Raw genomic sequence first — 1,033,687 nt, forward strand, 5'->3', positions numbered from 1 at the left:
CAATTTCCATGCCTTCTCCAGCTCCCAACAGCTCCCTGTGTTCCTTGGCTGCCTTCCTCCTCCGGAGTCGGCTCTGTGACCTTTGTTCTTCGCCGTATCTCCCTCTGACCTTCTCCCTGTCTTCTCCCTTTTCATGACCCTGTGATTGTAGTGGGCCCGTCCAATAACCCAGGGTGACCTCCTCACTTAGGGTCTTTACTTTCCCTTTGCCCTATAACTTAACACGGCCGAGGGTTATAGACATCAGGATGTGAACATACTTGAGAGTCATTATTCCGCCTCTTAAACCGTCGTTCCTTGTTTTAATTTTCACATTATCCCAGATTTGGCCAGTGGGAGCCCTTTTAACCTTTTGTATCCTTGGCTACATCTGCATCATTCTCAGAATACTTCTTTGTTTTCTGTCATAATAAGATACTGCAGACTCATCTTTAGCTTTCTCACTCCAGTCTTGGAAGCAGCTATTTCTCTAGAGTCCTGATTCCTTTTACTGGAAAATGATATTTTAAAGCCAAGATCTGGGTTGTAGGTGTGTTCATGTTATTGAGACATCACCGTTCCTCCTTCTTCTCTCCTCGCAGACCTACTCTGTGTGTCTGTGTGTACAGACGTGTGTATGTGTATCTGTCTCCTGCCTGCCTGCCTAGCCGCCGGCCACACGTGTCTGTGTCGACACCAGACCCATTCCCGTGGCCACCCTTTCCCCGCACGCACGCTCTCCTCCCACAAGCGGTTCCGATGTCGCGTGCTGGTGCTCCTTGCACGTGCACACTGTGCTCACTCTCTTGGGCTTGAGTGTCCCCTGCCAGGGGGCAGATGCCATCGTTACCCTGCTCAGCTCCCGCCATCCTGTGACGGACAGGCCGCTCCTCTCCGTGGTCTGGCTCTGTTCCTCCGCAGCCCGAGGCCTCTGTTGGATCCGTCTCCACTGCAGGCCAGGCTGCCCCTCAGTGTGGACGGTCCTCATCCTGCTTGGGCTCTGGCCCATCTGCTGTGGAGACACTGCACACCTCGCCGGGGCTGTGCGTTCCCTCGGCCAGGCCGCCGCTCCGCTCCGAGGGAGCTTGCTGTGCCCGCGGGGCTCCTAAGCCCGCGTGCCCGGCTGCCCTCCCGAGGGGGCGACCGCCACTCCCTGCTCGGGGCTCTCGGTCCCTTCCCGCTGGGCAGGTGACCTGACTGCCCTTGCCCTTCGTTGTGCTCATGCCCCGATTTCTCGGGGTGGGGGTGGGGGGCCGAGGCGCCTGCGGCGCGGATGCGCTCCTCCCTTTGCCTGGACTCCACGTCTCTGCCAAGCAGCTCTTCTTCCCGTGGCATCCGGTGCTCGGATGCCTTGGTTTGGGCCCCTGTGCTTCCTCCTCAGCTCGCTCTGCCCCGCCTAATGGCCTCAGGACTAAATCATTCAGGAAAGGAAGGGCATGATAAGCTTTTATTTAGAGGAAATTAAGGGACGCACAGTTATTGTACAATACTGCACAAGTTACAGGGGTACAGTACAGTGACTCACAGTTCTTAAAGGTTATACTCCCTTTCTAGGTGTAAATGTTGGCTGTAACTTCGTGTTTTCTTTTAAAATCTTTGTTAATTTGATAAAGTTTTTCTTTGAATTTTCTTACTTTATCATTTATATGTTATTGATGTCTTGTTCTGCATTCGTCTTTGGTAGTGTGTTCAAGAGTACACGGTATGTTTTACCAGCATAGGTCTTTTATGTTAGTCCTGAGAGCCAGTTACTGTAGTTTTACTGAGGGCTGTGGCTTTATTGCTAATTAGTTTATTTGAATAACATCAGTATTATTTTACTACATCCTCCTGGGCCTCTGTTTGTCTGATCTTCTTTCACATGTGCTTTTATATTTGCTCATACTTGACAAGTTCTGGTCTGCCGTTGCAGTTTCCTGGTCTGATCCTGCTGTTTCCTTATTGACCATCCTAAGCTTGAATGAAGTGGCATGTTTTATTTAAACTTGCACAAAACAGGTTGTGCTTTGCCAGCATTTTGTAAGCTCTACATAGGCCTTTCCCCTCTCTTTGGTAATATAAACCATCCCATTGAAAGGAAGATTATTTCAGGAAAAGTATATTTTAAATCAGTTGTATAACAGACTTTGGGGTTATTGGAAGGTCTGATTACATAGTCTTGGAAAATTTTAAGACCAGTATAGTGTTAGTTAGCATTGGTATTTTTTACAAGCAGTTTCAGGATCCTGAAGATTTATCTTTGTATAAAATTTTGTATTATTGTGTCGAAACATCAAGCATTTTCCTCTTTAAAATTATAAGGGACCCTTTCACTTCATTATAGGGACTGGACATTCCGATTTTCGTTTTTTCGAGCAGGGCACAGAGATGGCTTTAAACCATCTGTAAATGTCAGTTTGGAATACACACGAGGAGCAGGCTACCATCCCTCGCAGTCTCTGCTGATTCCAGTATAGTCTGTCTGACGAGGGGCGCATTCCATTGTTACGCAGTGGAACATGATTACTAGGCCCTGGGAAATAACATAGATTCAAAATGTATAATCTAATAGAAACTGTATTCAAATCTGACCAATAAACAATAAGCTTCAAGTGTTGTCTCTCTGCCTTAGGATCTCAACTCTTGCCTCTTAGTTCGTTACATAGAAATAGGCGTAAATTCTAATTGTTTACACATCTGGGACATGAGCATGGAATAACTTGATCAGGTATGTCTGAGTTTTAAGTTTATCAGCTTCGCCAAACTAACAATATAGAAAACTCGAGCCAAGTTTTAAGTGACTAGTTGTTTTTTTAAAAGCTGCAAGAAATGTGGAACACTGATAGTTAATTTTCTGTTAATGTACTGAAATGGAAACTTGTCTGATACTGACTTCAGGTCATTTACGGTTGTGTCTGAATATAATACCGCCGTCGTGTATACCGTCACTGAAAACATCCTCCAGTTCACATTTCCGGCGCTCAGTTTTGCCATCTTAGGGGAAAAGTCCTCCTTTAAGCGTCAGGGATATTATTTACTGCTAGGTTGTTTATGACAAATCGGTAAATGTAACAAAGGCTGTTCTTACTTAGCTATTCTGTTCATTTCATCTCAGTAAGAGGTGCCCTGGACAATCAAGCTGATGTCATGTTTTGAAATATTTCAGTAGTGAGATGAGAGCAGTCTGTTTTGAAACTTAGGGCATGATTGGCATTTTGTCTAACGCATATTTAGACAGGCCTCATTTAAGATCTATGCCTTAAGCTTTAGTTCATATGGAATAAGATTACGGGATTTTTGTGAAAGAAAACCTTGATAAAATGTTAGCTGGAATGCTGTTGATGAAACTTCAGGAGAAATGTTCTAGATGACGTCATTATTATCTGCATTCAGTGACATGTGCTTTGAGTGGAGGCACAAAGCTTTAATGTTTCTTTCTGCTTCATCTAAATAACCATTCTGATGGAGTTACTGTCGTTTCAAAAATTGTTTAAAAACTAGATTTTATGAAGTATATTCTTTGTTACTCACTTAGCGATATCATATTTTTATAAATAGGGGATCTATTTTACATGTATGGTGTACAAAGTACAAAGATTCATGTGTCTCATCTTTAGGGGCTGACGCTTTAATGACAGGCAGATAAGGAACTCTTTATTTTAAAGTTTCCTTGATAGGCTTTTGCTACTGTCCCTGCTGTAAGAACAGCTGATGCCCGGGGAGGGTTAAAATGTCTTTGACCCAGCTGTCACAGCCTGGCTTCCTCAGAGGTACTCCTGCTAAGGGGCCGTCAGGCTCACACACGTGGTTACTGCTAGTGTCTTGTCACCTGATGCCTTTTTGCAACTGGTTATTTCCAAAGTGGTGCTTTTCTGTACTTGTAGATTACTGAGGAAGTTATTTGTATAATTTATTACATACTATTTGAGCTGAGGTTTTTGGGGAAAAAGAAATGAAAGGTTGGAGTTCCCGTCGTGGCTCAGTGGTTAACGAATCCGACTAGGAACCATGAGGTTGCGGGTTCGATCGCTGGCCTCGCTCAGTGGGTTAAGGATCTGGTGTTGCCATGAGCTGTGGTGTAGGTTGCAGACGCAGCTGGGATCCTGCGTTGCTGTGGCTCTGGCGCAGGCCGGCGGCTACAGCTCCGATTCGACCCCTAGCCTGGGAACCTCCATATGCCGCAGGAGCGGCCCAAGAAATGGCGAAAAAAAGACAAAAAAAAAAAAAAAAAATGAAAAAAGAAATGAAAGGTGGAGGTTCCTGCTTTCTAGAAGCTTATGTTTTTACTTAAGTGAGATGAAGCTATACTTAAGTAAGTGATTTAGGCTGTTGTCATGGGAGTGCATTGGTTTGGAAATAGCAAGTCCGATTATCAAAATTCCACGTAGACAATTCAGTAAAGATTTTTCCATATCCCTGGTGGTTTTTTCCTGTCTTAGATGTCAAGTTTGAAGAAGAAAATTTTGCTGATTGTTTTTATCACTATGTCATTGAATTGCTACAACAACCCAGTAAAACAGACATTGTTATTCGTATTTTAGAGATGAAGAAACTAACATAGATGGAAGTTAAATAATGTAGCACAGTCTCATGGCTCCTGAGTGACCTGTTTGGTGAACGTGTATCTACGTCTTACTCTTGACCACGTGGTTTTCTGTACTGTGTTTTTCTGCATTGATAGGCTCTTTATTGCACCGTGGAGTCAATCAAAACTTGCCATTTTAGTCTAGAATCTGATCATATAATAGGAGCTTATTCTCTGATTTTACCTAGATGAGAAATTAGTAGGGTCTCTCATGGGAGTTTTTAATGATTAACTAGAAGAAAGGAGCTACTAATTTTTAAAAAGACTTACCATTCAGTTTTGATCCATGTTATTAAAATGAAACTGCAAAAAAGACTGAACAAAGAGATGCCTGCCTGGTAACTTGTGAAGGAATAGTTCTCTCATCCCAGTGCTTAATGTTAACTTTCAGCATTTTTTTTTCAGTAGCTTAAAATGAGCATAGAAAGCACTTTCTCACTTTTTATTTTCAACCATCTTTAAACATAAGCATTAATCATTATATGTATTTAATTATATGAATTTTGTGAATTGTAGCTTTTTTTTTTTTTTAATCGAGGGCATAAAAAAGACTGGAAGGGTGATATATTGGGATTTTTAATGCTCGTAGACTTCCAAAAGGATTTAAGCTGATGGATGAATGATGATTTTTTTTTCATTTTCTATGCTTTTAAAATACTTCCAACTTAAAGATATAATTTTAAAAAATGATTGGTTTTGTGTGAAAACGCAGATGTATTGTTTTGTTTGACCAGCAGTGTCAGTTTTTAAAAGAAACGGCGATTGTTCTGACATTCTCTATTCCTTATTTTATGTAATCTGGAATCGTGTGCTCATACACATATCCATACTGATAGGTCATTATTTTTACTTTACAGGAACCATCTAGGACAGTTTCAGGCAGATACAAAAGGTAAGAATCTTTAAATTATGACTTAAAACGCACTGTCAACGGAAGTGTAATGTCTTGCTGACCGTAACCATGAACTGTTTCAAGCAGCTGTTTGAAAATAAGAGATGTTAACATTGTGGCCTTGAAAATTACATCCTCGGCGGGAGCATCGTGTCTGACGTGACTTATTCCGACATACTCTGCAGTCTTTGAAAACTGCATGCGCCATGAGTTTGTATGGGTTTGATGAACTTGGCGCAACAAACAAACCAAGAGTCCTTTTCCCTGTGTGTGGCTTGGGATGCCGTAGCCACGATGGCTAGAACGAGCTTGTCCTCTCTCGGTCCTGGAGGCTTTAAAGTCCGGAGTCAGGGTGCCAGCACGGTCTGGCTCTGCAGAGGGCTGTCTTCTGGCTTGAAGAGGGCTGCCTTCCTGCTGTGTCCTCCAGCTGTGGCGAAGGAGGGGTGGCTTCCCTGGTGTCTCTCTGGATAGAGGCGCTGATCCCCACGATTGCTCACCTCACGGACCTCATCTAAACAAACCCGTTACCTCGCCGAGATCCCGCTGCTCAGTAGCGCTTCAGCGTATGAATTTGGAGGGCACACAGTTCCTTCTGAACTTGGTTTATTCAGGCTCCTCGAATCAAAGGGCACAGACAGCAGAAACTTGCTTCTCGCAGTCCTGGAGGCTGGAGGTCCGAGGTGCAGAGCCGGTGCGGCCGTGTTCTGGCGAAGGCCCTCTTGCCACCTGCAGACCGGCGGCTTCTCGCGCTGGTGGAAGGAGGGGAGACCGCGGGGGGGTCTCTTGTAGGAGCCTTCCTCCCGGGCAGGAGGACTCCGCCTGCGTGACCCAGGGCCTCCCAAGGTTTCCACCCCCATCACCCTGGCACTGGGCAGTAGGTTTCAGCGTAAGGATTTGCAGAGGGGTGCAGACGTTCAGACCACAGCAAGTCCCTAAGACCCCCTCACACAGGGGGTAGTGCTTTTGCCAAAAAGTGGGTTCGAGTGTGGGTGCGTATGTGTAGGAAGTAAATTAGGATTAGGTAGGAGAAATCGGTGACTGGAAATGGCTGGGATATTAGCTTCCTTCCCTGTTGAAGCCATAAAGGTTGCAGAAGAGGTAGCATGCTCATGCTGAAAGTTCAAGGGTGTGGGAAAACCTTCTCGAGCTCTCATAATGTGCAAGGCGCTTTACCTGGAGCTCTCGGTCACGTGGCACAGTCATCTTGTCAGCGCAGTAGGTATGGTACTTCCTTTCATTTTGTGGATGAGGAAGCTGGGATGAAAGAGGTAGGATACCGTCACTGTGCACAGTGAACCAGTGAACAGAAGAATCTAGATCTGAACTCAGACAGCCTGACTTCAGAACCCAGGTTCCTGTATCAGACAGTTGACTTCAATCTATACTCTGCAAACCTTTGTTTTATTCTACTTTTGTGTTCAAGTTTATACTATTTGGTTAAAGGTTGTGGTGGTTATAGTTCATCTAAAATAAACCATTGGCTAAAAAGAGCTCTAATTTTAATACTAAGTTATTATATAAATAAAATTCAGGAGAGTTCCCTGGTGGTTCAGTGGTTAAGGATCCACCAGTGTCACTGCAGGGGCAAGGGTTTGATCTCTGGCCCAGGAACTTCTGCATGCCGTGGGCATGGCCAAAAATAAATATATAAATAAAATTCATTGTCTAACATTTAGAAGAGCCAAGGCCAGGGTATTCAACAGTCGAATAAAAGGTCTAATATGTTTGCTACCGCTGCTGCTTTTATTTTCATTTCTGAATAATTTTGACATAGGTATAATGAAACTTGTGATTCTTTTCAGCTTCTAACATGTATACATTACTTGGCAATTTTTACTTAACAAAAATAGTTTAACCTGGAAAAGATTTTTTCTCTTTTGCTAACAAGCATTGCCAGTCAAATAGCTTTGACTTGGCCTATTTCCAGGCCATATTCTCAACCAAAAAAGTTTTTATCATTAGTTTTTGGTTTGGGAATAAAAATAAACTTTACTAACCTACTGAGTTTGTTGTATCATTCATGTGTGTTTGGGTCTTATTAAATAATACACTTTAAGTTATAATTGGCACTTTTCAGATTTGCACTGGTTAGAATCATTAGGGGAATAATTTTCTTAGAAATCTTTACCAAAAGCTTTATTTATATATCATTGTACTAAATCAGGAAGAAAATTGATTTCACATGGTGTGTGTTTTTATTTTTAAGATTTTTCGGGCCACCCTGCAGCGTATGGAGTTCCGGGGCCAGGCATCAGATCTGATCTGCACTTGTGGCCGATGCTGCAGGTACAGCAACACCAGATCCTTTAACCCACTGTGCCAGGCCAGGCATGGAACCTCATCCCGAGGCTGTAAGAGCCACTGTGGAGCCAGTTGCACACGGCAGGAACTCCTATTTTTAAGATTTTTAGACCGTTATTTCACTGTGACCTCTTTGTATAGTTGTTACTTCTTTTACATTCATAGCCTGAAGCATGTGGTTTGTTACTTTTCAGCTCTAAAAAGGCTTAGCCATATTTAATACTGTTATAAAACAAAAAAAAAATTTTAAGTTTCTAGTGATTATTCACTGACTCATAGCAGCCCATAGTTGAACACACACACAAAATGAAACAGAAAATCTACATCTGAAGTTATCAGTTCGCTATCTCTGAGATTTTGTTATATTATACATCAGCAGTTCATTATTTTCATTAATCTGTCAGCAAGTTGTAGCGAACAGTAGAGAATGGATGCTTTCTTGAAAGGGGTATCTGCTGATTAATGGAGGTGAAAAAAGGAATGGGCTAATTTGGCGTTATGTATTAGAAACCATTTTCACTAAACCAAGTAACTTATATGTATAGATTGCTAGACAAACTCTTAAAAAGTCATTAAAGGATACACGCCACCCACAAGACTAGTTGTGTGCTCTTACAAACTGTAAATTAAGTATTTAATTTTTAAAACTGCTGTTTAAGTAACTTGAAAGGTGAGTCTGAAATTCAGGGTTTAGGAAAGATGGATCAATGCTTGTCTCTTTGTGGGGTTTTTTCCAGTGTGTAATTTTCACAGTAGAATATTTACTTGGTTAAGTTTATAGTGATCTCTAGATAATTCACTTATGTTTAAAATACCAGAAATGAGCATGCATGATAGCCCCTAACTGAAAGAACTTAGATTTCTAACAATGAGATAGGTTATAAGCTATGATGTATTAATATAAAGTTGTAATACAGACATTACACTGATTCTGTAGAAAACTTATAGAAACTAATAATCATCGGGAAATTATTACTTATTTATATTCAGTGGGGAGAGGAAGAGCATACTACGAAGCCCAGTGGGGTGAGAATCCAACTGCAACAGCTTAGGTGGCTGCAGGGGTTTGGGGTTCGAGCCCTGCCCCCTCAGCACAGCTGTGGCGTAGCTTGGCAGCTGCAGCTCAGCTCCCATTCGATCCCTAGCCCAGGAGCTTCCTTATGTTGTGGATATGGCCAAAAAAAAGGTATGACATAAAACAAAGACTACGGAGTTCCCGTCATGGCTCAGAGGAAACGAATCCAACTAGGAACCACGGGGGTGCGGGTTTGATCCCTGGCCTTGCTCAGTGGGTTGAAGATCCGGTGTTGCCATGAGCTGTGATGTAGGTTGCAGATGTGGCTCCAATCTGGCGTTGCTGTTGCTCTGGTATAGGCTGGCGGCTATAGCTCTGATTGGACCCCCAGCCTGGAAACCTCCAGTGCCGCAGGTGCAGCCCTAAAAAGGCAAAAGACAAAAAAAATAAAAAATAAAGACTCTCATAATATATATAAAGCGTTCTTAACTTGAACTCTATTAATGAACTCCTAAAATTTTTGTGAAAGAATATAATGTTTATTTATCTGGGAGAAGAGCTATATTTTCATCAGATTTTCAAAGGGATCTGCTATTCAAAAGATCTGCTACTCAAAAGGTTCTGAACTAGTGTAGAATATAACAGCCGTTATCTCTGGGTTGGTGGAATTGATGAAAATATTGATTCATGTTCTCTGTTTTCCATACTGAATATATCACAGTTTTAGTAAAGAATTTGAGAAGTGATTTTGATCTTAGTTGTTGCTCTGTGTGTGTGTGTGTGTATGTGAGTGTGTGTGTGTGTGAGAGAGAGAGAGAGTTTGTGTTTCAAGGATGAAGAGAGAGAAGACCCCCACGAGTAAGGGGCTGTCTGGGACAGTGGGACTGGAGGTCGACTAGAACAAGACAGTGAAACAGAGTCAGAACATGGGCAGTCATGTACTTGCTGGTTAAGAACTTCACGATTTATCCAACACTTGTGAATACTTGATATCCATTCTCAAAGTAGGATTTTACTCGTGAGTCTTGTATTTCTTCTGATTGCTAAGCTTTAAAGTATCTATTTTAGTGGAAAATACCTCTAGCTGTAACCTCATAATGCTGCCAGTCTTGTTCTCACGAAAGTTGTAGCATATCCGTGTTTTATCCCCCAACACAACACTTTCTAGTTTTTCCACAGAAGATACGGAAATTCCCAGAAGGGGAGAAATTTCAGTAAACGGTGGTATTTATCTTTGATGGTAGTATTTATTCTTTTTCTTTTCTGAACATTACTGTGAATAACGTTGTAGCTAAGGGCAGAGGGGATTCTTTTTGGAATTGTATTAGTTAGAGATTTGTGTTAGCATTCCTGAGTAGAATGTTACAATCTTTTGGGATTAAGAAAACAATCTTTTATTCTGGGTATTTTGCACTGTACATATCTAGCCCTTAAAATGGTTTACAAACATTTCTGTTTTTAGAATAAACAGAGCTAAGTTTGGCAATAAGATCAAGAAACACAATTATTCATAATTATGACAGTATTCTTTACAACCCTAGTATGTAACAGGGAGAGAGTACTGATTTTGTTTCTGAGTAGTAATTGTTCCCTGTTTAGAATTTGTATGTCAGTGTCATTTTTATATTGACAAGCCTAATGTAAAGGATTTCTTTAGGTCGTTAATAGGTTAAACCTTTTGAAATGCTGTTCTAAGCTTGTGCATCCAGCAAATACAAACATGTTAAGAGAGAGCCACGTTTTCAGGTATTTGCAGTTGAAAGCGTGTAGTTTCTACCTGAATAATCTTGGAGTTGATGCAAGTAATTGGACTTTTTTTTTTTTTTTTTCCCCAAGTGAAAAGAAGTCTTTAAAATACTTGTAACGTATTTTTATGACATGATACTGCTCTGGTGATACCTTCCTCTTTGATTTTTTCCTACCGCTTTACTGGTATTTCCCAGTTTTATGTGTAGTTCTTTCTTTCCTCACTTGTTCATTACATGTTGGTGTTACTCAGCTCTCTTAGGGTTTATTCTCTTCGTTCTGTGTATTTGTGCTAGAAATTTCTTTTACTCTCATGACTTCAGTTGCCATATACACCTGTCCTGATGACTTCAGCTTCTTAGCTCTGTACCTACACAACCAACAATGTTCGCATCTGCTTTTGGATATCTTGGAAGCATCTTCAACTCAGCATGTTCAAAAGCAAATTAGTGGAACGCAGTGGATTTCATTAGTTGGTAGCAGGATCCGTTCTTGCTCCAAAGCCAGAAGTCCGGACACTGTTGATGACCCTTCTTTCTCTTCCCACTTCCTCACTTACGTCCAGTCATTTCCCAAAACTTGGATGGGCCTCCCGCGTAGCTCCAGTGACCACACGCCCGTCTAGGATGCCATCGTCTCCTGCAGAGCTGAGTACAGTGCCTCTCAAACCGGCCTGGCTGCTTCCGGTTTTGCTCATCTCTGCCGCATTTTGTTAAAGCGATTCTAACACTTTCCCTGCTTTAAGGGCTTCCCATGACCTTTAAATGAAGTCTGAAGGGATCTCCGCGGTGGGGAAATATAAGGAGAACATTAGAGCTTCTGTTTATATTTATGTTTTACCTGAAATCGCTAAGGTGCTCACAGTCGTCTCCTGATATCCGTGGGAGGGACTGGATCCAGGACCTCTGAGGATGCGAAAATCCGTGGGTGCTCATGTCCTTTACATGAAATGGGGCAGTGTTTGCACATAACTGTGCACATCTCCTGTATATCTTAAATCATCTCTAGATTAGATCATACCTAAGAGAATGTAAATGCTATGTAAATAGAAATTTTATTTTTTGAAAATTTCTAGAATTTTCCTCCCTAGATTTTTTGATCCAGGTCGATTGAATCTAGATGTGGAACCCACCGATTTGGAGAGCCCCACTTGTACCTGACTGTGAACGAGTCATTCAGCCTTTGCTCTCTGTATCCGACGGTCTCTTAGTACTGGGGGCAGAACTGATGACCTTACATGGGCGTCATCATCACCCAAAGTCCAGGGCTTATGTTTTGGGTCATGTTGGTTTTTCACATTCTGTGGGTTTGGATAAAGGTGTAATGACATGTGTCCATCTTTAAGGTGTCATGCAGAATGTGTTTACTGCCCTGAAAATCCTCTGGGCTGTTTTCACCTGTTCATCCCTCTCCCTGTCACATCTCTCCTCAACCCCTGGCAGCTACCGATCTTTTTACTCTCTCCATAGTTTTGCCTTTTTCAGAGTGTCATATACTTGAAACCATGCAATATATAGCCTTCTCAGATTGGCTTCTTTTGTTTAGTTTCCTCCATGTCTTTTCATGATTTGATGGCTTGTTACTTTTCAGCGCTGAATAATAGTCCATTGTCTGGATGTACCACAGTTTATTTGTCCTTTCACCTGTGAAAGGACATCGTGCTTGCTTCCAAATGTTGGCCGTCGTGAATAAAGCTGCCATAAACTTCCAGGTGTTTGTGTAGACATGTGTTTTTAGCTCCATCAGGTAAATATCAGGGAGCATGATTGATGGATCGTATGGTAAGAGTATGTTTAGTTTTATAAGACACCACCCAACTGTCTCCACAGTGGCTGTACCATTTTAAATTCCCACCAGCAGTGAGTAAGAGTTCTTAATGTTCCATAGCCTTGCTAATGTTGATCCTAATTTTAGCCATTTTAATATGTCTGTAGTGGTATCTCATTTTAATTTGTATTTCCCTCATTACATATGGTATGGAGCATCTTTTCATATGTTTATTTGGCATTTGCACAACTTCTTTGATGAGGTGTCTGTTAAGTTCTTTGGCCCATTTTTCAACCAGATAGTTTGTTTTTAATTGTTGAGTTTAAAAATTTCTTTGTATATTTTGGATAACAGTCCTTTATCAGATTCAGGCTGGCTTCTCTTCTTGTTCTCTTTCACAGAGCAAATATTTTTAATTTTAACGAAGTCCAGCTGTCAGTTATTTCTTTGATGGATTGTGCCTTTGGTGTTACATATGAGTCATAAGCATACTTAGGGTCTTCTGCCTTTTCCCCCATGTTATTTTCTAGGAGACGTTACAGTTTTACATTGTATATTTAGGCCCGTGATTTTTTTTTTTTTTTTTTTTTTTTGCCATTTCATGGGCCGCTCCCGCGGCATATGGAGGTTCCCAGGCTAGGGGTCGAATCGGAGCTGTAGCTGCTGGCCTATGTCACAGACACAGCAATGCGGGATCCGAGCCGCGTCTGCAACCTACAGCACAGCTCACAGTGACGCCGGATCCTTAACCCACTGAGCAAGGGCAGGGATCGAACCCGCAACCTCATGGTTCCTAGTCAGATTCGTTAACCACTGTGCCACGATGGGAACTCCCTGTGATCTATTTTGAATTAACTTTTGTTAAGGGTATAAGGTCTTTGTCTTAATTTTCATTTTTTGCATGCATATGTCTAATTGTTTTGGCATCAATTGTTGAAAAGACTATTTTGCTACATTGTATTGCCTTTGCTCCTTTGTCAAGATGAGTTGCAGATTTCTTATGTGTGTCTCTTTCTGCTTCCACTGCTGTTCTATTCCTCTATATGTATATTCTTTCACTGGTACCATACTGTCTTGATTATTGTAGTTTTATAGTAAGTCTTGAAGGTTAGGTAGCATTAACTCTCCAACTTTGTTTTTTTATGTTGTGTTGGTTATTCTAGATCTTTTGCCTTTCTGTGTGCCTTTAGAATTAGTTCGCCAGTAGCCACAAAATAACTTGCTTGGATTTTGACTGGGCTTGCATTGAGCCAGAATATCAATGGGAAATCAAAGTTGGAGAGAAGTGACGTCTTGCCAATATTGTCTTCCTATCCATTAACAGTAAATATTTTCCCATTTATTTATTTATTTTTTGTCTTTTTGCCATTTCTTGGGCTGCTCCCATGGCATATGGAGGTTCCCAGGCTAGGGGTCAGATTGGAGCTGTAACTGCTGGCCTATGTCAGAGCCACAGCAACGTGGGATCCGAGCCACGTCTGCGACCTACACCACAGCTCACGGCAACGCTGGATCCTTAACCCACTGAGCAAGACCAGGGACCCAACCTGCAGCCTCATGGTTCGTAGTCGGATTCGTTAACCACTGCGCCACGGCGGGAACTCCTATTTAGTTCTTCTTCAATGTCTTTCAATAGAGTTTTGTTGTTTACCTCATATAAATGTTGTAGATATTTTGTTAGATTTGTAGCTAAATATCTCATTTAGGAGGTTGTTAATGTAAATATGCCATGTTCGCAACTTCCAATTCCACTTGTTGCTAGTGTGTAGGAAAGTGATTGACTTTTGCCTATTAACCTTGTATCTTGGATCCTTGCGTTGACTGCTTATTCATTCCAGAATTTTTTTTGTTGAGTCTTTCAAATTTTCTGCATAATGATCATACTGTCTCTGAACAGAGACAGTATTATTTCTTCCTTCCTAGTCTGTACGCCTTGTGTTCCTTCTTACTGCATTTCCTAGGACTTCCCATGAGATGCTGAAAAGGAGTGGTGCAGGTTGTTGCTGATCGTATTGGGAAAGTTTTGAGTGTCTTACTATTGAGTGTGATGTAGGTTTTCTGTCGCTTGTTCTTTATCAAGATGAGGAAATTCCCTTCTTAGTTTGTCTATTTTTTTTTTTTATCATGTATAGGTGTTAGATTTTTGTTAGATGATCTTTCTGCATCTGTTTATGGTCATGTGATTTTTCTTCTTTAGCCAGTTGATGTGATAGATTATATTAATTGGTTTTTTACTGTTGCACCGGCCTTGAATATCTGGGTTAAATTCCACTTGGTTTTGATGTACAGTTCTTTTTATACATTCTTGGATTGGATTTGCAAAGATTTTGTTGAGGATTTTGCATCAGTACTCATAAGGGAACTGGTCTTTAGTTTTTGTGATGTCTTTGTCTGGTTTTGGTAGGTGATATATGGGCCTCATAGAATGAGTTAGGAGGCATTCTCTCTGCTTTTATCTTCTGGAAGAGATTTTAGAGAATTGGTATAAATTCCTTAAATGTTTGGTAGTATTCGCTAGTGAACCTGTCTGGGTCTGGTGCTTTCTTTCTGTTTTGCACCGTTATTAATTATTGATTTAATTTCTTTCGCAGGTATAGGCCTATTCAGATTGTCTGTTTCTTCTTGCATGAGTTTTGGCAGAAATTGAAGCATTCCATCTAAATTATCAAGTTTGTGGGCAGAGTTGTTCACATTACTCCTTTATTATCATTTTAGTGTCCGTGGAATCTTTAGTGATGTTCTCACTCTCATATCCTTTTTTTTTTTTTTTTTTTTGCTTTTTTAGGGCTGCACTCACAGCATGTGGAAGTTCCCAAGCTAGGGGTCAAGTTGGTGCTCAGCCTGCGCCACAGCCATGGGCAACATGGGATCCTTAACCCACTGAATGAGGCCAGGGATCAAACCTGCATCCTCATGGTTCTTTACTGCTGAGCCACGATGGGAACTCCTTTCATTTGTGGTATTAGTAATTTCTGTCCTCTCTTTTTCTTAGCTTGGCTCAAGACCCGTTGATTTCATTGATACTTTCAAAGAAATATCTTTGGCTTCGTTGTTTTTTTCTGTATTGGTTTCCTCTTTTCAGTTTCATTGGTTTCTGCTCTAATTCTTGTTATTTCTTTTATTCTGCTTACTGTGGATTTCTTTTGCTCTTTTCTAGTTTCTAAGGAAGATCATTATTGATTTCTGATCTTTCTTCTTTTCTGATATATGCATTCAGTGCTATAAAGTTCCCTCTAAGGACTGCTTTCACTGCCTTCCACAGATTTTATGTTGTGGGTTAATTCTCATTTTGTTCAAAAATTTTTTAAATTTCCCTTGAGAGTTCTTCATTCCATGTGTGATTTAGAAGTGTGTTGTTTAATCTCCATGTTGTTTTCGATTTTCCAATTATCTTTCTGTTACTGGGTTCTAGTCTAATCTGTTGTGGCCTAAGAATGGACATTTTATAATTTCTGTTCTTATTTGTAAAGGTGTGTTTTATGGCCCAGAATATGCTTAATCTTGATCAGTGTACCATGCAAGCTAGAGAAGAGCGTGTGTTCTATTGTGCCTGTGTTATTTTCATGTTAGTCACTTAAAATCTAAAATGTGGAAGAATTGAAGAAAATGTAAGGATTTATTGACCTTAAAAAACTTCTCTTAAATTTAATCAGACCTGTTCTTGTTCCATAAATCCATAAATAAAATAATTTGAAAGTAAATATATAATAATTAAATCAAAATAAAACAAATAGTGAAAATCTTTATTCTTTTCAATTTCTGCTTCTGTTATTATTATTTATTACTGTTGTTATTATTATTATTTTGTCTTTTGAGGGCCCCATCCACGGCATATGGAGGTTCCCAGGCTAGGGGTCCAATCGGAGCCACAGCTGCCGGCCTACACTACAGCCACAGCAAAGCAGGAACCGAGCTGCGTCTGCAACCTACACCACCGCTTATGGCAACACCGGATCCTTAACCCACTGAGCAAGGCCAGGGATCGAACCCGCAACCTCATGGTTCCTAGTCGGATTCTTTTCCACTGTGCCACAACAGGAACTCCTGTTGTTATTTAAATCTCGAAAGTAAAATATTCCTTATTTTTCAGTCCTTATTTACTTACGATAAACCAGCTTTATGAGACCTTTAAAAAAAAATAAGAATAGATAAACCAAATGATGACGGTGGAAGTAATTTCAAAGAGATACGACAGAAGGAGTTCATACTTGTTTTCTTGGGAAGTATTATTCCCTCCTATGTTAAGTTCAGTTTTTAGCCACTCATTATTCATGAGGACGTGCTAAAACCATAGTGGATTATTTGCCATGATTTTAGATGTATTGGCTGCTAAGACAATGAAACCATCAAAATTTAAGCGACATTTATATGCATGACATAATTATATTCACAGCCACAAATGCCTTCTTTGAAAGAAAAACTATTACAGTTAAGGACAGAAACACATCTGAGGAGTTCATATGTATTGAGTATTTTATTAGTGTTTTTTGAGTTTCTTTTACAGTCTTACTTCAGGTTGCTACCATTAAAAAACTGTACACAAATGACAAGACAGAAATGCTTGCTCGGAGGTGTTGGACGAATCTGTGGTTCATGTGATGCTTCCAGCAGCGCCCGTCTGTTGGGTATTTAGGGGCAGCTTAGTGATGGGAAGACCAACTCTTCAACACGCCAGCACGGCAGGGCGTTTTTGTTGCAGTGTGGTGAACGCATTGATTTTGCTAACGTGACAGTAACGTGAAGGAAGAAATTACTGCTCAGCTTCCTTGCTGACAAACACCGCTTGCTCTGAATTATGTAAAACTTTGAAGGGTTAAGAAATCAACCAGTGCAGTTTGGAGTTTCGTTTTGCTTTTGCAGGAGTGTGTTCTGATTATACAGAGACAGTGAGAGGGAAAAAATGCTGCAACTCATCTCAGAATGTAAATCAGTGTCCCGCTCCTGCCAAGAGGAGGTCTTGTTATGTCAGCTGAACTAAACAGTGTACTTGCTGTATTGGCTAAAGGAACAGTGCACTAAAAGTGTGAATTACTTAAACACTAATACATAACATTTGAGCTTAAGAAAATGAAATGATTGGAAGCTGAGCCAATCAATTGTTACTGTGTACTGAGGTACACAGTAATTTTCAGGAAGAAATTTTCAGGCAAAGGTATTTGACCTTTGAGATGAACACTGTTCCTGCAAGATTAAGAAACCAGGTTTTGTAAGTCAACTATACTTCAGTTTTGTTTTTTTTTTTTAAAGGAAGAAACTGGTTTGGGAACGTTCTCATTATGGCTCAATAGTAACGAGCCCTTCTAGTATTCATGAGGATGCTGGTTCAATCCCTGCCCTCACTCAGTGGGTTAAGGATGCAGCGTTGCCGTGAGCTGTGGTGTAGGTCGCAGACGTGGCTCAGATCCTGCGTTGCTGTGACTTAGGCTGGCAGCTGTAGCTCTGATCTGACCCCTAGCCTGGGAACTTCCATATGCCTCGGGTATGGCTCTATAAAACGAAGAAAGGAAGGAGGGAAAAAAGAAAGAAACTAGCTTGGTCTCCAGCTTTTATAATATGTGATAGTGTCATTCCATTTTTTTTTTTTTTAATGACCTTAGCATTTCATGCAAGTAAGAAATGTCATTTTTTTTTTTTTTTTTTTTTTTTTTTTTTTTGGCCTTTTCTGGGATCACTCCTGAGGCATATGGAGGATCCCAGGCTAGGGGTCTTATCGGAGCTGTAGCTGCTGGCCTACCCCAGAGCCACAGCAACGTGGGATCCGAGCCACATCTGCGATCTACACCACAGCTCATGGCAACACCAGATCCTTAACCCACTGAATGAGGCCAGGGATCGAACCCGAAACCTCATGGTTCCTAGTCGGATTTGTTAACCCCTGAGCCACAACGGGAACTCGAGGAATGTCAAATATTTTCTATGTTACATATGGTCAAAGGACAAAAATGAAAGCCAGGAATTTGGGGGAAAAGTTTCTTCAAGTTGTTATGATTGGTTCCATAATATATTGTTAAGTAGGTGATGCTTTTAGTATTGCACATTTGCAAAATGTTATAATCAGATACCTTACAAATTTGATAAGGCACACTGAATTTTATTTTCCATCAAAAGAAAACCCACACTTAGGAAACCAATAGATCAAGAATCTATTATTTTTCATCAAAAGTTATTTTAGACGTAACTGTAATTTTGATGGATAAAGAAATGATTGTAACTGGCAACTAATAAAGGATCAAGGAGAGATTTTTAAAAGCGTAGTTTTCTGCATTTGGGGTAGGAGTTAAAAATGAATATCTTGGAATTCCTGTTGTGGTTCAGCAGGTTAAGAACCTGACGTAGTGTCTGTGAAGATGCATGTCTGATGCCTGGCCTCAGTGGGTTAAGGATCTCGTGTTGCCATAAGCCGTGGAGTAGGTCACAGATGCAGCTCAGATCTGCTGTTGCTGTGGCTGTGGTGTAGGCTGCAGCTGCAACTACAGTTCAGTCCCTGGCTTGGGAACGTCCGTGTGCTGCAGGTGCAGCTATAAAAAGAAAAAAAAAAAGAATATCCTGAGCTTGCTAGAATTGCTTTAAAGTCTCTTCTGGTCGGTATTGATCTGGGAAAGGAAGTTCTCCGTGGTAGTGCTATTGAAGCAAATCAGATGTACCTTAGCCTGGGGGTCAGCATTGTCATCACTCCAGCCTAGATTAGGTGAATTAACAAGAACGGTGCCAGCGTCCCAAAGAGCCTCCAGAAAGCCCTGCCTCCTGGTAATTTCCCCTTGTGTAATCTCCTTCCACATTCCCCGTGGGGTTGCTGTGATGGTGTGTCATTCTGAGATGAGGTCAGAGCAGAGACCGCAGTGTCTGTCTTGACTGTATCGCTTTCTTTCTGGGAGCCGGCTGCCTTGTGGTGAACAGTCCAGTCCACACACTGAGGAACCGAGGCTTTTGGCCCACAGCCAGCGAGAAACAGACCTTTTGCCTTCTCCCATGTGAGCGAACTTATAGGCGGGTTCTCCAGTCTGGACAAGCCTTCAGATGACTGTAGCTCTGACCAGCCTCTTGACTAAAATCCCATAAGAGACCCTGGATCAGAAACACCCACCTAATCTGCTTCCAGATTCCTCACCAACAGAAATTCTCAGATAATAACTGTGTTGTTTTAAGCCACTAAGTTTTGGCATAATTTTTAATGCAGTAATAGATAACTATTATAAAAAATGAGTCAGCTTATTTATTAAAGACTTTAAATGCTGACAAACATGCTGTTGGCTTAGAATGTGCGAACTGGTGCAGTTATGAAATGACGAAAGTTGCTAGTGCGATGCCTGTTTTCTATAGTAATTGCCTATATGCATACCTCCGAGGAGACGATGCAGCTTTGGAGTTCCCGCTGTGGCGTAGTAGGTTAAAGACCCAGCACTGCCACAGCGAGGGCGTAAGTTGCAGCTGTGGCTCCGATTTGATCCCTGGCCTGAGAACTTGTGTATGCTGCAGGTGTGGCCAAAAAAAAAAAGAAAAGAAAAGAAATAAAATGATGCAGTTTTATGAATTCTCTTCTTTTTCTTCTGTTTTTCCTGTTATCGAAATATAATTTTATGGGTCTGAATCTGACAAAACATTTGGGCTTGTATTTTGTATGGCCTTTTTTACTTGTATTTTTTTCCAGTTTATTTCTATTTGATCTTACAAAAGTATTGGTCTGTGATGTAATGGAATTTTCAAATAAAAGGAAAAAGAGGGAGTTCCCGTCGTGGCGCAGTGGTTAACGAATCCGACTAGGACCCATGAGGTTGTAGGTTCGATCCCTGGCCTCGCTCAGTGGGTTAAGGATCCGGCGTTGCCGTGAGCTGTGGTGTAGGTCGCAGACGCGGCTCGGATCCCACGTTGCTGTGGCTCTGGCGTAGGCCAGGGGCTACAGCTCCGATTCGACCCCTAGCCTGGGAACCTCCATATGCCGCGGGAGCGGCCCAAGAAATAGCAACAACAACAACAACAAAAGACAAAAAAGACAAAAAAAAGACAAAAAATAAAAAAATAAAAAAAAATAAATAAAAGGAAAAAGAAGGAGTTCCTTCACTATAGATGGTCTGCATTCGGTTGTCTGTCGTAGTTTTCATAATAGCCTGTACTTACCTGATGGTGATGGTTTTTCTTGCTTTATTGTAATTGGTTATATTCCTGTTACACTGAAAGCTCCTAAGTTCAGAGTCCGTGTTTCCATGTGTGTGTTTCCTGTTATATCTGCAGCACTCGGAGTAGTGTCTGGTCCTTTGCAGCTACGCAGTAGGTATTTGTCAGAAGAAGGAGTTTTTTTTATTGTGTTGGTCTAATGATTAATTTCCATAGTATAAACAAGTTGGAAACATTTGTCTTCAAGGGAGCGATAATTGTTTGTGGTGAGTAGAAAATGCTCTTGGCACTCTTCTTGCTGAATAGCAGGTCTTTTTTTAAAATTTTCGTCTTTTTTATTTCCATAGCACAACCACTGCCTCTGAAGAAGACGCCTCAAGCAGATATTCCCGAGCAGATAGAAGCGGGTTCAGCAGGTATAACAGGGATGCAAACGCTTCAGGTAATTTGGTCTCAAGTAGCACATTGGAAAAGAAAATTGAAGATCTTGAAAAGGTATGAGTTACAAATTATTTAAGATTTATAAAACTGATATGCCACGAGGATTCCTTCTACACTTTCATAGCAGCTGAGAGAGAAAATAAATAGAAATTTGCAAGGAAGAGAGAGTGCCAGGCAGGGAGGTGAGTGAGGGATAGTAATGAAAGATGCCCTTGATGGCAGTTGGTACTTCATGTGTCGCCAGCAGCGCTGAGTCCCTGTCTTAATTACGCATTTGTTAGGTGCCCAGTAGCTTAGCATTTTCTCACTTCCTTAGCACTCTTCTCCCCGGCTACGCTCGTGTTAAAGCGTCTAGAAACAGAGCTGCTTCACGGCTTCCCTTAGTGAATAATGGACACTCTGATGCTGCCAAATGCTGTCTTTAATACGTTGAGAGCAAGCTTTGCCTTTGACATGCAGATGTCTGTAGTGGCACTGAGTGCTGTTGTGTGTTTATTACACCATGTGTAGGGATTGTAGACTTCCGGGTTCTCAGTTATGGTGTTGGAAACAATGTCAAGAATAAACCTGTTTAGGAGCGTCTTTGAGAACATTGGGAATGAATATTGGCATTAGTTTATGGATCATGGGTTCTCAAGTTTGTGGCATGTGGAACTTCTGGACCAGGGATCAAACCCAGAGCTACAGCAGCGACAATTCTGGGTCCTTAACCCTCCAGGCCACGAGGGAACGCCTGAAATTGGTACTAGTGCCGAACTGCTTTCTGATTGTTGAAAGTGTGTTTTAGTTTGCTAAATTTAAATTATTCCCTGTGATATAAAGTTTTTGTTTGTTTGTTCGTTTGTTTTTCTAGGGCTGCTCCCTGGGCATGGGAGATTCCCAGGCTAGGGGTCTGATTGGAGCTACAGCTGCTGGTCTACACCACAGCCACAGCAGCGCGGGATCTGAGCCTCGTCTGCGACTTTTACCACAGCTCATGGCAATGCCGGATCGTTAACCTGCTGAGCGAGGCCAGAGGTCGAACCCGCAACCCCATGGTTCCTAGTGGGATTCGTTTCCACTGTGCCACGCTGGGAACTGCTAAAGACTGTTTTGTGTAGAGATTGAGTTTAAAAATTTATTTCTTTTTATAACATTATTTTTAGTTCACATTTGAGCTTTAAAGCTAGTCTTTGTGGGTTTAAGTGAAAAGCTTTAAGGAATACATAATATAATAGTGTTCAAGGGGATTCTTCCAAAAGGCTTTAAAGTTCCACGAGAATTAGGATTGAGTTGCTGGTAGTTGGCAGCAGCTGATGAGTGAGGCTGGCTGGCCGCTTTCCTCTGAGGGTGAGTGAGAAAGAAGCCAAGTTCTGGGCAAGATCTTTTCAGTTCTGCTTCTCTTTTGCCCCCAAGGTGGCTAATTAAGCTCAAGGTCCTGTATTCTAAATAAGATTTCTTTGAAAAAAATGTGTTTTAAGCAAAATAAAATAAAATAAAAACCAATAATCATTTTCCATTCCTGCATTTTATCTGTTGTCTGTTAAGGGGCAGAGCCAAAAGGAAAATGAAGGATCATTATTTTTCTGTTTAGTTTTCCATAGAGCTGTCTCCTTTTCTTAAACCTTTTATTTTTAATAACAATTTTGCATGTCCTCCAACAAGGTATTATTCATTAAATAATAAGGTATTTTATCAGTAATGGTGGTGATAAGCTAAAGAGCTAAAGTCATTGGGAGTTCCCGTCGTGGCACAGCGGAAACGAATCCGACTGGGAACCATGAGGTTGCAGGTTCGATCCCTGACCTCACTCAGTGGTTTAAGGATCCGGCGTTGCCGTGAGCTGGGTTGTAGGATGGGTTTCTCCTTCCCTCACCAAGTGACTTAAGAAATTGATGGGAAAGAAATTGCTTGGAAATCTTCATGTATCTAAAGTGCTTCACCAAACTTGGCAGGTGTGTGCTATTTAAAATGATAAACAACCCGTTACTGCCCAATTAATTCTTTGTCACTGTCATCTACCAGGAAGTTGTAAGAGAAAGACAAGAAAATCTAAGACTTGTGAGACTAATGCAAGATAAGGAGGAAATGATCGGAAAACTTAAAGAGGAAATTGATTTGTTAAATAGAGTGAGTATTCACATATTTCAGTTTCATGGTTTCCTTTTTTCCTAGCAATTGGGTGACAATATGTAAATATGAAGAAATTAATTTTATTTAGTTCTTTTGTTAATGCAGTAGTAATTTATGGTAGTTAGAACCATCATTTCATTCCATACACTGACTTCTTCTGGCCAGTTACCAGTTATGTTTACTTAGTATTAATTCTTTGGGGATGGACCCGTGAATGGATTTGTTCTGGAATCTGGAGGTAAGAGGCAGCTTGCTGAGCTCCACGCAGGAAAGGGTAGTGGCACAGAGTCCCCTCAGTGAAAAACTAAAATTGCTACTGTGTTGCCATAAGAAACTCCGTATGACCCCACTGGGGCACGTGTTGTTCCCTGGCCAGGCATCAGCTCCAAGCCACACTTGTGACCTGCGCTGCAGCCAGATCCACTACGCCAGGCCTGGGACTGAACCTGCGTCCTAGCGCTCCCGAGATGCCGCCATCCCATTGTGCCAGAGCAGGAATTCCATAACTTTTGCTTTTAGCCCTGGGATTTATTCCCTGCTTAACCAGGTATTAATGCTAGGCCTTACTTAGGTAATGGTAATGAGAAGAGATTTTGTAATTTTGCTTTTGAGAAGGCTTTCCATAAGCTGGAGGAAAGAAAGAAATTTACTTCAGAAAAAAAAGAAACAAATTCCTAACCTAGTCTTCACTCTGATGCTAAAAGAAGAGAAAATAGAAAGCTTTGTTATGTGCAGACTGATTCTAATCCAGCTCGAAGGCTGAGCATAGGTTGTAGCTGAGAACACGGAAACCCAGGGTTGAACCCGCTCCAGGTCGCATGTGGTAATCACGCAGTAACCTGCTGAGCCAGTATTCGGTGCTCAGGTATTCGAGAATCTTAATTCCAAGTAAGCTCTTGTGTTCTTATGGTCTGCCTTTCATCTTTGTTCAGAATATTGGCATTCCTCTCCTGGTTCTAGAATATGATTTAATAAAATTCATATAGATACTTTTTATGTCTGTGGTGTATTAAGCACTATGTACATTAAAAAGAATAATAAAACACCTGCCCTTACAGAGTTTTGATATATGAATATATTTTATCATTTAATTCTAAATCTTAGGTCTCAGTTGTAGTAATTTTAGGAATCGCATATCTTTAGTATTGTTGTTTTCAACAAATTAGTTTCTTAACAGCGTGCACTTAGTTTGTGAGTAAATACAAATTCTTTGTGCTTGTACACTTTAAAACCATTTAACCTAGGTGTCCAAAGACGGTATACGCAGTGGATCAGAATGCTGCTCTCCAATAGCACACTTAGAATTCAAACTGATTTCTCCAAGTTTAGTGTTTTGAATTGCAAGGATAAATTTACAAATGTCTGCTTTTCCAACCACCAGTAAATAGTCTGCCTTGAAATAGCATCTCTTCCAGTTAGAAGACTTAGAGTGGATGATTTTATATTTACGAAATGGTTGTGTATATGGCACTAGGATTGGTATAGGGCACATAGAGCTGGAGTCAGACAACTTGAAAGCCGGAGGGTTATTACCTAGTTTAGTAGCTTTCACATTTTCTTTTAAACTCAAAAGCCCTCCTCTTAAATAAATGCCAGAGAGAAGCCTGATACGAATTCAACCAGGTCAGCTCTATAACCCCTAGATCTCCTTTTCTGTAGGCCTCAATTCTGTCACCTCCCCAAATTCTTACCCCGAACAGGCACCCGTGTTGAAGCTCACCCAGCTTGGTAGGAGTGTATTCAGAACTTGGACCTGGATCTTTGGGATGCCTGATTTGCCACAGGGTCGCAGTCTAAGGCCCCAGGCCTCGTATTGACTGTCTATGTATTTAGCCCTCAATTTGGGGAAGGAGGGATTTGTTTTTAACCAACAAGTTATTTATAATGATTAAAAATTTGGTGACTCACAAGAAAGAGTTCTAATTTCTGACTTCTCTTTCAATTTAAAAACTATAAGATCTGGCAAAAGCTGGCCTATGTTTTCATGATACTAATGGAATAGATAGATGCTGCCTTTAGGTGGGTGTAGTCCATCGAAAGTTGTTTTGAGAACTAGCCCTTGTTTCCAGATTCATTGCCTGTATGCGTTATCTTAGAACGTGTATTTTTAAAGTGTTTCTTCCCTCCATTTTAGAATGTTTTTAAACATTTTTAAAACTCATGTATTATTTTCCTTTTTGTTTTCTTAAGGACCTAGATGACATAGAAGATGAAAACGAACAACTAAAGCAGGAGAATAAAACTCTTTTGAAAGTCGTTGGGCAGCTAACAAGGTAGAAGATTCAAGGCTCAGTGTGGAAAAAAATGTTTAAAACTACTGATTGAATGTTATGGTTAATGCTAGGACAATATTCCTATGCTGTAATGCAGTAAACTAAGTATGTATATTTATTTCTAGAAAACAGTGGATGTTTATTTTCAAACTATTTCTTTTTCATTATCAGTTTTAAAAAATATCAACCTTGTATTTCATGGATAAGTAACATCTTTTAGTTGTTAAACTGGTAGGTTATGCCTCTTTTGGTTTTGTGTGGTATTCAGATAATATACGGTTTAAAGTCACAACCATCTGAACATATTTCATCTATGGTAGTGCATTTTCCTCCCTTAAAAAATACACATAGTCTTTGTTTACATGAATTCAAATACTTTGGGGGGGTTACCTGCAAATGCCTTATCACTAATGTGTGAAACCTTTTATATGTTGATTTACTCATAAACGACTTTGTCTCCTGTCATTTGTTCCTTCAACTTATTCTAAGCAGTTTAGAAGAACATAGAATCACACTATTTTGTATAACAGTCATCTTTAAAAAGGAAAGGTATTATAAAAGAGTCACTTAATATCATGTACTAGTTGGCTAAATATACGATTTAAGTTAATACTTGAATTGTGCTATATAGTAAATTAAAATATACTATTTTGTATTCAAATATTGAAAAAATTTAAAATCACTTTGACTTCTGAAAAACATACAATTGTAATTTTTATGTAAAATTTCTTATGTAGGTACTACCTTTTTTTAATTATACCAAGGTTTACTAGTGAACATGGGGTATTTTAAAAGTTGTTTATTCATCAAGCCTAGAGCATATGTACAGCAGTTTCAATGTATAAGAAAAAAATCCATATTTTAATTACCGTATGCATTAAAATAAAAACCAAAACATTTATCCATACTTAGAACGTTTATATAGTAGCAAAACAGTACATAAACAGAAATAATACTGAGATACTTAATTTCTAACTTGGAGAATAAAACTGTGACACAGTTATTCTCATGAGAGAATTATTCCCCTACCTCAAATTTAAGGGTTTTTCTTCCTAGCATTGGATTTTTAAAGACAATTGTTTTTGAATAATTACACACATTCTCTTCTATTAAATATCAATAGTGCTTATAATTGTTTTAATTATATTTTCATGTTGAGTAAGGAGACCTTTTTCTTTAAAATACTCTAAGGAATGCCTGCCTGGTAGTTGAGTCTCAAGCAGTATTCTGGTACCCTTTTATCCAATTAATGTATGTAAATGACACGAACATCGTAAAATCCATTTGGGGTGCACTACTGACTCTTTCTTTTAAGAGTTAAGCCCCTTCATTATTCACTGTTAGAAAAATAAGGAAAGGTGAGACAGTTGGAAAAATGCCAAGTAAATGATAACCATGAGAAGTTGAATTCTCAAACTCTGTGCAGTAACCTGTATTGCCCACCCCTTCCCCAGAAACCCCGCCACCCTTCAAAGTTTCACCCTTGACTGATCATCAGAATCACTTGGGTTGCTTAGAAAGAATTCCCGGGCTATAGCTTCTAGATGGGCTTAGGTTGATGTCTCTCTAGGCATCAGCATCTGATGATTTTGATCATAACGTAGATTTGGAAACAGCTACCCTTGCCTCTTTTTTTCTGTATCTTCCATTGGAAACCCTGAAATTAACATTTTAGCTATCGGCATTTTTCAGCATTAACTAACTGATCCCTGGAGAAGTTCACATATGTCACATATATTTACCACAAAGTCGAGTGGTAGATTACCGGACTTGATATCGTTGTAGAATTACTGCATGAAGACATCCTTTTTGGAGAACATCCCCAGTGGTCAGCTGCCTGCGTATTAAAGTCACCTCCTTTGGCTGCGAGGTCCTCATCCTTACCCTTAGGTGTATGGCAGGAATATGTAGCTTCCCAGCCACACTTTGCATGTTGTGAAGATGATGTCAATATCCAGCCTTAAAATATGTCAGAGCACTGGTTTTTCAATCAAAGAGGCTATTTTGAATTTTCTGTTTAACCCAAATGTAAGTAAAAAGAGTATTTCATTTCCCTCTTTAAAACTGTACCAGCAATTAATGCTTTTAGAGACTGAGCTATTTTGCAGTTTTTCTTTTATTTCAGTTTAATAGGAACATTTCTGACAGTCATCTTTGGTAACAACGGTACCTAGTGAAAGTACGGGAGCCTGACAACTCAGGCAGAGCACTTCCTGTGCCGTCCTCCCTCCCGTCCTTAAAATGTGTATTTACACACACATAGGTTTGCACACTGAATGTTGAAGAATAAAGTAGAATCTGCTATAATTTCCCTTTAAAACGTATGAAAAGCATTGAGATTTTTAAAAAGATTGTACTACCTTAAAAAAGACTTGGCAATTGTCAATAAAGTGCTAGTATTTGTAAGATTTTTAGGCCCATTGAGAAATACTATTCTTATATCTCCTGGGAATTTGTGGCATAATAAAGCATATCCAAAGTTCTAATGTGTTCATTACATTATTTTCAAAACAGTAAGTCTGTTGCCTTTAAAACGACCATGACTTGCTTCCTCGATTTCTGCCGTGCGTGAGGTGATGTTTATTTCATTTTTCTAGAATTGTTATTACTTTTACTGCACTACAGTTGCCTTTAGAGAGGAAGAGGAAGGCTTTAAGGTGTGTATTTCTAAGGGAATTCGCTAAATATAATAGATTAATGTTGTCATACATGCTCAAGGAGTTTAAAACAAAAAATTAACTATCAGGGGTAGATACATGGAGAAATGTATCTTTTTAAGTAACTTTTTAATTGCTGTAGGAAGCAATGTCTTCTTAAGGTGAAAAACCTACCTCACTTCCATGTGGTTTATGTTTTCTGGATTAATCTGGATTTTTAGAATTAGAAATTAAAATGCAAGTTTTTGAGTCCACTAATACTTTGTGGGAAGTCGTGCAAGTCAGTGTAATAACGCGTCCTCATGTTCAACACGGGAAAGCAAAACTGGGAAGCACCTTGGGCTTGGTGGTGAATCTGATGTCCTGGACGATACTCGTATGTACAGGGACAGTCGCCTTTCATCTTCTCTGCAGTGCTGTCATCTTGACTCAGTGCCTTGTTGGCTCATGCAGTGTTGACGCTTATTTAATAACTGTTCATGACGATGTTGATCTGTTACAAGATTCGGGCTGTGTTTTCATCACGTGATACGAAACACCAGACACACCAGGTTTGCCCTGGGCGGATACATTCAGAAGGAACTAGCATTCAGGAGTCAGAACTTTAAAATGACAGGTGGGAGTCAGTGGTAAAGGTTCTGTTGCTGTGTCTGAACCATTGCTGGTAGGTAACAGTAACCTTGACGTCTTGGAACTCTCCTCTCATAAACAAAGGCCGTCCCGTTGACGAGGGTTATAGCTTGTATTCCTTATTCCTTAGGCGAGGACTAGTGACACTTTCTTGTTTCAGTGTACTCAAACGCAGTGCTCATAGGAAGTGTTCTGCTCGTCGGGTCCATCAGCAAAGGCACTTCCTCCCCTGCTGTTAGGGTTTCTCCTCAGCGTATGGTTGATTCATCCCCAGTGGAAAGACTTCACCCATTGCCTGGCAAAACCCTGAACCTTTATGGGTTTTTTACTTTACTTAGCTAAAATCTCACAGCATGTTAGTCATAAGCCCCACTCCACCCCAAATACTTACATGTGAGTGTGTGAGAAATACGTTTGAGGGGGTGATGTTAAGTTCTCATGCTTACTTATTCTTTCAGCAAGTATTTATTAGTAAACTCTCTACAGTTTTAGATAATACAGAAATGTTTGAAGAGCAGACATGGGCCAGCACTTCCGTCTGGCATTGCAGTCTGTACAGGGTGTGTCAGTGCTGTCCTAAGAGTGCTCTCTTAAGTAGCATTAGCTGATCTAATCTCAACAGTTCATTCACAAGTATTCGTTTTGTATTAATTATCCAGCCATTGTAGTTTCGGTTTGGTTAAGAGGTACTGTTTAAGTTGCGGCGGCATTTAACTGAATGATGGATGAAAGGCCTGATGCGTATCGGGGACTCTCTTACCATGTTTCTCTTAGGTAATATGTATTATAAAAACATTTTTAAGGCCTTGGTAGCAATCATGAAGTAAGAAGAATTCAATGTGTGTCAGTTACACCAACCTGTGGATGGTATTCAAATGTGATTTTCTGTTAGCTTTTCTGTATGTATTATTGATGACTGGTTTGTTTTTAGGTATTTAAGGCTAATAAACCATTCTCATACTGGCAGTCGCTTTGTTAGTAATAGAGTGTTAGTGGTGGCCACTTGATGGACATTTATTACCTGCCTGTTTTCTTTTGTTTCCCCCTCTGGATACATAATAGATGTGCATTATTGTTTTTCAGTGAACTTGTCTCTTGAAAGATTTGACTGTGCTCTTCAGGGTTTTATTATTATGCTTTTCTACTAAATTTGAATACCAGATGGCTACTGCTACCACATGAAAGCTAAAATTTACTGTTTTGTTGAAAAATCAGCTAATTCAGGTAATCCAAATATTTGTAGAGAAACATCTGGATAATTTATTGATCACATTAGTATTGCGTAGACAGCTTTCTTAGTTCCCACTGCATAGTTTTTCTCTGGGGTAGTCACTGTGACATAGATTCACTTTGAATGTGCTTTGCATGTAAAATAATAAATGCTCAATAAAAAGTAAATTTTCATTTAATTTTTAATACTGGTTAATTATTTTTTTCTTTTCTGTGCTATTAGTAAAATCCTGACCATGAGTTTTACTTTTGAAGCTTAAAGGATAATGCTAATATTGTAATTAACTTTTGTGCCTCTTCCTGAAAACAGCGTGCAGTACTTTAAAATCGGTGTTTAGCGTATCATTGTAGAGAATGATGTTCTAAAAAACGAAAATACAGTATTGAGAAGATCTTTCTCACTTGTTCGAAAAGCCCACCGTGGTGGAGCTTTTCGGGTGAGAAAGTGTGCACACGGTCCGGTTTTCGTTGTTTTTGTGTTTTGAAACGACACAGCTAATTTCTCAAGTCAAAATGGTCTCTGTCATCCACGAAATGCGATGGCGCTCGGAGACTCGCAGGTCCCTCGTGGTGGAAAAGACAAGTGAGAGGTCTGGGAATGTACAAATCCGGTCTGTGTTTTCTGAGTAAATGGTTTACGTGACCTTTTGCCGAGGGTGTCATTCTTCATACACCTGCACAGGCCGATCAGCCGGCTTTGCTCCCAGACCTGAATTAATCTCCGCGGTAAAGGCGAGCGTGTCTAACAAGGGAGCAGGCGTCTTGCCGTCCGACTGTTGAGATAACGTCTCAAGTCCTTGTGTAGGAACGTGCTCCATTCGCAAGTGTGTTGGAAAAATTTGCAAGATCACCTCGTCTTCGCTGGAACTAGAGCTCTTTATCGTGGACTTCCTCGGATCCCTGTTTTTCTTCTAGATTTGCTCTGTGCGAGCACACACATCTTTGCGTAGCCATGGACCACCCACGTGATTGTTTTTGTGTGTGATTTTTTTTTTTTTCCACCTCGACAAGTTACGTTATAATCCTGGTCAGCTTCTTGGAAAGATTCATGTACTATTGTACCTTCACGTTAAAGAGCTAGGATTGGCTACAATATCCTTGACAAGCCGTTCGTTTTATTTTATTTTATTTTTTTATTTTTATTTTTGTCTTTTTTCTGGGGCCACTCCTGAGGCATATGGAGGTTCCCAGACTAGGGGTCCAATCGGAGCTGTCGCTGCTGGCCTACACCACAGCCACAGCAATGCAGGACCCGAGCCACGTCTGCGATCCACACCACAGCTCACGGCAATGCTGGATCTTTAACCCACTGAGCAAGGCCAGGGACCGAACCTGCAACCCCATGGTTCCTAGTCGGATTCGTTAACCACTGCGCCACGATGGGAACTCCCATTCATTTTATTTTCATCTTTAACCATATAAGGTTAAAACGGAAGCTGTAAGGCAAAACTCCCCTCTTAAATCTGGACCAAATGCACAATTCTGCTCTCACCTTCAAGAGGCTGCTGTGACTGAGTAAAGATGTTTTTAGTAAAGGGGAGAAGTGCTTAATGTCAGAGTCGAGCAGTATGAAAACAATCCATGGGAGCCAGTTAGGAAAGGTAGACTGGACTTGTGGTTTTATGTATGTGAAATAAAAGCAAAGTAAGAGGAGTCCCCCCAGTGGCACAATGGGTCAAGAATCCGACAGCAGCGGCTCAGGTTGCTGCCGAGGTGCGGTTCGATTCCCAGCCTGGCACAGTGGGTTAAAGGATCTGGCGTTGCCACAGCTGTGACTTGGATTCACTTCCTGGCCCGGGAACTTCCATGTGCCATAGGTGCAGCCGTCAAATAAAAATAAGTAGGAATTTTGGCTGCTATGTTTGTTTTTCATGTTAAAGTGTGCAAAATTATTCAGTATCAATTATAGTCTTAATCCATGTAATCCATCAGTTGCCATCTCTGTTTTGATATGCTATAGAATGTAAAATTTACAGTCTTTGTATTCGCCTTACAGGCCTTTATCCAGGGAAATATTTGCATTCCTTTAAAATAGGAACTATTTGCTGTGGTTAAAGTGGATGATACCGTCAGTGGGCATTTTAGCTTTATGGAAGCAAATTTTTAAGAAAAATAATAGCGAGGTATCTGATCCCTTTTACTGTTCTTGTGTGCATTGGTCCTCTCAGTCGAAGGCAGAGGAGATCTCGTTTGAAGAGCCTGTAAGTCACTTTTGGTAAGAGCACACTCACTTGATGTGGTGTTAAGGCAAGTCAGAAAATCGGTAGCCTTCCACAGCAAATTGAAAGTTTCATGTTCGGTCGGTTTGGGACAGTAAAAAAAGTCACTGATCGAAAGTAAAATTATGCCAGTAATTGTCTTTCTTTCTTTCTTTCTTTTTTTTCCGGCCTTGCCCGGGCATGCAGGAGATCCCGGGCCAGGGACTGAGCTCGAGCCATAGTAGTGATAACACCGAATCTTTGACTGCTAGGCCAACAAGGGACCCTGCCAGTGATTTTCACACTAACTGTATTCTTTACCCTTTAAAGTGAATCAGTGTGAATTGTATGGGATGAGCAAATGGACGCTTCAGTATATGCTGAATGAATGATCATAAGAGGCCTAAAAGTACCTCTTATTTCCTGTAACTCTTTTGTGACTGATCATATCTCTAAGCGGTTCAGCTAAGCGTAGCAACTCAGTTAACGATTTGACTATAACTTTAACCCCAATGTAATCCTAATATTCAGTAATTAGTAATTCAGTAGCCATATGTGTGCCAGCCATTATGTTAAGTTCTTTAAATATTGTTTTTATTTGATTCCTTAGAACTTGTGCAAGGTACAGTTTGGGAGGTTAATTTGTCCAAGGTTACAAAGTAATGCTTTGTGCCTACGCTATGACGTATTGACTTTTATGACATAATAATTGTCCTATTAAATATTTTCCCAGTGGTTCTCGAACTGTGGTCCCCACCCTGGTATCTTTGGCCTCACTTAGAAATCTGTTAGAGATACAAATTCTTGGACCCCACCCAACAGCAGAATGAGGTGAGGCGTAACAACCTGTGTTTTGACAAGCTCTTCAAATGCTTCTGATACAGGTCAAAGCTTGCAGATTTGCTTTATGCATTTTCTGTTTTTAAGCAAAGACCTCGGTCTTTTGTCTTTGGACATCGTATAATTAATATAAGGTGAACTTAACAAAAAGCAATCCTTTCATTGCTGCTTACATTGCAAGAGATTGCATCCAGAAAAGCCTCAGCGTGGATATTGGCAGCTTGACATAACCCCATTAGTTTAGTATTCTCTCTGGAGCTCAAATGGATTCTTAAGTCCAAGGGGCTGTGGAATGAAATCTTTGTTTTCCTGTGTTAAGGTTGGTCTCTGTGATTGCCTGAAGGTTTTTGGTAATAGAAATGCATTTTTGTCACATTTTAAAGTTTGATTGGAACAAATAAATGTTTCATCAGAATTACAGTTTTGCTTTTTGTTTGTGTGTGGTTTTTTGTTTGTTTTGTTTTGTTTCAGCATATATAGACATTCTGGGGTGGGTGTTACATGGGGAGATTGAATTTTTAAAGTTTACTCTCTGTGAATTCAAGAAATAAATAGCATTTTCTAGCAAATTGATCCGTGAGGAGAAATCCTCAAAACCGCACCCCAGCGAGTTAAGAAAATTGAAGACTGGGTTTATCTATTGAGGAATTTTTTCGTATATGATGAGATAGTTAAATAATCGTTTTTTTCCTACTTTTGAAGGACTTTGGAACGGTTTTTGATTACGGAATTATTGTGAAGATAGTACAAAGAGTACTTGACCCCCCGCAGCCCGTCTCCCCTGTTATGCATGTCTTACATTAATGTGGCGCATCTGTGGTCATTGATGAATCCGTGTTGGTACCTTACTGACTCGGTCCGCACTCGGTTCAGATATCCTGCCTCTGCCCCTCATGTCCTTTCTCTGTTCCGGGAGCCGTTCGAAGATCCTGCGTCACGCACAGTTGTCACGTCTCCTCACATGCCTCTTAGCTGTGACGGTTTCCTAGGCTTTCCTTGTGTTCAATGACCTTGGCCGCTGTGAGGAGTACCGGTCAGGTATTTTTCTAATCTTACTAGGGATATTTTCAGATATACGCGAAAGTAGAGAAATTATCCGTATCTTGCCAATCTTATTTATCCCCGCCTTTTTTTCCTTTTTTCTTTTTCTTTCTTTCTTTTTTTTTTTTTTTTGCTGGGGTATTTTAGAGTTAAATTTCAGTCGTCATGTCCTTTCACCTCTAAGTACTCAAGCCTGTATCTCTAAAAGGTGTGGGCTTATCACACACAGCACGTTTGATGCTAATTCCTTAATAGCATGGGTTTGGTAGACCTGCAGGAGGTTTACTGGGGGAAAACTGTTACGAAAAATGGGGCAGGTGCTGTGGGAGGCCAGAACCCTCACTATGGATCTGGGTCTGACCGCTGCGGATGCGGGGGGGAAGGAGGGGGGCTGAGCAGGAAGGCTTCCTCCGTGGTGCGGTCTGAGGAACATTTGAGCAAGTCTGTTGCGTCCTCCTTGCCAGAGGTGCCTGTTCATCAGAGTAGTCCCACATCTTGCAGGCCCGGGCTTGTCTTTGTCTTCCTGCTCTGCTCCTTTGCTGGCAGGGAGCAGCCAGTGGGAGACCTGGCCTCAGCTGCACACACCACGGCGGATTCAGATCTCAGCCGCTGCCAATTTCCCAGCCCACCCGAGGAGAGTGGAGAAGCCCATTTTCACGGCTGCTATATCCTGTAATACTTGACACGTTCCCCCACATACCTCTAAAAAGAAATCCTTTCACTGTTTATTCAAATAAAGATTCAAATGGAGGCCACCCATTGCAGTTGGTACTATGTCTCTGAATTCTTTTGTAACTTGTAAATTACACCCCTGAATTTTATGCCACTTTTCAAATAGAAGAAATTAGATGATGTGTGCTGCAGAATTTCCCACATTTTGGATTTGAATAATCGTCTTTAGGATGCTGTTTCACTTGTCTCTCTATCCCCTGCCCGTTTTCTGTAAGTGGTTAGTTAGCTGTAGCGACTTCAGTAGATTGAGTATTTGTGCCTTTTGAACAGTGGTTCTTAGGTGACGTATATGTCTCGCAAGTCAGATCGGAAGATACGTCATGTCTGGTTGTCTCCCTTTTAATGATGTTAAGATGGAGTAACAGGTGTAGATGTTATTAGCTTGATGGCTCTATTTAAAAATTCCACGTCAGCATGCTGTGTAATGGTTTTCTTTGAGGACTCTTGCCAGGTCTGCCGTATCTTTAGGTATTGCAAAGTGACGATTTTCAAAATCTGTCATTCTGTTTGCATTAGTAGCTGGCATTCTTTAAGGAGAATAAAGAAAGAAAAGTTTCTTCATCAAAACCGTTACTTGGTTTCCCTAAAATATAAGGAAGATAAGATCACAATGATTTTTCTTTTTTTTTTGTTTTTTGTTTTTTTGTTCTTTTAGGGCCGTGCCCATGGCATATGGAAGTTCCCAGGCTAAATAGGGTCGAATCGGAGCTACAGCTGCTCGCCTACGCCACAGCCGCAGCAACGCCAGATCCGAGCCGTGTCTGTGACCTACACCACAGCTCATGGCAACACCAGATCCTTAACCCACTGAGTGAGGCCAGGGATTGAACCCAAAACCTCATGGTTCCCAGTTGGATTTGTTTCCTCTGAGCCATGGCGGGAGCTCCACATTGATTCTTCATTTACCAGTTTTGCAGGAACGGGCCAGAGTCTGAGCAACCTCCAGAGGTAATCCTGTGTTTGTTTTATATGCTGAAAGTGTTTTCATCCATTGCAGTCGTTACTTTTTATGTCTAGACTGTCTCATGTTTGGCCGGTGGGTACCCCTTCCAAGTTGGCTCCAGTGGCCTTGTGGCCGATGGTAGCTTTTGCTTTCTGGCGTGAGATGTTCCAGTCTCTTTTGTACATTTCCTTTTTAGGACCTGGAATTAAGAGCTACCTTTCTTTGCAGAAAATCGAAGCCTTGATAACCATCTAAATTATCAGATGAAAGAAAAGCCAGAGAGCATTTATAGAGCTCTTCTTAACTGTAAAAGCTGTAAGGACCTTGAAATACTTTCCAACTCGTGCTTTTACTGGAGAATTTTAAGATGACAAAAAGCTGCTTTTTTCTTTGCAGCTTCTCATTCTCTCACTCATTTTCTGTGCAAGTGGTAGGCAGATCTTAGATATCTTGGTTTTAAAAAAATTTAGAGGTCTATTCATGCTTATTGAGGACCTCGGGAGGTTGGTTATTTTTTTTTAGAAGTTAAATCACATGCAAGTGGCGTTTTAAAAAAATAAAAATAAATTAAAAAAGTGGTGTTTAAATTAGAATGTAGCACATAACTAATGTAAAAATATTAGATATTCATTGAGTTGAATGTGGAAAGACACCAGAGAGGTTATGTAATGCATTAATTTAGCTAAACTCATAATTTAAAAAAGTGATGCTGGGATTATGGCTCCTCCCCCCATTAAAGTTTGGTCAGACTCAGCAGTGGGGTTTTTTGTTTTGTTTGTTTGTTTGGTTGGTTTTTTTTTTTTAACCTGTGGCAAATGGAAGTTCCCCAGGCTAGGGGTAGGATTGGAGGTGCAGTTGCCAGCTTATGTCACAGCCACAGCAAAGCCAGATCCAAGCCACATCTAAGACCTATGCTGCAGCTCCCTGCAATGTGGGTCCTTAACCCACGGATCAAGGCCAGGGATCAAATGGGCATCCTCATGGATACTAGTCAGGTTCTTCACCCCTGCGCCACATGGGAACTCCTCACAGTAGGGATTTCACTAGAGACTAGACGCGTCCATCTCTGGTCACGTCTGAGTGAGGGTCTCTGCGGAGGCACTGGCCATGTAGGTTTTCGCAGCTGGTCGCCAGGCAGTCCTGGCGTGGAGGAGCGGTGCCCGATGGCTGGATGATGGCCAGATGCAGGTTGTGAAGTTGCCCTGCGGCTGACCGAGCCACCAGGAGTCCTCGCAGTGCTTAGAATAAAGCCCAGTTGCTGGCGCCCATCACCTTGAGGGCCACCTGGCCGTGTTGATCGTGCCTTTCTTCCACTTTTGCTGCTGTCTCCATCCAGAAAGAAGCATCCACTCCTTTCTTCTAGAATGTGGAAACTAGCTGTGGCCCACAATTCTTGCATTTCGCGTCTTGCATTGGTTTACTCATTATATGCTACTTTGTGTTGGCTCTGTTCTAGGTACTAAGGACATCGGAAGTGAATGAAGAGGCATTTTATTCTCTGCTGCTCCCCAAAGAGGGCTGACTCAGAACTGAAGAGTGGTTGCTTCTTAAAATGACCTTTGAACCTTTCCAAAAGATGATAGTTGAAATTCACTTATCTTTTGACAGGGGTAGTAGCCTCAGTACATGTCATGGGCTACGGTGTGTGTTACGAAAATCACGATAGGTCTGATGTTTGAAAAAGGTAAATTTTATTCCCCTAATCTTGAGTAATTGGGGATATAGAGCATCGATCACTATTTCCATTAATTTAATTTATTACATGAATTTAATTTGTACCCACAAATCATATCCTTAATGGCCGGTGCTAGTAAGTTCTCAGTGGAAGTCAGGATTCCAGTTTCTAAGTACATTCTGATCAACTGAAGCGTCTGTAATCATTGACCATCTCTGTGCTTAATTTTGTAATGGGTTTCTAAATACGGATCTGTGTTCCTATAGCTCATAAAATTCCCAAAGTCACCATGGTTAAATAAAACGTATTTCTCCCTGTGTTTTTCTTCCCTTCTGAGCTCTGTAATTGAGATGGAATTAAGTACAGTGTACTCTGCAAGCTTTTGGTATCTGGTTACTTGAGAAACACCCCCTGTGGTGAAATCATCATCCATTTACTTTTTTTTTTTTGTAATTGAGTGGTTAGGACACTTTATCCTTTTCCTGTGATTCTTGCCTAAAGATTTATTTCTTTTGGGAAGGACATATGTGGGGGAATTAGATCCAGTTTTGAGGATTTACCCTTGATTCACTTCCAAACTTAGCATAGCTTTTACCCTTTTATACTTAGATTTTTAAAACTCTTTTTTTAAACTTTATTAAAGTGTAGTTGATTTATTACAATGTTGTGCCAAAGATTTTTTAAGCTCTTAAAATAAAAATAACTTTAATTGGTGGGAGTTATTTCCCCTCCCTAGCATACTTGAGAAGTTTCTTATTTGGTCTCAGATAGGTTCATAACATCTTCCTGACTTTAAAAAGCTGAACATCCCTGTGTCAGTGGGGAAGCAAGACCGAGAGGAGGGTTTTATTTACCGAGGTCACATGGTGATAGAAACAGAACCGGCTATCTTACTAGTGCCTGAAAACTGAGCTCTCTGACCACGAGTAAGATTAGTCTGCAACACTGGTCTGTTTAGAGAAAGGTTAGAGACTTTTAAAATGTCATCAGACAACAAGGTACAGGAACTTACAAAAATATTTGAGTGGAGGAAGTGGAAATGAACTTTTATTTTGTCCTTGCCTCTTTGGGACATGATTTCAATTCGGTGTTAGAAAGAGCGGGAGGCAGTGTTCCTTTAAGTGACCTGGTCCCTCTACCCCACTTGGAATCACCAGGGAGTCCATAGACACAATCAAATGAATCAGACTGTCTCTTTTCTCAAGAAGCTTACATATGGTTACGGAATGGACCGGATGCGCACAGACGAGGAGGGGAGAGAGGTGAACCCCGTGAAGGACTGAGGGAGGAGACAGCTTTAGGACCTAGCATTTGAGGCCCGCTTTAGAGGATTGGGGGAGGAGGGCTGGCGTCTTAGAAACGTGTAGGGAAGTAGTCCTCAAGTTCTGGTGACCCACGACGGCACGTCTCGAGGGTTGCAGTTAGGTTCTTGGTACACACACCGTCTAATGACGTGCTGGCTTCCCCGTTAGACCTACCTGAATTCAGATCTTGGCTGTGCCGCTGGTAGCTGTGTCACCTTGGACAAGTTGCTTTATAATTTCCTTATCTGCGGCCAGGACAAAAGAGTGCTGAACTGGGTTGGATCTTTGGGAAGGAGACGTGAAACCGTGTGATGCAGTGCCTGCTCATAGCTGTGATGAGGGAAGAACTAAAATGAAGTAACTTTTATAGTGTGATTATTTGTACGAATCAAGAAATTGGGAACATTGTCGTGATTGTCTTCCTCGAGGTTAAAAAAACCCAACTAATCAGGAAGCTCTAGATGAGTGATAAAGCTGCCATCTGCTCTGATGTATCTGCTTTGCTGGGGGGACTGTCTCTCCTCCGAAGTCCAGTGGAAGCAAGTCAGAACTCTGCCCTGAAAAGAATGCAGTGTGTGTTGATACAGATGTAACATAATCTCTACAGCCCCTGGTAAATCGCGGTTACTCAAATACTGCGCAAAATCGTGGGGGAAGGAAAACATCTTTTAGAGAGAAAGCGCTTACTTGAGAAGCTCAGGATGTTTCTCCGTCAGCTTTCTCTTCCTTTCACATCCCCAAGCGCAGCCTGGACCTGTTGTCTTACTGAGAAATGCTTCTGCCCGGACTCCTGGACAAATATATTCCGGTGGAGTATCATTAACTGAGCTGATATGGGAACCGAACAAACAGAGTGAATCAGCTTGAATTCACGAAGGCTGCTGGCAGCGAGTCCATTTCTCTCTCTGCTTCTCCACTTGTTTTCTCAGAGCACCTGAAGCCTAGAGGCTGGTATGTCCTGATAACAAAGCAGGAAGCATAGCAAAGCAAGAGGTTTTTTGTCCCCTGACCTTCTCTAGTGTAGCAAGAAGCCGTTTTTGTTGACCTGGATATATGCAGTAGGAGGCCAGGCAGAGGATGGCAGTTACAGGTGTGGGTCCAGGGGTGAGTTTTCCGTCCCGGAGACGGAACACCACAGTGGCCCTCAAGAGGCTGAAAACAAAACATGTTTCCCCCTCCTGAATTGCGCAAGTTTGAAAGTAATGTTTGTCTTATGACCTAGAAAAGAATTTTCACTGGAATGCGGACATTTTATTTGTCCAGTTATCTGTGTTCGTTTGAAAGTGTACCTGCAGCGTAAGTCCTTTTGCTGTATTTTCTTCTCAGGTGTTATACTGGGTCTTACACTTGTCCGTTCTTAGGCCTTATGTAGGAACATCACTGTAGTAAGATAATACTCGGCTCAGAACTTAAACATGGGTATTGTACTTGTCATATGACATGTGTGAGGTGTAAGACAGTTTAATCTCTGTTTTAGTTAAGTTCAGAAATAGTAGGAATGTTTCTTTCCCCAGGAGTGAGAGTGATGAGAAAAATTAAAGCAAGTGATACTCTTTTCGATTAAAAATATTGGGGACTTGGAGCTCCCGTCATGGTGCAGTGGTTAACGAATCCGACTAGGAACCCTGAGGTTGCGGGTTCGGTCCCTGCCCTTGCTCGGTGGGTTAACGATCTGGCGTTGCCGTGAGCTGTGGTGTAGGTTGCAGACGCGGCTCGGATCCCGCGTTGCTGTGGCTCTGGTGTAGGCCGGTGGCTACAGCTCCGATTCAACCCCTAGCCTGGGAACCTCCATATGCCGCAGGAGCGGCCCAAGAAATAGCAACAACAACAACAACAGCAACAACAAAAGACAAAAAAAAAAAAAAAAAAAAAAAAAAAAATTGGGGACTTGGAGGTCCCGTCGTGGATCAGTGGAAACGAATCGACTAGGAACCATGAGGATGCAGGTTCCATCCCTGGCCTCGCTCAGTGGGCTAAGGATCCGGCATTGCCTGAGCTGTGGTGTGGGTCGCAGGCGTGGCTGGGATCTGGCGTTGCTGTGGCTGCGGTCGAGACCAGTAGCTGTAGCTCCGATCCGACCCCTAGCCTGGGGACCTCCATAGGCCGTGAGTGCAGCCCGAAAAAGCCCAAAAACAAAAGCAAAAAAAAAAAAAAAAATCGGGGACTTCTGTTTATATTGATGGCGATTATGAAAGGTAATATGAATTTAAAGAGATGGATTTTCCTAACGTCTAAAAGACTAAGCCACTAGACAGAAAGAGAGATTTAAAAGTCACCTCTGAAAATATATTTCCCATTGAAAAAAATTAGTGTACGAAGAAAAGAGCTATTCCTAAAATAGCGAAGTGCTGCCATCTCTAGAAATAAAGCCAGGCCGTCCCTCTTCTCTTCTTTCGTGTGCACTTTCCGATGGCTTCCAGGGCGCCACGGGGGGAAGGTTTTTCGGGACTGCCAGCGAAGAGTACAGAAATAATTGGCATTTGGTGTCGGTGTGTGAGTTTTCCTTTCGAAAGCCCGCAGGTTTTTAATGACCAGTTGAGTAAGTGAATGAAGAATGAATGAGTGAGTGGGGGGATGCATGGGCTGCTACTTCAGCCTAAACGTGACCCTTACTTATTTTGTTTTGTGATCTTTAGCAGGTTACTTTACTTGTGGAGTAAAGTATACTTGTTCGTATAGTGGAGTTAATAACACCTACCACGTAAATACTTCATAAATGCTTATTGAATATCTGAATTAATCGCTGAGTTCAGTTCAGATGTACTAGATCCGATTTTCTGGAATCTGGGGTCTGAAGGTTGGGCCTTTTGGCAAAATCTTCTGGTGTTGCTCATGCACCCAAAGTTTGAAAACCACTCTCTCTTTTGTTGTTTTTTGTTTGTCTGTTTGTTTAGGGCCTCCGCTGTGGCATATGAAAGTTCCCAGGCTAGGGGTCGAATCATAGCTGCAGCTTCTGGCCTTTGCCTCAGTCACAGCAATGCCAAGTCTAAGCTGCCTCTGCGGCCTACAGCACAGCTCAGGGCAGCGCCGGATCCTTAACCCACTGAGCGGGGCCAGGCATCGAACCTGAATCCTCAAGGATACTAGTCGGATCTGTTTGCAACGAGAGCTCCGAAAACTGCTCATTTAAACTCTCCTGTTTATGATTGTAAGAGCACAGAGATATATGCTGAAGGCTGTACTGAAATGAATCAGACGGTCTCTGACTTCAGTAAATTTACAGGTAGTTAAAGGATGGATGCACCGGGAGCAAGCACAGAGGGAGGAGAGCTGGCCCCAAAGGACTGGTGAAACTTCTTGAGGTTCTAGCATTTTTAAGGAATTAAGTACGGTTTTTAAAAAATGCCTGGTCAGTATGTCTTTCCTGGTAAAGATGGAACTGTTTGCATTGTTATTTCCACGTAGGCTTCGTCCCCCCCCCCCCCCCCCCCGCCATGCTTCCTAATGCGTAAGAATAGTGTTGATGGCATCTGATCCATCTTCTCCAGACAATTTATAAATTTCTTTGGGTGACCAGACGACCTTCTCTGAAGGATTTTTGTGACTGGTTTTTTGCATCAGTTTTGTCCTGGTGGCAGAGTTCTGACAGGTGGTTTTTCTTTTTTCCTTTTGGAAAAACCACCTTACGCGTTTTCTTAAGTCCATTTGGTGACTCTGCAAACATTTTCATGCAAGTGAAATTCTATTACAGACTCACTTTGTACCCTGCTGAAGATCCTTGGACTCGTTCTATTATTCAAGAAAAGTCGCGTTCTGAACTGTAGCAAAGAAATCCATTTAGTTAACTCTCATTTCGTCAGGTTTTTCAGGCTTGTGGCTCCACACCTACAGCTTTCTTTTTGTCTGTTTCCTTGCTTGTTAGGCATGAAGCGAGAAAGAGAAAGAAGCAGATCTGGGAAAAAAGATTTAGCAAGGGAGCTGAAAGAAACCGATGGCTAAAATGAGGCTCAGCTTAGAGAATTCGGTTGCTGTTGGAGAGAGTGTCACAGTTTCCAGCTTGTTTGCAGAGGTGTGACCTGTCCTGCCATGGTTAGAATACAGATCAGAGATTTTGACCTTTGATCCTGCCACTGATTACTCAGTACCTGCTGCAAGCCAGTCAGTCTGTTTGTGTAGAAGGGAAAATGCCTACATAATTTCGGATTCATGGTGCAAAGGGGTGTCCGTGAGAGGAATTTAAAGAATTCGCTGATTGTGACTGCAATATTCTAGACACGAAATAAGAGACATCCAAAAAAAAAAAAAAAAAAAAAAAAGTACCCTCTCTCCTAAGATATTGCTCAGAAGAAAATGGATATGGGCTTTTTTTCTCTCCCTTTTCAGAATTCGTACAGCTGCACTTAGGATATAAAATACTTTAGAATTAATGATTTTGTACTTCCTATAAAATTTAAAGGACAATTTTTATACTCTTTTAATAGTGTGTAAAATTGTCACAGAACTTGACCCAGTGGGTTAATTAGCTAAATAATGATGAAATGTGGGGACAGATACAGCTTTTCCGATTTCCTGTTCGCTGACATGACATGTTCTAAGTAAGTGAATGTTTTTGTTCTGTTTGTGGAAGTCTGACAGACCCATAGGCTGCTGTTACAACGTGTTTAATTTTTGTTTTTAATTCCGACCGGGCAGATGGTACGCTGCTAAAACCAAAGATTTAGGACTAAGCAGTACATTTTAAATAAAGTACAGTCGATTCACACTGCGGTGCCCGTTTCTGCTTCAGATGGTCTTGATTTGGATTCACCACTCATAAGTGACTTTGGCTGTGTCATTTCCCCTTCTTTAGCCTGCCCTGCCTAATTTACAAAATGGGCATCGTACTATCTCACCTTCTATTATATGAACAGGATTTTGAGCATCAAAAATATGGTGGGAGTTTGTCGCATGAGGTAACCCTACTGAGTGGCTTATCACTGGTATAAAACCATGTATAGCTATTATATCAGTGGCTCTTATGTTGTTGGCATATGAAATTGACTTCATCCTTTAGAGTGACTCTTGACTTCCGAAGAAAGTTAAAAAAAGTCTAAACTCCTTGAGATTAAAAGAATCCATACACTGTTGGTTTCGAGACTCAAAAGGGAGGTGGCTGATTCAGCTTCTCAATGACCGAAAGATAGAAGCAGGTGAAATGTGAAGCTTATGCTCATAGATTTCATAACATACAGAAGGGATGCTGCAGGCAGCGGGGAGACAAGCTTTAGTGCAGAACTGGGCACTAGAAAGGCCCCCCGACGTCTCTTCTGCTGCTCGAGGGTCCATGAGTGCACCGGGTCTGGGAGTCTACTAGGTGCTCAGCAAGTGTTGGCTGGAGGCGTGGATGAACCCATGAGTACATACAAATGCATCTGCTTCCCCCTTGGCTGCTGCTCCTGCTGGGAGGCTGAATTTTTTAACGTTGAAATTCCACAAGAAACATCTTAAGCAAGCCATGTGTTTGGGCCAGTCTGTTTCCAGGCTTGTTTGTGTTTTTCACATTCTTTTGTTGCCCTGCAATATTATTCTGTGACCTCGTTGATGAATTCCAGTAGGTCATTCCGTTGGGCCCCAAGGACGCTAGTAAATGAATCTTGATTTGGAATGGAATACGCAGGGTGTGTGGCTTGGGTTGGAGTCAAATTAGGTCTGGCTAATTTTATTTTGGTTTAATCTATGTGGGAAAGAATAGAAATAGAGGCAAAGCAAATAAACAGAAAATAGTGGAAACTATTCCTGTATAATGATAAGCAGTCTCTGTAAGGAATAGTTCCAAGGGCCACAACCTAAATTATTTTTATTAAAAGTTTGGGGACAAGATTCAGCAATGGAAAGATTAACTTCTTCAGTCATCGTGGTTGGTGTTTACTTTTCTAGCTTTCTCAAGCCAGAGTCTCCACAGGCTTTTAAAATGTGGATGCTGCATAGACAAGGCATGTTCCTTAATATAGTGCAGGCTTCTTAATCTTCTCCAGGACTCTGTAAACGGAAAAGCCCAATCTTTGGGAAATCTCAGCTCCTGGGGAGGCGAAAGAAAAAGTTTCCCGTCGAACCATCCAGACTCAGTCTTGAGTTTCTCATGCAGTCCTAAGGTGAAAAAAATGTTGAGAAGGTGCACTGAATTCTTCGGCTAATCATCTTTTAAAACTGACTTTCCTCCCTTCCGTCACTTCCAACCTAGAAAGTGTGGGGCCCCCAAGACTTAACCTCGGTGCTCAGGGTTCGGGAAACTGGCTGCGAGCATTTGAAGGAAATGGGAAGCTGCCCGTGGAGGAGGAAGGCAGGCCATCACCGCGCGAACCCCCTCGTCTGGCCTTCTGAGCGGGGCACAGGGAACCTGGGATTGTCGCTTGAAGAGAGTTTCATGTGATTCCCTAGGAGGTTCTTACAAAGGAGAGAATGAGGATTGACCATTCGGAGTTTTGGGACTGTTCTGGACCATTGAATTTCCCCTCCTGTGGAAGTCAGTATTTGGTTCATTTACTAGAACGAGTTGAGCTTTCATTTAGAAGGGGAAGAGTCACCACAGTATTTCTACTCTTTCGTATTTGACCCGTGGATGAGGAGTAGGAGTTCAGGTCCTGAAGCAAGAGATGATATGGAACTTTCCAGTGCTTGCTGCCGGGTTCTGAGTACCTGCCTCCCACTTAGTTGCCTCATGTTGGTGACGTCTTCACTGGCCTGAACAGCGGGGAATAATAATGGGTTTTCACCTGTCTAATGCAGGTGGCTAGACCAGATGACTTTATACAGCTCTTTGAAGCACTTGATGAGTGTTGGCTTTGGTCAGTTTCCTAGGAGCAAATCTCGTTGGTGGCAGTCTTCCAAAGGCAGAAGGACTGTTGGCTGCTTCAGCAAGACTTACGTACTTTAAAAATTATTTTGTTTATAGTATTTCCTACATGTAAAATTATACATATATGTACAATTGTACACACACATATAAAAGACATATTCTGTACTTTTTTTTTTTGACTGATGTTGCAAGGTCTTGAGTGAATACTGTTCAAACAGAAGGATACCGTGATTTCACTTTTTTTGTTTTAGGAAGAAAGAGATGGTTGCCATTTCATGTGTTCGCTTCGGAGTCTCCTCATTCTCCCCAGTCACTACCTTTTGTTTTGTTTTGATTTGGTTTTGCTTTTGGAAATTGCATCTGAGAAATGTAAACTGACTGGCTCAGGCACTGTTGATAATGTTTTCCTTAAAGGAATTATTTTTAGTGAGAAAATGGTTAGATTAAATAAGCCCCATTCTAATAAATGATCTTTTTAAAGGGTTTATAAAGTTATGGATGCACATATGCAGATGCCTTAAATCTTTTCTGAAACAATCAGGTATGTGAATAAATTAGACTTGAAATGCTCACTCTATTGAAGTTTAAAAGGGAGAATCTGAGTTGCATATCTAATACAATCACAACTCCTCATCATGGCAGGAAGAATGAAACACGTGTCCCGTATCTCTGGATGGCAGAATTCACTTGCCTCCTCTCATTGCCGTATTTTCCAAACTTTATCGAGCATGTTTGTTTTCATAGTGGAAAAGTCTCTTTTGTTTTTATAAAAATAAATGGATTGTTGCTGCAGTTGCCATCACGAGGCCCAGGAACGGATTCTCGTTGCATTTCTAGTGTGCTCCTGCCACCTTGTGCTTTCTGCAACCCATTGCAGTGCTCGAAGGAAGCAAAATACTTCGGAAGGCGGTTATTTCTTTGGAGATGATGATTTATCATAGTGACTCGTATTTCAGATACCTGGAAGATGCATTTTGTGTGTGTTTGAGAGAGAGAGAGACAGGGAGAGGGGGGGAAGTCTTTTGAAAGATTTGAGGAATTGTCTACTCTAGCACATCAGCATAAAAATTACATTTTATGACTGGGACCTGCACCCTAGCAAAAGAGAAGAGACTGGTCTCGGAACTGATGACAGTAAGCTCCTTGGGTAAGGTGTTAAAACAGGTTTGATACTTTGCTTGTTCTTTGAGTGCTTACCTTGCACCTGTGCCTAGAGAGCTCTAGGTGGCTTGAGACTGGGCTTCTTTCAGTGAGAGCCCCAGCCTGCTGTGCTTAGGTGCTGAGCTTCTCTCTTCCCATTTTCATTCCAGACAGCATTCCTCCTGTTGAGGCCGCAGATGCTTCTCTGCTCTGCTGCCCCGGAGGTATGCTGAGCCCTGGGAGGGGGCGCCTCACCTGGACCTTTGGCCTTCCTGCCGGGTCCCGGTTGGGGGACTTGTCTGAGGAGCTCTCCGAGCTTTCTTTGGAGGCAGTCATTGAAATGCATTTGATTTTGGAACGGTGTTTAAAGAGCCGGGATGCCGCTGACATCTGTTTGTCATCCGGGCAAACGCCTGTTGCTGGGACAATAGCGGGACAGTTTCCTAGCTTTGCTCAAATATTGACACTGCCAGGTCTGGGGCAGCCAGTTTTTACCCTTTGGACTCAGGTGTGCACTGAGGAATTATGACTGTGACGAAAGCCACAGAGTTACAATCTTGGGCTTGGAAGGTAGAGAAAGCAAGTCCATTGAGCACCCATTACTGGGCAGGTGTGGTAAAGGCTGGTTTTTTTTGTTTGTTTTTTTTCCAACATGCATAGTCATCTGTAACCTTGAAGAAAAATTATGAGATACACATTATCGTCCTCACTTCACACTGGAGCTGGGAGATGAACTGGCTCAGCCAAGGTCCGGTCGCGTGGAAGTGGCAGAGCCGAACTCCGGACGCCTGTGTCTCTCTCTGCTCTCAATTCCACGCTCCTTAGCCAGCAGCCCATCGTTCCAGTGCAAACGGTGAGGCTCATGATGCTCTCGGCGGTCTGGCCAGGGAAGGCGAGTCTGGACCCGAAGCCGGAGAAGGGCCCGCTGGAAGGTGTGCTGGCAGCCGCCGCAGCACCGCCTCACAAAACCGCATCCTGCTTCCCGGCCGAGCCCAGGGCCTCAGGGTTGGCAGAGCACCACTGGGAGCTTGGAAGCACCTCCCCGGTACCTTCCAGTCTTCCCTACTTGGTCAGCTCTGGCTCATTTCAGTGCAGAAACCTCCTACCTCCTCTCCCGGCCTCTCCCCTCGCTCGACCTCCAGGCTGCTCTTTGGAATAAGCTTTCCAAAGACCCAACCATATCGCGGTGCTTCTGAGCTTTCACTCTTCCAAAGGCTTCCTGTTATAATTCAGATGAAGCCTGAATTCCCTGGCCGAGCTGCTAGCCCCCAAAGGTCATTTGGTTTTCTGTTTTGTTTTGTTTTTATTTTTGTCTTTTTTTTTTTTTTCCCCTTTTCTAGAGCTGCTCCTGTGGCATTTGGAGGTTCCCTGGCTAGGGGTCAAATCGGAGCTGTAGCCACCGGCCTACACCAGAGCCACAGCAACAGGGGATCCGAGCCACATCTGCCACCTACACCACAGCTCACGCCAACGCCGGGTCCTTAACCCACTGGGCAAGGCCAGGGATCGAACCCGCAACCTCATGGTTCCTAGTCGGATTCGTTAACCGCTGAGCCACGACAGGAAGTCCAATACTTGTCATTTTCTGGCTTTTTGTTTTGTTTTGTTTTTGGGTGGTGCTAGCCACCCTTGTTCGTGTGAAGTTACAATTAACTTTTCATTGGCTTGTTTCCCGCATGAACAAACTCTGCAGAGGCCGAGACTAGCCTAGATCTTGTTCGTTATGGTCCTCCAGTGCCTGACACATGGAGGGGGTGCTGGAGCACTGTCTGTAAAATGGGTGAGAAGACCTGAATCCTCCCGATGTGCTTGCTTCCGTGAATCTAGGGGTTGGACGGGGACAACATAACATGCAGGACTGCAATAGCTGCACTAGGTGGCTGGCTCCGTGGCTTTAATGGTCTCACCGAGAGGCTCCCGACCCGGAGGGTGGCCTGAGGGTTCATTTCTCCAGCTCGGGATGGGGAGGAAGGTACTCACGTCTGTCTGCTGGCATTTCTGTCTGTGACTCTGGGGAGTCTTTCTATCCCAGATGCATTTTCGGAGGACACGGGAACACTGCCTAATGAGAAAGCCATTCATTCTGAGTGGAGGAGGAGAAGAAAAAAAAGCAAAACAAAAGTTCCTTTCCTGGAGTTCCCATCGTGGCTCAGTGGTTAGCGAATCCGACTAGGAATCATGGGGTTGCAGGTTTGATCCCTGGCCTTGCTCAGTGGGTTAACGATCCGGCATTGCTGTGAGCTGTGGTATAAGTTGCAGATGCGGCTCGGATCCAGCATTGCTGTGGCTCTGGCATAGGCTGTCGGCTACAGCTCCGATTCGACCCCTAGCCTGGGAACCTCCATATGCCGCGGGAACGGCCCAAGAAATGGCAAAAAAAGACAAAAAAAAAAAAAAAAAAAAAGAATCCAGGTGTTCCCGTCGTGGCGCAGTGGTTAACGAATCCGACTAGGAACCATGAGGTTGCGGGTTCGGTCCCTGCCCTTGCTCAGTGGGTTAACGATCCGGCGTTGCCGTGAGCTGTGGTGTAGGTTGCAGACGCGGCTCGGATCCCGCATTGCTGTGGCTCTGGCGTAGGCCAGTGGCTACAGCTCCGATTCAACCCCTAGCCTGGGAACCTCCATATGCCGCGGGAGCGGCCCAAGAAATAGCAACAACAAAAAGACAAAAAAAAAAAAAAAAAAGTTCCTTTCCTGGAAACAGGCCACACTGATTATACATTCGTAATAATAAAGCCTGAAGCCCAGCTGTCATGTCCTGAAACAACTCCATTTAGCCAAATTACAGGTGGGCTCTCGTGGACTGCTTATCTTTTCCTGGCTGGCTGTTTTTGTTCCCAAATCTTGGGTGTGGAAAGGTGAGCCGGAAGCCAAGAGGGGTCTGTTCCCTGATTCCCTGGGGTGGCGGCCCATAAAGACGGTGCCCAGAAGAAACGGCCGCGAAGCCTTCTCGGTAACGCTGCTGGGGTGTGAGCGGGGTTGAGGGCCACGGGTGTGTCTGCAAGACGCTCGAATCCCTCTCCACCCTCTGCCAACATTCCGCCTGGTCAGGTTTTGCTGTCAGGAGTCACAGCCTGTTCTCCCAACTTGGTTTGTCTTTCTCCACTTTGTTCTCCGTTTGCCCGCTGTGAAGCACACGGGGGGCCCAGCCCTGGGAGCTTCCTGGTGAAATAATCGTCTTTCAAGTGTGGGGCTGCTTTTCAGCTCCATCCTCCTTTTTTTGTTGAGTTGGAATCCCCGCCCAACTCACTCCAATAAACGTCTCCTCTGGGCGTTTTCTCCTCAAGACGTGGTAGGAACTCCTGATCCTTTGAGGGAAGAGAATAGGAAGCAGGAGCGAGGCCTTTGGGCAAGTCTGAGTAAACAGTGCTGACCTTGTGTAAAGAGTGCTCAAGTCGCTAAACAGCCGTGAAGTACAAAAGATAAGGGGAAGGACACAGCAGCCCTTGTCCAAATATGGCCCACTTGAACGCTGGATGGTATCTCGGCCTGGCAGGAAAATTCCAGATGTCCCTCTGGCTGCAGATGTTTCACCTTATCTGCCTCTGCTGATAAACGGAAGACGAGCTTGGTATCGGGAGGTGCTGGTTGTCTGAAGAAGTGCAGCACTGGTGTTGGGGCGGCGCTCTCTGCCCGCGTCCTAGCCTTTGCCCGACGCCTCAGATACACCCTGACTTATCATTTCACCCGGACCTGCCCTCAGTGGCTTCGTTTGCATGGCTTCTTCCAATGCGGATCCCAGAGGAGCCAGAGACAGCCGGTCCCCTGTGCCTCGGGGTGCTGTTGAGTCACAGGAAGGGGAATTCTGCCCCCCCCCCAAAGCCCAAAGCTGCTAGCGACTTTGTTTTTTCTGGCACACTAACTAGGCCCAAATCTCCTGGCCTCCAGTTCACACTCCCAGTGCCTCCAGCAGAGAGAAACGTGGCTCTTGCTCCCTCATGTTTGCACATATGACGAGTCTACTAATAGCTTCTGACCGGTCGGGCAGCCCTGCTTTTGAGCAAGCCAAACACTTGTAACCTGAACGTGGAAACACAGCAGAGTTTTGTACAAAGAAGGCTGTGCAGGATTTTTAACTCCTTTTGCTCCTGACGGCAGCCTAGGAGAGAACTTCCAAACTTCAGGCAGAAATGCAGGACAGAAATGCAAGTTTAAGCTCCAGCTTCTGGGCCGCACACTTGAGCAAGATCATTACAGATAGAACAGAACCTTTGACCCGGGCAGTTCAGGCTGCGCTGGGAGGTGCATCTGGATGGATCCGCCCCGAGGTAGTGTATTTACAATGAGAATTGAAGGAAGAGTTTTGAAACATCCTGTCACAGGATGTACTGACGCGCCTGCCTGAACAGGCGGCGGAGGAAACCGGGAGCGGGTGCGGGATCGGTGACCACACCGCCCTCTGGTGGTTTTCCCGAGAAATAAACGAACGAGCTGCAGGTGGACCCAAGGTCTGCGGCAAATTGACCCCAATCAGCTCCCCAGCAGTGTGTTGTTGAGAGGGAGGAGGCGGCGAGGGAGGGAGGGGGAGAGACGGGAAGGGAGAGGATTCCTGCCCACGGCTTTCACCTCTGGGGCCCTAGCGACGGACCGGCCGACTGAGGTCCAGTTTGGGCCTCGGGGCAAACCCCTTGCCCCAGCTTTCCAGCAAGGGATGCTAGTGACAAATCTTGACTGCGTATTTGGACCAGGGCCCCGGGTTCCTTTCTAGCCGCCGAAGCTTTGCCCCTGCTGCTTCTGGCCTGCATTCCCTTTCGAGGTAAGTCCTTCTCTATGCTGGGGGGCTGAGGGTGGGGGTGGCCCCCAGCCCCTGCAAAGGCTCCTGAGACCAAGCGGCCTCTCTGGCACCCTCCGCTCTTCTCCTGGGTTCTTTTTTTGGGCCTGTCATCCTTTCAAACACTGGGGCTGTGCAGGGCACACGGAAGGGCGCTGGCCCTGCGAGCTCCCCGGCTGCCTGTGGGAGGAATGTGTAGGGCTGTTGCAGCCCTTAGGGCAGGACAGGCATGCGGAGCATCTCAGGAGCTGCTTTTCGGGCCCACGGAAGGAAAGTGTGGGCCGGGGGGTGGGGGGGACTTCACAAACACCTCGGATCACAAGGCCCTCGGGCTGAGGATCGGGTTCTGAAGCCGGTCTGCTCTTCGGTCTGCTCTTCGAGTCCTTGCCTGCCCGCTGACCCGGGAACAGAGAGGCCTGGGGCCAAGGGATCGTGTGGCCGGCTGTAGATACTCAGAGTTACCGTGGCTCTTCGTCTTGAGAGGTGGGTTGCTGTGTTGGTTTAGTCGGATTCAGCAGAGTCGGTAAACACGGGGAGGCAAGTGTGCTGCCATCCGTGTTTTCGGGGCTGGGGTGCAGGGCCCTGGCCCTGGGTTTGCTTCACCCTGGACCTTCCCGGCGTCTTACTTCATCCCAGGAAAGGAAGCGGACCATGCTGGGCGTTTGACTCAGACCCGTCACCGCAGTCCCCCGGCTGGCTCTCTCGTCACACTCCCTTTTCACTTGGTCATGAGCGTTTTGCATGGAACGCTCCTCCTTACGAGGGCACCGGTCAGCCCCCGCCCCCACCCGCTTTCGTGACTCTCGGAGTCTCACGCGGATCCCATGATGTGGTTGACGGTGTCACAGGAGGCTCCGGTTTGGAATCAGGATTTACCCATGATCCTGAGGCGTATCTGGCTCTTGAGGAAAACTTACTGCTCCCCGCAAACACTGCAGCCACGTGGCGGCATCACCCTGGGTCGCTTCCGTCTCCATCAACGTCTCCCGGGACACATGACCGTGTCCCTTGGGACGGGCAACACGTCGCTCACACTCAAGGGGTGCACAGACTAGCCTGCGTGGCCGGTACTGTGAGTCTGTCCTCGTGTCGGGGTGTAGACGTGCAAGGATTTCCTTTTCCCCGTAATCGCGGCTGCGTCCTCCCCAAACTCTCCGCCTGCGGGGTTGGAAGCGCTTGACGGCGTCTCGGCCCGATTCTCCCACTTTCTTCAAAGTGTCGCTGAAATCTCAAGACTCGGGAGTGTTCGTTGTAGTTTCAAAATCATTTTCTGTTCAGAGGCCGCCTCCTGCTCGTGCCCACCCCTCAGGAAGCCAGGCCCCTCCCACCCCCGCGCCCTTGGCTGTGGTGCCCTCTGATGTAGGAACTGAAGCTGGCAGTGACCCCTCTGGCTGGTCTGCTTCCAGCGAGGTCCTGTGCCCGCGTCTCCTCTCCGTAGGCGGTGGCTGCTCATCTGGCCGACACTGAGCGTCCCACGCAGAAGCGTCTGAGAGCAGTGTCTCTCTGGGGGCGCATGTGCTGGTGCCTCAGGGGTGCCCAGGCCGCCCCTGGCCACGCTCCGGGTGGAGCCCTCCCTCAGGTGCCATGTCCTCTTTTGGCCGTGGTACCCATCGCATCAGGGGAAAGCGAGGCGGCTGAAGCCCGGCCTCCGTCCTTGGAGTCCGTCAGAGCCAAGCGGAAGCTCTTCTTCTTGCTGCTCCCAAGAGGGCAATGCAGCCCACCTTCTAGCACCTTCTCTCAGCTGCAGCATCTCTCTGGCTCCCTCCTCCAGTCTCAACGCTCTGCCTCCGTTCAGACCAGAGCCAGCCTCCGAACCTCACCTGGGCGGTAAGGGCGGGAAGCACCAGCCCAGCTCATTCTTATCCTACGAGGGCCCCGATTCCACACCCACCTTGTCCGTAGGGGGAGCTGGTGGGCAGACGGCGGCCCCGCTTCAGGACTCTCTCCTCCAAGAGGCCACCCTGTCTGTGTCTCACCCTCCTCTGTTACCAAAGAAGCGCCTCTGCTAACACCTTGACCGTCTCCAGTTCCTGCTCGAAGGCTTCCGTCCCCCCATCCCTAAGTTCCCCAGACGGGGAATGTGGGGTGGAATTTTGTGGGTACCTGCAGGCCTTCCTCCACAGTTCTTGACATGAAGTGGGAGACAGACGTTTGCTATGCGATGACATCCCTGTCCTCGGCTCTGGCGTCATTCTAGAGCCAATCAGTCTGGACCTGGGACCTGGGACGTGGGACCTGGGTCTTGGTAATTAAAAAAAAAAAAAATCCAGTGCTGTTGGCTCACAGCGAAGGTCAGGAAGCTGACCTGACCCCTGGAGGGCGGAGCGGGATCCGCAAGGACACCGAGTAACATTAATCCTGAAGCGAGACGGGGTAGAATAAGGCAGATGTGGTTCTCGAGCTGTGCCTGAGGCTTCTGTGCAAGAAAGTAGGTTTGAGGGATGAAGAATCGGGGAGGGGATTCTTGAATAGCCTTAAGTCCTCCCAGAATCTTTCTTTCCAATTATTTTGTTTTTCTCACCACCAAATACCCAATCTCACTCTTCAAAAAAGACGTGGTGTTTGTTTGTTGTTTGTTTGTTTTTGTGGTTTTGGTTTTGGTTTTTGTTTTTTTTCCAGCTGCATGTGCAGCACATGGAAGCTCCTGGGCTAGGGTTTGAATCAAGCTGCAGTTGCTGGCCTACACCGCAGCCACAGCAATGCTGGATCCGAGCTGCCGCCATGAACTACACTGCAGCTCATGGCAACACCAGATCCTTAACCAGAGAGTGAGGCAGGAATTGAACCCACATCTTCATGGGTACTAGTCAGGTTCTTAACCTTCTGAGCCGTGTTGGGAACTCCTGCCTATGTCCATTTTAAACCAGTGACCCGCGACAGGTGTGGGCTTCTCGTGGGTGGCTTAGCTATTCCTGGAGCAGCGTAGGTCCTGGCGTCGGCCAAGAGCACAGTCCCCAGCAGCTGCTCTCTCACGGCACTTTCACACCATTTTGTCAAATTCTCGTCACCAGTCTGTTTCTCAAACAGGTCTGGGATCTTGTCTTCTTGATCTTTTTCTCTCCATATCCTCCTGGAGTTTATCATCTGGTTAGAGATGTAATATCCTCCCACCCATGAAACACACACACATACATAGACATTTTAAACAGTAGAGGCACGGTATTACTCTTGAACTTGGGCACCCTAACTGAGTCAGCATTATTCATTGCAGCCACTAGAGCCAGGTCCACTGGAAATGCATTTCTACCTGGTTGATTGGCAGTAGCTTTTCCAGTCGATTCAGATTTCCTCAAGTTCTGATGTGCCCCCAGCTGTATCTTCCTCTAAGCTACATATTCACTCGATGGTTGATCAACCTGCTACAGATGCAGTAGTGTTGAGAAGGATTTTCATGAAGTCAGAGCACTTCTGAGTCTCTTCTTGACCAAGGAACTTTATTGTCTGTCTCCTCGAAGGTGCCTGGAGCTGCAGTAAAGCAGGCATTTGAAGGTCTCCTGTGCTTCTTGTTCCTTTTGGCAGGTGCAGCATTGTCACTGGAACAGCTTTTCTCAGGTGTTACCGATCAGAACCATTTGCCAGAGCACAGATTAAATGGAGAGAGGCCACATTGGAATAAACAAGATGCTTAACTCAGGGTGGCTTGGTAGCACTCTCGGTGCTGAGTGTGCGGTGTGCCTGTCACACTCGGGGCACGGAGGAAAACGTGGGGTCTGTCAGTTAAGAGGAAGACCTGGAAAGACTTGTTTCTCAAGTGCTTTTGGAAAGTACTTCAGACAAATAGCCTTAACAGGAAGAGATGCTATGTGGAATAATGAGTTTACCATGTGGTAATGTATCCAATGAGAGTATAGGTAACTAGTTTGCAGTGCCGGCTCCATTCATACTTCCTCTTCTCAGATATAAACCAATAGCCCTGCTGAAAGGGTGAGTTTAGGTGGTCAGGTTGGCACCGTGGAACCCACACCCCTGTCTCCCAAAGACTGTTCCAGGGATGAAGAAAACTGATCTAAGCTGAAGTGGATTCTATTAGTTTCCTAAATGACCCCAAAATGATAGGTGATGGTGAGTTAGGTCTGGTGCCCCAGTGGGTTTGGCTTCGAGGGGAAGAAAGCAAAGATGACAACACCTTAGCAAGAGAGACTCTCTCGGTTTCCCTCCCATAAACATAGCGCCCAGGGCTCCCATGGCAAAGCTATTTCATTGCCATTAGGGACTCAGGCTTCTTTTGTTCTGCTGCTCTGCCATCCTCAGCATGTGCTTCTATCTAGTGGTAAGCTGGCAAACACATCTTCAGTGACTGGGGCTTGGGAGGAAGGAGAGATGGGGAGCGAGTAGGGAAGGGAGGGAGGCTTGATTTGTACCAAATGCTGATTCCTAGACTGGAAATAGTCCCACCACGGCCGATTTCAGGTTCCCAGTGGTTTCATCACTAGTCTGCAAAATTCCTGACTGTTCGACCGTCTGCTGTCCCGAGCCCGTGAGCCGGTGTTCGCCTTCCGTGTCTTCTTCCTCACGGTCCAAAGTGGCTGCCCCATCTCCAGCCATTAGAACTGCTTTCCAATCAGTTTCAATCAGCAAACTCTCTCCCCTTTAAGCTGTCTCCCAGAAGCGGCACACAGTCCCTCTACGTAAGTCCCCTTGGACAGAACAGAATCACGTGACCACACCTACGTGGCCCATGCATCTTTTATTCTGGGTTTCCATGTGCTCAGCTAAATTTGTGTGTCTGTTACCAAAGAAGAAGAGAGAATACATTTGGGGGAAAATTTGCAGACTCTTTTCCTTATGTTAACAACCAGGTGCACATCAATGTCTAAGTTAATGAGGAGCCAGAAGCCCAAGTTAAAAAGAAATTCGTTTTCAGAATGCGAGAGTCGGAGCGGATGTGCAGCAAGGCTGATAAGTACACAGCTCCAGATAGAGAAGAGCTGCTTATCGTTAAGATTTTAGAGTGACCAGCGACAATACCCCTTTCTCTCCTGAGCGGGAACCAATTAAGGGACAGATAAGTACGGCAGATGGAGATAAAAGCATCACCTTTAACACTGGTTAAAGTGTTTGGAGAACAATTTCAACCCTCCAGGAGCAAGGGGGTCTCTAGCTTCACCCCCAAAATAAACTTACCACCTAGTCCAGGTAAAGCTGGAAAACGGCAGTGCTGTTCCCCTCCCTGCCCTGGGCAGCTGTCCTTGAATGCGCCCTATCCAGAGCCCCTTCCCCCCAAAAAGAGAGGAAGAGGCTACACTAAGTTTCTTCTTCTAAATTCACCAGTTAGGAGTTCCCGTCGTGGCGCAGTGGTTAACGAATCCGATTAGGAACCACGAGGTTGCAGGTTCGATCCCTGGCCTTGTTCAGTGGGTTGAGGATCCGGCATTGCCGTGAACTGTGGTGTAGGTTGCAGACGTGGCTCGGATCCCGTGTTGCTGTGGCTGTGGTGTAGGCTAGTGACTCTAGCTCCGATTAGACCCCTAGCCTGGGAACCTCCATATGCCGTGGGTGCGGCCCTAGAAAAAGCAAAAAAAAAAAAGACAAAAATAAAAACAAAGCAAAACAAAAAACCAAATGCACCAGTTAATTGAGATTGATTGAGGGGTAGGGAGAGAGGCCGGGATACGCCCATCGTATTGAAACACGAGGAGTAAGTATTCCTGTCTACAAACCGTAACCTTTCAAAGCCGTTGAGGGTTCACCAGCCATCCTACAGCTGGGTTCCAGGAAATCCCTCTGCGTCCTTACAGCAATCCCCACGTATTTAAACAAGCACAGACCGTTTCTTTTTGATCTTATTTTACTTTATTTTATTCTTTATTTCTTTGTAGATGTATTTTTTTTACTGTACAGCATGGTGACCCAGTTACATATACATGGCTACCTTCTTTTTTCTCCCATTCTCATGCTCCGTCATAAGTGACTAGACAGAGTTCCCAGGGCTACACAGCGGGAGCCCATTGCTCATCCATCCCGAAGGCCACATTCTGCATCCACTAACCCCAAGCTCCCAGTCGCTCCCAGTCCCTCCCAGTCACTCCCACTCCCTTCCCCTCCCCCTTGGCGACCACCAGTCTATTCTCCGAGCCCGTGATTTTCTTTTCTGTGGAAAGTTCCTCTGCGCCGCCATGTATTCGATTCCGGATCTAAGTGGCAAATACCATACGATGTTTCTTTTACAGCAGAAACGGTCCCTTCCTAAGACCTGCCGTGAAAGGCTGCCTGGTCTGGGTCAGATGCTGGCTGCGGTAGGAATCCACAGGGAAGGTTCCGAGAGGGCCGGAGTGGACAAAGGATTGTTTGGGGAAGCGGTAAAACTTGAGCTTATTCTGAAAGTCTGGGCGGCGGGATTTTAATAGGCTGAGGGAATGGAAGTGTTTCAAGAAAGGGGAGTTTCAGTTCCCGTCGTGGTGCAGCAGAAATGAATCCGACTGGGAACCATGAGGTTGCGGGTTCGATCCCTGGCCTCGCTCAGTGGGTTGAGGATCTGGCGTTGCTGTGGCTGTGGTGTAGGTCACAGATGTGGCTTGGATCTGATGTTGCTGTGGCTGTGGTGTAGGCCGGCGGTTACAGCTCTGATTTGACCCCTAGCCTGGGAACCTCCATACGCTGCAGGTGTGGCCCTAAAAAGACAAAAAGACAGAAAAAAAAAAAAAAAAAAAAAGGGAATTTCCTGAGAAACGAAACTGGGGAATGGGCACCGTTTGGGCAAGACCACGGGTAACCGTAAAGGCTGGGGTGCCTGCTGGAGAGCAGTAGGAAATCCAGTTGGAGGGATAGCTTGGGTCTGTGGTGTGGACAGGCCTCACCCAGCGTGCTAAGTAGATGGAGGTGGCATTGGTAGCCACGGAGGAAAAGCAAAACATGGAATTTTCCCCAGATTGTTCTGGAGGAGGAATTACTCCTTTAACTTTTTAGTCACGCAGACCCAACAGATTTCCCCCCCCCCCCTTTTTTTTCTATTTAATCCAGTTAAAATAACTAGACCTAAGACATTCCACTTACAGGATAAAGAGAAGTGAGTCTCAAGCTTTTGTGTTTATTGGAATAACCTGGAATACCCATTAACATACAGGTTGATGGATCCTACGCCTATAGTTTCTGATGGAGGAGGTCAAGAATTTTCATTTTTAGAAGGTCCCAGGTAGAGTTCCCTGGTGGCCTAAAAGTTAAAGGATCCAAGGAGTTCCCGTCGTGGCGCAGTAGTTAATGAATCCGACTAGGAACCATGAGGTTGCGGGTTCAGTCCCTGCCCTTGCTCAGTGGGTTAACGATCCGGTGTTGCCGTGAGCTGTGGTGTAGGTTGCAGACGCGGCTTGGATCCCGCGTTGCTGTGGCTCTGGCGTAGGCCAGTGGCTACAGCTCTGATTTGACCCCTAGCCTGGGAATCTCCATATGCCGCGGAAGCGGCCCAATAAATAGCAAAAAGACAAAAAAAAAAAAAAAAAAAGTTAAAGGATCCAGCATTGTCACTGCTGCGGCTCAGGTTACTGCTGTGGTGTTGGTTTGATACCTGGCCTGGGAACTTCCATATACTGTAGGGTCAGCCCAAAAATAAAATAAAAATTGTATTTAAAAGCAAGAAGGTCCCAGGTGCTGTTGGCTGCGACTGGTCCCGGGATCAAGCTTTGAGCATCGCTGGGATGAATGCTGGCTTGGGGTACATCCTATTTGGCTTTGAATGAATGAATGAATTAGAATCAACTCCCTGCGTCATAAAATGAGAGCTTAGGTGAGATGATGTCTGAGGTCCTTTTGAGTCTATGCTTTTTCTAAACTCCAGGATGCCCCATTCATATTTTTTCCCCTTGAATAAAAATCTTGGCGTTTGCTAAGATTGCCTTTCTCCCCTGTTTATGAATTCATTTTGTATTCTGCACGAGGGCTCGTATCAGGACCTAGGTGGGAATCTGGTGGCAAGTAATTGGACTTGAGATGCTTTCGCAAGAGCGAAGCCCCCCTTCACGTGGGCCTTCCACACTTAGGAAAAGAAAAAAAAGGTAGCAGCTATTTCAAATGGTGTCCATACAGCTTTCACAGGTAAGAAGGGAAGGGAGGTGACTTTTTCGGTAAAGGAAAGGTGCGTTTGACCCAGCGCCTGAAGCTTTGATGAGCATGCACTCCAGCTGTTCAAAATGTTCAGCCTTCAGAAAATATTTACACGGTTCCCAAGTGTCCCAAACAACCAGCCGGATGTCTGGCCCAAGGGGTCAGGCCTTCCTGGCTCAAACTCTGCTCAGAGGACTGGGGCAGGCCTCCTGTCCAGCCACAGGTGGAAGGGCATTTGTTAACAGTTGCAGCAGAAGCAAAGCTCTTTGCACTCTTAGTGGCCCGCCTGCCCTTGGGGCCGAGTGAAGGTGACCTGAGCAGGAGGAGCTGTGGGCAGCCAGCGGGCACACCTACCAGCCTGGGGGATTTCCAGAGTTGCCCTGGGAGTGGTCAGGGGGCTGAGGCAGAAAGGTGATGTGTCCAAGGCAACCAGATACTGGGGACAGGCAGCCCTTGGCAGCCAAGGCAAGATTCTGAGGAATCAGCAGGATATTGATGTTTTTTCTTTTTTTTTCCAAGTAAGATGTGTTTTGTGGTTTCCAGCAAATGAGGAAGCGGTCACCCTTTTTGCTGAGAACGCGCCCACATGATTTGAGCTGTGGGTGAATTCTCCCATGATTAGGAATTCTTCCAAAAGTTACTAAGTGACCGGAGCCAGGGTGGCCTGATCTTGGCAGTCTGGCTGAGTAAACAAACAAATGAGGGCGAGGCAGAAGGAGCTGCCCCCACCGCTCCCGTCTCTCACTCAGGCAGGGCCTGGCCCCCTTGACCTCGCCCTGGCGAGGTGAGACACATCCATGCACCGTGACTTCTGCTTCAGGAGCTAGGCTGGCTATCTTTAAGGCTAGCTGGCTTTTCGGCCAGTTCCTGCGCCCTTCTCTTCTCTTCCTCGTCAGTCTTTGTTCTCGGATGGTCTGGGCAGACCTCTCTACCCCAGGCCGTTAGATTGTCACTTGCTTTGCAGTTGGGCCGTCTGGCAGCGTGTTCCACACGGTGCGTATTCATAACCAGTATTCTCAGTCCGTGCCTCTGTTCTGAACCTGAGCACTTGTCCTTGTCAGCAGAGTTCCTGATCCCAAGGTCGGGATGGGAAAGAGGTCGTTGGGAACACTTCTAGCCGCCCTGCCGACACGGCGCGGTCCGTCGCTTCCGCTGTCCCTTAAGCTCTTTATCCTTGAGAGCCAAGTTCAGGCATCGTCTCCTTTGTGCAATATTTCCTTTTCGTACCAATCTGTCCTTTAAATCTTCCGGTAATGATTTCAGGCGTGAAAAATGAATTGTTTGCATGAACTATGAATTCATCACAAGGCCCAGTTTTGAAGTGAACCGATTTAACCACAGTGTAGGCTAAGCCGGCAGCTGCTAAGCGGTACAATTTCATGGGATCAGGAAGAACTGCCTCCACCGGCTCCCTAGGTGTTCTCTTGTTCTTGAAAACATGGTCTAACTCAAAACTTTGATTCCTATTTGCTCCCTTATCTCCTGGGGAAAGGTCATCCTGCAAACTTCTCACAGAGGTTTATTTTAGTGCAAAAGAATTCAGAGCCCCTCTCCAGAGGCTGTTTTGATAGGGAAAGAGCTTGAGAGTGGGGAAGGGACAGGAGCGTCGGGGGAGGGGAAAGGAAGGGTTTATCTTGGGTCACTGAAGATAAACTCTGTCTAGTTTCTAATTTCATTAAGGGTTGAATGAAGCCTTCTAATGAGTTAGTGCAGTGAAAACCCAGGGTAAAGTGGAGTTCAAATTCAACTCCTTGAAGCGGGACAAGGGACAATTGATACTATCCATCAATCATATGTTAAAACTCTGTCTGAAATGGCTTCAGAATCTTTAGATGGGAAGGAGGTGGCAGGCTTGAAGTTCTTTGTGTTGAGTGTTGCTGTGCTACCAGAAACCAAGCTATGCTTTGATGTATTGGAGACTCCAAGCTGCAGTGCATTCCATCCTAAGAAATGTTAAAATATTTCAGTGCTTTTCTGGGAGAGGTCACTAACTCATTTCTGCACCTGTTCTCCTGGAAGCCGGGCCAGTTGGGTATGGACTAGGTCTTGATTTGATGTAACTCATAACCACGGGCAGCTTCATGAAGGACCTTTTCCCCGAGGCAAGGCTTGAGGGGATACCAGTTCAGGAAACCCATTCTTTTCCTTTCAAGAAAAGTCAGTGCTGCCTTGCTCGGCCAGTTTCCATGGCTGCATCTCTGTGCATGTGGATATAGGAAATGATTTGCTTTTAATTGTCTCGTTTTGGGGTCTGACCAGAATGAACTTTGTGTTTTTGCATTTGTGATGTTTATACAATGTCACAGTGTCTGCTGACAGAAAAGCATCACTTGAAAGAGAACGTTGCCGGGTAGTTGCAAGCCTGAGATGAGAATAAAAGAGGTGAGATGATGGGCAGGAAAGCAGGCAAATCATCAGACACTGACAGGCTCAGGATTCATTTTAAATTTTTGGAGAGTACCTGTCGAATCCAAATAAGAATACGACGCACGTCTTCCGTCTGCTGTTGTGTGCGCACGTTTGCAGGCTGTTCTCTCGACGCCCAGTTTTCTCAGCGGTCACATGGGTGGCACACCCATCTCACGATGCCTGCCTTCCCCATCTTTCCACAGAGGGGAGCTGTAGCTGCACTGAGAGGACGCAAAGAGCCTTCCAAAGACCAAAGATGGAGTGGGTGGTAGTGAGGGTGACCACACGTGTCTGTTTATCGACGGACAGGAGACGGGCAATAACTCATCAGGGTTGCGTTGAAGATTTCAAGGTGTTGAAATCAGACATTTGGCTCTTAATCCAATGAGAATGAAAGATGACCCGTCTCTAGTGTCAACTCAGGACGAGTCATTTCTTTCTTCTGGGATGGGAATCTTACCCAGAAGGTCTGGAGCATTCCTTTCAAAGTCATACGGTGTTTGTTTTGCAAAACGATGGTCCCTCACAGGTGTGCTCATTCGACAGGATGCTAGCGTCTGGTAAGTGGAAAAGAAGAACCTTTTATTACGTGTGGAACTCAGTTGGCCAATATTTATCGATGCTTGCTTTGGGTTATAGGAACGTTTCAGTCCGTAAGTCCCCGACCTTAAGGAGCTTCCACTTGAGTGGAAGGAGACATAGTAAAAATCTAATCACTGGAGTTCCCATGTGGCTCAGCAGGTCAAGAACCCATCTAGCATCCTTGAGGATGCAGGTTCGGTCCCTGGCTTTGCTCAGTGGGTTAAGGATCTGGCCTTGCCAGAGCTGGGGTGTAGGTTGCGGACGTGGCTTGGATCCTGCATCGCCGTGGCTGTGGTGCAGGCCTGCAGCTGTAGCTCCAGCAGGGCCCCTAGCCTGGGAACTTCCATATATGACAGATGCGGCCCTGAAAAGAAAAACAGAGTCTAATCCTGAAAGAAATAAAACAGATCACGGGTTAGAGGTTGGCCTAAACTGGTCAGGGAAGATCTCTCTGAGGACAGCCGTCTGAACTGGGGTCCGAATGTCGGGGAGAAAGCCGCCTTTTGACAGTTTTGAGGGCGTAGGGCTGAGCTCAGCATGTTGCATGGAAACCAGGCCAGGAGGCTGGGATGGGACGGAGGAGAGGGAGGCGGCGGGCGAGGGAGAGAGGGGCTGGGTGCCCACGACTTTAGACACCACGGGGAGACGTTTGTCACAGGGCCGTGGCAAGTCACCGCGTGCTCTGGGCAGGAAAGCGGTGTGGGCTGATGTGGTGAGAACGAATCGTTTAGCTGCTGTGGAGACGATGGACAGACAGGACAAGGGACGGAGACCTGTGAGAGGCCGGAGACCGGGGTCAGGGGGAGCCGTGGAGGGAGGGTGCAGTCGCTTTAGAGGGATTTCCATCTTGTCGTCAGAGCCATCAGGACCAGGAGACAGACTGGCTTCTGCTGCAGAACATCGGAGAGAAGGAAGAACCAGGGATGGCTCCCGAGCTTCCGACCTGAGCAGCGAGTGGTGCTGCTCTTGGTTGAGGCGTCTGGTGGTTGGGGGAGAAGGGGAATTTGACAGGGAAAAGATCCTTCTTTTCAGATCGGTGCACGGGAATTGCTCATTTTGTGCCAGGTCATCCCGCTGCTGTCATCAGAGGTGCACTAATACTTCCAGCCTATAGGGGACGCTTTTAGGGGACCCTTTGGTTCCCAGTACTTAGGGGCAGACACTGGGTGGCCTGGGTGAAGCAGTAACACGTGATTTCTTTTATTAGCCACCCGCCTCCCATCCCCGCCCCAGGCCAGACTGAAATAGTACAAAGGAAGTGAGTTGGGACTCTCCTTAATTCTCCCGGCAAAAGAGGACCACTGTTTTATTTTCAATCAAAGGGTTTGCTTGTTGGCTTCAGGGGCTTTGGGAATAAGTGAGTGATAAAAATCAGCCTTGAGGATAAGAAAGTAAATACAAATAAATCCCTCACATTCTTAGGGCCAACAACCCCCCCCCCCCCCCCCCCCCCCCCCCCCGCTGAAAAGAGGAACCGTGTCTAAAATTCCTGATCTCGTTGGGCTGTCATATGCAGCGAGATAAATAGGTAGGTAATCCTTTTTTCCTGTGAATAAATATATATACAGTATGAATATAGAATATAGATAATATGATATGATGTGTAATATATAAGTATATATTATAAACTATATATAAAATATGCCTATATTCACAAGAAAAAAAAAAATCTATCAATCATCTCTCTCTCTTCCTCTCTCCCCTCGCCTTCCCCCTTCCTGTTACATGTGAGAGAGCAGGAATATTCACAACTTTGGATCAAAACAACTGAACAGAATCTTGTAAGAATATTGTCTCATTCTTCTATTTGTTTCTTCTTTCATCTACTCAGTCATTTAGTCCGCCAAAAACACTTACTATATTCTTTTTTTTTTTTTTTTTTATCTTTTTGCCATTTCTTGGGCCATTCCCGCAGCATGTGGAGGTTCCCAGGCGAGGGGTCGAATCGGAGCTGTAGCCACCGGCCTACGCCAGAACCACAGCAACACAGGATCCGAGCCGTGTCTGCGACCTACACCACAGCTCACGGCAACGCCGGATCGTCAACCCACTGAGCAAGGGCGGGGATCGAACCTGCAACCTCATCGTTCCTAGTCAGATTCGTTAACCACTGCGCCACGATGGGAACTCCACACTTACTATATTCTAAGCATTCTCTTAGCCTCTGTGGATACAAAGACGAATCGTCTGTTGCTACTTATTATTAATTACTATTAACCCTTTTATCATTAAAATGAGTAACCACAACAAGTTTAGTGTGGATTTCAGATGCATTTTGTGTCAGCTCCTGAAAAGAGTACATGCCCGCCTAAGGGGTTGTCCTGAAGTCAGCGGGTACCCCTGAAGGCTGCTGCGTGGGGTGTGACTTGAGTGAGCTTTGCAGGTTAGAGAGATCACTATAGCAACAGTACAGAGATGAAAATTACCTGTCACCTGCCCCCAGACCGCTGCCCTCCCTCCCAGGTGGCTCAGTGTATATAGGCCTGTGACTTTTCACCACTAATTAGAGTATTCCGTTCCGCTTAGGAAAGACCCATTCGTAATATGTGCCTTCCTGAAATTCTACGAACAAAGGCTTCCAGGTCAGCGTAAGAAAATGGCCCGACCAGTTCATCCCAATAGCTTTTAAATCTCATGGTAATGTAATTGTTTTATTGTATGCTGTCACGTGAGCAGTTTTCCAGTCCGAGGATATTCGGAGGAGGCCTGTGGTTGATCTTTTGCTCCACCGGCCTCTTCGTTCCTCCGAGCCTTTTCCTATGAAGTCAAGCAAATGAAGTAAGCCGGGTAGAGGTGATTTCCTTTGCAATGATGAAGGCTTGGAGCAGAGTTCAAGTGAGACTTCCTCCCATGTTTAAAGCATCCTTTGTAATTAACTGCATCCAAAAAACGCTGGAGTTCCCGTCGTGGCTCAGGGGTTAACGAACCCGACTAGCATCCATGAGGACGCGCGTTTGATCCCTGGCCTCCCTCAGTGGGTTAAGGATCTGGCATTGCTGTGAGCTGTGGTGTAGGTTGCAGATGCAGCTCGGATCCCGTGTGGCTGTGGTGTAGGCTGGCAGCTGTAGCTCTGATTGGACCCCTAGCCTGGGAATGTCCATGTGCTGCAGGTGTGGCCCTAAAAAGACCAAAAAAAAAAAAAAAAAAAAAAAAGAGCCCCTCCCCCCCAAGTATCTAATGTTGGGGATGCTTTTTTTTTTTGTTTTGCCTTTTTTTTCCCCCCTTTTCTTCCACTGAAACTGAAGATGTTGATCTTCTGGAAGTGGCTGAGGAGCAGGCATGTGAGTTTTCTCCTGGATGGGTTGCGCATCTTTCTATTTGTAGGCAATGCAGATGCTACGACTCAGGCAGCAGTAGCCCAGGCAGAGAAATGAAAGGTAGATAAAAAAAAAAAAAAGGAGGATATAAATTGCCAATTTCTACTCCACAGCACTCGTGTAATATCATCAGGGGACTGAATGAGAATAAGTTATTATAACCTAGCTTATCATTCACTTCCTTGGCAAATATTTGCAAAGTGCCCACCCTGTGCCCAGCAATGCCAGGTCAGGGTTATTTTGGCACAGGCTTGGAGAAAGTTTGATATATTCATTAAGAAAAAATATGAATTCCTTCAACCTTTAAAGCCATTAGTACTTTCTTCTGCTAGTTTGTTTAAAGCTTCATTTATTAATTCACTCTGCAAATATATTTATTTTGGTTAATTATTATGGAAAAGACTAGGCTAGGTTTCAGTGTTCATGAAAGAACCAATAAAGATACAGCTTTCAAAGAGCTAAGGAGCCCACTGCCTTTCCGGGGTTCCCGGGGTGTCAGTAAATGCATGAGTAGCGTTAAATCCAGTATCACAACCAGCAGTGGTTTGAGACACTCTTTTGGAATGTCCTGGGGTAGAATAAATAATCCTGATTATAAAGTGCGAGGTCCCTGGGGAATATGGTCTTGGACCCGCCAGAGATGGGATGAAAGGCACTCCTGGTCACTGGGGCTGTGCGAGACGACAGCTTCAGTAACAATCTGTCACGTCTCCAGGTCCCCGACGGGGACAGAGCCGCCGCCTCACCAGTGCCTCCTGTATCCTGCCCGTTCTCCTTCACTGTGCTTTGCATCCTCTAGAGCCTCCCGAGTTTTCCTCTTTGGCTCTAATGAACATTTTTCTCCAAAACTTGTTATCAGAGTTGCTAACAAATCTTCCAAGTTCAAGGCCAGGAATGACAAGCCATGTGCAGGCAGAGCTGAAAAAAATTCTTAGGGTCAAGTGACTGTGAGTTTACAGTATTTTCTTTTTTTTATTAACATACACACCAGGATGGCATGCTGGTAGGATGGTGGGATACTCTAGGAATAAGATCCTAGCTTTGGGAAGCTGAGGTAACTGTCAGGTCTGGAGATAGCTAGGCAATGTGAGGAGACTTCCCTAAGAGGATTTTTGGAAAATGGGTCCTGGGGAGAAGATAGGGCGGGGAGAGTATGGCTTTGAGTGGGAGGGAAGGGACTCCTTGAGACAGGGCTCTGATTTTTCCCAACACCTCTGTGAGGAAGGTTTCTAGACGCCCATGGGACATGTCCCTTCCATTTATAAAAGTAATTGAATTTGCAGAGAGATGAGTGATTTGGCTTGAAAGCATGTACTTAATAGACCGGCTGTAGTCCCAGGCAGACCACAGGCTTTCCAGCTAGATCTGCTTTGGAGTCCTGACCGGGCTGCTTGTGGAATTTCTGTGATCTTGTTTGAGGTATTTCATCTTCTCATCCATCCAGTCAACTTCCCAAAGCCTGGACGGCTACTGAATGATTAAGTAACTATATGTGATGTACCCATGTCAGGTACACGTTCGCTTTTTGATAAATGGAAACTAATATTATGACAAAGTTACAGAAGGAGGTTGCAAAATCTTTATTTCCTGAAGATAGTGAAAAAGCTAGAAAGATTTTCATTAAATTGTGATATTAAGTGTGGTCCTGGAAAAGGGGATTTGAAAACCTTCCCTCTGCTCCCAACAAATACATTTTATTTATTTTTTTCTCAATACAAAACACTGTGGGGTTGATAGAACAATTCAAAAGATTTACGAGTCTACAGTAAACCTGTACCCCCACTCCCTCCAGTTTCACATCTTTCCCCGGTTACCTGAAAACAAATACACGTACACATTTGCATGTACACACTCTTTTTGTAAAAATGGAATTATAGTGTGCACGTTTCTGCAGCTGTTTTTTGTTTTTTGTTTTTTCTTTTTCCGCTGTACAGCATGGGGACCAAGTTACACTTACATGTATATATATATTTTTGCCACCCTTTGTTCTGTGGTGACATAAGTACACATAGTTCTCAATGCTACACAGCAGGATCTTATTGTAAATCCATTCTGAGAGCAATAGTTTGCATCCGTTAACCCCAAGCTCCTGATCCCTCCCACTCCCTCCCTATCTCCCCAGGTGACCACATGTCTATTCTCCAAGTCCATGATTTTCTTTTCTGAGATGTTCGTTTGTGCTGTATATTAGATTCCAGTTATAAGTGATATATCATATGGTATTTGTCTTTGTCTTCCTGACTTATTTCACTCAGTATGAGAGTCTCTAGTTCCATCCATGTTGCTGTAAATGGCATTATGTCGTTCTTTTTTATGGCTGAGTAGTATTCCATCGTGTATATATACCACATCTTCCTAATCCAATCATCTGTCAATGGATATTTGGGTTGTTTCCATGTCTTGGCTATTGTGAATAGTGCTGCAATGAACACGTGGATGCATGTGTCTTTTTCAAGGAAACTTTTGTCAGGATATATGCCCAAGAGTGGGATTGCGGGGTCATATGGTAGTTCTATGTATAGATTTCCAAGGTATTGCAGCTATTTTTAATGCATAACAGTGTGTCACAGACATCTTTCTGTGACAATTCATGGAGTTCCATCTAGCTTTTATTTTCGTTGGTAGCTGTATAATATTCTCTAGTGTGGATACATCATTATTTGTTCAGTTTCCTACTGTTTGCCTTTTCGATTGTTTAGTTTTTTTGCCGTTAACAAATGATGCTGCAAGGCATGACCTTGTATGTTTGACTTCTCTGTCGGGTATATCCCTAGAAAAATGCATGGCTGGGTCAATGCCTATTGGATTCTGGAATAGGTTCGTTTTCAGAAGACTTCACTAGATTCCGGCTAGGATTTATTTTAACTGACTTGAGACATATACGCATGGCTTGCACTCCTGAAAAACAGCTTAAAAGAAATGGCCTATGGGTCACGGAGTTCAAGGAAACATCCAGTGAATAAGACGGGAAATAAATGTTTATTTCTCTTGGACTCGGGACGTTACAGGACTGTCCTCTTCCTAGACTTCACTCAGTGACTCCGGTCCCCGGGGACAAAACTGCAGCTTTGGGAGCTTTGGGATTTGCTGAGGAGGAATGTCCTTAGATGGTTTAAAACTCTGCTGGCAGCTCAAGTTAGGTCCTCAGTGTCTTCTAGTCGACAGTGTCAAGGAGGCGGGGGATGCAGTTTGAAGTGTGATCCTTATTCCTTTCCGCGAGGAGGTGGTGAAGATAACCGAGGCAGTTTGCTCTTGTACTTCCGAGAGTGGAGTCAGCTTGGAGAAAAACTGGTATCTTTAGTGGGAGACCGGCAGCACGCTTACTTAGTTACCCAGCTCGTGTAATGGCACCTGTATTAGCAGCGTGGCAGAGTCTGTGTCATTTGCATTGTTTGGAGGGAGAGCAAACCGGCTTGCCCTGTAGGTGGGGGATTTTTCTCTTGCTTTGCCCTCCAAGCTCCCTTATCTCCTTCTCTGCCAAACATGTTCACTGCCAAAAGCCTAATCCACACCTGCACAAAGAGAACACTCTTGCACTGATGGTGCAAGGAACAGCCCCGGGGCCCTTGGCACTCTGGGGGGTGGGGGAGTGCTTCTCGTAGCCTGTTTGTTGATTTGTCTCTAAGAAAGAGTCTTATTTTCTCTCTAGTGGCTCCAGAAGAGGAAATTAATTTCCAGTTTTGAATTTGTTGTCTTCTTTGGGTACATGGTAAACCTTTCGTCAAAAATAATACAGGCACATAGTTACCTAATAAAGCAGTGCAAAGAGACTTAGAAGGAAAACCAGTTTCTGCCCTCCTTCCCTCCTCGGTTCTGGTCGCATTTTCAACATCTGTTTCTTCGATGACCGCCCTCATCTTTCTCAACGGAATTCTTACGCTGCTGCTTCTTTTCTTTCATTAAAAAATTACATTTATGTACGATCTTCTGCTGTTACACTCGAGAATTTACTTCACCTACATGTCCTCCTTCCTTTTTCTCTTCCTCCCAGTACATTTAAATCCCATTTTATTTCATTTTATTTTGTCTTTTGTCTCTTTAGGGCTCTACCTGTGGCATATGGAGGTTCCCAGGCTAGGGGTCGAATCGGAGCTGTAGCCGCCGGCCTACACCAGAGCCACAGCAAGGCAGGATCCAAGCCGCATCTGCCACCTACACCACAGCTCACAGCAACGTCAGATCCTTAACCCAATGAGCGAGGCCAGGGATTGAACCCGCAACCTCTTGGTTCCTAGTCGGATTCATTTCCGCTGCGCTGTACTGGGAACTCCTAAATCACCATTTTAAATTCTGCAGTGGGTTATCGTATTTAGGTTGCTTTCATTTCTAGAAAGAGAAAATCAATTCCAAATATTTAAGCAGTAAGAAAAATGCATTTTCCCACAATAAGACGTTCCAGGATGGGTCCGTTACAGGTTAATGAATTGGGAGTACGAGAGGCTCTTTCTTGCTCTCTACCTTTCCCAGGAGCCTCTTTGGTTAGAGCCAGTCACCTGCTCACCAATGAAGACTGACGTGGGTGTGCAGCCATCACAGCTAAGGTCAGTCATGACTTACCCGGGATGGTTCCTGAGCACATAACTCTGAAGAATGATGTGGACACGTGAATATAAGCTGGACTCTGCCAACAAGCCAACAGCAGAGAGCGCGGGAGAGGAGGGCAGGTGTCAATAGGACAGGCGCTAGTAAGTCCAGGGTGATGTCCTCAGCCGAGTCAATGTATTTACACCCTTACTTGTTCCTCCCTAGATTCCCCAAGCCCACCCCTCGGCAATCTTCACTCCCTTTCACTTCCCAGCACTTGTCATCTGTGCTTTCGTCCTGCTTGCTACCACTCACATTCTGCTCTGGATGTTTTTAAAGTTTTTTGAGTTTTATACATAGATTGACCAGTTGAAACTCAACAATCACTGTTTGTATCATTGTGCTATATAATTAGTTCTCTTTCAAAAGCAAATTTCTGTCTTCTCTGCCTACCTCATGTATAGAAGTACCCAGCAGGCACTTGCATTTGCGGAATGAATGAATATGCCTGAGTTATTTACAAATGGATTGATTCCGCCTCTAATGGCAAGTCCAGTAGGGTGGCAAGGAGTGGGGGAGCGGTGAGGAAAGGCTTGCAGGAACACGCCTACATTTTGGTTCTGGTATGAAGGTGGTTAAAGCCACTTATGGAAACAAAACCTTTGGCCTGAGGGAAATCTCAGCTTGTATGTGCAAATTGCAGTACCCTGTTGGGACAGAAGGGGGCCCCTTCCAGGGCCGGAGGCTGGGGCTCTTGTCTAACACAAGAGGAGACACCTATGCTGACAAAGCAAGAGACTTTATTGGGATGGGCGCTGCGTGGAGAGCCCCAGGGTGAGGCAACCCAGGAGAACTGGTCTGCCACGTGGCGCACGGTCTCTGGTTTTGGGGAATGGGGTTAGTTTCTGGGTTGTCTCTGGCCAGTAGTCATGCCCGACCCCTGCTTGGTCTGGCTCAGCATCCTTCTTGGTGGCTCCTGCACCTTTCAGCCAAGAGGGATTCCAGCACCGAGGATTCTGGGAGGTTTGTTGTCTCCTCCCTCCACTGGCCCCTCCCAACTCCTCCCAGGTGGTCTTTAGGGCAGCACCACGGGCCTTATCAGGGCCTCCTGCTGGAAGACAACTCTTTCAAGTGGCTGTTATCCTGCCTGGCCAAGGTGGGTGGGCAGCTTTCGTCAGTGGTCCCCTGACACTGTGATTCCTCTTCTCTCCAAGAATTGGAAGAATATTTCTTCCTAAGAGAGGGATAGGGCAGGTGCTACTGCTGGTGGGCAGGACTTTGTCCGGTTCTGGACCAGGGCATCTGTGCGAAGGGGGGAGCGGGGGCAATATAATTTCCTTTGCTCAGGGCTGCAGAACATACAGCTTTCAATTAGGATTCACCTCAACAGGCTGGCTCCCTGTGATACATGGCCCTTGGGGAAAGACAAATGAAGCCTGGCACCGGGCGAGCTGTTCTCTGAGGATAACTCTGCCCTCCGGGGAGTGTTGGTGAGAATTTCTGGCAGGGGGAAAGGATTGTGACCCGGGGAGAAGAAGACACACGGGCGTGAGTATTGCTGTGAGGACTGTGGGTGAGGTGGCTCCAAGGAAGAGTCAATGAGTGGATGGAGCGTTAGAAAGGTGAGATTTTATGGAGGAAACTTGGCAGCTCTAATTAGAAGCAGAATATGGATTCCTCTCAGAAGGCAGCTCTGACAGACTTGCCCCTCCATTTCACTATTCACGCAGTTCGCATGGCTTAGCAGAAACCCTGGTTACAATGACGCCAATTAGAATATCTGCACTGGCACCTAGTGGCCCATTTCCCTCGCTTTGCATCTCAAGTAGTGCCTGGAAGAGGGAATTTTAATGATGCCCTATTAAGGCAGCTAAACAGTGCAGCAAATAGTTCTCAGTTCCTCAGCTGGCATTGTGAAGAAAATAATCTCTTCTAGTAGAATTCTAGTTCTTAACAATTGGGGGTTATTGTTGGTTCTCAGAGGACCGCTGATTCAGATACCTTTTTGGATGGGTGCAAAGGAAGATGCTGCAAATGTCTCTCTGGTTTGCATGGAGGAGAGGAAGAATTTTATTCCTCTCAACCGACTTTTTAAAAATGAGAATTATTTTGGATAATGATCACATAATGATAAGTATGTTTAAAATAATGATATTCTTTTAAAACAATGATTTCTTCCCCAACTCAGGGTAACTGTGGGGAGGGAAGCTGAGTTACAGAGAAGTTACAGAGTTACAGAGTTACAGAGAAGTCCTGAGCCAAGGTTCCTGCATCATTACATTTAGTATATTGCATGATAACATGGGTTCCGTTAGTGGGCAGTCATTTAAGCAGCTGCTACCATTTCAAACCAAAGAAGCTGGCCCTGTTGGGAGTGACCCTCGAGATTCAGGGCTATGAAGCCCTGACTCTTGGGACCTCTTTGAAATGCACACAGCTCGTCCCTGCTCCGATTCCCCCTTGCACCCGGGATGAGCCCCTATTGACCGTTGGACTCCTGACTCCAGTCTGGACCGGTCCTCCTCCTTTTGCTGAACTGCAGGCCCGAGTCTGTGGGTTGGCTGTTGGCCGGAATCCGCATCAGGGCCATGAGTGAATGGTGTGGTTTACCCTACGGCGGATTCTTGTCGGTACCAGGTTTTCACTCGCAGTACCTGTCTCCTTGTTCTTTGTACTTGTTTCTTCACTCACCTTTTCTTGCTTTTGGTTGCTAGCGTGTGCCTTCCAGGGTCAGGCGTTGCATCAAAAGAGCCCCATTCCCTAACGACGATGGCTGCATCCTCCTGAAACAAGTGGGCTGAGGCTGTAGCAGGAGAGCTGGAAAGTTTGCTCATCTGATGTGGATTTGAAGGTAGTTTCTCTTGCTTTATTTCATGGCTGAATCACCTCTCCTTTTAACCTATCAGCTCTTCTGGTTTACTTTTTCAGTTTTTCTCCCTCCACTGGCTTCTTTTTAGACCCACAGATGTGTTTCCATGTACTTACAATTAGCCAAACCACACTTATTTCTGTATATATCTATGTATTTATCTATATCTGCATTGCCATTTTCTCACCCTGATTCTCCACTGGCCTGTGGCCAGAATTCTTAAGTCAAGCTGTCCTCACTGCCTTCACATTTCATCACTCCTGCAGTCTTGGGTCCTTTTAAGTCTGTCTTCTCCCCGTAATATTTACCTGATACGGCTTCCTTCAAGGTCACTAGTGACTTTTTATATTTACAAGTTTTTAGGAGTTCCTTGGTGCCCTAGTGGTTAAGGATCTGGCATTGTCACTTCTGTGGTTTGGGTTTGATCCCTGGCCTGGGAAGTTATGTATGCCATGGGCGCAACGAAAAAAAAATTTTATTTTAATTATGGAAAATGTCAAACAGAGATGAAAGTAGAGATAAGATGATTCTCATTGAATTCTCAGTGATTTCCTTTGTATGATCCTTTCTTTTATAATCCTCGGTCTCCCTCGCATCCCATTCTGACCATAGGCCAGGTGTTTACTTTGAGATAAGTAATGAAGCTGAATTCTACATCTTTAACAAAGAGAGATTTAAAAAGGTAACCGCCATATACCATACCTAAGGAAATTAACGTGTCTTTGAAATCATCTAATTCCCACATACACATATATATATATATATATATTTTTTTTTCTTTTGTCCTTTTAGGGCCACACCCACGGCATATGGAGATTCTCAGGCTAGGGGTTGGATCAGAGCCATAGCTACTGGCCTACGCCAGAGCCACAGCAACGCAGGATCTGAGCCATGTCTGCGACCTACACCACAGCTCACGGCAACGCCGGATCCTTACCCCACTGAGCGAGGCCAGGGACCGAACCCTCAACCTCATGGTTCCTAGTTGGATTCGTTAACCACTGAACCACGACGGGAACTCCTCCCGCATACATATTCAAGTTTTTCTGAAACTAATTATCTTTTAATTTTCAGCTGACCTTTATTGGTTTTTATTTTTATTTTTTGATATAATAGTACCTGTAGAACATTTTTAGCGTGTTGATAATAAACTCTGAGTATAGTAGTTTGCTTACGTTAACTCCAGTTCTCATTATTTTCCCTTTTCTCAAGTGAGGATTAAGAGAATAGCCTAGAAAATCTGATAGACGCCTTGCAGTTCAACTGTGCATCTCAGAGTCTGTAACATCTCCTCAAGGATGCCTTCTCCAGACACTGGCAATGTATCAGGTCCAAACCAAGTGTCCCTGTATGGGTCTCCATCCTTCCTGCAGATACCCGAACTCTGAATTTGCTGTCTGTTACTCCTGAACAATGAGCTCCTATTCCTTCCTGTATGCCTAATGCCTAGTTGAATAGTACTGAACTCAACTATCTAATTACTTCTTACTGCCAACATTGCTATTATTGACATGCAACAGTTATTGAGCACTTACTATGTGTTAGGTTGTATGCTAAGTGCTTTCTGTGCTTTGTTTCCCTTATTCCTGATAACTCGTTGCATACGGTCCATCATCAGTTTTGTTCCTTTATAGATGGAGAAGCTGAGGCTTAGTGAGGTCATGGGATGAAGGTAAGAGAAAGGGTGGGATAGAGAGGTTTCCCATGTCCGCTGCTCCTGGAGTGTGAGATTATGAGCAAGCTTTGTTAAGTGATGTAGCCTCTGCTTCTCCACTGCTTTATGAGCATCGAGACAAATCTTTGCCCTACAGAATGGTGAGGACAAAATGGGATGATGCATTTGAAGCCATTTGAAAACTGTTGGTGTTGTGAGAAAACCATACATAATCTTTCAACCATAATTTACTGTTCTCACTTGGGAATAACTGCCTTTCATTCTTTGCCCCAGTCATGTCTTGCACATAGTTGTAATCAGAGCAAGCATTCCATTGCATGGCCGACTTTTCCAGTTGTGGACATTAGTATGTCACTGTGCATTTTTTCTTTTTACTGTGAAGTGTCTCACATACTCAGAAGAGTGTCTAAAATGCACGTGCACACTTTAAAGCATAATTATACAATGAAAAGTTGTGGATACACTAACTAGATTAAAACTTCACCAACACCTAGAAATGGCTCCGTGATGGTACCCTCTTTGTACCCTTCTAGAGGAACCACTGTGTTAGTTCTGTGTTCATGGTGGTGTTTCTCTTGAGCTTTATCACCTCTATGTGTACCCTTGAAGCACAAACCTGGCTGTGTAAGAAAAAGGCGACAGTGCTGCTGTTAGATGAAACATGGAAAACGTAACTTGCACAGAGTCACCGTATCCTCACCGGGTCTCTGCTTTTCTGAAAGTTTGCAGGAGCCTTTTTTGGGAAGTTGGGGGGGGAGCACAGGTAGGAATGAATCCTTAGAAGCAGGGCTGACCACAGGTGGGGCATCTGGCAGGATTATGGATGGGCCAGATGCTGGATATCCAGGAGGAATAGGATGAAGGGAAAAGAATGCTTTGTATTTTCCACTTTAAAGCTTACCACAGCCTACCTCAACCTTTCTGGAATAAATCAGAGAAAAACATTTCTCTGGAAAGAAAAGAGCATTCTCTGCTGCTCCACAAGTCCAAGTGCGGAGTGGAGATCCCCTTCTTGGGATCTTCCTTCACTTACGTCCTGGAGAGTCTATTTGCTTTCCTTTATTGGACCTCCTATTCTCTTAAACCCCACATTTTTCTCTTTTTTGGTTTACTCCTTAAATTTGGTGAACTCTTTGGTCAGTTTGACTCAGTGGGTAAGTGGGATATAGATTTGGTTTTTTTTGGGAGGGACCATAAATATCTGAAAATGCCTGTATTCCATCTTCCCGCTTGTTTGATAGTTTGGCTGGGTACAGAATTCTAGACTGGCTGTTATTTGAAGCCATTTCTCCATTGTCTTCTAGCCTCCAGTATAGCTAAAGAGATGTCCAGTGTGATATGGATTTCTTCTTCTCTCTCCCCTTCCTCCTCCTTCTTCTCCTCTCTCTCTCTCTCTCAAACTTACGGAATATTTTCTTTGTCCAAGTATTTTGAAATTTCACAATAATGTGCCTCTTTCTAGGTTTATTTTCATCCACTGTACTGGGCAGTCAGTGAACCCTTTCAGTCTGGGGGGATGTTTCTCAGTTATCTTGTTGATAATTTTCTCCTCTTTGTTTATCCATTTCTGAAGCTCATACTACTTGGGCATTGGCTTTCCTGGATTGGCTCTCTTAGTTTTCTTATCTTTTTCTCTTGTTTCCCATATCTTTGTTTGTTTGTTTGTTTGTTTGTTTTTGATGCATGAGTATGCTGTCAATGGGGAATTTCCTTAACCCTTCCATTGTTTTATTTTTTTAAAACTTATATGATCAGATTTTTAACTCATAAAAGTGGGTTTTTTTTTTTTGTTGTTGTTCTCTGAACATCCCTTTAAAAAATAGCATCTTGTTTTTGTTTTATGAATTCAAGGTCTTTCCTGATTAATAAAGATTGTTTATATGTTTTCTCTTTTTGCATCTTCTCTTTCTACTAAGAGCATTTTTTACCCTAATTTTGTGCTTTGGGTCTCTATATTCTGTACAGGATTGTGCATATTTTCATATGTTTAAAGGTATCTTTATTTCCTACTCTGACTGCTATGTATAGGCCATGTTTTAAGAATGGCAATCTGAATGCCAAACTGATGGTGGAAAATCAATTTATAATACCTCTTTTGGAGAGCAAGCAAGCAGTACCTTTCAAAAATTTTTAATGTACATACTCTTTGATCAAGGACTTAGCATCGTAGAAATGCAAATTAAAGCTATTAAAGCTACAACAAGGGGTTTCTGTACAAGAAAAATTAAGGGACAAGATTTACCTTCTTAATTAAAAAGTTGAACAAAATATATAAAACCTGTTTTCAGATATTAGATAATCGTCAGTAAGAAACATACTCCTGAAAGAAAAAAATTATGCACAACTGGTATGTCTGTACTAGCTCACCACCTGGAGGCAGTTTCCAGGCCACAACACGGTGGGGGGCATGGGGCGGGGGGGCACAGCAGTCTCAGTTCATTGGGGAGATAGAGTAGGAGTTTGGAGAGGCCAAAATGGGAGTGATTTGTAGGTCAGAGCACCTCAGACAATGGAACTGCAGGTGGGATGGGGGGGGGCAGAAAGGAGGGAGACAGGGAGGGAGATTGAGGGAGGGGCAGTGGGGTGGTCCTCCTGAGAGTGTAGCCCAGGACTGTCTTGCGTGTGTGTGAGGGGAGCTGTCTAAGACTAGGAAAAACAGTCATCAAAAGCAAGCAGCAAGGCGTTCTCTGGTCACCTAGAAGATTCGGCATTGTCCCTGCGGTGGCCTGAATCACTGCTGTGGTGCAGGTTTGATCCCTGGCCTGAGCATTTCTGCATGTGGCAGGTGCAGCCAAAACCAAAACCAAATAAATAAATAAAAGACAAAGAAAAAGAAAAAAGCAGTAAGAACAATCACTGAGATTCAGACAGGCTGGGCATAGTTCATATTCCCACCAGCCATGGTGGAAGCACCTCATTGTATACACATAGGGTAGGAGCCGCCAAAGAACATTCTCTTAGTACTGGAACTCAATTAATGCGCAACTAATGGTTGTTCTGGACACAGCCTAACAAAGCTTAAGAATGAAAAGCGTTCAGTTTATTCCAGGAACTTCTCTAAGTGCCTGAAAAACACCCCATCTCATTGAAAGGAGTAGAGCAGAGTCCAGAGACAATGGAGCAGGTGGAAAGATGTTAAAGCACTGGACGCACGGATGCCGGAGGCCAAGAAGTTTTGAGAAGAAACTAGGTGTGTGCTGAGGAAAAAATGGAAGGTAGAAATAGATTCCAAAAGGAACTTTTAAAGACGAAAAAATACCCTCTCTGAAATAAAAAAGAGACCGGGTCGGCGTCTGAACAGATGCGGCCCTGGTGAAGACAAGTTCAGGATTTTAGGATAGTAACAGACTGTCCGAAAGAAAGCAGAGCGAATGCAAACCTTAACAAGAGCTTCAGGCTGTGTGAGACACGAGCAGCCCGTCTAAACTCTATGCCCTTGGACTCTTCTGGAGAAGCGGGGAAAGAGAGAACGGCAATCAGACAGCCCTGGCGATTCCCAGGCATCTGGTGGCACGGGGCGTGGGGGGGGCGCTGGGAAATTTCAGAGGGGCTCTGGTGGCCAGGACCCGTGTTGGAGCACCTGCAGCAATGACGCTACTGTCTCCGGCAGGTCCAGGCACCAGACTCGGAAAATTTCAAAGAAGATGCTGCAGGGCACAGGGATCTCTGAGTGGCAAGATCCAGGAGAGAGTCTCCATTTGCCCTCGGTCTAAGGTTATGGCCACACACCCCCCTCCTTTTTATCCCAGGGGAACATCTAAACCTACAGCCTGAAGATGGGAGCGCTTCTGCCAGCCTTCACAGCAATCCAGCCCCCGTCCCTGAAATGCCTGCTTCCATCTCTGCTGCTGATGGAAATAAGGAAAACAAACGTCTATTGTATTAAACCAGTGAGATTTCAGCACCTGTCTGTTATAGCAGCTACTCAGTAATTACCTGGACGAATCATTAATCATCCCACCTCCTCCATGTTTTAATTGCCTGTGAACTTGAATAACCTCCAGAATGGCTTGTATCCTCACAGTGGTCTCCCCTCCCCCTCCACCCCTGCTGCTTGTTTGAGTTTCCTCCATCGATCCACTGCAATTTGATTTTTATGGTTCAAGAATCTCACATCTCTTGGCTGATGAGAGCACTTTGTTCTATTTTCTTTATATAATTCCTGTCGTTTTTGGGATGTGGGGTTAAGAAAGTAATTAGATTTGTGCGCTTAATCCAGCATCTTGAGTCAACCCTCCTCTCATTGTATTAATTTGCATTTTTGATTCCTAATAAGACTGAATATTTCCCCATGTTTGTTTACTAGTTACTTCCTAATTTGTGAATTCGCTGCTCCTCTCCTTTGCTTCTTTCTTTGTTGTGATATTCATTTATTAACTACTGCTCAGCTGCATTCAAACTTATTAATTCTGAAATGTGCCCTGCACATTCCTGTTGCCTTGTACTCACTCATGTTTGTCCAGCTTTGCGTTATTCACTCTCTGTCCTTGTTTAAATTGGATCCTTCACGACGTTTCTGAAAGACTTCTACTCAGTTACAGAGCCATTCTTCAGCTCTCATTCCTCCTACAATTACAGTCATACCTTGTTTTGTTGTGCTTTGCTTTATTGCATTTCACAGATTCTGCCTCTTCCCTTCCTTCCTTCCTTCCTCCATCTTTTCTTTCTTTCTTTCTTTCTTTCTTTCTTTCTTTCTTTCTTTCTTTCTTTCTTTCTTTCTTTCTTTCTTTCTTTCTTTCTTTTTCTTTCTCTCCCTCTCTCTCTCTCTCTTTCTTTCTTTCGGCTGCACCCACAGCATACAGACGTTCCCAGGCTAGAGGTCGAATGAGAGCTGCAGCTGCCAGCCTATACCACAGCCACAGCAGTGCTGGATCCAAGCCACATCTATGACCTATGCCACAGCTTGCAGCAACACCAGATTTTTTTTTAAAACAAATTGAAGGTTTATTACAATCCTCATCAAGCAAATCTGTTGGCACTATTTTTCCAGTCGCATTTGTTTACTTGGTATCTATGTGTCACATGTTGGCAGTACTTGGATTGTTTCAAAGCTTTTCATTATTAGGTTTGTCGTGCTGATCTATGATCTGTGATCCTTGATGTTACTATGGTAATTGTTTTGGGGCAAAGGAATCACATCCAAACAAGGCAGGGAACTTAACAGAGCAATGTTATGTGTGTTCTAATTGCCCCACTTACTAGTGGTTCCCATTCGTTCCTTCTTCTCAGGCCTCCTCGTTCCCTGAGACATACGGCTTTGTAAACTAGGCCCTACAATGTACAGTGGCCTCAATGTTCAAGTAGAAGAAAGAGTCACATGTTTCACTTTAAATCAAAAGCTAGAAGCTTAGCTTGGAAGACATGTTCAAAAGCTAAAATAAGCGCAAAGCTAGGCCCCTGGTGACCGTTAGCCAAGTTGTGGATGCAAAGGAAAATCCTTGAAGGAAATTCAAAGTGCTACTCCAGTGAACACGCAAACGATAAGAAAGAGAAACAGCCTTACTGCCGACACGGAGAAAGGCGCAGCGGTCTGGAGAGAAGATTAAACCAGCCACAGCCTTTCCGAACGCCAAAGCCTCATCCAGGGCAAGACCCTAATTCTCTTCAATTTTATGAAAGTTGATAGTGGTGAGGATGGCGCAGAAGAAAAATTTGAAACTAACAGAGGTTGTTGCATGAGGTGTAGGGCAGGAACCGTCTCTATAACATAGAAGTGCAAGTTGAAGCCGCAAGTGCTGATGCAGACGCTGCAGCACGGAACCAGCCACAGTCTTTCACGAAGGTGGCTGCGCTGAACAACAGATTTTCAGTGTCAACAAAACAGCCTTCTATTGGCAGAAGATGCCATCTAGGATCTTCACAGCTAGAGACGAGAAGTCAGCGCCTGGCCTCCAAGTATCAAAGGACAGGCCGACTCTCTTGTTGGGAGCTAATGCAGCTCGTGACTTCAATTGAAGCCAGTGCTCACTTACTATTGTGAAAATCCTAGGGCCCGAAAGAATTAGGCCGAATCTACTCTGCCTGTGCTCTGAAAATGGAACAACAAAGCCCGGATGACAGCACATCTGTCTACAACATGGTTTCTGAATATTTTAAGCCCTCTGTTGAGACCTACTTCTTTTCAAGATAACACTGCACATTGATGATGTGTCTGGGTTCCCAAGGGCTCTGACGGAGGTGTTCACTGAGATTCGTGTTGTTTTCCTGCTGCTAATGAAACATCCACTCTGCAGCCTGTGGCTCCAGCAATAATTGTGACTCTCAAGTCTTATTATTTAAGAAATACCCTGTGTGAGGCTATAGCTGCCATCGACAGTGATTCATCTGAGGGATCTGGGCAAAGTCCATTGAAAACCTAGAAAGGATTTGCTGTTTTAGGGTCCATCAAAAACATTGGTGATTTGTGGGCAGAGGTAAAAATATCAACATTAAGAGGAGTTTGGAAGAAGTTGTTCCCCAACCCTCATGGATGACTTCAGCGGGGTGGAAAGAGCAGAAGAACTAGAACTAGAAGTGGAATCTGAAAGTGTGGCTGAATTGCTGCAATGTCATGATGGAACTTGAATGGATGAGGTTTCCTGCTTCTGCATGAGCAAAGAAAGTGGTTTCTTAGGATGGAAATGCTCCTGGTAAAGATGCTGTGAAGATTGTTGACATGACAACGAAGGATTTAGAATACTACGTACACTTAGTTGATAAACAGTAGCAGAGTTTGAGAGGGTTGACTGCAATTTTGAAAAGTTCTACTGTGAGTAAAATGCTACGAAACAGCTTTGCCTGCTGCAGTCATTTGGGAAAGGAAGAGTGAATCCATGTCACACAATTAGTGGTTGTCTTATTTTGAGAAACTGCCACAGCCGCTCCAGCTTGAACCAGCCACCACCCTGGTTGGCCAACAGCCATCCACACAGAGGCACTAGGACTCCCTGAATGTTCGGATGAGAATTAGCATTTTTTTAGCAGTAAAGCATATTTATATTAAGGTATGTACGTTGTTTTCTAAGACATAATGCTATTGCACACTTAATAGACTACAGCGTAGCATAAATACAACATTTATGTGCACAGGGAAACCAAAAAATTCGTGTGATTTGCTTTATTGTGATATTTGCTATATTGAGATGGTTTGAAACTGAACCTGTGATATCTCTGAGATATGGCTGTATTTATAATGGGCAATTTTATTGTGTACTTACTCTTGCCAGACTCCATACTGAGTTTGTTTATTTATTTTGTCTTTTTAGGGCCGCACCTGTGGCATATGGAGGTTTCCAGGCTAAGGGTCTAATTGGAGCTGTAGCCAAAGGCTTACACCACAGCCATGGCAATGCTGGATCCTTAACCCACTAAGTGAGGCCAGGGATTGAACCTGCATCCTCATGGATACTATCAGATTCATTTCTGCTGAGCCATGACGGAAACTCCAGACTCCACACTAAGTTTATTCAATCCATTTTGCAGGTGAGGAAACTGAGGCACAGACAGGCCAGGTAACTTGTCTAGAGTCACAAAGATGGAGTGAGATGGAACAGGGCCTCAAGCCCGTTCTGCCTGTTTACAAAGTCCTTGACCAGGACACCTTATTTCTTTGAATTCCTATAGCCCCTTTTGGCTGGGTCACTTGGGTGCAGCATACTTAATTTATGCATCATTATTTATTTTAATCTTATTTATGTCTTAAATTTCCTATTTGGTTCTAGACTTTTGATGCTTTTATAATTTTGCCATAGAAATGCTTTTCATATCCTTTGTGTGAATCTCACCGATAGCAGATGATAGGCCTTCCACCAAGTTTGTTGACTGTATCAATTGTTCAGGATTGCTTTGGGTTAATTAATTACTTAATGGAGATTCTTTGTGCATGCAAAGCTGAGAGGCACCTTTTCTAATTTATCTCAAATAACTCTTGCCACATATTAAGGGTCACACCATTTTAAGCTCTCTCTTTTTATGGCAGTTTATTTAGAAAGCCCTTGAGGGACAGCCTCCCCTCTGCATTTCATAGAATTCCGTTTGTGACTATGAAGAACCATTACATGCATGGAAATTTCCAGACGTGGGCTTGATTTTCTTGGCCCGTTTTCAATCAGGTGAACCATCACCAGTGAGCCCGGGTTCTGTCTCATCACTTTTCCATAGATAAAAATCTCAACTCTCCATGGTTACCTTTGCAAATTGCAGGGCAATTGCAGTAGTGGCAAAGCAGCCCATCTTCACTAGAGCCTCGAAAGTGACTTGGCTTATTGCCCTTCTGTTCTTACGTAGACTCAGAGGTTTCAGTCATCTCTCTCCTCCTAGTCGCTACTCTGTGTCTAAAGAAGAGAAAGAGACCGCAGTGCCATCAAGATGGTGACAATACCCCGCAGTTTATATCCCTTCATTTCCCCACGTGTTTTTCGAGCTAGCCATTTCCCGGCATTCTCAAGGCCAGTTGGGCTGGGAACTGAGAGGACGTCAGGTTGGAAAAGAACCAAGTAGAATTAAAGATGTACAGTCTAGATCCTGGATCCCAACCCAAGATAACACTACTTAAGGGCACTTCCAGTTTCTCCAAAGGTGGAACTAAAATTCTCACTCCAAAATGTATTTTCGTTTACTTAAATTAAGACTAGAACTCTATTTACAAACAAAACCTATGGAAGGCGATGGCCACAAAATTCAGCAAATCGAATGTTTTTGGATTCTTGGATCAGTATTCAGGTTTAGAAAAATCTTTGCAGGCCACTTGTATGTTCTAACTGCTGACCTACAGAAATTTGCAGGATAGCACTTGCACTGGTTATAAATACCTCTTTTGATTGATTATATACACTCACCTACTGTCAAGAAGGGTTTGAGCTGCTATACAATAAAAGTAGAAGAATGATATGTCTAAAACACAGTCAACTCATTGCAAGATGAAAAGTATGGGAAACGTGCTTGTAAAAGTGACTCTGGGTTAGGAATGTGTTTGGGTTAAAATTGAAAGAAAATGTGACAGTGACTGAAAAAAGAAGTTTGTTTTTCTGAAACCAAGAGAAGCTCTGGAACCCAGGGCAGCCGAATAATGCCCCCAGTGACTCAGGCGTCTCCCATTGAAGTAGAAGCTACATAGGCCCCAGACTGAGCAGCTCCAAAGGCTCCTTCTGACACTTTGAAATGGGATTCCAGGGGGAGCACTGAGCTGAGATTGGGTGCAGTCTGGTGGGTGTCCAGGCCTGACACACGCACAGAGAAGGCTCTCAGTCTGGGGTATGGACAAAAGGATGGAGAAGATGCCAGCTGGAATCCATCTGATCCACCAGGAGCAAATATGGAGATGACTGGCCAGGAGAAAAACCTGGATAACTGTCCCCAGAGAAGCAACCTAAGCTGCCCCTGTGGTGTACAACTCACTCCTAGCCCTCCTGTGTGCCCTTCGCCTGCACTTTGCTGTTAATAAATGTTTTGATCCTTCCCACAATCTTGGTCTCTTTGCTGAATTCTTTTTTTGCTCTTTAGGTCCACACCCACAGCACATGGAGGTTCCCAATCAGAGCTACAGCTAGTGGCCTACGCCACAGCCACAGCAACTCAGGCTCCGAGATGCGTCTGCAACCTACACCACAGCTCACGGCAATACCAGATCCTTAACCCACTGAGCGAGGCCAGGGATTGAACCTGCAACCTCATGGTTCCTAGTTGGATTCCTTTCTGCTGCACCACAACAGGAACTCCGAGAATTCTTTCTTGAAAGCAGGCAAGAACCAAGGTCCTTCCAGCTTTTCACTGCTAGAATCACCATCTTTCAATTGTGGCTTTCAATTTCATCGTTGAAAAATGCTGGCCACATCTCAGATGTCATGGCTATGGACCAGCGGGAGGGACAGAGGCAAAAGCTTTATGGGCACACTAGCAGAAATTTCACCTTTTAAATAGCCTTCCTAGAAGCCATATCTAGTTAATTTTGCTTACATCTCATTTGCTAAAACTTGGTCACAACACCACAAAGGAATATAGATGGGTGAGTGTTTGCAGCTGAATACTTTACCACATTGGGCAAAAGAGATTTGTTTTGTTTTGTGAAGGTAGAAGGGAAAGGTGGATATGAAAATGTAATTCACAATGTTTGCTATAGTAACTGACTTTAAAAATAGGTATATATAAAATCTATATGACCAAGTAAGAATTGTTAGAAAAAAATTTTAAATTATGCAAGAAGATCATGTGTTAACCAAGATTTTCTTGTTATGTGTCAATTATACCTCAATCAATTTTTTTCCAATGGGCATCCTGTGAGATATTGATAGGCTTTTTTTTTTTTAAAGTCTTCTGAGTCAGATTAGTTTGGGAATCCATAATTAAGCAGCAAGAGCCCATAACAAGATAGAAATCTGCTTTGTAAATCTCCAGGGTGGAGAATAAGATGAAACAGTTGCTAAACTATTTTGGCCACAGAGCTCTTGTTGGTTTGCTTTTAAGATTGGTACAAAAGGGATCTCAATTTGAGAAATGCTGAATAGAATTTTACCTTGCGACTGATCAAAATAAATTCCTCTTATCTCAGCTGTATCCAAAAACTTTGGTTAAACCTCTTTTTAGGGTTTTTTTTTATAAATGGTTTTTACCAAAAGGAATTCCAAAAATGTTTTGAGCAAGAGCAAATTCATTGGAATTCTACACCCCCCCCCCCCCACAGACACACACACACTTTTTTTTCTTTAAAAAAATAACTGTGGAGTTCCCTTCATGGCTTAGCGGTCAATGAACTCAACTAGGATCCGTGAGGATTCGGGTTCAGTTCCTTGGCCTCACTCAGTGGGCTGAGGATCCAGCCTTGCCATGAGCTGTGGTGTAGATCTTAGGTGCGGCTCAGACATGGCGTTGCTGTGGCTGCGGTAGCTCTGATTCGACCCCTAGCCTGGGAACTTCCATATGCCACGAGTGTGGCTACAAAAAGCAAAAGCAAACAAACAAAACCAGTCATATTAACTTCTATCTTCTTGTTCCAAATGATTATTATTGTTTCACTAGCACATACCCTCCGTTAACTCTTTCATCAAGGATCTCTATGTATTAAGCGCCTACGGGGTCCTAAACGGAGCACTAATAACTCCCTCACAAGAAGGGGGTGACTCACAGACTTAACCTGTGATCCCTGCAATCTGGCCTTCCCTCCTCCGACCCCCATTTTGCAGAGAGTTGTTCATATGGTTTGTGTTTACACTGTGGGGGAGCAGCTTGTCTGCAAATGCACAGGTAAGATTGAAATACTTACTGGAAAAAAGGATAGTTGAATTAAAAAATGCCTCAGGGGTTTGGGGGTGGGGGTGGAGGCTAGAACAAAGACCCTGGCACCCAAGGGAGTTAGTAATTAGTTAAACCCACATTCATCCAGTGTCCCCTTTATCCTAGCATTTGTGAGATTCCTGGATGCAAAGAAACAAAACAATCCCTTCACCTTAAAATCCTTTTGGGAAAAACGTTTCTCTTTTGCTCAGTTTCTAAACTCAGTGCCTGGCATTTTAAAGCCCTCAATAATTGCTTTTGTTGAGTTAAAAATAGGTGCAAGAAAAAGTCCCTACTTTCGAAAAGTTCAGTACACGAAGCGTGTGTGTGTGTGTGTGTGGGTGTGGGTGTGGGTGTGGGTGTGGGTGTGGGTGTGGGTGTGTGTGTGTTTTCTCCTGGGCAGGTATTTGTGGAGATGCGTATTACATCAAGAATAACTGCAACATAAGATGCAAATGTATGAAGAGCATTTAAGGCTGCGTCAGAGTGCTTTTCACTTTTGCTTTCCAAAAGATGTACCTTCTCTTTGTTACTTTTAAATTTCAAAACGTAGTGATTTTTAAAAAGAAAGTAAAAAGGGAAACAACGTCCCCATTATCCCGCTATCTCAAAAAACTGAGTAGCAATTTGTTTACCCAAAGTGTAATCAGTGAAAATAACAGCCGAACCTCCTGCAGAGAAAAGAGGGAAGACAAATATGCCAGAGGAATTTAGAAACCAAGTAAGAGATAGCAAATTCTCTAGGGTGTTTGGCGTTGAAGTTGAACGTGTGTGTTTTCTTGTTTGTTTTTGTTTCTTTTTTTTAATGGGACCATGCTGTTACTCAGTAGAGAAGGTGGCTTTTGGGTTCTCCCAACTCAAGTGTTGGTGTATTTTAACCAGAAAACTCAACTCCCCTGTGTCTTGCTTTCAGCTGCTCTGGCCTCCTTGGACTCTTACTAAATGGTTCTCTTGCATGCATTTTCGCATGTATTCTGTATCCTTCATGTGACACAAATCAATCCAGAAGCCCACCTGCTGGTATCTGCTTCTCTGAAGGAGACTTTCTGTCCAGCATGGTTCTTAAGCTTCATGGTTGTACATGGACCTAGCAGGCCCTTTCAATGGCTCCCTCCTCTCAGCCTTATCTTCAGGTAGGGATGGCTTCAGGAAGAGGTCCTTGGGCCTTTAAGTATGATGGACATTAGTGAGATGGGGCATTTTAGTTTTCGCACACAGACTTTTTATCTTAGCTTATGAACATGCGCTGCCAGGGTGGCTGGGTTGGCAGGTGTTCAGATGTCTGCTGCCATCTTGTCCTCAGAAACTGCTGCCTGCTGTAAACTACCCTGTGATGAACCCATATTAATTTCCTGGGCACTTACCCTGTTATTTTCTTCGGCTATATTCCTAGAAGTAGAATTGCAGGGTTGCACATTATAAACAGTTTTCAGCTGTGACAAATGCTGCCAAATGGCCCTTGAGAATGGAACCATTAGTGGTGTGTAATAATTTGACTTTAACCTTATAAACAAGATATTATTTTAATATTTACCAGTCTATTATGCGAAATAAATTTTTGGTGTTTCCATGCATTTACTTTATTTTTAATAAGGCTGAATATTTACATTTATTGACCATTAGTATTTTCCCAAGCATTGCCCTGTTTTAATTTGCTTTTTCCTCTTAATCTCAGAAAGCCTTTATACATTAATAACTCTAGCCATTTTTCATTTCTTCCAGTTGAATTTCCCCCCACTGGCTGCTCGTGTTTTGTCAGTTCATGAGATGATTTGTTGTTGATTCACAGATGTTCTAAATCTATAGGAGGTCACATTTAGCAATCATTTCATTTGTGCTGTTTACTCTCATTGTAAGGCTTTGACATTTCCGTCTGCATTTTCTTCTAGGACATTTATATTTTCCATTTTGCCTTTAAATGTTTTAATCATCTAGATTCAATTTTGTTTCCATTGACTGATTTTCTCTTAGTTATGGGTCACATTTTAAAAATGTATCTCTTAGTAACTTTGGATGCTACATAATTGAGTGTCTGGATTTTTTTTTTTCTTTCTTAATAGTGAATTTTGTTCAGCAGGCAGTCAATGTAATTGTGAATCAACAGGACTCTTTCCAGGTTTGTGTTTCAGCTTTGTTAGGGCAGGCCCAGAGTAGTCCTTACTCTCAGGGCTACACTAGCACAGCCTTCCTGGGCGTCTCTACCAAATGCCCAGGGTGTTACACAAGGCCTCTTCACTCTGACTGGTGGGAACTCAAGTGTCTTCCAGGCCCATGTGGGCTTTGGTTGTTGTTGAGCTCACAGCATCCTTGTGGTAGTTCCTTCCCTGATGGTTCTTTTTGGTCTCTCCTCATGGAGTCTCATCTTGCACACATAGCATTTAGTATTTGGCCAAAGACTCCAGAGGACTCCTGGGCAGGGTTTTTGAGTTTCTTCTTTGCACATATCACTTTTTTTTTTTTCTGGTACCCTGCCCCACAAATTCCAACCATCTCAGTAGCTGTGAGTTTTCATCTCTCTCTCCTCAGTCCAGCCAGTCCCCCATTCTTTGTATGGGCCCCCCCTTCTTTCGATGCAGTCCCTTTCTCCAGGAAGGGACCTGAGATGGTTGAGTGGCTCATCCCCTTCATTTCTCTTTCTCAGCAGGTTCTGTGTATCCTGTTGTCCAACATCTAAAAATAGTCACTTAGAATATTTTCTCTAGTTTTATAATTGTACACTGGGGGGGGGGGGAGTCCAGTAGCATTAACCTTCATTATGGCCAAAAGCATACATTTGATATGAATTATTGAGGATCTGATTGGCTACCCAATATCCATTTTCAACTCCCTTTCTGTTTTCTACTCCCAACTGCAGAGAATTAAAAAATCAGATACTGGCTAAATATTCACCTTTTCAACAAGGAATGGTCTGGACCTCACCTAGGCAATGATACAGAAGGGGAATTTTTCTGGAAAGACAATTGAACTTCCAGATAAAAGGAGAGATACCAAAGGAGAACCCTCTCTCACTAGCCTGTCCTACCTTTACCTCTTTCTTTAGGTATGTGAGCCCTTGATGCATTGAGTTACGACAGCCCTTTTGGATGTTGGGCCCAAGGTCAAAAAGCCAACCCACTGCAGATGGCGAACAGGAAAGATAAAGAGTCTGGGCACTTAAAAACATCATTAAAGTACTGAACCAATCCTGCGATTGCCTCCCTTTGGGATTCTTTCTGTATAAATCTCTATGTTAAGTCTCCGTTGGCTTCTGTTGTTGCTTTACTACTTGCATCCAGAGCACTCCCAAATGATGTCGGATTAAAGCTTTTCTTTTCCAACCAATTGGACAGTTAGAAGACATTCTGTTTTTAAAGAATCTATCGGAATGACTACTTTTCCATATACTAAATTCTTCCATATACTTTGGTCTCTTTATGGACTTTTTGTTTCATTTCATTGGTATATCTGTGTAGTGCGGTGATCATCTAACTTTTTACTCTATGGTAGGGCAAGAGTTTTTACTGCCTTCAAATTATGGATTATGATATTTCTTTTCAACCTTGTAATACTCTTCTTAGGTCCAATTTTCTATTAATTTTAAATGTGATTTAGCAGAACACCTTCTACTTTTCATGTCATTAAGGGTCATGAGACTGGTAACAATTGGGGAGAAAATGTAGACATTAGGTCAAGGTTTTATGGAAAGATGATGGAAGCTGTTGGTAGTTTGAACGTTTACTTAAAACATGACAGTGCATAGAGACAATAATGTCAAGTGCACTGTGATTTTAAGAAAAGTAAAGCGAAAGAAAAATGTACTTCTAAGTCATAAACAGCTGCTTTCTGTATGGGTTGAGGAAAAAAAATGCAATTCAGAGGTTGACATCACCAGCTCCAAAAGCATTAGCAAGTAGCGAAATAAAGTTGTACAGTAATAAGAAAAGATAATGACCCTGTTCCCATTCTTCATCGCTGATAAGCAATTAATCCGTTTTTTGAGACTTGCAAAGTGACAGGAGCCTGAGAGAAGCAGGTCCTTCATTTTGCTGACTGAAGCCGTCAGTTGGGAAGGATGTTTTGCTTGACAGTTGATTAGGGATGAAATGAACTGAAAATATCAGTAATTTTTGCTGCTTTTCCATTTATTGTAGCAGCAATTATCTGCATTCCCCCCTGCCAATTCTAAAGACTAGATTTAAACAATTACCCTTGTAAGAAAAACTGATTTTGAATGGCAAAATGGCAACTAGGATTTGAAACCACTAACTCTTTGAAGGATATGAGTCTCATCTGAAAATTGGCTAAAGTGGTTGATAAATCCTGAAAGATGCCTAAAAGAACTAAAGAACTAAATAATACACTTCTGAAAAAGATATTGAATGCACAGTTATCTAGCTCATTCTTAACTATTTGGCCTAACATTATTAATTCTGAGTGAATTAATTTATATACTTATTGATAAACATTTATTGAGTACCTACTATGTGCTGGGTACTGTTCTAGATACTGGAGATAAAAGAATAAACAAAGCAGATGAAAGTTCAGTCCCTCTGGATATATCTCTTTGAGAAGAAATGGCCAATAAACAGACAAACAAGAAAATATCTAGTATGCCAGGTGGTGACATTTTACAGAGAAAAACAAAGCAGAGTAGGGGATAGAGGGTGATGGAATGAAAATGGTGAAAGTTGATATCTGATTCAGGACCCAAAGCAAATGCAGGAACGCGATATGGCGCTCTCTGGAGCACGCCTGCTGATGTGGAGGGAGCAGCCAGTGCAGCAGGTGCAAAGGCCCTGAGGGGGAGCACGCTTGGCATGTCTGAGGAGCATCAAGGAGGCAAGTACGAATGAGTGGTGTAAGCCGAGGAGAGGGTGGTGGGTGATGAGGTCGGCATGGTGACCCCGTAGGGTCCTGGAGAACATGGCAGGGAATTCAACGTTTCTTTTGAGTGAGATGGAAAATTTCATTGGAGAATTTCGAGGTAAGGAATGAGGAAGTTCCTTTGTGGCACAGTAGGTTAAGGATCTGGGTTTCTGCAGCTGTGACTCAGGCCACACCTGGGCCAAGGGTTTGATCCCTGGCCCAAGAACCTCCACATGCCTTGGGCGCAGCCAAAACCAAGATGAGGAATGACACGATCTGTGTGTTTTAACACAATGACTTTGACTGCTCTATTAAAAATAAACTGAAAAGGGAGAAGGATGAAATTATAGAGGCATGTTATAGGGCTGTTGAGTTAACCATGGTGAAACACAATGGTGGTTTGGCCCAGGCGGGAGGAAGTGGAGAATGAGCAGCCTCTGCATGTATTTCAAAGGTAGAAATGACAGAACTTGGTGATATATTGGATACGGGTCAGGAACAAAAGAGTAGTTGAGTTCCCATGGTGGCTTAGTGGGTTAAGAACCGGATACCGTGTCTGTGAGGATGCAGGTTCAATCCCTGTCCTCATTCAGTGGGTTAAGGAGCTGGCATTGCAGCAAGCCGTGGTGTAGGTGGCAGACGCAGCCTGGATCCCCCATTGCTGTGGCTGTGGTGTAGGACGGCAGCTCCGATTTGATCCCTAGGAACGTCCATATGCTGCAGGTGCAGCTGCCAAAAAACCCCACAAGCAAACAAACAAACAAAAAAAGGGAGTAGTCAAGGTTCCCTTTGAGATTTGGGGTCTTACTGAGATGGGGGAACTATATGAACACAGGGTGGGGCGGAGAGTGGGATTGGTGCTGGGAAAGAGCAAGAGTTCAAAGTGAGACGTGTTGCATTTGAGATGCTCTTTGACATCCACGTGAAACCTTGAGGACGCAGTGGATGTGTGAGACTTGGTTTCAAGGATGCGGTCTGGGCTGGAGATAAAAGTTTTGGAGTCCTCAGTGTGTAAATAGCGTTAAAGCCATCTGGCAGGGTGAGATCACCCAGGAGGAGTGTGGAAAGAGAAGAGGTCTGAGCCTTGAGCCACTTCAAAGTTCTTTGCACCTGACTTGATTTATACCTTTTGACAAGTCTTTTGATCTCTGGGTTTCTTGATTTCTTTCTTTTTTTTTTTTTTTTGTCTTTTTGCTATTTCTTTGGGCTGCTCCCACGTCATATGGAGGTTCCCAGGCTAGGGGTCTAATCGGAGCTGTAGCCGCCAGCCTACGCCAGAGCCACAGCAACGCGGGATCCGAGCCTCGTCTGCAACCTGCACCACAGCTCACGGCAACGCTGGATCGTTAACCCACTGAGCAAGGGCAGGGACCGAACCCGCAACCTCATGGTTCCTAGTCGGATGCGTTAACCACTGCGTCATGACAGGAACTCCTTTTTTTTTTTTTTTTTTTGGTTGATTTCTAATATCATGTTGTCCAATGAAAATATAATGTGAGCCACAAAAGAGAGCCACCTAGGTAACTTAAAATATTTTAGTAGCCCACATTAAGAAAAGTTTAAAAAGTAAAATTAATAATTTTATTAATTTTTTGGTATGTTACAAAGCTGTTTATTGCAACACTATTTCTTTCTTTCTTTTTCTTTTTTTTTTATTAATTTTTTTCCCACTGTACAGCAAGGGGATCAAGTTATCCTTACATGTATACATTTTTTTATCCCCCACCCTTTGTTCTGTTGCAATATGAGTATCTAGACATAGTTCTCAATGCTACTCAGCCGGATCTCCTTGTAAATCTATTCTAAGTTGTGTCTGATATATTAATTTTTATATAACACACTGTGATAGGCAGAATAAAGGCCCCAAGGATATCAAAGACCCATGAAATGTGAATCTGTTTCTTACATGGCGAAGGGTTTAGCATATGTGATTGAGGCTAGTGACCTTAAGATGAGAAGGGTACGTGGAATTATCCAGGTGGCCTAATTTAATCCCATGCGTCCTTGATAAAGGAGACCCTTTCTCTGGCTGTTGTCAGAGAGGTGGGAGGAAGGAAAAAGTGTAGGAGATAGTGCTTCGGGGAGCAAGGGGGCCACCAGCCAAGGAACGTGAGCAAATTTTACAAGCTTGTACAGCTATGGACTCTGACCTAGAGCCTCCCGAAGAAACACGTCTAGGCCATTGAGATGGTGACCCTGTTTCAGACTCTTGAGCCACAGGAAAGTAAGGAATACATTTGTGTTGTTTCAAGCCAGTTAGTTTGTATTACTTTGTCAGGCAGCTGTAGGAAAGGATTATAGTTGATATATGCCGCAAATGATCCTGTCCAGGTGAAATCAATATAAAAATTATTAACAAGCGATCTTATCTTCCTTTTAGCATGCGTAGTCTTTGACATTTTTTTGTGTATTTAACATGTACAACGCGTCTCAACTTGGGCCAGCCCCATCCCAAGGGCTCGGCAGTCCCGTCTAGCTATTGGCTCTCATGTTGGACATTGGACCTCAAACCAGTGAAGCAGGGAAAGGGCAAGGCCACTTAGCACAAGGAAGACATGTGTTATGGTTAATTTCATACATCAGCTTGGCTGGGTCACAGCATTCAGGTATTTGGCTAAACACTATTCTGAATGTTTCTATGAAGGTATTTTTGGGCTGAGCGTAACATTTAAATCAGTGGACTTGGAGTAAAGCCAATTACCCTCCATAATGTGGGTGGGCCTCATCTAATCAGTGGAAGGCCTCAATAGAAGAAAAAATGACCTTCCCTGAATAAAAAGGAATTCTGCCAGCTGACTGTTTTTGGTCCTGAACTGAAACGTTTCAAGCTGATTCCTTAAAATCAATCTCTCTCTCTCGCTCCATATATCTAGGTACACACACACACACACACACACACACACACACACACACACACCCTGCTCTGTTTCTCTGGAGAACCCTGACTAATACAGCATACATCAGAGACAAAGGAAAGGAAAGACACAACCCAAGTCTAAACCTCCTCCTGTCCCTGTGTCCAGAGTCCAGGGTTTTATAGGAGAGCTGTCACTCTGGGGAGAGAAAGACGTGGACTGTGAGTGGGTAAGCGGGGCAGGAGGAGAGGTCTGTCTTGTCCCAGGAGGTGAGAGGAGGGGTCTGTGTTGGGACAGACTTTGGAAAGAGAGAGAATATTCTGCTTCAAGTATGACGGAGGGCCAGGAGGTCTGAGAAGGCAGGATTCACTTGGGTTCAAGCATTTTGGGTTCTGTCAAGGGCCACACCTATGGGCCCTGAATTCATCTTCCGGGGCTGCTGTAACAAACTAGCACAGGGAGTTCCCGTTGTGGCGCAGTGGTTAACGAATCCGACTAGGAACCATGAGGTTGCGGGTTCGGTCCCTGCCCTTGCTCAGTGGGTTAACGATCCTGCGTTGCCGTGAGCTGTGGTGTAGGTTGCAGACGCGGCTCGGATCCCGCGTTGCTGTGCCTCTGGCGTAGGCCGGTGGCTACAGCTCCGATTCAACCCCTAGCCTGGGAACCTCCATATGCCGCGGGAGCGGCCCAAGGAATAGCAACAACAACAACAACAAAAGACAAAAAAAAAATAAAAATAAAAATAAAAATAAATCTCCTCCACACGCTGGCACATAGTATGTCTCTGAAAAACCAAGAAGTTCATCCCTGTGAAGTGCGCTTGGCTTTAAAAAAAAAAAAAAAAACAAACTAGCACAGACTGGGTGTGTGAACTAGATGAACTTATTTTCTCAGCATTCTGGGTGCTGGACATTAAGGTGCCAGCCTGGTTGGCGTCCTCTGAGGCCTCGCTCCTTGGCTCGCGGCAGTCGCCCTCTTGCTGCCTCTTCACGCCGTTGTCTGTGTGCTTGCACCTCCCGTATTGCTCTGTGTTCTGATCTCCTTTTCTTAAAAGCATACAGTCAGATTGGATTAGGACCCCCACTCATGGCTCTTTTTTTTGGGGGGGGCGCACCCATGGCATATGAAGTTCCCAGGCTAGGGGTCGCATCGGAGCTGTAGATGCCAGCCTGTGCCACAACCACAGCAACATGGGATCTGAGCCTCGTCTGCCACCTGCACCACAGCTCACGGCAACGCCAGATCCCCAACCCACCGAGAGAGGCCAGGGATCACACCCGTATCCTCATGGGTACTAGTCGGATTTCCTACCACTGAGCCACAACGGGAACTCCTCATGGCTCTTTTTAACCTCATCACGTCTTTAAAAGACTTCTCTCCAAATACATCCACATCCTCAAGCACTGGGAGGTAGAAGTTCCACATATGAATTGTGGAGGAGACAGGATTCAGTCCACAGATGACCCCACTTCAGTCTGCCTGAGACTCCCAAACAATTAGCTCTTAGTTCAGAGTTAGTATTGAATAAATATGCAGAAATGGTATATCTCTTCCTAAAAAACCCCTGGCGAAGTAAGAGAATCTTTTAAGGGTAAAAATGCAGGCTTGGCTGATGGGTCCTGGGGCTGGGTGGCCCAGGGGGCAAAAGAGGCCAGATGGCGTCTTCCTGGCCATCAGACACAGGCAGTGATCATTCTAGCTAGAGGCAAAGCACAGGTGAATGAGTCACTCAGGCCATATGTTACTGTCCCAAGCCTGCCTAATTTGAGTCACCTGAGTCTGAGTTCTGGCCATGAGAAATCAGCAGTGCATATTTTTGGGGAAAGATGAGAAAATGAGGCAACTGTGATACTGACAGGAAATCAGTCAAGGACCGCTTGTCCAATTCCTTTTTATAATGTATAAGTTATCCATCTTGCATGTGGTGGAAGAGGCAGTGCTTTGTTATCCTGAAGTGTGTTCATGTCCCCCGAAGTAAAAACAAACTCTTCAGTGTGTTCAAGGACATGGTGAGTCTTTGAGTCTGCAGATCTCTGTTTGCCAAAGGGTCCTACGCCTGTGGGGTCGCGTGTGGGCTGGAGGAACATAGAAACTAAGCCTGAGAAGCTAGGCTGTGCTTTTCGGAGACAGCGCAGCGCGTCTGGAAATCGGTGCCACATCGCTCTCCTTCCGCGGGGGGCCCGAGTGTCTCCGCGCCCTTCCTCCGCTCCCCAAGTCACGCACCCGGGAAGGTTCAGGTGCGAGCGCCGCCTCCGCGCCGGGGCGGAGCCCTGAGTGCACGCTGATTGGTTCGGAGAATTGCGTGGCTAGAATGTGGGCGGGGATTGAAGACAGAAGGGCGTGGTTAGTACCTGGGGCCGGCCTTGAATGCCAAGCCAAAGAATGGACGTGGTAGGGAAGAGGAAACGGGGGAGGGGAGTTAATGGGCAGAGTGGTGTGACTTGAAGTGCAGGGGGTTTCTAGAGGGTTGGGAAGAAAGGAAGGATGGACGGTTGCCAGTCAGCGGGACAAGAGAAGATGCTGCAGAGGACATACTGCCCGCAAAGCTCCCAGTATTTTACAGGTGAAGTTTGTCGACCCTGGGATGGATGTAGTAAGACCAAAACTATCATGTATTGACTTTTTTATACCAGGTTTAATATACATTATCTTCGATTCTCAGAATTAAGGGGTTTATCCAGGGCTATGTGTCTTAGTGAATGAAGCAGGATTTGAACCCAGGCTCCTGGCTCTCAGGCTGGTGCTTTGTCCCCTGTGCCGTGAGAGCTGGAGCAGGTGAGGCTAGGTGTTGGAAGGTGGCTGTCATTAGGTCATTAGGCGTCTGTGACTCTGACAGTGAGATAAGCTGCAAGTTTGAAGGAGGGGCTTGAAGAAACAGAGAGGGACTCCAGAAACTCCTCAGGGCTCAGCTTCTGCAGGCTTTGAAGGAAAGGCGAGGGCGAGGAAAGGGCCCCATCATCGGCCAGCTCTGGACCTGTCCTCGTGAGGCACACGGCCCTCAGCTGTTGTCAGACATTTCAGAGCACGATGACCGCGGCTGCAGAGGCTGTGGGGACACCCGGACAGAGCGCACCAGTGGCAGTGAATTTTAGTGGAAACTTCTGAGACACCAAATTAGAAAATTCTGGAAACTTATCTTGAGAAAATAAATAGATTAGACTAATAGAATAGTAAATAAAACCTTCACTAAAGTATTAATTGCAATATTATTTGTGTATGAAATGAATTAGAAACCATTATCTGACACCGGGGAAAAGGGTTAAATACAGTTTTTGTTTATCTACCTGAGAAGTTAGTTGGTCATTAAAAATAAAAATTATAGACTGTGTGGCAGCAAGAAAAAAGTCTTGTTTTTCACATTAAGGGAAAAAATTGATGCTAAATTTTATGCACATTATGAGGAAAACTATCTGATTCACATGGATGAAGATGGTCAGCACATTTGTAACCACGAAAATGTACGTGGAGTGGTTTTTTTTCCTATTCCTCTTTCTTCCTTTTAAGTTTCTGTAATAATAAAAAAATCTTTTTCCAAACTGAGGAGTCTAAAGTTGTGTTTATATCTCAGTGCCTTCTCGCAAAGGCTGCTTAAAATATACAGCAGACGAATGGTTTTCCTTGCGATACATAGGTGGGTAAATGGATATTTTCAGGTAGTGGACGGTGGTGCATACTTTCAAAATTTCCTTTCTGATAGTGTTTTTGGTCAAAAGGAAAAATGACCGAGCTCCTGTTGTGGCCTGAGTTTGTGTCTCCGCATCCTTCTTAGGGCAGAGGTGCGTGAAGGCCAAAGAGTATATGCTTGTCGTTTTCGTCTGCTCAGGGACCACTTTTTTTCCTTGGTAGCAGCACTTTGGCTTTCATTTGAGGAAAGGAACTGTCCTTACCTCCTCTTTGTGCATCTTGGGCTGGGACATGCCCTAGGCCCGGCCAGAGCGGATACTGCGTTCTGCGGCCACAGTGGTTATTTATTTTTTTTCCCGTATTAAATAATTTTATTGCAGTAGAGTTGATTTACAATGTGATCATTTCTGCTGTACAGCAGAGTGATTCGGTTACACATATACACACATCCGTTCTTTTTCAGATTCGTTTCCTATATAGATTATCACAGAATATTGATTGCGTAGAGTTCCCTGTGCTGACAGCAGGTCCCCACTGGCAGGCATTCAATATACAGTGTACATGTGCCAAGCTCAAATCCCCAGTTCCCCCCTTCCCCCACCCCACCTGTCTCCTTTGGTAACCGTAAGTTTGTTTGACGCCTGTGAGTCTCTTCTGCAATAAATTCATTTGTATCTTTTTTTGGATTCCACGTATAAGGGATATCCTGTGATGTTTGTTTTTCACTGTCTAACTTCACTTAGTATCTCTAGGTCCCATCCATGTTGCTGCAAATGGCATTATTTTATTCCTTTTTATGGCTGAGTAATATTCCATTGTGGGTGTGCTTGTGTAACACATCTTCTTTATACAGCATATATATGGGTCTTGTTTTTGTATTCATTCAGCCAGTCTGTGTCTTTTGGTTGGAGCATTTAGTCCATTTACATTTAAGGCAATTACTGATAGGTATGTTCTTATTGCCTTTTGTTAATTGTTTTGGATTTGTTTTTGTCGATTTTCTCTGGCCCTTTATCTCTTGGCCTTTTTTCTTCCCTTTTGTTCTCTTGTGGTTTGATGACTATCTTTAGTGTTGTGTTTGAATTGCATCTATTGCAGGTTTTTCGTTTGTGGTAACCATGAGGTTTTGATATAGGAGTCTATATATCCACACAAGATTGCTTTAAGTTGCTGGTCTCAATTGCAAATGCATTTCCAGGATCCTGCATCTGTACCTTCCTCTTCTCACAATGGCTGCTTTCGGTGGCATGTTTGTGTGGGGATGATTTCCTACCTTTACTGAGTTCGCCTTTACTGGTGAGGCTCACCAGTAAACACAGTGGTCATTTTAAGGAGGGCAAGTACCCCAAGCATGCGGGTCAGGTCTGGGAGCTTGAGCAACACCTGTGGAAGGGCACTCTCCGCAAGCATGCTAAGCTGGAAGAATGTAAGTTTGAAAGTGCTAGGGGCCATCATGGAGACACTAGAACTTGACAGTGAAGTGACACAGAGAACAGAGGTGGCTGAGAAGGGAGGAAAAAGAGAAGGTGACATTGTTTGAGCCCCATGATCTGGCTGTTTCTGAATGTAATCATTCCTTGAACTTCCTGATTAGATGAGCCAAAGAGATTCCTCTCTCTGAATCTCTTTTCATCTCTTTCTCTCTCCCGCCTTTTTGCCCTTAATCCAGCTTGAATTGGTTTCCTTCCGCTGGCAACTCAAACAGTCCTGCCTGTAAAGGATGCTCAGTTCTTTGCTGTGCCTCCAGGTCGGAGGAGGTAGGAAAGTGACTGAAGTAAAGTGGACCACTGCGAAAGAAGTGGGCCTTGACTTGTTCAGGGCAAAATCCTTTTTCACCTCGGGTGAGCCCTGACAAGGGCAAGTCCGGTTTGCACAGGGTAGAAGGTTTGCTGGCAGGACAGTTCCCGTCAAAGAAGAAGGATGAGGGTGGGAATGCTGGGGATGCATGTTGGTGGGGACGGGGAAGAAATCAATCGGGCTGAAATGCAAATTTTAAAATGCAGGTAACCTACAGCCAGCCCCAGAACTTGGAGCACACACATCATCAGCGGCTTTGCATGGTGTTTTTTTATTACTGCTGCCTTTTGATGGTTCATTCTGCATAATTATTATTCTGTATGCTTTGGAAAATTTCTTTGTACATTCAGTATCAGGCTATTTCTCATTTTTATTTTCCTGCTTTTTTTACCTTCTTGTTCCAAAGCCACCGTCTGACTGTTTTACGGTAAAGATTTGTGTGCAGCTTAAATCAGTTGCTAAACATCAAAGAGTCCTGTGCATGTGTAATAAAGATGTGGGGCGGGGACGGGGTAACCGCAATCACGGTTGGAATTTTCAAATCTGTAATAGTCAGCTCTCTGCATAAAGGGAAGAAGAATGTGAATTTCCATGCATCTGCTTCATCAGGTGTGGCTCAGATGGGATCACCTGAATTCTCAGAGGGAGAAAAAGAGCATTTAGGAAAATTGAGGCAGCTGCGGAAAGGTTTCCTAGTGTTAGAGACTGAATGTTTGTGTCCCCCTGAAATTCTTACGGTGAAGTCCTCACACTGAAAGCACTAGAAGGTGGGGGGCTTTGGGGTGATGCGTTACAAGGGCAAAACCCACATGAATGGGATTGTGCCCTGATAAAAGGGACCCCAGAGAGTGCTCTTGGTCCGTTTGCCATGTGTAGACACAGCAAAAGACCACTTCCCAGTAGACAAGGCATCTGCTGGTGCCTTGGGACGGACTTCGCAGCCTTTGGAAGAGTGAGCAATAAGTATGTGCTGTTTAAATCATCCCGCCTTCGGTGTTCGTGTTTATATCGGCACGAATGGGCCGAGACGTCTAATGTATTGGTCATTCGCCTGCTCTCTCCTCCACCCTCATCCCCCCTACTCTGCTGTGAACGGGGGTGGGGGCACTAAGACCCAACAGGCTGTTTGCTGGGCTCTCTTCCCAGCTGCTTCGGATTTGGTTCGGCCATGGGTGGCACTGGTTGAGTTGGAAGGGAGAAGAGGGGAGGGAGCCTCTCTGCCCACGTCCAGCGTCGTCCAGCGTCGGTTGGCTCTCCTCTGGCAAGGGTGGCCTTGCACCCGGATGAGGGTCTTGTGGCAGTTCCAGGACCTCCGGGGTGGAGCCTGTCTGTGGGTCCCAACAGCCCCACGTTGCCCCCCCCCCCCAGGTTCTGGCTGCTTCTCGAAGGTTTGAGGTAGAGGTAAGTTAACACTGTCTTCTCCGCTTTGTTTTTCTAGCCTTTGTGGGTGTTCTGGGCCCATGGGTGGCCCCCCATTCTTATGCTAAAGTCCTAACTCTCCAGTACTTCAGAGTGTGACTGTATTTGGGGATGGGATGCTTGAAGGGGTAATGGAGTGACAGTGTGATCTTTAGGGTGTAAATCATCCGATAGGACTTCCATCCTCCTAAAAAGAGGAGGGTAGGACACAGACACACGCAGAGAGAAGTCTAGGTGAAAACAGGGACAAGATGCCATCGGCAAGCCCAGGAGACAGATCTCAAAAGAAACCAGTCCTGCCCACAGCTTGACCTCAGACCTCTGACCTTCAAAACTGGGAGCAAATGAATTTTTGTTTGTTAAGCCTCTAGGTCTGTGGTATTTTGTTAGGGCAGGCCTCGCAATTCATTACAGCTGGTATGTATTAATCTCTGGGTTAACCTGCTGTCTCTACTTTGTTTGCTCAGCTCTTTTTATGTGGCCAATTTCTTAGGTTACATTTCTTATTTGAAATACCTGGAATGGTTTTGTCTAACTGACGGAAACACTTATAAATCTCCTAAGTGTATGTATCTTAGACCTAAAAGCCTTTGGGAAGACAGACATTGAAAAAAAGATGGGGAGGTTTTTGTCGTTGCTTTTGGTAAAAAGCAACGCCCCTTTTGTACCTAAATTCAAGAGCTATTTAAGAAAAACAAGATGCTCCCCATTGAAAATTGGACAATTGTAATTATAATGCTGATTTATTTATTTATTTTTGGCAATGAACCCTAGTGGGTCTAAAAATTTTCTTTTCTTGTCTTACATTTAGAACCCAGCCAACTGTTTCCTCAGCGTGTGGCTTTTGCTCTGGCTGTCTAAACTAGTTTGACTTCGCCCCTACACTGATTTGGCAGGGCCCCACAAACACTGCTGGAGGGAGTATGATAAAGAGGCCTTATCATGGGTAAACCTTCAGTCTTGTTGAATGCGATAAATTTTGCCACCGTTTTGCCCACGCACGGACTTGGATAATTCCTCCCAGTTCCCTTAGGACTTCTTTCTGGTATTATCTTCTCTCCAAAAGAGTCCTCCTGTCTCTTCCCCCCAAAGAAGGCTGCGAGCCTCAGGATGGAGATTCTGAGATAGAGCTTTCCTGGGACATGCAGGTATGAGGCCTTCTGATGGGGGACAGGAAGACGCGCAGCTCCAGAAGCACCATCAACCAACCCTCGGGGCTCTGACGGCTCAGGAGAGAGCCAGCGTGGACCAGGGCATATGGGCTGCCCCTGCCCCGGACAGTGCATGGCCTCAGGTAAGGCAGCTCCTCAGCAGAGGGCAGAGGGACATGGCTGTGAGCTGGCAGTAGGCAAGGCTTCTGGCAGCCTCAGGCTGAGCGCCTGGGCGCTGAAGGGGAGGGAGGAGGGCACAGCGGGATGACCCCTGGGATTAGGCCGTTGGAGGTTCGGGGCACTCAGGGCGCGCATGGCAGCATCTTAGGGTCGTGCATTTACACGTCCCCCTGAGATGGGGGGCTGCTTGGGACCAGGTGTCCTCTGACTCCCCAGCATGCGGTAAAGACATGGGCTGCAGCAGGCCCCTGAGAACTATGGACTTCGTGGGGGACAGTTGTTCACTCGCTTTACCTAGTAATTGCAGTAGGCAGGGCATTTACTGTGTGGGGACACTCTGCTTGAAAGGTGGGGTTTAAAAAAAATCTTATGTTTATTTTCATTCTGGAGAGGCTTATGCGACATGGGCTCTATATGGTGAAAATCCTGGAGGGCACATTTTGGGCGAAGCAGAAAGCCTGAAAATGGGCCTGAGGAGCGGATCAGAAACAGGAACAGGGAAACACGTGTTGAGAATGACGCTGCCCAGGAGCACTGGGCAGTAATGGCCAAATGCTGCCTGGGCATTGTTTTCCCTCTCGCCCTTCTGTATCCACAGACATGACTCAGAGGTTGGCATTCAGTACACGCTTTTGCTTAGCTGCCACTGCTTCCAGCAGGCCCCAGAGTCAATAGGCCACACGCTCACCACCAGAGCCCGGTGAGAAAAAAGGTTGAAAGGCGACATCAACAGGAAATAAAACATTTTTATTGAATATCTGTGTAATATGTTAAGTCATTTTTAACAACAATCAGAAAACTACTGTGGAATTCACTACACGAAGTGAAACAAAATTTAAACCACCTCATCAAAAATGAAGGTAAAATACAGCTAAAGTAGTTGGCTCGCAGGCCACGAGCCATATGGCAGAAGAAAACACCCCAACATTTCTACAAGATACAGAGAAAACCCACACAGAGAAACACTCAAGCAGGCAGTAAATATACACAAAGGCAACTAGGATCTTTCTAGAGCATCAGATTCTAATACTTGACACAGCTTTGTCAGAAAGGTACATTGTGGCTTATCGGAGGATGAAAGTTGGTCTTAAAGCAGGCTCGGTCACTGACTCGTGGAAGATGGCATAGTACCAACTAACTCTATGGTGACAGTATCCCATGTCTGGCAGTGTTGCGAGAGAATGCATTCGTCGTGCTTTAACGCGAGAAATGATGTGTATTCAGCAGCTCGAACCTGGTGGTTTCAAAGTGTTTGTTTCAGCGTGAACACCTTAAAGCTAAATACGGTGAACTTAAAAGTTGGAGTCTGGTAGTCAAAGGATTTTCAAAAGTCAGTCCACTCTCTCTGGTAGGGTTGGGTCTTTGAAACGGGAAGGCTTCTCGCTTGAATCTTCTTTTCAAACTGGTACTTGATCGCACATCATTTGAATGACTTGTGCATTTTCTCTCATCTACAACTGGGCCGAAAGGTGAAAGGGCTCCCCTCTGCTCCGGTGAGGAAAGAACAAGACAGGAACCCCGTTTTATCAGGAAACAGCCAACCTTGTGTTGGAAGCGTCTCCCCAGCCCCTGCTGAATTCTCCTGGCGGTGTTAAAAACCATGGCATGAGAGCCTCAGGTCTGAGCATGAGGTTCATGCCTCCTTTCCCTGCATTTCGTTTCGGTGTGTTTGACGCTGACCCTTCACTCAGAGCATCCCTGCTTTCTGGGGGCTGGGAGTGAAAATGGGTCATGGAGGTGAGTGGGACAAAGACCAGCCGCAGTGGGGGAGCATCGGCTGCCGTCCAGCAAAGCGGTCGCCTACCAAGGTGGGGAGCAAAAGGGACCGTTGCACAGTGCTTGACAAGATGCTGTGTGTTCCGCCGCATGCGTTGCATCGTTCTTGTCTTCTGCATAGCTTTTCAGTTCGGAATTGGTCCTTTGTAATGAGAACTGTTTGTGCTACACACACCTTGGGCAGTGCAGTAGAAGGGAATGGCAGTATTGTTACAATATCACTACGGAATAGATTGAGTGCTGTCCACTGAAGAAACTACGTTACATGTCTAAGCACACACACGGCGGTCACAGTGTTACACAGGGCAGTCCTTGAAGACTCTTGTGGAAGGACTAGTAGCTTCATAATAGTGCCATTTACTACGTAATAACATTGAAAACATTTAAAAACGCCTCCTAAATCAAGCATCTAGTATACATAAGAGGTTGCTTCAGTTTTCTAGAACTTGTTCTTTTTTCACCTTTTTTTTTTAAAGGACAAATTAAAACTTATTTACGTAAAAAGAGCATATAAAAAGATCACTAGCTGTCTGTTTTGGCTTAATTGAAGTGCATTCAGAACTATGGCTAATTGTTTATTTTTTCCTCTGTTGATGGGATTACAATACTGTCTGTTTACCACAAAGTAATTTTGTGTAATAAGCACAGATTGCTGTGTTAAAAATATTCTGCATTCCTTCTAATCTGGTTTTGTATAATAAAATATTTTGTTACAAAGTCGAACGTGCAAACCTTTTGGAATTATAGATGTGAAATCTGCAATAGAATTCACAGGCTGCACATTTTGTAGAAAGGTGATAACGGAGAGCTACTTTTTTTTTTTTTTTTTTTTAAAGTAGTCAGGCAATATTTCGGAAACGCTGACTTCTTTTCCCCTCAGCTTCCTCCCACCCACCCCATCCCCAAACAAATGCACGTGCATGCACGCGCACATACACACACGGAACAGCATCGCGTCACTGCTCTCTAGGCAGTAATATGAAATCGTTGACTCCTGTCCAGCTGCTTCCTCAAATGTAAAAGTGAAGCACTGGTTTTAGCTCTGTAGATACACACAGACTGATGCTATTCTGGTTTGTGGCTATGCTTCCAGGAGGTCAGGCTTGATGCTGCTCAGATCATGCTCATTTGCCTGAAGAATTCTGTAAAATTGGATTCACCCACCAAATATGTGGTGTCAGTGTATCTTGGTGCTCAAATGAGTCAATAGAAAGCTCAGGTTTAAGTTGTCCTTTAAGATGTCAGTTTCATTGTACTAGTGCCTTACAAGTTGATATTTTTGCTGGAATGCAGACGATACTATATTTACCATATAATATATTATCAGCTCTCCTATATCTCAGTCCATTTACATAGTTTAAAATAGAACATCTTATTAAAAACATCTAGATATACACAGATTAGGAAACGCTTACAACATACAAATACACAAACTAGAAATAAATCTTTAGCATACTGGTATATACAACGGTGTGATACAATAAATAATTTCCGTCATGCTCTATCTACACATCATATTGCTTAAAATAAGAGTAGATTCGGAGGGCAGTGGTAGGATGAAGGGCTTATGGGCTCTCTACGTTTAAATTTGTGCAAATTAAAACAGGATTTGAAGTACCACTGAATTGTGTTAGGAACGCATGGCTGGAAAAATGAAAGGACCCATATTACTGAGGTATTTACAGATACTGGCTAAAGAGCACTATGTGGGCAAATGCAGAAAGGCTTCTCTCCTTTACTTCTTGACAGCCAGCATGGCATCAACTTCCTCCTCCACCTGTAGGGTGTGCCACTGGGCGATGGGTCGCCTGGGGTTGGCCAGCATATCTGACCAATGTCGCAGCTCCGCTCCGGTGCTATTGTAGCCCACAAAGACTTTGCCGATGGCATCGTTCTTGCCAATCTTGTCATAGTCCAAAACAGTTACCACCACTTGCACTTTCTGAAAGAGGACACCAAATAAACATTAATCGTCCAGCTCTAGAGATAAAGCCCTCTTACCAAGCTTCCTTGAGATTGAAGCAACTGGAAAAAAGAAGAATCAATCTCCAATCACCAAGACAAGGCTGCAAATGACTTGGACAGGGCAAACCCTGTTGCCCTGATTGTATCACCATCATTGCCATCATCATCTTCTTTAGCATCTTCAAAATATTCAACAAGTGTTCATTTTGGCACAATTCTAAGTCTTTTATGTGAACCACTCAGTTACAATAGGTCTTGTTAACACTGTCCTCATACAGATAAAATGCTGAAGCTCAGGGAAGTTAAATCACCTGCCTGCAGTCATAGAAGAAATAAATAGCTTTGGAGTTCCCACTGCGGCAAGGTGGGTTAAGAATCTGACTGCAGTGGCTTGGGTTTCTGAGAAGGCATACGTTCTATCCCTAGCCTGGTGCAGCTGGGGAAAGGATCTGGCACTGCCACAGCCCTGGCGTCGGTCAAGGCTGTGACTCAGATTCAACCCCTGGCTGGGGAACTTCCATATGATATGGGTGTAGCCATTAAAAAGAGAGAAAGAAAGAAAGAAAGGAAATAAGTAGTTTGGTTTCACAGTCCACGCTGTAAAATACCAAGCCAGGCTGCCCATGTCACCTTGTGTTCACCTTTAAATCCATCTGTTTCCACTGCTTCATCAGCCAAGTTTCTGGCAATAGTGCTAAGATCATTCTTGGTTACCATTTTCACAGCAACCACGTGCTGCAATCCTATTTTAGGTGGGAAGAGCCAGTGTTTGACATAAAATGAATATAGAATTTCAGCTCATCACTTGACTGTTGTGAGTATAAAACGTGACAACAGAGTGAACATCTTAAAGTAGTAACGAGCTAAAGATTTTTATCGTTCATAAATCCTCTCAATAAGCATTTCTTAGGTTACCACTATGTATCGAGCACTGCCATCAAATGGAAGCACCTGTTCAGGCCACACAAGAGTTACTCCTGTGACTCCATTAGGTTGCGAGCATCTTTTTAGTGACTTACTTTTTTGAACTGGAGAAAACAAATCTATACCATTTTGACATGAAAGAAACCTTTTTTAAAAGTACATTTTAGGTATTCCTAAGTAATTAATGCATTTGCATAATCAACATATGCTATGGCTCCAACCTAGACCCTGAGGGAAAAGATAAAGGTTAGAATAAAGCGAAATATGCATCATGTTTGGTGGCCAGAATCAAAAGAAGCAGAAAATGTAATGATGGAAGCCAGGGCCAGATGAAGATGCTGCCCAGTTAGGGCCCTTTAGTGGGCTTTGGACTCGGAAGCCTGCATTACTGTCCAAATGTGTTGAGAGATGGCGCCCACGTACAGCTTCAGATCAGGAAAAAAGGTCGCTTCTTGAAGTGGAATTCAGAATGTAAAATGCATTTGCAATAAAGGAACCCAATTTCCATCTTCCCTTGTGCAGCCTTGGATTGATTCCATTATCAAGGGAATGACCTATTCACTGGCTGATTTGGAACTGAGAACAGAATCACGTTGGTTCGGAGAACTTTTCCCAAGTGAATGCATCAGGATGCAGTTGTATTTCAAGGAGTGGGGAGAGTGGGGACCCTAGGAGCATCATGCCTAAAAGTACTGAGGGTTTTCAGAGGTTGGAGTGAGTTTTGATTATTTCATCCAGGAATGTACTGATTAGTAGCAGTCAAGACAAAATATCCTTATAAAGGCCTTGGGTTAATTCTTCCAGTTGCATAAGCAGTTTATTTACACATTTTTTTGGGGGGGGGTGGGTTGCAACCTTTTCATGTGCTTTCGGGAATCAGCGTATTTTGCTTCTTGTAACATATTTCATAAGGATAGAGACAGACAGACAGATCATCTTATAACCTTAGCATAAATGAAACCTAAACCCCCCAAATAGCATGTTAAATGCTCAGTTATTCTCTCTAGGGAAATGCAAAGACTGGGAAGGCAGTCTCTGGGGTGGGAGGGAGAAAAAAGAATAAATTGATTCAAGGAGCAGAGAAAAAAGGATGCAGTCAAAGGCATGCTCATTATTTCCATGCCTCGTGGACCCTGTCTCGGGCTGAGGTTTTTGTCCTGACAAAATGTTATTGTCTCTGAAAGGCTGCCCCAGAAACCCAACATGGCTTGTTTTTAACGTGCTTCATTTTCAATATATTTGCATTTGCTGAAAGTTAGAGTTGAAAAGAGACATGTATTTTTTTTTAAGGCATGGAATTGTAGCTCAAAGGAGGAGATTTACAATAGGATTTTTCATCTCAATGTCCTGCCTTATATTGCTTTATGGAATTAACACACAAAATTCCAGGAAGTGTCATTTTCCATAGGAAGAAAGTCTTAGAATCAAAAAAGAGTTCCCTGAATAAATATTGCAAAATGAATTGTTGGAGAAAATTGGATGTCTTAAGTTGCCAGTGAGTCCAAAGCAGTGAAGCCACTGGTTCAGGCTAGTGAGCAAGTGACTGGGGACAGGGAATCTGTGTCTTCTGCAACGTCATTTACTTGTATAACAGCTACTGAAAGTAAATAAGTAGGTATACATTTGCTGCCATATGATCAAGTATATAAGAAAGGTTCTATAAAAACTATGAACTAATGTCAGGATGGCGGGTTATTGTTGAGTGAAAAAACTGCCATATGTTATATACAGTAGCTACTAGCCACACATAAGCATTTAAATTCAAATGAATTAAAATTAAATAAAGTTCCTTGATTATACAAGTGGCTGAGGAGCTCATTACCCATGTATGGCTGGTGGCTACCATCTTCGAGAGCACGGATGATAAAATATTTCCATTCTCACATTATCCAGTAGGATAGTGCTGATTTACATATTGTTTCCTCCTATGTGTTAGATATATTTTCTAATAAAATGTTAATTTGAAAAAGATACAATATTAGCCTTGTAAATAATAATGGGAACGAGTTACTGAGGGTTCTTAGGTGCTGAGCACGTTCCAAATGCTTTATATGCATAACCATGCTTTGACATGGATTCTGTTATTCTTCCCATTTTATATATGAGACAATTCTCTCTCTCTTTTTTTAGGGGGGAGCTTTTTAGGGCTGCACCCATGGCATATGGAGGTTCCCAGGCTAGGGGTCAAATCAGAGCTACAGCTGCTGACCTCATCACAGCCACAGCAACACAGGACCTGAGCTTCATGTGTGACCTACACCACAGCTCACGGCAATAGCAGATCCTTAACCCACTGAGCAAGGCTAGGGATCGAACCTGCATCCTCATGGGTACTAGTTGGATTCGTTTCCGCTGTGCCACAACGGGAAGTCCTATGCGAGACAATTCTAAGCCTGTTTCCTTATATGTACATAAAATTGTGATAATAATGATACCTTTCTTATAAGATTATAGTAAGGATTAAATGAGATTGCACAGGTAAAGTACTTAACTTGGACTTAGATAACAGATAAATATACAATAAATATAGCTATTGTATTAGCTGTATTCATGGAACAAAGGTGTGATGCATTCATAAGGTACTGTATTTTAAGAATAGATTAAAAATAAAAATATGCAACTGAAGAATATTTGCTGACTTTTGTTCTTCTGGATCTTTAAAAATTTCTATGCTATAGTTTTTTTTTTTTAAATTAAAGTATAGCTGATGTGCAGTGCTGTGCTAATTTCTGCAGTACAGCAAAGTGACTTGTTATATACATTCTTTTTAAAATTCCTTTCCATTATGGCTTATCCCAGGAGACTGGATATAGTTCCCTGTGCTAAACAGTAGGATTTCATTGTCTACCCATACTAAATGTAATTGTTTGCATCTACTAACCCCAAACTGCCAGTCCATCCTACTCCCTCTCCCCCCACCCTTGGCAACCACAAGTCTGTTCTCTCTATCTGTGAGTTTCTGTTTTGTAGATAGTTTCACTTTTGCCGTATTTTGGATTTCACATATAAGTGATATCATATGGTATTTGTCTTTCTCTTTCTAACTCCACTTAGTATGATAATCTCTAGTTACATCCACACTGCATTATTTCATTCTTTTTTATGGCTGAGTAGTAGTCCATTGTATATATGTAACACATTTTCTTAATCTGTTCATCTGTTGATGGACATTTAGGTTGTTTCCAAGTCTTGGCTATTAGGAATAGTGCTGCTATGAACATAGGAGTGCATTTATCTCTTAGAATCATTGTTCTGTCTGGACATAAGCCCAGGAGCGGAATTGCTGAATCATATGATAATTCTATTTTTAGTTTTCTGAGGAACCTCCATACTTTTTTCCACAGTGGCTGTACCAGTGTCCATTCCCATAAAAAGTCTAGGGGAGTTCCCTTTTCTTCACACCCTCTCCAACATTTGCTATTTGCAGACTTTTTAAAGATGGCCATTCTGAACAATGCAAGGTGATGCTTCATAGCAGTTTTGATTTGCATGTCTCTAATAATGATTTTGAGCATCTTTTCATGTGTTTACTGGCCATCTGTATGTCTTCTTTGGAGAAACATCTATTTAGATCTTCTGCTCATTTTTCAATTGGGTTGTTTGGCTTTTCTGTTGTCGAGTTATATCAACTGTATATTTTGGAGAGTAAGCCCTTATTGGTGCATTGTTTGTAAATATTTCCACCATTCTGTAAATTGTCCTTTCATTTTTTTTTTATGGTTTCCTTTTGCTGTACGAAAACTTGTATGTTTGATTAGGTCCCATTTTTTTTTGTTTTTATTTCTATTGCCTTGGAGACTGGCCCAAGAACAACGTTGGTGTGATTTGGGTCGGATAATGTTTTGCCTATGGTCTCTTCTAGGAGCTCTATAGTGTCATGTCTTATGTTTAAGTCTTTAAGCCATTTCGAGTTTATTTTTGTGCATGGTGTGAGGGTGTGCTCGAACGTCACTGATTTCCATTATCCTGCCGCTTTGATAGCTACCCTTCATCTCTCCCTCAAGTCATGGGCAACCTTGTATGTAACTTAAAAGATAGACCTACATCAATTATTTAATAAGGTGTAAAAAGAGTGTTCCTTTAAGCAGTTGTACTCTCTGATACCCATTAACGATTAGCAAGAAATAGCCCATAATTATTGGATCCATTAGCCCAACTGTGGACATGGGGTGAGAAAACCTCAGTGTATTTAAGAATTACTGATGAATAAGATCATATGCTGTCATCCCCGGGCCACATGTAGGAGTCTCTTTTGACATGTTAATCACAAGGTCATTCCATAGACTGCTTCCTTCCATAACGATTGTTATCTGGCAAATTAAGGTTTTGTTTTTCTGAAAATATCCATCCATTCCAACTCAGAAACAGGAGGCTGAATTTAAGCAATTACAAACGCAACTGAGTCTAATTTTCTGCCATTAATCCTTTTTAATGGTGAAAGATTAAAGATGCTACCTGTTTAACATCAACCAAATGATTTCTTTTATCACTACTTTTTTTGCAATTAAGATATGCTAAAAAGAATCCCACAGGCGTTCCCGTCGGGGCGCAGTGGTTAACGAATCCAACTAGGAACGATGAGGTTGTGGGTTTGATCCCTGGCCTCGCTCAGTGGGTTAAGGATCTGGCGTTGCCCTGAGCTGTGGTGTAGGTTGAAGGCTCGGCTCGGATCCCGAGTTGCTGTGGCTCTGGTGTAGGCTGGCGGCTACGGCTCCAATTGGACCCCTGGCCTGGGAACCTCCATGTGCTGCAAGAGCGGCCCAAGAAATGGCAAAAAAAAAAAAAAAAAAAAAAAGAGAATCCCACAATATGGCCTGGGAGTAAAGAATGAAAGCTCACTTTCTTCTTGTGGATGTACTTTTTGAATTAGTAGAATTGTTCTGTTGATTTTCTTTTTCCTACCTCACTTCTGCTGAACGGAGGACCAGCTGTTTTTGGCCGATGAATCAGCACTTCCTGCGCTGTGTATTTTCTCATTTCCCTCTTGATGCAGCCTGAGCATCAGTGTGCATGGAAGAATAGCGGCAGTTCTAATGGAGACATGTGCACTGATAATTTCCCAGGTCTGTGTGTGTTTACTTTTGTGATCTGAAGAGATGAAATTAAATGGGAAGAGCGAAGGAGTTTGACATTACCTGGATTTGCTCAAAGGGCACTTCAAAGCTGAAGGACTCATTGTAGTAGGGGTTCAGTGTGTTCTTTTTAATTGTTGTCTTTTTCTTCTTCAGCCTCTTGCCATTCTGCATCAGATGAATCTTTACATAAGGATCTGAGAAACAGGAACAAAAATGTTAGGGGATCAGAGACACATATTTTAGATTATAACTTAGCTTTTAAAAAGTCCACGTATTCCCAACAGGAAAATAATTGTGGAGCGTATTTTGTATTTTTGACAATTTCAAGGATTTTTTTTTTTTTTTTTGTCTTTTTAGGGCCGCATTTGCGGCATATGGAAGTTCCCAGGCTAGGGGTCCAATTGGAGCTGTAGCTGCTGGCCTCCACCACCGCCACAGCAACGCCAGACCTGAGCCCTGTGTGCACCCTACAGCTCAGGGCAATGCTGGATCCTTAACCCACTGAGGGAGGCCAGGGATCGAATCTGCGTCCTCCTGGATGCCAGTCAGGGGATCCGTTTCCACTGCGCCATGATGAGAACTCCTCAAGCATTTTTTTAATTGAAAGACTTTAAGTAACCTATGGCCCTTTTTTTTTTTTTTTTGCCATGGTATCTCAATATTTGTAGTTGAATTTAGGAGATAAGAGCAGTGGTGTGTTGGTAAACCAGCTCTTTGGGAAAAAAAGTCTTGATGTTCCGCATTTTAACATTTATGGTATAAATATTCTCAGCAGGGTCGATCTCAAGCTAACAGTTTAACAACTGGCTTACTAAATTCCTGAAAAATTAACAATTGGCTCTTGCGAGCTGGCAAAGAACTGGCTGCAATATACCACTGCATGGAAATAAAATGCTTGACACAGAGGATAAAGGAACCATTTCATCCTTTCATTTATTCATTTGCTCAAACAGCCTGTCAGGGTCTAGGGACATAGCTGTGAACAAACCAGACCGTCCCTGTTTGCAGAATGGAGCTTGAGACTTGGAGGGGAATAGACCAGACAGCAAGCTTGTAAAGAAAAGAACTGCATATGAATTAGGAGTTGAGAAGACTCTGGAAGGAGAGAGCGGATGGAAGTGTGATGAGGTTCCTGGCGGTGGGCCGGTGAGGCCAAGGGAGGAATGGAATTTGTACACCGAGATCACTCGGGTAGGGCCTTTCTGTGGAGGAAACATTTAAACCGAGATGTGAATGCTGACGGTAAAGAGGCCACATGTGTGAGAGAGAATGAGAGAGTGTGTGTGTGCGTGTGTGCGTGCATGCACGCTCGTGTGCACGTGAGAGAGAGAAATAGAGAAATAGATCCAGGAGTTCCCGTGGTGGCGCGGCAGTAACGAACCCAACTGGTACCCATGAGGACATGGGTTTGCTCAGTGGGTTAAGGATCCCGCGTTGCGTGAGCTGCGGTGCAGGTGGCAGACTCGGCTTGGATCGGGCATTGCTATGGCTGTGGCGCAGGCCAGTGGTCCCAGCTCCGATTTGATCCCTAGCCTGGGAACTTCCCTATGCCACGGTGGGGCCCTAAAAAAGACAAAACAAGAACCACCAAAGTAGAAATAGATCCAGGACACATGCCAGAACATGCCTGGGTGGGAAAAAGCTTTACGAGTGCAGGGAAAGAAGAGCAAGTTGGTGGTACACACAGAGGTAATGAGAAAAGGAGCAGAGATTTCCCGTAGCAGCGTCCCCAAGGCCTCATTAGTAAAGGCGAGGTAATAACTAAGTCACTGGAGAGGTAAGACCATTCTCATTATTAATGGATGAATGACAGTCTTTCAGATTATTAAGAACCAGTGCCCAGGCTTGAGAGTAAAATCCTACTATTTTCATAAACATTTTCCCATCTGATATGTCATGCATGCTCATTATGGAAAAAATAGCAGAAATCAATAATGAAAAGAGCAAATTATAAATCATCCATGATTTTACTCCCTTAAAATAGCCACTGCCAAGTCTCCCAAGATTCTTCTCTTTAGAATGTGTAGAGCTGGGAGAAACTTGACAGATAATATAGTCTAATGCCCACATACTTTCAGAAGATACAAAGTCAGGTAAAAAAAAAAAAAGTGGGTTTTATCTCCCTTATTCCTGTCCCCCAGGAGAACATAACTCTTGAAGGACAGAAACTTTGTCTGCCATATTCTCTAACTGAATTTACTAAGCAGTGCCTGGCACTGTTCAAGCTTTGCTGAACGAATTTGCCGAACTTTCATAGGGTTGGCCTCCTAATCTGGGGCTTCTTCCTCTCCGTCCTGTCTTCTTCCCACTGCCCCAGAGCTCACAGTACCTGGATATGTGTAGCTTCGGGTTCCGGTTTTGGTTCTTAATGCTACATCCAGTCTAGGGGCTTGTAATCAAGGCTTTCATCCAAATGAAGACTATCTTTAAAAGTCAGACCAAGAGATGAGAAACCAACTTCATCAGCTAAATACTTGGTGGGTTAAAAGCACACACTACGCATAATTGCAAGTGAAGGGAAAAATGGCCCCTTTTCCTTTTTTACCTGGTAAGGCATCTTGCTGTTCACAGGCAATGCTATTTTTGGTTCAGAGAACTTGTTTCCCTATGAAGGTCCCTGGTTCCCTCCAGCCCAGCCCCCTGCATTGTTATAAAGATGCTCGTCTCCAGTTGCTCCTTGGCACTGACAAAACACCCAAATACCAAATACTCCTAAGTCAATGTTGATGCCTCCTATTTTTGCATATTGAACCTTCATCAACCTAACTCACGCACAGGTTTTTGCAAGAGAAGCACCATGACTCTCTGTTGATTCATCTAACAAAGTAAGTGACAAGAAAAGTCCTTGTGCATCTGCCGTTTAGGTCAGCAGATTCAAAACCCAACAGTTGCAGATTTCAGCACAACCTCTGATTTGACGTGATCAGTGCCTGGGGGCGAACAAGGTAACTTAGAAACACTGATCCGCACGGTTCTCACCGAGAAACTAGAGGTTCGTAACCCCTTGATCAATATCCCATTTCCTGGAGTTCCCATCGTGGCTCAGTGGTTAATGAACCCAACTAGCTTCCATGAGGACGCGGGGTCGATCCCTGGCCTTGCTCGTGGGTTGAGGATCTGGCATTGCCGTGAGCTATGGTGTAGGTCGCAGATGCGGCTCAGATCCCACGTTTCGGCGGCTCTGGCGTAGGCCGGCGGCTACAGCTCCGATTGGACCCCTGGCCTGGGAACCTCCATATACAGCAGGTGCGGCCCTAAAAAGACAAAAAAAAAAAAATATATATATATCATTTCCTTTACTCCCCAGCCCCTGGCAACCACTACTCTACTCTCTGTTTCTATGATTTTGAATTTCGTAAAAATAAATTTTATATTCACATATATGGGAGATAACGCAGTGTTTGGCTTTCTCGATCTGACTTATTTTACTTAGCATAATGCCCTCAGGAACTATCCATGTTGTTAAAAATGGCAGGATTTCCTTCTTTTTCATGGCTGAATAATATTCAACTGTATCTGTTGACAAACATTTAGGTTGTTTCTGTGTCTTGGCTACTGTGAATTATGCTGCAACAGCTGTGGGAAACACAGATATCTTTTTGAGACAGTGATTCTATTTACTTTAGATGCTACCCAGGAATGGAACTGCTGAATTGTATGGTATCTCCATTTTTAATTTTTTGTGGAATTTCCATAGTGTTTTCTGTAGTGGCTGCGCCAGTTTCCGTTCCCACAGCAGCGCGTGAGGTTTCCCTTTCCTCCACATCTTTTTATCAACCGCTTTTTATCACTTGCCTTTTTAATGATAGCCATCTTAGTGGGTTGAGGTGGTATCTCATTACGGCTTTGATGTGTATTTTCCTGATTATTCGTGATGTGGGGTATCTTTTCATGTACCTATTTGCCATTTATATAACTTCTCTAGAAAAAGATCATTCATAACCTCTGCCTGTTTTTAATTGGATTTTAATTTTTTAAAAAATATTTTTAGGGCCACAAGTGCAGTATATGAAAATTCCCAGGCTTTTTTTTTTTGTATTTTTGCCTTTTCTAGGGCTGCTCCCATGTCATATGGAGGTTCCCAGGCTAAGGGTCCAATTGGAACTGTAGCTGCCGGCCTACACCACAGCCACAGCAATGCAGGATCCCAGCCATGTCTGCAACCTACACGAGAGCTCATGGCAATGCTGGAACTTAACCCTCGGAACAAGGCCAGGGATTGAACCCATGTCCTCATGGATACTAGTCAGGTTCATTATCACTGAGCCACAATGGAAACTCCAGATTTAAAAATTTTTTATTTTTATTTTTTGCTAGTGAGATGTATGAGTTTCTTTGAACATTATCCCTTTATTTGATATATGGTTTACAAGTATTTTCTCCCACTCCGTGGCTTGTTAGAGGTCTTATTCTTTTTCAACTTTTGTGCCTGGATAAGTCTTGAATGTCTAGCTCTGATAGGTTACATTCCCAAGGTGGACACCTTTGAGCATCTTCTTGGTCCAGCCATCCAAAGTCTTACATTGCTTCTCCGTTTTCTCCAGTCTTCTCCCTTTCCCTTTTTTTTTCTTCCCTTTTGTCTTTTTTAGGGCCGTACCTGTGGCATATGGAAGTTCCCAGGCTAGGGGTTGAATCAGAGCTGTAGCTGCTGGCCTGCACCACAACCACAGCAATGCAACGCCAGATCCAAGCCACATCTGTGACCTACACTGGATCCTGAACCCACTGAGTGAGGCCAGGGATCGAATCCATGTCCTCATGGATACCAGTTGGGTTCATTACCACTAAGCCACGACGGGCACTCCAGGTCTTTCCCACGTTCATCCACACCTGGATTGGCTCGATTTTCTAGGTGTCCTCTTGGTCTTTCACTGTGCTGAAGTCTTGCACCGAGTTCCTGTCCCTTTGGAGATGGCCCACATGCCCTGAGGAGTTCCTTAGCAGCTCCTTCTGTGATCAAGCCCTTGCTCCTGTCTCTCTAGCTGTGGTTGGGTCTTCTAAATGGAAATACAGCCACCCGACGGTGAGCTACACCCATGCTTTAAGGACACATGTGTCCCTTTTATAGTAAGCACCACCTCTCCTGCAAAGTATAATTAAATTTGTTTTGTTTTAGGGGCTGCTCCACAAAGCAAATCCCTGTCAGTTCAGAGTTCCGTAGTGGCTTAGAAATCCCGGTCATTGCATGATGACATAATTTTATGGAAATGATAAAATAAGCTATAATGACACTCACTAAAGTTGCTGTTGCTCTTCTTGAGTACAACTGCTGGACACCACGTGCGGCGTCCACACATCTGTCAGGTTTTTGCACACATGTACATAGCGTGGGGAAATAAGCACGCTGCAAAGGAGATTCCGTATCTCTATGCCTGCATTGATTTATTCCGTCCCTCCAACAAATTTTCACGGAACCCTTCATCATCTAAATACTGACAACCTGTCTTTAATACCAGTTAGATAGTCCCTGTTGCCGCTGAAACTGGTGCAAAACTTGAGACAGTTTGCTTCTTTCCTTTATCTTAATACTGGGGTTGGCGTTCCCACCATGGCCCACTGGGTTAAGGATCCAGTGTGGTATGGGTTGCAGCTGTAGCTTGCATTAGCTCCTTGGCCCTGGACCTTCCACATGCTGTGGATGTGGCCAAAAATGAAAAAAATAAAAGGGTAGAGTCTGTCTGTTTGTCTAACTGTGTAGAAAGGAAGGGCTCTTTCCTGAAGTCCATCTAGTCTCTAGTGTATATGACTGTCATTTTCAATTCGGAAAGTGGTGGACTGGCATCCAAGAGAGTCTTCATTACCAATAACCAAAGGTGGTGCAAAGAGCACAGATTCGCCACCTCATTCTCGATGATTTTCAGGCCTATCATTTGGGTGTTTTGTCACTGTGGTCCTGCTACCTTCCCTCCTCACTTGCCAGGCTTTCTTTTCGTCTGAAATCAGCCGAACGGAACTTTATTTCCTTTCTGTCATAATCGCTGTTAGGACTTGGTATTTTAGGCACTAAAATGAAGTCGAGCTCAAACTTTATATGCTGACAAGGCTTTTTAATATACAAGTGGTGTTTTTTTCTTCCCCGTATTCGCGATTACGGAAGGCAGGAAAAGCGCTCCCTCCAAAGAAGCCCACCTCCTAATCCTCGGAGTTGATGAACATGATACGTTACATGGCAAGAGGGACTCTGGAAATGCAGTTAAGGTTAAGGATCTTGAGATGAGGGGATTATCCGGGGCCTAATCTAATCACGGACAACCTCGAACCTTTCCTGGCTGTGGTCAGAAAGAGAGGTGGCAATAGATGTTGCATCAGAGACAAGCTGCACTGCTGGCTTTGAGGCTGGAGGAGGGGCCACAAGTCACTGAAAGCAGGTGGCTTCTAGGAGTTGGAAAAGGCAACGGATTCTTGCCTGGATCCTCTAGGAAGGAAAGGGACCTTGGCGACACCTTGATTTTAGCCCAGTTAGTCTGTGTCAGACTTATTGTTTTTAAAATCAAGTTTGTGGTTATTTGTCATGAGAGCAATAGAAGTCCAATGCAGCAACTGCACTTGAAAAGATAATTCTACTGTTTATCTAGCAAGGTTTGAGGATAAAAGTCAAATTTAAATTGGTCTAGAAAACAATCTTTTGGAAAAAATCGATATTTTTTCCCATCTTCTAAAAATGATTACAGCATTCTTCAAAGCAAAATCATTCAAAAATGTGTCTTTTTTAATTAAAAAAAGTTAACCTGGAACGTGCAGTCAATCAGAAGATAACAGTTACATAAAGATGTTTCAGGATCTGTGGTAAAATTAGTAGAAATGGATGGAATGTTAGCTGTGAATAATTTTTAAAGTAAGACCCAAGGCAGAGTTTAATAGTATCATGTTCCTGGTGCTCCTTTGTAGAGCACTTTAAGGTCACATAAATATATGTATCTATAGCTTAAAACACACACCCACACCCACACCCACACCCACACACACACACACACACACACACACACGTATAAATTACATCATCTCCTCCAATACTTACTGCAATCCAAGTGAGAAAACTGGGCTTGGAAAGGCTGATTTTTTCCTCAAGAACTCAAACCAGTCTTCTGACTCTGAACCTGCTGCTCTTCGTGATATGTTAGAGAAATAACTTAGTCAAGTGTTTGTAAGTATAGACACTGCAGCCTCCCTTACTTTCTCTGCGCCTCGGCTGTCCGACCACTGTGTTATTTGATCTCTTTGTGCCATAGTTCCTTCACCTTCAAGCCATGAGAGTGATAAAGCCTTGCTCAGAGAGTTGTGAAGATTAAATTGAGTTTCTAACCTAACGTGGCAAGGGCTTCAAAATGTGCCTGGCACATATTGTTATTAATTTTTTTTTTGTCTTTTGTCTTTTTAGGGCTGTACCCGAGGCATAGGGAGGTTCCCAGGCGAGGGGTCTAATTGGAGCTACAGCTGCCGGCTTATGCCACAGACACAGCAATGCCAGATCTGAGCCACATCTGTGACCTACACGACAGCTCACGGCAATGCTGGGTCCTCAGCCCACTGAGCCGAGCCAGGGATCGAACCTGCAACTTCACGGTTCCTAGTTGGATTCGTTTCAACTGCGCCACTCCCTTTGCTATTAATTATTAATCTTTATTAAGAGTTGTGAAAGGGCTGACACCTAAGTCAGTACCTGTACATCAGACTCTCTTCCAGCTCATTTTGCAGAACAGTTGCTCACCATCAGGGTACGGGAAAGTCTTTGCACGTTCTGCAGGCGTAAGCCAAGCTGCCCCGAGTGCCAGACTTACTTCTGCAGAGAAGCGCATCCACGCTCAGCAACGGGTTTGCTAATGAAGAGTTGAATCATGTATGAGATGAAAGAGGAAGGGAAAGTTTCTTTCATTCCTACCTGCGTGAGATGGTCCTGAGGTGTGAGGTGGGAAACTACCTCAGCATCCTGCGGGGTTTCCTCTTGTTCGTGCATCAAGACCTCAGATCACACAGAGCTGAGACGTTCCTCTCGAGAGTTCGAAGTGGAATCTGATTATGGAGGCTCTAGGGTGTGTGGGCCAAAGCTACGATTTATGGAGCTTTCTTCCAGACACCAAGGCCAGCTAATGTGGTTAGACTCGGGCCCATCATGTACGGAGGATCTACTTTCCTGAGGCTGCTCAGAGATGAAGAAAGAGAGAAAAGGAAGCCCCCCCGCTTTGACCCTTGGTGTTGGGAACGTAGTGACACCTGTGGGTTGCAGGACAGAAGTATTATCTGTACCTCTCCCCTTCTCTCTGTTAACTTCTTTCTCCCATGAGAAAAACGTGTATCTGGTTTCTTCCCGCTGTTTCCACGTAGCCTTAAAGCTTCCCTCTCTGTTTTCTACTCTTTCCAGAGTGAGGGACAGGAAGGCCCTGAGATAAAGCTCCAGTGACACGATTTATTGAGCCACTCGTGGTCCCTCGCCTCCTAGGCACTGACTCTGCCACATGAAAGGAGAGCAGAGGGGCCAGGATGTCCATCAGATCAACGCCTTGGGCTCGGGGTTGGGATGTCCAGGGGTCAGGATGGAGAGCTCTTTGACTGGTTAGGTTGTTAGTGGGTCAGCTCCAGATTAGGAGCAATTCTGAAGGAGGAAGGGCCATTGCCACAGCTCTGCCAGCTGGGCAGCCTCTTCCAAATATACTTCATGGGGCAGAAAGCCTGTGGTCTGGTGCCAGTCCTTTCTGGTTCATTTTGTCCCTGATATTCAGGCATTAATTTTGAGTAGAACACCTCTCATGTGTATTTTTCACCTTAAATGGTAGGGAGTTTCCTTGCTGAAGGATTTTTTTTTTCCAGGAACCAGTTTTCTAGCCAGCTCATCTGGCCCTGACGCTTCACTCTTTAGTTCTAGGTGAAGTGAGCTTTCATTTAGACACAGTCCTTCAGGCATGGGTCCCACCGCACTCACCTCCATTGGATAAGCCCTGGATACACTGAATCTGCTATCCTTCAGTCAGGGGGTAAGAAGGGTGATGGCACCTATACGCCCCTATTTTCTGGCTGTTCCAGCCTCCCTACAAGCCACCTTGCTTGGTTGACTGGATGACTTTGCTATGGGAGGGATAAAAATGAGATTGGATGAAAATCAAAAGAAACTCCACAAGTTCTCTCCCTTCCAGAAAATTCTTGATACGACCTTAGCTGGCATGTGCTATGGACTAAACGTTTGTGTCCTCCCCAGTGCGATAGTGTCAGGAGCAGGGGGTCTTTGGGAAAGAGTCAGGTCATGAGGGTGAAGCCTCAGAAGGGGAGTCACGAGAGAGGATCTCTCTCCGCCCTGTGAGGAGGCACTACGGGGGACAGTGTAAACCAGGCAAAGAGCCTTTCCCAAGAGTCATCACCCTGGGGCCCTCGTCCTCTGACTTGCAACCTCCAGAACAGTGAGAAATAAGTGTGTGTTGTTTAAGCTACCCAGTCTGTGGTATTCTATCATAGCAACCTGTGTATGTATGTGTATGCATGAATGCATGTACATGCATCCATGTATGTGGCATGTATGTATGTGCACGTGTCTGTGTGTTTGTATGTATGTGTGGCATGCATGGATCTCTCCAGACTAAGCACTCTTCCCATTAAACTCTCCCTTGGCCCCTTTTTTCTCTCTGAGCATTAATGATCCTTCTTTATTTTTTCCTCTCCCTTCATCTGCCCCAGCCTCTCAAGGACACATTTTTTTTTTTCAGTTTAATCACATGTGATATGATTTTACACACAGTGAAGAGGGTTTTTCTCTACGCTACTTTGTTCAGCCTGCAACACAACCTCATGCTTCCAATACTCCTGAGACCCCAGCTAAACAACGTTTCTGGCCACAGAGTCTGGCACTGGCATGCAATGTTTTCACCAACACTGGTGTCACTGGCACAGTGTCAACCTGTAGAGACACATTTCCAAAAAAGGATATAGCCTATCCTTGGAGGACAACTTCGGAACCACGTCGCTCTCCTTCAAGAACAGGGGTGCAGTGTTGAGCGAGCTTTGCAGACGCCCAAGTGCAGCCCACCATCCCAGCCCTCCTTTTATCCGGAGGCAGAAACCTACTGAGCCCCCACCGTGGGTCTGTTCTGGGGCCAGGAGTCCAGCCTGATTTGGGGACCATTTCCATCCCTTCTCCCCCCGCCACCCCCCCCAGTGAAGCTGGCCACCACCTCCGGCTGATTCGCGGTCAACCTCTTCACTCTGGCTGGTTCTCTCTTTCTAACTTGTTGCCATATCTCAAGATCAGAAACCCAGTCTCTCTTGGGACCACGCCCTCCCCTTCAAACTGGTCTTCCTGTAATTGTTAAAATGATACTTGGCCGCACGAGCTCCCTCATTAACAGCCGTCAACGTCCTGCCAACAGAAGCAAATCACACGCTAAGGGCAGCAGCCCCTCCCGGCGTCCTGTCTCCTTTCCCCAGACCCTGCTCAGCGAGGCTCTTCCTCGCAGAGAATTTCAAACGCCCTGTCTGTGAACCGCCCGCCCTTCGGCCTGACATGCCCTTTCTTTCTTTCTCCATTGTGAATGCGGTTTAGAAGTCACCTCTGCCCGACACTTTTACGGATGACTTTCTCAGTCACAACCTTCAGACAAACCTCTCTCTGCCCGGCGGCATTTTCTTTCGGAGGATTGCAAAGCGCACATGTCTGTCTTCTCCGATATCGGAGGACTTCTGTGATCACCGAATAGCACAAAGCCAACATTCTGGTGGGAAAATGTTTTGCATTCAGAACCATTGGCTTCAAGATCAACTTCCGGAAGATGATGTACTCGGAACAGGGCGCGGGGCGGGGCTTCCCTGAGGCTTACGCACTCCGATACCCGGGAGCGCTGTCACCCCCTTCTTCCCGTAGGCAGTTCTAATGTCACATTATACCAGCGTCCTAGAAACAGAATTGCCAAACATCTGGCTGTAAGCAGGGATCCTTTTGTGTGGATACAGAGGCGCTACGAAAGGCTTTTTGCATTTGCAATGAGCACTAGAAAGCAGCAGTTCAAAGCCGAATCGCGCAAGATGCCCGCGGTTGGCATCATGAACATTTTGCAAAATCATACTGTCTTCTTTCTTAACTACCGGGGGCCCTGGTATCTGTGGCCTTTCCATTTCAACCAGACCTGATAAGAAATAGCTTCATTTGGGCTGTTCTGTGCAGTCCCCTCTGAGCCAGTACCCGCTTCTGAGGAACTTCCGTATCACGCTTTTTCTTTTGCATCCCCCCACCCCCCGGGAATAATGGTTGCTAAAGCTCAACTTTATAGTGTTGCATGAGAAAGGTAGTACTTGCATTAATTAGGGCTCCGAATTCAAGTGACTGATACTTCTTTCAAAATGGTGTCAATTGTAGAAGTAGCTTATGGAATTATACGAGGGAAAAGTCCAGAAGGAGGACTGTGTGGCCAAGATTCGTTAATTGTCCCTTTTGAAAAATCCTTTCACCCCTGCTTTTTTGCAATCGAACTCCTGAAGTTTTACCTGGACACCTGTTTCCAGCTGGAAATCTTTCTCCCAGACTCTCTTACAACTCACCTTGCAACGACAGCTACCTTCTGGTTATTGGAAGTGAGTGCAAGTGATATGTGTAAACTCTATAGCGTATTCTTAAAACAGGGGCTGTCAACAGGGCTAGTTCATCTCCCTGACATTTTGCAATGTCTGAAGACATTTTTGTTGTTGTTATTGGGGGTGTGTGTGACATGGGCATTAAGTGGGAAGAGGCCAGGGATTCTGCTAAATATTCTACAATGTAGGACAGCTCTCAACAGTAAAGAATCGTCAGATCCCAAATATCAACAGAGCTAAAACTGATAAACCCTCTGCCTTGGAGTTCCCGTTGTGGCTCAATGGTAATGAACCTGACTGGAATCCCGAGGATGTGGGTTTGATCCCTGGCTCTGCTCAACGGATTAAGTGTCTGGTGTTGCTGTGGCTCTGGTGTAGGCTGGTGGCTACAGCTCCAGTTTGACCCCTGGCCTGGGAACTTCCATATGCCATGGGTGAGGCCCCCAAAAGACTAACATAAACTTAAAACAAACAAAAAACCTGCACAAACCTGCCCTGAGCTTCATGGCGCCATTTTCCTTTCTTTTTTCTTGGAACTGAGGCAGGGATGTGATGAGAGAGCAGTGAAGCAGCTTTTACCCCGTAAAGTGAAGGCAAAATTCTCTAGTGGGATAAGCAAACGGGAGAGGAAGGTCCCGGGTCCCTAAGTGACCTCACAGCCCTGGACCTCACAGTCCTGCACACCCACCACCTATGGAAATGAGGGAGCTATAAAGAATGTCAAACAGCACTTCGGTCTTTCGGAGCCAGGGTACTGTAGATTCTCCTTGTTACAGCTGTTCAGTCAGTTCTTGTATCTAATGCAGATTCACCAGTGTCAAGGTTCCGGGTTTGCCTGTGTCTCGAATGTCTCCTATGAACTCCTGCAAAGTCCACATGGTGGCCCCCCCAAGGCATCCTGGGCGTTTCTCTTTAATGATGCAAATGACTACACCAGTTTCAAGTCTCACATCTTCCCACTATAGTTTGCAAGGACAAGAGTCTACATCAGAATTCCCAGGAAAAGTCCTAAGTGCACGTGATGAGCTAGGTTGGCTTAGTCCTGGGTCGTTGTTATCCCCAAACCAGTAGGGAGGGCCAGGAATCCTACCTTTCGGAGTTTGGGGTAGATGCAACTCTCTTCTAAGTACAAGACTAAGAATAGAAGAATATGGTGGTTCTTCAAACAGAAATTAGAAGACTCTTATCGAAAATGCTGGGAATAGAAGTTGGGAGGCAACCAACCAGTGTTTATAGAGTTTCTCAACCTAGGGTCGCTAGGATTCCATCTCTGCCTAAACTTGAAAGTGTACATATGCTTATTTTCAGACAGACATGACTTCCCACTTGAGATCAAATTCTTAGGAATGAGCCATCAAGTGCTTCTGTAAAGTGGCCCAGCATTAGCAGAGACAGCCGAGTTAAAACCTGGCAGATTGAGGATTTAACATTTCCTTGCCAACAGCTGCCTTTTTTGAGCTCTGATGGAGAGTTTCATCACTAAGTCAATCGTCGAACAGTTTACAAATAATTGAATAGTAACAGGGTTCACAGAGCAGACAATATCCGTTTCTATCGCTGGCAATCATAACACATTTACCTGAGGGGAGTCTTTATAAATAATTTATAAGTACTTAGAGAAGGCTACATTGAAGAACTTTGTGTTTTTATAGTTTAAAATGCTCCCTGTAATGTTATAGTGAGGATACAGCATCAGAAATATATTCTGGGAAACTTTTCGATGTGGGCCCCCCTGTTTAAAACTGAATTTACATTCGTTAAGTGCCGTATTTGCTATAAGAAAATAACATCACAGAGGCAGCTGCCGCAGTGAAAAGCAACCTAATTTCAATGAGACAAATCATAAAATAGCAAAGGCTGATTTCGTTTGCTAATGGTGGCAGAGTGCTTTGAGGAGACAAAAACCTAAGTGCAAAATGCTCTTGGTAGGAATTAAATGGAGAGCACTTTTGGTCGTGTCGGGGGAAGTCACCGAATGCCAACAACCATTTCTGTGGTTGCCCAAATGGACTGCATGTGACCGTCAGCCTCCTGACTGAAAGTGTGGGAATGCACCCCCAAAACCCAGGGAACGGGAACGCAGCAAATGGAGAGTCCCAGGCGGCGTGTTTATGGACAGGTGAGAGCACAGTGTAAGCGGGAGTGCCCGGGGGCGCAGTGGGGAAAGGACTGGCATTGTCACTGCAGCGGCTCAGGGCACTGCTGTGGCGTGGGTTTGATGCCTGGAACTTCTGCATGCTGTGGGTGCAGCTGACTAAACGAAACCAAACAAGTGTGAGGGTTTGAGCTCCCCCTTGACAGAGGAGGGAGTTCACCATGTTGGCAAAATCGGGATCTTTTCTGTTCCGTATTTAAGGTGATTCAACCCTTTCCCCCCTTAACTTTGGAACATCTTTTGGGAAAAGGGCAAACACATGCGAGTAGGGACGTAGCAATTATGTTTGATTCTTTCTGGATGACTGCAAAGAGTTTGGTGGTATGACCAAGCATAAACTGTTTGTATGAACTGATTTGAAAAACAAAAACAGTCAAAGGATTCAGCAAGGCAAACAAAATTGCAAACAGCAGATTTGACTTCACGTTTTCCCCCCCTGGTCGTTTGGACTTAGCTTCTATTTATGCCAGATGGAAGGTCACTAGTAAGAATTTTCTTTTCTTTTCTCTTCTTTTCCTTTCTTTTCTTTTTAAAATAATTATTAGACATTTCTACTTAATGGGATGCTTAATTGGTAACAGTTACTTGATAATACTGGTGGGATTTTTAAGCACATGTAATATGACAATAAATTGATGCTAATCCTTATCTGCTTAGAGACGTTTCCTGGGAAGTCCAGCCTGAGTTCACAATGAAAACAATGTGAGAATAGAGGTGCCCTTATACCCAATATGCCCAAACAGGGTTAGCGCTCTGTGTTGGGGTTACTTCAGACGCACCTGGCCCTCAGATTGGTTTCTCCAGAATTGGTTTCACTCTCATTAACTCCCTATTCCTTGCATGAACTTGCTTTAAAATATCTACATGTCTTCTAGATATTCTGCTGCCCAAGCTTTAGCAAGTTTATGGGCTGGGACTGTCCCAGAATAACTGAGGGAAACATCTGGAAATGTTTTATCTGGAGAGAAGGATTCTCTCTCCTTGTCCTCATTTCGAACTGTTTCTAGAACCTGTCCAGGATCTGGGTCTATCTCACAGGGAGTACGGGAAAGGCCCCCATGTTTTCTTTGCTGGAAAAGTCTCACTGATTCGTTCTCTGTTTGTAAAAAGGAAATGGGAGTTCCTGTCGTGGCTCAGTGGTTAGCGGACTCGACTTCCATGAAGGCAAGGGTTTGATCCTGGACCTTGCTCAGTGGGTTAAGGATCCGGTGTTGCCGTGAACTATGGTGTAGGTCGCAGATGCAGCTCGGATCCCGTATTGCTGTGGCTGTGGCACAGGCCGGTGGCTGCAGCTCCAATTGGACCCCTAGTGTAGGAACCTCCATATGCCTCTGGTGTAGCCCTAAAAAGACAAAGACCCCCCCTCCCCACAAAAAAGAAAAAAAGGACATGCATTCATGTTCTCAGGAGGGTTTCTTTCTGCTTGCTCCCCCGCCCCCCCGCCTTTACGTGACATTGTTGAGCCTATGGACCTGGAGGAGGAGGAGCAATGAGGCTTTTCGTTTTCTTCTAGAAAAAGAGATAATGGTTGTAAGACTCGTATTATTGTTGCTAACTCATACTTTCCACCTTTGGTTGGGGATTTTACGGTATGAATAATGCATGGCCTATTTTTAAAAGACACAAAAATTTGAACACCCTGGCTGGATTGTTATTAAGTTTCTCTATTTGAATGTTGATTTCCTTTATCCCAGAGAGATATTTCATTTTGGCTTATTGATGGCCAAATATGGTTCTATTTTGTAAAGCTGTGAGACTCTGTTTGAAATCAGCTGGTGCTTTGCACATCAAGAAGATAAGCAGCTTTGCAGGAGAGATCAACTTCTACCTCAGTAATCTGGTTTTCTTACAGTATTGTAAGGAGAAAATAAAAATAAACTATGGTTTCAATATTATACTGCATATAAGAAAATGACAAGGGGCAATATAATTCTGCGGTGATTTTACTGCTTCTTATGAAGCAAATTTGTGATTAAAGTCAATCACCACATACCAGCATTTCAAATCTCAGTAAAAACTCACAGTAATATTATTTTACACACTTGCGTCTTTGAAATTGACATCACGTAAGATACTTCATCCCTAAATCTGGGAGCAATGAGAGTCGGGGTGTTAGAGTTAGTCAGATGCTTTGTGTAGAACATTCAGTTTCTATGGACTGGCTTAATTCTTTGCACGTTTCCAGAGCCACACACTAAATGGCTATGGAGGTGGTCCAGAGGTATAAACGTTAGGACTGGCTTCATTTTCCCCATGGTTTCTATTTTCTTGAATCACAGATACTCTGCAGGCTGACGTCTTTCACTCTGATGACTTCTGCTCTAATAGAACTTCAGTGGTTATTCCGTTTTTCTGGATATTATTCCTTAGCTCTGTGGTACGGAATTCATTCACTCATTCATCCATTCATTTCTTCATTCACCTGCTCAGTCACTCATTTACTGAGTGCCTATCACATGCCAGGTATTCTTTTAGCCAGTGGCCTGTTCAATCCTCTATCTCCATGCTTGACACAGAGCCTGGCACAGGTAGAATCCAGGAAATATTTGCTGAATGACTGAATCATATAAATATCTGTTGCATATCACTTAGGGAAGACATTGAGGGGATACAGAAAACTGTAGACCCTAGTTTGTTTTTCAGCAAAGCTCACATTTGGTTTGGAAGAGAAGACACGTTTCTGAAAAGTTAAGTTTAAATCAACTCACATCTTTTGTAGTAGTAACGATAACGTGGACCAGGGTATGTTTTCTTGCTAAATGAATGTGTACAGCAAGGACCGTGAGAGGAATTCAGAGCAGACAGATACCCTTCCCTCAGATGGAAATGCTTCCTTTGCATTCAAGGCTTTACACTTAGGGAGTCCAAACCAGAGTCACGCAGAGAGAACTCATGTTCTGTTAGTTCGAAAAATCATCAGCCTTACGCCTTCTTTTCCCTCCACTTCCACGTATGGATGCATAATTTCACAAAACACCAATACAGTGAGATTCAGAGTGTGTTTTTGCTTGTGGAGAGAGGGAGAGGTCACCCCAGATGGGTGGTTTTCTTTGAACTCGTTTTTTCCTTTGCCTGTTCCCCCATCTTCCTGAGCATATGGAATTTTACAGTCACCCTAAAGTGATTTTCATCCACAGGCCATTCACACATCTTAAGTTGGTTTAAATGAGATGGAATTTTATGGGATAAGCAGAATTTATAAACCACAGGATCAGACCTGCCTATAACATTTGCAGGGCACAGGTACAAACTACAAATGCATGTCCATGTACCATATGCCTAAAATGTTAAAAGTTATAAACAGAACCAGAAACTGTTCAACTATGAAGTTTCTGTTCTCATAGCTTGACAAATAAACATTCATAATAACCAGGAAATCTAGCTTTAAATCGAGGCAGTCTCAAACTCCTCCGGCAGCAATGGAGTTTCTCCTCACCAAACTCCAACACCCACGGTCAAAAGTTTCGCATACACACAAGGGGACACCCCAGCCTGCCTGTCCACACCTCATTCACCAGCCCCCAAAAGCTGCTCCTTAGCCACCCTTCGGTCGTGGGACATGCACCTGCTTTCGGGTGATCACGTTTAGGAGGAAGACTCTTCAGAGGCCTTGTGAATCAACTCGGGATGATTTCGGCAGGGACCACTGGATCTCAGGTACTCAGAGCCCAATGCAGTGTTGGGGGCAGCCCCAGCCGAGAGTGTTCTCTTCGTCTTGAGGACGCCTTGTTCTCTGCAGGTGTAGAGAGAGGAGGACCAAAGCGGGCTCTCCAAACTCCGAGTCCCAGGGCAAGGTCCCTTCTTGCCCACATCTAAAGGCAGTATGGCATCTTCTTTCCAACAGACACTGTACCATTCACTCTGTATGTTTTAGCTCATTTATTCTTCACCTGAGAGACAGGCGTCGTTGCCTCCATTTTACAGCGGAGGAAGCTGAGTGACGGGTCCACGGTCAGACAGCTAATATTCGTGATCCTAGAAGTCCTGTGACTTTGAACCCTTATCCTCATTCGACATATTCATAACCTTGATCGATTTTAGATGGTGTACGTTGAACCAGGAAGGGTCATTAAAACATGACATGACTCCTAATATGGCTTTCCATCCAGTAATTATACTATAACTTAGGCATTCACACTTTTTTCTTTTTCTTTTTGTCTTTTTTAGGGCTGTACCCATGGCATATGAAAATTCTCAGGCTAGGGGTCGAATCGGAGCTACAGCTGCTGGCCTCTGCCACAGCCGCGCCGCGCAGGATCCGAGCTGTGTCTGCAACCCACACCACGGCTCATGGCGATGCTGGATCCCTAACCCACTGAGCGAGGTGAGAGATCAACCCCATGCCCTCATGGAGACGAGTCGGGTTTGCTACCACTGAGCCACGATGGGAACTCCCTGAAGTGTTCACATTTCTTGGCTTGACTAAGAGATGCTGAGGGATGTGGCTCCTTCTTACCCCCCCAGTTCCTCCTCTAGGTTTACTCCCCCTCTTCTGCCTCCGCTCCAACCACCTGCCCTTTCAGCTCCTTGACGATACCCTGTTGCTTCTCCCTCTGGGGCCCCACGCTTGGAAAGCCTCCTCTTCACATCCCTGCCTTACCCCACTTTCTTCATGGAACGTCTCTGACTGTCCGTCCTAAAGCAGCCTCTCCTTTTTTCATCTCCGTAAGGATGCCTATCATTCATGGAACGGATGGCAAATGAGACTTGGTGAAAACAGCCGGTGTTCTCATCATCCCTTTCAGAGAGCTTCTCGCCAGAAATACTCGAACAGTTGCTGCTCCAGATGGAATAGAACTTGACAAAAAAAATTACCAGCTGGAATCATTGTAGAGAGTTCATCTCACGACTTGTGTTGGGTCATGAGCAGGGTCGAATCTGAATTTTCTTGGAGCAGAGGGAGCAGAGTCGTGGTGAACTCTTTTTGGAGTAAACCTGTTCCACATCATTCTTCAGAAGATGGTGCCCCCTTTGTGAAGCAAGTTTATCTAGCAAAAGGCCGTGAAATATGGTTTTCCCCTTGAATAACTGCCTGTGGTATGGATGAGGTTAGAACATTCTGTCCTCATTCTTCCCGGTTTAGTGTCGGGGAGGAGGTGGAGGGGGTGGTGGCGCATGTTAAATGCTAAGAACTGTCCTCTCTGGGAATGAAGAGTAGACACAGAACAAGTACTCTAAAGCAAGCTTATGATTTGCCGTGAAAGTCCATCCAAGAGAAGGCAGAGGGAGTTAATTTAGTGGAATTGCTGGACAGAGTCAGGGGTCTCATTTTAAATCTTGTTGGAAATATTCTAGATGACGAAGATCCAAGACTAGTTTCGAAAGCGTCAGTTCTTACCAAGCATGCTGGACCTGCATATATGTCAAACAACTCACAATTTGTTACTTCATCTGAAGCCCATTTTAAAGGGACGGTTAAATATCAAATTATTGAATACATGAATAAGAGGGCAGACACTATGTTCTAAGACCATGTATGGGCTCTGAATTAAATAGAAAATCTGTGTTTTTAATGCCTCTTTTGGGAAATAGCATAAATGAGTCAAGGGCCATAGACCAATAAGCAATATTTAAGCTTTTTAGGTAAAATCATTTGTAACTGCTTTGCTGGAGAGAAGTCAACATTTTGCAGGATCAGTTTGAATACATAGTGCTAGACTTTAGGAGTTAACATTCAGCTAAGAAATTATTAAAACTCAGCGTATTTCCCTCTCAAAAGCACTGAAAGAAAAAGAGTTATATTGAGTCAAATGAAAGACAATTTTCAACATGGCAGTCAGAACAGTCCAGAGAATCTAGTGAGGCAACGAATGTGAATATGATGTTTGCCCTCAATTAGAGTGATGAGATTTCTGGCACAAGGACAGGCCTGTAGTACAGCAATGGAAAACTCAGACTGAATGAGTTAACTGTTCTTGACTCAAGATTCCCTATGAAGAAAAGACTCACTGCTTATCGCTTAAAGAAGGGAGATTGCTACGTAAGCTTGCTGAAGGCCGTTGTAGACAGGAAAAGATTTAAACGAACGTGGAATGTGAAGAGGTTTGGAAGTTCTTGGAGGGAAAATTATAGGACGAGTCAGGTTTATGGAACATTCATTTGATGCCCAGTGCTTTGCGAGATGATCTGGAAAGGTGATGGAAAATATGGACTCATTGCTGGTACCTCGGAGGCAGGTACAGTGAGTGGGAGTTTTCACCTGAGACATGAGAACAGAGATTAGATCTAGAAATTTAGGTTGACTGGTCCTCTTTTGGGTACTGCCTGGCTTATGTTTTTTTTTTTTCCTTGCTTTTTTGGATCATAATAAAGATTCGATATTTAACACTGGGATATTTTCAGGTCCATATTAAAGTAGTACCAAAAATTTCTCAAAACAACAACAACAACAACAACAAAAGGGCAGTTGAAGCATTAATGGACAGTGCAGTGAATTAAAGAGAAACACTTAAACTTAAAAACTTAAAAATTCAGATCTGTGTGTAATCGCAAACACAAGTTTCACAGAAAAATGGGAGACCAAGTAGAGGTTAGAGGATAGACTTTATGTCGTGATTCTGAGAAAGTCGAGATAGCTGTTACCAAATTTATTTCGGAACTATTAATGGTCAGTCCATTGTCCACCACCCTCCAGCCCCCTAGAAAATCCTTGAAAAATGAAGGCTGACCAAGGCAAAGAAACTGGGCAAATGGAAGCTATGTGAAGGCTGCTGAGAAATCAGTACAACCATGGCCAAATTGCAGAAGAGGAAAATTGTCTATACGCTTGTTCCTGCTGTTGTTTTTACTACCTTCTTTACTCTTGGAGTGCTTAAGGACAACTTCCATTCCACAAAAACCTTTGCAAGTCCTAATTATGAACAAATCCCTACCAAACACACACACACACACACACAATCCATCACGTCTATGGTATTTGTTTGTAAAGGCACTTTCAGAGAAAGAGCATCTTTCCTTTGTGAGGCTCTTTCAATGGCTGTTGTGTTCTGCAATGCAGCAGTTCCTCTAAATAGGTCATCATAATACGGATAATCATCTCCTAGGTAACCAGCTTTCGAGGCGACTGGCGGAGCATTACATTTCTGGGTGGGGAAAATTGCATTAGAGGCATGGTAGTGACATAAGAAGATGCAGTCTAGGGCGTTTCGTATTCCCTTAGAAGTATGGCATTTATCAAATATTCCCTTCATAATCTGAATTAAGTATGATTTATTTGGAAGACATTTGTAGATAAGTCTCCATCTCTTACTGTGCACAATAAAAGGCCCAAGAGTGTTTGGTTATTTCTTTTACTGTTTAGGTTCAACAAATAGGTCTAGGTGCTTGGGGATTTTCATGCTAATCCAGAGCCCATATCTAGAAGTCCAGAGACAGGTGTTTGTTCTCACTTCCGGTCTCTGTTGGCCACCGTCACTATAGGCATGTGACATACTCAGAAGAGAGACTGAATTCTTATGAGATTGTCCAAGAAAAAGCTTGAGCATAAGGTATCATGCAACTGAAGAGCTCTTTCGACAAATGTGTTTCCTAGATATGGAAGAATCCATTTTTTAGTGTCCAGGCATAAGACTAACCAACTTCTTGGAAGTGCTCTCAAGCGTCAGTCCTTGAAGTGTTGTTTAGCCAAGAGGAGCTGGCCCACAACCCAACCAAACCACTTCAGCTTGATGTTTTCTTGTTGTTTTTCTTTTTGTATCTGCGTTTTAAAGTACTGGAATAATTACGAGGAAGGAGCTAGTCACGGCAATCTTCTCTTTGCAGACCACAGGTAGTATATTTACTTAGAGTTAAAAGAATAAGTTGAGGCCTCCAGTGGAAGGTGACAGTGTAAAAACAGATCATAGAATCACCCCTTCTTCCTCTCACAACTGCAAACGTGACTGCCAACTACAAGAAACACCAGCTCCCTCCTCCTCAACAATGAACCAGGTACCAACTTAAGGCAAGGCGTGCCCGGTGACAGCATGAACACCGAAACAAAACAAAACTTGTGCATGTACACACACGCATGCAAAATGCAGGCCAAGAAGCGAGAAGGTTCTGGAGCAGTGCCGCTCCTAATCCCGACCTCCCACCCTGCCCCTCCAATGCGTTATTAGCAAATTCAGTGAATCTTAAGCCTTCATTATTGCCCTCAAGTCTAGAGAAAGCTGAACTGAATGACTCTCATTATTTTTTCCTCTCTTCTGACTGAGGGGTGGTGGAATGGCTGTTAGGCAGAGGTGGGCAGTGTCTTTCGATACCACGTTGTATCAGTGATGATATCCCAATGAATATAAACTCGGAAGGGAGGGGATTTTTGTCTTATTTTTTCCCAATGCCTCGAGTAGAATAATGCCTAGCCGAGCATAGGTACTCAATAAAAACTTGTTCAGCGATTGCAGAAAAAAACATCCTGGAGTCTTCCCCCTTCCTGACTACAGGGAGAGGTTAAAGCTTAGTTCAATATGCGTACCAAACCCCAGACGAGAGAGCAGAATCCGGGAGTTCTTATTCACACAGAAGTCACCCGGTTTCTGCAGAGCCTCCCTTTCCCTTCAGTCTACAGGACGGCGGGTGGTAGTCAACCCCAAGGTCTCAAACCGTAGCTCAGGGGGGGAAACGACACAGTCAGTGGAAATGGAGTCAAGGAGAAGTCAGGCACACCAGTTCGGAACAAAGAGGAGGTCCGGATGGAACACAATTGGGTGGGGACAGGGACAAATACCCAGACATGCTAAGGCAACACTCCCAAATAAAAACAAACAGAACCCAACCAACCCTTAAAAGAAAGGAACATAGCATGTAGGGGAATGATGAAACCCCCACCCTTGAAGAAAACATCCAAAGCACAAGACAAAATTCCTCCGCAGTGCTTGGTACATGAATCAAGTTAATGAGAACATGCTCTCAGAAAAATATGAGCTCAAAGATGAAACGATAGAACAGGAAGGTTACGGAATTAAAGAGGTTGAGGACAAAAACAATATTATAGAACAATAAATAAAGGTGACAGAGCAAGGAACCAAATAAACATGATTACAAATAAAATTACTGACCTAGAAGAAAAGCTAGTCTATACCCCGGGAGTGGAGGAATTAGAAGGTAATAGATTGGAGTCCTGAAGCATGTAACGAGAGCAAAGTTGAGGATCCCTGAAGAAGGGATCTAATCCATGGAATCAGGAAAAGTATTCGCAAGTATACAAGGAAGTGTCGCTAAAGACAAGGAGGAACTGTATTTACAGACTGAAAGAGCATACTGCTTTCCAGGACATGCTGATACAGACTGCTCGATACGACAAACGTATCCCTGAACGAAGAGTTGAAGTTCAAGAATACAGACATTCCTGGGGCGCCGAAGCAGAAAAAAACAAGTCATGAACAAGGAAGCAAAAATTAGGCTGCCCTCAAATATCTCCACAATAACATTCAATTCAGAAGCAATGCGTATGCCAACCAACACGTCAAGACAGACACTGAATCATGAAAGAATTTCAGTCAAGGAGAACATATAATTGGGTCTTGTGAATTTCTGGTTCAGTGGTTCGGGATGATGGTGTAGGCAAGCTTAGAATATCTATCCTAGCATTTTCCAAAGTGTATCTTCTGAACTCTAATCCCATCAGGTGCTTCACCGAAAAGGGAACTGTGGGTCAAACCACTTAGAATCTCCATAAGCCTCACCTTAGAGATTTATAAGACATATCATCAAATAAATGAATGACTTCTAAGATATTTTTGCATTCGAGGAGACTGATTTGCCTTTAAAAGACATTCTTTAGCACAACATTTTAATTGAAATAAATGTTACTCCCTAGAACACCTAGCAACATCTTGCTAAGAGAGAATTCGAGATTCCACCTGCAGAAAGTTTGATCTATGATAATGGGGGGGTATAATAACTCAAAAAAGCAGTCCATCCAAAAGCAAGACATTTTGTCTACTCTCCCCTTCAAGGACAGCAATACAATTTTACTATTCATTCATTCACTCTAAAATATTGAAATTTAAAATTCCAGTTCCAAGAAGGAAAAAGTACTCCCGGCAGAGGGATGACAGGAGGGCTACTTTCAAAGTACTAACGGTAAACTCTCTCCTAAAGCAGCCGTTTTCAGGCTTTAAGCACAGCTCAACATCTTACCACCTTTGATGAAAGGAATGCAACTCCAAAGGTTGCAATCCCGCTGTGGAACTGGAAGTGCCCAGACTGCAGCTCAGTACAAATGACAGAAATTCCATGGGGTGTATGAAAAGGGAACACTGTTTTTCTTCCTTAGGGAATCAAGAACAATGTAACTAGAGACGGCAAAGGAGTCAACAACCTCTATTCCAGAAGAAAAACAAAGCCACCACTGCTTTACCATGCTTTTCCCAACTTCTCAGCATTTTTCCAGTTTACGTAAGTGGTTTCCGATGGTGTGCAGTGTCTTCTAAGTAGTCCATACACCACTGCTTCAGAATGATGCAAGACTTGGCTGTCTGCTCACATCCTCTCCTATGCTACTTTGAACTGGAAAAAGTACTTTAATCAAGACTGACTTGTCTTTATTTCCCTGCCATCTTGTCAGAAGACAGATAGGTGCCAGGAATGCGGAGTGAAACTGGGAGGGAGCTTTCAGCTTTCAGATAATATTATATTTCTCTGTCCTTGAGAGATATCACCAGTGAGCTGGCGGAGGTAACAGAGTGGGTTGAGCAGTAACTAACTTAGAGAAGGTCAAAGGATTTCAAGGAGTGAAGGACAGGACCCAGGAATTGGAATGCCCCAGAAGCAGCAGGAACCACCAGGATATGTTGGCCCCTGCAGGAGTTTTAGGGAAAAACTCTGCTTAAACTTGCACAATGTCAGTGTTGGTGGGATGTGAGCAATAGAAACCCTCCTGTCCCACTTGGGGTGTTGCCTGGTAACGTCTAGAAAAGCTCAAGAGGTCCATTCCCTGCATCCCAGAAATCCCACCCTTCCTCGAACATTCCAGAGCTGCTCCCCCACGTTTGATAAGAAGACAGGTATGGGAGGCTTGCTGCATCTTTCCTGACAGCAAGAAATTGGAAACAGTCTAAATTCTCATCAACAGCAAAATGTAACCTCCACGGAGGGGCATTCCTGCCACGGAAGGCTGTACAGCAATTTAAAAGTAACACGTTTATTTTTTTTTATTTTTATTTATTTGCTTTTTAGGGTCTCACTCGCAGCATGTGGAGGTTCCCAGGCTAGGGGTCGAATTGGGGCCATAGCTGCCCGCCTACACCACAGCCACAGCAACGCAGGATCTGAGCTGTGCCTGCGACCTACACCACAGCTCACAACAACGCCGGATTCTTAACCCACTGAGTGAGGCCAGGGATCAGACCTGCAACCTCATGGTTCCTAGTGGGATTCGCTTCTGCTGCACCAAGAGGGGAACTCCTAAAAGTAACAAGCTTGCTTTAATCAGCGAGGATTCATTTCAAGAATATAATTTGGAGAAACATGTTCCCATATAAGGATACATCATAGGATACTATTTATGTAAAGTTTGAAAACACACAAAATACATAGATTTTAATGCCATTTATACCACTGAAAGCTTGCAAAAACGAAACCATATATGTAATAAAAATACACCTATGAGTGATGGCTAGAAAACATACCTAGAGATGATGAAAATGCAAATAGGCTGAGAATCGCAAATGTCAAATTTAGCAGTCACCTCTGCAGAGGGAATGGGAGGAAAGGGACAGGAAACAGTACCTACAGTATTGTGATTCTATGTGTCAGGTTTTCTTTTTTTCTCTTCTTTTCAGGGCTGTACCTACAGCACATGGACGTTCCCAGGGCTAGGGATTGAATCCTAGTTGTAGCGGCCATCTGGGCCACTGCAGAGACAATGCCAGACTGGAGGACTCAGCGGGGACCCACAGTTTTTTTTTTTCTTTTTTCCTTTTGTGGGCTAGGTAAATTTGTATTCATTATATTATACTTCATATTGTAAGGCCTGAAAATTTCATTTAAAAATATTGAGAGGCTTCTGAAGCCTCCACCATGTGTCTGGCACAGGGCCTGGCCATAAGTGGTAGGGTGATCACCAACATTGGAGGAGACTGTGCCTATAAGTCTAATGGAATCCCATCTCGAAACTTCCTCATGGTACCTTCAGATGTAGCCATTGTGGTCCCACCTGACTTGCTCATCTGTGAGTTTCCCACCTGACCTCCTGCTGGATGCATGAGCTCACCACAATGACTGATGGGTTGGCGCAGAGAGGGTGCAGGCAGGAGAGAATGAAAGCAATGGGGGTTATTAAGACTCAGAAGAAAGGAGACTCGGTTGATTCCAAACTTTCTGTTCCAAATGCATTCAGCTTCCTTTTTTATAGGGCTCACATTCTCTTTCCATTTACCGATTTCTTAATGGAAACGGAGTGGTGTGGATGCAGATAAAGAAATTCTCAGTTGTACCACCATGAATGCCTGCTGCATGAGAAAAAAGGCAGCACATCTTGGACTGGTTTGATTTGGCCTATAATGGATGAGACTCAGAGGCCAATTACTTGAGTGCTTAAATCAAGGCTGGGTGTTCATTTTCTGAGGCCCCTGTAGGCTGTCAAGCATCCAGTGAGGTGATACACTCTATCAGTGGTTGTCAACGCTGGTTTCACATTGTAATCACTTCTGACTCCTTGGCCCCACCCTGAGAGCTTCTGAATTAGTTGGTCAAGGGTGGGGCCTTAGGTGTTCACATTTTATAGCTGTCACTTCCCAAGGTGATTCTTATGTACGTTTAGCATTAAGAACCTCTCTACTGAAGCTGTTACCTCTGTGGTCCTGATGTACCACTGACCGACGTTCAGGGCCCTGGTTGGGGCAGCGGCTGCTGGCCTGTCCTTTCCTCATTGTGACACAATGGAAGAAACCTTGGCCAGATGTTGTTGGTTCTATTAATTCTCTGTCTCCTCAGACCTGCAGTCATCTTTGATGTGCCACCGCCTTGTCCAGCTGCTCTACTGGAGATTATTCACTGTGCCTTGGCGTTCTTTCATTCCTTTGTGCAAGGCCAAGTGTCTGGAAACAGGCGGGGCTGTGATGTGCAGCCGGGGTGGGGGTTGTGGAGTGGTGAGACCAGCCCCAGAGATAATCAGCTTGTTCGGTCTAGCAGGTCTGGGCGCTTCAAACGCCTAACCAGCCTCCAGACTTACATGTTGGTTGGAAGAACAGAAATCAAGTAGTTCTAGGCTGTACCTTCCCTGCTGCCCCAATTCCCCTGCCCCTACCACCAACACCACTGGAGACAGTGCTATCAACATTCAAAACAAAATGAAATCAAACAAAACCCACGGGAATTTAGTTTAACCTTCCAGCAAAGACATCTTTAATAACACCATGTCAGACGGTCATTCAGGCAGGTCTTTGCTAATTTCTGTTAAAAGTCCTTTTAATGAAATGCCTACACATTCTGCCTCAGTGGTAGCGTGGGGAATACAAGGCGATGGCGGTCACTCTTCCAGCCTTAGATGACCCACTGGTGGGTGGAGGCGCAGACCGTCACCAAGCAATTACAGCGTAGTGTGGGACTATTGTAAGGTCAGCTGTTTATATTCCACACCCAGGATATAAACTTAGGACCCAGGAAGCTCCGTGCAGGTCAGCCTTGTGGGGGAGGTTTTTGCACAGAGGGAGAGATGGCAGTAAGGTTTTAGAGCCTTGTCCCAATGTGTGTTGGGAGCAGCCTCCACATAACCAGGGAACTTGATAAAAATGCAGACCCTCAGGCCCTGTCCTTGACCTACAAGAGCAGGATCCTCAGGAGATTCACAGGGACCTGAGAGCAGCACCTTTTAGAGGATGAAGCAGGGGTTCTCTAGCTTGGAGGCTGGAGGATGCAGGTGCAGGGAGAGCAAGGACCCCCACGAAGGGCAGATGAGGAGCACGTGATGCCGTGTGGGGAGACAGGCCTGAGCCTGGTCGGGAGAGGCTTGTAGAGCTTTCTAAGGACTTTGGGTTTCATCACGAAGACAGTGAGAAGCAAAGAAAAGCCACTTAAAGATTTTAAGCAGGAGAGCACTGCAGTGAGATTTCTGCTTTAGGAAAAAGCCCTGGCGGGACTGTGGGGGATGGAAGGAAGGGGGCAGGAGCCGGGCCCCGACTTTGCGAGGCTGCTGCCGTCACGAGGAGTGGTGAGACCCAAACCCACACAGCCCTGGGAAAAAATGTGGAGGTGCAGATGGGGGGACTATCCAGGAGGTCTGAGCAACAGGACTTATGACCACCTGGCAATTCCCCTTTCCTTGAGAAGCCTTTTAGAATACACTGTATCTCCCTGGAAGAGGAAAATCCAAAACATAAACCCTAAATCCAGACTCTCAAATACCTAATTCTACATCAAAGTCATTCAGAAAGTCAAAGTGGCATTCAGAATGCAATGAACCCATATTTGTTTTCTCCTTCCTTTGCATTTTGACTTAATGATGCTTGTCTCTAAATAGTTTCTCCCATAGAAGGAGAAAATAAGTCTGCAGCAAGAGAGTTGGAGGATGGGCAAACCCTAACCGCGTCTTACAGTCCTGTGGGTTTGTCATGGTCTGTGTTATTGCCCACTCACTCTTCGCTGGGGTGAGGTCTGTGTGAGTCACTGTACAATGCCCAGCCTAAACTGTAAACAGAAATGAACATTTGCCTCTCTTACATATTTGGAAAAGAATCATTAGGCTTATAGAGAAAAAAAAGAGCTAGTTGTGGGTCGGTGTTTAATTTTTGGCTTTTCTGGTAGAGGATGAAGTTCATTTTTATTCCTTCTATTTTCAGTTGCACCTTAGTATTCAGGCATGCAATTTTCTGAAGGTTTGTCCTTATGGTCTAATTGGGCGTTTTCTTACGGTGTGCAAAGTATCAGTTACATTGAGTCTTGATGTACTTATTGGCTTTTAGGCACAGAGAGAGGATTAAAAAGCTGCAGGAGAAAACTGTTCCAGAATAGTGCATGTAGTACACAGTCCAGAAAATACATCAACCCCATTCAGGGAGAGCATGTGCCTAACGTATGTGAAATTCTCTACTTAGCAAACATTAGGACATGATACCAAGCTGTTTGACTGGCATGTTGTGATCTGGCTACTTACTGTCTGTCACCCTAGCTTCAGAGGCAGTGAAATGCATCATCAGATATTTAAAGGCACAAAATTGTTTTCTGTTCAGATACAAATTTAGATTGAAGATATCCTATGCAGCATGAAAGAAGTTGAGCAGACAGATCTTATGGTTCACTGACTACCTAAATTAAATTGGAGACCCTCTGAATATTTTTACCTGCCACTCTGCTGACAGTCAGCTCAAGGGAATGACTGGGCTTGGAGAAAACTCATAAATCACATATGAAGCATTGTCTTTCAAGCTCAATATCACATGGACCAAGATCACGACGGTGTCTTTCTTCACTGACGGAGGAACAAACTGAGGTGCCTCACCGGAAGTGGTCACGTGGCACCTCCCTTGCGTGCCCGTGGAAATGGAAGGATGCCCTCTTCTTTCCTGCAGTCACTGGTGAGCATGCATGACTTATCTAACAACCAGGGACTCGCTCCTTTCACTCCAAAGTTAGCGTTTCCAAATTTGAGTCCATGTCCCATCTTTTCATAATAATAAAGAAGCCTAAATCTAAGACAGGGGGAAAGGTTCTACTTCAATAGTAACTAAAAAAAAAAAAAAAATCCAGACAAAACAAGATTCCATGTTTTGGTCTATCAGATTGGCAAAGGCTTAAAAAAATTGTATAACATTCATTGTTGGTCAAAGTGCATAGTCACGTACTCCGATGGAAGGGCCACCGCATAGAATGTTAACAGTCTCCCTGAAGGGGAATTGGGTATGCCAGAGCTTTAAGATATGCATATTTTTGGTCAGAAAAGACAACTTTTAAGGTATACTTTGGATATAATTGAGGCTATAAGCAAAGATTTAGTAACAAAGATATTAATTGCAATGTGGTTTATAATATGGAAAAACTTGAAATGATTGAAGTGTCCAACAACTGGACATTGGTTAAATAAACTATGGTATAATAATAATACAAGGAAATAACCTATAGTCATTTAATCAATGTTGAAAAGCTTATTGAGGCACAAAGATGTTCACGACACTGTGTTGTTAAAAAAGTAGATTAAAAATTAGCATGCTTTGTATGTTCCACCTTGATTACGGAAAACATCTAGAGACACCTGTGTGCATAAAGATAGGCCTAGAACTATGTACCCCAAAATTAACCCCATTATTTCCGGATGGTGAAATTTAAGGCTGTTTAAATTTCTTTTCTAATTATCTACATTTTCAAAAATGTTATAATTTATATGTATATTTACTTTAGTGAAACACAACAGCGATTCTAATCCAAATAAGTAAATATGGATCTATCTGGAAAAGTATGTTATTTATGACTCAGACAATGACAGCGAGTCAAGGAGCCCATGCATCTCTGATGGAGACTGTGTTGCCTACTCCAATATCCTCTTTGCCCCTTTCCCTCAGTTTCAGCACCCCGCTTTTTAGCTGGGCACGTCCCCAGAATAAAAGGCTACATTTCCCAGCTCCCCGTGCAGGTCAGGTGCTCAAGACTGGATGTCGATCACTGAGATGAACGTAGCCGTCCTATGTGGGACGTTGAGAATTTTCACTGAAGGGCATGGAATGACCTCACTTTCCCCCTTTTCCTTCTCACATGGAGGTACTGGCTGCCCCAGGTCCGTGACAAGGGAGCTGCATTCAGAGGACGGCAGAAGAGAAAGGGCTGTAGGCTTCTTGTGACAGATGGAGGCCCCACTCGGCTTTGGACTGCTCACCTTCATGCTATTTCATATGATAGAAACAGTCGTTTCTCGTTCTTTAAACCACAGTTATTTTGGGGTCTTCAGGTATTTGTAATCATGCCTGGGCCTAACACACACACAGACTAATTGTGTTTGTTGCTAACTCATTAAACCCCCTACTGAAGGGCTTCTTGGAGTCAGTCGTCCAGGAAAAGAAAAGATATGGAGCATCATAAAAACCATCGTTTCAAGGTACCTGCACTATTGCGTCGAATTTCTTGAATTTCTAGGTGACTCTCATCAGCATGTTTTTTTTTTTTGGATGCAGCAGATAAGCCCATCTACACATGATTTCAAGTGTTAATAGAGCCAATGTGGAGGCAATAGCTGCCAAATATAATTCTTAATTATATAAAAGTTAAATATAAAAGGTATGTTAATGATGATGAACATAATGAGATTTTTTACACCAGTGAAAACGTGGTTTGTTAAAGTACAGAGGCTTTAAAAAAATATTTAGGAAAAAAGAGCCCTATTTCTCAACTCCAACTTAGAGGAGGCTGCCATCTGGGATGTATTGTTAAAGGGATTTTTACCAAATGAATGTTTCTGTCAACTAACTTATGACTTCGAGAGAAAAACTGTATTGAGCTCTGAAACAGTCAATAGATGAATTCTTTAGCATTAAGTCATATTGCCACAGAAAGGAACAAAAACAGTATAATTTGTGCCATGAACGGACAGCATAATCTATTGCTCTGTTTTGGAGACATGCAACTTATTTTCTCAATTTCATCATTATGTGGAGAAGAGTGTGGTTGGGTGTTTAAAAGATTGAAACCTTGACGGCGATGAAACGTTTATTTTGTTAGTGCTGCTTCTGCAAGAATGCTCAGGCATTACAAAATGATTTTTGAAATGGTATGACAATATAACCAACTAAAAAAAAAAAAAAGCAAATCATATTAATTAATTCTTGCATTCCCCCAACTGTAAGACATTGTTAGAAATGAAAGCGGCCAGAGTATAAAAAAGAAAAAATGATATATTTTTAGAACGACGTCTCTTTTTCTTTCTTTAACTTCTCTCTTTATCAATGCAAATGTTCATGTTTTCATCTCTGTAGGATTCTTTTCTCACTGCATTCCACAAGTCCAGAGAAACTCGCTGGAACTCATACAAAACCCTCTCCTGCTACCATATTAGGAATCAAAATGTGTAGCAGAAACCCACTGCCAAGTCGAGATAATCAACAGGGAATGTCTGTGCCTTCAAGCCAAATGAGTGCAGAAAAATGATCAAGGCAGCAGAATAAATAATGAAACTGAGGACTGGCTTCAGGTGATGGTTTTGCTGTATCCCACTCACTAAGAAAGCTGTGCTGGAAATTTCTATACCTCTTGGCTATTCAGGGACCAGTCTGGTAAGGTCTCATTTTACTGTGGATATGCTAGGTCACAAGTGGAGAAAAGTGAAATAATTTATCTCTTTCTTATTAACGACGTCAAAAATTGTTGTGGTTGCCTGCCTCATAAATCTTCTACCTTAATACCAAGTTGGTTCTGCAATCCTTTTTTAGATTTCCTTTTTCCAACTTTTGCAAAGGGTTTATGAGCATAAGGAAGCCCAGACAACTTTCCTGGCTGATGTGTTTACTCCAAGTGAAACTGATTATAAGATTAGTTCTATTTTCCTAATTTACACGCAGCACTTGATCCATCAAATACTTGACTGGAAACAAATTTTTAAGTAATGCATGTGACAAATTAATAGATGCTTCAGACCACAACACAGTGGTTCTGGAAACCTAGCAAGGGACAGGATGGGGATTATACAGTGAAGGCTGAGCAATTATCTGGTGAATTAAACGGACTATTGTGGAACTAACTGCCTGCTTGATTAAGATAGTAATGATTACACCTGAGAATGTTATGCTGGAACGATGAAAAATTTGACCTTGCAGCCACATTTCATAAATTTTAAAGGAGACATGGGCAAGACATGTGATCAGAGAACAGAAGATTTCATAAATCAAGACAACGGATGACAGGAGCCTGGGTGAGAGCATATTTGTAGACCCAGGATGAAGCAAAGAACTTAGAGCTATTACCATGTAATCTGTTTGCCACAACTCCCTGGGAAATTACAATTGTCAGAGAAATAATAGACCCATGGCCAAACTGCTTTTGGCCATACTACCTGGATGAAAAAAAACAACAAAGGAAAAAAGGTGCTCTGGGATATTTGGAGGTGTAGGAATAAAGCAACAACATGGTCTTCCTTGAATATTTTTAGCTTGCAATAATTTGCAAAGTTTTCCCGGATCTTATTTGACCCTCTCTGAGGACCTCCTCACCCCCTTAAGCCACACGAGGGCACAGGCTGAATCAACTCTGCTGCATAACTTGCTCAAAGTCTCAGTAAGATTGTGCACTAGATCTCACACCCTTGCTCTCTGCCAAACTCCCACTAACGCCAGTCTAAGGAGGAGCGTCTGTGCTTTCTGGGGGCTCCTTTCCTTTGCAGTGAGACTTAATAGCGGCTCCCTCCTTCTTCATTTGGTTGTTCGGCCTTCTGCGTGAGCAATTTTTAGTTCTCCAATAGTTGTGGGACTCTACAACTTGGCTTCGGGGAGGCAGAACTAAACCCCGGGATTGACGAACAGGCAGGAAATGCCCTTTGTTAGGCCTGGGGACGTGGCCCAGATGCCTTGGGTGCTGCTGCCATCTCCTGTTCGGAGAGGCTCAGCCCGACCTGCCTTTACATACATTCGCCGTCAATTCGTGTCGCGCCCAGGACAGACTGACTCTGCGCAGGAGTCAGGATGTTCCTCCAGCATTTGTGGTTCCCTCTTCAGCATGTTCTAGAGGCAGCATCTTTTGGTGGCCACTGTTAGAGGTGGTATGAACAGGATTAAGGGAGGGAAGACTGTTGTTTGCAGGAGAAGGGAGCTGGGGGGCCGAGGTCTTCGTGAGGTGGAGATGCGGTCAAGGTGAGGAGGAGGAGAAGTCTGTCTACTCTGGGGTCCTGCACGAAGCGCCGCTCACACAGGAGCCTCTCTGGGCCAGGGACACACTCCTTTATGCGTAAGCAGCATAAAGACTCTGATCCTTGGAATTCCCATTTTGGCTCAGGGGTAATGAATCCGACTAGTATCCATGAGAACGCGGGTTCAACCCCTGGCCTTGCTCAGTGGATTACAGATCCAGTGTTGCCATGAGCTGTGGTCTAGATCGCAGATGTGGCTCGGATCCTGTGTTGCTGTGGCCGTGGTGTAGGCCGGCAGCTGCAGCTCTGATTCGACCTCTAGCCTGGGAACTTCCACAGGCCACAGGTGTGGCCCTAAAAAGACAAAAAAAAAAAAAAAAAAAAAAAAAAAGGAATCTGATCCTCTTCTAACCTCAGGAGGGATCATCAGAGAAGCTGTGATGTATCCAAGAATCACAGATGTGCTGTAGATAGACGCACCTACAAGTGAGGTCAAGAACTGGGATGGCAGTGGAGCAAAGAAGATTCTGGATCTTCTCAGAGTTTAGTATTTGCATGCGTGAGAATGTGACAATCAGTGGTACAGCAGGTGGGGATAACTATTCCAGGATTGAAGCTGTTCTTTGTCTCATGGCTTCCTGACTAATGCCTGGGAAGCGTGTCTAGGGAGCAGCTAGGTAACGGGGCTGTGGGAGGGGAAGTGGGGCAGAGAGTTGGCAGGGCCACCGCCTGGTGCTAAAGGATCAGACAGGTGACAGTGACCACATCACCCATCACCCAGGACCTTAACGTATTTGTGGGAAGGCCTCTTTCCTCCTCAAAAACAGAAGAGGCTGCTGTCTTATGAACGTCTCTTCCTTTCAGAATAGTTTTTGATGCTAAATTTAAGTTGATTTCCCTGGTTAATGGGAGAGGCCCACATGGTATGATGAGTCACAGGTAGAAAATCCCCCCAGGGGGAGTTCTGGTGATGAACCCAGAGATGAGTGAGTCATGAAGGAGTAAAAATAGAATACAGGTTCCCTGCCCAGTGATTCTGCCTAGAACCCCAGCTTCCACTTCCAGCCATGGCCAGTGGTCATTCCCATGGCACCGAACACCAACTTCTCAGTCAATGGCCTGCTGGTATAATCGCTCATGTGCAAATGCTCTTTTTTCCCGTCTGGTCACAAACACAGCAACTTGAAAACAGCTCTGAAGCTCACCCAGTTAGGTCCTGCCCAAATATGTCAGGCTCACCATTGTCATTCTGTGACAGACTGTCACCAGGAAGATACATCTAGATTTAAGTCTAAGCAAAAAGGGAACTTGGCAAATCTTTCTCTTGACAGCCAACATGAAAAAATTAGGCTCCATAAATAGTAATCCATCTCCCTGAAGACCTGGGAAGTTCTTGCCCTGTAACTACGTCAATGATTATGAGTATTGGATTCAGTCTAACGACGCAGTATGAGCCAGCATCCTAGGTCCTGAGAGTGTCTGTGCTGGGCGAGGCAGGGAAGCTTCCTGGGCTTGCGATGGGCTGTACCTTCGCTGCCGTGTACTCGGCCGACCACCACGTGGCCTCTGTGCCTCAGGTGGAGCTCACTTGGTCCCACGTGTCCTGGTTTGTGGCTATGACTCTCCACCGAGGCTGAGGCTTACCTCACAGATGAATTCAACCCTGTAGCTCCTGATGCTGAAGGGTCGATTCTCGAAGGGTCTGGTGGGGGCCTGGCCGGACGTCTGCCCGGCGTATCTGCAGAGGCTAATACTGTGAGGATGTGGAGAGAGGATGTTTGGGAGCCAAGGGAAGCGTGGTATTCATTTGATTCTCGCTCAGAAGTGGCTGCTTAACCATTCTTACTCTAGTGTTTCGTTTTTTAAGGAGAGTAAAATGGCTTACTAAGATCAACCACTGTAATTTGATCTGCCATTCATGGGAACTGCATTAGGTCATTGAGGCTTCCGACCGGACAGACAGCTATCAGGTGGCCCTGGTATCTGATACATGAACACTACTGGGTCTTTGCTGTTTTGCTGTTACGCTATGACATCGATACTCAGACCAGAGGGCAAGTCCGTTGTCAGTGCTGCTACCGCTTCTCCTTGCAGCGCTGACTTCCCTTCCAATTTGATAGAGTAAAATGGATTCCAAGGCCCATTTATAAAATATGACTCAGCTTAATATGTTTAAAGATAAACACACAGATTAAACAACACCGACACCCAGACTGGTTGGAGAATTTCTCCGGTGGCATTGTTCCTGCCATCCAGAAACTTCCAAGACACCTATGCTCAAACTTCAGCCTATATTGGAATCACCCGGAAGGCTTCTTAAAGACCCGCGGCGGCCCGCTCCCAGCTGCCGTGGATCTTGGGTGAGGGTCTGAGAATTTGCATTTCTAACAACGTCTAGGTGTAGTCGATGCTGCTGGGCCTGGGACCCCACGCTGAGAGTCACGCACGTTTTACCAACCTCTCCCCCCGTTTTTCTTTCTTCCTCTCTGGATCAGAGTGATACGGACTCAGGCCTGTTATGGGCTGAACTATGTCCCCCCAGGCCACGTGTTGAAGATTTAAGGTCCAGGACCCCAGAACACGGCAGTATTTGGCGACTGGGTCTTAAAAGAGGTAGTGAAGTTACGAGGTCGTCCTCCTCGCGGGCCTCCTGCAGGTGAAGGCCGTCAGAGAAAACGACCGACCTTTCCTAAGGAAGAGGGAATCCGCCCACCCGCCCGCCGTCGGATCTGCGAGTTGCAGCAGCATCTCTGCCCTGGTCCTCCAGCCTCCTGCCTCCCCCGCCAGCCTCAGCAATGTCGTGAGTCAGTTCCTTAATTTTTCCACTTTGCACACACATATTTATCCCGTTGGCGCTATTTCTCTAGAAAACTCCCATCGAAGGTCTAATTCCCTTTCATGGTTCTGGCTGAAACCTGAAGATAAACTTTTTCTCATGACAATTTTTCAGTAATGGCAACTGGAATAGGGAACTCACTGGTGTTTTTCACATATGCCTAGCCCCTAATAATTTTTCTTATCATCTGTTCAGATGTATTGATTATTTGTGGTATGTGGAGGCTGCTCTTTGCTGGGGAGGAGAAACGAATTGCCTTTTCATCACGGGGACCATGCTTTGAATTGCTTTTGTAATTGTATCGTTTTCGGTCAGCCTTAGAGCAAAACTATCTCACGCGTATGTAACTGTTCATTTGGTTGATAGAAGAGCTCATTTGGGCCCTTAATTTGTGGGGGAGTCACACGGAATTTCCTCAGAGGATTCGGAACGCTTTACAAATACGTCCATTTGAATAGATCTAGTGCCTTGCTATCTTCATTTTGACTTTTCCCTAAGTCCTGCCTCACATACTGAGGATTTCATGAGCTTTCACAGGGATCTCTACATCAAAACAGCTCTTGTGGAGCCCTGAGCTTTATAGTTTTCTCTTTTCATCTTTTGTTTTTTTTCCCCCTGCCTCTGGCATCAATGCAATTGAACTTGGGGGTTGTTTTGGTCTGCGGCACAAAGGAGACACCTGTGAAAATCTGCTTTCTGAAGCTGCCCATCCAAGAGGGGTCGTTATCAGGCTGCCTTGTTTTAAGTTTGCTTCATAAAGAGAAAGCAGAGCTTTCAGAATGGATCCATCTAGCTAACCACAGTAAAAAAGGCTTCATTAAACTTGAAACCCAAATATTATCTCCCAAAGCCATAAACCTTGAACTTGGGTTGAGACGAGAAGGAAAAACCACACACGTGGAGATGGCAGCACCTGCTGGTCAAGTGTGATACGGCAGCTCTCAAAAGGGGCGGCACTGGAGGCAAGCAGGGAGCTGGTCCCGGGGTTTGTTTCCATGGAAGGAATTCTTATCTGAGTTTACGAGGGTGGAGCATAGATGGGCTCAAGCTGGAGGGTCAACTCCAGTGTCAGAAGGTTCTGTGAAGGGCCCCACAGTCATGAAAACGGCTAAAGCACTCATTCTGCAAGCTGTTCTGAAAAGATGCTAGTCCACCTTCTCTTTCTGGCTAAAAAGCTTGAGATTTAATTATTTCTGAGGTCTTTCTTCTTTATGGTACTCTCCTGTTGATATAAAAAATAGAATGGAAAGTACCATTATTTTTACAGAGATCTGCTAGCCGGTATAAGTACTCAGAAACGACATTTGTCCCAAAGTGGAAGATGCGGCCGACCTGGCTTTTGTCAAGGGCTAGATCATCCAGGGGTTTATATTCCTAGCTTCATGCGTGCTAACTGAGAGTATTAGGGGAATTTCATAGCACAGTCTTGATATGTGGTATACGTGAAAGCTGATAAGTGACCGCAGTCAGTAGGGTTCATTCAAGTTAACCTGGGGTTGACTTTTTGAAGCATTTTGATCTATGTCACAAGGACAATAAAAAGTAGATGAGTCAGGCAGCATTAGGTCCATCTTCCGGACGGGGCAACAGACACGAGCAACTGAAGAGGTCTTTTTGAAGGTCACATTGCTCATTAGAGCAGATAGACTCAGATGACTTGCCTCTAACGGCTACGGTGGTGCTTCTCGAACTTTCTGTGCTGATGCCTCGTGTCCGTGGATGACCGTGACCCCGTCTAGAGGGGGACTGAAAATAGGAGGAAGATACTGATTCCACTTTTTGGATTAGAGGTTGGGTTCTTCTAGGTTCGTGCATGGGTTCGTGGAAACCAAGTCCGCCGGAGTCCTATGGGTGGCCAATGGTGTAGACGACCGCGGGTTAAGAAAGGTGAACGAAGTGACGCCTGCCTTTCGGCGCCGTGTCTCAGTCTGAAGCTTAGCACCAAGCATGCTGTGGTTGCGTCTCTCGTGTTCTGTCAGCTGGTGTGGTTTCCGGGAGATCAGCTTTAGGGGATGAAGATGGGCACAGCCTCGAGGACACGGATGTTTGGCCCTTGACACTCTTGCCAACAGCCAGCCATCCATTCCCTTTGCTTTTCCGAAACACCGAAAACCCTGCCCGGCATCGTCGTTCTCGCGCTTTCTCTGCAGGGTACACTCGGTACCGGGGGGGTTACCGTGGACAGGAGGGCCTGGAAGGTCTAGAAGGACGGAGAGGAGACTCTTGTGCTGGGCGTCATGTGTGCTTCCACACGTACCTTATTAAATCCTCCTCAAGAGCTGGGAGAAGCCGAGGTTTCTAAGTTTTCATGGAGAAGCTGTGGCTCACGTGGGCGACTCGCCTGAGGTCCGGGTGTCACTACTCTCTCGGACACCGCGGTGTAAACTCGAACGAGAGTCGGGCAGAGGGAGGAGGGCAGAGGGGGCTTGGAAGTCGGTGGAGGGTGTGACCTGTACTGGAAGTGGGGCCCAAGGATGGGAGAAACGGGGTGGGGGACTAGCGATGTTCTAGTCGCTTAGCTTTGGAGAGAAAGGTACTCAGATAAACGCTTTGCTTTCGTTCAAGCCACTGTGGTTTGTCCAGCAGAGCTGGACATGAATGTGGTGAAAAAAATCTATAAAAGCTTTTCTTAAAAGACATTGTTTTTCTGGATAAAATACATTAGCTTAAGTTTTATTCCAAAAAAAAAAAAAAAAAAAAGCAGAGGAAAGGCAGACCTTTTACTCCATTGGTTCTCTCTTGCCAGTATCCTCTGGAAGCTTATCTGGAATGCAAATTCTTTGGGCTCCACCCCAGACCTCTGCAGACGGAGCCAGCAATCTGCATTTTAATGAGGCCTCCAGTGATTATGAAGCACCCCGAAGTTTAAGAGCCACTTCTTTACTCTGTAATATCTGCTACATGAGAATTTTAGTCTGCCCCCATCTATGTATTAAAAGATGCCTTAAAAAAAAAAAAAAAAAGGCTGCCTTTGGAGCTGGCTTTGCTGCAGCTGTGGTATAGGTCACAGCTGCAGCTTGGAGTCAGTCCCTGCCCTGTGAACGTCCATATGCTGCAGGTGTGGCCAAAAAAACAAAAAAAAAAAAAACCCGTGCTTTTAAAAAGAAATCGGTCAGCAATCATCCAATGATGAGATTTAATCTGCTTTCTCTCCTAATATGTAATGAAAGATGAAATAAATGATGTAATAATAACTAGATGGTTCCTGGTGTAAATAAAGCCAATGAAGTTATTTTATTTTTTTCCTCTTTGGCAATATGTTTGAGCACTTTAATTCTTGAGAAAACATAACTTCTAAATAACAAAAATATCACATCTGAATTTTTACTTTCTCTTTTATCGTATTTTTTTTGAAAGTATCTCCGGAAGACAATGATTGAAATTTTAAAAGGCAAAAATATTATTCGAAGTATCATGGATCAGTTGTTACAATGTCCTCTGATAATATTCATTTAAAAATAACAGTATTGGAGTTCCCATCATGGCTCAGTGGTTAATGAATCTGACTAGCATCCATGAGGACACAGGTTCGATCCCTGGCTTTGCTCAGCAGGTTAAGGATCTGGCATTGCCATGAGCTGTGGTGTAGTCTGCAGATGTGTTGCTGTGGTGTAGGCTGGTGGCTATAGCTTGGATTCAACCCCTAGCCTGGGAATCTCCATTTGCTGTGGGTCTGGCTCTAAAAAGACAAAAAACAAAAAATAAAAATAACTATTAAAAAGCTTTCTAAACCTTGAAAAGACCAAAGAAAGGTCTCACCTGTGCCCTATCATTGAAATAATAGGATTCTAAGATTGCAGGATTTCAGAAGAGACCAAATGTGGCTGTACTGTACTGTGTTTTGATACATGTTGGTTATTTTTTTAATTAAAAAAAAATTTTTTTTTGGTGTTTCAGGGCTGCACCTGTGGCATATGGAAGTTGCCAGGCGAGGGGTCGCATCAGAGCTGTAGCTGCTGGCCTACACCACATCCACAGCAACGCCAGATCTGAGCCGCATCTGTGACCCACACCACAGCTCACAGCAATGCCAGATCCTTAATCCACTGAGCAAGGCTGGGTATCGAACCTCGTGGATACTAGTCAGAGTCGTTTCTGCTGAGCCACGGATGGGGGAACTCTGATAGACGTTGACAAAACTTTATACATGTTGACTTACGCTATATGTTAACACTAATTAATCACACTTTAAACTCTACTCTCGGCTTCGCAGTAGAGGGATTCTATTCGGTTAGAAGGTTTGTTCAGGGGATATTTACCGACTTCTATCACATATTTTCTACAATGATAGACTCTGAGGCACATACGCCATATGTAATACCTGCTCCCAGTCATCAGGACAATTAAGGGGGGTGACCATACAAAGCCAGGATATGTTAAGAGATGAGTTAGGATTGAACACAGTAATTAAAAAAATTTAAGATGATACTTGCTGAAAGGCCACATCAATTACTAAACCCTGCAGAGTGATTGCATGAACCTAGGGCATCGTCCATAAGATTCTATCTCCTGAAAGTCTGCAATTCTTCTAAAGCGTTGGAACAGATTTCCCCTGGTAGCTGAGAGGAGCTCAGCCTGTGGTGTGGTCAGGGCCCTCCCACCCCCACGCTCGCTTGTCCCCCAGATCAGATAGATTCGCCTCCTGCGGTAAGTGACAAATGGAACACAATTGATAGTAACCGGAATCCTTCATATGCAGAAATTAATTTGGGTCCATTTTCTGCTTTCAACAGCAATTCAGGATCTACTGCTTGGAGCGTTAACATAACCTAACCTCACCCAGTTATAAGACTGAAAGTTCACCAAAATATTCCGAGACAGGAAAACTTTAGAGATTTCAATTCGACATGATAGAACCTGCAGTTGCCAGTGGGATCAGAGCATCATCATATGTACTTGTAGAAAGGAAACACTGTGATATATTTTCCTATGAATCATATCCTCCCCAATCCTGCCTTGAAGGCTTGTGGTAGGGTGTTTTTGACCTTAGACAATGATGGAGAAACATCATTACTTGTGACATTTAGAGGGTCAATTAGAAGCTTCCCAGCACCAAGCCGCTATCCTCTTGCTGCAGTGGGGGTGCTGCCTCCAGTTTCGGCCCCTTCCCCAGACCATCCGCTCCACAGCCATCGGAGAGCCAGTCCCCGGTGCAGGTGGATCTCTGCCTTGTCCTCCTATATTTACACCCTTTAGTGGCTAAGTCTCCAGTGCAGCTGAATTGACAAGCAGATGCCTTCTCAAGGCCTCTGAACTCCTGCAAGAGCCGGCCCTCGCCAGCCTCTCAGACTTCACTCCCTGTACACTGGCAAGGGTGCGCCAAGATGGAGCATGCCAGGCTTCCAGGCGTTCCTCGAGCGTACAGCACTGCTTGTCATCTCAGGAGCTTGGCACTTAGAGCTTGGACAGCTTTCCTCCTGGTTTTCAAACGTCTCTGTTCTCCAGAGCCGTCCATCCTCTGCATTCACCCTCCACGTTATTCTGCTGGGTTTTTTCCTAGCACTTGGCAGTACCCCAAGTTATCTCACTTTTTTTGGTGTTGTTTAATTTTTATTATCTCTCCCTACTAAAAGATACATGCTTTTTTTTTCTTTTTTTGGTCTTTTTTTAGGACCACACCCACAGCACATGGGTTCCCAGGCTAGGGGTAGAATTGGAGCTGCAGCCACCAGCCTACACCACAGCCACAGCAACATCAGATCCGAGCTGTGTCTGCGACCTGCACCATAGTTCACAGCAACACTGGATCCTTGACCCACTGAGCAAGGCCAGGGATCGAACCTTCAACCACATGGTTCCTAGTCGGATTCGTTTCTGCTGCACCACAATGGGAACTCCTAAAAGATAGATTCTTGAAAGGCAAACTATCATATTAACTTTTCTACTCCTAGTATCTATATGATATTTCCTGGTACTAAATAAATGCTCAGTAAGTACTGGACAGACTGAAAAATACTAGCCTTTAACCAAGGTATGCAAAGTACTTAAGCTATGATTTTCTCCAGATAGTCTGCGATTATGTCCCTTAGCTTGGATGTATACTAATTTATAAAACATCTATTCTCTGACCTCTACCTCTTTATTCTCAGTCAGAAGAAGAATTTAATCTAGTTTGTATGAGATTAGTATCACATGGAGAAACTTAAATCATTGGCTCCTGTAACCTTCAACTTGTTTCCATGGGGATAAAGCTGAGGCATTTGTATCTTAAAAACCTAAGGTGACTCTATACTGAGAGATGGGTCAAAGACTGGACTAATATAAAACTTAATACTGAAAAATTTCATATTTCCTTTAAATATGCTACAAAATTATCAAGCATATTCTCCCAGCATGTAATCAAGTGAAAATGTGCCTGTTTAGGGCAGAAACCACATCAGCCACTCTTCCTGTAGTAGCGTAATGTCAGGTGATAAATGTCTATTATTATAGAGATAGCTTAATGCTCCCTGGAAATCTGTTCGCATACTCCTTGGACCCTATACAATGGTGACTTTAAGAAATAAATTGGTTTCTAAAGTACTGAAACATCTGGCCTAGGAATGAGCATAAGGAACTTCATATCTGAGCACTAACCAGTTAAAAATTGTACTCCTAGATGTAGTGACCCAGTCATCGTATAAAGTATTACTGAGTATTTCATAGCCATGAAATACCAAAGTCATCAATGGATGACTTATGGACTATAAGAATAAGTGTCCCTAAATATATTACTAAGGATTCATTTAGGAAAATCTGGATACTTGTTTTCTTTACCAAGCAAGGTACCGTGCATTTTAAATTTGTGGTAAGGTATTTATTTTTTGATATGATATGCATTAACTTAAATTGTCTTCTCCCCCTTGGTATGCTTCCTATACTACTTCTTCTTTCATTGTACTCTGAAGTAAAGTGTATGCTATAGATAGACTCGGAGAAAAAATTTTGCTGCAAATCAAAGATTACTATTGAAGTTTAATAAATGTGGAGCTCTCTACTTCACTAATTAAACTAAATCACTCAGGAACTTTTGTAGCTCAGACGTGATTGATTGATGTCTTCTCTATAAACCAGTCTTCTCTACATCTTTTTCCTTTTCTCTCATTTGAAAAATGTGTTTAATGCGTATTAGATATTGGGTCCTTTAAAAATGTCTTGGCATTAAGAAATGATAAAAAAAGTTGTGTGTGAGTGGTGTGTAAAATAGTTTTAAAACCTGAGGGTTATCATGAGAGCAATCTATTTAATCGTAATTCTGCTGATAATTATGGAGGTAATTTTATGTAGACAGGCTAATCCATTTGATGACTAAATACACTCAATAGCAAAATAACTCTATGGTGTAGACGTGTCATTGGTAAGATGAAATTTATGGTCCAGATGTTTTAGCCTTTGAATAAGAGGGAAAACAGATCATCTGTTTTTTTGAAATGATGCAGAAGAAATCAGTTCTGCTGGATTCTGGTTAGGCATTAGAGTTTATTGATGTGGGCTGACATGAGTTTTCTTCGACATAAAATAAGCCCAATAGATCGAATGCTTCCCAATAATCAGGTATTTTTAGATGTATTAATTCTGAAACGAGTTAAGCTCTAAGATGAGACGTGAGAACAGAGGGTGGGTTATGTGCCTGGTATCGATTTTTATGAGCTTAAATGAGCTCATACTTAGTTACCGAATCATCCTGCAGGCTCTGTCCTGTATCCTGTCAGCACTGCATCTGGATCAGTGCTTACCAGTTGCCTACACAGGTGAAACCTGACACACTGCCTGAGTGTGTTCCTGTAATTTTCTAGCTGCATTTTCACTCTTCAGGTTTTGTTTGTTTGTTTGTTTGTTTTTAATTCCCAGTGAGAGCAATATTCTTTCCATTTTGACAACTGCTTTGATAATATCCCAAATCATATTCACATCTCCAGGTCCACTGTAATTCATGTTAATACCTAGTTACATATCACCAGGTAGCTATCTGGGCTTCGTGAACAGTTTATGTATTTGATTTTAAATAATGCATGTGACAAGATGCTGAAGCACTGGAACAGACTGCAGCCAAATAATGTATTACCTCTCCAATGCAGTCCCTGCTGTAACTTTCAGATGAGTCCCAAACAAGGTATATGTTGAAATGGCAACTGTTTCTGGTCCTCACCCTCTCAGAATGACAGCAGAGAGGTGTTAGGGTTTAGCAGAGGGTTAAGTAGTGGTGGAGTTGCTAAATCTTGTTTGCTTCCTCAGAGGGCAGAGGAAGTCGGAGAGGGATGGGGTGGGGAGGACGGAGGCTGACAGACGGCTAAAGAAGGGCTTTCAGGATTATCGATCCGGACAAGGTCAGTCTAGGCATACTCAGGTTTCTTTTTTACTGGGAAGACTAATATCTTGACTAAACAGAATCATCTTTATTTTATGCACATCATATATATGTATATATTTAGTCAAATATGTATTTATCTTTTAAAATTCTGCATCGGCTTGAATTGGTTTCCCTATTAATGTTCTTTCTCTACTCTTTTTCTTTGTCCTTAGTATTCCAAGTAAATTGTATGTCACAGGAGGCTTCAAGCAGGGAGTGAAGAATTAGCCTCCGTCTTCCTGTCCTTCCTGGCTGTAGCCCCGTGAATATTCTCACTTATGTATCAACAGTCTGTATTATTTGCCCTATTCTTATACAATCTTTGTACAGCTGATAGCTTCACCATAAACTATTAAATCTATATCATTGTTGTTTGTCCTGTTACATGTAGTCTTCCCACGATGGCAAAAGTTGATGTGGTTTTTGTAGGTATGCTAGGAAGGAGAAAGATGTTTTAGAAAATAGCTCATGATAATTTGTTTTCAAATTGTTGTCCAAAGTGTTTCCCGGAGAAACTTGCCTATTGGGGTTTCAAAACATATATTTGAAGAAAGATTGAGAATGTGGCTACCATGGAGAGAGTCTCACGAAACAGTATCTGAACTGTCCTCTCTTTGGAGAAAGGATGATTGATAGCATGTTGTCTCAGGCATCTATTGATACCCAATCATCCTTCACGAGAGTGTTATTTCTGTGGTGATGCATGCTGGTGCCATGGTGTGAATGTGGTACCTTTGCAGAGGAATTTTACAATACGTATGAACTGCAAAGCTTTCAACAGTGGATTGGTATTTGCCATAGAGCTTACAAAACTGCTGTATTGATGGCCTGAATTTCAGCTGTGACATCTAGCATTTTGCCCATTGTCTCCCAAACCTCACATGAAAGTTTGAGCTCCTTGGTATTTTAAAATTCCTTGACTTCTGATCACAACAAATCAGCTATCCTGAGTGAAGATAAATCCACGTATTTCTTTCTCTCGTTTTTTCTAAGTGGTGTAATTCTTACTGTCTACTCAAAACTGTTGGGATCAACTAAAGATTCTATTTCAGTGATTACAAGAGATAATGTCATCTCATCTTTGCTCTTGGCAATATCTTTTCGACATTCAGAAAATAATGAAAATGGGCCATGTTTGTGCTTGGTCATCATGCTAATACATGCTTTGAAGTTAATGGCCTATGAACTGTCATTCTTTATTAAATAAGATTTTTCCATTCTTAGGGGGCTTTTTCAAAGGTTTTGAGCACTATGATTCTTCCCTCCCCAGATGTATATACTTCAGAACGGGGAAAGAATTTTTGAAAACTTCCTTTTTCTTTTTTTCTTTTTTCTTTTTGCTATTTCTTTGGGCTGCTCCAGCGGCATATGGAGGTTCCCAGGCTAGGGGTTGAATCGGAGCTGTAGCCGCTGGCCTACGCCAGAGCCACAGCAACGCAGGATCCGAGCTGCGTCTGCGACCTACACCACAGCTCACGGCAACGCCGGATCGTTAACCCACTGAGCAAGGGCAGGGATCGAACCTGCAACCTCATGGTTCCTAGTCGGATTCGTTAACCACTGTGCCATGATGGGAACTCCTGAAAACTTCCTTTTTGTTTGTTTGCATTGAAAACCACTTTTGTCCTTTGTTTTGTGTTTGTATATCTTTATGCTATTGTTTCTCAAAGGGTGATTCTTTAGGACTTTGCATTAGAATAACAGGAATTTTTAGATGCTGATTCCAGTGTCCCTACCCCAGAGATGTTGAGTCAGAATCACTGGGGTGTGTCTGGGCACCTACATTTTTAACAAGTCTCCCAGGAGATTTTAATGCCCTCTACTGATGGAGCACAAGTGTCTAACCTCTGGGCCTGTTGACTGTGACTGACTTTTGAAAGTAACCACTCTCACCTTGCTCCTGGGGACATAATTTGCCCTGGGTGGCTAGAGTGAGGCCCATTAAAGACTGAATTCGAAAGTGCCTGGTCAAGCGAAATATTCTTGGATACTTCCAGAGTTATGTTTTAAAACTGTGTCCTTCTACACATGCTGTAAGGGGGAGTTGAATCTCTCCAGCCATTAAGGTGCGGTGGCAGCATTTTATGGTGAGATAGCCAAGGCAACTTGAATACAGACAGACAGCCAGGAGGCAGGATGGAATAGTGATTCGAAGCCAGGTGAACGCGACTTCTAGCTCCCCCTCTATGATCGCGGACAATTACTGAAGCTCTTCAGGTTTCAGCGTCCTCTTCGGCCAAATGGTGGTGATGAGAGTACTTCTTCCCAGGGTTAGTGTGAAGATTGGATGGACTCTTCTCTGTGCGACACTCAGTACATTCCCCGGCTCATGTCATGCGCTTAGCCAATGGCAGTATCTTCAACTACTTATGTTCATTAAATACGTTCTTCGTTTTCACTGGCTGTCTAATTTAGGGCTTACCAGATCTATCGGAGGCAAGCTCCTGAGAAGAGTATAAATAACTAGTAATAGAATTTTTATGATGGGATATTGATTCAGTGTGTTTATACAAAAACTATAGTTCACATTGTGTTGCTGAAAGATTTGTGAATGGTGAGATACTCCATAATTGTTTGAAAATATACCTTGGGTCAGATAACTGACATTTCCCCATTTTTACTACTTGTCATGTTTTACAGATGTGAATACGAATAACTTGATTACACAATTCTGTTGCAAGTAGATAGTTACGGAGAGTAACGGACAAGTCTGAGGAATCTACTTACTTAGCATATTTTCCTAAACATGGGATAACTGGGTTTCAAGTATGGTGCATACACATCCTTAACAGCATTCAAAAGTGAGTTCCTTTGGAGTTTCTCAAGTGGCAAGGTTTAGGTGTGTCACGGCGTTAGCAAAAGAGGACTGAAATCATGTGTATGTCATGTCCTTGTATAATTTTTCCAGCAATTTAGTGCTGGAAATTGGGATTTGAAGTAGCTGTTTAAGTTTTTCTGTAAATAGAATATGGAACCATTTCTTACAAATTTATACCACCACAAAAATGTGTAAAGTTCCAAGCATGTAATCCTTCTCCAGAAATTAGTAGTGTTCCTTTTTTTTTTTTTTTTTTTTGAAGAAAGACGAAGTGTTGATTGTGTATGTGGTGAAGAGAAGAAAGACACAGGGAAAGGAAAGTGTGAAAGACAGTGACCGAAGGACTGGAAACATGTTATAAAGGCATTAGAAATACTTTCTGCCTCTGTACAGCTATATGCACACGTATTTAGATGTTCGTACAATGCAGAAGAAAAGGTGTGCCCGGAAGGTAGAGGCTCTTTTGTTTTAATGTAACAAAATGACAGTAAGCATTTATGAGAATTTAAGGGTGAGCTGTCGAAGATTGTGGATTAAATACATCACCTGAACATGCTCATACTGTAAAAAGCAACCTTCTAAGAAAAGGGTTAAAATGTGTCTATTAAATTGCATGTATTGGTCAAAACATTCTAATTTTCAGCAGTTACTTGTACATTAAGCACGTGTAGTCTGGATCTATACATAATTAGTATTACAGCTATTACAGAAATTTCTAAGACCATCTCATAGGCATTTTAGCCTCTTTCCTGGCAACTATTATTTGGGTGTTTCTTGAGAATGTATTGACATTATAAACAATTTTAGAAATAAGTTAAATCTTAATTGGTATCCCCAATAGAATGTACATAAATATAAAATTTGCATTATCTTTAATCAAATGCACATGGAAAAAACAGTAGAGAGAATAAGAGAGCAGTGATTAAGACTGGCTAGAAATACTTCCAAAATGTCTGCACAGCTGACAAAGCTTCATGTTTGAAATTATTTCTCTTTTTATTCTTTATAGTGATTTTATTTGATAGGCCAGCTTTCCAAACCTTAAATTTTTTCTTTTTTAGAAAAATAGTCGAATCATTGATTTTTAAAAACAAAGAGTCTTAGATATCAAATAGTTGAATTTATTCACTAGAAAGATTAATGCCTGGATAAGTTAGGTAACTTGCCCATGGCTATGGTTCAAATTAGGGCATAATTGTGGCTAGAACTCAGTTTAGTGCTCTCTCTATTGAGCTTGGATAGAAAAGAGAGACAGAGGATAAGATATGAATTGCCACTAATTCCCAGTTGCTTCTCTGGGCCACAGCTGTCTCTGAAAGTTACTTGCTCTTCAAGCAAAAGTGGTGTGCAAAAATACTCCTTGTGTGAAGGATCCTATTTAAATACAATATTCAAAGGTTATGAGATGGGTAAGAGGATGCAGGAAGCAGAAGTGCTGAAAATGGAGATACACTGAGATAAGATAAAGACAGATTAAAGACACTAGCCTGGACTGGCATTCAGAGTAATGCAGTCGTCTCCAACCACACATTCACTTCCTTTATCCCCTACAGGCAGGGGACCAGGCAGACATCCTTATGTCAATTGCATTCTTGCAATTGGCTGTTCATTCTCCCAATAGAATATTTTCCACATAGTGAGGTTAATGATGGGAGAGAACAAAAGAAGGATGAGAAGGTGGAACTGTAGAATCACTGACTGTGAACAAGACGGCAGGAGGAGAGCGGGAGGAAGGGACGGGGAAGCTGAAGCAAGTGTGAGCATCCTGCAGGACCGGCCACAGGCCTGGGGCTCCTGAGACCCTCGCTGTGGATGCCTGGGAACTACTAGTTTCAGGAAAGGGCACTGAGAATTTTTGTACATTACCATTAGGTTTCAGAGAGATGGCTGTAATAGAACTTAGACTTAAATGCTAGTGAGTTTCTGGATTGCAGAGGAGTTGGCTAGGAAGTACAGTGGGCATGGAGATAGTCCGTGCAATAGAAAACAAATGAAGAGAAAAATAACCCCCGAAGACACATTTGGGGGAAAGTATGGCTATTTCCAAAGGAATCCAAAATTTGTAAGCTTTTTTTTTTTTTTTTTTTTTTTTGTGGTTGGAAGTTTTTATTATTTCCAAATATAAATATATATATTACTGATACTTGTTGTCTTTATATTTTATGTATATGTTTGGCTTGTGAAGGGCCAAATGATTCTTCTTAGGGAGTGGGTTCAAGCAGTGGTAGCTGACGGCAGGGTGATGAACTGGCCAATGCTTACAAGCTAATTTCGGGCCCAGGATATCCGTGTTGACCTGCAGTAGCAGTTCTGCTAGGAATTACTGGGGACCACGGCAAAGCCATTCACCTGCACTTCCTTAATCGCGGCCGGGCCTGAGTTTCCATAATGAAGTGTGCTTTCCTTTGGACTGCAGGATTTTTCCAGTCTGTTCATCTAATGAGAGGCCACTCTAGCCAGTGGACTGAACAGAGCAGGAAAATGAGCAGTCTTCGGAGAGTTATGAATCACCATGTATACTTTAACCCGTGACACCAGAGGCACATTCTATTCATGGCTTTATTTCCTCCTTCATTTAGTATGCTCCTTTTTCTGAATTAAAAACCAGGTAATTGAATTTATGCCCACAGTTGATTGATGCTCTCCTCGAATTGGGAACCTTAGCATAATATATCAATTTATTTTAAAACTCATAATTGCTTGCATATGTGGTCTAGCTTATAATTTTGCCCTGACACCATTTTGAATTGTAAATCCTGGCCTTCTGCCACCAGTAATTTTGGTATCATGACTTTAATGTTAATTGTGGGTGACATTTTTGGGGGGATGAGCATGAAGATTCAAGTTACATTTTTAAGGCTAATCAGACTTGAAAAATCAATGAATATACATAAACCTTGATTGAGCATCCACAAATAGTTGGAAAACAAAAAATACACAAACAATCTTGAGAATGCACTTCCAGGAACTGATGTATATGGAACTGATCCTGTCTCTATAGAGTTTTGGAAAATTTTTTTGGGCAGCAGCGTGTTCTAAACTCAATATCCACCACCATTCCTCCCTCAACTATTGCTTATAAATTGCTTATAAATTGTTAGGGAATAACTCCTAGCAGAAAAGAATTAAACCAATTCCAAGACTTGGGTATTAAACACCCATACGTAAAAAGATGAGAAACATAAAGTTGGTGTAATTCAAGAGAAAGCTAATTAAGCCCATCACATAAGCAGCGATAGTGTTTTCTCACATCTGCCCCCCAAACTGAATTCACTTTCATTCGTGTTTTCCGATATTCTATTCAGAGCTCGGCATGACAGAACAGTCAATTAAGTAAAGCTCATGGCTCTTAAGTCTGTGATGGTCTCAGACTCCCAGAACCGCATCAAAAGCGTTTGTCAGAACAGTTCTCATCTCGGCGACATGCATCTTTGTCCATAACCCACATGGTTAGGCAAGGTGAAGCCACTGAATTTTTTTTTTTTTTTGGTTGAAAACACACATTTCATATGTTAATGCTAAGGTGAATATTTTCTTACTTAATCCAGGGACCCTATTATAGGTCCCTGTAGATGATAAATTCTACTTATTTTAATACTACCTTGTTCAGTTACGCTTGTTTTTGATAGATACCCAAGAGTTGGAAAAATATAGATACAGAAAAGGTTTCTCTAGACGGTTTTTGCCATGCAAATCTAATCCTATACAACTTGGTTTCAGTTTGGTATATAAAATAGGCGCTATAAATACCTTGACACAAAAGCATATGTATTAGCAATTGTCTAACGAGTGTGTTTAAGAGGTGGTTACAGTAGATGATAATATTTAAATCTGCATATTTTCAAAGCTGGGAGCTTTGCGTTAGTGGTTATGTTTATTGTATAGTTCAGCACTCAGTAAAATACAAAAACAGGATGCATATGGAACATTTGCTTCAACTACTAAAATTCAGTTTCCTTTTATTGATGGAAGTGAGATCACCTCTCAGCCTGCCCTCAATGTTAAGCTCTCCAGGGGAGGGTAAATCCTCTAGTTCAACACTGGGACACAAATAATATTTGTCTAAGATTCTAGTTTCCACAGAGGATTCCCAAATAAGAGGTACGAGCCAGAGGAGGTTATAGTCTTGGGGCCATTTATCACGATTTAGTTTTTATAGTGTCCTAGAGATGAATTCATCTTGTTAGCGCATCAAAATAATAAAGATAAAGAGGGATTTGCATATTTTAGAAAGGCACAGGTGCTTTACATGATTAAGAACGGAGAGGTGCAATGTAAAAATTCCTCTCTGTAGTTAAATTTTTTATATTTTCATGTACCCAAGTAATCTAGGGATTCACTTCCTCATGAGATGAAAGAATTTGAAAGCTGTTGCAACAAAAAATAAACCTTGCTAAATTCTGATCATTCGACTGTGTGTTTTGTCTAACTCTGTAAATTTTGTAAGGGGACAACAGCAAAACATTCATAAAGGATAGTTAGAGAAGCAAATTTTTTTTTTAAAGGAAAAACTTTTTTTAATTAAGAAAAACTACCTTGAATAGCCATCTGTACCATATGACTTAATTTTGTTATTGTGCCATATTGAACAGGATGGATTATAGCGAAGGGAGAAAGGGAAAGATGGGCCTGCTTTGCAAAGGTGATTAGGACCTGGGTTGTGCTCAGAGTAAGTATTTGGAGAGCTTTGTTGAGGTGGGGATGAATTTTCCTTAGAACAGTCATGGAAGACCTCGTACTGGGTTACTGAGGGTACCAAAACACCACACAGACTACTTAGGAGAAAATCCTATTTTATGAGCAGTCCAGATGTGCTTGCATTTCTACAATATCTGAATGTGGGTAGTTATTCAAAGGGGGGGCTGTGGTGTGACATTTATACGTCATCACAGCCTAGGCGTCTCAGTGTTGGAAGCAGAAAGCATTGGCTATGGTGTTAGACCGTTTTTATTTCTCTCTGAATCTCTATACGTGTCAAGGGGCTAAAAAGAAAGAGGGTAAAATCACATCATTTTAGAATCACTTCGTTTTCCCAAGATGGGTTATTTCTAGCAGGGGAGCCCATGAGTACTTCTTCACATTTCTGATAAAGTTTTATGTGTGTTTCTTTCACGTCCTTTTCCCTGAATTCTCTACTGCTGTCTTTCTTCCCCCTCTAGATTCCTTACTATCTGTGAGCAAATAACAAGGAAGCATTGGCCACCCCTGGTCGTTTCCAGGCAGAGTCAGTTAGTGGGCGGGGGCAAGCGCGCTCTCAAGGGGAAGTGGAAAGGGACGAAGCCCGTTGGAGAATATATCCCCTGAGATGAGAGGACCTTCTAACCACTTTCCAGAACGGTGGAGGCCCCTAATTCCAAATGGGTGGGGAAAAAATGACCTCTCGGGCAATGGAAGGGTAAGAAAGAGTCTGGCCCTCTTGGACCTAGGAAGCAACTTACTGAGCAGGGCAGGCGAAGGCCTCTTTTTCAGAAAGCGCCTCTTCCACTTCAAACAGAGAACAGTCTCGGACTGTTGAGTTCCTGCCATGAAGGCACAGACTCCCATGACTGAGACTCCGTGTCTTTTCCATAGGAAGCATTGCTTCAACCAGGAGCGGGGACCTTGACGGCTTGATCGAAAGACATGTTGACTAAAATGTTCTTAATACGCATGTGCCTCCTGACCCTCCTCCCCTGTGGTCTCATCAGCCGTCAGTAGACGAGGCCCATCATCCTCAGTTCTCACGGAAAAGCCTATCTGCCAGAGAAGTAATTACCTAGCTAGATACATGCCCCTCTGAGGAGAAGCCCAGAAATCATCACAGCAGCCTGCAATTAGTGTTTATTATTGTATCCGTGCATGTCAGTGGCAGCACCAAAAACGTGCCCCTCAGCTGGGCATCCCTCTCATAACAAGACAAGGAGACTATTAACGTAAAAGCCTCTCCTTGTCCGCACTTTCCTTGCCATGGCAACTTAAAACCCGCTTGCTTTCAAGCAAGTTGTGGCTCCACCAGACTCCCTCGACCGCACACAGCCGACGGGGCATGTCATCCGGGAATATCGAGAGCTGTAGCCTGACAGCAGGCGCTGGTATTATCCTTCGCAGAGACCTGCGTGGTAAGCGCCTCATTTGTCTCCGCGGGGACAAGCAGCACATTCAGGGCTTGTTCTCGGCAGATGTTATTCTAACAGAAATTCGGAATTCAAATCCTTCGAACCCCCCACCACGCTGTGTGCTAAGATGGGGAGTGGGGACCCAGATGCTGCTGCATTCGAAGGCAGTGCTGTTCCTTGGACCTTGGCTTTTGTTCTGCGCTTTAGAACCACACTGGTCCTTCTATCTTCTTCAGGCGGCTCCGATAAGAATGATCCGATTCGATGGGAACCTGGGACGGTCTCAACTACAGGGCTTTACAAAGTTGAGGTGTACCGTTTTACCTTTGAAGGAAAAATAGGGTCCTTTCGGGAGAGCGAAAGAAAGGCACCTCTAATCCTTGGGGAAAAAAAAAATTTGACACGGTTGTGTTGTAAAGCAGAAGTTGGGGAATTCAGCACGACAATACTATAGCTTAATACAGGCCATTGATATTCCCTTTTTAAAGACATAAATGCTCTTAAATCCTGAGAAAGTGGGGAACGGTAGCTAAGGGCATGGACTTTAGATTACGTGGGTCTCTGAGCCATAGTTATCTTGACTGCACAGTGTTGATAATGATAGTTTCTAATTCCTGAAACGGTCACAGGAATTACGTGGGCGTGAAAGATTGTCAAGTGTTTAGCACACGCGCAGCACGTAGTAAGCTCTGAGTAAAAGAGCAGGACTGGGACTCTCATGCTGTGTGGAATTGCACACAGGTGCTAACCCTCTTTTGCGGGTCAGGCATTTTGGGACACACACGACACTCTCCTCCTGTGTAATCTGAGGACCCTACATAAACGGGATTGCTCAAGCGGGTCCAGGAAATCTGGGATTTCTAGAAGGAAAAAGACGGAAGTGGATGTTTCTGGGAGATAATAGGCTTGAGCTGAAATCCTTCGGCATGGCCAAGTTGGTCTTGGAGAATTGCAAGGGAAGCTGCTTCTCATTCTGCTTAAGAAGCCTTCTTCGCTTTTAGGAAAGCACTTGTTTGACCTTGGGCACAGGAGTGACAGATATTTGCTAACGGAATAAGGTCTCCGAGTGAATAAACATGCTGGAGGAACACATTTCGAATTGCATCTTTCCAGAGTCTCTCTTTGAACTCCCAGCCCTATCTGTCTTTCAGAGTATGTTAATTAGTTCCTGCTGTTACTATTTTCTCAAAAGCTCCATGGGGCAGGTGCTGTTCCATCTTCAACTTCTTGCATGCGGGGGGAGGTTGAAGGAGTGTTGAGGGGAAAAAAAAGGCCAAGACTAGAGGTAAAAACCTTAGTTTAAAAGATTGCACCCACTATGAAAAATAACGTGAAATTGGGAGACTTCTTTTAGAGTTGACCTAAAAGGTCAAACTGTTTCTGGAAAGGGGTTTGAGAGTCACAAATAAGGAAACATGATCCAAGCGGAGTGAGAAAGTGGGGTTAGGATTATTGGCTCAGTCATTCACTGTTGTGGGCTTGGCAAGGTGTCAAGCTTCCTCAAGGTCTTAGCCCGTCTCAGGTTGGTTGTGATAAGATGCCATACCGCATATGAAGTAGTAAGCATCATCAGAAGACAGGAAACCTTCAATAATAGTTTTTTTTAGTTGTTATATTTCCTTGGGGTGATTTTAGTATTCTCTGAGTAAACGTGTTTGTCAAAGACAAGAGTTCTATTAGATGGTGATTCAGTGTACAAACACATCTCTGATGGCTATATTAAGAGGCAAAAGACGCAACAGAGAGGTTTATTTGAAATCACAGCTTTCCAGGGGTTTGATACTTGAAACTTGGAAATAAGGATTTCAACCAATCCAGAAGCTTGGGCTAACTAGAATTTCCATAAAACATCAGGAAGCTTTATGTTTCTTTAATGTATTATTGTGTAGCTTAGACGGCTCTTTGAGATTTTAAGATAATTAACAAAACCCATATGCATTTTTAGGGTCCCTCTGAGGACTCCTTGAAATGGTACACAGCTGGCATCTTTTAGTAACCTTCAAAAGGCCAATTTTCTTTATTCCTTGCAAATGTACATGTGAGTTCCCAGAATATTTTCAACTGAGGTTTTCAGAAATGACAGGGTTTCATTTTGTGGCAGGCTTGCTAACCTAATTAAGTAATCAAGTGATTTGTTATTTCAAGCATATCCCATTGTCTTGCCTGCGTTTTGATTAACTTGCTAAAAAATTCTCTGCTCATATGCTTATTGGGTCTGAGGACCATTTCCGAAGCCATAATCTCAGAACTGAAAATGAGGATGTAAATTATCAGAAACATGACAAGAACACTAGAATTAAATGCATTTCTTTTCTCAGGAGGAAATTGCCATGGGAGGGGTAGAAGGTAACGGATGCCCAATCCCACCCCCATTTTTGAAAAGAAATATTTGTTTTTAAACATGCACTCTTTTTGTTTTTCACTCCGGAAGTCCCTGTCAGGACTTCCACAAACTTCCTAGGCGCTTGCTGCAAGTAATGGATGTAAGCGCTTTCCCAGTTTGGGCTGTAAATTAATCTAATGACCATTTTTAATTATGATATTTGGTGCTTGCCCAAGTGGGGTCCTTAGTCTGGATCTGTGTGTGGGCATTCCAGCATGTTCCTTGGGTTAATCACTGCGGATCTGGATTCCAATCTTTATGCTCTTGTTCTTGGCGTCAGTTTATGATTTAATGTTAGCTTTTCATCAAAAGCATTTGCCAAACTCTGGGTCATGTTTGGTTTGTTTTTTAGCCAATGAGGTGAGCAAATTGTGCTTTTTGACCTTCACAAGTGGTTCTTAGACCAGAATGATGTGAAAAATCACTGCTAAATCAGGACCCAGACTTGGTTTTAGTGACTTAGAAAACTTGTTAAACTAACCTCTGATCCATTAATTCTTTAAAAGCAATGACTTTCTTTACAAATACATTTCTGTGAATTGGTATATACCTCGGCTATATAATCTTGCCTCTTTTATAATAAGAGGAACCAAAAAGATTGTTTCTGACAGACTATTTCTCTTTGGAGCATTAAGAGTTAGTATTTATGGATCAGAGATGATAAAACAAAGACGGAAGTTTCTTAAAGCAAGGCCATACTTGAAGTATTTCTGAAGGTTTCTAGATCTGTTCTGGAGATAGTCATGGGTCAGTAAACTAGGGTTGGGTTGGAAGGATTTCATAAAGGAATTAAGCCTTGAGCATCTTCCACTTAAAAAAGATTAATAGGGAAAAGGGAGTTTGAATTTGACATTCAGAACGTATTCAGTATGGTGTGTAGCACAGGAAGGAATGCAAATCTGGAATGAAGATGACATGTAAGGATGAGAGTAAATTCCACGGCTAATGATGGCCTGTGTTTTATACAGTTAGAAGCTTTAAGAACTAGATAAAATGAAGAGTGAGAAAGAGACCCTGGCCAATAACTTTGAAATATACTTGATGTGATAAACACACAGGAGTCATCCATCTGTCATGGTTGAGATGAAACAAAGGCAGGTTTAAGAGTAAATGAAAGAAGAAGTTCTAACTTGGGTTAATGACACATCCTAGATCCTTCCGTTTGCTCTTCTAAGTGGTATCATCAATTGAGCATGTTCCAGAGGAAGCCCATGCTGCCCACTTTGCCCGAAGCTGCCCTGTTGAAGATGTCCCCGTCTTCCCTGTCCTGGTGTTGAGAGCTCTGCTCTTCCACTGGCTTCCAGCCTCTGCTTGCAGGCTGAGATCCATGCACTTAGCCTTGGCTCCTCACTCTTTCCTAGAGGCAACTCCTGTTGGCTCTTGGTTTGAAATACATTCAGCGTCTGACCTATCCTCAGGTACATTCCCTGATTCATTTTTCTCCTAAACGATGGATTATTTAATACACTTTGTAGTTTATTCTGAACTTTAAAAAAAATAATATAATGATTTTTATTTTTTCCCATTATAGCTGGTTTACAGTGTTCTGTCAATTTTCTACTGTACAGCAAGGTGACCCAGTCACACACACATGTATGCATTCTTTTTCTCACATTATAAGGCTCCATCATAAGTAACTGGACATAGTCCAGGGCTACACAGCAGGATCTCGTTACTCTTAACTTGTTTAAAATTGTTTTTTATCCCCTCTGGAATGTTAGCTTCATGAGGGGGGACGGACTGTTTTATTCACTGCTACATTCTTGGCCTGCAGAACTGCCTAGTGCATAGGAGGCGTGCTGCGCTTTTTGAATTAATGAGCCAATCTATTAGGTAAGAAGGGACGATGAACACTAAATTCGCCTCGCACTTAGTTGATGAAACAGCTATTTTTGTGTACTTGCTATGTGCCTACTTGAATATTTAAGTGTTTAAATCTTGTATATATTGTATATACTTCACCAAAATGCTAAGTTGTTCTTAGGATTTTGGATAAAATCCAGAATATATATATCACAGAGTACATATACATAATATACACATATCCAAAGCATATATATTTATGGCACTGAATGAATATATATCTGTCCACTTATTTGAGTTAACAAGTTAGTAACTGCAAATTTATAAAATCCTGGTGATCTTAGCACATTTGAGTAGAATTTTCTTGGAAAGAAATCATTTTCAGAAATAAACTGTTTTCTCACACTGTTTTCTGTTTGAGTTAAGACTGGACTGATTGAAATAAATATTGGAAGGTAATTATAAACACTTTGGGAAATTACAGGTTTTTTCCTAAATGACAGATTTGGTATGTTGAGTGAATTATGTATCATTTTAGCATCCTGGATATTCTCAATTTGATTATCTTAAAGGATTGTGGGGCTGGAAGGGAAGAAGGGAGCTAAGTTTTTCATACAACAATGGTGATAGGGCCAACCCCTAAATTTTCAAAAGAACTCTGTCATGTAAATGAGGTTGGATTTCAAGATGCAGATATGATTTCTTAGGATAACAGAAACTGAAGACAGTGCTTCTTAAAATCTCTATGATTTAAATAGTCCTGTGAGTTCTTATATTTTATCCTATCCCTAGAATTATTAGACCTTTTTCCAATCAGGCCATTATTACCTATACACATAATAATATACAAATAAAGTGGTGAATTCAGCTACTTAGAAAGCAAATATGTCAAATAGGTTCCATGAATATCTCCAAAAGGAAAGATTGAACAGTGCATGACACATAGAAAGTGCTCAGGAGACATACATTATTTTATAATTAATGAACCTGAACAATGAGAAACAATTTGAGCTAAAACTCAGCATAGCTTTTGTTGCTTTCGGGTTTGCCCTAGAAATCTCGAGATTAGATAAATCATATATACATAGTCTATAACGTGTCCTATCAGGTAGTGAAGCCGGAGCGTCTGTTGGCAGTTTACAGAAAGAAGAGTAGTCATTTGGAGAAGTGGGCCGCTTGTCACCAAGGTCATCCTGGTGCATTGGGCGTCGGGTAGATTTTGCTTCACTTCAAGTTTAGCGCAATATGAACTAGAAAACTACATATTTAAATTAACGTAATTTCTTGAAGGAAATGCTTCTCCGTGGAAGAGGGGCAGGGCAGTGGGAGAAATCCAGGTACCAAAATGTAATAGGAACTCTTTCCGAAAGATAAACTTCCTATGAAGAAGATAGTTCCATAGGAGTTCACACTGGGGCTCAGCGGAAACGAATGTGACTAGGATCCATGAGGATGCAGTTTCCATCCCTGGCCCCACTCGGTGGGCTAAGGATCTGGCATTGCCATGAGCTGTGGGGTAGGTCACAGATGTGGCTCGGATCTGGCTTTGCTGTGGCTGTGGTGGAGGCCGGCACTGCAGCTCTGATTCACCCCCAGCCTGGGAATTTCCATACGCTGCGGGTGCGGCCCTAAAAGGACCAAAAAAACAAAACTATAGGGGATGATTAATCACTTTTTCCTGAATACCTTTACTCCAGGTTTTAAATAAATGATGCCACATATTTATCCTGGCCAAACAAGAGGCATGTATGGACACTGATAGAAAGACGAGGTGGAAGAAGGTTGGCTTTGACCTTGTTCGCTTCGTCCTTGACCCCTTGGGCATACCTCTTCTGTCAGACGCCATGCTGGGTGTTCCGTGTACATTGCCAATGACATGGCACAACCACTGGTTTAGCAGTGACTCAGGTTATCAGTTGGGAGATCATGTGCAGTAAGGGAAGCAAATGGTGTAACAATGAGAACAGCACATGCTGGGGGAGGGGTTATTGTTGGTTGTTTGATGGGGGATTCAGTGTGAGGTTATCTGTGTGGTGAGGAGCGGAACGGGGGTCCTAGCCCAAGTCAGACCAACTCCAGAGCCAGGGCTAGAATGGCCAGTCCGGAATCTCCCACTGTTGATCATTCTAACACATTCTTCCTGCTTTGACCCCTCAGCATCACTGTAACACCCTCAGAGCAAAAGCTGGATTCCCTTGATCTGGCCCTGCCCTTCTCTCTAGCTTCATTTTCCACGCTTTTCTGCTATGGCTGTGAGGCTTCTGGCTCATCCACACTTTCTCGTGTTCCACACAGACCTGCCTTTGCTCACCATGTTCTAAGCCTGTCCTCTTGAGCTGTATCACCCTGCACACAGCTCTTTCTTTCTCTAGGAAGCCCCCAGGACACCCCCAGGAGTGGTTCCCTACCCTTCCTTCAGCCTCAGAGCTCTGCAAATTACTGCCTGTAGATCAAATCTGGCTGCTGCATTTTTTTTTTTTTTTTTGGTAGGTGTGAGCTAAAGAAGTTTTCATGTCCTTAAAGCTTGAAAAAAATAATATTCTCTGAGATGTGAAATGATAGGAAATGCAAATGTCAGTGTCCCCAAATCAAGTTTTAGAGCAGAGCCACCTTGATTCCTCACGTGTTGTCTATGGCTGTTTCCGTGTTACAGGGGCAGAGTTGACAGATCATGTGGCCAACAAAGCCTGAAATACTTGCCTGGCTAATCGATAAGTTAAAATGCATTGTCTTCCTAGGTTAGTGAATACTTGTTTTTAAGGAAGAAAAAAGGAAACAACATCCTTTCTGTCTGTGGAAAGACAAAAGAAAGGAAAAGAAAGTGCCGTATGATTGGCAGATGTTTGGAGTATGAAGTGGAACCCTTAAACTTCTGTGCTCTCCAGTGTGCAGTCAGCTCTTCCCCACGGGAAGAAAACATGAGAATTTCTGTTTCATTTATTTTTCTTCTAAAAATAAGGCTGGATTAGAGATGGACTAAGATGTGAGGCACAAACCCACGTGGTACCCTTGTTTGAGCATGATTCACATGCAAGTCTTCCAGGGTTCCTGGTGGCCAAGGGGGTACCACAGTGGGTGCTGGGGTGCCCGAGGCACCTTCAGTCGTCGATGTGCTTTTTGTGGTTTGCACCTACTGCAGCTGATGTGAACAGAGTTACATGGACTTAGGGGTTATATTTTGTTTGAACCAAACTAATCCTCACAACATGAGCATGTTGCTTAGAATGATTTTGCTATAAAAACAACAGTGGCTTGAAAACGCAAATATATTTCACACAACTGAAAAATAAGATGATAGAACTGGCATACATTTGACTTCTCGAGTAAGCTCTGTATCAGACATAATCAGGTAAAAATGAACTATTTTAGGTTAGAGAAGTTGGCTAGAAATCTTTTTACAAACATCAAAAACTTGAGTCATTGTGATCTACGTATTTATTATGAATCTCAATTTGTAGTAAATATTGTGCCTTTGTGAGGCATCTTTTCAAATGTGACACTTGTTTTAGAAACGGAGTGAAATAAATAGAATCTAATACTTGCGAATTGCTATGGCCCAGGTTTAAAGTTATATTTTCAAAGGAGGCATTTTTCCCTCACACAATAGTTGGAGTAGTAACATTGAAAGGAGACTAACTTTTTGTCATTCATAAATAAAGGCATTGTAAATGTGTATTTTGCTGTGGGCTTTACTTTTTTTTTTTTTTTACTTTTAAAGAAGCTTATAATGTCCATTTGATTTTACTACAATATAAAAGGTGCAGAGTTTATAAGCCTACAAGTAAACACGCAGGGAAGAATGTGCTCAGATTTTTACTGAGACGCGAGCATCGTTAATTCAGGGATGACTAATGTGATCAGCAGACAGCAGTGTGGTGATTCATCACTGGTTATAAAGAAAGGATGTTTCCCCCAGCCCTGCCCTCAGATGTTCACAAAATGTTTATTTATTGGGCTTATAAATATTTCTTTTTTTTTCTGAAAAGAGAATTTTTGAGAAGAATTGCCTACAGCTCCTGCATCGGAGTCTCTCGCTACCGGGTGAAGGAAACCTCCTTTAATTTCACACCTTGTTGGTTTCTTTCCTCCAACATAGGACTTTAGGTTATTTTGTAGTCGTTTGTCTTGTTGAGACTGTAGGCTGCATTTGTAGATGGACCGCGTCTACCTTGCCGGAATCTCAAGCACCCAATGTAGGGCTTAGCCCAGATGGTGCCTGATTTGCTTATGAGCGCTTCAAAACCAGCCGAGGAGAAAGAGGAGGGAGGTGGGGACCAAATGCTGGTTGGACGTCCTCTCCCTCTGGGATGACGGCAGATCTGGGACCAAGAAGATGACGAAGCCTGGGACGTGAAATTGAGAATCGACTTGTTTGAGGAACCTTCCTTGTATAAGTGATCACGTGTTCGTGCATGTTACTTAGGCATCAAGTGCTTTTCAAAACATGCTATTGCCCTTCCAAGGTTTGTTCTCTATTTCCGAGCCACTCCTGAAATACGCAATGAGTTAGCTTGTGTCCACCATTATGGCCTGAGGTGGAAGAGCTAACATAGTTTTAGGCCTAAAGGAGTTGCCCTTTCTGTGGTAACTCAGAAGACAGTCGGGGTGTACCAGTCCTTAGAATCCCACGGCATTATAGGGGGGCTGTGCGAATCGATTTGTCTCTAAGCGTAATCCGGATGATTTTACTGTGATGCAATGTCTTAGCGTATTCAGGTCCGTTCAACTTAATCTCTGATTCTTTTCAATTCACTTAAATTCAGTTCATACTCTAAGTCCATCATTGGCAGGGGGTGGGGGTGGGGTAAAGTGAAATATTTTCATTTTATTTTACCCCTTCTGGGGCCCTGCTTGAGACAGTGCTAGATGATGGCCATGCGGAAATGACATAAGTCAGGTCTCTGGCAAAGGAATTCCGGAAGACCCAGACACCTACAGCATGTGATAATGATGGGGACGGAGAATGCCAGTGTGCCATGGCAACACGGCACAAGCAAAAGGAAAGGGTGCTTAGCAACCCTGACCATGGAGGGACTCAGCCTCACGGACCAGGAAAGGCATTTACAGGACACCGTCAAAGAAGGGCAGGCCTGTGATTCAGGAAACACGTGGACAGTACAAAGAAAAGGCTAATGACAGCGGGGCAGGATGACGGGGGAGGTGTCCTGGAGAGGCCAGTGCTGAGTTCTACGCAGGTGGGTTGATTTGTTTCTTTTCTTCTTACTCCTTTGTGCCAAACTGAAAATAGGGGCCAGAAAGAAAGGCCACATGTTGAGAAGCTGTTTGGCTTGTACCTCTGGGGCAAAACTTCTGAAATGATTAAAGGAAATTAAAACTGTCCGGGAACTCACTGGCTGCATGTGACTATCTTCCCACGGGGAAGCCACAGCTCACTGTTGCCTGGCTGCTTTTTTTTTTGTATTATGTAAACTTCCCCCACTCCACCCTCTTCCCTCTCTTGCTCTTTCTTAAAGTTGTTGGAAAGAGCATAAATTCATTCTGGACATTATTTTCCAGCAGACGTAAGAAACATACAAAAATGAATAAAGACCAGGAGTTTTTTGGCTTATTAGGGAATTTCCTGTTTATCTGTGAAATCGCAGGCATTTGCATGTGTTGGCATTTGCAGGCACAGGAGGAAATCGATACTTTGTCAAAATAATCTATAGAGGGCATTAATTGTGCGTCAAGTGATCATTTTGCAGCTCAGAAGCATTTATTATCTTCTAGGGTTGAGGTTTCTGTGGTTTGGGGATTATGGCCAATTGGAATGACAGTGTGCATCGTCTAGACGGTGGAATGTAGTGGGTAAGCAGGGGGGCTGACGTCACAGGCCCAGCTGCAGTGAGGAGCTGGGACTTGCCATTCGTTCACTCTGGGACCTCGCGCACGTCTCTCCATTTTCCTAGGGCTTCGTCTCCTCGTTTGCCTACGGGGATAATCTTGACCTCTTGGGATGAGGATTAAACAAAACCCAAAACAGCACTGATTACATGATAGCTGTTGTCGTCATCATCAGCACCACAGCAATAGTTTTGCATCTTTTTTGGTTTTTAAGGAAAAAATAAAATACGGGCCCTTGGTGGGGATAAGCTTGTCTCCTTATAGATACGCTCTGCCACGTGCTGACCCGAGCTTCAGGCAGAGCGTGATCATCTTAGAGCTGCAGGTTTTAGGTTGCAGAATACAGGTTTATACCGAGGTTGATCACTTTCTAGAATGAGACAGGTGGAGGAGACCAGAGGGATTTAACCGCTTGACCCCCTGACCTTGGCAGCACGTATGGCACCGTTTCTAATCGAGTGTTCCTGCTGAGCTCGCCTCTGGCCTTCACATAGGTACCAAAATTGAAAGGAGCAAGGATGGATCGCCACTGCTTACACCCACTCATCCCAGTTCAGATCCTGAGAGTTACCGAGAGTGAAGTTCTTTGCCCATGAATTTGCAGGCAGTTATCATCATGCCCCCTCAACGTCTGTTCTTTTGTCACTTCAGCATCTCGAACAGCTCTTCAACTGAGACTGGTTCTGCCCTCTTTGTGACCCTGGCTTCCCTCTGGATTTGCTTCAGAAAGTTAATGTCTCTCCTCTTAAGTGTGTTTCCAGAAACGGGTGCAATATTCCAGACACCTCCGTGTGGAGCATAGAAGCTCTGTTGCCAGAGTTTCGTCTTTGAAATGAATAATCTCAGTTGCTAATAAGATTGCACTGCTGTTTTCACATTTCAGATTAAATCATTTTGAAATTTAAATGGAAAGTGAGGGAGGCAGTGACAAAACCCATCTATACCAAGACCAGTCAACCAAATAAAAATCGTTTTGCTCATTGACCCACCCATGAAGAAAAAAATCCCATTCCTATGTCTTGCGTTTAAGCACATGCTAAGTTCTAGGAGCCTTCATAACTAGTTCTTGACTAAAGATGGCCAGGCTAGTTTTGAGTAAAACAAAATCAAGTGGCAGTTAGAAGAATCTAAAATTTATACGTTGTGCAGTTAAGTTGATTTAAAAGATAAATCTCTCTAGAAATACCTGTATATTTAATTTGGCTGGAGGATAGCATCTTTAGCTTGGGGCTAAAGTTTTAATCTATAGTGTGGAATATTACTCCAGCAGTGCTGAAGACATGTTGATTAAAATAAAAAGCAGCCCTGATGACAATATGTTTGGGAAGAGCTTTTTCAACGTGAGGATCCGTCTGGCATGTACCTCCTCATCTTGGTTTGCGTCTGTCTTTGCATCCTGCGAAGCTCTGAGCCTTTCCTCCCTGGCATATAGATAGTCTTCAGGTCCACAGGTTCACAGAAAAAGTTTCCCAAGCAATTGGTTGAACCTTGGGCCAAGTTGAAAGAGGCCCAGTTCAACATGACGGGTGTGGGTACGTTTACCAATTAGTTAAACAACAAATCTAAGTGGCATGGAGGGGACACAGTGACGTTCCCCTCTTCCCTAGTTTCTTAGGAAGCATTTTAACTGAAGGGCGAGTGGAACAATTCATTTAATTGGAGCTGAAGGCTGTAGAGGAGAGGCAGAATCCAACCAGAGTTTTGCCTGTCCTGAAAAATACCAGGACGGGCACAATCTGGGGAATGACTGATATAGAAAAGGAAACTTCAGCTGGAGGAAAACCAGCTGGAGATTGTCCAGGGCTGTAAGCTTGTGGGAGTGGATATGGGTACGTCTCTTGTTTTTGGTGTCGTGGAGATCGGAGAGTCTGCAGAGCTAAGTTGAAAGTTGGAATCCTGTCCACTCCATTACATCCCAACAATGGGCAGCAAATGCTGCCCCCTACTGTGTACCACTCTGTCTAAAGGTATTCATGATCTGGGGCATCCTTATTTGGAAAGACAAGTCGGCATCGCTCTGGGACCGGGCCCTGCCACTTCTCGTCAAATTAACAAAGCAAATTAACAAAAGGTGTTTCATTTTGGAGAGAGTTTGTCCAGCCACCAGGCATTCACTTGATAACGAGGGTGACAGAGGCTCTCTTCTTGATTCCTATTTGTTGGCCCAATTAGCTGTGTTTATCTTGGGCCTGTGATTCTAAGGAACCACTTGGAAGAGAACTCTGATATTTTAGACAATTCAAATAACTCAGATAATAGAATGTGGCAGATATACATATACTTGAAAAACACTACTGGATCTTATTTCTTATAAAATACACTAGGTCTTGGGGAGTTCCCTGGTGGCCTAGTGGTTAAAGGATTCGGTTGTCACTGCTGGGGTTCAGGTTCAAGCCCTGGCCCCAGAATTTCTGCATGCCCAGGGGGTGGTGTGTGTGTGTATGCATGTGTGCACCCCCCACACACACGGTCTTGGGGCCAAGTATTAAGAGGGGAGCAGACTTGGCTAGCCTCAGGATACTCCACCAGGGTATGGGAGTCTAAGCGGGTGATGGCCATCCAGATAGCTCGGGTCCATTCTTTAAGCACACTCACCATTAGCCACCTAGCACCATATTCTCTAGGAGCCAGGAAATGGTGAGAAAAATATAGTTAACCAAGAATTGTCTTTTGCCTAAAAATAGCCAACATCTATATAGTGGTGTCAACTTCGAGTTTCCACCTGACATTATGTCATTTGCTGTTGTGAATACCCCAATTATATAAGAGAACGGACAGGATCAGAGAGGTTCAAGGCTTCAGATGCAGGTTTTCCAATGCCAGGTGCTGTTTCCTTTCTGCTACATCCTGCTGTCTCTCAGGAGAGGGTCTGTTTACGGCTGAGTTGCAACTCCACTGGAGGCCGAGGAGGCAAGGACAAATGCTGGTATTTTCAGATAGGTCGTTATTATTAGGCTTTGCCCTGTAATAACTGTTAAATCACGCCTAAGGCGTGCCTTGTGGCAAGGTCAGGGCACCTATAAAGCATTTCTGTAAAGTTAAATCCCTGTTGCGAGGCTTCTAAGGTTTTTATATTTTAATGAAGTTATTAAAATGAAAGTTCAGACTTGCATAATTCATAAGCATTCACTGCCTCTTTTAACATCTCTGCCACAAAACTCTTCTTAAAAATTTTTCACTGAAATTCTTATATAAAACATGAGCACGCCTTCCAGTTAAGATAAAAATAGATTTCTAATTATAGTAAACCGAAGCTTCCATGCAATATAGTATAGCTCTTTAGGCTAGTTTAATGTATAATGTGTTCCCTGCATGTAAAGAAGGGCTGCAAAATTCAAGAGTGTTTTCTAGATACTAGGCATTTTGAATTGGCAACTTTTAGGATGAGCAGCTTTCACATGTTTAAATAGTTTTGTAAAATTAAGAAATTGAGAAAATCTCTTAAAATGTTGGTTTTGCATGGAGAGCAGACCTGTGGTTGCCACGGGGAGGAGGGAGGGAGTGGGATGGCCTGGGAGTTTGGGATGAGTAGATGCAAACGCTATTATATTTAGAATGGATACACAATAAGGTCTTCCTGTATAGCACAGGGAACTATGTCCAATCTCTTGGTATAAACCATATGGAAAATAATATAAAAAATGTATATATATGCATGACTGAGTCATTTGCTATACAGCAGAAATTGGCACAACATTGTAAATCAGCTGTGTGTTAATTAAAAATGTTGGTTTTGACTTTGGTAGAGATATACATCTTTACTTTGACTTGCAGTGACTGTCACAGACCTCTTCAACGTGCTATCAGAATAATGCTGTTGGATTGAGTGTGTTAATAGATTCCAACTCCTGCAAATAGAGCTGATGAAAATTTGAAAATCTACAAGCTAATGACCTGAGTTGTTGTTTTTTTTTTTTGGTGCTCTTTGCAATCAATCAAGGTTGTTTTTTTTTAAGCAGCACATTTTTAGATTTTGAACTTAGGGTAATTGCATCTTACTTTAAAATCTTTTCCTATGTAGAGGCACGGTGAGACTGTATAAATGTAACATTGTATCTTTCAGCCGTGGGAGCCAATAGGAGAAGCAGCAGCAAGAAAATTTCAGAAACATGACCAAAAAAAATGGAACTTTTTCCCATTGTGTTTCTTTTATTGATTAGTAGGAGCTCTTTTAATTCCAGGGATATTAATGCCTTTGCTTTCTTCCAATCTGTTAATGGTGCTTAATAATAATTCGGAAGGAACTGACATCTTTACATTTAGGGCACATTATTCTGTTTAGGTCTTGGATTAAGTCATTTATCTGCCTGCCTGCCTGCCTATCTATCTATCTTTTTATCTTTTTCAGGGCCATATGTGCGGCATATGGATGTTCCCAGGCTAGGGGTTGAATCGGAGCAGCAGCTGCTGGCTTACACCATAGCCAAAACTTGTGAGATCTGACCTATGTCTGCCTGCGACCTACACCACAGCTCCCGGCAATGCTGGCTCCTTAACCCACTGAACCAGGCCAGGGATGCAACCTGCAACCTCACAGGATACTAGATGGGTTCCCTACCACGGAGCCACGATGGGAACTCTGCTTTCAGTCCTTTAAAGTTAGGCAGTTTTTCCTCACAGCTATGTTTATAAAGGAATTGCTAAACACTTTAGGGTACCTCCGAACAAAGAGTCCTAGCAGAAGCAACGGCACATCTGTACACACTGGCCTGGAAGGATCTCTGTTATGCATCGCTAGGTGAAAAATATTAAAGAGTAATATGTTTCATATGATCCTATTTCTATAAAATGCATATATATTATATGTGCATTTGTAATTTATATAAATCCAAAAAGAAAATACTGATAATAAGTTTCAAATTGTTTCCCTGAGACAGTGAATTATCTCTGAATGGGAGGAGGTTAGAGGGACTAGTTTGAGGCTTAATTTTTCACCTTCCATGTGAAATTAGTGGTGGGGTTTTAGGTTAGTTTAATTTTATTAAGCTTCTCTATGATTTGAAAACTAAAAATCTAGGGAAACAGTGTAACAGTGCTAGTGGCGACAGTACTTGTTTCCTTAATTAGGCTATGAAAGTCCCTAATACTGTCACCAAGTGGCAGCTGTTACTTCTGTCCGTAGCTGTGACATCTATCAGTTCCATATGAACAAGTATTAGCTCTGCCAGTGTGCCATCACTACATCAGCGTTCAGCTCTTTTTGGTTCACGTGGGACAATTAAATATACTGAAATCAGTAGTTTTAAGTCTAGACTTTAAGTCCATCAACACAGTTGTTTTAGTTTTGAGGTTTTCAGTAAAAGCAGTTTTAGCTTTCTCAAGGAGATCAAAAAATATGCTTGTCTCATGTATGCAAGGTAAAAAGCTAATTTCTTAAAATCTTTTTTTTTTTTTGTAGAAGGAAAAAAATGATAGCCTCTTAGTTATCAAGGATCATTGAGAATAGTGTGTAGCAAAGATTAGGCCATTAGTAATTCAAAAAGGCCAGCAGCCGCTATGGTCTCTTGATTTTTATAAGGAGTTAGTCTGTCCAGCAGTGACTAAGATGCTGCGTCATTGCCTTATCTGTTCATGCTGAGCTAAAGATGTAACTGGGGGACCATTTTTTGTCATTTCTTCACTGGGCAATGTCTTTGTGACCCTCATTGAAGAGTAACTCCAGTAATATGTGCATTTCAGGGTTACTCTTTTCCTTGATCTCCTGAAAATACTCTATTTCACTTAAAAAAATACTAAGGGAGTGGGGAAGTAAAGGGAAATGAAAAAATCTGAAAACGACAATGAAAATCAATTTCAAGGACGACATTTTATGATCTCACTTAATAGTTGCTGTTGCTTTTATAGTGGGATTACTACTATACGACGCCAAAAAATTTCAGTAACTGGAGGAAATTAAGTCAGATCAGTTGGAAGGTGAAGGCAAAATAACCAGTTGGGTTGGCAGAATCTTAAAATCCATATGGGTGGTTTAGGCAAAGAATGTTGGAGTGTGTTCCCCTAATACAAGCGCCAGGGCCTCTGAGAAGGAGAACATAGATAGACACCGTCCGCTCTCAAGGTAGCTCATGGTACAAGCACATGGCAAAACTCAGAAAAGGAAAGAAAGAAGAAGGGCGATGGATTTATCAAGAACAAGGGATAAAGAGACCAAAGAGAAATAATAAGTCATTTTGGAAGTGAAAGTGACTATCGTAAAATTGCTACTTTTTTTAAAAAAAGACTGTTTTTGATGATTCTGTTGTTTCTCTGAGCATCAGTGCAGCATTTCAGACACACAAGTATTTTCCATTTTTGTCACTTAACTGTTGTAGGCCCAATGGGAAATGGGAAGCCTCATTAAAGGAAGTAAAAAAAATGGCAAAGACATTTGCCATATTTTTAAAATAGTTTTAGTTAATCTTTATCAAATGCATACAATGTAGGTAATACAATCTCTTAAAGCTCATCACGTATAGTTTTACAACCAGAAGTATTTGGGGGCTTTAATTTGGCCAGTGCAATTGTCTACTAAAATCTGACCTTTACTATTCCTTTCCTGTTTTCTGAGTGGAGAACGGAGGATAGATGGAAACTCAAGAATGCAAATGTAGCCATTCTGGGTTGAATGAGTGAGCTGTGCGGCTGTGGGGCCTGTGGCCGATGGTCACCCGTGGAGAGGCAGGGGGTCCTACAGGACAACGCAAAATCAAGGTGTAGAGTTGTCCCTTTTCAAGCCTGTGACTCCAGACAGACTCATTCATTGATCTCTGTCTGTTCCCTCTCCTAGAGCAACAAGTTTTGACTGCCCAACTGTAAAGTAGCAGAGAAAACTTGACGAAGAATCTGAGTAGAAAGGCGCCTTTGAGGTCCTCAGTGGCCCTCCCTTTTATCTGTCTTTGCAAACATCAAAGTCACTTCCTAATTCTAGCGTTGTGGGATTTGATGAGCAGGTAGGTCTTATTCCAGCTCTGCCTTTCATGATTCTCGGACTTTAATCACATCTCGGCTCAGCTTTCCTTTTCCAGACTACAAAGTCTCCATCTTCTTCGCCTGTCCTCATCCACACCCTTCATCCTGCTTGAGCCACCTCTCTGCTAGCTGGTCCTGAACCCCACTGTATCTCCCTTAAGGCGAGTGACCATAACCACAGGCTCTCCACATGGATAAGCTTCAGTCTGGAACAAAGGCAGGGCCTTTTTTTCCCCTCTTGAATTTACAGAATCTTCCAGGACAACCCCAAGTCTCTTAGGGTGTAGTGGAGCCCTTGACATATGTCTTCAAGGGATGGCTCTATATGAATTTTCTTGGTTTAAAGGTGACCCTATTATTTTATAGTCTAACTCTTTTCCCTTTCAGGGTATTACTTCTCACTTGCTCACACTAAAGCTCACTGACCACACTTAAAATTACTCAGCCTAGCAAGGTGGGTTTTTTTTAAAATTTTTATAGCTATTTATCTGTATCATATGGAAGTTCCATCATACGGAAGTCCAGTGGGATCTGAGCCACAGTTCCGACCTAGGCCGTAGCTGCCCCCAAACCGGATCCTTTAACCCACTGTGCCGGGCCAGGGATTGAAGCCGCACCTCCACAGTGACCTGAGCCTTTGCAGTTGGATTCTTATCCCACTGCACCACAGCGGGAACTCCCTAGCAAGACATTTTTGATTTATTCACTGAGCTTGGAATGGCAATGACTGGAACCAGGTGTTACCTTCAAAACTGGGAGTTTCAAGGTGACTAGTAAAAACTCTCAGACCTCTTTGGAACTATTTCTCCTTCTCCATGTGTGGATCTCCTGTTGACATTGTCCAGCTGAGCTCTATTTTCCTAAGCTGTCCGTTGTAATTCGATTTTTTTTCAGTTTATAATGTGCATATATAATGTTGGCCCACAGAATCCCCTCTAGCAGTTTAGAGGGGAGTGAAGCTTTGTACTATCACGTCGTATTTTCCCCCATTCCAATAATAGCACACACTGTCTTCCAGGCTCAGCCCTTGATATTTTGCATAGTAGGGAAAATTTTTTTTGTGTATGTTTTTTAGGGCTGCACCCACAGCATATGGAGGTTCCCAGGCTAGGGGTTGAATTGGAGCTGTAACTGCTGGCCTACACCACAGCCCCAGCAACACAGGATCCGAGCTGGGTCTGCGACCTACACCACAGCTTTGGCAATGCTGGATCCTTAACCCACTGAGCAAGACCAGGGATGGAACCTGCGTCCTCAGGAATACGAGTCAGATTCTTCTCTGCTGAGCCACAATGAAAACTCCGGTAGTAGGTGGAGTTTGTCTTTTCGTCTTCCTCTGCTTCCTAATAGGCACTGAAATCCCTCAGGCTTCCTTCGTAATGTTCTAGCAACGTCCCTGCACCTTGACCACTGATACAACTGAAACTACCGTGTTGTGTATCTTGTCCTCTTTTGTGTGTAAGGAGTCAGTCACTAAAATAACATATCAGTCTATACACTGAAAAAATGACAGGGTTTTTCAGCCTGGAAATCTCTCATTATTCATTGGCTGAACTTACAGACTCATTGATCCTGTCTTTGCCATGTAAGAAACCAAAAAATAATTGAACAGTGAAGTAATGAATTTATATTAGTGGTTTCCATGATCTAATTTTAGTTTAGGCATGAAGGAGTTTTAGAATTGGGTAGAATTTCTGGCCATCTCTCAAACTGTAGCTTGTAGTGAGCCATCTGTTACCCAGTTGAACCTGGTGAGAAAGATAATGCCCTAGAAGTCATGTTTTGCTCATGGTGTCCAAGGACTACTTGGGCTGACATCCTGCATCTGCCAGATACCAATTCTGTGACCTTGGCAAAAAGACTTACCTCTCTGTGCTTCAGTTCTACCAATAAAGTCGCACTAAAAATGGTATCTCCCTCGTAGGGTGGTAAATGGGGATTAAATCAGCTGACACATGTAAAGCGTCTAGTAGGGGGTCTGGCTTACATTGTGCTACATGAGTGTCTGCTGTTATTTGCTGTTTTGTTTGCTTTTGGGTGCCATGCTGTGGCATATGGAAGTTCCCAGGCTAGAGATCGAATCAGAACTTTAGCTGCTGGCCTACACCACAGACACAGCAATGCCGGATCTGAGCTGGACCTGTGACCTACACCACAGCTCACAGTAACTTCGAATTCTTAACCCACTGAGCAAGGCTAGGGATCCTGCATCCACAAGGATAGCAGTTGTGTTTGTTGCCGCTGAGCCACAACAGGAACTTCCTGCTGTTACTCGTACTTGTGTACCAAGGACCGCCATGGTGCCTGGCATCACATAGGTATTCATGTGATGCTGGTATGACTGTGCGTGTACTTGCCGGGTAATGGACCTAGGAGTTTTAGTGCTATTCTGAACGAATATGTTACAGCCTATCACTACTTTCTCGTGACTTTAAATCTAGCCCACACCCCACATCCGCCCTTCGCATTTCATGAAAAGCGCTGTTAATTCTTCAGGCATAGTATCCCTGTCCATTCTGTGGTAACTGTGGCTGGGTCTCACATTGTAGGATGATCCAGTTTAAATTTGAGTCATTTCTTTTTTAGATCAATTTGTTCACATCTTAGGGATTCAGACTATTATATATCAATATTATAATTAAGCATTTTGAAGAGTCACAGAATCTTGTAACATTCAAGCCTAAAATTAGGATGAAGCCTTCTGACATCACAGCCAACTTATTATGCATATTCCTATCTCATTAGCTCCATAAGAGGCCACTTTATTTGCATATTATTGCTTGACCCTGATATCATGGCCAATTAATTAGCATATCCCTATCTAATTGGCTCAAATAAGTTTTTGCCACATTATTTGTTGGCCCAGATCCCAGACTAGTGTCTTTTAGTCCAAATCAGTTGAATTTAGAGTGGTTTTCTTTGCCATGCTTTCAACACCAATGGAAGGACAGATAAGAGTCGGGGTCACAAACATTTAAAAGAATCCCTTACTGCTTTTGCCTTCCGTCAGAAAAGACTGAAGAAGAAAAGACAGTAATTTAGACATGTGGGTGAAAATTAGAACTCCCTAATAAAGCAACTTAAAAGCGTGTAATCACTTCTACTTTGCTGATTCAGGAGTCGTTTCTTCAAAAATTAGGTACTTGTTGGAAAAGTTTCAGATTTTAACTTGGGATATAAAGCCCAAACTGAACTTGCAGTTTTGACATTTCTCATTAAAGCTGTGTTCCGAGATCTTAGATTTCTGGGATGACCAAGACCAAAGCAAAACAACAACAAAAAAACCCTAAACCAAAAAGACACACGCAAAAACCAAAACCTGAAGAGCAATTGTAACATAAACAGGGCCAAGAAATTGGGAGCAAGGTATCTAGTTATTTCTGACTTGTGAGTCTACACAGGTATAAATTTGAATATGAAAATTATATAGCTAAAAATTGCAACCTCACACACGTAGGAATCCTCAACTTTTCTGATCAATTTCTTAGACCTCTTGGCTATAGACTGAATGTTAATGACCCCCCTAAAATTTCTGTGTTGAAATTGAGTCTCCAGTCTGATACTCTTAGAGATGGGACCTTGGAGGTGATTAGGTCTTGAGGGTGAAATTCTCCTGGATGAGATTAGTGACCTTGTAAAACAGACGCCAGAGAGCTCCTCTGCTCCTCCTCCCTTGTGGGGATATAGCGAAAACACTATCTCTGAACCAGGAGTGGGTTCACACCAGAAAGTAAATCTGCTGGAGCCTTTCTTTTGGAAACGTTAGCCTCCAGAACTGTACATTTCTGTTAATAAATTCCTATATGATGGTATTCTGCTAGAGCAGCCTGAGTGGACCAAGGCACTCTTTATATTCTTCCTCAATTATCACAAAAAGAAAACATTTATTATTTGAAGGGAGATTTATTCCCTATGTGCACATGTGTATTAAGATGTGGTTAGCAGGTGGGAGGCTTGGTTCTTGTCCAGGCATAAGGCAAAAGAGCTGCTCATTTCCTACTGCACCAACTTGCTCCCGAAGAGCAGCTATGCAGCCTGCAAGACTGAAGATTTCAATGCAAATACATAAACTCAGAAACTCTTGCTGTTGCTCGCAAATACTTGAGAACTGGGATAGTTAAGCATGAACGTTCAAGCATCTTATCGTAGATGCGTGAATGGCCCAATCACGTTTGTCACTGTTAAGTAAGAGTTGAGAATTTGAATAGTTTTCTATATTGGGGATATGATAGAGGCAAAATCTTTGCATAATGTATTTTGAATTAACATGGTAGAAACGAAAGAAACCAACCCTGTTGAAGAGTAGTAAGAAACTATTTTTTAAGATGTTTCTATTTATTATTTTCTTCAATATTTTTGCTTAATTACAAACCTTGTCTTAATTCACTATTAGGTCTTGCCAGACATGAGTCTACTCATGAGTCATTTGCCTGAACTGACAAGCCAATCCCACCAAACAGATTTTTTCCTGCTGAATAAGGCACTTGGTTAAATTGTCCATTGGTTGCTTTCACATTTTGCCTATTTAGCCCAAGATTTGATAACATCACTAATAGAAATGATTGCAGTAATATTTAGTGATCATTTTGGTATGCTGTCGTTTATTTCTCACGATAACCTTATAAACAAGATTCTTTTACCATTTCCTCCTTACAGATAATGAAGCCAGGGGCTTTGAAAGTCAGATAACTTGTCCAATGGCAAATTGCTAGCAATGGGAGAGTGGGATTTAAACACGGGAAAACCCCCCAACTTTGGTTCCAATTTTCTAACCATTTCCGGCAAATGTGGTTTGACATTTGAATTACCTGGTAGGATTATGTAACTATATAATCATTATATAATTTTGGTCTCCTTGGACATAGGTCAACTTACTTTGAGACAGACCATCCAAGTACTTAGAGTTATTTTAATGGTAAGTAGTTTAAACAAATTTGAAATGCAAGACTTGTTTTTTCAGGCCATAGCTTCTCTGTAAATAATTCATTACTCATTCTGCAGCTCGGCTCAGTGCTACCAGTCAGTGCGGGCATTGTGGGAAATAGAGACACAGAGCACGGTCTAGTGAGAGAAGCACGATGTTTCAGGGTACAAACAAACTACCAATATTTAAAAAAGGGAAAGATGTGTTCTTTTGGGATGCATCAGAAAAGACTTATGGAATCCCTCCATCTAAAATGCTCTCCTTTCCATGCACAGGTTATTGCCAAAATGTTAACTGCTTATGAGGCTTTCTCTGAGCACCCCATTGAAAACTTCTCCCTGGCATTCCTTATCCTACTTCCCAGCTTTGCTTTCTTCATAGCACTTAGCATCTCTTGGTGTATGATATGCTTTTCTTACTTACTGGCTTCCTGTTCTGCTGTAGCACATTACAATGTAGGCTGCATGAGAGAAGGGTCCTTTGGCTGTTTTTTCCATGGATGTAAAGCAGTTTCAGAACAATGGGCTAAAGTAGGGAGACGATACATAGCTGTTTAATGAGTGGAGGAAATAAGACTTAAGCTGGGCCTGATGAGTGGATAGGATTTAGCTAGACTTGTTGGATGGAAGAGAATTTCAGGTGAAGGAAATGACTTAGACAAAGAGTGATGGCAGCAAATTAAATAGTCTGTTTGGAGACCACTGTGCTGGTCAACATGGTTAAAACAGAAATATGGAGGGGCATAGTCTGGGAGCATCTGTGTATCATAGATACAATTATATAGACCTGAGCGATTATGACTTAATTTCATAGGCAGCAAGGAGCTCTCATGATTAGACCTCTTCAAGGATACTTAGCCTTTAAATATCTTCAATTTAATAATTAACAATTCCAGAAAAGTCATTCCAGAAAAGTCAGGTTTAGGGGTGGAACTGGGGTGGATGGATCCTGAAGTTAATGTAAGCGTTAACCGTGGCAAAACTGCCTGCTTTGGTTCCAGTTAACTAGTTATTTTCAGCAAATGTAACTTGGCATTTGAAAATGTATTTTTTTCTTTTTATAAAATTACAAAGACTAAATTGGATATAACCCGTGGCCTTGCAACTTTCACGTGGCAATGGTGATTGGCACCATGGATGAGTCATTCCAGGAGCCCTTCCCCCACTGGGGTAGTTAGCAGTAACCTAACTACACGTGGACATGACTGCAAGCCACATAAACAGAACTGCCAGACCCAACTTCCCTTCTCAGTTAAATCTCAGAAACGCCTCTGAACAAAAGAGATGGACAAGGGAGTAGAAGTCAGAGGCAAGAGGAGTACACTGGGATCAACACAGAGTCGTTGCAATATCGATCTCTGACCATGGGAGCTCGCTTCTGGGACCTTAGAAGAAGACAGAACAGATGAGAGATCCTGAGGTTACTGGCTTCATGGCAAAGCTTCTTCTGGAACTCTGATGAAGAGTGTAAGGCGATTTGGGAGGAAGTGTTAGCTGGAGGTGACTAGGAGGCGGTTGGCACAGGACTTTGGAAAGGAGCCTGTGAGCAGATACAGAGGGACTACGTGATGATAGTTGGTTATTGAATCAAAGGAGATGGAAAGGTCAAGGTTGTCTGAAGTCAGACCTCAGGATACTCAGTAGAATTCTGGGGGCAAACTGTTCTGACGCTGGAAAGATTGTCTGCACTCTACTCTTTTGCTGTCGGCTTAGACCCATTGCATTTATTAGCATTACTCAAGTTCAAATTATCACACCTTTGGCCAGTGGAAGCCTCTTCAAGGAGATTCCTAAGCCTGTTGACATGACCCTCTTCATCTCTGACAGTTCCCTGGCTTTCTGGGAGGATGAGGTCTTCCGGGCTGGGCACGGGTACATACCTCCTCTACCACATCTGGAATCTACCATTTCTCCGAAAGCTCCCGAGTCTGCTAGTGAGGAAAGGAATTTTATATCTGGTTTCAGGGATGATTGTGACTGCTGGGCCACTCTTTGTAGGCCTTCTCAGTGGATGAAGCCAGGAAAGATATATGTGTATAGATACGTACAAACGTATATACATATATTTTGCATCCTAGGCACATTTTCAAAAGAAACTGCTCATTATTCTAAATTCACTCTATAATTCTATTAGGCCAGCAAAGCAGTACATTTTGAAATGGGGTCTTAGTGACAGGAAAGAAATAGCGCAGATTCCCCAGGCGACTTATTTATAAAGAGAAATAAACTTGGGCACTAGGAGGATGTGGTTGACAGATGAGTGGTGCAGTTAAGTGAAAGCTTAGCATTCTTCTGCTGTTACGCTTCAGAATATCAAATCACCATATGCTGCATTAGGGTGACCTTTTGAAGTTTGCAATATTTTTATTGGAGGAAGCACTGAGTAACCAGTGAGGCCACTTCTAGTTCCACAGCCACAAACAATGACAGCTCTAGTCTATTTATGAGGACCCTGTGGCATAGCAAGAAAATTTCTCACACTTTAGTGAGTTACTAGGAAATCAAAAATAAAGTCGATTTAATCACACAGAGAAGAAAATAAAAACAGCCGTGCTCAGCCGCGGAAACGGCAAGTCCTTGAAATGACTTTGCTTTTGAACAAGAGTATGTCTGACCCACTCTTTAAAAGACTAAGATTGAGTTGTAAAGAACTGAAAATCCCGAAGTCTCCCCATGCCCCACATCAGCCAGAGAAAATAAATGTGTTACCGTGAGGATTCACCCTCAGGTTTTTTTTTTTTTTTTCCACACATATTTGAAATGCCGCATGTTGACATAAAACAGTATTGTTCAAACACTCTTAGGCTATATTTGATATATTTACCTAATATTTAAGTCTCAACATACAAGTGTAAGTATTACCTGATGAGGCTCAGAGAAAATGCTATTTTCATGTTACACATGAGCACTGACACAAAAAGGCAAAAAAACCCTCAACAACATCAGAATTGGTCATAGGCATTGCCTTTCAAAAGAGAAGCAAAACTTTTCAGCTTTCAGTGCCATACGATTGACAACTGATGCTTTGGCTATGAAGTGGGAAAATAGGTTTCCTCGTCTCTGCCAGTTCCAACACACTGAGACAGGCTTCCTGGGGCTCTGTGTTGAGATGAATTCTTGAGACTGTTTCCAGGCTCCGTGGGAAAGAACTGTGATCAATTAAGGAGTCGGGAGTCTCGGCGTGCGTGCTATCTGTTTGGTAGCCTTGATGAAGCAGCATCACACACACACACACACACACACACAAACTAAACATCACGGACTTACCGGATAAGCCGCCCACATCCATCTTCTTCAGGTTCTTTGCCTCCAGAATGACCACAGTCAGTTTGCCAGCAGTAGGGACATAGCGAAGGGAGAAGCAGATATCACCCAGTTTCTCTTGCTGTGAAAAGCAACAAGAAAGTGTAAGTAATTTTTCAAATAAAGGTGAATGCAGTTTGTACAGAAACACTGTCACCTCCCCAGGGAGGAGGATTAGGACAGCGAGAATTTGAAAATGCATGTTCCCTGGCATTTACCCAGTGGTCTTTCATTTACCGAGGTGTCATCAAGACAGATGGCAACCCTTTTCAGTTTTTACGTAGCTCATTTGTACTTGAACATTCATCAAAATATATCTATAATTCAGCAGTTGAGGAGATAAGCCCGAGATGACTTTAAATTTTAGAGATGGCATCCTGAATAGGATGGCACGACTCTTGACAAACATTTGTAACTTTATTAAATAACTTTGAAAAGGGAATAGGATGGCAAGACTCTTGGCAAACATTCGTAACTTTATTAAATAACTTTGAAAAGGGCCTATACTTTTTTTTTTTTTTGTAGAATCAACTTATTTTTTTTTTTTTTGCCTTTTTGCATTTTATTTTATTATTTATTTATTTGCTTTTTAGGGCTGCACCCGAGGCCTATGTAGGTTCCCAGGCTAGGGGTCACATCAGAGCTACAGCCGCTGGCCTGCACCACAGCTCATCAATGCCAGATCCTTAACCCACTGAGCAAGACCAGGTCTCAAACCTGCATCCTATGGATACTAGTCGGGTTTATGAACTGCTGAGACCCAAAAGAAACCCCGGTCTTTTTGCATTTTAAATGGGATTATGTCTAATACTTAGACTCGGGGGCAGGGGGAAGACTTGGATTTGTGTTCCATTCAAATTCTATTGATTGATGAGAAATTCTACAATCCTAATAGCAGAAATGCAACAAAGTATAAGGTTTTGCACTTTTTAGATTTGTTCATTTCAAGTGAGGTCCTTCTTTTGCCTTATCCTAAAATCGATAAAATGTTACGAGATGGGTTTAAAAATTGGAATACACAGTAACAGCGCTTCTTAGAGCCCCTCACGTTATTTCATTGGGACTGCATTTTAATCCCAGGAACATCCACCAATCCTACACTTGAGTGCTTCTGAACCAACAACTGATGAAAATGATAATGCTACATAAGACGAAGCTTTTCTGGAAAAGACGATATGGTTCTCCTACCTTAAATGCCTTAATTTTTAGGATAACTAAGAACCATGGTATTAAACATGAGAAAAATATATGCAGTCATATTTATAAGCATGAGAGAGGGGCAGGGACGTGGAGTTTGTTGTAGCCTCAGAAGCTGGAGTGCGACACTGCTCTCCGACATAGGGAATTAAGCACACATAGAGTGAATCAGGGTTAGTCTTTTTGTGTCTTCTCCATACCTCCTGGCCCCACAACACCCAAGAGTGATTCCAAAGAGGGCACTGGTTATGTCGGACTTGCGCAGAGAGGCTTCTAACACAGGAGCGAGGCCCGGAAGGCCATGGCCTCAGGTCTCCCGTTACACTCCTGATGGGACTGTCTTTGGCCTTACCTGTAACTTAGGCTAAACGGGCCACACTGGCTAGTCTTCACTGCCTAGATGTAATCCAGCAATTTAAGAAAATGTGATTCCTTTTTTGGGGGGGTAGTCATTAAGTCCATTTTTCAAAACAAATGGTATACACCTGTTCTATGATTTATCTGTAGGTGGGAAGTTTGTGCGTGCATGTGTGTGTATATGAGAGAGAGAAAGAGAGAAATGGAACTTCCTGCCGAAGTAATGCTTTGATTGAAACTATACCCACATATGTCTCGAGAGCCACAGTTCTTCCCTTCACTGAGTCCCCACAGCATCTTACCCGTCCTTCTCTTAGGTTACTAAAGACTTTCTGGTTTTACTGTGCATGTCTGAATTTTCCCATATGACTGTAAACTCCTTGAAGACAAAGTCCTTGCCTGAATTACCACTTTCCACACATTCTCAAGAAGTAAATATGTGGAACTGTGGATAAATTCCTCATTGAATTATCTAGGTCGCACCTCCCTTTCCATTAGTGTAGATAATAGAGAGAGACTTGTGCCAAAATTCACCTGACGTGCCTACTCACCCCTGGGAATTAATTTACACATCGGGAGAATCTAGTGGAATAAATTAACTTTTCATAGTCTCTGCAAATGCAGAATGGGTTTCAATAGCATAGATGTTAATACAAAGTATAGACAAATTCATCTGAACCTTGGGAGACAAGAGAAATGTAAATGAACAAAATTGCTGTTCAAAAATGCTCATTAGGAGGGTTCTTTTTTGCAGGATTCTGTCTATTCACTGCAATAGCCTCCCTGGGGAACTCTGTTGGAGAACCAGGTTACTTTTAACTATCCAATTAGGCATTTAGACATGACTGTTCTCTCTTAAACGACACCTCTCTCAATGGCCTGTAATCTAATTCCACAATTTATAGGCATCTCAGTTGTTTTAAACAAAGAGCTGTCACAACTCTTTTTAGTCTTTAATCTCAGGGTTTATGGGGAATCTTTAAGATTTTTCCATCCTTAGTTTCAGAAGACAGCAGTTAAAGAGTCTGAAAAATCATACCTCAAGTAGAAGAAATACGTAAAGTTACTTGTAATTTTAAAGCTCTGGGATGGGGAAAGCATGAGTGACTGAAAGAAAAATTCAAAAGGGGATATTCTGGGAGAAAGGAAAAATGGAAAAGTGCTTATTTCAGCACCTTTCACAGATCTGCATTTAACTTAGGACCTTAGGAACTTGACCACGTAAAAGTCCACTTTCTCCTAAGATTCTCATCATTGCTATGCCAAATTAAGCATATATGTCTCCATCAATCAGCTGAAGTTATTTGCAGTGCTTTAGCATTTTTAAAGGCAGTTTACCTGAGGTTGCCTGATGTGTTACTGAGGAAATAAAGTGCAAAGACTTTTGACTGAATCATGAATTTTCTTTACTCTCAGACGCCTTCTGGAATGGTAGAAACAGAGGTCCCAACTGACCACCCAGGGGGATATTCCACTTGCACTTCAGATTGTTTTCCTAAGTGGATGGTCATCAGCCAACTGTCCTCTCAGCTCTTTTCCTTTCCAGCCCTCCTTGCTGTCAGGATCACCCATCTGTCTCCACTGCCCACCTTCCCTCTGGTTTTCCTCCGGCCATTCAGCCTTCAAGTCTTGACCCCCCCCCCCTTCTTTTTTTTTTTTTTTGGTAACTATATCTTAAATCGTATTATGTTCTTCACCTTGCCCACCACAACCATCAGCACTATGACCCTGCCCTCACCACCTCCACTTCCAACACGACCTGCATGTCCACTAAATTTGCTGCTGTCATCATCACTACGGTCACCCCACACCGTGACCTCCACCTCTGCCCCTTCACCTCCATTTTCACCATCCCCATCCCCGCTCTGTATGGGATCATGCCCTAAATACTTGTGCCATCTTTTTTTGAAACCGTCTGCCCCACGATCTCTTCATTCGTAGCCTTTCCAATGTCCAGTGTAGATGAATGCCAGACTAATCTCGGAAAGGTCCAAACCCATCTTCCTGACTTTCTAAGAAGCTCTGTACTTGGGTCTATCCAAATCTATTTCTTCCACTTCACCACCTAGTCAACCTTCAAAATAAATTTTGAATTTGACCACATCTCCCCATTTACAAGTAGATCATTCTAGTCCAAGAGGGGTAGCCAACCATCCTGAGGAGCTTAACACTACTGATTTTAGCTTCCTAAGTCCTGTATCCTGAAGACCTTATCCAGGCAAACCATGATTATTGGTAACCTTAAGTCGTAATCATCGTAATTCCTGGCCTAGGCTCCTGGAATAACCTAAAAGCCTCGCTTCACTGACTCTTGCCGCTTTCTAGAACTTTCGTCACATAAAAGGCAGAGTGATCATTGTATTTTTATTTCTTCATTTTTTAAAAATAAAATTTTTGTTGAAATATAGTTGATTTACATTGTTGTGATAATTTCTGCTTTCAACAAAGTGCCTTAGTTACACATGTACACGCATCCAGTCTTTCTCATATTCTTTTCTCCTACAGATTATCACAGAATATTGGGTAGAGGTCCCTGTGCTGCACAGCAGGTCCCATTATTCCATCATTTTAGAGTGGAAATCTGGTCATGATATAATCCTACTTGAAGCCCTTTAGTGTATTTCCGTTTCCTTTAGAAAAATCTGTATTCCTTACACTAAAAGGCCTTAGCTGTTCTGACCGCTCCCTCTCCTGTGACTACTTTCCCAATCTTCCTTCCTCTCCTCCAGACCTGCTGGGCACACGCCTACCTTAGGGCTCTTGCTTTCTCTTCACTCTCTCTGCAACCTTCTTCCCCCAGATTCTATCATGGATTGTTGCAAGGGTTGATCCAGCTTTCTGATCACACATGTCGCCTCTTTAGAGAGCTTTTATGTGGCCATTATATCTGAAGAAATCCCATCCACTCCTAAACACACAAACTGCTGGTCCCCTGTCTGCATCTTTCTCACCCTAGCCCACTGCCGCTGAAGTTCTATTCTGCTCAGGTTTTCCCCACCAGAATAGGAGATCCATGAGAGGTGGCTGGCATAGAGGAGAGCTCCCTATGTGCCCGTCGAGGGAATACATGCAGCTTCCCTACTTAGATTACAGTCAGGGTCCTCCGTATCCACAGGCTGCGTTCTCCATGGGAGCAAACTCAGATTTGCAAGTGGGAGGTTTATTGGGATATGTTCTTTGAATTAACACCCATGGGAGAGTGCAGAAAGCGGGATGGCTCGGATAGAGAAGTTAGCCTGTGATGCAGTCACATCAAAGCACTTGGCCAATCCTATGGGGATCTCTGGAGCTGGCTAGATCTTCAGAGATGTTGTGAGTTCTGAAGAGAGATGAGATCTGATATCTCAATTCCCAGACTTTGGATGTAGGCTTTCCCCATATCTTAAACCAGGGGTCAGCTCTAAGGGAGCTGGTGGGAAGGAGGAACTCACTTGCTATGAGCTGTTAGCCATTAGTACTCATGGCAGCCAGTGGAATGGATACCTTGGTCATGAAGATGGTGCAAGACTGTGTGTGTGTGTGTGTGTGTGTGTGTGTGTAGGGGGTCACCAGAGACTACATCTCTATGAGTTGTATTCCTTCCCATCATGAGATTTTTGCTTATTTAGGAAATTCACCTATGAAGTCTTGAGCCCCTTCTGCCTAATCAAATGAACCCTGATCATGAAGCCCTACTCCAATTTCCATATTGTTAATAAAGTAATTCCTTAATATTCTAGCTCACATGGATTTCTTCCTGTAATTGCTTTATAGCCAGCAGTGTGGTGCCTCAGAGATTATTTTTCCCCTGTTCATATATGTGAGATCCCTCACCCTCAACTCCAGAGAAACAGGTACTGTACTGCACACTTGTGAATAAGGCACATAGGAAGGGCTTATACATAACTGTTGATTGATTGCACTGAAAGACTCACCAGTCTTTTGCTTTATCAACAGCAGGGACCTTACTACTCTGTCAACCACGTCTCTAGTTTAATCAGTGAGTCAGCTAATGAATATGTGTGGAGGTCCTTCTTTGTCCCTAGTGCTGTAGACATGGCTCTGTTAGTTCTTTGATAAAACTGGAAATGAATATATTTCTGCAAGTGCAGTTTTGATAAGACAGTTTCAAGACTCTATAGAGTTTCAGCCACTAGACGAGTGTGTTGCTGGTGTGATTAGCTCATGAAGGGGCCTTATTACAATTAGGAATTTGAGCTTTATGTATAATTTATTTTAGTCAATTGCCTTGATCACTAGGTGGAAACTGCCAGTTAGGGTTGCAGTTCCAACTGTGAGAGTAAGAGAAATTAACCTGCTCTTTTAGAATACGGGGCTGACAATCAGAAATCACCTTTGTTCTAGCGGCTTGATGATTCTGATATATTTTTTAAAAGCAGCCACTGAATAGAGGAGATACAAATTAATGATAATATAGACAACTCGGGTAATACCTTTCCTTTTTGAAAAGCATTATAGAAATTAGAACAGAGGTCATCCACTGGATAAATAAAAAGCTAGATTAAAATGAGTATTTGATGGCTTTTCTAACACCGTCCATCATTTTCTGTGTAAAAAGAGCTGTTCGCTTTAATGACCTTTGCAAATGGGGCCAAGTTCACGTGCATGTTGGAAATGCTGTACTTTTGCCTGAGTTTTCAAAAGGTACCTGAATCCACTTAATGTTGTGACATTTTGAAAGGACATATTCTATTTATGTTAAATGTAAAATTTTTCTATGTGTTAAATTGGCGGTAGATTCTCTGAAAAGGTTTGTCTCTGAGGTTGGGCATCTATTTAGAGGTGACAGACAAGCGGCAGACTAATAATCTCTCACAATGGGAATCGAGACTGCGTATTCTCCCCTTGCAGAAATACAAAGATCGTATTCATTTACAAGAAAGGTCAACACCAGGTTTTTAATTTGAATAACAGAATGGCTGGCTTTAAATACTTTCTTTTGTGTGGTGGTATCTTTCAAATTCATTTTATTCCCTCAAGTATCTGTCAAGTCGGTATTTTCATGTAATGGTCCAGATAGTCACAGTGTGAAAGGTGGCTGCGGATGTACCCGGGCTGCAAAGACGGAATCTGGCCCAGTGTGCAAATCTGGCCCAGTGTGCAAATCTGGCCCAGCGTACAAAGACTGGCCCAGTGTACAAAGCCTGGCCCAGTGTACAAATCTGGCCCAGTGTGCAAATCTGGCCCAGTGTGCAAAGACTGGCCCAGTGTACAAATCTGGCCCAGCGTACAAATCTGGCCCAGTGTGCAAATCTGGCCCAGTGTGCAAAGACTGGCCCAGTGTGCAAATCTGGCCCAGTGTGCAAATCTGGCCCAGTGTGCAAATCTGGCCCAGTGTGCAAATCTGGCCCAGCGTACAAAGACTGGCCCAGTGTACAAAGCCTGGCCCAGTGTGCAAATCTGGCCCAGTGTGCAAATCTGGCCCAGTGTGCAAAGACTGGCCCAGTGTACAAATCTGGCCCAGCGTACAAATCTGGCCCAGTGTGCAAATCTGGCCCAGTGTGCAAAGACTGGCCCAGTGTGCAAATCTGGCCCAGTGTACACATCTGGCCCAGTGTACAAAGACTGGCCCAGTGTACAAATCTGGCCCAGTGTACAAAGACTGGCCCAGCGTACAAATCTGGCCCAGCGTACAAATCTGGCCCAGTGTACAAATCTGGCCCAGTGTGCAAATCTGGCCCAGTGTACAAATCTGGCCCAGTGTACACATCTGGCCCAGTGTACACATCTGGCTCAGTGTACAAAGACTGGCCCAGTGTACAAATCTGGCCCAGTGTGCAAATCTGGCCCAGTGTACACATCTGGCCCAGTGTACAAAGACTGGCCCAGCGTACAAAGACTGGCCCAGTGTACACATCTGGCCCAGTGTACAAAGACTGGCCCAGTGTACACATCTGGCCCAGTGTACAAAGACTGGCCCAGCGTACAAAGACTGGCCCAGTGTGCAAATCTGGCCCAGTGTACAAAGACTGGCCCAGTGTACAAAGACTGGCCCAGTGTACACATCTGGCCCAGTGTACAAAGACTGGCCCAGTGTACAAAGACTGGCCCAGTGTACACATCTGGCCCAGTGTACACAGACTGGCCCAGTGTACAAAGACTGGCCCAGTGTACAAAGACTGGCCCAGTGTACACATCTGGCCCAGTGTACAAAGACTGGCCCAGTGTACAAAGACTGGCCCAGTGTACACATCTGGCCCAGTGTACACATCTGGCCCAGTGTACAAAGACTGGCCCAGTGTACAAAGACTGGCCCAGTGTACACATCTGGCCCAGTGTACAAAGACTGGCCCAGCGTACAAACAGCGGATTGTTCAGGTGACCGAGACCACGTTAATTCTTTCAACACTTATGGGACGACGCTGTATAACCGATGAGCGTTCTATTCATTCATTTCTTATTGAACAGGGATTCAGCTCCACAAGAGACTCTCCCAGGGCCTCGTCTAGGCTTCATAGATACTTGGAGAAATCAGATGACTTTAAGAAGTTCAGAATGTAGCAGAGGGACAAATCTAAACAAAAGAGCAATATCGTGTGTTGACGACTCCGCACAGGTGGCACAAGTGCTCTGGGAGTGAAGAAGGGAGAGTGGAAACTTCTCAGGGTCCAGGGATAGAACGAAGGAAGGAAGACGTTATTTGGAAATTTATACCCCCAATAATCAGGATCGATTTTTTTCTAGCCCCCCCCCCCCCATAAATGTCCTCTGTAGAACTAATTTGCTTGCCATGCAGATGGAGCTGTAGGGCAGATCCTCAGCTTTCGGCTTTCAGCCAGAGCTGGAGTGTATGGGAGGAGGAGGTTGGTGACATGCCAGTGTCCTTGAAGAGACGCTACCTGAACTGAAATGGGGAGAGTCCACCTGAAGAATCAATGCGAACTCCCCGAAGAACAGGCCAAGGATGTGCAGGCACAGGGTTGCATGTGCAAAGTCCCTGAGAGCTTAAACCAGTTACTCTTGAAGTATAAAATTCAGTTCATGTAATTGAGTTAAAGATAGACTTGTAGTTAGGATTTATACCTTCCATTTTTTTTTAATGATATCTTTAACTTCTATTTTAAGAGATACATGAGCAGTCCTATGAGAAAGAATAATTAACATCAGAAAAAGTGGGTATTCTGAAGAGAGCTTAAAAATGATGAAAACAGAAAATCAAATGCCTATTAAAAGTACCAGCACAGTGCAGTGTAGAGTGATGGAAAGAGCCCTGGATGGAGACAGGGGCTTTGCTCTTGGTTCATGAAGAGTACGGACTGGTCATGTCCTAAGTTCCAGGCACCGTCCTAAATACTAGGACATAATAAAGCATGCAAAATCAATGAAACAAGTAACATAGGGAAATAGAAGGTGGATAAGAGGAGTACCTGGCACAATGTGCTATATGAGGGCTTGGTATTAAAACAGAAATTCTATTTCAACCACCCTCTTCCTTATACGCAGTGCCACATCCTTTATGTATAGGCATGTGGCACCATATATATGGAAGAAGGTGATTGACCTAGCACTATATCTAGAGAAGCCAAGCTTGAATGAACTGGCTAAAATCACTGTCCTTTTCTGTTCAAGTTCCACTGATTGCTCCATCACTTGACTGAAATGGCTCCTGCTAAATTTTAAAATGACGTCCTTCTTAGTAAGCCGCAAATATTTTTAAGGTTTCATTAATCCTAAATGCTCCGCAGGATTTGTTGACTGCCCTTTCTTCCTTGGATTCTGCAACTGTAGATGCTCTCTTGATTTAACTGCCTCTCTGGCCACTGATTCTTGGTCTCCTCTCTGAAGGTTTAGTCTAAGACCATTTCTTTTGTCTTAAGAGTGATGTTCTCCAAGCCCCTGGCTTTAGTTACAACCTAGAAGTGATTCTCAAGATTGTTTCTTCCATTCAGAGCTTTTTTTCCTGGACTCCAGACTCCTGTATCCACGGCTTACTTGTCATTTTCACATTAGGATATTTCATACAGGTCTTAGATGGAAATGCCCCAAATTGAATCTCATTACCTTTCTCACAAGCCTGGTTCACTCTATTTCGGTCTTGGTAACAGCCTCCAAATAGTTGCTCAAGCCAGAAAACTGGGCATTATCATTGACCATGACGTCTTCAGAGTTCTGATTTTATCTCCTAGAAATCTCGTAAGTGGGGTCACTTGTTTCCATCCCTTTCCAGTAAATTGTTAATATTCTGATATTAGGATATTTACTCCCTAATCCTGTCTGTCTTCTGGGTTATTCTAACAGTCTCTTAGTTGTTCTCCTTACATTTACTTCTGGGATATAATGGGCAGAGTCACTTTTAAAATCACAAATCTACTTAAAATCCTTAAGTAGGTCTCCTGTCTCTCTTGGGATGAAAACCCACATCTTTACCATCAGTTAACAGATTCTTCAAGGTCTGGTTCCTGCTTGTTCTCAGCCTCATCTCCTGCTCCCTTTCCCCTCTGTGTTCCAGCCACATCAGGCTTCCTCACACCATTAAATTTGTCTTGTTAACTGTACTCTCTGCACCATCATACAAACGGTTCCTTTTGCCTGACACCTTCAGTCCTCTTGTTATTTTCCCTTTTACTTAGTTAACTTTTACTCATGGTTCAGACCTCACCTCAAAATTTATATAGAGAAGCCTTATCTGTCTCCCAGACTAAATAGAGCCTTTCTTAAATATTCTTTAATAGCTCCTTTTGTCTCTGACCTCAGTGACCTTGGAAACACATGCTAAAGATGGCAGAGGTTCAATAGCCAGGCTTCCCAAATGGCTCAGGGAAACAGAGCCCTTCCTGCCAATGTGGAACCACAGGAGCCCTTCCTGCCAGTGTGGAGTGAGCAAGACATTTCTTTTGCTGAACTATTGCATATTTGAGCCACTTTCTTACATGTTCGTTAAAACAAATAGGTGAATGAATTCTAAACAGCATTTTCAAAAGTATGATTAGTGACCCATTTGGCTTTCTGTGGTTTGTAGAAAATGAGCAGTGTTTATACTTCATGAATTCAGTTTGCCGAATGCTTTTTTTGGTGTGTGTTTCCAATATGTCAGTCATAGTTCAAGACACTGGGAAGAAAGGATGGTTAAAACATGCTGTTGTCCTCAAGAAACTTTGTGGAGAACAGACATGAAAACAAAAGTTGAAGATAAAGTGGCAACTGTCACTTTAGAAACATCCATTAGGAGGGACCAGTATAGAGAAGGTAGAGGTTAATTCGGTTAATTGTGGTTAATTTGATATGGGAATGATGAGTGGAGGGCAGAGGAATGTGACTGGAACGCAGAATGGAAAGTCTGACCTAGAAACGTCCTTGTCAAAAGATTGTCCACGCTCGTGTGTGCGTCGTGGTGCCTGGATTCTACCATCCATTCCCTTTCCCTAAAGCTTCAGATCTCTGAGTGTCCTTGACAAGAAGAGATGGGGGTGGGTGGGGGGGACGTAGGGAGGGGATGGACTGGGAGGTTGGGGTTAGTGGATGCAAACAATTACATTTGGAATGGATGAGCAGTGAGGCCCTGCCGTGTAGCACAGGGAACCCTATCCAGCCTCTTGGAAGATGACTTGATGGGGAAAGAATATGATAAAAAGAATGTACATAAATGTATGTATGTATACCGGGTCACTTTACTGTACAGCAGAAGTTGATAAGACTGTAAATCAACTATAATTTAAAGAAAAAAAGGCTGTTTTGCCCCCTAGTGGATGACATGACAGTCCACCCTGGTAGTAAATTTTAGGTGACAGTGGGAGGCGAGTAGAAATGGGCAAAAATGCCGAAGGTGGTGAGTATGTCTCCGTAGCTTGGGCTGCTGCTTTAGTTCCTTGGAAGGCCTAAGTAGGAACACAGGTAAATGATCCATTGTATGAGGACATGCGAAGAGGAAGGGACATAACAGACAGCAGTTTTTGGAAGGTATGTAGAGAGAAACCTTTACCAGGCTGCTTTGTCCCTTTAAGATTCTCTCTGTTTAACTACATGTCGCTGATTTTCTGGGTCAAACCCAATTTTAAATATTCTATTTTGTTGTCCTTATGTGACTTTGAGGCCTCTTCCAAATAGTTATTTGAAATATGGGAACCAATGTTGCCTTCTCTTAAAGAGGAAGTGTGGATACTAAGTAATTTTGAAATAAGGGCAACGTATTTCTACATAAAAATGCAAATTTGACCTATGTGGTTATAAAGGAAGCCATTGTAAAGAAATATGAAGCCAGAAGGTGGGCCAGTGATGCTGGAACATTCATGAAAAACAGTGCCAGGTAATCCTGGGAAGGAACTGTTTTTAAATTTAATTTTTTAAATGACTTTTATTTTTTCCAGTATAGATTTAAAAAAAATTTTTATTACTATTTTTTTTGTCTTTTTGCCTTTTTCTAAGGCTGCTCCTGCAGCATATGGAGGTTCTCAGGCTAGGGATCTAATCAGAGCTGTAGCTGCCAGCCTACACCACAGTCATAGCAACCGTGGGATCCGAGCCACATCTGTGACCTACACCACAGCTCACGGCAATGCCGGATCCTTAACCCACTGAGCAAGGCCAGGGATCGAACCTGCAGCCTCATGGTTCCTAGTCAGATTCGTTAACCACTGCGCCACGACGGGAACTCCCTTATTACTATTATTTTTTATGATTTTTATTTTTCCCGTTATAGTTGGGAAGGTACTGTTTGGCACTTTAAACTCTGAGAGGTGTCATCTCTTGCATCAGAGACAAGCATTTGAATGACTTACACATGGTCTTAGGGGTAGAGCAGCACTAGATGTTTATTAATCATAATCAAAACTGCAAAGACTTCATATCCCGACCTTCAGTCACCCCATGGCTATGTCTACTGGTGCATCCTAAGCAATGTGAAAAGATAACACGGTCTTGACAGGATACAGAAGCCAAGGTTTTAGTCGAAGAACGCTTTTCTCTTTTTCGTCCTGGGGGGTGACCCAGTGGGAATCCAAAAGGAATGGCAATACCGTGCAAGTGGGAGGAGAGAGTCCCATGAAGGTTTTCCTTCTTCCTGGTGGCGGGGCGGGGGGAGGGGAGGGGCGCAGGCTGGGTGAAAGAGATGACGGTGAATGCTGCCCAGACCCGAGTTCTGCCACCAACCACCAAGAGCCAAGCAAGTTCTTCCTGCACAATTAAAATAGGCAAATCATAGCTGCTTTTTCTTTCTGTGAGGATTACATGAGACCCACCTGTGAGCCAAGGGGCACTCAAAATCGTGGACAAGGGAAAAGAACCACAAAGTATGGATTAGTCGAAGTGAGGCACACAGACGCTGGAGAGGGAGGAAAGCTACTTCAGAGCAAAGTTAGAGAGGGCAGAGGGCCAAACCCAGCTTTTGCACTCTGGCTTTGGCCGGCTCTGGGGTCTGTCCTTAGCAAATGGGAGCTTGAGAAAAGAAGACAGGAAAAGAAAAGCTGGTGAATTAAGGGAGCAAGGCAGTGGGGGGTGAAAAACAGAGAAAGGACTAGTGGAGAGAAAAGAAACGTGAAAAAGAGCATAAAGGGGAAAAGTCAGGCCAGTTTGTCCATTTGGTCTTCTGTTAGCCAGAGGGCAGAAGGAAGAGAGAAGCTAAGGAAAATGCAACAGCTTGGGAATGGAGAGGAGAGCGGTGGGGGGATTCCGAGGGTTTTGAGTGTGGATTCGCTTCATAAGGAATGAGAGCTGGTGCCTGGGGAGGGACTAGGGGCTGGGACCCCAAATCGTAGTTCAACTGGGAAGAACCCAGGAGGTGTATCTGCCGTCATTCAAATCCGCAGAAAGAGCCTGCTGTGAACCCGAGGTGACAGAGACCGTGCGTGTGTTTTGCAGGCTGCCTCAGAAGGAAAAGCACGGGGCACTGTGGTGATTTCCCCAAGCTCAAGCCAAGGCCAAGGCCAAAGCCCGGGACTGCTAGTTCTCTTCAGGGTCGACACAGGGGATGTAGGTCCTATGGCAGTTTCACAGGAAAACAAAACAAAACGGAACAATGACTGGTGGATGTTCCATTAATGGTAGCAGAGAGATGTGGCGTTAGGATCGAAAACAGAACAGGGTGAATACAAAGGTGTGGAGAGGAACAGGAGCGCTTCGCCTCCTCGTCGCTTTTAACCCAGAACAGAAATGTGTCCTGGCTCTTGCTGGAATACCCAGAGGTGTCCTTGACATGCATGCCAGCAAGTCATGGGAGAAGGAAAGGCCTGAAGACAAGTCCTAGCTAAGGGCAAGGCAGCATGAGGGGTTTAGGAATAAAGGAAGCCTTAAGTGTTTTGGGGTGGGTGGCCCCTCAAAAAGGTTGCTACTTGGGTACTTATGGGGGAGATGGCGGAAATTATTATTGATTGAATGGGGGAAATTATTACCAAAGCAAGTTACATACTGCTTTTGGCTCTTGAAAATGGATTTGAAGGTACAGCAGGAATTTAGGTAAGCTAGTCATAAAGAAGAATGAAAAAAATGCTGGGAGAACGTTCTTTTTAGAGACAAAAGGAAAACCGCTACTCAAGAAGAGAAGCCAGAGTTTGAAGTCCATTAAAGAAGAAAGAAAAGATTGGGAATAAAGAACCCCCAGAGAAGCCAATATAAGGAAAGACTGGGGAAAAAAAAAGAGACAAAAATAACGGACTTTTCCATACTTGGGTTCTAAGTTTCTAGAAAAAAAAAAAAGATGAAAGAGAAAAGATGGCAGACCAATCTCAAGTACTGAAATTGAAACTGTGATTAAAAAACTTCCAACAGGGAGTTCCTGTTGTGGCACAGTAGAAACAAATCCAACTTGGAACCATGAGGTTGTGGGTTTGATCCCTGGCCTCACTTGGTGGGTTAAGGATCCACCATTGCTGGAGCTGTGGTGTAGGTCTCAAACGCTGCTCAGATGTGGCGTTGCTGTGGCTATGGTTTAGGTCTAATTCGACCCCTAGCCTGGGAACCTCCATATGACATGGGTGCAGCCCTAAAAAGAAAGAAACAAACTTCCAACAAACCAAAGTCCAGGACCAGATGGCTTCACAGGTGAATTGTACCCAACCTTTTAGGGAAGAGTTAACACCTATCCCTCTGAAACTATTCCAAAAAATTGCAGAGGAAGGAACACTCCCAAACTCATTCTATGAGGCAACCACTACCTTAATACCAAAACCAGACAAAGATACCACTGTGGAAAACTGTATGGAGATTCCTCAGAAAATGAAAAATAGAATTACCATTTGATCCAGTAATCCCACTCCTGGGCATTTATCCAGAGAAAACCATGACTCGAAAAGATACATGTACTCCAGTGTTCATTGCAGCACTATATGCAATAGCCAAGATGTGGAAACAACCTAAATGTCCATCAACAGAGGAGTGGATAAAGAAGATGTGGTACATATACACGATGGAATATTACTCAGCCATTAAAATGAATGAAATACTCGCATTTTTAGCAACATGGATGAACCTAGAAATTATCATGCTAAGTGAAGTCAGTCAGACAATGAGACACCAACATCAAATGCTTTCACTTCCATGTGGAAACTAAAAAAAGGACACAATGAACTTCTTTGCAGAACAGATACTGACTCACAGACTGAAAAAGTTATGGTTTCCAAAGGAGACAGAGTTTGGGGGGTGGGAGGATGCGCTGGGGGTTTGGGATGGAAATGGTATAAAATTGGATTGTGATGATCATTCTACAACTGTAAATGTAATAAAATTCATTGAGCAAATAGAAAAAAAAAAAAGCCCCCAGAGAAGCCAATATAAGGAAGACCAAAAACAAACAAACAAACAAAAACAAAAGTAACAGACTTTTCTATACTTGGATCTAAGTTTCCAGAAAAAAAAAATACAGGGGAGAAGTGATTTACAAGAGAAGTGATTAGATCACAGAAGAAAACTGAATATCCAATTATATTCCAATAAAACTAGGGGGAAAAAAAACCCCCAGATAGTTCAAAGGAATTTGGAGGCCTAAAAACCACTGCTTGCTGTAGGACTATAAAAGAGAGGGCCAAAGTCTGGGGGCAGAATGACATTTTATGGTAAAGTACAAGCACTTTGCAGTAAAGAGAGAAGTTAACATTCCTGGAGAGACTGGCTTGGGGATTCCTGATACCCATCCGTAGGGGAGGAAATACCGTGAGAACAGAGGAGTGGATTGCTGGAGAGGGAAAACCTGGATTAGGTGTGTGAGTGTAGCCGGGAAAACCAAAAGAGCAGCTTTGTGGATGTCCTGGCTCTCCTGGTCTCTATGAGCAAGAATCCAGGCAGCAGAAAGGAGAGGGTCCTGGTGAAACACATCTGCCCTTTTGACGGACTCTTGGCGAGGGTGGTCTCACCTGAACAGATTTTCGAAAATACAAAGGGCACCTGTGAAGCTCACACCCCAGTCGAGGATAAAGGCCATGAACATACAAGGGAGAATGAAAGTGGTATGGAAAGAAATATCAAAGGAGGTGCATACTTATATCTCAGAAACGGTATTACCTGAAAGCAAATTCCTTTCAGCTTAGAGGAGACAGAACAAGAACCATTTCATTTTCTTGGTTGTTGCATGTTCTCTTGTGCTTTTAATCTTTTAGCATCCTGCTTCCTTTGTCCGGTGTAACCTCCCTCCGTTGGCTTTACTGCTGGACTCCGCTTACTTCTCAGCTGTCACCTCCACTGAATCATTGCCTGGCCAGTCTCGTGAGGGTTTGGCCCTTCTTGCTATTTATTTCAATGACACCTTTCCAAACTCTCAGCATAGCACTTGCAACATTAGACTCAAGATGTCTGTTCTCTTACCTGCCTCTTCCATTAAACAGGGCTTGTATTTTGGTTAGTTTTGCTTAACAAAGTGTCTGCCCATGGCTAAAAGTGGATATAAAGTTACAGGCCAAGAGCAGTCGTGTCTTACTGTGGGAAAGGGATAGGATGGAGAAAAAATGGCAATTCTTAATTTTGGGGTTATTATAAGAAAAATTTGGAATCAGGTGGCCAAGACTCTGAGGGGAAAAAAATGGAAAGCTATGTTATATGCACTAGTGATTAAAAAAAAAAAAAGGAACTGTTTAGGACATAGCCGATAATAAAGTTTCTTTAGCATTAAGATAGCATTTGGGTTTCTGTTATAAAAGGCAAAGAGAATATGAAGTAGGATCTTAGTGAAAAGGGTTTCTGGGATAGTAGACACATGCCAAGGACAGTGTGTAAAGGGACAGGACAGAAATAAATGAGGCCAAGAGGAAACAATCACAATTTGGGAATGGGTTTTCAAAATTAGACAGGAATAATACTGGAAATTCAGCTACTTTGGTTGGAGAGAAACTGTAACTACATTTATATATAATAATGCAACTATAGTTTCTGGTAGAGAAGTGGTGAGAATAAAATGGTCCAAGACGGAAAAGAGCTTTGAAAGATGAAACTGAACATGAAAAGTATTAATACCATTTTCTTGCTAGTTTAATATGAGCAGAATAACCATTTTTAAATAGCTTCCACTACTTCATTTTCAGGCATTGAGCTGCTGGCTCTTGTAAAGATGCAAAAGAACCCTCATTACTTGATGATATAATAGCTGAGGTGGAATATTTGAATTTCGGAAAAGGTATAAATCCCAGTTATGACTCGGGTCACTTCCAGGGGCATTGTAACCTCCACAGTTGGAATGCCAGGAGAACTAGAAGGATTCTTGAGGAAGAAAAAGTACAGTTTATCTTTTATATCACAAGCGTGTTGCATCTACTTGGTAGTTTCCGTGTTACTGTGAAAATAACATAATCAGATGGTGGTAATGGAAACAAAACCTTTCTCATGCTCAGCCCAGTTAATTCAGTTTTCAGCTATGGATGAAAACAGACAGGGTAGTAAATTAGAGGCACATAGATGAGGCATCTGAATTGCGATTCTCATCTTGGCTGTGTAACTGACTTGAAGCAAACGTGAAGACACTTGCTTAATTCTGCTGCTGCTGCTGCTGCTGCTCACAAATCCCAAAGATGCTAAGTGAACACCTCTAACCTCTGTGTTACCCTCAGTTTCTTAGAGAGGCTGTCCTCTGCCTCTTACTTGTTTTTCAGAGCTTCTGGCTTCTCTCTCTTCCACAGGGATCTTCTGTTCTCATTCATTTCTGCTTAAAAGTTCTGCAGCTAATGAGTGTATTTCTCATGTTGGCCTTTCAGTGCCTACTATGCTGTGGCCAAGTTAGAGAGAAAGTCAAGATCTCTCTAAGTGTATTTGGAATTCAGTTTGCCAAGAATTCACAAATTGTTCATTTTGCAGAAACAATTTGGTTTCTGTCCGGTTTGCCTCGGGGAAAGTTCACTGTGTTCATTAAGAAAATCGAACATCATTAGGGAATTCCATGGTCCTTGGCATGGAAATGTGGATGCTACTTAATCATAGAGTGCAAACATACACTTTCTCTGCAAATGAGGATGACGCGAATGTGAATGGAAGCTGTTCTCTTCAGACACAGAAAGCAAATCGGTATATCTCGTTGGCTTCATTTTGCATATATTCAGGCCGACAGCTGGAGTGACCCTCCTGAGATGCTGGGGGCTTTTTAGTTAAACTACATCACAAATTTTTATGAGAAATGGAGACTAAAAATTTTTAAAAGGATGTGTTACGCAATTGGAACGCAAGGCATTTGCAACTAGGATAATTTTGTTCATGTACTATTAATGGCCTTCTGGTTTTCAAATTCGAGCACCATATTTTTAACAGGGGAAACTTAATTTCTAGAAAAAGTGAGAAAACTGACCTATACGTTTTTGGTCGATTTTTATCAGATGATTTTTATCATTTTATTAGGATTGAGTTTTTAATCTCTGGTTTTCATCTGTTGATATCCTGTTAATGCAGATCAATACAAAAATGTTTTTAAAAGAACTTTTTCACGTTTGAAATCTCATAAAAGCATGTGTGCCAGCACTGTACCTTAGAGTGGTTTCAGATTTCCATGGAAATCTATCTCAGAAAAGTAGTAACCATTATTAAATAAGTTCTGCAAAGGGACAAATTAAGAGCCTGAGGTAGTAGCCCTTATTTCCATTGCTTTGAAATGCATATTCTTGGCAAAGAAATGAAAAAAATGACAAAATTTAAAATTCACCAATCTTCAGATGACCTCTAAAATCTTTCAACTTGGAGAAGGAATATATGAAATCTAAGGGACATCATTTCGAATTTGAAGCTGCAAAGAATATGCACAAAATTGTGATAACTGAAAAAAGCCATTGGGCAATCAGAATCCTTGAATGTTTGAAAACATTTGGCTGAAGAGAATAAATCATAGGTACACATGACTTCCTTTTTGAGATAAGATAGAGGAGTCTTTTAGATTTTTAAGCTCACGGGAAAAAAACATAAAATGTAAGGAAAATGTGTCATATCGTAAAAGGTTACTTTCAAATTTATCTAGAGTGAATTAAAGGCAGAGAAATGGGTCAGTGATGTCCCTGGTAGGTGACAATGGCACAGGGTCAAGCGGGACATTTTTCTGAAGGAAGTCGTTTCGAGTATAAATAAAGAAGTCTCGTTTGTGAGTGAGCATAAAATTGAACAGCTTACAGAAGTACCTAGAGACAATTTTTCCTTGGGTCATTGACAGGTGGTTTCCTATGCTTACGGATAAGGTACACAAGAAAGGAAAATGGATCAGAGGGTGAGGTTCTATTTCTGAAAGGTGTCGGGTTCTCAAAACTGATTTTTAGAGACAGTACCGAGGCTGAGATTGCAGTTGGATGGCTGAGTTCAAACCCTGACATCGCACTTACTGGCTGTGTGATCTGGGACCATTCCTAACCTTCGAGGGACTTGTATCCTTGTCAATAAAATGGGAATGATAACAAACTAAATCACAGAGCCATTGTGAAGATTAAACAGTTGACACACACGATGTGCGTACAACAGAAGCTGGCACACAGGAAGTGCTCAATAAATGTTGTTGATATCAGGCTGCCATTGGCAGCCCAGCTTTGTGTGTTGGATGCTTGATACAGTTTATTCATGTCTTCACAGCCATGAATTACAGGTTGTCATTATCTCCATTGTCTTAAATGGACAGACTGAGACTTGTTATTAGCACCCGGAACACAGGTTTGCTAAGCACCAAAATCCATGCTCTTTCTTCTGTGTGGTGAAACTTGTGAAATTGTAATTTTCTTTTTATATTGTGTCATTATTGAATAGTATCGAACACTAAGCCAGTAAGATACTGTTGGCACAAAGGGCTGAACTGGAAAAAAAATCGTATGGCAGCATTTCCCTGGGGTAGGTGTTCACAGCCAGATTCTTCATCTCTAAATATCACGCTTCATCTGTTAAGCAGTTTGTAATTGCTTTCAGGTCTTCCTGAAGGCGCAGGAATCAGCAGGCTGCGATTCCTGAATGACCGTCTCAAGGTCTTCCATGGATATCTGCAGACTGTTGAGGTGAGAGGGTTTCTCGGAGGAGCAGAAGCGCGTCCACACACAAGCTCCCTGATGCGCCTCTACATTCCTGAGGTGGCCTGAGTTAAATGTATTGACGAAAAGGGGATGGCTTACATGACCTCGAATCAGAAGGGATCATAAAGTCTAGTCTTCTCTCCTCATAGGGATTCAGGGAGGTCAAATAAGAAAGAAAACATGTAGAAGGATAAGCTTTCTGCAAAGGAGAGGATAAATAAATGCACGAAAGGGGTTATAGCAAGCAACGAACATACTTTATATCAGAAAAATATAAAAGCAAGCCACCTTCTCTATCCGTGGGATAAGTGCTATATTCTCTCATGTGGCCAGAGGCGAATGGAAATTGACCGGCCATTGTAGGGATGCTCTGTGGCTGAAGCACTTTTTGGGCTCCAAGTAGCTGAGGTTTTGAACTGCAGCTGAAGGTCAGATAGATGTAGATTTGAAACCATGACTTGTCACTTTGTAGCTAGGTGACTTTAGGTAGATTGCTTGATCTCCCTGAGCCTCAGTTTCCTACTGGAGAAAGATGATGCTGGTACTGATCTCAGCTGGTAGGTGTGAGGATCAAATGAGAAGAGATACAGCAAGTGCGTAGAGTGATGCCTAGAACATAGTCTGTGCACAGTGCATGTTCGTTATTTCATCACTGTTACTCTTAGCAGCATTTCTATCTGTAAACAATGAAGAATGACTTTTTTACGAAATACTAATGTATCCATCTTCATGGGTGCCCTGCCCAGCTGGTGGCAGGCACAGTGCCGGATACATAACAGACACTCCTACTTCTGTTGTCTTACTTAGGGAAGGATAATGTCATGTGAACGCTGACATGAAACAGTTACTCTGTCAGCCCTCGGACGAGTTTGTTCTTGGACACGCAGAAGAGCCGTAGACGTGGACAGCCAGGGGGGAGATCTGGTAAGACGGCCCACTGCTCTTGCGCCCTGCCCTCCTTCTGCAGGGCGGCTTGGGGTCTCCTCACACAGTGGGTCTCTCGCAGTTGCAGTCTCTTGAGTCCTACCCTGGAGTAAACCGTGGTTTGGAGCGGGTCCCCTGCTTCACCCCTCCGTGGCCCTGAGCTCCCGGATCAGCACAGGAGGGACCAGGGGCTTTTAGAGGTTTATTACAGTGGGCTGCTCACTGGGAGGAGCAGGAGTGGACATCAGGAAGCTCCTAAGGGAGCTTGAAGACGTACAGATTAAGAGCGAGGATGAAGGTCCTTTGCCTCACAGGACATTTTTTTCCTTTGGAGAGTTTTTTTTTCTTTGAAGAAAGGCTAGCACTTTTGGCTTTATTAGCAATTTAGGAAAAAAGGAGACTATTAAGGAGATGATGGAATCATAAAAATTAAGCAGTGGAGGTTGATCGTGGGTATAGTACTACTTAGGAGAACATTAAATAGAATATATAAGCATTAAAGTTAAGTTTTTGTGGTGGAGGAAAAGGAGGGTGGTAATATGATCTTAAATGGAAAGGATTCTGTTTAATCAAAAAAATGACTCACTGTATTTCCTTAAAACTAGTGGATCTTTCTGTAATTTCAATTAGTGCCTTGCTTTCTCACTTCTCAGTTAACCAAACCAGAGTCGAGTCCCTTTCAATGGTTGTCATGCCCTCGCCCCTCTAACTGAAAACAAAGTTCTTTAGTTCTATTTCTTAAAAAAGTTTCCAAATTCAGGTTCTTATCTTCACTGCCACATAGTTGCATGGACTCTGCAACAACCTCTTAAATGGAAGCAAGAGCCTCCAATTCATCTTTTCACTGCCAATGAATTAGCTTTCAAATCACAGAACTGATGAGGCCACTGGTGGCTTTAATATCATCCTGGTTCCCAACTGTAAGAAAAAAATGTTAATTTCCACCTTCAGTGCTCTAAACTATTACCCTTATTTATTTTTCTGCCTTAGCTTCTGCCCCCATCATTTTCCTCTCACATGCACTAGACCCTCACCGATCTCCATTTCTCTCTAAACGTCTCGCGTACTCGCCTTGCTTCCCCTGCTGAGAAACCTTCATCCTTGACCTGTTGGACACCCTGTCATCCTTTATGACCCACTCCAAGTTCCCTTCTCATCATGCCTTCTGAACGCTCCATCTCCAGGCAGCACCATCTTTTCCTCATTTGCCTCTGCACTCCTTGAGTGGAAAAACTATATCTCATGCATCTTTATATCTCCAGAGCCCACATGGAATGATCTGTAGATAAGTTTGTATATTCATCAAATGCATGAAAAAAACCTTCCGCCAAAGGGCCATTTCCATTGCTGATGCGTTTTCACTGGAGAGAGTTAAATCTAGAGAATGTAGTTGCTTGTATGGAAAGTGTTTGACACACACAGTGGATGGATTGTGGGAAACAGGGCAGGGGTTCTACGGTATGTGGCAGCTGGAGCGTGGGCGCTGACGCATCTGAGTAAAAATATAGACTTAGTAGGCTAACTGTGCTAGGATTTGGGCAGGGGGAGTCCTTTAACCCTTCTTTGGTAAAACGAGGGTAACAATGCTTCCAGTAGTGTGTCGGATGGCGATGGCTATTAAACCGTACGCATTACCGTGGATGGAGTGCGCTTTTATTGAAATGAAGGAACTTTTATACACAAACTTAAAAATTGGGTGGGGTATCAACCGTGCACTTGGACAGAGAGGAGAAAACAATATGCTAATGCAGACATGAAAGAGACGGAGAGGCTCATCACTAGGTGTGTCCTAGACTGAGGTGGCAGGTTCCAAGCACGAGGAGGCGCACAGCTTCCTTAACTGTTACATAGTTCCTCCTGAAATCATTGGTAGTGCATGGATAGACCATGGCGTATTATGTGCTATAAAATATAATTACATCATTTAAGTGGTCATATAGTTCCTACCTACAGTCATTACTTAGAGAGATTTCCATTTCCCCATTGTTTGATTTCTGGCTGCACTTGTGGAAATAGTCGAGCTCAAATGGGAAAAGACAAGATACTACACTAGCCACTGTGGTCATTTAGCCCTGAGTCATCCTCAGATCTTTCCTTTCTAGTTTCAACTTGGCTCTTTGAACTGTTTGCAGACAGCGTATTTATCTGTGCCATTGGCAGGGTATGCGTGGGGCCATCTGAAGAAGTCTCTGAAATGAATACAACCACTAGGACTTTAAAATGCCACTTGACGGTCATCCATTTAAAAGCTATTACCAATCGGCTGCCTCTTGCAGGCCAAGGGGAAAGAAAAATCTGGGTTGAAGATACTTGAAATCAGAGATGAGCAGGAAAATACTGCCTCATTTCCAAACAGGGAGCCAGGGTGTCAAACATCTTTAGTTTCTCTGAAGACAGAATCTCTCTGGTGGATTTTTTTGGGAAGGGTAGGGTGAACCAACCCCACCTCCTGCCTCTCTCGGCCGCCTCCCCCACGCCGGCAGCCGCTCCCTGCTCTAGCGAGTGCTTGGCATTTGGCTTTCGGCTTGGCTCTTTCTCAGCATCTGCCTGATCATATTTCGAAATGCCATTCACATTTATAAGCAGGCCAGTGCACAAACCAAAATTAATTTAACTCACAATGGCACGTTAATAGTATTACTTTTGACACCACGGAACTCTTATTAACTGCAGCTTGTCACAGGCCTCTCAGACTGAATAGCCCAACTACAGATGGAGAGAAAAAGAAATAGGAGCTAAAGGGATTCTGGAGTGCCAGACATTGTGAAAAAGTCAAGGAAGTTGAGTTCTTCCACGAGTCGGCTCAAATGGACTGTCTGTGATCGGCAAGAAAGTCTGTCTCATTTTGTTGGATGAGCCTCTAAGAAAATACTTCTATGGCACCATATTATTTAAGTGTTGGGGTTTTTCCCCCTCTGTCAGTAAATAGGGCCTTTGTATTTGCAAGAGGTTGTATGAAATTTAAGTAACACAATTATTTACGTTCTCATAGTGCAAGGGTGCAGCAGGAGGACAAAGCGAAAGGAAGCTGGTGTTCATTGCACAATCACTCGTTCTGGGCATTCTCACGTACAGCATCTTATTACAACAGTTTAGGATGAGGTTTTTCCCACCGAGGTATAACTGGCATTGTCATAAGGTTTTGTATTCTCTATCAGATGCGTAAGGAAATGACAGCACGTGGAGGTGAGCGGGCCTCTGGTTTGCACTGTCATGAAGGGCAGAGGCGGTTTGAACGGAGCTCCAACTGCCGAAGACCCTTCTGGATCCATGAATCCCCCCTGCAGCTTCGTACATCAGTATGAAAAGAGGGAAATCATAGTTCTTGCACAACGTGGGTAACCCTTTCTCTGTTTGCCATGAGCTGTAGGTTTCATGGAAACGACCTACGTACTTTGTGTGTTACTCAAAGCTGGCTGTTACAAATAGACCTGAACTTGGTACTGAAAAGGCAAAGCTAGGTCAACAAAGGTACATATTTTTGGTATGAAATGAGGGCATAACAGTATTTATTTGCCTTGTCCAGGACCCGATGGTTTGTTTTTCCAGGTCTGCCAAGAATGAGAGCTTTTTTTTTTTTTTTTTTTTGGGCCATAACCCAGCTTTTCGCCACCAAGAAGGTGTACTTTGTCATACTCTGTCTGAAACTGGATGTAGAAAATGATACAGGAAATACCGGGACGTCTCATTGCCTGAGCTTCCTGTAGGCCAGCCAGGAAGTAAAATCTCCTTAGCTGTCAGGAGCAGACCAAAGGTCATGTAGAAATGAATGCACAGTTCAGCCTCCCCCAGGCGCTGTGATCCCCCTGTGAAGACACTTAAGTGGGATTCAGATATTACAGCAGACTATTCAAAAGTTACCAGGTTTTACTGCAGTGCGGCAAGCCTGCCACCTGCCAGAGTTTCTGGAGGTGGCCAGGAGAAGGGAACAAAAATGTGATGGCCTCTTAGAAAAGAACTGGGCTCGCATTAAAAATGCAAGTGCTTTAAAATGCATGTTTCAAAGAAGCATTTGGAATCTATGTGATTGTGTGATGGTAGCTCAAAGGTGTTGAAAGCTTTTTTTAACAACCTCTTTTCTGCTGCATTAACCCAACGTGTGTGTCTTTCTCATTTTACTTTGCTCCATTCTTTTGCAGGGCAAGGAAACAGTCACCACAGACATGTCTCTTTGCCAGTCAAAGATTTTATTTCAGCAACACAGCCTTTGGTAGTCTCTTGGAGATTTCTCACTTTGCCCGTGGTGTGAGACACGCGGGATGCTGCACATCCCAAAAGCCAGAGAAGCATGGTGGGGTCCTCGCTCTTATTTTTAAATGCTCATCTGTTTGGACCTTCCTATTGTCCACTGACTTAAAGGCAAATCCTAAATGCTTTTCTGGAACAATCTGTCAGAAAGTTTCTGGGGAAACTTTGGAAGAAGGAAAATAAAAATTCATCAGCTAATAGTAATATGAGTTACAATGGAAACCCATTCCATATGTCTTAAGAACAGAGAAGGGAATGAAGGAGGGATCACGTGGTTTTATCTTTGTTTTCTTGTAACTCAGGGTAGAGCATTTACAACAAAAAAGGGCCTGTGCTGAAACCGAGTATATTAGACTGAAGTAGACAAAAGAGCAGTCTTTTGTCGTTATGTCAAATGTGTGTATGTGTGTGTGCATTTACATTTACACACGTAGCTTCACAGTGGGACCAAAATGTCATCTTAGCAACCCAAGACAATATTCCCATTTTTCATAGATTCTCAAATTATCTTTATCCATATGCGCATATTTGAGAAAACTGTAACACCATCATAAACAGGTATATATATACACCTTAGTATTATTAAGTATATATATATATAATTTTCCATTCTGCTTTTTCTGCTTAATAATACTAAAGTATTTTTCCATTTTATCATGTCTAATGGGTAATATTCCATTAACTGGTAGTATAGCCATTTTCTTACTGTTGAACAGTGAGCCCATTTTAATGTGTGAAATAATAAGTTAAAATTAGCTTCCATGAATATGAATTTCTGTGCAGTTTAGATAGGATGGCCGGAGGCTCAGCTCGTTACTGCTTCTGTTTGCAAGAACTCTTTATAATGTGAAATCTCACATCTCTGGATAGAATATTTTGCAGTAAGTAACCCTCATTAAAAACAGATTTTTTAAAAAACACCTGTTATCTTTTTTCTTTTTCCTTCCTTCCTTCCTTCTTTCCTTCCTTCCTTCCTTCCTTCCTTCCTTCCTTCCTTCCTTCCTTCCTCTCTTTCTCTCTCTCTTTCTTTCTTTCCCTCTCTCTCTCTCTCTCTCTTTCTTTCTTTCTTTCTTTCTCTTTCTTTCTCTCTCTCTCTCTCTCTCTCTCTCTCTCTCTCTCTCTTTCTTTCTTTCTTTCATAACAATTTACCTGGTAGAAAAGTCAACATGATCTGACTTTGGCTTTTATTGCGTTTGTCTAATTTTCCACTGAGATTTTGCAGTCTGTGGTCCATTGCCCAAGAAAGTTAGCCATGGGTTAAAACAGAAAGCCACTCTGCTAAATCAAGTCCCCAGATCTGTCACTGTAGTTCAGAATTTGAGGAATCAGTTTCTGCTATTTCTCACTGTTGAAAATTGATTACTTTGAAAGAGACTAAAAACCAAAGCAGTGATAACAGTGTTTATCAAAGTAACTGTAGAGGGTATGTCTTACTGTGATAGGTCCTATGAAAATGCAGGGACAGATTCGAAGTTAAAAAAAATGAGAACGTGGATGTAAGCCTTGATTTAGATTGATGCTACGGCTCTTTTTCTTTCATGGCTTTGCTTTTTAAACAGCTTGGATGAATCACAGGGCTGCTGGACCCCGTGAGAGATCACCTGGTCTGCTCCCTTAGCTTGAAGCAGGACTACAGATCCATGCCCCAATTCTTATTTTTAAAAACCCTCCAGAGAGTCAGGCTGTTGGAGATAGCTGTTTGAACATTTAACTCTGCCAGGGGGGGTTGTCTTTGGTTTCCATGCCACAGCTGAATGCCTTTTTGTCTGAACAGGCAGCGGCTTCAGAAGGTCAGTCTGAGTTGTCTTGAATAGATGTTTTACTGCCAATTAATGGACATTGATTAGTCAGTTCTCTCTCTCAGAGAAAGAGATGGTGGCTCTGGTATTAGGAGAGCCAGATCAGACAGGCAACACGCATGGACGCCACACCCTGAGATGGGAAGGAAGAGAGCATTTGGCCTGGAAGCGTAGGGCAGGTTTCCAGGGGCCTCCAAAGCACAGACGTGGACCAGTGTTAATAATATTTACTATGATACTCACGAGTTTAAGATTTGTATTTTCTCTGTTCTTACCACATAATAATCTACATTTTTAGGGGGCAAATATGAACTAGTAAACGTTGAAATACACGGGACATAAGATACTCAAAACAGATGTAACCCTTTAAGAGTGAGTAAAAGGAGTAAAAAACACCTGTTATCTTTCTTCTCCTTCCTTCCTTCCTTCCTTCCTTCCTTCCTTCCTTCCTTCCATCCATCCATCCATCCATCCATCCATCCATCCATCCATCCATGTAATCTCAAGAGTTTTTAACAGAAAGGATGAGGCATAGAGGATGATGTCGCTCAGCCGTTTCCATCTGCGGATAGATGGGTCCTCCATTTTCAGTCTTTGTACAAGTCTTTGTTTAGGTGTGTCAGAACTTGCATTTAGGAAATGAACCATTTCCATTCTCAGCTCAGAGACTAAGTGCATATAATTTTATGTGGAAAGGAGGCACCATGAGGCATTTTCTTAGAGAACATGGGGCGGGCAGGTGTGCTTAGTATGGGAAGGGCTGTGAGCAGTGGCCGATCACAGCCACTAGACTTGCTTTGTTGAGCTCCCAGCCTCTGCTTTCCGCCTCCCACCCCAGCACGCTAACTAATGGCTGGGCAAGTGGCTTCCTGCTCCACTCAGAGAAGATGACACGATGTCTCGAGCATTATCTCCTGCAGAAATGACACATGATGAGCTGGTTTTTGCTCCCAGTTCCTTAAATTCTAGCCCAGGGCACTGAACTCATTATGTGTCGAACAGGAGGCTCTGAAAGGAGGTTTGATCCTTTTGATCGTGTGCTGGGTTTTTCCATGAAGTCATCCCTGGTGACTCGTACGGTACATCCTGGTAAATACTTATCTCGGACTCAAACCAAAAGCCCCAACAGCAGCTCTCTTCCAAATCAACCTTATTAAAATGCAGCTTTGTCTCAGCCCTTGTCTGCCTTCAGGTTCAGCTTGTTGGCTGTGGAGTCACAGGCACTGGGATAAACAATTTCCTTTCCTCCGCGACACCATACACGGAAGAGAGAGAACTCAAACTGCATGTGTGCTCTTTAAAGAGGCACCCTTCTGATCTGATTAGGACTTCAGGAACACCCCTCTCCGTTTTTTAAAGGTCAGCACCGTCACATGCCACCTTTCTTTCAGAAGTGCATTGCCAGGCTCCCTTTATACTTTGCTCGGACAATTCCTAACTCCCAGTCCCAGGAATCTGACATGCAGCCTCTGCATCACATCAGAATCTAAGAATAGAATAAACAGTAATTAACATGGCCTGGAAGGCAAACCACTGAAATATCCGGTCGTTACTTCTGAGTTAGGTGATTTCAGCAGAGTTGCTTAGCCTCAGTTTCCTCATCTGCAAATTGGGGTTCATACGTCTCACACAAGTTTGTGAGATCAATGTGAGCTCATGTGTTTATTGATTTATGATTTAAATTAAATGTGTCAATGGTCCCTCCCCACACCACCCCCACCACAGAGCTGAGCAGCAACTGGAATGTAAAAATTAGGAAGCTGTGGAAAAGGGGCCATGAACCAGCAGGTGAAAGAAGCTGGGTTTGTGGGGGTGGTGGTGTGAATGGAGAGCTCCAGAAATCACCGGATAGAGATTGTGCTACCACAGGGAGCCAGGTCAATGGCAGGGAACCAGCTGACAAATGGTTTGAAAGTCAGGATGGACTATGGCAACAGCCACTGCTCAGGTGACAAAGGCCGAAATTCAGACGTAGCATAAAAAGTATTTTAAACTTGGCGAAGTGTGTGCAGTTGTTTGAGATAATTCCTCTAAGTGTGACATGAACATTTCCAAGCAGGGATGGTACAGTTCTGTTCTTCAAAACATTAACTATTTGGATTTGAAGAAAGGATGCATGGGAGGCTGGATGACAGGCGATTACTAATCCCCTGGGTTTGTAAGATGGAGCTCATGCTTTTCCTCTCGCTCTTACTCCTTATCTCATGAGGTAGCCGCTTGGAATCGAGATCTAGGAGGATGGTCAGGACCGTATTTCAAACTGTAGTACTTTATAAAGGAATCACCCAATTTTTGGCAGATTCATTACTCTTTAAACAGTTTTTTTGATAGTGACCAAAGACTGGGGAATCTGCAGAGCTCAACTTCTCATGTTCTGTACAGGATGCTAATAAGGAGGTGCTTCTCTTGCTTTGTGATACACAGCTGCTTAGAAAACTCTAAGGAGCAAAAGACACTTTGTTTTATGAAAACATTTCTCTTGGATTCTAGCATACTTAATTAAACACTGTCTGGAGCATCAGAATTGTTGCATTGGTCTTTGGTGTCTTAGGTGTAATTAGAAGGTAGGGCTCCAGCCCCACATTCATTACCATACGTGATGAGAGGAAAGAGGATGAAAGAGACGGAAGGGAAGCATTGACTTGCTGCTGCCGGGAACTTGCAATGGGATGGAAGGGAACAAATTGGAACGTGGGGAGTAGAGAGACCTAGAAACAGAAACATGAGCATCCTAGGTGGGATCTTTCACAGACGTATCTGAGTCCCAGGAGGATGGACCCAGGAAGCTCGGGGGCAGCTAGACGGGTTGGGAAGAGGAAGAGATGTTGAACTGAGGCAGGCTGTGGGTGGTGGCCTTAGACTTGAGAGAATAAGAATGAGAGAAGGCAGAGAGTGTGTGCAGAGTGGGTCTCTGTGTTTGCAGCCTAAGACATCATCCCGGGTACAGGCCCTGGAACCTCTTTTTCAGCTAGAGGCAGTCCCGGGGGATGGATGATGAGTCTGTGGAGTCAGACCAAAGTCTAAACTCAGACACCCATGAGCTGCACGAATTGGTGCTGTTCCAGTTTCTCTGAGTTTTAGCTTCTCGGTCTATCAGCTGGAGATACTGCTGGTACCTACCCCGGAGTGTCATTGCGAGGAATAAATGAGCTAACACACTTCATACAGGGTTTGCCCCACACAAAAACTCGGTAGATGTGAGTTTAAACACAGTTACATTTGTGCTCTACCCAATTTTTTCAGCTATCGGAGCTTTGAAAATACTGCCTACCAACAAGAAAAATTAGGTAATCCCACTGTGACACTCAGGTCCATGTCCTTGATGTCGTTTTCAAACGTGGCCTCAATATAAACAAAGCATCAGTATGACAGCCTTGGAAAGCCAATGACTCCAAAAGAAGCACACCTCTTTCGTCAGATTCTAAGTCAAAAACATCGACAGTGATTTTTTTTAAATCGGGCAAGCATTTCAAAAGCTCCCGTCTACATTCCCTCTTTATGACTTAGACTATACAAAACTGTGTTAAAAAAATCAAAACATAAAACTCCAGACTCTTGACCTATTTGGACATTCTAATCTTGCTCTATTTTTACTTTCTGACACTGAGCTATAATGAAGAACAGACAATTCCTGACACCATGCAGGCTCTTAAAAGCCATTTTCCTTCCACCCTCTTGAAATGCTAGCAGAAAGAGAGAAGTCAGGGATGTACCTTGTTGGAATATTGATTTATACAGATGGAAATAGCATCTTCAACTGAAGAGCAATTGGTTAACACTGGGTAAACAGCAGCCTCTCACTACATTCCAGTGTGTTCACAGCTTTGAGAATGAGAAGATTTGATGAGAAGTATTTTTAAAACAATTTTCCCCCCTTCTGATAGAATTGTCTGTGGGGCCTTTCATTGCACTTAAAAACCCTCATCTCCAGTCTAGTATTCTCTGAAGTCCAGAAAATTATTCTTGGCTATAAACTAATTCTCTTCTCCACAAAAACAAAAATACTGATTTAGAAGGTACTTTCAGAAGGGATGTTGAAAGGAGGGGCTCGTTATCTCTCAAAACATTGTTCTCTAAGCATTTTGCAGGTGCAGGTAGATGCTCTGCCCAAGGCTGGATTTGCTGTGCTTTGGGTTCTCTGCCCAGTGCTCGCCTGCGTTTTCCCGGCTCTGTGTCCGTCAGCTCCTGGTGGCCAGGAGGGAGACACCCCAGTGAGCCTGACATATGTGCCTGGTCTACGTCTTGCTGGGGTCCATCGCAGGGAGCAAATCTTTGCACATGATTAGCAACTCGGGGGACACTTAAAGCAGAGCAACAAAGCAATCCAAATAGTTTCTTTGTTCCCTGAGTCCTCCTTCTGAAGAGAAAAAGAGGGGAGAGGAGATAGGGCTCGCAGGGGGCACCAAGTGCCAGAAATTGTTTTGTTTTCGGGAGACTGATGGAATCCTCCCGCTGATTCTTCCAGAGGCTTAAGTGCTATTCCTCTTTGTCTTCAGGCACTTGACAGCTGGGAAGGGTGGACAGGAGTGGGTGAAAGATAACTGTCACCTGCCTACAGTGACAGGATACTGAAACTGTTGGATGATGCTGGAAACCATGGATTTTTTCCTCTCCCCATAACAGAGAGCAAGTGACTTGCTATTTAACGTCTCTGTTTGTTTTAGGAATTTACTTGGCGTTCGACTGACTTGTGTTCCAAAAATAACTCTTTAAGGCCCCACTTTGTAGGGTTCTGTTGACGTGCAGTGTCTGGAATAGGCACATCCACAGAGATAGAAGGTAGAAGAGCCGTGGCCTGGGGATGATGCTGGGTATGGGGGTGACTGCAAATCGGCGAAAGTTTCTTTTGGGGGTGATAGAAAGGTTCTAGAACAAGTTGGGTTGTTCTGGTGATTGCACAACTCTATAAGTTGACTAAAAATCATTGGAAGAAACCAAAAAAAAAAAAATACATTTCAAGCACACAAGCACCTATCTATTTTACATTTTTCAGCATTTTATGCGTAAGGAAATGAGGCTCAGAGTTGATAGGATTTGGAGCCTGAGTTCTGTCCTCATCTGATCTGCGCTACACATTTTCCTAGAAGCCCACTACCATGATGTGCAAAAGCCTTCAAGCGCTTTCCTTGTAAACTCATATAGACAACAAAGCAGGTAAAGCATCCTTTTAGGGAGCAGCACTATGTGGCTTGGCACTGACCCTGAGAACAGGGATGTGTGTAGGAGGTGCCGGTCATACAGTAGAGCACAGATGATACGCTGTGGGGTCACAGATCAAGGTGATGTGAGCATTATCAGGAAAGCTAGTGAGATGAGGAGAAAACTACCGAATCCCATATCGTAAACGTCATGGTGCATTCTGGTACAGACACCAAGATGCTTGTGGGATTTTGGGGGCAGGAGCAAAACCTCTTCCACAACTTGGAGATTAGATCGGTCTCCATGGACAGATACGATTGTGAAGACAGATGAAACTGTATGCTTAATATCTGCATCTTATTATATGTCAAGTTCGACCCCCATTTAAAACAGGCATGTTGTGGCTAGAAAAGGTCCAGAAGCGAGCAAGTCAAGGACTGGAAGAATCTCTGAGAAGCTACCTATGAAGGCAGGTTGCAGAAGGGAGTGAGTAGTGGTCCTCTTGAGAACGTTGTTCTCGTGTTAGGAGGAGGAGGCCTAAAGCTTCTTACCCTAAGGGAGAGGAGACTGGCAGGAAAGGGCTTCGGAGTCAGTGAAACAGGTGTCTGAATCCCTGAGTTCTCACTGGCTGGCCAGGTGGGCCTGACGCCGGGTTCCTCGTCTCTCTGAAGGGGTTTTAGCCCCGATGAACATCAAAAGGTGTGGTAGTGAAAAACTGATACTGGAGAAAAGTACCCTGGTTTCAAGGGAGACTGGGATATTTTGAGGAACTATCCCTAAACGTTGGAAGCAGTCCTGGGAGAGAATTCCCTGCGTACCCAAGTTTTACTTAAAATGGGGCCCCAGGCCAACCGAGAACATCATTCCTCCATGTTTAGGGTTTCGGTGTCTGAAGCTTTTTTTTTTTTTTTAAAACTAGGGCTTTATTGAGATATCATCCATGTACTATAAAATTCACCTTCTTGAGGTATACAACTCCAACGATTTTACTCTATTGAGCTCTGTAATGATCATCCCTGTCGAATTTTAGAATATTTTCTTCACCCCACAAGGAAATTTATACCCACTGGTTCTCATTCCTCCGACCCTACAGCATCTCCTCCCCCTGCAGCTTCCAGCCTTACGTAACCCTTAACCTGTTTTCCATCTGTGTGGACCTGCCTGTTCTGGTTTACCCATATTGTAGCTCGTATCAGTACTACATTCCTTGTTTATGGCTGAATAATATTCTGTTGTATGGACATAGCACATTCTGTGTAATTTTTTATCAGTTGATGGAAATCTGCTTCTTTCCACTTTCTGGCAAGTGTGAAGGATACTATTATGAACATTCTTGTATGGTTTATTATGTGGAAATGTGTCTCCATTTGGGGTGTTACATACGTAGGATTAAAGTTGCCAGGTCATGTGAATCCTCTAACATTTTGAGACACTGTTAAACTGCTTTGCAAAGTGGCCACTCCCCCTGACTTTCACACCAGAAATGGGTGAGGGTTCCACGTGTGCCACATCATCACCCACACTTTTGATTGGCAGTCTTTTCGATCTTAGTAAGACCTGAACCATGAGTTCTTTTCCTGTGGCGCCAGGGCCCAGAGAAGTGGGCAGTCACTGGGGCCACGTGAGAGGGCCACTCGCGTGGACTAAGCCTTAGCCTGGACTGGCCTCTGTGACCTCTTTTCACATCCAAAGTCTCTCATCCATGGCGCCTAAACTCCGATAGCCTGTCTTTCATTGAAACTCTATGACAATGTCTTCTGAAGCCTTAGACTATCTCAGTCTCATCACAGAAGAAAGGATATACGCACTCATTGGAGCAGTGCTTTTTCAGCGGCATGGAAGTGAGGGGTCTGATTAGTGTTTTCCATAATTAAAAAAACCTAGCATTTATTGAGCGTTTATTGGGTGCCAAGTATTGCTCTATGGGCTTTCAATGAATTATATTTACTTATGGAGGTGGGTAATCTTTATCCCATTTCACAGAAGGGTTAAGTAACAAGCCCAAGGACACACCGGTAATAAGTGGAGTCATGGCTGGACGAACACAGATTGAATCCAGGGCCAGAGCTTTTACCTACTCGTGGTACTATCTCATTGTTAAACTATCATTGACTAAGTTTAATAGTCTGTCTTCAGTGGGTCTATTTTCACCATTTGTCCAAAAACGAGTATACTCCCTGGCTCACGAAAGAAGCTTAATAAATATATGTTTACTAAATGAAAGAATGAAGGGATAAAATTAATTTGCAGTACTTAAGGGGTCTTGCTCATAAGCAGAAGGAACTCTAGCCACATGTAAAACGAGCAGGTGTGGAGTGGGTACGTGTGCTCCCTCTCTTTCACCTTTTACTTATCTAGGTTCTTGTTTATCAGCAAGTCCTCACTCATCTCCCTTATTCTGCAGTACAAATAGTACAACTTGCTGACATTTCATCTAATTGCAGAGTAACAGATTGTAATGGATTAAAGATTTCATAACACAAACATTTGGTATGCTCAAAGCAAGGGAGGAGGAAAACAGAAGGTGAACACATTTAATTTGAAGAAGTCACAAACAAGATAATAAAAAAAATGTTCCAAAGCATATGATGAACCTACCAGAAGAGATGGCACGGTGAAAGATGCAAATGTGTGGAACGGGAGGGCAGGACAGGACGAGACATTCTCCCGCATTGATGACACTGCTTCCCACTCAAAATCCTCTTTGCTGTTTCAATAATTTAAAACACCAGATACAAGCAAGACCGTGCTTGTCTATACCATTTTTCTCATTGTTCTGTTTTCTGTTTGTTTCTGTTTCAATTCCCCTTCCTCACTTTCTGCGTCTCCAATCTGTACTCGTGAAAGCCATGCTTCCTAACCACTTTGCTTTATTTAAAACTCAGCTGATTTTTCTTCGAGGTAAAAGAAAAACTAACACCCACACTAGCTTCTATTCAAACATATCTCTTTGGCACTACATGTATCAGAACTTCTATCTCCCGATGACTTTTCCCAGAGTGACCCGTTTGAGAGACTCTGTAGTGATGATAATGCTCAGAACATCTTGGGCACAGTCAGAATAGAAGTCTCACAGCAACATCCACTTGGTGGCTTTACCATAGCAACTGAAACTAATTTACTCAATTTGATCATCACCTTAGAGTCTATACTTGGAAATAGCTTATGACCATGTTGACAAAACTTACCTTTTAAAGATAAGCCACCAGTGAGGACAGAGAGAAGAACGTATTGCATACTGAGGAAGACTTGTGGAGGGAGGGGCTGGAATGCTAAACATTTTGGGGTACCACGTAAGCAGCACAGCTGGGATAACTGGGTATCCTTCGAAGATGACTTTCCTGAAGGTGGCGTGACTCACGAGGCATGTGTATTAAAGAACATTTTAATTTTATTCTAATTTGTCCAACGGATTCACTTGAAAACATTAAGCACTTTGGATGGTCCAGGCACAGTGCCAGACACTGGGGATAAGAAGGTGAACAAGATTGGTGATATCCTTGGATATGAAGCTCACTGAGTGTTCGTCAACTAAGCAGCAATATGGCAGAATAGAAAGAGAATGGGTTTGGAAGTTGGACCTGGATCTGAATCTGTATTCTCTTGCTGATTTTCTGGGTAGCACTGGGACAGGGAGATTTTCTGATACATGAAACAGGGATACAAAGCATTCCCCCCTGGGCCAGCACCAAGAATTCCCTGAGACACTGTGAGGAAAGCAACAGCAGTAGAGTGCTTGGCAAACAGGCGGGCTGGCTTTCATAGTCTAACTCTTGGCCTTGGGAAGAACCCGTTTTACAAGGCTTATTTAGCGTCCAGGTTCATCATCTGACATGGTACGGGACACTGTCACTCAGCGACATCATCACATCTCACTTCTCGGGGTTCTGTTCAGACCTCCCTCCACTCTCACGTGGGTCGGTCGCTGGCGGTCTTAGCTCTGCCCACTTGTCCTTGGTCCTCTCTCTCCTTTTACCTTCCAGGGGGCTTCTTTCTGCCTATTCAAATTCTGCTCAGTTTTAAAGACTAGCTCATGTTTCCCAACTCTTATATGGACCCTCCCTGTTCGTGGCTTTTGCGTTTAGCTTGAAACATGGTACATTTTAATGTCTCCTGATTTAGATCTTCATGAGGCTGCCTTTCTTATTTCGCAGTATGACATTTTGCTATTACTGACCATTCCCCTGTGTGAATCTTAATCTTCCATTTTAGGCACTTTATAACGGTGATTTCACAGATACTCAATATATGTTTTGAATAAACGAAACGGCAATTACGTTCTATTTAATGAATTTTTATGGAAAGGAAAATCTTTCTACCTTCATTAAATTCATCAGCGCTCATGAGTGAATAATAACATGTTTGTGTTAATGAGTACCTTCGAATCTGAGGGCTTCGTTTCCTGGGTAGGAATTCATGCTGACTACTGATGAAATATTATGAAGAAACAAAAATACCATAGCGATTTACTGCCTTTTTTTTTCTTTTGCTGTGTTACATTTGCAATGTATTATAATATTTGAGAGGGAAAATATATAAGTAGATCTTAATCAGTTGAATATTGTCAAAGAAAATTGACTAAGTGTTAAGATTCCAAAATAAGCAAGCCAAAGCTGAGGCAAAGTAATTTGTATCAGTTCTGCCTTTTTTTTCTCATTTAAATTGAGATTATAGGTACACTTGGAGGCTGAATAGACTGAGGAAGACAGTTGAAAGACAATGGTTTGGTGAAATAGAGTGTACGTTTCAGACTGATGTTCGAATTTTAGCTGCAGCATCGGTTATGTGAACTTGGACAAAATACTTAGACTTTCCTGGGCTTCAGGGTTGCTTTTCCTCTCATTGTGTAAAAGAGGTTTAATAGGTCATTTTAAAGACTATTATGAGAACTGTTTTTGTTGTCACACAGTGGATTCTTCGTGAATGGTAACTTTTATTTTTTGTGCCTGTAGCTTAGGTGAGGAAGTTAAGGTAAGCTGTAATAAGATGAATTTTGGACAGTAGGGAGCTGGGCTGGGAATATGGACCTTTGCACAGTGACAGCTGTGAAGGAGTGGGTGATGCAGTAGGTCCAGGTATGACAACAGGGGACAATGGAAGGTCAGCACAGGGTTTGAAATGCCCAGGGTTTCTCCCTCCACTTAACTCGTAAGAGTCTTAATTTATGTTAATCTTCTAGGGAATTCATAATAAAACAGATAAAATGTGCCAACGAAACATCACTTGTATCTGGTTCTACAAGGACTGAGTCATCAGCTGCTGTAGTCCCTGACCTTTGACACAGCTTGAAAGGAGTTGGGGGTGGAGAGCAGGAATGAGGCGCTTTGTGCTCTGGGAAAACTGGCAGAACAGGCCTTCTGGTAGTTTGTTTTCGGGAGAAAAAATTTTTTTTTTTTTCTTTCTGATTAGGGCCACACCTGCAGCGTATGGATGTTCCCAGGCTAGGGGTAGAATCAGAGCTGCAGCTGCGAGCTTACACCACAGCAATGTGGGATCTGAGCAGTACCTGTGACCTATGCCGCAGCTTGCTGGATCCTTAACCCCCTGAGCGAGGCCAGGGATCGAACCTGTGTCCCCATGGATACTAGTCAGATTCTTAACCTGCTGAGCCACAAGGGGGACTACAGGAGAAAATCTTATGAACCCAATTCTTGGATCTTCCCATACTTAAAGCACTGAACTATTAACTAAGATATCTGTTTCTCCTGGCTAGCAGGGACCTTCTATAGAGACGTGTGTTTGATTGCAAAATCACATGTATACTAACCTCCATCCTTATGTCCCCCGGACAGTTGCTCAGAGCTCTCTGAGAGGATGTCTTTGGGGTATAATCACCAGTAAGTCCCAAAATAAAACGGAAACTCACTGATCTCAGGTGGTTTTTATTTTAGTCAGCAAATGATAGCAAGTTTTCATTTAGAATCTCTGAAGTGAGGTTTTGGCTTCATCCATCTGTGCCTACAAAGTCTTTTTAACTATAAAGGCAATCAAATTATAGTCCTACCCACTAGAGGATATTTCAGATTATCTGCTCTTCCCTATAATGTTTTTCGAAATCATACCATGAAGCAGACAATATTTATTATGCATAGCAATACAGTTATAATTGATGATTGAAATTCTGACCAAAACCTCATGCAAGTAAACCATAGCTATGGACAAAGACTTATAAAAAAAATCAGATGCAGCCCTACTTTGATGTTCATTTAAAGGGAAATTATTATGTTGCAAGCACCACAAAATGGACACATAGATATGAAGCATACTAAAATACATCACAGTCTTATAATATTATTGAATTATTTTATAATACATCTATTATAAATATGACCAGGAACAAATATTCTAGATTCAGTAAACTTATATTTTTGTTTATGTTCTTGTAGTTTTCCTTGGACTTGATTCTTTCCCATTTCCCTCTGGGTAAATTTCCATGCTGCCAGCAGAGGCTTAAATCAGAGCTTTAACTTAATCTTAACTTTTATTTAAAGTTAAATTAAGCTGAGCCACAAGCTCTCTGTGCAGCAAGGAAACAGGATAAAAAGGTTAGAGAGAGGAAAGAGATACCAAATAAGCCTTTACCACCCCACCCCCCAAAGTCAGCAAGAGAAACTCATCATTTTCATGACCATCAACAAAACAATGATTTTGCTAAGCGTCTATACTGCCTCCTTTTTTATATAAAAGGACTGAAAAGACAAGAGTCCTAAACCGTTTTCATTGTTTGGCGCTCAGATAGTCTGTTGACAGGTTGTCAGAATACTTTAGATTTATTTGTCAAAGCAGAACACAGTTGCTACAGTGTGCACTTTAAAATGGGAATTTTGAAATATCTTTCATGGTGTAATCAACACCTCTGTCCCATTCATTCATTCAAAGTACTTTTGTATAACTACTGTGTGCTGGTCTCTGTAATCAAACTGGGTTTCACAGTTGGGAACAGTAGCTAGGGTTGCTTACGGTCCAGTGGGGAAGATACACAATGAACAAGGAAACAGATATAAAGAAGTGTTCCTCCCGCAATGCTATGCATCAAAATGGGTGTCTTTGCTGCACTTACTGAAAGTGACAGATTGTAAGGGGCAAGGAAGGTGCTTACTGGCCTCCATCTTTGAAGTTCCCTCAGTGAACCTTTTATAAGGATTTCCACTCAGGGCATCGATTTGTTGTGCAGAGATTCTTAGAGGGCCTGAGTCACTGTCTGACCACTGAGTGTACTTAAGAGCAGCGTCAGTTCTTTCATGATCCTTGGACAAAGGAGATGACACAGGAATAATGACTTTAACCCATTCTAAAGAATCACGTTACTGATCAGAAGCTACAACAACTTTTGTTTTTGGATTGAATATGTATTCTCCAAATGCTTCTGTGAAGTAAATGTTTTTCTAATTAGGCTTAAAATGTGAAATTTTCTTGCAAAATTGATTTTCTATTAAGGCACTAAAGTAGTTTCTCTTCCCTTCTGCTTGGGTGCTAATTAAATTATGTCCCAACTTGTTTTAATTCAGCAATCATTTTTTTCCCCATTTGTAGTGGATTCCAGAATCTCATTTAAAAATCATTCTTTAATGAATTCTGCACAAAGTAGAGGTGACGGACATTCTCTAATGGAGAGAAAATAGCAGTGGTCAAGTCATGAGACAGACTCCTTAAAAAAAGGAGTTCAGTTGTATTCCACTCACTCTATCTTAATCTGTTTTTAGAGATGAGAAGTAGCCGTAGAAGGCATAGGGATGAAAAGTTAGGAAAAAAGCTGAAATGAAAAGGGTCTAAAGGCTTTGAAGATACACTTGATGCTGGAGTGCAGGGCTGAGACAATTTCTGCAATGGCCATAAATAAATTTTACTAAAGAAAATAGAGCTATTGATACTAACATTTGAAGTAATGAAGTGAAAATATTAAATGAGTGTGTTTTTCAGAAACTCTGAAGGGAGGCTTCAGGTTTGACTTATGGGTAGCATAAATAAATATTTCTTGAATGATTAAAATGAGAAAAGTCTCAAGAATTCACCAGGCAGCCTGAGGCAATACATATGAGACGCCTTTTGCAAAAGGAAGAACTGTCTATACTGATGACAAAGGGTGATTTTGAGGCCTTAACCTGAAAAAGGGGAAAATTAAGAAAACGGTTTTATGTGTAACCTCTTGAAACTCAAAGGATTTCTGTTTCAAAGAAACAAAGGGAAGAGAAAGGTTTAGCTGCCTTGAGAGGTCGGATTGCATCTTTACCTGCTGGGGAGGTGGGAGGAGAGCCGGTGATCAGCCACATACAAAAAGGCAAGTGAACCTGAACTAGGAAGTGGCTCAGACTGTGTTAGAGGAACGCCATCAAGTCAGAAGGAAAGCCTCCACGGAGAGATGTTTCTCCAGGGGCTAGCATCTAACAGTGGGTTTTATGCCAGTTGGGGCTCTTCTGGCATAATTTCTCTCTTCAACACCCCCTGTGTTTCAAACTTGTGCTTAGTGACTTTCAGATAAGGCTGCTTTCCATCCCCCCCCCAATTGCTTGCATATTTAATTGATCACTAAAATAACACATAACTCTTTAACTTACATAATTAACATAATTCTTCAACTTACATAATTGCTTGGTCATCTTATGACTTTTATGTTTTAAATTTTAAACAACAAAGCCCTACTCCATGTTATCAAAAAGCCAGGGATGGGCCCTCGTGGGTTGGATTGAACCTGTTTAAATCCAAGTCTCTCCATGTAAGACCACTGTGATTTACCAACTCGGTTTCTAGATTTCACACTTCTCTCTTCAATGCCTTTTCCTCAGCTTCTTTGGTATCTTTCACTCATCATGACATTAAAAACAAGATTTAACACTTCAGAGGAAAGGAAAACAAAAATCATAAAATTGCTCATGTAAAATGGACAAAAATTGTTTAAAACCACGAGAACTGAAGTCAGTCTGACTTGACCTTACGCATACAACTAATTTTCTCCGGTTAATGAACAGTAAGATGAAAGGAGAGCACATGCCAGTGAAAATAAGTAATTCCTTAGACATAAAATATAATTGGAATAATTTCATTTATCATGGGAAAATTTATACCTGAATCTAATCATCCAGAGATACCTGGTAAGCTAGACATCTATTTTATAAGGTCTCCTAAATCATGGTAAAAGGAAAGTCATCTGAAAACCAAAAATTACTACCAAGTAGATATCAAAGAGGAAAGGCTCCAGAGTTTAAAAATGCTGTTATGGAATTATTTCCCATTAAAAACCTCCAGAGACATTCAAAAAGTACAACGGTGGTGAGAAAAAGAACAGAGAAATAGATGAAGGGGAAGATGAGCAGAACAACTAGGAGATGCCAGCAGGAGAAAGAGCACAGACGTGACTGGTCGGGAAGAAAGAACGCGAGAGCTCGGGTTATGGAACACGCCACACAGCAAGCTCAACCCTGGGCACTTTATCCTATTTAGTTGGTAAGGTAAGATAATGTCAGACCATTTTCTAGATAAAAACAAATGAATTTCAGCGAGCTCGTCCAAGGTCTCTGAGCTGGTAAATGGATAGTAGGATCGACACTCAGGAGTATATGAACTGGAAAGCAAGCCTTTTTCCAGGAACCAGTCTAGCTGGCAGTAGCAAGGCAAAGACTAGAGTGTGGGAGGACAATGAGGCGGCACTAAAATCCATGAACGCAGGACAGGGTCTATCTTCCTCGTTTTTTTTTTTTTTTTAATACCTGGCATAGTTCCAGGAATGCAGGAATATAGCACAAATCTTTTGAATAAACTGGATGACAAAAAAAATCTTCCGAAGAAGAGACATGGAGGAAGAACATAGTAGAAGAAAGAGAGAGAGCAGGCGAGTGAGAATAGAAGTCTAATTCTGCTTGGGCCGTCCACATAAACTTGTAGATTCAAGAGTCATACTTGCAGCTTAGTGTCAATTCTCAACTGCTGCCCACATTCAAAGCATTTTTGAAAGAAGAAAATTGCTTGATGGCTTACACTTCCCACCACAGGCAAAAATATTCGCCAACTTTTTAGAACCCCAGTAGGGTGCCAGCTTGGAATTGTATACTGGTTGATGGCAACCAGGTGGAGTGGGAGCCATGCACTCCAGACAGGTGGGCTTGTGAAGCACAGGTGGGTCCTAACTGGATGCTCAACCAAGGAGCCAATTAATGACACCTAATAGTTAATAAATACTTGTTATGGTCCCACTTTACCTCCCCCCCCACAAGGAATTCACACAAAGTCAAATACATCAATAAAATATAAAAATTCACTGGAACAAATTATTTTGTTAAATGATTAAAAAACATTGCGATCAAATGATAAATGTTTTCCATACAGATGCTGGATTTTAATATAGATTGGTCGACTCATTGGGAAGAACTACTTATGAAAGTTCTTAAAAACTCAATTATGATCCTTGGGTGGTTCTAGCCACAGTGGGGCTACGTATATTTTAATATCTAAGAAGTTTAGTCTCATTTTGACTAAACTATTTGGTTAAGTTCTGCATAGTTCCTTCCAAAGAAAAAGCAAAGCTTTAACTCAGATAATTGTGACTCGTTTTGTACGACCGAGTAATACTTTCAGAACACCAATAAAATTTGATATCAGCATAGTAATAAACCTGTTCTAAAAATCTCTTAGTAGCAATGGTCACAGAAGACCTTAGGATGAAAGGATTTCTAGGTGACGGTCTTCAGAGTTTGTCTGAAGGCTTGGGTCAGTCTCTAATTTCCCTGGTGGCCCCAGAGTGACCACAGCTTACAGAATCCTAGGGTCCAGGGATTCTAAATGACGCAGGCTGTTGGCAATCCCTTCGGTAATTATAAACCCGTGTCAGGACTAAAATAATGGCAGGAAAAGAAGTTGTTTGAGGAATTCAGAGAAGCTAGGAGTTGTTTGCTTTATTGGTGTTGGTCTACAGAGACATTCACACAGAAAAACGCTAGTGTCAGGCCAGCATAGCATAATCAAGTAGATTTGATTATTATGTAGCTTAAATGCACTGAGGATATTGAACTTCCCTTTTTTAAATCACAGAAAATTCCTGGGTTAAACTATTAAAACTGGGGAAGGACAATGTGCAGAATACTATAAAGATGTGTCATTTAAAAAATGGATTTAATATCAGCCTTTGTGAATTTTATTTGATATTTCACCCATTGTGCTCTTATATCTTTAGCAGAAACAAAGAACTGTCTGTGATATGCAGAAATAAGCAAGGAAAAAGTACCCCTTCATGGCTATTTAGTAGCTACATAACCTAAGTAGAAAACATAAAATCTTGGTGGAAACTTACAAAGAATAAGGTCACTTTCAACTCTTTTGTTAAAGAAGCAGAGACTGTGTGTGTGTGTGTGTGTGTGTGTGTGTTTCAGTCTCTGGGGACTTATCTACAGACCTGCTCACATCTCTCTCTTTTCTTTCCAGTAAGACTCAGAAGACCTGTATCCGTTTGAACGAGGTTATGCAATCCCTTGACCCTTTTTGGCCAGCTGTCAGCAGCTGGAGGCCCACGTTACCCTTTGTAAAAAGCATCTCTCAATAGGTTATTAGCACGCAGCAACTAGCAAGCACAGCTTGTCACATTAGCAATGCTCCTGTTTTTCTTACCTCTTCCTTCTCGGCACTTTGTAGATCACGCCATTCCTCAGTTACGTGACCAAAATCCACTGTGTTCATGGGGACTTTAAATTCCCCAATGATGTCGTGCTTGGAGAAACGGTCAAAATCATACACGGCCATCACCAGAGTTTTGCCACCCAGTTCCGAGTACGGCACCTAAGTGAGAAGCCATGAGGATAAAACATCTGGTCACAAATATGCTTAAAACACATTGCTTGTTCGTAGTGTTTAGTTTTATTATTTACGTGGGATAAACAGAACAGGGAGATAATTGTGCCTTTTTTTTTCTTTTCTTCTGTCTATACTTTTTTTTTTTTCTTTTGCTTTTTAGGGCTGCATGTGTGGCATAGGGAAGTTCCCAGGCTAGGGGTCGAATTGGAGCTATAGCTGCCAGCCTTCATTGCAGCAACGCCAGATCCAAGCTGCGTCTGCGACTTACACCACAGCTCATGGCAACAGTGGCTCCTTAACCTACTGAGTGAGGCCAGGGATCGAACCTGTGTCCTCATGAATACTAGTCAGGTTGGCTGGTTTCCGCTGAGCCACAGTGGGAACTCCACCTGCCCCCCCCCACCCTTTTTTGTCTTAAATTGAATCACTTGGCTAATGGCTTGAGGCTTAAATTACTTGAGAGAAAATGGGGACTTAGTAGAGTGATTTATCACTTTATCCCAAGGTTCTAGAAGCTCTTAGTATTAATAACAATATCTCCTACTATTAGTCATGCTAGGAAGACTCTAAGATTAATGCAAGGAAAAAACAAGCCAATTGTACTTGACTATATAAATAAGTTTTCCATGTAGAATATTCTGTTACAGTTATAATAAGTTATGTCATCGGGGTGCAACTTTCTCCGGGGTAGATAATTTATTTCAAAAGTTGTGCTAACTCTTTGAAGCCATTTGGCTGCCACACTTTAATGGAACAGTATTTCTGCAAAGGCATGCTCGGAGTCTGCAAGGATTGGAAGGAAATCTACCTGCTCCTTAAAATAATTTACTGATTGACAAAGGCTGACTAGAAAATTGATGTTTTGAATATCAGAGATGCATTATAATGTAGAGCGTGAAGTTCTTTCTTAGATGTGACACTCTTTAGGATGAGAGGTGGCAAAAGGCCGAAAACTAATGAATTCTCCAGCTGTTCAAACATATCTGCGACAGATGCTAGGGGTTGGGATGTTTATTAGTGACATTTTTAATATTCAGGGAAAGCAGAGCAATCCAAGTAAGCTACACTTCAGTAACTGGGTAGAAATGCCCAATTAAGAAATTGTGTAGATTTGTACTGATGGTTTGATCAATTTTCAGACACTTGCTATTATTTTATCAGTGTCAACAGGTGTCTTATGCTCCAGCAAACATTTCTTAATTAATTCCCTATATTAAGAAGGAAAGAAGGAAGAATATTTGACTGTATATATACACGAAACTTTGGTTTTTCCAAAGAGATTTTATTTTCTCCCTGTTGGGAATCTGATGAAAAGACAGTAAGAAAACATGAGGCGCAATGCATTTTCCATGTTAGAAGGGAAAATTAACTCAAAGAGCTCCATTTGGAAAGGAGAAATAAGTTTTATCTTCTTTCTTTCCTTTTTCTGCATTTTTTTTTTTATGGCCACACAGGCGGTCACATTGGCTAGAGGTCCATTCAGAGCTGGAGCTGCTGGTCTACACCACAGCTTGTGGCAACATTGGATCCTTGAGACACTGAGCAAGGCTGAGGATCAAACCCTCGTCCTCATAGGTACTTGGGTTTGTTACCACGGAGCCACAACAGGAACGCCCCATCTTATTTCTGTAATCTATTTTTTGGTGATTGTACCGAAATGATAGCAGTCAAAAAACCTGAGCTCAGGGTCAGGCAGGCCTGAGCCTGGGTTTCCCCGTTTTCCAGCTGAAGGTCCTGGGCCAAGGAGATAAACCTCAGCTTTTTCATCCCTCGAACAGGGAGAATAATAGCGCCTACTTCACAGGGGCTGGTGGGGGCTGAAGGAGTACGTGTAAAGCATCTAGCACAGTGCTGGCGCACAGTAGGCACTTAATAAATGTTTATTGTTTGAATGATGAGTCGTTCTTTCACGTGGACATTGTTTTGGAGAAAGGAAGAAGCATTTAGTTTGGGACATGTTAAGTTCACGTCGAGTGAATTTAAAGTCAGTGTGAAAGCCAAGCCTCTTTAAATGCCACCTTGCTTCCATTTCTGTATCATGTAGCCTGTTGGCATTTAAGATGTATAATCTACAAGGCCTACTGGAGAGATGACTAGTTCTCTAGAAATAGTGGCATATTTCTTAAATCTATCCTAATATTATGGGTTGAGCAAACTTCCTGAAATAAAGTGGAACCTGATAAGATTTTATAAGAAATTTCAAAACCTCAATGAGTACGCTTCTTGCTATCACAGAAATTGCTAGAAATTATTGGCAATATATTTAGTTAGAAATAACATGCATATAACGCAAAAAACAAAGCCTCCCAATATTTTGAATAATCTAAGACTGCTGACTAAATTGTGGTTAGAAGCTGCTGATCTACATTGAAATGAATAATAGTCGTATAGAAAGATGGTGATTATCTTTTGCAATACATATATATTTCTGGTGTATTTTCATTGTACATTCTGTGGCATACTGACACTGCGATTAGCGTTTTATAAGCTGAGTAGTTCCAGAGGTTTTTACTGATTAGTAAATTAACGATCTGAGTTTGGAAATGTGGGGATTTTAAATAGGATTGGCGCTAACACATGAGGGATTTTTTGGTCTGAAAAAATTAAATTTTAGATTGAATAGACAGACAGTGGTCTTTTACAAAACCGGAAACAAGGTTCATGAAAATGACCCGTGCCCTGTTTGCATCCGTTTATTTCATACCAGCATGTCTGCTAACCCGAGGGGTGTGCAATCCTGAGGCTGACTGGTGGGCAGGCGATTGTTAGTCGCCTGCAGGCATCACAGGCATGCATCGTTTTAAGTAATGCATTAAAAAAAAATCACACGTTAAAGCTATCTACCCAAAGATTGCTTCTATACATGGCTTCAGGATGAGAACTACGGAACTTGCATATGCAGAGCTGCTTGAGGCCTGCCAGGCACATTTTCTTGAGTTTTCATACAACCAGAATCCCTCTTGATTATTGCTTATCTACTGAGGCGTCTCAGCAAGACGAATAGCAGGGATAAGCTGGGAGGAAAGGAAAAATGCTAGAGATGGAGAAAAACCACAGGTTCCTATTTTATCAAAAGGTTGAGGAGAATGTTTTCGACTGCTGAAATTGCGCTCGTACACAGAGAATTTTCCAAGAGAATAACATCTATTTGCCTCATTTAAATAATGTCAGATAGTTTATTCTGGGGTTGTGATTTATTTTCAGGAACATGGAAATCTGGAAAAAGCTTATCATTCTTTGGGGTTTATTTTATTTTTTAAATTTAATTTTACTGTTGTGTAGTTGACTTAAAATGTTGTCAGTTTCAGATATACGGCAAAGTGAATCAGTTATACGTATAAATACAGTGATTCTTTTTTCCCATGTAGGTTACTACAAACCGTCAAACAGATTTTCTTGTGCTGTGCTGTAGGTTCTCATTAATCATCCGTTTTACACAGTCGTGTGTATGTGTTACCCGCACCTCCCATTTCTTCCCTCCTCCCCGTGATTTCACCTATGGTAACCAGAAGATGCGTTTTGAAATCTGTAAGTTTGCTTCTGTTTTTCTTTTTTTCTTTCTGCCTTTTTTAGGGCTGCACCTGCAGCATATGGAACTTCCCAGCCTAGGGGTTAAATTGGAACTACAGCTGCTGGCCTGTGCCACAGCCACAGAAACTTGGGATTCGAGCTGCGTCTGTGGCCTACACCACGGCTCATGGTAAAGCGGGATCCTTGAGCCACTGAGTGAGGCCGGGGATCAACCTGCATCCTCTTTGATACTAGTCGGGTTTGCTTCCATTGTGCCACAACAGGAACTCCTCTTTCTGTTTTTTAAATAAGTTCTTTTGTATCATTTTTTTAAAAAATTAGATTCTGCCCATAAGAGATATCATATGATATTTTCCTCTGATTTAACGTCACTCAGTGTGATAATCTCTAGGGCAATCCATGTTGCTGAAAATAGCATTATTTATTACTTGGCTTTATTTTAGATGGGGAAACAATCAGATCTAAAGGAACACTTGAAGCTGAACTCACTTTTTAGGTAGGAATGATATCCTAGTTCTACTCCAGTCCACACTCTATTCTGAAACAGCTGAGCTGAATCCTATTTGGCCCATATCTAAATGCAATACAGAAGCCTCCCTGTACTGAGGATAAGAACTTGGCATATTCCGAATAGTGTCCTTCGAGTCGCTGAACAGCTGGTCCCACGCACATCTCTGTGCATGTCAGAATGCCATCAGGCTAGTTATCGAAACCAACAGAGGAAAAGTTCATTAGTATGAACAAATACCTTGAAAGTGAACTGCTCATTGAAGACAGGGTTAAGGGTCTTTCGGTGGACTTTTGTCTCAAATTTCTTCTTTTTATCAGGCAGCAGAAACACTTTGACATAGGGGTCAGACGTGCCCCCCATGTCTAGGGCGGGCAGCTCGGCAGCCTGGATGATTCCCACAAGCAGCTGAAACGAGAGGCAAACACCAGCGTTGGTGGACGTATTGGAAAAGATTGATTTGTTCATGAAGCTGCATATCGTGATGTCTCCCTTTTCTTCTTTGATTTTAACAAACTTTTATTCTCTTAGGAATCTGAATACAAAAGGCAAATGAAGTGAGCTCCAAAGACGTCAGAAACCCAATTATGACAGATGTAGGCTCTAGGAAGCCTGGTTTTAAACACAAAAGAGGCTTTTAAAAGGTTGCTGATTACAGTTAAATACGGAATTCATATTTGCCAAAGGGCTGCAATCAAATAACTTTGCAGTTGCTAAAAGCTCTTGTGCATTATTTCTCTTTCCAGGGCATGATTTGTAAGTGGAAATAAATTGTTAAACCATCACAAGACTGTAATTATAAAGCAGGAAATTTTTATTTTGGACCAAAGCCTCAGACTAGCTAGAAAGACATTTCTTAGAAATTGGGTAGCTTTTTGAGATAAAAATAAGATACTCAAGTTTCTATCATATTTGACCTTGTGTTCTGGCTACTTGTTTTAACATAGAGTAACATTATTATATATTAAACTTTGTGTTTAACTATAGGGTACAGGGTCAAAGAACTATAGCTTTAGCTTCATTCAAAGGAAGGGGAGATTATAATTAGAGTTTTTAATGCTAATTGACTAAGTTTCTGATTTTTCAAATACTGAAGATATCTCTGCATTTCTTCACATCTGTTTTTCTCAGTGATACATTCCTATTTCTTATTATGAATGCCAGTGTTGGCTGGCCCTGCTCATGTTTTTGCAAAGAAAACAGAAGGTGTGAGTGGACGATTCTGATGCCCTGCCATCAGACATTCTGTGTCAACAGGCTGGTTAGATCCATATGGGAAACAGAGGTGGACTCACTGAGGTATATGCTATTCACAAGGTAGATACCATTCAGTAAATGCAGTCACATCATGGCTTTTCATGTCAGGGTCTAAAATTTGGAGACTATGCCTTTGTAGCCAATAGGATGGGAAAGCAATTCACCTCCTTAAAAAAGTCCCATCCATTTTCTACAAAACGGGTCCCCTGTCTGCCTAAGTGTACTTTGGCTCATTGGTTCAGTTTTTAACCTCGACCAATACCCTTAAAGATGGCTGTTTCCATTTTAATGCTTCAGTTTCTGTTTATCGTACAGCAGTGGCAACAAGAGTGCTGGATTATAGGTACACGAAATGTAGACAGATGGTCCAAGAGTGTCGAAAGTAGACATCAGATTACAAAGACATGATGAGTAAAGCAATAAGTTTGTCACTTGGTTTGCTAAGCTGGTATTTGGAATTTACCTTTGGATAGCCATGTGAATGAGCAAGATTAGAGTCTCTCCTCACTTAGTACAATACTTTTCTTTGGGGGCAGGGAAAGTGATAGGGCCCAAACGCTTTCAAATTTGATCACTTATTATACTTGAAGGATTTGGGGGTATTTTGTTGATAAGAGGTGGAATTATTTCTTCCAAGCCCCTCTGACTTCCGCCTGTGAGCTAAGCATCATATTTCTCTCTAGCACAAAAGCTTCTTAGACTACTTTTAGGATGGTCTTTTGAGTGTTGGTAAGCAAATATATGTATTTGATTATAGCCTTATCTACAAAATTCCTCAGACGTTATCTTCCATGACTCACAGGAATCATTTTATAAATCAGATTAGCTGAGGGCATTTAGAAAAATAAATGCATACTATTAAAATGTTATCACGTAGAATATTCTAGATCCTCAGAATGAAATAACTTAAAAAATTTGTTGGCTAGAAAGGAAATAGTAAATGCATTTTATGCTATATTTGAATAAGAAACATTTAGTGCCATTTCCTCACAAATACTCTTTTAAAAAATGATACTTAAAGTACTCAAAGCCCATGGAGAATCTTAAAATTTATGACTACCCGGGATGAGATACCACTAGGTTTGTGCTGGAAAATATGCAAGTAGAACAAATTCACTGGAAAATGTTGAATACATGTGTCCAGGCAGGTTACATTTTGGGGTGAAGACATGTTATGTGTTAACATAAGTTGACTTTGCCGTGCCCTGAAAGATACAAATACAGGGAATTTTGCTCTCAGTCAACTCCTGATCCATTTTTTTGTGGACATGATAATAATGAGCTTAAACCTCTCTGTCACTGACTGGAAATGGTATACTTATAAATATATACAAATCCATACCTATAAGCCTGCATCTGTAACCAGTATGAAGCTTTCTAGAATGTACTATAAAGTAAGGAGCCAGGGCTGTGACGAAGCTCATGAAATACAAGTATTTGTTCTATGGCGTTGCATATCAATAGTTCTTTACAAGGAACCCTCTAGACACTTGAGAAAGAGAAGACGTTATTTGAGCCTTCAATTCCTAAATAAAGCCCAGAATTTTTGCAGTTGCTCAGAGCTCACAGTGTTATTGATGTCCAACATGAGTCACCAAAGCTGAGTGTTGGTGTTTGATTTATTTATTGTTTATTCCTCATCCAGCTGGACATAATTAACACATGGTGCCTGGAGTAGTAGCTGTGTGTACATCTATCAAGTTCTTGCCTGCCCCGAAAGATCGGCGAACTGATCACACTGGAGAGATTTAAAACAAACTGGAGAGATTTAAAGCTCTCCTGGTGGGAAAAGAACCATATCATAAAGATTCTTGAGTCTGGTTTCAGCTTGGCTAAATCTTACTTAACTTTGACCTTTCTTTAATAGTTCAGAAGGTCAAGGGACATTTTCATCAGAGTCATGAATCCTAGAAGGTCTTTTTAGGTAGAGAGATTTTTAACATTTGTCTTTGAGCTACCTCTGTAACAGGCAGTTAATAAAAGGTAGCTAATATTAGCATTCATCTAGGTGGCACTTCATGGCTTTTGGAGAAATGGAAGGAGGAATTCCTGTTTTGATAGAACCTTTAGTTCTTCGCCAGCTGCCTTGTCGGGCAGCCAAGCAAAGGCACGAAAAATTAAGTTGCAGGTCTGCCTACATTTCTGGAACTGTTGAAACCTATACCCAGCATCACATAAGGCATTCTTTCTGTTGAAATCCATGGAAAGCCAATTTTTCATCTTTGATTCTTTCTCAGAAGGTTAGATTTCGTTTCAGAACCTTGGCTTAAAGGGTGTTCTAACCCAAAGGCGTCTGCCCCTGTTTGGATCCAAATCCATGACTTCTCAGGAGGACCGCTAGGGCTCAGGGCGAGGGACCTGGGGCTGTGAGCTCTCAGTTTCAGACGGACTGCTTCAAGGCGATTTGTATTCTGCCGGCCTGCTGTCAGTGCCGTAAGGAGACGTAATCGGCGGAGTACTGTGCATTCTAATGACCAGAAGTTAAATTAGCAAGTAGGGGACCGCCTGTACCTAGAAATTATTTCATCAATAGCTCTGGTAATTACATTTTCCCCTCGTACCAAAGGGAATGTTTGAAAAAAATAGCTTCTTTCAATTTCTAGTTGGTAATTTCAGAAAACGCAATGGAATTACAAGCCATTCCCCCCCCACCCCCGACCTGGTTATTCTGGAAATCATAATCCAGTGAATATTGAAGTTTTCCCAGTTTCTCCTCTTCTTTGGGTTCTTCTTTTTCTTCCCCATCAGTCAATCCGGTTTCAGCATCATCATCCTTCAGGGCCTATGAGTAGGGAAACAGATTATATGTGAATTCAAGGGAATTTTCATTAAAACCCTAATTAAACTGGGTCTGTGGTTATACTTGCAAGCTGTTAGAAGCAAGCATTGAGATGCTGGAAATCTCTTCATTTGTCTGACACACATTCACATCTGCTGCTTACGTATTTTTTTTAAATTCCATTTGTGCACGGAATTTTATCCCCCAATCAGCAAGCAACATGGAAGCAATGGAAAAAGCCCCTCAGAATATTGCGAGCAAAATATGTGAAGTTGGTGCAAGGAAAATGTCAGCTCTGTGTTCTATTTGGCTCTGATAAAACTGCTTCTTTCCGAGGTATGATAAACATGCTGTTAACCAGGCCAGTTTTCACATTCATGTCGTTGAAAGAGATCTAAGCTAAGCATCATGTAAGACATCTTGGTACATGCAGTGGATTAAGTAACATGAAATGCATAGCCTTTTCTTGCCTTGTTTCCTATGAAAAAGACAGTCGAGGAAGTGATTCTCAGAAAACTGTAATTTCCTATGTTTTGCGTATACATTTATAATGGTTATGGAAAAAGAGGAAAAAAAACATGCCACCAGCAAATGCATGTTTAGGGAAAAATTGACCCCACTTCCAGTTTCAGTTTATTGTTTTATTTTTATAACAGCTCCACGGAAAGCTAGGCTGAATTAAATTGATTTCTGGGTCTATTTGATATCAAAAGGCAAAAGGAGTGACATTGGCAATTTTGTCAAACTGAAATTTATATAAAAATTAATTTTGCAAAACCATGGCACTGAACTTGCAGAACTCTGCTTGAACCAATGTTCTTTAGAACCTAGAAGTTGAAATACTAGAAAGCTCATTATTTCACAGATGCATTCAAATGTTCCTCTTTATTAAAAATAATATTATATAGTGTAATTTCCCAATAAGTGCAAAAATTTTGCTCAAAAATCAAAGGTTCGAAGGGTTATAAATACTAGAAATTTTATTTCCGGGGTGTACATTCTTATGGCTTTAAAGAATTATAAAAGATAACTAAAAATCTATAAGTAGTTATTATCCAAAATTAAAAACGATAAAATGTACCATTTTTCTGACCACTAGCGAGGTTGAAAAATTTAAACCTCTTTGTATGAACCGTTTGTATTTTTCCTTCTGGGACCTGCCTGTATATAACTTTGCTAATTTTGCTTGCCTCTTACTATCGTAGAGACTTTGTATTTTAGTGGTCTAAACCATTCTCTGGTTATATACTGCAAATATTCGCTCCGAGGTTTTGGCTATGGCATTTTCACTGCCTTGTGTGTACGTCTGACCGTGACTGCAGAATTTCACAAAACTGAAGATAAAACAATGGCAGGCTGCTTTATCTCTCTGACGGAGTAGAGGCATGTTAACTCTTGTCAGTGATCAAATTCAATGTGAGAATTCTTAACTCAAATGAAAGAGGTTTAACCAGGCTTCAGAGGCATCAGACTACAGCTCGACCCCCAACTTCTCCTCCCAGATTACATGGCCTTTTTTCTCTGCTCAAAGAAAGATTTTCTGTTCAGTGACTCATTTGCACAGAGACCCTCAGCGGGGATCCAAAACAGCGCCCTCTGTCTCTGCACTGACTAGACTTTCCAGTTTGGCTCTATCCATCTAACTCTAAATTGACTCTAAAAAACTAACTTGGTATCATCTTACCAGAACTCATAGGGCAGAAAGATCGTATTAACAGAGAACTGAGCTGTGGTTGGAGATGCCTCCCATTTTGTGCTTCTTGAAAAATTTCAGAAGGGTACAATGACTTTGGAAAATAGAAAATCATCGTTATTGTACCTTCGCAGGAACCTTTCCAAATCTAGGCAGCCATTTGCCATTTTTTTTTCTTTTTTCTTTTTAGAGCTGCACCTGTAGCCTATGAAAGTTCCCAGATTAGGGGTCAAATTGGAACTGCAGTTGCAGGCCTAGGCCACAGCCACAGCAATGCAGGATCCGAGCCGCATCTGTGACCTACACTGCAGCTTGTGGCCGTGCTGGATCCTTAACCCACTGAGTGAGGCCAGGGATGGAACCCGCTTCCTCGTGGATACTAGTTGGATTCTTAATCCATTGAGCCACAGTGGGAACTCCATGTGCCATTTAATTTGGAGTTGATATTTGAATGTTTCCTTGAATGGTAAAATGTTGATTTACTGATAGCCAAAGGCAGGAAACAACACACTTATTTAAACCCAGGGGTGTCAGTAACAAACGTGATAGTAAAGTGACAAGGAAAAACTACTGAGTCGAACTGGAGGACTTGAACATTTTCTTTGTTTTTTGCTTTTCTTTCTTTCTTTTTTGTTTTTTTGCTTTTTAGGACCATACCTGCAACATATGGAGGTTCCCAGGCTAGGGGTCTAATCAGAGCTACAGCTGCCGGCCTCCACCACAGCCACAGCAACATGGGATCTGAGCTGTGTCTGCAGTCTACACCACAGCTCACCGTAACGCTGGATCCTTCACCCACGGAGCAAGGCCAGGGATCGGACCTGCAATCTCAGGGTTCCTAGTCAGATTCATGTCTGCTGCGCCACAATAAGAACTCCCACATTGCCTTCTTAAAACCTCAGCTGTGTGTAAGTCTTTAATACTGTCTGAAAAGATGTGTTTAGAAAGTTGCAACGTAGATAATGTGTCTCTCCTAAGATTTTAGTTTTTTTTAAATAGCAAACTATTAAAATTTTTTTTGAGTATAGTTGACTTAGAATATTGTTAGTTTCACATGTACAGCCAAGTGAATCAGGTAGACATATGCATATATCCACTCTTTTTCAGATTCTTTCCCTGTATAGGTTATTGCAGAGTATTAGGTAGATTTCTCTGTGTTGTACAGTAGGTCCTTGTGACTTACTTCTTTTACATATAATAGTGTATATATTTGAATGCCAACTTCCTAATTTATCCCACCCTTGAACTTTTCCCCTTTGGGAACTCTAAGTTTGGTTTCCAAATCTTTGAGACTGTTGCTGTTTATGAATAAGAAAAAGAGCAAACTAAAGCATATTTTTGTCTGAAAGATGTGCGCATTACTCCCTCATTAAAATAAAAACTTTCATGGATTAAAATACTTTTTCAAAATCTCCTTCAGAACTGACAATTTACATATCATGTTTCAGCTCAGTGCAATCTGAAATAGCTGAGATATTAAATCTCCTTCTCCCTAAGTGGTTTTTTCCCCTAATAAAAGCTGCAGGACCATCTCTGCAATTATTCGGCATGAAATAGGGCTAAATTTTTGATAATTTCTCAGTGCCACTATTCATCATTGAAGTGATTAAGTCTATTCTTGTCCCAAAGGCTCAGCTTAAGCAAGACATTTTCTGTACCATTACGTTAAATTCAGGCCTATTAAATCAGTGGCTATTATAATATCTCAAGAGCAATAGTCCCTCCCCCAGCACCTTCCCCCACCCCAACCTAGGAACAAAATGCAGAGGAAAAGGCATGCAAGCCCAGCAGTTCTGAGAGTTTAATAAATTGCAGTAAAAAAGCTGTGTTGAGTACATCAGCCCTTGTTTAAAATTTCAATAATTTAGTGCACAGACTTCTAGCTTGATTCACTATTGAGAAGGTGCTCAGTTGTACTTGGAAAAACCATCAGAGGGAGTGTTTGTTTATTCGAGGTTAAACTGTTCAGTTACGGAATTGATAAGGTGTACTACCTTTGGGCAGTGCAGGTCACTGAATTCTCTTTCTGGGGCCACCCATTAAAATGTGAGCTTTCTAATACTGTTCTATTTAATTGGTTAGTAAGGTTTAAAATGAGAACGCTTTATCTTAAAAAGAAAAATCAATTTAGTTCAGCCTCTTGATGTGTGTCAGAATGGTACACCCTCAGCTGTGGAGCCCCCGCTGCCAGGCCGCTGAATGTATCTGAGCATTGACGAGGGGTGTCTAGATAGCAGAGGAGACCTACCGCAAGGGACAGTCCAGAACAGTCATGAGACACAACACAGATAAGGAGGACATAGAAGGAAGAAATAAAAATTTAAATATCCACACACATCAGTAACAGCCATGGAGAAATGACCTTTCCAGACCTCTGACTTTGCAAGGGGATACTGCCCCTCTGTGTATTTTTAGTGCTTTTATCTTTTAAAACATTAAAAAACCCTTAAATAAATATCCTTTGCTGAATAAATATACTGTCTATTCTTACCAATTTGTTGTCATTGAAGAATACTTAAGAATTCTTTCTTTTTTTGGCTTTTATCTTTTTAGGGCCACACCTGTGGCATAGGGAGGTTCCCAAGCTCGGGGTCTAACTGGAGCAACAGCTGCTGGCCTACACCAGAGCCACAGCAACGGCAGATCCTTAACCCACTGAGCTAGGCCAGGGATCAAACCCTCAACCCCATGGTTCTTAGTGAGATTCATTTCCACTGCTCCACGAGGAGAACTTGAAGAATTCTTTCTTGATTATAAAATCTTACCACAGAGACATAAGCGTCAAAACCATCGAGACATACAGCCAGGAACATTGAAATCTGAATTTCTGTGCTTTCTTACATGGAGTGAAATGGTAAAAACTCACTGATTTCCCTAGAGCCTATGCATCTTAAGAAACTGTATCTAAAATGCCTCTTATATGCGTCCAATTTCAGAACGAGAGAGGCAGAGACCATCTTTATTGCCTTCCTCATAGTCACATCGGCATTCTGTTTAAATGGCTTGAAAATATAATTAAGGGATAATTTTACTGGGCTGTTTTGAAGTTGGATGATCAGAGGATCACCGTGGGACGCAGCGTTTTAAAACGTGTCCGTTCTATTTTGCTTCCTTCTCCTTGCCCCTCATAAAATGAGAGAGATCTGGCACCTACTTTTGTCTCCTTAAAGAGTAGCACAAACTATTGTTCTATAGCTGTTTACCAATGGGGCCAGTCTTCACTTGTCCCAGTTATATTTTATTCTGGACGTTTAATTATTCCTAAGTTAAAATAAGACCTATAAGATCCAACATAGATAAAATGATCTCCTTAATATTAAAAACACCTTTTTAGGTTTTGGAAATCCTAAATGCTGTGTTGTTATAACAAATTGCTATAAACTACTGCCAACTTCGTAGCATTTTTCCCTGTTTGACTCTTTCTCTTCCCTTCCCACACAAAGGTATTCGTGATCAATGGAAAATTGACCACTGTCTACCCTCTCTATTTACTATTTTTGAGATCTTGGTCATTTATCCAGCTGATAACGGGTAATAAACACCACTGTGCTTTAAAGTACAGCCTTACGTCATACAGAACAAATTTCACGAAGAAAAATAAAATTACTCGTCCTAGGAAGAAATGCTGTAGGTAATCATGTAACAGTATTTAGTGCTTTTAATGGTTCCTTCTGGTATAAATGAAAACCACATTTGGATTTTATTGTGGTTATGGAAATGATCATCCATATATTTGCAATTTGTTTCACAGACATAGTTGAAATGCACCTACAAATTATTTGGTCCACACATGTCTGTCTAGGAGATTGTTTCTACACTTAATCTCCCACCCCTGTCGTGTACAGAGATCTGTATCAAGTCCCACTTGTTACAGAAAATGATGACATAAAGCAAGCCGTAATTTAAACCTTCGGTTCCCTGTAACAACCGAAAAGAAACAATCTGTACTGGACATCTATGGTTGAACATTGGCGACTGTTCTTTGGCTGTGATTAAAAATTCAGAGAAAAACATAACCCTTGTTGAGCTGAGCTCAGGACAAACCTCTGAGGGTGAGTATAAGCATTGCGTTCATCCTACAGCCCTGAAAGCAAGCAAAAGTGTAAGCGAAAAATGGGCCAGTGTGAAATTGCTGTCAGTAGGCATTACAGTGTCTTTGAGGGAAGCGTTTAAAATTCAAGCTGGGGAGAGGGATTAGTACCCTGAGTATGTGGATACCGATGCAAATGTACTAGAACTGCTTTCCTTAGCTAAACTGTTCTTAAGGAGATTTACATATTTAAAGGTTCAATTAATAGTAAGCCTACAATAACAGTTTATAAAACTGCCTATATCTATTGCTCTTAGGGACTAAATAGAACTTTTGAATTATTTGAAGGTAAACCTCGATCATTGAAAATGTTAGTTCTCTGAAAAATTTTTACATTTTTACATGAAATAACTGTTCTTTAGAGATATCCAAAATGAATACGATTTCAAAAAAGAAATGAAGAGGCATTTAATTATTAATAGTAGACTTCATTCTGAACCAGATCAGCCTGTGCATTTAGGCAAAACAGACACAGTATAAAGGACATCCAGACTGCTGCTTGGGGCTTGGGAAGAAAACCAGCCAGGTGGATTTCATAACCCACATCATGGTTCTAACTGTCCCTGAGTGAAGAAATAATAAGAGTTTTGCCTGGAAAGTCTACCCTGTTCTTTAGAACCCATTGGCATTTCTCTCTCTTCCCTTGCATAACTCATTATTTCTAAGCACTAATAATGGAGCTGGATGGTGGTTTAGGGATAGTACATTCCATCACATGTGAGAAACAGCTCTAAGTCTTATTCTTTAACAGTGATGAGTGATGGTGTTAAAAAAATGTCCTGCCCAGGAGGGAAAACGCTCAGACGCTCCCTACTTGGTTTCTCTAACTCGAGACACAGTGAAGACCAGCCGCACGGATGTAATAAACACACTCGGGCATCATTCCAATCGGCCGGGCTTACCCGGACGGCCCTGAGGGTCAGGGCCGCGCTCTCCGGGTTTATACGCTCAGGAGGCTGAAACTCCTTACCAAATACTCCCACTGTACTTAGGGATGGTGAGTATTGAGGGACAGATTGGAAAGCGTTTCTACAGCAGTGACGCCTGTCCAGACACTGCTCATTTCTGTATTTTTCTGGCACAAAATAACAAACTGTCTATTTTAAATTGTCAATAAAATAACCTCAGGAGAAATAGAAAGTGAGTCCATTACCTGGTCCTTCATGCTCTTCCCTAAGTCTTTGACATCTTTCATGTTAATGGCGTTCTTCCCTCCCTTTTCCTTTCCCTTCTTCTTGTTTTTCTTTTTGAACAAGCATTTCTTACAGATGCAAAAGCAACAGGTCAGGACTAAAAGGACTGCAACTATGGCTATGGCAATTAAGGCCCACGGTGGCACTGAAAGAAAAAAAAAAAAAAAGGGCAGGTTCTGTTAGTAAGGAAACATAGGCAAAACCTTTAAATTCACGGTGTTCATGCTCACAGAGCTATTCACTCTTTCATTCATATTATTGTGCTCTGAGCAGTCTGTTCTGCGTGGCTTCATCCATGTCTTCCTCCCAGAGTGTTTCTATCGTTTCCACTGCGCCCTTCCAGGTATGTCACATGCCATCTCCTCCCTGTGGCTTTTCTGGGCTCTCCAAGCTAGGTTTTCTTGAATCCATTCCTTCATTTCTGGAGTTGGAGCTCTGAGTTGGAGAACTGGCTCCATCATTTACTAGCTGTGTGACCTTGGGTGAGTTGGCGAACCTCTCTGTCTCAGTATCCTCATCTCAGCAGTGGAAGTAAATTGGAAGGTATCTCATAGTCCTCTTGGAGAGTCAGATGTAGTGCTTGGCACGTGGCAAACCCTAATAAATATTAGCTTCTATTACACATCTATCAAATACTGCAGGTACTATTAATATGTCCCAGGCTCAGTTGAAGTGGGGGGCCATTAATCAAATCAACAGAAAAACAAACGTAAAATCATAGCAGTAGTGAAGGTTAGGAAGAAGGACTTGGTGCTCTGAAAGCTGAGCGTGGGGAGGTTTTCCCACTTGGTCTCTGAAGGCAGGGCCATTGTTATAAAAGCAGCCTTGATTCAGGCTTGGCCACTCACAGGCTGTGTGACGGGCCAGGTTCCCGAACTCTTTGGAATTTGTGTTTTCTTCTCTGTAAAGTGAAGCTCATGGTGGCACTCATTTCATCTCCTTTCAAGACTGAGTTAAGAGACTGAAAAACCTTAGAATGGCATCAGCGCATATAAGAATTCACATAAAAATACCTATTTTTTGATATTCAAGGCATAGGTTTCTGTTGCGGCTGACCCAGCTCAGAGTACATTTAGGGACATAAGACACATAAAAAGAGGTGTTTAACTCCTCGGAGAGGAGTGAGGTGGATGTGCTCAGAAATGGAGAGGAGGAAGAAAGAGTTTTTAGTTAAGGGCAGAGACTTCGAATTTGCAGGCTCTATTTAATAAAGTGTGTACAAACAAAGATACTCAGAGCTGCTTTTCCTATTATGAGTTGTCCAGCTACTAAAATAACTCTGTTTTCTTATTTAGCCTCCCCTTCACACGTGCTTGTAAGAAAAAATTAGCTCTCATAGAAACACAGAGGATTTCAGTTTGCCTGGAAAGTAATCATTCAACTATTGAGATTAATCAGAAGTAGTAATTAGATTTGCCTGTTGCAATCAAAAAAGACATTGCGCCCTGAAATTGTAAGAAAAAATGCTATTTTCTACTTGCTACATAAACATCATTAATATCAACGATTGCTGAACACAAGTCAGGAGTACCTGGACAATGGAGAAACACTTAAAAATTAACTTTTCTTCAAAATTGAGAAAACCCACTCTTGGCTCCCTTTGCATTTAGCTGTATCACGGAGAACACTTACCAGGCATATTATTCTAGCTCCTGAAAGGTGGCTGGGTGTTAACCTGAGGATGCGTAAAGCCGTGTCTTCTGAATTGTGTTTTCAGTCAAAGACAGATTGGTGTGGAAGTTATAGATAAGCCCTGTTTCCTTATAGTTCTCTAATCTCATTAAGCAATGGAAAAAAGTAAAGTAAGTGTGTGTAACCAATGATATAGTAGTGCCTTTGAAAGAGCCTACCTCTTTGGAGCTAGTGAAAACCTTGCTGCGTGAATGAGGGGGCCTCGGTATTCATTGCAGGCAAGGCAGTATCGATAATGACCCTTCATTTTGAACCTCGTAATTTATTCTCCTAGTCAGACTTGTGTGATAGTCTCTCAGAGAGCCACATAAAAGTCTCTTAAATTACTTGGATAAGACAGAGATCATTTGACCACTTTACAAAGGAAGACAGGCAGTGAAAGCACAGGAACACTATATAAAAAGAGTTAAAGAGATAGGAACAAGGATTACAGGAAGAAATTTGAAATTCGTGCAACTTGAAAGTGAATTATAACCACTGGAAAAAAACATTTTTGGCTTCTATTTCTTATGGTGCAGCTGTCTTCTAGCTTCACTTTCAGTTGCTCTTCTGAAGAGCTTAATTTTAACTTTGACTCTGCTTTATTGAGTATATGAAACAAGCAAACATTCTCTCACAATTTACTGGTACCTTTAGATAGAATAAAAAAAAAAAAAAAGCTTTAATGCATTAATTTTGTGTACCCATCTGAAAACTGGAGTGAAGGGATGATGATACACCATCGTCAATGAAAGGCAGTTGAGTTGAATTTTAATGCTGACCATTTTATTCTGTTTTGTAGAGCAACTCAATATTTAGAACTTGGTAAGTTTAATAAGAAATACCATCCACGGTCTTACTACTTTGTAATACTTATAGAAATACGTTTTGTTACTAGTGAGGCAATCTCATGAAGTCTGCTTTGGCTTGCACTAAAATTTTATTGAAGACCTTGTCATGAGCCAGTAGCTGTGTTACATCTTTACGTACGTGATTTCACGGAATCTTCGCAGAAGTTATGTTCATTATCCCTTCAGTTTTAAAAAGGAAAACTATAGATGGACTAGTAGGAGAAATTCTAACATATTTTCACATTTTTATGTTAAAATGTGCGCCTCATAAATGTAAACAAAGGAAAAACCCTTGTCTTGCTCTGAAGCCTATTTAAATAGGACTTTTTACATTTGAGAAAAAATGGAGAAAATAAAAAATAGCATAAGATGCTGCCAAGAGTCATTTCTTTAATATAAAATACAGTTTCAATCAAAAATAGGCTCATTGAAATATTGCTACCAGCAGAAAGCTCTCAGTTTATTGCTACCCAACTATCATTAAATGGAATTTTACAGCATGAATTTTAACATTTAACTTAGGGACCTTGAAATAGAAAATAATAGACTAATGTAAAAACTGTCCATTAAAAATGTTATTTTCATCTTCTACTTAATGAATTAATCTCACATATCATTTAACCTGAAGATAAACTGGTGCATTAGAATTAAGTCAAAGTCAATTCTGCTTCTGATGTTTTATCTTAGACTTTGTGGTAGGCAGAAGATTAACGCCTCAAAAATGTCCACATTCTTATCCCTGGAACCTGTGAATGTGTTACCTTACAAATCAGAAAGAACTTTGCACATGTGATTAAGGATCTTGAAACAGTGCGTTTATCCTAGGTTATCTGAATGGATCCCTGCGTCATCACTTATGGTCCTTCTAAGTGAAAAACATAGGCAGGAGTTCCAGAATCAGAGATTTGAAGATTCTTGTGCTGCTGATTTTGAAGACGGAGGAAGGGACCATTAGCCAGGGAATGTGGGTGACCTCTGGCAGTCGGAAAAGGCAGGGAGATGGATTTTCTCCTACCGCTTCAGGAAGAATTAGTTCACCTAGCCATTAAAAACATAGTGAGGAGGTTCCTCAAAAAATTAAAAATGAACTACCATGTGGTCCAGTCCCACTCAGGGTACTTATTGAAGGAAACAAACATGATCACTATCTTAGAGAGAGATCTGCATCCCACGTTCATTAAAGTTGTATTCACAAGATATACAAATAACCTACTTGTCCATCCACCCATGAATGGATAAAGAAGATACACGGATAAGGAGACTTTTCTTTAACGGGAAGGCTGCTTCTGCCCTTTGCGACGACGCGGAGGACCACTGAGCACCACGTTAAACAAAAGGTCGGACAGATGAAAATCGAGTGGAAAAAATCATGTGTGATGTCGCTCACGTGTGCAACCTACGAAACTGGAACTTGGAGTAACAGGAGGAGGAGGGCTGGGAGTGGGGAGATGCTGGGCCGAGGGCACAAACTTTCAGTTCTAAGGAGAAAGCTCTGGGGTCTAACATAAAGCACGGGGGACCACAGTTAACAGCACTGCCTTTTATACTTGAAATCTGCTCAGAGTAGCTCTCGAATGCTCTCACTACCTACGCAGGAAAAGGTAATTACGTGAGGTGATGGATGTGTTAGCCGACGTTGTTGTGGTAGTCGTTTCCCAATATATGCAGCATACGTCAAATCATCACATTGCACACCCTAAGCGTATACAACGTTACTGTTAATTACCTATCAGTGAAGTTGTGAAAAAAGAGAAGGAATCAGCCCTACTGACATGCTGATTTTAGCTTAGTGAAATCCATTTTGGACTTCTGACCTCCCAAGGCAGGAAATAATACACTTGTGTGGTTTTAAACGAGGGAATTTGTAGTAAGTAATTCCAGTAGCAATGGGAAACTCAAGAGTGAGAAAGCAGACCTCAAGAGATGTATAACATAGGTTGCATACAGATGACTACGACTGGAGTATTGGGGCTGTTTCTGTATAATCGGTGCTCTCTCCTTAGTCACTCCTTTTATCTACCCCTTCTGCAACGATTTTCGTGGTGCGAACAGAGCAGCCAAGAATCTTGCAGAGAGAACCAGTGGTTTTCTTCTGGCTAAGCTCAAAACAACATTGCCTGTGGTATGAAAAAGTATTGATTACACACTCCTTGACACTTTCTTCTGCTTGTTTTTTTTTTTTTTTTTTTGAATTTTTAAATTTGTAAAAAGGACAGTTGATTTGCAGTGTTCTATCAGTTTCTTCTGTACAGCAAAGTGACCCAGGGCCTCTGTTTCTACTGCCCTTACCGGTCCCTCCTTCACTGGTTCTGACCGTCTTTTCTCCCAGTCCCAAGTGGTAGATGGAGCTGTCAGTCAGGGCACCTAGCTCCCGGCTCGCCTTCCATTCCCTCACTGTTGAGCACATCCTTTTCCACGCCTTAAACCTGGACGTCAGTTACTGTCTCTTCTGTGCTCTAGAACTGTATTCCCAACTGCCTATCAAATATTTACTATGAAACTCTCATCTTCTCAAAGCAGTTCTCAAATGAAGTATGTGGCTTTTGTCAGTACGTCTATCACTCCCTGCTTCTTGGCATTGGAACCATGTGGGAATTCTAATTCCCAAATCCAACTGACTGGCAAGTCCTCTTATTTCTCCTTTGATGCCTTTTACACTTTTCCCTGACCTCTATCTTGGCTTGGGAGGTTGGGGCCTGACGTTACGTCCCATCTGATTTCTCTTCCAATCAGTTATCACTTGTTTTCATTTTACCCATTTATGGTCATTGGACAAAATTTGCAAAAACACAACTTCCACGTATGTTGTGCCTAGATTTCACTGTCCTTCGTGACTGGACCCGTCCCACCTATCCACCTGTCTTTCTCACTGCTCTCCCACACCCACCTGTAGTCCCATCACATGGGCAACTCATAGCACTTTGCTCAATTAACCCCCCCTGTTTTCCTGAACCAGGTCCTTCTTTTTTGAAATGCTATTCTATTTCCTCTTTAGTCATCTAAATAATACTTATTTTTTAAGACTCGACGTAAGTCTCACTTAGTGTTGACAGAGTTTTAAATAAAACTATTGCACATATTTGCTGAAACTTCCTCCTCCCACCAGTGGGAAACAGTGACCGTGAGGTATAAATACTTTGGGTGGTTTGTGAGACTGGTTTGAAAAAGATGCCTTATGTAAAAATGAGAATACAAATATGTAAAAATGTTTAAAAGTATTTCAATAAATCTCTTCCGACACATGAAATTCACTTCTTGCTGAATCAAAGCTCAGCTCTTTGTAGATCATCCATGACATGAAGCGATGAGAGTTAATACAAACATAGTAAAAAGAATTTGGAACCAGCTAGAAACAAATTTTCTTTTCTTTCTTTCTTTTTTTTTTTCAGAAATTTTCATTAGCTGGCCTTCTGTTGGAGAAACCCCCCTCAAAATATTTTCCCTTACCATGGGAGGCTGTTCTTTCACGGGAAATAGACAGTTTAAAGAAGTAATTATTTAATCAAACACATATATGTTGAGCATCTAGTACACGTCAAGCATTTTTCTTGGGTCTGGATACAGGGCTAAGCCTGGTTTGCACAATCATGAAGCTTACTATCGACTCCTCAGGTGTTAAAATCTAGGTCAAATTTACTTTTTAAAGAAGTAAATTTCTTAGGTTTGCCAAGCTCAGTTCTCAGAACATAATACGGGATGTTTTCGGATGGAAACTCCATGGCTTAATATGCTCCTGAGGATAAATTCAGAGCTCCAGGGGTACATTTATTGATGAACTCAACTAGCAAATATTCTTTCTACAATAAAAAAGTAAATATCAAATGGAAAAGCCTCATTTTTCCCCCCAGGGAGTTTTGGCACTAAATAAATTTCTTAATTTATTTATTTAAAGAGCCCTAACATTCAATTTCTAAAACAGCAGGCATTCTAAATATCCTTTTCTTTAATACAGCAAGATGTGTCCTTTTCCTTAAGAGATGGGGAAATCAAAGACGAAAGCCTCACCAAAAACAAGGGTATTACAGAGAGTACACTTATAAAAGGGAAAATTGTAGCACTGCTGTAGCAGCCATGTGTGTCAAGTTTCTGTTCCCAAATCTCACCTTTGCTCATCAAAGGCTGACATTGTGCCTCAGACCTACAGAAAGAGCATAAATCGAGAGGAGCTTTTGCTAATTTACGCTGAGTGCCCTGTGGCTAGAGGGAGGTGTACTCAAGCTCTTCGCATTCTGAGCTCTCACTTCCAGAGATTATTCTGCATTGTCTAAAAGAGTGACTCGGCACTCTCTGATTAACGGTGCTCTGTAGGTCTTAGAGGGATCGAGGGAAACCCACATCCCCATTGTCCTGAGCTCGAGGAAGTGTGGAGAGGACAGTACAGGAGATACACCACCATCTCGCACGTGTGTTCCTACTCAATCCCACGTCCTTAGCTTGGGTGCTCTCCTCCCTTGCTCCCGGTCAGCTACTGCAGTCTCCTAGGTTGGTAAATTTTGGTGCATTTACTCATTGGGTTCAAGGATTAATTGTGGGCAAAACTTACTGGTTTTTGTCTTTATGCCTTGGTTTCACTTTCTAGGCATCTCTGCTTATCTGTCCTATTCCCATTCATCATATTAAGAAACAACCTTAAATCCATAACTCTTCGGCACCATGAGCCAGCTTTCCCTCTCTGAGAATTTTAAGCTGTATACATTACATTAGTCTTCTCTATTTCATCAAGAGCCTCAAGATGACACAGCTAACACCGTGGCTGTGGCCACTATAAAGATTCAGTAATATCTTCAAGTGTTTTCTTTCTTTTATTTATTTATTTTTAGGGCTACACCTGCGACATATGGAATTTCCCGGGCTAGGGGTCGGATCGGAACCACAGCTGCCAGCCTACACCACAGTCCCAGCAACACGGAGTCCAAGCCAGGTCTGCGACCTACTCCACAGCTCACGGCAACGACGGATCCCTGATCCACTGAGCGAGGCCAGGGACCAAACCTGCATCCTCACGGATACTAGTTGGACTCATTTCTGCTGTGCTATAATAGGAGCTCCCTCTTCAAGCATTTTCAGCTTTTGCTTTATCTTTCTTTTGTCATATGAGTGCCTCGCTACTGCACAAAGGTCTGTGTGATTATGTAAATAACTTATATATAATCTTCATTCTTACATTTACTGGAGATTTATGCCAATTTTTACTCAAAGCAATCATCTTTCTAGATCATCCTACATTGATGCAAGGTACAGAATAAATAATTTTGCTATAAACCAGTAGGAAAAATAATCTGTATTTTAAAGCTTTGCTTTTAGACTGTTTATAGATAATTATTAAAAACACACAAGGGTAATCATTTTTCAAAAATCAGCCAAAAAGTAAGACTTGAATTTTAAAGCTTTTTCTAAATTACAGAATGCCAATAGGAAAAACAGCTTGGGAAATATGTAGATTAGTATACTCATTAACCACCTCTGGAGACCACATTAAGTGCAAAATTTGGAATAGTGTATGAAGTCACTCAGAACATGGCTTAAGATTAAACCAACCGTCAAAGGTCAGAATGAAGAATTTCTCAGTATAGGATGAAATGGCTTCAAAGACCACATATTCCTGGCTTCTGGGTACGAAACACCCTTCTTTTCTCCGTACTCCTTAGAAGGGCAGTTCTCAGTCCCCTTTGAATTCTGTGCCCTTTCTAAAAGGTGACAAAAGCTGTGGGAACGTATGTGCATGTGTGAGTGAAATGTCCACGCGGTTGAGCGTGTGGTGTATCGCTGTGGAGACAACAGTTTCCCGGGTCTGGAAGACCCCTGGACCTGGAATTAAAACCTTTTTCCCCAGAGCATCAGGTGAAATTGACCAAGACGAGTGAGTTAGAGGGGAAAGCCTTCCTGCATTTGGTCACGTAACCTTTCACTTATTTCTCGAGGAGCTTATGGAGACGAACTCCCGGGCAGTGAACTCAAAGAGGTAGGAGGCAGTCAGAGGAAAACAGGACTTGAGAGGAGGGGGTGGGCTCTGCAGGTGACCGGCTGGAGAAGGGCAAGGAGAAAGGTCCCAGGGGTCAGGGAAGGCTTCACGGAGGAGGTGAGTCTGCAGGTGGGTTCTGAAGCCTTGCTTGTTCCACAGTGAAATTGCTTTGGGGGCGCTCTGGTCCCCCGCTTCCCTTCCCGACCCCCTCCCCACTTGTCTGTCTCCCTCCTCCCGTGGCTTCCCTTCTCTCCTTTGGGTTCTAGACTGCTTTTAATGTAATTTTAATGCAATTTACAACCCCGTGACGACCCTGTCTAAATAGAGCTCTCGAATAAGACATAGACAGGAAAATCTACGTTAGACTTTTAAAAAATCCTCGTAAATGAAAAGACATTTCCTTGAAGTCAGCACATGTGGCCTTCCCTAAGCCACCTTGAGAATTACCCTCTGAAGAACACGTTTCACGTCTCCCCTAGCAGAGTTCTGTTTAGCTTTTCACTAGGAGCCCCGACAAACAGTAAACTGGAAGATGTGTTTGTATAAATATGCTGTCAAAAGGATCCAAGTCGCCAACTTGAGTCAGGTACTGGCGGCTTTTTAAGGTGGGTAGATTGTGTAAAACATAATATAGGAGAGAGGCTCATTCACTCGCTCATTCATTTACCCATCCATTTTTTTTTTTTTGGCCACCCCCCCCCCCGCCCCCCAGAGATCGGATCTAAGCTGCAGTTGTGACCTAAGCCATAGCTGCAGCAGTGCCAGATCCTTAGCTCACTATCTTGGGCTGGGGATTGAACTTGTGTCCCAGCAGTCCCAACATGCTGCTGATCCCATTGTGGCACGGCAGGAACTCCCATCCATCAATGTGAATGTCTGTTTAACACAGTAATGCTTAGCACAGTGGAGGAAGAGTGAACAAGTTTGATGTAACTAATCAGTTTACATTCCAGTTGGGCAGATTTGACAGAGAGACAGGAAGCGATTGTGAACAATACCAGATAGAATGTTAAATGCCACATTCAGTGGGGTCTTTGCTACATTGTAATTCTTTGTATTCACAGTGATCTTACTCTAAATTGTCAATGAGCATGAGTTTAGAATTACTTTTTTTTGTGTGTGTCTTTTTTTGTATTTTTAGGTCTGCACCTGCAGCATAAGGAAGTTCCCAGGCTAGGGGTTGAATCTTAGCTGAGGCCACCAGCCTATGCCACAGCCATAACAAGGCCAGATTCGAGCTGAGTCTGCGACCTACACCATAGCTCAAGGCAACACCGGATCCTTAACCCACTGAGTAAGGCCAGGGATCAAACCTGCATCAATCAAGGATGCTAGTCAGATTCATTTCCATTGAACCATGATGGGAACTTACAGAATTACTTATAAAAACTTCAAAATTTAATAAAATTGGAAATCAGTCTCTTTGCTCATATGTGCTTAAAAAGCTGTTAGCACAAAAAGCTTAAAATATACTGCTTTGATAAGCACAAAATCACAACCTATACATTGATGCATTTTTCTATCAGAGCATCTCTCCACTGATCTGATTTCATCATGTACTTCACTACTGAGTAAATTCAGAGTCCTGGCTGAATAACTTCTTCAGGTTATTGATGTTTCTTGCTGAATGCAAGGATCCATCTTGACAGCAAAAGTTCATTGACTGAAGCCCATTTTACTGCACAGGTATTACTCAAGTACTTAATTTTATAAAATGTCTATAATAATCTGCTTTCAACGATAAGGTACAGTCATCCATATTTTCATGATACTGGAATGTCAGCAATTTGACATGGAAAACGTTGGGTCTTCTGTAGCCATAAGCCCTCATGCAAATTTCAGAGGGTTTAGATAAGGCTCCCGAGTTGGCCCAGGAGCTTGCTGTCTGCAGGCACCAGGGAGAAGTGTGTTGGCAAACGGAGAGGGATGCTGGGTAAGTTGGCAGAAGTGAAGGTGTTTCATGGGCTAATCAGTTCTGAGGCCCTGGGAAGTTTGTAGCAGTTTCCAGTCATGCTGTGGACAATACAATTTGGTGGTTAAAGGGAAAGCCATTTATCCTGCAAAATTTGTCGCATGTTTCTCTTGGGTTTTGATTTCCAAGTTAAAAACGAAAAAAGAATTCTGTCTCAGGTACTTCTTCCCACAGGGGAAGCTGATTTTCCTCCTGCCTGGCAGGAAGGCAAAGTCTTCAAAATAAGCATGTCTTGGACTCTGATCCAATGAGTACTTGGTTTTCGATGCTTTGAATTTGGTCACCTATGTCTTTAATTTGTTTTTTGTTGTTGGCAGAGGTGGCCAAAGGAAAAAAAAAAAATCTATTCCAAGAGTTGACGATGGCTCCTGTTGATAGCTTTGACTTAATTCAATAGCTGAGAATCTGCTTGTTTCTTTACTAAGTTTAATATTACAATTAAATCCAATGTTGATAGAATGTCAGCTAAAGGGGCAGATATATTCTCTGCTTTCCTATGTTCTTTCACAACTGAAGGAAGAAACAAACAAAAATGCCACTTGGTTTTGTTACCTGCTTTTTGAAAAATTTTTCTCCTGTACTTCCTGCTTATTATTCTAGCAGCAAATGACACGCTTTGAGCATTCCCTATAAGCTGGAGAGATTTGATTGCACGGACAGGAGAACTGTGGGGTTGCTTTGCCTGAGCCAAGGAGAGCAGGAGGTTCCAGTCTTGCCAGGCATGAAAGGGAAGAGTCAGGTTCATTAAGTTCATTACTATACAAAGTGACAGGTAGACGACAGAGCAAACAAAGCTGCTTGCTTGTCTAGCTCTCTCCGCAAGACATTCTTCCTTGATTATCCCACAATTGCTGCTGCTATAGACAAAACTTACTAATTTTCCTCTCCAACTGTTGTTTTCTGTGTTCTCGCCATCTATTTCTCTCCAAGGCAATTTTATCTGTCACATTCCCAATTTGTAGCATCATTTCTTCTTCTGGTTTCCTTGTTCTTAGATAGGAACTTTCATTTTTAATTTACAGCTCCCACCATCTTTGATTTATTTTCTCTTCTTGCTTTTGAAGGAGTTTCCTTATGCCCGTCAATCTTGTATACAGTGACTTTTGACATATGGAAGTCTCCTGGCCGGGGACTGAATGCGAGCCACAGTGGTGACCTGCACCACAGCTGCAGCAACACTGGATACTTAATCTGTTGCACCACAGTGGGACTTCTATAGCGACTTTTTCTTTATTGATTTAGAGCTTGTATTTCTAAACACCATAGCCGTGAGCATGTGACCTCAAGGCCTTACAGGAACCTTGATGGTTCTGGTAGGTTTTCACAGATCTCCACTAGGAAGGCAGGATTCCCTTTATTCTTTTCTCTTTGAACACTCAGTTATTTCTTTGAATGACTCTCAACTTGCTCCAGACGTCCACGTGCATCCTTGCATCCTTTGCGTGTCCCTCATGCTCATTTATTCATGCCTTCTGACCTGTGCTATCGCGTGTTGATCCTTGCTTTTTAGTAGCTTTGTGATTTGACTCTTCACCATGAGGTGGCAAAGTGCAGGGGGATACTATCATCTTCTGTCGCCTCTCTGAAGCATCAATGGGGTTGGATGCATGTCAGTCTTAGGTAAATGCTACTGAATAAATGAAAGTACAGTTGGAGGCAGATACAACCTTCTTCAAATATCGTTGACACATGGTGAAGGCCTGGCTCCAAGTATAAAAGCATACTTTTCAAGCATACTAGACATCAAATTCTGATAAAACTTGAGCGATAAATCAACTTTTCCAGATTATTTAGAAAACTGGTGTAAGTATCACTTATTTTTTTATTTCCAGTTGCACTATGGAAAAAGCAGTAAGTAAGGCTCATTTTTTTTTCCTGGCAATTTTTTTTGGTAAAGAATTCTTAGGTTGTATCTCCTCTTGAAAAGATTCTTAAAATTATATGAGTAATGCGGATGTGGTTTTCCCCTTCTTCTATCTAGCACCTGCAGTCTCCACCAATTCAGTTTCTCGTTTATAGTTCTTTCATTTTAGGACACCCTTTCGCATCACCCAAACTAATTTGACACTCAGAGCCAAATTGGAGCGTAGCTGGAGTGGAGGCATCATCTCCATTTTATGGACCAGAACACTGAGCATGTGAACTGTGGCTTTTGCAGTGTGAGTCCAATTTGGGGAGCAGACGTAGGTCTCTGGGGTCCAATTTTCATGCTCTTTCACACATTCTGGCATTCTGTTGTGTCCACACCAAAAAATGAGCACGTGTTCACTAATAATATTACTGCCAGCAAGAGTTTAATTTTCCAAGTGTTTGTGTATTGCCAGCAGCCTTCTTTTAACTGAAATAGTTTTTAGTTGTTTATGCCAAGTCAATGAAAATCCTTTGTCAAAAATATTATTGATAATAATTGTAACAACAGAATATCAGATAATCCATGTCATGGATCATCACTCCAAGTTCTACCACTTAATCAAGTCATTTAAACTTTCTGAACCTCAGTTTCACCATCTGTAACGTGGGAAGAGGGCGGAGCAAGGAGATCATGGTATAAACTGTGATTTGTGATACGTAAATTTGAAGAATGCAAACTAAGAATGGGGGATGATATGAGGCAAGTTTTAAATGTCAGTTACTATTTGTGAGCAGTTCCTATTAAATTTCACAACTTGATAATGCTTAAAACTTGGCTGAGAAACAAGTTCTAAGACTTACGTAGATAAAAAATGAAACAAGCAATTTTGTATGTTTTACATAACTCCTGGTATATTCCATGTGTTTTGCCTTAACGATATATCAGAATGTCTGGGTAACATTCTAAAATAAAGATTGCTGTCAAAAACCTGAAAGGCAAAGCATTTTTGTAGTGATCAAGCTGTGCATGGATAAATAGTAGAAGGAATAAATCAAACTTTTGGGGAGAGCAAATACTAGTCCTTGAGAATCACACTGGCCAACAATTGTTTATGTTCTTCAAACAATGTAAGCAGCATTAGGAGAGTATTAAATGTGTACTAATGGAAATAAATGTGTAGTATTTTGTATTTTCAATAATTTGTCAGCCCAGCTAGCACTTTCTAAGGCAAATGTTTTTTACACGACAGTAAAGATATCAGTGGCAAGATTTTACTATTTCTACCGGCAAAATGGTAGGTTTTTTTGGAACACACTCCCAATTGTATAGTACTTATGCATTAAGAACAAGATGCTCTTGGATGCTGTTTTTGTTCTCCTTAAAAATTGGCCAAGTATTATATAAATGACAGAAAAGCTACCTTGATTTCAGCAATTATTTACATATTTAAATTACCAATTTTTATTAAGAACCAACTTTGATTTGATACCATTTGTTTCCACTTAATTTATAAAACCGTTTGGTTTATTGTTTCATTTAGGTGATATTATCCTCACTTGCAGAAGGTAAATCTCAAGTACCAAAAGTAATGTGACTCTCCTAAGATTCTCGGGAAAAAACCATGGTCCAGTCTCAAGCTCAGTCTTTTAAACATGAAGCTCTTTCTGCTAATCCAATCTCTGATAATACTTTCACATGCGTGGATGCTAGGATTTAAACTTGCCCAGGATCACAGTTTTTGGTCCTTGACTATTGACATCCTTCCAGTGTCATCATCATTTATAAAAAGTATTTATTTTCTGCTGTCTTTGCTCATAATTTTCAAGTAAATGAGGTTAGAAGCCTGTAGATTTCTTCTGGTGGTTTTGACTGGAACTGACACACTAGCTGAAATTCACATTTAATATGATTTAGTAAAAATAGTGAAATAGAAGATTTTCTTTATCGATTAAAAACTATGAAACTTAGGAGCAGGGGTAGCTGGTTATTTTTTTCCCCAGTATTTTACTTACATGTAACCCTCAGAGTGAAGAACCTGGTAACTGGGTAAATATTTCAGTGTTGACATGTTTCCTTAAAGGATTACTAAATCCATATAGTCCCCGAAAGACATGGAATTGTCTTAGTGGACTAGTAGTAGCATTTTAAGATTCTTTAGAAAAGGACAGTAGATCCATTATTTAACATACCGAGACAAATGCCTCCCAAGCAATATAAAACTTTGTTTGAAGTTCCTCTTAATGATTTTAAATGATATAATAAAAAAATGGAGAATTTGGTGAACTGATTTGGGTAAATCCTTTTGACTAAAGGTCAAACTATCACCTCTGAAAAAGATGTTTACTTTGATATTGATGAACAGAGGGAAGAAAAGAGCAGATCATTTAAACATCATTAGAAGTCTGGAAAGAAAAAATGAGAGGGAGTGCTGTCTCTCTTGGAAAAGCACTTCCCTGGCCACAGAAGGATAGCTCGCTGACTTAAAAGCTGCAGTCGATGGCACGAAGTCATTTCTTTAATCAGTGCTCTTTCAAGTCCGATTGTCCATTTGAGACAAAAAGAACAAAACGAGGAATGCATTCTATGGCCATTGCAAAAGGGGCAGGTAGTGACACCATGTTTCTGCTAAACTGCGTCAGCTGCCTTTTTGAACCCAGTGTTCCTGCATGTCACTCCTGGTCCTTCTTGAAGCATATGGTGCTCTCTTGTGCATTTTTTTTCCCCTCTTTTTCATTCACTCCACCTTCTCTGTGGACTCCTTCACGCATACATTATAATGTGAGGGAGTCGAGAGAGGGAAGAAGACAGAGTTTGGGGAGGCTACTTAGGGGCGATGGTTCATGGGCACTTCTGATTGTCTCTGAGCAGACATCTACATGGAGAAATAGGGAGAGGAGGTTGTCTTTGTCTGAGAGTTGCATACATTTTCAGAAGCGCTGAAGAGCCACCTCGGCTTCAGCAGGGCTCAGAAGCAGGTGGAGAAAGCATTTGGTCCCTCCTCTCTCCTCCGTTGTGAAAAGGGTGTCGGTTGCTTTACTTAAGGATTGTATGGGTGAGAATCTCAAGCACAGTCTCAAAAATACAAATGTAAAAATGACTAAGATGAGCTTAAAGAGGTAGGTTCTTTTGTTAAGTTCCAGTAGTCTGTGTAATAGGACGTGTGACATAATTATGTAATATTTAATGTTAAAACTGCTCTTGGCTGTAGTCCTGTCCCTGGACCCTTGTAATCAAAACCAAAGACTTTCCTACAGCTGATGCTAACACCTACGGCTGGAAAAATACTAGGGAAGGGTGATGAGGTTGGAATTAGATAGAAGTTTCTTTTTCTTCAGCAAAATGGCATAAATACTGTTCATTTTGAGTGATTTGTAGTTTTCTAGGCAAAAGTCCAACTATGGTATAAAACAAAATAGGCTCCTTGGGAAAAAAACAAAGTATAAGGAGAAAAAATCTTATTAACACAACTGATCAGAATCATCACTAATATACAATAGTGGAAAATAAGTTTCTAAAGTGGCTGAAACATAATGATTGAATATCTTGTTATTGTTGTGAAGTAACACCCAAGAGTTTTTCCTTTCTAGATCTGAATAGATTTGGATTAATTGTCCTCATAGAAGAGTTGTTTTGACATTACGCCAATATAATTTGATTTTTAGTTAAGATAAATGTTTTTGTGTGAATTTTAATAAACGTGAAATTTAGTAACTGAAACAGTAAAATCACAGAAAATCTGTTATAATGCTATATATTACTCTAACCCATCCTGGTATATGAAAAGGTATTAGAGGTTTGGAGTCAAAGAATCCTGAGTTTAAAGCACAGTGAGTCTTTCCCTTCTTTGAGCCCTTATTTCTCTACACGAGAAGTGGGAATAACATTATCGTAATAATAACTGGGAGAATCCCATGAGATGAAACATCTGACACTGTTATAGATAAGGTTTAATAAGCGCTAATTCTCTTTCCCATTTTTGAAAAAAGAAATAAATTCTGTTCTATACTTTGGTATTTTTCATTCTGAAAGTATTTTTTTGGTAACATACTTAAAATAATTAGACCCAAACAATAAAACTATATGAAATCTGCTGGATTTCCTTAAAGACCTAGTTCTATTTGCTTCTCTCAAAAATTAAAGGAAAAGGGAGTTCCCGCTGTGGCTCAGCGAAAATGAATATGACTAGCATCCATGAGGATGCAGGTTAAACCCCCGGCCTCACTCACTGGGTGAAGGGTCCAGTGTTGCCATGAGCTGTGATGTAGGTTGAAGATGTGGCTTGGATCTGGCATGGCTGTGGCTGTGGTGTAGGCTGGCAGTTACAGCTCCTATTGGATCCCTAGCCTGGGAATCTCCATATGCCGTGGGTGCAGCTCTGAAAATAAAAATAATAAAAAATAAAAAGGAAAAGAAATCGGCCCAATGTAATTTCTACAACTTGGAAAGAATATAGATACCCTAGAGTTAATCCAGCATCAAATAAAGAAGACATTGAAATCTTAGCCAGTGGGCTCCTAAGAGAATTGAGGACCTGTTTGCTGAGAAGGGAGAGTGACAGAAAATAAACAGAGAGTAGCAGACAGATTAAAAATACTGGGGGCAGAGAGGTAGAAATCTCTTAGGACTTGATACATCCTGAATGAATTTTAAGAGTAGATCTGACACAGATCATTAAATCTTAGAAGCTAACTTGAAGATTAGCAAGTGTTTGTGTTTTTTTCTGCCTGGCTGTCACTTAGACTGTCTCCCTGGGCTTTAGGCATATCACTTGAAAGCACACTAATTCCTGTTTGAGGAACCTCATATTAGTAGAAGACTCCTGGGCACCCAGTGGCTTTTGTTACCCCAAAGAAAAATGACAGGTGAGGGAAGGGATAGAATGCAGGGACTTCCCGGGGTGGCCCAGATCCCAACAGTGAGGTGACCGATGGGCCATGTTCAGAGCTCCAAAATGCTTTAGGTGTGGAAAATCCCTGGGTGATTCTCCATATAACACTTTGTCCTTTGAGTGCATAATATTTCAGTGTAATAAAACGGCTCCTTTTGCCCTTTAACAGGATGCCTTGAGACCTAGCTCTATGGAAAGACATGACAGATTTCTATAAAAACGGAATCTTAAATTTTTCTCTTAGGAGAACAGTCTAGCATTCGTATATGAAGGGTTCTTAGTCTCAGCTTTTGAATATGTGACCATCGATGAGAGCAGTGTGGAGCGAGAAAAATGCAGGGACAGTTAGGAGCCACAGGAAGGATCTCAGCCCCCTGAGAAAGTTCAAACCTGGGAAAGGTGAGGAAATCATGGCTAAGCACCGTCTCGGGCACAAGAGGCCGTCTTGGTTTAGAAAGACGGGACTGCCAGACCACAGCAGAATTTTATCTTTCCAGTTCGTGTGAACTGGCCCAGCATTAGCGGAGCATAGGGAGTTGTCACTTTCTGAGAATTAGGGCCGATTTGAAAAGATGTATTGTGGTAATGTTGATTCCATAAATCTGAATTTTTTTAAGCCCAACTTTTCATTTTATTTTTTCATTGAAGTATAGTTGATGTACAGTGTCACGTCAGTTTCAGGTGCTCCGCGCGGGGGTTTAATTATACATTATCATCTATATACATCCATCCATCTATCCATCTATCTATCCTTCCATCCACCCATCCATCTATCCATCTATCCGTCTATTTCAGGTGCACAGTGCAGGGGTTTAATTATACACTGTCTGTCTATCCATCTATCCATCCATCCATCCATCCATCCTTTTCAAGTGCACAGTGCGGGGGTTTAATTATATACTATCTGTCTATCCATCTATCTATCCATCTATATATTTATCTATCTCAGGTGCACAGTGCAGGGTTTTAATTATACATTGTCTGTCTGTCTTTCCATCTATCCATCTATCTATTTCAGGTGTACAGTGTGGGGGCTTAAATATACATTGTTTGTCTGTCTGTCTGTCTATCTATCTATCTCAGATGTACAGTGTGGGGGCTTAATTATACACTATCTATCCATCTATCCATCTATCTGTCTGTCTATCTATTTCAGGTGCACAGTGTGGGGGTTTAATTATACACTGTCTATCCATCTATCTATCTGTCTATCCATCTGTCTATCCATCTATATATCTATTTCAGGTGCACAGTACAGGGGTTTAATTATACATTGTCTGTCTATCTGTGTATCCATCCATCCATCCATCTATCCATCCATCTCTATGCTTTTACAGATTCTTCTTTCTTATAGGTTATCATAAAATATTGCATATAATTCCCTCTGCTCTGTGGTAGGTCCTTGCTGGTTCTTTTTTGTGAAGAGTAGTGTGTATCTGTTAATCCCAATCTCCTGTTTAAATCTGACTTTATTGCTCAAATGGCATGGCATCAAAATGGAACCTTAGGGTATTTGAGGTTCTTTGAGGGAGCATGGTATGCACCAGTTTCCGAAGGCACTTTGGTGTTTATGTATGTGAAGTAAGCCGTAAATAAAAATTCCTTCTCGTATTTCTGTAGTATGATGATGATCTGCATTATTAAGGGCAGGAGTCTTTAAAAGTTTTTCTCTTTGCAGTTCAACTGTTTCTTTACTTCAACCAACCATGACAAGATGCTCATTCAGAATACTTGCCAATTTCAAAGCAACGAAGAGAACCTGACTGGATTTGATCAAAATAAAGTAATTCCAACAGAACAATAGTAGATAAATTAGAGGTCCTACTCTCAGTTTTATCAAAACAGTGCTGCATCTGAATTTACCCAAGGCCATGGGAAATAAGGAACAGTGACACTAAAACAAAGAAAAATCTTGTTGCAAATTAGACACAGCGAATTTTGCTTTCTGATTGGGAATACCTGTAAGAAAAATAAATATTTCTGAATCTTTATAGGTGTATTTGATCCTTTCCTTATGTCTCTCCATATAATCAAGTTCTTTTGGAAAGTAAAGCTGATGTATTTTTTAAAAAAATACCATAGTTAGGATAGAATTAAGAAATTCTCCTTTTTTTTTCTTTAATCATTGTCTTAATTCACATGTCTCATTTAAGATTTAAGCCTACAGGTCTTAGCCTATATAAAATTCAGAATATGTAATAGACAATTCAGTTGAATGCCAGGTATTGTATTTATAATTTAAATTTAAAAACTGTGAATGTACTTTTACCTTGCCTTAAAGTTAGAGCTCTGAAATACATTTTCTCATAGAACTCTGAATTTTATTTAACTCTAGATATTTATACAAAGGAAGTATTTTTCATTAATTGGAAGAATGTGCAATGGGTGAAGACAGGGGAGAGTAGGAAGAAAAAGCCCAGGTTCAAATTGGTTACATACTGAATATTTAAATTGATTTATATTGAACATTTCCTCCATTTTAAGTGAAAGAAGCTTCCATTTTCAAGTTCTATACCCCCCTTTTCCCTACCAGGGCCTCCTTTAATTATAGGGGAGAGTCTTTAAGCCCCCCTCCTCCCCATCTCCCCTCCCATTCTTTTCAGCCCCTCCCCCAACCATTCTCTTCAGCCCCAAGCCTTTTCCTTAATTTTTAAAATTATGAGTATAGTTGATTTACAGTATCTGTCACCCCTTTCTTGATCACCAAACTTTCAAATTGCCTCTGGCATCAATTTTCGTACAAATGTTTCATGAGTCTACTCCTTTATCAGGTCACCTCTCTACATTTCCCCTTCTTATCCTCATCGATACACATATATTTAGAGTTGCCTTCACAGTACCTGCAATTCTGTACTCGGCTTTTTTCATTATGAATGTTCACGTGACACTACATGGGCTTCTCTAATTCTTTCTTTTTTTTTATTTTATTTTTTTTTAAATTTTATTTATTTATTTATTTATTTTTTTGTCTTTTTGCCATTTCTTGGGCCGCTCCCGCGGCATATGGAGGTTCCCAGGATAGGGGTCTAATTGGAGCTGTAGCTGCCAGCCTACGCCAGAGCCACAGCAACTCAGGATCCGAGCCTCGTCTGCGACCTACACCACAGCTCACGGCAACGCCGGATCGTTAACCCACTGAGCAAGGGCAGGAATCGAACCCGCAACCTCATGGTTCCTAGTCAGATTTGTTAACCGCTGCGCCATGCTGGGAACTCCTCTAATTCTTTCAAACATACAGTCTAAGTCAAGCAAGAAGGGATAGAGTGTGATGTCCATTTACCTCACACCAAGCTGAGTACGAAAAGACGGTGGATACTGCTGAGGCCACATATGACCACCTCTGCTTGCATTTCCTTTTCCCAAGAGCTCAGCTCTGCGTGAAATTAAGTGTATTTTTATTCCTGCACCTTGCCTTACGGTTTTACCTAAGCGTTCCTAGGAACTGTGTAGACTCTGAGAGAACCCCGGCACACAGTATGGTGAAATTCAATAGCGACTTGAACATTCAGTGTTAAGAGAGTCAAAATAGCCACAGCAGAGTTGTCCCCACAGCATGCACGGCTTGTCTCTCAGATTCCCCAAAGACATCCCACATCCCCCGAAATCTTTGCTCTGTGTACGCCATGTCGTTCGGCTGTCCCTCTATCCTCAGAAGGACCTTCCTAGTTAACGCAAGTGATGCTGTGCAGGGGCTTCCCTCCTTCAGACCTTGATCTAGGTGGGCTTCTCATTTCATGACTTTGTTGGAAAGTCAGGATGCTAAGTCAGAAAAACAAAAGAAACATTAAACCCTGCCTTCCAACACCAGCACAATCATTTTGAAGCCAAATACATCAGGATCGTTATTCTGTAGTGTTCTTAATGTGCAGGCCGTAGGGCTGTGTCACAGAAAGGTGTGCTTAGTCCGTGGGGCTGTGTCACAGAAAGGTGTGCTTAGGTCGTAGGGATGTGTCACAGAAAGGTGTGCTTAGTCCGTGGGACTGTGTCACAGAAAGGTGTGCTTAGGTCGTAGGGATGTGTCACAGAAAGGTGTGCTTAGTCCGTGGGGCTGTGTCACAGAAAGGTGTGCTTAGGTCGTAGGGATGTGTCACAGAAAGGTGTGCTTTTTGCTGGTCTTCTGGGAATGAGATGACATTTATTTTCATAGTGAATCAGAATAGTCTGTTTTTCCATTAACTGTTTTATTTGCTTCCTCATCTGAGAAGCTGATCTTTTTTTCTCCTTTCTGTAGCCTCACCCTTAGGGAAATAAAATGCTAAGAATCAGAGGAAAGGATTTAGACCGCAGTGTGAGGCATCTTAAAACATTTGGGTTCATTTTCTTCCTACTTTTTCGACTCACTAGGTGTACAGTAAGGTATACTTCTGAGGCCATAACCCAGGCCGTCAGAGAGGATATGGGTGCAAACATCCATTTGCAAAAGTTCTGAGGTTAATAGGGAGCTGCTTTTCTTCTTTCTTTGTTCAATTAACAGTAATGTTCCAGTGGGATGATGATAGATTCCTGGTTTCTGTTTGTTCTGCATCAAAAGTGTGATCTCATTGCAATAGACATTGGCAAGATGATAGATTTAGTTAATAACAGCCATGAAACAAACACAAGATTTAACCTTAATACATGACTATTAATCGTCAAAGTCAGGCTCCAGCTATCAAACATGCTGATTGTCAGTTTTAGAAGGATAGGGGTTAACTATTTTTCCACATCTCAATTAATATACCTTTGTCTACAAAATTGAAAGTGAGTTATTGACTTATTCCAACTTTTAATACATTTTCCTCAGTTTCAGATAAAATTGAATTTCAATACATGATGCTAAATATCTGTTAAGGTGAAATTCAACAAAACTATCTCGTTGCTCTGAATCTTCAGGTTCATTTATCTTTTTTTTTTTTTTTGTCTTTTTTTGTTGTTGTTGTTGTTGCTATTTCTTGGGCCGCTTCCGCGGCATATGGAGGTTCCCAGGCTAGGGGTCGAATCGGAGCTGTAGCCACTGGCCTATGCCAGAGCCACAGCAACGCGGGATCCGAGCCGCATCTGTAACATACACCACAGCTCACGGCAACGCCGGATCGTTAACCCACTGAGCAAGCGCAGGGACGGAACCCGCAACCTCATGGTTCCTAGTCGGATTCGTTAACCACTGCGCCACGACGGGAACTCCAGGTTCATTTATCTTAACTACGGCCACACAGAGACTCTTCTATCAAGTTGCTAGAAGCTATTTTTGTTAATGAAATAGTCTCCATTGGAAAGGGTACCAAAGTTTATATTAGGAAGCTTTGATTTTAGATTTCTTAAAGAAATTTAAAGGTTAATCACAGATATGTACAAAGAAAAAAAATGCAGTATCCAAACATTGTTTAAATTTCATAATTGCTACTCAAAGATTAAAAATTCAGGAGTTTGTGTACACCAGTCAGAATGGCCATCATTAATAAGTCCACAAATAACAAGTGCTGGAGGGGCTGTGGAGAAAAGGGAACCCTCCTGCACTGTTGGTGGGAATGTAAACTGGTACAGCCACTATGGAGAACAGTTTGGAGATACCTTAGAAATCTATACATAGAACTTCCATATGACCCCGCAATCCCACTCTTGGGCATCTATCCGGACAAAACTCTACTTAAAAGAGACACATGCACCCGCATGTTCATTGCAGCACTATTCACAATAGCCAGGACATGGAAACAACCCAAGTGTCCATCAACAGATGATCGGATTCGGAAGATGTGGTCTATATACACAATGGAATACTACTCAGCCATAAAAAAGAACGGCATAACGCCATTTGCAGCAACATGGATGGAACTAGAGACTCTCATACTGAGTGAAATGAGTCAGAAAGACAAAGACAAATATCATATGATATCACTTATAACTAGAATCTAATATATAGCACAAATGAACATTTCCACAGAAAAGAAAATCATGGACTTGGAGAATAGACTTGTGGCTGCCTGGGGGGAGAGGGAGGGAGTGGGAGGGGTTGGAAGCTTGGGGTTATCAGACACAACTTGGAATAGATTTACAAGGAGATCCTGCTGAGTAGCATTGAGAACTATGTCTGGATACTCATATTGCAACAGAACAAAGGATGGGAAAAAAAAATGTATACATGTAAGAGCAACTTGATCCCCATGCTATACAGCAGGAAAAAAAAAAAAAAGTTTGTGAAATGAATCCAACTAGTATCCATGAAGATGCGGGTTTGTTCCTTGGCCTTGCTCAGTGGGTTAAGGACTCGGCGTTGTGGTGAGCTGTGGTGTAGTTTGCAGATTCAACTCAGATCCTGGGTGGCTGTGGTGTAGGTCAGCAGCTGTAGCTCCGATTTGACTGCTAGCCTGGGAATTTCCATATGTTGCAGATGTGGCTGGCCCTAAAAAGAAAAATAAAAAGATTAAAAATTCAATTGTAGGATGCACAAATAAGAAACATAGACTAGTGGGTTTGTGTGGGTAGCATTTTTCTTCTCTATCAAGCAGAGTAACTGTCATTAAAGTTATGGAGGGATTCCTATTTTTAGTAATCTTATGAAAAATGATTTGGGTTTATTGACTGCTCTCTTTTAAAGATCTTGGAACAATAACATGAGAAAGATACACATTGCCATCACTGGACTTAATCAAAATATTCAAAAACTCTTGCAATTTTAGTACAAATAGCTTAGAATCACAAGTCACAAGTGTTGGGAAGACATTTATGCTTGAGATGGTAATGGTTTAATAATTTAAATGCCATTCTGAAGCAAGCACAATGGCAAAAAATTAAAAAAAATCCCCAGGTATATTAGAATCAGTCTGCTGCTAAGGGATTCTGCAGGCCAACAAAGCCTGTGATTCTTTTTTGGATTCCTATTTTCAACACTGAATGGGTTTGCATTTCAAAATTCAGAAGCAATTACATACACCTGTGCTATTAGAAATTGGAATTGCAGATATTAGTAAGGAAAATGTGGGCTCCATGGCAGGATTTATTTTGCTGTTTCTCTTGCTGTTCTGCATGATCATGTAATGGAAAGATACGGAGGCCACCATCCTTTAGCTTTTAACCGGAAGCCATGCTTTTAAACTGTAAATCATGCAATGTTTCAAAGTCATAAGGGGGTTGCAAAGAAGATCATGATTTTCTGGTAAGCTCTTCTCTTTCTCTGTCTCTCACCTTAGGTCACAGCAAGCCACCAATCATTTTGTATTTTAGGTATGTGTTTTAATTCAAGAACTGCTTAAGGTTGGGATAATCAGGGTCTAAATAATTAGTTCATGTAATACATTCCCCCTATTAACATACGTCAGTGTCCACCAAATTATCAGGCGTCTGTCTAACAAGGTGGCTGAGCAAGACTATTTAGAAATATACATTATCTACAGAAATCTGTAAGCAGAGAGATTTATCCGTATACCTTAGTGTCTTCTCAGAAGACCTGAAATTCACTCCTGGGACAACTGCATACAGTGTTAAGCACAGGGGAACCTCCTTTTAAAAAGTCTTCTCGCAATTCTTTAAGAAGTCTTGTTGAAGGGCATTGCTCTTGGGAAAGACACTCTTGGTTGCTTAGGCAACCAACTATTCTTCTTGGCCTTTGCTAAGAGAAGGCTAACTTTGTTGAGGCATCATGCTGGGAGTAGCATCTTCAAGATAGAAGGCCCCTTCCCCAGATTTACGGGATGAAGTATTATTAAGGCAGTTTTGTTCATTCTGTTTTTGGTCATTATTGGTTTAGAGTTGAACACAAGAGCCAGGACAGCCAGTACTTTACAAGGGAAACCTGCAGGAGATTACTGGGAAAAATATTTTCCCTGATAAAAGAGCTACCACTTACATGGAGAAAGCAAAACAAAATAAAAAACCCTTGGAGTTCCTGTCGTGGCTGGGTGGTTAATGAATCGGACTAGGAACCATGAAGTTGTGGGTTCGATCCCTGGCATCGCTCAGTGGGTTAAGGATCCGGCGCTGCCATGAGCTGTGGTGTAGTTTGCAGACACGGCTTGGATCTGGCATTGCTGTGGCTCTTATTAGACCCCTAGCCTGGGAACCTCCATATGCCTCAGTGTGGCCCTAAAAAGACAAAAAAAAACCCTTTACCTTTTCTCCCCACCACCCCCTTCTGGACTGGATTGATACGTATATGATATTTGGAGCTGCCACAGCCATCTTTCGATTAAGCAGAGAAGGCCAAGGGAAGCCAGAGTTCCTGGCTCAAAGTGTAAACCAGTTCTGGAACTGCCTACCCCAAGACTTTATTTCATTTTAGACACTTACATGCTTCATTGTGTAAATTGTTTGCATCAATCATGATGTTATATTATGCAACAGTAACAAACAATAAAAATCTCAGGGATTTGCAATAACCGAGACTCTTTTCCCACTCCTGCTAGAGATCTTTGTGTATCAGTAGAGCTTCTGCTTTCTGTAGCCACTCAAAGATCTGGGTGGATGGAGCAAGCTCAGCTCCCAAAGTGGTAGTTTTGGTTCCAAAAGAAGAGTTCTGAATGATCTCATATCTGAATCAAATGCTGTAGCACAAAAGTGACACCCATGACTCTCTCCCATAACCTAACCTCCCAGGACTAGTTACACAGTTGCATCCACAAAAGGGTGAAGAAGTGCAACTAAGCCAGGTCCCCCAAGGAGGAAAGATAAGAAATACTCATCCCTCTCTGGGGGCACTGGCATAGTTGTATATCCTCACCCATGAGCAGAAATACTTGTTAAGGAGTAGTTGTGGTGCGATGGGATCAGCAGTATCTCTGCAGCGCCAGAACGCAGGTTCAGTCCCTGGCCTCCACAGTGGGTTAAAGGATCCAGGAAAAAATGGGGAAAAGAGCGAATAAGTTGCATAGTGGTCACCCTTCAGCATCTCTAAGCCCGGAAAAGTCACATAGCTCCAGGGAATATGCTTGAGAGATGGACAATAGCTAAGTTATACACATAAAATGAAATTAGTTTATTCTGTCAAGATCTCCTAGCTCTGAACACAGAATTGATTTCATGAATTCTTGCTGAGTTCTTAGATTTTTTTTAATACAATCTTTTTTTTTTTTGTGTTAAATCGATCCCATCAACTATTTTCTTTTTGAGGCAAACTCTCAAATAGGATTTCTTATTTTTCCAGAGACTCCAGTTGCTTCAACTTTTGACACAAAAGTGTTGGCTTCAGTAGTCTCTGAAGCCAGCTGTGTTTCAGAATCAAGTCCGTTTTGCCTGCCCACACCCCACCTAAGCTGCTGTTCAGTTTTTGCATTTTGTTAAACATACCATTATCTCATCATTCTTCTAATTTTATTCCTTCTCTCTCTCTCTTTTTTTTTTTCTTTTGCCACCCATTTACATTCTTCCACTGCCACATTCCTCTCGCTGGCATTTTTTTGAGACTCAAGACTTCTTCATTTTTACAAACACCATGCTTCTCCATGGCTTTGATATTTCTTATCTGAATTGCTGTGATGATTTCTAAGCAAGGAGATCAGAGAGGTCTGCTTCATGTTCTCATTCAGGTATTTCTTCTTTCCCAAGTAGATAAGCTTCTCCCTTTTAAGAACGTCACTTGCGGTAGAGGTTCTCCGTCAACTACAAAACCCAGCCTGTCCCTCTCTTGGGTCTGTGTTTCACAGTAGCACACTTTAAAGCCATCTAATGCTGCTGTACTCCCCTTTCATCTCACTCCTCTCACTGTTGAAAATACTGTTCTCCATCAACGGAGAATTCACTTTTCCGATTTTCTCGGAAACATCGTTAGCCTTACACCAACCTTTTTATGTGACTAATTCACTTGCTACAATGTGGGCCATTCTGGGTGGGATTAAAGTGCCCTGTGGTACTAACTGGGTCAGATGGGCTTGGTTGAGCTTCAGTTAATTTTAAAAATTTGATTTAACCAATTTGTAGTCAGACTGCTGTGTTTTTCTTTTTTTTTCTTTTTTTAACCAGTAAGATCTTTATTGACCTTCATTTTCTGAAAACCTGATTCAAAATGTACTTTCTCGAGGGGAATATTTTCACACTACAAGATGGCTCTTACTTTTCCACTGTGTGCTCTTTCAATGCAAATTCATGGTTTTTATTATAGTTTCCTGAGCTATTTTTGATGCCCTGCTCTGGAAAGTCTTCTCTGTTTCTTTGAATTTTTTTTTTTTTTTGGTATGACTGTGAGCCTTTTGAGTATCAATGTCTATATGCTATAAGCATCTATTTTGTTGTAACTCCCCTACTGCCATTGCTATGTGTTCTAGAAGGTCATTTAGCATACAATAGACACTCATTAAATATTAGGTGATCAACTGCCAGTGTTGAAGGTTGCAAAACCATCTACCATGTGTGAAGGGAATATATGATTTCATTTTTGCCATTGGCTAGCAAGATGTTAATAATGCTGGTATCCTTTTAATGCCTCATAAATTGTTTCTCTCGTAGCGAAGGGCTGTGAATCATTGATTTGGTTGGAGCTGTTTGTCATGGTACCCTATATATCTCAGCCGTAGTATGTTTTGTTTATGCCAAGAATGTTTAACAACTACATTGTAGAGGCTCATGTGGTGAAAAGTACTTCAACCGCAAACGTCACATCTGGTAAGTTGCTGGCTTGCAACTTCTGGGGTCTTTTTGAAAGTGGTGAGCCTGAAGTGTCGGTAAACGGAAGAAATGAGGTGCATTTGTCATGCACCTGCACAGAGGCCTGAGAGCCCTTGACTTTGGAACACGCTCCCTCAAGTTTTAATATCTTTATAAAAATTGTACACCGGAAGTTCACAAGTGATAAAATAATCACTAAATCAAATTATCTTTAATTTCCCTTACCTCTTATGACACTTGGAATTAGAGATTCCAAGATTACAGAGATTTTTAACTTAGGAAACAGTTGTCCTCCTTTGAAACTCCTACTATATATTTTTTTTGGCTTTCCAGGAAGTGTCTATTGCTACTTGTATCACCTGATCCATGTAGCTCCTCCAACAGGTATTTTCCCCTTTCTTCTACACCCTTATGTTCTAGCCACTGGGCTGGATAAGGGTGATAGACTGAAACTAGAGCATCATCTCATTCTTCTAGGAATTCCTAGTAGTTAAGATGAGTGGCCAACATAAGTGACTATGATACGACAGAATGAGTAACAGTTGCTTCAGAGGCAAAGGTAAAAAAGAAATTCGGAGAAGTAATAGAAGAAAGAATGGAAGACCGGGAATGGCCCCATGATGAAGGCATCATGAAGGATGCGCAGAACGCACCCAAATGGGAACTGATGAGGTGAAGACCACCACTGGGGACCACATGGGGGCTACAATGAGCAGCAGATTGGAAAAGGGAAGAGTCCTTTTCCATCGATTTCCTTCTCTGAATTACTGTTTCACTACTCAAGCCAGGCTCTTGTTAGCTCCTGCAGAGAATGTTTGGATGACCTCTCAGTTGATTCCCATTCTCCAGCCTCTCCCTTCCCTGATTCCTTCTGAAATACCAGCCCAGAGTAAATGTCATCAATTCTTGGTCAGGCTGCTTCTCTGCTCAGCATGTTTCAGGGGTCCCCAGTCAGGCTTAGCGTTCAAGGCCATCAGCGACTGGGCTCTACTCATTTTTAGAGACTTATCTCCATTCCCTTTATGAAATGCATACGTTCAATTTCCAGTTTTTATCATCATTCCCCCATCTTAACTTTCCCTAGGGCCTAGGTTTTAATCACCTTGATTTTCATTTTACCTTTAATTTTCATGCTTAAGACCAGCCGCATGTTCTAAAAGATGTCTTGTACCACCGCTCTGGAGAGGACCCTGATCTTTTTGGATTGGCAGGTAACAAGTTTCTGGTCTCTCAAATCTATCCTCTATTAAGCTTTTGCATAATTTCTATTCAATACCATTTTTAGTTAAAACTAGAGGTCAGGTTGAGGCTTTCTTCTGAGTTGTTCCTCAGAAAAGCGTAAGTCTTTGCAAGAATTAACAAAATCGGCAAAAGTTATTATCATTTTCAGAATTATTTTCTTCTCTTTGAAACAATATTTTGCAGTCATATTTTTTTCCCCATAAACATTGCCTCTTGTAAGATTCTGCGTAACAACATAATGTTGTACCTAAGAAGTCAAAGCAGGATTAAAGGTTTTATTTTTCACTTATTTTTTTTAGGGTCACATCTGTGGCATAGGGAAGTTCGCAGGCTAGGGGTCAAATCGGAGGTGTAGCTGCTATTCTACACCAGAGCCACAGCAACACCAGATCTGAGCTGCATCTGTGACCTACACGACAGCTCACGGCAAAGCTGGATCCTTAACCCACTGAGTGAGGCCGGGGATCGAACCTCATCCTTATGGATACTTGGTGGATTTGTTACCCCTGAGCCACAGTGAGAACTCCAAAGGTTTTATTTACATTTGAGTTTCTCAGCAATGAGCAAGTTTTAAAACATGATTTCTATCCAGAGAGATGACAATTTCAGAGTCATTCCTTTGGTGAAAAAAACTCCTTGGTAGATTTTGCAGTTACAACAGTTGTCACTCAGTGGAAACAATTTCCAGGAATTGCATTTCCTTTCAAAGATTGACTCCTATTTCATTCGACTAAGTTTTAGGATAACTTTTAAAGTATTCTTTCCATTTTTGCCATGTAAGAAACTAAAGAAAAATCTCAGTTTAGAAAAAAAAAAAGGTGTTCAAAAGTAAAATTAGAAGCTCAAGAAGAATTAAATTGAAATGTATGAGAACTTGGTGGGAGGGTGAAGTTCATATAGTATAGATCCCTTCAGTTTTTGATCAAATATTAGTGTTTTGTGCATTAGTATATAGAAAATGAGAATTTTTATGAAGAGAGAAAAAAATTGCTAAAGGACTGTGAAGGAAATCAGGTGGAAAGTTCTTGAAGGTCAAGGTTACCAAGCAGAAAAAAAAAATGCTTTAGCAAATTGTAAAGATTAATTAGGGTGCAGCAAAGTGCAAAGCCAGCGAGAGTGATGAGGGAATTAACAAAGGCACCTGAATTGTAGGCCTGACAAAGAGCAGAGAACACTGGTAATTATCAGTGTTGAAAGCCTTCACTGCAGTACTTTAAAAGTACCCAGAATGGGGCTGAAATGAATTGATCAGTTGTTCTAACACACTTGAAAATACGGCATAAGCGTCCACTGTGAAGCTGGGTGAAATGGACCACTGCTTCTTTCTCCCTTGTAATAGCGCCTGTAGCCTTGTGCTCACATCTTCCAGTCTAACTAGTTGCTTAAGCTCCATGAGGCGAAACTTTCCCGCCTGCCCGCATGAACTTCCCTTCTCCCCTTCCTCTTCCACGCTAACTCAAGCTCTCCAGTCGCTTTTCCGCCCACTCCTTGATGGCCCTCTTCACTCCCTGAAGGTTTTCCCTTTCCAAGGTAAGGACGCTTAGCACTTTCAGAGAGTGAGACTTTGGATAATTAATACTTCAATTAGAGTTAATCACTAAAAGACACGATGCACACCAGCCAGCCTGGGATGAACTTAATTTCGGAGACTTCGTGTGGGGCAGGCACGAAGCTTCATGACCCCTGAGTGTGGAAACGTGGAAAAGCGAGACTGTTTGCACAGCATCTCCAAGTTCAGAAATCCTTGCTCCCCAGGAGGGTTCTCCACTGCATTTCTGTTGCACTGATGTTGCTTTAGACTGTTTTTTAAATAAATCGAGACACAAGAAGGAGCTAACCAGTTTCTTATCTTAATTTGCCAGAGCAGTTGCATCAGTGTGGAAAAAAAAGTCCTCTGCCTGATGTTGTGTTTGATACTGAAATGCGAGAAATCATGTGGTTATGCTTGAGTAATTTATGAAATTATATTTAACAAGCTGTAAAGAAAAAAAATAAGTCACAGAAAAAGGAAGAAATGGAAAAATGGCTGTCTTCAAATTTGGGAGACGATTTAGGGGGAAAAGTGGGAAGAGCCTATCTGGGTTGCTATTAATATCATAGATTTGGTGGCTTATATAAACTACAGAAATTGGTCACAGTTCTAGAAGCAAGATCAGGGCTCCCGCGGATTCTGGGTGTGGTCCTTGGGGTACAAAAAGCTGTCTTTTCCCTGTTCTCAAGGCAGAAAGAGCAGGGGGCTTTCTGGGATCTCTCTCAGAAGGGCACTAATCTCATTCACGGAGGCTCAGCCCTCATGACCTAATTACCTCCACACAGCATCACACTGGAGTCAGGTGTCAGCACACGAGTTTGGGGAGGATGCACGTGAGTGCCTCGTGTGCAAGTTACTTATTAACTACAACACAGGGTCTTACAGTTCATGTTTTGGGAGGAGAGAGTATCTTGTAGGAGTTACTCTGGAGGAATCTGGATTTGGCTCAAGCTAAAAGCCAGGCTTAGATGCGAAACCACTGTTGCTACTTAGCAGTTGAATGACTTGGGTTACTAAATATCCCTTCACTTCAATCCATAGACATTATCAAACCTGTTGACGTGAACTAATTATCGTTACCAAAACAAAACCTTTGAAAAACCTGCTGGATGGAGCATTTTGAAGAGCAAAGGTGCTTTAGCTTTCACACTCCCTTTAACATTGCTCAGGCACCAAAGAATCGACATTGAAACATCTCAACCCTTTCATTTTGCTCCTGCTAGCCCTGTAAAAATATGCTATATTAGTGGTTATAATGGAATGCCCCCCCCCAAGAAGAAATGAACACAATGAGAAGGAGTGATGCTTTCCAGTTCAAATCCTTAATTTTGCAAAAGAAAAAAAAGTAGTACATATTACAAATGTATATTAGAAAAAGGAACATCTCTGTTGTTTCTTTATTAAGTAAAAATGATTTGCTCTCCCTCACATGCGCTCTTTCTCTTTCCGTATTGGTGCAGGTAGAATTCTGAAATGGCTCCCCCAAGACGTCCCCTGTCCTCCTTAGCATACCTCACTTGCCCATCTGTAGAGGTCCCCTCTTTCTGACTGTGAGCAAGGCCTGTGATACAATAGGTTACTTGATATGGCAAGGACGAAGGTGTTTCGCCAATTTAGTTAAGGTCTCAAGTAATTGATTTTTGAATTAATGAAAAGGGAGATTGTCCTGGGCGAGCTTGACTTTATCAGCTGAAAGCCCTTCCTGAGCAGACAGAGAGGGGCCTCCATTCTCCTCGAAGAAGCAGACAGCCTATGAAGGGGGTGCCTCGAGGAACTGAGGGTCTTAGTACTACAAACGCAAGGAACTGAATTTCTGCCAAAATCTGAGGGAGCTTGGAAGAGAGTCCTGAGTCTCTCTTCTGGAGTCCATTGATGCCTAGATGGCATTCTTACAAGACACGGAGGAGAGGACTCAGTTAAACTGTGGCTGGATCCTTGACCCTGCAAACTGTGCAATAATAAATGTGTATTGTTTTAAGCCACTAAGTTTGTTGTAAGCATTCATGCAGCGGTAGGAAACTTAGATATCTCTTTGCGAACCATTTTTTGGTATATATTTATAACAGTCTTTTATTATGATTCCAAAATTAATAAGTAATTATTTAGTATATTAAATATTTAGTGATATATATGAGGATGTCCATCTCTGCACCAACACCACCTGCCCCCCCAGTGTTTTTTAGACTAATCTGGAAGAGTAAGACAAATAGCTCTAACATAGGAACAGAATTAGCAAGTGTCATAGCATAAGGTCTATGGAAAGTACAGGGAGAGGGAGACTCTGAGCAAGGAAACAGGAAAAAGAGTGCAAATATTATGGTTTGTGGACTCAGCAGCACTGGAGAGTTAAAGTGAAGGAGTCATTTGCAAGTGTCAGGAAGAATTTCTATGCTGAAGCTCTAAGTGGACTGTCACCAGCTTTGCTGACCTAGGTTCATAAGTAACTTCTATTGTAATACATATATATATACACACACATACATATATATGAGAGATTAATGATAACAACAGGGGTACGGATATGTGGTAGCATTCAAAAGTAGCCAGGAGAGGGTTGGCTTTGCCTAGGGTTTATCTTTGTCCTTTCATCTCATTGTCCTTACTACCTCAACACTTCTCCAACTCCCCTTCAACCTGTCAAGTGCATGGGCTAGAATTCTGTTTGTCCTGTCGTGGGAGAGAACAGCTGACACTCACTGCTTTCACTTTCTCGCTTCTTAACTCATCTCACACCCTGCAGGCTGGCTTCTGATGTCAGTTCTCTAAGGAAACATGGAGACTTTCCAAGGTCAACAAAGAGCTCTAAATCCACTGGCCTCTTTGCAGACATAAGCTTCCACAATCTCTTTGCAGTATGTGCCATGCCCATATGTTTATATCTCTAATTATTTCTTCTGCTCAAAAAAGAAAAAAAACAAAAAAACAAAAAACCGAAACATCGGACCCACACTCTGTTCCTTAAAAATCCCATAAAGGCTTATGGTTTACAGAATAAAGTATGACCTGCTTAGCAAGGCATTAGATGTTCTCAGAAATGGGGCCACATGCGTTCTCTTCTGTCCATATCATTCAATACATCCTACAAACCAGTCATGCCAACCCATGTGTTAACCGTCAAACCCTGTGAGGGCACGGGCATCTCACGGTGTTCAGTATGGGATGGCTTGCTGTCTGTTCTTTGGTGATGCAAGCTCTCCTCTGTTCTGAGGGATAATTCAAAAGCCCTCTCTTTCTTACTTAACTCCTCCGCTGTTACTCCTGTACTACGTCTCCTTCCTTTGTTCCTTGCTTGCTTGTACCTTTCTTTAATACCTGTTCTACGGTACCCTCTACGCAAGCGTGTGTTGCTTAATGTCGTTGAGATTCTCTACTCCTTGATAAAATTACAGTCATAAATGCATAGCTGACAAGGTTGTTAGGAGGAATAATTGGTCAAATAATGATTCAATACGTAGGTGAGGCCCTGTACTAAGCACTCAGAGATCCTGGGAGCAGCGATGATAAGGACACTATCTGGTCCTTCGCCCTCACGCTACTGAAAACATGGTAAGGGCAGACTGTGTGCCTTGGTCATGTTCATTTTCCCAAACTTCAAACTGGCTACTGGTTCTTGGGAAATTTTTATTTAGTTTCTATAACATTCTGCACAATTCTGCTTTACCCACTCCTCTCTGACAGCTCATTTGTCCCTCTGTCAATTTCACGACTCATCCATGACTTCTATATTTTAAGAATTTATCAGAGTTCCCATTGTGGCACAGTGGTTAATGAATCCGACTAGGAACCATGTGGTTGTGGGTTCGATCCCTGGCCTTGCTCAGTGGGTTAAGGATCCGGCATTGCTGTGAGCTGTGGTGTAGGTCGCAGATGCAGCTTGGATACCGTGTTGCTGTGGCTGTGGTGGAGGCCGGTGGCTACAGCTCTGATTAGACCCCTAGCCTGGGAACCTCCATATGCCGTGGGAGCAGCCCTGGAAAAGGCAAAAAGACAAAAAGAAAGAAAAAGAATTTATCGTTGACTCCCACCAACCCCATCTCATGCATTCTTACTTATGACAACTATCTACTCTCACCCTACGTTTATACTTTAGGTCAACTCCCTAGACCTCAGTTTGCAATGCTGAACAAACACTCTCTTGCTTTCCCCGTCCCCTTCAAGGTATAACTTTGGAATGACCACCCAGGTTCTAAGGCATTTTTCTTTTACTCTGATTTTCCGAGACACCGTTAGATCCAGTTGCAGTGCCTGTCAACTGTAAGTTCACAGAGTCTGTCCCACCCATGCTTTCCTCTTCTCACCAATTCATGCTTTCACTATCTCTAGTGTTCTTTCAGTTGCCTCTCCCCAGGCTCTGCCCTTGTAATCGCTGCTGCTGCTATAGATTGATGTTCCTCAAACAAAGCTCTAATTGTGTTACTTCCATGTTTAAGTAGCTTGAATGGTTCCTGGCTCCTCTTGAACGATTTAATAAAGTCTAAACTCTTGAGCCTGATATTGATGGCCCTCTCTAACCTAATTCCAAATTATATTTCCAGGCTCCTCTTTGACGACTCCTCTATACATTTCTACTGTCTTTTATTGTTATTGTCTCTACGCATATTTTCTCTCTATCAGGTTATAAGACTAAAAACTTTATTTTTGTATTCTACCACCAAGCAATTCATCCATGCCATAAATGTCTATTGACTGCCTATTCTTCGTAAGGCATATAGCATATCGTCTAGAATATGAAAACATGGATCAAAGTCTGAGGCTATCTGCTAAGAACTTAGAATCTAGAAAGGAAGATAAGATAGGAGCATAATACTACTTGGTAGAAGATAAATGTACTGAAACAGTAATATAGTTATTTAGCAGGAGCATTATGGAAGAGCTAGCATTTGAAATGATCTTTAATCTTTTAGGACAGGGCAGCTTGGATATGCAGAGATGGGGGTTATGGCCTTTCTGATGTAGGAACACCATGGACTGAAGTACAAAGGCAGGAAGCAGAGGCACAGTTCTGGGGAACAGTGAGTAGTTCAGTTCAAAGCAATCAAAATGATTTTGGAAAAATAGGTTGGGGCTAGACTACAGAGGGTCTTGGATGACAAATAAAGGAGTTCGAAAATGAGCTAAGAAGGAAAGTACTAAAGGTTTCTGAGCAAGGGACATGCGTTCAGAGCTGTGCTCCAGGAAGAATAATCTGGAAGATTTATGTACATTGGATTGGCCATCAGTGAAAAAGGATTATGGGAAAATCTTAGGAGGCTCTAATAATTATAATGCAGATGGAAGGCCCAAAAAGAGCAGTGACATGGGGGTGGAGAGAAGACGGATTGAGGCAATAGGACTTGTTATCTAGTTGGACAATATGGACAAGAAATGGGAAGAATCAAAGGTGATGCTAGGGCTTTGAGCTTCAGGTAGAGGTTATATGTTCTATTGTAGGAAAAAAAAGTATAGTTGGGATATCCTAAATTTAAACTGCAAATGGAAAATACAGATGAATGGATCTTAAAGAGGTTTTAAATGGAATTCCTTGTAATTTTAACTTGCATTTCCCTAATGACTAAAAATGTTGAATGTGAATGACCATGTAATTGATTCTTACATGAATTTATAGGTCATGTGTATCTTCTTTCACTGAGTATCTGTTGAAATCTTTTGCTGATTTTTGTATTGGTTTGAAAGAGTTATTTTTAAAATAAATTCCAGAAACAACATCTTTGTCAAATATGCATATTGCAGATACTCTCTCCCAGTCCATGACTTGCCTTTCTATTTTCTTAATGGTACATTTCAAAAAGCAGAAGTCTTTACTTTTGAAGAAGTTTGATTTAGCAACCTTTTTCTTTTATAGTTAACACTTTTGATGTTCTTTTAAACAGATCATTGTTGGATAGGGGAAATGGGGAGTTGCTGGCCAAAGGGTACAAACTTCCAGTTACAGCTAAGTTCTGAGGATCTAATGAGTGATGATAGCTAGTGATACTCTGTTAAATACTTGAAAGTTGCTAAGAGTAGATCTTGAATGTTCTCAGCTCAAAAAAGAAATGGTAATTATGCGATGGGATTGAAGTATTAGCTAATGCCATGGTGGTAATTATTTTGTATCAAATCAATACACTGTACAGTTTAAACAATCAATACACTATATAGTTCAAACATATACAATGTTATATTATCAATTATATTTCCATAAAGCTGGGGGAAAAAAAAGAATGTTGCCTGCATCAAAGTCATTGAATTATCTGTTATATTTTCTTCTGGAAGTTTTACAATTTTAATTTTTATGTTTAGATCTACAGTCTATTTTGAGTCAGGGAAATGCATACTGAAATTGCCATGATATACTCTATTCCTGTACTACAATGGCTAAAATTAAAAAGGCCAGTTCCAGGCATTGACAAGGGCACAGAGCAACTAGAACTTTCATATCTCACTGGTGGATGTAAATACTACAATCACCTTAGGAAAACTCAAGACAATTTTTTTTTAATATAAAGAAAAACAAATATTATACTGCTACTCTTCAGTTCCACACTTAGGTATTCCCCAAGAGAAAACATAACCCAAATCAACTCAAAGACTTGCACGGTTCTAAACTGAAAACAACCAACATTTTCATAAATAGCAAATTGTGATTATCTACACAATGGGATACCGAGTAATAAAAAGGAGTGGATTACTGTATAAAAGAAAATGGATGACTCTCAAAAGCATTAGAAGGAGTGAAAGAAGTCAGATGCAAAAGACGACACAGTGCATACTTGGATTTTTATGAAATGCACGAACAGTAAAAGCTAATTTATGGTGATAGAAAGCAGCTCAGTTATTACCTAGAACTGGGACAGGAATCGCTGGAAAGGGACTCAAGGCCTTTTTTGGAGGAGTGATTACATTTCATATACTTGTGAAAATGCACAGAGCTGTACATTTGCAATGGGTGCATCTTACGGTATTTATACCTTAATAAAGTTAACTTAACAAAAGGAGAGAGCTCAGTAAGACATCAAGGCTGGAGATCGAGTTTTGAATACGATTTACCTAAAGATGACATTGGAAGTCTTGAAATTAGGAAGAAATCAGAGGTAGATGAATGTCAAAGGTGGATCTTTGGAAAGTACCTACCTGTTAGTGATTGGAAGAGGCAGAAGGAAAGGAAAGAACACCCCAAAAGACAGAGAATTAAAGTGTTAGAAACCAAGGGAGAAGAGGGGACCAGTACGGGTAAGACATGTGGCGCTGGGTGCCTGCATGAATAGGTGCCCTATCCTTGGCTGAGCGAGTGGCCGAGTCAGGATGTCCAGACAGAAACCAAAGCTGCATCAGGCTCCAGTGGGGGATGAAAACAGCAGCACTGACGTTGGGAGACTATCTGTTTTCGGGTCACTGAAGCCCTGGTGACATCACATGGTGCTCAACTTTTAGAAAGATGATTAAACTTGACCTCTTGTGGAAGTGCCTGGGCTTTCACCTCAGTAGCATTGGTGTTGGAGCTGAAAGCTAAAGAACACAAAATAGCAAAACAGATTCTCTACTGATGAGTTCCTGGAAGGCAGCCAGGTAACTCCCCTGAGAGCCACATTAGCAGGTCTGGAAAAGAAAGGTGGATGGATGACAGCAGCTGTGGAAAGGTGAGGTGACAAGGAACAGTTCCAATTAGTGTGGGCAGAAGAGAGCTGGCAAGGCTATTTTATTTTATTTTACTTTTTTTGTGTGTGTGTGTCTTTTTTCTAGGGCCGCACCCATGGCATATGGAGGTTCCCAGGCTAAGGGTCTAATCAGAGCTGGAGCCACCGGCCTATACCATATCCACAGCAACGCGGATCCAAGATGCTTCTTCGACCTACACCACAGCTCACGGCAACACCGGATCCTTAACCCACTGAGCAAGGCCAGGGATCGAACCTGCAACCTCATGGTTCCTAGTTGGATTTGTTTCCTCCGCGCCACGATGGGAACTCCTTGCAAGGCCATTTTAAAGGACCACCTCGAATGATAACCACAGTTGTGGCATTACTGGCAAGAACAGCCCCCGAAAGAGCAAAGTGCTGTGCTTTGTTTGGCTGATAAGTAAGACAGGGAAACTCATACAAGTTTCCTATCAACAGCTACCAACTGTGGAAAAGCTCACAAAAGTACCCCCTGCGGGAAAAGCTGCTATAACACAGCACTTGCTGATATCTTTGAACTCTCGGTGACACACAGGACACCGGGCTGTGTTGTTGAGCAATCGTTAAAGAAATGAGCATTGCAACACGATGCATTATTTTTGAAACTGAAAGAGAAACTAATATGGAGCCCCAGGTCTCCTCTTGAAATAAAATACTGGTGGGGAGAATGGCTTACTCCGAGGAGGACCGCTTTGGAGGCTGTTTGCATCTCAATGCTGAATCAGACAGGGCTGCCACCAGGCCAAAAAGAATCAAACAACTCCCAACATTTTAATACAACACAGGCAAGGAAGGAAAAAAAAAACAAACAACCCCAAAACAGAAGATGGCAAATTAAAGGTTGAGCAAAAGGAGAGAAAAATGAAAGGAGAAAAAGGGGAACCGTGAAGGGCTGAGCAGATGAGGGCAGAGCAGAATGGCTCTGAAGGGGGAGCCATCTCTAGTTCAGCGTCATGTTGAATTTCATCTGTATTATTATCCTTACCCCCTTCCAGTAATACCCGTTTGGAAGCCCTTTTAAAAAAGTAGATATAATTGACATTATATTAGTTTCAGGTACGCAGCATAATGATTCAGTACTTGCATATGCTGGGAAATGACCACCCCAATGAGCCTAGATAACATCCATCACTACGCACAGTTAGACTTCTTTTTCTTGTGATGAGACCTTTTAAAATCTCCTCTCTCAGCAAGTTTCAGACGTACAGGACCGTATGAGCAGCTGTAGAAACCACGCTGCACTGACGTCCCCGTGACTGACTGATTTTATAACTGCGCGTCTGCACCTTCGGATCCTCTTCTTCCACTTTCCCCGTGCCACCCATTGCCTCTGGCCACCGCCCATCTGTTCTTGGCATCTTTGACTGGACGCTCTTGTCTTGTTAATAGAAATACCCAGGAGCTTTTGAGCTAAAGGGGAGGAAGAATTCTGCCTATCGTAAGTCAAGTTTTGTGCTGATGCTTCAGCTACAAAGATGAAAAGACAGTGTTTTGATCTCAGGTAGATCGGTTGGTATTAAGAGGGAACATACACACAGCCAGGTAAAAGATAAAGTGAAAGTTATAAACATAATGTCACTCACACTTATTATGGAGGGGAATTACTGATGAGGGGTAGATTACAAGGTTGGTAGCAGGAGGATGGGAAGAACTCTTAAAAAAAAAAAAAAAGCAGAGTATTCTGAAACATGATGGAAAGTAAGCCAGGCAAGCCGTGGCCAGCAAGGAACGTCAGGCGGAGGGGAGAATTTCTATAAAGACGTGGAAACACGGGGACACTGTGGCTGGTGAACTCCGTGGCTTTATGAGAGTCCCTGTCCTGCTGAAACAGACTGAGGGTGAAGAGTTGCAGATGAGGCTGGAAGGTATGTAAAAGTCCTGCCATATCTGACAAAGCTGTCAGTATCTTGCTAAGATCCCTTAATTTTGAGGACCTTCAGGTAGAAAAATTCTGAGGCTGTAAAGCTAAGGAGGCCCAGAAACAGGATAAAATGATATGCTTTGGTTTCATTTCTAGCACATCGGAGGTGCCATTTGAATATGCATTAAGAAGATGAGTTTTGAATAAGGCACATACTATATTCCAGTGTTTTAAGCATTTTCTGTGTATTAATACCTGACAGCTCACACCTTCCTGGAGGGAAGTGCGATGAAGGCCTTCATGCTACAGAGAGAGGAAGTGATTCGCCCAAGGTCGTATGCTAGTGTGAGCAGAGTTGGGACTTCGAACCCAGGCAGACCTGCTCCAGAGCTCACTCACCCTCCAGCCCTTTATCGCAGCAAACCGCGCTCCCCTAGCGCAGGGTAGTAACTAATATTGGGCCAGAGCCTCTGAGTGACCCAAACAGAATCTCGGTCAAAGTCGTATAATTCAGGGCTACTGAAGAGCAGGAAAGAGTTTCGGGGGTGATATTTGCATAACAACAATGTTTCTGATTGACCACAAAGTTTACCAACTTTAGAGAATCTGATAAAAATCCTTATGAAAAGAATATTGTTGGGATAAAATTTTACTTTCCGAGGCACTGAACTCTATCAATTAAGGTTTATTACCCTGAGATCCTGGCTCTTTTCTAAGTTTGTGCGGATAGGTATACACTCCTTTCATTAAACAGCATACTTGTTGGTCAAATGTATTTCTACTCTTTGTAGCTTACTCTTGTCTTTTTTTGAAAAGAACTTGTATGTATGCAAAGCGCTTGAAAGAGGAAAAGGGAGAGGGTGGAAGTGATTTTGAGATTCTGCCAGGACAGAAGTTTCAATGAAATACCGCTTGGCGAGGAAACTCTTAGGTGGGCTGGTGTCTTAATCTTTATTCACTGTTAGCTAAGTTCGCTTAAAAGGCAGCCTGGGGAGGCATGTGGAATCAGAAGACAACCAAGTTCAAAACCCTGCGTTACAGTATCTCAAAAATGAAAAAACAAAGAAAAATAAAGCCGAGTGCTAAAAATACAATGGTCCATCACATAACTTCACTCTGGTTTCCACTTCTAAATTCTTTACCTAATTGAATGGAAACTGGCACAAACCTGACAGGTCAGCAGTGTGATAAAAGATTTGCATAGTCATGACGGTGAGAAGAACGAGCAGTCTCTCAGCTTCTTTCCTTCTGGTGTTTTCTTGACGTATTTGCATTCATAGTCAGACTTCCTCCAGTAAAAATGTAGCCTGTATTTTGACATGTACTGCTATGTGCTGAGGACAGATGTTCAAAACTATTTTAAAATACACATGTATGGAGTTCCCATTGTGGCGCAGTGGAAACAAATCTGACTAGGAGCCCTGAGGTTGTGGGTTCGATCCCTGGCCTCACTCAGTGGGTCAAGGATCCGGTGTGGTTGTGGTGTAGGCTGGTGGTTACAGCTCAGATTAGACCCCTAGCCTGGGAATCTCCATGTGCCGTGGGTGCAGACCTAAAAAAATGAAAAAAAAAAAAAAGTATATTTGTACAGTACTTTAGTAGGGTGATTCCTGAGCTAATTTTTTTTTTTTTTTTGTCTTTTTGCCTTTTCTAGGGCCGCTCCTGTGGCATATGGAGGTTCCAAGGCTAGGGGTTGAATCAGAGCTGTAGCCACTGGCCTAAGCCAGAGCCACAGCAACATGGGATCCGAGCTACGTCTGCAACCTACACCACAGCTCATGGCAACGCCGGACCCTTAACTCACTGAGCAAGGCCAGGGATCGAACCTGCAACCTCATGGTTCCTAGTCGGATTCGTTAACCACTGAGCCACGACGGGAACTCCTGATCTATTTTTTTTTTTTTTTTTTATTTTCCCACTGTACAGCAAGGGGATCAAGTTATCCTTACATGTATACATTACAATTACATTTTTTCCCCACCCTTTGTTCTGTTGCAACATGAGTATCTAGACAAAGTTCTCAATGCTATTCAGCAGGATCTCCTTGTAAATCTATTCTAAGTTGTGTCTGATAAGCCGAAGCTCTCGATCCCTCCCACTCCCTTCCTCCTCCCATCAGGCAGCCACAAGTCTTTTCTCCAAGTCCATGATTTTCTTTTCTGAGGAGATGTTCATTTGTGCTGGATATTAGATTCCAGTTATAAGTGATATCATATGGTATTTGTCTTTGTCTTTCTGGCTCATTTCACTCAGGATGAGATTCTCTAGTTCCATCCATGTTGCTGCAAATGGCATTATGTCATTCTTTTTTATGGCTGAGTAGTATTCCGTTGTGTATATATACCACATCTTCCGAATCTAATCCTCTGTTGATGGACATTTGGGTTGTTTCCATGTCCTGGCTATTGTGAATAGTGCTGCAATGAACATGCGGGTGCATGTGTCTCTTTTAAGTAGAGTTTTCTGATCTATTTTTAATATGTGTCCAAAATATGGTTCATTCCCCTTATTTTTCTTAGGTGTGTTTACTTAATATATTTGAAATGCTAAAGGAATATAGCTAAATGAGGTCTAGAAACTTCACTGAGATCTCAACTCACTTGGTGGCTTAGCGTGTTTGCTGTTTCTCTGTATCAACTATGCTTGGGAATTTTATAAAATCTCTCAACACTAGTTCATTTTAAAGGCATGAATTTCTTGGGGGAATGTTCTGCATAATAGGCTTCCAAGAGGGAAACAAAACTCAAGGACACATGTAAACAACATGGCTGAAAAACAGCATCAACAGCATATAATTTTGTTAAGTTTCTGCATTTAATAAAGGATGTTGATAAAGTCAGATTAGACACTTGTTCTTTAAAATCAGTGTTAGAACAAGTATTTTATAATAATCCTTTTACTCAGAGTATAAATAATAGATCATATAATATACCTACATATAAAATCAATAAAATGTGCTACCTATAATATAAAGAAGAAATAAGAAAATTACCTACAGTGAAGTAATTTACATTTCATTATAAAAATCTTCAGACAAAACTATACTAGAAGATACAATAATCAAATGCTTGCAGCTGCTAAAAGGTATGTTTGGATTTGAAGAAATAGGACAGAAGGTTTACAAAAAGGAGCAAATGCAAGATCGGAGATAGGCAAACATTAGAATAAAAGTTAGAATATTCAGTTTCTATCAGAGCCATGCAAAATGTGCTATTTTAATGTCAGATCCTTCTAGGTTCAGATCATTATAAACAGTTTCTTTCTAAGTGCATATCTCAGAAAGACTTTGAAATTTGTGCAGAATGTGGAACAGTGTTTCATTGCATGAAACTGTCTCACATGTTGCAAGATGTGCAGGATCCTGGGCCGAGGCCTCTAAATGCCAGGAGAGGCCCCTCCGGCCTGTTTCCAGCACACTAAAAATGGCTCAGTGAGTACTCACAATATCCTGTAGGGGGCAGCGCCAACTCTGTGACGAACCATTAACTGACTTGCTGCCATTGGATTCAGTTTTTCATGGTAACTATTAACACACACTGTATTCACCTTGTATTTAGACACATACACACGTCTTATATTTTGGCTCGGAATCAAACTTTAAAAATGATTGCAAATAAACTAAACTGTTTATTGAGTGTAAGCATGAACCACTACGCTGTGCTGTGATGAACTGCAACCCTTATCTTGGTGTCCTTGTCCCAGACGGATTCCCTCAGCGTTACATTGATGAGGTCACTCGATGCCACATAGCACTTGTTCTGAAAATAATACCCATCAGCACTGTCACTTGTTTTTAATAGCTATTTCCACTGAGTTGAAGTTAGCAATGAATAATTTCACTTACTATTTTAATAATTATTAAATACTAATTATATCAGTTACTATTCAATAATGATTATAGTTTTCTGAAGTGTTCGAAGAACTGAGTCAACAGACGAGAGCCGGAGAGTTCGTCTACACAATGAAACAGAATCGACCTCTTAATACTTAGGTAGTGATGGATTACTCACATGACAATCTATCAGAGTGAGTCCAAAAAAAGAAGTGAAGAAAAAGAGTCTTTGAAGCCAATGAGAAACTCTGAATTAGTATTACACTGGAATTCCAAGTATACAGTCATTTCAAACAAATAACGAGAGGCAGACATCAAATACCAACCAATCTCTCTGAACAGGCACATGGAGCCCTAACAGTTTCAAGTCGCTCGACACAGGGAGCAGCGGAAGTGATTTGCAGCCTTCATGATAGTCTATTAAGACATAGTCTCAAAAGTGCAGACAACGTCCTAACATACCCTGTACCTGCAACCTGTGTCATATGTTATCTGACGAGGCTTCGGCTTTCTTACCTGTAAAATGGGGAGGATGACTATTTTCAGCGGTGATTTAATAGGGCGGAACGGAGGTTAACGTCACGGAATGCACAGCACGTGCTTCCGTGCTAAAGGCTCAGTGAACACTGGTGATCACTTGAATAACGACTGTTCTTCACATGCTGTGGGTTGCTGCATGTTCCTGAGGGTTCTCTTCCTACGTTTCTTGAAATTGTCTTCTTGAATTAACATTGTGTCTCCTGTCTTTTTGCCATTTCTTGGGCGCCACCTGTGGCATATGGAGGTTCCCAGGCTAGGGGTTGAATTGGAGCCATAGCCGCCGGCCTACACCACAGCCACAGCAACTTGGGATCCAAGCCGTGTCTGCAGCCTACACCCCAGCTCACAGCAATGCCAGATCCTTAACCCACTGAGCAAGGCCTGGGACCGAACCCGCAACCTCATGGTTCCTAGTCGGATTCGTTAACCACTGCGCCACGACGGGAACGCCTAACATTGTGTTCTTGATACTAACAGATGGCAGGGACGTTGTGTTCATCCTGCAGCCACATGAGGAAAACAGAGTTGCTGGACTGCTCGTTTCCTCACTGATGTATATTAGCTTATGTGGCATTTAACTAATTATACCACTCCTGAGTGTTGAGTTGCATTGTTTACTGCTGTGAGGGATAACACTGATACAGCAGTATCAGCTGATAACATCGATACCACTTGTTCAGTCCACTGCTCGCCAACTGTATTCCATACAGCCAGGTGTCTTTGTAGCTGCTGATGCAAGTGTCTTGTTGGGGTGAAGGGAGGGAGGTGGGTGAGGAAGATAGCTTTAACTCATCAAGGCAGCTCTGACTTGCTTTATTTAGCTTGCTATAGAATATTTTATTTGAACAAAACGATCCTCGGTTAAAAAGACGTGAACACTGTTGCTTTCTAGATGGGAGTTTCTCCAATCATGGCCCAAGAACCACAGTGTTTAGCATAAGGTTAATATTTATAATAGGGTAGTACTTAGGCTCTTGTTTTTAGCATGGCGTCAGATACTTTCAAAGTATGGGGGGTCATGACCGTGCCTAAGAAATTGTCCCTGCCTCTGGGAAATTTACCTTTTGGTGACAAAGACAGTCAAAATAAAACAAGATGGCTGAGAGGAAGATTTTAATGAAGAACTTTGAAAGGTTGGAAGACAACTCAAATAATTCTGCATTGAAAAATGGGGGGACCTTCTCATTCAAATGGTAACACCTGAATTTGTTCTCGAGTGATTGAAAAAAAAAAAAAAAAAAAAAAGATTGTGTCAGGGTAGTCCAGGAAGGAAAAAAAGGCATGAGAAAGAATACTGGAGTGGGAAAGCGGTAACTGGTTTTGAGAGCTTTTTTAGGAGGCGATGTAACAGGACTTGAATGCAGGAATGGAGTTGGAAGTGCAGCAGGATGGGGAGACAAGGAAATACTGATATTTCTTGTCTGAAGAGCCAGGTGAAGGAGATGGCCCAGGAAGAGTATGTCCAATAGGAATGAAACAGGATTAAAAATGGAACCCTGTAAACAAGGGCTTCTGCTGCTTAAGGGAAGGAAGGACAATGAGAAGGAGGACCTGCCCATAGAAGAGAGTGAGGACGGAAAGAAGGAAGAGGAGGGGGTGAGAGCAGACTCCTGGAAATGGAGCGTTTGCAGACGATGGCTGCTAATCATGATGATGATGCAGAATTACCCGACCCAGTGAAGGCTGACAAGAACCCTCACCACTGCATGTCGAGAAGTACCTGGTGACCGTCTTAGCAGTGCGTGATGGACGGAAATCAGAGTGGAAGAAGCTGAGTTGTTAATGGGACTTGAAGAAATAGATGTCAAGACCTGTGTTAGGTTTCCCAGTCAGTTGGGAGTAGATAGGAAGGAGGGGAGAGAATGGTGGGTGACCAGGGAGGTAAGGGAAGGAGAAAAGTGTAGGCATTTCTCAAACACCTACTATGAATAAATTTTGCCAGGTACTTGCAGACAGGTAAACCTTGAATATAGCTGTAGGCTAAAAAGAATGAAAGAGTAAGAAAATGAAATCACAGGAGGTAAAAAGGGAAATTAGAGGTGCTGGGAAGAGGAAACATCAAGAAGGAATTTATCTTTCTGTTTTCAACAGGCACCCTTGGAATGGGTTTAAAGAATGCGATGCTTGAATATTTGACTGTAGAGTTTCTCAATTTGGGTGTCTCTCTGACCTGAATAGAGGACTTTTCTAAAATAGAAATAGACTTGCAAAAAATGACAGCTTGCGTTTAATAATAGCTAACACCTATAGAATGCTTACTCTGTGCTAAGCACTCTATATGCATTGATACCTTCACCCAACAACCCTAGGATGGAGATATTTTTTTATAGCAGAAGAAACAGATGCACAGAAAGATTAACATTCCCAAGGTCACAGAGCTAGGAGGTGGCAGAGCTAAGATTTGAACTCACAGTTTGGGACCAGTGCTTGTGTTTTTAATTCCTGTGTTAAATTGTCTATCCAACAGTATTTCTGCTTGAGTTATGTAGCTTCCCTTAGCCCACTTGCTCTTGTTCTAGACTAAGAGTCAAGTTCTGGCTATTTAGTTTTCTGCTGTGCTTAAGGAAGGGTGCACTTGACTTTAAGAAGCTCATGAATATCAAAACATTAATCGCAGCTATTTGGATGACACGAGTTCATGCTTTACAAACCAACCATGGCCCTAGTCGGAGTAAAATCAAAGTTGCAAAATAAAGAAACATTCTGAAAAACCTTGTCTGCTTCATTTAGATAAGAGTGTGCCGAATGAATTGCAAGATGAAAATGCCCAGCATTTGCCATTTCCTTTTCCATTTTTAAAAATTTTAAGCCCCACGGTGCCTGGACGATATCATCAGGCAATTTGGTTTGAATACGTTCCGAGCTGGACTGTGCAGATTACCCAGCTAATGACATGCACACTCCTTGCCACTGTGACACCTCTCTTCTCCCAAGTGGGGATTTCAAGTGACAGACTAAAGCTGTTTGCTATCAATTTTGCAAAACAACACATCTGCCAGAGAGCCAAGATTTAGTTCAGAGACGGAAATCAATTAATATTCGAATTTGTTACCTGTCGTTGGCGTCACACTGTATTATGCCAAGTCAAAAGTGATAACCTTCATATAACAGATGCTCCTAAAGGCAAGTGATTTAGGGATATGCTGTATTTCTCTTCAGCGTTGCTCCCTGTGTATAAATCCTGTTAGAAATTTCAATTACACGGGCAGTAAAAATTGTGATGGATTAAAATGAGAGTGTAAAATACGCAGTTACATATTGATCATAAAACTGCGTGGTTGTATTTATGGTTCAGTTTTTCTAACACTTAGTTACCAAGCCATTTAAAAAGCCGAGGTATTTCATTTGTTTCTTCCCATGAAAGCAAGGAGAGAGCTAGAAACATCGTATTTCTAGAGGTGTCCCCTAGATCGCTTGGCATTCCATTCTTTTAGGTTGCTGGTCAAAGGCAGATCTCCATGGAGCGATACTGAGTGCATGGTCTGATTTCCAATGACCAAGACAGAGGCACAGAAATGGGGCAGTGGCTTCGGAGGAAGGGATGAAACAAGACTAGCCATGGAAGGGAAAAGAAAGGAGGGTGAGTTGCACGGATTTTTTTTCCAGCCGATGGTTTTCCCGTTGATGAGCAGGAGGAAGCTACGAAGTGACAGCTGGCTCTACGTGGAAATGGCTAAAAGATGGCACTATCACTGCAAATAGGGAAACAACTTGCTTTTTCAACAGGGATGACACAGTCAAGCACTGAAATGATGCTTATCTTGCTGTTAGAAATTTAAGAATTTTATATCCCTTAATTTTTCAGCACAGCATCTTAAGGCCTCACAAATATCTGAAAGGAGTGGTTCAGGGTATCGGTTAAATCAACACTGATGCATTCATTCACTCAGCAAATAGATGGGGAGCAGATACCAAGGATCACCAGGGATAAAACTATGCATAGAACAGATCCAGTTTCTTGCCCTCATAGAGCTTACATTATTTTGGAGAGAGCCAGAGCGATTAGAAAGCAGATAATAAAATATATAGCATTTCAGATGGTGCTAAGTAATACAGTGAGAAATAAAGCGAGGGATAGGACAGCAAATGCTGGCAAAGATGGGATGGGATGAATGGGTTACAATTTTAAATAGCATGGCTGGGGAAGACTAATGAAGATGACGACACTGGGCAAGATCTAACAGAGAGGGGACAGAAGACGGAGGGACACGTAGGGACATGCAGCCCACTATTATCAATGTGGCCATTGCTTAGCCTACTATTATCAGTGTGGCCATTGCTTCTCATTATTTGCTCTTCCAGAGAAGGAAACGGTGTTGGAGACGAGGCAGAATGTGCGTTTGGTTTGGTGGTGTTCATCGCTGTCTCTGCTTCCCTCTGACACATTGCTTTTAAAGCAAACATTTTGATAAAACATTCAAGCAAGAGTTTGCCCTCATGAGAGCTGCTTTGGTTTTTGCTCTGTAGTTACGACATCCAAGCCGTACCAGAAGGTACCCGAACCAGCCCATCCGCCCAGCAGCAAGGCAGGGAAGAGAAGCCTGCGCTTCCCAGCCTGGGCTCGCTCTAGTGAACCATCTCCATCCTCCCAAGGTTATGAACCTTCATGCTGGGAAGGGTAATTACTGGCAACTATGCTAAGAGCGTCTCTCAGATGTACCTGAATTTGTTAAAAGTGGACAGACAGACCAACACGTTGTTAATGGCTTGCAGTTTTCTCTTAGATTCGCAAGGTCCTTGTAGAGTATCTTACACATTTTGTAAATTTCTTATCTGGATTATTGCAACAGCCTGATTTCTGTCTTTGTCCCTCTAAGCACATTTTGCCACGATAGCAGGAGATTTTGAAGAAAAGTCTAAGTCAGGTCATGAGATACCTCTGCTCAAACATGTTCCAAAGTTCCATTTTATTTCACTCATAAAAGTAAAATCCAGGTTCCTTAAAAAAATCCTCAAGGCCCCGTACGATAGAACCTCAGTCTCATCCTCTGCCATTCTTCACCTTGTTTTATTCTCCTGAAGGCACCAGGAGTTCCTCGCTCTTCCAGGCAGATTCTTGCCTAAGGGCCTTTGTATTTTACCAGTTTGGGGACTTTCTTCCCCACTTCCTCCAGGTTTCCTTATAAAGGAAATCAACTAAGTCATCCTAAGAAATAAAGACCTTTTACCCTCTACCCACGTCCCTATCCCACTTACTCTCCTTTGGTTTTCTTTACATTACTTAGCACTTCAAGATGCACTTTGCACATATGCTTCCTTATTGATTGATTACTTCTTTTCCCCCTCTAGAATGCAAGTTTTGTGAGGGCCTACTTTCCCAGCGCCTAGAGAGATGGCAAGTGCATAGTAAATGCTGAAATCTGAAGAAAAAAAAGATCAACCTGTAGTTTCAGATTTAAAGTAAATGCCACTGATTGGACTTGGTGCTGTGACCACGCACATAAACTTAGGTCCAGACTATTGATTTTTTTTTTCCTGATGACAGCAAAGAAAATGTGAAAAAATTGTGCAAAAGATTTTTGAAATACTAACAAATGAATCAAAGAACACCAAATTTTTCTTTAAAAAAATGGGAAGGTACACATTAGCTATTGCTTAGGAACAACCTTTGCAATGGAATAATTTCACAAATACACATTAAAATACAGCATAACCCATAAACAGGAATATTCTCTGGAAAAAGAGACACTGAAGAAGATAAAAAAAGAACCCACATACATTAAACGCAAGGTACCGTATTTTAGTAAACTGGATTTTCATTCATTAAGTATATTTAAATACTTTAAAAGAAGAATATTCCCCCTTCAAGAATATTCCATTTTACTTTTGAAATCCTACCATTCCAACAATAAATCACATGTACTTTTAGAGAATGCTAGGAGGAGGCCTGCTTTTGTTTTCCAACGGGTAGGCTGATTTTCAACCATTTACTTTTACTCGAGTAGTAATATGTCATACTCACATGGAATTTTATGCAACTCATTCATAAACTTCTCCTTCAGCTTAGAAAAGACATCCTCCTTCCCTTCTCCAGGACTGGCCGGCTCTGTGGTGTTATTTGGTAGAACTGTAGCAACGGTGGTGACCGGTGGGGCTGCTAGCGCCTCGTGGTGACTCTCGCTCACCATTTTTGGTTCAGAGGCAACTGTGAGGAGGGGAAGCAGAAGAGAACAATTCAGAATGGCTCAACTGATCCCACATCAAAGCTATCCCAGAGATGAAAAACATCAGCGGGCACACCTGCTCACTGGGTAAATAGTCTGTCATTAGCATATGACTTTGTGTTGGGTTATGAAATATTTATGGAACCCAGTGAAGATTCTTCCCCGGAAGGTAAAGCCAGACGTTGTTACTGAACGCATTCTCTCCTAACGATAATAGGAACTGTCAAACCTCTTAGTGAATTATACAGGCACTTATTGGCTGTGTAGATAAAACTTTTTATCCATATCCTACTGAAACGTAGATGCAACGACCGCTGACACCATACTTGCTCTATACTCCAAATGCTTCGTGTTTTCAACAAGGAAAGAAGAGATCAGATATTTATGCTGGAAAGTGTTGATGAATAATAAACATGAGCCTCCGTACAGAAAGTTAGTAAATTTTAAATAGGTTGTAAAGAATATTGTAATAACAGTGACACTGTAAGATTCCTGAATGTGATACAGAAAATTGTTCTGGAATCTCATTTATTGACAGCATGGTTTCTTCCAAGTTATTTATTTATTTTTTTGACATTTACTGTAGATAATACTGTGATCAATAATTCACCGTCTTGCTGGGTGAATTTCTGAAGCCACTGTGAATGTGGCATCATTGACGATATATATACCGAGGAACTGATGATGAGACTTGCCTTGTGTGGTTATTTCAGTTTATTTAGTTTGATGATATTATTGAATTATTTTATTAAATTAATTTATTCGATTACTTTAAAAGTTATCTCCAAAATATTTAATAAGTTAAATGAAGTTTGACAGGGCATTAAACCTCTTTATTTACACATTTTTGAAATGAGAATTGAAACCTGTCCTGCCTAGACCTTTCTTAGTACATGTGAACTACTCTAAGTGCTAAGGAAGCTCTGTCTTCTGAAAAGGGTGCAAGAGAAGCCATGTTCTCTCATCTAAATACATTTTGGAATTTAATTTTTCTGTGTGATGTCAGATTTCAGGCTGTGCTGATGAGAGTGGACATGATTTGGGGCAGAAATAAATATAAATATATTTGGGGCAGAAATAGATAAATATAAATAAATATAGCTTCACAGTCTCATCAGGAAAGTTGATGGACCCATAGAGCCCTTTTGAGTTGCAAAGAAATAGAAATAACCAGCAAACAGATTAAGGATTGTTACAGCATTCGAACTTTCTGTGGATTAATTATGCCCACTTACGCATTTAGTGAGAATACAATTAAAAGTAGAATAACCTCAGATGTATGGGGTTTATTAAAAATCCTAATAAAAATTTAGAGAGTTTGGCTCTCCTGAAAGGAGATAATGGCTGAGGCTAATACACAAACATAGATAATCAATATTTATTTTCTAATAGATCAGCTCTCTTGTCGAACCTCTCAGTTTTCCACCAGTCAATGCTAACTTAATCATAAGGAACAGAATCAGACAGATGGGTGTTCAGGGCTTCTCTGTTCTTGAGTTTCTTCATTTGTAAAAGAATAATGATACCAGTACATAAGGTTTTAATCTGCACAAAGGATTTAGCACAAGGTCTAAATTGGTTCTTCCTATTGATCATCTCTCTCATCAATAAATCAATCCATTAATTCATCCCTCCCTCCCTAAAAGCATTTGGCGACTCAGATTTTTTCCGATTGTAGAAAAGTTTTATTTTTTTTCAACTAAGGTCACTTTCCAGAAGCTTTTCGCTACTTTTCTGATTCTGTTTTGCTTTGACTCTTGCCTCCTGCAAAACTGGGAGTCGTGTCTGCGCTGTTGGTACCACCTAGGGGGAACTATGGGTATTGATGATACCTCAACTCTTAGGTTCCATGCGAGTCGGCAGGATGACAGTCACACACAGGAACACACGTGCCTTAAATAGTAGTAGGCACGTATGAAAAGGTGAATCTGTTCCTCTGCTCTGAGAATCACCAGATAAGATACTCATTAGTTCTTATCTCCACGGGAGAGTTAAGGATATCGAGGAACCACGGTTTACTGTGCGATGTAAAGGAAACAACTGTGTTAAATACAATTGCTAGATATAACAGGGTCGTCATTAAATTAAAGGCACATTTCAGCTCAATTTGTGTCATGTTCTGGAAGTGGGGCACCATTGCCGGGACCAGCTTGAGGTTGCTGCTCCCTCCAAGTGGCTACAGTTTTGTTTTTTACATTGAGGTATAGTTGGTTCGCAACGTTGTATTCGTTTCAGGTGGACAGCAAGGTGATTCAGTTATATGTACATAAATGTTTATTTTTTTCAGAGTCTTTCCCCTTATAGGTTACTGTAAATACGGAGTGTAGTTCCCGGTGCTGTACCGTAGATCCTTGGTTGGTTATCTAGTTTATATACAGCAGTGTGTATGTGATAATCCCCAAATCCTAATTTATTCCTCCCCCCTCGGGTAACATAGATTTGTCTCCTCTGTCTGTGGCTCTGTTTCTGTTTTGAATATAGACAAAGAAAGACAAACATCGTATGTTATCACTTAGGTGTGGACTCTGAGAAAAGAGGACAGAAGTGAACTTATGTCCACAGCTGTTTATAGCTTCTGTGCGTGCTGAGGTCTAGGCCCTTTGCCACTTGGGTTGTTACATATTTTCATATTTTCCCAGTTTATTTTGGACTATAAAACATTTCTTCATATGAGTTGAGTGATCTAAAAGGCTATAGGAAAAATAAGACTTTTATTCAACAGAGTTAACATTTAAAAAAGGCACTTGAAGTTTGCTCACTTGAAGTTTGCTGTTGTTGTTTCTGTAATTTCCAAAAACGATCCTATTCAGGTATGAAGTATACTTAGAAGGTGTTTCATCAAAAAAGTGAAAGCTATAAACTTGTAACTCTCACTAGCCAATAACAACATCCTACCATTTCTGATGCTTTAAATTCAACGATTATATAAGAAATAGATAGACAATTCTTCTTTACTTAAGTTATACCACTGTGAAATTAAAAAAAAGTCACAAATTACAAAGATGTAATGGGCAATTAAGGATCTAATATACTGACAAAGAAAGACTAATTGATTGCTTAATTTATTTTTATTCCTTTATGTTTTGGGAGGTATTTGTAACTAACAGAACTCGGAATAGTTACATGCTTTTGAAAATTCGTATTTATGGAGATAAGATGCTTATCAAGAAACCTCATTTTGGAAACGGAAAAACTAGCCGATTTTTCAGGTCTGACTAATGTGAATGACTTTATATTCTCTTATGTACTTTACGGAATGTAGCATTGTTTGTTTACTCAGAAAGAGAGTATGTTCTACTCATGTCTTGATAAAAAACAGCCAACAGTTATTGAGGACCTGCTAAGGGGCTTAGACACATGAAATCACAGAGTTTTCACACCACTCCCACAAGATAAGTATAATTATCACCCATTTCATAGGTGGGGAGACTAAGGCGTACAGAAATGATGCAGCTGGTTCACAGTTACACAGTCATTATTGGTGGAGGTGGAATTGGAACCTCGGTGTCCAAGAGTATGAGAGGGACTTGCACACTGTGAGACTAGAATCTAACAAAATTCTGTTTTTTGAGGGCGTTTTGGACTTTAACACTTAGTAAGACGTTCATTTGGTATAGTGTTCCGTATACACACTCCTCCTCACGTGTTAAACATGAACACATTTCACATAAACGAACTCGCCCTGACTGGGTGTGAAATGGTCTGATGTAGTCCATTCTATGTTTGTTTTTTTTAAACTGAAAAATTCTAGTTCATTATTATTGGTTTGAGGCCTACGGTTTGGAAAACTCCTGTAATAAGGGACATGCTAAGATGTAACGGCACAAAATAGGGCTAATAAAAACTAAAGGCGCCATTTATTGATAAGCTCCTATGTGCCAAAATGTTGTCATTGATATTTAAGTATAATATCATCCCTTCTCATGAGAACCCTGAAAAGTAGCTTGGTCTTATTTTACAGACCAAAAAAATGGGTTGTGGGAGGAGAAGTGAGTTTTTTCTCCACAGACTTAGCTTTCCACAAGGTCCTTCCACTAGTCCACTCCCATAACAACAGCTAAGTACGACGAAGCCATTAAACCTGTACTGGAGAGAGAGTTATGATTTTCCACTGAGCTGGTTTACTGGCAAATGTAAAACACAAATCAGCTTACTAACAGGAACGAGACTGATTACTTTGAGAGGTGTAGTCATTTAGTTTGTTAAAGTGGAATTGAGCATCCTGGGAATATGCCAAGAGAGATGCCATTGAAGAGAAAAGTTCCCTCCTGGAAGAGAAAAGCTTAGTAAAAAGAACATGAGCAAGCAATTCTTGAAGAAAGAAATACAAAGCCCTCCTCCTGATCAAAAACGCACTGAGTCCACAAAGAGTCAAAGAATCGAAAGTTAATATATATTCATTGTAAATATGGCTGAATATAGATAGGAAAGTGAGGATACAAAACACTTGGCATTTGGGAGAGACCATAGCTTAGAAAAATACTTTATTAGGCCAAAAGAACATATTAAAAGCTGTAGAAGCACTCATTCTTTTTTTTTTTGTGCTACTTCTTTGATTCTTTATTTTTCTTTCTAGGGCCACACCCATGGCATATGGAGGTTCCTAGGCTAGAGGTCGAACTGGAGCTGCAGCTGCTGGCCTATGCCACAGCCTCAGCAACGCAGGCTCCAAGCCGCCTCTGTGACCCGCATCGCAGCTTACGGCAACAGCGGATCCTTCACCCCCTGGGTGAGGCCGGGGATGGAACATGCAGCCTCATGGGTACCAGTCAGATGCGTTTCCATTGAGCCATGATGGGGACTCCAAAAACACTCATTCTTATTCTAGGAATTCATAATAAGTAATTAATTTACTATAAGATGGCTTATAGTAACATATTTACAGTATTAGAGGACCAGCAACTACTTAACAGAGAGACTTCTTATGGTAGTGCATAAAATGGTATTAAAATGACCATAACGTGAATTTTTACAAACCTGGACACATTAAATTTTTAGATGAAAATGTAAATTATGAAACAGTATATAAAATACGTTCCATTTCTCTAAATGAGATATTTTTTATTGAAAGAGGTTGGAAAGATACACTTAAAAATGTTAACCTTGTGATAATATTCACTTTTTTTTCCTCATATGTTGACAGTGTCAATATATTATGAACTTGAATTATTTTAAATTACACATTAGAAAAAAACCCTTTAAAACTGTTTTGCTCTTGAGAAAACTGTACCTTGAAGAAAGAGCCTTATTTCCTATTTCCTGATAGAGTTTTCAAAAAATATTTTACAACGTAATGTAAAAAGCTAAACCGCAGAGAAAGAGCGATTCAACTATGTATTCAGTAAACACAATATACAAATTAGCCACTGGTTAAAATATAATGTAGAAAAAATTCTAAGGCATCATAAAGGTTAATACATTTGTGGTATAAAATGAGGAAAATCAGGATTTTGGTTGCCATGACAACTTCCCTCTGTTCCTTACATGTATTCTACTTAGTAGGACTTTAATTATATCTACTTATAGGTCTATAAATTGATACGGATTTCTCAGATTATATAGTGTGATATTCTACTATACTACATAAACATAATGATTTTTGTTGAAAGCACTATTTCAGTATTGTATTTTATAATAGTAGCAGGCAAAATTAAAGAGCAAACAGGAGAAGGTCAAAGACATATTGAGAAATACATTTTTACTAAGCATTATTTTATTGCAGAAATGACTGAAACTGAAAGTTATTCTTTCAGAAATTATGAGCAAGGTCCAGGAGCCATCCCGGGATGTGTCAGAATGTATATTCAGGGTGGAGGACAGAACGTAGTGAGTTTACTCCATCAGACTCTCCAATGACCTTCTCTAAGTGTAGGTGAAACCCTCAGAAGAGGCCCCATTTGTCCCTTCCTCCCTTTCGGGAATGAGGTCCTCAGTCTTAGCAAGTGTCTTGCAGACAGCCCACAGCCGAGTCTCTCCTAAGACGCTGCCTTTGGCTAAAGGCACTGCCTTGCCCAGGTGACACCTGTTTTCCCTGGGATGCTGGTGTAGAGGGTGTGCCTTCATTTGGTTCATCTCTGAAGGGCCCTGTAAGATCAGCTGAAGACTGACATCTCACTCAGTTCAGCCACTTCCTTTGTCTTCAGCTGCTTTCTTCACTCCCTGACTCAAAAGCAGTCCCAGGAAGCTCCCTCAGACTCAGGGCAGCTCCCCAGGGAATCCAACCTAGGACACCCACGCTGAAAGATTTTTGGAAAAAAATAAAAAACCACTGTCAAATATTTCATTTAAATTCCTCCCAAACCCAAGGATCCTTAGGCAGTGAGTGAACTCTAGCAGCATTATTAAACTCCCCTACAACTCGCAAATGTCTGAATGTCAGGCTTGAGGAGCAGTTTCTCTCCAGTTTAGATACGTTCACTTGCAGGAAGTAAGAGGAAAGCCAGAGACTGTTTGGTCCCTGTCATGGTGGAAGAAAGCAGACTTCTGGTGACAGTCCCAATAAAATGGCAAGAGATGAAAGGTGCTTTTTCAGACCTTGGAGCAAATGGAAGCATAGCCTACCTTCACGAAACCATAAAACATACAGGCTCCTGGGCTGTTTTTCTTCAATCTATTTGTTCAAAATAGATCTGGGTACTGCCAGATTTTACCCATTTATCTCATCACAAAAGTCTCCTACGAGATGCAGGGAGAATTTCGCCTAAGAGCAGGGTTGTCTCATAGATGCCTCTGCAAAGTGAATATAAGTGGGGTTGCTTAGCTTTGCTTTGAGAAAAGAAATCAGCATTCCTCCCCAGTCCTACAAATGCCACAGTGCCGACACTGAAGAGGATGTCACGCTGAAGGTGTCTTTGGGAAAATGTGAGGAGGAGGAGGTGTGAACACCGGCCAGCTGCCTTTCCTAAGACGCTCTCATTGAAGGTTTGAGGTCTGACTGACATACCATAAGCTGTACACATTTAATGTAGATAAGTTGATGAATTTGGAGATACCCCTAAAAACCATCACCATAATCTCCTGATCCGTGCTCTCTAGATGGCAGTCTCTGTCGTGGCTCAGTGCAAACAAATTTGACTATTATCCATCCCTGGCCTCGCTCAGTGAGTTAAGGATCTGGCATTGCCATGAGCTGTGGTGAAGGTTGCAGATGGGGCTTGGATCTGGCGTTGCTGTGGTTGGGGTGTAGGCCAGTGGTTACGCCTCTGATTCTACCTGAGCTTGGGAACCTCCATATGCTGTGAGTGTGGCCCTAAAACAATAGACAAAAATGGAAGGTGCTATTATATATTCCCTCTCCCTTCTTGTACACCTGCCTCTGCAGCCTCCTACAGCCGTGTTGGCTTCGCTTCTCCAGTCTTGCCGTCCTTTCTTCCTCTCCTCTCCAAACCACATATGCCTGCTCTCCTTAGTTCTGTCTTTTTATTCTGAGTTTGTTGTTTTCCTCCAAGGTGGAAAGCCATACTGATTTCTTGTTAGGTCTCATGTAGTATGTGCTGGGTATCCGATGCCTGTGGTGAGTGTCTACTGAGTTTTAGGCTTTGTGAGGAGTCAGAGGAAAGGAGAAAAGAAGCCAGTCCACACCATCAATGCAGCCCCTGATTTCTCCTGGCTGTCTCTTCCTGGCATTATGGAGACTCAAATGGGCCCTGAGATGGCATTTCTTATACATCAGTAGCCATAAATTACAACCCAAAGTTACCTTCTTGACATAGTTAGACAACTGGAAACACTACTCTGATTGCTAGGAAGCAGATGGCAAAGCATGAATAAGAAGGAGCAAGTAGGACTAGGAATTAGGACATTTGGGTCCAAAAGAAGTAAAGAGAGAGATGTTAAGGGCTCCAAAGAGCCGAATAAAACCAGAGGAGAAACTTCGAAATGGCCAGCTAGTCCTACTAGACGGAATTGGCTCACCACCGTCCAGTTTTCCTATTTTTAACGTGAATTATTTCCTCTCTTTATGAAGATAGGAAATTTATAATTTAGTTTTTCAGATTCTCCAGTGTTTATGCCCTTCCATTCCTGTCTCCCCAAGACAATCAAAAGCAGTTCCTCAAGATTCATCTTCCTTAAGGGTAGAAGAACACTGGTTATAATAAGAATTTAGTTATTTTCCCATCTTGCTCTAATTTTCATTGTTTAAAAATAAGAATATCCTATGTCAAAAAGCATCGTTATTACTAAGGTTTATTTCCAAGGTGTTCCAACTTGTTAAAAATCTTTACATCTATTTAAATTTTTAAACTTTTTTTTTTTTTTTTTTTTTTTTTTTTCCTGAAGAGACACAGCTGGCTCAGGGTCTTGCAGATGGTGGGTGGGAGATGAACTCAGGATGTGAATCCCTGTCCTTGCCCATCCTTAGCTGCTTTCCACTGAAATGGTCCCGCTGACAGGTTTTAATGATGGAGCAGAGTCTATGTAGATTGCATGGTCACCCCCCCTACAGCCATGATCACAGTGGAATGAGTACTTAATTCACTTAGATACTGGCCTGAGACCATTGATGCTGTTTAGCATGAAAAGATGGGTGAGGCCAGTAAGATTCTCTCCTTCAGGAATTCAAACTATGAAGTACCCTAAAGAAAAGGAAGCACAGAGAAGAGAAGAAACAGGCTCATTGTTACAGTTAAGCCAGGCTTCCAAATGTAGCTGATCCCAGGACTCATGTCTCTGACCACAGTGCAGCCCCCTTCCTCTGGCTGTCTTGCTTCCTTTGCCTTGGTTTTCAGTTCTGTGTTTCAGAACATAATATCCTGCAAATACTAATACTGACAGTAACCTGAGTATCTGTACTTGGTAATCGAGAAAGCATAATGAGAAGTAAAATCTGCTGTGTAGGTTTACTAGGCTTAGTTGTTTCTGGAATATCTGAACTTATAGCCAGAGGGGGTGAATTGTATTACCAAGTCTGCTCTGCATTCATAACTAGACGTGTGGAGGAGTAAAAGAATGTAGGGGGATGTGAGGTCCCTATTACTGGTTAGAAAAATGACATGGAGACTAACTCATAGTTGAGTGATTAAAACATTCAACTGTGAATACATTGTTTTCCATAATACATTTCCCCATGTTTTTACATCTCTGAAATGAGGATTTACCTCATAATCTATGGCATTTTACAATCCCTGTCAGCCAGGCCTGTGCACACCCAACTTTCTTCTTACTCCCAGACATTCCAGTAACAAATCGTTTAAAGGCCATTTGAGGAAGGGATCTAAATCCTGGTTATGACCTGAAGCTTTCTATCATACACTTACACACTCAGAAGAAGCAGAATGAGAGTCAATTAGCTTGGAAGATTTTAGAAGCATTAACAAAACAATATTTAAAGAACTACTCTATCAAGTATGCCTGATGGCACAAAGGAAATTGGTGTATAAGACAGATGGCACCCTCAACTCTGAGTTAAAAACAGATTTAGAAATCTTGGGAATTTATTAATCTCTTTTGCTTTTATTTTCCTCTTTTGTATGCACAAAAGTGACATAAAACCTAAGTCAAAGATCTTTCAATGAGTACAAAATACAAATCAAGTGGATATGAAACCATTGTTGACATAGTTTAATTGGCAACATTTTTACTGAGCAGTATATAAAATAATGGGGCATCTTATACTTAATTGTTTGCTAAAGTAGGAAATCTACTGAAAAGAAATCTCAGAAAGACATTGCCTAAAGAATGAGGAGAAAGCATGAACATTGTTTACAAATAATGTATTATAAAGCAATAAACTGTATAAAATTTTAAACAAGCTGGGATTCTCATTCCCAGAAGATCAATCACCATCATTATATTCAGCAATTATAGCCAACATAGATTTCAGAAGAACTAGCTAAAATAAAAATGAATCTATGAGCCAGATGAAAACTATATTCATTGCTACATTATTTCCCCCCTTAGGCCTATAATACAGAGACTAAAAGAATGGAAAGAAGATATACCCAAGTCAAAACCCAAGTAATGAATTACTGTGATGATAGAAAAAATCAGGAGTTCTTATACAAACTGAACATGTCCCACCTCCCACCGTGAAAGAAATCTTGGAAACTTGAGACAGCAGAGATGTTTCTAAAAGCATTTAATGATAAATTCACAAATATTGTTTAACAACCATTTACTGTACATCCATTTCTCTACCATTGTGCTTTCAAAAAGTGTCATTTATTTTCAAGGTACCCCTGACTAATGGAGAACTTCTACAGATTTAAAGGGCCTCTCAAGATTTTGCTGGGAATGGCAGGGTCATGGTCAAGAAAAGGGAGCAAATAGCTTTTTCAAATGCATTATAAAGATTTCAAGTGCATTTTGAAGTGTTTTAAAAATGGTATTGTAAGGGTCAAAGTCTTTTTTGACAAAAAAGAGTAGACATGAAAAACCTAGGGACAGAAAGGAAATCTTGCATGGATCAATTTATTATAGTTTTTATCAACAATGCTCATTGTGTACAATATTAATTGAAGTTACTGTTTTGTAACTTTGTACAATAAGATAAAACTATATGCTTTTGGCAGTGTTGGAAGAGATACAGGTTAGCTGGATCAAGCCAGTTGGCTCTCAAAATGTTTCTGTAGCAGCAACAGAATAATCATGTGGGATTCCCATTCTCCATGGCTCTGATGAAACCCAGCTCTGAATGCTTGCTGTTTCTGAGCTGCAGGCACTTGAGAGAAAAATCTAAGCTTGTGACTCAAAGTGCTCTTTTATCAAACTGTGTGCAAACTGTCATTGTTTGGTCACGCAGCGAAGCAAAACTTTAAAATCGATTTGTACACAGTTCGGATTGTAGTAAATATGATGGAAAATTCTACAGTCTACAGTTAAAAAGAGTATATCCATCAATAAAAATACCCAACACTTGATAAGCCTTAATTAACTATTAGACATTTTTATAAGAGCTTTAAATGTAGAAGCTAATTTAATGTTCACAAAACCAACGCCATGAGTCAGGCATTATTATCTATCATAGATGGGAAAACTCATCAAAGGTTGCACAGCTACTAAGCGTTGGAGGCGGATTTGGATGGACACAGGTTGGCTCCTGGGCCCATGGACTTCTGCTTCGTTAATAAATGAATAAATACATGTTGAATGAATAAATAAATTCTATGCCTACAGTGTGCCCAACATGATACTAGGTGCTTTAGGTAAATTTTAAGTAGTTCATTTACTATCTATATGCATGGGGTACATACGTATCCAATGGGATATAGCTCAGTAAAAATGATTACGAGACTAAACTGAAAGAACACAGCTAGAAAACCACTGGGATTTAAATATCTGAGTGTAGCTGGGTGTGAAAGCTAAGTTTATATGCCAAATATATCAAATATGAAGTGTAACCAATGATTTGGCTGATTCTTCCTTAATTCGACCTTCTGTTGTGTGGATGAATTAATTTGGGGACAAGAACAATATACACTCTTTACAAAATAATAATAAACAGGACCATAGGTCGGTTGCTTATCTAAGAGCTATTCTTTTCTTTTGATACAAGATAAGCTGCATTTTTTGAGGCAGCTGCTTCTCCGCCTTCCCTACGCATGGGTAAATCTTACTAGTCTCTGTCAGTCATGGACATCCCACGCTTTTTCCTGATGGTTGGTTTATGCAACGGCACACGATTCAGTCTGGGCCCGTTGTGGTAGGGGAGGAAGTCTGCTGGGTGATGACTGGGAAAGGTGGTCTAACGCCTAAAGACGTTATACCGGAAGAAATTTCTCCTCTGCTGGCCGGTGTTGTATTTCTGTGCAGCACCTAGAACTTCCTATAACTGTGTTGCGATCACGGGGGGATCTAGTGAAGAAGGCCTCTGTTTTAGGGAAAACAGAGCTGAAAGTTAATGGATTTACAATGAGATCCTGCTGTGTAGCTTTGACAACTATGTCTAGATACTTCTATTGCAGCAGAACAAAGGGAGGGAAAAAATGTATGCATGAAAGTGTAACTGGGTCCCCATGCTGTACAGTGGAAAAAATAAATAAAATAAAATTAGAAAAAAAAAAAAGCAATCAGGACCCTCGTGCTGGTTTGCTGCTGATAGTATTTAGCTCTACAGCAATCATACCTTGAAACTTCTCGCAATGGGAGATAAAACATTTTCCTCAGGGTTTAATCTTGTGTGGCATTTAGTGTTGCAGGCAAAAGCGAGCATATATGGGAGTTCCCATCGTGGCTCAGGGGAAACGAATTTGACTAGTATCCACGAGGAGGCAGGTTTGATCCCTGACCTCGGTCAGTGGGTTAAGGATGCTGCATTGCTGTAAGCTGGGGCGTAGATCACAGACACGGCTCGGATCTGGCGTTGCTGTGGCTGTAGTGTAAGCCAGCGGCTACAGCTCTGATTCAACCCCTAGCCTGGGAACATCCATATGCTGTGGGTGTGGTCCTAAAAATTAAAAAAAAAAAAAAAAGTAAAAAAAAAAGCGCTAGCGTATGTGAATACTTTATAATATGATCTCCACAGTAACAAAAATAAACTTTTTTCTGTAGGCTTATTTTCTACTTTGCTACTCCAGTTTGGTTGCCTGTTAATACCTGTGTGTACATTTGACCTCCAGGTTTTGATTCTCAATGAGTCTAAGAGATGCTCATTACATTTTCTGTCCTTCAGCACAGGCTGAATCTTCCCTACATCCTGTGAGTGATGGTGAAGGCCACTGCCTAAAGTGCTAGATGAATACATGTTGAGTTGATTTGAAATACCAGAAAATTGGTTTTTGTGATTGGCTCTACCTAATTTAGAAGATTTACATGTTTTAGGTAAGGTCCTAATTTTGTACATCATATTCAAATTGAACGCTCTACCTTTCCATGTGTCCATCATTAATCAAAGTGTGTGCGTGAGAGGACACTGGACAACTGTGCCTTAATTGACTCGAAGCCCTTTGGAAATAAATCCAGGGGCACAGAACTGAACAAGATACTTGTTTACCACGTGGCATAGTCTCCAAGCATTTCTTAGCAGGCTCCTCTCCTTTTTGCTCTCCTCAGCTCCATTTAAGCATGACTGTGAAAAATGAGACTTTGATAAAGGTCATTATCTTAAGCTTTTTAAAAAAACTTTCATTTGGCCAACCGTAGGATTTAATGCCAGTTCCAGTTGAGTGGTTCAATAAAAAGACAGATGAATATGTTGCAGTTTGCATCTTAGGTCTTCAAAGAAAGAGTTCAGTGTAATAGTTTGCGTTGAGAAGCATGATCTGTAAATACCCTCTCATTTGCATCATAAACAGTCATGTTGGCTTACTGACAGCACTGTATGGAGTCCAATTGCCTTTTCGTTGCAGAGTTGGTAATTACAGACACTATAATCTCATCCAAATAAAGTCACTCTATAGGCAGTCTTATCTCTTTAGGCTTTTCCCCAAATGTATTAATAATTTGATATTATGACATACTGAAAGAAAACTGAAAAGAGATCTAAAGTACTGAGCATACCCAATTTTCTTTTTGAAAGTTGCTGGATGACTTTCCATCTCAGAATGCCATGTGACCACAACGTTTTAATATTCATCTACTTACTGGGAAGCAACAGAGGCAGGGAAGATTGACAACCTTCCTCCACCTACAAGCTATGATACTTTTGCGGGGAGAAAATACTTATATTTAGTCAAAGTTTTTCTTTTTTTTTTCCTTCCATACCATTGATATGCAGCTGCTTTTCCTTAAAACAGGTAACACAGCAATAACTGAATCTCAGTACCCGACTGACTAAGGAGACCTTTCAGAGTGAGGGCACACTATCACTGATTCATCGCTGAATATCATTTTAAAGATAAACTAACATTTCTCTAAGAAAAAAGTATACTAATAGCATGAATAAAATATGAGTGTTGATTTCAATCAACCTAGAGGTACCAAGTATTATAGATGGTGAAAGAGAGAATCAAAAAGGTGATAGGACTTAATATCATTCAGCTTTTTTTTACTGGAGATTTTGTTTTTAGAAATTTCTCAGGGACTTTTGCAATCAAAGACAAAATCAGCTACAACCACCACTACCCCCACCCTCCAAACTAAGAGATGGTATAAAAGTTTTGTGCCTAACAAATAAAAAAAAAAAAAAAGAAAAAGCAGGAATGCTGGCAGGGGCACCACTAAAATTAATGGAGAAGAATTATAAAGTAAAACTGCAATATGAGAAGGAATTTTACAATAGCAACTTCAAATCATAGAATTTTTAAGGCTAGAAGTAGAAAGAACAGGTAAAATATAGTTCTTCTAGGAACTTTAAAAGATGCAAAAGTGAAAAAGTAACTTACCTAAAGGGAAAATAATCATAGTGAAATGTAGGAACTGGGGTGTAAAAAAAAATAAGAAAATCCATCAAGAGTAGCGGAGACTTTCACAAGTTAAGTGGTACAGTTACAAGAGGCCCTTGCTGACCACGAGGGTGGCCAGCTTGAGAGAGAACTCAGTTCTGACTCTTGTCTCGTCTTAGCTATAAAAACAAGAGCTTATGACTTGCACTCTAAGCCAGGGTTCCCCCATCTGTTAAAAAGTATAACAACATACAACTTATACATTTATTATGAAATTAGCTAATATGTGAATAAGCACAGAGCAGCACTCAAGATGGTCGTTGATAATAATTGTTTTAAAAGCAACGTTTATGATGATGACCATAGGATAATATCTTGTCCCTGTAACAGATACATCCCTAGTATAGACCTAGATGCAAGGAGCTTTTCCTGCTCTGATTCATGAAGGTTAATGTCGTATTATTTGCATGGAGATTTCTCTCTTAGGAAAGAATGCACGGGTAAGAGATGTCATGTCTAGTCCCAAAACAATACTGGCATTCTGGTTTATACATCAGTCTCCTGTGAATTGGTTAGTGTGAGTCATACCAAAAGAAAACATTCAAAATCATTTTCTGCGTCTATTACTTTGAAGGCCATGTCCTGGAATATGGCCACATTTTCCTACCTCTCTACCTTACCACCCTCTGCTCCCACAGCAACATCAGACTCAGACAGAAATGAAAAAAATTTTTTTTTTTTGTAGAAATTGTTCATCTTTCTCTATGGAGTAGGATCTAAATATATATTTCAGATTTGTCAAATTTTAAATAAAAGGATTGCTGCTACTCAGGAAATTTTTCAGGATTCTATATCAGACTGGCTAGAATTTCTGCAGCTCTGTGGCTCTGGTAAGGCTTCTTGGGACTCTGAGAGGTAGGCATCTGCTTAGAAGCCCCAACTTCATACATCACTCTTTTCTAGCACTCGCACTTCCAACATGGCTACAGAACTTAAGCCTAAAAACCATGAGGCTACTAGAGATCCTGCGGCTTCAGAAATGAATGAGCTCTGCGAATCAGAAAGAGCCAGAAAGAGACCTACGGATGACACCAGGGAATGAAGGCTGATCCATGTGGTAATGCTCTGGTTCCAAATTACAGTTCCTTGATTTTTTCTTTTCTTTTTTTTCTTTTTTTGCCTTTTCAATGTTTGTATAGGTAGCTGTTTCACCAGTGAAATATTTGTCTGAATCATTAAAGAATTCCCTTCAGTGAATGGAAGTATGGCATAGGTGGGGTGGGGGCCGTTTCTGCTACTAAGTTAGGTGGACTGGGCCAAAACATGGTAAAAGCCTGGGCTCTAAAGCCAGAAGGCCTGTGTTTGAATCTTGTATTGATTAAAGCTGGGGACTGTTACGGAGTTCTCCTAAATTAGGCAAGTCTCTTTCTCCAGTTAGCTTCTCTGAATGGAAGGGGTGACTGAGAGCTCAGTGTACCTGGCTGCAGTGTAGTGATGAGCAGCTTCTCTTAGGGATGCCCGGGCCCGTGGCAGCAGGTGGCAGCAGGTGGCAGCAGGTGGCAGCAGGTGGCAGCAGGTGGCAGCAGGCCGGCTAGGAATGACCTCCATTATCCAGGTGAGGAAGGCATTGCTCTGGGAGTAAACCACGATTCTTTCTGACAGAGGGGCTACTCCTCTTCTTCTTACATCCTTCTGCGATTCAGAGTAGCTGCTCTGCTTCTCTTTTGGTCCTGAACCCTTCCCAGACTCCCCCCCACATGACTCAGTGGGCGCTCAGAATGGGGCTTATTACCTCTGTGTAAACTGGAGCCAGCCGCCAGCTGTGAAGAGGCAACTGCTAATAAATGACTCCACTGCAGTTACTCTCCAGGCAAATGTCCTTGATCAATCTGTGAACAGATCCAGGGCCAGCTGGGGACGCGGGTGCCTCTCTCTGCAGTGCATTTTCACCAAGCAGTTCTGGATGGCGGCTTTCTCAGCTCCGGTGTCTTGATCAATTATTGTAAGAGGTTTTCTGTCCTTTGGAAGTGTCTCAATTTCTGATTTGTTAAGGCACTTTCATGTTGCCCAGAGTTTTATGTGCTTCACCCCTTTCTTTTATATCTTTTCTACCATTTCAGTAGCTCTTGGAAGGAAGCATAAATCATCTCTCTCGTTAATAAGCCACCAGGAACCGAAGTCCTGTCTATAGTTGCGATGAGAACATGACACCATTTCTTCAACATGTAAATAAAAGGGACGAGATAAGGACTTCAATGCATGCTTATTACATTTCTAGAATTATGCCATGATTATGTGCTTATGTGTCTGTTTTTCTCACCAGCCTTTGAGGTTTGGAAGAGGGTCTCATTCATATTTGTATTTATAGTCTTTGGCATAATGTCTCAGTCCCTACCATAATATGGTAGAAATCCGATAGTGTTTAGGGTTAATATTTATAATATTTGGATAAACAAACACTGCGTTTCTCTGGTGTGAGGGAGTGAAACACAGACACTTAGACCCAGTTAGGGGACTGTGCCCATGGTTTTCATTTTTCTCGGGTGTCATGTGTAGGCGCTGGATGCGTTCCTGAGTTCTGCATCTTAGATCAGATCAGGTCCAGGTCAGGAGAGAAGTGAGGTGAGGAGAGGGGTAGGGCATTTGAACAGTAAGAACAAGGGCCCGCGTCAAATCCTGAGCAATGATGAATCCCACACAGTAGTAGGCACACTCTGCCACTGAAGCTTTTTCATCGCAAAATGCTGACAGGAAAGACAAAAGGCAGCTGGTAGACAGAAAATGGCTCCAGAGCCTTCCGTGTTGAGAGAACAAGCGGCTGCACAATCACGCCGGTGTTCATGCTAACAAGTGGAGACGCCAGCCAGCGTTTTGCAGAGGGGGTTAGGAGGAAAGTCAGCTGATTCCGATGGCACTTTGTAGAAACTGATGGAAGAGAGGTCTGAAGGACAAAGCACCCCCCCCCCCCATATGAGGGAAGGAAGGCCTGATGCTGAAGGGGATCAGAGCTGCGGTCCCTCTGCGGGAGTCCACACGGTCGGGAGACTTCTCCCTTGGCCCTGCTGGCTGAAGATGACACGTGCTTCCCCAGGGAGGGAAGCCCGGAAGTCGCTCTCAGAAAGTCGGGGTCTGAGGCTTGTGGTCCCAAAGACTCACACAGCCTTCCCTCTTCTTTTCACCTGCCTCCATCATGTGGGGGCATTTCCTCGACTGCATGTGTGATTTGTAACTGAGGCCTGAGTCTTCTGCTTTTATCCACCAGATGGAAAGGGAAGGCCTGAAGTCCTTCAATTTAAGTAGTTTTCTTTACGAATGGGAACGAGAGGGAGAAAAGCTGTAGCAATTTCTTCCCACACGTTCATCCTGTCATCTTTCCCACGTACGTCTTGCTTCTCGAAACTGCCTTCTGCGCCGTCACTCCCCTGCCATTCCACCCATGGGCATTTACACTATTGCAAACGACCAAAAAAAACCCCTCACATAACATTAATGCTCAGCTTGATTTAGGCATGAAATTCTAATACCGTCCAGAGAGGGATCATGCTGTTTCCAAATAATTTTTAGTGTAATTCTACAAGTAAACGATTTATACCAATAAAATACTTGTTTTCTCTGTGTTGCATAAAATCAATTTATATTCACGTATTTGACTACTGCCAAATCCATGTCTTTCAGAGAGCGTAGACACAAAAATACCGTAGAGATTAACTGTGAAACATTTTGCTCTATGAAGAACAATAAAACTGAAATTAGAATATTAACAAGAAAGCAAAGCGGTATTGACAAGATCCTTTTGGAAGCTGTGGGTCACTTCTAACAATTTTCTGCCACTGTTCTTACAATCGATAGATTCCCCCCCCTTAATTTATTTATCCATTAACTAGAGGGGTTAAAAATATTAATTAAAGCACAAAAGTTTATGTAAGTCCTAAAACACCACAGGAAGGAGCTGGGGATATCAGTTTGCTTTACCTTGCAGTTAATTTCTGGAATTACAAAATAGAATGTTGTAGCACATTTCTACAAGACTGTTATTTAAAGGTTAGGCATACCTGTGCCGGATAAGATGGAGTTTTTTTCCCCGATTAGGTCCAGAAACAGATTTCATATTTAGAATTCATTTTCTCGTTCGTATTTCCTGTTTTCTGGGTGACGGTGATGTTTTCTTTGCCTGCCATATTTCTTAGCTGTCCTATTTGTATCCATCAGAGAGTTTTTAAGCAAGATAGTATTTATTCATCAAAGTACCAGTGCTACCTTTTTAAAGATAGTAATTTTCTATGAGGGATGGATGCAAAGCGTTGTAAAAGGCGAGGAGGGCACGTGGTGGGGTTTTAAGTATTATCACATGCACACCTAATAAACAATTATTTGGAGTTCCTGTCATGGCACAGCAGAAGTGAATCTGACTAGGACCCAAGAGGTTGCAGGTTCAATCCCTGGCCTCGCTCAGTGAGTGAAGGATCCAGCATTGTCATGAGCTGTGGTGTAGGTCTCAGATTCGACTCGGATCTGGCATTGCTATGGCTGTGGTGTAGGTGGGCAGCAACAGCTCCGATTAGACCCCTAGCCTGGGAACCTCCTTATGCCACGGGTGCAGCCCTCAAAAAGACAAAACAAAACAACAGTTATTTATTTATTCCTTTACAGAAGTCTGGAGAAGTGAGTAGATGTGAGAAACTGACCCTGGGTTTACATTCTGGTCTGTGGTAGCTTTGGTAAGGACAGGCTAAACTCCACGGTTCAAGCTTGGTGTGATTGTGCCTTTAAACTCCCTCTTACATCGTGCTTTCAGAGAAAGAAAACTTGTATACATTTTTCAAACATTTTGCCTGTTCCACTCTTCAGGTGAAATGCTCTTGACCATTTCTAGTCCTTTCTTCTTGCTTTCTCATTCTCCGGGCCACAGGAACCCGTCTCTTGCCAGTCTAAGCCTTCAGTACGATTCTGCATGAGATCCGACTTTAAGTTCAGTTAGATCTGGGCCATCACCTGGTTTCCACCCCACCCTTCATTTACACCATGATGCTGCAACACAAACGAAATCTGGATTCTGTGAGGATCCCATCAACGCAGATGACTTCGAGTTGACTCACGTTGTCGTGACTGTACTCTCATCAACCTCATAAGTATCAGGATGCTCCTACGTAGTGCTCTTTTTTTTTTTTCTGAATACAAACTCAACCAAGGGTGGGCCCCAAAGAAGAGACACCAGGTTGCACTGAATGATTGGTTCCTGAAATTTCCAGCTTAAGACCCATCGAAGGGGACTCACAGAACAGCATCCTTTAAGTTAATTAATAATGTTGAGCTCCTCAGGAACGTTTCAGCCACATCATGTCAAAGCTAAAATCAGCAGCCTTCCAAAACCATAAATACAACTTGACTCGTTTTGACAGCCTATTTATTAATTGCTGCCAAACTGTAATTGTTATTGCATTAACGTCGCCCATCTGCAGAAGAGCGGTATTGGCGAAAGCACCTGCCTCTGAAATTTGAATCTAAATGTATTTCTTTAGGTTTCGTCACTGATCTTTAACGTTCTTAGTATTTTTCAGGCAATTTCATCTAAAACTTCAAATAAATTGTAGAAACTGGAACTAATTGTTCCTCTGATTGACTGACTCTCTTACCTCCCGTTGTGTGTACGATGCTTGTCACCCCAGATGCATGCAGCAAAGGGAGGGAAGCTATTAATCAATCATAGAACAATTAGATCTGATCTGAAGATTTTGCCCCTTTGTCTAAAGGGAAAATAACCCCTTCCAAGGTGAAAAGGACACACTTCTTCTCTGAAAGTTGTAGCGAAGGGGGAAAATAGGTAGATTAGACTAGTAGTTTTTCCACATATAATTTTAAATCTCAATTAGGTTTCCTTAAATTTGGCAGGAGCATCCGGACATAAGGATTGAAATCCGAACTCCTTGATACACTGCATCCCAGCTCCATGAACTTCTGCTTCCGTAGTTAACACATGCTCTTGCTTTGAGTTGTTTCTTGGTGTGCTTTAGCCACCAGGATGAGTAAAGGATGTGCGTCCACCACTGTATTAACTTCAGCTAACACTAGTCACATTAAAGTTGCTTAATAAATATTTATGGAATGAATAGGATTTATTGTCTTCAGACATAACCATTGCAAGAAATTTTGGATTATTCATGCCACCGAAGGCAGTTCCCTATAGTAAACCCATAGATATAGCAATTAAAGTGAGATACAGAGTTTTATATAACGGTCCTTTATAACATTCCATAAACTTATAAAAGGGGAGAGACATTGGTAATTTGATTTTTATATTTAAATTTTTAAAATTTTACAAATTTTTACATAAAGTTTTATTGAAGTACAGTTGATTTACAATGTTGTGATAATTTCTGCTGTACAACAAAGTAATTCAGTTATATATGTACACACATCCATCCCTTTTCAGATTCTTTTCCCACACAGATTATCACAGAATACTGGGTAGAGTTCCCTGTGCTAGACAGCAGGTATGCTTATACTTTATTTTAGGTCCTCCCAAGTTAGACGACAAAAGAAAGTAGATCATATGATGAAACTGTGAATTTGGCACATTTTAGTCTGTAGCACCCAAATCTCTCAGTTCTTTCCTTGTCCTACTCTGGACATCCTCTTTCCCCCCATAATCAGCCCCAAAGCCTGATGATGACAAGGCAGGAATCTTCTTGGTTGTCCACTAGTTCCCACATTTCCAAATTTCAATATTTTCACACTCTCCAACCCCAGCTTATTTGCATTATATTATCATTTTTCAGGGTTATCTCTCTTTTTCAGGGATATGATTGTGCAAAGGATAATTTTGAATTAAACAGAACAGTTCTAAGACTGAATGCATTGCTAGATCCCCAAAATACAGCATTTATTTTTTAATAGTGAAGTAAGTATACTTATGATTTTCATTTTGGTGTAGTGAAAAAAAGCATGTTAAAAAAAATTTTGGACTCTGAAAATAGATTATAGACAAGTTCAGGAAAAAAATGAGAAAGTTAAGCAAGGAATGACAGAATGAGAGCAAACTCTTTTTCAAACATTTTCATAGTTTCTACAAATGAAAGTACGCTGCTACTAAAATCACATCAGGCATCTACAGCTAATGTAACATGTGGAAGAGTCAAAACCAAAGATCTAGCACATAGAGAATAGATTTCAGTAGAGTCTGACATGCCTCACAAATTAAAAGGGAGAGCAATAAATATGCAAAATGACTTTAGTTAGCAATAGGGATTTCCTCACTTCCTTGCTTTTTAATAAGGGCTCCAAGGTTAACAGAATTTCTATTATTAAAGTTGAACAAAGGAGCTTATGGAAAAATGCCACTTTTATATCTATCTTCCTGACATTAAATACACCCAGACAGTATTATTCTATTGACAGCTTGACCTCAGCATTTAAGGCATTCCCAGCAGCTGAGAACTGGTTTTGCCAGCTTTGCACAGCACAGCTCTGTAGGGCAGAAGGGGCTCTATACACTACAGAATAACTAACAAAGGACTGAGAGAATGCAGTTGGTTGAAAGATGCACACAGACATGGATGTCTTACACACACACACACACACACACACACACACGTTCCCTGGACCAGCAGTATCAGCATTACTGATAACTTTTTGGAAATGCCAATTCTCAAGCGTTACTAGATTGACTGAGGGTAGAATTGTGCAATCTAGTTGAGCAAACTTTCCGAAGGATTCTGATGCATGCTTATCTTTGACAACCACTGCAGCAGTGTCCTAATTAAACATGGGTGGCATCAGCCATACCCGCTCAGGGAAAAACGGCGACAATTACATTTTTTTTTTTTTTTTTACCCAACGTGGCTTCTAACTCAGGTGATTATGGCATCTCAATCTCTCACTAAGAATAGCGATCTCTTTCAGGGTTGTGTTAGGTTTACTGAAAAAAAGGAATTTTATGGTATGCTTATTTTCAAAGATCATTTAGACTATAGATAATTTTTGCTTCAGATGCTCAATCTTCTGAATGAATTTAAACAAACTTCAGTGCTTAGCAGAGACTTGAAATTCAGGGTTCAATAGAAGTTAGCTGATTATCATAATAAGAATCTTTTAATTTTATTGCCAATTACATTTTCACTTAAATTCTAGTTTTTAAATTAATCAAGGGGTCTGATAATTCCAAAATGCTCTATGGTTGATCAGAACACATTGGGATTTTAAAATACCTGAGAAATGGAAAAATTAACATGAATCCATAAAGAACAAAAATGCTCTGAAATTTGATGAAGAAATAAATACATTTAAAGTTAGCTTTATCCATTTTTCACGTATTACACAAAATAAGGTATATTTTGGTCATGCTATCTTATCTTGATGAAGCTTAATAATAATGAAAAATGTAGAAAAGTAGTCTAAAGTCAATTATTTAAAGTAAAATATTTGAAAGATAATTAAAATTCTTGGTGTTAAACACCCCTGAATATCTGCTCTACTAGGTAATTTACCATATTGGTAAGGACCCAATTTCCTCCAGTTTCAGCAAATTTCCTATCTAAACTCTGTCCTCAACTATTTTTTTTATTATCTGAATCTTTTAATGCTTCAAGTTCTAAGTCAACTGTATCCTTTTCAGAATTCATTTATTTTCCTAGTATGTCTCTTATGTCCTACTGCCTACTATGTATTTGTTTATACATAGTTTTTTTTTTTTTTCTTTTTTCTTTTCAAGGGCTGCTCCTGCGGCATATGGAGGTTCCCAGGCTAGGCGTCTAATCGGAGCTGTAGCCAATGGCCTACACCACAGCCACAACAACGCGGGATCCGAGCCACGTCTGCAACCTACACCACAGCTCACAGCAATGCCGGATCCTTAACCCACTGAGAGAGACCAGGGATCAAACACACAACCTCAAGGTTCCTAGTCGGATTCATTAACCACTGAGCCATGATGGGAACTCCCTACATAGTCTTCTTTTAAAAAATTTTATTGGAGTATAGTTGAATTATAATGTTGTTAATTTTAAGTATACATCAAAATGAATCAGTTATACATACATCCATTCTTTTTCAGGTTCTTTTTTCATATAAGTTATTATAGAATATTGAGTACATTTCCCTATGGTGTACATACTTATTGATATCTATCTATATTTATATCTATCTAGATATTATTTATTTTATATATAGTAATATGTGTATGTTAATATCAAACTCATAATTTATCCCTCCCCCCCCAAATTTCTCCTTTGGTAAACATAAGTTTGATTTTGGAATCTGTGAGTTTGTGTTTTAGTAAAAAAATGTTCTTTCGTATCATATTTATTAGAGTCCCCATATAAGTGATATCATGTGATATTTGTCTTCCTCTGACTTCCTTCACTTAGTATGATAATCTCTAGGTCCGTCCATGTTGCTACAAATGGCATTCATTTGTTCTTTTTCATGGCTGAGTAATATTCCATTTTGTATAGATACCATATCTTCTTTATCCATTCCTCTGTTGATGGACATTAGTCTGCTTATATTAGATTGTAAACTCCTTGAGAGTTCAATAGTGACATCATTGCAGCCCCTTAGGCCTAGAACAATCTCTGATATAAAGAAGGTGTTTAAAATATCTTTTCTTGGGTTTATTTCATTATCTTATGTTTTATCTGAAGTTTTAAAGAACGATACAGCGACTCTTTCAGGCTATTGAGAAATTATTTGGGATCTTTAGCGTAGTATATTGACTATGACATTGTGTAGAATGGAGTGAATATGGAGTCACTTGAGCAGAACTGACATTAATTCAGATACGATTTGCCAGCAGGAGAGGCCACAGTTTTGAAAGGAATCACTTGATTCTAGAGAATCCATTTATGAGAAGCATAGCCAGTGACAGCAACTTAATCGAAAGGAAGGAAGAACAAAAAATTCTGTCATTCTGTTAGAAATCTGTGAACCTTAATATCTGATTAAGCGGTAAGTGGTAAGTGCATTCACAGTAATCAGTTCTCACACTCTGGGGGTGATGTTGGGGGCAATAACTTTGTCCTTCCAGGGATGGTGAGAGAGAGTCAACAAGGCTGGCCCCTGAGCAAGCCAGAATGATTTCACAGAATGCTTTCCCTACAGGCACAATCACTCAGCTTGGCCATGAGAGAAAGGCCAGTTTTGCCACCATCAAAACAGGTGCTTTGTCCTCTTTTGCATCCCTCTTCTTCATGCAGTAGATGTTTACATTAGGAAACTTTCAGACCATCAATAGCTGAAGCTCATTTCTAAATTCATACTCATAGGCATTTCTTAAGTCATGAGCACCTGAGCTTTGAATGTCTTACCCATGAGAGGAGAAGATTCTCCTCTGACGCTAGTTAGGTCAATTCAGACAGCAAATAAACTGGACTGCCTTGCCAGTGTCAACCGGAGGTTGTATAAAGGGAACACTAAACCACGCCTTTCCTTCCTCATTGCCCTTTTGTTTTGAAACTGTGTTATTATTTTATTAAGGGATCCACTTCTGCCACTGTCATGAAACCCAGGTTAAGTTACCAGTGACAAGTTATGGAGGTAACGGGACCCTCCTCTAGACTTTCTGCTCATAGTCATCATCTTCTCTCCCTACCTCAGCTGAAAACCCAGACTCACGAGACCTCGATCCCTGCTCTCCTATTCCTGGAAGATGCCAAAACCAATTACGTAAGAGGCTTTTTTGGAGGAGAGCTGTTTTATGAGGTAGATAGCAACCCCAAACCATGGAAAGCTCTCTTACCTTTTAAATTGTAACATCCTAGGAATAAGATCTTGGTTCTTTCCATCTTTTATAATCTTTTTCATGAAAACACATACTCCTCTTGCTTCTTACTCATAGTCTTTGCAGGTACGTCTGATACTCTCCTGCCTTTTTCTCTTCCTTTTCCCCTGCTCCCTGATCTTCATTTCACGTCATGCAAAGGAATCATCCTTATCTCATTTACCTCAAGAATAATGTTAGTGACAGACATCTAAAGGCAAGAGGAAGTCACAGGATTTGAAGTGAAATTAGAAATACCTTTTGGTCTCAGATCTGTCTCTAAAGTTACCTTTTACAGGAGATCTGATCAATTTCTTCAGATAGAAGGAAAATTCCGTATAGCTAGTGTTATATGTCTCTGTACCTTGCTGATGGCAGTTGTCACATTCTTGCCCTAAGTTGTGATTCCGGGCACATGTTTCACATTCCATGCCAAGTCAGCAAGTGCCTCACAGGCTGTTGTGAGGATTGAATGAGGAGATTGTATGGGTGAAGTTACAGGAATGACCAGTACAAGTTTGCTGACAGAAGAAAGAAATCACTTACACTCCTTTTTGAAATCAAAATTCACCTTAAAATCTCAACCAAATATCTCTCCGTGATCACCCTGGTATAATGAAACCTCATAACTTCATCTATAATGTATATATCTATAATGTATGGTGTATCATCTATCATATAACCAACAGCATAATCTATAGAATAATCTATAGTCTATCATGAGGCAAAAGAAAAAATGTTAACTGCATAGCAACTAAGATATGGGAGGTCATTCTGTAATTCAAAATATTTCTATTAGAAGGAATCATCATTACATGGAATTGTCTCTTTATTCCTAAGGCTCCTCATCTACTGCTTCTGAAGAACATTTCATGTGTGTGCCTCTAAACAGCAAAATATATTGTTTTACACATATTCTTGATAAGTACAGTTTAACAGGAGAAAAATCTGTTATGTGTGTGGACGTAGATAGATGGGGGATCAGAAATATCTCCATCCATCCATCCATCCATATCTGTCAACACTGGCTTTTGCTAAAAGAATAGTGATATGTTGAGAGACCCTGTGACTAATTTGAATTTAGCAATAACAGCTGCAAGAATAAACAAATAATAGGATACTTGAGAAATGGAGCAAAGAGTTTACATACATTCAGCACAAATTGGGAGCCGATAATGTGTGTTACAGAAGCAATTAATATCCTCTCTGCTCCAAGATTCATATTTTAATTGTCTCATTGCTAAGTGAAAGGGTTTGCAGCACTTTCTGTGCAAATTAGCACCAGGAACATAAACCTTTGTGCTTCTTCGAGTACCTGTTCTCATTGCAAAGGGAATAGACACATCTTTGTAGACAGAAATGTGTAATAGGTTACTCTATCAAATGAATGATTGTGGGACACAGAGTCCTGGAAAAAGGAGAAACTGGAAATAAAATGATCAAATGTTATAAAAATTAGCCTTGCAAACAGAACTAGTGTAAAGCTAGGCTTTTTAAGTCCATCAGTCCACGATATTAGCAAAGGATGGTTGTGACTGCATGACTGTAAATTGCTTCTCAAATGAAGGACACACATCTAAACTCGCTGGAAGTCACTTCTCTGAAAGAAGGGGATTAATCTGGAGAATGAAACAGATGTTTTTTTTCCCAGTGCAGTGAAGTGGTGCACCAGGAGAACCTGGGGATTGAAATGTATCAATTTCAGATGTCTTAATTTCCACCATCTGTGGAAAACAGTGGTGTTAAAACTCCGACCTGTGACTTCTTATATTTGAAATGAAAGGGGTCTGTGTGTGTGTGTGCGCGCGCATGTGTGCATGCATGTGTGCATGATGCGTGTATGCAGTTTTGTATGGGGCTCTTACAGGCCTGTCAACACTAGTTTTATCTAGTTCCAGGTTTATTCCAGGGTAGATCTTAGAGTTTCCTAAGGAACTTGGTCCTTCATATGTGATTCTGAAAAGAAAGGAAGGAGGTGAATAACAAGCCATGGTTTGAAAACACTCCTTGACTTTATGGGATCACATCCTCAAACGTGCCCACTGGCAAGTTTGGAAAAGAATTATTTTTATTGGACCTAATGTTGCATCTAATTAGGGTTTAGTCATCTAGACTGAGGGCAGAAGACTCTAGAATGGAAGGTGGTACAGTGATTAAAAGAGTGAACTCTGGAGGGAAAACTCTTAACTACTACCTCCAGCACTTTTTCTTTCTTTGTATGACTGACTGCCTGAATCTTCATTTTCTCATTGGTAAGTGAAGGATAATTGTATTTCTACACTGCACTATTGAGAGGGTTAAATGATATTTACCAACGAAATACTTAAACAGTATTTGGCACATAACAAGTACTTGATAAACATGAGCTATTGTACAAATATCTAAAATAATATTTACATTTTTCACTTAGGCTAATGGTTTAATACATCTGTGATAACTTGAATGTAGCTCTTAAAAATCAAGTAATAGCTAAAAATTGTTAGCAGCTAACTAAGCACTTTCTTCATCAGATACAATTCCTCCCAAGGCAGGTACTGCAATCACCTCAATTTAATAGATGAGAAAAATAAACCATATACAGATTAAAGAATTTGTATAAAATCTCACAGCTAGTTGAGTGGTAGGGTCTAAATTTAAAGTCAAGAAGATTGCTGCAGAACTATTAAAAATAGGCTTGAGCTTCCTAATTTTAGAGGAGGAAAATAAGATTCAGAAAGGCACAGTTGCTTCCAAAAGTCAGAATGCTGGAGCGTGGCAAATCGGAAAGGACTTAGGATTTTGGCTTCCAACCTAGGCATCTTTTTACTCAGCTAGCTTTTTTTTTACTCCATTAACTGTACTCGAAATTAGTGGACGTAGGTGGAGCCATCATGGTAGTAAGAAGTCTAGAACCACTTTCCGAGTTTGAGGATCAAGATTTTTAAATTTGGGTTAGTGATTTCATACTTAGATTTTTGATTACTCCCTTACACATTTTCAAAGACTCGAAAAGCTTCCAGTTTTTTCTCCTAGACATCTATCTCGCATTCACTGGATTTTACTTGGAGGTCTATCCTTGGTGGTTCACTCACTGGGGTTGATTATGTCTTTTCTTTAGTCGTGTGTGTGTGTGGGGGGGAAGCAAATTCTCTTTGATGCTGGCAGATAAGCAGGCCCTCCCTTCAAGGACGATAAAAGAGTCCTAGCTAGAAAGCCACTCCGGGTCTGTCCGAGGAATGCCGAACTGGGAAGGTGAAACGCAGCAAAGGAAAACGAAGCCTTACGCACAGCTCTGCCTAAGTTCATCCTTGTAAAGGAGTCGTGATAACACAGGCTTTCCCTGCTCCCTGAGGATGCGATGGGAATGAAGGGAATCAGCATAAGTGAAACAGCAGAAGTTCTCAGCCAAGGGTTCGAAATCCAAATTACAACCTTTCTCTCTCCGTAAAAATCAGTTTGGAATGGCTGCTTTCAGAAAAGAGGAAAGGGCTTTTAAGTCCTAGATCTGAATTCTATAATCCAATAAAAAACCTTGCCCTCCAATGTTCCAGATACATTTTTTATAAGCTTCAAATCCATTTTTCATAAGGCCTCAAAATGGAAAAAAAAAATCTGTCATTTGTAGAATGTCTCCATTCTAAAAATATTTTCAGTATTTTTGGGCTTTTCACGATATTGCATGCTATACAAGCTTGTAAGAAATCTCTGGATGGATAAGGGAAATGGAACGGAAAATTCTTCTAAAAAACAGTACAGTAAATATAAAAGTTACAAGACACCAATATGATGCGAAAAGATTATCTGCAATTGAAAAGGAGTAAACTGTTATTGTCTCTGTGGGTCATTTTTTTTAAAGAGAAGGCTCTTTCCCAATGCGATCTTGATACATCTGAAAGAAATGTGACATATCCTTAAGATAGTACAAATGGGAAGAACTGGAGGAAAAGAGAAAGTAAAGACGAACTGGTGCCTTACAATCGCTGAACAGACACATGGTGGCAGGTTGTCTTGGGGAATCAAAATTAGATATTCTCACTTATCAAAGAGATTCTCAGTGGTTTGGGGTAGTTTCCCTTTTGTTGACTATCAAATATGTTGTCTTTGAAGGGAATTCTTGTCTGCCCTCTCAGGAAAAGGAAAAAAAAAAAAAAAACCCATCTACTAGAACAGTGAGAAAGCCATTTGCAGGGTTCCTACTAATCTTTTATGAAGCCTCATCTGCTCTCTCCATTAAAGACTAAAAATAACATGGGGCGATGCATGAACATACAATGAAATATTAAAGCTGTTTGCCCAACTTGGGGGAAGGTTCTCACTATTACAATTGGGAAATTACCAAAATTAGGGTGAATATCTATGAAATTCTGCAGGAATTGAATCCCAGGTGCTTGTCAGCTGTTGAGATGGAGGGATGGATGGGCATAAAAACTAAAGGAGAAAGTGGAGGTGCTAAGAGCACTGCTTTCCAGACTGTACCTGTGGAATGATGATGGGAGAATTATTCCAGCACTCCCTGCGCAGCTGCTGCCATGACCTCCTTATTATTCCCACTGTTATGCTCAATGACTTTTAAAAAGCTATTTTGGGTGCAGTTCCTGGGCTCTATCCAACCTATATATTTATTCTTCACTGGTATATCGCCACTTGAATGGGCTTAGTTATGTAAAACAAGCCAGATGGCAGCTGCCTTGGATTTGAGATACCTTGTGTTGTAAGGGGGTGGAGAAACAAAGAAAGAATAAAAAAATATAAACCCAAGTGTAAATAAAATAATGTTTAGAAGAGGTGACTATGTTTCTTGTATCTAATTGGCAAAACACTCCTGAAGTTATACATAGAGAAGACAAATATTAAGTCAACTTTGAAATGAGATCAGATTAGATGATCTTTTAAGGAGGAAAACAATAACAATATTTATTTTCCTCATCTCCCAGAACTGGTGTGTCATCACAGCTAAAGAGCCTGCTAAGCATGGAACCATAAGTACTTTTGTCTTTTCCTTGGACTGAGAGAACAGGAGATTGACATTTAGTTATTCATTTGCACTGAAGATGACTCTCGGGCCTTAACTGCCTACTACTTAGAAGATGACATATTACAATTTCAGGACTAAGCTGGTAGGAGGAAGTGCACCCCACAGCTAGGGTATGGTGTTGGAAACCGGAGTTCTGCTTGACTACTTATTGGACGTGACATCTCTGGGGAATCAGCCTCTCAGACATTTGTACTAACTGAAATGGACCTCGTGCGTGTCCCTTCTCTCGAAGGAAGAATTCTAAAAGTTCAATTCCTTTTCTAGACCTGGGGACACTAAGAAATGAGAGGGTATCTGAATAAAAAAACATAGACATCATAGTAAGTTATGGGAAAATGAACACAATCAATTTCAATATTACCATTCTATGCTTGGGGAAGGAAAAATACAAAGTTACGCTTTATGGGCAATACAGATACAATGCAAACCAACTATAGGTATCCCACATATAAAATGAAATCAGTACTGGGAAGTTTGAATGTACAGAATTGATAAAGTGGGTAACTGAATTTGCTGTCATGTCATTTTTAAGTTATACTTGATGTGTAAAACCAGGGAATAACTAGAAAGTTGTGAGACAGACAGAGTCAAATTTTAGAAGATGTGTGTGTGTGGGGATCCTGGAGGCTCAAGAAAATCCTGGAGTTTCAGGGAAAAAAGGTGGAAGGAGCTTGTTGAACAAAGAAAGATGATACACAAAAGGCAATGACAGCAAAGCGAACTCTTTCTGAGGAGTGAAATGTTAGAAGATAAAACACTTCAATTCCTGACCTGCTACACGATTGCCTTTACATTTTTGTTGCTGAGAAGTTTGAAGATTTTTTAAGAGGAACACCTCTCGCCTTTTCTAGTGGAAATTAGTGGAACTAGATGGAACTAGAGACTCTCATACTGAGTGAAGTTAAGTCAGAAAGAGAAACACAAATATCATATGATATCACTTATATCTGGAATCTAATATACAGCACAAATGGACCTTTCCACAGAAAAGAAAATCATGGACTTGGAGAACAGACTTGTGGTTGCCAAGGGGGAGAGGGAGGGAGTGGGGTGGATTTGGAGCTTGGGGTTAAGAGATGCGGACTATTGCCTTTGGAATGGACAAGCAATGAGATCCTGCTGTGTAGCCCTGGGAACTATGTCTAGTCACTTATGATGGAGCATGATAATGTGAGAAAAAAGAATGTATACATGTATGTGTAACTGGGTCACCATGCTATACAGTAGAAAATTGACAGAGCACTGTAAATCAGCTATGGAAAAAATTACAAATCATTATATATAAAAAGGAAATTAGTGGAAATTTGGATGTGCTTTATAGAAAAAGCATGTATAATGAACTTTGCTATAAAATATATGATTATTAAATGAAAACTTACTTGGTTAGATGGAACTGGTACATAATCATGGTCATTTTCAAACTATTTCTCCCACATACTACTTTTTTTCATCTTTAGTTCATATTACTTGAAGATAGCTCGTAACATGATGAATTGTAGTAAGTCATATTTATAGCAAATTGATTTACTATAAACATCATAGCATTTTTTGGTTAATTTTTTAGCATATATTTGTCTTTTATCTCTAATAAAGATGTCAGCTTCTTGAAGAATCAGATTATTCCTTCCACGGTGCAAACCTAGATGACAAGATAGAGCCTGCCTACTTATTATCGGGGTATTCTGGAGAAATCTAGGACAGAAGGGATACAGGAAAGGCGGAATGGACTATCACAGGAAAATCACTCCCATGTGTCTCTGACCTCACCAGTGCCCAACAGAGGTGGAGACTTTACCAGACTCAACAGGAGTGCCTAGAAAATGGTCTGGATAGATTAAAATGCAAGTGCATAGGAGAAGTATAAATGAAGTGGCATTTAATTTCATTTTAATTTTCCCTCAGAACCTAGTTCTAGATGAGTGCCTCTTTAGAAGCACTGGTGATTGACTTCTTGGGACCACACACAGGTAATTGGGGAAATGACAGAATCTGGAAATGATTTCTGAGGTCTATTCCAGCCGCCCACCCACAGACCTTCCCTCTTCATACTCTGGGCTGATAAATCATGGGGTTTTCTAGAAATGAACTACCTCCCTTTTGAGGATTAGCAACTACAGACCAAAATGCCAGTGCACAGTGGATGGGACCTGGCCCTCCACACCTGTTTTTCTGGGTGACATTTCTGCTTGCTGGTGAAGATGTTCGTGCTGTGAGAACAGACCTCAAGCAGTTTTATGACTGGAAAGAAGACAAATTCTAAGATGGGATACTTTTCAGAGGAAATAATCATTCTTTAGTAAAGAGAAGTGTTTCATTTATAATATTAGTAACTTCCTAGTGTATCTAAAATAGATATGTGTGTTGAAGATGGTATTTGGAACCACTGGGGTACAAGTTATATCGCTATTACTATATGTCTGTGCCTACAGTACAATCATTTTCTTAGGAAAAGAGCTGAAACACAGAGTTAAAAAACCTAGCTTTTACTAATTCAGACATTCTGAATATTGGAGATCAACTCTTAGATACAGTTTAGGGTGAAAATGAGTTGTGTCTGAAGAACTAGACAACACATTCAGGATAACCATCTGGTGATGACAAAAGCAAAGGCAAAAATCTTTGTAATGCTCAAATTAACCTCATCTCATTATAAGCTCTACATGGTAGGATGACTTGCTGATGGCATCACCTGTTGCTGGCTGTGTGACCAAATTCAAACCCAGGATTCTCATGCCAGATACTAGCTCAATCTATTTATTTAATGCTTTACTAAATCCAGCCCTTGAAAGTTTAAATGAGTTATCTAATGTTACCTGAATAGTGAAAGTATAAATTCCATCCTGAGTTTAACTGTTAGGTGACTTAGTTTATACCCTGCCATACAAATACACAGATAAAACGATGACATTAGCATCTAACAAGTTTAGACAGGATCTAAAACAAAAGGGAAAACAAGTGAATTTTGGATGAACAACCAAGACATCTGTGAGTTTTCTACCATGCGAAATAGAATACTAATAATAAATAACATGATTCACTTCCCCTTCTATTCATGAATTAACTAATAATTTATTGGCTATTTTATAGCAGCATAATCACTGTAAGGGAAAAATAGTGATCCACGCAAGCCAAACTGCAGAATGGTTCCTCACCCCGGAAGGTTTCTTGCTTCTGATATTTTAAGAAGGTGCCTAGAAAAATGGTGGTTGGTGGAGACTGATTTGGCCCTGCTGTGAGCTGCTGAGGGCACAAAAACACTGGAAAAAAATGTAATTTGTGGATTGTGCTGTGCTTCTTGTTAGGAGATTCTTAAAATGAAGTTGTTTTCTATAATTATGCCCAGCAGGCACAGAACTTACCTTAGTGCTTGCCTGAAAACTTTAGTAAGCATTGATTGACCCTCGAGAACAGCCCAGACAACAAATAGAAGGTACAGATCTCAGATGAATATAGTATGTTTATCCATGGAACAAAAAAGATCAGAGAAATAGACTTGAAGGGAGATCTCCCCGGTCAGAGGGAGGAGAAAGTACATGGGAGAAGTGGTTTATGTTTCTCTTCTAAGAGAGAACCCAAGCCACCTGGGTTGGCGAGATCACAGCTTCTTAGCCGTGGCACTCTTGACACTGATGACGGGATAATTCCTTGGGAGGCTGTCCTGTGCTTTGTAGGAACCTCTCGCTACCAGCTGTAACAACCAAAATATTTCCTCTCATTGCCAAGAGTCCCTTGGGGCAAGATGCCCTTAGTTTTGAACCACTGGCCAAGGTGAACAGCTTTTTATAGAAGATCAATATCTTCCTACCTGCTAAGTGCAGTGGGTTCACTAGAAGCTGGTACACCACATATACCACCACTCACTGAAGGAAGAGACTAGCATAGGCTGCCAGTTTCATCACATCTGAGCCAGTCTAGTTAGACGAAATGTGTATGCTCCTGGAGCAAAGATTTTTGTTTGGCTTCAATCCCTAGTGCCCTACGAGTGACTTGCATAGGATTGGTACACAATAAATATTTGCTATACCTTAGGCAGTGGATGTGAGATTATATATTGCCTAAATTCATGATTAAGGGAATATGACACATTTGGTTCTTAGTCGGAATGGTTAACCATAAAGACCAGGTTACATCAGAAATTGATGTACATCAGTAGAGGCTGAGACAACATTTTTATTGTAAATAGCATGTGATCAAAATTTTTGGACCTTTATAATGGAGAACAGACTTCTTGTTTTTTTGTCTGTCTCTTAGGGCCACACCTGCGGCATATGGAGGTTCCCAGGCTAAGGGTCGAATTGGATCCATCCCTGCTGGCCGACACCACTGCCACAGCAACGCCAGATCTGAGCCACACCACAGCTCATGGCAACTCTGGATCCTTAACCCACTGAGTGAGGCCAGGGATTGTACCTGAGGCCTCATGGATACTAGTCAGATTCATTTCTGCTGAGCCACAGAGGGAACTCCAGAGCTGACTTCTAATAAGCAATGGATAATTATTAATTTGTAAGTACGTTTAGACCTAGTAATATGATCAGGTTTGCTTCTGGGTATTAGATTAAGAGAAAATCTCAGCAGAAATGCTGAAAGAGGATTAGTATTTATTTGTAAATAATAGTTCAGACCTCTTTGAGTCCATCAAAACTGGTGCATTGATACGTAACTGACTGAGAGATAAAGCACCATTGTCACGCATATTGGCTCAGTAAAGGTCATACCGTCATACACATTGGCTCAAGAAATTCTTAGAACCACAATGCCCATAATCTGAATCTGCACGCACCTGTTATCTGTTGCCATATGTGTAATCTGAAGCTTTGTGTACACTTAGAACTCTCAGGCTTTACGCAGTGAGCTGCTGATATGCATTCTGCCATGTTCATGGTCTGGGAAACACATTCTCATGTGAGATCTTCCAAGGTGTTGTTTACCTGGTGAACTTCTCAAACAAAGCTCATAGAAGCCTTGTAGGAAATCCCTAATTTTAGGAGTTAGGACAAATTAGTGAACAGGAGAGAGAAGATATGTTCAGGAAAACTGTGATAATAAAAGGTCCCGATAATCACCGAAAGGGAATTTAAAGAAAGAACCAATCAATAGTTCCAGACGTAACAGTGAGCTTGAGGAGAATGGAGACTACTGACTTAGAGTTTAGAGGTCACTAGAAACTTTTAAGAGAACATATTTTGTTGAGTGGGAGCCATACTACAAGGGTTTGTCAAGCGAGTAAACAGAAGCTGTGATTTTTTTAAAAACAGTAACTTCCAGAATTTTGTCACTGAAAGGACAAAAAAATAACAACTCCAAGTATGAAGGTGGAGGAAGCTGTTGTTAGAATGTGAGTCCTAAGCGTGTGTGTAGACAAAAAGAAGTCGCCAGAAGAGAGGAAGACTTTTTAAAAATTGGAAGCTAAAAAGGAGATGAGTCCAAAAAAGAAATCCAGGAGCTCAGGGCGATACTATTAAATAAAAGGAAAAGAACTTTCCTCTTGACGGTGGAAGGATGTCTTACAATGTAGGAGAAATGATGAAATTAGAAAATTGCCTTTTTCTCCCCGCAACAGCCAGTATAAGTCATTCATGCAATAATCCACAGATGCTTAAAACACTGTGTAAACGGTATCAGAGGATATTCATTGTAAAGGTTGAAGTGGGCCTTTACAAAGGAGCTATCAAGGGCCTTTTGGACAATTGGGATAATTTAAATTTTGGCGTTGTGTTTGAGAATATTATTGCACCAATGTTCAATTTTTAGGTGTGTGATATGGTATTGCAGTTATGTAGGAGAGTATTCTTGTTTTTAAGATACACACTGAAGTACTTAGGAATGCAGTGTCTACAGCATATTTTCACATAGTTTAGCCAAAAAAGCAAACACAGGCAAAAAGTTAGCATCTGGCATAAGCAAAGGGTGCCTGTGTGTTCACTGCAGTATTCTTTCAACTTCTTTGGTAAGTTTAAAAATGTTCCACATGTAAAGTTTAAAAAATATTAATTCAACAACAAACAATAAAAAATACACTGCTTGAAGCAGATTTTAGAGTGGCAGAGTTTAGTAAAGAAATTATTCAGTATTAATTTAATATTGATAAATAGTATGGAGTATGTAATTGCATAAGTTGAGACAAAGCAATAACTCGTGTGAACTATAAAGCATTTCCATTCTGATTGTCATCATTAGTTTTGCCTCTCAGGCTGGGTAGCGTTATTCCCAGGGCCCTGAACATCTGCCGGCAGTGCCACTGTTTATGTCAATACTGCCTCCTTCTCCAAATCAATTCTGTGTTTTCTGAACTGAATTTAAGCAGTCTACGAATAAATAGTGTGAAAATAATCAAATGACAAATGGTTCCAATCACTTTCAAATGGAAATGATTTAAAATACGGCATCAATTTAACATGCTGACTGTGGTGACACTACCCCTTAGGTCTTTAGAAACAATAATAGACATTAATGCAGATTTTCTAGGGTGGTTTAGATATGTTTATGCTGCTGACAGAGGGGTAAGCCAAAGGGCCTTCCTTCTAGGTTCTGCATGGGTGCACTGTTTAGCGATTCCTCATGCAAATGATGATAAAGATGATGAATTTGTCTCTATTCTTGCCTTGGTTTCATAGAAAAATAAAGCAGCTCCCTCCCAAAGCTAATTTACCACGGAGATTCAAAGAATGAATTTTTGTGACAATGGAGAATTTTGTTGCTAAAAGTTGGCATGTCCCAAATATGTCTCTAAAAATGACTTTTAAATATATATATATATATATATATTTTTTTTTTAAGAAATAGGCAATGAATTTGAAAGTTGTGCTTTTGTTTAAAGAACAAAATATCCAAAACTAAGATGGGTTCCTGCTAATGGCAGCTTGATTTATCCTACTTCGTTGACAGTCAAATGAAAGTCTCCCAGCTGTAATTGCCCCCGTACACTTCTAAACGGAGACCACATGTAAGTCAAGTCGAAGTATCTGCTAAAAGGCATTTCTTGCTGTGCTGATGACCATCCTGCGAAGGCTAAAACCCAGAACAGCAACGAGCTCACAGCAGAAAATATCCCTCACTTCCCTGTGATCAACCAGGCCCATGTCGATGCTATTTTCCCTTGTGTCTCTATTAGGACTAAAATTGAATACAGTGTAAGGTCCATTATTTCATGGTTCCTTATTGCATTAATTTCGATAGAAGACAGGCTAAATCACGTCTCCCAGAGCATAACACGTATAGAAAACAAGCTGGATAGAACTCCATTAGCTTAGAAGTGGACAGCAAATCAAATCCCTCCTATGTGATTTTTGAAGATGCAATAAAATGCTTTTCATAAAAGCTTGCTAAAACTTAGATGAATATTCATTATAAAATAAAATACATTTTAAAGTGTGATGAACCATACCTGTAAAAGTAACCGAACTAACCACTGGATGGCACTGGGACGTCATTTGAATATGTTGGCAAGATCACGTGTCTGTCTGTAAAAATTCCCACAGTGGCTGTTAACAGTAAGCGCCAATGGGATGATGCCAATTCCTGTTTCCGGCTATAAGGTGTTAAAAGAATATAAGTTTTCAACAGCCCAAAGTAACGTGGCAACACCACTTCAGAAGACTGAAGATGGTTGAGTCCTGCCATTGCCCTTCTCGGTCAGCGTTTCCCTGGAGCTACGGTCTCAAACAATTGTTTTCTGAATCCTTGCTACTGAGAGTTCCCACGTCATTTTCCCCTCTTCCCCAGGTCACTTAACGCTCTGGCCGTTTCCGTATGTCTGGCATGCATGGTGTGCTATTGGCTGCCTGCATTTTACTGTGCTTGTAGTAACTCCTCAAATCTTTCCTCTAAACACTTTCCATCTTCTGTTACCTGAAGCCCAACTTCCCCTGGATGCCTCCTAGTCTCTTATTTTCCTAGAAGACCAGGAGAACAGGTTAGCTTGCTGTGTGTTTCTCAGTACTACTTCTAGATGATTAACTACCAGGACCTAAGCCACATAAACTTTCTGCACTTCGGCTATTCATGTCTTCATCGCTGCCACGGGCCCTTTCCAGGATGGGTGTCCATTTTCCTCCACTGGCTTGAGGTGCATTTTTCCAACATCCTCAGAGGTATTCTTAGTTATTTCAACATCTATCGATGCTTCTCTGGATGCTGGCTTCTTTGATGGGTTCTCTTTGACATTTGGCCCTCAAACTTCCTTTATTTTTGATTTTAATGATTTTTGTAAATGATTTTAATTTACAATTTAAAACTTTAATTTGATTTTAATCATTTTTTAATGATTTTCTTCACCTCTGGGCAGTGCTCCACTTTCCATATTATCTATTGCAAAATTTTCTCTTTCAGGATAGCCTTCTGTCTTCTTCTTCTTCTTATTCACTCACTACCCCTTCTATTCTGTGATACAGACACTGATTTCATTTATCAGGCAACTGAGCGTGAACCTCATAATACCTATTTAATAATATACTATTTCTTTAGAATATTACAGCTTCTTAAATATATGTCTCATGTGCTTGCTGATCATAAACACAATGATTGGCCATTTCTTCTAAATATTAATAAAATCTCAGACATTCTAGGTTCATCAAAATTCACTTTAGTGTCAAGTTTGATGGGTCTCTTCTGATGCCTGAAAGTTCTTCTAGTTATTTCTTCTGGACTGACTGCCAGGCCTCTCACACCAGCCCTGTCCTTTCATCTTGCCTGTCTAATTTATACTCCTTCCTAAAGCATATCTCCAAAACTATCTATTCTCTGAATTGTCTCCCAGTCATTCCAACCATCTGGACTCTTTCTTTGAATCCCTATACATGCTGTCTCCTTAAGGACAAGAATGCTTATTTTCACTTCTCATATTCCCCCCAAGTGAAGGGGTAATTTTTACAGTACTCTTTAAAAGAAAAAACAAGGGAGAGATGTTTCTGTATTTTTGACTTCCTCCCTTCATCCGTCTTTTGCAGGGGAGGAATTTAACATGCTTGGCCCAGGGCATCTGAGGTTCTCACTAGCCATCTGCTTGCGCACAGAGAGGGTACCTGGCCCTCTGACAGGGGAACAGTCTATTTTTTTCAGGAAGCATTGTAACTCTGAATTGTAAGCTCAGTTCAAGGAACCACATGGAGGCCACACATTTAAGCCATATGATCCAGTTAATATGCTCTCCAAAGCTACTAGTTTGATCATCAGCCTAGCTCTCACATGGTTCTGGACTCTGGATAAAAAGGGTTATTAATTAAGTCCCCCTAAATCTTAGGAGATGGCAGGCCTTTTAGGCCTCATCAGCATATTCCTTGGGCATCTCTGACAAGTTGCCAAACTCCTATTTTGGGGCAAGAACTCTCACCGATTTGTGTATGTACAGTAACATTTGACACGTATCCATTGACTTAAACTCTAATGCCAATGTAAGAAAGGCGTCTAGAATCTGAAACTGTGTTGTCGTCAGATGATCACAGTATTTCCAAGGGAAGATGCTTCTATCATAGGCTTAAGGGAAAATGTCTTATTCTCTGGAATTAATGGAAAGAAATGTAAGATACATTGTGGACATTCCAGAATCAAAACTTGGTAGAAAGTGGAGAAGTCTAAATCACTGGAAAACTAATCCTAACCAGTATGAATAATATTTTTGAGCTCATAAATTTAATATAGAGCATTCTACATGTCATCGTAATAGAATGTCAATATAGAACTAATCTTATTCTTTAGAAAAAAGTTCTAGTAGAAGGCAAAACAAATAAAATACCCCAAACAACAATAACAGCAAAAAATGCACAAAGAGATCTAATTAATCTTTTCCAGTTACTAAGGGCTACTTTTAAATAGACAAAGTTATTTTAACCTCATGACACAGATACTGTCTTCATAATTTTCACAGTGATTTTATTCTGTTCTGCTCAGTGAATGTCTTAAAAAAAATCAGGTATTTAAAAATGAAGTCAGGAGTTCCCGTCGTGGTGCAGTGGTTAACGAATCCGACTAGGAACCATGAGGTTGCGGGTTTGGTCCCCGGCCTTGCTCTGTGGGTTAAGGATCCGGCGTTGCCGTGAGCTGTGGTGTAGGTCGCAGACGCAGCTCGGATCCTGCGATGCTGTGGCTCTGGCATAGGCCGGCGGCTACAGCTCCGATTCTACCCCAAGCCTGGGAACCTCCATATGCCGAGGGAGCGGCCCAAGAAATAGCCAAAAAAAAAAAAAAAAAAAAAAGAAGTCACAATACCTTGTTAGATTATCCAATGTACACATTTTGCTTTAAAAGATTTTAAATATGAAATGTAAGCATCTAGTTCAAAGTATTTAGAACCATTTAATATGCAATAGTTGTAAAACTCCAGTGAATCAAAATGTTGTGTTATTAAATGTCTACATCTCTATGTAGAAATGACTTGGTACCTAGATAATTTGCTTTGGAGTTTTCTGTTTTGATGGTATTTTTCTCTGTTACAGCAATCAAGAAAGGAGATACAGGTCAGCATGGCGTAGTGTCAGTATACCTTAAAAACAGATGAAATCTGTAAATCCTCGAAACCATAATGAGTGTTTCTTGTTCATAATACTAAATTTTGTGCTAGTACTTTCTTGACACTCTATCATTTAATCCTCTCCTTAAAAATAAGAAGGGAAAGGTTCCTTTGTGCCGTATATTATATTCCAGACATAAGTGATATCATATGGTATTTGTCTTTCTTTTTCTGACTTACTTCACCCAGGATGAGAGTCTGTAGTTCCATCCATGTTGCTGCAGATGACATTATTTTGTTCTTTTTTATGGCTGAGTAGTATTTCATTGTGTATGTATACCACATCTTAGACTTGTGGTTGCCAAGGGGGAAGGGGAGGGAGTGGGAGGGACAGGGAGCTTGGGGTAAATAGATGCAGAATGTTGCCTTTGGGACGGATTAGCAATGGGATCCTGCTGTGTGGCACTGGGAACTCTGTTTAGTCATCTATGAGGGAACATGTAATGTGAGAAAAAAGAATGTATACATGTATATGTAACTGGGTCACCACACTGTACAGTAGAAAAAAATATAAATAAATGATAAAAAAAGAGGGGAGACACACCACCCCTGTCTTACAGATGAGGAGACAGAGGTTAGGAGAGGCTATAGTTGACTGAAGTCACAAAGCTGGCAAGGTGTCCAGAGCCCATGTTTCTCATCTCTTTGCCACCTTACCCTTCTTCTGGAAAGTCACACCTTGGTTTTGTCAGATTAACACTTCATTGAATGAATACTTAAATTCTGGAGGGAATATATGACATTAGTGGGTGGAAATTAATTGGAAAGATCTGTTTCATATATTATGGCAAGGTGACTAACATGAAGGTCAACCAGTTCTTCCTCTTTTGTGGTTATTTAGTAACAGCAGGAATCATCTTTATTAATTATTGATCTCCTGGTGCCACAGTCCTAAGAAACAGAGATGGTAAATCCCAGAGCAGCTTTCAAAGGCGGCTGCTTCATCTCATGCTACCAGTAGGTCAAATCTGCTTGCAGCCTTTGCAGATGAATTTTCTCCACCTCTGATCCTTCAAGAAGGCTATCTTCTTCCAGAGAGGCCTTTAAAATTCTGTTTGCCTCATTGCGTCTGAGAAACCTCTAAATTATTCTGCTCACAGATTCATCTGATAAAAGAAGCAGGTGGCTAAATAAGAATGTACATATTTCTATTTTTTCCTGCATAAGTTCTTATAGTCTCTTTATATTTTAAAACTTTTTCTATGCCATTTGTAATTTAGACTTCTAGAAATCAGGGCATAAGTATTTTGTAGGGTCCTCCAATGCCTGGTAAGATATTTAGTACCCTTTATGCAACTTGAAAGTGTATGTATGAAGTTGGCTACTTTACTGTTCTTATATGGATTTTTGGAGCCATAGATGTTATCACTCATATATGGAATCAAAAAGTAAAACAGATGAGTGAATTTAACAAAACAGAAACAGACTGACCGATATAGAGAACAAACCCATGGTTACTGGTAGGGATGGGCAAGATACGGGTAGGGAATTATGAGGTACAAACTCCTAAGTATAAAATAAGTTACAAGGATATTTTGCACACCACAGGGAATATAGCCAATGTTTTATAATAACTATGAACGGAGTATATCTATAAGAATACTGTACCACTCTGTTGTACATTCAAAACTGATATAAAGTGTTGAATCAACTATATTTAAATAAAGAATAATATTAAAAATAAGAATGATTTAAAAAATAGTGAAGCAGTGGTACTAATGGGTTAATATTTGTAGAGATAAAAAGATGACATCTTTTAGAAAGACATTTGCAAATGCAAGAAATCAGACTTCCTGCTGTCCCTTGATTCATCCATAATTTCATTGGGACTCTCATTTAAAAGTATCTACATTGTTGAAAATCCATTTAATTTCCCACTCACAAAAGCATTCAACTGGTGATTGCTGCAAACAGGGAAAATTGCTGCTCAAGTATTCAAGATGACTTGAAAAAAAATACTGAAAACTTTAAAGATGAGGGAAGTTATGGCCCAAAAGAATACGGGAAAGTTGTTGAGAAACTTGACTGCTGATTATTATCATTGAGGCCAAGTTAAATTAGAAAATGGTATTTGTCTCTCATCTTTATCTTATATAGACTTAGTAAACAATGGCTAGCTGTGACCTCAAAAATCACACCCTGGTTAACCTCAAATAACATGATAATATACTCAAGGTCAAATATTTCTGAGGACAAAGCAATAGTTTGAAACATTTCTTTCAATAAAAAGGAATTTAGAAAATTATGTGCTGTCTTCTAACCGTAACAAATACTATACTTTGTCTTCCTAGTGACTATATTGAAAACATTAAAAATGTGAAAAAGAGGTATCTTTATTTTGTTAATACGAATGATTCACCAGTAAGAACTAGTAGTATTCTGTGGGAGAGAGAGTAGTCAAATTTAGTGCAGTGCGTCCCATCTTTGCCAGATTGAAATATCCCGTGTTGGGTTTATTAAAATTGAAGATTTCTCTTCAAAAAACTAAAAGAAGAACTACCATATGATTCAGCAGTTGCACTTCTGGGAATATATATGAATCAAAAAAAATTATTCAAGAATTACATACACCTCAATGTTCATAGCAGCATTATTTATGATAGCCGAGATATAGAAGCAACTTAAATGTCCAGCAACATATGAATTAATAAAGAAGACACATATATACACACACACACACACATACATACATATGTACATATACATACACACACAGAATACTGCTCAGCCATAAAAAGAGTGGAATTTTTCCATTTGCAAAAACATGAATGGACTTGGAGAGTATTATGCTAAGTGAAATAAGCCAGGTAGAGAAAGACAAATACTGTACAAGATCACCTATAGGTGGAATCTAAAAAATACAAAGGAATGAATATAGCAAAACGAACAGATACAAAGAAGAGATATAGAGAACAAACCAGGGGGTGTCAGGAGAGGAACGGGGGCCAGCAAAATAGGGGTATGGGATTAAAAGGTAGAAACAAAACAAAATGAAGATTCCTACTTGCTGAACATCACTGAACATTACTTCTTGAATTCCATTTATCTGGCACAGTTTGGGTCACTTTTGACGATTATGATGCTGAATCCAGTGAGTTAGAACTCTTCTCATTTATAGATGAGAAAACTGAGGGTCAGTGAGATAATTTGACAATGGTCACTCAAGGCTTTACACCAGATCTCACTGACTCTGCCGAGCTTCCTGTCTAAACAAATCACTAGAAGACAAAGAAGTTAAGGGTATGCATATGTGTTAGACCTTAAGATAATGTCTCCTTTGTTTTAAATCTAATCTATTGGACTTTGGGGAATGTATAGTTACAAATATTTGATACCTGACATTTTAGTCTTTTAATATTTAGTCTTTTTTTCTTTTCTTTTTTGTCTTTTTAGGGCCATTCCTGCAGCATATGGAGGTTCCCAGGCTAGGTGTCTAGTTGGAGATGTAGCCTCTGGCCTACGCCACAGCCATAGTAATGCAGGATCTGAGCCATGTCTACACCACAGCTCATGGCCACGCCAGATCCTTAACCCACTGAGCAAGGCCACGGATCAAACCCGTGTCCTCATGGATACTAGCCGGGTTCATTAACCACTGAGCCAAGACGGGAACTCTTAGTCTTTTTGCACTTAATAATATTTAGTTTCTGATATTTCATCTAGTAATATTTAATATTTATAAGAGGTCCATTTCTACATAATAGGCGCAATATGTTCAATAATACAGCCTGGCACAAGTCTCTTGACATCCATTTTATGCTTCTTCGTATGATGGAATCTTGAAACTTCACAAATGAATAAGCTTGCTGGAGGAAAGGAGGAAACAGAGTCACCCTCTTTTGTACTAGACACTTCAACCTCAGTCCCATCCCACACATGCACATACACTCCTGCACATCAGGGCACAGGACAAAGGTTTACGCACAATTAATTCGTAATGAACGAGTGATGATTGAACCTAGGTCACAGATTTTAATAACTAAAGTGGCTTATAATGAGAATACATTTTTTAAAAATTTCCTTTATATTTTGTAGACGCTCAAAGTGTGCCTTGCTCTCTCTTGAAACAGTAAGATGCTCAAAGCCATAGCTTGTCCACCATTTCTCTGTTCTCTGCATCGGGACGCTAAAATGGTCATCTGATTAGAACTTAATAGAGAACTTGTTTCTTTTTTCTTTTAAGAGACACATAGTTTTATATATTTACTAATGGTAAAACATATAACGTTTAAATTAAATCATTTTTTTCCTTTTTTTACTGAAATGAATTTATCACATCTGTAGTTGTATAATGATGATAACAATCCAGTTTCACAGGATTTCCATCCCATAACCCAAGCACATCCCCCACCCCCCCAACTGTCTCCTCTGGAGACCGTAAGTTTTTCAAAGTCTGTGAGTCAGCATCTGTTCTGCAAAGAAGTTCAGTCTGTCTTTTTTCAGATTCCACATGTCAGTAAAAGCATGTGATGTTGGTGCCTCATTGTATGGCTGACTTCACTTAGCATGGTGATTTCTAGGTCCATCCATATTTCAATTGTTTAGCCTTTCTATATAGAGAACCAATTTACTTTGCTGTAACTATTATTTTAACCTCACTATATTTACTGAATAGCCACTCTAATAATGATATGCCAGTGTTACGCTTCATTGTTTACAAAGGATTTTCATTATAGATTTCATTTTGTCTGGAGATGATTTAGGAAACAGCACTGTGGTAGAACTTATACTTGTTCTACATGTAGAAAAGTGATATTCATGTTAAGATGAGTATTCTTTGTTGCTCAAGGGAAAAGAGTCAGTAAAAACTGAGATTTTTTTCCAATGCGAAGTCCCACTGTCCTCCTTTTGCACCAAATCTGTCTCTAAAAAGCCTTCCCCTAGAATCCAGCCAGCATTTGTACAGCATCTGTAGTGCTTTCATGTACATTATCTCATTTGATCCTCACAAGGTCCAGGGAAGAGGAGGTATTTTTATACCTATTTTGATTCAATTGGATTTCTAAAACTGGAAGAAGAACATGCTATCACCCAGGATTTAGGACTGTTTGTGATGGTACTGAACCACTACTAGGGCATCGCAAAAATAAATTAAGTTTTGGTCTAAAGAGATGGCCTAGACAGCAATGCTACACCCCATTTTTTCTCCTTAAAATGCTCTTTAGAACAGCATCTTTTTCTCCGAGATAGTCTCCTGATACCCTCTGTGGTACGTAGATTAGGAGAGAGCTTGGTCTTCTCTACTTAGAATATGAAGTGACCCCTATTAAAATTAGCTATTGAATTCTATTCTGTACACTGCATTAAACTTTTATGTCCATTATTTATGTATTCTATTGCAATTAGGATGGTAGAAGTGACCAGAATTGAATTAAAAACAAAAAACCCTAAGACAGCAGAATTTTATATAGATTCTGACAACTGGTACATATTTCAAAATTCAAAGTTGGCTTCTGAAAAATTACTTGTATCAAAATGGTGTTTTGCAAAACAGGTCTCATGGCTCTTTCATTCCAGAAAATATAAAAGTATAACTTTTTCTTATAAGCACATGTTTTGCATAATCAAATCTTGGAACCCTCCCCAGGTTGGTGAATCTGCCATACGTCCAATTTAGACTGTTGTCTTTAGTTTGCCATTTCCATTTGGAAAGAAAGGATAATGATTTCTTGTAAACACCAAAATGTTTTTGTGTAAGAAGGCAGGTAGTCAAATGGAGAAAAGGTATGGAAAACTTAATGAATTCAGGGGTTAACATTTAGTTAGTGATTAGATTTTAGCCTGAAGCAGCTGAAGAAAGTTTCCTAAAATTGTTTAAAAGATGTGCTTTGCTGCTCATCTTATTTTGAATGTTTAATATAGACCCTGATAAACAATGGAGAAGGCTGACAGTTCAGTCCTGTTCAGCATATACTCATTATCTCCTAGAACAGGCAAAAGATGAGGTTGTGTTGCAAAGATTAAAAACAAGCAGATTAATATTCACTTATTTAGGAATGGGAGTCAGGTCCTCAAATAGCAAGTGCTTGATGATAAAAGCTCTTGAGTTATTATAAGGATAAATAATTGTTCCAAATTGCCATCTTCCACTGCAATCAAGATAAATTTCTTAGGCGTCTGTTCAAGGGATAAATCTTCAGTGAAACACATTTTAATAGAAGAGTCTTCACAGTACAACCATCATATAAAATCAGGAACCATATTTTCCTGAAAGAATATAGAACTTTAGAAAATTTGGAACAAGCTTAGTGAACAAAACCTTTCCAACACTATTCTAAATCTGAGTTGGGATGGTGCCCAGCCCACAAAAATGCCTTCATTTGTGAAGAATCCTCTCAAGCTACAAATACGTAGTAAGTGCAGCTATTAAAATACCACGAAGGCTGTATAATTAATCAACAGATTTTTTTCCCTAACTGTTCAATACAAATTTTAACCATAAGGGATACAAAAAGAGTTAAAACTTGTTTCTGAAGATAAACGTAGCAAAAATCTCACCCCCTTCATTTCCCTAAAATGAGCTCGGATGATGCCTAAGGAAAATGACATTTCTAAACACAAATGGGATATCCTTGAGCAAAAATTCTGAAGGTGATATTTTTGCCCGTATCCCCCTTCCAGAAGATCCAGATACAAGATTATTGGTCCTTTCCTGTTAACAAAATTCATACCCAACACCTTTATAAAAGGATAAGGACAGTCAACAGGTCCCTCCTCTAGATATATGGATTTACTTTACTTCGAAGTGCTAAAAAGTTACGTGGTAAGGTAACTTTCTATCGATATAAATTTAGGCATCTCCTAGGGTTCCGTCTAGATCACCATTTCCCTCTGTGCTTTGGCCATTTCTCATTTATAACATGTAAAAACAGTGTTTCTTGATCCACTTAGAAATCGAATTTAAATCTAACCAGTTTGCAATGCAGGCAGTGCTTGTTACTACATGCCTCCCTCTCAAGAGAAACTAATATTTTGACATATTAAAAATGGCTAAATGTTATATTCCCCAAGATAAAACAAGGGGATCAGTGGAGATTATAGCCACTGAGAGCAGTTATTAGTAAGGGCTTCTCTTTACATAATGTTTCTCTGGGCATATGCTCCAAGGTAGGCAGACATAGTTCCTTCCCGTGCTTCTCACATAGCTTATGACAGCTAACCCTGATGTGGGGGCCAATGTGTGAATATTTTTCATTCATATGCTTTAGTTAAGGTATTTGACATAACCTCTTGGAATGTTTTTATAAAACAAATGGAAACATGAGAGCTAAAAGGACAGTCTAGTTTAGATGGATAAATAGTTGAGGAAACAATAGAAATCCCAAAAAGAAGAAAAATAATAAAGCACACTCTAAATAATCTGTGAATGTTTCCAAGTTAAGTGGTTCTCCACTGCCGTGTCTTGGCATACTGTCTTGGCATTCACCACTGGTGGTAAAGTGGCAACATTTCTTAATTACCCACTCTACAAAATACATCTGGTTTTATGCCCTCATGATTATGTTCATAAGCAGGCACCATTTAGTGTTACTTCTTCTTAGGCAATTTTTCCTTAGACTGCATGTTGTTTAAAATAGTAAATCTTATTAAAAATGGAAGGTTTAACCTAGCATCTTAGGTTCGTACCTTCCCTTTAAAACATCTGGAGATCTGGCAACACAAGGCTTTGAGAAGTTGCCCCCTTTCTAGATGGGACAGTTACTGTTCATGTTGCCATAGTCCCCACAATTCTCTACTGTCCTCAGCACCGAATTCAAGCATCCTTTGCTCTTATCACATTGTTATTTCCTCATGATAGAGAAATACTTCTTTGCTTCCATATTTCAATCAAAAGTGTGAAAAATGAAATTAGAGTCAGAGGATCACATTTTTTAAAGAATATATCTTCACAGTCAAAAGAAGGGTGGCAGTGTCAAAAGCATACAATTCCAGATGCCATTAGGGATAAATCCAGCTCAAGTCTCTGAAACAAATTACTTACTTGTGTGCTCTGTAAGCATTTAGATGTTTTACAGGTGCTATGTAAAGAAGTGGAGCCATGTTTGACAGTTACAGGAAGATGGGCTTGGTGAAGGCTGGGAGTACATTAGGAAGCAGGGGGACTTTCAAGCAAGAGCCTTAGATTCAAATCCCCATCTAGCCACTTCCTAGATATGTGACCAGGGAAAAGTTATTAAACCTCAGATTTTCCTAATTTGTAAAATGGAGGTTTGAGCATCTATCATGCAGTTATTTAAAAGTATTATAAATATCAGATGTGAAATAGCTCAGGCATGTAAGCATTCAATAAATAAGCAGTTTTAGTTTCTTATTAAATAATATTATTTAGTATAAGAGAGAAGCACTTGTTTCACCTAAATATAACTCACTTTAAGGTTCTATGGTTGAATTGTTTCTACTATCTCTATTTTTCTCTTGGCAATCTTTTATATTACAGCAGCAACTTTTTCTATACATGGATGACTCTCAAATTTCTATCTCTAGACCCTGACCCATCTCCAGAAATACAGACCATGGATTTTTTTTTTTTTTGTCTTTTTAGGGCTGTACCACAGCATATGGAAGTTCCCAGGCTAAGGGTTGAATCAGAGTTACTACCCGCCTATGCCACAGCCACAGTCATGTGGGATCTGAGCCATATCTGCAACCTACACCACAGCTCATGGCAAACTTCGGATCCTTAACCCACTGAAGAAGGCCAGGGATCAAACCCCCATCTTCATGGATCCTAGTCAGGTTAGTTACTACTGAACCATAATGGGAACTCCCAGACTGTGCATTTTAAACTACGCTTAGGTCATTTTCACTTGCATACCCTGGCAGCACTTTCAACCTGTTCAAATTTGCATACCTCCCCAACCAAACGGTGTACATCTGAACTACCCAGATCACTAAATGGAAACGTCCCTGTCTGGACCCTTAAGGATTATCAACATCAAGAACGAGAAATTTTATCTTCAAAGTGTGTCTTGACTCCACCTCCTTTCACTTATTTATTCGTTATTCCTAATGTTTCCCCTAGCTCAAGCCAGCATCAACTCTGTAGGTGGCTCTCTCCACTTCCACAGCATCACTGACCATAGCATTTGGATGCTTCCTAAATCAACTTCTCCAGCCCTGTCCTGTTTCCTCCATGGGAGCCAGGCACTGTTTCTACCTACCTGCTGCCATCCCCACGTACAAGTCCTGTCTTTAGTTCAACCTCAGCATGTTCAAAGCCAAATTCATGATGCCACAGCCTATTCTCTTCTTTTTATGCTTTTGGTCTTAAAGACATTACCTGGTCAGCCATCCTAGATATTTAATGGTTTTCCCTAAAGCGCCTTCCCTACCTTAGGTAGCAGAACAAAGCCCAACAATTCTATTTTTAATAGATTTTACATCCAATATCATTTCTTTCCCTTAGTCACTACTGCCATTTGTTCTCAATATCTCTATTATATTTCTGCATACCAGCATTGAATAGGCGTATGTTCAATGAATTTATGTTCTGATTAACTCAGTGACTGGGATCAGTAATTAAACTTACTTTTGCTTGAGTCATTACACCATATTTTATAGATTCTAAGATGCATTTCACTCCTCCATTTTAACACCTATTTCAATAGACGGTGTTTAATTGGAAGCATTTTTATTTCTTAGTATTTCTTAAAATCATGCACTTTAAAATTGACAGTGTCTTGGATTTGATGAAACATGCCAGTGGTTTTGTGAATGCTTTCCCAGCCTCCCTGTTTCCTCTTTGTTTCATCACTGCCCAGTGATTTTTTTCTCAGAAGCCGGAACAAATCTTAGAAAACAAAATACTGACTATGATATCTTTGCCTAATCCCTAAGCCCACTAATTTCCATATTTTACTTGTTTCATTATTCGATCAGCATCCACAGCCTCAACTCCGATTTAATGCTTATGTCCTCTTACCTACTCTGCAAATCCTTGCTCCTGCTCTATTGTTTGTAGGATGAAAAGTTAAACTTCTCAGCATAGCATAAAAAGCTTTTTCCCATCTGGTCCTAATGGAATTCACCTGCCTTTCTTCATTGCCCCACACAATTTAAATGCCGCCATCACAGACGTCATCAACGTTCCCTGAACAAACGGCCACACCTCAGTAGGTGTTGAATGTTTTACCTCGAAAGACTGTTCTTTGACCAAATTCAACCTACCTTCTAGAGTTCAGTTAACCAGAAGTATTTCCTGGATCTCCCAGAGAGAGCCCCTCTCTATTTTGCATGTTCTAGAGCAAGGTGACTGAAAGTGTAGATTCTGGAGCCAGGCTGCTTGAGTCTGAGTCCCAGCTCCGGCACTCACTAGCTCAAGTAACCTGTCTGGGACGCACTGTCTCCATCAGCAAGATGAGAATATTAACACCAACTACTTAGAAGGTTGGTAGGGGAGTTGTATGAGTTAATGTATTTAAATCAACTAGGAGAGTTTCAGGGTCATAATGAAGACAGAGTCTTAGTGTAACGTCCTATCAGCATCGTTTGCCTCCCCAATTAAAGAGTAAGTCTTAGTGTAACACCCTATCAGCATCATTTGCCTCCCCAATTAAAGAGTAAGTCTTGTCCTGATAGGAACAATATCCTGCTGTTCTTTGTATCTTCAGCCTCTTTTCTAGTTTCTGACACAACTCCTCAGTCCGTAAGTGCTTACTGAGTGAATAGTGCCCGCTGGTATACACTGAATGAAAGCACAAATTTATCATACGTGGTCAAATGGGTAAGTTATTTTCTCATATTTCATACACAGGGAGAGTTAAACAAGCTTAGGGTTTCATTTAAGTGGGGTTTTCTTGTCACCTACTACTTTGAACAGGGAATCTTAAAATAGGTGGTGGGACTGAGGCTGTGCCTGATGTAGCTGTTTCAGTTCTCTTGCTTCATGCCAGCCTGACTTCTGCAGTTTTTAATTGCCCAAGGACCATACCTGCTGTCATAACTCCAACCAGCTGCATCAATGCAAAGGGTGAATGATACTCATGCCTGTAGAATATTGTGCTTGTAAAGGTCACAGCTAAAAGGTTCCCTTGCAGTAAACTGCAAACAGGTCACCTTGTCTTGTAGAACAAGCTTGCCCGACAGTAAAAAGCACAAGGTCTGAAGCACAGCAGGGTAAAGAGATGGCAGGAGAAGGAATGATGGCCGAGCCACATGACCAAGCTAGTGGTGGTACTTGGAACTCTTCATCTTCCTCTTCTCAGCACTTTCCTCTGACACTCCCCCTTCTCTTCCTCTCCATCCGTCTGTCTGTCCTGTCTGTGCCAGTCTTGGAGGTGATGTTCTGGACGCCCGCCTCTCCTGATGAGGGAAATGTGGTCTGGAAGTGTTTGCTTGTGGCAACTGCTATGATGCTCACCAGGGACCCTCTTCTGAGTGACGTCAGTGACAGCATCTAACTAGGACCAAGTCGTGTTACATTTTTACTATTTTTTTTGTTAAATATACGAACACGTGAGTTAAAGAAAAGGACCAGCCTGTATTTTTCATGCAGTTTGGGGTGAACATAGCCTCTGAAAGCGAACCACCTCAAAGCACTGAACATACACAAAAATAATGACCCTACAAAAGCAAACTGTGCATCAAATGCGTACCTTGTGATTTTCTTCGATACAAATGAAGCCACATGGTTTTGTGCACTAATGGTGGGCTTTATTGTCATACAGACCTACCTGAATTTTCCTCACAATTCCGCATCATTTTAAAGACTCCACTGAGTCTGGGTTTTGTCATTTATAAAAAAAGAGTAACAATACTACCCATCTTGCCCAGGGTTGTTTTCAGAATGAGGTCATGTATGTGACGCACGTGGCACACAATACTTGATGAGGGTGTATAATGACTAAAGGTTAGATGCAAATGAATTTTTAACACGTGCGTCCTCTAGAAATACTGATTAGACATAGGATTGGGTAATGGGCTCTATGCATGTAACAGTGGATGACTAAGCAAGTCATATACTCAAGCTACAAAACTGTTAACAAATTCCCATCCGCTGTCCATTAAAAATGCTAATGAGATTCTACTCTGTGCGTTGGGAGTACTCAAAGGGGGCCCAAAGGCAACGGAAGAATTCCAGTTTTTCTCCTCCTTCTGAAATGGAGTTACCATGAAAAGTTTACCAGAGAAAACTTCATTCCATTTTAATGCCTGTTTTTAAAGCTGAACTAAATATTTCTCATTTTTCAAAAGAGTACATTCATGGAATCATAGCTCTGATAGGCTCTTTCTTGATAAGTAAATTGTTTTTAAAACATGATTTGTATTTTTCAGAGACATCACCCTGTGAATCTAGGACACTACTAAATTATTCGCAGATTTTAAACAAAATATGTACTGTTGATTTGGTGCCTAGATGAAAAGAAAGCCTTACTCAATTTTAAAAGAATACAGTGTCAACAAAGAAATTCAAACGTTTACATTGTTGATGCCTCAGAGACAATAATTACAGCTAAATATGGATTTTTGTATTAAATGATGGGATTCCAGGGAGTCTTTACCTTTAGACATCTGAATTTTTAATTAATAACAATGAATAGCATGACTTAGAAGCAGAGGCTAAATAATCCCTTTTGGCAGCCGATGCTAATGTTTTTTTATCTTTCTGAGAAAACAATCCTTCCTCTGAAAAATTACAAAATTGCTTTGTTTTCATCTCTCTTGCATTTGTTTGGCCCTCCATGGCAATGAATACGATTCTTTTTTTTTTTTTTTAATTTTGAAGAGATAGTCTTTTTTTTTTTTTTATAATTTTTTCTATTTTCCCACTGTACAGCAAGGGGGTCAGGTTATCCTTACATGTATACATTACAATTACATTTTTTCCCCCACCCTTTCTTCTGTTGCAACATGAGTATCTAGACAAAGTTCTCAATGCTATTCAGCAGGATCTCCTTGTAAATCTATTCTAGGTTGTGTCTGATAAGCCCAATACGATTCTTTTGTAGGTCCTTTAGCAAGACATTACATATTTTAAGTAGAGCCATCTCACTTTCTCATTAACTCGAGGCGGATGTGCTTTCAATGTCTAAACTTGGCTCATGAAATTTAGTAAAATATTTATCTCTACATTTTCTTCAGATCCTGAGTATAAGAGCTTAGAAGGGTGGAATGGTGGTGCCATGTCCATATGGCTGTGGTATGTGGGGGTGGAGAGAATTCCTGGCTCTTTCGTAAGTTTCTTGGTAAATGGATTCAGTAATGTGTAGCACAGAAACGGCAATTTTCTCTCTACACCTCGGTTGTTATGCTGCTTCTAAGGGCTCAAATCCACATGCTTTTTTCTTCAGAATTCATGTTCACAAATTCCCAAGTGAAGCTCTGAAGCAATTTGCTTTCAGGGTCCCTTCTTCCAGGCATTTGAGATTCTCTGCCCATTTCACTGTGTTCTCACCACTTAGAGAACTTGTGCTCCAAAGCAGTGTTTTCTTGATGCTTCACTTGACAGAGCTTTCCCTGCTCCCACCAGGGTGTGTTATCTAAGTACTTATTAGATAAAATATTAGGATCTCAGCCCTCTGACCCGACCTACGAGCAGGATAGAGCACGGACTCTGGAGTCCAACCTCCTAGTTTGTATTTTACTTTTCTCCCTCTCATTTTCTTCTTTTCTTAAAGAGGGAGGAAAAAAATGTACCTGTGAACATGGAGTTACACTGAGGATTAAATAAATTCCTACCTGTAAAGTTCTCAGAACAACACGGCAAGCACACAAGAAGTGTTAACTATTATTTCAAGGTACCACTGAAGTAATCTAAAATAATAGTATTTTTTTTTTGGTCATTTCTCAGATCTTAGCTTTTCAGGGCCTCCTTCACATCCCTCTGAGTATTTTAACTCCGGCTTATACTATAGAAATTTAATGATGAATCAGGTTAATAGTACTACCAGGTCATAAATCTCAGTCAAACTTCATAGTAATAATTAGTAGAAGGTGGTTGGAGACCATATGTTGCAGTCTAAACATAATGGACCTGATGCTTATAGTCAGAGGCTCAGATTTGCCACTGAAAATCTGCTTGACCTGATAAAGTCTTTAACCTTTTTGAACATCTGTTTCCCTTATTGTAAAATAGAGAACACTACTCAGAACGGTGATTTACAGGTGGTACATCTTTTATTGCAGCTGATGAAACACTTAACTTGACTTCATTCCTGAACTTCAGATGTCTAATTGAACACATGGGTGGAGTACAGAGAGAGAAATCATACATCCTAATGACTCATTCTCAGCAAAGACCTCTGAACTTTCAAATGCCCCAAGAAATTGTGCTGATGACTGAATGATTTTTTTTTATGCCAGAAAGAAAACTTGCCATTTGTGAAGTCCACCCAATAAAGTGCTTAGAACACCATTTCAGAAAAAGAAGGGTTGCCAATGCCCCACAGTTTGAATCAACCGCCAATGGTAGGGTAACTTGTGCATGAACAAATGACCTCTTCTTTGCTTATGTTTATGATTCCAAGTATAATTAATGTGGCCCCGTTGTTCATAAATTGAGTTTTTAATCATAACCATTCTGTAGCATAGATGCATTAGGGTAGCCTATAAACCATTAAAAAGTGTAGCTCGATTTTTATTGTAGATAGTAAGAATAGAATTTTCCCGCATGTTCAATGGATATCTCCCCTATTCATAATTTTGATAAAAGTTGACCACAGGCATACATTTGTTAAAAATCTGAGGTTCCCGCTGTGGCACAGTAGGTTACAGATCTGTGTTGCTATGGCTGTGATGTAGGTCACAACCGTGGCTCAGACATGATCCCTGGCCTGGGAACTTCCATGTGCCTTGGATGTGGCCCCCAAATTTTTCTTCTGAATCCAGAAGAATTTGGGCTGGTTGGCATCCTCCTGATGGTAGGAGTCATAGAGACTACCTAGTCTAAAGCTTCCAGTCTTCTGATGATGAAGACTGAGGACACTGAGAAATTAAGTCATGTGGCTAATCCCCAGACCCTGGGCTGGAACCAGCGGTCCTCTCCCAGCCTCCGCCAACCTCCGCCAGTGAACTTCCTTTCACATTTGATGCACCTCTACACATCGAGTTTTGTGTTGAACCACTGATGAGATGTAGGTGTTTGTGGTTCTTTGTCCATATACACGTGGTTGACCCTTTCAAGGCTTGAATTTTACTGCATCTAATTACGGAAAAGAGCAATAAGGCTGGATGGAGCTTAGTGCATCTTCAATCATTACAAAAATAGATTTTTTTTTGTAATTAATATTACCCTGATAGCAATCCACCAAAATTCTTCTCTGTTCCCTGCAGGGAACATTTTTGTAGGCTTCCCTGCTTTAATCATTGGAGCTTCCTTGGTATTTTTAAAATCCTGAGTTTTTCCTTTGGATCACAGTGAAGTACAAACCGGAAAACATACTCCTTTAAACTTTATATTTATAAAATGTGATATTTTACTTGCCCAAAGTTGGGAACATTCTTCCTTTAGAAGGTTTAAAAATGGGAAGCACCAAGAGTGCTTACAGGAAAGGCTGGGGTTGGAAGAAGGCATTTTATAATCACTGAAAAAATTTAAAAAACCATTGTAACTCAACTGGGGACATCCAGTTCATGCCAGAAATTAAATAAGGAAGCTGTTGTTCAACAATTTCAGGCAAAATCGTCCCTGAGAAAATGTAGTTTAAGAGTAATCCAGAGGCAGGTGATGTCATATCCTCCAGAAGTAAAATAAGTCCTTCATGAAATTATTCCTGTATTTGTCAAGAGCAAAACAACTACCAGAATAAAAAAATCCCCCTTTATGACTCCTACCATTTTTTACAGGAATAAAAAATCCCCAAGATGTTTACTGGAGTACGTCCTTTTCAAAGGACAAAGTCATGAGATTTCACCCGTGAAACTGAGTGTATATATACTTAGTAACTAGGGTATTTAGGTGCAAACATTTTCCAGTTCCTAAAAACTGAACAGGAGGTAAAGATTCAGAGAACAGGATGGATTTAGAAGCTTGTGCACGTGGCTTCTGGGTTCTGTGTGCCCAGCTGATCTTGCAAAACAAGCCTCCTGGTCAATCTTTCTAACTTGCAGCTGAAGGGCATCGATCAAGATGCAGCTGCAGAAGTGACAGGCTCCTGTGAGGGCAGGGAGGGGGCTGGGGTGGCTGCCACTGCTGAGCTTTGGTAAGTTACTTGACCCATCAGGTCTCAAGTTACCGTCCATATAAATGAGAGTAATATGGCTGGATGGAACCTAAAGTTTCTCCTAGGTCTAAACTTATCTCCCTTTTACATTTTTTCCTGCGTTTTATAAACCACCATTAGTAGAAGAACTTCCCTAGCTGAGGTCTAATAGGAAAGCTCTTTGCTTTTAGCAAAAATGCCTGTATAATTGCTCCACTTACCTGTCAACTCTCCTTCCAATGCTGTTCTTAAAATATTTACTATGCTCACTTCCAAACTCTGTGGTCCAAACTGTTCTCTTTCTCACCAGACAATTCCTCTCATGAAACAGATTCTTCTACATAATTCCTCATGATAGACATAACAGATATTCAGATAGTATTAGATTGTACGAAAATAGGTAATTCTTCACAAAATATTCCTCATAAAACAGTTACTGTCTTATCTATTTTCTCTCAGAAAAAGAGAGGCAAACAAGCAGTAATTTCTTTGATATTTTGTTTTTTTATCTACTTTCTCCTGTTTTACACAGAGGTGAAATTAATGATTTCATAAGGATTCTGACTTCCTTCCCTTCCATGTCGAACTGCACTTTGTCTATTTCTGCTTTTTGCTGACGCATAAACCATTTCTTTATCCTTTATCTTCTCTCCAAATGCTTTTCCTCTCCTTTCTCTTCCCACCTTGCACCATTTTTACGGTTCCAATCTCCCCCATGAAGCAGGGATGAAAACCAGATCACTAGGTTTCCTTTTGCTCCTAAACCTACTTTGGAGACCTGCACGTCTGTCTCCCTTTCTGATGAAGTTTTATGACATGTTTCTTTCATCACCTAGGATTGTCTTCTTGACTAATCGAAGTGTAGTTCCACACCGTTTTCCTACATCCCAACAATTCTTTTCTCGAAGATCATCTAAGTTCTCACGTAAGGATTTTCCAAAATCTGTTTTCCTTGCTTGGCTTTTTCTCACTTCTGACACAAGTGACATTTGTTTTTCTCCTTCCTGAAAACTGCTACTCTTGTTTGGCCTGCGATCGCCTGCTGCACTGCTCTAGCATTCTGCTCCCTCGTTCTCAATCATCTACAGACCTTCTTTTTTCTGAATGCGGAGAGGGTCTTTCTCAGCCTTCTTACGCTCTGTGCAGGTCCTGGGCTCTGTCTCACGTACACATCTCCGCTTTCAGTTTTGTGACGCGTCCCGTGTGCCTCTCTGGTGCGTTTCAGAGCTGTGTCTCCCTCCTCTGGGGGGCGCAATCCCCATATTCTTTCTGTACAAGTGATAGCATTATACCCTCCACCCTGTGCCACTGTCCAGGACAGTCAGAAACCGGGGAGTCATCTGAGATTCCTCTTTCTTTCCCCACGGACATCTCATCTGGATGATTCCATTTTCTAAACATCTCTCAGCATTAGTTCCACTCTCTTCTTACAATTTCTGGTTCAACTCACCATCTGTTGATGGCATCACTGCCCATATTTGGTGGATTTCCCACCAGTTTGTTGCTCTCCAGTCCAAACTTCTATGACCACTGGGTGATGCTTATAACATTTTTATCTCAATCTGTAATTCGTATAATTGAAAACCAGGACTGACTGGCTCTCCTCAGAATCAAGTTCAAACTTAATAGCTTTTGAGACATGATGCCTTTCAGGGACATAATTTCAATCCAGCTCTCTTGGTTAAGGAGCACGTGGGAATCCAAAGTTACAAATTTGAATGACAAGAAATAATGCATTTCTCAATATTCTTAAAGCACGTTACAATTGGCTCTAAGCTTCCATCCTTCCCGGTAGGTGGGAATGCCAAGTTTAGAGACATGGAATTTATCACCTCAAGGATATTCCAAAGTCCCAGGGATTTGCAGAATGCCCAAATTAGGGAAGTTCCTCTGGCCATAATTCATCTGCTCATCCTAGTCACCACTGGGGTGACTACTGTTTTAGCCAGCATGGTCTCTCAATGGTTTTCTCACGCCAGTGGCTGTCCATTCTCCATCCCATGCTTGAAGCATAGGAATCTTTGGTGAAGCTGGCAGATTCTGCACCTGTCGTGCAGTCATTACCATCATTCTAAGGTGCTGACAAACCAGCTCTCCTTAGCTGTCTCAGGGAGTCTCTCTTCTTATTCTGTGTCCTCAAAAACAGCCTTTTCTTGGAACTAAGCATGCATCTTCACGGTACTTATATTCTTATCAAAAGCAACAAGTGCATTGACTTCTGGCTATTTCACTTCCCTGGAAAGAAAAATCCCTCCAGGCAAGGAATGGGTTACTTGCTTGACATGGAGAAAAGTGAGAAGACGAAAATTTTAAAAAATCGCAACAAATATACTGTATAACTGTTGTTTTACAATTTCTTTGCATATTCTGGCCACTTCAGCCGACTTGCCATCCTCTTTAATGTCTCTGGGCTCCTCACCTCTGTAGCTTTGAATGGCATATATCTTGTCTTTCATGCCCTCCGTCTTCAGGTTCATCTGGGCTTTCCTTTATGGCTTAGCTGAGTTCTCAATTAAAATTGTCAGGTCTGGGTTAAATAATAGAACATTCTATGGATGTCTTTCATTCCTCTCATTCATGCATTTATTCAACATGAAGGTATATGGTAGCTTTTATGTGGCAGAAATGGTGCTGGGCACTAAAGATGCTATGAACAAAAGGAATGATATGGGTCCCTCTAGAATTTATGGTTTATCAGGAAGACATATTTGAAAAAGTAATTGCCATGCAGAATGTGGAGTGTTTTTAATAGGGTGGTTTGGTGTGCTGAGGCAATACGTTATAAGGGGATAAAACCTTGTTGGGCAGTCCCTGGGGCAGTGATGTTGACGGGTTGGCCTTAGGGCAGTCATCCTGCTATTTTTCAGTTTGCTACTTGTCCACCTTGTTCCATTAGATTATGGATTCTTCAAGGGCCAGGGCAGGATTTTTCCTCTCTTTCAGATGAAAAAAAAAATGTGTTGTGTGTTGCAGTGATCCAAGAGAAAGTCTGTTTAGAAAATTAGTTTATGCTACTTAAATTTAATAGAGATAATTTAGAAAGAAATTATGAAATCCTTAAAAAACTTATAAAAATGGGTCATTTTGCTTACAGAAATTATACATGGCTAACAAGTCTTAGTAAGCAACTACTTCACCCATTGTTGACAGAACAAACGTGTTTTTGTCGTTTCATCTGAAATTTCTCATCACTGTTTAAGTAATACTTTCAAATAGCAATATAACCAGTATTCACTCTCAAAGATATAAAATAAACAGACACATTCTTCTTTCATAATAACATCTTTTTAGGTTAGAAGGGATCTATAATTCAAAAGGTCAAATAGAAAATGTTAATGGAAACAGAATGTAGTCCAGTCAAATAAAATAAGAAAATAAACCAATATTTTGCATCGGGCATTACAAATCTGATTTAAACAGTCTTCTCAGAAGATTACAGTTGCTATTTACTGAAATGTAATGTTCTTATACTTATTTCCCAAGAAGTCTCCTTTTAACATCAGGATGTAACATTCTCCCACAGATCATGATGCATAATTATTTTATACGTAAGACCTAGTTGAAATAACTATTGAAAAGCTAATTTAAAATGTATTAAAAATTTCGGATTTAACAAAATAGTTCAAAACCTTATGAAACAGGTAATTACCAGTATTTAATAAAGAAAAAGCCGATGGGTAATTTCAATATCGATGTCTCAGAATCAAATTACAGACATTTTAGTAGAGATTGAACAGGTCTCTGGACATTATTGTTTCAAAGCGGAAGGAATTTAACTTTTTGCAAATACAGACCTAGTGCCACGTGCTTTTGGAAACTATATTGCATCATTTATACTAGCCAGAGATGTTTCCATAGAATAATGCCCACTTATGTTCCAAGGTGTGCATTGTTAACCACAGATTAATTCTTGGACTCATGACCATATTCTCAACAGTGTGACACCAGCAACATTAAAATACACTTAAGTGAAATTGCATCATCTCTTTACTAGTTACCATGAAGTATGTGCTTATTAGCTGATCTTTAGTTGGACAGGTCAAGGATAACTTAGGAGGGATTTTCTCCTCAAATTAAAAGTGTCAATTACAAAATTAAATAGCAATTTAACAGTAGAATTAATTCTGCACAGGTTTATGGCAAAGAAGATTGTCACTAAAAAATATTTCCATTGTCTGCCTGAATTGATTACATGTCTCTTAGTTTCCAGGCTTTCATAAAGGTTTTAACAGGATATTGGAAGGAATTTGCTGCCCACTCACGATGATGCTTCAAAAAAAAAAGGTTCTTCAGAATGGATCAAAGGCTGTAATTTCCATGCCATTTCTGTACAATTTTCTTTTCTCCTAATGTTTTCATTTTTGAAATGGCTATGATTGCAATCCAATTTTGCCCACACAGCACTGCATGCCTAAATGAACCATTTATCACAAACTTTTTGTCTTTTTGATGCTTGAGATTTTTATTTTTTTTTCCATTAATGTTTACCGTTCAAGCTGCATTACAATTACCTTCAGTAATTACTACCTGTAGCGGCTTATATTATTCTGTTCTCCAGATGTGGCATCAAAAGTTCCCATTTCAAACCAATTATATGTTAGTGCTGGAATTCACTGCAACCTCACCAAATAAAGATTACCTTAGTCATCCCTGAAAGATTTTAAGTTTGACTCATCCTGACTTAAAAAGACGAAAACTTTCAAACTCCTAGGATTGATATTTCACGTCAATCTCATGGATTTTTTTCAGCTCATGAGAGTAACTGTTCCTTTCCATCAGCTGACAATTTTGAATTTTGTGTTAGGACTGTTCAAGTTCCATACTGGAGCCACTAGCGTATGGCATTGAACCATATATCTAAAGAAATACAGATAGTAGTTTACAAACTTTTGAATTTATGCTTTTAAATATATGGTCTAACTTTACAAGGACTACTTAGAATTGCCTGAACCTATGTTACCACAATGAACATTATAACAAACTCTTTTCCCTACGTTCTGCACTCACAAAGATGTAAGAGAAATGAGTTTAAGTTTAGAGTAAAACAATTGTAGACCTTAACGTATACACACCTCAGCTCATTTCCATCTTTTAATTTTCATGGAAATATATACGATTAGGGGAACACTAAAAGTTTATTTGTTAAAGCCTTGTGTTTCTTTTCATGTACTTTTCATGAAAAATAAAAAAAAATAATTATGAAGAATAAGTATGGAATAAGCTAAGATATGCAAGAGGGGAGTAAATAGTAGGTAACTTAAACAGTAGTTTTTAGTGATGAGTGTAAAGATTCATTTTATAAACAATATTTACATTCTGGAGATGTCTGTATTTTTAAAAAGTAGATAAATGCTGAGTCTCTCGATCTCCTTTACCCTGTAGACATACGTCACAATTAAATCTTTCACAAACCCAGGTCAGATCTAAAAGCTTTCAGAAAATATTTTCTAGTGAATTTCAACAGACCCTGACCCTTCTTTTCACATATTACTCCATGAGGCCATATTTTGAAGTTTATTATTTTCCAGAATTGCTGAAGTAGAGACACTGATTTTTATTCTGGGCATCTCCTGGGTTCTGCGGCAAGTCTCTGGAGTGTTTTAGCGTTTTGCACTACGCAGCATGTTGCCTGTTGTGTCCTGTGGTGTGGTGGTGTCAGGGGCGTGGACTCAGAGCCTGGCTTAAATTCCAGCTGTTTCGTAACCACCTGCGTGGAACTACTGAGCTTCCTTACGCCTCGGTTTTAGCTTCTACACAGCGATGAAGATCACAGATGGGACACAGAAAAGGGCTGGCATATGGCTCACACTCTCTCCACGTTAGTTCTGGCCCTTCTGAAGAACTGTTTCCTACAGACAGGATAACTTACACCCTCCTGTAACGTGCTCTGTACTTTTAAGTGTGTACGTGGGTAGAGGTGTTAAGCATGTTTGCAGTGAGTGTGGGAACGTGCATCCTCTCTGTGGGAAGATGTTTAGGGCTAGGAGAGTGGTTCATGACTGGGCTGTAACTTCTCTTTAGAAAAAGTTCTTTGAGGTCTGAAGAGGTTTTTGTTTTGTTGTGATGGTTGGCTGTTTCTTCTATAATTTACTTTTCCCTTTTTTCCATAGAAATACTATATGTACAAAAAGAAGCAAGTGTAGATAGAGTAATTATTTAGAGCTGGGCTCTGGAGTTCATCTGTATGAGGTTGAATCACTGGCTGTGTGATATTGGGAACATTAATTAAACCTTTACTGGCTTGCTTTACTCATCTGCAAAGCAGGTCTGTTGATGATGTCAATCTCATTGGGTTTTTGCCAAGAGAGGGAAATTATAACACATAAAAAGCATTAAGGATGATGGAATCTTGTATATTGTGAGCACGTACACCTGTTATTCTTACTCATTCTTAAATGACTTCAGTGTGGCTCTAGTGCTTGGCATAAACAAAATGATTTTGTTTAAAAGCATTATGTGAATCTGTTTAAAAAACACACTAATTTATTTTTGATGAGTTCTGTGAGATTAGAGTCTTTAAAATTTAAATAAAACAAAATGATAAGGTAAACCAAATCATATTTTTTAAAAGTTAATATTCTCAATAAATCTAGAAAAATATATTTTTAATGAAGATGAACCAAATCCATAGAGATTTAGAAAATTGGGTAATGTATTATTAGGCATGCATAGTACAAATTGTAGAATACTAAGTGCATTTGTTACCGTCTAAAGCATTTGAGGTAATGAGCAGGTAAGGTCCTCATATTTTTTTAGTGTGGAGATTGTTCTGTAACATCAATTAATAAATTGATGAAATAGATATTGAGAAAAGAACTTCCAAAAATCTATAATACAGAAGCCACAGCAACTTGGGCACTGGAGAATATATGGAAAGACTAGCATAGTTGCTTCAGGTATTGGACTTATTAAAGAAGCATAGAGAGCATCATTAAAACAAAGACGTCACAAGTTGCACAGAAAACACTACATGTGTTTATTGTCTAGTTACTATGACTAGAATTTTCCTATTTAATAAAGATATTACCTTTGGAACTTAAATACAAGGAATTATCTCAACTTTTCATTTCTCCAGACATCAACAGCTGCAGTGATGTTTAAGCAAAATGATGGCTACTTAATTGACCTGTTGTTTAATTATTACCATAGGAGGAGTCTAGCTATTGTTTTCTTAATGCCAAACCACTTTTCCTTCTTGAGGTATAATTTAACTCACTCCAGCAGCTTTTATTTCTCTGCTGGGTACCTCTCTATTAAGAGAATGGTGTTCCAATGGTGAGAAATGACTCTGCAGGAAATCCAGTAAGTTTTGTCCACCAGTATCTTTGCTAAGAGCAGTATGGGAACATCACATAGACATAGAAGAACCAAAGGTAAGCTCATACTTATATTTCTAGGCCATTAATAACCATGCAAGGAATACTAAACAGTGACGATGTACATAGGTTAATTCATCCGCTGTTTAAGTTAATGGATCTTTTATCAGAATAAACGCATATCCATCCCTTCATTCACTCCTTCACTGGGTGAGTAAGTATTTATTGTGTAACTATTAAATGGAACACACTGTGCTTGTCACAGGGTAGCGAGTTGAGGTAGAGACAGTGTCATAAACAAGACGGATCACTATTCCCTTCACGGAGACTCAGTTTGAAGATTCGGACACTACACAATTACATAGTTACCTCTATAATGGATTATATGAAGGAAAAGTATAAGGCCTTATCAGAGCATTAAAAGCGATGAAATCCACGGAGGGTAATTTATTGGAGTGCTCATTAGGTAGGCTAATTAAAAGTCTAAAGTACCCATCTGGAAGTTGGCATGGGAAGTTTGCTAGAGAAATACGAAACTGATAGTGAAGTGCAATGCCAGGGCTTTTGGGGGAGTGTCCATGAAAAATAGTTCCACAAAGGTAAGAAATAGAGTAATTGAAATGGAGAACTACACATCAGTAAGAGAATAACCCTTGTGATATGGCCTATAGAAATATTTCACATGCTGTTAATGTAACTGGTGATTCTGTGGAAACTTAGGGAGTTTTTTTTTCTGTTTGTTTTTTGTCTTTTGTCTTTTTAGGGCTGTACCCATGACATGTGGAGGTTCCCAGGCTAGGGGTCTAATCTGTGCTAAAGCTGCCAGCCTATGCCACGGCCACAGCAATGCCAGATCCGAGGCATGTCTATGACCTACAGCACAGCTCATGGCAATGCCCGATCCTTAACCCACTGAGCAAGGCCAGGGATCGAACCTGCCACCTCATGGTTCCTAGTCAGATTCATTTCTGCTGTGCCAGGAAGGGAATTCCTTTTTTTTTTTTTTTTTTTGTCTTTTTAGGTAGTTTTTTCTATTGCTTATAATTTTGTGGCTAGCTTTTATACAGCAGCCTGAAAACTGAGTTTAATTGAACCTCCATCGTTAATTGTTACACACATAAGTTTTAAGAAATTTCTCTTAAAACAGTCTTTTTAAATAAAATTTTACAGTTTACTTTGAAGTTTAAGAACGTTACTGCTTTTATTTTGACTTGCGTCTTGAGAAGGGAGTTCGATATCATGTTTATTGAGCAACAACCATGGAAAACACTCAGCTGTGGAGTTTTGGGCACAAAATAGACTCACATGACGTGGTTCCAACTCCAAAGAAGCTCTGACACAACGTGCGATGTGTGCACACACGTGTGTTTAGGAGTCCTCCTTTCTTACACACATATGAGGATCTAAATGCAGTGAGATGAGAATTATAGAAAATAAGTGTTCAAGGACTTGCCAGTGTAATGAAAGGGATAGAGTTAAATTGTCTTCTGAGGTAATCTAATAAAAAATGGAAATTGCAATACCTTACACCAATCAACAGTAGGGACTCCAAATATTATATTCAGAAAGATGTAAACAAGTACCAGCGCTTTGATCAAAGAAAAAAAAATAACTGAAAGAAAATCTTCAGGAAATCATGAAGATTGAAAAAAAATGACTGGGTTGGCCATTCCAGCATATGGAAATCCGAGGGACAGAATTATGAATTGGGAGTACTCTGGGTCAGACCCAAAAATAATAGAGTGGACTAAATGAAAATACAAACTTGGTCTATCAGGGAGGGCCTTTGATGGTTATTGTGAGAGTTTTTCAGGGGAAGGAGAAGCAGCTTCATCATTTAGGACATTAGAAATGAACATTGGACAAAAGTCTAAGGGTGGGGTGGGCAAACAGAATTGGTAACTTGGGCTTTTGGAATTTCTGGTTTCTTTGATTTTTCTGCATTGTACTGCTTACATTATGATCAACAAAGCCTCTTGTAGCAGTAGATTTTTAAAGTAACGTATCTGCTGTCCCATGCGCATTTCCTTATATCAAGTTCAGAAAACACTCACCTGGAATTTGAATTAATTTTAAATTTCAAAGTGAAGACCCACGAATGACAGTCATGAAGAGAAGTGAACTGTAAAATGAGTCCATGTAAAGCTGATTACAATGAGAGAAATGAATCCAATTTCTTTCTGAATCAGTTCTGCAGATAATGTAGTATAGAATCTATCCTCCATGCAAGAGTTTTAATATTCCAGATAGTGGGCTATGTACCTTGATGTACATTATTTAGTTGAACTGTCATTAACACTCCAAAGCAATGGTGTAAGGCTATGCTCTTAATTTTCTATATATATATGGAAACTGAGGCTTAGAGATTTCCTACTAGCCAGACTCTTGCTCTTCCTCTGATGACTACAGGGAGAGCAACTTGTCCAGGACAAAGTCAGACTCTGCTAGTCTTGATGACCAAGTGCACCATGCCCTGAATATGATGGAGGACAGGGACATGACACAAAATTTAGGAAGTGCCTTCAAGCTACAGATAAATGGGATAGAAAAATGTTTTGCTTTGGGTCGTATAGGCAGAAACAAGGCTCTTTCCACCCTGGAAAGGTAAAAGAGAATGCTTGCTAGTTTAAAATGAAAGCCTATCGGAAGCTTATCCCATGGATCTTTCCTTGGGAGACAAGATTCTCCAAGAGAAACAAGCCAGTCTATGAAGATGGTTAAGAAGCACTGAAGTGTTCCCAGCACTGGGACATCAGGTGTTGTGACTACCCAGGTGAAGGGATGTGGTGGAAAGGAGCCGTGCTTGGTGCTGGTGTCCAGTTTTGTCATTTACAAGTGAAATTGTGCCACCTGGGCCATGGACGCCTGTGGTCTGAGTATTCTTGGAGAGGGTCCTCACACAGTCAGAAGCCCCCCTCCCTCACCGCAGCTTGGCCTGACAGGATGGTTAAGTTATACTCTCCTGGCTGGTGGGATAAAGGGAAAGTGCCTGGCTAATAAATGTTAGGGAAGAGATTTGTGTCTGGGGCTTCTCTCTCTGTTTCCTCCATCATTGAGGCAGTATTTTATGTCAGTTGTTGGATATATCATCCTTGTTAACAGGTACCATTGATGTTGCTGTCCTGACTGCTTTTGGAATTCAGGGGAAATAGCTTTGGTTCCCTGACTGTCTACTGCATAGATAGAGTAATAGACAGCACATTTTATTGGTAAAAATTAAGAAGTAATTTGATCCACAGTGACATAAATGCACTAATTTTGGAGGAAGTGGTAGGTCGAAGAGTGATGGTGGATGCGACATTAGTAGAAGCCTACTCCTGCAAGTGTGGCGCGCTTTATCGTCCATGGCACTCCTCCCAAGCTCCCCATTTAGTGTTTCAGGAAATCCACAAGCAATGAACAATTTCCAACCAGTGACACAGGGATGCTTCTCCCAATGTGTTTTCTGGCAATATGTTAACACTTTACATCTTGAATTGGGACTTTAAGCTTTTGATTTTAGGGAGCTCTGTAACCTGAGCCAGCATACTGTTTGAACAGTAAACCAGTACATCAATACTTGATATTGGAGTCTTATTAGCTATACTTTTAAGGGAAAATGTAGAGTATTTCCCAAAGTTGCTTGAGCTGAACTCTCTTCCATTGGATCAGAATTAGTGATTTTTAATGAAAAATCAGAAATATATTTTAAGGAATTTGAGGAATCCTGCTTGCTCCCATTTTATGTTCAAAATAATACTCAAGGTAAAATGACTAGCTTATGGGTAAAGTATGACTTAAATCTGTAGCAGCGCCAACATTTTCTTTGATTTTATTTTATGATTATGGCAGCTCATCATTTCTGTGATTCAATGTTCCCATAAAAACGACGGTTGAGCTCAGTATATTAAAGTTTTTCCCACCCGCCCCTCCATATGCTGGAGAAAGACAAAACTTCAGTGTAACAAAGTGAGAATGTAAACTAATTAAAAACTGAGAGTGGGAAAATTTACTCAGGCTTGCCTGAAAAAGGGCTTAAAAAGTTGCACAATATACACACAAATGCTGCAAAAGACAACACTGTAAAATTCTAAAGATATTTAATTAAATTACTTTCAAGGTTATGTGTTATATGTGTTTAAGTGATGCGTACTGGTACCATTGTTCCTATGGTAACAATTCTCCTAGCAACACGAAAAGATCTTAATAGGATCTGCTCTTAAGAATCCATTTTTGGAGTATCATCAGAGAAAACTGTATGTTATTCTCTACATCTTACCATCTTCCTTCTTTTTTTTAAAAAAAAAAAGTAAGATTTTCTCAAAATCATAGACCTATAATGTTACACAAAAACAATCTAGGACTTGATGTTTTGTGATTTCTGCTTTTCACTTGTCCAAGGACAACCTGAGTTTGACCTCTTGTCTTAAAATGCACTTGAAGCATAGGAATATATTCTACTATGCCCATTTCAGTTTTCTGTAAACAAAAGTGGTATTCCTCAAGCAATCTGTGGCTGCCGCAAATCAAATAAATGATTCTCTGATTTAGAATCTGCACCTTGGACTCCTAACACAGGATATTCAACAATAAGTGATAAAACTCTGAAAAGAATTCTGGTTCTCAAGTGATTAAAGCAGTGACAGCCATTTTATTCTGCTGCTCCAAAGACAAATGAAAGTTCCCATGAAATTGTGATCTGCTTATAGTGTCTTATTTCTCCTCATTTTACTAATGTTCCCATTTGATTGATTAAATTTGTCTCCACCTCCAAGCATTTTGCCAAATGGAAACATTTTATTTCATCTGTCTTAGTAAGTGACTGTTTCCTGGCATGTGCAATTAATAAAAAGTCTTATTGCAAAGTCTCTCATGGTTGGTCTACATGCAGGTCAATTTGTTTTTCTTCATTCTGGCCACATTTCAGTATACTTAACCCAGCCAGCCATGAATTTATTTCCGTCTTTAGTACATTCTGGAAAATGCACATATTGAAGCCTGCTCATAGAAAGATGAATAAAGCAAATTATCACATGGTGGCAGAGAAGAGTCTTAACTTCTCAGTTCTTTTTCAGCAGTAACTTCAGACTATTAGAAATGAAGGTAAGAGGCTTACCTGGCACCCCAGGGGCTGCTTTGGGATTCTGCATAGGCGCACTGTAGCTTGAGTGAGCTGCAGGTTCCCAGGTGTAACATGGACCTGCCCTGTCTGCGTGTTAATCACTCACCAGTGATCCTGACATTTCCCTGCCTGAGATACCAAGCTAGACACCGCCACACAGGGTTACTGCCTGGTGCCTGGACCCTCTCTCCTCTCTGGCTCTCGGCATTTCTGCTGAGGCCTCACACAGCTATGAGAGCAACTTGAAGGGCATTTCACGAGAAACAATGTGCTACTTCTGCATGTCGGACTGCTGCCAGCTAAGCTGGGGCCCGATGTGCTTCAGGAGCACCCTGAAGAGTGAAACCCAAGTCAGTGACATATGTCGTTTAACCTGATGAATGAGGTATCCTAATGCCATGTGTTCTTACATTCCCGTGATGCTCCTCAGAAAGTAGGCACCAATAAACTGCAGACACCATGAAAGCAATAGAAGCAGTGAAAATCACCTCCTGAGCCCATTTTAATTGTTAAATAAAACTATTTCTAAGGAGCGGTTTCTATGGCTTTTAAAGAGACTTTGTATTTTTAAGAGCAGTCGTAGGGTCCCATGTATTATTGTTTTAAATAATTAGCTGGCCTTCCATATTCAAATAATCATTACTAATCTAAATATTTTCAATCTTTTTACCACTTAGTCAAAGATTTTTTTCATTGACAATCTAGAATATTGATTGTGCTTGTGCTATGCAATACAAAATGTCTTGTTTTTCAAATGTGTTATCCTAGATAACCACAATAGTATTAATGGAAGTAGACACAATAGCTTGTCTTAGTTAAGCCATCCATTCTAGCTTGTCTGTCTAGTATCATATGCAGTATCTCAGGCATTATTTAAATAATAAACTTAAGAAACAGCGAAGGTAAACACAGACATTGTGTGTACATTTTCAAAGAAGTACATTATTTGAAGAAATAAGGAATCCACAGAGCGTCACGAGATATGAAAATATAAAATTCCTTAGGCCTAAATGGGGAGGAAAATGAAGCATAAAGAATAGATTAATGTCCAAATACACTAATTGCATCTGATGGCAGAAAGCTGCTGGCATGGGAGAGGAGAGGAGGATGAAGAGACATCATAAGCAGGGGTGAAATCAGTGTCTGCTGAATGAAAGATACTGTAGGACTCTGACATCTCCAAGGAAGCAGATGGCATGCACGCTTGTTTCCACAGATAAGAACAGACTTTATTTTAACAAAACTCAAGAGAGGAGGTAAGGGGCAAAAGCTGGCCTCCGTTTTTCAAGATGAGCGCTTGGGAAGCTGACTCATTTGACCCCGACTGCCAGTATATTCTGAGGTGGGTGGGCTGAGCTGAGCTCAGGCTGGGGCAATGACTAGAGTATATACTGATACCAGGCAACCAAGTGGTTTTTTTGAAGGAGGCGAAGACAGCTGTCACAGTAGTGCTGGGAACATGTATACCAGCTCTCCTCCTAAGATAACCAGAACTTCAAATTCTAAAGGAATCAGTGCAATCAGGATGCAAATTAGTGATGGCCAAACCTAAATGTGCACGAGTCAAGTGGGATCTTGGAAATACAACAATTCTTTAGCTTCTTCCCCAAAGATTATGATTCGGGAGTAAAGCTAGGGTGATGCCCAGTAATTTTGCATTTGATAAGCGTCCCAGGTGCCTCTGAAGCAGAGTAGTGAAGCACACAGTCATTTATAAAGCTGCCAGGCCTGGGTTCAAACTCACTCATTTAGTCTGAGAACTCAGTAGGGATTTACCTTTGCATTTAGTAAGAACTAAATATATTTCAGAGAAATTAATCTGTTGTTACCTTCAAACCAAACAGCATATTGAAACCACCCAGTGAAAGGGTACAAAATCTGTATCAAGGAAGGTTCTGCTAGGAAGTGGTTTTTGGAGATACCAGAGTGCTAGAGACAGAAACATGACTCTTTCTTTCTATACCAGAAGCAAATGTGGGACTCCTGGGAAAAGTGTGCAGAACCTGTAGAGTCTAAATTCTATAAATGTTCCCTTAACGGAAGCACATGGGTTATTAGCCTATGTTTTCCCAGACTTGAGTCATAGGCCCCATGGTTTGAAAGACTGCGCTGCAGCAAGAACTTGGCTCTATCTGCCATGCTAGCAGGGCCTTCCCAAGATGAAGTGAGTTTCTGGCAGCTGCGTGCCCCTCAGGGAAGCCAGGGGCAAGAGGAAAGCCATATGCTGCCTTTCTGCTCCTGCTGCAGGAAGTCGCCATGCTTCCATTGATGCCAGCATACTTGTCAAATAAATCAGGGGCTTCCTGCAGGTTCATGTTGCCTTCTCCTACCATCCACAGCTCACCTGAAATGCTGCACACATGGCCACCATAACTGCAGATATGTTTTGTGAATTTCATAACTGAGGGATAGAATCACTGTCACCCACTCATTCTACTCCATGGCTTGGTTAATCCGTTTGCTGGGTTGCCTACGGGTGATCCACTCCTTCCCCCCGGGGATAATGAAGAGGGAGATGTGTCATGTCTTAGCGAGAGAACCCACTAAAATCAAGTCACATCAAGCACTAATTTGGTCTACAATTTGGTTTTGGTAGAGGCTGATCTAAACACTTGAGATAAGAAGAAAATATTATGGAAAGAGAATTACCCATTCTAATTTCTCTAACGCACTGTGAAAATTAACTCTTTGCCTACATATGCTGAGTACTTAGGTAACTGCTAATCACCAAGGCATTCCCCCCCACCCCAAGTCCAACAAAAAAAAAATCACCACGGAGCTCTCTGTTTTCGTCACAGGCCTAAGAGGAACCGGAAATGTACTAAGCCTCCCTAATCATTATAGAAACATGTCATGGTCAGAAATCACTCTTGGAGGAGGAAACCGAAGCAGAGGAAGCAGAGAGACAGGAGTCTGCGACCTCTTCAAGGTCGGCAAGTTCTAGAACAAACGCTCTCTCATCACTAGATCTCTGTGACTCTTTGGACTCCTCCATTCTTGTTTTCTCAAGTTCTCAGCTCTTATTTAAGCCTCTATTCCTATATCCGATTTCAAGCCTTAAAGCTTCCAGCCACAAACTGGGGAAAAAGAATGAGGCTGTGAGCTACCTCATGCAAGAGTCCCTGGACCAAGAATGCAGACAGGCTGAGTATTCTTCCTGTGGGCAGGCTAGAGCCCTGCAACATGCTTAGGAAATTCTGGTGAAAGCAGTGCTGGGCTGAGCCGTATTGAAGCCTGAGGCAAAGGAAAGACCAATAATACTGGTTTTGCCTTTAATGTTTTGTTCATCGTGGAATTTTTGATAATTTCTGATTTTTAAAAACTGCATTAAAATATTCACTTGATTATGGAGTTTTTAGGCATCATCTTAAATTTTGTGCATGAGGCAAGAGCCTCATTCTGGTTCCATCCTGAGTGAAAGCTTTGCAAAATATAATGTATTTAACAAATGTACATATATAAATATAATGTGTATATTTACACATTATACTTTATAGCATGCATATAAAGTATATAGTATGTGATCGAGTACAATGTATTTAACAGATGTTTACTTAGTATATATACACAGGTAAACATACATATGAAAAGGAAAAAAGGAGGGAACTTATTGCGAGTCTATTACGTGTATGGCAGGCATTCTTTGATATGTGTAACACATACACATATTCTCATTTAATCCGTGGATTTATGTTATATGTTAAATGGTTAAATATGAGGAAGGCTGGAGAGGTTAAATAACCTGCCCAAGCTTGCAGGGCTGTGGTCAAAAGAAAGCAGTAAATGAAAGTCAGAGAGAGTGATCTGCTCATAAATTAGGGAGTAAGTTGTAAATACTAACAGACTACTAGTTCTTGGTGTCCCTGCATTTGGGCAATAACAGGAAATATTAGTCAAGGTTTTATTAAAGAGTAATAATGTTCATATCTCTCCTATTGAGATTGAAAATACAAATTTGATGCTGAGAATATAAGTTTCTAACGATAGCTTTTTAAAATTGTAGAGACTTTCTGGTTTCAGCTAATTTCTCAAGTTCTTTTTGTGTAGTTCTGCTTTTTTGGTAGTTATTTTTGTGTATCCCAGTAGTATTTAGTGAGCTATGAAATGGAACTTAAATATTTAAATGTCAGAGAGCTTCAGAGGCAAAGTGTTTCTCCATCAATCCACACTTGTGAAAGCTGTATAGGTTAGAGGCAAGATCAGGGAAATCAATATTAATTATTTCTGTTTTTGTTCTTGTCATGATGAAATAAACATGAATGACGTGATGGTTACATCAGTATGTGCTGGGGCTTGAGAAAGGACATGAATATCTACAACCATATTTTTATGCATTATTGCTGTCTGTAGAGTAGAATACATATCTGCTAACAGTGTGACAACAAAGAGGTTTGTTCAGAGAAGAAAGAAATATCTGTAGTCAATACAGAAGTATGATCATATGTAATAAATTTCAATGCTGGGAAATGTCAGCCATGCTAACAAAGGGTTGACATGATACTGAGCATATAAGGAAATAAATTACAGAGTTAGAGTTAGTTAATTTAGTTTTTATTCACTTAAAAGAATTAGTGTTAAAATGTTGCTGAAATACAAACCCCAAATTAAACAGGCTCAAGGTCTTATTTTTACACTGATAGCTTCATTTTCAATATTTTCAAAGATATCTTGGAGGCAGCATGGTGATAGGGTAAAAATTTAATGCTTGAGTCCAGGCAATCTTGGTTTGAAAACAGCCTTTGTCACTTCTAATTGATGACTTGAGAGAGTTACTTAGCCACATTGCTTTTGTGTAATTGTGGGTAATGATAGCTACTTTACCAGATGGTCATGGACAGTAATGACATAAAGTACCAGGTACAAAAACAGTTCCAAGATAGTACCTGAAACATACTAGTCATTCAAAAAATGGTAGCTCTAACTCACGTTGTTATTGATGCTTTTGGATGCAAAGTAATAATACTTTGAAACAAATATGACTTGCAGAAATGAATAGCTATACCTCACATACATGGAATAATGAAAATAACTGATACTTTTTGTTTCCCAGATAATAGCTGCAGAAATTAAAATGCAGAGGAAAAAATCAATTTTGCTATGTAGCGGGGGCCCACATTTAAAATTGATCAGTGCCATTATAATTAATGAAAAACACATGAAACATGATTTTTTTTATCTAAATAGATTTACCATTTACATATAATAACCTCCCTTAATAGATTTTTCTTTTAATTTAACAAAACCAATAAATTACTGGCTAGTAAGAATTACTTACGACTGCATTAGATAACATATTAAAAATGAAAATCACCTAGCCACTTTCAATAATATGTCATTGTAATGGTGTTAGTAGAATCTGTGGAAAATAGTTTATTTGTGGAAAAGCTGATGTCCCTGTAGATGTCATTTCTGATTAAAAGCAAGATGCTCATCAAGTTCCCTCTGTGGTGTAAGAGTGGCTCAGATTCAGTTCCTGGCCTGGGGAACTTGCATATGATGTGGGTGCAGCCAAAAAACCAACCAACCAAACAAAAAAACAAAAACAAAGATGCTCATGTCAACCAAGTGGGTATTTACACCCAATTTCCCAAATCTTACTCTTCCTTATCACAGAATAGAAAGTTGAAAACGTATTTTATCACTGTCCAATCTTGCCTCCCCAGTAAGTCCTAATTTCTTCCATCCTAAATTTCCATGATGCTCAGCCTGTGGTAGGTACATGCTAGATACTCACTGAACTCTTGTTACTTATTTATTGGTATCTGAGAGAAACTTAGAATAATGTCATGCTTAACAAAGAAATAAAAGTAGAAAAAAAGTACCTTCACATTCAAAGTATGAGGTTTAATGAGTGAGACATATATATTAACCAAATACTGTATTACTAAAAAGAATATATATTAAAAAACAAAACCCTTGAAGGGAAAATAAAGGAGCATTCTAGTTAGTATAGCCTCGTACGGTTGATGTCTCTGAATGTTCGATTCCATACTTTTAAGAAGCCGCAATCAAATTTCGCTGTGCGCCAAGCATCAGTGAGGGCTAAAGTGCAAAATCGTCGTTGTTACCCTGACATTTTCATTTAGCTTTTGCTGAATACCCAGTCAGTTCTTGAAACGTTCAGAAAAATGATCCTCAGCATTTGCCTCGTCATTCTGATGATGCTACACATTCCGCAATCAAACAGAAATTGTCAGGTCCCCTTTTCTTTTATAGTAATTCCCATACACCTTCGTAAACCTGAATACTTGCATTGATTGGTGAGGAGGATTTATTATTGCTTTTTTCACACTATCATGTTGCTAAGATAAAGGAGGATGTAATTTTTCAGTTTACCTATGCACAACACTGTTTTTAAAAACTTGTACACTTAAAGTGAAGGCAGATTTGGGTTTGACACCTGCCACCAGGAAAATGGTGTAAGAGATTTGAGGCAATTTCCTGAGTCACTGTGAAATCCGAATGTGGACTTTTTATTGGAAAGAGTGGCAGGAAATTGCCAGCATGACTGGTACTTCCAGATTCAAGAATAACAGGTAATTTCTGATACCTGAAGCCTGCAATCTGTGGACACAGACGACTACCAAATCTGTATTTCTAACTAGGCCTCTTTCCAGAATTCTGGCTGTTCATTAGCGATTTATACCAGATGGCCTGCTATCTCTTCAAACTCCAACTTTCTCAAATTGTGCTCATCATTTTTCCTTTCAAAACTGGTTACTCTCTTTAACTTTCCTATTTCTATCAAAGTTGCCATCACTTCCCAGTCACCTCGATGCCAGAGCAATGTTTAAATGTTCTGCACATGGAGCAGCTGCTGGCTTCTATTCTTTCTAACATCCTGCCTTTTATACACATCTCTGTTCCATTCTGGCTTGTTACTCCCAAGTTCATGCCCGTCCCTGCATCTTCGGTGTAGCAATGCCAAGGCAAAAGAAAAGAAAACTTTCTGTTCAAGGAAATACTTATATACAAGGAAACCCTCAATAATGATTTTCTAGTAGGAACAAAAGCTACTGTAGTAAACCCATACTCCAAATTACTGCAGTATTTAACTCTGTGACCTCAAAGGAGACGAAAGGGGATCTTCAACTCAAAAGGAAAATAAACTAAATTGTAATAGTCCATATATACATTGTTACATTATTAGCTTTTCTCTCTCTACTTCTCTTCTTTACCCCAATTCATGATACTCCCTTTCATCGAATAATAGTCCTAAAATACATCGGTGTTCCATTGCTCTGATTGATACACTCAGCCTTTCACAGTGGTTTGTTGTTTTTTCACTCCTCATCTAAATAGCAGTCAAAAGAAACAGTTTTATCAGTGTAGGTTTATTTCAGACATCGGATTGTGCGGCACTTGGATTTCACAGGGCCAGTAAGGATATGTTTCCTCATTGCTAGTCCTATATGTGGTTGCATTTGACTTATATACCTCTTAGTGTCCATGTGGTTTTGCTTCAGTTTAAAAACTAGGTTTACATTTACATGAAAAGTAAACTAATCAAGAATTTTGGAGTTCCCCAATCTTCTCTGAAGCGTCCTGGGATTTATCAGAGCACGGGATACAGAATATCTAGAGTAGATGGTCTCTACGGAGCTTCTTAATGCTGATATTCTCTGATTTTTAAGTTACCATATGAAGCTTTACGTATATAAATACTGTGGTGGGAACAACAGATGCAGTTATGAGCATACCAAAAGAATCATAAATCCAAAGAATTTAGAGTCAGAAGGATCTTGAAGAGTCACCTCCCTCTTCTGACTGCTTTATAGATGAGGAAACTGAGGACCAGAGATACACGGCATGACATGTTCAGTCACTCAAAAAGATTGTCATCTAGTGGGGATGTAACTTATCTCTGGACTCCTGTCTGATGCTCTTTATAGGACTCAATTGGATTAAGTATCATCATCACAGTGATTATTTGTGCTGCCCTTGCCCAGTCCTTGTGTATTAAGAGCTATGAAGTAGCTGAGATCTTGCCCTACTTGTAAGTTAACAAGTTAGCCTTCTACAGATTGTTGGATGTTGGCAGAAGACTTGAAAGTCCTGGGCCAAAGACAAAAGTCTTTGATTCATGGCCCCGCAAGCAGCGTGAGCATCACATCTGTGTCTGTTTTCCTGATCCTCTGTCCCGTGAGGGTTATGTGCATTATCTACACACACAGAATTTGTGCTGTAGTTGGAGGAATCTCAAGCTGAGAAAACCTGAATCTTTTATGATGAGGTAGAAGAAAGCAGCCTAACTTGTGCTCCAGATCTCTGGCTACCAAAGCTGTTTTCCATGCAAACAGTCTTGAAAACACCAAGAATCGTGGTGGTTCTGTGCTCCCGCGATGTACAGAGGTGACACCCAGGAACTGCCTTAGAGCAATGCGACCAGGAGGGTCTTCCCGTGGCAGTGATGGTGGACTGTGTAGTAATGTGTGGGCGGATTTTCAGGTCACGGCTGTTGCTCCTAAAGGGAGTATGTGCTCCAGATCCAGCAGTCTCTTGTTTTAGCACCTCCTCTAACTCTCAAAAGTGTCCTACTTTAGCACATAAATTATAGAGCCACCCAGTTACAGCTCACTGTGAAGAAAAAAAAAAAAACACCAAATTTTTGAAAAAGAATCCTTTCCAAATCATAAACATTCTTTGATGGCTGTGACTATATGCTCAAGAGTTCCTGATGAATCTTAGAAAATTTCTCACATTTTTTATGTACAGAGAAAAGCTTACTTGTTTACAAATGGGCTTCTGAGAAAGGTCTTCAAACTTTTCATCCAAAAATGTTATTGGAGTTTTGCTTGTGCGTGTGCAATTTTCTTCATCTGTCCATTTGAAGAAGTCTGTAGCCATTTGCAAAATAAAGCATCTCTGAATGTTTATATCATACATACATTGAATCATCTTTGATATATCTATGTTCCATCCAAAGCCTTGTGACTTAAAAGGAATCTGACACATACATATTTAGATTCACTTATTAAAAGCCGCTCCTTCCATGTGTTTATGGTATTCTAACAGGTGTCACTAAGTCTCCTGATTTTTTTATATAATGATTTTAATTTTTTTCCATTATAGCTGAAGTCTCATGATTTAAGATGCAAAATTTAACCCAGAGATTACCAACTGTTTTGCATTTTTAGCACACTTTCAAATACTAAAGTTGTGGACATTCATGCTCAAATACAGTGAGCGAGGCAGGATATGTGACAATGTAATTTCTCTTGGAGAACATCAAAGTTCTTACATGGGTTTAGAAAGGCACCCTTGGTCACTGCACTCTCTATTCCTTCAGCAGTGACTCTTTGTTTTCATGCGATTTTCATCCGCCTGACTGCTCTCTTAGACTCATGAGGGACGTGCTGTGGGTCCACTGGGTATTTGGCTTGACATGCATCTGTGCTTTTCCTCCTCCACTCATAGAAGATCGTGTCCTGTGCTCCACTGCATCTCAGACCCTGTCCTGCTGAAAGTTTCACTGCATCAGCATGACCTTAACATGTGTGTTTAGTTTTAGCAGAAATGAATATATGCATAGCTAAAATAAAAACAAAACAAAAATTGTAGAGGCTGCATTTCAAACCACACCAACTATTGTGACCCTCTGACTGATAATGCAGTTCTAAAATTAGCAACCCAAGTGCCATAAAGACAAAAAAGGCAAAAGAGAAAGAAAGGATGCCACCGGAGAGTCCAGAGGATGGTAGCCAAGGCCACGCTTCCCTAACATAGAAATCACAGGACTTTTTCTAAGTACCCAAGCGTTTGCATCTTATTTTATTATGTATTTGCAATTCTTTAAACAGAAATAAAAAAATTCTCCCAAATACTTGAAAATTATAGAATTTCTAGGAAAATGTAACAGGTTTGTCTTGTAACTTGAGCACACCATGCCACAGTCTGAAAAGCATAGATTTAAAACCCGAATGTGCTGGGCTGTAATTCAAAAGCGAGACAGGGTTCTAAGGATTTCTCTCTTTACCTTAAATTCCAAATCATGATGTTTTCATACCTTGTTAATACTGTAACATCCATCCATCTGTCCATCTATCCATCCATACAAACCTATGTGATTTCATCTGACTCTGTCAATTGTCAACGCATTTATCTACCTATTTGTCCATCTGTCTATCCATCCATATGATTCTATGTTTCTTTTTCCATTCATGCATACATTTACCTGTGTGTCTGTCTATGTCTATCTACCTATCCCTCCATCAGCTATCTGGCTAGATACTTCATTTCCTAAAGAGCTGAATTTAAACAATATTAAATAATATTTATCACCCCTGCTAACTTGATTCAACACTTATTCCTAAGGAAGGGCCTTTTCTATGCTCTTTAATAAAGAAGACAAGTGGTCATTGTTTCCTATCAGCTTTTATTCTTGTATGTGGCAGATTAAAGAGAGCTGCAAACAGAAACTGCCACATTATGGCAAGACTTTGGTAGCACAAGAGAGACCTAGGGATGGGATCCTTCCCATGTGAAGGAGGAAGAGAAGGGAGAGAGTATGTTTACCTGCTCCTTGATAGTCATTCCAGGTCAGCTGTTCTTCTCAGTTGTCATGACAACTTTTCTCAGTACTTTCCTAGCATCCTCGCATCAGTCCTCTGAGCTAGGTGCTGTCATTATTCCCATTATATAGCTGAGGAATCCAGACTTTAAAAAGATTGAGTAGCTTGCTCATATTCACATGCCTATAATTAGCAGATTCATATGATACAAACCAAGATGGTTTCAAAGCTCTTAAACATTGCTAAACTCTTGACCCTCAATCTATTTAACAGTAGAAATTGTTGTTCTTTTTTATCATATCTTTCTTGCAACCAGTGCTATGTTACGGCAAAATCAGATTAAGCATAGGTTAGACAGGCATTTTTCAGAAAACCAATGTGTGAATGGCACTAAAATATACATTCAAATTGTAAGAAATGGAGAAAATTGTGTTGACCAGAATTAGCTTCTGCCTCTGGCAAGAATATTTTGATGAGCAGCTTGGGTGATGGGGGTGAAGCTCTAAGGGGTTCAGGGATATGCTTCAGTAACAAATGTTATTTGACTCCTTTTAGTCAAAGGTCTAGATCACACCTGAGCCTTTATTTTATTGAACAAGATAGAAAACTGTGATATCTCAACCCAGTCTTAATTGGTGAGATAATAGGAGCGGACTCTGGGAGATGCCACCAGTGGAACTCGAGCAGCCTCTTCCTGGTGAGGTGCGGTCCAAGATGGGGGTCTCTTATGGATCCCAGTGAACGAAATTGTAATCAAAGAGCTTAGATGCTCTTCTCAAGATGCAGTGAATTCAGTACTGACACCAGAAGGTTGACAAACACAGAATTCATATAATTAGGATAGGTGGGCAGACCCTACCCTAACGACAACCTGGAGTCCAAGATAAGGTAACAAGTCACCATTCTTACATGTTTCACTTGAGTGTATTTCCTTACTAGTTCACTCAGGAATCCAGGCCATCTGGGGCCCTATCTTATTCTGGGTCTAGAAACACTTTTTACCAACACCATTTTGAGGTGTCCAGACAGACACCCTAAGTGTGGTAATTTGACACTGTGTATGTAAATCCTCCAAAATATCTGTGTCACTGGAGTTAAGTGACAGTTCCAGTGCATTATAAAACACTTTTAGTGGTGCTGTTCGCATCTCTCTCTCTACACATCTATCCCTCACACACCCACACTCTCTAAATATATATATATATGTACGCATATCTACACATACTCATAGGTCTACGTAGTAAAGATAGAAGCTCTTTGTTTTAAATGTGCTGATTGTAATTTCTGCAAGTCTCCATGACCCAATCAGGGACTTTCTCTTCTCAAAGATAGTTCGCTAACATTCTCTCATTTAAAAATCACTGAATTTCTCCTTGGTGACGTGCAGTAGTGAACAAAAGAAAATTTCTGGTTGCATGGGGACTCCATCCTATTGGGCGAGAATGACACTGAAGAGATGTCGTAGGGCGACAAGGGCTCTGAAGAAAATAAGGAGAAGGCTGGATAAGAGGGCAGTAAGTGATGGGGTGAAGGTCGTGCTGCCTAGGAGAAGGATAGGACAGCTATCTTTGATAAGGTGAATTGTGCCTGGAGGCTGCTGGTTCCAGGAGGAGTGAATGTTCTCCATTTAGGAGTGCAGCATGCCTGTTAACAAAGTGATAATGCTATTGGAGCAGCTAAGGGAAAAGTTTTTTTCATTTTTTACATTTTGTATGAACAAGCTGAGACCTCTTTAACAGTTGTGTACAACGTCTGCCAATGTATAGGGTCATCAACTAGGAAGAAGAAGAAAAATAATAGCTTATTTTCTGCTTTTGCAGTTTTTAAAAGCTTCTTCCCATTTTTTCTTGGGGGTTCTGTGCTGTAGCTTTCTGAAATAAGACATCTGCCAAGCCCTAAGACCCAAACCAAAGAAGGGATGAATGATTCTTAATCAGAAGTAACAAGAATCAAGGATGCATATGCTAATGTTACAGCCTTTATTTTAAAAAATTCACCCATTGGAAGAGAATGAAGAAGAAATCACTAGCATATCTTCTTTTTTCCCCCTCTCTCAATTATCTCTTCTTTTCCCTCTTTTCCTGGAGCACCCACAAATCTTTTTTCCCCTCTAGCTTCATTTGAAATGAATTAAGACCTTTTCTTTTACTCAGCCCATTCTTTAATTTTCAAATCTTTATATGCTGGGCATTTGATTGATAACCTAAAAAAAGAATAGACAAATAATTGTCTAACAATAATATATCATTGTGTATATATACAATGTATACAACTATTCCAATGAGCAGTCTTTTCTTTTTTTGAGACAAAGAGGAAATTATATCCTTTATCCCATTTTGTATGGCTTTCATTTTTACTATTTAGTATTACCTATTACATTCCAATTTTTCTTTAAAAATTAGCATTACATTAAAATTGTGTATATTATGCAACTAAAATTTATAAAGAAGAAAGCCTTATATACCATTAAATATTTTATATAGCATAATAAAAAGAATAACAACTGGTAAGAATAACAAAAATAATACACCCTCTGAAAATAAGTAAAATATAAAATGCATAAATTGGTTAAAAAACAGTGTAACTATATAAATATGTCCTCACAATTTGTTATATCTTACTGATTCTTCGCCATAGGCATTACGCCGTTCTAGGTGATGTGATAAACAAGACGTTACAGACCTTACATTGTACCATGGAGAGTATTGTAGAACTGTATTATTTAATTGTACAGTTGCATTATTTATATTATAATTATCATAAATTCTTTGATGGAGAGGAAATCAGAATCAGATCTAAGGAGACTTCAGCATTCCAAGGGGGTCAAATGACCCCCTTCATGGTGGATTATGCACTTATTTACTACGAGATATCTTTCTTCTCCAGAGATTCCTTGTTTGTGTATCAATTGTAGATTTTTGGTTTGCAGTTATTCTGAAGTTTTGATATAAGCGTATATATGTACATGAGATGGTTTTAAGTTCTCTTAATTGCAAGTTCATCTCCAGTGTCCTGCATTTTTACCCACCTCTTCTCATGATTTCTGATTTTGGTTGTATAATTGTGCATGGATGATTTCATATCTTTACTGTATATATATACCTTTACTGGTGAGCCTTGTCATTTGTGGAATTTTTGTTCCCTGTTGTGGGCTTTTCTGCCTAGAGAAGTTCCTTTAGTATTTGTTGTAAGGCTGGTTTAGTGTTGCTGAATTCTCTCAACTTTTGCTTATCCGTGAAGGTTTTGATTTCTCCTTCAAATCTGAATGACAGCCTTGCTGGGTAGAGTAATCTTGGTTGGAGGTTTTTTCCTTTCATCATGTTAAGTATATCATGCTACTCCCTTCTGGCCTGCAGAGTTTCGGCTGAAAAATCTGCTGATAACCTTATTGGGGTTCCCTTGTATGTTACTTGTTTCTTTTCCCTAGCTGCTTTCAAGATTTTCTCTTTGTCTTTAATTTTGGTTAGTTTGATTAATATGTGTCTCAGTGTATTCCTCCTTGGGTTTATTTTATATGGTACTAGTTGTGCTTCCTGGATTTGAGTGAGTGGTTCCTTTCCCATGTGAGGGAAGTTTTCAGCCATTATCTCTTGGATTATTTTTTCTGTCTCCTTCTCTCTCTCTTCTCCTTCTGGAACCCCTATAATACGGATGTTGGTGCGTTTAACATTGTCCCAGAGTTCTCTGAGACTCTCTTCATTTGTTTTCAATCTTTCTTCTCTTTTCTGTTCTGCATCCATAATTTCCACTAATCTGTCCTCCATCTTGCTTATTTGTTCTTCTGCCTCCTGTATTCTGCTGTTAGCTGCTTCTAGTGAATTTTTTTAGTTATTGTATTTTGCATCTCTTCTTGTTTAAGTTCTATATCTTGTATTTCTTTGGTCAGTGTTTCCTTTAAGTTATCCATCTTTGCCTCCAGTTTATTTCCAATGTCTTGCATCATCTTTATCATCAACAACCTAAAGTCTTTTTCCTGGATGCTGAAAATCTCACTGCTTGGCTGATTTTCTGGGCTTTTTCCTTTCTCCCTCATCTGAGTTATAGTTCTCTGTCTTTTCATTTTTATAGGTTTTTGGTGTGGTGACCTTTTTACAGATAATAGAGTTGTAGCCTCTCTTACTTCTGGTGTCTGCCCCCCTTGTGGCTGAAGTCAGTATGGGGGTTCACTGTTGGCTTCCTGATGGGAGGGGCTGATGCCTGCCCACTGGTAGGTGGAGCTGATTCTAATCCCTCTGATGGGTGGGGCTTAGTCTCTGGATGGGATTAGAGGCAGCTGTGTGCCTGAGGGGTCTTGAGGGAGCCTGTTGACTGAGGGGTGGGGCTATGATCCCACCAGGGTTGTTATTTGCTATTTTTCTCTCTTGTAACTACTCCTCCCTCCACCCACCTTGCATAAAGTGCTTTGAGATAGACACCTTCTGCAACAGTGGCGTGGCCCAAAGAACTGACGTTAGTGATGAGGACGGCAATGCTAAGGCAGTCAACATGACACCTTTTTAGACAGATGGGAGCTGAACGTAGGAAGCCTAGGAATCCAAGAGCTCACTCTCTTGCTTAGTGTTAGAGTCTATTGGAAACATATAAATTATTATCATTATTATTTTTATGATTCTTTGACTTTTTAGGGCCACACCCACACCATAAGGAGGTTCCCAAGCTGGGGGTCAAATTGGAGCCTCAGCTGCTGGCCTACGCCAGAGCCACAGCAACTCAGGATCCAAGTAGCGTCTGTGACCTACACCATAGCTCATGGCAATGCCAGATCCTTAACCCAGTGAGTGAGACCAGGGATCAAACCTGTGTCCTCATGGATGTGAGTCAGATTTGTTTCTGCTGAGCCATGATAGGAACTCCCAAAACATATGAATTAAGTAGAAAATTCATTTGAAGCTTTTGAAGGATATTTCATTCTTTTCATCACAACTGAATTCAACACACATTGGGTGGCTGTAGACCTGTCTCCAAAAAGAAGGGTGAAATACTCTTGTAAAACCAGGCTCCCCTCTCATCACAATTCTTCATTTTCAGTCAAACTGCTTATAAAAATGATGGATGCTAATGATCACCTTACTTAGAAGGTGTCATCATTTATTAAAGAAATGGAGCAAGTTAGATTAATAGTGAGAATTATAACTTGGAGGCCAGGGAGATAAGGGGAAGGTAAAAACTATCTTTCTCAAAATAATTCAATACTTATTATTTACTAAGGATTTGGTAGAAGTAAAAACTCACTCTAAATATCATCATACTTGAAATATTTTCATATCCTTCACACAAACGTACCAGACTGCACTTATTGGCAATAAAATGAAATGTATCTTATATGTGAATGGATAAATTTGCTTTATTTACCACACTTGGAATCTAAATTAAAATATATTCAAGTTCAAAATGGCCCAATTTATAGAAAAGTTTTCCAATCTAAAAAGTCTCCAAAAAAATCAATTTTATGAAACTAGTTAAAAATTCACACACTTACTTGGAGTGTGAATCTTTTTACTGACATTTTTTCAAAGAAATTTCATATCATTTATACAGTCTTTTATATATAATTATGAGTGATGACGAGCTTGAAACGAGAGTATGCTTAAGACAGATGCTATAGTTCTCTAACTTGAAGGATCTTAAAAATCATGCTGGAAAACATGATAGACAGACGACATCTAATTCAGAAAGTGCTGAAAGGAATGACAAGAGGGGAATAGTTCCATTAAAATGTGTGATTAAAAATGCAGCTTTTCTGAGTTCCCCTTTACCAAGGGAAGGAGGACTTTTCATCTTTGTTTGTGTTTGACTGTCATGTATTAGGACCTCAGTGAATGGTAACTGACTTGAATTGCATCTACTATGTTGTATATTATTTGATACCTTAAAAGGTTATAAATAATTAGGCAAATATAAGGCTTCTTCTCTATACAAGGTCTGTCCTTAAGGTGTTGAAGATACTACTTGGGCTTCAGAATTTTCTTTTTTTGAAAGCAGGTAGTAAGAACACTTCCTTTCTAGAAGCCTCTCAAGTACGTAAGTACACAAGTTTAGCAGACTCATAAACTTTCCCTGAAAGCTAGCTCGAGGCATAAATAGCCAGGGCTGGGCACAAGAGTGGTCTGTGGGTGATGGTGAAAGTTGAGCAGAAAGAGGAAAGGAGGGTAAAATTGAATCCACCATTGCAGAGGCCTTGCTTCTGAAATCAAGTAGGAGCTAGCAACATTGAAGAGCTGTCTGCCTTCCTTTCTGGATTTACTTGATATCGCTTGAGAGTATACGCCATATGTTTTTCCAGATTGTTCTAGGAGGTTAGAACACTCAACAAAGTTTTCACTTTTAATTAACATATGAGGCTGCCTGTTTCTGTAGACCAAAAAACATTAATATTCCAAGCTCAGGAATGACTGGGGAAGAAGTGGCTTGAAGTACTTCTGGTAGCTAAACTCAAGACCCACATTTTGGGAATCAGGGATGCCAGTGAGTGGGGTGGCTGTGAACCTGGGATCCTCAGGACTGGGAAACGGGTTTGCCGGAGGAGAAGGAAAGGAAAAGACAGGCTGGAAGTCATTTCAGGGAAGAGAAAGTGACCTCGACCCTGGAGCATCCATGGAAGACAATGTGACATTACAGACCAAGGCACTGCTCTTCCATGATGGATAATTTGAGATGACACATGGGTGATTTCTGCTGATGTTAAACATACAGCTCGCTACTCTGAATTCTGGCTCATACTCCTAAGTAATTACTTTTTGAAAAAAATGAGTTTCTTTTTCTTCTATTTCTTTTTCTTTTTTTTTTTTTTTTTTTTTCTAGGGCTGCACCCGTGGCATATGAAGGTTCCCAGGCTAGGGATCAAATCAGAGCTACAGCTGCTGGCCTACACCACAGCCACAGCAACACAGGATCTGAGCCACATCTGCAGCCTACTCCACAGCTCCTTAACCCACTGAGCGAGGCCAGAAATCAAACCTGCAATCTCATGGTTTCTAGTTTGATTCATTTCCGCTGCGTCATGATGGGAATTCCAGGAGGAGTTTCTCAGGTACAGTAAAACTTCCACCAAGGTTGGAGATCTTGGGGTTCAAGGGAACATTGGCTATGTGATCATGAGCAAAGGACTGAATTGCTGTAACCATCAGATCCTCAGCTGCAAATTAGTGATTCCTGTACTGCCTCCGAGGTCTAAGAAGGAAATGTTTAAGGAAATTCTTTTATTGTAATCACATGTTTGATCACATGAAATATCACATAACTTTCTGATAAACATATTTTTCATATGGAATCTTTTTTTAAAGTATTGATTTAACTCGGCTAATGTGCATGAGGGAACAAATGCGTCTCAGTGGACATCACACGAGTCCAACTTTACTAATAATGGTATTTTGTATTTTGGACAAAATGTATATACTCTGAATGTAAAACTCAGCTCAGTTGAAATTCAGAAAATGTGGGCACCATGAAGCTGTTCGAAGCTGTTCCCCCTCAAATGCTGCAATTTTCTTTTTTTTTTTTATAATTTTTTTTTATTTTCCCACTGTACAGCAAGGGGGTCAGGTTATCTTTACATGTATACATTACAATTACAGTTTTTCCCCCACCCTTTCTTCTGTTGCAACATGAGTATCTAGACATAGTTCTCAATGCTATTCAGCAGGATCTCCTTGTAAATCTATTCTAGGTTGTGTCTGATAAGCCCAAGCTCCTGATCCCTCCCACTTCCTCCCCCTCCCATCAGGCAGCCACAAGTCTCTTCTCCAAGTCTATGATTTTCTCTTCTGAGGAGATGTTCATTTGTGCTGGATATTAGATTCCAGTTATAAGTGATATCATATGGTATTTGTCTTTGTCTTTCTGGCTCATTTCACTCAGGATGAGATTCTCCATCCATGTTGCTGAAAATGGCATTATGTCATTCTTTTTTATGGCTGAGTAGTGTTCCATTGTGTATATATACCACATCTTCCGAATCCAATCATCTGTCGATGGACATTTGGGTGGTTTCCATGTCCTGGCTATTGTGAATAGTGCTGCAATGAACATGCGGGTGCACGTGTCTCTTTTAAGTAGAGCTTTGTCCGGATAGATGCCCAAGAGTGGGATTGCGGGGTCATATGGAAGTTCTATGTATAGATTTCTAAGGTCTCTCCAAACTGTTCTCCATAGTGGCTGTGCACCGAGACCTCGCCTCCGAAGGTTAGTCCTGAGAAAGGGCCCGGGGATGCCTGGGTAGGGGCTGGGCACCAAGACCTCGGCTCCAGAGGTTAGTCCCTGGGAAAGGGACGGGGGACGCCTGGATGGGGGCTGGGCACCCGAGACCTCGGCTCCGGAGGTTAGACCCCAATTTTCTTTTTTTTTAACTTAGGTGTGAGTTCATTGTTCTCCTGAACTGACTGAGTTCAGATCACTGCATTAGAGAGAAGGACGTTCTGATTCGGATAAATGTGTTTCTCCCCTAAGCACAGGCCCATTTCTTTGTGTGACAATATTCCTCATAAGCAAGAGAATGGGTAGGGAGGTGGGGAGCCAGATTCATTTCTTCTGGGGAGGCCTCTGGATGCAAATGTAGAGCTTGGTTGGCTGGCCCGGTCTCTTGGAGCCAATTGCTCCGCTGCATGCCTTTAGGAGGCAGTTGGGATCCTCAGTACATCTGGTTCTACTGGCGGTTAAGAAAAGAGGAAAGGAGATGATACTTTCCCATCTGTGCCTTGGAGGATGCCTGATTAGTCTCCATCCTTATTCAAGGGAAGAATAAAGCTATTTAAGCAATTTAGCTTTAAAAAAAAGTACAAGTTAATTCAAGAAGTAAAAGAATCTTCCACAATGACTTGAAATGTTCCTCTTTGTTTCAGCACATTTTAGGCTTTTTACGTTCATTTGCAAGCACACATTTCTGCTCACTAAGCCCAAACCATGAAGTCACGACAACTGTCTATGCATTTAGTTAGCAACTTCCAAATAGAAACCCCACCATTCTGATTTTGTAGGGCTGGGTCAGAGAAGGATTTCTGAAGATAGGGACATCCACTGAATCTTAAAAAGCAAGAAAGAATTGCCTAGAAAGAGCGAGATGTAGACACGAAGGACCATCTGGGATGCATGCATGTTATAGATGAAGAAGATATAAGAAGTTGGTCTTTCTGGAGAGCATAGTGAGGCTTAAGGATGAACCTTTATGGAAGAAAGCATGTGTCAGATCAAAGATGGCGTTTTTAAGGCGCTCAGCCTGCTTCCTATAGGAAATGAGACCACTGCAGGTTTTATCAAAAGGGCAGTGGCACATTGACACTGTTGATGTGGGCGTCTCCAGTGGCAATGAAGAGGGTAAGTTGGAAGGCAGGAGACCCTGTTAGGAGTCTAGGGCAGAGATGATGACAGATGCAGTCAGGCGAGGTTAGGGAAGTGAGGCAGGCGGGCACAGACTCTTTAGCAGCATTTGGATGATACTGAGGAGGTAAAATTTATAGAAGGATATTGGGGGAATGGAGAAAAATAACATGGTCATCCCTCTCCTGCCCTGGCCAGGCGGTGGTACCAACAAACACCTAGGGATGTAGGAGACAGAGTAGAGAGAAGATGGAAATCACTAGTGGATGTCTGGAGGAAGAAGAGCCTAGGAACAATGAAGGGATGATGTCTAGTAAGGACTTGGGCATATGCCTCTGAGGTTTGGGGCATATGCCTCTGAGGTTTGGGAGAAAGGTTATGGTGGAATACAATGGATCTGAGAGTAAGCAGAGTATATGAGCAGCAACTGAGACCATGCAAAGAGATCAGAGAACCCAGGAAAATTATCTACCACAGAGAAACAGAGTACTCAGGACAGAAGCCTGTGGAGTTAAAACATTTAAAGAGTCAGCAGGACACATATGGTAAATTACTTAATTCCTTGGGAAACTTGGATAATCACTACTTGATTTTTATGTGTGAAACTTAGAGAAGATAACATATGTGCAGTGTTGGACCCCCCCCCCATGACATTTACCTGCTCCTTTTCCTTCCTAATTTCTCCTTGAGGGCTGTTGGCTTTACTGCATAGCGGAGTTGGTAAAGTGACCATCATTTTAAACAAGAGAAGAAGGGACAGTGTGACATTTGTTGGACATATTGTATCAATACTTGCACATGAAAACTGTATGTAGATTTGATTGAAATGGCTTGTCTATTCAAATTACATGAAAAAAGTCCCCTTACTATTGCCCTTGAAAAAGGTTTACCCGTATGATGTGCAATCAAATTTCAACTACTTCTATTAGACCATTGTGCAGACATTTCTAGAAACAGCTACTTTTTATTAAAATCAAAATTTCAGCTGGAGTGTGGCAATACATAACCAAAAATAAGTTCACATGTTTTATTCTCACATGCAACTCACAAGTGCAAAGTTATGGGGTACATGATAATATAGTTGAAGAATAAAGATCTTGCCAAGGACTATTTCTATAATCCTCAGATTATTTGATGGAATCAGTACATAAAGAAAGTCAGAGACAAGAGCAGGGAGGTCAAATGGACAAAGGGGAACCTTTCCTGGCTCTGTGCTACAGATTTTCTACCCCTTGGGTCCATCACAATACAAATTCATTCAGTAAAATCAGCTATTTTAAGTTGATGATAGCCATTTGTGGAAAATTTCTCAACATTTAGGCTCTAACCCCTAACTAGGAAAATTAGGAGTTTTAAGATGTTACCCTGAGAGTATTGTAATTTTTTCCAAAAATAAGCATAAGCATTTATGACATCTGGTTACCACCGGCTATGCTGTGAACATGACCTAGCTCTTACACGGGATAAAGACCGGTTTGATAATCTTCTCTTTGTAACCTACATATTTTCCCTTACCTTTTCTATAGGTTTTTTTTTTTAAAAAAGAAAAATCCAGTCCTGTGGTATAGGTGGATGAGCTGTCCGCAGTTCAGCACCCCTTGGGCAGCAAATGGGATCTGCCAGGCCTGCAGCTGCTGCTGCTCACAAGTGACTGATTACATCCAGGCTCACACAAGGCGAGATCCTGCTCGATGCAAGTTTACTCCTGAGGAGTGATGGTGTGGAGCTGCGGTCAGCAGTCATCCACTGTGGAGCTGGTTGCTTCTTCTGAAATGGAAATAAACTGTCTGAGGGTATGTGCAGAACAGCAGTTGGTGAATTTAACATGGGGCACTGTGGGCCCACAAGGATAATGATACGACAGCACAGAAAAGGAGAGAGAAAACCCACTTAAGAATATAGTATTTCTCCATACTTTCCAAGGCATCAGAAATGCAAACAGACCTTTTATATTTTAATTGCAGTAAAACAACATGAAGAGGGAATTTACTTAGCCTACAAATGACTTTATTGGAACCTCCAGCTCTTCCTAGTCTGTCCTTGTCTATTGTTGTTAGATTAATTTTTCCAATAACAGAACTTTCAAGAAGCAACTCCCAATCTCAAGAATTTATCCTTAGTCCAGAACTGAAATGCTTTAAATTTTATACCTTGGCTTTTTCATGACTCTCTATGATTTGCCAATCTCTACAAGCCTGCTTCTCCACTAGAAAAGGTGCTTCTGGATTCTCAAGGAACCTAGTTGCTACCCTCACTGGAACAGGAAAAAAGTGATGTGCCCACCAATCCTTTAGAGGGGGGAGCTCAAATTCGGGATAAGCCTCAAGATATAGAGATGCATAAGAAATTCCTGACCTCCTGGAGTGCAACACTTAGTAGAAAGGGATATAACATAGCAAATAATAATGGCATAATAAAGTGAGACTCACATACAATGGGAATTAAAAAATAGGTAATGATGAAGGGGTCGGTTGGTTGGGGAAGAATATGGGAAGGAATGATGTCCTAGAAGGCAGTGGCAAAGACTGACAGAGGCAGATCGAGCACTGATCTGAGCTCAGAAGCCCTGGGTTTGAATCCTAGTTCAACCATGTCGGGCCTGTTGCATGACTACCTTGTGTTCCTATCTGTAAGGTGCCCTGCCAGAGTAAAACCCCAACCGCTTCTCCAAGGGACCACGAATGCCAGTCCTAAACTTACCTGGGCTACGTAGCCACAGGCTCCGGCATTCCCAGCAGACACAGTACTTCTTCTAACAAGAACATCAGCGATAATGACAGCAACCAGTAATGCAAACAAAGACTGTGGACCAATGTGTTTGGCTGTCACTTGCTTTCCATAGATGATCTTGTTTCTAACTCTACCTCTGAGGTGGGCATGATTATTTTCATTTAAACGCCAAAGGATCTGAAACTCAAGAGTGTTTTCAAGATGACCTACCTAGTTGGTGACAAAACCAGGTATCGGAAAGATCTTTCTCACTTCAGAGGTGTACACTACCAGTTTCCTGCCCCTAATGTCTCCCCTCTGCTCTTTGTAGCTTTCAGAGTGTGGGGAAGAGACACCCTTTGTAGGAAACAATAGAGCTTTGGTTGGCCCACAAATAATCTGGTCTCAGAACTGTTCTTGGAATCCTCGAAGCAGCCGTGAGTTGGGGAAGGACAGTCTCTAGAGGAGAGCCTCAGTGGCGAGCTGGTGATAAAAGGAGAACAACACACTCTCTGAAAACTTGAGGGGACATCTGGCATCTCCCAGATTCCCAACAAAATTTTAATTTATAGTTTTAGAAAGTTACTAATATTCTCTAATGGTCTGTGGAGGAAAAGCCATGCTTTCTTTATGGTTTCTGTGGGAATAACAAAATGTTTTTGTGCAAAGGTTAGATTATCCTACCATTCTTAAGACATTTTTAAAAAAAAATATTTTATGTAGAGGTGGTTAAAAAGTTGTCCAGCCAGTACTGTCTTTTAGACAAAAACATAGAACTATCAAGGCAGAGAAACAAAAGAATTTTCAAAAGATTATGGGGTAAAGACATTGACAGCATTATTTAATTTCGTGGTTTCGTTGTTGTTCAGAGGCCATTTACCTATGTCAGGTGGTAGAATGTGAATTTTTAAGAACTTAGCTGAATAGAAACATAAGGAAACATGAAACGTGGCATATGGGAAAAAGATTTGTCTTTCTGCAAGTGTTTAATTGAACCCGGTAGCTAACAAGAATAATTGTTGGATCTTCTCTTCAGTTTGTTATTTTTTTCCTGGAATTATTTGCAGCTCAGTCCTGCCCAGAGGCAAGGACAATGAGCTAGACGTGTTTCTGAAACCCTTTTCAGAGTTATAATTTTATAATATTGTAATAAATTCCATGATGACCATGGGGAGTGTGTAGTTCTACAGAAGCATTTTACTGTTAGAATGAATTTACAGTAATTGGAGATAATTTAGTATTTTATGAAGCAGAGCAGAATAATTACATCATTTTCAACTTTAAAGAAAAAAGTGTAGGAGGGGTCTGGTCAGTATGATAAATGATTCACCTCTTCCTGACTGTTTCCTTTGAAAAAATGTAGAATTGAGGCATAATGCATATAATAACATGTGCTGTTTTTTCATTTTTAAAACACTTTCCTCTTCATTTTATTAGAATGTTGCCATTTTTTGAGTTTGTATGAATAATACTAAGTTTTTCAATTTTAGATACTCTTTTGTTTATATGTGACAAAAACAGTGATTTCACAATACAGTAGACCCTTCCCTAAAGACAAATCTGTGTTGTGACAAGAAGTGAATGTCCAATAGGCCTGGCCAGCAGCATCCTCACATATCTCGTATTTAGTGAACATACTTCACATAGCTATATGTGCGACTCAAAGGGCTGTTTCTGGTCTTGACTTTTGGTTGCATTCGTGACTTAGAGTCAAATGCTGCCTGTAGGAACTTCGCCAGGGTTGAATACAACTACAGAAGAAGGACTGTAGGAGGAGTTGTTGGTTAGCTCTGTTTCTCTTTGTAGTGCCTGTTTTGTTTTGTTTTCTTTTCTTTTTAGGGTTTCACCAACGGCATATGGAGATTCCCAGCCTAGGGGTCGAATCGGAGATCCAAGCCACATCTGCAACCTACACCAGAACTTACAGCAACGCCAGATCCTTAACTCACTGAGTGAGGCCAGGGATTGAACCTGCAACCTCATGGCTCCTAGTCAGATTTGTTAACCACTGTGCCACGACGGGAACTCCTACAGCACTCCTCTTAAATCGTGGGAGAAGGGGAGTGATTCCAACATTAGCCCTTTGTCTCAAAATAAGAGCAGTTACCTAATCAAGGGGCAGAGGATCAAGCTTCTAAAAGGCATGATGCCACCTCTGCTCCCCTTTGGATTTCCCTGCAGCTACCAGGGTTTGGACAGAGTTGCCAGCTATCCTGAAATAGGAAATCCAATAGCAAGAAAGAGACCTTCCCTTGCGGTCCGTACTTCATGGATGGGGCAAATCACTGCATGTGCTTTTTTCCTAAGAGTCAAGCTCTCCCGCAGCAAGGCCTTGCATGGAACTCTTCCTTATCTCTCACCGACTCATTCTTTGGATTTCAGTTTATTCACAGGACTACCTTAATCCACCAAAGCAGTATGGCCATCCTAATCTGTGTTCCCCAAGTATGAGGCATTTTCCTTAGCAGAAACACATCCAGCTCTTTCCTTGTCTCTTTCTTCCACTGCACTGCTTGTTGAGTTAAGGTAAGGGACCATGAGATCTGCTTACCATTTATCTCCAGAACATATCATGCTCCCTGTCATGGAGTCAGAACCTAGAAAATATTGATCAAATGAATGGATGGTGGCAACAGAGATGGGGAGACGAAATCATCAGTGTCTCATTTTTGAGGTGGAGCTAAATAGGGCTCTGAAGACCTTGTCTGGGTTGCCTCAGACCAGAATTCCAAAAGCAGTTTTTTTGGAAGCTGGGTTAGTGGTGAGCAGATCTTTTATTAAAACTTCACATTTCCCTGATATGTAATTCCTTGTTCTCTGGCAATATTTCCTAGAGTCAGCATGGAATATGAATATATGTGCAAGGAAAATAAATAGATTACATGGCCACATAAGATTGGAAGGCACTTGATTGAATAAAGTTAAATGGGTTTTATATTTTGGCAGGATAGATCAGATGTTACCATGCTAGTATGCAGTGTATATCTCCAAGGAAAAAGACATGCAATTTTGCAAAACATAACTGACAACAGAAGTTTTCTTTTGTAGATCATCTCATAGAATCGTAACAGAGAAAGTTTTTTGGCCACCCAATACAATATTGTTTGCAAGGCATATCTCTTTAGTATAAAATATTGATCATTAAAGAACTATTAATGCAATACCAGTAAGTGCGAGATTGAATGGTATAGTACCAGGACAGGTATCTTATTCTATTTGAGAAAAGCATCATTAAATCACTGAAGTTGATCCCCTAAAGCATGTTGGGATATCATTTGTTAAAGTCATTTTTTAGCACTATATACTTATTATCAATACAATTAACTTTGACACATAATACATAAAATATTGCGGCTAACTTATATGTGGAACATAAATATCCTAAAAATGATTCCTTTTGAAAACAGTAATCAAAAGTGACTTGACCTTCCTGTGAAATACATTTTGGAATTGAAAGACATCCAGTTTGCTCATTCATCAACAGCTACCCTAGACAAGTTCATTATCTCTTTATATACTTCTGTTGGTATTCGTGGATGAGTCTAAAGAAACGCTTTTATTAGTCTAATTTATATGCCTTTTCTTTGTCTGCACTTTGCCAGTTTAGATGTCACCTGTAATAACTATGAAAAATTACTGTGCGTTTCATGCTCTTATTCTCCTTTTTAAGTCTGCAATAGAAGTTCTCCACAGCTACCAAAGGGAGTTTCGTTCCAAGAAATAACAAATCTAATTTAACTGTACTGAGTTGCAATCTCTCACCCTGATAGGCATTTTGCTTAGTATGAAAACTTATCAGTAGGGACTCTCTGAAATTTGTTTCACCTATTTTAGGGGAATAAAGTAAAAGAATGTGTTTATTTTAGGTGATGTAAATATTTTCTGTACTATAACAGTGTAATTAAATGATGCTACTTCATCATCCTTAGTTTTGAAAACTTTAGCTTCTTACTGTATCCTACATACACCAGGGAGACAGATCTTTACAAATCCCACCTCGAGTAATGTCATTTTGCTGCTCAAAATTTTCACTGGATACCCACTGCTTATCAAATTAGGAATTAATTTCTTCATGTGGCATTTAAGTTCCCAACATTTCATTCTTTTAACCCGTTTTTTTCCCTTTCTCAGTCTAATCAGACTGGGTCTCTCCAAACACGCCCCATACGTTGCTTCCTTATAGCTTTGGTTTACTGTCTCCACAGCTCCCAGCATGACTTTTATCCTCATTCTTTGAAAGTCAGCCAGCTCTTTAAGCGTCCTCTCAGTTACTGCCACTTCCATGAGCCTGTTCTTAATTCAGCTCACCGGATGGTATCACTTTCTTTTGGACGCCCACAATCCCATTTAAAATTTTCATATGCCCACTGAACAGAGCTTGGCACACGGAATTAGTTATTTAAAAAAAGATTTGTCCAATGAGCTATTAACTGACTTGTAGCATCTCCTTCTTGCCTTGAGTTAATATGATTTTCGTTCTTCTCTCATCCTTCCAACTACACTTTAAGTTCCATGAAGGGCAAAGATTGCATATATTATTGACCACTTCTATGCTCTGTAATGAACAGTTACTGAATTGAAGAAAACTCAATTTTGTCCATTCAGCCTGAAAGACAAAGTTCACAATTTCTGTGGCATGCTACCACTTTGGTGTGGTCAAATCGTTCAGAGCATGAGCCGTGGTATGCCCAAGGCCCCGCTTGCACTTTTGTGGGAGACTGATAGCTCATCTGAGTTGCAAGGGACATACGGATGCACAGAGGATCCAGAGACATGAGTGTGAGTCTCAGTTTTATTTCATTGCAGCACTCGTGACCTTGGACAAGTTTCTTAACTTTCCTTCCTGTGTTTGGGTTTCTCATTATTTGAAAATACGAATGCTATACCTGCCCTAGAGGCTTAACATGAAAATTAAAGAAGGCAACATGTGAGAAAGCAGCATTGAAAGCTGTGAGATAGCTTGAAATCAATTTGTTCATCCAGTAAATACTTTGTGAGTGTTGAGTCTGTAGTGGGTAGTGTGGTAATCACTAGAGCTAAAAATGAATGAATTTTTAAAATGAATCCGACCAGTATCCATGAGGATGCAAGTTCGGTCCCTGGCCTCATTCAGTGAGTCCGGGATCTGGCATGGCTGTGAGCTGTGATTGTAGGTTGCGCGGATCCTGTGTTACTGTGGCTGTGGTGTAGGCTGGCAGCTGTAGCTCTGATTTGACCCCTAGCCTGGGAACTTCTGTATGCTGCAGGTATGGCTCTGAAAAGCAAAAAAAAAAAAAAAAAAAAAAAAAAGAAAAGAAAAAAAATTCATTGTCTCTGTTTGGAAGAATCTGAGTCTAGAAGAGACCACCATATAAATAAAGAATTAAAATACGGTGTGTGTGTGTGTATTAGAGGGAGGGGGAGGAGGTCATGATATGACAGGAAAGAGGACAGAAGGCTATGAGCCAGAAAAGGAAGGGTGCCTAACAAAGACATAGGGCTAGGCCCCCTGCAGAAGGTAACCTGTGAGTGACCTGCAGGATAAACTTAGCTCTAAAGCAGTTGTTAAAATATGCATCTGAAGTATCTGTTAAGTTAAATCTACAGACCCAAGAATAAGAGTGCACTATTAATGGGGGAAGGACACTGTTTTGAGAGATCTTGATTCTCTGGTATTATTTGTTAAAGACGTTAATAACTTACGTTCACACACATGAAAAAAAAAAATGCCTGGACAGAACAAACTCTTTCTAAATATGATCAGTGACCCCAGATAAATTTAAGTCAGGAAAGTTGAGTTTGACACTAACGGGTAACATCCTTCTAATTTCCCTAAAGGTAGTAGAAGCCACTATGAATCTAAAATTAATAACTACTTAAAATATATTTTTTAATTTTTAGAAGAAACAGATATTATGCTATATAGTTTGATAAAAACTTTCAATAGCCCATAAATAGCTTTATATGTACTTACATAAAGAAAATATACCTACTATCTGCCAGGTCAGGTTTTAAAAGAAGTTTTTCAACCAACAACATTCTATTCCTAATTCCAGATTATCAATATGAGAAAAGAAATGGGTGGGTAAAACTAACAAAAATTTACACACTTGAAAACAATGTATCCATCCATTAAGAATTTTCTTACTCTAGAATTTTACACCTTTATTATTTTCATTCTTTCATTTTGGTTATTTTAAAGTGTCTGTGTAAAGCAGAAACACGAATAATCTATTTTAAAAGTAGTCTAGAGGGAGGATTTGGGAGGCTTTTTGTTTTATTTTGATACCTGCATTTTTATATCTTTACCCTGTTTTAATTAATGAGTATATGTTTTTCACATACTCAGTAATAAGAAAAATAAATGCTGCTATAATAAAATGGGTGTCATGTTTAGGGAAAACCATATTTAATGCTAACCTCAGGTAACTTGCTCTCTGCACTTCAGTTTTTACATGTATAAAAATGGGAATAATGGCTAATACAATTTACCTCATAGTTTTGTGAGAATGAAATGCTGTGATAAATGGAAAATATTTAAGAAAATACATGACAAATATCAACAAATTACTCCTCAGTGGAGACAATGGGTGAGTTCACTTCACCACGTTCTATTACCCACAACTAGGATGGCGTCTCAGAGGACATGGCCACCAACTCAGATACGTAAATTGATTCAGCAATGGCTCATCTTACTACTGCAAGCCCAAATTGTATTTTATTTACATCAGAAAAACAAGCGGCCAATGTGAAAATTTTAACACATTTACATAGTTATTTTCAATAAGTTTTACTTGAGTATTGGTGATTTGCAATGTTGTGTGAGTTTCAGGTGTAAGGCAAAGTAAATCAGCATACACATACATTTATATCCATTCTTTTCAGATTCTTTCCCTATGTAGGCTATCAAAGAGTATTGAATAGAATTCCCCAGGCTTGTCACAGAGTGATTTTGTATATAGCGGTGTGTATATGCCAATCCCAACCACTCAAAACATCCTTCCCCACAACATTTCGCCTAGCTATAAGTTTGGTTTCAATTGTTGAGTTTGATTCTGTTTTGTGAATAAGTTCTTTTGTATCATTTTTATTAGATTCCACATATTAGTGATCTCAAATGGTATTGGACTTTCTCTGTTTGATTTACTTCACTTGGTCTGAAAATCTCTAGGTCCATCTATGTTGCTGCAAAAGGTATTATTTTGTTCTTTATTATGGACAAGTAATATTCCATTATATATATGTACCATATGCTCTTTATTCCATCTTCTGTTGATGGAGATTTAGGTTGCTTCTCTATCTTGGTATTGTAAATAATACTGCAATGAACGCTGGAGTGTGTATATACTTTTGAATTATTGTTTTCTAAGGATATGTGCCCAGGAGTGGGGTTGCTGGATCATATGGCAGTTCTATATTTAGTTTTCTGGGGAACCTCCTCACTACTCTCCACAGTGGCTGCACTAACTCACATTCCCACCAACCGTGTAACAGGTGCCCTTTTCTCCACACCCTCTCCAGCATTTATTGTTTGTAGACTTTTTGATGATGGCCATTCTGACTGGTGTGAGGTGATATCTCATTGTAGTTTTTACTTGCATTTCTCTGACGATTAGTAGTGTTGAGCATCTCTTTATGGTTTTTTTTTTTTTTTTTTTTGGCCACCTGTTTTCTTTGGAGATATGTCTCTTCTTATCTTACATTTTTTGAGTGGGTTTTTATTTTTTGTTTTTGATACAAAGTTCCATGAGATATTTGTATATTTTGGAGATTAGTCCCTTGTTCATCACTTCATTTGCAAAGATTTTCTCCCATTCTGTGGGTTGTCTTTTTGTTTTTGCTTTTTAAATGGTTTCCTTTGCTGTTTCCAAAAGCTTTTAACTGGGTTCCAATACAAAAACTTTCTCATCTTCACCAACTGAATCTCTGGACCCATGAAACTCCCTCTTCCTTCCTTCCGTCAGGCTCTGACAACCACCACTCTATCTTCCGTTTCTATCAGTTTCACTACTCTGGGTACCTCATATATGTGGAATTATATAATAGTCTTCCTTTTATAACTGGCTTATTTCATTTGGCATAAAGTTTAATCCATGTTGTAGCATGTCAAAATTTCCTTCCTTTCCAAGGCTGAAAAACATTTCATCGTGTGTTTATGCCATAGTTTGTTTACTCATTTATTGATTAACACCTGGGAGCTTCTACCTTTTGGCTATTGCAAGTTATCCTACTATGAACATGGAATATATACTTATAAAATCTCTTTATGGATTTTAACATTAAAATATATTCAATTGGCAATAATACAATAAACCTACTGACAACCTTCTTTACTACTTTATGCACATGAGGATGTTGGTGAACAAAATATGATTTGGTTAAGTTTATTACGGCAGTGATACAGAAGTAGCACATTTATTTTTTTTGTTATTACTATTTTTTAATAGTTATTTACCAAATACAATTTTTTTCCACTGTACAGTATGGTGACCCAGGTCCACATACATGTACACATTCTATTTTCTCACATTATCGGGCTCCATCATAAGTGACTGGACATAGTTCCCAGTGCCACACAGAAGGATCATTGCTCATCCATTCCAAAGGCAACAGTCTGCGTCTATTAACCCCAAGCTTCCAATCCATCCCGCTCCCTCCCCCTCCCCCTTGGCAACCACAAGTCTATTCTCCAAGTCCATGATTTTCTTTTCTGTGGAAAAGTTTATTTGTGCCTTATAATAGATTCCAGATATAAGTGATATCATATGGTATTTGTCTTTCTCTTTCTGACTTAAGAAGTAGCACATTTATTTTTAAAGTTACAGTATGATTTGAATTTTTTTCATAGAGCAACTGAAAGTAATATAAATTATAGGATTGTGTGTAAAAGCCACTCTTCAAATGAGAAAAACAAAACAATTACTAATAGATATACACTCGTATAGTTCTAAAAGTTGTTAAGTATTAAAAGAGTATAGTTAAAAATCTAGATCAATCCGTATTTTTACAAAATAGGCCAACCATTACTCTATGTAATCATTCTATAAACTGACTTGGTTTTTGTTTTCTGATTACAAGAGAGAATCATTCTCATTCATTCCTTTATTACAGGGAACTCAGAAAATGGGGCAAACATAATAAGTTACTGTTACCCCATTAGCAGATAAGTGTTTTGGTTTCTACATTTTCAGTATTTTTGTAGATGTATTATCACAATATTTGCAAAACATTTCTGTTTATCTTGCTGTGTAAGATGCTTTCTTCTTCCCCTCCTTCCTTCCCTCTCCCACGCATCCTCTTCTTTCTTCTACAACAAAGAGTGTGTTCAGGGAGTTTTTCTATTATTACGACTTTCTAAGAAGTCCAGTTTTCAATGACAAACAGGACATAGTATGACCTGGTAGTTAAGGAGAAACTTTGGGAGACAGAGTGCACGAGGTCAAGTTAACTCTGCCTCTTTCTGTGTGATTTTGGGCAAATTACTCAGCCTATCTGTGCCCCTTTTCCTCATCCTAAAGTGGAGATAAATGTAATACTTCATACAGTTACTGTGAGTACTCAGTAAATTAATATTAATGAAGTACTGCTTAAACCACTACTTGGCACCAAACAAGCACTTCAAGTGTTGGTTATTGTTATTTAACATAAAAGCTACTGTAAACTTCTGTATCACATATAGGTAATATCTTCAAGTTGGAAAATCATGGAAATTATTTAACACTCTGACAGTACCTGGGAAATCGCACAAGCCACCATGTGCATTACTGTGATTCTAACTTTTAAGCATGTGTAAGAATCACTGGGATGTTGACTAGAAACGCATCCTCTGGGATTCTGACTTGAAGGATCTGGAGTAAGACTACATTGCTGTGTTATGCCTTGAAAAAACTGCAATAGATACATCTCGAACTGGATTAAGTAAGCAAGCCACTACCATAATCAATGACCAGTGTCCATGTCATTTAAACTTATGGTTTCCAAATGAGACAGGTTGGGGGACGGGGGATGCACTGGGGGTTTGGGATGGACATGCTATAAAACTGGGTTGTGATGATCATTGTACAATTATAAATGTAATGAAATTCATTGAATAATAAAAATTAAAAAATTACACAGGGCAAAACTGATATTTTAAATGTACAAGTGTTTGTGGTTAACAAAGATGCAGGTTTATAAGAAAAATTCTTATTCTCCTGAAGATACTTACCAAAGATATTTATAAATACTTTTCTTCACATTACTAGAAATAACAACCTATGTAAGTTTTTAAAATCATCCTTTATATTCACAGAGGACTCTAACCATCCAAGAAGTTCTAATTCTGTCAATTACGATTTTTGTATAATTATTCACTCTTCTTTCTCAAGAGTACATTTATAGGTGTTCCCATTGGGGCACAGAAAAACAAATCTGACTAGGATCCATGAGGATGCAGGTTTGATCCCTGGCCTCACTCAGTGGGTTAAGGATCCAGTGTTGCCATGTGCTGTGGTGTAGGTTGCAGGTGTGGCTCAGATCTGGTGTTGCTGTGGTTGTGGTGCAGGTTAGCGGCAACAGCTCTGATTTGACCCCTAGCCTGGGAACCTCCATATGCCTTGGGTGTGGCCCTAAAAAGCCAAAAAAAAAAAAAAAATTAGGAGTACACTTCTATCAAGCCAGATGCCTAACAACTATATGCTTTTAAATTATTAATTTTTATTCCTTGCTAAAGGATAAGATTAACCAAACATGTTTATTCCAAATTGCATTGTTTTATAACTCCCAGTTGCAATGAATAAATAATGGTTAGACAAAAAGAACATTGTGCTAGAGCTCCTCTTTTGTGGGGGAAAAGCACATTATTTTTCAATGAAGGTATTTCTTGATTGGTGAAAAGAATGAAGTAATATCATAGATTATAATTTTTCTCAGCATCACTAACATAATAGACTGTGAGCCAAGCAGGAAAATTCACCTTCTGGCTGCATTGCCTTTCTTTGGTAAAGTTTATATAAGTTTGTTATTGCCAAGATTGGATGGAGCTCCCAGGAAGAGCACTCAGGTAGAACATTCATCTTTTCTTTTATTTCCCCTTTCCCTGTGTTCACAATGTAGAAAATTACCATTGACTGCCTTTTTTGAAATTATTTCCTCGTTTGTCTTTACATGGCCACAGTAAACCTCTGAAGGAGAAAAAATCAATACTCATACATCAGACCGGTTGAAGTTGCTCTTCAAAACCCAACTATTTAGTGTGCTGTTCACATGCTCTGAAATTACATGTAGGCAGCCAGCAATCTGAGGGTCACATTCTGCTTGAATCTGATCTGGCGTAGGGACTGCCGATGAGTTCCCAAAGAGATGCAGCCCATCATCAGGTCTTGAGGTGCTGACAGGTGCTTCTGTTGACAGGTGGTTCTCTCCTGCTGTGCCATTGCTGGGCACCACCTGGCTAAGACGGTGGTGGGCCAAGGGCACAGAGATGGAAATGGTGCTATGAGTCACCACTAGCCAGAACCTTACAAGTTCTCACCTGTGACAAATTGGACTCTGTAAAAATCATTTCTTTCTGAAGCCTATTTAAAAATATTGAGTTGAATCTTCACAAGCAAAAGATCTAGTCTACCCTTTGAGATGGAGCAACATCAACAACATGGTTTGATCTAGACAAATCTAGATCCAGCCAACATTATTTGAATTCCTATGGCTGCGTACTGTATTGTTGTTGCGTTCTTGTTGCTGATATTTTGGGATTTTTCCATTCCTAGTTTTCTTACTGGCATATGAAGAGTTTGCTGTTAAATGCTGCGTTATGGAATTAACAGCTTCAAGGCGACTGAGAATTAGCAGGGACTGTCTTCCACCCAGCTCATTTGCAGATCAGAGTGTCTTGGAAGAAATGGGGGCTTTCATTTCAAAAAGACTTAGTTTCTGACACTAGCTGTGCGTCTTTGTGGATCTATGACCTTGGACACGTTGGTTAGCCTTTTGCAGATTCAGGTTTGTGTATAAAACCCAATGGTAACATCTCATTCATATAAGTAACAGAAGAGGAAGTGAAATAAAGAATGTGAAGCTCCTATATTTGGCACATTCAAGAAACTTATTAAATGGTAGCTAAGATGAAACCTAAGTCCAGAAAGTTTAAGTAAAAACATAAACAAACATTGTGAGGAAACAAAACAAATTTTAAAAGATCATGGACTGTCTACTGGGTTGCAGGTGCACGTGTCCACACAGACTTCAAAGTGATCAACCTTGAAGGAGGTGAGGAAAGCAAGGGCCTTCTCTAGTTGGCCATTAGCACCAAAACTGAAAGTCCTGCTTTTCGACTTCTAATCAGGATCCTTGCAAGTTAAAATTTATATCATTATTAAATACACAGTTGTAATTGTGGTATTTTTGCTCTTATTCCTTGGAGAAGGCAAATAGGCCATTTTCGGAAGGCAAAAGGCCTGCTTTCCTCCTGGGTAAAGCCTAATTTGACAAGATCTTGGCTTTACTTGATGAGTGTTTTGATTCTAGAGAGGGACTTTCAAAGATTGCATAGTATCTTATAGCGATACCAGCTCCTATGGGGATTAGCCAGAAAAAGAACCATGTTTCTATAGCTCCTTGAAAACTGCTTTCTAAGACCTCAGAGATTTAAACCTTGGGATAGATGACATCAGCAACCTCTGGCTGATAGACTGTCTGGCAGTCTCGTGCACCATTAAGGGAAGAGAATATCCTGACTTTTGTGACCAGGTTATTAGCAGAGACTGGGGATCTCTCAGAAGGATGGCTGATATTCCTTAGCTTAATTTGGAGGAACCATGCAGGCTCTCTTGGAAATTGACTACAGTGGTAAAGGAATAAATCTATGTCTCAAAGTTGTTTTTGTTTCATCCCTTGTTTCCTTTTATTCTTCATGGTCTAACTTGAGTGACTGCAACCTTTCTGCCTATGGGAAAACTACCAGGTACATAACTCAGCTCATTTCACAGGATCCTTAACTCAGCACTTCCAGAATCAGATAAATTATCTTCCCGAGGCTGATTTAACCCCAGCCAATATTTTTCATTCTCTATTTTGGTTAATGGCACCTGGGAATTATTCCTCATTTCCGTCCTCTCTCTCATCCTGCCCTCCTGTCCTGCGTCATGGACAAATGTGGATTCTGCTTTAGAATCTCTTGATTCTGTTGGAGCCTCCTAATTGCCTGGACTCTGTCCACCTCCCTGTGGCAGGGGCAGTAGACATACATGTGAACACGGTATCTATGTTAGTTCATCTTCCATACGGTTCTCTATGTGATGGGTGACATGCGTCTGCTCAGAATCCTTTAATAGCTGCTCAGCCAGCACCTGGCCCCTCACCTTTCACTACTCTTCGTTCCAGTCCCACCTAGCTTCTTTCATCCAAATGGATCCTATCTTTGTCTGTCTCTATTCCCTTTTTCATATTGATTCTTCCACCCAGAGTGCCTTCCCTCATTGGCGACGTCTTACTCATCCTTTAAGATGCAGCTAAACGTCACCTTTACAGAGCAACACTCCTTGAATGACCCAGAAAGTCAAAGCCTTCTCCTTTGGGTGACACCACATGAAGCATGAATCACACCTAGAAAAGTTGGTTTATAAGTCCTTTCTCTGAGGAGTTTGGAAGATTCTTGTGAGAGGGTAAACTCTTCCATCTGGCCAACTTCTTGTCACCTGGCAAATATAACTTTCATGAGCCCCAGTACTGCTTCGGGGTCTCCAGTGGTCACATATATTCAACTACGAGGAAGCACTGGGTTGACAGAGAAGACAGGAAAGTGTGAGAGACAAAGGGGAGATCAGAATAGCAGGTAGGAGGGAAGCAGCAGTTATTTTGGAATGATGGGCACTTGGCTGTAAGTGGCACGAGAGGGGGAAAAATGGTATCCTAAATCTTTAGTTTGATTCATTGTTATCAAAATTTGAACAGTTTGTCCAACTTAAAAAGCCATCTATGCTCACATCTTGAAAAACTTTTTTTAAAGGGATAGTTTTACTACGGTAAAAAGAAATTGTGCTTTCTAGTGAAAAAGAATTTGTTCTATCTTCAAGAAATCTCTCACTCAGTAAAAGCCAGCAGGAGGCATAATAAATACTTCCTTACTGAAAGGACAAGTTTCAGAGAAAAGTAGAGACACATCTTAGGCTATTTGTCCACCTCAGTAGGGTGTAAACCCACACACGACAAGCTACAGAGATGATTTTTCCCTCCGCGTCATTACACAGTTGGCATAATCACATGGGGAACAGTCAATGCTATACAAATGTTTTGATGCAGATGCATTTTTTTTTCTCAAGTTTTGAATGAATTAGAGATAGATGAAAGTGCACAGAGGAGGAGAAGCTACATCTGTGTATTTTTCTTCAAGTAGACGAGGGTTCAATTTGACCTGAACTTGAGCAAATTAGATGTAGGGGAATACTGAAACGCTGCTCTTGACTTTGGCACGAGGCAAAACAAGGAAGTTGCTTGCGGGCTGTGGAAGGGAGGGTTTTCCTTTGTGGGTTTAAGACAGATATCCAGAGCTTTCTCAGCAATTCCCAACGTTCTGCAATTTATGTAAGAGCAGAGCCAGCGAACCTGCAGTCTCAATCAGAGTTCCTCTTTGGGCACAAACCATTTCTCTTCAATTTACTTCACAAACTGATACTGAGTACGGGCTATGTGCCAGGCATTGTGTTGGGTAGTGGTGAGGCAATGGTGAATAAAGTACCAAGGGACTTACAGTCTTTAACAGTTAATGCAATATAATGTGATAAAAGCAAAGATCCTTAGCTGACATTGCTTTGGAAAATTTGGCTGTTGCCGAGGAGCTAGTACACACAGCTTAAACTGCTCAGAGCGCTCCATATAGCCTGATCACTTCCTTCCAGTTTTAATCCTTACTTTATTCCGGATTCTTTAATCCTTTATTCTACCTGATTCTTCCCATTCAAACAGTCATTCTCTTTCATGAGCCTTATCTCTCCCATTTCGCACTTTGGGCCTTCAAGCTATCATAACATCATTCTTCATTTTTATCCACCTTCCCTAACCCAAGTCAATTCCTTTTGCAATACCATATCAGAGTCATCAAGTCATTTCGTATTAAATTGTTTAATAGCAAAACATTGATTTCAGCTGCCAATGTTCTTCCTCATAAGTCTTCCCCCATCTCAAGAAATGTCAGCTTTGACCTACATGCTTAAGCCAAAATTCTGGAACCTCCCTTTCTTGAACACCGTGTGTCTACTCCATCCGGGAATTCTGCCTGCTAGCCCTCAAGATATATCCATATTTTGACTCCTACTCTCTGCACTCCTTCGTCACCCCACCCATGCTGGCCCAAAGCCACTGTGGTCTGAATTTTCTAACTGGTCTGCTCTCTCCATCCTTGCCCTTCTTGAGTCCATTCAGAGGACGGAACTCTTTCAAGGCATAAATTAGATCATGTTCCTTTACTTTTGCTTAAAATTCTCATTTTATCATGCTTATAAATTCCTGTGCAACCTGTGCTTTTCCCTTTTTCCTACCACAAATTTTTCCAAATTCCTATCATTTTACCCTCTTCCCCTGTCTCTCCATTCTAGCTACACCGAAAACTCCATGAAAACAAGCTTTGGCTTTGCTTACAATCAATGTTTAAAACAGTATCTGGCATTCTACTTCTAGTCTGAATAACTGGCTTATATATAACACTGGTTCTGAGCCCAGCGCTGTTCTATGTTCCTAGCATGTATGATCTCATTTATTCCTCACAGGAACTGTAGAGGGCTGTGATTATGCTAATTCTACAGCTAGACAACTGAGAAACCGACAGAGAAAGTATGCACTCAATACACATTTGTTATCTCAGTCAGGTAACGGCCACCGAGAGGGAACTCTGTGACTAGTTCTCTAACTCAAAAAATAAGATGGATTTTGGTTCACATAACTCAAGGGTCTTTTATATAAAAAAGAGGAAGAGCTGAGTAGGCGAGTACATAAAAGTGTTATTTATACATAGAGCCCCATACAAATTGTTCAGTTTCCCAAATTCCATTCAATTGGTAAAACATGACCAAAATGTGACTTCCCATCACTGACTGTTATAATGTCACCCCTTTTGGTCTGGTTCAGAGACCACCTTCTCCAGGAAGCCTTCCCTGAACTCCCATCCTCTTCTGTTGCCCCTATGTACATATTTCTGCCATTGGGCTTTAAAGCCTCTTGTACATTCCTTGTTTGCTTTTCTTCCTCCCTTATCAGACTAGGAACCCTCTAAGGACAGAAGTTTTGTGCTATTCACCTCTAAATTCCAAAAGCCAAGCACATAGCAGGTGCCAAATCCATGCTTGTTAAATGACTGCATACCCCAACAGACACATTAGGAGTAATATTTTTTAAAAAATATACTATTTCAGCTGAACTGGGTGTTAAACTATATATCCAGGAAAAACTTAGATGGAATAAAACAAAGGTCCTTTTTGGATTAATTAATTACCCCAGGCTAATGCCCTCCATACAGAAACCTGTGATAGCCTCCCTTGTATTGTTTTAGTTGCTTTCCTGTAAGCCCACACTGAAGTTCAATTTCTGATGAAAATCAGAGAACAAACAAGAATGTTACAAATTTTGGAGATGGATAACCTGTTCTTAAACATAATATCCACAACTCAATTCAAAACAAAATCATGATGAAGAGCCCCAAAACTAGAAATGGCCTGAATTACGCATTAGCACAGCTGTGAAGGTAACTTTGCAGGCTTTGGTTTTTTGGCTTTTCATTTATTTCTGACTGTTGTAACTCTAGGTTTTTATACTTCAGTTCAGTCCTATCAGGCTATTTCAAGCTTGTCAGAATGTGAAGTCAAAAGAGTATTACAGCGGTGATTGGAGAGAACATAAGATTAATTCGAAGTAGAAAGAAGGCATTTTATAAATGAACGTGAAATGCCTGGGGGCCTACCAAGAATACCCGGCTGTGCACTAGTTTTTCAGCTCGGATTTGCTGCACACAGCATGCCATGGCCTTGGGAGAAAACCCCACGTCAAATGTCATTGGAGCTGCTCAGCCACGCACATAGGCACATTGCATCAATGATATATGACAACCCTGGTGGTGATTTTTCCGCTTCACTGGCCAACTCGTCCAAAGTCTGGACAAGCCAACACACAAATAGTTCATAAAGAACTAGGCTGTCAGAATCATCTTTACAAGGCAGGGAGGAGGATGCTTCTTTTAATGAACATTTCACATTTCCATGTAGCTGGGAATGTCTAAACCACTAAAACATCCAGAGAAGCACACACTGAACAAGTAGGGATGGAGAGATGTTTCTAACAAAAATACCATCAGCTTGATATTCATTCTAATCCACTTCTCATCACTATGTTTTGAGAGTGTAACCTCATGCTTCATCACCTTTTAATCTAACAGCATCTTATATTTCTAGAACCTGATGATAGAGGTGATCCTGGCCCAAAAGTAGGAAAGATGATGGAGGTGTAACGCACACACATCTTATGCCAGGCAACTGTTAGGTTGTTTCTTCACACATTTGAATAGTTTCATAATAACGATAATGCTGCTGCTGGTGGTGGTAAATTGATCATAGACGACTTTATGGGTCTCATTGTTCGTTTTCAGGCACTTTTCAAGTACTTCACCTGCATTATCTTGCTCAATACTCTTAACAACACTGTAAGGTAGTTACAGGGAACTAGTTTTATACCAGTTAGGCAATCTGATCCATGTCAGACAGCTAGAAAGTGGAGGATCTGGGATTCAAACGATGTGGGTCATATTTTGGGGCCCACAGTTTTCTCCTTAATTTTATCTTGTCCACTAATTTTTAAAACTTATTTCTGAGTTCTAACGTGTTCCCGCAGACATGACCAAGGATTTAGGGAATGTTTAATGTCCCCTTCTCAGGCTCAAATTGACGTATCTTGACTTTGGCTTAAACTTTGAAGTAAACAAATGGGTCTAGGACTGAAAATACATTTGAAAACCACTTCCCTCTTCTCAACCAGTGATCGCGTTAGATGGAAAGAAAAGCTGAAGCCTGGAAAGGTGAAGGGCGGAGTCCCTAGTTAGAGCCCTGCTCCCAGTTAATGGTAGTTCTGTGACTGGGACCCAGCTCCCCTGACTTAGGTCAGATCTTTCCAGGCCCTCAGGATCCCTCAGAAAGGTTCATCCCATTGACAGGAAGAGGTCAAAACACCTCTGCACCCTCTACAGGGAATACTTGCAGAAGGCTCCTGCCCTGGGGCTTGGTTAGCTGCATTTTCATCATACGTGAAGTTCCAGATTATTTAAAAATGGGAAGACGCTGGTTTAAGGTTTTTAAGCATTAGGTTCACTGTTGCATTATTTTCTTTCTTTTTTTTTTTTTGCTATTTCTTTGGGCCGCTCCCGAGGCATATAGAGGTTCCCAGGCTAGGGGTCCAATCGGAGCTGTAGCCACCGGCCTACACCACAGCTCACGGCAACGCCGGATCGTTAACCCACTGAGCAAGGGCAGGGACCGAACCCGCAACCTCATGGTTCCTAGTCGGATTCGTTAACCACTGCGCCACGACGGGAACTCCCACTGTTGCATTATTTTCATGCATGTGTGTGCATTTATTTAAAATGAAGTCAATAATATCTGGTCAACTAATTTACCTACACTGAAGTCTATAATACACATTATAAAACAGTTAAAGATCATATGAATAAAGTTAGGCAATTTCGTTCTTAAGTTTTACTTGCATTACATTTTATATAATAGTTGCAACATTATATTGGTGCCAAAGTATATACAGGCCCTTCCTTGAACGTTAGGAAATACCTACTAGTATGCAGAAAGGCAATGTAGTGGAGAATTATAGTTCTCAAACATTTTAAAGCTGCCATAGCCGGTGGAAATCCAGTTTGAATCTCACTGCAAATAAGAAAGTTCAGGAGTTAGATATGGGTGTTAAGCTGGGCCGCCCAACTCTTATGAGCTTCGGAGATTGAGGCAAAACCCTGAGCCTCCTTAAAGGGTCTGGGTCTCCTTACATAGGATGAGAGCGTTGCCATTGCCTGGGTGTTTGGAAGATGACAATTATGTAAAGGGCCAGAGCCTGGTGCATATTCAATTAATACTGCTATTAAATTACTACACCATTCCATGTGTCCTCGTAACATCTTCACGACATTATGTTTTCAGACTGGAAATTGTAATAATGTCTTGATGGATGAATGGACGATGTGTCCTTCAACATTTATGGACCATTTATTCTGGGCACAGTGCCAACTGTTTTATACATGCTACATTAGTCCATTTTGCTTCACAGTAATACCATGAGGTAGATTCCATGATTATCTTCACTTTATAGAGGGAAGCTTTTGAATCTTGAAGAGGTTACATAACTCAAAGGTTCAGGTCTGGTAAGCGGTGGTATCTGGACTGTTCCACAGATGATCCCAAGCACAGCCCCAAGGCTCTATATTCTTTTTCACCTCACTGACCCTGGACCCTTCACCTCCACCTCACTCCTGACACACTGCGGTTTTCATTCTTGCTAAGAGGAATGGCTTTGAAATCTCCCACCATAACTGTGACTTCATATAACAAAAAGTATTATGAAGGATGTCCACTTCCATGAGTAAACAGATGTTGATGTTCAGACATCTCTGCATCAAGGTGCTCTCTTGTTCAGAACAAAATATTCCACAGATAACGAAAGACAGCATGTTCCTTTCCCTCTCTTCCTCCTCAGCTATGATCACTTTCCTGAAGTTGGTGGATACATACATCATTTTTATATTTTATAAAACATGGATCTCGCTATAAACAATGTATAAAAGTTTTTATATACATTTGAATACATTTTTACAAGTTCAAATCATTTAATACTTTTTAAAAATTCCACTTGGTTTTTCAAAATAGCCCTGGCTATTCCAATTTATACAGGTCAATATCTGTGAATAGAGTTCATTTGTTTTCATTTTGGTTCATTATCCTACCTTGTGAATAAAGCTGATCCATTTGCAGAGTAAAGAAGGAATAATTAGATTGTTGCTATGTTTCACTCCAACAAAGGAAGCAGATCTGAGCATCTCTGTACACACGTGCTTGTGAAAATGGGCCAGAGGTTCACCAGGGATTCATCTAGTAGGGAACCTGGGAGTCAGGGCTCATGAGCATGTTCAAGTTTAGCAGGTGCATTGAAGATGCTCTCCTTTGGGGTGGTACTAATTTCTTCTTCCACCAATAACATCTGAGCGTCTTACCTTCCACAGCTTCATTATCAACTTGGTATAAGATTAATTTCAGTCAATCGCTCTTAATATTTCAGAAATTATTAGTGAGCTTTAACATCTTTTGATGTATTTATTGGCATTCTTTTTCTCAATGAAATGCCTACTCTTTTGCCCACTTTCGTTCTAGGCTTTTTGATTTTTAAAAAATATATTTTCTTTATTTTGGCTTCTCTGTTCACTTTTTTAAGTCTGTTTATATTTTTATTCTAGTGGTATCATCTTGAACAATCATTTCTTTAATGGTTTTTGCTTTTTTGTTTCATGATTAAAAAAATCCTTCTTTGCCGAAAAAGGATTGCTCAAGGCTCAGAGAGACTGGCAGGTCAGCAAGGACCATACTTGCGGGCAGCCTTTGCGCACTAGCTCTCAGGCCAGATTTGGTTCAGAATCTAACACCTTCGCTGGTGCCTCCCTTTAGGTCTCTCCTTCCGTGGTCTCCGCCTTGGCTCCCGAAGCTAAAAACTCCTGTGCATGTTCTTTATTTCATGATCCCAGTAGCACATGAACCCTAGGCAGCTGTGGGGTCGGATAGAGTCGCAGCAAGGGTGGCAGGCACATAGTGAAGCAATCATTCTCCCACAATTCCTCAGTAGTAATTATCTGTCATTTGCTTCTTTCATCACACTTATTTTAAGGTGTGTATTTCTATGTACAGTGTTTCTCACTTGTCTTCCCAGAACTCCCCAGTAGTGATCCTCTGTCACTGAAGAAGTGGTTTTTTTCATGTGGTGCATGTTTGTGTGTACGGTGTTTCTCCTCTTTTACTGTCTGACTTCTGCTCTACCTGTTCCTTGTAGATCAGAACTATGTCTGTTCGCAGTTATGCTATGGTGCTGCTGGGATAGAGCAGGTGTGTGAAAATTATCTTAAAGGAATTACTAATGGAAAGATTGAATTTTCTCACAATATCTGGCAAGTAGCTACTCCCTGGTGCTAAGTGAGGCTATTTTTTTTTTCAGACGTTGACCTGGAGATGGGTTTATAGGCCTTGGCAACTATTCATAAACCACAGAGAGCACATCTGGGTAAAAGACCACGCAACTTCCTCTTTCGGGGAGTGTTTACAGAAAGGACAAAATTCTCCCCCCAGATCTATGGTGAATTTCCACCAGCACTTCAATATAAGAGCATTTTAGGCCCACTTACTCCACGGTTCATCTTGGCCACCACAGTTTCAGGAGCAACAAATTTTAATGGCAATGTCTACACTAATTCTCTTTTGTGGAGAAAATTGATTTACAAAGAAACTAAGGTTTTAAGGTCATGAAATCAGCCAGCTATAGTGTAAAAAACTAGGAAGTTTATAGCGACAAACGCTCCTTTATAGTGAATTGAATTAAATGATAAAGCAGTCACTTGTGGTCTTCAAAACTCCCAAGAAAAGCTGGCAGAAGAACTTGAAAGAGAATATTCTACATCAGAGAAACGAATTACAGAGGGCAGCGCTAGTTTGAGAGGGAGAAGACGCTGGAATAGAGAGAGACGTCAAGCCCAATTACCAGATACAGGAGAGCAGGCCTCATAGGTAACTTGGACAAGAAGTGAGTCTGTGAGGCATAACAATGCCTAGGCTGCATCACACAGGTCAAAGTCTCATAAGATACTTCTTCTTTTCTTGTTTTGTAGATTTTATACATGGGCTTTAAAGTGTCTGCAGCTGGACCCTATTCCCCGGAAGGGGAGCAGGTATGTGGGAGTCAAGGAGGAGGATGCAATAGGTTACATGTATAGGTTTGCGCAAACGCATACAGATATATATGCACACACAATTGTTTTTGACATGCTATATAGCTCTTCCAATCTCTGCCTCTTAAGTTCTAATCTTTTTAGTCCCAGGCTGTGTCAGTTCCATTACAGTTCCATTCCTACCACACTCAAGATTCCTCACTGCCCAGATGCATAGCTCTATCTAAACAGCGTGGCAATAGGATTCATTTGAATGCCCCGTCTGGTCGCTCACTTTCCCTTCAGTCTGCTCCTACCACCAACCTGGCCATGGACACCTTCTAGTCTCAGGTTCATTGTCAAGACTCCTAAATTCCCTGCCCCATCTGTCATCCTCGACTGTTGTGACAAAGTCTCGACAGTGGAAATGAGCGTTTGAGTAGGCTAAAAGTGTCCTTGTGCCTCTAGGCTGCCTCTCTGGAGCAATGGTGAGCAAGAGGAAGGCTTGCGGGCCCTGCGAATACCCCAGTCCCTACAAGATAGTAGAGCCTAAGTATTGCCTGGTGTCTTTGCTGCCCACTGAAGTGGGAGCCAGCAAATCCTTTTCATCAGCATTTCACTTGTGAAATTTGACCTGTGAAACTTCCATCTATTTACCTCCATCATCTTTTTTTTCTGACTTGTTTTTTCTTAAAGATCAAATAAAAAGTATTTTTATGTACATCCACCAACATCAATGGTTATTTCTTTCAAAAATAAATTAGGCAACAGGTTTTATTGTAGTGAATGGCTCCTCTTTTATGTTTCACAATAGAAAAATTTCTAACTCTCCTTGAAATTGAAGATTAATTAATAATCATTAAATGTGTTTCTCCTAGGTGCCCGATCATTTAGATAAAAAATGAAATGCTCAGTTAATCATATTAAGTTTAGCGACTGACACACATCCAGATGTCCCAAGATGTTTGGTACAATATAAAAAGAAAAGAGTAATTGGCAGAATTCTCCTTTTGTTGTCTACATATAATGATATGTAAATGGGTAACTGTCTACATACTAAACCCTCAGTCTGTTTTTCTGTAGGACCCAGGAACATAATACTATACTTAAAATGGGTATCATTGGATCTCATTGAAAGAGCAGGAGATGTGTTTTTGAAGAAGTGAAGGTTTTAATTGTGCAGTGATGGTTCACATATGAGGAATTGAAAATAATGAACTGTGAATTTAAGGTTCTCTTCATCCATAACAATCAGCTCACTACAAATACTGATCTTTTTTTTTAAAAAATATTCTCATTGCGTCAGCCGAAAGGACAGATGGCTCATTTTTCATGTCTATAGATCTGTTCAATGTTAATAGCAGTCACTATAACCTTAAGACCCAAAGTCTGTTTTATCAGGTTAAGTATTTCATTTCAGTGTATGTCAACAGCACATAGTTCTTTGAAATTATGATGGTCTTTCTAAAGAATAAGGTTATTGATGTTTATGTTTATAATGGAACATACATATTCCACAGTTTATGCAGCTGATAGAGAACACTTATAATTAAAAACAAATTCAAGTATCTGAAAATGTCACTCCTATTACCATACTCTGATACATTAATTTTGATAAATTTAAATATAAAATATCTATTTAGTTAACTCAATATATGGATCTCAATTCAAATATGCTATTCTGTAGTAGGGGAATTTAAATTTAGTTAGACAAAATTTCCTATTCTACATTCAGAAAAACTAGTTCCACAAATGCATGCCAATCATCTTAGAAAGGTCTCAGGTTTTTAATAGCCTGGATTCAGGGCCTTTAATATATCTAATACGCCATAAAACACAGGAGCCATTTAAATTACTGTCTTTAATATGATTATACCTCAAAATTAACAATTAATACTCTGTAATTTCTGCTGTAGGGAGAGGTTAAATCAGTTGGAATATCCTTCTCATGTTTTTCATAGCTTGTGCCAATAGTTTCTATATTATTCTTATTGTTGTAACTGTGATTTTATGTTAAATATCTTCTGTTTTTTCTTTTCCCCCCAAACTTTGTAGGGTATTCCAAAATACCCTTCATCAGAAATGTTAAGTGTGCTGGGGATTCTGAGTTGTACATCAGTTCTCTGTCTGAAAAGAATTTTTCGGTGGATCTCATGCAGTCTTTTAATTCATATGACTTTTTAATTCTCTGTCTTAATAGAGCCGAGTTTGCTCAGCCTTTTCACTGAGCCCAGCTGACTCTGTGTGAAGTCGGAGCAGCATCCAGGTGCAGGCTAATGTAGACATGACCTCTGTCAAACCTCAGCCAGGAAGTAACTCCCCTCTTGTCTGTCCCCTGTACATATATGTGTGTGTGCATATATATATATGTTTCTATGTGTGTATAGATATATGTCTTATACATAATGACATCATGTATTTATATTATATATAACACACAATTATGCAATCTGTAATTATATAATGGCTTTTACATATGATTGTATATAGTTTTAAAAAGATTCTGGCATAAAATAGAATCTTATAGAATATTTCGTTCCTCAAAAAGTAGCTGTGGGTTCTACCTTAATAGGCAGTTGATTCATATTAGATAAAATAATGGAAAATCTGAATGGCCTTCAATACAAAGCTTGGGCATAATTAGAATAGATTTGAGGAGTTCCCGTCGTGGCGCAGTGGTTAACGAATCCGACTAGGAACCATGAGGTTGCGGGTTCGGTCCCTGCCCTTGCTCAGTGGGTTAACGATCCGGCGTTGCCGTGAGCTGTGGTGCAGGTTGCAGACGCGGCTCAGATCCCGCGTTGCTGTGGCTCTGGCGCAGGCTGGTGGCTACAGCTCTGATTCAACCCCTAGCCTGGGAACCTCCATATGCCATGGGAGTGGCCCAAGAAATAGCAACAGCAACAACAACAACAAAAGACCAAAAAGACAAAAAAAAAAAAAAAAAAAAAAAAAAAAAAGAATAGATTTGAGCATTGCATTACAACACGTGCCCCAATTTTTTCAGATATATATAGTTAATAGTATTTTAAATAACTTTTTATTAAGTTCCTACTACATGTCAGGCAATGCACTAAGTGCTTTACATAGATGGTCTATTTTCATCTTCACAATGACCCTCAAATAAAAAAGATACTAACGCTTTGACTATTTAGAGATGAGAGTATTCGTGGGCTGGAGGGGGGTAAGATTAGGAGAGGAGCAGAAGTAGTGGAGAAGCCAGAATTAGCTGCTGACTCTGCAGTCGACGTGCTTTTTCCCAGTGTTTCTCTGCCCATTAAATGATAGTCAGGAGGTTAAGTTAGTTAAAACTGGGCAGTGAGTAACCAGTGAGGTTAAAAAAAAAAAAAAAAGAGGGTAGCCTTAATTTGATGGTTCTATTATGGAAAGCTTTGAAAAAATCTTTCATGATGAACAACAGTTTAAAAAATCAGAAATACAACAGCTCATTGTTAATTTTAAAAATATTTGCTCAATTTCTACTAACGTAAACATACGTACAGAAGTATTTCAGAAAACGGGTCAGAAATAAATGTGAATAGTACTTTTCAATAATTAGAAATGTAAATAAAAAAATTACCAGAAGAAAGATAAAATGATTTTTAAAGTGAGCATATTATATCTAAAGGGGCCAGAAAGATTGGCGTGATCATACTGAATGGCCCAATGCTTATTTTTGGGTGACCTTATTTTTCAACCAGCTTTTAAAAGTCCCCTCCAGCTAACAACATGTAGGAAAAGCAAAAACAGATCAAAAAGCAAGAAGTCCATAATGCTCTTGTCAAAGTTTATCTCTTTATCGAATAATTCTCACTTATCTTTGCAAACACTGCATGGTTGACCACTTCAATGCCATTTCACTTTAAAAGAGGAATATTCATAAACAGCCTCAATTACTTTCCTATTGAATGCCCATGTCATTCATGAATGGTTCAAACAATCACATAATTTCCCTTCCTGTTTGGAAGTGTCAGAACGGGTCACAGTGCCATTTTATCAACAAGACGCAATGGACAGGAATAGGGACAAAACTCTCAAAAACTGGAAAGCGGGCAGCCATGGAGCTGCCCTGTGTAGAATGGCAGATCTCTCTGTGGTTCCTGTGGGTGTTGCATCCAGTAGTGTGCGTGTGCCAGTCGTGGAAGAACAAGTAGTGGTTCACAGGCAAAATACCTGGACGGCAGTGCTATGCCTTCTGGGGGAGGAGCCCATGCGTGGAAGGAACCTAGTGATGCTGTGGGAATTAATAGTTTCCTGTTGTCCAGAGGCGGGGCTCACAAGAACCAGAGGTCTGAGGCTTCGTGTAAGAGAACTCAGGTCAATCGGAAACTTGAAGCAGAAGCTCCATGGAGGGTCAGTGCAGTGGCTGGGGCTGGGCAACAAGGGCAGGGCTCGAACGTACTGGGTGTGTCAGTAGGACCTTCTATACCCTCTGCACTGTCAAGCTGAGTCCGACCACAAAGCCTCTGAACTGCATCAGGACTGGCTCAGGAACTGGTAGGGTGGATTTAGCAAATGAGAGAATGAAGAAGTCAACCCACTGGTGAACTGTGTCGTCTATACAGAAAATTAAGAAAGCATGGCAATTACTTAAAACAATCATTCCAGGAGTTGTGCTATGGCACAACGAGATTGGAAACATCTCTGCAGCCTTGGGACACAGGTTCGATCCCTGGCCCTGCACAGTGAGTTAAGGGTCAGGGGTTGCCACAGCTGAGGTGTAGGTTGCAACGGTGCCTTGGATTGGATCCGTGGCCTGTGAGCTCCATATGCCATGTGGAGGGGGGGGGCAGCGGGGGAGGGCAAAAAAGAAAAAAAATGATTCCAATTATTTGAGATCTCCCAGACAATGTGACTGCTTCACCTTCAGATAAGTTCTTTAAACTTTACTAATTTATGGCCAATCCTGGAGTATAAGCTTTAGGATACAAATATTCCTCACACTTAACACTCTTGTAAATAGGTTCACATTGAATGGTTTATACACATAGCAGCCACTATGCAAAGCAAAAACAGAGGAATGGGAATCTCAATTATGTTTCATCTGATCTACAGGATTTTGAAAATCTAAAGCTATGTATGTATTTAACTCCAAATAAGGCAGTAAAGAATTGACAGAATGGAAAATGGTAACGATATATAAAATGTCGCAAACTTAGGAAGTTTTAGTAACCTCTCTGTTCTTAAAGTTGATAATTTGTGACTTATAAACATCAGATATATACTTATCTCTAATTTGCATTGGTACCTCTCCTATGATTTTCTAAAAAATGAGTATATGACTAGGAAGAGAGAAATCCTATTAGAAAAAATTATGCCTGGGATCATTTTTGTTCTGATTCCAGAGATTTGAGTTTTAGAAAGAGGAAGGGATCTGCCAAATGTAATGAATAATTGCCTCATCGACCTCAGAGGTGGCGCTGACCTTAGAGATCAGATAGCCAAGATCCTTCTGTGACAAATGAGGAAACGGATGAGGTTTGCAGAACTAATAGAAGGCATTTTAGATCTGGAGCATACATATTAAAGCACCAGAAGCACTTCTTCACAGCAAAAAGCACAATGAGGTGCTTCGTCTGGAGACCTAGTTAAACATGGCTCTGTTCACTTACATGGGGAAAGGTTCTCCAGCTAAGCTCTGTGTCTGACTCCAGAGATAGACACTTGCTGGGAAATAAAAGCTAACTGTCTGCCAGAGCCAGACAGAAAAGCCTGCTTGGACATTCTAGTGGGTACAGGGGGAAAACCTCAGAAGAGGTGTAACTAAGGTGGAGAGCAGGTCCATCGACCAAAGAGAGAAATGCATTGCGAAACTCATTAAGCCTTATGATTTGGGCCAGGAAGCATAAGACAGCATGAACCGAGAGGGAGGGTGTCATGTTATCTCTTTTGAAAGAACATGATTAGAAAGGTTTTAAAGTTCTGGTTTCTGTAAATACGGAGCTCTTCTAGTGCCTGGTTCTGGAAATATACAACAATATGTCTACGGAGTCTCTAGTTAGGGACACTTGAGATGTAAGATATTTTAACATTTTTGAATTTAGAGTTCAGGATAAAGTAGAGCGTAATTCTGGTCTTAGCCTCAGTCTGGAAAGCAAGAAACAAGGCGCAGTCTCCAACTAGTTCCACTCGGGGCCACAAGTGATTCTGACCCAGTGTTCTGACCCAGTGTCCTGACCCCACTGAATCTAGGATGGCTGACGGGGATAGTGGACTCCGGAATCACATGCTTGGATGGAGTCTGCATGCACACCAAAAGCAGAATCACACGCTGGGGCTCAGGGGAGTTCAGTCCATCAGGCACACCATGACATGTCGGCATCGTGACAACAGCAGGACGCAAGTCTGACCTAAAAGTCAAGAATCAGGAGCCTGAGATGTCGATTTGAGATATCCTGGCTCTCAAGGGAGCAAAACTCAGGGATGGGGAATGATTAATAGCCTGACATTAATAAGCAATGAGGTCCTGCTGTATATGGCACAGGGAACTATATCCAATCACGTGTGTTACAACACGATGGAAGAGATGAGATGAAGAACACACACATATATATATATGTGTGTGTGTGTGTATGACTGGGTCACTTTGCTGTAGAGCAGAAATTATAAATTAACTATCATAAAAAGGTTAAAAAATACCCTGACGTTGTAATCAGAAAATTGTATCAATAGGCACAATGATCTCATCACCCAGGCCAGAGATCAGAGAACACGTGGACTTTAGGGGCATTAACAAGACAAAGGCCCAGTTCCAGGTCTCTAGGGGCTGGAATACTGGGAAGCTACCAAGTCCGAGATTATCTAGAGCCACTTAAATCCCCGATGTGTAACATGAGGAGCCGGGATGAATTCAGAGGATGAATTCCGACGTCGGGGCCACACAATCCACAGCTGTGTGGAGAGAGGGGCTGCCAGGGCAACACGCCATGTGACAGAGTGTCAAACAGAGGTCCGTTTTCAAAAAAAAGAAGTGGATGAACAGATTTGGGCCTTAGAGTCATAATGTGCGGTGTTATTAGGAAGGTTAACCAATTGCTAGGAAATCCACAAGATTTGATGAGGGGCTTCGTTAAATAAAAATACTCCCTGTATTTGGGTCTCTGCTAGCAGACATAAAATGTGTGGAACATTCTTATGGAACAGGAATTATTATTTATAGATGGAAGCTAATGACTGTAACGAAAGCAGAGCATTTTAAACAAGCAAATGATCAAAATTGACAACTCAAGTGTAAATAAGGCCCAGATTAATTAAGCTGCTCATTATTTTTCCTTGCAGCAGACATTAATTTGTGTTGTCTCTCTCTATCCCTACCTATCTACCTATATTTTATATACAGACAGATAGATACACATGCCTTTGCAGAGAGGCAGAGATAGAGAAATAAACAGATGGAGATGGACAGGCATACAACTAAATGTCCCGAGTCATTCTGGCTCGCAGTGAACTCTGAAAGGGCAATAAACATTTTCTGCCCTTCCCTTTGCTCTCTGTTCCCACACACCGGGATCTTGGTTCCTGGGCGACCCTATCCTATTCCAGCCTCAGGGATTTTTACTTACTGTCTCCTCAACCAGGAAAGCTCTTCCCCCAGGCAGGGGTGAGATCACAGCCTCACTTCCTTCAGGTCTCTGCTCAGATTCTGTCTCCTTCTGGGAGGGGCCTTCTCTCAGATAATGTAACGGTGACCCGATTCTTGCAGCATACCCAGTTCTCATGCACTACTGTCTTTCTTTTCTAGTATTTATCAGCAAAGGCATACCACTTTTTGTGTGTTTGCTTTCACTCTCCCTACCTTAGGACTGTCAGATTTAGCAAGGAAAAATACAAGGCACCTAGTCAACATTTGAATTTCACATGAACGAGATGCTTTTTACTGTGTCCTAAATACTGCAGCAGACACACTCATACTGAAATATTACTTGTCATTACTTATACTGAAAACTTTTTCTCTGTATTTAGGTGTACCAGATATTGCTTAGAACATATTTATGCTACAGATGTATTTGCTGTTTACCTGAAATTCAAATTCAATAGAGCATGCTGTATTTTTTTCTGATGACACCTCCCCCCCCAGAATTTAAGCTACTTGAGGACAGGAACCTGAAACACGGTGCCCACTGCTGAATTTTCAGTATTTTGATCCGTGCCTGGCATACAACAGGCTCTCAATGTATATTGGTTGAATTAATGCATTAATCATTCTGTTTTCTTGAAATATCTATTCCCATCTTGCAGGTCTCAGCCTGGTGAAGTCTCTTAAGGCCCATATTTATACAAATAAAGAACATGTAGTAATAACATGATCTTTGGTGTCACGGCACATATCTTATTTCTCCGCAGTGTCTGGTATATAGTTTGGAATTTGCTAACTACCATCAGTTTGTAACATTCAACTACAGTAATCAAAAAGTTGAGAAAAAAAAAATATATATATTTTTTGTCTTTTGTCTTGTTGTTGTTGTTATTGTTGCTATTTCTTGGGCCACTCCCGCGGCATATGGAGGTTCCCAGGCTAGGGGTTGAATCGGAGCTGCAGCCACCGGCCTACGCCAGAGCCACAGCAACGCTGGATCCGAGCTGCGTCTGCAACCTACACCACAGCTCACGGCAACGCCGGATTGTTAACCCACTGAGCAAGGGCAGGGATCGAACCCTCAACCTCATGGTTCCTAGTCGGATTCGTTAACCACTGCGCCACGACGGGAACTCCAGAAAATATTTTTTATACCACTTGTGCATTGAGAGACTGTAGGAAACTCAAATATTACAAAATAGTATATTTTCAGGTCAGACATGCTTTGTGAAGGTAAATGCCTTTTATAGATAACATTTGTCAGTCACCTTATATAAACGTTCCTGCTTGTGTGTATACCATTTTCAAAAATTTCACGGTTTATCGTATTCAAATTATTTCCATGGATGTTATTCCCGGAGGTCCTTTAGTAACCTTCCTCAGCTGTGGGCAAGTTTTTCTCCTCTCTTTTCCTTAGTTTACCTGTTTACACAAATCACCGGTGACGAAGGTCCCCCAGGAGCTGGGGTTAGTCTGTTTCAGAGAGCCATTATTCTTTTTCATCCCCAATCTTTAAGTGCTAATGAAATCTACTTTCTCTTTTTCTTTGATAAAGAGAAGATAAGCTTCATATTTATAGACAGAATAATAAATAACTCAGATAATAATGAAATACCGAGAACAGCATATTCAAATGCCCATGCATAGATCTGCGAACTACAAAACAAAATTGATGCATTATTTTACTGTCTGATTTTTTAACTTAACCATTATTACCTTTTAAACCAAGGAGCACATGAATCTGGTGTTTTCATGGGTACCTGGTACTATGTGTTGAATGGTGTCCCCTAAAAAGCTTTGTTGAAATTGCTCCCCTGGTATCTGTGAGTGTGATCTTATTTGGGAATGAGGTCTTTGCTGACGTCATTAAAATGGGGTCATACTGCAGCAAGGTGAGCCCTAAATCTAACATGACTAACGTTTTTATAAGAGGAAAAGAGAGAGAGACACACAGAGGAAAGACAGCCAAGTGAAGACAGAGGCAGGGATTGGAATTACGCCGACGCAAAGCAAGGAATGCCTAAGGCTACCCGAAGCTGGAAGAGGCCAGGTGGGCTCCTTCCCTAGAGAGTTTGAGGGTACAGGGCCCAGCTGACTCTTTGATTTTTGATTTCTAGCCTCCAGAACTGTGAGAGAAAAAATTTGTTGCTTTAAGCTATCCGAGTCTTTGATAATTTAAGGCAGTCCTAGGAGAGAAATATAGTAGGCAGTTTAAAGTGTTCCTTCTTTGAAATCCAACTTTCCAACCTAAAATATGTACTGTCCACGAAAATCATTACTTCCCTTGTACTCTCTCTGTACAGATTTATTGGAGGTTATTTTGTCTCTCTTTCTCTCTTAGACTGGACTTTTTAAGGGCAAAGTTCATATCATTTATTACCATTATTTAACTCCAGCGCTCATTAGAGCATCTGGCATAGAAGATAGTAAATAAAATTTCATGAACTAATCAACAAATTATTTTTTAAATAAATAGTCTTGACTTACAAAGGCTTCTCTACACTTCAGCCCAAGAATGTACTGAAGAAAAGTCTGTTGCTTTCAAAAAGCAATACGAAGTTGAACAAAGGTTGTATTCCTTCTATTTTTATATTGTTTCCCTAGTCTGAGTTCAGAAGTACTGTCTTTAAAAAGGGTGGATGGGAGTTTCAAGTCACTCCTTGTGTTTTGTCTACACTTTGAAAGGCAAAAATCTCTTCCTATATTTACTCTGAGGGAACCTAGGTGTATCTGCTCCTATGTTCACCTGCAGTCATTATATATGTCAGGTTTTGGCTAAATGAAAAAGCCAAGCAGTTTTTAATACAACTTTTGAGTTAAATTTTCTAGAATAAAATCTAGCTTGGAGAAAAAAAGAGGAGAAAAACTAAAAAAGCTGTTAGTGATGAAAATAAAAATTTTAAATAGAAGCGTAATCTCAAGTATAAGGATAGGTTTGCAGTAACAAACGATGCCAAATTCCTAAAATAAAAACAAAAACACTTCAAAAAAAGGTGTAAATCCAAATAATTAGTTAGACTTCCAAATTTGAGGCTGAAACCCTTAATCCGACTTGCTTTGGCCTTGGGCAAATTAGATAGCTGAGAGTTCGTTTCTCCACCAAAAATTGTCCATAATAGCACAGTACCTCTCAGGGGTGTGGTTAGAATTTTTTGAGACCTATAAAGCATTTTGAAGAGGAAAATCCCATAACTAGACAGATGGCTCTCCTTGCAGGGATGTGTATTTAGGTGCGTTTAAGTCTGTCGGTCAGTTTGTATGTCATATTCTCCGTAATTGGTAGGCTCGTTGTGCAAAATAGTGGGTGACAGTGATGAAGAGCTTTCCAAAAGCAGGCTATAGTTACAACAGACGCATTATTATTTATCTGTGATGCCTTAAGGAACTTCTGAAAAATATGAGAGGATGAATATAGATGTCATTTTTTGGATTTCTTCCAAAGCTTCAAAGTATCATGTTCAAGGTTATACTGCTCTTTTTGTATTTACTTTTCTTATTTAGGATTTATTAATTCTGTTGGACAATGAGATATTTCAGTTTCTTCTGATTTTTTTTCATGTTGCATCTCAAACAGCAGCACATGTATTCTTGTAAAAGATAAAAGTAAAAATTACCCTTTCACCCAAGCACTTTTTTCTGCTTAAAATATAAAGAGTGGCACAATACTTATGTTTGCTAGAGGACTGATTTCCAGAAAGGAATTTTGTATTTATCATGTATTCATTGCCAGACATATTTATATGTCTTTCCGTCAGTGCTAAGTCACGTACAAATATTTAGGAGACATTATTCTACATAGCAGGGATTTTTAGATTCCTTTTTAAATCTTAATGTTTTAAAATTACTATTAAAACTAATGTATAGTGTCCCTAAATACTAAAAAAAGAAAAAAATTTAGTCTTAACAAGCACAATTGTGGATAAGTCGGAATGTGCATATGATCAAAATAGAATAAAAAAATTTAAAAACAGAATTTAGAAATATAAAGAATATATAGAAAATGAAGTTTCTTAATTTTTCAAAGATACGTTTTAAATAAGAACTTAAGTTTCCTTGTGTATGTGATGTATTTTGAAAAACCAAAAAAAAAAAAAAAAAAAGTAGGAGATAGGGCCCATGTAAGATGTTCCTTATTATACGTTGTCAGCTTATGGATCTAAGATTTTTGTACCTGCTGTGGTTGGTGCTGTGGGAAAACCCTTAGGAGGTATATTTCAACTGTTCTTGGTTTCATGTTTCTCAATGCCATTTATAGATGAGCATCTGCCACCCCTGTCCTCCTCCTTCTGAGAAACGCATTAATGCACAACAGTTTACCCATAAAACTGTAATTATTGGCTGCCTTTGATTTATTGAACTCTAAGCTTTAGTTTTTACAATCCTCTGTGGCCTAAATATGCAGGAATGTATTGAAATGGTCCATAGTTAATATCTACTCTGTGACATGGATGGGCATAGGAAAGCTTTATTGATGTCAGGTGTTATTACTATTTATAAGTGAAATTTTCTTATGTGATTTGCTAGATCCTTGAAAGAAAAATTAAAAAGAAATGAAGAAAAGCCTGAATAAGTAGCAACATTTTTGCCCTGTGGCATTTTTCTCCCTAGGCCATGAAGGAGAAGATTGGGGAAACTGAGTCTTCATGTAATTAAGAGCCTTTATGTTAAAGACAGTAACACTTAGAAGCAGAATACAAGCACAAACAGTTGTTGCTCTAAATGAGAAACTGGAGGTTAACTTGCAGAGAGGATGTCTATTATTGAATCTTAATAAAATTGGGCATTCGTCTTTAGAGAATGATACAACATCATCTTTAAGAAGATTTTCTTTTCTATTTGTGATTGGTAAGAAGTTTCACTGTCTTCTAAGTATTAGGGTGTGAGGTAGCTAACACTATTTTCCCATCTTTCATATATCATATCTTTCATATATCATCTCTTTCATATAGCTTTTCAGATGTTATAAAACCCTACTTTACAGACAAAACAAGCTGTATTTAGCATTTCTGCTTGATTTCTGGTGAATGTGGCATTAAACCATCAGTTGACAAAAGCTATTTTTCAAATAAAAGCATACTGTACTGGAAAATGAAAGGGACAAAGATATTATCACACCAGGCTTTATGAAACTCATTAAAATGTATGTGAACCAGGAGCAAATAATGTATAAAAGAGAACTCAGTGGTCTGTTTAAAACTAAATAATAATAATAATATTAAATGCATACAGAAATAAGAATTATCTTTGCTAAGAATCATTTGATTGAATAGCTGCTTTTGTTTCTCATGCTCATATTGGCTCCTAATGGTTGGTCAAAGAAAAATGTCCATAACAAGCAATGATGCAATTCAAACTCAAAAGTATGGTAACATGTAGGACTGGAAGCTCATTAGTACTTGTGAAAATAAATGAAATCTGGAATTTGAAGAATTAATTAAAAGACTCAGGAGTCCATACAAAACATTCTAGGGTAGTGCAGGACATGTTTATAAGCACAAGTCTCATGCAGGCATCTTTCAGACGCTCCTCTGTGGGGCTTGAAGACCCTATTTTGAGAAATCATGAATAAGCAACTGAAATTATATTCTATTAAAATATTTTTGAATGATCATTGCCAAATGGCTATTTTGTATTCATAAGGGGTAAAGTAGATACACTTCTAATTTATTATTGAAATAAAAGGACAGAAGTTTTAAAGATGATCTCATGAACTCAAGAAAATTTGTTACTGGGGCTCCCAATGTAACAAACACTGAAATAATTTAAGAAAGAAAGAAAGAAAAGATGGAAGATCTGGAATTACACAGGTCTGACCTCAGTTCCTACAACTTGCCCTTTACTACCTCTGAAAATCATTCAGTCTCCCTGGACCCATCTTCCTCCATACCTAAAAAGGATGCATTCCTTTTAGCATTACATTATTAGACCAAATGGGCTCCTGTGGATAAACAGGTTGATACAGCACATGCGTTCTCCCCGCCTTTAATGGACCGACGCACCGATGACTGAAAATACCTGGGCAGAGCAGGAGGAACATTATTTGTCCGCATGTGATCAACACCTTCAAACAGAGGGACCTGTCTTCCTAAGAGGTACTTGTTTGTTGGGGGATATTTATAAGGTTTTTAGAAAGGAACAAAATTAAAACCAGAAAACAATTCAAGACTGCCACTAATACAACTGGAAGAATTTATCTGCTTCACAAACATGAGCGATTTCTCCCTAGAGTATTTTTTTTCACCCCCCCCATCACAAAAGGATTATGCCCAATTATAACTGATTTTTAATAATGAAATTGATAACCTTTTCAAGCATTTAGACCAGATACTGGATTAGAGTACACCATAAAGTATGCTTCTGAGTCATTATGACTTAATTATTTCAGACAGCTTTTAAAAAGTTTGATTGACTAATTGGACTCTCTGAAATTGAAAGCAGGAATCGGAGCTGTCCAGCCCACCAGAGGCTTCATTCCCTTTGGCACAACACCAGACTGAAAGGTACCTTAATTTGTGCCATTTTGCATGGTTGAGTTTGACAAGTGTGTTTGGGTTTCATAAAATAATCAAAGGTCCTTTCTGGCCTGGCTTTTTGCAACGACGACCCAGATTAATAAGAAGGAAACCCAGAGCTGGCAGAAGCTTGAGGCGTGACGTGAACTCCTGCCTTCCTCTTTCAGGCTTGCCGCATGGGCGTGTACTAGTGGGAATAAGAGGGCAGAGGCAGTGATGCCAAATGATGGCACCCAGTTCTGCGTGTGCGGAGAGTAACACAGCCCACATCAGTCTGACCTTGGTGTGTGTCGTCCTAAACACATTCTCTGAGTCTCCGTTGGAGGCCCAGGGCAGTTGGATCCCGGGGAGGATGTAAGATAACATAAAGAACTGGGGCCGTTGAAGAGAACCTTCAAAGTCCGGGCCTGGTGCCCCCATCCTGACTTCTCCCCTCTGCCGTTCTACACCACTGAGCAGGAAGGAACAGTGATATTTGATGTTTTACCTGGAAACCCCAACATGTCTGTGTTACAAAGTCTCCTTGCAAACGAAGCGCTAGAGAGAATCATTCTTGACCTTCCTTGTGTTCATATCTTGCTCGTTATTTGCTTCAAAGTTCATATAAAGGTATTTGGAAAACCGTGGTTTTTATCTGATCTTAGCTTTATAAGAAATTTTTCTCTAAGGGATTCCAAGTAAAGAGGCTTAAAGGTTAAATTTTAAAAAATAACTTAGAACTGCCTCTTAAAAAAAAAAGGTTTTTTTATTATAGTTGATAAACAGTGTTCTGTCCATTTCTGCTGTACAGCAAAGTGACCAAGTTACACATGTACACACATTCTTTTCCTCACATTATCCTCCGTCATGTTCCTTCACAAGTGATTGGATATCACAGGCATTGAGTCCGTTCTCATGGGAGTTCCCATTGTGGCTCAGCAGCATGGAGACTACGAACCCGACTGGTACCCATGAGGATGTGGGTTCAGTTCCTGGCCTCACTCGGTGGGTTAAGGATTTGGTGGTGCCATGAACTGTGGTGTAGGTCGCAGATGCGTCCTAGATCTGGTGTTTCTGTGGCTGTGGCGTAGGCCCTTGGGTACAGCTCCGATTGGATCCCTAGCCTGGGAACTGCCATGTGCCATGGCTGAGGCACTAAGAAGAAAAAAAGCCCCCCCCCCAAAAAAAAAGATAAGCAATTAGAACTAACTCTTAATTTCTGTGTGTCTATGTAGTTTCCTAATACTTTGACTATTTAAATGGCATTGAAGTACTATCTCCAAATTCCAGTTCCATGATTCTCTTCTGTTTAATTCAGGAAACAGAATTGAGGGTCAGCTGTAAGGAGTCAATACACATAGACCTGCACTGTTGTATGAGAGACATTTGAATGAATGCATGAATGGGCACGAGCTATATGATTTTGATAACATAAAACTACCTTTAACCAACATCTATAATGATATCCTCTTCCCATATCAAATAATTTTTTAAATGCTTTCTTTAAAAGAGGGTGTTTACTTTTATAAACTGGGGTGAATCTCACGATTTAACTAGCTCGTCATAGCAGAAAGGTTTCTCCAGTAGATGGATATATGATGTAAAAGCACATTCAGCTGACTTCTTGGAGGAAACATAGAAGTAACACTCATGTAGTGGGTATTTCTGATCTGTATTTGAAGATTTTAAAGTTTTATTCAGACTGCAGAAACAGATTAATGTGGAAGAAGTAGCCTTGAACGATGTCCAGTCTCCTGGGATAGACCATGGTGGAAGATAAGAAAAGGAATATATATATATACGACTGGTCACTTCATTACACAGCAGAAATTGGCACAACACTGTAAATCAACTAAAATAAAAGAAATTTAAAACAAAGAAAAATTTCTTAGGACACTAAAAGGTGATCCAGTTGGAAAATGCGGTTGCATTATTTAAAGTCTAAGCTAGTTGATTATATGACGGAAATCAACCAACCAAGAGCAGCTGGAAATCATTCATTACAACAAAGAGGTAAAATTATGCCTTGACCTTGTCATTGCATTTTTCGGAGCATCTTTTATGTACCAGGCATTTTATTAGGTGTGTCACAAACGTTACTTCATTTATTCCTCATCACGCAAGTGTTATTATTCCATTGTATAAATTCAGTCCTAGACTAAGTATAATCCAAACTATTCAATGAAATCTTGCTTAGCTCCTGGGCTCTGACTCTGCTCTCTTAGCCTAGACAGTGACATGGCCTAGATGCCACTGACTTTGACTTTGCTATGGGAACCAAAAGATACAACATCCTTAATCTGAAGCATACAGACTATAAATTTAAGATTTTCTGGGATGCTACTGCATAGGGGTATATATAAAAGTGCAACATAGCAGAAATAGTTGAGCTTTACAGCTCTGGTCACATGTCCAGTTCCAGGCAGCTGTGAGTCCCCCTTGGGGGCGCTGGGGACCAAGGAAAGCTACTATGAGATAGACATGCTGCCACTCCATGGCGTTAACTTTTCATAAAATTTTGTATCCTTAGCTAATTAAATTAGGAGCATGGGTGTAGTCTGTGCTTTTGTGTGTGTGGATGATATGTGTGTGGCATTTATGCAAGTCATGTGTGTGGTCAGTACATATGTCTGCATGATGTGTGTGTGTGTATCCATGGCTGTGTGTGTTCTTTTCCTTCCAATCCATAATCCATCTCACTTTTGGTAAATACCTTTGTTTCTGAATGTGAATAATTACTTTCTTCTTTTGTAATTTTTACAACCCTGTATCTGGAGCACTAAATTTTCCTTTTCCCTTTGCCCGTCTTTTTCCCCATCTTTTTTCAATTTTCTGCTCATTACTTATTAAACCATCAGATAACAAAGAGAAGGAAAATACAAACCAATTCTCACAGCATCTTCTACGCCTCTAAATGCCCAAAGACAAATAAATTTGTTTCTCATTTGGTAATATTTGACTGACGTATAGATTTCAACAGATAGTGGAGCACGTGTTAGATCTGATTTAGAAATTGGAAAGTGATTATGAGGCATTTCGCGTTACTACTGGCAATATTCAAGAATCACTCTTGATTTTTCTTTGTCCCAAGGTTGTTTATTTTTTATGTTTCTCTTCCTGCCTTCCATGACTGCTAAGGATTATTCCTGGGATATGTGTAGCAGAGAGACAGGAAGAAAAATAAAACATCAGCTTTTTACTTAATATCTTTTCTGCCCACGGGTATAGCAAGAATTGCAATAGAGTCGCAAACGCATTAAACTGGGCAAGAAATCTTCCTCTGATACACCCTCGATCATGAGTTAGTGGTTCGCATGTATGAAGAGCAGCAGAACGACAGCAGGAAACTCTCAAGGCCCAGAAGTGATAGAAGAATCAGGGGTTTTCTTCGGGTTGACGAGGGCAGGGCTGAGCCATTTTAAAAAGGAAAAATTCAAGCTGCAGAGTGCCTGAGCAGGAGAACGAATAGTAAATGGTGTCTCCACGGGGAGTAGTTAGTTCCTATTAGGAGCCTTGGTGTAAATTAGCATAAGCAGGCTCACCTCATAGATGTATATGGTGGATTTTGCATTGTTTAGGAATATTTCAATGCAGTAAGTTGTATATTGGGAGATAAAATTCTTTTGCCTTATTTGCTACATCATAAAAATATGTAAAATAGTCTTTCTAAAATTCGTTAGCTAAGACGTGAATGGCGATCTTATGTATAAAAGTGGAAATATTTTAGAGTTAAGAAAAATAAACTTCCAAATTAATGGGGGAAAATATCTAAGATAGGACTTCTGGTCTACAAAACTCATTTCCCTCATCCCTATTGCTGAGTCCTGAAGCACTCTGAAATTTTGTTTATTCTTTCAAATAAATGTCTTTGATGAAAGAAGTTTTACTTGAAATACTATGTGATAGATTAAATCATAACAGTTTTATTTCTACCTTCAGCCTTTCCTCCTTCCCCTTCTCTCCCTCTGTCTCCTTCTCCTCCCTTGCTGCCGTCTTTGTTGTCTTTCTTCTAATATTCCTCAAGTACAGCTCTCAGAACCAGCACAGGGCCTGGTGCCACAGAATCACCAAAAAGAATTATCTGCTGTGTGCCAGGCACTGTGCTCAAAGTGCTGGCCTGCTCTCTAGAATGACGGGGTGAGAAGGCGGTGAGGTTACCCTTCTGAAGGCTGACTCAGCCCCCATCCAGAGGCTCAGTGGGTGCTGCCACAGGTGCTCCGGGAATACAGATGCGAGGGAGGAACTAAGCCTATGAGGTTAGGTAGGGAAAAGTGGAGTTTCTTAAGCCAAAGCTCTGTGTGTGCAAGACTATGAAACATTCTGAAATGATAGTTTGGGTAATTTTGTGTTCTCATGGAGGGTGGAGGATAACATGTTGCCTTGATTTGTCTTTTTTTCCTTCTATTTAATCTTCCAACTGTTTTGTTTATTGTTCCATTACCCAATTGGCACTTTCTGCCCCAGTTATGTCAAAGAATCTGGCGTCATTGAATTTTGGAATAACTAGTGATGGGACAGAAATATCAATTTTCACATTACCTTATCCTTGTGTAATTCTGTATGGTGTCCTTTCTTCCTCTCTGTGTTGGTCTTTTCCCTCCCCTCTCCCTTGCGTTTATTCATGTATATGGATGAATAGGATGCTTGGTATATACAGAGATACAGAAACAGACTGGCTAGGATCTTGGTAGGGACAGTGAGAAATAGTAGCCATGTATATAATTTTTACATAGATTTCTTAGGCAAAGAATTTTGGTCTCAGAGACATCATTATGCTTCTGCTTCAGGCAGCTATTGCCTGAATAGGCATAATCCTCCCAATTCTTCAAGGGCATCAACAGGCAAGTTTTCAACTGCCTTCTCTCCTGACAAAATACAAACATAAACTACCAGTGGTAGAAGTGAAGCCATTATTACAAATGTTGCTAACTTAGAAAAGAGTCATATATCAGCACAAGGAAATCTGTAATCTATTGCTACACCTAGGCTCTCAAGATGGTCTTACAGACCCCAGTTTTGTGAGGTTAAAAGAGGTACCACAGGTGAAACTGCTATTCAAACTGCGATGGGCTCAACAAATCCAAACGACTTCACTATCATTTTCGATAGCAAAGGTCAAGCACGATGAGGGAGACAGAAGCAATTATTATCTTGGGCAAGTGACTTAGTCTTGCAAAGTCTTAGATTTCTCATCTGTAAATTGGGGTAACAATACTTACCTTGTAGAGTTATAAAGATTATAGATAATGTGAAAAATTTCTATGCACAGAGTTTGGTAAGTGGTAGGCATTCATTAAATGAGTTATTTTTATTCTGATTACAATAGACATTTCTAACCATCCACAACTGCAGAAAAATTGATCAAAAATTTCTTTTAAATTTACTAACAAAATGAGCACTTGCAATTCTATCTATTTTGTTCAAAAAAATAAGAAAACACCTATGACTTTATACTCCAAGCTTTAGTCAGCATGGGGGATTTCTACAAATGAAGTTTAAAGAATAAGAGATGCATTGGAATGTCTAGAAGAATAAAACAAGGGGAAGAAAAAAGATTGGCAGAGAAAAAGCAACTCTTGAATGGCAATAGCCTAGGACAAGTCGGTCATTTCAGGTGATAATAAGCACTCACCACCCCACAGCTCAGGGCTGCTCCAACTTCATGTGCAGTGGGGAACATTCTCTGCCCTTCAATATCAGATTGTACATGCAAGGTATTTGTAACAGAACACTGACAAGTCAATGAAGGCAAACCTGGTAGCAGCTACTGTCAGAAAACATCTGAATCAATAAGACACTATCAGAATTGTCTTTCCCAAGCAAAACTGTATTAACCAAAAGCATGACAGCACTGTGAAATCTCCTCACTACAGTAACTTAAAGCAACACAGACATTGGGAAGCAGGCTTTGGTACTTCACCAAAAGGTCAGAAAATAGCAACAAAATGTTGTTATTGGATCCATTATTGAGGGCCACCTGAAAGAAGGGATGGTTCTGAACAAGAGGCAAGGTCATGCCGCTAAGTATTGACTCATTTCTATAAATGCAAGAATGTTAAAAAAACTAACACAAGTTAACAAAAATTATTTTCGTTAAGTGTATATTTTTTTGAAATTGCTACTGTGATTCTATTAGTAAGGTTTCTATAGAATGAGATTAAGCAGAAAAAATACCAAGAACAAACATTAAAGCAATGGTTTTCCACGGGCTAGAGATAAACTTCAAACACTTTAACCTGACTGTCATAGTCTCATTAGAGCCTCAACCCTAACCAACCATTCCCTATGCTTAGAAAGTTCTTTAGCAGTCACAGTAGAAAACCAGCATGGAAGCAAGCTGCGTAAGGTCGAGATGGTCTACCCTTTACTTTGTAAAATTTTTCAGGTGATAGTAAGGCACATCCCACTGGATTCCAAGCACTTATCCTTGTACTATTATAATTAATTTGAGAACGTCAATCCATTCCACTATAATGTGAATTACTGCAGGGTGGAGATTGTATCTTGCCCTGCATATAACCATGCATGGCCTGTAGGGGGCAGTGTGAAGGGACACAGAGCCATAGTCCTGCATCTAAAACTCCAACTCTGCCACGTATTAGCTGTGAAAAATCACTTCACCTTTCTGATCCTCGGCTTCCTCATCTGTAAAAATGATGAGAAAGCTTTTCTACTATGAGATACATACAGATACATACATATGTATGTGTGTATATCTTGCACTCAGTGGATGCTAGCTATAAAATTAGTGAATACCTGAGAAATGTTTGTTGAAAACATGAAGGAATGAATAAACAGATGATTTCATTCTTATTAAGATTCATCTAGTGATTCCTAAATACTTCATAATTCAGAGATTAGAAGATAAATGGTAGGTAGTATTAGAAAAGTTGAAGCCTATAAAGTTGCACTCCTACTGAGAATCAACAATCCTCTTCATACTATTCTATGTATTTTTAGAAAGATGGCAATTTAAAAATACCCCGGCATCTCAAATCTTCCAAAGAAAAGTTGATGTATAAAAGTATCAGATAATCAGATGAAGACTGGCTAATTCTAGACTGAGCAGTTGAATTAAGGCATATTTATGACTCAGACACCCTAATTAGCTTCAACTCATCTATTTCTTTTGCTGATTGCCTATACTCAAGTAGGTTCCTGTGATTAATTTTAGAGTTTATGACATAAAAAGATAGCTGTCCTAGAAGCCACAGACTCATTGCGGTTCGATATTTGCATCTTAGGTTAGGAAAGAGTCAAAAAATTCTGCATTGGACAACTACATTATTCAATAAATTATAGGATAAATGGATAAACAATATGCAGCATATGGATATAATCGCATTTTTTTTCAGGCTTAAGAGGGATAAAAATTGTGATGCATGCTATAACATGGATGGACCTGGAAGGCATTATACTAGGTGAAATAAGTCAGACAAAGAAGGACAAATATTGCATGATTCCACTTCAGTGAGATACCTACAGTAGTCAAATTCATAGAAATAGAAAGTAGAGTGGTAGTTTCCAGGGACTGGGGAGAGAGGGAGTGAGGAGTTACTGCTTACTGGATATGAAACTTCAGTTTGGGAAGATGAAATTCTTCTGGAGAAGAATGGGAATGTTTACTACCAGTGAACTGTACACTTACAAATAGTTAAACAGTAAATTTTGTGTTATATCTCATCACAATTTCAAGAAGATTAAAATAAATTAGAGATTTTGTATAGGGCTAAAGACACGCTTGAAAATATAAAAACATATTGTAGTGGAGTATTCGTGGGTGGGATAAATCTAATTTTGGTGAGGAAAAAGAAAAGAATTTCAGTAAAGCCGTCACTGTGATAGAGCTGGGTAAGAAGTCATCAATTTGGTTGCACTGGCACTGAGAACCTCCTCTATGCCAGAGTCTGGGATTCAAAAAAGATTTACCATACTTGGGGAGCTCACCCTCTCATGCAGAGAGAAACTCTTCAAACATCATTTCAGTGTAAGTCTGAAATGTGTGTGTCTAAGATTATGGGTTTTAGCATTATATAGACTCAGGTCTGTATCTGGCTCAAAAATTATAAGCTTTGTTACATTAAGAAAGTTAGTTTGCATCTCAGAATCTCAGTTTCCACATTTATGAAAGCTGGGAATTGACATGCAGCGTTCTCAGGAGGAAGTAAGTCTTCAGTTAACAGTGACCCCCTGGGACAGAGGCATGGCTGGTGGGGGCTGCCTGGCAAATGGGGATGGCGGGCTGGTTTGGCTTCACTATGCCACTTCCCTGTTGACACCACCATCATAGAAAGGGCATAGCATTGTTTGATTGTTACTAGTGGGGTTATTCTTGAAACAGTGTTAATTATATTTACATCCAAAGTTATGAAACAAATTAAAAATTAAAATGTAAGCATTATTTCCTTGGTCTGAGTTGTCCAATAGAATGGATGGTATTAGATGTACTGAATGTTTATTTCCCTGCAAAATTTACATAAAAATCCTGACACCCAATGTTTTGGTAGGAGGTAGAACCTTTAGGGGTAAGTTATTTTGAAAAAAGAAAAATGCAGCTGGAAGATGCAGGCTTCCTGGCTTAAGACTATACTGCAAAGCAATATGGTCTTGGCACAAAAAAAGAAATATAGATCAGTGGAACAGGACAGCATAAACCCAAGCACCTATGGTCAACTAATCTATGATAAAGAAGCAAGTAACATACAGTGGAGCAAAGACAGTCTCTTCAGTAAAGGGTGCTGGGAGATCGGAGAGCTGCGTGTAAAAGAACAAAATGAGAAAATCTCTAACATCATACTCAAAAATAAATTCAAAACAGATTAAAGATCTAAATATAAGACCAGACACTACAAAACTCCTAGAGGAAAACATAGAACACTCTTTGACAAATCATAGCAATATCTTGTTTGAGCCATCTCCTAGAATAATGATGACAAAAACCAAAATAAACCAATGGGACTTAATTAAACTTTAAAGCTTCACACAGCAGGAGAAACCCCCCCCCCGAAAAAAACCCTGATAACAAACAAAAAACCCAAAAAGGCAACCCACAGGATGAGAGAGAAAAATGTTTGCAGATGAAGGGATCAACAAGGAATTAATCTCCAAAATATCCAACTATCTCATGGAACTTTATATATATATATATATATGTATATATATATATATATACACTTATATATATCAAACTCAATCAAAAAATGGGCAAAAGATCTAAATATAAATTTCTCCAAAGGAGACAGATGGTCAAAAAAACACATGAAAAGATGCTTAATACAACTAATTATTAGAGAAATGCAAATCAAAACTACAATGAGGTATCACCTCAGATCAGTCAGAATGGCCATCATCAAAAGTCTAGAAACAGTAAGTGCTGAAGAGGGTGTGGAGGAAAGGGAACCTTCCTGCACTGTTGGTGGGAATATAAATTGGTGCAACCACTATGGAGAACAGCAAGGAAATTCCTTAAAAACTAAATATAGAGCTACCATATGACCCGGCAATCCCACTCCTGGGCATCTATCCAGAGAAAACTGTAATTTGAAAAGATACATGCACCAAATGTTTTCTGGAGCACTATTTCCTATAGCCAAGACATGGAAACTACCTAAATGTCCCTCAAAAGAAGAATGGATAAAGGTACATGTATACAATGGAATATTATTCAGCCATAAAAAGAATGAAATAATGCCATTTGCAGAAACATGGATGAACCTAGAAATTATCATACTGACTCAAGTAAGACAGAGAAAGACAAATATATATTACATGTGGAATCTAATAAAAATGATACAAAAGACCTTATTTATAAAAAACAAACTCATATTTCAAAACCAATCTTATGGTTTCCATAAGTAAAGCCATTGGGAGGAGGAAAGAATTGAAGAATTGAGGGGGTGGGGAATAACATATACACATTATTGTATAAAACAGATGATTAACGAGATCGAACTGTATAGCACAGGCAAAGTACTCAATAGTTTGAAATAACCTATATGGGAAAAAAGGATGGATATATTTATATATATGATTGAGTCACTTTGCTGCACACCTGAAACTAATACAACAATGTCAGTCAACTACACTCCAATGAAATTAAATTTAAAAAAAGGAAAAAGGAAAGGCTGGTTGAAAATATCCGACGGGAAGCAGAGTTAAATGAGGAAGAAACAAAGGTTAGAAAAAGGATAGTGTATAAAGCCAGCTTCATTTATTTTTCAGTTTTGGGGCAGGGTCAATTCAGTGTCAGGAGAAATGAAAACATATTTTGCTCCTGTCTCCCTGTCATTCATCCTCTCTCCATCCCCAATACTGTAAATACTGTGGGTCAGCAGAGACTGTGGGTTTTCATAGATTTGTTTGTGCAACCACTCTGAGTACATGTCTAAGAAAACAGAAAACATCTAAAAATGAATTTTGTTTCAAAACTGTTTCATAGGTTAGGGCCTGTCTGTATTTTTCTCTATTTAGCTGTTTCAACAACAAATTTGGCTTAGCCTTTTGTAAAAGGTACCAACAATTGTTCAAATCGCATAATAACTGCCAACAATGGACATATTAATAATGACACAATTATGCAGGCCCATCTTGTCTAGAATTTATATTAATAGGCATATTTCATATAAAAAATCTTAGTCTATAATACAATGGCATTAAAAATACTGTTACCTATAAAATGTTCTATGACATAATGGGAATATTATGAAAATCTTCTCTAAAATAAGAAAAACATTTTAAAGTACAAAAGAGAAGGAAAATTCAAGACTAATGTTCAAATATCACATACTGAATAAAAAATAAATCACTTCCCAGGAGATGTTAAGGCAAATATGTCAATGCTATATGTCAGCATAAAATGGATAAGCAAAAACCCTGAGCAACTGGCAAAACTGCTAAGAATTGTTTTTTACAATATATTTCAGACTGTTGAAAATTCATATATAATACCACTTTGGGGGGTCATGGAGTTAGTTATCAAACCAGTGCAATTTGAGCATTTGTTTAGAGACTTCATTTCCTCAGTCTGAAACATTTTGTACCGATTCATAAACATAGGCTTCACCAGGGTACTTTTGAAAGCAGGGTACTTTTGATTTCCGTTTTCAGAAAAACAACAGCAGAGTTAAGCAATTCATACGTACTGTAAGAACATGTGTCATGAAGTGCTCAAAGGTACAATGGCGCATAAGCTGAAGCAGATTTTTTGTATTTTGGAATAGGAAAGAAACAAAATTGAAGTTTAAGTAAGGATCAAATTTTAAGGAAAAGAGAAAAATAAGACATTTACCATGAATTACATTTTCATGATAAATGAATCACTATTGCTAAGCCTGGGATATACTTATCTTTAGAGGCAGAACAGGATTTGACATCAAAAGTAAGAGTGGTCTTGGTATTGACAGCCTATGAGAATACTAGAAAGGGACTTTTATGATATTTGCAAAAGCATGACTCAATAAAGCAAATTAAAGTGGTAGATACGAAACTCATTAACAGGAAATAGTTGAGGCACTAGAATGAATAGAAACTCAAATGATTCCTTATCATGGGGAGAAAAGCAGCAAAATAATGAGTTTTGCTATCTGAGGTTTCCTTGGTGAAAGAATAATTTTGTGATTTCAGTTTCAGAAATTACATGACACAACTTTGTTTAACTTGTTAAAAAGCAGAATATATCATTTTGCCAAGCAGGGGCATGAACTGCCCTTGACTCTACAAGGGTGCATGTAATAACATGTGTTGGGTATAGTTTCTCTCCAGAAACCTGCTAAGCCTACACTTGAGTTAGGCTTATTTTCTCCAGAGAAAATAACCTCATTCACGACTACAAAGGAAGGCATTTCATGGTAGGAGAGAAAGCCTTTTTGGTACCCCTTCACATCATGAGGCAGGCTGATTTAGCTCACTGGTAGAGCCATGAAGACTGTCAGAAGGCTTCAAGTCCCACCTTTGCCCTCTCTGAAAGGGAGCTCATTGACCTCGGCTGATTTCAAGAGTATTTGCTTTATATTAGAAGAGGGTTTATGAGGGTTTCTAGTAACGGGCTTATGGTGGACTTATACTTGAAAACCAAATTTCCCCTTCCACTCAGGATTTCTAACCAGTGTTCACCTCTATTCTTCCTTCATACTTTCCTTCCTCTTTATTCCTCACAGGCTCGTATGAGTTTTATTTTGTACGATTTTTAAAAGAATGCCCTTTTAATATTGTGGAGGAGATACCTTTAATAGAAAATATAACTAAAGTATTATTTGCTAATGTTACCATATTAACTTCTATAATAAACGCTAAATAAATATGTAGGAATTCTCACGTGAAACCTATAAAATAGGACTTACTATCTTCATTTTATTAATACATGAGGACGTTGAGGCAAAGAGGTGAAGCTGTCTTCCTGAGGTCATGTAGCCAGTAAGTAACAGAAAAAGGACTTGAATACAACTCTTTCCTCCATTGCCAATGTTCTTAATTACAAAAATGAATACTGTGACCCAAAGTAATGGCTTGGTGCAGACAAGTATTGTAAATAAATATCAACGTTAGAGCAGATCAAAATTATCTTACTAAGCTTTAAAACCATATTTCTGATTTTAAAGCATTTCCCTTTGTTCTCTTTTGTAACTATCCGACATATTTCAGAGCCATGAAAGATGGTAACGTTCTCAGAACAAAACGAAGACTAATATCATGAGAGCTTCTACAGCAAAGATTGTTTCTAGAAATAAAAAGTAGATTGAATTCTACTGAAGTCTATCAAATAATCATAATAACTAACTTGAATGTAATACCTAAAAATCATGAGGTCTACTAAATTACTCTAAATCCTCTAGCTAATAACCAGTGGGGCTGAGATGTGAACACAGAGTGTGAGTTTCCAAAGCTGGTAAGGTGCCATCATGAAGTTAGAGGGGTTCCTTGATTAGCGCTGTAGAAAATGCCCCAAGTCAGGACATAGTTCAGCTTTGCTGCATCATGAATAATGGTAATTGTGGGAAACCCCTATTACCCCATGTCCCCAAAAAAGTGACAAAATTCTCAGTCATCTGGGAAATAAAGACATAAAGTGGTTCTGATCATGATGAATATGATGAGTATCTTAAATTACTGTAAGTTAAAGTACTGTTATTCTCTTTGTAAACAGGCATGCCGCTATTTGTGATTACTCTGGAAGCTACTTGATGGGAGAGGCTGTGCTTTGGTCACTCTTATGTCTCCCTCACCTGGGGCAGTACATACAGTGCATAGTACATACCATGGGTACTCACTAGCAACTACTAAATAAAGAATAATGAATAAGTGAAAGAATAAATTTCCAAAGTTTTACCAAAGATTTTAAAGGGAATAAGTCCAGATAATATCATAAGCATCAAAATCTAAGGTGCATAACCCGTGGGCATCCACTTAATTGCTAATTAGTTCATAAACAAAATGCCCAATAGAGTTCTTTCTCTTTAGGTGACCTTTTATACCTATGGTGGTCAATTGTTTCAATTTTGGGTCTACTTATTCTTTCTAAAGATAGCTGTCTTTCATCATTACATCCTTTTACCATGGTTTACTTTTAGCATGTGAAGGACAAATAGGCCATGTTGCAATCTTCTGTTTATTGATGAGTTTTTTTAAAAAGTAGTATTATATGTACATCAAGTATTCCTCACAGACAAATGACATTTTAAAAAGTGATATATTTCACTCCTCCCACCACACTGTCATTCATACGGGAAAAGGAATTATGCTTTGCCTTCCCCAGCTAAGTGTTTATTTAAGAGTGATAACTTGAAAAGTAGTAAATCAGACAGACCTAAGTTCAAATGGTTAACTCTGCAGCTTACTAAATTAGGCTAACTTTATGAGGCTTTCGGGTTTTTGATTTTTTTTTCCTTTTATGGCTGTACCTGAGGCATATGGAAGTTTCCAACTAGGGTTTAAATCAGAGCTGCATCTGCTGGCCAGCACCACAGCCACAGCAATGGGGAATCAAACCCACATCCTCATGGATACTAGACACGTTTGTAACCCGTTGAGCTGTAATGGGAACTCCAGGATTTCAGTTCTTACCTTCCTCATCTGTAAAACTATGGTAACATAGGAATAGTTCTTTCGATAATCAAGTTTAATTATATAATTAGTAGAGCAGCCAGCAGAAACTAAGAACACAGTAAGTGTCTCCTTTCCTTTCCTAACACGCTTCCTTTTTTGTAAGAACTTTCTTAGGTCTAGGTGTAAGAAAGCTGATCAGGATAAAGGATGAATTACAAAATTCAAGGAAAAGGGAGTATCTCCTGGATGACCATTATCGTCTAAAAGGTCAATCAATAACTTTGGTTTCATCAGCCACAGACTGTTTAAATTGGTATATTAGATTCCCCAAACAATAAAGGCAAATTTTCACATGAAAAGAAGTTGCTCTTATATAACAATATAAAACTGAAATTCATAATTAAACATCATTGCAGCAATCCCTATATAGCTCATTAGATCTCACGAAGTCTTAGGAAGTAGACTGGGCAGATTTTTTTTAATTACCTAGATAAAAAGCGGAGAATCAAAGAGGTAGTTGCTTAGTTGTTGCTGATGGTAGATTGTGTGCATGTGTTATTACGGCCCAGTGGTAATTAGCCACGAGATATGGAATGTCATCACCTCCCCCAGGACTCTTCGCTATGCCGAAGGGAACTGGGTGAAGTCTCTAATTCTTTCCATTATAAACATCATCCTAATGAGCTATATCAAAAAAAAATTGGCAGGTAGAGAGTAGGCAGAGTGAGCTATATAAAATTTCAGTAGAGTTTTGGTTGCAGGAGGTTTAAATTTTGAGAAGAGGCTTCTTGCGTCAATCTGAGACCCTCAGGTTGACAGTAAGTGCTTTCAGTTAACAGGACAGATAAGAAAAATCGTGGGTAGTTAATGAAGCCAGAACTTTTCCTGATTCTGTCACTTGATACAAGTGCTTGGATAAATGACTTGTCTTTCCGGCCCTCTATAAATGAGGATATTAGAAGAGGTGATATCTATAAAATAGGAATAGGGAAATTTTTTTCCTAGCTCTATGCTACTGCTATACACACACACACACACCCACCCGACTACACTTTTTGCTTATAGGGATTTATTCAAACAAAGAGAGGTTTGACTAAATGAAACTTGTGAGGGGCATTTACAAAAAAATGTGTGGTCTCTAATGAATCACAAGCCTTTTTCTAATTAAAATCTGCTCTCCATTAAGACTCTTCTTACTGAAAAGCTTTTGCTCTATTTGGTGTATCAGGAGCAAGCCTGTTAATAACAGCCATGATTTGAGTGAGACCGTCAACTCCCACTAGTATTTAAAGAAGTTCAGCAAACTTAGGATAAGGTGAATAGTTTCCAAGAAGCATGCCTGAACACCTGAACTTTTTAAGTAAATCCTCTTTGTTATTATTTTCTAGTATGTTTAGAGTCTATAGGGAGCTGACCCCCATGGAGTTGCCAAAAGAACCACTGAATATTCAGGAATTGAGAGGAAAATTATTTATATAAAATATAAAATCCAATGGTCCTCTTTCATTACTTTCCTTATCTTAAGCGCAAAAAATTCTTGTATTTGTAAGTATTGTGAAATACTTGTAGGTATTTGTGAAATATGAGTGCAGCGTGCTCTAAAGATCTTTAGTATTATTTTAATTAATTGCCAAATTGTTAAGTTATGGGCTTTGAAGCAAAATTATAGAAGGTTTGAAGGCTTTCTTATGCTAAGAACATCTTTCATTTGTAAAGTATGATTCAAATATAAGTTTTAAAAGCTCATTTACTAGTTGTGAGCTTAAAGTGCAAGTACATATTCTGTAGATAAAGACAGGAAAAATAGTCACTGTATTATCCAAACTCTTCATGTATTGATACCTCTAACTCATGAAGTCTCTGGAGATTAAAACACATATTAAGATATATTTTGACAGCAGCTTTGTTTTAATCCAGAGTATTTCTCTTCATAAATATTTTATAAAATTTTAAAGAAATAAACTTGACTTTTTATTATTCAGGCTGAAATTAAGTCATTTTTCCCTTACAGTTATTTGAGAGTAATTTAGCATCTAGTTGCTAAATAAAACACCAAGACTGAAAGGAAAAATTGCCCCACACCACAAAATGCACCAAGAAAAGCATGACTCTTTCTTGGAGACATGCACATTATTTTCCCTAGGATTACTCCAAATGAGCCAAAGAACTCTCACTTGAATCCATTCCCTCTAATGTTTGCCATAGTAAATCCTATTTCAATAAAATTATGAAAATTCAAATTCAGATAAAATAACTTATTTGGTCTAGTATTCAGTATGACAATAAGTTAGAGATAAATCAGGTCAGATAAGAAGCTACTGATGATTTTTTTTTACAGTAGGTTTATAATAAGATGACTAAGAATTTTGAGAGGTGAGGGTAGGTATTATCCGGCTCTTGCATGGCAACCATAGTACAACTATGTGTGGTTCACTCATTTAAGAAATGAACCCTTCCCCAGTGAGTAACGTTCAAAATTGAAACTATGATTTAAAACTGAGTTGTAAGCATAAAAACAAAACGTAAGGAAACCCAGACTTCTTGCGGGACAACTGCTGTGAGTTCCTACATTTTGGCAGAATGACTTAGTTGCCTCTGACGAGGAAGATGCCAGAGAAAAGCCACATCAAAAAGACACTGTTCATTTCTTTCATATCTTGCACGTCACTCAAATTGGCAAAGCTTTTTGTTGTTGTTACATGATAGAAAAATCTAATTCTTAATTATCCTTCTTATACCCAGGACTGTGTAAACATGTTCTTCCACCTCAAAAGAGCAATTCACATACTAGAGTTTCTTTTTGAAATCAAGGAGCAGTTTTTGAAAATTTTGAAGTTGAATTTATAAATAAATTCCTGATTTAAAACTGAAAATGTAAGGACATTGTCCATAGGGACAGCAAAAAATGAGGTAAAGGAGTTTGAGTAAAGTGAAGCATCACATGGAAAATACTGAGGCAGATAAGTAAAAGAAAATCCTTCTCTCCCTGCTCCTCTCAAACTTCAAAAATAAATAAAATAGATTTAGGATAAATTACATTTATATCATCATTACCATGATTAATTATCTTAAGTCATTTAACATGAAATGTAATTCATGCATTAAGGTTCTTTGGGTGCTAGAAAATCTTATTATATAAGCTTAATTTGTATATATCCTAGATAATTATTTATGAAATTTTTTGATATCAGATATACTTTCCACTGAACTTTATTCTATTTTGATATAAATCGAGATATATAGATCTACTATTTTGTTAATTTAATACATTTTACTACAATGCCTTATTTTTAAATTTTAGAGGAGTAAATTTGAAAACTCATTTCAAAAGGACCATAGTATTCGAAGTGATATAACATGGGTCATCAAAGCATACTGTGCTTTTCCATTACTCTACTCTTTTTGATACGCATATATTAAAATTTATAGTTGTTTACATTTAGGAAATTGTTATGATATTACTATTTCTACCAGAAAGAATGATAAGAATATATCTCATTTTACTTAATAAAAACATATTTAGGAAAGCAATTATTACTATCAATCAATAGCTCTGTAGGGAAACACAGGTCATAATTAAGTTGTGAGAAGATTGGAAAAAATGTACTATTGAGATTAAGTTATAAATTTTAAATCCTGCAGATGGTTGCCATTATTTAAGAATTCTAACTTACGGCTATAAACAAACCAAGCATATTGATTCTGCTGAAAAATTTTTGTACTACATACAGAGAACATGAAGAAGTTCAATTCAATTTTACCTATTTTTTTCTTCTATAGAATGTAAATGATATGATGCTAGTGAAAAGATATGATGGAATTAACATAAACATTTTCTGCAACATATATATATCGCAAGGATTACCCTGGACTCTTATCAAAGAGGATTATAGGATAAATGATTTTCAGTGTGCTCCAGTAAATTGAAATTGAGTTTTCGAAGGCTCCACTTGCTCACTATGTTAGCTTCTTATATTAGAAGTCAGAAAGGTGAATATTTCTAAGAAGAAATTTGAAAGGTCTTCTAACATTATAGAAACTCCAGTATAATTATTATTTCATTAAAGTACTTACTCTTCTTTGGGAATTTTGGGGTGTTTGGGTCTTTGTTTTCTTGCAGATTTTTTTTTTCTAAAAGAAAAACAGTAGGCACAGTGGTTAGGTGATGACACATAGTTCAGAATCATTTCATATTGTCATGAACATAACTGATTCATTTTAGCAGTATTTCTACTTAAAAATCTTGCAGTATGTACATCCAAATACAATACTATCTTGTATGTATATTTAGTAGGTAGAGTACAAGATGGATAGGATTTTAAAGTTTCTGATTTGCAGATCGAGGTTCTATGAGTAATTTACACACTGATTTTGTGAAGTTAGTTATGCTCCCTGTATGGTTTTTCAAACTATTGAAAACTGAAGTACTACGAATTTAGGCAGACACTGTTAGAGAAAAATTACATTATTATACTCATTAAAAAGGAATCATACAATTATTATCTTGCTATATTGAGTATCAACATCATTATTATGAATTAGACTTAGACATGTCATATTACCTGTAATTTTACAGTTTCACTAAAGTTAGGAGCACTTCAATAAATTATACATGTTTCTGTATTTTCTGAGCCAAATCAAGGTCCACATATAACCTAATACTATTCTAGTATATATATGGGAATATATACACACACCCATACATTTATACAATATATATATATTATATATACATATATATAATATACATACACACACATGCAGACATGGGCAATCCTATCAAAGGTAAGGAGAAAAATAATCTCACATCATCACAAAAAAAAAAAGTACAAGTTTCAGTTTAGAGAATAAAATTAAATCCTTCTCAAGAGTCAATATCATGGACGGAGTTAATGTAACAAAGATGTCAAGAATTTCTGATTTGGTTTGACAAGTTAGCAACTCACAAGTGAAAAATTTCACAGTGCAAGAGACAATTATCTTTTTACATATAAGTTCTCATCTTTTTCCTTGCAAAATTTAAGTAGAATAAAAACCAAGAAGGAATTAAGTATTTAAAAATAGGTTGTGACTGTTTTAAGAGTTCTCACAGTGTCCATTTTCAATAGAACAACAAAAATATTATAATGCCAGCAGCTCTGGCGACTGGCTTACATAGGTATTCAGTGGAAAAGATCTGAAGTGACAGCTATTTTTGCAAAGCTGCATTTACAGCATCTGTTCAATGGTTAAGACTCCAAGGTTTCCTTTCATTTTATTCCTGCTTAAAACTCAGCCGTTTTCTGGTAAAATCCATTTGAAAGAGCAACGTAAAAATGCACTTAGATTTACTTGGCTGCCTCTTAAAATATGACTCTGAGCCCCAATCAATTTTAGATAAGATTTCTATACATAGTTTTAGGATACTGACACTTTCTAAAACAAAAGCTACAACAGAATTCCATGGACATACATATTAAGGTAACACAGTGACATAAAGCTCTTTATAAGACATATGGGGGGGCATGTTAGAGAAAATGAAGGTTTTCTACTAAAAAACTAAGAGAATCCTTGAAATCATATATATTGTATGTTATTATTTACCAGGGTTCAGGCTTCCCAAAGGGATGCAGTGAAAGGATTAAACAGTTTTTGTGACTTATGAGCCATCTGCAGGGATTTGATTTCATTTTGGTTTTGCATGCGTATCTATCACAAGGATGAATGGGCAAGTGTGTTTTCCCGGAGGGAACAAACAACTATTTTATTTTTAATCTATGTGCTGAATATGGATGTGCATAGTATTTTTCTGGCAGCTAATTTCTGTCTCTTGCGTGTGTAAACATTTCTCTCTCTTTTAGAGGAAAAACAGGAAAATAATAAGAGATGATTCTGCACCTTCTGGCACCTTATCCGGTTTTTCAGGAATGTAATTGCTCTCAGTAGGTCTGACTCAGACAGTTCCTTAGTACTTTTGTGTGTTTTTACGATACTCAAAAAAATAAAATAAAATAAAATGAATCTGTGTAGGTAGGTTTATATACTTGCATGCATAAAACTGATGTCAGTAAAACTGATGTCTCTTTCACGTTCTTTTTATCTAGTTTTAGAAGCAGGCTTGATGTAGAGGAAAAAGAAAATTATCTGAGATGTAGGGATTACTGCTACTCAACAGTAGCTAGAAATCAAGGTGCTGAAACATTGTAGCTCTAATCATAATTATGTTGATACAACTAAGAAAACACTGCATGCTTTAGACACTATAGAAACTACAAACCTGTGTTTCTTATTTTTGTGGGGGAAGGAACTATTTGTATTCATTTTAACACAGGACATTTAAAAATGCCCAGGTTTTTTTTTTTTTTTTTAAACGGAACTTAGTTTCAAAAATGACAACTCATATTTATATCTAAACTTTAAAAAATTATCCTCAGTATTTCATTTTGATGAAAGGAATGATTTTAATCGAGCTTTCGCTAACACAGCACGGACCTAATGTTTATTTGGTGTTGGATTTTAAGTATGCATTGTAAATTTGGGCAACATAGAAACATTGTCCCTTTAGCCCCAGGTAGACTGGATTGACCACAGACTCCTATCTGAAGTTTTAAATTTCGAAACTGCAAAACACTGATAAACTCAGCTCTCTTTTTTGTGCTGTATCCTACTGAAATACCCAACCTTGTGGTCTGATCATGGTTTCAAAGTTGATGTGGCGTTTCCTCAGCACAGATACCACTATTCCTAAAGGACTCTGTTAACCATCTTTGGGCTTAAATTCCTATTCTTGGACCAGTGGTCAACAAGTAGGCGTTCCTTTAAAAAGAGCCACTATCAGGTCATTAGTGACTGAATGTAAGTTTCTAAACAAAAAAGTAGGCGTTCCCATCGTGGCAGAGCAGAAATGAATCCGACTAGGAACCATCAAGTTGAGGGTGTGGTCCCTGGCCTCGCTCAGTGGGTTAAGGATCCAGCGTTGCCGTGAGCTGTGGTGTAGGTTGTAGACATGGCTTGGATCTGGTGTGGCTGCGGCTGTGGGGTAGGCCGGTAGCTCTGACTCCAGTTCGACCCTCACCTGGGAGCCTCCATATGGCACGGATGCAGCCCTAAAAAGACAAAAGACAAAAACCCTGAAAAACAAAAAAGGAAAGCACTGCATGACAACTAAATGGATTTTATTCTAGATTAAATCCTGGACCCATGGGAAAAAACAATTAGCTGCTAACATTATTGTGACAGTGGATAAAATTTTTTTTTTTTTTTTTTTTTTTTTTTGTCTTTTGCCTTTTTGTTGTTGTTGTTGTTGCTATTTCTTGGGCCACTCCCGCGGCATATGGAGGTTCCCAGGCTAGGGGTTGAATCGGAGCTGTAGCCACCGGCCTACGCCAGAGCCACAGCAACACGGGATCCGAGCCACGTCTGCAACCTACACCACAGCTCACGGCAACGCCGGATCGTTAACCCACTGAGCAAGGGCAGGGACCGAACCCGCAACCTCATGGTTCCTAGTCAGATTCGTTAACCACTGTGCCACGATGGGAACTCCAGTGGATAAAATTTGAATATGGATGATATACTATATAAGGGTAGTATGTCAACAGCAAATTGCCTGTGCTTGATACCTGTTCTCTATAATGTAAGAGAAAGTCCTATTCTCAGGACATACTTTAGGATAAGTCACATATGTCTCCAACGTATTCTCAAAGTATTTGAAAAATTCATGAACTGTACATACACATTCATACACATACAAGATATAATGAATATATATGTAGGTATGTATGTACATGCATCATTTTTTATGAGCGACAGAAGGAGAATCTGATTATAGGATAAAATGCAGACAGTTGCTTAACCTAGGTAAATGGCATATGAGAACTTCGTGCACTATTATTGCAATGTTGTGTGAGAGTCTGAAATCGCAAAACAAACTATACCAAAAAAAAAAAAAAGACACTAGAACTATTTTTTAAAATTAAATAAATATAAAACACTACTTTTCAATATCTCTACAAAATATCACAGTGAACTGTGGCTATTCTTATTTTGTTCTTTAAGCACGAGGTTGGTTTATTTTGTCTGTAACCACGAAAGATAATGACACTTATCTGGATAACTAGGATTATGTGATAAAAGAAAAATATTACATCAAGGAATAGGATAAGCAAATGTTCTGTAACCATCACTATGGGTACCTCTGGGATTGCTGGGAGAAACAATAAATCAGACAATAACACAGAATGTGGACCTTCTTTGAAAGAAAGGTAAGGCCAAAAGATTGTACCTCATAATCAGAGCAAAGAAAATTTTCTATTTTTTGTGCCTAACCATTGAAAGCTCCTTAAGAGGCTTAAGTCTACAAGCCTGTCCTCATTAGGATAGAAGCAAATATTTACCAACAAAGACTGAAAAGCATAGGGTAAGGCGAAGGATGAAGGATTTGATCATTTTTCTGATGTGACCCTTTATTATACAAGTCAAAACACTCTATAAAATATTCGTTGGCCGTCAGAGTAATAACAAATCACATACTGGGTTCAACCATGTTTAACATTTTCATTATACTCAAAATAATTATTTTACAGTGGGGGCTGGATAATGAGGCAGAATGGCACTGAGTCAGAAGAGAGCAGCTAGTACCTTGAAAAGGAGGAATGGGACTTCATTAAATGAAAAGCTTGGGAAAGTTAATTGGGACTGGGTGGAGATAAGGACACTACCAGTGCAAGAAAAATTAAACTACTTTTTAGGTATAGCAGAAAGGCATCGTGAGCACAGCTAAGGGGGACGAACTCTAGAAACATGAGTGACAGGAGCAAGATTGTGCCCGGGGGGCCTCCGTTGGCCTTCAGCTCCTGGAACAGTGCCTTGAACACAGATTCATGTTTGTTGAATGAATAATATTGCATACTGCCACAAGTAAAATTACATTGTATATAACCCTAGTCTAGTCTGCCTCTGTCTGATCTAGTGTGTGACCTGAGGCCCATCACTTCATCAGTTCTGGCTCAGTTTCATCAGCCCTGATGTGAGAGAGTGGAAGAAGGTGATTCTCCAAGGTGCTTTCCGTTTCTACGCATTTCTTTGTGTGAGTCTGCTTAATAAAGTGCACAAGTGTGAACACTTTTATAGAAGAGCATAGCCAGATACTAGTTTTTTTTTTTTTTTTTTTTTTTTGTCTTTTTAGGACCGCACCCATGGCATATGGAGGTTCCCAGGCCAGGGGTCCAATCGGAGCTGTAGCCACCAGCCTACACCACAGCCACAGCAATGCGAGATCTGAGCTGCATCTGAAACCTTCACCACAGCTCATGGCAACACTGGATCCTTAACCCACTGAGTGAGGCCAGGGATCAAACTCGTGTCCTCATGGATGCTACTCGGGTTCATTAATTGCTAAGTCACAATGGGAACTCCCCAGATATAAGTCTTAAATGAAGAGAAAGAGGGCAGGAAGAGGAATAAAAGGGCAATGCTTTGATTCAAGTAATGGAAAATAAATTCCATTGAAAGAGACTTCAATATAGAAGAGAGAATGCAAAAGGTGCTTTATGGATTTGGAATAATGACGTGATGTTTACATGTGCTATTCATACACGTATGAATGCGGACGTACAAATCTTTAGCTGTTCTTCTTACTATCACAATGACTCTACTACACACTCTGCTTCCACATCTAGAGTCTCCAAGTGAATAGAAACAGGGAGTGTTGAAGATATGCCATAAAATGGCAGGATTTTATGTAAATACTCTTTCAGTACAAGATTGTAGAATTGTTACTGTCCATCTTAGAGAAAACTGAAGAAACTATTAGGACCCATATTTAATTCAAGAATCACCACCACAATTGCTGGTAGCTCTACTATATCTTGATGACCAGAACTGGCTTCTTGCTACTTACAGTGGCTGAGACATGGAAACAACCCTAGTCCATCGATAGATGAATGACTAAAGAAGATGTGGTACATATATACAACAATACTACTCAACCAAAAGAAAAAAAAAGAATGAAATAATGCCATTAGCAGCAATACGGATGGACCTAGAGATTATCATATTAAGTGCAGTAAGTGAGACAGAGAAAGATAAATATCATATAGTATCATCTATATGTGGAATCTAAAATATGATACAAAGAATCTGTCATTTAATCTAAAACTAATCTATCTATCTAAACAGAAACAGATGTGGGGTTGTTGGGGGGGGCGATGGATTGGGGCATTTGGGGTTAACAAATGGAGCCCATTATTTATATGTATAACTGAAATACTTTGCTGTATACCAGAAACTAACACAACATTATAACTCAACTATAATTCAGGAAAATAAATTTTAAAAACTCACTGGCTTCCTCATGGTTCTTTCCTGTAAGCTTGTTGGGCACTTGCATTCTGCACCACGTCACTTAGCCTTTGCAAGTGATCTCATCAAGTTCCCTAGTTCCATCTACACTGATTTTGGATTGACAACTAGAGGAAGCATGTGTGTTTCCCAACCAAAAGGCAGTGCTTACAATGAATAATGCTCAGTAAACACTCATCTGTTGGTGGAGATGGGCAGAGTATATTTTGAGTTCAGAAAATGTACTTGGAATGCTGATTGGCAGCTACCAAAAACTGACTTCTTGGCCATAAAGCGTAATTGGTGATCCTGGAACTTCTGTGGTGCCCCTACCTTGTGTCTTATCATCATCCTATTCTTCTAGGGATTTGAGGGAAGAAAGCCAGGGACCTACCATACAGGGCTGAAAGCTATCCTGTTCTATAATTAGTCAAATAGCCTGAAGAGCAGCCAAAGCTATGATTTGAAATAATCTTGCCATTTCACTTTGAGACACCAATGAGGTGAGCAGGGGCCCATTTGTCAGCATTGTCAGAAGAGAGCAGAATGCTTCTTATGGTTCTATGTTCAAATTAAGACTACTGGTGGCGATACCATTATAAGAAAGCTGGAGGGTCACTGAGGACAGAATCAGGCTGGGGGCAGCCATAGACACAAAAGAGGAGGAAGGCTCGAGAGGAGGAGGAGACTCAAGAACTGGACTATTTTCAGGGGGTTGATTTCTATGCAGATATTGGTGCTCCAACAATCAGAGACTGTGGAGACTATTTGCATAACATAGATGTTGACAGAATTGTTGACTTTTACAAAAAAGGAGAAGCCAATCAAGTATCTGTACATAGGGCTCCAAAGTAGCCCATACCACATGTGTTCTAATGGGACATGATGCAGTGACAAGAAATGAAAATTAGGTGACTCAATTTCCCCAATTTCTTGAGATGGGGTAGGGGAAGTGGGGCAGTAATTCTGGGAACAGATTTAAGACTGAAGGAGAAAAAATGCTTTATTTAAACCTTGACTTGCTTCAAATTCAAGCTCAGCAAGGCTCACTGAACAAATGAGTGTGTTGTTGGGATACAGCATGAGAGCTTTAAAATTCAGTGCTGACTGGCTCAATTTTTTTTTGTTTTGTTTTTTCTTTTTAGGACTGCACTTGCAGCATATGGAGGTTCCCAGGCCAGGGGTCTAATCAGAGCTGGAGCTGCCGGCTTACAACATAGCCACAGCAACGCGGAATCCGAGTTGCATCTGTGACCTACCCACAGCTCTGAGCAACACCGGATCCTTAACCCACTGAGAAAGGCTAGGGATCAAACCTGCAACCTCATGGTTCCTAGTTGGATTCATTTCCACTGCCCCATGACGGGAAGTCCTCAAATTTTGTTATAACTCAAATTTAGTTCTGTGCCATGGGAAAGTACCAAGTTAGAAGTTCAGGGCCTGCTGCGACAAAACCATAGCATAGGGGCAGTGGTCTTGTCTGCTTTATTTAGCAGGGGAACAAATGTAGACCTAAAATAAAAAATAAGCAATTTCTCTCACGTTGAACTTGATCTCAAGATATCGCTTCTTCATCTCTTTCTCACTGGTACACAGAAAAAACGCTGTACATAAACATCAACACGATTTGGTTCATGGGTATCCTGGGCCTTATGTTCACGTGAAAACTGCCCTCTTCCAAGATCACTGTGGGGATTATATGCTTGTTTTTGAGAAGCAGCATGATTAAAAAAAATGATGACTGCTATTTAATGAGCTGCATTCGGCAGACGGAACATACTCATCACGTTCATCTTCACAAGGACGTGGTCAAGTGGGGGTTAAATTTCTATTTACAAACAAGCACACTCAGTTCACAACCTCTTTGGAATCAGTAAGTGATAGAGCCAGTATCTAGAGTCAACTCTGTCTGTAACTGGATCTTATTTTTCCTTTGCAAAAACCCTTTCTGTTCCTCTGTAGTACTGAAATCGCCTTTGAGAAAGTAGAAAACCTATTTTCTTTTCTTTGCTATTCTTTTTTAGGGCCACACCCGTGGCATATGAAGTTCCCAGGCTAGGGCGCTAATAAGAGCCACAGCCACAAGCAATGAGGGATCCAAGCCGCATCTGCAACCTACACCACAGATCACTGTAATGCCAGATCCCCGACCCACTGAGCAAGGCCAGGGATGAAACCCACATCCTCCCGGATACTAGTCGGAGTCGTTCCTGCTGCGCCCCTATGGGAACTCCAGACAACCTATTTTCTAGACATTCCTCTTCTACTTAGTAGATGGATATCACCTGAAGCAATTAAAATGTTTTCTGCATCTTAATTGCTTCGACTTAGGATAGGATAACACAATTCTTACCCGAAGGAAAAAGACTAGATTAATTGATTTATTGAGGTATCTTTGCTTTCTAAAAGTAATTGAATATACCTAGCCTCTGAAGAATAAAAAGCTTTAAAAGCAGAAATCTTTTCAAAGGATGTTCAACATGTAACCTTTGTAAAGTTCATTATTAGTCCCGTAACTTTTACCCAAATTGCATTTTTACTACATTAAACAAAATACTTCAAAATCAAAATGATAGGGTTTCATCTGCATATGAGGATTTAATATTGTAGGATTACCTTCCGGATACATTTATGAGATGAGATTACCTTCAGTACATGTATTTATACTTTACCTTCAGACATAAAACATTTGTCATACTGTTTTTAACTCCAAACATTTACACAGTTCACTTAGAGTTAGGCAGGAAGTAAAACTGCATTGTCATGCTGTGAGCTCTGATATAGGTTGCAGACGCAGCTTGGATCCCATGTGGGGATGGCTGTGGCCTAGGCCAGTGGCTACAGCTCCATTTTGACCCCTAGCCCAGGCACCTCCATATGCTGCAGGTGTGACCCTTAAAAAAAAGACAAAAAAAAAAAAAAACCCAAAATAAACCCCAACAAACTGCATGGTCATGGATGTCTAGAGATAGACATTTTATTTTTCTAATTAGAGTCAACCAAATTTGAGTGAATATCTAAGTTAAAAGCTAAACATCAGGGAGATGGCTAAAAGATGTTATGCGATGACTCAAAAACACAGAAGTTCACCCTAACTCAAACAGCCAAACTCCCAACTCTTTAAATGAACAGTGCTTCTTTAATTCTAAGATTTCTAGAAATAACAACCCCCCAAAAGTAATTTTACTTTGGAGAAAACACATTTTAAATACTTGTTCTTAGAATTAGATGTGTGGGTGTTCAAATGGCAAACATTTCAAAGAATAGAATGGAATTTCCATTCTGAAAGTGAATGCATATGGATCCACTGTTTCAGAACACTAGACTCGAGATCCTCCATCAGTGGATGAAAACAAATTGGTAAACAGAAAAGACTAAAGGGGAGAGAAAACTGAATAAGATATTTGCGTAAGTAAGAACTAAACATCTAATTCTGGAAACAATTATTATTTTTCTTAAAATAACCATAGATGCAATCCTATAAAATTCTGAATTAATGATTTAGAGAACTCAAAGATATTTTAAAAACCTAACGATATTTGAGAGAAATGGAAAATACCCCAAAAGTTACATGGAGAATGCATAGTTAAGTCATACGAAATTTTTCACTAAAGCAGTTGATTGCCTCAGCATTAGAGATTTTGGGGAGAGTTCAGTAAAATTTTACTTACAAATCTGACACTATTTCACTTGGGTTTGCAAAAAGACTTTGATTTCACTCCTGAAATGATATAATGACTAAAATAACATCAAGTGAGGCAATAATATGGGCAAACTGTTTTCTCAGCTTCTACTCCTTGATCCTTTAGGTGTTGAATGTGAATGGCAACTAATTTTCACTGACAAAAGCAATAAGATCAAGATTAATTCCTTAGAACTAATTCCTTAGAACAAGCAAACTCCCTTGGAGGTGGGATTCTAGGCAGGGATTATAAGCGTCTGAGTTTTGGGCCCTCTGATAGAAAACTCAACTGAAGAGATCAACATTAAATTTAAAATAAAAATTCCTTTGGAATTACATATTATAGCAAGTGAATTTTTACTGCTTCTCATTGGTATCATTGTGGGATTTGCCATAGAATCCCCAGAATTGTAATTTCCTCTTTAGTTGTAGTTTAAGGTCCTGTCATTTTTGAAAAGAAACCGATTTTATTATGATCACTTCCATATCCTTGATATAGGGGAGAATCAAAATAATCATGTAATAATTCACTTTAACAGACAACTGGAGTCTATGTAATATCATTTACCACATGCGGATTTCTAATTTTACTAACAATCATGACGTGAACTAAAATGTCAACATAATGAAATCATTTAAATGCTAATTATATTAAGAATAGTAATCTTGGTTGGCAGAAGTTGATGGGAAGCACAGACCTTTCCCAAGTTGAATACAAACGACAGTCTTATTGTAGATATACTACTGGAGGTAGCCCCAAGTGAAGTCACAGTTCCATGTCTCTAATCAGGCAAATCTCAACAAATGTCCTTGTGTCTGTAGTACTATTTAAGGAGCTGAGTGGAAAAAAAGAAGTGGAAGAAAAGGTCCTTGTCCACAGAACCCCAATTCACATCTGCATCATAGCACTTAAAGTTTTTGTGGTGGCTTAACTCCGTGACAATGTACCACGAAACAGTACAGTGTCTGATATATATGAGGTTCTAAATGAATGTGTGTTGAATTAAACACTCGAGGAACCCGATCAGTCTCCTTTCTCTTACAGTAACCTCTCACTAAAAGTCTACTTTGCTGATATGGGTGGTGTAGTTACATCATGGAGCTAGAATTACTGAGACAGATTTCATGCTAGCTATGGTACTGGCTCTTATGTGCACATGAAAAAGTTGCTTGATTTCTACACAGTGTTTAAATATTACAGTAAGGCACAGAAATAAGTTTCAATGACCCCCATGACATTTATTTATGTATATAATCTGTTTCCATAAACACTTACATTAAGCTTACATAACTAAATAAATTTCATTACCATCAATAGAAAGGAGAAAGGATACAGGAGACAATTTGCCACATATGGACATATACTCTAGACATTTCAAGTCCAGAATACTATATCTTATTCTATACTGTCCAATATTCTTTCTCTCCCAGGCAGAAAACTGCTGCCTCTCAAACATTAGCCTCTTACCCATTATCTGTGTAGTTGTTCACGTTTCTTTTAGGTTTTATGAGAAAGAGCCAGGTTAGTTTTGCAATATGTCTAGTCCAAAAGGTACATGATGGGAACTAACATGAATAATCAACTTAACAAGAAAAGAGGAGACTATCTTGGTGAATTAGAGATGTTCAAGCCCAAAATATATTTATCCCAGGGATTTAAGGATTTATCAGTATCCACAAATCAATCTGTGTAATATACCACAGTAACAAATTGAAGAATAAAAGCCATATGATCATCTCAATAGATGTAGAAAAAGCTTCTGACAAAATTCAATATTCATTTATGATTAAAAAGACTCTCCAGAAAGTGGCTGTAGAAGGAACCCACCTCAACATAATAAAGGTCATATATGACAAACCCACATCTATCAGTCCCAATGGTGAAAAGCTGAAAGCATTTCTGCTTTGATCAGAAACAAGACAAGGATGTCCACTCTTACCACTTTTATTCAACACAGTTTTGAAAGTCCTAAAAAGAAATAAAAAGAATCCAGATTGGAAAAGAAGAAGTAAAAGTGTCAGTATTTGCAGATGGCATAATACAATACATAGGAAATCCTGAACATGCTATCAGAAAACTACTAGAGCTCATCAGTGAATTCAGTAAAGCTGCAGAATACAAAATTAATACACAGAAATCTCTTGCATTTCTATATACTAACAACAAAAGACCAGAAAGAGAAATTAAGGAGACAATTCCATTTACCATTACATCAAAGAGAATAAAATACCTAGGAATAAACCTACCTAAAGAGGCAAAAGATCTATGCTCTGAAAATGGTAAGATCCTGTTGAAAGAAACGGAAGATGACACAAACAGATGGAGAGATACACCATGATCTTGGATGGGAAGAATCAATATTGTTAAAATATCTATACTACCCAAGGAGGTCTGTAGTTTTATTGCTATCCTTATCAAATAACAAATGGCACTTTTCACAAAACTAAGACAATTTTTTAAAATTTATATGGAAACACAAAATTTCCCTAATAGCCAAAGAAATCCTGAGACAGAAAAACAGCTGAAGGGATTGGGCTCCCTGACTTTAGTCTATGCTACAAAGCTATAGTTATCAAAATAGTATGGAACAGGCACAAAATTGAAAATATAGATTAATGGACTAGATAGAAAACCCCAAATTAAAGCCATACACACACAGTCAATTAATTTACAACAAAGGAGGCAAGAACATAGAATGGGGAAAATAAAGTCTCTTTAGTAAATGGTGCTGGGAAAACTGGACAGGTGCATAAAAAAGAATGAAATTAGAACACTAACATCACACATAAAAGTAAACTCAAAATGGATCAAAGACCTAAACATAAGACCAGATACTACATAAATCTTAGAGGAAAACAGGCAGAACACTCTGTCATAAGTTGCAGTAATGTCTTTTAGGATCCATCTCCTAGAGTAAGCAAAATATAAACAAAAATAATAGGATGGGACCTAATTAAACTCAAAAGCTTTGGCACAGGAAAGGAAACATAAACAAAACAAAAGGAAAACCCACAGAACAGGAGAAAATCTTCAAAAATGAAGAGACCAACAAGGGATAAAACTCCAAAATATACAACTAGTTCATGAAGTGCATGCTCTCTCTCTCTCTATATATATATACACACACACACACACACACACACACACACCCAGTCAAAAAATGGGCAGAAGATCTAAATAGACACTTCTGCAAAGAAGATGTGATGGCCAAAAGGCACATGAGAGGATGCTCAACATCACCAATTATCAGAGAAATGCAAATAAAAACTAAAATGAGGTATCACCTCATACCAGTCAGAATGGCCATCATCAAAAAGTCTACAGGCAACAAATGCTGGAAAGTAGGTAGATAAAAAGCAATCCTCCTATACTGTTGGTGGGAATGTAAATTGGTACAACCACTGTGGAGAACAATATGGAGGTTACTTATACAACTAAAAACCGAACTATCATATGATCCAGAAATCCCATCCTGGGCATATATCCAGAGAAACTATAATTTGAAAAGATACATGCATCTCAATGTTCATAATATTACTGTTCACAAGAGCCAAGACACAGAAGCAACTTAGATGTCCACTGTCAGAGGAGTGGATAAAGAAGATGTGGTACATATATACAATGGAATATTACTCAGCCATAAAAAAGAACAAAATCATGCCAGCTGCAACAACATAGAAAGACCCAGAGATTGTCATACTAAGTGAAGTAAGTCAGCTAGAGAAAGACAAATATCATATGATGTCACTTATATGTGGAATATAGAATATGATACAAATGAACTATTTATAAAACAGAAACATATTCACAGACTTAGGAAACAAATTTATTTTTACCAAAGGGGAAAGGAGAAGGGAATAAATCAGGCATTTTTGAGAGTCATGTATACACACTACTATATATAAAATAGATAATAAACAAGGACAAACTGTATAGCACAGGGAACTCTACTCAATACTGTGTAATAACCTCTATGGGAAAATATCTGATAAATAATAGATTTTGCATTGGGCAAAGCACCTGCCAAGCACTGTTGCAAAAATAAAAATGAGAAATCCCAATAAATTTCCATCTAGAAGATAGCATGGGGGAGGGAATGTTGAACCCACTCATAACTCTTATCCAGTGCAGACTAGAATGAGTTCTCTTTGCTTACAAACTAAAATCCGAAGTGGTACTAATAGCCCCAATAGCATAGGGTACATGGAAGAAGATCTGTTCTTTGAGGTTTGATAGGGAGAAGTGCCTGAGTTAGAGGGACTAGTTATGGAGAAGCAAATCTCTGGTGGAAGAAAAGTAGCAGGCATGTTTGGGTTCTAGACCGTTAGCTGGCATGGCAGGAGAGAAATAAGGCTGGTAAAGTAGGTTGGACAATATTGTAGACAATCTTAGAATGAGAACAGAAGGCAACTAGGAGCAAGTGCAGGTTTCTCAAGAGATCAATTGGGTAGTAGTATTTTGATTAAGTAATGCTTTCTTTCACTTTATGATATGAAATATTTGAATAAACTATGACAAAATATCTTAAGGGAATTTTTTGAAAGCATATTTTAAAGTATATAACATTTTTGTTTCTTTCATAAAAGTGTTCTTTACACTGAAATTCATGACACATGGAAGAAAAATTACCTGTTTGAAATAACAAAATTTCTTATAATTTGTTCTATATGGCACAATCTGTACCCAAGAGGGAAAAAGACAAGTAAATGTGCACAGTACAACGGCACTTAAATATATCAGAATTTATACTATGCAGGTTAGAAATGTAACATTCAGATAAGGTTACTCCTTTATGCTGAGTAAAGAAAAGCATTATCTTGATAATATAGTTGGCTACAGAATTACCTTTACTTGTTAAATGTTACTATAGGGCTTCTCAAAGGAAAATTTATTACCGCTATAATTAATTTAACTAACCTCTTCTCTTCACACTTAGCATATCTATATAAATAAAACTCCATTTAAGTTCCATTAGCTAGAAAAAAAGCATTACATGCATGGAAAATATTTTAATTTCACTGACTTCAAAAGTCATGTTAAAATTGTCACCAAATCAAAAGTCACAGATATTTCTGAATCTGGAAGATAGAAATAGGGCGGCACCTGTATTTGCTTTCACAGTCATTTTATTTACTTCCCTTTTTGTTGCTTAGTTTTGAGAAGCATTCAAAAAGTATATTTTCCCCAGCCCTACAACCTTCCAGAGCCAACTTCACTCACTTTTTTTTTCTTTACTGATTTATATAATATAGTACACTAGCAAAAAAAAAAGAGAGAGAGAAAAGAAAACAATTTGCACTGTTGATGCTGATGTAAGGAGTAATTTTCTGACTCTTTCAAAGCAATCTGCAAACGCATTAACAAAGGCTGTAAAACAAAACCAATCTGTACTACCCATAACCCACAGGGTGAGATACTGAAAAGTCTGAGAGCATAAATGGTATCTGCATTAGTAGAAATAACCTAGGAAGGAGAAAGTATCCTGCTACTACGCTGGACTTCCAAAGCCGAATATATCTTATCCAGCGTCCTGAATAAGAGAGTAATGTTCCAACCACTAAATTAAGGAAAAGAAACATTTGTATGACAATTGTTAACATAAAAGACTCCTTGAAATAACGCTCTTAGAAATCTGTTACTGCTACTCTTCCATGCCCAATGGTAATAACCCCTGCATGCACTTTCTATTTCTTATTCCCACTTCAACTACTCCATTGATCTTGAGACAGGTCAGCAGTAAAGCATAGCTCTTACTTAAGGAAAAGCACAAAATCTTAACCAATCATCATGCTCTATCCACATGAGTTTCGCTCCATCCTTATTGGTAGATTTATGTGTTTTTGGATTTTGAACTTCTAAAGCATTAGGCTGTCCAGGAACGTGTTATGTTACAGAATTTACACAAAGTTTCAGAAGGATGATGATAATATGAGATTATGTTTAAAAGGATATTTTTCTATTGGAGTAAAGAAATATCTGATAAGGTTTGACAGAGCTGGTAGGATTCCACAGAAAGGAAATTTGAAGTGGCTTGTCAACCAATAATGCATTATTGTGCTGAAGTTATCTAACACATTTTTCATGGCGACATCTTTGAGATGATGAAAATTACCACATATTTCCATAATATTACTTGAACAAGAAAGCAGTGATCTCATTTTATGGATATGATGATATTCAGATATGCCTCTTTTGCTCCTTTATCCTGATCAAATAAAGAGACCTTTATCAATTCGTACTATCCCTATACAAAGAAAGGGGCAAACTCAAATGAATACAGCTGAGAATGTATACTATCCATCCACAGACAATCTGACCATTAAAACTCAGCCAGTGGTTGATGTGAATCCCATAGCTAAATTGGTCTCTATTTATTTAAGCAATTACAAAATAATATGGTGTCATGCCATACCTTTCAATTAATTGTTATAAATGGAATATATCTTAAGACTCTCATTTCTGCTTTTAAATAATTATTTTGTTACAAATTAATACATTTATAGCATATTATGCTTTAGGTTAAGGAAAAATGAAATTCATTTTTTGTATGCTTTGGGTATGATATTATTTAATCTTAAATTGCTTTCGTGTGTGTGTAGTCATCACTTGCCTAAGTCTTTCGGTTTTCAACTTGCTTTCTACATTGATGACACAGGAGTTTGATACAGATAGAAGTATAAATATACATAAAGAATTTATACAATATTTAGAGCACCTCTAATATGACACACACTGTTGAGAGAAGTGAAATATAGTACATGAGATCCTTATCCTCATGGAATCAATAAGAAAGTGAATCACTATAATGCCAGGTAGTGAGAATAGCTATGGAGAAAAATGGAGGTAGGTTAGATTTAAAAGAATGAAGCAGAAAGCAGGCAGGGGGTACTATTTTAGATAGAGTGATTCCAGAAAGCCCTCCTGGCATAATACATGAGCAGAGTCTAGAGTCAAGTGAGGAAGACAGCTATGGAGGGACCCAGGCAAGAACCTGCTGGGTGGAGAAAACTGAAGCATCAAGGATGAGGCAGGAAAAGTCAGTTGTGCTAAGAAATAGCAAAATAACAAGAAATTAAGGAGTTCCCATTGTGGCTCAGTGGGTTACGAACCCTACTAGTATCCATGAGGATATGGGTTCGATCCCTGGCCTCACTAAGCAGGTTGAGGATCTGGCAGTTGCTGTGAGCTGTAGTGTAGGTTGCAGGCATAGCTCAGATCTGGTGTTGCTGTGGCTGTGGTGTAGACCAGCAGCTGTAGCTCTGATTTGACCCCTAGCCTAGGAAAATCCATGTGCCACAGGTGCAGCACCCCCCCCAAAATAAAAAAAAAGAACTTAAGTTCCTTTAACTCAGCAGAGTAAAGCAGTTTCCAAATATTAAAGTTAGATTATTATGTGGAGAATTTCAAGGGGTCTGTTAAAGGGGTGCAAAAGGAACACTTCAGTGTCCATTGCTGTGTGGGTTTTAGGGTAGTTTTAACACATTCTAACAGCTAAAAACAAATAAGCAAATAAACCAAGTGATTCCAATAAAATAAAGACATACTGTTTTATTTACTATGCCTTGGTTTTTCCTAACTGCGGAATGGCATTTTCCTATCAGGAAAGTACCTATCAAAGGGATGAGAATGGACCCCTTTTTCCAGTTATCAACATACAAATGCATTAAACACCCAAAGAATGAAACCATCTGAGTGTTCACTTCCTCATTTCGACAACCGGGACACGGAAGTCTCCTTGATCAGGAAACAAAAACAACTCTGTGTCCTTGGAATGTGTTTACAGAACAGACGTAATTCCTATCCTCAATGGGTTAATAGCTTTTTTACTTTCTTGAAAATGTTCAAACATAAGCATTAATACCATAGCCTAGCTTAGACAAGCAAGCATTTTAGATGCTTGAATAGTACTATTTTCTTAAGATATGAGAAAATGAAATAAAGGATGCACACAATTAACAAATCAAGATATAAAATGTAATTCTTCACTATAATATTATGCCACAAGCATTTAGATTTGAAGGACCTTTTAAAATATCTGTTTTCAGTACTGTACATCCAGCGCTGAGGAGGAAGATTCATTTTGAAGTCAATGCATACTCATATGTAGACAGAGGCTACTTCTCTTTAGCAAAATCACACTAAACTTTCCAACAGTGAATGTATTCATCAATATTACCAACCATCTCAAAAGTCACTTATGTGGGTACAATGTTTGGCATTTAAGAAAAGAAAAAAGGCTATAGAGTCACACTTTATACTACTTAATAGCTCTTCCACACACAAATGTATGTAAACATATATGTATATATTGCATTGTATGTCAGAATATAAACATACGCCTTGCATATACATGTATATTATATGTATGTATAAAAAGATAAAGATGCACATACATACACATGTTGTGTTGTATATATGTGTATACACGTGTCTATGTTTACATGTGTATACATGTATATATACACACATATATGCCCACGAAATTAAATTTTTTATTCTAAAATGTAAAATAATAAACAGAAATCTGCCACAAAGTATACTTCGGATTTTTCTCTCTAGATTTATAAGTCTAGAATGACATTCCCAAAGCAAGACATTAGACTTTGTTTCTAATGATTTTAATAATGGCTATTAGAAACTCAAGGTTCAATATCATTTAAGCCTCATTTCCAGGCTTCCCAATGCTTCTATAGAGTTTAACAAGCAAATATCATTATACTTTAGCTTTGAGTTGAAGAGTTTTTAGAGTCAACTTGGAGGAAATGGAATCATGCTGATGAGGCTTGTGATTCACACTGAAATAAGGGTAATGATGGCTCAGATATTTTTTTTTTTTGTCTCCAAAGGAAAATTACTTTGAATTCAGACTTGAGTGTTTGATACACGTGTCATGTCAAAATACTCTGAGACAAATCAGAGCTGTCTAAATGGTAAAGCCACACATAGAACTTTGGATAGAAAATAACACTTATACTTAACATCACAATTCTGACATTAAGGAGAAAGCACGACTAGGAGCCTATGGTAGGTGCACTCCAACCTGTCCTTGAATTTGTCTTACTGCTTACTGGCCAGGTATCTCTTTCAACCCTATTTCCCAGAAAATAAATCCTCGAGTGGTTCTTAAGCGTTGAATCCTTTCATTGCCTGTCCTAATTTCCTAGAATCCTTGACCATCACTCGAGGCTGGGTTTGAGCCCTGTACATTGTCATCTCTCTCCCTTCATACTTCCACTCTCAACCGTTGGGAAATTAGCATTCTACCCCTGTGTGGGGTCATGGTGCCCTCCCAGGCAGTCTCCCCAGGAAGAAGTCAAAACAACTGCAGCCATACATTAGACGGGACTATGACAATAATGGGAACTTCCTGATGACTACACCGGTTGTCCAAGAAAATGCGCTAATTCTTAGGTGATATACACTGCAGCTGAAGTATTTACAGACAAAGAGCTATGATGTCTTCATCCTACAGGCAAATGGTTCAGAAAATAATTGAGTGTGTATGTAGAGAAAGAGAGAGACTGGTAAAACAAGTGGCACAATATACACATGCTGAATATCAGCAAAGAGTGCATGGTATTTCTTAGTAGTAGTATTGTAACTTTTTTCTGTAGGAATGAAATAGGAAATTATCTAATAAATGTGCTATCAAGAATTATAAACTATATGATAGTAAAAAAAAAAAAAAACCTTGTAAGTTACCGAAAACAACTCTAGGCTGTTTCTTCAATGCATGGTCCCAGAGGAAATGCTCATCATATTTGGCCCCGTCAGCTTCTGTGTGTCCAGGAAGCCCCGTCCCGCTCCTCCATCTGAAGCCCCAGCCAGTCACAAATTTTGTAGTCTGGCTTTTCCTGCTGTGGGGCAAGCATCAACTGTGGGGCCACAAAGACTCTACAAACTATATGTGAGGATTTTTAGATGGTAGCTCTAGAGCCCTTTCTCTAGATTTCATGAGAGGAGGATTCTTTTTCCTGCCCTCATAAAGACTCAGCATATACCATCAATGATATTTAAAGACATTATTCAGTTTCCAACAACCTGGCTTCTCCTACTTTGACTCTATTATTTCACTGAGGGAAAAGAGGTGCCATCAAACAAATTTTAAAAATTGTCTGGTTAGGTTCTATGTAGATTCTTGCCCTTTCACATTCTTTGGAATGCGGAGGGTTTATCACCTCTCATTCCCTTCTTGGCTTCTGAGGTCTTTGCTAAAACGAAGTCAAAATAATTAGATTTAAATATGAAATGACAACCTACAGAATGGAAGAAAATAATTGCAAATGATGCAACTGACAAGGGCCTAACCTCCAAAATATACAAACGGTGTGTACAACTCAACAACAATTAAAAACAACCCAATTGAAAAATGAGCAGAAGATTTAAATAGACATTCCTCCGAAGAAGATATACAGATCACCAGTAGGTATATAAAAACATGCTCAGCATTTGGTATGGTTATATATTACCACCTTCTTTCTCAGTGTCCTTAGTAGGGGAAAAAACACAAAGTGGAAATATGAATAGCTGCCTTACTGGAGACCTCTGATGATAAAGCAAAATGGTAGATTTTGAGATGCTTTGAAAAAGAAGGGAGATGAAAATATTAAAAAATGCACTTATTCCAAAAAAACAAACAACCCCATCAAAAAATGGGCAGAAGATCTAAACAGACAATTCTCCAAAGAAGACACACCGATGGCCAAAAACACATGAAAAGATGTACAACATCACTAATTTTCAGAGAAATGCAAATCAAAACCACCATGAGGTACCACCGTACACCGGCCAGAATGGCCATCATTAAAAAGTCTATGAACAATAAATGCTGGAGAGAGGGTAGAGAAAAGGGGACCCTCTTACACTGTTGGTGAGAATGTAAACTGGTACAACCACTGTGGAAAACTGTATGGAGATTCCTCAGAAAACGAAAAATAGAATTACCATTTGATCCAGCAATCCCACTCCTGGGTACCTATCCAGAGAAAACCATGACTCGCAAAGATACATGTACTCCAATGCTCATTGCAGCACTATATACAATAGCCAAGAAATGAAAGCAACCTAAATGCCCATCGACAGAGGAGTGGATAAAGAAGATGTAGTACATATACACAATGGAATATTACTCAGCCATTAAAAGAAAAGAAATGATGGTTGCAGCAACATAGAAATTATCATGCTAAGTAAAGTTGGTCAGACAGTGAGACACCAACATCATATGCTATTGCTTACATGTGCAGTCTAAAAAAAGGACACAATGAACTTTGCAGAACAGATACTGATTCACAGACTTTGAAAAACTTACGGTTTCCAAATGAGAAAGGCTGGGTGGGTGGGGGAATGCGCTGGGGGTTTGGGATGGAAATGCTGTAAAATCACGTTGTGATGATCGTTGTACAACTATCAATGTAATAAAATTCATTAAAATAAATTTTATTCAACAAAAAAATAAAAATGCACTTATTTTGACAACAGAATAAAAATATTAATAAGTTTGCTACTTAGACAACAGTCAATTCTTTGAAAGATAACGTAAAAATATGAGTTATGCTAAATTATTTCCTTAAAAAGTCTAGGTTTGGACGTAAGTATACACTTCCTAAACCTCTCAATATATTGCCAAGTTATTCCGCACACTGAACGGTCAAATGCTTTTCTGGGGGCAGATGATGCACTCGATCATCCAGTGTTCTCCCTCACTAGCTAGCTTTCTGATTTGGAACAGGTCAACCTCTTTGGATAAGAGTTGGCCTCTTTAAAATGATTTGAAGGGGGGGAGGGGTACTTAGGTCCATCTTCTCAGCTCCCAAATTGTAAAATGCTATTATGCTTTTTTGGTAATCAGGGTATGTTTTAAAGAAAGGAGGTGTTTGCAAGATGTTAGGCTCTTCTCATTACTACATATATGTGCAAGACTTTAATTGAGGGCCACTGTGCAAGGAAGAAAAACACAAGGTACCTTGATAATTGCTATTCTCCATACAAAGGGAAATAAACCAGTACTAGAAAAATTCACCAGGAGAAAGAAAAGCTCCTATTTTACAGGCTCATGATAGAATCTCTACCCTTTAGCTCCATTTCTTTTCTCAATAGTCCAAAACCAATTTTATATCTCAGTTGTCTCCCAGCTAAATATGCAGCCTGCTGCAGAGGTGCGTTTGTGAAGCTTAACCATACAAAATGGTATATCTAAAGAGTGCCTGCATATATTTGCAGGGACGCTTTTGCAGTTGAAAGGAGCTTTGCTTCGGTTTGTTTTCCTCTTTTTGTCCTTTCTGCTGTAGGTTTACAAAAACTATTAACAACAAGAGATCTATCAAGAAGAGAACATAGAGAAATTGAATCAGACTAGAAAAGCTAAGGTTTACATGTGCAATTATATTAAAAGTCCAGCATGCGCCACTGTTGACTGAGGATGAGACAACGTCAGAGTTTCTAATCTCATTAAGGTATTATTGTAGAGCTGCATCCATTCTTCACGAAACCATTTGGAGTCCTCATCACACTGTGTTTCTGCTTTACCACCCCATTAGGTTGCTCTGCTTAGCACTAGCCTAGGAGGAATTAAACCCTGCAGGTTTCTTCAAAGGGCTCATAAAGCAAACAATACTTAAATATTAGGATGATGCACTCTGATGAGTTTCCTTTCCAAAGCACAGGAAGCACAACTCTATCGCTGTGGATGGGTAGTAACAGATCATAGCAGCCGTATGAATTGAATGGGTTCGCCATCCGTTTTCTACAGAAGTTACAGAAGTGGGAAAGGAGGTCTGGCACACACTCTAAAATGTGGAGAAAAGCTGTAGATACACGTACACAACATACATGCACACAACATACATAAGATATTATATATATATATATATAAATTTCCATTATTTATATTCATTTCCTGCCAGGATTTTGTGTTATGAAAAAAAAAAATGAAGATAACTTCATTTTAACAGTACAGAGTATTTTTTTCTTTTTCAGAGAGGAGGCAAATTAGTGCACACTCTCATTATCCTGACAGGGAAATGTCCTGGGTGCCCTGCTAATGGAAACGGACAACTTCCGAGGCTCAAAAATCTGTCAGGTGGTCTTGTTGTAGCAACATAATGCTGAGCATGGGCACAGATGAAATGAGTCACATTCGCAACATGCTGCTGGGTAAATTGATTTAGGGAGATAGAAATTGCACGTTGGAAAATAAACGGACAATCACAAAAACATACATTAAAGGAACCGCTGATTCATGCTAATGAAGCACATTCACTGAATTATACTTTCTTTACATTCAAGGTCACAAGTGCTGTGAATACCAAGGCCAGGGAAAAAAATACAGCGGGCCTTCCAAATAATTTATTTTAGATTTGCAGTGTCAGATCCTATATCACCTTGGAATGTAGGATTCATTCTCTTGCCATATAAATTGACACTGCTTTTGTTTCTCAAAATGAGGTTTTGCATCAGCTGTCTGGGTAAGTATCCTATGGCGCAGTATATTACACAAAAGCAATCTGTAGAGGTGCTGAAAGAAATTGTTTTTGCATCACAGGAAACACCTACTTGTTAAATGGGTTATGAAAATGAAAGCATTTTAATACACACTACAAGAATTTATTAGTATTTTGTTTGACTTCACTTGCAAATTTGGCTTCTGGTTTCTCCAGCCAACCATTTTCTTTTTCTCTGCCCTGAATAGAATTTAGCAGGAAAAAAATGTGGTAGGTTGTTTCCCCACTTCTTAAAAAACAAAAAAACCAAAAAACCCCCCAAAATCCAAAAGGGCATTTTTCCTAGCAAAGGTAAAACCATCCAACATAACATAGTCCGACCATCCAGGCAAATGCACCACAGAAATAAAGGCTCCCATGTTGTCTACTCCTCACCATTCCCTCTGTACAGATACCAGCCGTATTAGGGAGACACTCCGAATTACAACACTTACTTTTATTATGGTCACGGTACTAGTCATCACTGTATAAATTTATTTATATGGCTACGGCCTCTGTAAATTTTGTAATATAACCCTTGGACTGCTGATGGTAATTTAAATTAGTTGCGTTTTGGATAACTCAAGTGGGTTTCAAATTTCTGCAACGGTTTAAAGAATCACCCTCAAATTAACTTATTTTAAGAAAGATATTTACAGAATACGCATTAATGAAAATTAGGCCCATATCTTTATAAACTATGAGATAGTATTACACTGTCTTTATTTGAATCCATTTCTCTCCCCATTAGACTTGCAGACCATAACCAGCAAACCTGTACGTCCAGATGTTTTTGATACAGGACAGGTGCTCAAAAACTACTTGCTGAAATGAATGAAAGAATGAAACAAGATATAGAGGAAGGTAAAGAAGAGTATACCAACTCTGTAATTTAACCGCTGAATGTCATACTTTCCGTAGGACTGTGACTAATAGCTACCATTTACAGAGTGACTATTATATGCTGAGGACAACATTAAGACACCTTACCTGGAGCACTTCATTTAAACCTAGAAATACCTCTAGGTATTTCTGTGAGGCAGGTGGTATTCTCCATTCTAAGGATAACAAAATTGAATCTCAGAGAGAATCCAAGAGAGTCACACAAGGTGGTACTCCTAGTAATTCATGGAACTTATCATTAACATGTTATCTTTTCCAAATTATTCCTCAGAGATGCTTTAACCATCAAAGAACCCGGATCTGGGTCTTCCTTACTGAAGTTAAGTGATGAGAGCCCTGAGGACACTTTTCCTCCCAGGAAAGGCCCTTTGCTCCAGACACTTCTCCACCCCAACAGCAACCTTTTCTCTAGGCCTTTATATGACTTTCCTTTGGTTTGCCCTATTCAACTAAAGAAATCCATTTCCAGCACTTTGTTTCTCTCTAGCATTTGGCTTTCACACAAAATGAAGAATTTAATGAATATTAAAAAAAAACTTTGAAAAGCCCTATCTTTTGCCCTAAACCTAGAGATCCTCCTACTGATAAAAGAAACATTGGTCTCCTCCGTCTCCCTCCTTACTCAGAGCCACCCATGCCACAAGACCCTTCTAATAAATATGAACAGTGAGCTCACTGAAGATAACAGCTATGATTAACGAATTCTGTCTTCTTAACATTTAGCACAATGCCTGGCACAAAATAAGTGCTAATTCAAAAAAATGTGCACACTGCTATTATTTCTAATATACCTGTCTCCTGATTTGAAGTCACATTTTCCATAAATGTGAATATATACTGTGAGAAAGCAGAACAGTTCTCAGGTCTCCGTGAGCTATCCTGATGCTGTCCTTTTTCATGCCAACTTTGGAACCTTGAGAAGTATTATGGAGTCACTGTACTTTTCCCCCATTTCAAATAGGCAGCAGATCTTCTTGGCTGGTAACTTCAAAAGTGGGTGATGGAAAAGCAAGAATTGATAAGAACACAATAACCCCTTTGCCCCAGTCTGGGAGTAGATAACTAAAGAGGTCAATTCTTTGTTTCTTAGTGATTTTAGCTAGGATATGGTAAAATTTGGATCTGTGGTTGCCTTTATCCATCATACTACCCTATCCTTCTAATAAAATAAATTTCTCAAATTATGGCTCTTGGGGAGTTATTTTTAAACTGTTACAAACTCAGGAGAAGACCCAAGGCAGATACATAAATCCTAAGCATAAACGGAAACAATGTGACCACTGCTTCCTTCATGACATCATTAGAAACAACTTTTACTCTGTTTAAAAATCCATTTCAAATTAAACTGTGGAAAGCACTGCTACCCATTTAATACTCATGGATTTTGTAATTGAGTTTTTCCCCTTTAAATTTATAAATATACCACAGGATAATGTTTCTGACACTGGTGCACTTAGTAAATAATTTAATTGATCCCAGTTCTGAAAAACTGACCTTTATATAGTTTAAGTTGCTCTCCTTTGCCAAGTTATAAATAAAAATGCAGCAATAGTTTTCGGTTGAAATATAATTACAACCAGTATGACAGCAGAACTGAGGACAGCTGTTTAAATAGGAACGATGTGATTCCAAAGAAAAACATAATGCTTATGGAAACATACTCAATGCAGCCTTAATTCTAGAAACAACAAGTAAGAGATTAGAGCATTGAAAAGCCAAGAATCTATTTTTTTAAGCTTTTCTCTGGACATAACGCATGACAAAATTCACTCTAAATGCCCTGCCTCACACAAATGTTGTGATAGTGAAAAGACAGAAAAATCTTTGAGGTAATTTGAGCAAAATAACTTCCTTTTTTGACTTTGTATTGTTATTTTTTCTCATTATACACTCCATTTAGAATGGTAACATACAAATAACAGACCTCAGCTGTATCAGTTGAATGTGCGTTGCTGGAGGAAGAGCTATCATCTGACCCAATTAATCTTGATTTGGGATAAGTGCTTGATAAATGATTTTCCAGGAAGGGAGCCACCATGGCTCATTGCCCTTCGTTTTCATCTTGGATCTTCTGGGTACTCACTGTATGACCTTGGCAAAGTCATTTAACTTCTTACTTCTTTTTATTTGTAAAGGGTAGCTAATCCTGGCCAACCTTACTTGGCAAAAATAAACACTAGTTCTATATATTCAATAGACATGAATGAGGAAGATGAATTGATAGAAAGGATAGACATGGTAGGATAAGAATATTATAGTATCACTCACATAAGCCTCAACAAATTGCCTCTATGCAGAACTGTTTTCAAAAACTATGTACTTTATATTCATTTACACAGGTATTATAGTATTTATTTTTGTCCATTAGACATCTCTGGCTGCATAAAACTGGAATAATATAAACATAGTCTTTATTGACTAAGTCTATTTAATGCATCACTTTTATTCTTCTGGCTATTTAGGCCCTAACTCTTCTAGTCTAAACCATTAGCAAGGTGATAAAGGCAGTAAAAGTATTAATCAATTAAAGAAATTGCCAAATAGACATGATCTGGTGGCACCTGATATGCACAGTTAAATGAAAAAGAGGAAAGTCAAATGAAAAGTTGATTACTTAATGTTACTTAAAACAAAGAGACACTATTACAAACATTTAAACTGAAGTCAGGTCCATGAAGTATAAGCTTATATCAGAGTACAACTTAAGACTTCAATATATAACTTAAATTTGATATGACAATTTCAGAATGTTTTAAAAGAGAGAAATATTTCTATCACATATAGGTATGATATAAAATGGTTAGAGGGAAGAAGAATTCTAAATGCTGTCAATGTTTGAAAAGAGTTGTAATCACATTTGAATGTCAATTTTAGGTTAGATTTAAAGAAAAAAATAAATTGTACTTATTACGAGAGTTGATTTTGGTAAAGCATGTGAATTTCCTTTTCACTGGAAATTGTCAAAAATACATGAGATTTTTTAACAAAATTGATATAGTCATGGGGTCTTATTTCCATGTGAATAAAAAATGTACTATTTAATCTTCTAATATATTTTGCAGGCATTTACAGTCTATAGCTATCTAGAAAAAAAGGTAGTTTTTCTTATACTACAACACAAATTGATCTGAGCTTCTGGTATGTTTATAATAAACTGACTATTTTCCCTCTAAGCTATTAGTAAACTCTGAGAAACACTGTCTACTTTATGCTCAACAGAATTGTTAATATCTAGCAGAGTACCTAACACTTAATACTTATTGAATAAAAAATATGTGCAGTAAATATTAAATAAATGTTTCCATTACTTGAAGGGAAGTACTCTTTTAACCTCTTCTTAAAGGATGTTTCATTTAAGGTTCCATATGAGATCCCAAAGCAATTTTTTAGGCTAATGTTATTACTTAGCCATAAAAAAAAAGATGGAAATAGTGCCATTTGCAGCAACATGGATGGGCCTAGAGATTACGGTACTGAGGTAAGTCAGAGAAAGACAAATGTCATATGATAGCACTTAAATGTGGAATCTAATAAAAATCATACAAAAGAACTTATTTATAGAACAGAAATAAGCTCAGATTTCTAAGCCAAACTCATAGTTACAAAAGGGGGGGGATACTTTGGGAAGATGGGATTAACACATACACATTACTATACACAAGATACATAACTAACAAGGACCTACTGCATAGCACAGGGAGGCCTACTCAATGTTCTGAAATAACCTATACAGGAGAAAAGAATAGATACAGGTATATGATAACTGATTAATTTTTCTGTAAACATGACGCTAACACAACACTGTAAAGCAACTCTACTCCAATGCATGTTTTAAAAAAGAGAAACACACATCACATTCTGGTAGAACTTCTCAGTAATGACTGGCACAATGGCCCAAATCTGGCCAAATATCACCATCTCCGCAGCCACAATCCCTGGCCAAAATGCCTCTATCTTTCCCTTGAAGAGGAAATGAAATAGACGTAGAAAACGAAGGCAGGAATTAGATGGGTATTAAATGCAGAGTACATTGGGAGGATCTAGCTTTAGAAGAAATCTCTCTTCAAAACTGAGATAATGAAAATTTAGATAAAATGATAAAACAGTCAGGACGGGGCCCTGAAAAGAATTTGGGTATCCACAGAGATGACTTAAAAACTGACCGCAGAACATGACTTGGTAGGTTTGTGCTGCAGAAATAGAGAAGTGCAGGAGAGAATAACATGGTCAGGGCCTGGGTGTCTTGGAGGCATTAAAGGAGACACTGAAACAGTTCATTAAGAATCCAGATTTTGGAAGTCCCCTTGTGGCTTAGTGGTAATGAGCTGGACTAGTATCCGTGAGACGTGGGTTTGATCCCTGGCCTCTCTCAGGGGGTTAAGTATCCGTCATTGCCATGAGCTGCGGTGCAGGTTGCAGATGCGTCTCAGACCCTGTGTTGCTGTGGATGTGGCTGTGGCCGGCAGATGTAGCCAATTCGACCCTTAGCCTGGGAACTTCCATATGCCACAGTGCGGTCCTAAAAAGAAAAAAAAAATCCTTTAATAAAGAACATAGTGTGTTAGAGAATAATTGAGGCTTTGAGCAGGGGTTCAAATATGGATGACTCCCCCTTCCACGTTCACATCCAGGGTAGTAGCAAAAGGTATGGTCTTCATGAAAAAAAAAAAAAAAAAAGCTGTGGGACATATATTCCTATGGACCACTTGGTCCCTGTTATCAACACCTAAGGGGGAGTTATTTCGAGAGGAGAGTTTATTCAGGATGAAATGGCGGAGTCCATGGAAGGCAACCAAAGTGAGGAGGGGATACTTATGAGATATTCCCCATCATTTATTTTCTAAGAGAAGCAAGACATCTAGTTTAATCTTCAGCATAGACGGGGAAGAATATCATTCAATATGTTTCTGCGCAATTTTCATCTTGTCACAGTTGCTTTTCAATTCTAATTCTATTGATTTTCCTACATATTTCTCCATTGTACTAGAAAAATATTGGAAGAACAGGGTAAAGAAACATTAACCTATTGTAATAGGGATGCCACAGCATCCATCTAGCAATAAAAAGAAATACATAAAGCTTCTGGTGGGACCTCAGACTCTACACAGCAATATTTCACTCAGAGATACTGAAAAGCAGGTTAAGAAGTATTGGAAATATACTTGGAGCTCAGGATTGTGAATCCTGGAGAGAACATAGTAACAGCAATGGCAGGGAAGTGTCATGAAGTACAATGAATGCAGAGCTTAAAGGACCTATGGAGTAAAGCACCAAATCTGAGCTAGGGAGAAAAGACAGTAGTGAAAGAAATGCAGAATAAAAGGGTAATGACACCAACAGAATTAATAATATGGGAAGAGAAAGAGACACAAGTTGAAGCACATGAAATTTCAAAATGTTGGAAAATATAAACATATACAGTTACCCGAATTATAAAAATAACCAAAATATCAACTGGATTGACCTTCTTATGTCAATAAGCAATACACTTCACAGTAAGAGTCTGAGTTGTGGATTTATATTTATTTCAGTTCTTCTGATTGACAGCTAAGTGATTTTAAGCATAGACTTTGCCCTTTCCAAGTCTCAATCTTTATCAGTAAAATGGGGATAATTATGCTAATTACTTAATAGGGCACTCATGTTGATAAAATGAAATAAAACATATAAGTGTTTGTCATGGTGCTAGGAAGAAAATAAGAACTTAATACATGTAATTTAGTGTTACCAGCTATGATTTTCTTTATTGACTTTGCTAATACTCATCAATAATGAAGTGTGCAGACAACCAAAGATTATTCTGGGTGTAAGTAGAAAAATTAAAGTAGGGTTGCCTACTGCTTTAGATAATCCACAGAGTGGATGGTATTACATAAACTGTTGAAAGTCCAAAACAAAACAAACAAAAAATCAGAGGGATCTTTATCTAAATGGTAAAGAAAAAAGCCATTAAGATTTAAAGTATTATAAGCATTTCCACTAAGATCAGGAACAGGACAGGATGTCCTTTCACCAATGTTATTCAACATGATCTTGGAAGTCCTAGCCATGGCAATCAGAGAAGAAAAAGAAATAAAAGGAATCAAAATTGGAAAAGAAATAAGAAATAAAACTATCATTGTTTGCAGATGACATAATTCTAGCAAGTCCTAAAGACACTACCAGAAGACTATTAGAGCTCATCAATGAATTTGGTAAGTTGCAGGATATGAAATTAATACACAGGTAGATTGCATTTCTATATACTAACAATGAAAGATCAGAAAGAGAAATTAGGGAAATGATCCCATTTACCGTCATATCAAAAAGAATAAAATACCTAGGAATAAACCTAACCAAAGAGACAAAACCTGTACTCTGAAAACTATAAGATACTGATGAAAAAATCAAAGAAGACATGAATAGATGGAAAACTATACCATGCTCTTGGATTAGAAGAATCAATATAGTCAAAATGATAATACTACCTAAGGCAATCTACAGATTCAATGTAATCCTTATCAAATTACCAATGACATTCTTTACAGAACTAGAACAAAATATTTTAAAATGTGTATGGAAACACAAAAGACCTCAAATAGCCAAAGCAACATTGAAAAGAAAAAAAGGAACTGGAAGAATCAGGCTGCCTGACTTCACTTCAGACTACTACAAAGCTACAGTCATCAAAATGGTATGGTACTGGCACAAAAACAGAACTACAGATGAGTGGAACAGAATAATTGCCCAGAAATAAAGCCAAATACCTTTGGTTGATTAATCTATGACAAAGGAGGCAATAACATACAGTGGAGAAAAGATAGTCTCAACAAATGCTGCTGTGAAAACTGGACAACTGCATGTAAGAGAATGAAATTAGAACCTTGTCTAACACCAAATACAAAAATAAACTCAAAATGGATTAAAGACCTAAGTGTAAGGCCAGACACCATAAAACTCCTCAAGGAAAACATAGGCAGAACGCTCTTTGACATAAATCACAGCAACATCTTGTTTGATCTACCTCTTAGATTAAAGACAATAAAGACACAAATGAACCAGTGGGACCTAATTAAACTCAAAAGCTTCTGCACAGCAAAGGAAACCATTAAAAAAATGAAAAGACAACCCACCAACTGGGAGAAAATTTTTGCAAATGACTCAACTGACAAAGGTTTAATCTCCAAAATATACAAACTCATAAAACTCAACAACAAAGAACAAACAACCCAAGTGAAAAATGCACATAATACCTACATAGACATTTCACCAAAGAAGACATGCAGATGGTCAGCAGGCACATGAAAAAATGCTCAACATCACTAATTATCAGACGAATGCAAATCAAAACTATAATAAGGTACCACCTCACACCAGTTGGAGTGGCTATTATTAACAAGTCAAGAAATAACAAACGCTGGAGAGGATGTGGCAAAAAGGGAACCCTCCTACACTGTTGGTAGGAATATAAACTGGTACAACCACTATGGAAAACAGCATGGAAATATCTCAGAAAACTAAATATAGAACTACCATATGACCCAGCAATCTCACTCCTGGGCATACATCCAGATAAAACTTTCAATGAAAAAGATACAGGCACCTGTGCGTTCACTGCAGCACTTTTCACAATAGCCAAGACATGGAAACAACCTAAATGCTCATGACAGATGAGTGGATTAGGAAGATGTGGTACATATGTACAACAGTATACTACTCCGCCATAAAAAGGACAAAATAATGCCATGTGCAGAAACATGGATGGAACTAAGACTCACACTGAGTGGAATCAGAAAGAGAAAGACACCATAAGATATCACTTATACGTGAGATCTAAAATACGGCAACAAATGATCTATCTACAAAACGGTGAAGATCATGGACATGCAGGACCAACTTGTGTTTGCGGGGCATGGGAGGAGGGAGTGGGACGGATTGGGGTCTGGGGTTGGTAGATGAAAACCCTTGCATTTGGAGTGGATGGGCAATGGGATCCCGCTGTGTATCACAGGGAACTATGTATCTAATTACTTCTGGTGGAAAATGATGGAGGATAATGGAAGAAAAAGAATGTGTGTGTATATATATGTATATGTGTGTATGTATGACTGGGTCACTCTTCTGTATGGTAGAAATTGACAGAACATTGCAAATCAATCATAAAAAAAATTTTTTTGTGCTGTCATCCACCACAACCCCTGCCACTCCCGCCCGCAAAAAAAAATCAACTTCAGGAGTGAATATCCACTATGTAAAGTGGGGAAGAAAGCAAAATTTATTTAAAAAATAAAATATTGTTCTAGGAATATATAATATAAAATGTTGATAGAGATTTGTTTTCTCATGAAAATTACAAAACAAAACAACCCACCAAAAACATATAAAGCTTTAAAAATGACATCTTGTAGTTCACATGAGCCTCAACAGAAGTTGTCACACGTTAACCAAAAAGATATTCTTCATGCAAATTAAACATTTAATGAAAGTGAGCAATTTGTATTTTAACTTTGACATAAGGTTTCTAAAAGCAGTAATAATTTTATAAGTAATCTTGGGAGCATACATATATTTACAGCAATGCTGAAGTTTCTCAAATTTTCACCATGATGTTTTTCCTATGGAAGAAAATTGTTTTTCAATAATTTTTTTTTGTTTAAGTAGTAGAGAAAATAAATCAATGGAATTTTTATTGAACTGCTGTGGCAGACACTATGGGCACGGAATACAATGGAGCACTTATCCATGAGGACACTAGTTGGGGAAACAAAGCTCACAAAACCAGGAGTGAACAGTGGGAGATAACACAGTCACCACCTGGAACACCTATGCATCCAACCTGCCGCTGAGGCCAGGATCCTCGGAATCATCCAGGATTCCTTTCTTCCCCTTAATCTCTATATTATCACAACCTGCTTATTCCACCTCCACAAAACGGTTCAAATCTGACCACCTCTCACTCTTTTCACAACCACTATCATGGACCAAAGCACCTTCATCTTTCCCTTGGATAAATGCTTTACTCTTCACTCCACATCCTTCTACCTCAATATTCTATTCAACAGCCCACATAAAATTCTCAGACATAAACTTGGCTGTAGCATGCCTCTGCTCACAGCATCCTCTGCTCTCCATCACAATGAGAAAGAAATCTAACTACTTCTCATGCTTATAGGACCCTACATATTTTTCCCTGCCTGTTTTGTCTACCACACTCTTTCAGCTTTCACTGAACTCCTGATACTTACCTTCTCTCTGCCCCTAGAACAGTCCAAGGTCACTCCTGCCTCAGGACTCTGGCATGTGCTGAAACCTCTGCTTGGATCCCTCTCCTTCCAGATATTCCAGGGTGGTTATTATTCTTGAGGTTTTGGCTCAGAGGTCACTATCTCAGGCCTTCTGTGACCCTTGTATATAAATGACCCTTTACCCTCAACTCATCACACACTATTCCATGTATGTAATTATGGATTTTTAATTTTTTCCTTTTATGGCTACACCCACAGCATATGGAACATCCTTGGCTAGGGCTTGAATTGGAGCTGCAGCTGCTGGCCTACACCACAGCCACTGTAACGCTAGATCCAAACCACGTCTGCAACCTACACCACAGCTCAGGGCAATGCTGGATCCTTAATGCACTGAGCAAGGCCAGGATACTAGTTGGGGTCTTAACCCATATCCTCATGGATACTAGTTGGGGTCCTTAACGCACTGAGCAAGGCCAGGATACTAGTTGGGGTCTTAACCTGCTCAGCTACAATAGGAACTCCATTTATGGCTTTTTTTCTAACCACAGTAATAACTATGTATATGTGTATGGGTTTATTTTATTTTTACTCAACTGTAGTGTAAATTCCTTGAGGGCAGGGATTCTGGTTAACATATTTATTGTTGTATCCCCAGGTGCCTCCTAAAACCAGTGCCTGATACCTAGTAAGCATTTGTTGGATGCTGAATGAATGAAGGGGGCCATTTCTCATATCAATCATCCAGATAGATTCCCTATTTCTGAAGCCATCTCCTTCCAGAATTCTCTCCAGTCTTTGAAGAGTTTTTGCATTGAAAATCCTGCCTTCCCTTTCCAGAGAGAATTGAACCTCTGAAATTTTCCATTCACCTTCTTCCAAAGCATTTTCCTGACACCTCTCAGGGGATCAAAGTTCATATGTGGTAACAAGAAGAGGTGTAAGTATTATGTATTTTCTCCCCTCCACTCCCAACTTGGCCTTCTAGTTCCTTCTGAGTCCAGATGTTGCGTTAACTTAAATGGAAGAGACCTGGTCGGTATGTGGCTCAGACGTCCTTAGGGCACTAAGGTCCTGCAGGACTGTCGCTGCTATGTAATCATGGGCGCCCCTGGGGACTGATTCAGGCAATGATTGTAACAAAGCCGACGGAAAAAAAATACAATCACCACCTAAAATGTATTCTTTTCCCCACGCTGGGAAAATAATTTCATGTGCCAAATGACTGACTCACAGATAAACTTATAAAATACGTCTTGATTTTAATTTCACAACCACCTGAATAAACTGTGCGCTACAGAAGCCAGGGGACAGGGAGGTCGTCGTGGCCTTGAGTAATTAAAAACCATTTGGAGGAGGGGAGGGACTTGAGATGGGCTTTGAATTACCACTGGATTTAAATAGCTGCTATACTTAGTCCCATAATTTCCCCTTACCTAACTTTGAGAGGAAATTTGCATCTCTTCTATGCCAGTTTCTCCTGGCTGGCTGCCATGCCTGTCAACAGCAGCAGCCCTTTTGCTGAAAAATGGTCAACAATGTAACTGTGAATAATTTCAGGCTGAAAACACCTGAAACTTCCACAAACTGAAATGTTAACGGGTAGAGCACCTTAGGCGTATAGTTCTATGGATACAAAACTACTACTTCGCTCTGTAATTTTTTTTTTAAGATTTCTCTTGGCAGCTTTAAAAATGTGCAAAGCAACAAAATAGCAGGAGTATGTATTTACTGAAGTCAATAATCAATGCATAGCATCTTAATTACTTGGAACCAAAGTGTGCTTCAAAGTGATTAATCACAATTACGAATCACACCATCTGGTTTGACATGGATCATCATGAAGAAAGTGGGGACGGTGTTGCAGGATTTCCCCCTTGTTCTCAACTAGAATCACACTTAAATAAAGCTCTGAAGCTTTCTGAGAATATCTTTTGTGAATATCTACCGATCCTATATAATACATTTTTAGACAGCCCAAAACAAAAGGAAAGAAAAAAAATACAAACACAGGTGGGAGAAATGTCATTTCAGGGACTTTCAGAAGATGGCACCAAATATTCATTCCTACTGGCTGCCAAGAGACAAGAAAAGCCAATCAGCCAAGCCTGCAATGTCATCATTCCTACTAACAGGACTAGTCTTCCAAAAAGAGCATCTGTTGCCCAGAGCGCATGCACGTTCACTGCCACTCCTGCCTCCCTTTCCCCCCTCATAGTGCACTCCAACTACTATGTACTACAGAAACCATTCCTTGCATAAGAGACACCCTTTGGCCTTGGCAACTTCCGTCATCCAGGTGCCAGCTGTTGGCAAATTGCTGCATTGGCCAGTACTAACCAAGTGTTCCCTTGATGACACAGAATCTAGTTCTGTAATTCCCATGCCTGATGTAAGTGACCTTCATACATGGCCACAAGGAGACCTGTCTGAGATAGAAAAATCCTAAAGTAATGAATGCCATCACTTCTTCTCCAGGATAAATTGGAAATTGGTATTTCCAGTCAATTTCAAGAGTTTGGTCCTCCCTGGAAGGGGATTTTGAGTAAAAAATCCTTCTAGGCATTTTACCCACAGTCACATTCATTTGCTAGGAACTAATGTGTCTCATCTTTTGGCATCCTAAAAGGCATATCATCACTCTTCAACACGAACCAGTTAGAAAAAAGAAAAGTAGGCAAACCTTGTAACTGTCAAAACCACAGTACTACCCTAGGTGTCTGATGTTAATCCATCCGCGCTCAGGCGGGTCTATGGCAGTAAGAGCAATTTGAAGACATGGGACTCACCAAATGTATACTTTCAGTGGGATCAGTTCTCAGTTTGGAACAGCTTTTTAAACTAAGTGAAAACTTTCCCAACTCTTGCCTTTAATGCTCTTCCATCATAGTGATCAGTAAACTGCATGGCCAGTGCTAATTTAACTGCCTATCTTTTCAGTCCATAATGTCTAAGTAGGGGCTATGTCTATTTGCTCTTTAGGGTTTTGTAGACTGTGGTATATATTAACAATAATGCTAGTAAGTGAGTACAAATAATTTCTGAAGTGCTTTCTATGGCTCGAATATCCTGTGTTTTATATGCATTATCTCATTTAACACATTTTAATCTACAACAGCTCTATGAGAGAGTCACTATTATCAGCTCTTTTTTTTTCCCAGAAAGAAATTGCAGTTTAGTGGGTTGCCATGACTTGCTTTGATCCAGCAAGTAAAAGGAAAAATAGGATTGCAATCTAGTTTTGTGTGACCTTAAAAATCCATGCTCTTTATCTTGTGGGGTGCTTTTCCTATCAACAAATAATTGTTTAATTGATTCCATCATATGAATAAAATATTGTTGTATTAAAGCATTATTAAATAGGTTCATATATATTGTCACTTCATTCATATTCTCTTCGTAAAGTTTATGGCTGGTTTCTAGCACGTAAAGTTGGCTTGGACCCTTGGAACAAGGGGTTCCACTGACCCTCATGGTGTGTTGCTTGGACAAGGAGAATTGGTACAATTTTAGAGGAGGCTTTCTATTTGCTAGAATGCAGAAGGCCACCACAAAGATTTGTTGTGCCTGCACAGTCAGGATACCAAACTCGTATGAGACGACATCTATCAGAGTTTGCAAGTTACGTTCTAGGAAATGCTTCCCTTTCGGAAGTATTATACACACAAAATTAAGCTCCAGGTTTCTGTGTTAAGGTCTCATTGGAAAGGGTGAAGTTGACTGAGCACATGAACATATTATTCACCAAATGAGTGTGATTATTGAGTGGAGAGGATTTTAAAGTCAGCTACTTCAAATCATCACTTATAACCATATGACCTTGAGTAAGTAACTGAACTCCTTTCTGCTCTATTTTCTTTATCTAAATATGAAATAACATATATTTTTCACCAAAATATTACTGTAAAAGTGAAATGCGATAAGTACGTAAAGGACACTGGGCATGTCAGACACTTGAAAAATGCCCGCATCTGTGTTCAAATTTCATTCTGATATTCACCTGCTGCAATCCTATTGAAATATACCAAACCAATTGCAACATAAAGTATCTCTTTATCATACCCTAACAAAAAAATAAAGATATCATTAAATTTTACTGAAATGCAATTACTTATATTAAAGAAAAAAATGCAATAATAATCATAAAAATTTGTATAGAGCTCACTATTTCCCAGCAACATTCTAAGTGGTTTACATCCAAATCATGAAATTTATCAGGCAAATAAGAGAAGTTAGTAAGAACTGGCTAAGTTAATTACATGTTATGCTGATTAGAGAAATTATAATTGTCATCACCTTTATAATTGTCTAATTTATTTATTTTCAATAATAACATGTTACTTTCAAATGTCCAAATATAATACTTTGGGAAATATACATATGTTTTCTTCATTATTGCCTTTATATATGTATATATATACATATATATAAAATCTCTCTATATATAATCTACATGTGATTATTTTCTTGATTAAAATATTAGGTAGAAAAAAGAGTTATTAGATATTTAAAAGCATATAAAATTGAATTCTTGGTGGAGTCACAGTTAGTTTAAAGATGAAGGTTAACTATTTTATTATGGTTTCTGCTCATGGCAGTTTTTCCACATAATTGATGCTTTTCAAGATGTGGCAATTGTTACTTTAAAATTGGAACACAAGAAATTAATCCTTTCAGAGGGAAGGCCGATTCAAACCTGCCAGAGGAAAACAGAAATAGCTCTCATCTGACTTCAAAGCCTAATTCTTTGCAGAAGAGGAATTTCTATAGAATTATGAAAAAAAGAAATGAAAAGGGAACTGTCCAATGTACTTGTGAATTTAGAAGATAGATTACGCCATCAAAAGATAAAATACGAGTAGGACAAAAGTTATGGAAATGTCTAATGTTTCTTCAAAAGGGAAAAAGAAATAATATACATATTTAAAAATAAATTCACTTGTAAAATGATCACTATCATTTAGGACTTTGAAAAAAATCTACATTAGAAAGTAAATTAAAGTAGAGCCTTTTGTAACCAGAACCAAAGAAACAGTTCCTCAATGATACATATTGTAGGTCTATTTTACTATAATATTATTCATGTGGTTTCACAGCATCTCTCAAAAATTTCTAATTTTCCAGTCATGTCTTAAGCTTGCATGTCTTTAGGTGAAAGTAGAAAAATCTTACAACCCACACTGTGCCACCGTGGATTTTAAACAACACATGCATTATAATCTTACATTGACTAGGACTGGTGTCATTTGCAAGGAGACGTGAAGGTGGGAACCCAGGTACATTAGAAGAGGGAACGTCAGAAAGTCATTAAATGGATTTTTTTTTTTTTTCGGTATCAGTTCTGGATCAGTAAGTACCAAGAGACTAGATCCAGGAGACATCACATATGACAAACACTAACATGTCAAGACACTGATCACGGGATCAAAGGCACTATGGTGTTTAAAGGAAAAACTGGAATGGAGTGGAGTGTTTGTCCTGAATATCCTGGCCACATTCCAACTTGAGAGATTATAGCCCGCTTTTCTTAAATCTTCCCTGTAGTTTCTTTTGGAGGCTATATTCTCGTTCAATTCCTTTCTTAAATGATTTTGCAGTTTTGTTGTGTTCTGTTAAACAACTGCTGAGCTCCCCTCCAGTGGTAGATAAAGTGATTTCTGTACTTTTGAGTATAGTCTGTAACACACTCCTGAGGGGTGAAAGGTGCAGCATAAACGTACCTGCTACTCACGTTAAAAGAAAGCTACATACTGATCTTAACATAGTAAATATGTTTTTTTAAGCCCAATGTGAACAGGTTTCATGAAATCATTTTCCAAACAAAGTGAAGAGTTCAAGCTTTTTGTTCTTGAGGCTGGATTGCATTTTTCTCAGAGGCTTACTTTAAGGTAGGAGAATCCCACGGGAGTGACTCAGTGAATTTGAGATTCAAGGGATAGACAGTCATCAAGCAAATGTAATGTGTTTAGTGATGCTAAACTAAATTCACAGTTTCGATAGAGATGGAATATCAATGAAATAAGCTCAGGGCAAGAGTTCAGGGCACCTCAGTAAACACAGCATGAGAACATTTTCTGTGTAGCCTGATTGCTACCTGGATACCAAACTTGAGGTTTAAAAGCCAAGTTTCATTCATTGGAAAAAAACCTTTTATAACTGTGAAATGATGAGACAACATTATTCTAAGCAAAATTTCCCCTCATAAAAAAAAAAAAATGACAATGAGAGAAAAAGCCAAGCAATGAAGACTTCCTCTTGCAGTCACAAATGCATTGTTATTCTTTCTGCCAAAGAAATGTCACCTAAAAATTAACAAGTTGTTGATAAATGAAAATTACTATAAGTGACCAGTCAGCATATGTCACGATGACTTTTAATTTATAGATCCTCTGGCCGGCAGAGAGCACACTGCCCTGACCTGTTTCCCTCCCTGGAATTTACCTCATCCATGCATTTCTGCCTTTCTTTTTAACTAGCAAGAGATTATAATAAAAACCACAGTAAAATTGCTTTAATGTTTCTTAAAGTATAAGGAGAAACAAAAGGTATGTCTATTTTCATCCTTTAAAAGGAGAAGAATCTGCAAACATTTCTATGCATCCGGCAACAGCAGGTTTTTCCCTTAAACATTTTAGTTATTTTACCATGCAGATGATTAAAGCAGAGCACACTCTTAAAATGGAATTAGAAACCCTTGAAATTACCCAAAGTAAAACCTCTCAGTTAATCCAACCACTGAAATAAATCCATGTACTCTGCTTTATACGATTTTTTGGCAAAAAAGAGAATGTTTATATGGATGAAGATTGAAGATCAAAGTGAAAGTGAAGACAAATGATAAACGTCACATCATGAAAAGCAGATTACTTTGCACTGTTCTGTAAGGAGTATGGTTTTCCCTCAGTATCCCCGGGAACGGGTTCCAGGACCCCTGCAGATACCAAAACCCAAGGATGCTCAAGTCCCTTATTTAACACGGTATAGTATTTCCATAAAATTTATGCACATTCTCCCAAATACTTTAAATCATCTCTAGATCACTTACAATACCTATTAAATATAACGTAAATAGCTGTAAATATAATGCACACGCTATGGAAATAACGGTTGGAGTGCAGCAAGTTCACGTTTTGCTCTTGGAATTTTCTGGAATTTTTTTCAGATATTTTTCTATCCACCTTTGGTTGAATTCTGCAGATGTGGGACCCTTGGATATGAAGAGCTGATGTATTTTATTTTATTTTATTTATTTATTTATTTTTTAAAATTTTTTTGTCTTTTGTCTTTTTGTTGTTGTTGTTGTTGCTATTTCTTGGGCCGGTCCCGCGGCATTTGGAGGTTCCCAGGCGAGGGGTCGAATCGGACCTGTAGCCACCGGCCTACGCCAGAGCCACAGCAACGCGGGATCCGAGTCGCATCTGCAACCTACACCACAGCTCACGGCAACGCCAGATCCTTAACCCACTGAGCAAGGGCAGGGACCGAACCCGCAACCTCATGGTTCCTAGTCGGATTCGTTAACCACTGCGCCACAACGGGAACTCCAAGAGCTGATGTATTTTAAAATCCACATCCCTTTAACAAAAATATTATCATCTGAAAAACAGACTTTACAGTGTGCTGTACTCTTAGGCATCACTGACACTAAGAATAGACCACAAATTGGTAGTTTCGAGTGCCTTTCAGTTCCAGTTCTTCTCAGAGTACCTCACAAAGCCATTAGTCAGATAATGACGATGTGCTCACTTCTTTCAGCCACCAATAGCGCACGATCTTTCCAACCAATACAATGGATTGTAGGAGGGCAGTGCAACATCTTTAGTCGCCTCAACCCCTGTCACATCCTCTTAAATAACAAGCTTGGACTGTCGTCTTCTTTATAAAACAGTTTAGACCTAAAAAGTGTACTAATAAGGAAATCCTAGCTAAGCATAGACTTTTTAATCTAATCATAGGATCAACAGTTCATGTCCATTAAGTCATCTATGAAATGATGAAACGCTTACATATATTTACCTGTCACTCTAGTACTGGCTTCATTAGTGAGATTGGGGATTTTTCTTCTTTTTAGCTAAAGTGAACTTTATAAAGGATTCATAAAATATCACCATTTTAGTCCATCAAATATAACATGTAAAATAGAGGAACTGATTATCATACTGGCAGCTTTTGGCTATTTTAAAGGTTAAATAGGAATTGTCCTAGAGGCCCTTAAGCTTACTGTGATTTTCACACTAGAATAGTAATGAATTAAGGTGTAGATAGTCGTGGTGCTTTGACTATTAAAAAAAGACAATTCCCAGGGCAAATACATGAGAAATCTGGACTTGTGGAATTCTCATATGTTCAGTTACTTAAATTATTCAAAGTGATTTCTATTGACACTTTGGCTAGAACACTTTTCCATTTATTGTTTGCTTACTGTTTCCCCTTTTCTTTTTTCATTTTAGGGCTGCACATGTGCCAGGTGGAAGTTCCCAGGCTAGGGGCCACTCCTGCTAGCCTACACTCCAGCCACAGCAATGCACAATCTGAGCAGCATCTGTGACCTATACCACAGCTCATGGCAATGCCGGATCCTTAAGGCCAGGGATGGAACTCACGTCCTCATGGATACTAGGCAGGCTCATTACTGCTGAGCCATAATGGGAATTTCCTGTTTGCTTATTATTTTCAAGTGAAGAAGTATTTGAAAACCTAAGATGGCATTTCTTGCAGTGTCTCAGTACACAGACATTATACCAATAGACGCTGAAATAAAGGCTAAATCACTTGGTCCAAAGAGAGTACTTTCAATTTATGAAAAGATGATGACAAAAGTCTTCTGCAGAAAACAAAATACCGACTGGAATCTTTTGGTCCCAGGATAATGTGTGGAACTAACACCTTATTAGATAATCCCATGCCAGCCTTGATGGCTTCAATTGTAAAGACAAATTATAATTTCTTTTTAAGGATAAAGAGCCTAATATCTTCAAAATAAAGAAGTGTTTCAGGCAGTTCTGAGAAGTGAATTTCTAAATAACACTTGTGTTTCAAACCAAGAGAGGTTATCTTCCCTAAGCTAGCCTAGTGTCTGTCTTTGCCATTATTCTTACTTATTCTCACTTGTTGGAGCATAAATCCAGGTGCAAGTTTGCTTATAAAAATAAAAGCCTACTGTACATGTTTTTTAAAAAAAACAACCAAGAGAGGTATTTTGTTTCCAAGGAGAAAGTTTATAATTTTTAATCTTTCCACTGCTTACCTGAAGAAAAACAACACTCTCTTTTCCATTTTTCTTTGCATCTGAATCACAGCTTAGTAATGGTGAATTAATTTTGAATTACTTTTGAAATAGACCTTGTCCTATATTTTAACACCCTCTAATCCAATTTAAAATAATCTGATCTAACATCGGTAATGTTTGCATTTATTTCACGTTTCAAACATTTTGTACATTTCCACTCACTCCACTGATACGTTCAAAACAGTCAGCATTTCTCAGTGTGAAATACCCAGTTGTATAATCAAAATCCTGGCACCTATTAAGTGCAAGTGCTTATTTAAAATGTGTAGTGATTAGAACCTTTTCTCTCAAATCACATCTTGTTGAAGTTAATGAATTCTTTGTAGGAATATTAACTAGCTTCTACATTTCACCGAGGATCCCTTCCTACTGCTTTTCACGAACACTGAATGCATTAACGAGGAACGGTGACTGACTGCTGAAAAATCTCTGATACAGTGGACAAAGGACGGCACGGGACCCTGCATTATACATACCTTTCCTCTCTCAAATGCACAAGTTCAAATTTTGAGTGTGGAATTATTTTAACTCCTGTTGCTATTAAGTACATATGTTCTGACAGGTATACATTTAATCCAAGATAGACTATGCCTGCCAGGCTGCAGGGATTAGAAAAGAAGGGCAGCCTAAGTCGGAATTGAACTTGTCCTTGGCAGGGCTGCCAAAGCAGCTTACACCACGGTTATCCTGGTTTTGATCATCACTAGTAGTCTCCCATTTTCATACCAAAATATAAAAACATGTCAAAGAGAGAGACTCTAGAAATAAGCCCCAGGAAATGAAACTACAGCTCTGCAAAAGACTTTAGCAATCACACCATCTTGCAGACTCTAATGCACTGGCTGCTCTTCCGGCGAGGGAGTTACAAATGCAGGTTCCAAAACACTCACGATCCTGGCCAAAAGCATGCTAATGCTTTTGCATCATGCCCATGTTGGAAGAAAAGCAGCAGATAGGAGTTGGTAAAATCACTTGGTGGATCAGAGCTTCCTATGTGACTATTTCGGAATCTATTTACTGCTGAGTGGCTCGAAAGGAAAACTATAATCAGCCTGTTCTATCACGTACTCACAAAGCCTCGCTGCTCGAGAGCGTCACTGCTATTAGCCAAGAACAGGATCTTTTTTTATCTTCTCTCTTGACGCTGCTCATTCCTTGATACGTAACCACTGGAACAGGTGGAAAATTTCCACCAACACTAAACTTGAGAGATTTACCAAATTTCATTGGATTTTGCATAGAACTCTGCATGGTGACTTACACTTAATATTTCTGAGCACTCATTGCACAGCATGAAATATATGCTCAATGCTTTAGGGGCCACAGCTGATTTTCTTTTAAGAACAATTTCAGGAAGAAGCTCCTCTTATCACCCTCTGTTTGCAGAGAAGAAAACCAAGTTCAGAGACGTGAAACACATGAGTAGAAATCACGGAGCTAGGAAATTTGCAGTCAGGATTCAAATCAATTCATTCCAACTCGAGGCTCTTAAACATTGTGCTAATTCCATCCTGCTTCCCCACATTTCCCAAAGGTCGCACTGTTTAGACATTGCTTTGTGTTTAGTATCTTTTCAGCCCATGTTCCTCAGTGACATCATGTGCAGGCCTTATGCCAGGTGCCGAGTATGCTGTTGTGACACAGGAGACATGGTGGCTGTCCTTGGGGGGCTTATGGTCTAGGGGCCTGGACAAAGCAAGCATCCCATTGCCTAGCAAAGAGGGGGGATGGCGGATAAGGAATAAATTGCACTGGATTCACACATTTAGGCTTTATCTTCCAGGGAGAGAGAATGAAATGTGGCTCTTAGTGAAAGGCTGACCCCTGTGCTCTTGCCCTCTGAGCTCTCACTTTAGCTAATTTAAAGGTCAACCACCATAAAATATCTCCATGCTTGGTCTTAATTTCAGTATTTTTGTTTCTCACAGGCCAACAAAATAAAATGACTTCTCATCAAGGGCAGCACCAGGAAAACTTAAAAAGAGAGCAAGGATTTGGGGTGGGGGGGTTCTCAGATTCTACTCTTTTTCCCCTTTTCCTTTTGGGTTGTTATATTTCTTCTGTTCTCCTCTAAATCTATTGAAACTTGGTATTGGGAAAAGTGGTATGAGACTATCTCTAAGTTGTTTTGAACTTAAACCCATGCAATCTCTCCTTGCTACACGTGGACAGAAGGCTCTGAGCTCTTGCCAAGTCATTTTAGAATGACCTGAAGAGAGGGATGGGTGGCTCTGAGGGTCTAGGACTTTCCTCGGGGCAGCTGCTTGCTGTAACTTTCCATCAGGTTACGGGGTGAGGGAAGGCAGGCGCCCTGGTGCCCTCTGAAGACGCTCTCTCCTTCCTCATTCTTGCCTCTGATCTCTCTTCTTTTCTCTTCCTCTTCTTTCCCACCCATCCTCTCACCCTAACTCCATTCTCTTCTTCTCCTTTTTTCTTTCCACAACAGGGAATGAGAAAGAGGGAGAGAAAGAGGGAGAAGACAGGCTTAGGGTATAAGCCAGCTTCTGGGAAGAAGAGGAGGACTCAGGACACACTCCTCCTCCTGCTCTCCCTCAGAAACTCAAGAGGCGAGGACATTCTCAGGATTGTTCATGCTCCCGTTTTCCACAAAGCAAAACACGACCACCTTGTGTTCGAGGCCTGGGTACTCATTATCGAGCAGTCATGAATATAAGACAATTTAGGCAAAGTAGAGAGGCCTGAGGTTTGGGGACGAACATGACTCATAGCGGTCCCTGTATTTTGATGGTCTCATCTTTTTATGTTCAAGACCCTGACAATATTCGTAATCAAATCCATTGGGTCACCTGTCTGGGCCTTCCTAATTGAGAGCTACCACCCTGTCCAGAGGAATGACCCCAAGGGCCATGTTTTTGTTCCAAGAACACCTTTCGTGGCTATTGCTCAATACATTGATAGGTCCTTCACGCCACATGGGAAAACCAAATTACTTTTCTGCTAATTTGGAATTTGAACTGAGCAATACAGGGACTTAGATGGTGGAGCCTCGAGGAGAATTGCAGAAACCTGAAGAACAAATTCTTGCCACTGAGATATCTGCTAAAGCGCTGGATCCCACTCTGCCTGAGGTGTGAAAGCTTCATGCTTGCTTGGATTCTGTAGATACCCCAGTGTCTTTCTCATAACATCCCTGGGATTTATGCAAGCTCACATGGTTTTTGTGGCTTTTTGTTCAAAGCTTCTCACTTAATACTGTGACCAGGCCTAGATTTATCCTGTGAACAATCCAATCCCTCTTTCTCCGTGTTTCTTTTAAGCATTGCATTTCCAAAGCCACTTGTGTGAGTTTATCTTTGTTCTTTACCTTTCTGATTTATTTGATCTGTTTTCTGTATTCTGCCACACGGATATGGGTGGAATTGTAGGGTTTGAGATAGGACTCTATAGCATCCTCAAATCTTACTGTGCTTTGGGGTTATTCTTACTCATGCCACTTGGTGCAGTGTTTAGAAACTGACCTCTTGACCACGCAAGAGTATGAAGATGGTCTTCCTGAATTTTGAGGTGCTCCCTGAACATCCTTCATCAAAACTACGCTCTAAGGGAGGCTTATGGCCTTCCCCAGGGCTTTAACAAAGTTCTAGTAAAACAGAACTTGCAGGACTTAACTGAGTTTAAGTGTCGTGCCTTCTTCTTAATGGGTATCAATATACTGTACTTTTTATTTAAAAAGAAAGGTGTTTTGCAAGGTTCTCCAATAAGACCCTGGAACAAACCTTTCCCTTTGGTGGAAGTCAGTGCCGACTAACAGCTCCCTGAGCCCAGATCATGACTGTAGAGGTGATCAAGGGATCCTTTGGAAACAGCTGGACTTTGATGTAAAACAGTCACTGAAAATTGCTGTTAGTGTCTATTTTTAATAGTTTACCAAAGGCGCTGAGGCACTGAAGCGTAAAAGGGACAGCAGCAGTGGGCGAAGATCTTCCAGTTCTCTTAAAGCAGACGACCTGAAGGTGGAAAGGGGGAGAACTATACCTGTAATCACATCTGTAGACTGTTCCGTCACAATAATCGATGGAGACACACCTAGATCACTAGTGAAACTGACGTGGGAAACTACTCTCAGTGCAGAAACTTTAGGCAAGCTTTCGATTCTAAAAGGGTATAATGATACACAGTGAAAAAAACCTTTCTTCCTCAACAAAGGAATGTCCTTATCAATGTAAATTAAGACTGAATCCACATCACAACACGGTTCATCCAAACAGCTGTTAATGTGGGTACTGGTTACGCATTTGGGGCTACTTCTCCCCCCCCTTTTTTCCCCTTCTGGGGAACTTTGGCAGCAACTGCAGGAATTGTGTAGAGTCAAAGGAGATTTGGGGAAAATCCTCAATTAGTCTTTCCCAGCCTGATCTACTTGGAGGAAGCAGCAGTTATGGATGTGTAATAGAAATTCTTCTCCTGTTCCTTAGAGTTCCAAGGCTTCATTCTAATACTGGCTTTATTGACATCCTAATATATGCTGGCAAAATGCTGTTGTAAGATAATTTCTTTGCTGCTGGAAATGAAAAACTCTTGAGATTGCTCCTGCTTACATACAGGTGACTACATCTTTACACAGACGCTAATTACTCTCAGGAGATAGCTGCCCAAAGCATCGGGTGCATGAAATAAGCTTGCAGTGGATGCCGAGTGACTTCAGGGCTGTTATATCTTACAGAGATTATTTCTCACCCGTGTTGAGATCTGAACTCCTTGCTGATGAATGCAGGGCAGATGGTAAAACCTTTATAAATGGTATCCAGCTAATCATCACAATGGGTGACTAAAATAGATACATACATTCGTTTCAGTCTATTCCAAAGTTTGGGTCTGGCTTCCATGAGACCAAAGAAATTCAACCAGCTCTACCTGGGAACTCTTGCTAAAACTTCAATCAGTCATTCTCAGACTTCATTATGCATTAGAGTCACCTTGGGAGATTTTAAAAATATTAATGCCCAGGCTTCCATTCAGGCCAATTTATGCAGACTTTCATTCAGGAGCAAAGCCTGGGCATCAGTATTTTCAAAACTCTGCAGGTGATTCCATTGTGCAGCCAAGGGTGAGAATCCCTGCCAGGGATGTGGTTGCACTGTTTTGTGGTACTTGGTCTATCACTGGGTGACATCAGAGCAGCAGGGGCAGGTGGGACGGTCGAATGAGGGGTCTCTGAAGGAAACGAAAGCTCTGCAACACTGGATGGTGATGGTTGGAAGCAATCATTTCAAAAATATCAGCCCCAGAACAAAGGACTCCCTCGAAACAGAATGAAACACTAGACTAAATGCAACATGCAACTCCTAAAGGAGACATGAAAAGAGCTAGAAATAGCTCCAGTGGGGCAAACTACCCAGATATCCACTATTTGTAGTGGGGCAAACTACAGAGATATTCTTGCCTCAGCAATGAAGGAACGATAACAGAGGAACAACTGTAACATTTTCTTGACTGTGGCTGGTGCAATCACAATGTTAAAAGAGTCACCTCAGTGATCTGCTAATGTTTCAAGACACAAAGGGACTTTAGGTGGTTCAATGTGCACAGTAGATTATTAGTACTAAAGATCAGGGAATGATATTTAGGAAGGACGACACGACACTGGCAGGTTGACTGGAGAGAGTGTCTACTCAGGAGGAAATAAATGTGGGGACAAGAGAGGAAGCAGCGTGAAAAGCCTAAAACCAACCAGAGGCCATGTTTTAAAAAACCACACATCTTATGGACTGTCGAGTACTGTGGGACTTTAGGACTGAAAAGAAGCATTTAACTTTGTTTTGCCACCAGCCTATCAGCAACCAGAAAAAATGATTCTTAGGCATCTGCTGGCTTTGTCTTTGTCTTACCACTCGCTTGGTGTTCTGAACATAGGAAATAAGGAAAATAATTACTAAATACAAGAATGAAGGAAAACATCAGCCCACATATCATCCTGGCTAAATTCAGAGCCTGGATATTTAAATGGAAATGTATACAGAATATAGGATATTTCCTTCTTCAAAAGTAATAGTAAGTTGAACTATATGAAATCACCACCTTTAGGGGTCAAAATGAGTCAAACAGCAATTTCGGTTGGTTCAACATATAAGCTTTTCTTTCCCTTTTGTTTGCTATTTGAAAAATTTGTTGTAACCCAAATGAACACAGTCTGATTAGTTTGAATGCTCTTCTTTCTGGAAGCTGGATGTTACAGATGTGAAACTGCTCCTAGAAAAACGAAAGTGGAGTCCCAGTGGAATAGCTGAATTTCTGATCAGGCATCCACATCAGCAAGCAATATGTAAAACGGCATTACAGACCTGATGTCAAAGGCTTCAAATAGTCAAGGATGGCTGACTTGATGCATGAACCTGATTTCATCAAGAATGTAGAAAACATTATTCTGAAGGGAAAAGACCAAACTGACAGAAAATAAAAATACAAGTATTTGAATATTACTGTCCTTCTTTGCAAGATATATTATCCTCAAATGATTAAGCAGCTCAGTCAATATTTAAGCACACCTGCTTTTTCTGATAAGAAATACATTTTCCCTATGATTTTATGTTCTCTTACAGTTTGGGATCCAGGATAATGTAGGTCCAATAGTTTCATGTGCTGTTTTAGGAAATAGAGAAATTTAACACAGGCTTTAAGTCATTAGAGAGAGTGCTCTAAGAATGGAAGTGTTATGGGTTGGTGCAAGAGCATTTATTAGCATAAAGTATCCATCTTGGGGCACACAAAAAATGTCAGAGAAGAAACACTGACGTGTGAAGAGGAGAAACAGAACTCTAGTATTGGCACCATGAATTGTGAGGAAGACGCCTAAAAGTGGACCTTAGATAAACTAGTAAGGAGAGAGTAATGTACTTGCTTTCTTCTCGCAAGCATCCAGCTGAACGGGCATTTGAGCTTCTGCACATCACCTACAGGAACACCTCCAGCTCAGCTGCTTGGTGCAACGACAGTGGGAAGGAATGCCTTTCCCAGCACAGTTCACACACGGGACGTGAACACGTACATGGAAGAAAAGGTTTACAAAGCCAAACTAATCTTCACTTACATTTTTTGATTTTGTTCCACCTTATTCCATTTAAAATGCCTGCCACCAGCCACTAATTTGATTCCATGGCCCACTGATAGATCACCACCTGCCAATTAACAAGCACTATTTTAAGTTCTATCTTAATGAAAAATTAATTTGGAAAACCTTATCTACTTTCAGTTTTCATCTTTGGAATAATGATACCATTAAATGATTGCATATAAAGGACAGTAGGATGGAGAGGCCAAGCCCCCAGCCAAGAATCACAAGGAGCTGACAGAGATCAGACACAGGTCCAGCCATAACCCCTTCCAAAACCTTTGAACATTCCATGCCTCCACAGTGACCTTCAGGTAATAGTTGTTTGCTGCTCTGAGGCGCGTGGGTAAGTAGGAGCTATTCCTTTCTTTTCCCTATAAATCTGTCTTTCTGCCACTAGGGTATCTTTGAGTTGGAGAAAAAGAAATGGCAAGAATACGACAGTGACCTTGGTAAAGAGCCTGGGCCCCAGTCCATATTCTGAGGCCCCCGAATTAAGGTTCCAGGAAATAACGGCTCTTCATGGAATGACCCCTCACTCCAAAATAATCAGCCCTTTCCTCAAACAGTAATCCACACAGAACCAAAACAATGTGACCCAAATATACTTATCCACAAGACAAGGCAGCATGCTTTTATAAAATTTATAAAACACTCCGTGCTAATGTACAACTATCAATGTTACAAACCCACCTAAAATGATGAGGTCAAGAAAACTTGTTAAGCTAAGAACGAGTTCACAGAAAGGGCAAGGCTGAATGTGTGAGTTTTTCTAATCACATTTGAAAATCAAAGTGACTTCTCTAGAACTTTCTTGGATAAAAACGACTGTTTATGATTTTAAATAAATGATGAAAAATCTTCTTTCACATAAAATGATTCAAACTGACTAACTCTTCCCTTCTTTTAATGACAAATTGAATTTTACTTTCATCTGCAAAGTCCAAGGGAAACAAGATTAATTACCAAGGGGGCCACAATTTTTAAACTTTTAGCTGCATTAATTCATTGCAGTGGTTTTGGCATTAGCTGTAGGCCTAAAAGATATGATATTCCACCGCAAGTTTTCTACGCAAAAGAAAACAGAGTGCACTTGAACATTTGGGTTAGACATAAGGAAGTGTTTCTATGAGATGTCGTGAGAACCCCTTTATAGAAGACCTTCAAAAATTTCAAAACTGCCTCGAGGTAGTCAAGAACTACCTAACTTCTTGGCATCTCTTTTAATATTATGTTTTTCCTCAACTAGTTTTTAATTTTATCATTACTTAAGATATATTCCAATGGAGTACATGAAACACTGAGGAGTAATATCTCTGATAATTTTCATGTCTTTTATTCATAAATTGTTAGATAAGAAAAATGCTGTTGCTCTGAAGTGAAAAGTAACATAATACAAAGGGCTCGATTCATGAAATTATTGTACCTTAAAAGCAAAACAAAGAGTCTCATAAAACTACTTCTGCGTGCTTTTTTTCAATAATTTGTTCCTTGATGCATTTGTCAAAGGTGTATGTGTCTCTGACACCAGGGAGACTGAGTTCCAGAATGCAGCCCACGTTTCCCCCAATATTAGTTTGATCCAGAAGTTGGGTGGATGCTTGAACAGCTAATACATGTGGCTGCTCCTTTGTATTTTCCTTCTTTATTACATTTGCAGAATCAAAAGCAGATAAGCTCTAACACCAGCCCTTGCTATCAATATCAAGGGGACACACACAAAAGAAACGTGAACAAAATGAAATTTGACATGTCAATAAGAGACAGACTGTTGTAGGAAAGTACCAGATAATTAAATTCAAAAAAGAAGCTAAATTTTGGACTTCTCACAATACAGTGTGATATGGCAGACAGAGATAACAATTTGTATTTTAAAACTCATGCAGATATCAACTTATATTGTTTTTTTTCTGTAATAGAACAAAGAGAACCAAGTAACTGTATGGTAGGACAATGTAAGTGAGGTACTCATGATTTAAATGCGAATGGGATGCTTGCATTAGGTTTTGACGTGAGAAAAGAAAAAAATTACTCCTATTATTCCCTGCAATAATAGGAGCGTTACGGCAAACGTGTTTTATCACATCGCCTTTTTATGTCTCTCATCAGAGATTATGACCTTTTGAGGACAGTGGCCTCTTTTATTTGTCCCTGCCACAGTGCTTGGCATATGGGAGAGTCTCAGTCAGTGAATCAACAGCTATACCTGTTAACCCTGCTCGGAAGTGGCAGGTGAACGGAAACGTTCGTCGGCCACCTGACACATTCGCATCCTCAAGCTCACACTCACACACTAGCCAACCACCACAGGTGCACAAACCCAGGAACTTATTTCTGGAATTCAGTTTCTTCCATGTTCTAAGGTCTCATTCCAATATTTCCGATTGTCGTATTTCTGATTCTTTAAACAGATCTGTCTCTTCCCCCCCTCTTAGACTGATTTCGTTTTTTTCCTACTGATTTCATTGCTTTTCCAGCACAGTCGCTGCATCAGATATGTTTATATCTGAACTCTATTTTTTTTCCTCTCTCTGAATCTCCTTTATCCTGGACACATCCTCTTCCTCTTCCTGTTTATCTCCCCTCACACACTACCTATAGTCTCCAGCTAGGCTGTGGGACACTCAAATGCAGTGATCACATTTTACTCATCTGAAAAATCTGAATACCAGATTCAGCTCCTGCCACGTAGCAAAAGCAGCTAGCTCAACTAATCCTTCTGATATTAGCTGTCCTTCTTCTCCATATTCCAATTTGTCTCTTTTAGACCTTTAAGCTCAGAAATACAGGTACGTTTTTCCAGAAATTTTTAATTAGTATCTTGGTTCATAGACAGATGACTGATTTCAGAGTTATAAACAAAATGTGACACCACAGGCCATTGTTAAGACATTCCATTTCAAATTAAAAGGCAGTGGAGCACCATAGGTTAAGAGCTTACAAGTATAAAAATGAATATGCACATAAAATCATTACAACCATATGAAAAATTTCACTGGCTCCTCTTGGATGTAGTGTCCTTCTTTAAACCAATTACTATGTCTAGGAAAACAGAGTCATGTATTGTTATTCATCCTCTATTTTGAAGTAGAAAATGTGGATTAAAAACAAAAAAATCCCTAAAAGACAGAAGAAGATCAGCTAAGTCAGAAGCACTAGTAGAATAGTGAAGTAGGATTCCCTTCTTAATGTAATTTATGCTCCCTATCAGGAAAAAAAATCCAGTAAATGTCACCTAAAAAAATTGTATCAGGAATCATGGAATTTAAGTGTTATATGTATTTTTGAAGATAATATAGACCCATTATTTTCAAAGTGTCCCCATTTATAGAAGCACACATGAATCTTGACTATCTCCTCCATAGCACATGCTGCTCTAGGTGCTGGGAGCCCATGGGGAAGAAAACAGACATCCTTGACCTCACCGAGGGTGAGAAGGAAACGATAAATTGGTCTACACAAAAATACACACCTTGTTCAGTTTGTGATAACTTTGGTGCATAAAAGCAGGTATTTAAATAGGTATTAAATATCAAGAGACTTGGGGCAGGTGTGGCTACTTCCAGCAAAGTGGTCAAGGTAAGTAGCTCTAAGAAAATGCCACTTAGTGAGAACTGAATAATGAGAACTGATTGGCCCTGGAAAAATCTACTGGAGGTAATTTCCAGGCGGAATGTGCACAAGAACAAAATCCTGCAGATGAAACAGTCATAGCTTGTGAAAGTAAATGGAATTATCCGGATTTCTGAATTGAAGTGTACAAGAAATATCTATAAGGTTATGATATTCTAGGCTGTATTTTTTCCTAAACTAACAATGAGACATGAAGTTGCTGGAAATCATGATATGTGTGAGTGTGTGTGTGGGGGGGTGTTTAATTCTCCGTCTGCGATGAGAGATAATCTTCATTATAGCCAGATTAAATCGGTTGGATTATGGTTTGCTTTTACTGCTAGAATCAACCAATTTGTAGTTGATACTGTAGCCATGGGGAGTATATGATTTCATGGATCTGGTAGCTACATAAAAAAGGCACAGCAGAAAGAGGGGAAAATATTGTGGGTGTGCACTGGAAGTATCCTTGGTGATACCATTTCGTCCTGGCTCGAAAGCCAGTGTCACCTGCAGCAGGTATGGATGGTCACTTTCCCAAAGATCCCTGTTGGTTTTTTTTAAATCAGTTTAGACAATACTCTTTCCTTTTGCAGCTGAAGAACATTTGATATCACCCTGGATAAAAGGCAGTGGGGAAGTCTGCTGATCATTTTCTGGAAAAAATCTTGCTCCCCCATTAGAAGAGAGAGCTAACTTCAACAACAAAGCAAAACAAATCAAAAACCCCTTTCAGCTGCACACGCTTCTTTCATTACCCTGCTTTCTCTGTTGCCACACAAGTACACGATTCTTGGATTGCTGCACTGACACTGCAAACTGGGGGGTTAGGTCAAGAGACTCTTACAGAAGCTGAGCCAGGTTTTTACATCAATTATCTGCTGAATCAACCCTAGAACTCTCTAAAGTTAGACTTAATAAATAGACATGATAAAGTGACAAAACAAATGTCAGTAGTATTTATATTCAAGCAACTTCTGGGAAGGGGTTTTTTAATTCGCTGCTGAGAGCATTTTACTTAATACAAATCTTTTTTTTAATTTATTTTTTTTAATATATTTTTTTATTTTCCCACTGTACAGCAAGGGGGTCAGGTTATCCTTACACGTATACATTACAATTAGATTTTTTCCCCCACCCTTTCTTCTGTTGCAACATGAGTATCTAGACATAGTTCTCAATGCTATTCAGCAGGATCTCCTTGTAAATCTATTCTAAGTTGTGTCTGATAAGCCCAAGCAATATAAGAGACCTATGGGATAATATAAAGCGGGCCAATCTACGCATAATAGGAATTCCAGAAGGAGTAGAAAAAGATAAGGGGATGGAAAATATATTTGAAGAAATTATCGCTGGAAACTTCCCAAATCTAAAGGATACTGGGTTCAAGATACAAGAAGCACAGAGGGCCCCAAACAAACTGAACCCAAACAGACCCACACCAAGACACATCATAATAAAAATGGCAAAAGTTAGTGATAAAGAGAGGATCCTAAAGGCAGCAAGAGAAAAACAGAATGTTACCTACAAATCTTCTTTTGATATTTTCATCCCAATCTTTTCTCCTGGGGCCCAGCCTCCTCAGTCTAATAGCTTTTTTGTCATCCCATGAAAGTCCAGTGAGAACCTCAAACCAAGCCTACTATGTAAAAAATAAAGCTTTTTTCCCCTCCTTTATCTGATTCTGTTTTCAATCTTCCCAATTATGGTGAAAGTCTTCACTAAGTTGTTCAAGGCAGAAACCTAGGATAATACTTATCCTAGGATAATACTCTCTTATTCCATATAACCAATCCATCAACAGGTCATATAGGTTCTACTTGGAAGCTATGTCTCAAAAGCCTTTTTTTACTTTTCCCCATTATTCTGCCATGAGCCTGATCAAAGCTAGTGACCTTCTGAGAGCTTCCTCTCCTGCACCCCTGCAGAAACGTCCTACTGGTCTTTCTGCCTGTACTTTTGACACCTAAATATAATTTTCTCCATAGAAGCGAGAATAAATTTCTAAACTAGTCAATCATTTCATAGCATTTGCTCAGTGAACACCCTCCAGTGGTTTCCCACTACACTTAGTGGAAAATCCAAGCTCCCTGCTATTTCCCACAAGGCCCTTCATGACCGGGTTTCCACCTCACTTCAACTTGACCTCCAAGTACCTCCCTTCTCTCACCCTTCCTGGCCTCCCGGCAATTGTCTTCTTGTCCCTTCTACTTTCTCTTCTCCAGGAGACACTGTCAAGACTCTTTCCTTCACATCCTTTGGGGTTTTACATGAAGCCACCTGCTCTATAAGGCACCTTGAACAACCTCTGTGCATTTCACCTCCACATACGTGCTAAGAATGGCGTGAGTGTAACATGTATCACTAACACATGCATATCGTGTTGGTCATCTCTTTGCCCAGTAGAATGTAAGCTCCGCAAGGGCAGGGGTTTGGCCTATTTTGCTCGCTGATTTACTCCCCAGGACCAAGTACAGTGCCTGACACCTTGTATATGCTGAAGAAATGTTGCTGGAAAAGTGAATTAATAAGTGAATGGCAAAACGAGGGATGGTAACTTGTCTGACTTCGTGACCATGTAGGATAGTACTCAGAAGAGTAATCTTTGGCTGAGTAAAGGAACAGCATCAAGTGGAAACAAAACATCCCTCCATAGCTCCATCACTCCTTTATCTGGCATGATGGCCCATGGGTTGGCTCTTATTAAGGGCTTTTGCTTCTCTGTTCATGAGGGATATTGGAGCAATATTCTTTTAATGGCTTTCTAGTTTTGGCATTAGGGTAATTTGAGCATCACAGAATGAGTTAGGAAGTATTCTCTCTGCTTCTACCTTCTGGAAGAGATTTTAGGGAATTGGTATAATTCCTCTCCGAAATGTTTGGTAAAATACACTAGTGAACCCATGTGGGCCTGGTATACACTGGCTCTTTAGGATGCATTTTGTACATCCCTAATGCAAGTGAATATCAAATAGTAACTAGGTATGCAGAGTGCTATAGGCTCTGGTAAGCTCCATATCCAGTAAAAGAGCCCCGAGCAGGGGCGGGTTAGGTATAATCCCATGAGTTCTAGTAAGGATAAAGATATGACTAAATGATATCACAAGATGTGAACAAAACAATGAGCCCATCCATACTTCTTGATCCAGCCTGAACATGTGTTTCCTGTTTTTTAATAAGAGTCCAAATGTCCTGAATAGTCTCTGAAGCCCTCAAACCAAAGTGTGACCTCAGAGTCCATGAGCCTCTGAGCCCTCCTCCTATGTGATAGACATATCTTTTGTCTAGAATAAAGAAGAGTAGTCTTTAGAATAAAAACATATTTCATGAGGAGGGCACAGACTCATCAAAAGAAACACCTCAAGTCTAAGGACGCAAAGAATGTCATTCTGAGTATCTTAGGACTGTAAACTTAGTGCTTTTGAAAAATATAAATAGATATATTCACAAAAGCAAAAAAGAAATTATTAGCATCTCAGAAAGTCTGCCTCCACATTTGCACTGATCATAAAAACACAATGCCTTCCCAGTGTTCACTGAGGAATGCTTCCGGGTGCATAAATTGGCTCTAAAAACAGACCCCAAAACGTGCTAACAAAATATTTTGAACAATGGCAGCATTTCTGAAATCCAAGGCGACCTCAGCGAAGGGCAACATTCATTTGAATATAAATTTCAGTACATGAGCTTTTTTGAAAAAAAAAAAGGAGTTTTGTTATTTCATGGTCACGCTTTATGAAATGTTAATATTTATTCATTCTGCATTGTGGCTATTTTTAAAAAAAGAAATGTCAGAAATATTGAGGCAGTTTTCTACCTATATTATTCAGAGCCTGACAATGCTGATGGCATTTTTGGAAAAAAGAAAGATATGTATCTAATCCTTCACGTGTGCACAGAAAACCACTCATCATCCAGAATCCTATTATGTGAGAGACATATAAACAAATATGGGTTCAGTTTCAAAAACTAAATTTCAGCATCCATACCAAAAAAATGGATAATCTATAGTCTAAAAGCTAAAAAATGTAGTTTCAGGGCGTGAATAGAAAGCCTTTCTTTTCTTTTCTTTTTTGTTGTGTCTTTTTAGGCCTGCACTCGCAGCATACGGAGGTTCCCACGCTTGGGGTCGAACCAGAGCTGTTACTGTGAGCCTACGCCAGAGCCACAGCAATGCCAGATCCGAGCCATGTCTGTGACCTACACCACAGCTCACAGCAATGCCGGATCCTTAACCCACTGAGCAAGGACAGGGATCGAACCTTCAACCTCATGGTTCCTAATCGGATTGGTTTCCACTGTGCCACAACAGGAACTCCAGAAAGCCTTTCCCAATGTAGAAGAGTAATTCTTTCCTTTGAGAAGAAATCTGAACTTTACATGTGAAAGAACTATTAGTATTAGAAACCTAATAACTTTTACTCTAAAGACAGAATTGTTAGTTAATAAATACACTTAAATTTTACTTTCTGAACAATAAATAATAGGCAAAGGCAATTTTTAGTCACTACAATGTGTTAGCTGAAACTTTGCAAAAAATGTCTTGATGAAAGAAACTATTTGTTTCATTTTTTTCATAAAGAAGAAAAACTATAGGCAAATTTTGGAGAAAAGAAAACAGACTTATTTTAACAGAGATCTACAAACTAAATGGTCTATTAAAGATACACAAAAAGAAACTGGAATAAATGTCTGATTGCAGCATAAATTCAACTTTATGATAAATACGAAGACTATTTTTATAAGGTCAGGTGTACACATATGAATCATCTTCCCTCGTCACCAGAGACCTTTCTCAGGACAGCACACAAACTGTTAGATTTTTGGTTTGAAAGCTCTTGCCTGTACAGAAGAAAATGGATGCAAAGACACCGCCCAGCCCACTCGCAACATAACCGGGTGCTGGGTTCAGGTGCTGGAAGGCTAGGTGAGTGTAAGGCAGTGGTCCCTGTGAAAAGCAGGCAGGAGTGCTGACAATCTGAAACTTTTACGTCATTTTTCCTCCTTTTGTGTTCTTTTAAATTGTCCCCCTTTCGCAAAGTGCTTTCATAAAGAAAAGAACAGGGTGTTGGTAAATACAAATAGATTAATGTAAATTTTCCTAACTGCAGAGAATGTCTATTGAATGTGTACTTTTTGAAATTATTTCGTTTGCTGATTTCAGTAGATTCCAATGGGAGACCATTTTGCATCCAAAACAAACCCGAAGCATGCTGACCATAATGCAGTTTATCAAGTCTGTTCAAAGGTCGAAATTATAAAACAATTTCCTTACATTTTATACTCAGAAGTAAAACAAAAGCAGATAAAACCCCCAATATTTTTAGACTTAAAAGCCCTAAAACAGCAGAAAGAACTCGTCATCTATCTTCTACCTGGATAGCGCCCATTTTACGAGGAGGGTTTGTGAGGCGTGGAGAGTAGGCTCACCCGCCTCCCGCGGGAAGGTTTAATACCACCCGGAGTGGCCTTTTCTCCTTCTAGGGAACATCAGAACCACTAAACCCAAACAATGCCATTCTCTGTACGCAGCTGCCATCCTTCTTTTTTCCCCACATCCTCAGCATGCGGAAGTTCCCAGGCCAGGGATCAGACCTGAGCCACAGTGGCTACCCAAGCTGCTGCAGTGACAATGCCAGATCCTTAACCCACTAGGCCACCAGGGAACTCCTCAGCTGCCATCTTGACAGGAACCATTTTGGGAACTTTTTTTTTTTTTGGGGAAACATTTTTTTTTTTTTTCCTGAAAGATTCTTTTTTTTTGTCAGGGGATGCTTATTGTTCATTCAATAGAAGAACAAAGTCATAAAATAACTTAGCATCTAGAAAATTGTGATGGTGTGCTCATACTTCAGAAAACATTTAGATTTATTTACCCTAAGCCTTCCAAGTACAATTTCAAAACTTATCTATAAATAACTGAGAATTGGGAAGTATTATAAAAATATATTTATATTTTTTTCCTTGTCAGGCAGAATGGTATAAAACTTTTCACAAAGGATAAATTTCTCTCTCTCCAATAAATTCAAGAACAGATTTCCACATTCTCTTCCATAGAATATCACCTCGCCTCTTCTGCCCTTCTTTTCTACATATTAAACACATTTCTCCCTTTTTCATGTTCAGTGTCCAACACTGCTTATAATGGCCTACATTTACGCTAAAGCCACATTTGATGCTTCCTTTTTACTCATTTTAACATCTTGAAATTTCTTTACTTCTGACAAGGTGATGTCTCAAACCTTAAATAATTTTGTTTTTGTTGCTCTTTCTAAATTTCTCTTAATTCTTGATACTGTGTTTCAATTATGGATTTAAATTAGAACTAGGGTCTCTAATGCAGTGATCATACCCAGCATTATTCTTATGTTTCTATTTAAATATCTTAGACTAATGCTTGTTTTTGACAGTAGCAACTTGCCAGTCCCTCAGCTCTTCTAAATCAAAAACTGTATCTAATTTTCTCCATATTTGAAAGCAACTTTGAATGTACCTTTATTGTGTGTTCTTTCATGAATATATTTTAATAATTCCCTACTAAATTCAACCTACATGTTTCTTAACTTGTGATCATTGTAGTAAGTAAACATATTAGCCTCAAGAATTAAATAGAATGAGAAAGAGATAATGGTTCTGTGCCATTGTATGGCTAGGATGCTTGGGGTTTTTAATTACTTTGGTAAATTCTGTCAGGGTTTAAGAAAAAAAATCACAGCATATGAAGGGTTATAATTCACTTGTGGAAGTTCTAATTTAAGGAGTAGATACATTATTAACGCAAATTTCTTTGTCCTAGTAGCTGGTCTGTCTCTCGGAGTTGTTAAGGCTTTGTCCTGGGTGAAAACACACTACACCACTCACAATCATTAGGTCTGTTCCTGTGCTGGAATTTTCTAGTACCTCCCGTCATTTGCAAAGAGTTGCTTTTCTGCCTGAAGAAGTTGTTAATGACCATGAGCTGTGTGGCAAGACCTTACTCTGCTTACCCAACAATCTTTCCCTGTGTCTCTAGCTCAACTCTCCTATGTTTCATAAGTGTGGTTGGCACAAAGATGATTTAAAGGTGTAGCTACAACATAATTTATATGTATTTCATACTATTACAGAATAGTTGAGCAAAAACCCATATAACATTTCATGATCAGGAACATCTTAAAATCAGGACGGGCACTTTGAAGTGCAACTGTCTCCATGTAACGATGGTTTAAGAAATGTAGCAATGACTTTCGAAGAACCGAAAGGTTTTACATTTTGAGGTTCCTCTTAAGAAGAATGGCAATGCTATAGATTAGACCACTGAAGACATACATGATAAGAACAGGACAGTTTCTGCATTTTAGGTCACTTAACGACCTATCAAAAGGGCACCTCTTTGATGCCATTAAAATTTCCAGCTTTTGACATATGAAGATACGTCAGCAGTGAATTTGGTATGTAGCAATTCACCATTGATGACAATGTACTTTTAGTTTCGTGACTCCTGGAATAACTGAGTTTCCAAGGCTGAAAACTAGGGTTTTTACCAAAATGCAGATAATATATTTTGTTACTCAAAATTATCTGAGTGGTGAACTTTAGTCATTTTCTGAAAAAAGTATTGATTTTGCTCTCATTAGTGAAGAGAAATAGTTTATATAAACATAGAACTTGAGTTTGTTATTTTCCTTCAACACTTGAAATTATTTTTTCCATTGTCACCTTGTCTATTTTATGTGATGAGATATCTGTTGTTTCTTTGCTTCTTTATATTGTTTATTCTAGCTGATTTTTAAGATCTTTGCATTACCTTTGGAGTTCTGTGGCTTCGTTAAAATCTTTGTGTTTGAATTTTTTCATTTATCTAGATTATGCCTTGGAATGATTTTCTTTATAGTATTCATGTCTTTCTTTAAATATGGAAAATTATCAGCTATTATCTTTAAATGGACATCTGGAATTCCTAATAGACATTGGTATGCTTTCTCATTTATTCCTCCATGTCTCTTAATTATTCCATCTCTTAACATTCTGTGCTCATTCTAGAAAATTTCTTCAGATGTAATTCACGGTTCATTAGTATTCTTTTAGGCAGTTTCTTTTTTCATTCCAAAAGTTTTCACTAAATTTTAAAATTTGAAGACTGTATTTTTCTTTTTCATAAGTATTACTTGGTTCTTTTTCAAATCTGGTAATATGTTTTCACAGTGTCTTAATGTTGGTTTCTCTTTCTTCCTTTTTAACTTCATAATTATTTTAATGATTAGTTTATGCTTTTTTCATGTTATTAACATATCTCAAAATTTTAGAATTCAAATCCTCCCCCGTATGGTGCCTGCTTATTCGTTATGTTGGGTAATTCACAAGCGTGGCTTCACTATTATTCATTTAATTGTAAACTCATTTTCAGTTTTTTTTTTCTTTAGGAGTCTTGTGTTCTGTTTAAAACATGTTTCCATGGAGAATTATAGGTTTCTGTTAGTTTATATAAATTCCATTTGAAGGATTCATGCACTGTGAATAATATAAATTCAAGCTCTATATGGATACCCACCAGAGTGAGGTGTTATTTGTCACAATAGAGCTATTTTTTTTCCTTCCATTGCATCTAGATTCATAGTCAGACAAGCTCTAGTCACTTCCCTGGATCAGTGGGTATAGTTTTTGCTGCTTCATCAAGTAGGAAGCAGCTCCCTCTTTGGTCATGAATTTATGTAAGAATTTCTTTTCTTTCTTTCTTCCTTTTTTTTTTTTTTTAGTAAGCTTTTTTTTGGTTAAAATTTTTCTTGTAGTTGATTTACAATGTTCTGTCAATTTCTGCTGTACAGCAAAGCGACCCAGGTGACTCAGTCATATCATGTTCCATCACAAGTGACTATATATAGTTCCCTGTCTATACAGCAGGGTCTCATTGCTCACCCACTCCAAATGCAATAGTTTGCATTTACTAACCCCAAATTCCCAGTCGAATTTTAGTTCCAGATCTCTACCCTCCTTAGACCTGAGTCCTGCAGCCATTAGAGACTGAAGGGACCTACCTCTCCCTGGTCATGACACCAGCTCTCCATCTTTATACTCCGTCTCCAAGCTCTCCTTTTCCAACCCTTGAGGGTTTTCAGTGTTTTACTGTTTGCTGATCTATATATTTATTTAGAAATATTTATAGTGGTCATACTGTGAAGGTACGTATATATGAACAAGAGGTGGTAAATGCCTCATCTCAGGTATAAAATGAATTAATAATCAGTGGTAAACCTACAGGCATGCAGTGAAATGAGACAAATTTTACAAAGTTAGGAGGAAAAGGATAGTTTTCTGTCACTATACTACCTGAAACAATTTTATGTCCTTCAACACATCTCTATGTGGCCTCACATTCATTCTGGGTTTTCAAAATATTCTTCCATCTATTTTATGTATTTCCTTCTGGTTCTGTTTTGCTAGAAGATTTTATCAAGTTCTCGCCAATATTCATGTGAACTGTGTTATTCTCCTGGGTATATGTTCAAGATGTGTTTAGCTGCACATTACTTGGGGGTTTAAAGCATGGCAAAATGAAAATTCCTTAAATGCCTAAAAATCGACAAAAAATATATTCATACCAAAAGAATTGGCTCCAGGAGTTCCCATTGTGGGGCAGCGGAAATGAATCCAACTAGTATCCATGAGGATGTGGGTTTGATCCCTGGCCTCGCTCAGTGGGTTAAGGATCTGGTGCTATGAGCTGTGGTGAAGGTCACAGATGCAGCTTGGATCTGGCATTGTTGTGGCTGTGGTGTAGGCTGGCAGCTGCAGCTCCGATTTGACCCCCTAGCTCAGGAACTTCCATATGCCGTGGGTACAGCCCTAAAAAAAGAAAAAAAAAAGAATCAACTCTTAATCAACTAATTAAAGCAGTAAAAGTTTTGCTTTTATTAAGCTAATAAAATAAAAAAGTATTTAACTTCTCCATAAAATATCTTTTAAACTGAAATAAGTGTAAAAATTATTTTTATTATTAGAGTGGTTATACTCTAATTAAATGTTTCATTTTAATGTCATTATTTTTAATAAAGAAAAAAATTAAGTATTGTCCAATTTCTATACATTTTCAAACAACGAGTATATGTCATTATAAATTAGGTAATGTGCACATTCTTAAAAATTGCTGTATATACCTTTCTTCTAATGTGTTTCCTGAGTTACATCCAATATCATCAGTTAGGTAATTTTCCATCGTGTTACCACAACAATTACTGCAAGTCTGTTCCTTTTATATTAACTGGATCCATGTAATCCTTATTGACTTTAAAAGCGGCTAGTCCAACTTCATCCACGGTGAAGTTACTTTGCCAGACAGGCAGCATGACAGAGCAAACTGTTCATTCTTATGTGTCCCAGAATAGGACACTTAGTCACTGGAAAATGTAATTAAGAAAACCTCAGGATCGGAAATGGTGCCTCTTGCTGCCTAGGTTGTGGGCTGCTTGATTCCATAATGGCCACGGTGTAGCCATCTGACATTACTTAGGGCTAGCTATCTGGATTAGATTTCTCAGGCATAGAGCCTAATCTAACATGCAAATTTATACATTTCATTTAACGGGCTGTTAAAGCTTGAAAGAGTTAAAATGAGTGGATCAGACTGATTTTGGTGCATAAGAGACAACAGGAAGAATCAGTGAGATTAAAAAGAGGTGGATCATTGACTGGAAAAAACTTGGAGGAGGAAGACTACAGAGAAGAGTATGATGAGCGTTATTGCTGAGCCCTCTTTTAGTGGGTCTGAATATTTATTTGCTTCTTGTTAGTAGTTGCCTCTTCCCTACCATGAAATCTCCACGAGGACAGAGGTGAGGACACAGGACCGGGAAGACTGACTGGCATAGGAGGATTTCCTAGACGTTTTTGAAAGCTGTGAAGTAGAGACATTCAGCACAGGAATGGACCATGCCTGTCCTAAGACTCCCTTTTGAATGTGGCCAATACTCTCGTATCCTTTTTTTTTTTTTTGTAATCTTTTGCTTTTTAGGCCTGCACCTGAGGCACATGGAAGTTCCCAGGCTAGGGGTCGAATTGAAGCTACAGCCGCTGGCCTAAGCCACAGCCACAGCAACGCAGGATCTGAGCCGCATCTGCAACCTACACCACAGCTCCCCATAACATCATATCCCTGACCCACTGAGTGAGGCCAGGGATCGAACCCGCATCCTCGTGGATACCAGTCAGGTTTGTTAACCGCTAAGCCACAACAGGAGCTCCCTGTCTTATCTTTACTCTTGTTTCTTGAGAATGGAATGGAAAAGAGGAATGCTTTACACTAAAAAATTTCTTTAAAAAAGTTTCTTCAACGGAAAATGCACCATTATTTTTCCAGTGGGGTTTCCGGAGTGAAGAGGGATTTTAGGAATGTACATAGTAACTTATTTTGTGCCTCAACCTACATAGTAATAGAGATTCTGGCAACTTTTCTTTTAGATATTTTATTTTACTAAAAATTAGAACTGATGAAGAATTATGGGTCCCTTTTTCTAGGATGGACTTAACTTCTTGCTTCTCACACTGCAGGTTAGCCTAGTAGTGAGACTTCATCGAAGCCAGAGATGCTAGATATTGCAGGCTTTTACGTTGAAATTATCAATTTTTCTTTGGATAATGTTAGTCATGACGATACAGTCTGTCTGCTTTTCCACCTCTCCCACTTGTTCGTTAGGTTAAATTAAAGTAAAAGGGACTCAGAGCTGCTAAGAATTCCTTGGCGTCCAAGGAACAGAGAAGGAATAAGACAGATATGCCCTCATTTGGACCTCATTCCCTGGGTTACTCATACTCCTTGTCCTCCATCCCAGGCACAGGTACTTCCTGTTTTCCCAACCATCCACATTTAATGAAAAGAAAGAGAAATAGTAAAATGGGAAACACTAAGATTCAAAGAGAACAAAATGTCCATTTGGTGTACTGTCTGGGGCAAGAGTAGCAAATTTCACAAAGTACCTAAAGTACAGTAGGTATTCAAGGAATATTTAGCAAATTAAAGAAACACCTGTATGGGTAAAGGCAGCAAACGGGTAAATGTGGTCCACCCGAACACCTGATGCTGAACTTTCTGAAAGACAAAGAGGATAGATTTCCTTAGGAAGTGAGGTCCAACGAAGTCGAGCGGTGGGTTGAGTAATTCAGAGAAAAACACGTTGCTACATCGAGTTCTCTATTTATATCATTTGTTGACGTTCCTTGAATTATCATTCATGCTCATTGTCTCTGCTGAAACACTTCCTAAATGGATGTGTACATATAATACACATCTATTGCCTTAAAAATAACTGACTGCACCTGCTCCCCTGAATTATGAACATGGCCATTAATGAGCATCCTCTCTATTTAAGAGCCAGTCGAGTACGGCTCAGCTACCTTTACGTGAGACCACTTTGCCCCTCAGGCTCTAGCTCTACCTCACATTTCTTTCTTCCATCTACTTTTTCTCTGCTCAGGAGGATACTGCTCATGTTATAACCACTCTGTGTTTTCCCAAAGCCTCCTACTCTCTCTTTCTCATTTACTGATGATCCAACTTGTTTTTCTTTGCTGTTTCTATTCAAAGTAAACAAGAATTTTAAAAAATCTGTTTAATTGATTTACTTTTTTAGAATCACGCAGTATTATTTTCTATTACTTTCCACTTCCAGCTCTCTTTTTACAAATCATATGATCTGAGTATAATTTTATGGATTAAAAAGTGGAATATGAGCATCTCACATCATTTATGGCATCATTTCTGGGTGAAAATGTTTTGAGTTTGAAATATTTAACTTTTAAATTAAACTTGTGAAATACAACCCAGTTGACATTAGTGGCCACCTGTATTGTAAATGTGATGTTTAAACCCAGCTTAAAAATCAAGAGTATTTTATTGATCAAAAAGATTCCTATGAATTTGAAAAAGACTTCAACTCTTTCAGAATACATTTACTTTATAAAGTAAGTACATCTGAAAACCTAGAGGTTTTGAGCATTTTCCCCTTTTAGACCCTTATGGATTCCACAACACAGGAAGCAAGAATTAATTCTATGGGTCAGTCTCCGTGGTTTTCCTAGGAAGTCGAATATTGTTTTGCTCTCATCCAGTGTCAGTGGTAATCACAGCATTCTGTATTTTCATGGTTCTGAAGCCAGTTCTTTGTCCCATCCAGCTTAAATGCATACTGTCGAGTTTGGCATATTTAGTTGGCAAACTCTGTCTAATACTTTTTCCATTAAAAATAAAGCGATGAGGAAATTCCCTTACTAAAATCAGCAAATAGGAAAATAGTCACTTATGAATAAATGGAGTACCTTTGGCCAAAAATTTTAACCTAGGTGTACCAATAAATTACCTTTCGAAAGTCTGACCCTGATAGGAGCTGTCTCAGTGGAAAATGTGATGGAAGCATAGATGGGGATTTTAAAGGAGTGATGCTTTTTAGACATATCGAATAATGAAAGAATGGCTTGTTATTTAGAAAGCTTTGTAAAACTGAAGACTCAAAAGTGGAAATAATAACGGCACAAATTACGAATTTAATACCTTTTACTATTATAGAGATCATTCATTGTTTGGTGACCTCGGGAAACTTTAAAATTGATAAACATTCATATCCTTAACATCTTTGACATTTAAATTTTAATTCCAATATTTAAGATTCAAATGAAAGGGAAAACAGTCTAAAATCCTTTGCACAGTCCTAGGAAATAATAATATGTAGGAAAACTCAAAATCCTAATTTATTTTCAATATTTTTATATCAATTGTATGTCTATAGTTTTACAATGTTATTCTCTGGGCTTTTTCCTTGCTCTCGTGTTTTGGAGTAGTAGTTTTTAAACTTTGGAGTGCATTGGGATAATTCTATATACATACTTTAAATGCTGGTTCTAGAGCCTTCTCCCAAAGATGCTGATTAAATAAGTTTGGCATGGAACGCAGGAATAGACACTTTCTTAGGTTGCTTCAGGCTACATTTTGAGGTATTTCCCAAAATATTTGCAGAGGAGAAGATGAAATTGTTTCTAAAAGGCATCAAAGCAAACAAAATGGGAATAATTTGAAGAATTGTATGGTAAGAACCACACTGTCTGAGCATCAGCCATGCCTTTCACTACAAAATGATTGAAATAACCATTACATATTAGCAGTGACAATTATTTCCTAGGAAACTAAAGTACTTTTGATTCCAGCTATATGCACTTTCAGAATCACTGCATTTGTTTTTAATAGTCTATGTAAAGAAATTCTAACAGTTGGAGGGGGGTTCCCGTCGTGGCGCAGTGGTTAACGAATCCGACTGGGAACCATGAGGTTGCGGGTTCGGTCCCTGCCCTTGCTCAGTGGGTTAAAGATCCGGCGTTGCCGTGGGCTGTGGTGTGGGCTGCAGACGCGGCTCCGATCCCGCGTTGCTGTGGCTCTGGTGTAGGCCGGTGGCTGCAGCTCCGATTCGACCCCTGGCCTGGGAACCTCCATGTGCCGCTGGAGCGGCCCAAGAAATAGCAACAACAACAACAATAATGCCGAGGGAGCGGCCCAAGAAATAGCAATAACAACAACAACAAAAGACAAAAAAAAATAAAAAAATAAATAAAATAAAGTTGAGGAAACTGATAAAAAAAAAAAAAGAAATTCTAACAGTTGGAAAGAAACAAGTTTCAGCAACAACAACAGCTGTGATCCTCTACTGTAATACCACACTGATTCAGAGATAGGAGAAACTTCTAGTATTGAAATGGTTCATTCCCCAAAGGAGAAGAACGTGTATTATAACACAAGCTTACTGGACAGGTTTATTTAATTAGATGGTGAATTCATAGGTAGACTTGGTTTACTTCTGTGCGATTTTAGTATTCGAGACCTACCGCAGCCAACTTCCTCGGGAGGTGGGGAAACTAAGATGCAAACAGAGGAATAAAGTTCAAGACACAGCCTTATACGCTAACATTTCTCCTGTCTCAAGTGAGAACCACGTGCAAGGTGGTTATTTGGAAATCCAAGACTTCAGTTACATGGGCCTCCCAATAACGATCCGTGAGATAATTTAATCACCTCCAATTTACTCCAGAGAATTGTGTTTATGCCGAGTGAGAGGGTGTGAGAAATGACAGACCAAAGAAGCAATTTGATTGGTTAATGAAGAGTCCAAGAATGATAATTGAATTTGATAGAATTCATTAGTTAAGACATTCAAGCAGATACTTTACAACCCCAATTACATACTCGAACATATGTAATAGTCACGACGTGATGTATGTACTTTACTGTTGAACTAGGCGTATATGAAAGAGGAAGGCATGGTATGGCACAGTGAAACGTCAGCCTGAGACAAATTCGGCCTCCTCTCCCGCCCTACCCAATACTGCTGCGAAAATGTCATCTGTACAGCAGGGCACAGAAGCCCAGAGGCAGATGCTACGGCATATTCTTTTCGAGAGCAAGGCTGCTCAAGATCATCTACAGATAATGAACCGTGACAACTGTGGTTCTGAGGAGGTACAAAATGCGCGTGGGGGAAAGCAGAAATGTTATGTAAGTGTCCAGCACCCCACGAGTGCGGCGAGCATCTCAGGGGCGTTAATAGGAGTTCTAAGTTCAAAAGACATGACAAGTACTAATATTTCCTCTACTATCATAGGAACATTTTTTTGAAGTAAGAGATATGGTGCTACTACCTTCTGCACAAAAGCATTCTCCCCCCACCCTGCTGCCATCACAAAGTATGTAAGGGGGGGGCAGTGATCATGAACAAACATGTCAAAGTTTGTTTTTTTCCAAATACCTGAATTAGACAGGTGCAGTGCAAATTCCAGGAATGAAGCAATAGGCAGGTGAATGAATCCAGGCGTTTGTCAAACTCCTGCTAGTTCTTGTTTTCCTGGTTGCCCTTGAGAGAGAGGGAAAAAAATAGGAAGAAAATCGTAAAAATGCCGGCCTGCATCTCTGCACTTGTCTTCTACTGAGTATGTACAGAGACTTTTGCTTATGCAGCACATTCTTTATTCACATCCTGCTCCAGCTTCTTTAATTCCTGCTTGTGCTGGGTGCTCCAGGCTAAGATCCAATTGATATGAATTATGTGGATGTAAAGAAAAATCTAGAAGAATGAATGTTTCAAGAAAGCAACTTTCTCATATTTCTTTCACCATTTCCTGTTGCATGGCATTGCTCTGTAGAGGAGACATAGCATGAGCTTCCTGAGAAGGCACCCAGTGGAATTACCACCCGAGGGGAATCATCTCTAAGCAATTCACACTTTGTTTTGCTAACAAGACTCCTTGTTAGGGTACTAGAGCGCTATCCTTCTCTGGCAACGCTCCCCCACCTTTCAGAATTATTGAAAAGCTGTGTCTATTTTGATTTGTGAATCTCTTTGTAAGCAGGAGCAGCTGCAGCAGTGCTAATAAAAAGGAAAGGCACTGCTATTTACCTAGGAAGGACAGTGAAATACTGAACGTACAAAAGCCGCCGCGTTGTGGAGGAGGTGTATCAGACATTTTAACAGTTTCCTTCCTTGCTTGCTTCCTCGGTTCTTTCCCCCACCTCCTTTCCTTCCTTCTTCCCTTGATTCTGTTTTCTTTAACACACTTTATTGCATTGATCTATTTCTTGATACAGAGCAACCTAATATCTTATGTTTGGGATCTTTAAATAATGATTTTAGAATATGAAATTTCAAAAAACTAAAGTAGCATAATTCATTCACAAACGGAGATGCTCACATAGGGAGCCTTTCAGGTATCAGCTGCATCCTGTGGCCCCAATTAAGAATGGAGGTTCTGCAGATGCCAGTGGCACTGATACTAATCAGACCATCCTGCTCTCTTTACAGTTGGAGTTTCGGTTCTCTAGAGGAAGCTAACATGGCAACACCCTGTTATTTGAAGATTCAAGTTTTCCTACCACAAGATAAATGAATACACAATCCCCTGCAGCTTTCATTATATTCTGAAGAGAATTTTATAGTTCCTCTGCAGTTATTAAGGAGTCCTCTTTGCCAACTAATGGACCAGAATCGTTCTGGCATAAATCCATGTAGGAAAATCTTTTGAGGGTCTCCTGGGTTTGGGAAAACTTTCCTTGTTGGTTTAAAAGAGATGCTGCATAAGAGAGCCTAACTTCCTGAGTGGCTTCCAAGCTCCATTCTGTCTGGCTGAGACAGGCAAGGGATGGTTGGCCTCTGCTCAGGCCGTTTCCATTCTAAGTACTTACTGATAATCCGTTATTCATTTTATGAATAGTAATGGTGTATCTATTGTGAACTTTTTTTTTGTTTTTATTTTTTTATTTTCTATTTTTTTTTTTGGCCAGGTCTTGAAGATAAAAAATGAAAAAAGCTAGTTTCTTGCCTCTGAAAAAAACTGGAAAGAAGAGCATGATAATGTGAGAGAAAAAGAATGTATACATGTGTGTGTGACTGGGTCACTTTGCTGTACAGTAGAAAATCAATAGAACACCGTAAACCAGCTATAATGGAAAAAAAGAAAAATCATTCCATAAAAATATTACTAAGTGCCACAGTGGAGATTTAGAATACAGTAGGCATTAAAAAAATAATTTGGAGTTCCCATCGTGGCACAGCAGAAACGAATCCGTCTAGGAACCATGAGGCTGCAGGTTCAATCCCTGGCCTCGCTCAGTGGGTGAAGGATTTGGTGTTGCCATGAGCTGTGGTGTAGGTCGCAGATGCAGCTCCGATTAGACCCCTAGCCTGGGAGCCTCCATATGCCACAGGTACAGCCCTGAAAAGACAAAAGACAAAAAAAAAAAAAAAAAAAAAGGAAAAAAGGATTTTTCCTATCCTCAAGGAGAATTCTAAGCTGTCATATGGAAAGAAGTAGAAGATGTTACCGACACTGTGTGTTTATGCTCACGTGAGGTGAGGTGATCAAGCAGCAAAGCCCTAAGCTCTATTGCTCTCTGGAATTCTTTAATAGTTTCTGCAACTGTGGCTTTTCACAACTGGATCTTCTTTTCAACGATTCCAAGCATAAAATGGTTTTTCCCACCAGAAAGCATTAAAAACTCTTCTCTCATGGCTGTAGATCCCAGGAAGTATCTTATTTCTCAGAGCACAACCCCCAGAGTCATTTCTTAAATGTTGGTGAGAATACACGAGTTAGTAATATATACCCATTTTGGAAGCCAAATAGGAAAGATTAAAAACCATCTGTCATTGGGACTATGAGCCTATAAGCAAGCAGGAGGCTTCCTGCAGAGTCTGGGGCAGGAACAGTATGTAACACAGATTTAAAAACAAAAGATTCAACTAAAATCATTTAGCTCAGTCCCATGGTTTAAAGGCTATTACCAGCTCCCACCAGAACCCACTTTACAATGTTGCATAAAACCATGTGTTGCAAATCTAAGACAGTTTTGATAGAATCATTATTTCTCTCAGAAATGATTTTCTAAATGCTTATTTGTGTTAGGCAGGGGGCAAGACATTGAAAGTTCATTAACACAAGAGACAAACAGCTGCCTCTAGTGCCCACCTCACCTTGCCCCCCAGAATTTGCCGGATAATGAAAGGGATAGATGACAAACACATGCACAGGGTGTGTCATGCTGTAATTTAAATTGTAATAAGTTCCCAAAAGGACAGGCAAAAAGGATAGGAAAGTGAGAGTGGGGGAACTGCATCCAGAACTGGCTTCTGGCAGAAATCAGGTTTAGGAATTCACTGGATTTGGGGAGAAGGCAGGGGTAAAGGGGTCGATTCAAGGTGGAATGATATCTGTGTAAAGTCCTGAGGTGGAAAGGAGCTTCACATGTTTGAGGAACAAGGACAACAAATCAAAGGTCAATGTGGCTGTAATGTGGTGAGTACGGGGAGGCTCGGGTGGTCAAGGCTGGAGGTTCCAGTGAGGGACCCCTAGGAAGATGCTAAAGCATCAAATGCCTTTAGTTACTCTTTGAATAATGGATGGGGGTGGGGATTTTTTTTTTATGCTCCGTCATAAGTGACCAGACAGTTTCCAGTGCTACACAGCAGGATATTATTGCTAATCCATTCCAAAGGCAACAGTCTGCATCTATGAGTGGGGATATTTATCACAATTTTAAAGAAGACTTTCTTTTACCTGTTCTTAGGAGGCAAATCTATTATATTGATTTAAGAATTAATTCTCTGACTCCTGGATATTTAATAGGTTTGGGTTTATTTGTTCTCTTCTAAGTCATGCTGTATTTTTCTTTCTAGTACCCAGCCTTACTCTACATGTATGCTTGTTTCCTCCTCTCATCATCACTACCTTCTCAAACATCTCTAAGAGCTAGAGTTTTTTTTGTTGTTGTTTGTTTCAGTTGGGTTCACTGATGTACATCTGGTGCCTAGAACCTCATTTGGCTACTATTCTATAAAGTAGTAGACCAGTGAATACATCTTGAATGTATAAATGAATGGTTAATTTAGAAAATTGTCTTCCTGATGCTAGCAGTCATTTAGTGTTATTTTTCTCTCTCAGTTACTTTTATATGAGGTCAGCTTTGCATGGTAAATTGGAGCATATTAGACTAATAAAATGTGCTCCTGGTGGTTCATCATTAAAGACAGTATTTAATATAAATTTAATATATATATATAAATGATTTTATATATAAATATAAATGATTAGGATGAATTATCTCAGGTTTTTTGACCTTATATATAATCAAGTCGCAGACAATATACCAACAACATTAACTGAGACATGAAAATTTAAAGATAATTACTTTTGACTGTTCTTTATGCCTAGATGTCCTGTAAAGATAACTGCGTAAGAAGAATCTTGTGTGCAATGCGCAAAGGCAAAAAGTGGAGGGGGGGAAGCAGGAGAGGCAGGTGCATACTTACTCCACTCAAAATGTTTTCCCATGTTAAAAAAATTACTTAAGACAGAATATTTGCAAATTATATTAGAAACACAGAATGCAGCGGTACTTTAAGAATGATCTAGTCCTTGGTTTCGTTACCTATTTGTGGGGACTATAGGTCCAAGAAGATGGCAAATTCTCTAAAGCATTATGTAAAATTGTATGTACTTCTGCTTTTGTGCAATGGCATCAGATTCTTTAAAGGCATCCGTGATTCCTCTGCTTGATAAAATGTTCAGAAATGGAAATTCACTTGCCCAAGTTCCTACAGCCTCCTAGTGGCATGGCTGTCATTCTTGTCTTTTGATTCCCAATACAGCGAGTGAAAAGTGCCTTCTTCATCAGAGACAACATACTTCTTTGCTAACACACAGTCCAAGTCAAACCAACATAGCACTTTACTTTCAGAACACATTAAAATAGCATAAAATACTTACAAAAATGTTTTTGCTTTATCATTAGAATGAAAATATGTTTGTTTTTAAGGCAAAAAAAAAATGCCAGGGAGAAATCTTTTACCATATCAGTGTGAAATAAGGGCCACAAAGAATTTTATGTAATTTTTATTTGTAGATTGATCAGAAAAAGAGAGTTTGAAAAACTTGGCTCTCTTGTCTGACTTAATCCACAAAACAGTGCATCTACTTTTATCTTTTACTAAAAAAATTACTTCTAAAATCTCGACATAGAACACACTGAATTTTAACAACCTATTTGTGCTCAACTGATGGGCTTCAGGTTGTCTATTCCTTCGTTAGTGGGGGCAAATGAATACATCCCTCTTTTTCTTTGGTAAATGTATTTGCAACTTTGAGTTAAAATTATTCAAAAGAGGTTTGGATTTAATCATAAGATAAATTTAGTCAGGAAAGGAATCTAGTCTAGAGATTTGCTAAGTCTGGCCATCATGCACGTGATCTATTTTTTCAGTATGTTAACTTCTACACAACAAACTAGCCACACTGAACTACTGTCAGAATTTAGGTGAACTCTGATCTGTAGTGCAAGTGAAAGTCATTGGGAAGACAGGCTTAGGAAAAGCACACAAGCAGGGAAGATAGATTATCTAACATTATATAGGACTAAAGACAATTTTAAGGTACTGAGTCAGTCATGGCCTCAATTTATTACAACCACTGAAGATACATTATAATTATCCTTGGACTGAATAAACCAAAAGATTAACATTTTATTCTGCACAGCAATCTGTACAGATCAAGTGCCTGCAGATTTTCCTACATGATTTGAATGTAGCAGGGAAAGAAAACAAACAATAAATCATAGACAAGGTTAGAAATATATTATTTTATTTTTTATCTTTTTAGGGCTGTGCCAGAGGTGTATGGAAGTTCCCAGGCTAGGAGTCGAATCAGAGCTGCAGCTGCCAGCCCACACCACAACCACAGGAACACCAGATCCGAGCCGCATTTGCGACCTACAGCACAGCTCATAGCAACACCAGATTCTTAACCCACTGCGTGAGGCCAGAGATCGAGCCCACATCCTTATGGATACTAGCTGAGTTCATTGCTAAGCCATGATGGGAACTCCCAAGGTTAGAAATCTAGAGACACAAAATGTTAGAACCAGCTGAATACTGCAATATTCTTAGATTTTCTTGTTTGTGTCGAAGGTACTCAATACAGTTTTCAAAGAAGCATAATTTATTAACATTTGTGCTATTTAATAAATTTGAACTTTTAAAGTTTGAAAAATATTTATATTGTTATCATTATATATAATTTAGTATTTTGCTATACATGCAATTTAAGAAAAAAAATGAATGAAATTTAAAGAAAAAGATGAATCCTGTATGAAAAAAGTTTGAATGATATTTATAGTAAAGGACCAAACTGATCTTTCACAGATGGTTACTTTTTGGTTGTCACTGGGTTCTGTCTTCAGACCTTCCTAGGTGTAACCCTCAATTCATCTAAAAAACTGAGTAATAATAATGATCTGAAAGTGCTACTTTGAGAATTGCATAAATTAATCCACTTGAAATGTTAGCACATAATAAATCCTGTTGCGTTGGGTAGTGTTAACATTACTGTTACAATACATTACTGCTACAATGCTGATATAATTTTTCTTTTGAATAGCAAATTAACACAGTTTCAAACCTAAGACACTGCAGCCTAAAAGTTTCTCCTCCTGAACGCGGAAAGCACATGTAATTATGGTATATTAGGGTGTACATCACTGTAGAGACTGTTACTCAATTTTTTATACGTATGTCATATTTCCTTATCTTGCCTCTAGGTCTCTTGAGGGAAAGAACTGTCTTATGAATTCATCTTTCCCTTCCTTTGTTCTCTGTCTCCTTTCCTCCTCCTCTCTATCTCCACTTGCTTACAGAGCACCTCCTTTGTGCTAGGCACCTCTGCAGGTGTGAAGTTACAGAGGCACACAGGACAGACCAAGTCTCTGCCTTCCTGTTGCTTAAGTTCTTATAAAGTTTGATCAAAACTGTTACTACTGCATTTGCTAAGTTCCATACCAGTGCCAATATTGGAGTGACACATGCAAAAATAAAGACACAAGCACACCTCTCTCTGGTGTGCTGTTGAAGGCTATCTGGTCGTACATCATTTGTCGAGTCCTTTCTGTTCTATGAAGACGGTAAGACTGTTCTCCCCGTCTCCAACCTCCTTTCTCCACACTCTCCTCCATTCTACATCAGTCAAATCCAACTTCTGGGAGTTCCTGCCATGGCTCAGGGGAAACGAATCCAACTAGGAACAATGAGGACACAGGTTCAATCCCTGGATGTGCTCACTGGGTTAAGGATCCGGTGTTGCCGTGAGCTGTGGTGTAGGTCGCAGACGTGGCTTGGATCTCGCATTGCTGTGGCTGTGGTGTAGGACGGCAGCTGCAGCTCCTATTCGACTCCTAGCCTGGGAACCTCCACATACTGCAAGTGCAGCCCTAAAGAGGAAAAAAAAAAAAATCAAGCTTCTCGAATAAGTGCATCTATTCCCTCCAATCCACACTTGACCTATTCCTACTCCAATTCCTTACCGTGGCCCATAAGCCTTTTCTGGCCTCGTCTGCCTTCCTATCCCTGTCTTACTCAGTCATCTCTCAACACACTGGCCACTCCTGTGGCTCCGCAAACCACGGTGCTGCCCAGGCTTTTGTGCTTGCTCTTCTCTCTGCCACTCATGACCTTCTTCTGGATGCGCTCTTGACTCGTCCTCTGTTTATCCAATGTCACCTCTGCAGGGAAGCCTTCACTGTCACTGCACCCATTCCCTCTGTGCATAATACTTATCAAGACCTGATATTACAGACTTTTGTCTATGCGCCTTTTGCTTGTTTGTCTCCCTCTTGCCACAACTCATGAAGGCAGACATTTTTGTCTTATTTGTGTCCATTAAATGAGCACCTTGGATCACATCTGGCCCATATGGTCATTCTATAAACATCTGCTGAATGAATGGGTTCTTCATGTTTCAGTTTAGATATTTTGTTTGCTAAAATATTACTGAATCCCACACTGGCATGGTTCCCTTAAAGTCTACATGAGGTGTCCTGTCTAATTGTTTGAGTCTGCCCTGCACTATGCCTGGCACAGACTGGACAAATACTTGGCTTTCTTCTAGGTAATGTGTATAGTGAAGACCCTTTTAGGCCTATTTTCCTTCCAGAATTCAGAGTAAACTAAGAGACGATGTAAGTTATTCTTTTCAAATTTGTTATAAATATACATGGAAGACTCTGAGATTCATAGATGAAATTTTCAATGAAATGGTATAGAATTCCATCCTCTTGGAGTTCCCGTCATGGTGCAGTGGTTAACGAATCTGACTAGGAACCATGAGGTTGCGGGTTCAGTCCCTGCCCTTGCTCAGTGGGTTAACGATCCGGTGTTGCCGTGAGCTGTGGTGTAGGTTGCAGACTCGGCTCGGATCCCGCGTTGCTGTGGCTCTGGCGTAGGCCTGTGGCTACAGCTCCGATTAGACCCCTAGCCTGGGAACTTCGATATGCCGCAGGAGCGGCCCAGGAAATAGCAAAAAGACAAAAAAAAAAAAAAAAAAAAAAGGAATTCCATCCTCTTGAATTAATTTCATCCTGTTTCCTTGGGCACTGCTGATAAAATGTTCCCTCTGTATATTTCAGAGATTCCAAAATTTATTTTGGGGAGGCTGCAGTGAGAGAAGTACAGTTTCTTATGAGAATCTCATGAGTCTTCCAAAAAATTTTTACACACAAGCAATACATTACTTATGCTTTTAAAAGATTGAAACTAACCTGAAGCCCCAAATAGACTCCTATTCTGTGGATCTTAGGGTAAGAATCTTTATTCTTTATCTTCTATATTTTTGTTTTGTTCTCCATACTAAGCCAAAATATTAGTTTCCCATCACCCACCCTTTTGAACATATATTCACTTTCCTCCTCTCTACTAAAAACATCATATGAACTTTTCTGCATTTACTTCCATATTTCTATTAAATCTTCAGCAATCTGCCTTCCTCATTCATTACGCTAAAGTCATCATGCACGTCATGATTATCAGATTCAACACTTAACTATCAATTTTCAACTTCTCTACATTGTTGAGATTGCTCAGCACCATTCCACCAATTCAAAACTCTGGTTTTGGTTTTTTTTTTTTGTAGTTCTGTTTCGTTGTTGTCCTTTTCTGCTTCCTTCTCACTATACTCTAGACCCAAATTTCCTCCTGATGGTTATCTTCTTATAGATGTCCTACTGGTATATTAAACCCACAACCCCCAAATGAAATGCTGCACATTTTCCCTACAGCTGTTTCTTATTTTGTGTTCCCTGGCTTAGGATGTGATAAGAAAACAGAAATTCATCTTTCACTCCACCTAATTTCCACTCCCACATCTGATGAAGTGTCACATATTATTGATTCTTCCCCTGAAATGTCCCTGATATTCTTTCCCTTCTATTCTCTCGGTCCACTGACTAATCAGGCTCTCATCATGTTATTGCCTATGTGTGCTTTAGCTTCATAACTGATGTCTTCCCTTTAATATCCTGCCACTTCATTCCAAGTCCAGAGTGCCCTGCCCTCTAGCCTTGCTCTTCTTACAATATCAGAGCACTCTGTGTTGCTGTTAAAAGGCTTGCTTTATTCTCCCAAGTACTGAAGTTGACTGTACACAAGTCTCCTTTTGCCATAAGATGATTAATGCCTCAAGGGGAGAAACGATATTTTAGCCTCTTTTATATCCTTCACAGTGTCCCCTCGCCACAGTTTACACTTAATAAATATTTGTTAAATCAAGCATAAACCGTGTGAAAATAAAACAAGTCAGAAAATACGTCATCACCGTGTTGCATGGGGTGAGTTGCTCCTCTCTACTGTAACACAAGGAAATAAAACTGTATTGTTGTCCCTAATAGTTTATGCTCAAACATTAGCTTATGATTTATTTGCTATCCTTGACATTTGGTTTTGAACAAAGGAATTGTTCAATGATATACTGGAAAAATTAAAGCGAGTAGAAACATATATTGACTTAAGTAGTCATATATAATTAGAAGGCAAAGATTATTTCACTTAAGTTTCTCCCAGGAGTTATTAGCAAGACAAGGATTTTATGAATATTAACTTTTTTGAGTATTTTAGATGTGTAAAAAGAACACAGGAGGACTACCTTCTCCAATATGATATCAAAACCATCTAAAAGGGGATTAAGCCACGTTTTTGGGTTTTGAATCACAGCTCTGGATTCTGTCTAAGGCTCTATAAACAGAAGGTGACTTACCTTGTCAATGTTTTTACTCTAACTTATTTGAAACAAGTGATATGACAGAACATTTGACATGTGTTCTGTGAAAAGTGAGAGGTGTGATGTGAGAAGAAATGACTCCTTTGCCAGGCAAAGAGACAGACAAGGTGGTACAGCAGGAAGACTGTGGGCATTTCGGAGTAGACAGGCTTAGAATTAAGTTATGACTTTAAAATCTCAAGGGAATTGTTCAAACTCCTGAGTTCTCTCATCTTTAAAATGATGACATTGGTGCCAGTCTTAGAATGACGAGGATGGAATGAGATGAAGTATGACATGAATGATTAAGGGACAGAAATGCTTCATGATCAGCACATATTTGTCCCTTCCCACTTCCCTGTCTTCTAACAGAACATAAGATAGTCAAAAAATGTAAACTCTGAATTAATAACTTAGATTTCATAATGTTCACGTCCTCAAGAACACGTACTGATGATGTTCGACCAGGTCCCGGGAAACACAGTATCTTTGGCAATGACTCTCACACAAGGGCCTGGAGAACAGTCTTGGTCCCAGTGTCGGCTCCAGGACTCATGCTGTGACATCACTGCCCAGGGGTTGGCCCCGGGTCACACCTGTGCTATATCGGAAGACTGCTTCCTCTAAAACGTAACTGAAAGAATGTTCAATTTACCAGGGACGTCAGGTGTCAGGAGGACTGGATGTAGATTCCAGGGGGAAGTGTGTACTTGTTTTAGATTTAAACATCTTGTGTTTGAAATACCAGTAGGTCAACCAAGCGCAGAAATCCAGAAGGGAGCAGAAAAAGAGCATCAAAGACTCTACGCTCCAGGAGAGCAGGGATTGGGTGGCGTCTTGTTTGTTCCATGTTCTGTCTCCCTGCTCATGCTCTCTGCTCAATCAGTAACAACAGCGACAACGACTAATCTAAGAAAATTCTTATTAAGGGAACACGTATTACGCACCAGGTTCTATTCCAAGAATTTTGCCAATGTAGTTAGTGCTCACGATTATGCCACGGACTACGAGAAACTGAGGCACAAAGAACCTCAGAATTTTATTTATATCGAGGCACCTCCTCCATGTCACATCACCCATAAGCACAGCTGACATTTACACCCAAGCATTTTGTCTTCAAAGCCCACACTCGTAACTACCCTTTCTAACTGGCAAAACTAAGGAATAAAAAACAAGTTTGAGCGCTGAGGATGGAGATTTGAGATTGTACAGCGGTAGCAATAGGAGCTAAGGGAACCTCCCAGAGAACATGCAGAAACTGAGCAGGGACAACGGCTGATCATCACTGAAGAACATCAGCATTTAACTCCAGGTGCACAGAGAAAACGGAGTATGTCCGAGAAGAGTCAAAAGAAGGGAGACTGGGTTGGGAGGGAAATTAGAAGACACTTCGAAAAATAGATATTTTGTCTGGAAGCCAGGTAAGTCACAGATTCAAAGTGTATCTCTTCGAAGAGCTCCTTCAGAGACAGAGTGAAAGAGAACAGAGTGCGCAGTGAAATGAAACAGAGTGGACCATGATGACACAGAGAGCAAGCATGATGATACTACTGTGTGTACACTTCTCATTGCCACTCGGAGGACACTGGTAGGGAGGGACATTTGGGATGCTGATACACACGCACACACACACTCAAACACACACACACCAAACAAGAATTTTATGAACTAAGAAGAAAGACATTTCTTAAAAACAATTAAAAAAATCACACTATATGGAGTTCCTGTCGTGGCACAGTGGAAACGAATCCAACAAGGAACCATGAGGTCGTGGATTTGATCCCTGGCCTTGCTCAGCGGGTTAAGGATCTGGCATTGCCCTGAGCTGTGGTGTAGGTCACAGATGCGGCTCAGATCTGGTGTTGCTGTGGCTGTGGTGCAGGCCGGTAGCTGTAACTCTAATTAGACCCCTAGCCTGGGAACCTCCATATGCCACAGGTGCGGCCCTAAAGACAAAAAAAACAAAAAACAAAAAACAAAAAAACAAAAAAACAAAAAAACCCACACAATATTTAATTCCTGTTTTATAAGAAGTAATTCAGACAGCAAATATTCTTTTTCAAGCTGTGTGAAGTTAACAAGCAGAGGGAGGTAAACATGAATAATGAAATTTTGAAATATTTCACTTACGATGGAGCATGATAATGAGAGGAAAAAGGAATGTATACATGTATGTGTAACTGGGTCACCATGCTGTACAGTAGGAAAAAAATTGTATTGGGGAAATAACAGTAAAAAAATAAAAAAATTATGAACAATGTTTTAAAGATTAGAATATTAAGAATTTCTCTTTCACTTAGTGCCCATAAATCAGTTTCCTCGGTAGTACATCAGACACTATTGACATTGCTAGTAGTCAATCACAACCTGTTATTACTCCCATCATTATGCTAGAATTGTACAGGATTCTAAACTGTTCACATACGACTGGCCAAAACAACCTCGCTGTATAGAGAATGAAGCTGAGAAGGTGTATCTTTCTCTTCTTTTGCTGCTCTCAGAATAGAAGAAATCTCATCAGCTTCTGGAGGCCAAAGACTTTCTCTTTCAAAGGAATTGTTTTTTCTCACTGTTTCTTATTCTAATCAACCAAGGCTGCTATGGCTGTGGATGTGGGTAATTATATGAGATTAACATTGTAAAGTTTTACATGAATGTTTTTTCTCATTTTCAGATTTACTTTTTACTATATTTCCTGTTAGCTATTGTGTCACAGTATCTTCCTTAGGGCATGAGTTGTAAAATAGTTTTGGTTTTTTGTTTGTTTATTTTTTGCTTTTGAGGGCTGCACTTGTGGCCTATGGAAGTTCCCAGAGTAGAGGTATAATCGGAGCTCCAGCTGCTGGCCTACACCACAGCTACAGGAACGCAGGATCTGAGCCCGATCTATGACCTATACCACATCTCATGGCAATGCCGGATCTTTAACTCACTGAGCGAGGCCAGGGATCAAACCTATATCCTCTCAGGTATTAGTCAGATTTGTTTCTGCTGCACCACAGTGGGAACTCCTAAAACAGTTCGTGTATTCACTATTAAAATTGTGACCATTCAATATACATTTGATATATGCAGTCATTCCATTTTTGGTTTATGCTTTATCTCAAAATCTTCCAAAATTCTGGATCTTAGGTGGGGAATGAAACAGGCCTAGAAGGACAAAAAATCAGCATTACCCAGCCAAACCCAGACTCAAAGACTCCTTCTTATTGAACAGGCCCATGTAATGGATTGAGATTCCGAAAACAAAAACAGCCCCAAGGAGAAAGTTAAACATTACACAATACTCCCAAAGGCCAACCATGGACTGTATGACTCAACAGAAAGACCCCTGTCTACAAACACTAAGCACTCCACTGCAGAGGAGGCAGGGATGGGGAAGGGGAGCCTGAGTCTTGCTTGCGCAGAGCTCCCGACCCCTCTGTTGGTCAGCAAACCCTGCTTGCAATCTCATTGCTCCAGCTTCTGCCTCTTTCCCCTCCGTTCTAACATTTTTGGTGCCGAAACCCGGGAGGGTTAAAACGACCTGCCCTCCCTAATTCCTTACTTCCCCTCTCCACAAATAAGTGCTTATATGTTTGTGTGAGTGAGACGTGTCCCAAACACGAAGCGAGGGTGGAGTCCCAATCCATGGCTCCATTAATATCTCTTGGTGACGTCACAAGGCATAAGACTGTCCTTTTGGCCCAGCTGGGTCAAAAGACCTAGTCGGAGGTTTATGCCGATCCGTCAATAGCTAAGAAGCACCTGTTGTGGGATTTCCCGCAAGGGAGATGGCCCGAGATGGACAAAGCCAATATCCCCTCTCACCCTAACCCAGTCTTCCATAAGTCATTTTTCCTTACTTTCGGCTGACTGAGCTCTAAAATTGCAAGCAACCTCTGACAATTCCTGACACACCATGCCCCACACCGGCCTCTGACTCTCCTGAGTGGAAGGTGAGTGGAGTATTGGGGTTCCCCCCTCTTTCCTCTCTCATTTTCACACCCTTCCAATCTCATTTCCCATTTTTCATCTCACCAAAAATCTAGGCGCCTGGTCAGCCAGGTCTCACCTGGTCCTGGGGACCAGTTGCACGCTCCCCTCTTCTGGAAACACGTTTCCGATCAGCGGTGAGCCTCACTCCCTTTCAGACCCTGGACTTCACAGGATGTCTTTCTGAAGGTCTAGGTGGGTTTTCTCATTCAGATCCTAGGCCCTCTCAGGGAGATGCCTCTCCGTGCAGCTAGGTGGGCTTTTAACCCCTTACTCCAAAACCTCCACTCCCAAATTAACGCCATGGGCACCGCCTCCTCTCAGCCCCACAAGATACACCACTTGGGTGTCTTTTTCGCAGCCTTTCCACCCTGGGACTCCACCCAGATGTTAAGTCCAAGCATCTCATATTTTTCTACGATGTGGCCTGGCCTCAGTATGAACTGGATAATGGACGCTGATGGCCTGCGAATGGTCATTGGATTTCCAAATTCAACACGATCTTGAAAATTTTCTCCAACGTAATGGGAAATGGTTGGAGGTTCCGTATCTTCAATCCTTTGTCTGTGTAAGATCCCGACCCTCCCTTTGTTCTGACTGCAACTCACGCCAGAGTCTTTCACTAAAGAACGACTCCCTCCTCTCATCTCGCCTCCCGACAAACTCCGGCAGAAATGCCCCCCCATCTGTATTCCGCCTCCGACTTCGATCGTATAGATGCCTGAGCTCCCCCCATCGGCTCTCTTCAGGAACCCCCATACCTCCTGCCCCTACACCCCCTCTTCCTCCTCACCCCTCCCCCGCCCTCTACCTCCACCCTCCCTTTCTTCCTGTGTACCCTTCCCTTCCTCGCCCCCAGAGTCCTGACCCCCACTGCAAAGACACCAGGCCTTCTCAAAGTAAACAACACCTTTAATCTTTAATCCCCACCCCCCCCGGCCCCGCAATCAGATCTCGAGCTCCAATCCTCCCTCTAAGAGAAGTTGCAGGAGTAGAAGGAATAGTCAGAGTTCATGTACCTTTTTCCCCGGGAGATTTATCCACCAAAGAAAAACACGTAGGTTCTTTCACCTCAGATCCAACCACCTATACTAAAGAATTCCAGTATTAACCCACCCTTATGGCTTAACCTGGCAAGATAGCTACGTTGTTCTTATCTCAGCCCTAATACCTGAAGAAAGGGAATGGATTTGGCTGGCAGCCCAAACACATGCGGATACTCCACACACCCAGTACCCCACCAACCACCCCGTGAAACTCTTGGGGTACCCGAGTACCCCACCAACCACCCCGTGAAACTCTCAGGGTACCCCATGTAGACCCCAGCTGGGACTATTGAGTAGGATCTCCAGACCCGCCTGAAGCATGGTCATCTCATTTCCTGCTTAATAGAAGGAATGAAAAAATCCTCATTAAAAATAGTAAATTATGACAAAATTGGAGAAAAAACACAGGAACCACAAGAAAATCCTGCCCTCTTCATGTTCCACCTTACTGAATATACTGCCCTCAATTTAGATAGGAGGGAAAAACTTATGCCACATGAGAAAACCGTCAAAAACAGAGGACCAACCCAAGACATACCAACTTATAAACCAAATTCCCCCCCGGGGGCTTGTTTCAAATGTGGCTTTAAGGGACACTGGGTGAGAGAATGCCCTCACCCAAGATCCCACCAGGCCCATGCACTAAATGTGGCCAAACTGGACACTGGAAAGTGGACGGTGGGGAGCCAGGGCAGCCCACAGTTCCCCAACCAGTCAAGGGGAAGTAGATGGTAGGAGGCCTGGGCAGCCCACCGTCTCCCCTTCAAAACCCACTGACGAGATAATTGACATGCATAATTTACTGGGCCTGACAGTAGAAGACTGATGGGGCCTGAGGGGCCCCCACCTTCCCACCCCCTCACTGGAGCCTTGGTGATCTATGGCAGGAAGACTGTTCCATGCTTACTGGACACAGGGTATCACATTCAGTACCACCCAGCTTTCAAGGTGTCACATATTCCCCCCTACTTCTATAGAAGGGGCTAATGAATTACCCACCGCACTTCAACAAACTGGACCTTGAGCTTGCAAACTTCTTTTTTTGTCTTTTTAGGGCCACACCCTTGGCATATGGAGGGTCCCAGGCTAGGGGCTGTATCAGAGCTGTTGCTGCTGACCTATTCCACAGACACAGCCATGCCAGATCCAAGCTGTGTCTGCAACCTACACCACAGCTCACGGCAATGACGGATCCTTAACCCATTGAGCGAGTCCAGGGGTTGAACCTGTGTCCTCATGGATGCTAGTCAGATTCGTTTCCACTGAGCCATGATGAGAACTCCAGCTTGCACAGTTTTAATATCACTTTCTGACACGCATTTCTAGTTATTCCTACTTGCCCAACCTCAATAATAAGGAGGGACATCCTGACAAAATTCCAGGCATACGTTCACTTTCCAACACAAGCAAACACAAAATTCTTACTCTTCTGCCAGCCAGATTCGAGTCCCACTCCTCCCAGTTCTTCCTCTCTCCCTCCAATGTAAGTCCCACCGTTTGGGACACTTGTACCCCCTCCCGCCACACATCACTCACCCGTTCTTAAAAGGATCCTACAAAATTCCCTACCCAGTCTCAATATCCTATCAGCCCAGAAGCTCAGAAGGGACTAAAACCTGTAGTTTAGCGCCTCCTTAAGGCCAGCATCCTGAAAGCTACTCACTCCCCATTCAGGACTCCGACCCTTCCCGCGAAGAGGTCTGACGGTCTCTCCGCTTAGCTCAGGATCTCTGCCTCATCAATCAGGCAGTCGCCCCCGTAACCCAGTGGTCCCAAACCGCTATGCGCTCTTGGCTCACAGCCCCTCTGACACTCCTCACTTCTTGGTTCGGGACCTCAAAGATGCCTTCTCTACAGTTCCTCTAGACCCTGCATGCCAGGACCTGTCTGCTTTCACATGGACTGACGCAGACGCCCTTCTGGCCTCCCTGTGATCCTGGACTGTCCTTCCCACAGCTTTAGAGAGAGCTCACACCTTTTTTGGCTGGGCTCTAGCCACGGATATTAGCCGATTAAGTATAAAACCGAGCACCATCTTACAGTACACAGATGACCTCTTACTTTGCAGCCTCTCTCTCTCAAAACAACATACTTTGTGCCTCCTAAACTTTTTAGCGAATAAGGGCTACCAGGTCTGCCCCTCCAAGGCTCAACTTAGTCACCAGTCTGTTATTTATCTGTGACTTCTTCTGACTCCCAGCACTGAGCTCTCATGACAAATAGAAAGTCTCTCCTTGAACAGATACCTGTCCTGTCAAAGGAGAGGCTTTCACATTTTTGGGCCTAGTAGAGTATTTCAGGTTATGGATATCCAATTTCGGGGTTTTAACTAAGACCCTCATTTTTAATTTTTCTCCTCCTAGTAGCCGGGCCACCTCTGTTTTGTATGTTTTCTTTTTTACAGAAAACCATCAAATTGATCACAGACAAACGGGTCAAGCCCACTCTGGCCTTACCGCCTTACAGGTACCACCAGCTTTCTCCCACCTCTCCCAGCCCCTGACCCACACCCCGCTGCAGCAGGAAGGAACTGCAGGGGACGAGACCTTCACCCCTTTTCAGTGACCAACACGGAGGAATCCTAGGCGGGAAAGGAAACAAGGCCCGAAAGGACGAAAAATCAGCATAACCCAGCCAAACCCGGACTCGCAGACTCCCTCTTACTGAACAGGCCCATGTAACGGACTGAGTTCCCTAAAACAAAGACAGCCCCAAGGAGAAAGGTAAAGATGACACAATACTCCCTGAGGTCAGCTGCGGGGCTACATGACTCACCAAACACGACCCCTGTCTCTACAAACTCCCCTGTGGTCCAGCAGGGTGTGGGGGGGTCGGGGGGGGGCAGGGAGTCTTGCTTACTCAGAGCTCCTGACCCCTCTGTAGGTCAATAAATCCTGCTTGTAATCTCATTGCTTTCGACTCTGCCTCCTCCTTTCCCGCTGTTCCAACACTGGAGAGAGAATATACTGCCCCTTCCCCTTTATTAAAGTATTATCCTTGAACCCTAAAAGAATATAACAGCAAATAAAGGACTTTTTTTCTCTATTAACTTGATAAGAATCTTTAAAAATTCAGGTACATATGTTGTGAGCCACATGGGAAGTCCACAAATTCAGGTACATATGAATGTGAATATGAATTCATAAGAATATGAATCCAGAGAAAAGAATATTTCAACTAGTTTGAACTTCATTCTAATATAAAATCAATTAACATAAAAGCAAAACTGCTAATGAAAAAATTCAAATGATCCTTTATTACTGAGTGTCTGAGAAAGTACACATTCCATTAACCATTTGTTCACCCATGCTACACATATCTGGGTACACTTATTATGTGCCAGGCACTGTGTTGAGATCAAAATTATAATTAGAAGTTAGTTGAGGAGTTCCCATGGTGGCGCAGTGGTTAACAAATCCGACTAGGAACCATGAGGTGGCGGGTTCGGTCCCTGCCCTTGCTCAGTGGGTTAAGGATCCGGCGTTGCCGTGAGCTGTGGTGTAGGTTGCAGACGCGGCTCAGATCCCGCGTTGCTGTGGCTCTGGCGTAGGCCGGTGGCTACAGCTCCAATTCGACCCCTAGCCTGGGAACCTCCATATGCCGCGAGAGCGGCCCAAAGAAATAACAAAAAGACAAAAAAAAATAAATAAATAAGTTAGTTGAGCAAGGCCTGTGGGGAAAAGTGTTTTGAGAGATGGTTCAGCATGTACAAAATTTCCGAAGTGACTGAGCATGTGACCAGGACAGCAGAACCACAGAAAGCAAAGTGGAGGTGGAGAGCCTTAAAGTGGGAGAGGTGAGGGGGATTCAGATCCCAGAGGTCCTTCTATGGTATAGCAAGGACTTTGGACATTTTTTTTGTTATACTTTACACAATCATTAAAGAGCTGTAAGTAGAGTAGGAGGGGGCAGTAATTTGATAAGAGCTGAATTTTCAAAACACCACTTTGGCTGTGGTATGTAAAAAGATTTCAGAGAAACACTCATAGAAGAGTAAGTTACCTAATCATTTGTTCCCAAACTCAGTTAACGAAACCCATAGTTCCTACAAGCCCATTCTTAAGAGTCTGAAGGACAGCCTGCTTTTAGAATATCTTAAGTAGATTAGGGCTGAGAACACACACAGGTCAGTTCCCCTGTCCCTCGCCCCAAACAGACCCACATACACGCACTCAGCATATTTTCCACTCTCTTTGCAAAGCTGGCATGCTGGGTTGATGTAATATTTGGGCTTGTTTTGCAGTTGTCATGTTCAGTTTTTATTGACCACTTAGAGACTCCCTGGAGTAAGTTTGCTTGAAGAAAAGTAAAGGTAATTGACTTATGGAGTGGTAATATTTAATTATAATACCCTGAAAAGAATGCTACTGAGTGACTACTGTATGTCAGGCAGTATTCTAAATATTTTATATTGTTATTTTGTCTTTCTAAAAATCCTGTGAGATAATTCCCTAAGTGAGCTAGCAACCCTGACTTAGGCACAGTCTAGCCACATCAGCACAGTCAAAAGGTCTGAAGTAAGCGAAACACAGTCAAACGAATGCACCTTAAAACCAAAAGGAGAAAACACTAGAAAACAATAAAAAACGTAATCCAGTACTTTCATCTCAATGCGCTTTTGCTACAGGAGGTTATGCGACATTAAAAATTCCTGGAGGAAGGAACAATATTACATTTGGTATCTGACGGGTTCTGAGTAACTTGGGAGTCAAAGATTTTACTGTCGAGTTGCTGCAGCACAGGATTAGGTATGCAGTAAATGATTACGTTCACTTATCGAATTATGGCACATCGAGAAGGAAAGAAAGGGATGCAGTGTTTACCAGTTATTCCAGTTTGGTTAGACAGCTTACATCTTCCGGAAGGATGATCATTTCATCTGGTGCTAAGCCGCCTTCTGCCTAAATAGTTTTCAGGTTGCCATTAGTAATGTGTATGAGCTGCTCATCGTGCAACCAGTGCTTCTGACTACCTTCTTATTCCTCCAGTACGGCATATTGCTGGGGAACCAGAGAAAGAGCAGACTGCTACAGGAGACAGAGTCGCAAAGATATTATCTCCGTTTAGAAAGACAAAGGGAACACATCAACTTCTGTGAACACGTGAAGGCAGCCCATTGGGTCAGCTTAACTTTCTCATAGCCATCTTGAATCACTAGAATTTAAGGGAGTAACAACTGCTTAAAGCTTGAAACAGAAAACTAAAGACAACAACGAAACAAATGCTAAAACAGTGCACATAATGGGCCTTCAAGGATAGAAATGCACACTTGGCAAAGGTAAAAAGAAAAAGGTAAATTTCTTTAAGGAAAACTTCAGATAATTAACAGAAAAGAGATTCATACTGGGCTACTAAAAATAGAATTTCAGGAGTTAGCATTGTGGCTCAACAGGTTAAGAATCTGATGGAGTCTCTGTGAGGATGTGGGTTCTATCCCGGGCCTCCCTTGATGGGTTAAGGATCAGCTGTGGCTGTGGCTGTGGCATGGCCTGCAGCTACAGCTTGGATTCAACCTCTGGATCAGGAACTTCCATATGACACTGGTGCAGCCATAAGGAAAAAAAAAAATTGCAACAGCTTTACGGACCTCTCTGCCTTCACTGTATGTTCCTCTGCCTGTATGCGGGGCACAGACCATGAGCGTATAGAAGGCTTTATAGTTCAAGTATAAACTCAAGTTTTTAGTTCTACAGGGAAAACCATGACACGCCCTTCTTTAAATTTTTTTTTTTTTTTTTTCCCACTGTACAGCAAGGGGGTCAGGTTATCCTTACATGTATACATTACAATTACATTTTTCCCCCACCCTTTGTTCTGTTGCAGAACAAAGTATCTAGACATAGTTCTCAATGCTATTCAGCAGGATCTCCTTGTAAATCTATTCTAGGTTGTGTCTGATAAGCCCAAGCTCTGGATCGGGACCTTCTTTAAAATTGTTAGCATGCTTACTTTTTCTCAGCTGAAATTCTTCACAAGTGTTCCTCATTCCTAGTCACATCTCTCCAAAGCCATCCCTAACCCCCCTGATCTAAGTAGAATCACTCCTGTGTCCCTCAGGGCATCCGTGAACCTCTCTTCATGTAACACTAATGTACTGCTTGGCTCTGGATTCTTCACGTGCTGGGTTATTCCCCACAGACCGTGCCATCCGAGGCAGGGGCACACGGATACCTCTGTCCAGCACACACATCACCAAGCGATTTCATTCATTGCTAAAGAGACTTCTTTCTTTGAGATGAAAAATTACGTGAGAAAAATTGAGTCAGAAAAGTGTTTATATTTTCTAATTATTAAATCTATTTACCTATTCAGTCAATAAACAAGCCTTGTCTTTACCGATCACTATATTCCCAGATTCTATATGCATTTAAATTATAGCAGAAAATATTCTGAGAATTCCTAAAATTCATGCCATTCCTTAAAGGGATCTTAGGAGAAAATTCACAAGGGATAAAAATTATGACTCTAAAAGAATGGATTCAAACAGGGTTAAAACACGAAATGTTAAGATTTTTCTGTTTTACCTTTTCTCATTTTCTTCAATGACAAGCAAAACTCCCCACAAAGCATGAAAGCAGCTGTCTATTTTTTTTGTCCTTTCATTACTAAGACATTAACTATTAGACTGTAAAGTAAAATATATAGAAGTGTTTCGAGCTACTGAAATTCCTCTGAAGTCGTGCACCATTCTTAAACCACTCTGGAATGCACCAGTAGCATGTCTCTGTTTCTTGAATCCTGGAGTTCTCACTCATTAGAACTATGTTCCTCAGAAACGGAATCACTTCATGTGGTCTCCCTGATCATGGCAAAGCATCCAAATGTACTTACAACTCCAAAGGACATGACAGCATTTCTGATATCTTACTTTCCCACTGCGTTCCTCCCCAGTTTACATAGCAGGCATTGCAACTGTGGTTTTATTAGTTTGAAACAGGGTAGAACTCAGCAGTATCCCGTGATGGGTACACATCTTCTTAAGAAGGCTTGACATCTGTTGTTCTGTCATAAGAACTAGAACCTATGTATTTATTTCCTTTTTAGGGGCTTCTTGTAAGAATCATCCATTGAATTTTTACATCTAACAACCTTGTCTCTTTTGTGTTCATATAGCAAAGTCTCTCTAGCTAATGAGAGAGACTCATTACATTTACATGAGTCATTTACATTTTAAGGTATCATAAATGACATGTTTATAGTAACAAATGGGTATAGAAGAATTAAAAGACATTTGAAGCATATTAAAATTAGTATTTTTATAGAAAGAACCATTTTGATGACAATTACCCTTAAAAAAGATTGTAACTTTAATAATTCTCAGCAAACGTCTTAAAATATTACATTGGTAGTTAGATATAATTTTATTCTAAATAAATTTATAACATATTTAATAAGAAAATCTTTCTTCCAGCTGATTCAATACTTAGAACACTGTTTAAGCTCCACACAATAGAGCTTATACTAGTTACTATACACAGATTTCTATCAGTTTGTAAAAAAGTAAGTAATAAACTGAATAATTTGCTGAAACAACTGAGAGTATAAAGTTTAAAAAGAGCATATTATAACTATTTACATATAAAATAATTTCTATTATATGCAACAGACTCTCAGGGCCTATAAATGTTTTTCCGAACAGATACTAAATGGATCTTGAATGCTTTTCACATGGGCGCAAATAACACAAAGTACCATTAAAGCATAATGCCCTTTCCAGTATTTAAATTATAGCTGCAAGTACTAAAACACCATCACTAGAAAGAATAATACATATTATTTTGAATGATCTTTGGTGTCTGAACTTGCCTGGTAGAAATGAGATACGAATGATAACACTGGAATGTAGAAAGAGAAAAATGTACACAAAAACCAACAAAAATATGGCAAGGGAGTGATCGACAAACTTCTGCTGTCTTTGGCTTTGTGAACTAAATTAAAAAGAGAAGTTTCAAGTATCTATTGATTCCTTGGTTTCTAAGTGACAGCTCTTGTGGGCAGTGTTTTTGTTGTGGTTGAGAACTATCTGGGCCCCAGGAGCCTAATCCGTTTATTAAAGGGGACTTGGAGAAGGGAGATAAACTTTATCTCTACCTATAACTTTCTTCTCAAGGAAAGATGAAAAGTACACTCAAAAATTGGCTTTTCCTTTCCTTAAAAGTTACAGCCTGCACAGAATTAGAAAAGGCCATGATCTCAAGTGGTGTTACATAAGGGCTCAGAGAGGAAAGTGCGGGAGGAGAAGTTTCTAAGCTGTTTCTGGTGATGCTGGAACGTTACTTGAATGCTAGAATGTAAATAAAAATGCAGGTGGAGTAAATTGATTTTAAAATCTTAAATGAGTTCTTAACCACAGGCTATGGGATAGTGGTTAATGCTTTGCCACATTTTGCAGGATTTTCATATTTATTTGGGAAGCATTATTTGAAAATGTCTCACAAACTTAAGATATCAGTGTTTTGTTTTATTCACTATAGGAATGACTCATTTGAGTCAAAGGAAACATGTAGCATAATTGGGCCAGCTCACTGTATTTTGACTCCCCCAAAAAGCAAAGAATACAGGCCTCTCATGTAGAAAAACACAGGATCCAATTCTGGTTTCTACCCACATACTGGCTGTATCACCATGAGTAAATTATTTAACCTTTCTGAGCCATTTACAAACAAAATACAATTAATAAAATCAGAATTTTTTATTACTTGAAATAAGTATTAAGCTCAGTGCTTAAATATAGTAAGTGCTTCAGCCAAGTGGTAGAATGAGAAAGTAGGAGAGTTCGCTCTAGGATACTTAGAAAGTTTTTCATTTAAATAGACAAGCTATGTGTGTCCTTTGGCCCTAAGGTGAGTCTCTTGTAGACATCAGATTGTTGGCTTTTGCTTTTTTATCCAATCTGCCACTCTGTGTCTTTTGATTGGAGCATTCAGTCCATTGACATTTAAGGTGATTATTGATAGATATGTATTTATTGCCATTTTAGATCTTGTTTTCCAGTTGATTGCCATTGGAATGGATTAGCCATGAGATCCTGCTTGTGTAGCACTGGGAACTATGTCTAGTCACTCATGATGGAGCATGATAATGGAAGAAAAAGGAATGTATACATGTATGTGTAACTGGGCCACCATGCTGTACAGTAGAAAATTGACAGAACACTGTAAACCAGCTATCATGGAAAAAATAAAAATCATCATATATAAAAAAATAGACAAGAAAACTCCACAAATACTCATTAAGCATTTTTCCCAATGATCAAGGTACAGCCACCTTCTCCATCAGGCTGAGAAGTGATAAAAAAACTAAGCAAATGTTTACGCCTTGGTTCCCCTCAGCCAGTGGATAACTGCTGGGAGCTGTGCAATCCTCGCCATAGGTCTTTTTTCTAGCATTATCCCCTGGTCCTCCGACACAGTGGCCCGAAGGCAGAGTCCATGTTTGTGCTGAAGGACATCTTTTTTGAAAGTTACTGATCTGGATCTCCTATTTAATTATTCTGTTCTAATCAAGAAAGGCTTGGGGCCCAGATGGGCTTTGAAATGTAATTTTTAAAATGGGCTAAATGTGTTCAGAGAAAGGAGGCTTGCTGACATGCTTGTGCGGAAAAATCATCAGACATACTGAGTATAGAGGCAGGCCTTCTAGGTAGAAGGGACAAAATTATGTACAAGATCTGATATGCAGAGTGGATTTCCAAGTTACTCCATGATCCCAGGAGTCCCCTATCAGGCTACGAAAGAGTCATCAACAGAGGACTCTTGCTTCTGAACAAAATACGGCATCATCTTAAATAGAAATTCCACGTATCTTCAAACACAGAGTTTGCTGCAAAATATAAGGTGGTGGTTTTCCCTCCTCACTTTTCACTTACTTTCTTCCATTTAGACTTTTGGTCTTCTAACTATCTTTAGCTGAGCTCTGTTTCACTCATTCTTTCGGTTTTCTAATTTCTATTGAGTTATTAGTCAGAGGTGGGTTTAGTGAGGTAAAAAACCTGATCGGTAATAACTCTGAAACTGCATTAACCATGTTTGTGCAAATGTTGATGATACACACTTCTCTACAAGAGTTGCCAGTTTCCGTAGATCTGAGCCATGTCTAAGTGATAACTGTCCTTGATCTCACCGTAACCCGTCTTCAAAGGTACTTTAACTCCAGGGTTCCTGCCACTGTGCCCCTGCCGGTCTACAAGCAGGTGATGCTCCACGGAGCAAAAGACAGGCTGATTTAGGAAACAGAAGAGACTACATGGCGCAAAACAGATTCACTGTTAGCACGAGAGCAACGACTTCAAATGCCGTGGAATCAGTGGTGACTGAGGCTGGTTACTACGGTTACTTAAACTGATGATAGCGTTTAGCAAAAAAATTACTTAGAAAATGACTAGCTTTTCGCCACAATGGCTTTCAAAGTTCTGAACAACAACAAAATCTTTTAAGGTATTAGTCATTAAGACACAAAATCCCTCAAACCTTCTTAGTCAGTAAGCTGTGATGCTGAGGAATTTTCTCCATGAAAATCCAAAGAGCACTTACCATAACAGGCAAATTGTGCCTTCGATGATAATCTGTATTTCTTCTGTACTGGTTATCAACTATGTAAGAGGTCAGATCTCAATAAATAACAGTAATCTTGGAGGAAACTGTCACTAAACCACAGAGCTTATGCATAAGTGTCTTTGCTAGGACATCATAATAATATTGATAAAAACCATTTTTGTCCATTTTTTGGTGGGTATTTTAAATTTTAAATGATTGCCACCGTCGTTTCAGGTGTTTGAGATGCATCCTTCAACAACACATGAAAACATTCTGAATTTTCCTTCCTCAGAAAAGGAGGAAGTGGGCTATTAACTCATTTAATCCTCAAGAAAATGTAATAATGTAAATGCTATTATTATTCTCACTTTATAATAATGAAACTAAGGTGTAAGCAGGTTAAATAAATAGCCTGTCCCCCCCCCAAACAAGTGGAAAAGCCAGGATTCAAAGTCAAGGAGCATGCCTCCAGTTTCTCCGTGAACTTTCACTAATGTTTATATTAAATTGTTCCAGATATTTCTCAGAATGTTATTTCACATCTATTAAACATACACACAAAACCAGTCATTCTAGAAATGTTAATACTTCACAATGACCAAGGCACTTCTTCCCTAGTCACTACACATTACTTTCTCATTCAGAAAAATAAGTGCCAAGTTCAACAGAGTAAAGCAACTTCATTTCATCAAAATTTCTCATGTCATAGGAATTGCCATCCTGGCACCTATACCACCTGATTCTACACTCATCAACTCACTGATTTTCAGCCAAAGAAAAATATTAATATTAATATACGTTTGACCTTGAAATTTTCAAAGAGACAAGAAAATATAATTCATTTGCTAGATAACCATGGAGCAAACAGACACTGTATTACAGTGTTTCTCGCCGCCATGCATCTTTATCTACATATATGGACATAATTTCTTGACAGAAAATAAAATGCATGGTTTCACAAATCTTTTAGCTAACAGTCAAGGAAAGATTATTTTCCTCCTGCTCATTATAAAGGCGTAGATCATGGACACCAAGGCTACTACATCAGAGTAAATAAACATCTACATGACCAATAAGCATCTATCTCTCCCTGAGATCCAACTGGTAGTACCCTCCCTCAAGACACACTGACAAAGCTGGACGGTGAGCTTGAAAATTAAATAACCAACACTTTTCTCATCTTCTGAATTCTATTCACCCTGCTAGTCATCCAAACACTGCCTTAATGTGACGTGTTGTACAGCAGCTGGGCAGGACCAATTGTTAAACATTTGGAAAATTATGTTTCTCCCTCAAAGTATTTCAAAACATTTTAGCAACTCCATTTAGCTGTCATTTTAAATTGAAGTAGTATTTAAAGATAATAAGAAATACTGTTTTTTGGGTTGAGGATCCGGCATTGCCGTGAGCTGTGGTGTAGGTCGCAGACGCGGCTCGGATCCCGTGTTGCTGTAGCTGTGGTGTAGACCGGCGGCTACAGATCTGATTAGACCCCTAGCCTGGGAACCTCCATATGCTGCGGGAGCGGCCCTAGAAATGGCAAAAAGACAAAAAAAAAAAATACTGTTTTACAGGAGACATTACACAAAAAAACCTACAAATATAAAATTGCAAAATTGAAAAGAAAATCTCAGAAGGCATATAAACTCAGTGCATGCATCCATGCAGCTTCCCCATCGTCAGGGTTCACATAAAGATTTTTAATTGGGTCCCTTGAAAACTAGTTAACACTAAAATAAAAATTCCATCATTACTCCTTTTTCACACGGTACTCAGGATACCATGCTTAAAAATAGAATTTAAATTCCCTATTTACATTGCAATAAAAGAGCAGAGAAATATAATGCAGGCTGTTGCATTTGTTTAAGTGCATTTCACAGAGAGATGGGTTATATGCTTCCTCCCGCATGTTAATATTTTAGAAAATCCCCAATGAAAAAACACATATTTAAAGTTATCTATAATAACACACATGTAATTATTGGGAAAATGCTCTAGGGTAATAATTATCCCATAAAAGAATTGATGAAACTCAGTTGGGTTCAAAATTAAAAAGATGTGTACCAACATTCTCTCTCTCTCGCATCTTTTCCATGCACATGCCTACCATGATGGAAGGTAGACAGGGTATATGGGAGATCATTTTTAATCTATCATTATCTGCTAGTCATTTCTGATAATTATTAAGATAATTTTCAAATGTAAAATATATGTTTTGGAGCTCCCATCGTGGCTCAGTGGTTAATGAACCCGACTAGAAACCATGAGGTTTTGGGTTTGATCCCTGGCCTTGCTTAATGGGTTAAGGATCCGGCGTTGCCCTGAGCTGTGGTGTAGGTCACAGATGTGGCACGCATCTTGCATTGCTGTGGCTGTGGCTGGTGGCTACAGCTCTGATTGGACTCCTACGCTGGGAACCTACATATGCCACGATTGTGGCCCTCAAAAGACAAAAAATAAAATGTATGTTTATTAAGTAAGCAAAAGGAAAAACTTATTTATCAAATGCATGTTCTTTCAAGCTGGAGTACACATATAATGGAACATAATGTTTGATTTAATTCTGAGGCTGCAATTTGCAGGAACCTTATTTTCATGGTCAAGGTGACTTCTGGATATACTGAGTGAATCCTTACACAAAGCTGTACCAGAGAGAAAACAACATGTGTCAACCCTGTGGGTGGAGGTGGCATGCAATTTAAAATGTCTAATTACAGGTTTCACCTTAGCTAAACATCCTGAAAGATGACAGGATCTAATTGCAGATTAATGCATTATTTCTCTAAGGCTACAAATGAAGCAGCTAGAGGAAATATCTGATTCTCTAGGTAGTCCCAGACTTTCATTAACTGCCTTTGTTTTCCATTTAAATCTGAATATCACTGATTCTAAAACATTAATGGTCACTGAAATATCATTAAGGATTGCTTTTGAAAACCGGATAGGTAAAACCATTTCTGGTTAGGGGTCCAAAGCAAACCAGAATCGACCTAATGAAAAATCTGATACGCTATCTTCACTCTTTCCGGTCCCTCCTTCATACTTCCTACTTCTTTCAATCTCTCTCCATCCCCACCTTTTTTTTTTCCTTTTTTTTTTCTTGAGTTTTTAATGAAAAATTTCAAAACCATTTTTTTGCTCTTGGAAAGCATCTCTGTGTTTTCTTCCTACTGTGGTTTGAATTTTCAAATTTCATCAAAATTTGTTTTGATGGGTGTTCCTGTCATGGCTCAGTGGAAAACGAACCCGACTAGGAACCATGATGATGCAGGCTGATCCCTGGCCTTGCTCAGGGGGTTAAGGACCCGGCCTTGCCGTGAGCTGTGGTGTAGGTCACAGATGAGGCTTGGATCTGGCATTACTATGGCTGTGTGGTAGACTGGCAGCTACAGCTCTGAGTAGTCTCCTAGCCTGGGAACCTTCACATGCTGTGGGTGTGGCCCTAAAAAGACAAAAAAAAATTGTTTTGCTAGATGCCTAAATTTTTTTAGACACTTCTGATGGATTAGACAATTTGCCTGACTTCTCAACACAATACCCAAATTCTCTTTAAACTGGGAGAGACTTTGGGATTTGATAATAGTGATGCTGGGGAGCACTGATTCAGTCCGTCCATAAATGCTCTCTGAGTACTCATTAATGTGCCACACTCTGTACTAGGAAGGAAAACATAAACACACTCCATCAAAGCACCCTTAGGAGCTGCAACAATCAAATGCGCTGGGTGCAACAGCAGCCCATGAGCCGTGTGTGCTCTGAGGCGGTGGTGCTCGTTTTGAGGTTGCTGCACACAGACTGCTTCTGTCCCAGATTCTCATTTTTAATTCCAAACCACCAACGTGATGGGCTTGAGATGGAGCCTTTGGATGGGTGATTGGGTCACGAGGGTGGGACCCGCGTGTGTAGATTAGTGCCTTTATAGAAGAGACCATCCATCCTGTGAGGGCACAGTGAGTCCATCTGGGGATTCGCAGCCCACATGCACCAAGGCAGAGGTGAAATTTTAGGCAGGATACTTATACATCCTTTTCAGCTCTTCTCCGTATCATTCAGTCTTGTTCTCGTACGTTACAGTTTTTTGCTATCTTTCTCCAGTCTCTCAATGGTCTGGCCACATAACCTGTCTTCCAGAAGCATTCATGCCTCCATCAACCTGCCACTCATCTTTACTGTGTTCCTTCTGTGTGTTTAAAGGTGGAGGGTACAGTGATGTAGTCAGGCTGTTCCTCTGAGAGGGAGCCTGGGGATGAATTAAATTAAGCTTTTATTTGATTGCAGTTATTAAGCACTAAGCACGACAAACAAAAGATTCTGTCCTGCTGGTTTTGCCATTTAAAGTAAGCTTTTCCTTTCTTTCATTTAATTCTCATTTGTTTTGTTTTTCATAGTTAGGACACGGAATGTGATTCAAGAAATCTACAGCCACTCCTAAATCACTCTTCTGTATAGCAGAAATATAACATTGTAAATCAACGATACTTCAAAAAAAATTTAACCTCCTCCTGACCCCCAAAGAGAAAGAAATCTACAAACTCTCCTTAGGGAAAACCACAAATGATGGTCTCTTTTCTCAACAGAGAAGGGGTTGCATCACCTGGAGCAACGTGTACAGCAACCAATGCCCGTTTTAGAAGAGCAGAACCTACACAGTGTTCATTAAGCCATTTGTTGAATTCTGCCCTGTGGAGAAAATGAACTTAAGGAAATGTAGGAGCAGAACTATTTTATGTGACAAAAATGGCAGTCTAGGAATATTCCAGAATTGCCAATAAATTAATAGTGACAACAGGGCTTTTTGGTATAACTGCTATACAGTATTCATCTGAACAGAGCATGAGTCATGGCAGCTTGACAACCCATGCCGAATTTGCAACAAATTGGAACTATAATTTATAGTACAATAGAACCCAAGACGGCGGCACATGCAGTCCAGGCTCTCTAAATATTCTATAAATAATAGCTCAGAGAGGCACGATTGACAATGAGCAGAGGCTGGATGATGAATCATCAAGTAGTTTAAGTAAAACCCTGCCTGATTAAATGCTTTGTTTTTAAACCACCTGCATCAGTGTCTGCTATAGCAGGACAGATCAAATTGTTCTCGGGCTTTTTTCAAAAAAGCAGACGGGCTTACAAATGATAAGTTTTATTATATTGTGAAACTGATGCCAAACTGAAGCGCTGAGCATTGTGTAATTCCAACTGTCTGCATTTTGGCCCAGGACAGAGTGCCAGGCAATGCCAAAGACAGGGCTGATGCACATGATCAAGCTTCTATGGCTTTGGGTAGTTGGCCCGTAATCTCATTTTGGTCTTCGAGACCTGGAGAACTCATTTTTCCTTCCTTCACTTCGGGAGTCTTTTTTGTTTATCCCACTGACCAGTTACCAGATGCTGTATCGACTAAGCTAATTAGTGGAGTCTCCTTCGGAAGCTGGTGCTTGCTGAGTGTGGTCATTAGAACAGACAGAAATGCGGAGGCTGGAGACACATCCTGAGTGATACAGGAGCTCCAGCAAGTATTCTTGTGGCCAGGGCACTAGGCGCTGCATGCATGGTGGCAGTGATCAGACTGGCTGAATGTCCACCTAAGTGAACATGAGATCAGGTCATTTATCTGGCTTTCACATGACGCTGAATACGAGGCTAACTTGTTCCCTGCAGCAACTCCTAACACAGATGATCAGAGTCTTACTTTAATGTTAACCAGATATTTTGTTTATATGGTTACAAACTGACATCACATATTAAATAATACATTTTAAACTAGTGGTGGCTCCCTTCCCTTGAAGTATTCCAGTTACTTTAAAATTTTTATATTTTTCAATCCCACATTATTGTGATCTTGCAACCCTATTTAACATAATTTCTCATATGTCTTTATAGAAGGACTCAAACTTATCACTGGGCTGTCATTTTACCTTATGTCATATTTTGTATTAACTCCTCACTCATGTACCTTTCCTACCGATAACACTAGTTGTTCCTGGAGGAATGGAGACATGGACTCCATTTCTTTTCTTTTCTTTTTGGCCACGTCCACAGCATGTGAAAGTTCCTGAGCTATGGACAGAATCCACGGCATAGCAGTGGCCTGAGCCCCATGGGTGGCAATGCTGGATCCTTAACCCACTGAGCCACAAGGAAACTCCCATGGACTCTATATAATTTATTTTTAATCACTAGAACTCTGTATAAATTCAGTAATAATTGCCCAATAAGCAAATGAAGTTCCTGGCCCTATAACAGAGTGACTTTTAGATAAATAGGAGATGAATTTTCCTCCAAAAGAAAAATCTCTGTATTATAAAAAGCTAGATCTGAGGCTTTCTTATTGGAACAGCCGGATCATCCTGAGCTAGGACGAAGAGTTTATCCACACAGCGAGAGTCTGGTCTTCAGAGTTATTCTGGAGGAAATACACTGCCCATCTACACGGAGGAGAACCTCGCCTCCCATCAAAAGTAACTTTCCCCAAGTTAGTGGAAAAATGTTTCGGATGTAAAATATTTCTCTTTTGATGCCTATGGGTGATGTTGCTTTATACTTAAAATTTAAAGATGTAGAAACCCATCAATTCTCATGAAACTATTTGTAAGCTGGTACTTTGCTGACAGCTCAATGATTCCTCCATGTTGGTCTAAGCAATTAGGTTTCTTGTTATAGGTGTTAGAAGAAAAATAGAATAGCACAATTTCATTCAAAAATTCTCTTAAATCCAGGGATCTGTGGTTAAGGAAAACAATTTGAGAGCCAAATCAACATGCACACCTGTGATTTTTCTCATAGTTTGCAAGCATGCCAAGAACAGGGAATCATTCAAACACAATTGGTTTACAATATTAGCTTCGTCAGTTACTGGCTACGGGTCTTTTGGTACACTTTTTAACCTCTTGGAAACACACTGTTGTGTGCTGTGAAATAAAGCTCATGATTTCTACATGCAGAGGTGCCAGAGGAGGTTGTGATTTCGTGAAGTACCGTGTGAAACTGGCTGGCACTTTACATGAACTATACTGGAGCAGGTTGGTTTTTTTTTTTTTTTTTTTTTTTTTTAATCATTGCTGGGGCTTATTACAAACTGTGTCAAAACATAAATTCTGCTAAAATTAAGGGTTGTTTATATTATCATATTAAGCATATATTTCAGAAAGGGATAACTTGAATTATGGTGCATCCATTTAATGAAACACGGTAGTGTCAAAATTATAAAGTAGGTTCCTCTCCACTCATACATTATTTCATATCTTATATGATTGAATAAAAAATTAATCTGCAGGAGGATATTATAGCAAATTCAATTAATTAAGAGTATATACTGTTAAAAGTCTGAAAAGATTCACACCAAAATGAACATTTCAGTTACTTTTAGAGGCAATAAAAGCTTTACTTTTTTATATGCGTTGTTGAAAAATTTGAGGATTATGATTTGACAGAAAAGTGCTGAAACATTTTTAACTTGTGAAAAAATAATCTTATTCTGCTGCTATGCACACATATTTATTATAATACCATTTACACCTACTCTGTTCCTATTAGATTAGAAGCAAATTCATATGCCAAAGGTTTTTATGGTTCAGATAATTCAATGTCATTTAAGTTGCCCAGTTTCACATCTGTCTCCTCTTTGGTTTAGAGGGAGGGAAACTCCCTAACTATTCTCTTTTGCGCCTCTGTTTTTCTCAAATGCTTCCTTTTCAATGAGAGGCATCTGCCACTAAGAGAGATCTGAAAGTCTGCTGTATTTTCTCACTCGGGAATGAATTTCCTTTCCTGGTTCCTTTTAATTCTCTTCTTTTAAAGAGACTTATTTCTGTTATATCCTATCTTAGATAGTTTCTCCAGCAATCACTCAGAAACACCTGCCATTGTCGGTCACTCTCTGGAATACAGACACTTAAAAGTGAATTATAAATGAAATGGTGTGATTGAAGTCTCTCAGGCTGGGTATTATTCAAGGGTGTGAAAACTCCTCTATGCTATTTTGTGACAACTCATACCACTTGGAACTATCTTGAAACCAGAGGATACATTTTACTCATTATCATGCCTCTGCAAATATTGCTTGGTGTTATCTTATGAAAATATATGTTACATTCATTATCAATGTAGACATCTTGATTAGTCGTACAATGTATTTATCAATTTTTCTGTAAGTATGCCATACCAGTTCTATTTTCTCCAAAAGTATCTTCTACTGTACAACAAGACATTCTTTCCAGTATTTTTATGTCTGTGGTTGCAAAACTAACCGTTTTCATCTTAGCCCAGGGATATACCATGTCTTGCCTATTACTGCAATCCTTGACTTGGAAAGGTCCTACAGTCAATCGCTAGCTGCTGGTAAAAGGAAACCATTGAATTTCGTAGGACAGAGGAAGAAAGAGATGACCTGATTTGAGAACCTGGAATTTTACACTTGATGTCCCACAATGTAAGGGATCTTGTTATGTACTGTAGGGAAAAGGGATTTTAACTTAAGCTCCATGAGGAACTTATATTTGGGACACCGAACTGGAGCTGTCAGGCCTTTAATATCAGTCATGCTACGGAAGCATCTCTCTGTGGACACTATCTTGCTTTTGGCACAGTGAGCATGAAGGGAATGGATACTACTTAAAATGTTAACGTGTTCAGTCTAATTTAAAGTGTTCATATATCTGTGATAAGATGAACAGGAAATAAATTCTTGACCAGATTAGAATCTTGAAGAAACTGTCAGTCAAACACTACTTGTCATGCCTTGAGCTGATTAAATTCGTATCAACCTATATACATATGAATATAATGGATGCAAATCTTACTCCATGAAGCCTAAATTAATAAAGTGAATGAATATAGCTTCCATTTCATAGACTTGTACAGAACAGACATAAAATGGCCAGCAATTCATATTGTAATCTTTGGAATATTTATCATTAATAACAGTATATTTTCATTAAAATTTGGGTTATGAACTATGCTAAATACTGCAGGCATCATTAATTTTCTGTCACAGTATATTATAAAATTTTTAAAGGCAGTAATTAACCTGACATAAGTCTTTCTCACAAGCCAGCTGTTAATTTCTAGATGAAATAATACATTTTCTAAATTATATTTTGATTAGAGGTAAAGAAAGCAATATGACTAAATAAGAAAATTAAATGTCATTAATTGTGGAAAATGTTATTCCATGACTAATTTCCTTATTTTTAGAGCCATTAATATAGTGAGTTGTAGTAATATTGACTAAAACATTTAAGAAATGGTGTTCTCTTTTCCTGATTAAATGGTTTAAGTAATCTGCAGGATATTTTATATATATTTGTATCCTTCTCCATAATTCCTGTTAAACTTATTCATGTTTTACATACAGCATCCCTATAGTTTTTTAAAAATCTCTGAAAATAAAGAACTTAAAAATGTATAGCTGGTATTTTAAAACACGACTCCACTCTGGGGATATTTTATTAGATTAAATTAAGTACTTACTAAGATTACTTTATAAAGATTGGTTTATATTAAAAAGATCAACCCTTAGTTATTTTTCTCTTATGCATGGAGGGACTCATCTTCAATGCCATCATTTTTTCAGATAGTACCTCTTACAACAGGTACAGGTTTTTCTAAATTAATGAAAATTACCCATGCAGTTCTACAAAGAACAACAATAATATAAGTAAAACATAGAAAGAAAAACCAAACAAAGTCCTTGTCAACCTTCCAAGTTCCACCGGCTGTACCAGCCTTTCTACGGCCCGTCGGCTTGACACACTGTCAGCCTGAACAATAGTAACTTCAGCACAGATTTAAGAACTTTAATTTCTCAGTAGCCATTTTCTCGTAAGTGACTCTGCTTTTCTTTTCTAGATTCAATCAAAGTTTTGTCAGGCACGGTTTCATCTAGTGAAATGTGGTAGCCTGTGTGAGCAGCTCATGACTCTAGCTTAAATTCTTTGGCTTCTTTCACAGAAAAGTCCCAATCCACCAACCACTAGGTTCCAATGCCAGGTCGTGATGTGTAATCCAGCCTAAATATGAGTGATATTTCTTTCAAGAAAAGGGCTTCACCAGTGAAAAAATTTCCAGGGCAAAAAATTGTCTTCTTTGTCTCTTGGCAGATCTTCACTTTGCCAAATGCCCCAGAGAGAGGCTCACGCATTGAGCAGTACCTGCAGACGTTGTCTAGAGCCCCTGCTTGAAGGTGAATTCCTAAATCTATAATGTCCCTGCTGTTGGCCAGCAAACTAGGGCTCCAGAAAAGAGGAGGAAGAAACCAAGCTGATGCGGAAAAGCAGCAGCAATTCTTTTAGGAACGGTAACAAAAGAAAACCAAACAAAACCTTAAGAGGCGTTCCATCACAATATACAAGCCACTTGTAGTTAATAAATAAATGCCATGAACATTTTAGAAACAAAACTTGCAAAGTTGTGTTTTTAGTAGATGTAGATAATTCTTATATCCTTTATGAGGATACCTCATAACAAATAAATATTCCTATTCTACATGCTGATAAATTTCAAGGCTTTTGATTGTTCACTCCAAAGTAGAGACGTTTTAGCTAAAAATATATTTTTATTGGCTTTCCAACTTGATGCGTAAATGTATCATTAAATAAGTACTTATTACATATTCAGTGCAAGAAGTTATGGGCACTGTAGAATTAGAGTCTAACGTTGGCTTAAGGGGAGCTTCAGTTCTATAAATACATGCTTTTAACCTTTAAGTATTACTGGATACAGGAACTGTGCCTTCATTTTCCTATTGCTGCCTCCAGTGAGAAGATTCCTGGCACACAAGGGACAACCAGCAAATTCTTGTGGAATGAATATATTTGCTCCCTTCTTCTAAGACAGATGCTCTTCTGGGATTTTTTTTTTTTCTTTCAGATTTTAAATTTTTTTAAAAGAACATTTTACTGAAGTATAAACATAAAGGTTTTTAATGTTAGAATTTTCTAATATAAAAATCTACAGAGCTCTCTAATATCTAAATATAAATCTGCAGTAACATTATGTATCTGAGTTATAGCCTAAAACTTCTTCCTGGTATTACTACTTAAACAAAGAAAAAAAAAAGGATCTGAGTTTCTCCTTTGAACAATATATCAAGTTGAGAGATGACGCTAAAGAGGAAACTGCATATTTGAAACTAGACTTCCATTCCTCCTCATACCTTCTCCCACAAGGCTAAGAAATATTAGAAAAAGGAGAAAAGCCAAGGGAAGGGCTCTTCTAGTTACAGGGAGGACAAGGGAGGCCTGCTGGCGGCGGAGAGTGGACCAAGGATGGAATAAACCAGGGCAAGCAGAGCATAATTATCTGTCATTTACTCTCTCTATACAAACAGAAGTGATTTCTCACTAACATCATTAGATTTGTGCTCGAACCCACATTATTACAGGAGCCCAATGCCAATGTGACTCGACTGGCACCGAAGAGTGATGATTCCACGTGTGCTTCTCGTAAGTGCTACCGATCTCACTTCCTGAACGGAGGAGAGGGGTCTGGCTTGCCAACAGTTGCCTAGCACACCCCCTACAACAACTTGAAATTACGCAATCTGAGAAGCAAAAAAAAAAAATATATCCACACAAAATACCTAGGGTAGATATGTATGAATATATGTGTGTGTATACATATGGATGATACACACATATTATAGGAAATAGTTCCTTTATTTATTCTGAAACAAAGCTGGCAGCTGAATTGCTGTATTATTTCCAAATTTCTTTTTCTTCCTCATGTTATCTGTGGATAAGCATTCCTTTTAACTTGCTTTACTGAGAAATTGTCATGGAGAATTAATGAGGCAGGGATGAACTAATGAAGTAATAGAAGTTGTCATTTTTCATGCACATGTAACTGGACTTTGGCATATAAAAACAGAAATTGATCTGAAAATTTTATTTTGAATTTAAGCCCAATTTGTCTCTAACATCTCTTAGGGCAGTATTAGTTTTAAATGTGGAATCATGTCCCAAATCTAAGAAGGAAAAAAAAAAAACAAAAAACTGTTACTTCACAATTACTCTATTTTAATCTCAAATACTTTAGCACACTGGTGATTAATCTCCGTTATTATGATGGAGGGTTACTTGGTCAACAGCATATGTATGTGTGTGTTTTAAAATATAATCTCTGCCCAAAAAATCACCATTCCTCCAAAACTGTATGCAAGTGAAAAATCAAGTACTGAGAAAAAGTAAGCTAGTTATAAATAAGGTACGTGCATTTTTGTTTTGAATTTATTATGAGTTATTTTTGTTTACTTTCTGTATTTACTATAAGTTAACTTTATTTCTCTCACATATGGATCATAATAGTAATTTGTTGTAGTAAAAAACTATATTTAACCAATTCTTTAAGGGGAGGTTTGATCAGCTGAAATTTTTTCAGGGAATTCTATTGTTATATTTACATTCTGAACTCCCAAGATAAACAAGCCTAAAGTCTACTTACAAATATTAGATGGCACACAAACAAAGTTGAAGTCCCACGGCTGAGTTAGTAGCTTTTTAAAAAGTGTTTTAAACAGAAACTACGCTGTTTGTGATAACTTACCAAAAATATTTCCAACTTTTACTTAGTCTTTATCTCTAGGGCAAAGACAAATGATATTAATCTCTTTAATAGCTAACAAATCACTTCTGTATTATACATTTGGAGATGATGGTGCTTGCCAAGATTACTGTTATTTAAATATTTTAAAAAGAAAAAAAATTCTCTGGGCATAGGATAACCTGGCTATACTGAAAATTAAGCATCTGCTGGCATATATCCCTTTTTGGATATGCTTAAAATCCTGACATTTTTGTAAAAATGAGTTAATTTTTTCTTTCTTTTTTTTTTTTTTTTTTGTCTTTTTGTCTTTTCTAGGGCTGTATCCGTGGCATATGGAGGTTCCCAGGCTGGGGGTCTAATCGGAGCTGTAGTCACCAGCCTACACCAGAGCCACAGCAAGGCCAAATCTAAGCCGCGTCTGTGACCTACACCACAGCTCACAGCAACGCTCGCATCCTTAACCCACTGAGCAAGCCCAGGGATCAAACCTGCAACCTCATAGTTCCTAGTCATATTCGTTAACCACCGAGCCACGACAGGAACTCTGAATTAATTTTTCAATGTTCAGTGTATAAACCCAAAAAGATATGTTCATGTATGCAAAATATTATCATTTGAAGAAAAATCTACATAATTATGGAGAATTTATAACTAGAGACAAACCACATGACAGGAAGAAGTTATAATTTCTGACTTACAATGAGGTTAACACAAAATGAACTATGTGTGGAAATCTGCTAATGGTGAGTAGCAGGTGAATTTTACATAGTTTATGAGAGAAATATCCAGGAAGGCACAAGAACCATAATGATGAGGTGTAATTGAAACATTTTGCCAAGTCTTTTCAAAGACATTGTGGCATCATACAACTTGTCATTAAAACTTAGAAGTCTATTTTTTCAAACCTTATATGCCAAGCTTTTATTTTATTTATTTATTTATTTATTTATTTTCCCACTGTACAGCAAGGGGGTCAGGTTATCCTTACATGTATACATTGCAATTACAGTTTTTCCCCCACCCTTTCTTCTGTTGCAACATGAGTATCTAGACAAAGTTCTCAATGCTATTCAGCAGGATCTCCTTATAAATCTATTCTAAGTTGTGTCTGATAAGCCCAAGCTCCCGATCCCTCCCACTTCCTCCCCCTCCCATCAGGCAGCCACAAGTCTCTTCTCCAAGTCCATGATTTTCTTTTCTGAGGAGATGTTCATTTGTGCTAGATATTAGATTCCAGTTATAAGTGATATCATATGGTATTTGTCTTTGTCTTTCTGGCTCATTTCACTCAGGATGAGATTCTCTAGTTCCATCCATGTTGCTGCAAATGGCATTATGTCATTCTTTTTTATGGCTGAGTAGTATTCCATTGTGTAGTACAGCCACTATGGAGAACAGTTTGGAGATACCTTAGAAATCTATACATAGAACTTCCATATGACCCCGCAATCCCACTCTTGGGCATCTATCCGGACAAAACTCTACTTAAAAGAGACACGTGCACCCGCATGTTCATTGCAGCACTATTCACAATAGCCAGGACATGGAAACAACCCAAATGTCCATCGACAGATGATTGGATTTAGAAGATGTGGTATATATACACAATGGAATACTACTCAAACCTTATATGCCAAGCTTTTAATTCTTATTTTAGTATTTGCCATAGGCTGAAAATGTGACCTAGAAGATGGAGCTCAGTGGAGAAATCCAGCCACAGATGAAAGGAAAAGAAGTGGTAAATAATTGAGAACTATATGCTCAGGTGGATGATTAGCCCCTTAAAAATTACTGTGCTCTGTGAAAGAAATTTGGTAAATACTCACTTCCTCCTTATTCAATTAATTTTAATGAATATTTATTGATATCTATTATTTTGGACTATTATAAAGAGAGTGATATGGAAATAATAAACATAGAGCACTGGCCACTGTTTCTGATGATTTCATAGAAAACAGAGAAAATTCAATGCACCATTTTAACCGCCGTCCTCATTCTGCTGCTATATACATATGCCATTGTAGTTCAAAGTAGGGAAGTGGTAAATCAGAAAGAGCTGATTAGTGGTAGACACTGAACTAATAACCTATTTCATTGACACACAAAGTAAACTAGTTCTACGTTGTAGGCAATTAAGGGGCTTAGACAAGTTTGCATTTAATCACAAAACAAAGAAATGCATGCTTTCAAAGGCTGGGACACAACTCCATAGAACTTCTGAGAAGAAAAGAGACACATTCATATGAAGTTCTCCTAGATTACTTGGATATTTGGATATTAAAGGAGAGCGTTTTGTTTGTTTTCTCAGGGGAGGGTAGGATAAGGTGGAGAGAGGCCATGGGGATGGTTTGGAGTCTAGCAAGTTAGGCTTATTTGAAGATCTGTTGGATTAATCATAATTTTGTCAAAATAACCAAAAATGTCTAGAGGCAAAGGTTGAGAACCAATTTTGTTGGTCTTTGAACATCAGAATAGGAAAACTGAACACATAGCAATGAGAATTAGCCTGGATTAACGTGGTGCTTTGGGAAAATTAAATAGATAATTATAAGGTTGAAGGGCATGGAGGCTGAGTGGAGAGAACAGAGGAGAGAGAGAGAGTCATTATTTTCTCTGGACTTGAGTTTTGATGACGTTCGTTGAACAGAGTATCAGTGAATTTTCTTGGGATAAATTGATGGGTTTGTCATAAAGACACTGAAGCTGTAGAAGGATACTTGGGTTCGGGGTTCAAAAGGCAGATAACAAGCCAGATTCCAGTGTCCTCAATGATTAGAAGACAGTGTGTCTGGGATGAGTATGCAGAATACAGGTTTTGCATAAGAAGTGAGAGTCTTTGAGTAGGAAATGGAGATTTAGAATGCTATTCCCATTTTCAGCCCTCACCTCCTCACTCCCCTAATTCCTATGGAATATGTAGCCTCCACCTGAGTTACCTTTGTTTCTTGGTGAACGAGGTAACTGGGAGTTTATTAGCTAAAGGAGGAAAAAAGAATATATTGTAAAGAAATGTAGGATGTAGGCCACAAAATACAGAAAAGAAACTGTAAAGGAAGTTAGTTGTAAAAATAACAATCCACGGGAAATATCTTCTGTAATAGAAATCTTGTATTTTGACCACTTGTCAGAGGTGGCTGGATTAAAGGAAATATTATGGGTCTGGATAAGGTGTGGTTTCACATGGTGGCCCAATAGGAAATACCGATGAAAAGTTCTATTTTTTTTCAATACATGTAGTGAATTTAATACATTGAGTTTCCCTAAAACTTAATAGATTCCTTGGACGCATCCACTGATCTAACTTGACACATGACTTTAAGATTTTTGAATTCTATTGATTTACCAAAAGCTTTGAGTACCATTACCTTTTTTTTTTCTTTTCAGAAAAGTGTATCTAAAAAATAAAATTGAACTCCAAGAGACCATCCACAAATCTTTTGTTGTAGACTAATTTTGTCACATTAAATTTTACTTGAAGAAAGTGGAACATTAATGGAACCTGGAAATATGTGCTTTACTTTGTTCTTATGATATTTGACCTCTATAAAGTAGAAAAGGAGCCTTAAAAATGAAATAAAGAGGAACATAATGTTGAGATAGAGAATTGAAATAGCCAGGAGACTCAACACATCTCATGATTGTCCTCACCTGCCCTGAGGACAGAACAATAAGGAAAATTAGCTTCACCAGTTTTAGAAAAAAATATTATGAGCCAGCATGTGCTAAGTAATGACTAAGTACAAAGCATTCTGCTTGGTTCTGGCGAGTAGCATTCATGGACTTCTCACTGAGGCGGAGAGATGTCAAAAGCTTCTTTACACAGCCGTCTATATCCATAATACAGACTTATGCATGTACACATCCTAAAGCCTTACTAAATAAAGATACCAAAAATTGAATAACCAATGGATTTTGAGACCAGCAAGGTTTCATGGAGGCAGTAGCACTTGCTCTGGGCTTTTATGGCATAAAAGACACTAAAAATGACAGTCATTTTGGCCATCACCGCCTTCCACTGCTAATCCTGGTATTGCAGAAGACTACTGTATGATGCTTACATCATCCTTATAAGAGTAATACAATAATTTCCTGTTGAACACCTGCAGTGTTCTTAGTAAGCACGGAGAGTGAATCTAGGGTTTCCTATTTCTTTTTCGCTGCTTGTACGGAAGTTAGTTTCGACTAGAGTGTGTTTCTCCTGGAGGAAAGGGACTGGATTAAGTATCTGGAGATCCTTCCAGCTGTGTAATTATTTTGTATCGATTTTAATTATCCACAAAGCATGAAACTGCTGAGAGCTCAGATTCTAAAGCTATGACCTAAATGTTCCAGAGTCCTACCCTTTCCCCTGCTAATTCAGTTCCCCTGTCTTTATGGGAAAAATTAATGCTGCAGATAAAGCTTTAGGTAGCATTTGTCTTTTAACTGTGAAAATAAAGAACTTAAATCCCCAACAGTAAGATTTAAGTTTAGAAGCTTACTGTGCAAGTTCAAAAGGTGACTCCAATCCCATGTGTCCAGAAAAATAAGAATATGAAAAGCCACATTCTCTTTAATAACTCATAGTCCATATTTACATTTAAATGAAATATCCTTTGAACTACTCTCCTTTACATTAAACTATCCACCAGTTCATTTTATAAAGTAGGTTTATTTTTAAAAAGCTTGATTAAAAGGTTTAATCCTTGGTAAGAAATTCAGTAGTACCACAGATCTTAAGGCTTTTCATAGGCACATATGTCTACCTCATTTGGCAACTGCATGATAGATGCTCTCCTGAAGCAACAGATGTTTACAGACAAAACAGTCTTAATTCTGTAAATCTTTAGATGAACAGAAAATAGCATTAGCCAAAATACTATTCAATTTCAGCGATTCTTAAGCAAGGTAGCTCTGATTTCTGGCAATTTCTAATCTGCTAATTGGTTTTGTCATCATTAGGGTCAACAAAAGCAACCTAGGTGTGAGCCACACAAAGACAGCAGCTGTTCCCATAGTGTTTACTGTGACGAGCTACACATCCTGGAGAGCTTAGACTTATGCCTCTGGTTCAATCTGTCAACTTATTTCAAAATTATTTTTTAATTGGCATTATGAGTAAATCATGAATGATGAGTCACAGGACTTCATAACATTTCCTTTGTTGATGAATTATTCTTTTCTGTAATTTAGTATGATTGGCATGCTTGTGTGTGTGTGTGTGTGTGTGTGTGTGTGTGAGAGAGAGAGAGAGAGAGAGTCTGTGTGTACATTTTAGGGCTTTTTTTTCCCCCTTGCACCTGTGCAAATAGATGGAGTGTCATTGTCCTAGGTGATACATCCACAGAATCCAGGGGGTAAAAAAGGCATCATAATAGCCGAACTAAATCCAGTGAGCTGCTGCTAATTCATAGTTTATGGTGAAGCTTCCTTATCAGTAAAGCCACATTTCTCAATTCCTTTTCCATGACGAGCTTTATCCTATTAAACCCAGAGGAAAGACTGAGTCTTCAGACATGGCTTACTCAGTACTGGCATGATTAGGACTTACTCCCTGATGGCTGTTCGACATTGCACATTCTTTCAGTGTCCTATTTTCCTAAAGAACAGTCCTAAAGGAGAAAAATAGAAGGAAAAGGTTGGAAAGGAAGAGACAGGAGAGAGAACCTAAGAATTCAGCTGCAGTAGGACGGCAAAAGGGGACAAAGAAAGGAGAAAATACAGGAAGGCAAAAATAAGATGATTTTCAGTCCTTGCTAAAGATGCCTTTAAATATAGTTCAAAGACTTCCAGTTCCAAATCCTTACATCTTCTGAGAACTGTCTCACCTTCACATCCCCTCACACGGTCAGCATCACATTAGCACCACAGAATTATGATCTCAGGAAGCCCAGTCACATCTGTTCTTTCCCTAGCAACTGGAAAATCATATCTAATTACCCTCAATAGCATTCAAAAATAGGTATTAGAGAGCTTTCACTTTCAGAGAATTAAGAATTAGCTAGGTAGCTCTTTTTATCATTATTTTTATGAATCCTTTTATAATGAATAATGTTTCAGCATCATAGGACTACAGAATTTTCCAGAAAGTAAAGCCTTTTGTTTAAAAAATTCTAAAGGAGAATGAAAATTTACAGTTATTATTGTCTCCTTACCAAGATGACACATAAACCCTCCTTCTCTTTTAATTCCAGTTTGAAGGTAAGAAACTGCTAGAATAAGAATAAGGCTTTTCTGTTTAAGCAATTGTTCAGCATAACTTGCCTTGACTTACTTATCTTTATAATATAACCACATCTCTTCTCTATGCATCAGGATAGCTAAGTTCAATACAAGCACTAAAAATACTACCACTAATTGTATTTCTATGATAATCTTCTGTGCAGTTCCAATAACTTATTTCATTATTGCTTGTTACTAGGATAAATAGCTAATTTCTTCTCAACTTATAAAATTTAAAGACAAAAATAAACAGTAAGAGAGTAAAGAAGAATGGCAAAGCATCATCTTATTGTTCCTCCCCCTTCCAAAGGTGCAAACAAGTCACACCCAGAGGTCCACAGTCAAAGAACTTCAGAAAAGTCCAAAGTATAACATATAATTGCCACATACACATTCGTCAAGTTGGTCTCCCTCAGCTTGACTAAACTTTACAGTTATCTTGCTGATTCTAAGCCCTTCATCTCTCTTTTCTTAGAGCTTTTACTTTAGATAACATATCATTATACAATCTCTCTCTGCTCCTTTGAAATGTAAATATTTTTAAAAGGTCCTTGCCAGTTTTACAGCACAGAAATATCTTCCTCAAGGACCTAGAATCCATTCTTTTGAAACATAGCCCTCGAGGAAAAAAGTGCCCTTATCTTTCAGTGTCTGTAGGAAGGTAGGAGCCTAATTTGCTATAAGTTATAAAACTATTTCCTATCCTATGAAAAAGTTTCCTTTTCCTGTAGGTAAACCCAGTTCACAAAGGCAAACTGAGATGCCTCCACCTCACCTCTTAAAACTCTCCTGCCTGTTGTTTTCCTTGGAGAAGAACTCAGATTGAGTTCTGGCCTCTCTCTCTTGCTGCAATAGCTTTGAATTAAGGCTTCCTTGCTTGTTTATGCAAGACTGGGTTACATGCAGAGAAAATTATTTTCCACCTACACTAATAAAGAATGTACATTTAATATTATTTAGCAAACACAAATGTTTGGGTACCATTTTATAAGGAAAAATTGTATTTAAACATATCTCCTAATGTTACCTGTAAATAATCTAAAAAAAATCTCTAGCCATATCTACAAAACCAATTCACAAGAATTATATGGAAAGCTGTTTAAAACATGTTACATATGTATAATGATTTATGAAACATTAGGCAACCAAGGTTGAATTTTCCAACTATATAATAGAGAACATACAGCTCAACACTCGAACTTGACGCCTTAGAGTTCAAATCCAAAATCACAATGTCTGGGTTACTAGTAAACTTAGAGATAATGCTGATTCAATTACCATTACAGACACAGAAGCATGAATATTATGTCCTTATCCAAGAAGCCATTCCTAAATAGAACATATTCTATGTATCAGTTAGCCTTTTCTACATTTAATTTTTCATTTTAAATTGTACATTCTTGGAAGAAAAGGTTTAAATTTTCTTTTAACTTTACCACTCTAAAAGAAAAGATATAAATACAGTAGAACTCAGTAAGTGATTTTGATGATAATGAAATAATTTTCTTTCAACATTTTCCTGTCTTATATCCAAAGCCTTACCTATTTACTATATTCTCTCTTTTTTAACTTCAAAGGAAATTTGAGACTTTGAACTTTGAGATATTTTTTGAGGCTAACTAAATACTGATTTCTAGATGATACGATCAATATGACTTATTTGCTCTGATATACATATATAGCTATGGTGGCCACAGAAAAATACGCCCCTTCCAAATGACTTTACAACAGACTAGCTACTTTATGTTTATTCTCAGCTCTGACACTTTGCTATACTAGGGAGATTGCCTCTTCTTTGTCTTGACTTATGCAGATTTCCCTTAATGGTTATCTAAAAGCCTTCACTGGCAAATGACAAATTGAAACCAGTATATGAAAACACGTTAATTTCAGAAAGGATTAACATCATGGGAACCAACTTATTTAATTATTCACATAAGAGCAACTGATCTATATGTTTATTTACCCAAACTGAAAACACACTTCAATTTCCATTCTTATGCATTTTCCTCCATTTATGGAGGCATCTTACTTCTGTTCTTTTCTATAATATTTAGCCTCCCTTCGCGGAATAATGTTATCTTTACCGAAGTAAAAAAAATTAGCTTGCACAAAACATGAGCCATGCCTGTGTAGTAGCTGCATGGCCTGGCATACTCCTGACTCCTTGCAGGAGCTCAATAATTTATATATTTTTTTGTCTTTTCTAGGGCCACACCTGTGGCATATGGAGGTTCCCAGGCTAGGGGTTTAATCAGAGCTGTAGCTGCCAGCCTACGCCAGAGCCACAGAAATGCCAGATCTGAGCTGCGTCTGTGACCTATACCACAGCTCACGGCAACACTGAATCCTTAACCCACTGAGCGAGGCCAGGGATCGAACTTACAGCCTCATAGTTCCTAGTTGGATTCGTTAACCACTGAGCCATGACGGGAACTCCAACAATTTATTAACTGAATGAAAGATTCAGTGAATCAGGAGTTCCCGTCATGGCTCATTGGCTAACGAACTTGGCTAGCATCCATGAGTACACGGGGTTTGATCCCTGGCCTCACTCAGTGGGTTAAGGATCAGGTGTTGCCATGGGCTGTGTTGTAGACTGCAGACAAAGCTTGGATCCCGAGTTGCTGTGGCTGTGGTGTAGGCTGGTGGCTATAGCTCCAATTCAACCCCTAGCCTGGGACCATTAATATGCTGTGAGTGCAGCCCTAAAAAGACAAAAAAAAAAAAAAAAAAAAAAAAGAAAGAAAAATAAAAAGAAAGAAAAAAGAGTCAGTGAATCATTGAGACTCAAAACACCTCTCAGAAACTTATCAGCAGAGTCCGCCTTGGACTTCAGAGCAACCTCCTGGAGAAATGCAATATTTGCTACTCAGGGGATGAGGTGTCTCAGACGTCACCCCAAGAAGCCTAATTTCCCCATGGTTGTCCTTCTAGTCAAAGACAGAATTCAAATTACCTAGTCCCAGAAGATACATCTTTAGAACCTAGATATTAAATCTGAGGTTCAGTTTTCTGTGGTTCAATTTTAGTTTAGCTTTTTTTTTTTTTTTTAATAAACTTTAATGCAATGCAATCTTAATTCTTTATTTTATTTTTCGGCCGCACTCATGGCATGTGGAAGTTCCAAGGCTAGGGATCAAACTTTCACCACAGCAGTGGCCTGAGCTACAGTAGCAACAACACCAAATCCTTAATCTGCTCAGGCACCAGGAAATTCATCTATTTTAGTGTTCTTTTTTGTTTGTTTGTTTTAATGCTTCCTGCCCTTAAATTCATTGGAAAAGGATCCAACCAACTCTAAACCTACAAGTAAGGCGTGACTTACTTGTGGAGCACAAGCCAGAGTATGGTCCTTTGGTTTTTCACAACTCATCTATCAACATGTGACCTGCTGGAATGACCTGTCAGAATCCACAAATACAAATACGCTTTACCTCTAAGAAGTTGGGGGTCCTGTGGCTGCTTCTTGTGTTTGTACTATTCCCTAAAGACAGAGGTTGTATAGCAACTTCATCAGAGAGAGTGTTGGATTCTTCCTGTAGTAAATTTCAATGTACCTTTGGTAAAAACTACTTGTATTGAATTATAATCAACATATTTAGTGCTTTAGATTTTTCACTTCAAATCTAGTTTTTTATCATATAAGCAATTAGTCCATGTTTTGACTGGTTGATAGGTCTTCCTAAATGTGAGATAAAACAAGTTTTTTAAATGTCTCAATTCTGGCTAGTTCAGATGACTCTTAGGTCTTTCACAACTGGAGTGGATACATACTGTCTATGGGTCAGGAAGCTGTATTAGCAGCAACACCAGAAAGATACACACACCTTTACCCATCCCAAAGGACTGCCATGAAGATCAAATAAAAATATTTCATAAATTATAAGCTTTATTCATGCCTATTTACTCAATAAAGATGTATTAAATGTCTTTCATTGGAAAAATCATGGCCAATAAGATGTACAAACTGCATCCCTTTAGTAAAAATTACCCTCAATTTCTTCTAGAAATTTCCTATTTCTGGAAAGAACCAAACACACAAACAAGGTATGTTTCTTTAAATTTGAATTCTACTCCATCGCTCTTTTCTCTCTTAAAGAGGTAAAACAAGTATATGCAAAGAAAACGTGCCTTGCAGAGTTTCATTAAACATCTGTGATAGAAGTTTATGACAAGCATTCAAGAAGTGTTAAACTGTCCCTAAAATGGATTATCTCTGAGGGGATCCAAAGCATGAGGCAGAGGATGTTTGATCTGCAATTCTACTCTTTCAAACAGAATGGGTTTAATAAACTGTATTAGAAAAACACTAATATTATTTCCTATGGTTTGAACTTAGCGAGTGGTTTATGTTGGAAAAAAAGGGTACATCAAGAAACTGGACATTTAAGTTTAAATTCTAATAAAAACTTTTCATATTACTGGATTCAAGGATTTAGAAGCCACAAGTATGGTTTTCCTGGGTTATTCTAGATGATATATGACAAAATTTTTATTTAGTCAGTGATATATGTATTTTCTCAACTTTTTACTTTCCCTCCCCAAGATTTAGTCTTCCTTTTTCAAATTAGGGTTTCTTAGAGGCTCTATAGCTCAGCCAACAAATTATTTTGAGAACAGCCTGACTCATAGAAGTTGGGGTCACGACTGCTCTAATATTTGTTACATAGATTCATCTAACTTTATGCTCTCCACCCAATCCACAGAGCATAAAGTAAGATGGCAAAAGAGAGATGAGTAAATTATGTATGACCTAAGTGTTTCTTCACAGGTGTATCTCTTTAAAGCAGAGAAAAGTAAGTTTAAAATATTACTTAACTGGTTAAAGCTTTTCCTTAAAATAAAACAAATAATTTCCGAGGATACCAAGAGTGATGCCTGATAACCTTTATAATTTTGGACATCTTGATGTGACAGACATCTGCTTTATACAGAATTAAAAGCAATTTTTTTTTATGAGTAAGACTTTTGGAATTTTTCTGTTTGAGAAAGTTATAAGATTTTATGATCCTATAAATGAAGTGATGAAATAAAATAATTGTTTTCATATAAAAACTGATTTAATTAGGCTCTGTGGAGCAATGGAGAGTGCCCTTAACTTCTAAACATCGATTTAGCAGAATTCAATGGACCATCTCTTATCCAAATGAATGAAATGTTCAGATTAAAAAAGTGGTGACCAAGAAGTTGAACAAAATGTGATTTCCATGTGATTTTAATATTCACACAAAATTTCAAAACTTCATAGCAAACTTAACTTGAAGTGGATCTTCCTTTTTAAATAATATTGAAATCAAAATATTTTAAACTGACAGCTTAATTACAGGGATACTTTCAAAATCAGTATTTTTATGAGAGTAGATAATTTGGGGGACACAAATAGCTTTGTAAGTGTTTTAAAACAAACATAATTGGCATTCACTATAATCCTATTGAACAAACAACACATCCTGACACACCTCTTAGTAATACAGAGGAAGGAACTGAGGCAAGCATAAAGGCAGCAGCCATAGATTCTCCTAGTTGCCTCTATCAGGTCAGTATACAAGCTATAATTACTTTCTCATTAGGGAAGCCACTTTGGTCATACACAAATAAATAAGCATAAGAAGAAACCCAACCTGACCCTAAATTTGGATGGTCAGATTCTGAAGATAATATAGATTTAGAGGAAGAACCAGATTTTGCCTCTCACAAGTTTACAAACAAGGGCATAAACCAAAATACCTTTAAAGATGAAAAGGAAGCACACGTTGCAGTGTGGAAAGTGTGTGTCTACATACACTGGTAGACTCGGCTGCGCACAGATTCAGACATGCTAATGTCTGTCACCTTAAATTCTAGGAATTCTTACAGAAAGTGGCTCCTGGACTAGCTCTTCCGACATGGATGGCAGAGGTGGGTAGAGAAAACACACTCTTTTTGAAGCTTCCTTTCCTGAAGCTCAGTTCTCTACCCAATTAGATCAAAGAAATCATCTGCATGACAGACACACCTTGCCCCCCAAACACCTCTCTCTGCAGAGGCAACATCACATAAACCGACCCACCTCTACTGACAGGAAACAGTTGCTAGCAAGAGACAAAGAGCAATTGAAGATGGTAGGAAGTCTTTTAGAATTCTTAAAAGAAAACTATTACAATAACTCCTAAGATAAAAAAAAAATAAATATACATTATGGCCAAACACTCATTCACTCAGTTCTAATTCCAAATGGTTAGCTGTCATTGCAGCACTATTTTCAATAGCCAAGACATGGAAACAACCTAAATGTCCATCAACAGAGGAGTGGATCAAGCAGATGTGGTATATATACACAATGGAATATTACTCAGCCACTAAAAGGAACAAAATACCAGCATTTTTAGCAACATGGATGGACCTAGAAATTATCATGTTAAGTGAAGTCAGCCATACAATGAGACACCAACATCGAATGCTCTCACTGACATGTGGGATCTGAAAAAAGGACAGACTGAACTTCTTTGCAGAACAGATGCTGACTCACAGACTTTGAAAAACTTATGGTCTCCAGAGGAGACAGTTTGGAGGGTAGGGGGATGTGCTGGGGTTGTGGGATGGAAATCCTATAAAACTGGATTGTGATGATTATTGTACAGTTACAAATGTAATAAATTCATTGAGTGATAAAAAATAAATATAAAAAACAAAAACAAACAAACAAACAAACAAACAAAACCCAAATGGTTAGCTGGAATTCTCAAGACAGGATTGAAGCCCTCAGTTCTGTGGGCAGAAACAAGCTGTCTGAATATGTAACTTCTTGACCACTTAGCGAGCATCTCTTCAGTTTCAAGCATTGCAACATATTATATCTTTCTAACAGACTTATGAGATATTGTTTTTACCCTCATTTAATAGATGAGAGAAATGAGAGTCAAAGAAGATAAGTAATTTGCACAAGATTACATAGCTATGAAATTGGAAGAAACATTTTCATAGCTAAGATCTGAGCCTAGATCTGTCTCACTCTAGAACCTATGCCCTGGTTTTACTTGGGTCATTTTAACCTTCAGCCATTGAAGAGATACATGGCATTCAGAAAATCACACTTTGGTTATATCACTTAATTATACTTAAGCCTTGACCACTCTCCAACCTCCAGCTATATAGTGTAACTAAGCTGATGATCTCAGAAAAGATTTTCATTCGGCCCTTAGACATTTGCAACAGAGGCCTCAGCCATCTTTCCCCAGATATAATGACTATTTTTAGGCTTCACAGCTTAGTGCTACTTCTAAAAAGCTTTTAGTCATTCGTTCTATTTTTTCCCCTAACTTCTGATTTTTTTTGTTTACTATGTTAATTTTTCTTTAACTTCTTTTCACCCTATTCCTGGGGCTGCATTCTGTTTTGTTTGAAAATATGTTCTGATATATTTCCATTGTATTTTTCCTTCTACTCCTTCCTTCAATTTTTCACTATCAGTTTTCTTTATAGATTTTGCTCACTTTTACACATAGGCCTACCTGGTATGTCTCTCTCTGAATTATAAATAAGTGCTTATAAGTCAGCATGAAACTGTACAATGTAATTACCAAATATATCTTGATATGTGACCTTATAAAATCATTTATCATATACCCATTTTGACCTTTTCAACAACTTTTTACCTTGGTAAATTCATTATCAATCATGTTTTACAGATAAGAACACTGAGGCTCGGAAGAAATAGATGACATTTGCCAAGTCACATGGCTAGATAGGTGTCATGTTTTCCTACTATAAATTCTAGGACTTTTCATTATATCAGCTGACTTTTCTACAAAGCTTATCTTTTGAAAAAATATCTTTTCATAATAAGATAGGTAAACTGCTAATTGACAGTCAAACAGTGCAAAGTTGTTAAACTAGAAAGTTAAATTACTGAGTGAAAATTCTTCCTGTCTTCTCCAAAATAACTGCTGTTAATAACTTTTTGTGTTTTTATACAGATTTGTAGACTTATTATTATTATTATTTCAGACAAAGGCTAATACTAGGTATTATTTTCTGCAACCCTATTTTAACACTTTTTTTTTTTTCAGTTAACAATCTTAAATTTCACCTTAAGCTACCTTGTAACTAGCAAGTACTCACTTGAATCAATAGGCCAGAAAAGAACAAAGAACAGGACTGGAGATAAACTGGGATCTGGCAGCAGGCTGTCCCTCTGCATTGGCCCTTTTTGTGGGCATTTAAGGTAGTGTCACACTCAAGTTACAATGTTCAGACTATGGACAGATCAATTAGAACTACTATGGTAAAATAACACCAGACTGTTTGACAGTATCCAACTGATAATATTTTGTTTCATTATTCTTCCTGAAGTACAGGGCTTAAAGCATCTACAGACTCTGGGGTTCTGAAGAACTCTGGTTTTTGTTAGGGTCCTGATCCATGGTAATAGAATCTGACCTGCAGATTCGTCAGCATTGTTTATATTTTGTTCCTTTTTTACACAGGAAATTTTGGATTAAAATTATTTACCATATTTCTAGACCATCACAAGAGAAATTAAATACTAGCCTTCATATGCTATGTTATCAAAATGAATGCATGTGCTGTACTTGGATAATTCCTGTTAGACAAATCCATGTGACTGGATTCATGATTCAGAATGTGTTAGAACTCACTATACACCTTGGCACAACTGTAAACGACAACCTTACACGTCTTAAGGACAGTCTCAGATTTCCTGAGATTGCCCTATTTGCTGTATCATTTCTTTTTTCTTTTTTAGGGCCACACCCATGGCATATGCAGGTTTCCAGGCTAGAAGTCAAATGAGAGCTGCAGCTGCTGGCCTACACCACAGCCACATGGGCTCTGAGCCGTGTTTGCCACTACACCATAGCTCATGGCAATGCTGGATCTTTAACCCACTGAGCAAGGACAGGGAGTGAACTCGCATCCTCATGGATACTAGTCAGGTTCGTTACCACTGAGCTACAATGGGAACTCCTGCTGGGTGATATCATTTCCATCACCCAAGTTTTGGATTTTTTTTTAAACTTACATTTCATGTTGTTTTTGCTGTTTAATGAAGATACCAACTTTTCTAAGCTAATAGTTTTTCTCTGTGGTCTATATTTTATTTTTTAAAGCTGCATTAAGTGGTGTATACATTAAATTATTTAATTGATCCAAGGGTAAAATAAGCCTGGAGATAAATATAAAGTCACATATACTGCTAAGCTGTAACATCTTTTAGCAATGATTAAGTACAGGGGTAATGATTTATATACATAGAGGTAAAACACTGTATGATATACCTTACATAAATTATTCCCAATTGAATATGAGTCAAATATTTATACTTTAAAATGGAGTACAGATGTAGTTACTAATGAGATGAGCCAGGAAGTGAAAATGTCCAAAACTCCTTTATTGCTATTATAAGTTACCTATTTCTAAACTATTACTTTACTCCCATCTTATAAGAAGAGAATTTTAAAAAATTTTGTGTCAATTACCATTATTTACTTCAAGTTCAAATGCATGATTTCCAATTCTGGTGGGAGGAAATGGGGCAAAATTCTGAAAAATAAGGTACTGAGAAATCCAGACTTCTGAGTAGAAACATGGAGGATAGCCCTGGGATAAATGGACAGAAATGCAGATAGAAGCACCCTGTTGAGGAGACGTGCAGTATTTTAGATGCCTGGTTGGCTGTAGGCTATGGATGCTTATTCCTAATGATAATTATAAAATCAGGTGAAAGCAAGGCAAACTTCTGTAGCAACAGGGGCCTTAAATTCTTTCTGTTATCTACTTAAAATCTTATTGCAGTAAAATGGGAAAGCTAATAAATGTTTTCCTTGCCATGCTGACAAATTTACCTAGGGAAGAAAAGCAAGTTATTAAGATAATTTCTCTTCAATGTTTAATTCAGACCAACAAGAAAGGTGATAATAGCAACTAGTGAGACATAAACTCTAGACATTTGGGAAGGTCATTTTGAAAAGGCCAAGAAAATTTAGGCATGAGCCCATGGTCGGAATTATAGAATGGGATGTCTCACAATGAAAGCGAGATACTAAAATATTAAAAACAATCATGACCCACAGTCGTCTTACAGCAAAATTTACAGCTGAATTATTTAGAACCATGAAATCCATTTCTCATAAAAACAGCCTTACATAAACACTGGGTTTCGAAAGCATTCCAAGAAATTCCTAGGGTTCAATATGCTGCTAGAACCCAAATGGAACCTGCTGTTGATAGTTGGAAGTGCCACTTAACTCACCAGCAGCAAGGGACAGAGGTGGACATATAAAGGATGAATGAGCAGTCAGAAAAGAAAGACATCTTCAGTAGGGATGATGGTGCAGGAAAACGAGGGGCTTTGGAAGCCCTAGCCATGACGTGGAGAAGACCTGGGTTCTGCAGGATACTGTTGGGGATGCTGTAGTATTGACCTCACTCGAAAAAAGAGACCCAGAAATAGGAGAATTGGGCACTAGACAATCAGGAAGCATCTGTACATTGCTTAAAAAAATTCCCGGTGAAACTGGAGATATATTAAAGTTCCATACAAATGAGTAAGCATTCTCTAACATATGTGTGCTATAGAATCACATGTTAAATTTTCTGTTCAAATGAAGATACGCATTTACCAAAAATGTATTATAACTAACATTTTAAGTCTGTGACACTTCTAATTGACAATTCTAAGTTCACAGTGCTCTTAAGACATGGGCAAGGAAATATGTTTCTATTCCACCAAGAATAGGGAAGGTGTATTTTTAAATATACTTTCCGAATAACCATCTTGGGAAGATTATCACGTTGCTGATAACTACTAGGCTGCTACATTTTTGCTCTCAATATATTACCTCTATTTGCTCCCCATATATGTTTAAGATTCATAGTTGTTTTTGTCATTTATGAGTTCTCTATATTTTTCCTTTTTGTTTCTTAAATTGCTTAGTTACAATACAGTAGATTTTTAATGAAATTAATATTTTATACATGATCATAAAAAGAAATATAAGGGAATTTTTAAATATATTTCTCCCAATGGAAAAAAAAACCTAAATTTTGAACCACAAGTTTTATTGCAAATATTTAACCATGAGAAGAAATCTGTTCTCTGGCATATTTATTGAATGTCATTAGTACAGTATAATCACTAAGTATGCACAGATGAACTTATGAGAAAAATCCAGCACTGTTACATGTTTCCAGAAACAAACCTTTTTCTTAAATGCATCTGAATAAAAGTGGTTCTAATGACATAATGCTTCCTCCCCCCTCCCTTTGTGGTTCAGCACATCATCTAGAAACCTCTCTCGGAATTAGCTAAGCATGTAATCTGTTCATATCTTCAGACACGCCTCAGGACTTTTTATTTGTTCCACTCCAAACTAACAATTATAATCTTCATGTGGAGTTATTTTCTTCACATTTAAGGCGCTACTGAAATGAGGTCTTATCTCTGATAGGCTTTCTGCATAACTCCTGAAATGTCATTATACTCATCACACAAGCAGTAACCATATTCTACTTTTTAAGAAACAAAATAGGCCAGTGATTGGGAGTTCCTGCTGTGGCTCAGTGGGTTAAGAAACTGACTGCAGCGACTGGGGTCTCAGTGGAGGCATGGGTTCAATCCCTGGCCCACCACAGTGGTTTAAAGGACTTGGCATTGCCAGGATTCATTTCCTGGCCCAGGAACTTCCATACGCCATGGGTGTGGCCATTTAAAAAGGGGGGAAAAAAAAGAAAGAAAGAAAGGCCAGTGATTAACTGGGAAACTAAACCCAATAGTGTTTTGGGATCAACTGTGATAAGGATATCAAAATAATCTATTCCTAGTAAGATTTAAAGTGTCAAAAGCTGAGAAGAACTTCATACACAGATGCATTCCATTTTGGTTTCACAGGTGGGAAGAAAATGTCTCAAGTATTTAAGGAGTGTGTAAATGAACAAAGGTAAAGCAATATTATTGTTATTATTACTTTTTTTGTCTTTTGTCTTTTTTAGGGTTGCACCTGCGGCATATGGAGGTTAGCAGGCCAAGGGTTGAAATGAGCTTATAGCTGCTGGCCTACGCCACAACCACAGCCATGCCAGATCCAAGCTGCATCTGTGACCTACACCACAGCTCACAGCAAGGCCGGATCCTTAACCCACTGAACGACGCCAGGGATCAAACCAGTGTCCTCGTGATACCAGTCAGGTTTGTTAACCACTGAGCCACAAGGGGAACTGCTAAAGCAATAGTAACAAATGAGTAGGCAGAGGAGACTTTGGGGAACCTAAATAGGCACCAGGTAGTGCACGCAAATCTAAACATTTATAAATTTATTTATTCCTCAAAGCAGTTCCATGAAGGGAGAGCGGGAGGAACAATACCTCTCTGAAAAGAATTTCTGGTACGGCTCCAATTTTTGAAAATGGTTGATGTTTCACCTACTTATAGAAAAAAATAGACAAAATTAGGGGGAGGAACCTAATTCTAAAAATCTAAAACTGAAATAAAAACAGTCATGTTTTTATATCATGAATAACAAGCCACATTGGGTATAAGGGCAGAGGGAGAGAATTCAGATAACTTTTAAACTGTTTGGACTTTGAATACATGGATTATACATCCCAATTCTGAAAACACAAATATCATAAAACAAATATTGCATTCTACACAGTAGGCATCTTTTTTCAGATTGATTAGTAAATAATTTTTAAACTCCTCTGTATTCTAGGATTGAACAAATAAATATATTGCGGATAATGAGCTCTAGTTTCCTACTGCCAAACATGGAAAAGGGGGAAGGTATAATCAAATCCATGATGTTGGCTCGGATTCAAAGTATCATTTTGAACTTATGACTTTTATGATATAGATAGAAAGGAAGGAAAGAAAAATAGGAAAGAAGGGAGAAATACACATGTATATACATATTTATATATAATATTTATAATACATTATATATAAATATATACATTTGTAATATATAAAATCTATAATATATATTATAAAGTATATATAAATGGTACCTACATCCATGTGTGTGTAGCTTGGTTCAACTTGCTGGGGAAGTCTGGAAATCATGACAGGCAGTGGTAACAAGAAGCTCACAAGTCCTTAAGACCTTGGTTTCAAAATACCTTTCTTTCACTAAAATACATCTAAGCATTTTAATGAAATGATGCCAGGAGGTAGTCAGGGAAATAAAACACGAGTCTGAAGTGACCTCTTATGCCAGAAATTAGGGATATATTCAAACACTGATGGAGTCGTGTCAAAAAGAGATCAGGGCCAGCTTGAGGGGGGGTCACTTTACCTGAATCTGGAACAATGTCAGCATCAAAAGAAATAGTTATAAGGATGTATAAGCTTAGCTAGTAGAACCATTCCTGGTAGTTAGCACCTTAACAGTGATCCAGAGATCAAAGCGAACAGCACTATAACAGGGCAGCCTAATGGGGCCAATGGACACCATATGCCTCCTGATATGACCAATGCAAAGGATCCATTGTCACTGTGTTATCCCATCAAATGTGCACAAGCACATTGAATTATGAGGAAACAAAGGACAAACCTAAATGGAGAGTCTGCAAACTAACTGGCTACGTCATTTAAAAAATCTATGTCATGAAACAGTATCAAGACTGAGGAAGTGTTTCAGAGTAAAGGAGATTAAAGAGACAGGAAAATTGAATGCAAAGCATAAGACGGTATTTGCCTTGGATATAAAAGACATTATTGGGACAACTGCTGAAAACTGAATAAGGTCTGTAGATGAGATAATAGTATTATGACTAGTAATGTGAATTTCCTAAATTATGTAAGATAATGTCTTTATTTTTAGGAAATGCACATGAGTATTTAGAAAAGGAAAGGGGACTCATGCCTGCAACTTATTCTCAAGTGGTTCAGGGCAAGAATCTTATACACATAGAGATGGAGAAAAAGCGAAAAGGAGAGAGGGAGGGGAGATGGGAGGGAGGGAGAGAAACAGAGACAAAGACAAAGAGAAATAACCTTCGAGAACTCCAAGTGAAACGTACAAAGGAATTCTCTGTACTCTTCTTGGGTTTTTTCCTGTAACTCTAAAGTTACGTCAAACAAAAAGTAGTTTTAAAAGCTCTCTAACGTAATTTAATCACTAACGTAATTTAATCACTACCGTAATTTAAGGGTAAGTCAACTCCACACTCAGAGTCCCACCTGAGCACTACGGCCAAGATTTGAGCTTGCTTGAGTCTCCTTAACTTCTGCCTCTAAACTTTTAGCCACTACTTGCTTCTGTCTGGCCAAGCCCCACCCGTGGAAGAGTGTCTCCCAAACGCCAGCTGTCAAACATACCAAGGAAGAGTCAAGTGAGACGCACGGATCAATATGTGGTCACTGCAATCACTATCCACATCTACCTATTTAAACAAATCATTAAAATTAAAATTTTGGTTCCTCGATCACACTGGTCATATCAAGTGCTCAGAATCCAAAGACGGCTGGCTACTAACTCCAATATTGGACCAGACAGATACAGACTATTTCCTTCATGCCAGAAAGTTCTATTAGACTGTGCTAGTCTAGACGCCAGGCTTTCAGGAAACTTAAAAGCATGCTCCTTACAACCACCCACAGTTGCATGAAGGGAGCAGAAAAGACTGCTACATTCGAAGGTACACTGTGTTGGTTGGGTGTATGACCTCTGAAGACTGTCTAGGTTCAAGTCCAGGCTCTACAACTTACTAGCCATGAGTCACTGGGCAAGTAACATTACAATTCTTTTTTAGGTTTCCTCATTTATAAAGTGATGATAAAAATGGTGTCTACCTCATGGAATTATGTGAGAATTAAGAGCAGAGCAAAGTACTTGAAAATAATGCTCCTTTATAACTCAAAGACTATGTTTTAAGTCATATCAGGGGCAGAGCTAAAAAAACACTTATGCATAAAATAAAATACACATTTCATATCCATCACATCTCTATTTAGGAAGATAATCAAGTACCACTGGTGTGGTCAAATTCAATGACTTTTAAGTTTTCTTTCAAAAGAGACTACCGTTCTATGATACTAAGACCATTGTGATTTTGCCTTAGGAATGGCTTTATAATGGTTAGCATTTATAATTTTCAAAGACACTTTACATACACTTTCTTAAGAGAAACTAAGAAAATTGTTTTTTAAATTTTAAAAATAAATAAGTTTACATTCTAAGAAGTTAAATCACCTGCCCAAAGCTAAATAATCAGCCAGTGGCCAAGCCCCGGACTGAAGACAGGTCTTGGATATCCAGGATGTGTGTGCCGTGTAACTCCATTGTTCACGCACTCGTTATGCTCTGCTGAGCTCACAGTATATGCTTGACAAGCTGGTGTGTACCAGGAAAATGGTAATAAGCATGGAGAGCTCTCCTTACGTTCAGGGTAAGAGAGAGTCCAGTTCAAGACCCCTAGATTGATCACAGAATCTCATAGTTGAAAGAACGTTGGGGGTTGCACAGAGCAAAGTCAAGCAACACTGTGCCTTTCTGGGTCTGTGTAACCCTAAGGAAATTTCTATAAATGAATATTTAGATGCAAATTTTTGATGTAAGATAAAAAATACTGAAGTTTCTATAGTGATGGTAAAAGATGTGTTGATTTTAAAATATTATCTCATGTTCTCTTACCTAAATGCACTCATATAGTTTATAAGAAGTACACAGGTTTGCAAAAAAGAAAAAAAAATGCTCTTTCACTTATTTATAAAATCCAGGCATTATTTGTTTAAAGTTTTCACCTCATTCTTCCTGGCCCATGTCTCTACAATATTTTGTAATTCAAGCTATAGCAGAAATTTCAATTAAAATTTAATAAAATAACATTGTAATACTCTCAGAAGTGCCATGTAAACATACCATATACCACACATATAAATTGATTCCAAATGTAGCTTATTGGTAAGTACGACTGCATCATGGTAGCATACCCAACAGGAAGAAGCCTGGTCAGGTATATCTTTGTAAATACTGCTTCTTACTTATTCTGTGTACCCCAAGCATTAGAATCATGACCTGAGTTATATAAAGCACATTACTGAAATGTTTGAGTTTTAGGAATTTAAGCATATACAATTAGAATTTCTTGTATAGACAAAAATGTATTTTAAGGATTCAAAGAAACCTATTTAAGAATCTCATTGACAAAGGAATTCAGAATTCTTTTATTTCTAATACAGTATTAGTATTCTCTCCTTAGGTATTTTGTTTGATTAAAAATAATGGCATCTATTGACTGCTTTCTACCAGATACTTTAATAACTGTATTTTGTTACAAAAATCTTAAGCATAGTTTCCATTATAGCAGTCCCATTTTATGATTAGACAATTGAAGCCATAGATACTTTGTTATAGTCATAATGTAAGGGAGGAATAATTTGAAATCAGGTATGTTTGACCAGAATTCCTACTCTTAACCATCTTAACTATCTCTTATGCTTACTTCTATGTATTAAAAAATATTTGGAAACCATATTAATGTAGAAAACAGATGAAATTACTTAAAATCACATTATGGAGCAACTATACTAAACATTTTGGTTTATTTCCTTTTAATGGTATTTATTTTGTGTAATCAAAGTCTTAAGCATTATGCGAGTATTTTTACTAAGTAAGATGGATGCCTTTCCCTCTAAAAATTAACAATCCAAAAAAAAAATTAACAATCCAGAGAATATTTATATTCTGTTAATAGTGCAGGGATTGAAAGTATGGACTCTAGCATAAGACTGTTCAGAACTGAATCAGCATTTGATTTATAAGCAGCACGACCTTGAATAATTTAGCCAATCTGTCTAAACTTTGATTTCCTAATCATTAAGGTTTGGTATTATCATTATTATTGTCAACATCAGATGATGCAAACTTAAATAAGATTATACAGGTAAAAGAAAAGTTCAGGGGATATACAGAGGAGGAGGAGAATTAAGTTCAACTGAACAAATCACTGAAGGCTTTGAACTGCCAATTGAGACTTAATTTATATACACCCTTATTCTCACTGAAAAAATATTCACAATATTGGTTTTGTGGGGCTTTTCATTAAAAATGCTTATTTAGAGTCTCTTGGTTGCAAAGTTTACAAAAATGCATCTGACTGGATAAAATGAATAAATGAAAAGCACGTGAACTGAGAACTCAATTGCTTCTTGAATTTATGTTAAAGGAACCTCAGTGTGTTTAATCCTTCCCAATATCCCTTTGCACATATCTATAAATAATACAGTCATACATTTATCTATGAAGTGTATTACGCCTTTGCATTTTCATTTGTCAAATGTCATCTATTGGCTCATAAGACAGTTCAGTGGCAGGTACTACATCTCTAACTTTCTTTGCGACCTCGTAAACCACCCACGTTATAAAAGTGCAGGGAACACCCTTATTAAATATTATTGTTTTACTAGCAAAAATCTATCACCACATTATTAACCTAATCATGGATTCCCATGACTTCAATTTACTTAACATCTTTCCTTCAAGTCTACTAATAAAAAGAAGATAGGATCTTACGTATCCCTCAAAAATATTTATAGGCATGCATTTAAGAATTTTGACTTTGGCAGTTCATTAAGCAGTTCATTCTGCTTAGTATTTCAAAAGGACTAAATATCACGCCTCTCTTGAGGAAAAAACATCCAAATGGTACTGTGCATTATATCGACACCAACATGCGGTGCTGGGGTTGGTAATGCATACACAAACTGTTTCATATACTGGCCTCCAGGAGACTGCGTTTCTATCATGCCTGAGCTATGTAATACACATTACTGAAATATTCCAGACTCTTAGGAATTGTGGCGTACACAGACTTTCCTGTACAGATAAAAATCTATCTTAAAGATCCTGTATAAGAATTTTTAGCATTTCCAGAGAAACAATACCACATGTTAGTATCCCTTCCAACCTTTGATATACAGAATATTTGCCACTACTTAGCATCTAACAAGCTTTCTATAGGAGACAGGTGATAGTAATTTCTAAATAAGAGATGTGAAGCCACGGGAAGCAGTGAATAGCTGTATAGGGTCCTAGAAGCTTGAGCATGGACACACAGTACGGGTTACAGGCCAGTAGTTTAGAGGATCTCATCTTAGACTTTTATATCTTAGCAAAGTGGGCAAAGGTGTAGGAAGAGTTAGCGATTATTCTAGGCCGGGGAACAGACTTGTCAGTCCAGGGACAGAGGGACCAGTGGAAGAGCTGTAAGCAGGCCATTCTTGTGTTCAGCCAGATCCACTTTTGTAGTGGCTTTTCTTAGTATCTTACTTCCTTTGACGTATTTTGCAGTCTTGGATCCAGCAGATTTGGGGAGTTCTTTCAGAGGTTTCCAACATATCCTTTTTTTTTTTTCCTCTAGTTCCCTAGGTCTGATTTCTGTTGTTTGTACCCTGGAAACATTACTTTTATACATGTCACAATTGTTTTTAAAGTTTAAAATTATACAGGCTTTTGTTACAAAAGCAGTAAATTTACTGTCTGTGTGTTTACAAAGCATGCATAAGCATGAATACCAAAATTAAAATAATGAGTCATCAATAACTTTACCATCTAGCAATAAATATTTGTTTTTTCCTTTTTTTAGGGGCACATATGTGGCATATGGAAGGTGCCTGGCTAAGGACTGAATTGCAGCTACAGCTGCTGGCCTACACCACTATGACAGCAACTCGGGATCTGAGATGCGTATGCAACGTACACCATAGCTCATGGCAATGCTGGATCCTTAACTCACAGAGCAAGGCCAGGGATTGTACCTGCATTCTCATGGATACTATTCGGGCTCATCACCACTGAGCCACAATAGGAACTTACAGCAATAAATATTTTAAAATTGTGTTTCATAATCTTTCATATCTCCTATCTTTACAGCTCATTATCAATTACTATTTCTCTCCAAATAGATTACTTACATATTTTAAAAAGATGCCACCATAATATCACTTGGAAATGTGAATTTTGACTTAGTATCTTATCAACATTTGAGAGAAACTGAAGATTTTTCTTTAGCATCACCAAACAGGATGCATAATACTTCCTCTATGGATGTCCTATAATTAATACTACAAATTTTGGTCATTCCAACTGCATAACTTTTGTTTCCCATTACAAATAATCCTGTAAGGAACACCTTTTATATAAAATCTGGTCCCACCTGATCTTTTGCTGTATTGTTCTGTTTGTTTGATTTTGTCTAAGTGGCATTCTGATGGATAAGGCGGCACCTGTGATGGGGGCCATTGACTCTGTTCGGAGACCACTGTCAGTTTAGTCAGTAAGACCTTTTCTATGTGATCAAGAGTTTTATCTCCTCAGCAGGAAAAAGGACCCAAATGTAAACCACTTATAAGGCCACAGGGAAGCCCTCTTGTCCCAGAGCCTGTAGCTTTCGATTCTTTCAATCAGACAACCCTGCCCTAAAATAGCACCCCAGAAAAGCAAATTACATTTGCTTGCTGCATGGACTGATGCTGGCAGTGTTACAGGTAGGTATGTGGCTTTGGCAGGCAACCTGCCTGGAACGGAGGGCAACTGAAAGGCTCTTCTCACATCACTGCTTTTTTGTTCTCTTCTCAGAGGAATCAGCCCACTCAGAGCACCTATGGAACCATTGACTTATCTAGGCAAAAAATAAAAAATTCCATGTTACTATTATACGTTTCTGAGCTAAAGTTCTAGCGTTTGATACAGGAGTACAAAAAACAATATGGATGGCTTCAAAATCTCTTAATTTTAAAAGGTCCAAAAGATTTGTTCAATATAAAGATGCGTTTTTACGCTGTAACTACTTTTTCTTTGATCTAATAGCAGATGCACAACTTCTCTCTCAGGCCCAAATTCTAGTTAATTTTAAGTTTAATATGAGCCAGCATGATGAAACAATCATTTTAGAAGTTAATCTGAGCAGATGTGGATGTGTGGTTGGGTAGCTAGGGGGTGTTGACGCAAATACAGTCGCAAGAACAGAGCGTCAGTCCTCCTTTATTCTGTGATGTCCAGACTAGTGCTGAGGACCTGCAGTCGGCTCTGAGATAAGGAGTCAGAATGATACTCAGAAAGCAGGATGGTGAAGAAATCAAAGCCATGATGTGTAAACAACTGCCCAGAGCAGAGGGGAGGTAGGCGTGTGAACACAGCCGTCTTCAAATATGTGAAAGGCTGCTGTGTGGAGCAGGATTTCTTCTGCACAGCCATGAGGGGTTGAGCTATAGGTGGAAACATAAGAAAACACTTCAACTTAATATAAGAAAGAAGTTTCTAAGCACAGGGTCAGTTATAACCGCTTTGAAAATTTATATTGAGACTGAAAAGAAAGGGTTTCAGGTTGGTATTACTAGAAAAGAAATGAGGTAGCAAAACAATAATTGAATACTATGGCTTCATAAATAGTAAGCTCGGCAACTTGGACAGAGAAGAGAGTTCTAGTTATAATCAAAAAGGGGTTTTAGAAAAGGAATGTATATATATGTATGACTGGGTCACTATGCTGTTCAGCAGAAATTGATATAACACTGTAAATCAACCATAATAGGAGAGAGAGAGAGAGGAAGGGTTTCCACCATTGCAGAGGATACAGCTAACCAAAGTACTTGTAAATAAAGAATACTATGCTCCTTTTCTACGTACATCAACAGTAAAAGAACACTGTATAGTTCCAGGGAGCAGATCAACAGTAAGCAATAAACTGTCTATATTTACTGGCTCATAAACAAAAAGGTAAGATAGAGGGGAAATAAACAGATTTAACTAGACTGAACTTTGGAATAAAAAAGGGGAGATGTCATCAGAGGAATGTTGGTTTCAATAAACAAATCTGAGCCCTTCTCAAGCACTTTTTATTAAAAAAAAATGAAGTTTGGAATGATTTTGGTTTTAACACGATTCCAATAAGATTTAATAAAAACCACACATTCGAAGTAATTTATTCAGACTGATTTCAATGAAATTAAATAAGAGAAAATTCTAGCTCAACAAATGGGTCCTATACATGATTTCAAATCTTGTCTGTCTGGGTTGGCTAGAGAGCTGAGCTACTTTATGATTAAAAAATCAACAACTGAAACCCGAGTCTTCCATTGGGGTTCTTTTAGCTTTTCCTATCATTTTTAGCACATCTATCATTTAATTAAAATATGACTGGATTTCATTTAGACCCATAAACATCTGATTAAACTCTACAATAAAACCTCCCTGTAAACATGGCATAATTAAATACCAATATGTGAAATGTACATCTAAAAATAAATCAGGAGTTCCCACTGCAGTGCAGCGGAAACGAATCCAACTAGGAACCATGAGGTTATGGATTCGATCCCCGGGCTCACTCAGTGGGTTAGGGATCCGGCGTTGCCATGAGCTGTGGTGTAGGTCGCAGATGCAGCTCAGATCTCGCATTGCTGTGGCTGTGGTGTAGGATGTTGGCTACAGCTCTGATTGGACCCCTAGCCTGGGAACCCCCATATGCTGCAGGTGCGGCCCTCAAAACACAGAAGACAAAAAAATAAAAAATAAAAATAAATAAAAAATATTAAAATCAGTTTCTCAATTTATGTATTTAAGAATCTTAATAAAAATATAGAGAATTTGGGATGAGAAGTGGCTAGTTGAAAACTCAAACATAATGATTTTCTTTTTTAAAAATTAAAAATTTTTTTTTGCCTTTTTCTTTTTTTTAGCATATGGAAGCATATGGAAGTTCCAAGGCTAGGGGTCAGATCAGAGCTGGATCCTCATGGATCCTAGTCGGGTTCATTAACCGTTGAGCCACGAAGGGAACTCCACAAGCATAATGACTTTCTTAATTAATCAGCTGATATTATTCTTCCTAAAAAAGATCTATGGTAGCAATTTTAAATATTCAGTGCAATTGCAAAATGAAGTAAAACCTTAAAATAACTTCAGATTATACACATTTTATTTTTGCATTAGATGGCATGTAAATTGAGAATAGGTACAATGTATTATGCATACACATCTCACAAAAGTAGATATTCATCTGTATGAATTAATGCAGAAAGGACACAGAAAACAAAATAGCATTCTTGACTCAGAATTAATTGAGTTTTTATAAGGAAAAAGTAAGAAAGGTTTCTGATACAACATTTGAGCTGTATGTTTCTTTAAGCAGACACAAGGTGTTGGGATGCATATACTACTGCATGTCAGCCTCTGAGTCGTAATTCATATGCCTTTTTAAGTTTATGCAAATGAGGATATTAAAGTGGAAACGTATATACACATATATATATATAAAACATGTGCATCAATAAAAGAAAACAAATTACTCTATAATTTGTTGCTATGAAGTAGGCTTAACTCATCAAACTGCTTGGTGGTTGAGACACATGGAAACATCTACTTCAGAAGGTCATAGGCTAGTATCAGAATAGATTCCAGGGTCAAAACCAGGAAATAGAAATTCCTTTTCACTGTGTTTCTGGTCCCCAGCTATGTACCTCAATCATCAACATTACGACAACTTTCCTCTTCCCACCTACAGAAGTACTTCCCAGGGTATTTTTACTACAATCCTCACTTCTGCAGTGTTAAAGTCCCATGGAAATGTTCTCAAAACCTTTTTGAAAACTTAGTTATATCTATTTTCCTCAGAATTTTACTAAGGGATAAATTTGATAGGTGAACAAAAGAATAATTAATTGAAGATGAATGCCATCTTTCTATGCTGAAAAAATCACATACACATGTCAGAACAATTTGTATGGTAAGTAAAAATTATTACCTATTTTGCAACTGAAAAAACAAAAATTAAATAAGAAGAACTGATTTTCCTAAGTAAGTCCAACTCAGTGTCCTTTTCAACATACCTGGTTTTCCCAAAGATATTTAAATTTTTAGGGGACTCCTAGAGACACAATCAATATTTTGGATAGGAAGATATTAAAACCTTTTGACCTCCTCACCTATGTGAATACCAAAGCATAAGGCTAATTTTTTCATCATCGAGATCACCGGATAATAATTAGACTTCAACCGATGTGAGTTTGGTCGTTTCCCATACTTTCATGCACTTATTTATATTCATCTCCCCTTATTTATATTCATTCCCCCAAATTGATGTCTTCATTATTACAATAACCAACGTCTCTTCCCTTTTTGTAAAGAGCTCCCAGGATAATCTCTGTTAAATTTTATTTTCTTGATAATGCTGTATTCTTTACTACATCACAGCCCTGCATTTAAAAGTACCTATTACTCCCATTCTTTTAATCCCCTCTTCGATTTTGGTATATTCGGACATGACCTTTCTGTTTTAGCAATTTCAGTGTATTCATCATTATTTCTTCATTTACTTTTACTATTTTTCAGCTAGTACTTTGCATAGTACAGAACAATCATTAGGCATTCATTTCTTAAAGGAAGGAAAGAAGGAAGAAAAGACTGGAGGAAGGGAGTAGAATGAAGGTACAATAACAAATCCATTCTCATTTTCATTTTCAAAACTGACCCATACCTAATATTCCATCCCTGATAGTGCCTTTCTTACGTACCCCAATTCTAAATTCCACGGCATACATTCTGCAAAGGAAACTTACAGAAATATCATAGAAACTCACCCAGGAAGTCAGACATAGATGTCATCAATTAGGTTGTACCTTGAGCCTTGGAGAACACTTCATAATTCTATTAACACAGTTAGAAGAGTAAGTAAACATTTATCACGTTCAGTAGTTTAAAAAGTGGGGGGATACTTTAGAAACCCATCGCTCGCCTATTTAAAGAGAGAACAAGAAGTAAAGCAATGGCAAAAGGGTTTCCTGGGAATGAAATCACCTCGTTTCCCCACGGAGTCCCAAAATTAAAACTTAGGCTTTCTCTCTTTTTATTCTACATTCTCTTCCACTTCCACAATTTGAAATATGACCTAAACACAAATGATTTCTTCTGAGCTCCAAGCCAATATATTCAATTTCCTATAAGACATCTCTTCTAGGATTTATTTCCAAACACACATTCATGTCCAGAATGAAATTCACAATCTTCCCGCCCACTCAGTGCATTTTCTATTTCAATGAGTAACATCACATCCATCTAGTTGTACAAGTCAGAAAACTCATCTTGACAACAAACTAATCTATCACCACCCTTGTCAGTGTCCTTTCAGTTCACCCCCCACACTGAACCTTTGGGGGTGGTTTAAAAATGAAAATCTGATCACTTTCTTCCCTTGTTCAACACCTCTCAGTGGCCTCCCTCATCCTTGAAGGAATCTTGACATGACCTAAAAACCCTACATGATCTACCTCTAATTCTTGCATCTGTTTTACAGCATTCTCTTCTGTATTCCCTGGACTTTAGTACAGTGGCCTTTTCAGTCCTTGTCTGCCCTCTCTCAAGAATCTTCCTGGGTTCTTTCTTCCATATGCGTCACCAAGTTAATTTTTAGTTTTTCTTTCTTTCTTTCTTTCTTTTTTTTTTTTTAAGATATCTGCTCATGCGTAGCATATTCAGGAAAGCCTTGCTCACCCAGTAATGCAAAATGTCTTTACAATATGCTCCCAGAACACTGTAGAGCTTACTTTTGTAGCATTTTTCAGAGTTGTAACATTTCCTGTGATCATGATGTAATTACTTTTTCTACTTTTCTAGACTGCAAGTTTCATGAAGGCAAAGTCTGTGCTTGTTTTTAGCTCCTTTTTGTACCCAAATTACCCAGCACATAGCAAGAAATCGATAAACAGCAAGACAATGAATGAACAATGAATATTTGTGGTCTGAACTGAACAGGTGAAGTTTGTAGGGATTAAAACAGGTATGAGGGATGTGTGGGGGATTTAACACTTTGAAGACTAAGCTAGAATGACATACTATTGAACTGCAGAAGAGTCAAAAGTAAAATGGACTATAGTGAGGTAGACGTTAGTTACTGAAATGCCAGTTTGATGATAATGTTCAAGAAAATAGTATACTGATTATGGTCATTAGCTGTACTTTTCTTTCATGGAGGGCAGTGAAGACCAAATCTATACCTAGATCTGTACCATCTGCAGATATCTGCATTTATATATATATATGTATCTAATTGGCTAAAGTTACAAAAGGACTGAGATTTAACTATAAGAAAAAAATGGCAGCAAGTAAATCTGATTAGAATGGCTTTGGTTAACAATTTTCTGGGGATATATGGATGAAGTGTATATGTCCCTGGATTTTTTTCCCATGTGTAAAGCTTGTATTCATGATTTTTGTTGCAGTCAGAGTTTAATTAGATCCTTAACAGTATAAAGAAATTATAAATCATGAAAACAAATGAAAGACATGAGAAGAAAAAATATTTTTTTCTACCTGAAAAATAAGGACACAATAGATGAAGCAAAATTAATTAAGAAGTAACTCTGAGAGATGTTTTGTAAATGAGTGGCTGATAAGAAATAATGGCATACTCTAATCCCAGGAAGTCACTACACCAATCATACTTTTATACAAAATAACCCCTCACTTTAGAAATATTTAGAATAAGTTAATGAAAATGGAAGCATGAGAGCTTGGAATCTGCAGGGAGGCTCAAAAGGAAGAGAAATATACTACGTACACTGAGTGCTCTTCCAGTGAGATTAACGTTTCTCTACAGAAACAGTCATTCCATGTCCACACTGAGGAGGAGAAAAAACATGCCAAAAAATGCAGTTCCCAAATTTATTTGTCCCACAGAGATTATGAACATTTTACTTGATTGAAATTTAATTTACATATTAACAACTTGTGTCCTGATTTTATTTTAATTATTTTTTATGTTTTAATGATTTCAGTTTTTCCATTATAGTTGGTTTACAGTGTTCTGTCAATTTCTACTGTACAGCAGAGTGACCAGTCACACACACACACACACACACACATATATATACACACCCATTCTTTTTCTCACTTTATCTTCCATCATGCTCCTGTGCTTTGATATTAAATCAATTTTTGTGAAAATACTTAATATTGATCAGCATCCTAGTACATGAAGTACTGAAACTGATTTCCTGGCAATGCCAGGTAAGGAGACTCAATCTGGACACGCAGAGATTCTTCTAAGGGCCAAAATACAAGATGACTCTGCCCTCAGCCTGCCTGTGAGTCCTTTATCCACTACAGTTCCAACATTTCCTTAAGCCTATTTCATTTATAGAAATAAAGAGCATTACAACACCAGGTAAATCATGATTGGAAGATGGCACAGTTATCCTTTAGTGATGAGGAGAAAAACCATAAATTTAAATTCTGATCAGTACACCAAAATGATTGGCGAAAGTTCTGGTCTACGAGTGAACTGCTGAGTTCTGAGGAGCCTTATATTATTAAGATATGAAATAATCAAAAGTAGCAGAGATAGTGGTCCAAGCATCTGACATCTCTGAAGTTGTGCCAGGTACCCCTGAAGTAACATTACTCTTGGAAATAATATAACCAGTACTCCAAAAAAATCTCATCATTCTTCAGGTGTTACAAGTTTAAATATAAAATTTCAACTAGAATAACAGAATGAGAAAGATCCCATGGGCTTGGAAATTATAAATTCAATAAATATTAGTTGAATGAGTATAGGATTTTTACAGAATTTTGGATGTTGTGTATATGAGGAAACTGAGGCCAGAAGGGGTGAAGTGAGTGACTCCACATGAACCACAAGTGAAATTTAGTCCAGAAAACTTTTGAGAGATTCTTTTCCTTTAGTTTCTGAAAACTTCAGTGTTCCATACTTTTCCAGGGACAAAGTGAGTTTATATACGTAGAAAGAGTGATTTATACAAAAGTATGTATGTCTTTGTGTAAACAAGGAGAAGGAAAAAAAAAACAGAAAAAAATAAGACCAGTGTTATCTAAAAATTTCTATTTCTAATAAACCCAATTATTTCTACCTTTTGGGCATAAAATGTAATTTGCCTTTTTTTTCTACGCAACAACATGGCTGCTGGCTCAGCAATTCCAGATGTTTGCAGAATCAGGCTTCAGGAAATGGTTAGAGTAAAGCCTTTCTCCTTTCTATACCTGAACAATAATTCAAATTATTCCTTCCCTTCAAGGCATAATACAGAAAATTAGAGCAATGTTTTTTTACAAACAGCCATCTTCATCATTTTGCTTCTCTTAACATCCAAGAACTTGTGGTTTTAATAAGGCTTTTCTGGTGGTAGGCATAGGCAAACAGTTTTTATTTCATTTGACAAAATAGAAAGTAGCTTCATGACAGTAAGTAACTGGGAGGCAAATCAGAGTTTTTGACCTAACTGCACACGCTATTTTGTATTTTGGCTCCAGACAGCTTGTCTTTTGAGACTTCCATTAGTACGTAAAAGGAGCGTTTAGTAGTTAGTGCTTTAATAAGTATGGAACTTCTGGAAAGGAGGACTGCTTTGAGGATGTGGATCTCTCAGCATCGTCACCTAAACTCGATCTCTTTGCTTTGAGGAGGTCCACCTCTTGGTCCTTTATCAGGGAAATGTTGCTCTGAACACACACAGACACACACACACACACACAGACACACACACACACACAGACACACACACAGACACACACACAGACACACACACACACACACACACGGCATTACTTTCGATATAATACAACCTCACATAATTTAATTAATCTCTACGTTATACACGCAATTACGATGGTAGCATCAAGCTACTGAAGAGTCTCTTACTTGGGGTAGCTTTTGTACACATCGTGGTTGGACAGGATAAATGAAGACTTTGGACTAAATAGTCTTTTCTTCTCATGCTTATTCCATGAACTTGCATACTTTTTTTTTCTTGTCTTAAAATAAGAGTCATAATATCCAACTCTTGGGAATATTTTATTGATTTTATGGAGCCCCTCCCCCAGAACCTAAACACAAAAAGGTTAAATTCCCATACCATAAATACAGGCTTTAAAGATTAAAACATGAACATCTAATCTTTAAATAATTTACATCAAAGAGTTTAATACCAGTAGGTATTACTCAAGTGCCAGAATGTAGGGCAGCTATGAGGCCTTCTTCAGTGCTGTAATCATAGGATACAGCGTACTCCCTGGCATGAAATGAGATGGCAGAATGCTCAGTATGACCTAGGGATCCTGTGTATCCCAGCAGGGTGAGGATGGGGCCCAGAACATCCTCCTGGTAGGACCCTCTTCTGGTAGAGGAAACTCTCAGCCTCATCACTATCTGCTCCCAGACAGGCGGAACTTTCACTTCTATGTCATTCCTCTTGTGTTCTAGTTACCCCGTGAGTGGGTGGCCAGGCACAACTCACGCTCCTGCTGCTGGCAGGCCCTTCCCCATCTTCCTTCTCAAGAACACTTCTGCCATCTGACAGCCTAAATATTTTACTTTTCAGTACTTTGGCCTGTCTTCCACATTAGAATATAAACTCCATGAGGGCACTCCTTTTTATCTGTTTTATTCACTGTTCTGTCTTCAGCCCTCAGAGCCTGGCACTTTGCAGGTACTCGTAGCTATAGGTTGAATGTTGGAATGAACTTCATTCATCATGATGTAATATATTTTTACACTATAACTCCTTTCTATTCTTTGGGATATATACATAAATGCCTAGGAAACAATCAGTTATCAGCACCTAATATGACTAATATTTATCTTTTTCTTTCTAGAGTTTAAAGGCTTTCTTAATATTATTGACCATAATTGAATCCATCCTCCTTCCATTAAAAGAAATAATTTCCATAATTGTATTTTGTAAATATAAACATTTATTTAATTCATATCTTTATTCACTGGCTCGATTGAGAGTATGCTAAAAATACTGCTTTGATTTCTTCACATTCCTTGAAATACATGACATGGAGGAATATTCCTAAATTATGAATATTTTCATCTCAAGGAAGGAAAAATTCATCAGTGTTTACCAAATATGAGAAACTTCTCTGAAAAAAACTTCCTTGATGCTACATCACATATAATTAGAACTATTTTTCTCCATATTAGAGATTTAAGTTTTATGTTATTTATAAATTTCACAGCACTGTAATGTGCTGTAATTTTCAAATCATTTAGATAGATCAAATAATCTATTTTTTACTGTTTAAGGTCATTTCTCTTAAAAATGATTCCTACATTCATATATTTGTCTTTTTTTAACTGAAACTGAAGTTAGAATTAATAACAGTAAGCAAAGCAAAGCTGTATTGTAGAAAACACATGTTAAAAGGTTAGAGGTATAAAATGAATGGTTTACCCTTTCCTGAATTGTACCTGCTTTGAGGATTTTTAACACACAAATTGTTCTTAAAAAGGTTTCACTAATTAATACCTGACAATATCGTTTATAGTCTGCTTAGAAGAAGTATAGGGCTCGAGAAATTTTATGTTCAGGTATAATATATGAATCATAGAAAATTTTATAACCAATTTTCAAGCTTCTTGACATGGTTTCAGCAATGGTTCTTTGGGTTTGATGTCAAAACCAAGGGGAACAAACGCAAAAACAAACAAGTAAGCCTATATCAACCTTAAAAGCTTCTGCACAACAGAGGAAACGACCAATGGAACAAAAATGCAAGCTACCAAATGAGAGAAAATATCTGCAAATCATATATCTGATAAGGGGTCAGTACTAAAAATATATAAAGAACTCATTCAACTCAATAGCAAAACAAAGAAACAATCTGATTAAAAAGTAGGTAGAGGATCTGAATAGACATATTTCCAAGGAAGACATATAGACGGCCAACAGGCACATTGAAACTGCTCAGTATCACTAATAATCAGGGAAACGCAGAGCAAAACCACAATAAGATAGCACTTCACAACTGTTAGAATGGCTAGTTTCAAAATGACTAGAAATAACAAAGCAACGCTTGTGCACTGTTGATGGGAATGTAAATTGGTGCAGCCACTTTGGAAAACACTATGGAGGTTCCTCAAAATATTAACGGAACTACCACAGGACCCAGCAATTCCACATCTGAGTATTTATGCAAAGGAAACAGAAATATTAATTCAAAATGATATATGCACTCCCACGTTTACTGTAGCATTATTTACAATAGCCAAGATATAGAAAAACCCGTGTCCACCAATGGATGAATGGGTAAAGAAAACGTCATACATTCCTCTAGCCCCTGCTCCCACACAGAGAGGACTAGGATTCAGCCATATGGAAGAAGGAAATTTGGCCCTTGGTCACAACCTGACTGGACTCTGAGGGCATTGTATTAATAAATTAGGTCGGATAAAGACCATACTGTATAATCTCATTATATGTAGAATCTAAAACAACAAGAACACAACAATAAGCAAGCCAACAGATACTGAAAACAGGTTGCTGCTTGCCAGAGGTGAAAGGGTGGTTAGCTGGGCGAAGTGTGTGAAGAGGGTTCAAAAAGTACAAATTCCAAGTAGAAGATAAATAAGTTCTCAGGATATAATGTACAGCATGGCGACTAAAGTTTAATAGACCATTTTAAACATAAAATTGTGACGTCTGTTGAACACATTCAGCCTTTTTCTCTCTTGGCACAATTCCATTCCACTCAACCATTTACTTAGGTAAAATGTAATTTTACATATTTATTATATAGGTGTAACTATATAAAATATAATTTATTCAATCTAAATTTTTCTTAAGGCTTCTTCGCAATATGAGGATGAGTATGATAATGTCTCTAGTTATGTTTCACAATCTTAATCATTTTCTAAATATTCATTACATCTCTTTTCAACTTTGGTGTCTCCAGGATGGATCCCTAATTTTTGGAGCTTCTGAACTGATATTTACATATGCCACAGTCTAACTAAATTCTGTGCACTAAAGAAGTTGCCTCTTGTCTGAAAAATGCTTTAAGTTTACTTTAAAAGAACAGGTATTTTTCTATGAGCACAACTGTTTCACTTAGGGACCCTAACGTTAACAATTTTCTATCCAGACGTTTCCCTTCCTAAGCCTACTTTATATTTTTAAGCCACTTCTTCTACAGCAAACATCTACTCCAATATAATGCCAACTCAGGTTTTGCTTTTTCAATGAAAAAAGTCTGTGTGAAATCATATCGTAGGCTTTGTAGAAGTTAACTTTAGATTTCATTTCTGTCCTGACAGATAATACTGCCACTGCGGAAGCAAGCACGCATCGACAATAAAAATTACTTACATACAAACTTTATCCTGCAAATCTCAGAGTGTATTTTCTCAAACATAATGAATCTTCTTGCATTCTCTTTATTAACAAAGTTTAATTATGCAGACAGATTTATTTTTTGATAATTACAATTTCAGGTAAGCAGACTTTCAAAGATTTTGATGCTAAAAGCTGATCTAACTGAGCAGTTTTCCAGGGCCATATGAATGGTTACATCACCATTCATATCACCTCATATGAACAAGTTGCCTGTGCACTGTTTCATTTTAAGGAACTATTGAAGCATCTAACACTCTTACCTTTATCAGCTAAAATTTGAACTTTTTTTTAAATTAAGAGTTGGAAGCAGGGTCCCCTGAACATAGCTTTAGTTTCCAGGAGAAGATAATTATTTGGGATACTTAAAGACTAACTACCTTTGAGAAAACTATTGTTCATGTTTTACATGTGCTAAAAGGCTTAAAGTTGTCCCAGAATTCATAGGACAGTAAACAAATTTAATGGCTAATTAACAGATTCAAGGTCATGCAGGACCTAAACCACTATAAGTGAGTGATGACAAATTTCTTTTAAAATCTCCATTATGTTTTAAGTATTGAAAGTAGGTTTTTAATTATTTTTAATTATTCATATAATCAACACTTTAGTCTCTTTTTAAATTGAAAGTAGAAGAGCAATTCCTCCCTCTATTACAGGACTTAAAAGAATTCAATTTGTAGAGAAATAAGACAATTACCATAGTTTCTATGATTTTAACCTCATTTTGCTACCTGCCTTCCATCTTAAATACAAAGAATTGTTTTTACAGTTAGGAGATCTAAAGAGTTAACATTTTTATATATTAATGTATGTGTAACTGTTTACGTAATATATATTCGATTAAATTAACATAAAACGATGGGCTATTTATCATATAAATTATGAAAACTGTAAATATAAATGTATATATAAATACATATCCATAATCTACATGTAAAAATATACTTCTAGTTTAGAATTTTTTTTATGGCTGTACCCACAGCATATGGAAGCTCCCAGACAAAGGGTCAAATCGGAGCTGCAGCTCCCAGCCTATGCCGCAGCCTCAGCAATACTGGATCTGAACCATGAGTCACAACCCCTGCCACAGCTTGCCACAAGGAATCTTCAACTCACTAAGCAAGACTGCCAGGGGTCGAACCCATATTCACATAAACAATGTCAGGTCCTCGAACTGCTGAGCCACAATGGGAACTCCCAGAATATCTTAAATATAATTTTCACTCAGTAATTTTTGAAGCTGTTATATTTGTTACCCCCTCAACCAATTAAAAGTTTAATAAATGCAGAAAGTACTTAAAAAAAACCACTATATTCTATTTACTCTGTAACATGGGTACATATATTAAATATTTAGAGATGTTTTCTTATTTTTTGAACATAAAATGCAAAAGACATCCATGTTTACTTTAAAAAACTGATTTGGGGTTTAATAATATTATATTATACCTCTAGGTTTGAATATAAGGTATAATATAAATGACTCTCATCAGATTTTTGAGTTTAAAATTGATTCTGCACATTTGTGGCTAAATCCAGCTGACCATATTTTAATCCCAATACGGTTCCTAGCAACATATGTTATTATTAAAGTTTAAATAGGAAGATCTGAATTTCAAGGTCCCAGTTTTATAGTACAATCCCACCAACCACTTTCAGAAAACTGGAAATATCAAATGTTCTATACTAGATACATCCAGTGCTTTTTTGAAACTTCAGATTGTCAATAATGTATTGGAATAAGAGTCTTTTGGAGCAGGTTACAAATCCCACGACCATCAAAGGATTAAATATTATATCTCTGAAGGGTTGAGATCAAGCAAAACAAATAATTTCTAGTGAAGTAATCAACTATCGACTACTATTTTATGGTTAATGTATACGTGGCCATATAGACAAAAATAAATTTAAAAAATTTTGTCTTTTGTCTTTTTAGGACTGTACCCATAGCATATGGAAGTTCCCAGGCTAGGTGTCAAATTGGTGCTGTAACCACTGGCCTACACCACAGCCACAGCTGCACGGGATCTGAGCCACGTCTGCAGCCTATTCCACAGCTCACAGCAATGCCAGATCATTAACCCACTGAGTGAGGCCAGAGATCAAAGCCGTGTCCTCATGGGTACTAGTCGGGTTCATTAACCACCAAACCATGACAGGAATGCCCTAAATTTCTCATATATCTTTATTTGATATATGTTATGCTTATTTGGTTTTCAACTAGATCCTAGTCTCCTACTTTGTAGAAAAATAGAAAAATCCTGGGGAAACATATGAATATTCATTGATGATACTGCTAAAATTTAAATAAGTGAGCTATTATAACTGATAATTTTTTAAATTTCATATTTTCAGTTTGTCTACCAGCTTATATTCCCTATGCCTTTTCCCCTCATAGTTTATAAATAAGTTAACACTACATATAAAGTGTTAAGACCTATTTGTCTGGTGTAGAAGGTAGAGAGCTATCCCTAAAGTACTCATCATGATTTGACTACGGTTATACACTGCACTTACCTTCCACTGGGTCCTTAAAAATCTATGTAAGAAAATGTATTTCCTTACCCCAAGAATCAGTGGACATAGCTAAATCTGTAACATTAAGTATTCTTAATGATCAAAGTTAAGGATTGGTTATAGCATATGGCTGAGATACAGAACACTTTTTAAGACTCTGCACCCACCCTTCCTCCGTTTTAAACATGCTGTCTCAAGCACGTATAGCGGGATGTGATCACATGAGTTTGTGAACTCGAAACACCCAGTTGGTGCCTGAGAAGGAGAGCTGGTTGGGTCTGATGATCATTTTGTTGACAACGACATGAACACATGAACAAATATTTGGACGTATTTTCAAAACAGCAAATTATCTCCTTCAATGGCCCTCCAAATTGCTGTTTCTCTACTTTTAAGAGCTAAATTGTCCTTTTGCACAATAATGGCTTCAACCACTAAAATGAAAATCCAAAGGAGGCAAAAATCTTAGTTTTATTAATGCTGAGACAGAAATGTTAATTACAGAGGATATTGAAATATAAAAGAACTCCCTTTGCCGTCTCCAATCCCTTTTGAACTTCTCAGGGGTTTAAGTACAGTGTTTGCTTGGCAGATATTCATGTCTGGAAAATAAGGAAAAGGAAAAATACTACGCCAAAATAAAATCTCAAAAGCTCAGTAACCAACTCTAATCTCTATCAATCAAAGAAGAAGATTATCTCTTTGGGGCAAAAATTCCTTCAAGAGATCCAAGTTCAATTCAAAGTTTCAGTTGCTGCAAAGTACCTAATTTTACCATCATGAAAGATGTTGATGGTTAAATGGTTGAACAGAAAAACATTGTTCATAACTATTCTTCCTAGTCATAGAAGCCATAAATTAGTATCAAGTCAGGCAAATAGATACACTTATGCATATATCTTTAAAAATAATGAATGAAGTTCTACGTAAGAAGGATAAAGTTTAAAATGGATTGCATATTATTTAAGTGAAACATCTCGTTATAAAAGAACTTAAAATGCTTTTGGGCAAATGGATGAAAAGGAAAATAACATGTTAAAAGATTTTAATTGCCTTCTAGTGTTCTGACAAACCACATTAAATTAGAAGTTATGTGCATTTTGACAGTGCTACGTATTTAAACTGAGAAGCATGCTTCACCAACAGGGATCCAAATGTATGTAACTTTAAAGAAGTATAGGACAAATATTCTTTCATATAAGATTTTTTCCCTCCAATTATGAAAAAGGTCCTGGCACTATACTATTTGCAATACTTCATTGCACTTGGAATACAGCCCCACTCTTTCTATGGTCTCCAAGTTTCCACAGGGTGTTCCTTAGAGATATCTAGCATCCTCCCCCTTCCTTACCCTAGGTCTACATGCTCTAGTCAAATGTGCCTTCTCTGCACCTCGCAGAGGCTCCCTGGGGAATCTGGCTCTTCTGTCTAGAGCATCAGACACATGGCTGGCATCTTCTTGTCTCAGTTCCGTTGACACATCTTTGATCATTCATTCAAAATTAGCCTTATCTATCCACAGCCATTCTCTATCTTGTTTCATTTTACTCTTGCACTTAAATCCACTTGCTTTCACCACGTTTATTTATTAATGTCTTGTCTTGTCCTCCTGAATATAAGTTTCATGAGAACAGTATGTTGTCTGGCTTGTTCCCAGGTCTAGTTCTGGTAACAGAAGGGGGTCTAGGAAAATGATCAAATTAATATTTCTTGAATAAAAAAACAAATAAATACATTACTTTTCAGTAATTTTTCCCCATCAAAATGTTCATTTTTACCAGAAACAACTGAACTATAGCCATCCTTATCTGCTGCCTCTCTTAATTATCACCAACGGATCCATTAGCAACTTTCAATGACCATTTATTCAATTAACTTGTTTGGTCACATTTGTGTTTGGTCTCACTGTACTACAACTGCACGGTAATGACATTTTTAATTTAGATAAGGAGTCTACCTATTCACATAATTTTCTTAATTTGTGTTTCTAAAGGTATCAGATAAAAAACCAGGAGCTAAATTCAATCATATAACAAAATTAATGCCTTCTTTCAAAAGGCCTTCCTATTGGAAGGTTATTCTGTTGTACCTATAAGATAATCAAAGTATAAAATTATTTTAGAGCTTCATTAAAAAGAATTGATAAAAACTATAAAGCTTATTGAACTAAGTATATTAGAAAGTTTTCACATTGTGTTTTAAAAGCCAGGTTCAAAAAAAAAAAAAAAATCCAATTACGTTAAGTTTGCAGGTTAAACAGAGAAGCACCAACATTTTTAAGAGCTACATTAAATTTCAAAGGGGAAACTCATGTTGGATAAGAATGAAACCAAAAAGGAAAAAGCTCTTTTGGAGGGAAAAAGTGTTAATATTTCAGAAGTTTTTAAAAAAATTATAAATGGTATAGATTCATCCACCTATACTTATACACATTTTTACCCCACAATACATTAATGTATTTTAATATGAAATAAATATAAAGAAAAAAACGTCTGGAGACATCTCACCGATGTTGAAATTAAAACATTTTTCCCAGGATTTATAGCTTTTCATCATTATCTCAATTTCCCTAATTGGCATTCTGGATTGCTGAGATTTTCATATTTATTCACTCAATTATTTATTGCACTGCACTTTTTAACTTGTGCCAGGCACTCTTCTGGCTCCAGGAATACACAGGAGGATAAAGCAAAGTCCTACAGTGATGAGCAATAGCCTTCAATATTAAGAGAGTTAAATGAGAAATGTATTTCAAACTTTAAAAATGAAGATATTTAGTGAGCATTATTAACTAGTACTAGTGTAGTCTAAGAAACAGTATCACACCAGAATTTGCCAACTCAAAGCCACAAATGAATGCCTCCCTTCTTTAGTGCCAGGCACACAGCAGTTACTAAGTATTGAAGATGCATGAGAGGAACGGATGAATGAAATATTTCAGTATCAACAATTACATCATTCTGTATTACTAAAATCTGCAATCAACTGTTGGAAAACATGCTCTGTTATGCATGTCTAGCTTGAGCTGATAATTGGCCAGTTTCCATTTGGAAAGGATATACATGAAAAATTTGCACGTTTTCAATGTTAAACATACAACTTCACTACACCTGAAATTGCTGTTAAAGGTTTGCTTCCTCACTGTAAATTGTGCTTGAATTGGCCTGCAGATTCAAAAATATCTGTGCTCTTATTCTCCAAAACCCAGAATGCAGTGGAAAGCCAGCTGGCATGGCCTGCTGGCAGGCTGCCATTCTCATCTGCAGTTGCAATGCAATCCTAGGGGAAAAAGCAATCATGAATTCTGTTTAACTAGGGCCAGAGAACGACATTTGTTTCTTGATGGACTGTGGGTCTATTACTAAGACAAACGAGACCGAAGCCATTCAAATCCTACTTTCTGTGACTCTGGGAAGATCAGAGGGCTGAGAAAGTTTTGAGAACAGAGACTACGTATTTGCTATTCTTTAACACAATGATAAAGCAACCAAACAGAAAGCAAAACGCTGTAGCGCCAACACGTATGACCTCTCATACTGACTGAATGGTCTTGACATGGCCCAGGATCAACCTAATACATGAGAGACTCACAATATCAATTATTAGTTGGTGTTACCTTTTCCAAGGCATTTTCCCAAGACCACTGGCATTTCAATCACTTAAATCCTCCAGGAAAGTCTATAGGTAGTACTATTCTTATTCAAATATTACAGGTAAGAAATATGAGACAGCGAAGTTAGGTAATTTACTCAAGGTTCTACAGTTATTAAGTACAGTGTTTGTTTAAGAATCTGACTCCATATAACTCTTTTTCAAAGTTGATAAAAGATTTATAAACTATAATCACTGGCACTCAAGCTTTCACGAATGCCTTAAGAAATGTGCAGTGAGTAAAGTTAGGAGTTTGATCAGTAAGTTTTTTTCAGTTTGAGATGTTCCACCCCTTTGGGAGCTGAAGATGAGGAAGGCCATGTAAGCACTCGTTCAAATGGGCCTTTGTACTATATTTAGTTCATTTCCTAACTTTGAAATTCCAGCTCTATCCATGCCGAAGTGTTGTGTAGACTAACTCCATAAAATAAAATATCACTTATATGTGAGATCTAAAAACATAATACAAACAAATGGATACACAAATCAGAAACAGACTCACAGATATAGAAAACAAACCTGTGGTTACCAACCAGGAGGGGGAAGAGGGGAGTAACAGATACAAACTACTGTGCGTAAAACAGGCAAGCAACAAGCCTTTACTGCAGAGCAACAGCAACTATACCCACTATCTTGTGATAACCTGTTAAACATGGAATATAATCTGCAAAAATACTGAAGCAGTATGCTATACGCCCAAAACTAACACAATATTATAAATCAACTTTGCTTCAATAAAAAGGAAATTAATAAAAAGTAAAAAACAATGAGGATGCCAGAGCCTCAGCTCTACATTCCCTGATCAACAGAGTATTCCACAGCAACTGAGAAGACACACCTTCCCCATAGCAGATTTTTATTTCGTAGTACATACTTATCAACAGGTCAATATGATCTTCGTGAGATGATACGTGGAAATCACTAGCACAGGGTCTACCCTGTGGACCTTAAGAAGTTACAGGGATCTTTATTAGTTACGTAGAGCTAATCAGGGGATGGGATCTAATTTAAACCACTGTTGAAGCATCAACTGTCTACTGCTTTTCAACTATCAAGACAGACTGTTTCTTACACCTCTGCATAACCATCTTGAACTGCTATTTTTAGGCTTACAAAGTTTTATGCAGTGGTAAAGATACACCTCTGGGATCTGAACAGTATCCAAGACCTGGTTTAAGAATAGTTAAACTTCTAGTTACCAAACCTTTAATCCAGACTACTCTCAGGTGGTTTCTTCAGTAGTATGTCTATGTTGATACCATTGAACTTCAGAGAAAGGAAAGTAGCTTTTCTCTTAAGCTCAGAAATCATTATCACATCCTGATATTGGACATTGATAAAAATACATTGGTCTGAACATTTCTCAAATGATATTTCGAAGAAACAAAGTACAAAGGCTGCTTGACGGTACACTTAGTAGAATCAGTGTGAAGGTATTACATATTTAAGTGCATGGTCTGCTACTTCTACAGTCTGTAGTAACAAATTGAAGAGAAGTTTGAAATAAAATGTGAAACACCTGGTCTTTTAGTTGACTTCCTATATTATCATAAACCTATTTAGATATTACATATAGGTACCGTCATACACCTAGTTAGATATTACGCACAAGGCAAAAGGACTTAAGTGAAATATTGTGAGGTTCCAGGATTTAAGGAAGGTAAATTTTCTACTTATAGGTTTCTGTTAATTGGAATTAATCTAATTTTTATGGAAAATAGTTTTTATACATTGAACTTTAAAATTTTTATTATCCTTTGTAAAATAACGCAAAATTACTTTTTTTCCCTTTTTGGATTCATCAAGGTATTCAGAGATACCTTCTTTTCACATAATTTTTAGTATTTTATATAATATTTTAAATTAAAACAGAATAAAATGTCTTTGGTATCCACATTGTAAACAATTAATAGAGATATCATTTACCCCTAAATAACTGCAATATGTCTATTTACATGAGGATATATATTTTGAGTATAGTGGCCCCTCAGGGGCGGTAGTTGCTCTTAATTTCAAATTAAGTTCACTTCATCCATATTTCAGAATGTGTTTGCTATCTCCCATAGTGAGCCTTAGCTTTAGATAAAATTTCGGTTTTTTTCCAGAGAAATTTCTTCTCCCAGGAGATTTGTACTTGCCTCATTGACCAGTTTTTCTTGTTCGTTCGACAAAAAGGGAAACGAAAATGTCCTTTTTCATAATGTATCCTGAGGCATTCCTCTGGTTATTTACCATGTCTCCTTTCTCCCCGGTACATTTTTCCAACGTATTTATCTAGTAATTCCTGTGAAGACATTCTCATTCACTGCAGACACAGCCAATTCTTTATTCAAATAGAGCAGTAGCAATTAAAGTCAAAAGAGAAAGGAATAAATGCGGTTCTAACTTTATAACGCTGAGAAAAAAAGGAAGAGGAAAGGCATTTTCTGAAACTTAGAGCTGGATTTCTAGAAACAAATTCTTTCCTTCATTTATTCAAGCGAAGTCATAGGCTATAAAGTGATGTAGGTGCCTTATGTACCATCTACCTTTGAAGTCAGAATAATGGTTTACATTTTTTAAGTGAGGAAAAGTCTCAAGGGTAAGGAAATGGCCCATTGCATGGCAACTGAATTGCTGAGCTTGCCTCCTGTCCTTAGGTATCTTCGGGCCATTTTCTTTCTCCGACACTATTATTTTTTCATAAGGTCCCCAGTATAGTCAGAGGCCTAATTTCTCTACCTTGGAACTCTGAATAGCTAAAAAGGCTACAAAACTGGAGTGGTGTCCACAGAATAAACCTAAGAAAACATTTGACACAAATACTATTAATCTTACACCATTTTTTTGTCCTCAGTAGACTGGAATTAGCTTTCATTACTCAAACACTTCTTTGCACTCATCAATAATCATTGATTATTGTGTCCTATGACTTCAAGTATATGTTCTTATTTAAAATACTTTAATTTAGCAAAAACGTGGAATAACAATAATAAAGGAATATTTTTACAGAATACCTTCAAAATACTTTAAAAATAAGTCAATCACAGAGAAATGAAAATGATTCTGTGAAAACACTTTTTTTTTTCAAATGAAGATACCATTGCTCAAGCCATCAAATGTGCATTTTTCGAGTCTGTTTTTTATGTGGGAAACGCACAACGGCAACTCTTTAGTAATTATCAAAACAAATATTCTTTACATTAAACATGTAACAGAATAAATACAACAAAGACGTTTTGATTGTTTTATTTAACAATGTTCTATTTGACATGCTGATTACTTAATCCTTGAATCCTAAATGTCATATAAAGTACTTTTATGAAGGAACATTTTTTTGCCTTTTCTCATTTTGTTCTTCAAAACTACCCTATAGCTTGAAATAATCAAATGTCTTATGGATAATTAGTGTCTGTACATGTTTATTTTCACCGTAGGTCATAGGATGCTATGGAAACCTAAAAGGCGGGGACATCGTTAATTCTGATTTAAATGGTTCTTACAATTATGATTAACTCACGAGTTTTGTCTAAGTTTTTGAAGAAGCACTTGATATTAATCACCTCACTCACTCCTGACAACAAGCCAAGGAGGAGAATGCTATTACTTTGGCGCGCATTTGATAGTGAGAGGATGAGCTCCAGAGCGGCAAGAGAGTACGTGTCTTGCCTGGTGTCACCCAACGAGGAAACCATGAGACTTGTGAGTAAGTCTCCATCCGTTGGTGAGGTTGGAGCCAACTGTTACTATACGACGCTGCAGAGGAAAGCAAGGAAAAACACACTCACCATAAATTAAGACTAAGATCAACAGTGAAAGGAAACATGCTCCAAGTGCAGTAAACAAATACTAACACTTGCACAGAAGTCTTTGGAATAGCCTTTGAAGGTCAGGCAGAATTTTACCGAGCAGTGATGGAGCGGAGAGAAACACAGGCAGAGGAAAAACACCACACAGCAGTTCCAGTACGGAGTTTTGGAGACTGGATCATGCTGAGGGCCCTTTCGAAGAAAGGAGCATAAAGGCAACAGGAGTACAAAGGTAGGTAGGAAGGGCACACTTATCTCACTAATTATCGTTAAAAAGTCTTATTTTTGCAAATTTTACTAAAAAACACATCCACTGCTAGCCTTGGAATGGTCTGCGTGCATGAGGGGCCCTGAAAATTGAGGTTTCAAGGAGAAACACAGAGGATATGTTGTTATGTTTTATACCATTACTTTGATGATGACAGGAACAAATATCTGCACAGTACGGACTGAAACTCATTTCTAACTGATTAACTTAATACATCATGGTTTTTGTTTGTTCATTTATTTTATCTATATAATGGGAGATAAACCCAGTCTTTAGTGTACCTTTAGGATTAGGTTTAGTTTCACTTAAGAGAAGTTTGTTTTCGGTGACACATCATCATCCACTGGTCAGGTTTTAGCAGAAATCACAGCATATTCAATTTCATTCAGGTAGAAGGTAAAATAATTTTGACTCAACCTTTCTACAACATCCCCTTATAGCCTGGATTTCATGAGTATCTAGGTTTTCAGGTTTTTAATTTTTGGGTATTCAGTGAATGATGACACTTAGATTTTCCTCCTCTTCAAAAGACATGAAGAGGACTACGTGTATCTGGAGGAGTGAGTTTGGAAATTACGCTTAGTACTAAAATCAAATCTTGCAAATGTTAAAGACGCTCAATTTAGAAATACACACAGTATTACATTCCGAAATGATACTATTGGTCTAGACACTCACGACTTACTGTCAGGTTAACCTATACGTTCTGATAAATTAGCCAATGGAAAGTCAAAAAAATAAGGTAAGAATCATTACGGGTATATTAGAGGAAATAGCATGTCATTCACAATTAATCGCCCTTGCTTTTGATGTTGCAATTGCCCACAAATAATCTGTAATGATGTCCATTTGTGTGCTCCTGCTGCAAACATGGCCGTCATCCATTTGTACACACAACCCTGGGAAAGCCTGGTGACCACTTTCCAAGCTGGGAAAGGTCATCACATACTAACCTAGTTAGGCAGTTTAGTTTATAGGCAACATAAATTATTCTGAGAACATCATAATACTTATATGAACTATTTTTTTCAATTTTAGAATTGGACTTACATTTGCCTCTTTTTTCTCCATGAAAGAGACTTTTCTCAAACTATGGTATATATGCAGCTATCTTTAACACACTGTGGCATTCTCAAGAGTTAACTCTTCCCCTCATTGTTACTTGTCATTGAAAATGTTTTCCCTTGTAATAGTTTTGGGAGAGAAAAGATGCTGCCAAATCCATATTTCTTGGTATCCTTCAAATACCAAATACCTTTGATTTATAAGCACAAAGACAAAAAGAATATACATCAAGAGGAACAGAATGGGAAACTGCTAATATATAAAATTACGAGATAGCTATTAACATAGTCCTAGTTTCCTTAGATATTTTATTTTTGATTATTTATCACACATAGGGAGATTTTTCTGAGCAATTCTCAGCACTTGAGGTTAACAGCACTGACTTTGTGGATCTCAGGGTACACAAATGGGATGACATGCATCTACGTTTGAGCTTGGTTTACTTCGTGTAGTCATTACCTAGCTCTTAAAGAGAGGAAAGACTGTGTAATGGATATCACTAAAGGAGTGATTTGTGAACTTCCTCCTGAGCACAATTCATATTGTCACAGGTGTCTGGGGACTTTATTGACAAGATTTCTTTTCATACTACATATTCTGAGCTATCTTTAAGTTTCACACCTTAAAAAGCTGTCAAAAAGGCCTTCTTCCGTTTATAATACTAATTAACTGTCATTTCATGGTGGATACTTTAAGATTCAGTAATATCTACAACTTTTGTTAGCTATCCTGACAAATCTGTTCCAGATCCTCTGCCCTTTGAATATTAGAAACTATTTGGTCTTTTAACTTTCTTTCACAAAATGCAGCCCTAGAAGGCAGCTGGGTTAACATGGAAATTTGGGAATAGAGCTAAAGTATTGAGTTTAATGCTCAGTTCAGACATACATTGGCTTCCTATTCCTGATCAAGCCTGTTTCCCTAACTGCAAAAAGAAGATGATGATACATAATAATATCAGTAAATGAGAAAAAGTATGTGAAATTGCTTTGTTGGTACTTCATAAATTACAATATATGTTGGTATTGATTATACGTTATTCTCTCCTAAAATCTTGCCTATGTCTTGAAAATAACTACACATCAAGATTCCATTTTTGTGCCTAATGATCTGATGGATGAAAAACAAAACAAATAAACAAAAAACCAGGAATAAGAAACATGATGCCTCCAACAAAAAATTATAGTTAAGGTGGAAAGTAACATACATATATATGAAAAATCAGCATGGTTAATGCTACATAAATCTAGAAGCACAATATAATACAAAGTAGGGTACTATCTACATATGTAAAATCCAGAAGTATTCATGTTAGGAACATGATTTTTATTGCATCGTTTTTATTTAGAAACACGCTAGCTGACGGTTTTTCAGGTAAGCCTTGAAGGTAGAGCATTATTTATACTGATGAAAAAGAAAGATGTTGTGCAGCAGATATTATCACTACACTGTAAATCAACTATACCTCAATTCTTAACAATAAAATAAATGAAGAGAAAGAGTCTGACTCTAGATAGGAGATGTGAAGCAATGGAAATGTGAAGACGTAAAATACGGTATAAGGAGAAGATGAAGAAAGTTCTCCCAGAAGAAAGGAGTCAATGTGGGGAAGAATGAATGAGCTGGAGGATCAAAGACTGATGGCAACTTAGAGATTGCAAAGCTTGGAAGGGAAGGGAAAGAGGAGGAGGAAGAGGATGAAGTGGGTTGAAGGGAGAAGAGATCATGAGCAGCCAAATGTAAGACACTGATTCTGAGACAGCACTGTTATATCCAGGTACCGATGACATATTCCTAAGCCATAGAGGTTGAACTTTTGTTTTAATTGGATAAAACAGAAGCCTAGAAGCAAAATGCACTGGATATATTTAAGAAAACTAAAATATTCAGCCCAGGTCAGTGTAAGCTGCTATGCTACAATGTGCTACCGAAGAACTGTACCTCGTGTCTTTGCGAAATGGACCACAGTGTCTTTCTTAAGGACATATTGTGCTGATCATTGTTATTTTACAAAAAAAAATTCCTGAAGAACATTTAAGTTTTTCAGGCTCTAAATGTGTTTAAATCTAAGAAAGATTAGCCAGAAGATAATCTGCTGTGCATCTTTTTTACTATTCAACATTTAAACCATGGGAATTATTAATATACCAGGTACTCAGTAACACGTTGTATTTATAAACAACTATAATTCAAGTAGGCTCTTCATTACCTTCCCAAACACTCTAATCAATACTGCTAATTCCAAGGACTTGTTCATACTCATTTCCCTACAGGTTGGGAGGCCCACAAAAATTTAATAAATAACTTCTTTCTAGGTCCAGATCAAGTCCCAGTTCTTCCCAGCAATTTAGTACTAAGCAATTTTTCTCTTCGTCCCCATTGCATTAGATACCATGGCACCCTATTTTTTATGCTGGCATTTACCTGTTAATTTCACCTATATTGCAAGCTCCTCAATCAGGGCAATGTGTTTTATGCATTTTTGCCTCTATTGTGGCTGAATTTTTCACTCCTTGTTTATCTTACAGAAACTATGACCTTATTCCCCAGAAAGATGCATCTGCAAACATACATACCATATTTTCCAAATAATTTCAAGGAAAATGTTCTGAAATCCTTGAGGCAACATAAATGCCAGGGTAAGATATCCTGAATTAGTGTTTAACAAGTATCCCTGGACAAAGCAGGATTTAATACATTTTTGTCCACAGATGAACCATAGGTACTCAAAACATTTTGACTGGTTTAACAAAATTACCTGGGAGAACAGGGACTAAACCCTGAGAAAAAGTCAGCTCAAGAAGGGGAAAGAGTAGGGGATTTAGGGGAAAAGAAAAGTTTTGGTCTCAGGTATTAATCCAGCTACAGCAGTTTTTCTCTAGTAAAGATTTTTTTTTACCAAGTACACACTTCTTATGGAGAAGCAGCTAGCAAATCTGTGGATGTGGAAGCCTCAAAATACAAGATGCCTTAAAGAACGTTGTGCTCCAAGGTAAAAATAGAAGGGACAGTGAGCAAGAAGAAGGAAGAGGATATGCCGGGATGCAAATCACACCCATGGTGCCCTGATAAAGAGTGACTCAGAAGCTCCCAAAGATGTTAACCCATCACCAGGCACAGGTATATTGAACAACCTAAAGCGAACAAGAGTTCAGAGAGTACATGCAAAACGTGATCTCTGAAGCATTTCAAAAAGTGAACAACTCCAACAAGATTGGTAAGAATAATAACAGTAATTACAGACATAATTATCATTTGCTGAACATTTCTGTGGCCTTTAAGTACATCAAGAGAGCAGAAGCAGGGAAGCGGAGAGAAAAAGTGTGGGCGATTTTGTTTCAAACACAAACCTACAAAGAGCAGTTATTCTCTTTGCTTCCACCTTTGTCCCACTCGGTATTCCAGCAAGAACATTTTATTCAAAATCATCCTTAAAAAAATCAAAGTTGGAAAATGTTACCCTTCTGCTCAAAACCTCCAATGGTTTTCCATCTCATTCAGAATAAAGGCCAATGGTGACCCAATGCTGTCACCATCTGTCCCCTTGTCACCTCTCTGAAATAACCTTTTGCTGCTTTCTTGGCCCATTTCACCTGGTCCACAATGGTTTTATTTGCGTCTCTTGAATCACAAGGCATGGGAGCTCAGACCAAGGCTTAATTCCTCGCTTCCTTCAGTTCTGTATTCAAACGTGACCTTTGTTGAGCACCCTGTTTTAAAATGCATCCTGCCCTCATCCTTCCACCACCACCAAACCCGGCACTCCCTTTCTTTCCTTGTTCTTGATGGCACTTACCAAGATAAAACATACTGCCAGCAAATCCCTCTCTTTCTCCTCTATCCCTTCTCCCTTCCCTCTTTCCTTTCTCGTTCCTTCTGTTCTCCACTTAACTTCTGTGCGCCACTGCCCCTCCCTGCCTAAAAGGTAAGCTCCTTGAGGGCTGAAAGTTATTGATACTGAGTATTTCTGAACTAATGCTCAGAGATACTGAATTAAAGAAAGAATAAATCACCTAGATTCTATTGGTCTTAAAGCCATCCTCCCCCTGCCCCCATGGAACTGAGTCCCAGCTGTAACACCTAAAAGCTATATTACTGTAGGCAGGTAGCATCATTTTTCTGACCCTTAATTTTGTCATTTCCAAAACAGTTATAATAATTGCATAGACTTCACAAATGGCTTGATGCAGTATGAAATCAGTAATGTACTAAGATACTTAGAATAGTGCCTGGCATGTAATTAAGCCTTCTCTATATAAAATACTATTATTAAACAAATTTTCTAAAGACTTGTAAAAACTTCATATTCCTACAAACATTTTCCATATTTTTCCTTGTTGTTATAAAATACTTGCCATACAGTCAAAATAGAGAAAGTATTTCTTAACAATTTTACACCTTGAAGTATTTTTTTTGGCCACACCCACAACATGCAGAAACTCCTGGACAGCAGTGACCCAAGCCACAGCAGTGACAACACCAGATCCTCAACCTGCTAGACCAGCAGGAACTCCTAGAAACACTTTAAATTCTTAAGATTCAAGCACTGCAGCCTCAAAACAAAGACATAATAAATGTGAAAATAAAATTTTATTTATAACAGTATCTGAACATTGAAAACACTAAAGAAAATTATGCTCTCTAATGATAATTATTGATGAAAATATTAATTTTAAAAAGATATTATAGTATCTGTTGACACAAAGGTACTTTGCAATATGAGAAAAGTAAACTTTTAAAAATATTTAAATATGATCAATCTATAAAATAATTTAATATATATCTTATGTGAATTGTCACAATAATCATAAATCATAAAATACTTAATATTATAAAACATTTTAAATTTAAAGTGAATCACTTAGAAAAACATATTTTATAGTTTGTTACATTGACCAAAATTAATAGCTATAACTCTTACTAACATATAAAATATACTATGTACATTACAAAATAATTATAGTTTATATGCAATAAAATATTATCCAACATAAATAAAATTATCTATTAACTTAAAATGTACAGAGCATTGTGTCTATAATGGAACACTGATTTAAGTGTGATGTCTTTGCAAATAGACATAACATTTCTGCTGGGGATATAAAAGGCTATTAACAATAATTGCCTCTGGAAAGTTAACAAGGAGTTTGAAAGAAGACTTATGTTTCAATTCACATATTTTTGGAGTATTTTATACTTAAAATATTTTTAAGAAATACTTTTTCATTTAAAAAATTGTTAAAATATTTCTTTGTAAACATTGCTCTTTACTAGCAATAAACCATACTTTAACATATCAGTTTCCAATGTAGAGTATTAAACATATATTGAAAGTTTATGTGCAAAGGACATTTTTGTTGAATAGAACTCCTTTGTGCTTTGAATGCAGTTGATATTTATGATATAATTGAGGAAATGGTAAAAAGCAGAGAAGGAAGAAAAGGTGCAGAAGAAGTAAAAGGGAAAAAATAAGAAAAAGAGTGATTATCCTTTTCAAAGACAGTTAGCATTGTCCCAAAAAATCCAAAATAGTGGTCCCATTAAAGTGGAATTGGAATACATTATATAACATATTTTCACTTCTAATTATCTATCACATTTAAATGAGCACACATTCATTTAGAACTTAATAGTGAGCTACTGGGACAATTTATTTTAGAGAAGTAAAGACTGATTAAAGAAAGCCATGTTTCATCTAGAATGAAAATGAGAGTCAACTGTAACTAATTCCAGTTCATGAAGATAAAGTACCAAGGTCAACCTTGGTTAAGTTATAGGATTGGTTTGAGGAAAAACAGAAATGAGTGAGAATCAAATGAAATAAAGAATCAACAAGGATGAGTCAATCAGCAATGTTCACCAAAGAATTTTAAGTTCCTATTAGTAAATTGCTAAGCACTGCCAGGTCAGTCAACACTGAGGAATATAACTGGAAGCAATACAATAAACACTAATTTTTCATTGCTATAATTTTATAATTTAATGCACTATTGTTTGAAGGAAAGTACAGAAATATACACATAAATCTCAGATTTTTTGACACAGTTAATCTCAAAGGTTTTTCAGTCTCAGCAATCAGAGTAATCTCAGAAATTGGAGATTTAAAAAACAATCGTATCAGCCTGTATTTCTGTTACAGTTTCACCATTTTATCTTTAGCTAGAAGATGTATTTTTCACTGCATTTTTTTCAGGTATTTTCTGAAAATATGTTTTCAAACCCAGAGGATATAAGCTCACAGTGTTCCCATTACAAAGAAAAGAAATGAGAAAAAAAGAAATCAGACGGCATGATTTTGAGAAAACATGTTTTCAAAATAACTAGAAAAAAATTCTAAATATAAAATTTTAGTTATATATATATATATATGTATACACATACATACATACATAGTCTTTTCCAGGGCCGCACCCACAGTCCATGGAGGTTCCCAGGCTAGGGGTCTAATTGGAGCTATAGCCACCAACCTATGCCAGAGCCACAGAAACATGGGATCTGAGCCATGTCTGCAACCCACACCACAGCTCACAGTAATGCCAGATCCTTAACCCACTGAGCGAGGCCAGGGATCAAACCCACAACCTCATGGTTCCTAGTCAGATCCGTTAACCACTGAGCCACGATGGGAAATCCATTAATGTATACTTATTTATTTATTTATCTAATTTATTTATTTATTTATTTTTTGTCTTTTTGCCATTTCTTGGGCCGCTCCCATGGCATATAGAGGTTCCCAAGCTATGGGTCTAATCGGAGCTGTAGCTGCTAGCCTATGCCAGAGGCACAGCAATGCGGGATCCGAGCCATGTCTGAGACCTACACCACAGCTCACAGCAACGCCAGATCGTTAACCCACTGAGCAAGGCCAGGGATCGAACCCGCAACCTCATGGTTCCTAGTCAGATTCGTTAACCACTGGGCCATGACGGGAACTCCCATTAATATTTATTTAAAACACTATTCTACATCTGACTGAAGATTGCCTTCATTTAAATTCAGTTTCATCAGAATCCTTACCTGTAAGATATGAGTTTATAAAAACATTCTTTCTTTTAAAGCAGCTAACTTTTCAACATCTTCAAAGTTATACTCAGGGTTTCCCAAACGATAAGAAAGTTTCAGTTACTGTTCAAATTCCCTTCTACCACACAAAGATTACCCATTCTGGATGGTTTTACAGTATTTCTGAAAGGTGACATATTCATATTTTTCTGATATAGAAAAACTAAATATTTACACTCAGATATAAAGCATAAAATTTATTTTTAAACAGCTGGCCATATTACATTGCTGAATTTTCAGTTAGTATCTGCCAATAGTCGATATATTCCACAGTACTCCAAGCATAGGGAGTAGTATGTGCTAGGCTGCTGAGTTAGGAAGGAGTATGAAATATTTAAAACTTGAAAGAAGGCCAATGTGACAAGAATGAAAATGAGAAATAGTATGAGAAACTAGGCTGGTGTGTAGGAAGAGACATAATTGTATGGACTTGAAAGTCAAATTAAGAATAGTAGAATTCAGAAAGCAAGGTTGGTTTGATTACGATGTGGCAATGGAGGCAGAGAAAAGTAAAGAGATTTAAGTTATTAATAAAACGAAATAATCAAGATATCATATATTTTGGACTTGGGGTTAAGAATGAGAGGCATGTAACAAAGATGACTCCTAGGTTTCTACATAGCACAGCTGAATGGATGGTAGAATCATTCGTTAGGATCAAAGACACTGAAAAAGGACTGTACTTACTGGTGAAAAGATTAAGTGCAGTTTTTCATTGGTGAATTTGAGGTGTCTTTAAGACATTCAAATAGATCTATTAAACAGGCCATTGTGTTATATGTCAGCACTCCCAGTAAGACATAAATGATTTAACTCACCCACCAAATTTGCCAGGAGTGCTGGCATTCTAAATCAAATACATATCCAGTGTTTGAGATTCAGGTAAGAGTGGGTGGGAGGGAAAGAGAGTGAGAATGGAGGGGGGAGGGAGAGAGAGTTTTGTTAGAGAATTAATTATGTTTGATGATAATACAAAGGTCCCTCAGACTTCAGCTTGTGCGTCACCTCCTCTGCGAAGCCATAGCTGTCTAGACTAATTAATTATTCACTCTCATGCGCTTTCACAAAGCTTTGCACTTTCATGCTGCAACTTATAAAAGAGGCTTCAAGAACTTGGAAATAACCTCTCCTTTCAAGCCCCAGGTTGGGGTGGAAGATCTTATACTTCCTATACCCTTGTAGCTACAGGCTACATAGATTGGATCTAGCAACTAATCTGTGACCATAAATTGTGTATGTCTCTCATTGGGTCAAAGCAGTTAATTTCTGGTGAGAAACTGTCCAGTGCTTTGCTTTCCTCCATACTCCAATGAGTCCTTAATATCACTGTATCATTAATGTCATGATGTTGAGATGACTGTGCTGTAAGTCACTGTGGGCCTCAGCAGTCTGGGGTCCTGGATGACTCTGCATATTAGAGGAACTTCTCCTACCTCTGCCTAAACACACACACACACACTTTCCACATACGCAGTATAAGCAAGAAATAAGGCTTCCGTGTTTAAGCCACTGAGGTTTTCATATTGCTTTTACCACAGCATATCCTACCCAAAACTGACCATTTCACAGCTCACATCCGAATATACTACCACTACTTGGTTATGGTGTCTCTCTTAACTGAACTGAACTCTTCTACAAGAGGTTGATAGCGTCTGAGAATGTGTACTCTTTAAGTCTTCTTGAGTGGATTGATGAAGGGCTGAAGGACGGAGGACATAATTCCAACCTTATTCACTATTAATGAGAAGACACATTAGGAAAGCCAAATAAGCATTTCTGTGCTTAGCCACTTGAATGTCCAATTACCTTGCATGTAAATATCACAATCATTTATAGATCTCTTATTAGCACAGAAAGATGTGAAAAAGATAATTTAGTAAAATCACCATATCATGAATTAAGTGACAGATGGAGGGTTTTCACATTATTTTCTTGTTTTTGTATTTGAACACAAAACTCTTAAGTATTTTTGCTCAGTCTTCATTATCTGTGGGTTCCATAGACCAATTCTCTATTCACTACTTTAAAGAGAAGGAATCTATCACATCTATGTATCTTCCTCTACTCTATAAAATAGTTTACCCATAAACAAAAATGAAGTATAATATATTGACATCATTTCAACAAAAAGAAAGCTTAACAGCTCTTAACTAGTAGCTATTAACTGAATCCTTCAGAAGGTAGCAGGCCAGCATCAATCTGCTTGGTTGACAATCATCAGTAATAGCACTGGTGCCAGATTCACTGTGGACTCAAAAAATACAGGGTAAATTCACACAACGTTACCTACATTTAAATATAGCAAGAACACTCTAATTTTGGAATGGGAATTCTACTAAATTTCATTCATTTACAGTATGATGCTAACTTATGTTCAAAATAAACCTCTGCAAGTTCCTGTATATCCATTGTGTTATACTGATGTATGCTTAATGGCATCATAAGTATACTGTGATCCTTTGAAAATTGTTAGTAGTTTTTCAGGGAAGTGTTATTAAAACAGCGTATTGTTATCCATGGGTAGGGTGCTACGTTCACTTAGTTGGTCATGACCAGTATTTTTTAATGAATAAGGGGAAAAAAAGAATTAAAAAGGAGGTATCAGAATATAACACCAGTAAAAAATATTTCATAGAAATATTGTTCCTATTGAGTGTGTCTGACTGCGTGCTATGTTTGCACAGCATTCAAAACCTTAGGAAGTACAGATTTAGTGGATTCATTCACGCATTCAATAAGTATTTTATGCAATGTTCTCTTCCTACTTCTTGTGGCACTAGAGTCAAAAGATTATTTAAAAAATAACTGAAAAATCCTTAAAAAACTTGCATTTAATGGAGTGATCAGATACATTAAAAAATCTAAATATATTCTATTCGCAAGTATATTTGTATAGATCTAGTAAAATGTAAGATATTTAGGATACAAAAGAGCTTTGTTGAGAGTTCCCATCGTGGCTTAGCCTGGGAACTTCCATATGCTACAGGTGTGGCCCTAAAAAACAAAAAAAAATATAAAAAATAAAAAAAGAGCTTAGTTTCCACAGATAAGAAAAACATAGGGTATATCATTTATCAGTAAGAAAGTCTATTATAACATTCTTACTCTATTCACATATAGCTGGTTTTGTGTGAGTTCAGCAAAGAACAGTCCCTTTACAAAATACGCTGTTATCAGCATATAACATCTATAGGAGTCTTAGGGGGGAAAAGAGGGCCATTTAAGGCTGCTGCTGTACTTATTACTTCATTACTGCTGTCGCATATTGCGTGGTACTGCGGTCTCACAGAAGTTGATATGCTTCTGCAGGCACCCAGTTTACTGTCAGAGAGCGACCTAGATGTACTTGGGCTATTGAGTTCTTAAAACCAGGATATGAAACAAGATAGAGGAAAAATAATTTCCGGTTAATGCTGAGACCCATGTTGATAAAGGATAATCAACATGAAATGATTTGTTTCATTATGTTTTCAGCGTTTACTTTTGTTTCAAAATCTAAACTTGAGTTTTGTAGGATATAATCAAATATATACTCAAAAGGAAATTACACGGAAAAATAACATTATTGTGATGAAAAGCCAAGGTGTTCATTTAAATTTAGAGAAACAATAAAACTGAGGGTAGGCTGGGTATTCAGTTCCCTTAGAAATGTGGGCAAAAGGAGAAAGGTTATTAAGATTTAACAAAGATATACAGAAAGCATCTGAGGAATCTATGTCATAAAAAAATTACCCTTCCAAAGATGAAAATGGAGGATAAAAATATATGCCTGTAAGACCCCTGGGAATGCATCTCGAAAGTCAGGGTGGATGTAGTCATGAATTCCATAACTGAAATGGCACAGTGAGACAAATCCAACTAGTACCCATGAGCATCCGGGTTCGATCCTGGCATTGCTGTGAGCTGTGGTTGTAGGTCACAGATGGAGCTTGGATCTGGATCCTACATTGCTGTGGCTGTGGTATAGGCCAGCAGATGTAGCTCTGATTCGACCCCTAGTGTGGGAGCTTCCATATGCCAAGGATGCGGCCCTAAAAAGAAAAAAAGAAAAAGAAAGTCAGCATGTGAACACAGACTGGAAATGCATTACACAGAAATAAGAGACCACATATAGTTAAATAATGTTGAGGTGATGTGCGATCATCTTGTTTTGAAAGTATCTTTAATAATGCTTGCAGATTGCTTTTAGTTAAAATATTAAAGCAGGCTTATACTCATGAAACCAGTATCTTTACATCTGCAGCTACATTTGCCTTTTATTTATTCTGTGAATAGAGCAAACTCACTCCCACTGCTGAGCTCCTGTACCTGGGGTTTCCTCTGTCTACCTTGCTCAGTCTCCTGATGTTTACTTAGCCGGTTCCTTCTTTTGTTTCCTACTTACATATTTTTTGTTGACCAGAATCCCTAATTTTACTTTGTTTGATCTATGAGCTTGTTTTATTATATCGGAGCATTTCCCAACACATGAAAACTACCTTAGTTATATTCTGGTGTTGTTTTCAACTGTCTTTCTCCTTCCCTAAGATGCCAGCTCTCTGAAAAATAAGGAACTTGTCTACTACGCTGGCTTCTGTATTCCCAGCACCCAAAAGAACGCTTGACATGTAACAGGCACATCATGGCACTTAAGGAAGAAGGGCATTATTCTTAAATAGTTCCCTTTCAGTTTAGGGTATAGCAAGGAAAAAATGTATAATGCTTTCGTGCAAACAGGTTCTGTTGCACCTATACCAATACATAGGTAGGTGGGGTAATTATAAAATAAAACTCTATAAACTCCTGAAAAGAACCAATGCTACCCAAAACTAATGAAACTTTGAAGTATTGCATATGCATCAGGGATCCTATACATATCTTTAAGGGCTCTTCTCAGCCCTACTGAGCTCTGAATCTATGAATCCTCAAGTCTTCTCAGTATCTTCCCACTGTATTAAAAAAACAGACAAGACAATAAGACAAGGTCCCAAATAGAGTTAAATGACACTAAACTCAGCCATCAGTCTCTGATATTCGGCTTTTTCACACTGGCATAATCGTATGGGTTGTTAAATTACTACTTCCACGCTTTGTAAATGGCCATTGCTTCAAGGCTTCTGAGTGTCACGCCTCTCTACATTTTCAACTGCTGTGGACCTTTCCCCAGAATCCCCCGAATCTTACCCTGACCCATCCTCCAAGGGATTAGTGCCAGGATAAATAAGGGACCTCCAGGAGCCTCCTCCAGCATTCATGCCAGCAGGCATCCTCTCTGCCTGGTCAGTGCCCACACCTTAGGAGCTAGACGTTTGTTGTTGTGCCTGCCCTAAATCTAATCATTTCCTTCTTTCTATGTAGTTGAGTGATGCTCTGTACAATTCTCAAATCCAGGGATGACCTAAGGCTTGGGCTAGAAAAATATATTTCATAGCCTTTCACCATAGTGATGTATTCAAAGCATGTGACCCAGTCATAATCATCCTAAAGATTTTTGAAAAAAATATGCTCTCTTTTCATGGAGATTTCTTGCATAAGCCTAGTTACTGGGAATGTTCTTATCACTGCAAAGAAAGAGCCTGATTCTAAATAAAGCAATGGCAGAGGGAAGCAGAACTAAGATAGGAGGTAGAGTGGGGCAGGGGTTGGGGGGCAGTAGACCTGGTCCTGGTCATATGGTTTGATTTCCCCTTGCCAGCTAGGGTGAAAGCCAGAATATTCTTGGATGTGTATGGTAACATGAGCTCTAAATTCCTCTTCTCCTACGCCATTTTGAGTTAGGTGGCGTTTTTGAAATTGAGAGTTCCTGAGTAATAAAAAGGGGGGAAAGGGTGGTCAGAGCTACCATTTACCAAAAGAGTCCAAGACAATTTGCAAACATGATTACATTAATTTTCCTGGTGGAATGATACTTTCAGTAGTGAAATATCTTAGTGAGGCTCACCATGGCAGATTAGGTTTTTGTATCAAGGCATACAAAACTCCAAATTTCATGGTTTTAGCACATGCTGGGATAGTCCTTTTTTTTTTTTTTTTTTAAGGGCTGCGGATGCAGCATACGGAAGTTCCCAGGCTAGAGGTCAAATCGGAGATGCAGCTGCTGGCCTATGCCCTGTGTCACAGCCATGCCAGATCTAAGATGTGTCTGTGACCTACACCACAGCTCGTGACAATGCTGGATCCTTAACCCACTGAACAAGGCCAAGGATTGAATCTGCATCCTCATAAATACTAGTCAGGTTCGTTTCCACTGAGCCACAAGAGGAACTCGCATGGTGGTCTTATTGATCAAACTATGAAGTAAAGTTTGCTGATGACTCTTCAACATCTTTCAATTACTTCTACCTCTTTGCTGTCACCTGTTCTGTATCTTCTACCCATGACGAGTTTAATGATTCTATCATTTCTCATATTTGAGTACTGCCTCTAGGAATAGACTACTTTGGGTTTGAATCCAGCTCCTACTACATAACAGTTGTGGGACATTGGCAAGTAACTTCTTCACATTTTTCTCATTTAAAAATTATAAATTAGTACCAATCTCATAATATTCTTGGGAGTATTAAAGGGAATGAAGCATGGAAAGTACATTAAAAAAGTGCCTGACATAGTAATTCATAAGATTATGATTAACCTGTGTTTGTCCCCAAATCCCATAAATACCTATCTTATGTTCCAATTAATCTTGCATTCTTTCTATAAGCCTTTCCCACCTGAAACTTCTGTTTCCCTAAATCAGATCAGTTAGGAAGTCAATTATGATAATCTACACTGCAATGAGTATGGCTATTGGCAATCATTCCCAAACGTGTTTGATTCCTAACATAAAGAACTGCTCACTGAGGAACTCCACATTAGGGCTGTATCATAATCAGGGCTTGATATGCTCCCTGCTTAGCCCTTTCTACCTTGAAATATCAGAGAAAAAGCATCAGAGATCCAGCAGCTTCCATCACTGCTGGGTTCAGGAAACAGTGAGAAGCTGTGTGTGTTAAAGCACCAATGAGAAAAATAATGAGACACGAGACTGGGAAGATTTCACTAAAGCTGCAGCACTCATCCTCCGACTCCTTTGTTTATGCTAGGAGGTAGCTTATGATTATATAGTTTACAAATAAAGAAACAAATGAAAATATCTAACAGCACCGTGATATAGTAATGACTGATGGCCAAGTAAGCCTAGTGACTCAAGCTAGGTGACTTCTCTTATACAGAGATGTTCCTTGAATCATTTCAAAATACAAGTACGATTCATTCCAAAGTTAGAGTCACAAAATTAAAGGCAGCATATTAAATTTTCCATCTCTTTTCGATGTGAAGAAAAAGACTATCTCCAATATTCAGTGAGATGTTAGACTTTTGTTTTTATTTTTGGTAAGAAAGAGCAAACTAGCTCTTACATAGTGAGGGAATAAAAACATACTCATTGTTTTCTTTATTAAGTGCTAAGGCAGTATGACTCAGGAGGTGAAAATTATAAAAGACTTCTTAAGTGTGTTGTTGCAGGCAGGAAACTTAACTTCTGAGTCTCCTGTATTGTATCTGTGAAGTGCAGACTCTTTTCATTATCAAAAATAAGGCGATACAATTGTTTAAAATATAGTGAGACACAACTGTCAGGAAACCAATGGCATAAATATTATCACTAGAAGAGCAAAAGAGAAAAAAAAATAGTGCCTAAAGTACATGCCATTTGTTTGGGCTTTTAAGCATCATTGTTCTCTCTCTCTCCCTCTCTTCAGTTACTTTTATTTTAAAAATTACCAGCAGGCTAGTCTTTACATGTAAGGTCTTAGAAACATTCAAATCATGGCACACTCCATTTAAGTGTGCCAATTATCTAAGTAAATTAAGAGGCTGCTCCCTTATATATCTGTACATGTTTTATAAAATTCACCTAAAATGTATACAAATTAAGTATGAACTTTCTTGATTGCTGACAAACAGTAAATTTAGCAGGGAGAGATCGGTGTGGCGTCTAGCACACCAAGCTCCCAGGGATTTTACAGGAACATAATTCATGAGGACAGGCTAGCATACGAAGACGAAGAAGAAAAGAAGAGGGAAGGCAGGAAGAAAAGAGATGAGAAAGGAAGAAAATGTCAGGGAAAAAGCGAATGCAGGAGAATTACTATATGATGCACTTAGCTGGAGAGCTGAACAAATCTCTTCCACTCTGGCTGTGAGCAGTAACACGCTTCGAAGCATATGGGTCTTAAAGTCCAGAAGTCAAAGAAATCAAACTGTTTCTATGTGTTCAATATATAAACAGTCAAACAGATTCCCAAAGGCGTAACAGAACTTGTCTCTTCTGCTTTGTCGTGAAGGAGTCAGCTCTGTCCTATTATTAATATTCATTTTGTGCTATCTAAGGATGGTTTGGAAAGTACCTATGAGTCCCGGGGGGGGGGTGGTGGGGACCCGGAAACTTGTCTGTTAAGTACTTTTCTCCATCACAATTTAAAAGTAGGGCAGTTTTGGGTGGGGGAAAAACTGTAATTGTAATGTATACATGTAAGGATAACCTGACCCCCTTGCTGTACAGTGGGAAAATAAAAAAAATAAAATAGAAAAAATAAAAGTAGGGCAGTTTTGAACAATTTAGGAATATGCATGTCTTTTGTTGAGATGTCACTTTCTTGAATGATTAAGCTCAACTATCAAGGTAATTGTTTGGCATTTTAAATTTAATACTATAATTTAAAAAAAAACACTAAACGTAGGTATCTTACCTGTAATGTCACATTGTTAACTAAAAGTTTCAGCGTAAGAATTTCTTGTACATAGGCAGATAAAACTCACACATGTAATGGTCTAGTTTAGGTATGTCTAAATATAAAACTTGTGGCCTTGGATACTGGACATTGGTTAAAGTAGGATAGTGATGTTTTCCTATTTATAGAAGAGATTCTGGGGCTCTAGAAATATGGTCTAATGCCCAATGGTTCACTTTATTCACTCCTCAAATCTGATAAAAATGCGAGGGATTAAGCAGAAAGCCAGCCTTGTAAACCAGGCTCTGGCAGACGCTCCCAATCAGAAACAGATTCAATGCTTTGCAACCTTGTCTTTCTCCTGAGAAATTGTGTCATCTTATCTTCCTAAAAATCCTGCTACTCAAAACCTGCTTGCTAGAGGAGCTCAGCTGGGTCTTAGTAACCTGTGTTCTATCCTTTGTCCTGCTTCAAAGGCCATTAAGTCATTTGTCTAAATACTATTTGTTAATGACATTTTTCTGCCTCAAAAATAAGCAGCTTCCATATTTCACAGGCGGAGAACAAGGACCTAGTCACTGTTTAGAATACATAAATTACTGGGGGGCGGCACATCAAGAGGAAAAAAATATATACTTAATTGACTCTTTCTCCTCAAGAAAAGAGCAAACGATTCTAAACAGACATTTTAGTGAGCATACCCTGATGTTGGGATGCAGTATTGTTTACACTTTTACTTTCCTGAAAATTACATCTGGAAAAAGATCAGTAACAACGCATCTTAAAAGCAACCCCAAGTGGTGTTTCACAAATAATATCCAGAGATTCTATAGAAAAACACACCATTTCTCAAGTATCTGCGATGATCAGGATGAGGTATGTGAATATTTAAGGGTCTCCATAACAGGCCAGGTGGGTTTTGGAAGTATTAAAGCCAATCTAGGGATTTGACATTCTTTTTAATAATTATTTCAGCTTTATCCACTGGTGTTAACAGTAAAAAAAAGGTTATACTGATTGATGGTTTAAGAACATATTTTGCTTGCATCACTTGTGAGTAATCAAAAGAAATTCTATGAAAGAAAAGCTATTTTATCAATTATCCTGTAAGATTCCACATCACATCTTAATGGCATTAAACTAAGTTTGGTATAGCTGAACACGTTTTGTCTGTGTATTTCCACGTGCTTTTGCCTTCACGTTGATCAAAATATGCCACTAAATCTCAAAGTAGCAATTACTAAATCCAACTATCTGCGTCCTTGAGGCCTGGACTGACAAGCAAGGAGGCTGGCCCAGAAAGGAGACGGGCCTCTGGTAAAAACAGGAGGCTGTCCCCTGGAGGCCACACCCAGGGAACTGTCCCCAGAGGTATGAAGTGGGTCTGCCTGCTTTCCTCTTTATTCACCTGTGACAGAAAAGGTGGTTGTAGTCTGGGGGTGTTTGTGGGAAGAGAGAAGAAACAGTATGTCTCATTTAAGCAACCGCAATATCAGAAATTTTCATCTTTAAATAACTCTCCGATTCTATTTGTGTTTAAGTGCCTATATGCATTTTATCCTTGATTAATTAGGTGAATGATTTAGAAAGAAAAAGAAAACATTTATCTATTGCAGAAAACAACACTCATCTCTTTTTACTTACGTAATACCCTTTGGCAAAAGTAATACTGCATCACATGAACTCTAAGCATTTCAGAATTAGAAGCAAAGCTATACTGCTCCACTGAGAAACCGGTTTAATGAGATGAGACAAGATCAAGTTTGAGTACCATACCTGGATTTGATTAACTGGATAGTTCAACCAAAACTCATTCTCGACTGAGGCACTTACTTCAATGTCCTAGGCCCAGTTTGAGGGCTACTGCAGCAGGGCTGAGATCTAGCAGGTACAATGAAATGTCATCTGACAGGACAGCTAGGAAATTCTATTTTAACCAAATTATTCAATAAACCGAATTAATTATTTCACCAAATTCTTATGCTTGCTGAGAAAAGACCATTCTGATTCTACAGGGAAATTTTGCAGCTCCCATTTTATACAAACAGCTAAAACATAGACGGCACTTACAATAAAAAAGGCTTTACAACCTTCCAGAGCTCCTCTTTAACATGACTCCCTAGGTGCATAAGCAAAATGTTCAACATATTTCCCGTACGACCAAAACAGGAATGACTTGTGTCTTTTCATCTCCACAATAGCAGTAACCAAAAAAGGTGATCTTTGACTTCCTCTCTTTACAGTACTGGCAAGTTATGGCAACCAGCGTGCCACACCTCTTCCAAGCATTGAGTATGTTTGAAGAGTCAAAACAAACCCAAAGACAATCAGAGCTAGTGCTAAACAATTAGAAGTTGTGGTGTAAATATAGAAAGTATAGAAATATTTTTCGTCCGCTTTGCATTTTTCATAAGACATGGGAGAAAATTTACTTCTAACACAATCACAAACGTACTATTTTTATTCTAATGTAGGTTTCGATTTGTTTTAGAACTCCCTTAAATGTTGTTTTTAAATTTGGAAAGCAGATGATTTAAAAGTAGAGGCTTTTTACAATAAGACCTCTGTAATTCTATGTAAAACTAAGCAAATAACATCCCTGGTGCTTATTCTTTCTGCAACATAGCAATATTTCTCATTCCACCCTTTAAAATGGAAGTTTTTTTTAAAAAAATTATATAGCAACGGCTAAAGTTTTATTCATATATACAAGAAAGAGCTGCATGCTTTCTTACTTCCATCAGAGAGCATGACTATATTTGCAATATTACTTAAAATACATTTATTGTCTTATACTGACACATAGGAATAGAAAGATGTTCACATGCCCGGCTACACAGTTTATCTTAATAGTTGGTATAAAAGTGGTTCTTCAAGAACTCTCCTCAAATGACAGAGAAGCCGAAGGAAAAACACTGTTTTCTTCAGATTGGAAAAATGAAATTCCTGCTTTTCAAAAAATGGCCACATTTAGTGGGGAGGTTTGAATCAAGTTTATAAAAATATTATGAAAAAATACTGATTATTTATAAGGGAATTATTAAGGATACTGATCTAAACTCCCCACCAGAAAAGCACGGATAATCATGTCAATTACCTAAAAGAGTAAGACCGAGTTTACCTTTAGGCAAACAGTGAAGCACCTGATAAAAACCTTAGCAAGGTAGGCACTCTATTACCCGGTTATGGCCAAATCATATGAAAATATTATTTCAGTTGACTATACCTGTCTATAAAAGTGCATCTTGTACTGAGAGGTTTTTTTTTTTTTTAAACCCGTGATTCATATAAAAATCACTTCTTCCCAAGCCACAGAAAGGCCGTATAAAGGGAAAGATCCAGCATCCCATTAGTTCTGCCTCTGGGTATTCCTAATCTTTTCAACCAAAGAAATAATAAAAGCATCCCTCAGACATTGTCATCTTTCTTTGAAAAGCACTTTTTACAGGAGTACCCCTAAGTTTCAGCTGATTTTATGCTACTGTCCATCAGCCTGAAATCCTTTTAGAAAATGTTACAAAATTTAAAACATACATACATACATACATATGTACACATGTATATATCTTCAAATGCTCGTTGAAATGATTTATTTATTTAGACTGACACATACTTCATTTTTATTTTAAAAGCTTTGATCAATTTCAATGGCAAACAAATTCAGTTAGAAAGCATCTCATAGATTAAACTTCTGCTGAGACATATTTATGACAAGCAAATCATTAAAATTTTTTTAAATCACAAGTGTTTCAGGTATTTAATTTTAGAAAGCATTACTTTTTAGCAAAACGTGCTTGTAAAACCTACACCTACCTTATGCTATGGAAGTCTAACTTTGGTCTTGGACTTCTGCACTATTAGAACAAATCTGCTCCGTTATGTAACCCAACTGGGTGTTTTGTTTGTTTGTTTTGTTTTTTGCTTTTGTTCTCCAAGTCATTTAATCACTACCATTAGGAAAAGAAATATTATGTTCCAATTTGGAATTAATGGTATCTCTTTCTAGCTGTTACACACACTGGAAATCATAAGATATATAAGTATTTCATGCTCACGTAATCGTCTGAGTAAAGTGTGAGTTTTTTAAGATTAGATGGCTGTAAAAACCTGTTTTGGGAATTCACTATAAATAGATTTAGTATACTGAACTCAAGAGAGATAAATTGATATTATGTTCATGGTGTCATTAGGCCAAAAGGAAGTTCAAATTAGCTTTCAGATTTCTAACACATTCTGCAATTTATTAATTAATCATCCAGTTCATTCTGCAAATACAATAACAGAGAAGCTACTATATTGTAGTTTTATTTTCAGTTAGCACCAAGTCTAATAGGCAAATGTTATAAGTATGATGCTATCCATTTTCACATTTCTTGATTAGAACTATCTGACAATTTGACCAGACAGCATAACTAATATCCTCCATTATAAAATGAAGTTCAAAACTACTCTGCCACAATTCTCAAGTGGTATTTCATGGAATTAGCATTTTAGGATTTCCCTTGTAGAGGAGCAACATTTAGTTCTGATAAAAATACATTAAAGTCTAACTGCCATGTTTGCTCTGAAAGACTAATAAGCTCTACTAAGATATTCTTTTAAAAGGAGAAAAGATGAAGGTTGTATGAAACGGTTACACGAGAACATTTCATGGGATGACAGGGTAATAATTTCCTGTTATTTACCATTTAAAGTCTGCGCTCAATCCACTCTATATTGGAATTAGTTCTCACTTTCAGTATATAAAGACTTAATTTTTTTGGAAGTGAAAAACCAAATACTCATATGCATATGGCTTATGCACCACTTCTAAAATTAAACTTTAAGACTCATTTCCATAAATGTCACGAACTAAGCCCAAAGTTTTGTTTCCTACGACAGTGGGAAAACAAGCAAATAAAATCTTATTTTGTTCGCTTGGAAATCAGTTGGTTTCTCTTTGACTATCTTTTCATGCATAAACTTGTAAATTTAGTTGTACACACATGAGGCAGTTAAGTGACCGTCCTTTTGTCCTTGTAACCAAAAGGTGGCACCTCTAAAAATTAGAGTTAGCTTTCAACAGATATACCAGGTTAAAAAGGGGGGGGGGGAGTATTTAAATGTTAAGGCCCTAGAAAGAAAATCCTGTTTTTGTGACTCTAGGTAATTCTACTTAAATAGGAAAGATTAAGTGTTTCAAACGGAAAATTGTTTAGAAAATAAAACATATCATGCTGCCGAGAAATGAAACCAGTTCTTCTCTAGGTCACTGTATAAACTTGTCCACTAAAGATATCTGTTGAAAAAATACTTTCTGGGGTGCACAGACTAGTGTGGAAGATCAGGCAGAGTTGAGAAAGAAGATTCCCTTTTCTCATTCCGAGTGGACAGGTGAAAAAAATATGACTTGGCATCTCCCCTGATAAAACAAAGGAAAAGATTTATCTGGACATTAATATCTGCTGGCTTCTCTACACCCATGGAGGATTCACCTGGAATGCTTTCCAATTACATTAAACTAAGCACTTCTCTCTACCTCCTCCCATCTGACAGTCATCACTTAGCTGTCTCTGATGAACAACAGCAAAGGAAAGCTTCTACCATCGCTTATGGAATTAGAAATTTCCGAGGCTACCCTCAAGGCTCTGTCCAACAAGTACCTTTCAGTTGACCTATCATGCAGGCAGCCAGGGTACATAGTTGTTTTGATATCTTTCTGTATAATACTAAGACATGAAAGCAAAAATATTTCCCCCTTTAAGGTTTTTTTAAACCTAAGACTATCTTCCTACCATTACTTTCTCAACTTTGTTCCAGTACAAGAGTATTCTTGGACAGCTGGGCTTCCATGAGCCTTCGAAATGGAGTACCTAAATTGCGTAAGCATCATATTTACATCTATTAAATATCCTTATTAAAAGAAAATAAGGCAAGGCATGAATTTGATAGGCAAGCAATAAAATGCAAAAGGTGAAATGTGGAACAAAAATCACAATTTATACACAAATGCAGCTTTAACACAGAAGTTAAATGTTTGCTTTTATTTCAAAGGGTTAATATTCAAGAAAGTCAAAATCAACATGGACACAAAGCTAACCAGATTAGCTTTCTCAAAGTAGAAACCCAAGTCTCCTTACCTCCTGGTGTCACAAATGTTTTGGAACTTTACAGTTTATTTTTCTGTTGTTGTCCTTTTACTTCAACATAAAGGCCCTACCAGAGAACCTCAGAAAGTAATAATTTGTTTTTAATTTTTTTTCTCTACTCGAGAAACCCCTCAAAAGTTGAGATATTACCATTGACGGACCACAGCAAACAGTGAGCCCCAAAGGACAGATGGAAACAGGAAAAGTCGGGTGGTTGGCAGTTAAAGGCAACAGGAATTAAGCAGCTGAAAGTGGGATGGATTGGTGGTTTATTTTTGTTCCCTTTGAACGAATCAAGTGACAGACATAGCCTCTTGCAAAGAGGAGATCAAGTCAAACTTGACGCTTCCCTCTCTGACAGCCCGGGCTGCACTGCAAGGCTTGTCTACTTCCTTTATTCTGTCTAATTGCTTTCTGTGCTCTAATTTTCGCAGAGGTTGTATTCTGTCTTGTTCTTATCCCCCTGGGCAGAAAGAAATCTTTCTTCTTTCTTCACCACCTCCCTCTTTCCTCTGAGAAAAGGCAGTCTTCTCCTGGGGAGGAGAAGCACTGTGCCTGCTTTGGATGGGAGGAGGGCGAGGATGAGAGACTGAGAAAGGGTTGGGGGGAGGTGAGAGAGTGAGACTGGGTGTGGGGGACGGAGGCGAGGGAAGGAGGAGAGGAAGAAGATGGGGGATGCCCAACATCAACTCCGGGCTCGAAATCACGGGCGCTGTGCAAAGTGCTTCTCCAGGAGATGCACATGTGGACTCATTATGTAGCTCACAATAGGCCGGCCGGAGCTCCCTCTCCAGGTCTCAGTCTCCCACCACTAAAACCCAAGTGTACCGAGAACGAAATCTTGCGGGCGGATTGAAGCAAACAGGCACCGCTGATGGGGCTGTGCGGCCAGTCCCGCTGACTTACCTGGAGGGAGGACCAGGAGGCGGTGCCGGGCTCCGTCCCTACTGCTTTCCCTGTGTGGACCGGTGCGAGGTACACTCGTCCTCTTGCTGCCTCTGCTCTTGGAGGGGCAGCCTGCAACACAAAAGGGGTGTGTGGGTGTGGGTGTGTGGGAGGTTTACCAGGGCCACCAGCTGGTCCCAGCTGGCCGCCCCCACCCAACACACACCTCTTCGGGGCACTGAGCCCCCCTCTCAGTGGAGCACCACCCTAGGGGGCTCGCCCGGGGTGCAGCCGCAAGTTGCCGCTGCCAAGTGCTGCCGCCGCTGCTGCCCCTGCAGAAGAAGGAGGTGGAAAGACACTGGGGGCAGTACTCGGTCTAGAGCATCCCCACACTGCAGCTTCTCCAGGAATCCCTCCAGCGAGGAGGCGGCCGCCCATCATCTCCCAGCCCTCGCCACCTGATTGGTTCCACCTCAGGGTACGCTGTGCCGAGGAGCCAATCCCAGCGCACTAATAATAGGTGGATCCGCTCAGCCAACATGCCCATCCCAGTTCTGTTAGTGTCTCTCCATCCCCACAGCGGACGGGGACCTGAGGAGGGGTGGAGGAGGGGTGGGGGAGGGGGCGATCTAAGAGGGGGACCGAATCCAAGGAGACGCAATCAAGGGCATCCGATTAACCTCTGGGTAGTCACCGGAATGCCCCGCAACCTGTTCAGCAAGCCATAAGCACCGGAGGAGAGCCACAGAGACAGCATAATACAAAGCTATTTTTTCCCTTTCTTTTTCTTTCTTTTTTTTTTTTTTTTTTTTTTTTTTTTTTTTTTTACTTTCAATCAAAACCTGCCCTAATACTGAGCATGCCCAGAACGCAACACCACCCTAGGAGTTCCGATGTTTGTGGGTTTGCAGGCAGAGGGGTTTTGAAAATGTAGCAGCGGGGAAGGAGAGGCAGAAGTTTGTCTTTGGCCGTTTGACCCGGTGGAGTTGTGACAGCAGAGCAGGGCGGGTGTCCTCCAGCCGAGCCCCAGGAAAGGGGCCCTCTGGGCTATGGGAGGCTGATAATCTTATTGTCTTGGTTAGGGCTGGAAGCGATGGTAGAATCATCTGAACCTCGCTAGATGCCGGGAGACTTTTCTTGAAGGGTGCGGTGGATCAGAGATGCAGGAGAAGCTGCTTCCCATAGGTGGGGCCGGGGAGTGCGACTCCACCCAGCAGCAGGCAAGGGAGAGGGCACTGGGAGTTTTCACTGCGGCGACCAGTAAGTTTGTAGACTTAGGTAGCGGGTGACATTGTTGGGGGATGCAGTTTCTGCCAGCGCCCTCCCCCACCTCTCCACCTCTCGCCAGGGCAGTGACGACGAAAGCGTGGGTTCCCTCCTCCTCCTCTTTCCCCTGAACGATTCTGCTCGGAAGTAAGCAGCTTTTCCCCTGGGAGAGCAGTGCTGACCTGATTGTCTCTGAGCTCTAGGGCAATTTATAGCTTAGTAATACCCAGCGGTACCAAACTGGGAGGTTCGGCGGGCGGGGGGCGGGGGCAGGGCTGCGAGCTGGGCAAGGGGCGGAGCGGAACCTGGCTCCGGAGGGGAGCCAGTCCTTTCTCTGCTCTACAGGTGAAAGGCTTTCAACATGCAAAGTATTTTCCTTTTTCACTCACTGACCTTGCTTAATGGCCTTTGAACCTCTGATATGTTTTGCTTCCTAGCAGTTTGTGTAAACTTGGTCAATAGCTGCAAATGAGAACTCTCCTAATTGGGATCGTTATTTTACAAGAAGATTCTCATGGCATCTCAGTTAAAGAAATAAATAGCTATCTCAATTCCCTAAACCCATCCACTTTGAACTGGAGTTTCATTAACATTGGTTTGCAGAGGTAACTGTATCAAGAATTCAATTAACAGTAACACATTTCTTCAAGTTTTAATTAAATCTCTGTAATTTATGTAATGTTTAAGATCCTTATCCTAAGTATAGGAGAAAAAAGACAACTTGACATAAACTAATCCATTTAATGACAAATAGTTGTGTATTCTCTAAAATTCTAACTACATGTAAATTTGTATCTCCCATTTAAAAATATTCCTCCAATCTTGTTCTAGAATAATTTCATAGTAGGAGAAAGGTAACAGATGTTTAAAAGCAGCTTAAGAATTTGATGAAGAAGAAAGATGAGGAGAAGGAAGAGAAAAAGCAGAATCAATTGTCTAATATTGTTTTCCAATAAATACCCTCATATGAGATCATTATCAACCTAATAGAGATTTTTATTCTGAAAATACTCCTAGCACACACTCTAAATTCCAATAATTAAAAGCTGCATCCAATGGCTACATGCAGAAACAAGTAAACTTATATGAGAAGAAATTAATGAGTAGAATATGATTCCATCTTTGTTATCTCTGTTCCAGACTCTGATTGTATCGTCGACATATTAGCCAGTTTCTCCTCCTGGCTACCTCACATCCTACCCAATAATCAACTTTCTCAGTGGTCACAATGCCAAACCCCCTGAGTGGTGGTAGATGTTTGTATTCCCAAGTTCCTTGTGGGAGACTGCCCTCTAACATACGAAATGGATGCAAACTGTTACATTTGGAATGGATGGGCAGTGCAGGGAATTGTGTGTGACTGGGTCACTTTGCTGTACAGCAAAAATTTAAGAAACTTGGAAATCACCTATACTTCAAAAAATAAATAAATAAAGTTCCCATGCTACAACTGGAAAAAAAACAAAATGCATACTATCTGGGGGGAAAATGGGTTTTATATATATATATCATAATTAACTTTAGAATAGCACTTCTGATAATAAATATTACGAAGTCACTACTTACATCCTGGATATAGGTACACTGTAGTTTTTGCAGAACTAAGATTTTAATTCTCTCTCCTGTTCTTCTGTTCTCCCCAAGCTCCAAGAATGAGCTAAAGACCGCCCCCTGGATTGACGTATCACGCTATTAACGGTACAAAATGTACATCACATCTTTGCCTTTAGAGCCTCCTTGCCTCCATTAAAAGGATGATTAGGTCAATTGGCTTTTGTCGTCATCTTATTTCTCAGGTACTCTCAAAATCTAGAACCCCTGGATCTTACGCTGCTGAGACTGAACTCATCCCCCCTGGTTATATGGTATTTAAAAAAATCAATTGCTATTTTCAGAATTGCGTTTATCTATTTTGTTCAATGTTTTAGTTCCTCATTCTTTGCTTAAAAAACACTTTCGATCATTTTTTTCTTCATATTTTTTCTCTGAGAGCTCATCGTCATTTTCTTTATTCCTTTTTCAATGGACTCATCTATTTACTACTTTAATGTTCCCTTTGCTATCTATTTTAGGCTACAGGATCAGAATAGAAATTAAATTGGATTGGGACACTGCGGAGAAAAGTGTGTCTTATGGCAAGGGTGGGAATTAGAGACTTTAGAAACGAGAAATTCATTAAGTGCAAACTTAGTCAAGGTTTTCACAGACCATAGAAAGAAAAGATGAGAGCGTTACCAAGAAAATTCTCCGTGTTGGCGGAAAGGCTTGTACATCCTGCTTGATCAAGGGTACTGAAGTGTTGCATCTACTCAACACTCTCATATATCATTAAACTTTATATCTGTAATAACCACACTAGTTGTCTGATAAAATCTATTCCTAAGTGTCACTACTAAGGATTGTGAAAAAAAATGAAAAGAATAACCAATTTTTCTAGAGTTTGCCTGTGTAGATTTTATTTATATAGATTCATCTCATTATTCTTTTCATTTTATACCTATGCATTTTCACATTTTCTGCCACCACCTTCCAAGATACTGCCTTCCCACCACCACCCGCCCCCAACCCCTTTACAGGACCGAGGATGGATTAAATGTGTGTTTTCTGGATTAAAACTCTGCATACAATTCTAGATTCAACACCAATTGTCAATGTGATCTTGAAAAATGTGCTAAACTCCTCCAAACCTCAGTTTTCTTACCTATAATACGTACATAAGGATAAAATGTTACAACATATATCTTTAGTTTTTTTCATGTGTCTGAGAGTGTGAAGCAATGCAATGTAAATAAAATGCTAGTTCCAAGCACACAGCAAAGACTTAATGACATTAGCCATTATTATTATTTTATCAATATCATTCTCCTTATTTTTTTTAGATTTTTACGAGATAGAACTTCTTCCCATCATCCAATCCATTTAAGCCAACACTGCGGTGTACACTCTTGGGGTGTTGAAGTTAGATAAGAATTAACACATGTTATACGAACTTATTTATACATAAAGCATCTATTGTCTTCTATCCTACATGTGTTGGTCTTAGACTGAAAGCTTCTAGGAGAGGAATAATTTTTACAGAATGTGCTTTTAAGCATCGTTTTATTATTAATATTTAGTTTACATTACTCTTTAAAACTAAGAAAAATCTAATTCTAGTGCTAAAAACATGAACACCTGTTTTGGGGAAGCCAGTGGAACCATACACATGTTTTAAAACTACTTAAAGACGGTGGAGTTATCCATTTTGGCTTCCTTTCCCTCAAGATCATTTGGCCTGACAGTATTGCTAGTGATTTGATAGCCAGCTGGCAAGGAAAAAAATATCATAATGAGATAAAAAGAAATTAACCACATGGATTTTTAAGCTGGACACCTACAGTTTTAAATAAAGAGAATTTAGAATTGAAAGAAGGAAAAAAGAAAATGAATACAGATGGGAGTGAAGTAAAGTCTTGGTCTCTGGGGCAGAGCGTACAAGGCCCATAATTGAACTACAATACTTTACAATTTCTAAAGAAAAGAAAATAAAGAGCTAGCAGTATTCAATGCGGCTTTACAAAAGGCTTTTCTTAAAGTTATGGCTAAGAAAATATTGAAAATGAAAAAGAAGACAGTGACTCAAAAAGTAATATACTGTGTCAGGCTATTAAGGTTAGCAAGGAAAATGCTATTTAAGTGAATCTATCTCAAGGGCAAAATAAAAGTTGTTTGAGCTAATGTTAGCCAAAGGTTTTTGAAAGAAAAACAATATACTTTCAAATACTCTGTCACACAAGGAATATACTATGGCAAAAAAGAGGTTTCCTAATAAACCAAGAGCAACATTAACTTCTATATTAATTCCTTTTAAAATGAGAAGAATTCTATTTAACTGAACACATTAGAGAACCGTAAATCAACTACTGCCTTCAATATATGTAAAAGAAAAAAAAATAGTATCCAGAGGACTAATTTACTTACCAAAAGCCATAGAAATAGTTAAGGTAGAGAGAGGGTGTGGAGAGGGACTAGTAGTCCATGTTTCAACAATCTAAGATGTCTTAATAATACTGTTTAGTGGAAAAGCAGGGCAGATACTCAAGACTTCAAAATTTGATTTGGAATGGTCTTTAGTGTTCCAATAGAGGGCAGGAAAAACAGATATGTCTAGTCCATTCCTGGAAGGGTTTTTACAGCATAGACAACCTGGGTTTGCTTCTATAACATATGTGCATCCTGGTCCATTGTTTCTAATTTGCCTAATACTAAATGAAGCATCAGAAACTGGGAGGCTCTTCAAGAAAAAGTTCATTTACTGAATGAATACTGAGCAAAAAAGAAAAGTAAGCAAGAACCAGGTTCTCTACCTCTAGCCCCAGAAAGAAAAGACTGTCATGGGTCTGGACATGCTTCCTTTTTGGATGTTGAAGACCTTTTACAGAGGTGACAGGGCCCGAGTGATTGGTCTCTTGGTCTGTGAGCATTGTTCTATACCAAGGCAGTTGAAGCCTATTGTGGAAGCAATGATAATGGCATCTCCTGGACCACATTGTCCATTATGTGTATTCCCATGTTTTCTATATTAAGCAAGAATAGAGGAATATATTTGGGTATAAGGAAGTCAATAGGATATAAATACTTAAAATATTTTTGAGAAACTGAAACAGAATTAAGTACTTTCTCCAACATCACGTAGTACATCTCAATGCCCAAGATAAGACAGCATTAAGAGAAATTTAAGATGCATTCAAAACAAAACAAAAAACAAACAAAAAAACACAAAACTGTGACTATTTCAAGGACTCCAATCTTATCCTAGTAGACTCCAGAAATACATATTAAATTGAAAGACTTATATAGGAATAGCTTAAATAACATTTATCAATATAATTATCTCATCATAACCAAGGGAATGCGTGAAACCACAACAGGGATATTTTGCTAGACACATTCCTTAATGAATAAGGTCGCTGAGTATTGAAAATTATCTTTGCCATCACCCATTTGCTCTTCCTTGTCTGAGACTCCTTCTTACCTGCACCACCAAGGTAACCACTATCCCGTAATTTGTTTACCATTATCTTACTAGTCTTTATAGTTTTACCATATATATGTAACTCTAAAAATGGTCATTTTCAGTTTTCCTATATCTGAAGTTTTTATAAATAGAATTGTGCAGTAACATAAATTTCTTCAACTCACAATTATATGAACATATCATGGCTTTTACCCATTCTTCTGTCTGTAGATATTTGCATCGTTTTACTATTACACACACAGGACTGTGATGGTCACTTTCAGCCATGCCTTTGCTTTGCATGTGCCTAAGTTTAACTTAAGTATATACCTAGAGTAAGAAATGGACCCCGGTTTCATATATTTTTATAATTGAGGGAACCTATTTTAAAATAGAGTCCAAAATTAGACATGGAAGAATATATTTACTAGGAATTTTTACAGTTTTGCAAATTTTCATTGACAATATGGCCCACATTGTATATTTCATAGAGGGGACTCATTTCTTTTGTAACTAGCCATCTGTACCTCTTCGTCTATCTTACCTACTTCTCTCATCCTCAGGATTCCCTTCCCCTCTGGCAACAGCCTACTTATTCTCTATAGCTATAAGTCTGTCTCTGGTTTGTTACATTTATTCATTTGCTTTGTTTTTAGATTCTATGTATAAATGAAATCATACAGTATTTGTCTTTTTCTGATTTATCTCACTTAGTATAATACCCTTTAGGCCTAAACATATTGTCAAAAATGGCAAGGTTTCCAAGTTTCCTTGTGGTACAGTGGGTTAAGGATCTGGCATTGTCACTGCAATGGCTCAGGTACATGCTGTGGCACAATTTCCACCTCCGGCCTGGGAAATTCCACATTCCACAGGCACAGCCAAAAAAAAAAAAAAAAAAAAAAAAAAGGGCAAACTTTCATTGCTATTGTAATTAAAGCCATAATGAACACAGAGGTACACATATCTTTTTGAATTAGTGTTTTTGTTTTCTTCACATAAAAAGCCAGGGGTGGAACTGCTAGATTATAAGGTAATCCTATTCTTGATTTTTTGAGAAAACTCCAATTTTGTTTTCTATAGTAGCTGTACAAATTTGCATTCCCATCAGTAGTTCCCTTTGCTCCACATGCTTGCCAACACTTGTTATTTGTTGTCTTTTTGCTAGTAGCCATTCTGACAGGAGTGAGGTGATATTATGTTTATTTGCATTTCCTTGATAATTAGTGATGTTGGGCACATTTTCATGTGCCTGGGGCCATCTTCATGTTTTATTTGGGGGAAAAGTCTACTCGGGTCCTCTATCAATTTCTTTTCCTTAACCATTTTTTAATCAGGTTTTTTTCTGATATTGAATTTTATGAGTTGTCTATTTTGAAATATTAACTCCTTATTAGATATATAGTTTGCAGATCTCTTTAGTAAGTGGCCTTTTTATTTTACTGATAGTCTCCTTCACTGTGAAAATCTTAGTTTGATATAGTCCAATTTATTTATTTTTATGTTTGTTGTTTCCTTTACCTGAGGAGAAAGATCCAAAAAATTACCACTAAGACTAATATCAAACAGCATACGGCCCATGATTTCCTATAATAGTTTTATGATTTCAGATCTTACACCCAGGTCTTTAGTCCATTTTGAATTTGTTCTGTATATGGTGTGAGAAAGTAGTTCAGTTTGGTTCTTTTGCAGATGGCTGTACAGTTTACCTAGCTATTGAGGAGGCTGTCTTTTTGGCATTGCCTCTTTCGTTAAAGACTAAAAGATCATATAATCAAGGGTTCCTTTCTAGGCTCTCCATTCTATTCCATTGATCTATGTGTCTGTTTTTGGTGTCAGTACCATAATGTTTTGATGACTGTGGATTTGTAGTATAGTTTTAAATCAAGGAATGTGACACTTCAGCCTTGTTTTCTCAAGATTGCTTTGGCTATTCAGAGTCTTTTGTATTTCCACACAAATTTTAGAATTATTTGTTCTGGTTCCATGAAAACTGCCATTGGTATTTTGATAGGATTCACATCACATTGGTAGGTTGCCTTTGGTAGTAGTGTCATTTTAACAAAATTAATTCTCAAATCCATGAACATGGTATATCTTTCCATCTGTTTGTGACATCATTTTCTTTTGTCAGTGTTTTATAATATTCCAAGGGCAGTTTCTTTACCTCCTTAGATTACAAGATATTTTATTCTTTTTGATGTGATTATAAATGGGACTATTATAAGTATGAGCTTTTAATAACTCTTGTTAATTCTTTCATCTATTATTTCTGCATTGTTTTCCTTTTGATTTTTCCCCTCTCCTTATTATTGATTTTTATCAATAAATAATTTAACCAAGCATGAATTGATCTAAATTTGGGGACATTAACTTTGTTGTACTACCTCTTCCTAAGACTGTAAGTTAGATATTTGTTCATAAAAGAGAGACTGCAGTAAAATTAAAATGTACACAATTGAGATTTCTATGATTTGACTTTGGTTAAATAATGTGTCTGCAAGATGCAGCCTTATTAGGTCTTTTATCAAAATGAGTCTGAATGTTTTGGCATGACTAATGTAAATATTAAAAATGCAAGAATTAAGAGCTTTATATAGTCTACTCAATGATTCTTGCTTACATTGTTTTATTCTTTTCAAAATGTCTCTTTCCCTGCTTAAGTATAGGTTTCTCAGATGAACATTCCATGTGTTAATACTTTCACTTACACTGCAGGGTTTTCAAAACATTTAAAAAATGAACTATAATTTTTATTTAAACTCAAATAGAATGAATGTAGTTAACCTCAAGCTTAATGTGTAAGATTATAAGTTTTACATAGTACTTTAAATTTTTTATAGCATTTATCCATTTTCGGAGCACATACTGAATATTGCTAAAATAAAAATGATTAAGCAATCTACACTGTTAATATCCCCAGAAATTGCAAGAAATTTAACTTTAAAAAATAAAATTGTTTATAGTTAAATTATAGTGTTTTTTTCTTTAACTAATTGTCTTAAACAAGAATTTTTTTATAAACTGACTCATCTCAATTCTGATATTTTCCAGGCAGCCCATTATAATAAACCCATTTCATATCATTTCTCCACTAAAAATATCTTCTGAATGACTGAAGACATTTGTTTGCTTGCTTTTTGCAAAGTTGTTAGAATTTTAAGTTATTTATCCTTTATAATTATAAGATTAGGACTTAATAGGGATTTAATACATGACATTTATGGAAAGTTATTGCCTATCTACTTATTATATCTGTAAGTCTGCAGCTGAAAATCAGGTTATGGGTCTGTGAGCATTATTGAGAAGAAATGGACATGAAATAGAGAGAGGCAAAAACAAGCCAGAAACTTCCAGGATCTTTCTGTGACATGTCATTTGCTAGGTTCTTATGATACCATGACTGAGTATGAGGACCTTTGAAGAACAATAGCTACAGCTTCAATTCTGTCTTCCATACATCATAGGGTGCCTCTGAACTAACACTATTTCTATCATACACAGAAGAAGATTCAGTAAAACACACTTCTCATCTAACTACTGACACAGAAATACGTGAGAGTGATAAGTAAACAAATCTATAAAAACATTCTTAGAATAAATTAATTTACCAAGTTTTCCAGATAAACGGTCAATAGACAATATGTCTATTAGAAGCTATATTTAATATTATATCATTTCAAAAACATCAAGGGATACTAAGTATCTAGAAATACATCTAACAAAATATGATTGTTATCTATACGCTAAATTTTATAAACTTAGTTAAGAAAGAAATTAAATCATATGATTAATGAAAAAATACTACATCCCTATATTGGTGGGATAAATAATAAGATGTAAAAATCTCCCATATTAATTTATGGATCCAATTTACTACCAGTTTTAATGTAAATTGACAAGCTTATTAAAAATGTATAAGGAGGCATAAAAGTTTTATAGTTTCTATGAAATTCTCAAGTTTAAGAGAGTTGAAAGTCTTACAATACTTGATAGGAAACTTACTATAAAGCTTCAAACTCAAAATTGTGTGTTGCTGGTACAAGAATAGACAAATAGTCCAACGGATCTGAAAGCAGAGACCACAAACACTGTCACATGTGCATAGTCACAGGACTTGTGTCAGAGGCATGTCTGTAACTCAGTGGGGAAAGGATTTACTTTCAACTAATGATGTTGAACCTATTGGCTTATTTATCCAGTTAGATAATTGTAAATAGATCACAGATCTAAATGTGAGAAGAAAAAAACAGTAAAACCTCTGAAATAAATCACAGTAAACATCAGCAGCAGCCTGGGGCAGGGAAAGAACTCTCAAATTAAACAGAAATAGCTAACCATCAATGGAAAGATTGTCATAATGGACTTCATTAAAGTAAGAACTGCTGACCATCAAAGATTAGAAGAGTGAAAAGGCAGATCGCAAACAGAGAGAAGTTATTTTTAATGCACATATCTGGAAAAGGATTTAAACCCAGAACACTTAAAGAATTCCTAGCTTCTTAGAACAAACTAGGAAGTATCAAGGAAAATACCAATTAAACATCATCAATATTAAAAATCTCTTTAGAAGAAACTTAAGAAATGGAATAGGCAAGTCACACACTGGGAAATATTATTCACAAACATGTATGTGTTTGTGTCCAGAATATATCCACATTTTCTACCACATGATAATAAAGATAGCTATTTTGTTTACTAGTATTCCATTGTATATATGAACCACGTTTTCTTAATCCATTCATCTATCAATGGACATTTAGGTTGTTTCCATGTCTTGGCATTGTGAATAGTGCTGCTATGAACATAGCAGGTGGATGTATCTTTTTGAGTTATAGTTTTGTCTGGATATATACCCAGGAGTATATTGTGTGATCATATGGTAGTTGTATTTTTAGTTTTCTGAGGAATCTGCATACTGTTTTCCACAGTGATTGTACCAATTTGCATTCCCACCAGCAGTGTAGGAGGGTTCCCTTTCTTCATACCCTCTCCAGCATTTGTTATTTGTAGACTTACATAATGCCATTCTCAGTTATGTAGATGCAAATAGAGATTCTCATACTAAGTGAAGTCAAAAAGAGAAAGACAAATACTATGTGATATCACTCATATGTGAAATCTAAAACATAGCACAAATGAACCTATGCATAAAACAAAAACAGACTCAGACATGGAGAACAGACTTGTATTTGCTAAGGGGGAGAGGGGAGAGAATGGGATGGACTGGGAATTTGGGGTTCATGGAGGCAAACTATTACATTTAGAGTGGATAAACAATAAGGTCCTACCATATAGCATAGGGAACTATAGCCAACCCCTTGGGATAGACAATGAAAGAAGAAAACAAAAGAAAGGGAATGACTGAGTCACTTTGCCATACAGAAGAAATAGACATAATGGCATTAAACAACTGTATTTTAATTAAAAAAAGACAGCTAAACAATTAAAAATGGTGCACAGAGTTCAACAGATAGTTCACCTAGGAAAGTGTATGATTAAGTACATGAAAATGTGCTCAAATCATTAGTGTTCAGAAAAGCAAATTAAAAACACATAAAATATCCCTACAAAACCTCCCAATAAAGAAAAATGCAAGAGCAGGTCTCTTCACAGTTAATTTCCCCAAAATTTTATAGAAGAATTAAATCAAATACTTCTCAACTTTCTTTCAAAAATTAAAAGAGGAAGAAATACTTTCTTCACACATTCTTTGAGGCTAACCTGACAAAAAGCCAAAGACATCACAAGGAAAGTACTGACCAATATCTCTTATGAATACAGATGCAAAAATCTTGGATAATATACCAGCAAACTGAATCTAATAGCCTATTTAAACGATTGAACACCATGATCAAGTGGCTTTTATTCCATGAAAGCAAGAGTGGCTAAACACACAAAAATCAACATAATACAATCCATTAATGAAGGAAGGTTAAAAAAATATGGTCATCTCAGTTGAGGCAGAAAAAACAGTTCACAAAATCTAACCCCCTTTCCCTCTTCCTTCCTTCCTTCCTTTCTCCCCCCCCCCCCTCCTTCTCTCTTTTCTTCCTTTCTTCTTTCTAATGCCTGCACCTGTGGTATATGGAAGTTCCCAGGCTAGGGGTCAAATCGGAGCTGTGGCTGCAGGTGTACGCCACAGCCATGGTAAGACTAGATCCTAGCTGCATCTGCAACCTGTTCTGGCAGCTTGTGGCAACACTGGATCCTTAGCCCACTGAGCAAGGCCAGGGATGGAACCTGCATCCTCACAGAGACAGCATCTGGTCCTTACCCCGCTGCGCCACAATGGGAAATCCCTGAAATTTTTTCTTTAAAGGAGCTATTTGCAGTTTAGCATCTATATAGGAAAATTACGGATGCATTTTTATACTAAATCTAGCTTAGTATACTTCCTAGTTAAATCTGAGATGTTTTCGGAAACCAGAGATGCCTCTCCTCAATGAATTATCAGTGCATCCCCTCAATCTGACAATAACAAACAAATTAAGTCTGAAGAAAAACTCTGAGGTCTTTCTATTCTGTTTTTGTTTTTTGTTTGTTTTACATTATAACCCTATTTATTTAGCTGCCTCATATCATCCTTTAATCATGCAGAGTCCTCTAAATTTTCCATGTGCTTTCAAAATTGTAGTGTTTAGCACCTGTTGCAAGCTTTGACTATAGCTAAGTAGCTCCTAAATTCAAGTCAGTTTATAGCATTTACTTCTAGACTATTTTAAAGTTATTTTAAACTTAATTGCAAATCATCTGAATTTACGGGTTCCAGCTTTGTAGGATTATAAAGTTGGGGTATTTTCTATTTGGTGAGATCCAGGAAAAAGTGGAGCAACACACATATGTCCACATCCCTGTTTGACCACAGGTTCATTTACAAAGCATATGCCAATTTCCCGCTTTTCTATAGTCTTTCAAAATGTGGATTAATGTTCATGCTCAGATTTTTTTTTTTTTAATTTTCAAACATATACTGCTGCAGGAGTTCACTTTTTCTTTTACTCCAATGTACTGTAGAAAGTTTTCTGATTCAGAATAATTATGTGGCATACCCATCATGGCACAGCAGAAACGAATCTGACTAGGAACCATGAAGTTGCGGGTTTGATCCCTGGCCTTGCCCAGTGGGTTAAGGATCCAGCTTTGTGAGCTGTGGTGCAGGTTGCAGACGCAGCTCGGATCCTGCATTGCTGTGGCTGTGGTGTAGGCCGGCAGCTACAGCTCCAATTCGACACCTAGCCTGGGAACCTCCATATGCAGCAAGTGCAGCCCTAAAAAGCAATAATAATGACAATAATAATAATTATGAAAGCATTTTCTACTGTAAGATCTTCAGGCGTATTAAGTTTTTTATTTTTTTGTACATTGAAAAATCTGTTAAATATATTAATAAAATTTCTTGTTTCTTCACTATTCATTTAACGTAAATGCTTTTCCTATATGCTTTAGAGTTTTTAAATTATATAAATAATATGATTAACAAATTATGACCTCCTTTATAGAATATATAATTCTCTGTGATTATGATTCTTAAAACTGTACAATTTTTATTTAGGCTCCCAAATAATCAGAGCTTTAGTATGTAACCATCTAGAAGCAACAGTAAAATTACAATTTAGTGAGCATCATTAAGTGATGATATGATGCACATTTGATACTTTATTTTGCTTCATATCAGTATAATATAAAGTTGAAGATATTGATACTTATGAATTATTTAAGGATTATAAGAACAAAGTAATAAAGCCATAGTCTTTGAATAGGTACTTTTATTTGAACATGGAAAACTTGACTTATAATCACAAAAAAACCCTTGATACGCGTTCTTCTTTTTAAAATAAAAAGAGACACTGATTACACAGCAATGTCAGATGAAGAAAGGGATTATATTAGAAAAGGTAAAAACTAAAAAAATGTTTTTTCGAGGAACAATAGTAGTAGCAAAAACATTTAAGTCAAATACAAATAATGTAACTTTAGGTTTTAAAGGGATATAGCACTCTAGCTATTTCAATAAAAGATTAAATGGATGGTGTACAGGGAACAGAAAATAATAATTCCATGTAGCACTTGGAGTAACTAATTTGTCTTACAAAGCATTTTGAATTTCTGTAAAATATTTTAGCCAATGCTATTTAGATGGTTTCATTTTATTTGAAATCTCATGGCAGTACAATAGCAGATGCAAACTACTCAATATAAAATACATAATAAGGTCCTACTATGTAGCACAGGGAACTATATTCAGTATCTTGCAATAAACTATAATGGTGTTATTATTTTTTTAATACAGACATGAGTTTCAGTAGAGTTATGCAATTTGTCCTATGTTCCATAACAACTAAGTGGCAGCTCTAGATCAGAAAGCCAGGCACAATGCTTTTGATCATTATGCTACTAGGCTAGGGACAATGCTAGGGACAATGCTTTTGATCACTAGGGACAATGCTTTTGATCACTAGGGACAATGCTTTTTGATCACTAGGCTACTGATGTCTCACTACACTTATTGACATGGTGCCTATTTATAATGTATTACTTAATTATACCAATTATTCAGGATACAAACTGGGAAAATAAAATGTATAGCTATATCTTAAAATATTTCCAGCAGGTGTTTCCTAGAGCAAGGATTTTTGTAATTCTAAATAATATTTTTCTTTCATTTTGCCTAATTTTCTATAATATTTGTATTCAATTAGAAAATAAAAGGTGATGGATATCAAATGTTCTTAATGGTGAATAAATAAATGTGTGAGGAAAAACAAAACAAAAAATATAATCATATAAATAAATATGAATGGTTATTAACTAAAATATTAATCGGGCTTAGGGTTTATATTTACCCTCTAAATTACAGGAAAAAAATTCCTAAATTCTTTCTTATCTTTATATGCATATTTTTCTTGAGTGATATGTTACATAAGCAATAAAAATGTAATGAAAATTTAAAATAAAAATATGATAAAAAAATGAGGGAGTTCCCATCATGGTGCAGTGGTTAACGAATCCAACTAGGAACCATGAGGTTGCGGGTTCGATCCCTGCCCTTGCTCAGTGGGTTAAGGATCTGGCGTTGCCGTGAGCTGTGCATGGGTTGCAGACGCAGCTCTGATCCCGTGTTGCTGTGGCTCTGGTGTAGGCCAGTGGCTATAGCTCCAATTAGACCCCTAGCCTGGGAACCTCCCATATGCCGCGGGAGCGGCCCAAGAAATGGCCAAAAAAAAAAAAATGGCGCAATTTGCTTTACTTGCACTATACGCCCAGTGTTTACAGGCAATCATGACAGCAGTATGGAAACTTAACCGTAAGCCTTCCTATCCGACAGCAACGTAAACCGCTTAGGTAGAGCACAGATAATTTAAGGATGACACAGTCAGTGTCCCCAGAGTACATAATTTTCATTCCATTACCACAGCTGCAAAAAGGACAATACTCAGCCACCTGCAAATTTCTTTAAAATACGTCCTAGGATAATCTCAGCATGCAACTTGGTAGCTTTCTCCTAAGACACAAACCAGTTTAAATTACCAAAGTTCTCCTGGTTTCACTAGTTCAAGGAGTCTAAAATTATGTTTTGACAGAGCAAAGAGAAATAGCCACTGGACATGAAAGTTTTAAGACTCTATACCCCAGAGGAAACACTGCTGTAAGTTAGGGTAAGCTAAGCTCAAGATTTGTCTTTGTGAGTTATCTGAACCCCAGACTCTTAGACATCAAGTTTATAAATATGAATAGATAGCTTATCTATTACTCTTTCAATTCCAAAGCAAATCTCACCTCTCCTCTATTTTACTGAAAAAGATCATAAAAGCAGATAATCACAATGACATGAAAATTTTAGATTAGCTAATCAAATAGATTATTTTAAAAAATCTGTTAAATCTGGCCTAGTCTATATTCCCATTGTCACTTTTCTTACTAACACCTGGGAGATATATTAATAATGCATTTTGAGTTATTTCTCAGGGGGCCAGAATCAATGACTAAGAACTACTACTAAACAAAGTAAAAAATATCATTGATGGTGATTTTGATTTCACAATATCTTTATCATCATAATGTTTATTAAAAGGTCTATTAAAAGTCTATCATACTAATTTAACTGGGAAAATCTAATAGATTGAGATTGGATAGCTTCCACTAATTAAACATGGGAAATTTATAACCAGAGCCTTAGTTGCTATCATTAATAAATAAATAAAAATTATAATGATAGATATATTAATTACAAGCAGAAATCAATGACATCATTAATGAGTGAAATTAAATCTTCAATATAAAATTTAAGAAAATTTTCAGCTTTGTTTTAGAATTCTGATATCTTAATCTTAGTTAATGTATCTCACTCATGATAATTTAAAATTGTGTACACTAATTTGAAGTGCTATAGGGATAAACCATTCCTGTTTCCTTCCTTCTGAATGTGTTCATGGATATCACATTTCTTCCTTATTCCTCTGGTGGCAGGCTCTTTTGCAAGTAAAAAACTTTCCAGTTGGTCAATCATTCTATTTCTGTGGGTTCAGTGAGCAAAGTAATTTTGATTCATCCATTATGTCCTTCCTCTTAACTTTTATCAGTATTAAAGGAACTATTTGCTTCTCTATCTGCTGGCCTTTAATTCTGCATTTCAACTGGTCTAGGAACCAGGCAGTTAAGAAGGACACTCTTTATTTGGCTTCCTCAAGGAATCTCACCTAGAGCATTTTATGCATTGAGAGTGTCAAGTTTGCCATCTCATCTTCATCTTTCCTATGGTAAATCTTTCATATGTAGGAGAAAGATGATTAGTAAACAAGAGAAACCAATTATTTTCCAAATGAGCATGTGATTCAATGAATCAACTAAAAGCAGAAAAGTTAATACTCTATTACTTCCTATCATCAATCCAAAAGCATTGAGTAAGTGTTTGTCATTCTGTGAAATGCTGGCAAAAAAAGAAATAAGACTTAAGTGACGTTGGCAAGAAGGCAGAATAGGAAACCCTGAACTTCCCCTAACTCCCCTCCCCAATTATAGGCATACAAATTTAACAGCAATACAATTTGTGAGAAATGCAGAAACTAACTGAGGGCCTGATGTAGTCTGGATAAGTTACAAAACCAGCTACATCAAAACTGGTCATAAACTTGGAGATATTGTCTTGCCATAATCCCTACCCTGAAACAATGTCATACAACTGAGAGGAAACCCCCAGCTCCCAGACTGTCTTTGAGGAGAAAAAGAGTATCCTAATTTTTGGGGTGCTTTCCAAGGGACTTGCTTCTATCTCACCTGTCTCAGAGTGCTGACAGGATCAGCCTGTACTAGATGTCTGAGACTAAAGAGAACAAAGGCAGCAATATGAACTTAAAATTCATGCACTCACTACAGCTGCTCCTCGAGCTCAACACAGAGCAAGTGATTAGGAAAAACAAAAACAAAAAAGATCCCACCTCCTAGCTTCTTTAGGGAGGAAAGGGTTTGGATTGCACATTCAGCTTTACAATTTCTCCAGTTGCTACCACAGGGATTGACTTCTGTCCTGTCTGTTCACAGGACCTAAGAACAAAAGTGGTGTTTTGTATTAACACACAAGTTTGAGCAGCCTCCAGAAGCTTTATCTGGCTTGACTGGTGAATGTCATCTCTTGACTATAAAGATGGAGACACGCAACATTTTTTTTTCTTTGTAACTAAACACAATGAGTTAAAGAAAATGAAGAAATTTGGAATATGATCCAAAAATTTAAACAAGATAAAACTCCAGAAACTAACCATAATGAAATGAAGATATGTGACTTACTAGACAGCTAATTAAAAATAGTATTGATAAGAATATTAAGTATGCTTAGTAGAAGAATTCATGAATAAAGTAAAAAAATTGAAGAAAGAAATAGGAATTTATAAAAATAACAAAGCACTAATTTTGGACTGTAGGAATAAGTAACTGAACTGGAAATTTTAGTAGAAGTTTTCAACAACAAACTATAGCAAGAAGAAAGAATTAGCAACTTAAAGATAGATTATTTGAATATATTCAGAGGAGCAAAAAGGAAAAAGACTAAAAAAAGTTTGAGATTTATGGGATACCAAATAGAAGACCAATATATGTGTTATATAAAAGAATAATATAGAGAGAAACAACCAAAAAGTTTATTCAAAGTAACATGACTGAAAACTTTCCAAGTCTGGGAAAGAGAGTGAACATTTAGATCCAGGAAACCTAAAACAGCATAAAAGAGATGAGTAAAAAAAAAAAATCCATAATGAGATAAAATTATAAACAAATTGTCAAAAGTCAAAAACAATGAAAGAGTTTTGAAAGCAGCAAGAGAAAAGTGACTTGTTATGTACAAGAGACTCCTCATGAGACAACAAGCAGATTTTTTAACGGAAATTACCAGGCCTGGAGGGAGTGGGATAATTTAGTCAAAGAGCTGAAAGAAAAAAAAAATTGCCTACCAAAATACTATACCAGCAAAACTATACAACAAAGTTGAAGAAGATGGAAAGATTTAATCAGATAAACAAAAGCTGAGAGAGTTTATCTCCACTGGATCTGCCTAACAAGCTGAAACAAACAAAAGAGCTAAACAGTGATACACAATAACATTAAGTATAAAATTCATTATTAGAGATAAATATCCAGACAAATGCAGAACACTATATTACTGTAAGAGAACTGGGTAAATCATTTTTAATTTTTACAAAATTAACAAGACAAAATATTTAAAATAAGCATAATTAAAAATATGCTATGGGTATACAATACAAATAAATGTAAATTGTGACATCAATCATATAAAAATATATATAAAAAGGGAGAGAAAACACTATAGTTATTTTATGAGATTAAAACTGTTCTCAGCTTGAAACAGACTGTTGTAAGATACTTTATGTGAATCACATAGTGATCACAAATAAAATGCCTAGACAACTTACACAAGAGAAAAAGGGGGAAAAAAGCTATCGATACAAAAATAATCAAAAATAATCAACAATAGAATATAAAAATAATCAAAAATAATTAGCAAAATGCAAAAGATGACAGCAAGAGAGAAAGATTGACAGGTGAACTATAAGAAAACAGAAAGCAATTAACAAAATGGTAATATTAAACCAATTTACTTCCCTACTGTCATGTTAAATATAAATAAATTAAATTCCATTCAAAAGACATAAGTGGTAAAGTGGATGATTAGATTAAAAGTAACAAAATAAACAACAGAAAAACAAGATTCAACTACATTGGCTACATTTGCATAGGCTGGAAAAAAAAGAATGGAAACTGTCTACTTCATGCAAATAAAAACCCAAAGAGAGCAAGGGCAGCTACACCTACTTCACACAAAATAGACTCAAGTCAAAAATTGTAACTAGAGACAAATTAGATTAAGTAATGATAAAAGGGTGAATTTAACGGGATGTAACAAGTATGTAAGTACCCACCAAATATATTAAGCAAATATTCATGAATTAAAGGGAGAAATAGGTAGCAGCATAGTAGGACAATTCAATACCACACTTTCAGTAATGGATAGAACAACCAGACAGACTCAATAGAGAAACTGTGAACTTGAATAACACTACAGACCAAAGGAACCTAACAGTCATATGTGGAACGTTCAGCAGAATAACAATTTTCTCAAGCACACGTGAAAGATTATTCAGTATAGATCACTTGTTTGTCAAATAACAAGTCTTATCAAATTCAGTAAAACCGAAATGATACAAAGTACTTCTTTCCAAACACAGTGGAATGAAACTAGAAATCAGCAGCAAAGGGAAAGTGGAAAGTACAAAAAATGTGCAAATTAAACAGTATTTTTCAACAACTGACTGGTCAAAGAAGAAATCAAAAGAGACATTAGAAGATAACTTGACAAAACTAAAGTGAAAACACAACATAGCATAATTTATGGGATACAGAAAAAAAAACCCAGCACAAAGAGGAACTTTTTAGTGATAAGTATTTCAAAGGAAAAGAAGGGAAAAAAAGAACTTAAACAAGAAACCTCAATTTATACCTCAAGGAATTTCAAAAAGAAGGACAAACTGAGCCCAAATTGGCAGAGAAAAGGAAAGAAAATTAGAGCAGAAATAAATAAAACGGAATAGAAAACCAAAAAAAAAAAAAAAAACCAACGAAACTATGAGTTGATTTTTTTGAAAAAATAAACAAAATTAGCTTTGGAAAAAGTAACTCAAGGAAAAACATATTTAAAAATCAGAAATGAAGGAAGAGAAATTAAACTGATGTCACAGAAATAAAAAGTATCATAAGAGAATTATAAACAATTACACACCAATAAGCTCGGTAATTCAAAAGAAATGGACAAATTCCTAGAAAAACACAACTTATCAGGACTTAAGCAAGAAGAAATAGAAAGTCTAAACAGACTTGTATATAGTAAAGTGATTGAATAAGTTATCAGAAACTTACCCAAAATAAAAGCCAACCACCAAGCTACTGCACTGGTGAATTCTACAAGACTTAATGTTAACCTCTTTCAAACTCTCCCAAAAAATTGAAGAGAGGCAAACACTTCCAACCCCATATCATGGGGCCAGGATTACCTTACTACTAAAGTCAGATATAATCAACACAAGAAAAGAAAATTGCAGGCCAATATCTCTGATAAATGCTAGAATGTAAAAATCTTCAATAAAATTGTAGCAAAACAAATTCAACCATACATTAAAAATTTCATACACCATGACCAAATGGGATTTATCCCTGGGATGCAAGGATGATTCAACATATGAATAACTATTAATGTGATACACCACATTAACAGATAGAAGAATAAAAATGACACTATATTCTCAATAGATGCAGAAAAAAAGTGTTTTGTAAAACTCAACCCCCTTTCCAATATAAACACTCTTGACAAATGAGGAATACAAGTAAATTATGTTAAAGTAATAAAGGCCATATATAAAAAGCTTGGAGTCACTGTTTTCCTCTAAGACCAGACACAAGGCAAGGATATCCACTCTAGGCAATTCTATTCAATATTGTACTAAATATCCTATCCAGAGAAATTAGGCAAGAAGAAATAAAAAGTATCCAAATCAGAAAGCAAGAAATAAAACTACCCCCTTTTTGTGTAGAGGACATAATCTTATATACACAGAAAATCCAAGTACTTCTTTAAAAAGTCCAAATACATTTGAAAGTTCAAATACATTTGAAACAAATAAATGTATTCAGTCAAGTTGCAGGATACAACATCAACACACAAAAATTGGTTGTGTTTCCATATATTAACATTAATATTAATAGTCCAAGGAATTATCTCAGTATGAAATGAGAAAAAAAAAGAAATTAGGGAGACAATACCATTTACAATACCATTAAAATAATAAAATACCTTAAAATAAGCATAATTAAAGAGGTGAAAGAATTGTACACTGAAACTACAAGACATTGATGAAGACATTAGAGAAAATACAAGCAAAAGGAAAGACATCCCATGTTCCTAGATTGAAACACAGTATCGTTAAGATGCTCATACCACTCAAAACAATCTACAGAGTCAATGAAATACCTATCAAAATCCCAATAAATTTTTTTTACCAAAAAAGAAAAAAAATAATTTTTTTTGTCTTTTGTCCTTTTAGGGCCGTACCCACAGCATATGGAGGTTCCCAGGCTAGGAGTCTAATTGCAGCTATTGCTGCCAGTCTACGCCACAGCCACAGCCACGCCAGATCCAAGCCGTGTCTGCAACCTACACCACAGCTCACAGCAACACTGGATCCTTAACCTACTGAGCAAGACCAGGGATCGAACCTGCCACCTCGTGGTTCCTAGTCAGACTCATTTTCACTGTGCCACGAAGGGAACTCCAGCAATTTTTAAATTCATATGAAACAATAAACGAATCCAAATTGACAAAACAATCTTAAATAACAACAATGTTTGAGGCATCTCACTTTCTGATTTCGAACTGCTATAAAGGTATCAATTAAACAGTATGGTATTGGCAAAAGGACAGACATGTAGAATAATGGAGCAAAAGAGAGATCCCAGAAATAAACCCAGACATACATGACCAATGGATCTTCAACAAGAGTGATAAGAAAACAAAATAAGGAAACAGTCTTTTCAATAAATGGTGTTGGGAAAACTGGTCAGCCACATGACAAGAATGAAACTGGACCTGTATCTTACATCATACAAGACAATCAACTCAAAGTGGATTAACGCCTTAAATGTAAGACCTGAAACTAAAATTCCCAAAAGAAATTATAGAAAAAAACTTTATGACATTGGTTTTAGCAATGATTTGCTTGATATGACACCAAAAGCACAGGAAACAAAAGCAAAAATAGACAAGTGGGACTACATCAAACAAAAAAGATGCAAGGCAACTTACAGAATGGGAGAAAACATTTGTACCATATATTCCTGATAAGGAATTACCATCTAAAGTATATAATCAGGAGTTCCCGTCATGGCACAGCGGAAACGAGTCCAACTAAGAACCATGAAGTTTCGGGTTCGATCCCTGGCCTTGCTCAGTGGGTTAACGATCCAGCATTGCTGTAAGCTCTGGTGGAAGCTGCAGACACGGCTCGGATGTGGCGTGGCTGTGGCGTAGGCAGGCGGCAACAGCTCCGATTAGACCCCTAGCCTGAAATCCATATCTTAACCTCCATACGCCATGGGTGCACCCCTAAAATGACTAAAGTTGAAAAAAAAATAAAGTATATAATCAATTCCTATGACTCAACAGCAAAATAAAAAACCTAATAACATGATTTTAAAAATAAAGATTTGAAAATACATTTCTTCCAAGAAGACATACGAATGGCCAACGGGAATGTGAAAAGATGTTTAAACATCACTAATTACCCCAAAAACGCAAATTGAAACCACAATAAGGTACTACCTCGTATTTGCTGGGATGGCTATTATCCCCCTTCCCCGCCCAAAGGCAAAAATTGTTGATGAGGAAAATTGTGAAGAAATTGCAACTCTTTCCACTTGATGGAAATGAAAAATAACACAACTTCTATGGAGAACAGGATGGAAGTTCCTCAAAAAGTTAAAAATAGAACAATATTTTCCAGCAGTCCCACTTTCAAGTATTTATGTAACATAACTGAAATCCATATCTTAAAGAGATATTAGCACTCACACGACCATTGCAGCACCGTTACAATACCCAACATGTGGGAAAACCTAAGTGTTCATGAACAGATGAGAGAATAAAGAATATATGATATGTATGTAAAATGTGGTGTATATACATACATTTACTAAATATCATTCAGCTTTAAAAAGACGTAAATCCTGGAAAATATGACAACATGAGTGAATCTTGAGGACCTTAAGCTAAGCGAAATAGTCACAGCAGTTAGACTACTGCATGACTCCACTTCCATGAACTGTCTGAAGCAGTCCAATTCAGAGAAGTGAGAGAAGAATGATGGCTGCCAAAGGCTGAAGGGAGGAAGAGCTGGGGAGTTTCTAATCAGGGTATATGGCTTCAGTTACTCGAGCTGAATACATTCTAGTGGACTGCTATGCCACAGTGTGTCTGCAGTTAACAGTACTGTGTGGTACACGCAGGAGTCTGTTAACAGGGCATGTATCCAGGCAATTGTTCTTACCATAATCAAATTTTTAAAGAGAGTCAATCCTTGTCCTCAAGAGAGGTCAGGGTCAATGATGGGAACTCAAGAGCAGACATCCATTCTCTCTGTAATTGTAGCGTTAGAAACCTTTTTTTGTGTGTGGTGTTACCAAATTTTATAATTGCTGAAATCAGTATGAAGCACTAGCGTTGTATCAGGTTGACTGCTCTTTAATAGAGCAGTCTTCTCTACCAAGCTCTCTTCCTCTTTTTCTTTCAATACTGCTTTTAACTTTACTGATCTGTAAGTATGCTTCTGCCATTACGCCTTTAAAGAGTATTCTTTATTTATAAAAACTTGATATCTTTGAACTTTTCTATCTATTCCACTGCTTCCTTCTCATAGGGAGAAGACTGATAATCTCAATTTAATTATCACTTCCTGGCAAAGGCTGATGAAATCGATTATACCAGGGGTTATAGATTCTTAATCCAACTCGGTTAAACAAAATCCTTTGATAATTTGATATTAAAATTTGGAAATCCTAGTGAGTCTCTGATGGTGATTGTACTGCGTAGATGAAAAGCCGGAAGCTGCAAGAAAACCAAACTTCCAATCAGAAGCAAGGAGTTTGCAGAAAAGAATGGAAAAGGGAAGAATGGAAGAAAGAGTCCTTGAGGCTGTCAGCTTTCCAGATCCTGGTGCTGGTCCTTGGAAAGACCTGGACGAAATTACATGTCAGGTGTTCTCTGAGATACTTTTGTCTCTTTGAGATATTTTTAAAATTATATTTAATTGCAACATAGTTGTGGTGAAATTGTATTACTTTCAGTCAATAAAACTTTGTTTTTTTAATTTTTTTTGTTATTTCCCCAACACGATTTTTTCCATTGTACAGCATGGTGACCCAGTTACACATACATGTACACAATCTATTTTGTCACATTATCATGCTCCATCATAAGTGACCAGACATAGTCCCCAGTGCTACATAGCAGGATCTCATTACTAATTCATTCCAAAAGCAACAGTTTGCATCCATTAACCCCAAGCTCCCAATCCATTCCACTCCCTCCCAGGCCACCACAAGTCTATTCTCTAAGTCCGTGATTTTCTTTTCTGTGGAAATGTTCATTTGTGCTGTATATTAGATACCAGATATCAGTGGTACCATATGGTATTTGTCTTTCTCTTTCTGACTTACTTCACTCAGTATGAGAGTCTCTAGTTGCATCCATGTTGCTATAAATGGCATTATTTCATTCTTTTTTATGGCTGAGTAGTATTCCATTGTGTATATATATACCACATCTTCCTAATCCAATCATCTGTTGAACATTTGGGTTGATTCCATGTCTTGGCTATTGTGAATAGAGCTGCAATGAACATGCAGGTGCATGTGTCCTTTTTAAGGCAAGTTTTGTCTGGATATATGCCCAAGAGTGGGGTTGCTGGGTCATGTGGTAGTTCTATGCATCGTACCTCCATACTGTTTTCCACAGTGGTTGTACCAGCTTACATTCCCACCAACAGTGCAGGAGGGTTCCCTTTTCTCCACACCCCCTCCAGCTTTCGTTATTTTTGGACTTACGAATGGTGACCATTCTGACTGGTGTGGTATCTCACGGTAGCTTTGATTTGCATTTCTCTAATGTCCAGGGATGTTGAGCTTTCATGTGCTTGTTGGCCATCTGTACCTCTTCCTTGGAGAAATGTCTCTTCAGGTCATCTTCCCGTTTTTCCACAGAACTTTGATGGGGAGTTTTTCTTTCGGCTCTTCCTCTGGATCTTCTTTTGCTTCCTCTCTTTGCCATTTATGATGTTTTTCTGAGGCCTGGCATAATCCTTTCTACTGACAGTTTTCTCTTTCCCTGTTTTCTTGTAACTTCTATTCAGTATTTTATGTCTCTTTTTTCTACTCTCTCTGTGCTTTCCTCTTCATTGTACTTACTTCTGGCCCTTTTCTGCCCATTCTTAACATAATTTTCCTCTACAGTTTCTAAATCTTTCAGATTTCACTGCTTTTCTTTCTCTTACTTACCATTTCCATACTTGAACCAAAAGTGACTCCAGGAGGAGGCTTGTATATGCCCCTAAGACTTTGTTTAGGTTTTTTAAGCTCTGAAACTTCCCATCTATATGAGATAGAAACCCACAGTGCTATATTATTAAAAAAGAGAACTAAAGGAAAAAATACTGTTTCATCTCCATATATATAAACCTACTATAAAAAACCAGATATGTAAATATTACATGAATTTTTCTTATCAAGACAACTTACTAAAATATGGTTTTCACTTTTTGTTTTAGTGGAAGAAAATTTAAAAAGCCTCAAATGCTTTGAGGTCAATGTGTCATGTTTTTACCATAGCATACAGACCAAAATTGTTAGCCTGTACTATGTGAGTATCTGATAAGCAAGGTTTACTCTTGTCCTCAATTAAAATGAACCACCACCTAATTGTCATTCATTGTTCTCCTTACAGAAGCAGAAAATATGCAGATGAGTGAAATTTCCATGAAGGTAATATTTGTAGTCATTTCTGGGTTAAGGAACAAGATTTATCCCACTTTAGGGGAATGCATCTCCTGACATTTGTCCTATTGCATTATGATCAAAAATGCTGTAGTACCAAATGTGGGAATTTCTCCAGGAAGGCTGACTGTAAGTGGTTTTGTAAACTTCTAAGCAAAGGCAAAATCTCCATTATGCACCCTGACCGTCACACGTCCTTTGCAGGATATGTATTGTTGAATAACAGGTTTCTGTCAACAAGAATTCCACAGGAGATTTTGTATCATTTTATAAGTATAGAAATATATAGGTATGTTGGTTGCCAGTAATTGGAAACAAAAGAGAGAAAGCTGTTTGAATCCCACCCATGGATGTTGATTTTCTTTTATAAACAGATTATGAGGATTTTGCTAGCAAATACAAAACCAAAGGTGGTTTTCAGATCTATGATCTCTAACCTGCCAGACAAAAACAAAAAAAAAAATGGCCTGAGTAATCATGTAAGTCTCCAAGCTACATTCCTAACCTCCCACATGTCAGTGAGTCAAATAAGCTTATTGTGTTTATTGGTAATAAGGTAAAAGGTTATAAATTCTTTATGCTAAATGTTTGCTGAGGAGTAACTTTAGGACATGACATGGATTTATTTAGGTTTTTTAGTTTATGGATGCTCATTCCCACATAAAAATAAAAATATTCAAAAAGACTTGGAATAAAAAGTTTGTGCACTAAATTTTTGTAATTTAATCATCATTTCATTCAGATGTCTGTTCAAATACCTCTTCCTCAGACAGGCTTCCAAATTCAGCTTTTTTGCCTAAAAGAGAACTCTCCCATCGCCTTTTATGCCCGTATCTTGTCTTAGTATTCTCTCCAGCACAAGCCATTCCTTTAAATGCAGAGGTATCTGATTATTGCTCCTTCCCCAGCTAGAACATTAGCTCCACAAAGATAGGTATTCGGCTTCCTTTGGTCCCTCCTGCGTCCTGTGGCCAGAAGAGACTTCTGTTTGGTGAATGAATTAACCACAGCATTAGCTGTAATGATTTTAAAGGAGAGAGAAAGAGAGAGAGGTGAAAGTAAACTAGAGGATTCGGTGTTGAATAAACTGGTGTATATCCTAACTTAAACCATCACCACGATGTCGGCTTTGGAGTAGAGAGTTTTTTTGGTGACATACGAATCGGTCAGAACCTAGAAGTTTATATGTCATAAGATCAAAATAGATAAATACATACTGGGGTGGAGGAGAAAACTGAGAAGAAACATCCCCAAATACTTACAGAACATGTTTTTGGATAGAGGCATCATGGATTTTATTAATGAATATTTTGCAATTATTAATTTTCGCCTGAGGTCAGAAGAAATGAGGCAAAAAGGACGAAGAAAAAAATTCAGTGGTGATTGAGATTTGAATGCTATAGATTGATAGATCAGCTATCATGCTAAGCCATTGTAATACGAAGACTACCGGCTAATAATAGTCCATGATGTTTCTGAGTACTCACTATGTGCAGGTGTTGTCTAAAGTCCTTACATAAAAAATTGACTAATTATCACAATTACCCAATGAGGTCAATATTATTATTATTCCCATTGTATACGTACAACCCAGAGAGGTTCTATTACACTTCAAAGTTACTCAGCTGAGAGAGAGTGGGCCTGGAATTTAAATCCTTGTCTAATTAAGAGTCCGTACTTTTAACTTCTGATAGAGAATAAAGGGAATAAGTAATTCTAAAATAAGAAGAAAATATCATTTCATTCGTAAAATTATTTTCTGAAAAATACCTTGGTATAAAATGTGTTTCCTGTTTTTCGTGGTTGTCGTTTGCCATTTAAAATGGCTCACTTGGGGTTTAGTCAGACATGTAGAGAAATCTTGAATGTGTGGACAGAAATATGCAAGCTGCTGCTGCTACAATATAAACTGGTGAGTTGCAGGGCACACGTCGTGTTATAATTATAGTCTTTTGGTAACATACCAGGGTACTATGGACAGCATGTGGCCTTAGTAACTCAAAAAACTGTATGTGCAGAAATCCTATTACGTCTCTCTCTCTCTCTCTTTTTTTTTAACACATATAGTACTATTCGGGCTTTTGTTCAAATGCCATTTTAAGTTGACCTGAAAATTCTTCTTTCCATTTTTAACTTTATGTCCATGATTTCCATAAAAATTAAAGAAAAAAAAAAAACAACTCTAACTCTACCACTATGCAGTAGAAAAACAAAAACATGAGCTTTGGAATTAAATTGGTTTGGGGTTAAGTCTCAGATGGATATTTTAATCTATGATAGTATGCATAAGGCACAATACCCAGTATATGATGTACAATGGAAATTCAGGTGAGAGGTTTTGCTATTTCTCTCATGTTCAGAATATAGGCCACCGCGTTCCATAGAACTAAATATCCCAATTGTCATTTTCAAAATTAAGAATTCTGAGTATTTATTACTTATTAATTATAACAAAATGGGTTGATTATATAACTATAAAAGTGACTGAAGTCACAGCTGACAGCTGAAAATGCCTTTACAAAACAATATACTCGATTCTGTTCTCAGTGAAAACAGTTCAGGAAATTTAATTTAGGATGCCAGGTGGCACAATAGGTTATACATTAACTTGTCCCCTCTGGCAAATTAAATTTGAATTTGGCTCTGGTCACAAATGAAATGAGTCATTTGGTACATGCCACTAAGGATACTCACAAAAAGCCAAAATGACATTTCATTGAAAAATTACCTGTTAAGAAAAATGTCTGCAGTCACTGGGGAATTTTCAAGAAAAATAAACAAGTGCATAAAGCAAAGTGAATGGGATCTAAAGGCTCCTGTAGATCATCGGGTTTGCTGAAAATCTGAAGGAAGGGAAGTGCTGTAAAACTTACAAGCTTATATGCAGAAGGAAAGTATTAATTTTTAGCCTGTGCTATTTTTCCAAGTTTCTAGATCCTAGGAGATTATTTACTTACTTTTCCAAAGAAAATTAGGTTTTTCCTTGTCACAGATTTCCCCAAATGTCAGTTTGTATCAAATTATCAAGGATTACTGAGCTCACTGCAAGGAACCATCTAATTGTGACTTTGAACCATATGTTCAAATCTTCCTGTTCTTTCAGGTAAATAAACAACAGAAGTCACATTCTTTCCTTATTAGGGACTAAGAAAATGTACAATTGACAGACTTTAAAGATAACTTCAGTTGAATTAATGCTTATTCTCTTCAATGTTACATTCCTGTCCATATAATGATCACACTGCAAGAATGCAAGCAGATGATGAGACTGATAAGAGAACAGGAAATTTCCAAACACAAGCAATAGAAGCCCAGTCCTTTCATGGTCACCATTGGAGAAATATAACGCAAAAATATTAAAAGCACTTCAGTTGCTCATATTGCAAGTATTTTTTACTGGATTCTCAATAAGCACTGTCAATTCACCGTGGGAGGGCCTCCAAACAACTCCTTTCTGCTTAAATATCCAGACTATACTTAGCTATCCCATGACTGTTCTCAGGTCTCTTTCTGCCGGCGACACCTTCAAGGACTGAGGGGTCCTGGGCATCTTAACTGTCAAGTCCCATCACAGCAGGTGGAAACTAAAGTAGTTAGTTTTACCTCAGCAGGCAGATCTCAGACCACGCCACTCATCACTGAAGAGAGGTTATGATCACAATTTATAGCCTAGGTTATATTAATGACCAAAATTTATTCCCAGCATCCCTGGGTTTTATCCCCAACAGTACTTGGGCATAGACAAGGTCCTTGCTTAGCAATCTTATCAGACCTTAAACAAAGGGACAAACGTCTCTTTAAGGAGATTAAGACAGTGGGGTCATGCAGCAAGATCTACAAAGAAAGGAAAGTGATAGGATTTGCATATGTTAATTCATCCTTTCTTAGTGCAAACATGCAAATATATTTTCACAGAAAAGAGTGCATTGACCTTCCAGCAAACCTCACTTAGGAACAATGGCCCAAGATTTATTAATATTCTCTATTTACACAGGAAAGAGAAATCATTGCAAGTGGGATGATTGGAAAAAACCGTAACAGCAAATCACAATAAACACACACACATAAAAATGAATACATCCAACTCTTCTACAAAAAAAGAGGAAAAAAGCTTTTATAAGCATAGCTTGTTTTTTGTAAGGCCTGAAAGGAAATTATCTTCTTTGTACGCTATTACCCGTACGCACTTTTATTATCTTGGGAACCCTAAAATCTAAAAATCATTGTTGCTTTTGTGTGATAACATCTAGACCTATCTTCTCTAGGAAGGACTCAATCTATACAAATTATGAGGAACTCTCTGAAATTCTGAAGTGGAATGGGTGAAATTGTTATATTGCTTTTATTATTTTCAGATTTTTGAATCTGACAGAATTCTAGCAATTATGGAAATAATGAAAGACAGAGAGAGCAATATGAATTGCTGTACTGTGTCACTTATAGGAGGTAGGTATTGAGTTGGAGGCATTGTAAATAGAATTTTTCTTGGGCTTCTGTGTGATCACATGTATCTGTCTCAGTCTGGAGACAAATACCACTTTTCAACGATAAGTATAAAAAATTTCAATTTACTATCTAAATATTTTTTTCAACTAACAAATTGAGAAGCAATTTAGTTTTATTAAATGTTAAATCTAGTCTTAGTTTTTAGAGTTTTTCTTACCTTTAAAATAGAGCTCCAAACATTTAATCAGCATTTGTGAAAACACTTTAAAATCAACAGTGAATAGAAAAGTGTCTCTGTGAAGCTTTCAGAATATTTCCCTCGTCATGCCATTCTAGAAACCCCTCCTCAGGGGAGGGGGTGCCTGAGTTGGGATTTACAGGAGGCTAGCATTGTAACGAGAACACCATACCACTGTATTGTATTTTTCTAATATTTAGGATTTGCTGAGATTTATGACTCCATTTGTTGGAAAGCTTGAGACATTCTATCACTATCTTTGTTTTAATTGGTTTGTTTAATAGGGTCAGCTCTGCTCTTATAACAAACAGCTCCTCAACTCCCACAGACTTCAAACTAAAGATTCATTTCAGGCTCATGGAACGTGTTTGTTATGCTCAGACGGCTGAATGAAGACTCCATGTGTTGTTATCTTCACTCCTATACCTGGCTGAGGCGGGGAAACATTCTCTGGAGTGTTGTCAGTGGCCACCACAAAGGTGAAAGAGTGCTGGACAGCATCATATAGACATCAGTTTGGTAGAGGCCTAAAAATGACACACATCCGTTCTACTAACAGCTCGCTGGCCCAAACCGGACATATGGTTACACTAGATGGACATCAGAGAGTAAAATCCTGTTATGAGTTCAGAATAATTGGCAAAGATTAACACAATTTTCTAAACCAATGAATATTTATAAAATGATGCTAGACTTGACAAATAGTAAGACCTATATGTATACTTACTAAATACAACAAATAGCTAAAATATTTCTGTGTTTGGACACAGTCCCAGTAAACTCTAATGAATGCCAACCATTTCACTGTCTTTACATAATCCATTTCAGGTACAACACCCAAGGCTGCACTTAGATACTGTTATATACCTTTGCTGCAATTAGCTGTCATTTCCCTCAGTTTCCATAGTGAGAAACAGAACACATATTATATATGTTGTTTCCATTTTTACCAGTGCAAGAAGGGTTCAATATAAATGGTAACCCAAACCATGAAATATTTATTAAACTACTCCTTTAGCTGCCTGATTTCTTCATACAGCTTTCCACCTATACTCATTTCTAAAAATAACATTCCTCCATAACCCATTTTATTTTTTATTTTTTATTTTATTTTTTTACATATTAAGATGTGCTTATTAGATTGTGCCCTTTAATCTTGATGTTTTATTTTATTTATTTATTTTTTGTCTTTTTGCCATTTCTTAGGCCGCTCCTGCCGCATATGGAGGTTCCCAGGCTAGGGGTCTAATCAGAGCTGTAGCCACCGGCCTACACCACAGCCACAGCAACGCGGGATCTGAGCTGCATCTGCAACCTACACCACAGGTCATGGCAATACCGGATCCTTAACCCACTGAGCAAGGCCAGGGATTGAACCCTCAACCTCATGGTTCCTAGTCGGATTCTTTAACCATTGAGCCACTACGGGAACTCCTCCATAACCCATTTTAAAACTGCATACATATCCGATTCCCTCTAGAAAGGCAAACAGTCAAAATCTCATCAGTTATTGCAGATAGCTGTAAGAGTTTAGGTGTCTAAGCTTGAGATTTTTAGGTGGCACTTTTTATTTCCATAAATTTATTATTATCACCTTTCAATAAAACCATCTATAAATACTCATAAAAGAAAGGGAGAAAAGGAAGAAAAATACAAGCATAAAAAATCACCCTCTCTTTCTGCAGGTGCGAGGCCATAGTTGACATTTGTGACTTTGAACTCTTTCGCCAATTCATTACTACTTTTGCCTTTAGCCAAAACCTTGACCATTTTCCTTGTTTCACCTTGGAAGGATGACTTAGAATATTCCTGTGGGAGGCAAGCCTTATAGTAACCCTACTTGTAATGGATTGCAATAGAATTCTATTAACTTTTATCACGGAACAAGTGAAATCAGGAGATTCTCAGGATCATGCTTCAGTATATTCAATGTATGTTTGTTTAATAACTGATCTATTCTTGGCACTTTTCCGTACAGCGGGGACTTTGGTAGATGAAATGGAAGGACACTTCATGAATGGAAGTAATGCGTAATAAGCACTGAACACGAAAAGTAAGTTTTATATACTGTTATAGTATATGATAAGTATGAGAGAGAGAATATGGAGAGACGCAGAATAAGGGCTGGAATTCCTCAAGCGGAGGAATGATAACCATTTTTTTTTTTTTTAAGCAGATCCATTGACCATGATAACCGTGCAAGATTCAGTTTGGAATTGTCCATTAATTGACCTGAAAAATCCCAAATGGCCAAGTAGCAATATCAGTTTTTAATTGGTGGAGATGTTTCAACTATACAAATAAAAACAAAAAACACACAAATGAGTTACTTAGTTTCCAAAGGGCAGGTACCATGTCAAACCCCAAGCTGGAGACCTGACACATGAGTTCTAGGTGTGAAAGACAGCATATATACAGACAATGCACCACATATTCTAGATATGAGATAGCACCCAAGCCTAAAAATTATTTGGCACCTGTTCTGGAGAAGTTAAGTTTAACAGAAAATTTGTCATTCTATAATGCCAGCTGCTGTCTGATGATTGGTGAATTAATATGGCCCATAATGGGACTTCTGAGATTTACTGTCTCCTTAACCTGATGTCCTTAAAGCAGTGTTACCATCGTAGCAGGAGGGTAGATAAGGGACTTAGCAAGCCCCTGAATGTCTGTGCCAGTGTAACACGATAAGCGGAGAAAACAAACCTTTATATGAAAATTGTACCTTAAAAACCTGATAAATCAAATACACGTAAGCAAAAATATTTTAAAACAGGACCAAATACAATTGATTATAGAAATCTGCAGGAAGAAATTGCCCACACTTAGCTGAACAAAAGCAACATTTTCCTTCCCATAAGAGTTTGAGAAAGAAAAACTCTCCTCTAAGTTGGTGAGAGAGTGGGATGATAGTTATATCCAAGAATATGAACGGACCAAATGTGTCAATTATTACACAGTGTCTTGAAGCTTTCTGCCAGCTTCAGAATCTAAATCTTTTTCACATTTACATATTGCATTTCTTCCCCAGGTCTTTCCCTTAGGAAATTCCTCCAAAAATACCAATTCTGTTAAGTAATATGTTACGAAAAATGCAGCCTTTTTCATTTACATAATATCTACGCACTTACCAGTCCCAGTTGTGGAATTACATTTTTTAGATTTCTGCTAGAGTTAGTTTAATTATTAGACCAGTCTAATTCACTTACAAAAGGCTCTAAAGAAAAAGTCAGAGCATTGCCCCTAAGTTTCATGGGAGCATTTTCTTATGTATATTTATTTATTTTTTGATTAACCATGGAGATGATCTATACGGTAAGTGATGCTTTTAACACAAATTCAGGCTCTAAGAGTTAAATTTTATTTTAATTCAGTTTATCCATTTATTCATGCATTTCTTTATTCAGTACATATTCTTTTTCTTTTTAGGGCTGCAACAAGGGCACATGGAAACTTCCAGGCTAGAAGTTAAATTGGGGCTCTAGCTGCAGGCCTATGCCTCAGCCACAGCCACTCTGGATTGAGCTGCATCTGCAACCCATGCTGCAGCTTGCAACAACACCAGATCCTTAACCCACTGATCAGGGCCAGGGATTGCAACTGCATCCTCATGGATACTATGTCAGGTTCTTAACCTGCTGAGCCATAATGGGAACTCCTTCCTAGTGCTTATTTATTGAGTACCTACAATGTGCCAGAAATAATGGTGTCAGCATGGAGTGGTGAAAAAATATGGAACTTTAAAAAAATTGTGACTAAAATCCATTGGTATGTAATATACTTCCTTTCAGTGTAATTCCTAGAAAAAGAATAGCTTACCTCTGATATGCAATAAAAATCACCCACATGACCCTTACTGTTCATTATGGAAAGTATTCACCACCTTTTTTTTCTTTTTTTTTCTCAATTTGCTGGAATCTGGTACATTTAAGTCTCACGCAACACCTCAGAAACTGTCAAAAGTATAATTATAGCATTCTAGAGCTTTAGCTAGTCTTAGAGATAACTCAGTCGCAAAACTCAAAATGGAATTTCACCACAGTTCAGTGATTTGCCTATTTACTCAGATGTTAAAGGTGGAGATAGCATAGGACCCAGGTATAAAGCCTCTTAATTCACCCTGTTCTTATGATGGCATACTGCAGGTATTTTCCAGCCATAGGAACCAGGCTTTTTTACTTAACATCGTTCCAGGTGAAATACAGCAGAGTTTATTTCCACGCCAGAGGCTGCTACGTGCTGAAAGCTATTTGCTCTTCTTCCTAGGCACACAGGATGACTGCACGCCCCAACCTTTCTTGCAGTTAGGTGTTAACATGGGATAAAATGGAAATGCTATGTCCCATACTGAGGACAACGGTTAGGAAGACACATGGCCCAACTCTGCACTCTCTCCAATGACTGGCTTCAAATGATACAGAGAATCCACAGTATAGGAATATCATAAATGAAAGAACCCTGGGTCTCCTAATTACTACTTAATAACTGCCTGAACATCACGATTCATCCCTTTGAACTGCTAAATGAGCAAGAAATAAACTTCTCTTAAGCGTCAATGACTAAAATTTTGATGAATTTGTTTCTGCCATTTTGCATCACATCTCATTTAAGATTCTTGCTGACTTCTAGAAACCTGGATATTTAAGCACCGAAAGTGACTATTCCAAAAGAATTTCATGCAGGTGCTTTTGCAGGCAGTCTTGGTGAGAAAGGAAGGCTGATTTTCATATTAAAAATGAGCATATAATAAGTATGGAGATATCTCTATGTAGACATCCTTACTATTTCATGAATAATTGCTAAGATATTTTAAAGCCATATTTCCAAGTAAGAAGTGCCAGTAGTTCTATAAAGCTAATTTTTTTAATTTGGCCCTTATTGACTCTTACGAAACTGTCAATGAATGCCTGCCAAGACATGAAGAGATTTAGTCAATTTCTCAAAGAATGAAGGATGCAATAAGGTTATGTTTCTCACTTCGTAATCACATGCATTGAAAAAGCAATGAACTTGGAGTTATCAATATTGAATTCAATGTACACACATAACTTTTTCTACCTAGTTTACTGGTCAAATGAGCTCATGCTATTTCTCTTATAGAATCTATCAACAACAACAACAAAAACAACTTAAAATGATGGTTAGCTGTCTAAGCCAAGCATAACTGTTAAAAACAAATGTTTTTAAAAATAAAAATAAAAGTTTATACTGAGTTAAACTAAATAATGGATTTCATTGGCTTATCTAAATCATTTCTAACTAAAATAAACATTAAAGAGTAAACATTAAAAAATAGTAATGAGCTAATACTGATGTTCTTCATAAATATTTTAATCTACTTTTCTTCATAAACTGTACATATTCCCCAATGGTAGAGATGAGTTACATATATTAGTAAACCTTAAAAAATTATTTACTATTATAATGAGCATGAAGGTATAAACAATATATGTACATTTATGTGTAACATATTACGGTACGTATAGCACACAAAACACGTATATATACATATGCTACAAGGAACTTCTCTAGGCAGAAATATTTCACAGTACTCATTTGTAACCATGCACAAACACATCTTGTGCTGTTTCATTCTCATATTTCAGAAATGCAAAGTAATAGTAATAAAATTTAATATGGTTACTAATTTTAATATAATCTTGAAAAGATTACTAAAATTTTGGAAAGATTAAAATACAAAATTCAAATATATGATGTCATCTTGAAGTACATATCTAAAAATATTAGGTTACTGTTACTGTTATTTGAGTTTGTAAGGAAAAATCTCAGTTTTTCATACTATTTTTCTCTGTTGTACTTAAGATTAGTAATAAACCCTGGCTCACTGAACATACTCATCATTGTCAGTACTTTGCATGCTTTCATTTGGTTATTACATTTTGTTACTGTTAATAAATTTAATAATGTAATAAGCATCAGCAAACTCACCAGTAAAAATCTGAGTCATCTTGCTATTGTTTTAACATTTTTTAATATTTGTTTTTATATTATAACCTTTATTTTTCTTTTATTATCCCTTTTTTTTCTTGTCTTAGGGGTGTATTCCATAATAATTACAATTTTTTCTTGAAGCATATTGAATTTATTCATTTTGATGCTTCCTACCTTTCTGACATAAATATTTAAGACATGTAACCATAAAAGGAAAACCTGGCAGGGCCCCGTGGGGCTCCTGGGTACAAAAGCCTTTCTGTGTTACTCATTTCTTGCTTTCAGGATATGGGCCTTGTTCAGCCTCCTTGACCATCCCTGAGTTCCAAAGAGCAGGTTCAGACAGCTGCTAATCAGGAAAAGGAGGGGATGCAGAGACCAGGAAGGAGGCTCCAAAATAGTGCAGCCTTAAGACGGGGTCCTGGTTTCTCTTCAAGGGATACACATAGCATTATCTTTGAACTCTTCTGCAGAACTAACACCTGCACCCAGCGAAAGACATTAACCACTTGAAGAAACCTTCTTCATTCCAGAAAGAGGGAGGGCCATGAGAACCAGCCCCGCCACCAGTTTTGAAAAAGAATGAAGGCTTGCGTCTACTTGATCCTTATTTGTGGCCCTATTTTTCCCTTCAAAATTAAAAGACCACCTCCTACTCTCTCAAAGGAAGCACAGTCCTTAGCCTGCTGTGGCTTCCTTTGCCTGGCAAAGCAATAAAAGCTATTTTTTTCTGCTTTGTGAAAAGCTCTCTCTCTGCATTTCTATTAGGCACAAGTAGACCCAGGCCTAGTTTTGCTAATATAAGCTTTCCGCAAAGCAAACATTTTACTCAATTTTACAGGATTTATAAGTATTGTTGTTACAGCCACTTATTTCTGTGAATATTGTAATCTGCTTAGTTGAGGAATAATTTACACACAGTAAAATTAATCAATTTTAAGTAAACTGCAGTTAAATCTTGAAACAAACAGACGTCGTCACATCACTCCACTGCAATCAATACGTAGAATCTTTCCATCACTCCAAAAGTTACGTCATGCCCTTTTGTGGTAGATTCCTTGTACACCTGCACTCCAACCCTGGCGATTATCGATTATTAAATGTGCCTTTTGTGGAGTTTTATGTAAGTGGAATTATACAGTCTATGATTTTTTTTTGGTTTGTTTCAGGCCTCTTTTTCAAAGTGATTTGTTCATCTAATCACCCGCTGATGGACATTTGGATTGCATACAGTCTGTGGATATTATGAATAAAACTTAATGAAGTTCCATGTACAAATCTTGGAGTGGAAGTCTATTTTCCCTTCTCTTGTGTAAACACCTGAGGACTGCGGGGTCATGTGGTAAATGTGTGTTTCCCTTCGTGAGAAACTGGCAAAGTATATTCTAATGTGGAATCCACACTGGCAATACTTTAGCTTTCCAGTTGTTCTACATTTTCACAGACACTAGATATTACAAGTTTCTTTTATTTCAGCCATACTAGCGTATTTATAGTGGCGTCCCATGGTTTAATTTATATGTTCCCAAGTGACTACCAATGTGCTGAGTGGGCATTCATATAACATCTTTTGTCTATTGCATTTAAATTTAAATTAACTAAACTAAAATAAAACTTTAAATTTTATAGTCACTCTTGCTATGTTTCAAGTGCTTAATAGCCACATACAAAAAGGCAAACTATAGGGAGTTTTCGTCATGGTTCTGTGGAAATGAATCTGACTAGTATCCATGAGGACACAGGTTTGATTCCTGGCCTTGCTCAATGGGTTAAGGATCTGGTATTGCCATGAGCTGTGGTGTGGGTTGTAGATGCAGTTAGGATCTGGCATTGCTGTGGCTGTGGTGTAGGCTAGTGGCCACAGCTCCAATTTGACCCCTGGCCCAGGAACCTCCACATGCCACAGGTGCAGCCCTAAAACACAAAAACAAAAACGAAAATGCAAACTTTATAAGCTGGGAGAAAATAGTTAAAAACAAAAATCTGTAAAATAGTTACATATAGAGTATATGACAAACTTGTAAGTCAGTAATAAGTAAACCAAGTTAGTTTTAAAAACAGGAAAAGTTTCGAACAGACATTTCACAAAGGAAGTTTTATTCATACTAATTTCTTCCTTTCATTACTAACTTAGTTTTTGTTTTTTCGGTCTGGAAGCATAGATTTTCTTGTAATTTTCCTTTGATGTATTTTGAACTTGACCTTTCCAGGTTAATTTTTCTATGTACAAAGATGGACACTTTCAGTAGAAAGAGCAAGGCTGCTTTTATGTCAGAAAAATTTTAAATATTTAGCTGTGTTACATTGTTTTGTTTTGTTTCAAGATTTCCCCCTTCCAATTATACATTTGTTGGATCTCCTGTTCCTGTCTTCTGTATCTTTTTGACATAGTTTAAATTATTTTTTTAAGATTTCGTATTGTTACTTTACCTTTTATATTTATATTCTCTGTGTATTTAGTCATATTTTCTCCCTTGGACACTTACTACCACAATATTTATTACTGTGTTGATTTTCTGTTTTTCTTCAATTAATTTCACAAATAATTTGTTTTTCTCTTCTAAGTTTTTGAATTTCTGATTCATTGTGGTGTACATTATCTGTGACAATTATCTAATGATATTTAATTTGTGTTGATGTTATGTACCAGTTTTCTCTGTTCATGGTTTTGGAGAGTTTCTTTAGCTGAAAAGTTTTGATTTTTACTTTTTCCTTTCTTGTCATCCTAGTCTTTTTCTGTGCTTCATAAGCTTTATATTTTTCTGGACCAATAATGGATTATTATGTGGATGGAGGATAAAAAATTTGAGTGATTTCATCTGTTAGTTCAAGATTGAAGGACAATTTATTTAACAAATGGTATATTGGGAGATGTTGATTTTTTATTTTATGTTAGCTAGTGAGCTCATTTAGCCTTTGTATAGCATCTATTTGTCAGATGTGTGGGAAGGCCATGACAGCTCCAAACAGCTGAGGGACAGAGCAAATGAACCCTATGATGAAGATCCAGAGCTGTCAGAAAGTCATCGGCAATCATTCTTTACCACCTAGAATCAGAAGAGGCCTTACACTTAACCTTGCCACCTATAATAAGATGACATTAGGAATAGACCCTTTTTAGATTTTAATTTAACAGTTTAGCAAGTTTAGAAAGGGAGGGGTTGGGGAAGCAGGGCACACATTTAGTTATTTTTATCAATTTTATCTGATTTCTTAAAGACACAGGGCTTCTGATTTTAATCCTGAGAGTACCCTAAATCATGCAGGCACTGTTTGCCCAAAGTCTTGGGCAGACAGAAGCAACAACGTAATTCCAAAGTTCTTTTTTTCTGTTTTATCTTTCTGTGGCATTACAATGCCCTAAGCAAAAAATTCTACCCCCTGCATTGTCACCCAAATCCCTGACACAAGATACAAACACAAGTGCCAAACAGAACCCTAAAGGCTTAACGGTTGTTTTGTTTTGTTCTGTTTTTCAATCTATGGCTATTTTCTATGTATCACCTCATACTGATTTTGCAAGAGGGAATCAGACAAAGTATGAGCACTAAAATAATACTCTTAACAAAGTGAAGACATTGAGTCTCTGTGACATTTATGAAAAATTCCTGTAACTAGCATAATTCTGAATCTTTCATGAGAACTATTTATTAGAGTTTCTTTTGATAAGTGAAATTCGTATTTGGAGTGATCCTTATAAATTCTGGAGCTATCATCTTTCAGATGATTCTAGATTTAAAAAAAAAAAGATGTTTATTACACAATATATTTGCCTTATAGGTAATCTTGGCAAATAAATTTTAAATTATATTTTCCTTTATGAGAGTAAAATATACACTGAATTTTTTAAGTACAAGTCAATGTAAGAAAATACAATGCTTTTTGCAGACTTTGAAGTTAATAAATTTTGTTTTACTGAGGGACTAAATGAACTGCAAAACAACTGCTATTACTCCTTTTACACAAATTTGGGTAACAGGGAGTTCCTGTTGTGGCACAGTGGAAATGAATCTGACTGGGAACCATGAGGTTGAGGGTTTGATTCCTGGCCTTGCTCAGTGGGTTAAGGATCTGACGTTGCCATGAGCTGTGGTGTAGGTCACAGACATGGCTTGGATCTGGTGTTGCTGCGGCTGTGGCTGTTGCTGCGGCTATGGTCAGCAGCTGTAGCTCTGATTTGACTGGTAGCCTGGGAAATTCCATATGCCATGGGTGTACCCCCCCACACACACACCAAAGAAGCAAAATAAAATAAATAAAAATTTGTGTAAAAGGAGGTTTTTAAATTTGAATCTGAGTTTCAAATGGCAGTAAATGAGGCATCAAGACATATAAGCAGATAGTTATTCAATCTCAGGTTTCTTCATAGTTTCTTAGGATAAGCAGTTTTTCATCCTTTGATTCTTTTGGATGGTATTTAAAGGACCTAAATCTTTTGTTTTGAAAATCAGACACTTAGAGATATAACAGAGGAGGGCAGTAACTCGATATATGTGCACATATGTCATTTTCCTTTTACATCCATGATTGCTGAATGAGAAAACACAATTAGAGTGGTAAAGTGGGAAACAAGAATCTGACAGTGAGCCATAAAATGGACTGGAAAAAGTACCTAGCCATTCAGAATCTCAGTGTACACAGCATAGATAAAACCATCTCTAAATCTCCTGAGCAGAATTCTCATACAGAAAATTTCATTAAAAGAGTAATTAGCCTTCTCTTAGAAGGCTCTTCAAGGTCAGTTTAAGTGAAAATTTGTATGAGTAAATCAGCATGGGTTGAAGCTTTTCAATAAAGTGAAGATTTTTTTATACTTTCTGTTCTGAAATAGAGAGCCTTGATAAGTTAAAGGACTAGAGCAAGAACAGAGCTTTGACAGACCCTAGTGCAATGTCGACTACCTTGCAGAGAGTCATACATCTCTATTTAATAATCCATTCTCTAAGGGCCTTGGGATTTCAGATAAATTTAAATAAATCAGCCTTGATTTTTCAGACAGAATTAGAGAACCTCTGATTTATGGGCCACTCAAACTTGTACCTGTAATAGTGTAATGACAAAGTAGGAGACAATTTTAGATAAATGTCAGCTAAGATTACAGTTAAAGCTCATATGCTCAATTGGGTCTTGTCTGGGTGATATGCTCTTTGTAGCTTTGTTTTATCAATGTATCAAACAGCACTTATATTTTACAGAACCTTTCAACATTTATTACTTTCACAGAGGAAAAAATATATATATATAAATTGAAAAAACTTCTGTGCACTGATTTAAAGGGCATACTAAAGTTTATAAGGTAAAATCAAAATATATTCTATCTTGTGCTCTTTCAACCCTGTTTGTTTAAAAAAAAATCTGCATTTTTTTTTTTTGGCTATAAAACTGGAAACTAGTAAGTCTTCCAGAGATTAAAATTTTATGGAAATGGTCTTCATATTGAAATACTCTGAAGGTGATTGGCTACAGCTTTTTCTACAATAGTTTTTTTTTTCTATATAGTAGATGCAATTTTAATTGGGAATATAATTGAGAGAACTACTTAATTTTTCCTCAGTTTGTAATAATAAACAAGTTACTTTGCTGTACTTGCCATTTTTGGTTGAGTAATAAAAGATACATTATTATCTTATGGCATAATAGTTGCTTACACACAAATGAAATAAAGAAATGACTTAAATATTTAAACTAAATTCTGTTAATTTTAAAAATAAATCTATTATTCAAAATATATTTCAAGGCATGACTAAATTCATATTATTTGTAAAATTCACACACACACACTCATATATACATACTGTAGAAATTTTGGAAAATAAAGAAATATATAAGGAAGAAAAGCAAAATTAAATTATGTCTAATCTCACTTTTTAAATCCCAACACTCTCAGCATATAGAATATTATTTTGCTATATTAACCTCCAGTATTATTCTTTATATGTATATATTTCTACATAAAATTAGAATTACATTTATGATTACATAAATTTTATATCCTGCTTTTGGTAATTTTAGATGATTTTAAAAATATTTTCCCCTTGTATCAAATATTCTTCCACAGAATTTTAATGTCTACGTAATAGTATTTGATATACATGTGACATTATTTAACTCTTTGTTTATTACAACAGACATAATTCTCCTGCAGTAGATACAATATAGTGAGCTATATGTGAATGCCAGTGGATGAAGACATGGCTTTTGCTAGAGGGTTAGACATCTGAATAAATAATGAGAGGATAAATGAAGAGGAAAAAATAGTATAAAAAAGAAATAGGAATCAATGATGGCTACAAAGAAATAAATTTAAAAGTCTCAAATTAAAAGAATTCAGGTTCACCAGGCTGTATTATTTTACACAGTTAAGCCTGAGTTTCTAGGAGTTCCCACTGTGGCTCAGGGGTAACAAATACAAACAGTATTCATGAGGAGGTAGGTTCAATCCCTGGCCTCACTCAGTGGGTGGATCTGGCATTGCTGTGAGCTGCAGTGCAGGTCACAGATGTGGCTAAGGTCCTGTGTTGTTGTGGCTGTGGTAGAGGCCGGCAGCTTCAGCTCCAATTTGATTCCATCCTGAAAACTTCCATATACCATGGGTGTGGTCCTAAAAAGACCAAAAAAAATTGTTTCTAGTATTCTTTTAAAGTCCTGAACTAAATAACCTACTAAATAATCCACTTCAGTATTTCAATTTATTCATGTGTTTTAATTCAAATAATAAATCTTCCATAAGGTTATGCAATTTTTATTGCATTCCAGATGTAACATGCAAATTAACATCATTTTTTATTATATTATCTAATCAGTCATCAGTAGAAAAAAAATCTCCATTATTTCCCATTTTGTAGCTCTCACTGAAAGGCAAAAACGTTAAGAAAAATAAGTACTTTGAATAAATGTTTCTGCTAATTAGGATTGCCTCTTCAGTTAAATAAGGGAATAGAAACAGTACTTGATCTAAAGCATAAAAATCCACTCCTAAAAGCAATATGGAATATAGCTCTATATGATAGAAAATACATTAATTTGTTACTGATGAGAGGAAAAATAAAATCTGTTCATAAATTTTATTGGAAATTTAGTTGGGGGTTCTCTTTTTGTTGTTTTTTGGGGGGATTGTCAATACATTGGATCACAAGAAGTAAAAGAGTAATCATAAAGTTTTAAAATTTTTAAATTTTTATCTATTTTTATTTTTTTTAGGGCTGCACCCATGGCATATGGAGGTTTCCAGGCCAGGGGTTAAATCGGAGCTGTAGCCACCAGCCTCCACCACAGCCACAGCAATGTGAGATCCGAGCCACATCTGTGACCTACACCACAGCTCACGGCATGGCCAGATCCTTAACCCACTGAGTGAGGACAAGGATCAAACCTGTGTCCTCATGGATGATAGTCAGATTTGTTTGCACTGTGCCATGATAGGAGCTCCAAAATCTTTATATATACATAAAGCAGATCAAGCAAATATATCCGTAATTTCCATTAGGCTCTGAAGTACTCCATCTTTTAACTTTCTTACCAATATTATTATATCTTTACACTTAACCTTAGAGGGTTGTATATACCTCTTCTGATTTTTTTTTGTTATGCACAAGTATAAGAACTAATTTTTAACTGTAAACATAGTTTAATAGGACATATAATTCCATTTACACCAATGGATAGATCATCCAGATATAAACTCAAAGAGTAAACATCAATATTAATTGCCATGTTAAAGCACATGGACTTAACAGATATATACATAACATTCCTTCGAATAAAATAAAATACGTATGATTTTAAAGCACATGTGGAACATTTGCCAGGATAGATCACATGCTGGGCCGTAAAATGAGTCAAAAATTTTAAGGATATTGAAATGGCTTCAAGCATTTTTTTGTGACCTTAACAGTGTGAAACTAAAAATAAATTATAAGAAGAAAACTTAAAATTTCACAAATATGTAGAGATTAAACAACATCCAACTGAAAAATCATGGATCAAAGGAAAAATCAAAAGATAAATAAAAAATACTGAGATAAAAGAAAATGAAAATAAAACTTACCGAAATTTATGGGAAAGCAATAAAAGCAATTCTAAAAGCTCATAGCTATACATGTTTAGTTTAGGAAACAAGAAAAAATCTAAGAAACAACCTAATTTTATCTCTCAAGGAACTAGAAAAAGAAGGATAAATAAAGTCCAAAATTTGAAGGAAAGAAAAAACAAAGATCAGAAATAAATAAAACAGAGATTAAAAAGACAAAAGTAAAAATCAATGAAACTAAGAGCTGGCTTATTTGAAAAGATCAACAAAATTGACAAAACTTTAACTAGATTCACTAAGAAAAAGGGCCAAATAAATAAAATCGGAAATAAAAGAGGAAACATTACAACTGATACCAAAGAAATATCAAAGATATTGAGACCACTATGAAGATTTATATGACAAAATTGAGCTTTGAAGAAATGTTTACATTCCTAGAAACCTACAGACTTTAAGTAAAACAAAGAAATAGAAAATCTGAACAGACTGATTACTAGCAAGGATACTGAATCAGTAATTTAAAATCTCCAACAGAAAAATGTCCAAGACTGGAGTTCTTGCTGTGGTGCAGAAGAAACAAATCCAACTAGGAACCATGGAGTGTGGGTTTGATCCCTCACTCAGTGGGTTAAGGATCTGGCATTGCCAAGAGCTTTAGTGTAGGTCATAGATGCAGCTTGGATCCTGCATTGCTGTGGCTGTGGTGTAGGCTGGCAGCCATAGCTCCAATTGGGTCCCTAGCCTGGGAAACTCCCTATGCCATGGGTGTGGCCCTAAAAAGCAGAAAAAAAAGAAGGTCCAGGAACAGATGGCTTCACTTGTGAATTCTATAAAACGTTCAATGAAAAATTAATACCAATCCTTCTCAACCTCTTCCAAAACTAGAATAGAGCACTTCTATGCACATTACAAGGCTAGCATTACTCTCATACCAAGATCAGACAAGGACACCATATGAAAGAAAATTACAGACCAAGAGCTTTGTTGCATATAGACTTAAATACCATCAACAAAATATTAGCAAATTGAATTTCACAATACTTTAAAAGAATCATACACTATGATCAAGTGGGACTTATTCCCAGGATGCAAGAATAGTTCAATTGATGTGGTATACCACGTTAACAGAATGAAAAATAAAAAATGACATAATCATTTCAATAAACACAGAAAAAGCATTTGACAAAATTCCATATTCATCTGTGATAAAACTCTCGATAAAATGGGTACAGAGGAAATGTCAAGCATGTATGACAAGCCCATAGCTGTCCACAGTCAATGCTAAAAAGCCAAAAGCTTTACCTCTAAGATGAGGAACATGACAAAAAGTCCATTCTTGCCATTTTTACTGACATGATATTGGCAGTCCTAGCCAGAACAATTAGGAAACAGAAAGCAATAGGAGGCATTCAAGAAAAAAAAAAAAAAAAAGTAAAATGGCTGCTAGTTGCAGGTGACATAATATTAAGTATGGAAAATACTAAGGACTCCACCAAAAAAATATTAAGACTAGTCAATGAATTCAGTAAAGTTCCAGGATACAAAAGCATTAAATAGAAATATGTTGCATTTTTATACACAAATAACAAAATAAAGAATTTAAGAATATACATCTATTTACAATTTCTTCAAGAGGAATACCTAGGAATAACTTAACTGAGGAGGTGAAAGATTTGTACACGGATAACTATAAGACGATAAAAAAACTTAAAATGTAAATAAATGGAATAATTTTGTGTTCATAAGTCAGAAGACTTCATATTGTTAAATATTTGTTCTAACACATGCATGCATGTATTTATCCAAAGAAAACAAAAATATTAACTCAAAAAGATATATGTATCCCTGCTTATTGCAGCACTATTTATAATATCCAAGATATGGAAATAACCTAAGTATCCCAAAACGTGATATATATATATTACCAGAATATTCCTCAGCCATAAAGAAAGATATCCTGCCATTTGCAACAACATGGATGGATCTTGAGGGTGTTATGCTAAGTTAAATAAGTCAGAGAAAGATAAATACCGTATTATCTTGCATATATGTGGAATCAAAAAAAGACAAGAAAAATAGAAACCACCACACTAAGCTCACAGATTGGAAGTTGTCAGAGCAGAGCTGGGGGTAGAGAGTTGTGGCAGGTGGATTAAGGTGATCAAAAAGCACTAATTTCTAATAAAATAAGTCATAAGGACATACTGCATAGCATAGTGACTATAGTTAATAGTAGTGTATTGCATGTGTGAAAGTTAAAAGTTCTCACCACAAAAAAGAAAAGTCGTAATTCTGTGTGGTGACAAATGTTGACTAGACCTTTTGGTAGTGATCATTTTGCAATATATACAAATATTGAATAATTATTTTGTACATTTGAAACTAAGATACTATTATGTGTCAATTCTACCTCAATTTAAAAAAGGATAAATAATGTGGTTTTACAACTACTACTTACCTACTGGGTGTCTGGGACATAATAGGCATATTGAGAACATTCAGAGAATGCTTTTGATTTATTTTGAAAATACTTTATACACTTAGCAGCTTACAAACTGTTTTACCAAATGAAAAAAACCAAGGCTCAGAGGAGTTAAACAGTCACCCCAAAGGAGACAGCTGGAATGTCAATTCCCAAGTGTGAAACATGATCTGACTTCAACTCCAAGGCTATTCTTGAGTTCACTATTTAAGACTCTAGAATAAAATTGGAGAAATAGGAACTATGAAAAATATCAGAGGTGTACAGCTTCAAAGTAGGAAATTTTAGGGAGTTCCCGTCGTGGTGCAGTGGTTAACGAACCCGACTAGGAACCATGAGGTTGCGGGTTCGATCCCTGCCCTTGCTCAGTGGGTTAACGATCCGGTGTTGCCGTGAGCTGTGGTGTAGGTTGCAGGCATGGTTCGGATCTTGCATTGCTGTGGCTCTGGAGTAGGCTGGCAGCTACAGTTCCAATTAGATCCCTAGCCTGGGAACCTCCACATACCACGGGAGCGGCCCAACAAATAGCAAAAAGACAAAAAAAAACAAACAAACAAACAAAAAAAAACAAACAAAAAAAAACAAAGTAGGAAATTTTAAACATGATAAACTATTTCTTTCATTGTTTGCGCTATCAGAAGAGCATTTCCGAGTTACCTAGTAACCGAAAACAAAATGCCCCTTGCTCAAGTACGTTTTTCATGAATTTATTTACTAAGGTGATAATACAAACTCTACATGTAAAGTCTGTCATTCCACCTATCTTTGATTAAAAGTATATACAGGTACAGAATCACATCTATGTGACTGAGTCTCTTAGTACAGAAATGCATTTTGTAACTCCCCAACTATATTCACTTTGAGCAATGAAGAGTGGTAATGCATTAGGTGTGATCCTTCCCACGTATTTAATATCGTAGGTGCTTTATAATTCCTACCAGTTGTGAAACCGTGCCAAAATTTGAGTATGAAAGTGAATTTTTTCTGTATGCACTACTGAATACATAACACATGGATATCTATGGATAACCTGGATACAAAATGCATGGATAATACATGGATAATCTTGATGTGCAAAACTAGCCAGTGACCCTGGCAGCAGCAGCATGCCCATTCAGGGCAACGTCATCCACATCTGCTGAGCTGATTAATTTAAAATATATTGAGTAGTTTAGAAAGGGTTTTTTTTTTATCGTGTAAGAAATCAAAGTGAAATATTATGATACAGAGTCCAAGAAAAAAAAATGTAATATTTTGTTCAAGGGAATGACTTAGTCATATGTTGAAGAAAGAAATGTTTTTGTATCTTCAGTTGCTTATTTGTTACAGACCATGTGGAGCGTAGGTTAAATGGAAATTCATTTTATACAGTCAACTTTTAAAGTACAATTAATAACTTATATTTGAAAACATTCATCATATATGAAAAACAAATTAGCCCAAGAGCTCCCCAGCCTGCACTTCATCTGCTCGGTGGAGAGGCTGCTGGCATCAGCTCCTGTGGATGGTTAGCTGAGGACCATCCTCCTGAATCCCTAGCAATCACTGGATATCCTCCAAAACTGGCCTTAATTTAAGCATGAAGGAGAATGAATGCAGCGGTTCCCTTTAGCTCCTAAGCTCTGAGCTATTTAATCACTGCTTTGGCTCTGCCCAGGGCAATCAGCGCACCAGAGCCGTGACTCATTCCTGGGTGAGCCGAGTCTGGTGTGGACCTGGGTGAACGAGAGCTTAATTATACTCTTGTCTTTTTCACAGCAGGAAGGACTGGTATATTTAGAGTCTTCTGTACTGCCGGAGATCATATTTGATCTACTGACCTGAAGATGAAAAACTTCCAGTATGAATTGCTGATTCATATAACACCTAGTCTCTCCTCCTCTCTCCATCTCTTTCCATTCTTCACTGGTGGAGGGCAAGAACTCATCTTACATACTTCTGACATTTTTCTTTTAAGTTCATGGAAATAAGACTGTTTTTCTCTCTTGCTTGATTTTACTTTATCTTAGATTGCCTCAATTTCTTTTTGAGTATGAACTGATTAAAAGTTCTGATTTTAGGTTAATACCACTTTTGATACTAGAAACCAGCTAGTTCAAGTCATGTATTTGTCAGTTAAGTCCTTTCCTTCAAGGTTTACTATTGGTACCCAGCTACCCTGAAAATTTAGGCACAGGTTATCAAGAGGCATATGTTAATTTCCCAACATAGTAAGATGATAGTCTATAGTAATTTCACAACCAATCTGATGTTCTCTAAAGAGATTGCAATTTAATCCACTGTAATTTAACCTTTTTGATTTGTAATAAGAATAGCACCATTTCTTATTAAGTAGGCACTGTCTTAAACAACTTATTTATATTATTTCAATCCTCCCCAAATTTTCTATAAGACAAATTTTTTATCTCCATTTAATAAATCTGAAAAGTAAAACTTTGTGATTTCATAAAAGATTTGTCCAGACCCAAAAAGCAAGGAAATGGTAGACAACAGAGTGAATCCAGGGAGGTCTGAATTCTTATCCCATGATTTTAATCAATAGTATACTACTCACCAACAATAAAAAATTGTACAGACTAAAAGTTGCAAAGGTATTTAGATTGTCTTTGAAATAGCTAACTTCTCTAAAACTGAAATATATTTCTATGAATCTGAGGCAACACATCATGAATTTTTAAGAGTTTAGATTAACTATATAATCTTTTATATGAAAAGTCAAATCTTTTAACAGAATCAAGTTTTATCAGACTGTATGGTGATCTGTTAGTGTTCAACACAGCTAAAATAATAAGGTGCACTAAAGCTCTTTAGTCTGTGTTTGGCAAAATCTTTGTCGAATATAAGATACAATTTTGCAACATAAATATAATACTGGGGTCCATTATTTCACACATTGTCAAATGGAAATCCTGGTGGATATTTTATTCATGAGATTTCTCAACATAAGTTTTCAAGATATTAAGCAGTCTAATTATTTTCAAAAGTAGCTATGTGCAGTAACAGCAACAGAAATATAATTTTAGAATTAGGCTATTTTCACATTAGCTCTGTAGCACAGACTTGAGAACACACTTCTAATGCAAAACTTGCAAAAACACTTATCAAAAATCAAATAAGGTAGTGTCCACACCCACCCTTGTAATGGACAACTCCCAAAAGCATTCCAAAATGTCTACATAGTTGGACATTTCAGTTGATAGAATTAAAAATATGTATGCATGGAAGAAAATAATTCTATCAACTGAACACTTTTTTTTCCATGACCACATCTAGAAGAGTCAGGTGTATATTAAACTTGACTATTTCTATCTTTGTATTTACCTGTTCTTCCCTGAACAACTATGGCCCCTCTTTTTGTATGAACATTTTCACATACACTCAAGGGAAATGGGGGCATCAAGTAACTGAAGGTTCTGATTCATGGCATAGGCCTTGGACGTGGACCTGAGTGGCCACATCTGTGACCTTCTTCAGGACCCCAAAGAATCGAGCCTTTAAAGATTTCACATCTTCCCATCTTGCTTTGTGTATGGCTACAACTGAAATAATGACTGATAGTAGCGGATTATCCTTTGAAGAATGTAGCCACAGTTAGAAACTGCTGCTGCTGCTGCTGCTGCTGTACCCATTCCTGTGTGGGGGGCGTGGGACTCAGAGGCCTTGACATAAACAGAAATCTATCTGAATGTGTCTAAGAAATACTACGTCTCTCCACTCAACCTTAAAGTGTCTACCTGGGAAGTGCATATTTATAGCTAACTGCAACCAGGTACAGAACTGGTGGCTGGTCCGAATTCTCATGACAGCCAAAGGGGATTGAAACACTTTGTTGTTCAAGAAAAGGGCATATGCTTATTATATATTGATAATGCAACATTTTCAGTATTCATCCAAGTCAACCAAAACCATATTTATGTAAATGTAACTGAGCCAGACCTCGGGGCCTTCCCAGAAGAGACGCCCGCTCCTGTCCTCCCCCTTCCTTTTGTTTGCAGAAAAACTTTAGTCAAAGAATAAATTTAATCGCAGAAGTGAGCAAATGCACAAAGAAAGGAAAATAGTCAAGCAAGACAAAATAAGACAAAATAATATTTTAGCCATTAAACCAAGTCAAGGACCTTTAGTTCTTCCTCAAGGACAACAGAGGATATTCTGAGCCATGTCCTTTGATCTGTTTTATAGATACTGAAACCCCCACCAAGTGAAAGAAGTTACCTGTAAGCTGCCCACAAGCACATTGACTTCAGATGGGTTGGAATTAGAAGGCGGATGATGCCGACTCCCAGTTACCACACCACCGACCAATGAGAAGAATGTCCATAAGCTGATCATGCCCCCTCTTTGATCCGTTGCTATAAGACCTCTTACTACTCCCTTCAGGAGGGGACACATCATTTTGAGGGCATTGGCCCATTGTGCCCCCCTGCCTGACAAAGCAATAAAGCTATTTTATACTTTACCCACAACTGTATTTGAAATTCAATTTGGTATTGGTGCACAGAGGCTGGGTCTAATCATAATTGGACTATTCCTCTCATTTCCCCAGAATCACTCTACTCCTTGTTTGGAGAAAGGGAGAACTAAAAGCATTACATTTGGCTACCACAATATATTATTTCATTTTAATTTTGTACCATTTAATCATGACTTGTATTAGTAGTAGGATTCTTAACACCATTACTTTTAGAAAGTAGATTATGATTTTTCCCTAAACCATTTGCTTATTCTTGTCATCATTCTTGTATTATTCCTAGTGCTTGAAATTCTGATACAAAGATGTATTTTTAAGCGTCTTGTTCTTGGAAGAAAAAAAAAAATCAGTAGGCTCCCAGCAAATCTCTTAAGGCAGTGAAACTGCATTCAGATTTTGCATTAAAATGACAGATGAAAGGAGACAGAGAGCCATGCGGTCTAAGAACGAGGCAGCCAGGTGCTTAGTAAGGATTATGTTTGCTAATTTAAAAAGGAGGAGGGAAAAAAAGCCAGGCACATCATCCCTCCCAAACCAGAAACAGAAACACTGTGGGATTCAGGCTGTGTCGTTTATTCCATCACTGCCAGGCGGCAGGGAACCTGCCCTCCTCCTCCACTTTTCCTTCCATTTCTGCAGTTTCCGCCCACACAGATTGTTGCTACCACCTATTCTTCTCCAAGGGAGACAGGAGGGTGGACTGGCAGCTTTAGTTCTCTGGAGAGCTGGTGCAGCTCCAGTTCTGGAAATCAGCTCCCTGTGAGTGCCGGATACCTTCTGAGCACTGAGATTTCACACTGTGCTAACACGCTTGCAGTTCCGTATTTTAGGCTCTGTGTGATTACAAACATTTAACAGGCGAGTAAGATCACCCATAGGAAATGTTTGTAGAAACTATATTTCAGAATGATTTCTAAATGCTTTTTTTTCCCTTTCTGAAAATCAGGACAGGGTTGAGAGGCTGTTGACTTGTAATAGGATAAGGATTGAGAGCTGTTTACTTCTAAGGCTTTTGAATCAAGCTTTTAAGGAAAGCAATTAAAACAGTGTATCCATGGCAGAATAAGAATGTATCCCGATAGTACAAGGTATGTGATTTTCTTTTCTTTTCCCTCACTCCAAATATGTCCAAGGCTCTTTGCACCATCCTTTTCAAGGGCCTTGGAAAGACATTCTTTTAGTTGCAAAGGGCCTTCCATGAACTTAAAAGGTGTGAGAGTAAAATAATAAGGACAATTACTAACAAATACCACTGTGAGTGTTGACCTTCCCAGAAATTGCTTTAGGATACTCTATGTTAATTACAACGAAGCTACCGTGGCTTGAAACTTTTTTGGAACTCCTCTTATGGAACTGTGTTCATAGAGCCCATTTTAGGAACCATCTAAGAAAATGAATTTCATGACCTGTGGTCACACCTCATCTCCTCTCACTGCTCTGAGTGCACTCAGGATGAGTTTAAAAACTGAGATGTTTCGTAACCAGCTTGAATTTGCTGGGATGGCATTTGTCACTGAGAGAACTTACCGGTTTCTGATTTTTTGAAATAGAATCTCTCATTTCAAGTATTCATGAACTGCTTATTGAATTTCAACAAGAAGTTCATGAATTGTTCAGCGTCTAGCAAGACTGATTAAATAATATCGGGGCCATTTCCATAGAAATGGGCTTGTTATTATTACTAACTTCCAATATTTTCAAGTGGCAGGTCAAAGGAAAATACTGTTTTAAAAAGTCAGGAAGAAGTATGGGTCTTGAGTTTCCAGAAATTCTAGAAAATGAGACTCTCATCCTGGGGTGAAAACCAATAGTTAACTCTATTAACTGCAAAACAAATGACATGCACAAAACTGAAAAGACCACAATTAACAATAAAATAATGGCTTTGTGGTTTTGACTACAATATCCACAATAAAGGTAAATAAAATGTAATTCGTCAAGTGCATATGAATAACAATCATAGCAGCTATAAATTAGGTCCTTATTTTAAAAACAAACACAGTTTGTCTGGGTTTTTTCTTTTTTTTTTCAAATGTACATATGCTTAAAACTTTTGTTTATATTTATTAAGTAACCACTGCAGGCAACTGAGCACAATTTTTAAAAGCCAGGTTCACTGAAGTACCAATATAATGTAAAATCTCTCATAAAATTAGTAGTGAGTTATTCTAAATAATACTTGAAAGTACTATCATCAGCTATCATCAAGATAGAATTTTTCTAACTAAGCAAAACAATTTAACAACATTTTTTAAATCACAGGTAGTAAGTCATGAATGGGTTATATTTAAATGTTTATACACTAAAGTTTCAAAATTTACTCATAGGACATCTCATATTTGTAGGAAAAGTAAATTATCTGTATTTGATCTGTTTTTTTCTAATAAATGTCTGATACTAAGATGTTACCAGGCAGGTATGTGTCAGGGGAGTGATATTTAGCCAATTATCCAAACACTTTCAAACTTAGTTCAACATAATGATTAGGCAATCCCATCTAATCATGCTCAGTGTCTGTAGGAAATAGAAAAGTTTTATTCCTTCATATTTTTACCTTCTTCCTCAGTAACCAATATAACATCTTGGTCTATGGGAGAAAAAACATGGCCAAAACTACTTGAACTGATACAGAAACCACATGCAAAAGCCTGCTGGAACTCAAGGGCTTTCCCACCTTAATTGCCCTGTTGGAGTACGATATGGTATACTTGCTCTCTTTCACTATCTCCTTAGTTTTGTTCACTCTGCGATTGTTTCTCTTAATAGAGGTGGAATAAAGGTACCTGCTACATACTGAAATTTGCCATCTTGTAGTAGGAAAACATGATGAGAACTCAATTATTCCTTTTGTAATAATTCAAAATGTTCAAACAGGCTAATCTTGTATTTATCACTCTTTTAGTATCTCAGTATTCAACTTTCTTTAGGATCTTGTCCCTTGAAGTGTGAAACATAACTAGTGATACCTGTATAACCTGAGTGTTTGTTAGAAAAAAGAACCCCAAACATACTTTAGAATGATGGCATCAAACCCTGCACCTTAACAATAAAGCTAGTAAATCTTAGGCAATTTAATGCTTGAGATACATTGTACTAGGAAACCAAAAAAATCTGGCACGACTTTTAGTTTTATCTTTGTGACATTGGTCAACTAAGGATTGTATTTCTCATCTATATAGCGGGAATAATATGCTTATAGGTTTTTATGCAAACATCTTGGCATTTAGCAAGGTTGCCTCCATCTCCTTCCATAGGTAACCAAAAAAGCCCTGCATGTCTTATTGGGATTTACCTAATGTCCCTTTGGGCATCCACCTATCATACTTATTCATCAAAATATTTTATCTGACAAAACTCTCTGGACTCCATAGTCAAGCAGAGCTGGATTTCAATCCTGGTGCTGTCTCTTATTAAATTTTTATGAAGATTAAATTACATAATTAAAATAAAAGTGTTCAGCAGTTTTTTTCAGAAGTAGAATAAGAATTCAACATTTCCCTAATGAATATGAATTTGCTCTAAACCAGCTGAATAAAATGAAAACTATGCTGTTTTATTTGTCTAAAACCAATAGACTCTAATTCTAAAGATACAATTCACTGACCAGAGTTTGACGTGACTCTCAGTGGTATACCTGTGTTCACGACAGCGAGGGAAGCTAGTCTTTAACATGCATTGGCCACGAAGGCCTTTGAGACTCAAATATTTAATTCTTTAGTTATCTGGTCACACTAATTTTCATTCTCCTTTCTCTCCCTCTTTCAAGTAACTCATTCTCATCCAATAATTCAATTTCTTACCCCTTCAGAATTGCTAGTTTTAATTCTTAGATTAAAAAAAAGTAAGAAATGAACTCACAAATAAATAAACTGCAGGCGCCAAATTATCTTTCCATAAATAATCACATATTAAAAATAATATTTTTAATTCAAATGAAAATTTCTGTTTTTCTACATTGTAAATCACAACACACACACTAAAATGTCTATTATTTAAAAAAAAAATTTTGTGATTGATTTACGGTGTTCTGTCAGTTTCTGCTGCACAGCAAAGTGACCCAGTCATACATGTATATACATTCTCTTTCTCACTTTATCCCCCATCATGTTACATTACAAGTGATTAGCTATATGGTTCCCTGTGCTATATCCCAGCAGGACCCCATTGCCCGTCCACTCAAAATGCAAGAGTTTTCATCTACTAACCCCAGACTCCCAATCTGTTCCACTCCCCCCCTTCCCATGGCAAACACGAGTCTGTCCTACATGTCCACAATCCTTACTGTTTTGGGGATAGATCATTTGTGCTGTACTTTAGATCCCAGATATAGGTGATATCATATGGTGTCTTTCTTTTTCTGAGTTACTTCACTCAGTATGAGAGTCTCTAGTTCCACCCATGTTGCTTCAAATGGCATTATTTTGTCCATTTTTATGGCTGAGTAGTATTCCATTGTGTATATGTACCACATCTTCCTAATCCATTCATTTGTCGACGGGCATTTAGGTTGTTTCCATGTCTTACCTATTATGAGTAGTGCTGTGATGAACATGCAGGTGTATATGTCCTTTTAAATGAAAATTTTGTCTGGATGTATGTCCAGGAGTAGGATTGCTGGGTCAAATGGTAGTTATACGTTTAGTTTTCTGAGGTATTTCCGGCCTGTTTTCCATAGTGGTTGTACCAACTTACATTCCTGCTAATAGTGTAGGAGCGTTTAAAATGTATGAGCTTTTAATGAAAAATATTTATTGAGATGCTATTATATACCAGGCACTTTTCCAGGCAATCAGGATTTAGCAGTTTAAAAACAGACAAAAGCCCTGATTGAAAAATTACATATTCATATACAAAGATACAGACCTTAAACCCTTCATAAAAATTAACTTAAAATGTATCACAGACACAAATATGTAAAACTGTACAACTTATACAAGTTAACATAGGAGCAAATCTATATGACCTTGGGTTTGGGAATAACTTTTTATACACAACACCAGAGGTACAATTAATGACAAAATGTTAATAAATTGTACCTAATTAAAATTAAAAAATTATGCTCTTTGAGAGATACTGTCAAGATAAAAGACAAGCCACAGACTGTGAAAAAATATTTGCAAAAAAAAAACCCCAAAAACACCTGATAAAGGATGGTTATCCAAATAAAGAACATGTAAAACTGTCACTATTTGCAGATGTCATAATATTATATATAGAAATCCCTAAAGACTCCATCAAAAAGCTTAAACTAATCAATGATTCAGTAAGTTTTAGGATATAAAATAAATATACAGAAATCTCTTTGTTTTTATATATGAATAAGAAACTAGAAAAAGAAATTAAGAATACAACCCTATTTATAATTACTTCAAGAAGAATAACATACCTAGGAAAAATTTAACCAAGGAGGTGAGAGATGTGCACACTAAGAAATAAGTCTTTGATGAAAGAAATTGAAGAAAGTGCGAATAAATGGAATACTACTCAGTGTTCATCCGTCAGAAGAATTAGGATTGTTATGATATTCGTACTATCCAGTCTTTGGATTCAATGCAATTCCTATCAAAATTCCAGTGCATTTTCCACAGAAACATAGCAAACCATCCTAAGAAGTGTATGGAACCACAAAAGCTGAGTAGCCAAAGCAAGCTGCTGGCTTTATTTGCCATGATTTCAAATTATATTATAAAGCTATAGTAATCCTAACAGTATGGTATTGTCATAAAAACAAACACCTATGTCAATAGAACAGAACACACAGCTCAGAAATAAACCCATCCATCATAGGTCAATAAATTTATGAATAAACACCCAGTAAAATACAATAGAGAAAGGATGATCTCTTCGTAAATAGTTTTGGGAAAAGTGGGCAGAGTCACATGCAGAATAATTCAACTCAGCCACTATCTTACATCATACAGGCAAAAACAAAACGAAACCAATGAAAACACAAACAAACTTTAAAATGGGTTAAAGATTTGAATATAACATATAAAACCATAAAACTCATAGACAATACAATAAGTAGTAAGCTCCCTGACATGCAGCCTTCCGGCTATACAGGAAGCATTCAACACTGAGTTTTGAATCCTAATTATAGTTCGTTTTTTTTTTTAAACATGTAAAGACTAGTGAAATTTTTTTTTTAATTTTCATAGGCTTTTTTCTTGGTTTAGTAATCTTTTGTCCCATGTAGTTTTAAAACTTGGCAAATATCTTGAGTAAATACCGACACAATATTCCTATCAGTTCTCTGTACCCCCATCTGCGAGAGCTCATTGCCCCCCCCACCACCATCATCATCTTTTTTTTTTTTTGTCTTTTTACCGCCATCGAGTTGCTCACAGCCATGCTGTTTCTTTCCCATCAGTAGAGGCATTTTCTCTGGGCCTTTGGTGTGTTTATTAGTCTTCTTCCCCATGTTTAGGATTTTGAGGGAAGGAAAGAGCTGTAAAATGTAGGTTTGTTTAACTTTACAACTGCTTCCTTCTCAGGGATTATGTTCACTAAGTCCTCAGTACTTCTCCAATGCATACAATTTTTAAAATATATTTTTTTTAAATCAGGCTTCTCTTTGGTTCTCTTGTGAAGCATTGTGTTGCCTGCTACTTATCTTAGCCAAAAACAGAAGTCCATTTATCTAGTACTTTTCTAGTTTACATGTTTGCTACTTTTCTGTCTTCTCCCTCCAGGGCATAAGCCCTGTGGGAGCAAGGCATTTGTGGTGTTCATCGTTGTATTCCAAGTAGCAGCCACTCGATAGGAACCTAACACATTTGTCCTGAACAAATGAATATACAGCATCCACATAAAATATATGTGTCCCAGATAAAATTTATCTACTCTTTTCTTTCCTTCTATTGTCAGAAGCAGGTCAAGCTTGGAAACTAGAGCTATCTTTTGTAGGTATCCAAAGATGTGTGTTACACTTATCTTCTCTGACTATCGGATTTCATTTCCTATAAATGTCTCTACTTTCTCACTTGTTTTTCCAAAAATGAAATGGCACAATATTTGTAAAGAAGTTTTTCAACTTCAGAGTCAACCATCAGTTGTATTTCATTTCTCCCTATCACACTAGCAACTGTTGAACTACTTTTTTATTGAAAGGTCCAAGTTAATTAGAAGAATTAAAAAAGCACAAGAAGTGAATAAAATATTGCTGTCTGGTTTCTACCAACAATATCTATTTTTACTCTTGTATTTCAACAGTTTTGCTCAGACTATAGGAACATGGAAATAATTGATTTATAATGACGGAATGAGACCACTGGTGCAGTGATACAGGTTGGCTCAGCCATTCTCAATGGTCCGTTGGATTTTATAAAACCAACAAAAGACCTATTTAAATTAGTGACACTTGAAAGATTTCTGATTTTAATCATGATGGGTGATCACAGTAGACTCAGTGTTTATATAAGTTCAAAATTGAATTCTTCTACTTGATTGCTGAAGCTTCTCTGCCCCTCACCACGCCTTAGGTCACTGGCAATCCATGAAGAAGGAATAGTTGTCTTTCACAGATTTAGGCCCAGGGAGTTCTATATAAGTATCAATTAAATGTTTGTATTCAGTTTATACTTCTGCTGATATAGTCCTTTAAGCAAAATTGAAATACCTGGAAGACTATTAGGAGAAAAACCCATTGTTATTTCTGCTGAACTGGAAGGAAAATTATATGATCCAGACATTAATAATTTCTAGTTCTTCAAGGAACAAATTAATCAATTTTGCAATAAGCAAAAGATTAAGACGAAATAAGTCTTTCACTGATACAGTTTGCTTCATAATCTTCTAAAAATATACCTTGCTGGTTGTAATAGATGTACAAATTCATTTTTAATCCAACACACTTTTATTCAGATTCCATTATACTGCAGGAAAACTTGTGATCGATTAAAACAAATAAAATCTGTCTCAAGTCTTGAGAATTGATTCTGAAGCAATGTTCCTAGTATGTATATATCAGTGTAGTCTTCATTTTCAGTTTCTCTTGGGGTACCCAACTTTTTTCTAGGAAGTAATCTTCTTTTAAAATAGGTTTTCCTCTTCTAATTTAAAGTTAAAATTTCAAACTGTAAAGTCCTTTATGTAAGCTGGAAAAATCTTCTCTTTATCAGTATTTTTAATTGGTCTGTTATACATTTAACTACTGATATGATGTATTTAACAAAGTCCATACTCATTCATATATACTTCTCAGTACACATATTTATATTTGACTAAATCATTTACACTATTTGTTACTTAAGCTCCATGAAAACTTATTGTTGAAAATATAACCTCCAATGCAGAATGCTTTAAAAGCTAATTTTATATAGCTAAACTAGTTTTCTACGTATAATTACTTTCATCAGAAATCTTATTTCCTAATAATTTTATTTTAATTAAATATTAAATTCTAATTTTATTAAAATAAAATTAGAATGATCTTTTTAATTTACATTTTTCTGTTTGATAAAGTTATAAATTATAACTAAATGATTTAAAGTATCAGGCCAAGGGCCACTTGCAACATTTTCAGGGGTGATAAATGTGGTTATATAAGGGAAATAATAACAGTAAGTGAAATATATCCCATGATGTATTTGTTCAGTTGAGCAGAGTAGTCCTTAATTTTTTTTTCTTTTTTGGCTTTTTTTCTGGCTGCACAATGGCATATGGAAATTCCCAGACTAGGGGTGGAATAAGAGCTACAGCTCCTGGTCTATGTCATAAAAGAGTAAATTTAAGATAGTTAAGAAGAACAGTCAGTGTCATATTTAAGTGCAATTCTGAAGCATTCTCACAATTTGGATTAAGAAAAGGAAAATTGCCAGTCTCATGTTTTATTAAGTCAATAAGCCACAAATCAAATACACTGGTTATAACTTTTAGAAACTTGACATAGGCATAAATACTTGCAGACAACATGCTTTTCCATGTGTTAGAACTAATGAGAAGAATAGGACAAAGTAGTGGAATAGGACTTGAGCTCACTTCTCTCACAAAAACACCAAAATCACAACCAACTGCTGAACAAGCATTGACAAAATAGACTGGGAGCTACCAAAAAAATTATCCTACACCTGAAGATGAGGAAGCCACAGTGAGGAGCTAGGAGGGGTGCTTTCATGACATAGGCAATCTCATATCCACCAGGCGGGCAACCCACAAACTGAAAAATAACTGTATTGCAGAGGTTTTCCCATAGAAGTGAGTTCCAAGCCGGATGCCAGGTTCCCTGGCCTAGTAGTTTGTCACTGGGAAGAGGAGCCCCTAGAGCATTTGGTTTTGAAGGTGAGCAAGGCTTGAGCCGCACAGGAGTCTTACAGTATTGGGGGAAACAGATATTCCAATCTTGGAGGGGGCACACAAGGTTTCATGTGCACTGGGTCCCAGGGAAAAGCAAAAATTCCCTAAGGATCTGGACCAGACCTACCTGAGGATCTTGGAGGGTCTCCTGAGGAAGAAGGGGTCAGCAGTGAAAAGATGCTGAACATTGGTAATTATTAGAGAAATGCAAATCAAAACTATGATGATGGCCTTTCTGACTGGAGACCTTACACCAGTCAGAAAGGCCATCATCAAAAAGTCTACAAATGGGCAGTAGAAAATGAATCTGACTAGGAACCATGAGGTTGTGGGTTCAATCCCTGGCCTCACTCCGTGGTTTAAGGATCTGGTGTTGCCATTAGTTGTGGTGTAGCTTGCAGATGTGGCTTGGATCCTGTGTTGCTGTGGCTGTGGTGTAGGCCAGCAGCTGTAGCTCCAATTTGATCCCTAGGCTGAGAACCTCCACATGCCATGGGTACAGCCCTCAAAAGCAAAAAAACAAACAAAAAAAAAGTGTACAAAAAACAGTGCTGGAGAGGGTTTGGAGAAAAGGGAACTGTTCTATACTGACGGTGGGAATGTAAGTTGGTGCAACCACTGTGGAGAATAGTATGGAGGTTCCTCAAAAACTATAAACAGAACTAGCCATAGGATCCAGTAACCCCACTCCTGAGCACATATCCAGAAAAAACCATAATTCGTAAAGATACATGCACCCCAATGTTCACTGCAGCGCCATTTACCATATAGCCAAGACTTGGAAGCAAACCAAATGTCCATAGATAGAGGAATGGATAAAGAAGATGTAGTACATGTACAGAAAGGAAGGTTAGCCATAAAGAAGAGTGAAATACTGCCATTTTCAGGAACATGAATGGAGCTATAGACTATCCCATTAAGTAAAGTCAGACTGAGAAAGAAAAACATCCTATATCATTTGTATGTGGAATCTAAAAAAGGGGTACAAATTAATGTATTTGTGGAACAAGAACAGACTCAACGACTTTGAAAAGGAATTTATGCTCACCAAAGGGGACAGGACGGGGGAGGGATGGACCAGCGATTGGGACTGGCACGGGCTCACTGGCATATGGAATGGTTGGCCAGTGGGGACCTGCTGTAGAGCACAGGATCCCTACCTAAGAGGCTGTGATTGTCTGCACAGGAAAAGAACCTGAGGAAGAATGGATGCGAGTATACATATAAATTAACCACTCTGTTGGTCAGCAAAAATTACCACAACATTGTAGAATGAAGTATATTTCACAAAACTTAAAAAAGATGTATATATACACTCACACACACGCACACACACAATGGAATACTGCTCAGTCATAAAAAGTAACTGAGAAAGCAAACTGCCTGGGTAAAATATAAATATAGCAAAATAAAAACTGCCCAATATAACAACTAAAACAAAAATGTAAAATATATGGAACTGTTTAACAATATGATGAAACTATATTCTAAAAAATATGAAAAATTAAACTATACAAGAAATTTTTAAGACTCTATAGTTAGAAAAAAAGATATAAACCTCCAAAGTCTTCTCTAATGAGTTTAGACAATTTTAAGCAAAATGTCAAATAAGAAAAAGTTTCTTTTTTATGGGAATGACTTGGAATAGTAACTAATTAAAACAGATAAACAAGATTAGCCAAGCCGCTTGAAAAAAAAGATTGAGTAGTATTTATCTTGACAGATCTCAGAAATACAAAGAGCAAATAATTAAAAGTTTATAATTTATCCTCAGGATTGCTTTGACAGTTCTGGGTCTTTTATGGTTCCAAATAAAAACAAAGCAGGAGACATAACTCTTGCAGATTTCATACAACATTACAAAGCTACAGTAATCAAGACGGTGTGGTACTGGTAAAAAAACAGACAAAAAGATCAATGGACCAGAATAGAGAACCCAGAAGTAAACCAAGACACTTATGGTCAGCCTCACACCACGCACAAAAATAAACTCAAATGGCTTAAATACTTAAACAGAAGACTTGATATCATAAAACTCCTACAAGAGAACATAGGTAAAACATTCTCTGACATAAACTGTAAAAAGGTTCTTTTAGTCTCCCAAGACAAGAGATACAAAAACAAAAATAAACTAATGGGACCTAATCAAACTTACAAGTTTTTTCACAGGAAAGCAAACTATATATATAAAAAAGACAATCTATGCAACGTAGAGTTGCAAAGAGTACAACTGACAAAGGCTTAATCTGCAAAATATGCAAACAGCTCATACAACTCAACAATTAAAAAAAAAACAAAACCAAACAACCCAATCAAAAAATTGGCAGACGACCTAAACAGACATTTCTCCAAAGACATATAGATGGCCAGTAGGCACATGAAAAAGTGCTCAACATCACTAATTATTAGAGAAATGCAAATCAAAACTAACCACTTCACACCAGTCAGAATGCCTATTTTTAAAAAATCTACAAATAACAAATGCTGGAGAGGATGTGGAAAAAGGGAACTCTCCTACACTGCTGGAGGGAATGTAAATTAGCACAACCACTGTGGACAAGAGCATGGTGGTTCCTGAGAAATTAACACATGAATATTGGATCAACTACCTTATGATCCAGCAATCCCACTCCTGGACACATATCTAGACAAAACTACAATTCAAAAAGATAACACACACTCTCATGTTCATAGCAGTGCTATTCACAATAGCCAAGAGGAAGAAACAACCTCCATGTCCATCAATAGACGAATGGATTTAAGAAGATGTCATACAAACACAATGGGTTACTCTTCCGCCATAAAAAATTATGAAATAATGCCATGTGCAGCAACATGGATGCAACTAGAGATTCTCATACTAAGTGAAGTCAGTCAGAAAGAGGAAAAATACTGTATGATATCACTTATATGTGGGACCTAAAACATGACACAAATGAACCTATCTACAGAAGAGAAACAGAGTCACAGACGTAAAGAAGAGACTTGTGGTTGCCAAGGGAGAAAGGGGAGGGAGTGGGATGGACTGGGAGTTTGGTGTTAGTAGATGCAAACTATAACTTTTAGAGTGGATAAGCAATGAGATCCTGCTGCACAGCACAAGGAACTATATCTGATCTGTTGTGATAGAACACCATAGAAGGTAATATAAGAAAAATGTGTGTGTGCGTATATATATATACACACATATATACATATATACACATAGAAGATAAGAAAAATGTGTGTATACACATATACATATCACTTTTCTATATAGCAGAAATTGACACAACACTGCAAATCAATTCAAAAAAGTAAAAAGTTTCAATTTAAGTATTGTGTCAATTTCTGTGAGCAGTATAATGCACAGCTTCTTCACTTTTTTCATTTAGATGCTATGAAGACATAGAGAATTACCATGTTGAAAAATAAAGACTCATAGTCAACTTACTGTCAGATTCTATGAAGAATTTCCAATATCCACAAAGTCATAAATTTTTATTAAGAACAAATTGGTAGTGTGACGTGAAAAGGATGTAAACATTTTCATTTTAAAGAATTTTCACTCTTCCTTATTTTCCCCAGTGATTTTATGTTCAGTCCATAAACAAAGTTTCTAACAAGAACGCTGAAATAGTAACTGTATTGTGTAATTCTTCCCCCACCAAAACATTTATTTTATCTCCACAGTTCTTCTACAGGTTATCTATCTACCTACCCACCTACTTACCTATCTTTTGTCTTTTAGGGCCACGCACGTGGCATATGGAAGTTCCCAGGCTAGGGGTTGAATCAGAGCTGCAGCTGCCAGCCTACGCCACAGCCAGAGAAACACCAGATCCAGACCTACACCTCAGCTCATGGCAATGCCAGATCCTTAACCCACTGAGTGAGACTAGGGATTGAACCCTCATCCTCATGGATTCTAGCTGGGTTAGTTACCACTGAGCCACAATGGGAACTTATATTTTAATTTACCCATCTAATGATTATTTTTCTAAATGTAAGAAAATATGAGTACACATTAGTGTATTTCCTACAAAAAATATAGCATGCTATGTATGTATGTATATTGCTTGGCATCTTCCTGTTTTCATTCCACATTGTGTCCTGGGGATTGCTTCGTATCAATTTGTAGAGATATTCTCCCTTTCATTTTGCAGTTGGGTTGTATTTGATTGTGTAAAAAGGCAATAATTTCTTCAGTCGGCCCAAACTCATGGATACATGAATCATTTCTAATGATTTGCCACTACAAATAATACCACAAAAATAACTTTTTGCCTAAGGAATTTTACACCTTTGCTGGTGTTTCTCAGGAAGAGGCTCCTAGAAAAAGAACTATCAGATGAATTGGTAAATGCCCAGCAACTGTTCCAGCACTTGCCACATCCCTTGTCATAAATGCTGAATCATTTTGCCTTCCTATCATCAATGAATAAAACTTACTGTTTCCATATAACAGTCTGTTATCGAATCTAGATTTTTGTCAAAGAGCTGAGAGATATTAGTGTTTCTGTTCATTTCCATGAGTAAGGTTGACAGTCTCTTCACATTTTTTTAATGGCTGCACCAGCAGCATATGGAAGTTGCCTGGCCAGGCACTGAATGTGAACAGCATCTGTGACCTATGACTTCTGAAACACCAGCAGACCCTTGAACCCGCCGCTGTACCTGGCTGGGGACTGAGCCACTGCAGTCAGATTCTTAGTCCACTGCACCACAGTGGGAGTCCTCTTCACATGGTTAAGGGCCTTTTTCAATTCTTCTTGGAATAGTTTGTTCAGATATCAAAACAATTAGACTTTTGTGTATGCTGGATGTCCAATAATTATAATGTTTATTTTTAGTGTTTCCAAGAATGTGAGTTTTAATATGCTCAACTCTAGTTATGCTTTTAGTAACAATTAAAATTGTATCCCTTTCTCTGGTTATAAAACAATTTACCCATGCTTTAAGTACATGATAGTTTAAAGTTTCCACATTTTTATCTCTGATCCATTTGGAACTTTTTGTGAAGTACAGTGTGACATGAATCCAATTTTATCTCTTTTCAAATGACTAATAAGTCACAATTCTTAGCAAAAAGTTCTTATTTCCTCACACACTTGAGATGCCTCATTCTCCGTATGCTATAGTTTCACATGTATTTTTTTGTTATCTATTTGTGGATTTATGAAACTTTTCCATTGTAGGTCTGCAATAATAAACTGCCTTAATTAGGTGGTTTTATATTTTAATATATGGTAAGGTTATATCCTTAGGAATTTCTCTTTTTGGTGAGTTTTCCTTGTAATTTTTGTTTGTTTATTTTTCCATACAGATTTTATAATTAATTTGGAAAATAAGCCCACTGATGTTTTTATAGAATCATGTCAACTTAAAGAGAAATGGCATTTTTATGATGTTGAGTTTTCATATTTAAGAACAATATATGTTTTTGTTCTTCATTTGCTTAAATCTATTTTTTGTCTTTTGGGCTTTTAAACTTTTTTCTTCATACAGTTTTTACACAAGTTTATGTTTGTACCTAGGTATTTTTCTTGCTTTATTTTGTCATAGTTACAATGGAAAATAGGATTTTCTCTGGCATATCTTCCAACTGGTTTCATTACATTGATTTCAGTAAGTTATTTCCTGGCATTTTACCATATTCTCCTATTGTTTATAGTTATTTCACTAAATCTATTGTTTTCCAGATATATAACAAATTATCCATAAAACTTCCTTCTTTATTCTTATTCCTCTAATTGCTTCCTTTTATCTAAATGCAATGACTAACAGCTCAGTAACTTGTAAAACAATATTGGTATTAGTAGCATACTTCAGACTTTGAATAAATGCCTCTAATATGTTTTCAATATATTAGTTTTTCAAGGTATTAGTCAAATTTTTCTACAAAACTTTCTACAAACCCTAAAATTAAATAGGCTTCACAATGAACATTTCTTTCTCTTTCTCAGGTTGATAGTTGACTGTGGTTTTGTCTGACTCCTCTGTCTCAGTTTGGCTTAGATCCAGGCTGCAGGTTGAGTTCAGGTCATGTCAGGCGTCTTCCTAGACTGTGATCCAGGTTCAGGAAATAGGAATGAAAGGAATAAGCCTTCCACTATTTGGAATATACTGTTTTCATATGTAGGTCAGGAATTCAAGAAAGAGTGTCGACATGTCATGTCTTTTTGGAAGCATCTGTTTAGAACTGAGAACCCTTAACTTCTACTCTTATTTCACTGGTGAAAGAAAGTTGTATGGTCATGTCTAAAATTAATGGAACTGGGAAGCATATTCATCCCAAAGGCAACCCTTACTCTGGGAAGAAATATATTTGTATGTAGTATCATAACTGTGAAAAGGTATTCATCAATTCCTGTTTTACTGGAAAAAATTAATCAAGAATGAAGGTTGAATTTTACCCAATGACTTTTTTGAGCATGTTTAGAGAAAAATATTTTTTAAGAACTAGTAACATAATACACTAATGTTATAATTAATTATGTTAATAATGCTTTTCTACTCTAGAACAATTTATGCATTCTTGAATTGGATCATAATTTGTCATAACATTATTTTATTAATGTGCTACTGGATTTCATTTATTAATATTTTATTTAAGATTTTTCTATCAGTATTCCTAAGTGAGATTTGTTTATTTTTTTCTTACTTGTGCAATCAATATCAGGTTTAGGTTTCAATGATATTCCTTGTCCTATTTCCTGTAACATGTAAGTAACATTTAGACAATCATATTTTGAATTTCTGGCAGATGTACAATATGAAACGGTATGTGCCAGTCTTATTTTGTAGCTGTCTGCTAGTATTTTTTGTGTTTGTTTTTTTTTATTTTGCAGGAGAGTGCTTTGATAACTTCAAGTTTGCCTATAATATTGTTGTTTCAATTTTTCTGTACTGGTGTCTTTTTGATAATTACAGTTTAGAACAAAGTTACACATTTCATTCATGTTTCCAAATTTACTTACAAGCAATTATACAAACCTAGCTGGCATTTTTACTAAATTTCATGTTTCAATAATTTTTCTTTTTCCTTTATCACTTCTTATTTTGTATATCTGTACTATCCCAAGTACAAATTCTCCATCTTAAAATAATTAATTATGTTAGGAGTTCCTGTAGTGGCTCAGCAGTAATAAACCTGACTAGTAACAGTGAAGTTGCAGGTTTCATCTCTGGCCTCACTCAGTGGGGTAAGGATCCAGTGATGCCTTGAGCAGTGGTGTAGTTTGTAGATGCAGCTCAGGTGTGGCGTGGCTGTGGCTGTGGCTGTGGTACAGGCTGGCAACTGAAGCTCCAATCTGACCCCTAGCCTGGGAAACTCTATATGCCACAGATGTGGCCCTAAATTTAAAAAAAAATTATGTTAGTTGTATGTTTATTTTGGTAGTTTAAAAGTATGTGTTTCACTATTCTGTTTCCATTTTTATTAATTTATGCACTTATTCTTTTTTTAAAGTTCATTTTCAAATTTTTTGAATTAAAATTTTAGTTCCTTTATTTTCGTGTTTATGGATAGAGATGTTTCATGCTATGAGTTTTACTGCGTACTGCTGTACGTGCATGCCATAGATTATGACAAACAATAATTATTAGTATTGAGAAGTTTTATAATTTTTATTTTCCTTTGGCATAAGGGGCTTTATTTTATTTATTTATTTATTTATTTATTTATTTATTTTCTTTTTAGGGCCATACCTGAGGAAAATGAAGTTCGTGGTCTAGGGGTCCAAGGCAGGCCTATGGAAACATGGGATCAAGCCTCATCTGTGACCTACACTGCAGCCTGCAGCAACACTGGATCCTTAACCCACTGTGCAAGGCCAGGGATCGAACATGCGTCCTCATTCATACAGGTTGTGTTCTTTACCCTCTGAGCTACAATGGGAACTTCCCAAGAGGCTATTTTTAAAGAGTCATTAATTTATTTCCTAGTGACAAACCTTTTGCTGCAGCTGCTTTTCTTTTCTCCATCTCCTCATTTTAATCATTTATATTCTAAAGAAAAGACGAACAAATGGAAATGATGAGGAAGAGAAAATAACTGAATATGAAAGGAAGAAATTTCAGCGTAAACCAAGAATTATAAATGTTTGTGAAGAATAAATGAAGAAAATGAGGAAAATAATGACATGAGGAAAATTGCTTTAATTAAAATAGGAATGAAGTATGAAATGAGGAAAATCGTTTCAACTTTAGAAATGAGGAAAACTGTCTTAATTAAAATAGGAATGAAGTATGTAAATAAGAGGAAACCACGATACTTCCACCAAATCAGGCAGGTGAGAGCCACATCAAAACATGTCCTGACAAAAGTTTTAACTTAAAAAAAAAAGAGAGAGATGAGGACCAAAGCTTGTAAACTCAGAAAAAAAGGAAGCAGTATAGAACTTTATCCGTTACAAAATCCCAAAAAGGCTCTAGAGTAACAGGTAAAGACTCAGTCTTCCGTTTCAGAAGGCGATGAAATCCTCAAAACATCCCACCTGTGTATTCTTATTGAATACACTATTAATAAACATACAACATACACATGAACATTTAAGATTTTCTTGTTGTATTTAAGAAAAATTTTAATATGATACCATGCTGATACTCTGACAAGTACTGGCGTAATAAGCTGGTGAGCAAACAGAAGTGAGCCCTGTCTGCATGGAATTTCACAGAGAAAATTACAAGAAAATCATAACCTTAAAAAAAACCCAAAAGGCTGGTAGTATATGGTAGTATACAAGAACTTTTAAGTTAAAGCACAGTTTGATTCTTGACTTTCCCTAATTTGTTCAATTTTTCTCATGTGGATTGGATAAATATTTGTTCCGAATTCGCATTCTCCCTTAGGGAAAATGTGATTTTTGAGCCACATCCTTAACCCATTAAAAAGAAAAGTACTTAAAATTATCATGCTGAAAGAAACAATAAACAAACCGAGAATACTATTTGCTATCTCCAAAGAGGCAGTCTTCGACAGAAATAAAATCTGTACATATTCCTGCGTTAACCACTGTTAAAATCACGTATGAAATTATTTCAACTATGTAAAGTAAAAGTCTCTATAGAAGAGAAAACAATTCTTTTAAGGCTCTGTTACAGCAGTGAGCCTATTCTAACGAATAAAATGTGATGTTAGCATACTTAATGTACAAAGAACTCTTAAATTTATAAGTGACCTATTAGAACATACATTTTAAAAGATCAATGACATGAAAATACAATTTGTAAACATCGAGTTATTTTATGAAATCATGTTCAGCCTCACTGGAAGAAAACTCATATTCACTCAAATGTTGAGTTGCAATTTTTAGCCTATGAAAATGAAAAAAAAAAAAGAGATACCATCTATTGTTAGAGGACTTAAGTTTGACATTATGTTTCTGGATTGTAATATTTATAATTTTGAGGCTGTAATTCTACTAAATAAATGTATCTTAAGCATTACATTCAGTCACATGCATATGGACATTTCTATAATGGTGCAACATAAAACACTGTTCAAAATAAGTGCTTTTGGTCTGGATAAGCTTGCTATTAGAATATAGTTGGATATAATCTCTCCCAGATTTCCTTGGAAATGGTCAAAAAAGAAGAAAAAAAAGAGAAAGTTTTGAGTTGGAAAAAACCCCAGTCTTTTGAAGCTCTGGTGAATCTATTTTACTTTTCATGCAGGCAGAATGAGCTTCTTAAATGAAAGCACAAATACTGGAGAACCAATAGAAAAGACACTCTTAACGTGATTCCCACTGCAGAATTGAAGCAGGCAATGCTTGTTCTTGAGACCAGCTCATAAGAGAAGTGAGTTTAAGCTTGCACATAATATAGCTCTCAGAACAAGAAAGAGAATAGATGGATTAAAAGCAGTAGTCAAATAAATGTAAGATGAAAACACTGCCAACGTGAAAAAAGTTTCTGAATTTCTTTCTAAAGCAATTTTAACTAAGAAAAAGAGACAAAATCCTAGACAAAGTCTGGCAAGAAAAAGTACACAGGCAAAACAAAACAAAACCAGATTTTCAGCAGACATCTGCACAACACTGAGTAGTTAAAAAAAAAAAAGTTTTAAAGTAAAAAAGACTGCACAATCAGAAAATACTTATCCAACCAAATTATCATTCTTCTTCTTCGAAGACAATGCCATTCTCAGGCATTACGAAGCCAATATACTTTCTATAAAAAATTGGGCAAAAAGATACTTCAATTGAATGAGAGATAAGTGACTCAAAGAATGGAAGAACAAAGATATTGTGATTTTAATAGGATTTAATTAGAAACACAGCAGCGAAATTTCAGTTTAAAAATGTATTCCAATGGTTTAAAGTAATATAAAATTTAAACATTGTTCTTAGCAGGAAAGGAAGTAATTTTAAAAATACAAATATAATGTACTTCTCAGAAAACATAAAAAATAGTCTATATCAACACAGAAAGACCAACCCTTTCACTACATGAAAATAAATGGATCTTGATCCTAAAACATAAGTATACTGAAATCTTGCCAGTCAATTTCTTGAACAGAATAAAACTGTAGTAATGCAATTATTAACTTTTTCATACACCTGCTCCTGAGTACCATCTAGAGTCCATGGATTTTTACTCACCCTCAGATATTGACTAAAAGCCTCATTTTCTAATTTAGAAAGTTCACTTTGACTTAAAGCAAAAGCTTTGTCTCCTTTCAAAGCTTCTTTTCTTCTTCCCTCACTGATGCCTGACACAACCTACCAAGTGGAAAGGGAGTGAGTTCTAAGTTCAGCCTCTGTCCCCTCAAAGTGGGCCAGCCTCAGCAGGAGCAAGAAATCAGAAGAGTATGCTTCCTTAAGTAGTAGGTGCTGCTGTAGTCCAGCAACCTGGAACCATATTTGTGTCAGATACTTACCTATCACTTTATTTGCTTTGTCTGCCTGTGAGGTGCTTTTGTAGGCTCTGTAGAAATCCCTGGCCCTGGAATCTCTCGCCTGTAGCCCCCTGATATGGGCTATGCTGCCTCTGGTGATCAGTTTTGATCTTCCTACTGTCCTGCTTTCAGGGGGACTTTACCACATGGACCCAATCACTGGGGCTGTTGTTTCCTGTTAGGCAGAGCCTCACCTAGCTACTGTCTTCAGAATATTCTATAGGAAAAACAACAGCTAAACACAACATCCACTGGTTTCTAGCATGTCTCTCTCCCTCTCTAACACCAGGTCCTGCCAGCCAGCCTCCAGCCTTCAGGCATTTTGCAGACTTGGCCCCGGCACCAGTTGCAGCGGCTTTCCAAGGTCAGGACATTTGTTAATCTTTGTCAACATGCTCTAAGAGGCTCTCTTCTTGGCTGGGAGGGTTAGGGTTAATGCCAAGTCTATGCCTCTGGAAAAGGTGAAGGAAACTAGTGCCCCATAGAATTCCTCGTTCTTTTCAAAGAAATTGTTCTAAGAAATACTTAGCTTTTGCTCATATAATATTTTGGTGGGAGGTGTATTAATTGTGGCAGGACCAGTTTTGGATACTTCTTTTATATGTTCTGCATAAAAGTTCTATACCTAGAATGACAGGTTACTTTGCATTGACTGTTCTCAGATTTGAGGCCAGACTGCAAAACAAAAGAGTCTTTTGATATCTCTTACACACTTAATTTACTCTACAAATTCAAAGGCTTTTGAAATTTGAATCCTGCATGCTCTCTAACCTCATTCCCACCTGCCCCATGAAATGCAGCTGCAATGGCTTTCTTTCAATTCCTAAGTCTTATGCACCTACTTTCATTTCCCTAGAACACACTTAGACCCTTGCATGACTGGATGTTCATTCAGAACTGGCAATTACTCAGAGAAACTTTCCTTTCTCACATCTAGAGTATCTCACATCCCCTTTCGGCTCATTCAATTGTTCGATTGTCGTCATAGCACTTACTAACTTCTAAAATATCATCTGTCTCTCCCCATATGAAGGCAACTTCCAGAGAAGCAGGAACCTTTGACATATTTCCCAATACCCCATCCCCAGAGATTAGAAGGCAGCCTGCTCGATAAATAGTGACACCGGAATAAACGGTTAAAATAAAACAAATAATATCCAGTGTAGAAAAGAATGACACATTCTTTATAAAAGAGACAGTCAACAAAGGAATGGGAGAAAGAAGAGAGAAAAAAAGAAAGAAACAAAGTGTAAGTAAAATTTAACCAGGCAAGTCAATTACAAACTTAAGGAAGCAGAAGGGCAAATATTAAAAGTTGACAACCTACACTGAAGAGATAGACTAATAAAAGGACAAGCAAAATTTATACGTATTTTTCATTATCTTTTAGTGTCATATATCAGCATCAGGGTGGGACCAGGAGAATAGAAAATGATCTCAGTGACAGCAGGGATTTTTGGACAGCCTGTTTTATTAGCTAATATATATATAACAGTGCTCCCTACATGCCTTGAATATGATGAATATTCAGCAAATATTTGTTGAAAAGTGAATCAGTCTAAAGCAAACATATTGTAACGTTGATAACAATTGAGGAAAAAGTGCTATTTTGAATTGGTCAAATTATCACTCAAAGCAAAGACAGACCATTTAGGCAAAATAGATACATCAATGGAAGTTTACAGTAATGTAATTATTATCAATGATAATATTCCTTTACAAATACATTTAATTTTTTCATTCTTCTCTTTTTGAAGAACAACTACAATCATGGAATTTTCATGTGTGTTTTTGAATGTATTCTGTAAGAATATTGCATAGTGGATAAATTATTAATTATGAAAAGCTGATTTAAATTAAATATTTTATTTTACAAGGAAAAAGCATTTCTGTAAATATTTACACACCTTATTCTAAGTCATACTACACTTAGTGAACTATTTAGCAAACTCCTAAAAGTTTTATTTATACAGTTATAATCTCCAATTACAGTATAACAAACTGGGTATTAACAGAAAAACTTAAATAAGAAATGTTCACCCACTATTAAGAAAAGTCTCAAACAATCATTATTTCAAAGGAGAAACCAAAACAAAGAATTTGAAAAAATTTTAAATAAAAAGTACCAATTATGTGGTAACATCTTCAGTTTAGAAATAATTATCTTTGGTTTAAATTAATGTTACTGAATAATTTAGAAAAAATATATGAATAAGCATTTCATTCAGAATTCGCACAAATAGAGGTAGAGAAGTAAAAACTTCCACTAACTTTATTCACATTTATGCTTGTCTATATTTTGCAATATTTATTCAGTATTTTGCAATTACAAAAGCAATATATATTAAATGGATAAATGAGTATAGGATATCACTTTTCAGATCTGCTCTATGCTAGTCTTTCTAAATGACTGTTTCACAAAGGACTGTTTTATACTACATGTATAGTATGTTTTTTGTGTGATGGTAGAAGTATGTTCAAGTATGTTTGGGAAATTCCAAATTAAACAAGGATAAGGAAATATTTTGACTTTAGGGGTTTTTCAAAAGAGCAGATAAAGGCATATTGCTGACTTCTAATTTCCTTGTTAAATATGCAAATTTATTTTATTAAGGAATAGCTATTTCTTGGCACAGCTGTTAACAATGCCTGAATGCAATATTTACAAACACTTATTTTTAGGAATACTATTTTATGATGATATACATTTTAATATTTTATAAAATTGGTTATTTTCTAGGAAAACATAAATGACCAAAATTGAATAAGGAGCAAAATTTAGCAATAATAATGGGATAAATAAAAAAGCTTGTTAAAGAATTATAATCAGAATAGGCAAATATCCATAAACCATTTAAAAAATAACCTTTTCAATCATTTTAAATAAGTCAATGCAATATTCTAAGAAATAGAAAATATTTGATGTTTTTCTGTTGGTTTTATAAATCTTACTTACCATTGATACACAAATCTATCAAAGAGACCAAAATCTACCTCTTTAGAGATACTCAATACTGAATAAAATATCCAGTAGTATAGTAAAAAAAAAAATCTTGACCATGTAGGGTTATTTATCATATATTTAAATACTGCTTATGGTTTATGTATTTATATAAATCCTATCAATGATTCAGAAAAAAAAGGTTCAGTAATCTTTTATATAATTTTTATTTTTTCCATTATACTTGATTTAGTGTTCTGTCAATTTCTACTGCACAGCAAAGTGACCCAGTCATAGATATATATATACATATATTTATTTATTTATATATATTCCCATTTTCCATCATGTTCTATCATAAGTGACTAGATACAGTTCCCCAGACCACATACCAGGATCTCATTGCTTATTCACTTCAAATGCAATAGTTCACATCTACCAACCCCAAACTCCCTGTCCATTCCACCCCTCCTCTCCCTCTTGGCAACCACAACTCTGATCTCTAAATCCTTGAGTTTCTTTCTGTGGAAAGGTTTCTTTGTGCTGTATATTAGATTCCAGATATAAGTAATATCATATGGTATTCGTCTTTCTCTTTCTGACTGACTTCACTTAGTTTGAGAGTCTCTAGTTCCATCCATGTTCCTGTAAATGGCATTATTTGGTTCTTTTTTTTTTTTTTTTGGCTTTTGGCTTTTGGCTTTTGGCTTTTCTAGGGCCACTCTACAGCATATGGAAGTTCCCAGGCTAGGGGTCCAATCAGAGCTGTAGCCACCAGCCTACACCAGAGCCACAGCAACACGAGATCCACGCTGTGTCTGCACCCTACACCATGACTCATGGCAATGCCAGATTCTTAACACACTGAGCAAGGCCAGGGATTGAACCCACAACCTCGTGGTTCCTAGTTGGATTCGTTAACCACTGAGCCACGTTGGGAACTCCCGGTTCTTTTCTATAGCTGAGTAGTATTCCAATGTGTATATGTATACCATATCTTCTTAATCCAATCATCTGTCGACAGGGATTTAGTTTGTTTCCATGTCTTGGCTATTGTGAATAGTGCTACAATGAACATACAGGTGCATGTATCTTTTTCAAGAAAAGTTTTACCCAGATATATGCCCAAGGGTGGGAGTTCTGGGTCATATGATAGTTCTATATTTAGTTTTCTGAGGTACCTCCATACCGTTTTCCACAGTGGTTGTACTAATCTACATTCCCATCAACAGTGTAGGAGAGTTCTCTTTTCTCCACACCCTCTCCAGCATTTGCTATTTGTTGACTTGTTAATGATGGCCATTCCGACTGGTGTGAGGTGGTGCCTCATAGTAGTTTCGATTTGCATTTCTCTAATAATTAGTGATGTTGAACATTTTTTTTCATGTGCTTGTTGGACATCTGTATACCTTCTTTGGAGAAATGTCTATTTAGGTCTTTTGGACATTTTTCAGTTGGGTTGTTGTTTTATTTTGCTGTATAAATTGTTTGTATATTTCAGAGATTAAGCCCTTGTCAGTTGAGTCATTTGACACTATTTTCTCCTATTATGTAGGCTGTCTTTTTGTTTTTATTTAATCCAAACAGGAAAAATATCAACTCTAAAGTCAAATTATAACCCCTTGCTTTATCCCATGTCTTGTCTAGTCACTTTATCATGACATAAACTGTTTTGTAGTTTGCTTTGATAAACATTTCAACTAGTTTCTAGAATTACGATCTTGAGAGGATTTGAAGCATATTTTTAAATAGAGTTGCACATAAAAAAGTTGGCGAAAATCTTTCTTCAGTTACTAAAATCCTCTCCATCTCTTTTACCTGATATTTTCATGGTGTTTCTAACTTAGGGTGTCATTTAAAATTATTTCCCTTTATATAATCTAAACTAACTCACTCATGTGTGATAGAAAGTAATATAAAGAACATATGTGAACACATAATTAAAATATTCATTATTATCTTCTTAATATAGGGATCATGATCAAGAAATATGGAGTCACAAGTTTTAAAACTTTCTTGCTTTACCATGATAGTGCCTTTTAAGTTTAGAAGTAATGAAAATAAAAATTTGTCTAATTTTCCATCTCAGTTTTGTGAGATGGATTTTATTCATTTTTAAATATATCAAAGACATTTATCTGAGGAATCATGAGTCAATATAAAGTTCATGCTATGCAAATATGCTCTTATATCTGGGAAGGCTGACGCTATAAAGTTCCTGTTGAGATTAGCATAGTCCCAACATTTCAGAGTTTAAAGAAAGCTAGGAAGCGAGAAGACTGAACTATAACAAATATCAAAAAGGTCAATTATAAGCCTTGATCCACTACTTTTCTGGAAGATTATTGCTCCCTTATTTGGCCAACTGGCATACGGGTAAGTGAATGTTTGTCATTGCAAGGACAGATTTTTGTTTCCTACACAGGAAGTTATTATTTAGCATTTCAGTGTTTTTCATCCTCCCAATTCATCCATCCATTCATTCATTCAGTCACGTATCTACATGATACACACACAGAAGGAAGAATTCTGTGTGACTGAATATGCCAAAAGAGCTGAGGAGTAATTACAGGTAATACTAAGGACAAAATATTGCAGACAAAGGGCACCGCACCACACTGTCTTTATCTAATAAAACATGTTTGTCGATATATATATGTTGGAATGAATGAGCACGGTAAATTGTAAAGGAAAGGACGTGATCCTGAGCATCCGGAAAGATCAGTATGTCACTTGAGCAAACCAGCTCCTTGCCTTTAACGTAACGGTGCTATCAGAGTACATGCTTAAGTGCGGTACCTCTGTAAGAACCTATCAGAGAAATCTTTGCTGCTGGGACCAAGAAGACATACTCATACTCAGACATTCTAATGTCTAGATTCTCTTTCAGCTTTATGGATGCTGCACTCACTTTTCTTCTTTCCTTTGTTTATTAGGAATCCCATAGCCAATTTTGTGGCCCCTTTCACTGGGTCTGAGTTGCATGTTTTGACCTAAATTTCACGTTTTGTTATCATTGATTTAATCCTTTTTATTCTATGTCCGGGTTCACATTTCTACAATCTTTGTGAAAACGATTTTTGAAGTGAAGCGTGGCACATAAATAAAGCCAACAGAATCTTATCTTTTACCCTCTAATTTTCCCTACCCCATATCAATGTCATTCAGACTTTGCTTTACCTTCCACACCCTAATATCCCCTTCAGCAGATTTTCTTCGTATTATTCCCCATAACACTACTCCTCTTTTATCATCCTAATTCTTTGAATTTACCACTCCAATACTTAATATCTCTCTTTACGATTTTATTGCTACAGAGTATAATTGCTGCCCTTCAAGGAATTTCCAAATTACCTTTCTAAACTGGATTTTTAACCAACAGTATGCTTCATGGAAAAAAATATGAATAAAATGCACAGCAAAGCTAAAACTTGGGACACGTTGGGACATGCCTTACCCTGGAACAAAAAATTTCAAGAGTGGAGACAAAATATTTACTTTTACAAAACTCTGATTCTCAAGAGAAGGGAGATGCCAGGTGAACTGCTCATTTACTCTTGCTGTCTGCTGTGGTCTCTTTCTAAATTATGCTACAAGAAGATGGGTGTAAGTAGCACAGATGTAGGTATCAGAGATGTTGAAGTTGCTGGAATTTTCTGAGCAGGGAACGAAAACTGAGAAAGCGTCAAAGGGATGTGGGCACGCAACTCTGCATAGATGTTCCTTACATGTCCTTTTGGCTGACAGGCATAGAACTCCTATACCACTGAGTAAAAATAAAACAATAACACACACAACATTCTGACACATTAAAATTAATTAACTGACATTGATTGATCTGCCTGACTAAACAAAATCTGATACCCTTCGAGGAAGACAACGTTCAGATTCTCTACTGTGGTTGTAGCATCAACTATAATGTCCATCATATAATTTAAAAATATTATCGAAAGAAAATATGGTACAAAATAAAAACAAGTAACAGAAATATCATTAACATGACCTAGATATTAAGTTCTCAGGCAAAGATTTCAATATCAGTCTTATAAATAGTCAAGGACTTAAATGATGGATGTAATGAATAAATACTAGGAAATCTCAGAAGAATGAAAAATATAAATAAGGATCAAATGAAAATTCTAGTACTGAAAATTATAACATCTAAAAATGTATGTACTTAATGGACTTAGAAAATTGGATGCTAAATAGTAAAGGATCTTAAAGATCATGTTAAAAAAATAATTCCATCAGAAGACCCAGGGGAAAGAATTTTTGAAAAACAGGAATATAGACTAAGTGGCTTATGAAGCATTGTCCGTCAGTCTATCATTGCTGACTTCAGAGTCTAATAAAGAGCACAGAGGGAGACTGGACAGAAAGAAAGTATGTCAGGGAATGGTGAAGAATGGGAAGTGATGACTTGATGGGAGTGGGGCTGACTGCCCACCTTACGTCCTCCACATGGTGGGTAAAAATTTGTTGACTTTTTCTACAAGTCCGAAATAAAAATTTATTATTTAAAGCTTATATACATCATTACAAGCTGTGTTTTAAAAATTATACTGGTATTAAACTTTTCTGTCATCTCTGCTATACAGCAAAGCAAACCAGTTATGCATACATATACAATCATCTTTTTTTCATATTATCCTCTATGATATTCAATCATGAGTGATTAGCTACAGCTCCCTGTGCCATACAGCAGGATCTCATTGCTTATCTACTCCAAACGCAAGAGTTTGCATTATTCAAAAATAGAACACTACTTGGCAATAAAAAAAATATGAGCCACTGGTACATGCAACAATATATATGTATCTCAAAAACAATATATGAGTGAAACAAACCAGACAAAAAGTATACATACTGTGTACCTTTTTTTTCTTCTTTTCAGGGCCACACCTGTGGCCTATGTAAATTCCTGGGCCAGTGGTCTAATTAGAGATGCAGCTACCGGCCTATGCCACAGCCACATCAGATCCTAGCCACATGTATGACCTACGCCATACCTTGTGGCAACACCAGACCCACTGAGCAAGGCCGGGGAATGAACCCACATCCTCATGGATACTAACTGGGTTCTTAACAGTGGGAACTCCCACACCGTATATCTTTTATATTAAGTTTATAAATTGGCAGTATTATCTGTGGTGGTAAAAACAAGAATATGAGGAAAGAAACTTACTTGAAGGGTACCTATGATCTATGATCACAAACCCTGCAATATATGTTATGTCACCATTTTCATAGGAGGAAAAGGGTTTGTGATCCTAGGTCAGGTCACATAGAGAATAAATATGGGAATTCAGATGTGAACACAGTTCAAACTAAACTGACACTTTGGTCCACAGTGCCTCCTGATTTAGTAGTCTCAAAAACACCGTCTGGGGTGTGTGTGTGTGTGCGCGTGCGTTCTAACAGTCACTCCAATGTGAACATAAGGCTGTCTGTGTTTCACTGCAACATAGAATTTGCAGGCCTGGGGGAAATCATTCTGACGTTTTCAGGTTTTAGCAAAGTTTCAGACTCCATACTTTGTTTCTATGCACTAAGAAAGTTATCCTCTGCATTTGTTTGAGAGTTGTACACCTGAATCAAAAGAGCAGAGGCTAGAAGTTTGCATGAACCCCAGGGAGGCCCATATCTCAAAAACCTGACAGGAGACTGACGTTTGGAGTTGAGGAGAAGTTAACTGTGGAATGCTTGCCTTCTAGTCCCTCTTGTCCTTTCTGTTTTCAATGCCCTGATGGCTCAACCTGGATTATGTAAACCTTGTCAATTTAGAGTGATACATCCATGGCATTTACAGAGTCACCAAACCAGATGTCACAGGCTGCATACTCTCCTTAAAATAAATTCTCCGTTGTTTAATTTTATGAACCATTTCTGAGCAGACAGGTGAACATGTCATTGCATAGCTGAGAAAGGTTTGTGTATGGGGAAATAAACCTTTCCACAGAAACTGGATTACATTAAAAAATGTTAAATGTTGGCATTACACACAGACTCTGAATTTTCTTGGCACCAAAATCCAAAGACTTGAAGCATATGTTTGCTTGGGGTGCATTTGTCTTTTCTTCATGTAATAAAAGTTTAACAAAAAAAGAAAGGAAAAACTACCAATGGTTCCAGAGAATCAACATCCAATTGTAGAGGCAACCGTTTTTCTGAGGTTCTTTCCCCCCCACATAATTTTTGGGGCCTTTTCTATATACTTGCTGAATATGTTACTTCAATATATACATGCTTCATTTTTTTTCCATGTAAAATTACTATTTTCAAAGTTTGCGCAGCCATAATCTCATTTCTCACACAACCAGCATACCTGGATCTGCATTTGGCATTCTCACGTGAGACTACAGTTATTTCATTTTTAATTTACATATTTTATTATATTGCATTGTTTCAGCATATTAGTTACTATTTGTTCCTCTTTGTAAATTCCAATCTTCTAGATGACATGCAGAGTTTAAAGAGAATTTAAAATTTTATAAGCTTACATGTTTAAGCATGCAAGAAAGAGTCATTCTTGTTCTTGTTATAAAATTTTAAAATTAGTTTTCCAAATTGATACTAGAAGGCTTTTGTCATTTGTCACTCTGATTCCCTACTTTGGGGTACACCAGAAATGCACCACTATAAATGTATGTGCCTCTTGAGACTGACAGAGATGGAGATTAGAGCGTTTGTATGTTAAACAACCTTCACAGATGATTCTATGGCTCGTGAAATCCGAGATCCAGTGCACTGTCAGGTTTTTTTCAAATTCTCTCTCAACAGCTTTGAGTTTATTATGTGTCACTTTCATTATACTTCTTGGCAAATGAGTGAGAATACTAAATTCTGTGATAGCTCTTGGAAAACTTTTGCCTAAGAACAAAACTTTTAATGTGAGCCTGCCTAGCCCATTGGGATGGTTAGTCATCTACCGGTAACACATAGAAGAAAAGTGACTGACAAAATTAATAGGGAAAGTTTTTATTAAAATTATTACTCTATTGCCTAAACTGATGACAACGTGTAATTTTCTTCTTTGTAGCCCTCACTATCATTTGCTTCATTTAGTTCAGTAAGAGGAAAGTTATATTTTTCTGTGATCACTGTAGCAGCATCAAAAGGAGGTGCTTTCATGTGTTTCGCATTTTATAATGCCAACCAAAAGGCACATTCTTAACAAGAAGAAACCAAAAGGTTAATTTCCATTACGATCAACCTTTGCATGTGACCACTTGCGTGATTCTGCTCGGCTCATGTGGAGTATAGAAAACATGCCCCTCCTACACATGCCAACCTGTTAGAGAGAGATCCTGCTCTTCAATGTTCTCGTCCTTAAAATAGACATTTCTAAAGATCAGCCTTGCAGCTCAAAATTCACAGTCCCATCTTCCTCATAAAAAAAAAATGACTAAGATAACTCTCACTGTATGTTTCCTTGGGTCCTCAGTATCTCTCCTTGGCACTGGCATGATGTCAGGAATGGATTTCTTTATTCCTCACCTCTGGATTGCTTTAAGCTTAAGGGCAGTGCATCTCCTATAGAGAGGAAGTTGATTTCTGAGGCCATAAGATTATCAGGAAAGAAATACATGCTTTACCTCTAAATCTAACCATATCATTTTCCAACTTAAAACCCAGGTGCTATCCCCATGGTATAAAATTAAAGTTTCACAACATGGCTTAAGCTTCTCTGCAAACTTCATCCTTCTTCTTTCTGCAGCCTCGTTTCCCACCATTCCTGCCTTCCCCCTGAAAAGCATGGGCCACATTCAACTGCTTTTATCTTCCTTCACATTATATTTTTGCTTCTTCTCTCATTGCTCACACTCTCTCTGCAGTATTTGACCTCACTTATATTCTTCCTGTCTGGATCTGGAGTCCAACTACCTTCTCAGACTCTGAGTCTTACAGCTCAGAAAAGGCATATAACAAAAATCCCCCTTGGCTTTCAGGCTAGGCTAGATGATATGCCCTATGATTGCATAATACTTTGTTCACATTCTTCTGGAGTGCATTTAATCTTTTAATTGTACTTTTTTTCCCCCATTATACTGACCTATTTAAGGATAGGAAAGAGGTCTAATTCATCTTGGAAATTTCTAGAGAAAGTCTCACCTTTGTCCCTCAGTAAGTACTGAATAAGGGAATGAATTACTTAGTTGTTCAGTTAGAGTATATACAGTGGTTTCAGAATGTTAACCCATATACACCCCTGTGGGAATCAACTTTATCAGCTAGAGTAGAGTGCTGATACATGGTTCCTTTTGCTTTTAGTCTTACAGATACCACTCAACTTGCCATGTTTCTTACTCAGGACAGTATCTTCTTTCCCTACTGTAATCAGTGAAGCTGTTTCATACTTATCTTTACAGGTAGAGTTTTTTTTTGTTTGTTTGTTTGTTTTGTTTTGTTTTTGCCACAAAGCACATTCATCCTGAGATTCCTGTAACTTCCTTAGTAGTTTTAAAATTTGCATACATGAGGGTTCGCCCTTGTGTAATAAAGCTCTGTGGATATTGACAAATACACGGAGTTATGTACTTAGCATTATGGTGTCATATAGAACAATTTCACTGCTCTAAAAAAATACCCCGGGCTTTACGCATTTCCTCTTCCCCATCCCCCAAGGCTTCAACCACAAGTTTGCTCACTGCCTCTATGGTTTTGCCTTTGCAGAATTTCATTTAAATGCAGTAATAAAATACATTGATGTACAAACTAGCTTCTTTCATTTTGCAATTTTTATTTAAACTTCTTCCACATTTTTCTATGTGTTTGATATCTCATTTTTTATTACAGAGTAATACTTCATTACATGGGTGTACCACAGGTTGTTTATCCATTACTTGTTGTAGGACATCTTGATTGGTTTAAGTTTTGGATGATTATGAATAGAGCTGCTAGAAATAGTCTCATGTAGGCTAGTGTACCTGCAAGTTTTCAAATGAGTGAATACCTAAAAGTGCAACACTGGAGCATATTTCAATGCTATGTTTTGCTTTGCAAGAAAATGCCTGATTGTCTCCTAAGATGGGTGCACTAGTTTGCTCTCCTACAGGCAGTGATTGAGAATTCTTGCTGTTCCAAATCCTTACTAGCAATTGTTAAGTCTGTTTTTTTTTTTTCACATTTCTCTTTTATACACACCAAAATAGATATAATGCAGTGTTTTGTCACTGTTATTTTTATTTGCATTTCACTAACATATGATTATTGTTAATCTTTTCATGCAATTCTTTTGCAATATTAGTATTTTCTTTGGTGAGGTATTTAATCAAATCCTTTGTCCATTTTTAAAGTGGATGGTTTGTTTTATTACTGTTTAGTTCTACGTTTTTTTTTTGTATACTTTGGATACAAGTTCATCATCAGATATGCATTTTGCAAATATTTTTCTCCCAGTCTTTGGCTTGTCTTTTCATTCTCTTAACAGGGTTTATTATTTTATGACGTCTGCTGTGACAAATTACCACAAATGCTTCAGGTAGAAGAAATTTATCTCTTATAATTCAGGATGTTAAAACTCCAAAATCAGTTTCTGTGGCTGAAATCAAGGTGTTACCAGGGCAACTCTACCTATCGATGCTTTCTAGACAAGAAGTTGTCCCTGGTCTCTAGAGGTTTCTAGAGGCTGCTAGAATTCCTTAGCGTGTAACCACTCCAGCCTCTGCATCTGAGGTTAATTATATCCTCTGGTACGTCCAGTCTCATTCCACGTCACTTACAGAGACACTTGGATTGCATTTAGGGCCACCAAATTATCCATGATAATCTTCCCATTGCTAGATTTCTAATTTCAACACTTTTGCAAATGTTTACATGTTTGAGGGATTAGGACCCTGTATCATTGGGGAAAGATTACTGAACCTACTACAAATGTCTATTACAGAGCAGAAAATTTTAATTTAGTCCCATTTATCTGTTTCTTGTATCACTGATTTCATTATTGGTGTTATATTCAGAAAAACAGTACTAACTACATGATAGCGTAGATTGCATCTTATATTTTCTTCTAGAATTTCTGTAGTTTGGGCTCCTAATATCTAAGATCTACTTTGAATTGTTTGTAAATGATGTAAAGATTTTGTCGAGGGTCAGTACACTTTTGCATGCGGGTGTCCAATTGTGCTAACATCATTTTGTTACAAACACTAAAATTTCCCTATTGCATTGACTTTATACACTTGTCAAAAATCAGTTTGTTACATTAAAATATGTCTATTTGGGGGTTCTTTCTTGTGTTCCACTGACCTGTGTGCATGTTTATTATTTTTCTGTATTTCTAGAAGCTTTGTGATAAGACTTAAAAACAAGTAGTGTAAGTCAGTCATTTATAATTTCATAATATTTTTTGACTAGCCTAGGGTATAGCCCAGGGTCTATCAGTTTACAAACCGATTCAAACTACAAAAAAAGTATGCTAGTGTTTTGATTGGAATTACATTAAAGGTACAGATCTGATTGGGAAAAACTGCCCTATTAAAAATATTATGGGAGTTCCCATGTGGCTTAGTAGAAATGAATCTGACTAGTATCCATGTAGAAGCAGGTTTGATCCCTGGCCTCTCTCAGTGGGTTAAGGATCCAGCATTACCATGAGCTATGGTATAGGCTGCAGACAAAGCTGCTCAGATCTGGCATTGCTGTGGTTGTGGCATAGGCTGGCAGCTGCAGCTCCAATTCAACCCCTAGCCTGGCTACCTCCCTATGCTATGGGTGTGGCCCTAAAAAGACAAAAAAGAAATATTCAGTGTTTCTCTTCATTAACAAGGAATCTCTTTATTTAGCTCTTTGGTTTCTTTCATCAGTGTTCTGTGGTTTCATACATTCAGATCCTGCACATATTTTGTTAGATTTCTGCCCTACATATTTATTTTTGTGTATAAATTTGCAATATAAACTCCCATTCTTATACTTTTCTTAGTTCCTTAGACGGTTTCTCTAAGCTGTATGAACATATTAAAAATAGCCAATTTAAAGTCTTTGAGAATTCTAATATTTGAGCTTCCTCAGAAATAGTTCCTATTTATTATGTCTAGTGTTTATGTGTCACACTTTCCTGTTTCTTTGCATATCTCATAATTTTATAGTGAAAGCTTGACATGTAAAATAACACAATATGGCAGCTTTGGAAATCATTTTCCCCTCCTTCCCCAAGAGTTGGCTGTTGTTGCTGCTTTATATTTGCTATTATTTGTTTCAGTGACTTTTCTGTAAAGTCTGTATTCTTTATCGTCCCTGATCACTGAAGTCTCTATTTGGTTAGACACTGGTCAGATGATTGGTCACTTGCGTAATCATTTGGCTAATACTAGACCGATTTTCTTCAGTGCCTAGAACCAGTACATCTCCCAGTCTTGGCAGGACGGTGTGTGTGTGCCGTGGTATGCCTGCTACACTCAGCCAAGCACCTGACGTCTCTGTCTTGGTCTTTGCTTCCTGCTTTCACTGCATCTTAAAGTCAGCTGGAGGTAAGAGTTTATAGTCTTCTCAGATCTTTTCCTGAGCATGTCCACAGCCCTCAGCATCTCCCCAGCATACCTGTGACTTTCAAGATTCCTAGGATAATGTTGGAGCATTTCAAAGCCCATGCAGACACATGATTCACCAGAATTTCCTTTTATGTTTTTCAGTCAGTCTATTGTTTTGCCCCAAGTGTTCTCTACTCTCTCAGATAGTTACCAAGTTAGAATGCTTGCTGTAATTGTTGTCTGAAAGGGCTCTTGGTACTGCATATGCTCTTTGGCAGGTCAAAAACAAATAGCTTTGCAAGTGGGATCTTACAGGGAACCATTGGATGGGTTAAATAATGCAAAGCTATTGGCATAAGCTTTGAAAGAGCACTAGCTAAATTCTGTTCCCTCAGGTGTCTTCCAGGCTGCACTGAGAATTTGGGTTGTTATTATTTAAGGAATAGCTGAAGAGAAGAGATGAGGTTGGGGCAAGTTAAAAATGCCACAAAGCTAACTGTTTTTTTTTTTTTTTTTTAAATCAAGATTAAGCTATTTTTCTAGAATAAATGCCTCCTGGTTTTTTTTTTTTTTTTTTTTTTTTTTTTCCCCAAGCCTTTGGTTAGTTTCCAAAGACCTGGAAAAGTTTATTCCGACAAATTTTGCAGTTTGGGGTGGTTGTTGTTGTCCTTTTACAGAGAAGATCATTTTCAGAGCTCCTTACACCATTATTTTCACAGACACCAAGTTCTATTGATTTTTGCCTAACAAATTTTGATGCTCTGTTCTTAGGTAATACAATTGGGACTGCTATGCCCTCTTGGAGAATTGACGTCTTTATCATGATATAACCCTATCTTCTCCCTGATAATTTTCTTTGATTCCAAGTCTTCTTTGTGAGATAGAAATATTACTTTAGCTTTCTTTTGAAGGGTTAATATACCATATCTTTCTTCTTCTTACTTTAAACCTATTTGCCTTTATGCTTAATTCAGGTTTCTGGTAGACAATCTAGAATTGTCTTGTATTTTTAACCATTTGGAAAAATATTTGTCCTTTAGTTAGTACACTGAAATCATTCGTATTTTAAATGATTATTGTTTCAGTTGGATTAATATATACCATGTTTCTAACTAGGGTTTTTTGTGTTTATCTTTTTCTGCCTTCTTTGGATTTAACTGAGCTTTTTCTGTATTAATCCATTTTATCTCTTCTCTTAGCATATTAATTATACTTCTTGAAAATACTTTTTAGAGGTTGCCCTAGATTTTACAATATATACTTTTAACTAATCTAAGTTCATTTTCAAATAATACTTAACCCTTCACATATAGTGCAGGCAACTTAGAATAATATATTCACAAATCTTTCCTATCTTCTGGGATATCTGCTATCAGTCAATTACTCATATGTTAAAATCATCAAATACATTGTCGCTATTGCTAATTTAACATAAATATTTTAGGTACATTGAAAAGAAAATCATGGACTTGCAGAATAGAGTTGTGGTTGCCAAGGGGGAGGGGGAGGGAGTGGGTGGATTGGAAGCTTGGGGTTATTAGATGCAAACTATTGCCCTTGGAATGGATTAGCAATGAGATCCTGCTGTATAGCCCTGGGAACTATGTCTAGTCACTTATGATGGAGCCTGATAATATGAGAAAAAAGAATGTATACTTGCATGTGTAACTGGGTCACCACTTTGTACAGTAGAAAAAAAAACTGTATTGGGGAAATAACTATTACAAATAATAACAAAAAAGAAAAAAATGAGAAAATAATAATACATTTTTCATCATTACTATTCCTTCTCTGGTGCTTTCTCTTTTCTTTACATGGATTCAGGTTCCTGACCTATACTGTTTTCCTTTTACCTGAAGAACTTTTGAACATTTCTTCCAGGCCAGATCTGCTGGTGATGAATTCCCTCTGCTTCTGTTTGTAGGAAAAATTCTGTGTTTCTCTTTCACTTTTGAAGAATAATTTTGTTGTATGTAAGATTCAGGGTGGTAGGTTAGTTTATCATTTTACATATTTCATTTGACTATTTTTCTTTTTTCTGGCCATACCCATGGCATGTGGAAGTTCCAGGGCCAGGGGTCAAACCCATTCCACAGCTATGACCTGAACCACAGCAGCAACAATGCTGGACCTTTAATTCACTATGCCACCAAGGGAACTCCTTGGTTGTCTTATTTGTGTAACTTCTGATTAGAAGTCCACTGTGATTCTTATCTTTGTTCCTCTATAGGTAAAGTATTTTTCTTTTGTGGCTTTATTGAAGACTTTGTCTTTGGTTTCCTACAGTTTGGAAGTTACATGCATAGGTGGTTTTTTGCTTTTTTCTTGCTTGTTTTTCTGAGCTTCCTGTAGCCGTGGTGTAGAGATTCACGTTGACTTTGGTAAGTTCTTGGCTACACTGGATCAATATTTCTTCCGCTCCATGTTATGTTTCTTCCCCTCTCATATTCCATTTATATATATATTGTACTTTTTGAAATTATCCCATGACTCTTGAATAGTCTGTTCTATATTTTCATTGTTTTTTCTCTTTGCACATCGGTTTCATAAGTTTCTACTGACCTATTTTCAAACTCACCTCTTTTTTCCTTTGGCCATTCTACTATACTGATATGTCCACCAAAGGCATTCTTCATTTATGTTTTTTTATTTTTTTTATGACCTATCATATATATTTTATTTATTATTTTTTTTTATCTTCCCACTGTACAGCAAGGGGGTCAGGTTATCCTTACATGTATACATTACAATTACATTTTTCCCCCACCCTTTCTTCTGTTGCAACATGAGTATCTAGACATAGTTCTCAATGCTATTCAGCAGGATCTCCTTGTAAATCTATTCTAAGTTGTGTCTGATAAGCCCAAGCTCCCGATCCCTCCCACTCCATTTATGTTTTTTTATATGTAGATATTTCTTTTTGATGTTTTAGAGTTCTCATCTGTTTACTTTACCCATCTGCTCTTACATGTTGCCTACTTTTCCCATTACAAGTTTTAACATTTTAATCAAAGTTATTTTAAATTCTCTGCCAAAAATTCTAAAATCTGCGTTATGATAAAAACCCTCCATAAAGTGGGCATAGAGAGAACATAATAGAGGGTATATATGACAAACCCACAGCTAACATTATTCTCAATGGTGAAAAGCTGAAAGAATTCCCACTAGGATAAGAAATAAGACAAGGATGTCCACTCTCACCACTTTTATTCAACACATTTTAAAGTCCTAGCCATGGCAATCAAAGAAAGAGAAAGAAAGAAAGAAAGAAAGAAAGAAAGAAAGACAGACAGACAGACAGACAGACAAGAAGGAAGGAAAATCCAGATTGGGAAAGAAGTAAAACTGCTGCTGTTGCAGCTGGCATGCAACTATACATAGAAAATCCTAAAGATGCTATCAGGAAACTACTAGAGCTCATCAGTTAATTCAGTAAAGTTGCAGGATACAAAATTAATACACAGAGGTCTCTTGCATTCCTATACACTAACAACAAAAATCAGAAAGAGAAATTAAGGAAATGATCTCATTTATTTACTATAGAATCAAAATGAATAAAATACCTAGGAATGAACCTACCTAAGGAAGCAAAAGATCTATACTTTGAAAACTTTAAGAAATCAAAGATGATACAAACAAATGGAAAGATGTACCATGCTCTTGGTTTGGAAGAATCAATACTGTAAAAATGACTGTAGTACCCAAGGTAGTCTACAGATCAAATGCAATCAATATTAAATTCCCAATGACCATTTTCATAGAACTAGAAAAAAAATTAAGTTGTATGGAGACACAAAAGACCCCAAAGGGCCAAAGCAATCTTGAGAAAGAGAGCTGGAGGAATCAGGCTTTCTGACTTCAGACTATACTACAAGTCTATAGTGATCAAAACAATGTGGCACTGGCACAAAAACAGGAATACAGACCAATGGAATCAAATAGAAAGCCCAGGAAGAAACCTATGCACATATGGTCAACTAATTTATGACACAGAATACAAGAATATACAATGGAGAAAAGATAGTCTCTTCAATAAGTTATTATGTAACTTATTACATATAGACAACTATATGTAATAAAATAAAATTAGAACAGTCTCTAACACCACACACAAAAAAATCAATTAAAAAGGGATTAGAGACCTAAATATAAGCCTAGATACTATAAAACTCTTAGAGGAAAACATGTAGGATACTCTCTGACATAAACCATACCAATACCTTTTCAGACTCAACTCCTGGAGTAATGAAAATAAAAACAAAAATAAGCCAATGGGAACAAATTAAACTTAAAAAATTTGAATAGCAAAGGAAACCATAAACAAAAGAAAAAGGTAACTCACACAATGGGAGAAAATATTTGTGAATGAACTGATTGACAATGGGTCAATCCCCACAATATATAAAGAGCTCATGCAGCTCAATATATATACACATAAATTAATAAATCCCCACAATATACAAAGAGCTCATGCAGCTCAATATATATACACATAAATTAATAAAGATCTAAACAAACACTTCTCCAAAGAAGACAGATGACCAAAAAACACATGAAAATATGCTCAACACTACTAATTATTAGAGAAATGTGTATGGAAACTACAACAAGTTATCACCTCATACCAGTCAGAATTGCCATCATCAAAAAGTCTACAAACGATAAATGCTGGAGAGGGTACAGGGAAAAGGGAACCCTCCTATACTGTTGCTGGGAATGTAAATTAGTGAAACCACCATGGATAACAGTATAGCGCTTCCTCAAAAAGCTAAAAGTAGAATTATCATAGGATCCAGCAATCCCTCTTCTGGATATCTATCTGGGGAAAACCATAATTAGAAAAGATACATGCATCCCAATATTCATTGTAGCACTATTTACAATAGCCAAGACATGGAAGCAACCTAAATGTCCATCAACAGAGGAATGGATAGAGAACATGCGGAAATATATAAAATGGAATATTACTGCTATAAAAAAGAGCAAAATAATGCCATTTGCAGCAACATGGATGGACCTAGAAACTGTCATACTAAGTCAAGTTAAACAGTGAGAGACAAACATCGCTTTCATATGGAATCTAAAAAAAAGGATACACGTGAATTTACCTGCAGAATATAAAGACTCAGACTTTGAAAAACTTATGGTTACCAAAGGGGGCAGGTGGGGAGGAGGGATGGACTGAGGGTTTGGGATTGGCATATGCACACTAAGGTATATGGAATGATTGGCTAATGGGGACCTGTGGCATCACACAGAGAACTCTGCCTAGTACTCTGTGACAATGTGTGTGAGAAAACAATCTGAAGGAGAATGGATATGTGTATATGTGTGACTGAATCACGTTGTTGTGCAACAGAAAATATTACAACCTTGTAAATCAACTATGCTTCAATAAAACTTTTTTAAAAAGTCAGAAATAATGCCATTTTCAGCAATGTGATTACACCTAGAGATTATCATATTAAGTAAAGGAAGTCAGACAAAAACATGTATCTTTTTTTTCCCTTTTGTCTTTTTAGGGCTACAACCATGTCATAGGGGTCAAATTAGAGCTAAAGCTGCCGGCCTACACCACAGCCATAGTAATGCCAGATGTGAGCTGCCCCTGTGACCTATACCACAGCTCACGGCAATGCCAGATCCTTAACCCACTGAGCAAGGCCAGGGATTTAACCCACGTCATCATGGTTACTAGTCAGTTTCATTACCACTGAGCCACAGTGGGAACTCCAAAAACATCTATCTTGTAACACCACGTGTATGTGGAAATTTTAAAAATGATACAAATAAACTTATTTACAAAACAGAAACAGACTCACAGACTATGAAAACTTATGATTACCAGAGCGAAAGGTGGGGAGAGGGTTGGATTGGGGGTTTGGGACGGGCAATTGCTCACTTTTTTATATAGAATGGATGGTCAGTGGGACCTGCTGCATCACACAGGAAAGAAATTAACCCAACATTGTAAGTCAGCTATACTTCAATAAGATTAAATTTAAACAACTTAAAATAGATTTACAAGGAGATCCTGCTGAATAGCATTGAGAACTATGTCTAGATACTCATGTTGCAACAGAAGAAAGGGTGGGGGAAAAACTGTAATTGTAATGTATACATGTAAGGATAACCTGACCCCCTTGCTGTACAGTGGGAAAAAAAAAAAAAAAAAAAAAGTCACTACTTCCAAGGCAAAAAAAAAAAAAAAAAAAAATTTTTTAATGAAATAAAACCTGTGTCCTATGTAAGTACGGTTCTGATGATTGCTTTGTTTTGTTTCTTCTTATGGTATTTTTTTCTTAAGTTTTGGAGTACCTTGTAAAGTTTTGCTAAACCTAAGACATGTAGTATTAGCTACTGGTGACTGAGGTACCGAGGCCTTTAAAGTGAGGGTTTGTGCTGATCTGGTAGGATTCAGGCTGTGTTGAGTATCTGCTTTAGCCTTAAGTGCTGGAGCCTTGAACTCTTCTAGCAGCCTTGTGTTTGTCTCCTCTCTTACCTTTGATCTTCCCTGGGTTCCTGAGAGGCTTTTTTTCTCCTTCAGAGTCCGTGTTTTGGGGTCTTTCAGGTATGGCTCAATGTTACTACACTGGAGGGCTGTTGGTGTGGTGATATCATCTGGGGAGAGCGATATCCCTGTAATCTTATAATCAAATGCCAATCTTTTAGGGGGCTTGTGTGGGCTGTTACCTTCCAAAGTGTTTCTTCAGAGGTGCAGACACTCCACCCACCACCACCTCGGCTCCCAGCCCTTATGGAAGCATCTCCAGTTTATTTCCTGGAAGCTCTGATCCTTTTCGACTGTTTCCTCCCCTTGCCTCTTAGGTGAGGCAGAAGGGGGATCAATGAATTCCCTTCCTCCAGATGACATGAGGCTCACAAATTGTTGTTTCCCGGAAGACCTGCCGTTGTTATAGAAAAGATACTGAGTCTATTTTTTTAACGATTATTCCTCCTCTCTCCTTGCCAGATCCAGGAGGGGATATTTCTCAGCTCTTCAACATGAGAACCTCGTAGGATTTCTGGAGATAAAGCCCACTAAGGAGCCGAGGATCCCTCAGATTGCAGCCCCATGAGTTTCTCATTCTTGTATTCGTCTAGGCTCAACCTCTGACAATTTTGTTAAAATCACAATTTAGGTGTTCTGAGTCAGTGACTCAGGCGTCGGCTCCAAACAAGCGTCTCTCAGATGTGACTCATGCCTCTTTCTCCAGACTTCAGAGTGTCAGTTTGCCCTGCATCTTATTTCTCTTATGGGTCCAAGAAAATACACTGATTTTCTGTGTGTCCAGCTATTTTTTTAAATCAGGGTAAAAGTACGGATTTCTAAGCTCTTTAAATGCTGTAAATGAAACTGGAACAATCTCCTCCAGACACTATTCTGATTTTCTTTGCTATTTCCATGATTCCTACTCTGGCAAAGTAGAAGCTGGTAGCTTATGTTATTGCTTCCTTTTAGCTCCTCATTTCGTGCTCTCTGGATTTCTGATTAAGTCTCAATTCTTACGGTTGTGTTGATGGAACAATTTCAGGTCCTCACACCCTCTGTGTCAGTAGATTGCTGTTGTTGAGAGTTAGAGATGTCCATCTCTTCACTGAATTAACTCTCAGGGTGTCTTCTACCCCAGTGCTTCTAAAATGTGGTCTTAGGACCACCTGTAACGAAGGAGCCTAGAGGTTTATCCAGAATGCAGATTCATGGGCCAAAGTTTTATCTATTAAAACTGAACATCAGGGTGTGGGACCTGTAATAGGACTATTAGCTCTCCAGGCGATGTATGTATCTATCCACCTGGAGAGCTAATATATCCATATCCATATCTATATAGATATATACGAAATTATATATATAGGCAACATTTTGAGAACTATTGCTTTTAACATTCATCATTAACTTTTGTTATTAGCTATAGTAAGTCAAGAAATAGCCAAGCCTACCTTTCTCCAAGAAAGTTATTGTTTACTTATGTATCAATCTGCATAACTAATTGATAAATGTAGCCCCAATTATTATGGGCTGCTTGAATCACTAACAGAACACTTATTTTTTAAATCCTTTAATGTTTTATAGATTTGTCCTATGAAGCTGTTTATTTCTCCAGCTAGGGCAGAAGTGTGAAAGATTTCTTCACAGCTCTTCTAATTATACAGTCACGCTATCAACCATGTAAAATAAGTCAATACGGCGACGCTGCTTCGGTACACTGTTTTTGGAAGAAATGCACTGTGAAGCTAGGCCATGCTGTCAATTTTGAAACAAAAGTGAGTGAGACCTGAAATGAAACGGAGCACCTCAAATCCAAATCTGGAAGGTTCCCTGCATCTTCCCCTGCCATCGTCAGAGAGGGAGATGTAAGTGCTTACATGTGACCACATAGTATCACTTTTAATATTCAGGCTACCTGCTGTACGTTTACTGAGAAGGTATCATGCAACATTCCCTTTATTCCATGAAAATCTATTTAAAAATGAATCCTTGGCATTTTACATTTTTCATTTTATTTTTGGAACACAAGTATAATAAAAACCGGGTTGAAAAATTTTCAGTTCTACTTCTTCTTTTTCCAACCCAACCTACTTTTCCCTGTGATCAATCAAGGACTATGCAGGAATAACGCAAGGGTCTGTCAAGGTCAAAATGGAAATTCTTCAAAAGAATTCACTATTGACAGAATTTTGCTGAGAAGTAAGTTTATGAATTGATATAGTTCATTTATTTCATGGAAGTTCAGAGGATGTGGGTTACATAGAAAAGCTGTATCAAACTAGGTATGATATTGTTTGTCATTTATTCATAACTGGCTTTTGAAGAGCAAGAAAGATATCTACCCTAATTGGCTAGAATTTCAGGAAAAGGTAGAACTTTCTACAACAAAAGATTGTAGCACAATAAACAACCTAAGTGTTAGCAAATATGATATTCCTATGATAATTAATATTGTTGTTTCAATGTGCTACTGGTGATATTTGGAGTATATTTCAAAAAGAAATTGTCCTGGTGTAATCATGCAAAATGCTATCTGACCATGGAATGAACCATTTTGCTAAAAGGGTAGAGATATAACAGGCAGGGAAAGATCATATCCACGTTGGAATTAGTATTTTTTAAGTGCTGACTGTGTCAGACTGAAAGCCAGTGCTTTAAAGCAGTACATCTATTTTCTTTTTATAGCCACAATGGAAAATGGAAGTTCCCAAGCTAGAGGCCTAATCATAGCTGCAGCCGCAGTCTCCCTCACAGCAATGGCAACACTGGATCCTTAACCCAGTGGGAGAGACAAGGGATTGAATCTGGATCCTCAGAGAGACAGCGCTGGGTTCCTAACCCACAGAGCCACAATGGGAACTCCTTTCTTTAACTCCTGTACTATTCTGGTGAAATACCGTCACCATGAAAATTCACACATGGTGAATCTAAGCTTCACAAAGTCAGTAATTGGCTTGGAAAGGCCAGGAATCCAGATCAACCTAACTCTAAAGTACGTTCCCCCTCTTGTAGACTATGCTTTTAAGGATCATGAATTTCAACTCATTTTAACCTTCACGGCATCCACACCCACCATCCTGTCTCCAAGGATCACCAACCTTCTCAATTGACTTGTTAATTATGCCTTCCACTTTTTTCCCCCAATTCAGTATTTAGTAATTTTTGAACATAAAACTCAATTCTAATAACAATAATATTAAATACATTGTAATTCCTTTTGGTTTGAAAATCACTTTCGCCATAATAACATAAAATTAATATGTCATAGCAGCAGAGAGTCCTCAAATACATTGGCTTTAGTAAAAATGTTCAAAGATCCTTTAATACTTCTGGCACACCTATCCAATGTTCGGAGCCATCCTGTGTGGGCCTAACAGATAGATCTAGCTTTATACAGAGCTGAGGGGGTAAGAAATCTTATTACATCTGTCCTTACATTATCTTGTTATATAATTTAATATCAATACCAAATCCAACATTAAGATTTTATAGAAAAAAATATATACTCATTCTTCTTTTAGATTTTTGAAAACAGTTTTTATTTCTATCTTCAGATAGTTTAAAAAAAATGAAACAGATCTACTAGGCTTATTGCAAAAATAAGTAAATTAACAGAAGTCCCCTATTGTCCTTTCTACTCAACATCCCAGAGGCCTTAGCTGTTTATTCTGATGTTAACATCCATAGATACGGAAAACAAAACAAAAAAAAATGGTATAATCATTTTTCCTTCCTCCTTCCCCACGCCCCTTTCTTGTTTCCCATCTTTTTACTTTTCTTTTTCCTCTCTCTCTCTCAAGGGTTCAGGGAACATCCTCAGTGTTGCACACCTAAGCGAGGACATAGAGTAATGAGCAAAAAAAGATCCCAAAGTCAAGGAGCTTTCACTCTAATTGAATTTTATTTGTATGAAAATAGGAGTAAATTTCTAGTTAGGTCTTTTTAAATCTTGTGTATTGTTTTAAAAGATCAACATGGGAATTCCCCACTGGCCTGGCAATTAAGGATTTGGCATTGCCACTGGAGAATATCGACATGGAAAAATAAGACCTATAAATACTAAATGCAGTGTCATGATGGAAAAATGAGCTGTATGCAACTACCCTGCTTCCTCAGAACACAGCATCGTTTCTGTATGGTACTCAGGTGGCACTCCATAAACACACTCATGAGCGTAAGAGGTTTGTCTCTGGCATTGCACTAACATGGCAGCCGCTAGCTACACACGGTATGTAACTTTACAGTGAAATTGTTGAAGATTAAATAAATCAAAAATTTAGTTCTGTAATAGCATTAGCCACTTTTCTACTGATCAACAGCTGCATTTGATTAGAGCCTACAATACTGGACAGGGCAGAGAGCATTGCCACCATTGCTCTAAGTTTTCTTGGACAGCACTGCTGGAGAATTCTTCCATTAAAATGGATGTTTACTGCTAGTCCAAATGGATAATTTTCACTTATGTTATGAGAAGTGTTTTAGGAAACACTAGTTAATAAGTGCTTTTGAGAAAAGGGAACAGATGTTAAATTTCATCAAATGAATTAAGATGATTATAGCTTTTTTAAAAAAATTCTCTTATTAAACTTCTTTGTATGACACATTTAATAAAATTTTTTTTCTAACATTTAGTCATTCTTGCTTTCCTAGGACAAATGCAACTTGCTTGTGGCTTTTAACTCTGCTTAATGAAATTCTCAAAGACTTTTTCGTGAATTTTCCTCCTATACTTTACATTAAAATATAGCCTATTCTTTGTCTAATATGTTAAGAGTACATATCAAACCACATATCAAACCCACGTCACATACCTAAATAATTACCTATTTAAAAAATTTGGTCTGCTACATATTTTAGGGTTTTTGTTTTTCCCTTTTCTTTTTTGGCCTCCTTGAGGCATATGGAATTTCAGGGCCGGGGATCAGATCATAGCAGCAGCTTTAGCATCACAGGATTCTTAACCCATTGTGCTTAGCCTGGGATCAAACCTGTCTCCGAGTGCTCCAGAGACACCACAATCCTGTTGCACCTCAGTGGGAACTCCAAGAGTTTTTTTTTTTTTAATGGTTAATTAATATAAACACATTTTCAAGTCAGTTTTCATGATTTATACTTTCCTAGACAATTGCCATATTTATTGAAAAATTTCCAGTGGGATAGAAGAGATTCTTTTTATCCTTTAAAAAACTGCATTTTTGGTTATAATGCCTTTCTCATTCTTGATCTGTGACTTCAGTGGTGGCCTATCATTTTCTTAAATATCCTGCCTAAATTTGCATTTACTCATAAATTCTAATGTACTTCTAATTTTATGTAAAATTAAAAGTAAAACTTTAATTTTAATGTTAACATCTTTTAAAAAAATTTGGAGCGGAGGGCTTAGTTTGTTTCCAGTATTTCATGTTTAATAACATGAACGTTTATTTTTGTCTTTTTAGGGCCACACCCATGGCAGATGGAGGTTCCCAGGCTAAGGGTCTAGTTGGAGCTGTAGCTGTTGGCCGACACCACAGCCACAGCAACGTGGGACTGGAGCCATGTCTGTGACCTTCACCACAGCTCATGGCAACACCGGATCCTTAACCCACTGAGTGAGGCCAGGGATTGAACCCATGTCCCCATGGACACTAGTCCAGGTTGGTTAACCTGTTAACCCCTGAGCCACAACGGGAACTCCAACATTTGTTTTTTACTATGAGTTTCCTCATAAAATTCTGTTCTTTAGTAATATTCGTCATATTTCACCTGCTCAAGAGCAACACGTGGGTAGTGGCCAATAAGTGAAGAGTGCAGGAACACTTCCATCTCTGTGGAAAGCTCAGTTATACAGCGTTACTAACAATTCGCTGTTAAATCTGACATCTACTGCTGCCCAAGTAGACATTCTTAACGGCATCTCATCAATTTTCATGTCCAATGTTCTAAAGCTAAATGAGTATTCTGTTACCATAATTTGAAATTGAAAGTTGTTTCTGCAATCAAGAATATAGATTGTATTTTTAAGTTTTTGTAGTTACTTTGTAAATTTAAAACTTGTATTCTCATGTTAGGTTATTATGGTCCGAGAATGTGGTTAATTAAGTAACTTTTTCTAAACTGTTCTCTCTAGCTTAGTATGACATCTTGCTTTGTAATTGCTGCAGCAACATTGAAAACAATGCTCTATGAATGTTGCAAGAGGTTACAGATGATCTCTGTTCAAAGAGTAGAATGTTCAGTATTTCACATAGTTTATTTTTTATTTATTTTTTGCTATTTTTTCATTCAATGTTGTGAATTTGTTTTTCATGTCTTCTATTTATTTTTTAAAAAATTAAAGCATAGCTGATTTAGACTTTTGTATCAATTTCTGCTGTACAGCATAGTGACAGAGGCATATATAGATACACGCATTGTTTTGCTAGTGACACAGTCATATATATATATATATATATATATATATGCATATACACACACATTGTTTTCTCATACTATTGTCCATCATGTTCTGTCCCAAGAGACTGAAAGTAGTTTCCTGTGCTATACAGCAGGATCTCATTGCTTATCCATTCTAAATGGAATAAACAGATTTGTGGTTGCCAAGGGGAAGGGGGAGGGAATGGGATGGACTGGTAGATGCAAACTCTCATGTATGTATTTTTAAAATTGTAGTAGTAGATTAAATTTCCTGATTTTCTCATTTAAAGGCTCTATTATTCTTTTATTTATTTATTTATTTGTCTTTTCTAGGGCTGCACCCATGGCATATGGAGATTCCCAGGTTTGGGGTCTAATCGGAGCTGTAGCCACCATCCTACGCCAGAGCCACAGCAACGTGGGATCCGAGCTGCGTCTGTGACCTACACCACAGCTCAGGGCAACGCCGGATCCTTAACCCCCTGAGCGAGGCCAGGGATCAAACCCACAAATTCGTGGTTCCTAGTCAGATTCATTAACCACTGAGCCACGATGGGAACTCCAAAGGCTCTATTATTCTTTTAGATTTTTTTTCCTAGTGTATCTACAATTGTCTGCAGCTTTATGTGAAAAACACATTTTTTCTTTAAGAACTGACTCTTGTTAGTACCCTGGGTTATCTTCCGAGGACAGTGGGGAGGGTTGTGTATTCTGTTCCCCAGCACACTAAGTAGCCAACACTAAACTCATAACCCACATACTTCTAATCCTCCAAATAATCCACAATTTGAGAAGAGTTTCTAGCTTTTACATTTTCTTTTAAACAGCAAAGCTCTCCTCAAATTTCTAAGACACTTTGAAGCCTCAGTGGGAAGGTGGCTATTTCATTTGAAAAGGAGTAACTTCCTTTCCTACCTTCTGCTTAAAAATAGAGCATATCTTCCTGAGCTAAAACTGTTTTATCACCTTTTTATGATGATACAGTAGGTAGTCCTGCATAAGGAGAGGGAAAGAACTCTAAGATTCACTGTAATTATATTTACCCTGTTGCTTAATATAAGATAACCAGCTCATGTAGCAGCAAAGGAATAGGGCAGGAGCAAGGGGCCATCTTTCATGAGGAGTTTGGCACAGAGAGTACTTATTCTTTTTTGTTAAGTGACTAGATTAATAAAATGAGGGATATTTTGGATGAATAAATGACATACAAGTGAATAAATGATGAGCATCTAACTGCTGAGAAAAAGGAAATGCTATTCCAGACATGAGTACCGTAAGAGAATGTTGGGAACCAAGACGTGTATTTTCCATATCCATCCAGATGTATGGCAGTAGCTAATAGTTTCACTTTTCATTATACATGCTTAAAGCATTCGAAATATTTCAAAACTCAACATTCTTCAATCTAGCCAGAATGCAACTATATTCTATTTACACTGATTCTTATGCTATGCGTATGTGTCTAAGTCTCAGGCAGCCTTTCAATCTTCTCTATCTTTCCCGCACTGTAAAAAGAATGAAAAAAATCAAGGGTAATGAGGAGGAGTACCGACACATGAATTCATCATCGGTGCGGATCGTTCATGTGTAACATGAATACTCCTGAAGGCTCACGTGGTCCAGAGTTTACAGAAAATTACGTTAAAACAAGTAAAACACTCCATCAGAAAAAAATGAATCTTTTTTAAAATCAATGAGTTATGAAGACAATTTTTACCATTTCCTCATTAGATAGGCTATCTCCCACCTATGCTACACAGAAGTTCCTGGAAACTATTTTTTGCCCCTCTCACCTGAGACCCCAGCCTCTCCTCTCCACACTCCCTGTACCCCACCCTGTGTGGGACGTCTCTCTGTGTCTCTGTGTGTGTGTGTCTCTCTGTCTGTGTCTCCTACTCTCTCCCCAGTCTCACCCATGCTGTCCTCCACATCACCTCTCCCTTCGACGCACCTTCCCATAAAATGCTCCTGACTCCTTAAGCCAATTTCCCCTCTCTTTCTCTTTTCCTTGAAAAATGTAGAAGCTATCTGTATGCTTGCATATCCTTTGGAACAAAACAGTGGGGAAAGTTTCAGCTCTCATACAGAAAATTCCTATATCTGGGTCCTGAACGCGCTGTGTGTTGTGCCCAGTGTTTTTCCCTCTTTGTGTCCTAGTTTCCTTATTTGTGAACTGAAGAAAATGTATGCATATCTTAGAGCTGTGATATGCATGAAATTATTGATGTGAAAATGCCTAGCACCTAGTTCAAAAATTATTTCTCCTCTTTTATCACACTCCTCCACTGTTCTAACCAGGTTTTAATGTCTAGGGAGAATGCCATGGTAGAAAACCTCAGGAAACATCAACTTTTTTTTTTTTTTTTAAGGGCTGTACCCGTGGCATATGGAGGTTCCCAGGTTAGGGGTCTAATCAGAGCTGTAGCTGCTAGCCTACACCACAGCCACAGCAATGCCCTATCTAAGCCGTGTCTGCAACCTATACCACAGCTCATGGCAATGCTAGATCCTTAACCCACTGGGTAAGGCCAGGGATTGAACCTGAGTCCTCATGGATGCTAGTCAGATTCATTTCTGCTGAGCCATGATGGGAACTCCCTCAACTATTTTTAATTCAGTTCATGTAGTAGATTTTCTATATATACCTGCAGCAATAAAAAATGTTTAGGAGTTCCCGCTGTGGCTCAGTGGTTAACAAATCCGACTAGGAACCATGAGGTTGCGGGTTCGGTCCCTGGCCTTGTTCAGTGGGTTGAGGATCCGGCGTTGCCGTGAGCTGTGGTGTAGGTTGTAGACGCTGCTCGGATCCTGCGTTGCTGTGGCTCTGGTGTAGGCTGGTAGCTACAGCTCTGATTGGACCCCTAGCCTGGCAATCTCCATATGCCTCGGGAGTGGCCCAATAAGTGGCAAAAAGGCAAAAAAAAAAGTTTCAATAGAAAACTTTTTTAAAAGGCAGGGTAGGATGTGGTTCAAATAAGCATATTATGATAAGCTTATAATGAGACCATTTTGGACTTTCTTTCCCACTTTCCTACTTCCTCACTATGAAAGAGAAGGAAACGAACGGGACTAGGACCTTTATTGAGTTAAATTATTTTACTTCTAAAAGCTATTACGGAATTCTATGCTGACTTCACACTTGGCTCAGTAGTCACAGTAATGAGAATTTTTCTGAAGAATATAAAGAATGTCGGTCTATGAGGAGGTAAATATGTTTAGATATTACTGGCTAGGGTTTCCTGAGAATTTCTTGTATTTTAATCATGAAAAATATCCTTGAAAATGTTTAAAATAAAGTATTTACATTAATGGCATAAAGTCAATTTTATATGAAGAAAATAATGAGAAAAGGGGCAGCATTTTTCAGGTTCGGCCTTTGTGAGAACTCTTCTCAAAAGACAGCATCGTGCATTGGTTAACGGCACTGATGCACAAGTCACACTTTATGGGTTGGGTAATGGTTCCACTCTTTACTAGGGTAAAACAATAATCTCTTTGTGCTCCAGGTAGCTCGTCCACAAAAGTGGGATGATAAGAGGTCAGCAGACATTGGAGACACTATCAAGGGAATCACAGAGCATTCAGTATGTGTTAAATAAAATGGCCTCAGGAGCCAATGGTGGTGGAGGAACACTGGCCTGGACCCATGCACCTGCCACCCGAGCTCTGATCTGTCATGGCTCTGCAAGGCGGCTTCACTTCTCCGGGCTGTGATGTTCTCATCTGAAATTAGCTCTGTTTTTTAAAATTCCATCAGCTATTGCGTTTTTAACACTGTGGGGAATAAGATGATTGAATTGAAATCTGACGTGTATTCAACATCTGTTCTTAGAATCCACACTTAAAGAACTAAAATAAATTTGGAAAGTCACGGGGCTATAATCGTTAGGATTATGTTCAGAAGAACATAATAAGGAATACATTATCTTCTGACAGAGGCCAAAATCTACTGAATATTGAATAGACATGAATAATTCTCATCTGTTATTTATGAGTAGTTATTTTTAAAAAGAATTGTATAAAAATGCAGTGTGAGATATACAAGGATAATTGTCTTTATGTGGTTCTCCTTAGATATAAACAACTTAGAAGCTACATATAAAGATGAACTAGATTTTTGCTTTGTTGTCACGAAGTGTCTTACTCTGGTTTAAGTTATATTGGGAGATGAGATCAATAAACTGATTATCGTCAACTGACTACATTTTCCAGGAAGGCTACTTAGGAATAATGTCAAGAAAAAAATATTTAGCGTAGCCTTTTAGAAGACCAATTTCTTTCTTGTATATGTCTACATATTCCATGTCCATTCCGCCACCAAATGAACAATTATGTGAGCCAGAAGAAATCATCTCACCAAAGAACAGAACATAGTCTGTGCTGCTACTCTTCCCTCGGCTCTATTATAGAATTATCTGTGAAGATGACGAAATGCTGCTCACTGCTAAGTGGTTTATGCCTATGTGGCCATTTATCATTAGAGGTAATTGTGGCTTAGTGCAGAGCCTCTCGTCCTAGTCGAGAGCTGTTAGCAGGGGCTCTTTGCAACAGTCCAGTGTGAGCTCATTAGGACAGCTTTCCCACGTCCACCCTCCTTTCAGGCCACCTTTCTGGTGTCTTCCACCTTGGAAATGGAAACATCTATCTAGAAACACCAAGTGAAAACCTGAGTCTTTTCTCACACTGCCTTCCCTTTCACCCCCTCCCATATTCAATCCATCCTTCAACCCTGTGTATTCTCTTAAACACTTCTCGAGTGCATCTACTTCTCTCAGGCTCCCACGTGCTCACCTAAGCCAAGCAGCCATTGCTCATCTTCTCTCCTACTTCGCCTGTCACCTAGAGCTACCTTTTCTTCATTTACTCTTTCCCCTCTTCAATCCAATGGCCACCTTTAAATTACTCCCTTTGATTTTCAGCTAAGGCAATGTAACCTTCACATGACCTACCCCCTTCTCTAGAATATTCTCTCTCCATCCCTTCTGCTTCAGATAGACACATCCTCCACAAAAGCTTCCCGTCTGGTGGCCTTCCTTTCCACTGTACGTTTATCTCACAATGTACTTATATATTCACTTATGTAGTTATTTCATTAATGTCTGTATCTCCACCAGTATGCAAATTCCCCGAGAACAGCCATTGTGCCCGGTGCTGCTAACCAGCCACTTTTTGGTCCAGCCATTGTTTGTTCAAAGCACTGTGCTTTGGTACTGATTATTCTCTGAATGAATGAATGAATAAAGGAATGATTGCCAATATTATCAACAGCTTTCTTGTTCATCTCTCAGTCTTTGGCTAAAATATCTTTTATCAACCAATTTAGGAGGAAAATAGAAGAAACAATTGAAGGCACTTAATCTGTATAAAATATTTCACCTCAAGAAATTACCTTTGTTTTGATGGTACCACATGGCAATACGATTAAATGATTAGGGTACTTTTTGATTAAGTGATTAGGGTACTTTTCATTACTTCAATCTACTTCTTATCATCATAATCTAAGCAAAGTTTCCTCAGGAGTTGCAAACTCCCTTTAGGCTATAATGATGCTATTTTATTGTATATTGCAAAGTAAAAATATACACTTTTTATTTGGACCTGGGATAACTACTATTTTTCTTCCAACCTTTTTGTACCCAAGTTTCCTTATTTTTCATATTTTCTTCAGCTGGAAGCGTGCATTAAGGGAGCCAAATAACAAAATTTCACTAGATACTTCACATATGTTCCTCACACAATATTACTTAAAAACAAACTTTCAAGTAGGCGTCTATTCTTTGGAGGCAGAACACTAACAGATTGTTCAGACAAACCGCAAGCTTTGTTTTCTCTCACTCTTCTCCCTTCGTCCTCATCTTTCTTCTGGACCCTCCTCTTCTCTCCCTTCCCTGGCTTCCCCTCCACACCTCCTCCCACACCGTTCTCAGAGCTTCTCTTCCCTCAGCCTGTACTTCAGCCAGTCTCCGCTCCTGCCCTCGACCTGCTCAGTACACGAACACATGCTTCTCTTGGCTGCAAAAATACGTAATGTAGTTACTGTTTTATCATTTTTCCCAGTCACACGGGACATGATCTGTTTTCCCTGGTTCCTTATTCAGTTGTTATCCTCACATTTCTCATCACACATCACTGATGAGGTCCTGCTCCCTCACTTCCTAGCTACGTGACGTTTGGTTGTGCCTCAGTCTCCTCCTCGATTTGAGTAAGTCGAATATTACAGTGGTTTGAAGGGCACTGTTTCAAAACAATACTACAAAACTGAAAGTGAACATCGGTGCAATGTTTTATCTAGAATAAGAAAAAATCAAAATAAAATTTACCTTATTACAAACTGAGATCACACATATAACAAAAAATGAAATAAAGCAGTATTTGTATTCATGAACTAACCCTGCCTTTTAAGACATTTTTCCTGCAAATTTTTGATGTCAGCTTATTGAATGGATGATGCCTTCATCCTCTTACGGCAACTTTGTAAATCATTTTCTTTTTTTTTTTTTTTTTTGTCTTTTTGCCATTTCTTGGGCCACTCCCACGGCGTATGGAGGTTCCCAGGCTAGGGGTCCAATCGGAGCTGTAGCTGCCAGCCTACACCAGAGCCACAGCAACGCGGGATCCGAGCCGCGTCTGCAACCTACACCACAGCTCACGGCAACGCCGGACCCTCGACACACTGAGCAAGGGCAGGGATCGAACCCGCAACCTCATGGTTCCTAGTCGGATTCGTTAACCACTGCGCCACGACGGGAACTCCTAAATCATTTTCTGTAGCGAGAATTAAGGAGAAACTTTGGCTCTTCTACCAGAGTGGACTGCATTTCTTATCGACCGTTTAGATGAGATTGTTTTAGACTTACAGCCTACTATTGGCAATAGCACATGGATTGTTCAGAATCCCCATACAGTGTGCAAAAGCATTTGTCCAATCTCTTTCGTCTATGAGCTGTACGAATGAAGGCACTTCTCGCAGACTGGCTCTACCTCTGTATTTTTCAAACCACGATCCCCCCTTCACACTCCACACGCCTCTGCAGCTGGAAGCTGTAGGAGCCACTTATGTTCTGATGCCGTCCTTGACCCTTCAAGCAGGATGTTAAAGGCTGGATACGGAACATCTCAGACCACCCTAAACTAACCTGTGAGTAATGTACTATGAATAAAATCATTTTATTAAATATCCTATGGTGTATAACTACTACTTCCAGATTAAAATAACAAGAAATGTGATCCAAATAACAGTATGACTGGGTCACTTTGCTATATAGCAGAAATTGACAGCACAATGTAAATCAACTATAATACAAGTTAAAAAGAAACAAAAATACAGTCTATTTTGTCTTGAGAGTCACTGAGGGATCAGACTGCTGTAATAAGGCTATCTATAATAATAATAGTAATAAGTAAGTATCACGTATCTGCAGGTGATCTTCGAACTACTTCCCAGAGGTCGCGTCTTTTCCATTACTTATGTGGTAGGTGGCTCTGTACTCCTGCTTTACAGATGAGGAAACTGAGGCACTGGTGATGTCTTTTCTATCATATATCATCTCTACAGTGCATATTACTCTTCCTATTTAACCGAAAATTGTGAAAATTTTATATACCGTCCTATGGTGAAGTAAAATGCTAAAAATCTACCTGATATAACTTAACACTTTTCCCAAAGTCAAAAGGTAAAACATCTAGATATATTTCTCTCCTTTTTTAAACTTCTCTAAACTTGCGAAGATTAGACTTAGCTATACTTGGAAGTTCATGACAGTGAAATATTACATAGAATTTATTGCTTAAAAATAACTTGATATATATAGCATGAATGTCATTTAGGAATTAAGAGTCTGGAGTGGGCTTTCTCTAGTTTGCAGTGACCTTCTCAACTTCTCTGTCTTAAAAATCTTCCCTCACTTGAAGATTTAGGTCAAAGATTTCTTTGCAATCTTTCTCTCCACTCACCTACAGGAAGTTAATTATGACCTCCTTAATCCATAACTGCATCCTGTATAAAACTCTGTCCATTTTCATTTAATCAGACTATGTGATTCTACTTTTCTTATAAATATAAACTGCTGTAACTCAGGCATCTTTTCTACTTTCTATATGGTCCTTCATACACCAGGCACAGGGCTCAACAATTACTTGTCAAATAAATTGACAAATATTAGAAGATAGTTTTGGAGTTCAATCTTTGTAAGATGTAAAGCATTCTAGGCATTAGGAATAGTTGAAATTATGAATCCCTTTTTACCACACAAGAGAGTTTTTCTGGACTTTTCTCTAGCATTGATTTATGAATTCTTAAATGACTAATGAATCCAAACTGACTCAAACAAGTTTTGCTAGAATGAACCAGTAAATACGCACATTTGGAAGGCAGATTGCTATTTTTACTCTTTTCTAATCCCCTTTAAAACCTTCTGCCTTTGGAACTCCTTTATACAAGGGACAAGACCCTTTAGGATCATATAAATAAAGGGTCTATTTAAGAGAACTATGTCTAGATACTCATGTTGCAACAGAACAAAGGGTGGGGGAAAAATGTAATGTATACATGTAAGGGTAACCTGACCCCCTTGCTGTACAGTGGGAAAATAAAAAAAAAATATTAAAAAAAAAAAAGATCCACACACGTATTTGAGAATCATTGTAATATAATTTATGTATCTTTAAATTCAATATTTTATTTTAAATCTTTGAAGGTGTCTTCAGCGGTCTTTTTCTAGGTCTTAAAATAATAGCCTAATATATTTTATATGATTTTAAATCTAATATGTTGCTTTGAAAGTATCTTTGAAGGTTTCTTTGGAGGTCTCTTTGCGTAACGGACTAAAAAGACCAGTAGTCATGTGTTATAGACTAATAATTAAGAATTTGGTATCTCTTTAAATAGTCTTGTCTTTTCCACATCATTTACAACTTATAATATTAAATTTGAATTATTTTATTTTTCATATTTATATATGCCATTACTTTAAAAGTTAGATTTAGGCATTCACATTGCCCACCTCAACAGTGGTACCGTTTTATAATCAGCCAATGAAAGACATTAAGCAGCACTCAGTATGATCAGGTTTGTTTGAGAAGTTTATCCTGACAGTTGTACGGAAGGTAAAACTGGTGGTGGCAAGAGACCACTTATAAGCCTATTTTAAAAGCTGAGACTAAAGGATGAATCTTGAACGCTTTCAGTTAAGATAAGCACGAAAACTAAAAGTTGAATTCTAGAGATGTTTAAAAAAGAAAGAAAAAAAAAAAGATTGGGGGCTGACTTAGATGGGTAATCTTTTTTTAATAATTGAAGTTATAAAAATTTGACTTTGGTGCTGGCAGGCTTTTGAGCTAACAGGTCTCAGCTTGCATGAAGAAATTAACAACTTGGGGGCCAATGCACAGAGGCCAACTGTGGTTCATTTGTGTAACCCTCAATGACCAGTTAGATGCAACATTGGAGAGAGAAAGGCTGCTAGGTTTCTGGTTTGGATATTTCTGTTTGATCATGACACAATTTTTATGTTCACTAGAAAAATTAATGGCAATTAGTGGGTGCCCCAAAATACTTATAAGTATATACATATGACAATAATTCAGAGAATTTCAAAATAAGATTTTAGCAGCTCTAAGTGAATGCCTCCACAGCAATCGCTAGTTTTATTTATTTATTTATTTTCACGGCCCAACCTGCAGTATATGGAAGTTCCCAGGCCTATGCTACAGATACTGCAATACCAGATGCAAGCCCTGCCTGCCAGCTTGAGGCAACACTGGATCCTTAACCCACTGAGCAAGGTCAGGGATTGAACCCACATCCTCACAGAGACAATGTCTGGTCCTTAACCAGCTGGGCCACAATGGGAACTCCATTTGCTAGTATTATTGACTACCATTTATTTAGTGTTGCTCTAAAAAGCTTCTGATGTGGTAACTTATTTAATCCTCAACACAATTCTATGAGAACAGTACTATTATAATGTCTATTTACATATGAGAAAGCTGTGAAACAGAGAAGTTAACAGCTAGTTAATTTCACATTAATTTGAAGAAACATGTTTTGAGCCCTAAACTCTTAATGTAAACATTTACCATGTCCAATCACTATGCAGCTAAAGCAACAAAAAAGGAGATGACTGCAATCAGAAACAAGATGAGACACTTCCTACAGTTGAGCATCATTGTTAACATGCTTCGTTCAACGGTTCATGAGTATCAGTAGGCCTGGGTGCTATGCCTTGAGAACAGAGAGCTATAAAAAATATGGTCCTTATACACATACTACCTATTCTCTGGGGAATACTAAACATTAGAAAAATAATAAGATGATAGAGCCAAATTTTTGGAATATCTACCATGTTCTAGTCAGTTACAAAAATTATTTTTAATTACATGCAGCCTTCAGTCATTATTCACTTAACACAAATGTGCTGAATACCAGCCACTGCACACAATCTGCTGGATACTGGAGACACTAAGGTATATAAGAAAAACTAAATTAAGTCAGGCTTGGGGGCAAATAACCAGGAATTGCAAAAAACAATGTTTTCACTTCTGTGTTTTAGATTATGTAACAGGATGAGATATGTTAGGAAAAATTTCCAACATCACAGAACTTTTAAGTGTTAGGGGCTAGGACCTGAATTAAAGTTTCCTGTCTATAAAAGTCCCTACTCACTCAACCAATATGTACTGAGAGCTTACTGTGTTTCAGACCACCAAAATAGCAGTGATAGGTAAATTAGATAGATGTGGGTCCTATCTTCTTGTTACATATGGTTCTATCCTTTTGCACCATGATCTAAATTTCAGTCTAGGTCCAGAAAAAAAACTGGAAACTCTAATGATGAATTTAACATAGGACAACCTAGAGGGCTGAAAAAGAAGTGGAAGTTTTCACAGAAGCTGGAGACCAGAACCAATTGCTGGGCAACGTATGACTGACTGCTTGACATGGTTCAAGGATCAAAACACAAACATCCTTGCTCTCTCTCTCTCTCTTTCCTCTGACTCCTACTGAGAGAGTCTAGCAGGAAAGCAGGTGACAAAAGAGAAATGTGGTTTGCAGAGTTCCAGACCTGAGCATCACAGAGCAAAGATATAAAGTGGTAGGTATGGAGCTGAGAGATGATAGGTAAATGACAGACACACACTGTCACTCTGAATCAGAGAAAGTGTCATCAGAAATTAATGAATATTTGGATCTAGGAAAAGCAGTAGGAACTACTTAATCCAACATGCTTCTTTACAGATGAGAAAACTAAGATCCCAGGGGATTAAGTGCCTTGTAAAAGGCTAGAGCATGTTTAAGTGTCAGAGTCAAGATAAGAATCTATACTTTCTTATTCTGCATTTCACAGAAACTTCTGCTATTCAATACTGTCTCTGAGGACAATGAACAAATCAATGAGCCATCTTCTCAATGATTAAAAAGATACCCTATATAGTATGCAAGAGATGGAAAACGGATATAATGGACAATTCCTCTAACCCTTCTAGATCCAAACAAATGACTGAAGACTTTAGTAAGAACAAACTTTGAGAATTTAGAGCACAGATGAGAACATATCTTAGTCTGTGTCTCTCAAATTCCATTTCTTTGGTCTGAAGTTGGCTCACTTTTAGATTAAGCTCCCATCATGGCAGATGAATGATTTTAGTATAATTATAACTTTTTTGAGGCTATCCATTTGATATTTTAGTTCTACTCAATTGATCCTCAGATATCAGATTACCAAGACAGGGAGTGCATTATGCAAATCAGGTTGAAGTAACATAGCCCACTTCTTCATTCCTTGATCTCAAAGGATGCTGTGCTAATTGCATTGCCATGGACACACTGTTATTAGTCTGGGCAGAGAAAGCTGTTTGATAAGCAACCACTGCTATCTCCTCCTTACCCCAGAGTCAAGCCAAATCAAGAGTCTCTGAGTTAATATTTGAATGGCCCAAATGTGTACAGTCTTGAAGGTCTGTGAAAAGGTAAGTTTTACAAATTTGTGTAAGCCTCCCATTGTTTTTTTTTCCCCAGAGACAAATTTTTGAATAAAAACACCCACAATACAAGCCCTCTTTAATCCATTTTATGTAAGTTGGAAAAAATCCCATGATTATATTAAAATACTACAATGTTTTTGTCTCTGGTCAGGGCTTTTCAAGGATTTACTGGCTAACAGTGCACATGCTTTTGTTTCGGCATTTTTTCATAATAATCCTCTGACGTCAAAGTCTTTTGTTTATTTTACTCAATGAGAGCTGGCTATTCTTTTCAACTGTTTAAAATTAGAATGGAATTTAATTTTAGCAATTTACTGTCTCAGCATAAAGCTGAACTTTGGAAGTAATGAAAATGTTTTATCTTAAAAATGCAAAAGATTCTAGAAATTTAAATAGTTGCAGAAACTAATTTCATTGATAAAATTACACAGTTACACACCAATAAACTTTTTTTTTGAGATGAGTTGTTCTGAAGCAATAATTAATAGTATCAATTTGGGAAGCTGCTCAGTTTCACAAGGTGGACTTTCTCCATGAATATTAATCATTCATAAATGATGTACTAAATAGTCACATTAAGCTAAAGAAGACATTACTTAATTTTATCCCATGATAGAAAGATAGATTTTAAGATGATGGTTATTGTAGAGAATAAACATTAGTGAATCAGTTCAAATTTTTCATTTAGGTGACTTAATTATTTGACTTAAACCCTATTTGAGAAGCAAAATAAAAATCATATTAAGTAGTAGAATCATTTGTCTAACACACTGGAACTCTTATTGTGTGGTCTCTGGAATTTTTTTAATGTACCAAAAAAATTAACAGCCTTTGAATTGGAAGAAAAATATCATTTTCACCTTGACATTCAAATCTTTCCCTCTGGACTTATCCTCTGGCTTCTAATTAAATCTTATGTTGATCAGAGAGAAATGAATTATTTTCAGCATCATCAGAAATCCCAGGCTTGTCAAAATCATTCCAAAGATAGAACAGAGCATTAGCCAGAAGAGAGCACCATTAGGTACTCAGAAATACGAAGGTAAAGGAGAATGGTGGAAATGCACAAGTAGAGAGAATACGGAAACAAAGTTAAACAAGGTAGGTAAATTACTATAGATGTTAAAGACAGTTATATGCAAGGTATGAGTAAGATGAACCTTTACAATTTCACAAATGAGTTATTTAATATCAAATAAGTATTTATCCTATTAGATGATGTTAATCAAAAATAGCTATTGCAATTTGTGTTTTTATTTTAAAAGGAATGTTTTAATAATTGTAACATCTGACATGATTAAAAACTGTACATATGGGCTAAACAGAAGTCCTGCTTTTGAATATGTATTGTTTAGTCATAAACTATGAGGAAAAAAAGCTTACTGTTCATAAAACTGCGTAATAAAAAGTAAGCAATGATATCATTTTGTGAACTCAAAAGGTATAGCTCCTTTTGAAAGATTTAAAAGAGAGAAAGAAGGCAACTCTTTAATCAAAATATAATTGCATAGGTAAAGCTGCCATAAAGAAAATCTAAAGACTCCTTGGATATCATAAAACTGCAATATGTTGTAAGTGACGCAATGCATCTGAAATCTTTTTTTTTACTAAAGGAGCTACTTTACAAAGCCTCTCTGGACTTATAGGAACTGTAAGTAGGTGTATGGGAATCAATTCTTTGTTTATGATCACATACAATCTAAGTAAAGAAAATCACTGCTGTACAATATTTGTACATGGTAAAAGTTAAGATAAAGGGAGGATTCTAAAGGCAGCAAGAGTAAAACAAAGAATTAATTATAAGGAAACCCCATAAGGCTATCAGCTGAGTTCTCTACAGAAACACTAAAGGCCAGCAGAGAGTAGCAAGATACATTTGAAGTTGTAAAAAGGAAAAATTTGCAGTCTAGAATGCTCTACCCCACAAGAATATCATTTAAAATAGAAGGGTAAATAAAAGAATTTCTCCTAAAAACAAAAAGATTACAAGCAATACTAAACCAATTCTAAAAGCAATACTTAAAGAGCTCCTCTAAATAAAAAAGAAGTAAGAAGAAACAGGATGGAGGAAATCAATATTGGAAAGAAATCACTTAAAATAAGCCAATATACTGATATAAAAGAAAAAAAATTTAAAGCAACAATGAACACAAGGAATAGCAAAAGGACAAACATGAAGATGTTAAAAAAAAAGAATTTAGAAATCATAAAATGTGGGAAAGAAAAATGAGAAAATTTACTCTTTTTAAGAGTGTGTTTGAGCCTATATGACTATCAGACTAAAGCAAGCAGATATAGGAAGAGGTTAACATACTTGAAAAACAGGGCAACCACATGTGAAAACCAAACATTACACTCACAAAAAAAAAAAAAAAAGAGAGAGAGAGAGAGATAGAAGACAAAGCATAAAATAAGAAGAAATTATCCAACCAAAACCAGAAAGGAACAAAGGAGGAACATAGAATCAAATGGAAAACAAGGTTTAAAATGTCAATAAATACGTATTTATCAATAATTATATTAAATGTAATGGACTGAATGTTCCAATCCAAAGACATAGAGTGGCAGATTTGATTAAAAAAAAAAAAGAACCTACAATATGCTGTCTATAAAAGACTCACCTTAGGGCAAAAGACATATATAAATTCAAACTGAGGGGATTAGGAAAATATATTTCATGCAAATGGAAAAGACAGGAAAGTGGGGGTTGAAATACTCATTTAAGACAAAATAGACTTTTTTAAAAAGGCCTTAAAGAAGGACAAAGAAGGAAACCAATGATAAAAGGATTGATTCAAGAAAAGGATATTACACTCATAATAATATATGCCCCATATACAGAAGCACCCAAATACACACAATGAATACTAACAGACATAAATGGAGAAATTAATGTGAATCTAACAATAGTAGGATACTTTAACACCACACTCACACCAATGGATAGACTCATTAGACAGAAAGTCATTAAGGCAATAGAGATTCTAAATGACACAATAGAAAAGTTAGACTTAATTGACATTTTCAGGACATTGCATCCCAGAAAATCAGAACATACATTTTTTTTTTTTTCAAGTGCACATGGAACATTCTCAAGGACTGACCACATACTGGGGTATAAAACTAACCTCAACAAATTTAAGAGTATAGAAATCATTTCAAGTATCTTTTCTGACCACAATGGCATGAAACTAGAAATTAACCACAGGAAAATAAATGAGCAAAAAATGTCTACATGGAAAATAAACAGCACGCTACTAAACACACACACACACACACAACAAAAAACTAATGGGTCAATGAGGAAATCAAAAGGCAAATTAAAAATACCTCAAGACAAATGATAAAGATGATGGAATGATTCAAAATCCATGGGATGCTGCAAAAGCAATTCTTAGAGGGAAATTCATCATGAAACAGAACTTCTGCAGGAAAGAAGAAAAATTTCCAATCAACAACTTAACCTACCCCCCTCAAAGAATAAAAAAAGAAGAACAAACAAAACCTAAAGTCAGCAGAAGAAGGAAATCCTATAAGATCAGAAAGGAAATCAATAAAACAGGGACTCAAAAAGCAATAGAAAAAAAATCAATACAACCAAGAGCTGGTTCTTTGAAAGGGTAAACAAAATTCACAAACCTCTGGCCAGACTCACGAAGAAGAGAAGATAAAGAACTCAAGTAAATAAAATAAATGAAAAAGGAGAAATCTCAACAGATGCTGAAGAAATACAAAAAACCCCACAACAACACCAACAACACCAATAAGAGAATACTACAAACAACTTTATGCCAACAAATTTGACAACCTAGAAGAAATGGACAACTTTCTAGAGACTTACATACAGCCCACCAAAATCGAATCAAGAGGAAACAGATCAACTGAACAGACTGATCACTAGAAATGAAATTGAATATGTAATAAAAACACTCTCCACAAACAAAAGTCCAGGACCAGATGGCTTCACAGGTGAATTCCACCAAACATACAAAGAAGAACTTATACCAATACTTCTTAAATATTCCCAAAAGACTGAAGAAGGAACACTTCCAAAGAAGCTACCATCACCCTAATACCAAAACCAGATAAAGACTTTACCAAAAAAGAAAATTATAGGCCAATATATTTTATGAATATAGATGCAAACATTCTCAAGAAAAATTTATCCAACTGAATCCAAAATATAAAAAAGATCATACACCAGGACCAAGTGGGATTTGTCCCAAGTTCACAAAGATGGGTTAACACACGCAAATCAATCAATATTATATACCCCAAAGAAAAGTCAAAAACCACATGATCATCTCAATAGATGCAGAAAAAGCATTTGACAAAATCCAACATCCATCCATGACAAAAAATTTTACCAGAATGGGAATAGAGGGAACATATCTTAACATAATAAAGTCATTTATGACAAACCCACAGCCAATATAATACTTAACAGGGAAAACCTGAAAGACTTAACACTAAAATCTGCAACAAGACAAGGACGCCCACTCTCACCAGTTCTATTCAACATAGTACTGCAAGTCCTAGCCACAATAATAAAACAAAAGAAAATGTATCCAAATTGGAAGAGAAGAGGTAAAATTGCCACTCTAGGAAGATGATATGACACTACATATAGAAAAACCTAAGGACACCACACAAAAACTACTTGAACCAATCAATGAGTTCAACAAAGTAACAGGATACAAGATTACCCTTCAGAAATTGGTTGCATTTCTATATACTAACAATGAAGTATCAGAAAAGGAATATAAAAATACACTACCTTTTAAAAACTGCACCTCAAAAAAAATACCTACAGGAGTTCCCGTTGTGGCGCAGTGGTTAACGAATCCGACTAGGAACCATGAGGTTGCGGGTTCGGTCCCTGCCCTTGCTCAGTGGGTTAACGATCCGGCATTGCCGTGAGCTGTGGTGTAGGCTGCAGACGCGGCTCGGATCCCGTGTTGCTGTGGCTGCAGCTCCGATTAGACTCCTAGCCTGGGAACCTCCATATGCCATGGGAGCAGCCCAAAGAAATAGCAAAAAGACAGGAAAAAAAAAATACCTACGAATAAAACTGACTACGGATGTGAAACATTTACAAGTTGAGAACTACAAAACATTAATCAAGGAAATTAAAGAAGATTCAAAGGAATGGAAAGATATTCCATGCTCCTGGATGGGAACAATTAATATTGTTAAAATGGCCATACTATCCACAGCATCTACAAATTCAATTCAATCCCCTATCAAATAACATGACATTTTCATAGAACGAGAACAAACAATTCAAAAATTTATATGGAACTGTAAAAGACCCAGAATTGCCAAAGCAATCCTGAGGGAAAACAACAATGGCAACAACCAACAACAACAAAAAAACAAAATAAGAGGCATAACCCGCCCAGACTTCAGGCAGTATTATAAAGCTACAGTAATCAACACAGTGTGGTACTGGTTCAAAAACAGACATGCAGACTAATGGAACAGAATAGAGAATCCAGAAATAAACCCAGACTCTTATAGTCAATTAGTCTTCAACAAAGGAGGCAAGAATATAAAATGGGAAAAAGAGAGTCTCTTCAGCAAGTGGTGCTGGGAAAACTGTAGAGCTGCCTGTAAATTGGTGAAACTAGAACATACCCTCACACCATGCACAAAAATAAACTCAAAATGTCTTAACGGCTTAAACATAAGACGAGACACCATAAAACTCCTACAGGAGAACATAGGCAAAACAGTCTGTGACATCAACCTTAACGATGTTTTCTTAGGTCAGTTTCCCAAGACAACAAAAATAAATAAATAAATAAATAAACCAATGGGACCTAATTAAACTTACAAGCTTTTGCATAGCAAAGGAAGCCATTAAAAAAACAAAAAGACAACCTATGGAACAGGAAAAAATAGTTTCAAAGGACACAACTGACAAGGGTTTAATCTCCAAAATATACAAACAACTCATACATACAACTCAACAGCAATAAACCCAATAACCCAATTGAAAAATGGGCAGAAGACCTGTATAGACATTTCTCCAAAGAAGATATATAGATGGCCAACATGAACATGAAAAAAATACTCAACATCAGTAATTATTACAGAAATGCAAATCAAAACTACAATAAGGTGCCACTTCACACCAGTTGGAATGGTCATCATTAGTTAAGTCTTCAAATAAATGCTAGAGAGGGTGTGGAGAAAAGCAAACCCTCCTACACTGTTGGTGGAAATGTAAATTCATACAACTGCTATGGAAATCAGTATGGAGGCACCTCAGAAAACTAAACATAGAACTACCATATGACCCAGCAATCCCATTCCTGGGCATATATCTGGACAAAGTTTTCATTGAAAAAGATACATGCACCCCTATGTTCATTGCAGCACTATCCACAATAGCCAAGACATGGAAATAACCTAAATGTCCATCAACACGTGAATGAATTAAGAAGATGTGGTGTATGTAAAAACAATGGAATACTACTCAACCATAAAAAAAGAACAAAATAATGCCATTGCCAACAACATGGTTGGAACTAAAGACTCTCATACTTTCTGACTAAGTGAATTAAGTCAGAAAGAGAAATACAAATACCATATGATATCACTTATATTTGGAATCTGACATATGGCAAAAATGAACCTATATACAGAAAAAAAACAAACTCATGGATGTGGAGAACAGACTTGTGGTTGCCAACAGGGAAGAGCAGGAAGCTGCCTCAAGTCTGGGAGGGTTATGCCTCTTTTTTGTTCATTTGTTTTTTTCCCTCAAGATTGCTTTGGCAATTCTAGGTCGTTTATGGTTCCATATAAATTTTTGAACTGTTTGTTCTAGTTCTGTGAAAAATGTCATGAGTAATTTGACAGGGATTTCATTGAATTTGTAGCTTGCTTTGGGGAGTATGGCCAATAGTTAAAATACCATGCAAAAAAATGAAGTTTAATTCACACCTTGCAACACATAAAATTAATTAACTCAAAGTAAAGCACAGACCCAAATATAAAATCAGAAATAAATATGGGAGAAATAATTTGTGATTTTTGGACTATGCAAGGTTTTTTCTGAAAATTCAACTAAAATCATTTTTGAGTCCCATTAAATTTTCTCTCAACATAGCAAACAATACAATGAAATTGAATTCTTATCATCTTAGGTATCTGTAAAAATAACAGTCCTAAAATTAATGCAGATGTTTAATTTCTCTTTGAAGACATTAATTTGCTTAAGTACCCCCAATATCTTACCATCTTACTAGAACTTATTTTCCTTACTCTTTACAACTCTTTACCACTCAGATCTCATGGGCTTTATAGTAGTCCTGTGAGACAGTGCTGTTATTTTCAAAATATGAAGATAGATGCACAGTTATTGAGAGATCTGCTCAAGATCACTCAGCTAGCAAAACAAACACTGCAGTTCAAACCAAATTTCAATGATTCCATTGATTCCACATCTTTCACTCCATCACTGTACCACTTGTGATATTTTTATTTTTACCTGCCATTCTTCACTGTCTAATACATTTCTATTATTACATGTACTTCTTCCCATAGAAACTGATTTTTGTAAAGAGTAGGTAGCAACTTAAATGCTAGGTTTGCATTCACTTTTCTTTGCCTAGAAGAAGATAAGTATATGAAAATTTCATCTCCATACAATCTCTCCTGCTAAATGGCGTTGGCTCTGTATGCTTTGGCTCTGATTTCTCAGTTATATTATTTGACATTGAGAGATAATGAACTTAAAGGAAAATTCACAAGTATCCAAGTATAATGCACTACTAATTTAAATACATGTGTATGTGTTCTTTTTCAAGTATTTATTTTTAGAGGCTTAAGAATTTATCTTTCCATGAGAAAGTACTCTATTTCATTCTATTTCTCTCCAATGTACAGAGAACATTTTACTAAAAATTCATGGCTTCTTTATCAAATATAAAATCCAGTAAAGTAAAATATTTAAATCTAGTCAATATTACTTACATTGTATCTAGTCCAACAGGCCTGTAGATGGTGCTTCAGGAGGTCAAACAAGTATCCGAGAGAAAATTTTTTCCATATATAATTATACATGAATAGGAAAAATAAGTATATAAAATAACACAAATTAAGGCAGGATATATTACAGTAATATAGAAAAAATGTCAGAGTAATTCAGAGATATCAGAGCCAATATATGATTGCATGGTCCAGGAATTCTTTGTGGAGAAGTGAGATTTGACCCAGGTTATAAAATAAATGGTACTTTTTAGGAACGGCATATGAAGACAGAGCTTACTAATACTGATTTTTAATATTGACAAATTATATCTATTTCAGCTGACTAATCTGTTGGTAGTAAGTTGCATGCCAATTCAAACAAAGAAGGTAACAAGACTACAAAAACAAGGGGGGAAATAGCAATTATAACGTGTTAAGTAGGAAATGCTACCACCATATTCTTGTTGTTATAGTTAAACAAAAACAATTCTTAAAATTTCATGTTGGAAAGGAGAGAACAGGTCATCTCAGGCAAAAGCGAGTCAGCAAGGCATTTCATCGGTTCCGTCTTTATAGCTCTCTGGGCTCTCATCTCCTCTTGTCTGGATTATTGCAATAGCCATCTCAACAGCCTTCCAGCTCATAAGATCTCCTGGCTTCTGATACATTCCATTCACAACCACTGTGTTAATTTCTCCCAAACAACAATTTTTGATGCCAGTCTTTGATCAAATGACCTAAGGCATCAATTTTAGAAAATGTTACTATAGTTTGGGTGATATTAAAAGTTGTTCCTCAGCAAAGTTTTGCAGTTAAATACATTTGGAAAACATCGTTTAAAAAAGCTACATGTTTGTGTGGAATTTAAGATTTTAATGCACCAATATATGGAATTAACTTCAAAGAGAGAATAAGAAGGGGTGTAGGATGCACTGATTTTGGAACATCCAGCTGGGGAAAAATGACATAAAATAAAGACAGTGTGGTGAATATCTCACAATGTATAAGTTTTATCAAATCATCAAGTGGTATACCTTAAATATGTAACATTTTAAATTACCAGTATATCTCAAAGATGGAGAAAAAAAGAAATGCATAGAGAATCCACATAAAACCAAAGTTGGAGGGTATAAAACATCTATTTTATTTCCATATAATAGTAATATTTGATTTAAATTTCAAAACTAATATTAAAATACAAAACCATTAAAATATAACATTTGATGCAATATTTGGGGTTTTTATAATGAAAGCACAACACATTGCTGAGAGAAATCTATAACCATATTTTAAAAATTCAGAGATATACTATAATCATGGATTGAAAGACTCATTATCACTGAGCGTTCAGTTCTCCACAATTTGACCTACAATTCGACACAATCCCAATAAAGCTCTCAAAAGGTTTTTTGGTATATAAATAGACAGGATGAATATAAAATTTGTATATAAATACAAGTTTTCCAGAACAGAGAAACAATCGTGCCAAAGGAAAACCAAGCTGAAGGAGTTACACTGCCAGATTTCAAGATTTACTATGAAACTACAGTAATCTAGACAGAGTTGCATTGGCACAAAAATAGATGTATAGAATAATGGAATAGAATGGAGAGCCTAGAAAAAGATCCATTTTCTTTATTGTCCACTGGTTTTTGACAAGGTGCAAAGACAATATACAGTGGAGAAAGAAAATTCATTTCAAAAAATTTGTGTTGGAACAACTGATTTTCGATACAAAATAAGGGCCCAAAATAATGGACCCTTATCAATATTTTAGTTGACATAAATCATAGCTCTAAATATAAGAGCTAATATTATAAAACTTTTCTAGAAAACATTGGAGAAAAATTGTGATTTTATGTTAGGAAAAGATTTCTTAGAGAAAACACTAACATATGAATCATAAAACAAGTGATAAATGAATTACAAACTTCTCTTCAAAACCAGTTGTTAAGGCTGTGCAAAGTTAAGCCACAGAGCAGAAAATACTGACAAACAACTGAAGAACTTGAATCCAAAATATATGTGACTCTCACAACTCAATAATAAAAAATATACACATCCCAATTAAAAATTTTAAACAGATGAAATATTTGAATGGCAACTTCAAAGAAGATTTACTAATACGAAGTAAGCACAAGAAAAAAGTGTTCAGGATCTTTAGTCATCAGTGAAGCACAAATTTAAAACTTGATGTGATACCACAGAATGCCCACTTGAAACACTAGAATTGAAGATTGGCCATAGTAAGTGTTTGCGAAAATGCAGAACAACTAGAACTCTCGGAGACTGCTGGTGGTAACAGAGTCTTAAAAGATTAAACGTACAAGTCCCTTATGACATACCGTATCTACTTTTAGGTAGTTACCCTGAAAAAATTAAAGCCGATTTCCCCACAAAGACTTGTTTGGTACACAAATGTTCATAGGGGACTTATTTGAGGTTCTTTATTAAAAGCTAAAAACAACCCCCAAAATAACCAAAGGGTGAATCAAATTGTGTTGCATTTTGTAATTATACTACTACTGCTCATATGGCAGCAGGAGAGACTCTTAAACCTCTTTGAGGAAGAAAGCCGCGTGGTCTTCCCGCCACACAGTACACAATTATGTGACCGCATAATGGGATGGTCTGGGGACTAAGCCATCATCGATCACATAATGTATATTTTCCTTTATGTAAAATTCTAGAAAACATAAATTAACATTTGGTTTCAGAAGGCATCAGATTGGTGGCTATTTGGGGATAAGGGAGTGTGATTTTTGGATTATAGAAGAGCACTGGAAAACTAAGAGTTCATGGAAATGTCTGTTACTTTGCTTGTGGAGATGTTTCACAGGCATATTTGTGTGTATGTATGTGTATACATATATGTATAAATGTGTGTGGAAATTTATCACACTTCAGTGTGTACAACTTACTGGATAGCAACTGTACCTCCATAAGACTTTAAGTACAGAAGGGAATAAAAATATTTCTTAAATTGGAATTTATTGCTCTCTGCAATCTGACTAGACTCTGAAAATAACTCAAATGACAATCTCCAAAAGTACTCAAATGGCCCACACTTGCTTATCTGAGGTCTGAAGTTGGCCTGGCTAAGTACTTATCTATCCTCCTTTGGAATTTCATTGTTTTTACCCCCTAGATTTATGTTTTTGTTTTTGTTTGTGTGTGTGTGTGTGTGTGTGTGTTTAACCCTCAAAGTTTATTTCGTCAAGATAAATCTTGGCGTTAAAATTTCCTAGAACATGATCTAAATATGCCCTGACTTGGTGTTTTGTGATTTTGGAAATTGTTCCTTCATTATGTCTTTTAGAGTACTTTCTTTACTGATCTGGGGATTGAGGCCCCATCCTCTGGTCCTCCACATCGACTGCATTAGCATCTTTCCTAAGACAACCTTCATCTTCCTCTCAGACTGACTCAACTTTGAACAGGTTTCTTCCTTCCCTCTCACCTGCCTTACAAAAATCCAGGTGGCTTAACCAGAGAGGTCGCTCCCCTGCATTTATTCAGAGCACCTACTTTAGAGAACGTGTCATTATAAATTCTTTTTCTGTTCCTTTGTGATTTAAATAAATCTTTTTTAGAAGCTTCTGGCTATTTTACAACCTAAGACTGTTTTCCTCCAGGCCTTGGGAGTTCTCTCTCTGAAATGGAATCAACAAGGGAGAAAGTATCCCTCTATCTCTGTGGAAAGGGAGAAGCTTACTGTGCCTTGCTCCAAGACGTAAGACTATCTTTGGTGATGAAGGTATGAGAAGACGGTCTGTGGGCGCCATACTTAGCCCTTAAAAACTCTGCTTCTTCTCTCAGCAGAGCTCAGTTTAGGCTGCATGCCCACTGGTTTCCCCTATTGCAATAGCCTTGAATAAAGTCACCTTCATCTATTTAACTTTTTCTGGCACAATCGTTGCATCTCCCACGTTCATTTCTTTCCCCTTTCCCTCAGTATATGCACATATCCCTCATGTCTGTTTGGCAAGCTATAAAAGGAACACTAATAAAATTTTGTTCATTTTCGGTAAAAAAAATTTTGAAATTTTATTTTAAATATTCATTCTGGTAGCTTCTTCTCCAAATTTTGCTGTTGGGCATGTTTCCCTTCGATGCCTTTACCTGAAAGGGCAAAGCAATTCTTCTCTAAATTCCCAAAATGTATTTACCTGTGCTTTACATACAGCATAGGAATCTATCATTTTGTCAAAGAACTTTTGCATCCATTTAATGTTTCACTTTTAATTTGGCCTTCAATACAAAGAGTCCCACTGACTCCAATAATTGTACCTGTATGTTGTACAGAGATTCTCTTTTTTCTTTCCTCTTATGGTCGCATTGCTTTCATATTTGAAATTAGAAGACTCAATGCTATTGGTATTTTCCCTTTGTCCAATTACTAAGCAATTATGGGGAGACACGGATACTAAGAGGGACAGGGCACTAGGCAGACAATTCCTATCAAATTTTCCTACACATTTATTGACCTTCATCTCTTACTGGCACACATGCTCAAATAAGTATAGGTCAGGCTGAGATCTCCATTTCTAGGCTTTCAGAAGTGGATAACACCTTGGAAAAAGTGTCATTTTCTATGAGTCATAGGATATTTCTACTCCATCTATAACACGGAGTGTTTTCTCTAACCTCAGATGTCCCCACACCGTGGTTCCCTTGTTTCTCATTTGAGGCAGATATGGCTACAATCTCCCCCTTTCCTTTTCAATGGGCTATCACGGTTATCTTGTGTGGTCACATCTCTCAGCCATCCCCCTTCCTCTTCTGTGAAATGTACCCCACCATTATTAACCTCCAAGCAAGAGAATTTGTGATACTCTTCAGACTGTTTCATTTTGGAATACTTCATCTCAGTGCCTAAGTTGATATTATCCAGCAGATAACCTATCGAATGTCAAGTATTGCTTTGTAGCCTCTGTTGAGTTTCAGTATAAACAGATGCAGTTTACATCCGAATTGAGGTGGTTTCTCTTCTTTGGAAGAGTTTGAAAGAGATTAATGCATTGTACACTTTGCCAAATTTCTTGGAAGTCTTCCCAAATTAGCATTAAAATCATATTCAAATTTCCTCTGTGCAGCAAACAAAACATTTGATTGATTCAGATGAGACATGATTAGCACCCAATTACCTAATCTCTTTTAATAATTTCACAGGTGATAGCCTCCTAACTGGTCTCTCTGCTTCAGCCCCTCTTTCCCTCTTCAGTTTATTTTCAGCAGAGCACCCAGAATTATTTTGTTACAGTGAAAGTCCACTCATGTCATTCCTCCACTCAAAATCCTCCAATAGTTTCTATTTCATTCTGAAGAAAATCTTAGGTTCATATTATGAATTATAAGGACCTTCGCGTCTGGGGCCCCTTTGTATCTTTAACCTCATCTCTGACACGTTCTAATTCTCTAATTCTCATCCACGGACACACTCTGCTTTGTTGTTGGCTCACATGGGCCAGCAATGCTCTACCTTAGGTGGCTGTACTGGCTCTACAGATCAAGATTCAATCTTCTCTTCAGCCTTCTCAGATTTTATTAACCATCCTATGCAAAGTTTCAATACTCTACACATTCTAAACTTCTTTCCTACCTTTTATCTCCCTTAGCACTTACAGTCCACTTGTTTTATCTGTCTTGCTTCTCATTTATCTTTCCCATGAAACTTTAGGTATCGTATGGGCAAGACTTTTTGTCTCACTTGTTCACTGCTATATCCCTAGTGCCTAGGGCAGAGTTTGGCTGTTACGAATGGAATGTTTGCGTTCCCCCAAATTCTTATGCTGAAGCTCTAACCCCTCAAGTGATAGTATTAGGAACTGGGACCTTTGGGAAGTATTCAGGTTTAGATGTGCCCACGAGAGCGGAAGTCTCCATGATGGGATTACTGCTCTTGCATGAAAGGCACGACCCCAGAGCTTCTTTCTGCATTGTGAGGATACAGTGAGGAGGCAGCCACTTGCAAACCAGAAAGAGGGCTCTCACCAGACATAAACACACTTCTCATCTTGGACTTCCAGCCTCTAGAACTATGGGAAAATAAATGCCCATAGTTTAAACCACACAGCCTATGGCATTTTGTTATGGCAGCCCCAACTGACTAAGTGACTGGTCCATGACAGACAAGAGTTGAATGACTACATCAGTAAAGGGTCAGGGTCTGGAAAGGAGATCCCTAGTATCCTGGATTGGGGCATCTTCTCTCCAAGCAGGAGAACTCAGCTGCCACATACCACTAAGATGGTCCATGTTATCCACATTGGTGGTAAAAAATAAAACCATTGATCTGAAACTATTATTGACTGGGTTCAATTTAACATGTACTCCACAGAAATACTATGGTGTATTGATTGCAAGGGCAGGCTGCAGAGGTGATTATCTTGGCAACTTAATAAACACCTTGTGCAAGTTACTTAATCTACTGTAAGTCATCTGAAAGTGGATAGAACAATGATGCTTTCCTCAAGGAACTGCTGTGACAATTACAACACTTCATATATCAGAGGATCTAGAATTTGGGGCACATATTTAATGTTCATTAAACATTAGATATCTTTAATTGTCGTGAAGTTGCTCACTTTGTTTTAGATTCACAGATAAGTACCAATGTGTCCCTAAGCCAAAGAGCTACCATTTTCAAAGCACTCTGGTTTTATATCCACTTTTCTGATGAGCAAACTTGTAAATAAGGTCAAAATTCATTCTTTACAGGGAAAGATCGCTCCATTTTAACCTTCAAAAATAAAAGGCTATCAGTTCTTCCTGATCTTCCCAAATCTCTCCAAGGTCGTAACTGCCCAGGGATGAACCCAGATGAAACCCGAGAACATTTGGATAGGGATTCCTAAGGTAATGAAATGATGTCTATTTCGACCCTTTTTAATGAGCAACATGTACAACAGCAGAATCAGAATATTAAAACTCTCAGAGGAATGTCAGATCGAACAGTCACACTCATTTTTCTGATGAGCAAATTGATCCTTCAGTAGAGAGCCTTCATAATGACTGTTCAATATACAACTCTTAGAACTGAATCTAAATCCTATTAAAAAGAAATAACTCACAGTAGCATATTTCTATTTGCTTAGACAAAAACTAAAATTGTTTCGGCCTAAGTAGACTGTTAAAAATTCAGCATATATAGCAATACTCAGATGCAAGAGAATACTCACACCTTTGTGTGCAGGATGTCAAGTGACAGGAATTTATATGCATAGTGTTGTCTGTCAGTGCCTTTAGCCAGCACACTACTCATATCAAAAGGAAACTGCTCTTACTCTTGTGAATGTTTGCCAGAAATATCTGACCTAGGAAAGTTTATTTCCTTTGATTAAGATATTTGAGGAGTTCCCATCGTGGCTCAGTGGTTAACAAACCTGACTGGCGTCCATGAGGACGCAGGTTCGATCCCTGGCCTCACTCAGTGGGTTAAGGATCCAGCATTGCAATGAATGTGGTGTAGGTTGCAGATGCAGCTCGGATTCCGCATAGCTGTGGCTCTGGTGCAGGCGGGTGGCTATAGCTCCGATTGGACCCCTAGTCTGGGAACCTCCATATGCTGTGGGTGCAGCCCTAAAAAGACAAAGAGACAAAAAAAAAGATATTTAAAAACTAAATAGTATGTCATTATTTTTAAAGAATATCACTAATTTCTAATCCTTTAGAGGACCTTGAGAGCACAGGGCTAATTTCTAGGGTCCAGAGATTTATTTAGTCATTCTTTAACTGGCAAATATCATAAATTTCTGTAACACTCAAATTGATACTCAGTAGCACCTCATCCAAACACTACCACATTTTCAAATGCCCATGTGATATCAACAAGGCTGGAGTCAGGTGATGTTTTTAAAAAACAGTCATGTATTGCATTGAGTAGATATGTGTATTTTATATGCAGTAATAACACTCGTGCATAATCCTTGATTGAAAACCAGTTCCCAAGCATCAAATTCTTCCTAGATTAGCTGAGTTCATGAGGCCTATTGAGCCATTAGCTTTCACTGAAGGATATATGAATATTAGTCCCTACAGAATAGAGAATTAGCTCTGACCTTGTAGCCAAGTTTTTTCTGGTTTTTCTTCACAATGGGAATCCTTTAACCATGACTTTTGCTAATGCAACCAGAAAGTAAAGTGGCAGTCAGAGGAAGAAAATGAAATCGCAAGGGGGCATGGCTTTAGTGTCTCACAGTGGAGTGATCTGACGTGATTAACATTCATGACAGAGACCCCCTGTGGGGTCCATGGAAATTTCTCTTGAGAATTAAAAGTGCACCTGTTCTGGAATGGGAGTAATAGCTGTCATTCACGAAAAGGTTTTTATTTATTGTTTAATGTTACCTAAAAAGATTTGTTACCTGTTAAATGAATCTTATTACAGAAAAAAGTGTTCCCTGAGTCTTCAATTTTTTAAAGATATTCTGCACTCATGACTTTACCACACACTGTTACTTAAAACAAATTTTTAAAGCAGAAATAAAAAAATGTGTTAGAGATACCATACAACATTCCCTTAGAATTTAACAAATTGGCAACTTACTTAGAGAAAATGAAATAAAATGCTTGGTTGACTGGGTTTTTTTTTTTGCCTGGAAAGCCTAAGTCTTCTATTTCCGTTTTTTTAAGGTAATTTTTTTCTGAGAGGTTTCAGAATTAGTATGGCAGGGTTTTACTTAGCATCAGTTTAGGAAAATGGAGAGAGATACTAAGAATATATGAATTTTTTTTTTAAACTGGATGTTATCAGAACCTCGGTATGTTTAGGACATCCATTCTAAAGAACCAGTAAATAGATTTCTACTCCAGGTAAGAGGCACAAGATTTCAAACACCTTTTCTCCCAAGGTAAAAATAAGAAAAATTGAGACAAAATAAAAAGGTGTAATTCTCTGTGGTCCTAGGAAAAATCCTTTTCAAAGAAACCTTGATAGACTGAATTCCAAGGAGAAAGCAGCCTTCATAGGTGAGCACAGTACTATGGCAGCTTCTCCAGAGTTCCTGGGAAATATGTATAGACCGAAAAAAAAGTTCCAAAATTTCTGATTCAAATTTCTACCTTAAAATGCTAAACAAAAGACTAAATTAAACCCACATTAAGAGAGAAAATGATAATTTTAAAAAACCCATAACATTTTATCATAGAAAATAGAGAAAAATCAATCAACCTAACATCAACCTTTGGAAAAGAAACACAAAATTGATAAAACTTTTGCTACAAAGAACAACGTAAGAGAAAATATCAATCTCCAGTTTTGGGAATAAAGAGGAAACATTATTATAGATTCTACAGGCATTTAAAGAACCATAAGGAACTATTAAGAACAATCTTATGTCAATAAATGTGACAATTCAGATGTAATCAACAAATTCCTTGAAAAACACAAGTGACCAAAACTGATCCCAGTAACATAGATTTTGAGGAGACTTATACCTATTAAATGCCTTTTTTTTTCTTTCTTTCTTCTTTTTTTTTTTTTTTTTTGCCACATTCACAGCACATGGACATTACTGGGCCGGAAATCAAATCCAAGCCACAGCTATGACCTACACCACAGCTGCAGCAATACTGGATCAACCACTGCACCGGGCTGGGACTGAATCTGCCCCACCGAGAGACCACCCTGGATTTCTAACCTGCTGCACCACAGCAGGAATTCCCATGATGTGAAGTCTTAACTGAAACTGCCTCCTCCCAAAAAACACTGGGTGCACATGACTTCCCTGTCGAATCCTACACAACATTTATGAAACTACATGGTCATTTCAATAGGTACAAAAACAGCATTTGATCAATCTGTGACTATTTGTGACAAAAATCCTCAGCAAAGTGAGAATCTGAGGAAAATTCTTCAATCTGATAAAGGTCACCCTGAGAAAAAAAATCTAAAATCAATACCATACTTAATGATTAATTACTTTCCTTTCTAAGGGAACTAGGCAAGCTTGTCTGTCCTTAGTATTTCTAATGAAACTGTCATGAAGTTCCCATTCAGGGTAATAAAATAAGTGAAAAAAAATCAAAATAAAAGTAACAATTAAGAAGGAAATCAATTTTTTTTTTTCTTTTTAGGGTCGCACCTGTGGCATACGGAAGTTCCCAGGCTAGGGGTCAAAACGGAACTGCAGCTGCTGGCTTATGCCACAGCCACAGCAACATCAGGTCCAAGCCACATCTGCGACCTACACCACAGCTCACAGCAATGCCAGATCCTTAACCCACTGAGTGAGGCCAGGGACTGAATCTGTGTCCTCATGGATAGGAGTCAGATTCATTTCTGCTGCACCACAATGGGAACACTGAAATGTATTTTTTTTCATAGACAACTTAGTCACAGAAAATTTTAAATTTGATTAAAAAGAAGAAATGCTCTAACTACTAAGCAAATTAGTAGTTCACAAGGACAACATACAAAGACAATACACAAAAAGTAACTGAAGTTTTATACATTAGGAGCAGTTGGACACGGAACTTTAGAAGCAAATACAATGTCAAGTATATATGCCTAGAAAAGAATATTCAATGTCACTCCAATGAAAACTCTAAAACACTGTTGAGAGAAACCAAGGACAAATTTCGAGAAATATCCAGTGTATTCACCGGAGGACAGAAGCTTGCTGAGAGTCCAGGTTCACTGAAATTGATCCGTGCCCATCCAAACCCCAGCAAGCATGCTCCCTCCTCCCTCCTCTTGGCCCTCCTTCTTCCCTACCTCCCTACCTCGGCAGAAATCAAAGAGGCTGATTCTAAAACATGCATGAAATTGCTAAGTGAAAAGGACATCACACAACCCAAATCCTCTCAAGAGAACAGATTGGTGCTTCTTAATTTCACAAACTACTCTTAGACTTCAGCAGCTGAAATGGTATAGTGTGGTATAAGGATCAATAAATAGATCAGTAGAATAGAACAGAGTCCAGAAACAGACAAACATATATGGTCAATGTACTCCTCACATGGTAGCAGTGCAATTCAATGCGGAAAGGAAATTTAACAAATAATCCGAACAACTAGATATCCACAGGGAACATAACGAACCCTAACTCCCGTCTTACACAGCACACCCAGCGTTTCAAAATTAAGAGGCAAAGGCACTCCGTAACTCAGGGTAGCAGAGAATTCTTAGAACCAAAAATCAGTAATCATAAAATTACAAATTTCTACTCTTTAAAAGAAAATATTAAAATTGAAGCAAGCTGCAGACTCAAAAATTGATACATATAATTATTTACACATAATTTTCTCACATAAATCAATAAAGTTAAAAACGTACACAGAACATTTGAACAGATATTTCTCAAAAGTTACATAATGGACAATAAACACATAGAAAGAGGTTTACCATAACGAGTAGTAAGGGAACATCAAATTAAAACCACAAATTAATACTTACTAGGATGGCTAAAATTATAATCCCTGAGAATTCCAAGGGTTACGAAAATGTGAAACAGTGTGACTCCCACTCACTGGGAGAGAAGCCCAACATCCTACACTGCTTTCAGCCAAGCGTAACAAAGCATGTGAGCAAGCGATTCTACCCTTGAGTTCTACACAAGAGAAGTGAAAAGATTATGTCTACAAAAATATTTGTGTAGGAATTTCATGGCAGATTTGTAACACCCAAAAATGTGAGAGCCGGGGGTGGGGTAGGGTGGAAACGCCCACCGGCAGGTCAATGTACACCCTCACTTTGATATATTTATATTCATCCAATGGCCTCCTGGTCAGCAATGAAAAGTAACTTCCTGCTGACGCTTTCCACACCATAGATTAATCTTTGAGATAAGGTAACCCAAAGAAGCCGAACACACACCACCAACTGCGTCTGTTGCAATGACTCCCTTTGAACGATGACCAAGAACAGGCAGACTCAATTTGGATGGGGTTGGACGTCAGCCAAGCTGCCTCTGAGCAGGAGATGGCCTGAAGGGAGCATGAAAAGGGAGCATGACAGAAGTTTTTGTTGATCGGCGTGATGTTTATGCAGGTGTATATGTTCGGCAAAATACATCCAAACTGTATGCATTCACTGTGTATAAATTCTACTCTCAAAATGTTTAAAACGGCTGGTTAGGAGTTCCCACTGTGGCTCAGCGGTAATGAAACAATTAGTTCAACCGTGAGGACAGAGGTTCAATCCCTGGCCTCCCTCCGTGGGTTAAGGAGCCAGCTTTGCCGTAAGCTGCATGGTAGGTCATAATGTGGCTTGGACCTGGCACTGCTGTGGTTGTGGCTGTGGCCAGCAGCTATGGCTTCAATCCACCCCTAGCCTGGGAAATCCACATGCCATGGGTATGGCCCTAAAAACAAAACAAAACCAAAAACAACACCCTTCTGGTTAATACTCTTTTCCTTTTTTCATCTTCTGCCTCACTGAAGAGTGTCCCTTCTCATTGCTTTCTCTTTTATTCTTTACATAACTTAATTAGGGCTTAACATGTCCTGGGCATTGTATTAAGCACTAGGTATAAAAAAGTCCATTAATGTATGATTCCTGCACCCTAAGTGTTTAAGATCTGAAAATACACCATCAATTAATCTACCCCTACCCCATCCAGTTCATACCACTTTGTGGATTTTCAGTAATTGTATTTAAACAGCTTGTCACCAGATCTCTTGGATTCACAGCTAATACCTCCCAAATTATGGCTAGCGTCCTTCCTTCGTCTCTGAAGGTAATTTGGTGTGGCAGAAGGAATACCTCAAGTGTAATTCTTTGTACCACCCAGATCAGTCTGCTCTTCTTGACTTCCCTATCAGAAACCATCCTGTGACCTCGGGGCGACAAACGTGGATGCTGCACAGATATTCCAGCCCTGACACTGGAAAGAGGCAAGGGCAGAGTGTGAGACATCCATGTACCAGCCTAAAAATATTGTAAGTTTTGTTTTAAAAGCTACAGTGGCCAACGCAATTGTGCAGGAGTAGTGCTGGTGCTGGGGGGAGGCTGTTACAATTTCTAAGCGGGGCAAAGATGAGTCCAGTTTTGCCTGGCCACAGTGTGAGCAAAGACCTGAGGATGAGATACTGAACATAGGAAGACTACTTCAAAGCCATTCTACTCACTTAGCCGAGAAGCCACGTGGGACTAAACTGAAACAGAGGAGTGGACGGGAGATGTGAGAAATATTGAAGGAGCAGAATAGCCAAGAGGTGATAATGGAGGTTACAGACAAAGCAGTTTCTGGAGACAGCGCTTAGGTTTCTGGCTGGAACGACTGGGTGGCAATTTCTAAGACAGAATGCAAAGAAATGTTCTTTACCTGGAGGCGGCGTTTGGTTCCGTACTAGGCTTCAGTTTCAAATGACTGGGATACCCACCCCGTGCAGGGCTGTACCGAGTAGCTAGTTAGTCTAACTAGCTACTCGAGTAGCTAGTCGAGCAGAGTGAGCCGACCTGCAGGCTGGTCTGAACGGGAAAGAACCTGCTTGAAAATGGCAGTGGGAGCTGCTGAGGTCACGTCGGGGGGTGGGGATGGGTAGAGTATGAACAGCAGTGAGACAAGCAAAGAACACTGAATAACTTGGATTTTTAATGGTTAAAAAGAGCTAAGCCCACAATAACCCTCCCAGAAAGAGCAGCTGACAACAGGATAGAGATCAGAAATATTGCTATAAAGCCAGAGGAGAAATATGCAGAAGATTCTCAACGCTGCATGTTGGCTGCTTAGTCTTCCTGCCGGACGTGACGAAAGCAGTGCCTACTCAGCCCAGGCCAGTACCTAATGGGTCACTTGGTAGGAACCATCATCAAGAAGCAAGTAGAAACGGAGGTATTCCTACCATGGTCGAACCTGTCTCCCTCCGCAAGCCTCCTCCTTTAATGTTTCATTTGGTTAAGCAGGGCTAAGCGGTACCTTCCGTACTGCAGCATGACCCCAGAAAACAGCCCCTGGTACCTCCCTTCCACAGAGGACAAATGAGACTCACAGAAGGGTAACAAACTGCCTAAATTTTAACCGGCTGAGCAAGGATGTGCAATGCGTTCACGCCACTTTCCGCTGGATCGTGACAGCATCTCTCCCACCTCTTCCACTACCTTTGCAAGAAGGGGAACTCAGTTCAAACGCTAAGTGTGGCAGAGAGAGCTGAAAATTTTTGAATCCACAAATCCTAAGTCACATATATTTCACCTTCACAGTAATAATGAGCCTTGGGAGCAGATACCAAACTTGATGCCAAGCATATTTCTTTTTCCTTTAGAAAAATCTGAGAAAATGCATAAATGAAGAAACAGCTAACAATCACAGCTACTTGCTGTGGCCAAAATAGTTTTACGCACTGAACATTTATTAACTCCTTGAATCCTCCCAGCAATCTTTTAAGATTATTACTTAAAGGATTATACTTTTTCAGCTGTAAAGATGAATAAACTACAATCAGAAGGAAAAAGTGCTGTGCCGAAGTGCATATCCATAGGTGTCTCTGAGTGTACCTCAGTGGTGAGCCTGAGATTCAGGGCCACGCAGTCTAGACCCAGAGACGGTACTCAGAAGAGCAGTCATGTTGTGCAGTGAGCATTCGGTGGAGACCCGGCAGAACCACCTCGATGCATCTGCCTCAAAACAGTGTCCACTGGGGGTACCGCCTCAAGGTCCTTACTAGAGCCTGTGCCTTCGGAATCGACTCTGCTTATTCCAGACACCATCCGCCAGTACCAACTCCTTTTTACTTTTATGTGAATTAGATTTCATAAGAGGCAGCTGGTGATGGAGCTAGCCAGTGATGTGTAGAACAGAGAGGCAGGAGAAGGACAGAAATAAAGAGATAAATAAGGTAAGATGTTTGCCTGGGGCCTTTCTGGCTTAAACAGAGTTTCTCATAAGCAGATAAGAAGGGAGTGGCAGAGCTCAGCCCTAGAATTCAAGCCTCAATTTTCGTTGTTAATCCACCCAACAGAGCAAAACTTCTTTCCCTTTTTATTTGTTCTGCTGCTTAAGTTTCCTAACTGTGGGTGCATATATATAGTCACCTTAATTTAATATTCTGCTTGTGAGACTGGATTTTTGGCAAACCATGACTAATTACCCTTGGTCTCTAGGAAGCAGAACAATAGTGTCCATAGCGCTACAGATTTCAGCTGCAAAATAAGAGGAAGCTCACAAAGTTTGGCTAGTTGTTTATAGTTAACTAAGAAAGGAAATTGTCTAATTTGCCAAATAAGAAAACATGATCTGTCCCTGTCAATGTGTATCTGCTAAAATAGGGCATGAACAAATCCTATTATCAGCTTCCGAAAATGATTCAGCTCTATCCCTTTATGCCTTTTTTCACATCTTTTGCTTATGTTGGTTTTCTCTGGCACTCCTACTTGGAAAGAGGTAAGGAATAAAAAAAATCAGGATCTGAAACTTTGACAAAGTCTTTTTAACAATTAATAGCTCTAGGAAAAAAAAAATTTTTGAGGAGGATTAGGTAGAAACTGCAAAGGTTCATTTAAAGTAAATAAGACTGTTAAAACTCTGTAATGCTTCTATGTGGTATCCAGTATCATGGAAAACCAAAAGACAGATTTCCAAGTGGAAAAGCATTATTTTTTAGGTTTGGGAGAGGACATCTTAAATTATATCCTTGATTTGATATTCCATTATACCTTTCCAGTAAAATCATTGTGTATTCCTCAAGGAGTCGACATGATGTTAAAGAATGCATTTGCTGTAGTTGCAAAGCAGTAAAACTGACTGTAGCAAATTAACCACAAGATACTCCTTATCAGAGCTATTCTCTCCAATAGTAAGTATGTAATTCTTCATTTAACCAACCTATTCACTTAATCTTTCATGACCCATTGTCCTGAATGTCCTTCAGCTCCCACAAGGTGATTTAGGTTGCCTGCGCAACACAAGACACGGGAAGACACCGGCCCTGCCTCCTGTGGCCAAAGTTCCGAAGACATCTGTATCCAGATACAGGCGCCTAGCACTTATCCTGACATTTTCCCAATCTCCCTGTGGAGCCACATTCAGATTTCTTGCTCCGTCAAAACTACTATTGCTGTTAATGTCCTTGTTGATAAGTCGTTTTTAGAGGGATAAAGTCAAAGTATAACGAAGTGAAGAAAACAATTAAAATGTGATTTCTAACTCTAGGATTGATGCTGCCAGTACTACGAATTGGAAGTCCACGCGGACAGCAGGTCTTCCTCTGCTGGGCATCCTTCAGTAGCTCCTATATTGCTTACAGGATGAAGTCCAAATTCCTTACATGGCATCAAACGCTTTGTATCATCTGTCTGCAACCCACTTTTCCAGTCTCATCTCTCGTCCACTGCCTCACACTGACTCTCTACTCCTGAGGAAAACAAACCATCTTCCCTGATAGATCATGGACCTTCATTGCCCTGCCTTTGTGCGTATCTTCTGCTGAGCAATGTGTTGTGGGTGAAAAGAAAATCACCGCGTGACGATTAAAAGAGCATCAGCTCTGCCACTGGACGGGCAGGGCTTAAATTCTGACCATATCAAACATTAGCCGTGTGACTCCAAACAATTTATTAATCATTTGTTTCTCAGTTTTCTTATCCCCAAAGTTAAGGAAACAGGCTTCTCTCATAGGATTGTCACCTCTTATGAAGATCTTAGAAGGGTACTTCTTACTCTGTAATGCTTTTTTCTGAAGCAATCATTTGCTTTTCCATTATTTTATTTGTACCTCTACTTTTTATTCATACTTTATCATTTGGGGCACTATTTGTATTTGTGTCTTAATAACCTTTGCATCTACAGTGTCTAAAATGACTTACAATTTCTAATTGTATGCCAAATATAGCTCTTGTAATATGTTACTTTTAAGAAAAAAAATATTGCTATGATTGTGATATTTTAAATACCACGGTTGTGCATGCCAAGAAGAATCAGTAACTATCAAGTTATCAGAGTGATGGGATTATGAGTGATTTTTTTTTTCTTCTCTTTGGTTTTCTTTAGTATGCAAATTATTTATAGTACTGCTAATATGAACACTGATAAGTATTTTTAAAATTTTATTAAAATTTATTCGTCATAATACATAATCTGGAATCTAACCTCAATAAATTGCTAAGTGTGCATATATTATTATTGACTACAGGTACGATGCTGTAGAGCAGATCTCTAGAGCTTACCCATCTTGTTTAACTGAAACTATATGCCCACTCATTAGCAACTCTTCATTTCCTCCAACCCCTAGCTCCTGGCACACACCGTTCTAGTCTTCGGTTCTGTGAATTTGACTATTGTAGAGACCTCGTTCAAACAGAATCCCACGGTATGGGTTTTACTATGACTAGCTTATTTCACTTAGCATAACATCCTCAAAATTCATTCACGCTGTTGCGTGTTATAAAGTTTCGTTGTTTCTATTTAAAGGCTCAATAGTACTCTGTTGTATGTACATACCATATTTTTTCAAATGGCGCTTACTAAACCCTTCTCATACTTACTAACCCCTCCTTTACCCTTACATCAAATTTTCCTGCTTTTTTCTAGTTACAATGGAAGAAGTAGGAACAACTTCTGTACTCATGTTTAGAATTCTGTCTTAATTAACTTTTTGGTTGTTACCAGATCTTGACTATTGAGAATAGTGCTACAATGAGCATGAGAATACTAAAATGTACAGACTGTGGGAAATATTTGTGAACCATAAATCTAATGGAGGTTAATATCCATGTATATAAGAAAATCGTACAAACAAGGGAAATGTTTTAAAATTCTGATTTTTGGGACCTAAAGCATAATCAAGTAAAGGAGGCTAATGACATACACTGCAGAACTGAATCTATAATCTGTTTGGAGCTGATGGGCAGCCTGCTTCATTCCAAAATATATAATTTCCCTGTTCCCTAAGGCAGGTATTTTCACTAGCATGACACTACAGCTTACAAACCATAACTAAAGTAAAATTTAGGCTTATGAATGGAACAAAGAAAGGAGAAACCATCTAAGACGAAAAGAAAGGGTAAAGTATCTTCTGGAACTAACTGGCAACATTAGACGAGATGGGGTGGTGGGAGTTGTGAAAATTTTACCCTGGAGTGAAATGATCTGTTAGTGATACAACACACGAGAAAATGAAATAGAGGGATATGCAGTGGCTTCTGCCCACAGATCATGGCTATTTTCTTTAATGACTCCTTTCCCTTGCTTTCTGCTCTTATTTCTCCTGGTATTTGCTTTTACTTTTCTTGGAATGCTCTTGGTTTTTATTCTTCTGCAGCATTCTTATTCTGTCCAGTGATTACTCCGTGCTTCTCTATTCGAAGCTCTGAACGCTCCTTCTCATCCTGAGCTGATGCCATCGAGTGGGAACCACCCTGACGTGAACCCTCCCTTTACTGGTCCCCTGACTTCCCCTCTGCTCCTAACTGCAGTGGAAGAAGTTAGAACAACTCCTCTACGTGCGCTTGGCATCCGCTCTGTCCTCGCAAAAACGGTGTTGTTTCACTTACCTCCCTCTCCTCACATTTTCAAACCTACCAGATCCTTCCAATTATTTTAATGAGATCACATTTTACCTATGTTTAAAAACAAACAGGCAAAACCCCTCCCTCATTTGTCACACCGTGTGACACTCCCATTTTCTCCTCACTGCTGGTTTTTTCATTAACAGTCAAACTAAGCAATAACAAAAAAAAAATTACTTATGCTCAGTGTCTCAGCATTTTTATTTCTCTTTTACCTTCTCGATAGGTTTCAATTTAACTTTCCCTCTTTCCATTCCACTGGGGCTGCTCTTACTGAGTTTACCAATGGGTTCGTGTTAATCAAATGATGTCTCCAGGACTTAGCATGTCATCTCTGTTGCATTTGATACACTTTTTTTTTTTTTTACTAGCAATAGTTTCTGTCCAGTGTGTCTATCATCCATTCCTTGGTCTAATTATTGCTTCATCCTCTGAACTCTACCATTAAATGTTTGAAAGCATCAGGAGAGTCTTCTAGACTCTTCTCATTCTCTACCCTTTCATCTATGGAAGGCCATGAACGTCCATGACTTCACTTATAATCTGAGTGCTGTATTTCTAGATCTCTCACATTGCTTCTGATTTCAAGATTCTCATATCCAACCATCTGTTTGACATTTGGATAACTCATAGTCATCTCAGATTTGATATGTACAAAACCACTGTTCCCTCTGTAAATGACACATCTTCTACCCATGCCAAGCTAAAAACCTGGCAGTCTCCTCTCTCTCCTCCACTCCCACCCACTTAATCACCTAGTATTGATGATTAAATGCATGTCTCCTAAATTCATCCACCTCGTCCTAGCCTCCAGCTAATAACATTTTATTAGTCATAAGCATTTCTAGTGTGCTACAGTAATAATCCTCTAACTGGACTTTAGAGTGTTTTTCTTACCCATTCCTTCTAGGGTATTGCCAAACCCCTGTGACTTCCATCAAATATGAAGCCCTGCAATGTGCTAAATATGGTACCAAACCCTGTAGATACTACAGTCAATTATGAGCATGGAATCTGTTGTATATCAATCTATAATCTTGTTAGGGATAGTGGAGAATGGGGGTGGGGGTGAAAGATAAAAGAGACAAATTATTTGACTAATAACACTTTCACATATAGTTCAATGGCTGACATGTTTATGGAGCCGAGTATCCAATAGCCAATGGGCAATTTTAATTCTAGATGTCAAAAATTAAACTCATCCTCTGCTCCAGATACTAGCACCAGAACATGTACTATCTTACTGAATCTTTATATATAACATCTCTGTAAAACAAAAACAAATTATCCAACCTTTTAAAGGCAAGGAATTAATGTGTGCAAAGCAAATGGAAAATTAACCAAATTCTCATGTAACGTTAGTTACAATTGTCTCTGTTCAGAGCAGGACCACTTTCCTGCAGGTGGCAGATGTGTTGAGATGTACTTTACAGGTTCAACTGGAGACTTCTGCCTATTATTGGTCATTTGTATTTATAAGTTATATAGAGGCTGGGTGCTCCTAATTCAGGTTGTGGTATAATATAGTTTACTATAATTTTAAATCTGATCAGAATACAGAGATTACTGGTTCAGCACTCCAGTTGGAAGACAAGAAATTCAAGTTGAAAGGTGAAATTACTTAACTTCCCCAAGATTACACAATAAGCTTTTGTGAGAGCTGGGACCCAGACCTGTCTCTCCTATCTCCCAGTGCAATCCTTATTCAAATACACATGACTCTGTTTTCTTTCAGGCTTCTCTGCCTTGGAAAAAGACTCTTCACATTTCTTTTAAATTCCAACCTTGTCATGTAAACTATTAATATATTTAAATATTGTGAAATCCAACCTGAAGTGGCTTATTTATCTTGGAATTTGAAGTGTTTATGTATGCAGAAGGTAATTGACAAACTCTTTCCAGGGTGTCAGGAACAGATTAATGATACTAATAAAATTAAAAGAGTCAGGAAGTGATTCTGAATGACAGGAGTCTGGCTGGGGCTGCTTGTCTAACTAAATCAGGTCCAGGCTTAAGGCAAACAAACAAAAGGCCAGGCCCAGAAACAGAGTGCTAAGTGGGTTAGAGATTCTGACAGAAAGCGCAGGGCTCTGGCCAGCTGCCAGGGAGAGAAGCATTCGGGCATTTGAAATGTTCCTCAGAATGTCTGGATGACTCACCAGGTCCTGCCTTCTCTGACATACTTCATGTTAAAGTAATCTCAGCCCTTTGGAGACAAATGCATTATTTTTAGGGTTAACCCGCCCTCAATTTTGGTGAACAAGCCCAGAGGATACACCCCTTAGTTGTCATCATTCTACGCACATTTTTAGAGAACAGGGCAGTCTGTTTAGATAATATTTACCTCAACTCTTCTCATCGGCCATTGCATCCTGTGGAGGACACCTCTCTTACGGACCTGAAGCCAGAGTTGAGCTTCCTTTGAAGGTCCTTTCCCCATTCCTCTCCATTTCCTCACCTCAATAGGCACAGAGTGGACCAGAGACGGAAAGATGATTTCAGTCAGCTACCAACAGAAGGACCAATCAAGCTTGTCTTTGAGTCTTGACTGTTTTCTTTCCACCACACGTGGCAGCGGTCTCATGTTCTATGACTCCACATGTGTCTATTTTACATGTATCATTCATGTGGCCTGAGGTTAGGACCGTACAGCTTTGTGTGTAGGGATGATTCATCATGCCTGATAAACTTGATGAGGAAATAAAGCAAGTACGTGATTGGGTACCAGACATTTAAAGCTTAAAGGCCTTGGGATTGATGGCTTTCTCAATTAGGACAGGCAGGACCTGTTGGTCATGTGGTTTCAGTCACATTAACACTCTTCAGAGGATCACCTAAGACAGATATGCGAGGATTTTCATGAATCCAATGTAATGGCCATTTTTCTTCGTGTGTAGACTTGTGTCCGAGTCAATCATGGTTTAGGTAGAAGCCTTGTGGAGTGGCCTGCGTTTCAGTCATCTGTTAATTTACCATTTCAGTGGAGCTTCCCCACTGCTGGGAAAAGCATGGAGGTTACAAGAACCCTGAGGAAAGGCAGCTAGCCCACCCTGCAGGGTCAAGGAAGACTTCCAGCAGAGAGTGGCACAAGAGTGCTTGGTTTGCAAATAAATGAATTTTTAGTGGAGGAGTGAATTGCACCATTGTACGCTGGCAATAGGGAGGAGCACAGTCAGAATTTCAGTATGCCCAGTAAGGATGTGCTTCCCTTACAGGGGAAATTCCTTTATTCCTTTAAAGAGGGTCTGATTTGTTGTTGTTTTTGATGATGATATCAGGATTGAAAAAAAAAAAGTTTGACTAAAACAAGTTGTGAATTAGGAACTTGATCTCTAATAATTTATTTAAAGAAGCAGAAACTAATGGAGCAACTGGTCAGGATCCCACAGCACTTTGAAATTAGCTTCTCTTACCAGCGCTCCTCCAGTATACAGGGGTAGTTGGTGGTTATCAAGTATCAGAGTCAGACGTAAATGTGTAGTGGTTCCTGAGACAGGAATTCTTAAAATGAATAATGGTATTGCAGTCCTGCAAATAAGCACATATGTTGCTATAAAACCTGTAATTCTGACCTTCCTTTAGAGGAAACTGGATAAAGAAGATTTGGGTGAGAGTGCTAAGTGAGACCTATCTGCAATGGTTCATCAAACATAAAAGCGTATCAGACACGAGTCTTTGGATTTGTGAGGGGCTGGTCCGGAACAACATACACGGATCTTCGGAGCATCTACACTAAGTTTCTACCCTGTGATGATGACAGTGATAAGGGTAGTGACTTAATGAGGATATGCTAGTATGATAAAAGTTCAGAACTTCCGCTTTCTATTTAAGAAAAAAGAAAAAGAACAAGTTTAAAGTGAAATACTTAGGGCTACACACTTTGACAGGGTTTACGGAGCTACTTAGCATATCATAGACCCTTATGATTGTACATTTACTGAGTAGGCCATGGAAGGTGTTACACCCAGAGTGCTGATTGCAGATGATAATTGCATTAATCATTCTTGCTTTTACAAATATAATTCCCTGCTACACTCCATGAAATAAAAAGGTCAGATCTTTTCCACTATAAAATTCATCCATGCAAGAGAGTTCTGAGAGGAAAGAAATAGTCAATTGAAGAAATAAAGACAAAAGCAATGAATTTACTTCACATAAAAATAGTCACTAATAATTAACATTTCATGTGTGTCCTTGTTTTCTATGTATTATGCTTTGCTAGTTATTACTATTATATGAAAAGTTATGTTCATGCTGTATAAAGAATTTAGTACACTTTCTAACATGAGCATTTTTTATTATGGTATTTTAAATAAATATAAACATCAATTTTTAGAGTTATGTCAGAGTCCATCAAGATAACAGTTATCCCTTTGGTGTTACTAAGTATTTATTTTGCCTCTTGTCTTTTCATTTGCAAAAATAAACCTAGAAAACATCATCTGCTTAATGTCTTTTCTATACTCAACTTTTTTTGGTTTAGGAAAACTTCCTAAAAATAGTCAGGTTGAACGAACTGCCTTCTAAAATATTTTCATATACATTCTAATCAGTAAAATAAAAGACAGCAACTTTTTCTAATAATACATAGGAAAGTCACTGAATTTTGTCATTTTCCTACTGAATATTTTAGGCATACACACACTACATGAAAAATAAAACACTTGATTTGAATTGCAAAAAGTTATACTTCTTATTTCTACTTTCAGTCCTGACCATTCTATTGACCAAAGCTTTTGAACTACCACTAGATAAGGTACGAACAAGTATAATGCATAAAGAGCACACATTTTGGCATAAGAAAACCCCAGTTTAAGATGTGAGATCCGTGCACCCCAATGTTCATTGCAGCACTATTTACAATAGCCAAAACATAGAAGCAACCTAAAGGTCTGTCAATAGAAGAATGGATAAAGAAAATATGATGCATATATATAGCAGAGTATTATTCAGCCATAGAAAAGGATGAAAAAATCCCATTTGCAGCAACATAGATGGACCCAGAAGTGATCATACTGAGTCAGACAGAGAAAGACAAATATCCTCTGATAAACACTTTCATGTGGAATCCAATAAAAATGCAAAGTCACTTATTTACAAAACAGAAACAGAGTCAAAGATTTTGAAATCAAACGTATGGTTACCCAAGGGGAAACTCAGAGGGGGCGGGATAAATTGGGGGTTTGAGATCCACACCTACACAGCACCATGGACAAAACAGAGCATCAACGAGAACAAGCACAGGGCACTCTACTCGATATTCTGTAATAACGCATACGAGAAAAAAACATGAAAAAGAATGGGTCTATGTATTAACTGATTCGTGTTGTTGTCCACGTTTCTGGGGAGGGAAAGTGGAGAGTGTAGTGCGTGTGTGCGGTAGGCCACCTGCCTGGGGTTTTCAGGAGATAGGCTCGGGGGTGGGCTAAGGCACTTCATCGGTGCCTCTGCCCTCCTTCTTGAGTGGGACTTGAATGCACAGGCTGGGACTCAAATGCCCGGTCTTTGCACTGCAACTGCTGACCTGGTGTCAGGACCTACTAAAGCTCAGGGCCTTTTGCCTCCTTGCAGAAAGAATTCAACATAAGGCAAAGTGGCAAGCAAAGAGTGAGTTTATTAGTGGAGAACGCTTGTGAGAGATACAAACAGGCTGGCGGAGGACAGCAGCAGCCCTGAGAACAAAGAGGGCTGCATTCCTACAGGCAAAGAACAAGTGGGAAAGGAGAAGACCTCCTTCCTCCTCACGGTTTGAGGAGACAGCAAGGCTTACCCCACTGCTTCCTTCCTGGTCCCTGGATGGTTTAACCAGGACTGTCACGGCACTATTAAATTACATATACATTAGCAAAAGGGTGGTAACGTACTAAAACAAGGGAATTCATCTCAGGTTTTGGTATGATGTCCCCTTTTACCTAGCTTCCCCCCTTTCACCTATATCTTCTGCTTTGGCTTTAATGTAGAACTACTACTCTCCAAGGACTATTAATTCCCTGACTCATGTAATTTATTCAGACCCCATGTCTACTGTCTTGTGTTTTAACTATGGAGGTTTTTAGTTTGCGTGTGTCTGGTGCTTAGGTGCACCTGGTCTTCTTTCAAGGTAGTGTAGATACCTAGTACAGATCATCTAGTTGCTCAGTTACTAGAGTCTTTCTTTTCAGTGGTCATGAGCTTACAACAGTCTCCCAAACGCCCTTAAAATTACTTCTGTTTTTAATCCTTGAGTGGGATAACTAATTATTCAATTATCCTACTCTATCTCTAGACCCCACATTGAGATTGAACTCTGTCAACTTCCATGGGGCTGTAAAATCAAGCTCTCATCTGGACAGCTGCTTCCCAGCAAAAACTCCATTCCAAAGATATAGCATCAACATTTTTGCTTGCCAGATAGCCAGTTCCACCACAGCTATTACATTAAGCCTTTAATATTTCAGGAGTTATCTGTTACCAAGACAGTGCTTACTTTAAGCAGTACATAGCTTATACAGGATTTTTTTTTTATCAGCAAGTCAGTAATAAAGGGAAATAATTACGAAGACAACTGATCTGTCCTAGCATGCCATCACCATTGTTGAAGGGAACAGGATCATGTCCCAGTGCCAAGGGTGGCTTGTTTCTACTTCATAAAGCAAGCTCAGCCACCTGGTTCCCAAGCCTCATTTCTGCCTTTGTGGCCATGATGCTTGGTTTCCTCATTGTCTTTGATGGACATTCTGTCTCTGGCTATGCTGCCATTCTTGGCCCTGAGGAATCTCACTGCCTTTCATGCTGGGCTTCTACTTCTTCTCTATTTGAAAGGTCACTTACAGCTCATGCTCCCAATGGGGTCCCCTCAACATCTGTCCTCAGATTTGCACAGGATTTTGCAGTCAGATTTGATGAAGGTGAGAAAGGTGTAAGGGTAGGATGTATAAAGGAAACTCGGTTTTAAAGGATGAGTTTTCCATGAACTTGTGAATCCTCTTTCAACTTTTCCATAGAAATGCCCTTCCATTGGAGAAAAAAAATGAAGCTCCATTAGGTGCTGTTACTTTGACAAATTTGATCGTAATAGGCCTATAGACAGGAGACAGATGCTTCTGTACTTGAAATACACAGCTGGTGCGCCAGAACTGACATCCTCCTTCTTTGCTACCCTTGGTTTCATTAACCTTCACAGCTCCTTTTATTCTTCTGTCTTGAACTAATCTTATTATTCCTTTAAGAGCCTGGCATGAGCAACAGAACATGAGCTACACTGATAACTGTATTAACCAATTAGCTTCTCATTCAAGGAGGCTTCGAGTTTACCCCAAATCTTAGATATGTAAGGAGGTAAAACTAGAGGATCTCATTTTAGCTAATCTGATAAAATGCCCAATATATCTCTTTCCTCATGTTTAAATAAATTTTTGTTCAATCTGCCTGAAGCATATTGTCATGATTCCTATTGACGCTGCATGTTTAGCATTCCTAAAAGTGCATTGCAAAAATGGAATGATGTTTTAATCTCACCTCCACAATATTATAGTGTTATCAAGGCTTAAAAATATGATTTAATATAGTAACAATTTACATTTACAAACATACTAAATTATTACCCTAAGAACAAGAATATGGTAGAGAGTTAGGAAGTAAAATATCAAATGATACTGAAAGACCTCTGAGTCTTCAACTATTTATTCATCCTGTTCAGTCTTTTATTCCTAATCTTTGTTTCAAGCACTTTTTCTAACTATTGTGAAAATTCTTTTTCCAGTTTTCTTTAGATAGTGGATATACCTCAATGGTAGTCAGTAAGTATATTATAAAATAGAATTAGTGGAATCAAATCAATAGGCTTAATCCTTAGGCAGAAGCTACATATGCGTGGGACGCTTGCTTTGTGGATGTCTGTCTCTGCTGCTTTTTGGCAGCAGTTGCCAGGGGCTATGGGTCAAGAACATGAGTTGATTTTTTTTTTTTTTTCCCTAGAAGACAGTTTTCATAATGTAAAGTCTGTATCTCAGTGAGAGTAGGTCAGGAAACATCTTTAAATATGAAGATCATAAGCATTTCTCTCCCCTTTCCTAACCATAGAAAGGCATATTAGAATGGCTGGGGGGCATTTTAAAAATTATCCCCTTCCATTTAATTTTTCCTTTCACTATGTCCCTTAGTGTTATTAGCTTTCATTTTAATCTGGTTTCTGTTCTCTGTACTTGCTTTACCCTACATTTCATGCCCATAGCACTTTGCAGTGTAGCGATGGCTACCGTTTTCACTTTCCACTCGGGAAGAATGTTCTTTTTGTGATAGACGTGCACACCTCTGGGACACACGACCCGAACCAGAGTGCCCAGGTTTTTCAGTCCCGAGGCTCATTTTAATTCCTAAGACTTGTCATTTATCAGACCATAATCTAGACCTCCTGAGTCTGCCTCTTTCCTTAAAAAAAAAAAAAAAAAAATCAGGGGAGGGAGGAGAAACTCAGCGTGCTGCCTAACTGAAGGTTGAGAAGATTCAACCATGTATTAACACATAATGTACACCCCTAGTAATATTCTACCGTTACCCTATTGTTTTATAGGCAATCGGACCGTGACAGTCCCAGGTCGCAGCCGGAACAAGTCGTCGGGTTCATGACACCTGATCTCTGGGAGGCTGACCAGGGCCCTCAAGCACACGCAACCCTCCTGCCCACTGGTGCCGCAAGGCCATTCGCTAGAGTGTCGTCATTTTGACTTGAGGTTTCTTGGTCTCTGAAAATATGCAAACAGCCCTAGGAGAACTGAGATATTTATGTCATAGTCGCAGGCACATTATTTTAGTAACTTTCCTTAGGCCTGGGTTTCATTATCCAAGCATTAAAACCCTGAAGGCACAGGGAGAGTTTAGAGCCGTGTTAGGTACCATAACAGAGCTATCATTCCACAAGGTCACTTGCTTCCCAAGTTTAGGATCCCGTTGACCTGTAATTTTCTACATCTGTAACCAGCTGCTGTTACTCAGTGGCCAGAGGGTCCATCATTTAATTGAATGCAGAGAGAATGCTAGTAGGAAGCTGAACAATTTCACCACTTCTTTAAGCTAGAAAGCAAGCATCACATTCGGATGCTAAATTGCAACAGATATTTCCAGTAGCATATGGTTCTTTGGAAGGCTTCCCTGTTTGGGAAACTGGCAGTTCTGAAGTCACCTCTGGTTAGTCACATGACTAACTTGCTGACAGGTTGTCTGAAGCTTCCAGCAGAGTCACCAAAACCCATCTGATTCACACTGAATCTCTGGTGTCACTCTCAGCAATGGAGTTGCTTCTATCACAAGTGCCTCCAAGTTTAGTGTGAGAACGAGCTGACTACTTTTGGCTTTTTATTCATCAGAGTCCCCCTCCCCCATTTCTTTTAAGCATCAGATGTCCAAATATTCTTTTGGATGAAGTATCAAGACAGATTTCCCAACTCAGCTGGTGGTAATTGGGCTGAAAACTACTTCCCTCCTGAATCACCTCCTATCAGGGCCCAAATAAACCTTTCCACTTCAGCCCGACTCACTTCAAGAGAAGAGCTTTTCACAGCTGTGCGGATCACGAGGCCCTGGGGACTCGACTGCCCACTATGTTCAGTTTCTCTGTGCAACGTCTGTCTGAGAGATAGAAAATTCTGAAAGTTTAACTTGGCAACAGTCAGAGACGTTATTAATGATGCAGGATGCTTCTCGGAGGGTCATTTGTGAGGTGGTCAATATCCTTACCTTTGAAAACAAATGATGTCTGTTCCCAGTTGCACCAAATGTTTTTTTCATAATTTGCTTTACGACTAAATATTGGGCTAAAGGATTAAATCAACAAGTAGGGTCCAGGTTAGTAGCAGTACACATACTACAGTGTGGCAAATTTGTATTATTACAAACTACAAACGCAGCTCAGTTTGGGGGCACTTTCTCCTTTTAAAAGGAAAAAAATCTACTTTCTCATATTCATATTTTACCCTACAGAAGTTTCAACAGCTCTGAAGTACTAAAATGGTCATAGGTCACTAAACTGGATTTTGTTGGCAAATTTTAGGCTAGACAAGTATTTCCACGTGAAGTGGTTGCAGTGGAAAGGGTCACTTTAGAACACTGGAAGGGGTGAATCTTTTTCTGGCTTTGTCCTCATGTGAATTAGTAATTTTGAATGTGGTCTCTAAGTTCACTAGAGCTCGGTTTAGTCATCTGTCCGGTGGGGGTTGAAGTTCGTAACACGGAGTTTTTAAAAGTCTTGAGTAACATTAAAGCATACATTGTATGTATTATACATCTTTACAACATCACTGTTCTTGATTATTTAATAGTAGAAATGACCAAACAAAGCCCAGTCATGCCTCTGACATCAGATCTCATCTCGATCTGGTCTGCACACCAAGATCTATATTCACAAACCCTGAGCTCTCGTTTCCAAAAGATTAATTTCCATCTATGAGCCTCAGGTCCTATCTCAATAAAAGTATCGGAGCGGTAACACCTGTCTCACAGGGACATTATAAGGATGGAATGAGATTTTGAGTTGATATATAAGCATATATATGATCACCATATATTTTGTAATTTATGAAGTGTTGAACTAATCATAATAATTATAGTACCACTTCAGCACCGATTCTTCAGTGTATTTCATAGCATCATGGTGAGAGAGTAATGCATATAAATCAACAGCAGCAGTTGAAAAAAAAAAAGTTAGCCTCCAGCCAACCATATATTATAGTTAATTTTCTGACAATATTTTTAGTTTTCATTATATTTTAAGCCTCTAGGTTTCAAAATAAGAGCTAGTTTTCACAAGAGTTCCCAAGTACACTGATCTTATAGAATGAGATTTAAAAATAAAATTTATACAAGTTACTGAACAAAATTCCCACTTGAAGTTGATTATTCAAGGGGATTATTTTCATTTGAAGCACGTTGCTTAAATGCTCCCTGTCTGATTCCCAGACAGACTAAAGTCTTTCACCCTACTATGGACCAATACGTATCAGACAATGATTTTCTCTACGTTTTCAGACTAACTATAAATTTCCAGCGGCCCACACGTATGTATAATCACCCATATCCATACCATTTAGAGTTGTGTTTCATGTTGGGTTTCAAGGTAAATGCTCTCTTTAAAGCTCTATTTAGAAAGGGAGGAAGTAAACAAGATAATGTTATCGATGACAATATATGAGAAAAAAAAGTGTGTAGCTCATTTTGTTCTCCGTATTTTCCCTCCTCTCTCTACTCCAAACCACTGAGCTAGGCCCCCTATTTCCTTGCCTCAAAGAAATTTTCCGGACTTAAAGTGCCCCTGTTGTAGAAGACAAACAATCTTCCTGCCTCTGGCTCTGATAAAACTTCATACTTAACGTGAAAGAGGAGAGGAGGAGGCACCTTGGGCACACAGAGGAGAGCTTCCCATCCTGGGAGCTGCAGCAGAGGTCTGTACCTGCTCCAGCACTGCTCTGAGGCGCTCAGGATTCCGAGGGGCAAACTGCAGTACTTGCAGCTGGAGAGAAAGCCCAGGCAGGGGAAAGTTCCGACCTTGGCCGAGATATCAGTGCCTAGTGTCAAGGTGTACTTTTTGCTGCTGATGGCACATTTCAGTGAAACTCCTAAGCCTTTATAACTCTTAAAAGATATAGAACAAAAGCAAAGATCGAAGAAGGGAAAAAAACAAAAAAACACAACCACACCACCACAAGCAAGCTAGTTTACATTTAAGTGATTTATCATTATGTATGTTCCAAAATATCTAACTCTTCTATTAAAAATTCTGATTTTGTAGGTATATACACATAGATGCAAAGATACTGATATATTTAAAGTACATTTAAATGAAACCATTCAAAAGAGGTTAAGAGAAACAACTCATTGTTCTAAAAACTGGTAATTGAAAATAAACAATCAGGGACTTTTATCCCGAAGATCTTGTCTGGAGTATGGCTTGGACAGCAAGATTTTGCAGACTTTCTTAGGAACACTGTTGTGTAGCCAAGACTGAGAACCGCGATTCTAGTTAGAACCAGCAGTTTACAGGGCATCGCGAAACATGGAGGAACATGGGAAATGACATCATGAGGATGAAATTAGTAAAATCTAGAACGTAAGAGGCTCTGCAGTCACATCTCCAAGTGTGACTTGTTCAGCTCTGGCACAAGGTGGAAGGGAGCTTGTCAGAAATGCAGACCCTCAGGCCTCAACCCAGACCTGCTGACTCAGAATCTGCATTCTGAGGTGATGCCAGATTCTCAGGTGATGCACAGGTATGTTCATATTTGAGAAGCACTGCTCCACAAGCAACAAGAAACTGATTTACTTAACAGCAATAACAGGGAGAAAATAAAGAGGAAACTTACTAAAGGATCCTTAAAAGATACACCAATACACAAAATGTGGAAGTTAAGATGCTGATTCATGCAAATTAGCTGTTTAGAGAACACGTGCTTATTCAGAAGTAACTGGGAAAATCTGACCTGAATGTTTGATGACATTAAGGAATTATTAACTTTTGAGACATTTTAAGGCCTTATAAAAATAAAGAATCTTTGTCTTTCAACGATATCTGATAAATTATTTATGATTAAAGCTGATAAAGTTTGGGATTTGCTTCAAATAATTCAGAAGGATGGGGGAAGCAGACAAGGTATAGATGAAAAGATCAGACTTGCTGGCATTGACTGACTAGTGCATGAGGGGGGTTCACCACGCTATTCTCTTTGATTCTGCGTTTTGCTTGAAATTTCCCATTATAGTAAGTTTCTTCTAAAAAGGATACTAAATGACTGTTCAAGTTTTATAATAAAAAAATATTAATTAGGAATTCAAATATGGTTAGTTTCCCTTGAACATCTGTGCTTTTAACCTTCTCTTGACTTCACCATGTCTCCTAAACACTCAAATGCCACTCAGTACTGCTTCACACTCATTCTATGTATACAATGTGTCAAGTATTGTATTACGATTCAGTTATACAGATATTTACAGGAAGTCACAATAAAGGGAAAAGAGAAGGAGAAACACATTAATTACTAAAATAGAAGCATAAGCAGAGTCCTAGGATAGGTAAGAGGATGTATCTTGGCCGTGGGCATATTCTTGTTTACATGCGTGCAAGACTGGCATTGGAGAGGTTTCTCACTTGAATGCTTGTAGACATTCCTTCCTAAGTGATGGGAACAGCATATACAGATGCAAGAAACTGAAAATGCCTGGACTTCTTGGGTGCTCATGACCCAGCGGAGGGGAAAGCGGACATGGCAATGACATGCTTGTGGCTGATTCTCAAGAAGTAATGGGAGGCAGGCTAGGAAGGTAGATCACAGCTGTCTTGCCCATCACTGCACCCCAGGCCTCTGGCAAAATGAGTAGTTCCCAGGAAAAGAATGGATGGTTTTGTTCTGAGGTCAATAGGAGCCAGCAGCTGTCTTTCATGTTGGTGACATGACTGTAGTTTTATAAAAGTAACAATGCCAACAGAGTGGACTACTGTTGAGGTGCAGAACAGGTGAGGACTGGGACAGACGTTGGCTCTAATGGGTCAGGAGAGGAATGGTGGGTGCCCAGACTAGACAGGTAGCAGTATGGATGATTGGAGGTTAGGTTCTAGAGACATTTCTGAGTGGGAATTAGGAGGACCTGGTGACTTGATAGGACTATGCCAGAAGGAAACGATAACTGATGATTGGGTTTTAAATTATAAGACCAGTTATAATGCACTTTGCTGCAGCATAGGAAAGAAGAAAAATTTTCCTGGAAAAGGACTCACACCTTTTATTTTGAACACGTTAAATCTGAGATGCTTGAGGTCAGCACTGGAATGATAAATCTGGAGCTATCTGAGGATGTCAGAATGTGTGGGAGAGCTTTGTATCTCAACAAATAATAACACAGAAAAGGTGATAGCTAGGAGTTCCCACCATGGCAAAGTGGGTTAAGAACCTGATTTGAGCAGCTTGGTTCGCTACAGAGGTGTAAGTTTGATCCCTGGCTCCACAGAGTGGTTTAAAGGATCCAGAGTTGCTATAGCCCTGGTGTAGGTCACATCTGTGGCTCAGATTCAATCCTTGGCTCAGAAGCTTCCACATGCTGTGAGTGTGGCCATAATTTTTTTTTTTTAAAAGAAAAGGCAGTAGTTGGAGTTCCCCTCATGGCTCAGTGGTTAACGAATCCGCCTAGGAACCATGAGGTTGCGGGTTCGATCCCTGGTCTTGCTCAGTGGGTTAAGGATCCAGCGTTACTGTGAGCTGTGGTGTAGCTCACAGACGCGGCTCAGATCCTGAGTTGCTGTGGCTTTGGTGTAGGCCAGTGGCTACAGCTCTGATTAGACCCCTAGCCTGGGAACTTCCATATGCTGTGGGAGTGGCCCTAGAAAAGGCAAACAAACAAACAAAAAAAGCCAATAGCTAAATTTCATTGAATTCTTCTTGGGAGGTAGGCATTCAATGTATTTCATTTTGATGACAAATCCAGTCATGGGGTGGATAGAAAGTAAATCACTGAAGGAGAGAGAAAAAGGAGCCAAGACAGGATCTTAAATTTAAAATGTTCCTTAACCTCCAGTGGCCCCACTCACTTCTTCATGTTTGCAAAACACCAGTGTCTCTTCTCCTTGTGACTTCATATCCTCCACTCTCCTTTTCCTCCAAGTCTATCATCCCCTTCTAGCTTTATTTGTCTCTTAGTTGGGTTTCTTGACTCCATCTTTCAACAATTTTGTCTGAAGTCTCCTAAGAATTCCCCCATCCAGAATCCTACAAGGCACTGAGTAATCATTTCTTTTCTTCATTTCCAAATACTGAAAAGCTCAGTATTGTGAGAAAATGTCTTAGCACCACGTGAGTTTGTGCCTTAATTTTTTTATTCAATTATTTTAACAATAATATATTAAAATCCTCCCATGTGCTAAACACTTCCAGGAACAGAAATATAGTGGGATTGAAATAAAGTCTATGTTCTCATGAAGGAGGAGACATTTATTTCACACATTAAGAATAAGTAAGTGGGAGTTTCCATTGTGGTTCAGTGCTAATGAAACCAACATGTATCCATGAGGATGCGAGTTTGATTCCTGGCCTTGCTCAGTGGGTTAATGATCCAGTGTTGCTGTGGGCTGTGCTGTAGGTCACAGACGTGGTTTGGATCTGGCATTGCTGTGGCTGCAGTGTAGGCTGACAGCTGCAGCTCCAATTCAAACCTTAGACTCGGAACTCCCATATGCTATGGGTGTGGCCTTAAAAGGCAGAAAAGAAAAAAAAAAAAAAAAACCAACAAAAAAACCAACAAAAAATGAATTCATAGATTTAAAAACCAATCTTAAAATCACACCTCAAAAATTATATATCCAAGAATAAACCAGACCAGTGAGGTAAAAGACTTACATGCTGAGAACTATAATACATCCATCCATGAAATTAAAGAAGATTCAAAGAAATGGAAAGATAGTCCATGTTCCTGGGCTGGAAGAATTAATATTATAAAAATGACCATACTGCCCAAAGCCATCTACAGACTCAATGCCATCCCTATCAAACTACCCATAACATTTTCTCATAGAACTAGAACAAACCATCCAAAAATTTACATGGCACCATAAAAGACCAGGAATTGCCAAAGCAATCCTGAGGAACAAAAACCAAGCAGGAGGTATAACTCTCCCAGACTTCAGGTAATATTACAAAGCTGCAGTAAGCAAGAAAGTGTTATACAGGTACCAAAACAGAAATATGGACTAATGAACAGAATGGAGAACCCAGAAATAAACCCAGATACTTATGGTCAATTACTCTTTAACAAAGGAGGCAAGAATATAAAATTCAAAAATGGGCAAAAGTCCTGAATAGACATTTCTCCAAAGACATATAGAAGGCCAACAAGTCCACGAAGAAATGTGCAACATCACTAATTATTAGAGAAATGCAAATCAAAACTAATATGAGGTACGACCTCACTCCTCACACTATCATTAACAAGTCAACAAATAAATGCTGAAGAAAGTGTGAAGAAAACGGTACTCTCCTACTCTGTTGGTAGGAATGTAAATTGGTACAACCACTGTGGAAAACAGTATGGAGGTACCTCAGAAAACTAAACATAGAACTACCATGTGACCCAGCAATCCCACTGCTGGGCATATATACAGACAAAACTTTCTTTAAAAAAGATACATACATCCGTATATTCAGTGCAGCACTATTCACAATAGCCAAGACATGGAAGCAACTTAAATGTCCATCAACAGATGAATAAAGATGTGGTGCATATACACAATAGAATACTACTCGGCCACGAAAAAGAACAAGATAATACCATTTGCAGCAACATGGATGGAACTAAGTCAGGAAGAAAAAGACAAATACCATATGATATTACTTATTTCTGGAGTCTAATATATGGCACAAATGAACCTTTCCACCAAAAAAGAAACTCAAGGACTTGGACAAGGGAGTGGGATGGACTGGATGTTTGGGGTTAATAGATGCCAACTATTGCATTTGGAGTGGAAAAGCCATGAGCTCCCACTGTATAGCAAGGGAACTCTATCTAGTCACTTGTGATGGAACATGATAGAGGATAATGTGAGAAAAAGAACATACACATATGACTGGGTCACTTTACTATACAGTAGAAATTGACAGAACACTGTAAATCAACTATAATGGTAAAAATAAAAATTGTAACAAAATTATCTTATGGTTACCATAGGTGAAACTCTTGGAGGGCGGGAGGAATTGGGAGGTTGGGCCTAACACATACACACTGCTGTATAAATAGGTCATTAATGTGAACCTACTCTATAGCACAGGAATATCCACTCAATAGTTTGTAACAACCTATATGGGAAAAGAGAATGGATAGATTTGTATGTACAACTGTTTCACTTTGCTGTACACCTGAACCTAGTACAACATTGTTAAGTTAACCAATGAACTGCTTTTTTCTTTTTGCAGCTGCACTTATGGCATATGGAACTTCACGGGCTAAGGGTCTAATCAGAGCTGCAGCTACATGGCTATACTACAGCCACAGCAACATGAGATCTAAGCCGCATCTATGACATACACTGCACCTTACTGCAATGCTGAATCCTTAACCTGTTAAGCAAGGCCAGGGATTGAACCTACATCCGCACAGACACACCATCGGGTTCGTAACCCTCTGAGCTGCAATAAAAATTTTTTTAAAAATAAAAAACTCCTCCAATAAAATTTTTTTTAAAAATGATTACCACCAGGTTTTCACACTTCAGAATTTTCTTCAGATTCTCACCCAATAGTATCATTTACTTCCCAGGTGGAGAATGGCAAAACGTTACTCTGAAGCGGGGGGAGGACCCCAGGCCCGAAGGGTCTGGGAAGTCACAGGAAATCATGTTTCCTTTTTTCCGTAAGCATCAAGGAGACACTGAAGGGTTTAGACGAGGCATGGTCCATTTTAAGTTACATCGACCATTTTGGAAGTAGTATTTGATAGATTTAAGGTCACACAAGGGATGCTTTTAGTGAACAGGGAGAACGTGGTCCTGGTCTGTGGAGAAGCCGCAAGCACACCATTCCCAAATGAATGGCTGGACATTATCAGTCGGAATCCCAGCTCCGAAACCAAGAGTGACCTTGATTTCTTCAGGATCAGCTGCAAAGGGCTCGGATCCATACTCTGGTCCCATTCCAGGTTTTGAGTTCTAACTCCTACCACTGTAGTAAGTATTCTCAAACTGATGCTTAGTTTGAGAATACCCATTATTTTCCATTTTTTCCCTGCCTTTCCTCTGTCATTCTCATCACAAAGAATAACCACTAGAGTAACCTTCACTTCTGGCATTTTAACAATTCATCAAGACTTTGCTCAAACTCCACGCTTTTAGAAGCTTTCCTTAATAACCCTAAATGGAAAAAGAAAGTATCTTCCTTAGCATGACTGAAATGTTTTGGGGTTTTGTTTTTTTACTTTCATGCTAGTTATTAATACTATTTTGTTTTATTTAATGTATCAATTTCTATGTTTAACCTTCCCAACTATGTTATAATTTCATTAGACATAGGATTATTTTATATTCTCTCAGAACCTAATTCAGTATTTTGCTCATAGGAAAGAGTCAAATAATGTTGGTAGATTGCAATAATAAAAAAAAAGTGTCAAGTACAATTATCATCATTTGAAAGCTAAAATAAAAGTGTTATACTATTTAAACTTGTTCTAGAGCTACCGCTTCTACATGAGGTTCGCAAGAAAAAGAGAATCATGGGGAAAAGCAAGTGAAGAGTGTTTTTATTCCAAGCTGGGATTTCATTTTCAAATCTCAGAGAAATTCCCTTGTGAAACAAATTTGCCCCATGAACTTGTTTTGCCTTCTCAAAGTAGGCATTCCTCCTCAAGCTCTATAGCAAACCTCCAAGAGCCCTCCTATTTTGGAGGTAGTATGGGAATCAAAGAGTAGGAAGCGGGGGATAATCAGGAGATATACAACAAAATAGCTAGACTTCTCAAAGGTAAAACAATTCCCTCTATCATTTTATTTCTATGCTATCCTTTCAGCAATTGCACCAGGGAAGAGAGACAGAAGAGCCATCTCCTTCACGTACTCTGGACTCTTTACCCCTTTGGGTACAAATTTCAACCAATTAGCACAAGGCCCAGTAAAACTTCAACACCTTGGTTGATAGTAGTGATTGCCTTTCTTGGGGTTGTGTGAAAGCAATGGGATAGGAAAGGCTGCTCCCCTTGACCTGCCCTAACTGACTTAGATTCTCCACTTTCCCTTTACCTCTTGAGGTGGGACCTCAATCCTGCTCTTCTCCTTCAAGTTTGAGTTTTCTAGGGTGAGAACCTGGAATGTGTGTAAAGCAGTGTCCTTGTGGTCTTCATAGAGACCCAGGAGGAGTTCACGTTACAAAATTCTAGGCGAGTGTGAGTCTGAGCAGAGAGGGTATACATTTATCTAAGATTTGGGGCAATGAGCAAAGGAGGAAAAAGAGTCTGGGTTTGCATTATTGGCAGCTTGTCATTTTAGTCTTCTTGGTGATGACGCAATCTGAAAATGTCTAGAAAAAGTCAATGTTGTCTTCCTGCACGTTTGCACATGAGATCAATGTATTTAGCAGTGGCATCTCGAGGATATAGATCAATTATTTCAACCTCAACTCCAGGCTTTGCTTTAATCCTATTTCACATAGTTATGGAATACAGGTTAGTTGCATCTGACTTTACTCAAATATTTTATTTATTTTCTAATTCTGATCTTCCCCTCCAATTCTTCAAATAGGAATTGTACTAGCAAGTCTTTTACTGCATAAGGAATTTATTAAAAAAAAGAAGATTTACTAGATAATCGTTCTCCTGTTGTTTTTCCCTCTACTAGAAATTTTCAGCATTTGCTGAGAAAAATCATTAATACAAAGTATAGAAGGCAGAAGAATTCTACACATTCTCATGTTTAACTACTTTAGCCCCTGTTCGCTTTTGGTTTGCTCAGAAGTCAAGCATTTGCGATACAGAAGACTTAAGAAAATAGAAGAAATATATTTTCAAAGACAAAAACACAGATTGCTTTTCTTCTTTCAAGAAGCAGCTATTCAAGAACCCATATAGTCGCTCCATGTAGTTGACCTTTAAAACTTCATTTTTTTGGAAAAGAAAATGAAAGCTGTCTGCTTTGGAGAGTGAAGGAAACCATGTGGGGATGTGTGGGAGGCAAGTGACACATTGGGGCTGCTCTTGCAGGCCTCAGGGTAATGGGCTCCAAACACCATGGGGAAGGAGTGCAGCTTTCCTCCTCACGCCCTTCGTCCTCCATCCAGATGGCTCCCAGTTAAGGATGAGAAAGAAATCACTTTTCTTTTGTGCTTGGATCAAAGTAGAATTTGCTGTATATACAACACGACCTTCTCCAGGTAAGGTTTGAGGAAGACAGCTCCTCAGCTCTTCTGTGACATCACATTTCGAGACCCTAAGACACCAAGTAAATCAGACATTCTTTAGAGGACCATGTGCAATGGGAAATGGGTAGTACCAGCACAGTGCAAGGTTCATGGGACTGCCTCAGAAATCTCATAGCCATTGTACTTATGAGAAGAGTTTCTGACACATGAAGAATTTACACAACTCAATAGTTTAAAAAAAATCCATTTACAAAATGGGCAGAATATCCAAATAGACATTTTTCCAAAGAAGACATACAGATGGCCAAGAGGTACATGAAAAGATGCTCTACATCACTAATCAGATAAATGCAAATCAAAGCTACAATGAGGTAACCTCACACCCGTTAGAAAGGCTATTATTGAAAAGACAAGAAATAAGTGTTACTGAGGATGAAGAGAAAAGGCAACCCTTGCGTGTTGCTGACAGGAACGCAAACGGATAAAACCACCATGGAGCTTTCTCAAAAAAAAAATTTTTTTAAATTTAACTACCATATGATCCAGCAATTCTACTTCTGGGTATTTATCTGAAGAAAATTAAAGCACTGATTTAAAAAGATACATGCACCTTCATGTTCACTGCAGCATTATTTACAATTAAAAAAAAATATCTGGAACTTGGGCAACAACCTAAGTGCCTATTGATAAATAAAGATGTGATATATATTATTCAGACATAAAAAAGGGCTGTATCTTGCCATTTGTGACAACATGGATGAATCACGTAAAATAAGTCATACAGATAACGATAAATACTGTATAGTATCACTTCTATGTGGAATTAAAGAAAATAAAGAGCTCATAGATAGAGACAACAGACTTGTAGTTGCCCGCGGTGGGAAGTCAGGTGCGGCGGATAAACAAAATGGGTCAAAGGAGTCAAAAGGGGCAAACCTCCAGTTATAAAATACCAGAGATGGGGCTGTGGGCTACAGGATGGTGATTATAGTCAGTAGCATCAAATTACGCATCTGAAGGCTATTAAAGGAGTAAAACTTAAATGTTACCACAAGACATTACTTTTTTTAACTTTGCAGGGTGATGAATGTTAAGTAGACTTGTGATCATCTTGCACTTATATAAATACAGAATTATTATATTATACACCTGAGACTACTATAATGCACTGTATCAATTATACTTCAATTTAAAAGAAAAAAATGAACAAACAAAAAATATTTTTGGCCTCTAGGCATCTATCTGTCCAGCTAAAATCAACGAAAAAAATGGTTAGCGATTAATTAAAATCACTAACGAAAATTATTTTGCCTTGCTTCTCAAACATCTTTTGAAAGGGGATCTTGCTACACACATCCCAGGTTCATGTTTTTATTATTTATCTCAAAATACAGGCAATGACCGAGTTCATCAATGCACCCGTGACTTGCTGATTCAACTGTGTCCTGTACAGTTTCAGAGTTGAAGGACAAACACCCACAAAGAGCTGGGATTAGGACTGGCAGCAGCATCATATATAGAAGTGCCAAGAAATCTCCCAGGTTTTTCTTAGTCTTTTGTTTTAGGAATAAAGGTGTTTATGAAGCGTATCAGCAGAAAGCCGTGGGATGAGGAGAACTTTAACACTTGTGCATCAGCCAACTGCAATACTGGGGGGAAACTGGCACAATCTCCTGGCATTTAAGCAGAAGTATTTGTGCCACAAGGACCTTCCAGTCTAAGACAATTTTCTTGTGACTGGGATGCACGTACTGCACAATTCAGAAGAAAACTCTTCTTACTCTTTTTTCATTTTTTAAGTTTAAGAAACTTTAAGATAAATTTTGCATTGTGCAGTCTACGTTTGTAGGCTTGAAATTTTCCATTGCCTTTCTGTTTTTTTTTTTTTTTTTTTTAAACACTCCAATATTACACAGTGTTTTTTAGTGCATTTCATTTAAAAGGAGAAAATGTTCTGGAGAAAAACAAAGAAACAATAGTGTCTATTCCACTGGAAAAGATCTAGGCATTTAATTTTCAGAGCTGGCATAAATCTGTGCACAGAAAAAGATACTTCTGTCTGAGTTAACTTAAAACTAATATATCCAGTTGCTTTTGGTTACTTTGAATTTTAGTGTTAAAAACTCCTATGTTGGGGAGTCTATGAAATTCTACTACATTCAAGTACTAAATGAACTCAGCTATTTCATGGTTCCTGATTAAAATTTTCAGTATCCACATTCCCAGGAGCAGCTTTTAACTGAAGATTAATTTGTCAAGGATGGGATGCTCATTGGTTCATCTACATCAAAGGCACAGATGAAAGAACGCTGAAAATAATTTAAAATAATCAGAATAATTTATACATAAATTTTATCAATCTACAAATTATTGGGTAAAACCTTTATACCGTTATAATCATTTTCTGAGAGAGGAATTTAAGGAACATCATTATTAACTTTTCCCCATTAAGGACACAAAATCAGTATATGGTTTTAGGAAGAAGACCATGAATAATTACGGAAAAGTCCCATGCTCAGGCAGTCAACATACATGACAGAAAACCGTCTATCAAGTTACCTTTCTGGAGCGACTGCCTTAGTGAAACCACACTCCTTCCGAGGTGGGACTCAGCCAAAACTCAGACTGGGGTCTGAACCCACACACCCTGACTAAGAAGGCTCCAACCCAGTGTCTTTTAATTAAAACCCTCACCTGGTGTCAGGACTTACTGAAGCTCAGGTCCTTTTGCTTCCTTGCTCCAAGAGGTCAACATGAGGCAAAGTGACAGTCAAAGACTGTGAGTTTATCAGTGTAGGACATTTGTGAGAGACACATGCGGGCTGGCAGAGGAAGGCAGCAGCCCCGAGAACGAAGAGGGCTGCCTTTTTATAATCAAACAAAGAGTGGGGGAGGGAGAAGACCACCTTCTTCCTCACTTTTGGTGGGTGTCAGGGCTCACCTGGTTAGCCCGCCTTGACCTGACAGAGGTTAACTGAGACTGTTAACGGCAGTATTTAAGTCCTACGTGTATCAGCAAAAGGGCAGTAACATATACTACAATATGGTAATTCAGCACAGGTTTCAGTATAATGTCCCCTTTTACCTGGTATTTTTCCCCTCTGACCTATATTTCTGTCTTGGCTACATGCAGACATGTTACTCTTCAAGGACAGTGAACTCCCTGACATCACGTAACAAGATTCAGATCCCATGCCTATTACCTTGTGTTAACTATGGAGGTTTGTGATCTGTGTCCAGCATTAGATACACCTGGTCTTCCTTCAGGTTAATACAGATTGTTGCTAGGTTACCGAGTTCCTTATTTCAGCAGTCATGAACTTACAAGAGGCACCCAAACTCACTCCAAAGTCCCTGTTTTTAATCCCCTAGTGGGATTTTTATACTCCCTACTGAATTATCCTACTCTAGCCCCATCATTAGGTTCTGGTTCTAGATGACAACGTAGAGAGAGCATGAACTCACCCTTTTGCAGGGTCACACTATACCTGCAATAACATATGGAATCATGTCTTCTGGAAGGAAAAGAAAAGATGAAAAGAAGACTAAAGAAATTAGCAAAGTGACTCCGTATCAGGTAAATAAGAAAAAACAAAAAACAAAACAAAACAAAAAAACCCATCACCATGAAGTAGGCAGAAAAGGCTGAGATATGATCTCACCGTAAACCCCACCACCCAGCACTGAGGCACAGAATCAGGAGGTAATTCAGACTTGGAGCTTCTCCCTGATGAGCTAAGGGTTAATACGTCACATCAAGCACGCCAGTGTTTACTACCTACACCTGATAGGCAGGCCCCCAAAACATCTAGCTTCAAAACCAAGACGGCTTCACACCCATGAGACCTGTGGATCTGCGGTGAGCTGAGCAATGACTTTTAAACAGTCAGGGACTCACCAGTCCCAGAGCCTAGAGCCGAAGCAGATATTTCTCCCCTATCTTATGAGAAAGAGGTTCATTTGTTATGTCTGGTGATGGGTGTTAATCTGACTTATCGTGATGATCATTTTGCAGTATATACAGATATTGATCATTTTTGTTGCATACCTGAAACTGACATCATGTTGTTTGTCAATGACGCTTCAATAAAAATGATTCCTAAGATGTGGGCCTGAACAACACAGAGGAAATGATAGAGACATCTTTCAAGACAGAAACAACCTGGAAAGGCAGAGGTAGGATGTGATTAAGCCTTTTTGAGAGGCCTGCTAGGCCTCAAAGTGGTAGTTTAATGAGTCCGGATTTAAAGCAGAGGTGCAAGACTGTGTTACATTTCAGAGTTACAGCAATAAATGTTACCACCCAGAGAGTACGCATGATGAAAGCATGTACATACATCTCTTTTAAGGATTTTTGCTATTAGAAAAGCCCTTAGAAAGGGAGGTGGATAAGCACATTCATTGAACACCTGTGACGTGTGATGCCGATAGAGGCCTCAGGTGACGGGGAAAGTCATCTTTTGAAATGTAGGAAAAAAGACGTTTCTCTTAGGGAATATTACACCCAAGGCCAGCATCTCCATGGTTTTTTATCCCATCATCCAACTTTCGAACTAAACAAAATCAATACTTTCTAGTTCCAAACGGTCTCTGACAAGAAGATTCCAATACAACCTCTCTCAACCAATTACCAAAACATCCATAAACTCAATTTTTTGAAAAAGATTCACAACTTTGGAAACCAAGACTGTCAGAAAAGCAGAACAAATGTGAGAGGAATTGGTACTAATTATTAAGTAAACAGAACTAAAGTAAGGAAAACTCACATAGCACAACTCGACTTTACTCCAAAGTTTAAAACGAAGTACAACCTACAGACCAGACTTGAGAATGCCCTGCGCAGACAAAATTAGTTAAGCCACATACGCCAAACTAAAATCAAGCTTATTTCATGAACATAAACAAAATTTAACTTAGGGTACTTCTTATAAATGTCTCTGACAATCATAAAAAAACTTGTCATCTTCCTAAAAATGGTGTGAGATAATCACTTTTAACAAACCCCCTGCCATCTGGAAAAGCCCGGTTGCAATAATCAACATTATAAAGATCAAACAATTTCCTCATTTTCACTTTATAATCCATCCTCTTTGTGCCCTTTTCGTATCAGGTTTTAGTCTTGGACGTTCTCAGTTTACTGACTGTTCTTATACGTACCATAAACTCTTAATACTATTTATTGATTTGGTGGTTTAAATTTTGCTATTTCTGTTTTTTGACATAAGAGAAAATTCAATAGAAGGCATTTCTTCTGATTTCTAGATAAAGATTCCAGAATGAAAACAGACATTTTTCTACCTCTGAATTCCTACTGAGACTACAGGATGGACTTTATTTAAGACCTAAAGCCAAAAGGAAGAGAAGACAAAAGGATACAAACAGCAACACAATTTTTAAAAAATAAATACAAAGAGAAAAAAGCCAACTCACTTACCGGACGCCGGAACGCTGGATCCCAAAGTGGTTGTAGGGAAAGCGCCGAAACAGCCGGATTTATACCACAGATAATCTTAATTATTAGTGACACCTGGTGCCCCTGAAGTGGGTGTTAGTGCCTCAATCCCATCCCTACTCCGTGCAGCTGGATGCCTTTTCTCTTCAGTCCTGCAAGAAGAGAGAAGATTTGTTCTCTAAAGATAGTAAAAGAGACATTCTTCAAACCAGGGAAAGTCAGGCACATTTAAAGATAGGAGAACTACATCAACAATAAGTGAATTAAATGACTCTTTATGTACAGAATGCAGAGCCGTGTCAATTGTCTATGTGTAATAACTAAAACTGTAAAACTCTCTAATGAAAATTTAGGTTCAAACCTTCATAACCCAGGATTAGACAATGACTTCTCACATACGATATCAGATGCACAGCAAGAAATTAAACTTAATCAAAAACTTTGGTCTTCGAATGGCACTATCAAGAGAGTTGAAAGACAACTCACAGAATGGAAGAAAACGCTGGCAAATCACATATTGGAAAAGGGTCTACTACGAAGAATATATAAGAAACCATTACCATTCGACAATAAAAAAGACAACCCAATTTTAAAATTAGCAAAAGATTTGGATAAAAATTTATTCAAAAGAAGATAAACAAATGGCCAATGAGCAAGGAAAGATGCTCAGCTTTCATATGTCAGTAGGGAATACTAATCAGAACCACAATGAGATGCCCAGTAGAATGGTCATAACTCAAAGGAGACAACGAATGTGGGGAAGAATACGGAGACACTGGAACCCTCAAACATTGCTGGTGGGAATGTAAAATGGTGCAGCTGCTTTGGAAAACACTTTGGCGTTTGATCAAAATGGTGAGCATGAAGCTACCATGAATTCAGTGATTCCACTCATAGATATACAGCCAAGAGAAGTGACTACGTATGTCCACAGAAAATCTTGTACACGAGTGTTCATAGCAGCGTCATTCACAATAAGCCAAAAGTAGACACGACTTAGATGTCTATCAGTTGATGAATGGTTGGAAAGAATATGTATATCCACACAACGAAATATTCTTCAACCATAAAAAGGAATGATGTTTGGACACATGTTATAGCATAGATGAAACTTGATCACATTATGCGAAGTAAAAATAGCCACGAAAGGCTACATATTTTATGAGTCCAATAATATGAAATGTCCAGAACAAGCAAATCTTTAGAGACAGAAGGTAAATCAGTGGTTGTTAGGGGCTGAGGGGCCTAGGGTGTGACTCTGATGGGTGTGGGGTTTCCTTGGGGAATGATTAAAATGTTCCGAATTAGACAGCAGTGATCAATACACAACTTTTTGAATATATTAGAACCCACTGAATTACACACTTTAAAAGAATGAACTATGGGAGTACGTTTCAGTAAGGTTAAGTTTTTAAAAAGAGGAAAAAAATAAAATGAGCTTTAAACAGATTTGAGGAAGACTCAAGGTCTCCCTGAAGCACTGCTCACAGTTAACAAAACAAACCAAAACATCACAACACTGTAAAACACACGAGATTGTGTGAATTTCCTTTGATTTCTACCGTCTAGTATTTAGCTCTCCTAAAGGCCAAACTGTGGCCTTCTATCACTGTCCTTTGGTGTTTTGAGCCAGTGCTTTCATCCACTTTAATCCTGTAAACTGGTCCCTTCCGCAGTAACTGTGCAATTATCGAGTCCCTCCAGTTCCACCTCCCCAAACGTCTACTGGGCTATTTTTTTTTTTTTTTTAATGGTTGCATCTGCTGCATATGGAAATTCCTGGGTGAGGGGTTGAATTAGAGCTGCAGCTGCAGGTTTACGCCGTAGCCCCAGCAACACTGGATCCAATCTGAAGTTTGCGACGGTGCCTGATCCTTAACTGCCGAGTGAGGCCAGGTATCAAACCCACATCCTCACGTGCACTATGTCAGGTTCTTAACCTGGTGAGCCACAGTGGGACCTCCCCTACAAGGCTTTTAGATTTGGATATACCACCACCACCACCTGTCCAATGCGAATTTATCTTCTCTCTGAATTCTCTTCGGTTCTCCAGTTTATTTTTCATTGTTCCTATTTCGCACAATCTCCGTCCTTTCCCACGACATTTTATGAATCTATCATGTAATATTAACTGCATCCAATGCTTCATGTTTATTTCTTTTGAGGTCACTCTATTTCGGGACCATAGCACATCAATGATTAATAATAATAGTTCTCTTAAGGGCACTCAATGATTAACATCGACTTCTATTTTCAAACAACCTCTATTTCGCCCTGCCCAAATGTGGGGAACAATCTTGAGTCTCAAGCTGAAAAACAAGTCACACTTTTGCTCAAATGCTTCTATGGCTCCCTCTTACATAAAGGATAGAATCTCAAACTGTCATGTTTTTATAATTAAGATTTAACCTTACTTTTCTTTTTTTTTTTTTTTTTTTTGTCTTTTTGCCTTTTCTAGGGCCACTCCCACAGCATATGGAGGTTCCCAGGCTAGAGGTCTAATTGGAGCTGTAGCCACCGGCCTACGCCAGAGCCACAGCAACGGGGGATCCGAGCTGAGTCTGCAACCCACACCACAGCTCACGGCAACGCCAGATCCTTAACCCACTGAGCAAGGCCAGGGATTGAACCCGCAACCTCCTGGTTCCTAGTCAGATTCATTAACCGCTGTGCCACAACGGGAACTCCTAACCTTACTTTCTGTTCATTCTTCTGTTAAATCTCTTACTTGAATCAGCGGTCTCACTGAGTTGACTTTTCTCCCAGAGCCTCTGGTGAAATAGTTTTACTTCCCCCATTTTATTTATGTTCCACCTTTTTCATTCTCCGTATTACTTCCTCTCATCATCAGGCTACATCTTCATGTATATCCAAATGCAACTCGACCTTCAAACACATGTGATTTCTTCTTTAATAAAAACTATTCATGAGCACATGCTTTTACTGGTCACTTTTAATGCTATGAAATAGGACCAATGAGTAAGATACCACCTCTGTCTCCAGGAAGCATACAGCCGGTCAATAAACAACCAATTACAATAGTGTGAACAGTGAAGAAGAGGGCCAGCAACCAACGTTCGTGGACCACCTCTATCTACACATTGTAGGCTCCGGAAAACCCTGTGAAATCATGTGGGTTGTCCTCACGCTGGGAGAAGTGGAGGCTCAGCTATATTAGGTAACGTGTTCCCACAGCTAATGACTGTGTGAACCCAAAGCTTCCCACCATACTACGATGCAGTGAAAACTGCCCAGCAATGGTGCTCACTTTAGAGTCCCTACCACATGTTGTTCCGTACCACAAATTTGGCATTTATCATGCAGGGGATTAATGATTGTTTATTCAGAAAAACAATGCTTGAGTACCTGAAAACTGCTGACATTGGACTGAGTGCTAGGAAATACAAAGATAAAATAGAAATACACGATAAAATCCTTGCCTCACGAAGCTTCTAGTCTGGTGTGAGAGAAAGACAGCTAAAGGGACATTTACCAAATGGTATACTGAGGCCTCTATCAGAGTGATGGTTCTACCCTTGGAATGTCAAAAACTTTTTTCACCTCCTGCTTCTTTAGTGGCTCACTTTGCTACAGAAACTAGTCCCTCCAGGAGTGTTTTTGTTTGCTTTTTTTTTTTTTTTTTTTTTTTTCTGAAGGAGAGTGGATGGGGCACTGAACACTGCCTTAGGGTATCAGAGAAGGTTTCCTGAGAGAGACTACTAGTTAGATAAAATTTAAAAGGGTGCCTAGGAGAACTCCAGGTGACAAGGAATGAAGGTGCATTCATTCCGAGCAGGAGACGAGTCTTAGTTTAAACACAATTAGAGCTTATATGGCCTATTGAAAGGAAAGCCTGAGATCCAGAGTCCACTTAGAGGAAGTGGTAAGAAATGGAACTGGACAGGTAATCACAATCATTATATGCCACGATAAGGTGCTTAATTCTGGGTACTTTTAAGAACTATTGATGGCTTGGCAAGAATAATTAAATCAGGAACTCTGGGGGACTCTGTCGGAAAAAAGACTGGGTACCGGACTTTCAAAAAATTCACCAGCGTGCTTCAGATGAGCATTCATGCTTCAGAATCAGTGCTGCAGGCAAAGGGGAACCAAACCAAATAGGTTTAGGGAGCAAAAAGCATGATCAAATTTCAGCCTAAGGTACATTTCATTCTGTCTATAGTACGGATATCAAACTGAAGGGTGCTATAGGGTGAGGTAAGAGATGCAGGAAGAGTCTGTTACAACAGTCCAGGCAAGAGATGCTAAGCCTGGACTTTTAAATAACTAAAGTTACTTCCTATGCCTTTTGCATTTATGTTTACTAGATTGCAAACATGCTGTCTGATGATTTCCTAGCATATTTGTTTTCCTAACAATTTTTTGCCTAGTGCAGTGTAGGTAACCTGACAATACTTGTTGAATCAAAGCACTTCCTAACAAGAAAAAGGTTAACAGTGATGAAAAATTAAAAACTGTCTTTTTAAAAGTGTGCTTCATAGTGTATGCTTTTTCAAAAACTGCATACCAATATTAAGAAGAGAATAAAAATGGATCCTTAGTCCATCACTTTGAGATATGCACTCTTAATATTTTGATATATTCCCCTGTTCTGATTATCAGTCACATAGTCGATATTATACTCTAGTTAACTGAACAAATTGAATCATGCTATATCATAAGTGATTTTCCAGATCACTAAAAGCTCTTGATCATGTTTGTTTAAAAGATTATATAATATGCTCCACTGTAATTACATAATAATTTTCCAGTGGTTAGACATTTAGGTGGTTTCTATATTTTTTTTTTACTATAATAGGAGATATCCATATTTGACAAAGCTTTTGTTTGAATTTCTATATTTCTTTAGACTGGATTTCAAGAAATGCATTTATTACAGAAAAAAGCCAATGTTTTAAAGGGTTTTGATAAGTATTGTAAAATTATTTTCCTTGGAGCTTTTCCATTCTTCCATTCTTCCCAACCAGAAAATTTACTTAATTCCTACCTACAACCTTAGCAGCATTATATATTTTCATTTTTTTACTTTAAGTGCTAAGGAATACAAAAGCAAAAAAACCCAAATCCTCAATTTCAAAATGATCTCAGTCTATTGTGAGAGCTAGATGAAGGGACATAGATAAAACAAGGTATGAGGAGTTTTTCAGTGTGATGTTACTGCTTCTGAAATACCAAAATTCTCTATTATCTCCCATTTCCTTGCAGTGGTCCAACAGGGCTGTGGCACCTATCCTTCCATGCCTGAATAATTTTGGATCCCTTGGAAGCAAAGAGTGATAGGTGACAATTATTTCCTTATTTTAATTTGCATTTCTGTGATTTATAATCTTGATCATTTTTAAATTGTGTATTTCCACTTTACAAATTATATGATACATACATTCCACATTATAAATGTGTAAGAGTGGGACTTTATGACTTTTCTCTTGAAGATGCAGTCAGGTCATTCATAATTTTTAGAAAATTATTCTTTTTCTTAAAATGTTCAAATACATTAGTATACAATTTTGCCAATTGTATCACAATTCTTTCACAAATTATCTCTACATATCTTTACATAATCTATGTCTTCTTTACATATTTTCTGCTGATAAATCTTTTTATTAATTGGATTTTTCAGGGTTTTGGTCTTTAAATTTGAAGAATAATTTTCTGAAATTCCCATTATGGTTCAGAGGGTTAAGGACCTGTCTCTATGAGGATGAGGCTTGCTCAGGGGATTAAAGATCTGGCGTGGCTGCAAACTGTGGAGTAGGTCACAGGTGCAGCTCAGATCTGGTGTTGCTGTGGCTGTGGTATAGGTTGGCAGCTGCAGCTTCAGCTCCAATTTGACCCTTAGCCACACGGGTAGCCATGAAAGGGAAAAAGAGAAAAAGAATAACTTTATTAATTGTATTGATTTTTGGTATACTAATTCAGGATTTACTACTGTTTAGGACTTTCCCCTTGCCATCCATGAAGCTGATTTTTTAATACTCACATTCTAGCTTCCTTAGCAGAATGCCTTTTCCATTTTATTAATTATGTATTTGAAGACTGCAATTTAATTCTATTTTTAACATCATGATATTCTCAAGTTCAGAAAAAAAGAATAGAGAATAACATGGTATGCCTACATATAAATATCATTCAGTTTTATCAGCTTTTCAATTTTTGTAGTACATGCTACAGATAATCTGGAAGAAATAAAAAATGACTTATTAGTTTGCTTGGGCTGCCTACCAAGGTTCCACAAATTGACGGATTAAAGAAGCAACATTTTTCATCTCACAGTTCTGGAGGCCAGAGGCCAGAAATTAAAGTGTCAGCAGAGCCACGCTCTCCCCCGAAGCTGCCGAGGAAGGGTCTGTTTCAGACCTCTTTCCTAGCTTCTGGGAGCTCTTAGCCAATGGCAGCATCAGCCCCATCTTCCCACGACATTCTCCCTTTGTGTGTGTCTCTGGGTCCAAATTTCCATTTTTACGAGGACCCTGGTTAGATTAGATGTGAGGACCACTCTAGTCAGCACTACCTCATCTTTAACTACATTTGCAACAGCGCTGTTTGCACCACTTCCCTGTAAGGGCACACTCCGAGGTACTAGGGCTCCAACTCCAATGTTGGGGGGACAAAGTGCCACCCAATGCAATGACAGGTATCCTTGAAGACACTTGTACAATCCCCCTTGAATGGCATTTTCCCTCTCAAAATGAAGTTTTAAAATCTTTTCTAGGAACTTATGTTATTCTATACACGGATCCATAAGCAAGATGTATAGTGTATTCTCAATCTGTATACAATGTTATGTTATACTTACCACTTTGAAACTTTTGTCCAACATTGTTTTCGAAATGTATTCATTTTAAAATACGTTGTTGTATTTTACATTGTAAAATACGTTGACGTGTTTATTCACATTAAAATGCTATTGGATATCCTCATATATAAACATACTAAAACTGACTTATGCAATCTTCTAATAATGGATATTTTTGATATTTCCAATTTTCATTACTATTAACAGTGCCGTAATTAGTGTTAGTGTTTGATTATGTGTGCATAAACTCCAGAATTTGTCAAGGGAATCTACCTACAAATGGAATTGCTGATAGGAAGACATGCGTTTCTTCAAATTAGCAGTTTACTATCTTGTTCTTTGAAATTGCTTTACCAGTGAACACACCCATCAACAATGAGGGCATTTCTCTAAGTCCTCACCAGTACTTACTTTTGAGAGCATTTGGAACACCATCAATTTGATGGGTGAAATGGTTTTCCTTTTCAGTTTAGCTTCTTTTTATATATTTGTTGGTCAATTATTTTTGCTATATGTATCGTCAATTTATTTTATTGTTTTCCATTTTACCAAGGTTATTATTTGGGATATGTGTGTGTCTACAATTTTAAAATGTTCTACATTCATTACTATATATTACAGCTTTATTGGTATTGTAAATTTCACATATCTTCTCCCCATGAATGACTTAACTCTTCATTCATGCTGTATTGTGTGTGTGTGTGTGTGTGTGTGTGTGTGTGTGTGTGTGGTATAAAAGTCTTTCATTTTAATTAGGTAAAATATACAGCTTTAAAAGAATGTATATTATTTGGGGCTTTTTCTAAAAGAAAAAAGCCTTAGGTTGAAATTATTGTGTTCTTTTTTCTAAATTTTTCAAGTTTTCTTCAGTTTTTTTTCTTCCTGTCACAAATTATTTTATTTATTTTTTATATAATGATTTTTATTTTTTCCATTATAGCTGGTTTACAGTGTTCTGTCAGTTTTCTACTGTACGTCATGGTGACCCAGTGCAGCACTATTCACAAGAGCCAAGACATGGAAACAACCCCAATGTCCATCGACACATGACTGGATTACGAAGATGTGGTAGATACGCACAAAGTTTAAATCCAATTAGAAATTGTGTGCACACACACACGCACACATGTACACCCAAGTATTTTCTATGGGGAGAGCATCTATTTTAATGCTCTTTTCCATTTGGATAACTAATCACTTTGGCAGTATTTCTGAGTGATCCATTATTTTAACACTGATTTGCAATGTTATCCTACTCATCCTTCAACATTGCATATGTAAGGGGGTCTGTTTCTGGGCTCACTCTTCTGTTCTTTCACTATCTTTATCTATACCAAGCTGTCTTAATCACTAGGACATTTTAATAGTAAATATTGATATTTGCAGAAAAAAATCATTATATTTTGTTGTTTTCCAAATTTCCTTAGCTGTTTTTGGTCTTTTGTGCATGTCTATGCTTTTTTGAGTCACTTTGTTCTGTTTCTTGAAACCCCTTGCTGGAATTTTTATTGGAAAGCATTAAATTTTTAGATTTATTGAGGATTATTTGATGTACTCAATGTGTTGAGTTTTTCTAGCCATTATTAACATTTTATAATTTCAATTTAGTGGGATGTTCTTTAATGCTTCTCAATGCTTTAAAACTTTTCCACACAATCTTGCATATATTGCTAGATTTATTTCTATGTAACATAAGATTCAGTGAATAGTATTTTTCTATATTTTTCTAGTTTTATCCATATTAGTGTACATAAAATTATTAATTTTTATATTTTGATATAAAATTTTTGATTTAAAAAAGTTCTTGATATGTTTTTATATAGTTTTAATAGTTTATAAAAATCCTCCTGTACTTCCTAGGAACATACAAAATATGCAGTTCAAGTTTTAATATGATCATTTGTACTGATTTTTTAAGCAGTGAGATTAATATTTATACTATGATTAATTATATATTTGCCTCTTCTGCCTTCTGGTGACTTGATAAAATTGGTCACATCTCTCCCATCATCCTGCTTTCCTCTGCTTCTCTGGAAGCTAGAGATTTCTAATTTTGTTATCCTTTAAAAACATTCTGGCTTAATTATAAATTATAAATGGTAGTGCATTTAAAGATACTCTACATTTTTATAATGCAAAAGAACAAAATTATTTTTGCAATTGCAGTTGAAAATTTTAGCTATACTTTTAAAATATACAATTATCACTGTTTCACAATTTATTTACAAACTCTTGTATACATTTATATAGTTAACATTTTTTCTTACGTCTGTCTTTGCTTTTTTCATTAAAAAGTCCTTTAATACTTTTTTTCTAGTGAACTGTCTTAAGTTTGATGTGACTGAAAATATATTTTACTGCTCATAATTTGTAATTTATCAAGCTATAATATTTTGGTTTCACAATTATTGTCCCTCATCCCTTTAAAATGTGTCATATTTTTCTTCTAATATCTGTTGACTAATTTTTTTTATTTGTTGGTAACTTGAATTTACTGTTACCCTTCTGCAATCTGTCTCTGTACTTCTGATGTTCTCAGGTATCAATACAACATGTACAGGTATGACTTTATATTTACTGATCCTTTCTGGTCCTTAGAGTGAATTTTTAATCTGAGGACCTATAACTAATTTTGGGAAGTGTACAATACTTAGCTGCTTAAATATTGCTTCTTTACTATTTCTTCCATTGTTTTATTCAGGAATTCCTGTTAGATTCTTTGGTGGGGCTTTTCAAGCTACCTTTTAATCACTTAAGCCTTCTGACCTTCTGTGCTAAATATCTGGTACTATACTCTTCAATTTACTAATTCGCCAGGATTGAGCCAGATGGAATATTTATTTCAGTGAATATAATTTTCATTTCTAATATGTCTAATTGCTTCTTCCTCATGTATACTTAATCTTATTTCATTTCTGCTTACTTTTGTCATTCCTCATTCATTTTAATGGTGGTTCAAGCACCATGCCTTCACACGTGCCTTTTAGAATATTAAACACATGTATTTTAAGTTGCATTGACCAGCCCACAAATATAACCTCAATGGCTGTGACATACCAGCTGGGAGGGTTGGGGAGGGCAGTGGGAATATCTGCCCTGAGGTGAAGGGCATCACCTCTAGAGACTCTACAATCAATTTTCTCAAATGACTTAAATTTATTCTGCTTTTTATCATCACCATATTCTAGCATTTGCAAACAACATCACCGAGAAGTTCTTAATATTCCCCTCAGCTTGATTAAACCCCAGATAGGCTTCTTCCTGATCATTATAAGCTCCTGAACTCCCCTTCCTTAACGCATCTTCACTTTGAGACAAAAATCTTCTCCCAGCCTGTTGCCATTTTTACAACCCAGAAATACTTTACCAGGAGCCTGCGAATCATCCCTTTGACATGCAATCATCCAGAAAGAGAATGCTCCTTTTTCTTAGCCTCAGTGGAGTGGTAGAACCTTTGATAAGGACCTAAATTAGCAAACACAGATGGCCTAATCACATGGACCACGTTCACTCCCAACCAATAAATCTCAGTACTTTTCCATTATCTCACCTTGGTGCTTAACGAGGTTCCCATCTTTTGTTTCAATGGAGTTTAGTTCAAGCTCTCTCCTTGGCTGCAATTCTCCTGAATAAAGTCCCCCTTGTGTGTGTTTAACCCTGTATAGTATAATTATTCTTGGACTATTCAAAATATTCTGCTCCACAGTCACCTGGAGTATTCCACTATTATTTCTTTAATTTTTATTAAAGCATAGGTGATTTACAATCTTCCCTAAATTTCTGCAGTTTCTGTTGTACAGCAAAATGACCCAGCCAGCCAGCCACCCACACTTTTTTTTTTTTTTCCATTTTTGAGTCAGGTTCCTACCCAAGAGACCAGATACAGTGTGGTGTACTCTACAGAAGGGCCACATCACCCATCCATTCTAAATATAACAGTCTGAATCTACCAAGCCTAACCTCCCTGTCTTATTAATGAGATTACCTCCCAATTGCTAGTTGTGTTTGTCTTTCCGAATATGAGGTCTTCTCCAACTATTAGTTTCCAGGAATTCCAGTTGTTGCATTTGATATGTGACTAAATGTGCTAACTTCCTACTATATGTCCATTTATCTCTTTTTCCTTACATTTAGTTAAGTGTGAAAATGTTTCCAATGAAAAGATAGTTCCTTGCAAGCACCACTGGCCAGTGGCTGAATTCCAAGCAATGAGCTGTAAGTGGATTTCAGGAGGGTCTGCTCTCCAACGTACCGTCCTTGACAGAGCTATATACCTTACCTTATTTAATCAGCTATACATATATTTAAATTTTTATTGTAGTTGATTTACATTGTTGTCAATTTCTGCTGTACAGCAAGGTGACCCAGTTATACATATATAAGAACATATATATATGTTCTTTTCTTTTCCACATTATCCTTTGTCATGTTCCATCACAAGTAATTACATAGAGTTCCCTGTGCTATACAGCAGGGTCTCATTGCTCATCCACTCCAAATGTAATAGTTTGCATCTACTAACCCCCAAAGCCCAGTCCATCCCACTCAGCTATATTTTGATTTCCTCTTACATTCATCTAGGCTGAAACCTAAATGGATATAGCTTTCATGGAACATATAACCTGTCACAAAGAATTACTCACTTATGGAAAAAGAACTGCAGTTTGAAGAAACAGTACAGTTTTGTGGCAGATGGTGACATGAGTGTAGGCCACTGACTAAGACTCTCAGCAATGCGTCTCTCACCACTTCATTAATATTCCTTCCCAGAGCTTACAAAGCATCGATTTTATACCTACTTTTCAGATGCCCAATACCGACTTAGACTAAAATTCTACTTTTTGGAACAAAATTAAACATACAATGCTGCTATTAATCTACACACCGACAGTAAAAAGAGAGAGACACAAGAGTGGCAGAGTGGCATCTGGAGTGAAAGAAGAGGAAGATCAGACAGACCCCAGCATGGCACTGTGTACTGTGATGCAGTCTATTAGCCTGTAATCGTTATCAGCTCATTATCGTGCATTACAAAGTATTTTAAAATGCTCTTTTCTTTTTGGATAGAGAGGAGGGCTTTCACTCAATTCCCTCTAACAGTCACAGATGTGCAGGTGCTTCACTCTGCATGCTCAAATTTCTAACCATAAGGGAGAGATTCAAATGAGAATAAATCACATGGACTGATCATCAGGCTTATGTGGTTTTCCCACATACATTGGACATTTTCTTCATTCCAGGTCTTGGTTTAGTATTTCATCAATAACTAGCAGTCTTTTGAGGTTTCATACATACTGTCTGCCCTCAAGCAAAAAAGTACTCTTTTAAAACTCAAGCCCTTTAGTATTAAATAATATTAATAATAAAGTATATATTTCATATTTAGTGATCCAAAAGAATGTTATATTTGTGGAAAAAATATAAGTTACTGCTGACTGTTTCAAACTCAACTCAATTATTTTATACTTACCAATGTAAGTATTTGGAGACCACCCCCCTCGCCTCCATCAAATTTGGTTTCTAACAGGGAAAAAAAGCATACATAACACTAAAAAATCATACATAACACTACTTCCAATTTATACTTATTAAAGTGACTGATTTGGTAAAAATCCCAGTTTAAAAGATGTTACAGGAGTTCCCGTCATGGCTCAGTGGTTAACGAATCCAACTAGGAACCATGAGGTCATGGGTTCAATCCCTGGCCTCCCTCAGTGGGTTAAGGATCTGGCATTGCTGTGAGCTGTGGTGTAGGTTGCAGACACCGCTCGGATCTGGTGTTGCTGTGGCCATGGCATAGGTTGGCGGGTACAGCTCTGATTAGACCCCTAGCCTGGGAACTTCCATATGCCCCGAGTGTGGCCCTAGAAAATGCAAAAACACAATAAATAAATAAATAAATAAATAAATAAATAAATAAAATAAAAGATATTACAAAGTAGAAATGTGGAGTAAAAAAAAGGATAAAATAGTTATATCCTAACACAGATGATATTTATTATTTTAAAATTATATTCCTAAAAATCAGATCCTGTATAATGATCAATGTTTTCCATAACAAAACATTTGATGGGAAAGTGTAAGTATCACGGAGAAGATTTATTAATCAGAATTTGGATTTACTAAGACACGAGGTGGCATAGCTTCCTGACGTCGTCGAGGATCCGACCCTTATATACCCAAAGATCTCCCACATTCCCGTATGATACCTTATTACTTGAAATGTCTCTGTTTGCTGAAGGGTGTCAACTAGCTCACTGAATCCAAAGGAATACTGGAAAAATTCTAGCAGGAACAGAAGGTGTTAGGGTTCAACAAAGATTCAGCCATAGAAATGTATACTTAGGACGTGTGGCAGATTATATTACACTCTCAATCCTCCATTCCCTTAAATAACGTCTTGCAATCATGCCCTTGGCGTGATCTCTTGGTAGAGAACATGCACTTCCTAACCTCTCGACTTGGGCTTGGCCCTGTGACTTGCTGTACCCAATAGCATGTGAGTGGGCACGATACAACAAGGCTGGCAAGGCACCTGGAATGGGCATGCATCAGGTATATTGCTGTCACAGAAAATGTGAGCCATTTGGAGAAGGCCTAGACGCAAGGTATGGCCTGGTGCCAAGTCCAGCCATGCGCAGTCTAGATCAGTTGAGCCCCAGTTAACATGCAACGCATGAGTGAGAAGCAAATGCTTTTGTTGTATGCCACTGAGATTTCTGTTGTAGTTTATTGCGCAGTATTAGCTGAGTGACACCGAAAAATCATGGCCCTAACACTACTGATCACTGACAGCCATAGATGTTGTTAAAAATAGCAACACATACCCTTTTACTTTCCTGAATTTCCCCTTAAGTTTTAAATTTCCAGATGAAAATAGGTAATTTTGTGTCAACAGATAAGTCCTTGTGTTTGCCAAATATTTTTAAGTCACTTCCCAAATACTTAAGGGTTATGCCAAAACAGGAAAGGTATTTCAATATTGGATAGACAAAACAAATATACACTACAATTATTCAAGTGAAAGATGCAAACATGGTAAAGAATCCCAATTTAGGGAAATGAAGGCCCACAGTGCAGTATTTTCAAAAGCGGTTCCTTAATAAGTATTACGCTAAATTATGCATCAGTGTTTATTTTTCAAATCTGGATAACAAAAGAAGAGTTACCATCTTTTATGTCTTCTCTGAGTCTTTAACGTGCACGCCCACACATGTACATACAAACTTTGCGATGTTCCTAAGTCAGAGAAGGCATAGTGTGCAGCATTCCCCAGATTTAACCGCAGTGACCTGGTTTCTGGTATGTCAAAAGTGATCTGTTTTTTTTTGTCCCTTTGACACAAATTGAGAAATACTGTTAGAGGAAACCACAAAGACCTTTGGAGTACACGGAAATAGTGACTGACTGTGTCTGCAAGAGTTGCATTCAGGCAGGTACGATAGTGAGCAAAATATAGCATGATGTGTAGGACTTTTCCAGGGAAACCTAATAGAAGAGCATTTCAAGTGCAGGAAAGACAATCTAATATGAAAGACATGTGATGAAGGAGCTGGGGATTTCAGTAGCGATGCCCCCAAAGATGAGTGAGAATAACGGAAGGTTAGATGATTAAAGCAAACCATTGTGAGATGATGATGCAACGTGGCTCGATGCTTAAGAGCACGAGCTTTGGCCTTCAGCACACCAGAGTGACCGGCTCTGTGAACTTGGGCAGAGTAAGTTACTTCTCACTGCCCAGCTTCCTCAGTTATCAGGTGCTAAACTTGATGGCACATTCAAAGAATGTTAAGTAATTCAAACAGGCTATAATGAAGGATGGGAGGCGGGGATGGGTAAGTAAGCTAAGTCTACAGAGCTAGACTAGGAGCCAGATTAAGAATGTATATCTATATCTATATAGATATATCCCTTCAAATAATATAGTTGACATTGATTAAATATATACTATGAGTCTGGTACTTTTCTATACAAATATATATATATATATATTCTCATTTATCACAAAGGTAGATGTTACAATTTTGACTCATTGCAAATGAGGAAACTAGAACACAGAGATATTAAGTAATATACCCAAAGTTGCACAATTAGTAAATTGCAGAACTGAATTTGGAGCTCTGGTTATCTTGTTCTAGAGTCCATATTTTTTTTGCTTTGCTTTGCTTTGCCTTCTTTTTTTTTTTTTTTTTAATGGCTGCACCTATGGCATATGGAAGTTCCGAGGCTAGGGCTCGAATCAGAGCTAAGCTGCCAGGCTACACCACAGCCACAGCAACACTGGATCCAGGCCACATCTGTGACCTATGCCACAGCTTGTGGTAACACCAGATCCTTAACCCACTGAGTGAGGTCATGGGTCAAACTTGCATCCTCTTGCATAGTAGTTGGATACTTAACCCACTGAACCACAGTGGGAATGCCTAGAGTCCATATTTTTAATCACTATGCCAGTGGCTTTCGAAGTAAATTTTTTACTTCAGTCTCCAGTAAGAAATGCATTTCATGTCATAAGTTAGTGAATGTGCATGTGTGTGTATCTCAAATTCACAAAATCATAGTTATCCTTACTGTGTGTGATTTATTTAGATATTTCTATTCTAGTATAGTGTGTTTCTTTTAGAAATGACAGTCACAGCAAAAGAATAAATTTATTTTGGAACCACTAATTGATGGTAGTCTACTTCTTGAATAATGCTGCATTGTGCCATAATTTGCACCCCTTTCTAAGGAACTTAGAATTTATTCTTTAAAAAAAAAACAAAACAGAAAGCAAGTGAATGACTTTAAATAGGGGGCATATTTAATCAGATTATATGTTTTAAAACTATCACACCGAGGAGTTCCTGCTGTAGCGGAGTGGGTTAAGAATCCAGCGGCAGTGGTTCAGGTCACTGCAGAGGCACAGGTTGATCCTGAAGATTGGACACTGCCACAGCTGCAGCGTCGGTCGCAGCTGTGAGTCGGATTCAACCCCTGGCCCAGGAAGTTTCACATGCCATTGGGGCAGCCATTAAAAAAAAAAAATCACTCCCAAATGTGGAAGTTAAATCGGAGAGAATTGGCACCAGAAGGAACAAGCAGACTTGAAAGATTTTTTGTAATACTAAAAGGGAAAATAAATCATGGAGAGCAGAAGACAGAAAATATAGTCAAAGACGTGACAGAGTGACTGATGAAATTTAGAAGGTGAAACAGAGGAACGAGTGGAGGATCACGCCCAAGTCCCCTTCTCATTAGGCAAGAAGATGAATGTAAAGACGAACAGCTGTGCCCTCCTTCTGTCAGCAGCTAACGGTACATCACCTTCCCTAAGCAGTGAGTGTATTCCACCTCTGCTCTACTTGATCTCTGTTGCATTCATTCATTCATTCATTCAACAAACATGAGTACCTATGAGGGGGCAGGAACTGGTCTAGCTGCCTGATGGAAAAAGATGAAGAACAGAAGTGGAATGAGGAGAGTGAGGTTGCGGGTGAGAGGTCAGAGCCTTCAATTAATGGGGAGGGAAGTCTCCCTAGGAAAGTGAGATGAGAAGCATAACCTATAAGATATGAGGCTGTGGGCCATGTATTAGAGAATACTTTCTAAGTTTCACCAACATTGATGCTCCAATTTTCCTAATTTTATTCATGTTAATTTGTACATTTATCTTTCTTAGGTGACCCTTCTATTTCTTTTTTGACCAAAAGTATGAAGTATATCGAATACCTATTATTATCCAGGTGTTGATATTGCTTTATAAATATTATCTAATTTAATTATCAAAAACATTTAAATTTATTATTATCATTCACAGATAAGGAAACTGCTGCTTTGATTGCTTAAGTAACACACTCAAAGTCACAGAGCTGGTGTGAGAGGAGACTCTCAAACTCAAACTACAAATATGGAGCCCCTGCAGGTCTTAACCATTATTCTATATATACTAACTTGTTTGTACAGGCATACCTCGGTTTTATTGTGCTTCACAGATATTGTAATTTTTAACAAGCTGAAGGGTTATGGCAACCCTGTGTTGAGCAAGTCTATCAGTTGCTCAGTGACTTTTTTTTTTTGCTTTCTCCAGTGACTATTTTTTGCTTTTTTTTTTTTTTTTCTTTTTTTTGGCTTTTTAGTGCCACACCCATCGCATATGGAGGTTGTTTCCAGACTGGGGGTTGAATCAGAGCTACAGCTGCTGGCCTACACCACACAGCCATAGCAACTCAGGATCTGCGGGATCTGAGCTGCATCTATGACCTACACCACAGCTCATGGCAATGCCGGATCCCTGACCCACTGAGCGAGGCCAGGGATCAAACCCGCACCATCATGGATGCTAGTCGGATTCGTTTCCGCTATGCCGCAGTGGGAACTCCTTTCCAGCAACATTTGCTCACATGTCTGTGTGTTGTGTTTTGGTGATTCTCACAATGCCTCAAACAACTTAATTATTATTATATTTGCTATAGTGATCCATGCGTAGTGATCTTTAGATGTTACTATTATAACTGTCTGGAGGTGCCATGAAGGGTACACATATAAGGTGACAGACTTCACCTAGAAATGCTGTGTGTGTTTTGGCTGCTCCACTAACCGTGTCTCTCTCCCTCTCTGTGGGCCTCCCTCTTCCCTAAGACACAACAATACTGAAATTAGGCCAATTAAATAACTCTACAATGGCCTCTACGTGTTCGAGGGAAAGTAAAACTTGCATGTCTGTCACTTTAAATCGAAAGTTAGAAATGATCAGGCTTGGTGAGGAAGCCAGGTGGAAAGCTGAGACACACTGTAAACTGGGCTTCTTGCACCAGCTAGTGAAGTTGTGAAGGCAAGAAACATTTCCCGAAGAAAATTAAAAGTGCTGCTCCAGTGAACACACACATGATAAGAAAGAGAAACAGACTTATTACTGGTAGGAAGAAAGTTGTAATGGTCTGGATAGAAGATCAAACCAGCCACACTGTTCCCTTAAGCCAAGGCTAATCCAGAGCAAGACCCTAATTCTCTTCAACTCTCTGAAGGCTGAGAGAGGTGAAGAAGCCAAAGGAGAAAAGTTTGACTCTAGCAAGTGGTTGATGCATGAAGTTTAAGGAAAAAAGCCACCTCCATGACATAAAAGTGCCAGGTGAAGCAACAAGTGCTTATGTAGAAGCTGTAGCAAGTTGTCCAGAAGATCTGCCAAGATCATCACTGAAGGTGGCTACACCAAACAACAGGTTTTCACTGCAGATAAACCAGCCTTCTATTGGAAGTAGAGGCCATGCACGTAGGACTTTCATAGCTGGAAATAAGTCAACACCCGGCTTCAAAGCTTCACAGGACAGACTGACTCTCTTGCTCGAGGCTAATGCAGCAAGTAACTTGAAGTTGAAGCCAGTTCTCACTTACTATTCCAAAAATCCAAAGGCCTAAAGAATTATGCTAAATCTATTCTACTCTATAAAGAGAACAACAAAGCCTGGACGACAGGACAATTGTTTACAACATGATTTACTGAATATTTTAAACCCACTGTTGAGACCCACTGCTTAGAAAAAAAAGCTACCTTTTAAAATATTATTGCAGGCGTTCCCTTGATGTGCACGAGGTTAAGGATTTGGTATTGTTACTGCAGCAGCTTGGGTCTCCACTGTTGTAGGGGTTCGTTTGCTGGTCTGGGAGCTTCCACATGCCATGGGCATAGCCAAAAAAATTAAAAATGAAATAAAAAATCATTGTTTATCAGCAGTTCACCTGGTCACTCAGGAGCTTTGATGGAGAGGCATGAGTTAATGTTTCTATGCCTGCCAACACAACATTCATTCTGCAGCCAATAGGTCAAGCAGTACCTTTTGGGTTTCACGTCTTATTACTTAAGAAATACATTTCATAAGGCTTTAGCTGCCATAGACAGTGATTTCTTTGATGGATCTGGGCAAAGTCAATGGAAACTTTTCTAGAAAGGATTAGCCATTCTAGATGCTATGAAGCACATTTGTGATTCATCAAAATATCAACATTATTAGGAGTTTGGAAGAAGTTTATTCAAACCATCATGACTGACATTGAGGGATTCCAGATTTTAGTGGAGAAAATGACTGCAAATGTAGTAGCAAAATCAAAAGAACTAGAATTAGAAGTGGAGCCTGAAGATGGGCCTGAATTACTGAAACCTCATGACAAAACTTGGATGGATGAGGAGTTGCTTCTTACGGATGAGCCAAGAAACTGGTTATTGAGATGCTCCTGGTAGAGATGCTGAGAAGATTATTAAAATGATAACAAAGGGTTTAGCATAATACACATGCTCAGCAGGATTTGAGAGGACTGATTCCAATTTCGAAAGCGGTTCTACTGTGGGTAAAATAGCACTGCATGCTGCAGGGGAATAGTTCATGATAGGAAGAGTTCGTCAGTGTGGCAGACCTCATTGTTGTCCCACTTAAGAAACTGCTACCCTTACTTCAGTCACCACCACCCTAATTAGTTAGCAGCCAACAATGTTGAGGCAAGACCCTCCATCGGCAAAATGATCAACTTGCTGAAAGCTCAGATGATGGCTGGCACTTTTTAGAAATAAAGCATCTTTTTTTTTTTTTTTTTTTTTTTTTTTTTGGCTTTTTAGGGCCGCACCTGCAACATATGTATATATGTATGTTCTCAGGCTAGGGACTGAATTGGAGCTGAAGGTGCAGCTGCCAGTTTACGCCATAGCCACAGCAACACAGAATCCAAGCCATGTCTGCAACTTACACCACAGCTCACAACACCACCAGATCCTTAATCCACCAAGAAAGGCCAAGGATCAAACCTGCATCCTCATGGATCCTAGCTGGATTCACAACCCGCTGAGCCACAATGGGAATTCCCTGATTTTTTTAAAAATTTTTTAATTGGGGTATGTACATTGTTTTTTAGACATAATGCTATACTCACCTAATAGATTACATCATAGTGTAAACATAACTTTTCTATGCATTAGGGTATAAAAATTTGCATGATTCACTCTGTTATTATGGTCGGGAGCTGAAACTGCAATATCTCCGTGCATATCTATTTGAGTATCTTCATTTGTAAGTGCCATTTTAGTTGGCTTGTGTAACATTTCAGGTCTTACTAATTGAGAATATTTATAATTAATAGTGCCAAATTTCAATTTTTATCATTTTATACTTCTTGAACTATACTCAAGATTACCCGATGACAATTTTTGTTGAAATAATTTATTGCTGAAGTCTAAGGCAGTTGTCTAAGTGCTTTCCTTTGCTGTTATGAATTTCACAATGATGTGGTGCTTCCCCTTAAGGTACCCTTACTACACAGGTAAAGAATTAGGGGCCACTTTTCGGCGACCTTAGTTAAGACCACCGCGAGTACTAAAACAGAAGTTAGAAGCCTGATGGAAAAGAAGTCTGCAATCCTGTGTGAGTGTTTGTGAGTATATTACTAGAATATTGCTTAGAGATGCAACGGCCCACTTTTAACTTTGAAATTTTAATAATCAGAGAACAAGAGGAAATTTAACAAGCAACAGCTGCTCTGGAGCTGTCTCAGGTGTTCAGAATGAATCCTTGCATCTTATAAAAATTCTGTCTGAAAGAACGTTATGTCCTAGAGAGCATGGTTACCACCCTGTAAATCAAGTAACAAAAGTTAAGTAATGATTTTTCTCTGGCCCTTTCTCTCCCTCTCTCCTCCTTCTAGGTCCTACTATACAGCACGGAGCACTGCATTCAATCCCCAGGGACAGAACATAATGGAAGATAGTATGGGAAAGGAATGTACATATTCGTATGACTGGGTCACTATACTGCACAGCAGAAATTGACACATCACTGTAAATCAACTACACTTTAAGAAAAAAAAGAAAATAAGGGAACTCCAAAAAGTGCCAACAGCAACAACATCAAGTAAATTAATGAAGGAAAAAAAATACCCACAAAGATTAGGAAGCAGACTTTTTTAAAACATGAAGTTTCCAAAGCTACCGTCAACTCCTTGGATATGACCACATTTACATTTTAGTATTAACAGGGACATTTGAATAAATGCATATAATGTGGAATATAGAGTATTTAGACCTATAAAGTTTTGTTGGTGTGTAGTGCAATGCAAATTTTTAACAACTTGCCATTCTATATTTTCAATGATTCATTAGGGTGATAAATTATCATTTCATCTGTTTTCTCACTTGAATTCAATGTAGAAGTTGTCTTTATTGTTCCCACTCTCTTTTGCAAATTTCAAGAATAACCAAAGTAAATCAAGATGTGTCAGATATTCTCCTCTTAGTGGAACAGTAGTTTTTTAATGTACTGGTACATCTGGCTCCTTTATTAATTAGTAGATGATTATTAAGAAATTGAGTATTTTTCTTTAAAGAAATATAAAAAGAAAAGTTCAGAAATCATGTCCAATTTCTGGATGAACAGAAGTGAGGGCGTGAGTGTGGAGGAGGGCAGGTTAGCCATCCTGGAAGGCAAACATAGCTACCGCCAAAAACTTGGTGTGGGATGACGTATGATCCTCTACACTTGCTAATATCGAAACGGATATTTACTGACAGCAGGCGTTGAGCCATATTGCAAGATGTTCCTGTAACCTTTAAAAGTAAGATCTCAGTAACAGAGATATCATGTCTTCATTATGCAGCAGAAATAAAACTCGCAGGGAAGTTTTATCATGTTAAAAATTAAGGAATGAATCGTTGGTAAATTGAATTTGTACAAAGATGAACTCAAACTTAACAGATTCATTTTGAACTCTTTGTGCTTCTTTGTGTTTCTCAAGGATGAAAGTGTTCATCTGAATAAAGGTTGTGTGTTTACATGTGTGAGCGTTTAATTATTTTCCAGAATTTTACACATACTCTCAATTTAAAATATTGTCTTATCTAAATATGTATCGCTTACTAACACAGGCTGCATTTACCCCATGATGTGTATCCAGAATTTACTTAGGAAAGAAGCAAAGAATGGAACGTATTATTACAAATAACATCTCAAGATCTATGTGCAAAACCTTAAAGAAAAAATAGACAACAAAATACAGAAGTCCTTGCCATCTAACTATCCCATTCCTAGCTCTTAAAAAGCATCTAGTAATACTAGAACATATCCAAAACATAAATAGCACATTGATAAAAACTCTCCAATAATGAGCAACCTGGAACTATTAACCAGAGAGCTTTACTTGTGATGCACGAGTATATGGACTCAGGTGCAAAACTCAGATTGCATTGAAAATTCGCCATGATCCACTTTGACGTCTTGAAGCTGTACCACTGATTATATAGTAAATATGACTCACTGTTGGGTTAGTTTACAAAGGAGGTAACTGGAAATGTTATAGAATATGTATAATTTATATGCTTACATATTTACTTAATACAAATTATACACACACACAACTAGCTTAGAGCCTAATCAAAGTCTATGACCGTAAGTTCTTGAGGGCAGCGACCAGAATGTCCTGATGTTTCCTTCAGCACGCTACCTCGGGACAGTGAACTCCTCGGGAACACAATGATCTGACTTACTAGGTCAGGCAGCGCAGCATTCTTTTGCGTACATTTTTAAAATGCTTACTTTAATTGCCTATTTGCATTTGTTTACATTATGCTTTTAGAAACTTAAGCTTGAGGTTGGCGTCGTTTATAAATTATGCCTAGTACTTACTGAGTAGGCCTTACACATTGGAAATTCTCAGAAACCTTTGCTAAGTGAACTTATCAGTGGCCCTTAGTGTTCAAGGGCCCAGATAAACATAGATGCATCATGATCTGAGAGAACTGTTGTTCCTGGCGGTTGGTGATGCAACTTGAAAGTTTGGCTCTGTACCAGGCAGTGGCTTTCTTAGTCTACCTTTTTTTTTTTTTTATAAAGGAGTGAATTATCTTTATTATTTATTTATTATTAACTTATTTTAATTATTATTACGTTACTTCAGACGAAATGTCACCGACCTGGTGAAATTTTAGCCACCTTCTCCCTCTGTCTCCTGGATGTGGAATGCATTCTCTTCTTCACCCTGCGTTCCTATGACACTTCGTTATTCCACCAGTACAGAATTTATTGGATTTTATTGTGGTTATTTGTTCATACAAATATATCTTAGACTAATTTGTTTCTCCTTTGAGGTTTTTACTTTATTCATTTTTTTTAATTTTTAGCCCTAACAGGATTGGACACATGTGTCCCATAAACATTTAATTACCAAAGGGCTAAAGACCCCCTGGTTTGGGAAGAAGTGTGTTTTATAATCTTTATTATTGTTAAACATTGTGCCTGTGGGTCCCCAGCTTTGGGTTTAACAAAGGATACTGTCTGTAGGGAGCGTGACTTTTAATAGGGAGAAGTTCCCGAAGAGTATCTCAGGGACAATAGGTATTCCCTTGAAAGGTATCTTCCAGGTGTACAGTACCTGTCTGCAGAGTTTGAAAGTCACTAGTATGCTCGCAGGTCCCTTCTCAGCATTTTCTTTTGCACGCGCCTCTGAATCAGAGAACACCTGAGTGAACCTAGAGTTAGCATCTGCTGTAAATGAGTCTGGAGGGAGACTGACCGGTATGCCACAGTTTTTGCAAATCTCCATGTATGTTTTCACCTGTTTTTCCAAAGACCTAGTTCCATGTTTCCTAACATGTTTTTTTGGGGACATTTGTTGCAGAGGATGTCAATAGCTGTCACTCACAGAAAGCATGTCATGATGAAATAAATTTGCAGAATGAAGGATAAGTTAAAACAAAGCAAAGCAAGACAAAACAAAAAATATAGGACTCAAATTAGAATTTTTCAAATTCTAATATAAAAGTAAACACTAAATTTTCAGAGGATATGGTATGTAATGTTTTCTAAAAGTTATTTAACATGGAACTGTAACAATTTCAACTTTTGTGATACACCTTAGGAATAAGTTTATGAAGTGTGAATCAATATCATCGAATTTCCCCTACTCCTAGGTACCCTCATCAAAAGTTTTTTCTCATTTATGTATACAACTCTTCTTGTATATACATATGCCTCAGATCTGGAGAGAGGACCAAAAAACATTTCCTCAACTGGGGCTATAGGCATTCTAAGACACACCACACAAGTACTCTTTCTTTAATGAAGTTTTAAATGAATATCTCAGCTCAAAGAAATTGCCACATGTACACATAAAAATGTTATGCTAATGTACAAATTCCAAATTGATTAGACTTTCAAATAATAATATATGTGATTATAGTGATGGCATCTTCTCCTTTGATTCCTTTGTCCTTTTCAGAATCAATTTGTCACATCCTTAAGTATATACTCGTAGCACAGCAAAAACAAAAATTTAGAAATATGAGGGGCAAATTCTCAAGTGTATAGCAACAAAAAAACGTGGAAAGTGCTTGTGCTAATGCATGAAAAATAATTTTGGCTAAAATCTCAGCTCTCATCTAACTTCTCAATACACAGGAAAAGTTAATAACTGATTTTAGAATCTCACACTGTGAACGAGGATACATTACACTTATTACCCAAAATTCTGTGTGACTGCAGCTACATTTCACTCCATGTGGTTCTCAGGTATGGCTCTCACTCAGTAAGAGTTCATACTCTTACAGTTCTGGGATTAATATCAATGTTTGTGCCGTATTCCATAATGAATGGCCCATTAATACAATAAAATGGTTGATGAAACCAGAAAAATAGGAAAATGACTAATTGCTAGAGATTTATTAAATGAAGTATATTTTAGCAAAAAAATAATATTTTATTAAGCAAAATCAAAAGATTGAGCCAAAATCCATACTTAGATGTTGCATGGATATATCCTTGAAAGTGATAAGGTCAATGAAATTTATTGAAAATGTCAAATGAGTTCATTTGCTAACTTACTAAAAAGATGTTGGTTGGCTCTTTATTTTTATTTTATTTTATTTTTTTGCTTTTTAGGGCTGCACATGCAGCACATGGACGTTCCCAGGCTAGGAGTCAAATCGAAACGGGAGCTGCAGGCCTATGCCATAGCCAGAGCAACTCGGGATCCAAGCCACATCTGTGACCTACACTACAGCTCACGGCAACACCAGATCCTTGACCCACTGAGGGAGGCCAGGGATCGAACCCATGTCCTCATGGACACTAACCGGATTCATTTCTGCTGAGCCACAATGGGAACTCCCTGGTTGTCACTTTAAAATGAGGTGTATCCGCTCTTTAGTTGCTTACAGTTATGTTATAAAGGAATAAAAATATTATTCCTCAGTGTTATAGTTTTAGAATTTGTCATAAATTAGTAATTTAATTTTAGTTTGGAATGCATAGATGTTAATAATAATTTGGGCCCCAAGTTAACAGACTATACCTTGAAATTGATACGTTAATACGTAATAGTGTATATTATGATATTTCCTTAGGCTTGCAAAAACCTACAGTATATTACATTTTAGTTTTTTCAGTTCCCAAAACTGGCCTTTTTTTTTGTAAGAAATTTGCTTACAAGCTTTGGGTGTTGGCATCCGTAATGATGAGTATGAAACATCTCCACTCTCAATGAACAGGAGGCTGCACACATCCACAGCTGGAATAGAGCTGCCTCTATAAAAATGGCAAGCAGCAGCTGCAAGGAACATAAATTGTGCAATTGGTTTGATTTTGCAAAGCAAACACATTCTTCATGTTATGATTTAGCTTGCTAATTAGGCCTTCCATAATCAAAGAACTTTGCAAGAAAATAATTCTGGATTAAGCTCAATTTCCACCCCTTCTGAGATCTCTGGATAGCATCTTCCATGTTTTCAAGGCCAGTGTCTCAGACTGAATGCCTTGAACAACAAGAGGATAGATAATTTGCAAATAACGTCCGTTTAGATCAGTGTGTCTGGTGTCAGCCTCCTATCAAAAGTGAATAAATGCGGAAGTCGAACAGGAGAATATTAGCCCATCGACGACACCTGGGTCTTGAGAACTATGCAAACAAATAGCATTACGTTGCCTCTAATTTCGTATCAAGTGTCTGTAAACGTTCTGTGTGAAGGGCCACGGCACTGCCCTAGGCTTTGTGTGCCATATTTTCCAAGATGCGACTACGCAATACTCCTTTTAGGGAGAACGCAATTACAGGCAGTGTATAAAGAAATGGAGGTGGTTGTGTTCCAACAAACCTTTATTTACAAATACAGACCTTTGGTCTGTTTAATTCTCAGAAACAAAAATGAACGATAACCTATGTGTGTTTACCACACGTTGGTAAAGGTGAAAACACGTTTTCAAACCAAGACTGTGTCATACGTAATTCATATCTGGTGTGCTATACATAGAGGAAATATGCATATGTAGTATGTATATACATATATATATGTGCAAACGCATATGAATGTATATTTACAGAGAAAGAGAAAGAACATATAAAGAATGCATTTTATAAAGTATGTATGGAATAAGAGGGGAAAATGGAAAATTATTGTGGAACAAGCTGAACTTTGACTAATGATGTAGTAAGAACTATACAGGTAAATTCATGAATTGTATATGTTTATAATTTCCATGTAATTTCCAGTGTTAATAGAAATAAGTAAATCAGTCTTGCCCTTCAGAAGGTCACACTATATAATGTGATATACATTTATATAATATCATAACTAGGAAAACCATAATATAAACAAATACATGTGTTATGCAATTTATATCACATTATGTTATAAAAACACGTGTGTATAATGTATATATATAATCACATTAATAGTACAGGCAACAAATGTCATTGAAATTGGGAAAGGAGAGAGAATTTTAAACCGCATCACGGAAATGAAAGGCCCTTAAGAGAAAGGCCTTTAGGCTTTGAAATATGAGTATCATGGATTAGGTTTATATTGGGGGGAGAGGAATATTATTTTAGGTGGTACATAAGACTAAGCATAGATGATGGATAGGAAATTTTAAGCTGGATTAAAGTGGGCGGTCGGATTTTTAAAAACTAAATTGGAGTGCACTTGAGTAAAAAATCTTTGACTATCAGATAAAGTCTGTGTGGAGCCAGTTATTGATCAGAGAGGCAAGTGGATGAAACTACTTTCCAATCCAGTTACTCCAACAACGGCTGTAAAATGTGATGGACACATAAGGTGGCAGAGACAGTAACACAGACTTGGGAGGGGTTTAAAATGAATTGAAAGTGACGGAAACAGTGGCAACGCCTGTGGAACTGAGATGTGTATCATGGAGATAGTCTGAAGGAACTACCAGAAAAATACCTGGCATTTTCATTTGCTTCACGCGAAGGTACCATTATGCGCCAAAGAATATGCTAAGAAGGGACACTTTTTACTCAGGTTCACATATTTATCTCACAGAAAGTTGCGGTTGGACTTCGTTAAATGATTGGAACTTTGTTGTGAGATGTCTAGCCTAACATACCAATAGGTGTTTAAGGAAGAGACAATGTGAAACGGAACAAATGGAAGAAATGCTAACAAGGTTTTACAATGCCTCTTTAAAGCTGGACTTGCCAGAGCTTTTAGTCTGCACTGTGTGCAGTGACTCTCCACACCAGGAACGCTTCTCGCTCAGTGTCTTCATACTGTTTCCTTAACACCTGGGATGGTCTTTGCTCAGGATCATTTGGGACCCAGCTCAAACGGCCTCCCCTAGTCACACACCCGATCTCAACTAGCCACTCTAGTGCTTTCTCTCCGAGGGCTCTACTTTATTTTTTCACAATTCTTAAAACACTGTATAAAGTTATGTATGCTTTTCCGTGATTTTCAGGTGCACATTTTTTGAGAAGGGGGATCTTGCTTGACTTGGTTATTCCTGTATCTCTGGTACCTAGAATAGAACTTGGCCCGTAGAAAGGACTCAATATGCATTAACTGAGTGAAAAAAGTGAATACATTTAAGAATAACTTGCATGTGGAGTTCCTGTTGTGGCTCAGCAGGTTATGAACCTGACTAGTACCCATGAGAATGAGGGTTCCGTCCCTGGCCTCGCTCAGTGGGTTAAGGATCCAGCGCTGCTGTGAGCTGCCACAGCAACACTGTTAGGGTCACATGTGGCTGTGGCGGTGATGTAGGCTGGCAGCTGCAGCTCCAATTCGACCCCTAATCTGGGAATTTATTTGCGGCAAGTGCGGCCCTAAAAAGAAAAAGAGAGAGAGGATCACTGTGCATGTGAATAGAACCGACCACTAGCACCACTACCAGCCTACGCCTCGACCACTTAGGTAAGTTCATAGAGACACCTCCGTTTCTCCTGAGTGTCTAACCTCATGTCAGGCCTCCCTGACACACTAAAGGTGGACAGGCACCTGTCTTCCAAAGACACCACCACAATAGTCAGTCCATGCCACCGAATGCCTCCTCCTCTCTGGGACATAAACTGAAATTCCTCATCCAGGAATTCAAAGCTCTCGGGAATCTCACTCCACTGCAGCTATCCAACCTCCTTTCCCAAGACTTCAAAATATTTTTCTCAGCCAGGCGTCTCACCTGAGGGCTGCCTGCAGACTCTAGGGACATTCTTGTCTGTGTGTTTTTCCTTGGATTGTTCTCAACACACAGACTTTGGCCATTCGGATCCACTCATCGAAATCCCACAAAGCTTTCAGAGACCATCTCACGTCATTTATCCGCCACGAGATCTTTTCTGATCTGTTATCATTTTGTCTTCATTTGTGCGTTAAACACATTTTTTAAAGTTTTCTATTATAATTCTTTAGATTATAACAGAATCTAATGCTACAAATGTTTTGCCATCACAGCAAATTTATAAACATCTCAGGTGAATCCATCTTTGGGAATTATGAGGAAAATATTTCTCTTATACTCTGCAAGGAATTTACCACAATAAATGGTGCTTACAACTACTTCTTAAATTCAATTATAATTATTTTCCTTTTGTCATGGTAATTATCCTGGGTTTTGAATATACACGTACACATATATACATATACGCATATATATGTACACATCTTTATATGCACACATTAGAAGTTAAAAATGATTTGTGGTCCACAAATTAAAATGTGTAAAGACTACTCCCTTTCCAAGCTCCATCATTAAGACTGCCCTTTGGGACACAGCTGCATCTGGTTTACGCAACCCAGCACTGCTTGTATCTCGCCTTCTGCCCAGTGTGCTCATCTTCATTTCGTATGGCTGGAAGCAAACTGGCTCCAATTAGTTGCCCTACAGCTGTGCCACATCACGCTACCCTGTGCCACAGCAGGCTTTATCCTTTTTTGCTTTTGATTCCCAAGCAGAAAAATGTATCACTTTGTCATATATCACAGCTGTTTGACAATTTTTTGACAGTCTAGATCCTAAACATACACAACGTAGTTGAGATGCACCAAGTACTGTTACAGTGATTACACACGGACTGCGTTAGGTAACGCCATGGTGGGTGCTACTGCCACTGTACTGCACACAGTCTTACAGTTTCTCTGGGTGTTAGATTCCAGAGGAGAAGTTTTACCATCTCCTAAGAGTCGCACACCATGGATCATCTCCCCACGTTACATCTTTAGTTTGGTGACTCTGCTCTGTCAAAGATGCTTGCTTCCCTTTTTTCTTTCCCTAGTTTTTTTGCGACAATAAGTGAATTCTATGTGGCAACATTTAGTGCCTTTTTAAGTTACTACTAAGATTATGAGTATCAAATTCCTCTCTTTAGCTTGTGTATATTTCATTCTAGTTGTTTAATATTTCTAGTTTGTATTTTCACATATATTTTTTAAAAATTATACGACATCTCTGCACAAGCCAAGTTTCATTCTTATAGCACTGAATACACCTCCTACCCACAATTAAATAGGGGAAAAATGTGTGTACATACATGTTTTAGTTCACTTAATGACAGCAAATGATTGAACAGGGCTTCACTAATTCTGTTTTCATGCTTTTGGGGTCTAGAGTGCTTCTCTAAAGGGTCAAACTGCGTCCAAAGCTGTGAGCTCAGACCTATTCGGACACTCATCTATAAAGCTCATGGATATAATTGAGAGATTTTTAAAATGCAGTTCACCTTTTATTTTATATCAAATATCAGCACTTTCACACTATTTTCCCAAGAAGTGTTGTGAATCTGGAACAATACAAGAATTAGGAAGTAAAGATAGAGATATATAAACCAAACATCTATGTAATGGAGTAACTAATCCAGAAGGAATTCAGCCAAGATATTTCTGGGGATGGAAATTTCAAAATGGTGGCATAGACTGATAAGCCATATGATAATGCAGTAAAAAAGATTACAATTTTAAGTGGCTTTTTTCCTTTTATACATTCTACTCTGAAAATTTTCAGACAAGAAAAAATATATAAGCAATATCATGAACACAACAGTCAGTTTAAGCATAGCATGTAATCCCTTTACTCTTCTTCGGAAGGAGACATCCATCTAAATTTCTGTCTGTAATTCTCAGGCACACTTTATTTTCTAGCTATTCCTAAAAAAAAGGATGTCTTTATTCAATATAGTTTACAGAATTCATCAATGTTAACATATGTGGTTCTAGGTAATTTATTTGCACTGCTACATAGTAGTATATTATGTCAATATGCTACACTTATTTATGCTGCTATGCATGGCTATCTCCTTGTGCAAAGAGTTTCTCTAAACTATACACCTAGAAGTACAATTCATAGATTCAACTCCCTTGTTTTTTACCAGATAGTGCATAGTCGCTTTTCTCTCAAAGGAGGCAGTACCAAATAGATTCTGGTCAGCAGTGTAGTATTTCTTCATCAACATTTTTGAATCCCTGGAATATTATTTTGATCAATTTGGTACAAAACCATATGTGATTGTGGTTTCAATTTGGATTCCCTTTATTGGTGAAACTGATAATCTTTTCAGATTTTTAGGTTTGGGGGTTATCTCTTTCATGAAACGTATCCTTTGTCCATAGTTCCACTAGCTATGTTTGGTTATTCATTTGGAGACAGTTTTCATGTAGTTTACGTACTAACCCTTTGTCGGTAACATTCATTACATCGAAAAGTAATGTGTCTGTCCTTGCGTCTGTCACATTTCACCTTTAATGAAACAAAGTTAACTGCCTTTTCTTTTACGGTTATTGCTTTTTGTATCTTAAATCCTTTCCTAGCAAAAGCCATTTTAACATTTTTCTACGAATTTTGGTTTTCATATTTATAAATATATATATTTGGCCACACCTGCAGTGTGTTCTCATGTCCAAAGATCTGGGTCCGGAGACTGAACCCATGCCCGAGCTGCAACCTGAGCCCAGCAGTGACAGTGCTAGATTCTTAACCCACTATGCCACAAGAGAACGCCTTCATATTTACATTTTTAACAACTGGAAATTTGTGTGTGTTGAAAGGTGGGATTCTAACCGCTTGACTAACAGACACTTTTTACTAAACATTCCACTCTTTTTTCTTAATCTATAGAGATTCTGCTGTTATAAATCAAGTTTTTATGGATACACAGGTGCTTGAGTATGACTGACTCATAAGTCTTGATATCTTACAGTAAATACATAATAATAAATCAAACTGAAAGCTTCCATCATTTTTTATTCTTTTTAAGACTGAGTTGTCGCTTCTCAGCTATTTGCTCCCTCAAATGTATATACCTTTAATTTAGCTTCTCAAGATCATGAAAAATCCACTCAGAATTTTAATTCGTATTGTATTTTAAAAATAACTGTCATCTTTATGAAAATGAATTCAGCTACCCATTAATGTGGTATATCTCCACTTTTTTTAAAAAAGGTATTCTAATGACTTTAAATTAAGTGTTATTTTTTCCATACAGATCTCCAGCATCATTTGCATTTATATCTAGATATTTTATATTTTTGTTTCTAGTGCGACCACAATGGTTCTTGCCCCAATTCCACCTACTATATAAATCTTTTCAATTTTTAAACAAATTTATGGCTTTACTGATCTTTTCTAATGTTTTCCTTTATTTTTCCATTTCCCCTACTTTATTTGGATTTATTTTGTTTTGGCTCTGAATTCTTTGGCTGGATGCTTGTCTGATGGTTTTATCCAGCGCAAGAGGTTAGGCGTGTGTTTTCCTTCATGCAGCATTACAGCTATTTTTCATAGGTTTGGTGTACAATTTTGTAGACTATAAGTTAATTTCTAATTTTTATAATACTTATTTGTAGTGTGTTTTACAATTTCCGGCTGCTCTTTGTGATTTCTTTCGCTATTGGTATCTAAATTGTTGCACATGTTTAGCGAATAAGGCATTGTTTGGGCTGTTTCATGGGCAGTGGTGAGGACTTATAGTTTCTTAACTGGTGGACACTTTACTTTTTTTGTTTTATTATGTTATAGTCTGTGTAATTTTTTCAGACTCATTTTTCCAGTTCACTAATTCTATTTTCAGTTGGGTCTCAGGCGTTTTAACTTATCCACTGAGTTTTAATTTTTAAAGTTCCAGTTTTCATTGCTACGAATTCTCTTTTGTTCTTTTCAGATCTACCAGTAATTATAATTTCTTTTTTTCTGTATATATTTCTGTATATATGATTTGTACTCCTTTATGATATTTAAAATTATGTGATACTCCTAAGTTTAACGTTACTGTCTATTGCCTCTGGCAATTTCATTCCTGGTAGGCTGCCTCTTTCCAAGTTCTGTTAATTTTGGTTTGTGTATCTATGTTTCATGAGACTTGACTTTATAAATTCTTTGATGCCCGGCATGAAGTTGTTCCCCTCAAGGGAAAGAAACTGCTTTTACTCCTCTGGGGGCTAACAGCTTGTGACCGCTGTAACTTCTTCATCTTTTTCTAATTTTCTCTACTTTGCAGGTAATATAAATGCAAACATCAAAACGGCAGAAGAGCGGTATCATGGATTTCAATTCTCAGGAACTGCCTTTTTTTCCATCTTGCAGATCAACACAGACTTGTTTTCTTGTCACCTCCTTATACTAAATAGATTTTTTTTGTCTTCCTTTTCACTGTAAGTATAGTATTTCAAGGGTTCCAGGTTTGTTTGGGAACCTCAGTTCTTTATCCTCCTTGTAAGCCCAGGCACTGTTTTCTGTTTGTTGTTTACTCTTAACAGGTTCTACAGTCCTAGGTTCAGGTTACTGAAATCTCTAAAGGCCTTTGGGGCAGATACAAGCTTCCATGCCCGTTGGCGACTCTAGTTTCCTAACTTTAACTTTGGGCCCTGGGTATTTCCTTCACTTTCAGACAAACTCAGCTGTGCCTTTGAAAGTGTGTGTTATAGTTTACAGAGTATTACTAAATGTTTCATAGAGGAAAGAATTTATTTAGCCTGCCATACATAGCGATGGAGGGGAAAAAAAAAAATCTCTTTTGCAGTTCTTAGAATGTGAACTTTAGACCCAAGATCTATTTATAAAAATAAAATAAAGCCACATTCACTCTAACTCAAATGTTACTAATAACAAAAAATAATAACAGCAAACCTCCCAAAATCTCCATCTTAATAGGTTTCACTCCTTTAAATAAACAGAAAAATAACTCATCAATTTACTACATTTCCCTTATTATCTATTGCTATTTCTCCGGGACCAAGGATATGTTGCTTTTAGTATATTACAAGTTTACTTGCTGAGGAAAGAATCTTCTCTGATAATTTGCTTAAATATTCTATCAATAATTGATTCCTTTGGAGTTCCCACTGTGGTCCAGCATGGTGAGAACCTGACATAGCATCCGTGAAGATGCAGGTTTGATCCCCAGCCTCTCTCACTAGGTCAAGGATCCAGCATTGCCACGAGCTGAACTGTAGGACACAGATGCATCTTGGATCTGGCGCTGCTATGGCTGAGGTGTAAGCTGGCAGCTGCAGCTCTCATTTCCTCCTGGCCTGGGAACTTCCATACACCGCAGGCGTGGCTGTAAAAAGACAAAAAAAAAAAAAAAAAAAAAAAAAAAGATTAGTCCGCTTGATTTATTTCTGAGATATTTTACTCTCACATTCACGAAAACTTGTGATACACCATTCTACTTTGAGTCACAACCTGAAAATCAATTAATAAAATGTCTCCTTAGAGTCTTATACTTACTACCTAATACAAGAATAAAACTAAGACAGGCAATGTCTACAAATGACAAGAACTAAATTTACTTTTCTGCTTATTTTTTAAAGAGCACTGGTATGACTCCTGTTTACTTCTTTGATTTTAGACAGTCTATCCAATGTGACAAAGCACCTGAAGTGAAACTTCCAATCTGCAGTCTTGAAAAGATTGTACTGGATACAAATAATTTCCAGCCCTTAATCTACCCACAAATCATCAACATGCATGTAGATATTACATTTGACTATCAGCTGATTCACTAAAATTGTTACTATAAGAAATCTAAAGTTATAGTTATCTATAGGTATATTATTGATTCAAATGAAAGTCTGTTTTATTAGAGAATATCAAATTTACTTAGTAAAAATAAGTCAAATAAATTAAGTCATACAAAGGGGCACAAGTCATCGAAATATTGTAGGAAAAGGGCACAATAAATATAATAATTATGGAAAGTTTGAAATCTTGTACCTGAAATAATGGGGCAAAAAAAAGCACAGCTTAAACAAGTAGACGTTAAGGTTTCAGTTACTGATAAAGCAAGTAGCTATGACTTGTAGTTGTTGCAGCAACTTAACTGGTCACTATTTCAGGGATATCAAAATGAGCATACTCATAAAAATGAAGGATATATTATTTCTACCACTTACGGCAAAAGCATCAGTAAATTCTGGCCCATGGGACAAATCCTACTTGCTGCCTATTTTTGTAAACAAAGGTTTGATGAAACAGTCACTCCTATTCTTGTATGTAGTGTATTTTGAGGTATTCATACTAAAAGCAGCCAAGTTGAAAAGTTGTGACAAACTATTTGTCTTACAAAGTATAAAATAGTTACAATTTACCCCTCTACAGGAAAAGTTCACCAGTTCTTGCTTTAAGGAGCAGCTATGGAAGAGTTTGGGAGGGTTTTTACCTTTAGGCAAAGACAAGTTAAACTGTGCTAGTTCATTCAAGAGATGAGAAGATACCTGTTAGCATTAATTGGAGTTATTAATGATAATAAACACTCAGTCGTGTGTTCTGCATATTGACATCATCGTCATGAGAGGAGTGTGCCATTTCCCAGGTTGGGGAAAAGGAAGGACGGAATTGTAAAGACGTGGTGAAGCTCTTACCAGACTGCTAAGGTCATAGGCTGGTTTCAGGTTCCCTGAGCCTGGCCAATGTGTAAACTGACTCTCTCATATAGAACAGTCTTGTGTGTTCTTCAGAAATCCGCCTTAGCTGTGTCAATCTTATCTGCATTTCCCTTGGTACAAGTGATACACTATCAGCTCATTTTTCAGTATTTATGCAGTCAGTAGATATTCAACCATGCTAATTAGATTTCTTCCTCTTTGTACAGGATGAAACATGACCCATGATGCTATCTATGTTCACTTACTTCTACAATGGGATGCATTATTTTCTGCAACCTGGTAACAATGCAGCAGGGATTCTACTTAACTTCTGCCATTAAATCATTCATTTCTAGCTTTCTTTTAAAATATCATTTTCACATGTTATTTTTTAATTGAGGTATAGCTGATTTTGATTTAAAATAATTCAAATAGAGTGATTCAGTTACATACATATTTTTCAGATGATTTTCCATTATACATTACTACAAAATACTAAATATTGTTCCCTGCACTATGCAGTAAATCCTTGTTGCTTATCTATTTTACGTATAGTCATTTGTATCTGTTAATCCTATACTCATGATTTATTCCTCCGCCCTCCCTTCCCCTTTGGTAACCATAAATTTGTTTTCTATGTCTGTGAGTTTGTTTCTGTTTTGTACATAGAAAATTTTTATTATTTTTTGTTTGTATTAAATTTGTAGTCTCATATAAGTGATATCCTATTATACTTGTCTTTCTCTGACTTACTTCACTTAGTATGATATTCTCTAGGTCTATCTATGTAGGTACAAATGGCAATATTTCATCCTTTTTTAAAGTAATCCTGAGGAAAAAGAACAAAGCTGGAGCCGTAATTCTCATAGACTTCAGATAATACTACAAAACTGCCTTAATAAAAATAGTGTGTTACTAGCACAAAAATAGACATATTGATCAGTGAAACAGAATAGAGAGCCGCAAAATAACCCCACCTACCTACAATCTAATCTACAAAAAAGGAGGCAAAAATGAATGGAGAAAAGATAGTCTCTTCAGCAATATTGAGAAAGCTGGAGAGTCTCATGTAAATCAATAAACTTAGAACACTCCCTCACATGATATACAAAAATAAACTCAAACTGGTTTAAAGACCTAAATGTAAGACATGACACCACAAAACTCATGGAAGAGGAGTTCCTGTCGTGGTGCAGCAGAAATGAATCTGACTAGGAACCATGAGGTTGCGGGTTCAATCCCTGGCCCCACTCAGTGAGTTAAGGATCCGGCGTTCCCATGAGCTTTGGTGTAGGTCACAGATGTGGCTCGGATCTGGCATTGCTGTGGCTCTGGCGTAGGGTGGCGGCAGCTACAGCTCCAATTAGACCCCTAGCCTGGGAACCTCCATATGCTGCAGGTGCGGCCCTAAAAGGACAAACAAAAGAAAACAAAACAAAAATCTCCTAGAAGAAGACATAGCTAAAATACTCTTAGACATAAATCATAGTAATAGTTTCTTGGATCGGACTCCCAAGACAAAGGAAACAAAAGCAAAAATAAATAAATAGGATCTAATCAAGTTTAAAGGTTTTGACAGAAAAGGAAACCACCAATAAAATGAAAAGAGAGCCTATGGAATGGGAAAAAACATTTGTAAACATTGCAACTGACAAGGGGTTAATATACAAAATATACAAATAGCTTGTACAAATCAATACCAAAAAAGAAAAAACACAAAAACCAACCAAATCAAAATATTCTCCAAAGAAGACATAGAGATGGCAAACAGACACATGAAATGATGCTCCACATTGTTAATTATTACAGAAATACAAATCCAAACAACAATGGGATATCACCTCACATCTGTCAGAATGGCTATCATCAAAATGTCTACAAATAATAAACACTGGAGAAGATGTGGAGAAAGGAGATCCCTCCTATATAAATTGGCACAGCCACTATGGAAAACAGTGTGGCGCCCCCTTAAAAAAACAAAAATAGAGCTACATACTGCCCAGCAATCCCACTCCTGGGCATACTTTTGGAAAAGACAAAAACACCAACTTGAAAAGATTAACACACCCCAATGCTCGCAGCAGCATCGTTTACAATAACCAAGGGGTGGAAACAACCCAAATGCCCATCAACAGACTTTTAAGAAAAGGTGGTATATACATACAGTGGAATATTACTCTGACTTTTGAGAATTTCCAAATGGATTTCAGGAGACAAATGTTTGTCTCCTAACTTAATCCCTTGGAGTTTTCTTTTATCCTAGGCTTTGAGTCAATAGCCCTATTACTTCTCTTGGGAAGTGGGGCTTATAGTACAGCTTACAGGAAAGAAATTATGGTAAAAATAACCATCTCACTCTCAATTGTTTTATAACCTTCATATATAGGAGGAGTTAAGAAGTTAAGAGTAACCAGTTCTTGGGGAAAAATCTTGTAATTTATGCATAATGATCAGTCTCAGGTAACAGACAGCCATCAAATCAAGGTGTTCAGACAAAACTAGATGCATGTCATTTCTTTTTTTAAAAATTAAAGTATAGTTGATTCACAAATTTTCTTCAGTTTCCATTGTACAGCAAAGTGAACCAATCACACACACTTCCCTGGGCTCTACAGTATGCACCCATTGCCTATCCATTCCAAATATAATAGTTTGCAACCTAAAACTCCAAACTGCCCATCCGTCCCACTCCCTCACTCTCACCCCAGGAGCCACAAGTCTGCTTTCCTTGGCCGTGATCTGCTTCTGCGTTGTAGACAGGATAATCTGTGCCTTATTTTAGATTCCACAAATAAGTGATCTCATATGGTATTTGTATTTTGCTTTCTGGCATTAGTTTATTTTCTTATGGATGAGTAGTATTCCATTATACATATATATTATATATATATACACACACACACACCCCACATCTTCTTAACCCATTCATCTGTCAATGGGCCTTTAGGGTGTTTCCATGTCTTGGCTATTGTGAATAGCATTGCAATGAACATAGGGGTGTATATACCTTTTTCAATGAAAGTTTTGTCCAGATATATGCCCAAGGGTGGGATTGCTGGATCATATGTAATTCTACGTTTAGCTTTCTGAGGTACCTCCATAATGTTTCCATAGTGGTCATACCAATTTACATTCCCACAAACATTGTAGGAGGGCACTCTTTTCTCCACACCCTCTCTAGCATTTGTTATTTGTTGACTTGCTAATAATGGCAATCCTGACTGGTGTGAAGTGGTATCTCATGGTAGTTTTGATTTGTATTTCTCTAATAAATAGTGATGTTGAGCATTTTTTGCATGTGCCTGTTGGCCACCTGTATAGCTTCTTTGGAGAATTATCTATTTAGGTCTTCTGCCCATTTTTTCAATTGGGTTTTGTGTTTATTTGTTTGTCGTTGCTTTATTGTTGTTTATTTGTTGAGTCATATGAATTGTTTGTATATTTTGGAGATTAGGTCCTTGCCTGTTGAATTGTTTGCAAAGATTTTCTCCCATTTGATCCCAGGAGTTGGATAAAACAAGATGTTGCTGTGATTTGTGTCAAAGAGCATTCTGCCCATGTATCTGGCCTTATATCCAGGTCTTTAATCCATTTTGAGTTTACTTTTGTGTATGGCATTAATGTTCTAATTTCATTCTTTTACATGTAGCTTTCCAGTTTTCCCAGCACCAGTAATTGAAGAGACTGTCTTTTCTCCACTGTATATTCTCACCTCCTTTGTTATAGATTAGTTGCCAATAGGTGCATGGGTTTATCTCTGGCCTTTCTACCCTGTTCTACTGACCTATATTTCTGTTTTTGTGCCAGTATCACACTGTCGTGATTACCGTAGCTTTCTTGTAGTCTGAAGTCGTGAAGCCTGATTCCTCCAGTTCTGCTGTTCCTTTTTAAGATGGATTTGGCTATTAGGGATCTCTTGTGATCCCATACAAATTTTAAAATATTCTTTTATAGCTGTGTGAAGAATGTCCTTGGTAATTTGAAGGGATTGCACTGAATCTGTAGATGGCCTTGGGTAGTATAGTCATTTTGACAATATTGATTCTTCCAATCCAAAAGCATGGTATATCATTCCATCTGTTTGTGCTGTCTTTGATATCTTTCATCAGCCATCTTATAATTTTCAGAGTAGAGAGAGGTCTTTTGCCTCTTTAGTTAGGTTTGTTCCTAGGTATCTTATTCTCTTTAATGCAATGGTTAGTGGGATAGTTTCTCTGAATTCTATTTATAATCTTTCACTGTTAGTATATAAAAATGCAATTGATTTCTGTGTATTAATTTTGTAGACTGCAACTTTGCCAAAATCATTGATCAGTTCTAACAGTTTTCTGATGCTGTCTATAGGGATTTCTAGGTATAGTATCTTGTAATCTGTAATAAGTGGTTGTTTTACTTTTTCTTTTCCAATTTGGATTCTTTTATTTTTCTTCTCTGATTTCCATGGCTAGGACTTCCAAAACTACATTGAGTAATAGTGGTGAAAGTGGACATGCTTGTCTTATTCCTGATCTTAGTGGAAATGTTTTCAATTTTTCACCACTGAGAATGGGGATAGCTGTGGGTTTTTCATATATGTTTTTATTATGTTGAGGTAAGTTCCCTCTATGCCCACTCCCTGGAGAATGTTTTATCAGAAATGCATATTGAATTTTCTTAAAAGCCTTTTCTGAATCTATTGAGATGATCATATGGCTATGTTTCTATTTGTTGATGTGGTGTATAACATTGATTGATCTGCAGATACTGAAGAATCCTTGCATCCCTGGGATAAATCCCACTTGATCATGGTGTATGACCCTTTTAATATATATTTAGATTCAGTTTGCTAGTATTTTGTTGAGGATTTTTGCATCTATGTTCATCAATGATATTAGTCTGTAATTGTGTGTGTGTGTGTGTGTGTGTGTGTGGTAGCCTTGCCTAGTTTTACTATCAGGGTGATGGTGGACTCATAGATTGAACTTGGGTTTTTCTTCCTCCACTATTTTTTGAAAGAGTTTCAGAACAGGTGCTAATTTGAATGTTTGATAGAATTTGCCTGTGTTGCCATGAGGTCCTGGAGTTTTGTTTTTTGGAAGGTTTTTAATCACATTTTCAATTTCTGTACTTGTGATTCATCTGTTCATATTTTCAATTTCTTCCTGGTTCAGTCTTTGTAGGCTGTACTTTTGTAAGAATCTGTCCATTTCTTCTAGGCTGTCCATTTCATTGGCATATAGTTGCTTAGAGTAGACTTTTATGATCCTTTGTATTTCTGTGGAATCAGTTGTAATTTCTCCTTTTTTTATTTCTATTTTATTTTATTTTATTTTATTTTATTTTATTTTATTTTATTTTATTTGCCTTTTTGTCTTTTTAGGGCCACACCCATGGCATATGGAGGTTCCCAGGCTAGGGGTCTAATGGGAGCTGTAGCTGCTGGCCTACACCACAGCCAGAGCAACGTCAGATCCAAGCCGCATCTGCAACCTACACCACAGCTCACAGCAATGCCAGATCCTTGACCACCTGAGCAAGGATGTTTCCTACTTGGATTCATTTCTGCTGTGCCACGATGGGAACTCCTTATTTCTAATTTTATTGATTTGAGCTCTCTCCCATTTTTTCTTGATGAGTCTGGCTAAGGGTTTATCAATTTTGTTGATCTTTTCTAAGAATGAACTTTTGGTTTCATTGATCTTCTCTGTTGATTCCATTGTCTCTGTTTTATTTGTTTCTGCTCTGATCTTTATGATTTCTTTCCTCTGCTAATTTCAGGCTGTGTCTATTTTTCTTTCTCTAGTTGTTTTAGGTGTAAGGTTAGGTGGCTGATTTGAGCTTTTTCTTCTTTCCTGAGATAAGATTATATTGCTATAAGCTTCCCTCTTAGAACTGCCTTTGCTGTATTATATCTTTGTTGTCATTTGTCTCTAAGCATCTTTTGATTTCCCCTTTGATTTCTTAAATTATCCATTGGTTGTTCAGTAGCATATTGTTTAGCTTCCAGGAGTTTGTGTTTTTTCCTGTTTTTTCTTTGTACTTGATTTCTAGTCTCATAGCATTGTGCTTGGAGAAAATTGCATGGGGTAATTCCAACTTTTTAAAATTTGCCAAGGCTTTATCTGTGAACCAAGATGTGATCTATCCTGGAGAATGTTTCATGTGCACTTGAGAAAATGTATATTCTGCTGCTTTCAGATGGAATATTCTATAAATATCAGTTAAATCTATCTGTGCTAGGGTGTCATTTAAGCCCTATGTTTCCTTGTCGATTCTCTGTCTGGAAGATCTGTCCCTTAATGTAAGTGGGGTATTAAAGTCCCCCACTATTATTGGGTTGCTGTTGATTTCTCCTTTCATGGCTGTCAGCAGTTGCCTGATATATTGAAGTTCTATGTTAGGGTGCATATATATTTATAATTGTTATATCTTCTTTTTGGATTGATCTTTTGATCATTATATAGTATCCTTCTTTGTCTCTTGGAATTTTCTTTATTTTAAAGCCTATTTTGTCTGATGTGAGTATTGTTACTCCTGCTTTTCTCTGATTTCCATTTTCATGTAATATTTTCTTCCCTCCCCTCACATTGAATTTGTACGTGAGCTTGGGTCTGAAGTGGGTCTCTTGTAAACAGCATATACATGGGTCTTTTTTTTTTTTTTTATATATCCAGTCAGCCAGTCTGTGTCTTTTGGTTGAAGCATTTAATCCCTTTACATTCAGTGTAATTATGGATATGTATGTATTTATTGCCATTGTTTTGAATTGTTACTTTGAGTTTTTGTTTTTCTTCCCTTTTTTTTGTTATATTCTCTTGACTTGCTGACTATCTTTAGTGTTATGTTTGGATTTCTTTTTCTTTTTTATGTGTGTGTCTATAATAGGTTTTGGTTTGTGATTCTCATTTGATTTGGATATGACATCTCTGTCTGTATAGAACTCTCTTGGGTTGTGGTTCTCTTATGTTTTATTGCATTTTCAATGTTATGCATTTGTCTTTTCCTCTTCTCATGCATGCTAGTTTTGATATATTTGTCAATGGGTGATTTTCTAAGTTTATATTATTTTTGTCTTTACCAGCAAGTTTTCTCATTGGAAATTTTCTTGTTTCTAATTGTAGCTTTTTCTTTTCTGCTTAGAGAAGTTTCCTTTAGTTGTTGCTGTAGAGCTGGTTTGGAGGTGCTGAATTCTTTTAGCTTTTGCTTGTCTGAAAAGCTTTTGATCTCTCCATCAAACCTGAATGAGAGCCTTGGAGTGTATAATATTCTTGGTTCTAGGTTCCTCCCCATTATCAACTTAAATATATCTTTCCACTCCTTTCTAGCTTTCACAGTCTTTGCTGAATGATCTTTATGGGAGTTACTTCATATATTATTTGTTGCTTTTCCCTTGTGGGTTTTCTTTTTTTTTTTTTTTTGTCTTTTTAGGGCCACACCTAAAGTATATGGAGGCTCCCAGGCTAGGGGTCAAATTGGATCTGTAGCCACTGGCCTATGCCACAGCCACAGCAATGCCAGATCTGAGCTGCATCTGCAACCTACACTACAGCTCACAGAAACGCCAGATCTTTAACCCACCGAGCAGGCCAGGGGTCAAACCCGCAACCTCATGGTTCCTAGTTGCATTTGTTTCTGCTGTGCCATGACAGGAACTCCCTCCCTTGAGGTTTTTAATATTTTTTCTTTGTATGTAATTTTTGTCAGTTTGATTAGTATATGTCTATATCTCACTGTGTTTCTCTTTGGGTTTATCCTGTGTGGAATTCTCTGTGCTTCCTCAACTTGAGTGTTTCTTTTTCCATATTATGGAAGTTTTCAGCTATAATCTCTCCAAATATTTTCTCTGGCTCTTTCTTTCTCTCTTCTCCTTCTGGAATCCCTATGATGTGAATGTTGGTATGTTTAATGTTGTCCCAGAGATCTCTTAGACTCTCCTCAGTTCTTTTCATTCTTTTTTAATTTTTTATGTGTCAGTGATTTGCACCACTCTATTTTCCACATCACTTACTGGTTCATACATCCCCATTATCCTGCTGTTGATACCTTCTAGTGTATTCTTCATTTTAGATATTGTGCTACACATCTTAGTTTGCTGGTTCTTTAGGTCTTCTAGCTCTTTGTTAAACATTTCTTGTAACCTCTATATCTGTGTCTCCATTTTTTCCCCAAGGTTTGGAATCATCTTTATGCTCATCACTCTGAATTATTTTTCAAGTAGATTACCTATCCCCTCTCCATTTAGTTATTTTGTGTGTTTTTGTCTTGTTCCTTTGTCTGAAAGCTAGTTCTTTGTTGTCTCATAATGTTCTACATTTCTTATCCCCTTGATGACAGGTATGTAGAGGGAGCAGCTGGTGTCTCATCTTGAAGTTCTCAGGGGTAGTAGCGGCTCATGTGTACCTAGAGCATGTGATAGGAGTAGTGGCATTAGGCTACCTCCCCTGAAGCTGGGTGGCTGCTCAGAATGTTGTCTGTATAAGTGTTGGCAGTGGTTTATGGCTCACAGGACTGCTTTTGTGGCAGGGGAGGGGCTCCGTACTGGCTCCTGTAATCCCTCCTGCTTCCAAGTGGCTCTCAGGACAGTTTGCTGTAATTGGCAATGCCAGCAGTTGATCCTGCTGTCTCTCCCTTTCTCAGGGAGGCTCTAGGGACATCTCTCTGTAGCTGGGGAGGCAGGTGCCTTTCTGTAGTCACTCACTTTGGCCAGTCTAGGGGGCATTCTCTGTAGCCCTAGAGGCAGGGATTTCTCCCTGACTGTTGCTAAAAGGCTTTCTTTGTATCTATAAAGCCTGCACTGTTCCAGCGGTCCCTCCTTCTGAGCTGATGGTTAGAGCACTCCAAGCAGCCATTTCAAAGTAAACACATATGCCAGAGGGCTCCTCTCAGCTCCTTTGGCTAGCCATGCAAAATACACTGCTTCTGCATTCCCCAGCTTGATTGTTGGGAGAGATCACAGAGCTTGTGCAATTCTGGAGATCACATTGCTAACCCCCTTGGCCCTTTGTGTCTCCTGGGAAGTGTGTGTTATTTCCAGGTTCACTTTGCTACTTCAGTGGGCCTTGGGCAGCTTTCCACCTGCCCACCTGGCCTCTTGCAACTCCCAGGATCCTTTGTGTTTCCAAGTTCACTTTCTCTGCCCTCTCTGCAGGTCATGGCTCTTTGTCTGCCCACCAGACCTTTTGGGACTTCCAGGACCTTTTGCACTGTTTCTGAAGTAGCTTTACCAGTTCAATGGGCTTTTCACAGCTCTCCACCCATCCAGAAGGCCCCTTGCAGGTTTCCAGGATCCTTTGCCCTGCCTCTGAGATACCTTTCACTGCCCCCTAGGAGAATTATGGCTTTGTGCCTACTCGGGAGGACCCTTGCCGAATCCTGGACACTCCACACTGTTTCCCCAACCACCCTCTGTCTCCTAGGCAGATTGAAGCTCTGTGCCTACCCAGAAGACCCCTTGCAGACTCCCAGGATCTTTCCCTGTTTCCAAGATAGCTTTCTCCACCTCCTAGGAAGATCATGGCTCTGTGCCTGCCCAGGAGGCCCCTTTCAGAATACCACTCTTCTCTGCTTCTTCAGAAAATACCTTCTCTGCCCCCTAGGTAATTTGTGGCTCTCCATCATCTCAGGAGCCCCTTGCAGACTCCTAGGATCTTTCCCAATTTCCTAGGTAACTTTCTCCACCTCCTAGGATGATCACAGTTCTGTGTCTACCCAGGAGGCTTCTTGTGGAATCCCAACCCTCTGCGCTGCTTCAGAGATAACTTTCTCCATCCCCTAGGTAAATTTCAGCTCTGTACCTGCCCAGAAGATGCTTTGCAGAATCCCAGGATCCAGGATCTTTTGTATTGTTTTCAAAATAACTTTCTCCACCCCTTATGCAAATTGTGGCTCACCACCTGCTCAGGGGGCCACTTGAAGAATCCTATCTATCAATGCTGTTTCCAGAGTCACATTCTGTTCCCTAGGGAACACAGGGCTCTGCACTTGCACCCTGGGCCATCCATGATCCCTTGAGCCTTCCACACTGTTACAGCACTCACTTCAGTTTCCCTCACCTGGCTGCTGGCTGGGCTCATGAGGACTGTGCTATTCCCAAATTCCCTTCATCGGCTCCAAGGGTTCCCTCCACTTACTCCACTTTCTCTGTAGCCTTAAGGGCTGTGGGTTTCTCTTCAACTGTGCTAATCAGTTGCACTGCAACCATTGCAACTGTTGACACTGCTGGAGGGTAGATCCTGGAGTTGGGGCAGTTGGGGTCTTTGAAGTCTGAGAGTGCTCACAGGGGTTAAGGCTGCAGTGGTTGATCCCGCCCCTTCTCCCCAGCACCCTCTAACAGTGGCACCTAGCCTCCAAACCCAACGGGGATTCCTCAGCTTACTGGTTCAAGTGTGGTCACTCTAGTCTCCAGTCCCTCCACACTGTTTCTGTACCACCAACTCCAGGTTTTTACCAGAGAGCCAGCCTCAGCTTTCTGTCTGATTCTGTCCTCTGAAGCCAGAGTTTCAGTTCCTGGCCTGCCCTGGTTTATGGATGGGAAGCTCAGGAGAGTGACCCTGACTGTTTGCAGAGGACTCTTTCTGTTTTACCTGCTCTTTGCCAGCTGCCGTGGTCTCCTCCAACACACCGTGGTTCTCCCCTGTCTCAGCTGGTCTCTGCTGGTGTGGGGGAATTCCCAGGGCACAGAGGTTTTTTTGGTGTTGTTCTTTTTTCCAGCTCCCTCCCCGGGTGCAGGTTCTGAACTCTTTGTTTCTCCTTTTCTCTCCTTTTTTTTTTTTTCTTCTTCTATCTTTTGTCCTACCCAGTTTTGTGAAATTTGTTGTTCTCTATCAGAATCCTGGGTCCTTTTGTTAGCATTCAGCAAATTTTCTGGGCAAATAGTTCCACACAGATGGATTTTTGATGAATCTGTGGAGTAGGGGAGCCTCACGTCATACTCCACCACTGCCATGTTTTTCTCCTCCTGTCTCATTCACATATGCCATTTCATGGACCTGTGTGCCAGAGCATGTGTCAGTCCATGCCCCCACCAGTACTGCCATGATGGCTGATGAGTTCGTAAATTAGGAACCACCTTCTGACACGACTATGCTCTTCTTTGAAAAGTACCTCCAGTTTAATTGTGATGATTTCATGAGACAAAATATATGACAGCTACTTTTACAATGCCTGGCATAGAGAGGAGATACAAAAATGCATTTTCTTTCCCTAACACACATGATTAATATGCCAAACTATTTCATCAGAAGTCTCAAAGCTACACCTTGTCAGCTGAATTACCCACATGAAGATAACGAGCTAGAGCTTGGTATAAAGAACCCCTTCTGACGAGGCCTCTACTCTCCTGGTCACCTCCAGGTCACATACTTCACACATTCCCTTACCTAGCCACCCCAGACTGCGCTGACATTCGAAAACTTTGCCTTCGTTACATTTTTTAATAAGATCCAAAGCCCCTTTTCTCTCTGTTCACTAATAAAATCACCACAGCAATGGTCTTGACTCTCTAGCTTGTGCCCCTGAAATTCCAGGATACAAGCCGCTCCTGGCCTCCTTGCCCCACTCTTCTTCCCTCTCCTCTATTTTTCACTGCTCTGGCCAAGCTGGCTGACGCCCTTCCTTGAACACAACAAGTCATAACTGTCTCAAGACATCTCAATTGCCTGTGCCTCTGAACAGAACATATTTCTCCCAGATACCTGCCAGGTTTCTCCCAACACTTCTCTAGGTCCATGTTGAAATGGAATCATCGCCTTGAAAGAGAGGCTTCCCTGACCACACAGTCTAAAATAATTCTCCCTACTATTCTCATGGCCTGCTTTATGGTTGCCATATGACGTTATATTAGTTTTAGGTGTACAAAATAATGATTTGATGCATGCATAAATTGCAATTTGATTACCATGTAAGTTTAGCTGACATTCATCACCATATAATTTTTTCCTCCGGTGAGAACTTTTAAGATTTATGCCCTTGGCAACATACAATGCAGAATTATTAACTGCAGTCTCCATGCAGTATACTAACTCCTTAGGGCTTATTTATTTTTAGTATTGGAAATTTTACCTTCTGATAAACTTCAATCCATTTTGCTCATCCCCTACCCCTCCCTCTGGCAAACACCAATCAGTTCTGTGTATCTATGAGTTCAGTTTATTTTTTGTTTTTTTCTTAGCTTCTACCTATTAATGAGATCGTATAGTTTTTACCTTTCCCTGTTTGACTTATTTCACTTAGCGCAATAGCCTTGGGGTCCATACATGTCAGTAATCATAGGATATCTTCCTTTTTAGTGACTGACTAATATTCCATTTTGTATATGGATCACATTTTTCTTATCTATCCATCCATTCATGGATACTTAGGTTGTTCTATTGGTTGATTAGCCAGAGTTAAAAATACTTCCGTGAATAATATAGAGCCAATGTTAAGAGTATATTGTGGTTGTGATAAGGTTACAGTGCTGGAGTTTATGATTCATGAGTCTTGGACACAGTTCCCTCCTTAACTTTTAATAAGGTCTAAAATACAGAAAACTTTTGACTTCTGTGATGGTTAATTTTATGTGTCAACTTGGCTGGGCCTTGGTGCCAAGATAGTTGGTCAAATATTATTCTGGATGTTTCTATAAGGATGGGTTTGGATGAGGCTAACATTTAAATTCATGAACTTTGAGTAAAGCAGATTACTGTCTGTCATGTGGGTGGGACTCATCCAATAAGCTGAAGACAGTAATAGAACAAACATTTATCTCTCTCATAAAGAGAGAGATTGTTTTTATTTTAAGATATTGGCTCATGTGATTATGGAGATTGGTGAGCTCAAAATCTACAGGGTGCTCCAGGCTGAAGACCCAAGGAATAGCTAGTGTATAGTTAAAATTTAAAGGCAGCCTGCTTGAAAAATGTCTTCTTTTGTCGGGGAGATAAATGTTTGTTCTATTACTGTCTTCAACTGATTGGATAAGTCCCACTCATGTGACAGAGGGTAATATCTATCTATCTATCTATCTGTCTACACATATACATATATAAAATAAACAGTATTGCTGCCCAAATGGAACCATTAACTTAAATATCTAAATATCTAGAATTTAAGACAAAAACCTCATGGATTCATGCTCTGTCACTCATATGAGACCTAAATAGCTTTGAATAGCCTGTGAATGACAAAATAAATTAAGGAGGAAAAAATAAAAGAATTAAACTATGTTAACAAAAATCTCTATTTAACCATGCAGATTAAAAAGTATTTGTGGAGTTCCCGTCGTGGCGCAGTGGTTAACGAATCCGACTAGGAACCATGAGGTTGCGGGTTCGGTCCCTGCCCCTGCTCAGTGGGTTAACTATCCGGCGTTGCCGTGAGCTGTGGTGTAGGTTGCAGACGCGGCTCGGATCCCGCGTTGCTGTGGCTCTGGCATAGGCCGGTGGCTACAGCTCCGATTCAACCCCTAGCCTGGGAACCTCCATATGCCGCGGGAGCGGCCCAAGAGATAGCAACAACAACAACAACAAAAAGACAAAAGACAAAAAAAAAAAAAAAAAAAAAAATTTGTACTGAAACTCTTAAATGTAAGCTTTTTCTTGTCCTGAAATAACTCATTTCTCAATAATAACAGTAGCAGCTGCACTTCTGTGTTTTATTATATATTATTACCTGGTCTAGGAATCTAGTCCTAAAATGGCCTAGAGAGTGTGTTATGCAGAAGAGCAACAAAGAGCGGAGAGGGCCTCTTTAAATGAAGATAAAATAGCCCTGATTCTCTGCCTACAGCATCAGCAGGGATTCAGGTATCAAAGAAGATAAAGAGTCACAAAGAGCTGGGACGCAGGCTGGCTTGATTGAAGAGTAGCTGTTGGGTAATCTCATGCATCCCTTTCCATATTCAGAGGAGGTAAAGGAGGTAGAGAGAGAAATATACAGGGATGAGATCCACCCTAAAGTTTTTTTTGTTTGTTTGTTTTTTTCCCCTCATGGGATGGGTGCCCATGAAAGCTGGCACTGAGCAGTGCAAAAGGGAAAGCTCTACCTAGGGTGTCCTCACTCCATAGTAAATGTGACCCAAGTAATGCCTCAAATTCCCATCATTTATAATAAAAAGTATCTCCTCTCTTGAGAATGAGCTAGGACTGGGAAAAGGACTCCTCTCTTCTACAGAACATACATGGGTGAGAATACGAACAGGAAAACACAGGCAAGTACTAAAACATGGAAATTCCCTGTATTCACAAAGAATGATAAGGAAAAAAAGACATTAATGTGTCAGGGAGGTAAAGGGTGAACCAGGAATGCCCAGCCTTGGAGCAAGAGAGAGTTTAATGAAGAAGAAATGATTCATAGTCAGGAATGCTGCTGAAAGGTTGGAGATAATGAGAAAAGGTCATTGAGTTGGTGATTATATGTCTAAATTTTATGACCCATGAAGGGTCCTAACGTTTATTTAATTTTTCAGACCACCAGGTAAATTCTAAATAAATCTGTAACATGCAGTACCTAGCATAGCATTTATTTAAAAAAACCAAATTTTTGAAATAAACTTGTATTCAGCAAACCTTCCCATGAGAAAAAAATGTGCCAACACGAAGCTAATACTGAAGGTTTTAAGAACCACATTCATATTCTGACTTGCCAGAATTTTTAAAATTACTTTATATTAAAGAGATTCTCATCTAGTTTCTTCTTTCCTTCAAATTTCTAGTTTATCTGGAGTGTAACACATTGATTAAAATGAGACTGCTTCTTTCGGAAAGTTTTACCTGGGCTTCTTCTATACGCACACAACATTTTGGTATTAAATCAACCAGAATTTAAGTAGTCCCCCATACTGGGACATGCTATTGTCTATCTTTGGCCTCAGAATTTAGCAATGTTCCTGCCATAGAGTAACCAAGTAATGAACATTTACTGAATAAATAAAAGAATGAATGACGATCAAGGCGTGGGAAAACAAACATGAAATACGCTAACATTGTTATGTTGTGACTCTAGCTTGGGGCACCAAACCTACAGAGGTGAAATGCATACTCCAGAAAATATACGTAAAAATAGTACGAACTGAACAGAGGGATGCAGAATCAAAATTAACAGACTAGGGACTATGGTTAGTCATGGAAGACTTCCTGTGGGAAGCCAATCTCAAAGCCAAGCGTTGGAGACATCAACAGGCAATGAACAGAAGTGTACGAGGGAGTGTGTACCTTTGGGATTAAGGAGAACATTCAAGGCTGGAAGAGAATGAGGCGCAGAATCCTCAAGTCAGTTTCTGCCAAAAAAGTTATGCAGCGAGAGGCAGACCAAACTACTTGAAGGGACTGAAGAGGGGATGTCTGCTGGTGCGACGCAGGCAAAGATCCGCTGGACAGGACCACTGAGGATGCCAGGCTGAAGAGTTTGAGTTTAGCGTGGTGGACGTCAGGGTGCTCGGCCCTAAGGGTCCTTGAGTAGGAATGACACGAGGAAAACGGTGCTTGGGAAAGATTATTCTTGCAGCAGGGGGTCAGTGGTCTAATGCTCTAAAGGGGAACATTTACACCTAACACACTCACCAAAACACTGCACTCTGCCACCCTAACAGGCCTCAGTGATTACAAGAGACTATTTTTGAAAGGTTCTGCACTTTTGGCGGCATATTTCATCCACGTTCTTTGCCAGGGGATTTCTTGTCCCTTTCTTTTATCTTTGTACTTTAACAAATACCCTGCCGCTGGCAAAGACGGGATCCACAGTCGTTTGTTTTCTGCTGCCTGTGGCAGATGGATGAAAACAGTTGCATTTTAAGCTACTTCTATGTGTTTTCTTGACGGTGACTTCAGCTGTGACAGGGGCATTAACCTTAGGGGTGAGGAAACAATTCTTACTTCATGCTTTCTCAGTTCAGAGCTTCTCCTCAGCAGGGTAAAAGCAAATCACGTACATTATTTGAAGCAATTTTGTGATTTATCCACTGGGTACTGACCTACAATCAAGTGAACTTTGCTTAAAACCTCCGAATGGATTTTTAACTGCTGCTGTGGGGCAAAGGGAGACATATTCATGCAACTACCTTCTCAAAAGCAAACTTCTCTAAAAACAATTGTCCAAAACCCAAGGAATGCATTGTATTCTTAACCCTAAATTGACTTGTACCTAGTTTTAAAAATAGAGGACAATCTCGTCTCATTCCCTAAAAACAGGTGCCAGTTGTATAAGCATACCAAATACAATAAAGAGATGGTTCCTTGAATTCACTGTTGTCAAAATTTATGTCACAGACTTAAACACCATTGCTATTTTATAAACAGAGACTACAAAGTAACCCATATCAAATTATTTTCTATGCCTGCCCAAATAAATCTTACTAGAGAATTTGAACAGGAGATGCATTTAAAAAATTCACACCCTGATTCCTAATTATCAGGTGATGATTCAAACTACAAAGTTCTGCTTCACTGACAACTTACTTGGCTGACAACTGACGACTCAGACTGACGAATTTAATACTTCATCAAATTTGTGTATTTTAAATTAGAATATATTTTATCCTGCCCTGCTGGCCAAAGCTCTGTCTTACTGCTTCCTGGGAATGTACCAATCTAATACTTTTTGATCACATGTCAACCTTTTACTCCTCTACAAAAGAAACAAACAAAAAGCGTTAACTGAACAAAAATAATTTTATTTTGAACTAAGTTTTTTTTTGTTGTTTGTTTTGTTTTGATTTGTTTTTGCTACTTTGAAGATGGAGACCTTTTAGGAAGTCCTACTGCAGGGTTGACTATCAGTGGCACAGCTACTTCATAGTGAGACATGTCTGGGCAGGGTGTCAGAGGCTGTCAGTTTCTGAGGGTGCCCGGTGGAGCGGGGCCTGGCAGTCAGCAGACAAAGCAGGAAACAGCGAGGATAGTGAGAAGTGACTGCCACATAACCCAGAATTGCTTCTCCACGTGTTCAGCGGTAAATTTTATGAACACCCGAGTGATGAGGTCAATAAAGACCTAACAAGAGCAGAGAGACTACATGTCGAGGTCATCACTCCTAACAATGCCAGAAGGAACAGCTCATATCCAGGAGCTCTGGGCACAGGTGTAAGACCTGGCCTGGAAGGAATAATAATAGGCAATGTTTAGTGCTGACCATCTGAAGGATATTGTTCTAATGGCTTCACATGGTTTATAACTCAATTCTTATAAACAACTGATAAGGTAAGATATTTTATCAGCATCATTTTTCTTTCGACAATGAAACTGGGGTATACACCCACAGTGTCGGTGGGAATTTCCATCCACTGTGGAAAATAGTATGGAGGTTCCTCAAAAAACTAAAAATAGAGGTACCATATGATCCAGGAATCTCACTCCAGGGCATACATCCAGAGAGCAGTCTAATGTGAAAAGGTAACACACCTCTATGTTCACAGCAGCACTACTGATAATAGCTAAGACATGGAAGCAACCGAAATTCCATCAACAGAGGAATGGATAAGGAAGGTGTGAGGGAAGGCAACCTCACCATGAAAAAGAATGAAATAATGCCATTTGAGGCAACACGGAAGGACCTAGAGATTATCATACTAAGTGAAGTAAGTCAGAAAGAGAAAGACAAACACCATATGATAACACTTAATATCACTTAATATCTATTTGTATCTAAAAATGACACAAATGAACTTATTTACAAGACAGAAATAGAGCCACAGACACATAAAACAAATTTATGGTTACCAAAGGGGAAAGGGAAGGAGAGGGATACATTTCAAGTTTGGGGTTAACATATACACACTATTATATATAAAATGGATAAACAATAAGGTATTACTGTATAGCCCAGGGAACTATGTTCAATATTATATATATCTCTATCTCTCTATATATATCTGAGTCACTTGGCTGTACACCAGACACCAACACAGTATTGTAAATCAACAATACTTCATTAAAAAATACAAATAGCCAAAGAGAAAAAATGTTAAAAACAGAAGTATTAAAATATTAAAACAAACAAAAAAACAAACTCAGGTACAGGAAAATAAACTGGTCCTAGGACCACACAATTAGAAGATGGAGGAAAATGTGAAAATAAATATTATAAAATAGAACATATTTATAATATGTTGAAAAAATAGGTGACTATTAAAAAGAATTATATGCATGAATATGCATGTTTAAAAAGGCTGTATAAAATGTATTGACATGAACAAGAGAAAGAATAATTTATATACAGTAAGATGATGTTTATGTATCAAATATATATATTTAAATACAGATATACATTTATTTAAAATAGTTTAATTTGTAATAAAATGTTTATATATATTTTATTTTATTTTATTTTATTTATTTATTTATTTATTTTTTGTCTTTTTGCTATTTCTTGGGCCGCTCCCGCGGCATATGGAGGTTCCCAGGCTAGGGGTTGAATCGGAGCTGTAGCCACTGGCCTACGCCAGAGCCACAGCAACACGGAATCCGAGCCGCGTCTGCAACCTACACCACAGCTCACAGCAACGCCGGATAGTTAACCCACTGAGCAAGGGCAGGGACTGAACCCGCAACCTCATGGTTCCTAGTCGGATTCGTTAACCACTGCGCCACGACGGGAACTCCTGTTTATATATATTTTAATTGAAATACAGATGATGTACAATACCATGTTGGTTTCAGGTGCGCTATGTAATGATATGCAATTTGCATAATTATGATGAAATGATCACAAGTCTAGTAATCCGTCCCTACACAAAGTTATTACAATACAATTGACCATATTCCTCATGCTGCGTATTAATTCCCTGCGACTTAATTATCATCTAACTGGAGGTCTGTACCTCTTAATCCCCTTCACCTATTTCACCCATTCTCTATCCTCTGTTTTGGCAACTACCTATATCGTCTCTGTATCTGTCTTTTTTATTGTCTTTTGTTTGTTCTGCTTTTTAGTTTCCACATACAAGTGAGATGTTGTGATATTTCTCTTCCTCTGTCTCACTTATTCCACTTAGCATAACACCCTCTAGATCCATCCATGTTGTCACAGATGTGAAGGTTGTTTCTATAGCTGAGTAATATTGCATTGTGGAAATTTTGTGTTCATCCTTTCAGAGCAGAGTGTCTTTTTCCCGTAGCCCTCCAACTCTCACAGAAACAAGCCCCAGTGGCTTTCAAAGCCAGATATTCTGGGGACTTACCTTCCCAGTGCAGAATCCCCAGCCTAGGAGCCCAATTTATGGCTAGGACCCCTCACTTTTTGGGAAGAACCTCTGTAAGTGTAATTATCCCCCTTATTGTAAGGTGCACTTAGTGATGAGAACCTTGAGTCAACTAGGTCTTATCCACTCCTACCATCTCATTGTGGTTAGTTCTTTATATCTTTAGTTGTTCTTCTAGTTTTTAGGTGGTCTCATAGATAGTTACTCTATAAATCATTGTAATTTTGGTGGGTCCATGGGAGGAGGTGAGCTCATGGTCTTCCTACTCCATCATCTTGGCCACTCATCAAGATTCACATGCTTTTGTAAAGTGTCAAAAATCTTGACTGCATTATTTTCTGCTGGTGGGTGGAAAGTGGAATTTTAAATGATGAACTTGGATAATTAGCTAAGATTTCCTAGCGAAGTGTTGAAGATGCACATGGTTTCTCCTTGCTGCTTATAGTAAATGTGAGAAAAATAGATAAATTTAAAAAGTAATCTTTAAGCAAAATGGAATCAGAACTTAATGATTTAGAAAAGTCTCAGCCTATCTAGATAGTGTGATCTGACACAGGGCCAAGGTATGACTATATAAACTTTTGCTGGATAGATTAGATATGTGACTCATGGATCCAAACAACCACTAAAGCAGAAATACTGCCACCTTGGACTCAAGGAGGCAGAGATGGGATGAAATAAATAAGGCTGTTGGAATTCTGGGACTCTACAGACAGGACATGGGCCAAGAGAACAACTCAGCTGTTAACATTTGTTACCCTTCAAGAAAACGAAAAAATAACACTAAATGTGGCTCAGAGGTCTGCAGGGCTGCTGCTGACAACATGGAACCAGAGAACACAGGTCCAGGATCCTAAACCACCTCCTCTATCAGAGAGGACAGAGCTGCATCTGAGGATCAGAGGAAAGCGCCATCTCTCAAATTCAACCAAAAAATAGACATGATGTCTGAATAGGGTATTACATTTGAATGGCATATAAAAATATGGCATATGCTCAACACCTTCATTAGAGAAATGCAAATCAAAACCACAATGCATTTTACTCAGCCAAACTTAGCAGCAAGGCTGAAACTAAAAGGCTCATCACATGCAAAGTTGATTAGGATGTGAATGAACCGGAAATTCATAAACTGCTCGTAACAATATAAGATGCTATAACCACTTCAAAAAGCCATTTGACAAATTTCATTTAAAAGGTGACATATAACACCTACCATATGATCCAGCCCTTCCACTATTAGATATTTACCTAAGAGGGAAAAAAAGAAAAGCCTAAGTCCATATAAGGATTTGTATGTGGAGAGTCATACAAGATTTATTTGTAATAGTCTAGAACTTGAAACAACACTGATGTCCATCAATAGACGAATAATGGATAAACTGCGGTATGTCCATACAATTAAATATTACTCAGCAATGAAAAAGAGTGAACTCTGGAAGGAGACATATTAGGGCATAGGTTAATCTCATAATAGCTCTGCTGAGTGAAAGAAAGCAGACAAAGAATGCACATCTCTATAATTTCATGTATATAAACCATATAAAATGAGAATTACAGTGCCAGATTGCAGATAAGTGGTAACTTGAGATGGGCAGTAGTGGGCAAGGATAAAAAATGATCAAGAGAAAACTTCTGTGGGTGGTAGATTTATCTTTGTTCCTGATTGTAGTGATAGTTTTATAGATACACACAATTAAAATTTATTAATCTATATACTTTATATGTGGCATATTATTTATCAGTTATATTTTAATAAAGCTATTAAAATATATCAAGTTAATTTCCTCATCTCATTAAATATTTTTTAAACATCTTGCATAATAAATTACTATATGTATATCATAATTTAAATAACTATTCTCCTAGCTATTTAAAATATTGATTTAAGGTTTTATTTTATATTTTTAATAGAATGAACAAAATATATAAAGGAGATTGTTTCTCATATTTAGAGAATCTAGCAGTTGTTTTGCAACAGACACAGAAAAAATAGCTATATACCTTTGGGTAGAGTCCTTTCTTCTTTCTCGATTCATTTTTAGAAAACATCTTTGTTAGTGCTGTTAAAGGTAAAGCATAACGAACAGAAATTTGAGAAACGTTAAACAGTTGTTTGCGGCAGAGACTACTAGCACAAACTTAGATCTATGTACTGGTTTCCTGCTTGGCATATCTTAAAGCTGTATTTCTAAATGTTCTTTAACTTTTAGGTGAGGCCACGTGGCCAGGGGATTGCCACCAATAAAAGCGATGTATGCTGCCCTCAGGTGTGGTCCCTACACATCTCCTAATGTGACCCTCCGCGCTCCTTCTCAGTTTGATAACTAGATGTGGTGTGCCCACTGGAGGACCTGAAAGCCCCAGAGGATGATGTGGCTGTAGGCAAAAAGAGCCCAGGTTCCTCTCTGACTCACGCAGCACAGCCTTTCCTCTCCCAACCGAGCCCCAGCCGTCTATGCGACAAGAAAGAAAATAAAACCTTACTGTACCAAGTCACAGAGGTTTTGGAATGGTGTCCTATAGTGATTAGCATATGGTAACTAAATACCGTATTGTGGCTGTGTGGATGGAATAGTCAAGCACAAAATTACATTTATCTATTTATTTTTGTCTTTTCTAGGGCCACACCCGCAGCATATGGAGGTTCCCAGGCTAGGGGTCGAACCAGAGCTGTTGCTGCCAGCCTATGCCAGAGCCACAGCAATGCAGGATCTGAGCCACGTCTGTAACCTACACCACAGCTCACGACAACACCGGATCCTTAACCCACTGAGAGAGGCCTGGGATCAAACCTGCAGCATCAGGGTTCCTAGTCGGAGTCATTAACCCTTTTGCCATGATGGGAACTCCTAAAATTACATTTATAAATGGATGAGGTTGACGCCAAAGAGGACTACATAGCAAGTCTAAGACAAATGAAATGAATTTTTACTTTTCACCACTTCAAGTATTATCTGCTTCCTCTTATTTCAGAGCTTTGGAAAGGTAAGAAGTGCACTGTATGAGTAGGAGGATAAGAGTGATATAAACACACCCCCAAGAAACAATGTTGATTTTATAGATATCAGGGAATCAAAAGTTTAAAATGGCTTCTAAATCAAGAATAAACAGAAGGGGCACAGTTGTTGAGATGATATGAACAACAGGTTAGACATATGTTTAGTTATTTAAAAGTTTATTTTCTACAGTTTGTTTTGGTATTTTATTGAGCTAGTCACAATTCATTTGATATTGATACCCACGAAAAGACTAATCTCCAGTAACTTCTATAAAATTCTATAATGCCCTTTCAAAAGGACTGTGGCATTCTCAGGTATTTATTGTCACTTTTGTATTCCTAGTAACTCGGTTGTTATTTCTCAATTTCCACAGGGATACACAGTGTAAATGTTGAGTCCTTACCATTTGTAGATTGTTTTTCCTAGTTTGTAGCACTGCATAATATTCCAGGGCCCATACTGTGGTAATGAATTACCATGAAAGGTTATTTGTCAGTTGTATGTGCCCCATGGTGACAGGGCCTGAATCGCCTAGGCCTTTTCATTTCCTGGTGCCTAAACATGCAGTGCAGAGGAGCTTAGCGTATGGTCTAGGATTTCTCCAAAGAATTCCACTCTAGAAATCATTCCAGGTATTCACAGGAGTAACTGTGGTATCTTATAACGGGCAGGACATCATCTGTTAAACGGAGCTGGAGGCTGACTCTGCCATTTACTTGTGTATAAACTTGGAGCAAGTTACTTATCAATACGGGCCTCTTCAATTTCTGATCTATAAAATTTTGATAATAACACAGATGTTCTGAAGTTTAAGTACAGTAATAGATTTACATATTTTAAAAACAAAACTTTTATAAATGAGATACATAAGATAAGAACTGTCAGAGGAGACCCCATTGCCCTTTTGCAGACATGGAGGAGTCCCCTAGAACCTTCCTCCTCCCTAGTAGCCAAGGGCCTTCCAGATCAGAGACGAGTGTTGAGTCATCCAGTCAGACCCAATGTGGGCACCAAGTATCACCATGAGAAACCCAGACAAAACAAGCATCTTGCTGGTAGAATCTGCCCCACAGATAGGTCGCTTTGATGTTCCTAATTTTAAAATACATATGAAATAAAATTGGAGTATTAATATAAATTACTATAATATTAAACTAAACTAAATGTAAATGCCTTTGCTATGTTAGGTATGTAATTCCGCCTTTTCAGAATCCCAATTGTTTTAGACGTGCCTAACTTCACATATCTGTAACACCTGCCTGTTGCCTGCACAGGTGTGGGCCTGTTCCTGTCAGTGACGTGACCGCACCTGCACTACGCAATTGCACTGCGATCAGCCCGACCATTCAATGACCATGCATATAGCTATGGAATCAGGAGATGAGGACCGAAGGAGAAAAATAGTCTGGCATAGTTTCACTACAGGAAATACTTGTTCATTGATTCGATTTCAAAACGGAAAGTTTTTTTTTCTTTCTTTTTTTTTTTTTTTTATTTTCCCACTGTACAGCAAGGGGGTCAGGTTATCCTTACATGTATACATTACAATTACATTTTTTCCCCCACCCTTTCTTCTGTTGCAACATGAGTATCTAGACATAGTTCTCAATGCTATTCAGCAGGATCTCCTTGTAAATCTATTCTAGGTTGTGTCTGATAAGCCCAAGCTCCCGATCCCTCCCACTCCCTCCCCATCCCATCAGGCAGCCACAAGTCTCTTCTCCAAGTCCATGATTTTCTTTTCTGAGGAGATGTTCATTTGTGCTGGATATTAGATTCCAGTTATAAGTGATATCATATGGTATTTGTCTTTGTCTTTCTGGCTCATTTCACTCAGGATGAGATTCTCTAGTTCCATCCATGTTGCTGCAAATGGCATTATGTCATTCTTTTTTATGGCTGAGTAGTATTCCATTGTGTATATATACCACCTCTTCCTAATCCAATCATCTGTTGATGGACATTTGGGTTGTTTCCATGTCCTGGCTATTGTGAATAGTGCTGCAATGAACATGCGGGTGCATGTGTCTCTTTTAAGTAGAGCTTTGTCCGGATAGATGCCCAAGAGTGGGACTGCGGGGTCATATGGGAGTTCTATGTATAGATTTCTAAGGTATCTCCAAACTGTTCTCCATAGTGGCTGTACCAGTTTACATTCCCACCAACAGTGCAGGAGGGTTCCCTTTTCTCCACAGTCCCTCCAGCACTTGCTATTTGTGGATTTATTAATGATGGCCATTCTGACTGGTGTGAAGTGATATCTCATGGTAGTTTTGATTTGCATTTCTCTTATAATCAGCGATGTTGAGCATTTTTTCATGTGTTTGTTGGCCATCTGTATATCTTCTTTGGAGAAATGTCTATTCAGGTCTTTTGCCCATTTTTCCATTGATTGATTGGCTTTTTTGCTGTTGGGTTGTATAAGTTGTTTATATATTCTAGAGATTAAGCCCTTGTCAGTTGCATCATTTGAAACTATTTTCTCCTATTCTGTAAATTGTCTTTTTGTTTTCTTTTGGGTTTCCTTTGCTGTGCAAAAGCTTTTCAGTTTGATGAGGTCCCATGGGTTTATTTTTGCTCTAATTTCTATTGCTTTGGGAGACTGACCTGAGAAAACATTCATGATGTTGATGTCAGAGAGTGTTTTGCCTATGTTTTCTTCTAGGAGTTTGATGGTGTCCTGTCGTATATTTAAGTCTTTCAGCCATTTGGAGTTTATTTTTGTGCATGGTGTGAGGGTGTGTTCTAGTTTCATTGCTTTGCATGTTGCTGTCCAGGTTTCCCAGCAATGCTTGCTGAATAGACTTTCTTTTTCCCATTTTATGTTCTTGCCTCCCTTGTCAAAGATTAATTGACCATAGGTGTCAGGGTTTATTTCCGGATTCTCTATTCTGTTCCATTGGTCTGTCTGTCTGTTTTGGTACCAGTACCACACTGTTTTTTTCTAGTACTTAAAATAAAAGCTAAGCTTGGACCTTAAGCCTGTACTTAAACCCATCAAAATGGCAATAAGGAAACAATTTGTGACTGAATTGCTTTATATATTTACATGTACATTTGTAAAGATTTTTATATTATCCTGTTTTAAGGATAATTTGTCAACAATGAACAAAATTTGAAATGAGTATATTCTGTGACTTAAAGGAGTCTCTCTCACAAAATTATTCACGCCTGTGCAGAAAGATAATTGTGTAAGAATGGGCAACATGCTACCATTGCAAAATATGAAAAAATATAATTGCATACTACTTAAATGGCTATTAGCATATAAAAATAATCATTGTACATCATATTACGGAGCATTATACACAGCTGTTAAAAATAATAAGATAGATGAACATGTACTAATATATCTTTTATACTACATTGTGAAAGTTAAAGAGTAAATTCCACTATAAATAAGTAAATACATATATACATTGTATATAAAAGTCTAACAAACTACATCAAATATTCATACTGATTTCTTATGCATTTTTACAACTATTTCATACTTTTTGAGTTTTTTACAATAAGCATATGCTAAGCCTGTAATTTAAAAAACAAAATTAAAAAACCAAGGAACAAAGAAAGTAATTATTTCACAATAAGTTATTGACTTATAACCTTTTTAATCCATTTAATTCAAATATCTTTACATATTTACTGAGGAATTGCTAAGCTCAAGAACCTGAATAAAGAGTGATAAACAAGTCAAACATGGTTCTCTTGTGGATAAGCATCCTGATGCTTAAGCTTGAATTTGGATTTCTCTTTCCTGGAAAGAGTTCAAGTAGAGTTCAGACAGCTACAGCTTCCTGTTAATCTGATTAATTTCTAACACTGCCATTAAAAAAAGTTTATTGAAAGCATATCTATAAAAGATGCTCCAGGAGCTCCCATCGAGGCTCAGTGGTTTATCCGACTAGGAACCATGAGGTTGCAGGTTCAATCCCTGGCCTTGCTCAGTGGGTTAAGGATCCAGCATTGCCGTGAGCTGTGGTGTAGGTTGCAGACGTGGCTTGGATCCCGTGTTGCTGTGGCTGTGGTGTAGGCCGGCGGCTACAGCTCCGATTAGACCCCTAGCCTGGGAACCTCCATATGCCATGGGAGTGGCCCAAGACGTGGCAAAAAGACAAAATAAATAAATAAATAAATAAAACATAAATAAATAAATAAAATATGCTCCAAGTTTTCTTCAAGTCCCTGTAAATAAAGATTTACTCAAAATAGGCCCTTGACTCTCAGTTCTATTCATTCTGCCCTTCTCAATGACCAAGATACAAATGCCTTATAGGATTTATCTCTAGCTCTCATTTCACGTGAAAGTCAGGCTTGCCCATTCAACTATTTATTTTTAAAAATCTAAAATATATCTGTCACCTGAAATACATGTCCAAAACTTACTTTTCCTCTTTCATCAAAATATTCCTGTTGCCTTCTTTATGTAAGTACGTTCTTTACACCATCAAATTCCCAAACCCCAGGTTCAAAACTAGGAATCATGTTTGATTTATTCCTTGACTCTAATAGCCAATATCAGTTTTCAAGTTCTCTCAGTTCTACCTTTGAAATATTTACCAGTCATAGCCTCTCCCTATTGCCAATATCACTGCTCTAGCCAAGGCCCAATTACGGTCACCAGTGGTCTCCTGCAATTCCTTTAAATTATTTCATTTCTCCAGTACCTGTTTTTCCCCATTCACTTCATCTTATCCACTGGCATAAGGTGTCTAACAATTAAAAATGAAAACACTATGTAAGCATCTTGTTCTTGCAGGGCTCTACTTAGATACTGCAGAATTAAAGGCAAATGAATCATGAACCCATTGTTTCAGAAATCAGATCTTGTTCATGCCCTTTCTCCCAAGTATTAAAGACTTACTAATACTTACTAAATTAAAGATTTTCCCCCAAGTAGTTCCAGTCCTTTCTTACAGTATTTAAGGCCACTCCATGCAGCTTTGGAGCCTTTTTCCCCACTCAAGTGATCTTTATTTTCAAATCTAATATTTGAAAATCCTAGGCAGATACAGCAGATGAAATCCGCTACAAGACAGATGAACAGACTTTCAGAAACACCCATGGCCACATCTCCTCCTCTCCCACCAAACTCTCTCACCTCCACCTTCCCTGTGAAAAACCAGCTGGGCCCGTCCTTCCTCCCAGCTGACCCCAACTCAGCCTCACCGCCACTCTAGACTCCTCTTCCGTGCTTCAGACCAAAAGTCTGTTTTGGTTTTGTCTACGTGTCTGAGAGAGAGAACACTTAAGACTGGGGACATACGGACTACCTCTTAGAACCCAGAGGAGAAAAAATTTAATCTTAAAGAAGGTCAGTCTCCTTCCCCAAGAAGAAACCAGGACCCAGACACTGACCCGAGGAATCCTCTCCCGTCCGAATGATCTATCAGCCGGAACCTCTTCATACTCCCTGCATTTCTGTGCTAATCCTACATAAAGCCAGGAAGTTTCCCTGCTTATTGGCAAGTTCAAATCCTCAAATTCAGCTCAAGGTCTACCTGCCTACCCACATTTTCCCTGTCTACTCAACCGAATACAATATTTTTTCCCTTGGCAATACCACACTTCTGTTGGCACTTTTTTTTTTTTTTTGGTCATACCCATAGCATGCAGAAGTTTCCAGGCTAGGGATCAAACACGCACCACAGTAGTGACCACACCAGATCCTTACAATGTTACATTGTATTTCAGTTATTTAAACACAACTTTTGTTTCCCTATTCCACTATCAGCCACTTTACAGCAGGATTCACATCTAATTCTATAAATAATAACTCCTTGTATGTACTAAATATGTATTTTAAAGTGAGTGAAAAAATGTAATTTCCACTAAAAAATAAATTATATTTAGATAGCTTATTGAAAGATAAAATAATTAATCACCTTATCCTCAAACATTGTGCTATATTACATTTCACTCTCTTCCCTACTAGGAATTGTACTTCATGATTGAAATTTTCCTATCACTTCCTAAATTATCTAATAAACCCCATTAAAATGATCAAAATCAAGACTTTATTAATCTAAATTTTTGACATGTAGACTTTTGATCAAGTAATATAAAGAATGAAATTAACCATTTATTAAATTAGAATATAACAAGAATCTTCAAATGAAGGCTTTGATAGTCAGCATTTTTGTTCACTTCTTAGATCTCTCTTATCTAGTATGAAAAAATTTTAATCAAGAGACATGTTTTGCAAAGGAAACTCTCTACCCTCATTTTCCAGCTCAGATGTACAAGAGTTTTTCCTTCACTTTGCCTAATATATAACCAGCGAAGAAAAAGAACATTTGCTAGCTCATACCTTCAAAAGGCTGGACTCCCTAAGCAGCTTTGCTAAACGAGAAGGCATGCTTTCACGATGCATCCTGAGTTTAAATTCTGATCCTCCTTGTTGATCCTAATTTGTGAAGCAAATATAGTTCCAGCAGAAAGCTTCAAGCTTGTCCCTCTATCTGAATGTCTCCAATAAAGCAGGAGCTGTGAGAGAACTATTTTTGTGCCTGCTTCTCAGGAAAACTGCTGCATATATCTTGAAGTCTACAAAAGGCTTCAGGAATCTATGTTGTTTTATTCTCCTGGACTTCTAGCATGGAAAATCACAATAAGAAAGAGGAGGTTTCTTATATAAGCAATGTTTTTCAGAAACCTGAAGACTTGAGGTCACCAAGCAGGTCTTGGTCAATTGTTTGGAAAGAAACAATATCTTTATCAACAAAAGGGAAATGAGGCAGAAAGATAAAGAGTTTACCTTGCACTTGAATGAAATGTCATAGCAAATAGCTTGGGAGGTAAACAAAGCTAGAATCGAGACCTGCATTTTTTGGACTAGAAGTAAATGACATAATCTCTAGAAACATCCATTCCTGCAACTGCAAAATGGGTATAATCACATCACCTAAGTAACATTATGACGACTAAATGTGATAATTCGCGTAACAGTGGCTAGCACTTTTCTTGGTACATTTTTCTAAAACTGTTAGCATTATGGATATTTATAACTTAGAATGGAAGCATTTTGCAGCAGACAGCGACCACCTAAACAACCGTGCCACCTTATGCTTTCCAAACAGATCCTGAATTTGTGTACATTCTCTTCTACCCTCTCCCACAAGACCTGTAGGACTGAGAGACCATGACATCAACCTTCGCCTCTAGAAGTGGGTATGATTTGTATAAGCGTAATTTCCATCAAGCTGTGCATTTCTGGCCAATGACACTACCATCTCCTCAGAGGTTGGCTGGAGGCTCCAGAGACTGATTCTTCTTACTCATAAGAAGAAGTGCAGAATGCCCCTCTTTTTACACCTCTGGCGTGAGCATGGAAGCATGTACTCCTGTGTGCTCCTGGCAGCCATCCTACTACCACAAGGAGTCATTTGGGGAACCAACCTCAGGACGAAGCCAAGGTCAAAGCCGCTAGACATCGCTGCGTCCTGGGTCAATAGTCTTCCCCAAACCACTAGTCTTTCGGTATCGTTTTGGTCTTTTCTTCACTGTTTAAACTACTTTCATTTTGGTTTTTTGTTCATTGCAGCAGAAAAGTTCTAACTCATGTATTCAGGATAAAGAATGGAGGATCCTATTTTTAAGCAAATATTTAAAAAATGAATTCAATGATCGATTTAAGCAATTTGACCTTTTAAATCCATTTCTAATTTGAAGCTAGAGAGTAAGAGAAACACACCCTCAGTTTCTCTTGAATATTGTAGTAAGAAGGAAGGGACGAGTCAATAGCATGCCATTTTATGAACAAATATCCCTAATAATTTCTTTGCATCCCATAACTATTGTTTTTACAGATTTCTTAAAAATCATTTGCTTGAGCAGTCCTAATATGTGAGGTACATAAACTTCTTAAGTTTTCTACAATGACTTTTCCTCCCCAAAAAATAAATGAATGGCATTTCTACATGATTTTTTCCTGACTTTTTCTACAAAAACACAAACAAAAAATGAATGGCATTTCATCACTCTTCCAGTATAACCTCATCTCTCCCACAGTTTTAGTTATTATTTATGTTGAACATTTTCAAATGTTATCCCTCCTCAGACGTCTTTTAAAGGCCAACACTATGTATTTATCTGCCTCCTGGAAATTTACTTGTAATTTGGCAACTTAAATCTAGTGCCCAAAAGTTGGTATCAATTTTTTTTCCTCCAAAACTTCATCTCTCTTCTGTTATCCCCTACTTAGTGAATGCTATTGTTATTCATTCAGTCTCCCAAGGTATTCCTTCCAGATTCTTCCTTGCCATCAACCTCCAAGGATGACCAAGTAACATCAATTATATCAGTTTATCATCTCTTGTGGTTATCTTCTTTCCTGCATTTCTGCTGCTTCTACTTAAGTCAGGCTTTCGTCACTTTGAGGCTTATCTATGAAATTATGCTTCTAATATGTCAGACTGCCCCTACCCTCTTTTCTCTTGCACTTATCACTCAGAGTGTTGTCAATTTTTCATTCTTCAAACCAGTCGTCCTGCTATTTTTTGCACCTCGCTGCCTATTGAAAATATCTAAATAAAACAAGTTTGTAAAATGATCCACGCCTGGCTAAATTTACAACTTCAACCTTCATCACCGACCTTCACATTGTTCTTCCTTGGGCCACAGCTCGCTCTGATCAGGATCATAATATCCCCCCCCCCAATTTAATTGCCTACCTACTCCAACTAGATCATGAAATCTTCTTACCCATCTTGAATATGTACCATCTAGCTGAGTGATTGTACAGAAGAGGTGGTCTATACTTGCTCATTAAATTAAGAATGAATGGACAACTTCAAAACTGTTAACAATGATAGCAATACCCATTGTTAATCAACCAAAAATGAGAAAAATTTGAGTAGTATTCACACATTGATACAAGAAAGTTGATAAACTAATCTAAAAATTCTCACTCTAAAAGCATTTTAAAAGGAAATTTACCTTTCCTGAATACCTAAATGTTGACTACAACTCAGAAATCTGATTTTAAGAATATATACTGATTCTTCTCCTTGAAATTTTATGTACAAAGGAATAAAAAAACCCCAAAGGATTACATGTGAACACCGAGACTATTGAGTAGGTAGTCTATTGTTTGCTGCCAGATCACTTCTGTTCCTTTCTGTAAGGGATTTTTAAAATACTTTTTAAACTATGGGCTCTACAAACCAAAGGTGTGGATGTAAATGAGAACTAATTTTTACAGGATGCACTCATGCGAGCTTACCTTTCCAAATGATATTGACTTGCCAAAGTGCGCAACTAGGTTATTTTGCTTAAATTCTATAGATTTTTCCCCTTTTAAAATTACCTTCACTGATGAGACCAAAACCCCAAAAGAAACCAGCATTATGACTTATTCTAGAAATACATTTACTCGATCAGACACCATTTTCTTTTCATTCACTGAACAGATACCCTACATGAACCTGCTCTGGGTCTCACTGGAAATAAAATGATGATTGAAAGGGACAGAGCCCCTGACTTCTGGGTGTTTGTCTTCTGCAGTGTGTGTGATTTCCCAGGCTAGAGTCAAATCAGAGCTGCAGCTGCTGGCCTATGTCGCGGCCAACTGGAACTCCCTGGGTGTTTACCTTCTAATGAGGTTTAATATCTGCCTCAACTCTTCTGCTCTCTGAGTCCATATTATAAACACACAGACATGAATGCACATATAACAGGTAAAGTGTAAAGAGAGCTTTGGGTTATGTTAATATGGGCATCTTAAAGTCAAGAAAATCAATAAATTCATATTGATTGAAGTTCCTGTTGTGGCTCAGTGGGTTACAAACCTGACCTGTGTCCATGAGGGTGTGGGTTCAATCCCTGGTCTTGCTCAGTGAGTTATGGTTCTGGTGTTGCCAGGAGCTTTGATGTAGGTCACAGACAAGGCTCGGATTTGGCATTGCTGTAGCTGCGATGTAGGCCAGCAGCAGCAGCTCCAATTTAGCCCCTAGCCTGGGACTTCCACATGCTGTAGCTGAGGCCCTTAAAAAAAAGCAAATAAATAGAAAAATAAATTTATAGTGATTGATAAACATTTATGGATTTTTTTTTTTTTTACTAAACTAGCCATGAAATTTGAATGACCGTTTTCAACTTTGGTAATTGGTCTCTTTATGCATAATAATACTCACTGTGACTAAGAGAGGTAAGAGAATAGTCATTTTTGCCAATTGCTATAATTTTCTCTATCAGATACATTTAAAACATAGTAGGTTAATACTTGCAACATTTACTTTTATTTATATTATAATTTCAAATATTTCACTACCCTGGAATAAGAACTTGCACTTCTGGTGACCCTGGGTGATGTTACATGGATAACACGGTCAGAGCATTTCCTGACGCGTAGTAATGAGAAAGTGGGCAAAGCACTGGGTTACTTCTGTGGTAGTTATTAATTGCCTGTGTAATACAGTAGTTGGTCCTTTAACTGAAGCTGATTGAGTTAATAATTGAATGTCTGAAGTAGTGATTCACAGCTGGCTTTCTCTATGCGTTTGAATTTACCATGGTAACCATGAATTGGTTTTGTTACTGTGTTGCGTATTGCTTTAAATTAAACTGATGGGATTAATAATTGAATGGCAATTGTAAATGCTGTACGGGTGATGTTTCATTATCTTGGTTATTTTCTATCTGTTACGCTCACATACAGACTCTGCAACTTCCCCTCTGCCCGTGGATCATCAACGAAGCAAGAGGTTATGCCTGTTGAACTTCGCAGATCTTAATCAATGTACACCTACGGACATCAGCGCTACGTTTTCATTATTTTTCATTCTGAAAGAGTGCTTGAGAAGCTGCGATGTTCAAATGTGTATATTGGTATAATGACATGAAGAACTGGGGTACTTTATTATATTTTCATCACAAGCGTTGTTACCTTTTCTTGAAGAAATAATACATTTATTTTAACACATCACATAAGTACCGGTATGTGCTCTCTGTGAAATAGTAGAATTACCCTTGTTTCGTGGGCTAGACAGGAGAGGGTTAACTTTTGTTATATATTATTTGCCTGAACCTGTCCGTAATACAACAGAGAACAAAGCAAAGTTTTCTATTCGGTTTACTTTCGGTTTACCTTTGTAAATTGCCTTCTGTTAGGCACTACCTGAGTCGTCTTCCTAGGTCAACATTTTTATCATTTTTGTTTCATTTTCTAAAACTTTTAATGACTTTCCATTACCTAGATGATTTCTCCTGGCAGTCATTGTCCTACATCATCTGACCCACTGGCCTGATTTTTTTTTTTTTTTATTTTTTAAGTCAAACTGAAGTTCTATTTATAGCAAAATAGATAAGAAGACATATATGCTAAAACACACCCTATTTTCAATACGGAGGATGAACTGGGGAAGAAACTTGAGGCAAGCAAGTTGGCAAGGTTCTCTGAGCTCCTGTGGGAGATAATAAACAGGGTTTACAGAGAGACGAGCGAAACCCTTCAGGACATGCCTCTTACAACAGGAGCATCCAACTGAAGGGCTTAAATAAACATTAAGATATACTCGATGTGATGCAGGTGACGTATTTAAGGAAGTCTCATCCTGCAGCCACGTCATCGCTGGAGCTACCTACCCTGTTCTAGGACAAAAGACCATCTCCAAACACAAGTCATCTGGCAAACGTACATGAAAGGTCACAAAACGTCAGGCAAGAACCACTTACACACCTTACACAAAACCAAGAAAAGTTAATTAAAAATCTCACTATGCTTTTATCGGTCAAATTGTACTAGAATTACGTTTGCTTTTTTGCAGTGTTTTTTTTGACTGTTGTTCCAGGTACGAAATTTCAGGTGGGCCATGAAAGAATTATATTTAAGAAATCATGGCGACAACTGCATAAATAACTCCTTTAAATTAATTCCAGCAGATTGAGGGCCCACTGCCCCGAATGCATAAAGAAGCATTGAAGGAACTGGTTGACTTGAAAACAGAGATGGGGGGCTGAGGGGGGTGCGGGTGATCTGGGAACCAACATCTAGTTTCTGGAAGAAGACATGCGTGCTTTTGGAGCTAGGTCACCAGTGCAGAGGCGAAGAAAGTTGTCCAAAGGGAAGAGTCCGCCAAATGGTAGAAAGAACTTAGCAATTAAGAAGATCTAACAATGAAGTAGGTGATAGGGTGCTGATCTCTGTTAATCAGAGAAAGAATGGCCTCTCCTTCCTGACTCTGTGATCTGGATTCGTATGTTGAAAGGAAGTATGGCTTAAATTAGTTCTAGGCTCGTTCTCTGCACAGTAACACATGGCGGAGAAGAGAACAGAGAGCTGGGCTTGAACACCTAGCCCCTGGTTATGATATTTACGAACTGATGGAATTAGGCAGGGACTTCACCTTTAGCCTTAAATTCTGTCACTGCTCTTTAAAAATAAACCAATGGTACTACACTCACACCTGCAAAAAGGTAACAAATTCAACTGCTGAGAAAAAAGGGCACTTATTTGGCCATATCTTCATGATGCATGTTTCGTAGAATACTTTTAATTATAACTGAACTATTTGCAGATGTACCAGCATTCCATAAAAATGACAAACAATAGCATTATTATAAAAATAGTTTAAGCAATTCATAATTGGGTTAGCTATTCATTTCTGTATATTCACATTTTAAATTCCAGAAGAGCTTCTTATTTTAATAAACTATTAAGTAAATTTATTTGATTTTATAAATACATCCCTGTATATCTTAATTGGATTTATGCCTCAGGGTTCTCATCAAAAATCAATTTAAAACATATAACCATTTGCTCTAGGATGCCATCTAAAGAATGTGAAATTAGCCTTTTCTCAGGTTTTTCATTTAATATCTTTTAGAAGCACTTTTATTTCTATGGGTTTATTTAGTCAAAATTTGTGTGTTATCTCTGCAAAGAACTCAAACCATTTCAATAAGGCAATTTTTAAAATCCTAATTGTTGTTTACAACAGCCATTATGTTTTCTGCTCCTTTGTTCAGTGGGGAGATGAGTTCTTTTAAGAATATCAGTGATTTCTCTAATCCCAGGCCATTCTCTAGGACTGGAGGGTGTTCATTCCAGAAATAAACAGCATTTGCTACAGTTCATTTCCCTGTTGCTTCTTCAGGGAAATGAATATAACACTTCAATGCCAGAGAAGACAAAGCTGTGTGGAAAAAAGAGAGAGAGAGAGAGAGAAAAGAAGGAAAGAAAAAGAGCTACATTTTCCAATGTCAGTAGGTCCATATGGCATCTGACCCAGGGACGTCTTACCCCCTGAAGGGGAAGAAATCTCCCCGTCCTCAGTCATCACTGACCCCAGACCCCATGTGGCCCTTGCTGTGCAAAGGTGAGGCGTGCTTTTGCGCTCCCTGATTGGAATATTCTGCATTGAAAATGTACTGACTTTCACTCAACCTTTATCATCTAGAGCTGCCGAGAGAATACTCTTAGAGTCAGATTGAGGGGGAACAGCCAGTTCCCAGACAAGAGTGATACTCGACACAATTATTTGTGAACTACTTGGACCAGCTTTTTTTTTTTATAATGTGTAATCCCTGATATGTGCAAAGCATATTTCTGACGTTTGATAACTAAGATGTATAGCTCTGTGCTACTATCACTAATGTGAGTACTTCGTATTTGTGCACTCCTTGTCCATGTGGCTTTGTAGACATTACCTTTATTTGTGTCCAGTGAAATGCAGCTAGTTGCGTAACAGGGTCTCACAGCTTCATTCTTCTGAGACCACGAAACTGAGCCACAGAGGTCTTAGGTAAATTAGTCAAAAGTCAAGCAATTCCTGAACGGCTAAACAAGGACAGCAACCGCAACGTTAGCAGCAGCCAATATGTATTGTTTACTCACCACTCATGAAGCACTGGCTGTGTATCCTCGCTCCTGGTCTCGATCAAGATGTGCAGTGAGATTCTGAAACATACGCAACCATGAAAGGTACTAGGATTAGTGGGCTTTAAATTTGATAAATCTTCTAATAGATCAATGCCAGGGAATTTCAACAAGAAACGCCCGCTCAGGAACTAGGGAGAAATAATAAATGTTTTAAAAATGATAAACAGTGTTCTGGACAACAGGTAATATAATATTTTATTCTCTTTTTCTTATAAAACTAGGGCCATAAAAGGCTTTTATAAAAATACTACCCCCCTCCCTTTTTTTTTTTTTTTTTTTTTTTTGTCTTTTTAGGCATATCAAGGTTCCTGGACTAGGGGGTCTGAATCAGAGCTACCGCGAGCCTGTGCCACAGCCACAGCGATGCGGTGTCCAAGTCGCGTTACGACCTACACCATGGTTCACAGCAATGCTGGATCCCTGACCCACTGAGCGAGGCCAGGGATCAAACCCACATCCTCATGGATACTAGGTTAGATTCGTTTCTGCAGAGCCAAGACAGGAACTCCAAAAGTACTGCTGTTTTCTCCCTGCCTTTAGTGCTAGCGCAGCTTGTGTTATCTGATGTCCAGTACACTGCAAGGTATGCTGGAAAGGACCCTTGACCACCTCCCCAACTTCCATTTTCTCCTTTCCCCTTCCAGGAGTGCCCAGGTGAACTTCTAGGAGCTTCCTTCCTTTTCTGCTGTGCCCAGCCTTTGATTGGGATTCATACAATAATTGGTATTTGACCTAATTTGTATTGCTGAGAATTACAAAAATTGATTTAAAAAATTCCTCTCTTTGGTTTTATGCTGTGCTGTTCTGAGGCTGGGAGCAGCTCCCACCCGAGGGATGCTAGCAGGGGTAGGGTAGAGGCTAACACCCTGACGGAACCATAACCTCCTTCGAACTTCTTCCTATGAAGTAATTTAAGCCTTTTTTTTTAATTGCAAAGCGACTTGAATTTTCTCTTGGTTGCAAATAATAGCAAAATAAGTAGTATAGAGAGAGTATTAGTGGATTCCTCTGGCAGCTATAACTTTTATTAATTGTGATATTAATTCACCTCCATAATATGACGAAGAATTACGTCTGCACCTCATCATAAAATTTTAGTTTGTCTGTTCCCCCCCGCCCCTTCTGTTCCAAGAAGGTAAAGAGTATCTCTGTTTGGTAAACTGTCAATGACCCTAACCCGTTATAGTTTGTGGCACAGCATAGGTATTCACTAAATCTCCATTTTAAAAAAAAAGAAATCAAAAGAGAAGAAGAAGGGGCAAAAGATAGCTTTGCCAATATCCTAATTCAGAGACAAGAGAGAACTAGAGGAGACTATATTTTTCTGAATATTTTAAAAATAGGGTCACCAACCTGTACAGTAGAAAAAAAAATATAAATAAATGATAATAAAATAACATTAAAAAATAAAAATAGAGTACAAATTATACAACAGCCCAAAGAATACCCATCCTGATTTTCTTAAATGTTACTTTGGAATATGCTCCTTTTGAATAAAAAAGATTCATAGAACTTAAATATAAAATAAAAGCCACTTAAAATACTGTAGAGAGTCAAACTGGAAGGTTAAAATATGTACAAGTTTACCCCTTTCATTTTTTCCACAGTGTAATATATACAAATCACAAGAGCTTCAGTCAACATTAAAACCTGTTCCTGATTTAGAGTGAGATTATTTACAACTACTCCAGATTTCGAAGCCATCAGAGTAACACGCAAGATCACATTCTTAAAATTCAGCTCCAAAGCTTCAAAGGACACTGTTTTAATTTCCCTTCTTTGTTTCACAACAAAAGGACAGTCCCTTCTGTCACCACTTCTTTGCTAATGATCCTTGAAATGGTTTTCAGCTAAGTAACACAGGGCAGATACTGCAATAACTTGAACTACAACAACTCCCTGCAAAGAAGTGCTTCTAACACCTAGTGACCCGATCATGACCTTTATTAACATATATTCAAATCTTACTTCCTCAGTGAGAAGAGAAACCCTTGGGAATGTCTGGACATTTGCTAAGATTCAAGTTTTCAGCCATTCTTATCAAAGCAGTTACCTCCCCTAAGTATGCCCACTCTTAAGACATGGTATTAGCTTTGAGTACATGATGAAACAAAAATACAGACTTAGTGACTACTGGTCTAAATGCACATAAATGTTTTTTCAAGGTTCTCCTCACAGTCATCTTGGTTCCTTAACAGGCTGTCAACCTTTTACCTTCCATTTGTTTATAACAGATTATTCTGATGGGGTAAATATCCAGTTTGCAGGAGGAATATGAAATTTGGTATGTATGTCAAAAATGTGTCGCCCCATATTAATTAATGCTATGTTAAAGTTATATGAAACTTTATACAGTCAAGCACCTCTTACATGATGGTTATAAATGATTAATACTGACTAATAATCCTCCTTTGGCCATGCAGTCTTCTTTCGTCAATCACAGCAGGTGTATTTCATGACTAGACAGCAGGGCTGTCCTGCCATCTCGGACGATATAATAGCCATATTAAAATGTGGATTTCCACTGTGTGTGTAGACCACATCTTCCCAATCCAATCCTCTGTCGGTGGACATCTGGGTTGTTCCCATGTCTTGTACTGTGAATACTGCTGCAATGAACACGCGGGGGTACGTGTCTTTTTTAAGGAAAGTTTTGATATATGCCCAAAAGTGGGATTGCTGGGTCATATGGTAGTTCCATACTACTCAGCCATAAAAAAGAACACAATAATGCCATTTGCAGCAACATGGATGGAACTAGAGACTCTCATCCTGAGGGAAGTAAGTAAAAAGAGACAAATACCATATGATATCATTTCTATCTGGAATCTAATATAAGGCACAAATGAACCTTTCCACAGAAAAGAAAGTCATGGACTTGGAGAATAGATCTGTGGTTGTGGTTGCCAAGGGGGAGAGGGAGGGAATGGGGTAGTTCTGGAGCTTGAAGTTAATAGAGGCAGACTATTGCCTTTGGAATGGATGAGCAATGAGATCCTGCTGTGTAGCCCTGGGAAGTATGTCTAGTCACTTACGATGGAGCATGATAATGTGAGAAAAAAGAATGTATACATGCATGTGTAACTGGGTCATCATGCTGTATAGTAGAAAAAAAATTGTATTGGGGAAATAACAAAAAAAAAATGTGGATTTCTGTAGCCAAAAAGAGGTTTCCTAAAGTTACCATAAATTTAGGGTTAGCAGAACACACCAGGCTTCTCTCCAGCACAGGGTTCCTTTGTAACAGTGCTGAGACCCTGATGTTATTTCCTTTTAAAATATCTGAAGACTTCTGACCGTGTGGGGAGATGTCAGCATGCATGAAGGGCACTGAGCAGGCTCTGAGTACCGGTGCTATCCAACAGAGCTCCTCCCAGGGGGAAACGGCCTGCATTTCCCTGCACCTGTAGCATTCGTCACATAGGGAGAACAAGGACACACAATGGGGGTAGGTAGGCTGGGTAGTTGAATTGTGTTTAATTATTTGATTAAATTTATACATAAGCAGTGCCCTGGCTAGAGGCAACTGTAGCGGACGGCACGTGCAATTAGAGCCGTCATAGAAAGTTCTGGTCTTTGGAGCCAAACACCAAATACCACTCTCTCTCTCCCTCTCAGCTTTGTTTTCTACTAACTTTTCCCTTCTCTCTTTTATGCTTTTTTGTTCTTCACTCTAAATATTGCATAGAGCAATTTCATATATGTTTAGCACTATTGTCCATTGGCAGAGGAAAAAGAATAAATCTAGAATAAATTTAAGTCAAAGGTTTTGTTTTTCTGAGCATTTAAAATCTAGCTAGGGAGTCAAACACCATATACATATGCACACATACACAGAGGCACATACTACAGAAACCCTGATCACATCAAATCATTTGTTTTTATTTTATTTTATTTTATTTTATTTTATTTATTTTTTTTTTTGGCCATCCTATGGCATGTGAAGTTTCTAGGTCAGGGATTGAACCAGAGCCCCTACAGTTGATAATACCAGATCCTTAACCCACTGAGGCACAAGAGAAGTCCACAGCAAAAAATTTTATACCTAATTTCACAGGAAGAGAAGATTATTGCAAGCACTGTACCTTGGTGTGGCTGAAGCATAAAGTGTTGAAATGGTTACAAATAATGAGAGAAAAGTATTCAGGGTTTAGATAACAGGAGGCTTTACGATGAGTTTGGCTTTTATCCATAAGGCAAGAGAAAAATATTCAAGGGTTTGAAATTGAAGTAAACCACGGTTTTTTTTAAAGATTATTCTGGAAGCATTGATCTGCACTACAGAAAGACAGTGTAATTCAATTGTCTCTACACTGTGTCATAAACAGCTTTACATATGTCTGTTTCATCAACTAGAATCCAAAGATGGTTGAAAGAAGAAATTAATCTTGGAGTTCCTGTTGTGGAGCAGTGGAAATGAATCTGACTATTAACCATGAGGTGTGGGTTCAATCCCTGGTCTTGCTCAGTGGGTTAAGGATCCAGCATTGCCATAAGCTGTGGCATAGGCCGGCAGCTGTAGCTCCAATTAGACCCTTAGCCTGGGAACCACTATATGCCTTAGATGCAGTCCTAAAAAGCAAAAAACAAAAACAAAAGCAAAAACAAAAAAAAATTAATCTTATTTATTTTAGTAATTAAGGTATCTACCATAATGTCAGGGGCATGGTAGGTACTAATAAACTACTATAAATTATTTCTTGAATGTATGCAAATCCCAAAATAAAAGTATCTGTCCACAAAATGCTCAAATAGCTTCAAAAGATGCTAAGGTTAAAACTTGTTTTCTTTTTTCCTTTTTTACAGTAGTAGTTAGAATGCAATTCTTACTTTAGGCACTGACTATTTTACTCTTTGTTAAATATCTGTAAATGTTTAAACTTAGGGTACAAAAAAAGAGAGATCATGCCTAAGTTTGCTAATCATAGGGGATTATCTTCCCAGTAACATAATCTATTCAGTCCTGCTCCAAATTACAGGGACAGGAAAACTTGTTCACTTCCTATGCCTAGATAGTAGAAATGTGATGATTCCTTTGACCAAAAAGACACAACTGGAATACACCAGCTAGATCGAGGAAGGCCAAGGAGGTCAGGAAAAAAACAAAACCTGGATGTGACTTCTAAAATCACTGTCCTTTCAAGCAAGCAGCGGGAAACCTTATATAACTTGACATTTTATTCCTACCTTGCAAGAAACAGCATTCACATGAGCAACATGGTACCCCAGGAATGGCTACTCATTCTTGTAGTGTTTATGGAAATCTGGGTAAAATAAAACGGTCCCATCTTTTTTTTTCCCTGGGGAACCCAGACTTACAAATGAGCCTCAGCATCAAAGGAAGACCAGCAGTTCTCAGACCTGTCAACAGCCACACAAGGAAAAGTGGGTATACATAATAACCCAAGGGAAAAACGCTGGTTAGCATAGAACAGCAGTGAAATTGAGCCTCAAAGAATTCAATTTAGAAATGCCAAGTGAGCAGATTTAAACAAATAAGTAGGGGTTTCCACAACTAAGCAGAGATAAACGTCTCACAACAGCAGGTGGTGCAATGCACAAAACATGCAAAATGCAATTGTTTTCAAAGTATTTTTCTTATCCTTTGATGACAATGTTTTGGAATTCCTTAAAGTCACTTTTATAGAATGCGTAAAATATAAAAAGAATAATTCAAGATACTTGCCTCAAGGGAAATCATGGTCCAAAACCTGTCAGACAAGCAAAACTCAATCATTCATGTGATCATTTAGGTGGTGGAACAAAGTTACATACAGGATTCACTGCAGGCAGTAGTGGGAGACGATTACTTAACGCCTCTAAGAACGAAGGGCCGTAGGGAGGCCTTCGGAGAAAAAGGAGTGTGAGTTGTTTGATGGGTGAATAACGACTCACTTTTTTCTTTCTTGGCATTTTTTTTTAATTTTTAAATTATAGTTGATTTACAGTGTTGTGTCAATTTCTGCGGTACAGCAAATTGACTCAGTTATACATATATGTACCTTCTTTTTATATGATTTTTAATTTTTTTCCATTATAGCTGGTTTACAGTGTTCTGTCAATTTTATACTATACATCATGGTTACCTAGTTACACTTACATGCACACATTCTATTTTCTCCCATTATCATGCTCCATCATAAGTGACTAGACATAGTTCCCAGTGCTACACAGCAGGAACTCATTGCTCATCCATTCCAAAGGCAACAGTCTTCATCTATTAACCCCAAGCTCCCAGTCCCTTCCACTCCCTCCCCATCCCCCTGGCAACCTCAAGTCTATTCTCCAAGTCCATGATTTTCTTTTCTGTGGAAAGTTTCATTTGTGCCTTATATTAGATTCCAGTGATATCATATGGTATTTGTCTTTCTCTTTCTGACTTACTTCCCTCAGGATGAGAGTCTCTAGTTCCATCCATGTTGCTGCCAATGGCATTATTTCATTCTTTTTTATGCCTGAGTAGTATTCCATTGTATATATATACCACATCTTCCCAATCCAATCATCTGTTGATGGACATTTGGGTTGTTTCCATGTCTTGGCTATTGTAAATCGTGCTACAGTGAACATGTGGGTGCATGTGTCTTTTTCAAGGAAAGTTTTGTCCGGATATATGCCCAGGAGTGGGATTGCTGGGTCATATGGTAGTTGTATGTATAGATTTCTAAGGTACCTCCATACTGTTCTCCATAGTGGTTGTACCAGCTTACATTCCCACCAACAATGCAGGAAAGTCCCCTTTTCTCCACACCCCCTCCAGCATTTGTTATTTGTGGACTTATTAAGGATGGCTATTCTGACTGGTGTGAGGTGGTATCTCGTGGTAGTTTTGATTTACATTTCTCTAATAACAAGGGATGTTGAGCATTTTTTCATGTGCTTGTTGGCCATCTGTATATCTTCCTTGAAGAAATGTCTATTCAGGTCTTTTGCCCATTTTTCAATTGGGTTGTTGGCTTTTTTGCTGTTGTGTTGTAGAAGTTGCTTGTATATTCTAGAAATTAAGCCCTTGTCAGTTGCATCATTTGAAACTGTTTTCTCCCATTCTGTAAGTTGTCTGTTTTCTTTTTGGTTTCCTTTGCTGTGATAAAGCTTGTCAGTTTGATTAGGTCCCATTGGTTTATTATTGCTTTTATTTCTGTTGCTTTAAGGAATTGACATGAGAAAACATTTGTAAGGTTGATGTCAGAAAATGTTTTGCCTATGTTCCTTTCCAGGAGTTTGATTGTGTCTTGTCTTATATTTAAGTCTTAAAGTCATTTTGAGTTTTTGTGCATGGTGTGAGGGTATGTTCTAGATTAATTGATTTGCATGCAGCTGTCCAGGTTTCCCAGCAATACTTGCTGAAAAGACTGTCTTTTTTCTCATTTTGTGTTCTTGCCTCCTTTGTCAAAGATTAAGTGAACAAAAGTGTCTGGGTTTATTTCTGGGTTCTCTATTCTGTTCCATTGGTATGTATGTCTGTTTTGGTACCAGTGCCACACTGTCTTAATGACTGTGGCTTTGTAATATTGCCTGAAGTCTGTGAGAGTTATGCTTCCTGCTTGGTTTTTGTTCCTCAGAACTGCTTTGGCAATTCTGGGTCTTTTGTGGTTCTATATAAATTTTTGGATTGTTTGTTCTAGTTCTGTGAAAAATGTCATGGATAATTTGATAGAGATTGCATTGAATCTTTAGATTGCTTTTGGTTTTGGGTAGCATGGCCATTTTTACAATATTAATTCTTCCAACCCAGGAGCGTAGAATATCTTTCCATTTCTTTGAATCCTCTTTAATTTCCTCAATGAATGTTTTATAGTTCTCAAAATATAAGCCTTTTACCACCTTGATCAGGTGTATTCCCAGGTATTTGATTTTTTGGGGGTGCAATTTTAAAAGGTATTTTTGTATTCCTTTTCTAATGTTTCATTGTTAGTATACAGGAATGGGACTGATTTCTGAATGTTAATCTTATATCCTGCTACTTTGCTGAATTGTTGATCAGTTTGAGTAGTTTTGGGATTGAGTCCTTAGGGTATTCTATATATAATATCATGTCATCTGCATACAGTGTCAGTTTTACCTTTTCTCTTCCTATTTGGATGTCTTTTATTTCTTTTGTTTGTATGATTGCTGTGGCTAGGACTTCCAGTACTGTGTTGAGAATGGGCATCCTTACCTTGTTCCAGATTTTAGTGGGAAGGCTTTTAGCTTTTCTCCATTGAGTGTTATCTTTGCTGTGGATTTGTAATAAATGGCTTTTATTATGTTAAGGTATGTTCCCTCTATATCCACTTTGGTAAGAGTTTTTATCATGAATGGATGTTGGATTTTGTTAAGTGCTTTCTCTGCATCTATTGAGGTGATCATGTGGTTTTTGACTTTTCTTTTGTCAATGTGGTTTATGATGTTGATTGATTTGCATATATTGAACCATCCTTGTGAACCTGGGATGAATCCCACCTGATTGTGGTGTATGATCTTTTTTTATATGTTAGATTTTGTTGAGAATTTTTGTGCCTATATTCATCAAAGATATTGGCCTATAGTTTTCTTTTTCAGTGGTATCTTTGTCTGGTTTTGGAATTAGGGTGATGGTGGTGTCATAAAAACGTCTTTGGGAGTGTGCCTTCTTCTTCAACCTTTTGGAAAAGTTTAAGGAGGATGGGCATAACTTCCTCTTTGTATGTTTGGTAGAATTCAGCTGTAAAGCTATCTGGTCCTCAACTTTTATTTGTAGGGAGTGTTTTATGACATATTCAATTTCATTTCTAATGATCATTCTGTTCAATTGATCTATTTCTTCTTGATTCAGTTTTGGCAGGCTGTACATCTATAGAAAGTTGTCCATTTCTTCTAGGTTGTCAAATTTGTTGGCATACAATTGTTCATAGTATTCTCTCATGGTTTTTTTTTTTTTTTTTTTTTTTGTATTTCTGTAGTATCCATTGTGACTTTTCCTTTTTCATTTATTATTTTGTTTATTTGGGTTTTTTCTCTTCTTGGAGAGTCTAGCCAGAGGTTTGTCAATTCTGTTTACCTTTTCAAAGAACCAGCTCTTGGTTTATATTATTTTTCATCATGGGTATGGAGACTGGATGTAGTTCCCTGTTCTATATAGCAGTACCTCATTGCTTATTCATTCTAAATGTAATAGTTTGCATCTAATAACCTCAAACTCCCCATCCATTCCACTCCCTTGTCTCCTCCCTTGGCAACTACAAGTCTGATCTCCATGTCTGTGCGTCTATTTCTGTTCTGCAGCTAGATTCATTTGTGCCATATTTTAAATTCTACATATAAGTGGAATATCCTATGATATTTGTCTTTCTCTTACTGACTTACTTCACTTAGTATGAGAGTGTCTAGTGTCATCCATGTTCTGCAAATGCCATTATTTTGCACTTTTAATGGCTGAATAGTATTCCATGTTGCATATATATCACATCTTCATCCATTCATGGGTCGATGGACATTTAGGTTGTTTCCATGTCTTGGCTACTGTGAATAGTGCTGCTATGAATATATGGGTGCATGTATCTTTTTGGATTATAGTTCTGCTCAGATATATTCCCCAGAATGGGTCTGCTGGATCATATGGCAGTTCTATTTTTAGTTTTCTGAAGAACTTCCATACTGTTTTTCAGAGTGGTTGCACCAGCTTACATTCCCACCAAAGCATAGGAGGATTCCCTTTTCTCCACACCCTCTCTAGCATTTGCTATTTGTGCACTAATCATGACTTTCCAAGTATTTCAGACAGTGAGAACAAACTGCATAAATGAATGGTGGCATACACACCCCAGAAGCATCTGGGGAACTCCAAGTATGTTCATTAGCTAAGCCATAAGACATGTTTGTAGAGGAAGGAACATGACCTTTGAAGTCAGAGAAGCTCACAGCACTGACCCACCCCTAAGTAACTGGGTGAATTGGAACAAACTAAATAACCTCCAAATTTCATTTGTTAGAAGAAGAGAATAATAATTACTGTGTAATCTTCTGAGAAAGACTAAATGAAATAAGCATCGAAAGTATTTTCACAGGTAAATATCATGTTCAATGTATGATAGCTGTTACTATCATCTTCATCACTGCAAATATCACCTTTAGATTAGAGAACTAGGCTCCTGGAAGGCCTGTGCCTACATTCACTGAATATGTGGGAGACGTTTAAAGACTTAAAACAGAGCTAAACAAACCTACAATTGCTTTGAGGAAGTCACTCAGACAGCATCATGGAAAATGGGAAGAACTGAGCCTGGAATGAAGAAAAACGGAGAACACAGTGGTAACCGCTCTGGAGATAGGCGTGCAGAACTAAGACACTAAGCACAGAAGAGGCTGTGAGGATAAAGAGAGAAGATGCCCCCATGTTTGCTTTTCCTCTTTTCTTTCTCCCGTGCAAAGCTTGAGTGGTTTAGGAAAAGCTTCCAATACAAAAGCACAGTTGAGGTTGCTGTGGTTACAATGAGAAGGAAGAAAACACTATGGATCTTTTCTTCTGTCCCACTCTTAAAACAATAATTTATCACACTGTATTTAGAATACTGTGTTATATCTAATCTTCTGCCGGGAAAGTTTTCTATTCTGGCTTTCAAAGTCAATATAAAAAAAGTAACAGGAACCTTGTCACTCGAACTTTACCCCTTGCACTCAGCCAAGGTATTTAAGATTCTGTACATAATGTCTGATCAAGAGGTTTGAGCTATGTAACACTGACTAAGAAACAGTCAATAAAAATATGAATGTGGCTGCTGGGCACTGCCACTGTCACTCAGAGCACTATAACTATACAAATTCTCTGTCATAACCAGTGCTGTTTCCTTGTCAAAAAGCTTTGGTTTTTAGAAAGCAGCATATAAGACAGGCTTATAAGGAAGCTCACTCATACCTTCCTCCAAAGCTGCAACAAGTTTTAGCTTGATTATTCTAACCATTGTTTAAATTCATAGCATTTTTTTGTTAATGTATTTCTATACAATGTGGTACAATGGATAGAATACCCAAGACACTGTCACACAATATTGATGTCACCTGTTTTTTATTGTCTTTGATCTTAAAAATGCTTATGTTCTAAAAGCAGGGCAGTCTGTCAGTAATTGAGTGCAAATATAGTAAATAAAATATACAATATGTATATTGTATAAAATAACTGAGTGTAAATACAGTAGGCAAGGGTAGTTATGTCCCTGCTACCTATATACCTTCCAAAGCAATGTGCCAGAGTCCTAGAGCCAAATGCTCTGCATAGTTAGATAGATGCTTAGTTATTTTAATAGTTTCCTGCAGTGGCAGGAAAATATAATAACCTCTGTTTTATAATGCTTTGTATTTCACAAAGTACTCTCTTATTCACTCACTCACTCCATGAATAAATATTTATTGATCATTTATTATATGGCAGACACTGTTCTGGGAATAAAGCAGTGAACAAGGTAGACCGGGATCCCTACCCTGATGGAGGCTATACTCGCATTCTTGTCAGGGAAATAAATGACTCAGTGGATGAGCTCGAACAAGGTAAATCAAGTTGGGGGAAGGAGATGAGAATTTGCATTTTTTAATATAATGATTTTTATTTTTTCCATTATGGCTGGTTTAGAGTGTTCTGTCAATTTTCTACTGCATGGCATGGTGACCCAGTTACACATACAGGTACACATTCTTTTTTCTCGCATTATCCTGCTCCATCATAAGTGACCAGACATAGTTCTCAGGGCTACATGGCAGGATCTTATTTTAAAGTGTGAGACGGAGGGACGAAGGCGTTGGAGGAGACAAAGGAGCAGACTACACTGGTGTCCGGAAGGAAAGCGCTCTGGGAGTGGAAACAAAGTTACAGAAGTTTTAGGTGGCAACATGGTCGAGATATTCTTTGAACAATGAGGAAGCCCAAGGAGCGGAGCGAGAGGTAAAAGAGAATGGGAAAAAATCGTTGCAAAAAAAGCCCCCAAATTAATGTTGCTGAACGCCTTCCTCTGTCCAGCAGTGCTGAACAGAAATGCAGAGACAGTTCTGGGTGCAGGAGAAAAAGAGATTTTATTGCTTCTCCAGACAAAGGAGCCTTGGCAGGCTGATGCCTTAAAGACCGTGCCCTTCATTGCAAAGAACTGCAGGAAGTTTTACAGTAAAAGGGAATCAGGAGTCAGGACAGGAGCAAACATGCATCCTGCTTTCTTTGGGGGAAACTTAGTCTTCAAAGCTAGCCTCAGGAGATCTCGTGTGATCATGGCGGTGGACCTCTGGGTTACTGCCGAGAATAACAGTACTTGTGAAAATGGCATATTAATCAGAGATTGGAACAAACAAGGAACGCTCCTGAAAAACATCATGTGCTAATAATCTTTCACCCACAAGCAATGGTGCTCAAGGTTCCTAATCTTGAGCTTACAGGTGTTCAGGGTGCAATCAAACAGGCGAGAAGCACAAGGAAGGGCTCCAAGCTGCTCAATTCTAAAGTATCCCTTTCTGAAAGAAGCATAAAGTGTAACTTTTCTCTTAGGTGTATAAAATACCTGCGTCATTATGGGTATCCCTTGAGAGGGAACCGGGACCCCACCTCAGGGTTGCATGATTATTTCTTAACTGTTCTTTTCTCAGCAACCACTTCCTTCCCTGATCAGCAACTGCCTGAACCTGCCCCTAGGAGCTCAGGGAAGGTCATGGAGGGTGAATGGGGCCCATTTCCTAAAAATAAGAAATGGGATCACAGAAAGGCTTTTGTGTCCAGGAGCCCACAGGGCCCTTCCTGGTTACATGAGTGCCATAATCTACATAATGCCAGAACATGTAGAGTTTTAAGGGCATTTTAAGAACATTACTTTTTTCTCTGAATGGTGTGGGAGTCATTAGAAGGCTCAGAGCAAATCGAAAACATGATATGATACTAAGAAATGATTGTTATTCTGGATTGAGAGGAAGCATTGGAGAGCAGGCAGAGGAACAGAGAGGCCACTTAGGAGGACAGAGAATCACCCCAGGACAGAAAGACAGTGGCTTGGGCCAGAGTGATAGCAGCAGAAGTGATATTTTATTTTGGCTCTTTTCAAAGATGGAGCTGGAATTATTTCCAAGTGATTGGATGTATCAGTGACAGCTTCAAGATGTGGGGCCTGAACTGAGAGATAAATGCTGTAGCCGATAACTGAGAAGGGGAAACTTTGAATAAAGAGAGGATGGGAAGGTGAATCAGGAGGTCATATTGGCCTGGTTAAGTTTAAGATACCTTTTAAATACCCAGCTGGGGAAGTCTAGAAGGCAGGAGGATATTTAAGTTTGGAAAGTTCATGGGGGAGTACAGACTAGAAAGAAAAGAACTTGGAAATCATCAGCATATAAACTGCATTTAGAGCAATGTCACTGGGTATGGTCACCAAGCGATTCGGTGGATCAAGGTGTCCAAGAACTGAGCTTAGAGGGACCCCCAAATTAGGAAACTGGGGAGATGAGAAGGAACAGCCAAAGCTACTGAGAAGAGCAGTAATGTAGGAAGGCAGTCAGGAGAATTTTATGGCATCATAGCTACATAAATAAAAGTATTTCCAGGAGGAGGACAGATCAACTGTGACAAGGTGAAAATTGAACATTGACTTTTGGATTCAGCGATGTGGCCATCATTGCAGATACAAGAAGAGCAGTTTCTGTGGTGGGGGGGTGCAAGCCTTGGACTAAATTTAAGAGAAAATGGAGAGTACCTGAAAATTCTACATAAAGAAATCTCTTTCAAGGGGTTTTGTTGTAAAAAGGAGTAGAGGTTGTAAAAAGTTGAAGAAACAATTGTTTATTTGCTACTGACAAAAACAGATTGGCAAATCCAAATGTAAACTAGTTTTGCAATATCACACATTGTAAAATGATACAACATATCTAAATTCCTGAGCATTTTTATATTTAATGTTATTTTACTTAAATCTTGTTTTATTTTAATGAGTTATTTTTTAGGAATTAATATGACATGCTATTAGATATATACTAGAAGATTCAAGTTCAAACTCTTATAAAATAGAATAGTAGTATTTTAGTTATGAAGATACAAAGATGTGTCTGCTATAAATGTCTGGCAACATTGCATATTCTTACTTATTAAAGAAGTTATTCTTTACATGTTTTCCTTGGCCGATGTCAGCCAGCACATATTTATTTTGGTCTGATGATGTCTGCAAGCTCCTAGATAAACATCCAAAGAAAGAAATGCACTATAGGTAGAATATATTGTCATTCTCATTATAGACATCTGAAGTTTTATTTTTGCCTCTAAAAATTAAATACATTGTTTCTGTATTTATCCAGAAACTAATTAATTCTATTTTTTTCCATGGAGATCATTGAATTAGGCAACTCTGCTGGTGGGGAGTGTGAAATACCAAACGAAAATAATTTTGAGACATTTTATATTCATACTTGTGAAAATTAATGAATGTGTAAGGAGAAAAGCATGCTTCCAGCAAAGAACGAACACAGAGATAATTAGAGAGCATTCAATAATATAAAACTAATATTTTATGACTTACAGTCATGTTCTCCCAGTTGATGATCATTTAAAAGTTAATGAAGGATGTTACCAATTAGTTGCTTTGAAAAGTACACCTAGCTGAAAAAGAAACTATCAAACAACTGAAAACAATTATAGGTGATACAGAAATTGTTCATGTAATAATGGCTATTCTTTATGACATACATAAGGTTTCCCCTGGTCTCCAAAATCATATTATACCAAAATGCAGCCAGTGCTATATTTATGTGCTCTATGCATGAATAAAATGCTTAGAAAAAAGGGATTTCCAGCTCTTTGGACTCTATGAATGATGTATGTATGACTATATGTATGAATATAAGGTTTATATATAAATGTCTTAATTTAAACAATACGCATGAAATGATATAAAGGCAAAGCTAAACATTATCTCACATGTATACCCCTTAGTTCCATTTCCAAAGAACTGTGAGACAACCATTGCTAAATATTCTTATGTTCTATGATGCTCACACTTTTTTACTGGTCAGCACATATAGACAAAACTCTTTCTTTTGTACCTCTATTACTAATATATACTTATACAAACACACGTAAAATTTTATACAGATGTGGCCATCTATACAGTTTAATCTATTTTCCTTTCTGTAGTTGTCCCCTCTCCCTTACTGCTTCTCTCCATTTCATCCCTCCATAGCTCCCCTTCCCTGCAATCCTAACCAGAAGCCCTAGGTAATGTGTTGCAATAATCCAAGTATAAAAATCTCTATTTTCCATGCTCTTAGAGACTTACACACATAGATAAACTTACATGGGATATTTTACATTATTTATAAGAGTATATGCAAAATAACGACCACACCTTTTTGTGTGCTGTTTTCAGTCATCAACAGCTTGTGAAAATTGCAAATCACTTCATGTTATCTGAGTCGGCTTCAATCTTTCAAATAGCTACATAACATTCTACATTGTAAACGTACCTCTATTAATTCAATCCAACTTGCATGATTCTAAATTTATGAAATAATAACAGCATTTTAATGTTTTTAATATTTTGAGATACTGATTTACTAAAGCATTTGCCCAGGTGCTCATGTTGGAACACTAAACGCCTTGTCCTGATTTCTAAGAAGACCCAGACTGGGAGTGAAAGGAAATGGACTGAAATTTTATTTTATTTTTATTTTTATTCTATCGCCAAACCTGTGGCATATGGAACTTCCTCAGCCAGGGATTGAATCTGAGCCACAGCTATGGCAACACTGGATACTTTAACCCATCATGCTGGGCCAGGAATCGAACTTGCGCCTCTGCAGCAACCCAAGCCACTGCAGTCATATTCTTAACCCACTTCACCATGCAGGAACTCTAGGACATTATGCAGTTTTAAAAATAAATAAAACATTTTTAGATAAGCTGAGTTGACGGCAATCAAACATCATCTCAAAAATTTTGTGACAATTCAAAATAAAACTGATGTGAAATGAAAAAGAAAAAGAAAAAAAGTATCAACCTAGAAGCCATTTCAAAAAGGTCCAACACGATTTAGATGCCTGAAGTCTCCAGCATCATGAGGTGCCAGAAAGTGCGTCCTCAAGTTCCTCTACTTCCCATGTTAGATTATTTGCCCATGGCATTAACTTCAAACTCCCCACAATATTAATGGAGGAAACTGAGCATGTAGGCATATCTGAGAACATTAAAGTGAAGAGTTAATAAGATTCTAGCTGTTTAATTCATTGCTAAAGTAATAATTTTGCCGTAAAATTATACATTCAAGATTTAATAAAATCTTAAAAGAATTTGTTCATGGTTTACGGAATTCGAAGTGTGTGTAGATGACAAAGAAGTCATCCAACTCTATGATGCTGTCTCTGCCACTGATGATTTGAACGAGTTTAAGGAAAGCATTTGTCCTCCACCTACGAGCTGAATCCACTCTTCCCTCAGTTGGAGGAGGAAAAGGAGAAGGTGTGTGGATCGCTTCATACGCCTACAAACTGTAAATAAAGAACAGTGCTCTCAGGAAGCAGTCATGGCAGAAAGGACATAAGAACACTACTAATATTTCATTTATTCACTTAACAAATTTTTCCGAATATTTCTAGATGCAATAAATGGCACTGGAACAAGGAAAGAGAGTGGGCCAAACAACAATGAATAAAGAAAAGGGCCTCCCTTCAAGAAGCCCTTTGAGTCACAGGTGAATATATAATGTTACAGAAAATTAGTATGTTGCCATGTCAACTTGCCAATTCAGCTTCAACTCATTCTATAGAGTTCAGTCACCATACCCATATACTTGTAAGGGATTTTAAGAATCCCAACAAGCACATGAAAAACTGCCCAACATCCCTGATTATTAGAGAAATGCAAATCAAAACTACCACGAGATACCACCTCACACCAGTCAGAAGGGCCATCATTCATAAGTCCACAAATAGCAAATGCTGGAGGGGCTGTGGAGAAAAGGGGACTTTCCTGCACTGTTGGTGGGAATGTCAACTGGTACAACCACTATGGAGAACAGTATGGAGGTACCTTAGAAATCTACACATAGAACTACCATATGACCCAGCAATCCCACTCCTGGGCATATATCCAGACAAAACTTTCCTTGAAAAAGACACATGTACCCACATGTTCACTGCAGCACGATTTACAATAGCCAAGACATGGAAACAACCCAAATGTCCATCAACAGATGATTGGATTGGGAAGACGTGGTATATATATACAATGGAATACTACTCAGGCATAAAAAAGAATGAAATAATGCTATTGGCAGCAACATGGATGGAACTAGAGACTCTCATCCTGAGGGAAGTAAGTCAGAAAGAGAAAGACAAATACCATATGATATCACTGGAATCTAATATAAGGCACAAATGAAACTTTCCACAGAAAAGAAAATCATGGACTTGGAGAATAGACTTGAGGTTGCCAGGGGGGAGGGGGAGGGAGTGGGATGGATTTGGAGCTTGGGGTTAATAGATGAAGACTGTTGCCTTTGGAATGGATGAGCAATGAGTTCCTGCTGTGTAGCACTGGGAACTATGTCTAGTCACTTATGATGGAGCATGATAATGTGAGAAAAGAGAATGTGTACATGTAAGTGTAACTGGGTCATCATGCTGTACAGTAGAAAAAAAATAATGTATTGGGGAAATTTAAAAAATTTTTAAAAATTAAAAAAATATACCCAATGAAGGGAGTGTTTATGCAATATATAGGAGAGTTGCATGTAGTCAGATGGAATAAAATCTAAGCTCTACACACTTAATAATTTACTTAAGCTCTTTGAGTCTCTTTCTTTAGCCACAAAAGTGGAGAGAATAACATCTTTCTTAAAGTGTTATTTTAAGAAAGAAATTAAGAGGCACACTATCTACCTACTTATGTAGCCATCCATTCATCTATCTACCTATCCTTTCATCCATCTATCCATACCACATACCAGAAAATAAATGGGGCAGTCTCCCTTTCTAAATGTATTTTTTATTCCTAGATTTAAATTCTTTAATTATAATATCAACCAGATTTGTTTTTGTTTTTCTCTTTGTCTTCTTAAAGTCACACCCATGGCTTATAACCAGATATCTTAGTCACTATAAAAGCAAAGGCACACGATTTTTAAAAATGTGATTATTTCAAAAAAATATCACAGTTCTTTCTCGTGGAGATGAGAAAGATCTTAGTTGGATTTCCTTACACATATTTTCATGATTTGGTACTGTTGAATGCTGTAGTATTTTCAGAGGTTAGGACTTCTAAGTGACTTAATCTGGTCCTAGGGAAAGACTCATTTTGTGATATAGGAAAAAAACTATTTTTTATTCTAATTCTCAAAGGCTAGCTTAATGAAAATATTTTACAAGCTTGAATTTTGTTAAAAGCTTTGGTTTCAATGTTAAACCACTAACTCTGATCAGAGGGGATACCCGAATCATACAATGTTTGCTTATTTTTACTTCAGTTGCGGCTGATTTCAAGATGCCAACATGATGCCTCTGAACACAGAGCTGGTCAGGAACAGACACTAAGAGTCAGCTATCATGCACTCCGGTGGTTGGAATACACTTCTCAGGAAGCTTCACACTTCAGATTCTCGTGGAGCTATCAAAGTAACCTGCCCTCCTTTTTCAATTAAAGCTAAATTTCTTCTATAGCATTCCCATCCTCCGAAGTCAGGTTTATCTCAAAGACTTCCAGGTACTGGGAGCACTGACTGCCTAAGACTCGATTTTCAACATCATTTACGAATAGAAAGTTATTTCTCATAAGCAGCCAAATTCTTCTGGGGAAGGCCTGATACTAAGAAGTCATAATTCTGAATTATTAACTCATGATTTTCAAGGAGAGATGATTTGAAGGAACTGCAGGAGCCCACTGGTGACCGTATTGGGTCTTGTCTAAGGCGGTGACATTGGCGATAGGGAGAGACTATGACTAGTAAATATTTCAAAGGTAGAACTGAGAGGATTTGATCAGCTCTTAGAGGCAAGGAAATGATCAAATATGATTTAGTTTTAAACCTGGGCTTCGAAAATATCTTTAATTGGGTGACTTAGAACAAAAATATCAAAAATGTATTTACTTCAGCTAATATATCACCTACAGAAAAACTTCTGTCAATAAGCACTTACATCAGAAAATATGAAATGTCTGATTCATAATCTAACTTCCCATGTTTACAATCTAGAAGAAGAAAAGCAAATTAAACTTAAAGCAAAGAGAAGCAATGAAACTGAAAAAATTAAGTTAAAAAAATGAATCCAAAAGCTGTTTCTTTGAAAGAACAATAAAATTAATCTACCCCTAGCCATATTAATTTTTAAAAAGGAGCAAAGATACAAGTTACAATACTAGAAATTAAAGGGGGTTATCCCTACAAATCTTATAGACATTAAAAATTACAATGGGGACAATATTTTCATCAATTTTATGTCATATATTTTGACAATTTAGATGAAAAGGACAAAATATTTGAAATATACAAATCACCAAAGTTCATTCAAGAAGAAATAGATAATCTATGTGAACATGTATCTCTTAAATATATTAGATTATAGTTAAAAGCCTCCACACATAGAAAAACCCCAGGCCTAGCTTCCTTCACTGGTGATTCTTCCCAAACATTTAAGAAAAATATGATACCAAATCTACACAAACTCTTCTAGAAAACAGAAGAGGAGGGGTTATCTTTCAACTCATTTTATGGGGTCAACAATATCCTGATGCCAAAATCTGTCAAATACATTGGAAGAAAGGAAACCTGGAGAACAAAGTATTCCACTTGAGCATAGACACAAATCCCTTAACAAATTACTAGCACATAGAATTCATCAAAATATGAAAAGGGTACCACATCATATTCAAATAATCTTACGACAGGAATACAAGGTGTCTAATATTTAAAAAAAAACAATAAATGCCCCATATAAACATCCTAAAACATAAAAGCCTTATGCCTTTCTACAGGCTATCATACACTAAAAAATATCATTTGATAAAACTCAATACCCAATTATAGTAAACTTTCATTAAACCAGGTATGTAAGAAACATGTTCAATCTAACAAAGAGTATCTATGAAAATCTAGAGCTAACTGTATTTAAATGTGAAATACTGAATGCTTTTTCTTTAAAACTGAGACTAAGGAAAGGAAAGGACTTTCTAAAGAATTTCTAAAGGATTTCCCTAAAATCAAGACTAAGGGAAGGAAAGGACTTCAGACAATATTACAAAGCCATGGTAATCAAGACAGTGTGGTACATACTGGTACCAAAACAGACAGACAGACCAATGGAACAGAATAGAGAACCCAGAAATACACCCAGACCCCCAGGGTCAATTAATCTTTGACAAAGGAGGCAAGAATATAAAATGAGAACAAGACAGTCTCTTCAGCAATTGGTGCTGGGAAAACTGCACAGCTGTATATAAATCAATGAAAATAGAAAATAGAATACCATGCACAAAAATAAACTCAAAATGGCTTAAATACTTAAACATAAGATATAACACCATAAAACTCCTAAAAGAGAACATAGACAGAATATTCTCTGATATCAACCTTACAAATGTGTTCTTAGGTCAGTCTCCCAAGGCAAAAGGAAATAAAAACAAAAATAAACCAATGGGACCTAGTCAAACTTACAAACTTTTTCACAGCAAAGGAAACCATAAAAAAAGGACAACCTACAGAATGGGAGAAATAGTTTCAAAAGATGCAACCAACAAGGGTTTAATCTCCAAAATATACAACTTATATAACTCAACAACAAAATAAAACCCAAAAAACAAAAACAACCCAATTGAAAAATGGGCAAAATACCTGAATAGACATTTCTCCAAAGAAGACATATAGATGGCCAACAGACACATTAAAAAATGTTCAATATCATTACTTATTAGAGAAATGCAAATCAAAACTACAATGAGGTACTACCTCATGCCAGTCAGAATTGCTATCATTAATAAGTCTACAAATAACAAATGCTAGAGAGGGTGTGGAGAAAAGGGTACCCTCTTACACTGTTAGTGGGAATGTAAATTGGTACAACCACTATGAAAAACAGTATGGAGGTACCTCAGAAAGCTAAAAGTAGAATTATCATATGATTCAGCAATATCACTCATGGGCATCTATCCAGACAAAACTTTCATTGAAAAAGACACATGTACCCTATGTTCATCACAGACCTATTCACGATAGCCAAGACATGGAAACAACCTAAATGTCCGCAACACATGAATGGATTAAGAAGATTTGGTACATATACACAATGGAATACCACTCGGGCATAAAAACAACAAAATGACGCCATTTGCGGCAACATGGATGGAACTAGAGATTCTCATACTAAGGGAAGTAAGTCTGAAAGAGAAAGACAAATACCATATGATATCACTAATATCTGGAATCTAATATATGGCACAAATGAACCTATCTACTGAAAATAAACCAACTCATGAACTTGGAAAACAGACTTGTGGTTGCCAAGGGGGAGGGGGAGAGAGTAGAGGGGGCTGCGAGTTTGGGGTTAGCAGATGTAAACTATTGCATTTGGGGTGGATAGGCAATGAGATCCTGCTGTGTAGCACAGGGAACTACATCTAATCACATGATGGAGGATAATGTGAGAAAAAAGAATGTGTATATTTATGTGTATGACCAGGTCATTTTGCTGTACAGCAGAAATTGACGGAACAATGTAAATCAACTATAATACATTTTTTAAAATAAAAATGCCTATTTTCCTAGGAAGGAAAGGATGAATATTTACTGTCCTTGCCATGTTAATGTCAAAGTTATGCCGGGTACATACATGATTATGAATAACAATTTTTCTTGATTTGTATGCTGAAAAAAAAGAATAAGGAAAGGATTTTTATTTTCATAATTTCTATTCAACATTGTGTTTTGGAGGCCCTATCTAGATTTTCACATTTTACTGTTTCTTAAACAAGATGTGCATAACATAGTAAAAATAAAATGTACATTTTTCCTCAAAAAGTTATTACTTTGATGCATCTTTGATCCACTGGTGTCCTAAATTTAAAAGAATAACTTTTGAAAAACATTAAAAAGATACTAACCTTTATATACAAAACTTATTTATTACACCATCTGTATTCAAGCCATAGGCATAGCAAACCCGGGAGCCACCTGCTCAGCCCTAGACTTTCTCCCTCCTCCAGAGGGTGGTATGAGGGAGCTCATTACTAGAATCTTGGAGTAGGATTCTCTCAGCATAACTGCCTCTCCCCAAAGGCCTGAAGTTACACCCTGCCTTGTCTAGATTTGTTTCAGTTGCGTTATGATCTGCCCCGGCCAACCTCACGCCTCACTTTTTTTTCCCTTTCTCCTTCCAAATTAGAAGGAAAATAAAACTCTCTCCTGCCACTCTGATCCTGTCTGTTACCACTACATGGTATTTTGGTCCCCATTAGTATCTACATTTACTTCTTGTTTCCATGGCAACTGAACCCTTACAGCAAAATTCTACAGGTTTCCCACTTTCAATAGCTAATCTGCATTGTGCCCTTTTTTCTTGCCTCCCCAGTTCACCTAAAAATCTCACTGCAGTCCAACTCAGCCTTCTCTAACAGATATAAAATATGACTATTTATTTTTTAACCTCTTTTGAGCAACTATAAATTTGTTTATGACAGGATCAAGCTTTAAAGCAAACATAAGAATTGAGTTTCTTAAACACTTCCATTTTTGCTTCCAAGAAAACAAGTTCAGTGGCAGAAGGGTCCCTTTGATTTCTAGAAACAAACTGCTTGTGGCTTCTGGAAATAATAACTGTTTTTTATATTCCAATAACATGCTGGCTTTTTAAACTAGCACCATGTAACATTTCTGGTTTTTAGTTCACTAAATAGCCCCAGCTGCTAAGGTGATGTAAGAATAGGCCACTTAAAGATGGAATTTAGTTTGTTCCATACAGGACAACTTATACAGTTTTTTTTTTCCCAAAATTTTACTTAAATTCACCTGGTCTGTTATTTAGGGTTTTATTTCAATATCCTATCTAATCAGGTATGATGAAATGACTGTTCACATTTCAGAGACATAGCGCCCTAACATTTGACATACAAGCTAGGATTTCATTTGTTTTGTTTTCCAAGAAGTACAACAGTTAGTCTTAAACCACAAAGGAGAGACAAGCAGAATTTTTCAAGAATGATGTGAGCCCTCAAAGCAAATAGCCTCTTCTGAGAGAATGGTTTATACGGACAAGAGAGATGATTGGATTTTTACAAAGAACTATGAAGCCATTTACCATAAAGAGAAAAAAAGTAGCAGCATAAGGAAACTGTAACTTACATTTATATAATAAAATATAAAGGACAGTGAAGTAACAGACTAACTACACTTGCACACAAAACAAGGCCATGAGCATACACTAAGTAGGATATGCAAATTACAATTTTTAATATTTTCTAAAATTTCATACAACTTTTAAAAGGGAGAAAGACATTGTGAATTTTTAAGTACCCATTTCATCAGAAAAACACAATTTAGATGAAGTTTAAATAGATATTTTGACTACATAATGCCTAAATAATTTTTTTAAAATCAGTATTCTGGATGTTTAGCTGCACGGTGCTAAACAACCTGAAATTTCCCATTATCATCAGGAATGGAATACCTGTTGTGGAAGTTTCCTGCCCTTTAAGTTCAGGGGTCCACCATCATACATCAGTGTGATTTGGCACACGCAGCGTTTATTTTCATCTAGTCTAAGAGATGACCTTCCTTGCCTGCCAAATCCTCAAACATTAATCACCAAGGAGTCAGGACTAATAAATGCATCTTCATACCTCCCTTTATGCTAATGTATAATGAAAAATCCTTGTCAGTGTATAATGAAAAATCCCTGTCATAGTAACTACCTTATCTTCTTCCTAATAAAATTTTCACTTCAATAATTTTAAGTTGTTTTTGATGTTAAAAGTTTCTGTACATATTTAGGTCAAACCCAGATGTTCTACAGTAATGCCAGGCATGGCTGTATTGGTGGACAAAGAAGTGGATTTAAAGAGAGAATGTACAAATGGATACATGGCTTAGCACAGCTCGCTTTCCATTTGCATCTCCTCAAGGGCAAAAGGGTTGCTAGACATACTCTGGAAAGAGTATGGCTTCCGACCCTTCTTCCTTCCCTTGTTTCACCCTAAAAGAAAGAAATATAAATTTGGTAGTCACATTTTCCACACTGGGATGGATTACTGTTGTTAGGGATGGAATTTTCAAAAGGTAAATTATAAGGTAAATAATGCTCAGTAGAAGTGGTCTCTTCCTTTTACTTACTTCAAAGTGACTAAAGTGATATGCCCCAACCATCTTTCTCTCCTTTTGGGGCCATTTCTCTCCTGCCTTGTGGCAGGGAACTGTTTCACAAACACTTGTTGTTCAGTAATGATTAGAAAGATATGATTATGGTTCAATATCTTTATATATCCTACTGGAGATCTAGGGAGAGAAGTAGGGAGGAAGATAGGTAGGTAAGTAGGTAGGTAGATAGACAGACAGACAAACAGACAGATAGATAGATGGACAGGCAGACAGACAGATAGATAGATGGACAGACAGACAGATCTTTTTGAGAGCTATGCTAGTGTTTTAGTCTAGCCCAGATTTTACTTCCTTTCCCTTTTGTTGCAAGAATTTTCTTCATGGGGAAAAACAACTACCAGAAGTCATGGGATTGAAATTGATAAAGAAGAAAAAATGTAATCATATCTGTGAACTTTTTTGGTCATCACTTCCTTTCTTTTTTCTTCCAGTTTTATTGAGATGTAACTGACATAAAATACTGTACAAGTTTAAGATGTACAGCATAATGATTTGACTTACATACATCATGAAGAATATGACGTGAGAAAGTAGTCCAGCTTGATTCTTTTGCATGTAGCTATCCAATTTTCCCAATACCATTTATTGACTAGGCTGTTTTTTCCCCATTCTCCTTTGTCATAATTTCCCAAAAAAGGGTAGGTTCATTTCAGGGCTCTCTATTCTGTTCCATCGATCTGTGTCTTTTTTGTCCCAGTACCATACTGTTTTGATTATTGCACCTTGTGTTACAGCTTTAAATCAGGAAATGTGATAACTTCAACTTTATTCTCCTGTTTCAGTATTGTTTTGGCTATCCAGGGACTTTCGCGTTTTCATACAAATTGTAGAATTATTTGTTCTAGTTCCATGAAAACTGCCATTGATATTTTGATAGAGATTACGGTGAATCTGTAGGTTGCCTTGGGTAGTCATTTTAACAGCATTAATTCTTCTAATCTATGAACACGATGTATCTTTCCATCTGTTTTAGTCATCTTCAATCTCTTTCATCAGTGTCGTACAGTTTTCCAGGTAAAGGTTAGATTTATTGCTAGCTATTTTATCATAGATGGATGCTGAACTTTGTCAAAAGTTTTTTCTGCATCTATTGAGATGAACACATAATTTTCATTCTTTCATTTGTTAATGTGGTGGATCACACTGATTGATTTGTGGGATAGGTAATCTGAGATGAATCCCATTTGATCATGGCATGTGATTCTTTTAGTGTGTGGTTGAATTTTCATCAGTGATATTAGTCTGCAACCCTATTGTTTAATCTCTTCTCTCCTTTCACCTTTATTATTAAAATATTTCTTAAGCACCTGGTATATACTAGAATTTTTAATACAGTGGAACTCATCAAGCTTATAATTTAGAATGGGAAAATAGTATATAAACATATAAAAAACAAGTATATTACTATAGAGTGTGTTACTGAAACTAATACACAGAGCAAAAGAGTAGAAACTGACATGAGAAGCCTGCTTAGATAAAACGGTCAGGAAAAACCACAAGGTGGCTATGACACATAAACCAGGCCTTAAGGATGAGAGGAGAGAGTCATGCAGAAGGCAGGGCAGGAGAGAGAGGAGCCTAGACAGAAGCCTTAAGTTAAGAAAAGTTCTGAAATGATCAAGAAAGCCCCATGGAGTTGGACCAAGAAGGAAAGTACAGGAAGTGATTTGAGAGATGAAGACCATGTTCAGGAGTCGCGAATGATTCTAAGTATGATGGGGACCCCCGAACACGAGAGAGAGAGCTCCAACGTCTCTGACCACAGTGGGCTTGCTGCAGTACTGATAACACAGTTGTACAACCCCACAACTACGGCGTTTCGTACTTTCCCTGGAAAGCCCAAACTCCTTTAAGCTCTCTGAAATGTCTAACAGAGACTGAATGAACCATCAGAAAAATGCTAAGTGTTACCTCTCCCATTCTTTGATCTATTATCAAGAAACGTCAACTTGAGGAGGGAATTTGGCAGACTTTTCATTTTCTGTACCAATATTCACTCCTTCAGTGCATACAACAGAGACGCCAATACATACACTGAGGTCTCAGAGTTAACTGGCATATATATAGGTATGACGTTAGTATGGAAATGGTTAAATTATTGACCATATTTTGACTTCCCAGCTATATGGTCCTAAGGTTTTTTTGTGCATCAGTCTCCACAGCCTCACTCCTGCTCAGGACTCCTAAGTAATTTCCAGAATGCTAATCAGGAACATTAATTATACTCTAAGCCTGATTATCATTTTTTGGGGGGTAAAACAACCTTAATAATAACCATCAAATAGCAGTTATCATCGTTCAATTCCTCCTAAGAGTAACTGCAATGAATAAGACATTTTAAACTTTTAGGTAATCCACATTTTCTGGGAGATTTTGGGTTTATCCAAATCGTGAATAAAACCACAATGAGTCAGCCTTCCCATAATTTTTCTCCAGATTGAAAAGTGGAAAAGACATCTAAGCAGTTTGGTTGAAATGTCAGAAGAAATTCTCCTAGGAAAGGACAGATGGAACGTGTCTCAGAGGGTTATAGGCCCTCTCTAACTATGACTATGCAATAATACGTGTTAAGTATAACTAAAAGCTAAAGTACAAGAAGTAAGAAAAATAAGAGCGTGGAGTGAGGATCAAGAAACTCTCATTTTTTATTGGTACCATCAGGTCCCATTTCCCACAGAGTACGAAGAACATGCGATACTTAAACGTCTCACGCAACGTTCATAAATGAGTTTCCACAACGTGTCTCCCGAGAGGTCCTTCAGTCGTCAGCACTGAACAGTCTCGGTTTTGCCAAATGAAAGTATGTCACTAGGTAAGTAAATGCGTGTGTCTGCAGTCACCCAAGTGGGAGGTTTCTACGTATGTTGTTTCCAACCTCCCTGAATCCTTCTACATCGCAGAGGCAGAGTCAAGCACATGGCAGTCACCAGACTATCCATAGCCCTCAACGTACTACACTTCTCTAAGAAGCCAGGACGCCATGAGACTGACTTGAACTGTTGTATTTGACCCCTTTGCAGAACACATTCCCCCAGCTTCTCTTCATGTAGTCTGTGCTTGGCGTATACGTGGCATTTAGCTGGGGCAGTCCTAACTGCTGGGCATTGGATAGAGGGCATTGCTTTTTAGAGCTCTATGGCTGAACACTGCATTAAGAATCTCGATTGGGCTCTGGCATTCAGACCTTAAAAAAGGAAGAAAATTTCGCATCTTTGGTCTTATCCTGACTCATTCAACACTTATCCCTTTGGACCTTGTTATTTGTCCTAAAGAAGCCCTGAATTAAAGTCGAAGACAGATACTTTCCTCACATCTTACTTGGCTGCTTAAGAAAAGAATTATTTCACACAAGAAGTTATTCAGCTGAAATAGATCAATAAAACAGAACCATAAAATCCATCTTCCTATTCAACCAAACCGCTACAATAATTAGCCTGGGGGACTTAAGAATCCTTGAGACATCTGTTGCTTTGCTTTAGAGGTCAAGAGGGAAGGAGATGAAAGACTTCAACATTGTGATTGGGGGAAAGAGCCCCACTTTGTGGTGGATTGACACGGAGTTCATCAAGGTTAACTGGCGAGAGATTGCATGTGAAGCTACGCAGAATAACTTTCCACCACGCCTCCTAGACAGAAAATCTATCTGAAAAGAGAACAAGAGCTGCTGCTGTCTGATGACAATGCTAAGTTCAATAATTCAATATGGCAGTTTGGCCAGCTGTACAAAAGCGTCTGGCTAGAAGATTAGAATTAGCAAAAGCCAGAGGGTAGAGGAGTAATTCAAACAAAGGGAAAATACTTCTCTCTACTATATGTTTTTCCTCTTAGAACTTTCATTGGATTTTCCAGCAAAACTAGGCACCCTATGTTGGCAAAATGTAAAGAAGAACAAAACTGGAAGTTGAAATCTAAATATATTCTTCTCTTATCGGTAGGTCTAGAGGTTTGCTAAGTTGCCTCAAGTCTGATCTCTAACAACCAGAAATTGGTAGGGGCCTCCGTTAACAACTGCCGACTCCAAGGGAACTTGAATTGTTTCTGCCGGTATTTGTGTAACCAAGCAGGACCCTGTGAGGCCTTCTGGGGGAAGACCGTGCCCCCATACCTTCTGCTGTAGCTGCTCTCGGAAGTACCCAGATAACAACATCTCATGCATATGTCCCAAGTTTTTCAGATACTAAAAGCCACCACCAAATGAAAGAAATTAACTACGTGATGATGATAGAGCCCCCAGAACCGCTGACACCTAAGAGGTGGTAGTACTGACTGTCCAGTTTCCTCAGCATCAACCAGTAAGAAACCTGCACACAAGTGAACACCTACCTTGCAACCTCCTCCCTCACTAGCCTTTAAAAATGCGGTGCTGAAGCCCTTCAGGGCCTTCGGGGTTGTGGGGGTATGAACCACCTGTCCCCTTTCGTAAACAGTTTTCTGCTCCAAACGTCAACATTTCTGTAGTGTTTGGCCTCACCCTGTGCTGGACACACGAACCTGTGGTCGGTGACCTTCAAAGCTATTACTTCGATCCCGAAGTAAGACAATTATTTCACTTTCTTCCCACATGGAATATATTTTGCCCACCATCTCCTCATAAACAGAAGCCCTACTTTTGAGGATGGGAGGAGAGTACGATATTGATATACTTATATCTTTACTTAAAAATCAGCCCCTGAGTGCCCGATAGTGGTAGGAACAATGCTAGGCACTCCAGAGTCAAAGGTAGGGTCTTATTCAGGGGATCACAATGAGAGCAGGTTCTAACTGGCCCATCTAAGAGCTAAGACCGGGGATTCTGAAAAGTCGCTCGACTAAACTTATGAAGAAGCAGTTTTACTATAAGGATATATTTATATCATGTACATCTTACACATTCTCTCTGTGCACTGTGATAGCTTCTTACACATGAGCCAGGAACTGACGGAGGTGGGTGGTCTCTTCTTCACTCTCCCCGTCACCTTCCTTCCCTCTGTCTACTCTGCCGACTGGAGGGAGTCTTTATCCTACACCACAGCTCAGGGCAACACTGGATCCCTGAGCCACTGAGTGAGGCCAGGGACCAGACCTACGTCCTCATGGATACTAGTCAGATTCATTACAGCTGAGCCACGACAGGAACTCTTGGAATCTTTATCTTCTATGCTTCTCTCTTACCCTCTCAAAGTTTTAGCTTTCCTGAGACTTTGCAGCCATCTGCTTACAGGACAAACATTTCCTAAATATATAATACATGCAGGCATAGTACAAGAATAGGGATATGAAACGGAAATTGTACTGGATACATTAAAAATGACAAGTAGTATCTGAGTGACTGTCGCAGGGGACAGGAATTCAATACAGACATGATCCTACTCCATGGACAAAAGGCCGGGAGATTTTAAGCACTGGGGGAGCTGGTGGAAAAGTTCCAGATAAAGTTAAGGGAGAAGCTGGTCCACGTGACAGGCTGTGTTTGCTAATTTGCGCTTGTTGAAAGAAGTGAGGCTGCTATCCTCTGACACAGACTAGGGGAAGGTTGTTCTATTTTTCCTGGTGATTGCATTTCAAAGGGACAGCTCCCAGGTCCTTGAGAAAGTCCTCCTGGGGTTGTAAAACTGGAGCTAGCCTGAGAGAAAATTTACATCTCAAAGGAGCAGAGAGAGACTTTACAACTGCAAGTGTTCTAAAGTAAAAGCTCTAAGAAAAGGGAGCTCAGCAGCCTGTAGTCAGGAATAAACTTGCCTAAAGTTTAGTGAAGCTGAGAGGAACGTTAGGGTGTGGCAGTCAGAGATACATCAGGCAAATAACTGAACAAAATTCATGCCCTCGTGAAGATTTATTCTAGGAGCCTATAATAATAAAAAGAGAAACAACTGAAGTTTAAGGAGATAAATAAAAGTGCGTATCTGATTAAGTGTTACAGTGGAAAGAAAAGCGGGGAGGAAAACGTGGGCCACCGTGGGTAAGGGGTAGTTCGGTCTTAAGTACAGAGTCATAGGTAGCCTCACTAATAAAGTATTGTTTGCTTTGAGCAAAGTTCTGAAGCGAATCCGATTAGGCCAAGCAAATACTCAATGGAAGAGAATTCCAGACAGAGGTAAGAGCAAGCATAAAACCTCTGAGTCAGGAGCATGCTTGATGGGAGACCTGAGACCAAGGAGAAAGGTAGAAGAAGAAGTCAGGGCGACAAGAGGGGGGAGGCAGAACAGATCCTGCAGGGATCTTGATGTCACGGCAGGGACTTTGACTTCGACGTCGTAAGAGAGGGCTGCAAAGGATGGGGAATACCCTCTGCCTAACCCTATAAAAGGATTACTCTAGCTACTGCATTCATAAAAGTGTTGTTGGGAAAGGTAAATGCAGAGGCTAGAAGCTGGGTATGTCTAGGAGGCATCTGGAATCTGGAGTGGAGGGCAGTAGTTTAAACTGGATATTAAAATGTGTGACTTTTCAGTGTACGGGTGTGCTAAACTCATCTACCCGACTGGAGGACTAGACTAGCAGAACGAGTCTACACAGAAAAAAAATGAATTACCTCGATGCATGTGAACAAGGAGGAAACAGAGGCTCCAAAGTAGGGTGGGCGAGGTAGAGAGCAACCCAGGTGAGTGTGACCTCACGAAGGATAGGTGGAGAAAGCATGTGAAGGCAGAAGACCTAACTACGAGGAAGATACCTCTGAATTCTCAAGGAAGAGGACGACAGAAATAGTACTTCTGCAGTGGTGGAGTTAAAAGTGTGGTTAGAGCAGGTTCAGGAAGTTAGTGGACTTTATCATTACATCCATTAGAGATTATTTTATTCTAGAAAAGGTTTCCATAGAAGAGGGAGGAAAAATGGGACAGGAGATAAGAGAAATGTCGTCATGAGAAAAAGATCCAGCAAACTTGCACACTGATGAGAATGATTTATCACAGGGGGAAAAAGATAAGGTAGGAGGAAAAGGAGAGAACTGATAGACTGGTGTTCTTGAACAAATGAGAGAGGTTAGGATTGTGTGCCAGTGGATGGGGCTTGTCTTAAGGAAGCATGGTCAGTAAATACATCTGAGGAGAAGGTAGGGAGGCAGGACGCGGATGGAAGCAGAAGAGTAGACATGGAGGGAAGGACTCCTAGAAATTCTTCCACCTTCAGGTTATGACTCATTTCTTTCCAACTCAATCTGACAAGAGAACCCAATCAGCCTACAGCTCAAAAGTTCATACTTGGTATGTCACTGGTCCTAAGACTCAGATCATGGAGCTTTCTTTGCAACAGCTGCTTTTCTGCTCCTTGGTCAGTTGAACATTCCTGGGCTGAAGTGAGCATGGAGAAGAGAGTTAGTGATACAAGTCATAGTATTGTACAAACATTGTACAGCACGGGTTGGGAGAGGACAGTTTCTCTTGGAAGAGTACAGAGGTGACAGGTTCTATGACTATGTCTCCGCATATGAAGGAAGACAGATGTAAACGCAAAGAGGTAACAGAGGGCTATGTGGGGTCTGATGAAGGACACAGAGCCCAAGTTAACTTAGGAAAGGAGAAAGGCATCGCAGGACGCTATCAGAGCAGAAAAGAGCTGAGTCTGGAAAGCTTAGTGGTAATTTTCATAAAGACAGCCTGGAAATGGAAAAAAATGGAGCCATTAAATACCGATACATCATATTCCTAGATACTGCAAGTTGCTCAGCACAGCAGGTGCATGAAGATTGGGGAAGGATAGAGGGAATGAATAAAAAGTCAATTTAGTAAGAAATAAAGAGGTGTGAACATAAAGAGCCTTAATATCTACACAAAAGTGATTGGACTTCACCTCATGCGTGACAGGTAGTTATCAGAGGTTTTCCATCTTATTAGCTTTTTATGATGAATTTGCATTCTCCAGAATCACAATGGGGGGTAACTTGTAGGTGAGAGATACTGGAAACTATGAGGAAAAGTCCAGGAGAGGACCACCCTGAAAGCCGTAGGGATGGGAGCTGAGGCGTAAGGTGAGATGTTTCTTAGATAGAGGACAGGGCCCAGCCTGAATGCATCAGTGAGAGCATGAACCTGATACACTTGCTTAAAATACGGATCTTTGCAGAATAAACAATGACAGAGTATCTTACCTGAAAATGTTTGCTGGCCACAAAGAATTTATGAAAGGTCAAAAATGATCAAAATAATTACTATTTAGAATTTACGCCTGAGAAAGAAAAATACAAGAAACACTTGTAAACTCAGTATTACAGACTCAGCTATAACTAATTATTTTGATGTTAAAACAGGAATTATCTCATAAATGGGGAAATCCCTCAAAAGCATTTAGTAATAATCTCAGTCCTCAGTATCTCTGTGGCGTTAGTAATGGTACTTTAATTCACAGATGGGAAATCAGACACAGAGTGGTTAAAAAACTTATTCAAGCTAATAATTAGTGGAATGGGTATTCCTTTTCTGATGTAGGTGCAGTAAGACTGAGTCCAATTATTTCAGTAACTAACTGTCTAAAACAAAGGTATATAAACAAATCGAATCACGTAAGGTCAATGCTAAAAGTACAAGGTATATATATTTATATATTTATATATATATATATATATAATATTTAGGAGGGAGGATTATATTAATAATATTTTAATAATAGACGAAGAACTCCAGGAAAGTTTCTGTGAATCTTGGCCAAAAAATGGGCCAGAGCAGATTGATGGTAGCGGTTGAAAGTAGGCTGTAGCTCACAGGGAATCTTATTAAGAGCCGAGCCAGCCGTTCTCCGAGTACAGTCTCCAGGGTCCCCGGGAGTCTTTCAGGGTGTTCCACAATGCACTCTAGCAGGAACTTTTACCCCTGGTGATTCTGTAATATCATGCTTTGGTTACATGAAATATATTGGTCCACTGAGGTATCCAGATTTTCCAAAGGCTGATGCATTACACCACATGGTATAAGAAAAGCCGCATTCACTGATACCATCCTAGATCTTATTAAAAATGTTACCTACTGGGAAGCTGTTAAGCTCATGGTGGCAGTCACAAGTTTTCCAAAATCCTAATTTTCTCTAACATTTGGATTTTTGCTATTGGCAACAGATACTGTCAATTGCTTATCTTACAAATGACAAGTTCACTTTGTTCATGTTCAAGAAAATGTCTGCCAGACAAAACTCATTTTGACATTAGGGACCAAGAGATTTGATTTAACAGGGAAAAAAAAAAAGAAAAACCAGCAAGAACTACCCAGTAAGAAACTACCCAATAAGATAGTACCATACTACCGTTTGTTGTGATTTGGTATAACTATCAAAGAGGAATATTCACAATTACCTGAAAAAAAGGACTACTGACACATCCCTTCACTTTCCAACTGTCTCTGCGAGGTATGATTTTTGTCACACGCCTCAACCACAACAACGTTATCGCAGTAGGCTGAATACAGAAGCAGACAGTTACATCAAGGTAAACATTGACCATTTGTTTACAAAACTATTTAGCAATGCCACTCTGCTCACTATTTACTTTTACTGGGGAAAATGCTATTTTTTTCATAAAACATGTTAATGGATCTGTAATTTTAAACAAATTAAATAGTTGTTGGTTTTCGTTTCTAATACAGGAAACATACACAGATACGACCCACATAAACAAAAGCTTTTTAGAGGTCATCAGTAAGTTTTAAGGATGTAAAGGGGCTATGAGATCAAGAAGTTTGGATCCACTTCACTAAGAAAGCTGGGAAGTTTTATTTATGGCAATGAGTAGAAAAACAGATTTTATTTAGAACATGACTCATTAAGCAGGCTGGAAAAGAGGAGATTACTGCCGTGGTGAAAGTTTATGGAGGTTTGTAAGGAAAACATGGAGGAGAGGTTATTTTCCGATTTATATTCCCAAACAGATTTAAATTAGGTACGAAATGTTCCATCCTATACTGATTCTCACTCTAGCGGAAATGGTTTGGAAGGTTTTAATATATTCATTACACTTAAGGAAAAAATAGTTAAGTAACAACAAAAGTTCACTGCAGATGCTCAACAGGGAAAAAATGAAGAAGGGCAGAAGCTCTGTTCCAGATATCGTTAAGGGGGTCCATGCGGAAGAAAGAATTAAATTTATCGGCTCCAGTGAGCATAATGAGTTCCAACGGTCGGAATTTGCAGGGAGGCAGAATTCAGAACTTCGTGACAATTAGAACTATTGAAAAAGAGAATGAGCTGTCCTATTTGGCTGTTAACATCCTTGAAAATCCCCGCTACTATTTATAGTGCTGACTTTAGGCAAGCCCCTCTGTCAGGCACTTGACATGCTATCAATTCATTCCACTCTTACAGTAATCCTAAGTGATAGTTATTATTATGTCCCTCGTCCCTATTTTATAAATTAGGAAACACACTCAGGAGTCTCACACTTCAGTGACTTATCCAAGGTTATTCAGCAAGCAGAGGACAAAGCCAGGATTTGAACTCAGGACTTCTAATTCATATCCTTGGCTTTTGCCATCAGTCCTTCCAGGAAATATGTGACAGCAACTATGAAGGATATTGCTACAGAATGGATTAATAGTTTTCTGCATTTCCTTTTAAGCCCTAAGATTTTTTTAACGATTTGGGGGAGGGGTGATGCTCTTTATTTTCTCAAACCTTTTCATGATGCCTAAAGCATAGTTTATTTTCAACAAGTATATGTTAAATTAATAAATGAAAATATTATGCTTCTAAAATAAAGGAACGTAAAGCACTGTTTAAGTTGTATTTAATCATCCTAGTGATTAAGAGTTGTCTTTAGTATGTGCCAATATTACGTGGTTTGGCTAAGTTAAAATTTACTGAAAATCAATAACAGTGCTGAAAAGCCTTTAATCCCTCAATTCTACATAGATACGACCTTGGGCCCACCAAAGGTGAGACTTTAAATGTTTTACTAAATTGTTTTTGCATGTTGAACTGACATGACGGACTCTGCATGCTAGAAAAGCCAGAGCAAGTCTTTTTTCCTCATGTGCTTTTCTCAAAAGCAGAGTTGTATGAATAACAAATTATTGGCTATTTTGGGCATCCATGAGTATCTCTCAGGCAGTTTTTGTGGGTTTAGAGAGGGAAAGATCTCCTAAGCACTTGTAAAATTAATGTGAGTTGTCTCAGATTCTCTTCTTTATTGTAGTTACAGTTTACTATAGTAAGACAATTTGAAAAAAGAGAAATAAAAAAATAGCGAAGTCAGAAAGTTTTGTCCATTTCTTTCTCTACCACTACCTAGTGTTGAACTGTGGCTACCAGATTATTAAAATATAAAACTAAATTGTTAACCTGATGTGCATGCAGAAAGGAGACAGAACAGCAGAGAACTTTTCCGACCGTGTGTGCCAAGGTATATCGTTTGCAGCCTGGCTCTCTGCCTGTTGTGAAGATGGTACTCACTCCTGCCCAACCTTCTCAAGCCTCGTAGTATAACCAGTCGTAAATTTCACATGTCCAGACATGACCATTGAGACCAAACATAAAAGCATTCGGCTCATGAAGTTATGCAGCTTTCCCACTCGGAGATAAGACCTCTTTAATTCCATATTCAAATTTATGCATACAGTATGCAGATTTTATGGTCTCCAGATTCTCTGACAATATCTGCAGACTTACTGCGTAATGACCACTGTTGGTGTGGGGTTTCACTGAACAGTTCTGGACAATAAAACCTGCGGCCAAATGTTCACTGCCTATCTGAAGTAACACCAGTTTACCTAGCCCTTTAGTGACAGGTTTCTGAAGTTAGATCTGTCGCCAAGAAGCATAAAAAGCATAAAGTGATTTTTTTGTGTGTTTTGGTGAAAGATAATTTGGAAAATATGTATTTTAAAATTTCTGACAGAGGAAAAATATTTGAAAGAGCACAGTGCCCAGCTATGCAGAGACTGATTTTTAGAATTTAACAAAATTGAAAATAAACAAGTAAAAATCAGGAAAGATTTGTTCTTAAAATCCAGTTTGGCAGATCTTTTTAATTCTGGAGACATATGAAAAGGTCAGCTATGTACAAGCAATGAAACTAAACTAAAGAGATAGGGAAGCAGGGAGGTTTATTTTCTGTGGTGGCAACTATTTTAATTTCTATTAAAATAGTTAACAGCTGATTGAATAGCTGTTATCAGACTGAAGGCACTTTAGACTCGTGCATATCAACAGAACCGTCATTTGTAGCAAATTCCATGGTGCTTAGGGAAAAATAATGATCTAGCTGGGCGAGCACTCAGAGACCGGACTCCTCAAGCTACGGATCACTTGGGTTAGAAGAGATTTCTCAGTGGTGTTTCCCAAGTCAGTCAGCTGATCTCCACCGTCTTCCTCATTTCGCAGGAAACTGTCACGAAAAAGCAACCCCAGGCTCTTTAGCGCCCCTCTCTTTCAAGGCCACCCTTCTTACTCCCTTGCTCCTGCCGCCTCCGCTTGATTCCCAAAGGCCACCCGTCTTACTCCCTTGCTCCTGCCGCCTCCGCTTGATTCCCAAGTGGTGTGCGCTCTGATGCTCCCAGCCCTGTGCTCACTGTAAATTAAAGACCACTAGTGACGAGAGACAGGGAAGGTGCTCTTGAATGATTATGGCACAGATATGTAGTGTGAATTTTTTTCTCTTTCATCTCTTTTGTTTTTAATGTTATATTGAAGCCTAATCTGCAATGTTGTTTTAGTTTCAGGTGTACAGTGAAGCGACATGTGTATATGGTGTGTGTATGTGTGTGCACTAAACACAGTTCAGCTTACACCACTTCATTTTTAAAAGCTTTACTGCTCTAGGATGAATCTCTCTTCTTCTTTAAAAAAGGGAATACAGTTATGTCCAAAAATGTCACTACCTAACCACACACAGACACCAGGCATTTTATGTCATTTAGGGAACCTAGGATTCTAGGGGTAAGTCCAGGAACTAGCTTTCATTCCTTTATTGTGCTCTTTCTTTCCCTCAAATATCTTCAAAGCATTGATGTTCCAATCCATGCAATTTTCGTTTAAAAACAAAATGAAACAACAACAACAACAAAAACCTGACAGCTGGAACACATCTAGAAGTTGTATCCTTTGGTTGGCCTGCATTCAAGTACTGAAAAAAGAAATGAAATCTAGACATTTCCCCTATCTTTTCACTAATAGTCCCATGGAATTTGGTAGGCTTATTCCAGCATCTGGTGAAATAAATAAAATTTGATATAATGTAAAAGTGAAAAAATTAGTTTTTATATAAGTAGTTAATGATGTTGGAGGAGCTGGTTATTCTGCTGAATAGGTTTATAACACAAACGTATTTAAATGTCATAGAGATATTTTCCTATTTGTAGGACATTTTCCTATCCTAATTAACCAAAACAGTCTCATTAGGATATTTGTCACCAACTATCAAATCAGGGGACAATGGGAAGACAGGGGCAGTAGGATTAGAAATTTATTCTACTTTAAGGCCTGATAATAACTAGTATTTCTGCTGTATTTCAGGATATTTCCACCACAGTAAGAATGTCAATGGAGTTAAACAATGCCATTTTCCCTTGGATGAGTCTAGGGGGAAGCTAGGCACAACTGTGGGTAAACAACTTACTGTATAGTATCTCACTCTGGATCTTTTCCTCATTCCCTTTGCCTTCCGTCTCCTCCCTCAGTGTCTCTTGAAGAGCCTAGGCTTTGATGAGTGTGTCTGGTTGGGGCGAAGGATTCCTACTGTACTCCGGGTATTTGCTCTGCCATCCCTGCCAAAGGGGTCTATCGCTCAAACTTCTAGCTGACAGCTTTAGGGCGATCCCGCCACAAGTCCATGTACAACAAAATACCTTTACGTGACATCTGTTAAATATCAACAGTGACTATTTCAATCCTCTCCCTTCTTTGAAAGAGAATACATTCTCTCTAGAACACTATCTGAATTTATATGTTCTTAAAATTTCTGTAATTTTCAGATGCGCAATCATTTTAAAAATGCCTCTCATTTCCACCTGAACTAAAATACTAAACATTTGTGTAATACGTATGTATATTTTTTTCAAAGAGCATTGCCCCAATTAGCTAACTAGTGTTCAAAAGACCTCTTAGGAAGTAGAAAATGAGATTTATCTCAAAGCTACTGGAAGAGTCATGGAGGGATTTTGACACACGACTTCCTTTAGTGTGCAATCAGAACTCTTGCTGTCATAAAGGGAAGTACTTACTTATTTTCATGAATGATGTTGCCCATGAACAGGCTTCCTCAGGCCTTTACGGAGAGTGCAATCCGCTGCACATTCAACCACAAAGACTACTCAGAAATGATCAGTGGAGACAAAATCAAATGAGATTTTGAAGTCTTCCAGAATAACATTTGCTCAGAGGCCATCCAATTTCTGGCATTTATTGATTTATCCACTCATCATAACTTTATTGAGCACCTACTGTGCGGCACGTACAATAACCTGCCAAAAGAATTTACTATGTAGTAATAATCATTACAATTTAGCGAGACTTTTAAACTATCTGCCTCATTCAATCTTAACTTCAATTAGGCAAGGTAGTTTATTAGGGTTCTTCTGAGAAAAAGAACCAGTACAGTATGTTTTTGTGTATATAAACAGGCACACACTACACACAGACCATATGAGAAACACAGAAAGAGAATATGAGATTTTAAAGATTGGCAAACAGGATTTTGGAGGGTGATAAGTCCAAAATCATTAGAGCAGGCCATCAGACTAGAAATCCAGGAAGTGTTGCTATGTTGCAATTTTTTTTTAAAGTATAGTTGATTTATAGTGTTGTGTCAATTTCTGCCATACAACATAATGAACTAGTCATATATGTATATGTATGTACATACATATATACATACATGTATACATATACACATTCTTTTTCTCACGCTGTCTTCCAACATGTTCTATCCCAAGAGGTTGGATATAGTTATCTGTGCTGTACAGTAGGACCTCATCGCCTAACCACTCTAAATGTAATAGTCTGCATCTACCAATCCCAAACTCCTGGTCCATTCCACTCCCTCTTTTGTTGCAACCTTGAGGCAGAATTGTTTGTCCCTCTGGAAACCTCAGTCATTCTTCTTCGCCTGATTGGATGAGGCCCACCCATGTTATGGAGATTAATGCTTTATTCAAAGTCTACTTAAATATTAATCACATATTAAAAATGTCTTCACAGCAGCATCTGGACTAATGTTTGACCAAATGATTAGGCATTACACCCCAGGCAAAGTGACATAAGTTAATCATCACGGTGAGTGCTACCGTATTTTACACATAAAAGTGTTGGGGCTCAGAGAGATATTTACTGAGGTAATAACCGAGAATTTGGGAATCTGGGTCAGGTTTATCCCCAAACCAGCATGTTTTCTTTTATATCCCAATACATGATGATGTTACAAAATGAAATACATTGACCCTATACTTAAGTATTTAGATTTTTATCTTTGGTGGGGATGTCAGGTTACCATTTATTTATTCATCCATCCAACACATATTAATTGAGAATCTCATATATAAAGTGCACTGTGCTAGGAGCTGAGGACAGAACAGGGAACAAATAGAGACAATGGCCCTGCACCCTAGTGGGGAAAAAAGACAACAGAGACACATCAGATATTAAGAGCTACAAAGAAAAATGAAGTCAGGGGAGGATCTCTGGGAGTGATACTTGAGCAGAGACCTGAATGGTGTAAGACCATAAACCATGCAGGTTATCTAGGGAAAAACATTATCTTCAGCTCAAGGGAAAAGCAAGTACAATGGCGCCAAGATGGGTGGAAGCTCTGAGCATATTTCAGGAGTAGCAGGAGACTAAGATGGCTGGAGCAAAGGCAACAGTCTGCATCTATTAACCCCAAGCACCCCATCCATCCCAGTCCCTCCCCCCCGCCCTGTACATGGGTCACATGCTGTGCAGTGGAAAACTGACAGAACACTGCAAATCAGCTATGCTGGGAAAAAAATCATTATATAAATAAAAGGGAAAAAAAGATGGCTGGATCAGAAAGATCTAAGCGGGCTTATGGAGTAAGAGATTCAATATAGCATGAACAAAACATAATTGTTCTAAAGACAGAGAAAATAAGAGTGCTCAGATTCAGAGCACTTAGTAAGGGAAAGATTCTTGAAAAGTGAGTTCTAAGCAGAAGGTTTGAACTGAACAAAAAAAAATTAGAAAAGCAGGAATGACTTAGGTAAATCCACAGAATCTAGAAGTACATCAGATAAAAATGAAGAGGCGTGAATAAGGACAACGGCTTGACTGCGACAGAGATTCAATACTGTGGGAAACCCATGCTGGCGACTGGAAGCCTAGGATCATGGAGGAGAGAAACCAGCGAGTACGCAGACTGGATGTTTAGGCAGGTGTCAAAGAATTTGTTGAGAATTGATTTAAAGGAAATTAATAGAAAATTCAAATATGGAGGATTCAATTTTATTAAATTGAATTTAATTTTTTAAACTGAAGAGGAGGTTACTGTAGGTATTCAAAATGGGAGGCTGAGGCTGAACAAAATATTTGGAGATGATTAATAAGAAAAGTTAGGTATATTTGTATGGGTCATCTCCTTTATTTCTTATGATAATCATTATGACATGAGATTCTATCTGTTATTATCCATATCCTTACAGAGAAGATGAAGCTGAAATGAAAAAAAAATTTCTATTATTATCCATATCCTTACAGAGAAGATGAAGCTGAAATGAAAAAAAAAAAAAAAATTAACTAACTTGTCCAAAGTTACATAGGTAATAAATTGTTGAGCTGGCATTTTAAAAAATTTTTATTGTTATTTCCCCAATACAATTTTTTTTTTTTTCTACTGTACCACCCCTGGCTCTGGAACTGAGCTGGCATTTAAACCCAGGCTCTGAGCTGGCTTCAGAGCCCTAGATTTAACTAACAGTGTCTTCCAAAGAATCTAGCAATACCATTTACGACATAGCCCAACTATCTCTATGGCACATAGTAGGTTCAAAATCATATTTGCTAAATTGAAAGAAAATGTAATTATAATAAATGGGATAGAAAAAGGTACAGAAATCTTGATATAAAGTACAGCAATTCTCCTGGTTTGCAATGATGGTCTGAGCCAATAAAAAATATAGCCATAGACACAGAGAATGAGTGATACTTTAATTAACAGAACATGGTGGTGAATCTGACTCAGAAGATAAAAGTGAAAAATTAAGGATAATTTCACTGTTGGAAGTTTACAACTACTAGGAAATTGGCAGCGGGAAGAGTATAATTATTTACCATTTACTGTACCAAACATAAAGGTTCAATTTTATTTGATCCTCCTAACCCTGTGAAGTTTCTTTTTTTTTGTCTTTTTGCCTTTTCTAGGGCCACTCCCGTGGCATGTGGAGGTTCCCAGGCTAGGGGTCTAATCAGAGCTATAGCCGCCGGCCTACACCACAGCCACAGCAACGCGGGATCCGAGCCGCGTCTGCGACCTACACCACAGCTCATGGCAACGCCAGATCCTTAACCCACTGAGCAAGGCCAGGGATTGAACCCACAACCTCATGGTTCCTAGTCGGATTCGTTAACCACTGAGCCACAATGGGAACGCCGTAACCCGGTGAAGTTTCTAAAGAATGATTATTTCTCTTTTATAAATAACACCTTACATGTATATGCCTTAAAGCTACAATGATAGCAAGTGGCATAGCCAAGGTCAGTTCTGGTCTCTTTGAATCCAAGAGCCATGCTCTTGTTCTTCATGTTACTTCAATAGCTTGACAGGTCGGGTCTCAGCACTTAGAAGATTCTCCAACCTTAAGGCGCTGATATTCAGGCCTGCAAATGTATATTCACGAATTATCAGCAAACTATATGTCAGTTTACCAAAAAAAAAAAAAAAAAAAAAAAAAAAGTTCCGAAAAGAAAGGAAGAGCTGTGGTCCAGAAATGATGCTGGAGAGTCTGCAGGAAACAGGGGAAGGTGGACACCAGCTGCTGCTGGAGAGACCCTTTGGCACACAAGTTCTCAGAGCCGCAAAATCCAGGGGAAGGACACCTCCACACAGTTTCAGCTGCGTCCCTGCAGAAACGAACACCATCTGCCGTGGAGGCGGAACAGTGGTGAATTGGACTAGCAGTCCAGGCTCATTTTTGAAAAGTTGGCAATGACTTTACATGGCAATGCGACTGAAGTTTGCAGGGATGCAAGAGCTTCCTTGCACTAGCCAACTTATTGTACATTCTCAAACAGAAAACAAACAAAAGGCTGCCTAATTCACCAATGGTTTTCTGTGGTTTTATCCTAAGAAACAGACCTTCAAAGTAATAACGTAGGCTCCAAATAACGTATTTGTAATACTGATTTGGAAGGATTCCATCACACCTGAATCAGCGGGTTAGATTAGTATGAGGCATGATGGGGCATTTGGAGGGGGTGCCTGACTCAGAATGTTGGCAGCCACAATCCATTGCACGGCAATCTTTTAAATGGGAAAATTATTTTTTAGTATATAATTCTGGTTTTGGAATATTCTACAACAGAATAAACCAAAATAAATCACACACTTACTATTGAGTGGAATTTCATGAAAACTGTTTGATCTTGTTTCTTAAAGATAAACCCAAAGGAGCTAAGTAATCCATTCACAGCAGCCAGACAGCTGTAAAATACAGTAAATATTTATTTTTCTGCTTTCTCCACATTTTAGGGGGACAGCCAGGAAGTATCTGGGAGATCAAAAAGTAGGCTTATGTAAGGCACACACCCGGGCAGCCAACACTGGCTTGCTTAAACCCCTACAGTGTCATTTGAACAGATGGAAAATTCTACTCACCTTAGAAAACTACTCATCCATCCCTGGGGCTTAATTGTCCCAGGTGTTGTGGCCATCTGCCAGACTTATTTACAACAAACGCTTGCTTAAAACGTGGGATGCTGAAATCTCACAGCTTCCTTAGGACACAGTCAAAGAGCATATGGATTTGGAAATTAAAGCTATCATGTTTATCATCATAAATGCCTATCATGGCAATTTCTTCAATAGGAGAGACAAGAGACATTGATTAGGCAAGGTGAGCTGCTGACATAAACTGAAAGGAAAGAAGGCTTCAAGGATAGAGGGTGAAGAATTCAGGGATACACTGGAAAATGAAAGCTTAAGAAACAACAAAATCTTGAGAACTATTTATGTAATAACTTTGGTGGGAACAACTGGACATTTAGGTTAACATGAGCGAAGATTCCCACAAAGTAAGCAAAAGGGAGTGGAAGGGGGGATAATTAATACAAAGAAACACACATTTTTTTTTTTTTTTTACTAATTTATGTCCTCAGAATATGTGAGTTTGAAGAGTAGAATATTCTTCAGGTTGTTCCTAAGAGCAACTTGTACTATGGTGCTCTGCCCAAAGCAGGAGTGTAATACCTGCATCATGACTAATTAACCCCAGCCTCGATTAGCAAAGAAGGCAGTACTGGGGTGTCCATGAGTGAGCAGCTTCCTAATTCATTTGAATTTTATTTGAGCAGAGATGATACAACTAACGCAAGCACAAGTATTTTTAGTCTAATCAATTTGCTTCTAAAGTTTTACGGAAGCGCAGTTGACTGACAGTGCTGTGATCATTTCTGCTGTGCAGCAAGGGGATTCATTTATGCGTGTCCACACAAACATTCTCCTTCAGAGTCTTTTCCCACACAGATCAGCACAGAATATTGGGTAGAGTTCCCTGGGCTACACGCTAAGTCCCCACTGGTCAGTCCGTCCATACACCTTAGTGTGCATATGCCAATCCCAAATTCCTAGCTATTTTTTTCCTTTAAAAACAATGTTTAATTGTTTTGAAAATAAAAGATTGAAATTAAAACTAAGAAAAAATCAAAATAAATACAATTAAAATTTAAAATAAACCTTGAAACCGAGTAATTACTCTAATTTCGTGAAGGAGCTGAGTGGAGAACTATAAAGACAAACCTCTAAACACTTCACTACCCAACTTCTGTAAAAGCGAATTGTGTTTCTCATTCCTTCTTTACTCCAAATATTTTCCTCAGGCAGCTCCCTCTTCTTGCTGCCCCTGAAACTGAAGACCAGGTCATATTCCAATGTCAATGCCCCTTGACCCTTCCTACTCTTTCTATTTCTTGCTCTGCAGGAACATTTTAAATCATCTCAGCTTTCTTCTTGAACATGCTTAAAACACAACCAATTCACGTTCCCACCTCCATCTTAGCGCAATCTTCACTTAAGACCTAAGTGAGGAGTCTGTCTCAGCTGTAATGAACCCGACCAGCATCCATGAGGATGGGGGTGCCATTCCTGGCCTCGCTCAGTGGGTTAAGGATCTGGCATTGCCACGAACTGCGGTGTAAGTCGCAGATGTGGCTCGGATCCCGCCTTGCTGTGGCTGTGATGTAGGCCGGCAGCTACAGCTAAGTACAACCCCTAGCCTGGGAGCTTCCATATGCCACGGGTGTGGCCCTAAAAGACAAAAAGAAAAAATAAACAAAACGAAGTGAATTTTTTTCTTTTTAGGGCCAGACCCACAGCATATGGAAGTTCCCAGGCTAGAGGGTCTAATCAGAGCTGCAGCACCATAGCCGCAGCAACCTGGGGTCTGAGCTGCATCTGTGACTTAAAACACAGCTCACTCCAGATCCTTAACCCACTGAGCGAGTCCAGGGATAGAAGCAGCATCTTCATGAATACTAGTTGAGTTCCTTACTGCTGAGTCGCATTGGGAACTCCTGAATTTTTTTTGTTTTTAATCATTTTAATTTTTTCCGTTATAGCTGGTTTACAGTGTTCTGTCAATTTTATACTGTACAGCAAGGTGACCTAGTCTCACACACACACACACACACACACACACACACACATTCCTTCTCTCACATCATCGTCCATCATGTTCCATCACAAGTGACTAGATACAGGTCCCCGCGCGATACCACAGGATCTCATTGCTTATCCACTTCAAAGGCAAGAGTCTGCATGCATTAACCCCAGACTCCCAGTCCATCCCACTATTTTTTATATGGTACATAAAACCTTGGTATCTGAAACTTTAGAAATCTTTACCGAGCAGAGAAGATAGAGAGGCTCTTAGAGCTTGCTCCCACAGCATAGCAAATATGCCCTAATAACATAACCCCAATTTGGACCCAGGGGTCAGAGTAGACCTATCATTCTTTATAGCAAATTTAAAACTTTTGAATATGCAAAGAATTTAGAATCCACTCAGCAGTAGCAGAAAAACGTAAGCATTGTGGACCTTAAAAAATAAGGGGAGTATTATTTAAACATACCGGAAGTTGTACCCCAAGATGGATGATGAGGTAGTTCAAAATGCAGACTTAAAGGCCTGAAGACTGACTCCAATTCAAATAATTCTATTCAAATGATATCATCACATATCCCTTTCAAAGTTATCTTTAGATCCCAAGGAACATCATTTTAAAACGTTTCAAGGTGGCCCATCTTCATCCCCTCTGTCTGTCCCTATCTGCACCAGCCTCGTCTACCTAGAGGCAACAATAATGGTATCTCTTCCTAGTCTGCGAATATGAAGAACCCAAACTGTCAAAGAGCTTCACCGTATTTTCTTCTAAGGACTGGAATTATGTTCTTGCCGATACTTTCCCTGATTCCAGCTTCTCTGGCATCACAGTAGATAGACCTCCAGAGTTGTTACTGCACTACAGCTAGAATTTGCAAAACTGTGCCTTACAGAAGGCCTGTTTCTGTGTCCCGCTGACTTGTTTTGGACTGCTCAAAAACTGACAAAGACACTGATCTGCCTTGAGTTATGTTTGACTTGGCCTTTCGAATTTGGATTTAAAAAAAAAATGGCAAGGGGTAAGGCTGGGGGTGAAGATTTTCTATTTTATACATTTAGGCTACACTAGATATGGTACTTCAGGAGTATAATAGATTTGTTTAAGTCAATAAAAAGTCCTTTGACAAATTATGTATGTAATATATGTGACATCTTGGTAACAGAGTTTAGGGTCCCCAGTATACTGCTATAATATAAAACCTGAATTTCATGTGTGAGTTTGATTCCGAAGGCATTCCCAAAGAAGAATTCACCAAACGTCTGTAATTCCCAAAATGAATACTTTGAAGATAGTCTTCAACTTAGAAATATATTTCATTTTCTTGCAAAGCATATGGTTTTCTTATTATGTATGGCCCAAAGTCAGTCGGTATGCTTAGCAACAGTGACAACACTGTTGTAGATTTATGTCCATTATCTTCATTCCGAAATTTTAACAGATAATGGGGTACTCCACAATATACTTAAGCATTTTTCCAAAGTTCATTTATATTGTTGAAGATATCAGAAGAATGAAATTTGTTATTCCCCCTTTCTACAGCTCAAAAAATGTACAGATTTAATGTAAATATTAAATAAATGTACATGTTAATAATCTATTTCCCTCATCTTCGCCTCAGTAGCTCATTTTTTATTTTAGGAAATTATCAAGGAGATGCTTAGGAGAAACATTTTTCCTTCCAAAAGCAAGATAAAGTGTCTCAGTTTCCTCCCAAAACTATGTCTGCCCTCATTCTATCCTACTCTTTATAGCAGGAGGACAGTCTGGTCTTCCTACCTATTAATTATTAGATCCCTTTGTGGAGAATGTCAGGGAGCAGGCAATCAGGACTTTGAGTAAAAGTATAATGACTGCACATGACAGTTTCACGACTGAGAGATGTAAAATGTGAGACAAATGTACCATAAAAAGCAATCTAAAGTCTTTCTCCATTTTAATCAATACTCTGTGTAACCTGTAAATATACAACAATCCTTTTTAGACTGGAAAGATTCAACTGTTGTAAAACTAAGAAATGCATCTCTGTCTCTAAAGACTTGGAAAATAGGGTTCCAATGAGAATAAACAGAGCCACTATTGGCTTTCACTATGATCTATTTCACCCTGGCAAATGATTTAGTTATTCCTTTAGCAGGTGTTCAGAAGGAAAATTAAATTTATAATATTAGGGGCAAAATAAGTTCTTCCTCAAGCCCCAGGATAGGCCCACAATAATCGAAGTCCTACAAATAATTCAGGTTCTACCTGCCACAATGGCAGCCAGGATTCAATTTAGTAATATTCCAGGGAGCTAAGGGGAGAGATGTTCCCTGATAGCAGCGTGAGGACACGGCTCTTTGATGGCATCAGAAGATGACTTAATTCTTGTCCAGTGTACACATGTGCTGCATATCCAGGCACGGATCATTGCTCTTCAAAGATCTTTGCCTGGACTCTCCTCCCATGCTTTGTTAGCTCTTTGATATGGAATTCATTATTCCCTGCATCAGTTTCTTCAGCTGCACACACAGAACATTTGGTGATACATTTGTTTTGAACATGGCTGTGGATTGGATGAATTTTTTAAAGGTCAGAACTACTGAAGATATATTTTATTTTAGTTTAGATGTGCCCGGTAAGGTGGTAGGTTATTACTTGTGCCCATTACTCTCCCTCTAGCCTAAACAATGTGAGATGGCTTTATATGGTTTTCATCTATGGGAGCATGAAAATTTAGATAGAAAAACATCCAGCTTCTAAAGTCAATGCCATCCGTAATATTTCACCCCAAGTTCTCATAACAGCTATACAAGAATTTGTGGGTCAGCTTGGCCACTCCTGGCCACCAAAACCATCCGAAATTCATAAAAACTCATAGAAAACCACTGGAATGCTTCGTACAAGTTTGACAGAAGTGATAGAAAGGGAAGATACACACAGGAGGAAAAAAAAGCCCCAGGTAAAAGACAGAGGCAGTATTCTGAAAGATCTTTCCTGAAGGAGAGTACACCTCCTTAGAAACCAAACTGATGAAAGCTCTGTACTGAAGGTGCAAAACTGAGGAATCGGGGAAAGAGGGAGACAAAGACTCTAAATTGGCATAAAAGCAAATAGCCATTGCAAAATGAACAGTGGCAGAAGCTAGAATGCCTGTTATAAATGCCTTTTCATTGCCAAACCTTATAGGATCTGCGCTTAGCAAGGTAATCAATGTGATCTCTGGTACTAACCCCAAAGGTTTCTTTCAGTTCCTCAATTTACTCAAATGTCTTTAAAGAGAAATGAGTTTTTCCCTATTTATCCTTAAGTCCCAGTGTTCCCAGATTTCTGACATGTCTTCTCAAGCCCTAAACATTCTCTATAGATGGCAAGACCTCCAATAATTTCCCTGCTGAGTATTGATGGCTCCTTCATCTAAATGTCCATCAGTGAACTCTCCTGAATGCGGACAGCTGTCTCAGCTTTGTGATGACACAGCTCCATCTGAATGTTTCACATGTGCCCATAGCGATCATTGTCTTCACACAGCTCCAACCGGCCCCTGCTATGGTCTGCATCTTGCTGGATGGCATTAATTCACTCTACCAGTTGATGAAGAGCTGTGATGGTACACGAGACAGAGAGGGCCTCTGCCTTCCTTCAGCACAACCCAACAGAGAAGAATAAAACTTAACAAGAAGTAGCAGGAACTAGGGCTGTTGTGAAGGAAAAGTGGTAGAACATGCAAGTGGGGTGCTGAAGACTACTGAAGGAGGGAGTGGGTCGACTTCTGATACACCTTCTTGCTTATTAACCCCAAACCTAGCACCAGATCATATAACGGAGAGCTCCTCAGACACTGAAATCCTTGAACTTCCCTCCAATCCCCCATCCACATCTTCGTGCAGGACACCATCACCTGTGTTTGGGTACCACAAACACCACCTTTACCAAGTCTGAATCCTTACCCAACTTGTCTTCTTCATACTCGGCCATGCAGAGAAGCTTGGAAAGTGGTTGTTCGTGTTGCTGTTGCTTAGACAGAAATATTGTTTTGGTTGTGATTGAAGAACCACCCTAAGACACTTCTGCCACCTGACTGAAGCACAGTTGAGCGTACACCACATGGCCAGCTGTTGACAGGAAGCCTGAGAAACCATCTGTTATGCGTGTTAACAAAGCACAGCACAACCTTCTCTGCCACACAAGCAAAAAGGAGAAATACTCAGCCGGCAGGAAGACAACTTCACACACCCACAATGTTGTCACCTCTCTGAGTTTAATTAGAAATTTAAATCCAGAATAGTATGAAACAAATTAGACTCTCCCATCTAAAGATGTCACGGTTGTCTCGTGTTTTAATAACAGCAGCACAAAAGCTAGTGTGAGATGCATCCAGACAGAGGGAACACCTACAGCTTGCCCTATACAGCAATGCACGGAAGGAGCAGCTGCTCCTGCCTGTACTTCAAATGCCCCCATTAAAACCAAGGGCACTGTTGAATGTTCCTGGTGGAACCCTGCAACTGAGCAGACAGATGGGCAGTCAGCTGCCTGAAGACGGAATCACCAGTTGCAAGTGGGACCTATGCTGGACTGACCAATGCACATGATGGGAGAATTCACCATCCTGAGTCTGGTGACAACAGGTGAAGGCATGTCTCTAGGAATCAAGCACTGGTATGAGAATAAGAATGTATACCTATGTATGACTGTGTCACTTTACTGTACAACAGAAATTGACACGACGCTATAAATCAACTATACACTAATAAAATAATATAAAAATTTAAAAAGAGTGTTAGATTTGATATGTTTAGAAAAAAAGAAGAGCTGTCAAGAGTCATGGGAGCAGAGATTCCTTTTCCTTCAGCTGCTCTTAAAATTTCTACCTCAGGGACACATTTCGTGCGCAAATTCCAGAGTGGCCTACTGTGAACCCAAACCTGGACTCAACTGCATACACACATTCTTTCTCAACCCTCTGCTAAGCTCCAACCTTATATGTGATACTTGTACATACTCTTTAAAGAGCACTTAACTCCACAAGTCTGGTCATTTATCTCACTCAATGTGTATTACATAGCTATACATTCCAAGTTCCAGGTACTGAGCTATGGCATTAAATACAAGAGACATCTTCTCTACTCTCAAAGAGCAGGCAATACCGTTGGGAAGACAGACCATAAATAATTGCAGCTATGATCACGGTTAATCTTTAAATTAAATTTTAAGCTCGTTATTTTAAACCCATTTTTACTCGTTACAAATAGTGGTGGTAGGTGGTGAACAAGGCTTGAAATATAAGTCACCTCACCTTCAAAGACTACAATCCTAAATCCTAGACTCCGCATCATATGATTTCACTTACATCTGGAATCTAATAAATGGCACAAATGAACCTTTCCACAGAAAAGAAACCCATGGACTTGAAGAACAGACTTGCGGTTGACGAGGGGGAGGGAGTGGGATGGGCTGTGGTTTGGGGTTAATAGATGCAAACTATTGCACTTGGAGTGGATAAGCAATGAAATACTGTTCTCGATATATACATGACTGGGTCGCTTTGCTGTACAGCAGAAATTGACACAACGCTGTAAATCAAGTATAAGGGAAAAGTAAAAATCTTTTTAAAAAACAAATAAATCCTGGGTCCTATTGCTTTTTCCACAACAAATGATATTGAGATACCTCACCTTGAGTGTCTCAAAGACGAATTACATCCAAAACGCCAGCCTATACTCACCATATAATTTCTTCAGACCTGCCCCAAATTCCTCCCTCAGGAAACAGCAGCATCACCCATTGTGATTTACAAGCGAGACTTATTATAGATCCTGCTTTCTTTCCTACTTCAACCATAAAACCACTTAGCAGTTCTATTGGTATTTACCTGCCTAAATTTCCATGTCCCTTCCTTTTCATTTGTGCTGCCATTCTTCTGTTTTAAAATGTCTTTCCTTCTTCCCTGAGAGATTGTGATGGTTTTTTTGTGTCTGGCCCTCCAACCCATACCTGTCCTCTCTCTAAACAATCATCTGCTGTGCTGACTGAAAGAATTTCTCCAATTACAAATTTGGTCATGTCACCCTTCTAGGGGTTCCCATTCCACAAATAAAAAAACAGATATGTTTTCAGTCTTACCAACTTCTTTTAAAGCTAACCTCTGTCTGCCTCCAAGCTCAGCTGTTTCCACTCCTTTCTTTATTTCAATCTCTCTGTAGTACCTCTAATTCCCGAAGTGTATTCTGTCTCTGGCTGCTTCTCTACACATACATACACAGTCCTCTCTGCAGGGAGCCAATCTCCCAGTCTTTCTCAAGCTGGCATTTACTTGTTCTCTAAAATTCATCTTAAGAATCAACTTTTTCCAAATTTTATAGTTTATCCCTATTTCACTTTGTGTGCAGATACAGATACACATAGATATAGGTTTAGATATAGATACAGACATAGATATATCATGAATTCTATAATAACACTGGAAATGTGCCTGTCTCCAATGTTAAGCTGAGTTTTCTGAGGTCTGATTTCATCAATTTGATTATGACTCTTGCGAAATAACAGAGTAGAATGCTATTCAAAAAATATGTGATCTGGAGTTCCCGTTGTGGCTCAGTGAAAATGAATCTGACTAGCATCCATGAGGAAGCGGGTTTGATCCCTGGTCTCGTTCAGTGAGTTAACGGTCCAGCATTGACCTGAGCTGTGGTGTAGGTCACAGACGGCTCAGATCTGGCATTGCTGTGGCTGTGGCATAGGCATGGCCCTAAAAAAACAAACAAACAAAAAAATGTGATCTGTAGTCATAAAAGCCATTTTCAACTCCTTGCTCTTCCACGTAATAGCTGTGACCTCACTTGTCATTTAATCTCTCCGCTTTAGTGTCCTTAACTATTAAAAAGTAAATGATATTGATAAGAAGTAAGCTGTAAAACAAGGTGAAATGAGACTCAACAAACGAAAGTATATTTTTTTTATCTATAAAACACTAAAAACCATCCTATGACCCTGAGAGCTCCCTGGTAGCAGATGCCATGTTTTGATATGTTTTTATGATTCTTCTCTTTTCAGAGTCAGCTTGGTCTGTCAGTTTTTATACAATGTTCGGGATTGATAGAAATACATGTTTTTGAACTAATAGTGAGAAGTAAGCTTTTCACATAAAATTTGTAGGTTTTTTTGTGCAAATTTTCACCAGAAAGGGAAATATATTATAAGAAAAATGAACACTTAAAAACTGAACTTAGGAGGCAAGAACATACAATGGAGAAATGACAATCCCTTCAATAAATGGTGCTGGGAAAGCTGGACAACTACATGTAAAAGAATGAAATTTGAGCACCTCCTAACACCACATACAACAATCAACTCGAAATGGATTAAAGATCTAAATATAAGACTGCACACTATAACACTCTTAGAGGAGAATATAGGCCGAACACTCTCTGACATAAACCACAGCAATATCTTCTCAGACCCACCTCCTAGAGTAATGACTGTAAAAACAAAAATAAACAAATGGGACTTAATTAAATTTAAAAGTTTCTGCACAGCAAAGGAAACCCTAAATAAAACAAAAAGACAACCCACAGAATGGAAGAAAATGTTTGCAAATGAAGTGACTGACAAGAACTTCAACTCCAAAATTTATAAACACCTCCTACAGCTCCAAACCAAAAAAACAAACACCATCAAAAAACGAGCAGAAGATCTAAACAGACAATTCTCCAGAGAAGACAAAAAACACATAGGAAGATGTTTGACATCAGTAATTATTAAAGAAATCCCAATCAAAACTACTATGAGGTATCCTCTTACACCAGCCAGAACAACCATCATCAAAATGTCTACAAACAATAAATGCCGAAGAAGGTGTGGAGAAACAGGAACCTTACCACACTGTTGGCGGGAATGTAAATTGGTGCAACGACTGTGGAAAACAGTATGGAGATTTCTCATACAACTGAAAATAGAATTACCCTTTGATCCAGCAATCCCACTCCTGGACATCTATCCAGGGAAAACCAGGACTCAAAAAGATACATGTACTCCAATGTTCAATGTAGCTCTATATGCAACAGCCAAGACATGGAAGCAGCCTAAATGTCCATCGACAGAGGAGTAGATAAAGAAGATGTGGTACATATACACGATGGAATACTACTCAGCCATAAAAAAGGAAAGAAATAGTGGCATTTGCAGCAACATGGATGAACCTAGAAATTATCATGTTAAGGGAAGTTAGACAGTGAGACACCAACCAACATCATATGCTATCACTTATATGTGGAATCTAAATAAGGACACAATGAACTTCTTTGCAGAACAGATACTGACTCACAGACTTTGAAAAACTTATGGTTTCCAAAGCAGACTGGCTGGGAGGTGGGGAGGGGGATGGGTTGGGGGTTTGGGATGGAAATGCTATAAAATTGGGTTGTGATGATCATGGCACAACTACAAAACATTTTTAAAAACTGAGCTAAGCACATTAATTAAACTCTTGGATAGCAAAAAGAAAAAAAAGAGATAGGAAATAAAATTCGATAAGGTTTTGGTGGGGTTTCTGGAAGGAAAAAATTCGAAGGAATAGTAATTTGAATTTGAGGACCTTTTTCTCAGAGCTTTCCCTGGGCAGAGTTGACAAGTTTGCATTTTGTTTCATAATTTTGTCTAAAATTCTGTCGCCACTTGTACCACCTGGAAACCCTTCCTCTCGTCTAGAGATTATTGGAGTCTTGTTTCCAGGTGTCTTCCTAGAAATGGCATTCCTAAACATACCTCATTATCTTTGACGGCCTCTTTTTCTTCCTTCAGCTATGTTTCTGTCTCCACGTTATTTTTAGCAAGTTATGATACAAAGACTGCTATATCCATCAACTCAAGAAAAAACATCTGTTGGAAACATGGGACGCACTAGATTTTAGGAAATCTAATGTACGTAAACACAATCCTTATTTGGGGGTATAGCTCGACATTGTTTTAGGTAGTACAGATAAACTGTGACATAAGGTCTAATAAATAAATTACAAAAAACAAATCAAAGACTTGTGAGAACGCCAAGGATAGGACAGGTCACTATACTGGAGGATTTGAGGAAGGCCTCGCAGAGAATGTAACTTTTTTTTAATTTAAGTATAATCGATTTTAAATATTTTGTTAGTTTAAGATATGCAACATAGTGATTCAATATTTCTATAGATTGTGCTTCAATTAAAGTTATTAGAAAATAATGACTATGTTTCCCTGTGCTATACAATCTATCCCTGTTTTTCCGAATTTCCTACCCATCATGCCCCCTTTCCTCTCCTGACTAACCACCAGTTTGTTTTCCATATCTGTGAGTCTGTTTCTGTTTTGTTATATTCATTTATTTCATTTTTTAGAGTCTACACATAAGTAATGACATAGAGTATTTATCTTTCTCTTATTTTACTTAGTGTAGTATCTTCTAGTCCATCCACAGTGCTACGAATGACAAAATTTCATTCTTTATGGCTGAGTAAAATTCCATTGTACTCATCTACACGTGTGTATACTCAATCATCTGTTGATGGACACATAGGCTGCTTTCCTATCTTGGCTATTGTAAATAATGATGCTATGACATTGGGGCACATGTATTTTTTCAAACTAGTGTTATCATTTTCTTTAGTTATATACCAAGGAGTGGAATTGCAGTATCACAAAGAAATTCTATTTTAATTTTTCTGGAATCTCCATACCGTTTCCCATAGTGGCTGTGCCAATTTACTTCACCACCAACAGTGTACTAGAGTTCCCTTTTCTATACGTCTTCCCAATATTTTTTATTTGCAGACTTTTGATGAAAGCCATTTGACAGGTATGAGGTAATATACCATTGTGGTTGTGATTCTCATTTTCCTGACAATTAGCAGTGTTGACTTTCTTTTCATGTGCATGTTGGTCATCTATATATTCTTCTTTGGAAAAATATCTATTTGTCTTCTGCCCATTTTTTGGCCCCACCCATGGCATACAGAAGTGCCTGGCCCAGGGAACAAACCTGTATGTACCACAGAAGTTACCTGAGCCACTAGAGTGACAACACTGGATCCTTAACCCACTGAGCCACCAGGGAACTTCTTCTGCCTGTTTTTCAATCCAGACATTTCTTTTTGATGTTGAGTTAGATGAGCATTTATATACTTTGGATATTAACCCTTTAACAATCATGTCATTTGCAAATATCTTCTGCCATTAGTAGACTGTCTCTTCATTTTTGTCAATGGTTTCTTTCGCTGTGCAAAACCTTTTAAGTTTAATTTGGTTCCACTTGTTTATTTTTTCTTTTGTTTCTTTTGTCTTAGGAGATACATCCAAAAAAAAAATATTGCTACAATTTATGTCAAAGAATGTTCTACCTATATTCTCTTCTAGGAGTTTAATGAAGAGGAATTGAATTTAAGCTAAATTTTGGGGAGGGAGTGAAAATGTGTCAGATAAAGTCTGTAATGGGCAGGAAGGGAGAGAAAAAAAGCATTCCAGGCAAGGAGAATTACCTATTCAAAGGCTGGGAGACATGAAAGGGCACAACATACTTAGAACATAGTTAGAAAATTAATATGCTTTAAAAGATTCTGAACCTATGTCTCAGATAGTAGAGTATTGGGCTGCCAAAGAGATCACAATGGGACAGTTTGGATTATATGTACAGGGAGTATTTTTGGTCTAGGAAAATGTACAACATGGATAATTGCTTTAACCTGTACCCCTAGCTCACCTTCTTCAACCAACCCTCCCCTCCAGCCTGGAACATATCTCCCTGTTGATTTATTCCAGCATCACAGTCCTTCTTTTATAACAACCGGTTAACTTCATGTCTGTCTCCTCCAGGCACACAGTCTCATTTACCCTGTCTCCACTGTGGCTAGCATAAGTATATAAACACACATAAAACTGAACGTAACTGTATCTCATTTAATTACACTCCAAGGAACAATAAATACATGTGTTGCATTTAGTACAGCACTTGTGCTTTATACTTATTAATCTTTTCACTATCCAATGAAGTGGGTCTTATAATCACTCTCATTGAATAGTTGAGTAAACTGTGACATAGGAAAATGTTAATCTTATTTTTTTTATTTTATTTTCCCACTGTACAGCAAGGGGATCAAATTATCCTTATATGTATACATTACATTTTTCCCCCACCCTTTGTTCTGTTGCAACATGAGTATCTAGACATAGTTCTCAATGCTACTCAGCAGGATCTCCTTATAAATCTATTCTAAGTTGTGTCTGATAAGCCCAAGCTCCCGATCCCTCCCACTCCCTCCCTCTCCCATCAGGCAGCCACAAGTCTATTTTCCAAGTCCATGATTTTCTTTTCTGTGGAGATGTTCATTTGTGCTGGATATTAGATTCCACTTTTAAGTGATATCATATGGTATTTGTCTTTGTCTTTCAGGCTCATTTCACTCAGGATGAGATTCTCTAGTTCCATCCATGTTGCTGCAAATGGCATTATGTCATTCTTTTTTATGGCTGAGTAGTATTCCTTTGTATATATATATACCACCTCTTCCGAATCCAATCATCTGTTGATGGACATTTCGCTTCTTTCCATGTCCTGGCTATTGTGAATAGTGCTGCAATGAACATGCGGGTGCATGTGTGTCTCTTTATTAAGTAGAGTTTTGACCGGATATATGCCCAAGAGTGGGATTGTGGGGTCATATGGAAGTTCTATGTATAGGTTTCTAAGGTATCTCCAAACTGTTCTCCATAGTGGCTGTACCAGTTTACATTCCCACCAACAGTGCAGGAGGGTTCCCTTTTCTCCACAACCCCTCCAACACTTGTTATTTGTGGACTTATTAATGATGGCCATTCTGACTGGTGTGAGGTGGTATCTCATGGTTGTTTTGATTTGCATTTCTCTTATGATCATCAATGTTGAGCACTTTCTCATGTGTTTGCTGGCCATCTGTATATCTTCCTTGGAGAACAGTCTATTCAGGTCTTTTGCCCATGGAAAATGTTAATCTTATTCTTCATAAAATGATCATGTTAAAAACATTTATTTATTTTTTGAGTACAATATGTGTTAAATTTCATCATTTATGATCACTGTCATAACCAAATTAACCCTAAAGAAAACTCTGATATTTCAAAACACAAAGAACACACTGATTTTTCTTTTTCTTTTTTTTTTTTTTTTGTCTTTTTAGGGCTGCACCTCTGGTGTATGGAGGTTCCCAGGCTAGAGGTTAAATCGGAGCTGTTGCCCTGGTCTACACCACAGGCACAGCAATGCAGGATCCGAGCTGAGTCTGTGACCTATACCACAGCTCACGGCAACGCTGGATCCTTAACCCACTGAGAAAGTCCAAGGATCGAACCTGCATCCTTATGGATACCAGCCAAGTTCATTAACCACTGAGCCATGACAGGAACTCCCTGATTTTTCAACTATTTTGTTTACATGCACTCTTCAATTGTCAGGCAGTGCTCATCATCAGGTGATACTATACATCGACCCGAACATTTTTTTAGTATTGACATTTTAAAATCTGTATTCCTAAGCCATCTTTATCTGAAAATAAAGAGGCACTTTTTCAAATGTGTAAAATCACTTTGAGTTTGTGGATGCATGTTTTACAATGGACATTATCTTCAGAAGACACATTATACTAAATGATTCCTTCAAAGAAGGAAATAAATGCAAAATTTATGAAATGACAATCACATGTTACAAATTCCTGCGTGTTCTAGAGCTGTGAACCATCTGCCCAAGTACGCAGCTCAGGTTGTGTCTGCAGACACACAGCAGAATCAAGGTATCAGAATGAATCTGTTGTGACCTTCCTGCAAGGTTTCTGAGAGTCGTGGATGCAGGAATTTCAGGGCTGTGCTCCTCCTGAGAGTCATCTTAAAAGCCAGTTTCTTGCCTCTTCTGAGATGTGTATTTCTATGGCATTTTCTCGCTTTACAGAAAATATGTCAGTGTATTACAATTTTATCAGGGAGAACAAGCTACTTAAGGTTTTTTTTTTGATTATTTAGGGTCACAGAAAAAAGATTAATAGGCATATTGATACGCTTTAATTCCATCAATATTTTTCAACTGATGAGGGAAATCAAACTTTTTAATCCCAAATACTATACCTACATTAATTATAATTTAGACCCATCTATTTGTTGAGGTAATTTATTTTATAGAATAAGTGTACTTTTTTCCTATATTCATGTCATATTTTATTAAATTTGTGACATTGCCTTATAAAATTTTATTTAAAATATAATTCAGTATTATTTTTTCCTCAGTTATCTAAATAGATGAGACATAATTGTGCTTTTAATAAAACTTATGTGTGGTTTTACAGATTCATTACCATTATTCTCCTTAAAGTCAGGTAACATCAATCTCCTCTTTCAGTAATAACATGAAGCGCCTGTTGGGCTTACCTGTTGGATAAGTCCAGTTAATTATTTTGATCAACATGTAAAGCTACTTAGGAAAATAACGCTTATGTTTCTCTTAGGTATGAACCTATTACCTAGGACTTTGTTGTCTGCTATTCAGAAAAAGTGAAATAAATATTAAACTTGATGAGAATCTATGCAAATGTGGTCATTCAAAGAGAAAAACAATTGATTTGCTCCATGATTTAGGAGCTACTGAAAAGTCAACCAGAATACTACTCTCTAAGTCCTACGGTATAAAAAAAAAATATATTCACAGGTAGAGAGAAACATAGAATCTTAAAGGAGAAATCGACCTTGGGAATATGCAATATAAAACAACAAGGAGTCTATGAAAATCCCCCAACTGATAAGGTGTTCTTATTTATCTTTTTTTTTTCTTTTTCTTTTTTAAAAGACTTTTATTTTTTCTACTATAGTTGATTTACAGTGTTCTGTCAATTTCTGCTGTATAGCAAAGCAACCCAATCATATATATGTTCTTTTTCTCACATTTTCCTCCACCATGTTCCATCACAAGTGCTTAGATATAGTTCCCTGTGTTATACAGCAGGATCTCATTGCTTATCCACTCCAGATGCAATAGTTTGCATCTACTAACCCAAAACTACCAGCCCATCGCACTCCCTCCCCCTCCCCCTTGGAAACCACAAGTCTGTTTTCTAAGTACATGAGTTTGTTTCTTTTCTGTAGATAGGTTAATTTGTGCCATATATTACATTCCAGATATGTGATATCATAATATGGTATTTGTTTTTCTTTTTCTGACTTAATTCACTTAGTATGAGAGTGTCTAGTTCCATCCATGTTGCTGCAAATGACTTTTTCTTTTTTATTGCTGAGTAGTATTCCATTGTATATATATATATATACCATATCTTCTTAATCCATTCATCTGCCAATGGGCATTTACATTGTTTCTATGTCTTGGCTATTGTGAATAGTACTACAGTGAACATAGGGTACATGCACAGACCAATGGAACAGAGTAGAGAACCCAGAAACAGACCCAAACACTGAGGTTCAATTAATCTTAGACAAAGGACGTAAGAACATAAAATGGGAAAAAAATAGTCTCTTCAGCAGGTGGTGCTTGTAAAATTGGACAGCTGCATGTAATTCAATGAAACACACACACCCTCACATGATACACAAAAATAAACTCAAAATGGCTAAAGACAAGACACAACAAAACTCCTAGATGAGAACATAGGCAAAACATCCTCTGACATCAACCTTAAAAATGTTTTCTCCCAAGGCAACAGAAATAACAGCCAAAATAAACCAGTACTACCTAATAAAACTTACAAGCCTTTGCACAGCAACCAAAACCATAAAAAAAAAGGACAACCTATGGAATGGGAGAAAATAGTTTCAAATGATGTAACTGGCAAAGGACTAATCTCTAAAATATACAAATGATTTATACAACTCAACAGCCAAAAACAAACAAACAAAAAACCAAAAGAACCCAACAACCCAATTGAAAAATGGGCAAAAGACCTAAATAGACATTTCTCTAAAGAAGATATACAGATGGCCAACAGGCACATGGAAAAATGCTCAACATTGCTAATTATTAGAGAAATGCAAATCAAAACTACAATGAGGTACCACCTCACACCAGTCAGAATGGCTATGATTAACAAGTCCACAAGTAACAAATGCTGGAGAGGATGTGGAGAAAAGGGAACCCTCCTACACTGTTGGAGGGAAGGTAAATTGGTACAACCACTGTAGAAAACAGCATGGAGGTACCTCAGAAAACTACGTACCGAACTACCACATGACCCAGAAATCATATTCCTGGGCATATATCCAGACAAAGCTTTCATTTAAAAAGATACATTAACTAACTTCTTTAACTACTGTCAGTGATGGGGAATTCAGGGCTTCCCGAGGTAGTCAATTCCACTTGGAAAGGTCCAATTATGACAGTTTTTCTTTATGTTCCAATTCAACTTACTATAATTTTAGAGACAAATTAAGTAATTTATCCTCTTCCATGCAGCAGCTATTAATGAATGAGGACACCTGTCCTTTTTGAAAACTTGTTTATTGTAGGTTTGTAATCTAATAGACATGACTTATCTATCTCAAAATATAATATACCTATTATAAAGATAGTCCAGGAGTCATAAACATACTGGTTTACACTGAAGAAAAAATAAAAATCACACTTAAAATCTTAATACAGCTAATAAATTAATAAATATGAAAGAGGCATCTCAGATCAATGGAGCAGCAGCTATTTAATGAATGAAGTTAGAATACATAGTTAGCAATCAAAAGAAAAAGATTTAGTTTGGTTCTTTACACAGAATCACATACCAAAAAAAAAAAAAAAAAAAAAGACTTTTAACCAAATAGCTAAATATAATCACTAATCCTCAGCCAAACAAGAAAAAATACTGTCTATTAGATACCTTCAGGGTATGAAATGTCTCAATCTAGAAAATCAAGAGCAGAAATTCAAAAGGAAAGTGTCTATAAATTCAAATATATTAAAAGTATAAAATTCAGCATTAAAAAAAGCTACAATTAAAAACAAACAACATAGGACAAATAGTGGCAGCAAATATGATAGATCAAAGTTAATCTCTTTATTATCTAAAAAGCTCATGAAATAAATAGGAAAAAGCTTAAAAGACCAACAGGCAAATAAATAAATAGACAATTTCCAAAAGTAGAAATACATATAATAGACATTGGGGAAAAAGTTCATTCTTAAAATAATTTAATACAAATTAAAATAAAAAATATTTGTTGATTAATAATGATTAAACATTATAAAACTTAAGCTTGGCAAAGCCTTTACTGTACATTAGCATAATTCTTTTGAATTTATATTTGGCACTATGTACTAAAATGATAAACATGCACATTAGTGGCAAAATAATTCGTCCTAAGGAAATGATCCAAATATGGAGAAAAGTGATAATCAGTGGTGCCCACCCAAGTATTATTGATATTAGTTGATGCATTTTAAAATAATCCAAATAAACTGGAATTAAAAATAATTATAAATGAGTTGGTTGTTTTGTGATATGTAAACATAGCTATTAAAATATAAGAATTGATTATAAACATTTACTCAGGCCCTACTGTGTGACAAATACTGTTCCCAGATATTTAAATGTACCACTCATTTCATTTAATTCTCTCGCAGCAACTCTGGGAAGATAACCAAATTTGAGGCAAGAAAACCGAGAAACAGATTTTAAACAGCTTTCTCTAGATCAAAGTGGAAAAGCATAAATAAGCAATCTGACTCTAAGCCTTGAGTTTTTAATCAACACTATAATGTAAAAACTATTTATTATAACTGAAACAAAATTGACTACTTCTGATAGGACATTAAGTGATTAAAACAATGCAAATTCATGCATAAAACTTGACAAGCATATTTTAAACTATGACAAAATTATATAACACAAATTAAAATGCCAATAGCATTAGTATTCGCATGGTACATAGGCAATTTGTCTCCTTTACTTAACTTCTAAATCTTTCATAACATTTTATACTATTTTTCATAAATGACTGAAAAGAAATATTTAAATCCTATTTCTATTAATATGATGAGCTAAGATTTGGAGTATTTCTTCAGTTGAAAACTACTAAAGTGCTTTTTAACATTGTTTTAAAAATGTTTTTAAAAGTTTTAAATGTGTGACAAGATAGTAAAACAAGGAGGTAAGCATGTCAGTTGCCTTGAGAGCATTCACCAAACCAGCTAAGTTCCATTTTCTTTCTGACGGCCAGCTGGGAATGGGGACCGCAATCAAACTCGATCCCTGGCCAAGCTTGGGAGTCCAAAGAAAGAGAAAGCCGGAACTCCAAAAGTCTACATTTTAGTGAAAGAGCAAGCCGTAAATAAAGCTTCCAAATTAATAATGCTAAAATGGCTATACTATCCAAAGCAATCTACAGTTATAATAAGATCACTATCAAATTACCCATGACATTTTTCACAGAACTAGAACAAATAATCCAATAATCCAAAAATTTATATGGAACCATAAAAGACCCAGAGTTACCAAAGCAATCCAGTAGAAGGCATAACTTTCTCAGACTTCAGGCAATATTATGAAGCTATAGTCATCAGAACAGTTTGGTACTGGTACAAAAACAGACATATGTATCAATGGAACAGAATAGAGAACCCAGAAATAAACCCAGACACCTACAATCAATCTTTGACAAAGGAGGTAAAAATATAAAATGGGAAAAATACAGTCTCTTTAGCAAGTAGTGCTTGAAAAACTGGGCAGCCACACATAAATCAATGAACCTAGAACACATGCTCACACCATATGCAAAAATAAACTCAAAATGGCTTAAAGACTTAAACATAAGAGAACTCCTAGAAGAGAACATGGCCAAAATATTCACAAAACTCCTAGAAGAGAACATAGGCCAAACATTCTCTGACATCAAGCATAAAAATGTTTTCTTATGTCAGTCTCCCAAGTCAGTAGAAATAAAAACAAAAATAAATGGACCTTATCAAACTGACAAGCTTTTGTACAGCAAAGGAAACCATAAAAAACCCAAAAAGACAACTTACAGAATGTGAGAAATAGTGGCAAACAATGCAACCAACAAGGGCTTAAGGTCCAAAATATACAAACAACCTCATAAAACTCAACAACAACAACAACAAAAAAACAAACCACCCGATTGAAAAATGGGCAGAAGACCTAAATAAACATTTCTCCAAAGAAGACGTGTGGATGGCCAACAGGCACAGTAAAAAATGTCCAACACCACAAATTGCTAGATAAATGCAAATCAAAACCAAAATGAGGCACCACATTGCATCAGCCAGAGTGCACACCATTAATAAGTCTACAAACAACAAATGCTGGAGAGGATGTTGAGAAAAGGGAACTTTCCTGCACTGCTGGTGGGAATATAAACTGATAAAACCACTACAGAAAACACTATGGAAGTTCTTCAGAAAACTAAATACGGAACTACCGTATCGTCCAGCAATCCCACTCCTGGACATATATCCAGACAAAAGTATAATTCAAAAAGATAAATGCACCTCAATGTTCACTGCAGCACTATTCACAATAGCCAATACCTGGACACAACCTAAATGTCCATTAACAGGTGAATGGATTAAGATGTGGTTACAGTATAACAATGAATACTACTCAGCCACAAAAAAGAACAGAATAACACCATTTGAAGCAACATAGATGCAACTAGAAATTCTGATACTAAATGAAGTAAGTCAGAAAGAGACGATTAACATGTCACTTATATGTGGAATCTAAAATAATGGCACAAATGAACCTACCTACAAGATAGAAAGAGACGCACAGACATGGTGAACAGATGTGTGGTTGCTAAGGGAGATGGGGGAAGGAGCGGAATGGACTGGCAGTTGGTGTTAGTAGATACAACTATTGCATTTAGAGTGGATGAGCAACGAGGTCCTGTGGTATAGCACAGGGAACTAGGTACAGTCCCTGCAGCAGACCACGATGGAAGATGATATGCAGACCGCGTCACTTTGCTGTAGAGCGAAAAATGGCACAACACTGCAAATCAACTATGCTTTAAAAAAGAATATAAAAAAAGTGATTTGAAGACATTTGAACACTGATGGGATATTTGAAGTTGTGAATCAAATTGTGAATTAAGCTCATTTCTTTAAAAAAACAAAAAAATATTCCCCCACCTCCACCCCAAGAGACTGCTATAAAAATTATCTTGGCTCCAAGCAAAGAAGAAAGAAAGGAAAAAAATTTCCTGAGATGGTGATCTGTGGATCTCTATGACAAAATTATATCATCTATGTACTCAAAAAAACAAACAAACAAACCATGCACGTTTATACTGAGTTTAATGAAGACTATAGACATAGTGTTGTCGGTGCCTGTCAGAAAAAAATTGCAGATACCCTCTGGGGTTACTCCCAATCAAAACTAAGCACACAGAGAAATGATTCTATCTTCAAGAGCCAGGGAGATAAAAAACTAGAAGTTTCAAAAAGATTTTAAATGTTGGAATTATCAGACACAAATTAAAGTGTAGTATGCTTACTAGATTCAAGAAAAACTATAATGGAAAATCATGTGCAGGGAATAAAAACTCTACAATATGACATTTCATATTTTTTCAAAGTAGAATCTCAGAAATGAAAAATACAGTCATTCACTAATTCATTCCACAATGGGGCATCCCAGGCACTGTTCTATGCTTTGAAAATGCAGTGCTGCTGCTGATGTCTGCTTTTGTGGGGACTCCATGATAGCCCGTAGGGAGGGATGTCAACAAAACTTCGAATTTATGGCATCATGCACGCTGATAAGTGCTAAGGAAAAATAAAGGAAAATATGTGAACGGGCTGCACGCACAATTTTAAGCTTAGCCTGTAGTGTTTAGAAAGGACATTAATGAAAACATGATGTTTGAGTTACGACTTCAAGGAAATGAGAATGTCAGTCCTGCAGACAGACTGCAGAGCATTCTGAGTGGTAGACCAGTGAGTACGAGGGGCTCACGTAAAAGCAAACCTGGCATATCCGTGGAACAGAGAATCACTATTTTGCTGGAGTCTAGAGAACTAGGGGAGAGCAGAGGAAAATGACAAGAGAGGTTACACTCAGGACAGGGGTGGGAGGAGACCCTGAAGAGACGTGACCGTCCTGGTCAGGACTCTGGCTCTGACCCTGACTGAGCAGAAGACAGATTAGGAAGTTTTAATTATGAAATCATGCAGATTGACAAATTTATATATGAGAAACTTTGCCCTGGTGGAGGCAAGGGTGGAGGAAAAAACTCCAATTAAGATGGAGACTTTTTGAGTAACCAGGCAATAGATGATAACGGCTTCAATGGGGGTAGTGGCATTGGGGATGGGGAGTAGTTAAATTGTGGATATTTGGAAGGTAGAGACCGATACATAGACTGATTGTAGGAATCTGAGAAAAAGAGCAGGGAGGATGACTCCAAGGCGTGTGTGTGTGTGTGTGTGTGTGTGTGTGTGTGTGTGTGCGCGCGCGCGCGCGCATATGTATAATTATGAACAGAAAAACAGTTAATAAAAGTTTATATTCATGACTTATAAAATAATGCTTTTAGCAAACTTGAATAAAAACGTCCTCCCTTGGAGTTCCCTGATGGCCTAACAGGTTAAGGATCTGGCATTGTCACTGCTGTTGCATGGGTTCAATCTCCCCACCCCCACCCAGGGAATTTCTGCACGCCACAAGTATGGCCAAAAAAAAGAACCCTCTCTTAACCTGCTAAATAGTATCCCACTGTAATTAGAGCAAATACCATAATTAGCAGTGAAGTATTGAGTTTTCCCTTTGTATGAGGACAAGGAATTAACTCTATCAGCAAATATTCATTATTTACCTGAGATCATCATTACACAGTAGGGCAAAGAGGATAAACAAATAGACTAAAGATTAGAAGGGGAAAAACAAAATTCTCATTGTTTAGTGATGGGATACGAATTTTGTGGTTGTGATATATATTATCACAAGAATTTGCAAGTAAATTATCGGAATTAATAAAAGAAGTTAGGTTGACAGGAAAAAATAAAAATATAAATACCACTGATTTTCTATAAATCATCAATAAGTAGTTAAAATATAAGATACCACTTATAAGATAATCAGAAATGCAAAATAACTGTGACTGTATCTACAAATATATATATATATATATATATATATATATATACACACTCTGGTAAGTAAAATTATGAAACATAATTGAGAGACATTTAAAAAGACCTAAATAAAAAGCTATACCATGTTCATGAGGGGAATAGCTAATATTGAAAAAATGTCACTTTTCCCCATATTATGTTATGGATTCAGTCCCAACCCACACAAAAAGCCTGGTTTTTTGGATCAAACTTGACAGGTTTATTCTTTTTTTTTGTCTCTTTTTTTTAGGGCCACATATGGAGGTTCCCAGGCTTGGGGTCTGATTGGAGCTGTAGCCTCTGACTTACATCACAGCATCAGCAACTCAATATCCGAGGCGCGTCTGCGACTCACACCACAGCTCACAGCAAAGCCAGACCCTCAACCCACTGAGCAAGGCCAGGGATCGAACCAGGATCTTTATGGATATCAGTCAGGTTTGTTAACAGCTGAGCCATGAAGGGAACTCTGACAGGTTTATTCTTTACTGTTTAAAACAGTGAAAGAGGTCAAAAGAACGTTCACAAAGAAGACAACCAACTGGGATGAACTGCAATGACATATATCAAGACTCATCAAAATACAGTATTTAGAACAATACAATCCAGTGCTAGACAAATAAACAAAAGGAACACGTTCGTCAAGAAACTGGCCCACACATTTAGAGACCCCTCTACGACAGAAATGTCAGTGCAGACCAATGGAAAAATATAGACTTTGTTATAAATGTCCTGGGAAAATATGCAGACATACGGAAGAAGAATGAAATTAACATTTACTTCACGCTGTGTACAAAAAAACAGTTCCGCGTGGATCGAAGTCCTACATGTGAACAGCTCATGAGAAGTGCAACCATCATTAGGAGTGGGTGCCCAAACACACACATCTAAAGAAGTCAGTCAACACGTTGTCCATCACCAATCAAGAGCCCAGCAAATTTCTCAAATCCAAATAGAACTAAACAGGTCGATTAGCAGAAACAACTAAGGAAGGTCCTTCTAAGGTTTTAAAGTCGTGACTCAAGGCAGAGCGTAGCCATGGGATTCCTGAAGAGACTCAGAATTTGTTTTGAGGGCAGACTTACTGAGCATAAAGCCCATGTTCTCCCTACAGTATGTTCCTTGGAGATTTACAATTTAAATTGAAGAGGACGGACAAAACAAATTGTAGTGTTTGTGATCCCAAGATAAGTTTCCATCAACAGTAAGAGATTTCAAATCTGATCAGGCAACTAAAAGCACCCTCAAAGATCCTCTTTTCTGGGGTATAAAATAGAGTGAATATCTGGAGCTAAAAGAGAAGTCACTGCTGAGATCCACTGTGAGACTGATTCCGCAGATCCCTGAGTGGGAAGCTCAAAGATCCTCTGTGGAGCACATTTTTCCTGAACTGAGCCTCTGGGATCCTAGCAAGGAGAAAGTCCTCGACTGCACTCAGTAGGACTCCCTCCAAGGTCATGAACTACACTCAGTAGGACTCCCTCCAAGGTCGTGAACTACACTCAGTAGGACTCCCTTCAAGGTCCCCCGAGTTTGTCAAACTCCCTAAAGCATTATCAGACAACCTGCTAATAATGAAAAGCTAAATTTACCAGAGTCATGGCAAGAAGGGAAAAACAGGTCTGTACATGGGTAAGCCGTGACTCAGAGGTGGGAGTCAGAAGAGGGATATTTTTAGGATCTTGTGGTCTTGGTCCAAGAAGTTTGAAATGAGGCTTTTCACTGATTGGATTCTGCGAAGCCTGTGACACTGAACCTCCAGACTAGCAAACATAAAAAAGTGATGACCTTGAATTGTCTTGAGTAATTGTCTTCTAGTTTTTGCACAAATTTTCTTTTGTCTTTTTTTTCTTGTTATGGCTACACCCGCTGCATATGGAGGTCCATTCGAATCCAAAGGATCTAATTGGAGCTGTAGCTGTGGGCCTACGCTACAGCAACACTGGATCTGAGTATCCTGGGCGACCCACACCACAGCTCCCGAGTATCGTGGGCGACCCACACCACAGCTCCCGAGTATCGTGGGCGACCCACACCACAGCTCCCGAGTATCGTGGGCGACCCACACCACAGCTCCCGAGTATCGTGGGCGACCCACACCACAGCTCCCGAGTATCGTGGGCGACCCACACCACAGCTCCCGAGTATCGTGGGCGACCCACACCACAGCTCCCGAGTATCGTGGGCGACCCACACCACAGCTCCCGAGTATCGTGGGCGACCCACACCACAGCTCCCGAGTATCGTGGGCGACCCACACCACAGCTCCCGAGTATCGTCGGCGACCCACACCACAGCTCCCGAGTATCGTCGGCAACCTACACCACAGCTCCCGCAGTGCCAGATCCTCGCCCCACTGAGCAAGGCCAGGGATTGAACCTGAGACCTCATGGATGCCAGTCACATTCATTAACTGCTGCACCATGACGGGAACTCCCACAGATTTTTCTTAAACAGGCAGTGGGCCCATTCACTGGTTCACGGTTTTATCTTTCTTGAGCAAGGATTTCCTCGAACAAACAACGGAGCCATGTTGACAACAGTTAGTTCTTAGTCCTCATAGCTGGGTTTGATACAGCAGGTTGCAGTTCTCATTCTAAAATACTAAGAAGAGTGTGACGCTGTTTGCACTATGTTCACAAGGAAGCAAAATCATTATATCGTTCAAGCGTTCATATGTAGGTCACAGAGTTACTGAAATCAACAATTTGCGGCACAGTAGAAAATTGACAGAACACTGAAAACAAACTAGAATGGAAAAAATAAAAATAATTGTAAAAATAAAAAATAAGGAAATTTAAAAAATAGAATTAGTCATAACAATAAATAAATCAGGGTAGTGGTTGCCTCTGGGATAAAAAGGAAGGCGTTGACCTGGACGGCATTTGAAAAGTTTCTATATTTCTGACAGTATTCAATTTCATGCCTTTGGTGGTGGTTATACGAATATCTGCCTTATAATCATTCTTTCAGCTGTACTTCTACTTAATATTCTGTTGAATGAATGCTACTGCAGCAATCGTAAATTAACTAAAATGCGTGTTCTAAGTGAAAGGCTTCCACTCTGCTTGGTGTCTGAATTCAGGTTGTAACTCCCCTCTCCTCTTGAGTCCTTTGTACCTGAATCACTTTGATAATTCTGCTTACCTTTTTCATCTTCATTTTCCATAAAAAAGTGTGAATAATTAAATTTCGAATTTTGTGAAGGTTAAATAAAGTACATAACTTAAATGGTCTTTGTTTTGTCATTTTCATTGTTAATGAAGATGGTGGTATCTCATCACACTGCTAAGTGTCCCTGTCTGTATTCTATATTTTGATACACAGAGTTCTGAAAACATTTCTTTCCATCTTCTCCCTTATTTTCACCTTCAGCTTACTGGAGCTTCCGTGCATATATAACTGGGAGTAATTTATCACTGAGAATGTTACTGTAATTACTCTTCCTTTTACCTTCTACTACTCCCTTCTAGGTAACTTTGCTGGTTCCTGCTTACCTCCTCAACCTCTTGACACTGAAGTGCCACAAACTCAGAATTTGAGCCTCTTTATACCAACAGTATTTTATCCAGCCTCCCAGCTTTAAACACTGTCTGCACGCTAAGGACCTCCACATTTATGTCTCCATCCTGGATCTTCCATTTTATAGCCTCCAAATCTTGGAGTTATAATTGACTTCTCTCATTTTTGTCCTATCCCACACCAGCCCTCAGTGAGTGTCTCCATTTCTACCTTCAAAATGTGTCTAGAATCCAGCTTTCTCTCACCATCCCCACTGCGCTCTCCGTGGTCTGAGTCAGTTTTCTCTCACCTGAATTTTTCTAGTAGTCTGGTCTCTGTTTCTACAATCACTCCATTTCAACTTATTCTAAGCACAATGGCCAACGTAATCTGTGTATCATGAGGTCACATCTTTTCTCAAAAACTTTCCAGAAGTCCCACTTCACTCAAATTTAGAAATTATGTACAATCACCCCCAGATTTACAAGTGCAACTACAAACACACACACTGCAGTCCCCAAGCCCCATCTCTGGCTTATCTTTCTTCAGGATCTGTTCCTCGCCCTCCGACCTTAGCACTGTGATCTCAACTCCTAACGGTTTTCCTTTAGCTCACTCTGCTACAGCCACAATGCCTCTTCCGCAACAGCCTGGGCTCATGCACAGCTCATCCGTCCTTGCAGTTTCATCTACCTGGACCTCTGATCATGGATTTGCATGGCACTCACTCCCTCACCTTCTCAACCAAACCTTCTCCGACCACCTGATTAATAACTGCAACTCTCCCCAACTCTCACTTGCAGAACTCTCATCCCTCTTTTCTGATGACATTTTCGTTAGAGACTACATTCACTATATCATACTGCGTAATACACTACAGTTCCCTTATTTATACACATTTCTATGCATACACACACAAAGAGGGCAAGGACTTTCACTCTTGTTTAATGCTATTTCCCAAGAACACAGAACACTGCTTGATACACAGTAGGCACGCAGTAAACGTGCGCTGAACCAATGGATGACTATATCTTAACATCTCCCACAGTGTGGGATGTTCAGGGTTTTGCTGGTTTGTTTGCTTGTTTTGCTTTTCAGGCCTCACCCACGGCATATGGAAGTTACCAAACAAGGGGTCCAACTAGAGCTGCAGCCGCCAGCCTACACCATAGCCACGGCAGTGCCAGATCCGAGCCTTGTCTGCAACCTACAGCACAGCTCACGGCAGTGCCAGATCCTTAATCGTCTGAGCAAGGCCAGGGATCGAACCTGCATCCTCGTGTATACCAAACAGATTCTTGGCCGGCTGAGCCGCAAGGGGAACTCGCTGATGTTCAGTTTTATTCATTTGGAGACGTTTTCATACATATGTGACAGAGTCAAGACAAACCCCATCATATCCAAAACATGTAGTCATCTTCTGTGGCACCATGCACATCATTTTCTGTTTATTTCTTATGTCCTCTTCCTACCAGAGTTCACAGTTTAACTGGAAGAAAGTGGGGAAACAGGTGCCATGCATTCTCGCCGTTCAAGTTGAGTTTACTTCTTTGTAATCCTTAAAATGTCCCCTAGATTTGTGCTGAGGGTGCCATTCATCCTGTGTTGGGAATCGAAGGGGCTACCTGACTGCTGTCACCTTAATTGACACGTTCATCATGCTTTTTCCTCCTTAACAAACACACAACCCTCTGGAAAGTGGCCAGCTCAATGACCGGTAAAGAATAAAACAAAGACTGTCAGATCTTCACATGTAGCTAGTGTCCTAACCTGTTTGGGATGCTGTAACAGAATACCACAGACCACGGCGAACATACTACAGAAATGTGTTCCTCAGTTTTAGAGGCTAGACAGTCCAAGGGCAAAGGGCTAGTATGGTCAAGTTCTGGCGAGCGCCCCTTTCTGGTTGCAGACTGCCGACTCTGTGTCCGCGCGAGGTGGAAGGAGTAAGGGGTTTACCACTGGTCTCTGTGTGAGAGACTCATTCATGACAGCTCAGCCCTCATGACATAAATCACCTTCCAAGGGCCCCACCTCTTACGATCATCATGTAGGAGGTTAAGATTTCAACATACTAATTTGGCTTGGGGGTGGGGGGGCAACATCCAGGCTACTGAAATAGTTCATTAACTTCTTGGACAAGGGAAAACTTCAGGGGGGTTTAAGTGTTAGAAACGTTGAGTTCTCCCAGAAGAGATCATAGGCAAAACATTCTCTAACATAAATTATAGCAATGTTTTCTTAGGTCAGTCCCCCAAAGAAATAGAAATAAAACAAAAATAAACAAGTAGGACCTAAGCAAACTTACAAGCTTTTTCATGAAAAAGGACATTTTAAGCAAAAAGCAAAAATAACCTGCAGAATGGGAGAAAATATTTGCAAATCATGCGACTGACAAGGGCTTAATTTCCAAATATACAAACAACTCATACAACTCAACAATAACAATAAAAACCAACCCAATCAAAAAATGAGCAGAAAACTAAACAGACATTTCTTCAAAAAAGACATACAGATGGTCAACGGGTATATGAAAGATGTTCAACATCACTAATTATTAGAGAAATGCAAATCAAAACTACAATGAGGTACCACCTAACCCAGGTGAGAATGTCCATCTTTAAAAAGTATACAAATAATAAATGCTGGAGAGGATGCAGAGGAAAGGGAGCCCTTCTACACTGTTGGTAGGAATGTAAGTTGGCACAACTACTATGGATAGCACTATGGTGCTTCCTCAAAAAACTACAAACAGAGGGTTCTCATTGTGGCACAGTGGGTTAAAAATCAGACATAGTCTCCCTGGGGATGGGGGTTCAACCCCTGGCCTCACTCAGTGAGTTAAGGATCTGGCACTGCCACACGCTGTGGCACAGGTTGCAGATGCGGCTCAGATCTGATGTTGCCGTGGCTGTGTGTGGATTCAACCCCTGGCCCAGCAACTTCTACATGCAGCCAGGGGTGTGGTCTTAAAAAAATTAAAAATAGAATGACCATAGTTCTATTCCTGGCATATATCTGGACAAAATTATAATTTAAAGAGAATGCACCCCTCTTCATAGCAGCACTATTCACAATAGCCAAGACATGGAAACAACCTAAATGTCCATTGACAGATGAATGGATAAAGAAGATGTGGTACATATATGCAATGGGATATTTTATAAAAAAGTACAAGATAATGACATCTGCTGCAACATGGATGCAGTTAGAGATTCTTATACTAAGTAAGATAAGTCGGAAAGACAAATATCAACTGATTACCATGTATGTTGAATCTACAGTATGACACAAATGAGCCCATCTGTGAAACAGCGACAGAATCCCAGATATAGTGAACCGACTTGTGATTACCAAGGGGGGGGGTGTGGGGAGAGATGGGCTAGGATTTAGGCATTAGAAGATGAAAGCTATTGTACATAGAGTGGATAAACAACAAGGCCCTACTCTACAGTACTGGTAACTATAGTCAATATTCTGAGATAAACCACAGCAGAAAAGAATATTAAAAAGTATGGATGCATAACTTAATCACTTTGCTGTACAGCAGAAACTGATACAATATTGCAAATCAACTATACTTAATAAATAAATAGAGTTCATGGTTGTTATGCTAATTAAGGATTGAAAACCTAGATATGACTTAAATGAGTTCATTGGTTTGAACACAGGTAATTAAAACAAATTCCATTGCTCATTGTTCAGGAAAGCCTTCATTTAATTCAAGTAAAGTTCTGGTATCCAAGAGTCTCTCAAAGTTCATTGTCTTTTATCAGATTCAGGTGACTTGAACCTGTTGTAATGAAACATAACATTCAGTTTGTATAGCTCTAGGTAAATGCTGCTATAAGCGGAAAATTTTCCTATTTTCTACATCTTTTTCATATCTAACGTTCAGCACTGAGGCAGCAGACATGACACTACACATATTATTCCCAGGGTTAAATTTTTCTGCTACATCTGTGGCAAAACAAATGCGTTTCTTCCCTAAAAACATGAATTCAATTTGGGAGTGGGGATAAAGTGAATAAAAACTGTTTATTTATTCGTTCACCCTTTAACACGAAGCATGTACAGTGGATGTCAGATACAACGCTTTGTACCTATTTTTTGACGATAGCTGGAATTTCCTCTTATTGCCCAGTCCTCTATGTCACCGTCTTACTCTATTTGTTACCTCTAATTACTCTATTTGTTACCTCTAATTACTCTAGCTTCCACTTGGTGATTTCGTCCTTGCATTACTTCCTGAACACACATGTCTAATACATTTGTGTAGTGAGAGTCTTTCAAGAAGCCCATTCATGTTATCTGGGGAAAGAGAACATGTTTTATTTATTTACTTTATTTTTTGTTTGTTCTTTAATTTTTTTGTAGTATTCAGTAAGTCAGAAAGAGAAAGACAAATACCATATGATATCACTTATATCTGGAATCTAACATACGGCATAAATGAACCTTTCCCCAGAAAAGAAAATCATGGACCTGAAGAAGAGACTTGTGGTTGCCAAGGGGGAGGGGGAGGAAGTAGGGTGGATTGGGAGCTTGGGGTTAATAGATGCAAACCATTGCTTTTGGAATGGATGAGCAATGAGATCCTGCTGTGCAGCACTGAGAACTATGTCTAGTCGCTGATGAGAGAACATCTTTCATTTAATACACGTATCTAGGGGAAAGTATGTCTAGCAGGAAGGTTAACCTCTTCCAACCCATGGAGGCCACTGGTTATCAACATCTCTTAACAATGAGAGGTTCTTTCACTCTTTTATTCATTCAACAGTTCTGAGAAATAAATGTCAGATACTCTGTTAAATATCAGGAATGTTCACATTAATTCACATTCCCTTCAGGCTCTGCAATAAGAAAACTATAAAGCAAAGTTTTATGCCAAATTTCTTATTTGCTTCATTTGTTCTCCAGAACTTAGACGCAAGGCTCCTCAGGCCAGATTCTCAGGACCGTTGCCTCTTCCCACTGGAATTTGTTAACTACCCAAGGGTTAAGTTGGAGCAGTTCTAAGTATGCTAGTGGACATAGCGATAGCCAACAACATTTATATTTTTAAGCAATACATTAGACAACATTCTACTAATCAGACATAAGTGTGGATACATCCTATCCTTGTGGGTGAGCCTCTGCCTTGAGGACCAGTAAAATATCACTCCTTGTCACTCAAGTTTGGATCCATAGACCTGCAACATGAGCAGAACCTCGGATTGTATTAGAAATGCAGAATCTAACGTGATCCTCAGACCTACTGAATCGCAATATGCATTTTCACAAAATCCCCAAGTGATTTGTATGTACATGTAAATGTAAGAAGCTGCAGTAAATCACTTTGACTTTTTGAGCTCTTCCTTGTAAGTGATTAAAGCTCTTTCTTCTACATCCTTATGTTATCAAATTCAGCAAAAACCGAGAGAGAGGAAAAAGAAAGAAATACAACTTTGAGTCCATAGAGGCTGATATTAGACTTTGTTAGACACTGTTGATCAATCTAGGGTTCTAATGGAATGGTGGCAAAGATAAGTGGAAAAATCCTTTAAAAGTTTTGCCACCTGTTGACATTATTGAAAATACCTCCAAAGCAATTTGAAATCCTCATACAAGAATAATGTAGCATGTCAGTTAGGAGCCTTTATGAACACTTTAACTAATTGATGTTCACCCCTCTAGGCACCAGATGCAATTACTGTGCTACTTGGGGTACAATTTAACTTGGAGTCAATGTATCGAATGCAGCAAGAATCACAAACAGTAAAGTCATGGAGAAGTTCCCTTAGAGGGAGAGCATTTTTCAGTTTTGGAGCACACAGGACACTGGGCCACTGACATGAGCCCTGAATCATACTGCTGATCAATTGCAAAGATGAAATAACAAACATGAAATCCTATAATACTATGTGTGTATGATGTGTGGGAAAGTAGCTTACTATGGAATTAGTACTGAGACCCCACTAAAAAATTATTTTTAGAGCTAAGGTCTCACTTGCCACTACTTAACCCCCCCCCCAAAATAATTTGGGTCTTATGTTTTATCAGCTACAAACTTGGATGCTGGCTCTTCCTACTACAGTTTGTTAATTGCTCAGGATTGAGGTTTAGCAATTATAAGGTTGGTGTGAAGATAGTATATATGCAATACTTTGTAGACAAAAACAAGTCAGTGAGTCTGACAGCACATTATTCATTAGACTTAGCAAAAATCTCTTTTTTATTTTGAAATTTAACTTAATTTTTCTGCAAAGTAAGTACAGCCTAAACTGTACATGTCGGGAAAATCTATGTCATTTACTCTGAAATTCTCCAGCAGTTCACATACCCACAATAAGTTTCCTATATGCATTCAACAGAAAGTCTGTATTGCTTTTTTTATACTGTTTCCAGTTGTCTCTAAACAGAAATAATATTATTTATGTGACACATAAATCACTTCCACCCACAAATCTCTTTACTTCTGAATCCTTAGGCAAGTGTGATTTAAAGTTCTCACAGCTCTTTTTTTAGAAAAGTGAGCAAAAACAATATATATGTAATCTTAAAGTCACTGCCTCCAAACTATAGAATAAATTTACCGCGGCACAGCCTACTGATGTCATATGGAGATGTTTGAAAATTATGTAATCAACTGTTGTTATGCTTTTAAGAATATTCAATCAGAATTTCTTTGCTGCTTTATATGTACATATACACACATGTAAATATGCGCCTGAATAGAAATATAACAGCTAAAACTTTCTTCTTGGTACCTCTGGGTGGCATCATTTGTATCTAGTGAGCAGAGACTATGTGTTCAATAATCTAGACACTTTTCTCCAGGGCATGTGGCTAGAATTCATTTCACAGACTGTATCAGAATCAGAATTGTCCCCTTGATTAAGAAAGTAGAGTTTGTCAAACTTATGGTTCCCAAAGGACACAGGTTGGGGGGTTGGGGATGCAGTGAGGGTTTGGGATGGAAATGCTGTAAAATTTGGTTGTGATGATTGTTGTAAACGTTTAAATGTAATAAAATTCATTAAGGAATTTAAAAAAAGGAAAGTAGAGTCTGTCAGCTTGGATTTCTGAATGATTCCTACACACACTTTACACATGGACCCTCCCACACACCCGCCACACACTCGTCCCACCTTCACTCCCTGCCACTCAAAATTTACATGGGTAAGAAAGAGACGCCAGTGTGCCCAACCACTGAGGTTTTGAAATTTGCCTGACAGTATCACTAGCACTACTTTCTCTAGCCAATGTAGAATAGGCTTGCACCTGAGAACAAAAAGCATTTAAAAACCTCAAGAAAGTTGTTCTTATCAGGTGATGTTCCCAATCTTACTCCCTCCCCACCCCGTGCACATTTGTTAATCAAGATAAAGACTGTGAACAAGAAATGCGGTATAAAGAAGAGACTGGGGATGCACATGTCCTCTTATACATATACATACATATATATAATCACAGGGAATATATATATAATAATCACAGTTATATATAGTTATAACTATATATGTAGTTATATATAATCACAGGGAAGGGAGATGTATAAATTCAAAGAGTTTTGATCTCATCCAGCGGTTAGCTAGGGGCAGTCCATATGTCTGAATTTCAATAAAAAAAAGAGTTTGATAATAAGACTCAATTTAGAAACCATCCTACGTCAGTAATACTTGTGTGTTGTTCTCGCTCCTGTCATCATCTCTCCAGTCTGGTTAGCTCTTCACCAAACCCACTTCCCCACCACATGGCAGCAGGACCACCTCCCCAAATTGAGCTTGCCTTCCAGAGGGTTGCCACTTTACTCTCTGTATCCTGCTAACGACATTTGTTTTGATGAAAGTAATATTTCTGTGAGAAAAATTAAAGTTTGATAGCTTTTAATCCTCTAGGATCTGTCTCTTCTCCTTTGAGACAGTTATTTTTTTTTCTATGCCTTTCAATATGACAAAATGGCGATTCAAACAGTCACTGGGAACCTGCTAATTTCTGACACTGTATTTGGCATTGAGGACATATGGAAATAGGCACATCTACCTGTAAGAAGCTCTCAGCCTTCCATAATCAGCCAGGTACAAAAACTACCAGTACAATGTGTGATGAGTTCCATAATAGAGGTTTACATATGGTTCTGCGGAAAGCCAGGTAACGATAAAAAGTTATTCTGACAGAATCTCTGCTTAGCCTTTAAAAACGGGTAAGAACTTAGAAATCAGAGAAGGGAGGTGAAGTATATTCTGGGAATTTGAAAGATGGTAAGAAAAGGAATGGAGACAAGAGGCCAAAGGTATACCCTCATCAATCAAGGGTACATATTGATGGGGGCAGAGAATTTGAGTTTTCTCTCCAAAAAAGTTTATGGCAAACATGTCCAGAGTCTTCTTAATAAAGCTGTGGAGAAGCAGGGTGCATGCTACAGCTATGTGTATTAGACCTGTTTACATGGCAAAGTAGATATGAGAGACAGGGTAAAGGGTCAATTACAAGTTAATTTCAGAGTTTCTGTCATGGCTCAGTGAAAACGAATCTGACTAGCATCCATGAGGATGCAGGTTCCATCCCTGGACTTGCTTGATGGGTTAAGGATCTGGTGTTGCCATGAGCCGTGGTGTAGGTCATAGACATGGCTTGGATCCTGCATTGCTGCGGCTGTAGTGTAGGCTGGTGGTTACAGCTCTGATTCGACCCCTAGCCTAGGAACCTCCATATGCCACATGTGTGGCCCTAAAAAGATTAAAAAAAAAAGTTGACTTCAAGGAGTTCTTGTGGTGCAGCGGGTTAACGATTCAGCGTTGTCACTGAGTGGATTGGGCCGCTGCTGTGGCATGGGTGCCATCCCTGGCCCAGGATGTTCCACATGCCATGGGTGTGGTTGAGAAAAATAAAAGAAGAAGAAGTTGACTTCAACAATCTACAGAGTGGTAATAATGGCACAGTCCATGGTGGTAGCAGCAGTGGGGTCAGAAGGGGTGTATAAAGAGTATTTATGACATGGAATGGACAGGATATGTCCATATCAGAGTCAAAGATGACCAGGAAATTTCTACAGAATGAGAACATTGGAGAATCACTAGCAAAGAGTGGATAAAGCTATGGGAATTGACAAACTTCCTCTGAGCAGTATGAAGAGTGAAAAAAAAGACAAACAAGATGCTTACCAGGTAGTTCAGAGTGACAGGAACAAAAGCTTTAGTATTCAATGTCACTGAAATTAAGTGAAAATAAAAGTCTATAAAGAAAAGGAAAGGAGAGACAGCACTGTCTCAAATGATGTCAAGAGAACAGTATGAATCTAAGGTAAGTTTCACTTTTTACGCATGCTACAGATGTGAGTCTACATTATCCAAGGGGATGTAAACTAACATATTGTGAAGGGACGAGATTTCCTTTATATACAGATATACCTCACAGTTAATTTTCAGGTAAAATTACCAGTTTTTGCCTAATTCAGAAAAATATTTACACCATAAAGCTATATGTACAATTGGAGAAGCTTCATATACAACAGATTTAAAAGATTTATCTATGCCTGAGGCCAGACCTAAAAAGAAAAAAAAAATTCCCCAAATGCTGCTTCAGTTGTTCCCAAGTAATTCTTAAGTGTTGCCTTCAAATCTTTGAGACCACAAAAAGTTAAAAGAGATCTTCTGTTATCATTAATATCATCATTAAATTTCTGAAACACCAACTTATTTCAACCAAACATCAAGGTAATAGTCTTCTGTAGTTCACTGAAAACATCAGGTAACAGAAAGAATTTAAATCTTTCAAACATGTCAGGGACTAATGGGAAATTCCTGGCAATACATCTCAGTACATTTTAACTCAAGAGTAAAGCTAGGGGTCTAATCAGAGCTGTCCTGCCGGCCTACGCCAGAGCCAGAGCAACGCCAGATCCAAGCCACATCTGCGACTTACACCACAGCTCACGGCGACACAGCATCCTTAAGAGTGAAATAGAAGGATGAAGATGATTCATGGTAAAAGTGGGTCTAGAATGATAAGATTTGAGTTAAAAGATGCAATTAAACAATAGAAAAATGCCTCTGAAAATGAGTGTAAATATCTGAAATTACAAATGAGATTCAAATTATGAGAGTTCCAATGGTCATTTGCTGACCATTCCAATTTTAAACATGAGTTGAAACTGTCTCCAAAGAGATATTTAAGAGGATTGATGTCTGACTTAGGAATAGAAAACATTCATTGGAAGGATCTCTGAAGTATTTTCCAATCAGATTTATCAGCTATCTAATATAATAATTCTAAACAATTCTGTCCCCTCCCCTTTCTAAACGTTCCTATTCCCAGTTTATGCTGAACTGCAACTGCAGGCTTATTAAAAAAAAAAAAAATTAACACTAAAAAGAGAATACTCTCTTTTTCCCTCCAAAGAAATTCACATTATACTTCCAATTTCTCTTAGATTTCTTTCACTAATCTTTGCCTGGTATTCAGCATTTCCCAAATTATTTTCTTCCAATTTTATCCCCATTACTTCCTTTTATGTATCTCAGTTCCCAGCTACAGCAAAATATTTCTTCCTACGCTTTGATTATTGCTTCTGTAATCGGCTCATATCCTGTGTTAGTAACACTCTTCCTGCATATCCATCATTAACCCCATGAAACCAGTGAAATACTAGCCCCTCAAAAAAGTATTTCCTGCTCTCCACCACATTCTATCCATTGTTAGCAGTTAATAATCTCTTCTCTGTATTCCAATAACACTTTTTATTTTTTAATTTTTATTTAGTCTTTTTAGGGCCACACCCACAGCAGATGGAGGTTCCCAGGCTAGGGGGTCGAACCAGAGCTGTAGCCATCTCCCTACTCCACAGCCACAGCAATGCCAGATCCGAGCCGTATCTGCAAACGACACCACAGTTCACAGCAATGCCAGATCCTTAACCACTGAGGAAGGCCAGGAATCAAACCTGCGTCCTCATGGATGCTAGTCAAATTCTTTTCTGCTGAGCCATGATGAGAACTCCCAATAACACTTTTTAAAATTTCCAAATTGTACTTATCATTTTTACCATTATTTTATCAGTATGCCAAAATCAATTTTATTATTATTTTGGGCACCTATCTCACCTACAATAACGAAAGCTCCTTTAAGAAAAGGCATTTGGATTTCCGTCGTGGCACAGGTGGAAACGAATCCCACTAGGGGCCATGAGGTTGTGTGTTTGATCCTGGCCTCGCTCAGTGGATTAAGGATTCGGTGTTGCCTTGAGCTGTGGTGGGGGTTGTAAATGCGGCTCAGCTCTGGTGTTGCTGCCACTGTGGTGCAGGCCAGCAGCTGTAGCTCTGATTAGATGCCTAGCATGGGAACCTCCATAACTGTGTGTGCAGCCCTAAAAAGCCAAAAAAAAAAAAAGGCATTTGTTTCATCCTTACAACAGTGAATGTTTATTAAATATGAAATTTATGTGAAGGTAAATGACTTTTCTTCTACTTCCTATTTAAAGTGCAACTTTATATCACCTCAAGCAGCAAAAGTATAGTCATTCAGTAAGATGACATCAATATTAGCACATTTAGGATCTTAGTAGCATCAGTATTTATGAAAATAAAAAGGAAGATAATCAGTACTCCAACTGCTGAGAGAGATTCCTAAGAAACGAAGTAATGCCTCAAATCTCAGAGAACAAGTTTTGGAAAACCCTCATTGGCCAGGAGTAATCTGCTGCATTCACCTTGGATTTTAATTCTTTCCATTCTACCTATGGTTAAGTGATCAAATTTCTTCTACCAGAGAACAAAAACATAAAATTTGCAGTGATTTAAAACAGAGATAATCAAGGTATAAAGGCCAGAGACTTTATAACAGTCTGATAAACTAAAATTTCTGGGTAGAATCATTCTTTCAAATATTTCAGAGAATTAGTGAAAAAAGACTTCAAAGATTGTGTCAAGTTCAGGGAGGAAGGAAGGCAAAGAAATAGAAGATTATACCAATAGTTTCCAAGGAGGATTTCAGGAGTTAAAGGATAAGAACGGGAGGTAGACATTAAGATGTAGATTGCAGTTAAGGAAAAATTTTGAAAGCCAAGAGCTATAGGTCCAGGTCACAGCTGTGTCCCTCACAGGCTGTGGCTGTACGACGCCTGATTTCCTGAGCGATAAGGATGAAGCAAGGTCAGCACCTAGTGCACTAAAGTGACCGTAACGATTCTACTCCAAAGGTCGCTCTGAAGACCAGATGAGGCGATCGTCCAGCACAGGAACGATTACACAACTGGTGCTAATTCATGGGAAGCTATTACTGCAGGACTCGTTAGAGCATTGCTACGACATACACCTGGGTTGAGATCCAAGTTCTGCCCTCGTGAGCTTGTGATTTTAGAGAAATACCCAAACTACCTTAAGCCTCACTTACAGGTCCTTAAGCAACACTTTATCATCTATACAGAACATTTAAGGATTAAATTAAATGATGCATATTTCATACATTTATCAATTATCCCCTGAAAGTGAGAAAACATCAGCTAGAATTCCCACGCTATGTCCTATGAACAATGCCAAGACATTCACCAGTGCATGTGCTAATTTGGGGGAGAAGAAGGGGTGCAAAGGTAATAAGTATTTATCATCACTAAGGAAAACATTTATTGAAGTTATGTTTTTAATTATCTAACATTACCTTAAAAAGGGTGAAGCAGGTTTTACCTTGAACATGTACCTTTTTTTTCCTTTTTTAGCTTTTTAGGGCTGTATCCTTGGAACATGGAAGTTCCCAGGCTAGGGGTTGAATCCAAGCTGCAGCTGCCAGCCTATGACACAGCTACAGCAATGTGGGATCCGAGCTGTTCTTGAGACCTACACCACAGCTCAGAGCAATGTTGGATCCTTAACCCACTCCTGGATCGAACCCCTAATCTCATGGATGCTAGTCAGGTTCATTACCACTGAGCCACAATGGGAACTCCATTGAACATGTACATTTTTCTATGTGGTAACTTATCTCCCTTTAAGAATAAGTAAATAAAATGTTAATATGCTCTACTACTTGGAGCAAATGTTTTCTAAATTTAAAAAATTACATTTATATTTTTATATGTCCAACTAGATAAATATTTTACTTCAATAAACATATTCTCTTATTTAAAATTTTTTAAAATGCTGAACTAATAGATCTCAGACCCCTCTCCTCTGTCAGTGGGAAACATTCATCTTTTGTAGCATTTTTAGCAACATGGATGGACCTAGAAATTATCACGCTAAGTGAAGTCAGTCAGACAATGAGACAGCAACATCAAATGCTATCATTGACATGTGGAATCTCAATAAAGGACACAATGAACTTCTTTGCAGAACAGATACGGACTCGCAAACTTTGAAAAACTTATGGTTTCCAAAGGAGACAGGTTGGGGGGTGGGGGGAGCCCTGGGGGTTTTGGGTGGAAATGCTGTGATGATGATTGTACAACTATAAATGCACTACATTCATGGAGTAATAAAAAAAAGAGAGAAATCTCCAAAAAAAAAAAAATAGCCTAAGAGAAATTCACTATCTCATTGTTGAAGGAGAGAGACAGAGGGGGTGTTTTGTTTAAAGGTGGGAAAAGCGTCACGGAAAATTAGGAACAATCACAGAAAGGAGTAACTTGAGTTGATCAGATATTCGTTCCATTCTTATAGCCACTGAAAGTCTGCCACCTCTGAAGTAGCATGACGGGAACCTCCAAGCCTAAGCCATGGTCTAGAAGCTTCACCCATCCCTAGAGGAAGAATATCAGACTGCTGAGAATCACCTGTCCTTGGGTGAAAGAGGGAGGAAGGATAGTCTATGTGTATGACGCCTCTGGTTTCGTTTCCTCTTTTGATCTCTCATCCAACAAACACTCTTTAATAGTTTCTGATGGCAGTATCATGGGATGTCAGTGGCTAACATGAATATATTGCACTTAGGCTACAGATGATATCCTACAGCATTTTTCTCCCTAGTCTCCATGGAGTATCTCTGACTACCATTTACGTTCCTTTACTCTGCTACGGTACTGTCATCAACTCAATTCCTGGACTTCAAAGAACAATTGCAACCATAAAATAAAAATCAAAGTCAAACACTAAAGCAATGACACAAAGAAAACAATAATTTCTAAGGTGTCTATATGACTGAAAGTTTGAAGGAGATGAGTATGGTTTTACATCAGAGGGATAAACACACATCTTTATTGTTCTTGGGCCACTATGAGATTTAGTGATTCCATGTACCCCACTACTGGTTTCACATTTCTTTCATGACAAAAGCAAAAACATAGACACAAACTCAATAATGACACTAACTTCCATTTCCTAATGCAGAGCAGTTGATCTCTCTATTGCCCCTGCTGTCAGCTCAGGTCAGGTCTTCCCTTTACATGTCTAAAAATTCAGCAGTGGCTTTGAAATGGCTACTTTGAAGAGCCTGGTTAACTTCTTAGACCATATAAAATGTTTCATCTCTTTTATCTCTAAGCATCTGAGATAATGGCAGATTGAAACCAAAGAGGAATTTTTACTTTGTACCAACACTGGTCTAAGAACCAAAAATATATTAACTAGTTTAATTCCACAATTTCTCTATAAGAATGGCATCATCAGTACCTTCTTTTTGCAGACATGGAAGATGAAATATAGAAAAATGAAAGAATGTGCCTACTGCTACCTAGCAAGAAAGTAACAGAATTGAGAAGAAAGCAGATTTTTAGTCAGGAGAAGCTACATTTTGATATAATAAATTAACCTATGAGTCAATCGAGAATTTCACCAACTTTATAGTCTTTGGCACCAACTTATTTCATGTTCATAGATATTAAATTGAAATAATTTGGAAGTAGCAAATGACATTGAAATATAAGCCTGATATGAGCGAGCTTGACTTTAAGAAATCCTATCATGTGTAGCAACAATTGCCAAGGACTGTTTACTTACCCATTTGAAAATAACTTTCTTAATTATGTAATTTGGAATGATTCTTTCCTTCCCCACCCTCAGAGTCACTAGAGTATGATATAGAATTACCACATCAAAGCTAATCTAATAGAAAAAAAAAAAAAAGACTGTGCAATGAAATTGAAAAAGACGGTGCTGGGTGAAAACCCCAGCTCCAGTGCTGACTGGGGGTATGGCCTTATGGTAGTTACTATACTCTTCTGTGTTTCAAGTTCCTCCTCTACAAAATGAGAACAACGATACTGGCTCAACGAGATTTCTGTCAAGAATAAATAAGTGAAAGGTGCTAAGTGGCTAGGAAATCGCCTGATTTGGGGTGTGCAATTGTCCTAGGTAAAATTCTAGCTCTGATACCTAATGTGTATGTGACATGGGGGCAGTTATTAATTTCCTAACTTTTGACATGGTAATATCAACATGAGTCCCACAGAGTTATGGGAAGCTAACATATAAAATATGGAAAGGTTATAGTTGAACAACTGACAGCAGGAGCTTAAGATGTGATTGAGTCGGATATTTAATATTGCCATTTCTTACATCTGCAGGAGACAAAGTCCATGATATTTCTAAATCTTTTTTGAGGCATTATTCATTACCCCCGAGGTCAATAAGCCCAAATGAAATAATCATGCATTATTCGTCTCCTCTAAATCCCTCACTGACTCGCCAGTGCCTTATGCGCCACATTTTAACTTCTGGTTTGAACATTTCATGTACCTACACAGCAGGCTTACCAAGCCGCTCTTGGTCCTTCCAATGTTTCATGTCACAAGGAAGACCCAGCTTACTAAGGCATGTAGTATACTAGCTGCTGCTGAGAACACAGAGAAACCAATTCCTGCAGTCTGACTTCTCCAGCTGACTTCATTACACAATACAGCCTCAATCGTTCAGTTCCTCATCATTTTTTTCTTGCTCAGACACTCAAATGCCCTGCTTCCATTTTTCTCTCCCTTCATAGCTTCCTACCTCTGTCTTAACTGGAATAGCTCTGGAGCGTAATTAAAACGATGAGTATCTAGTTTATACAATTTGTCCGGGTGAATAATATAACCTTGCGGTGATCATTTATTGATGTGAGCATTAAACTCATGCAGTCTCAACCTCGGAGGGTTAAACAAAATTTTCCCTTTTAAATACCTGTATACGCTTTTGTTGAAGGATTTAATTAATAGAAGGAGACAAGAACACAACAAACCTCTGGGCCTTAACTGTTACAGCCTAATGAGAAGGAAGAGAGAAGCAAAACATCACCCACACAAATCTGTGATGTCTCTTCAGAGGACCAGACCTTTACATTAAAACACGGAGTGACTGACTACCTTGTAAAAAGCATTACAGATTTAACTAAATATGATATGCTTATGTCTTGTGTTGACAATTCATTATAGTTAGCTGCACAGAGATCGCTCATTTTTGCAATGAATATTTTGAACTAGAAATTAGCTAGTTACCAGGTCAACAGAAGCATACTCTCTGTGCTCTGAGAGAGAACTCAAAGAAGAGAAGGAATTTTCAGAGAAGGGAGAGAAATTTTTCAACCTGAAGCAACATTATGGTAAAAAACCCTAAGGCCAAAGTGAGGCTGGAATGGCAGAGTGGTTTGATTCCCTAGGAATTGTGTTCCACATTTAAGAGTCCTGGGCTTTATCTTAAATGAAATGACCCTCAAAGTCATCTAGTAGGAAAGGGTTAAAGAATCAGAAATTTCATAATTTACAAAATAAGGCTCTTAAAGCAATGTGAGCTAAGTGTGCAAAAAAAAAAAAAACGCTTAGCAACTCACCTCATGTCAACCTGGTGTGCCCGGGAAAGGTTTCCTGAGAAAGTGATGTTGATCCCAGGACGTGAAGGCCAGGGAAGCAAGGTGAGTGAGTTATGAAGGGTATTTCTCGTCGAAGGGAAGGCATGCGACGGCCTGGCAGAAGGAGAGCAGGATGCAGTTACGCAGTGGGCAATGTGTGAGGCGGAGAACAGAAGTCTGGTGAGAGGCGAGATGGCCTTTAGGTGCCATGGGCACTGTGGCGCCTACTCTAGTTCCACAGAGAACAGTAAAGGGAATGTCTTCTCTCCTGTGCTCATAGTTCTTCCTCTTTAATGGCCAACACAGAAAAGAACCACCACCAGAACACACTAGATTTGCTTCTTCAACACGTATTTCTTGTTAAGCACCTACTATGTGCTAAGCGGGGTGTTAGGCAGGCAAACAGACAGCATAGTCATTTCTGTCTTCCGCCTGTTCAGTTGTTGGCTGAGGATCTACTGTGTGATGGGGGCAAGGGATTCGCGATGGGGAAATGCTGCTCACGGCCTCTACTGCTGCAGCGTTAACCAAGCTGTGTGTTCCTCCAGAGAGAGGCGTGTATGCTTGGAAACAGAAGGGGGGTAGCTGAGGCGACTTCTGTCTCTGTGTACTATCTACAGCAGGGGGCCAGGGAAGAGGTAGAGAGTATTGTCTAGACAGATTTTGTCCAGCGACGAATAGGAGAAAGGGAGAAGCTTTACAAGGACCAGAGGAGAGAAAAGCCATGCAGGGTGTTCAGGAACTGCCACACAGGACGCCACCTCCACTACAGTCAACTCTAGGACAAAACCTGGGAACAAGGGGGAAGCAGGCCCTCGTTCAAAAAGGTTTCCTCTCTCCAGAAAGCAGGAGATCTATTCCTTTGTTAAATATAAACCAGTCACATTAACTGACATGAGGTTAAACTTGACAGGGACTGGAATAGGAGGCAATACCAAAAATAAAGCCATTTTCATCTTAAATGGCTTTATTTCTATACCACTAGTACAGAGTAAATCAAAGGCTTATGAGAGTTCTGCAGCTGGTAAAGGGAAGCATGATGCAGATAACTATTTTTATTTAAATCAATGTGTTGTATTCATAGAGAATAGGACAGGATGCTGCAGCTGCAAGAGGGAATTTAAAATTAGAGCAGCTTCAATAGGGCTGTTCACAATTTCATCCAAATTCCTGAGCCTTGCCCTAGAGTAAGCTTTCTCTTCTCTTCTTTTTTTTTTTTTTTTTTTTTTTTTGCATTTGTCATGTGTGTGCACATGCGTTCACACACATATTCAATACGTCATGGGAAATGAAGACTAACCTGCTCTAGAGTCTGAAAATAAAATTACTGTCTGCTGGATAATAATGTCTCTTTCTCCTTATGGCCATAGCTCCATAGTCACGTCAAAACTGCTACCTCATAGCTGCTGCTTCTGCGAATAAGCAGCATCATTCAGTTTTCAGCACCTAAACAGGTACTATTTATTTCACATTCAACAGAATTACAAAAACTTCCCTCCAGTGTTATCTGACCGTAAAGAATTGCTGCATTTCAAAGAGCTGCTTATGCAACCCTGATGTCCCAGATTTCTCCAGGTTTCAAAGGTCACCTTTTCCTTTAAAGTCCATGTGAGAAGAGTCCAAAGCCTCACTTTCATGAACCATAGGAGTCTGTGGGGGTTTTGACTTAGATTCCTTCTTTATACATTTCTGGGAAGCTCATAGCTGTCCTAGGTCAGATAAATAACAGCAAACAGCCTTGCTTCCAGGGTATGGTATACTTTAATGGTAATATCATTGCCTTTTATCTCCAGAGCCTTTTGCTAAGCACTTGCCCACTCATCATCTCGTTTATGCCCACGTTATCGTGTACACAATGTCACTGCGATGCTAATGACACAGTTTTAAAGGCCACTGGCCTCCACGTTTTAGGATTCTCAGCCCTGTGCTCAGTCATATACTGTGTTGTCTCACATCAAGTGAAGTCATTACAGTCAAATGAGCTAATCCATGCATCGAAAAGGATAAAGTATGTTCCAAACAGGTTGTTGTTTTGCCTTGTTGTTGTACTAGACATGGTTAAAGGTGTGCCAGGCCAGGCTCTCCCTTCTGTTCTCGTCTTTGGATAATGATCAGATTAATCTCTCTGCATGCTGCATCTATTACACTGCCAAGCATACAAAGATGCTTTATTCTGAAAATTTCTTTCCTTGTAGTCCAAGGCACTGCATCGGGATAGTGTCTGAAGTTTCCTAGCTCAAGGGAGAACTCATTCGGCCTGACAGTCCTGGCTCTAGCGCGTATTTCTGCACACTGCCCTGCCCCCTCGGCCCGGCTCTCAGAATCTCTGGGGAGAGTAGACCTGCCATGGGTAAACTTAGCAAAGCAACAGGCCCCTGACTGATTGGGGAAGTGACAAATGTGTCAGGACTCCCCTGTGGGAAGCTGTGGAAATCCGGCTTCTCCAACATCCTTGGTAGCTCTTACAGAATCTTCGCAATTGTGGTTAGGTTGTAGTCTGGCTGACTAATTCCCGAGGAACTCATGCATGACCCAATTTTCTGCCAGCCTTGCATAGAAACAACCAGTAATAAGCCCATGGAAGTACCACTTGCTTTGCAGTCTCCCAAAGGCCACAGCTAGAATTCCTCCTTCTATCACAGTCAGGTGTATGGACTGAAGTATGAAGCACCCCAAGAGTAAAGGGGTGACTGCAGAAAACATTAGCAGCCCCTAAATGACTTGGATCTGCAAACGATATAGAAGGAAGAACTTATCTGCCGTAAACACGCACTCCATCCTTCAGCGAATTCAGTTTCTGCCAAACAGTTTCTTCCTAATAACCTTCCTGCTTCCAGTGCAATTTACCTGTAGCTCTTCAAGACATTCACAGAAACGCCCTTCTTCTTCTGACTCGATTGGAGTCTCCCCTTCTGCCTTTCACTAATGATGACCTAAAGAATGAAAACTCTCTTCCGAATAACCGTCTTTAGGAAAGTGACGTTTCACTACAGTTGTGGGCTCAGTTCCATCTCACCTAAACAAGGTTAAAAATACATTATGAACCAAGCCATTATTTATGTGCACTTGACTTCTTTATAAATATATGTATTTAAATGAATAATGTATATATTTTAGAGCCCTTGGTAAATACTTAATAGAGGAGAACTATTAAGATCAGATTTAAGCTAAGGAAAGGAGGAAAAAAGTTAAGCAGAAAAATGTCACCCACTGACAAAAATTAAATACCTAGGAATAAACCTGACTAAGGAGGTGAAAAATTTATATGCTGGGAACTATAAGACACTAATCAAGGAAATTAAACAGGATTCAAAGAAATGGAAAGATATTCCATGCTCCTGGATCGGAAGAATTAATATTGTAAAATGGCCTTACTACCCAAAGCAATCTACAGATTCAATGCAATCCCTATCAAATTACCCATGACATTTTTCACAGAAGTAGAACAAACAATCCAAAAATTTATATGGAATCATAAAAGACCAAGAACTACCAAAGAAATCCTGAGGAACAAACACCAAACAGGAGGCATCACTCTCCCAGACTTCAGACAATATTACAAAGCCACAGTAATCAAGACAGTGTGGTACTGGTACCAAAATAGACATATAGACCAATGGAACAGAAGAGACAACCCAGAAATAAACCCAGACACCTACAGTCAATTAATCTTCGACAAAGGAGACAAAAATATAAAATGGGAAAAAAAGAGTCTTTTCAGCAAGTGGTGCTGGGGAAACTGAACAGGCACATGTAAATCAGTGAAACTGGAACACACCCCCACACCATGCACAAAAATAAAATCAAAACGGCTTAAAGACTAAACATAAGACATTGTCAAAGTCTTGGAAGAGAACACAGGCAAAACATTCTCTGACATCAACCTTAGAAATGTTTTCTCAGGTCAGACTCCCAAGACAACAGAAATAAAAGCAAAAACAAACCAATAGGGTCTCATCAAACTTATAAGTTTTTGCACAGCAAAGGAAACAATAAAAAAAAGACAGCCTACGGAATGGGAGAAAACAGTTTCAAATGATGCAACTTATAAGGGCTTATACAATTCAACAGCAAAACGAACAAACAAACAAACAAAAAAACCCAACAACCCAACTGATAAAATGGACAAAAGACCTGAATAGGCATTTCTCCAAAGAAGATATACAGATGGCCAACAGGACATGAAAAAATGCTCAACATCACTAATTATTAGAGAAAAGCAAATCACAGTTACCATGAGGCACCACCTCCCACCTGTCAGAATGGCCATGATTAACAAGTCAACAAATAACAAATGCTGGAGAGGGTGTGGAGAAAAGGGAACCCTCCTACACTGTTGGTAGGAATGTAAATTGGTACAACCACTATGGAAAACAGTATGGAGGTACCTCAGAAAACTAAATATATGACCCAGCAATCCTACTCTTGGGCATATATCCAGACAAAACTTTCCTCGAAAAAGACATATGCACCCATATGTTCACTGAAGCACTACTCACAACAGCCAAGACATGGAAACAACCCAAATGTCCATTTACAGATGACTGGATTAAGGAGATGTGGTATATATACACAATGGAATACTACTCAGCCATAAAAAGGAACCAAATAATGCCATTTGCAGCAACATGGATGGAACTAGAGACTCTCATCTAAGTGAAGTAAGTCAGAAAGAGAAAGACAAATACCATATGATATCACTTATGTCTGTAATCTAATATATGGCACAATTAAACCTTTCCAAAGAAAAGCAACTCATGAACTTGGAGAATAGACTTGTGGTTGCCAAGGGGGGGGGGCGAAGGAGTGGGATGGACTGGGAGTTTGGGGTTAACAGATGCAAACTATTGCATTTGGAGTGGACAAGCAATGAGATTTTGCTGTCTAGCCCAGGGAACTATATCTAGTCACTTACAATGGAACATGATGGGGGATAATATGAGAAAAAGAATGTGTATATACATGTGACTGGGTTACTCTGCTATAGAGGAGAAACTGAGAGAACACTGTAAACCAGCTATAATGGAAAAAATAAAAATCATTAAATAAATAAATAACTAAGACCTTTCTCTTTCAATGTAGAATGAGAAGAGCCTTCCAAGGCACTGGAACAGACATCTACCAAGACTTCTGCCAACTGCACGATATTGACAGTTAATACAATGTACTTGGTTAAGGACTTCATAAGCTTAAGAGGGAAAAAAGGAAACTAAAAAAAGGGAAGCATATAAATATGCTTATTGAATATCATTATGGGTCAGAGATTGTGCTAAATACTTTATATATGTCCTTTTCATTACCTTCATCATAGTTCCAAGAGAAAGGTATTATTATTATTGTTATTATTATTACTGACTGAGAAAACAGTATTTGAGAATTACTGATGTTCATGCAGCGAGTAAAAGGGACACTTAGAAAAATCTGACGTTCAAGCTCTTGTTGGACATGCACTGCAATGACAGGCTACAGACAAGAGGAATGGAAAACTGCCACTAGGGCCTCTCTTGCCTCTTACTGATGATGAGAGAAATAATCTCTTATGTAGATTAGAAAACTCTCAAAGGACTTACAGAAATCAACTGGCATGTATTAGACAGGTCAGCTGTCACGGCACAAGAGAATTGCAATTAAAAAAAGGAATATCGATTACTCAAATCCTAAAAGAATAAAATGGACCAAAAGCTTAACTTAAAAACATATGTTTGTTCCTGGCCATCTAACTGCATTGTTGGACTTGAATTCTTCTATTAACATAAATAGAAAATCAGATAACATGACGAAGAAATAAACATGAAAGAATGAAAATTCGTAACTTTGTTTACTTCATAGACCTTATAAACTAGCTCCTGAAATCTCATTTCTTGGTAAACAACCCTCTTTTTGGTTTTGTGAAGTAGTGCTTATAAACAAAATCTGCATTTGAATAACAAGTTCATTTTAATGAAATTCCCCACACAGGTCAAACTAATTTTCTCCCCAGAGAGGGTTCCAGTCCCCGGGTGACCTAAGGCCATAATATACACTTTTGGGCCCAAAGAGACTCATCAAACTGCATCGACTGCATCAATCTGTGACATGCAAATTTTAACTTTCATGAGAAAAACTTATAAATTTGTGTTTGCAAGAGTAATTAATGTTATCATTCATTTCCAATGGATCTTTTAGAAATTGTCATTGAAGATATTACTTAATATTTTTACATCATAGGACCTTTTCCATAAACCCTACATATGCTAAGAAATATATCAGCAAAAAGACGAAATATACTGCATTCTACAGATTTATGGATTTTAAGAATTTTTATGTATTAGTTCAATATACTTTGTCTAAAATACAAACAAGATGATGCTTAAGAGTCAAGTGTGGTGGATTTTTTTTTTTTTTCAATTGACTGAGAGATCAAAACGTGTCAACTATACTTCAAAACCAAAAGCATGACCCAGGAACTCCCATCATGGCTCAGTGGAAACGAATCTGACTAGCATCCGTGAGGACACAGGTCCAATCCCTGGCCTCGCTCAGTGGGTTAAGGATTTGGCGTTGCCATGAGCTGTGATGTAGGTCACAGAGGCGGCTCGGATCCATTGTTGCTGTGGCTGTGGTGTAGGCCAGTGGCTACAGCTCAGATCTGACCCCTAGCCTGGGAAGTTCCACATGCCGTGGGTGCAGACCTAAAAAAAAAGATAAACAAAACAAAACATGACCCAGAGCCTGAACTTATTACCAAAGCCTAATGAACTCCCTCTAAAGTAACTGACTAATCATACACACAAAAACAGAAAATATTAATTATATTACAAATTAGCAATATATTTTCTTTCATTAAAAATCAGTCATAAAGTAGATGAGCAACTATTGTTTTTTTTTTTTTCACATAGTAAAAAAGACATAAAATGAAACACATAAGAGACAAGATATCCCTTTTCCTGGAGGTTAATTCATAATGTTTCATATGATCCCAAGTCCCCGTCTTCTCAGTGAACTATAAACCTTTCTCTTCCTACTCTCTACTTCATTCTAGTGAAACTGATTTTTATATATACTAGGTGAGTTTCAAAAATCTCTTTGAATAAATTATTGGACACACAGAAGCTATTCATATATGAATATATCAGTATTGCTGGGAGTACAGAATGGCTCTGCTTCTGATAGGATACCCCTATGCTCTACAACAAATTGAAGTTCCTTATTGTGACTAAAAAAAAAAAAAAAAAAAAGCCGAAAAAACACTCTAACTCCTTGACATTCAATGTGTTCCTTGGAATAGTAGCATCTCCACATCCAAAGAGCTTGTTAGAAAGGCAGACTCTTGAGATCATCCTCCAACTACTGCACCAAAAACTGTAGTTTAACAAAACCTCCAGGTTGTCCACCCACATAAAGAACAGAGGGTGTCGATGACCAGGTAACCAGCCTCCGGTGTTTCGCTTCCCCTTTCCGACAGGAAACTCAGAACCAGTGGAGAGGGGTGTTGAATCCGATGGTGGCGGCAATGTGGGGAGTTGAAATCTGGGAAACAAAGAGGTTCTCGACTCTTCCGATTTACCTTTTCTTAAGTATGCAAATACTCATTTAATATATAGTTGCGCTGTATGATAGTTCATTGTATAACAGAGGAAGGCTTAAACCTTGATTGCTGTATGTTATACATCAGCTTTAAGAGATTAAAACTTTGGAAGACAATGTGGCAAAACAGAAAGGCATTCTATTTTGAGTCAGTAAAAAATGATGTTGAATTCTAAGTCAGTGTTTTCTCAAGAGCTCTGTGCCAGCTAAATCTTTGGGACTCTCAGTTTCCTTGTTTGAAAAGCAGAAAGAAGCTAACAGCCGTGGCTCCTAAAGGCTAGTCTCCAGTTACTGCCTGATGGTCCCCTCGGCAAAGGAAAACCTGCCTCAGAACAAATCCCTCACACTCTTGAAAAGTCTTTGCTTTTAAAGAGCTTGTGTGATGAGGTTCATTCCAAGGATATTTTCTCCATTTTCGAGGCAACTATGCCATATACATAACTTAAAAACAGGAGTAAAGCACATCAAATTCACAGATCCAAAGGTTAGGTAGGGTGTATACCTGTACACCTGTATACCAGAGGGATGTGAAAGTCTGGGGGACATTTTAGAATCCTACCCCCCATACCAGACAGAAAATACAAAATTTCACATGAAAACACACAGCTACACAAAGGCTTTTACACGTATGTTCAAGTTTTGTTCCTAATACCTTAAACTGAGACCTCAAAGGTTCATTAACAGGTGAATGGATAATAGTTCTCTACTGCAGCAAATTACAACAAACTCTGTGGTTCAAAACACTTCTTTGTTTATAGCTCTGGAGGTCAGAAGTCCAGGAAGATTGCCCTAAATTATCTGCTTATCGTCTCAGGAGGACAAAATCAAGGTGGTAGCCAGAATGAGTTTTTATTTGAAGGCTCTAGGTAAGAATTTTCTTGCCAAGATCATTGTTTGTTGACAAAATTCAGTTTCGTATAGTTCTAAGATGGAAGTTTTCATCAACCAGCTGTTGATGCAGGGACGCTCTCAATTTCTGAAAGCTATCACAGTCCATGGCATGCGCCCATTCCCCCTTTAAAGCCAGGAGTGGCAAGTGAAACCTTCTCATGTCTTGAAACTCTAAATTCTCTTCTGCAACCAGTCAGAGAAAAATCCTATTCTCTTAAAGGGCTCATATGTTTCATTTCAGCCTACCTGGGGTAATCCCCTTTGCCGTAAAAAGTAATATAAAATTGTAGGGGTGACAACTATCACAGATCCCACTCCCACTCAGACGGCAGATGATTATACAAGAGTGAGGGTCACTGGGAGCCATTCGAAAAGCTTCCTGTATCTACGAGTAAACGAAATCGTATATCCCTGTCATCAAATACCCCTCAGCAATAAAAATAAACACACGAATTATGCATACCACAATAGTTAAACTATGAAAACATGCTCCATGAAAGAGACCCCAAAACAAAAAAGAGTACATGCTTTACGATTCCATTTACGTGACATTCTAGGAGATAGAGATCAGCCTTTAGTGACAGATCTATCAGTGAATATGCCTGTGGATGGGGGAGAGGAGAAAGCCTGATATGCTGCATGATAGGCTTTTTGGGGTGAAAGACATGTGTCTTATCTTGGAAGAGGTGGTGACTAATACATGTTCCATATGTTTCACATTGAGCGCCAATTGCATAATCATGTTTTAATTTGTTTTTACATAAATTGTTATACGCAATTTGGTAGGCTCCCAAAAGATGCCCATACCCTGATCCTTAGAAATTCAGACAGGGCAAAAGGGACAGAATCACAGCAGAAGGATCTGAGGTCAGACGGCCTTTTCTAGCTGCCCCTCAAGTGTGTAATATGATGGACCATTCTATCTGTGCTTGCTGACCCTGACCACGGGATGTGCAGGCAAGCACCGGATAGCAGGTGGCACAAGGTAGAGTGGGAAGATCTCTAACTCAAGAGAGACCAGAGACTAATAAGCAAATGCTACTGCCAGGACTCAGCCACAATCTTCCACTGGTCTTGCCGCTCCAGTGTCTCCTCCCACACTTTACGCAGATATGCTAGTGTCATAGCAATTTTTTCCTACATGTTCCTCCATCCCTTTCTTGAAATTTCTACATAAGAAGATCCATTTTTCTTATTTCTGTGAAAGGAGGTTCTTTCATGTTCAGATTAAGCCATCTGGTCTGTGGTGTTTTCTCTAAAGATTTCTTATACTTTCATTCTCTGAAAAGCCTAATTGAATAGAAAAGCAGTCCTTGTACTAGAAGCTGTAAAAATCAAAATTATATTGCAGACTTCAATCTCCTCCCCCAACTCTCTTTTTTGTGGTATCCCTTCCATGCTGTGTTCTTAATAAGCATACTTTTCCTATGTATCTGAAGACGCTGACCCTCTTGGTAAAAGTGGCATGCTAAAGATGTATGAGTCATATACCATTGATCAGTTTAAACATGGTTTAGGAAAAATGTATTTTTTTTCAGGGCATCAAGGATTTATTAGTACGGCCAATTGGCAGATTCTAATGCCTTCAAACAAATAACAGGGATTCACATTAAAAGGTGTGATTAATTACTAATCTGTGTTCAATAGCTGTGAAGTTGCGTCTCTATGTATATTTCCTGGGGTGTTTATGTTTTTGAAGGTCACTTTTAAGAAAGATGAGCACACATCATGCTATTTTGTTTAAAGGACTGAATTGTTCAAACAACCTGTATAGAATTACTGTTTGTTGTACAGGCTAGTTCATGACGAAAATATATGAGAGAGAGAAGGCAGGAAGCTGAGGGAAGGAAGAGAGAGTCCGGCATGTTTTATGATCATTTTTTTCTTTTTTAAAGGGACGCACCTGAGCATATGGAAGTTCCCAGTCTAGGGGCTGAATCAGAACTGCAGCTGCAGGCCCACACCACAGCCACAGCAATGCTGGATCTGAGCCATGTCTGCAAACTACACCACAGCTCATGGCAATGCTGAATCCTAACCTACTGAGCGAGGCCAGGGATCAAACCTGCAACTCCATGGACACTAGTTGGCTTCATAATCTGCTGAGCCACAACAGGAACTCCTGATCATTATTTTTCATAAAAAGTGTCTGTGAGGTCCATTATAAAAGGGACACTGAAAAATATTTAACAACATAAGGTAAATAATAACTTTGATAATAATCTTTTGAATTTGATGAATTGTTTTCAATCCTAGATGTTTTTGCTCACTTTATAAAAAAAGCCTCCTTCTCCCTGTGTCCCCATTGTAATTCTGCTGCAGTCCACCTTTTACACAGATAGGAAATGGATTAATTGAGTTAAATTAAGAGGAATCGTGAGGTTTAGAAGTGGAAACCTAGGGACACACTCTATACTGACCGAAATGCTAAGTTCACTCTAGTCCACCTTGCATGAGACCTGTTCTTACCCTACTTCACAATGTCTCTTTCCCTAAACCCTGACTGACACACTCTGATTGCTGTAAACATCTAATCTCTCCTGGAATTAAAGAGCAAATTTTCTGTTTCTTAGCAGGCTCACTTCTTTACTTACGTAATCTCTGACCTAGACTATCAACAGTAATTTGGAGTGGGAAATGTCACATATCGCTGTAAAAATGAGTAGATTTCTCTACTTATCGTCCTTCAGACATTTGCATTGGGCTGTACGGTTTATAAAATGCATCCTTCCACTTTTATTTGTGCATTTTCTGCTTATTTCCAAAAGTGATTTAAAGTGGCCTTCTTCATATGTGGCAACATTTTTTATTCGATTATAGTTGATTTAAAATGTTGTGTTAGTTTCAGGTATAAAGCAAAGTGATTCTGTTATATATAGATGTATGTATGTATATATACACATATATACTCTTTATCAGATTCCTTTTTCTTATAGGTTATTATAAAATATTGATTATAGTTCTCTGTGCTATACAATAGGTCCTTATTGGTTCTACATTTTATATATAGCAGTGTGTATATGTTAATGCCAAACACATAATTTATCCCTTCTCCTTTTTTCTCCTTTGGTAACTATAAGTTTGTTTTTGAAGTCTGAGGGCCTATTTCTGTTTTGTATATAGGTTTCTTTGTGTAACTGTTTATTAGACTCCACATATAAGTGATATCTTATGATATTTGTCCTTATCTTACTTCACTTAGTGTTAGAATCTCTAGATCCATCCATGTTGCTACAAATGCTATTATTTCACTATTTTTTTTACAGCTGAGTAATTTTCCCCTGTGTGTTGGTGTGTGTGTGTGTGTGTGTGTGTGTGTGTGTGTATGTGTGTGCGTACCCACACTGGCAATGTTTTATTTCTTACAACAACCTTGGGGGTTTGATATCACTACGGAGATTAGGAAATTGATAATTAGAAAATTAGAAAAGAAAAATCACTCAGATGCTCTGTTGTCCACTCAGGATTTGAACCCATGAATGTCTCACCCAAAATCTATCCACTAGTTGGCACTCAATAAATATTTGTTAAGTGATTATATAATGTATAAATACCATTTCCACTCTAGAACACTGGAGAGAGCAACAGGAATTGAAAACATATGAGTGATGGGAAGAGAGTGGATAATGAATTAAAGAGAAACTCCACACCTGAATGAGACTGTGAATGTGGCCCTTGGCATATGGAGGTTCCCAGGCTATGGGTTGAAATGGAGCTTTAGCTAATGACCTATGCCACAGCCACAGCAATGCCAGAACTGAGTCACGTCTGCAAACTACCCCACAGCTCATGGCAATGCTGGATCCTTAACCCACTGAGTGAGGCCAGGGATCAAACCTGTGTCCTCATGCATACTAGTCAGATATAGTTCCCACTGAGCCATGATGGGAACTCCCACACTGATCTCTTTCTATAGGCTCCAGAAATTTCACTGATTCTGCTTTAGATCTGTAAGTTGTTAAGACTGTCACTTCTCTTAAAAATTATCAGCAATACAAGAATTATAAAAAAGCTACAGTATTTCAATTATGTGACAATGTATTTACAGATGATAAATGTTAAGCCACCCATGTGTACCTGTTCAAAAAGTATACTCCGGGAAATAGATGCCATGTTCTTGGATTGGAAGAATGAATATTGTCAAAAGGACTATACGACCCAAGGCCATCTACAGATACAATATAATCCCTATCAAATAACCAACAGCATTTTTCACACAACTAGAATAAAAAATTTTTAAATTGTACATAAACACAAAAGACCCAAAACAATCTTGATAAAGGAAAATAGAACTGGAAGAATCAGGATCCCTGACCTCAGACTACTAGGAAGCTATAGTCATCAAAACAGTGTGGTACTGGGACAAAAACAGAAATATAGATCCATGTGACAGGATAGAAAGTCCAGAGACAAATGCATGCACCTATGGGTAACCAACCTATACAAAGGAAGCAAAAATATACAGGGGGGAAAAGACAGTCTCTTCAATAAGTGGTGCTGGGAAGGCTGGACAGATACATGTAAAGAAAGGACACTAGAACGTTCTCTAACACCAAACACAAAAATAAGCTCAAAATGGATTAAAGACCTAAACATAAGGGCAGATACTATATATAATATTCCTAGAGGAAAACACAGGCAGAACAGTCTCTGATATAAGTTGCAGCAGTGTCTTCTCAGATCCACATCCTAGAAAAACAAAAATAAACAAATGTACCTAATTAAAATTGAAAGCTTCTGCACAGCAAAGGAAACCATAAAAAATGAAATGATAACCCAAAGAAAGGGAGAAACTATTCGCAAATGAAGCAATAAACAAGGGATCAATCTCCAAAATACAAAAACATCTCATGCAGCTCTATATAAAAAAGACATTAAAAAACACAATAATCCAATCAAAAGTGGTCAGAATATCTAAGCAGACATTTCTCTGAAGAAAACATTCAGATAGACAAAACGCACATGAAAAAAATGCTCAATATTACTAATTAGAGAAATGAAAATGGAAACTATAAAGAGGTATCATCTCACACCAGTCATAATGGCCATCAGCAAAAGTCTACAAACAAGACATGGAGAGGGTATAGAGAAAAGCGAACCATTTAGCACTGTCGGTGGGAAAGTAAGCTGGCACAACCACTATGGAGAACAGTGTGGAGGGTCCTTAAAAAACTGAATATGGCACCACCATATAACCCAGCAATCCCACTCTAGGCATATATAAGAGAAAACCGTAATTTAAAAAGATACATGCACCCCAATGCTCATTGCAATATTATTTACAAGAGCCAAGGCATGGAAACAACCCAAATGTCCATCAATAGGTGAATGGATAAAGAAAATGTGGTACATATATACAATGGAATATTATTCAGCCATAAAAAGATTAAAATAATGTCATCTGCAGCAACATGGATGGACCTAGAGATTATCATATTAAGTCAGACAAATATATGGTATCACTTATACGTAGAATCTAACAAAATGATACAAAAGAATGTACTTATAAACAGAAATGAAATCATAGATTTTTGAAATCAAATTTAGGATTACCAAACGGGAAACCATGGGAGGAAGGGATAAACTGGGAGGCTAGGATTAAAAATACACACTATTATATATAAAATTGATAGCTAACAAGGACTTACCATATAGCACAGGGGGCTACTCAATGTTCTGTAATAATTTTTGTGGGAAAAAAGAATGCATATATGTATATGTGTAACTGATTCACTTTGCTATAAATATGAAGCTGATACAACACTGCAAATGAAACTGACCCTGATAAAATTTAAATACATATATAAATTAATACATTTATATTATATGTAAATGTGTGTGTATATATATACACATATAAATAAATCATCGGAGAGTACCTCCTTCCTTGAATTAAAATACTCTTAGAAAGCAAGTCACTGCTATTTAGTTTCAAGCGAACAAAACAGATCTTACTTTGCAACCACTGTGAAATGAGTATATCTGAGAATTTGTATCTCCAAGAGTTTCTGAATGTTGCACTGATAGGAGACTGATTATAGAAAATGTTGCCTATACTCACCAATGTTTACCATTTCTTAATTGACTTACTGATCTAAATTTACCATTTTCACCCCTCAGTAAAAGACATATGGTATATCCCATCTTATGAAATTTTAAAGGATATCAAATTCTTTCATTCCACAAGAGTTTATAATAACAAAGTATCAAGTAAATTTGACTAACTTTAAAAACACATGATGCTAATTAAGTAATGTATATATTTATAATTGGTTCAATAAATATGCATTAACTAGCTGCTGTATTTTAGGTACTAGACTGCATACCCTAAGTACAAAAGTAAATAAATTCTATCTTCTATATATAATGGAAGGAAATAATCATTTCCCAATGATAATGAAGATAATAATATATTATTCATGTTGCACTTATATTTGATATGTAATTAAGCTTAACATATAATTATGTAAAATATATTATACTAGCATAAATAAATAATATATAATAAACGCTTTGTGTCAGGTACCATAATAATCTTACTAATTTATTTATTTTAACCTTGACAATTCTGAAAATTAGAAAATACTGTACACATATCACTAATAGAATAAATGAGATTATTTGTTTCTTATTAAAAGTGGATAGTACAAGGTAGGGTTTAAATGTTTGACCTCTGTAGTTTGAACACAGGTTCAAATCCCTACTGCCTAACCTAGGCTCTATACCTGTAAATCTGGATAAAAAAAGAACACAAGTCTTATAGGCTTAAATATGAGGAGTAACCAAGCCATTACCTGTAATGAACTTCAAGCAGGGCTTCATATGTAGTAAGGGCTAAATAAATGCTAACACATATTATTTCTCTAACAAAAGCAATAGATAATTGGGATAGGATAATGAGGCAAGAATTATAATTACTACATAGATCAAAAATTTGTGAAAAGCTTAGCGTTTTTTCTTTAATAAACTCTCAGGGAGTTAGGAAAAAGTAGATGAGGGAGGCATTTATTGTACTGGAAATTCACTGATCAGGGTACCACGGTTAAGGTTCAGAGTTTGATTAGACTGTGATTTTCTATACCTACCTTCCTTTATTCAGATAATAAGACAGAATTAGCAAGAAGAAAAAGGATAGAAGAGAGTCATAAAGATAAGAGGGACAATTCTATTTTGATAACTTTTTCCGCCAGACTCTTGTTTTCATTTTTTATTATCAGGAAAACTGTCCACAGTTTATTTTCTCTGTTAACTACAAACAGAAGTCATGAACTCCACAATTCCTGACTTATCATATGGCTTTAAAAAGAAATAAAGACTCTAACCAGTTGCTGTGGATTTTTTTTTCATTAAAACAACTGAGAAATGACTGTTTCATGGTCCATAATTAAAAGATTAAAAATACAAATTCACTGAATTATATCAAACAGATTAATGAAATTTTAATCTTACAGACCGTTGACCCTATGGTGGCAGTGTTTCGTCTGAGCAAAGAGTTGTACAGAAGAGTGAACGAGGGTTTTGGAACCAGATAGATCTGGGTTCAAGTCTGGCCTCTGACATTTACATACTGAATGATCTTAGGCAAATTGATTAGCGCTCCGATTTTTAATATTTTCTGTAATATGAATAAACTTCTTCCTTACTGTGGTTGACTAGAAGCTTAAACAGATGTGTCCCTATAATGCAACCAGATCAGCGATTATACAGTAGTGGTTTTTTTTCACACATATTTATTTCCTTTCACCTCCTTCCAATAATCAGAGTGGGATTTGGTTTTGTTCTATTATCCAAAAACAGTTTTAGAACATAAGAGCAAGGAGGAAAATTACAATGTCATAGGAAAAATAAACAAAACACCACCAAAGTAACCAATTGATGTTTTAATATTCAGTCAAGTTCAATTAATTAGTATACCTGTGTTTGTGTACGCATGTGTGTTTAGAGAGAGACATAAAGAGATAGGACAGAAGGCAGAGAAGGAGAAGGAGAAAGAGGAGACGTTGGTTCTATGTGTTATAAATGATCAGAAAAAAAGCAACTCAAATTTTTGAGCAGTCACTAAGGATGGCCATCATGAAATGCACCTGTCGACCACTAACATAACTTCTAAAGGTATACAAAGTCATCAGAACATCACATACTTGACCCTATGCCTCATTGCCACAGGAATGTATCAATAACCCAGGTAAGCCACCATGCCTAGACTTTGTCTGGTTTCCCAAACCTTCCTCGGTCTTGGCTTCTCTTGGCTTCGTTTCACTGGTGATTCTTCACGCCCTTTTAGTTAACTGCTCCACTTTCATCCTAGTTCTACAAATGTGCTGGATTCTTCCTGGACTCTTTCTTCAAACATTTCACAGACCCTGCCCCCAGCCCTGAAATATCTTCTGATCTTTCCTTTGTTTATCAAAATCCAATTTGCTTGGGAAATCCAGCTCATTAGGTCTAAAAAGTCATACTGAATTATTTCCCACATCAGCTTCTCAACCATGGATCTATGATATGTTTCTCACTAACACAGGCCAAATGAGAAAAGCATCTTTTATGATGGCTCACATATAGAAAGGCTTGAGTACTAAGATTCTAGTTTTTATAATTCTTTTTTGTATTTGAATATCCAAAATATGTTTATATATCAGGTTTTGAGGGACAAATCTAATTCAAATATCTGTTTGCTATCATCATAAGCCATGAAAATATCCTGAAAATTCTATCACTAAGCACTTACACTGCCTTTCTCAGACAGTTTCTATCATCTAATAATAGAGCAAAAATGACTTCTTGAAACATGGATCCTGATATTGGTTTTATAACATTTGGTCATAAATTAAGGTCACATAACATTGCACTTAAAAATACATAGAATTTGGTGAGCTCCCGTCGTGGTACAGCCGAAACGAATTCGACTAGGAACCATGAGGTTGCGGGTTTGATCCCTGGCCTCCCTCAGTGGGTTAAGGATCTCGTGTTGTCCGTGAGCTGTGGTGTAGGTCACAGATGAGGCTCAGATCTGACATTGCTGTCGCTGTGGCGTAGGTCGGCAGCTACAGCTCTGATTAGACCCCTAGCCTAGGAACCTCCATATGCTGCTGGTGCAACCCTGAAAAGGACAGAAGACAAAAAAAAAAAAAATACATAGAATTTGTACACCTTGCAAGACTATCTTACATATTTGACAATTTCTTCAAGATCTTTCATATTATTTCTCTTATATATTAAAATTACATTGTTTAGGATTCATACATAGGGTTCATCCAGTATAGAACAAACACCCAATAGTTGCCTGCGGATCAGCTGAGATGACTGCTCATCTAACTGAATAAAAAAACAAGATGACATATCTATTAAAGAAAAGCTTCATAAGAACAATATTTGATAACATGAACCATTCCAAAAATACCTACTAAAGTAACAATAACAGAAAAAGATGAAATAGATAGTCCTGATTCAAATAACTCCTGAAGATTTATGCATTATTGATCATCTCCATAAATAGTGAAAATATGGTTTATTGGTGCAGACTTAGAACTTTCTACCCTCTGCACCGAAGAGCAACCCCTTCACTTTCTCCAAGCAATGTATCAAATTGATAACACACTACGCTTGCAGCAAAAAAAAAAGAAAAGAAAAAAAGATTCTCCTGCTTTCAAAGCTACATCAGTAATCTTTCTTTTCCATTTCAAAAATGGTAAGAACATAGTCTAGAAAATTGCTATCGAGGTGAAAGAGAAAGACCTCTATTTGTGAGGAAAGGACCAAGTGTATAATTCCCCTGCCTTGCCCTGGGCCAGACACATTTATGTGCTGAAAAGGGAGGAATCCTCTCCTTCTTACATCAGGGGTAAACCTTGGTACATGTGCCCTATTTAATTTCCCCTTGGGTTACAGCTGCCGCCACATAACGTGACCATTTTCATTCAACTGCCTCCCATTATGGATGTATTTTTCAAAAAGCTATTCCAGTTTGGGCATAATGTTAAATTGCAAAGGAACATGTATTTTTTAATATAGTTATATACAGTTTCTTTTAGTTCCCTCTATATCAAAAGTACATTTATCCTAATAATAATTCCCCAAATTTCTAATAAATCCCTGTCTTTACTCCAAAAGGAGTGCGTTGGTTTGACCTAAGCCGCAGAGAGTGGGGGTGAAAGAAAAACACCTCTGTGGGAAATATTTTACAGAAGTATCTTGGAAAGTTTCATATCAGTGACGATCTTAATGACTTTTTTTTTTTGTCTTTTTGTCTTTTTAGGGATGCAGCAATGGCATATGGAGGTTCCCAGACGAGGGGTCAAAACAGAGCTGCAGCCGCTGGCCTACGCCACAGCCACAGCAATGCCAGATCCGTGCCGCGTCTGTGACCTACACCACAGCTCACGGCAACGCCAGATCCTTAACCCACTCAGCGAGGCCAGGGATCGAACCCGCAACCTCATGGTTCCTAGTCAGATTTGTTTCCTTTGTGCCACGATGGGAACTCCTTAATGATTTTTATTCTTTAAAATTTATAGAAGTGTTTGTCATTTATTTACATTAAGAAAATGATTACTTGAATTGAGGAAAGCTGAAATCTTGTTTATTAAGTTCATGTTTCATATAAATGTTAAAATTTATATTGTTCCCTGTGGAGTTGAATAAGAGCTTTATGATGAATACAACAGGGAGACAAGTTAAGTTGTAAACAATATTAATCAATTAAATTGAAGCGTCTTGTTATGAAACACTCAATGACCTCTTTCTTTCCTATTGGAGAAAGAAAAGACTTTGAGAAGTTCTCTGCTAAGAAAAAACAATCTGTCTGCTCTATGTCTTTTCTGAGGTGCGGCTGACAGTTCAACAACACAAGGTTAGTGGCACCTACACCCATGCCTTTCAAAAATCTGCCTCTAACTTTACCCTTTGGCCCTTGGTTCTGCATCCACAGATTTCTTTTTATTATTTTTTTATTTCCTTTTCTTTTTTGTACTCCCTGCAGCATATGGAGTTCCCAGGCTAGTGAACAGATCTGAGCCACAGCTGTAACAATGCTGGATTCTTTAACCCACTGTGCCTGGCTGGGGATCAACCTTGTATCCTAGTGCTCCAGAGATGCTGCCAATGCCATTGTGACACAAACTCCCACCCACAGATTTAACCCACCACGGATTGCGTAGAACTGTAGAATACATTTATTTAAAAAAAGTCTATGTACAAGTATACCTGCACAGTTCAAAGCCATGTTGTTCAAGGGCCAACTGTCTACAGAAGATTCATATGAGAAAGTTACCCCCGGAAGACTTAACTGAAGCACACAGCTTTTAAACTTAGAAGCAACTCTTAGAATACATGGTCCATGGAGTTTAATGTGTATTTCACCCTAATTTAAGCCGATCGACTTTTTAAATGATGACACTAGTGGGTTAAACAAAAGCTTCTCCTTTGAAATAATGGAACCATGAACAGTCAGACTGTCTCAGATTTAACCAGGCAGCAGGTAGTGATGATATGCAAGGTTTTGCCTCAACTGCATACAAATGGTAAGGAAATAAAAATGGTGAGCTTCAACAGGTTGTCTCAAGGCTTACAGGAAGATAAACTGCTTCAGGAAACCGAAGAAGGAAATCTCTAATTCTCATCTCAAGCGACAATTAAGAATAAAGGGAGAATATAAGTTCAACACTCTCAAAAATTATCTCAGTAAACTGACAATTATACACTTAAGATCTACAATGTACACCTACTATCTAAAACAAACAAAGCAAAACAGTCACTTGAAGATGAAAAAAACTTCATATTATTATTCTGGGCCCTTTCATTCTCACACCAAAACTGAGGAAGTTAAGTTTTGATTGGCTTTTCCCTCAAAAAGATAATAATTAGAGTTGAGTGCTCCAAAGTGTTAGAGGAAAAAAAATGGAAACCAGAAACATTGCATACCCCCTTTCTTTTGTCTTCTATAACTTATGGTGATTTACAGGGCTTTGTGATTTGCCCAAAAGTTCTCATCGCCTAATTAACAATTAGCAGTGGAATAAAGACATTACGAATATCATTCCCTTTAGTGTGAGATGGATAATCTTATTAATACAGGCATTTTTCAGTTCCCTGGTTAAAAATTTATGTTATTGAATGGATTTGAGTAACTGCAATAAATAAATGTATTATTAATATGCAAGAGTACAGAACTGTATTTTAAAATCACCAGTATTGGAATTTTTCTTGTAAAGCCTTATATGTATGGATTTGGCTTAGAAAGAAACTCCCAACAAATTATACACAAGTATAATGAAAATCCACAGAGAGCATACATTTAAAAAAATATATCTAAGAATGAAGAAAAACACTTTATGACCACCTTTTTATTGCTCCCTGGAGTGTACAAGGGACTATGTTTCATTTTATCATCACACGCATGCAAAATATTTCTCTATGTTATCTTGGGATATAAGAGGCCTCTCCTGAAAAGTTTATAAAAAACAACTTCAGGCAAAAACACACTCCAGTACATACTTTGCGCCACTGGCCCACAAAGACACTGACTCTTTCTTAGAACACTTTAGAAACAGGAATTTAAAAAAAAAATTGTTGGATGCCAAAAAAAATGAAGAGTTGTTTCCAAAATTTGATGGAAAGTGTTGTTGCATTCAAAAAACGAAGTAAAGAGTTCCCACTATGGATCAGTGGTAATGAGGCCAACTAGTATTCATGAGGATGTGGGTTCAATCCCTGGCCTCCCTCAATGGGTTAAGAATCCGGGGTTGCTATGGCTGTGGCATAGGCCAGCAGCTGCAGCTCTGATTTGACCTCTAGCCTGGGAACCTCCATATGCCAGAGATGTGGTGCTAAAAAGCAAAAACAAAAAACAAACAAAAAACCCCCATGATGTCAACAACCAAATTGCACACCAAGTGAAAAAAATAAAGTAGAAAGATGAATTTATTAAAATGGTAATTAAAAAAATAAAAACACCTTAATCAATTTAGTGATATACAAAGTGCTTAACCACTTGCCTTATTTTATAATTGCATAGGGTCAAAATAGCCAAGATTCATAAAATCTACTTTTTAATACATCTGCTTCTTACAACTCATATTTGTAAATGCCTATAAGGGAATTTCAGGAAGTAATGTGTGAGCTTGGACTCAAACGTGATAAACACATTTCATTTTGCAATGTGTATCAGAAGACAATATTTGAATAGAATGTATTCTTCTGTATATATCAAATATTGCATAGAAAAAATAATTTAAGAATAAATTATATTAAATTTCTACTACTTTCACATAAGAAAACTTTTGTAGATACTTCATACTCTCAGAAAAGCATCCTAATATAAGTATTAGAGTAAAATAAAAGGCAACAGAATTAGGTATATTTCAAATTATAAAAGCCTCAAGCCCACCTGCCCATGGACCCAGGCCATCCACTCACAGACTCCACCAGTCAGCCTCCATCTCAGGCTGTGCTGACTCATTAAGAAATTTCCCTGCTAAACCCATTCTGTAAAGAATGAAAGAGGTGAGTACTTCCTTAAATATAAAAATGACAATGCAATATACAAAGATTATGGAGTTCCTGTCGTGGCTCAGTGGTTAACAAGCCCAACCAGCATCCATGAGGATGTGGGTTTGATCCCTGGCCTCACTCAGTGGGTTAAGGATCTGGCATTGCCGTGAGCTGTGGTGCCATGAGATGCAGCTCAGATCCCACATTGCTATGGCTCTGGTGTAGGCCAGTGGCTACAGCTCTGATTCAACTCCTAGCCTGGAAAACCCCACATGCCACTGGTGCAGCCTAAAAGACAAAAGAAAAAGATACAAAGATTGTGGAAAGGTAAGGAATCATATCACCACCAAAGAAAAAAATGAAACTCTAATAAATGCCCTTAACGAAATAAAGATCAAATTGCCTGATAAAAATTCAAATCAGCTTAATGAAGCTTACTAAATACAAAAAACACAAATAGACACTAGATGAAATCAGAAAATCAATACCTTAACAAAATGAGCAGTTTGACAAAAAGCAATCATAAAAAGAATAAAACAGAAATTCTGGATCTAAAGAATACAATGATTGAACTAAAACATTCAGTGGTGATCATCAACAGCAGACTTGGACAATCAGAAGAAAGAATGACCAAACTGAAAGACAAGTCACTTGAAATTATCCACTCAGAGAGACATAAAGGAAAATAATAAAGAAAACCTACAGAACTTAGAGGATAACATCAAAGAGAACCATATCATGGGAACCACAGAAGGAGAAGAGAAAGACAAAAGAGAAGAAAGAAATAAGGTCTGAAAACTTCCCAAATACAAGGAGGAAAATGGACATCTAGATTCATGAAACTCAAGGAAATCCAACTACATTGAATCTAAAGAGTTCTACACCAAGAAAATTTATTAAAGTTGTCAAATCAAAGATAAACAATTTAGAAAGTAGCAAAAGAAAAATGATTCATCACCTGCAAGAGAATACCATCAGACTATAACTGGAATTTTCAGCAGAAAATTTTCAGGCCAGGAAAGGTTAAGACAGTACACTTGTTGAAGGTAAAAATACTGTCAATGAAGAAGACAAGATCCAGCAAAACTGCCTTTTAGAAATAAAGAAGAGAGTAATCTTTCAAAGACAAACAAAAACTGAGAGAGCTCCACACCACTAAACCTGCTGTAAAATACATTCTTAAGGCAGCTCTTCAAGTTGAAATGAAAGGACTCTAAATAGCAACACAAAAGTATATGAAAGTATGAAATATTTAGTAAAGATATACACACACAGAGAAAATGTAATAGTGTACTGCTATTACAGAAGTCATTTAAAGAGACAAAGATACTAAGGACAACTATAACCACAAAATTATTTATGGATGCACAATTTAAAAGTAAATTCTTACCAAAAAAATTAAAAATGATCATAAGATCTAAACAGACATTTTTCCAAAGCAGACAGACAGATGGTCAAAAATACATGAAAAGATATTCAATATCACTAATTACTAGAAAAAGATAAATCTAAACTATTATGAGGTATCACCTCTCACCAGTCAGGATGGCTATAAGCAAAAAGTCTACAAACAATAAATTCTAGAAACAGGATGGAGAAAAGGGAACCTTCCTACACCACTGGTGGGTATGTAAATTGGTACAACCACTGGAAAACATTATTTCTTAAAAAACTAATAGAACTCCCATTTGAGCCAGCAATCCCATTCCTGAGCACACATCTGGAGAAAACCATAATTCAAAAAGCTCACTTCAGCACTATTTAAAATAGCCAAGACAGGGAAACAACCTAAATGTCCACCAACAGAGAAATGGCTATAAAAAGATGTGGCATATATATACAATGGGACTATTACTCAACCATAAAAATGAATGAAGTCATGTCATTTGCAGCAACATGGATGGACTTAGACATATCATAGTAAGTGAAATAAGTCAGAGAAAGACAAATATCATATGAGATAATTAGTATGTGGACTATAAAAAATGATATAAAAGAACTTATAAAACATAAACAGATGCAAAGATTTAAAAGGCAAACTATGGTTACCAAAGGGAAAACATGGAAGGGGGAGGGACAAATGAGGAGGTTGTGAGTGACATATACAGACTACTATGTATAAAATAGATAAGTAACAAGGACCTACTCTATAGCACAGGGAAAGCTATTCAATATCGTGCAACAATGTATATGGGAGAAGAATCTGAAAAGGAATGGATATATGTATAAGTGATTTGCTTTGGTGAAATTAATACAACTTTGAAAGTCAACTATACGCCAATAATTAATCTGAAATTAATACAACTTTGAAAGTCAACTATACGCCAATAATTTTTTTAAGTAAGCATATTATGACACTAATAACATAGAGATTGTAGAGGGGAGTAAAAGTATAAAGTTTTTGTTGCAACTAAACTTATCAGCTTAAAATAGACTTATGCTTGTAGAACATTTTATTCAAGCCTTATGGTAAACACACACACACACAACTATAACAGATACAAAATCATAAATAGGAAAGAAGTATGTCACTACCAAAAAACTACATTAAATCACAAAGGAAGATAAGAAGACAGAACAAGAAAAATACAAAAGAGAAAAATAAGAAATTAGCAATAGTAAGCCCTTATCTATGGATAATTACTTTATATGTAAATAGGTTAAACACACTAATCAAAAGACTTGGAGGGGCTGAATGAATTTTAAAAAATATTATAAGATGAGAGTTCCCTGGTAGCTCAATGGGTTAAGGATCCGGTGAGGCTCAGGTTTGACCCCTGACCCAGGAAGTTTCACATGCTGCAGGTGCAGCACAAAAAAATATACAAGATTGAACTATTTACTCTCTACAAGACTCAATTTAGATTTCAGAACACACATAAGCTAAAAGTGAAGGGATGGAAAATTATTCCAAGTAAATAGTAACAAAAATAGAGCAGAAGTGACTATACTTGTATCAGGTAAAAATAGATTTTTACGTCAAAAACTGTCACAGGACTCAAAGTTTGTAATTATGTAGGTATTGATAAAAGGGTCAATTCAACAGGAAGCTATAACAATAACAAATATATATACACTCAATAGCAGAACACCTAAATGTATAAAACAAGCATTGACAAATGTAAAGGGAGAAACAAAGAGCAATACAGTAACAGTAAAAGACTTCTACACTCCACTTTTCATAATAAATAGATAATCCAGATTTTAAAAATCTAGGTCTTTTTGAAAGCTGGACTCAAAAAACAATGTACACTACTATATAGCGGATATAACAGACATACAGAACATCCAAAAATAGCAGAATACACATTCTTTTCAAGTGCATATAGAAGATTTTCCAGGAGATACCACACACTAGGTCCAAAATAAGACTTAAAAAATTTAAGGATGAAATTATTCCAAGTCTCTTTTCTGACCACAATGGGATGAAACTAAAAATCGATACAAAAAGAAAAAAGAAAAAAAATCACAAATATATAGATATTAAATAACTCATTCTTAAATAACCATTAGGTCAAAGGAAAAAGTCCAAAGGCAACTGGAAAATATCTCAAAACAAATCACAATGCAAACACAACATAAATAATTCCTAGATGATGAAACAGAAACAGCACTAAAAGAGAAGTTTATAATGATATACACCTATATTTTAAAAAGAAAGTTCTCAAACAACATATATTTACACCTCAAAAAAACTAGAAAGAGGGAAAATTAAACATAAAGTTGCCAGAAGGAAGGAAATAATAGAGATTAGAGATGAAATAAATCAAATGAGAAGAGAAAAAACAAGTAAAAAATTGACAAAACTGTAAGCTGGTTCTTGGAAAAACTGAACAAAATCAACAAACCTCTAGCTAAATTAACTGAGAAAAAGAGAAGATAAATAATATGAGAAACAGAAGAGGATATATTATAACTGATGCCAAAGAAATAATATAATAAGGGATTTTTATGAACAAGTATATTCCAAACAACCTAGAAGAAAGATAAGATTTTTAGAAACATGTAAACTATCAATTATAAATCAGGAAATAGAAAGCTTAAGCAGACCAAAACCCAATATGATCAGTAAGGAAAATGAATTGGTAATCAAAAACTCTCAAAAAGGAATTCATCAGGACCAAATGGCATCACAGGTGAATTTGATGAAATATTTAAAGAATTAATACCAACCCTTCATAAACACCTTGAAAAAATACAATTAGAAAACAGTCAAACATATTTTATGATACCAGTATCACCCTGAGACTAAAACCAAAGTCAAGACAAAGAAAACTACAGGCCAATATCCCTGATGAACAAAGATGTAAATATCCCCAACAAAATGTTAGTAAACTGAATTCAACAGCACATTAAAAGGATCATACACAATGGTCAAGTGGTATTTATCCCTTTAATTTAAAGATAGTTCAATATATACCAATTGATGTGATACATGAATAGAATGAAGAATAAAGATCACTTGCCATTTCAACAGAAGCAGAAAAATCAACTGATAAAATTCAACACCACTTCATTGTAAAAAAAAAAATCCTCTTAAATTTGATATAGAAGGGACTTATTTCAATACAATAAAGTCTATATATTAAAAACTCAGCATCATATCCAGTAATCAAAAACAAAAATTTTCCTCTAAGATCCATAACGAGGTAAGATACCCACTCTTGCCACTTCTTTCAACACAGTACTAGAAGTCCTAGCTACAACAGTTAGGCAAGGAAAAAAAAAAGGGAGGCACCCAAATCAGAAAGAAAGAGGTTAACTTATTTCTGCTTGTTTCAAGAAGAAATAATTTTATTTTTTATTTAATTTTACGGGAGCAGAGTTGACTTACAATGTTCTATTAGTTTCAGGTGTACAGCAAAGTGAATCAGTCATGTGCATAAATATAACCATTTTTTCCCATACAAGTATTACAAACTATCAAGTAGATTTTCCTGTGCTATACAGTAGGTTCTTATTAATCATCTATTTTATATAGTAGTGTGTATATGCTATTCCCACACTCCCAATTCTTCCCTCCCCACAACAGTTTCACCTGTGGTAAACTTAAGATTAGTTGTGAAATCTGTGAGTTTGTTTCTGTTTTATAAATAAATTTTTATAATTTTGTTAGATTTCACATATAAGTGATATCATATATTTTTCTTTGCCTAATTTACATCACTCAGTACGATAATCGCTAGGTCCATCCACATTGCTGCAAAAGGCATTATCTCTTTTTTTTATGATTGGGTAATATTACAATGTATATGTTACCATAAGATGAAATAATTTTATATGTAGAAAAACCCAAATATTCTATCCAAAAAACTATTATAATAAATTCATAAAAGTTCAAGGATACAAAATTAGCATACAAAAATCAGCTTCATTTCTAAATAGTAACAATGAACTATAAAAAGATAAATTTAAGCAATTCATTTAAATAGCATAAAAAAACAGAGTACTTAGGAATAAGTTTAAATAAGGACCTGAAAGATGTGTACACTGCAAACTATAAAATAGTGATGAAAAGAAAAGGAGGCATAAATAAGTAGATAATACATGTTCATTGAGAAGAAGAAATAATACTGTTAAAATGTTGATAATACTCAAAGGAATCTACAGATTCAATGCAATCTCCATCAAGATCCTAATGGCCTATTTTTACAGAAACAGATAAAGCAATCCTAAAACCCATATGGAACCACAAAAGATGATGAATAACCAAAGTACTTTTGAGCAAGAAGAATGAAGTTGGAGGCATCATATTTCCTAATTTCAAAATATATTGCCAAGCTAAAGTCATCAAAGTGGTATAGTATCAGCATTTTAAAAAGGAAATATAGGAGTTCCCATTGTGTTGCAGCAGAAATGATTCCGACTAGTATCCATGAGTATGTGCATTTGATCCTTGGCCTTGGTCAGTAAGTCAGGCAATTCAGAATTGCCCATGAGCTGTATTGTAGGTCATAGACATGGCTCTTCCATTGCTGTGGCTGTGGCATAGGCCAGCAATTGTGGCTACAATTCAAGGTCTAGCCTGGGAACCTCCATATGCTGCAGGTGCAGCCCCAAAAAGCAAAAAAAAAAGCCCAGAAACAAACCCACACATATATGATCAGCTGACTCTGGACAAGGGTACCAAGAATATGCAATGGGGAAAAATAGTTGCTTCATTAAATAATGCTGGAAAAATTGGATATTCATATCCAAAAAAAAAAAAAAAAAAAAGCTGCCTCTAGTCACACCCAGAGACCAAGCCCCATACACCAGAAGCACATGACTCAGCTCCATTTACTAGTGGCCTAGCACCAGGCCCTTCCATTATGAAGCCTTTAACAAGCCCTATATCAACTTCCCTCACAAGGAGGCAGACACCAGAAGCAGAAGAGGCTACAATCCTCTAGCCTGAAAAAAAGGAAACCAGATGAAAAGACAGGGAAATATAAGCTAGTTGATGGAACTAGATACCCCTACACCCACCACAGAAAGCTTAGTCAACTGGAGATTAGTGGCCTCCATGAAAAAGACTTTAAAATAATGACAATAAAGATGATCCAAGATCTTGGGGAAAAAAATAAAAAGCTGGAGGCAAGGATTGATGAATTAGAAGAAACAAAGAAATAGAAGATTTAAACAAAGAAATAGACCTAACTAAAGAAATAGAAGATTAAAGATTAAATAAGCAGAGATCCAAAATACAATAACCAAAATAACAAATTCACTAAAGAAACCAATAGCACATTACAGGAGGCAGGAGAACTAATAAGCAATGTGGAAAACAGACTGGTGGGAATAAGTGATGTGGAAAAGAATAGGCATTCCTGTCATGGCTCAGAGGTAACAAACACAACCAATATCCATGAGGATGTGGGTTCAATCCCTGGCACCACTCAGTGGGTTAAGGATCCAGCATTGCGGTGAGCTGTGGTGGAGGTTGCAGAGGCAGCTCAGAGCTGGTGCTGCTGTGGCTGAGGTGTAGGCCAGCAGCTTCAGCTCTGATTCAACCCCTAGGCTGGGAACTTCCATGTGCCACAGGTGTGGCCCTAAAACCCACCCCCCAAAAAAAGGTACTGAAATTAAAACTGTGATTTAAAAACCTTCTAACAAACAAAAGTCCAGGACCAGATAGTTTCAAAGGTGAATTCCATCATCCTTCAAAGGTGACTTCCACCCATCCTTCTGAAACTATTTCAAAAAATTGCAGGAGAAGGGACCTTCCCAAACTCATTCTATAAGGCCACCAACATCCTGATATCAAAACCAGACCAGAATACAACAAAAAAGAAAACTGCAGCCCAATCTCACTGATGAACATTGATTCAAAAATCTTCAACAAAATAGTAGCAAAATTTAATCTAGCAATACATTAAAAGCATCATACACCATGATGAAGTGGGATTTATCCCAGAGATGCAAGAATTTCTCAATATTCACAAAAAAACCAGTGTGATACACCTCATTAACAAACTGAAGAGTTAAAACCATATTATGCAAAAAAAGCTTTTAACAAAATCCAAAACCCATTTCTGATAAAAAAAAAAAAAGCTTCCAGAAAGTGGGCATAAAGGAAACCTACTTCAACAGAATAAAGAACATATATAACAAACCCACAGCTAACATCATTCTCAATGGTGAAAAGCTGAGCGAATTCCCACTAAGATCAAGAACAAGATAAGGATGTCCACTCTCACCACTTCTATGCAACATAGTTTTGGAAGTCCTAGCCATAGCAATCAGAGAAGAAAAAGAAATTAAAGGAATCCAGGTTGGAAAAGAAGAAGTAAAACTATCATTGTTTGCATATGACATGATACTGTACCTAGAAATTCCTAAAAAGGTTACCAGAAACCTGTTAGAGCTATAGGATACCAAATTAATATGTACATATCAACTGCATTTCTATATACTAATAATGAAAGATCAGAAAGAGAAATTAGGGAAACATTCCCATTTACCATAACATCAAAAAGAATAAAATACTGAGGAATAAATCTACCTAAAGAGACAAAAGATCTGTACTCTGAAAACTCAAAGATGCTGATGAAAAAAATCAAAATTGATATAAAAGGAAAGTTAAACCATGTTCATGGATTGGAAGAATCAATACTGTCAAAATAAGTATACTATCCAAGGCAATCTACAGAGTCAATGCAATCCCTATCAAATTACCAATGTCATTTTTCACAGAACTAGATTAAAAAAAAATAAATTTGTATGGAAGCACAACAGACCCCAAATAGCCAAAGCAATCCTGAGAAAGAAAAGTGGAGCTGGAAGAATCAGGCTCCCTGACTTTAGATTATACCACAAAGCTATAGTCATCAAAACAGTATGGTACTGGCACAAAAACAGATATATAGATCAGTAGAACAGGATAGAAAGGCCAGAAATAAAGCCATGCACCTATGGTCAATTAATCTCTGATAAGGGAGACAAGATATACAATGGAGAAAAGACAGTATCTTCACTAAGTTGTCCTGGGAAAACTAGACAGCTACATGTAAAAGAATGAAATTAGAACATTCTCTAACAACATAACACAAAAATAAAGTCAAAACACCTAGAGAAAAACACTCTCCAACTTAAACTCCAGCATTGTCTTCTCAGATCCACCTCCTAGACTGCTGACAATAAAAACAAAAATAAACAAATGCAACCTAATTAAATTCAAAAGTTTTTGCACAGCAAAGAAAATCATAAACAAAACCAAAAACAACCCACAGAATGGGAGAAAACATTTGAAATGAAACAACTGACAAGAGATTAATCTACAAAATATACAAACATCTCCTGCAGCTCAATATCAAAAAACCAAACAACCCAATCAGAAAATGGGCAGATCTAAATATACGTTACTCCAAAGAAGACACACAGACAGCCAAAAAACATATGAAAATATGCTCAGCATCCCTAATTATTAGAGAAATGCAAATCAAAACTACTATGAGGTACCACTTTACACCAGCCAGAATGTCCATCATCAAAAAGTGAGGATGTGGAGAAAAGGTAACCCTCTTACACTGTTGGAAGGAATGTACATTGGTGCAACCACTAGGATAATAAAATGGAGGTTCCTCAAAAAACTAAAAATAGAACTACCATACAATCCAGTTATCCCACTCCTGGGCATCTATCCAGAGAAAACCATAATTCGAAAGGATACATGCACCCCAATGTTCACTGAAGCACTATTTACAATAGCCAAGACATGAGAGCAACCTAAATGTCCATCAACAGAAATGGATAAAGAAGATATGGTACATATATACAATGGAATATTACTCAGCAATAAAAAAGAATGAAATAATGCCATATGCAGCAACATGAATAGACCTAGAATCTATCATACTAAATTAATGAAAGACAAAAATCATGTGATATCACTTATATGTGAAATCTAAAAAACAAACCAAAAAAATGGATGCAAATGAACTTATTTGCAGAACAGAAACAGACTCACAGACTTTGAAAAACTTGTGGTTACCAAAGGGAATAGGTGGGGGGTGGGAGGGACTTGGGGTTTAGGATTGGCAAAGGCACACTGAGGTAGATGGCACAATTGGCCAACAGGGACCTGCAATATAGCACAGAGAACTTTACCCAATATTCTGCAATGATCTATGTGGGAAAAGAATCTGAGAGAGAATGGGTATGTGTATATGTATGACTGGGTCCCTTTGTTGTATAGCAGAAAATATCACAACCTTGTAAATTAACTATACTTCAATAAATTAAAAAAAAAAAACTCAAAATGGATTAAAGACTTAAGTATAAGACCTGAAATTCTGAGACTCCTCAAGGATAGTATAAAAGAAAAGCTTCTTGACCGAGGTATGGGCACTCATTTCTTGGACACCATATCAAAAAACAGAACTTCTTCCTACATCTCTCTGTTATGACTCCATAGAATAGATCTTAAGACAATTTACAGTTTTGGGGGCGGAAATCAAACAGATCACCATTAATTACAAGCCAAGGATTATCTTTGGGTAAAAAGGCAGAATTTTTATAGCTTTTTCATAAGGGAGTTCAGCTAGTTTCAAGTTCAGCTAGTTTCAGGAGTAGTGGGTCAAAACTGATTTTCAAAAGAGGGAGAAATTGTTTTTGTACTTAAACAGCCATGGTTTGATCAATTTGATTTATCAAGAAGGTGAAAGAAACAATTAGTAAGGATGAGTTCAACAGGGGGTTGGGAGGAACAGATGCAGGTAACAAGGGCATGCAAGGGACAGAGTGGAAGATTTTTAATCCTCCCAGGTCTTTTTCAATTTACGTATTACAGCACTGCTATGTACCAATAATCACTGTTTACATTATATTTAAGTATTCGTATTCATAATTGTTTACTATGATAATACTCACAATTTAGGCAGATTTTTTATTTCTTATTGGATTTTATAACATACTATAATTAAGTAAATAAAATATAATTTTATTCTAAACATATTTTAAATTACCTTGAGGGAAAGCAGTTATTTTTTTCTAAAACTAACTTCTAAAGTTAAGATGCATCTTACATATGTCCTAAGCACTGGAAAATTATGATAGTAGTTACCTGGTAATAACAAATTAAGAAAAGTAGAACGAGTAGAAGCCAGATTGTAAGGCCCAATTAAAATGCAGGTAGCAAGGAAGTGAGGGCAGTAAACTCGGATATTTATGCTAAGATGGGTGGTGGAGAAAGGGAGGGATCAGATGGGAATGCCTTATTTATGTATTTATTTAATTCCAGTTTTATTGAGATATAGCTAACACATAGCACTGTACACGTTTCAGGTACACAGCGTAATGACCGGATTCACAAACTTCATGTAGTGATTGACACACTGAGTTAGTGAATATCCATCATCTCATACAGGTACAAAATTGAAGAAATAGAAAAGTAAAAAAAAAATAGTTTTTTTTTCCTTGTGATGAGAACTCTTAGGATTTAGTCTCCTAACTTTCAAACATAACATACAGCAATGCTAATTATATTCATCATACTGCACATTATGTCCCTGGTACTTACTCATCTTACAACTGCAAGCTTATACCTTTTGACGACCTTCATCCAACCATCCATGTCCCCCTTCTTCCATAGCCCCCACCCATCCTCACCTCTAAAACACAAATATGATCTCTTTTTTCTAGGAGTTTGTTTACTTGTTTTTGAAGTAAATTAACGTGCAACACCACATTCGTTCCTATTTTAAAAATACAGTGATTTGATATTTCTATACATTTCAAATTGATCACCAGAGTAAGATATGTCACTACACAAAGATATTAGGGAATATCTTTTAGAACAAAGGCATGTTATTTGGCAAAAGGAAAAAAAAGATTTAAGGATAGAATATGTGAGGATTGGTCTCAGCAGATGTAGGGTAATGACAGCAAGGACACAGACTAAGGAAGATACAATCCATGTCAGATAAGCTTCATCTCCTCGGGAAGAGCCATAAGTAAAGTTATTTGCTAACAGTGAGAGAGGCGGGAAAAGGGACTGAATCTTCTCAAAAGTGAGGGAATGGAGATTAGCAACAGATGTCCCTAAGAGTCCTCTTGAGAGTCTCACTAGCTGAAGCTGCATGTTGACTGCCAGCTCCTTTTCAGCAGGGAGCCGACTGAAGTAGACAGGAGGAAACGTGCCATGGTCTAGGAGGAGAGTGTGCCGAGCCAGTTAATAGACGTCGGGGCACGGCAGTCTCAAACTTATAAAAATGTGCTCAACTAGACACTGCAACAAATGATTACGCTCATTTCGGTTGGCTCTTGGGTGTTTTTAAACCTATGCAGAATTTTTAAGGTCCTATGGGATGCAGTTCTATTTTTCCCTATTTTATCAGCAGTATATATGTATCCGAAGATTTCTGTCAGCAGTAACATAGTATATATTATAGATATAATACATATATCATATATAATATATATCTGAAAAAAGAGACATTTCTTCAATGCCTGACAGCTCCCACAAATCACTATGCCACTTTAAAAACCCACCAAAGACGCGTGCGCGCGCAGACACACACACACACACACACACACACACACACTGGTTTTTATTATGACTTGGCTTTTGTTTATTAAGTTTAAAATGTAGCGCCTGGTGAGTTATAGCTTCAGTATATGTATATCTATTCAGGACAATATATTGAGATATTCTAAAAGCTGAACCAATGATAGTATTTATGAATCTTGTAGATATTAGCACAAGTAGTGCCTCCCTTCTGAACAGCAGCATAGTCAGGTATAAATATACTACCAAGAGAATGCAGAAATATGAGGGAAAGTAATCAGAGTTAATTCTGGAAAAGATCACAAAATACCAACATGTTTTTCAGAAAAAATCACTATGACAAAAGACTAAGGCATGACGACAGTGAGGAAAACGTGCGGTGGGCAGGGCGGCCATGAAGTGCGTGCTGGTTCTCCTGCGACGTCCGGAGACACAGAGCTCTTCCTGTGACACTGGAACGCGAAGGGCGAGGAGAAGCCCCGACGGCACCAGTCTAGCACACTATGATCCTTTAACTCCCAAGAGGCGTGAAAGGGAAGCAGCTAGGGAGTCGGGTTTGCAGTATATCGCCTTCTCTCTCTGTCCAAACTGTATTGAACTCTCTTGTGTATCTGACCTAAGTTTCTCTAAATTTCTCTCCCTTGAGAATAGAGACCTAAAAAATAAGTTTAAAGTAAACCACTTTTAAATCCTTTAAGCATGGATAAGCAGATGCAAGTCAGCCAACTTCCACAAACCAGCAGCCAAGAAATGGAAGTAGTCTCCCTTGAGTGTGAAATAATACAATAGGTACACAGACATAAACTATGAGATTTCTAAAGGTCAGCCAACTCCTGATTTCAATCCCTTTTTTGAATCTTGAGAGCTTTCCTCATGAGGAATCTCTGTCCTATAATTTTTTTTTTTTTTGGTCTTTTCTAGGGCCACACTAGCGGCATATGGAGATTCCCAGGAGAGGGGTCTAATCGGAGTTGTAGCCGCTGGGCTGCACCAGAACCACAGCAACGCCACATCTGAGCCGCCTCTGCAACCTACATCATAGCTCACAGCAATGCCGGATCCTTAATCCACTGAGTGATGCCAGGGATCGAACACGCAACCTCGTGGTTCCCAGTCGGATTCGTTAACCCCTGAGCCACGACGGGAACTCCCTATAATTTCTTAACCTAAGTTTTTCTATTCTTAATCTTGTTATACAATTAAAAGATATGCCGTTCAGATATGCCTTCCACATTCCTATGTAATCAAACAAGGCAAAGAACTGTATGTGTTGGATGTGGTAACACATGGTTAAAATGCATTGGGCTTTAACTAAATGGTCAGTGCCATTCTGCAAACATAGCTACTCCTTGAGATGATTCCACTGCAGACCACTGGAACACTCAGACCTGGCATCCTGAATGTACATGTGCATGCATGCACACACACACACACACACACAAAACCATCCTGAGTATATAAATCTCTTCACACAGGCATATGAAAGAATGCGTCACTAGATATTTTGAGGACTGGATCTGATTTCCTGATGATATGATTGCCATTTATGGCTTCCACTGATGTCAAATTGTAGAGACATGGGCTCAGCAGGTGTAGACATCAAAACAGGCTTCAAATGCATTTTTTGACATCTCTCTCCTTGGAGGCCATTATGACGACTGACAAGTACTTACATTCAGAAGAAGTGCTGAGAGCTTATGAATAATCAGGAAAGTGGATACAGCAGAGTTGAGAAAATACTAAAATGTTTTAAACAATAATTTTCCACTTCATGTTTATGGTAACTTTCACCTATGAAACTACTAGCAGTATAACTTACTATAAAAATTTGGACACATTTAAAATAAGAACCTCGCTATTGCTTATTTAACAATCTTTTTGTCATATAATAAATGAAAATAATACATAGTAGCATTCACTGAGAACTTAATATATGGACGCCAGGCATTGTGTTCAGTTCTTTCATTGTGTTTAGTTTTGATGATTTATTTACTTCTCACTCTTCACATAACAATTCCCCTCTGACAGAGACAGATGTGGTAAATAAGACTTAGATAAAGTCACTTGCTCACACTTAACTAGTCAATGACAGAGTTGGGATAAGAAGACAGTTTTAGGCCACAAAGCTCACACACATCCACTCTGTTGTAGCACCATTATTCCTCTTCAGAGCTCTGAACAATTAGCATTCAGCTTGATAAAAACACACCATTTTTACCTCTATGTACATCAAAGTCCTAAAAGCTTCTCCAGCTTCAATGTATCTTAATGGAGTGGAACAAATCAGTTTATCCATGTTGTGTTTATTCAGGCTTCATGGCATTCGTTTTTGCCACGTTAGCTTTGTTTACTCTCTGCTTTTCTTACTGAAACTCTCTCATCTTCAGACAGTTTTCAGTAGCAGTAAAATTAATCTTAACAGAGGCCACTCTATGAAGGAAGAGTTGGAAGTTAAGATACTGAAAGAGGAGTTCCCGTCGTGGCGCAGTGGTTAACGAATCCGACTAGGAACCATGAGGTTGCGGGTTCGGTCCCTGCCCTTGCTCAGTGGGTTAACGATCCAGCGTTGCCGTGAGCTGTGGTGTAGGTTGCAGACACGGCTCAGATCCTGCGTTGCTGTGGCTCTGGTGTAGGCCAGTGGCTACAGCTCCGATTCGACCCCTAGCCTGGGAACCTCCATATGCCGCGGGAGCGGCCCAAAGAAATAGCAAAAAGACAAAAAAAAAAAAAAAAAAAAAAAAAAAAAGATACTGAAAGATGTATTTCAGTCACATGCTATTTTCCATCTCTCCTCTTCTGCCTTCAAAGACAAAACCCCAAATTTGCCATTGGGAAAAAAGTTTCATTCTGACACAGCATATGCCAAAAGAAATATTCTTCTAAAATACCCATTTCCTCTTCTAAAATATTACTTTGAAATGCCAACCCGTAATTTTCAGACAGAATAAACTACTGTAAGAATCACAGGGTATATAATGGTTTTGGTCTGAACAACACATTCAATGTGCAATTTGGGTGCTTTGGTTTGGGATGCAGGGAGTGGGATAGTCTGCATATTTCTTCCCCTGCAATTCAATTCAGCACGTCTAATAGCACGAATAGTCTCTTTTTTGGATGGAGCAACAAGACCCGGGGGGAGGTCACGACGGTTCCCGTGCAGAGACTATGTGCAGTTGAGAATACTGTGCATAATTCATGCAACCCCATTTTTACTTTGCAAATGTGCCAAAAAATTCCAACTGGGTGCTCACGGGGAAAGAAACGACACACTTCAATATGTGTTTTTAATTCTTCAAGGATTCTGTTTCAACTCTCTTAAATCTACATCAATACCTACTTTATTTATTCATACAGGTCCTATAAAATACCTCCATTTAATTGTTGCTTTAATTGACTTTTACACTGATTTGACCTCAGACCTAAAACCCATTCCTCCTCATTGAAGTCCACGATAAACTCCCACTCATTCGCCCTACCCAGAGTTGGCAGGTCATTTTTCAATATCATTTCATGCAGCTTAGTGTTAAAAGTATTTTACTCGAGAATGATTCTGTTTATTTAAACCACTGATGAAAACTTAGACGATTCCAATGTTTCAGATAACAATAATAATAAGAGCAAATATCATGGAAAACAAAAACAAAAATGATTTTGATTGTATAAATTATTAAATCATTCCATTCCTCCCCCTCTACAAACAACTCAATTAACAAATAAACAAAGGCAAGCAATTAAAAAAATACAAGGTGACAGAGATTGGAAAATTCTGACCAGACAGGTGAAAATGACAGATAGTATGTGCAAGAAAAAGAGACTTGCCGATACATGATAAAATCTGGTCCGGGTAATGGGAGGAAAATGGTTACTCAGTTTAGACAAAGACTCCAGTTAAAGAGAAGCAACACGAAGGAAACCCAAGAAACAGATCAAGGCCTGTTCCAGAGAAATGTAAAGCTGGTGTCTTCGGTGTCAATAGGAAGAGAAAAGATACGGTAGTGACGGCAGTTGGCCAGGGCCTGGTGATGCTGACAAAAGGTCTTACGAGGACAGTGGGGCTCATGACCAGAACTGCCACTTCCATGAGCGACAGAATGAGGTCAATGGCAGCAGTGGGAAGCAGACTGTTACTGATCCACACAAACGTAGCCGGTCTGTGGAAACTTCCCCCTGGGGTCTTGCTCCTCTTTCAAGCAGTGGCTTCTCAGTGACACAGCATTACCCTGGACCTAAGTAGAGTTGCAATGGCAATAACAGCACCTGCTACTACAGGCAGAATATGAATTCCATGGAAACCATATGGATTCCCAGCATGGCATGTTGGTTGTTGAGAAAAGACTCCAAGTGTCAATCTGATCACTTGAGAGTCAGAGAAGATACAGGACAGACAGAAAAGAGCGGCTGTGAGATGCCACAAGTCATCTTTATGCATGCCCCTCCTTTATACACACAGTTTTAACAACAACCAGAGGAATTCTGAGGGGTCTAGGTTCAAAGTAATCTTGTTATAATTTAGGTACGTACTCTTTACCTACTTTTTGGTAGTCATGAGAAATTGCAACATTAATGTGATCTTCAACCTGCAAAGAATCTAACATGCCCTAAGGATTCAGGAAGAAATTAAGTCATCAGTATAATGCTCAGAGACGTCAAATCAATTCCTTTATATGGTTCCCAAACCTCATTACTGCATAGCTAGCTCTTTCAAATGGCTCAAGGATCATTTTAGTCTTGCTTGGTCTTCTCTTGATGCAGCTGCTGAATCAGACCCTAAGTAATAAGATGGGCTATGTTCCAAGCTCCTCTGGGAGCCAAAAGACCAAGGCATCTTTGCGGCCTGATTGTTAAACTTTCAGAGGGATGTTTACTCCCAATCTAATGAGCAATGAAGAAGCTATACCTGAACTGCTCTGTGCTTTTTGATCTAAGGATGTTCAACTCTCTCACAGTCAACGAAGGAGGTATTGTGGGAGGCAGGAAGTAAGGCTGAAAGTGAGAAGACCTACCAATAAAACTTCACATTACTCATGGAGCTGAATCACTTTTCAATCCATGGAGTTCCAGGGGAATGAAGGAGCAGCAATTTTCTATAATACAAAAGAGAATTGGGCAAGACTCGCAGCTTCTAGAGGGCATGACTACTCAGAAAACTGATGGTTAATTTTCTCTGTCACTTTAGATACATCATAGAAAGAACAAGTAGACCGAAGCAGACTTTTGAAGAGTAAGAACAGAAGCTAGAAGAGCGTGGAATAGTGCTACATGGTTCTGAATGAACACTGTTTATCTAGAATTAGCTACTAATGTATATTTTCACCTGAAAAGGAGGTAAAATAAAGACATTTCAGAAAAACAAAACCTGGGCATTAACCATTGATAGTCCTTTAATGAAGGAACTTCTGGAAGGAAGCTAAACCAAAAAGAAACAAAGTGAGACACAAGAAGTAATCGCAATGAAAGAAAATCATAAATGCGTGGGTGAATCTAAGCAAACAGTAAGTGTATAATACAATACCATTAATATTAATTTGGGAGATAAAAATCAAGATTACTCTTGTGGAATTAGAATATTGGAAAAGTGTTCTATGGAAACTGAAAGAAAGTCATGGAAGTCAAAACACCCTATATTATTCAGAAGGAGAACAAGGATACTGAATACGCTTTAGGTGTTGCTAAACATGCATGTTAAATGTTTAAGGGTAACTATTAAGGAATAGAATTATAGCATAACTTGCAAATCAGTATAGGAAAGTATATGACGTAAAAATATCTCAAACATTCCAAAATAAAGCATTCTAATATTTTTAAAAAAGCAAGATAAATTGAAAGCTAAAAGTATCTATTAAAATAAGTGCAAATATATTCATAAACACAATAAAGTAATTCAATTTGTCATTTAAAATATGTATTCCCAGATGGTATTAAATTATCCTAGCTATACTGTTTAAAGAAACATATATAAAAATGAGGGCTCAGAAATACTAACAATCAAGTTTAGGACAATTAGGTATAGCTATGTTACTCTCAAACAAAATAAACTTAAAGTTTTTTAAAAAGACACCTCTAAAGATAAAATGGGATGCCTCAATATAGCAGTAAAATAGTTTAATTTACCAGGAAGACATATAATAATTCTAAATCACTTTATTCTTATAATACAAGCTAAAAGGATCATAAAGTAAAAAGTGAAATAATTACAAAGACAAATCAACAAAGCTAGGTTAAAATGAAGAAACTGTACATACTTAGATGCAGACAATATTTAAATATCTTTCTTAAGAGCTAAGAAATCAGGAGACAAAATAATGTGTGAGTTTATGGAAGATTAAACCAATGGAAAAATATGCCCATGTATCTTACACATAAAACAGCATTCAAAACTTGTATAGATACATTTCAAGAATAAATGGGATGTTTATGAGAATTAATTACATATTAAGCTATAAATTCAGCTTTAACCAGTACAAAGACCTCCACATCAGGGCACGCTGACTTTGCCACTCACTCCAAGAATTTTTTTATCGTGTTGGCCTTGAAAGTACCAACACAGAATTCACAAGCACTCTATTGAAGGGAAAAATAGGAGTACAAAGGGACTCATGCAGAATCATACCATTCATATAAAACATTCATATAATAAAAATATAAAAACCTGTACTTGAATTTGCGAAATTCAAGAGATGCCACCTCCTAGAGGTGGATGCAGTGTGGGAGGGGCTAGATAAACCTCAGCTTTATTGTAACATTTTATTTCTTTTTTTTTTTTTTTGTCTTTTGTTGTCGTTGTTGTTGCTATTTCTTGGGCCGCTCCTGCGGCATATGGAGGTTCCCAGGCTAGGGGTTGAATCGGAGCTGTAGCCACCAGCCTACGCCAGAGCCACAGCAACTCGGGATCCGAGCCACGTCTGCAACCTACACCACAGCTCACGGCAACGCCGGATCGTTAACCCACTGAGCAAGGGCAGGGACCGAACCCGCCACCTCATGGTTCCTAGTCGGATTCGTTAACCACTGCGCCACGACGGGAACTCCAACATTTTATTTCTTAAAGCTAAAATTTATAGCAGTGTTCATTGCATCATTTTTATGCCTTTTTATATGCCTGGATTTTATAATCAAAATAAGCTAACAAATACTTAAATATTCCATATACTTCTTACTGTGAGAAAATACAAATTTCAGCTTAACTTAAAAAGATATATTAGTTCTATCTGTCAAAAATAAGAAGAAGGTGGAGGAGGATCAAGATGGCGGAGTAGGAGGATGCAGAGCTTACATCTCCCCGACAAACACATCAAAAATATATCTACATGTAAAAAAAATTCTCACAGAAAACTAACTGGAAACTGGCAGATTTCTTATACAAACAAAACTGCAAAAAAAAAAAAAAAATCTCCATGTAACTGGGTGGGATGAGCAAAACGGCTTTAGGTTGGACCTGGCACCCCCAGGAGTGAGCTGTGGAGGAGGGAAGGTCCACGAGGTCAGGCCCTCAACCCAGGGAGGCCCTCTGCCTGCTGAGAGATCCACTGGGACAGACAGAGGGGCTGGAAAAGGCAGGATTCTGCTTTAGAGGAGACACACATGCCGGCCTGCTAGCAGTCAGGGTGCTAGACGGCCACCTTGATACACTACCCAGTCCAAGACACATAGCAGGTCAGGCTACTAGCACATGCACTGACCAGGTGCTAAGTCTCAGGTGCATGGACCCTGGGAGAGGTTTCAATTTGGCAGTACGGAGACAGCCCAGAGGATTTGGGCTGTAGTCTAAGTCAAACCTCAGAGCCCATTTTCAGTATTCACACAGTGAGGTGGGTCTGGCCATGGCAGACCGTAGGCAAATGTGCAGAGGGGGTGTGGCTGGCCTCTGAGTCCACTGTCTGTGCTCACACAGCAGGGACAGGGCTGACACTGGCATAATTTGTTGGCATGCACACTGGCTGGTGCCACAGAGACTCATGATTCATGAAGACAGCCCGTGGGGAGGAATACTCAGTGGTTCATTTCCTGGCAGAACTGCTCCAGTCCATCCACCTCCACCACCACCTGGAGCCAGATCTGGGGCAGATAGGTCCTGGAAAAGGCCTGCCACAGATAGCCAAGGTGCAAGGTGGCAACATAACCACCTTAATTCCTGTAGCCACAAGACCCCAGCCCCCAGCACTAGCCTTCACACCATAACCTAGCACTAGATTTAGGATAAACACAGCAGAGACAGTGACGTGATCTAGGGCTGCTTCTGGGAAGAAACTTGTATGCCTGCAGAGGGGGGCATAGATTCAATGTGACCAGAGACCTTACTTGCTTCAGGGCTCATCTCCTTTGGGATAAAGCATACATTCTAGGGCAGTAGTGTTATTGAACTTGAGGCTCACATCTTCTACTCCAGCAACTGAGGAGCGTATTTCACCACCAACAGGCGCATGACAGCCATGGAGCAAAGAGGAGGCCCCACCCAACATCCAGTGAAGGCTCTGGACACCACACACCAATCACACCCACCACTAAGAGTGTAATAGCCATGACACTCTGAGGAAAGACTGATGGCTGCCATTGATCCTTACACCAAAAATGTTGGACTCAAAGAGTCTGCACAGGTGTGCTCCCATACACTATCATTCCTTCAAGACCACAGTAGATAACTATTTCTCCTAAATTCACAGAGACAGAGGAAGTTAAGTAAAATGAAAAAGCAGAGAAACTACTTCCAATTAAAAGAACAAGAGAAATGCTTTGAAAGGAAAAAATAGACCTCAAGTCTACCGGACCCCAAGTTCAAATGGGAGGTAATAAAAATGCTAAAGGAAATAAGAAAGACTCAATAGAAATGCTGATTACTGTAACAAGCAACTAGAAACTATAAAAAGGAACCAATCAAAATGAGACAGCTCAATTGCTGAGATAAAAACTAACCTAGAAGCAGTGAAAAGCAGACTAAATAATGCAGAATAATGAATAGGTGATCTAAAATACAGAATAATGGAAGTTACTCAATCAGAACAGCAGACAGACAAAAGAAAAATAAAAGAAAGCAACATATGAGGTCTACAGGATAACATAAAGTATGCTAATCTACGCATGATAGGGGCTCCAGAAAGAGGTGAGAGAGAGGATATTGAAAATATATTTGAACAAATTATAGGTGGAAAATTCCCAAACATAAAAAAGGAAACAGATATCCAGGTACAGGAAGCACAGAGGATTCCAAACAAGATAAATTCCAACAGACAAATACTAGGACATAGCAAAATTTACATGAAAAAAAAAAGTTAACGATAAAGGGAGGATTCTAAAGGCAGAAAGAGAAAAACAAAGAATCAGTTATAAGGGAAAGCCCATAAGGGTATCAGCTCATTTCTCTACAGAAACTTTGCAGGCCAGAAGGAAGTAGCATGATGTATTTAAAGTTCTGAAAGGTAAAAATCTCTAACCTAGGACACTCTACCCAGCAAGATTACCATGTAGAATAGAAACAGAGATAAAGAATTTCTCAAGCCAAACAAGCAAAAACTAAGAGAATATAGCAATACGAAGCCTAAACTATGAGAAAAACTGAAAGGCCACCTCTAAATAGAAAAGAATCAAGAGTCTATAGGAAAGGAAAAATCACAATAAGAAAGACAAATATATTAAAGGATGGAATATCACTTAAACAAGCTAGTACACAGATTAAAAAAACAATTATATAAAAGTGATTATAGTGAAAAGCAAAAGGATAAACATGAGGGTGTAAAACAGGACATCAAAGTAACAGTGTGAGGGAGGGGAGTTAGAAAATGTAAATCTTAGACTGAGCTTGAACTCATATGATTATCAGTCTAAAGTAAGTAGAGATAGCTGTGAGTTAACATACTTGAAAATCAGGGTAACCACAAATCAAAAACATGTAATAGATTTATAAAATCCAAAAAGAAAGGAACTCTAGCATACTACAAAAGAAAACCATCAAAAAACAAAAGAAAAAACAAAAAGAAGAGGGGACAAAAAAACTAAAATATCACCTGGGAAACAAGGTTTAAAATGGCAATAAATACATACCTATCAATAATTACTTTAATTTTTTTTTTTTGCCTTTTTTTTGCCTTTTCTAGGACCACTCCCATGGCATATGGAGGCTCCCACACTAGAGGTTGAATCAGAGCTGTGGCCGCCGGCCTACACCAGAGCCACAGCAACTCAGGATCCAAGCCATGTCTGTGACCTACACCACAGCACAGAGCAATGCCAGATCCTTAACTCACTGAGGGAGGCCAGGGATCAAACCCACAACCTCATGTGTCCTAGTTGGATTCACTAACCACTGAGCCATGACAGGAACTCCAGTAATTACTTTAAATAACAATGGACTAAACAGTCCAATCAAAAGACAGAGTGGCAGACTGGAATAAAAAAAATAAAACCGTACAATATGCTGTTTACAAGAGATTTACTTCAGGGCCAAAGACATACAGACTGTAAGTGAGGGGATAGAAAAAGATATTTCAAGCAATTGAAAGTAGAAAACAAAAGTAGCAATTCCAAAACCAGACAGAGATACCACCAAAAAAGAAAACTATCGCCCAATATCATTGATGAATATAGATGCAAAAATTCTCAACAAAATCTTAGCCAACCGAATCCAACAACATACCAAAAAAATTATACACCATGACCAGGTTGGGTTCATCCCAGGTTCACAAGGATGGTTCAACATACGCAAATCAATCAGCATCATACACCACATTAACAAAAATCATATGATCATCTCAATAGACGCAGAAAAAGCATTTGACAAAGTTCAACATCCATTCATATCAAGACCCTCGCCAAAATGGGTATAGAAGGAACATTCCTGAACATAATCAAAGCCATTTATGATAAACCCACAGCAAATATAATACTCAATGGGGAAAAACTAAAAGCCTTCTCACTCAAATCTGGAACAAGACAGGGATGCCCACTGTCACCATTGCTCTTCAACATAGTTGTGGAAGTCCTGGCCACAGCAATTAGACAAACAAAAGAAATAAAAGGCATCCATATAGGAAGAGAAGAGATCAAACTGTCACTGTATGCAGATGACATGATACTATACCTAGAAAACCCTAAGGACTCAACCCAAAAACTCCTTGAACTGATTAATAAATTCAGCAAAGTAGCAGGATATAAGATTAACATTCAGAAGTCAGTTGCATTTCTGTATACCAGCAATGAAACATTAGAAAAGGAATACAAAAATACGATGCCTTTTAAAATTGTACCTCACAAAATCAAATACCTCGGAATACACCTGACCAAAGAGGTAAAGGACCTATATGCCGAGAACTATAAAACTTTAATCAAAGAAATCAAAGAAGATATAAAGAAATGGAAAGATAGTCCATGTTCCTGGATTGGAAAAATCAATATTGTGAAAATGGCCATACTACCCAAAGCAATCTACAGATTCAATGCAATCCCTATCAAATTACCCATGACATTTTTCACAGAACTAGAACAAACAATCCAAACATTTATATGGAACCACAAAAGACCCAGAATCGCCAAAGCAATCCTGAGAAACAAAAACCAAGCGGGAGGCATAACTCTCCCAGACTTCAAGAAATACTACAAAGCCACAGTCATCAAAACAGTGTGGTACTGGTATCAAAACAGACAGACCAACCAATGGAACAGAATAGAGAATCCGGAAATAAACCCTGATGGTCAATTAATCTTTGACAAGGGAGGCAAGAACATAAAATGGGAAAAGGAAAGTCTATTCAGCAAGCATTGCTGGGAAACCTGGACAGCTGCATGCAAAGCAATGAAACTAGAACACACCCTCACACCATGCACAAAAATAAACTCCAAATGGCTGAAAGACTTAAATATATGACAGGACACCATCAAACTCCTAGAAGAAAACATAGGCAAAACACTCTCTGACATCAACATCATGAATATTTTCTTAGGGCAGTCTCCCAAAGCAATAGAAATTAGAGCAAAAATAAACCCATGGGACCTCATCAAACTGAAAAGCTTTTGCACAGCAAAGGAAACCCAAAAGAAAACAAAAAGACAACTTACAGAATGGGAGAAAATAGTTTCAAATGATGCAACTGACAAGGGCTTAATCTCTAGAATATATAAGCAACTTATACAACCCAACAGCAAAAAAACCAATCAATCAATGGAAAAATGGGCAAAAGACCTGAAGAGACATTTCTCCAAAGAAGATATACAGATGGCCAACAAACACATGAAAAAATGCTCAACATCGCTGATTATAAGAGAAATGCAAATCAAAACTACCATGAGATACCACCTCACACCAGTCAGAATGGACATCATTAATAAATCCACAAATAACAAGTGCTGGAGGGGCTGTGGAGAAAAGGGAACCCTCCTGCACTGCTGGTGGGAATGTAAACTGGTACAGCCACTATGGAGAACGGTTTGGAGATACCTTAGAAATCTATACATAGAACTTCCATATGACCCTGCAATCCCACTCTTGGGCATATATCCGGACAAAGCTCTACTTAAAAGAGACACATGCACCCGCATGTTCATTGCAACACTATTCACAATAGCCAGGATGTGGAAACAACCCAAATGTCCATCGACAGATGACTGGATTCGGAAGAGGTGGTATATATACACAATGGAATACTACTCAGCCATAAAAAGGATGATATAATGCCATTTGCAGCAACATGGATGGAACTAGAGACTCTCATCCTGAGTGAAATGAGCCAGAAAGACAAAGACAAATACCATATGATATCACTTATAACTGGAATCTAATATCCAGCACAAATGAACATCTCCTCAGAAAAGAAAATCATGGACTTGGAGAAGAGACTTGTGGTTGCCTGATGGGAGGGGGAGGGAGTGGGAGGGATCGGGAGTTTGGGCTTATCAGACACAACCTAGAATAGATTTACAAGGAGATCCTGCTGAATAGCATTGAGAACTATGTCTAGATGCTCATGTCGCAACAGAAGAAAGGGTGGGGGAAAAACTGTAATTGTAATGTATACATGTAAGGATAACCTGACCCCCTTGCTGTACAGTGGGAAAATAAAAAAAAAAAAAACAAAGGTAGCAATACTCATATCAGTTAAAATATACTAAAACAAAGTCCATAAAGAAAGACAAAGAAGGGCATTATACAATGATAAAGAGATCACTATAAGAACTGGATATTAGAGGTGTTAACACATATATAATCAATATAAGAGCACCCAAATATATTGAAAAACAAAAAAACACTAACAGACATAAGAGGAGAAACTGGCAAGAATACAATATTAGTAAAAGATTTTAACACCACACTGACATTAACGGATAGATCTTCCAGACAGAAAATCAATAAGGCAAGAGAGTTCCTGCATGTCACAAAAGACTAGCTGGACTTAACTGATATCTACAGGACATTACATCCAAAATAGCCCAAGAATACACATTCTTTTCAAGCACATATGGAACATTCTCTAGAACAGACCACACACTAGGCTACAAAACAAACCTCAACAAGTTTGAGAGGACAGCAATTATTTCAAGTATGCCTTCTGACCACACTGGTACAAAACTAGAAAGAAAAATGAGAAAAAAATAAACACAGAGAGACTAAACAACATGCTACTAAAAACCCAATGGAGGGAGTTCCCATTGTGGTGCAACAGAAACGAATCCAACCATGAGGTTCCAGGTTTGATCCCCGGCCCTGCTCAGTGGGTTAAGGATCTGGCTTTGCCATGAGCTGTGGTGTAGGTCGCAAATGCAGCTTGGATCCTGTGTTGCTGTGGCTGTGGTGTAGGCCAGCAGCTATAGCTTTAGCTATAGCTATAGCTTCGATTCAGCCCCTGGCCTGGGAACTTCCATATGCCACAGGTGCAGCTCTAAAAAGAAAAAAAAAAAAAAAAAAGAACAAAAACAAACAAAATCTAAAGTTGGCAGAAGGTAGGAAAAAAAACAAAGTTCAGAAATAAATAAAATAGAGAAAATGAAAAGATAAAAACACCAAATTTTAGGTTTTTTTAAAGGATAAACAAAATGGATACACTGATAGCCAGCCTCACCATGAAGAAAGAAGAAAGGAGCCAGAAAAACAAAGTAAGAAATTAAATAGGAGAAATAACATCTGATACCAGGCAAATACTTTTTAAAAAAACATAAGTGAAGACTATGAAGAGTTATATGCCAACAAATTGGACAACCTAAAAGAAATGAACAAATCTCTAGGAACATACATCCTGATGAAACTGAGTAAAGACAAACATAATTTGAATAGACTGATCACCAGAAGTCAAACAGAATCTGTAATTTAAAAAACTCCCTGTAGGGAGTTCCTGTTGTGGATCAGTGAGTTAAGAATCCAACTAGCATCCATAAGGATGTGGGTTCAATCCCTGGCCTTGCTCAATTGGTTAAAGGATCCATTATTGCTGCAAGCTGTGGTGTAGGTCACAAACATGGCTGGACCTGGCGTGACTATGGCTGTGGCATAGGCTGACAGCTGCAGCTGCAATTCGACCCTAGCCTGGGAACTTTCATATGCCATGGCTATGGCCCTAAACAAAAACAAAAAGTGAAAAACATTGTAAAGAACTCCTGCAAACACAAGTCCAGGATGAGATGGCTTCACTGGGGAATTTTACCAAACATACAAAGAAAACTTACAGTGATCCTTTTCAAACTCTTCCAAAAGATAAAAGAGAAGGAAACACTTCCAAATTCATTCTATGAAGCCAACATCAGTAAAACCAGAAAGACATTACAAAAAAGGAAAATTACAGACCAATATCTTTGATGAATATAGATGGAAAAATCCTCAACAAAACATTAGAAACTGAATCCAAGAATACATAAAAAGATCATACATGACCAATTTAGATTAATTCCAGGATTAACAGGATGGTTCAAAATATGAGAATCAATGTCTTACACCACATTAACAAAGACAAAAATCACATTATCATCTCGATAGACACAGAGAAAATATCTGATGAAATTCGACATCCACTAATGATAAAAACTCTCACCAAAGTGGGTACTGATGGAACAAATCAATGTAATAAAAGGATTTATGACAAACACACAGCCAACACAGCACTCAACAGTGAAAAGTTTAAAGCCTTCCCACCTCATTCTGGAACAATACAAGGATGCCTGCTTTCACGATTTCTATTCAACACAGTATTGGAAGTTCTAGCCACAGAAATCAGACAAACAAAAGAAATAAAAGCCCACATTGGAAGGGAAGAAGTAAAACTGTCATTATTTGTAGATGGCATACACTCTATGTAAGGAATCCCAAAGACTCCACACAAAATCTATTAAAACCAATAAATTCATCCATCAACATAGCAGTATTCAAGAATGACACACCAAAATCTGTTGCATTATCTTACATTAACAATGAAACATCAAAAAGAGAAAGTTAAACAAAATTTCATTTAAAATTGCATCAAAAAAATAAAATACCTAGAAATTTAATGAAGGAGGTGAAAGACCTCTACACTGAAAAATACTGATAAAGGAAACCGGAGGTGAATTAAAGAAATGAAAAATTGTTAAAACAGCAATGTTATCCAAAGCAATCTACAGATTTAATGCAATCACTATCAAAATACTCACGTTTTTAACAGAACATGAATAAATAATTCTAAAATTTATACGGAACCACAAAAGACTCAGAACTGCCAAAGCAATCCTGAAGAAAAAGAGCAAAGCTAGAAGTATAATCCTTCCAGAAATTCATACAAGGCCACAAAGCTACATTAATCAAACAGTGTGATACTGGCACCAAAAAAAAGACATATGGAAAAATGGAACAGAAGAGAGAGCCCAGAAATAAACTTACTCTCCTATGGTCAATTAATCTACAGTAAAGGAGGCAAGAATAAAATTGGAAAGATAGTCTTTTCAACAAGTAGTGTTGGGAAAACTGGACAACTACATTTAAATCAATGCAATTAGAACACACCCTCACACCATATACACAAATAAAGTCAAAATGGATTAAAGACCTTAATATAAGACATAACACCAAAAACTCCCAGAAGAGAACTCAGGTAAAACATTCTCAGACATAAATCATAGCAATGTTTTCTTAGATCAGTCTCTTAAGGCAAAAGAAAGAAAACAAAAATAAACAAACAAGACAAATTTAAAAGCTTGTGCATAGAAAAGAAAACCAGCAATAAAACAAAAAGACAATCTACAGAATGGGAAAAAAGATTTGCAAATGATGCAACTGACAATATTGTGAGTTTAAAATACACAAAAGGTTCATACAAATCAATATAAAAAAAATTAAATGTGTAGAGACCCAAACACAAATTTATCCAAAAAAGATGCAGATGAACAACTGGCACCTGAAAAGATGTTCAACATTACTAAACATTAGAGAAATGCAAAATAAAGCCACAATGAGGTATCACCTTACACTGTTCAGAATGCCTACCATCAAAAAGCACACAGCTAATAACACTGAAAAAGGTGTGGAGAAAAGGAAAGTCTCCTATACTGTTGATAGGGATGTAAACTGTGCAACGACTATGGCAAAACAATATGGAAATTCCTTAAAAAACTGAAAATAGGCCCACCATATGATCCAGCAGTCCCACTCTGGGGTATATATCTGGAAAAGATGAAAACTCTAATTTAAAAAGATGCACGCACCCCAGTGTTCACAGAAGCACTACTTAACAATAGCCAATATGTGGAGGCAACTGAAATGTCTATTGACATAGGAATGGATAAAGAAGATGTGGTGCATACACACAGTGGAATATTACTCATCCATAAACTGAATGATATATTGCTATTTGTAGCAACACGGATGAACCTAAAAAATATCATGAGTTCCCGTTATGGCTCTGGAGTTCCCATCATGGCTCAGTGGTTAACAAATCCGACTAGGAACCATGAGGTTGCAGGTTCAATCCTTGGCCTTGCTCAGTGGGTTAAGGATGTGGCGTTGCCATGAGCTATGGTGTAGGTCACAGATGCGGCTCGGATCTGGTGTTGCTGTAGCTCTGGTGTAGGCCGGCAGCTGTAGCTCCGATTAGACCCCTATCCTGGGAACCTGCATAAGCTACGGATGCAGCCCTAGGAAAAAAAAAAAAAGAATATTATATTAAACTAAGTCAGTGAGATAGAAACTGACAAATGTTTTATGATATCGCTTACATGTGGCATCTAAAAAATAATACAAATTAATCTATATACAAAGTATCAATAGACTCGCAGATATAGGAAACAAATTGATGGTTATCAATGGAAAGAAGGAGGGCGGAAGGATAAAATGAGAGTATGGCATTAACAAACACAACTACTACACAAAACAGATAAGCAACAAGGATTATGTATAGCACAGGAAACAACAAAAAGTAAGTTTTGTTAAGATAAAAATCTAATGAAGAACATATTTTATGAAATTGTTTTAAAAATCTAATTAGAACTATTACTATACAATAATTGGTAGTCAGGAAATGACAACTCAAAATTTAACTTTAGAAACATATCATTATAGGAGTTCCCATTGTGGCTCTCAGTAAGTTAAGAACCTTACACAGTGTCTCTAAGGATGCACTTTCAATCCCTGGTCTTGCTCAGTGGGTATAGGATCCGGGATTGTATAGGTTGCAGACAGGATTCAGATCCAATGTGATCTGTGGCTGTGGTGTACACCTGCAACTATAGCTCCAATTCAACCCCTAGGCCAGGAACTTCTATATGCCACATGTGCAGCTGTAGAAAGAAAGAAAGAAAGAAAGAAAGAAAGAAAGAAAGAAAGAAAGAAAGAAAGAAAGGAAGGAAGGAAGGAAGGAAGGAAGGAAGGAAGGAAGGAAGGAAGGAAGGAAGAAAGAAAGAAAGAAAGAAAGGAAGAAAGAAAGAAAGAAAGAAAGAAAGAAAGAAAGAAAGAAAGAAAGAAAGAAAGAAAGGAAGAAAGAAAGGAAGAAAGAAAGAAAGAAAGGAAGAAAGGAAGAAAGGAAGAAAGGAAGAAAGAAAGAAAGAAAGGAAGAAAGAAAGAAAGAAAGGAAGAAAGGAAGAAAGAAAGAAAGAAAGAAAGGAAGGAAGAAAGGAAGAAAGGAAGAAAGGAAGAAAGAAAGAAAGAAAGAAAGAAAGGAAGAAAGGAAGAAAGAAAGAAAGGAAGGAAGGAAGAAAGAAAGAAAGAAAGAAAGAAAGAAAGAAAGAAAGAAAGAAAGGAAGAAAGAAAGAAAGAAAGGAAGGAAGAAAGAAAGAAAGAAAGAAAGAAAGAAAGAAAGAAAGAAAGAAAGAAAGAAAGAAAGAAAGAAAGAAAGGAAGGAAGGAAGGAAGGAAAAGAGATCATTATATAAAGGCACAATGTGGGGTTACAAGAAAAAATATTGAGACCACAGGGATGAGAAGTAATTATAAAGCACTTGAAGGCTGGTTAAAATCTTACTGCCTCTTGTTTATTTTTTAAAATATTTAAACAATATTCCACACCTTGTAATTATGGCAAATAATATGAAAGAATACATATATACATACAACTGAATCACTTTGCTGTACACCTGAAATCAACAAAATATTGTAAATCAACTACACTTCGTTTGAATTGTTTAGTCAGGCTTTCAGAACAAGGGTTAAGTTTTTCCTTTACCAAAAGAGCAACTTCAGAGCTCCGTTGATCAGTACTCTAGTCCTTTTATTGACCGTCATAAAAGAGGAGCCAGCAATATCTTCATAACTGTTGTATAGCCTTTATTTCATCCATGCATTTATGCACTTACTTATTCACCTATTTAACTAGAAACACCATCTACTTAACTAGAAAATAAAGATTTATGCTCCCTCTTCTCCCTGGATTATATGAGCCTGAGTATCACATGGTAACTGTGTAGGAAAAAGAGAGAAAAGGAGAAAGCTTACTTACTATTTCAATTTAGCACAGGTTCTCAAGTAAAATTTACAGTAATTTGAGCCAAATTCTATTCCATTAATACTACATTTAGTTTAGCAATGTATTATTTTGTGGACACAGAGATTATGACTGCAAGTTATACTAAACAGGCTCAGTCTATGAGCAGTCCCACTGGTACAGGGACATGGTGGGAGACATTCTGTCTGACCTCAAGAGATTCTGAGGTGGCCTACACTCTGCTTCAGCCTTTCCAGCCCCCGTTCACAGATGGTCCTGCTGGTTCAGGGTCTCCTTGGGAAACATGCCTATTTGTGATCCTAGAGGAAGGCCGGCCAACTTCAGTGCAATGGCAACTCTTAAAATGGACCTGTGACTCAACTTCAACCTCTTTCAGCTAGGGTCCACAAGTAGTTCAGCCCACTTGCAGACCCACCAGGAGACATGCAGGCCTGTGCCTCAGGCCTCTGGAGGTAAATCTGCCAACTTCAGTCTAACTGCAGCCCTGTAACTTAGCTCCAGCCTCTCCCAGTTATAGTCAGGGAGCACTGCTGCCTGTCCAGGGACCTGGCAGGAGACAAACAAACCTCTGCCTCTGTAGCAAGTGTACAGACCTCAACCCTAGCTGTGGACCTAAAGTAGCCCTAGAACTCAGTTCCAGCCCCCCTTAACCATAATCTGGACCCAGTATTGCCTACTCAGGGACCCATCCAGTGACTTGACAGAAGCCCTCCCAGCTACCCATCAGGATACCACCTGTCTTTGAACCTGATAAAAGGCCTGCTGTCTAAGGATCCAACTGCAGACTTTGAATGAACGCGTGTCCCAGTGCCACCCTACTGAACAAGGTCCTGCCTCATCCAACCAGGAGACACACAGGGTCCAGATGATCCCACGCCCCTTGTGACAAGCCTGCCAACCCCTGACCCCACTGCAGACCCAACAACAGCTTGATTTGAAGCAAACATGAAGAGAACTAAAGGGAGAAATAAAGAGCAATTCAGTAATAGTAGGAAAATTCAGTACCCTACTTTTAACACTAGAAAGACCATCCAGATGGAAAGCACCAAACAGACCTAACGGACATATATAGAACATTCCACTCAACAGAACCAGAATAAACGTTATTCTCAAACACACATGGGCCATTCTCCAGGACAGATAATATGCTGGGCCACAAAGAAAGTCTTAACAAATTTAAGACTGACTGCATATCACAATGAGCCACAATGGTATGAAATTAGAAATCAAGAACAAGAGGAAAATTCACGAACACATGGAAACTAAACAGCACACTCCTGAACAATTAATAGATCAAAGAAAAAATCAGAAAGTAAGTCAGAAAGTATATTGAGGCAAAAGAAAGTAGAAACATATCATACTAAAATTTATGGAATGCTGCAAAAGCAGTTTTAAGAGGCAAGTTTCTAATGATAAATACCCATGATAAGAAAAAAGAAAGCTCTCAAATAAACATCCTAACTTTATAATCAAGGCACTAGAAAAAGAACAAACTAAGCTCGAAGACAGCATAAGAAATGAAATAATAAAAATCAGAGAAAATTAAATGGAGACTAGAAAAGACAATGGGAAAAAAGCACTGAAACTTAGAGTTGATTTTTTTTGAAAAGATAAACAAAAGTGACAAAACTTTAGTTACACCAACCAAGAAAAAGAGAAAAAATTCGAATAAATAAAATTATAAATGAAGGGAAAGACGTAACTGGTACCGCAGAAATATTTGCAGATCATATATCTGACATGGGTTAATATCCAGAATATACAAAGAACACATACAACTTAATAAAAAATCTGATTGAAAATGGGCAAAGGACTTACATAGATACGCAAATGCTCAATAGGCACAAGGAAAGGTACTCAACACCATTAGTCATCAGGGAAATGTAAACCAAAACCACAGTGAGATACCACATTACATCTGTTGGAACAGTTGTTATCAAACTCTGAGCGACACCAAGCACTGATAAGAATGTGGAGAAAAGGGACCACTTGTGTGCTGTAGACGGGCGGGTAAACGGGTACAGCCGTTACGGAGAACACAGCACAAATATTTCTCAACCAAAAAAACCCCAGAACTACCACATGATCCAACAGTTCCACTTCGGAGCATGGATTTGAAAGAAACACAATCACTCTGTTGAAGAGATATCCGCATCCTCATGACTGTTTCAGCATCATTTAAAATAGCCAAGGCATGGGAACAACCCACATGCTGAATGGATGGATGGATAAAGAAAATGTGGTAGATAAATTCAGTGGAATATTCGTCGTGGAATGGAAGGAAATCCTGCCATTTTCGATAACTTGGATGGACCTTAAAGGCATTATTTCTGTTAAGTTTAAAGAGACGAAGACAAATGCTTCATCGCATTAGTTACATATGGAGCCTACAAAGGCCAAATTCATGGAAACAAAGAATAGACTGGTGGTTGCCAGGATCTGGGGGATGTGGGTCAAAGGGTATAAAATCCTAGTCACGATATTAATTAGTTCTGGGGTCTAATGTGCAGCGTGGAGATGACAGTTAACAATACTACACTGAACATCTGGAATGTGTTAGGAGTGTTGATCTCGATGCTTCTAACCACACACACACACACACACACACTGCTAGGTAAGGGATACATGTAACTAACCTTATTCCACACTCTATCTCTATCTCAGATCATCCTGGTGCATACCTTAAAGATACACAGTGTCAATGTCGATTACATCTCAATAAAAATTACACTACAACACCTATAACTTGGAATAAGGGAATGCAAGTTCAAAACTGGCTTAATTTGCAACTTGTTCCTACTACTTACATAGAAAGAGATATAGATACTATGAATCAATAATTCTAGCTTCAGAAAGTATTGTTACCAATCTTGTTTGAGAGTTTTCAATTATTCTAACACTTTTATAATAAAATACAGATCTAAAAATCACTTACATGGGTATAACTCTAAGTGAAAATGAGCCTGCATACGGCATATATTTCCCTGAAGAGCCTATGTGTTTTTATATGTTTATTTAACACACTAATTTATTCTCAATTATGATCTTCATAAGTCACAATGCATATAGTCTCCTGCCAATTACTTGCTTAAATTTTTGTCTTTTAATTATTCCCAACTCTTAGTCCTGGGAAATTTTTATGAATTTAGATAGAGTATTTTTCTCCCAAAAGATAACTAAGTCAAACATGAATATAAGTTTAATATTGCTTTCAAAGATATGGGACTATAAATGTGAGAGTTAACATTTGCTTTTGCCAATATTTCTATATAAGAGCCGTGTTCAGGCAATTTCAGAAATGTTTTAAAGAGGCAAGAGAACACAAACATAAATGAAAATCAGAGGAAGCAAAGCTCTAAGTGCAGACATAATAAACATGCCCTTTGAAGCCTTCAGGAAAAATAATTGATCTATTTTTAGCAGCTAGGCATTATTTCTTAGCCATTTGTAGAACTAATGAGCTTAAAAGTTAATCCTCCAGTTCTTTCCAAATGTTAGCACATTTAACCTAATTCACAAAATGCTCTCAGGGTCTGAAGCTATCAATAGATTACGAAGGACTCAGTGACTTTTCTTTTTGCTACTCTGGTAGCACTGCTGTAATTTCCAGGGTCTTTTATAATACACAGATTCAGGTTTACAAATGCAAAGCAAAACAAAAACCACCATCAAGTGTTCTGTTGATCAAATGCATGATCATCTTAGTCTATTATACACATGAAACAATGGTAAGCAAGTTAAGTAAAATTATAAATGACTTCTCTAACTCAACCACATAATAACTATTTTATATATTGAAAAGACATGAAAAAGACCATTCTTTGCACAATTCAAAAATGATTTAAGGGGGGAAAATGAGATGTAAAAATCATGCCTTTGACAAAGATTCCATTTTGTGCTCTCTCTCTCCCTGGCCCTCATTGCTCCTTTTTTTTTTTTTCCTCCAGGTACCAAGTGCAGAATCCTTGCAATGCTTCCCCACGCCAAATCAATTTATGTCTCGAGATTTTCTTGATCCTCTCTATTCCATCGTCTGGGGCTTCCCAATTTAAAGTGTCATTTTCCAAACGTGTCCGTGTGGTATTTCACCAGCATGCCTGAGAATCACGATCATCTGGGAATTTTAAAAATATACATAGGAGTTCTCTTGCGGTGCTGCAGATTAAGGATCCAGCATTGTCACTGTAGTGGTTTGGGTCACTACTACATGGCATGGGTTCAACCCCTGGCCCAGAAATTTCCCACATAATGGCGCAGTCCAAAACAAAATAAAATATATGCAGATCTGGCCCCACCCTAGGTGTGCTAAACCCAAATGTCTGACGGTAAGGCCCAGTGTTTCGATTTAGCTTCGCTGGTGATTCCAACCATCAAGTTCAGGGAGGGACAGCACTCCATCGGCTAAAATAGACGCCAAATTAAAAAAAAAAAAAATCCAAAAGGCTATTAATTGCAACTTGCATATTTTTCAAGCTCTCATTTGCATTTTAACAGGGGATCCAATGGCAAAATTCCAAAAGATGGTAATTTTGAATATTTTTGGATTTTTTGGCCATTCCTCATTCAGCACATACAGCACCACACTGAGCTTTCCCAGTGACTGTACTACGTAGCAGAGATATGAAAATAAAGTGTTGCCTTCACAATAAGGGAGCGATAAGAGAATAATAGACACAGATAAATCTCAAGCACAATAACAGAAATAGGCACTACGCTTTGGGAATCAAGAGAAGACAGTAATTTCTCCTTGGGGAGTTTGGGAAAATGTTATTGGAAACGGTGATATTTGAGCTGGTCAAAAGGTGAGTAGTTTACCAAGTAAACAAAAGCAAATATTATTAAAGGGTGGAAAACGGTGAAAGGTGCAGCCTGTTTGGGCAGTGGATTGTTTAGCCCTTGAGCAGAGAAAGATGATTCTGAGAGTAATTGGAGCCTCCTGGTGAAGGGATTCGAATGCCCTGCTAAGAGGTTTACGTCTCAGTCTAAAGATGGGTCAGCGAGCATCTCTTCGGCTGCAAGGGATGCGAAGCTCGGAGAAAACGGTCCCACACGCCGCGTCCACAGCCGGGTGAAGCAGGAACTCACCCGGTGCCCCGACAGCCGCTGAGTCTCGCTTTCCTCCCGCTGCTTTTATCTCGGGCGCCACCTGGCGGTAAGAAAACTGCCCGCGAGCTGGAGGTCCGCTCTTCCCTGGAACCGATCCAAAGCAAAGGGTCCATCTCCCAAAAGTCCCCTTGAAATCTCAAGGTTCTTTCAAGGGGCCAGACAGCTACCCGGCGCTCCAGAGTCTCATCCCCCAGGGTCTGCTCTGAGCAGAAGGAGAGCGTTCCGTCTGTAGTTTATATCACACAGTCCCAGAGTCCTCCTGAGGGGACCCACTTGGCCTAGAGTCCCCTCCCTGAACAGACGGCTGTGCTGAGAGCTGAGGGACCGCAGAGGGAGGACGACGGATCAAGACTGGACACTGCCCATCTCAAAACAATCCTGTGGTTAGGGGACTATGGTGCCCTCACTGAAAAGGCCAAACAAGACAAAACAAAACAAAACAAAACATGGACTTGGAGAAGAGACGTGTGGTTGCCTGATGGGAGGGGGAGGGAGTGGGAGGGATCGGGAGCTTGGGCTCATCAGACACAACCTAGAATAGATTTACAAGGAGATCCTGCTGAGTAGCATTGAGAACTATGTCTAGATACTTTGTTCTGCAACAGAACAAAGGGTGGGGGAAAAATGTAATTGTAATGTATACATGCAAGGGTAACCTGACCCCCTTGCTGTACAGTGGGAAAATAAAAAAAAAAGAAAGAAAGAAAGAAAAAAAAACATAGGGAGTTGAATGCTTAGAATCAGAGACAAAGGAACCTCATGGAACAGAAGTAATTCTGAGAAGAAGAGACGGATGCCAGAGTCGAAACAAAGGATAATCGCCTGGAGTAACTGAGAGAGCTCATGAGGAGAAGGGCAAGGCACAGTCTTTCGTTAATAACTTTTTGGGCATCTCAAGGAGTGGGTGTGGAAGGGGAGACAGACAGAGGAACCAGTGCTCCTTCCGGCGGTTCCATCCTCCACTGCGCCGAAAGTGAGTGTTTCTGTGCACAAGCGGGCCGGATGTCAGAGGTAGTTTCAGGGTGTAACTCCCACTTTCTCCAGACAGTCTCTGTGCCCTTAAGATCCAAATGAGTAGATGCTGAATCTCTCAGACATAATTAAAACTATGAAACCACTGAGAAACTTACACTAATACCCTCTCACATAAACACACAGGCATACATTTTCTTGCATTTTAATCTATGTGTTGCTAATTAATGCAATGTTAATTAAAATTGTGAGTCTGCCATACTGTTACTGCTGTTGGAGCTGGTTTTTCAGCAGAAACTCTTTTACAAGTTGTTCTTATGAGCCTCTAAAAAGAATATCTCTATCTAAAGGGTTTCTGGTATTTGATTTTAACTGCTAAAAAAAATATCTTTAATTACAGCTTGAAAGAAGTTACAGCAAAAAGTATTTTAAAGAAATTGGAATTGTGAGAATAAAACATTCAAAATTCTTATCTGCTTGTTTACTTTCAAGAATACTAAGTATAAAATGTCAATTTTAGATGAAACATTAAAGAATTCTTGGAGATGGATTTTTTTCAGTCTTGCCTACCCCATTACTCCTTCGATTTGTTGCTCATTATTAAAGAAGATAGAGTGTTTTATGCACAATATGCAAGCAATTTAAATTATCTAAATGAATCCTTTAAGCAGCTGTCATCTGTGTCTGCACCTTCCGTTGTCAGAGTAATTCCAGACCCAATTTAACTATGCTCCTCAGTATTTTACTGACATGCCACTTTCATGATTGTCTGTAACTTAAAAATCATTACATCTAGACTTCATTCAAAGAGCACAGACATACAGCAAGAGTCTGCTTTGTCATTTGTTACATAAGATATATTCTGTGTTGTGAGGAAACTGTGTTTGAAAATGTGCTTTGTGTTGGCTTGAGGACATCCACAAGGTAGAATGATAAAACAGGGCAAAGGATGCTAGTTTTAGTCACGTTCTTTAGAAACTAAAGTAAGAAGGTGGACCAGCCATGTTGAAAGGAGATGCCAAAAATCTGCACAGAAATAAGAAATACACGTAGTTATTCCATGAGAGTTCCAGCTAGAAGCAACCATTGGCCCATTCAGTCCATCTTCACCCAGGAGGCGAGCACGATGGACCACGACCCACATGAACAAGGAGTTCTTGGCCCTCGGCACCCACGTTTCTTCGGGTTTCTTCGCTGCCATTGGGGAGGGAGGAACAGGCAGTTGGAAGCTCCAGGAAAGAAGCTGAGGGAAGATTCTAGGCTCTGCTGAATCAGTGTCCAGCAGGTTTGCATCTCGGCTGAAATAATTGTAACTGCTCTAACCCTGGACTTTCAGTCTGTGAGCCTCACTTGTCTTGTGTGTTAAATATGACTGATAGTGCCTACCTTCAAAGCTGATAGTCCAAACAGTCGGCGACTAGTAAGACACAAGTTCCCACCGATCAGCACAGACGTGGGGCCAATTAGAACAGGCACAGATGGTGAGTACCAGCTGAGTATCTGCCACAGACTGCCCGCCCCACCAGAATGCAGATATGGTGATCAAGTGAGATGGCTGTGAAAGCTCTAACAGCATACAATTAACAGGGCTCTGAGTAGCTATCTTGTTCTCATCCTTCTTCCTTTATCTTCCCCTTCATTCAGGCACAAGACTGACTCCAAGCACATTCTCCTGGTCTCAGTGACACCAGTTCCAGAAAGTCCTACACTCAAAGGAAGGCTGAAAAAAGTCTGCCCAGCTCCACGGACCATAAATAAGTAATGTGCTGCCTGTAAGAAAACGTAGGTTGTTCACAAGTCTGTCATCCACTCTTAAAACTTCTCTCTGCACCCGTTCTTTTTAAATTCCCATGAATTACCAGCTAAGTACTGATGATTCCCAAATCTATGCCCCCAATCTAAGTCTCTCCAAATCTGTCTTGAACAGTTCCATTTATGCCATTCATTCTCTCACTGAACAAACATTTATCTAGCAACTGCTAGGTGCCAGGCCTCTGCTAAGCACTGGTCATTTAGTAGTGAATAAAAACAAATACCTCGACCAGACCATGTCCAAAAGAAAGTCTCATCTTTCACCAGAATCGATTCATTTTCCTGTCTTTCCCAATTCAGTGAATGGCATCACCAATTAACCAGCTGTCCAAGTCAGAGTCTTGCCTGACATACTCAGTTCCTCCCTCTGATTCTCCAACACCCCACACAAAATCAGCCTCATCAATCATGCCTATTCCTTAATGAGTATCTGCTAGGATGATACTACTTGATAAAAGAAGAGATATTTGTATTTCTATACCCCTTGCAGGAGTTTTTACTGGAAAACATTTTTGTAACTGTTACAGTACAGTGCTTTATATTTGAAGATAAACTTTTAAAAAATAAAATAAAAGCACATTTACTTGGAGGACAGAAAGCTTTTCCTCCATCACCTCTTTCAGAGTCCTGGCGTTATTGCTCTGGTCCTCTGTGCCCTCCATGGTACCTTTAATGATCATTTTGATATCGATTCCACCTTGAAATGTGTTCCACACCGTCTGTGACCTCTGCCTTCCCGTTTTCCCATTGAAATGTACATGTTTCACTCCTGCTAAGAAGCAACCCACATGCTTTGTCTTTTGAAGGTGAGGTTTCAGCCTAAAATTTTCTTTGCTGTTTTACACTTTATATTTTATCAGCAAGAGGCAAGGTTCAGGAAGAAAACACTGTTCTTTTGGTGGTGGTATATTCTATCTGAGTTTGCACAACATCTGAAATTGCAGGCTGAAACACTGGTCAAATACATAGTAGTGACTGCTGGGCTTTGAAAAGCCTTTTTTCACTTCACTAAAAAATTCTGCAAGGTCCATGCTGTCCTATCACAGTAATATTCTTTCTTTGAATAACTTATATTCAAAGTTTTGCTTTATATTATGGCTCCAAGAATTTCACACATGAAAGAAGGTTTAAGCAGGTCAAAAGAACCACCTGAGTATCTAAGCCCTCAGATTGTCATTACAAAGTAAAGAACAATATAAAAATTAACGTATGCCCCATGGTAGCAGCTGTATTTATTTTAACCTTTTATATCACTGCAGCTTTTGTGCTTTTCAGAGCTTTAGATCAGGACACAATCCTATCGGGAGGCACTCATTCCTTTCACACATGTTGACTAAGAGTATCTTGAAAGGACCGAACCACGCCCTCTTTTAGCTGAAGGGATACACAATGAGGTTATACCTATGGTGCTAAACACAGAAGAAAACAGGCATAAAGAGCTTATTACTTTCATTTCTAGTAACACTATCTGTCACAATCCCCAAATTAAAATTTACCCTCTCTTTTCTTCTGGTCACTGCCTTGACTCTCATGGCAGAAAATTGAAAAGGGAATCGTACATGGTCATCCACTATAAGGAAGGACCATCCCAGAGAACGGCAAAGTCAGGCTGCTCCATGAAATCTAAGTGAAGTTTGCCACAGTCTAATTTGCTAATTCATTCAGTGACATCACCTCCGTGCTTAAAATATATCAGACTGTGTTGCAGGCTAGGGTTATAATTGTGGTTAAGCAAGAAAAGAGTCTATCCTCAAACACATGAGGATAAAAGAGGCAGAAATTACTAAAGTGAATATCACAAATATCCAATTACTACATGGGAAGACATCTATGAATAGATAAAGGGTCTATTATAGCCCCATAATCTATGTCATGCACCCACTTTTGTCTACACTAATTACTGCTCCATCCTTAAAAGTAGAGCCTCGTTAAGAAACTGGAAAGTGCTGACTTCAGTCAGGCAAATATTTATAGGGAAAATCCAGTTATTCCACCTACCTCTGCGTATACTTTCACACTCTGAATACGTTCCCGTGAGAATGGGTGACAATTTCTAAAACCTGTAGCTTGTTTGTTCTTTTGGGTTGTCATGTTTCATTTTACCCCCAGCTATATACCATAATTGCTGATTCCTTCATTGTTGGGAAGGTAATTTAAGTGTTATGAGAGAAACACAGGTTTTGGAATAACAAGTCCACCACTTAGTAGTTTTAACCTCCCTACATCTCAGTTTCCTTGTCTGCAGTGGGAATACTTGTAAGGAACTACTTTTCCATACAGGCTTATGATGGGAATTACATAATACAATTTAGGTAAAAGTCCATTCTGGTGCCTATAGGCTTAAAATACATTATCTTTCTGGTGTCAGTGTGTGTTCTTTTCCCATAAGAATCTCTAATCCATCTCCTTTGTTTATAGTTTCATCTCCAATGCTAATCATATATAACTGTCCAGTCGATATTTCTGCTGCGATGTCTAACTTGCATTTCAAACTTAGCAAGTAAAAAACAGATTTTTCAAATTACCCTACCACCACCAAGTTTCCTATTTCCCACAAATCCATTTCTTCCCAGCCTGGATATTCATTTAATTGCTCAAAGCTTGGAAATTAAACTCCTCTTCTCTTAGATCCACTTTTTTTTTTTTTTCTTTTTCTGCCTTCTAGGGATGCACCCTTGGCATATGGAAGTTCCCAGGCTAGGGATCAAATTGGAGCTGGAGCTTCTGGCCACAGCCACAGCCACACGGGATCCAAGCCATGTCTGCAACACACACCACAGCTCACGGCAACACCTCATCCCTGACCCACTGAGGGAGGCCAGGGAATGAATGCACATCCTAACGGATACCAGTTGGATTCATTTCCAGTGAGAATCAACAATAAACATTGTCAGGTTTACTTTTAAAATATATTTATAATCTTACTACTTATCACCACTTTCTGTGATGAAAATATATGTAAAAAGCCATCATGGTCTCCTATCATCTCCCCAAATTCTCTGTACTACTTATGAGTCTACACAGAATAGTCAAACTGAGTCTTCTCAAATGGGAAACAGATACACCATTCAACCATCTAAAACACTCCAACAGTTTCCCATTGCAATCAGAATAAAAATCAAAGTCCCAATCACATCTTTTGAGTTCTTTTGTGATCTGGTTCCCCTAGGTCATGGCTACCCCCATGATTTTTGTATTTCACAAATCTCTCCTTCAATCATCCCATTGTGGCCACTTACCCACCTTGCAGCTTTTTATCTATACTCACCATTCCTTTGGCTTGAACTGCTATTCCCAGATTATCCACTTGGCTCATTTAAAACTCATTCAGTTCCAAAACTGTACTCTATCCCTCCCCCCTTCTGCTAACATAATCACTAAATTTGACGATTTAAAACCCTTTTCTCTGACATCAGAACACATGTAAATATCTTAGCAACAACATACAAGAGGCCCTACAGTCAGCACGACATGATCATGACTCTTTAAATCTCCATCACCCACCCCTTCACATTTCACCTCACTTGGCTTTTTTTCTTCCTAAGATAGTTTTCCCGCTGCAATTACAGTGCCTGATTCAAGGCAACTTGATGCCTGTGCTTCTGCCTCTTTTCATCCATCACTGCACATTTTGATTCAAAAGGAAAAAAAAAAAAGTGTTCTTTTTCTAATCATGCATATTGACTTGCTGTGCATACTGCTCTTCTTCCCCATCTCACAGCTACGTTCTAGTGCCTGAAGTGATGCTCCAAGATGTCCTAAAAACATGTTTTTAATTTTTAAATAAGTATTCCCTTCTTATGCATTAATAACTTCTTGGGTATCTTGTGGATATCTGCCCACATCCAGTTCAGCAACATTCAAGGGCAGCAGGGCTGGCTTCTCTGATGACAGACATTGCCCATCCAGGATTCTGCCACTGCTCCTACAAGTGTGCCATTTGATGACTCAAAGGTAATTGATGGAACTCATCAGAAGCCTATCCAAAGACTGGAAGTGAACTAAGAAATATAGATGAAAGATGACGGATAAAATCAGCATGGAAAAATATGTTTCTTTTCCTTTTTTGTTTTTCTTGGCTGTGCTCAGAGCATGCAGAAGTTCTCATGCCAGGGATCAAACTCATGCCATAGCAGCAACCTGAGCCATAACAGTGAGCCACCAGGGAACTCCAATAAATACATTTCTTTACTCTAGGTTTATTCTCTCCACTCACGCCCATGATGATTGAGTTTTACTCAGCTGCATTTATGGCTCCTGTTTATTCATTCAGTTTCCTACAAAATATTTATTATCAATTTATGTTCTACACCACTGTGCCAGGGAATAAAGAATGAAGCGTAGTGGCTGATATGTAGTAGACCCTCGGCAGTGTCTTAAATGCACAGACACACTGGTGACCGAAAACGCAATACTTACCAACAAGGATATTACGTTTAGCAGGAAAGGTAAAAGGCAAACACACGGAAGGGCATTACCATGAGCGAAGGGATAAAACGCACGCAGAACGGTGCTTGGCACAGAGTGGGCAACACGTATTTATGGAATGGATGAACAGGAGTGAGTGAGTAGGCACTAGTTATTGTGAGTTCACAGAAAATGAAACACCTAATTTTTGCCAAACAGACAGGGAAGGAATGGCTGAGGTGGTATCATCTGAGAAAGACCTGACATTTGCTTAGCTATTGGCCAGGCAGGCTAGGGAAGGCTGGCATGCTGACTACATGAGCAGTATGAGCTAGGAGAGCAATATGATTGGGGAGGCCTAGTGAAAAATACAGCCTAAGGCCCTTTGTTCAAAAAGCAGGGATAAAAGTATGGTTAAAGGGACTAAAATTTTCCTTCTTCTATGGTCTTTCTTCCAGCAGTCCTAATGTTTATTTGCTATTTAATGACATTTTAAGTAAAGAGAAATTAAAATTTTAAATTATGAGCATTAGCTGTGCCATTCATCTTTATTTTTTCCAGTGTCAGTCCTAGATGAAAATATAAGAACTTTTAACTCCTGTGCAGAATCATTGAATTACACAGTTTATATCTCATAGCTTGCAGAGGCATAGATATTTTGTTCTTACAAGAACAATGTAAGTGCTGCAAAAATTTAACTCAACTGTTCTCATTTCATTCTTTGATGTGCATGCCATCTACCAACAGTGTACTTCCAGACGTACTGGGGACAAGAGAAGGAGGAAAAGAAAAAGGAACTATGGGTTGCCCCATCATTCACTTTCCATCCATGTCATTATTTTCAGCATAAATAGTTGGCTAATTTAGGTAACAAAGGACGTGACAAGGTCTCTTACTATTCTGAGTTTCTCGTATCACCACTGTCTTCTGTGGCATTTAAAGCAAGTTCTGATGCAGTAGGAAAGTGTGATCTCTTGGACTTTCTGTGTCTCTGCGGACTCAGTTGTAGACTTAATCCCAGTACTTTACTTGCAGTTGCACAGAAATGTGATACACTGGGGGTCCACCAGAATCTTGTACCCACGGGCATCTCAAATCGTATGGGGGAAGAGAGTAACAAACATCTCAGATCACATGGGGATACATACAAGGTACTCATTCTTTCCACGCATGGTCATGCTCTCGTCTTTTTGAAATTTGCTAATAAAACACATTTTCAAAAATAAAGACTCTGGAGGCCACTTCAGCACAGGCCCTCTTACGTGTTGGACGCGTACACAAAGCATGCCCTGGTTCTTAGGCACAACAGCATAAGCCAGGAGTACCTCAGGAGCTTGTCGGGGCCTGCCTAAGAGAGATCCTGGAGGGGAGGGTAAATGGCACAGCCAGAGAGATAAGCAGGGGCGGTTTCCCTCTGCCCTAGTAATTCCAAGGACAGGAAATCTTCCCAATTCAGGACCTTGGAGACAAAGGATAGAAGACCCAGCTCTGTGGAGCCTGTCGAATCAGGTTGCCGGAGTTCATATCAGCTCCACTTACTAACTAGTAACTGGGAGACCTTGGGAGAGTTAATTATATTTTCTGTGCCTTAGTTCCCTCATCTATAAGAAGTATAAAGTAAGAGTTTTAAAAGCACATAGGAGAGTGCTGGACTTTTAATAAGCACACAATACATGTCAGCTGTTACTATGTAACCTCTGGTATCATTCTTTCCAGCACTTACTGATCACTAACCATGTGCCAGGCTCTCGGCTAGCACACACAATAAAAGCATGACTTAGGAAGAACCCTGAATTGTGGCCACAGAGGACTGTCAAAACTGTTTTAACTGTGGCAAGTGAGGGGGTCTTAAGAGAGTACACTAAATTGACAAGCATCACAGCAAAAGATGCTACTAGAAATGGACCATTAATTAGAGCTGGCAAGCTAAAATGTTTCTTTTATCACGAAAATGAAAATGGAAAATTTGCAGGCAGGGTGGACAAAAGCACCACACTCTTGAAGGTAGAGTTTACGTCTTAAGCGATTTCACAGTCTTCCCAGCCCGAACAAATTGTTTTACCCAAAGAAGACATCCAACATATAATTTAAAATTAGATTTTGACTAGGATCTTGACAATGGGCCTTGATAAACATTTCAATGAGGTTCTAGTTATGACAGATGTGGGTCCATCTTCTTATAAATGTTAACAGCCCGTACGTGCAAATGGATCCATTTGCCAAGAGGTAAACGTATTTCCAAACTGACTAATTCTCTTTAACCCAAAATTCAAGAAAACAGTTTGCTTGATTTAGAAGCATAAAAATGATTACCACTGTTACTTTGGGTAGGTATATTCCACTGAGCAGGACTTCTGATTCTGGAAGACACCCCCAAGCTCCTTCCTACGTACTTAACCCAACCATGGCCCAGGTTTCCCACACCAAAGTTCTTAAATCTGTTGAATTTTCAGCTGAAATATCACATTCTTAGAAAAGCTCTCTCTGGTTATCCTATCAAAGGCACTTCTTCTAGTTCACCCTCTATCTCACACCGCAGTTTTGTGTTTTTAATTTTTCAGAGTATTTCTTATTCTTCAAATTCTTATTTCATATTTACATGGTGTTATTTAGCTTATCCCGAATGTAAACTCTCATAATCAGAGAATTTAATTCACCACTATATCCACATCACCCAAAACTGTCCCAGGCACCTAACAGGAACTTAGCATGGTAAGTATTTGGCTGAATAAACGATTGAGTGGATGAATTTTTAGCCTTCCTTTTCTTTCCATTATAACTTATGGTGCGTTTCAGAAGTATAAGTAATTACTCATGTGATGTTCTAAATGATTTCTGCGAAGAGTTAATGTTTGATCTGGTTCGGAAAGCGTTTGGTGTTTTATCTTATCTGGGCAGAAAAAATTAGCTTATTCTCTAAAATGCACACCCGGAAAACAATCCAATTCTTACAGAAGAATTGAAACAAATACTATAGCTCTGAGCACTGCCTCAACTGTGGAATATGAGAAACTACAGCTATAAACAAATCAATCCAGTAGGCAGAAATCACTCATTCACACGCCATTCTTCCAGGTCTTGCTCAATCTCATTATCTCTGTGAGGCAGCCCCAGAGTCCTCCATCCTCCTCAGTTAATTAATCACTCGTGAATCTCTGTTTCTGAATCTACTTTCTATCCCCACCTTTGCTGGCATAGAGAATTCCGTTTAACTGTTTAGGTATCTTTCTCTTCTGCTAGAATGATATAACCTTTGGGACAGGAATTGTACTCATTTGTCTGATTAGCCCTAGCGCCCATTACATAGCAGAAATCAAAAGTTTTAGTTAATACATTAGTCCATCATTCTCCAAAAATAAAATACATCTTTAGACTTTCATAGTCTGCAGATCTTCAGAGTCCTTAGAGACCTATAGATAAGTTAATATTGTGCTAATATCGGGGGGGGACATAAAATCGGGGTTTGGAAGCAGAAAGTCCAGTTTTGTGGTCCAGATCCACCCCTTGCTAGCAGTGTGGTCGTGAGCACTTGGAGCAAAATCCATGTAAGACTAGGTTTCATCACCTCTAGAGTAGGAATTACAAACATTCACAAAGGGTTGTGAGGATTAAATAAGACAGCACCTCTAAAGTGTTTACCATGGTCAAAATTCAGGGTCTTATACAAGTGAGTTTAGTTTGTATATTTTCAAGTGGCTGGAAAAAAGTAAAAGAGAAGATATTACCACATTTGAAGAATTACATAAATGACAAGTTTCAATGTCCACGAATAAGGTTCTATTGGGACACAGTCTCTGCAGTATGGTTTTGATAGAGTTGGGTAATTGTGAGAGAGCCTTCCCAGTACACAAAGCCTAAAACATGTCCTATCCTACTCTGTATGGAAAACGTCACCCATCCTTATTTAAAAACAAAGGATCGTCCTTATTTTCATGCTACAGGAAAGGACTGCTCTCTCTGCAACTTCATCTGCTCCACCTCCCACCCCCACCTTCCCAGTGTGGGGTCCCTTTGCGTTGCTTAGACAGACATCACACAGGAAGGACAGTTTGTTAGCTCAGCTCATCAGCCTGATGCGCCAACATAATGTCCTATTTTAGGGGCAAAATCCTACGCTCTTCTAATTTACTATGCTTCTAAAATCACTTCAGAGTCACTACAATTGACTTTAAAGCTGAGGACACTCTCTTGTTATCTAACTAACCTCAACTGACTTTCCAAGAAAAGGAGCTACACTGCAAAATAGCTTGAAAAAGCCCCTCATGTTTGTCCCAGATAGTGCACTCTTCTCCACTTGATATGCATCTTGAAATAAAGTCAATTTTCTTTTTAGCTTGGCTAAAGAGAGAGAAAGATGCATTTGTTCTCAGGCTTCATGAAACACTGGAATGGGTAAGTTGCCGTTTCATTTATTTGATGATAAACTTCAGGGAGAACAAAAAATGTAGCACTCAGAGAAAATTAGCATGTCATTTATCGCACCAGATAGTCCTCCCGAGACGGGTCTGTGCTTTTGGCATTTTTTTTATACGCGTACTTCTTTGACTTCCTCACCTTCATTTTTGGTGCCCAACACAAATCTGAAAAGAATACAAGTGCTTATCCACAAACGCACCTTTCCATTTCTCATTTTCCAAGTAAATCAACAAATTTGAACAGATGACAGAGCCAGTGAATTGCTACACAATACCGCTGCTCTCAATTAACCTCTCCTCTGGGCAATCCAGCTGAAGTAAGTTCCCTTTGTCTCGGGGCTACATCTTAAGGAAAACAAGGTGTAAACTGATGAAAGGGAGAGGAATCCTTCAGATGGGGCTTGTTAGGATAACATCTAAGTAGCCATCTTTCCTCTCCTATGTATCTCTTAAAAGCAGAAGCAAAGAGTCCTTAAAACATTTCCCATTTGTTTTGAAGTAATCACCGTTGAGGTTGATTTGAAATGCTGCTCTGTGATGGTGAGTGAGTGCTGAGCTGCATCCTGCATGAGAAGTGAAACATCGCCTCTCGGAAAAGACTTTGCTCCCTTGCCTGATGAAAACCATGAAAACCCTCTTCCAGGCATTGAGACAAATACTTAAGTCCTAAAAGACAAATTCACCAAATACACACACAGACACACACACACACAGGAGACAAAGGCATCTCCACATGCAGAACTGGAGAAGGTGGATATTTGCAAACTAGTCCCATGAATTTAGACAATCATTTGAGTTAGTGAGAAATGTAAAAATTAGAATGCTGCGAGTGAGTTTCTCCACAGCTTGCTCACTCTATCTTAAGAGAAAATGCATTTAGACACTATTTTCCTCAGACTTAGAGCCGGGGGAAAAAAAGCATTTTACAATTTCCAACCTGAAAAGAAGAGCTACAGCATAGAGATATATCAGCTGATAAAAGTAATGCTGACCAGGAAGCTTTTAAATGATTTTCAAAATCTTTTATCAAGCTATATTCTATTATAGAATATGGTGGATTTTTAAATTGGATTTCCCTCAGGCTTGTTGTGCTGCCACTATCTCCTTTGAGGGAGCCCCAGGGTTATTAACCCTCTTTCTTAGGAAACATAGGCTATATTCCAAGGCTGAGTTTTAAGGGGAGTTGGCATCTGCAGACCTATAGAGCACCTGGCAGATTACGCATTCCTTAGTTCAACCTATATTTATTGAGCCCCACTAGGTGCTGTGGATGCCTCAGTGGACAAAACAAGCAAAAGCCCCTACCACTGAGGCGTTTAACTTCTAGTTGAGGGATACATGTAACAGACAATAAAAGTTTCAAAAAAGTCAGTAACAATGTATATTAAGATGATTAGTGCAACGGGGAAAATAAGGCAAGGTGAAAAGGACTGAATGGGGTAATCATTTTAAAAGGAGTGATCAACACTCTGTGAGAAAGAGACACCTGAACATCTGAGGGGTTAACATCCTGGAGAATGATTCGGGCAGAGGGAACAGCCAGTACGACAGCCCTGAGGTGGAAATTTGCCCGTATGTTTGAAAAATATCAAGGACACCAGTGGCAGGGGCGGAGGGGGTGGGTGGGCATAAACCGAGTGAGGTTGAAGTAGTAGGCAGTGTGCAAACTAAGGGAGAAGGGGGCAGATGGTTTAAGGTGTCTCAGGTATTCTTATTTAGGGTAATAATCTGAACAAATGAAGACCACTGGTAGATTCTGAGTAGAGGTAGAGCTGTAGAACCAAGTACATTGGTACAGCGTGAGCGTTTGAGAAGTTGAAATTTACTGTCCTACATAAGCAGGACTTATCGCATGGGAGATGGGACACTATGAATATATTACAGTTGAAACTCCTTATTTAGAACACAGGAGAACTGGAACAGACCTGGAAAGGTCTGTTGCGTGATAAGTGAGTCATTTACTTTCTCCGTGCCTCCAAGAGGTCGTAAAGAATAATGTTGCCTGCCACGCACGGCTCTCAAGAAAGGTCTGAGAAACTGGGGAGATCATGGGGGAAAGACAGAGTGTCAGATCAATGTGGGGTGTCTTAGGGCTCAAGAGTTAATGATGCCCTTGTGTACATTCTGGTTGTCACAACAATTATAGTCCTTTCCATCGGGAGCCAGCGTATCGAAGCTGAGGCTGGAAAGTCAGATTTTCAGAAGATCATTACAGTCGTGAGAATGACAGGCTATAAAGTATGGCTAAGAGTTTTACAGTGGTAATGCAGGGAGGTGCTGACAGAGGCCACTATGATAGATGTCAGATCAGTCTATCAGATGGAAAACTCAGAAGTGGTATGCAAAACGCAGGAGAAGCTCCATCCTAAATCAAGCGTGTCACCAATCATGCAGTGACAAGGCTAGCTCCTGGGAAAGCTAAGAGAAAGAATAAGAATTGCCATTATGAGTATGTCTGATTTGTCTTTTTCTACCGCTGCTCAGGCAGGAAAACAGATTTCTGTTAACTGAAAAACTAAATGGAATCAGATTTTTTTTAATGCCAAAAACAAGAGTGAAGTGTTTTTGAAGATTAAAACTACACGAAGAAAATAGATCAATATGCAGAATAACAGATGACCTAAAAATAAACTCTCTTGTATAATCAAAGTCCTGCAAGTCATATTTTGTGGAATGCAATTATGGAAGACAGGTTTGCTCCATGAAGACACTTTCTCTGGGAAGCTTATGATTTTTTAAAAAGCAAATAAGTTAACTGTATGTAAAAATATGACTCCCCTCAAATTGAAATAAAATGAAGAGGTTTATCAAATATTTTCTCCTAAAAGGAAGTCTGGAAGGATGGCCACATAAAACAGGAAGGTTCTGACGCTAAAGCACAAAGACTGAGGAAGTCGCCGGGTGACAATGTTTGGTTAAAAGAGTACAGAAGCCTGCAGTCAAGCAGATTTGGGACATAGCATGCTTCTAAAAAGGACAGACTAGATAATAGGGTCCAATGACAGGACATTTAGAAGGAGGGATGTAAGAACAGCAAGAAACATATCATCCAGTGCAGGGAATATAGCCAACATTCTGTAATAACTATAAATGGAATATAACCTTTAAATATTGTGAAGCACTATATTGTACACCTAATACTTAAATTGTATATCAGCAATAACTCAACAATAAAAAAAGAAGTTCAATGAAAGCACCAATTCAAAGTGACACAATGCAAAGGGACATGAAATCCCAAAGAGAACACTTCCTATTTTATAGTTTTGCTGAAGTTTGCTTTCATAGATTATGAAAAAAAAAATTGTGTCCGTAGTATTTTTAAAGCATCTGGTTTCCTCTTTTGCAGCTGTATAAGCTGAGATTCCAAGAGGTTAAGTGATTTACCTCAGGCCATAGTGCTAAAATTCGGTCTTAAATTCAAAAGTTCAATCAAAGTAACATTCCTTGGCTTCTAAACTTTTAAATATCATGAAAAGAATAAAAGATTCTTGCAATACTCTTTTAATACTCTCCTCTCCTTTTTGGAAAATTATTTGTATTGGCTTTTGCCAAGGGAGTTGAATTCTTCTTCTAGACAATCTAGTTTTTTCTTTCTTTTGTTTGCTTGCTTGCTTCTTACAGCCACACCTGCAGCATACGGAAGTTTCCAGGCTAGGGGTCGAATCAGAGTTGCAGCTGCCTGCCTACACCTCAACCACAACGACTTAGGATCCAAGCTCCCCAGTCTTCGACTTACACCACAGGGTCCTTAACCCACTGAGCCAGGCCAGAAATCAAACATGAATCCTCATGGATACCAGGCAGGTTCGTTACTGCTGAGCCTTGACGGGAACTCCCAATCTCCTAGTTTCTAAGCAAAATAGTCTTTGTACCTATCAAGTGTTTCATACATACAGGTGGGTTGATTATTTGATCTACTTTTCACTTTTTAACTTTCTCTTATTTTCCCCGTACATTTTTTAATCAGTGTTGACGGATGAGGCGATTTTAAAAATGATTTAGGAAGATGTTGTGACAATATAGAGCATAAGGCATAGGTGGATGATAAATTTAGATCTGATAACGTATGAGATAACAATTCAAAATCAACAATCTCAACGATGCTCGAAAAAATGGGAACACAGAGAGAACATATGCCGACACACTGATGACTGTATGTAAAACAGAGGGGGGAGTTCCCGTCCTGGCGCAGTGGTTAACGAATCCGACTAGGAACCATGAGGTTGCGGGTTCGATCCCTGCCCTTGCTCTGTGGGTTAACGATCTGGCGTTGCCATGAGCTGTGGCGTAGGTCGCAGACGCGACTCGGATCCCGCGTTGCTGTGGCTCTGGCGTAGGCCAGGGGCTACAGCTCCAGTTAGACCCCTAGCCTGGGACCCTCCCATACGCCACAGGAGCGGCCCAAGAAATGGCAAAAAGACAAAAAAAAAAAAAAAAAAAAAAAAAGAAAAAAGAAAAAAACAGGGGACTGAGGGAGTTCTGCAGTCGAGGTCACTGTCAGCTTCCCGGCTTTGATATCGTGCTGCATTTCCATTAGATGTCACCATGGAGGAAAGCAGGGTAAACAGACCATATGTCCTATTTTTGCAACTTCCTCTGAGTCTACGATTAATTTTAAATAAAAAGTTCAACAAAAAAGCATAAATTAGAGGAGGGATCCACAGGCCTCATCAGACTGCTAGAGGGGTACCAAAAACGTTAAAACCCCTGGCCTCACCCTTGTTAGTAAACATACGGTAAGGACAGACTCAGGGACAGGCCCGAGCCTCCTCCACTGAGCTCCTCCCAGTTGACAAGATTCAGACAGACCCATTTTCAGGAATCCTTGAGAACCCGTCCTTATGTCCTTATCTGTACCGTGGTTCATCCACAAAACCCACTCTGACCCAGAAAACCAGCAAGGAACTTGCGCAGTGCTGTTGCTGAGTGTCTGCACACTGTCTTGTAGCACCTCTTCCACCCCATCTCTCTACTTTAGTAGGATCTAAAACAAACAAGATCGGGTCAGCAGGAGCTCTTTCTACAACTTAAAAAGAAAACAAAAATCATGATTAGTAAAGAGAGCCGAGGCCCTTTTGCTTGTTCTACCTCATTAATGTATGAGTTGTTTCCAAGAATAAAGACAAGATCAGGAGCCTGGCTTATTATAGAAGATGTAGCAAGTATTTTATCCTTCATTTCATGAAAAAATATAGTATTATATTAAGAAATATGAATAGGTCACACATTTTTCTCAGTAATACCTACCGAATATTTTAAAAATTAAATATATGCACATTGAGACATATGGCTTCATTGACCAATGGGGACTTGCGATATGGCACAGGGAACTCTACCCAATATTCTCTGATGGTCTAATGGGAAAAGAATCTGAAAAAAAAGGGATGTGTGTACATGTATAACTGAATCGCTTTGTTATACAGCAGAAATTATTACAGCATTGTAAATCAACTATACTTCAATAAAAATTTAAAAAATTAAAAGAAACTAAAGTTAAATCTCTAGCAAATCACATTTAAAAATTAAGTCTATTACTAAGGTAATATGATCTGGAGGATGTAATTTTAAAACCTATTTTTGCAAATAATACACTGCCAACTACACAAAACAATGTTTGGGAACTTAAATATTCCATCTATGCATACCAAAAAAAGAAATTATGGACAAATAGGTTGTCTAGAAGGAGATACAAAAGGAACAAAAATTTCTACAAGTAATTATTGCTTAAACTTCAACAAAAGAGTGTCACTTTGCATTTCAAATGTGAAAGGCAACGTTTACTTACTTATTTATGTATTTATTTATCTATGTTTATGGCCACTGTGGCATATGGAAGATCCCAGGTTAGGGACTGAATCAGAGCTGCAGCTGCCGGCCTGTGCCTGAGCCACAGCAACACCAGATCCGAGGTGCCTGCAAACTGCACCACGGCTTATGGCAACGCCAGATCCTCAACCCACTGAACAAGGCCAGGGATTGAACCCACATCCTCATGGACACTAGCCAACCTCTTGACCTGGTAAGCCACAATGGGAACTCCATGTGAAAGGCAACTGTTATAATTGAGGCTTAGCCTCCTTGAGTTTTGAAAGAAAGAGAACAAATTTCAGTATCTCTAAAATGAAATCATCCTTCTTACACAGATTCATATCCTTTGCATAAATACGGAAAGTCCTTTGAAAAGCATCTTGGACTCTCTCTTTTTTTTTTTTTTAATTAAAATTAACTTTGAACCCAGAGTGCCTTCATTAAGCTCAGAAACAGCCCAGGCTGGTTACTCGAACAATTCTGCCAGGGAGATTATACTGGTTTCCTAGGGCTGCCATGAAAAATGACCACAAACTAGGTAGCAAGTTTGTTCTCTCACAGTCCGGGAGGCCAGAAGTTGAAATCAAGGTATCTGCAGAGTTGGTTCACTCTGAGGTTCTGAGAATCTACAAAGATCTTTTTCCAAATAAGGTCACATTCAAAACTTGAGGGATTATGACTCAGGCATCTATTTATTTTATTTTATTTTATTTTATTTTTTTTGGAGGCCACAGTCAACACACTACAGCAATGATCTTTTTTAATAATAAACAGAGGGGGAAAAATGGTAACCTCTACATCATCAAAAATAATATAGGCTTAATGTTTGGCCACATGGTAATGGTAGTATCACCCTACACGTATGTAAGTCTTCTTAATAGTTTAAAAGAGCTTTTTAAAGATAGGTGTATCCTTATTCTCATTTTACAGATGGCAAAGCTGATGATAAGACCAGTTAATATCGAAGTCAAACCAAAAGAGGGTGGAGGGACATGTCAAAATTGAACTCAGCCTTGCAACCCAGGTTCCTAATTCCAAGGAAAATCCTCTAACCTATGAGAACGTTTCTACCTGGCATCTGATACAAAGAGAGGACATAAAAAGAAGCTGGTGTCTTAATAAATCCAATATGGTCAAGTAATGTTGCCAGTAAAAGAGTTTGAGCAAATACAGACAAAAATTATTCAGACCATTTCTTATAGTAACGGGATAGTATTATGAAAAGAAACTGTGATTCATGTCAACAAAATTGCTGAGAAAGCCTCAGTAAAGGGCCCATTTTGTTATTTTCTTTTTTTCCTTTTTCTTTTTAGTGTTAATGTACACATAGCAGAGAAAATGACAAGGCGTGGATAATTTGGTTCAAAAAGGCTGAATTACACTTTGCAGGGAAAAGCAGTCTGTTCACCTCTTTATTTCTATTTCTCTCTGATGCCATGCTGCAGGATTCCTTCCCTACCTCCTAGACAAAGCTGATGCTATATTTATCATGTGAGATTCTGAAAAGAACCACACATAACATGTTTTTGACACCTACAAGATTGTGTGAGATGTCGGCAGGATAAGATTTTAGTTCTTTGATGTGTTTGGAAATCCAGCATTTTCCATTGCAATAGAAGTAACGGCCCCGGTTCCTTGCTTTATGTAAGGAGTTTTAATGGTCAGGGACCTAGAATACCTGATATCATGAAGCATGCCTTTTATCTCCCTAGAAATATTGCCTTGCAATCTCTAATGGTCTATAAAGTCATACAAACCTGAATTGTTCAAATCTTAAATTTGGACCTTTCTGGATCAGAACATTCCAAATCATATAATGAATCTATCAAAAAAGGCTGCATTCATCGTGGACCCAGCAGGCTGACCGGAGGAAAACACAGAAGTTTCTATTAAGTTCTGGTCTAGAAGCATTTGACAATGAAGTGAGTTCACTGGAGGTGATCTCCACAGTCAGCTACATTAATCACTACGTTCCTGGTGGTTGTGTTCTGCATGCTTGTTACCTAATATGTAAAAAGGCTAGGTAAATCTCACCAGTTCCTTGACAAGCAGCTCTAGTTTTTTATTCTTTATTACAGAATAAAAATCCCACTGAGAAACGGATTTTTTGATAGCTCAATGTCAAGTTAAGTCAGGAAGCATTATTTCATAATGTACCTTTCACTGCTTAAATATTAAGAGTGGTGAGGTGCAAAGCAGTTTGGAACAAAGTGCATGCAAAAGGTAAAGGTGAGCAATGTACAAGGATTTGGTGAGAGAAGTAGCCTCAGCTGCAATGAGGAACTTTCCTTCCTTCCTTTCTCCTTCCTTTCCTCGGCGGCGAAGAAAAACCATTCTTCCCTCTACTCTTCTAAGTGCTTAGCTGAGACGCTTCATAATAAAGACACATTAACAGGAGAAAAATGAATAGAAATTCAATTATATGTATACTCCTGTTTATATGGACGAGACCAAGGAAAGCTGACTACCTCCTGAAATGGCCAGAGCCACCACCTCAAATGCCGAGTTAAGCAAAAAGAAAGATGTTGCGGACTAAGGATGTGGGAGGAGGTCTACTAACGGCAGGTTATTAGGCAAAGCAAGCAAGGGTGTGACTGTTAGAGAGACTGAAGTCCTGCTTCTCCATCCATAAGAGTTCCTAGAGATTCAGTCATCCTTCTTCCCCTGGGACTGAGAGGGAGACGCCCTCGCAAAGAGCAATTTCCCCTACAAATGGAAATATCTCTTATAAAAGGATAACTTATACTTGCTTTTCAGATCTTCTCCCAAGTCTGTTTTTAAAAAATATCCACTTAAAATAATCCTTAGGCCAAAGAGGCATATTTTGAGATGGCAAATGCTGCTTCCCTTCATCTCCCTCCTTCTGTCCCTCTTTTTCTTCCTTCCATCCTTCTTTCCTTTCATCTTCCTTCCTTTCTTTCCTTCTCAGTTCATCCATCCTTTTTAATTTGCTTTCAAAGGAATGGAAATGCCATGATTTACTCTAGAAGTCTCACTCCGGCCACGAGACATATGGAAATAAACTTGGATTATTCACATTCAATTGAATGATCTTTAATAGTTGGAAAGAATGTTATGATAATGTGACACTATTTTCACTCTTCTAAGCATCATTCAATGTCTAGGATTACTTACTATGTGTCAAACATTGAATTAGACACTAAGGAGTCCACAGTGAACAAGATATTCAGGAAGCTCAGGCCCTGTAGAGAACCCAGAAGAAGGAAGACAATAACATCTATTTTAAAAAAATTAAATCCAGTTCACGGTTTTTTTTTGGTTTTTTTTTTTTTTTTTTTTTTTTTTGGCTTTTGTCAGAGCAGCACCTGTGGCATATGCAGGTTCCCAGGCTCGGGGTCGAATTGGAGCTGTAGCTGCCAGCCTAGGCCACAGCCACAGCAACTCAGGATCCAAGCCGCATCTCTGACCTACACCAAAATTCATGGCAACAATGGATCTTTAACCCACTGAGCGAGGCTGGGGATTGAACCTGCATCCTCATGGATGCTAGTCAGATTCATTTCCACTGAGCCACGACAGGAACTCCCCCAGATCCAGTTCTGATTTGAGACCTGAATGAACAGTTTGCTATGTTAGAGAACAGGATAGAGCAGAATGACAAATTTCTATACTATAGTCAAAAAAGAAAATGCAATTTCATACTATTTAGCATAAGAAAATAATGAGTCCAGTATAATAAGACATTCCAGTTGATGAAACAATTCTTTCAATACCAAACAACATCAATATCACTTGTCTAAAATAATATAAAGGGCAGGTTGAATATTATTTATATGCAAAGTACTGGCTATTCACTATATGTAACACAAAAGCTGACTAAGCCCTAGACTTTTTCACTTAAGAATTTGTCATTTAGAAGAGGAGACATACATAAATGACCACATTGTAAAAAACCAGCTATGGTAAATGTGATATGACTACCAAAAGAAAAAAAAAAGGTTTCAGAAGGTGAAAGGAACAATTCTTTTAGAACATGAGTCAGATTGGGTCGCTTCTCTGCTGAGGTCTTTTAGTGGGTTCTTGCCTCACTCTACATAAATGTCAAAGTCCTTGCAATGAGCTTTAAGGCTCTACACAGTTTGGCTACTATTATATCTTTGACCTCATCTCCTACACTATTCCACCAGCTTACCCTGTTCAGCCTGTAGGGGCTCTGAGCAAGCCTTCTCAAAATGTGTCGTTTTTGCATGAAGATTATTTTGAGCTAAAGGCAAATGAGACTCTATGAGTTCAAGAGAAACCATTGTCCTTCCCTTAATTACACAGAAGACTTTAAATTGGGAGGTTTCCCAGGAAAACATTATTACCTGAGATAAATGTTACCTAAGTGTTCCCATCCATGTGGCAGGACAAATATATAGTAACCAAACAACTGCTCTTCTTATCTTCCTGTGAGTGACCCTCTTGTCCTTGGAAGCCACAGACCCCTGTCCTATTCCTTAGCTCAGGATAGAATATATACCTCACTTTAACTTCCATCTCTGAACTTCTTATGTATGTGGGGTTCCCATATGTACAAATTAAATTTGATTTTCTTCCATTGATTTGTCTCATGTCAATTTACGTCTTAGAGCTGCCAAAATAACCTAGAAGAATGGAATAAAGCTTCCTTTCTCTCCAACAAGCCACAAAGGACTGCTTGATGTTTCACAAAGTACCAAACACAATTCTGCACGAAGGCTTTGGACCTCTTTCCTTCAAATACCCACATGAAAAACTCTCTTACCTCCTTCAAGACTTAGCTCAAATCCCATCTTCAAAGGGAAACCTAATGACTCCCTTATTCAAAGTTGAGATACTATTTCCAACGTATCTTTTTTCAAATTCCTTTACCCTATGCTATTGTTTTCTTTATTGTATTTATTTTCTTCTAGTGTACTGTGAAAGTTACTGAGGTATGTGTATGTGTGCTATTTATTATCCATTTCTACCAACTAGGGTATAAACCCCACGTTAAAAGAGATTTTTGTTTCATTCCTGTATGCATCCAAGCAGCAGATCAATATCTGAAACATAGTGGTTACCCAAATAAACTAAGTGAAATAAGCCAGAAAGAGAAAGAAAAACACCATATATCACTTACATCTGGAATCTAATATACAGTACAAATAAACCTTTCCACAGAAAAGAAACTCATAGACTTGGATAAGAGATTTGTGTTTGCCAAGGGGGAGAGGGAGGGAGTAGGATGGACTGGGAATCGGGTTAATAGATGCAAATTATTGCCTTTGCAATGGATAAGCAATGAGATCCTGCTGTGTTGCACTGGGAACTGTATCTAGTCCCTTATGATGGAAGATAATGTGAGAAAAAAATGTGTATAGGTACGTGTGACAGGGTTACTTTGCTGTACAGTAGAAAATTGACAGAACATTGTAAACCAACAATAATGGAAAAAATAAAATCATTTAAAATTTTTAAAAATCTATTGAATGAATTAATGAGTGGTCAACTGTGATGGTGAAGGCAGTGGGAGGAAATCAGTGGTGACTTCATTTCTCACGTGGTGCCTTGACAACAAAGAAGACTTTGACAGGGATGGTTTTCCTGACTCATCTATCCCACTTGAGGTTATCACTCTCTGGGCACATAGAGAAGAGTTCTCAAGCACAGATAAGTTCTGGAAATGTCTTTATGTAACTAGTACACTGGATAAGTATGACTCACGAGACGTGATCATCACAGGTTTATTTTAGTCTCCCATTGGTTTGGGAGTGTGTTGAGTTGCTGCTTTTCAACTGGCATGAAAACTCGGATGATCTTAGGATTCTTCCGGTCATCTGAAGGAAATGGCCACTTCAGAGCAAAGTTTCTATCTCAGTTTTATGAGTAAAACACCAAGTCCAACTTGATTTAACACTTGCATGTACCCTTCCCTCCCGTGAAAAGCTACCCTGCGGGGAGGGGAGGGCGGAGAGGCGGAGGAAGCCACAGTAAAGGAAAGCGGATGGCCGAGCTTCTCTCCTCCTCTTTCTGGTTTGAAATGTTTAGTTTCTGATCACTGTAGAGTTAAACCCAGGAAGGACGGAGCAGACTGGAGGAGAGGACACACCTTCCGGTCCTGGGCAGCCTTCGGTGGGTCTGGCAGGCATCTGGAACACCTTTCCCTCATTAGCACTTGCCTCGCCTTCAGAAATGGGCTCAGTCACTGACAACCTCTTATCCGGGGTTCCCTCAACCCATTTAAAAAAAAAAAAATCACTATTCTGGCAAGTTCCCATCGTGGCTCAGCAGTAACAAGCCCTAGTAGTTTCCATGAGGATGCGGGCTCAATCCCAGGCCTCGCTCAGTGGGTTAAGGATGCAGCAATGCCATGAGCTGTGGTGTAGGCTGCAGACGGACCCCATGTTGCTGTGGCTGTGGTGTAGTCCAGTAGTTGTAGCCTGGGAATTTCCATATGCCACAGGTGCAGCCCTAAAAGTCAAAAAAAAAAAAAAAAAAAAAGGAAAGAAAGAAAGAAAAGAAAAACATTTCTATTCTGAGTGCTCAGTTATTCTTTCCACAAGCCTCAGATTCCAGAAACTGACATCTATTTGCTCCTGCAGGCAGCCCTTTACTTAAGATCTAAGATAATTCCCCTAGACTGCCTTTATTTCCTGATCTACCTGTGGTTCATGGGAAACACTCAACAATTCATCATTCTTTGCCACAACAAAAACAGCATCTTCAATCTAGGTATTAGAATAGTTATCCAGACATTTTTTCCTGCTTTTAAAATTTTGAAAGCAGGAGTCATCTGACTGCCCACACTGACTGTCTCCCTAAAATTGTAGAAGATGCCTATTAAAATTGTGGAGTGGTCTGAGGCTCCCCCCACCTCTTTTTACTTTAGCTGAAGGAAAAGCATCCCAACTATATTTTATGTGGAACCAAGATTCACCTTATAGCTTTCCGCTACACTCGCTCTCAGTCTCCATTTACTGAACCTCGTGGACTCTGGATAAAACTTTGATAAGCTTAAGCGTTGCTAACCTGGCTTGTGACCGATTCTGGTTTGTTCTATAGGATGTGCTCTGTCATTGCTTATTTCAGTAACTGAAAGCTTCCAGAAATGGACTATTGGAGGTTACCATGAAGAAGAAGAACCTGATAATTTTACTTGGGTCACTTTGAAACGGGACAAGACCAAGCAGTAAGTGTGGAACGTGGGAAGGAAGAGCACACACGTAAAGGCAACACCGCTTGACTCACGGTCCAACAGGGAACTCTGTCTTTAAGAAGGCTGAAGCGAAAGGTGGAAGATCCTCTGATCAATCCTGGATGACTGGCAGAATGAGAGTGTAACTGTCGTGAAACTTCAGAAGATGATGGTTCTTTTTTTTTTTTTTTTTTTTTTTTGTCTTTTTGCTATTTCTTTGGGCCGCTCCCGCGGCATATGGAGGTTCCCAGGCTAGGGGTCGAATCGGAGCTGTAAACGCCAGCCTATGCCAGAGCCACAGCAACGCAGGATCCGAGCCGCGTCTGCAACCTACACCACAGCTCACAGCAACGCCAGATCCCTAACCCACTGAGCAAGGGCAGGGACCGAACCCGCAACCTCAAGGTTCCTAGTCGGGTTCGTTAACCACTGCGCCACGACGGGAACTCCAAAAGAAGAAGATGGTGGTTCTTAATCTAGTTCGGACATGTTACTCTTATGTGAAAAGTGGTACTTGGTTAGGATTTGGGGGGCACAGATGGAAGCAGTGGCAGCCTGAGGGGTGTGTCCTCTGCAAAGACATGGACAAAGGATTGTGATGATGTGCCATGAAACTCAGAGAAATATATAATTATAATACTACAATTTACTGCAATTGTAAAACTATATGAAACGTACATTCGTTTTTAAGATAATTAAGCAAAAAAGTAAGAAGCATATGAGAAAGCATTTCATATAAAAACAGTGTCTGACTCAGGAGATTCACATTATCCTTAAAGCATAGAAGAAAGAAAAGTCGGTGAAACACTGCCCCTATGAAATAAAAATAGATGACAAAGATGAGGAAAAACTGTTGATAAACAGCACACCTACTGAATTAGAAAACAAACACTTTAGTCTGAATCAATAATTAGCAGACCTGACATCACAGAAAATTTAATTAGTGATTTACTGGGGAGGACTGAGAACAAACTCAGGAATCCACAGAAAAAGGGCAGAGAGTGTACACTGAGCAGGAAAATGAGAAAAAATGGCAAGGCAGATGCAAATGCAGCTTATATAAGAGAGTGTTCACAAAAAAAAAAAAAAGCAGAGTAAGTAGACTGTAAACAATAATTCTAAAAATTTACCCAGGTTTTAAAAATCTGTGTTATGAGACACAGAGAGAGACTCATCATGTTTGACGCAAATTAATAACAAAAGCAATACAAAAAAAAAAAAATAGCCTGATGACATCGGCAAATTCCAAACATAAAGAATGCCTTCAGAGTTCCCGCTGTGGCTCAGTGGGAACCAACTCGATGAGTACCCCGAGGTTGTGGGTCCATCCCTGGCCTCACTCAGTGGGTTAAGGACCTGGTGTTGCCATGAGCTGTGGTGTAGGTCTCAGACGCGGCTCAGATCCCGTGTTGCTGTGGCTCTGGTGCAGGCCAGCAGCTACAGCTCCAATTGGACCCCTGCCATGGGTGCAGCCCCAAAAAGGAAAAAAAAAAAAATATATGACCCATGGTTTCCACATTCTGCCTAACTGCTCTACAGATGTGAAGGCAATAGCTGGACAAAGTCTCATAAAAGGGACCGTTATTTTGAAAACGTTTCTCTAAGAAGATTTATAGGTGAGTGCCACATGTAACAAATGAGATCAAACATGGCAAACTGGGGGGAAAAGGGTCTAGTGACGGGAACTGAAAAGAATTAGCACCCACAAAATATGTAGAAATAAGTAAAAAGTGTGGCAAATGTGTCTGCAAAGTATTGGGCAGGCACCATTTTTTATTTAAAGAGATTCTTAACATTTTTGAAAGATTATCATCTTGAGTCAGGCACATTTTGGTACAGAAGACAACAGAAGTTTTAAATTCCTCTATTTGAAAGCACTAAAGAGTCTTCATTCAACATGGAAAATGAGGTAGAGAGAGAGAGAGTTAGACATGGGTAAATCTAGGGTAAGGACAAAAGGAGGGAGAAGATGAGAGTTGGAATCCACATTGGCTGCGAGATGCGTGCCCACGTCAGGACCAGACACCGGGATGACTGGCCAGAGACAACCCAGAAAATTACCCCCACCTGCGTAACCTAAGCTGTCCCTATGGTATGCAACTCACTTTGGATTTGCTTATGTGCTCTTTCACACAAATGCTTTCATCTTTTTCACAAGCTAAATTCTTTCTTCAAAAAAGATAAGGACCACGGTCCTTCTCCCAGCTTTTCGATGTTGGAATCACTAGGAATCCGCAACCTGCCTCCACTCCGAGTTTCACTGCCTCACATACTCAAATGTTGCCACTCCCTGAAATTTTTGTCTTAGAGCCTCTGTTCCACATGCTTTCCTTGGATGTGCTTACCCATCCAGCTACAAGGCTCCTGTTAATACCTCCCAACATGCTTATGACTCTCGAATCTTGGTCTCCTGCTCAGATCTCTTTCCTAAGCTCCAGACTCCCATTTGCAACCTCTAACAGAATCCCCATGTAGATATAATTCTTCCCCCTGCGTATTTCTCAAATGCTGCAATTCTCTGCACTCCCAGTGCCACCACCTCACTTAAGGCATAATTACTTCCCTCCTGGATTATTTGAACAGCCTCCTCCCGTTTTCCCAGCAATGAATCTCTCATTCCTCCAAGTCCTCTGCCCAATGTGATCAAAATCACCTTTTCTAAAGAGCCCTTTTCACCGTTTCACTCCTTTCAATGCACACTAACTCTCATGGCCGGCTTCCCTTTGCTCTTCGTGTACGGCCCAACTTCCTCCGCACCACCGTTGGCAGGGCCGTCATGAACTGTGTGGCGCTTCTGCTCCATCCCTACCTGCTGCTCTGCATTCCTCGCCGGGTCCCTATTCTGGAAACCTTTTCCTACTCTTTCGATTCTACTTCAGAGACACGCTGTGTGCTTTCAGAGTACACGGGTCTTCCTATTTCCATGCTATGTGTCGAGCTACAATCACCTGTGTATTTATTTGTATCACCCACGAGATGGTAAGCTCTCTGAAGGCGAGCACGAGGCCTGTAATGTGCAGTTATACCATTAGTGGAAGATACAAGACTGACACAAAAATAAATGCTGTTTGAGAGAATTAATGATTAAGCAGATGAAAGAAAATGACAGAAAATGGCATGCAAATAGAATTAAAATAATAGGCAAATTTACATAGGCAAACAGAATTTTAAAACCTCAGGAGTAACAGTATTAATAATAGTGTATAATTCAAGATACATCAAATGTAAAAAGTCATATTTTATAAATAAAAGCCAGACTATAACTAAGCAATAGGAATGAGTATTATGTTCATGCTAAACAGCAACAATGGATAAAATAATATCTGTAGGAGTGAATGGGTAACTGACAGATACACTATACCACTGGCAGATTCAATATACATTATTATTTCTTACATTAAATAAAATGAATAGAGTGGCTTAACAATGTACTTGTAGAAATGAGTTTATATAGTTTTACCTTTGAAATGCACAGTAAAAATTTTTATAACCATGGAAACATTTTTAAAAATAGAACATGTGAGAGATTTTAAAGAAAACCAAAACAATTCACAATAATCTTACTGGTGATTATGTTTGACATTATGAGTTATTTTAATTAATTATGCATATTCCAAAATTTTTATAGTTAGTAGCTATTATTTCTATTGACAGGGAAATTAATTTTTTTTTAATTAGACAAAAATGCAAAAAGAAAGAGTACAGAATGGCTAAGGCAGATAATGACATGCAGACAATACTGTCTGATGATTAGGAGATCATTGTGGCTTTTAATAGAGAATGCTGGAGATGTCAGATCATGTGAGAGCATGTGCCGTTCCCGATAGCAAGCGAAAAGGAGCAGAACTCCCAGCTCTTCTTGCAACAAGTATGGCAATTAAAGAAAGGAGAGGAAAGCAACTTGAAAGCAATCAAGCTTGAGGGAAGAATTGTGTTTAGGATGGAGAGACATGAATACATTACCGTGGGCAAAGAGAAGGGGTCAGCACAGAAGGACAGCCTGGGGTGGAAAGAGGACTAGTTGGCTGCTCAGGTCTAAGAAAGGGGTTGAAGACAACTTGTGGGTGCAGTGGCAGACCGTGGCATGAACAAGTAAGGGATGTCTTTTCAAAGCAGCAGGAAATCAAGAGTGACACTGTACATATACGGAGACCGCTTCCAAGTGAAGGAGAAGGAAATAGGTTAGAGCAGTGAAACCTGATCAATCGGATCGTTACAATCTTCTGAGTCAGGTGGGAGACAAGGTCATAAGGTAAAAATAAGTATGCGGGAAAAGCAGGGGAAGCAAAAGCAGAGTCAGAGTAAGGTGAGGGGAGCCTGTGACTGACAGGCAATACAGAAAAAGATTTATCATCTTTCCTTTTCTCTTCTCCTACGTTTACAGCTCTCTAAAATTAATGACTTCATCTCCCTCTACTTATTCCTCAAAGCACTCCAACTACTAGGCTCACCGTATCCCTGGCCTTCCTACATCCGTTACAGCCTCCCTCCGAGAGGTGCATTTCCTCTCATCTATAGCTTTTCAGCCGCCTGTGACAGTTAAACACCTCCTCCCTCTTCTTTCACAGAGATGTTTACTTTTTCTCCCACGACCACTCTCTCTCTCCATGCTCTTCCTAAATTGGCATCCAGGTAGACAGAGAGGCCAGTTAGTCTAGAATTATGCTACTATGAAGAAAGTTAAAACATTAAAAATTTAGGTGCATAGATCACAACCAGAGAAGGGGTTTTTACTTTTTTCTTTTTTTTTTTTTTTTGCCTTTTTTTGTCTTTCCTAGGGCCGCTCCCGCGGCATATGGAGGTTCCCAGGCTTGGGGTCGAATCAGAGCTGTAAACGCCGGCCTACGCCACAGCCACAGCAATGCAGGATCCGAGCCGCATCTGCAACCTACACTATAGCTCATGGCAATGCCAGATCCTTCAACCCACTGAGCAAGGCCAGGGATCAAATCCGCAACCTCATGGTTCCTAGTCGGATTCCTTAACCACTGAGGTACAATGGGAACTCTGGGGGTAAATTTATTTAAGCCGATGGTTGGCATTAAAAAGAAAATGTACCTTAGAAACTCATCTCCCGACTTCTGTCTCATTTTGATGATTGGACCACATCTCCCATGCTGGAGGACCAGTGTGGAGGCCCCCATGGCAGCTGGTGTACACACACTGACTGCTTGTCATTTCGTGGCTCCTGCTGTTGGATTTTATCCTCCTGGCAACAGCGACGATTAAAGGATTTAAAGTGATGAGTACTTGATTCAGTTTGTGTTTTAAAGAGTCCATTGTTATGGTGGAGTGGAGAAGTGATGGAAACGGAGTCCAACTAAAACGTAGGGATAAGGCTTTAGGAATTCTCAGTGTCAAACCCAATGAAAGAAGATACAAAAGGAATTACTCTTTCTGTGGGCTGGTAAAACAGCATTATGAACACAGCTTGTAAATATACTAAAAATGTACAGAAATACAGCTTAACTGACAGGGAATAAAGCACATGCTTTGTTGTGTAATGGGTCTGGAAGGAGCCAGAATCCTTAAGTATTATGACCAATGCCACTAAAATACTTTCTCGATGGTGATATTTTTTATATGTTCCCAGATTTTTGGAAAGGTCCGCAAGGCTGGTTAACTTTTACTACAGCATGGAGGAAGCATGACCACAGCAATACGCTCATGAGCATGTATTTTGTTAGTCTTATTTCTGTTAGAGGAGCCTCCGTGCTGCGCTTTCAGAAAGGTAGCACTTTGGTATGCCCCATCGAGTTTTGCCTCAGAACTTGAAGAGTCTTATTTCTGCTATTCGGTGACCTCTTGGCCATATACGAATAGATTCCAGTCCACTGAGAAGCACTCCTCACAGACACTTTCCAGACTTTCCAAGCAATGATTCCACGTGCCTTTACATCAGAAACCAATCCTTTTTAAGGCATGCAGGGGATGTGCCTGCAGAGTAAAGACTAACATGTCAGACAGCTTCCCCCAGACCTTTAAAATCTGTCTTTTCCCCTTGTAGGAAGTCCTCGTGCTGGGGCGGTTTTTAAAGGCGGATTTTCAAAGGCTCCCAAACCTCAATTAATAATGTCATGTTGGCTTTAATCACATGTACCCCTTTACTACAAGATATTCTTTTTTTCTTTGGTGGCTGCACTTGTGGCATATGGAAGATTTCAGGTTAGGGATCTAATCAGAGCTGCAGCAGATGGGCTACGCCACAGTCACAGGATCCGAGCCACACCTTCGACCGACACCGTGGTTCAAGGCAACGCCGCATCCTTAACCCACTGAGCGAGGCCAGGGATAGAACCCGCATCCTCATGGACACTATGTCAGGTTCCTAACCTGCGGAGCCACAACAGGAACTCCACAAGATACTCTTGAATTACAGAAAAGTTACATGCTAAAAATGTCACAATCAGCGATTAGCAGATGGGCCTTCTTGGTATTTTGCTTGGTCAGCTAAACAACACATAATCTTTATTCTTTAAAAATTCTAAATAATATATAGGAAATATTTTTTCAAGGAGTTATACTATTTCCATAAAGTAAATAATATTTTGCTCTCTAGAACTGTCATAATAATAAAACAAAATATTAGAAGTGAATTTAGCTAGCATTTACTGGATTCTTCATACATGACACACAGAAAATGGATTTTATTTTCTTTTTGGTAATTTTAATGGTTTCGTACACTTGTAAACCTAGTATCTCTTAGACACATGTAAGGTCCCTGGGAACAGGGATTCCGTCTTATGGTTTTATGAATTAGCCACCACATTTAGCACAGTACTAGACGTTAGCAGGTAATCCCCAGGAAATACTAAGAAGTCTCTAAC

General features: G+C 39.1%; 2 protein-coding genes and 4 long non-coding RNA genes across 13 annotated transcripts in view; 3 read left to right on the forward strand and 3 right to left on the reverse strand.

Moving 5' to 3' along the window:
* Window positions 1–27,685, forward strand: part of PAWR (pro-apoptotic WT1 regulator) — a 104,096-nt gene extending 76,411 nt beyond the window's left edge. The window contains exons 3-6 of one of the 2 annotated variants that reach the window (XM_021092812.2): window positions 5,401–5,435; window positions 20,724–20,871; window positions 22,822–22,926; window positions 25,120–27,685. In XM_021092812.2, the coding sequence (XP_020948471.2) occupies window positions 5,401–5,435; window positions 20,724–20,871; window positions 22,822–22,926; window positions 25,120–25,206 (375 nt within the window). In that variant the 3' untranslated portion in view covers window positions 25,207–27,685. The remainder of the gene's footprint in view (window positions 1–5,400; window positions 5,436–20,723; window positions 20,872–22,821; window positions 22,927–25,119) is intronic. The other variant, XM_084957788.1, reaches the window with a different exon arrangement.
* Window positions 27,686–37,142: 9,457 nt separating this feature from the next.
* On the reverse strand, window positions 37,143–39,477 carry LOC146403614 (uncharacterized). The gene is made up of 2 exons (XR_014804610.1): window positions 39,140–39,477; window positions 37,143–39,009 (listed from the first exon to the last, which is right to left on the reverse strand). It is a non-coding gene; the product is annotated as an uncharacterized LOC146403614 (long non-coding RNA).
* An 11,293-nt stretch (window positions 39,478–50,770) lies between these two features.
* Window positions 50,771–150,781, forward strand: LOC110260829 (uncharacterized). 3 transcript variants are annotated; one of them, XR_014804606.1, is made up of 5 exons: window positions 50,771–51,122; window positions 140,266–140,610; window positions 141,788–142,121; window positions 142,996–143,292; window positions 147,353–150,781. It is a non-coding gene; the product is annotated as an uncharacterized LOC110260829 (long non-coding RNA). The 3 variants fall into 3 exon arrangements; XR_014804607.1 differs by lacking the exons at window positions 141,788–142,121; window positions 142,996–143,292 and adding an exon at window positions 63,588–63,693 and having other exon boundaries at window positions 147,353–150,656; XR_014804608.1 differs by lacking the exons at window positions 50,771–51,122; window positions 141,788–142,121; window positions 142,996–143,292 and adding an exon at window positions 101,229–101,631 and having other exon boundaries at window positions 147,353–150,393.
* LOC102165008 (uncharacterized) lies at window positions 69,950–83,992 on the forward strand. The gene is made up of 5 exons (XR_014804612.1): window positions 69,950–70,023; window positions 71,397–71,628; window positions 72,721–72,857; window positions 79,780–81,533; window positions 82,816–83,992. It is a non-coding gene; the product is annotated as an uncharacterized LOC102165008 (long non-coding RNA).
* SYT1 (synaptotagmin 1) lies at window positions 102,397–624,291 on the reverse strand. Of its 5 annotated transcripts, none has more exons than XM_084957785.1 (12): window positions 624,102–624,291; window positions 623,897–624,007; window positions 514,570–514,674; window positions 445,308–445,364; window positions 299,404–299,586; window positions 248,970–249,154; window positions 241,914–242,027; window positions 238,238–238,405; window positions 233,776–233,943; window positions 190,104–190,221; window positions 111,469–111,602; window positions 102,397–105,386 (listed from the first exon to the last, which is right to left on the reverse strand). In XM_084957785.1, the coding sequence occupies exons 5-12, from the start codon at window positions 299,567–299,569 to the stop codon at window positions 105,180–105,182; spliced, it is 1,260 nt and encodes a 419-aa protein (XP_084813911.1). In that variant the 5' UTR covers window positions 299,570–299,586; window positions 445,308–445,364; window positions 514,570–514,674; window positions 623,897–624,007; window positions 624,102–624,291; the 3' UTR covers window positions 102,397–105,179. The 5 variants fall into 5 exon arrangements, with proteins under 5 accessions (XP_084813911.1, XP_084813908.1, XP_084813910.1 ...); XM_084957782.1 differs by having other exon boundaries at window positions 241,914–242,036; XM_084957784.1 differs by lacking the exon at window positions 514,570–514,674 and having other exon boundaries at window positions 241,914–242,036.
* On the reverse strand, window positions 121,010–122,147 carry LOC146403615 (uncharacterized). The gene is made up of 2 exons (XR_014804614.1): window positions 121,994–122,147; window positions 121,010–121,750 (listed from the first exon to the last, which is right to left on the reverse strand). It is a non-coding gene; the product is annotated as an uncharacterized LOC146403615 (long non-coding RNA).
* Window positions 624,292–1,033,687: the final 409,396 nt, after the last annotated feature.

This window comes from Sus scrofa, chromosome 5, assembly GCF_054392235.1.
Source record: "Sus scrofa isolate SSC_HxYL_T2T_F1_AM1 chromosome 5, Sscrofa_HxYL_maternal_Yorkshire_Landrace_v2.0, whole genome shotgun sequence".
Taxonomy (NCBI): Eukaryota; Metazoa; Chordata; class Mammalia; order Artiodactyla; family Suidae; genus Sus; species Sus scrofa.

What these genes read in the sequence shown, in the direction of transcription:
- SYT1 (XM_084957784.1), bottom strand. Translation starts at nt 299,569, where the DNA reads ATGGTGAGCGAGAGTCACCACGAGGCGCTAGCAGCCCCACCGGTCACC. An exon ending in TGAGTTGCATAAAATTCCAT is followed by an intron (nt 249,155 to 299,403) that starts GTGAGTATGACA and finishes TTTTTCTTTCAG; the next exon opens with TGCCACCGTGGGCCTTAATT. An exon ending in GGAAGAGCATGAAGGACCAG is followed by an intron (nt 242,037 to 248,969) that starts GTAATGGACTCA and finishes CCCTACTCATAG; the next exon opens with GCCCTGAAGGATGATGATGC.